This window comes from Carcharodon carcharias, chromosome 2, assembly GCF_017639515.1.
Source record: "Carcharodon carcharias isolate sCarCar2 chromosome 2, sCarCar2.pri, whole genome shotgun sequence".
In the NCBI taxonomy this organism is placed as follows: Eukaryota; Metazoa; Chordata; class Chondrichthyes; order Lamniformes; family Lamnidae; genus Carcharodon; species Carcharodon carcharias.
This window is the reverse complement of record NC_054468.1, coordinates 63,670,962-64,798,358: the sequence shown is the minus strand read 5'-3', so window position 1 is coordinate 64,798,358 and position 1,127,397 is coordinate 63,670,962. Positions and strand designations below refer to the sequence as shown.

Here is a 1,127,397-nt window from a genome sequence, read left to right as displayed (position 1 = left end):
CTTCTCTTGGTGAAGGAAGACATAGACAACAAGATTCATTTTCACCTCCAATATGTCAGTTCAGCCCCTGGCCCACTGAGGAAAAGAGTATTTGAGGACCAGGATCTCAAACCAAAGGCTAAGGTCACGGTTTACCAGGCAGCGTTGATCCCCATGTTTCTTTCTACTTCGGACACTGGGGCAAATCTACAGCAGGCACCTTAAAGCATCGGAGAAGCACCATCAGTGGCAAGAAAGGCAGTCTAACAGCAGCATCCTCTCCCAAGCCAACTTGCCCAGCATCAAGGCACAAATCACTCAAAACAGCACCACTGGGTGGGACATGTCATTCATATGCCTGATACCAGATTCCCAAAACAAATGTTCTGCTCAGAACTTTGATCATGACAGGAGACTCCCAGGAGGATGTTGGGACTCATGGGAGGCCCTGACTTGTGACCAACCAAAATGGAGAAGGTTTATTCAGGAAGGCACTGATCACATCGAGAGACCTTGGGAACACACACAGGTGAAGGGCGCAAGCCTGCAACTCCTTGTGCCGACCCTTCAAGCACCACCTGCCCTGCATGTGACAGAATTTGCAGATTGCGCATTGGGTTTATCAGCCATCTCAGAGTCTATCAGATTGGAGTGGAAACAAGTTATCCACTACCTGGGACTGCCTGAGAAGAAGTAGCTACAATTTTATGCTGAAATGCTTCAGTTTGGAGGGTATACATTAAATGTGTCCATTTGTTAGAATGGGTCAAGAACTGGAATTTTCCTCATGATGGAATGATGGGCAGGTTTAACCTGGATTTAAAGCTGCAAAACCAAAGCTGTTTGGTATACTGCCAGGTCGCCATCTAGTGGTTATTTCTTACATAGATTGTTCAATGTAGTTGCCATTGTCTATTTGAATATTAGACTACAGAATGGGAAGATGTTCTTTCTCATACTATGTTCATTTTGCTGATTTGTATTTCCGTTGTACAAGACTGAGTGTGTGACCTCAATGGAGTGTGAGAGTTTGGCGATCTGATGGAAACTTAAATATCTGAAACTCAAATATTGCTGAAAAAAGTGACGTCTAAGCTTTTTGTCTTGCATTCACAAGAATACTAATATAAGGGGGAAAATAACAATTTATACTGCATGTGAAGAGTGTGCTGGTTGGTTGGCAAGTGGCACTGCCATGGAGAATGCACCACTGATGGTGACTGACAGTTAACTGCCAAGCATTGTTTGAAATTTAAACAAGGCAGCTTGACTCAGATTGGTCAAGGCCTCACCCTGAGGAATGAGTCAGCAAATGGCTGTCATTTATTTTGTTTAGCTGAAACAGGCACAATGTGTGTACATGTTCTTTTTGTCTGCAAAGAACAGGGCCCTCTGTATTAATATATGTAGCTTCCAGCACATGCAAATGCATCACATTGTGAGCCCGACTGGCAATCTTAAACTGGTTGTCAGCGTAATTCTTAGCACATTGAGGATTATTTAGCAAATGTTGTCCAATTGCGGAATCACATCTAATGTTGGACATTGTGTTTTGAGTTTTGCAAGCAAGGGCTGGTTGGGGTCTGTACCTTGCCCATTTCGAATAGCAGTTGGGACATGCTGTTTGATATGATCTGCCAGTCTTTGGGACATACGACCTACGTACCTAGCATCACACTGGCGCTGAAATTCATGTACCAGATTACTCCTTTTACTGTTAGGCAGAACACCTTTTTGGCTTGATGGCAGCACCCTGTTAGTGGCAAATACCACTTGTGTTGCTACTGTATAGTAGCAGCGTGAAACAGCTAGCTTCACCTGTTACTCAGGTTTTTGAGATATCTAGCCCTTCCAGGGTAATTTGAGGTAGACTGGGCACTTTTATGGGCTGAAAGTGATGGCCTTGGGTCTGTTCATGTGTTTGTGTGATATACAGTGTGAAATGATCTGATCAGGGTAGCCATTATCCTGAAAGATGCCTTTGATGCACTCTATTTCAGTATCAAGCTTGCATGGTGATCAAATGGCTTGGGCCCTAATGACAAGGTTGCCGATAGGACCAATCTTATGTCTGGAACTGTAAGAATCCCAACGCCTATATTGACCAGTGAAGGTAGGCTTGCAGTAGACGGTGGTAAAGAACACCCTGGCATATTTCTCATTTAGTATGTCAAGGAAGGGGAGGCCATTTGACTGGTCCATTTGAAAGGTGAATTTGAGCGCAGGATGGAGCCCATTAAGACATGTAAGGAAATTGTTACATGCAGTTGCAGATTTAAATATAGTGAATGTATTATCCGCATATCAGAAATATGCAAGGGGTAGGGGATTAGGTGTCATTCCATCAAAGGCGCATTTCTCATGGAACCCAAGAAAGATGTTTGTGAGAGTTGGACCTAGATGTGATCTTATGGCAACACTGTCCATTTGGGTATACATGGTGTCATTGAAACTGAACACAACAGCGTGAGTTGTCGAGTTCATAACTCCAATGAATACTGATTCACGCAATGGTGGCAGATCTAGATCACCATGATATGGTGTTGCAGTGCAAGTATCTATGGCCTCATTAAGTGGACCATTGCTAGCCTATTCACCAATGTCAAATGAGCACATGGACACAGCATTGCTATCGGTATGAAAGTCCTGTATGACCTTCGCAAATGTGAAGGAGTCCTTCACCGTGTATGTGGAAAATTTGGTCAAAGCTGGTGTAACAATTCACCCAGCCATTTGGCTAATTCATGTTGTGCAGAACTTTTGATCCCTTTCGCCCCAAGAGCTATATCAAACTCCTTCTTGAAAGCATACAATGTTTTGGTCTCAACTACTTTCTGTGGTAATGAATTCCACAGGCTCACCACTCTCTGGATGAAGAAATTTCTCCTCATCTCAGTCCTAAATGGTCTACCCCATATCCTCAGACTGTGAAACCCTTGTTTCTGGAGTCCCCCACCATCAGGAACATCTTTCCTGCATCTACCCTGTCTAGTCCTGTTAGAATTTTATAGGTTTCTATGAGGTTCCCCTCATTCTTCTGAACTCCAGCAAATATAATCCTAATCGACTCGATCTCTCCTCATATGTCAGTCCCGCCAGTCCAGGAATCAGTCGGGTAAACCTTCGCTGCACTCCGTCTATAGCAAGTACATCCTTCCTCAGATAAGGAGACCAAAACTGCACACAATATTCCAGGTGTGGTCTCACCAAAGTCCTGTACAATTGCAGCATGACATCCCTGTTCCTGTACTCGAGTCCTCTGGCTATGAAGGCCAACATACCATTTGCCTTCTTTATCGCCTGCTGCACCTGCATGCTTACCTTCAGCGACTGGTGTACAAGGACACCCAGGTCTCGTTGCACATTCCCCTCTCTCAATTTATAGCCATTCAGATAATAATCTGTTTTCATGTTTTTGCCACCAAAGTGGATAACCTCACATTTATCCACATTATACTGCATCAGCCATGCGGTTGCCCATTCACTCAGCTTGTCCAAATCACACTGAATCATCTCTGCATCCTCCTCACAGCTCACACTCCCACCCTGCTTTGTGTCATTTGCGAATTTGGAGATATTATATTTAATTCCTTCACCTAAATCATTAATATATTTTGTGAATAACTGGGGTCCCAGCACTGATCCCTGTTGTACCCCACTAGTCGCTGCCTGCCATTCGGAAAAAGACTTGTTTATTCCTACTCTTTGTTTCCTGTCTGCCAACCAGTTTTCTATCTATCTCAATTCACTACCCCCAATCCCATGTGCTTTAATTGTACACATCAATCTCTTATGTCTTCCGAAAGTCCAATTAAACCACATCCACTGGCTCCCCTCGTCAACTCTACTGGTTACATTCTTGAAAAATTCCAGTAGATTTGTCAAGCATGATTTCCCTTTCGTAAATCCATGCTGACTCTGTCCGATTCTGCCACTGTTTTCCATGTGCTCAGCAATTAAACCTTTTATAATGGACTCTAGAAGTTTCCCCACTTCCGACATCAGGCTGACTGGTCTATAATTCCCTGTTTTCTCTCTGCCTCCCTTTTTTAAATAGTGGGGTTACATTAGCTACCCTCCAATCTGTAGGAACTGTTCCAGAGTCTATAGAATCTCAGAAGATGACCACCAATGCATCCACTATTTCTAAGGTGACTTCCTTAAGTACTCTGGGATGTAGATTATCAGACCCTGGGATTTATCGGCCTTCAATCCCATCAATTTCCCCAACACCATTTCCCTATTAATACTCATTTTGTTCAGTTCCTCCCTCTCACTAAACCCTGTGTTCCTCAACATTTCTGGTATGTTATTAGTGTCCTCCTTTGTTAAGGATGACTATTCCTGTCCCTTTGTCAGCTGTACTGATGTGTATGTCTGGCTTGGTCTTAAGGCCTCGCAACCCTGAAAGCCATTTGCGTTCCATGGAAAGTTGGACTGTTCATTCAGAATCCCGCAATATAGTTGTGCTAGATCAGCTAGTCACGCTTTCAAGGATTCAGCATCTTCACTGGACGCTGGTTTGTGGTGGGATAGTTGGGAATAGCAGAGTTTGAACTAAGCAGAAACCTCTTCCTGTTTGATTTAGGATGAAGGCACACCAAAATTGAAACCATTCACAAGAACAAACTCCTCGCTTTCTGAGGAGCATGTACTCGAGTCCTCTGGCTATGAAGGCCAACATACCATTTGCCTTCTTTACCACTCTCGCATGATCAGAGAGATGTTTTTCACATACATGGTGAAGGACCCCTTCACATTTGCAAAGATCATACAGGACTTGCATGTCGATAGCAATGCTGTGTCCATGCGATCATTTGACATTACAAGCCTATTCACCAATGTTCCACTTAAGGAAGCCATAGATATTTGCACTGCAACACTATATAATGGTGATCTAGGCCCGCCACCATTGCGTGAATCAGTATTCATTGAAATTATGAACTGGCCACTTGTCAGTCGGGCTCACAATGTGGCACATTTGCATGTGCTGGAAGCTACGTATATTAATACACAGGGTCTTGTTCTTTGCAGACAGACAGAACATGTACATACATTGTACATGTTTCAGCTAAACAAAATAAGTGACATCTATTTGCTGACTCATTCCTCAGGGCAATGCCTTGATCAATCTGAGTCAAGCTGCCTTGTTTAAATTTCAAACAATACTTGGCAGTTAACTGTCAATCACCATCAGTGGTGCATTCTCCATGGCAGTGCCACTTGCCAACCAATCAGCACTCTCTTCACATACTGTAAATTGTTGTTTTCCCCTTATATTGGTATTTTTGTGAATGTACTGATGCTTTGACGTGTCTCTCTTTCCGTCAATACTCAAGTCTTGTACTACTAAGTGACCATTAAAATTCTAATAAAAACAAAAAAACTGCGGATGCTGGAAATCCAAAACAAAAACAGAATTACCTGGAAAAACTCAGCAGGTCTGGCAGCATCGGCGGAGAAGAAAAGAGTTGACGTTTCGAGTCCTCATGTCCCTTCGACAGAACTTGCGTTCGAGTCCAAGGAAGAGTTGAAATATAAGCTGGTTTAAGGTGTGTGTGTGGGGGGCGGAGAGATAGAGAGACAAAGAGGTGGAGGGGGGGGTGGGGGGGTGTGGTTGTGGGGACAAACAAGCAGTGATAGAAGCAGATCATCAAAAGATGTCAACGACAATAGTACAATAGAACACATAGGTGTTAAAATTAAAGTTGGTGATATTATCTAAACGAATGTGCTAATTAAGAATGAATGGTAGGGCACTCAAGGTATAGCTCTAGTGGGTTTTTTTTTATATATATAATGGAAATAGGTGGGAAAAGGAAAATCTTTATAATTTATTGGGAAAAAAAAAGGGAAGGGGGAAACAGAAAGGGGGTGGGGATGGGGGAGGGAGCTTACGACCTAAAGTTGTTGAATTCAATATTCAGTCCAGAAGGCTGTAAAGTCCCTAGTCGGAAGATGAGGTGTTGTTCCTCCAGTTTGCGTTGGGCTTCACTGGAACAATGCAGCAAGCCAAGGACAGACATGTGGGCAAGAGAGCAGGGTGGAGTGTTGAAATGGCAAGCGACAGGGAGGTTTGGGTCATTCTTGCGGACAGACCCAAACCTCCCTGTCGCTTGCCATTTCAACACTCCACCCTGCTCTCTTGCCCACATGTCTGTCCTTGGCTTGCTGCATTGTTCCAGTGAAGCCCAACGCAAACTGGAGGAACAACACCTCATCTTCCGACTAGGGACTTTACAGCCTTCTGGACTGAATATTGAATTCAACAACTTTGGGTCGTAAGCTCCCTCCTCCATCCCCACCCCCTTTCTGTTTCCCCCTTCCCTTTTTTTTTCCAATAAATTATAAAGATTTTCCTTTTCCCACCTATTTCCATTATATATAAAAAAAACCCCACTAGAGCTATACCTTGAGTGCCCTACCATCCATTCTTAATTAGCACATTCGTTTAGATAATATCACCAACTTTAATTTTAACACCTATGTGTTCTATTGTACTATTGTCGTTGACATCTTTTGATGATCTGCTTCTATCACTGCTTGTTTGTCCCTACAACCACACCCCCCCACCCCCCCTCCACCTCTTTGTCTCTCTACCTCTCCGCCCCCCACACACACACACCTTAAACCAGCTTATATTTCAACTCTTTCTTGGACTCGAACGCAAGTTCTGTCGAAGGGTCATGAGGACTCGAAACGTCAACTCTTTTCTTCTCCGCCGATGCTGCCAGATCTGCTGAGTTTTTCCAGGTAATTCTGTTTTTGTTTTTGATTAAAATTCTAATGTTGTTTGTATTTAATGTATGACTGCAAGTACCGTTTGACTGAAAGTACCATTTGACTTCAAGTAGCATTTGACTGCAAGTACAGTTTAAATTCTAAGTTTCATCCAGGGGCCTAAGCAGGGAGACAAAAGCTATCCACTGGCAGCAGCTGAAATAGTTAATTAAGGAAACCAGCTTGAACTGGTCTTGCTGTACCTAGGCTCAGCTAGTCCCTTTGTTTAGAGCATATACACCTAGACATTCTCAGTACGACCAGCACTGAGTGTGTGACCCCAATGGAGTGAGAGAGTTTTGTGAGCTGAATGTGTTCGGTGAGGAGGGAAGGTTGGGGCTCCTTAGCTTTCTCCATCTTTTTCACCCTGTAGGAACTGGTTCTAGCTCTACTACAGGGGAAGAAGCTAGCTGTTGGTGAGCATCTGGTAAGAAGTCAAGGTCTTTCCATTCCTAATAATAGGACAGGAATTTCTTTGGGACATTTCCGCAGGGCTAAAGGGAAACTTGCAGTGGGAGGGGGAGGATCCAGTGGTCGTGAACCAAGTAGGAACCAATGACATTGGCAGGATGAGGAAGGAGGTTTTGCATAGTCAGTATGAGAAACTAAGCACCAAATTAAGAAGCAGATCTTCAAAGATAATAATTTTGGATTATTACCTGAGCCACGTGCATATTGGCATAGGGCAAATAAGATTAGTGAGATGAATGCATGGCTCAAAGACTAGTGTTGAAGAAATGGAGTCCGGTTTGTGGGGCACTGGCATCAGTAGTGGGGAAAGTGGGAACAGTACCGTTAGGACAGTCTACACCTGAACCATGCTGGGGCTGGTGTCCTCACGGGCCACATAACTAAGGAAGTAGAGAGGGTTTTAAATTGAATAGTGGTGCAAATAAAAATAAATAAGTATGATCTGACAGCCATTACACAGACACGGCTACAGGATGATATAGATTGGGACCTTGACATATAGGAAGGACAGGAAGTTAGGAAAAGGTGGAGGGGTGGCTCTGTTAATTAATGATGATATTAGCACATTAGAGAGGAATGACCTAAGTTCTAGAAACCAGGATCTGGAAGCAGTTTAGGTTGAGGTGAGAAATGAAGTTACTTGTGGAAGAGGTGTACAGGCCCCCTAATTGTAACTAAAGAGTAGGACAGAGTATAAAGAAGAGATAAAAACAAAAGAACTGCGGATGCTGGAAATCCAAAACAAAAACAGAATTACCTGGAAAAACTCAGCAGGTCTGGCAGCATCGGCGGAGAAGAAAAGAGTTGACGTTTCGAGTCCTCATGACCCTTCCACAGAACTGAGGACTCGAAATGTCAACTCTTTTCTTCTCCGCCGATGCTCCCAGACCTGCTGAGTTTTTCCAGGTAATTCTGTTTTTGTATAAAGAAGAGATAATGGGAACTTGCCAGAAAGGTACAGCAATAATCATAGGGGATTTTAATCCATATTTGGACTGAAAAAATCAGATGGGCAAAGGTAGCATAAATAAAAAGTTCATAGAATGTTTTCAGAATCATTTCTTAGAACAGCACTTCCTGGAGCCAACCAGAGAGCAGGCTATACTAGACTTGGTATTGTGCAACGAGATAGGATTAATTGATAATCTCACAGTGAAGACACTCCTAGGTAGCAGCGATCATAATATGATTGAATTTGACATTCATTTTGAAGGAGAGATGAGTACGCCCAGGACTAGTATTTTAAAATTAAATAAGGGCAATTATGAGGGCATGAAAGCAGAACTAGCAAATTAGGTTGACCAATCCCTTATTGGTCAATAGAGGTTCAGTGGCAGACATTTAAAGGGACATTTCAGGATACACAGAATAGATACATTCCAACGAGAAAGGAAATCTCCAAGGGGAGGACCCACCACCTGTGGTTAATTACAAAAGTTAAAGATAGTGTCAAACTTAAAGAAAAAGCATATAATTGCACAAAGATGGATTGCAGGTCTGAAGATTGGAAAGAATATGAAGAACAGCAAAGAATGACAAAAAGATTATTAAGGAGATAAATTAGAGTATAAGAAAAAGCTAGCTAGTAATACAAAGGTAGATAGTAAGAGTTTGTACAGATATTTAAATTAAAAAAAGGTTAACAAAGTGAGCATTGGTCCACAGAAAGCACATTTGGGGAATTGATAATGGAAAGTAGGGAGATAGCGGATGAATTAAACAGGTATTTTGCATTGGTCTTCACTATAAAGGACACAAGTAACACCCCAGAAATATCTGTAAATCAAGAAATGGAAGGGAGGGAGGAACTCGGGGAAAATAACAATCACTGGGGGAGTGGTATTGAGCAAATTGTTGGGGCTGCGGGCTGGCAAATCCCCGGGTCCGGAAGGACTCCACGCCCAGGACTAGTATTTTAAAATTAAATAAGGGCAATTATGAGGGCATGAAAGCAGAACTAGCAAATTAGGTTAAGGGATTGGTCAATAGAGGTTCAGTGGCAGACATTTAAAGGGACATTTCAGGATACACAGAATAGATACATTCCAACGAGAAAGGAAATCTCCAAGGCGAGGACCCACCACCTGTGGTTAACTACAAAAGTAGTTGAAAGAAGTGGCTAGTGAGATAGTTGATACACAGGTTTTAATTTTCCGAAATTCCCGGGGAAGGTTTCATTAGATTGGAACTTAGCAAATGTAACTCCTTTATTCAAAAAGTGACGGAGACAGAAGACAGAAGAGACAGAAAGCAGGAAACTGCAGATCAGTTACCCTAACACCTGTCATAGATAATATGTTAGAAGCTATTATTAAAGATGTTATAGCAGGGCATTTGGAAAAATTCAAGCAATCAGGCAGCGTCAACGTGGTTTTGTGAAAGGGAAATCATGCTTAACCAATTTATTGGAGCCTTTGAAGGAGTCACATGTGCTGTGGATAAAGGGGAACCAGTCGAATATCTGTACTTACATTTCTATAAGGCATTTGATAAGGTGCCACATCAAAGGTTATTGCAGAAAATAAAAGCTCATGGTGTTGTGGTTAAGATATTGGCACAGGTAGAGATGGGGAGGCGATGGCCTAGTGGTACTGTTGCTGGACTAGTAATCCAGAGACCTAGGGTAATGGTCTGGGGATCCAGGTTTGAATCCTGCCATGGCAGATGGTGGAATTTGAATCCAATAGAAATCTGGAATTAAAAGTCCAATGATGACCATGAAACGATTGTCAATTGTTGTAAAAACCCATCTGGTTCAATAATGTCCTTAAGGGAAGGAAATCTGTTGTCCTTACCTGGTCTGGCCTACATGTGACTCCAGACCTACAGCAATGTGATGGACTCTTAAATGCCCTCTGCAAGCCACTCAGTTGTAACAAGCTGTTACAAAGTCACAAAAAAAGGAATGAAACCAGACGGACCACCCAGCATTGACCTAGGCACCGAAAATGACAACTGTGACCGCAGCCCTGTCGACCCTGCAAAGTCTTCCTTACTAACATCTGGGGGCTAGAGCCAAAATTGGGAGAGCTGTCTCATAGACTAGTCAAGCAACAGCCTGACATAGTCATCCACATGGAATCATACCTTACAGATTATGTCCCAGGCTCCACCAGCTGGACAGACCCAGCAGAGGTGGCGGCACAGTGATATACAGTTGGGAGGGAGTTGCCTTGGGAGTCCTCAGCATCGATTCCAGACCCCATGAAGTCTTGTGGCATCAGGTCAAACATGGGCAAGGAAACCTCCTGCTGATTACCACGTACAACCTTCCCTCAGCTGATTGAAACAGTATTCTTCCATGTTGAACATCACTTGGAGGAAGCACGGAGGGTTGGGAAGGGCACAGAATGTTCTCTGGGGGGGGGTCTTCAATGTCCATCACCAAGAGTGGCTCGGTAGCACCACTACTGACCGAGCTGGCCAAGTCCTAAATGATATAGCTGCTAGACTGGGTCAGCGGCAGGTGGTGAGGGAACCAACAAGAGGGAAAAACCTCATCCTCACCAACCTGCCTGCTGCAGATGCATTCATCCATGACAGTATTGGTAGGAGTAACCACTACACAGTCATTGTGGAGATGAAATCCCACCTTCACATTGAGGATGTTCTCCATCGTGTTGTGTGGCACTACCACTGTGCTAAATGGAATAGATTTCGAACAGATCTAGCAGCTCAAGACTGGGCATCCATAAGGCACTGTGGACCATCAGCAGCAGCAGAATTGTACTCAAACACAATCTGTAACCTCATGGCCTGGCATATCCCCCAAACTACCATTAACATCAAGCCAGGGGATCAACCCTGGTTCAATGAAGAGTGCAGGACAGCATGCCAGGAGCAGCACCAGGCATAACTAAAAATGAGGTGTCAACCTGTTGAAGCTATAAAACAGGACTACTTACATACCAAACGGCATAAGCAGCAAGTGATAGACAGAGCTAGGCGATCCCACAACCAACAGATCAGATCTAAAACAAAAACAAAAACAGAATTACCTGGAAAAACTCAGCAGCTCTGGCAGCATTGGCGGAGAACACTCAGTGCCATGCACCACCATATGAACACACTCGACCTCTCCCTCCAGCAGCACAGCCGTACCCTTTTTCAAAGCTGCGCGTGCCCCCAGTTTCATTTTATTCTTTGTCTCATCCGACGCCTCAACAAGAAACTTTTTCTCTTTCTCTCAAGTGCTAAGGAACGCAAGCTCCAACAACTCATCAACACCAACACCCATCTAGGACCCTCCAACCCTGCCTGTCCCTCCGTCCCCACCCTTTCTTCCAGTCCCAACCCCAGCCGTGTATTCACTATACCCCCTGACCATCCCCTCTCCGATGCTGAACGTTCAGTTCTCAGCAAAAGACTTAGTTTCATACCCTTACGCCCTCACCTCAATGAATTTCGGGCTTGGCACGATGCTGAACTCTTCTTCCGCCGTCTTCGTCTCTGGGCTCACTTCTTTGGGCAGGAGTCCTCTCCCCGTTCAACGGATCCTTTCACCCACCTCCAATATTCTCCCTCCACCTGGACCCCTCCCTCTGGATTCTTACCTTCTCTTGATCTTTTCATTGAGAACTGTCGGCGCGACATTAGTCGTCTCAATTTCTCTGCTCCTCTCACCCATTCTAATCTCTCTCTCTCTGAACTTACTGCACTCCATTCTCTAAGGTCCAACCCTGACATTGTCATCAAACCTGCTGACAAGGGTGGTGCTGTTGTTGTCTGGCGCACTGACCTCTACCTCGCGGAGGCTGAGCGTCAACTCGCAGACACTTCCTCCTACCTCTCCCTGGACCATGACGCCACCACTGAACATCAAGCCATTGTTTCCAGGACTGTCACTGACCTCATCTCCTCTGGGGATCTTCCTCCCACAGCTTCCAACCTGATAGTCGCCCAACCTCGGACGGCCCGCTTCTACCTCCTACCCAAAATCCACAAACAGAACTGTCCCGGTAGACCGATCGTGTCAGCTTTCTCCTGCCCCACAGAACTCATTTCTCGTTATCTTGACTCCCTTCTCTCTCCCCTTGCCCAGTCCCTTCCCACCTACATCCGTGATTCCTCTGACACCTTATGTCACATCAACAATTTCCAGTTCCTTGGCCCCAACCGCTTCCTCTTCACCATGGACGTCCAATCCCTCTACACCTCCATCCCCCACCAGGATGGTCTGAGGGCCCTTAGCTTCTTCCTCGAACAGAGGCCCGAACAATCCCCATCCACCACTACTCTCCTCCGTCTGGCTGAACTTGTTCTCACGCTGAACAATTTCTCCTTCAACTCCTCTCACTTCCTCCAAATAAAAGGTGTGGCTATGGGTACCCGCATGGGCCCCAGCTATGCCTGTCTCTTTATGGGGTATGTGGAACATTCCTTGTTCCAGTGCTACTCCGGCCCCCTTCCACAACTCTTTCTCTGGTACATTGATGATTACTTCGGTGCCGCTTCATGCTCTCGTCGGGACTTGGAAAATTTATCAATTTTGCTTCCAATCTCCACCCCTCCATCATTTTCATGTGGTCTATCTCTGACACTTCCCTTCCCTTCCTTGACCTCTCTGTCTCAATCTCTGGTGATAGACTGTCCACCAATATCCATTACAAACCGACCGACTCCCACAGCTACCTCGACTACAGCTCCTCACACCCCGCTTCCTGTAAGGACTCCATCCCATTCTCTCAGTTCCTTCACCACTGTCGCATCTGTTCCGATGATGCTACCTTCAAAAACAGTTCCTCTGACATGTCCTCCTTCTTCCTTAACCTAGATTTTCCACCCACAGTCGTTGACAGGGCCCTCAACCGTGTCTGGCCCATCTCCCACACATCCACCCTCACGCCTTCTCCTCTCTCCCAGAAACATGATAGGGTCCCCCTTGTCCTCACTTATCACCCCACCAGCCTCCGCATTCAAAGGATCATCCTCCGCCATTTCCGCCAACTCCAGCATGATGCCACTACCAAACACATCTTCCCTTCACCCCCCCTGTCGGCATTCCATAGGGATCGTTCCCTCCGGGACACCCTGGTCCACTCCTCCATCACCCCCTACTCCTCAACCCCCTCCTATGGCACCACCCCATGCCCAAGCAAAAGATGTAACACCTGCCCCTTCACTTCCTCTCTCCTCACCGTCCAAGGGCCCAAACACTCCTTTCAAGTGAAGCAGCATTTCACTTGCATTTCCCCCAACTTAGTCTACTGCATTCGTTGCTCCCACTGTGGTCTCCTCTACATTGGAGAGACCAAACGTAAACTGGGCAACTGCTTTGCAGAACACCTGCGGTCTGTCTGCAAAAATGACCCAAACCTCCCTGTCGCTTGTCATTTTAACACTCCACGCTGCTCTCTTGCCCACATGTCTGTCCTTGGCTTGCTGCATTGTTCCAGTGAAGCCCAACGCAAACTGGAGGAACAACACCTCATCTTCCGACTAGGCACTTTACAGCCTTCCAGACTGAATATTGAATTCAACAACTTTAGGTCTTGAGCTCCCTCCTCCATCCCCACCCCCTTTCTGTTTCTTCCCCCTTCCTTTTGTTTTTCCCATAAATTACATAGATTTTTCTTTTCCCACCTATTTCCATTATTTTTAAATATTTTTATTTCTTTTATGCTCCCCCACCCACCCCGACTACAGCTATACCTTGAGTGCCCTACCATCCATTCTTAATTAGCATATTCGTTTAGATAATATCACCAACTTCAACACCTATGTGTTCTTTTGTTCTGTTGTCTGTGACATCTTTTGATGATCTGCTTCTATCACTGCTTGTTTGTCCCTACAACCACACCACCCCCCCCACTTCTCTCGCGCCCCCCCCCCCCCACCCCCCACCCCCCCCCCACACACACACGCACACACACACACACCTTAAACCAGCTTATATTTCACCCTTCCTTGGATTCACCAAGTTCTGTTGAAGGGTCATGAGGACTCGAAACATCAACTCTTTTCTTCTCCGCTGATGCTGCCAGATCTGCTGAGTTTTTCCAGGTAATTCTGTTTTTGTTTTGGATTTCCAGCATCCGCAGTTTTTTTGTTTTTAGATCAGATCTAACCTCTGCAGTCCTGCCACATCCAGTCGTGAATGGTGGTGGACAATTAAGCAACTCACTGGAGGAGGTGGCTCCATAAATATCCCCATCCTCAATGATGGTGGAGCTCAGCACATCAGAGCTAAAGATAAGGCTGAAGCACTCGCAACAGTGGTCAGCCAGAAGTGCCGAGTGGATGATTCATCTCGCCTCCTCTGGAGTCCCCAGCATCGCAGATGCCAGTCTTCAGCCAATTCGATTCATTCCATGTGATATCAAGAAGCAACTGAAGGCACTGGATACTGCAAATGTTATGGGCCCTGACAACATTCCGACAATGGTACTGAAGACTTGTGCTCCAGAACTTGCCATGCCCCTGGCCAAGCTGTTCCAGTACAGCTACAACACTGGCATCTGCCCGGCTATGTGGAAAATTGCTCAGGTAAGCCCTGTACACAAAAAGCAGGACAAATCCAACCTGGCCAATTACCACCCCATCAGTCCGCTCTCGATCATCAATAAGGAAATGGAAGGGTTCATCAACAGCGCTATCAAGCGGTGCTTGCTTAGCAATAACCTGCTCACTGATGTCCAGTTTGGATTCTGCCAGGGCCACTCAGCTCCTGACCTCATTATAGCCTTGGTTCAACCATAGACAAAAGAGCTGAACTCCCAACGTGAGGTGAGAGTGACTGAACTTGACATCAAGGCAGCATTTGATCGAGTGTGGCATTAAGCCCTACCAAAACTAGAATCAATGGGAATTAGGAGGAAAACTCTCCGCTGGTTGGAATTATACCTAGGACAAAGGAAGATGGTCGTAGTTGGTAGAGGTCAGTCATCTCAGCTCCAGGGCATTACTGCAGGAGTTCCTCAGGGTAGTGTCTTGGGCCCAAACATCTTCAGCTGCTTCATCAATGACCTTCCTTCCATCATAAGGTCAAAAGCGAGGATATTCGCTGATGATTGCACAATGTTCAGCACCATTCATGACTCCTCAGATACTGAAGCAGTCCATGTCCAAATGTAGCAAGACCTGGACAATATCCAGGCTTGGACTGACAAGTGGCAAGTAACATTTGCACCACACAAGTGTCAGGCAATGACCATCTTCAACAAGACAGAATCCAACCATCGCCCCTTGATGTTCAATGGCATTACCATCACTGAATCCCCCACTATCAACATTCTGGGGGTTACCATTGACCAGAAACTGAACTGGACTAGCCATATAAATACTGTGGCTACAAGAGCAGGTCAGAGGCTAAGAATCGCTTCCTGACTCCCCAAAGCCTGTCCACCATGTACAAGGCACAGGTCAGGAATGTGATGGAATACTCCCCACTAGCCTAGATGAGTGCAGCTCCCGCAACACTGAAGAAGCTGGGCATTATCTAGTACAAAGCAGTCCGCTTGATTGGCACCGCTTCACAAACATTCACTCCTTCCACCACTGACACACAGTAGCAGCAGTGTGTACCATCTATAAGATGCACTGCAGGAATTCATCAAGGCTCCTTAGAGAGTATCTTCCATAGCCAAGACCACTATCACTGAGAAGGACAAGGACAGCAGATAGATGGGAACGCCACCACCTGGAAGTTCCTTTCCAAGTCATTCGCCAGTCTGATTTGGAAATATATCACCGTTCCTTCACTGTTGCTGGGCCAAAATCCTGGAGCTCCCATCCTAACAGCACTGTGGATGTACCTATAACCACATGGACTGCAACGGTTCAAGAAGGCAGCTCACCACCACCTACTCAAGGGCAGCTATTGATGGGCAATAAATGCTGGCCCAGCCAGCAAAGCCCACATCCTGTGAATGAATAAAAAAAAGAAGATTGGCTAGCTAACAGGAAGCAGAGAGTTGGCGTAAATGGATATTTTTCTGGTTGGCAGGATGTGACGAGTGGTGTGCCACAGGGATCAGCTTATTACAATTTATTGTTATGACACAGCAGTTGGTAAAGGCTGAGTTATTTAAAATCCCAGAGGGAAACTTTAAATAACTGTCATAACCTATATTTTTAATTGGTATGTTTGAGATGCAACTCTGAATTCAGAAATGAACCCACCAAGCCTTCAAAGGTTTTAATAAGAATTAAATTAAATATTTATTAATTTTAATAAGAAATTAAACACATACACCATAAGACCATAAGATGTAGGAGCAGAAGTAGGCCATTTGGCCCATCAAGTCTACTCTGCCATTCAATGAGATCATGGCTGACCTGATAATCTTCAACTCTACTTTCCTGCCTTTTCCCCATAACCCTTGATTCCCTTATTGATTAAAAATCTGCCTGTCTCAGCCTTGAATATACTTAATGATCCAGCCTCTACAACCTTCTGCGGTAAAGAATTCCACAGATTGACTACCCTCTGAGAGAAGAAATTCCTCCTCATCTCTGTTTTAAGTGGGCACCACCTTACTCTGAGATTATGCCCTCTGCATGTCTAAAAATTACTACCATAATAGCTATTAAACAAATCCCCAAATGAATCACTCCTAGGTAATCTTCCTTGAGGCAACAATAACCCATAGACTTAAACAGATACCAGGTAAAGCACATTTTATCTTACAAATTCAAAAGGAGGTCCCTTTCAATTTGTTCCTTTGCAGGCACAGTGGTAGGCTTACAGGCTTAGATCTCACATGCCTCTGACTTCCACACACAAAACTCTCCTATATACCTAGCCTTCCTTTTGAATGCAAATTCTTGGTGTATCACTAGGCCCATTGAACTCCACCTCTTCTAATAATAAAACCCCTTTCATAGTACCAATTTTATTAGTAATACAAACATATTGCTTGGTGTCTCCTAGCCAGGGTGCAAGATTTCATCCCCAGTCTTTGAATGGTTTATTCAACAAAATGCAAATGTCCCCTTCATCTTTCTGTTTAACATCTCAAAACTACTATATATCAAAGCACCCAGCCTAGCTGGCTTTAATCCAATTAATACACACACACTCACACCGACAGAAATAGACCCTACTACAAGTCCACTTTAAAATAATTTCCAATAACATTATATACACTAATATCTACATGACATTATATAAATGACTTGGATGAAGGGATGAAGTATGGTTGCTAAATTTGCTGATGACACAAAGATAGGTAAGAAAATAATTTATGAAGAGGACATAAGGTGGCTACAAAGGGATATAGGTAGGTTAAGTGAGTGGACAAAGATCCGGCAAATGTGTAATTGTCCATTTTGGCAGGAAGAATAAAAAAGAGGCTTATTATCTAGATGGTGAGAGATGGCAGAGCTCCAAGATTCAGAGGGATCTGCGTGTCCTATTACATGAATCACAATAGGCTAGTATGCAGGTACAGCAAGTAATTCAGCAAGAAGGCTAACAGAATGTTGTTGTTTATTGTGAGGGGAATTGATTACAGAAGTAGGGAGGTTATGCTTCAGTTGTACAGGGCTCTGGTGAAACCACATCTGGAGTACTGTGTACAGCATTGGTCTCCTTATTTAAGGAAAGATGTAAATGCATTAGAAGCAGTTCAGAAAAGGTTTATTAGACTAATACCAGGAATGGGAGGGTTGTCTTATGAGGAAAGGTTGAACAGGTTAGGCTTGTATCCACTGGAGTTTAGAAGAGTAAGAGGCAACTTGATCTAATTTTTTAAGATCTTGAAGGGTCTTGACAGGGTGGATGTGGAGAATATGTTTCCTGTTGTGGGAGAATCTAGAACTGGGGGGTCACTGTTCAAAGTGAGGAGCCGCTTATTTAAGACAGAGCTGCTCATTTAAGAGGAGAAAGTTTTTTCTATGAGGGTCTTGAGTCTTTGGAACTCTCTTCCTCAAAATGCATTGGAAGCAGAGTCTTTGAATATTTTTAAGGCTAGATAGATTCTTGGTTAACCGGGGTGGGGAGGGGAGGTGGCGCGAAAGGTTATTGGGGGCAGGCAGGAATGTGGAGTTGAGGTTACAATCAGATCAGCCATGATCTTATTGAACGGTGGAGCAAGCTCAAGGGGCCAAGTGACCTACTCCTAATTCATATGTTCGTATGATGTTCGAACGTTCAAACAGTCTCCTTAACAATGGCACCGTATGTAGTTCATTAGATCTCTAACTATAACGCAGTAAGATACAGGATTTTGTCTACATTTTCAGTTGGTTAACTTAGCAAATGATGCAACAGAAATGCTATTTCCCTGGACATAACATTAAAAATTAATTATTGGTTAACATTGTAAATGCTTTAAAAGAACTTGATTTAATATTTCAACATTTCTTTAAGGTTTGTAGCCACAGAGCAATGCAGACACCAGCAGCAGACATTCAAGAAAAACAATGACACCCTAGCCCATGAGAAGATAGCAATGTTATACTCGTGTGATTAAGTGGAAGCATTCTATTAGTGGAATAAGCTTCACAAAATTCTAGTATCTTAGTTATTTGCTCTCTGCTTCAATTATGTTACCATTTCTGGCCCTATTAGGACAAAAATAATTGATCCTGAAAACAAGTAACACCTCGTACATGCAGGGGCAGATTTACAATGAAACACAATGGGGCCAGACCGGAGGCTGTATTTTTTCTGGTCTCTGGCACTGTGGCTGGGCTGAAAGTGTGAACGCTGAACTCTGCTCCCCTCACAGCAGCAGATAGGGGGCTTAGGATCACTTTTAAAGAGTCAATTTACAATGTTCAAACCCTGCTCTTTTACAGGTGGACAGTCTCAGACGCTGACTCAGCCCCCAGACCTGACGGCGAAACTGGGAAACAGGGCCACATGGACTGCAACATTGGAATGCATGATGGCTATTGTGTGAACCGTTATAAGCAGACACTTGGAGCAGCTTCTCAATGGGTCCTTAAATTTTACTATTCATGGAGTAGCGTGGCTTCAGCAGCAATTGTGTCACATTGAAAACCAACAACGGCCAAAATATTTACCAGTTACTCATAAAGAACCTGGAGATGAATGATGCTGCCATCTATTACTGTGGAAAGTGGGTTTCCTTGAGCAGTACTTATGTGTCACAGTGACAGGAGGTGAAACAAAAACTGGGAGAAGCAAATATTAAAATGTAATACCTTTGTAATGGTTAGAACATTCTAATATTTTACATTTTATCAAATCACTTTAATTTTGTCCTTCATACAAAAGTTGCATTTTGTAATTGATAACATTCTGAATCTCACTGCTCACTATTGGGTGTTGACAACATTTTAATGTTAGTCTGGATGTTGCTGAGAGTTGATTCCTTATTGTCACTCACCAGCGGGGACACTGGGAATTACATGAAGTCTGATTAATGCTGGGACTGGTGCATCTGAATGTGTTTTCTGTTTGATTCCAGGGTCCTGGATAACTGTATGGACTGAACCCTAGAACCTCACACTGTGTGGGTGTTTGGTCAAGACACCAAACTCTTTGTTGCAGGTAAGTGGCTGGAAGTTCCCTCCTGCAGAAACTTGGACATTTGGAAATAATTTTTAAAAATTAAACTTTTACTTCTGGATGCTTATTTTTTAGGCACTAATTTCAGAATGAATATGCTGATTTTAGTATTAACCTGAAACGAGCTAAAGAGTCAATACCAAGATGAATCACACAATGCAGGATCAGCGATATCAGAAGGATCATTGCCTTCGATTCTTTCTCCACAGAAGCTGCTTCACCTGCTGAGTATTTGCAGTGTTTATGTTGATACCTGAGCCATTTAATTGGGACAGGACCATTCTCAATCTACAGAAATTGGACCTTCCCAATTAAATTATTTTATTGCTCGATATTGCACTGTGTCCCAATTCCACAGCCAGTCAAAAGCTCATGTTTTTCACAACAGGAGCTGCTCAACAGAAGTTCCTCTAAGTTTGGCTTGAACTCAATATCAGCATTGCATACGCCTCAATCCTGGCATTAATGTACCACATGCCAAGTGATTGCGCCAAGAGAGCAAAGCAACGCTCATTTGCATAGATGTTTTAAGTTGTATCATCTTGTTAGAAGCACTAAGTTTTTTTGATTGAGTGGCGAGAGCTGAGGTTATATGGCAGTGTGCAGAAGTAGTCACGTTACTGTGAAAAAGCCAGTGAAATAATCAATGCCCCGTAGTTTTGGTTTGTTTCTGGAGGGCGGGAGGTGGGGTGGGGGTGGTGGGGTTCCTGGGTGGTGAGGGGGCTCCCAAATTGAAGCTGAGCACAGGGCCCTACAAAAGATGAGGCTGAAGCATTTGCTATAATCTTCAGCCAGAAGTGCCGAGTGGATGATCCATCTCAGCCTCCTCTGGAGGTCCCCAGCATCACAGGTGCCAGTCTTCAGCCAATTCGATTCACTCCACGTGATATCAAGCAAGGCTGAAGGCACTGGATACTGCAAAGGCTATGGGCCCTGACAATATTCCGTCAATAGTACTGAAGACTGTGCTCCAGAACTTGCTGCACCCCTAGCCAAGCTGCTGCAGTGCAACTACAACATTTTCTTAACAATAACCTGCTCACTGACTCGCAGTTTGAGTTCCGCCAAGGTCGCTCAGCTTCTGGCCTCATCACAGCCTTGGTTCAAACATGGACAAAAGATCTGAATTCCAGAGGTGAGGTGAGAGTGACTGCCCTTGACATCAAGGCAGCATTTGACCAAGCGTGGCTTCAAGGACTCCTAGCAAAACTGGAGTTGGGGGAAAACTCTCTGCTGTTTGGAGTCATACCTAACACAAAGGAAGATGGTTGTGGTTGTTGGAGGTCAATCATCTCAGTTCCAGGACATCACTGCAGGAGTTCCTCAGGGTAGTGTCCTAGGCCCAACCGTCTTCAGCTGCTTCATAGACCTTTCTTCTATCATAAGGTCAGAAGTGGGGATGTTCGCTGATGATTGCACAATGTTCAGCCCCATTCTCGACTCCTCAGGTACTGAAGCAGTCCATGTCCAAATGCAGCAAGACCTGGACAATATCCAGGCTTGGGCTGACAAGTGGCAAGAAACAAATGACAATTTCCACCAAAACAGAATCTAATCATTGCCCCTTGGCATCACTGAATCCCTCACCATCAACATCCTGGGGTTTACCATTGACCAGAAACTGAACTGGACTAGCCATATAAATGCTGTGGCTACAAGAACAGGTTAGAGGCTGTGAATCCTATGGCAATGAGTAACTCACCTCCTGACTCCCCAAAGCATGTCCACCATCTACAAGGCACAAGTAAGGAGTGTGATGGAATACTCCCCACTTGTCTGGACGAGTTCAGCTCCAACAGCACTGAAGAAGCTCGACACTATCCAGGACAAAGCAACCTGCTTGATTGGCACCCGATCGACAAATATTCACTCTCCACCACCGATGAACAATGGCAGCAGTGTGTACCATCTACAAGATGCACTGCAGAAATTCACCAAAGTTCCTTAGCCAGCAGCTTCCAAACCTGTGACCACTACCATCTAGAAGGACAAAGGCAGCAGATACATGGGAACACCATCACCTGGAAGTTCCCCTCCAAGCCACTCACCATCCTGACTTGGAAATATATTGCCGTTCCTTCATTGGCACTGGGTCAAAATCCTGGAACTCTCTCCCTAACAGCACGGTGGGTGTACCTACACCACAGGGACTGTAGTGGTTCAAGAAGGCAGCTCATCACCACCTTCTGAAGGGCAATTAGGGATGGGCAATAGATGCTGGCCTTGCTAGTGACACCCACATCCCATGAATGAATTTTAAAAAACAGTAAATCTACCACAGTGTATGAAATTATTTTCCAGTTTTATAAAATCTACTCATGAAAGACTAATTGATGAGCTGTTAAAGAAATATTTTCTAATTCTCAACAAATATATGCTTGAGTATTGCTGAACAAAACATTTTGTCAAAGCTTTTTGTCTTAGACCTATCAGGACAGTTGCAAGACTACCAATGTCAGGGGAAGCAGCAACTTTATCCTGTATGAGAAGAGAGTGCTGATTGGTTGGCAAGTGGACTCTGATTGGTAGAGGCATTTCCATGGTGAATGCACCAGTTAATGATGACTGACACTTAACTGCTAAGCATTGTTCGAAATTTAAACCAGACAGCTTGACTCTTGATTGGTCAAGACATTGCCCTGAGGAAAGAACCAACGGATGGCTATCACTTATTTTGTTTAGCTGAAACAGGTACAATGTTTGTACATGTTCTTTCTGTCTGCAAAGAACAGGGCCATGTGTAGTAATGTATGTGGCAGATGTACCTCACTTAAATTTGTTGTCAGTGTAATTTTTAGCACATTGAGGATTATTTAGTAAATGTTGTCCAATTGCGGAATCACATCTAATGCTGGACACTGACAAAGGGAAGGGAATGGGGAGCAGACCTTGTAGAGAGCTCTTCCAGGCGGAATCAGGAATGTGGATGAATAGGGAAGAATAGCATGAGTAGACCATGTGGCCCCTCAAGTTTTGTCCTCCATGCACCCGGATCAGGAAATTTCTTGTAACTGATCCCAGATTACTACTTGCCCTCAGTAGCCCCATATCCCTTGATATGTTTATCATCATGAAGTCTACTCAATGACAGTGCCTCAACTGCCCTGTGGGGTGTGGAATGCCAAACACTCACCACCCTCCAATTGCAGAGATTCCTACAAATCTCAGTCCTAGATGTTTCTAGTCTTAATGCGAGATTGTGATCCGTCATTCTGGATATCCCAGCCAAAATAAACATCATTCCTGCATATACTCTGCAGAGCCCTGTAAGAGATTTTGATGCTTCACATGGATAACCTCTCATTTCTCCGTATGGTCCAGCACGCAGGCCACGGGCCCTCATAGGATTGTACTCCGGTCCTTAAATGATGTCCAGTGCACTTTGTTTGCCATTTGTTTATGTGAGGATTAATCCTACCCTTGAAAAGGAGACGAGCAGGCCAAACAGCTCTCCATGTGGGGTCCCACAAAGGCTGCAGTCAACAGCACACAAGCCTCTTTAATCCTACATTCAATCCCACTGGCAACCAAGGCCATTTTGCTCATTGCCTCCTTACTTGATGTCTTCACCTGCATGTTAGACCAATGTTACATTTGAACAAGGACATCCAGGAACGATGTGCACACCTCATCAATGTCCTAATATCCAGTGAAGCCTCTGGTTTTCTATTGTTCAGACTACTGTGGAGAGCTACACTCTTTTAATTCTCAAACTGCATCTACAGTCTCCCTTGCCACTCAACATAGCCTGTTTAACTCTTTTGACAGGAAGAATAGAGGAGCTGAATATTATTTAAATGGAGAAAGACTGCAGAAAGCTGCAGCACAGAGGGATTTGGGGGTCCTCGTGCATGAACACCAAAAAGCTAGCATACAAGTTCAGCAGGTAATAGGAAAGGCAAATGGAATGTTGGCCTTTATTTCAAAGGGAATGGAGTATTAAAATAGGGAAGTCTTGCTAAAACTATACAAGGCACTAGTTAGACTACGCCTAGAATATTGTGAACAGTTTTGGTCACCTTATCTAAGGAAAGATATACTGGTGTTGGAGGTAGTCCACAGAAGGTTCACTTGGTTGATCCCAGGAATGGAGGGATTTTCTTATGAGGAGCGGTTGGGTATGTTGGGCCTGTTCTCATTGGAATTTAGAAGAATGAGAGGCGACCTTATTAAAACATATAAGATTCTTAGGGGGCTTGACAGATTAGATGCTGAGAGGTTGTTTCCCCTTGTGGGAGAGTCTAGGACAGAGGGCATAATCTCAGAGTAAGGGATCACCCATTTAAGACGGAGATGAGGAGGAATTTCTTCTGTCAGAGGGCAGTCAATCTATGGAATTCTGTACCGCAGAGGGCTGTACAGGCTGGGTTGTTAAGTATATTCAAGGCTGAGACAGACAGGTTTTTAATCAATAAGGGAATCAAGGGTTATGGGGAAAAGGCTAGAAAGCGGAGTTGAGGATTATCAGATCAGCCATGACCTCATTGAATGGCGGAGCAGACTCGATGGGCTGAATGGCCTACTCCTGCTCCTACGTCTTATGGTCTTATGGCGCAGAATTTTTGGGTCGGCAAGCGGGGGGGCGGGTCTTGCTCACCAACACCCGACGTCGTCGCACGTTATTTAGATTGTCAGTTTGGCGGGCGCACAGCCGATAAGGCCTGTTAAAAAGTAATTAATGTAATTAACTGAGCTGCCTGTCCAACCTTAAGGTTGGCGGCACGTGAAGAGCCCAGGTAGCCTTCACATTCTTCATGAAACCTCATCCAGGCAGGATGAGGTTTCATGAAGGGTTTATTATTTAAATAAAAATTTTTGAAATAAATAATGGACATTTCCCAGCTCATGTGACAGTTTCACATGAGGTGATATGTTCTTAAATTTTTTTCCCACCTTTATTCAAATTTCCATAACTTAAACAAATCTCCCTGAGGCACGGATCTCTGCGCTCTTTTGCACGCATGCGCTTAGGGAACCCCCCACCCCGCCTGCACAGGGAGCGCTCAGCGCTTCTGGGTGCGTGTCACGCTGGGCGGGCCTTAGTTGGCCTGCCCACGTAAAGTGGTGGTACGGCCCTGATCAGGAGTGCCAATTGGTTTTGGGCCTGCCCCTGTCTGCCCCCACACAACCCCTTGACAGGGGGAAATTTCTGCCCATGGTATTACACATAATGAGCTGAACACAGTGAGATTGCCTGTGGCCAGCCATCTCGCCCCCTAGTGGAAGTCACTCTCATTTCTGCTCCTACCAGCCAATTTACACTCCAAAATGGAAGATACCACTCAGTGTTTCAGACCAATGACCTTTCATCAGAATATGGTCATTAACTGGAAACATTAACTGGTTTCTCTCCACAGATGCCACCTGACTGCTGTGTTTTTCAAACATTCCTTCTTCATTTTCAAATTTCCAACAAGTACAGTATTTTGCTTTTGCACTGTTGAAGATTAACCAGAGGACAACTTTTTTGAGGAAGTTGGTTTTATTGTATTGACATTTTTTTTTAAAAGGGTGGAGAGAATATATCTCTTTCTCAGGTAATGTTTTTATTTCATCCTCAAACTAAGACCTAAACATACAGTGGTACAGCTTCATCTGTGTATTAATTATCTGGAAGGGAACTTTGACCACTTTATGCTTGGAATTTAGCTCTTTATTTCTACCATACTGGACTGAATTACAGCACTGCAGGCTGGCTGCTAGTTAACACCTCATTTCAATCTGCACTGTGGGATTTGTTAATTTGCCCTTTGGAGAGCTATATACTGCTTGGATTGCAAAGCTAGGAGCATAGACCAAAGATTGATGTTGATTGCGCAATTAAATGACCCCAGTCTGAGCTATCAACAATATCAATCACATGAGCAGTACGTTCGTTTTCCCACACAAAGAATGTTTTAAAAGTGCCAATATCTGCCAGTATCATACTTCCAGTATTTATGGACTCAGCTCGCAAGTGCAGTGATCATTTTATTTTTGCAGAAACGCAGTGTTGCCGTTGGCTATTTAGCCATACATAAAATTAAGTATTTTGTTTTTCTTTTTGTTCCTCAGAATTTTTTATTCTCCAATTTGTATGACAGCTCTTAACCTATTATCTTTATTATTGGAATGGACACTTGTGGCTTGAACTCGTAGGAAAATTGCTGTGATGAAATTCACTAATTTGAGATGGTATCTCGCCCTTGACAGTATTCATAATCATTTGTTTTCAATAAACACAAATTTATTTTGCTTGTAGCTGTCATATGCAGATCCCACCGCAATGTGCGATTGTTCAAGATTGAGTCAAATTTCTTAAGTCAGTCAGATAATTCAACCTTCAATTGCAGTTATCCAAATAGTTTAAAGATATAATCATAAATATTTTGAACCTTGTTTTTAAGTGGCTGGTTAAAACAGAGGAGCATTGCTGTTCATTGAGTTGTCTCCAGAATTTCAGCTCATTTCTTCACTGAGCAGAAACTTGGCACTGGATGTGAAACTCTGAAGATGTGCTTCAAGCCAAACAGTGCCTGACAACAAAGGGAAAAATATACAAGAATGTTGAGGATGGTTAATGATACCACTTCATCTGTTGTCCTCAATCAGTATTATTGGAGCTGTATAATTAGGCCTGGGGTATCAGATTGTGGTTGACGCACTGTTTCAGTATGAGCAAAATTTCAAAAATAGCTAGTGGGGGAAAAACACAATCATTTTGATGAGGCTGCCAATATCATTCCAGCAGATGATATTGTGACAAGCACAAACTGGTTCATAAATAAATGGTCAGTTTGTAGCTGAGTTTACTGAAGCTTCAAGCCATCATATATCATGACCTTGTGTTGTAATCTAATCGTGTTATCCCCAGAGAATTAATATGTGGAACATTGTTTCTGTGGCCAGAAAATGTCCCTCGTCGGACGGGTTCAGTGGGACCAGTTAGGGGTGGCCGGGAAGTCGACCGCCGACTGCGATCGGGTCCGCACCACTATTTTAGGCGGGTGGGCCAATTAAGGCCGGCCTAGTGTAAGACACGACAGCGGCAACAGCAAGAAAGGGTGGGCAGGGGCGGGAGCTCAATGTCCGCTGGGTTCAATGGTGACCCGGCGCTGATTCAAAAGCAGCCACGACAGCCATTCGAAGGCTGTCAGTGAAGCGCTTGCACCTATGATGGAGATCGTAATGAGTGAACACGGTAGGTGGGAGGGCAGGTCTGTGGAGCAATGGGCCCCGCATTTTTCTGACGAATATCTCACTGCCTTCCTGGAGGAGGTGGCAGAGAGATCCTTGTCCCCAGGCTTGGGAGGAGGAAGCCCTCTGACCTTACCAAAAATGCATGGGAGGAGGTGGCATCCAGGATGAGCTCTCATGATGTGGTGAGGAGCACATGGGTCGTAAGCGCTTCAATGATCTCCTGTGATCAGGAAGGATGAGTATCTTGTTGGCATGGGTCACTTTGCACAGCAGTTAGGAGCTGCCCACCCCACCCCCACACCACCAACCCTCTTCCCTGGACCTCAGAGGTCTTAGGGTCTGAGTGGAAAATATCAGTGAGGTAGCATCTAGGCAAGGAGGTGAGCCCTGGCTGCTGGGAATGAGTGTCTTGTGGCTCCAGGGTCATGAATCGGCTGAGCCCTGTGCAGATGGGGTTGGCCAGGCTGCAATGGCAATACAGGTACAGGGTGGACTAATCAATGCTCCTCTCTCCTTTCAGGAGAAGACGTCCCATAACAATACCAAGAGGTTGCGGACTGGCGGTGGAGCACCCCACCTACTCATCCTCACTTGATATAAGCAGGAGGCCCTGAAGCTGGAGAGGCGCCATGCGCCTGGGTCAACCGGCTGTGGTGAGGTTGGGGTGCCACAGGGAGATAAGAGTGCAGTGCGCTGAGGTCAGAATATTTATAATAGCAACCCTTCCACTGTTGTCTCTATATTGATGTGAGCCTCAAATATGGAATCCCCATTGATAATGGAAAGATGAGGGCATCTTGATCCGGGTGCAAGGTATGCACAATAACAGTGTAATGACTTCAACCAATGACATGTTCTTGTTCTTCCTTTCAGGCTCACCAGCAGCCCATCGGGGTGAGAAGCCTGAAGGCCCACCACTGACCCCAGAGGACAGAAACCATCACAATGCACCTACATCACACCCTCTCAGCCAGGCATGCGCCAGCGCAGATACCAGCACTTCATGTGTGTGAAGTACCCTCACTATTGTGCACCAAGATATTAGCCACCAATGTAATGCCCACCAAGTTGCTGGTATCTGCGCTGGCGCATGCCTGGCTGAGAGGGTGGCTGATGATGAGCCTCTGGAGTTGTCTCTGAGATAGCAGATACTGGAAGTCCAGAAGGGTGTGCGGGAGGATCTGGCAGAGATACATGAGACAATGTGTGCCATGGTTTCTGTTGTGGAGGAGTCCATGTGGAGCGTGAGCAATGCAATGACCCTCATGGCTGAGCGCAATGCCTCCTCCATGGAGAGGGTGGTGACTCTCATGGAGAGCCTCCTCCAGGACCTGAATCATGGTTTCCTGGGAATGCGCTCGGACCTGCAAGCTCTCACACTGGCAATGACCTCAGGTGGTATTGTCAGTGTGGGAGGTGGATTGGGCACCCAGCATTCCAGTTAGGTGCCCATCCATCAATGGTGAGCAGGGAGGTCCAAAGCAACCTCATGTTGGCCCACCAGCTGCCTGTTGTCTCTTTGGGCTCCTCTCAGGGCACTCCAGATGATGGCAGCAGCTCCTTTGTCTCTGCCAGTGACAGTGGCGTCCGTTGAGGCTGCGGTGACTGGGGAGATGCCAGCTGCTCCCTCCCAATCGGGCCCAACACAGGCTTTACAGGCCCACCAAGGTCATCAAGGCCAACAGGACAGCACAGTGAACAGGCTGTCTCCAATGTCAGTGCCAGCGAGGGTGGAGCACAGAGACATAGCATCCGCAAGTGAAAACCTTAAGCACAACACAGGCTTATCACTGGTGATAGTTTTTTTCCCCCACTTTTACGTTAAATGTTAATTGGTGTGATGGATAACACCTATCAATTTCATTTGTATTATGTATTCTAGGCACAACATCATTAAATGTGTTTCTGTTCAACAAGCCTCTGGGTGCTTCATTAGTTCTGCAGGTGCAGGGTAACCCATTATGTTATGAGTGACTTGTTTGTCATTGAACTTGATTGAAATGGTACATGGTACATGTTAAAAACAAAAAAACTGCGGATGCTGGAAATCCAAAACAAAAACAGAATTACCTGGAAAAACTCAGCAGGTCTGGCAGCATCGGCGGAGAAGAAAAGAGTTGATGTTTCGAGTCCTCATGACCCTTCGACAGAACTTGAGTTCGAGTCCAAGAAAGAGTTGAAATATAAGCTGGTTTACACACCTTGCACCCTGGATGCGGGGGAAGCCAGCAATGGCCACGAGCCCTCTGGCTCGCTCTGCCTGGCTGGCTTCGTCCATGTGGTAGCGGATGAAAGTCAATGCACACCTGAACAGAGTGTCTGTCACCAGCTTGACACAACTGTGGACAGCTGACTGGGAGACTCTGCAAAGGTCACCCATGCCAACCCCTGGAAAGAGCTGGAGGCATAGAAGTTGAGAGCAGCCATGACCTTCAGAGCCACTGGCATGGAGTGTCCACCCACACTGAGCTGACCTCAGGGCCTATCATCTGACAGATGGAGATCGCTGTGTCCCTTGAGAGGCGGAGCCTCATTCGGCACAGCACCTGAGACTTATTGATGTAGCTGCATCACTGCCTGTAAACCCTGGCAGCAGGATAGTGGCATCTTCTGTGATCCCTTCCACCTTGGACTCCCTGTTGGTCCTGCGTCCCTTGTGCCTGCGCCTGCCCTCCCACAGGTCACTCCCCTGGAAGCTGCATTGGGACACCTAGCTTCCTCTCCCTTCTGGCCCTCTCTTCCTCCTCAGAGGAGGTGATCCAGCAGAGAGCACAACCCCAATTCCCAGGGTAAGAGAAGGCTGTCTGAAAGCTGTAAGGACCCAAGTGATATGACTCGCCTGGAGTCCTGAAATGAAGCCTCTTATTTCTGTCAAAGCAGCTCTGAAGTGAAATGCAGTTGCCCTGTTCACACAAGCAAGCAGCAGCAATTTATAAGCTAAACTACAAACAACACCAATTAGCGAGCCCACTCACCCCTTTTATCCTGCCCGTGGATTAGGTTTTTGAAAATGTGGCCTACCTGCCTGCCCGCTGCGCCTGTGCGATGCCCTGAAAATGGGCTACGTAAACTCTGAGACAATTGGTGTCTCAAGGGCCCTAACTGGCCCATTAATTAATAGCGTGCACATCTCCATCTTGATCACACACCTGCCTAGCGAAATATCACGAGGATGCACATTGACATCAGGACGCACGCTCGACATCATCGCGTGTCATATTACACCGAACGTAAAATTCTGGCCTTTTTTTACTGGAGGGTGTGCATTGCCTAAAAATTGCATTCATTAGATTTCTGTGGGTCCTGTGCTGAACATATTCTGCAAATTTTCTTCTTATGCTTTTTCTTCTGTATTCAAACACTGACAACTGCTTTCAAATTCTCTGCAGAATATCTCTTTTAAAAAATATATAATTTAATATTGGACATTCAGGCAAGAGATGCATCCAACAAAAGAACTGACTGTGGTGTGCTAAGAAGCATCCAATTAAAAAGAAATCACCGAGATAACTGATGCCTTTTTAAAAAGGTGGGTGCTATATTTGTATTGACCTAGTGCAGCTCAGTCAAGATTTCCAATATGCAGCTTGCGAGGCTTAGTTAACACAGTTATTCTGTTTCATTGCACAACATAAAACATGATTTTGGAATCGGTATTAGATGAGCATGGCTTTGGATTTCTGATATCTTTTTCTATTATCAAGCAATTAAGCACCATAAATAAAAACAGAACAGGAAGCATTTCCAACCTCTTGAGAGACCATCTCAAAGTAACCTGCACATATTTTTTCCCAGATGTACCACAATTATTGTCTTGGTCTCTGCCTATCTTAACCTGAAGATGCTACAGAATGTGGAACAGTATTTTTACATGATTGTTTGATGAACCAAGATGATTCTGAATTGTATGTATTCTGCGAATTACTTAAGTGTTGTGACTTCCAAGAGAGAGTTATATGGTTGCTGCTAGGCTTTGTACTTCAAGGTATGAGCCAATTTAATTACCAAACTCCATAATCTAACAGGACTTTTGACTGTTGCTGAAGCAGTCAAAAGCCTTGCTGTATTGATATGGAAGCTGCCAATGATGTACAGCAACATCTTTTCTCATTTTGCTATAATAAATCAAGAGATGACTTTCAAGAACCCGAATAAATCCTGGGCTTCAGGTTAGAGATTATATTGTCATCATTATGTGTGCTCTGCCCAAAGGCAGGTCCTTGGCTCACAGTAATTTTTCCGTGTCTCTCTATCTTGTGCCAGTCTTATATTGTATTGCTAGTAATTTTGGTACCTTTTGCATTGGCACTGAATAGAGCATTATTTAATCCACCGTAGTTTACACCCACATTGAAAAGAGTTTTATTAAAAGCAATTCTGTTTGCAAAATGATTGACCAACTGAAATGTAGGAAGTGATCAGATGGAAAGGATGAGATTGCTGAATATGGATTATATGCAAAGGCAATGCAGCAAGGTAGAAATTATTTGAGGGGGTTGCAGTTTTCTTTCACAATGCTACAAAATGCTTTTATATTAACCATCATCAATACTTGGATAGCAGATTTTTTCAGATTGATGAAAATTGTTTACATGTATAATTTAATGGCTGTAACTAAATACTGCAGTCCAATTACTTTTTTCTTTTATGTCAATGTGAATATTGCTGAATGAAGATGCATATGATTAGCTCTTGGCAACTGGTAACAGGCCTTGCACATCATTTGGTACAATTGTACTGCAGATCTATTAAGTAACATTTGTATCCTAAATGCATACAGTAAAATTAATAAGTTATTTCCTTGCTCTAAAATTAACAACTCTGCCTATGACCTCTTTAAAAAAAAGGAAAAAATCTGTGGAAAAAACCACTAAACACAAATCAGCTCTGAAAAAATTAACAGTAAAACTGTACTGAAATGTTATTTCAGCATTGGAGCTGAGTGTATTGTTGTCTGCCTTAATTTCAGAGTGAATAGATTCCCACTTATCCTTAGCACACATTCACACTATAACAGTAACATTAGTTATGACAATTCACTTCACACTAACACTGCAGGTAAAATGTACATTTTAAGTTAAGGTCTCAGCTAATATCATAGTGAAACTCTCTGAAGGAGTGTACTTGGTCTTTCACACATGCTTTAGTGTGAAACCAAAATTGCCTTTCATGAGTTTCAACTTTATAATATGCATGAACTCTTAAAAAAATGTTCAGTTTTTGATGTAAAAGATGGGTAATTTAGTTAAATTGATAAAGGGTATGCTGCTGGACTAGCTATTTAATTTTAACCATTCGACTGTAAAATCTGATGCATATGTCTCCCCTTATGTAAGCAGGATTTAATGGATCTGGTAACTTGGGGAAGTTTGCTCTTGGACTATTTTGATTTCAGAAATCTTACCAAGCATAAACTACCCAAACAAGATTTGACGCAACATGTGTGGCAATGATTTGGTATTTTAAGCATTATTCCCTAATTCTGTACCTTCTGTAGCATGTACCGCTCCTCATTTGGGACAAAAGTAGATGATTTGCTTTTAGACTTCCATCAACACTGTTTACAGCAGGCGCATTGGGACAGTTTGGGTCCATTTGGCTTTCTTCCCCTTGCCCCTCACTACTCTGAAAAGGTGTTTCACCTCTGTTTGATGCCCTCCATGAATTTGTTAAGAGGAACTTCTTGGGCAGAATTTTATGGCCCCGTTTCAGTGTGGACAGGGCTGTAAAATGCGGCGAAACATTCTAAACATCATTAGCTTCGGCGGGAACATAAAATCCCGCTGTCGTAAAATTTCTCCCCTTTTGTGTATTGTTACCCTATGCAGCATGGTACCTTGGTGAACTGTGTGCAGCGCTTCCAATTAGTCAATCCACACAAAGTGAAATTACAAAATTTGCACATTGCACCATGATCGAAACAGGAGATTCAGGCACTGCTTGTGAGGGAAACCATGTTGGAATTAGTGGGGAGAATTCTCTCCCCATTGGGCGGGCCATTCGGGACCGGGTGCGGGCGGGCGTGGAGCTGATCACTGCCCACGATCGGCTTTGCGCTGCCATTTTACGTGGGCGGGCCAGTTAAGGCCTGCCAGTGTGAAACACGACTCCCAAGGGTAGTGGGAGTGGGTGGGTAGCGGTGGGAGTGCAATGACTGCCGGGCCCAATGGCGACCTGGCAGCATGTTTAAATAGCGCGTAGGCAGCCTTTGCAAAGGCTGTTCATCATGGCCAACAGAAGGGCTGCTGGTGAGCAGGCCAGGCAGGAAGGTAGATCAGCAGGGCCCTGTGCCCCTTGCTTTTCTGACGAGTGCCCAGCTTCCCTCCTGGAGGAGGTGGCAGCACGGAGGGAGGTCCTCATTCCTAGGGACGGGAGGATGAGGCCCCCCACCTGACCAAACGTGCCTGGGAGGAGGTGGCAGATAGTCAGCTCCCATTACATGGTGCAACACACATGGGTTCAGTGCTGCAAGCGTTTCAGTGACCTCTTGTGCTCGGGAAGGGTGAGTAACATTTTGGCAGAGGTCACAACACAGCAGGTAGGCTTTCCCCCCAGCTCTGAGTGCAGTTACAGCATTGAATCATTCTTGGCATGTGTCCCTCACTGGGTGACCCAGCAGATATTGCCCATGCCTAGTTCACCCTGAGAGGTTGTGCTGAGATGCGTTCTGCACCTCCAGCATGTGTGACACTGACACCCACAGTACTGTTTTGGGGGCTACCTCAAGGATCTGCACCTAGGCGCAGTGCTGGAACTGCAAAACATATCAAAGTCAGGCTGCCGACATGCTGGGAGGGGAGCTTCCAGATGATGGAGCACCCATCCATCTGCTGCCCTTGGCATTCCATGTGCTTGTGCGTCCTTGCTTTGCAAGGTTAGATCGTGTGATGGCAAATGTGATGGAGGCAGCATGTGGGCAAGGGGAGTCCACCCTGGCTTCTTGGTGTGAGTGTGTGGCTGCTCCAGGGTGACGATTCACTGGAGCCCTGCAATGTCCCACTCAGGTAAGGGTGGCAGGGATGCGAGGGCAACCCAAGTACAGGGAGGACTAATCAATGCTCCTCTCTCCTTTTCAGGAGAAGACCACGCACCAAGCTGCCAAGCGGATGCGGACTGGCGGAGGCCATGCCCAGTTGGCGATTATAAACAGATACAAGCTGGAGGCGATGGAACTGGAGAGGTGCCATGTACCCAGGTCCACCAGTGGCAGTGAGGCTGGGGTGCCAGGGGAGGTAAGCTTGCCAAGCACTGAGGTCACCATGTGTATCCCAGCAGCCATCCCACTCCTGAATGTTCAGTGATTGAAGCTTCCAAAATGGGTTGACCATTGATTATGGAAGGAGGAGCGCACACTGATCCGGGGGCCAGCCATGCACATTGACGTTGTCTCCACTTAAACCAATCAAATGTCCTTGTTCATCCTTTCAGTATCACCGGAGCAGGGCTGGGAGGAGAAGGCAGAGCGGTCACCACTGACACCTGAAGGCCCTGAACAAATAGAATCACCAGCGTCACAGCATCCCTGCCAGGCAGGCACCAGCGCAGAAACTCGCACCTCGGTGGGAATTAGATCGTCGGCTAGTGACCTGGGGCACAGCTCTGAGGGTACTTCACACTCACTTGAGGTGCGGCGGAGACAGAAAGTGCCCATGGCACTAGCAGTCGGAGGACTGCTGGGGACCAGGCACATGCTCAGTCAGTGGCTGATGATGTGCTTCTGGAGCCGTCCATGAGGCAGCAGACACTGGAGGTCCAGCAGGGTATGTGGGAGGATCTAGCGGAGATACATGAGGCAATGCGTGGCATGGTCTCCGTGCTGGAGGAGTCTGATGCAATGACCCTCATGGCTGAGCGCCATGTTTCCCTTATGGAGAGAGTGGTGACTCTCATGGAGAGGCTCCTCCAGGAGAACAGTCAGGGCCTCCTGGGGTTGTGCTCGGACCTGCAAGCCCTCACAGCGGCATTGACCACAGCGTCCCCTCTTTCGAGTGCAAGATTTAGGAGAGTGCAGCATGCAAACACTATCAGTGACACACAATCTGGGGGGTATTGGAGTGCGCCTCCTGAATGGTCCAGGCATCGGAAGTGCAGCTTGAGAAGACCAGTGGTTCTCTCCACCACAGCCCTTGTGGAGGCATGGCTCCTATTGTAGCGCTGCTCAGCCTCTGTTCTTGGATGGCAGAGAGGTGCCATGAGCCACCTTTTGAGAGGAGAGTCCTTGTCATCCAGCAGCCAACCATTCAGCTGGGCTGGAGCACTGAAGAGCCTTGGCACCTGGGAATGTCTGAGGATGTAGATGTTATAGGATCTGTCTGGGTACCTTACACAGACTTGTAGAATCTGCATCCTGTGATCACACACTATCTGCACGTTCATGGACTGGAAGCCCTTCCTGTTGATGAAGGCACCGGGCTCCCTGCTGGCGTCTTGATGGCCACATGTGTGCAGTCTATTGCACCCTGGATATGGGGGAAGCCAACAATGTCTGCGAAGCCTCTGGCTCACTCTGTCTGGCTTCCCTGGTCCCAGTAGTAATGGATGAAAGTCAATGCACACCTGAACAGATCCTTTGTCACCAACCTGACACAGGTGTGGACAGCTGACTGGGGGACTCTGCAAAGATCAACCACCGACCCCTGGAAAGAGCCGGAGGCATAGAAGTTGGGAGCAGCTGTGACCCTCAAAGCCACTGGCATGGGGTGTCCACCCACACAATTGGCGCAGATCTCAGGGCCTATCATCTGACAAATGGATGTCGCTGTCTCCCTTGAGAGATGGAGCCTCCTTCAGCACTGCACCTCAGACATATTGAGGTAGCTGCTTCGCCGCCTGTATGCCCTGGCAGCAGGATAGTGACGTCTTCTGTGGTCCCTTCTGCCTTGGACTTCCTATTGGCCCTGCACTCTTTGTGCCTGCGCCTCTCCTCCCAAAGGTGGCTCTCCTGGAGGCTGAATGTGGACTCCTGGCCTCCTCCCCCTTCTGGCCCTCCCTTCCTCCTCAGAGGAAGAGCCTCCAGTGGAGAGAACAACTCCCATTCCCAGGGTAAGGGAAGGCTTCCTGAAACCAGAAAGGCCTCAGAAATTATATTTACTCCATAGTCCTGATCTGAAGCCTGCTACTCCTGTCCAAGCAACTATGAAGACTTTTGAAGTATTCCTGCTCACACAGGCAAGAAGCAGTAACTTTAAGCATTAAATGCCTGACAAATAACACTCGCAACCCCACTCACCCCTCTTATCCTGCCCGTGGATGAGGTTTATAAAAATGTGGCCCGCCCACCTGCCCGGCTGCGCCTGTGCGATGACCTGAAGATTGCACGGGCCCCAAAAAAATCAGCATCAATTACTGCCTCAAGGGCCTTAATTAATGGCGGGTGCGCATTGGAGATCATAATACGCCCGCCCATCGAAATATCGTGAAGGCGCGAGTGATGTTGGGACACTTGCCTGACGTCACCAGGTGTCATTTTATGCCCGCCCCCATACGCCGACGTGAAAATTCTGGCCAGTGGATCAAATAAAAGAATCTACTTTCATGATCATAGCCTAGATTAATAAATTTGGAACAGTTTTTTTAAGTCTCAGTATTTCAACTCAGCAGTTATAAATATTGGCATAACTTTTGGTGTAGTATTGTTCAAGTTGTTTCTGGCAATGCTACAACTTTTTCAAACAAGTGAGAAGTAAAGCTTCAGAAGGAATAGGATGGGACTACAAAGGTCAAGATGTGATTAAATGTTTCTGATTGTCCACATTTAAAAAAAAATCAGTTCATGGGATGAGCATTTGTTGCCCATCCCTAATTGCCTTTGAGAAGGCGGTGTTGAGCAGTCCTTGTGGTCTGGGTGTACCTGGAGTGCTGTTAGGGGTGGTAATTGTATGTTAATGTGCTTTAATTGTATCCTGGAGTGGGCATTAACTGGTACTTCACTTGAGTCCATATAAATTGACACCGACAGAAACAGCAATGGTTGGATTTAGGAGGTGTATGCTTAGAATATATAACTTCGTAAATAAAAAGAAAAATGTGTAAAGATTGGCTCCTGCTTTATCTTTCACCAATTGACTTTCCGGGGAAGAAAAATTGAGTTCCAGGATTTTGACACAAAGTGAAAGAAAAGCAATGTGTTTGTAAGTCAGCATGGTATGTGACTTGGAGGGCAATTCGTATGTGGAGCTCTTCCCTTGCACCTGCTGCCCTTTTTCTTCTGGATGGTAGATCATGGGTTTTTGGAACATTCTGCCAAAGGAACCTTGGTGAGTTGTTGCAGTGCATCTTGTTGGAGGTGCACACTGCTGCCTCTGTGTGCTGGACTGGTGTTGGAGGGAGTGAATGTTGGGTTGTGAATGGGGTGCCAATCAAGTGGTTGCCTTCTCCTGGATGGCGTTGAGCTTCGAGAGTTGTTGGAGCTGTACTCATCCGGGCAAGTGGGGAGTATTCCATTACACTTCTGAGTTGTGCCTTGTAGATGGTGAACAGCCTTTTAGCTTTAAGAACTCAAACAAGAATTGATCATTTCTGTTAATTTTCTAACTGTATTTATTAGCCAGTAAATCTACAAGCACCTTACTTTGGTGTGTATTTAAGATGCAGATAATCATTCCTGTGCCTTTTAAACTGTCGTTGGCCAAGAATTTAGTCTCATATTTTATAGAAACTCTTAACACATTCTTGCATGATCCCTTTCTTTTCTATTACAATGGAGGTGAAAAAAAAACAGAAAATGCTGGAAAAACTCAGCAGGTCTGACAGCATCTGTGGAGAGAGAAAAAAACAAAGTTAACATTTTGAGTCCTTATGACCCTTCTTCAGAGATCCTTCTTCTTTATTACAATGGAAGTGATTATCTGTTTAAACAAAAATAAAGTTCTTTTTTAAATTAGTATGATTATCCACATTTGTAAGTTTGAAATCTCACCTCTTTTTACTTATGCTAATATTGTAAATATGCAAATAAATGCTAAATTATCTTATGAAAATTATTTTAATTGTAAGTCATTGGTTCTGCTTCTGAGCATGAGAATTAGTCTAATCCTTTGTCTTGAATGTTAATGCCCTACTTCACTTTGAATCTGAAGAGTTAGTTGATTTATTTTCCCTTTTGAACTTAACTTTTACAGTAAATCAATAATTATTCTTTCATGTTAACAGGGAATATCATTTAAAAAACTTAATTTAAAAGCACTTTTGGAATACTTGCTGGTAGAAGAGACCACAGTCAAAGAACAAGAACAAAGTACAGCACAGGAACAGGCCCTTCGGTCCTCCAAGCCTGCGCCGATCATTTTGCCTGTCAACTAAAACATTTTGCACTTCCGGGGTCCGTATCCCTCTCACAAGATCAAACTTGAACAGTAAGGAAAACAAATGAGATCTTGGCATGTATTGCTATAAGAATAGAGCAGAAAACCATTAGAAAGTAATATGTCTGTATAAGACAATTTTATAGTCACACCAGAAATATGATTCATGATAGCATTACAGCAAGGGCACCCAGGCATTGGCGACAGGACAATCAAGCTGATATCTATCTTAGGGCGTCTGAGCTACAAGGAGAGGTTGAGAAGTCTGACATTGTTTATTTTGGAAAATAATTGGCTCTATTCAAGCATTGTAGAGGCTAAGGACAAGTGATAAATTGAATCCTGATAAGATCTTTAAAATTGCCACAAGCTCTAGAACCAGGGGACAGAAGATTAGAAAAGGGAAATGCATAAACCATATTGAGATTTGTCTGCATTGTGCAAAAGATGGCGGATAAATTGCGAGACAATGGAGCCAATTAATATAGAAAACATCTAATGGAGAATTGGATAAATATCTGACAGAATGGGCAATTGAGGATTATTAACTTATAGGACTAGTCAGATGTATTTGATACTTTTCTTCTGATGAATTTTCTATTATGTTCATTTTTTCCTTTCAATGTGCACGGCCTTTCAATTTTCTGTATTACATTACACTGCAACTGTTCTATCCATTTACAGATTTGTCTAACTTCTCTTGGAGGTCTAGTGGGCTTTATTGATAGTCCTGGATAACAGAGGCTCCCAATGAATTAACTGGCCAATTATCTGATCATTTTATGCTATATAGACAATGTTCTATAACATAATGATGGCTCTTCAAAGAAGTAGCATAATTATGATTAATTACTCTTGTGATGTTCACTGGGGACTACTTGTCATCGCTGCAAGCTTTGCACAATTTAGTTCATCCATACAATGGAATTAACAGATGGAACTGAATTCCACTTACAGGATGGTGTTTAAGGCTACATTTAAAATATTGATGTTATGCTCCAGTCAACATTCATTAAGAATTGTTAAGCTTCAAAATGACGTGAGAATATTTCAAACAGGAACACTGCTTAAGAATCATTATATTGTCCCATTCCTCACCCTGAGTAAACAAGAAGCAAACATGAAGCAAAGAAATGTAACAATTCTTAAACATGTTATCCTGAAAGCATTAAGAACTCAATGACTGAGAGGGTCAAAAAAATAATCCTGAGTCACAACGGTATGCAGCACAAAGTGAGCTTTCTACTTCATCTGATTAGATTTAACAAAACATCTTTTGCTGCATAATTTAGAACCTTAGAGCCTTCAAAGTTTTCAGCACAGAAGGAGGCCATTTGGACTTCTACCTATGCCAGCTCCTTGCAACAGCAATCCAAAACTTATCCTCTGCCCTGTTTTCTTCACAAGCCCAGTACCATTACTTGCTTCAAACGTTTGTTAACTTTTCACTTAAAAGATGGTAAAGTCTCTGCATGAATCACTGCTTGTGGCAAAGCATTCCATGCTCCAACAACCCTGAGTAAAGGCATTTCTCCTAACCTCTCTCCTCACTTTCTTAGGCTTCTAGTCACCAGAGGAAATCACATTTAGGAAGCAACTTTATGTTGTACCCCTTTACTTATTTCTGTTAATTACTCCATTCATGGGTCAATTAATACAGCGAGAAACAGAAAGAAGTTATACACATGTTAAAGAATCAACATAAAACCTTGTTCTGGCAGCATTGTAATCTGTTGAACATCCACTATAGGTAACTTCCCTAATACAACTTTCTGGTGCCGAGTTTGAATCATCAAGTATAGCCTGCAGTATTCCCAAATCTTTGCTAATCGGTCACTTTAAATGAACAGTACTTCCCCTGACAATACAACTATATGAAATAGGAACAGAAGTGCCATTCGGCCCTCAAGCCTGCTCCGTCATTCAATAACATCATAGCTGATCTGTTTGTGTTTTGAATTCCACATTCCTATCTATCCCCGATAACCTTAGATTCTTGTTAGGTGAGGAAATCAATCTACCTCCGCCTCAAAAATATTCGATGACTTCGTCTCCACCTTTTGATGATGTCTATCAGTTTGCTACTTAAAAGCTGGATGAAGAATCCATTTCCAATTTCTGTAATTGGGTTTGGCTTTTACTGGTATCATTATGTTAGATCAGTAATTTCCACTGTCAAAAAACTGCTTAAAAGCAAATCAATTTTTAGCATATTAGCTAATTGTACTGTTCATTAAAAAGCAGTATAAATGTGGATATTACACTAATTTAAAATGGGAATTGCCTCTTTACCACAGTGACTGCAGCAGTAACTTATTCAATACAAGTCTGCTGTCATTCAGTGATTGCAGTATCAGCCTGCTTGATTTAACCGCAAAAGGTAACCTGTCAAATGTAGAGCGTAGACTGACACTTCACCCTGGCAGCACTTGCATGGACACTGCTGCTTACGAAAGATGCATACACACTCCTGCAGCATCCCTCTCAAACATTTCCTGTGTTTACTTGACAGAAATATGATAAAATTACTTGGAGGCACTTGTGTCTACCCTGAGTTCACCTTCAGTTACACTGGCCAGAATTTTTCCTGCGTCAGGCGGGCTCAGCAGGAACAAAATCCGCGATCGGCTCCGCGCTGCCATTTTACGTGGGCCAGCCAATTAAGGCCCGCCCAGCATAATACATGGGTGGTAGTTCTCAGTGCTACCTGTGTGGGTTGGGGGGGAGGAGGGAAAGATGGGGCTCCCTGGCACGGAGCTGCCTCAGGTAGATTGAAATGATTTGTAAAAGCATCTTTACAGAAATTAAAAATTTAATGACACATGTCTCCTCATGTGACTGTGTCACATGAGATGGGATATGTTTTTATTTTTCATATAAAATTTTTATTTAAGTAGTAAAAGCTTTAGGAAACCTCATCCAGCTAGTGGATAATGTTTCCTAAAAAATGTGAAGGCTGCTTGGCCTTTTCGCCTGCCCACCAACCTTAAGGTTGGATGGGCAGCATAAACAATGACATTAATTAGTTCATTAATGGCCTTAATAGGTCTATCAGTTATCGGTGGGCGTGCAGCCGACTCTGGCGCGTGCCTGCCGAATGGGGCGCATGCCCGACATCATCGCGCGTCATTTTACGCACTGGCGTGTCAGACCTTCCCCCGCACACTGCCTGAAAAATCCTGGCCGTTGCTTATTTCATTGGAGGAAGACTGCGATGACAGTCTACCATACCTGGAAAGAATCTGGGGGGAGGGAGTGAGCAGAAGCTGGGGCTACTATAACAGCAGTGGGACAACATCATGCCTGTGGAGGGAGAAGCTAAATACTGTAATACTTGTGAGGGCTCACCCTGAGAAGCCATCTTTGCAAAAAAAAATTGAAAACATGTGAAAACAAATACTGAGAGGAGGGACTTACTGTTACTTACCCAATCTCTAGCTAATTGGAAAGAACTGAAACAGTGTCATCCTCATGCTAGCATAATTTCAGTTTAACTTATTACTTTTAAAGAGTCTTCACCATGTTGCAAATTCATATATTAAAGAAACAGATTTGTGATAGGAACATCCTTGATGTTACTCCCTGGAAAGCCTGTGGTGAAGGATAAAACAGGAGCTAATCTTTACATACTTTCATGAGCATTTATTCAGCTACCATTTCAATGAAAAATGACTTACATTTATATAGGGAAGAATTTCACCCTCGTCGGTCGGGGGTTGGGGTGTGGGGGGGGGGTGGTGGGGGGGTGCCGGGGGGCGGGGGTGGGGGGGTGGGGGTGCGTGGGGGGATAGTGCAGGAGCGGGCGCTGGGTTGTCATCCTGGATTGTTATGTTCAAGTCCTGAAACAGAAGTGAAAGTGTTACCAACTAAACCACATTTGCCACATTACCAACATGTGTCTCCTAAACTTAACCGTAGTGCCACTCTGTTCCTATTTAAAGAAATCTAAATGAATCCCTTCTTAAAGCCCACTATTACATCCAATTAAGGACAATTCATATACAACTCGTATTTGACTGATAGCACACCTGTATAAGGACTGCAGTTCTTCTTATTTTTCAAGGGCAAGTCCAACCCACAATGCCACGACCTCCACCACAGGTAGAGCAAGGAGGGAGAGCCCGAATCAGCCTGAACAGGGATTGAAACCTGTGCTGTTGGCACCAGTCTGATCCACGCTGGCCAAAAGCCAACCAAGCCAGTCAGCATTCAAGGAGTCTGAGTTGCTGTGGCAACATACGCTTTTATATGCATATTGTAGCTTGGATAGTGATGGTAGAGGCTCCAATTTCTTCCCATCACATGGTCGACCAGGAATCTCTCCTGTCCTTACCGTCTGCCTTTGGCGTGTGTTGGAAAGGTTTTCAAGTTGATATTTAACCTGTCTGGCCACAGTATGAATGCACCATCATTGGCTATCAAGTTATGGAGTGGGGCCTGAATTCCCAGCTTCTGGTCAGAGGCGGGGATGCTACCCTGCACTACAAGACCTCCAGAAGGAGTGATATGGATGATTAATAAGAGTTTAATCAATTTCAAACTTTATACTGGAGGCAGTTGAGTTGTCTATGGGAGTATAAAATACACCTCATTATGCCTGTCTACAAATCATATTTTGATGCACTTAAGCTTGATTGTGATGATGACAGCTTTATTGCTTTTTTATTCTCAGGGCAAGAAAATAAATCTATTGTCTGTTAATACAGTATTCATGTTTAATGCAGGGATATGGCAGGAAAGAGGAATTGAGGCAGATCATCAGCGATTATTTTATTAAATGGCAGAGCATGCATCAGGGGGCATATGACCACTCCAGCTCCTATATCTCATTCTTATGTATTTGTATGACATTCTTGCCCACCACTCTAATGGTGAAATTAATATATTTAATTTATGAAGGAGGGAATACATTCAAACATGTTGGCCAGAGTTTTCCCATTGGTGTGCGGAGGTGGGCTCCGCACGTAAAATGACGCACGTGACGTTGGGCAAGTGTCCCGACGTCACCACGCGCCATCGCGATATTTCGGTGGGTGGGCACACGTTGATCTTCAATGCGTGCCCGCCATTAATTAACAGGCCACTTAAAATCCTTGAGGCGCCAATCAATGGTGATTTTTCGGCGACCGTGCAATCTTCGGGTCAGAGCACAGGTGCAATGGGCTGGCGGTTAGGACACATTTGTATAAACCTCACCCACGGGTGGGATAAGAGGGGTCAGTGGGGTCGCGAGTGTGTTCTGTTAAATATTGTTTTTTCAAAGTTACTGATACTTGCCTGTGAGATCTGCAATACCTCAAAACGCATACCAGCTGCTTGGACTGGACTCACAACCTTCAGGTCAGCGCTCTGCAGTGTGGAATCTTTTCTGGGACTGCAGGTTTCAGGAAGCCTTCCCTTAGCCTGGGATTGGGAGCTGAACTCTCCACTGGAGGCACCTTCTCTGAGGAGGAAGGGAGGGCTAGAAGGGGGAGGAGGCCAGGAGTGCACATTCAGCCTCCAGGTGAGCCACCTTTGGGAAGACAGGCTCAGGCACAAGGGACGCAGGGCCAGGAGGTAGTCCAAGGCAGAAGGGGCTGCAGAAGATGCCACTATCCTGCTGCCAGTGTATACAGGCGGTGAAGAAGCTACCTCAACATTTTGAGGTGCAATGCTGAAGGAGGTTCAGTTTGTCAAGGGACACAATCAACTTTATCTGTCAGATGATAGGCCCTGAGATCTCCGCTAACTGTGTGGGCGGACACCCCATGCCACTGGCTCTAAAGGTCACAGCTGCCCTCAACCTCTATGCCTCTGGCTCCTTCTAGGGCTCGGTGGATGATCTTTGCGGTGTCTCCCAATCAGCTATCCACACTTGTGTCAAGCAGGTTACAGACACTGTTTAGGCATGCATTGACCTACGTCCACTTCTGTTGGGACCAGGCCAGCCTGACACAGCAAGCCAGAGGCTTTGCAGCCATTGCTGGCTTCCCCCGTGTCCAGGGTGCAATAGACTGCACACATGTGGCCATCAAAGCACCAGGAGGTGAGCTCAGTGCCTTCATCAACAGGAAGGGCTTCCACTCCATGAATGTGCAGGTAGTGTGTGATCACAGGATGCTGATTCTACAAGTCTGTGCAAGGTACCCAGGCAGCTCCCACAATGCTTACATCCTCAGGCACTCCCAGCTGCCGAGGCTCTTCAGTGCTCCAGCCCGGCTGGATGGATTGCTGCTGGGTGACAAGGGCTATCCCCTCAGAAGGTGGCTCATGACACCTCTCTGCCATCCAAGAACAGAAGCTGAGCAGCGCTACAATAGGAGCCACACCTCCACAAGGGCTGTGGTGGAGAGAGCCATCGGTCTTCTCAAGATGCGCTTCCGATGCCTGGACCATTCAGGGGGCACACTCCAGTACCCCCCAGATCGTGTGTCACTGATAGTGGTTGCATGCTACGCTCTCCACAACCTTGCACTGGAAAGAGGGGGCACTGTAGACGATGAAGACCTAGACACAGTGGCTGTGGCTGCACATGATGAGTACAGCAGTGAGTCTGAGGATGAGCACACACAGGGAAATGCTGAGGGGGTAGACGCTGACCCGGGCATACTCCAGGGAGACGGACACCCGGAAAACTTTAATCCAACGAACCTTCAGCTAGCACACCACATGTGGACATCCAGGACAAGGCTGGGCTGTAGGCTCCATACTTGATACCTAAGTGCAAAATCTGCCTGGTTAGGAACATTAACTAAGGGCCTTGTTAATAAAGCTGAATGTCCCACAAATCACTCATAACATTTTTGGAAACCATCCACCTGCAGAAGAAAAGAGGCACCCTCAGCCATGGTGACATACCTGAATTTAATATTACAACCAAAGGAACTTAAGAAAACAAAATGACAAAGGTATTAAAAATCACACCAACTCATAAAGACCTCATTGCGGGCCAACACAAAAGCACCAGTGATAAACCCGTGGTGTGCCTACGTTGTTTTACGTTTGTGTTTCCGGGTGCTATGTTTTGGTGTTGCCCCCTTGCTGGGAGTGGCATCTGAGACAGCCTGCTGACTCTGCTGTCCTGTTGGCCTCAATGACCTATGTGGTTGTCCTCTGGCCTGTGGAGCCTGTGCTGGCCCCACCTGGGAGGGAGCTGCCAGCTCCACAATTGGGATCTCTCCAGTTGTCGCAGCCTCACCGGATGCAACAATCACTGGCAGAGGAGAGGAGGAGCTGCTGCCCTCACCCGGAGCGCCTTGAGAGGAGCCCGCAGAGACGACAGGCAGCTGCTGCACCGACGTGAGGTTGCTTTGGGCCTCCCTGCTCACCATGGATGGATGGGCACCGAGCTGGGAAACTTGATGCCCAGACCATCTCCTGCATTGGCAATGACCATCTGAGGTCAATGCCGATGTGACGGCTTGCTGGTCAGAGTGCATCCCCAGGAAGCCCTGAAAGGTCTCCTGGAGGAGGCCTCTCCACGAGAGTCACCAAACTCTCCATGGAGGACGCATAGTGCTCGGCCATGAGCCTCATTGGTTTGGAAATAATCCGCGTTCTCTCCTCCACCACGGACATCAAGCCAAGCATAGCTTCATGTATCTCCCCCAGATGTTTCCACACACCGGGGCGCATTTCCTGCACTTGCTGCGTCACGGACAACTCCAGAGGCATGTCATCAGCCACCGACTGAGCATGTGCCTGGTCCCCTGCATTCCTCTGACTGCCGGTGCCATGGGCACTCTCTGTCTCTGCCAACTCCTCCAGCGACTATGAAGTGCCCTCAACATTGTGCTCCGGGACACTAGCCGATGTTCTAATTCCCAACGAGGTGCTAGTATCAGCGCTGGTGCCTGCCTCACAGAGATGGTGTGACGCTGGTGAGTCCATGACTTCAGGGCCTTCAGGTGTGAGAGGGGTCCTCTGCTGCTCCTCCTCTTGGCCCTGCTCCACTGATGCTGAAAGGAAGATCAAGGACGTTGGATCAGTTAACGTGGAGATGATGTCAAAGCGTATCCCCATCCCCCGGATCATTATATGCTCATCCTTCCATAAGCAATGGTCAAGCCATGTTGCAAACTTCAATCACTGAATATTCAGCAATGCCATGGCTGCTGGGAGAACAATGGTGACCTCACTGCTGGGCAAACATACCTGCCCATGGCACCCCAGCCTCACTGACACCGGTGGACCTGGGTACATGGCACCTCTCCAAATCCAGGGCCTCCTGCTCGAAGTGGCTGAGAATCGCCAACTGTGCCGGACCGCCACCAGTCCTCACCCTCTTGGCGGCATTATGTGCATTCTTCTCCTGAAAAGGAGAGGAGGGCATTGATTAGTGCTACTTGCACTGGGACTGCCTTTGCGCACAGCCTACCCCAGCCAGAGTGGGGCATATCAGGGCTCCAGTGACTCCTCACCCCGCTGCTGCTGAACACTCACACAGAGATGCTAGGCCTGTCCCCCACCCCTCCCCTATCTCCTTGGCCAAATGCTGCCTACATCACATTAGGCACCACACGGTCTAACCTTCCATAGCAAGGAGGCACAAACACGTGGAGAGCAGAGGACAGCACATTGATCGGTGCCACACCACCTTGAAGCTCCCCTCCCAGCATGTCATCACTCTGACTTTGACATGTCCTGCAGTTCTAGCACTGCGCCTAGATGCAGCTCCTCCAGGTTGCCTCCAAATCAGTAATGTGGGTCTCTGGGTACCACATGCTGCGGGTGCAGATCCCATCTCTTCACCACTTTCTCAGGGTGACCTAGGCATGGGAAATATCTGCTGGCCCACCCAGCGAAGGCCACATGCCGCCAATGATTCAATGCAGTCACTACACTCAGGCTTGGTGGGGTTGGGGGCGGCGGGGGGTTCTGGGATGTGGAGAGGTGGGGGGGGTTTGGCGCCGGTGGTGGGGGGGGCCTCCCAGGCATGTTTGGTCATGTAGGGGGGCCTTCCCCTCCCATCCTAGGGTACGAGGACCTCACACCATGCTGTCAACTCCTTAAGGAGGGCAGCAAGGCAATCATCAGAGAAATGAGCGGCACAGTGCCCCCTGCCCTAGCCTCCTGCCTGGCCTGCTCACCAGCAGCCATGATTCACAGCCTTTGAAAGGCTGCAGCAGCTTTTTAAAACAGGCCGCCGGGTCACCATTGGACCCGGTGGTCATTGCAGTCCCACCGCCGCCCGCTATCCTAGGGAGCCAAGTTTCACGCTGAGCGGGCCTTAATTGGCCTGCGTAAAATGGTGGTGTGGATCTGATCGTGACCGATGATTGGGTCCGCACCCGCCTTTGCCCACTCCCACATTGCCCGCCCGACAGGCGAAAAATTCTGCCCGTTAAGTATTCAACTCCCATTATCGCTAATAGCAATTTCTAGCCTTGTCCCTTAACAGCTATGAAGAGTACAAGAGATTAATCAGCACCTACAAAGGGAAAAGACAAGTTTATGTTTTACTACAACCCTTCATTAGAAATCAGTTCCTAAGGTTTTGTTTTTGTGATTCTTATCTTTCCTGAAGATACTTATTTAAAGAAAATTTTAAATATCTAAATTTTCATAGCTTTCATGTAGGGTACCCCCAACCTTCCACTGGATAACCCTGGAATCTGGAATCGGGTTTGATATAATAGTAAGCCACTTTTGGCATGTGACTGCAAAATGTACAACCAATCGGGTTTATTGTAGATCTGTAAAAATATTTCCAGCAATAAATAAATGTGTGTCTGAGCAACTTGCAACTCTTCCAGGGGGAGTAACTTTTGGCATAATTACAATGGGCATAAAATGAATCAAATTATTAAAAATCATTAGCTGCAGCATATCCCTCCAGCCCATCCATAAAAACTAAATATTGCAGATCTAATGCATGTATCCCTTCTGGTAGTTTCTACATGTATCAATGCTAGAAACCTCACTTCAATGTAATTTGGGTTATTCTACTGTAATGAAAATGTTGGGTGTACCCGCAGCTTAAAGCCATGTGTTCCACTACACTTTAAGCCTAAAATCTTATCTCAATATGTCCAAAGGTCTATATTCAGGATTGTTTTTTGAACAGTCAGCCTTGTGGAGCTGTTTTTTCATGTGTTAAGTCAACTTTTACAAGATTTTTTTGTTTGGGATGTATTCTAAGAGCGGACTGGCTAATGAAACCTGGCCGAATATGACTGTTGATTCCCATCCCTCGTGTTTTCCTTGCCTAAGCCAGATTTCTTCACCAAACCTAAAAACGCAAGAGAAATTTATTATTTCAGTTGCAAGCTTGCATTGAGAGGTTGGAAGTAATAGAGGAAGTGTAATCTTTTTGGGAGAGAAGAGTCAATTTGGAATATGTGCACCCACATCCAAACAGCAGTGCAGGAGTACCTCCAGCACATGAATTGCAGCATTCCCAGAAAAAAGCTGGTCACCACCTTCATAGTAGCATTTAGAGGTGAGCAGTAAATGTTGGCTACTGGTGCTCATGGTCCCAAGAATCATTTTGTTTTTAAAATGTTGTTGACTCATTGTACCAAATTGGTTTGAATTTGATCCAGGTTCATTTGGAACTTTGGAACATGTAGAATTTTAAAAGGAATTCACATTCAGCAGAGCAAGATGTTTCCAAAAATCTTTTGTAATCCTAAACAAAATCTTAAGGCAGAATTTTACGGTCCCCTGCTGGCAGGTTTGCAGGCAGTGGGGGACCTGTAAAGTTCCCCGGATGGCCCTCCCACTGCTCTCCCACCCACCCCAACTTCTCCCCAATTTTACAGTGGGGTGGCCAAGGCCTAGGCTGGACCGCTCTCCCTTGCTCCAATTGAGGCCTTTCAGGCCACCAAAGGGCCATTTTCCAGCCGCCCTCAATTTTTAGGCTGATAGGAGGCATTCAGGGGCAGGGAGGGAAGCCTGGAAAGTGACCCTGCTCAGGCCTCAGATGGGCAGAGGGGGGAGGGGGCGGGGGGGTGGGAGGTGCTTCCATCCACAGCTTATTTCAACATCAGGCAGCCCATCCCCCGACAAGATCTGCTCCCTCACCCTCCACCCTCCCATTGCCCTAGTTTCTCCATCAACATCCCCACTCTCTCCAGCCCCCTAGTCCTCACCTCCCTCTCCTGTCCTAAGTGCCCCCACATGTACCTGGTCCTGGACTCTGGGACTTAGACTCTTGGGGCTGCTTACACTCCCAGCAGTTGCCACCGTTGTTTCTGATGTTGCTGGGACTGCAGAACTGCCAGCCTAAGCCTGAGCCCAAAAAGGAAATTTAGAGTTTAGAACCCGTGGTTGACCTTGTGGAAGGCTTGGGTAGTTTTAGGTTGTTCATTTGGCTATCTCAGGGTTTGTCTTTTGCATCAGCCAGTGAAATTAATATCGGAATAAAGATAGGAGTCCATTCGAGTGAAGGGCAGAAGTCCTGCCTCCAACCAACTATTGCTCCTTGGGAAATTAAATCGTTGCGGGGCTGCCAGTAATGGTGGGGATACAATCCCCACTGACTCTTCAGGTGTCAGAGTGGGAAACTCCTCCATCTGAAAAATCCTGGCCTTAATTTCTGTTGAATATCATAGAATAGACCAAGCAGAACGATGTTGCTGTGGATTTCTGAATGGAGAAACTTGTTTTTTTTGCCTTGTTTCCTGCGTTCCATTGACAGACCTTTAACACAGTCACTATCTGAAGACAACTCTGCATTCCTGAGCCCAAAAGGAAATTTAGAATTTAGAACCCGTGGTTGACCTTGTGGAAGGCTTGGGTAGTTTTAGGTTGTTCATTTGGCTACCTCAGGGTTTGTCCTTAGCATCAGCCAGTGAAATTAGTATCGGAATAAAGATAGGAGATGCTGCTTCGCTTGGTTACATATGCTTTAATCAATTGTGCAATGAATGCATCTGGTTCTTAGAACCATAGAGCCATAGAAAAGTTACAGCACAGAAGGAGGCAATTCAGCCCATCTTGTCCATGCCAGCTCGAGGACACCAATGTGCCCTTTCTAATCCCACCTTCCTGCACCCAGCCCATGGCCCTGCAGCTTACAGCACTTTAGGTGCAGATTCTTATTCCTCATTTGGTGGTGTGCCTGTTAAACCAGGTCTTTCAATGTCACTCTTACTGCTTACAGAGTAAAATCAAGGGCAGAATCTTGCCCTTGTCGGGCGGGCTCGGCGGAGGCAGGCCCCTCTTGAACTGAGGCACAGAGCTGCCTCAGGGAGATGAAGAGTTTTAAAAAAATATTTTAAAAATTAATAATGTTATGAAACATGTCTCTCTGAGCAGGGATATGTTATTAATAAAATTTTAAAATTTTAATTTTATTTTTATTTGCTTTAGAAAACTTAATCTCGCACGGGCATGAGGTTTCCTAAAAAGTGCAAAGGCCGCTTAAGCCTTTTTGCCTGCCTGCCGAGCTAAAAATTTTGCCCCAAGAATCTGAAGTACTTGTGTATCATTGCAATAAAACACCTCCAAGCTTTTAGTTCCTGTAGCATTTGGAAACAGAATTTCATGAACTGAGAGACATGAGAGTTGACTCCCTCAGTGACCTTATTTTGAAGTAGAGCATGGTTGGTATGAGCTTTTGCTCTACTCTGTATTGAAACATTCTTGGGAAGAAATTTATTGAGTTTTAAGAAATCTTATTGCGATCTTTCCAATTTACAAACAGAGTGATATCTCCAGGGGCCACATTTAGAAGGCTGTTGAATGCCTCAGATTTTGCAGTACATGATGGAAAACAATAGAAAAGGTAAATTAAACATTGATGTATTCCAGAAGGATCCTTGTCCATGTCAAGTTATTTTAGTTTGCCATCAATGAAAGCAGATTTCACTTGTCTCTCTCTCTCTCTCTATTCAGCACTCTGAATATTTGCATCTCAATGTGAATTAATTTTAATTCAGTGTTTTTGAGTTTATTATGCTATAAAAAGCTCCTACTTTGTGTAATGCAAGTCACTAAAATCATATTGCTCTATTTTATCTTCTTGTCTAATTACTTAATCTCTAAAAAACTCAAATCCTGGGATTCTGCACATAAATCTTTCCATAAAATACTAGAATTGTACTCTCTCTGAATATTTATCTATCCTTTTCATTCTCTGCTGTCTGGAGTTGGTGTGAAGTGAAAGAATTGATGAGCTCAAATTGCCTCAGTGATGAGTTGTCATAATTTTTACTTTGTATATAGTAGCAGCATTTTTAAAATGTATTCATTCGGTGAAGTTAAAGTACAAAGAAGTACAATCCAAATTTTTGGGGGATGAAATTATCCCTTTGGAGTAACTGCACTTGGATGGCATTACCATATAAATATCCTATGCTATATATAAAAAAAAATGAGTAAGATTTTATTTCATTTAAAAGACAATCCACCAATTTTATACTTAAAAATATCTAAGTGGTAAACAATATTGTTTCTTTTATGAATGATTCACTTTTCATATTTAAAACCTTTAGTGTTTAGATACTTGTATTTGGTCATTTCCTTCATGTACTCTTGATCCAATAATGGAGGTAAATTAGGTTGAGCTTAAATCATAACTGGTTGATTATTGTGATTGAATGGGTGTGTGGATCAATTAGAACATGGCTTGCTGATTCTGTGAACTGATGAGTGGGAGAAGTGGTATTTACTTGAAGACCAAAACTGGATGTATTAGTGTCTTGCACAAATAAATCACAAGAAGGTCATGAAGCAATAGTAAATTATTTTTTTTTGCAAAATGTACTGTAAGACTACTTCATTGTCTTTCTTAATAACTTCCATTTATGCCAGACCTTTTAATATAGTAAATATTTAAAGGAATTCACAGAGAAGCAATGGATGCTAAATAGCAATAGTAGAATAATTAGAGAGGTGACATACAGCAGTGCTTTTGAGGTTTCTGAAGTTGGGGAGAGAGTTAATGAGGTTGCCAGGTTTAGGGAGAAGGAAAGGTTCTTAGACACCTAGGCTTCTGCCAATTTTGGTGAAACAGAGAGGTGCATGCATAAGCCATAAGTGAGAAGAGCGGAGGATTGACATAACAGTTGGAAGTAGTTACAGAGTTAGGATGAAGCTGATTTGTGTAAGGATTCGTAAGCAAGGTCAAATATTTTGTATTCAATATATTGGGAGACTTGGAGGCAATGGGATTAACAAGGATGAAATGATAGGTGAGTGATACTTAATACAAAATAGGGTAGAACAGGAGTTCCTGGACTTTAACAACAGCAATTTTAGGACATGAACACTAAAGCTGGTTGCCAATTAAGAAGAACTGCAATTGTGTTATCTTCTGTCTTGATTGCCCAAGAGAGCTTTTGTATTTTTATTTCCATACATAAAGCTAATTAATTTAATGACATTAACTAACTACTCCTGAATGAAGTGTCGTTGTTCCAGAGTTCTATAGATCGTATTTTGCACAGTGTTATTTTCTCTTTTTCTTCCTGTTTATGAAGGCAAATGGTATTAGCACTGTCACAAACAATACTTTTCAATTTAAGGTATCCAGTGTCAATATCAAGCACTCTTGGGTTGGGCTGATCCAGAGTAAACCTTCCTATATGCCATTCTGATAATAGGCCTTAAACAATCGCAGAATATCATTTACAGTGCTATCCTAATGTATTACCCATTCTCCAACATAGAAAATGGGTCTGGGATATGTGCTGAGCATTTGTAATTGTGCTGCTGGCTGTTTGTTTATTTTGACTTTCAGAGGAAATCAATCGGATGATTTACTGGACTATTTTACCTTTAGCCTTTGCAGTTTTTTGCGGCACTGTAGTAAGCTTGCATCCGTTCGTTCCTTCCCTAAAAAGTGCTAATTAATTAAATTAACTTATTTAACAATTTTCTTCATGTAAGGTTTTTGACACCAACTTGGTGGCAAATGATCTGATATTCGGCCAAAACTGACACACTACATGGGTCGGATTTCCATCTTGGGGGCAGGAGTTAGGAGATTTCCTGATGTCATGATCCCGCCTCCCGATGTGAAGTGCCTACCCATGCTATTTTCATGGCCTGAGGCAGAGATGGAGCCTGACTCATGCTGAGGTGGCCAGGTTAGAAGGTCTATCTCCATTTGCTGAGGAATTGACCCAGTTCTGATGATGCTAGTGAGGCTTCATAATACTTACACCCCCACCTCATACCCCCCTCACCCAGTATCCCCTATAAGCAGAACTTGCAAACCCAATAATAACATAAGTTCATAAAGCTGTCAAAATAAATACTCATTACTTCCATATCCACTTAAAAAACATAGTCCACTTAACAGGTCATAAATCTGTCAAAATAGCCAATCTCACAACTTGACAGCTATGTCAACACCACCTGCTGAGCTAAATCCATTAGTATATTTGGAACTCAGCCAAGTATTCATAATGACATTCCACTTCACAACTATATAAATGACCCTGCTGATCTGAATCCATTAAAGTTTTTGAAGACAACCAGAAATTCAGCCATCTGTCAAGACTTTGAAACAGCAAAACAGATGGCTGAGCTGAACTTCAAGGAAAAAGTCAAGGCTCTTGGGCATAATTTTAAATTCAGCTTGCGGGCATGCGCCCGACATGCCAGAACATAAAATGATGCGCGATGATGTCGGACGTGTGTCCCAATGTCATCGCGAACTTGTGCAAAATTTCATTCGGTGGGCACATGCCAGAGTCGGCTGCATGCCCGCCAATAATTGAAAGGCCTATTAAGGCCATTAAGGACCTAATTAACAATTTTGCGCTGCCCATCCAACCTTATGGTTGGTGGGCAGGCGAAAAGGCCAGGAGACCTTTATATTTTTTAGGAAACATCATCCACGAGCTGGATGAGGTTTCCTAAAGTTACTATAATTCAAGTAAAAACTTCCCTTTGAAATTAAAAACATGTCCCATCTCATGTGACACAGTCATATGGGATTGGACTTTTTTATTGGATTGTTATTGTATTTAACCATTTTTTCAAAAAGCACTTCAATCTCCCTGAGGCAGCTCTGTGCCTCAGGGAGATTGAAATGCTCTTTCGCCCGCATGCGCGAACTGTGCGCCAGGTCCGCTCTCTCTCCTCTCCCTGCCTGCACAGGTAGTGTGCTACTGCTTGCAATCCACACAGGGCAAGACCCAATTGACCCACCTCCGTGAAATTGTGGTGCGGAGCCAATCTCAGGCAGCAGTCAGCTCTGCGACCATCCCTGCCTGCTCCCGCTGAGCCCACCTGATGACTGGAAAATCATAGCCCTGGGCACATTTCACACCATTATCTCTGGAGTTCACCATTGTACAATGCAGAATAGCATTTTACCTGGTGATAATGTACTCTAATGCATCTGAAGACTTTCACAATGCTGTTCATTGCCTTGACATGTCAGATGTCAGAAGCGATGACCTGGCAAACAGATTATTTAAAGGTCATTCACCTTTTCAAAACAAAGCCACATCTTCACTCACTGTATCATAAGTCATATATGTTTTCAATTAAGCATTTCATTATGACATATGAAGTTGGCAGTCCCTTTTGAACTTATCTTCCATAGGGTTCCTGACTCTAATCCATGGCTCACCCATGGTTCATGACATCTTTGTGTTGGGGTGAAACACACTGCCTTCCAAAGCTGGCCCAACTCCATGGCCTGAATCTTCTCATCCCAACGTCACCACGCATTAGTCAGATCTTCAGTTCAGTGGGCACACAGCCTATTAAGGCCATTAATCAACTAATTGAGGCGCTTGTAAGGGCTGCCTGTCCAACCTTAAGATTGGCAGGCAGGCAAAGAGCCCAGGCGGCCTTTGCATTTTTCATGGAACCTCATCCACGGGCTGGATGAGGTTTCAAGAAGGCTTGATTAATTTATTAAAATGTTTCATGTAAATTGATAAACATGTCCCACCTTATGTGACAATGTCACATGAGGGGACATGTCTGAATAATTTTATAAACATTTTTTTCAATTTTCCACAATGAAATTAATCTCCCTGTGGCAGCTCTATGCCTCAGGGAAATTTTACGTGTAAGAGCGCAGGTCCTGATTCTCCCTCTCCCTCTGCCCACACAGGTGGAGCTGAGCACTTCTGGGTGAGCATCACACTGGGTGGGCCTAAATTGACCCGCCTATGTAGAGGAGACCACATTGGGAGCAGTGGATGCGGAAGACCAAATTGAAGGAGGTGCAAGTGAACCGCTGCTTCACCTGAAAGGAATGTTTGGTCCCTTGGACGGTGAGGAGGGAGGAGGTAAAGGGGCAGGTGTTGCAACTTCTGTGATTGCATGGGAAGGTGCCGTGGGAAGGGGATGAGGTGTTGGGGTGATTGATGAGTCCTTGGGTGGAGTTGATTTCTTGAAAAGTGTACGGGAGAACTTTTTAGGTCAATATATAGAGGGTCCAACAAGGGACGGCGCAGTGCTGAACCTAATTCTGGGGAATGAAGCCAGACAGGTGGCTCAGGTGGTGGTGGGGGAGCAGTTTAGTGATAGCGACCACAACATGCTACAGTTTAAAAACAAAAAACTGCAGATGTCGGAAATCCAAAACAAAAACAGAATTACCTGGAAAAACTCGGCAGGTCTGGCAGCATCGGCCGAGAAGAAAAGAGTTGACGTTTTGAATCCTCATGACCCTTCAACAGAACTGAGTGAATATTAGGAGAGGGGTGAAAAATAAGCTGGTTTAAGGTGGGGGGGGGTGTGGGAGGAGAGAAGTGGGGGGGGGGAGGTGGTTGTAGGGACAAGCAAGTAGTGATAGGAGCAGATAATCAAAAGATGTCACAGACAAAGGAACAAAGAGGTGTTGAAGGTGGTGATATTATCTAAACGAATGTGCTAATTAAGAATGGATGGCAGGGCACTCAAGGTACAGCTCGAGTGGGGGTGGGGTGGAATGACTAGCAGGGCATAAAAGATTTAAAATTAATGGAAATAGGTGGGAAAAGAATAATCTATATAAATTATTGGAAAAAACAAAAGGAAGGGGGAAGAAACAGAAAGAGGGTGGGGATGGAGGAGGGAGTTCAAGATCTAAAGTTGTTGAATTCAATATTCAGTCCGGAAGGCTGTAAAGTGCCTTGTCGGAAGATGAGGTGCTGTTCCTCCAGTTTGCGTTGGGCTTCACTGGAACAATGCAGCAAGCCAAGGACAGACACGTGGGCAAGAGAGCAGGGTGGAGTGTCAAAATGGCAAGCAACAGGGAGGTTGGGTCTTTCTTGCGGACAGACCGCAGGTGTTCTGCAAAGCGGTCGCCCAGTTTATGTTTGGTCTCTCCAATGTAGAGGAGACCGCATTGGGAGCAACGAATACAGTAGACTAAGTTGGGGGAAATGCAAGTGAAATGCTGCTTCACTTGAAAGGAGTGTTTGGGCCCCTGGACGGTGAGGAGAGAGGAAGTGAAGGGGTGGGTGTAGCATCTTTTGCGTGGGCATGGGGAGATGCCATAGTCAGGGATTGAGGAGTAGGGGGTGATAGAGGAGTGGACAAGGGTGTCCCGGAGGGAATGATCCCTACGGAATGCTGCCGGGGGGTTGTAGGGAAGATGTGTTTGGTGGTGGCATCATGCTGGAGTTGGCAGAAATGGCGGAGGATGATCTTTTGAATGTGGAGGCTGGTGGGATGATAAGTGAGGACAAGGGGGACCTTATCATGTTTCTGGGAGAGAGGAGAAGGCGTGAGGGCGGATGCGCGGGAGATGGGCTGGACACGGTTGAGGGCATTGTGTTCTCTATCACCCCCCTACTCCTCAACGCCTACCTTTGGGCCTCTGGATTATTAGCCCAGTGACAACACCACTACACTACTGCCTCCCCTTCTCGTGATCGTTAATCTACTTATTTTTACAATCTAAATAGAATCACAAGCCTGAGATCTACTCTAACATTTCCAAATTACAGAACAAAATGTGCCAACTGATCAAATGCAGATACACTTGCAAAAGCAAAATGTGCAGATCAAACACAATAGCAAACCTGTCTTATGTTGGAGTCAGAAATGTACAGTTGATGTGTTTTTCGTTTTAACCTACGAAAATGTGACATTTTTCAGATTTTATCTATATAGCGCAATATGAATTTATACAACAAATTGCCATTCAAGCTTATCTTCAAAGAATTACAACTTCACAAAATTCAGATCAGTAAATTTGAAAAGATTCAAAATGTACTAAGGTACTCTGTGAGAAATAAGTCTTATAAATCCATCAATTAAACTATTACTTTATGGCTGATGAATTTTGTTTACAGACAATGTGAAATATTGGAGGGTGCGGGGGCGCAGAGTGAAAATGGACCTCGTTTATCCCATATCTCAGACAAGAGACAGGGACAAATAGCTCCAATTTTGCAACAGTTAAGCCCCTATAATAAGGGGTTTAACACCTACTTAGAACCCTGTTCTGAAATTGGTCAAAACCTGTGAAGCTAATACTGTACAAGCTTCCAATATTTATTACAAGTCACGAGCAGCCTAACCTGCAGTCCTTAAAGGCACCAATGAATTGCAGGGATTAGGTGAGAGTGACTGCCCTTGACATCAAGGAAGCAATTGGCCAAGTGTGACATCAAGGAGCCCTAGCAAAACTGTGGTCATTGGGAATCAGGGGGAAATCCCTCTGCAGGTTGGAATCATATCTAGCACAAAGGAAGATAGTTGTGGTTGTTGGAGGTCAATCATCTCAGTTCCAGGACATCACTGCAGGAGTTCCTCATGATCGTGTCCTAACCTAACCATCTACAGCTGCTTTATCAATGACCTTCCTTCCATCACAAGGTCAGAAGTAGGGATGTTCGCTGATGATAGTACAATGTTCAGCACCACTCACAACTCCTCAGAAACTGAAGTAGTCCATGTCCAAATTCAGCAAGACCTGGACAATGTCGAAGCTTGGGCTGACAAGTGGCAAGTAACATTCGCGCCACATAAGTGCCTGGCAATGACCATCTCCGACAAGAGAGAAACTAGCCATTGCTCTTGACATTCAATGTCATTACCATCACTGAATCCCCCACTATCAACTTCTTGGGAGTTACCATTGACCAGAAAATGAACTGGACTAGCCATAAACGTACCATGGCTACAAGAGCAGGTCAGAGGCTAGGAATCCTCTGGCAAGTAACTCACCTCCTGACTTCCCAAAGCTTGTCCATTGTCTACAAGGCACAAGTCAGATTGACACTTCATCTACAAGCATTCACTCCCTCCACCACTGATACACAGTAGCAGCAGTGTGTACCATCTACAAGATGCACTACAGAAACTCACCAAGGCTCCTTAGGCAGCACTTTCCAAAACCATGATCACTACCAACTGAAAGGATAAGGGCAGCAGACATATGGGAATACCACCACCTGGAAGTTCCCCTCCAAGACGTTCATCATCTTGACTTGGAAATATATTGCCATTCTTTCACCGTCACCCTGGAACTCCCTCCCTAACAGTATTGTGGATGTACCTACACCACATGGACTGCAGTGGTTCAAGAAGACAGCTCACCACCACCTTCTCAAGGGCAATTAAGGATGGGCTTAGCCAGTGACGCTCACATCCTATGAACATTTTTTAAAAAAATTACACCTACATTGCTGCCTGGAAAATTGCTCAGCTGTCTGGACTAATGTTTCAGCTACTGCATTATTTTGAAAAGGAATACAATGAGGTAGTACTTAAAATTTCCAATTCCAAAAGGAAGCATATGGGCAAATTAATGGCAATGAAAGATATGAGTTACATTCACATAGCACTCCATTTTTCTGGTTTGTTTCTAAGTGATTCATTTAATGGCCCAGTTTTGCATTGACCTTGAATTAAGGTATGAACTTGACTAATGCAACGGTGGGGGCAAGAATTTTCCTTGCAAGGCCGGAGGATTCCCTAATAGCGTGTGCCTCAGTGTGTTCCTGGAGCATTTTCTAAAGCCACACTACAGAATCTGTCATAATAGATTCATGTTAAGTCATTGGAACAAAAGTTTGTCAGATAAAATTGATCAGAATCATTTTAAAACATTATACATTAAATATTTAAAAAGTCAAATAAATCAATGTCCAATAAATTTAAGGAAAGTTGGGGAGAAAAAGTGTCTGACAGTTTTTTGTTTAAGTTGAAATTGGTACCAGCACCCTATTAAGTATTTGAAACCTGACTTTAGAAGTTCTTTATGTCCGGAAACAATAGCCCCACTTGTTGGGGTGAAAATGCTTCATTACTATTGTGCAATTAGCCCAACTTCTCATTAGTGTCATTTATTCCCTTTCAATGTTGAGGTCAGCAACTGCAACAGCAGAGGCTTCAGAGCAGTGCAGAATGGCCCGCTACAACTTCTGAATTTAAATGCTGCAGTGTGCCTGTCCCTGAAGTTTCTGGGACTCTCAGTGATGCAGTGATGTCAACATTGACAGCTTCACCTTCACTAGCATGGTAAAATCCAGGCCAGTGAAATACTTGGTAGTACATTGACTGTTATGCAGGCAGACTCAGTTCCATTGGTTGCATTTGGGTAGTTCATGTATTGAACGTAAAGGTTCCAAAATAGAATACTGGCTGATGCTATGGTGGAGAACTTTTTGGCTCTCAATTTCCCACCATAATTTTGATGTCAGCAACTTTGGGTGTGATTGTCCAAGCAAAAGTATTGAACCATTTATGTCATTTCCCTGGGGCTGTACTGACCTTCCATCCATATTATGACAGGATATCGGAAGAATCTGCACAGACATAGAACCATAGAACACTACAGCACAGAAGACAGGCCATTTGGCCCTTCTAGTCTGTGCCGAAATATTATTCCGCTAGTCCCATTGACCTGCACCTAGTCCATAACCCTCCAAACCTCTCCCATCCATGTATCTATCCAATTTATTCTTAAAACTTAAGAGTGAGCCCGCATTTACCACGTCAGAAAATAGCTCGTTCCACACGCTCACCACTCTCTGAGTGAAGAAGTTCCTCCTAATGTTCCCCCTAAACCTTTCCCCTTTCACCCTAAAGCCATGTCCTCTCATGTTTATCTCTCCCAATCTAAGTGAAAAGATCCTACATACTAGGCATATGAGTCCATTTTCTTACAGATGTGTTTGATTGTTGAATCAATGGAGTATGGGCATATTCTCAGTACTATTCAGGCAATCTTCAACATGCCAATGTGTCATTTCATCTACTTCAAAAATATCTGCTATATGGTAAACAACACCCTTGGGATAAAAGTATCTAATACTACACTCCAGTGCAAATCAACACATGGGAGGGTATTAAAACTATCTTTGCTGGTGGATCAGTCAATTTGTGACAGCAGGAGCTGTCCTGTGTTGTGAAGAATGGCTAGTGTGAGCTGTTTAATGTATAATGTAATTATGTCTGAAATTTTTCATGTTGCTCTGTATTATGTTTTAATCATGATGTTAGGAAAGACAGGCGCCAGTTTGATCAGAGTCATAATTTACTAGATACTTTCTAAAAACGTGAGTTGTTCCATAACTTGGAAGTAACTTGACCAATGAACTTCCATTAATATTTATCCCTGTCCTCAATGATTCCCCTGTAGGGAATTCTCTCAGCTTCCTCATTCCTGAAGTGATTATTACAGGATGCTACTTTTGAGTTAAAGGGACTGATGGAAAATGAGTGGAGCATGAAGTGATGTCTAATATAAGTTGTATGTGATGGTCAATTTACAAGCCTTAATTGTTTATGGATAATTTCCTGGACAATCTTGCCTTGCTATTTATTGACTATTAGAACAAAATGATATGGTCCAGATTTTCCCAGCATACATGCTTTTAATTGTTCTTTAGTAGACCTTGAGCTGCAGTGTCACTTCTGTAGCCAGTTATCTTGGAAAATAAATGGTTGGCAGACTGTCCACATTCGTAGCTGGAGATTTACAGGTATACCCAGGTCTCTGCATGTAAGTGTAAAAACCTGTCGTTTTGATAGCAAAATTATTATGGTAAGTAATCTAGCTCTGTAGCAGCTTTGAAGTGCTGTTGACATTTTCATTACATTTTCACTTGCACAGTTTGCTTGGCTCATCACAATCTGTCCTGCTTCAGATAAACTCTATTAAATAAGTCTGTCTTATCTGTTCTTTGCACATAGTATGACTTCGTAGTCACTCTTTCATAGTATGCTGTTGGTTTTGATATTTCTCAGCATTAATAATTTTACATAAATACGGATTTAACATTTAGTGGTTTGTATATATGCTGAAAGATTGGTTAATACAAATGCATTGTTCTCGTCAAACATTGCTAAGTTAGGTTTAGAACGAAATTGTGAAAACTTGTTTATATCACAGGATCATAGAATTGTTACAGCACAGAAGGAGGCCACTTGGCCCATCGGGTCTGCACTGACTCTCCGAATGAGCCATTCACTTAGTGCTATTCTCCTGCCTTCTCTCTGCAACCCTGCTCATGCTTCTTTTTCATATAACAATCTGATTGCCATTTAAATGCTTAGATTGAACCTGCCTCCACCACAGTCTTAGGCAGTGCATTCCACAACCATTTGCTGTGTGAAAAAGTTTCTTAAGTTTATGTGTAACGTGCAATTTAAGCACATGGACTGCTTGAACGTTATAAAACAGGGTTTGTTTATTCCACTGGCATCAAAGTGGTATCAACATTCAAGGTAAAGCGTAACTCCAAAAACAAAGAATTGTAGAGAATATTGACTGCCGTTGCTCCAGACCTCTGTCCTATTCACGGCCTTGGCTCCTCAACGCAGTCACTCACAGGCTTGTGCTATAGCCCTGTTCGCTCACTCTCTCACTCATGAGGCTTTTTAGACTCAGAAGTGCTGCCAGTCAGTTTGACTAGATTTTCAATTCCCTTCCTAGCTCCTTAACCACTCTCAGGGGTTAGCTGCTCTAGGCTTCTGCTACTCACAAGTCCTGACTTTGTCCTGACATCTTTCTCACTAGCCTCATGGTATTGGCTTCGCCCCTCAGCTTGTCAAAGACACTGCTCCCTGCAGGGTGCAGCACACAGGGGCCAACCAGTTCTCGGTGCTCTCCACCACCATTGTCACCTGCTGCCAGAGGCTCCGCCATATGTGAAATGTTTTGTGTAAGATATATATCTATTCAATCATGTGATGTTTTATGGACAGGGAGATGTGTGGGACAATTCTCCCCCTTTTCTCACCTTTTGACTCACTGCAATAGGATATATTTTTGAGAAGTGTTTTAACACTTTTTGAATGCTGTGACATTAAAGAACCAACATGACTAGGCTTTCTTGTAAGTTTAAATCACAAGAAAGGATAAATATTTGATTTCACAACACCCAAAATGTAAATACACAAACACCCAATCCCCAAATGTACATAGACAAACACAAGGAAAGATGATTTCTAGAGATGTAACATGCACTTAACAAGTCACTTATTTACGGCCCTTAAGAGGATGGCTGAAAACAGTGCAGGCCTGAAGGATTTTTTTCCTGGTTCCTTGAAGACAAATGGAAGTTGGAAGTTTCGGGCTGTTTCAGATGATATTGTGGCCGAGTTATTATAGTTAAGAAATATAATCTTATAGGTGAAACAAATCAGCCCTTCTTTGCCTGAGATTATTGTCTTTTTGAGGCAGGATTCTTTCTATTTGCTAGGTCATCTCTCCCTCTCAGGTGCTAGTCCCAGCCTGCCTTTCTAGGCTCCCTTGTGGATAATAAGGTATCGGCCCCCTCTCCTGCCAGTTTCAGTCATATGATGACAGTATCGATGTATTCCACCGTCCACATAATGGGTTGGAGCCAATGTATTTGACACAACTGGGAAATGTTTGATATCCCATCAAACATTCCAGCTATGATCATCTCACTGAGTGGCTTTATTTGAAATCCCATTTCATGGGGCTGACAGGTCGAGCAACCATTGTCATTTTAAAACTTTTCTAATGAAATAGTGAGAGGTAGTCAATCAGCACCTGAGACAACCATTTGCATTTTAAATAACTTCCAAGATATATTGTCTCTCTCTGTGCAGAAACCACAATGGAAGTTATCTGACTTTCCAGAGGCCTTTTGTGAAAGTATAGGGTCAATATTTTAAAAAAATGGTAGTTTCAATTTCCCAAATAGTTTTACTGGCATGAAATGACCATCACAGATAATCTACTTACACTTAGGCAAATGTGATGATTCTACCATTTCGTAACATTTGCCTTCCTGATCAGACTGTGCTGGGATATGTTTAAAACAAAGTAAACTGGATACCATTTAGTACCCATCCATAATTGCCCTTGAGAAGGTGGCGGTGAGCCGCTTTCTTGGATCACTGCAGTTCATGTGGTGTAGGTACACCCTCAATGCTGTTAGGGAGGGAATTCCAGGATTTTGACCCAGCGACAGTGAAGGAACAGTGATATCATTCCAAGTCAGGATGGTGTGTGGCTTGGAGAGGAACTTGCCGGTGATGGAGTTCTCATCTGTCTGCTGCCCTTGTCCTTCTAGGTGGTAGAAGTCGTGGGCCTGGAAGATGCTGTTGAAGTAGGCTTGGTAAATAGGCTAATAAGGAAAAATGGCCACTGGAGAAAGAGTTTAATCTTTCTTTAGATGTAGTCAAAGAACACCAATTCAGGGGAGCATACTTGATTTCAACAGGTCTACATTTATGCCATTCAGCATAAATTGAAGATGTTTCTTGAGTGAACAGGTGTTTTGGCTCTGGTTGATAAAATAAAAGCAGAAAGTTTAGGTAATGTAAAGACGCAAGGATGAAAAAAATACAAGGTAATTAATTCAGGAATGCTGAACACTAAGATCAGCAATGAATGTGCTATAAAAAAGTAAAGAACTAAATGACAACAACGCACCTAGTCCAGTTATACCCTGGATCAACAAAGGAGTGATAGAGAAAACAAATTAAATATTGGTTAATAGCTAAGGCGCTCCATCATTACAGGAGCTGTACCTTAAACTGGAGAGTAGAGGCCACCAGGAGGTGCTGGCATAGATTCAGAAGCAATAAATTGTGATTCATTAATGTGCTGGGATTTTCTGGGGATGGAATTGAATTACTGAACAAAAATTATTAAATTGATATAAATCAGTTGGATTTTCAGAATGGTATCAATAAAATTTCATACCTGATAGCCCATGAAAGGAATAACACATTAGCAACCTGCATTCAAAACTGACCTGGGAATGAGAAATGTAAATAAGTGAAAAACATTCTGATGGAAAGCAGTGACTGATGAATCCTGTCACTTGTCATAAATAAATGTTGTTGATGATAAGCTGTATGGCCAGATGATGGGCATAAATAAAGATTGCCAACATTCAAAGTGAATTGGAGCAATTAAACAGATGGGCAAAGGATTACTAAATGGTTTTTATAAGTGATATAATAATGTGTATATGAATAAGAAAACATACGTAAACAGGCATATTTTAAGTAAACTTTGAGGAGGAAAATGATTTTGGTGCTGATTATTGATCATTTGGTGAAAACATTCAGTCAATATGGAAAAGGTTACAACTGCAGAAAAATCTTCAGATAACTTAGGAAAAAATCATGATTCAAATAAAACGAACACATTTACATACGATATTAAATAAATATTCCCAAATATTATGAATTGGAACTTCTCTACACTTCTAGGTACTTCTCATTTATCTAGACTGTAAAGTTGTAGGTCAAAGGTGACTTGGGCACATTGTGTCAAATCTTGCATCTTTTCCAAAAGTGACATTATGAAGCTCCACATTATGAAACTCCTAATTCTCAGATGCAAACCCTAATACAAAGGGTCCTGAGTAATCCTGTTCTTCTGCAATTAACTAAAAGCCCTCTTTCATTCTGCATTACTTCACTTCTAATCCAATCGATTACAATGGTACACTGAAGGGAGAGCATGGAGCTGTTTCTTATATCCAAGTTTACTGGATATTTTCCAGTTCAACTTGGAATAAGTTAGATTGTGTTTTCGCTGGCCCAGTTTGGTTTGACTCTGATGTCAGTGACTGTGACAGGTTTATTTGCTGAACAAGTTGTAATGTGTATGCCTCATCTTGGTATCAAATAGAGAAACCTCCATGTGAGATAAATTTAGCTGGAGTTAACACATTGCTGCAAGTCCCAATCCAAGTTGTGCACACAGGTACCGTTTTCATGATATTCTGCTTCTTGTACAGCAATCTACCGGGATTTAAAAAAAAAAATACTCCTGATCAAAGTTTTTTGTGCTTTTCTGGGATAAATCCTATTTTAGTGTTGCCACCACACGAAAATGAACTGCTGTATTTCCAGAGAGCATGTAAGTCTCGTTATATACAATTTATTTGACCTTGTTCAGCATGGCATTTGCTTGCAGGGTCCCCTGCAAAAGCTTGGTTTGATGTCCCTAAATTTGCGAGAAAAGGGGTAAAGGATGGGGAATGGGACTAATTAGATAGCTCTTTCAAAGAACGGGGCAGACTCAATGGGCCAAATGGCACCCTTCAGTGCTGTAGGATTCAATTAATGATTCAAAAAATGGCACTCAGCTTTGGTGTCAAATCCACATACATGGGCCTGAATTTTACTTTTGGCGCGTGCATGTGATAGGTGGGCCTGGGAGCGGTTGGGAAACAGGCCCCTGACCGCAATTGGCCCCCGACTGCGATTGCACACTAGCTGGCCAAGGAATGGCCAGCCCGCGTGAAACGTGCGCTGAAAAGCTCAGCGCTGCCAGAGTGGGGATGGGGAGAGGGAAGACAATGATGTTTCCGCGGGCGCGGGTGAGCACTGCGAGAAAGCTCCCTGAAGGCAGACAGCTGCCGTAGGGAGCTGCAGACTTGAAAATGCTAAAATAAAGGTTCAAAAAGCTGCAAAGAAATGTTTATGCATCATAATCAATTACCTGAAAATATGGCCGATATAAATGCTATCTACAGATATTTATTTTTATTTTATTCCATAAAGGAAATCTCACCCTGCCCTTGGATGAGGTTTGATGAAAAATGTAAAGTCCGCCTGATCAATTCGTCCGTCTGACAACCAGAAGGTTGGACAGGCCACAAAATGGGTTTAATTGCCCACTTAATTATCGGTCGGCATGCTTCCGACTTTTGTGTGCGCCCACCAAGTGAAATATCGCGGGAGTGCGTGATGACGTTGGGACACTCGTCCAACATGCTCTTGTGTGATTTTATACCTGACTAGGTTGGGCGTGCACCCACCCACAGGAAGTAAAATTCAGGAAGTATAATCATTACATGGTTGTAAAAGGGCAGATTTGCAATAGGTAACATAAGAGGGAGATGGTGGTGTAGTGGTAATGTCACTGGGCTAGTAATGCAGAAGCTTTGGCAAATCCTCTGGGGACATGGGTTCAAATCCCAACTGTAAGTTCAATTAATAAATCTGGAATATAAAGCTAGTCTCAGTAATAGTGACCATGACTGTAGAGCAAAGTGTTAACTCTAAAGATAGCTACTGAGCATATGTGTAAGGATCTGTGTCATTCACTGAGAGGAGATGAGTGTGAACCATCTCAGAGAGTAGCTCTGGCTACATCTTGATCTTATTTAACGCTTGTAGATAAAAGTTTTTGAACAAAAAGACCATTACCCCCAGCAAAATCTCTTCTAGAGCAAAAAGCCAATGAATCCTAAGATAAACCCACAATAACAGATGGTGGCAGCAGTGACTTCACCTACAGAGGAACATAAAAAAATGGCAGGAAAAGCCTCAGGTGAAACCCAGCCACCATGCAGAGCAATGGGTGATGGACTTCGAGGCCAACCAGCAACTATACAGGAGATGGCAAAATAACAAGGGCAGCCCAGTGACTCGCAAGACGAGCATTGCAGGAAAAGACAACATTGAACCAGGGGGAGAAAAGGCTCCTACATTACCCCTACCAGAAGCAATTCAAAATATAGAGGGCCCCAGAAAGGCTGAGCAATGGCAAACTTGGGTGAAGGTGTTTTACCTGGTGCTACAACGCCTCAGGTCTTACGAGTAAAGAGAACAAAGATCAAGTTAGCACTTTGTTATACATTATTGGGAGCATAGCAGATGTCAGGTTGGCCAGATAGGGGGTGAACAATGACACAGCCTCCAATGAGGATGTCATTAGAGACTTTGACTTCAACTTCAGTCTTTGTAAAAATATAGTCATTGAGGGGAAAAATGTAATCAGAGCAGTCAAAAACAGGGTGAAGAGATTGATTCATTTGTCAACAAATTGTACTGCCTAGCTGAAAATTGTGAGTATGGAACACTACAAGATGACAAGAGATAGAATAGTCATTGGTGTTTTTAGATGAGAATCTCTCTAACTTGTTACAATCTTGGGAACATTTAAGTTTAAGCAAAGCTACAACGGACCAGACAGGCTGAAGAACAAAGGCAGAATAAGGCTTTTGTCAGAGAGATGAGGGAAATTTCCCAAGAACAGCCTGATTGAAGTTATTCAATTTGTGGGCTGTAAAACCAGAAATTTAGCAAGGCAGCAACCAGGCAAACACCATGAAAAGCCATGGCCACATGAATGGCTTCTTCGTAGACCCAATCTTCATTTCAATGCTGATATCCTGTGCGCACTTTAGCAAGCTGAGTAGCATTGTGAAGAACTCACATGCCTTCCCTGTTTAAAGACACAAGCATAGATTTTCATCCTTGAGGTGGGTAGGGGGAATTTGGAAAATTCCCGGCTCAGCCCACCTACATGCCTCGGAAGAAAGTGGATCTTCATTGTTGGGGGGCAGGTGTGGGCTGGAGTTGGGCCAGCCAATCCAGGAAGAAGTGTGGAGGCAGTCATGAGTGCTGCTGGGTGCAGAGGCAGGCTGTTTTAAAGGCCAGAAAAAACATAACGGCCCTCCAGCCCTCACCTCTCACACCCCCCTCATCCTCAAACACTCTCCATGCCCCATTCATCCACCTCATGCCCTCCACTCACATCCTCAGGGCCCTCGTACCCTCTGTGCCAGGCTCTGTCCTTCCACCCACCCCTCAGGCACTCATACTCCCTATGCCAATCTCTACCCTTCCATCCACCCCTCAGGGCCCCCATGCCTTCTAGGCAAAGTTTTGGAACTTCCATGCCCATTGACCCACTGTACACTTTCTAGAACCAATGAGCACCACAGTGTAACATGGAATGTGTGAAAAGAAAGCTTTAAAAAAATGTAATCTTTGATCACTTTCCCCTATGCTTGAAAAAAGTCTGGATAAGCTAATAAAAGTGTTAATCATCCAGGCCCTTTGAAGTTTCAAAAACCACAAATGCTTGAAACAATTTGACTTATGAAAACAAACATTATGAAATTGACAGCTAAGATCATAGAGCCTGAGCTGTCAATAAAACAATGTTTCCTCTTGAGTACAGGTGTTTTTTTATTCTAATAGATGTCTAGGATCTTAGCCAAGCATATACAATGAGGTACTAATTAACTCTGCCTCATTGTACAGTACTAGATCGAAAATAGCTTTATCCCTAGTTGGTTCCACTGACCTCTGCAACTGAGACCGAGTGCCTATGATACCCTTTCCTTTGCCAGAAGGAAACAGTTTGTTTTTAATAATGAAAAGGCAGACTGCCTAGGTAAGTTGAAATGATAAGGCACAAGCAGAAAGTTGATTGTGCTCAGTGTTATGCTGCAAGTCATTATGTGCCATGGTGTACAAGGATCCATTCACTGGATCTGCTCTAGGCTATATTTGAACAAGTTTGACTACCCTAGAGATAAAAACAAAAAAACTGTGGATGTCGAAGGGTCATGAGGACTTGAAACGTCAACTCTTTTCTTCTCCGCCGATACTGCCAGACCTGCTGAGTTTTTCCAGGTAATTCTGTCTTTGTTTTTTTTTTGACTACCCTAATCTGCATTATTACTGGACATTGTGTTTGTATTTGTTTCCTTGGTAATGGTGAGGGACTAATGGAGACTGTGAAGCTATGTCCAAATCCACCCTGGTATGTTTTGGGCCCTTTCTTGCAGTCAGTTTTTTTTTAATTCAAGAGACACTTTAACAACAAAAGTAACCAAAATTATAACAAATCCTCATGGGAAGGTGGAGCACTGTTTGACCATTTGTGAGTTATCACATTTCTGTTATTTTCTTTGTTAAATTACAGGTTAGGGGATTTGCCAAAATCTAATTTTCACAATCATCTCATGAAAGATCTGAAGTTCATGTTTTCTTAATAGACACATCAGTCTTTTGTCACTAATCTAGTAACTGCCTCTTTAGATTTCTCATGTGAGACAGCTATTACTTATGCCTGTGAATGGATTATATTCATAGTCTTGCCATTGGGAATTAGCTTTTTTCATACTGTCAGCTAAAACTACAAGGTAGTTTTTGTAAATTATATCGGTCATATTCAAATTCATGCTATTCTTGAACTGGTTAAAGGAAATGTTTCTGTTTTACTTATTTAGAATTCAACAGTGCAAAAGCATTTATGCACAAATAGTAAAAAAATGTGAAAGAACAGAATTAAATGGTCATTTTCTTTCTGCTAAATTCTTGATGTAAACTCTTTAACACTTTTTATTCTAGTTTTCTTTCTTACACTAAAACAAGATACTGTTACTTTGGAGAGTAATTTTAATTCTTCATACTGTTCACTTGTGGGAATTTGCAGGGAAACAAGTCGGTTTTGGTTATGAGGTGGAAACCATGAGTGCAGTAAAGAGCACTCACTGCTTAATAAATTCATTTGCAATCCTTACTTTGTTAAGAATGAGACAGCTTTGGGCCTGTAATCCCATACCGATTTAAATGTAGTCCTGTTTCTTCATTCTATTTTTGCTTCACTGGTACCTTCTGTGTTGGGTATGCACAGATAAAAAATTCAGTCACTAATCTCATTTTCTGCAACACTTGATTCACTGTGACTCAAGTATGGGCTTTATCCTTGTCTTTCCTTTGTCACTGGCGTTTTCATTACCTTTTGGCTACACTGGAGAAAATCATATTTTTATAAATTGGATTGGATACTTTCCTGCAGAGCTTAATCACAGCTCATCAAACACAAGCTCACCTCCAGGCCTGATTTCAGGATAGGACAAAATTGCCTGTTATACACCTCACAAGCAAACACCACAGGAATATTACCACATCAGCCTGGTACCTAACTTGTCCTACATGTCTTGAACTTATGGTTTTAAAACAGTAGCATATGAATAATTAACACATTTGTGTGAGAGTTCGCTTTTTTTTGGTAAAGCTATTAACCGCTTTACTTGAAATGTTCAGGCATTAATTGTCAAAATGCTCAGTGCAGCCTATTCAGTTCACTCTATGTAACATTAAGAAGCAGCTAAGCATACTGGACACAGCAAAGCCTCTTGGTTCTGGCAATATCCTGGATGCAGTGCTGAACACCTGTCCACCAGGCTATTCCAGTACAGCCTCCACATTAGCAATAATGTGGCAATATGGAAGAATGCTCAGCTATGTCATATCCACAAAAAATGGATAAATCTAACTTGGCCAATTTCTGCTTTAATTGCCTCCTCCCAGACATCAACAAAGGGGTGGGTGAAATCCTCAATAATGCTGCTAAGAGATACATTCTTTACCAAATATCTGTTCAGAGATGTTCAGTTTAGTTCTGTTGTCAGTTACCTGACCCTCTTTCTTGGGTTCCTTTGTTAGTGCCTGGTGAGGTTGTGGAGGTGTATGTGATCGTCCATTTTGAATCTAAGAAAGGCAAAGAATATTCTTGTAAAAATGAGAGTAAAGGTGCTATGGAGGAACAACGAGATTTCAGTATCCACGTTTATGAATCACTAAAAGCTAGCACAACAAGTAATCAAAAAGGCTAATGGAAAGTCAGGTTTTATCTCAAAGGCATTAGAATACAAAAATGAGAAGGTGGTGCATTAGTTGATTGGAGCATTGGTTAGAACATCTGGAGTACTGAAATCAGTGTTGGGTAACTAATCTCAGGAAGGACACAGTACTGGCTTTGGAAGTGCAGATTCACTAGAATGATGCCAGGGATTAAAGGATTAGATTAAGGACAGCTTCTTTAAATTTGGCTTGTAGTCCCAGAGTTTAGAAGGTTGAATGGTAATCTAATGATAAAATGATGAAGGAAATTGTTAGGGTGTATACTGATATGTATTTCTTCTGGTGAGTAATTCCAAAACAAGGGGCATAATCTTAAAATTAGAGCTAGGCCAAATGGAAGTGCAATTGAGACGTTCACAGGGCAGTGGAAATCTAGAACTCTTTACTCAACACCTCACAAATGACCACAGATGCTGGGGCAATTACATTTTAAAAGGCAAAGGTTGATAGAATTTTTGGAGTAAATCTGTGAAGGGATATAGAGCAATGAAAGGATGAATGGAATTGAGGTACAGATCAGCTATGATCCAATTGAATGTGGAACAGACCTTATGGTCTGAATGGCATACCCCTGTTTCTATGTTCCAAAACTTGGAGGAGAAACCACCTCTTGCTATCCCTCCAGGAAGATTCTGCCAGTTTATATTGGTGCAAGCTTTAAAACCCTGCAAGCTCCGTTTCCTATCTGGGTGCTTTATTCCCATTCCATGTAGAAGTTTTATTCCTTGCCTACTACATGAAAATTAAATGTGCTGAACTTGCTAATTATGACCAGGTCAACAGTATAATTCACTAACAGGCAGATGTCCTGTCCTCCTTGTGTTCATGTGGCCCAAACAGCCCATTGGACTTTTAGGATCCTTTATCTCATGACACAAATAGTGCAATAGTTGCAGCTAAACATTGTCACCTCACCAAGAGTTGATTCTCAGGCTCTCTTGATTGGCTAATATAATTCTTTTGGAAGATTTTTAGTTAGTGCATCTGTCTTGAGCTTTTGTGGATCTTGCACCTAAGTTACATTGGCCAAATTAGGAAAGTCCAAGGAAATTTCCAATGTCTCTATTTTTTCCAAAAAGTTGATATGGTATTGCAACAATGAACCTTTACATATTTGGCTTGTGCATTTCGCTTCCAGGCAGTACTGATACTCTGTACTGTACTCAGAAATTCAAATGCAGAATTTTGGTGTTAACCTGGCTGCTGGTTAATGTATTGACCCCTTCTTGAAGCTATTGTTTGCGTTTCTCATTATAAATTCTTCAGGTCTTTTGGTACCTTGTAGCACAAGGTCAATCTCATGAAAACTGCATTCCTATTACAATAATTGCCCCCCAGCTACAATGTATACTACTAAATTTATTTTTAAAAATCAAAAATAAAATTCTTGGAAGTCAGTCAAACTCAGTGGTTTGCTGTTATTAAGATACAAAGTTATTCAGTATTCAATAAACCGGATTGTCTGTTTCTGATGTCTGACTAGAAATGAAATCTATTCCTAGTTTAATTACTATTTCTCAAGCCAACTATATATCCTGAAGACACAGGCTAGGTATGAATGTGCAATAATTTTCAGGCATTTTGTATGGGTGTTCTGGTGAGGCTTTCAGAGGCCAGTGACAATGTTTCTCCCAACCCCACCTAAGTGTTGGATCAAAAGGGCAGTTTTTTGTGATCAAAGCTCCCCCTATTGAATTTTACAGTTTGTAAGCAGACACTACAACCAAGCTAGACAGGAATAGATTTTGTAAAATAAGTAATCATTCTAATTGGCTTAGATGTGAAATAACCACTGAAAATTGATGCCAGCCTGGAGAAGTACATCACAAGGATTCCCCTACCTGATGATAATTGATCAGCTCCACTTTGCACATGTTTCAATCAGATACCTGCTTTCTGGGTTGTGATTCCTTTCTCAATTTTTTCATCACCAAGTTTTTATTTTCACTAACAATAGCTTATCCTCCCAAGCTTGGTCAACGAGGGAGTAAATATAATTAAACATGATGTGACTCCCTAAACAGGACTATTTATTTAAATTTATACCAGACCTACTTTTGCTTAACATCTAACCCAATATAATTAAAAACTCACACAAACCTGACTCCCAATTTTAAATTCTAATTTAATATTAACATATTTATCACATTTTCCAGTACCACCCCATAAGAAATTATCAAAATTGATCATAAAGGTGCTTGAAATTTTTCCTTAATGATAGCATTAAAATATTGTGGGCTCTGCCTCTAGTCCCATGGTGGTACAGTGATAATGTTACTGGACTAGTAATCTAGAAGCCTGGACTAATACTCTGGCAACACAAATTCAAATCTCACCATGGCAGCTGGAGGAATTTAAATTCAACTGATTAATAAATCTGGAAATAAAATAGCCTCATTAATAATTATTATGAACTACTAGATTGTTATAAAAACCCACCTGGTTCACTAATGTACATCAGGGGAGGATATCTGCCATCCTTATCTGGTTTGGCGTACAGATCCTTCAGATCCAAACCAATGCGGTTGACTCTTTAACTGGCTTCTAGAATGGCCTAACAAACCATTCAGTTGTAGGTGGCTCAAAGGCAGTTAGTGATGGGCAATGGATTCTGGCTTTACCAACAATGCTCAACAAGCTAAGAATGAATATTTTTTAAAAAATCAGCAGAATAGATCTCACTGAAAAGTACCAAACCCTGGAAGCATCATTCAGACACATTTGCTTAGTTTCCATAGTTTCCCTACTTTATCTGCTTTCTCTTTGGGGAGTTTAAGAAACACTTCTCTCTGAAAATTATCATCCTGCAGAAATGCAGCTTCTATGTTAATTGACCTACACTCATGAAAATATGGCCAAAGGAGGTAAAAAGATGTTCAAGATTACTTTTCCAGCCCCACTCTGACAACCGTATCACCCAGACACTCTTCAAAACCCCTAACAATTTGCCTTGCTTTAGCCTTTTAAGTCCCATCTGCATGGACATTTTCAGCACAAATCCAGCTATGTGACAAAGCTGGTTGACTTTTACTTGTTACCTCAGAGTAAGCTCCAAACTCTCTCCAACTATCCAACTTCTTTTGTTTTGCCTCTCTTATTCATTATCCTCACGTTTATTGGCAGCCACTAAAATTTCAGAATCATGAGGATTTCTCCTAGTTCTGTTGTGAGTTGTCCTCACTTATCACTCCACCAACCTCCACATTCAAAGGATCATCCTCCGCCATTTCAGCCAACTCTAGCCTGATGCCACCACCAAAAACATCTTCCCTTCACCCCCCCTGTTGGCATTCCGTAGGGGTCGTTCCCTCCGGGACACCCTGGTCCACTCCTCCATCACCCCCTACTCCTCAACCCCCACCTATGACACCTCCCCATGCCCACGCAAAAGATGTAACACCTGCCCCTTCACTTCCTTTCTCCTCACCGTCCAAGGGTCCAAACACTCCTTTCAAGTGAAGCAGCATTTCACTTGCATTTCTCCCAACTTAGTCTACTGTATTCGTTGCTCCCAATGCGGTCTCCTCTACATTGGAGAGACCAAACATAAACTGGGCGACCGCTTTGCAGAACACCTGCGGTCTATCTGCAAGAATGACCCAAACCTCCCTGTCGCTTGCCATTTTAACACTCCACCCTGCTCTCTTGCCCACATGTCTGTCCTTGGCTTGCTGCATTGTTCCAGTGAAGCCCAACGCAAACTGGAGGAACAGCACCTCATCTTCCGACTAGGCACTTTACAGCCTTCCAGACTGAATATTGAATTCAACAACTTTAGATCTTGAACTCCCTCCTCCATTCCCACCCACTTTCTGTTTCTTCCCCTTTCCTTTTGTTTTTTCCAATAAATTATATAGATTTTTCTTTTCCCACCTATTTCCATTATTTTTAAATATTTTTAAATCTTTTATGCTCCCCCCACCCCCACTAGAGCTATACCTTGAGAGCCCTACCATCCATTCTTAATTAGCACATTCGTTTAGATAATATCACCAACTTCAACACCTATGTGTTCTTTTGTTCTTTTGTCTGTGACATCTTTTGATGATAGAAGCAGATGCTTCTATCACTGCTTGCTTGTCCCTACAACCACACCACCCCCCTCCACTTCTCTCCCCCCACCCAACCCCCCTACCCCCCACACACCTTAAACCAGCTTATATTTCACCCCTTCCTTGGATTCACCTAGTTCTTTTGAAGGGTCATGAGGACTCAAAACGTCAACTCTTTTCTTCTCCGCTGATGCTGCCAGACCTACTGAGTTTTTCCAGGTAATTCTGTTTTTGTTTTGGATTTCCAGCATCCACAGTTTTTTGTTTTTATCTCTGTTGTGAGTCTGTTCTGTGACCTTTATTTCATTGGCTAATCTATTCCAGCTACAGCCTCTACTTTCACATTTATGTCTGACAGGACCACTACTGTGAGATCTCCCTCTTGAACTATTGAAGGTTTTTTCTCCAGTTTTTGATCATTGTCTGACAAAAGAGTAACTTTGAACTTGCTATCACTACTTGCACTCTACTTCACACTTTCCATTTCTTCCCCCAGTTTGTTGGTTCACAGACTTCACTTCTTGGCAGTCAACCTGTATATTCAACCAATATTTGAACTTGTCATAAACTTTGCCTGCACATCCCACAGTTGTTGCATTCCTCCCCTCATTAGATTCCTCTGGAATATATGCCACCCAAATACCCACTCTGGGCAATTGAACTTTAGATATGATAGCTCTACCACTTGAGTCATGATCACTCACATTACCACTACCCAGCTCTTTATCTACCACATTCTGTACCCTCATCCCAAAACACATGAAAAGGTCCACAGTCCTCAGGAGTGCTGCACTATCGGAGGTGCTATCTTTCAGCTGAGATGTTAAACTGAGGCCCTGTCTGCCCTCTCTGTTGGATGTAAAATGTCCTATGGCATTATTTCAAAGAAGAACAGGGGAGTTATCCCTGGTGTCCCGGCCAATATTTATCCCTCAAACAATATCAAAAATCAATTATCTGACCATTGCTGTTTGTGGATATTTGCTGCCGTGTTTCCTACATTACAGCAGTGATTACGCTTCAAAATTATTCATTGGCTGTAAAGCACTTTGGGATGTCCTATAGTCATAAAAGGCACTATGTAAATGCAAATCTGTCTTTTCATTTGAGGAACAAGTTGTCTCATTTACTTCTATAGACTGCTCAGTGTCTGAGTGTTTGTAATTGATTGCAATTAACCATGAGGAATGAACCTTAACCATTTGATTACTATGTTTGATGGGCACTATCTTACCATCATGACCTATTTGCTTGCCAAGGCCTTTCCATTCCTTATGACCCTCTCTTTTATAGTACCCTAAATCTCCTGAATTAAACTGTATCTCAGATGATCATATATGATGTCTCAGTGCCCTCTGAATTATCTCTGAGACCTCAGACTTGATGAAGTTCTATCTCCCTGCATGTAAAGAATTCATATTTGCCGAAAAAATTGAGCTAATTGTACAACTTTCAAGATCAGGATGGCTAGCGCTTGAACAGAAGGCAATTTGGGATTTCACCAATAAACCAACTGATAGGGACAACGATCTAGAGTGAATTTTTTGCATGAACCTGCCCATGCATGGTGTTTGTCAACTTGCAGCCTGGTTCATCAGTTACAATTTTGGGCAGAATTTCATTATGAAAGGAATCATGCAGTGATCAAAGTCCATTGCTGAAAGGACTTTCAGCTGTGGTATTCATCACCATGATGTTTGCATTTGCATACATCTCTGAACTCATCATCAGTAAATTCCTTTCCATTATCAGTCAGAAACTTCGCTGGTCTCCCAAGTTCAGCCTCCATCATTTCTCTATGATTTTGCCTACAGTAAGCTACTTGTCCATACTATGTATTATAGGAGAAAGACTGCATCTGGTGGCCAGGTCTATAAAATGTAAGATGAAAATATTTCTGTCTTTACCCCATGCCTTTCAATCCATGGAAATTACCTTGTTAAAGCAGCACGCCAATGGAAGGTTTACAATAGGGTGTCCTACAATACATTTTACAGATTTCACATCTCTCACTAATCTTTTCTATTAGCCTCATTTATGCTTTATCAAGTGCACATATACCTTATTTTAGCAGGATTTTTTCCTTTGACAAGTAGGTGGGCAAATTGTCTTTATAATGTTAAGACTATTATTTTCTGTCTGCTTCTTCTCACCTGATTCCATTGATGCTTGTCAAACACTCACTGATGAGAAGCATCAGGTTTTGATGAGGGTAGAAAATAATGTCCTGACTGGGTAAAATGAAGATCAATTGACTACCCAAAAATAATTACCTTATGCTCAATGTGAAGTTTTATCTGTACCTTTTTCATAAAGGATTACTCAATAGCATAGGTAGCTTACTAGACAATATATCACTACTTACAAAATAAGCTATTTTACATGAAATTCCAAATTTGTTTAGTGGCCTTAATGTATTGTCATGACCAAACCTAAAGTGAATAGTACCTTTATATTCCTTAACCTTGGATTGATCCTCACTACATAGTGAATCAAAATAAAATTTTTACCAATCTGTCCCACACGATTGAGGTGCAAGTACTATCTAGTACTGCATTGTTAAAGGAGTCCACAGCTAATAACTTCACAAGACTAAAGTGTCTTGTCCAGTATAATTTGTTCAGATTCATCAATATATTCATCCTTTGCCTCATAATTCTTTGTCATGAAATATTTGAAGACTCTGCCTCTTCGCTTTGAGAAGTTCACTGGAAAATGATACATTGAATCCCATCTGAAGCATCCATTAACCATTTGTTGGACATTCCTGGGATTCGTTCACCCATTATTTTTGTTCTAATTTTGTCTTTTGCTGTAATAAACAGATCTGATGTAGGTGCTTTCATTCTTATTCAACCTGTCTTTAAGTTTTCTGTTGTATCGATGTCTGCATCCACTATCCAGACTATTTTTAAATCTGGCAATCATTGGGCAGAATCTTCTCCACTTTAAAAATTTTCAGGCATCAGGACCATTTACCAGGGATTTACCAATCACATTTGTGTCAGAGATACATCCTTTGGTGCAATCTTACGTAAGGCGGCCAATTAACAGTCTGCCTCTGCATTTGCTGTCCAATTAAGCTCAGTGGACAGGAGACAGACACGGGAGGTTGACTGGGAGGACCCATAGGACTGGATTGTTGACAACCCCATTTGGGGAGATGGACACTACTGAGGCAAATGGAACACACCTAGGTGCTTCGAAATGAAGGCACTTTCAAAAGACTTCAGTGTGATTAATAAAAACAAAGGCCTGGAACTGTTATGGCCATAAGGGTGGAAGGGAATATCCTGGCCATGGCTTGCTTATTTCAACCTTGCGACTCCATGAAAGCGGCATAAACAGCTGCTTTCAATGTCTCCCTGACCTCCAACTGTGAGGCCGCATCCAATATAATGCCAGGCTCCTGGCACAGCATGTCTCATGTGGACAGATTACTTGTTCTAACTAGTATTCTGCAAGATTGAATTGTTGCCCATAATTAAGGGCTGATTGGCTATCCCCCATCCACTGTTGCAGGGTGCCCACCTGCAGGAGGTGGGAACATCTTGGGGAGCCAATGTGCCTTGGCCCAGATTTCCATGAACATCCCACAAAGGTGCCTCCCAGAGCTGGGAAGATTCTACCTCTCTATTCTTCTTTTCTTTGTGTCAGTGTGGAATACCTCATTTGTACCATGAAGGCTGAAGAAAATGACTGTTGCACAGGAATTTTTTAAGCCAGCAGACAACTGATGCAACAGGATTTCCTTCTTTGAGAACCGAATACCAGTTAGGATGAGTAACCTGTCCATGTGTAACACTTCAGCAGAATCCAATAACGTAAATGCCTGTACCGATCCAGGGATCATCAAATTGAATTTCATCAATTGTTTGTTCAACCTTTTAAAGTCCATGCTATATTCTTCCATGGACTGACCATTTGTTTTTCCAAATTTATCAAATTCTGACCATGACTCAAAGGCGTTTAATGGATCATTTTTCTTGTACATTTCATCCAAGAACTCTATTAAAAGGCCCAAACTTCATTGCTATCAACCTAGCAGGCATCCATCTCGTAAAATGTTTTATTTCTGATATTACTTTCTGTAGAAAGCAACAATGCCTGGACCGTAACTTAGATAGGGATGTAACTAACCCGTGTTCAAATATCCATTTCATTGTTTCATTGGTCATATGGTTCAGATTCTGAGAACACTGGACAGTAATCATATCCTGACAATTTACACTTAGTTTCTGCCATTTTCCACAATGGCCATTAGGATTTTAGTTTACAATCTGAAAATTTTTCTCTTGCTTCCAATTTCCCTAATTTTAGGATTCTGAAGGTGTTTGACAATGTTGATACATTTGTTTCCCTTTCTGGGGAATCTTGAAGATGGGGACACAAACTACAGGATAAAGAGTTGATTATTTAGGAATGGGATGAGGAGAAATTTCTTCACCGAGGCTTGTGAATCTTTGGATTTCTCTGCCCCAGAAGGCTGTAGATGCTCCATCATTGAGTACATAGATTTTTGATCTCTCAGGGAATCAAGGGATATGGGAAGTGGATAGGAAAATGTTGTGGAAGAAAATTAGCCCTAATGCTATTGAATGGCAGAGCAGACTCGGAGGGCCATATGGTCTGTTCCTAATCCTGTTTCTTGTGCTCTCACCCTCTGCTATATACCAGAGAGCTAGGTTCTGAAGGATAGAACTGGAGCCAAATTTTACACACTTCTATAAGCATTTATTTACTGAGATACACATTACAAATGCACACCTTCTAACCCCAACCACCACAATTTCAGCCAGTTCTTATTTATAGGAACACAAGTGAATCCCTTGTTAATGTTCACTATTTGAATAAAATTTGGCGAAAAGAGATTCTACGTCATCAGAATTAGAAAAGCTATTGGGCAAAACTTTCTGCCTGTCGGGTGGGTGGACCCAACCCAATCTCCCAATTAAGGCCCGCCCAGCGTGATGTCCGGCGGGAAGCACTTTGCGCTTCCTGTGCAGGCGGGGGGCGGGGGGGATTCCCCAAAAATGAGAGTGTGCCCTTTCGCGTTTGCGCACGGAAGAGTGCATATCTCCCTGAGGCTAAGTGCTGCCTCAGGGACATTGTTGACACTTTAAAAAATATTTAAAATAGAAAAAGAATTCCCTAACATGTCACCCTCATGTGACAATGTCACATGAGATGGGACATGTTCATAATTTACATAATAACTTTATTAAAATGTTTAAAACCCTGCATGAAACCTCATCCCGCCGGTGGATGAGGTCTCATGTTTTCTCTATTCCCCGCCGGGGCTCCTGGCCTGTCCACCAACCTTAAGGTTGGATGGGCAGGTTCTTTAATTGTTTAACTGATCCTGTCAATGGCCTCAATTGGCCGTTGACAGGTCGGCGGGTCCACAGCTGATTTTGCTGCAGGCCCGCCTTCCTGAAAATTTAAATGGACTGGGATGAGGTCAAGGGTTCCGCCTAATGTCATCCCGCATCATTTTACACGTCGGTGAGCGGGCCCTGCCCCCACTCGCCGACAGCAAAATTCTGCCCATTGAAAAGAACAAGGTACAATCAAGTGTAAAATTTGTTAATTGGAGGAAGGCTAACTTCAATGAGATGAAAAGGGATCCCGCTGAGGTGAACTAGATTCTAAAATTGGTGCGCAAGACAAAAACTGAACAAAGGCAGGCCTTTAAAGAGGAGATGTTCAGGTGCAGTGCAGACACATTCCTATGAAGGGGGAAATAATGGGCATGCTAAACTAGACTGCTTTGATGACTAACATATAGAGATAAAATGAGGCAGAGAAAGGAGGCTTGTAATAACTCTAATATTCAAAATACAGTAGAAAACCAAGCTGAATATAAAAAGTACAAAGAAAATCTAAAAGAGGTGCAAAGAGAATTTGAGAATGTATGAGAATTTATGAGAATTGTGAGAATACATGAGCCACCTGTGTGGGCTGGGGGAGGAGGGAGAGTTGGGGCATGCACGAAAGAGCACAGCAATCTCCCTGAGGTACAGAGCTGTCTCAGGGAGATTAAGTTGATATTTAAGTAATCAAATAAAGCATGTAAAAAGTTATCTAAACATGTTCCCTCATGTGTCTGTGTCCCATGAACTGGGACATGTTTTTATATTTTGTGAAATTTTTTTTATTTATTTCATAAAATTTTCAGGAAACCTCTTCCCACTTGTGGATGAGGTTTCCTGAAAAACACTTGGACTCTTTGCCTGCCCGCCAACATTAAGGTTGGACAAGCAGCATTGTTAATTAGCTTTATTAGTTTCTTAATGTCCTTAATAGGCCTTTTACAGTTCGGCAGGCGTGCAGCTGCCTCTGGCACGCACCCACCGAACGAAAGATCTAAATGACGCGCGATGACTTCAGGATGCACGCCCAAAATCATCTTACGTCATTTTGCACATCAGCGTGTCAGGCCCTCCCCTGCACTCTAACAGCAATATTCTGGCCAATGTTTCAGTCCTATTTAAAAAGGAAGAGAGAGATAATCCTTGCAGTCAGCCTAATATTGGTTCTGGGGAAACATTTAGGGACAGTATTTTGGGACAAAATTAATTGCCATTTGGCAAAGTATGGGTTAATAAAGGACAGTCAACATGGATTTGTTAAAGGAAAATAAAGTTTGACTAACTTCATAAAGTTCTTTGATGAAGTAACTGAAAGGATTGTTGAGGGTAGTACAGTAAATGTTATGAAAATAGACTTTCAAAAGGTAATAGGTTTGTTGGCAAAATTGTAGCCCATGACATTAAAGGCAGTATGTGGCAGCATGGATACAAACCTGCAAAAGGGACAGAAAGCTGAGAGCAGTGAAGGACAATTGTTTTTAGACTGGAAAGAGGTACATAGCAATGTTCCTTAGGGGTCAGTGTTAGGTCGACTGCTCAGCTATGTATGCAAGGAATAATTTCAAAATCTGTAGATGATACAAACTTCTAAATGTAGTAACAACGAGAAGGATAGTAACAGACTTCAGGAGGACATAGATATACTGGTAAAATGGACAACCAAATGAAGTGGAATTTAATGCATCGGAGTTATGAAGTGATATGAGATATTAAGAATGAGGGGAGGTAATTTGATCAAAATGGCACAATTTTTAAGGGGGTGCAGGACCAGAAAGCTCTGGGAGTGTATGTGCACAAATCATTCAAGGTAGCAGATCAAGTTGAGATGGTGTTTAGAAAAAGGCTTATGCAATCTTTGACTTTATTAATGGGAGAATAAGCTACAAAAGCAACGAAACAATGCTTAACCGATACAAAACACTGGTTGGGCTTCAGCTGGATTCAATTTATGGCACCCACACTTTAGGAAAGATGTCAAGGTTTTACAGAGTGCAAAAGAGATGTACTAAAATGATACCAGTCTTGAGGGCCTTCATTTATGTGGAGAGACTGGAGGAACTGGGGTTCATTTCCTTAGAGCAGAAAAGGTTAAGAAAAGACAAACAGAAAATGCTGGAAATTTTCAGCGGGTGCAGCATCATCTGTGGAGAGAGAAACAGAGTAGAAGTTTCAGGCCAAGGACCAAGAGATTTGATAGAGGTGTTCAAAATCATGAATGGGTTTGAGATAATAATTCTGAGCTGCATTCTATCACTTTGTTAATGATTTTTTAAAAATCTTAATGTACCTAGCACATACCACAGTTACAGTCCTACAACATTATCTGCACAATGTACAACAGGTACACTGCATGTTGCTGTAGTCAACAGACTGCCTACACCTGATGTGCATCATTGCTGTGGATGTTTCTAAAATGTAATCTGCATTATAGACAACAAAAAATATGGAGAATATAAAATTTTCACCATTGTGTTGTAGGCATGCAGATGATGGCTAATTAAGAATAGGTAACTATTTAATTCCTATTAGTTGGCTCATTTGCACGCTTTCAGTTATCATCAGTCCAGTGAGAAAATTGAATGGGATTGCCAAGATCCCATTGGGTTACTTTGTTATCCTTAGGTTCAGCCCTGCTGTTGTTGTCTATGGCTTTATGAGAAAATATTCTATCGTTTGACTGGTAGGAACATGCTTATTGATCTATTTAGTTTTCACTTGATGGTATGGTGATTGAAGTCAAATGGTCTGAACAACAATATTAGATAAATAGGTATCTTTAACTTCCCATAAACCTTCCACAGATAACTCAATTCACCAACAACTACAAATACACTGGGCAGAATTTTCTCGTCGGCATGCAGGGGTGGGCCCTGTATGCCGACGCATAAAATGACCCGCAGTGATGTTGGGCGTGCATTCCGATGTCACCACACATCGTTCCGATCTTCCATTCAGCGGGCGTGTACTGGAGTGGCTGCGCACCCGCCAAACTGTCAAAGGCCTGTTAAGGCCATAAATAAACTAATTAACCAAATTGACAGGGCTGCCTGTCCAACCTTAATGTTGGCGGGCTGGCAAAGAGCCCAAGTGGCCTTCGCATTTTGCATGAAACCTCATCCATAGGCAGGTTTTCTTAAATGAATAAAAAAAAATTTTGACACTTCATAAACATGTCCCAGCTCATGTGACATTGTCATAAGAGGGGACATGTCTGACTAATTTTTATCTTTCCTTTCTTACAAACTTTAAAAGAGAACCTTATCTTCCTTATCCCGAAAGAGTGCTGGCCTCCCTCCTCCCCCCACCCACACAGGTAGCATTGAGCACTACCGGTTGCGTATTACGCTGGGCGAGCCTCAATTGGCCCACCTGTGTAAAATGGCGTCGTGGAGCTGATAGTGGGCAGCGATTGGCTCTGTGCCCGCTCCCACCCAACCCACCCACCATATGAAAAATCCTGCCCATGGATTATTTTGATACGTTTCAAAAATATTTTTTAGACTCTGATGAATAAGACATTAGCACATAGATCTTGGTTTTCTGTGATATAACTGGGGCAGTTTCTGTGAGCTTACCTCCAGCACGTTATGGCTTCTCGTCGACATTTAGCACCCCAAACTTTCTTGTCACCTCTATTTTTAACTTGGATGGAATGCTTGTAATGGAAAAATTTATTCGCTGTCCTATATATATCTGTGATTATTGATTATAACTCAAGCTTGCATAAAATCTAATAACTGCACCACATCAACAGCCTGATAAACTTCCTTCTAAACCTGAAGGTGAATTGAAAGTCTTCAACCCAGAAAGCAACCTTTTTACCAGAAATGTATGTGGAGTGAGTAAAATTAGAAGGAAAATTGTATTCCGGCTGGAATATAGACCGCAATGTTTGAAGGCATTTATCAAAGTCTATGGGCAGAATTTTACACCTTGCAGGTGGGCGCACACCCGACCAGATTGGAAATAAAATAGCTCAAGAAGACGTCAGGCAAGTGTCCCAATGTCATCCTGCATGTGCGCAATCTTCAGGTCGGCGGACATGCGCAGGAGTCGGAGCCGCGCTCGCCATCAATTAAGAGGCCACTTAGGGCCATTAAAAACCCAATTGAACCCGATTTTACATTGCCCGTGCAATTTGGCACTCGTCGCACAGGCAAAACGGGGAGGCGGGTGGCCCACATTTTGCAAAATCTCATCCAAGGGCAGGATAAAAAGGTACAGCAGCCTTACCAGTGTGAGTAGTGAGGAGTTTAGGAGATAATTTGCTGCTGGTTGCTCATTTGAACTTGACAGCTTCATCTCCATTCTAAGCTTCATTCTTAGCATTTCCAGGCTTCATTTCAGGAATCATTGATGTCTCCAAGGCCCCTGGAGGATTTTGACCATGTGGACCCTTCCAGGTAACAGACAGCCTGGTAATGGGGATTGTGGTCTCCACTGATGGCACCTCCTATGAGGAGGAAGAGAGGGGCAGAAGGGAGAGAAGGCCATGTGTCCCTATGCAGCTTCCAGGGGAGTGACCTGTGGGAGGAGAGGCGCAGGTACAATGGGTGCAGGGCCAGTAGATAGTCCAAGGTGGAAGGGGCCTCAGAAGACGCCACTATCATGCTGACAGGGTTTACAGGTGGCCATACAGCTAGCTCAATATGTCTGAGGTGTAGTGCCGAAGGAGATGATTGGGCTGAGATTACCTCCAACTGTGTGGTGGACACCCCATGCCAGTGGCTCTGAAGGTCACAGTGGCCCTCAACTTCTTTGCATCTGGCTCTTCCCAGGGGCCAGTGGGGTATCTGTGTGGAGTGTCCCAATCAGCTGTCCACAGTTGGGTCAAGCTGGTGACAGAAGCTCTGTTCAGGCGGTAATGACATTCATTCATTTCCATATAGACGAGGCCAGCCAGGCTGAGCAAGCCAGAGGGTTTGCAGATTGCTGGGTTCCCTGCATCCAATGTGCAATTGACTGCACACATGTGGCCATCAAGGTATCTTTGTCAACAGGAAGGGATTCCATTCGATGAACGTGCAGCTGGTGTGTGATCACAGGATGCAGATTCTGCAAGTCTGTGCAAGGTACCCTGGGAGCTCCCATGACACTTATATTCTCAGACACTCCCACATGCGGAGGCTCTTCAGTGTTCCAGCCCGAATGGACGGATGGCTGCTGGGGTGACAAGGACTATCCGTTGAATACAAACATGGAAAAGGGACAGAAAGCTGAGAGCAGTGATGGACAATTGTTTTTAGACTGGAAAAAGGTACACAGCGATGTTCCTTAGGGGTCAGCGTTAGGTCCACTGCTCAGCTATGTATGCAAGGCATAATTTCAAGATCTGTAGATGATACAAACTTCTAAATGTAGTAACAATGAGAAGGATAGTAACAGACTTTAGGAGAGCTTATGATGCCTCTCTACCAGCCAAGAACAGAGGCAGAGCAGCATTATAATAGGAGTTATGCCTCCACAAGGGCAGTGATAGTGAGGACCATTGGTCTTATGAAGATGTGCGTCCAATGCTTGGACCATTCGGGGGAGAACTACAATACCCCCAGAGCGGGTGTTTAATGCTGCGCTCTCCACAATCTGGCACTGGCAAGAGAGGACCAACTGAAGGAAGAGGATCTTGACGCAGCTCCACAGCTCACAGAGGAAGGTCCTAGTAGTGAGTCACAAGAGGAGCATGGTGAAGAGAACGATGAGGGAATGACATCTGTGTCCTTCAGGAAGGCAGGCGCATCAGGGACACCTTGATCCAAAGCTCATTCAGGCTACCAAAGATCTGCTTCCTCCTCATGCCAGGGCTACTGCCTTCATCCTGGATGTCTGAAATGACCCTTTCATTTGAACCCAAAGTCCACTCAGTGCCTGTGCAATAAAGTTTAGAGCCACTCACTTCCAGCATTACATATTGGTGTACCCTGCACCAAAAAAATACAAAAGTGAAGCATACTCAGGTCATGAGGACAAAAACATTTTATCTCATTGTGACAATCCAAAAAAATTAACATCACCTTCTCTGTTGTTAATGTCCGTACCAATAAACATATAAACAAAACATTACATAACAGAAGATCATCCGTGACCAGCCCCTCGTGTGCTCATGGTGCCTTAAACTTACATTTGCGAGTGCTACATCTTGGTGCCCCCCTCTCATTAGCGGTGGCATAGGAGACAGCCTGTTGACTCTGGCAAAAGCAAAATGCTGCAGATGCTGGAAATCTGAAACAAAATCTGTGGAGAAGAAGACAGTGTTAACGTTTTGAGTCTGAATGACTCTTCATCAGAACTAAAGAGAACTTATCACCCCACAAGCCTCCGCATTCAAAGGATCATCCTCAGCCATTTCCGCCAACTCGAGCATGATGCCACCACCAAACACATCTTCCCCTCACCCCCCGTATCGGCATTCCCTCCGGGACACCCTGATCCACTCCTCCATCACCCCCTACACCTCAAACCCCTCCCATGGCATCTTCCCATGCAATCGCAGAAAGTGCAACACCTGTCCCTTATTTCCCCCCTCCTCACCATCCAAGGGCCAAAACTCTCCTTTCGAGTGAAGCAACACTTCATTTGCACTTCCTTCAATTTAGTCTACTGCATTCGCTGCTCCCAGTGCGGTCTCCTCTACATTGGAGAGACCAAACGCAGACTGGGTGACTGCTTTGCGGAACACCTTTGGTCTGTCCGCAAGCATGAACCAGACCTCCCTGTTGCTTGCCTTTTCAATACTCCACCCTGCTCTCATGCCCACATGTCCATCCTTGGCCTGCTGCAATATTCCAGTGAAGCTCAACGTAAACTGGCGGAACAGCACCTCATCTTCCGACTAGGCACCTTACAGCCTTCCGGACTGAATATTGAGTTCAGCAACTTCAGATCACGAACTCGCTCCTCCATCCTCTCCCCCTTTTCGATCCCCTTTTTCCTAATAATTATTATTTTTTAAATATATTTTTCTTTTCCTACCTATTTCTATTATTATTTTTAAACTTATTTCCATCCATTGTTTTAGCTCCACCTTTTGGCCCATTTCGATCCCTTCCCCCTACCCTACCCCCACTAGGGCCATCTGCCACTTGCTTGTCCTGCTTTCTACCCTTAGTGTCACCATTAGTAAATCCTTTAGCTACCATCAACCGTCCTTCTGTCTATGACATCTTTGGCAATCTCTCCTTTGCCTCCAACTATCACTGGCCCTCTATCCAGCTCCACCTGTCCCACCTCCTTAAACAGCTTATATTTCACCTCATTTCTATTTCTCTTTAGTTCTGAAGAAGAGTCATACGGACTCGAAGCATTAACTCTGTCTTCCTCTCCACAGACGCTGTCAGAACTGCTGAGATTTTCCAGCTATTTTTGTTTTTGTTGCTGATTCTGGCGTCTTATTGACCTTGATGACCTTGGCGGTTTCCTCTGGCCAGTGGAGCCTGTGCTGACCCCACCTAGCAGGGAGCAGCCAGTGCCACGGCTGACATCTCCCCCTTCATTGCAGCCTCATTAGATGCCACGGTCATTGGCAGAGGGGTGGAGGGCTGCTGCTGTTATCCAGAGCACCCTGAGTGGAACTCGCAGAGACAACAAACAGCTCGTGTACCAACATAAGGTCACTCTGGACCTCCCTGCTCACTACTGATGGACGAGCATCTAGCTGGGATACTGGGTGCCTCTTCCATCTCCCACCTGAGGTCATTGCCTGTGTTAGGGCTTGCAGGTCCGAGCGCAACCCCAGGATCCCCTGATTCTGTCCTTGCAGCTGCCTCTCCATGAGAGTCGCCGCTCTCTCAAAGGAAGAGGCAGCACGATCGGCCATGAGGGGCAAAGGAATGCTCATGCTCCTCATGGACTCCTCCATCATGGAGACCATTGAATGCATACCCTCATGGATTTCCGCCAGACCCTCCCGCACATCCCACTGGACATCCAGCAGCTGCTGCCCAATGGACGACTCCAGAGGCTCATCATCTGCCTTCAACTGAGCATCGTCCTCATGCCCAGCAGTCCTCTGACTGCCTGCGCCCTGGGCTCTCTCTGCCTCCGCCTGCTCCTCACTCAAGTGTGAAGTGTCCTCATCACTCTGCACTGACATTCTAGCTGAGGATCTAACACCCACTGAGCTGCTGGTATCTGCGCTGGTGCCTGGTTCAGAGAACGGGTGTGACACAGGTGTATGTGAAGCCCTGGCATCAGGGGTGGCTCTTCGGGGTCCTGCGACTGAGTGGGAACTGGCACGGGAGAACAACAACATGTCATTAGTTTAAGTCATCACACTCTGTATGCCAGATACTCTGGTGAGACAATGGGGCTCTGCATCATGGTGCCATTGCCTTTCAATGATCGATGGGGACTCCAGTTTTGAGGCTCACATCAATGATGAGACTCCACAAGAATGTTTGCACCATCCAAAACTCTCACTTCGGTGCACTGCACTCTTACCTTCGTCTGACACCCCAGCCTCTCTGCGTCAGTTGACTGAGGTGCGTGACACCTCTCCAGCTCCAAAGTGTTCTACTCGAATTTGTATAGCATTAGGGGGTTTGGTGGGGGGTCTCCGCTTGTCTGCAACCTTTCAATGTTGCTATGGGTCATCTTCCCATGAAAGGACAGAGGACCATTGATTAGTCCACCTCCTCCAGGAGGACCGTGAGGCACTCATCTGAAAACCAGGGATGGGGCCGAGTGCTCACCCGACTTACCCTCCCACCTGACGTTTCCAGCCACACTTGATGCCATAACCTCAGTGTTCACAACACAGAAGATATGTTCTTCCCTGGCAACTTCAAGGAGCTGCCTGTGCTGTTTTTAAACTGGGCTCCGGTTGCCATTGGACCCAGTGGCCAGCAGGCCCCCAACCCTGCCAGCCCCTTCCCAACCATCGGGAAAATGCATTTCTTGCTGGGCGGGCCTAATTGTCTAGCCAGCGTGAAATCACGATTGGGGGCTGATCGCGGGTGGCCATTTCCTGGCCAGTTGCGGGTCTGCCGATCGCGCCTGTCCACCAAGGGTAAAATTCAGGTCTACGTATTGACACACATTCAGGAATGACCGAACATGCATACCCAGATTTCCACCTCAAGACGGTCAATAACCGTGCACATTTATTAGTCAGATGAATGTTTTACAGTGAATGATGCTTCTGACCTTTTGTCTCTGGTAATGATGAACAAATATTTAATAGACACTAGCTGTTTTTTGGATTTGCTCCTCAATTGATTTTCTATTTAATGCAATAACCTTCCATCACCGGTCACTGGAAATGAGAATCATTCAAAGTCATTTCTTTTGCAGAGGAGTGGTGATAGAAATTGATTTTTTCCCTTTGTTTGACATAGCCATAGAAGCTCTGATATTCTTTTTTTAGCAAAGCATTGAATTTCCAATATCAAGCACTTGTGCCATTACCATTCAAAAAATACAACTATACCTGTTAATAAGTAGTCACTATTTTTAACTTGGATGGACTGCTTGTAATGGAAGCATTTCTTAGCTGTCCTATATATATCTGTGATTATTGATGTTACTTTAGTAGCAAAAATTAAATATCCTATAAGTGGCTTCCTTGTATCAGGTCGTGACTGAATTAATTTACAGTTGGAATGTCATACAACTTCCATGCCCCTATATGCCACGACTTTTATTATTTAAAGGCCTACTTATGCTGAGTGTGGCTATAGAAGCTATGTGGCACCATTTTTTTTCACACATTTGTTGCAAAGTGAACCAAACTTCTGTTACTGTGCTTCACCTATGAAATATCTAAAGAAAGACAAAAAGAGACCAAAATGCTAAAAATAAAAAGATAAAATTGTAATTAAAAATTCTGATGTTCTTACTCTTTTAAATCATAACCTTTGATTTTATCTGATTTTGTCAGTGCGAAAAATGTGTCTTGGTCAACATTCGGTTGTGTTCACAATTTAAAAACCTTTGGTTAGATTTCTAACTATTCTCCAAATGAATCTACTGGATTTAGTCCATTTGAATTGATTTATGGCCATGAAATAAGAGATCCATTAAAAGTGATTTAAGGAAAAGTTCCTAAAGCAGAAAGACAAATTCTCCATGTTGCATTGCATGTCCATGTTTTTAGAAAGACTCACAGGAACATATCAAGTAGCACGAGAGCACTTAAAAATTTCCCAAGATAAAATGAAAGATGGGCAGACAAACATGCTACAACTAGAATGTTCCAAGCAGGAGATGAAGAATGGTATTGTTGCCTTTGCAAGGTGAGCCCCTGAAAGTGAAATTTACAGGCACCAACAAGATAGTTAAGAGTTGGTAAAATGACTTATCTGATAGATACCCCTGAGCGTAGGAAGAAGAAACGGTTATGTCATATAAACTTGTTGAAACAATATCATCGCTGAGAAAATGATAAGAGAGCAAATGTGCCAAGTGGTAGAAGTAGTGGAGGATGACAGAGCCAATAAAGGCAAGGTAGAAGGAGAAGTAGACAGTGTCCAAAGCGAACCTCCAACAATTCGACTAGGCAATATGACAATACTGGGACAGTAAGACCCTGTGCTTCCCATATTTAGAGGAAGGACCGGGGAAGATCTCATAAGGTTATTTAGGAAGTATAAAGGAATTTGCAGGAATACACCTGGATGTACTACATTAGCTAAACATGACATGTATGTAGGAGACTCAGTGCTGATAAAACTATATAATTATCATTGAGCCCAGAAAAACAAGCTCAGTTAGAAACAGAGATCATAGATACGTTAGACAATCAGTTGATTGAGCATAGCCAAAGTGGCTGGAGTTCACTGGTAGTATTGGTTCCTAAGCCAGATGGATCCACTAGATTTTGTATAGACTACAGGAAAGTGAATGTAATAACGAGGACAGATTCGTACCTAATTCCTCAATTAGAAGATTGCATCAGTAGGGTTGGCAGTGCCCCAAGTGGACTGTATCAAAGTCTAGTTATGCCGTTTAGCTTTAAAAATGCCCCAGCTACATTTCGGAGACTTATGAATCAAGTCGTAGATGAAGTACCTAAATGTGTGGTTTATTTAGATGATGTCATAATATATAGTAACACGTAAAGCATGTAGAACATGTAAAGCATGAAAAACATGTAAAGCAATTGGAAGACCTGTTTAAGCAATTGCAGTTGCCTGGCTTAGTCATAAATCTGACCGAAAGCGAATTTGCAAAAGCAATGGTAGCTTACCTAGGTCACACCGTTGGACAAGGGCAAGTATTGCCAAGAACAGCAAAACTGAACGCTCTAACAGAATTTCCCATTCCTAAAAGTAAAAGAGAAATCCTGAGATTTTTGGGAATGTGAGCGTTTTATAGGAAGTTTGTGCCTAACCTCAGCACAGTGGCTGCATCTCTCACCAATTTGTTAAGAAAACAGACAAAAATGGTATGGTCAGCAGAATTCCAAGCAGCCTTTGAAAAGCTGAAGGCAATCTTAATAAATGAACCAGTGTTGGCGATCCCTGACTTTACCAAACCTTTTAAAATGGCAATTGATACTAATGATTTGGGGGTAGGTGCAGTCCTATTACAAGATGATCAATTAGGGATAGAGAAGCTGTTGGGTACTTTTCTAAGAAACTAAATCAATATCATAAGAAACACTCTAGAGTATAAAAAGAAACTCCAGCAATGATGTAATTTTCCCTTCAACACTTTGAAGTTTATGTCTGACACGATAACAAAGAAACACTAATCTGCACTGACCATAATCCGCTGGCGTTCATCAAAAAGTTTAAAACTCAAAATGCAAGACTGTTTAGATGGAGCCTATTGTTTCAACCATTCAATGTAAAGATCATTCACATTGCCGGTAAAGATAACGTGTTCGCAGATGCATTGTCCCGGGTGTAAAATACTAAAATAAGATAAAGGGGTAAGAAATGTTGAAGATTGTATAAGATTATATAAAGGGGAGGAAGGATGAATGGAAGTAAATCTCATGTTTTGTTGTCCAAATGTCACATACATTGTAATTAAACAAATTTTTGAAATGGCATTTCACCCCTTTTTAAGGGTAGAAGCATGGACTGTTGTAAAGAACATATCTTTTTGTTTTCTGTTGGACTGTAGATTAGAATTACAATGGCTGCAGGTTGAAAGACATGTCCACCGGAACAGGATGCGAGATATATACAATGTTGCACTCCTGGAACAGAGTGTGCTCTGAAAGACAGAATGGTGATGGAAAGGAGTCCTGGACCAAGGAAACTGCCTGACAACAGCACTTTAATTGGCTCCTCACCAGATGACCAAGGTTTTGTGTGAAGTGCAGGGCAGCAGAAAGCTCCTGGCCTGCAAAGAGAAAAATCTAAAATCTCTTTTCCTTTTATCTCCATAACCTGCTCTCTCTCTGAGGAAAACCCTGTAAAAAGGAAAAGGGGAAAACCACTGTTAGAGATATTGAAAAGCAAATTCTCAACCAGTGAACTAAATAATCAAAGTGCTGGAAGACCACCACATGCCATCAACAAGAACTGAAAGGAATTTCGAAGACATTGATCAAAATCAACCCATCGAATTCTGTACTCCAGATTGGTGCTATTGAACTGTTTTATCCCACCCTTAAAATCCATGTTTGTGTGTCTTATGTGTCATGTGCGTGCGTGTGTGTGTGTCTGTGTGTGTGCAAGTGTGCGCAGGGATTTAAGAAGGGGGTGGAGTTTAAGTTACAATGTTAGAAGTTAGCAGTTCACATTTCTTTCCTTTGCCACTGGTTAAAGACAATTTGTTCAATAAACAGATATTTACTTATTAAGTTTACAAACCTGGTGCTGGTATTCTGTTAACCTAGATAGTTAGGTAGAATTGGGGCAATCTGGTGGTTTTCACATTTGCCGCGGTTCGGGGAACAGTGGGGCTTGATATTATAGAGCACTATCCCCAGTGAGACATGATAACAGATATACAAACCTTCAAAGGTAAATTAAGATGGAAAATGATCAGAGGATTTAGATGTGAAGATGTTTCAGAATGGATGTTTTTTCCTCAGCAGTTCCACACTTGTTATTTTGGGGAATACTGAGTATGAGTGGCCATGGGAGTGGTTAGGGAACATGACTTGGCATTGAGTTGACATGGTGAGTATTAACAGCCATGGGGAGTGGGTGGGGAGCATGAGGTGGTGTGATGGGTGAGGTCTATGGGGCAAAACTGCCTATATTACAACTGCGATGAAGTCCCAGAGAACTGAGGCAAGCCTTCTAATCAGCCTGCCTTGGCACTTGCCTGCCTTTGGGGCCACCTAAGATGTGCCTCCAGGGTTGGTGGGCCCAATTCCATCCTGCACTGCCCACCAACGCCCCCCCCCACTTCCCAGAGTGAAAATTGCATGATTTGGTGCCCTTTAAAGTGAGATGGGTCTGCTGAGTCAGGAAATTTCCCATTTCAAGTTACTGGCCTCAGTAACAGAAATGTGACCCCTTGTCTTTGGTAAAATATTTAATACTTTGACAATATGAGTGTTTTAATTTTTTCAGTGTGCACGTTTTATAATTCAATCATACCTGTTGTGTGATATTCCTACCTTGCCATGTATAATGTAATAACAGAGCAGATCTTCACACAGGGAGAGGCCATGTGCACTCATCAATAACTGATTTGTAATGAACGTTTAATCTATTTAGCAGCTTCCAGATTCAATTAATTTTCAATGAGCGGCTGTACAAATCTTGAATTAGTAAACAGGTCATAAGTTCTTACGTGAATACACACATGCAGATCTCTGTACAGTTATATTCTTCTCTGAAATTTGCTGCACAGTAATTGTTGTCTCTGATTCCAAAATTAATTTTCTTTAAAGCCTCTTTTTTATCCTGACTGAAGATAACACCCAGAAGGAAAAATGTTCCTCTGGTATGTAGAACAATATAAATGCATTAGAGAAAAGTACTTATAATTTTGTTACACATAGCAACCAGCTTTTTTGAATTCCTTCATCACCCCCAGCCTCAATGAGTGACTTCATACTGCTGAGATGCAATGATCAACCTTAGCCTCAAAATCCATGTGGCTGAAGAGGGTGTCATATTTGCTGAATACTGGCTCGACTCGGATTATGTTGAACTTAGACCAGATCTTTAAATTGCCATTACAGGGACTGTGGGCAGACCTTCCCTCAAATTGAAGTAGCACATTGGTGCCAGGGTGGAGTTCCCAGGTTTCACTGAAAACTTCCTGCCTCTACACCCTTAAATGGCCTTCACAGAATTCCCTCTAGGTGAGAGCTGGGGGCTGAATTTCCTCAGGATTTCTCCCATTCCATTGCAGTAACTTTGGCAGAAGTTTGGAGGGAACGCTGCTGATTTGCCATCTGGTATTTCACCTAAATAACCATTCTCTGTGTGAATCTAATTAACGTTAATCTGTGGGTGAATCATGTGGACCATTGCAGCCTGGCTAGATCTATCTAACAGTTGATCTCTAGGTATGTCTAATATAGCTGGATAGTAATAAAGGGTGGGATTTTCCGCTCTGGAGACTAAGTGTGGTGGTGGACAGGATTAGTGACAGGATTAGCAACGGGTTTCCTGCTGATAGGTGGGTCGGCAAATCGCATCCAATCTCACACTTGGAAGCTCATTAATTATGTATCGGCGAGTAGTGCTCCGAATCACATGGTGGTGCGGCCAATGTTTCATCTGCCCTGCTGTAACCTATTGGGGTCAAAGGTTCTTGGGCAATTTTAAACACCAGCCAAACACACACATTACACTCTACAGCCCAGCTTGTGGATGAGCAAGGCTGAGATGGCTCCAAGCAGAAAGAAGGCAGTGCCAAGGTTCTGCAATGACTCCCTTGAGGCTCTTATTTGTGGTGTGCATCAGCACCAGGATGTCCACTATCCAAGGGATGGCTCCACAAGGCCCACCATCCTCACCTTGCTGGCCTGGGAGATGGTTGCGAGGGAGGTCAGCAGGAAGTGGATGAATGAGCTCATTTGCACCGTCAGGTAAGTCATCATTCAGCTTACCCCAAACACATAATAGCATTATGCACTCAGAGTGTTACTCAGCTCAGGGATCTCACAAAACATTAGCGGGGGAGATATCAGCATTGAAATCCTATTCACCAGCATCTCATCTCTCATGCTGCACAAACTCCACCCTGAGCCCTTACTGGGGAAGGCTCAACACACACAGCAAGCGTGCATGCTTCCCAACCTCTGCTCCATCCCTTCTCATCATCCCTTGTCTTCATGCAAGCCAAGCTTGCCCACAACAAGATGGAGAGATCTCAGACTGGAGGAAGATGGCAGACATCCAGGGCATCAGAACTTGAGGAGGATTCTGCTGAGTTGGCAGGTGAGGACAGAGATCGCTCCTGTGGGGAAGGCCAGATCACCTCTCCCAGCAAGCCAGTACAGATGAAACCCCCATGAGTTGATCACATTCTGAAATTCATGGTGAGTGACATGCAATATTGTATTCAATCTGCTCATGAGCTAAATTTATCTTCTCTCTCTTAAGGCCGCAGCAGGTCCAGACAGACCAGCTCAAGCAACGTAAGCCCCAGCCTCCAGGACACCTCAGATGAGGATGCTGAGGATCCATTTGAAGAAGACCTATCATAGTGTTCACCTGCACCCTCCACCAGTGCAGAGCCACATACCCCTGTGAGTCATAGTTCTAGATTAGGCTTGGGGTTAGCGACAGTGACAATCCAGGTCTCAGGCACTTGGAGGACTGTTGGAGAACAACCGCCCACTGAGCCTGAGTCAGATGATGAGCCTCTGGAAATGGCCTTCACAAACATACTGGAGATGAAAGGACAGGTGGCAAAACATCAGGCAACAGACTAGAGTGGAGGATGGAGAAGTCTGTCCCCATTCTGTGTGATGTTGAGGCTCTGACATGCGAGCGAGAGGGAAGGGTAGTGGCTGTCTTGGAGACCTTGGTCTAGCAGATCCTGCCAGATTTGTGTTCCGATCTGCACTCCATTGCTATAGGCATTGGTGCGTTCCATGAGTGGTTAGGCGAGAGAGGGGCTGGGCACCTCGGCCTCCCTCCAAGTGCCTCTTCTCAAGGAGTCAAGCAGGGGCCATTGGGCACCCACAGGGAGGAGGACCAGCAGTTGGACACCCTGAGGCCACTCAGGTGACTGTGAATGTTCAGCCAATCTCAATATCCTCTGCCTGTGAACCCATCACTTCCAGCTGCACAGGCCGAGGAGGGTGCACCTGCCTCATAGCAGGATTCCCAAAGCAGACCGGGGCCTTCCAGGTCTCCACTATCCAGAGGAGGCTCGCTAAAGTCATCAAAGACAACAGGGCATAGCAGTCAGCAGGCTGCCTCCACCTCTGCTGCGGATGTCAGGGATCCACTAAGAGGCTGCAGTATGGTTAGAAAGATTAAGAAACCTTGATAACACCTTTGGGTCAGGGGTGTTCACTCACTGTATATATCATGCACCTTTGTAAATATATTTTCTGTTCATGACAATGGTCTTGTCATTTGAATGTTTTGTGCATATGCATCTATGTGGCCTCTATTGCGAGGGTGACCCAACCTCCCACTCTGTGATTGCCTCCCTTTGTGAGCCTCACATTAGCTGACTCATGTTAGTTACTCATCCCTTGTCTAATGTCAGGGAGATATGTCAACCTCTTTATTGAAAGTGACTGCAAATTGTAAGGTGATATTCATTAAAAGATGCCATGAAGTGACGTGTGCTGAATTGCATTGGAGAGTTAGCACTCATGGTGTCCCATCATCAAATGGCCATCTTCATTGTTTGTGCCAAAGCACAAGGCCTGCACCCATGATGGTCTCTCCAGGCATGCGCACATCTCTGTGGCAGCAAGAAGTGCCTCATTCAGGAGGCCATGACTCCATCAAGTCCACATGACACAGGCTTTGCACTGGTGTGCTGCATTTCACTTCCCACATCAGCTACATACAGCTTTGGATGCTGACCTTTCCAAAGATTAGGACCTGGTGAAACATGAGGGTTGGAAGTCCAAGGCCCAATGCTGATCTTGCTCTCAATGTTAATGGTTGTAAAGGCCTTTCAGATCACTGGCATGCCACTAAGGGCCAGGAGAAAATGCACTTGGGTACCCTTGCCCACTCTTTATTCCTTCTGGAACTTGTGGCTATGAGTGTGTCATGGGCACATCTTCAGCATCCTGAGGCTTTGATCGCATTCTTACATGGAAGCTCCCCATCATCACTCTTTTCAGGTTCCTGCCCTGCCAGTTCTATATTATCTGAGGAGTTCTCAGCCTCCTCCATGTCTCCCTCTGGCAAGTGATCACCTCTTTGAAGTGCCAGGTTGTGCAAGGCGCAACAGACCATGATGATGCAGGACACCCCCTGTGAAGAGTACTGCAAATCCCCACCTGAGTGGCCCAAGCATCTTCAGGATGCCAATAGTCTGTTCTATGATGGATCGGGTCGAACTATGTGCTGTGTTGTATCTCTCGTCCAGGACACTCTGACCACAATGTATGGGTGTCATGAGCCATTGTTTCAGCAGGTAATCCTTATCATCCAGTAGCCAGACCTGTAAGCTCTGCAGATCTTGGAAGATTTGAGGCACTTGGGAGTGACTCAGGATGGATGAGTCATGGCAACTCCCAGGGTACCTGGCACAAACATGCATGATGTGTTTCTGATGTTTGTACTCCAGCTGTACATTTAGATGGTGGAACCCCTTCCTGCTAATGAACACCAGGGGCTGCTACCAAGGAGCTCTCAAAGTGACATGTGTGCAATCAATCGCACTCCTTACTTGAGGGATTCAAAATTCTGACAGGATTCGAAAACAGAGCCATCCAGCTGGCCGGCGATGACCGGGACCAGTCCTGTGTTGATTGTGAGATGCTCTACTAAGTGAGGATCTAGCAGTGCAACATCAACCAGACAACCATGCCGTGAGTGATGTGTCCTGTTTCACAGGCCACTGCCATGCACTAATTATCTCTCCTTGCTTTCGCAGACACATCTGCCAAACAGATGACAGTGTGCATGACCCAGGGCCTCCAATCAAGCTCCGAAGAAACCTCTGAAAGGACTCTGAAGGCAACCTCCCTGAAGTCCCATCACAGCACTCACCCACACCCTCCACCTGCACAGAGACACACACCTTGGTGGGGCCTAGCTTTAGAGTAGCCTCAGGATCACAAGCTGGTGAGCACATCACACTTTCTGATCCACAGCAGGCGGAGGCAGGGACTTCCCACATCCCCGGAACTTGGAGGACTGCTGGAGGCCAGAACGTTGCTGAGTCCAAGTCAGATGACGAACCTCTGGATTTGGACATGTCACAGTTGCTGGAGCTGCAAAGGCAAGCTCGGGAACATCAGGAAGGGATGTCCGCTGCATTTCTCAGATTACAAGGCACGATAGAGGAGTCCATCCATCTTCAGACTGAGGTGGTAGCGCTGGTATTGCAATGCACCGAGGTCAACACTGGCAGGATGGCGGCCACCATAGAGACCTTGGTCCAGGATGTCACTCCTGCACTGCTGCACAGGCTTAACTCCATTGCTGATGCCATAGTTGGCCTCCAACAGTGTGTACGCGAGAGGGGTCTGGGCAGCTCGATCTTACTCCAGCTACCCCTTCCACTCACGGAGTCAGCAGGGGCCCTTGGGCACCCATAGGGAGGAGCATCAGCAGGTGCACACTCTGGGGCCATCCACCCAGTTACCTCTGGGAGTGACCAGCCCATCCGAATCCCCTCTTCCAGTGACCTCTGCAGCTCCAGCTTCACAGGCTGAGGAGGGTGCCACTGCCACAGAGCAGGACCCCAAAAACAGGCCGGGGCTACCAAGTCTCGGCCCTCCAGAGGACACCCACCTAAGACATCACAGACAGGGTGTCGCAGTCAGCAGGCTGCCTCCACCTCTCCTGTGGATGTCTGGGGAGCACCAAGATGTAGCGGCAGGGTTAGGACAGTTAAGGAAAAGTAGTTGCACAGTCTGGGCCTGGGTGTTGATTCCTTGTACATACTGTTCACTATTGTCAATAAACTCCTAAGAATGTCTCCCTGCCTGTGGCTCCTTGTCCTGATGAGCAGTGCTCTTGTCACTCAGATGTGAAACCTTTCTGCACGAAATAAAAGGCAGGTGTCTCAGTCCAGGGCCTCTTCCCTGTGCTCTGTGCAGTCTTCAGACTGAGTAATGACCCAGCCTCATACTCCCTGGAAACATTTCTGATGTCTACACCTCAGCGGTGCTGCTCATTGTTGCCAGAATATAGTGGGTAGGCGCCACAGAGTTCTCTCATGCTCTTTGTGTGCTCTCAGAACCTTTAAGATGGGGCTGGCCCCCATCACACCAGCATCTGTGACCAGCTCCTGAAGGGTTGAGATGCTGAAGGCAGACACAGCATCAGATGTGTCTAAAGCTTCATGGTTGCATCTCTGAGATGCCCTGATCATGAAGCGCAAGCGAGCTGCCCTCGGCCAGACAGGAGTCAGACATTCTCAGAGGCTATGTGAAGATCTATGGAGTGTCTTCCATGCATGTTGTCATCATCCTCCTGCGAATGAGTGACTATTAGGGCCTCCACTGCATCTCCATGTCAGGAGCATTCTCACAGAGGGTATTTGCACTGCGATAAGCCAGATTGGAGTCAAACATTCACAACTGCAATATGAGGATCTATGGGGACATCTCACTGCATGTCGTCGTCATCCTCCACAAATCTGGCAGCTATGAGGACCCCCTGAGCAGGCCTACCTCATTTAGCCAGTGAGAGAGCATGATCCCCGTCATTGTCACCATCGAAGACCTCCTCACCCTCATCCCTGTCGGTGTACTGCTCATCCAAGGATACCTCCAGCTTCTCCATCTCCTCCTCAGCCAGCTCGTCTCCCCTTTGGAGTGCCAGGTTGTAAAAGGCACAGCGAGCCACAACAATGAGATCCTCCGCAGACTGTATTGCAGGGCTCCACCAGACCAGTCCAGGCACTGGAACCACATCTTCAACATCCTGATGGTCTGCTCCACCAAGTTGCGAATTGCAGCGTGAACCTCATTATAGCGTCGCTCTGCTGAGTCTGAGTCCATCTGCAGGTAGCCCTTGTCCCTAAGGATCCAACCTTTCAGCCTCTGTGGACCCTGGAAGACCGCAGGGATCTGCAAGCGACTCAGGATGTGTGCATCACGCACACTCCCGGGAAACTGTGCATGTACCTGCAGGACACATTTCTGGTGGTCACATACCAGCTGCAAGTTCAGTGAGTGGAAGCCCTTGTGGTTGATGAGGTCACTGAGCGCAGCAACGGAGACATGAGCACCACGAGTGCACTCAATTGCACCCTGCACCTGAGGGAATCCGAGATCAGGGCGAATCCAATGGCCCTTCCATCCTGGCCACTGGCATAGAAATTGAGTGCCGTGGTCACACAGCCACTGGCAGTGGATGCCCTCCATGTCCCCTTGATGCCAAGCCCTGCAGTAAGTGGCAGATGTGAGCCACCAGGTCCCTAGACATGTGCAGTCTTCGGTGACACTGGTTCTCAGTCATCTGCAGGAATGGCAGGCGGGGTCTATAGACCCTGGATGTCACTAGGGACTGACCAGCCACTGTTCGCTGTTGCTCCTGGGCAGTGCGTGCAGGAGCTGCTGCTGCCCCTTCTTCTTGAGGTTGCTGCTCCTGACTTTGCACGGCCAGGAGCCTCAGTTGCTCTCTCCTCCATCTTCTATGGTCTCTATAGACCATCAGGCATACAGCTAGGTCACCAGGATCCATGATCCTGACATGTCCTCCTGCAGCATGAAAGAGTGAGAGACGTGGTTATCATGGCATCTTTCCTGGCCCTGTGTGACCGCCCTGTAATGCTTCCCGGAGAGTGTTGGTCATCCCTCGGATGGCCAGAGATGAGTGTACTGCTTGGCTGTCCTGTCAACCTGCGACATGCGGGTCACTGGTCCAAAGCAGGAGGCTGAAATCGCAAGGGGCTGTGAGCGCCTCCATATAAACGACATAGACGACTATGTGGGGGTTAGGATTAGTAAGTTTGCAGATGACACAAAGATTGGCCGGGTGGTTAACAGTGAGGTTGAGTGTCTTGGGCTACAGGAAGATATAGACGGGATGGTCAAATGGGCAGATAAGTGGCAAATGGAATTTAACCCTGAAAAGTGTGAGGTGATACGCTTTGGAAGGAGTAATTTGACAAGGAAGTATTCAATGAACGGCATGGCACAAGGAAGTTCTGAGGAACAAAGGGACCTTGGCGTGTGTGTCCATAGATCTCTGAAGGCGGAGGGGTTTGGTGGTGAAAAAGGCATATGGGACACTTGCCTTTATCAATCAAGGCATAGATTACAAAAGTAGAGAGGTCATGTCGGAATTGTATAGAACCTTGGTGAGGCCACAGTTGGAGTATTGAGTGCAGTTCTGGTCACCACATTGTAGGAAGGATGTGATTGCACTGGAGGGGGTGCAGAGGAGATTCACCAGGATGTTGCCTGGGATGAAACATTTAAGTTACGAAGAGAGGTTGCATAGACTTGGGTTGATTTCATTGGAGCAGAGAAGACTGAGGGGCGACCTGATCGAGGTATACAAGATTATGAGGGGCATGGACAGGGTGGGTAGGGAGCATCTGTTCCCCTTAGTTGAAGGGTCAGTCACGAGGGGGCATAAGTTCAAGATGAGGGGCAGGAGGTTTAGGGGGGATGTGAGGAAAAACTTTTTTACCCAGAGGGTGGTGACGGTCTGGAATGCGCTACCTGGGAGGGTGGTGGAGGCAGGTTACCTCACATCCTTTAAAAAGTGACTGGATGAGCAATTGGCACGTCATAACATTCAAGGCTATGGGGCAAGTGCTGGTAAATGGGATTAGGTAGATAGGTCAGGTGTTTCTCATATGTCAGTGCAGACTCGATGGGCCAAAGGGCCTCTTTCTGCACAGTGATTCTGTGATTCTGTGATTCTGAGTCAGTGACTGCTGCATGGTCAGCGTTAGCGAGGAGATTGTACAACATGTGCAGTCCAACTGCTCCCCGGTCTAATAAAGTGGTGGCAGACTAATAAAGTCTGTGCTGGGGATGTGGGGGAGTGGCGGGGGGTCAGGAAAGGTATGGAGCACTTGCTGGCTCTTTGGTGCCACCGTGTTGCTTGTGTGGACGGGCAGGCTAGGAGCCCAACCCTAATCATATCACTGTGGCTGCACCTGATCTGTCTCAGTTGCAGAGGCATGGTCAGCTTATACAGGTGTCCCTAATGCTTGGCCACTTCCCTCTTTTACCCTGACCCTCACCTCGATTGTAGCACTTGACCCTCCGCCCACCAACAATGGTCGCCTCCAAGGCTGGCCAGCGCTTACCCCCCGGATACCACCCTTCCCTCAGCAGTTGCCTCCGAGGCTGGCCAGCACTTGCCCCAGACACAACCCCCCCCGCCCCCATCAGCAGTTGCCTCCAGGGCCAGGCATCAATTGCCTCGCCCCTTGGCAGCCCTGAGGCCTGTAAACAACAGGCGAGCTGTGGAGAACGTTGCTGCTCACTCACCTCAGTTCCCCAAAATGAAGGCTGCCAAGTACATGTCACCTGTGTGCTGTTGTGAAACACGTCGGCGTGCTTTCCCACTTATGTGGATAGACGATTCTAACAGCCATTGGCGGGCTGAGTGGACAATTGCAACCTGCCTTCATGCCGTTGTGAAGCTAGTTGCGCCATGTTTCCCGTGCATGCCACCTATCACGTCCACCGCCAGCGGGCTCTTAAAACTCCGCCCACTGTCATGCCCTAGAGCTGGGTCTGCACTACTCACCTTTCCCTGATCCGGAGTTCCAGCTGAGGTGCTATCTCACAGATTTAGATGACAAAGATACCCCAGCTACTTGACTGCCTAATCCCAGAGAGGCTGGAAGAGGCTTGAGCATATCTAGGATATGTTCAATCTTACCAAAGGCACCCTGACTGTGTCTGATCTGGTCTACTGATTAAACCTAACCTGCACTTTTGGAATGATTAGATGCCCTTTGGCCCGTTAGCCATGCTAATTGGAGAAAGCACTTGAGAGGCTTTCAGTTATCATCTTGAAGATATCCAGCAGCTGTGCTCCCTTCATGGTTGGCTTTATCTTCCATTCTCACATTCCTCTGTTAATGCTCAAATTGACGAACTTCATTTTGAAACCAATGACTCCTGCAGTCTCACATTAAAATGCTCCCATGGCACCTTCTCAATAGACTCTTCCTGGGTTCTATCAGCTCAGGCTCCATTTCCATGTTATTACTAAAGTAGTATGAGGGTACCTGTCATTAGGGCCCCTGAGTCTAGCTGTGGGCTCCTCCCACACTGCCCCAGCCCCCTCCCAGGCCAATTCTTTTCCAGTTTTGATTTTAAACTGTGTCATAACTTTGAGGTCTTCAAGGTGGTGATGCTACATTTACACTTTGAGTCCAGCTTCAACTCTCTCCTTATCAGAATTTGGGTCCCTCTAATCTTCCTGGAACCTCATGATAGATAGAACTCCCTCTGATCATTCTCCAACCTCCGTCGTATCCCTGGATCTCATTGTCATTGACACCCCTGCCCTCCCCCACCGAAACCATCACTGTGATGTCCCCATGCCCCATGTGGACCTTACTCCTCCCCATCTTGAGGCTGCATGCGTAGTCACGTATAGAAGCAGCCCATCCACCTCCGCCCCCCCCACTCCCCTGGAGAGCTTTTGGTACCCCCCTCTTTATTACATTTTCCCCATTTACAGGCTGCAAATGACACCCCGACTATGACAATCCCATATGCAGCCCTGTACCAAGCCAGACACCCCCATCACCACCGACTATGAGACTATGACCACTCCCTGCACACCAAGCCGTGCCTGATCCCCGTGAGCACACAGGCCTTGCCCCTCTCTGGAACGGGAATAAGACATGTGTGCCATACATAGCCCAGTAGCATAGCCAACAAAGCCCCAGGATTGCCTTTAATCTCTCAATCTGACTATGAGGTCCACAAAGTCCTGGGACTGCTTTTAATCTCTCACTCTAACTATGAGATCCACAGAGCCCCAAGACTGCCTTTAATATCTCACCCCGACTATGAGGTCCACAGAGCCCCAAGACTGCCTTTAATCTCTCACCCTGACGATGAGGTCCACAGAGGCCCAGGACTAGATTTAATCTCTCATCCTGGCCTCTTCATGCTGTCTTTCACTCAGCTGTCTGGCTCCTATATGAATGACTGTCCCAGAGCTAAGAACTCACTCTATATTTTTATAAAATATACGTATCAGCTTGGCTAATTTATAATTTCTTCTTAAACTGGTCAAAGGCTTCAAAATGACTGAAGCCATGATTGGCTATGACTCAAGCAAGAGGAACTTCTTGGCATTAAGAACAGCTGCCACCTTGTTATCTCTAAAGAGGGGCTAATTCCCCCTGTATACAATTCCCTGGGATTTGATCTCTGCAGTCAAAGGCCATTTACATTTCTAAGGCCAGGCCCTGGCCAACAGAGATAATCAGACTGCAAGGACAAAGGATACTGAAACCTCTTTTTTGCAATTATTAATAGTTTAAACATTAACCATTTCAAGGATCCAGACAAAGGAATATACAGCCTTTGTCCAAACAAAAGTGAAGAAGTGGGAGTCATGTCACATGAGCCACCCAATCCCCCATGCCTGCCTCATCCCAAGCTGGTGGAACTTGTAAAATTGCCTTGTGGGGCTGAAAAGCTCAGACTGCCATTAACAATCAACCAAACATCAGCAGAACCAATGGTCTGTCCAGATTTAAATTGCTTGGCCCCCATCCACACTGTTTCTACTGGAACTTCTGAATTTTTGTACCAGAGCCCACAAGACATTGTGGAAATCATCTCTACTTAAAAAGTGAATTATCCAGCATCAGTCTTCAACCTGCCGACTCTGAAAGAACACACCATCGAGCTTTGTTACTGCACTCTGAAGTCACATGAAACAATAATTCTTATCTTCTCTGTGGTCTTTGGTCTGCACCTCTTTCTTCCTCTGTCCCTCTTTTATTATGTGAATGTATCGGGGCTACACAACAACAGCCCCCCTCCCGCATTTGAGTGTGTGCAAATAAACTAACCATCTGATTTTAGCCTATCTCAAGTTTGTTGTGCGGTTATGAAAAGAAATTGGATCACACCAAAACTGAGAGGTTGGGAAAAATATGCCACCACTCATAAAAGGAGAAACCAAAATAAAAACTGTTTACAGTCAAGTGGTAAGAAGAGAAATTGGGGCTGTTTAAATTAAATCCCCTCCTGTCCATAACAATGACTACAAAACCATTTCCCTTCCCACACACCTCCATGAATCTTTGTGCAACCTGTCCATTTACTGCAAGTCCTCCCTCCACACACTACTGATGATTCGCTGTGCCATACTAACCCCACCCCACTTTTGTACTCGAGAGTTTGTGTGCATCCCCTCCCATCCATGCAAATCGAATCCCATCGCCCTTTTTCTGTATCTGCATTCTGCTGTTCCATGTTGGAACCATATACCATCATTCCCCCTGCCCCCCAACCCTACCAAACACCCTTCACCCTCGTGCCTTTGTCATCTACTCGCCAGTCACCATGTTGGTCTCTGTTTGGAGTGCAGTCCTGCCTGAGACTTGCAGCACACAATGCTGCCCTGCTGGAGTAGCACAGCAGCCACTGTGAGCAGCCCCATCATATACCCCCACCAGTGTGGGCTAACACTGGCATCACTGAGGAACTGGAGCAGCACTGTGTAGATAGGCTTTGAATGTTGCACTCACCTCAAAGTCACGGGTGAATTGAGGGTGGACTGCTTTATGCCACTTCTATTTGGTTGTGATTTAAACCAATTTAATTTCCCGCTAATGTAGCACGTAATTGGGAGGGGAATCATGATTCTGACAAATTGCATTTTTAATGAGTATTCATGATATGCTAATACATGCAAATGAAATTCCCGATATGGATCAATGGGAAAGCCAATCCGCTATCACCCCTCCATGTAAGTGGTGAGGGGAAAATTACAACTTGTTCTCCTGCTGGCAGGAATCCTACTTTTGACCTCACTCCGAATATTCCACTCCAGCCTTCCACAAAACCCACCGCTGGCGGGACCAGAAACTTCCACCCAAAGAGTGGAAATTTGCTGGTTCTTCAGTATTTACAGAGATCCATGTGTGAAGAGACAGCTAGATAACAATTAGGGAGCTGAAGCCCTGTATTGTAACATTCTCCATCTGATTCTGACTCCATCCCTTCCCTGGCAACAGTCTGAGATTAAGACAATCTGTTCACAATGTCTTAATTATCTGGTGCAGGTTAATATTTTAGAGGTATAACATTTTGTTGTAGAAATATAACTTTTAGGTTTGTGTTTAAAATGTTAAATATGAAATAAATGGAAAACCTGATTAAAAATCGAGTAAACAGCCCTAAAGTATATGCAAATCAAATGAGCCTGGGTTAGTTACAGTTAAAAGGTAACCCATGTTTAGCCTATAAGACCACAGATGACAGTGAGTAACCCGACCCATCACTGGATCTCTTACTGAAGTCAATGAGTCTGAAGAGAGGATGATTATATCCATTAGAAATTTAAACTCAAATGGCAGGTGGGAGGCATTGGTGTAGTGGTATCATCACAGGCCTGGCAATCCAGGAGCCTAGGGTCATCCCCTGGGGTCCTAGGTTCAAACCCCACAACAGTAGATGAATTCAATGAAAATCTGGAATTGAAAAGTCTAATGAAGCCATTGTTGATTGTCATAAGAACCCATCTGGTTCATTAATGCCCTTTAAGGAAGGAAATCTGCTGTCCTTACCTGGTCTGGCCCATACATGACTCCTGATCCACAAGCAACATGGGTGACTCTCAAATGGCCTAACAAGCCATTCAGTTATCAAGGGCAATTAGGGGAGAGCAATAAATGCTGGCCCATCTAGCAATGCCCACACCATAAACAAATGAAAAAAGCATAATGCCAAAGGGATTATGCTTTGAAGGTAAAAGATAATTAATAATTGCATTAATATTTAGAACATCCCAAAGCATGCCATGTTTCCATAGAGATGAGGTGTTGGGGTTAGAAGGTTATTTTGTTTAATTTATCTAGGTGTTTGCTACAGTAGACAGTTGCATATTTGGTCTTGTGTAGGTTGCAGCTCACTTAGAGTGTATTCAGGATAGAAAGGCAGGATGATTAGCCTTGCTTGGAGCTAGAGCTAAATCTACAGTGACCCTCACAGTGAATTCAAGCTGTTAGCTTGGACAATCCAATGAAGCCTAAGTTTGAGCTGGGGAGTCCACTGTCATGAAGTTTTGAAGAGAAGTTGGAGGATCACTTAGCCAAAAGCTAATGGAAGGATCCCCATGAAATCTCATACCTCAGAGAATAGCTGGAACACTGCGGAAAAATCAAAATGAATCCTAGAGGGCTGTGGCATACCTTGATCTCAGGAAAAGTGAATGATCCTTCGATACGTAATAAGATAAGGCAGCTCTTGGGGAAGTTAAACTGGATTCTTAGCATACGAGGTTATAAACTATAGAGTTAAATTAGTAATGCTTGCTTTCCTTAAACTTATTTATATATACAATAACATTTGTTTTTGTTTAAAAATGTGAAATATTGTGGCATAATTTCTTTCAGTTAATTCCTAGGTGTTTAAATTTCTCTTTAAAATTAACAGGATCATAACAAAACATTTAGTGTCACACTTGATCTAGAGATAAGCTTCCAACCTCATATTTGTGCCATCACTAATGCTGCCCATTTCCATCACCGTAACATCACCCAACTTCAACCCTATCTCAGCTCATTGCTGCTGAAACCCTCTTTCATGCCTTTGTTACCTCTACACTCAACAATTCCTATGCACTTTTGGTTTGCCTTGCACACTGTAACCTCCATAAGCTTGAGGTTATTCAAAACTCTGTTGACTGTGTCTTAACTCACAGCATGCCCTGTTCTTTGTTTGCTGACCTACACTAACTCCCGGTCAAGCAATGTCTTGACTTTAAAATTAATATCCTTCCATAGCCTTGCCCCTCCCTATTTCTATAATCTCCTCCAGCCCCACCACCCTTCAAGATATCAATGCCCCTCTATCTATGACCTCTTGTGCATTGCCAATTATAATTGTTCCACCTCAGTCAAGCTCTTCTGCAATGTTGGTGTTGCTAGAACTCTCTTCACATGCAAAAGTGCAATTTCTGTTTTGGTATTGACATTTTGAACCATATGGAAACTTGGGCATGCCTATGCATTTGGAAAGTAGGGAAATATTGCCAGACTGTTGTGCATGCTATATTTCACAAAGCCAGTTGGTGAGGAATAGCATTTTACTCTGACATTTATTTCAAGAATGAAAAATTACAAGCGTACACCTCGTAGCTCAATATGCACACAGTTTCAGTGAATGTTTATTTGTGTGTATTCAAGTGAAACACCAATTAATGCCCCTTTTCTGTATATAATTAAACACAATTGACAACACAATTAACAGGTCTACTTCTCCTTCAATGCCTTAACAAGCTAATATTGAAGTGCTGGCAGTGTGCATTCAAAGGGAATACTGAAATTGTGGGAAAATTTGAGCCATATTTATCTTGGCAACTTTGAAATCCAGTAAATATTCTGTTTATCTGCTTCCTGGATTGCTTTGTATTTGATGTTTTATTTAACCTTTCAGGAACCTCTATCAGTGTTTCTTTGCTGCTCTTCATTGGAAATTGCTCCTGTCCAAATAGGAACAGTTTCTTTGGAGAACCTCGTGTAGCAGGACAACCTCAAGCCAGTCTGCCTTCAGATGACTGCAGTATTCTTGGGTTAAAGAATAAGATACCTGACCCTGGCAGCCCTTTTAAGAGATCTTTGTGCTTGATGTCCCACAATTGTGGACTCCCAGCATATCATCCAATACGCACAGGGAGTGCTGCAATGTTTGTTCATTTAGGTAGCGTCACTTTATAGTGAAACATCAGCTTCTAGTGGCTTAGGCTCAAAACAGCATTTACCTTATTAACCTTGCCACTGTTGCAACACTGTTGGCCCATAGTTGAATGTCTTTGAGACGTAGCCAATACTTGATTGAACTTGTTGTAAGATACTTCCCTATGATCAAAACTTCTAGTGGGTGATCACACCCAAATCCTTTCCACCTTTGCCCATAGATGCAAAATTCTGCAGCTAGAAGCAGTCCTCAATGATTCAGTCACTGTTAGCACTTTAACTGCATCCAATTTGCTGGCAGCAGCTCCTTTCTAATTTTTTTCCAGTCTGCCATTCAGTTCTAAGCTGATCTGCTAACTGACATGGTTGTTGGCTTCTGTTTTCAGTTTGCCCCTTGAGCTCTTTTGTTTAATTTACACACCTGCTCCTAAAGGTATTTGAAATTAACACATGAGCTATATATGCTTAATAAAAATTGTTCACGAGTGTTTCGTTGGGTTGGATTTTAATCTGGGTGAAGCAATGTTTTCATCTTCCTTTGGTGGTGAAAGCTATTCAGATCTTTATGTCAGTACAAGGTTGAATTGTTCAAATGCGTAGCTTTTTGCAGTGCTGTGGTTAATATTAATGAGTGGTTATATCATCTTTTGTTTTTCCTCATCATATTCAAAGAATGTGGTGCACCCTGCTACATAACAGACACACTCTGCAGATTAATTACAGGACAACACAGTTGGTTTCATCCATCTTCATTTGGCAATATCAAACCCCCACAGACATTAATCAACCTTGCAGCAATATGTCTTCTGTAAGTATTTTTCTTTTTCATTGGTACTGAATATAATTAAACTTGTCAATACAATGATACTTTTCCAACCAGAGTAGACTGCAATTTAATTAACTCGCTATTAGAGAAGCTATTTTAATTCATTGCCACAATGATTTGAGGCACTGAGAAGATTTCAGATAGTACTTGTGTTCTAACCAATGCCATAGATGATAGAACAGTGGGCAGTCCATGATCTTTGATTGTTCATTGCACAAGATGAGATATGTTAATAAGTCCAAAATTGGTCTTCCGCTTGTAATATTGAAAACCAATATAGTACAGAAATGTCAGAAAAGTTCCTTGGAAGTGTTTTCACAAATGAGACATAACACTCTCTGCAAGCCAACTCTGAGAAATGAGCAGGAAGATTCAATTGCTATATCTGTATTGTCATGTTTGTCTAGATCTGGTTATCTTGTTCATCGTTTGAGGCAAATATTTTAGAAAGATGATGAACATGACTTGTGGATTATAGTGAGGGAGGGTTGCGCATCATCAGCCTCATTCTCTCGTCCTGACCTATCTTGATTCAGTGGCAAGATGAGTCTAGAGGGCTGGAAATGGATTGGACACTGTGGGAGTTTAGGAGGTGTTCTGTGTCTTGTCGAGCTCTATGTATTCCACAGCATAGTGTTGATTCACCTTCAAAATGATTGAACCTTAGATTGGTCTCATCCACCCAGTCCTTCAGAATCAGTCTTCACGTGCTAGGGCAGACAAATCCCTAAGTCACCAAGGGTAGGAGACCTGACAGCTACCCTTACCTAGTTTGGCTGACCAGTCAAAGCGGTTTACCAGGGTGTGGCTGCTTTCACATTCCAACAACTACTTGGAGCGACAGGTGAGAGCTGGGTGAAAGCAGGGACCAGTACAGAATGAGCCACACCAAAGAGTGCGGTTAGCTAATCTGTGAGGGGTGCTATTCCTGTAAGAAATGGTAATTTTTAGAATATTATAGAATTCTTATAGAATTAGCAGCCAAAGTCAGAGGTCTACTGGCAGAAGGCTGTTTCTTTTCTCTCTGTGAAAGAACACATTAAGAGTCTCTAGAAATGTTGAGGTCTCCTGGTCCAGGCTTCTATGTTGACATTCCTAAATCGAGAGGACAGCATCTTATCCCCTCTTATCTATTCAAGTGTCTAGTAAAGGCTAACAAATGGCTCTCAGCATGAGGTAAACTGAAATATGACCTTGAGCTAAAATGATGGACACCAATGTTGGTGACACCAATGACAACTTGGGTGTCTGCCTTGTGATTATTGGCCTGAACTATTCAAACAAGTGATTAACATAGATTAAGCTACCAGCCCCTAGAAATAAAGTATATTAACAGTACTCAGAGGCAGGGGCAGAACTCATCAGGCAGCTGCTTTCTGCAGATGGAAGATGGACCAGTAAAGATGAAGGAAGACTGGAGGAAGAGCATCTAACTTTGGCTGCTGAGTAGAAGGCTACTGCCACAGGCTACAGAGATCAACACACTCTGCACCATCCGTCTGTTCATCCTCCAGGATCAGTAAACTTCTCTCAACTGTCACAAGTCATATGCTTTTCTTATCTATTTTGCTGATGCATGGTATCTAGACTGTTGTTTCTTAATAAACTATCTTAAAATTATTTATGAATTTTTCACTACCTATTTTGGGTAATCTGTTACTCCCAATCCTTAAAATTTACACCCCTCCCTTACACCCCAGGTCTGGTTATGACCAGTTGATCAATCACACATCAAATAGATTGGCATTCGTGCTTCAGAAAGTCATGCTTCAAAACAATATTAATTGTTAATTATAATGATTTTGCTGTGCAGTTCAATGCTGAACACATTGTTGAATGGCTGTACCCCTCAGCAGGGGGCCAAAGTTGGTGCAAGGCTGGCCCACTTAAAGCTAGCCCACACTGCTTACAGCTAGAGTGCACCTCTTAAAGGAGCAGTGCATTCTGGCTGCAGAAAAGGATGAAACTGTTTAAAGAAGATTGGAAGAACTGGGGGGGGGAAACAATCTGCAATGGTGCAATAGATCAGAGAGTGTGCGCCAAGTTTCTCTGATGTTTCACTGGACCTCTTGTGCACCGTCTGGAGGACAGAGGTTCTCTACCCTCAGGGCCAGGACGCCCTTGAAGTAGATACAAAGAAGACAGTGGGAGCAGGTAGCTGTTGGGGTCATTGTCAGTAGACTGGCCTTGAGGACCTGCATGCGGTGCCGCAAGAAGTGTAATGATTTCACACAAGTGGTCGAGACCAGTGAATGCATCTTCACATGCCATTTTGCACTCCCTCCTCTACTAGGCTCACATACTGTTCAATTCAGCACAACCCCATCACTCACCTCCCACAATCCCCATCAACCATGACTCGTATCTCACATTAATACGCTTCACTCACCCTCACACACTTAACACTGCTGCAAGCTGCACATACAAATCTCACAGCTTGCACACACTACCAGCCAAGCAACTCTGAAAGGCACATCATCCAAACAGATTACACTACACTGACACACTTCTCAGTATTTTTACATGACAAGGTAATCTATTATAGATGGGAGCAGCAGCCAACTGATTATGGCTGTATGTGTGGACCTCCATGGAAGAAACAGTGCTGGAAATAATTTGAATGGCCATGACTAAAAGCATGGCCAGTGAACCACTGAAACCTGAGGAGGATATTACATTCCTGTCTAATATATCTTCTTAAATTCCTCTTTATCTGTAGCATGCCAACAGTTATGATGTGCAAACTGCAGATGGTGTAATCATACACCTCTTGCTACCCCCAATTCCACCCTTGTGCAGTTATGCTTTCAGTAGCTTGGGATGCTGAAAGCCCGGAGGGAGAACGGACTGAGGAGGAAGAAATGCTGTCACTCAACTTGACATTCACAACCATCAGCTCAGAGACTGGAACTCTGCTAACTTAAGAGAGCAACCTAGAATCGGGATCTGCACATGGTGAGTCATCGAGTAGCCAGGTCAAGGAAAATGGACTGCATGGGTTCCAGCTCCCTAGAGGGCGAGTTTTTCTTTAGAGTCCTCAGATGAGGACATTGAACAACATATAAAGTATGCACACACAAATGTTTAGTCTGCTGGGAGGCCTGCCACACAGCCTGTTGTCACTGTCAAGGAGCTTGGAGGAGTCTGGCTCCAACTTGGCACTGGGTTTCATGCAGAGCTTGGAGTCCATCATTTCTAGTGTGGAAGTGGTGGCCAATTTCATGAGGACACTAGCAGGTCTGACTATCATGCAGTGTCTGATAGCTAACATTTCACTTTCCATCACAGCACAAGCAGAGGTTGAGCAAAATTTGAGAACTCATTGGAAGCTCACACTGAGGTTAGGAAATCTCTGCTTGTTGTCATGCAAACAACTGCATGGAGCCATGCAGTCTTAGAGTGTTGGCATCATGGCTGCAGATAGCAATGCTCAAAGGGGCTTGCAGCATCTCGCAGCAATCCAGCATTCTGTCCTCCAGCAGATTACTCAAACCCTGGGGGAGTGGCAGTGGCAGTGACTTTGTGGAGTCGGAACCAATATTTCTCTCTCAGAATGACAGCATTTGGCCTCCTATCATGGACACTTAATGTTGCCCATCAACCAGTTAGCCCAGACTGGTGCAGTCTGAAGCCAGGCTTTCAGGATCAGAGTTGTGTGACAGTGACCTGCAAAGGCCATCTTCAGTCACCTACAAATTCAGCAGTCTTCCATCAGCCATTCTGCAGTCACAGGGGTAACACTGAGCACTAGACCAGGCAAAGACACACACAGGCATTAAGGGAATGCACAAGGATGATTGACTGAGCATTGTATGGAGTATTAGAAAGCTGGTATGGAATAATTACCTTGTGTAGGTCTTTTATTTCAAATTGTGCTCAAGGATGATGTGATGATCCACTGTAAAGTGATAGTAAGGTATTGAACTGTTGAGAAATAAGGATCTGGGTTTCAGTCAGGGGAACTGGAGTTTAATGAATCACTCACAGATAGCACATCCAGATGTGCTGTCCATCTTCTCCTCTTTCCTGCTCCAGAGGTGCTCACTGAATGTTTGGTGGCAAAGACTGCGCCCTCATGATGACCAGATTGTGGATGATAAAACAGACTGCCAAGAATCAGGACATCTGCTCTGGCAAGTACTGGAAGGCTCCTCCTGAGTGGTTGAGGAAGCTGAACCATTGCTTCAGCATCATGATTGTTTGCTTGATGACATTCTTTATGACAGCATGTCTCTCAACATATGAGCACTGGTTATGTGGGTTTGGGCAGTTACATCCTTGCAGCCAGTTGCTTATGGTCACTGTACAAATGCTACAGGTACAGTCGCTAAACGATTTATCTTAATAAAGAGTTGGGTTGTGCACCAATAAAACTGTAACCACTTTGCCCGGCATATCCTCCACTCTACTGTTATCGTCAAGCCGGGGCATCCATCCTGGTTCAATGAAGAGTGCAGGAGGGCATGCCAGGAGCAGCACCAGGCATACCTAAAAATGAAGTGTCAACCTGGTGAAGCTACAATGCAGGACTACTGGCATGCCAAACAGTAGAAGCAGCATATGATAGGTAGAGCTAAGTGATCTCACAACCAACAGATCAAATCTGAGCTCTGCCGTGCTGCTACATCCAGTCATGAATGATGGTGGGGAATTAAACAACTAACCAGAGGAGCAGGCTGCACAAATACCGCCATCCGCAAGCTGGGGAAGCCCAAACATTATTGAAAAAGACGAGGCCGAAACAGTTGCTACCATCTTCAGATACAAGTACCGACTGGATGATCTATCACAGTCTCCTCTGGAGGACCCCAGCATCACAGATGCCAGTCTTCAGCCAATTAAATTCACTCCATGTGTTATAAAGAAATGGTGAAGGCACTGGATACTTCAAAGGCTATGGGCCCTGATAATATTCTGGCAATAGTACTGAAGACTTGTGCTCCAGAACTAGCTGTGCCCTTAGCCAAGCTGTTCCAGTACAGCTACAACACTGGCATCAACCCAGCAATGTGCAAAATTGCCCAGGTATGTCCTGTACACAAAAATCAGAACAAATCCAACCCAACCAATTACTGCCCCATCAGTCTACTCTCGATCATCATCAAAGTGATAGGTGTCATTGACAGTTCTATCAAGCAGCACTTACACAGCAATAACCTACTCACTGACACTTAGAAGCCCTAGCAAAACTGGAGTCAATGGGAATCAAGGGGAAAACTCTCCATTGGTTGGAGTCATATCTAGCACAGAGGAAGATGGTTGCGGTTGTTGGGGGTCAGTCATCTCAGCTGCAGGACATCGCTGTTCCTCAGGATAGTGTCCTAGGACCAGCCATCATCAATGACCTTCCTTCCATCATAAGTTCAGAAGTGGGGATGTTCATTGATGATAGCACAATGTTCAGCACCATTCACAGCTCCTCAGATACCAAAGTAGTCCATGTCCATATACAGAAAGACCTTAACAACATTCAGGCCTGGATTAATAAGTGACAAGTAACATTTGCACCACACAAGTACCAGGCAATGACCATCTCCAACAAGCCCTCAACCTTTACCACTTAGAAGGACATGGGCAGTAGATGCATGGGAACACCACCAAGTTCCCCTTCAAGTCACTCACCATCCTGACTTGGAAACATATTGCCATTCCTTCACTGTCACTGGGTCAAAATCCTGGAACTCCCTTCCTAATAGCAGTGTGTGTGTACCCAAACCACATGGACTGCAGCGGTTTAAGAAGGTGGCTCACCACCACCTTCTCAAGGGCAATAAATGCTGGCCTAGCCAGTGACACCTGCATCCTGTGTAAAAAAAACTTCCAGACCATGGCCAAGATATTACAGCCCCACCACAGCATGTCTCCCCCAAGCGGATTTGGTGAGCCATTTAAATCTCCATTCAGTTCAGTGGGGCCATAATATCCCACCAGATGGACGGGGGAGCTGTAAAATCTGGCCCATTTCCTTCCGAGAATTCCAATGGATATTTTAACTTGTCATGCTGAAATGTTTTTGTAGTTACTAATATGACAAATGCTTTCAGAGTTAATGCAGAAATATAGCAAATTTTCCCAATCTGATCTGTTCATAGAAACATATGGCTCATTGGAGTTCAAAAGATTGGATATTGCAAGTTGGTGAGGATGACTTGATCTTTAAAATTCCACAATGTATGGATTCTTCAATCATTCTAAATTCCTAGAAACAAGTACAAGGAAATTTAAATATTCTTTGTTACTATGTTGAAATTCCTTTTGTGCCATGCACACTTGCACATTTCAAAATGGCAGCCATTAATATTTCCTTTTGAATATTGAACCTCCTTGTGCAAACTCTTGTGATTCCACGATGTCTTTTTAAGAATATTATGAATAACTTATATTTTTGAGATTTAGGTGGTTTTATTTTTAAACATGGACTGAGGAAAGTACATTGCACTTCCTGAAAAACCATCATCTGGTAAGGTTTTTACAATGCCAGGATGTGATGTTGTGAAATTTCAGACCTCATACTGTTCTACACTGATAATTTGTGGAAATATCACTTTTGACAGTTTAATTTGATATAGGTGATATTAAAAAACAAGACAAGTACAATCAAAAGCCTCTCTCCTACAAATAATAAGATATAAATGTTTCTAGAAATAAACATTGGCATAGTCAAATTTTCACTCTGAAACATAATACTTCTAATTTTTGGGGGGAGTGTGCTGTTATTAACTTTAAATTTATTTTTCAGATAATGTGTATAGTGAAGCATCTATTCTACAGCTGATGACTTTCTGATATCTGTCAGTCATTCCAGAGTTCAGTAAGGAATAACTGTAAATGTTACCAAAATTGGACAATGTTTCAACATGAACATTCCAAGGTGGAATTTTCACCCTGATGTGGGGATGAGAACAGAGGCGCGCTGCCGGCCATTGTGAAGGCTTGCTGTCACTGTTTTGGCTGTGGGTCATTTTGCTCAGGTGGTGGGAAGGTGGGACATGTCAACCTGCCCAATTTAGGTCAAAGGCCAATAAAGCTTGTTAACGAACTTGTCAGCTCATTAAGGGCCAGTTTGTTATTTTTGTGGGAATCGGCCATGTGTTCCATGATGGATCAAGAACAGTTCAAGTGGAAGGAGGTGGCAGCACAGCAGGGAGTCCCTCCTGGCTGTGCCATTCTATTAGGGTGGTCCCATAAATGGGAACATGGCAAAGAATGGCACTCAGCCATTGTCACACAGTTACCATCAGGTTAGCAGAGCTAGTGGAGCAAGTGGTCTGTGCATGCTTGGTCAGTGGAGGGAGTCGTGACCTTCCAGTGATTGTGAAGCCATTAGCAGGGGAATCCAGTAAGCAGTGTGAGCTCAGCTGACCACAAACAAGGCAAAAACTGGACCTGGATTAATGTACTTGGAGATATGGTTGTGCAGCGATGAGCATCAACATCTTCAGGAACAGATATAGAGCCTCAGGCATGAGGAGGGCAGAGGGGAGGACTGAGGGGCAGGAAGGCAATGGAAGCCACACACTCAGCATTGAGTGTACTGACAAGTAAGAAGCTACCTGGACATTTTAGAGAATCATTGAAGGAGGAGACTGGGCCCATCTAGGCAGATGGTCATTGAGATTTGTGCCCGTTTTGAAGAAGATGTCACAGTAATGCTCAGGCATGCCTTTCCATAGCTGTCAAAGTCACTGTGACCTTGAGCTTCCAAGGATCAATAGCAGACCTTAGTGTCTCGCAGGCGGCAGCACACCATTGCATCTCACAGGTCACTGATGCCCTTTTTGTGAGAGCTGAGAAGCGCAAACAGAGGGGCTTTGCAGGCACAAAGGGGGATGGGATTCACCTTCATTGCTGGATTCCCATTGGTGCAGAGATCATTGATTGTACCCATGTGGCCAGCAAGACACTAAGTGAGAAGCCAATGAGTTTTATAAATAGGAAGGCTTTCCACTCCCTAAGCATTCAGCTATTTTTCAACCACAACATGTGCTTTAAGCACATGTGCACTCACTATCCAGGCAGCTTCCATGACACCTTCATCCTCTGGCAGTTCAGGGTGCCACAACTCTTCATGACACCACCCAAACTCTATGAATGAATTCTAGGGAATAAGGGATAGCCTTTTGAAGAGATGGCAGCTCACGACTTTATCCTGAGTCAGAGGCACTACAACTGGTGCCGTCTGCTCACAAGGACCATCATCAAGCAGACCATCAGGCTTCTGAAGATACCGTTCTAGTGCCTGGACCGGTTGGGTGGTGCCCTGCAATACACTAGTGCAGGAGTCTCCTGAATTGTGGTGGTCTGTTGCGCCTTCCATAGCATGGTCCTCCAGGAGATGTTGACCTTGAAGAGGATGAAGAGCTAGATGGGCACAGTTCATCAGAGGAGGAAGATACAGAGCAGAATGGCACATATGCTGTGCAGGGAGGTGGCTGGAGTTAGGATTCAAATCTCTCATCAGGATGGCATCAATGCCAGGGCATCTCTGATCCAGTCATACTTCACCTGAGTGCAGCTCAACCAGCAGGACTGTGCTGGCTCACTTTGCTTTGCTTGTCAGAACTCATCCATTAAACACATAACTTGAATAGATCCACTCTTGTCGGCAATGCATAGTCCAGATCTCTCCAGTGGTCTTAATGTCCTCATTCAAAGGCCATTGCTTCACTTCACCATTTCTTCCCTCTCCTAGTCTTGCCATTAAAGAATGGAAGTTCAGACATCTGGGATCATGGCTTAGCAATTCCAATATTATTAATAAGTTACAAGGTGCACAATCACAAGTGGAATTACTCCAAGTGAATCGCTCAGTTCTCTGACTGACCTGGTGGCCTCTGTTCTCAGCCACTACTATGCAGTGTTCCCCTTATGGCTTTGGATGAGGTGGCGACAGCCTGCTTACATGTCTCTGCTTGTAGTTGAGATGCAGGTGGCAGTTGTAGATGGTCCATAATTCAGAAAGGCCAAGGAAGCCAATGATAATGAACTGTCATTATCGTTGGCTTCCTTGGCCTTTCTGAATTATGGACCATCTACAACTGCCACCTGCATCTCAACTACAAGCAGAGACATGTAAGCAGGCTGTCACCACCTCATCCAAGGCCATAAGGGGAACACTGCCTCGTGAGAAGTTTCATCCTCATCCTCATCAGTGACTGCCTCATTTCTTGGATGCTGCTCTTGATCGCTGGAGGCGACCACCAGCTGGGGCACAACCAGCATCCATTCAGAGTGCTGCTGCTGCATATGGCTCTCCATGAGGTTGGCTACTCGCTCAGTTGGGGAGCTCATGTATTCAAAGCCCTGAGAACTGGTGGAGCACATAAGCTTGATGGACCTCTCCATTCTCAGTCCATAACTCCACACTACTTCAGAGAAATCGGACACATTCACGCTGTTGGTCAAAGGAGAGCTGCCTTGTTTGTGACACCCAAGGCCCTGCATCTCCAGCAGGCTGAGCTTGTCTGTGCCTATCATTCATTCTCCAAGGGGTATTGCACACAGCTGCCTCTGTCACTTTCTCTTGCTCACTTGTGCTGTTCTTTTTACCCAGTATCACGCTTTCTCAATGAGTGCACATGCCCACCAATGTGAGTGTATCTACACTGGTGGGGGGTGTGCTAGAATGATGTGATGGTACAGGGTCTGCTGGTTTGGATTATTCAGAAGCCACTGATGATGTTTCTGCTACTTTGGCATTCTCCACCTCCATGACTGACCCTGTGGGAGGCACCAAGAAAGAGATCATGAGAACTATCCTGTGACAGCTGAGCCCCTGGAGATCTGAGTCTTTCCAATGCAGCTGAATCTTTGGCATGCTATTGGATGGGGACGGGCCACTCTATCTCCTACATCTACGAATTCATTGACCAGAATTTTTGGCTTGTTGGGCGGGCATGCGCCCGACCCAAATGAGCGTAAAATGACACGCGATGACATCGGGCGAGGGCATCACGCACTCGCACGATACTTCAGTCGCGTGCGCTGGCGAGAGTTGGCAGCACACCCACCAGCAACTAATAGACCTTTTAAGGCCATTAAAGATATAACTGTATTAATTTTTTTACAAAAAGGCAAAGTAGCCTTTGGATATTTTGCGAAACCTCATCCACGGGCGGGATGAGGTTTTGATCCACATGAGGGGACATGTTAACATTTTTAATCTTTTTTTATTTTCATAAATCTCCATCTCCCTGAGCAGCACTCACCCTCCTCCCCTCCCCACAGGCAGCGCTGAGCACTGCAGCACATGTTTCACATTGGGCCGGCCTGAATTGGCCCACCAGCGTGAAATCGCAGTTGTAGCCCAATCGCGGGTGGTGGTCGGCATCCCGACTGTTTCTGCTCACCCCTGCTGAGCCCACCCGATGAGGGCAAAATTCTGCCCAATATCTTTTCATATGCCCCTCCAGGTATTCCCAGCTCTCCATCACCCATCATGCGATGCCATCTCATGATGTATTTTGCTGCCTTTTCTGATATTCTGGATGGCAAGCTGGGGCACTCCTCCTCTTGTGCACACCTTCTCACTTGCATTGTCTGCCCTCTTCTGCTGCAAGGACAAAGCAGAGAAAGACAAGGTAATGCTAGCCTCCCCTACCAATGCCAGTGGCTCATTTACAAAAGGAGCTGCATGTATCAGTGCTGTCAGCTCCTCAACAGCACTAGGGCTCTGAGCCTTGCTGACAGGTCAGTAATGACCCTGGGCACACAACTCTACCATGTTCAGGAGCACTGACATCTGGGTGTTGTGTTGCACTCATCTTGCCAGAGCAAAAAAGGTCATTAAACCTTCTGCGGCACTGCACCCAGCTCCTTCAGACACTGCTGCAGCTACTGATGTGCCTTACCATTTTCAGCCAGTCCTACTTCGTCTGGCCTTCTCCTGCCACCCTCCAGGAACAAGACTTCTCATCTTTCTTGCACTGTCTCTGAGGTCAGCCTCTGCATCCCCTTCTGCTAACATCAGCCTTTCATAGCAATGCAAGATGGCTACCATGATAATGGCTGTCATGCCCTTAAATGAAGCTTGCACTTTATGGGCAGAATTTTGCCCTTGGTGGGCGTGCGGGCCCCACCGGTTCGGCGGCAGGCGGACAGCTGACCCCCGCTGCCGAAATGGGACCCGCCACCGTTTTGGGTGGGCGGGCCAATTAAGGCCCGCCCAGTGGCGTTCCCGACAGGAAGTGCTATGCGCTTCCTGTGCAGTGGGGGGAGGGAATCCCCAGCTGTCAAAATGCGCTCTTTCGTACATGTGCGCGAAAGCTTGCACTGCTCCCTGCTGTCTCAGGGAGATTAGTGACAGTCTAAAAAACTTAAAAAATAGAAAAATAAAAATACTATTATCATGTCCCCCTCATGAGACAATGTCACACGAGATGGGACACGTTAATAAAAATGACATAAACATTATTACACTTTTTAAAAATGGACATGAAACCTCATCCCTCCAGTGGATGAGGTTTCATGTATTATCAGGAGTCTGCTGGGGCTCCTGGCCTGCCCGCCAGCCTCAAGGTTGGACTGACAGGCCTTTAATGATCTTAATTAGCCTGTCAATGGCCTGAATTGGCCATTGACAGGTCGGCGGGCGGACAGCTGATTTCGCTGTCCGCCCGCCTTCCTAAACATTTAAACAGACTGGGATGATGTCGGGGGTTCCATTCTACATCATTTTCCCGTGGGCGAGGGGGCCCCGCCCCCAAATCGCCAACAGGAAAATTCTGGCCTATGAGTTTGCCTCCATCCTGTGCCCGCTGCTGTGAATTGCCTGCCAAACTCACCCTCCAGCCAATTAATTACTGACCTTGGCCACAATTGCAGTGGCCACTTCCACCTGGTGAAAGGCTGGGAGCCGGAAATGGCTCTGAAGTCGGGGACCCGAGCCCCAATTGAATATCCCAACCATGGTCTCAGCACAAGATTGTCAGCAATGATTCTTTGAGTGAGTTCCATTGTTTACAGCCTTGTTGCACTGAAATGGTGTCCTATGGTGAACCTCATCTTAATGACACCTATAAGGCTCCTGCGACTGTGCTTTGAAAAATTGGAAAATCTTCTGATGGGAAATAACCTTCTACTAATCTTACAAGAACATTTGACAATGCTGCCTTTTAATTCCTCAAAAGAACAGAATGCAAAAATGCACAATGCATCAATGCTTGACAATAGCTTATTGCCCAAATTACGAACTCCAGATTATCAGGTTGCATGTTGCCAGATATATTGGAGCTTGCTGGACAAAATTTTAATTGAAATAAAATGTGAAAAATTAGAAAAGTTTGTCCGGCGCCTCTCCCCACCCCCACACAGAATCGAAGTAATTGGAGGCTTCAACCATTTTCATGGACTGGCCTTAGTTAAATATCGCGTGATATGCCTACATTAATGGTCCTCTTGTCACAGGAAAGTCATTTAAAGTTACCTGTGAAATTTTTGGAGAGCTTGTGCCTGCTCTTACTTAGAAATTGCATTGGGTCTATTGATGCCTTTAGATATCAGCTTGCATGAGGGATTAATATGCCTTCCTCCTTCCTGTGGATGGCAGGGCAGCTGACCTTAAGGCCCCAACAAAATTGCTTTGGCTGCAGTGGCAATGTGCTTCCCCCGCCATTATCACTCGGCAGTAAGAATGAAATTTAGCCCCAGATCAGTCCGGGAAAAGGCCAAGCATGTTGATTATTTATCTTCACCTGTTTTTTGCAACTCGGTTTATCTGTGTTTCAAGCCTTTGGGATGGGTACAAAGTGAACTATTCTCAATAATTTGGGAGCGGTCTTGAAGCGGCAAATTGCCATATTCATTTTGATTGGATAGTCATACAAATTAATGTTATCCAAAATTTATAATTCACTGGTTTAAAACCATATAATTGTCTCTTGTGTTAACTCCTAACTCAGCTGAAAGTATCCACCAATTCAACATTATTTGCAGAGTAAACCCAGTAAAATTGGTTAGAGATGCAGTCAGACTAAAGAAGCAAGGATTCATGTTAACAGAGAAAGCATGAAAATTTCTGGTTTGTAATTCATTCAGTGACTAAAATTGATGGCTTTATGGGCAGAATTTTCTCACTGGTGTACAGGGGCAGGCCCTGCACGCTGACATGTAAAATGATGCACAGTGATGTCAGGTGTGCATCCCAATGTCACCGTGCATTATTCCGATCTTCCATTCGGCGGGCGCACACTAGCGTCGGCTGTGTGCCCACCGAGCTGTCAAAGGCATGTTAAGGCCATCAGCAAACTAATTCACCAAACTGGTAGGGTTGTCTGTCCAACCTTAAGGTTGACAGGTAGGCGAAGAGCTCAAGCGGCCTTTGCGTTTTTCATGAAACCTCCTCCACGGATGGGATGAGGTTTCGTGAAGGGTTTATTAAATTAATAAATATTTTTCAAACATTTCATGAACATGTCCCAGTTCATGTGACGCCATCACATGAATATAATCCTAATCGACTCAATCTCTCCTCATATGTCAGTCCCGCCATCCCAGGAATCAGTCAGGTAAACCTTCGCTGCACTCCCTCTATAGCAAGTACATCCTTCCTCAGATAAGGAGACCAAAACTGCACACAATATTCCAGGTGTGGTCTCACCAAGGCCCTGCACAATTGCAGAAAGACATCCCTGTTCCTGTACTTAAATCCTCTGGCTATGAAGACCAACATACCATTTGCCTTCTTTAGTGCCTGCTGCATCTGCATGCTTACCTTCAGTGACTGGTATACAAGGACACCCAGGTGTCATTGCACATTCCCCTCTCTCAATTTATTGCTATTTAGATAACAATCTGCCTTCCTGTTTTTGCTACCAAAATGGATAATCTCACATTTATCCACATTATACTGCATCTGCCATGCATTTGCTCACTCATTCAGCTTGTCCAAATCACACTGAAGCGTCTTTGCATCCTCCTCACAGCTCAACCTCTCACCCAGCTTTGTGTCATTTGCGAATTTGGAGATATTACATTTAATTCCCCCCACTAGTCACTGCCTGCCATTTGGAAAAAAGACCTGTTTATTCCTACTCTTTGTTTCTTGTATTAATCTCCCTGAGGCTGCTCCGTGCCTCAGGGAGATTCCTGCATGCGTCACGCTGGGTGGGCCTTAATTGGCCCGCACACGTAAAATGGCAGCGTGCAGCCGATCATGGACGGTGAGCAGCTCTGCGTCTACCTGCACCCGCTCCTGACCAGCCCGCCTGACGGGGAGAAAATCCTCCCCTATGTATCTCTGAGATATGTCCCAAAAGGGACTAACCACACTCCACTTGTCTAAGTCTATCACAGGATTATCCTGCAAGCTTTGAAATAGAATATACTTCATGGAAACTGGAGCAATATTTTTTAATATGCTACATTGTATCCAACCTTTTCTGTTGAAACATTTGGGCAAATAAAGGTTTTGTTGTTTCCCACTTTATAGAAAACCGCCCCCACCCCCGCTTTCTTTTCAATTCGTGACTTTGGGCTGCATTTTATGTACCTCCACTGAACGTGCTTTCAGCAGGGAGGCAGGTAAAATAGAACGGTGCCCACCGCACCACCTTTGCACCCACCCCCGAGCTCACCCCTTTAATATGAGTGGGTTGGCAGCCCGCCACCACATTTAAATTGATAATCAAGGGTCAGTTAGGCTTGTTGCCCAACCGACTGGCCCCTATAATACGCTGACCCTGCCATAAAATGTTTGGTGTGGGCAGTCGAGCAGGAGAGGGCAGCCAAATTGTTAAAATAAGTTCTTCAAAGGGCAGGAAGGAAGGGGGGGCGGTGTGGGTTCTATCTTCAGGCATTGTCCTTTGCGGGTCAGGGGGTAGCCCCCCCTAAGATAGAAAGCCCCCTTACTTCCTACCCAACTGCAGTCTTAAACTCAACTCCCCGACCTCCCCTCCCCACTTCCTAACTTGCCCAAAACCTCCCTGTCCAAGACCCTGGACTTACCTATTTCTGGGGATCTATTACTCCTCCATGTTCCCCATTGCAGTCCTGGCAGTACCCGTTCATGTGCATTTGGTGCTGCCGGGACTGGAGCCAATCAGAATGCTCCCAAGGGCGGGACTTCCTTCAGTTAGGGAAAGAAGACCCGCTCGGCCCTTGTTTAGCCTGCCCGTGGTGCACTGTGGCTGCGGGGTGGGCCTGTATGGAACGGGTCAGCTCAACGCTGACTTTGCTTCTAGGGAGATTGTGTGGGGCGGGGGAACGAGCTGTCTGCCCCTCCGTAATATTCAGCCCTTCGTCCTGAATACTTGGGTTCACCCATAGAGATCTGGCCTCTGCAGAAGGTACACCCAGAATATTCTCTTGCACCCACATCCCATGAAAGAATAAATTTAAAAAATGTATTCCAGCATTTTCTGTTCTTATTTCAGATTTCCAATATCTCAAGCTTCCTTTCCTTTCTTCAGACAGAAATTTGTAGACCTGCCTTTAAATGAATGGATTACAGATATTAGATTTAATTAATAAAAGACAACTTAAACAATAATTTAGAAACCATCAATCAAATTCTTCAAACAAAACAAAATCTGCAGATGCGAGGGATCTGAAAGCAAAAACAGAAAAAAATTGTAAATACTCAGCAGGTCAGGCAGCATCTGTGGTGAAAAAGAAGCCAGTCACTCACAATGTTTCAGATCTAAAAATACTATTCCTCAGGTCTGCTAATAATAAAAGGATTTAATGTCACAAATTTGAACTTTTTCTTATAAGTCCTTAGGATCTGTAGATTTTGAGATACTAAATGGAGAGAGACAGCAGAATGCTGCAATACAGAGGGATCTGGTGTCCTTTTACATGAATCACAAAGAGTTAGCATGCAAGTACATCAAGTAATTAGGAAGGCAAATGGAATGTTGACCTTTATTGTAAGGGGAATGGAGTATAAAAATAGGGAAGTCTTGCTACAGCTGTACAAGGCACTGGTGAGATGGCATCTTGAGTACTGTGTACACTTTTGGTCTCCTTACTTAAGGAAAGAGACTTACATTGGAAGCAGTTCAGAGAAGGTTCATTAGGCTGATTCCTGGGATCAAGGGGTTGCCTCATGAAGAAAGGTTGAGCAGGTTGGGCCTATAGATATTGGAGTTAAGGATGAGAGTTGATCTTATTGAAACATATAGGATTCTGAAGTGGCTTGACCAAGATAGATGCTGGGAGGATGTTTCCCCTCGTGTATCAATCTAGAACTAGGAGACCCAGTTTAACAGTAAGGAGTCTCCCATTTTAAAAAGAGGAGGAATATATTCTCTCAGAGAGTCATTAATCTTTGGAATTCTCTTCCACAGAGAGCGGTGGATGCTGGGTCATCGAATATACTCAAGTTTGAGGTAGACAGATTTTAAGGGAATCAAGAGTTATGGGGGACAGGCAGGAAAGTGGAGATTAGGCGACAATCATATCAACCATGATCTTATTGAATGGCAGAACAGGCTCGATGAGTTCAGTGGCCTACTCCTGCTCCTACTTCTCACGATCTTATGAGATGGCTGTGCAGAGTAAAAGAAATGAAAATTGAGAAGAAATATTTCTTCTCAGTATCCTGCTTCTACCCAGTCATTCTTATATGTAAATGAATAAGCTGGCCCAGGCCATTAGTGTTTGGCATTGATTTAACCTTCCAAATAAAATTGACTGTGCATCAACTGTGTTTGTTGTATCTGAGCTTTCCAGTAAACAAGATTATCCAGAGCCTTGTATTGGCCCTCTGCACAATGCACTGCTTACTCTCTTATGCTTGGTAGATTGTAATGGATCAGCAGTCAAGTTTATTTCTTGGCCAGCCTAAGGGAGGCTGCCAGAGCACAGGCTGGTTCCATGAGGAGAATGAGTCTCGTGAGATGGAAATGCAAATGTCATGCATGAAGTGCCAGAGATGTGAAAAAAAATTTCAAACCCTCAGTGCCTGTCAGCTGGAGTTGCAAAATGGCATCTCTAATATGCAGAAAAAAACCAAGCTCCAATATAACGCAACATTTTGTTGATGCTCTATAGCTTAAGCAGTGATATCTCACCCTGAATGCACGACAAAGTCATTGAACATTTGCAGATTTTCGAGCCAAGTTGTTTCATTGTATAACAAGCTATATATTCTATTTTGCAAATGTTTAACCATGAAAGTCCAATGGAATTGCTTGTCTCAATTTGAATTGTAGCTCTGGTGTAGGAAGATTAGTTGTGGTTAGTTCAAGTGTGGCATGTTTGAGATAAGGTCAAATGAAACCAAAAAAAGTTGCTGAAATACTACGCAAGAAATAAAATATATTTAATGAACTGCAGTAGCCAGAGTTTTTGTCCATGTGTGAACTAGCCCACAATTTTCCTCTATTTGGTCTAATAGTTAAAATAGCATAACTGACAGGTACAGAAATTATAACTGTATCCCATAACATTGAAATTCAAAAGATCTGTGGGGGGATTTGAATACATAAAAATCTACAGTTGGTATCTATAAACTGCAGATGGTGTTTTAGACTTTTCTACATCTTGACAAGATGGAGTTATGTAGTTACCTATAATCTAATTATTTTCTTCAGGAAGAGAATCTTATGTATATTAACATAGAAAGAAATTAATTTCATGCTGAATCCATAGCTGCAAGACATTTGCTTGTTTATATTTAGTCTTATGTAATTGAATCTGGTGTAATTTAGAGTAGGAAATTATTAATAATTCGTGGAGCGTGTAAAGCTGGTCTCTGATTTGTTGAAAGCTTACTAGCTTTTGATATAGTGACAAAATTCTTAATTTTAAAATGGAATGCTAGGAACAAAAATGTTTCTAGCCCAGATTTAAATGCATGCCTAAGTGAATTTGTGATGAGCAAAAAATCACAATATTCACTTAATTATTCATTGTTTACACAAATTGCATCAACCGTGTGATGCATCTTGACTGACTTGTTGGAAGAGTGAAATTTGCTAGGTTTGGTCATCTGTTGTTGTTAACTCTTGCTGGCATGTGGTAGCTGTCAGGGTTTTCTAATTGATGGAGATAGAAGGCCATGAATACATTTTGAATGTCTACAGCTCCTCAATCAAGAAGTGGTTTAGCATGTTATTAATTGCACTGAATGAGTTTGGGAATGTGAAGCTCTCTGCAACCCCCTCCCCCACTACATATCTTGCCTTAAAGATCCCAACCACGACGCTACCTGCAGTGGGGCAAACCAAAACTGATTCACTTTGAAAATATAAGTAGGCAAAATCAAATATTCTTAGGAACAAAAACACTGGAACACTGGAAAATCAGAAAGTTCCAGAAAGAACAACGGTAGAACTGAAGAAATGGGACTTTTGAACTTGAACAAGCTCAAGGAGCTTTAAACTGAAGTGGCAGGATATTGGCAAATTTGCAAGAGAAATGATCATGAATGGATGTAAAATCGTGTGGGCTCTTTGAACAAGTATTCCTCCCCACCCAATGCCCCTGTATTTGCTATGCCCTGGCAATCCAATAGTCTTCAGGTTCAGGACCAGGGAAGTCTATCCCATAATGCCAACAGACATCATACATATTTTAAATTATAGAAAAGTGGGCCTATAGAAAGTTTCATAGCAAAATTACCTTTTGGTCTTTTGGACTGTAACTCTTGTGGGATGACTTCACTATCAGCCCCAGAAAAATATTAAACATTATTATTAAATGGGATTCACGAGGCTGTATAAAATCACAAAGAACAAGCTGGGCTTGAAAATGGAAGATTGGACAATGGTCAAATCTATATATTCCACAATATTGGAGAAAAAGCCTTAAATAAATAATAAAGTCAAGTTCACTGATTCTAGGGTGTCATAGAATAGAATCGTTATAGCACAGAAGAATGTCATTCAGCCCGTCATGTCATGTCTCTGCAAGACTGACTCAGCTAGTTCCACTCTGCTGCTATTTCCCCATAGCCCTGCACATTTTCCCTTTTTGTATAGCTCAGTGAGGAACCAAGCTCAAAGATTGTGTGGCTTGGAAAGGCAGTACTATAGTGGGATGGCCCTATTTCTGACACATGCTCCTTTTGAACATGACTCCCTTCTGGGGAACAAGATATGGTGAATTTGTCTTGGTTGTTGGTTTCAATTTTGTAAATTCCTGAAGTAGATCCTGAGTGATGGGGGAACAGCCTTGCCTGTCGAAGAAGCCACGTGCCCGTTCTTCATGTCCCAACTGAGAAATCCATCTGTGCTCTCTGATTTTATTTTGGAAAGACAGAAATATTGTAAGAAAAGAAAAGCAAATGGGAAAAGGAATGAAAGAGCAGATGTAGAAAGGGATAAAAGTGCAAGCAAGAGGCAGAAGGGGATGTGTTCCTGTTAAACATCACTACTTAGTTTTGAATAAATAAAGGTTCCTTTCTCACCTAGTACAGACAATTGAAAAGATAGACTGTGATGGATGACACTTGAGCTGGGCAGAGAATTGCTAAGGTGCATCATTCAGCCTTTCAATATTCATAAATGTAGACATAGGACTGTATTTTAAAGGTAATCAACTTTTAATAGCAAATTGTTTCAGGACAATTTCTTTAACACCAACAGATGGATAGCACAGTATATACACATGTTGCAAAATGTGTCAAAATGTTGTTGATTACAACTTGGTAATAAGCTGGTGACATGAGATGAAAATGGAATAGAATTAAGAGGCAGGCAGTCCTCCAGAAAAGTGCATCACAAGTTCAATTCTGAAATTGGACCTCTGGTACTTGAGAATTTTCAGGGAAAGAAACTTATCACAAGTGGGCTGTTGTCAGTAATTTTGCAAGTGTGTTGCTTATCTCTTGTGGTTATTACTAACAGACAAGTTATGCAAATTATGGAGTGATCTGTGATGCTGTCTGTGAAGTGAGCATTTGAGCATTTGTATCAGTACCATTAGGTGACCACAGGAAACAAAATGGAAGAGTGCTCGATGAAAGTGTAGATTGTTGATCATAAATAGAAAAGCTATCCCATTTGTACCAGTGCCAAGGCATCAAAGTAGAAAGGTGTATTTCCAAATGAGGTTTTCGCGCTTTAAAACAAAACTAACATATCGTAATATTCCTCCAGTTTGAAGTGACAACCATCACTAGCTTTCAAGACAGCCCAAAGGCGATTTATGACTCAATCTGTGAATTATAAAAAGCCTTGAAATATCTGAGCTATTTTAGCTCAGTAGTTTTGTTTTGGAACAGCATAAAAGGGGAAAGCAGAAGTCAGATTACATGGACTTAGTGGGCAAGCTTCGATAGGCACCGGTACATTATGTATGAATCACTTGTTCTGTTGTAGGGCCTTGCTACCATTGGCTTGGACAAAATGGAGGGCATTTTGCTCTGTTTTATTACTCTGTCTTATTACTCAGTTTGACTCAATCATTAAAAGCAAGGGCCAAAGTTTTGTTGTGTGTTAATGTTTGTTTTCAGAAAATTCTGGAATTGTTCAAAAGCTGGCAGAAAGTAGTAGTGACTAACATTTCTAATTTACTGCTAACCTTCATTTGTGCCCCTATTTTGAAATGGATTTACAGAACTGAGTGAAGCAAAAAAACCCTAAAAAATTTTGCTTGCTAAGATCTGGTTAAAGAGCAATCAAAGTCATGCAGAATTATGTGGGGGTGTGGGGGGTTGAGGGAAAAATATGTAAAGGTGAATGTTAATCAGATCTGCCATTTGCTGGATGAATGCAAAGATATCAAAATATTATCACTGATTTTGCTCATGGACAAGTTAAAAATCCAAAGTTTTTTTTTCAGGGTGAAGAGTGTAGTTGTTGCTTGAATTTAATAAAGTATGTGATTTTTGTTAAAATTCCTATTTTTAAAAAAATAATCATTGCAGATGCTGCTGAATTCATATGGCCATTGGGGCTGAGCAAGCAGTACATTGCTTGTAAATGTGATCCACAGTTGAAGCACTACTTTCTGGTGTATGCCTTTACTCTGTGAACGATGCCGTTTATTATAATAAACTATTATAATAAAAATAGAAAATCCTAAAAGTACTCAGTAAGTCTGACAGCATCTATGGATAGAGTTAACATTATATGTTGGTGACCTTTTATCAGAAATGGAAAAGGTTAGAAATGTAACACATTTTAAGCAAGTGCAGAAGCAGAGAGAAAGAACAAAAGGCAAGCTCTGTAATAGGGTGGAAAGCAGGAAAGATTAACTAACAAAGCAGTATATGGTGCAAGGCAAAAGGGAATGATAATGGGACAAGTCAAGAAATACAAAATCTCTCTAGAGGAGGTGTGAATGGCAGAAGCATGAACAACTGCTTTCTGAAAGAAAAAAAATGAGGGAAGAAAAAGGTAATTAAATGGAGGCAGGGGTTACAAGCTGAAATTGATGAACTCGATGTTGAAACCAGAGGCTGTCAAGTTTTGAATCAAAGGTGATGTGCTGCCCCTTGGGCTTTCATTTAGCAGGTTCTGAATGCTAAAGATTAATTATGTGTCATGTTCGGTTGTTTTACTGTTCTCGCTGACAAAATAGTATTATTCAGAATCACCTACAGAAAAATCAAGCAAAGCTGAAGTTTATTCAAATCTATGAATAGGCACTGGGGCTGATTTCACCTCCATCCACCGAGCCAAAATGTAGTCAAATGACAGTGGAGCTAAAAGGCCTGCATACAACTTAGCTCCCTGCTACTGCTCCTCTGCCATATTTACTGGAGGCTCTCATTGGGCAGCCCTTGCTATCTGCTGTTTTCTGTGGGAGCCTTGTTACCAGATGCAAATGAGCTCCCATGACATATCTGGGACCCTAATGCAATTTAGAGTGACAACTGGATGTGTCAAGGACACTCTACCCAGTTGAACCAGGGGTGAAGAAGAAGAGGCCACAAAAGTAAGGAATTATTTTTGTTGTGCCAGGAGAATTGAATGTGTAACTTTTTGGAATGAAGCCCAAGTTCAAGTTGGACCCAGTCTCTCATTGGTAGCAAGAGGCAGGCATTCTACCCTCTGGCCACCTCTTCCTTCCCAAAATTAAAACCTAATCCATTGAATCCATTTTAAGGGAAAAAATAGCAAGGAAAATATTGCCTTGATAAATATTTCTGGCTATGGCATGTGCTTCCATTGCATCTGCTGTACTTAGTCTTTTTCAAAAGCTTAAATAAGCTGAACCCTGAAAACCTGATTGAAAACTGCAGAAGGCTGACAAAGCCAAACACTTACTACCTCTGGCCTTCAAATGGAGGTGCACCAAAGTATTTTCCCCACATACCTACTATTAAATGAAAATTATGAATGGTTCTGCAGAAATTCAAGCCTGAATGCGTTTTTCTCATGTTTAATACAGCTACTTTATCACACCATTGGAAATGAAAGCATTAGGCTGCAGGGCACCTCAGTGCCTCTGTTTTTGATAAAAGGATTGTGTGACAGCAACAGCAGAGAGCAACATTCTGAACCTGGTGATGGCTAAATTTCTAGCAAGCATTCTCACACTAATGAGCTCCCTTGAGATGAAAGCCCTTTTATTTTGGATGTAAGCAGGAACAGAGAGAACAGACTGCGCATATTTTCCCCAGAATGATGTGTTATTGGGGTGGAAGATTTATGGACTTCAAATGAAATGTCATCGACCATTAAATTTTAATTCACTGTTTATTGGACTAAATTTTCTGCGGTATAGTGTCAATTTTATTTTAACTTGTAAAAAGGGTAGTTAGGCTAGTGAGCTCAAATCACACAATTATAAATACAATTTTATATAGCTTGAAAATGATTGTAGTTGATTATTCTGAGAACATATTGTATACGGTACTAATGTTGTATAAATTGTACTGACTTCATAAATGAAACTTGGTATTGATTAATTGCAAGCATGATGGAAGTAGATTCCTGATACTGGAATCATTTTATACCAAATGTAAGTACTGATAATGTTGAACAACAAATGATGCCAGCTAGCTCAGACTCTGCTATCTTGTGCCTCGTCAAGCTCACTGAGGGAGGAACGAAGCTTAAAGGGAGAATTTTAACTCCTTCTTCTAGCAGAATGGCAGTGAAAATAGAATGGCTTTTCTCCACTCCAATGAGGCCCCATGACAGTTTTAATGGCAGGCAGTTGAGGTGTCCATCGAATTGGTTAGATGTCTCATTAATAGCAGTTTATGCAAGTCCTATCACTCAGATAGTGCTCTAACGCAAATTAAACAGTCCATTGGATAAACCAAATTGTTGTGGTCACATTGTCCAGTGAATTTTGTTGAATACTCAGTGGAGGCCCCAAAAAACGTAAGTAAGGAAGATTTTTTCTCTCTGCGGGCGGGTGGAGCAGGGGTCCTCCTTTGGTTTACATATGGAAAACCTGTCCTGGTGCTGCCCTAGGCTCCTTCCCACTCAAAGAACCCTGCTGGTCCCACCCACAGATTACTTAAGTGCTTGTAGCTGACATCCAGGCTTCCCAAATTTGTACTTACCAAGTACAAATCTTCAGTACTACAGGATACTGGCATTCAGCTGTTTCATGATATCACGTGAAGTGAATCAAATTGGCTGAAGACTGGCTCCTGTCATGCTGCAGACTTCAGGAGGAGGTTGATCAACATGTTGGCATGTCTGGCTGAAGATGGTTGCAAACATTTCAGCCTTGCTTTTTGTATTTGTGCTGGGCTCCACCTGTTTAATTGGATGTAGCAGGACTGCAGAGCTTTGATCTAATTCATTGGTTGTGGGATCACTCAATTCAGCCTGCAGCATGCTGCTTACACTGCTTAGCATGCCTGTTGTCCTGTGTTGTGGCTTCACCAGATTGGTGCATTGGTGCCTCATTTTAAAGTATGTCTGATGCTGCTCCTGGCATGCTCTCCTAAACTGCTGGTTAGAATCAAGGTTGGTTCCCTGATTTGATGGAATACAATTCTGCTATTGCTGATGACCCACAGTCCCTCATGGATGCACCATTGAGAGATTTGTTCTGAACCTATCCCATTTAGTATGGTAGTAGTGCCACACAACACCATGGAGAGTATCTACAGAGCGAAGAAGGAGCACATTCTCCTATCTGAAATGGTCACATCAATTAATTCTGTCATGGAGAGATGCATATGTGACAGGTAGATTGATGAGTGTGAGAACAAGAAGGTTTTTTCCTCTTGATGGTTCTCTAACCACCTGCCACAGGTGCAGTGTTGCAGCTATGTCCTTCAGGACTTGGCCATTGGTCAGTAGTGATGCCACTGAGCTACCACTGGTGATGAATATTGAAGTCTCCAACCAAGACTACAATCTGCACTCTTGCTATCCTCATTGATTCTCCCAAGTACTATTCACCACAGTGGGGTACAGATTCATCATTTGAGAGAGGGCAGTGGATGGTAATCAGTAAGAAGTATCCTTGCCCATGTGTGGCCTGAGGCCACGTAACTTAATGGAGTGTGGAGTTAATGTTGAAGACTTACTTTGCAGGTTCCTCTTGATCTCATTGATTATATGGGATCTGAACATGTCCCACACTAATAAGCTGAATTCTTTGCGTAGGCAACTGGGATGTCAATTCCACATATTCACTCCATCCTCGTCCATCCAACCATTGTCATGGACATGTACAAAAACGCCTACAGGGAATTTGATTTTAGGCATGGTTTTTTGTTTGAAAATTATCATAGGCTTTAATTTTGTTCTGTCAGCCATGCAAGCTAGTACCATTGTGAACTTTGTCTGCTCATGTCCTGTGGTTTTCACTAGAATTGTTTTCAGACCTTTCCACTCCATGGTTCGGTTGTTGGTTTTCTTACCTAAGGATGGATACGCTTGCCTTGGAGGGAGTGTAGCAAAGATTCACTAAGCTGATTCCTTGTATGAATGTATTTTCCTATGAGGAGAGGTTGAGTAGACTAATTCCCTGGAGTTTTGAGGAATAAGGGGTGATCTTATTGGAAGATTTAGCTGAGGTACAGCCTCAGCCATAATCTGATTGTGTGGCACAGCAGGTTCGAGGGGCTGAATGGTTTACTTCTGCTCCTATTTCCAATGTTATGTTCTAAGTAGTTTAAGTCTTTGCATGGTGCAAAAATTGTGACACTGTACAAGAACAAGGACGACCGGAGTGATTGCATCAACTGTCGAGGCACCTCCCAGCTGAGCATCATGGGAGAAATATTTGCCCATGTTGTCCATATCAGACTGCAGATTGTTAACACATCTATCCTTAATCCCAGTGTGGTTTCAGAACTGGAATATCTACCATTGACACGATCTCCTCAGTCCAGTAGGTGCAAAAGAAATGCCATGAATGAAGGAAACCAGCAGATATTGCATTTATTGATTTCATCAAGGCACTTGGCCATGTGAACAGAGGTGGTCTATTTAAGCTGATGGAGAAAATTGGCTGCTCACTGAAGCTGCTCAGTGTAATCTTCTCTTTCCATGACAACATGATGGGTAAGGTCAGTTCTGACAGGGCAACATAGATCTCTTTGAGATCTGCAGTGTGGTCAAACAGGGTTGTCGCCTGGCACTGGCATATCCTTCTCTTTGCTGCTGTCAATTTCCTGTCTGTGATCAGTATGTTTATATGTAAGATGTGTGTATTTTCTCACCCTCGGAGTGTGTGTCTTGTCACAGACAGTTTGAAGGCATTTCCTCAAAGTTTCCCGTGATCAATATTTTTTTGTATGTGAATGTGTATTTCTTACCCTTGGAGTGAGTGAGTCAATTTAAAATAACTTAGCAGCAAAGTGGTTGTACTTAAGGAAAAGTTAGTTTATTTCTGCACTCTTGCTCTGGAGGTTACTTAAGGAAAAACAATACCACTCGCATGCACATAATCACAGATGAAGGTAAAACAATACTTATAAAATCGAATCAAGTTCAATCTCTATTGTTTGATGCAGGCCTGGTATTTGGAATCAAGATGTTGTGTTGTCCAAAGTGAAGGCTTGGACTTACAGGATTGTCTCAGCAGCTGCGATGGTTTCCACTGCCGAATTGCTGGAGACTGCTTTCATGGGTAGCTTAGGAGATGGAACAGAGTACAAGGAAGAGAGAGATTCCTTGTTTCACTTTTACGGTACTGCAAGTATGGCACTTTCAGCTGCCTGATTGTTTACAGCAGACCCCTAGCTGTTTCTGGATATCTCCCTCTCTCCTTCAGCTGAAACTCTTGTCTGCTTCTCTGAAGATGTTTCAAAATATTTCTGATTCTCGGCACCTTGCCCTGCCTTTCCTATATACTTGGCAGGCTTAGCAAAGATAGCCGCTGTATTATGTGACCCTGTGGCAAAATGCTGAATCATGTTCCAAATAAGGCAAGTGGTAATCTAATTTACAGTTTGGAATTCCAAATGCCTTTCAAGTCTGAATTCATTGTTCTGATGTTCTTGAATAGTCCTGGACAATGGCAGGTGTGAGGTTCCACAGGAGGGTCATCTAGGCAGAGGGTCACCTGACTAGCAGTAGCAGTCCTTTGTCTGATCGTAACTGACAGAACTCTCAGCAGGCAGCATGTAATAAACCTCACATAGCTTTCCTACCAGCTGACCTTGTATTAGGAGTGCCCAAGACTCTGCTGGCCATTTTAACTGACCATCTAGATTGTCAAAGGCTGTGAAAAACATTCCCTCATACTCTTCTTCAAATTTGGGGATGCATCGGGAATACTTTCAGCATTCGAAGCTTGTCCCTACTTTTAAAGTATTCAAATTAGCAGCAGCCCACCTGACCTAGATAAAGTCAAATTCTTCCTTGCTGCCTCAATCTACCTTAGTTCCCTATCCTTCTGTGCCTGTCGCTCTTTCTCCAGTTTTTCTAGCTGGAAATCTCAATCCTGCTCTTGTTCCTCGAATGATCTCTCCTCCCTCTCTTTCCTTGTCTGAAATTCTAACTCTAGCCTCCGCACTTCTAGGTGAATTTTGGCTAAGGCAACCAGGTCTGTTTCAGATTCTGTATCCTCTACCAGTTTCAGACCTGGACTGAGGCCCAGATGTTCAGCCAGCATCTTTAATACCTTGGCCTTCCATGCTTTATGACGTAGATTAAGTTCTAAGATAAAAGCAAAATACTGTGGATGCTGGAAATCTGAAACAAAAACAAAAATTGCTGGTAAACCTCAGTATGTCTGACAGCAACTGTGGAAAGGAAGACAGAGTTAACACTTCGAGTCCTTTTGACTCTTCATTAAGTTCTACCTGCTTAGCTATGGCTTATAGCTGTTCTATGTTCAAGAATGCTAATTTTGGCCAAGTTAAATCCTTCTGTTGCATAAATGCTTTTACATCAAAGTCACCCATCTTACTTTCTATTGTTAGTATTCACAAAGCTTACTGCTGTGATCCCTTTTGTTTTTGTTTCAACAATTTTGGTTATGTTATATTTCCCTTCTACTTCCAATTTCTTTTTAAAGTCAGATTTGACTCATTTGTAATGGATTTCACCAAGCATTGCAGCCTCCAAAGCTGTTACGGACAGAATTTGTGTTTTTTTACTATCCATAATCAGTATGTTCATTTGGTTTTTTTTAATCATTCACGGGATGTGGGCTTCTCTGGCTGGGCCAGCATTTATTGCCCATCACTAGTTTCTCTTGAGAAAGTGGTGGTGAGCTGCCTTCTTGAACTGCTGCAGGATGTGGTGTAGGTACACCCATAGTGCTGTTAGGAAGGGAGTTCCAGAATTTTGACCCAGCAACAGTAAAGGAACGGCGATATATTTCCAAGTCAGGATGGTGAGTGACTTGGAGAGTGGTGTTTCCTCTGGATGGTGGTGGTTACGGGTTTGGAAAGTGCTGTCGAAGGAGCCTTGGTGAATTCCTGCAGTGCATCTTGCAGATGGTACACACTGCTGCTACTGTCCATCGGTGGTGGAGAGAGTGAATGTTTGTGGGTGTGATGCCAATCAATTGGGCATGTTTATATGTAAAGGTGTGTGTTTTCTCACTCTCAGACTGTGTATCCCAATTAATTAACTCCAGTTTAATTAAGTGAGTTTAAAAATAGTGAAGCTTATTTATTATCACAGACTTGCCCCGAATTTAACATAATGTTTCACCCACTCATCTCACACATTCTCATTCACATGCAAATATTAGACACCAATGAAGATAATATAATGTTACAGCTCATAATTATCTCAGTCTCTTTTGTGGATGGCCTGTACTTTCTTGGATGAAATTGATGTTTTAAAATTCAAGTGAAGGTCTGGTAAAACAAAAGATTCTGAGCAAGTTATGAGATTTCTTGTCGAATTTCTGGAGGTTGGTTCTCAGGTGAACCCGATTTTTGAACAGTTGGAGGAATCCTCTCAGTTAGGATCTCCCACTTCCAAGGTATTGCCTTTTACTAACTTGGCTGCTTGGATGACTTGCAGCTACTTCAATGGCTTTTAGGTGGAACTCTGTCAGTAAGCAGCTTTTGCTGATTTTAAGAGCAGACAGAAAACATGGCTGTCTGATCATGTGATATTTATAAGTTCAAAGTCTTTTTTCAAATAAGTTGGGTGGTTATGTTTATATGTCCTGTGTTGTGGGTTTAATGCCTTGAGAGTTTGAGACAGTCAATGTCTTTGTGTTTGAATGATGCATTCAATTTGCTAACATCCTTTTGGATTAGTTTCAGGAAAGGGCATTGATTCAGCATTAATATGGAATGTTCCTTTTGCTCCCTCTTGAGACAGGGGAGTGGTTTCAATCCACAAAAGAAGTCAGCTGACCCTTAGGCGGCCATCTTTTGTGTTCAGTTTTAAAGTATAAGAATTCATTTGAAGTTCGCAATATACTGGGGCATGACATTATCTATGGAGGGTGTCTATTTACATACCAGAACTGACAGAAAGCCATTCAGCCTTGCTTGGCTGAAATCCAAGAAAAAGGTGCACCAAGTCCTCATCAGAGGACTCCACATTGAAGATGCCACACCAACATTACATACCAAGTACCACCTTCAGCGGCAAATGGACATACTCTCTCACACCTGTAAAGAATTTGGTTTGACCGTCAGCATCAGGAAGACAAATGTTATGGTCCAGGATGTTGCCATATCACCATCTATCAGCATCCACAATGGAGGTTATTGATAGCTTCCCATGCCTAGGCTCCACAATCACCAGCAATCTGTCACTTGATGCTGACATTAACACACACATCATAAAAGCCGTTATCAGTAACCTGACTGAGAACTCCAAACTACGAGTCTACCAAGTCTGCATCCTCAGCACACTCATCTCCTTGGATTATATCTGCTGGCAGGAGAAAAGACTGAACAGTTTTCACCTTCAATGTCTCAGATGTACACTCAGCATCAGTTGGCAGTGCAAGGTCACCAACTCTGAAGTCTTTGAGCGTTCTAATTACATCAGCAAACACTGATTGCTAAGCCAACAATGGCTGCGCTGGCTCAGCCATATTTATTGGATGGATGACGGCTTTACACCCAAATACCTTCTATAGGGTGAACTGGCCACTGGGTCACAACCTCCTAGGCATCCAAACCTACAAGACACCTGCAAGTGAGATATGAAGATAGCATACATCGACACTGACAATGGGAGACAGTTGCTGATGGCTGTGACCTCAGGAGGTTGATTACTTAGAAGGGCAGTGAAAAAGGTCAGCAGAAATGATAAGCTCAGCTAACCAAGAGGAGGCTCCAAACAAAACAGAAGCCAGCGAATTGTGCACTTTCTTAGCCCACTGTCTTTCTCTGCAGAGACTGCCATATCAAAGTGGGGCTCATGAGCCAAACCAAGCACAGATTTGATCAACGCAGCACAAACCATTGTCGCACAAGATGGAAAGCTGCCACCATGTTCTAATTTTGAATTTAATTCTAAAGTTTAAATCTTTCCCCACTGCCATATTTATTCTTTCTGTGAGAACAAGGGTGCCTCTCTGTTTAGATGACAACAATCTTTTCGGTTTGGCATTCCCTGGCCCCAAGTTTTTCCAGCATCTCAAACCCTACCCCCTATGTCATCTTTCCAGCCATGCATTGGCACTCCTAATTGTTCTCTGGATTTAGCTGGACAGGAAGAGGTTACTAGCTTGGAGGTTTTGCTTCTTAACCTCAAAATGAACTCTTCAATCCCTTTTGTAGAACCTTAAACCTTTTCCTTCCAATTAAACCACGTCCTCTGGTTTCTCACCCTCTAATTCAAGAAGCTTTTGCAATCACTTGATAATGTCCTGAACTCTGGAACCTATGAAGTAACATAGCATTTGAGATTCTGCATCGCATCTACTTACCCTTCCGTAATGCCTATACTGTGTCTACCATGGATGATAATCATGTGCTCTTTAGTGCCTTGTAGTCATTCATGATAACCCTCCTCCGTGTTACCATTTTGTTCACACCACTGGTTGCCAAAAAGGGTATACCTATGAGCTCCACAAATGATCCCCTTCCTATCTTCATCTGTTGCCTCTCACTCAGTCTCTCTTACCAGCTATCCCACTTTTAACAATCTGTGGGCTGAACACCCACTGAAACTTCGGTTTCAGAAAACCTTTTCACTCCCAAGTATAATGGAGTGGGTCCAGTCTGTTAAGCTGTGCAACTTTCTGTCAAATAGTGGAACCTTTGTACACTTCATATGAGTTATGTATCCTACACGGCACAAATATCCAGACAGGTCCACAAAATGCATGGTGCACATATTGCTTCAGACTCTGATCCTGTTGTACCTATTTATGTATTTATCCCATTAGAAATGATTTTTAAATCGTTAACATTTTTTATATTTACCCAATCCAATTTAGGTGGGCAGCATAAGAACATAATAAATAGGAACAGGAGTAGGCCATTCACTCCTTCGAACCTGCTCTGCCATTCATTGAGATCACGGCTGATCATCAACTTCAACACCATTTTCCTGTCCTATTCCCTTGATGTTTAATAGGTAGAAATCTATCAATCTCAGCCTTAAACATACACAATGACTGAGCCTCTACAGCCTTCTGGAGCAGAGAATCCCAAAGATTCACCACCCTCTGAGTGAAGAAATTCCTCCTTATCCCAGTCCTTAATGACCTGCCCCTTATTCTGAGACTATGTCCCCTGGTTGTAGACTCCCCCAGCCAGGGGAAACATCCTTCTTGCATCTATCCTGTTGAGCCCTGGAAGAATTTTGTACGTTAGAATGAGATCACCTCTTATTCTTCTAAACTCCAACGAATAAAGGCTCAGTCTATTTAATTGTTCCTCATAGGTCACTCCCCCATCCCAGGAGTTAATTTAGCGAACCTTCATTGCACTCCCTCTATGCAAGTATATCTTTCCTTAGGTAACTGTATCTAGTGTTATCCAATGCTGCTAAGTTGCCATGTCAGATGAATAGCATCTTTCTGACATTAAACCATTGCACATGCTGCTCGCAAAGAGAGAAAGAAGTATTTATCTCACATATAAGAACAATGATTTGTTATTTCCCTCCTACCAAAACGCAACTTTTATCCCTAATTCTGACTTTCCTCATGCCTTATTAGGAAATGGTCGGAATTAATCTCTTTCATTGGCTAGGGTAAGGGTCACCTGATGTCACCCCACCTCTGTAAATAAAATCATGTAGGTTGAAGATAAATGTCCGTCTCTTATTTCATGGGCTTCAGGAGTTACATTTCATGGTGAACAAATGATACACCTTCTTTAGTTACAGATTGTAGCAAAACAATGTTAAAACCTCTTATCAAAATATAAACTGTTGTAAATAATTTATATAAATATGTTCACCTATTTCTACAGATACCAAGACAATTATGAGCAAATGTTAGCAGTGATTCCTCTCAAGATATCTTCATGATAGATAGGTGTCCTTATGCCATAGATATGGCTGACAGATCAAGGTATTTGCAAACCTAAGTATAGTTCATAGACAGGGTTTTGTCTAACAACCATCAAGATAAAGAAGCCATTTTGAGTTCAAACTGTTGAGTTAAAAACTTGTTTAACTCTTAAAGGCTTTAAGTTTCCTAGAAATTGGGGTCATTAGGTTATCAAGAACAGCAATTCTCACAGATATAGCTGCTTTCCTGTTCTCAGCCTGCTTTAATTTTTTAATTGCCTTTCTCAGTGGACAGAAATTCAAACTGAACTATTTAAAAGGTGGTTATGGTAAAATCCATAAATATTACTTCAAACAAATATAGAACCCTAAAAATTAGTTGTGTTATCAAAATCATACTGCTAATTAAAAATAGAACTTGTTTGATGAAAAGGTTTTTTCAAAACTAAAATTAAACCATATGCTATAACTTGGCATTTCAGCGTTATAATTTGAACACTGATTTAAGGCCTGATGGGTAAGATCGCCTGGCCTCCTGAGAGTACAGAGTTACTTTATGGAACAGAGACTGTTACTCATGAGGACACAATGCCATGGTGTTTGGCTGCATTCCATTTAAAGTATGTTTCTGCTGCAAATGTGTGAGACTTTAAACTAGCTGTGTGACAGCCTATCTAAATATTATTACCATTTTGGGAAAACAATGCAGTTGTTATAAGTCTCCTATTATTCAGCATCTTAGAGTGATGTTTAAACTAGCTCTGTGACACAATGTTTTTGAATCACAGAAACCATTTGGTTAATCATTTTCACTGGAGTATTGTGGGATTCTGTAATAGATCATTACAGCTGCTGTACTGTTGACACTTATGGTTCGTCTTGCGGTCAGTTTTCAGACTTACTTTCAAACCACTGACTATTTTCTCTATTTACCAGCCCTCCACTGAAGGCTTGTGTAGGTGTACACCACTTCATGGTGTAGGTGACGGAGGCATCATAACCAAGCCCAATCCGGAGCTCACAAATGCATTCTACCAGGCCCATTGAAATTCTCCAGCTGAGATTGGCTATCAGTATAGATAAACTGGTACTGATCATAAGATTTTCCCTGTCTGTGTGAATTAGTGCCATACTGGGTAACACTGCATAGTGCAGTTACCACTAAGTCAACCTGGGAATCAGTTGCAAGGGAAGGTAATAATGGAAAAGAATAGCATTTTACATTTATATTACCAGCAATTCGCAAATATTGAACCAATTTGTTTCACAACATGCGGTATTAAGAACTGGCTGAGTGCACTAGATATAGCAGAGTAAACATCCCAGTGATATCTTAGCTGTGGTGCTGATGTGATCTGAGTATCAGAGTTCAGTTCCCCTTGCTAACCCAGTAAAACAATGACAAATCCACAAAACAGAGCAAATGTAAGCTGGCCAATTATTGCCCCTGCAGTTTCCTCCCATCAGCAGTAAAGCAATGTAAAATACCATCACCAGTGTGATCACGCAACATTTTCTCACCAATAGTCTGTTTTCTTCAGTTTTCCACTGCAGAGTCACTTAGCTCCATACCTCATCACAGCCCTGAACAAGACTTGAGTGCAGAATCTGATTCCCATCTTCCCTGGCTAACATTTCTCCCTCAACCAACACAACCAAAAACAAATTACCTGGTTATTAGTCTCATCTGTCTTTTTGGGATTTGTTGTGTGCAAATAGACTGCCAGGTTTGTCTGCATAATAACAGTAGTTGGATTCCAAAAGTAATTCATTGGGGGTGAACTGCTTTGGGACTTTGCAAGAGCACAATAAGGCACTGTATTAAATATAAGATTTTTTTCCTCCTTGTAGTAAATTTAGATGAATTACCAGCATTCCACACCTGTTTACCCCCTTCCTTTTTATAATATTAAAACAATGAGGAAAATATACCCCCATTATTTATTTTGAAGACACTTAGCAGAATTTTACAGTTAGCATGCAAGGACAAGTCTCGAAACCCACTCCAAAGTGAACCTTGCTTCTCAGCTGGGACAATCTCCTTTATTCTTCAGGGCCCCTCAGTTCCTCAACTTGCTTGATGGCTGAATCCAATGTTCTCGATATGTTTTAAAACATAAATGTAAACATATTTTTGCATGACTAAATTCTTTTGTTCTGAGAGACTGTGAATTTAGGAATTGGGGTTAGGGTGATCTCAATTACTTCCACTGTAAGTTCAATATGTGCTTCCAGTAGCCTTGGTTTGCAAGTGCTTTCTGGTGTAGGACGATTTTAGGCCCATAATACTTGCAGTAACTGATAGGAGACCAAAGACTTATTTCAGTCCAGTTAAATTAATTCCAATAATTAAGCATGGATTAAAGATTAATTTTATCAGTAAGTCAACAACCATTAGATTGCAAAATTATTTTTTTTCAGTACAATGGGCTTATCACTCATGTACCAGAAGTATCTAGCATCTATTGATTTAAAAATAGACCTTAGAAGTGCTGAAGCCCAGCAGATGTTTATTAGTGAAGCAGACCAATCTTTATTTCCAATGTGTAACGGAATTTTATGCAACTGTAGCTTTAGAAATTAAAAGCTATTTTATTTATTCATGGTTTTAGTTTAAAAAATATTGCATATTCTTTAAACATTGGGTAGTTCTAATAATTCCTTTGCTTTGCTATTACTGGAATTCAGCTCAGCAAGAGCATTTGGGAGCTAGCTTCAGAATTCAGCATAATTGTAAAGCAACAGCTCATAGGCAATTTAACACATCAAAAATGTAATAATTTCTGACAGCCTCTAACTCATCATATTGACTGGCTTACAGATTGGATCAAGGTTCCTGAGATTGTGGATCATAACCGTGGAACTGGTTGGCTTAATTGTTTCTAATTTGTACCTGATAGCAAATATTCACATTTTAAAAGTTTTCCAGCGTTGTTAATACACAAGGGGATTAATTCTCATTTCTTCCTTAATTACAAATTCTGCACATGCTGTACCTGCTCGAAATTTTATTACGTGGTGCTTTTCCTGTTCATCAGAAAATATGATTACATTTTCCGAAGGAAATTATACCTCTGGTGTGAGGGAGGGCGACAGTGTTTGTGGGGTGGGAAGCTTCAGAAATTACATTGTTATTAGGTTGAGCCACATACTGATTCACTCGGTTTTTTGGGACCATTTTTCATGTCACCTTGCATGCTGATACTGTTTGTTTTTAGAAAAATATTTATAGGGAAATTTAGGTGAAGAGCTAATACCCATAGCCGAGGAAACTACCAAGGTTGTAAATTAAAACAGGAAAGAGGCCAAGATAAATTAAGGAATCGTGATTTCTTAATTGGGTTTTTAAACACAGTAAGTGGAAAGCACAGTTGCTACAAATAGAGGCAAAATATAATGAGGTGTGCAAGGCCTCCTCCCATACTACCATATCTGTAAATTAAATTTACCTCAACCATACAGCAGTAAAAAGTTTCAAATCCATAATATTTCAATAAATTAATGATCAACAGTGGGGAAAGAATCTCTTGAAGATGAAACTGTTTAAATTTGTGTTCTTTTGATTAGTAATATCTACTCTGAAATTCTCTTCCTTATACAAACATGCCAGAGTGATGGTTAGTGTCTCAGGCTTCTCCTCACCTTCTACCAAAAGCAGTCCATAATTGGTTCAAAGAAGGTTCAATTGTATTAGAACCATATAAAAGTTACAGCACAGAAGAAGGCCATTCGGCCCATCTTGTCCATGCCAGCCCGTGGACACCCAGGTGCCCTTTCTAATCCCACTTTCCTGCACCCGGTCCATAGCCCAGCAGTTTACAGCACTTAAGGTGCAGATCCAGGTACTTTTCAAAAGAGTTTCAAGTTTCTGCCTCTACCTACCAACTTGGGCAGCAAATTCCAGACACCCACTACCCTCTGCGTAAAAAAGTTCTTCTTCATGTCCCCGCTACCTTCTGCCACTTATTCTATGTCCCCGATTCTAGAATTCTCCACCAAGGGAAACAATTTTATCCTGTCCACTCTATTCCCCTCATAATTTTGTACACCTCAATCAAGTCACCTCTCAGCCTTCTTTGTTCTAAGGAAAATAACCCCACCCTATCCAATCTCTTCTCGTAGCTACACTTTTCTAACCCTGGCAACATTCTTGTAAACATCCTCTGCACTCTCTCCAGAGCTTTTACGTCCTTCCTGTAATGTGGTGACCAGAACTGCACACAATAATCCAGTTGTGGCCTCACCAGTGTTTTATACAATTCCAACATTATATCCTTACTTTTATATTCCATACCCCTGCCAGTGAAGGAGAGCCTTCCATATGCCTTCTTTACAACCTTGTCTACTTGAACTACTGCCTTCAGGGACCTGTATACTTGTACGCCAAGATCTCTCACTTCATCTACCCCCCTTAGTATATTCCCATGTATTGTGTAATCGCTGTAACTGTTTGACCTCCCTAAATGTATGACCTCACACTTCTCTATGTTAAAATCCATCTGCCACTTTACCGCCCACTCCACCAACCCATCTCTATTGTTTTGGAGATTATCGCTATCCTCCACACTAGCCACCGCTCGGCCAATCTATGTGTCATCTGCAAATTTCCCAATTGTGCCCCGCACATTTACATCCAAATCGTTAATATATAACGCAAACAGCAAGGGTTCCAAAACCGAGCCTTGTGGAACACCACTTGAGACAACTTTCCATTTGCAAGGGAATCCATCAACAATTACCCTTTGTTTCCTGTTACAAAGCCAACCTTTTATCCAGTTTGCCACATTACCCTGAATCCTATGGGCTTTTACTTTCCTGACCAATCTGCCATGTGGGACCTTGTCAAATGCCTTGCTAAAATCCATGTACACAACATTCACTGCACTACCTTCATCAATCCTTCTTGTTACTTCCTCAAAGAATTCAATCAAATTTGTGAGGCAAGACCTTCCTTTAACAAATCCATGCTGATCATCCCTGACTAGTCCATGCCTTTCCACATGACAGTTAATCCTATCTCTCAGGATTGATTCTATTAATTTGCTCATCACCGATGTAAGACTAACTGGCCTATAATTGTTTGGCATTTCCTTTGATCCCTTTTTAAACAATGGAACTATGTTTGCATTTCTCCAGTCCTCCAGTACCTCCCCTGTATCTAGTGAAGATTGGAAAATCATCCTCAGAGCATCTGCTATCTCCTCCCTGACTTCCTTCAGCAGCCTCAGAAACACTCCATCTGGCCCTGGTGACTTACCAACTTTCAAAGATTTCAATCCTTCGAGTACTTCCTCTCTCTTTATGACTATTCCATCCAACATCTCACTCCTCCTGGACTACTGTATCTACATCCTCCCTTTCCTTTGTAAACACGGAGGCAAAATATTCATTCAAAATCCTTCCCACAGCCTCTGCATCTACACACACGTTTCTGATAGGTCCCACTTTTTCCTTATCTAACCTATAAGCATTAATGTATTGGTAAAACATCTTTGGGTTATCTTTAAATTTACTTGCTAATCTTTTTTAAAGCCCTCTCTTTGATTTCCTTATTTCCTTTTTTACTTCGTCCCTGCACTTCCTATATTCGTCTAGGCTATCTGCAGTGCTTAGTTCTTTGTGCCTATCATACGCTTTCTTTTTCTGTTTGATCTTCCCCTGTATTCCTCTAGACAACCAGGGGGGTCTAGATTTGGCAGTAGCACTCTTATTTTTGTTGGGGACAAGTCTACTTTGTACAATTAGGATCTCGCTTTTTAGTGGTTCTCACTGGTTTTCCACTGTTTTATCCTTCAGCAGTGCTGTCCAATCCACCTCAGCCAAGTCCCTTCTCATTTCTGCAAAATTTGCCTTCCCCCAGTTCAAGACTTGTACTCCTGCCTTATCTCTGTCCTTTTCCATGGTAATGCTAAATCTAACTGAATTGTGATCACTGTCCCCAATATGGTCGCCAACTGTCACTTCACCCTTGCCCTTCTTCGTTCCCCAAGACTAGGTCTAGATTTGCATCTCCTCTCGCTGGGTTTGTCACTAATTGGTTGAAAAAATTTTCCTGGACACACTGCATGAATTTTTCTCCCTCAGTGCCCCTTATATTGTTTGAATCCCAGTTGATATAAGGATAGTTGAAGTCTCCTACCATTATTGCCCTCTTGTTCTTACAAGCAGAAATTTGCCTTCATATTTGTTCTTCTATCTCCCTTTCACTATTTGGGGGTCTGTAGTACACCCAGTAGTGTGACTGTCCCTTTTTTATTTCTAAGCTCAATCCATAAAGCCCCGTTTATTGACCCATTTAGTATATCATCCCTTCCCACAACTGGAATTGATTCTTTAACCATTAGTGCTACCCCTCCTCCTTTTTTATCTTCTACTCTATCATGTCTGAAGACTCTATAATCAGGGATATTTAGCTGCCAGTTTTGTCCCTCCTTTAGCCAGGTCTCCGTTATAGCAATGACATCCTGCTGCCATGTGTCTACCTCTGCCCTTAACTCATCTACGTTGTTTGTAATACTCCTTGCATTGAAGTATAAACAGATTAATCCCATCAATTTACCTTGCTGGACACTTTTTAAACGTTGCTTCTCCTGTAACTCCATGTCTATCACAACGTCCCTAGCTAATGTTCCACCTCCATTTTTCTGATCTGAATCTGACCTATCTGATCCTACTCCTGGGATCCCATCCCCCTGCCACACTAGTTTAAATACTCCCCAACAGAACTAGCAAAAGCCCCTGCAAGGACCTTGGTCCCAGTTCTGCCTGGGTGCAGCCCGTCTGGTTTGTACAGGTCCCACCTTCCCCAGAACTGGTCCCAGTGCCTCAAGAATCTGAATCCTTCCCAGCTACACCATCTGTCCAGCGTGTTCATTTGGTCTATCCTCTTATTCCTGCTCTCACTAGCACATGGAACTGGGAGTAATCCTGAGATTACTACATTTGAGGTCCTGCATTTTAATTTATCTCCTAACTCCCTGTACTGAGTTTGCAGGTCCTCATCCCTTAGTTTTCCTATGTCATTGGTACTGATACACGACCACTGGCTGCTTACCTTCCCTCCCCAGAATGTCCTGCAGCTGCTCCGTGACATCCTGGACCCTGGCACCAGGGAGGCAACATACCATCCTTGATTCATGTTTGCAGCTACAGAAGCGTCTGTCTGTGCCCCTAACTATTGAATCTCCTATCACTGTAGCCCTGCCACTTGTTTTCCTTCCACCTCTCTGAGCAGCAGTGCCACCCACGGTGCTGTGAACTTGGCTATTGCTGCTTTCCCCTGAGAGACCATGCCCCCCAACAGTATCCACAGCGGTATATCTGTTAGAGAGGGGGATGACCACAGGGGACTTCTGCATTACCTTCCTGAGTCTTTTACTGTTCCTGATGGTCACACATTCCCTTTCTGCCTGTGTAATCTTCACCTGTGGTGTGACCACCTCGCTAAACATGCTATCCATGACTTGCTCAGCATCATGGATGCTCCACAATGAGTCCACCCGCAGCTCTAGCTCTGAAATCCGGTAAGCTGGAACCTGCATATCGACACACCTTCCACACACATGATCAACAGGGATGCTGGAAGTGTCCCTCATTTCCCACATCCTGCAGGAGGAGCATTTCATGGGTCTGAGATCTCCTGCCATGATGTCCCTCTCGATTAAGCTAGTTACTTCCTTAAAAAATGCACTAGCTCAGGTCCTTATTTATGTTAGCTAGGAACATTGTTTCTTGACTAATTATACTTGTACAGAACTACTTTATACTTTTTTTAACCCCCTACCTCAATATTAAGCAATGCATAACTTTAATAGATTGAAAAAAAACTCACCAGGATTTAATCATCAATCAGCTGCTTTTTAAAAAACATCCACTTTCAGAAGAGTGTCCCTTGCAGGCCTGGTACACTCCTGAAGATACTGCCTCTCCCTCTCTTTTTTTTGGTTTGAGGAGGAGGGAGGGATGGAAACACTACAGCAATGTAATGTTTGGTGCTATTCTGTCCTTTGACAGTGGATCCTCTTCGATCCCCTTCTGAGTCGCTGTGTCTGTGGTGACTTTTCTCAGGGTGCTTCAGCCACTTCTCATTAACACCCTCTGTTGGATGCTCTTCCTTCTGTTGAGTGCAAGATTACTTCTCCTCGATCCCCTTCTGAGTCATGGTGTCTGCAGAGACTTCTCCCAGAGTGCTTCAGCCACTTCTCACTACCACCCTCTGTTGGATGCTCTTCCTCCTGTTGAGTGCAAGATTCATTCTCCTCGATCCCCTTCTGAGTCGCGGTGTCTGTGGCGACTTCTCCCAGAGTGCTTCTATCACTTCTCACTACTGCCCTCTGTTGGATGCTGTTCCTCCTGTTGAGTGCAAGAGTCCTTCTCCTCGATCCCCTTCTGGGTCACACTGTCTGCGGTGACTTCTCCCAGAATGCTTCAGCCACTTCTCACTACCGCCCTCTGTTGGACCTTCCTTTAACAAATCCATGCTGACCATCCCTGACTAGTCCATGCTTTTCCACATGACCGTTAATCCTATCTCTCAGGATTGATTCTATGAATTTGCTCACCACCGATGTAAGACTAACTGGCCTATAATTGTTTGGCATTTCCTTTGATCCCTTTTTAAACAATCTGTAATAGTCGAAGTAACCCCTGTTGGCTTTCCTTCTATGACCAGAAATGCACACTGATAGTACTGAGAACCAAGAAAGCATGTTCCCAAGCAGTAGCAACTAATTTTGACTGACTGGGGCTCAAACATTGAGATTCTAGGAACCACAGATTTGAATTATAATATGATGCTATAGAGAGTACTTTCTAAATGTCATTAGCAAATTCAGAAGTGGAACAGAAGTATAACTGTAACGTATTTTTTCTTATATATTGAACTTTGATTCAATTTACTGTACTAATTAGAATGTCAGCTGACTTAAACATATGGCTAAATTTAACACTTCTCATTATGCCATTTTGCAACTCAATCAAACATCTTAATTACCTTTCGTATAATGACAAGAGTAATTTGGCAATGTTTCAGAATTTGTGATCCTGAGGCCTATTCTTTTAAATCATTGTTTTACCACCAAGATGCAAACAAATGCTGACTGACTGCAGATCACTGAGTATGGTCTCTACCTAAACAAGGTATATCTCACAGTATCAACTTTTATTTACTTAGTAAGAATTCCTACAAGCAACAATCGTATTAGGAGAACACAAATTGAAGCCTCTAATTTTATTCCTTAACCACTCTTGCATGCCTCACAGCTAGATTATGGAAATGTAACTCACTTTTGGCAAGAGATGGGTGCTGGTGAATCTCAAAGAATAAGAAACAACTAAAAATGTAAGAAGTTAAGTGATGATGGGTTGTTTGTGAGAGGCAGTGTTAAGATAAAAGAGAAAGACACAGCAAAATAAAGATCAGGGCTACAGGTCAGATAAAAGCCAATTCTCAGGTGCTATGAATAGAATTTGGGAAAATAAGATGGGCAAAATGTATTGATTAACAATGATGTAGGATAGCAATAGGAAAATTTTTTTAACAGTGTTCAAAGGAGTCCATGAAAAATATATTCCACGAAAAATAAAGACAAACTAAACACTACTAAAACACCATGGCCTGAAATTTCCTCCCATCAGGGGGGTTATGTAGGGGTGGGGTGCAAACTGGATCGACACCCCCGATCGACTCTGCACCACCATTTTACGTGGGTGGGCCCATTTAGGCCCGCCCACGATGACAAGCACCCGGAAGCGTTGAGCGGTCCCTGTGCAGGTGGTGGGGGGGGGGGGACGGAATTCCCTGAGTGGTTCCCTGTGCTCTTTCGCGCATGCGTATGGAAGAGCGCAGCGATCTCCCTGAGGCACAGAGGTGCCTCAGAGAGATTTGTTTCATTGTTAAACTTTTAAATAAAGGATTTTTAAACTTTCAAAACATGTCCCCTCATGTGACACTATCACAAAAGCTGGGACATGTCAAAGAATAAATGTATAAATTTTTATTAGATTTTAAAATGGTTCATGAAACCTCACCCCGCCCATGGATGAGGTTTCATGAAAAGTGCGAAGGCCACCTGGGCTCTTTAAATTGAGTTAATTATGTTTTAAATGGCCTTAAGAGGCCTGCGCGCCCACCAAACTGAAAATCTTAATGACGTGCGGTGACATTGGGACGCCTGCCTGACATCACCGTGCATCATTTTACGCGTTGGCGAGTGGGCCGCGCCCCCCACTCGCCAACAGGACAATGCTGCCCCATGGGCGAAAAAAGACTTAACGGAAGAAAAGAGGCTCAAACTAAGTATGTGGACAATGGGGGAGAGAGAGAATGACCAGGGACAATACAAAGATATTAGGAGAGAAGTCCAAAAAAATTCAGAAGGCAGTGAAGAATCTTGAAACATAAAACAAAAAGGTAAAATACTATAGGCTCATAAATAAAGAAAGGAAAGTCATGATTGTAATAGGGCTAAAAAGGGACTGTCAGGATAAAATCATAGCCAGTGATAACAAAGTGACAGAAATATTAAATAATTACTTAGGGGCAGAATTTTCTCTTCGGTGTGTGGGGGTGGGCCCCGCACCCCGATTGGTAAAATGACGCGCATGTGTCCCGACATCACTGCACACCATCGTGATAGTTTGGTGGGTGGGTGCGCGATGATCTCCAATGCACACCCGCCATAAATTAATGGGCCAGTTAAGGCCTTTGAGCCACTAATAGTCGGCAATTTTTCGGGGCCCATGCAATCATCAGATCGTCGCACGGGCGCAATGGGCAGGCGGGTAGACCACATTTTTAAAAGCCTCATCCACGGGCATGAGAAGAGGTGTGAGTGGGGACATGAGTGGTCTTTAGTAGACATTTAATGTTTAAACAAACTGCTACTTGCCTGTGTGAACAGGACAACTTCAAATCTCTTCACAGCTGCTTGGACTGGAATAACAGGCTTCAGGTCAGGACTCTGGAGTAAACATCATTTTTGGGGCCTTGCTGGTTTCAGGGAGCCTTCCCTTAGCCTGGGAATGGGAGGTGTTCTCTCCACTGGAGGCACCTCCTCTGAGGAGGAAGGGAGAGCTAGAAGGGGGAGGAGGCTAGGAGTCAATGTTCAGCCTCCAGTGGAACCACCTATGTGAGGACAGGCGCAGGCACAAGGGGTGCAGGGACAACAGGAAGAGCAAGGCAGAAGGGGCCACAGAAGACGCCACTATCCTGCTGCCGGGATTTACAGGCGGCGAAGCAGCTGCCTCAATATGTCTAAAGTCCGGTGCGGAAGGAGGCTCCGACTGTCAAGGGAGACAGTCACCTCCATCTGTCAGATGATAGGCCCTGAGATCTGTGCCAACTGTGTGGGTGGACATCCCATGCCAGTGGCATTGAAGATCACAGCTGCCCTCAACTTCTATGCCTCCGGCTCTTTCCAGGGGTCGGTGGATGATCTTTGTGGAGTCTCCCAGTCAGCTGTCCACACTTGTGTCAAGCTGGTGACAAATGCTCTGTTCAGGCATGCATTGACTTTCATTCATGACTGCTGAGATGAGGCCAGCCAGACACAGCGAGCCAGAGGCTTTGCAGCGATTGCTGGCTGCCCCCGTGTCCAGGGTGCAATAGACTGCACACATGTGGCCATCAAGGTGCCAGCAGGTGACCCCGATGCCTTTGTCAACAGGAAGAGATTCCACTCCATGAATGTGCAGATAGTGTGTGATCACAAGATGCAGATTCTACAAGTCTGTGCAAAGTATCCAGGCAGCTCCCATGACGCTTACTCCCAGGTGCCGAGGCTCTTCAGTGCCCCATCCCGGCTTGATGGATTGCTGCTGGGTGATGAGAACTATCCCCCCTGAAGGTGGCTCATGATGCCTCTCGACCGCCCAAGATCAGAGGCTGAGCAGCGGTACAATAGGAACCACACCTCCACAAGGGCTGTGGTAGAGAGAACCATCGGTCTCCTCAAGATGCGCTCCCAATGCCTGGACCGTTCAGGGGGCGCACTGCAATACCCTCCAGATCGTGTGTCACTGATAGTGGTTTCATGCTGCTCTCTCCACAATCTGGCGCTGGAAAGGCGCAGTGAAGGAAGAAAATGTAGATGCAGCACATGGTGAGTCCAGTAGTGAGTCTGAGGACGAGCACACACAGGAGAATGCTGAGGGGGTAGACGCTGACCGGGGCAACCTCCAGGGAGGCAAGGACACCCGGGAGGCTTTAATCCAATGAACCTTCAGCTAGCCCACCACAGGTGGACCTTCAACACAAGCCAGGGCTGCAGATTCCATACTTAACACCTGAGAGCAACATCTGCCTGGTTAGTAACATTAACTATGTGCCTTGTCAATAAAGCTCAATGACAAACAAGTTACTCATAACATCATGGGCTCCCGTCCACCTGCAGAAGTAAGGAATCACCCTGAGCTATGTTCACAAATAAAGCATTTAACGATTTCATGAAATAAAACAGAAAAGAAACTTCATTCATAGGTGTTGAGCTCCACACCGACTAATAATCAACTAATATCGGGGCAACAGAAAACCAGCAGTGAGAAGCCCATGTTGTGCCTAAGATGCTTTAGGCTTACATTTTCAGGTGATACATCTAGGTGCTCCCCCATCACTGGCACTGGCATTTGACTCAGCCCGCTCGCTCTGTTGTCCTGTTGGTCTTCATGACCTTGGTGGGCATCCTCTGGCCCGTGGAGCCTGTGCTGGCCCCGCCTGGGAGGGAGTGACCAGTTCCATGGCTGGCATCTCCTCAGTCGCCGCAGCCTCATCGGATCCCATGGTCACTGGCAGAGGGGCGGAGGAGCTGCTACCCTCATCCGGAGCGCCCTGAGAGGAGCCCAAAGAGACGACAGGCACGCTTCGGACCTCCCTATTCACCATTGCTGGATGAGCACTGAGCTGGGATAGTTTGTACCCAATCCATGTCCCACACTGACACTGACTAGCTGAGGTCAGTGCCGCTGTGAGGGCTTGCAGGTCCGAGCACATCCCCAGGAAGCCCTGATTCAGCTCCAAGAGAGTTGCTACCCTCTCCAAGGAGGAGACATTGCGCTCAGCCATGAGGGTCATTGCATTGCTGATGCTCCTCATGGACTCCTCCATCACGGAGACCATGCCACGCATTGCCTTATGTATCTCCGCCAGATGCTCCCGCACACCCTGCTGGACTTCACCAGCATCTGCTGCCTCAGGGATGATTCCAGGGGCACATCATCAGCTACCGACTGAGCATGTTCCTGTTCCCCTGCAGTCCTCTGACTGCCGGTGCCATGGGCACTGTCTGTCTCTGTCTGCACCTCAAGCGAGTGTGAACTGCCCTCACCGCTGTGCATGGGGTCACTAGCTGACAATCTAATCTCCACCGAGGTGTGAGTATCTGCGCTGGTGCCTGCCTGGCAGAGATGGTGTAATGCTGGTGCTTGTAATTCATCCGGACCCTCAGATGTTAGTGGCATCCCCTCTGCCTCCTCCTCCCGGCCCTGCTCCGGTGATGCTGAAAGGAAGAACAAGGACATTTGATTAGTTAAAGTGGAGACAATGTCAATGTACATGCCTGGCCCCCGGATCAGTATGCGCTCCTCCTTCCATAATCAATGGGAAACCCATGTTGGAAGCTTAAATCATGAAACATTCAACATTGGAATGATTGCAAGGACAGGCATGGTGACCTCAGTGCACAGCACTCTTACCTGCCCCGGCACCCCAGCCTCACCACCACCGCTGGACCTGGGCTCATGGCACCTCTCCAGCTCCATCGCCTTCTGCTTGTATATGTTTATAATCACCAACTGGGCCTGGCCTCCGCCAGTCCACATCCACTCTGTGTTATTGTTTGTGGTCTTCTTCTGAAAAGGAGAGAGGAGCATTGATTAGTCCACCCTGTACCTGGGTTGCCATTGCATCCCTGCCACCCCCACCTGAGTGGGACATTGCAGGGCTCCAGTGAATTGTCACCCTGGAGCAGCCACACCCTCACACCAAGCAGCCAGGGCAGTCCCTCCTTGTCCCCATGCTGCCTCCATCACATTTGCCAACACATGTTTCACCTTGCAAAGCAAGGACGCACAAGCACATGGAATGCCAAGGGCAGCAGATGGATGGGGTGCAACCTGGAAGTTCCCCTCCCAGCATGTCAACAGCCTGAATTTAATATGTTTTGCAGTTCCAGCACTGAGCCTAGGTGCAGATCCTTGAGGTAGCCCCAAAACAGTACCACGGGTGTTAGTCTACCACATGAAGCGGGTGCAGAACCCATCTCAGCACAACCCTCTCAGGGTGAACTAGGCATGGGAAATATCTGCTGGCCCACCCAGTGAAGGCCATATGCTGTGAATGATTCAATGCAGTAAATACATTCAGAGGTGGGGTGGGGGGTGCGGGGCCAGGGAGGGGAACCTAACTGTGGTGTTAAGTGACCCATGCTAACATGGTACTCACCCTTCCCGAGCACAAGAGGTGGTTGAAACACTTGCGGCACTGAACCCAAGTGCGTTGCACCACATCGTGCAAACTGACAATCTCTGCCAACCCCTCTCAGGCATGTTTGGTCATGTGGTGGGTCCTCCTCCTCCTGTCCCTTAGCATGAGGATCTCATGCTATGCTGCCACCTCCTCAAGGAGCTCAGCAAGGCACTCGTCTGAGAAGCAAGGGGCACAGTGCCCCACTGATCTGCCCTCCTTTTTGGCCTGCTCACCAGCAGTGCTCTCGGGAGCACTTCTGTTGGCCATGGTTGACAACCTTTGCAAGGCTGGTTCAGTGCTCTTTAAACAGGCCACTGGGTCGCTATTGGACCCGGTAGTCATTGTATTCCTGCTGCCACGCACCCCCTCCCACTGCTCCCGGGAGCTGCATTTTACACTGGGTGGGCCTTAATTGACCCGCCTGCGTAAAATGGTGGCAATTGGTGCCATGCCTGCCTACACCTGCTCTGGACCAGCCCGCCTGACAAAGGGAAGATTCTCCTCTTTGTTTCAGTATCTTACCAGGGAGACATATCAGGTGGACGTGACTTCAAGAGATGAGGTTATATAATTCCAAATCTCACGTAAGATAATAAGTATTACAGAAGCTAGCAAACCCAGAGGATAATACACCCGGTTGAGATGAATTGTAGTTGTGTATTTTAAAATAAGCTAGAGAAAAAATAACAGAAGCACAATTACCCACATTAATTCAATAAAAAAGATGTAGTGTCAGAGAACTATTGATGGATAATGTTATACCCATACTGAAGAAGGGAAAGGGAACGTGTCCAGGAAACTATAGACCAGTCAGCTAAACTTGGTGGTAGAAAAAAATAATGGATTCACTACTAAAGGAGAAAATAGAAAAATATCCAGGGCAGAATTTTCCGATCAGCGTGTGGGGGCGGGCCCGACATGCCGCTGTGTAAAATGACGGGCGATGACGCCGGGCGTGCGTCCCAACATCATCGTGCACCATTACGATGTTTTGTTTGGCATGTGCGTGCTGGAGTCAGCTGCACACCCACTGAAATGTAAACAGCCTGTTAAGGCCGTTAAGAAATTAATTAAAGCACTAATGAATGCTGCCCGCCCATCCTTAAGGTTGGGGGGCAGATGAAAAGGCCAAGCGGCCTTCGCATTTTGTAGGAAACCTCATCCACGAGCGGGATGAGGTTTCCTAAAGCTTTTAGGAATTTAATAAATAAAATTTCATAAATTTATAAACATGTCCCAACTCATGTGACACATTCACATGAGGAGACTTTTTTAAATAAATTTTTATCTTATTTATTCAATCGTTTTATTATCCATTCAATCTCCTGGAGGCAGCTCCCTGCCTCGCCTCAGGGAGATTGCTGCACACTCATGCATGCATGTGCGAAAGAGCGCTGGCCCCAAATCTCCATCCTCCCCCCACCCGCACAGGTAGCGCTGATCACTACCGGTCGCGTATTACGCTGGGCAGACCTTAATTGGCCCACATAAAATGGCGGCAAGGATCCAATTGTGGGTGGCGATCAGCTCTGTGCCCGTCCCTGCTAGCTCTCGTCCAGCCCGCCCGCCATAGGAAAAATCCTGGCCCTAGAAACCAGGAATACAATAACGAATGGTCAGTATGAATTTCAAAAGGGAAAGTGTTGCTTGACCAACCTTATTGAAATCTTGGACGAGGTAACAGAAAGACTAGAGAAGGGTAATTCAATAGATGTAATTTATCTAGATTTCCGATAAGGTGCTACAGAATAGATGAATTAATACAGTCAAAGCATGCAGTGTCAGGGGACAAGTAGCAGAATAGATAGCTGGTTGATTGTAACACAGGAAGTAGAGTGAAGGGGCAGAAGGTAGTTATTCAGAATTGCAGAAGGTAGGAAGTGTGTTTCCATGAGGATCAGTGCTGAGACCGTTGCTGTTAATAAATTATATTAGTGATTTAAACTTTGGAATAAAAGACGCAGTTCTGGTTGCCAGTAAAAATGATATAGAGGCACTGGAGATGTTGCAGAAGAGATTTGCAAAGGTGATCCAAGAAATTTGAGGTTATACCTCATCAGGAAAAGGTGGGCAGCCTTAATTTCCTTTTTTCATGAAAAGAGAATATTGAGGGGTGATCTAATAGAAGTCTTCAAAATTAAGAAATTGTGATCTAGAGGGATTTTAACTTCTGCACCCATCTGCAGCAGTGGAGGCTGGAAGCCTCAGTGTCAGTCACCTGAAAGTTTCAGCAGCACATTGGTCAGTGGCCTTTTAACCCAGCTGCATTTCCATTGGTTGGGTTTCCTAATTAGAATGGGTGGATGTGATGTTATATATCAATTTATTTTAGCTATTTCAGTGGTTTAAAGAGACTCTACAAAGGCCAGAATTAAAGTATCATGAGAGAGTCAGGAACTTCACAAATGGAGCCTCGACATGGAAAGGCAGCACCACCCTTCTCTGATGCCTCTCTGGACATCATACTGCAGGCTCTAAGGGCTACAGAGAGATTGTGTCCACTATGGATGAGAAAAGAATGCAGCCTTAGAGAACAAGTAGTAGTGGCTGGAAGTGGCCAAGGAGGTGAACAGCTGCAGTGTGGTGGTTGCTCCTGCATGCAGTGTCGCAAGACATTCAATGACCTGATTAGGGCAAGAAAGGCAAGACACATGGCACCTTCAAGTACAAACCCCCTTACTCTGCCTTCTCCTGTACATCATTCCTCACACCAACAGATCTTGCAGTTCTCCCATCCCCCTTTGTCGATGCACCCCCTCACAACCCCATCTGATTAGCCGCCACTGACACTCAGCCTCATCTGATTGCCATGTCACACCCATTCTTATAGCGACCTCCAAAAATGTTATCCTCTCAAAGCATTCCACTATTCTCACTCATAGCTCTCTTTTTCTCCTTGCAAGAGAAGAGAGTGCAGAACACCTGGGAAGGTCAGAAACCAAGAGGTGGCCCTCCAATCATTCCCACCTTGATTGCACTAGAGGGAATAAAGAAGAGATTTACAAAGCTGCTTTGGGGAATGGAGAATTTTAGCTGTGAGAAAAGTTTGGATAGACTGGAGTTTTCTTTGGAATAGAGGAGGCTGAGGGGAGATTTACTTGAGGTGTAGAAAATTATGAGGGGTCTGGATAATGTGGATAGGATGGTCCTATTTCCCTGAGCAGAGAGGTCAACAACCATGGAACATAGACATAGAAGCAATAGAGTGGAATGGAGGATAAATCTGTTTACCCAGAGGATGGTAGGATTTGAAACTCAATGCCTTTAAGAATGATAGAAGCAATAAGCTCATCACATTAAAAAAATACTTTGATATGCACCTGAGTGTTGTAATCCACAGTACAATGGAGCAAAGAAAGTGAGAATAGACTGCACAGCTGTTTTTTTTTGGTTGGCACAGACATGATGAGACATAGATTTTGAATCTTGCTGCAGAGGAAGAGATGCTGGAGATAAATCTGGCCATCGGCAATGTAGAGATGGGGGTCTCCCAGCTACATGGTGAAAGAATTAAATATCACAGAACCCATGACAGACAACACTCCTTCCCGTAGACTTGATGTCAGCAACCACTGAAACAGGACCTGCACAATAATGACTTAGGGCAGAATTTTCTGTCTGTTGGGCAGGCGGAGCTGGAGTGGGCGCAGGCGTGCACAGACCGCCGGGTCCAATGGCGACCCAGCAGTCTGTTTAAAGGAAGGCCTGGCAGCTTCCTGTAGGCTGCTCACAATGGCTACTTCCAGGTCACACTGCAGGGGGTCGGCTGAGCAGGGCACGCTGAAGGGAAGGGCAGAGGAACAGGGCAGCCTGCAGGGTCTGCCACAGGAGCAGGGCAGGCTGCAGTGTCTGCCACAGGAATAGGGCAGGCTGCAGGGTAGGCCAGCCAATGAGCCCCTCGCTTTTCTGATGACTGCCTTACTGCCCTCCTCGAGGAGGTGGCAGCACGGTGGGAGGCGTTGGTCCCCCAGGGTTGGAGGAGGAGCCCCCCCCCACAAGATAAAACATGCCTGGGAGGAGGTGGCAGAGGTGGTGAGCTCCCGCGATGTGGTGTGGCACACCTGGATCCAGTGCTGCAAGTGCTTCAATGATTTGTTGCACTCTGGAAAGGTGAGTTCCATGTTGGCATTGGGCATTTAACCCAGCAGGTAGCCTTAGCCTTTGAGGCCCCCCCACAAGTCTTACTGTCTTGACTGCATTGAATCATGTTAGGTATTTCTTATACGCTGGGTGGGCAAGCCCATGCTTAGCTCAGCCTCAGTGGTTCATGAGAAGATGACTTCTCCCCGCTCCATGTGTTTCTTTTAGTCAACATGACTAGTCTGGGGGCAACCTGCAGGAAATGCAGCTAGGTGCACACTCAGAATTCCAACACGTCCTATTCACGGTGATGAGATGGTGGAAGGGGAGCCTCAAGGTATCGTGGCCAAGAACCATCTGACACCCTCGACACTGCATGTAGTTGTGCCTCCTTGCTATGGGAGCAAAGACCGTGTGTTTCCTAAAGTGATGGACGCAGAATGTTTCTAAGGTGGCCGTTGGGGAGGGTTGGGAACAGGGAGTACTATCTTTGTGTGACTGATCAGCAGTAGCGGGGAGAGGAGGCACTGGAGGCCTGAGATGGGCCACTGTGGTTGGCGGTGAGGTGTACACGTACAGAGTCCATGTGCAAATTGCCACAGTGAATGGTCTTCTCTGTTTTTCAAGAGAAGAATGCTCACAATGCATCTGAGTGTTCGAGGACTAGAGGCAGCCAGGCTCACCTGACGATGTTAAGTCGCTTCGAACAGGAGGCCCTGGAGCTTGAGAGGCAACATGCGCCCAGGTCAACTGGTGTCAGTGAGGCTGGGGTGGAACGGCCATGTATTTGTGGCCAACAGTGAAATCCGCTCTGTCCTCCCACCATCCATCGCGCTGATGATTGTTTGATTGTTATTGTTGCAACACTGCTTGGTCACAGAGCGATAGAGTCAGACATGTGGATCATAGAAAAAGGTTCTTCTGCCCTTCGAGGATGCGTGGCTCAAACACATTTCTAAGTTTACTAATCCCATTTCCCAGCACTTTGCCCATGGCCTTGTATGCCATGGTTTCACAGCTGCACATCCATATACTTATTACATGTTAGGAGGGTTTCTGTGTCCACCACCTTTCAGGCAGTGCGTTCCACATTCCCAACACCCTCTGTATGCATCACATCACCTGTTAACCTCATGCCCTTATCCTAACTCTATGTCACCTGGTTACTCACCCCTCCGTCAAGGGGAAAAGTTCCTTTCTGTCGACCCTATCTATTCCCCTCATAAGTTTATAAACCTCAATAATGTCACCAACTCAGTCTCCTCTGTTCCAGAAGAAATAATCCCAGTCTATGCTATTTCTCCTCATAAGTCAAGCTCTCCAGCCCAGCCAGCATCCTGGTTAGTGACCTCTGCATTCTCTCTACTCCAATCACATCCCTCCCATGAAGTGCATATCACAACTGCACGTGGAACTATAGCTGTGGCCTAGGCAGCGTTTTCTGCACTTGGAACATTACCTCCATGTTCCTATATTCTAGTCCTCGGCTAATAAAGGCAAGTGTGGCATTTACCTTCTTAAACACCTTATGTACCTGTCCCGCTACTTAATGGGCCTGTCGACATGCCCAGTAAGTTCCCTCCGATCCTCCTTATTTTCCATGGGCCTACCATTCCTCGTGTATTCCTGTACCTTCTTTCTCCTGCCCAAGTGCATCACCTCACATTTATCCACATAACATTCCATTTGACATTCCTTAGGCCATCTGACCAGCCCGTCCATATCCGCCTCTAATGTTAGGCTATCCTCCTGACTATTTGCCACCCCACCAATATTCGTATCCATAGGTTCTGGAAGGTTGAGCGCATAACGAGCTGGGGGAAAGGGATGAAGTGTGTCACTGTGTGGACGCTAACTGATCCACTGTCCTTGTTGTTCATTTCAGCATCATCAGAGCCTGTCCCCCGTGATCATTCCAGATACCCCCCTCACGCTTGAGGGCCCTCAACTGTCACCTGTGTCAACCCATTTCTGTGAGGCAGGCACCAGCGCAGATACTAGCACCTCGGTGGGCATTGCAACATCGGCTAGTGTCCCGGGGCATAGTGGAGAGGGCACTTCACGATCACTGGAGGAGCTGGCAGAGACAGAGAGTACCGATGGCATCAACAGTCGAAGGACTGCAGGGGACCAGGCACATGCTCAGTCAGTGCGTGATATGTGCATCTGGAGTTGTCTGTGACACCTGCTGAGTGTGCGGGAGCATCTGGGTGTGATACATGAGAACATTCTTCGCTTGGTGTCTGTGGTGGAGGAGTCCATGTGGAGCATCAGTGATGCAATGAGCCTCATGGCAGAGCGTCATGCTTCCTGCATGGAGACAGTGGCGACTCTCGTGAAGAGGGTCTTGCAGGAGAACAAGCAGCTTCTCCTGGGGTTACGTTCGGACCTGCAAGCCCTCACAGCGCCAGTGGCCACAGCTGGTCAGTGCCAATGTGGGAGATGGTGTGGGCTTCAAGCTTCCCAGCTCGTTGTCCATTCATCCATAGTGAGCAGGGTGGTCCGAGGCGACCTCACATTGGCGCAGCAGCTGCCTGTCATATCTGTGGGCTCCTCTCATGGCGCTCCACATGTGTGTAGTCTATTGCACCCATGATGTGGGGGAAGCCAGCAATCGCAGTGAAGCCTCTGGTTCGCTGTGTCTGGCTTGCCTGGTCCTAACGGAAGTGGATGAAGGTCAGTGCACACCTGAACAGAGCGTTTGTGACTTGCTTGACACAAGTGTGGACAGCTGATTGGGAGACACCGCAAAGATCCCCCACCGACCCCTGGAAGGAGCCAGAGGCATAGAAGTGGAGGGCAACTGTGACCTTCAGAGCCACTGGCATGGGGTATCCACCCACACAGTTAGGAAGGATCTCAGGTCCAATCATCCTGATAGATGTAGTTGACTGTCTCCCTTGACAGTTGGAGCCTCCTTCGGCACTGCACCTCAGTCATATTGAGGTAGCTGCATCGCTGCCTGTATATGCTGGCAGCAGGATAGTGGCGTCTTCTGTGGCCCCTTCTGCCTTGGCCGACCTCTTGGCCCTGCACCCCTTGTGCCTGCGCCTGTACTCCTAAAGGTGGCTCCCCTGGAGGCTGAATGTGCACTCCTGGCCTCCTCCTTATTCTAACCCTCCCTTCCTCCACAGAGGAGCTGCCTCCAGTGGACATGTCAAAACCCATACCCAGGCTAAGGGGAGCCCTCTGGAAAGCTGCAGGCCTGATAAAAATTACTGACTGCAGAGCACTGACTTGAAGGTTCAAAGTACACAGAAAGCTGCTGGAATTCATTCTGAACTGCTACAGATCACACAGGCAAGTTTAAAACACTTTCTGCAATAAATACTTCACAGATCAGATTCACGACCTCACTGAGCCCTCTTATCCTGCTTGTGGATGAGGTTCATTACAAAGTCTCCTACCCGTCTGCCCGTTGCGCCCGTGCGCTGACCCGAAGATCACACGGGCACCTGAAAATCGCCGTCGATTGACTATTTAAGGGCCTTAGCTAGTCCCGTTAATTAATGGCAGGTGCACGTCGAACTTCATTGCACGCCCACCCAGCGAAATATCGCGATGGTGCATGGTGATGTCAGGACGTTCGCCCGACGTCACCGAACGTCATTTTACACACTGATAGTGCGGGGTGCGCCCCCCCCCCCCCCCCCCGCCCCGCCCCCCCCCCCCCCGCCCCCACCCCGCTGGGGCCCACCCCCCCCTACTTATCAAACAGAAAATTCTGCCCTTAGAATCCTTTTTGTCAGTTTCCATGAGTAACATGTTTTTGATGGAACAATTCTTAACCTCCTACTCCTTGCATATTTCTAATACATAGATGACACATCAGCTATATTTGAATCTGCAACTGCATTTCCTGACACACCTTAATGCGCTCCATTCTGTGCTCAAGTTCACCTGTGAAATGGTGCAGTCTAATGACCTTCCTTTCTTCAAAATCAGCTAATGGATTCTCTACTACTGTCTACCGCAAGCCCATCTTCATTGGTCAATATTCCTGTTGGGATTCCTACAGCTTTATGTGTTGCAAGATTGACGTTATTGTTAATCTCATTAATATGGCCTGAGTCATTTGCTTACCATACAAACTATCCTGCATGATAATGGCAACCCTGAACAGATCATTGCTCACTATGCATCATGCATACTTACGAATGGGCCTCTGGCTGCCACTTCTGCCTCTGAAAAGTGCCCAGGTACCTCAAATTATTGAGGTAAGGTAGCTCAAAAATTTGAGCAATAGATAAAGCCAATTCACATTGGTACTATGCAGTGGCAACACGAGTTGTATTCTCCACTAACAGGATGCTGCCGTCAAGCCAAAAAGACATTCTGCCTATCACACAAATGGGTAATGTGATATATAAACTTCAGTGCTGGTGTGATGCATAAGCTGTACATCCCATCGACTGGCGGATTGAATCAAACAGCATGTTCCTTCGGCTGTTCGCAATAGGCACAGTACTGACCATACTTAACTAACCCGTGCTTGCAAACCACTGAACATAATGTTTAATGTTAGATGTGATGCCATGATTGGGTAGCACTTGCTGAACAATCCCAAGTGTGCTAAGAATTACACTAACAACCAATTTACAATTATCAGTTGGGCTCGCAATGTGGCTCACTCACGCTTGTTGGAACCTACATATATTAGTATGCAAGGACCTGTCGTTTGCAGGCAAAAGGAATATGTCCAGATATTGCACCTTTTTTGAATAAACAAAAGTATAGATGTCAATAGATCCCTGGGGCATTCGCCATAGCAATGGCTCAACCAATCAGAGTTGATTTGTCAACCAATCAAGCACCCTTTTCTCATGTAGTATAAATTGCTGTTCCCTCTGAAATTTGACATTCTTGCATCTGTCCTGATGAGTTCCAGATGAAAAGCTTCAATAGTATGTCGCTTTTATCAGCAATATTCAGGCTTGTGAGTTTTAGTTTGATTTTCCTGCCTTCACAATAGAACCCAGTTATACCAAGAAAAGGAGTGGCAGTCTGCCTGCTTAGAACTGATGACATGTCTGAAACCCTTCATTTTCCTCTTTGTGCAAAATGTTGAATTCCTTAGAATTGAAAAGTTCCCTGTTCAATTCTGCTATTTTGCAATTTTGAAGTGTTATTTGGTGCAATAGGCCCCCAGCTACATTCAGGGATCTATTCAATTGATATTACCCAACGTCTTAGACCAGCAGGAGTCCTGTAAAATTCTTAGCTCCATGGGCTGATTGCATCTTGAATTTTTCAGTTTGCACATTGTAATGTTGAAACAAGCAAAAGTACAAAAGCGCTAATACTAATAAACAGTACAGTTATACAAATAGTTTATTATATTAGTAAAAGGCTACTATTGCAATAATTAAACATGATTGGCCCAAAATGCCAATGGTTTAGTAGGACATAAACCTAGTCTATCAATCTAGGCAGCAGTGGTCGGCATGAGGTGGGGGTTAGGGGAGTGGGATCAGAATTTGGAAAGGAGAGAGGATATGCTAGTCTTATGCCTCACTTAATTTCTGCCCCATATTCCGCTGTGGTTAGTAGTAGTGGTGAGGGGGTGGTGGTGTGGTTGGTGGGGTGTAAGAGGCACTTGTATTAGATTAGGTACAGCCATGCAAAATATGAGTTTACATCAGGTTGACATTGGCGGTCTGAAATCTAATAATTTCTGTGCTGGGATGTGTCAGTCTAACTTATACCATTATAAACAAGGATATCTTAGAAAAAGAAACTGAGGAACCTTGAAGGTGAATTGCTGTGTTCCATAATGCTGTTGAAGGGAGGCTCATCCCTTTGGGCTGGTCTTTGGTAAGCATTCTTTTTCCTCTTTCTTCTTGGCATGGCTTGCTTCATTGAAATATCCTCCTTGAAACTGTTTGTATATTGGGGTTTTCCATACAATGATGAGGGTAGGCTGAAAAATATTCTTCCTCCATGGGGATCCCCTTATTTATGATTTATTTGTTGGAGGAGGACTAGCAGAAAATCATGGAATCCAGGCTCACTAGGCAGCAATGGAAAAGAACTAGGACTACCAGGGTGTACAGCTCCTGACGTTTCCTTAATCTATCTGTGGAGCTTTGTGTTCTTCTGCTGCCACTGGTTCTAGAAGACATTACATTGTAGAACAACCCTCTCTGATATCACCACAAAGGATGGCATCAGATCCTTCCATCTCCCCTGCCATTTGCTACACATCTGAGTGTCCTAGTGGTGCCATTTTATTTTTCTGATGTTCTACAAACTTACACATTTTCTGAGATCATCATCCAAATGCATATAAATAACAAGGTCTGACCACTCCTCTGCTTCTGCTCAAATGCACCATGCTCCACCTTCGTATCACATCCTAAACTAAAGCTAATTTCTCATTCAGATTATCTGTACTTTAAGATGAATATAAACGATAAGCTTCATGATGGAATGGGCCAATTTTTGGATGCAGAAATGAGAAGAATGTGGAATGTAATTAATTGCCTACTATCCACTTCTTCCACAAGCAATGTCCTCCTCAGAGTTTGAGCATAAAAAAGCCATTTCTAATATTAGTGGTATATTGTATTTTAACTAGCACAAATCATCTGTAGCTTTAGGCCCTCTCCATGTCTCGAATCCCTAAGTTAACTGAGTTCCCAGGATTTGCATTGCCTACTCATCTTGTAGTCTGTGCTTCTTAGGTACCGTGCACAATCTCTCCCTGCATGACAAAAGAAGGTTTATTATTGGCATTCAGAGACTGTTTACCGTGGCAACTATCTGAGAATTCTCATCAATTCTCTATGGAATTCCCACAGAGATAGTGAGGTTTCTACAAACGTGCATGCATAGCAAGATGCTACTGCCATTTAATTGAAGTCTTCTCTGTAAAGATATCGCTATAGGTAATTTAATTCACGGGGTGATCCTTTCAGATTCGTGAATGTACTTTTAAGTTAAATAAGAGTCTGCAGGTTCTTGGCAGCCTTCAGCCATAACAGTTACCTTCACTGATCTGGTGGGATCATTAAACATTGGAGAGGTGTCCTGGCAGTGAAGGAGTATCTTCTCAATACATGTACCAGTTCCTTCCTTTTGGTTCTAGCTACTTTATTTCAATACTTCATGGGAGAGGACAGGCACAACAGAATTTCAAGGATAAGGCCCATCACCACCTCCTCAGGGATTGGTACTAAATGCCTATATTGCCTACATATTTAAATCAAACATAGAAAAGAAAACAAATCTCTTTTCGTCCTTATTTTGTCGTGTATCATCATACGTTAACTTTCTTTTTTTAGATTAAAGATCCTATTGTAATTTTATTTTTGTTTTTTTTAAAAGGCTAAGGATATTTCTTATATCTCCTATGCCGATTTTAATGAATTGAATCCAGCTCTGCAGCACTTAAGTTTAATCAAATCCCTGATTGGTTTATATAACTCCAAAGATAAATTTTAGCCCAGTCAGGATATCAAACATTAGTTTCAACAACTACTGTCACTGGATTGGCCTGTTGAAGCTATTCCACATTCACCTCGAGTACCCAATTATCGTATAGGACAAGTTTCTTTATAAGTGGCACCCTAGCAGCTTAGAAAAAGAAGGATCATAGAAATGTAAAGATGGGCTTTAAAGTTTTTCAAAATTTTTTTACACATTGGGCAGAATTTTTCCTCCATGAGGGGAGAAGTTCAAGAGTGGGCGCGTGGAGGCGCACCTCCGATTGGTGCCCCCGGTCGGAGGTGTGCCGCCATTTTACATGGGCGAGCAAATTAAGGCCCGCCCAGCGTGACGTCCGCAAGGAAGTGCTATGCGCTCCCTGTACGGGCAGTGGGGGGGATTCCCTGAGCCGAGAGTGCGCTGTTCGTGCATGCGCACGAAAGAGCGCACTCATCTCCCTGAGGCTAAGTGCTGCCTCAGAGAGATCGGCTACACATTAAAAATTTCCCTGACATGTCCCCTCACGTGACACTGTCACATGAGTTGGGACATGTCCATCACTTTCAGTTTCACTTTTATTAAAAATTTATAAACATACATGAAACCTCATTCCACCTGTGGATGAGGTTTCATGCTTTTTCTAATGCCCGCCAGGGCTTCCGGCCTGCACGGCAACTTTAAGGTTGGACGGGCAGGTCCACTAATTACATTGATTACTCTGTCAATGGCCTCAATAGGCCACTGACAGGTCGGCGGGCGCACAACTGATTCGGCTGAGCCCCCACTAACCTGAAAATGGAAATGGGGCGCAGTGACCATCCGGAGTTCCGCCTGACGTCATCTGGCACCATTTTATGCGTTGGTGAGCGGGCCCCACCCCCTACCCGCCGACCGGGAAATCCTGGCCATAGTCTTTTTTTCTCTTAAATTTAGTCTTCTCAGCTTCTCTCTTCTCTTCTTAATGAAGACAGGATAGTCTGCTGACAATGCATGCAGATTGTGCCTGTGTCAAACTTGAATATTCAAACCCTGGCACTCTCAGCATATGCACAGACGGTATTTGACAGAATTGAGTGGATTTTTTAAAAAATCTATCTACCCCCAAGCATTTTTGGCTTTGAAACCACAATTTGGAAGATGGATAGGATGTTTTCCTGATCACTTGTGTAATCTCTACTTTGGAACGCCATCATTGCACAAGCTGGCTTGCTTTCTCCCACTCCCTGTTGAAACATCCTGAAATAATTACTCAAATAAGTCAAAGGTTTATAACTGGGAGGTAGACAGCACAAGATTAGTTTGTATGCACAAGATGATTTAAACTCATCCAAAAACCACCCTAATATATTCTAGATCATTGATGCATTTGACAGTATTTCTTGCACTGCACTGGGAGAAGTCAGAGGCAGAGCCCTTGACTACCTTTTGGGCAACATCTTCCCCCCGTCGGTGGGGAGGAAGTGCGGGAGCGGACATGGGTGAGCTTCTGCTCGGCGTGCCGCCATTTTATGTGGGCAGGCCAATTAAGGCCTGCCCAGCATAACATCTGCCAGGAAGCCCAGTGTGCTCCCTGTGCGGGTCGGGGGGGGTGGGGTGGTATTCCCTCAGTCGGGAGTGCGCTCTTTCGCACATGTGCATGAAAGAGCGCACAGATCTCCCTGAGGCAAAGTGCTGCCTCAGGGAGATCGGCTCCAATTTAAAACTTTCAACAACAAGGTGATTAAAAAAATTCCCTGCCATGTCCCCTCATGTGACACTGTCACAAGAGTTGGGACATGACCATAACTTTTATTTAAACATTTAATAAAAATTTAAATACCCCCAGGAAACCTCATCCCACCCATGGATGAGGTTTCATGTTTTTTCCTGGGCTCCTGGCCTGCCCACCAACCTTAAAGTTGGACAGGCAGGTCCATCAGTCATGTTAATTAGATTTGACAGGTCGGCGGGCTGCAAATCTAAATGACGCAAGGTGACGTCGGGACGCATGCCCAACATATCCTCGCGTCATTTTATATGTCAGTGAGCAGGCCCTTCCCCCACTCGCTGACTGGAAAAACCTGCCCTTTCTTTGCCTTCATTTCTCAGCTCTCTGCATTAAATGGACCCTTTGGGATTTTAGTATTTTGGAATTTTAAATTGCAATCAAATTGAGCCTCTGCTCAAATTTAAGAGGGCATTACATCAAGAGCTAGAGATTTGAGAAGCACTGCATTTATCTTTTAATGGGTAGAGGAGCATCAATATAGATGAATGTACTTCCCCACATAAATTATCCACTTGTCATATTCTTGATAAAGCCAACGTCTTCCACATTAAAATTGTGAAATTGCTGTATTAACAAATCTCCAAGAACAGGTGCAAAATCCAACATTTGCATTGAATCATGCTAAGTATATTAATTGGAAGGGGAAGCTCGTTAGGCCCCAGTTTCAAATTGTATTTATCAGCACTTGAGCTCAAAAACTTAACTATAATAAGGTCTGGTTAATTCAAAGTAATTCAATCAGATTGTTGTACCTTAAGCAGATCTGTGACCCTCAACTTCAGGAGTTTGATCATTTCTTTGTTCCGAATGGTTTTAGTATCTGGCTATTCTTTATAATGCATGAGCCATTCATGAGCAATCAGAAATAGCTTTATTTATTAAAATAAATTGTTGGGGGTGGTGGTATGTGTTAGCTTCACCTCTGACTTCTGAGCGGTCTGAATTGCTCCCACTCCCTGGGTTCTAGACCTTGGACTTATTTGGGGGTTGTAACAAAGTGCAGCAGACAACTGGTTTTGGTGCAAGAAAAAAAAACTGTGTTTACTGAAGTCACAAATGAACTTATAACATTAGGATTACACTGAGATTATACAGACTTACAAAGTACACTTAGTTAAGAATGGGGAACACACAGCATAATGAGGGAAAATCATGCTACTAATCCCCTTACCCTTGTCCCACCCCCAAAACCTAGCTAAGTTGAACTAGGAGAGGTCAGGGATCATGCTCACCAACCAGGGTTCCTTGATGGTTTGAAATCCAGCCAGGTGAGCCTGTTGCAATTATGGGGTACGCTCTTTGTGTCCTCTAGAGCCTGCCGTCCCCACGTGGTCCTGGTCTGTGGAATCTGCGAAGGTTCTTCAGTTAGGTGGAGGGCGCGGTTGTGGGTGATCGACCTTCGTGGAGGGCTACCGTTGCGGCCTTGTTATCTTTGGTTGAGCCTGCCACCCCATGCCCCTCGCCATGATATTGCCTGCAGACCTGCAAACCTCCAGATCTCCTTCCTCCGCTTGGCTCAGCTCCCTGCTTAAACTTGGCTTCAACCGCTCCCAACTGCTCACTAGCCTGTGTCAGCGTTCAAAACTGCTCACCCTTCTGTCTCCCTGCCCAAAACATTGCTCACTTCAGATCTCCTGGCCCGGTTGTACTGTTTTTTTTGGAATTTCTTATCTCAATCCAAATCAAAGTTAGTTCTTTGTTTGATTTTGGTGGGCTTCCCCAGGTGATTGTTGTCTCATTGTTTTTAATGGGCTCGCATGATGTTTATCATTATCTTCCTGCCTCGTAACTAGTCTTGAACTGAAAGCCATTGTTTGTGTGGAGTATTGATGGGTTCACATAATTGATTGTGGTCTTGCTGCCTTAATAGTTAGTAGCGGTTATTTACGCAAGATTTTGATGGGCTTTAGTTTCGTGTTGATTGTTTTAAAAGGAAGAATGTGTATTCTGTCTCCTCTCATTGTCTGGTTTCGGGTAAAAGTCCAAAAGTTATATCCTTGTTGATGATGTGAAAAATGTGGGAATTTTGAGAACCCTTCAGCATGTAAATAGGTGTTAGGTACAGTGCTTAGACATTTTTAACTGAAAACTAGAGAGTCACCTGATGGAAGTAAGTAGCCTGTAGTAATTACATTCCCAGGACTTGTATTTTTTTTCTTTGATGGAATATTGTAACGATGGAAAATAAAAGAAACTAGTTATTACCACACCAATTTGAGTGTTCATTAAGACATAGTAAAAATGAAATGCAACCTAATAAAAAGCAGTCCTCCTAAATGGGCCTCCATATATATGAACTGGATTTTCTTTTGAATGGTGAGCTAGTATCAGTCACGTGTCCTTATGACTCCAGTGCTAATCCATTTAAAGGACAGGGTCCCAGATTTACTGATGTTTTAGTCAATGCTCAATTTTCAGAAAAAATGTTCCTGAGGAGAAGGGCCTTTAGGTGTTAAGAATAGGAAACCCCATAGGAATATGGTTTATGGAGGGAGGGTTAGTGGGTTCAACCTCCATCAGCCAATTATATGCTATACAATGCAGGAAGATGTTTATTGATTTGGGAAGCAAGTGAAAGCACTACGGACACCCTTTAGGGTGTAGGAATAAAAGAGGTATGACCCATTTCTCTACCACTGATGACTTTTCTGTGTAATTTAGGGTTGACAGGAAAATTCATCTAATCCTGAGTGAGCTCTGAAAACACCATCCAAACCATTGTGTAAACTCACATTGCATGCCACAGAGTTGTGTCAGTTGTGAAGAGATATTTAAAGGGAAGGGGGAAGACATGCTTTTTGAAGCATGAAGGCACACAGCAGAGGTTGTTGGAGATGGGCAAGTGTGATAGGTACCAAGAAGAGGTTTTTGAAGACAAGATGATCGAGAATGCAGTTAGTTTCACTTTTTGTGAAACTTTGAAGTATTTAAATGGACATTAGATCAGCCACCGGTTCCACACACTGCCTGTGATTGCTCACTCAATTGAAGAAGTTTTTGTGTTTTTAACATCCTGACTTCCTGAAAGAGGTCAAAGGAGCAGCTGCACAAAAGTGCTACCAACTGAGCAACAAAGAAAGTAATTAGCAAGTCAGAAGGTGAAACACTGAGCAGCAATGAACATGGGGATCTGGAAGTGGGAGAGATGGTTCTTCATGGAGTGTAGTGAAATGCCTGCCCTTGGCTGAGAAGCTGAGGGAACAATATCTCTGCGTCAGTCTCTAAAATGACAATAACTAGGGAACTTCAGACTCATGTGCGAACAATGGAGGTATTTCCAAGCATTTGGTTGAAGTGATGAGTAAGTGGAAAGAGTCCACCATGCGAATCTGAAACTTATTGGCTGGGATTTTCCGCTCCCATTCACGGTGTGCATCATGGCAGGCTGGGGCGGAAAACATCGCAAGAAGGCCAAAAATCGGTTTTACGACGTTGTAAAACCAGGTTGCGATTGTGCTCTGCAGCCTTCAATGGCGGGACTGTTTCCTGCCACGGCACATCAGGAACATCATTTCAATATCTTTGCATCGCATTATAAAGACCTCTTGCTGGAATTATCCCCCGACACTGGATTGGGATCAGCCTGACTGTCCCGGTGTCACCTAGGTGGATGGTCCTGGGGTGTCTAGCTGCAGGTCCTCCTCCTTATGGGTGCCTGAGGGCCCCTGGCTGACATCTTGAGGAGAAGGGGCAGCTGGAGTGAGATCAAGGTGTCCCACCCTCCACTTGTGTAGCCACTGATGGATGCCACCAATGGCTACAGTGATGGAATGCTGCTCCTACAGCGGTGCAGCACCAATGTCCTGCACCAAGGTCTCCATAGTGGTTGCCAACCTACCAGTGTTGACCTTGGTGAGTGAGAATGCCGGCGCTATCACCTGAGACTGAACGCAGATGGACTCCTCCATTGCCTGTTGCAGTCTGAGGAATCCTGATGTTCCTGCGATTGCCGCTGCAACTCCACCAATTGATTTAGGACTGAGTCCAGAGTCCGGAGGCTCGGTCATCTGACTCTGACTCAGCAGCGTTGTGTCTTCCAGCAGTTACCCCTGCCTCTGCCTGCTGTGGATCAGATTGTGTGCTGTGCTCACCAGCTGGCGACCCTGAGGCTGCTGTAGAACTAGGTCCCACCGAGATGTGTGTCTCTGCGCTGGTGAAGGGTGTGGTTGAGCGCTGTGATGGGGCTTCAACAGTGCTGACCTTAGTCTCCTCATCTGAGGTGTCATTGGGGCTTGAGCTAAGGGCCTGGCTGGTTGAGGGCCTCAGGAGCTTCACATAGGTTCCTATAAAAGAAAATAGAGATATGTATGGCAGGCAGCTATAAAACAGGACAATGCATTCAGAGTGGTTATCTGAGGGATGAGCTGGTGCAAGATCCCCACATGGGTGTTTGCCGCTGACCTCAACATCACCACAGGCACAGTCCACGTCCTCTCTGACCAGCTTGATGACTCTGTTTTTAAAGGCAGTGAGCACCTTGAATTCCGACATTTTACACCCGGTCTGGGACCTCTCACTGTGATTGTGTGCATTCTTGTCCTGCATAAAGACAGATGGAGAATGTGAGCAGGACGCATGCCAGGACAGGTGATAAGAATGTCTAGCATATGTGGGTGGTGATTGGAGCCTTGGACGGGATGAGGACGCACTTTCCAGAGGAGGTGAGCCCAGATAGAGATGTAAAGGTCTATGTGGGAGTGAGTGGTGATATACCTTGAGCTGTCAGAGTGTGATATCCCTGTGAATATGTGATGGGCTTATGTGTGTGTGTGTGAGTTGAGAGATGAGATGCTTGACCTACCCTGTCGGAACGGATGAGATTATTCATCCTCTTTCTGCACTGAATGGCCTACTTCCTCTGTGCAGCTTTAGCACCGACCACCACTGCTACTGCTTCCCAAGCAGAGCGGTGAGGCTGGTGGAGCTCCTTCGGCCATCACAGGGGTAGAGGATATAAGACCGGCCTCCCCGACGTCTAGCAGGTGTTCCAGTGAGATGTCACTTCTTCCCTTTTGGGGCCAACTTTCTCATCTGTGGCAGCCCTTGGCTGCAGATATTGAAAAAACTGTGGACATGTGCCATTTAAATATGGTGCTTGTACTGAGGAAGCGGTGAGCTCACGGCGGGGCTGGCGAATCAGAGGCCGCCCACCCGTGATCCAATGTGTTTTGCAGACGGAGGCAGAAAGTGGATGATACAGCGTGAAAACCTGCCACTGTGGCTGGCAGGTAGAACGCTGTTTTTCACGTCCGCTGCCACACTTAGTTGATGGAGGGGAAAATCCCGCCCACTGAAAGATATTTGCCACACCGTGGAGAACACTTGGAGATACCTGTGATAGTAAGGCATCAGGAGGAGGTACCAAGGAATTGGTGGCTTCTGGAGTGCCACGATGTTCTGATGGAGACACTACCAGAGTTCTTCCACAGAACTTCCAATTTTTAATTAGGAATATTTGGTTGTTTTCACACCTTTGCATTTACTTGCAGTTTTCAAGGAATGGTAATAGATGTTGCAGTCTCTTATGAGAGTAACAATAAGCTAACTTGCTTCAAGTGCGGACCAGTGCAATGAGAAGGTATCTGACCTGGGGTCCAACATTCATTCAAACACAAAGGAAGCAAAGCTCTCAGATAGTAGCTTTACTGAGACAAAAATTACCTCATTCAATGAACAGGCCGAGTCAACAATCTCACAACTTCCTGTCACTTGGAAAGCACCATGTAGAAGTGAAAGCTTAGGAACTCAAATTAGTAAGAATGTAGGCACAGGGGTAAACAAGATAGTAAAAAATAGTAATGGTTGGTGGTTGAAATGATTATTATAATTTGAAAAAAAAATTATCCTGGAAAGTAAAGATTGTTTGATGAAACATATTTCAGAATACATTTCTCTGATTGTATGTAATTTAGTGGACTGAAATGGAAGAATTTGAGATTTCTATTTGAGACAATGTACAGATGCCTTTGAGAATACAGATCTTAATGAAGCAGCCAGAGTGTAGAGGTGACCAGTCAAATATTTATTTCACCATATAAGTTGCTTTTGAATTTTTGAGAGCAATTGATATGATGCTGCCTACTTTCTCTGGTTACGTGCTGTTTGGTCTCTTGCTCCACCTTCCCTTCCTTTTGTGCAAGCTGCCCTTTCAATAGGGAAGGAGAGCAGTTTAACTTTTCATGATGATCTTCTATAGCTTCAGGAAGTGGTAATGCCTTTTGCATAGCAACATTATATTGCAGTAAGATACTATGAGTTTACTATGATTTAACTTAATGTGCCAGGTGGGAGACTAATGAAACAGTTTTACACCCCACCTAATGTTAGTGAAATCAGGTAGAGTTTAACACTAGTGTTGCTCTCAATCCTGTCAGTTTCCTAACAGGTAAATTAGGTTAAAAATGCCTTCTATAATTCTGTATTCTCCTGCTGAGTAGGCACTATTAGTTTTGTTCATGCATTTGAAATGAGACTTGAAAATGTGAGCGGTCTGCTCTACCACACTGCCTATAGTCCCACAGACCTTGTTATGTTTGTTTTTCACCTCTATCTGCAATTGCTATATTGGAGTCATTAGGCATAACTTCCTTCCTAAAGTATGCTGTCCAGAACTGCTTACAGCACTTAAAGTGTAATCTAACCAGGGCTTTTTACAGCTGAAGCATAACTTCTACTTCCTCGTATTCTAGTCTATCCTACTGATATAAAGGCCAGCATTCTGTTCGCCATTTGGATTATTTTTTGTACCTCTTCATGATATTCTAATTATCTCTGCACTTGGACCCCCAAATCTCTTTGGACCTCTACTGTTTCTGGCTTCTAATTATTTAGAAATATCCTTTTTAGGTTCAAAGTGGATGTCCTCACATTTGCTAACATTGAAACCATTTGCTAGAGTTTTGCCCATTCATTTAATCTATTTGTAATTTTATGCTTCCACCTACACAGCTTACAATATTGTGCCCTCAGCAAAGTTGGATATGTGCCTTCCAATGTGCAATCTAAGTTTTGAAGTAAGATGGTGAATAGCTGAGGCCCTAATGGAGATTATTGTGAACACCATTAGTCACATCCTTCCAATCTTGTCCATTATCCCTCCTGTCTTCTGCTGTTCAGCCTATTTCCTAACTAGCTCAATAATTTGCCTTCAATTCCATGGGCTTCAACTTCAGCTAACAAACTCTTTAGAGAGACTTTATCAAATGCCTTCTAGAAGTTCATATAAACAACATCCATAGGCATTTCCTGCCCAATACTTCAGTCAAGTTCAATCAGGCTTATCAAACATGACCCTATCCATTAGAAATGTATGCAGGCTCTCTCTGATTAAGTGAAAAAAATCAAGGTGTCCAAAAAATGACATAATTTCACACAAGGTAATATCGGATAAGCCAAATAACCTCATGATGTAACCTCAAAAAAGTACAAGGAAAAACAAGCAGTATATAGGATCATACCTTTTACTGGGAGATCCTATTCCAATTCAGTTTGCATAGAGTAGCAACTTTCCTCCATCCAGTCAGACCCCAGCCTTAACAGCAGATGATCTTTGACAACAATTCCCTCCTGGGCCTATCATTTCTTGTTGCTTGCAAATTAGCTACTTGTGTAAAAATCTTTTCATGCGATGACCATCAATCAACTATTCCATTGAACACCAGTAAAACTTTAAATCCTGTATCTACACAGTACATTCCAATTATCGTATAACATGTTCACCAGGATCCTCAATTACTGCTGTGCTGTGTTCATGAATTAAGCCCCCAGTGATTTCTTAATAGTCATACGCATCTGTAAAAATACTGCTATGTACAAGTCCTTCTTACTTGACATAGCAACACATTTCTCAAAGACTTTTTCATCTCATCTAACACGTCCTCCTGTTTAATCCCTGTAGGTAAATGATGTCATCAGCGTCCAATCCAGTCATACAGACAGATGGGGCAATATAGAAGTAAGTCCTTGCAGGCTCATTAGAAAGGGAGTTAATACCTCTACAGTATGATTTAGTAATCTGGTTCTTGTTCGCGTTGGCAATAAGATTGAAATGCAATGTGAAGTATAAAACAGCTTGCTGCAGTGAAATTATAGCTAATATGTTGATAGTAAATTAAAACACGTGCCATTAATATTTAAACTAAATGAACCATTCTGAAGTGAAGTAAATATTTTGAGCTCAGTTCTTCTCAAAATGAAATAAGCTTCAATTCCTCATTAAACCATGAATAGCCAAACCTGCTCTACCTTGGTTATGATCAGTCCTTACAAGTTTATTCTAAAAAGAAAAACAACATTGAAACATTATGTCCTATTTTTGTGTTTAATACAGCATTTAATACTGTTGAAAAATGTTACACTGAGATTGATTAGTAAGAAATTTCAGGCATTTATATTTAATATTTATATTACATTTTATATGAAATGTAAATTTGCCACACTAAATGTGATGGCTAACCTACTTCAGGCTAAAATGAACCTCTGGGTTCACAAACGGAACACAATTAAATAAAAATAGCTGTCATGGCCCAATGAGTGCAAATAATGGCAGAAGAACAAAGGTTTAGAACACAGAAGAAGGTTATTCAGTCCATTGGGTATATTTTGGCTCTTTGCTGGAGAAATCCAAAGCAATTACCAGTGCTCTGCCCTCTTCCTATAGCCCACTGTCACCAAGACCGCCAAGGCTTCCACCTCTGTAACATTTTCGATGTGGCTACTGTCTCAGCAAATCTGCTGCTGGAACTCTCATCCATGCCTTGTCACCTCTAGACCTGACTTTCCAATGCACTCCTGACTGGCCTCCATAGTGCTACCCTATGCAAATTTGAGGTCACCCAAAACTCAGCTGCCAGTTTAACTTGTACCAAGAAATGTTCACCCATCAGTCCTGCTGACTTTTATTGACACCCCCCCCCGGCAACATTTTAATTTTAAAATTTTCGTCCTTGGTTTTGAATCCTTCCATCGCTGTGCTCCTCCCTATCTCTGTAAGCTCCTCCAGCCTAATGAGATCTCTGTGCTCCTCTAATTCTGGCCTCATGCACATACCAGATTTTAATTGTTGTACTACTGGCAAGTGCCTTCAGTTACTACAGCATTAAGCTCTGGATTTCCCTCTCTGCCCCTCTGCCTCTCTTAAAGCACATCTCTTTATCCAAGCTTTTGGGAATCTGGTCCTCATGTGACCAAGTAACAAATTTTGTTTGATTATGCTCCTGTGAAGCGCCTTGGGATGTTTAACTATTTTAAAGTGCTAGTTAAATGTAAGTTGTTGTATCAACTTCCGCTTCAAACACTCTTCCTTTCAAAAATCAAATTCTCTACCTCAACTGCTCCCTGTGATGTTATGACTCTATCAACTCTGCATTGAGAAATTTCTTATAACTTCTCCTCAATCTATTTGACAATTTTAAATCAACAGACCTTGACTTCTCAAACACAGAAAATTATATTTTTCCCTGCATTCGTCTTAACAACCCCTTTCATAATTTTTAAAAAGCTCCACTAATTTAGACTCATGGGCCAGGATTTTCCCATCGATGAGCGGGGGACAGGGCCCGCTCACTGACACGTAAAATGACGAGCGGTGATGTCAGGCAGAACTCCTGATGTCACCGCGCCCCATTTAAATTTTCAGGTAGGCGGAGGCGCAGCAAAATCAGCTGTGCGCCCGCCGACCTGTCAATGGCCAATTGAGGCCATTGACAGAGTCATTAAAGTAAGGTTGGTGGGCAGGCCAGCAGCCCTGGCGGGCATTAGAAAAAGCATGAAACCTCATCCATGAGTGGGATGAGGTTTCATGTAGGTTTTTAAAAATTTAATTAAAGTGTTTTTAAAAGTTATGGACATGTCCCAACTCATGTGACAGTGTCACATGAGGGGACGTCAGGGAATTTTTTTTTTCTATTTTTAATATTTTATAATGTCCAGCTAATCTCCCTGAGGCAGCACTTTGCCTCAGGGAGATGAATGCACTCTTTCATGTGCATGCGTGAAAGAGCGCACTCTCAGATTTAGGGATTCCAACACCCCCGCCCCCGCCCCCGGTCCACCTGCATAGGGAGCGCATAGCCCTTCCATGTGGATGTCAGACTGGGTGGGCCTTAATTGGTCTGTCCACATAAAATGCTGGCACGCCCCCAATCTAGGGCGCTGATTGGAGGTGTTCTTCCGTGTGCCCGCTCTTCAACTCCCCCACCAATGGGGGAAAATTCTGCCCATAGATGTTTACAGCACAGAAGGAGGCCATTTGGCCCATCATGTCAACAAAGATCTAACTACACAATTTCTATTTTCCAGCGCTTGGCCCATAGCCCTGGAGGCTATGGCAATGCATGTGAATATCTAAATACTTCTTAAATGTTACAGGAGTTTCCGACCCAACCATCTTTTCAGGCAGTGAGTTCCAGACTCCCACCACCCTCTGGGTGAAAAAATTTCTCCTCAACTCCCCTCTTAGCTTTCGACCTCTTACCTTAAATTCATGCCCCCTGGTTATTGACGCCTCTACTAATGGAAAAAATGCCTCCCTATCCACCCTATCTATGCCCCTCAATCTTATACACCTCTATCAGGTCCCTGCTCAACCTTTGCTGCTCCAAGGAAAACAACCCCAGCCTATCCAATCTTTCCTCATAGCTCAGACCCTCCAGCCCAGGCAGCATCCTGGTAAATCTCCTCTGCACCCTCTTCACTGCATTCACATCCTTCCTATAATGTGCTGACCAGAACTGCACGAAGTATTCCAGTTATGGCCTAATCAGCATTTTATATAGTTCCAGCATCACCTCCCTATTCTTGTATTCCATGCCTTGACTAATAAAGGCAAGTATCCCATATGCCTTCTTAACCACCTTATCTACCTGCCGTGCTGCCTTCAGGGATCAGCTTGCCCTTCTTTGTTCCAGTTGAAATATTCTCTGTTTGTCAAATTTCTCTTGCTAACTATAATTATCTTTAGAAATACTGGGGGCACAAATTTCACCCCATGGGGGCGGGCGGGGGCAGGCGTGAACCCGATTGGCGCCCCCGCTGTCATTTTATGTGGGGGGGCGAATTAAGGCTCGGTCAGCGTGACACACACCCAGAAGCGCTGACCGCTCCCTGTGTGGGTGGGGAGGGGATTCCCTGAGTTGGGGCCTGTGCTCTTTCACGCATGCGTGCGATAGAGCACAGAAATCTCCCTGAGGCTCAGAGGTGTCTCAGGGAGATCACTTTAAGTTATGAAACATTGAAGAAAGGTAAAAAAAAATAAGGACATATCCCCTCATGTGAAACTGTCACATGAGCTGGGACGTGTCCATTAATTTTTTCAAAAAATTTTACTTAATTAACAAACTCTTCATGAAACCTCATCCCACCCGTGCATGAGGTTTCATGAAAAATGTGAAGGCCACCTGGGCTCTTCGCCTGCCCGCCAACCGTAAGGTTGGACGGGCAGCATTCTTAACAACTTTAATTACTTTCTTAATGTGCCTTTGATAGTTCGGAAGGCATGCAGCTGACTCAGCTGCATGCCTACCAAACTGACAATCTAAATGATGTGCAGTGAGGTCGGGACATACGCCTGACATCACCGCGCGTCATTTTAGGCATTGGCAAGTGGGCCTTGCCCCCGCTCGCTGACCCGAAAATTCTTCCCTGGATGTTCAAACTAACCAATCAATATGAATGATGAACTACTTTTTATGGAATGAATTATTTTGTTAATCCAGATAATTGGAGAACAGGGCATATACAATTGAACATGCATGATCAGATGCAGAATGAAGCTTTTGATAATCTACCAAGCCTTTGAGTGTCTCCACGAAGAGGTGTTTCCCTATATCATTCACTAGAGTGAAATTACTAATTTAATGCCAATTTATAATATGACAAAGGAAGGTGGATATGGTTGTTGGAGGTCAATCATCTCAGTTCCAGGACATCACTGCGGGACTTCCGCAGGGTAGTGTCTAGGGCCCAACCATCTTCAGCTGTGTCATCAATGACTTTCCTTCTATCATAAAGTCAAAAGTGGGGATGTTCGCTGATAATTGCACTATTCATGACTCCTCAGATATTGAAGCAGTCCATGTCCAAATGCAGCAAGAGCTGGACAGGATTGGACCGACAAGTGGCAAGTAGCATTTGTGCCACACAAGTGCCAGGCAATGACCATCTCCATCAAGAGAGGATTAACCATCACCCCTTGACATTCAATAGCATTACCATTGCTGAATCCCCCACTATCAACATCCTGGTGGTTACCATTGACCAGAAATGGAACAGGACTAGCCACACAAATACTATGGCTACAACAGCAGGGCAGAGGCTAGGAATCCTGCGGCGAGTGCCTCACCTCCTGACTCCCCAAAACCTGTCCACCATCTACAAGGCACAAGTTAGAAGTGTGATGGAATACCCTCCACTTGCCGGGATGAGTTCAGACCCAACAACAGTCAACAAGCTCGACACCATCCAGGTCAAAGCAACCTGCTGGATTGGCACCCCTTCCACAAACATTCACCCCCTCTGCCACCGATGCACAGAGGCAGCAGTGTGTACCATTTACAAGATGCACTGCAGAAAGTCACCAAGGCTCCTTAGGCAGCACCTCTCAAACCCAGGACCGCTACCATCTAGAAGGACAAGAGCAGCATATACATGGGAACACCACCACCTGGAAGTTCCCCTCCAAGCCACTCAACTTCCTGACTTGGAAATATATCGCCATTCCTTCACTGTCGCTGGGTCAAAATCCTGGAACTCCCTTCCTAACAGCACTGTGGGTGTATCTACACCACAAGGACTGCAGCAGTTCAAGAAGGCAGCTCCCCACCATCTTCTCAAGGGCAATTGGGGATGGGCAATAAATGCTGGCTTAGCCAGCCATACCCACATCTGGCAAATGAATAAAAAAAGTTTTGAGCTCTAAATCGCCCACTAAGTTAAGAGAACAAGGACTATATGAAATTGGCTGCAGAAGTTGCCTACACAAACAACATTGTCTTACACATCAAAAGCGATGAATTGGTTATAAAGTACATTGTGTTGTCCTGAGAATATACAAGATGTTATATAAATTTAAGTTTTTTCTTCTTTAATTAAACATAAGATATTTTTATACATGTGCAAATAGAATGTGGAAATATATCAGAAGAGAAGCAAAAAAATTGATTTAGGATTTATAGTAAACCATTCCTCAAAATGTCTGACATTTTGAAATATTAACTGATAAATCAAATAAAATGGTAAAGGTTTTGAGCAGAAAATAAAATATTAATCCAAAGGAAGACATCTTTAGAAGACATTTGTTTGGACTGTAGTTAGAATGTTACATACTAAGTATGGGCTCCATACTTTCCAAAGGACAATGAAACACCGAAAAAGGTCAAGCTAAAACAACAAGGATATTTCAAGTGCATGTATTCTGAAGATAGGCTGGAGGAGGAAATATTATTCCCATTGTAATATATTAAAGAGAAACCTGATTCATCCCCTTAAAATATTTAAAGGATTGCAAGATGCATATGCTAATAAATGCTTTGTATTCAACAAAGATTGCAGATCAAGGTATTTTCGTCTTCAGATGGGAAATGTGAGCTAATTGAGAGTTAAAAAAGAATGTCTCCTCTCATAAACTGATCTTTCTATAGATGGTTTGTGTACAAGCCTTTAAAGACTATTGTTATTCAAGAATCCTCAGATTTGCCTCAGATCCTGGTTTGCCTTTTTCTCTTCAAATTGATCAGTAATGTACAGACATCTCTTGCATTAATGTAAACAAATTAGAGTGAATAAGAAAATGAATCACCTGGGTGGATAAATGATCCTTAAACAGTACTCTGGAATATGATCATTTAATCAACATTATCTGGATGTGCAATCATTAGCTTTTACCTTCTGACAACATTATACTGCAGAACGTGGGGTCTTTATGAATCCTTTGTTCTTCTAATCATTAATGCAATGACATTTTCAAAGCTACAGCAGGAAGAATTCTGGTTTTATCCCTGTGGTTTGTTAAGAGAAGAGAATATCAAAGTAAATGTGGCAGGGATCAAGCTGTCAAAATGATGAGTGAGGATAGATTGAATAGTCAGGGAATACTCAAAAATTGTTCCCTTGGGGAAAGTAAAACAAATATTTTCACATATCTCATATACATATAAAAAACAAATTACTGCAGTAACATTTGGATATTTGATAATAATGATGTGTGTATGACATAAGCTTACCTTTCTATATTTTGAACGAAAGTTTCAGAACTGAGTGTGATTCAATATTTCAGCAATCAAATTGTTAATGGGACCATTTCACTATTGTCTTAAGAGGTCCCTCAAATTATACTTAATAACATGCTTTGTTTTAACAATTTACTTATAATTCTCAGCTTTGTTGTGATTATAAATATCATACGTGAAAAGATTCTTCTGGCAGGGTGAGGATGGTGGAATGAGTCCTCCCAATAAAACAATTTAAAACACATTTTTATTGTCCACAACTGTTTTTTTTATTAGCTTTTTCCTGCTATAAAAGCATTCATAGATTTTTGACAAATTGAATATTTGTATAATGTGCTGTTTGCACATACTTATTGATCATGTTGCTCTGCTAATTAAATTTGATGCACAAATGTGAGAATAAAACATTGCATTGAAAACAGTTAATAAGCAATGATCAAAGATTACTCAGATAGACATGAAAGTTTGGAGATTATGAAGAAAGAGATAGATCATGATCACAGAAGAGAGAAATGAATGTTAAAATCGTAAAGGACTAGTTTTATTTCTGCTCACTAATTTTAGCCAGAAATTACATATTTCTAAAATTTTGCCAAATTATGAGAAAATTAGTAGCAGAATAAAAACTAATGATCTGTGTTCAGCATTGATCTGGCAATTTCTGCCCAACAAAAATATAATCAAGTACTGAATGAGCTAAACTTGACTGACACATTTGTTTTGCTTGTTTTTAAATCTTCCAATGCATACCATTATTTCTTGTATGGGTACAGCCAACAGTTCATGCAGTGCTGCAACCTTTGCAGTGCACTGGGGCTTGGGGTTGTTCCTTCATGAAATCCATTCCTGAATCTGTGATGCACCACCTTCAGGTGCATCTGCTGACCTGTTCCAGTTGTGTTTTTCCTTTTGGCTTTAGCACTGCAGTTATAGTTTTTCTTTCTCTTGGCAGTGTAGCACACATACCACTGGTCAACGTCTGCAGATGAAATGCTTTAGCTCCACAATGGCAACTAATAGTATGGGTCCTGTTCTGCTTCTTACCAGCTCTGTCCGACCATTAATGATAAAAAAACATATAAAACAAACATATGAATTAGGAGCAACAGTAGGTCATTCAGGCCCTCAAGCCTGCTCGTCCATTTGATAATTGAGCAGATTTCTTCAGCTAAACAGTCAAATTTAAGAGTAAATATTTATCTCATTATTTAAATAAATATTTAACTCAAATCATACTTGGAGTTTAAAATTTTCAAAGTATCACCATTTCTGGCCAGGTGAAAGTGTTTGAATGAAGCCCCTAAATTTGGTAAAGATTATCTTAGGGTATCTGCTCAGTAGAGGCGCAACCTGTTTATATTTTTACATCATATTCTTATGGACAATCCCTCATAATTGCCAAATCTATTTAAATATTAGTAACAAAGGAAGGCTTTGGAATGAAATAATTTTGGTGCTATCTTGGACGTCAGAAGAGTTTCCATAAAAAAGCTAGATAAATGCTTGCAGTGAATTGAACCAATTCCCCAGAATATTGCAGGTTTTTTCAATTAAGTTTCATTAAGCACTTCAATAAGTTTGTTTTTATTAGTTTGGGATTATGCTGCTGTGATTGTTCTTTTACGAGATATTCCAGCAATGTTCTAGGCTCCTGATGAGTTTAAGCAATGACTGAAAATAGGTCACAATAATTTGTGTAGAAAATCATATCTCAACTAAACACATCAACTATAACAAAATTGATCAAATATGTTTAAGATCCTCACCTGATTGTATTAGTAGATTTTTCTGACAAGTTTAATTCCATGTTATTTTCCATGTTATTTACAATCCTATCCAGTCCAGTGATCATGCTTTATGAATGATTAAATGTATTGGCCTGGACTTTCATTGGAGTTGTTCCACTCTGTGCCATATAATTATGCTTTGACATCAGCATTCATGATAAAGTACGACTGAAGCAAACTTTTCAACCATTCACATTCGACTGACAAAATAATTCAATCAGGTCTTACAATCTTACGTGGTGAATACAGTTCTGATGAAAGGTCATGAGCTCTAATGAACTCTGTTTCTGACTCTGCAGATGCTGCTTGGCATGCTGAGCATTTCCAGCATTTTCTGTTTTATTTATCACAAAACAGCAGTTATTGTCAGGTGTTCACCTTGTTGAGATTTGATCCCCCCTATTGAATATACATAAATACATAATAAATAAGAGCAGATGTAGGTCTGTGGGCCATCAACTAGCTCCACAATTCAGTTGGATCACGGCTGATATTCAACCTCAACTTCACTTTCTCACACAATCCCTATATCCCTTAAAGCCCTTATGTTATCAGTCTCAGCCTTGAATATACTCAATGACTGAATATCCACAGTCCTCTGAGGTAGAGAATCACAAATATTCACAACCCTCATCTCAGTCCTACATGGCCAATCCCTTATCCTGAAACTATGAAGCCTTTTTTAAAATTTGTTGATGGGATGTGGACGTTGCTGGCTATGCAGTGTCGTGAAGGAGGGAGTTCCAGGATTTTTACTCAGTGACAGTGAGGAAACGGCATTATAGTTCCAGAAGCCTTAGTGAGTTACTGTAGTGCATTTTGTGGATGATAAACACTGTTGCCACTGTGCATTGGTGATGGAAGGTGTGAATGTTTAAGGTGGTGGATGGGGTGCCAATCAAGTGAGCTGCTTTGCCCTGGATGGTATCAAGCTTCCTAAATGTTGTAGGAGCTGCACTCATCTAGGCAAGTGGAGAGTATTACATCACACTCCTGACTTGTGCCTTATAGATGGTGGACAGGATTGGGGAGTCAGGAGGTGAGTTACTCTCCAAAGAATTCCCAGCCTCTGACCTACTGTTGTAGCCATAGTATTCATATGGTTGATCCAGTTCAGTTTCTGGTCAATGGTAACCCCCAAGGATGTTGACAGTGGGGGATTTAGCGATGGTAATGTCAATGAATGTCAACATAGAAACATAGAAAATAGGAGCAGGAGTAGGCCATTCCGCCCTTTGAGCCTGCTTTGCCATTCAATATGATCATGGCTGATCCTCTATCTCAACACTGTACTCCTTGTTCTCTCCCCATACCCTTTGTTGCCTTTAGAATCCAGAAATCTATCTATTTCCTTCTTAAATATATTCAGTGACTTGGTCTTCACAGCCTTCTGTGGCAGAGAATTCCATAAGTTCACCATTCTCTGAGTGAAGAAGTTTCTTCTTATCTCAGTCCTAAATGGCCTACCCCATATCCTGAGACTGTGACCCCTTGTTCTAGACCTCAGCCAGATGAAATATCATCCCTGCATCCAGTCTGTCCATCCCTGTTAGAATTTTATATGTTTCAATGAGATCTCCTCTCATTCTTCTGAACTCCTGTATTACAGGAGGCCCAATCGGTCCTCATTCGACAATCCTGTCATCCCAGGAATCAGTCTGATGAACATTCATTGCACTCTCTATGGCAAGTATATCCCTCCTTAGGTAAGAAGATGAAAACTGCACACAATACTCCAGGTGTGGTCTCACCAAGGCCCTGCACAGCTGCATTAAGGCATCCTTGCTCCTGTACTCAAGTCCTCTCACAATGAAAGCCAACATACCATTTGCCTTCTTAACTGCTTTCTGCACCTACATGCTTGCTTTCAGTGATTGCTGTACAAGGTCACTCAGGTCCCTTTGTACATCAACATCTCCAAATCTGTCACCATTTAAATATTACTCTGCCCTTCTGTTTTTCCTACCGAAGTGGATAACTTCACACTTAACCACGTTATGCTGCATCTGCCATTTATTTTCCCACTCACTCAACTTGTCTAAATAGCCTTGAAACATCTTAACATCCCCCTCACCACTTACATTCCCACCGAGTTTCCTGTCATCAACAACTTGGAAATATTACATTTGGTTCCCTCATCCAAATCATCGAAATATATTGTGAATAGCTGGGGCCCAAGCACTGCTCCCTGCGGTACCCCACTAGTCACCAACTGCCATTCCAAAAAAGACACGTTTATTCCTACTCTCTGTTTCCTTTCTGCTAACCAATTCTCAAACCGTGCCAATATATTACCCTCAAACCCATGTGCTTTAATTTTACATAATAACCTCTTATGTGAGACTTTATCAAAAGCTTTCTGAAAATCCAAATACAGCAAATCCACTTGCTCTCCCTTATCTATTCTGCTAGTTATATCCTTAAAAAACTCCAGTAGGTTTGTCAAACATGACTTCCTTTTCATAAAACCATGTTGACTTTGTCTAATCCCAATGATATTTTCTAAGTGTCCTGTTATCACATCCTTTACAATAGACTCTAGCATTTTCCATACTACTGATGTTAGGCTAATCAGTCTGTAATTTGGGGTTTTCTCCCTCCCTCCTTTTTTAAATAGTGCTACCTTCCAATCTGCCGGGACTGTTCCAGAATCTACAGAATTTTGGAAGATGACAACCAATGCATCCGATATTTCCATGGCCACCTCCTTTAGTAGCCTGGGATATAGATTATTGAGCCGTGGGGATTTATCAGCTTTCAGTCCCATTAATTTTGCCAGCACTATTGTTCTGGCAATAATAATTTGCTTCAATTCCTCCTTCTCACTAGAACTTTGGTTCCCTAGTATTTCAGGGAAGTTATTTGTGTCTTCCTCCATGAAGACAGAACTAAAGTCTTTGTTTAGTTGCTCTGCCATTTCCTTGTTCTCTATTTTAAATTCTCCCCTTTCAGACTATAAGGGTCCTACATTTGTCTTCACTAATCTTTTTCTTTTTACATACTTATAGAAGCTTATACAGCCTGCTTTTATTTTCCTTGCAAGTTTACTCTCATACTCTATTTTTCCTCTCTTCATCAATCTCTTGGTCCTCCTTTACTGAATTCAAAACTGCACCCAATCCTGAAGCTTGCTACTTTTTCTAGCAGATCTGTATGACTCCTTTTTGGATCTAATACTATCCTTACTTTGTTTTGTTGGCCAGGGTCGGGCCACTTTTCCTGTGGTGTTTATGGCCAGGATTTTCCCGTCGGCGAGCAGGGGATGGGGCTTACACGCCGACATGTAAAATGACTCCAAACATCACTGTGCTCCATTTAAATTTTCAGGTAGGTGGGGGCTCAGCAAAATCAGTTGTGCTTCCGCTGACCTGTCAATGGCCAATTGAGGCCATTGACAGGGTCATTTAAGTAATTAATGGACCTGACCGTCCAACCTTAAGGTTGACAGGTAGGCCAGGAGTTCTGGCAGGCATTAGAAAAAGCATGAAACCTCATTCACGGGCGGGATGAGATTTCATGTAGGTTTTAACATATTTAATTAAAGTGTCTTGTAAAGTGATGGACATATCGCAACTTGTGTGACAGTGTCGCCTGAGGGGACTTGTCAGGAAATTTTTTTTTCCTATTTTTAAGATTTTTTACAGTGGAGCCAATCTCCCTGAGGCAGCACTTAGCCTCAGGGAAATGAGTGCGCTCTTTCGTGCGCATGCTAGGCGGGCCTTAATTGGCCCACCCACTTAAAATGGCGGTGCGCCCCCGATTGGGGGCGCCAATCGGAGGCATGCCTATGTGCGCCCACTCTTCAACTTCCCCCTGATGGGGTAAAATTCTGCCCTATGTGTCAAGCAGAGACTCTCTCTTGTTGGAGATGGTCATTGTCTGGCACAAATGTTACTTGCCACATATCAGCCAAATATTGTCCAAGGGCAGAAGTTTGCCCTTGTCGGGTGGGCTCAGCAGAGGACGGCGGGGGCGTTCAGGAAGCTGACTGCTGCCTGCAATCGAGGCCGGCAGTTGTTTTCACACTGGTGGGCCAATTAAGGCCTGGCTGGCATGAAACGTGAGCGGCAGCGCTCTGTGAGAGCAGAGGGTGAGTGGGGCGAGCAGGGAATTTTGTGCAAGCGCGGTTGAGAATCTCCCTTAGGCACCTTTAAAAAACAATAAAGAAATGAAAAATATTATAAAACATGTCCCCTCATGTGACTCTGTCACATGAGCAGGGACATGTTATTAATTCAATTTCAAAATTTTAATTTTATTTTATTTGCTGTTGGAAACCTCATCTCGCCCGCGAATGAGGTTTCCAAAAAAGTGCAAAGCCGCTTGGCCTTTTTGCCTGCCTGCCTATCTTAAAGTTGGATGGGCAGTGAAAAATTTCTTTTCGGTACCTTGTTAATAGTCTTAATAGGCCTGTTAATTGTTGGCAGACCCGCTGCCGACTCCGGCATGCGCCCACCGACCGACATATTAAGTGTCTGCGCATTGACGTTAGGATGCTTGCCCGACATCAACGTGTATCATTTTATGCTCAGGCGGGTTGGGCCCGTGCCCACCTGCCGACATAAAGCTTTTGCCTCAGCACTTGCTGCACATGGGCATGGACTGCTTCAGTATCTGAGGAGTCGCAAATGGTGCTGAGCATTGTGAAAACATCAGTGAACATCCTCACTTCTGACCTTATGATGGAGGGAAGGTTATTGATGAAGCAGATGAAGATGGTTGGGCCTGGGACAACACCCTGAGGAACTCCTGCAGTGATGTCCTGGGACTGAGATGACTGACATCCAACAATCACAACCATCTTCCTTAGTGCTAAGTATGACTCCAACCAGTGGAGATTCCCATTGACTCTGGTTTTGCTAGGGCAACTTGATGCAACACTCGGTCAAATGCAGCCTTGATGTCAAGGGCAGTCATTTTCACCCCACTGATTGATTTCAGCTCTTTTGTTCATATCTGGACTAAAACTGTAATGAGGTCAGGAGCTGAGTGGCCCTGGCAGAACCCTAACTAAGCATCAGTAAGCAGGTTATTGCTGACTAAATGCCATTTGATAGCACTGTCGATGACACCTTCCATCGCTTTTGCTGATGCTTGAGAGTGTATCAATGGGGTGGTAATTGGCCGGGTTGGATTTGTCCTGCTTTTTGTGCCAAGGACATACTTGTGCAATTTTACACATTGCCGGGTAGATGCCATTGTTGTAACTATAAAAAACACCTTGGCTTGAGGTGTGGAAAGTTCTGGACGACAAGTCTTCAGTACGATTGCCAGCATGTTGTCAGGGCCCATAGCCTTTGCAGTATCGAGAGTCTTCAGCTGTTTCTTGACATCATGTGGAGTGAATTGGGTTGACTGAAGTCTGGCATCTGTGATGCTGGAAACTCAGGAGGAGGACGAGATGAATCATCCACCCGGTACCTCTGGCTGAAGATTGTAGCAAATGCTTTAGTCTTAGCTTTTGCATTGATGTGTTGGGCTCTCCCATCATTAAGGATGGGGATATTTGTGGAACCTCCTCCTTCAGTGAGTTGTTTGATTGTCCACCACCATTCACGACTGGATGTAGCAGGACAGCAGAGCTTAAATCTGATCTGTTGGTTGTGGGATCGCTTAGCTGTGTCATTTTTTTCATTCAATCATAGGATGAGGGCTTCGCTGGCTGGTCCAACATTTATTGCCATCCCTGGATGCCCTTGGGAAGTTGGTGGTGAGTTGCCTTCTTGAACCGCTGCAGTCCATGTGGTGTAGGTACAGTCACAGTGCTGTTAAGAAGGGAGTTCCAGGATTTTGACCCAGCGACAATGAAGTCTATTGCATGCTGCTTCTGCTGTTTGGCATACACGTAGTTCTGTATTGTAACTTCACCATGTTGACACTTCATTTTTAGGTATGCCAGATGCTGCTCCAAGCATATCCTCCTGCACTCTTCATTGGACTTATTTCTTAGTTCTAGATTCTCCAGCCAGAGGAACCAGCCTCTCCCTATTTACCTTATTAAGCCTTCTCAATATGTTTCAATACCATCATATCTTATTTTTCTAAACTGCAGTGAATATATGCCCATTCTATTCAATCTCTCCTCAAAGGACAAAGCATCTCACCCCAGCAATAAATCTAGTGAACCTTTGTTGCACCGTCTCTAAGGCAAATATGTCCTTTCTTAGATATGGAACCCAAAACAGTGCCAAGTGTTCTTGATGTGGTCATACTGGAACCCTGTATCAACTGCAGCAAAACTTTGTTACTCTTATACTGCAACCCCATTGCAATAGTGGCCAACATAATACCATTTGTTACTTAATGGAGCTTGTCGTGAAGAAATTAATGTCTGTAATGTTATTGGAACTTATTTTTTAAAATAGAGTTTAGTGGTGTCTGTGTCTATGTGTGTGGGGGGGTGGGTGTGTGCCTTAATTGGATTAAAGCCAGCTGGTCTACAGGCTTTGATGTACAGAAAGAAGTAGGTTTAAAATGGTAATTAGATAAACATGGAGAAATTTAGAAACATAGGTATCAAGGGGGCAATTTGCATTTTTAACTAAACCATCTAAAAGAATAGGTGAAATTTTGCACCTAGCTAGAAGATGCTAAGCAACGTGTTTATTTTTTTCAGCTTACTAGTAAAATTGTTGGGATGAAAGAATGTTATTGTTAGAAGAGGTAAAGTTAAAAGCCTAGTGATACAATGGAAAATTTACATTCAAAGAGAAAGATATGTATAAAGGAGAAAGGAGATTGCGTGCAAGGCAGAGGCATTTTAAGATCCATCAAGTGAGAGAACCCTTCAGCCTGTAAACCTCAAGTATGTATGCAAGGACCCAGAGCTGAAAGAAACTCATTTTGAATGTGACTGTCCAGGTTGCGCTTTGCCAGGTCTCTCTTTAAATCTATGAATTTTACTGTTGCCTTAATGAGGGTATAACTGAAAGTCAGATTAATTAGGGGATTTTTGTAGTTATTATAGTAGTAATTTTGTAGGCATATGTGTGTGCTTACAATATTCTTGCATTAATAAATGTTTAATTTAGTTTTATAAAACCCTCTTGAGACTCTGTGGTCTTATTACTACTGAATGCAAAGTCTGTATCTCGAAACATACAAATTGCAAAAATAGGTTATGACAGTTGTTTCAAGTTTCCCTCTGGGATTTGCACAACTCAGCCTTTACCATTGGCTGTGACATAATAAGCTTCTATCAGAGTTATTTTTATCCTAACTAAAGGTTTGTAATTATGTGGTGTCATCATATCTGATTAACCTGCAACAAACTCAGTAATGAGGTTCAACTTTAGAATTTGCTTAGTAAAAACACTTTTACTCTTTAATATCTGTTCAAACAGATAGGTTGTTATGTGAAGCCTGGCCAATGAGATGAGCTGGAGGATGGCCAATTGCAAATGAATGTTACAGCCTTGAAGTACTGTGTCCAGTAACAGGCATAGCCAGGGCACAAATCAAAGATGCAGCCTAAAAGTTGACAGAAATTGTGGTGAAAATGGGGGCAGCAGGAAACAGTCATTTTTCAGGTGTTCTGTTACAATTTTTGAGCAGTTTTAAAAATGTACATTTAAATCTACATTTAAAAATGTATCCTCACTGAGGATGTTCAGTGCATTTTCAAGGCATAAATATAAGTTACATTAAGATTTGAAAAGTTCCCCAAATTGCAGGTTTTAGACTTTTATGTGCCTAATTGGCATGAATGAGTTGAAATTTTAATACTCATAGTCGATGAAGAGTTAACATGGTGAAAGTTTGGCACTTTTCTTGGATGCTAATTACATATGTTGATTTATGGCAATTTTATGTTCAGGCGTATTTCTTAAGAGATTGATAGGTAATTTGAGCATAACTTGACATTGGTAAAATGGGAATGGATTATACCTAAAAGTATAGGTATAACTTCCATGTTGCACCGATGGAGACAGTCCTACACTACATCACCTACTAATTATTTAAATAGTCACCAGTTGGATTTCATAAGAGACAGATTTGAATAGTTGGAAATTAGGGACGGCAGGTCTAAAATTCCTTTCTCCAAGAACACTGCTCTTCGCAGGGGCATTCAACTGGGGAACGGCTGTAAGTACTTTACAGCTCAATCTGTGAAATCATACTTACGGAAATTAACTCTTTCTGTGGTGAATCTGCTTTCAAGTCAGCTTTCCAGCATTTACAGTTTCCAGACGATAATCTTTGCCTCAGGGCTGTTACTGATTCTGTGAACATAAAATTTGCATAAAAATGGAATACTGGCTATATAGCTGCAGGAGATCTATTTTCTCATGTCAAATTAGAACTTTACTGTTTGCTCTATTTAAATGCAAGGTAACTTAAAACTGCCAGCGCTACGATGACTGATTCTCACAACCTATTAAAATGCTTGGCAAATAAACTTAGATTTTCTTTTTGCATAAAAAGAAAGACATGCATTCATATAACATCATCCATGATCTCATATGAACATTTGGACTAGGAGCAGGAGTAGGCCACTCGGCTCCTCGAGCTTGCTCCACCATTGAATAAGATCATGGCTGATCTGAAGTAACCTCAAGCCCACACTCCTGCCTCCTCCCATAACCTCTCACCCACTTGTTAATCAAGAATCTATCTAGCTCTGCCTTAAAAATATTCTGCCATTGCCTTTTGAGGAAGGGAGTTTCAAAGATACCCAACCCTCTGAAAGAAAAAATTTCTCCTCATCTCTGTCTTAAATGAACGACCCCGTATTTTTAAACAGTGACCCCTAGTTCTAGATTTTCCCACAAGAGGAAACATTCCCTCCACATCCACCCTGACAAGGCCCCTCAGGATTTTAAAAGTTTCAAATAAGTTGCCACTTACCCTTTTAAATTCCAGTGGATACAAGCCTAATCTTCCAACTTTTCATCATAAAACAACCCACCCATTCCTGGTATTATTCTAGTAAACCTTCTCTGAATTGCTTCTAACGCATTTATATCTTTCTTTAAGTAGGGAGACCAGTACTGTACACAACACTCCAGATGTGGTCACACCAATGCCCTGTACAACTGAGGCATAACCTCCCTGCTTTTGTAATCAATTCCCCTTGCAATAAATGATAACAATCTATTAGCTTTCCTAATTACTTACTGTACCTTTTGTGATTCATGCACCAGGATACTCAAATCCCTCTGAATCTCAGAGCTCTGCAATCTCTCACCATTGAGGTAATAAGCTTCTTTTTATTCTTGCTGCCAGAATGAACAATTCTACATCTGCCCACATTATACTCCATTTGCCAGGTCTTTGCCCACTCACTTAACCTATCTATGTCACTTTGTAGCTTCCTTATGTCCTCTTCACAACTTGCTTCTTTACCTATCTTTCTGTCATCAGCAAATTTAGCCACCATTCCTTTGGTCCCTTCATCCAAGTCATTTATATAAATTGTAAAATGTTGAGGCACCGATCCCTGTGGCACACCACTCGTCATATCCTGCCAACCAGAAAAAGGACTCATTTATGCCAAATCTCTGCTTCCTGTTAGCTAACCAATCTTCTATCCATGCCAATATGTTACTCCCTACACCATGAGCTTTTATTTTATGCAATAACCTTTGATGTGGCACTTTATCAAATGCCATCTGGAAACCTAATTACTGTACATCCACCAGCTCCCCTTTATCCACAGCACATGTGACTCCTTCAAAGAACTCCAATAAATTGGTTAAACATGATTTCCCTTTGACAAAACCATGTTGATTCTGCCTGGTTGCCTTAAACTTTTCTAAGTGCCCTGCTATAACATCTTTAATAATAGCTTCTAACATTTCCCCTATGACAGATGTTAGGCTAACTGGTCTATAGTTTCCTACTTTCTGTCTCCCTCCCTTTTTGAATAAAGAGGTTATGTTTGCTATTTTCCAATCTAAAGGAACCTTCCCTGAATCTAGGGAATTTTGGAAAATTAAAACCTGTGCATCAACTATCTCACTAGCCATTTCTTTCAAGTCCTTAGAGTGAAGTCCATCCAGATCTGGGGATTTGCCACAACAATTTGCTCAATGTCACTTCCCTGTTGATTGTTTTTCCACCCACACCCCCCACACCCCCCCCCCCGCCCCCCACCACCCCATTTCCTGATTTACAGCTATTTCCAAGATGTTACTTGTGTCCTTTATAGTAAAGACCAAAGCAAAATACCTGTTTAATTCGTTCGCCATCTCCCTACTTTCCATTATCAATTCCCCAGACATACACTTTACAGTCACTGAAGTGCTTTTGAAGTGTAGACACTGTTATAGGAAACATAGCCAATTTGCACACAGCAAGCTCCCATGAACAGCAATGTTTTAATTTTTATGATTTTTTTTAAGCTGATGTTCATTGGGGGATAAATATTAGCCAGGACACTGGGGTTAACATCCCTGCTCTCCTTCAAGATACGGGATCTTTTACATTCACTTCAGGTGGCAGAGGGGGCTTCAGTTTAACACCTCTTCTGAAACACAGTGCCTCTCACAGTGCAGCATTTCCTCAGTATTGCACTGGAGTTTTATTTGTACTCAAGTCTCTGGAGTGGGACTTGAACTCATGCCCTACCTTCTGACTCAGATAGCATTGTAGATACTCATCAGTTACTAATCCCAAACATGAAATAAGGTTCATCCACACAGATTTAACTGATCACAAATTCCATGGCCTGAATTTTTCAGTCGGTGTGCGGGGGCAGGCCTGACATGCTGGCACATAAAATGATGCGCGATGACATCAGGCATGTGTGATGATGTCATCACGCTGTCTCACGATGTTTCATTCAGCGGGCACACGCCGACTCAGGTGCACGCCCGCCGATAACTGATAGGCCTATTAAGGCTATTAATGAATTAATTAGTGCCGATGTTTATGCTGCCCATCCAACCTTAAGGTTGGTGGGAAGGTGAAAAGGCCAAGCAGCCTTCAAGAGCGGGATGAGGTTTCCTAAAGCTTTCTGGAATATAAAAACAGGTCCCATCTCATGTGACACCATCATATGAGGAGACACGTTTAATTAATTTTTTCTTCCATTTATTTATTTATTTAATAGCGCTTCAGTCTCCCTGAGGCAGCTCTGTGCCTCAGGGAGACTGAAGTGCACTTTTGTGTGCATGCATAAAAGACTGCTGGCCCTGACTCTCCCTCCTCTCCCCGCCCGCACAGGTAATGCTGAGCGCTTCCGCTCGCATCTTATGCTGGGTGGGCCTTAATTGGCCCACACACGTAAAATGGCAGCACGGTGCCGATCACGGGCGGCGGTTGGCTCTGTGACCACCCCCACCTACTCTCGGCAAGCCTGCCCGTCGACTGAAAAATTCAGGCCCATGTGTGGAGTTAGCTGATCACCAAGGGGTAGAGGTGCTATGACTAACCTGTGTATCTTTGGGTCAGGGATAGCACGGTGACCATTGTTCAGCAACTATGACGGAAGGTGTCCGGTGTGTCGATGTTGGCTCAGGTGATAAAATCTGACCTGGCTGCCTGTGTCCTGTCTTTTACTGCCAAGGTTTACACATTGACACTGGCCTTTTGAGCAAGATTTCTGTTGTTCGTGGAACCACATTCCAGCAAGATAGAATGTTTTGAGGAAAGGATGGGAAAAATCTAATTACACCTTGGTTTTAATTGTACCAAAAGTACTCATTTAGATTGAAGTCACTTGATTTCTATTGCTTTTTTAAAAAATAAAATTGTAAACATGGACACTAAGCACACACTTAGAATGCTACTAAATAGTGAACAACAGACATCTTTTCATTTGGAGTTTTCTGGCATGTTAAGCGCCAGTAATGGCTCATCCTTAATATTCTATTCATATTAATAATACTCCGATGTAGCGATTTAGTTTAAAATTAGGACCTATGCATAGGAGCCACATTTTATGCCATTGCATCCTCAGACGTGCTTTTCTTTGTCTGCAAAACTTAAAAAAATGTCCTTCAAACACATTAGAAGGCATCAAAGCCCTAATAAAATCCAATCTATTGGACTGTCCATTAGCCAAACGGCTGGTATTGGATTTACATGCTGTCACTACACTTCTATAGAGTACACTCGGCCACTGGGATAAAGCGATACAAATGTGCGTGAACGGACTAGAAAGGCTGCGCCCTGCACACTTTTGAATGTTTAAATTGTGTGATGGATGCGTTGCTCACGTTTCTGAGCAGTTACTGAAGCGTGACCAAACCTCATCCAACCTTCCCTTCCCCGTTCACCTCCCCAATTGCAATGAGTTCATTGGTGTGTTTGGCTGGTCGTCCTGCTGTGTGTGGGGTGCGTGCTTTCTCTTTGATGGTGCCTGTTGGGTGCCTACGGTGTGCATAAGCTCCCCCGCTTCCCACTCGGAGGTTGTGCACAGCATCGACCACCCTGCACACACTGAGGTTAGAGAGAGAGCCGGGGACACCACCGAGCGAATTGACCAGAGCTCAGCGTTCGGTGACTGGGAAACGCCAAGATGCATCTGGTAATTGATTTTATTTTCCTATCCTCACCTTTTGTTTATCTCAGTGTCAGTTTTTTTTTATTATTTTGCTCTGATCTAGGTGTTTTGCCGGTGTGTTTGAATTCCGGATTTGGCAGCACGGTAACCGCTTGCTTAACTCGGTGTGGGTCAGCCAGCGGTGCCGCTCATATGTGCAGCTCGGGCGTTAGCCGCCAGCTCTGCCCCGGCTCTGTCTCAGTGTTGGAGATGTCTCTCTCTTTCTCTCTCTCTCTCACACACACACACACACCCCTCTTGAGTTCTGCTTTGCCCTGTCCCTTCTTCAGATATACTTGGCAACGTGACCTGCTTGTGGTCTCTCCCCAACTCTGGCCGCAGGGTGAATTTGAATGGGTATCAATGACCCTCCAGTTTTATTCCAGAACTGAAGCTTTGCAGCAGCGATAATTGTGGTACATGTACCCGGTGCCTCGCATCCTCGGCATTGATCCAGGTGCTTCCTCCACCCTCTGTCTAAGATCAGGCTTTGATTCGGGTTAACGCTTTCAGGTTGAACAGAGGGCTATTGTATTAGAAAGCTCTTTACGTTCAACATTTGTGAGGATTTTTTTTAATGGCAACAGGCAAATTTGATTCAAAGGCTGCGTCCACCCGGCAATCTTAGCGACCAAGAGGTGTACAGCAATGCCGAAGTTAAACTTGAGCCAGTATGCTTGAGACCCATTGATAGGATTGTTTTCTCTCAGCTGCAGAAACTCACGGCAGCCTCCAACCCAGGCTCTTGAAAAATCCTCCTGAGTTTCTGTGGGATGTCTGCAATATATCCAGCCTAGAGGGCTTTGGAGTAGGAGGGAAGAGCCAAGGCTTAGGGACATATGAGAGTGCACTGGGATACATTGATGATGTTTTAGCCAGCTGTAAGCTTACCAGCACCCAAACCTGGGGGTATCCCATTACTTATCCAGCCAGGAGCAACGTGCCCACTAGGCACTTGCATTACTATGTGAAGATGACTGGGAAGAATCCCAGTTCCCAGTGAGAGCTCTACCCTCCAGGTTTCATTAATGAGCCAGATTGGCTAATGATCAACAGTCTCCTGCCATATTTCTGCTTGGTTCAACACCTCAGATTATACTGCTGCAGAGAATTGCCTTGGTTTTGATCTTCCACCATTCAGCCTTGTCATATTGAGGGCATCTTAACTCCCAAAAAATTCCACCCACCCACCTGCTGCTTGCCCAAGAAGTATAGTCATTAGTTATTGCACAAATAACTACCATGGGTTTGATTGTTAGTTAGCCAGAAAACTGCTGCTAGGAACGCTCCATAAGTGGTACGGTGAGCAGTTCACCATAAAATGTGAGTACATTGTCACTATCATCCTGACCAAAGTATAGGTATACATAATAGTTCAGTCAGTTGTCATGCAGAATTTTATCAGTATTTGCCTGGTGCTCTGTCATCCAGTTTTGGCAGATACCAAATGAGGGATGAATGTTTGAGGGCTAATATTCGGTCTTTAGGTAATGCTTTCAGCAGTTGGTTCAATTCTCAAATTGTCTTAATAAACTATGTCAGTTTTCAATGTGGTGGCCCACCTATGTACATAACACTTTTCAACTTGCTAGCCACTTTCATGTTTTAGACATCCCAATGCTGCACACTATGCTTAACTCTGCTCCTCCTGAGACAGACTTTGGCAATGAAATAGGTTTGGCCTGAGGTTTACTCTGCTCCTGGGTACTCAGTTACAAAGCAGAGCTCTTCTTCTCTTCAACCACTCCCTTTTATCACAAGTATGCATCTCTACTCAGTCCAGAATTTTGTACCCAGGCCTTAAAAATCCTTTGCACGTGTTGGAGTTCTGAACCATGAAGGTTAACTGTGCATATCATACACAGTTTTAGCTTGCATTGGGACTTTGCTGTTAGTTCTTTCTGATCTTTCTTTACAAAGTGCTGTTTCCATCTTCGTGGCATGGAGCTAAAGGACTGTATCCAGATGGAAGTGCGCATCCTGCAGGATTCCCTGTTATCAGCTATTGGGATGGATGTTCATGAATTTCAAGATTTCTTTATAGCCTGTGCAAAGCCATATTGGCAAAGTTAGGGATACATATTCTATTGTCCTTTAGTTCTAGGTGGCAATTAGAATGCTGTAATCCCTAGGTTGATTCACCAACAACATATGATTTATATGATAATTGTTAGATGATTTGTCAAAGCTTAACCTGTTACAGAATTGAATAGTGTAGTTGTACTTTGTTAATTCACCTCCAGGAACTAAAATATTAAGTTAATCTAATCCAGAGTGATGGCTGCTGGATGTTTGCTGTGTTCCACATGAATGTTTGAACAGTCCCAACTCTCTGCAGTGAATCCCTGCTCAAACTGTTCAAAATGTCAACCAAACTGGCAGTGCCATTTTTTCCCTTAGTACTTTAAAGCTTTGGAACTAGATTCACTTTTATTGTGGCATAAACAAAGGTGAAAATCCAGTTTAAAACAGCAACCTGTCAGTGGGAGTTCCACCAGCTTCTAAACTAGGGATTTGCCTGATGGTAGAGTAATGATGTGTTATCTCTTTAGGCTGGTAGATATTCTGCTGGTGATTAATTTATCACATGTGGTACCAGCATGATTTGGCTGCAAGTGCTGAATTTTCTGGCTTTTTCAGAAACTGTACAGGCATGTATGTGATATATGCCTATAGAAGCAGCAATTCTCCAGGAAACTGGAACTCCAAATGCATGCTGACAGTTTAACTTGACCATTGCAACATAATGTAATGTGGCTGGATATTATTAAAAAGTCCAGTAATATGGCTGGTGTAGGAATTGGAGTTCCTTTTGCTACAGTCAAATGTGCTCTTCAAGGTTTGGGTAAAGGCATATTACAGAGTATAGTAAAGAATGTTTTACTCCAGCTGAGCAGTGCTGCACATGAGCTGGAAGTGCTTAATGCTGTTCCTGGAAGTCTAATTGGCAAAGGTTTTCATTGCTAGAACCAATATCAACAATTACATGGCAGTTGGTTAATATAATTTTTTTTCATCTGGATTTGAATTCTGTCAGGCCAATGGGATAAGTACAGCAAACATCAATCCCCAAAGATTATTATTTTAATTTGATCCAAGTTTTTGGCACATTTTAAGATAAAGTAAATTGTTTGTCTTCTGATGTAGTTTAGTTCAATTGGGCTGAATCTCAGTTTGGTATAACCTTATATAAAAATGCCAAAATACCACCCTGGTTATAAAATAGTTTGTGTTTTTGCCTTCTGGTTGGTGTAATTTTTTGTGGTTCAACTTGAACAAATTATGAGGAATGTGGATAGAAGTGGACAATTCTTACAGCTTCATTTTACTTGCATTCTAATTGTGCCAAATGAATCATATAATTTAAACTATTGCATCTTAGATTCTGTAATAATTGCAATTCCTTTGATTTGCCATTTCTCTACTGTATCTTGATATTTATCCATTTGAATAATATCCCTGTTACGTATTTTAATGTCTTTTGAATTGTTTTCTTTTGGCTCTAAATGTTGCCTTCCACACTTTATTATATTTGTTTTTTTACAGCCATATAAAAAAAAATGGAAATCCTCCTCTCCCATTCATCTGCCATCCATGATTCCTGGATTAAGGAGGAGATGTTTTTCCAGGTTTTTGCCAAGACTGCTCTTGATTGGGCAGCTGAGGGGTATATCAAAATGGCCTGAGCGAGTTCACAATATTTCTCTTGGAAAAAGCATGCAGCCTCTGTTTTATATCTGCTCTGAAACCATTGCAGAATTCATTGCAACAGTCATGGAAAAACCTGAATCCAAATAACTAGTGGCATGGTCCATTGCAGGTTGCATATGCTTGCTACGATTCTCTCTTCATGTCTAGCAGCACTTGTAGCATTTCACATTTTGTTCTATTGTTCTAATTCTTTTTGTAGATTTTTTAGAATTTTAATAATATTGAAAGTCGGAAATACTTCTTGTAATTTTAAAATTACAATGTCTAGTTCTAATAATTACTTCAATAACATTTTTTCTTCAAATTAGTTTCCCATAAGCATGCAATGAAACAATATTCATTTCAAATGTTAGGTTATAATTGGTAAACATTTCCTCTGGGGTCACCTATATATTGGACAATAGTTATCATTGTCAATCTTTTGCAGCCCTTTATCAAACACACCATTTACCATTTCTTTTATTGATCTGAGTTTAATTATCCCTTGGCATTTACGTAGTATCTCATCCCTGAAGGAGGACATCCAATGAACAGTATTAAATGACTGCATGATGTACAGTCTACTTTTGTGTGGACGGCAGTAGGCCAAAAACTAATCAGGTGTTAAATTATCTTGTTTACATGAGCTTGATAGGGATGATTTTGATTTGGATATGATTTCAGAACAGCCACACAAGGTGCATATCTTTGCTTTCCGTTAGAAGAGTGAACATCATTACACAAGGTATTTATACCTTACTTTAAATGCAGAGCAGCTACAAATCAGGCACACATCAAGCAAGCAACTGATAAATAAATGGGCAAAAGACCAAGCAGTATAAGAGATAACAATTGAATGAATATTTTGAGTCAGTCTTGTTTATATGAGATAAACTGCATGCAAAATGTCTTTTTGTACATTGATCTATGAATGTATTTTCAAGTTCATATGTATGATCGAAGTAGATAAGCCTTCACAATTGTAAGGATGTAGGTACTGATCCCATTTTGGAGAAAAAAAACTTTGCTAATTCTCATTGTAGGAAGGATGGTACTGAGAGTTGCATGCATTTTCAGCAAAGCAAACAATTTGCCTGCAGCAAGGATGTAGCTCAGCTGTAAGTATTCTCAAGTATGTGAACTGCTAAAGATCTCTAACCCTTAACCAGCAATTGTATTTCTTCACAGGCTTATATTGGTCCTAATGTTTTTGGGTTAATATTAAAGATGTTTTTTAATTAGATCTATTTTGCTAAGTAAGTTTTGATAGTATTTGGTCATGTATCTCTTTCATAAGAGTCCTACTGTGTTTCTCCTATTTTCTGGAATGTGAGGCAAGGCCAACTATAAACCAACAAACTGAGTTAGTTTTTACATGCATTTTATGAACTCATAAAAGTTTATAGAGAATTTCAATGAAATTCATAATTTTCCTCATAACAGAAATTTGAAATGGACAGCACATTATCCCTGTTAGAGGGCTAAATTCACTTTTCTTCTTCGCAAATCTTTGATGCTTGTTTATGCTTTTCTTAAGAAGATTCTTAACTACTATTTCTGATTGCCACATGAGATTTCAAACTAGACTAGATGTCAAAACCTGCTTGCTGAATTTCCTCAGCCTTCTGTTACTGGGGATTGGTCTGCCAATCAAATCTGCTACCTTGACTCAAAAACCTCTTACATGGTACCAAAATGATCTATTCTGTTCAGACCCAATGCTGCACTCTGTGAGGAGAAACCATTCTAACATAATACCTTTTCCCTAAGGAATGTGATGATGGAGCTGATTGTCTCTGTCTCTGACTGGTGCGCTAGCTGAAGAATACTTCTCCAACTTGCTTCATCTGGATTTAATCAACATTTCCAAACTGGGTACATTATGTATGTTCAAGCCCTTGTGACCTGAATTTATTGCAATGACATCTCAATAAAAATTAACCTGAAAACCTTCCAGCAAAATAATTGAATGTTCTGAAATGTGACACTGTACAACATTTATCTTAAAAATGAAAGGATGTACTTTTTTGGCATAGGTTTACTCAGGGGACATTCATCAATGATTCCAGGTTAAAGCGACAGTATTGATTCATAAAATCCAACTGAAAGGCTCTTCTTATTGAAATCAGCTATCCACTGCCAGTAAAGTTTAAAAATAACAGAACATTTCATATAATCTTCATGTAAATGTGAGAAACTACTTATAATTATACTCAAAATATTTTTAGAAATATTTGGAGGAAGAACAACAGGTGCATTTAAAAATAATGGGGCTGATTTAAAAACCTTAAGTTCATATAGCATTACTGTGCTGGATGGCACATCTTATAGGGTGCTGATGCCTGTTCAGTGATTGTTACAACTCTGGGGACGTGCTATCATTTGGTGAGATATTGGTATTGGGCAGTAAAGATACTGAGAACCTGCACATCTGTCATGTGTGAGGTGCATAAGAATCTTAATAAAATGCCAATGAAACTTAAGCACCATGATGTATTTGCAGAGCCAGTACTACAGATGCTCAGTATTCCATTCCTTGTGTTGTCATCTTTGTTCTTTAAAAGTGCTGCTTTGGGGATTTTATTAGCAGCTGTTTGTTAGCAATTATTTTACTGTGTCCTTGTTGTATTGCTGTTTGGGGGAGAAAGGAAGTTAACAAGAATGCCTTCAAGGTGTACCCTATCTACAATCTGTGCTGGTTTCCCAAGAAACTGTGCAGCGAATAAGAAAGGTGTAGGTATCCCACTGGATACCTCATCATATTTGCAGGTTCTGAAGAAAGAGGAAAAGATGAAAAGAAGTATGTAGAACAGATGTGTTTGCATTTCAGGAGATCAAATAATGCCTGCTTTCATGGCGTTGTCCAAGAGCCAGATAAAACCTGCTTGCAAAAACCCTGATTCCTCAAGGCATTTTGCACATTCCTCTTTCTTTTGAGCACCTGGAAGAGCAGATGATGAATATATTTAAGAATGCTAGTTCTAAGGTACTCCTTGAAACACTGCTTTATCTGGCAAATAATTACAGTGAATCATGTTGGCTTTCAGCACCGAGTGAACGACATTGGGAGAATAAAATTACCAGATGAAAGCACATTGTTGAGTGCAACATTTGTAAGCAATTTTTTCTAAATCTAGAAATTATATCTTTTCCAAAGGATCAGAAGATTTTCCCACTCTTGGCCTAATAGGAAAATATATTTACATTAATGAAAATGTCACATCTCAGCTTATCAGGAATAGGTTTCTAGCTTTAATAATCTCTTTATTTCTCCTCTCCTCTCTTTAAGGCATTGACTTCTTCACCTCTTGTAGCTTAACTGAAATCGATCACTCGAGGAATCTCCCTCAATGACATTATTCAAATGCTGGATCCGTGGCTAAAATTTCCCTCCTTAACTTGAGAACATCTGAGAAACTGGCTAATTCAACGCAGAAGGTTGTGGAGCCTGAATATTGTTGAACTACTCATGGGATCATTTCCAGAACCATTGGGCTGGATTTTACAAAAAGGAAGGTCGTCCTTTCGCCAAGAGCGAAAGCAGATCCAGAGCCCATGTGAGCAGATGGTGAGACCCTGGGCTGGGCAGGGTGGGGGTGGGGGGGAATAGTGTGCGATTTTACTGCTGGGGGCTAATTAAGAGGGCAGCGGCCAGCTGCTCCAAGCAATTGGTTCAATCAGAGATCGGGCAGCTCGGTAGCCTTGACAGCGCCAATGATAGAAGTGGCCATTGTTTGGAATGCAGGGAGAAAAGGAGGATGACACTATGTTGAGGCACCCTCGAAATGGAGTTTAGTTTTTCTTGTTACCTGCTGGGGCCAGGTGAGCAGGCTCCAGTGATCGGAGGGGTGAACCCTCCAGTGGTAGCGTCGAAGTTCCGGGAGTAGCAATTCTGGCTGAGAAGCTCCTCTGTGGGCCATGGATGACCATAAAAGAAGGTGCCCCACCCCGCACCTTCACCTCCCCCCTACCCCCAGAACATTCTGAGAGGCCACCTCAACATATCTGGTGGTCTCCCCGTGCAATGGGGACTGACCTGATGCTGATTGAAATGCTGGCAGGGATGCAAAATTGGCCAATTAAGTGCTTTACCGCTGGCGTCCCTGCATTGACAGTCTCCTTTGGAGGTGGAAGGTCATGGCTATTTCCCTCCTGACACCTCACAGTGTTATTTTATGAGCCCTCCTGCCTCCCAGCTGCCTCCAGAGGCCTGGTAATACTCAGGCCATTGGATGACTTCTCAATTCTGTAGGATCACTCTTTTGAGTGAGTCCAAGCTCCCTAGACCTTAAAAGGATGCCTATCCTTGCCTTGAGATTTAAAAAATCTTCTGTAGAAAAAACGTCAACTCTGTTTCTCTCGCCACAAATGCTGCCAGACCTACTGAGTTTTTCCAGCATTTATTCTGTTTTTATTTCAGATTTCCAGCATCCGCAGTATTTTGCTTTTATTTCAGAAATGTGTTCTGGCTGGCAATTGCTTTTGCCTGCTGCATGTATCCTGTGCCTCTTTAAGATTCCCACCCATCTTAAAAGCTGTAGATTACCACATCAGAGCTCATTTTAAGCTTAAGTGAGCAAGTGAATTTATTTTTCCAAGATGCACAAGCAAATAAATAAGTAATTTAATATAATTGTGTATTTATAATAGCCATCTAACATAAGAAATAGGAGCAGGAATAGGCCATTTGGCCCCTTAAGCCTGCCGCGCCATTCAAAAAGATCATGGCTGATCTGTCCCAGGCCTCGACTCCTCTTTTGTGCCAGCTTCTCATAGCCCTCAACTCCCTGATATTTCAAAAATCTATCTACCCCTTTAAATACTTTAGTGATCTAGCCTCCACAACTCTCTGGGGTAGAGAATTCCAGACATTCACTAGCTTCAGAGAAGAAATTCCTTCGCACCTCAGTTTTAAATGAGTGACCCCTTTATTCTGTAACTATGTCCCTAGTTCAAGATCCCCCCCACTAGTGGAAACATCTTCTCAATATCTACCCTGTCAAGCCCCCTCAGAATCTTGTACATTTCAATAAGATCACCAACTCATTCCTCTAAACTCTAATGAATAGAGGCTTAGCCTGTTTAGCCGTTCATGATAAGTCAACCCCTTCATCCCAGGAATTAGCCTAGTGAATCTCTTTTGAACTGCCTCCAATGCTAGTATATCCTTTCTTAAATACGGGGACCAAAACTGTACACAGTACTCCAGATGCGGCCTCACCAACACCCTGTATAGGGTGTTGTAGCAAGACGTTCGTATTTTTAACCTCCAACCCCCTAGCAATACAGGCCAAAATTCCATTTACCTTCTTAATTACTTGCTGCACCTGCATGCTAACTTGTGTTTCATGCACAGTAACACCCAGCTCCCTTTGTGCTGCACTTTTTTGGAGTCTTTCACCATTTAAATAATAGTCTGCCTTTTGATTCTTCTTACCAAAGTGCATGACCTCACACATTCTTACATTAAACTCTGCAAAGTTTTTGCCCACTCACTCAACCTATCTAATCCCGACTCTCCCATTTCTGTGTGTCAACCAATCCTCAATCCATGCTAGTACATTACCCCAAATACGTGTATTGATCCTGTAAGATCCTGTTTTGTGCAATAACCTTTTATGTGGCACCTTATTGAATGCCTTCTGAAAATCCAAATACGCCACATCTACTGGCTCACCTTTATCAACTCTGCTTGTTATATCCTCAAAAGAACTCTAGCAAATTTGTCAAACATGATTTCCCTTTCACAAGACCATGTTGACTCTCTTTGATTGCATTAAGCTTTTCTAAGTGTCCTGCTATTCTTCCTTAATAGTGGACTCTATCATTTTCCCAACAACGGATGTTAGGCTGACTGGCCTATAGTTTCCTGCTTTTTGCCTCTCTTTCTTCTTGAACAGGGGTGTCACATTAGCAGTTTTCCAAACCATTGGGATCCTCCCTTAATCCAGTCAGTTCTGGAATATTTTGACCAATATCTCCACTATCTCTGCAGCCACTTCCTTTAAAACCGTTGGATTCAGGCCATCAGGTCCTGGCAACTTGTTTGCTTTTAGTCCCATTAGCTTGTCAAAGACTTTGTCCCTCATGTTAGAGACTGTTACAAGATCTTAACCCCCGTTAGCTCCTTGATTATCTGATATCTTTGGGATGTTTATAGTGTTCTCCACTGTGAAGACCGACACAAAATATTGGTTTAAATTATCTGCCATTTCCCTGTTCCCCATTATCAATTCTCCAGTCATATCTACCAAATATCCCACACTTACTTTAGGCACTCTCGTTTTTATATACCCGTAGAAGCTCTTGCTGTTTGTTTTTATATTTCTTGCCAATTTACTTAAATAATCAATTTTCTCCCTCTTTATTAGCTTTTTAATCATCCACTGCTGGTTCCTAAAAAAAAAAATTCTCAATCTCTGGCCTATCATTAGTTTTCACTGCTTTGTATGCCTTAGTTTTTGATTGAATACTCTCCTTGACCACCTTTGTTAACCACAGGTGGTTCATCCTTCTCATCGAGCCCTTCCTTTTGACCAGGATAAATATTTGCTGAGTGTTATGAAAGATCTGCTTAAATATCTGCCACTGCTCATCCATCAACCTTCCCCTTAGTCTATTTTACCAGCCTGCTTTAGACAACTCTTTCTTAATATTCCTGTAATTGCCCTTATTTAAGTTGAGGACACTGGTTTGAGACCCGAGTTGCTCACCCTCAACCCTAATTTGAAGTTTTACCATGTTGTGATCATTGCTCCTTAGAGGATCCTTAACTACAATATCTCTTATTAATCCCACCTCATTACCCATTGCTAGATGTAAAATAGCCTGTTCCTGGCTAGGTTCTGTAATGTATTGCTCTAAGAAACAATCCCTGATGCACTCTACAAATTTGCCTTCCATGTTAGCCCTGCCAATCTGATTTGTCCAGTCAGTATGCAGATTAAAATCACCCATGACAATTGTAGCACCCTTCTTACATGCCTCCATTATTTCCCGATTTATACTTCATCCAACAGTGAGGCAATTCTTCGGGGGCCTATAGATGACTCCCATCCATGACTTCTTCCCTCGCTATTCCTTATTAACACCCAACTGATTGGACATCACAATCTATTGCACCTATATCACTATTCACCATCTCACTGATACCTTCCTTTATTAACAAAGCTACCCCACCTCCTTTTCCTTTTTGCCTATTTTTCCAGAAAGTCAAATACCCTTGAACATTGAGTTCCCAGTCTTGGTCACCCTGCAACCATGTCTCTGTAATAGCTATCAAGTTATATTCATTTATTTCTATTCGCACCATCAACTCATCTATCTTGTTACAAATGCTGCATGCATTCAGATAAAGAGCCTTTAGCTTTGACTTTTTACCATTATTGCTCATTCTGCTTCTGATTTCTGCTGCACCCTTCTGCTTATATTTTCTGCCCCTTCCTTTCACACTTTGATTATCGTTCGCCTCTTCACTACCCTGCACCACTGCTCTCTCATTTCTTTTTGTTTAAACTTCCCTTCAATTGAACCCTCCCGCCCTACTAATTAGTTTAAAGTCCTATCTATGATCCTAGTTATACAATTCGGTAAGACACTGGTCCCAGCATGGTTGAAGTGAAGCCCATCCCAGCGGAACAGCTCTCTCCTTCCCCAGTACTGGTGCCAGTTTCCTATGAATCAGAACCCATTTCTCCCACTCCAATCTTTGAGGCACGCATTTACCTCTGTAATCTCATTTGCCCTCAGCCAATTTGCATGTGGCTCAGGTAGTAATCCGGCGATTATTACCTTTGTGGGTCTGCTTTTTAATTTAGCTCCGAGCTGCTTGTAGTCCCTCAGCAGAACCTTTTTCCTATTCCTATCTATGTTGTTGGTATCGACATAGACCATGACAACTGGATCCAAACCGTCCCCCTCCCAAGTTCCTCTCCAGCCCAGAAGAAATGTCCTTACCCTTGGCACTAGGTAGGCAGCACGGCCTTTGGGACTCTGTCTTTGCTACAGAGAACTGTATCTATTTCCCTAACTGTGCTTTCCCATGTTGCTACTACATTTCTCTTTTCTCCCCCCACTTGAATGGTGCTCTGTACCATGGTGCTGTGGTTAGTTTGCTCATCCTCCCTGCAATCTGGGCCCTTGTCCACGCCGGGAGCAAGAACCTCATACCTATTGGATAAGGGCACTGGCTGAGGCTCCTCCAAAGCTAAATTTTGGATCCCCATACCTGCCTCACTTGCAGTCACAACTTCCTGCCCTGACCGCAGTCCAAATTTGATGTAATTAATCTAAGGGGTGTCACTGTCTCCTGAAACACAGTGTCCAGGTAACTCTCCCCCTCCCTGATGTGCCGCAGTGTCCGGAGCTTGGACTCCGGCTCATCAACTCTGAGCCGAAGTTCCTCAAGCAGCCAACACTTGCTGCAGATGTGGTCACCGTGGATCACATTGATCCACCAGCTTCCACATACTACAGCTTCAACACATCACCTGCCCTGTCATCTCTATTCTATTTAATTGATTAACTTGGATGTTAAATATTTTAAAAGTGAATTTCCTAATTGTATTCTTCAGCTTTAATAACATCTCCTGATTTAAACCACTTGGCCAATCAAAGGAGACACGGAAGAGATACCCACCAATCACCTACCTGTTTTCCTTTGATGTCACACTTCGGCTCTGACAGGCAGAAACAGGTCTTGACAGGTCCCCTCCATCTAATTTCTGTAGCTTATGAATTTGGTTGCCATCCACTTAAAGGAAGATTTGATTTAGCAATGAGCATAACAGTGATATGAATGACACAATGTGTTTAAATTATGTAAGACATACATATCATGCTCAACACATTAATATAATTTTACACATATTTGGTGGTATGAATATTGTACAATAATTTACGGCCACCTCTGCCATTAGCGCTGTCAAGGCTGCTGAGCTGCCCGACATCTGATTCAACTGGTTGCTTGGAGCGGCTGGCTGCTGCCCCCTTAATTGACCCCTACCAGTAAAATCGCACACCTCCTGCCGCCCAACTCAGGGCCCCACTGTCTGCTCACAACAATAAAAATAAACTTGAGAATGAGACTGGAGATTTTTCTGATATGACAAAATGGTCTTGCATTTTTTTTTAAGAAGCTAGCTGTTTCTTCTTTCCCCTGCCAAGGCAATTCCACGAGTCTTAACAGAGTCCTTCTGAGCAATAGCTTCAACAGTGCTATAGGTTAGGAACTATATACTGTGTGTATTAAGTACACCTGCATCAACAGGTTAAAGCTGTCATAAGGAATTTGTCTCAAAAATAAGACGGTGAGGCTACAGAAAAGCTGAAAATAGGATTTCTTATATCTCCACACAACTGGAAATATTTTGGATTCCTTGTGATTGTGTAGCACAGTATGTAGAAAGTAACTCTCAAATAATGCAATTTACTAAAAAAAGATAAGCTACAAATGGCCTTGCAACATCTTGGTTCTTTTTTACATTCAACCTCTCTCACTTTGCCTTTAGGCATATTTTTGGTACTTTCTGAAATTGCGTGTACTTGGATGACTAAAGATATATTGATGTTGAAGTGGATTACATCATTGTGGGCAGCACTGCAAACCAATTTGTAAATACTGCAATCTCTTTGCATTTTGACACTGGTGTATTGACTGCTGGATGCCTGTGCCAAAGAGGCATTATATGAAACTATTTTGTGAGCAAGAATAGAGTTTACTTGATAACAGTCTCATGTACAGCTGAAGAGGTATAAAATCAAAGCCCATCCTTCTTGTGAGATTTGAAGAAGGTTAGAATATTTTTGAGTGAATATCTGGCATTTCCATTAGCACAATTCCAAATATGTGTAAAATTATATTAATATATTAAGCATGATATGTATGTTTCATTTTTTATTCCCCAGCTGGCACCTCTGGTCCAGGTGACCTTCTGACACTATGGCCAGTATTGGTTAAGGGGGTAACGAGGGAGCAGATGTGCTGATATCATGAGAGAGGCCATCATGATTTTTAATCAAATAAATAGAAATTTCAGGGCAAACAGCAAACAGTTTAAGGAGCCTTTATGATCTCACCCACTCTGGGGCGATTGAAAATGTAAGTGAGAGGGGAGTAGATGGAGAGTTGAGGGGCGTGAATGACAGCAGAATGAAGGGAGGAAGGATATTGGAGTGCACTGGCTAATTCAGATAGAGAGAGATGGATAATGATGGAAGTGAGATGGTCAGAAAGAAGGTATTTGGAAAAGGAAGACCTAGGGATGTAGTAGGTGTAAAGTGGTTGGGAAAACATAAGTTATAGGAAGAGGGAATAGGAGGGAAGCTTTTGAGGGTAGCAGGTAACATAAATCCCCAAATCCCCATCAAAAAACAAAGACTGCAGCTATCTTTGGTCTTTCTTTCACCACATCACTCCACCAGTCAATGACCCAAACTTCAATAGAAAGACAAGAGAAAGAAGCAGAAGAGGAAGAGTAAGAGATGGTAACATGAAGAGAACAGAAATAATTAACAGAGACCATGAGCTGAATTTTCACCAAGGAGGTAGAAAACAAGAGCTGGGACTATTTTTGGATTAGAAACCTGCCCCCTGTGAGATACTGCTTAAGTCAAGATTTTCACAGGGGTGAGTCCTTAATTAATGTGGAGGTGGGTTTGCTATTCACTTTGAGCCAGTGTGGGTGGGAACAGGCATGGTTCAGATGAAGTGTGGGGCTTGTTTAGACTTACACGGCAGTCATCACCTGAGGTTGCTTGTTGTCCTGAGGAAGAGGACTGTGGTTTGTGCCAAAGCTTTCCAGAGCACCAGAGGGAAGAGAGATGTCACAGAGAAGCTGAAGACCTGGCACCCCTGGGAAGACATGAGTGCCAGCTTGCATCTAATGCTGAAAGCTATGCGGATGAGCAGGGTGGCCCTCTTCCCAGAGGGCGGCAGATAGATGCCACCTTGTCCTGCAGCAAAGTACCTCCTCTGCTCATTGTCATCTCCCTCGGCCTCCCAATTCCTCCTCTTCTGCTCCTTCCCAGATAAGCTATCTTTTTCCAGGGCCTCTGAATCTTCAAAATCCACACCTCTCTGAAGGGCTATGTTATGGAAAATGCAGCAGACCAGCACAATGATCGAGCCTTTTGCAGGAGGTTATTGGGGGTCACCACTCGACTGGCCCAGGCACTGGAATTGCATCTTCAGAGCTTGATGTCCTGCTCCATGGTAGCCCTACTTAGCAGCTGGCATTAGTTACATCGCCTCTCTGCCTCTACCTAGGGCTTCTGCAAAGAGTGAATAGCCAATTCTTCAAGGGATATCCCTTGTCACCTAGTATCCATATTTGCATTTAGGACATTAGAGTGAAGTTCTGAGGCATGACTTGCACAGGGTGACGGATTTATGGCAGATTTCAGTATGCAAACATGTATGTAGAGCAAGTTCTTGTTGTGGTTGCAGACTAGGAAGTGAGGGAGTGGAAGCCTTCCAGTTGATGGATCTCACTGGCTAGTTGCTGAGTGCCTTGGTGGCCACATGGGCACAATCAATGATGCCTTGCACTTGGAGAATCCAGTGATGGAGGTGAAACCCTCAGCCGTTTGCCTCTACCATGTCATGTCTGTCATTAAATGGAAGTGCCGTCCAGCTCTGGCAAAGATGGCACTAATGACCTGTGAGAAGCAGTGATGTGCAGCCATTTTTGAGATGCTACTAAGATTTGCAGCTGATCCTTGGAAGGAGCCAGAAGTGAAGAGGTTCAAAGCCACAGTGACTTTGACAGCAACTGGCAGGGCTTGGCGACCAGTGCTGTAAGGCGTGAGGGCTTTGTTGATAAGGTCACAGATGTTTGTGGAGAGCCACAGTCTCCTGCAGCACTGGGGTCTCAGTCATCTCCAGGTAGTTATGCATTCATTGGCAGATCCTGAATTGAGGGTTCGGCTTTTCTGTTTATTTTTACATCTGTTTATTTTTACAGGGGTGTTACTCCTCATCACCACTGGGCTCAAAATCTGATGGGTGTGCCACCATTATCAGCTGGAGCCTTCCTTCTGGGCGGGTGGTTTCCCAATTGGCATTGGCAGCCTTTTTCCCCCTGCTTATCTGCCCCCGTATTGTCAGGGGATGCTGGCCTCATTCAAAGCCTGGGCACTGAGTGGTCACTCTCCCTACCATTTGTGCAGCGCCAAAGAAACTCCATTACCAGGTTCCTGGTACTCCTTTGCCCCACTTACCCCTTTATGGGGTCAGAATTATACCCTGGGATAGCCATGACTTGCTTGAGGGGCCAAGTGGCCTATCCTGCTCCTAATTCGTATGCTTGTATGTCCCCATTCTTTACCTGCCTGCCTTCATTTTCTAAAGGCATAGCAAGTCCCAGCTTGTTGAGCCTTTTTGTGTGTGTGGTTTGTGGATTTGATCTGTTCCCGGTGTCTCCCCTTCAGGCGTAAACCTTGCTGGGGTGGCTGGTTTTCTTGGGCAGCAGCACAGCTTGGATGTTGGGCAGGACCCCACCCTGGGCTATGGTGACCCCACCCAGCAGCTTGTTGAGCTCCTCGTCGTTGCGGATGGCGAGCTGCAGGTGGTGGGGGAATGATGCGGGTCTTCTTGTTGTCCTGGGCCGCATTGCCGGCCAGCTCGAGGATCTCGGCCGTCAGGTACTCGAGGACGGCGGCCAGGTAGACGGGGGCTCCGGCCCCGACCCACTCGGCATAGTGGCCCTTGCGCAGCAGCCGGTGGATACGGCCGACGGGGAATTGGAGCCCGGCTCTGGAGGAGCGAGTCTTGGCCTTGGCGCGCCCTTTGCCTCCGGTTTTACCACGACCGGACATCTTTCACCTCTTAACAAGCTTTTCAACAGTCTTAATTGGCCTCAATTAGGAGGAGAGCTGCATTCTGGTTCTGCCCTCCTCCAATATTGATTACTGGCACTGCCAAGATTGGCACCTTAAAATTAACATACTGCCCAGTGTCTGCATTTTTACTGTTGCCCCCCATGCTCCCACATCCCCGCTTTGTTCCAACCTTCAGGATGGCCCTGAAAATGCAGCCCCATTTTATTCAGCTTAGCATGCGCAATATTATGAGAGAACCACGTGTGTATGTGTGTCTGTGTCTGTCTCTCTCTCTCTCTATGTTCTCTCTGTGCATGTCTCTGTGTGCTTGTGTGTGTTTGTGGAAAAGTTTTGAGATCTTTTAGAGTTTTTTGTAAAAAATGTTGTCACATGCAAATTTCTGTTTCGCACTTAAAAATATATGTACATCAGGAGAAAGCATCCTGGGGATTACCATTGGCCAGAAACTGAACTGAACTAGCCATATAAATAATGTGGCTACCAGAGCAGGTCAGAGCTTAGGATCCTGCGGCGAGTAACTTACCTTCTGGCTCCCTAAAGCCTGTCCACCATCTACAGGCACAAGTCAGGAGTGTGATGGAATACACCCCACTTGCCTGGATGGGTGCAGCTCCCACAACACTCAAGAAGCTTGACACCATCCAGGAAAAAGCAGCCCACTTGATTGGCACCACATCCACAAACATTTACTCCCTCCACCACTGATGCACTGTGGCAACAGTGTGTACCATCTACAAGATGTACAGCAGGAATTTGGCAAGGCTCCTTTGACAGTACCTTTCAAATCCTTGAACACTACCATCTAGAAGGACAAGGGCAGCAGATAGATGGGAACACCACCACTTAGAAGTTCGACTCCCAAGTCACTCACTACCTTGACTTGGAAATATATTGCCGCTCCTTCACTGTTGCTGGGTCAAAATCCTGGAACTCCCTTCCTAACAGCAATGTGGGTGTACCTACACCACTTGGACTGCAGCGGTTCAAGAAGGCAGCTCACCACCAACTCCTCAAGGGCAGTTCGGGATGGGCAATAAATGCTGGCCCAGCCAACGAAGCCCACATTCTGAGAATTAATAAAAATAATCATTTCCAATCTATGTGGAAACTTTTCCAGTAGCAGAAAAAGAATTTCTGCCTGATCCCAGGTTTCTGGATGCCCCTGAGAGTAATTAGCCCCAAATTGAGCTCAGGATGTGATGGTAATTAGAATGCAATTTCTTAAAGGGATTGGTCGGATTACACACAGCTTTTCAGCAGCGCCTAAGTGTGATGATGGCTAAAAGCATTTCAAAAAAGATTGTGAACAATTTATTGCCCCTCCTTATTCCCTTTGTTGCTTGTTTATTGGTCACTGATTGCTAATTTTCTTCACTTGCTTTCCAACCTGTTCAGTAATATTTCAGGCCTTAAGCTTTATTTGCTTCATATTGGTTTATTGCTTTGGGATGAATATAATATTTGTGCAGTTACTTTTCATACTTTGCATATAAGGACACTGTGTGACTGACAAGACTAACTGTAAGACTTTTGATTATTTAGATGGATCTGTTCATCTATGCTGTGTTTTGTCAGCTTTAATTTTTATTTCTACTTTATTGAAACGTTCTTTGCCTATACTTGATTTATTAAGGAATATTTATTTAAGTCAGCTAACTAACTTTATCTGTAAGTGATCAGCCCAAAACTTAGATGATGACATTTCACTAGTCTCTGCTCAAAATGCTACAACCTCAATTATTGACGTTTAACCTTTGGGATAAAACCTTTCCTTAATTGAAACATTTACACCTTTTTTTTCCTCAAGTGCATTGGAATATTTTGCTTTGTGCTGTTAATTTGCACCTATGATTTTAGAAAATAAATGAAAATCATTGTGCGCCATTTTGTACTGTAATTGACATGCTTATTAAAACAGTTCTTTATTTGTTAGTGATTTGAAATAAATGTATATTTGCCTATAAAATAGTATTTGGTAATAATCAGATGCGTGGAGAGATGTATCAAAAGCCATTTTGAAATGTATTCAAGAATGTCACCTCTGGTTTAAAGGCTGTACAGTAACAAAAGAGTTCCAATGTAATAAACTGTGGAAGAGTTTAGTAGGTTTTATAATGTCCCGTGAAACCCATAAGTGGAGTTACATCCATTTCTTCTTCTGATGTGTTTTTGTATACACTATGTGTAATGTGCCAGTTTGGTTTGATTTTATACATTCTGGACATGTTTGCAGGCATATTGTGAATGTTTTTCCTTCGCACTTGCATAATTCTGAAGTTACTGTTGTATGTTTCAGAAAGAAATGAACCCCGATTTTCACTGAGTCGGGTGCATTAGGAGGCCTTTAAAAATGGTGGATGAGACCCGGTTCAATAATTCTTGCCCCCATTCCTGATTCCAACAGTTTTAGTCTGCACGGGATAGGGGTGTATATCACCCTCCAGCACGCAGCAATCCTGCCCTTGTTGGCTCTGTTGTGGTGATGGGCAGTTTAAACGCCCCACAATTTTTGAGAAGTCACAAATCCTGGGGGAATCCTAGTCCCAAGTGGGGAACCAAGAAAAAGCAGTCACCTGCACATGAAGTGCATTGATTGACAGTCCATCTGGTATAGCTTAGGAAAACCAGGGCCATCTGTTCTTGCAATTTCAATAGGTTTCACTGTGAACTGTAATTGTTTGTTATTATAGATAAGCCTATTATGAACGTTTGGCTGAGTTTCAGAAGCCACAGAACCACTTATTTCAGCAGGGGGTTGTGTTCACAGTTTGATTGGCAGTTTTAAGAGGTTATTAAGAGATTATCTGTCTTTGAGAATTCTGAATAGATGTTTATTTTTACAGCAGATTGACTGCTTGAGGGGATTTAATTTTTTAATGGGTTTTTTAAAATTAGATTTTTTCAGTATAACATGTGTTTGAATAACAGCTCTATTACATTGTTGGAAGTTTATTTTTTTATATTCATTTCAATGTCAGTGCCCCTAAGTCTACTCATGGTGGATACTGGGTTATTCTCTATGGAGTATACTTGGTTGGGGTTATGTGTGGTCAGAGAGGGGTCATGGGTTTGAGGGAACTGTGGCTTTGGACGGGGTATGAGGGTTTGAGGGCATAACATTCATCACTACAACTGGACCGATGCCCCAATAAATGGAGGCGTATGTCCTAGCCTGCTGAGCTCTCCAACTGCCCATTTCCGTTGTTGCCTCGGGCCTGCCCCTGGAAGCTGTGGGCATGACTCTGTTCCACTCCCGCCACCATGAAGCACAAATACAGTGAGCGGGAGTCTTTTCAAAGGAGACAGGTCTGCCAGGTTGGGAAGTTTCCCAACTCAACCTTCCTATCTCCTCCATGAAAATCCACCCATAAGCCTTAGATTTACACATCGCCTTTTAGGACCTTGGGCGTACAGTCAATTAAGTACTTTTTCCAAGTGTAGTCACTGGTTGTAGTGTAGGAAACTTGGCAGCCAGTTTGAGCACAGCAGTGTGACAATGACAAGGAATTTGTTTTTCAGAGATGTTGATTGAAGAATAAATATTGTCCAGGACACTTCCTGTTGTTCTTTGAAACAGTGTTCTGGGATCTTTTATGTACAACTGAGAGGACCATTAGGATCTTGGTTTATTGTTTCTTATGGATGTCACCTCTAACAGTGCAGCACTCTCTCAGTACTGCACTTGAAGTGTCTTGCCTAGATGTTTGTGCTCAGGTCTCTGGAGTGGGATTTGAACCCACAACATTCTGACTTAGAGACGAAAGTGCCATCTACTGAACCACAGCTGGCAGTAAGTAAGTTGCAACGTTTCTTTGTCTGGCAGCTGTGACTATTGATTTATCTGTTTCATATGTATTAAGTGTACAGATTGCCAAAGCAGGAATGGATTGTACCATAGATAATTGAGTATCTTTACGGTGCTGCTAGGATGTGGAGTAAGTGTGTGTTTAGTAATAGAGCAGCATTTGACTGTGTCCTCTTGTGAAGGTTCTCATTTTTTGATGGTGTTGAAATATCTTTTATTCATGGCATGATTAGGAGTGGATTACCTTGGTGTGGATAAGTGGTGCAACATGAGCTTTATTATCATACATACTGTGGTAATTCATGAAATGCTGAGCACGATACGATTTTAAAACCTCTTCCTGTATGCCTTTTAAGAGACAGACTTCAAGGATGATGAATAATTGCTGTTTTTTATTAGAAGATGGGACGGTTGTCAATGCTGTCAAGCCTTGTGGGCTGGAACTTGAGCAGCATTAGTAGGGTTGGATATGACAGGCACCCTGCTCTTCTGCAGTTGTTTCCTGTGCACTGTGCTTGATGTTGTAGTCACCATCTTGAGATGAGCAGTTTGTTTCATTGTGGCTATGCTTTCTAATTTGATTGCTCTACTTTGTATAATTGAATCCCTGCAGACATACCTTTTTGGCTGGAATCTATTTTTTAAAAAAAGATTGACAGACTTTCTATAGTTATGCTCACAGTAAGATAGACAGGAGAGCCATGCCATGTAAGGCCCCATGGCAGGCCATGTTTACCTCTTGAAAGCCTTTTCTTAATACACAGAAAAGGAAAGAATATTGCTGCTAACAACAACAAATGTGTTTATATAGCTCCTTTAATGTAGCCAAACATATCAAGGTGTTTCATTGGAGTGCTATCAGACAAAAAATTGACACCAAGGCACATAAAGAAATATTAGGACTGGTGACCAAATCAGACCAAATATGTTTACTTTAGCCTGCCCCTTTAAAACCACAAAGTCCAATTGGAGCAGAGCAGAAACCTAAGAAGATTTACAAATTACGATCCTGGCTTGTCAAATGGGTAGATAATTGGGTGGAGCAGATGCCATATTTTGTGTTATTTACTCCTTGCAGCCAAGTATCTGTATCTAGAGAGTATCTAAATTTAACCCTAACTTTAACCTGGGAAAATATTACTTACTGGCAAGTGCTTTAAATAGGCAAGCCATAAAGTCTGTGATTGATTAATGTTGATCCACAAAAAATTTAGTTTCTATATTAAACTATAAACTTATCTTATATCCCAATGGAATACTTTTGGAATTTGTACCTAGGAACATCTGAAATGCCTGCACATATAACAGTTCTTTCTTGGAGTTGTCAAAATGTTCAACTTCTTCACCGGGATAAATATGTGAGACATATATTTAGACAAATCATTTAAAGCATGGACATGGTCAAGTTAACCATCAAAAACTGAGCTGAGATTCACCGATGCAGAACATTAGGTGTTGGCCAAGGAGGAGAAACTCTACCTGCAATCTGCTTACCTCAGCCTTTTTGTAGCAAATTAATAACCTTCCTTCCTAAAACTCTGAATATGGGGGGGTGCTTTGCACTGCTGAGCTGCATTATTCTGAGCACTTGACATCAAAGTTTGGTACATTTTGAAGGTGAACAGTATTTGAAAGCTTGAAATATATGTGGGCTATGCCGTCAGTTACTACCTAGTTAGACTTTCAGCTCTTGATTTTCACAGCATAATTGTTTGGAATGCAATAATGGCTTCCAAATGATATGGCTTGCTTCTAGTCCACAGTACCATGTTCCAAAATATTTGTCCAAATTTAGTTTAAGATGGCTACTTCATGGAAGGCTCATTGGATGAGACTGCAACATGGATAATTACTTTTATTCATATTCATTCAATACACCTATTAAATTAATGGAGAAAATGATATCTTGGCTGGACATCAGCCATTTTGACTTTTACCTATGTGGTCCATCCAGTGAATAGCGAAGTTTCTAATTATGTGTTCTGAAGTGAAGTATTTTATATTGTTGGATTGCACTGTTTTGACTTGAGTGTAAAGAACATGGACTCCCATTTTTAACAGTACTGACTGGGCTGGAACAGGGTGAGAGCACAATTCAATTCATGAAAATTGATTTAGTGCATGTTTCCATCAGAAATCCGCACCAGCCACCATTCGAACCGCAGTACTGAATGATGAGCGCGTGAATGGGCTGTCCCTCCTGCTTTTCCATTTTTTCAGTTTCCCAGTAGGCCTGTTAGTATTGCTAGCTGCCTCCCAGCTGTTCCAGTTTACCTTCTACAAAAGTGGGTCCTCAGCATCTACCCCATGCTGGGGTTAACTGAATAAGTCATCTCAATGATAACAAGTGTGGATGTTTGTATGGAAGTCTGAAATTAGATAATGAATCAAATATTACTCCCAGACAGAAAGTAACCACATTGTCAATGCCTAGCTTTGTTAACATATAAACGGTCCTTTAACTCAGTGGTTTTGACAGCATATGATTGTAAGGAAAACTGTGTGAACTCATTTTCTAATGCATTGCATATTCTTCCTCACGCCAGACCAAAACAATCACTTTTGTGGTGACATCGCTGATTTGTACACAATTTCAAATTCATTATTGTGCATTGAGTCCCATTTTTAGTGCAACAATTATTCTTGACAAAATGGAAAACTTCCTTAAAACCCTGGAGTGAGAATTGTGAGCATGTTTCAGCCCCATCTTTATATTCACCACAACCCCCTTTTCCCTCACTCACTGGGATTATAGAAATTAAAATTGAAATGAAGAAAAAATAGATGATTAAAACTCATATAGAAGGTATTTCCCTTGGTATGGAACTGTTATAACATCACCCTGCCATCTGTTCAGATCCCTCAGATTGAGCACCATCTTAAATAAGACAGAAAGATCAGGTATGTATTTTTTATACAAAACATAATTTAATTTGTTTTGCCATACTACATACTGAACAAAATAGTTCCTACCTGTTCAGCCTTTTAAGAATGTTTTTCCTGTGATGGAAATTTGCCATTATGGAGATCTGTGATTACAATTATCTCTTCATTCCAGTGACTGATGCTAAATTCAGTAATATTCAGCCCTCTATGTCCCACACTCAAAACTTCCATTCTTCTGATAACTTAAGAAATCAGAGCAGGAGAAGACAAACGCCCATCAAACCTGCTTTTCCATTCAGTATGACCATGGCTGATCTTGGGGTTCAGCTCCACTTTTCTGCCCATTCCCCACACCCCTTGATTTCCCGAGACACCAAAAACCTGTATATCTCAGCCTTAAATATATTCTCTAATGGAGCATTCTTAACCCTCTGGGGTAGAAAATTCCAAAGGTTCACAACTGAGTGAAAAAGTTTCCCCTCGTCTCAGGCCTAAATGATCAACCCCTTATCCTGAAAACTGTGAGCCCTTGTTCTAGATTCCCCAGCCAGGGGAAACAACGGGTGGAATTTTCCTTTCTGGAGACTAAGTGCAGTGGCATGTGGCAAAGTTGACGTGATTCCCATGGGCAGCGGGGTGGATTTTTGCGCCCGATTTTCCACCTTTCAGCTCATTAATTCTCCATCAAAAAGGAGCTCGATGAATCTCGGGCAGGCAGTGATTCGCCTGCCCTGCTATTACCTCATGGGGTTCAAGGTCCTGGCACCATATTCAAATGTCACTCACACAGACTCTTGCTCACTGCAGGCCAGTTGTGGGTTGAACCTCTACATTAGTATGCTGACCAAAAGTACATAACCCTCAGCTCCATGGTTCAGCGAGGCCTCGCTGGGGATTCTCCTTCAGGTCGTCCAGGAAAGGTGGGAGGTCCTTTTTCTGCGGTATGGGGGCAGGAGGTCCACCCACCTGACTACGCTGGCCTGGTAGGAGGTCACCAGGGAGGTCAGCCTGTGACGAACAAAATAGGACTTCCCTGCAGTGCAGGAAACGAATGGACAATCTGATGCGCTCCATCAGGGTAAGTGAAACTTCTATTCATTTCAAGCTCTCACAAGGGAATCAGTGGCAGTCTAAGGGTTAGAGTACACAGGGATGTCACACATAACCAGCAGGTGGGACATCGGCACTGCATGTTTGCCAGCTGCTTTAAGATCATCATTTCATGTCAGATCCTGCACAAATGGCGTCTTAATCTCTTGCTGGGAAGGGCTCAGTACACGCGGCAGGCATGCATGCTTCTGAAATGCTCTTTCATCCATGGTGCTCACAGTCAATCCATCTGCCTTTGGGGAGAACAGGTTGCCCACAATCTCCGGGACAGAGTGAAAACTGGTGGGGGTACCCTGGAGCTGAGGACACCCTTTTCCCATGAGTGGGCGGCAGAGCTTGCTGGCGCGTACAGAAAGCACTCTTGCATGGAAGGTGAGATTGGCCTCCCCCAACAAGCCAAGTGAGGGTCCATCCAGTATTCACCGGCCACATGTGGGCAAAGCCTGTGAATGACCTATCGTGTAGGAGCCTGCCTAGTCAATCACTAATTATCACTTCCCTCTTTTCCAGCCAACCTGTAAGAAAAGGCAGAGGAAGAGTTCCAACAAGCACCTCAGCCCCAACCCTCAGACTAACTCAGATGAGGCAGAGGAGCATCTGATGAAGACCTGTCACTGCGTTAACTTGCACCTTCTATGGTGCATATACACATATCTCAGTGAGCCTTAGATCTAGAGTAGATTCAGGGTCACAATCTAGTGATCACCTCCATAAACATATGTTGACAGCTAATGGAGACAGGGACAGCTGAAGTCTCTGACACTTGGAGGACTGCTGGAGATCAGGCCCCTGCAGAGTCTGAGTCCAATGCTGAGCCTCTGCCATCGGCCCGGAGAGAAATGTAAAGAAAAACAGGGGAACTTGGGCAGAGTTGTCAGAAGCCATCAGCAGATTGGAACAAAGGATAAAAGAGTCTGTTTTGTCTGATGTCGTGGCTCATCAAGCGCATCAAAGTCTCCATCGGAAGGATGGCGGCCACCTTGGAGACCCATGCCTAGCCATTTCTGGCAGTTTTACGCTCGGACCTGCACACCGTTGTTCTAGTCAAGGGTGGGTTCCAACAGTGCGTAGTTGGGAGAGGGCACCTTGACCTCCCTCCAGGTGTCCCTTCTCTTTTAGGAGTCAGGGAGGGCCCTTGGGCACCCAAGGGGAGGAGGAGCGCTAGCCAAGCACCTTGGGGAAAACTGCTCAGCACATTCCAAGGGTGTCCTGCCACTCCAAATCGCCTCTATCTGTGACCCCATCCACTCAGCAGGTTAGGCCAAAGAGAGTGCACCTGCCCCGGAGCAGGAGACCCTTAGCAGGCTGGGGCATCCAGGCCTCAGGCCTCCAGAAGATACCCAGCAAAGTCATCTCCGGCAATGGCATAGCAGTCAGCAGACTGCCTCCACCTCTGCTGTGGATGTCGGGCTCCCACCTAGACATAGCGGTAGAATAAGGAAAATTAAGAAGTTTTGAATGCACGATGGTGGCATGGTGTTCAATCATTGTACATAATCTGCACTATTGTAAACATATTTTGCTTTTATCCCTCTTCAAGTCTCAGGTATTGAATGGATAATCAACATGCTGCAAGGTCCCACGTTCATTCAACTATACAAAATGAACTCTTTTTCCACCCGCCACCCCCCTGCCCCTCATTTATTTCCCACCTTGTTTCTCCATTTTATTAAGTCTCACTCAATCTCATCACAGTGAATTACCTTTAGTCCCGCATGAATGCATGAACAAAGGCACTTCCTATATGAAAACGATGGCTGGACAATGCATCTGTAAGCCTTGCATCTGAGGCAGACATTAAGTGATCTCATGAGAAGTGTTCTTCAAGGTTAATGATTATCCTGATGCTGTTGTACTGAAGTCTGTAGTTTATGGATGTTATAAGTATTTATCACGACCAACATTGCAGTCTTTTCACCCAAATGTACTTTGCAATGGCATTTATTTTATTGCTGTGAGGTTTTAGTTAAAGTAGTATTCATCATCAAGCACTATAGCATTTCATGCCTCCATGTCGTGTAATTTTTCTCCACTTTTAAGGTTGAATTTTACTCCTTTATTAGTTCCCCCCTCTCCCATCCATGACCCTGATCAATGAAAGTAGGTTCCAATCAGTGACATTAAAAATGTCTGCGAGAGGGGAATAAGTGTGTGATGTCAGAAATGTGTGCTCATCCTGATAAACCCATCCACTTACCTGTGAGGATCATAGTTCGCTCCTGAGCGACTGCCTAGCGGTGCTTCGCGGAATCCCTCTGAGGTCACAGAACGCAAATTCATTTGTAATTCATGACATGGCTGTGCACTCAATGACCTAGGGTTCATAGAAATGATTGACAATGTCGAGGGCTGTAATGGTATGAAGATGATGTCCTGGCACATTACCTGAGTGCTCAACAATATCGATGAAGGGAATATGTTATCATTGACTGGACCACATCTCTCCCAAATGCCAAGGCAATACAGGATGTAAACTTGGCAGGCTTTTGACAAATGTAGACTCGTGTGTTTGTCAATAATCACACAATGGTCCTGCTGAGCCACTCTGTATGAGGACAGTGCTAACATAACTCACAGCATTGGGTGTATGCTGTCGTTTTACAGATCATTGCGTTCTGATGTCCGTGGACATCTTTAGGCTTGGTATCAAGATGTGGCCTCTGCATTAATCATGCATGAGAGCTGGCATTTGGAGAGATGCTGTTGCCTGCATGTACTTCTCCTTGAGACAGGCCAGTGCTAACCATTGACAAATGTATTTGCTCTTAGAGCCACCATGCTAAGCTGCTGTAATGCATGCATGGATGCATCTATGTGTGCAATAGCGTTTCAGCATCTTGAAGGATGCCATCACCACTGACTTGTTGGTGCCATGTTTAAAAGGGCTGCACTATGTGGTTGCTTAAGGACGTGTGCTTGTGGAATGCTAAGCACATTCCACACTGCCCACATGTCCCCAGGCCACTGCGCTTTCCAAGGATGATCCCGTTGTTAGGGCTGAAGTGATCAGTGATCAGCAAGAGATTTTTGACCCCTTGTGGCATGTTGAAGTTGACATTGAAAGTGTTGTAGCGTGAAGAGAACTGTGCTCATTATAACTTGTCTTCATCCTATTCCTGCTGGCATCTTGTAGCTGTGAGGTTGTCATGGGCATATCTTAGCCACATCGTGTCCATGCTGTGGCATCCTCGTGGCTCTTCTGAATTCTCACCCTCTTCAGATTCATCCTCTTCAATGTCCTCCTTGTGTGAGGAGACATCTAGTTCCTCCATGTCTCCCTGTGGCCAAACATCCTCCCTTTACAGCGCTAGGTTGTGTAGGGTGCAGTAAACAACGATGATGCAGGACACTGTCTGTGGTGAGTATTGGAGATCCATGCCTGAGTGGTCCAAACATCTGAAATGCATCTTGAAGAGTCCAATAGTCTGCTCTATTGAGGACGTGGTGGCTGAAAGTGCAGCATTGTATCCTCAGATGTACTCTGTGGATGATGAATGGGCGTCATTAGCCATGTCTTCAGGGGATCGATCCCCTTATCACCGAGGAGTCAAACCTCTAAGTGCTGAGTTCCCTCAAATATCTCTGGCACCTAGGAGTAACTCAAAATGTACGAATCATGTGATCTCCCTGAGTAACTAGCACAAACATGCATGATCTGTGATCACAGATTAGCTGGACATTTAGAGAGTGAAATCCTTTTCTATTAATGGATCTCTCAGACAGCTGCCAGGGAGCTCTTGAGGCCATGTGTGTGGTCAATAGTGCCCTGCACATGCAGACAGCCCGAGATCGCAGTGAATCCCACGGCTGTGGCAGCCAGGCTTGCATCGTCCATGATGAACTGCCCATAGACAGTGAACCATAAATGACTACTATGAACTCTTCAATGACTAATCTCTATTGCATATGACTGTAAATAATCTTTTCCCCATGACTTTTACACTTTGTGCAAGCATTTGGAATATTGCTTAATAGTTTTACAATTTGCCTAAACTAAGGCAGCTATTTAAATAGAATGAATATGTCTATATTGATCGTTATGCACCTACTTGCGTAAATGTTTAATGTGTCCTTTGTACACCTCTGTGCAATTTAAATGTAATTATTATCAGCAAGTATTATGCAGTGCTGTAATAGCCAGCCATAGCATTGAAATGAATCACACCATGATCAAATGGAATTTAGAATGATTGAATTCTTATGTCTGAAATACATAATTGGACTACAACTATTCAATGTGCATAATAGGGTTTTTACTATTCAGAGGCAAAAAATGGCAAATCAGTCTTGTGCATTATTTTTGATAAAGCTATCTATAGTTAGGCCATTAAAATCACATTTTTATCTCAAGGGCTATTGTAGAAATTATGTTTGTTAACTGTATTTATACTGAACATACAATTAACTGCAGTTATTACAAACCTAAGCCAACAGTAGATTTTTCAGTATATATAGTAGAGTTTCTAAATAACCAAAATTAGAATTGCTTGCTGTGGTAGCAATAGCTAACTGAAGGCTGAGCCAATGACAGTGTGAATTTGAGTAGCATAATTTCAACCTGCATATAGAAGGATTGTGTGTTTATTGTTTTGGCAAGATTTGGGCATAATATCTGCTTTCTAAAAAAAATTAAAATTTACTGCATGATTCTCAAGATGGCAGAGGTAGTCATGATACCACAGAGTCATTAATAGCTTACTTAGAGAACTATTATTCGGGCTGGAGGAAAGTTTGTAGTGGAGTTACCTAGGGCTCCGTATTAGGGCCCTTGCTTTTTTTGATATATATATATATTAATGATCTAGATATTGGTGTGTAGGGGACAACTTCAAAGGTTGCAGATGATAAGAACCTTGGAAGCATTGTAAACTCTGAGGAGGATAGTATAGAACTTCAAAAGACATGGACAAGTTAGTGAAGTGGGCAGATAGGTGGCAGATGAAGTTCAATGCAGAGAAATGTGAAGTGATGCATTTTGGTAGGAAGAACATGGAGAGATAATATAAAATAAGGGGTACAATTCTTAAGGGGATGCAAGAGCAGAGGGACCTGGTTGTATATGTGCATAGATCATTGATGGACAGGTGGAGAGAACAGTTTATAAAGCATACAGTATCTTAGGCTTTATTAATAGGTGCATAGAGTACAAGAGCAAGAAGGTTACACTGAACTTATATAAGACACTAGTAAGACCTCAGCTGAAGTATTGTGTACACTTTTGGGTGTTATACTGTAGGAAGGATGTGATCGCATTGGAGAAAGTGCAGAAAAGGTTCACAAGAATGGTCCCAGGGATGAGAAAATTCAGTTATGAAGATAGATTAGAGAGGTTGGGACTGTTCCAATGAGAGGAGAAGGCTAAGAGGAGGTTTGATAGAGGTGTTCAAAATCATGAGGGGGCTGGAGAGAGTAGATAGGGTAAAAGGATTGAGAACAAGAGGGCACAGATTGCAAATGTGATGTGAGAAAAAACTTTTTCACACAATGAGTGGTTTGAGTCTGGAATACACTGCCTGGAAGTGTGGTGGAGGCAGGTTCAATCAAGGCATTCAAGAGGGCATTGTTTCTATTCAAATAATTTGTAGGGTTATGGAGAAAAGGCAGGGGAACAGCACTAAGTCATAATGCTCATTTGGAGAACTGGTGCAGATATGGGCCAAATGGCTTCCTTCTGCGCAGTAACAATTCTGTGATATTACAGCCAGGGCCCAGCAGTGGGGCTGCAGACGGTGCCAAACATTGGGGCCTGGGCTCGGCATTTTAAATGGAGTTTTTCATCATCCACACTGAACAGTCAGAGGTTCAGACCTGAAAGATTGACTTAAAAAAAAAACAGATCGATCGGGCTAAGAGTTCTGAATTTTTTTAGAGCCAGTCTATCAGTGAGCAGTGCTGAACTTGACATCCTGAAGTTAAAATCTGTCTATTGATAGTGATTTTTGTTAGAAATTAGAAACATCCTTTGAATAACCATACATTTAGTAGTCAGTGCTTTTGTTGTTTGTACTATTTTGGAGATATCTACATTTCTGACAATTCTCGGTCTGCTCTTTAACCCTATCCATCTAACTGGAAAGGTTCCAGTGATTTTCCTCTTTGTTCTAAGACCAAGTTCAGCTATCCTAATTATATATTTTTTACTTGTAGGAGTTGTGGAACTAAAATCTTTAAAAGGCATAATGGAGAATGATTTCCTTGGTGATTTATGTGCAATTCATTTATAAGGAATATGCATGTTATTTCATTGCAAATCATACAAAGTGATCTTCTCCAGTTTTCCTTCTCCTGAATAGAGTTTTCCAGTGTTTTCCTGAAAGGAGAGAAAGTTTTCTGTGCAATGGGGGTGTGAGAAAATGACCAGAATTGATTCATTTTCAGCACCTTCTGTTACACCATATGCTGATTATTGACTTAAATATTATTTGGCATGCTATTTTTGGTGCAACACTTTAGTCTTGTAACATCTTAGTAACTGATGCGAGTGCTTTCATGACAGTAAGTCAAAATTGTGTGCACACATGTGTATCGATATACTTTCTACCCATACAAAGTACTTTAGTGTGATTTGAAAATCAGTGTGGGACTCTGCATATGAAAACATATCTATGATTCATGATGCCTATTGTTTGTGCTGTAATATCTTTGCTAGCATGTGCACAGTGTGTATCCCTCAGCCAGGCAAGTATAACCACATTGATTTATTCATCATTAAGGTTAGTCAGGGCTGGTATGAATTAAAATAATGTCAACTGAAGCATGAGTTTTCAGTACAAAAGAAAATGATAGCAACTGATACAATAAAAGTAAAGCAATTTTCCTGTATGTTGTTCTTTAGAGAGGAGGCAAAGGGGGGCATAGTACACTAATATTCCAGAAACCCAGGGTAATGCTCTGGGGACCCAGGTTCGAATCTCACAACAGCAGATGGTGAAATTTGAATTCAATAAAAATCTGGAATTAAAAGTCTAGTGATGACCACGAAACCGTTGTTAATTGTCGTAAAAACCCATCTAGTTCATTAATGCCCTTTAGGGAAGGAAATCTGCTGTCCTCACCTGGTCTGACCTACATGTGACTCCAGACCCACAGCAATGTGGTTGACTCTTAAATGTCCCCTGAACAAGGGCAGTTCGGGATGGGCAAGAAATGCTGGCTTAGCCAGCGATGCCCACATCCCATGAATCATCCTTGTCTCTCCTCTTTGAAATCCTGGTGCATCAGTTTCCTTCTAAACTTTCAGTGCCCATAATTGCTCACAGTACTTTAAATGATTTACATATAGTTAAAATAACCTGTTTGACTACATAGCCAAAAGCCGTTTAGATTTATTGAGTAGAGTATTTGCAATTAATAGCAACTTTATAGCTATTGGATACTTTCTGCAATTGCTCAGTAATTGTACAAAATCTTTTCCTCCTTTGGGCAACTTTTCATTATGAATGCATTTTTCAACCATTGATCAAAAAGCTACCCAACTCAGCCTTTAATATATTCAGTGACCCAGTACTCTCTGGGGAAGAGGATTCCACAGACTAATGACCCTCGGAGAAAAAAAATTCTTCCACAGAGAGCAGTGGAGGCTGGGTCATTGAATATATTGAAGGCTGAGTTAGATTTTTGATCCACAAGAAAACCTAGGGTTATGGGGGACAGACGGGAAAGTGGATTTGAGGTCACAATCAGATCAGCCATGATCTTATTGAATGGCCGAACAGGTTTGCAGAACCGAATGGTCTACTACTGCTTCTAATTCTTGTGTTCTTGTGTATCACTTTACATTAGGTGACTTTTATTTTTGTTCATTTTATGAATATGGTTTACTGAGAATTCAAATTCATATTTAGATAAACGAAATGCTGGTTATCAAGTCATTTGAGTTAAGCAACTTAAATATAACAGAACCTGTTATGTGCTTAAAAAGTTAATTGATCATGCAAATTATAAATTTTAAATTAAATTTATTATTTTATGTAAATTGAATTAATCTTGGAGACAATTAAGCTCAGCAATGTTCCTAAAAAGCTGTTGGGCAAACACCAGGGCATTTTGTTTGATCCAGGACTTGTCCCTCTGAATTGGATAATTGCAAAATGACTATTATTTGAAAAAGTGAAAGATAGAAACCAGAAAATTATAGACCTGTTAGTCAAACATCTGCTGTGGGGAAGCTATTGGAATCTATAATTAGGACAGAGTAACTGAGCACTTAGAGAAATTTGAACTGATTAGAGAGCACCAACATGGATTTGTAAAGGATTGGTCATGTCCAACAAATCTAATTGAATTATTTAAGGCAGTAAATAAAGTAGTAGACAAGATGTTGTCTATGGTAGTGTACACAGTAGTATCAAATTGCAAAGCGAGATTGATAGATTAAATGAATGGGCAAAGCAGTGGGAGAAGTTTAAGGCCAATAATGTTTGACCAAAAATGATAGATCCAAAGATGTTTTAAATTGGGAAAAGCCAGGAATCCTTCCTGGATATTAGATCTTGGGAGATTCATATACACCAATCACTAAAATGGCATAGTTAAGGTATGAAAAAATCAAAAAGGCTAATGGAAAGTAGTCTATATAACTAGAGGGCTGGAAGAGAAAGGGGAGGATATTTTGCTACGGCTATACAAAGCCCTGGTTAGACTTCATCTGCAGTACTATATACAGTTTTGAACATCACATCTTAGAAAGAAAATAATGGTCCTGGAAGGGGTGCAGTGTAGATTCACCAGAATGCTTGCATGGGTCCAAACTTATGAGCAGAGATTGCATATAAAGCATACTTATTTTCCCTGCAATGTAGAAGGTTAAGGGATGATTTGAAGATTTATTGGAATTTGAAAGGAATTGATAGGGTATGTAGATCAAAACTTTTTCTGCTGGTGGGTAAATCTAGAACAAGGGGACACCGGCACCCAGCACTCTGAGGAGAGAAGTTAGGAAATATTTCATGCAAAGTGTGGTAGAAGTGCAGAACTCTCTCCCAGAAAAAGCAGTAGAGGCCCAATCAATTAATAATCTTAAATCTGAGATGAATAGATTTTTTGCTAGCCTATGGCGTTAAGAAACATGGCGCCAAGGCAGGTGAGTGGAGTTAGAATATAGATCAGTCATGACCTCATTGAATGGCAGAACAGGCTTGATGGGCTGAATAGCTGACTGATGACCTTATATTCTTATCAAGTACCTTTCTTCCCAGCAATACTTGGGCCTTTTCTGAGGCATAGACCTCACCGATCCTTTTGGGCAGCGTAGCCTGATGATGCATCCAGGAGTACTTTCAGATCAAGGGAGCAGATTGAAGCCTTACCTAGTTGCTCTCCCACCGGAATTAAGGATTGATTGGATATGGAACAAAAATTCTGGTGGATCTGTGTTCCATCCTTAATTCCTGACCTCCTTTGGTGGATTCATCTGAGAAGCATCCACGTTCCTCAAAGAATTTTGCCCTGTGTTTTTCATGTGTGGTATCAACCAAAAAGCATAAACAAGGACAAATTGGAAAAGCATTTGATGCTTTGTTTTGTACAAATACAGATCTAATCAAATTATTTCAACTGGGGAATAAACATAGACTTAATTTAATTATCAAATTAAGAAAAAAAGTTTATAATTTGTTCCTGATGAAGCTATTTTGACATTCTCTTTTTAGCAAGTTTCTTTAAAAAAAACTCTCTATCCCAATTCATTGCCTTATCAATTTCAAAATCTAATTTATTTTGATGTTGTCCGATGATGTAGCTTGTGGGCTTTTCCATCTCCAGCTGGGAAAATATGTGAGAAGCAGATCATAACCTGTCTGAGAAATATTGCAGGAAGATTGTGAATATATCTGGGAGAGGGTTATTTGTGTTTATATACAGCAGTTTGCTAGCAGATTGTGAGAGCAAACGATGTATGTATGAAAAGATTGTGCATGTGAGACAGAATGCAAGAGCGCTATGATTATGTAAAAGAAACAATGGGAGACTTGTGTGTGTGTATGAGAAAAGACATTAAGTATGGATGAAAGTATGGAAGAACATTGTGAGTGAGATTATTGAGTGTGCAAGCACAGTTTTCAGAAATATTGCCTGTAGATGCCAAGGATTACATCATTTTTACATGGTAAGTTCTCGGGGGGGCTGGGGGGTTTGGGGGCATAACTTTAACTGGGTCTCAAAATTCTGAGTTGGCACTTTCTAGGCAGATATTAAAGGTAATTTCTGAATACGTTCTAATCTTAATGACTCAAACTCAAATGACATCAAATTCCACTTGTGTCAAAGTTATCAACCATTCCCGCTGGCAGAATAGCAAAAGTCATAGAATAATGCCTGTGATTAGCTGAAATTCCACAATGGTCAAACAGGGTTAGCCAAACTTCTGTTCGGCACCAGCTAGAAAAATAATACCGAAAACCCAAGCCAAAGAGGTGCTTCTGTGGCACGCACAAGCCAGCCTCTTCTGCCAGGAGTCATGTGACCATGCCGACCATTAAGAATGGAGTGGTTAGACCTAAGCCTGCTCAAATTTCTTTGTGAAGCAATGCGCAGTGTGTGAGTATGCTGAAACCTGTGAGAAAATTAAAAACAGTTAGTTAGAGAGAAGGTGAAGTTGATGGAGAAGTGAAAAACCACACGGTGAAGTGGAAAGCGGATGTCACAAGAGTGGGAGATTCTGCCATCCAGTTTGACCACCATTTTGAAGACCAACATCTTGGAACACCTCAATAAACTGGCATTCTTTCCAGCTGGGAAGAGGATGAGAACGGCTGCCTATTGTGATGTCGAAGAAGCTCTGCTAATATAGTTCAAGGTATCCCAAGCAATGAACGTGACCAATCCTGCAGGAAAGGGGAATTGCCAAGGCAAAGAAGCTGGGACACATTGAGTTCACCTACAGTGATGGATGGCTGTGTCTATTCAAGATGAGGCATGACATTGTCTTCCACTCAGTAAGTGGTGAACATGCTTCCATTACAACAGCAAAGGCCGATGATTGGCTCCAAAATGGTCTCGTCAACATCGTGAACAAGTATGCAAAAAGAGACATTTTGAATGCGGATGAAACTGGACTGTTTTACTGTCTTTTGCCAGACCGCTCTTTAATGTTTAATGGTAAAATGGGAAATAGGTAAGTCCAAGAGGCCATGGTGCTTCGTGAAAGTCAAGACGCTATCCACACTGCTTGAATGACTGCCAGCATTTTTGAGGCATGGGCCAGGAAAGTGGATAAAATGTATCAACAAAAGAAAAGGAAGATTGCCATCATCATAGACATCTACACTGTGCACCCTGACACTGTGGGCCTGAAGAATGTCAAACTGATGTTCTTGCCTCCCAATACCTCGCCAAGCTCCAACCAATGGATCGGGGATGATCAGGAGCTCGAAAACTCATTACTGATCGCAGCTGATCTCTCAACTTACCAAGTCCATCGATAAGAAGCAGGACTACAATGCCATTGTGCCAGAGGCCATGCTGAAGCTGAAAAAGATGTGGAAAATGGTGAAGTAAGCCGCAATCGCAAATTGCTTCTACTATGCTGGGTTGAAACACGTAACGGCTGCTCAAGACGATGAGAACAAGGAGGATCATGGTGATGAGAACCAACGGGATGATGAGGCACTTTTCGCCCTTCTGCAGGAGGACTGAATGGAGATTTCAGTAGAGACAACCATGAGCAGAGGTGGATGATGCCGTACGATACCTGATGGAACTGGCAGATGATACCATAGTAGATGCAGTAAATTCTGCAGTGAGGAGGCCAATGACTCTGAAGATTCCGATCACCCGCTCACCCACCTATTTCCTTAGCCGATGTCGCAAAGGCCATAGACATACTTCGGGATTTTGAACTGCGGCACGAAAACACTGAAAACATGTTTGACTGTATTGGCAACATGGGCTGTCTTACACACATGCTAAAGAAGATTGCAGAAATTTTCCTGTGCTAATACCCGGCCATTTTCAATGGCAACGGTAAACTGTAAACAAATGAAATAAAGACTTTTACTGTGTTTTATGGCGTGCTATTTTTCATTTGACATTTAAATCTGAAAAACAGAAAGTAATGAGTGTTCGAATGACACAAAATGTAGCATTTCAAATACAGTAGTGTAGACCCATGTTTATAGGCCTATTGGGTTACATAAAGATATATTCAAGTGGTAAGTTGGGCCTCCTTAGCTATCTCAAAGCTCTGCTTAACCTGAATTTGAATGCAGCTGCCCTGGGATCTGGCTCATCAAAAGTTCACTGTAGACGTTTCGAGTCCTCATGACCCTTCGACAGAACTCTGTCTTCGACAGTTCTGTCGAAGGGTCATGAGGACTCGAAACGTCAACTCTTTTCTTCTCCGCCGATGCTGCCAGACCTGCTGAGTTTTTCCAGGTAATTCTGTTTTTGTTTTGGATTTCCAGCATCCGCAGTTTTTTTGTTTTTTTTTTGTCCCTTTCCTTTGTTTGTCAAACTGACGTTGTTGTTCTGAGATTTTCCTGATAACTTCAAACAGGCATTGATGGATTCCTAAAGTGGCAGTAGAAGAATTTGGGAAAAAGGTCCACATTTTGCATAATTATAAATAGGAGAACAAATGAAAGGAAATGAGCTGCAAGAAACAATATGTGAAAGACAATTGAATAAGATTGCGAATGATGAAATAGAAAATGAAATAGAAAGTGAGACATGTCAGGAAGAAAGAAGGAAATTTAGAAATGGAACTAGATAATGCAGAAAAGAAATAGAATATTTGATAGTGAATTGAACATTACAGTGTAGATGAGAGCTTAGTTCTGTTTTGAGTTACGTTTGCCAATTACCCCACATTTCTCTAACTATAAACAAACTGGGGAAGGAGGAGAAGAGTATTAGGAAAAAAAGTGATGAAAATATGAGCAGCAGAAAACTGGAGTTGAGGAAACGGCATGAACAATGTTTCCCAGCTATAAGATTAGTGAATTCTATGTGCAATTTTTATGTACATTTTTTATATCTAAATGGATTATATCACTTACAAGAATCTTACAGTAATGGAAATGTTAAAAGCTAGTTTCTGATTAAATGATCTAAAATGGATGGTTATAATTTGTCTTGAAGGAGAGTCATTACATTTAGGATTTAAATTAATCTGGTGAGAGGGAAAAGCTCCTTGTTTTAGAAAAGAATCCTTATTTCAGGAAGGTTTTAAATTGGCCCTAGTTGGAAGAAGCCAGTTGGTCATAACTCTCGCACACTTCATGTCGGCATTCACCCAACACAAAATAACCTTCTCAGCCCCCATTATCAGATATATTAAATTCCTATCCTCATTTAACAACAATAAAATGCTAAATGTAATTGCCAAACATGTTCTGTTATGGTGCTGCAAGGCACGCTTCATATGATCAATACTGTGGAACTGAGGAGACTGGACAGGTTATATAATAATCAAATCCTTGTTCTAGCTATTTTAATCATGCACAATAAGACCCTGAGCTCAGAAGCTATGACTATAATTATTTCCAAGAACAATAGGCTTCCAGATTATGTTTCAGCTTATATCTGTGTTCTTGATGAAAATACTGTATTTTTTTGAGTCTCTATAATTTCCGTGTACTCAGTGGAATGTCATATTAGAAATAAAGTTCAATCATATACTAGATAATTTTTAAGACAGCTCAAGATGATGGATGGGGCTACGTGCCTGTTAAGTGAGAACATATAATTACGTGATATTTAAAATTGCTATGGCGACTGTTTTGTGGATCTTTTTCCTTGCAAAAACCTGTACAATTTTGTAGTTTTTGAGTTTTGATTTTCAAAGCAAGGACAGTGGCCAGGATTTTCTGCTCCCACTTGTGGTGGGTGTTATGGCGGGTGGGAGCAGAAAATATCGCAAGAGCCTAAAAACCTGTTTTACGGGTTGCCTGCTCTGGCCTTCAACAGCGGAGCACGTTTCCTGACGTGCAATGAAGGGGAGGCCATTTGAATGCATTTAAATGTGATGAATACTCATTATAAAGCCTGCTTGCTGGTATCACCGCACTCCTGCCCCCAGTGCTGGATCAAGAGATCATGTCATCGCCTAATTAGATGACGTGTTTCACAATGGTATATAAGCAACGTGCACCTGGTGGCCAACACTTTGCTCATGAATTTGGGGTTTGCCTATCTTGCATCCTGCTGCCTTCGAGGCACCTTGACTCAGCGCCAAGCTTTGCAGGCAATACCACATCACTCTTGGGGGTATCACAAGCATGGCTGTGCCTACCAGACCAGCGATAAGGCGGGGGTGTTGTGGAAAGGTCCGCAGGGCAATGCCTGCACTGGGGAAGTAGGAAAAAGTGACAAAGGATGCACTCTGATGATCCATGACTAGGGGGGTGCGTGCTGGAAGTGTTCTCTGGGCCATAATGGGGAAGAGTGTCTCAGAGAGGGTCATAAATGAGCTGGAGCCAGAATTGGAAGATGGCAGTGTGATGAAGTGCTTAACTTTATAGTGCTGACCTTGCAAGGACGTCTCCTGTCCTGGACAAGGGAGGGGGAGGGCATATAGGTAAATTTTCATTTGTGCCCAGCAAGTTGTCTGCAGGGTGTGCTCATTGTAATGCGTGCCTCAGTCCAATGGCTTTCTGGCTGAATAATGGGCTGTGGTTGGTACATTCACTGTCAAGGTAGGCTGTGGGCCATTCGAGGGTTTCATGGGGGAGTGGGGTGGGCTAAGAAGCTCACTATGCAATTGGGCTCACAAAGGGGTGGGTTAATCTGCCAAATGGGACATACGCACATCTGCCTCAATGCATTCAGGGGCTTGCACAGGGATATCATTCACAATCAAAATGGTTTAAATCTTTGGAGGGGAAGGCTTGAGAAACCTGAACATTATGCACCCCAGGACGATGGCAGGTATCACTACAGTCACAGAGAGAGGGTCCAAGCTGGTCTGGTAGTAAGGCCTTAGCACCACCATCTTGCAACCTGAAGGGATACACAGTACTAAATTAATCTGAGGATTAGCTCAGCTGGTGAGGGTTCTGAGGACCATTTGGAGGACCAGTGCACTGCATTGGGGGGCTGATTTAAAGTGAAATGAAAGAACATCATCGTAGTTCCAGAAGACTCTCTCATTAGTGAGAGATGACTGGTTTAACCTGAGGGTCACCACACCTCAGGCGAGGGGCGAGGTTGAGAAGGTGGGGCCTTCATGGATGACTTCTGGCACTCAACTGAATCACTTCACATACCGACAATGTGCTTCTGGCTTTTGTGTTGGTAATGAGATGGAAAGCGGACAATATGACACGAAAAGCTGCCATCGCACTCGGCGGGGAAAACATGTTTTTTTCTGCCCGCCACTGTATTTAGAGTGTGGATGGTAAAATCCCACCCAGTGTTTTTGATCTGAATGCAGCATTCATTGTTTGCGTGGTTATGTTCAAACATAACACACAGGTATGAATGAATATTGAGCAGGGTGCAGAATTGCTCTTAGCAAAGGAAATCAATCTGGGGAAATCATTTCCCGCCTGCCAGTGGCAGCAGGAGGCCATTGGTTAGTTTAGTTGCCACACTTCATGTGTCATTAGTCCACTTCCCATCCAGAGGATGCTGAGTGGCTGCTCATGGTTGCCCCAAGTTCCGAATAAATAATGAGGAGGGGCTTTAGGAGGATCTCACAAGAGAGGAGGGGAGCACAGGGTGGTTGTGGGGAAGAGGGGGTTTGGGGTGCATGTTATTCCTTGTGGGACTAGAGGTGGTGCTCTTGCTCCCGTGGCTGCACAATGAAATGTTTCCGATTTAGCCTTTGGGCTATTTTTAATCATCCTTGACAGCAACTCCGCTATCTTCACCTAGTGGAAAAGCAGCAGTGGCTTCCCTGCTAAGTCTTGGGTTAAAGAGCAATTGAGGTCCTATAGAATCGCTTAAAACTGTGAAGGTCTTGCCTGTTTTAGGCAGGTGCCACAGCCATCTTCAGAACTCCACAGATTAAATTCGTGGGCTGCGCGAAAGGGGAGAGTTCCAAGCAGGATGACTAACCTGCTCCTCTTTTACTGATTACTTGCCGAGTTTCTGCTGGGTGCCTTGGATTGAATTGGACTGCTACATCAACCTTTAAGCATAGCTACATAGTTGTTTGAAGGAAAGACACATGGAAACAGGTCAGGCACATGCGATTAAGGATGCTGCTTTTGTGGAGGGTAAACTCCAACTCAATCTGGTTGGACCAAACAGCCTGTTTTCATTTTGTAATTTTTTTTAAGGAATGAAGCACTTGCAGTAATTAACCTTTAACTTCTGAAGTAGCTAATGAGCTACTTAATCAATATAATCAAGACTGCCAAGATTGTGTTTGACTAATCAAATCAATTAATTTTTTTGATGAAGGAACCGAAAAGGTTGAAAAGGGGATTAAGGTGGATGTTTCTCTATTTATTCATTCACAGGGTATGGGCATCGCTGGCTAGGACAGCATTTATTGCCAATCCCTAATTGTCCTTGAGAAGGTGTGGTGAACCCCCTTCTTGAACCGCTGCAGTCCATGTGTTGTGGGAACTCCCATTGTGCTGTTAGGGAAGGAGTTCTAAGATTTTGACCCAGGGACAGTGAAGGAACAATATCAGTCCCAAATCAGGATGGTGTGTACCTTAGAGGGGAACTTGGAGGTGGTGGTGTTCCCATGCATCTGCTGCCCTTGTCCTTTTAGGTGGTAGAAGTCATGGGTTTGGAAAGTGCTATCAAAGGAGCCCTGGTGAGTTGTTGCAGTGCATTTTGTAGGTGGCACACATTGCTGCTACTCTGTGTCAGTGGTGGATGGGATGCTAATGAAGTGAAAACAAAAACAGAATTACCTGGAAAAACTCAGCAGGTCTGGCAGCATCGGCGGAGAAGAAAAGAGTTGACGTTTCGAGGACTCGAAACGTCAACTCTTTTCTTCTCCGCCGATGCTGCCAGACCTGCTGAGTTTTTCCAGGTAATTCTGTTTTTGTTTTGGATTTCCAGCATCCGCAGTTTTTTTGTTTTTATGCTAATGAAGTGGGCTGCTTTGTCCTGGATGATGTTGAGCTTCTTGAGTGTTGTTGGAGCTGCATTCATTTAGGCAAGTGGAGAATATTCCATCACACTCCTGACATGTGCATTGTAGATGGTGAATAAGCTTTGGGGAGTCAGGAGGTAAGTTACTCGCCGCAGAATTCCCAGCCTCTAACCTGCTCTATTTTTTTCACACATGGAATGTGCACGTTGCTGGTTAGGCCAGCATTTATTGCATATCCCTAGTTGCCCTTGAGAAGGAAGTGATGAGCTGCCTTCTTGAATGGCTGCAGTCCATGTGGTGTAGGGAGGGAGTTCCTGGATTTTGACCCAGCAGCAGTGAAGGAACAGCAACATATTTTCAAGTCAGGGTGGCGAGTGGCTTGGAGAGGAGCTTCCAGGTGGTGGTGTTCTCATCTATCTGCTGCCCCTGTCCTTCTAGATAGTAGCAATTATGGGCTTCGGAAGTGCTGTCTAAGGAACCTTGGTGAGTTCCTACAGTGCACCTTGTGGCCACAGTGTTTATATGGCTGATCCAGTTCAATTTCTGATCAATAGTAACCCGCAGGATGTTGATAGTGAAGGATTCAGCGATGGTAATGCCATTGAATGACAAGGGAGATGGTTGGATTCCCCAGAAGGAAAAACAGTTTGGACCAGTACTCTTGTTCCCCTGTTTTTACTGGTGTTCCATTTTAAGGTATACAAGACCAGTTCAGACCAGATTCTTATTTCCCAGTTTTTACCATTCTAGCTCTTGTTGGAGATGGTCATTGCCTGCCACTTCTTTTTTTTCCTTTACTCTTTCATGGGATGTGGACATCACTGATGAGACCAACACCTCTTGCCCATCCCTGATTTCTCTTGAACTGAGTGGCTTGCTAGGCCATTTCAGAGTCAACCACATTGCTGTGGGTCCAGAGTCACATGTAGCCAAGACCAGGTAAGAACAGCAGATTTCCTTCCCTAAAGTGCATTAGTGAACCAGATGTTTCTTTTTACAACAATTGATGACAATTCCATGGTCATCATTTCTGAGATTCCAGATTTATTGATTGAATTTAAGTAACAGCAGCTGCCATATTGGTGTTTGAACCCATACCCCCAGAACATTGGCCTGGGCCTCGGGATTACTAGTCCAGTGATACAACCATTACGCCACTGTCTCCCCTTTGTGTGGCACAAATGTTACTTGTCACTTGACAGCCAAAGCCTGAATATGTCCAGGGCCAGGTCTTGCCGCATATCGATACGGACTGCTTCAGTATCTGAGGAGTCAGAAATGGTGCTGAACATTGCGCAGTCATCAGCGACATGCTCACTTCTGACCTTCTGATGGAGGGAATGTTATTTATATGGATTTTAAGAAAGCATTTGACTAAGTATCACACTAAGAGCTGGTTAACAAAATTGAGGTTCATGGAATAGGAGGGTCAATGTTAGCTTGTATGAAAAAATTGGTTTTAAGGACAGAAAACAGCATGTCAGGATAAATGTTTGTTTTTCAGACTGAAGAATAGTACACAGTGGTGCTCCCTGAGGGTCAGCGCTAGGATCACTACTTTTCTAATATATATATAGAAATGACCTTGATATTTGAATACAAAGTAAAATTTAAAACTGATGATAGCAAATTTAGAGGCATGGCAAACAATGAGGATGATATGCAACAGGACAGAAGCCCAGCAGAATGGGCAAGCAACTGGCAGATGGAATTCAATACAGAGGTGTGTGAAGTGATGCGCTTTGACAGAATGGTTAGGTTGAGGTAATATGGACTAAATAGCACAGTTCTAAAGACTGTGCAGGAACAGAGGGGCCTTGGCGATCATGTGCATAGATCGTTGAAGGTGGCAAGACATATTGAGAGAGTAGTTGGCAAAGCATATGGGATCTTGAGCTTTATAAATAGAGACATTGAGTACAAAAGCAGGAAAGTTATGCTGAACCCTCATAAGTATCAGGTTAGGCCACAACTATATTACTGCATCCAGTTCTAGTTATCACACTTTAGGAAGGATGTGAGGATCCTTGAGAGGGTGCAGAGGAAATTTTACCACAATGGTTACAAGGATGAGACAATTTAGCTACAAGGTTAGTTTGGAGGAACTGGTGTGTTCTCCTTGAAACAAAGGGTTTTGAGGGGAAATTTGATAGAAGTGTACAAGATTATGACATTTAGATTTATAGACAAAGAAAAGTTGTTCCCATTAGCTGAGGGTACAAAGACCAGGGGACACATTTAAGATTTTGTGCAAAGCCACAGTGATAGATTAGGACAAGGACTGATTGGATTGCTCAACAGAGCTGGCATGGACTCAGTGGGCTGAGTGCCCTCCGCCTATGCTGTTATGACTCAATAAAGTCCCAAATGTTAAGAGGCAAATGAGAAAACAATGGGCAGAATCTTAAGAGACCCATGGAGATGGCACCTGGAGGGAAATCCAAAAGGTCACCATCTGGTTGGTAGGCCGATGCATTTCTGCTTCTGGGCGATCTTGATAGAGGCAGGTTATCAATGGGAGCGGCCACCAGCACGGCAGTGGCAGGTAGCCAATAAAGACCAATTATGTGGATTATTAGGGGGAATGGAGAGGACACCACTAGGATTTTCTTGGTGACGGACCCAGTTTCCACTGTGCAATGAGCCCAGCAGCTCAGTGGAGGCAATGTGGCTACAGAAGCCAGAAGCTCCATTCCCGGTGATGCTCTGTAGATAGAAAAGGACACACTTGTGGTCCAAACAAGTCCATTGGACAGATTTTCCCTCCACTCATTGGGGCCTACCAGCTATGGCCCTCAATTTTCAATTGTGTTGCACATCTCTGGTGCCCTTGCACTCTCCTTGCTGCCTAACTAGCATTAACCTCCCCTGGTGGGGCTGCTGGCCTTTAAAGCTGCAGGCCTTCTGATTGGGTCTGCAGCCTCACAAACCTGCCCGCCATCCTTATAGGACCGAGCTCCCGTATGTGGCCTCTTAATTGGTCACCCCTGGAAACATCAAGGAGGCAGACAGGACTCACTGATGATTGGGCACAGGACCGGCATCCATCCACAATAGAAGAATGTTTTCAGAAATGGTAAGATTCTGCCCAATGTTTAAGTAATGATTTGCTGCAACTTTTTGCAAAGGCAATGATGGAGTGCTTTGGTGATATCATTGTTTGTGGGGGAGAAGGAGGAATGTGATGGAGTTTGTCACCAACATGGTGAACATTCTAAAGTTAAAAGTACTTGGCAGGAAATGACAAAAGAATTGCACAACTCAAGGAAAAAACATCAAATAAAGTCTGAAAATTATTGTAATGTGTGAAGTTATTCATGTTGAAGGTAAGCTGTAGTTTTGCGAAATATAGGTTAAAAAGTGCTGCGCTGACACTGCAAACTGTTAAGAATGTGGCAATTAAGACATCAGTGGTGAAAGTAGTGGGGTTATTGCAAATTACAATGTACATGCCATGTTGAGACAGAAGGGAAAAGGTCGTGACATATTTTGGAAATATAACATATGCAATGCATTAATGAGTGGAAAATCATGAATCTCAAATATGTGATCCTGGCAAATGAGACCTGATGGGAGTGTGCATTTGGGAAGTCTTCCCTAGAATATAATGCAAGAAGCAATTTCCATGGGCCAAATTTCTCATGGGATAAGTGATTTCTATCAGCTGGGCTGGCATAAGGAGAATATAAAATGCTACAGGTGGTTTATGCCCTCCCCAGAAAGTTCTAATATCCGACTCCTGGATCTGTTTGAACATATGAACAGTGGCAGATATTTAAGGAGGTATTCAATTCCTCCCAAATAAAATATATTCCAAAGAGGAAGAAAGATGGTAAGAGGGGGGAAAAAAGCATTCATGGCTAAGCAAGGAAGTTAAAGATAACATAAAGGCAAAAACCTTTATGGAACTGCAGAACAGTTATGTTGAAGGGTCATTCAGAGTTGAAACATTAACTGTGCTCCTCTACGCAGATGCTGCCAGACCTGCTGAGTTTTTCCGGCGTTTTTTTTGTTTTAGCTGAAGTGAATGTTGGTCCCTTGGAGGATGTGACTGGGGAGTTAATAGTGGGGAACTTAGAAATGACAGAGACGCTTAATCAATATTTTGCCTCCATTTTCATGGTGGAGGACACTAGTACCACCCCAATAGTAACAGGTAGTGCAGAGGGTATAGAGCAGGAGGAGCTTAGAATAATCACCATCACTAGAGAAAAAGTACTGAGCAAACTATTGGGATTAAAGGGTGACAAGTCCCCTGGACCTGATGGCCTACATCCCAGGGTCTTAAAGGAAGTGGCAGTGGAGATAGTGGATGCATTGGCTATAATATTCCAAAATTCCCTGGATTCTGGAAAGGTTCCAGTGGATTGGAAAAATGCTAATATAACGCCCTTATTCAAAAAGGTGGGGGGGAGGCAGAATGTAAGAAACTATAGACCAGTTGGTTTAACATCTGTCGTTGGGAAATTATTGGAATCCATTATTAAGGAAGTAGTAATGGGGCATTTGGAAAGTCAAAATGCAATCCATCAGAGCATGGTTTTATGAAGAGTAAATCATGTTTGACTAATTTGCTAGAGTTCTTTAAAGATGTGACAAGTAAAGTGGATAATGGGGATCCTGTAGATGTAGTATATCTGGACTTCCAGAAGACCTTTGATAAGATGCCGCACAAAAGATTAATACATAAGAAATGAAAATGCAAAGTTAACTCGGGAGTGAAACTGATCAACATCAGGAGCATGAAATGAGTTGACAGCAGTTTGACAGTGTGGGACACACCTCTCCTGATTTTTCTCTTCTCTTGGCTCTTCTCACCTCACCTTTCTATCATTCAGCCATGCTTCCTTTCTTCTCTCACCTCTCAGGGACTTTATCCCGATTCCTACTCCTACCCCAACTCAATACTGCTCTGTCTTTGTATTGTCCTGTTCCTATTGCAGACTTGAAACTCCATTAAATAAGTAGAGCCTGGTTAATCTCTGTGTGTTTCTGTGTTACCCTTCAGATCTATAAACATCTGCTTCCTTTTAACTTGGCTGATTATACTTTACCTCTTCCCTTTACCTCATGATTGACAGGCATGCATTAGGTCTGATGATCTGGAATTATCTTCCTAAATTCCACTGCTTCTCCACATCCTGTTCCTACTTTAAGAGTTTCTTAAATGGCACCCCTCCCCTTTTTGAGTAAGCTTTTGGCCACCCCTTAATACCCTGTTTGGCTTGAGTGTTCATTTTTTCCCCCTTTTTTCCCTCTATGAAGTGTCTTAGAACATTTTGCTACCTTAAAGGTCTTATATAAATAATAATAGTATTCCTCTAAAAGAAATATGAATATGAATAGACCATTCAGTCCTGTGAACTTGTTCACTATTTAATCAACTCCATTTATCGATCTTTGATTTAACTCCCTTGATACCCATGCCTAACTAAAATCTATTGATCCTGGTTTTGAAATTTTCAATTGAGATTGACTGACTACTTGGATGAGAGTTCTAAATTTCCACTATCTTTGCGACAAAATGTTTTTACACTCAATTCACTCCAGAATGGCCAAGCTCTAATTTCAAGATTATTCTGTTTTTATTCTAGGTTCCTGGAACAAAGGATAAATACGCTTATCAAATCTCTCACCTCAATTAGATCATCCATCAACCTTCTAAATACAAAGGAATGCAAGTTTATGCAATCTGTTCTCATTATATAATCCTTTAAACTCTGGTGGCATTCTGGTTAATCTCTGCTGTACCCCCTACAAGGTGAATATATCCTTCCTGCCCAATATTGAACACAGTATTCCAAATGGAGCCTGTACAATTGAAATTATAACTTGATTCCCTTTGTATTAAAGCTTCCTTGCGATAAAGGCCAACACTCCATTAGCCCTTTTCATTTCTTTTGGTACCCAAACACTCCTAGCTTTTAGTGATAGTATGCTGTCTCTTGAAAATCTCTCCTCATGACCATTGTCCTCATTTTGTGGAGCAGTAAATCATTTCTGCTCTACACTTCTGTAACTGTTGTGCTGGCACTTCTAGAAATCTTTCCTAATCTGAGGTCTAACCTGACATTATTGAGTTCCTTTTTCAGAAGAGTCATCAGTGCTGTTTAATAATGTATGCATTTCAATGATTAAGCTTTAAGAATGTCTTGCCAAGCCCAAAACGTTATTACTCCATCCTCTTAATTAAGTTTTGTGAACTCATTTTTGCAATTGTCAGAAAAAGACTAAACATAGATAATAGTCTGCTCGTGCTTTCTCCAAAAATAGCATCAATTTTTACTTTCTTCTACTCAATTTAGCAAAGCATAGAAAATTCTGCCTGAATATTTCTCATTTATAAAATGTTGGTTCTTGTCTATCTGTGACACAAAATTTCTTAATTCAGGAAATCTAGGTTTTATCATTGTGATATCAATGCCTCTAGTGTTTGGAAGAAAATTCACTTATACCACACTGCTTAGAGAAATAAGATTCAATAGGGCTGGCTGAAAAAGTGGTAAAAGACAAGCTGCTGCTGTTAATTCAGAGGATGCACTTGAAAAACTTACACTAAATTTAGTACTATACTTAATTATAAGTTGTGTGTATCCATATATATGTGAGGTACATGACATAGAGCTGTGGTAGCTAGAGATTAAAGTGAAGCGAAATAGAGTCAGAACCCATGACAAAAACAGCACACATATAGGAGCAACAATTGCTACATAGATTGAGGAAATTCATATCTTGTACAAAGAAACTTTAGGCTTCTGGAAGGATGAAGCAATTTGAAGAATAGTTTTCAGAACTATGCCACATAAGCTAACAAAAAATTAGATTTTTATTTGCAAAAAAATCAATCTGCAACCTTCTTTCATGCCATTGGAAAGTCACTGGGGACTGATGGCCAAGCTAGTAAATTCTATTGCTCATTTTCTAATCAGTTGTTTTGAGCCTTCTGAGAACTGTGTTTCACAATTGTTTGGAAATCCATTCTCCTCTTTGTAAATCAATAATGTTACTAATATTACAAAAAAAGGGACTGTAATGGTTATTGCCTTTTCACTTCACTCCTCTACCAGAAGAAAATTCTGATGTCCTAATTGGCCCCCATTGAAAAAGGGAATCGTCAAACAACGCCCCCCTCCCTAAATTTTGTGGCCCTTTATTTCCAGGGTTGATAGTTTGACCTCATCCTCGACAAATGTGTGGACCCTAGTTCTGTCCCTTTCAGCAAAGTGTGTCTGGTCAGACCAAGTGCACCTGTCTCAATCCATACGCTGGGTCTTGACTGAGCCTAGGAGTGGGACATCTTGGTCTGAGGAATCTCTAACTCATCAGTTCTAAAGAAAGTTCACAAACTGAAACATTAACTTTGTTTCTCTCTGCCCAGATGCTGGTACATCTGCTGAGTATTTCCAGCATTTCCTGTTTTTATTTCAGAATTCCAGCATCTGCAGTGTTGTGCTTTTGTATTTGATGTGGCTTTGTCCTTTTTCCAGTGCACACTAGCCAAATTTATACAAAAGGTACTTTTTGACATACCTGGAGGGCCTCTTTGTTCCTGTCAGCTGCCTACCTGTTTTAGGGGAATTATAGGCCAGTTAGCCTAACATCAGTATTTGGCAAAATGTTAGAATCTATTGGTAGGAAATCATCAAATGATTAAGCGGAGTCAGCACTGATTCTTGAACGGGAAAGTACGTTTGACCAATCTGTTAGGTTTGGAGGATAGCTAGTAAAATGCATAAGTGGGAACTGTTGATGCAGGGTGGAATTTTTGCTCCTGAGTCGAAAAAGCAGAATCAGGAAAATTTCAGGAAATGGAGTGTGGGTACTAATTGGAGCCGGGCTTGCCAACCCCAGAAACAGTGCAGAGGCTGTTGGGTGCCCAGGTGGGTAGTTTCATAGGCCCTCCTAGGTGTTTTGGGACTTTGTCCTAGTTGTAAAAAATAACCCATTAAACCAAAAATACCCCTCAAGTCCTCACCCCCCCCAGCCCCCACACACGCTCACCCCACCCCACATACACCCCATGCCCCATCCATGCCAGCTCACAGCTCATATCACCTCCTGCCCCCACCCACCCCTCATATCCTCCATGGCAACTCATGGCCCTGTAAAGCCCCTCTGCCAACCCATAACCCTTTACCCAACTTCTATGGCCCTTTATAACCCCTATACCAACTTAGTGCCAACATGCCAACCCATAACCTCTCCATCCATCATCCTTTTCCTTACCCCCCCCCATGCCAACTCACCCAGTATCCACCATTGGTAGATCACAGGAACACTGCTGAGATTAAATAAAATAAAGTTCTTAGTGTCTGTTGATTAACTCATGACTTTAAAAATCACTCTCATTCATAAAAAAACATTCACTACATTTAGGTTCCTTCAAATACTTAATCCCTTATGAAAACAAACATTTGTATTCATAGACTCATATCAAGGACTTGATAACTACTTGAAGCTGTCATTCAAACTGTGAACTTATTAGGCCCCACACTAATGATAATGATAGGTTGTGGAATCGGTCCTGCAGCGCTAATCGTAAAATGATAACTCTCAAACTTATGTCAACAGACAGCTAGTGAAATTAAATGCATTGAAAAAATTCCAGACAAATGAGAGACAGACTTCACAGGTATAATTGAGATAGTCCTTTATATAGAATTCAATTTTTCTAGAATCAGTCAAAAATGATTCTTGGCTCCCAATGTTTATCCCTATTCTTTTCTTAGCCTGGCAACTTGCAATCTCAGAACTGTCTTTAGCAGCGAGATTTTCTTTTCCCAGAGATACCTCCCTCTATCCCAAGTTAGTCAGTTCTTCCCTCCTCTTTTTAATTCTCCATGAGTTTGGTCTTTTTAATCTGAGTGTGAGTTTCCACCTGCTTTCTTGCATAGCGAACCATAGAGACTTTTTTGGCTCCTGGCTGCTCCCTCTCTCCCAGATCCAAGCACACTCGAAATTGTCTCTGATATTCAATAATATTCAGGGAAAGCCTGTAACCTGATCTTTACAGTAGCTTCCTTTACATCCTTTCCCTTGGTAGCATGACTCACATGGGCCTTATATCGAGGTAGAAATGCTAATTAGCTATCCTTGTGAGCCCAACTCTCTCTCATCATGGAACTAAATGGACAGCTTAAAGCACAGCTGTTTACAAGCCAACATTTTCTGCATTGCTAGAGCTCTGGAGACTCGCAGTCTACACTGTTAACGCACAGACTGCTGCCATTGTCTCCAAGTGTAAATACCCTGCACCTTCTTCCCAGTAAAACAATCAAAGCCCCCTTTGATCTTTAACAATCAAAGTACTCAGGCTTACTGTCAGGCAGACTTCAGAACAGGTCACATATGGCCTCTTCACTTTTACCTTAAATTTCAAGACACAGCCCCAAAACCTAACAATCTTATAAAAGCTCATAATTGTAACATCCCACATGATATCAGTGCATGCTGCCTGGTACCCTGATGAATGCTCAGCAACTGGCAGCACCAGCCTATTCAGACAAACGTTACAATCAGGTAAATGAGGAAGTCGCTCCAAGTCTTGCATGCTGCCTTCTTCAGCAGGAATGGGCATAAGGAAAACATTACCCCCACACCTAAAAATAGGTGCAAATTCATGAGTCTCATGCATGCTTCAGTAGGGTGTCTCATGCACTTGCAGAACCTATAGGTTAATATTGAAATTGGTGGGAAAGGTCCACATTCCAGCAGAAAAGTAACCTCCATTTTACCTGTCTATTGACCTGGTTCCTGCAAGGCAGATAGAGTTAAAATTGCTGCCCAAACTTCTCAAGAGTGCCTGGGCAGCATAAAGTGTATTAGCACCCTAAGCCAGCCTTGCTTGTGTTAGCTGTATTTCCTGCTATTACTCTATGATAGGTGACCTGTGAATTGCCAAGTGCATGAATTCTTTTCCCCATTGCAAATGTGCTATCTAGCCTCTTTCAAATGAAGAATTATTGTACAAAACTCAGTGCTCCAATGCATGCTTTGTGGTTTTCTTTCAGGGAGCAGGTGAAGATTTGATTCATGTCTTGTTTGAAGGAAGAATGTGCATGGTTAAAAAGAAGTCTTATGTTGGCACTCCTGAAATGCCACTGAATAATAAATATTTGCTGCCAGGTACGTTGGACCTGGGAGACCACTAGCTCTGTGGCCTCTGCCCATGCAGACGATTCCTGGGGCAGAATTCTCTGGTCTGGGGGCGGGGCCCGCTTGCCAACGCGTAAAATGACATGCAGTGAGGTCGGGTGGGGTCCTGATGTCACCGTGTGTCATTTAGATTTACAGTTCAACAGGTGCGCAGCTGACTTGGCTGCGCGCTCGCCAAACTGTCAAAGACCTATTATGGCCATTTAAATAGTAATTAATTCAATTAGCTGAGCTGCCCGTCCAACCTTAAGGTTGGCGGGAAGGCAAGGAGCCCAGGGGCCTTCGCATTTTTCATGAAGGCTCATCCACAGGCGGGATGAGGCTTCATGATGTGTTTTAAAAGTCAATAATAATTTTAAAAATAATTCTTTCACATGTCCCAGCTCATGTGACAGTGCCACATGAGGGGACATGTTTTAAAAGTTGTTATTGCCCTTTATTTAAATTTACACATGTCAAACCGATCTCTCTGAGGCATCTCAGTGTCTTAGGGAGATCTTTGTGCTCTTTCGCATGCATGCCTGCTCATGTAAAATGGCAGTGCGTCCCTGATTGGGTTAACTCCCGCCCCCTCACAACCGCACCCCCCACCATCAATGGGGGAAAATTCAGCCCCTGGAATTTTGCAGTGTATTTTATTTTCTTAAAAGTTAGAAGGACATTTCATTATTTGTACACTTGGGAAATGGCCTGGATGTTTTTATTAAAAAAAGGTCATTGGTTCATCTTGGACTGGAGCAAGCATGCTTTTTCCAATAAATCACATGACGTCAACTAAATGACCAGCATGCAATTATGGAGGAGAGCTATTTGTCTATTTGAACTGTAATCACTTTAATTGCTGGGGGAGAAAACTGTTTTAAAGACAAAGGCCTGGTGATTTACTGGAAATCACCTGATGGAGGAACTTTATGTTTTGAACTTGTTGTTTTGAACTCAGCTGGGAATGAACTAAGAAGAGAAAAGCTGCCCAGCTGATGCTCTCCTTGCCTTGCTTGAAATACAGTGTGGTTATCAGTATCCAGCTAGGAGTCTTCAACAAGGTGGAATTTGTCTGCGTTTGGAAACCCGATAGGCAGACATAGAAGGATTGACCCAGCTTTGTTTTTCTCCACCCTGAAGCTCCGTTGGTGAGAATCTCCAGACATCTACTGGGACTAGCGACCTGTCTTTGCACGTTGGTACACCAGATTGACAGTGTCAAAACCCTGCGAACTTTATCCTTTTTATAAAATTTTCTTCAGCCACCCATCTCTGCAGAGACCCTATTTGTTTGTCCTTTGTTTGTTTGTGTATGTGTACACGCTAGGGAATTTTAAAAGGGACAGATAGTTACACTTCCAGATTACAAATTGTGTTAACCAGTTCTTGCAACTTGTTTTTAAAAAGAAGTTTTGATTTATAATAAATCAATCATTCTGAGTTTATTGAAAGAAGCCTGGTTAAAGTCTCTTTTATTCTGGGTCTAATAGTAGCAAAGGTAAATTATTTGCTATTTTGGTGAGTGAGTTAAACATTTACATGAATGGCATGACCTGTGGAGTAGTGGGGCTAGATAAACTGCGCACTCCTCCCATCCCGATTGTAACAGTGCCCTTTGTTGCCAAACTGGAGCACTTTCATTTCCTCTTACCTATACAAACATAGCAGGATCATTGACAGCGCTCACTGAAAAGCTGTTGGCTTATCCAGTTTTTTGAATTGCAGCTAACCAACTTTACGGCTTGACTGTGTGCACATTTTCCACGTGTTTTGAACCTCTTAAAATGAATGGCAAAAGGTAGCTTTGCAAAGTTCAACAAGGCTAGATACCCTCAGCAGTACTGCCGTACAACTGTTTCTGACAAGAGCAGTCTCAATTTTACATACATTCAACCTGAGGTTCTAAAGTCTAGTTTCAACATAATCAAGATTCTTCTAATGACTATTTTGTAAATGAGATGTAATGTACCAATTTAATCATATTAATGCGGAGATGGCTATAAGTCTGTTAACCATGGCAGCTGCAGAAACAGTCAGCCTGGCAATAAATCATAGAGGATACATAGTGAAAATTTTATGAGGAAATATGTTCTAACAATTGGTTTTTAATCTGCAGTCAAAATGACTGCCACTCTATTTCAAGCTGTCAGTATTGAGCATACTCAGGTACTCTTTTGAATTTCATGCTGGGAGACAGTTGACCAGACTTGACCTAGCAAAGCTTGTTGCTGTTTGAGGATGTGAAGTGCAAAGTGCTATATCCCCTGGCACTATAAATGGAATGGAAATGTCACCGAGTGCAGTGGATTCCAAAACTGGATTATTAAATTGGCACGGCAGTGCTGTGGTAACTACGATTGCTGCTTATTTGAAACATTACTGTGGATCTGTGCAAAGAATGTTCTGACCTTTGTAATGTTTACCCCATGTTCTACTAAAGCAAAATATCAATTCTTTGAGAACTGAGATTAAATAGTCATTGACAACGTTGTACCAGTCCAGGACAAGGCAGTCTTTTGAGTAAAACCTATTGCATGACATTGCATACAACATATTGCAAGCATAAACATTTAATTTTTGCAACTTTATGTTTTCAAGATAGCTATAGTAAACCTTTTGTCATGTTTTCTGGTATAGCTCAACAGCTGATGGGATGGCAAATTAATTTTGATATAGATAGATGTCAGGTGGTGCATTTTGGTAGGAGAGATAAGGATGTCCCTACTCCTTGGAAAATAAGTATCTAAATGGAGCAGAGGTGAAAAGGGATCCATGGGTACTACTTGACCTGTCTTGATCTCAACCCAGCTCAGCTGGAGCCTTGTGTTGCAGACTGCCCTCCCAACAAGCAGCCGTTATGTCAATCAAACTTGTTGCTGGCAGGAAGTCTTCAGTTTAAAAAATGCAGGATTTTTGGGTAACTCACTAATATCCTGCCCGACCTTTCCACTTGTAGGGGTATCCAAAATTTGGGGCCATAAATATAAGCTGGTCGTTATAATAAATAGAGCAAATAATTCAGGGGAATCTCCTTTACGTGGAGATGGTGAAAATCTGGAACTTGCTACCACATGGAATGGTTGAGAAAAAGAGCGTTGATAGATTTAAGGAGAAGCTAGAAAAATATATTAGAGAATAGAATAGAAGGATTTATTGATGGGGTGAGAGGAAGTAACATGCGAGGATGCTCGTGTGGAGCATTAACATGCTGGGTCAAATGACCTGTTTCTGTTCTGTAAAATTCAGTGCATTCCTTATACTGGTGCACTGCAGACAGTGAATGTCTTCAAGTGGTGGCTGGCTAGTTAGCATTTGCCAGCAAAGATCTGGGTAGGAGTTAACTGCTTCTACTTCACAAAGGTTGCCTTAAAACTACCCTGTCGACTGTAACTCAAGCGCTTACACTTTAGAAGGTTTTGGGTTCAAGTCCCAGTTCAGGGCATGAGCACAAAAATCTGATGATGCCTTTCAGATAAGAATTAAATTGAGGCACTGTCTGCCTCCTTAGGTGGATGTAGAACATTCCATGGCACTATTTTGAAGAAGAGCAAGAGAGTTACTGCCAGTATCCTGGCCAATGTTTAACCCTCAATCAGCATTGCAGAAACAGATTATCTGGCCATTATTGCATTGCTGTTTGTGGGAGTTTGCTGTTCGCAAGTAGGCTGTCACATTTCCCACATTACAATAGTGACTAAAATTCATACATACATACATTGGCTGTAATCCTGAGGTTGTAAAAGGCAAAATCTTTCTTTCAGGCCAAAGCTATTTAATGTATGTGATGTTATGTACATGCACATCCAAATTAGATGTTTCTTAATGGCCAAAATCATTAGCAACGTTTAAGTTTAGTGCAGAACCAACAAAGTAGCAGATATATAGTTAACCCATGCTGCTTCATTTCTTCCACTCCACACAAGGGTTTTGTTCTGTGCCTACTTATATCTTTTTGTGTCCTGACCAGTGGGTTCTTTCTCTTTCAAAATACAGTGAACATGAGTGTTCAACATGCAAACATCAGAAATTATTTATCCAACCTGAGAAATTCCAGTCAAATTATAATGCATCATTGTTTCTTGTGACAAAGGCTGGGATTTTCCTGCCCCGCTGTGGGTGGGACCCACCACGGGCGAGGTGGTGCCCCAGCCAGAAGTCCATTGACTTGCGGCGGGACCGGAAGATCGCGGCAGCGGGTGGGTGCGGAAAATCGCACCGAAAGTATCAAGTAAAGCAGAACTTATTAACTGTGGTTAATTTTTGCCATGAATGGAGTGGATTGTTGATGGAGCAACAATAAAACAAATACAGCATGACTAATAACAAATAGGAGAAAAAGTTATTCAAAGGATTGCTCTGAGGTATTATCTATCCACATGAACAATGCAATCAAACAATATTGCAATTTAAGGCTTGTATTTTTGGATGTTGACTTGTAGACAGCATGAAATCAGCACACAACCCTCTCTCCCTCTCCTCTTTCTCCTTCCCTTCCTTCCATTGCTCTCCTCTATCTTTTTACCCATTCTAATCCTTTCTCTTTTTCATCATTTCATTATTTTTGATTTCTCTCTCCCCCTCCCCTCTCGTTCTCTGCACTCCTTCCTCTTCTCTTTCCTTCCTTTACTTCCATATTTCACATTTTGTCTTTTATTACCCCAGTCTGTGAATACCAACTTCCCTCTCCCTTTTTTAAGTTTGAACATTTTACTTAACTACTTTCTTCAGCTGTCTAGTTCTCATAAAATGTTTGACTGATAGGACATTCATTGAAAAACTCGGCCTCTAATCAGCTGAAAACTAATTTCAGAAGCTGTTTCTGTGGCCTGCAAAATTGAAGATTGACACAGGCAGGTCATGGATAAGGCCAGATTCAGTTTTGACATGGGTTTCCTACTGTAATTTGAAAGTTGCTTCTCCGTGCTTTGCCTCATTACCAGCAATGTAGACTTGCCCAAACAAAATAGCATGTCTGTAGTGTACAGTATAAATGCAGCTCTTTTTTGATATTTTACCATATGCACTAGTATTCAATGCAGTACTGAGAGAGCACTGCACTGTCAGAAGTGCTGTCTTTCAGATGAGACATCGAGCTCCATCTGCCCTTTCATATGGACATAAAAGATCCGAGAGTGCTATTCGAAGAGGAGCAGTAGATTTCTTCCCAGTGATCTGGCCACATTTATCCTTCGATTAGCATTGCAAAAACAGATTACCTGGTTATTATTGCATTGCTGTTTGAGTGACCTTCCTGTGTGCAAATTAGCTACATAGTTTCCACATTGCAATACTGACTACACTTCAAAATGCTATCCCTGATTTTAATTCTGCCACCATTTGTGGTCACACCTTCAGTTTACCAAGGCCCTAAACTCTGGAATTCTTTCCATAATCCTCTTTCCCCTCTCCCCCCTCTCTTTTATCCTTTAAGACAATCCTTAAAACTCTACCTCTTCAGCCTTTCGGCCATCTGCTGAAATGTGACTCTGTGTCAGCCTTTGCTTTATTATGCTGCTTTATTATATTAAAGGTGCTATTGTTGTTATAGATGAATGCAAAATACTGCAGATGCTGGAAGTCTGAAATAAAAACAGAAAATGCTTAAAACACTAGGCAGGTCAGATCTCATCTGCAGAGAGGGAAACAAGAGTTAATATTTCAGCTTGATTGAGCTCTGATGAAAGGTCATCAAGATGCATCAATCTGTAACATTAACTTTGTTTTTCTCTCTCTGTGGATGCTGCCTGATCCACTGATTATTTCTAGCATTTTAAACTTTTATTGTTCTACATAATTAGCTGTAAAACACCTTGGGACATACCTGATGTTGCGAAAAGCACTATATCAATGCAGTGGTCTTCCTTTCTTTGTTTTTGCCCTATCTTTTGTAGAAAATAGATGAGTTCATTCAATTCTTTATTGTGACCTGTATTTACTTAGATTTATTGGTAATTTTAGTTTGCAGTGTTTTGCTCTAGTAGGGTTTCTTATTAATTATGAGAAAATATCAAGAAGATTTCTGGTGACAGGACTTTAGGAACAAATGACCCTGCAGCACTATAAATGGCAAAATCAATCAGGTTAAATTGTGTGGCATAACCAGAGTTCTATACACAGAATGTAATAGACATATCAACAGCATTATTTCCTTTTGTTGACTGCACTCAAACTGAGAATCAAATTTTCTTTGAAGGCAAAAATCAAAGATGTATCACTTTGTAATAAAGAGTTCAAGTTTTGGAGGAAGTTTTTTGATATCAGCAGTTTTCTGGCTTCCCCATCACATCTCTAAACTAACATGGCTGGAACTTTGACAGCCAGTTAGCAATCATTGCATCTCGAGGTAGACTTATGCTCATGAGAGATGGAGGCATTGTCAGTACCCAGGTCCTTGGGCATATCTTCAGATTGGTGAAGCCTATTTATAAAAGCTATTTTTCATCATTCATGGTTACATGTCGAATGCTCTCCTAACTCTTGCCTCTTGCCCTAAAGATCTAATAAACAGTGGGTCTGTTTTTTTATTATCCACTGACAAAAGGTAATTCTCAAGTTGTTCAGTGCATTCTGACTCAAATTAAAAGCTGTTTGGGGCCAATCATCATAATTTCATTATCTTGAATAATTTTCATAGTAAGATCTTGATCATGTTAACCATGTTAGCGATTTTGCTAACTTTGCAATAATACAAAAAGCTTTATGTGTGGCTGCAAAAAAATAATCTCTTCTGTTACATTTGTGGTGCTGAAATCAAATAACTCCCCCCAAAATATACAGTTTATTCAAACTTTAATTTGGAACATTTTTATAATGATTTTAACCCCATTGTTGTTCTTATTGGCTCCCAGATTGTTGGTATGCATCCAACCCACATGATGTTGCCTCCATCACTTGCTCAGTTTTAACTGAAAATGCAAACATTCAAATAAGCCACATGTGTAACTGGAAAGTGATCACTGAAGCAACGACTGGGAAAATCAGCATCATTAAATGTAAGCTGAAGTAGTGAAGTACACATTTAAAGTACTAGTCAGAGTTCACCTGTCTAGTAGAATGTTACAAATCCCCTCTCCCTCTCCAGAGCTGTCATTAATGTTTTCTTTAATAGCTCTGTTTCCGTTTGAAAAGATCTTTGTTAGGAAATAGTACTGAAGATTTGTGTTCCAGACCTAGCCGTACCCTAGCCAAGCTGTTCCAGTACAGCTTGAACACTAGCATCTACCTGACGATGTGGAAAATTGTCCAAGCATGACTTGTGCTCAAAAACCAGGACCAATCCAACCCAGCTAATTACTCAACTGAAAGCTTTGATACAGTGTTAACTCTCACTCGGTTGCGAAGCTCATTCCATGAATGAATAAAAATAAATAAATACACTAAAAGAAAATATTGGAACTTGGTGGTAAATAATCCTTGGTGGCAGATATTAAAAGTTTTCTTTTTGAAGTGTTACATATTTTTAGATTTAGGGCAGCAATCTCCCTAAGTGAAAGAAACACAATCTACAGCAGGATAGAAAAAAGGAGCTCTTCATTGATGGCTTTTACACACGAGTTAGAAGCAGGAGCAGGCCATTTGGCCCCTCAAGCCTGGTCTGTCATTCAATAAGATCATGGCTGATCTGATAACCTTTCACCCCCTTGTTTATCAAGAATCTATCTACTCTGCCTGAAAGATATTCAAGGACTCTGCCTCAACCACCTTTTGAGGAAGAGAATTCCAAAGTCCCTCAACCTTCTTAGAGAAAAAAAAAATCCTCATCTCTGTCCTAAATGGGCAGCCCCTTATTTTTAAACAGTGACCCCAAGTTCTAGATTCTCCCACAAGAGGAAACATCCTTTCCACATTCACCCTGTCAAGTCCCCTCAGGATCTTATATGTTTCAATCAAGTAGCATCTTACTGTTCTAAACTCCAGGGGATACAAGCCTAGCCAGTCCAGCCTTACCTCGTAAGATAACCTTCCCATTCCAGTTATTAATCTAGTAAACCTTCTCTGAACTGCTAATGCATTTACATCTTTCCTTAAATAAGGAGACCAATACTGTACACAGTACTTCAGTTGTGGTCTCATCAATGCCCTTTAAAACTGAGGCAAAATCTCCCTACTCTTGTATTCAACTCCCCTGGCAATAAACAATAACATTCTATTAGCTTTGCTAATTACTTGCTGCATCTGCATATAAACCTTTTGTGATTCATGCACTAGGACACCCAGATCCCTCTGTATCTCTGAGCTCTGCAATCTCTCACCTTTTAGATAATATGCCTCTTTATTTATTTGTCCTGCCAAAATGGACAACCTCAAATTTTCCTACAATATAATCCATTTTCCAGATCTTTGCCCACTCATCTAACCCATCTATATCCTTTGGTAACCTTCTTATGTCCTCTTCACAATTTGCCTTCCTACCTACCTTTGTGTCATCAGCAAACTTGGCAAACATAACTTCGACCCTTTCATCCAAATCATATATATAAATTGTAAAGAGCTCTGCCCCCAGCACTCATCCCTGTGGAATACCACTCATCTCATCCTGCCAACTCGAAAATTAGCCATTTATGCCTACTTTCTGTTCCTGTTAGCTATCCAACCTTATATCCATGTCAATATGTTACCCCTGCACCATGAACTTTTATTTTCCACAATAGCTTTTGATGAGGCACCTTACCAGATGCTTCTGAAAATCTAAGTGTAGCACATCCACTGGTTCCCCTTTATCCACAGTCCCTGCTACTTCTTCAAAGAACTCCAATAAAGTGGGTAAACATGATTTCCTTTGCACAACACCATGTTGACTCTGCTTGATTACCTTGAATTTCTCTGTGCCCTTTTATAACGTCTTTAATAGTAGCTTCTAACATGTTCCTTATGATAAATGTTACACTAACTGGCCTATAGTTTCCTGCTTTCTGTCTCCCTTCCTCCTTGAATAAAGGAATTACATTAGCCATTTTCTAATTTAGTGAAACCTTCCCGAATCTAGGGAATTTTGGAAAATTAAAATAATGCATCAACTATCTTACTAGCCACTTCTTTCAAGACCCTTGGATGAAATTCATTAGGACCCGGCGACTTGTCAACCGGCAGTTCCAACAATTTGCTAAGCTTCCCTGATTGTAATTTTCCCAAATTCCTCCCTCCCTTCCAATTCCTGATTTACAGATATTTCTGGAATGACACTTGTATCCTCTACGGTGAAGATCAATGCAAAATACCTGTTCAATTCATCTGCCATCTCCTCATTTTCCATTATTCATTCCCCAGACTTACTTTCTGTTGGACCAATGCTCTTTTCTTGTTAACTCTTTTCTTTTTAAAATATCTATAGAAACTCTTACTATCTGCCTTTATATTTCTAGCTAGCTTTGTCTTGTACTCTAATTTTTCCCTGCTTATTAATCTTTTAGTCGTTCTTTGCTATTTTTATATTCTGTCGAATGTTCTGACCTGCCATCTTTGCACAATTATATGCTTTTTCTTTAAGTTTGATATTATCTTTAACTTTTTTAGTTAACCACGGATAGTGGATCTTCCCCTTGGAATTTTTCTTTCTTGTTTTATATTTATTTGTTCATAGGATGTGGACGTTGCTGACTAGATTAGCATTTATTGCCCATCTCTAATTGCCCTTGTTCAGTTGGCATTTAAGAGTCAATCACATTGCTGTGGGGCTGGAGTCACATGCAGGCCAGACATGTATCTATCCTGCGTATCCTGAAATATCCCCTTAAATGTCTGCCACTGGATTCTATTGACCTATCCCGCAATTTAAATTGCCAATTCACTTTTGCTAGGTCTGCATTCATGCCCCCATAATTGCCCTTATTGAAGTTGAAAATACTAGTGTTAGACCTAGTCTTCCCTCTCTAAAACTGAATGCAAAATTCAATCACATTATGATCACTGCTACCTATGGGTGCCTTTGTTATGAAGTCATTAATTAATCCTATCTAATTGCACAATACCAGGTCTGGTATAGCCTGCTCTCTGTTTCGCTCCAGAAAGTGCTGATCTAAGAAATTATCCCTAAAGCATTCTATGAATCATCATCTATGCTGCCTTTGCCCATCTGGCTGTTCCAGTCTATATATAGATTAAAATGCCCCATGATAATCGTCGTACCTTTCTGACAAGCTCCCACTATTTCTTCTTTGATACCCTGTTCTACTGTTTGTGGGCCTGTACACCACTCCCGCAAGCGACTCCTTGCCTTTATCATTCCTCATCTCCACACAAACCGCTTCTCTACCCTGCTTTCCTCCACTTAGTCCATCCTCTCTGTTGTGTTACTGTCGCCTTTAATTAACAGAGCCATCCCTCCACCTTTTCCTAACTCCCTATCCTTCCTAAAAGTCACATACCTTTCAATGTTCAGGTCCCAATCTATCTCATCCTCTAGCCATGTCTCTGTAATGGCTATTAGATCATATATCTGTATTTGCACTGTTAGTTCATCTATTTTGTTTCAAATGCTATGTGCATTCAGATACAGAGCCTTAAGTTTTGTCCTTTTATTATTTTAGTATATAAGATGCTAAAGGGGATAGACAAAGTAGACATGGAGCAGATGTTTCCCCTTTTGGGGCATTCTAGAATTAGAAGCCATAGTTTTGGGCTAAGGGGTGGTAGATTTAAATCAGAGATGAGGAATTACTTTTCTCAAAGGGTTGTGAATCTGTGGAATTCACTACCTCAGAATGCAGTGGATGCCGGGACGCAGAATAAATTTAAGGAGGAGATAGACAGGTTTTTAATAAGTAATGGGTTGAAAGGTTATGGGGAGAGGGCGGGAAATTGGAGTTGAGGCCAAAATGAGATCAGCCTTGATCGTAATGAATGGCAGGGCAGGTTCGAGTGGCTGAATTGCCTACTCCTCCTAGTTCTTATGTTATTTTAGTAATCTTTAGCCTTACCTATTGGTTTACCCTTTGACTTGTACTCTCTGTCCCTTCCTGTCATGGTCTGTTTATCATTTCCCAAATTAATACCTTCCTCTCATTCCTTGTCTCTACTCTTTAATTTACCACATCTTCTCACATTTGATCCCTTGCCCCACAATTTAGTTTAAACCCCTTTCTACTTCCCTTGTTATCTGGTTTGCAAGAACACTCACCCCAGCATGGTTCAGGTGTAGACCACCACAATGGTACAATCTCTGTATTTCCCAATACTGGTACCAGTGCCCCACAAACCAGACCCCATTTCTCCCACACCAGTCTTTAAGCCACGCATTCATCTCTTTAACCTTATTTGCCTTATGCCAATTTGTGTGTGGCTCAGGTAATAATCCAGAGATTCTTACCTTTTGAGGTTCTTGGGCTTCTTAATTTGGTACCTAATTCCTCATACTGTCTATGCAGGACCTCATTCCTTATCCTAACTATGTCATTGGTATCTAACATGGACCATGATGACTGGAGCCTTCCCTTCCCACTGCAAGTTCCTCTTCAGCCCTGAGCTGATGTCCTGAACCCTGGCACTGGGCAGGCAACACAGCCATCTAGACTCTCGCTCTTTGCTGCAGAGAACTGTGTCAATCCCCTTTAGTATACTGTCCCCTACTACCACCACTTTGAATGGCCCCCTGTACCATGATGCCATGGCCAGCCTGCTCATCCACCTTGTAGACCTTGCTTTTGTCCACACAAGTTGTGAGCACTTCAAGCCTGTTTGATAATTGCAAAATCTGAGGTTCCTCTAGCACTGTCTGCCTGGTCCTTTTACCTGCTTCACTCATGGTCACATCCTCCTGTCCCTCACTGCTGACCAAAACAGGTGACACTATTCTAAGAGGTGTACTCCTCTTCTGGAACAAAGTGTCCAGGTATTTCTCACCCTCCATTATGTTGCACAATGTCTGCAGTTCAGTTTTGAAATGAGTATTTGTGATGGCTTCTTCAGTGAGCTTGAGATAGGTCCAGTAACCTTTTGGGGATGGGAGAGGAGTGTTGAGAAAACAAGAAATTGTAATATTTTTCTTCTGGTAATAACCCTGACATATTTTCTTATGTCCTGGAAGTCAGGCTGTTGGGGTTGTAGATATGGTAATTGGATTAAGAGCTAGAGTGACTGCAAGGGTCTAAAGCCAACAGTGGTTTTGATATGTTAATGAAACAAGAGGAACTTCAATCAGAGCTTTATATAAAGCAATAACAAGAATAGTTTTGAATGGGGCTGTTTTAGTTCAAAGATCGTAAAAAGTTGTAAAGGAATAAGGTAAAGAAAAGGTAAGTTTGTTTTTACAAGAGCTAAAGTAAAGAACAATTTAATCAATTCCAGAAATAAAGCATTTCTGAAGAGACTTGTTGAGCTAATAGAGAGATCAAAGGGAAGAAATGCATTTAAGGAAATACTGAAGCCTATGTGATGGCGTAGCTGCTTAGATCTCCACAAGACAAAAGGGTATCTGGTCAGAACTCCCAGAAGACAGTGTGAACAAGGCCAGATGGAAAGAAGTAGTTGCTGTCAGCCTCAGAGGATACCCGAAGGAAAAAGCACTGTGTGGTAAAAATTAGTGACTTCTATTGTTTTAAAGTAATGTGAAGCCATTGTGTGTTTAAGTGTAATTGTGTTTGATTTGTTTTGTCTTTATTCTTTTAATAAATGTTTACTATAAAATCATCACAAGTAGTCAGGGACATCATTGCCTGATTTTAGAACCTCTCCTCATACTAGACAAATTGCTAAAACTGTTTTGAGCAGCTCGGCATTTACCATCCATCATGCCATGTAACTACCAGTCATGCTGAATCTACAGTTAAAGTTGGAGATTGGATCCAATCAGCTGCCATCTCTGCAGCCATGACAAAGTGACCTATTTCCACCTTCTTTTGACAGTAGGTTTAACATCAAAAAAGATTTGGTAGCACAATGGGCAGCATGAAAACCTAATCTGTAATCACCAACTTTTTTGCTAACATTAGGGAATGTAGGAAATTTTCACCATTAGACCAGCATTTGAATATATTCTAGAGTGATGTCATAATATTTATTGGGGCACAGTTCCTTCTCCACCCTCCTCTCCCATAAGGATGTAGGCCCAAATCTTCCAGTCTCCGGATCGTCCAATATGAAAGATTTGTATGACCCATGTACTTCATACCAGCATTAGCTTTGAGTGCATGTGTCAATGCGCATTGCAGCAGAGTAATAATGTGAAGCCTACATTCAGCCTTGTGTGAGCCATGTACTTCATGTTCATTGCTTTTCATAAGGGCAGTGCCGACAGCTTTGCGGAGTATCTTGCTAAAACAAGGCTTGCCAGTGTGTTTGAAAAGTAGATTGAATAGTTACCAGAATGTTGTGCATTCTTCCTGTGTGCTACTGTGCCAAGCTTAAAGTGAATGCTATTAAGATAGCTTGTAAGTCAATATTTTTAAATTATTCAAAGTGTGAACACATTGACTGTGGCAATATAGCCAATCAAATTTATTCTTTTCCTGCTGCCAGGTTCAGAGTACTCGTGAGACAGTATTGACCTCTTAAGTAACCCTTAACTAGGCTGATCTGAGGGGATTTCCAACCAGAGAGCACCTGTGCTGCAAGTGACAGCCCAACCCGCTTCCCTCTGGCACTTAATGCATTTGCAGCTCCGAGATTGAATCTAGAAGGTGTTATTCTGCTTCTGCGTTGAGGAAAAGCAGTTCTGGTGCCTCTTTATGGGCAGAATTTTCCATCCCGCGGGTGCACCTGACTTGACCAGGTGTAAAATTGTGCGAGATGACTTCAGGTGAGCGTCCCAACATCATCGTGCACTCGTGTGATATTTTGCTCGGCGAGCATGCAGAGAAGTCAGAAGCACACCTGCCGACAATTAAGCCCATTAAGGGTGCAATTGCCTCTAATTTTTTGTGGCCTGTCCAACCTTACAGTTGGCAAACAGGCGAATCGGCCAGGCAGCCTTTACATTTTTCATCAAGCCTCATCTAAGGGCCAGATGAAATCTCTGTTATGAAATAAAATAAATATCTGTGGGCAGCATTTTTATGAAGCGTATTTTCAGGTGCTTGATTATGATGCAAGGACTTTTTTTTGCAGCTTTTTAAACCTTTATTTCAACATTTGCAGGTCTTCAGCTCCCTGAGGCAGCTGTCTGCCTTCAGGGAACTCTCTTGCAGTGCTCACTCATGCCCGTGGTGACATCATTGCCCAGCCTCTTCCTGCCCCCACCCCAGCAGCGCTGAGCTTTTCAGTGTGCATTCCTTGCTGGTTGGCCGTTAATTGGCCAGCCAGCATGAAATCGCGGTTGGAGGCCGATCGCAGTCGGCGGTCAGTTCCCCAGCCGCTCCTGGGCCTGCTGATCTCACGCGCCCGCCAAAGGAATAATTCAGACCTATAAGTCTGTATTACAGTATCTGAAATGTGAAAATGGCACCATCACTACCTTCAATATCATGGGGTTGGGAATTGGCATAATTGTGCGATTACAAACTTAAATTGGAAATAATTGTGTTTCTTTGAAAAAAACGAATGACTTAAGATTTTGAAATGAGGTATGTGAAAATTGTTTTTCATGTTTTGCATTGGGTGTTTGGGTTTTCAAAGAGAGCTACACTATTGGTATATGTACGGGCCTCATATAAATAAAAAGAAAAAAACCTATTCATAGAGCATCTCTCATAATTTAAGAGTTTCCTAAAGTCTTTCAAAATCGCTGAATCATTTTTGACTTGTAGTCAAGCTTGTGATGCTCTTCATGGGAGACTGCAATGCAGATAGCAGTTTATCCATGACTTCAAAGATCCAGATAGTTGACCCCAGCATATTCTTCTTAAATTTGTTGTGTAATTTGCAGAGATGCAGATAATTCATATGGATTATTTTGCTGAGGCAGTAAGCTTTGTTTGCAAATAGATCTGGTGAGTTTTGGATTCCTAAGTGTTGCAGCAGATGCAGGAATGGTGCTGGACCTCTTGCCAGAAAGTTCAAGCAATCAGCAGCTAACATCATATGGTCTTTCTCTCCCACATATTGTAATTCACCCTCCTTAATCTCACCATCTACACTCAATGGGTTGTGTGCAGCTTTGTCTGTGCTTAGTGGGAGGATAATTGATGCAGCACTCTGTGAGGTGTAGGTTTGCACAGGAGCATTTGAATGTGGATGGAGTTTTTTCTTCCATTCCTGAGAAGGACATTATTGTGAGGGTCATTATTGCTAACCCTATTTTGGCTACTGACCTCAACTAATTTGTTGTGAAGTGTGAGATGGCGTGGAATGGTTTATTTCAAACTTTAGGGAGAATATTGAAAAAGCTTACCATTACCTGAATGTATATGTGTACATCTCCAGTTGCCTAGATCATCCTATTTTATACACATTGCTAGTGTTACAATCTCGTAGGGACCAATAACTCTGAAAAGGATTCAAATTTCCAGTTACTAGCTGAAAGAATGATGAGACAAGATTTTTTGCGTTAAAACTTGTACTGTAACAATTAAATGACTAAAAGAACTATTGACCGAACTTATTTTCTTTCCTTTTCATTGACAACTTATATTTGAAACAATAGAGAGGAACGTTCCCCTTTTTATGCCGTCATACATCACATCCGCCATTCAATTATAGTCATTATAGCAAACAGTCCACAGTTGCTCCCAGCTTCTAATGGATTCCCATATCCTCGCTTTGCCACGTAGTAACTTCGATTGACCACCTCCAGGTGTTTTCCTCAGTTTTCGGAGAGTTTCTTAAATCCAGCACCAGCTGTAAAGCCTGTTCTGGTGATTCTTCCCCCGGCTATGCCAAGAAAGATCTCTTCGAGAGACTGTCTCCCTCTCCCATGTGGCTGTGGCAGCTCACAAAGCTGAGCAGCTTTTCTCTCTGCTGACCACACAGAACCTGCTGTCTGTCTGTCTGATATTCAATGATGTGTTGGGAACCCTGTAACGTGATCTGAAAAATGGCTTCCTCTGCCCTCTCCCCATGGCAAAGTTGGACTTTCTGGGTCTTTGGGAGACTCAGAGTCTACTCATTGTAAACTCAGAGCCTGCTGCCATTGTCTCCAAGTGTAAATACCGTGCACCTTCTATTCCGTAAACCATCTAAGCCTTTCTTTCATCTCTAACAATCAAACTACCTAGGTTTATTGTCAGCCAAACTTCAGAACAGGTCATGACCCCTTCATTTACGCTAAATTTAAAGCTGCAGTCCTAAAATATAATAATCTTACAAAACTCATTATTGTAACACCAGTATTTCAATTTCTCTGGCTTGCAGAAGCATCAAGTACCACAACACAATTACAGTTTAAATGCAAAATGAAAAATATCTTCGTATTAATGTTGAGTATTCAGACATATAGCCAAACAATGGAAGATAAATTACCTTCCCCTCAGATTGTTTACTTTATCATCCTACAAAATATATTTTGACCAGCTTATTAATGCTTACCATGCCAAATAGCTTGCCTTCATCTAATCAGTTCCAGTACATTACAGCGCTGTGCTCCTCCTTCACATTTACAATGCTTTATGGAAGGGGGAAAAACACACATAATCTGCATTAATTTACATTCAGCCACTTGACATTTTGAAGTACTGCAGATTCCATAGCATTTAGGAAATGAGCAGCTGTGTAAAGTGAAAGGATACACTGGTTATTTTCAGTTACCTCTTGGGATGTGCCCAGCCACCACTCTGCTTTCTCATGCTTGAATTATGTCTCTACAGTAATTGCTCCTCCTGCTGATGTACTGCTCAGTCAGTAAAAATGGGGAGTGTAAATTGACTATATGTCACCTGCCAGGTGCCCTGTCGTCTTCCCCAATATATTTGACCTTCTCCATGCAATGAGGTCTGAAGCAGTGCCTTGGAAGTGGTAGGTGGATCGATTTTTGTCTTGTTTCTATGGTTACTCTCTGCAGAGAGAAGCTTAAGATGAAACAAAGACAAAACCATTTAAGCTATATTCATACTGCAGGTGCCAAATAATTAATGACCTTTATTTTCCTCAATGTTTTTGTTCATGAGAAGTATATGTAATGAAACAAGATGTTGTGTTTTTGCCTGATCTTCTCCCCGCCCAAAAATTATTTTTAAAATGGTGTCTAACTAAGACCAGGTCAGGTTAATAATTTTACAATATTGGTTAGTCCATGTTATTAAACGTGCAACAGCAAATCCATATCATTTATATAAATTGTGTTAATATTTTTTTAACTTCACAGCCAATATTTGTTGTCCACCCTTAACTGTAAGTGAGAAGGTGGTGGTGAACTGCTGCCTTAACAACTTTGCTAGGCCCTTTCAGATGGCAGTTAAGAGTCTGCCATGTTGCTTGAGGGTCTGAAGTCACATATAGGCCAGACCAGGTAAGGGCATCTGCTTTCCTTCTCTAAAGGATATTAGTGAACCTGGTGAGCTTTTATGACAATCTGGTAGTTTCATGGTCATCATTACTGATATTAGCTTTTTAATTCCAGATTTATGTAATTAACTGAGTTTATATGCCCCGGCTGCCATGGTTGGATTTGAACGTATGTCTCTGGAACATTAGTCCAGGCTTCTAGATTACTAATCCAGTAACATAACCACTATGCTATCACATAAATTAGTATAGCCTATAGTATATTCTTAGAGAGGTTGCAGAAAAGATTTACGAAAATGGTTCCAGGAATGAGCATTGCGTGGAGAGATTAGCAAAAAAAGGTTGAGAGGAGATTTGATAGAAGTATTAAAATTATGAGTGGTACAGATAGAGAGAAGCTATTCCCATTGGCAGGATGATCAAGAACCAGAGGATATCGATTTCAGGTGAATGGCATAAGGATCAAAAGCAACGTGAGGGAAGACTCTTTTATGCAGCAAATGTTTAGGATCTGGAATGGTTGAGGCAACTTTAATCTTGGCTTTCAAAAGTGAATTAGATAAGCATCTGAAGTGAAAACAATTTGCAAGGAAACAGTAGGGAAGTTGGACTAGCTGAGTTGCTTTTGCAGAGAGCTGGCATGGAGAAGATTGTCTGAATGACCTCTCCTTATGTTATAACCATTGTGATTCTATGGAACCCTCAAATAGTCATTTTACTATTTTCTTCTGATGGAGGGCATGACATAATAATGGATGCAGCTATAAGGAAGCTTGTGCTAATATAGTAATTAGTACTTGATATTTGACTCTCTTAGCTAACATTGTAGTCCTGTCAAATGGCAACTATACCCAGTGAAACAGAAGGAAATGAGCACTGTTGTACTTTTATAATGATCAACAGTTGGCAAAGCTTCCTGCACTGGTTCTCTATGATGCTGTACAGTATCGAGTTTGCAGTGAGAAGCAATCAGAATGCTTGGCAATGCAACCTATTAAGATCTTGTCACATTTTATCCCTTATTTTGACAACCATGCAGAGGTAAAAAATTTGACATTCTTCCTTGCCTCCTTGGTCTGGCCACAGCTCAGCCCATACATTGACACACTATTACTTCCATTCATTTGGATCTACCTGTATTTTGTTGTTGGGTGGACCTCTTTTGCAAGTGGAATCACTCTTCCCTTTACGGCTTCCTTCAGTGGAATTTTGACTACATTAGAACCTCCAGCACCTGATCACAGATCACAGCAATGAGGCCATTCTGTGTCTCATCCATTTCTTAGTTAAATCTGAAGTACCACTTTAAGGGCAGCCAGGCAGCTGGTAATACTGGAAATCCTGCTGCCACAACCTCAATGCTTTTTCACTGCATAATGTGCTACCATGTTTGTTGCAATTATGCACTGTTCAGATCAGTGGGGTGTGGATGCATGGAGCACCTGAGAAGTGGAGGGGGTAAGAAATTGCCATAGTACTGGCAGCAGTGGTGATGTGGCAGTAGGCACCCCGTATGCCTTTTCCTCCATTCTCTACTAACATAACATCTGATTTTGGGTGGTTATTACAGAAGAATATCCAGTTAAGGATTTCTTGGAGCTGCTGGAACATGAATGGGGAAAGAAAACCCTGGTTGGTATTTGCCAAGAAGAAGAGTGTGCCTGAGATGGAGTCATGAAAGCCATATCTCCCAAACAGATAAAAATTATTCCAGACATTTATAACTCTACACAGTTATGTATGTGTAACTTTTCTTAAATTAAGCAATATTGCAAAATATTTTTCACGTTAAAATGCCAATTTTAATCCTAAACCAAGATGACTGCTCAAAATCCTGGCAAAAGTAATTAGTTGATCAGTTATGTGGTAGTTGGTACTTAGTGAATGGTAGACTGAAAATAATTGAAATCTTTGGTTGGTATTGTGATGGTTATTTCTTCTTAAGTGATGTGTCTCAACTGTCTAGTTGGTGGTTTTTGGTTGATACAAATTTTGCCATTGAGCTAGTTCATGAGTCTGACAGAGGCTAGTGTCAATTTTCATTTTTAGTGCTGGGCAGGAAACAAGCCAATAAAAAAAAAAACATGCAGTTTGTAAAGTTGCTGCCCATCCACTACTGATTCACAATTAAAGCGGAAGTTCATCCTAGTAATTATTTCAGCCAATCATGTTTCTTTACTAGAACGATATATGGTGCATTTGGAACATAGGAGCCAGGAGTACAGAGGGCATTACCCCATCAAGCCTGTTTCAACATTAAATTAGATTATGGCTGAGCTATAGCCTAACTTCATATAATGTCCTTTGCCCCATAGTTTTTAATAATGATCTCAGATTTAAAATTAACAATTGATTAAGTGTTGATTTTTGTAGAGACCAATAACTTTTTTTAAAAAAATGTGCTTTCAGTTATTAGCTGAAAGAATGATGAGGCAAGATTTCATGTTTTAAAACCTTTATCGTAGCATATGATTAAAAGCACTATTGGCTAAATACTATTTTTTTTGGCAACTTGTACTTTAAACTATGGAGTGGAACATTCCCTTGTATAATTATCACACATTGCAGTCTCCATGGAATTATAGTCCTTGTAGCAAACAGTCCACAGTTGCTCCCAGAGTCAAGTGGGTTCTGGTATCGCCACCTTGCCTAGTAATAACTTTGGGTGACCATCTCCAGACACTTCCTTTAGTTTTTGGAGAGTTTCTTAAATCCATCACCAACAGCAAAACCTGTTCCAATGATTCCTCTTTCCCCTGGCCATGTCAGAACAAATCCTGCAGAATCTGTAGATGGCAGCAGGAGGTATCTCTTTTACTAGAGACCGTCTCCCTCCCGCATCCAGCTGAGGTAGTTCACAAAGTCGAGCAGGCTTTTCTCTTTGCTGACCACACAGAACTGCTGCTTCTGTCTGTGGTTTTCACTGATGTGTAGGGAAGTCTGTAATCTGATCTCAAGAATGGCTTCCTTTACCCTTATCCTCATGGCAATGTGAAACACATTAACCTTTTATCTTGGTAAAAATGCTAATTAGCTATCCTTGATTCTCATGCTCTTTCACCTTAGAAGTAAGTGGACCATTTACAGCACAACTATTTACAACCGGGTACCTTCAACATTTTTATGAGACTTTGGAAGACTCAGAGTTTAGTCATGGTTAAACTCAGAGGCTGCTAAGCATAAACACCTTCCACCTTCTTCTCCGTAAAGCAATCTAAGCCTGCCTTTGATCTTATAGTCAGGCTGTCTGCAGAACATTTCACATGACCCCTATATAGCTTCAGTCTCAAAATGTAACCTTATGTATAATCTGGTCAGCCTGCTTTAGTTGATACAGTTGCCAAATGTCTTCATGATGAATGCCTGGCTGAGCTCCAAGAATGGATAAGCGATTTGGATCTCAGCAAGCAATGTTTATGCAGCTTCAGAGGAGAAGGAAAGCTTTGTTTGATAGACATCTCCATTACCTTGTAACTGTGTGTTTATTTACATAAGATTAAGAGATATGAAGTGGATAATAGTTTCTGATGCTGATTCTATGAATGGCTGTGATTGACACTTTTAAGAGGTTGTAAGCTGAGCTATTTTTCCAAAGGATGTTTTCAAAGTCTCTGCTTATTGCATCAGTTTCAGATCATTTCAAACACTTGCCTATGGCTCATTGGTTCTGTACACAGTGGATACTGGGAGAGTGGGTATAGGGGATGAATGGGGGGCATGGAAGGGGCATGGGGAAAATGAGGGGACATGGAGAGGGCATGGGGAATATGATGGTGTATGGGTGTATGAGGGAATATTGAACAGGCATGGGGGTATGAAGGGGCATTGAAGGCATGTGGGATGGGTGGTGGGATAAGGGGTGAGGCTTTAAGAGGCAGATATTCAACATTACAGCTGGGCCAATATTCCAGTAAACAGAGGTGGGCATTCTAGCCTGCTGGTCTGGCCAACCCCCTGCCTCCATTGCTGCCTTAGACCTGCCTCTGGTGACAGCAGACCCAAATCCATCCCAACCACCCCCCCCCCTCCCTGTAATGAAAATCTGATGGATGGGGAGCTCCTTACGCAGACAGTATTATGGAGTCAGAAACTTTCCTGACTCCCAATACTTGCCTCCCTTAGAAAAATCTAGCCCAAGATGTTTAGTTACATAAATGTTAATTAGTTCAGATATTTAATATGAAAAGTATACCCTGAACTTTCTAAAATGACATCTGAACCCTGTTGTACTTTAACACATTGTAGATGAATACGCATCTTTAGGGAAGAGGCAAGTGTTTATGAAAAATTGGATATGTGTCAGAGACCAAGCTAGTTGTTACGCAAAGAAGATCATGAAACTGAGTCAATTTCTGTCCTTATTTGATTACTACTTTTCAAGGAATAGCTATTTTCATATAATTTCTAATATCTCTATCTTCAAAGACAGACACATGGAGGGGGAGAGAAACTTTTGTATCAACTTCTATCGAACAGCTTCCTGCTTATTTGGCAACCCATAAGCAGAAATATGACTGAAATGCATTATGAGCAGTTGTTTTACAAAGATCTGAATAATGACCATTCATGAGCAATGGGCGGAATTTTCCACTCCCGTTGGCAATGGGCGTGTTTGGCAGCATGAGTAGACAATATGGTGAGAAGGCCAAAAATCGTGTTTATGCCAACATGAAACCACTTTGCAATCGTTCACTCCACCCGTCAATGGCGGGCCGTGTTTCCCGCTGCTGCACTTCGGGAAACTAATTTCAATACTTCAGCATCTCATTATAAGCCCTGCTCACCGGAATCATCCCCCACACTGGATTGTCCAGGGTGCACCTGGCGTTCTGCACTTCGCTCAGGACTTTGAGGTTTGTTTGCCTGTCCTGCTTTGGGCAGCAATCGCCATCATCAGTGTCAGGCTTTGCAGGCAGCACCACAGCACTTTTAGGGGGATTCACAGGCAGGTCTCTACCTACTAGACCAGCCATAAGGTGAGGGTGGCTTTTCAATGGCTGCAGGGGTTAGGGCTTGCTTGGGAAATGGGAGAAGTGGCCTCAGACAAAGCAAGAGGCTGCAGAGCGAGGGTTGTACTGGGGAAGGGGGTATCCCAGGGTGTGTGTGGGGGCACTTGTTGATCTGTGCAAGTGGCCTCAAGATGGTGAGGGCTGAGGAGGCAGTCTCTAGAGGAGATGAGGCTAGATGGAGATGTGAGTGTGTGTGAGAGAGTGAGTGGCGATGTCCCTTGAGCTGGAAGTGAGTGAGATGCCAGTGAATGTGTGATGGGCTTGTGAGTGAGAGTTTAGAGTGATCAGATGGTTGCCTTACCCTGCTGCATGGATGAGATCATTAACCCTCTTTCTGCACTGGATGGCCAACCTTTCCTGTGCAGTGTTGGCACTGATCACCACTGCTGCTGCCTCCCAAGCCAGAATGGTAAGATTGCTGGATCTCCTGCAGCCAAAGTGAGAGTGGAGGACATCACAGTGGGCCTCCAAAAGGCATTGCAGCGACTGGTCACTGAACTCTTCTTGGGCTTTCAGGACCATGACTTCACTGGACCAGTCCTGGGCTGCAAGTGTTGAGAACTGTGTGTGCGGCTGCAGTTTAGATATGCCACCCGGAGTGAGGTAACAGCATGGCAGGCGATTCAGGGGCCACCCGCCAGTGAGACAGTGTGTTTCCTGTGGCTGAATAATTAATGAGACGGGAAGTGGATGATACGGCATGAAAGCCTGCCATTCCTGCTGGCGGGTAAAACTTCATTTTTCATGCTCGCTACCACACTTAGTGCAAATCTGGAACGGTTCCACCCAATGTCTTGTCATTCAGTGGACATCTAGAACCTATGTATTGACAAATTTCTTTGATATTTGCTAGCCTTTGATGGGAGGTTTTTTTAAGAATCAATTCAGGCACGCAAAGTCATTCAGTCAGTCAAGTGGATGCAGGCTGCAAGTGTGGAACAGCAACCAGTTCTTGTTCAAGGAGGGATTAGGTTTTGATGCTAAATAAAAGACTCAATGAAGTGGGCTGGCATGTATGTGGTCTATAATTTTGTAATAGTACACATTTGAAGTTGAGCTAAATGTGACTGTTTTTCATATATTAAGATGTTCATTGGACATGATTTCCACATTTTCTGTTTCTGGTTTTTAAAACAGTTGATGCCAAATTAATTTAAGGTGCTTTAGACACATTGGCCGGAATTTTCTAGGCCCCCTGCAGCAGGTCCCCCTGTGGTGAGGACAGCAAGCCATTGAAATCTCCATTCACATCGGTGGGACCGGAAGATCCCACCTGCATGAGGGGCTGAAAAATTCCTGCCTCATTTCCAATTCAATAGTTTGACCACAGTTCCTTTGAACAAGCCTCTTTCTCCCTTAAGCTGCATCTTTTTGCTATCTGTGCAACCTAAGCTGCATGGACAAAAACAGAATTACCTGGAAAAACTCAGCAGGTCTGGCAGCATCGGCGGAGAAGAAAAGAGTTGACTTTTCGAGTCCTCATGACTCTTCGACAGAACTTGAGTTCGAGTCCAAGAAAGAGTTGAAATATAAGCTGGTTTAAGGTGTGTGGGGGCGAGGGGGGGGGGGCGGGGGTGGGGGGCGGGGGGGGTTGGTGGTGGTGGTGTGTGGAGAGAGAGAGAGAGGTGGAGGGGGTTGGTTTGGTTGTAGGGACAAACAAGCAGTGATAGAAGCAGATCATCAAAAGATGTCAACAACAATAGAACAAAAGAACACATAGGTGTTAAAGTTGGTGATATTATCTAAACGAATATGCTAATTAAGAATGAATGGTAGGGCACTCAAGGTATAGCTCTAGTGGGGGCGGGGAGAGCGTAAAAGATTTTAAAATATTTAAAAATAATAGAAATAGGTGGGAAAAGAAAAATCTATATAATTTATTGGAAAAAAAAGGAAGGGGGAAACAGAAAGGGGGTGGGGATGGGGGAGGGAGCTCAAGACCTAAAGTTGTTGAATTCAATATTCAGTACGGAAGGCTTTAAAGAGAGCACCCTGCTCTCTTGCCCACATGTCTGTCCTTGGCTTGCTGCATTGTTCCAGTGAAGCCCAACGCAAACTGGAGGAACAACAGCTCATCTTCCGACTAGGCACTTTAAAGCCTTCCGGACTGAATATTGAATTCAACAACTTTAGGTCTTGAGCTCCCTCCCCCATCCCCACCCCCTTTCTGTTTCCCCCTTCCTTTTTTTTCCAATAAATTATATAGATTTTTCTTTTCCCACCTATTTCCATTATTTTTAAATATTTTAAAATCTTTTATGCTCTCCCCACCCCCACTAGAGCTATACCTTGAGTGCCCTACCATCCATTCTTAATTAGCACATTCGTTTAGATAATATCACCAACTTTAACACCTATGTGTTCTTTTGTTCTATTGTTGACATCTTTTGATGATCTGCTTCTATTACTGCTTGTTTGTCCCTACAACCAAACCAACCCCCTCCACCTCTCTCTCTCTTTCTCTCTCTCCGCTCCCCCCACACACCTTAAACCAGCTTATATTTTAACTCTTTCTTGGACTCGAACTCAAGTTCTGTCGAAGGGTCATGAGGACACGAAACGTCAACTCTTTTCTTCTCCGCCGATGCTGCCAGACCTGCTGAGTTTTTCCAGGTAATTCTGTTTTTGTTTTGGATTTCCAGCATCCGCAGTTTTTTTGTTTTTATCTAAGCTGCATGGATCCTAGTATTAATGTTCTTGTTGGCTCATTGACCAGTGGCAATGGTTTATCCTATTTACCTTTTCTAAACTTTGTAAAATTTTAATCACCTGCATTTGATCTCCGCTTAACCATCTTTATTCGAGTGAAAAACGTTTCAATTTCTCTGATCTCTTTTTGTAATAAAAGCCTTTTGTCCATGCTTCCTGTCAATAAATCTCTTCTGCACCCCGTCTGTGGCCGTACCAAGGTACCCAGAAGAAAAATAGCAGTAAAAGCTGGGAAGTAGGATTACTGGTCCGAACTGGCCTTGTATACCTTAAAATGGAACATCAGTAAAAACTGAGAAATAAGAGTACTGAAACTGAGAAATAAGAGTACTGATCCAAACTTTTTTTTCCTTCTGGGTAGGGCTTCCTTAATTGGACATAGTATTTGAACTGTGGCCCATTATATTGATTTTTATGGGTTTAATATGAATCTTGGGTTTTGTGCTCTAATCCTCTAATTGTAAAACCATGTATTTTTACATTTTTACTACCTTGTCATCTAACTTTTAATTATCTGTGCATCCAAACCTTTGTCTTTCTTCACCGCCTCTACATTTATTTTAATTTACCTTTTAGTGTCTATGTTGTCATCTTACCATCCCAAAATGTATCTTCCCAAATTTCTTTACATAATTATGAATTGACATTTGCCAGATCAGTCTACTAACGGGTTCTACATCCTCCTGAAAATGTTTAAGTCCTCTTCAGAGTTGGACTTGCTGCCTATCTTAGTGTTATTTGTAAATCTTGATATTATGACCACCATCACCACCACCATCCTTAACCAAATCCAGGTCATTTATACACAAGGATAAGAACAATGGTCCAGCACTGACCTTGGGGACAGGAATGTTTACATCCCTCCACCCCTAAAGAAACTATAATTCTTTAAGCTTGAATTTTTGTTTACCATATGGGACTTGGGGAAGTTTCTTTTGTAAAACTAAATAAACCATTGAATCATAGAATAATAGAGCATAGTAGGAGACCATTTGGCCCATGTGTGCATCAGCTCTTTTGAGAAACAGTCCAGTTAGATCGCTATATCCAACCCTGCCCTTTTCCCATATCCCTGTAATTGTTTTTCTCATTCAAGTATTTATTCAGTTTCCATTTTGCAAGCTCCTGTTGAATCTGTTTCCATCATCCTGTCAGGCAGTGGATCCAAATCTTTCCCACTCGTTGCTGAAAGACGTTGCCTCATGTCATCCCTCGTTCTATTGTCATGCATCTTAAATCTGTTCCCTATAGTTATTGACTCTTCAGCCATTGGAAACGATTTCTCTTTATTTACTCTTTCTAAACCCTTTGTGAATTTAAACACATCTATTTAATTTCTTCCTAGTTTTCTCTGCACTGAGGACAATCCCAGTCCTCCAGCCTTTCCAACAATAACTTATACTTATAGATCCTTTAATCTAATAAAATGTCCCAAGGTACTTCATAGGGAATTGTAAAACAAAATATGACACTGCACTGTATAAAGCATTATTAGGTCAGGTGACTAAATACTTGGTCAAAAAGCTGGATTTTAAGGAGAGATTTATGGAGAGAATTCCGAAGTTTAGGGCCAAGGCAGCTGAAAGCACAGTGACCAATGATGGAGGGCTTAAAATTGGGGATGCTCAAAAGATGAGAATCAGAGGAGCCCTGGTATCTTGGAGGGTTGTGCAGATGGAAGAGATTACAGGGATAAGCAAGGGAAGGGCCATGGAGGGATTTAAAAACTAGGATGAGAATTTTAAAATTGAGGCATTGCTTAACTGCACACCAACATAGACCAGTGAACACAAGGGGAGTTGGTGAATGGGTCTTGATGCCAGTTACAGCACGGGTAGCAGAGTTTTTGATGACCTCAAATTTATGAAGCGCAGCTAGGAGAGCATTTGATTAGTCAATTCTAGAGATGGGACAAGCATGAATGAGGATTTCAACAACAGGTGTACTGAAGCAGAGATGGAGTCATGTGAAGTTATGGAGGCAGAAGCAGAAGTTATGTTAATAGCATTAATACGTGGTCATAATCCATGTAATCCACCTAAACCTAATTCCTAATTGACATATCAAGCCTGTGCGAGGTCTTTGGTAGAGCTGTCCAGTTAATTCCACTCTCATGCTCTTTCCCCATAGCCCTACCCACAGAAGCAAATCATTTTGGTCCCTAAACAGTACCACACTTTAGTAAATGTAACACCCTCTTGAAGAAAGAAGGGAGATAGAAAGCAGGAAGCTAAAGGCTAGTTAATCTAAAATCTGTCATTGAGACGTAGTGGCAGGACAATTAAAAAATCATAATAGAGTCAATGTGATTTTGTGAAAGGGAAATCATGTTTGGCAAATTTATTACTGTTCTTTTGAGGATGTAATGAGCAGGGTGGACAAAGGAAAACCAGTAGATGTGTATTTGGATTTCCAAAAGGCATTCTTTAAGGAGCCAAGTATAAGGTTACTGTACAAGATAAGAGTTTATGGTGTTAGGGATAGTATATTACATAGATAGAGGATTGGCTAATTAACAGGAAATAGAGATTTGGGATATATTGGTGATTTTCAGGTTGGCACACTGTAACTAATGGAGTGCCACAGGGATTAGTGCTGGAGCCTCAACTATTTACGATCTATGTTAATGGCTTCGATAAAAGGACAAATTGTATTGTAGATAAATTTGCTGATGATATAAAGATAGATAGGAACCCAAATTGTGAGAAGCATACAAGAGCCTGCAAAGATATATAGATAGATTAAGTGAATAGGCAGAAAGTTGGTAGATGGAGCATTATGTGGAAAAATGTGAGGTTGTCCACTTTATACAGAAGAATAGAAAAGTAGAATATTATTTAAATTCAGAGAGCCTGTAGAATGCTGCAGTACAGAGGACCTGGCTGTTCTTTTTTTAAATTATTTGTTCATGGGATGTGGGCATCACTGGCTAGGGCAGCATTTATTGCCCATCCCTATTTGCCCTTGAGAAGGTGCTGGTGAGCTGCCTTCTTGAATCACTGCAGTCTATGTGGTGTAGGTACACTCAAAAGTACTGTTAGGAAGGGAGTTCCAAGATTTTGACCCAGTGACAGTAAAGGAACGGCAATATAGTTCCAAGTCAGGATGGTGTGTGGCTTGGAGGAGAACTTGCAGGTGGTGGTGTTCCCATACATCTGCTGCTCTTGTCCTTCTGGGCAGTAGAGATCACAGGTTTGGAAGGTGCTCTTGAAGGAGCCTTGGTGAGTTGCTACAGAGCATCTTGTAAATGGGTACACACTGCTGCCACTGTGCGTCAGTGGTGGGGGGATCGAATGTTTAAGGTGGTGGATGGGGTGCCAGTGAAGCAGGCCATTTTGTTCTGGATGGTGTCCAGCTTCTTGAGTGTTGTTGGAGCTGCACTCATTCGGGCAAGTGGAGAGTATTCCATCACACTCCTGACTTGTGCCTTGTAGATGATGGACAAGCTTTGGGGCAGCCAGGAGGTGAGTACTTTCCATGGAACTTTTAACCTCTGACCTGCTGTTGAGCCACAATATTTATATGGCTGGCCCAATTTCTTTTCTGGTCAGTAGTAATCCTCAGTTGTCGATAGTGGGGGAATTGCAAATGAGCATTGTGTCATCCATCTACAAGTATCCCCACTTCTGACATTATGATGGAGGGAAGGTCATTGATGAAGCAGTTGAAACTTGTTGGGCCTAGAACACACATGAGGAACTCCTGCAGCAATGTCCCAGGTGATGGTTGATCTCCAGCAACCACAACCATCTTCCTTTGTGCTAGATACGATTACATCCAGCATAGAGTTTCCCACCTGATTCCCATTGACTTCAGTTTTGCTCGGGCTCCTTGATGCCACACTTGGTCAAATGCTGCCTTGATGTCAAGGCCAGTCATTTTCACCTCACCTTGGGAGTTCAGCTCTTTTGCCCATGTTTAGATAAAGGATGTAATGTGCTCAGGAGTTGAGTGGCCCTGGTGGAACCCGAATTGAGCATCAGTGCACAGGTTATTGCTGAATAAGTGCCGCTTGTTAGCACTGTTGATGACACCTTCCATCACTTTGCTGTATCCTTGTGCATGAGTTAAAAGGTTAGCATGCAGGTACAGCAAGTAATTAGGATGGCCAAAGGAATGTTGGCCTTTATTGCAAGAGGTATGGAGCATAATGGAAGGGAAGTCTTGCTACAGCTGTACAGGGCATCGGTGAGACTGCACCTGGAGTAGTGTGTGCAATTTTAGTCACCTTACCGAAGGAGGGATATACTTGCACTGAAAGCAGTTCACAAAGGGTTATAGGCCGTTTCCAGGGATGTGGGGGTTGTTTTATGAGGAAAGGTTGAGCAGGTTGGGCCTATACTCATTGGAGTTTAAAAGAATGAGAGGTGATCTTATTGAAATATAAGACTCGAAGGATAGATGCAGAGAGGGAAATCCTAACTATAGGGGGTACAGTTTAAAAATAAGGCGTCTCCCATTTAAGATGGAAATGAGGAGCAATTTCTCCTCTGAGAGTTGTTAGTGTTTGGAATTTTTTTCCACAGGCAGCAGTGGAGGCTGGGTCATTGAATATATTCAAGGCTGAGTTAGATTTTTTATCAAACAGGGAGTTGAGGGTTATGGAGGCGAGGCAGGAAAGTGAAACAAAGGCTAGAATCAGATCAGCAGTAATCTTATCAAATGGCAGAGCAGGCTTGATGGGCCGAATGGCCTACTGCTCATAATTCTTATGATCTTTGATTAAACTTTTACTATTTGTGTGTTAGCTGCTAATCTATCCTCATATTTTCTTTTTGCCCCTTTTATTCCCTCTGTTTAGATCTTCTTTGTACTTTCTATATTCAGCTTGCTTCTCCATATAAACCCTTTGTCCCCTCTTTGAAGCAGCTGCCATGTTAGCTCATTTCCAGTATAGCAGGACTTCTGCTTTGTTTATCAACTTCACAGATGACGATCATCGACTTTCCACAAGTTGTACTCCTTGGGCGAGATTTTAACTTATTCAAAACCCATCCAGCTTGCACAGAGTTAAAATCGGGCTCCTTGTCTTTTTTTGTACCAAAGGAAAAATTAAATTAATTAATGAAGATTTAATGGTATTTTTGGCTCTTCTCAGATCTTTATCTTATTGATTTCAATATTCATCTCCCATTGTGTTTCTTGCTGAAGTCTGTCTCCCATCTTCAATAAACATTTTCAATATCAAACTTAAAATTGTGGCACATTCTCAACTTACATGTTTGTTCAGCTAATTGCTTTTGGTGGTCCAAAATAATATCACTGTCAAGCAGCGTGACTCTTTCTGTTGAAACCAACAAGCTCCTGAATTTAAAAAGAAACCATCAAACCAAATTCTTTCCTCCTTTTATTAAATGTGATATCAGATGTTATTGAAATTGTTAATTAATGTTCTCATATAACATGACTACAAGCCATAGATTAAAGTTGTTATGTGATCTGATTAATATGTTTTCTTTGGGTATAAAGCAAATTTGCAATTTTAATTAAATGGAACTTGCTTTATACTTATATTAATTTCAGAATTTGTCAACTTCAAAATAAAATCTTTGTGCACTGGGGTGAGTTCACAATTGGAATACAAAAATTGAATTAAAACCAGCCCAAGGATGCTTACAGTTTATTCCTGAACTCTGACAGCATTCGTCCATTCCTAAATGGATCCACGTTTATCATTTACCAGTTTTACATTTGCTGGATAGGAATATCCAGCTGTTCCTCTTGCAATTTTGAACAAAAGTGAAACCTGTTTCAAAATTGCAGATCAACAAATGGTTACTTCTTGTACAAATGAAACACATGGACCCGTAACTTCCCAGTTTACCTGGCGGGGGGAGGTGGGGGGGTGGGGGGGGCGGGGGCACCCATAGAAGCGCTGGTGAATCCCCCCAATTGCCACCTCCCCCCATCCCTCGGAAGTTCCCAGGTAAGGATTGCATGGCAGTTGCCCGGGAAGTCAAAAACTTTGGATGGTTCCAATTGTGTTACAGTAATAGTTACCAGAAAAAGTTAGAAGAATTAAAACCACTTCTAGCTTCTGAATAACTATAGCCGCACCCACCCCCTCCCCCCAACCCCAACTGCTGCCCCCACACCCCACGATGGCCGCCCACCCACCTGACTGCTCTCCCCACCTGCCCGACTACACCCCCACCCCCCCCAAATACACCCCCTGACTGCTCTGATCACCCACTTGACCACCTGATCCCCCCACTGTCCACCCCTCCCACCCAACTCCCCATGACCCATCCTATGCCATCCCCCCACTACACCAATCTTGCCCACCTACCTCATAGACTTACCTTCTCCATGGCTGCTCAAAGTGGCTGGACTTTAAAATTAGCTGCTTTACAGCGGCTAGTGTCATAAAATTACCTCAGACATTGCAGCTTTAGACAGAAGGCTGTGGGAACCCACATGCTACACAGATCCTGCCCTACCTGATTTGGAAGGTTGGGCGAGATGGGAGCGACTGGATTCCCAGGTAAGGAGCTACGAAAGGAGTGGCAATCTGACTCACTTGGCACTTCCCTGGAAGTTACAGCCCATGGGTTACCTTTTAACAGTACCATGCCCAGTTTAGAGAATCATAGAATGGTTACAGCACAGATGGTGGCCATTCAGCCTGTCATGTATGTCCTGGACCTCTGAAGAAGCAATTCACCTTGTGCCACTCCCCTACCTTGTCCCCATAGCCGTGAAAATTTTTCCTGTTCTGTTAATTATCCAATTCCCTTTTGAAAGCCTCAGCTGACCCTGCCTCCACCACAACCTCAGGCAGTGTGTTCCAGATCCTAACCACTTGCTGCGTGAGAAGAGTTACTTCACACTCAGGAGTAATGAGACCACACTTTTTGCTATTCATTGCATATAATCACGTATCACTCATAACTGGTAAATGCTTTAATCCTCAAAAAAATCATATATATCCAGAAGATATCTGTCATGGGTGCAACTAGACAAAATCTGCTGGTAGGTTGCTTGCAAACTTCTGTAAATATTGAGGGTAAAATTTGATTAGACCTGATACTGGCACCGGTATCACAATGCATGAATGGCCTCGCACCTGGTCCCTTTGAGGCAGGTGGCATGCAAACTTTGTGCTGTCTGTCCATCAACATCATTGTAGCCTGAAGTCCAGTGTGAAATGCTTGTTGACTGACTGCGTGCTCAGCAGGGGCCCAGCGGTGAGTGTGGCTACCATGACATACAGTGAGCCTGCATTTCGTAAAGGAAACTGTTTCCTGAAAGGGTACATGCACTCGGGTTACATCGGTTGCTGCAACCATGTCTGGAAGACTTGTCTGCAAGGAAGAGGACTGTTAGTGTCCCAGCACAGCAGAGAGAGAGAGAGAGAGAGAGAGAGCTCCTAGGTTCTTGTATATAGTGCTGGAGGCCTTGGTCCAGCTGGTTGGAAGGAGGAGAGAGGTCATATTTACATAGGGGGCCCTGATGGCACATGGTGCAAAGGGAATGGGAACATGTGACCATGGACACCAATCCCAGTGTCCCAGCCCCATCACTCACTCATCAGAAATCGAGACACATGCCGAACATTCAGATGTTCCACCTCAGCCTCACACATTTGCCAGTGTTGTCTTGTGTTCTTGTCAAGCTCATGAGCACCTTTCGCAGCTTCCACAAAACTCCAGGCATTCAGTTATGGCAAGAGCATCACGCAAACACATTGAAACACACAATGAAATTCTTCCCTCTGCCTTGAAGGATAAGGCTGCATGTAACAAGAGGGGGATCAAGCCCTTTGGAGGCAATGGTGCACAGCATTTTAGGGCTGCTGTGACTGAGACGGCTGCATTCAGTGCCGCTGAGAACTTTGAAGATGATGGTATGTTCCTGTCTTATTCTTCTTTTCGAACCCCACTTCAAGCTCATTTTGCTCTATGCAATGAAGCTCAAGTTGCAGATGGTGTGACATGGACGACTTGCTTTCCATCTCAGGTCAACCCTACCCTTCTAATTTTTTGTTTTCAGATACCTAAGAATTTTTATAAAAGCAAAATACCGCAGGTGCTGGAAACCTGAAACAAAAACAGAAAATGCTGGAAAAGCTCAGCTGGCCTAGCAGCATCTGTGAAGAGAGAAACAGAGTTAACATTTCGAGTCCGTATGGCCCTTCTTCAGAGCTGAGGAGAAGTGGAAATGTGATGAAATTTATACTGTTTAAGGGGGGGTGGAGCAGTGAAGCTGGATAGAAGGTCAGCGAAAGGTGGGGACAAAGGGGAGATTGACAAAGATGTCATGAAGAAAAGGACAAAGGGAGTGTGACAAAAGTGGTGACATGGGCTAAAAAAGGTGCTGATAGTGGCGTGAAGGTAAGAAAGCAGAATGTGATAGAAGCAGAACAAGGGTAGCATTGTGTGAAAGAACAACATGGAACAAGTAACAGATGGCCCTGTAAAGGTGAGGTGGGTGGAGGGGGCAGTGGTGGGGAAAAAAAGGATTGAAAATGGGGTAGAAGGGGAGATAAAAAAAAGGGAATAAAACCAAGGACAAATGAATAAAAATAAAGATAAAAATAAATGGATAAAAAGTAAAAATAAATGTAGGACAAAGGGGATTATAAAAGGGGTGAGGATAGAGGATAGAGTTCACGATCTGAAGTTGGTAACTCATTGTTAAGTCCAAAGGCTGTAAATTGGAAGATGAGGTGCTGTTCCTCCAGTTTGCGTTGGGCTTCACTGGAATGTTGCCGGAGGCCAAGGACGGACATGTGCGCATGAGAGCGGGATGGTGTGTTGAAATGGTAAGCGACAGGAAGGTCTAGGTCATACTTGCAGACAGACCGGTGGTGTTCCACAAAGCGGTCACCTAGTCTGTGTTTGGTCTCCCCAAAGTAGAAGAGACCACAATGGGAGCAGCGAATGCAGTAGACCAAATTGAAGGAGGTTCAAGTGAAGCACTGCTTCACCTGGAAGGAGTGTTTGGGCCCTTGACGGTGAGGAGGGAGGAGGTAAAGGGGCAGGTGTGGCACCTTCGACGATAGCATGGGAAGGGGATGAGGTGTTGGGGGTAATGGAGGAGCAGACCAGGGTATCCCGGAGGGAACAGTCCCTATGGAATGCTGACAGTGGGAGGTGAGGGGAAGATCTTTTTGGTGGTGACATCATGCTGGAGTTGGTAGAAATGGCGGAGGATGATCCTTTGAATGCAGAGGCTGACGGGGTGAAAAGTGAGGACAAGGGGGACCCTATCATGGTTCTGGGAGGGAGGAGAAGGTGTGAGGGCAGATTTGTAAGGACTCCATCCCATTCTCTCAGTTCTTTCACTTGCGTTGTATCTGTTTCAATGATGCCACTTTCCAAAATGGCGCTTCTGACATGTCTTCCTTCTTCCTTAACTGAGGTTTTCCCCCCACTGTGGTTGACAGGACGCTCAACCATGTCTGACCCATCTCCCACATCTCTGCCCTGAATAGTAGTAGTAATAATAATAATAATAGTACTGAAGACTCGTGCTCCAGAACTTGCTGCGCCCCTAGCTAAGCTGTTCCAGTGCAGCTGCAACACTGGGATCTACCTGGCTGTGTGGAAAATTGCTTAGCGATGTCCTGTACACAAAAAGCAGGACAAATCCAACCCAGCCAATTACTGCCCCATTAGTCTATTCTTGATCATCAGTAAAGTAATGGAAGAGGTCATCAACAGTGCTATCACGTGGCACTTATTTAGCACTAGCCTGCTCACTGATGCCCAGTTTGGGTTCTGCCAGGGTCACTCAGCTCCTAACCTCATTACAGCCTTGGTTCAAACATGGACAAAAGAGCTGAACTCCCGGGGTGAGGTGAGAGTGACTGCCCTTGGTATCAAGTCCGCATTTGACCGAGTGTGGCACCAGAGAGCCCTAGCAAAACTGGAGTCAATTGGAATCAAGGGGAAAACTCTCTGCTGGTTGGATTCATACCTAGCACAAAGGAAGATGTTTGTGATTGTTGGAGGTCAGTTATCTCAGCCTCAGGAAATCACTGCAAGAGTTCCTCAGGGTAGTGTCCTTGGCCCAACCATCTTCATCTGCTTCATCAATGATCTTTCTTCCAAGAAACGGTCAGAAGTGGGGATGCTCACTGATGATTGCACAATGTTCAGCACCATTCACGACTCTTCAGATACTGAAGCAGTCCATGTCCAAATGCAGCAAGACCTGGACAATATACAGGCTTGGGCTGACAAGTGGCAAGTAACATTTGCACCACACAAGTACCAGGCAATGACCATCTTTAACAAGAGAAAATCTAACCATCGCCCTTTGACCTTCAATGGCATTACCATCACTGAATCCCCCACTATCAACACCCCTGGGGGGTTATCATTGACCAGAAACTGAACTGGACTAGCCATATAAGTACTGTGGCTACAAGAGCAGGTCAGGGGCTAGGAATCTTGCGACGACCACATCAACTCCTGAACCCACCATCAACAAGGCACAAGTCAGGAGTGTAATGGAATACTCTCCACTTGCCTGGATAAGTGCAGCTCCCACAAGACTCGAGAAGCTTGACACTGTCCAGGACAAAGCAGCCGCTTGATTGGCACCATATGTACAAACGTTCAATTCCTCCACCACCAACACACAGTAGCAGCAGTGTGCACCATTTACAAGATGCACTACAGGAATTCACCAAGGCTCCTTAGACAGCACCCTCCAAACCCACGACCACTTCCACCTAGAAGGACAAGGGCAGCAGATAGATGGGAACACCACCACCTTGGAGGTTCCCCTCCAAACCATTCAGCATCCTGACTTGGAATTATATCGCCATCCCTTCACTGTCGCTGGGTCAAAATCCTGGAACTCCCTTCCTAACAGCACTGTGTGTGTACCTACACCACATGGTCTGCAGCGGTTCAAGAAGACAGCTCACCACCACCTTCTGAAGGACAGCTGGGGATGGGCAATAAATGCTGGCCCAGCCAGTGAAGCCCACATCCTGTGAATGAATAAAAAATAGTGGCACAGTTCAGTTACCATCGTGCGTGGCTGGAAGCATTTTGACTAATATTTTCAGAGTTTTGGACTCCTATAGCACCAGTATCAGTGATGATGCTGAGCCCAATTTTGCAGCTGTCATAAAGGACCCAAGTTGACCATATTAAAAGATTTGGAGACTGATATTGGTCATGGGCAGTACTGCAAGACAGCAATAGAAAAGAAAATCAGGAGGCATGCAAAAATGGAACTGTTGCCTCACTTCTGAAAATGTGCCCTCTGAACCATTAAAATTTCAGGCATACGCGTATGTACAATGCCTCAGACAGTCACTTGTTTAAGTTACCGATTAAATATGAATAAATGGGAAAGAATCAGAAGTAATTAAGATACCTAAGATGAATGAATGACTATTAGCTGTAACCAGTAATAGTAACTAACAGGACTGTCACTATTTGATATTCATCTCTGGCAATGATTCTCAACCAGTCATTATCAATGCTACTGCAACTCTTTTTTTAATGCTTTCTACAGTTTGAAATATGCAGTCTTTTTTTTATATGTGCTTGTGGAATTCATTAGTCTTCTATTTTCTAGTAAAATATTTAAATCAATAATCTAGTCATTTTTCAAAATGTATTTTAATTACACAATCTGAATGTTATCAATTTATAATTCATATCCTTTCTCCTCAGTGTCTCTTTACAGATAAAACAACCCCAGAGAAAACTGGAGGCCTTTTTCAAGTCACAATTTAATAAAGAGAACTGAAGACTAGAGAGTTTTTTTCTTGGCAGTCTCTGAATTATTAAATTGGCGAGCTAAGTAGCATTTGTACAAGTTGATTGGAAATTGTCCCTCTCACATTCTTTGTCTTCTAGGTCTTTTTGTTTGCGTTCTAACTTCTTAGATGTACACCTACTCAAGGTCATTGCCTACAACCAAAAGAGTCTATTAGCCATGCATTAAACATTTGAGTAATGTATTCTGTTTGAGATGTGCACTTTATAAGTTGTTTTGTATCAGTGACCGTATTATAAGTCAGAAGCCGCCAATTAGAGAAAGGCCAACAAAATTATTTGAGAGTGCTGTCTCTAAAAGAAGAGAAATCAGCGTGGAAATGACAAGGAATAAGCCTCTTCATAATATTTACTTTCGGTCTGGCAAAACTCAACAATTGTGACATACTAACAATTATTTATTAAATGAAGGACTAAGGCTTTTTTTTTGCAGGGAGTTTGTATCACTGCTCAAATTAACATGGATGATGATAGGAAAAGAGCAAAAGTTGTAAGTTATATTATGAAAAGAAGCCTGTGGAGCTATGTTCTAGTTGGCATGGAGTCTGAACTTGACTTAATGGTCCTGCATCGGAAATAGAACAACCTCTCTAAATACCAAGGCAGTGATGGACAGGTAGAAACTAAATCAAATTTCAAGACAGGGCAGGAATAATGGAAGTTTGTGACTGAAATACCAAGTGAATGTAGGTGAATCTGGAACAATAGTAGCAGGAGGTGTCAGTTACAATGTTCCAATATCCCAAATCTTAACTTGGAATGTCTGAGTGTTCCCCAACCTATCCTCCCTTGTACTCCAAAGAACACTTCCCCAGTTATTCTGGTTCTTGGCCTCTAGACTGCCCTGATGGCTCAGATATCTACATTCCATATACTTTTTGCCTCCCTGACTCCACTGTTTCCTGGGACCCTCACCCCAATTGATACCAATTTCCAGGTCCCAAACTCCAAACTTTACAATTACTCCTGGACGACAGCCTTGTTTAAATTCCTCTTGGGTCACAGGCCCTCCTGCTCAATTTTTCCCGTTTGCAAACCTAGATTGGACCCCTCATGATTTCAGTTTCTTTACTCTTTCCCAGCCTGCACTCTATCATTGCACACACTCTGCCGCCACATACTTGCTCTCTCTGATCATGATCTCTGGATTAAAATAGGTAAAGAAAGTGAGTAAAGGAATATATGTGATAGTTGCTAAGACAGATTGGGTGATGTGTAGAAGAGTGAGTGACATGAAAAGAAAGGTTTCAGAAACAAAGAACTAAACATAATGGGCCAAGTATTCCGAGGAGTGGCAGTCACCATCAGATTGCCACACTACTCCTATATTTTTTTATAAAATGCTGGAGATCCGCATGTCTCGCTTGGACTTCCAAACCAGTTCTCTTCAGAAACGTGGAGAATATCCGTTTTTGGAGTCCTTCCTCATAGTGCAGGATCATCGGGGGAAGCCAAGCCATGCCCCCTTTTTACAGCAATAGCTGCTGTATTTTTCTAAGTTTTCATTCACTAACAGCAAAATGCTTTTGGATATTTAAATAGCTTTTCACTGTGTTAGTGAATGAGTGTGAGTGAGGTAAGTGGGTAGGCTGGCAGGGTAGTAGAGTGCCAGCTGGGTAGTGTGGCAAGGGTGTAGGGTGGTAGGTTGTGAGGAGGCAGGTTGGCGGGAGGCAGGCTAGGTAGGGTGCCAGTTTAGTAGAGCAACAGGGTGAGTTAGATTATCGAGTGGATAGGGTGGCACGATGGGAAGGGTGATAGGGTCAGTAGGTAAGGCCAGCTAGGTAGGGTGGTAGGGCGGTGAGGTTGGATTGGGATGGGGAGTCAGAGGGTCCACTGGGGATTCGGAAGGTGGGTGGGGTGGTCAGTTGTATAGTTACCCAGGAGCTAGATATGGTTTTTTTCCTGTCTAACAGTTCCTGGGTAACTATCCAGGTAAGTGAGTCAGAACCCTCCAAAGTCTCCAACTCTAGTTCAGAGTTGGAGACTTTATCAGAGGGTTCTGGATACAGCGGCATTGCCCATCGGAAGTTAAAACTTCCAAGGCAATTCCCGTGGAGTCCTTTTGTTGGGACCTCCGAGAGGTCCCCCAGCGCATGTTCTGGGGTACCTCTGGGAGACCAGAAAATCTAGGCCATAGAGAAAAATATGTGAAAACAAAGAGAGAGTAAACAAAAAGCATGAAAGACAGAGACTCCTAAAAAGAAGGGGAAAGAATGAGAGAAAGAATTGTCATAGGGAAGGTTATTTGGTTTTAAGTTATTAGCATTTCTCTTGATATATATTATAAAATAAAATACTTCTGTCATTCAAAAACAATATTCACCACAAGCAAAATTATGGAAGATATGCTCATAACCTTTCTAATACCAGGGGTCAAGGTGCTAAGCAACAAAATTTCTTTGAGGTTTGAATAGATTTGGAGTTGATTTGTTGAATGTCTGCAGACAGATTTTAGAAGCTTGGAAAGAAGTTAATAAGTAAGACCTCAAAGGCAGGAATCATTGAATTACTCCTGGTGATATGCATTAGTGAGCACAGAAATTGGGTAATACAGATGAATGCATAGCTGGATAGATGGTGCTGAAGGGGGAAGGCTTTAGATTCCTGGAGCATTGAGACCTGTTCTGGGGGAGATGGGACCTGTCCAAATTAGGTGTGTCCCACCACAGTAGTACTGGCACCAGTATTGTTGTGGGGAGGTTTGTTAGTGCTGATTAGGAAGGTTTAGATTAGCTTTGTAGGGGGATGGGAACCTGAATGTAGATTATGAAGGGAGAGAAACAAAGTTGGAAATAGAAGGCCCAAAATTAGTAAGTGAGTCTGGAAGTCAGAGGAATCAAAGGCTGGGAAATAGACAATAATGGCCATTGGTAGTGCTTAATGGTACATATTTTAATAGAAGGAGTCTAATGAATAGGTAGATGAGATGAGGGCACAGGTAGACACCTCAGAGTATCATATCATAGCTATTACTGAAACATGGCTTAAAGAAGGACATGACTGACAGGCAGCTCAACATTCCTGGTTATAAGTTTTCAGAAGTTATAGAGTGGGGGTCAAAAAGGAGGAGGTAGTCCCAATATTGTTTAAAGAAACAAACACAATTGTGAGGAGGAATGATATGCTACAAGGATCATAAAATAGGGCCATATGGATTGAACTGAGAAACAAATAAGGGTCAATTACACATCTGGGAGTGTACTATCGACCCACAAACAGTCGAGGGAGACATAAGAGCAAATATGTTGGCAAATTGCTGAGAGGTGCTGTTGTAGTGTGGCCTTGTTACCGATTCGTAATAGAGTTGATCTGCAGACAACTTTCTTAGTGGAAACATTAGCTTTATTTACAATACAGCCAGCAGCAACTACACGTGTGCTTTCAATTCCCTATCTCTACATTGATTGTAGAGGTAGCCCGCGCTGCTAACACGTTGGTTTACACAGATCATGTGATTTAACATCACAGGACTATTCTTAAGTTACATTCCAACATTTAACAAAACCATAATTACTACAGGTGCAAAAACAATAAGGCGGTAATAGCGGGAGTTTTCAACAACCTTAATATTAACTGGGGAAGAAACAGTGTAACAGGTATGGAGGGCACAACATTTTTAATACATTCAGGAAAAATAGTTTAACCAATATCTAGCTAGCCCAACAAGAGAGAAGGCACTTCTGAACTTCATTTTAGGGAATGAGCTGAGCAGATGAATTGGTGTCAGTAATTATGTTTCAGTTAGATTTAATTTACTGTAGATCGCGGTGACCTTTGAAGCTTCGAAAAAAATGGGGGTTGACTTGTATGCCAAGTATAAAATGTGAATCGCTGGTGTTGGTGTTTTTGATTGCCATTTGAAATGTGAAAAAATACACAACACTGGTGATTCAAATTAAATCAGCAACCTATTCCATTTGGTGCAAACATGATCCTTGAATGGCTTGTTGAGGGACACATCCAAAGGTTGGACTAAGGCATTAGACCCCCTGGTATAACTGCAATTTGGGTGTTATTTATTCACAGGTTCCTCTTGATCTCATTGGTTATATGGGATCTGAACATGTCCCACTCTAGTTCTTTGTGTAAACCACCAGGACATCTATTCTACATATTATCGATCCACAACTTCACTCCATCCTCATCCATCCAACCGTTGTCATGGGCATGTAAAAAATTTTGTTCCGTCGGCCATGCAGGCTATTACCTCTGTGAATCTTGTCTTCTCATGTCCTGTGGTTTTCATTGGAACTGTTTTTAAACCTTTCCGATTCCCTGTCTGGTTGCTGGGCATACCAAAACTCATGGGCATTTCATCCATGTTGCAGATGCGACTTAAAACTCATGTTTTGCTACTATCTGACGCTGAATCTGGAAACTGGTAATTTTGGCATTGAGGTCTTTTGGTAGTCTCTGAGTAATCTTGGTCTTCTGTGGCAACATTTAGTGGCTACACCAACCAGCTGTCGCTCTGAAATCTTTTGCTGGACTCTCGGTTTGATTTGGCCCACTTAAGTGCATATATATGCATTGCATTTCTGGTGATGATGTAACATTTCAGACTATTTTTGAGGGCCCATCCTGATAGACGCTTCTCAAGATCAGGCCAGTGACTGGTCCCTGTTCTGATGGCGTATTTGGTCTTGGGCATCTTCTTCAGGGTGGATTCCTTCTTCCATTCTCATACCAGTTTTTCACTCATACCAAATTCCCTCACTGTTGCAGTTTTTGATGAGTTAGCAAATGTTACAACTTTTAGCTTGAAACCAGTTTCGTACTTCAGTCTTTTTTCAGGAGAACCCATTTCTGTTAATCTGTCGCCATGTGCGCTCTGCCCTTTGTGGGCATGTCTTAAGCTCCCATGAATCTTCTTGGCACCATGGCCCATATCGCCTGATTGATTCCAAGCACTGACAGTGAGTATAACCCCAAATATGTTTTTCTGAGCTGAAAAATTGAGGCTGATACCTAATGTGAGTGTATTTCTAAATGAGCGTTTATTAACTGAAAAATGGGTGGTTGACTTGTGTGTTGAGTTAGGTCTAAGCGTACATTTTGGCACCAAAAATTGGGGTTGTCTTATATGATGGTTTGAATTATAATCTACAATCTATGGTAGTTATGGAAAAGGACAAAGATAAATCAGCAGTATAAGTTCCCAACTGGGGAAAGACCAATTTTACTAAGCTGAGATATAATTTAGAATAAGTGGAATGGAAAATGATACTTGAAGGTAAACCACTGTCAAACTGGTGTGAAGCACTCACAAAGAAGGTGATGAGGGTTCAGAACAAATATGTTCCCACAAAGAAAAATGGTGGGTCTCCCAAATGTTAGAGCCCCCTGATATCATGGAGCATATAGGGTAGGATAAAGTGTTCTGTTGAAGGGTCATGAGGACTCGAAACGTCAACTCTTTTCTTCTCTGCCGATGCTGCCAGACCTGCTGAGTTTTTCCAGGTAATTCTGTTTTTGTTTTGGATTTCCAGCATTCGCAGTTTTTTTGTTTTTATGAAAAAGGGAAGGTACTATCAAATGCTGAGAGCTCAATATTGCAGAAAGTGCAGGGGTGAAATTAAAGAGAAAAACTGGGAAAGCAAAGAAAGGGCATGATAAAACATTGGCAAGTAAATTCAAAGAAAGCTGAAAATTGGCTTATAAATACAAAAAGAACATGAAGATAACTAAGGAAAGAGTAGGGCCTATAAGAGACTGAAAAGGTATCCTGAGTGTGGAGGCAGAACATGGGCATAGTTCTTAATAAATACTTTGCATTTGCCTTCGCTAAAGAGGAAGATGCAGATGTTGTAGCTAAGGAGGACAAGTGTGAAACATTGAATAGGATAAACAGAGAAGGGAAATATTGAAGAGTTTAGCATCTTTGAAAGTGGATAATTACTATAGGCCCAGATGGAATATGTGCCAGGCTATTAAGAGAAAGGGAGGAAATTGCTGAGCCTATGACCATCATTTGCTAATCCTTTCTGGCTACAGATGCAGTGCTGGAGACTGGAGGATTGCAAAAGTCATTACATTGTTTAGAAAGAGAGAAAGGGATAGACCAAACAACTATAGACCAGCCAACCTAACCTCGGTATTGGGCGAATTATTGTAAAACGTCCTAAGGGACAGTGTTAATCATTCTTTTAGAAAGGCACAGATTAATCAAGAACAGTCAGCATGGATTTGATGCAGTCTTTGTGGATTTTAGCAAAGCTTTTGACAAGGTCCTACACGGAAGACTTGCCAGAAAAGTATATGCCTTGTGGGATCTAATTGAAAGTGCAATTGGATCCAAATTTGGCTGTGTGGCAAGAAGTAAGGGGTAATGGTCTACAGGTGTTCTTGTGACTGGAAGGCTGTTTTCTGCCTGATCACAGCAAGAATATGGTGTGCAGTTCTGGTCACTGTGTTACAGAAAGGATGTGATCACGCTAGAGAGGTTACAGAGAAGGTTTAGAAGGATGTTGCCTGGACAGGAGAATTTTAGCTAGTAAAAAAGTTTGGATAGACTGGGATTGTTTGGAACAGAGAAGGCTAGGGGGAGATTTAATTGAGGTGTAAAAAAACGATAAGTGGGCTATAACATGAATGGGCGGGGAGGTGGGGGGAGGTGTCTCAGTTCCCTCAGCAAAGACATTAATAACCAGGGCACATAGATTTAAAAGGGTTTCAGAAGGGTTAGAAGGGAATTGGAAATTATGTTCACTCAGAGAGTTGTGGGAGTCTGGAACTCATTGGCTGAAAGAGACAGAAACTCTCATAGCATTAAAGAAAAATACAGGGAAATGCACTTGAAGTGCTGGAATCTGCAAGGTTGTGGACCAGGAGCAGGAAACTGGGATTAGGTTCGATAGCTCTTTTTCAACTGGTATGGATGCGATGGGCCAAATGGTTCCCTTCTATGCAGTAAATTTCTATGTTTCTATGTAGTATCTGGTCTGTCAGAATAATATGTGACAGCAGCTTCAGACTAATTGGTTTGGTTTTGCTTCCCTTTTAGTCTTCATTTTTATTTTCTTTTATTGTTTAAATGCAGAGGTGTTTAAATGGCCCAACAACATTACAGGAGCTCCTCATCAACATAAGTCAATTAAGCACAAGCATCACATCTGTGAATTCCTTATTTATGCACAACATTGTTAAAACCAATACCCCAAAATTAACAGGAATGCCTTATTTGCTTTTTCAGGGGTGGAACATCTGATGGCACAATACAAGGCAAATAACAGTACTTCAGCGAAATTTCCTCCACTTTCATCTAGACTTGAACGATTGCGCTATCCCTTCATAATGACAATTTCATAATGTTTTGTGACCTTGGGGAGATTGAATTACTACAAAGGGTTCATCATTCTTTTGGAAGGTGAATCACACTGAAAATATTTTAAAGTAAATCCAGTGCATGTTTCAAATTCAAATTTCATCAAGGGCAGAATCTTCTGTTCGGTGTGTGGGGGTGGGCCCCACACTCCAACGCGTAAAAGGACGCACAGTGATGTCGGGCGTGTGTCCCGACGTCACCGCACATCATTCCGATCTTTAGTTTGGCGGGTGCACACAGGAGTCGGCTGCGCGCCCGCCAAATTGTCAAAGGCCTATTAAGGCCATTAATGAACTAATTGTAGTAATTGTCAGGGCTGCTTGTCCAACCTTAAGGTTGGCGGGCAGGCGAAGAGCCCTGCGGCCTTCGCATTTTTCAGTAAACCTCATCCACAGGCGGGATGAGGTTTCATGAAGGATTTATTAATGAAATAAAAATTTTTATCAAAATTCACAAGCATGTCCCAGCTCATGTGACGCTGAATAATTCTTTTTATTTTTTTCAATGTTTCATAATGAAATTAATCTCCCTGAGGCAGCTCCGAGGCCCGACTTTCCCCCCTCCACCCCTCCCGCACAGGTAGCGCTGAGTGCTTCTGGGTATGCGTCATGCTGTGCGGGCCTCAATTGGCCCGCCCACATAAAATGGCGGTGTGCAGCTGATCGCGGGTGGTGATTGGCCCTGTGCACGCTCCTGACTAGCCTGCCTGACAGGGAGAAAATTCTCCCCCAGATCTTTCAGTCAGTGTGATGTTGCATTTTGACAACAATTGTTGCAACTTTGGTTATAGAGTGAAGGTTCCAGAATCTCATGATCAACAGAGGTGGTAATGGTGGTGGGGGGCGGGGGAGGGGGGTCAGTGGAGGACAACTGCTGAATAAACCTTTGTAGCAGTTTTATCCTGAAAATAAAAGGAGGTGTAAATTTCTAGTCATGCATGAGGACAAGATGTGGAAGCCAGACACTTCCAATTACAAAATCTTCATCAGACGTGGAAGAGATCAAAGGTCAGGTTTCAGGGTTGCTGCAAGGACTGGTTATCTAGACGACAAAAGTGTCAAACAAAATGACCTGAAAATCTGAGATCATGGGTACATCTATTATTGGGAGTTATTCACAGCTTTTAATGCAAGACACTATGATAAGAGTTTTGAAATATGGTTTGACCACATATCCAGTATATCTTTTGTCTTGATCTTTATATTACAGAGATGAGAATATCACAACAGTATGAATTTTTGGATGTTCCAGGCAACATTTGCTTTAACTTTGCACTTTGGCAGTGGCATTAAACAGATTGGCTGCCAATTATCCATTGCGTTTGATCTCTCTTTCCATTGCCTCAGTCCGCTTTGAAAAGTGTGGGCAGGATGTCAGAAAGCTGTACTCACACAGGCTTATTCTAATGAAACAGTGCTGCTCAAAAGTTATGATATTGAATGTGGAGGAAAAAGGAAAACATGTAATATACATTTGAGAAGTGATGTATGGCAATAGGAGGAGGATCCTGGTTTAACAGTAAGGCTTCTCCAGTCAAGATGGGTTGGATACTTGTAGAATTGGAGGAGGGAGGACTTCTACTCTTTAGTAAGAAAAAATTTACTAGTGGGTCAGGAGCTTTTTTAGTTGCTGATAGTTTCTCTTTTTTTTCATTCATTCATGGGTGTGGGTGGTGCTGGGAAAACCAGCATTTAGTCCAGCTTGAATTGCCCTTGTAATTGATGAGCTGTTCATTTTGAACTGCTGTTGTCTGTGTGCTGTGTAGTCATCTTGTGCTTTTCTGCAAACAAAAAGAACATATCCACACATTGCGCCTTTTTCAACTAGACAAAAATTGGGGGACAGCCATTCCCTAGTTCACTCCCCATGACAATGTCTTGACAAGTCAGAGTTGACATGCCTGGTTTGAATTTAAACAAAAGCTTGGCAGTTAACTGTTCCTTGGTGCATTCTCCATGGCCTTTACCTATCAGAGTCCACTTGCCAACCAATCAGCACCTTCTTTTCATGCAGCATAAATTATGGTTCCTTTTGGTATTTGGTATTCTTGTGAAACTGTCCTGATGAGAACAAGATGAAAAGCATGTATCTTTTTCCAGCAATACGACGACTTATATTTATATATATCCTTTAACATATAAAATGTCCCAAGGCATTTCACAGGAGTCTTATAAAACAAAATTTGACACTGAGTGACATAAGGTAATAACAAGGCAAATAGCCAAAAGCTTGGTCAAAAAAGTACATTTTAAAGATCATCTTGGTGAGGTAGAGCTGGGTGTCATCAGCGTACTTGTGAAAACTAGTGCTGTGTTTCCCGATGATATCACCGAGGAGCAACAAGTGGATGAGAAGTAAAAGGGGGACAAGGAGCGATCCTTGGAGCTCACCAAGAGTTAATGGTGTGGAGTGGTAAGAGAAGCCATTGCAAGTTATACTCTGGCTGTTATTAGATAGATAAGAATGGAACTAGGTGAATGCAGTTCCATCCAGCTGGACGAAAGCGGAAAGGCATTGGAGGAGGATGGTGTGGTCAACCGGGCCAAAGGCTACAAAAAGGACAAGGAGGGATAGTTTATCATTGTCACAATCACAAAGCACATCCTTTGTGACTGATAGAGCCATCTGGTACTGTGTTATGGACGGAAACTTGACTAGAAGGATTCAAGTATGGTGTTTCAGGAAAGGTGGGCATGGATTTTGGAGGTGACAACATGTTCAAGGATTTTGGAGAGGAAAGGGAAGTTGGAGATGAATGGTAGTTTGGAAAAATTGTGGTGCCAAGGGTTGGTTTTTTTTGAGGAAAAGGGTGATGGTGGCAGATTTGAAGCAGAGTGATAGCACATGAGGAAAGAGAACTGTGAAAAATATCGGCTCACATGGGGTCCAGCAGGAGAAGTTGGGTGGTTAGCAGTTTAATGGGAAATAGTGTTGAGGGAGCATGAGGTGATCTCATGGGCAAGATGAGCTCAGAGTGGGCATCAGCAGGAGAGGGAGAGAAACTAGACGAAGCTGCGAGTTCAGAGCTAGGATGGTAGGGGCAGGGGAGAGCTTTGGAGGAGGTTTGGCCCCATGGGCTAGTGAGTGAAGCAGCAGAGAGCGCCTATAGGAGGGTCTTGACCTTAATGCTAAAGAAGCCTAGGAACTCACAATTATTGTTGGAGGTGAGGGTGGAGGAGATAAGAGAAATGGCTTTAAGAAGATGGTTTACAGTAGAGTAAAGAAGTTGAGGTGGGGTTGGTGGGGGAGGGGGTGGTGGTGGGAAGTGGTATCCTTGCATTCTAGGATGTTCTTCGAATAGTGAACAGCTTTAACAGGCAAGTGCAGGATCTGATTGCACTTTGTGGTCCAGACAGGTCTAGCGATGAATGGCTAAACTGGCTATCTGCCATATCCTTTCATATCTGTGACCCTTAAACTTATGAGATCAGAGATGAGGGCCTGTCCCTCAAACTGTCACCTCAAGATTGAAACACCCTAAATGACACCTCAGGAAGCATCATGTCTTAATATCAATCTAACCCTGATAATGGACCTATTTCTATTAGAGGTAATTTTTGTGCAGAGCCATTTGATATCTATTTGCATGTAATATGCATTGCTGCACGCCCTTCAGCTTTTTCAGAAAAGCCATAGAGGAAGCTTGTGAGCTGTTCTATTCAGGTTGTTAATGGAAGACAAGAATTAGAGTGTATTTTTCCAATGCATTGCACCCCTTATTTGGGAGCAGGAAGTATACTATATAACCCTACAGAAGTTTTGTAAGTCTTCAAAATGGTGTAATCAGACCATACCTGAGTATTCTATTCAGTCTTGGCTACTGTATTATAAGGGGCACATATAAAGTTAATACAGTGCTGCCCACACAGTGATGTAAGAGAATGCGTGATCCGCAGCTTGGGGTCAGTCTGGAGTTGGACAGAGCCGTGTGCACAAGCAAGCATGGAGGCAGCTCCTAGCTTGAACTCTTTTCTGTGAACCTGTGAGATACAGTATTGTAACGGTGCGAAGGTGGCTATTCGGTCCATTGTGTCTGCTGCACCAGCTCTCTGAATGAGCATCATTACTCAGTGCCATTCTCCAGTTGTTCCCCAGTAACCCAGTGCGTTGTTTCTGTTTAAATAATCATCTAATGCCCTATTGAATGCCTCTACTGAACCTGCCTCCATCACACTTCCAGGCAGTGCATTCTAGACCTGAACCACTCGTTGTATGAAAATTTTTGTTCTAAAATTACATTTGCGTTGTGATCAATTAACTCACTGCAAAATTCCCAGCCTCTGACCTGCTCTTGTAGCCACAGTATTTTGATGGCTAGTCCAGGCCAGTTTCTGGTCAATGGTAACCCCCAGGATATTGGTGGCTGGGGATTCAGCAATGGTAATGCTATTGAATGTCAAGGGTGGATGGTTAGATTTTCTCTTGTTGGAGATGGCCATTGCACGCCACTTGGGTGGCGCGAGTTCATGTAGTTAATAAATACATACAGTTAACCTACTTAAGACTATGAAGACTTTATTAAGACCTACCAAACGGTATCCAACACGTCCAATGACTACCATGTCACGGAAAAGTATACTTGCATTAGAAAAGTTGCAGTAAAGAGCAAAGATCTTGGGTAGAAAGGGATGAGCTATGAGGAGCTAAGAGTGAAGCTTACATTTGAGGAGAGAAATCATTATGGGAAATCCCATTGAGATGCATAGATGAAAATTAAATCATTTAGATGAGGTTGAGTTCAAGTACACCAATAAGGTAGGAATAGAAGAGATACAGATATCAGTGAAAAGTCAATTTTGCAGCAAAATTAATTTCACAATGCCAAATGGCCTTTTCTGGAAGAGAATTTTCTCCCAATCGGGTGGAGGGGGGGCGGGGGGGGGTGATTGTTGGGGGAGCAGGTGCACAGCCAATTGGCACCCCCGATCAGTTGGGCGTCGCCATTTTACATGGGCAGGCCAATTAAGGCCCGCCCAGCGTGATGCACACCCGGAAGTGTGCAGCTCTACCTGTGCAGGCAGGGGGTGGTGTTGCCTGAGTCGGGAGTGGGCTCTTTCACGCATGCGCACGAGAAAACACAGAAATCTCCCTGAGGCACATCCGTGCCTCAGGGAGATTAGTTTTAAGTTTAAATAGTTTAATAAAGTGTTGAAAATATTTTTATGACATGACCCCTCATGTGAAACTGTCGGATGAGCTGGGACATGTGCATTAATTTTAATAAAATTTTTTCTGAAAATTTTAAATCATTCATGAAACCTCATCCCACCCGTGGATGAGGTTCCATGAAAAATGTGAAGGCCTCCTGGGCTCTTTGCCTGCCTGCCAAACTTAAGATTGGATGGGCAGCTCAGCTGATTGCCTTAATTGCTTTTAAACAGGCCTTATTAGGTCTTTGACAGTTCGGCGGGCTCATAGCTGACTCGGTTATGCGCCCGCTGAATTGAAAATCTAAATGATATGCCCAACATCACCCCACGTCATTTTATGCCTCGGCAAGTGGGCCCCGCCCCCGCTCACTAAGCTGAAGATTCTGCCCCTGGTATTCATGTGTAAAATGTTACCTTTTGAATCTCAAGATCATGACGCTCATTAAGTGTATAATCAGTTGGTACTCTGTTTTGTAACTTTGGCTTCAGAATGTAATGATTTAGTTTAAATGTGACCATTCGCTGCAATATCTTTGTCTACTCATTATTGCTGAGAAATAGCTCATTGACAGGCGAAGATGATCATGAGAGAACAGTTGCAAGTAACTGCTAAGAAATGAAAGAGAATCCTTTATTACAAAGCTTAAATATTTTTGTGATCAACATGATCCTCAGTTACATATATAATATTAAAACAGAAAAAGCTGAGAAAATGCAGCAGGTCTGGCAGCATCTATGGAGAGAGAAACAGAGTAAATGTTTTGAGTCTGTATGACGCTAGTCATATGGACTCAATGTTAACTCTGTTTCTCTCTCCACAGATGCTGCCAAACCTGCTGAGTTTTTCCAAGCATTTTCTGATTTTATTGCAGATTTCCAGAATCTGCAGTATTTTGCTTTTACCTCAGCTACATATGCCTGGTCATAGTTGCTGTGAGGTAGAACATCAGTACCTTCACCTCTTTCAGCCAAAATGTTGTGATTGGTTGATTTGGTTTATTCCCACCATCAAAAGTATACTGTATTGTCTAACCTTATCGAATGGCAAATGGTATGCACATGGTACCTTGGTTGGGACCGTTAATGTTTATTAAAACAGAGCAATTTATCCAGCATTCATGAAGGAAGAAATATTTGGCTCCAATGGTTCATGCAGGCTTGAAGTAAAACTATTTTTTAACATGATGATATAAATAACAAATAACCTCATCAGTAAACTAGAGCAGTCAGACATATTGGATTGACTCCCAGCTGTGTGGGCATTCTGAAATATGAGCTCATATTAAACTATTTTTTCTCTGCTCTACATAATCCTTTGAAAGTAGGCATTTGAAAAACATGTCCTTATACTGTTCACATTGTGATATTAATCAGTGATTTTATGATTTGGTTTTAATGAAGCTTGACAAACAAATATTTTTATTGACCCATTATCACTTCCTTTTGCCATGCACTGTGACCTTTTGTTCCATATAATTACTCCTGACTTTTGCCCTGTCACAGATCTTTCCCTGCCCTCTTTTTACCTGGCTGTTTTCTTAAAAGCTGTTAGGCTTTTCCTCATTCCAGTTTTGATGATAGGTCATTGACCTGAAACATTAACGCTGCTTCTCTTTCCACAGATGCTGCCTGACTTGCTGAGCACATGCAACATTTTGAGTTAAAAAAAAATATACTTTCTTGAAACATAGCTGCAGATTTTACCTTTCCCTATAATTATTGTGCCCACTTTGGTTTCATAGACAATTTCTATTTGTTTGGCATCCATTTAAAAGCTTCTTTGTGAATTGCATGCCTAACTATTTTTCTCAGGTTTGGTATTGTATCCTAAAATGCCAAAGGGATTCTAATTTTCCTGTGTGCTATTTTTAGTGCACTGATGAATGCATTCATGTTAAATTACTATATTTGCTATTTTACCTGTTAACAATGGCATTAAAATAGCGTAGATACATATTTAAAGCAAATGCCCTAACCAGTATATGAAACAGAACTAGAAGATTAAATATGTTAAGTGTTCTCAATTTTATGGTGAATGAAAATTATGGAATTTGATTGCTATTTCCTGAAGTTTTCCAGACATTTTGGATTAGAAATAAAGATGATGGAACAAAATATTAATGTGTGATTGCATTATGTGTATTGCTCACCAACCCCTTTACAAAAGTCAGTTCCAAACTGACCGACTTAATGGGCAGAGAGTGGGACGTCCACCCCTCAGTGGGAGGAAGTCATGCACGTTGAGAGCAGCCGGCCAATCTGATTGGCTGGCAGCTGCAACAGTCCCAACAGAGCCAGTACTCAAAAGTGGGTGCTGCTGGGGCTGCCAGCAGGCCCTGGGAGGAGAGCGATGGATCCCAGACTAAAGTAGGCCTGGGCTTTTAGGGCAAGAAGGGATTGGGCATCCAAGGGAGGGGTCAAGGGGAGGGTGGGAGGATGGCTTTTGGAGGCTGGCCAGGGAGATATCATTTTAGTGGCTTGCCTCCAATTTGCTCAGGACATCCCACAAAAGAAGCACCTCCCCCTTCCCACTTTTTCACCCACAGATGGTAGAAAAGCAGACTCCCCACTCATGCCCGTCTGTCCATGCCAACCACATTATGGTGAGGGCGGTGTAATATTCAGGCCAATTGGCTTGTTAACAAGCTCAGTTGCTTGTTCATGATTTTTTTCAAAATGGCGGGTGGGCTGCCGGTTTCAGCCCCTACCTGCATACTGGTTGGCGGGAAGGCTGTGGGCTAGCCACCATTAGATTTTACACACCTCCTCCCCTTGCCGAAAACATGCTTGGCAGGGGGTCAGTAAAATGTAGCCCTATGTGTCAACTCTTGGACCCACACTCTCAATGAGCAAGGTGCCATGCTGGAAGTATATAATAGTTTTACATTTACGTTCACATAAGTTATTCCTGGAGTATATTTTGAAATGTGAAAGGGCAATTTTTCAACATTGCTTGAATGGTGATAAACTTTCAGCTGAATCAGGACTTGTGTTCACCTCTTACCTCTGACCTGAGATAATTTCCCAGGGTCAACCAGAGTATCCTAATGGCATTTGCAGCACCAGTTAATCACTTGACTGAGGAAAGCTCTTGTGGTGTTTTATTGAAGTGTAGCACAGTTGGCAGTATCACTGATGATTTGACTTTTTAAAAAACAAACTTTTGCCAGTGGAACTGATCATGGAGAAAAGCATCATTCAAAATGTTTGCTTTGTCAATGTGTGGAGTTTTGGAGATATATTGCTGCCAAGGCAACATTTGGCTGTAACAAAAACAAGAAGTGCTGGAAAATCTCAGCAGGCCTGACAGCATCTTACCCAATCAAAATCAATAGTTTCCTAATGTTAACCTGCGGGAGGATGTAACATCACCTAAATCAGGCATTGGTTAGTGAATTTATGGGAATTAGGATGTTATTACATCACTAGGACTTAAGTGGCATTTTAACTCGGGCCTGTGTGAGAACGGGAAGTTGTTGCAGCTTTCCCTACCAAGCTGAAGCATGTTGGTAGTTGATGGGGGGGAATAAAGGGCCCTTGGATTATGTGAAAAGCTTTCTTTTGTAGGGCTTAGAGGAGCATGAGGGACATGGCTGCAGGATGACATAGATTGGGGCCTGAATAGTGAAGGGTCCTTGACATTTAGGAAGCGCAGGAAGCTAGGAAAAGGTGGAGGAGTGGCTCACGTAATTAAGGATGGTATTAGCACAATAGAGAGAGAGAGGGATGACCTAAGTTCAGGAAACCAGGATGGAGAATAAGTTTGTATTGAGATGAAAAATGAGAAAGGCAAGAAGTCACTTGTGGCAGTGGTGTACAGGCCCCCTAATACTAACCATATGGTGGAACAGGATATAAAGGAAGAAATAATGGGAACTTGTCAGAAAGGTATGGTGATAATCATGGGGGATTTTAATCTATGTATAGACTGGAAAAATCAGATGGTCAAAGTTAGCTTAGATGAAGAATTCATAGAATGTTTTTGGGATAGTTTCTTAGAACAGCAAGTTCTGACCAACCGTAAAGTAGGCTATACTAGACCTGGTATTGTGCAACGAGATAGGTTTAATTAATGATCTCATAGTGAAGGCACCCCAAGGTAGCAGTGATCATAATATGATTAAGTTTACATTTAATTTGAGGGAGAGAAGATGGGATCTAAAACTAGTATTTTAAAATTAAGTAAGGGCAAATATGAGGGCCTGAAAGCAGAGCTAGCTAAGATGAACTGGCAAATTAGGTTGAGGGATAGGTCCCTGGAGATGCAGTGGTAGCCATTTAAGAGGATACTTCAGAATACACAGAATAGATACATTCCAATAAGAAAGAAAAACTTGAAGGGGAGGACCCACCATCCACAGTTAACTAAAAATGTTAAAGGCAGTGTCAAACTTAAAGAAAAAGCATAAAATTGTATAAAGATGGGTGGCTAGTCAGAAGATTGGACAGAATATAAAAAGCAGCAAAAAATGATTAAAACATTAACAAGAAAGGAAAATTTGGAGCACATGAGAAAGCTAGCTGGAAATATAAAGACAGATAGTAAAAGTTTCCATAGGTATTTTAAAAAGAAAACAGTTAACAAAGTGAGCTTAGGTTCTATAGAAAGTGAGCCTGGGGAATTAATATTGGAAAATAAGGTGATGGCAGATGAATTGAACAGGTATTTTGTATCAGTATAGAGGATACAAGTAACATCCCAGAAATAGCTGTAAGCCAAGAAGTGGGAGGGAGAAACTCATGAAAATTACAATCGCCAGGTAAGTGATACTGAGCAAATCATTGGAGCTGCAGGTTGACAAGTCCCTGGGTCCTGATGGACTTCATCCTAGGGTCTTAAAAGAAGTGACTAGGGAGATAGTTGATGCGTTGGTTTAAATTTTCCAAAACTCCCTAGGGCAGAATTTTCCATCTGGTGGGTGAGGGGGGAGGTGGGGGCGGAACAAGAGTGGGTGTGGACCCAATCGATGCCAGAAATTGGGTCCGGACCACCATTTTATGCGGACAGGCCAATTAAGGTCCACCCAGCATGTTTGCCAGCTCCTGGGGACAGCGGGAGTGGGCAGGCAGTGGAGGATCGACAATCGCCGCTGGGTCCAATGTCGACCCGGTGGCCTGTTTAAAGGGCAAGCAGCAGCCGCTCGAAGGCTGCTGTACATGGCCAGAGGTTGGGGCCAACACAGGTCCAAGCTGGCCATGCAGAAGGGTAAGGCGGATGGCCAATGGGCGCCCAGATTTTCGGATGAGTGCCTTACTGTCCTCCTCGAGGTGGTGACAGCATGGCGGGAGGTGCTCGTCCCCCAGGACGGGAGGAGGAGGCCACCCCACTTGACAAAAAGTGCGTGGGAGGAGTAGCGGAGGCCGTGAGCTCCCATGACGTGATGCGGTGCACATGGATCCAGTGCCGCAGTCGCTTCAACAACCGACTGCGCACGGGAAGGGTGAGTAGCGTGTTGGCATCATTCACTTAACGCATCACGTAAGCTTCTTCCCTTTGGCGCCCCACCCATGTCTGACTGGCCTGAATGCAATGTCTCATTGACGGCATGTGTCCTAAGCTGGGCGGGCCAGCAGGTATTCCCTGTGCATTGGTCAGCCTGAGAGGGTGGTGATGAGATAGGTTCTGCACCCTTAGCATGTGATGGACTGAGACCCACAAGACTGTGGTGGGGGCAACCTGGAGGACCTGCACCCAGGCGCAGTGCTGGAACTCCAGGACATGTCAAAGTCAGGGTGATGACATTGTGGGAGAGGATCTAGAAGGTGGCATGGAACAGGTCGATCTGCTGCCCTCTGCGATCCACGTCATTGTGCATCTTGGCTACAGCAGGTTAAACTGTGTGCTCCCAAGTGTGATGAAGGCTGCATGTGGCCAAGGTGGGGGTGGGGGGTGGGAGTGTGGGGTGGGGTGGGGTGGCGGTGGGGGAGGACACCCTGGCATATTTGTGTGAGTGTTTGACAGCAGCCAGGTAAGGATGCATTGGACCCCTGCAATGGCCAACTGGGCTTGGGATGGGCCGGTCATGAGGAGATTCGCGGTACAAGTATCACTAATCAATGCTCTTTTCTCATTTCCGGGAGAAGAATTCTCATAGCAGTGTCAAGTGGGTGAGGGCTGGCGGTGGGCCAGCCCAGGTAATGCTGCTTAGCTGCTTCAAGCAGGGGGCCCTCAACCTGGAGAGGCGCCATGCGCCCAGGTCCACTGGAGCCGGAGAGGCTGGGGTTCCACGGGCAGGTACGTGTGGCCAGCACTCACGTCACCATTAGTCTCTCAACGTCCATGGCAATGCTGATTGTTGAGTGAGTGACGTAACCAACATGGCTTGCCCATTGTGTGTGGAATGGTGAGTGTGTGATGATCCGGGGGACAGGCATGTACATTGATATTTTCTGCACGCAAACTGATCGGGTTTCCTTACTCTTCGTTTCAGCATCAGCGGCACAGGGCTGGGACCCAGAGCAGCAGGGGCCCGCCTGACACCTGAGGGCCATGAAGTGTCAACATCACCAGCGTCACACCATCTCTGCCAGGCAGGCACCAGCGCAGATACTGGCACCCTAGTGGGCATCTTCGGCTGGTGTCCCGGGGCACAGCAGTGAGGGCACTTCACAGTTGCTGGAGGAGCTGATGGAGACAGAGAGTGCCCATGGTGCTAGCAGTTGGAGGACTGCAGGGGCCCAGGCACATGCTCAGTCAGTGGCTGATGATGAGCCTCAGGAATAGTACACGATGCAGCCAAACCATGAGATGTGGCAGGCTGTGAGGGACTATCTGGTGGAGACACATGACGCTATTCTTGGCATGATGTCAGTGGTGGAGAAGTCTGCGCAGACTGTAGCCAATGCATTGAGCCTCATGGCTGAGCACCAAGCTTCCTCCATGGAGAGAGTGGCGACTCTCATGGAGAGGCAGCTCCAGAAACAGGATCAGGGGTTCCTGGGGCTGCGCTTTGACCTACAATCCCAAACAGCGGCATTGACCTCATATGGTCAATGCCCATGTGGGTGGTGGTTTGGGCATCAGGTCTCCCACCTCGATGCCCATCCATCTACGGTGAACAGGGAGGGCCGAACAGAACTCATGTTGGTGGAGCAGCTGCCTGTCATCTCTGCTGGTGCCTCTCAGGGCGCCCCAGATGAGGTTGACTCCTCTGCCCCTCTGCCAGTGACCATGGCATCCAATGAGGCTGCGACAACTGGGGAGATGCCAGCTGTGGAGCTGGCAGTTCCCTCCTAGGCGGGGCAAGCATTGGCTCCACGGGCCAGAGGACATCCGCCAAGGTCATCGAGGTCAACAGGACAGCAGAGAGAGCAGGCTGTCGCAGATGCCAGTGCCAGCGAGGGGGCACCACAAAGATGTAACACCCGCAAATGTAAAATTAAGGCACCTTAGACTCAGCCCGGGTTCATCACTGGTCGCTTTTTGTTGCCCCCTCCTCCTCCACCCAATAAGTTCCTTCTGATTGTGTTTACAGGTGACACCACTTTATTTGTGTTATGTTAGAGATTTTAGTGAAGGCATTAAATTAATATTGTTTAACGGGCTGGGGGTGCCTCTTTTCTTGGGCAGGTGGATGGATTCCTGAGATGTTATGAGTGATTTGTGTGTCATTGACATATATTGACTGGGCCAATCGTCAATGCTCCTACCCTGACAAGTTTGGCACTAATATCTCCAGTATGGAGGCTGCAGCCCAGGCTTGTGTTGGAAGTCCATATGTGCTGTGCTAGCTGAAGGTTCCTTGGATTAGAGCGTCCCGGGTGTCCTTGCCTCCCTTGAGTATGCCCGGGTCAGCATCTGCCCCCTTAGCATTTCCCCGTGCATGCTCATCCTCGGACTCACTGCTGGACTCATCGTGTGCAGCTGCAGCCACTCCGTCTACATCTTCTTCGTCCACAGCGTCCCCCCTTTGCAGAGCTAGATTGTGTAAAGTGCAGCATGCAACACTATCAGGGACACTCGATCTGGGGGACACAGGAGTGTGTCTCTGGAATGGTCCAGGCATCAAAAGTGCATTCTGAGAAGACCGATGGCTCTCTCCACCGCAACCCTTGTGGAGGTGTGGCTCCTATTGTACCGCTGCTCAGCTTCTGTTCTTGGATGGTGGAGAGGCGTCATGAGCCACCTTCTAAGGGGATAACCCTTGTCACCCAGCAGCCATCCATCCAGCCGGGCCAGAGCACTGAACCTGCGAGTGTCTGAGGATGTAGGCGTCGTGGGAGCTGCCCGGGTACCTTGCACAGACTTGTAGAATCAGCATCCTGTGATCACACACTATCTGCACGTTCATGGAGTGGAAGCCCTTTCTGTTGATGAAGGCACCGAGCTCACCTGCTGGCACCTTGATGGCCACATGTGTGCAGTCTACAGCACCCTGGATATGGGGGAAGCCAGCAATTGCCGCAAAGCCTCTGGCTCACTCTGTCTGGCTTGCCTGGTCCCAGTGGTAGTGGATGAAGGTCAATGCGGCCTGAACAGCGCGTCTGTAACCTGCTTGATGCAAATGTGGACAACTGATTGGGAGCCAGCGGCATAGAGGTTGAGGGCAGCTGTGACCTTCAGAGCCACTGGCATGGGGTGTCCACCCACAAGGTTACCGGAGATCTCAGGCCCAATCATCTGACAGATATAGTTGACTGTCTCCCGTGAGAGATGGAGCCTCCTTCGGCATTGCACCTCAGACACATTGAGGTAGCTGCTTTGCCGCCTGTACACCCCGGCAGCAGGATAGTGGTGCCTTCCGTGGCCCTTTCCGCCTTGGACAACCTCTTGGCCCTTTACCCCTTGTGCCTGCGCCTGTCTTCCCAAAGGTGGCTCCCCTGGAGGCTGATTGTGCACTCCTGATCTCCTCCCCCTTCTAGCCCTCCCTTCCTCCACAGAGGAGCTGCCTCCGGTGGAGAGATCACCTCCCATTCCCAGTCTCAGGGAGGCTTGCTGAAACCTACAGGCCCCGAAACAAATCCTCTCTGCAAAGTGCTGACCTGAAGGTTATGAGTCCAATCCAAGCAGCTGGTATGTGTTTTGGAGTTTTCAAGCTCACACAGGCAAGTTTCAGTAACTTTTGTGCAATAACTTTTCAATCTGTAGAATCGCAACCCCACTGAACCCTCTTCTCCCTCTCGTGGATGAGGTTCATACAAATTTCTGCCGCCCGCCTGCCTGTTGCACCCGTGCGATGAGCCAACGATCACACAGGCGATGCAAAATCCCCATCAATTGGAGCCTCAAGGGCCTTAAATGGCTCGTTAATTTATGGCGGGCTACAGAGATCATCACGCGCCTGCCCACTGGAATATGGCGATGGCGCGCGGTGACGCCGGGATGTTCATTTGATGCGGTTGGCGAGAGGGTCCTGCCCCTGCGCCCCCCCGCCCCACCCCTCGCACATCAAACAGAATATTCTGCCCCTAGATTCTGGGAAGGTTCCATTAGATTGTAAAATAACAAATGTAACTTCTTTATTTAGAAAGGGAGGGAGACAGAAAGCAGGAAACTATAGGCCAGTTAGTTTAACATCTGTCATAGGGAAAATGTTGGAAGCTATTATTGAAGATGTTACAATTTTCAAAGTAATCAGGCAGAGTTAACATGGTTTTTTGAAAGGGAAATCATGTTTAACCAATTCATTAGAGTTCCTTGAAGAAATAACCCATACTGTGGATAAAGGGGAGCTGGTGGATGTACTGTATTTGATAAAGTGCCACATCAAAGGTTATTGCAAAAAACAAAAAACTCATGGTGCAGGGGGTAACATACTGGCATGGGGAAAATATTGGCTAGCTAACAAGTAACAGAGAGTAGACATAAATGAGTCATTTTTTGGTTAGCAAGCTGTAACGAGTGATATACCACAGGGATCAGTGCTGGGGCTTTACCTTTTTACAATTTATATAAAAGACTTGGATGAAGGGACCGAAGGCATGGTTGCTCAATTTTCTTATGACACAAAGATGGGTAGGAAAGTAAGATGTTAGGATGACACAAGGAGGCTACATAGGGGCATAGATAGGTTAAGTGAGTGGGCAAAGGTCTGGCAAATGGAGCATAATGTGGGAAAATGTGAAATTGTTCATTTTGGCAGGAAAAATAAAGAAGCATATTATCTAAATGGTGAGAGGTTGCAGAGCTCTGAGATGCAGAGGGATCTAGGTGTCCTAGTGCATGAATTGCAAAAGGTTAGCATGCAGGTACAGCATGTAATTACGAAAGCTGGTAGAATGTTATCATTTATTGCGAGGGGAATTGAATACATAAGTAGGGAGGTTATGTTTCAGTTAGATAGGACATTGGTGAGACCACATCTGGAGTACTGTGTAAAGTATTGGCCTCCTTACTTAAGTTAGGATATAACTGTATTTGAAGCAGTTTAGAGAAGGTTTACTAAACTAATACATGGATTGGGCGGTTTGTCTTATGAGGAAAGGTTGGACAGGCTAGGCTGGAGTTTAGAAGAGTAAGAGGCAACTTGATTGAAACATATAAGATTCTGAGGGGCCTTGAGGTTATGATCAGATCAGCCATGATCTTATTAAATGGTGGAGCAGGCTCAAGGGGCTGAGTGGCCTACTCCTGCGCCTAATTCACATGTTCAAGAGCTCCTCTAGAACTCCAAAATGAGAGTAATGGCCTAATCTGGCATGGAATCCCACCCTTGAAACCCTTAAAGGTGAACCAGAATGACCATGTAGTTTCTACTTATCTTCAGCAACAGTGAAATCTATTTGCAAGTTTCCTTAAGAACAATGCTGTTTTTGAGAATTGCTAAAAAAGCGTCTTTTTTTGTTGAAACCTTTTGCCTTGCACTCATCAGGACAACTCGCAAGAAAGTATCAATGTCAGGGGAATGTCTGTTAACAGACATTGGTCCCCTGACATTGGTATTTTCTTGCAAATTGTCCCGATGAGTGCAAGACAAAAAACTTCAACAAAAATTGTCTTTTTTTTCAGCAATACTCAAGTCCTGTACTACCAAAAGTCCTGTTCCAGTTAACGAATGTATGTGTAAAGGATCTAAGTTATAATTGCCAAATATGATTAAATGTATTCCTGGAGGTTTCATGACATGACTTGCCTTACAGTATTACCATTGGTCAGCCAACACATGTATCCTTGTGACATCCTGCCTTCCTACGGCAATTGGAAAGCAAAAAGACTCATTACCTAATTGGGCGATGCTTGACTGTCAGCCAAACAGCCTTTTTTTCACCATTTTCAATAATTTTATATTTGCTAAAGAGAAATGTTCAAAGAAAATGGCAAAAAAACCCCCAATTTTTTGAAGGTCCCGATGACTTTTCTCCAGGGTTGCACTTAGGGGTGTCCTGGAGATTGACCTTGAATTCCAGGAGACTCCAGGTCAATCCTGGAGATTGGCAGCCATAATCGTAAGTGTGCATCTGTTCCATCTCAGACCTCTCACTTAAGGTATCAGGCTTCATTTGTCACATTTCAAAATGTCAATTTTTTTTTAACAAAACCTCTCATGCTGGTTTTTCTGACCTTGATAACGTTGCCTTTTTCCGAGGGTAGTAGCTAGGAAGTGGCAAGCAGCTGCCAATCCATATAAACTTTCTTTAGTAATTAGTCTCTGATTTAACCTTAGGATTTGCCTATTTATGTTACTTTCCCATAGGGTATACATGAGTGGTCAGAAGGATCAAGTCTAATACAGCTACATCTTGGCTTATTTTTTATTTGTTCATGGGATGTGGGTATTGTTAGCTCGACCAGCATTTACTGCCCATCCCTAATTGCCCTTGAGAAGGTGATGAGCTGCCTGCTTGAACTGCTGCAGTCCATGTGTTGTAGTTACACCAACAGTGCTGTTATGAAGGGAGTTCCAGGATTTTGATCCAGCGACAGTGAAGGAACAGCGATATTGTTCCAAGTCAGGATGGTGAGTTACTTGGAGGGGAACTTGCAGGTGGTGGTGTTCCCATGCATCTGCTGCCCTTGTCCTTCTAAAATGGTAGAGGTTGCGGGTTTGGAAGGTGCTGTCGAAGAGGCTTCAGTGAGTTGCTGCAGTGCATCTTGTAAATGGTACACACTGCTGCCACTATGCATCGGTGGTAGAGGGAGCAAATGTTTAAAGTAGTGGATGGGGTGCCAATCAAGTGGGCTGCTTTGTCTTGTTAAACACCATGGGAGATCATATGATTGTACAAAGTACTGCATTCAATTCATTCAAACCTGCTGATTCCTAATTGTGCCCAGTGTTGATTTAATGACAAAGGTTGTTGAGAACTGCATTTGAATTTTAAGATTAGTGTGTTTAGCTGAGTTAAACCTGTTTCTATTCTCCTTGCAAGAGAAGAGATGAGGTGAAAATTTGAAATAAGTTTAATCAGACACTCGCTTCTAATTTCTGCTTAAAACCTGTTTTGAAGCCTGTACACCAAACCTATGGGATTTAAAAAAAATATATGACTTTTAAATGTTAACTGTTGGAAGTGAGTATTATGTACTTCTGGATTATGGATATAAATATATATTTTAAAAAACATAAACCCTTGTCCTGTAATGACAGTAAAGTAATTCCATTAATCAGTTGAACAATCTGACTGGAAGAGATGATTCTGCTGCACCATGTTAATGGATTATATGTGATAGTTTATTTTCAGAAGATTATTTCTGAGTCTGAAATGGTGAAACACATGCATGTTAAGTAGTGGTAGCTTTTAAACACACATTGCTAGTTTAAAGAAGGACTTTCAGTTGCAGTCGTTCATTGAGACCAAATATGGCTAATTAAAGCCGAGTTGTGAGAGTTGAGAGGAAATTAAGCAAACACAGAAAGAAGAATAAAAGAAGTAGGAGAGGGACAAGAAAATTGAATTAGAGCAGGTAACTCAGATTTTCAAAGGATATACACAATTGACTAATTGGCCTCTTATACCAAAACATATATGAAGCAATGCTGTGAAAGGAATGCATTCAATTTCAGTCAATGGTTCAGTTTGTCCATCTTCTACATACTTGCTAATTAATTTGTTGTGGACAGTTTGCTTAATTCACAGCATTGCTAGCTTCTTGATGGGCCCCATTCTATTATTTCAGTCAGCAGGGCAGGTTTTGGTAAATCTCGAAATATTGTTAAAGATTGAGCTGACCTGTAATGCATACAATTTGGGGTTAAAACATCCGTGAGGGAGTTGAAAGCGTAAATATTTTTTGAAATCTTTCACGATATTGCAGGCCAGTAATACCTGTTCTAGACAATGCCGATGACTTATGCTTAAACAATGGAAGCACTTCAGAATTGCGTAACACCATTGCAGGAGAGAAACCCGAGGAAGGGTAAGATGCTTCTGCATCATCGTGATTTTGACCAGGGTACTTGTGGCACAGTGGGCTGGAAGAAAACTAGATTGAAGAGATTCAAATTGGGAGTTGAGTGATTGTGCCATGTTCAAAGATCTGAGAGAGGAACAGAAAGTTGGAAACGGGGTGATGGGCGGTGAAGACAGTGGCGGTAGGGGTGGGAAGGGGTTGGAAGTGAGAGTAGTTGAATTGAGGATGAACTTTTTAAGATGGTGTACAATAACTACAATTGTGAAGGCGGAAGAACTGTGCCTGAGGAAAGTGAGTAATCGATTATATCTTCAAGCATTAGACAGAGGCACTGGGAAGGTTTCAAGGGGAACAAGAACTAATAGATAAGGAGGCCAAGGTCTGATGCATGTCAGGGAGATGGAGACAAAGCTGTAGAGCATTCTGGCGCTGTCATGGAGGAGTTTCTGGAGCAGATGGCTGAGGTATCACTAGCAACCCATTGCACAAACCACTGCCTTCTGCATGCCAATAGCTTTCCATCCTACACAACACAAACTATCAGTTCTACATATCGTTGCCTGCCTGGGGCTGAATTTTTGTCTTGGTGCAGAAGCATGTTTTGGTAAGTGAATGGCTACAGTTAGTTTCTGTTTTTGGAAGAAATCCAATTTTCCTCTGCATTCCCAACCCCACGCCATTTTGCTCTGGCCCTTTTATGGTTGGGAATGCCTAAGGTGTAAAATACACACCCACTTTTGCTGAAGCCTAGCTCCCCATTTTAAATGGGGAATGAAAATCAGGTTTCCTCCGGAATACCATTTTCATCTGGTGGTGCGGGGTTTTGGAAGCCTGTTAAACGCATGGCATGTTTGAGTGTTCTTGAAGAAAATGGGAAGTCTGCTAAGGAGTTGGGAATATTTTGTAAGGTAAGTGATTTCCACTTTCAAATGTTACTATTAAGTGCTGTGTTGTAACATTTTTTTTTAATGCAGTAATTCCTCATAGGGATCTGCCCTTTAAAGTTAAGTTGGCCCTTGCATTGACCAGCATTGTATAAATTGACCACATGCATTACAGAACTTTCCCAATGGAGAAAGCACAATAGTGCAGTGAAAAATGTAAGAAGATGTCCTGTGCTATCATGTTTTTGTGCTCTAATTTAATTGAACTGACAGATCTGGCTGATTTTTTTTTCTAAAAAACTGCTTCTGACTGTAGAAAAAATGTCCTGCACCTGCTCCCCCTCCATTGATTGACAGGTATTCAGCTTTAGATGGAAATGGACATCTGTCCTGCCAGTGGAGCTGGAAACTTTTGTTATGACAACTGCTCTATTATGAATAGTTGGCTGGGTTTCAAAAGCTTCAGTTCAGCAGGAGTCTTGGAACAATTGAAAGTTTTACAAGCCTTTTGTTATGACGCGGCAGATGATGTGTGCCAAATGGATTGAATCCGTGAGGGAAACTCAATCTCGTTATCACAATAGTTTTGCAATTTGTATTTGTTTTGAGATGTGTGCCTTGAATTCAGAAGTAATAAGTTCACCAAGAGTTTAGAGATTTTTTGAAAATTAAAATATTTATTAACAAAAGAAAAGATTTGAAGCACAAACATAGATCTACAAATTACCACTATAATAACTCCCAAAATCCCTAATTAACCTGGTTCCCTGTTAAGCAATGGCCCAAAAATAGATATTTTAGATTTTATACAGATACTGCAAATTAACACAATACCCTGGACAGTGGAATTCAAAATGACTCTCTCCAGCTTCGGTTTCTGTAGACAGCAGGCTTAATGCACAAATACTGGAGGCTTCTTACACTTCTGTTAGATTTTATAATGTCTTCCCCTGACACATTTCCTCATTCTGCTTAATATATGTTTCACCCTTCTCAATATGTAAATTCCATTGTTTCCTTATGTCATTTTCTTATAAATCTTTTCATGTTGTTACTATTCTCATTAACGTCTTTGAAATTCAAATCTCCCTCCATCTATCTAAAAATGCAAATTCCCTTTAAACCTTAAATGCTAAGACCCCAACCATATTTACTCATGAGCACATTAAAGACACTTTTACACCTTACTTCTTTTGATAACTTCAACCTGTAGTCTGCTTGCCAATAAAATGTAATTAAATCACACACGTAGACAGAAAAACACCCCATAAACCTACTTTACAATAAACCAGAGAGATATCATGAAAATTATTATACTCTCATGGCACCTATAACAGAATAAGCATTTGATGTGGTTTCTTGTTTCTTTACAAACCTAACAGGCACTTAAAGGATTCTAAGTTATTTTTCTACGTAAGGTTTTTTTGTCCATGGCGATGTGTTTTCATTCAGGATTTTCTTAGATTGTTAGAGGTTTAATGTTTTTCCAATGATTTTAAAATTATTCCCATTGCATTTGCATGGCCCCTGAGAAATGTACACAGTGCATACTGGGTGAGTGGCCATGGAGGATACCTCGGGGCGGGGCTGGGGGGGTGCATAGAGGTGCCATGGGCTGTGTCAACCAGCAGCTGAATTTTTGCCTAGAACCAGGAAATCCCAGAATGCGCACTTTCGCAGCTTGCAAACTGCACACCCAATTCATATGTAACTTCACACACCATTGTCCCTTCACACAGGGAATGAGTTTGCAATGAATTTTATGATCCGTGATGGCGTGTGGGTGTGGAAGCGGGTTGGTTGGAAGGCCCTCCTCAGTTCCCCATAAAAGCAGCCCAGTCTCCAACATTGATTGAAGGCCCCCTAAACCTCACCCCCACATCCCCATGCCCCCTCAGGTCACCCATTCCCATTCCACCAGACCATCCAGGAATCCCTTCAGCTTTTCTGATGCTTTTCAGATATCAGACTGAGTTGGCAGAGATTGGTTTTTCAAAATGCTATTAATTTTGTAGAATCATTCAGCATGGCAGGAAGTCATTCAGCCTTTCATACCTGTACACATTCATTGGAAAAACTACCCAATTAGTTCCAATCCCTGCCCTCTCCCCACACTCCAGCAATTGATTTCCTTCTGAAGTATTCATCTAAGTCCTTTTTGAAAATTATTATTGAAACTGCTTCCACCAAACCTCCAGGTGGTGCATTCCAGATCATTTCTGTGATAAACCTCTTGCCTAATGTCGACTCTGGTTCTTTTTTTCATTTGCCTCAAATCTATATCCTCTGGTTACTGACTCTTCTGCCTCTGGAAGTAGATTCTACTTATTTATTCTATCAATTCTAAGATTTTGAATGAGTCTATCAAATCTTCTTAACCTTCTTTGGCCTAAGAACAGCCTCATTAGTCGTTTCCCTAAATTGAAGTCTTTCATCCCATTCCATGTAAATCTCTGCACCCTCTGTAAGGTCTTGACATCATTTTTTAAAGTGTGGTGCCCAGAATACTCTAGCTGGGGCCAAACCAGTGATTTATAAAGATTCGTCACACTTTCATTTCTTTTGTACCCTGTCTCTATAAATCAAGGACCCTAAATGCCGCATTCTACCTCTTCCTGGCGTTTTCTTCATTGAGAGAAGGAAATTCCTTATTTTTAAGGTGGAGAAAGTGGCGCATTGAAGATCAATCATGTGAGCTACTCAGGCTGGGAAAAGATAATGTTACGTAACAACTACATGGTCAGTTTGTTACCTTAAGATCAGCATTTTCCCTGTGGCTGCAACACATTTTAAAAGTTCATAGCTAGGGTTTGACAGCCTTATTTTGGACTTTTTTGAAATCACATTGGGCATTAAATTAATGTCAGGCCCAGGAAGGTCATTAATCTCTGGAAAATAAGAGAGAGCCTATGCAGATATTAAGCAAGTGCTTCACTTCTGGGAGACGTAGTGTGGCAGATTTCCTGCTGGCTGCTTTTTCACTTTGATGACTAGAATTTGTTCACTCAAGTTAGAGAATTTTTCTGATAAATTTATTTACCCACATTAAAAGTGCTTCTTCTGTCTGTATCCTAAGCATTGTCTGTCTTAAATAAATGCTAGATATTTTGTAGTTTAATTGCACTCTGATGTAACTCCAAATAAGTATGTGATCCAAATTCAAATGCAGTGAGCCACCTCACTACACTCCCAATGTATGTAATCTCTAATTTATTTGAACCCCTAATATGCTAATAAAACATTTACCAATTAGATGTAAATGATCAGTTTACTTTCACACAGCCACTCCATGACCACATTTTATCTTCTTTTCATAGGTTAGTGCTGAAATCTAATCCATTTTCATGTAAAATATTAAATTACATCTGACGATTTTATTGCAATTGAATTGGTGACTGAACGATTAAGTGGTCAGCACTCTCATGATTTGCAAACCAGTTTATTTCACGTAGTTGGTAGAAATTCTCACCTGCAGCAAATCAGTTGCCCATTTGTCAGGGTTGAATTAATCCTGTAAAGTAGAGATTTAAATTTAATCAATGGAAATCTAAAGTTAATTGTGCTGGTAGGAGGTAATGCCAGGGTATGCAGGCCAGTGATTGAACTACAGATTATCTGTTTTTTAACAGGAGACAGGAATAAAATTCATGATCAATAGAAGATGAACTTGCAGATTAGACTTGTATTATGTCAGACAGGTCAGTGTTATATGTGAGGGAAGACCTTACTTTTGAAATGCATTGGATGGCATGAAATTGCTTTATTTGCACAGTAGATACAAGCTACTGAAATTGAGATCAAACTCACATTTTAAAAGTCAAATCGCATTTGTTTGAAGTTGCATTTGGATTTTTCCTTCAGCATAATAAACCGTAGAATGCGTCCAAACACCTAGGGATTAAAACATGCCTTGCAGCTTCCTGTGTAGCTACTTCAGGTTCTTTGAATCTTCTGTATTTCTTTCTAACATGTCAGATTGACATATATTTTAAAAGGTTGTTGCTTAGCTGTCGTTGCCTGTCTCTGAATTAAGTATGTGTCAGAGATTAATCACACCGAGGCATCATTAATACATAGAAACCCTATTTATTACTTGTGCACAAGGGAGAACAGTACAACGAGAGCTATTGTGCCGTCTAAAAGCAGAATACACAAACACTTGCTTAAAAGCATTTTACAACCAATCAGTAAATTTTGCACATCTCAATCCACTTATTTGCATACGTTAACTGACCAATCCATGTTTTAGTTAATTTCCATTCCTACACACCAGGTGCAGTGCCCACACACTTGGCTATCACAACTATGATTACATTCGGCCCAAGAGAGAGAAACATGGAATGTCTCAGGGCTCATCCTGCTATAGTGGTCAGACAAGATGCTATTGTCATTCAAGCTTGCAGTATTTTTCTCTTAGGCCTAAGCATTTAATTCAATTTCTCCATTAATCCTTTCAATACTGAGTAGGCTCCCTATAGTTGTCTAGGGCCACCACACTTCATTTGTTTTGTATAATACCTATTCTACAGTAATATCTGTGTGAACCATACAGAAGTTAACAGTTGATTTCCAATGATAAATCATGCATGTTGAGCTACTCCAATAGGGCTCAGTTGGTGCATACACAGTTCAGTGTGTTACTGAACCATGTGTGCCAAGAGAATTGCACATTGGCATTCTATTTGATCAGGAGCTGATCTTTTGACCCTATATCCACTATCATAAAGATCACCTAATTTTGCCTCTAATATCGTTTGTCTCCACTCTTGCCTCAGTCCATCTGCTGCGGATACTCTCATTCATGCTTTTGGTATTGTCTGTCTTAATTATTCCAATGCTCTATTGCTGGCCTCCTATCTTACACCCTCCATAAACTTGAGCTGATCCAAAACTCTGCTGTCTCTATCCTAACTCGCTTCAAGTCCTGCTTTGCCATCTTTCCCGTGCTTGCTGACATACATTGGCTCTCAATCCACAAATGTCTCCATTTTAAAATTCTCATCCTCACGTTCAAATCCCTCCAAGGCCTCACCCCTCCCTCTTTCTGTAAACTACTCCAGCCTTGCATTCCTTTGACCACTCTGTGATTTTCTAACTTTGGCCTCTTTGCTTTCCTTCACCCCCACCCATGTGGCCATGCCTGCAACTCTTTAGGTCCTTAAGCTTTGCGATTTCCCTTCCAAGCCTCTTAGTGTTTTCTCTTAAAGACCCTACTTAAAACCTGCTTCTTTGAACCATAAAACTAGAGAAAGGTTACTGTGCAGAAATCGGCCTTTCAACGCATCGTGTCTGCACCAGCCAAAAAGAGAAAAAAGAAACTAGCCACTCATTTTAACCCCACTTTCCAACTCCTGGTCTGTAGCTTTGCATTTCAGATGCAGATCCAGGTACTTTTTAAATGAGTTGAGTGTTTCAACCTCAACTACCAATTTAGGCAGTGAATTCCAGATGCCCACTACCCTCTGGGTGAAAAAGCTTTTCCTCAAATCTTTCTACCAACCCCCTTAAATCTATGCCCCCGGTAATTGACCCCTCAGCTAGGGGGAACAAGTCTTTCTTGTCTACCCTATCTATGCCCCTCATAATTTGGTACACCTCAAGTCAGCACTTAGCCGCCTCTGTTCTAAGGAAAACAACCTTAGTCTGGATAATCTCTTCATAGCTGCAATTTTCAAGCCATGGCAACATTCTTGTAAATCTTCTCTGCACTCTCTCCAGAGCAGTTATGTCCTTCCTATAATGTGACCAGAACTGTACACAAAATTCCAGCTGTGGCCAAATCAGCATTTTATACAGTTCCATCATTACATCCCTGCTTTTGTATTCAATATCTCACCCAATAAAGGAAAACATTCCATATGCTTTCTAGATCACCTTGTCCACCTGCCCTGCCACCCTCAAGATCCTGTGGACACGTACTCCAAGGTCTCTCACTTCCTCAACCCCTCTCAATAACTTCCCATTTATTGAGTATTCACTTGCTTTGTTTCCCTCCCCAAATGTGTTATCTCACACTTTTCCAGATTGAATTCCATTTGCCATGTCTCTGCTCACTCAACCAAACCATTAATATCATTCTGGAGTCAACAGCTATTCTCTTCACTATCAACTACACGGCCAATTTTTGTGTCATCTGCAAATTTCCCATTCATGGCTCCCTCATTTAAGTCTAAATCACTAATGTATACAACAAATAGCAAGGACCCCAATACTAAGTCCTGGGGACCAAACATTTGGTTACCTGTCCTATTATCTCCTTTGGCTTGGTGTTAATTTTTGGCTGACTACATTCCTGGCAAGAGTCTTGTGATATTTTGCCACATTAGATGTGCCGTATCAATGTTAGTTGTTTAAACTCCACTTTGATCTTAACTCAGATAGCAAGGCTGGTAAAATTGGCCTCATCACCTGAGGATAAGGGAAATGGACATAGGAATAGGAGCAGGTCTCAAGTTCCACCATTCAATGAGACCACAGCTGATCTGTGACCTAACTCCACATATCTCAGCCTCTTCTGGAGGACCACAGTATCACAGATGGCAGTCTTAAGCCAATTCGATTCACTCCACCTGATATTAAGAAACCGTTGAAGGCACTGGATAGTGCAAAGGCCCTGACAATATTCCGGCAATAGAACTGAAGGTTTGTGCTCCAGAACTGGTAGCTCCAATACAGCTACAACACTGGCATCTATCTGGCAATGTGGAAAATTGCCCAGGCATGTCTTGTCCATAAAAAGCAGGACAAATCCAACCTGGCCAATTACTGCCCCATCAGTCTACTCTCGATCATCACTAAAGTGATGGAAGGGGTCATCAACAGTGCTATCAGGCGGCACTTGCTTAGCAATAATCTGCTCACTGATGCTCAGCTTGGGTTCTGCCAGGACCCTCAGCTCCTGACCTCATTACAGCATTGGTTCAAACATGGACAAAGCAGCTGAACTCCAGAGGTGAGGTGAGAGTGACTGCCCTTGGCATCAAGACAGCATTTGACCGAGTATGGCATCAAGGAGCCCTGGCAAAATGGGAGTCAATGGGAATCAAGGGGAAAACTCTCCATTGGATGGAGTCATACCCAGCAAAAAGGAAGATGGGTGTGGTTGTTGTAGGTTAATCATCTCAGTTCCAAAGCATCACTGCAGAAGTTCCTCAGGGTAGTGTCCTCGGACCAACCATCTTCAGCTGCTTTATCAATGACCCCCCTTCCATCATAAGGTCAGAAGTGGGATGTTCACTGATGATTGTACAATGTTTAGCACCATTCATGACTCCTCAGACACTGAAACAGTCCATGTCTAAATGCAGCAAGACCTGGACAATATTCAGCCTTAGGCTGACAAGTGGCAAGTAAAATTTATGCCACACAAGTGCCAGGCAATGACCATCTCCATCAAGAGAATCTAACTGTGATCCCTTGATGTTCAATGGCATTACCATCGCTGTATCCCCCACTGTCAACATCCTGGGGGTTACCATTGACCAGAAATGGAACTGGACTAGCCATATAAATACTGGTGGCTACAAGAGCAGGTCGGAGGCTAGGAATACTGAGACAAGTAACTCACCACCTGACTCCCCAAAGCATGTCCACCATCTACAAGGTATAAGTCAGGAGTGTGATGGAATACTTTCCACTTGCCAGGATGAGTACAGCTCCCACAACACTTGAGAAGCTGACACTATGCAGGACAAAGCAGTCTGCTTGATTGACACCCCATCCACAAACATTTACTCCCTCCACCACCATGCACAGTGGCAGCAGTGTGTACCATCTACAAGATGCACTGCAGGAATTCACCAAGGCACCTTAGACGGCTATCATCTAGAAGGACAAGGGCAGCAGACAGATGGGAACACCACCGCCTGGAAGTTCCCCTCCAAGTTCCTTCACTGGCGCTGGGTCAAAATACTGGAACTCTCTTCCTAACAGGACTGTGGGTATCCCTACACCACATGGACTGCAGTGGTTCAAGAAGCTCAGCACCACCTTCTCAAGGGTAATAAATGCTGGCCTAGCCAGCAATGCCTACATCCCATGAATGAATAAAAAATCCTTGCTTTGCCCCATATCCCTTAGTATCTTTGGTTAGCAAAGATCTATCAATCTCCAATACAAAATTAACAATTTACCTAGCTAGAGTTTTGTTGGATCCAGTGCCCTTGGTTTATAAGAACATGAAAACATAAGAAATAGGAGCAGGAGTAGGCCATTCAGCCCCTCAAGCCTGCCCCGCCATTCAATAAGATCATGGCTGATCTGCCCCAGGCCTCAACTCCTCTTTCGCACCGGCTCCTCATAGCCTTCAACTCCCCGATATTTCAAAAATCTATCTCCTCCTCTTCAAATACTTTCAGTGATCCAGCCTCCACAACTCTCTGGGATAGAGAATTCCAGACATTCACTACCGTCTGAGAGAAGAAATTCCTTCGCTTATCAGTTTTAAATGAGTGCCCCATTATTCTGTAACTATGTCCCCTAGTTTGAGATTCTCCCACTAGTGGAAGCATCTTCTCAACATCTACCCTGTCAAGCTCCCTCAGAATCGTGTACGTTTCAATAAGCTCACCCCTCATTCTTTTAAACTCTAATGAATAAAGGCCTAACCTGTTTAGCCATTCTTGATAAGTCAACACCTTCAAATCAGGAATCAGCCTAGTGAATCTCTTTTGAACTACCTCCAATGCCAGTACAACCCTGCTTAAATATGGGGACCAAAACTGTGCACAGTACTCCAGGTGTGGCCACACCAACACCCTGGACAGTTGTAACAAAACTTTCCTATTTTTAACCTCCAACCCCCTAGCCATACAGGCCAAAATTCCATTTGCCATCTTAATTACTTGCTGCACCTGCATGCTAATTTTTTGTGTTTCATGCACAAGAACACCCAGATCCCTCTGTGCTGCACTTTTGTGGCGTCACTCTCCGTTTAAATAATAGTCTGCCTTTTGATTCTTCCTACCAAAGTGTATGACCTCACACTTTCCTACATTAAACTCCATCTGAAACAAAAACAGAATTACCTGGAAAAACTCAGCAGGTCTGGCAGCATCGGCGGAGAAGAAAAGAGTTGAAGTTTCGAGTCCTCATGACCCTTCTGTTGAATAATAAACAATCCCTGATCCACACTACAGATTGATCTTCCATGCTACCCTTGCCAATCTGATTTGTCTAGTCAATATGTGGATTAAAATCACCCATGACAATTGTAGCATCCTTCTTACATGCCTCCATTATTTCCCGATTTATACTTTGTCCTACAATGAGGCAACTCTTGCGGGTCCTATAGGTGACTTCCACCTGTGACTTCTTCCCCTTGCTATTCCTTATTTCTACCCAAACTGATTCCACATCACAATCTATGGCATCTATATCACTACTCACCACCACACTGATACCTTCCTTTATTAACAAAGCTACCCCACCTCCTTTTCCTTTTTGCCTATTTTTCCAGAACGTTGAATTCCCAGTTTCAGTCACCATGCAACCACGTCTCTGTAATAGCTATCAAGTCATATCTATTTTTTTCTATTTGTGCTGTCAACTTATCTATCTTGTTACAAATGCTGTGTGCATTCAGATAAAGAGCCTTAAGCTTTGACTTTTTACCACTATTACTCATTCTGGTTCTGATTTCTGCTGCACCCTTCTGCTTATATTTTAGGCCCCTTCCTGTCACACTTTGATTGTCGTTTGCCTCTTCACTACCCTGCACCTCTGTTCTCTCGTTTCTTTTTGATTTTTTTAAACTTCCCTTCGATTGAACCCTTCCCCCAGCTAATTAGTTTAAAGTCCTATCTACAACCCTAATTGTACAATTCGCCAGGACACTTGCCACAGCATGGCTAAAATGAAGCCCGTCCCAACAGAACAGCTCTCCCCTTCCCCAGTGCTGGTGCCAGTGTCCCAAGAATCAGAACCCATTTCTCCCACATCAATCTCTGAGCCATACATTTACTTCTCTAATCTTATTCCAATTTGCTCGTGGCTAAAGTAGTAATCCAGAAATTATTACCTTTATGATTCTGCTTTTTAATTCAGCCCTGAGCTGCTCGCAGTCCCTCAGCGGAACCTCTTTCCTAGTCCTACCTATGTCGGTACCTATGTGGACCACGACAACTGGATCCTTCCCCTCCTACTCCAAGTTCGTCTCCGGCCCAGAAGAGACGTCCTTAACCTTGGCCACCAGGTAGGCAACACAGCCTTTGGGACTCTGTCTTTGCTGCAGAGAACAGTATCTATTCCCGTAACTATGCTATCCCCTATTACTACTACATTTCTCTTCTCTACCCCCACTTGAATGGTGCTCTGTAGCATGGTGCTGTGGTCAGTTTGCTCATCCTCCCTGCAGCCTGTGCCCTCATCCACACCAGGAGCAAGAACCTTGTACTTATTGGACAAGGGCACCAGATCCTCCAAAGCTAAATTCTGGATCCCCATACCTGCCTCACTCGCAGACACATCCTCCTGTCCCTGACCATGGACCAAATTTGATGTAATTAAGCAAAGGGGTGTGACTATCTCCTGAAACACTGTGAGTAACTCTCCGACTCCCTTATCTGTCAGTGTCCGTAGCTCGGACTCCAGCTCATCAACTCTGAGCCAAAGCTCCTTGAGCAGCCAACACTTGCTGCAGATGTGGTCATTGTAGATTGCACTAACATCCACCAGCCCCACATACTACAGCTGCAACACATCGCCTGCCCAGCCACCTCTATTCTATTTAATTAATTAATTTGGATGTTAAATATTTTAAATGTGAATTTCTTAACTGTACACTTCAGCTGTAAATAACGTCTCCTGACTTAAACCACTTGGCCAATCAAAAGAGGCACGGAAGATATACCCACCAATCACCCACCTGTTTTCCTGTGATGTCACACTTGGGATTAACAGGTAGAAACTGGTTGAAGGGGCTCTCTGCCGCTGGTTTTTATCTCCCGGCGCCGCTGCCCTTCTCACGCAGGTCCGCTCTCTGTGTGCTCCCAGCTCGCCTCTTGCTATTTTAAACTGAACTCCCAGCTCTCCTCTTGCTATTTTAAATTGAACTCCCGGCTCTACTCTTGCTGTTTTAAATTGAACTCCCAGCTCTCCTCTCGCTGTTTCAAACTGAAATCCTGGCTCTCCTCTCGCTGTTTTAAACTGAACTCCCAATTCTCCTCTCGCTGTTTCAAACTGAACTTCTGGCTCTCCTCTTGCTGTTTCAAACTGGAATCCCGGCTCTCCTCTCGCCTTTTTAAATTGAACTTCCGGCTCTCCTCTTGCTGTTTTAAATTGAACTCCCAGCTCTCCTCTCGCTCTTTCAAACTGAAATCCTGGCTTTCCTCTTGCTGTTTTAAACTGAACTTCCGGCTCTCCTCTCGCTGTTTCAAACTGAACTTCCGGCTCTCCTCTTGCTGTTTCAAACTGAACTTCTGGCTCTCCTCTCTCTGTTTCAAACTGAAATCCCAGCTCTCCTCTTGCCATTTTAAACTGAAATCCCAGTTCTCCTTTCGCCACTTTAGCTGGTTTGTTGGGCTAAAGGATCCAGGTTGCACTTGGGGCAACTGAGTTGGTACCAAGACAGAGAGTATCTGTAGACTGTTCTTAGAAGAAATGCATTCTGTTTATTTAAATAAAGAACTCAGCAGCTACACTTATGTGCCTATGACTCAAAACTCTGTCTTCACTCTTAAGACTCTAACTCAAGACAACTCATGTGATCTTACGTTAACACATTTGCCTTAAAAGTATATTACACCTCAGATTACTAGAGATTGTTCTGCAAAGTGCAGATTTCCAACTTTCTCCCACCTTTTGCAAATAGAAGTGCTTCCTCATATCACTCGTGAAAGATCTGACTGATTTTTGGGCTATTCCCCAGTCCTACAATCTTCAAACAGTGGAAAATGTTTCTTTATGTACCCTTTCAGTTCCCCTTAATAATTTAAAAACTTGATCGAGGCACACCTTAATCTTCTAAATTCCAGAAAATGCAACCCTAGTTTGTCGGATTTCTCCCCATGACTTAACCCTTGGAGTCCAGGTATCATTTGGGCAAATCTCTGCCGCACACCCGCCAAGGCCAATATATCTTAACCTTTGGAACAGTTGGAAAGTTCGCTTTTGTCCATAATTTTCATTCTTTTTTACACAACTCGGTAGGTCAGTAAATCATCTATTTCTTAACACAAATGTTTTCTTTATTACAAAAGATTTAGTCAGATTGAAGGCTGCTCTGTATAGAATATTGACATTCTGCATGTCATACCTTCAACATCAAAACAAATAATTCTGATTAACATTTTTCATCAAGACACACTTGTCAAGAGCGCATGACATATGCTTGTATTTCAGCAAGGGGGTATTGATCGCCTGAAGTGTTAGAAAGTGATCCCCGAACAAGGGATTGCTTTCCCCAGTGCATCTCCTAATGTTAGAGCTGAAATTTTTACAATGCAAAGTAAAGTGGGGCAATTGCTGTAGTTTAGGGTTATATTTGTATGTTGTTGGTTGTGGGTCTGATTCTTGACAGGAGCACAGGTTGAAATTATTTTGCACCACTCCTTATGAAAGGAATAAGGTCAGAGTGTCTTTGATAACCCAGCAGCTTTATTTAAATTTTTCAGTAATAAATTCCGATGAATATTCCATAATACACTTGGCAATGCACTGACCTTTCTGTTATTGATTTTGCTTTATTACATATAACACACCTCCTCAGGGTTCTTGCTTACTTTTTTTTGTCTTTGGAGTCTCCTTCAGGGGAAAATAAAAACCCTAAAAGGCAGGTGCGTGGGGAACAGGAAATTAGATGGAGATATAGCATGAGACCCACAGGAACAAGGAAGATGCAACATCATTCAATGTCAGGGTGAAAGAAAAGCAACTGGCAGAATATGCAAATCTCTGGTATTATCCTTAAATGCCTCTGAGATCAAATTGACAAAATGTTAGGTATATTTTCTTTCTAGTCTAGTATACTGAAAATTCTAAGATTATTTCAGTGCTTTCATTCAATTTTGCATTCTAATGCCGCTGTCGCTCTCAGAGGTAAAAAGATTTCCTTTTGGGTAGCTGTCCTGGGTTGAAACAATTGTAACCTACATCACCTGTTCAATCATATTCATAGCTGTTTGGTGTGATGAACTGTTGCTGTCAAAACTTCCATTCGTTTTAAATGACTCAGTTTCACAATTGTTTCCATTAAAGTAGCCAGAAACTTTTCTGAAGGAAAATGAAAAATTTTGGACTGACGATAAAAATTGACCATTTAGCTGGTTGCAAAGGGATCAATGCAGGTGATTAAGCTATTTTCAAAGAGTACTTGAGCAATCTATTTATTTAAAAGTTTGCAGGTTGAAAAGGGGAGCATGTTATATATATATGAAAATGATGGACATGGAAATTCCTGCTGTTCCGTCAACTCTGGCTGCTCATACTGCCATGGTGAATTTTAAGCATATTCTGACAATTTTCTCCTCCTGATAACACAGCATACTGAGAAAGGCAAAAAGCAACTTAGTCAATTCAGGAGGAAAAGACAGTCTGAAATTCTTCTGTGACCCTGAAAAGGCTTCTTGGAGACCACAGTGACTGGGAGACATGTCCGCTATTACTCTAAATGCTTGTTGCAAAATATTTGATTGCTTTAATTTGTTTGGTTTTGTTTTGCATGGTGAAAGCAATTTATTTTTAACCAGAAATAGTTTAAGCAATGAATTGTCTCCAGTTCAATTGCAATAAGCCTGGGTCAGATTGCTCATTTCACTGCGACTGCCACTGGAGAAATATTTTCTCTCAGAGGGTCGTGAGTCTTTGGAACTCTCTTCCTCAAAACATGGGGGAAACAGAGTGTTTGAATATTTTTAAGGCAGAGGTAAATAGGTTCTTGACAAGCAAGGAGGTGTAAGATCATCGGGGTAGATGGGAACTGTACCCCCATCACCTCCCTCTCCCCCCAATAAAATTTACCTGATCCTCAGCTGCAGCCTGTTCTTGAGTAATCCCCACTTGATAGGCAACCAAACCTGATGATCGAGGATTCTGGGGATGGGATTTTGTTTTAAAAAAGAAAAGTGTGCTCCGTTCAGTTAAAAATCCACATTGTCATGATGATAACTCCATAATTCACATATCCCCTCACTCTGAAATTCTGCCACAGTAACATGGCCACTGACTCTTAAGAAAATAGGAACAGGAAGAGGCCATTAAGTCCCTTGAGCCTATTTTGCCATTCAGTGAGATCATGGTTGATCTGTACTCTTAACTCTGTACTCCTCTCCCCCAACTTTTGCCTATGCCCCATGTCCCTGAATGCCTATCCATAACAAAAATCTACTAAACTCAAATTTAAAATTCACAATTGATTGAGCATTGGTTGTCATTTGCGGAAGAGAGTTCTAAACTTCTACCACACCAAATGCTTTTGTCTACAAGTGTTCCCTAATTTCACTTCTGAAAGGCCTGACTCTAGATTTTAGAATATGCCCCCTGGTCTTAGAATCCCCAACCATCAGAAGTAGTTTCACGATATCTACCCTATCTGTTCTCCTTAATATCTTGTAAACCTTAATTAAATCATCCATTATCCTTCTAAATTCCAGGGAATATAACCGTAGTTTGTCCAATCTCTCATTACCACGTGCTGTGTTTAAAAAAAAAGCTCTTCCTCACATCATCCCCTGCATTTCTTGGCCAAAATCTTAAATCTATGTCCCTTGATCCTTGACTAAAGGGAACAGCATTTTTTTTTATCTACCTTATCAAACCTGTCATTAACTTGTGGACCTATATCAAATCCCTCTCAAACTTTTTCTCCAAGGAGAACAACCCCAGCTTTTCTAACCTGACCTTAAGCTAAAATCCCTCATCCTTGGAGCCATTTTGGTAAGCCTACTGCACATCCGCACATCCTTCCTAAAGTGTGGTGACTGAATTGGACGCAGTGTTCTAGTTGTGGCCACATGTTTAGTGTAATGTCCCTGCTTCTCTATTCAATACCTCCATATTTATTAAACCCAAGATCCCATATGCTTTGCTAACTGTTTGCTCAATAGGTCTTGCTACCTTCCAAGATCAATGCACCTGAACCCCCCGGTTTCTCTATCCCTGTACGCTTTTTAGAACTGTGCCATTCTAGCTACCACTTGTCTGCTCATTCTGCTGGTCTATCTATGTCCTGTTGCAGTTGATTAATATCATACACACTGTTATCACACCTCCAAGCTTGGTATCATTGACAAGTTTTGAAATTTTACCCTGTATTTCAATATGACCGCCACAGTCTACCATCTTCCAGTCTGGAAAAAAAGACTCGCTGTTTTCTACCCAATTCTTTATCCAAGCTGACACTAACCCTTCTATTCCATGAGCCGCAGTTTTGTTAACCAGCCTTTAGATGGTATTTTGTCAAAGCCTTTCTCCTGTATTGAAAACAATCATTGCTTTCCCTTCATCAGCCTTCTCTGTTGCTTTTCCAAAAAATCTATTCAAGCCTTTTACAAATCCATGCTGGCTACCCTTAATTAACTAAAAACTCTCTAAGTTCCTGTTGAATATTTTGCTCCTGATTATTGTTTCTAAAACCTTACATACCACTGATATTAAACGGACTGGTCTGTAGTTCCTAGGACTACACTCTTTCTTGAATGAGGGAATCACATTTGCCAGACTCCAGTCTTCTGGCACCTTCCCATATCTAGGGAAAATTGGAAGATTATGGCAAGCCTTTCTGGAACGGGTGACTTATCCACTCTAAGCATAGCTAGGCTTTCAGCACTTCCATCTTTAATAATTTTCACTCCATCTCTACCATCTCCATTTCTACTGATATTTTGTCATCTTCCCCTCCCTTAGTAAACACTGATACAAAGCACTCATTAAGTATTCTAGTCTTCCCTGTGCCTCTATAGGTGTGTATTTTGCCCTCTTTGCCCCAATAGGCCCTACCTCAGTTCTTACTACCCGCTTACTATTTATATGCTGGCAGAAAATTTTGGGGTTCCATTTTATGTTAGCTGCCATTCTATTCCCTCATCCCCTCTTTGCCAGTTATATTTTACTCTTTACTTCCTCTCTCAACTTATTGTATTTGGCCTGGTTCTTGCTTGAAGAATTCACCTGATGTGCATCATACATACTTTTTTTTGTTTCTTCATATTTTCAATCTCCCTCGTCATCCTAGGAGCCCTGCCTTTGGTTCCCTTAGCTTTCACCCTTGTTGGAATGTACTTAATCTGTACCTGAAACACCACTTTCTTAAAGGTCATATATTGTTCCATTATAGTTTTTCCTGTCAATCATTGGTTCAGCTTTATGCAGCTAGGCCCACTCTCATCCCATTGAAGTTGGCCATCTGCTAATTTGGGAGTTCTACTTTAGATTGATCCCTGCTCTTCTCCCTTGCTAATATAAACCTTATGATACAATTATCATTCTTACCCAAGTGTTGCCCACAGATTTGTGGTCCACTTGGCCTGCTTCATTCCCTAGCACCAGATCCAGCAATGCCTCCTTCCTAGCTTGACCAAGGACGTACTGATCAAGGAAGTTATCCTGAAGACATCTCAGAAGTTCTTCCTCCTCCTTATCTCCCATTCTCTTGCCAGCTTAAACCTTTCCCAACCACACTTGTGAACCGTGCCTTGAGCACGTTGGTCCCAGTCCTGTTGAGGTGCGATCCCTCATTTTTGGATAGATGCCTCCTGCCAAGAATGGTCCCTATGTCCCAAGAAACTGCACCCCTCCCTCCTCCACCACCACACATCATCTATTTCTCTATCGCTCTATTTCTACACTAGTGTATGGCTCTGAGAGTAATCTACAGATTGCTACCTTCGAGGTCCTAATTTTTTTACTTCCTCCTTTAGCTGCTGAAACTCTGACCACAGGACCTCAGTGCCTGCCCTGTCTGTGTCTTTGACACTTACATGTACTACAACATCTGGCTTACCCCCTTCCATCTGCAGATCATTATGTACACCTTCCGTGATATCCTTTACCCTGGCAACGGTGGGGGGGGGGGGGCAGCACACCATGTAGGATCATGCTGACAGTTACAGAAATGCCTGTCTGTTCCCTAACTATGGAATCTCCTTTAGCAACTACATTTCTACTCTTTGCTGCTCTCCATTGTGTGTCCACTTGCCATATGTGCCTTGGGCTGCACTGCACTCTTTTAAGGTGTTGTCACTCCCAGCAGTCTCCAAAGTTGAGTACCAGTTCGATAGTATAGTACACATCCCAAAGATATATGCACTTCCTGCCTCTTTCTACTCTTCTGGATGGCGACCCACCTCCTATCCTGAACTCTGACCAGCTCCTGGAACATACAATCTAGGAAACTCTCATCCTCCCTGATGCTCCACAGTGACTCCAGCTGTCCCGCAAGCTTGTGACTCCTGAACTCGAGCTGAAGCAGCTGGAGACACTTCGTACACATGTGGTCACGCAACACACATGAAGTGCCCAAAAGTTTCCACAGGCACAGGATTTGCAAGGAATATGTTGCAATTGTCCATCCATGATCTAACTAAACTTCTATTCCTTCTCTTAAACCTTGTTTAAGATATTAATTTTAAGTAATGCCTCTAGATCTGTTCTGTGCACTGTTATACATCCCCAGTTGAAATATTTAATCTCCCAGCACCTGGTTTAAATGATTGTCCTGAGTTAGAGAGAGAAAAGAGAAGTATCAATCCATTACTTAGCCTTTCCTCTGACTTCGCGCTTTGATTATTTTTCTCTTTTTCAAACACATTCACTCTGACTCCCGTTTTCTTCCCTTCACCACCTTTAACTGTGGGTCTCCGGCACTACTGTCTCTCTCAAGCTCACTCACTCTGACTCTCACTGTCTTCCCTCCCACTGCCTCCAACTGTGAGTCTCCGGCACTCTTAGCCTCAGTTTCGCTGACAGTTGTGTTTATCTGGGATCTCCTTTGCCTTCATTTTTGTTTGTCACTTCTGCACCTGCTCTAAGTACAAACATATGAATTAGGTACAGGAGTAGGCTCTCTCTTCAGCATGAAAATGACCTTCAAATTGAGCCTTTTCTAAGGTTGTAGAGGTTTTCATCTATTGCGATGCTTACTTTTAATTGTCCACAAGCCTTCAGATGTTACAGTTACATGTACGCAATTTTCCTTGTCACTGATATACTCTCTGCACCTATCCAAATCTATACCTAAAGCTATGCATATGACAAAAATGAGCTGACTACAGAAAATTGGAGGCAAACATCAATTTTAAACCATTCCAGTGTAATCGGCACTTGTACTGGAAAACCTAGCCCTATCATTCCTTTGGTATATACACACAATTAGGAATGGGGCAAATGCCATAATTCAGTCCTTGAGTTTAAAATGCAAGTTTAACCTATCTGTGTCATTGACTAACCTTGATTTAGATTCTATGCTTGAATTTCAGTCCTGATTATCTATCTGTTTAAATTGCACAATCTAGGCTTTTAGGAATAGCTGTTGGCTCCTTTCCCAATCCTCTTGCTGGAGTGGTCAAAATGCAAGCATCATTTTCAAAGTACATGATACCACATTAGTCAGAATTTTATAAAAAGTGTTAATATTTGTGAAATAAACTAGACATTAAGCATAAAGTAACATTAAAGTGGTTCCAAGTGTTTAATTATTTATGTGATTAAGTGTCCTTTGAGACCTCTGAAAACAAATTCCCATTAAATTGGCATTTTACTAATTATGAGCTTGATGTATTTTCAAAGTTATGAAGATATGAATAAAACCCATTCATGTTTTGGAATTTAATAGAGAAGTAATAGTTTCAGCTGCACCAATGAATAATAAAAACGATTTAAATCTCTCAGTAGTACTTCTTGCAGTGAAATTGAAAGAATTGTGCTTAGGAAAGGGAAAAAACAGAAATACATTTTCATGGCTAATTTACTAACCTATTTATGACCTGAGATTACTTAGTTAAACATTAAGTCTATGAATATTGAATGAGTTGTATTGATTTTGAATTCTTATGGGAATTAAACACTGCATAATGTAACAGTGGGGAACACAGTTTATTACAGCAGTTAGTTCATTCAGGGAAAGTCTATTTCATAAGTGTATTTGGTGCAATATTTTAACTTAGCAGTCTTAATTTTTTAACCATGAATTCTAGGCTTAGCATCAGATATAAATTGCTGAGGACTGTGTTATGGACAGGGGAAAGATGTGGGATAATTTTCCCCTTTTTCCCTCCCCTTGACTGACTGGAACATTATGTATTTTCTGAGAAGGAATGTTTTAACCTGTTGAATGCTGTGACTTTTAAGGACAGGCGCAAAACAGGCTTTCTGTTGAGTTTAAATCAAAAGAAAGGATAAATGTTTATTTCTCACAACACATGAAAATGTAGGCAGCAAACACCCGGTCCTCATCTCTCTCTCTCTTGCACACACACACGCAGACATGCTGCATTTTACGTGCCCCCACTGGGTGTGTATTTGGTGGTGGGCTTGAAAATAGGGTGGGTGCCCACCGCCCATCCAACCATCTTCCTGCCCAGCCCCGAGCTCACCCTCATAATACAGAAGGTGGGCAGGCTCTGAAATCGGCAGCCCACCTGCCATATTTAAATAGATAATCAAGGGTCAATTGGGCTTGTTACCAAGTCAGTTGACTCCGATAGCACATTGTAAAGTGGTTGGCATGGGCAATCGGGCAGGAGTGGGCAGCCTGTTTTTTAAAAATTCTTCAAAGGGCGGGAGGAAGGCCGGAGGTTTCTATCTTTGGGGGATGCCCTTTGCAGATTGGTGGAGGACCCCCATAAGATAGAACCCACCCTTTCTCCCTACCTGCCTGCTGCCTTAAACCCACTACCACTACCCCTCCGCCCCCTCCCTAACCTGTCCAAGTCCCTCTGCCCAAGGTCCTGGACTTAGCTGGCTCTGGATCCATGGGCCACTTTCTGCTTCCTTGTTGCAGTCCCAGCAGAGCCCATTAATGTCGTCTTGGATGTGCCAGGACTGATGGAGCTGTAATTGGCTGGCAGCTCCTAAGGATGGGACTTCCTCCCCAGTTGGGGGGCGCAAGTCACACCCTGCCCCTGTTCAGCCTGCCTGCAGCACATTATGACTGTGGGTTGGGCTGGCATAGAGCGACTTGGCTTTACACCACCTTTGTTTCTCTGGGGGTGGGGAGGAGCCGCCCACCCCCCTGTTATATTCAATGGAAACATAAAAACTACGACGAGGAGTAGGCGATTCAGCCCTTCGAACCTGCTCCACTATTCAATATGATCATGGCTGATCTTCTATCTCAACGTTGTATTCCCACTTTCTCTCCATATCCCTAGATGCCCCTAATATCAATTTCTTTCTTGAATATACTCAGTGACCTGGCCTCCACAGCCTTCTTTAGTAAAGAATGCCACAGGTTGACCACCTCCGAATAAAGAAATTTTTCTTCATCTCAGTCCTAAATGGCCTGCCTCGCATCCTGAGACTATGGCCCCTGGTTCTAGACTCCCTAACCAGGGGAAACACCCTCCCTGCATCTAGTCTGTCTAGCCCCATTAGAATTTATATGTTTCAATCAGATCCCCTCTCATTCTTCTAAACTCTGGTGAATACAGGCCCATTTGAACCAATCTCTCCTCATACGACAGTCCTGCCAACCCCAGTATCAACCTAGTGAGCCGTTGCTGCACTCCCTCTATGGCAAGTATATCCTTTCTTAGGTAGGGAGACCAAAACTGCACATAATACTCCAGGTGTAATCTCACCAAGGCCTTACAACTGCAGTAAGACATCCCTACTTCTGAACTCAAATCCTCTTGCACTGAAGGCCAACATACCATTTGCCTTCCTAATTGCTTGCTGCATCTGCCTGTTTACTTTCATTGACTGGTGTATAAGGACATCCAGATCCCTTTGTACATCCTCATTTCCCAATATATCACCATTTAAATATTACTCTGCCTTTCTGTTTTTCTCACCAAAGCATATAACTTCACATTTATCCACGTTATATTGCATCTGCCATGTGTTTGCCCACACACACAACTTGTCTAAATCGCCCTGAAGCCTCCTTGCATCCTCCTCACAACCCTGCCCAGTTTTGTGTCATCAGCAAACTTGGAAATATTGCACTTGGTTTCCTCATCCAGGTCATTTATATATATATCGTGAATAGCTGGGGCCCAAGCACTGATCCCTGCTGTACACAACTAGTCACTGCCTGCCATCTGGAAAAAGACCCATTTATTCCCACTCTCTGTTTCCAATCTGTCAACCAATTCTTAGTCCATGCCCGTATATTACCCCTGATCCCATGTACTTTAATTCTGCCCACTAGCCTCTTATGTGGGACCTTATCAAAAGCCTTCTTGAAATCCGCATACACAATATCCACTGGTTCTCCCTATTCCACTAGTTACATCCTCAAAATAAACTCCAGTAGATTAGTTAAGCATGATTTCCCTTTCATAAACCCATGCTGACTTTGTCTAATCCCATTAATGCTTTCCAAGTGTTCTGTTACCATGTCTTTTATAATAGACTCTAGCATTTTCCCCACTACTGATGTTAGGCTAACCGGTCTGTAATTCTGTTTTTTTCTCTCCCTCCTTTTTTAAATAGTGGGGTTACATTTGCCACTCTCCAATCTGTAGGCACTACTCCAGTGTCTATATAATTTTGGAAAGTGACCACCAATGCATCCAATATTTCCAAGGCCACTTCTTTTAGTACTCTGGGATGTAGATTATCAGGCCCTGGGGATTTGTCAGCCTTTAACCCCATTAATTTCCCTAGCACCATTTATTACTAATACTGATTTTCTTCAATTTCTCCCTCTCGTTAGACCCTTAGTTCCCTTACATTTCTGGGAAATTATTTGTGTCCTCTTTTGTGAAGACAGAAACAAAATATGTGTTCAATTCTTCTGCTATTTCTTTGTTCCCCTTTATAACTTACTCCATTTCTGACTGTAAGGGACCTACATTTGTCTTTGCTAATTTTTTTCTCTTTACATATTTATAGAAGCCTTTATAGTCAGTTTTTATGTTCCCTGCAAGTTTATTCTCGTACTCCATTTTCTCCTTCTTGATCAATCTTTTTGTCCACTTTTGCTGAATTCTAAACTGCTCCCAATCCTCAGGCTTGCTGCTTTTTCTGGCAATTTATATGCCTCCTCTTTGGATCTAATATTATCCCTAATTTCTCTTGTAATCCATGGTTGAGCCACTTTTCCTGTTTTATTTTTGTGCCAGGCAGGAATGAATAATTGTTGTAATTCATGCAGAATTTCCTTAAATATTAGCCATTGCTTATCCACCGTCAACTCTTTTAGTAAGGGTCCCCAAATCATCATTGCCAACTCACGCCTCATACCTTCGTAGTTCCCTTCATACTCTCACAGTTTTGCCCATGATTTCCAAAGATGTAATATGCACTTTGATTACTTAAAGTCCCAAAAATGAATATTACTCTGTTTCTTTAAGAAGGTTGTTGAATGCATTGCAGGCCTGGAAATTCTCTTTCAGTTCATTGAAGAAGATAAAATAAAGATTGGAGGTTTCTGGTGAATTCATAATAGTACATCAAGCAATAATAGATTTCTGGTCTATCCAGTTGAAAGCATTGGTCGAGACACTGTAGTCAAAATTAAAATCCACAACTATAAGAAAAGCTCCATTTCTCTGCTTAAATGGATTTTTTGAGGCAGGGTCCTTTTCTTCAGGCAAATTGTATTCTCTCTGAGGTCCTTCTTCCAGACTAACTTGACCTGACCTGGACTTGTAGCATAATAAGTACTTCCAGATATTTCTTATCACAAGCCAGTTTCTGTCTTGTGACAACAGTATTAACGTTTCCATTGCCAACACAATGGGATGATGGCTGAGCAATTTGTCCACAATGGAGGATGATAACCCATCAACATTCTAGCCATGATTAGCTGACAGAATGTCTTTATCTGTAATTCCATTTTCATGGAACAGCACGTCAACAGTCATTGTTTCTTTAAGTCTCTTCAACTGGTCATCTTTTGAGGATATTTACATTTTAATGCATTTCCAGAGGTAGCTCTTGTCCATACACTCACCACAGAATAAGTCACCTGACATGCTGGAGTCCATTTTGTCAAGATAAACCATCCTTGTTTCGTGCCCCCTTTTATAAGTAAAGTGTCCATCTTCCTAATAGGTTTTATGGGCATATGATGCAACTATGACAACAGTGCTATGATTTGATTAAATACCAGATATTCTGCCACCTACAATGTGCTTGAGAACTTGAGCACAGTATCTGGCTTGAGTGTAAGTTTTTGTGTGGTGGCTGGAGTCCTGGTTAATAAACCTGCAGGTTTGTTTCATGTATAAAAATAACACTCTGCATTTGAGAATAAAATAGTGAAAGCTGAAAGTGCTATATTCCATAACCAATGGTTCTTAACTTTCATGGACAAGATATTTTCACAAGTTGCTCGTTCGTGTAGTGGTGATAATTACAGGCAATGGCACATGTATAGACATAGAGAAAGATAATCCTATCTCTGCACAAATTATACAACAATTGAAGATACTTTATTTTGTCTCTTTTGCACAGGTGTGAGATTCAGCAGTTCTTGTTTGATGGAGCAAATCATACTTGAATAAAGTTGCTGGAGTGAAAAGAAGGAAAATGGCATGGTTGGTTTTCCCTTCTCCAGCCCCTTGTGTCTGTTGAATGGAATTGAAATTGATGGTAGAAATAGAATGGACAGCAGTATGCATTATTATGATTGGAAGAGACTGCATGAGGTTGAACAGTTTCGAAGTGGTGCCCATAGCTGACTTGTCATTTAATAACGGAAACTATGAAGCAATGAGGTAGAACTTTTTGTGAAGTATAATCGGGAAGTTGCGCCCGAAATTTTACTCACCTGTGTATCCATTTTGAGATGTCAATTTATGCCTGTGCTTTCTGCCTATGTCATTAATATACGCTGGGATGTAAATATTGGCATCAAAGGACAGAAATCGTGCAAGTAATCATGAGTATGAAAATGGATGTTTCAAGCTATCTAACCATCATAGCTTATTCATGATCACATAGCCTTGGAAGCATTTCAGTTTTTAATGTGACTCATTATTACATTGAAAGAAATTGAAAATGCATGTGTCTCTGAGGATATATAAGACAGCTTAAAAATGACACTAAACCATCTCCAGCACCTAGAATTCTGGGCATACTTTTCCATCCGCCTTGTACCAATCTTAGGAAATAAGAACATATGGGACAGGATCTTTAGGGTGGGGGGGCAGGGCCCACTCGCCGACATGTAAAATGAATTACCGATGTCACCCCACGTCGTTTCAGTTTTCAGGTCAGCGGGGACGCAGCTGAATCAGCTGTGCGCCCATCGACTTGTCAATTGAAGCCATTGACAAAGTCATTAATCTCATTAATAGATCTGCCCGTCCAACCTTGGGGTCGGTGGGCAGGCCGGGTGCCCTGGCAGGCTTCAGAAAAAGCATGAAACCTCATCCATGGGTGGGATGAGATTTCATGAGGGGTTTTTGTTTGATTTAAAAGCCAGAATTTTCCCGTCAGCGATTTGGGGGTGGGGCCTGCTCACAGATGCGAAAATGACACGGGATGATGTCGGGAGGAACCCCCGATGTCATTCCACCCCACTTAAATATTCAGGAAGGTGGGTGGACAGCGAGATTAGCTGTCCACCCGCCGACCTGTCAATGGCCAATTGAGGCCATTGACAGGATAATTAACCCAATTAAAGGACCTGCCCATCCAACCTTAAGGTTGGTGGGCAGACCAGGAGCCCCACTGGCAGGATGAGGTTTCATGTCCGTTTTAAAAATCTTTAATAGACTTTATGTCATATTTATTAACATGTTCCATCTCGTGTGACATTGTCACATGAGGGGTCGTTAATAATTTTTTTGTTTTTCTATTTTTGAGGTTTTTTTAAACTGTCACCAATCTCCCTGAGAGAGCACTTAGTGTCAGGGAGCAGTGTGCTCTTCCACACGCATGCCAGAAAGAGCGCAATTTGACAGTTGGAGATTCCCTCCCCCCCAGTGCATAGCGCTTCCCCTCAGGCAGCCCGCCCACTCAAAATGGCGGCAGAGTTCGGCTGCCCGCTGGCCGCCGAGCCAGTGGGGCCCACTCGCTCATTGAGGGCTAAATTCTGGCCAAAGTGTTGGACATGATGCAACTCACATGAGGAGACATGTCAGAGAAATTTTGTTTTTGCACCTTTACCATTTTTACATTTGGAGCCGATCTCCCTGTGGCAGCACTTAGCCTCAGGGAGATGAGTGCGCTCTCTCATGATCATGCGCGAAAGAGTGCACTCTCAGCTGAGGGAATCCCGCCCTCACAGGGAGCGCATAGCGCTTCCTGGCAGATTTCATGCTGGGCGGGCCTTAATTGGCCCGTCCACATAGAACAGCAGCGTGCCCCCAATAAGGGGTGCTGATTGGAGGCGTGCCCGCACCTGCATCCCCCCAAGATGGGGGTGAAATTCTTCCCATGAGCAATGACAGACTAGTAGAAATGCACTGGTCCATTGAACCTGTTCCACACAGCTGCATTGCACAGACATGTGCATCACAGCGATACATTCCCCACCCCACCAGAAGGCCATGTAATTCCTAAATTTGCACGAATGGCTCTTTAGCCTGAAGGTGGAGGGATTATAATGAACTTAGATGCGTTTAGGCACAGGGATCAAAAGAGGGGCGGAAAAGAATGAAGAGATTCTGGCATAACATAATCACGTACAGAATACACTTGTGCTTGAGTTTCCTTGATCTTTTATCCAGTTATTTGCACCCTCTACGTGTGATCTGGGTGCAAATATGCAGGAATTTCTACCTTAATGTATCCTTCCACTGATTAAATGTGAATAAAATAAAATAAAAAGTCACTGTTCATGCTTATAATTAAATTCTGCAGACTTCTATGTATTTGGTGATGCTCAGCCTGCTTGGGATAACAGCCTACTATTGGATAGCAGGCACCAGTCAAATATGACTGACCGTAATATTGACCTGTTGTAAGTTGGAAGGTAATTTTATTAGGTTTGTGGCCTTTCTGTTTGCTCCCACTGTAATCACTGTGTTAATGTTCAAAGTAATTTGCTGATGCCACCATTGTATTAATGGTTTATTGACCCCTGCAGTGATTTGGGAGGATAGCTGTACTGCACTTGTATCACTGTACATTAAGTCTTAATGCACAATGTCAAGTCAAGGCTGTTGCTTAATATATCCAAGAAAATAAAATACAGTAAATAGCTACGTGGAGCCCTAAACCATTGGTGTATGCTTGCAGATTCTCATGTAGTGATTGTTCTGGTCTCGGTCAGGTCACCTCTATTTCGTACAACTCGCCACTATATCAAAATAATAATTGGAATATGTTACTGAACACCCAACCTTGAGTTCATTTTTTTTTCAAATGTGATGGGAAAGGGCATTTTATTTACTTTGTCACATTGCTTTCCCAAAATCATATAATTACGTCTGTTACAAAAGGCTGAACTGAATAAAGCATTGGCTTTGCCTTTTGTGAGAATATGTAGGTAAATTCACTGTCTGGTGCTGCTTGTAGGGGACCTGCGCACATGATTTGCTGAAATGGTGGTGCAGTTGTTGGAGCTTTAAATCCAATTCATGCATCATGAAGGTTGTTCTGGCCCTGGAGAGGGTCCCAAGGAGGTTCATGAGAACGATCCCAGGAATGAAAGGCTTAACATATGTGGAATGTTTGAGGACTCTGGGTCTATACTCGATGGAGTTTAGGAGGATGAGGGGGGCATCTGATTGAAACTTACAGAATACTGAAAGGCCTGGATAGAGTGGACATGGGGAAGATGTTTCCATTAGTAGGATAGACTAGGCCCTGAGGGCACAGCCTCAGAGTAAAGGGAAGACCTCATAGAACACAGATGAGGAGAAACTGCTTTAGCCAGAAAGTGGTGAATCTATGGAATTCATTGCCACAGAAGACTGTGGAGGCCAGGTCACTGAGTGTATTTAAGACTGAGCTAGATAGGTTCTTGATTGGTATGGGGATCAAAGGTTACGGGGAGAAGGCAGGAGAATGGGGTTGAGAAACTTATCAGCCATGATTGAATGGCGGAGCAGACTCGATGGGCCAAATGGCCTAGTTTCTGCTTCTATGTCTTATGGTCTTATGGTCTTATCCTTTGAGTGCTGCCTCCTACTGGAAGCACCTGATTAGTGAATCTAACCCATACTTCAAACAATGAAACTAAATGAAACTAAATTAATTGTGCTTTTACATCTGAAGGTTGATGATCCTATATAGTGCAATAAAATGGATCTTTATAGCCATTTTATTTCGCTATATTTAAATTCCTCTCCTCACTCACCAGCAGTGAGCAGATTGGATAGTTAATATTTAACCACTCACTCAGAGGTACCTGATTTAAGTCTACTGTTTATAAGTTGTTTTAAGTGCACTGTAGATCCATTTTTGCTGTCAAACAATAGACAAGAAAGGGACGTTGGCTTTTTTGATTTTTTTGCAGTTTTGCATTTAAGTCTGAATGGAATCTGCTATTCCTCTGCTTGCCCTCAAAACCTACTTAAAAACTGAAGTCATTGGTGATATCTACTTCCTACTGTTATGCCACAACAATTGGTAAAGGCTGAGTTGTTTAAATCTCAGAGGGAAACTTGAACAACTGTCATAACCTATATTTTCAGTTGGTATGTTTGAGATGCAGCTCTGAATTCAGGAATAAAACCACCGAGCCTCACGAGGTTTTTATATAAAACTAAATTAGACATTATTAATTTACAAACAAATTAAACACATACACATGTACAAATTACTACCATAATAACTTCTAAACAAATCCCCAAATTAATCACTCCCAGGTAAATCTTCACCAAGGCAGCAATAACCAATAGACTTTAAACAGACACCAGGCAAAGCACATTTGACCTTACAAATTCAAGATGAGGTTCCTTGCAATTTGGCTCCTTTGCAGACACAGTTGTAGGCTTGCAGGCTGGTTAGATCTTAAATGCCTCTGCCTCCTTTTGGTTTATAAAACAAAAACAGAATTACCTGGAAAAACTCAGCAGGTCTGGCAGCATCGGCGGAGAAGAAAAGAATTGACATTTCAAGTCCTCATGACCCTTCAACAGAACTGTTCTGTTGAAGGGTCATGAGGACTCGAAACGTCAACTCTTTTCTTCTCCGCTGATGCTGCCAGACCTGCTGAGTTTTTCCAGGTAATTCTGTTTTTGTTTTGGATTTCCAGCATCCGCAGTTTTTTGTTTTTATCCTTTTGGTTTATACTTAACTTTACCTTTGAATGTAAATTTTCCATTGTATTACTAGGATTCTTTTCATTTTACCTTTCCTAACAATAATCCTTTCATTCCACCAATTTTATTCGTAACATAAACACACTGCATGATGTCTCGCAGCTAGGTACAAGATTTTACCCATTCTTTTGAATGGTTTATTCAACAAATGCAAGTGTATTCTTTACCTTCTATCCTTGTGTTTATCTAATTAACATCTCAAACTACTATACATCAAAGCACTCAGACTAGCTAGCTTTAATCCAATTAAGCCACACACAGACACAGACCCTGTGACAGGTCCAATTTAAAAATAATTTCCAATAACATTATAGACATTAATATCCCTTCATGACATCTACACAAACACAATTCTGCGCCTTCCTGCCTGATGTTCACCTCTCTCTCTTGTAAAGTGCTCTCTGAGCCATCCACTTTTGTGAAAAATATCAATAGAATTCTAAGGCTTTAGGAATACTCAACTCAAAGTTTTGGGGAAAAATCTTGCATTAATATTGTTGATTTAAATGTCTCATGGCCCAATTCCAACTTTCGGTGTGTTTTGCTTTCTATTATAAACAATCTCTGACAAAAAGGGCATGGACCACAAATGCTAACTGTTGCTCTCTTCAAAGATGTTCCTTGCCTGTTCCCAGCATTTTTTGTTTTGACTTGTTTATCAGCAACTTTTGCTTTTGCTTTTGAATATCTGTGTTGATTGTTTAGGTTAATTTGAAGATTAGTTTGCAAAATTGCACCAATGAAACTTAAAAAAAATTTCAACCAGAGTACTAAGAGAAAATGTGGTATAAAAACTATCCAAAATTGGAGTAGACACAGAATTTGTGGAAACTAAAGAGAAATTGTTAAACAATGCTTTTTTACAGGTTGCATATTCCTGGCTTGTTTAAAAGCTAAATGTACCTTTCCCTTTTCAGTGACATAGTCTGGTTATCGAATGCTGGGATTACTCTAGATTTTCTGCTTTTGAAATTCAAATGTGTCCAAAATTTTCAATTACCTGAAGACATTGGCTGGAATTTCCTGCTCCCATTGGAGTTAGGCATCGTGGTGGCCGTGAACGGACAATATGGTGAAAAAGCCAAAGATCGGTCTCATGCCGTTGTGAAACTAGTTTGCAACTGTCCACTCCCCCTGTCAAAGGTGGGCCACGTTTCCCGCCGCGACATGTCGGAAACATTATTTTAATACATCTGCATGTAATTATATGCTCTGCTCGCCAGAATCATCCGCCACATCAAATTTACCGCCCACTTTGGTGGGAAAACACACCCAGAACACACCTTGTCAAGTGTGATGTCCAGAAGTCAGGATTTACTGTTAGGTCCTTGCTCAGATTGTGGACATCCAAGGAGCAGAAGCTCCTGGAGCCCTATATTTACCAAACCCTGGAGAATCACATGCATCCATGTGGTGGATCTCCTGGGTGGATCTCCATGGACATGGCTCTACCGCGAAGCAGCTCATGGAAGGTAGAGGTCTCCATTGATGTCTGGGGTCTGCTTTGGGACATCAGGGTCTTGGCCATGGCAGCTACAGATGGTCGTAGGATGGGGGAGAGGAAGGTCTAGGTTTGGTTGGTAAAGGAGGAAAGTATACCAGGTGGGCAGGGTTGAGTTTGGAGGGGGGGAACAACAATGTCCGGGTGGGGGGGTGAGATTTGGGGGGGGATGGGGTATGAGGAGAGGAGGGCAGGTTCAGAGGGGGACAGGACTTTGAACTCCTTTCTGACCCCGAAGTCCTACCCCGCACCAAACTCTCTTCTTCCTCCAAAGTCCTGCCCCCTCCAGACTCCTTCCAGCCCCCAGAGGGGGGCAAGACTTTGGGGAGTGGAAAGAGTTCAGACTCAGGACTTCGAGGGGAGGAAGGTGTCCAAGCGGGGGAAGGATTCCGGGGGTTGGACGAAGGAGTCCGGTTGGGGGAGGGAGTAAGAGTGGAGGATGGAGTAAGGGTGGGGGCGACTGTCCAGGTTAGTGTGCAAGGGAGGGGTCTGTGGAGTCAATGACAGTTCACTCCCTAGGAGGCAGAGGATGGGAGTGATAGGAGGAAATGATGAATATGAGAGAGGGCCGAGTGAGCCGGCAGGGTAGGAGAGTGTGGGTGTGACGGTAACGGTAGAAGGGATGGGTGAGAGTGGTTGGTAGGGACTCGGAGATAGACACGGACCCTGGGGGTGGGAAGGAGGGGGTTGGAGAGGTCAATAGCGGTGGGACTCTCGGGAAGACAGGGAACGTGCATGTTCACCTGGACATCCTGGAAAGAAAAGGGTTCTGGTTGGTAGGTGACGCTGGGGAGGTGGAAGGTGATGGCAGGTAGATCAACAGTGATGGAGGAAAGGACATGGGTGACTGGGGGAGGAAAATGGATTTGGGAGCTGAAAACAAACCTTACAACAACCATGCTTCTGAAATCGAAAGTGAGAGGAGCCTCTTTCTCGGCGGGCACAGATGCTGCAAGAAGTGTAATCAATGGGTAGAAGCAGACGCAGATCAGCTCAAATGAACCCAAAAGAAAGAGAACCCAAGCAGTGTTGAAAATGCTTGGGACAGTGAGATGAGTGTGATGGATGAAGGCTCCACGTGCATGTGAGAGTGCTTGCACGAGGCTCCAAGATGCCCTGCCACACATACACTTCTCCCTCCAGAATCACTCATGGTGGGCTGCGTGCAGTTGAACTGCTAGTGGGTGGTGCAGGGGAAGGACACATGAAGCCTGCAAATGAAGCTGAAAGACACTATTACACATTATTCAGTGAAGGTAAATACATTTTTAGTTTATAAAGTGACAAAATATGTTCACCCATGCAGCCAACTGTGATCAGAAATTCTTAACTTTTCTAGGCCTACCACTTCTTCTAGGTGCTGCCCTGACATCCGCAGGAGGGCTGGAGACAGCCTGTGTAATGTTTGGCCCTGTTGTCCCTGATGACTTCAGCGTAGGTCCTGTGGAGAGCCAAGGCTCTGGGGCCCCGGTTTGCTTTGTCTGTCCTCCTGTGGGCCAGCTGCTCTCTCTGCAGTAACAGAGGACGACATTGAGGGGGCTCACAGCAAATGGACTCGGAGGGAGAGGATAGCCCCTGAGATTCCTGAGTGGATGACCCAGGCTGTCCAGCTGCCCCTCCTCCTCCCTTCAGCGACCCGGCATGTTTCCCGGGAATGTGTTATTAATGAGGCGGGACAAGCCAGGAATGGGATGATAGCGCGTGAAAAGCCGTCATTGTGGCATGCGGGTAAAATCTTTTTCCCGCCCACTGCCACACTTAGTGCAAATCTGGGATGATTCCGCCCATTTTATGTGATATAAATATTCATTTGCAAATAGAACTATTTGGGGACCTTCAGGATTTCTTGTCTTATGAAAGAAACCTGGATTGGCTGAATGTGTAAGCTATATTTTAGCCCTTTGGGAATCCAGGCACTGATTTAGTGCAGAATACCATTCTAATTCACAACAAACATTGATGTTACCATCGAATGAATTTTTCCATCACGGTAACATGTGGAATATCATGGCCGAAGTAGCCAACAATTGTTAACTTCCGCCATATTCATGACCCCTACTCTAAACCCAGATGTACATCAAAAATGGAGGCTTTCATGGCAACAGATGCAAAGAGTTTTCTATCTTTAAATAAATGTTTACCTTTTCACTAACATGCTGTGTCATCCAGCATAACTTTGGTGCAAAGCAGTGATGGTATAGAGATGTAACCAGCAACTGCCATCAATGCTTCTGACTTTGACAAGTGCTGCTTCCTCCCAATCATTAATAACATTAGTCACACTCAAACCATCTTTACTCCTATAATTTACTCTCTGGCTTGCCACAATAAGTCATTATCTCTACACAACTTTACACAATTACTGACTATTGTACCTGCAAAGCAGTTATAGTGATGATGTAATTACTTAAATCACAATAACCCTGAGCCCCCTTAGAACTATTTTCAGTTATTCAGTGGTAGATTGCAAAGATAATGATAGAGCTTTAAATCCTTTTTCACCCTCACATTCAAAAGGAGCATGGACTACTTCTCTTTTCCTTTCTTTCCCTTTCTCTTCCAAATGTAAGTGTATTGAATTATTGCCATACTGTAAGCTTCTTTTTGTGTGGTTACTCCTTATCTGTTGTTAAAATTTAAAGAAAATAAAGAATTAATTTTTAAAAAAGAAGCTCTTGGATAACTTTGCCTTAAGATTGATTCCATTGATCAGCTCCCTCTGCTGTGCCCCTTCCATCCTCTAGCTAACCCACTGGGCCAAACTTCCTCTGAGGCTCCTCCTTCCTAGGTCTGAACTTGCATCTTCCTCAAGTCTCCTATTTCCTCTATGCCCTCTCTGAGGTCATCATGCCCATGAGACCCACCTTCTGTTCCTTTGACCCTATTTCCACTAAATGGGTGACAACTTTTCTTCCTGGCCCCTGTGCTAACTGATATTGTGAACAATTTTCTCTGCTCAGGTACTGTCCTCCTTCTCTTCAAATCCCCCATTATCACCCCTTTCCTCACAAAACTAACCCTTGACTCTCTTCATCCATGAAAACTGCCACCCAATCTCCAACCTTCCTTTAGTTGCCACCTCCCAAATCTATGCCCATCCTTCTTAGAAATCCATATTTGAATCCCCCCAATCAGGTTTATTCCCCTGCCACAGTACCAAAATGATTCTTATCAAAGCCACAAATGCTATCCCACATGATTGTGAAGAATGTAAACTGTCCCTCTGTGTACTTCTTGACCCATCTGCAGCCTGTGATATGGTTGACCATGGTACCCTCCTTCAATGCCTCTCCATCATCATCTGGCTGGGCAAAACTGCTCTCACTTGGTTTCATTCTTATCTATACTTTTATAGCCAGAGAATCACATGTAATGGCTTCTCCTGACACTCCTGCATAGTTATCTCTGATGTCTCCATGAGGACTTACCCTTACTTCCTTCCTATTTTCTCATCTATATGTCACCTCTCAGCAGCATCAACCAGTAACATGGTGTCAGTTTCCACATGTTGCTGATGACACCAGATCTCCCTCATCATCACCTTTCTCAAGTCTTCCACTGTCTCTATTTTGCCTGTCTGTTTGTCTATCCTTGAGTAGTGCGTGAGCAGTAATTTCCTCCATTTAATTAGTGGGAAGACAAAAGCTACAATTTTTGGTCCCCATCACAAACTCCACTTCCTAGCCTCTGACTCTATCCCTCTCCTTGGTGACTAGCCAAGGCTGAACCAGCTGTTCACAACCTTGGTATCACATTTGACCCCAAGGTAAAGTTCCAGCCACATATCCACACCTTCAGCTATTTTCACCTCCATGACATAGCCTGACCCTCCCCTTTTTCTGCTGAAACCATCCATGCCAGTGTTACCTTTAGAGTTAACTATTCCTGGCTGACCTCCCACATTCTACCATTCGTAAACTTGAGGTCAGCCAGAACTCTGCTGCCCATGTCCTAACCGTACCAGGGCCCATTCACCCGTCATTCCTGTGCTCATTGGCTCCCAGTTAGGCAATGCCTCAGATTTTAAATTGTCATCCTTGTTTTCAAATCCCCCTCTGACCTTGCACCTCCCTTTCTCTGTAATCTCTTTCAGCCTTACAATCCTCGGATATATGCATGCTTCTCCAATTCTCATCTCTTGAGCCTCTTCTATTTTGATCGCTTCACAATTAGTGGCCATGCTTTCAGCTGCTGAGACTTTAAACTCTGGAATTCCCTCCCTGAACCCATCACCTCTCTTCCCCTCTTTTCTTTTTAAGGCATTCCTTAAAATCTAGTTTTTACCCAAGTTTATGGTCATCTGCCTTGGCATCAAGTCACACAATGAGATACCATGTTCAGTAACGCGCTGTGAGTCACCTTACAGTGATTTGCTATGCTGTAAGTGTCCATCTGTCAGTCGCAGAATTGCTTGCGGGAGAATTTTCTCCCAGTTGGAGCAGGCATGGAGCTGGTCGCTGCCCATGATCGGCTGCGCGCTGTCATTTTGCGTGGCAGGCCAATTAATGTTTGCCCACTGTGACGCATATCGGAAGCACTCTGTGCTACTTGTGCGGGCAGGGGAAAGAGGGAAAGAGCACAGAAATCTCCGAGGCAGCTCCGTGCCTCAGGGAGATTAACTTCATAATGTGAATTTTAAATAAAGAACCTAAAAATTCACTTACACATGTCCCCTCATGTGACAGTGTCACATGAGCTGGCACATGTTTTCCAAATGTTCCAAAAATATTTATTAATGTTTAAAACCCTCCATGAAACATCATCCCACCTGTGAATGAGGTTTCATGAAAAATGTGAAGGCCGCTTGGGCTCTTCTTTAATTGGTTGATTAATGGCTTTAACAGACCTTTGACAGTTCAGCGTGCGCACAGCCGACTCCGGTGCACGCCAGCCAAGCGGAAGATCAGAATGATGCGCGGTGCCACGGCACATCATTTTACATGTCAGTGTGCAGGGGCTGCTCCCACATGCCAAACAGAAAATTCCCCCCCTTTGTTGCTATTTATTTGTCTCTTTTCACTTGCATCATCTTTCAAACCACAAGTGTGTATTTTTTAATTCTTTCATGTGATCTGGGTATCACTGGCAAGGCCAGCATTTGTTGTCTAAACCCAATTGCCTTTGAACTGAGTGGCTTGCTCAGCCATTTCAGAGTCAACCACATTCTGCGGCTTGTAGTCACACATAAGACCAGGTAAGGATGATTTCCTTCCCTAAAGGGCATTAGTCAACCAGATGGTCACCATTTCTGAGAGCAGTTTATGATTCCATATTTAGTAATTGGATTCAAATTCAAATTCCACCAGCTGCCATGGTGCAATTTGAACCCATGTCCCCCGAGCATTAGCTGGGTTTCTGGATCACTAGTCTAGCAACATTACCACTACTGTCTCCCCTGTGATTGCTTGAGTGCAGTTGTCAGTTGCTTCTTTTGTTCTCCAACCCGATTTTGTGGCCACTTTGTCTGCCAGCCTCTTTGTCAATAGTTTTATGGTTCAATGTTTTTTTTATGTGGGTCACTCCTTGTTTATACTTTCCAGATAACCATAAATTACCCCTTCTCCTTTTGCCAAATTGTTTCCAGCACTTAATAGTTATTATCCTGATTCTGAATTGGTACTTTCCTGGGGAGAGTGGTGATTTTCTTTTACCCATTGTTACTTGCATGTATGCACACGAGTGAGAACCCAAAATTAAAAAAAGGTTAAATGTATTTATCTCTGACCTAATGTGATATGGGGGAAGACATAGTTTTTGGATAAAATAATTTATAATGTAATGTTGACAAGTGAACAGAGTATTTATGTATTCTAACCTGCAAAGGGAGACAGATTTAATGCATACCTGCTTGTAACACCCCCGCTCTTTTGCAGCATATTTTTTGCCCAGTACAGGCAGTCTTTTTTCAGTTGGGCAATGAGTTCCTCCCTCATTTTCAATGCCATTTTGTCCTTCCCTTAAATTAACTTCATTTCGTAAGCCATGTATGAGCTTGGTAAGCAGCTCTTCAGTTTGTCACCCAGCTGGCCATTCTTAGTGTGAGAGGTTAGGCAGAGTGGTGGCAGGTTTGTGGAATTTTAGGGGACGTGAGAGGTCACAGGTCAAGTTTGATTCGGTATTCATCCACAGAATCAGAGAATTGTTACAGTGTAGAAGGAGGCCATTTGGCCCATCATGTCTGCACCTTCTCTCCAAATGAACAATTCACTTAATACCATTCTCCTACCTTCTCCCTGTAACCCTATACATTCTTCCTTTTCAGGTAACAATCTAATTCCCTTTTCAATGCACCGATTGAACTTGCCTGCACCAAACACTCAGGCAGTGCATCCCACTCTTAACCACTTGTTGCGTAAAAAAGCTTTTCCTCATTCACTTTTACTCCTTTTGCCAATTACTTTAAATCTGTGCCCTCTTGATATGTGTGTGCTGCCTCCTCTTACTGGATGTTTTGACTGCCAAACCTACCCCAACTTACTTCAAGGTCAGCGAAGATCCTCACATCAGTCTCTTCTAATGCCACCTGCTGTTAAGGAGTTCATGGATGGTCCATCCAAATCTGCCCCACAGGAACTCCAGAAATTGTCTGGGACTTGGTGCATATGTGCCCAGTTTAATTTCCCAGTTAGAGCAGGATGACATTGAAAGTGCTCAGGATTTTTGGCCTCGCAATTTTATCCATACCTATTTTGTACAAGCAAGATATTTTACCGCACAGTTTAATGTAAAATTCCTGGAGAGTGCACTGTACCTATTCAAAAATGTTAATCATAAAACAATTGATACAAAGTAATGTGCAGATGCTTATTATGCATTTCTGATGCAATGGTAATGGGTAACGGGCTGAATATTCTGAGGAGTGGCAACCACTGTTGGATTGCCTCTCCACCCCTGTTTATTTACATTCACTGGAGCTCCTTATTTCTCACCCGGACTTCTGAACCGGGCATTTTTCTGCACAGTTTTCTAAGTACTTATCAGGAGTGGGAACCATGGTTGTGCCTTGTTCCCACCACCAAAAGAGCTAAACCCAATTATAGACCCACACTGCTGGAGACACCAACTAACTCAACGCTAACTGAAGGGACGAGAACCTAATGTGCTGCCTTTTCTTATACTATATTCCTGATGTTTTACTTGGGCATCCATTTATTCTCCCCTACTCTCTCAGTTTATTTTTGATTTTTTGACACTAACTCTGATTGCAATATCTATTTTTTTACAAAATGACCCACGAGCAAAAAAGAAAGAGAAGACTTGCATTTATGTGTCTCCTTACATAACCTCGGGCCATTCCAGAATGCTTTGCAACCAATGCAGTTCTTTTGAAGCGTTGTCATTGTTGTAATATAGGAAACACAACAACCAATTTGCAAATATCAAAGTGCCACAAACATGTAAAGATGACAAGATAATCTGTGATGTTGGCTGAGGGATAAATATTGGTCAGAACACTGGGGAGCACTCCACTGCTTTTCCAGTATATTAAAGTTCACACTCAATGCTGCTTCTCAATGAGGTACATGGTTTTATTTTTGTCCATGTTGACAATCCACAACCAATTATATTTTGAAGCAATTTGAAAGAGAAATTAATCCTTTAAATATGACAGGAGAACCCAGATTAGTAATTTTTACAGATGGCTGTAAATTTATAGGGCTGAACACTAAAATTGATTGCACTAATGGGCACAGCATTTCCGAACAAATGAATGCTTCAAAATTGAAAAATGCTGATAATGTATCTTTCTAGGTAAAATTGAAGTAGCAATTTACTGAATAATTATGGAAACAGTGGGAAAAATGTGATGTGAATAAAGTCATCTTCTTGTTCAGTATGTATGAAAAATCTTTTCTCCTTGGAGGACCAGAAAGAAATTTGACCCTGGAAATGTAAATGTAAATCAAATCAGATGAAATTTATTGCATGCATTACAGTCCGGATATTTTTTCAGCAAAATAATATGGTGCTAAATAATATAAGTATATTTCTTGTTGAAGTACTTACTATTTTTAGTAGAGTAACAGGGCATATTTGCACTCCAAGTAAAGTGAAAAGAAAATTATTTTATTAAATGTCATTGATTTGTAATGACAATTTCATGAAAGGTTTTTCTTTAACTTTACACACAGTGAAAGGTTTGTCAATTTACTTTTATTATCTTGAATCCTCTGCTATAAGCAATCAGGGATGCTGTGTTCAACAACACTCTCTCCTGTGGAACTGACATTCTAGGACCTATGCAGGATGAAATGTTTTGACATTGATGTTATCTCATCAGATCATTTAAAAAAAATATTTTGTTTGCAACTATGCAATGGATTGTTCGGGAACCTTCTCGAGTGTATGGAAACAACTTGCAGATCAGAATACAGTAACATACATGTTAGCCTATCAACTAGATTTTTTTAGGGAAGGAATAATTACAATGAGGCCACCATCCCTAACAATGGACAGCCAATTTACAGGCAGAGAGAGGCTTAAGCAGTTCAGATTGACTCAGTAAAATCCAGTGAAGAGTGAAGAATGTTAAAAGATAGAATAACTGGTGAAGCAACACTTATAGGATAGAAGTTCAAACCTAGTGGCCCATCCAAAGACAGGTAAATCTTTGTTTGTAATAAAAAAAGAAAATGCTAGAAATACTGAGCAGGTCATGTAACAGACTTAATGGGCAGAATATTAAGCTTGGCAGGCGTGTGCCTGACCCAGCCAAGTGTAAAATGATGTGAGATGATGTCGGGCAAGCGTCCCGACGTCATTGCACAGTTCAGCGATATTTCATTTGATGGGCGCGCTGCCGACAATTAAAAGGTCTGTTAAGGCCATTAAAAAGGTAATTAAATTTGAATTAACACTGCCCGTCCAACATTACGGTAGGCGGGCAGGTAAAAAGGCCAAGTGGCATTTGCACTTTTTAGGAAACCTCATCCATGGGTGGGATGAGGTTTCCTAAAGCAAATAAAAATCAAATAAAAATTTTACACTTGAATTAAAAACCTGTTCCTGCTCATGTGACAGAGTCACATGAGTGTATGTGTTTTATGACATTTTTATTTTCTTTATTTTCTTTTAAACAGCGCTTTATTTCCCCGAGGCACAGAGCTGCCTCAGGGAGATTATGAAGCACTCAGTTGTGTACATGCATGAAGTTCGCATTGGGCCAACTTGCCCTCCTCTTCCTCCACTCCCCTTCCCCGCCCCAGCCCGCAAAGGCAGCACTCAGCGCAGCCGCTTCCATTTCATGCTGGGCGGGCCTTAATTGGCCCGCCAGTGTGAAATTGCGGTGTGATGCCGATTGCAGGTGGCAGTTGGCTTCTCCACCCGCCACTGCCAAGCCCGCATGCCAAGGGCAAAATTCTGCCCAATGTTTCAGGTTGATGACCTTCTATCAGAACTACAAGAAGTAGGCGATCTAACAGTTTTTAAGAAACTACAAGGCAGGGAATGGGTCTGCTGCATGGGGAAAGTGAGGTGGTTGATGAGTACGATGGAGGAAGGAGGACTGAGTGAAAGGAAAATTTGTGATCGTATTGAAGATGGGCGTAATTAAATAACGAAAGGGAAGATAGCGCAAGGGACAAATAAAGAAACAAAAGATGCATCTTGAGGAGCTCTAAATAGCAGCAGCTTAACCATCACCAGCACCTGTTATGATCTGAAATGATTGAAATCAGTGTTGAGTCCAGAAGGTTGTGAAGTGTGTTATGACGAAGCAGTTGGTAAAGGCTGAGTTGTTTAAACCTCAGAGGGAAACTTGAAGAACTGCCATAACCTACATTTTCAACTGGTATGTTTGAGATGCCGCTCTGAATTCAGGAATAAGACCACCAAGCCTCAAGAGGGTTTTTATATAAAGCTAAATTAAACATTTATTAATTTAACAACAAATTAAACACATACACATGTCTACAAATTACTACCATAAAATATCCTTCCTTGGCCTGCTGCAATGTTCCAGTGAAGCCTAACGCAAACTGGAGGAACAGCACCTCATCTTCTGATTAGGTTCTTTACAGCCTCCCAGACTTAACATTGAGTTCAAGAACTTCAGACCCTGAACTCTCTCCTCTATCCTCACCCCACTTTTTTAATCCCCTTTTTACTACAGTCATTTTTATTTTTTATCGACTTATTTTTATTAATTTATCTGTGGTTTTATCCCCCTTTTTATTCCCCCTTTTATCCCATTTTCTATCCTTTTTTCCCCACCACCCCCTCCCCACACCCCATTACCTACAGGGCCATCTGTTACTTATTCCATGTTGTTCTTTCACACAATGCTATCCTTGTTCTGCTATTATCACATTCTGCTTTCTTACCTTCACGCCACTATCGCTACCTTTTTTTTAGCACTAATCACTACCATTAACACTCCCTTTGTCCTTCATTTCATGACATCTTTTTCAATCCCTCCTTTGGCCTTCTATCCAGCTCCAACTGCCCCACCCCCCCTTAAACAGTATAAATTTAATCACATTTCCACTTCTCTTCAGCTCTGAAGAAGAGTCATATGGACTCAAAACATTTACTCTGTTTCTCTCTCTACAGATGCTGCTAGACCTGAGTTTTTCCAGCATTTTCTGTTTTTGTTTCAGATTTCCAGCTTCCGCAGTATTTTGCTTTTACCAGGCAATGTATATTTGACCTTACGAATTCAAAATGAGGTTCCTTTCAATTTGGTTCCTTTGCAGACAGACTGGTAGGTTTTCAGCCTGGTTAGATCTTAAATGCCTCTGACTTACATACATAAACTCCTATCTGTTTATACCTAGTTTTTCTTTTGAATGTAAATTTTCCATTGTATCCTAGGCTTTTAACGTCACATCTTCTAACAATATTTTCATCCCACTAATTTTATTTGTAATATAAACACATTGTTTGGCATCTTCCAGCTAGGTGCAAAATTTTACCCTTTCTCTTGAATGGTTTATTCAACAAATGCAAATTTACACTTTCCCTTCTCCTCCTTACATTTATCTAATTAACATCTCAACCTACTATATATCAAAGCACCAGACTAGTAGGCTTTAATCCACCTAAGGCACACACAGTCACCATTAAACTCTATTTTAAAAAAAATTTCCAATAACATTATGGATGTTCTTATCTTTTCATGAGAAGTGCCTAATTGATAGATGACATGCTGTTCCAATGAAGCTCCACTGAAAGCTCAAGAAATAGTTGTATATGTTGAGGACAGAGGTCAAAGTGGTGTTGCATGGAAAATTAAAATGACCAGAGACTGAAAGATCAGGGACATGCTTGCAGAGGGAATGGAGGTGTTCTGAAAAATGGCCACCTGATCTGTGTTCAATCTCCCCAATGTAGTAGAGACCACATTGTGAACAGTAAATTGAAAGAAATACAGGTAAATAGCTATTTAGCTTAGAAGGAATGTTTGGCATCCCTGAATGGTCAGAGGTGATGAGGTGAAAGGGCAGTTGTTGCATCTCTTGCATTTGCATTGGAAAGTGCTGTTGGAAGGGGAATAGGTGATGGAAGCGTACACCAAGGTGTCACAAAGAAAAGAGTCCCTCCAGAATGCTGAGGTGGGGGGAGGGGTAAGATTTGTTTGGTGTTTGGCATCTGCTGTAGGGGGTGGAAATGGCTAAGGATGATCTTTTGAAAATGGATGCTGGCATGTTGGACAATGATAATTGTATGTGTTGCTTGTAATAAGAGTTAAGATAGGAGAACAGAAATTAGAGCTTCCTTTAATCCACATATTACTTATGACATGCATGATGGATGCATCCAGGTGAGACAGACAAACCGGGCCAGAAAGGATGCTGTAACATCTGAGGAATTGGATGACACAATTTTACTGCAAATCCAACAGCTTTTATTAGCAAAAAGCTTAAAACTTAAAACTTAAAAGTTACAAGGCAATTTTAGAAAGCATACAGTTACCCCCTAGGTAGTCATTTTAAGTTTACTGCAGGTCAGTTGGATCTGATCTGAATAGGACCGATCCTTCTTCAGTGGGACTTTGCTCCTTGATGGTCTTGCTATAACGATGCTGTGGAGATGAGGGTTGTTAGCCCTCTTTTATCATTTGGCTGCACAGTCACTGTCCTGGTGTCTGATCCTTCTGTATCCCTTTATTGGTTTCTGGCCTATGTGACTGGTCTTGATCGGCCCACATTGAACTTAACTTCATCCAACAATTCACGCATAGTCAGTTTTCCACCTCCTGCACGTAGTTGTTTAACCACAGGTCATCTGGTGCACCTGCCTTTTGTTCATTCAGGCTTCAACAGTCTTATAGGTGGTTCAGGCTTCAACAGTCTTATAGGTGGTGATGCAACCACCCATGAGTCATAAGTTATCTGTGTACATCAAAGGTCACTTGAGAAAACATGACTGCAGCAGTTATTTAGAAAGGATAGTTTGACAAGCCACAACATGCTCTGAGAATTGTCAGCTTACTTCCACCACCACTTTGCAACATGTATAAGCATATCCTTACCATACCATATTTATAGATGGTTAGTTTATCATGCTGTCACCCAATCTGAGAGAGCAGAAATGACCAATTCTACCCCAGCAATTCAGAAGGAATAGAATGTGCAAAATCACAAATCATTTTGCTAAAGCTACAACTTTTCTGAACTGAGTAGCTTGTTAGGGCATTGCAGAGCACAGTTAAGACTCAGCCACATTGCTGTGGGTCTGGAGTCATGTGCAGTGTAGGCCAGACCAAGTGATGATGGCAGATTTCTCGAAAAGACATTAGTGAACCAGATAAAAGCAAAATACTCGGATGCTGGAAATCTGAAACAAAAACAAAACTAGCTGGAAAAACTCAGCAAGTCTGACAGCATCTACGGAGAGGGATACAGTTAACGTTTCGAATCCGTATGACTCTTCATCAGAACTAAGGAAATATAGAAATGAGGTGAAATATAAGCTGGTTGAGGAGGGGTTGGGGTGGGACAGGTAGTGCTGGATAGAGGGCCAGTGATAGGTGGAGGCAAAGAAGAGATTGCCAAAGATGTCATAGACAAAAGGACAAAGGGGTGTTGACAGTGGTGATATTAACTAAGGAATGTGCTAATAGTGACATTAAGGGTAGAAAGCAGGATGAGCAAGTGATAGATGGCCCTAGTGGGGGTGGGGTGGGGGAAAGGGACCGAAATAGGCTAAAAGGTGGAGATAAAACACTGGATGGAAATAAATCTAAAAATAATGGAAATAGGTGGGAAAAGAAAAATATATTAAAAAAATTGTAAATAATTGGGAAAAGGGTGTTTGGAAAGGGGGTGGGGATGGAGGAGAGAGTTCATGATCTGAAGTTGTTGAACTCAATGTTAAGTCCAGAAGGCTGTAAAGTGCCTAGTCGGAAGATGAGGTGCTGTTCCTCCAGTTTGCGTTGAGCTTCACTGGAACAGTGCAGTAGGCCAAGGACGGACATGTGGGTATGAGGGCAGGGTGGTGTGTTGAAATGGCAAGCAACAGGGAGGTCTGGGTCATGCTTGAGGACAGACGGAAGGTGTTCTGCAAAGTGATCACCCAGTCTGCGTTTGGTCTCTCCAGTGTAGAGGAAACCGCATTGGGAGCAGCGAATGCAATAGGCTAAATTGAGGGAAGTGCAAGTGAAGTGCTGCTTCATTTAAAAGTTTGGGCCTTTGGACGGTGAGGAGGGGGGAAGTAAAGGGGCAGGTGTTGCACCTTCTGCAGTTGCATGGGAAGTTGCCATGGGAGGGGGTTGAATTGTAGGGGTGATGGAGGAGTGGACCAGGATTGTCCAGTAGGGGATGGTCCCTATGGAATGCCGACAGAGGGTTGAAGGGAAGATGTGTTTGGTGGTGGCATCATGCTGGAGTTGGTGGAAATGGCGGAGGATGATCCTTTGAATGCGGAGACTGTTGGGGTGAAAAGTAAGGACAAGGGAGGACCCTATCATGGTTCTGGGAGGGAGAGGAAGGTGTGAGGGTGGATGCGCAGGAGATGGGCCGTACACGGTTTAGGGCCCTGTCAACAACCGTGGCTGGAAAACCTCGGTTAAGGAAGAAGGAAGACATGTCAGGGGAACTGTTTTGAAAAAATGGCATCATCAGAACAGATGCGATGGAGGCGAAGGAACTGAGAGAATGGGATGGAGTCCTTACAGGAAGTGGGGTGTGAGGAGCTGTAGTCAAGGTAGCTGTGGGAGTTGGTAGGCTTGTAATGAATATTGGTGGACAGTCTATCACCAGAAATTGAGACAGGGAAGTCAAGGAAGGGAAGGGAAGTGTCAGTGATGGGCCATGTGAAAATGCTGGAGGGGTGGAAATTGGAAGCAAAATTAACAAATTTTTCCAGGTCCAGACGAGAGCATGAAGTGGCACCAAAGCAGTCATCGATGTACCGGAGGAAGAGTTGTGAGAGGGGGCCTGAGTTGGACTGGAACAAGGAATGTTCCACATACCCTATAAAGAGACAGGCATAACTGGGGTGCATGTGGGTACCCATAAAAAAAATATTATTTTTATAATATATTTTTCTTTCCCACCTGTTTCCATTATTTTTAAATGTATTTCCATCCATTGTTTTATCTCCACCTTTTAGCCTATTTCAATCCCTTCCCCCACCCCACCCTCACTAGGGCTATCTTTCACTTTCTCATCCTGCTTTCTACCCTTAATGTCACCATTGATACATTCCTTAGTTAATATCACCACCACCAACACCCCTTTGTCCTTTTGTCTGACATCTTTGGGAATCTCTTCTTTGCCTCCACCTATCACTGGCCCTCTATCCAGCTCTACCTGTCCCACCCCCCTCAACCAGCTTATATTTCACCTCATTTCTATATTTCCTTAGTTCTCATGAAGAGTCTTACTGACTCGAAACGTTAACTGTATTCCTCTCCACAGGATGCTGTCAGACCTGCTGAGTTTTTCCAGCTATTTTTGTTAGTGAACCAGATGTGTTTTTACAACAATCAATGATAGTTGTCATGGTCACAATTACTGAGACAAGATTTATAATTCCAGATTTATTAATTGAATTCAAATTCCACCAGCTGCTGTTTTGAGATTCGAACCAGTGTCCCCAGAGAATTAGCCAGGCCTCTGCATGACTAGTTCAGTGATGTTACCACTTTTCCACCATCTCCCTTAATACTCAAGTAATGTGAAATAAGTATCTATTCCTTTTGTAATGCTGTGCATTTTTATACTTGAAAATTAGAGTGGAATTTAATGAGGGGGTAGGGTGCCTGAGGTCTGCCACAAAAACTTATGGCACCCACAACGACCTGATCTCATATTAAGTCTTTAATTGGCAATGGGAAACCTGCCGCTGGGATTCCTGGCTCCACGGGGAACATTCAATTGAAGGGCTTCTCTGAGTAGGGTGAAAGTACTGTCCCAAGAGCTGGCAGCCAATCAGAGGGCAGCAACTCTCTATGACCAGCAGTGCCTGTGGGAGCAGCGGCTCCTGCCCAGAATACACTTGAGCCTTCATGGGGGATCACCCTGGAACACTGAGTGCTGGGGGTCACAGGGAAGAGGTTGCTGGGGATGGGTGTCAAAGGAAAGGGCAGGGAGATGTATCTGTTGCAAACAGCTCCCTTCCCAATTCCGGGTCCCTCCATCAGGCAATGAGTGGCTTTGAACAAGGGAGCTCCCACTAGTAGGCCTCAATGATTTGTTTGTCAGTCTCGCTGTGTGGCGAGTTCCCTGCCTGCTGCCGGTTGAATACTAGCCATGGCCCTTAAGTGGGGATAGGTTGCACACTTAAGGAGCTCAACTGGCATTTGGGCAGCAAGCCCACCTGCAAGCCTCCTGCCTTGGACTTAATTGGGGGAGAAGGTGGGGTCCCCACCCTGTACCATCCCACCTGATTAAACAGCCCTCTCCCACCTCGGAACCTGCCTCTGGTGGGGTTGCAGGGTGGCATTAACTTCTAACCTTTGATTATATAGCCATGGTACAAGCATCTACAGGTACAATGCCTCAAGACCAGCAACTTCGGGGACTGAGGCTGTGCGGATTTTAGATCCTGCCGGATTTCGGGTCGCATGTTTCCGGCAGACCAAGCGGGGGAAGGTGAGGTCAAGGGTCACCCGAAGTGCATGAATAGGCTGGTGCACAAGTGGTGAAGCAGATAACTAGTGTGGCGCCATACCGTGCCAATGCAGCACCTAGTCAAATTGTCCCAATAAGTATTTTTTATTTTACTCAATTAAAATTGATGCATGGCACGTTCTGAAAATATCTGGTTTTCAGACAGCTGATGCTGTGAAATCCAGGCTTACCTTTTTGGCAAGCTGGGGGGTAGGGAACTCCAAGTCCCAATGAGCCTTGGGAGTTTTGCACAAGCGCGGGCCGAGAGCAGCCGGCGGCAATCAAACATTTTGTAGTTTCTCGGGCCGAGGATAGGCCTAAGGTGCTTGTGTGAAGAGGAAGAAACGGTGTGAAAACTGGATCATGTGATTGGGAGGGGAACACAATAACCAGGGAAGAGTCCCAGGGAGAGGTCACAAAGTTAAAAAGAAAGAGGAGCAGAGAAAGAGGTTTCCCAGCAGAAAAAGAGCTGCAGTTGGCAGACTTTAAGCGGAGATCATCAAGGGCTCTGGGGAAGCCCTGATGATCAAAGAAGGCAGCAAAATGTTGGTGACTCCGTGCTGTAGGCCGTTGATACGAAGGTAACCCTTTGGAGCTGCGGTATTCTGCTCGGCGCGGTCAGAGAGCTGAATTTGTGCTTGTGAGTTGAAGCTGGACTGCAGACTTGGTAATCCAGGGAAACAGAGGCTCAGGAGATTGAAACCCAGAGAAGTGTGCCGTTATTGAGGCTTTGAGAAAATTCCAAGGTGAGATCTTCAAAGGTGAAGATTGGAATCCTTTGTGGGAGAGACGGTTTCAACGAGACTGGTTGGTTCACAGTGTCTACTGACATCTGGGAGGGCTGTTGAGAAATCTGTGGAATCTGTCTTGGCCGTATTTGCCATTTATTGTGTGGTGTGTTTGACCACAGTTTGCCTGTTAATTCACATGTACCTCATATTAACCCTGAATGTTAGAGCATAAGATAGAAATTGTAAATTGTTTTATCCCTCTGACATTGTATAGTAAAGTTTATTTTTTTCAAAACCCATGAAATCTTTTGGCTTTATTCTCTTAGCAAGTGCCTTGAATCTCAAACTTTGTCTACTTTGAACAAAATGTTATTGGTCCCTAACTGGATCATACCAAAAACTTGAGGGCCTGGTTCAGGATCATAACACCAGATTTGACACACTGTACCTGTACTTATATATTAGAATAAAATAAAAAGACAATGTTATTTGACAAAGAATAACCGGATGGGAGACGATGACGCCACACAAAGCATATTGTATGATAGCAGAATAATAACTAGTAGTTGAAGCTAACACATCATTTTATTATTTAAGCTGTTTTTGGCCAGGGATGTACATATGTATGCAGTTTACTTGAAATACGCTAAGAATTAAGTCTGTAATCATATCTCCATCAGCATGGCTGCTATTGCTCAAAAGCTTTCCTTCCTCCAGCAATTCTTTTGAAGTGTACTTGTTCCAATGGAAACTGACTTTTCACTAAATTCCGCTTGGCTAGATGACCTTTTCTACTTTGCTCAGTTTGAGACCAACTGTTTATTTGATCAGTCTCCTATAAAATTGGTGCTCTATCTCTGTGATGCAAAATACCTTGTAATCACATGATTTGCCCTCCACTTGAATAGATTTCTGGAATGGTGTGAAAGAATTGATGTATGTTCTCTCAAGGTTTCAAGTCAAATGCCAAAATTGGCTGCAGGAATGAGCTGAAATCTGTTTTATAATGCTGAAATAACAATTTCTGACCCATTTAAAGGTTAAAAAGCATTATTTTTCAACAATGTCAGTGCTTCAAGTTGAGTAAGTGAATTGCTTACAAAATTCTCGTCCAAAACTGTTAACACATTCCTTCCTACTTCCCTCAGCTTAGAGTAGAGTGCTATGAATTACTACAGTACTTTGTAGCTGCTCGTTGAACGTTATTCTGTAATTCAACAGATAATAAACATGTTTTGAAAGGATCAGGTAGTAATGATTGATTGATGATACAAAATGGATGTGCCAGGAATAGATTTTCCTGGAACAGTATGGAGGATATATAGCAAACAATGAATTATAGGGAAATATGGAATATATAACAGAATAATGGGACCTGTGATTTTCATCTCTCTTCTGCCCATTTTTCAGTCTGAACGTGCAGTACTGAGATAAAGGTAATTAATGACATACTGACTTAAAGTCCAAACTCTGTGTCCAAAGCAATTTTTGAACCAACTTGATTTAGTTCAATTTTGAAAGAGTATGAGTCTCACGCATATGTTCTGATTGGTTCTTGTAACATATTTAGGAGCCCAACATTATTTTGGAGTAAGACATCACTGTAGACATTTATTCTTTACACCATGCTCTTTTGGGCGCTCTTGAAGAGGCTGACATCTGCTGAGATGTTGATTGCTGGAGATTTGTTAGCTATCTTGCTTATATTTATCCATAGTACTTGTTTGCAGAATCAGTGTTTTTCTGAATTGTAGTTGCTGCCCAACCTTTGAAAACTTCAAGGATGAACTAGCTATATCAAAAGATGGAAATTCTTTTGGCTATTCCATTCTGGCTAGTGGAAGATGTAGCATTTGTATGTTAAGGGTTGAAAGGGCTAATGTGTGGGACTGGAAAAACAGTACCACCCACACAATGATGTACAAGACACATGACAGTGTGTCGACAGAGGAGAATGCTCATGGCTTGGATGAAGTAACACCTAGTCTTGTACATCTGTAAATAGTTATGTTCATCCAATAAACCAGTTATTGTTCAGACATACCTATGTCTCAACAATCGTTCCTTAGCTGGTCACAGCCAACATACAACAGAAGAGAACCAGCAGCAACAAGTGAAAGAACCAGGAACTGGAGCTGGAGTTGCAGGGATCCTGCAGGGGAAGAGGGAAGCTAAAGGCAACCATATCTTTCCAATTGGATGTATAAGCCCAGAGTCACTGATTTCATGTTTACTGAGATGGAGGAGCATATAGGAATCATGCTTTTACAAGGAGGCTGTCATGGACCTGTGCCGAATCTTACAATAAGACCCAGAGCTCATTACCTGCTGCAGACAAAATAACTACAGTTCTCAAATTTTTTGACTCTGGCTTCTTCTAGATAGCAACAGTGATCTCATTAACATCAGATAATCTACAGTTCATGCTTCAATTAAGCATTTAAGGAAGTTGATGCTATTTTTGGTAGCTAGAGCAAACAAGTCCATCACACTCCCTCATAGACAACTGGAAGCAGCAGGATAGGGCTCTGGGGTTCATGCATATTGCAGGCTTCTTCCAAGTCCAGGCATCACTGACTGCTTGCACATTGCACTGAGCGCCTCTGCAGAACAGCCCTGTCTTATTGAACCAAAAGCTGTGTCTGGTGTGTAATGACCACCACCTTCACTTTCTTTCCAGGCAGGTGTCCTGATGCCTTTATAAGATGCCATAGTTTGGATTTGCTCCTTTTTAAAAAACTTAATCCAGTGCTGCAATGTCCATTTTTTAAACCAAAGGGAAAATAATTTGTTTTTGTCTTATTGCTGCCATTTAATCTTCAGTAAAGTGTTAAGCCAGGTGCAGTTTGATTCACTTTTTGGCTGTCTTCTTTTCATCTGAGGAAACTCCTCATTTCCCACAGGATACCTCTTGCAGGTTGTGGTAAAGTGAAGTACCCTGTCCCTTTAAGAGAACACAAGTATATTGGGCATGTAACAGCACTGATGAATCACTGTACAGTGTGGGCAACTGGGAACTGTAAGTCTAGTCCTAGAGGTTTCTGAGTGAGCACTTATAATCTGGGCTCTGCCCTATGCCTTAAAAACCATCACTATTTATTCTTACATCAGCCTCCCCCCATTATTGATTGCAAGCAGCAACTGAAGAAAACATAGGAAGGCATGTAGTTCGAGTTCAGTTGGCCAACAAACTAATTTCCCCAAGACAAAAGTGGCGACGAGAATAAAGGACAAAAGAAAATAAATTTGAAGATGGGTGCGCAAAGCATTGGAAAGAGCATCTGTACTTTACTCATAAAATAGGCGACAGGCGGTAATCGGAGCAGAAGGGACAGCAGCAGTTTAAAATTAAAAAACAAACCCTGCAGAACGGCAGTCATGGGGATCCCACTAAAACTGGAAAAGAGCATGAAATCCAGCAGAGAAAGGCTGACAGCTGCTGACAGAGACAGAGTTAAAAAAAAATGGTTACTGCCCTTAAAGCAGCAATGCATTTAAACTGGTAACTGCATGAAAAATAGCTATGGACAGAAAATTATAAGAGACCCCAGAGAGAGGATGATTCCGCGGTAAGCCAAACACCTAATTTAGTCATTACCTATCGGAAGTGCAGTCCCTTTGCAGTCATTCATGAAGCCGCAGTTTGGCGTGTTGATCCATGCGACCCCATTGCAGATGACTGGTCTCAGTATGTCGAACGCCTAGCTTTCTTTTTTACTACTAACGACATCGCAGGGGAGAAGAAGACAGTGTTTCTTTTGTCCTCATGCGGGAGCAAAGCATACAGGCTGATCAGCCAGCTTACATCACCTAGCGCCCCAGACTCGAAGACTTTTGACGAGTTAATAAAAGTTGCATGTAGCCACCTGAGACCAAAGCCCTCAGTTACTGTGCAGCACTTCAAGTTCAGTTCAAGGAACAGAATTCCAGAGAAGACAATAGCTGACTATGTGGCTGTTTTAAAGGCATTAACTGAGCATTGTGAATTCGGAACGTCCATTAGTGATATGTTGAGAGATCGGTTGATATACGGGATTGGACATCTCCAAAGGCGTTTGCTAGCTGAACCTAGTCTAGACTTCAATAAGGCATTAGAATTAGCCACCACGATGAAGAGTGCTATTAGAAACTCTGAAGTTATAAAAGATACACAAAATGGTGCCGTCCATCTGGTCAAGCGAAACAATCCAGCAACAAAAGGCGCAAAAATGTTGGACTTCACAGAAGGCAGAAAACACTCTCTAGCTCCAGATCATTGAAAAACAATGATACTGCAGTCAAAATCCACAAAATGAATAAGCGAAGTACATCCAGGCCTCCAGTGAGCAAATGACAACTCAAACAGGTCAAATGCTTTTTCTGCTACCACTATGGCCACATTAGGCGGCACTGCAGAGAAAAGCTAAAACAACACTATAAAGACGGAAGGAAAAGTCGTGCAATATGCCTCATGGAAGAACCAGAAGAAATAGAATTAGACATCCATCCGTTATATAACCTCAAAGTGGGTAGAACCGAGCCAATCCAAGTAGTCATTACAGTTAGCGGACAACCCATTTAGATGGATGCTGATACGGGAGCATCAATGTTTGTCATTGCAGAGCATACATTTAGATATCTGAGTAAAGGAACCCATCCTTTGAAGTTAGAAGTTTCGGACACAAAACTGAGGGCATACACAGGTGAAGAAATAAGACTGAAAGGGGTATGTCAAGTCAAGGTGCGGTATGAGGAACAGTCTGCAAAATTACCCCTATTTGTAATGTTAGGCAGGGGACCGAGTGTCTTCAGAAGGAACTAGCTGGGAGAAAGAAATCTTGAGGGCCCGCTAAGTTCCCAATTCGAAACCAGAAGTGTTGCTGCAAGAAAAAAAGGAGGTCGCAAAGACCCAATGGGAGAAGCCTGTACAAGTGTTACACCAGGACAGAGTTCAAGCTAAAGTCAGAATCCTTGGAAAGGAAATGGAAAATCTGTGAAAGGACTTTTGTGTGCTACAAAATTCAATCAGCTCCCAGTTAGTGCCACGAAAAAAATACGAAGAAGAAAAGGAAGAGTTAAGCCTGTACCTGGCTGAGTTAAGGAACAAATTAGCTGAGAAGGGGCAACAGTATGCAATTCTCCAAAAAATTACTAATGAGAATAGAAAAGAATTGAAAGAGCTGAAGCAGCAGCTGCGTAAAAGCCCTAATGTTTTAAGGCTAGAAAGCCCTGAAAATCTCAGAAGAGGTGTTGGAAATCCCAACTACTGAGCTCATTCACACTCAGCTCGCGCCTGAGTCTAGTCCAGCCAACAACAAAATCAAGGAGAAAACAGATATGGGTCAGTGCTCCCAAGAAAAGGACATGTAGGAAGAATAAGAGAAATTATTGACAGTCCTCAGAAAGAAAAACAAAAATAATTTTTCTTTTCTCCTTCTCCTCTTTCCCCTCATATAGTGTAGCTCATCGCTGTATTGCTTTGTGCTTGTTGCCCTTTATCTGTTTCAACTTGAAGGGGAGGGGCAGCAGGAGTGAACGTGACTGCACCCAGAAGATGGTGAAATCATCCACAGAGGGACATTGTGGGTGGGCAACTGCCCCTGAAAGAGAAGTATCGGAAACACCAGCCAAGGTTGTTGGGTTACGACGCTTAACCCACTATAGAAGGGCCCCCTGAGAGAGTAGAACTGTAAATACTTATTGTATAAATAGTTAATGAGTTTTAAGCTTGTTAGCTGTACTTTTAAGTAAAGGGGGAGGGATGTGGTAAAGTGAGGTATCTTGTCCCTTTAAGAGAATGCAAATGTACTGAGCATGTGACAGCACTGACGAATCACTGTACACCGCAGGCTACTGGCAACTATAAATCTAGTTCTGGAAGTTTCTGAGTGAGCACGGTGCTCTGCCCTATGTCTCAATAAACCATCAGTGCTATTCTTACATCAGTCTCTCCCTGTTATTGATTGCAAGCAGCAACTGAGGAGAGCACAAGAAGGTGTGCAGTTAGAGTTCAGTTGGCCAACAAACTCATTTACCCATGACATAAAACAGTTAAAATTAGGAACACTCTTTGCAGGATCAAACAAAATATTGCATTCTGCCTCTGGACCCCACACAGTAAATGCTACATACAACCTATTCTATTTCCAGAGGGAGAATTGTTCTCGAGGAAGATCTCCTTTTCCTGTCACATGTTCTGTAGTGTGTGTATTTTCATTTGTAGCTCCTTCTGTAAGTGACATTCTGGCATTTGCCATGCAGAAACTGTTTAGTGATGCAGTTAATTGTAGTTTGAACATGCTCCAGCTGCAGCCAGGCTTCTCCCAGATAAAGTGCAAAAAACAGGGATGACTGTACAAAGCATTTGTTGAATAAAATAATCCTGACTGCTGTAGCATCCTGAGTTTCTTACTGCTGAGGATTTGACCTCATCAGAATTCATTGAATGTTTTGTAGCCTCATAATAACAACTACTCATTTATTTTATTGTACATAAAAAGATAAACTTTCCATCTCAAGTCTCCAGTATAGAAACTGGTGGCCGTTTAGAGGACATAGAGACCCATAATCTAGCGCTTGGAATCAGTGGTTAATCCTTGGGGAAAATAAACAAATAATTCACAGTCTTTTACAGGACCATTCAGCTGTTTGATTCTCAGTAGAGATCTAGCATGATTTGCGGCTTTCATAGTGTTGGGAATATTTCTTTTAAGCCTTTACATTTTAAAATTGCTGTGGCAGTATTTTTGTCAACTGAACTTTCATGCATTTCTGTAGCCTGTTGTGATTGATAGCCTAAAACAATTCAAGCAGTTTCTTTCTTTCAAATTTTGCTTTTAACTGTAGCATTAGAGCTGATTATGCAAGACAAAATGGCAAAAATGAATGTGATCTAAATGCATTGGTACCAATACTGCCTCATCAAACATTGTTGTGGTTTAATTATTGCAATGGTATTGAGTTCTATATTCTTCTTTTTACCAAAACCACAATTCTCATTAATTGATGAAAAAAAATGAAAGACTTATATTCATATAGCATCTTATGCTCTGGAAAATATCTCCAATCACTTCACAGTCTGGATTACTGCTTGGTCAGAACGTGGGAGGGGCTTCCTTTCCTCCTCCATAGACCAATGGGATCTTTAACCAGAGCAGGCAGTTGGGGCTTTGGTTCAAAATTTCATCCAGAAGGCACCCCCACCAACAATTCGGCTTCCTCAGTATTGGACAGGACTGCCAACCTAAATTACGCCTTCAAATCATGGATGAAGTTTGAGCCTTGAGTCAGAGAAAACCTGTCTAAGGTTAGACATGAATGGTTATGTGAATAATTATGCCGTTAGCTCAATTTTTGCACTAGTCAATACCTTCAGGCTAGAAGAGATGAGAATTGGAAAAATAAAACATTTTAATATAAGCGAAAGCAAGTATTGGGAATCTGAAGTAATAACAGATGATCTGGGAAACACAGAACAGGTCAGTGAATATCTATGAAGAGAAGAGACAAGTGTAATGTTTGGCTATAGGGGTGTTGTGGCCTGAAAGGGTAATTTGTTCTCTCTGTAGAGAGGGAAACACGTGCACTGTGTTTCCAGTCTTGCTTGTTTTCTCCCCCAAATATTTTACGATTCTGATTTTTACTTATGCATAGTTATGTGTTTAAACTATTGCTAAAGATGCGGATTTTGATGTTTTGATTTTGATATTTAATTTTTACTGATCTAAATACTTTAAGGGCTGAGTTTTTGTGGGTGGGGGTGGGTGCACACTGCTTGCCCCCATTCCCCTGGAAGAAATGTTGGTCCCAAGCTGACCAACACTGAACAAGGCTGCCCTGCAGTCATAATGTGCTCTGGGTGGCCATAAGTAGGTGAAAGTGGGACTTCTGCCCCTCAGTTGGAAGAAGTCCCACCCTCAAAAGCCACTGGTCAACCTGCTTGGCCAGCAGCTCTATACATCTTAGAAGCACCAGAACTCAGTAGCGGGCACTGGTGGGACTGCAAGCAGGTCCTGGGTTGAAGTTGGATCCTGGTGAGGGGTAAGTCAGGGATAATGGACGGGGAGAGATTAGGGAGCCAAAGCAGGGGTTTAGGGCAGGGCAGGTTGCAAGGCGGAAAGTGACAAAGGGGAGGGTTAACACCTTGAGTTAGGGTTATGGCCCCAGTGTGGACAGAGCACCCCCCGAAGGACTTATCCCCCCTTCATTCCTGCCTTTTAACCAGTTTGGTTAATGGCCTACCCACTCCCACCCATCTGCCCAAGCCAACCATATTATGACATGGGCAGCATAATATTTGAGTCAATTGGCTTGTTAACAAGCTCAATTGCCCGTTAATTATTTTTTAAAAAATGATGGGTGGACTGCCAATTTCGGCACCTGTCCACCTACCATTTTGTGGGGAACAGGCCAGGGGTAGCTGGGGGCATAAAATCTAGCCCTATAATTTAGGAACATCTTTCTCCTCAACGGTGGGGGCAGAACACAGATTTGAAATAACTATTCCCTAATTATTGCGCAAAACCCATCTTTTTTCTAAAATGTACTCAGCATAGAGACTGAAGAGATTTTAAATTATGTAAGTAGTCAAAAAGGAATTTGCTGATTTGGAGTGTGTATATCTACATACTGCTTAGATTAATAAAACTATTAAATCAAACTATAGATTTCTACATTCTAACAAACTGAAGTGTTTTAAATAAATATATACTTGGCCCAACTCTGTTTTAATTTCCTCAATTTATGAGTTTATTCCATTCGGTCTATTTGTCCTCCAGGCTTAGATGTATTTCTGATGTAAGCTCTGAACAGGGAGTAACTGCCCTTAGCTGTCGGGAACGACATTTACAAAATTTATTTACATTTTCTGCATACATAAGGTCTGAAGTCAGAGAATCAAAATGGTTTAGGTGTGCAAAATGTGATGCAATATTGAACTTAGAAGTGTACAGCTAAGTGTCATTATTCAGTAGTGGAATTAATATGGATTTTCTGCTCTGTAAATTATGTAGATGTCCATAAAACTTAAAACACCCACACTGTGGAGGAGGAGGAAGACACAAACATTTCCAAAAGCCTTTTTGGTTGCATCAATCACACTTGAATAACTTAAAAGAACTAATGCCATTATGCAGCCACAATAGTTTAACATTAAATTTGGACTCTATTTAAGCATTAACAGACTTCACGTGAAGTAGTTTCTGCATTTCACATTAGCATTCTTAAAAGCAAGTTTAATTATTGAACCAAAATGCCCATTTTTACTTCTCTTCACTGTTAAATTGCTTTCATAAAATCTTATGGCACAGAAGGGGGGCATTCAGCCGATTGTGCTCACTCTTGAAAGAGCTGTCCAATCCTGCAAATTTATCCTCTTCAAGTAAGTGTCCAACAGCTTTTTGAAAGTTCCAATTGAATTTGCTTCCACCACCTTTTCAGGTGGTGCCTTCTAGCTTTTAACAGCCCTCTGTTGAAACAATTGAGTTTTATCTTCCTTCCAGTTCTTTTTCCAATTATTTTAAATCTATGACCTTTGGTTAATAACCCTGTTACCAGAAGAAACTATTTTTCCCTATTTGCTCAGTCAATCCCTCATTAATCTCAACACTTCTATTATGTCTCCCCTTAACCTCCCCTACTGTAAGGAGGGAAAGTATAGCTTCTCCAATCTCTCCACATGATTGAGGCCATTCATTCCTGGTATCATCCTGGGAAACCTCCTCTGAACCTTTTCCAAGCCTCAACAGCCTTCCTAAATTGCGATGCCCGGATTTACATGGTACACAACAGAAGCCTAACCAGTGATTTGTAAAGGTTTGGCATGATTTCTTTGTTTTTGTATTCAATGTCCCTGTTTACAAAGCCAAGGATTGCATAACCATTCTTAACATCTTATCAACTTTTTCTGCCACCTTTAAAGATTTGTGAATGTGTGCCCATAGGTCCTCCTGCTCATACACCAACTGCCCTCACTCCCATCAAAATTATACCATTTAGATTATACTGATGCTCCATCTTGTTCTTCCTAAAATACTTCAAACCTCACACTTACTTGCATTAAATTACACCTGTAATGTGTCTGCCATTTCACCAGTCAGGGAATCACAGAAGGCCATTCAGCCCATCATGTCTGTTCTGACTCTTTGCAAGAGTAATTCACTTAGTGTCACTCCCCTGCTTTTTCAGCATTTTCCTCTTTTGATAATGATCCAATTCTGTTTTGAAAATCATGATTGAATCTGCCTCCACTACAGTCTCAGGCAGTGCATTCCAGATCCTAACCACTGGCTGTGTTAAAACAAAAAGTTTCTCCTCATTTCACCTTTGCTTCTTTTGCCGGTCACCTTAAATCAGAGCTCTCCTGTTCTTAATCCTTCCACCAATGGGAACAATTTACCCCTATCTACTCTGTCCAGGCTCCTCATGATTTTGAACATCTCTATCAAATCTCCTCTCAGCCTTCTCTTCTCCAAGGAGAACAGGATTAGCTTCTCCAATCTATCTATGTAACTGAAGTTCCTCATCCCTGGAACCATTCTCATGAATATTTTCTGCACCCACTCTAATATTTCCACATTCATCTTAAAGTGCGATGTCCAGACTGGATGCAATACTCCATTTGAGGTTGAAGCAATGTTTTATATAGGGTTTATATAACGTCCTTGCTTTTGTACTCTTCTGTCTACCTATGTCCTCCTGTAGTCTGTTCCTATCATCCTCACTATTTACTGTGCTGCCAAGTTTTAAATCACCTGCAAACTTGGAATGTGTACTTCCTTTACCCAAGTCTAGATCTTTTATATAGAACAGGCTTGTCCAACCAGTGGCCCACAGGTCACACTGTGGCCCGTGAAGTTCCTCTATGTGGCCCCTGAAGCCATTGTTCAAAACGCCAGTAAGACAGGTGAGTGAAATTCAAGGTTTTGCAAGGGGCTGCTCCTTCAATCACAGGCCAATTCTTTTCCACCTTTCTCTTGAGTGAGCCTATCAGCAGCAAATGAGGCAGAGAAACAGTCTATGATTGGAGGAGCAGGGAACACTGGCAGTGGTGAGTGTGCTGAGAGCTGTGGAGTTTGGAGAGGGAAGGTGAGGCAGTCCCAGGGGGACAGAAAGTGCGGCGAGCCCAGGGTTGGAGACAGAGTGCGATGGCCAGGGGGAGCAGGGAGAGAAAGTGTGGCGGGCCCAGGGGGTGTGGGGGAGTGAGAGTGAGGCTGGCCCAGGGGTATGAAGGTGCGGTGGGCCTGGGATGGGGGTGGGGTAGGGGGGTGTTAAAGTGCAGCAGGCCTGCGTGGAGAGAAGGGGAGAGATGCGGCGGATCCAAAGGGGAGAAAGAGCAACATGTTCGTGGAGAGAGGCTGTGGGGGGGCCCGGGGAGAGAAGGTACCGGTATGTGTGTGTGAGAGAGAGTATTTGTGTTGTGTGGGAGAGGGTGGAAGTGTGGTGTGTGTGAGGGTGAGGGGGTGCTTGTGTGCGTGTGTGTGTGAGAGAGAGGGTGGGTGTGTGAATGTGTGCTGTTTGGGAGAGTGTATGTTTAGGAGAGGGAGAGAGTGAGTGTGTGTATGTGTGAGATATTGGTCAGAATTTTCCAGTTGTTGGGTGGGCTTGGTGGGAGAGGGCGGGGGCAGTCGCCGCCCAGCATTGGCTCCGCACTGCAATTTCACGCGGGCAGGCCAATTAAGGTCCGCCTGCGTGGATCGTGAGCGGTAGCCCTGTATGGGCGGGGGCAGAAGGGAGAACGGGCCTTGCACGCAGTTTGCAGGTGCACGCGAAAGGCTTCAACCTCCCCGAGGCACGGTGCTGCTTCAGGGTGATTGAAGCACTTTTTTAAAAAATAGATAAGGACATTAAAAATTTAATGAAACATGTCCCCTCATGTGACTGTCTTGCAGGAGATGGGACATGTTTTTATTTTCAAAATAAAGTTTTTATTTCATCATAGTAGCTTTAGGAAACCTCATCCCGCTCGTGGATGAGGTTTCCTGAAAAACGTAAAGGCCATTTGGCCTTTTTGCCTGCCCACCAACCGACTGCAGTGTGCACTCACCGAACGAAATATCACGCGTCATTTTATGTTTGTGTGTCAGGCGTGTGCCCGCATACCGAATGTAAAATTCTGCCCACTGAGTGTGTATGTGCAAAATATTGAGTGTGTATGTGCAAGATGCTGAATGTGTATTTGTGAGAGACTGTGTGTATGTGCGATGGAGTGAGTGAGTGTGTGGGGGGGAGAGTGAGTAAGTGTGTGTGTGGGAGTGAGTGAGTGCATGTGGGAGAGAGTGAGTGTGAGTGCGTGTGTGGGAGTGAGTGTGTGGGTGGGAGTCAGTGTGGGTGCGTGTGTGGGAGTGAGTGTGTGTGTGTCTGGGAGCGAGCAAGTGTGTGTGTGTGTGGGGGGGGGGGTGGTGCGAGCGAGCGTGTGTGGGGGTGAGGGCGAGCGAGTGTGTGTGTGTATGGGGGTGAGGGCGAGTGAGTGTGTGTGGGGGTGGAGGGAGCAAGCGAGTGAGTGTGTGGGGGTGAGGGAGTGAGAGAGTGACGCATGATTCGTGGGCCTAGAAGCGGTCGGAAACAGGCCCTGACCGCGAACAGCCCATGAAGGTAATTTCATGCAGGCTGGCCAATAAAGGCCAGCTCAGCATGAAATGTCCCTTCCCAATGGTTGGGAAGGGGCAGGGGCGAGGGCCTGTCAGTATGGGGTCCAATAGCGATCTGGCAGGCGGTTTAAAATCGGCAGAGGCAGCTCCCTGAAGGCTTCCAGGGGTGAATCATTCTGCGGCCTGGAGACTAGAGCATTGGCTTCAACAGCAGCTGGAAACATCAGGTCCATGGGCACTCGGCCCCCCATTTTTCGGATGAGTGCTTCGCGGCCCTCGTGGAGGAGATGGGTGTCAGGTGGGACACCCTTGTTCCCAGCGATGGCAGGAAGAGGCCACCTCACCCGACTGAAAAAGCCTGGGAGTAGGTTGCTGCTGAGGTCAGCGGCCATGGTGTTGTGAGGTGCACATTGGCGCAGTGCCGCAAAATGTTCAATGACCTGTGCGCTCAGCAAGGGTGAGAACCGAGTTGGCATGAATCAGTATGGAGAAGTGTTAAGGGCTGGCCGTTTCCTCTTGGTGCTCGGGGTGTTAGTCCGAGTGCCAACTGTCAATGACACCGGAGCTGACCAAGGTGGTGAGCCCTGACTGCTTGGACTGAGTGCCTTGCGGGTCAAGTGCCACAACTCAGATGTGCCCTGCAAGGTGTTCCTCAGGTGGGGTTGGCCAGGCTGCAATGGCCCTGCAGGTAGAGAGTGGACTAATCAATGCTCCTCTGTCCTTTCAGGAGAAGATGACCCATAATAACATTGAAAGACCATGGACAGGTGGAGACCCCCCAAACCTCCTAATAATAATGAGGTTTGAAATGGATGCTTTGGAGCTGGAGAGCCGCCACCCACCTTGGCCAGCCAGTCGTGGAGACGCAGGGGTCTCTGACGAAGGTAAGAGTGTAGTGCACAGTTGCGAGAGTGTCAATGTGTGTAAACATTCTTGTGTTTTCTCATCATTAATGGGAGCCTCAAACCTGGAGTCCCCATTGATCACTGAAAGACGATGGCACCATGATGCAGAGCTCCATTGTCTCACCAGAGTGCCTGGCATGCACAGTGACAGTGTGATCACTTAAATTAATGACAAGTCATTGTTCTCCCTTAGATCACCAGCTCAAATCGAATGCAGGACCCTGAAGAGCCACTCCTGACACCAGAGGACCGCTGGGCTTCAGATGCAACTCCGTGAGACCCACTTTCTGAACCAGGCACAGTGCAGATACCAGCACCTCGGTGGGCATTAGGTCATCGGCTAGAATGTTGGTGCACAGCAGTGAGGGCACTTCACACTCGCTTGAGAAGCAGGTGGGAGCAGAGAGTTACCGGGGTGTCGGCAGTCGGAGGACAGCTGGAGACCAGGACGATACTGATTTGAAGGCAGATGATGAGCCTCTGGAGTTGTCCGTTAGGCAGCAGATGGTGGATATCCAGCAGGATGTGCAAGAGGATCTGGCGGAGATCCATGAGGGTATGCATGACATGGTCTCTGTTGTGGAGGAGTCCATGCGAAGCATGAGCACTGCATTAACCTACATGGCCGATCGGGCTGCCTCCCCCATTGAGAGACTGGCGACTCTCATGAAAAGGCAGATACAGGAACAGAATCAGGAGTTCCAGGTGTTGTCCTCGGACCTGCAAGCCCTCACACAGGCAATGACCTCAGGCTGTCAGTGCCTGTGTGGGAGATGGATGTGTCTCCCAGCTAGGCACCCATTCATCGGTGGTGAGCAGGGAGGTCCAGAGATACGTTATGTTGGTGCACGACCTGCTTGTCGACCCTGTGGGCTCCTCTCGGAGTGCTCTGGATGATGGCAGCATCTCTGCTGCCCCTCTGCCAGTAATCGTGGCATCTGATGAGGCTTTGATGACTGGGGTGATGCCAGCAGTGGCACTGGCCGCTCCCTCCCAGGCGGGGCCAGCAGAGGCTCCAATGGTCATCAAGGCCAACAAGATAGCAGAGTCAGCAGGCTGCCCCCAATGCCGCTACCAGTGATGGGGGTGGGTGGGCACAAAGATGCAGCACTCGTAAACATATGTTTAAGGCACCACAAGCATAAGGGGGACTGGTCGCGGGTGATCTTCTGTTCTGCCATGCCTGCCCAAGAGGTGCAAAATCCTGCCCTATCTGTGTGTGTGTGTGTATGTGTGTGTGTGTGTCAGAGGAGGGGGCAGTGAGAATGAGTGAGTGAGTGTGTGAGAGAGACAGAGAGTGTGAGTGAGAGAGCTCACTCCCAGTCTCAGGATTCTCCACCACCCTCATCCCTAATTACCAACATATGCTCTCACCCACTCTCTCATGGGTGAGGGTGAGTGAATGAACACCCTGAGACTAGGAGTGAGCTGGACACACACACACATCCTCTTACACTCTAATGGTTATTTTTATTAGTTACTCTTTTTTTAAGAAAAATGTTTTTTGCTTTGATATTGCTTTATTTTTGTTCAGCAAGTTGTTTCTTTTCTTTATACTCAACATTTTTTTAGAAATTCGTGGATCTGTCTGAATAGTCTCTTGAATGGTCAATAGTCTCTTGAGTGAGAAAAAAAATGGAAGTATGGTCCACAATACGCAAAAAGGTTGGACAAGTCTGATATAGAACAAGGAAAGCAATGGCTGCAATACTAATCTGAAACTCTAAACTTGCCTGTTAATTCTTGCATATGCTGTTTTCCAGGACACACATGATGTTCTGGAGTTTCCACAATGCACAGGAATGTGCAGGCGATAGGCCCCAGTTGAACTAAAATAGCACTAGTATAAATTCAGCTTTGGACTGTTAAAATCCTAACAAAATCAGAAAATAATTCCTTAAGCTTCAACTCAAGAGTCCCCACCCAAATGTTATTTTGTCTGCTCCCTTTTATGTGCCAATTGACCTATTGTCTATTTGCAGCATGTTCTGTTCTTATTTCAAACATTGGCAATTACTTTCCTTACAGACGCTTGGTAGTACAGAATTTGAATATTGCTGAAAAGAGACCTGTTGCTGATGTTTTTTGTCTTTCACTAATCAGGGCAAACACAAGATTGCCAAATTTCAAAAGATCACAATTTATTCTACAGGAAAATGGGTGCTGATTGATTGGTAAGTTGACTCTGATTGGCTGAGGTGTTGCCCTGGAGAAAGCAATAGCCCCCACCCCCCCCACCCCCCCATGCTTTTGAGTAATTCAAAGAAGATGCAAGGTTTGAACATATTCCTTTTGTTTGCCGAGAACAGGTCTCTGCGTATGAATGTATGTCTTTTCTAACAAACATAAATAAGCCACATTACAAGCTCAAATGATTATCTTAAATTGATTTTTCATTTAACTATTAGTGCACTTGCTTCAGCAATATGTCTCTCTTTTCAGCAGTGCTTTTCCTTGCCATGAAAATCTTTTCCAAATTGGAACCGATCTGAATGAGCTCAATATGAAATATTTGAACTTGTTCCATTTGTGACTTCAAAAACAGACTTCACGGAGCATTTTTTTTTACATGCCGCATTAGACAGAGAGTGCTGCTGTGGAAAGTGGTGTCTGCCAGACTTGAACATGTCCAGCCTGCCATTCATGTGCCTGTCCACTGACAGGTTGAGCAGTCAGCCTGCCTAGATATACTAGTAATTGGCTTTTAGCATTGCTGGCTTGTCACAGAACATCTGTTGATGTTAGTGATATTCTGAGACAGACTGGCAAAATTACCATTGCAATTCTGCCATCATAATTCACGTGAGATGTGTGCATATGCAGTGGCATCAAAATTATGTTTATACCGTTGCGGGGGAAAACATAAAACATACCCATGTGGAATTCTCAGCTGCTGCTAAATCAGCCTTTCAGTTTATACAGTCAAAATTTAACACCCCAGAAACTAGCACAATTCTGGATTGCTTCTATTACAAGGGACAGATTATTATGAAAAGGGTGAATGAAAAGCTTTTAATCTATAAATGTCATTGACAACCTAGCTCTGGTATATTCCAACCTGATTTATCAACTGGGCAATTCTGCATTGTGGAAGAATCATCAAGATCAAAAATGGTGGGGAAAGGGTTAAAATTTACTCAATTATATCAGCGCAAATGGTTTCACATTGATGCTTGTCTTTTTTTTAATCTCAGGAGGAATTGAATAGACTGGAGAACACTCTGGATCAAGTGCATGATGCAAAATATGTCGTCCAGAAGTGAGTGCATTATTCAGTGTTTGAAACTACTTCTTCTAAAATGCAAAATGTGCAAAAACGTGAAGGCAAAAAAAATTATTTACTGGAAGTTATTAAAATCACAAAGGATCTCCTTCCATTGCTCAGTGAGTGTGTAAGCGTGGCACTGGGTCACATGGACCGGGAAAGTTCAGTCTTGGATTTGAGTAGGGTGCAGCTAGTTTGAACATCGGGCACCATAATTGAGGGGAGAATGGAGGAGAGCAGATGCAGCATGGAATGTTGGAAAGATAGAAGAAAAGCAGGAAAGTAATGCAGAACACATTATAGAAGGTCCAGGGAATTTTAAAAGACTAAGAATGCCAATTAAGCAGACCAGGTTTAAATTGTATCTGCATAAATACTCAAAAGATTTTGAATAAAGTTGGTGAGCTGGAGGCAAATCATGCTGCAGAAAAGCAAACTAAAATCAGTAATATATCTGTGCCAGAATTGGGAGCTAAATGTTTCTGATAAAAAATGTACAAGAGCATCGGAATAGGAAGAAAAGGAGGCATTGTTAATAACTTTGTTACCAAACCATTGGGTTCATGGAGGGGATGGTGCGGAAGTTGAATCTACTTGGTGTGAGAGCTGAAGAACTAGGAAAGGAATTACAACTCTTCTGGGAGTTAATTGTAGCCTACCAAACCAGTACAGTAAAATAGAGGAAGATATTTGGAAACAAGTTTAAGAAATACACAGAAATAATAGAGCTGTAAAACAATGGGGTAAGAGTAAAGTAACTGACGTCTGCTGGGCAGATGTTTCTACAGTAGATCAAGGACTTTGTTCCAGACCAGTAGATTTTTAATCCAGCAAGATCGATGGTAGTGCTGGATTCAATTCTCACAAATGAAATGGTACGAGCAGGTAATGTTAGAGTAGGAGAACAACTGGGGAAAAGTAAAACATGATTAGATTAGATTCAATATAAAAACTGAAAAAGTGAGAAAAGACTCCCATATAATGATACTTGACTGAAAAACCAAAATAGATTTTAATAAATTAATTCCATTCACATTGGAAAATGGGCCAGATAGGTGGTGATAATTAGGGCCTGAGTATTCCTAGTCTATTGAGAGGAAATAGCTGCCTAGGTTCCCACAAATTATTGCTATCTATTTACAGTTGCTAGAAAGTGCTTGGATTGTAGATCACGTAGGACACAATTGGGTTTAGTTATGATGCCTCTCATAATCAAGTCACCTGCCTATAACATTGAGGTTTATATAAACTGACCATTTGGTTGAAGTCTGGAAGACTGCTTATATCCATGCAGCCATGTTGCAATATTAATCGTCACTTTGAGAAGAGGAGAATTTGCTTTTGAAAGGCTGCAAAGCCTGCGTTGTGTCATTAAATACAGAGAATGCAATAAGTTCTGTTGTTAGAAATAAACATGTAATTTTTTTTTAGCATCCATCAACTTCCCATCGACTTTGGGGATGATATTGAAAAATGTCAAATCAGCAGAGGGGTGCCAGAATCAAAAGTGAAAATGTAAGTACTATAATTTACTGTGATTTTAGAGTTGTGCTGCAAAAATTATAAGTCAATCGAAATATTTTTAATGGAAAGACCTTTTTGAGCACAAAATATTCTTTATTCTCTTATTCCTATTCAGCCAAATTCATTAAAAAAAATACATACTGCTTCTTCTTGGCAATAACGTCCCTGTGAAAGCCGAACTGAAAGTAATTAGCTTCAGTTGCATTAGTGTGTTGACATTAGATAAAAATAACCTGAAGTTCCCCATGACTGACTTTTGTGTGGCATGGATAAAAGGTTATGTCAATCTATCTTCAACTGTAGTGTCAATAAAGCATCAGGCTTTGAAAAATTGTGCCCTAAATTCAACAACTTTCATTTGAGATCATAGGAAATAAAACAACCCCCGAATGATTCTTTCTTTTCAAAAATTTCCCATTGATAAGGCATTTATTTACCTATAATAGTGACCCTTTTTATTTTGGAATTTGGTAAAAATAAGGAGGAAGAATAGAGGGAAATTATTTTTATCGGAGATATTTTCCATCTTCTAATCAAAAATCTTAATTCTCATCTTCAAATCCATGCATGGCTTTGCCCACTTTATAATCTGAATATAATGGCCATGGAAGTGAACCTGTCCATCTGTTGGAAAGTCAGTGGAAACCTTGCCACAGCCATTTCCTGGAGCCCCATTGGGATTGAATGTCAATCAAGCAGTCCTGCCATCGGGGCTCTCAAGCTTTTAAAAGAGAAAATTCCGCCTCCGAGGTCTGAAGACCAATTGGAGGGTTGACAGCTGTTCAGTCCCAGCAGCGCCACCAGGAGTAATGGCTGCTGCTGGGACTGCATGATGTCAATGTTTTATCAATTACATTGTTAAGGTTTGTTAATGTCAATTACATTGTTAAGGGAAATAGGTAATAGGTATTTGAACACATAAATAGGGAAAAGCTGGGACACTGGGTGTAGCTGAGGAATGTTGACACTAAAAGTCAAAAATACTCTCAGGGAGGAAAGGCTCTGTGTCTTACTTTTGACTTTGCCAACTGGTGTGGATCCTGTTAACATAGGAGGCCCAGAGCAGCAGCCATAAAGAAGGTGCCAGAAGGAATGGTAGTGAAGCTGTGGTAGTGACGTCTCATTGCAGATTCCTGGTGGAATTATTTCAAAGAGGCAGCCTTTGACCCCGGACAGGCGGGTGCGGTGGGGAGGGGGCACTCCATGGGGCACAGGACCTACTTCATCCCTGACTTAATCGGAGGAGTTGGATAGGCTCTCCGCCCCGTGCCCACTCACCAGATTATACGCCCCCCTGCCCCCCCCAACCTTCTACTCCGTTCGCAGGGAGGATGGTGGGAGGCATTAAATTCCACCCTAATTTTATATATCTTCATCTGCTTTCTCAATCTTCGTTTCTCCAATTCTGGATTTCTATGCACTAGTGAAAGATGGTTCAGATACATCTACCCAATCTTTTGGAATTCTCCCTCCAAACAATTTTGCAACTCTACTTCTCATTAAATGCTTTCTTAATACTTTTTTCAAAGGTTTCTTTTTGGAGAGCTTTTGGCCAGCTCTTCTAACTGTCTAGTTATTATTTCATGTTCATCAACTGCTTAATTTGTTTCTCTGTAATGGAACTTCTTTCTATGTTAAAAATACTGGTCCAGATTTTGTGGCCAAGAACGAGTTAATGGCACTAGCTATTTGTTACAACCTACACTTGCCCACAGACTCTTTGCACTGTGATTAGAGAGTGAAAACTGTATGGTGCCCTCTACATTAGGAAATGTAACACTTCTATTCAAGAAAGGCGAGGAACAGAAAGCTGAAAACTATAGGTCAGTTAGACTAAGATCTGTCATTGGGGAAATGCTGGAATCCATTATTAAGGAGGTAGCTGCAGGAGATATAGAAAATCATAATTTAATCAGGCAGAGTAAAAATGATTTTATGAGAGGGAAATTGTGTTTGACAAATTTCATAAAGCTCTTTGAGGATGTAGCAAGCAAGGCAGATAAAGAAAATTAGTAGATGTGGTGTATTTGGATTTCCAAGACATTTGTTAAGGTGGCACATAAAAGGTTACTATACAAGATAAGAGCTCATTCTGTTGGGGGTAATATATTAGCATGGATGAGAATTGGTTAACTAGCAGGAAACAGGGATGGGTAATGTTTCATGTAATGAGAGGGGTGCCACAGGGTCCATTGCTGGGGCCTCAACTATTTACAATCCAGCTGCAGCTCCTGGAAGCTCAGGTTTCAGAGCTGGAATGGCGGCTGGGGACACTGTGGAGCATCTGCGAGTGTGAGAGCATCGTGGATAGCACGTTTAAAGAGGTGATTACACAGCAGTTGAAGGGACTTCAGGAAGGAAGGGAATGGGTGACCACCAGGCAGTCGAGGAGAAACAGGCAGATAGTTCAAGAGTCCCCTGGGGTCCCGCTCACGGTATTCCATTTTGGAGGCTGCTGAGGGCACTGGTTCTTCCAGGGAGTGCAGACAGAGCCAAGCTTCTGGCACAAGCAGCCTGTCTGTACAGCAGGGGAGGAAGAGCAATAGTAATAGAGGATTCTATAGTCAGGGAACAGATAGGCGCTACTGTGGGCGTCACCGTGACTCCAGGATGGTGTGTTGCCTCCCTGGTGCCAGGGTCCAGGATGTCACTGAATGGCTGCAGGGCATCCTGAAGGGGGAGGGTGATAAGCCAGAGGTCATGGTACGTGTTGGTACCAATGACATAGGTAGAAAGAGGGATGAGGTCTTGCATCAAGAATTCAGGGAGCTAGGCAGTAGACTAAAAAGCAAGACCTCTCAGGTTGTAATCTCTGGATTGACATGTGGAATTGTGATAAAGTAACCATCACTGAGACGTGGTTGAGGGAGGGGCAGGATTGGCAATTCAACATTCCGGGATATAGAATCTTCAGGTGAGACAGGTGAGGGGGTAAAAGAGGAGGAGGCATTGCATTATTAGTTAAGGCGTGAGTTACTGCAGTAAGGAGAGATGATAGCTTGGAGGGGGCATCGAATGAAGCTTTGTGGGTAGACCTTAGGAATAAAAAAGAGGCAACCACATTGTTAGGTGTTTATTATAGACCCCCAGATAGTCAGCGGAAAATTGAGGAGCAAATATGTGCACAATTTGCGGAGGTGTGTAAAAACAATAACAATAATATAACAATTATATTAGGTGATTTCAACTTTCCCAACATTAATTGGGATAGACATAGTGTTAAGGGCTGGATGGAGTGGATTTCTTGAAATGTGTACAGGAGAACTTTTTAGGTCAATATGTAGAGGGTCCAACAAGAGACGGTGCATTGCTGGACCTAATTCTGGGGAATGAAGCCGGAGAGGTGGCTGAGGTGGTGGTGGGGAGCATTTTAGTGATAGCGACCACAACGTGGGGCAATTTAAGCTTGTTATGGACAAAGAAATAGACAAGTTGCAAAAAAATGGTCCGGATGATTTGTGTCCCAGACTGCTGAGGGAGGCAAGGGAGGAGACCGCAGGGGCTCTGACCCAAATTTTTAATTCCTCTCTGGCCACGGGGGAGATGCCAGAGGACTAGAGAACAGCTAATGTGGTTCTGCTATTTAAGAAGGGAACTTCAGGCCAGTGAGTCTCACATCAGTGGTAGGGAACTATTGGAGAAAATTCTGAAGGAGAGAATCTATCTCCACTTGGAGAGGCAAGGTTTGATCAGGGATAGTCAGCATGGCTTTGTCAGAGGGAGGTCATGCCTAACAAATTTGATTGAAGTTTTTGAGGAGGTGACCAGGTGTGTAGATGAGGGTAGTGCAGTTGATGTAGTTTATATGGATTTCAGCAAAGCCTTTAACAAGGTCCCACATGGGAGACTTATAAAGGAGACAAATGCACATGGGATACAGGGTAATTTGATAAGGTGGATTCAAAATTGGTTTAGTTGTAGGAGACAGAGGGTGATGACAGAAGGATGTTTTGGTGACTGGAAGCCAGTGTCCAGTGACGTACCACAGGGGTCTGTGGTGGGTCCCCTATTATTAGTCATTTATATAATGACATTGATGACTATATGGGGGGTAGGCTTAGTAAGTTTGCGGATGACACAAAGATTGGCCGGGTGGTTAACGGTGCGTTTGAGTGTCTTGGGCTACAGGAAGATATAAACGGGATGGTCAAATGGGCAGATAAGTGGCAGATGGAATTTAACCCTGAAAAGTGTAAGGTAATACACTTTGGAAGAGGTAATTTGACAAGGAAGTATTCAATCAATGGCATGATATTAGGAAGTTCTGAGGAACAAAGAGACCTTGGTGTGTGTGTCCATAGATCTCTGAAGGCAGAGGGGCATGTTAGTGGGGTGGTGAAAAAGGCATATGGGACACTTGCCTTTATCAATCGAGGCATAGATTAAAAAGTAGGGAGGTCATGTTGGAGTTGTATAGAACCTTGGTGAGGTCACAGCTGGAGTACTGTGTGCAGTTCTGGTCGCCACATAATAGGAAAAATGTGATTGCACTGGAGGGGTTGCAGAGGAGATTCACCACAATGTTGCCTGGGATGAAATATTTAAGTTATGAAGAGAAGTTGGATAGACTCGGGTTGTTTTTGTTGGAGCAGAGAAGATTGAGGGGCGATCTGATCAGGGCATACAATGTTATGAGGGGCATGGACAGGGTGGAGAGGGAACAACTGTTCCCCTTAGTTGAATGGTCAGTCACGAGGGGACATAAGATTAAGGTGAGGGGCAGGAGGTTTAGGAGGGATGTGAGGAAAAACTTTTTTACCCAGAGGGTGGTGATGGTTTGGAATGCACTGCCTGAGAGGGTTGTGGAAGCGGGTTGCCTCACATCCTTTATAAAGAAACTCGATGACCACTTGGCATGTCATAACATTCAAGGCTATGGGTCAAGTCCTGGTAAATGGGATTAGGTAGGTAGGTCAGGTGTTTCTCACGTGTTGGTGCAGACTCGATGGGCCGAATGGCCTCTTTTGCACTGCGTGATTCTGTGATTCTATTGACTTGGATAAAGGGGCCGAGTTTGTTGTAGCCAAATTTGTTAATGATACAAGAATAGGTAGGAAAGCAAGTTGTGAGGAGGACACAGAGTCTGCAAAGAGATGTGGTTGGTTAAGTGAGTAGACAGAAATTTAGCAGATGGGGCGTAATGTGGGAAAATGTGAAGCCGTTTGCCAATAAGAACAGAAAAACAGAATATTACTTAAATGGAGAGAGCTTGCAGAATACTGCAGGTCAGAGGGATCTAGGTATTGTAGTACATGAATCACAAAAAATTAGCTTGCGGACACAGCAAATAATTAGGAAGGCAAATGAAATATTGTTCTATATTGCAAGGGAGATGGGGTATAAAATAGCTTGCTACATCTGTACAGGGGGTTGGTGAGACTGCACCATTCTATGCTTCTATAATAAGCAATGAATGGAATGAAGTTTAGGTACAAGTCCTCCTCCTCGTTCAGGTACCATGCCCTAAGAAGGCATTAGCGACCATGCATTCCCATTGGATTGGTCCTTGATTTTGCTTGGCAAAGTATTGCAATGGTTTACTTTTGCTTTCTGCCTTATGGCTGGCTGGGAAACTCCTGCTCTTAGCCTGCCATCAGGCGTATTGGAAGGATTTAAAGGCTGGTAATCAGCCTGTTTGACCATGTTATGAATGCACATTCTGTGGAGTGTGATTTGAACTTGGACCTTTTGGCCCAGAGTTAGGGATGCTACCCATTGTGCCACAAAATCAGGTACAAGAACTTCAAACTAATTGATACAGAAGTCAGTTTTCATCAACAGTGTGCACTGTACACCTGTCTTTTAAAAAGAAACATAGGGCTGAACCTTCGGATCGGCGAGCGGGGGCGGGGCCTGCTCGCTGAGTCATAAATAATGCATGGTGATGTTGGGCGTGTGTCCCGATGTCATGGCGCATGATTCAGATTTTCAGTTTGGCGGGCATGCAGCCAACTATTAAGGCCATTTAACTCTCAATTAAAATAATTAATGGAGCTGCCCATCCAACCTTAAGGTTGGCGGGCAGGCGAAGAGCCCAGGCAGCCTTCGCATTTTTCATGGAACCTCATCCATGGGCAGGATGAGGCTTCATGAACAATTTAAAATTTTGACAATAATTCTTATTGAAATTGTCCCAGCTCATGTGACAGTTTCACACAAGGGGAACATGTCATAAAAATTTTCTTGCCGCTTTACTGAACTTTTTGGACTTAAAACTAATCTCCCTGGGGCATCTCTGTGCCTCAGGGAGATTTCTGTGCTTTTTTGCGTTCATGGGCACACTCCTGACTCAGGTAATCCCCACCCTGCCCACACAAGGAGCACACAGCGCTTCCAGGTACGTATCACACCGGGCGGGCCTTAATTGGCCTGACCACGTAAAATAGGGGTGCCAATCGGGTCTGTGCCCGCCTGCTCCCGCTCCGCCCGCCCAACAGGCAGAAAATTCTGCCCATGCAGAAAATCCTTGAAGCAGGTATTTGCATGAGAATGCAAATCTGTAAATTGTTGTTCAGACCAAAATAGTGACAGATGGGTCTTATGATGTTTAAGAGTGGGTCTTATAAAGTACAAGATATTTAATTTGCTGAGCTTTGACAGAAAATTAATCTTCATAAAATAAATTCTAAAAGTAAAAGAATATTCATGATTTTGTGTCAGTTGCAAATGTCAAGTGTTGTGATCCATTACTGTGGTAAGATGATAATTATAAAAGTCTCCCTAATTTTAATACATTTACTGCATTTATATACTCTTCAAAATTTTGAGAAATGGTGTTACAGCATTTGGTATGAATTTACTACTCCTCCAGTTTATTTTCCCAAATTATTTCATAACTTTAGTACTTATTTTTCAAAGCTGCGCAAAGCTTGAAGTCTTTAATATTGAATGAAAATGAGAGAATTTATCATTGTGAAAGAATTCATGCAATTAAATATAAATTCTGTAAAAATGCTTTTGAGTCATTTTAGAAATGAAAGCTGTAAATCTTTATATAAATTATTTACATTTATAGCATTCTTGCAAGAAATAGCAACCGATTTTTAAAGTGAAATCTTAGAGGTATAGGCTTGAGAGCTTCCAAAAACACACTTTAAAGAGAAGTTTTATTTATGCTGGTGGGACATTTTGAGTAGAAATATTAATTCATTTTTTCTGCCTCCATTCCATACATTTTTGACTGTTAATTCTTCATATATTTCAAAATGTAAATTTAAGGAGTGATTTTTCACTTTGTTTTAAAACATCACTTAAATAATTTTACACCTTGTTCAAAAAGAAAGTTTATTATAGAACAAATGTTTACATGCTAGTTTGTCCTCTCTCATGGCAATATTTGGGTGATTATAGGTACTCACCTGTTAGTTATGCTGGCCTTGTATGATTTTTTGGGCTCAGCTTCATTTTTATACGATGGATGAGTTGTTCACTGGAGGTGATGAGTAAATTGAAAGGAATGTAGCCACCTAAAGGCAAATGCCATAAATAGAAATAAACATTTTGGTAGGCTTTCCAAAGGGTGCTGGTATATTTTTACATATATTTCAGCCTTTGTAACACCTATTTAGATAACAGAAATAATTGGTCAAACAGGTGCTGGCACAATAAATATGGCAGCAGGATACAGAACTTGTGTCCAATCACTGGAATGGTGCAACCCTTTAACTAATTTTTGTCGTCTGGCAAAGTGAAGGTGATGCAGAATGAGGTGATGTAGAGGATGGTGGTCCGGTTTGCCAATCCAAGGCAGCTATTCCATTGAGTCATAGAATGGTTGCCGCACAGAAGGAGGCCATTGGGTCCATCGTGACCATTCCAACTTTCTGAAAGAGTAAATTGCCCAATCTCAATCCCCTATCTTTTCCTCATGGCCCTGCAAATGTTTTCTCATCAGATAACTATCCACTTCCCTTTGAAGTCCACAATTGAACCTACCTCCAACACACTCTCAGGCAACGCATTCCAGATCCTAATGACTGGCTGTGTAAAAGGTACCTCATGCCATCATTGCTTCTTTTGTCTTTCACCTTAAATCAATGTCTTCTGGTTCTCGATCCTTCCACCAATGGGAACAGCTTCTGTCCATCTAGTCTGTTTGGACCCTTCATGATTTTGAATTCCTCTATCAAATCTTCTCTTAATCCTCTCTTCTCCTTGGAGAATAGCCTCCACTTTTCCAATCTATCCACAGAACTGAAGTTCCTCAACCCTGGATCCATTCTCCTGAATTTTTTCTGCACCCTTTCCAATGCCTTCATTTCATTTCTAATGCGTGGTTCCTAGAACTGGACAGAATACTTCAGTTGAGACTAAACCAGATTTTCATACGTGCATAACATTTTGCTTTTGCACCCTTATGCCCCAATTTAAAAATCCCAGGATCCAAATGCTTTATTAACTGCTTTCTCAATCTGTCACACCACACCACTTCTCTCCACACCACCCCCCCCACACCTTAAACCAGCTTATATTTCAACCCTTCCTGGGATTCACCTAGTTCTGTTGAAGGGTCATGAGGACTCGAAACGTCAACTCTTTTCTTCTCCGCCGATGCTGCCAGACCTGCTGAGTTTTTCCAGGTAATTCTGTTTTTGTTTTGGATTTCCAGCATCCGCAGTTTTTTGTTTTTATTTCTGTGTTTAATTGACTGCCACTGCTCTTCAAGAAATGCCTACCTCCTTGAAGAAGTTCTGTTCGTCTCTGCGACAAGATTTCCGTATCTCTCTTTTGCCTTGTTCACCTTCGTTGCTTTCCATTTCTCTCCTGGTGCTTGACAGGGTGTTTACTAAAACCCGCTTTCACAGCCATATCTCCTTTCTCAGTGACTGTCTCCGTCTCTGAATTACCCCACGTGGATTTCAACTGAAATTCCACCCCTCATGTTTCGAACCCACCCAGGATTACAGGTATTTCCGGGACATAAAACGTTTCTCGGACTGCTGTTCCTGTCGCATCCTGAGTTCCACACTCAGTGCCATGCGCCATATGAACACACTCGCCCTCACCCTCCAGCAGCACCGCCGTACCCGTTTTCAAAGCTGCACGTGCCCCCAGTTTCATTTTATTCTTCGGCTCATCCAACGCCTCAGCAAGAAACTTTTTCTCTTTCTCTCAAGTACTAAGGAACGCAAGCTCCAACAACTCATCGACACCAACACCCATCTAGGACCCTCCACCCCTGCCTGTCCCTCTGTCCCCACCCCATCTTCCAATCCCAGCCCCAGCCGTGTATTCACTATACCCCCTGACCTTCCCCTCTCCGACGCTGAACGTTCAGTGCTCAGCAAAGGAATTAGTTTCATACCCCTACGCCCTCACCTTAATGAATTTCGGGCTCTGCACGATGCTGAACTCTTCTTCCGCCGTCTTCATCTCCGGGCTCACTTCTTTGGGCAGGAGTCCTCTCCCCGTTCAACGGATCCTTTCAACCACCTCCAATATTCTCCCTCCACCTGGACCCCTCCCTCTGGATTCTTACCTTCTCTTGATCTTTTCATTGAGAACTGTCGGCGCGACATTAGTCGTCTCAATTTCTCTGCTCCTCTCACCCATTCTAATCTCTCTCTCTCTCTGAACTTACTGCACTTCATTCTCTCAGGTCCAACCTTGACATCGTCATCAAACCCGCTGACAAGGGTGGTGCTGTTGTTGTCTGGCGCACTGACCTCTACCTCGCGGAGGCTGAGCGTCAACTCACAGACACTTCCTCCTACCTCTCCCTGGACCATGACCCCACCACTGAACATCAAGCCATTGTTTCCAGGACTGTCACTGACCTCATCTCCTCTGGGGATCTTCCTCCCACAGCTTCCAACCTGATAGTCGCCCAACCTCGGACAGCCCGCTTCTACCTCCTACCCAAAATCCACAAACAGGACTGTCCCGGTAGACCGATCGTGTCAGCTTGCTCCTGCCCCACAGAACTCATCTCTCGTTATCTTGACTCCCTTCTCTCTCCCCTTGTCCAGTCCCTTCCCACCTACATCCATGATTCCTCTGATTCTCTGATACATGATTCTCTGCACGTGCAGCTTTGAGAAAGGGTACGGCGGTGCTGCTGGAGGGAGAGGTCGAGTGTGTTCATCAACAATTTCCAGTTCCCTGGCCCCAACCGCTTCCTCTTCACCATGGCCGTCCAATCCCTCTACACCTCCATCCCCCACCAGGATGGTCTGAGGGCCCTTAGCTTCTTCCTCGAACAGAGGCCCGAACAATCCCCATCCACCACTACTCTCCTCCGTCTGGCTGAACTTGTTCTCACACTGAACAATTTCTCCTTCAACTCCTCTCACTTCCTCCAAATAAAAGGTGTGGCTATGGGTACCCGCATGGGCCCCAGCTATGCCTGTCTCTTTATGGGGTATGTGGAACATTCCTTGCTCCAGTCCTACTCCGGCCCCCTTCCACAACTCTTTCTCCGGTACATCGATGATTACTTCGGTGCTGCTTTGTGCTCTTGTCGGGACTTGGAAAAATTTATTAATTTTGCTTCCAATGTCCACCCCTCCATCATTTTCACGTGGTCCATCTCTGACACTTCCCTTCCCTTCCTTGACCTCGCTGTCTCAATCTCTGGTGATAGACTGTCCACCAATATCCATTACAAGCCTACCGACTCCCACAGCTACCTTGACTACAGCTCCTCACACCCCACTTCCTGTAAGGACTCCATCCCATTCTCTCAGTTCCTTCGCCTCCGTCGCATCTGTTCCAATGATGCTACCTTCAAAAACAATTCGTCTGACATGTCCTCCTTCTTCTTTAACCGAGGTTTTCCACCCACGGTCGTTGACAGGGCCCTCAACCGTGTCCGGCCCACCTCCTGCGCATCCCCCTCACGCCTTCTCCTCCCTCCCAGAAACATGATAGGGTCCCCCATGTCCTCACTTATCACCCCACCAGCCTCCGCATTCAAAGTATCATTCTCCGCCATTTCCGCCAACTCCAGCATGACGCCACCACCAAACACATCTTCCCTTCACCCCCACTGTCGGCATTCCGTAGGGATTGTTCCCTCCGGGACACCCTGGTCCACTCCTCCATCACCCCCTACTCCCCAACCCCCACCTATGGCACCACCCCATGCCCACGCAAAAGATGTAACACCTGCCCCTTCACTTTCTCTCTCCTCACCGTCCAAGGGCCCAAACACTCCTTTCAAGTGAAGCAACATTTCACTTGCATTTCTCCCAACTTAGTCTACTGCATTCGTTGCTCCCAATGCGGTCTCCTCTACACTGGAGAGACCAAACGTAAACTGGGCGACCGCTTTGCAGAACACCTGCGGTCTGTCCGCAAGAATGACCCAAACCTCCCTGTCGCTTGCCATTTTAACACTCCACCCTGCTCTCTTGCCCACATGTCTGTCCTTGGCTTGCTGCATTGTTCCAGTGAAGCCCAACGCAAACTGGAGGAACAACAGCTCATCTTCCAACTAGGCACTTTACAGCCTTCCGGACTGAATATTGAATTCAACAACTTTAGGTCTTGACCTCCCTCCTCCATCCCCACCCCCCCACCACCCCCCCCCCCTTCTGTTTCTTCCCCCTTCCTTTTGTTTTTTTCCAATAAATTATATAGATTTTTCTTTTTCCCTCCTATTTCCATTTTTTTTAAAACTTTTATGCTCCCCCCACCCCCACTAGAGCTATACCTTGAGTGCCCTACCATCCATTCTTAATTAGCACATTTGTTTAGATAATATCACCAACTTCGACACCTATGTGTTCTTTTGTTCTGCCGTCTGTGACATCTTTTGATGATCTGCTTCTATCACTGCTTTTGTCTACAACCACACCACTTCTCCACCACCACCCCCCCACCACCCCCCACCTTGAACCAGCTTATATTTCAACCCTTCCTGGGATTCACCTAGTTCTGTCGAAGGGTCATGAGGACTCGAAACATCAACTCTTTTCTTCTCCGCCGATGCTGCCAGACCTGCTGAGTTTTTCCAGGTAATTCTGTTTTTGTTCTCAATCTGTCTTGTCATCTTAAATGATTTGTGCACATCTCTCCCCAGCTCCCTCTGCCCCTGCACCCATTTTATAAATGCACCCTTTATTTTATATCACCTTTCTTAGTTCTTCTACCAAGATGAATCATTTTGCACTCTGCATTATGTTTCATCTGCTATTTGTCTGCACATTCCACCAGTCTTTTTATGTCCTCTTGAAATATCTCACTATCCTCCTCACAGTTCACAATACTTCCATCTGCATAGGACAGGGTTGCAGTATGCCTAGTGTTATGACCACAGCTGGTGTTAATTGCTGTGCAAACCAAATCCCAGAAGGAAACTTGGCTTATGGGCCATACCATTTTTTGGATTCTGAAAACGAGAAGACGATGTATCAATCTCAGCAGTAAGAAGTCCAGTAACACTTTTGTGATTTGAAAATTTGTAAGTATAAGTTTAATTAACAAGAATAAAAGAAAACTTAAGCACACAAGATTACAGTTACACAATTAAGGTTAATCTTACAAAACATTCCTCAAAATAGAAGACTGTCCACTTGGTCAGACCCACAAATAAACACCTTCCAGGCAATACTCCCTTATAGATATTTAACCATAAGAAATCCAGTAATATTATCCAAGGCAAACTACTGTAGCTTCAATAAAGGCATACTGTATGGCCTGTAACTACTTCAACTCTGCTGTGGAAAACCAAACTTCGGAATAAACTGTCTTTTAGCCCAAGGCTTTTTTGGCTTGACTGGATAGTTGATTCAAGCTGCATCTCCTTCCAGCCCAAAGCTAACCGCTCCCAACTCAACAGTTCCAGTTGCTACCTCAACAGCTCAAACAGCAGCTCCAGCTATATCTTAACAGCTCAAACTGCAACTCTAAAATATCTTTTGTCCCCTTTCACCTCATGTTCCGTTGTTTTCACACCTCTTTGTAACTCAAACCCTTCCAAATATAAAATCTTTCATGTGTCCGTCTTGCCTTTGCTTTTGGGTCAATAAAATATAATAACCCCACTTCTTGTTTATCTATAGAACTCCTGCAAGATGCAAGCATGTTTCTTTTTACCTCCGACTCTCCTTTCATATTCAAACAAACTCAACTTATCTAAAACTTCAAATATTAGATCTAATCTCCTTACTTGTACCTCAACTTAACACCTATATCCTTTTCATGTTTAAAACCTCCCAGCCAACATGTCTCCTATTAATTTATTCCCAGCTTAATTATATCACACACACACACACACACAACCTTCCCCACAGAATAACACAATATTCCTCCGAAAAATGTTTAAAGAAAATACATCCATTTCTTACTCTAGGTGGTGCAAAGTAAGAATACTTAAGCACGCAGCTAACCATTATCACCACAAGGAGCATCAACTTTGTGGTATATTATAGCTGCAAGTAACCTTGTAACAAATGCATGTTTGGCTGTCTGCTGATGCAGGCCATGTGGAGTGGCTCCAAAAAAAATCATCGCCAGGTCGATACAGCTTTGCATTCCTTTGTGGACGGAAGTTAATTAGTAAGCGATTGTGGTCTACTTCTGGCACAGCTTGACAATCCTTCATTGTTTCTGCTCTATTCCTCCAAAAGCCTAAGTAAAGAGCGATTGCATTAGGGAACCCGTTGTCTCAACAGCATGGATTTGAAGAAAATGGTAATGTGGGAACATTTGGCACAATGCCTCCTGATCAACTAAATAAAATATACTGAAATGAAAGTAATAAAATATTGATGACTGAGAGCTACACTGGAGTAAATATCAGCAAGTTGTGTAAGTATTAAATTATACCATTGGAACCTTTATTGGTAGAGCAAAGAAGTACCTTCTTCTGAATTCCAAGACCTGTGCTTTCATATGATAAATTTCATACGTGCAATATGTCTGTTTTTATAATTGCATATCCCTTGGTTTCCAACTCCTATGGCTATCTCCAGACAAACAATACTGTCACATTGTTAAATGGAAAATGTGTTTTCTGCTGCAATATATGCTGGAAACACAAGGGAGAATACCATTTGAGATAGCGTAACAAATAGTGAGCTTAATATAAACGTATATAAACATAAATACATGAACATATATATAATGGTGAGCATAATATGATCAAGTTCAAAGTAATGTTTGAAAGGGAGAAATGAAAATCAGCTACTCAGAGTCCAGATTTAGGCAATGGTTGACTTCAATGGGATAAGATAAAGACTGTTCACAGTGAACTGGGCAAGTCTGTTAATGGGTACTCAGCAGGCAAAGGTAGCCTGGACGATAAGTTCATAGAGTATATTTGGGATAATTTCTTCAAATAGTATGGTCTATTCCATTCCAGGGAGCAAGTTATTTTAGACCTGGTAATGTGCAATGAGACAGGATTAACCAATAACCTCATGGTAAAGGATCCCCTCAGCAAAGATGATCATAAAATGATAGAATTTCACATTCAATTTGAGAGTGAGAAGTATGGGTCTCAGACTAGTGTAATAAACTTAAATAAAGGCAATTACAAGGGTATGAAAACAGTGTTGGCTAAAATTAACTGACAAAATAGGCTAAAATGTAGGACACTAGAGAAACAGTGGCAGAGATTTAAGAAGCTATTCCATAACTCTTGGCAAAGATATATTCCATTGAGAAAGAAAGACTATGAGAAGGATGCACCATCCATGGTTAACTAAGGAAGTTAAAAATAAGATCAAATTGAAAGAAAAATCAAGGACTACTCCAAAGATTATTGGTAGGTCAGAAGATTGGACATATTTTAAAAATCAGCAACTAATGACTAAACAAAAGCGGGAGAAATTAGAGTATGAGAGAAAGTTAGCTAGAAATATTAAAAAACAGATAGTAAGAGTTTCTACAAGTATTTAAGAAGGAAAAGAGTAACTAAAGTGAGCATTGGTACCTTAGACGGTGAGAATGGGGAATTAATAATGGGAAACTTGTGTCTTAATTGTAGAAGACACAAGAACATATGAAGAATACTTGAACATCACTAAGTAATTGGGAGGGAGGAACTTAAAACAACTACAAAAACTCGGGTGAAGGTACTTGGGAAAAGTATCAGAACTAAAGTTTGACAGGTCCCCTAGATCAAAATTCCTTAGATTCTGGAAACATCCCAATGGATTGGAAGATCACCAGTGTAACCCCTTTATTCAAGAAAAGAAGGAGACCAAAAGCAGGAAACTAAAAGCTAGTTAGCCTAATGTCTGTCATTGCAAAAATACTATAATTCATTATTAAGGAGTGGACTGGGAAAGCAGTTTATCAGAAAAGCTGGTTGATGAACAATGGCAGATGTTTGAGAAAATAGTTCGTGCCTCTCAACAAAGACATATTTCAGTGAGGAAGAAGGATTCAAGGAAGGGGATAAACCAATCATTGTTAACCAAGGAAGTTAAGGACAGTATCAAATTGAAAGAAAAAACATATAATGTGGCAAAGATTAGTGGTAAGCCAGAGGACTGGGACAGTTTTAAAAACCAACAAAAGATGACCAAAAAAATAGGGGAAAATAAACTTTTGAGGGTAAACTAGCAAGTAATATAAAAATGAACAGTAAGAGCTTCTTTAAATATATATAAAGGAAGAGAGAGGCCAAAGTGAACATAGGCCCCTTAGAGAATGAGGCTGGGGAAATAATAATGGGGAACCAGGGGCAGCATTCCCCGCAACCCCCCCCCACCGTTGGTGGGGTTGTGTGGGTGCAGGCATGGGCGGGCAGATTTCCGATTGGCGCCCCCAGTTGGGGGTGCGCTGCCATTTTATGTGGGCAGGCCAATTAAGGCCCATCCAGTGTGATGTCCGCCCAGAAGTGCTCCCTGTGTGGGCAGTGGGGAGGTGGGGGGGGGGAGCGGGTGGGGGGCGATTCTCTGAGCCGGGAATGTGCACGTGCGTGAAAAAGCTCACAGATCCGCCTGTGGCAAAGTGTTGTCTCAGGGAGCTCGGCTCAAGTTTGAAAACTTTATTAAAGGGAGAAAAAAATATTCCTGACATGTCCCCTCATGTGACACTGTCACATGAGCAGGGACATGCCAATTACTTTTATTTTAAAAATTTATGCACATTTTAAATCCCTCATGAAGCCTCATCCCGCCCGGGGATGATGTTTTGTTTTTTTCTGAAGGCTGCCTGGGCTCTTCGCCTGCCCGCCAACCTCAAGGTTGGATGGGCAGGTCCATTAATTGGTTTAATTATTTTTTTAAAGGACTTAGGTGGCCATTGACAGTTCGATGGCAGCCAATCTGAAAATCTAAATGACGTGCGGTGATGTTGGGACACATGCCTGGCGGCACCTTGCGTCATTTTACACGTCCGTGAGCGGGGTCCGACCCCCGCTTGCCAACGGGTAAGTGCTGCCCCAAGAAATGGCAGAGGAGTTGAATAAATACTTTGCTTCAGTCTTCATGGTAGAAGATACTAATAGCATTGCAAAAATATTTAATAATCAAGAGACAAAAGCTGGGGAGGAAATAAATACAATAACTATCACTAGAGAAAAAGTACTCGGGAGTTCTTTGAGGAAGTAACAAGCAGGATAGATAAAGAGGAACCAGTAGATGTAATATATTTGGATTTCCAAAAGGCATTTCATAAGGTATTGCACATAAAGCAACTTAATAAGATAAGACCCCATGGTGTTGGGGGTTTTATATTAGCATGGATAGAGGATTGGCTAACTAATAGAAGACAGAGAGTTAGGATAAGGTGGCGAGAGGAGGCATTTTCAGGATGGCAACCTGTAACTAGTGGAATACCACAGGGATCAGTGCTGGCGTCTCAATTATTTACAATATATATTAATGACTTATATGAGGGAAGTGAATGTATTATTACCAAGTTTGCGGATGACACAAAAATAGGTGGGAAGGCAAGTGGTAAGGATGACAAGGATATAGACAGGTGAAATGAGTGGGCAAACAAGTGGGAGATAAAATATAATGTGGGAAACTGTGAGGTTATGCACTTTGGCAGGAATAATAGAGGAGCTGAATATTACTTAAGTGGAGAAAGACTGCAGAAAGCTGCAGCACAGAGGAATTTGCGAGTCCTTGTGCATGAACCCCAAAAAGCTAACGTACAAGTTCAGCAGGTAATAGGGACAACAAATGAAATGTTGGCCTTTATTTTAAAGGGAATGGAATATAAAACTAGGGAAAAAAACAAAAAACTGCGGATGCTGGAAATCCAAAACAAAAACAGAATTACCTGGAAAAACTCAGCAGGTCTGGCAGCATCGGCGGAGAAGAAAAGAGTTGACGTTTCGAGTCCTCATGACCCTTCGACAGAACTTGAGTTCGAGTCCAAGAAAGAGTTGAAATATAAGCTGGTTTAAGGTGTGTGTGTTGGGGCGGAGAGAGAGAGAGAGAGAGAGGTGGAGTGGGGGTGTGGTTGTAGGGACAAACAAGCAGTGATTGACATCTTTTGATGATCTGCTTCTATCACTGCTTGTTTGTCCCTACAACCACACCCCCACTCCACCTCCCTCTCTCTCTCTCTCTCTCCACCCCCCACACACACACCTTAAACCAGCTTATATTTCAACTCTTTCTTGGACTCGAACTCAAGTTCTGTCGAAGGGTCATGAGGACTCGAAACGTCAACTCTTTTCTTCTCCGCCGATGCTGCCAGACCTGCTGAGTTTTTCCAGGTAATTCTGTTTTTGTTTTTGTTTTGTGATAAAAATAGGGAAGTCTTGCTAAAACTATACAAGGCACTAGTTAGATCACATTTAGAATACTGTGAACAATTTTGGTCCCCTTATCTAAGGAAAGATATACTGGCATTGGAGGCAGTCCAGAGAAGGTTCACTAAGTTGATCCCGGGTATGGTGGGATTTTCTTATGAGGAGCAGTTGATTAGGTTGGGCCTGTACTCATTGGAGTTTAGAAGAATGAGAGGCAACCTTATTGAAACATATAAGGTCCTTAGATGTAGATGCTGAGAGGTTGTTCCCCCTTGTTGGAGAGTCTAGGGCCAGAGGGCATAATCTCAGAGTTAGGGGTCATCCATTTAAAACAGGAATGAGGAGGAATTTCTCCTCTCAGAGGGTAGTCAACCTGTGGAATTCTTTACTGCAGAGGGCTGTAGAGGCTGGGTTGTTAAGTACATCCAAGGCGGAGATAGACAGATTTTTAATCAGTAAGGGAATCAAGAGTTATGGGGAAAAGGCAGGAAAGTGGAGTTGAGGATTATCAGATCAGCCAGGATCTTATTGAATGGCAGACTAGACTCAATGGGCTGAATGGCCTACTTCTGCTCCTATGTCTTATGGTCTTATAGGAGGTATAATAGCAGGACATTTAGAAAATCATAATATATTCAGACAATCAACATGTTTTGTGAAAGGGAAATTGTGTTTTACAAATTTATTAGAGTTCTTTGAGGAAGCAAGGTGTATAAAGGGGAACCTGTGGATATGGTGTATTTATATTTCCAAAAGCCATTCAACAAAGTGCCTACACAAAATAAGAGCTCATGCCATCTCTTGAGCCCCCTTAGGATTTATCTTCAAACCCCTCCTCTTCTTGATCTATATATTGCTCAATATTAATAGATACTGGATTAGTTTCCCGAAATGTGCTGATGACGCCTGACCATCATGTCTCTCAACCTTTCAACATTTCTCCATGCTGTCAAATTGCTTATTTGACTTTAAATCCTGGATAAGCTATAACTTCCTGCAGTTAATATCCTTAATTCTGCAAGCCTTGTCTTTGGGACAATCACAGATTCTGCTTCTTTACCACTGATTTCTTCCTCTTCCTGGTTATTCTTTTGGGTTGAACCATACCATTTGTTGGTTTTGTCCGCCCAGGCTGTTTTGATTGGTCAGTTTAAGGGCACATCTGTTGGTAGAGTCATTTGGTGGGCAGTGCCTGGCATATGCAAAGGCATGTGAGGTGCTCTGAGCACTGGAATGCATGGCACAAGAACGGCTGTCAGTGGTTGGTGGCAGTGGATCGGCCCAACAACAAAGCTACCATGGATACAGAGCTTGTTTCCATGAGGAATGGGTGAATGGTATTGATGGGAGAGATGGGGATGGGATGGAAGGAATGGAACAGGGATGATATGGGAAGGATGGAATGTCATGGGCAGGATGGATAGGATATGGAATTGGTTAAGTGTGGTGAAACAGATGGGACAATTATTTGATAAAATGTGTTATTCAAAAGCTATGTTTGTGCTAAACATGACAATTCACTAGATTTGAATGAAAAAGTTTTAGAAACGCTGTCAGGTGAATTGAAATAATGCATCAGCATTGATTATATAGATGAAGATGATAACCACCTATACGCTCCAGAGTTTCTACACAGTCTAACTCCAATAGACATGCCATTGCACAAACTTAGACTCAAAGAAGGAACGGTTATAATTTTGCTACAGCACTTGTATCTTAAACAAGGACTTTGTCATGGAATAAGATTAGTAGTTAAAAAGTTGTTTTCATCAATGATGAATGTTGACATTAGAACAGCCTATCCAATCTTCCCTCATAGCTAAAATATTCAATTCCTGGTAACATACTCATAAATCTCCTCTAATGCAATCACATCCTTCCTATAATGCAGTGACCAGAACTGCAGGTAATACTCTAGTTGTGACCTAACTAGTGCTTTGTACGGTTCCAGCATAATCTCTTTGCTCCTATATTCTCTGTCTCCTCTAATAAAGGGAAGTATTGTGTATGCCTTCTTAACCATCTTATCTACCTGTCCTACTACCTTCAAAGATCTGTGGACATCCACTCCAGGGTCTCTCTGTTTCACTACACTTCTCAGTATGCTACCATTTATTGTGCATTCCCTTGATTATTTACTTTCCCCAAATATATTGCCTCACGTCTCTCTGGATTGAATTCCATTTGCAATTTTTCTCCCTACCTGACCAGTCCATTGATATCTTCTTGCTATCTACAACTTTCTACCTCATGAACCACACAAACAATTTTTGTATCATCTACAAACTTCTCAATCATGCTTCTTACATTGAAGTCTAAATCTTTGATGAGTACCACATAAATAAGGGATCTAGTACAGAGCCCTGCAGGAACCCACTGGACATGTCTTCCAGTCACAAAACTGCCATTGATCAATACCGTTAGCTTCCTGCCACTGAGCCAATTTTGGATCTAACTTGCCGCTTTCCCTTAGATCCCATGGTTTTTCACTTTTGAAAACAGTCTGCCATGTAGGACCTTATCAAAAGCCTTGCTAAAATCCATGTAGATGCACCACCCTTATTGACTCTCCTTGTTACTTCCTAAAAAAAATGACTAAAACTGTATGTAGTGATATTCTCAAATCTAAATTCATTACTTGTTATGCATTCATTAATGTCCATGAAATATTAAAAAATGTTCAATGGAAATGTCATTGTAATGAGTCCCTAGGAACAAGCTTACGTCTCACTAGCTAATAAATAGAGGTGTGATAAATTGTATCTACTCTGTGGTAATAAGTTTAAATTACAAAGTATGGCTTAAATCTAATAAACTGGATCTGGATCATTTAAAGGTAGTTGAGCCTTCTTTTACAATACATTTGAGCCTATACCCAAATACTTAATTTCAGGATGTAAGTGCTTAAAGATTCTAGTTTACTGTGACCTAGTTACATGCTGAATCCTGTAGCAAACTCGGTCTTTGAATTGATTCCACAGTGAATAATCAGATTTGAGGTTTGAAGCAAATTTTATGATACATGTCCTTGTAGAGTCACACAGTGCAGAATAATATCATTTAGCCCAATGGTCTGTGTGGGCTTTGTGAAAGAGTTCTTTCATTGGTGCTCTTTACCCTGCTCTTTGCCCATAGCATGACCAATTTCTTCTTTGCAAATGCTGGTATATATCCATTTTCCTTTTGAAAGTTTCCATTGAGTCTGCTTCCTAAATGTATTCCAAATTATAACAACTCACTGCTTAAAAATAAAATCTAATTTCCCCCTGGATTTTTTGCCAATTACTTTGGATCTGTTCTCTGTTAATGCCTCTCTCTCTCCTGCTAACGTAAACTATTTCTCCCTATCCACCAAAACTCCTCATAAATATGAACACCTTTATTAACTCTCCCCTTTAACTTCTTTGTTGTAATGAGAACAATCCCAACTTCTCTAGCCTTAGTACCATTCTGGTAAATCTCTACATCCTCACCAAGTCTTTCCTAAAGTTTGAATTGGATACAATACTCTAGCTGAGACCAGTAATTTATAAAGGTTTACCAGAATTTTCTTGCATTTACTCTATGCCTCTATTTATGAAGCCATGGATCCCAAATGCTTTTTCTAACTAGCCTTATTTACTTGTCCTGCACCTTCAAAAATTTGTGTATGTAAACATCTTGTCTCTGTTTAAAATTGTACCATTTAATTTATGTGGACAAAGGAGGAATTGACAAAGCTGTCATGAACTAAAGGACAAAGGGAGTGTAACTGATAGTGGTTAGTGGTAAAAAAAAAGGTGCTGATAGTGGCATAAAGGTGAGGATGCTGCTTTATGCTCTCATCTAGACCTGGAAAATTTTTTATCAATTTTGCTTACAATTTCCACCCCTCCATCACCTTCACATGGTCCATCTCCAACACTTCCCTTCCCTTCCTTGACCCCTCTGTCTCAATTTCTGGTGATAGGCTGTCCACCAATATTCATTACAAGCTCATTGACTCCCACAGCTACCTCGACTACAGCTCCTCACACCCCACTTCCTGTAAGGACTCCATCCCATCCTCTTAGTTCCTTCACCTCCATTGTATTTGTTCCAATGATGCCACTTTCCAAAATGGCGCTTCTGATATGTCTTCCCTTTTCCTTAACTGAGATTTCCCCCCAACTGTGGTTGAAAGGCCCCTCAACCGTGTCTGACCTACCTCCTGCGCCACTGCCCTCACACCCTCCCCTCCCTCCCAGAACCATGATAGGGTCTCCCTTGTCCTCACTTTTCACCCCACCAGTCTCCGCATTCAAAGCAGCATCCTCCACCATTTTCGCCAACTCCAGCATGAAGCCACCACCAAACACATCTTCCCCTCACCCCCCCACCCCCCCAACCCCTGCCAGTATTCTGTAGGGCCTGTTCCCTCTGGGACACCCTGGTCCACTCCTCCATCACCCCCTACAGCTCATCCCCTTCCCACGGCACCTTGCCATGCAATCGCGAAAGGTGCAACACCTGCCCCTTTACCTCCTCTCTCCTCACTGTCCGAGGGCTCAAACACTCCCTTCAGGTGAAGTAGTGCTTCAGTTGCACCTCCTTCAATTTAGTCTACAGCATCCGCTGCTCCCAATGCGGTTTCCTTTACATTGTAGAAACCAAACGCAGACTGGGTGACCGCTTTGCAGAACACCTTTGGTCTGTCCGCAAGCATGACCCAGACCTCCCTGTCACTTGCCATTTCAACACATCATCCTGCTCTCATGCTCACATGTCCATCCTAGGCCTGCAGCAATGTTCCAGTGAAGCTCAATGCAAACTGAAGGAACAGCACCTCATCTTCTGATTAGGCGCTTTACAGCCTTCCAGACTTAACATTGAGTTCAGCAACTTCAGATCATGAACTCTCCCGTCCATCCTCACCCCTATTTTTTAATCCCCTTTTTTTCTACATCGTTTTTATTTTTTATCCAGTTATTTTTATTTTTATTCATTTATCTGTGGTTTTATCCTCCTTTTCATTCCCCCCCCCCCTTTATCCTATTTTCTATCCTTTTTTCCCCCACTACCACCCCCTTCCCCCACCCCATTCCCTACAGGACCATCTGTTACTTCTTCCATGTTGTTCTTTCACACAATATTACCCTTGTTCTGCTATTATCACATTGTACTTTCTTACCTTAATGCCACTATCGGCGCCTTTTTTAGCACTAAACACTACCATTTACACTCCCTTTGTCCTTTAGTTCATGACATCTTTGTCAATCCCTCCTTTGTCCCCACCTATAGCTTGTCTACTATCCAGCTCCACCTGCCCCACCCCCCTTAATCAGTATAAATTTAATCACATTTCCACTTCTCTTCGGCCCTGAAGAAGGGTCATACCAACTCGAAACATTAACTTTTCTTTTTCCACAGATGCCACTAGACCTGCTGGGTTTTTCCAGCAATTTCAGTTCTTTCACATTTCCAGCATCTGCAGCATTTTGCTTTTACCATTTAATTTATATTGCCTCTCTTCAGCTTCCTTCACAATGCATAATTTCATTACATTAAATTTCATCTGCCATGCCTCTGCCCATTATGCCAGTCTGTCCGTGCCCTCTTGAAGTCTGCCACTATCATCCTCACTATGTTTGCAAGTTCGTCCCCATGCCTAAAACCAGGTCATTAATATATATCAAACATAGTAGTGAAATTAATACCGATCCCTCAGGGACTCCATTGTCTATTTCCCTTCATTCTGATAAACAATATTTAACACTGTCTCTTGGCCAATTTCATATCCACACTGCCATTGCCTCCTTAATCCCAAGAGTTTCAATTTTGTGGCCTTGTGAAAGTCCATATACTCAATACCAAAGGCACTGCCTTAATGACCATCGCTATTAGTTTATTGCAAAATGTAATAAAGCGCCTAAAAAATGTTGCACTTGCCTTACTTGTGATTTTAGCTAGTCTAAAATATTGGCTGGATGGTTGGGCATCTTGTGGATCCAGCAAGAGTCATTGCCAGATTTTCTGACCCCCCCCCCCCCCCCCCCCCCCCCGACCCCCAGCCCCAATTGTGGGAATCATTCTGCTAACCAGAAAATGGTTGCATTGGAAATGAAATTTCCTATTATCCCAGCTGGGATTTTCTAATTTAGTAAGGTCTGTGGGCGTCGGGGGTTCCCGTTGCCCCATTTTAAACAGTTCTTGGACTTTAGCATTTATAAAAAACAAAATTACACAGATACTGAAGCTCTGAAGAAGGGTCATACGGACTCAAAACATTAACTCTGTTTCTCTCTCCACAGATGCTGCCAGACCTGCCGAGTTTTTCCAACATTTTCTGTTTTTGTACAGTGTTTGACTCAACCAAGATTTTGGTGTTTTATTGAGCCCACTAATACCCCTAATACATATACTTCTATGATTAGTTAAAATAACAGAGAAAATTCCAAAATTAAAACAGCCTGCCCTCAGTACAAAACCACCTGCTGCTGGCTGAAATTGACACCCCAATTCCAAGCTAACCCAACTTGAAGTCACTACAGATGAAAGCAAAAAACTGTGGATGCTGGAAATCCTAAACAAAAATAAAAATACCTGGAAAAACTCAGCAGGTCTGACAGCATCTGCGGAGAGGAATACAGTTAACTTTTCGAGTCTGTATGACTCTTCAACAGAACTAAGGAAAAATAGAAGATAGGTGAAATATAAGGTGGTTTGGGGGCAGGGGGTGGGATAGGTAGAGCTGGATAGAGGGCCTGTGATAGGTGGAGATTGCCAAAGGATGTCATAGAGAAAAGGACAAAGAGGTGTTGACGGTGGTGATATTAGCTAAGAAATGTGCTAATAGGTGACATTAAGGGTAGAAAGCAAGACAAGCAAGGTACAGATAGGGCGGAGTGGGGGGGGAAGGGATTGAAATAGGCTAAAAGGTAGAGATAAAACAATGGGTGGAAATACATTTAAAAATAATGGAAATGGATGGGAAAAGAAAAATCTATATAAATTATTGGGAAAAAGGGGGATCGGAAAGGGGGTGGGGATGGAGGAGAGAGTTCATGATCTAAAGTTGTTGAACTCAATGTTCAGTCCGGAAGGCCATTCAGACGACAGCCATTACACAACACCACATAGAAAAATAGGCTGTAAAGTGCCTAGTTGGAAGATGAGTTGCTGTTCCTCCAGTTTGCATTGAGCTTCCCTGGAACATTGCAGCAGGTTTCCTCTACATTGGAGAGACTAAATGCAGACTGGGTGACCACTTTGCGGAACACCTTCGGTCTGTCCGCAAGCATGACTCAGACCTCCCTGTCGCTTGCCATTTGAACATTCTACCCTGCTCTCATGCCCACATATCCATCCTTGGCCTGCTGGAAATGCCAAGAGCACAGCAGCCTCAGACAATGTCAACCAATCTTTCTCCCTGTCGGCGGTGGGGGGTTGGGGGGGGGAGATTGGGCAGGAGCGGGCATGGGCCGGTGCACACTGCAATTTAACATGGGGGGGCCAATTAAGGCCTGCCCAGCGTGATGATCACCCAGAAGCACTGAGTGCTCCCTGTGCGGGCGGGGGATGTAGGTTGAGTCGGGGCCTGCGCTCTTTCATGCATGTGCACGAAAGAGCACAGAAATCTCCCTGAGGCACAGAGCGGCCTCAGGGAGATTAGTTTGATTTTTTAGAATCAATAATAAAGACAAAAGAAAAAATTTTAAGACATGTCCCCTCATGTGACACATGAGCTGGAACATGTCAATGAATTTTATTTAAAAATTTTAAGAAACTTTAAAAACCTTCATGAAACCTCATCCAGCCCGTGAGGTTTCATGATAAATACGACGGCCGTCTGGGCTCTTCGCCTGCCCACCAACCTTAAGCTTGGATGGGCAGCTCAATTAAGTATTTTAATTGATATTTAAATGGCCTTAATAAGCTTTTGACAGTTCCACAGGTGCGCAGCCGATTCCAGTGTGCACCCGCCGAACTGAAAATTGGAATGACGCGCAGTGATGTCGGGACACCCGCCCGACGTCACCGTGCGTCATTTTACGCATCAGCGAGCAGGATTCTGCCTGTTTTCATCATCCATTATATTAATCCATATCACAAATATCACCGACACACCTGTTGCCATCCTGCTGAATTGCCTGGTGTTCAGCACCTTATCATCCTTTAGTTTATTCCATGCCTTGATCTAGACAGGGCTGTAGACATACCCAGTTCTCATGTTATTTCGGCAACAGGAAACAATGGACCCCACCCCATGGTGATGAATCCCTGGCTCCAAAGGTGATGGGCATGCCCAGCATCTGCAGTATTTTGCTTTTATCTTAGTGATGGGCATGTCAATTTGTTTTCCTCGTTCCTTGACAGGAGTGAATGGTGCTGTGTAATGGCCGTCGTCTGAGGCTGCTGTGCTCTTGGCATTTCCATTTTCTTAATTGGTTTATGTGATGGCAGCTGTCCTGTACCATTGTATATGATTCAGTCCTTTAACTACATCAGGCAAAAGCAGTTACCTTGCACCATTGTTGTGATAATGCTCTCCTTTTCAGTCTCTTAATTGTATCAGTTCTGTTGCGATGTTTTGAATTAACCTCTTACTGCATAGCCTGCCTGTGTGTGTTTGTGCTGAGGTTTGGCTTTTATTATGTCTGTGGGTTTTTGGGATTCTTTTGTTCTATAGGTTTCCCAGTTGGAGGGGATTCCAATTCTACATGGGTGGGGTGGAGTCTATCACTTTTCTACTCAGTGTGCTTCTGAATCACACAAAAGTATACATTTATACACTGAGCAATTGGAAGAGCTTAAATACAGAGCTAAAATGCTGAGCTAAGATTGCTGGAAGATGCTACACGAGGTCTATCACGTGCCTGTTACCCCATGAAGTATTTCCATGCACTTCTCAAGCACCATGTTATCGCTACATCTCTGTAGCTCTTAATGCTTCCTGGTTCTACTCCTCCCTACTCTGTCTGCAACATTTATCACATTGCTTCATACTACAACTGTATACAGGGTCATGGTGAATGTCATGAATTTTTCTAGTACTTCTTCCCTATTTGACTTCAACATATGAATGATTCTCCCATGCAGTTGAACAAAAATGGTTGCATGTAGTTACCAGGTCACTTACCAGTGTTAACACGAATGATTTTAAAAGCCAAGGCATTCCTTTTTTTTGCTCTGGAGAAAACAAGCCGACATAATTGAAATTACTCAGGTGTTTAATTCATCAGTACAAGAGTGATATAGTGACATGTATGGTCACATTTTTGCAACAATATTCAAAACTTTGTATTTGTATTTATTGTGTGTAGAATCAAAGATTGGAATAATTTTCTTAAATGTCTTTCAAGAGTAGTCATGGTTTAATTTGACAGATTTCAATCATAAATATATATGGAAAGTATATATTTATTTTTTGAATCATTTTATGATTTTGAATCAAAACTTAGTGCAATCAAATGCTGCCACCCACTGGTAGGTGATCAATTTATGTTTTGGTGTATGCTTTTTTACTTAATCTGGATAAATTCATTCATTAAAGGTATCCCATTGGACTCTGAGCATCTGTCACTGAACAAAATTAAATAGCACTGACTTTGAAATGAACGAATGTACTTGACAACAAGACTACCTTCACAGGTTCCAGTGCAACATCTGAATGCTAATAATTTATTGCTGTGGCCAATAAATTAGGCTTTGCGCTGTTGGGAGCTGTTTAAAGGAGGTGTTTATCGAAGGCTGTATGCAGCATTCATCATTTCTAATAATACACAAGAGTTAAGTCAACAATTTTTGCTGCACCCTTGAGTGGAGGTTGAGAGCAGGGATGCAGAGGATAACAGTACGGTAAGGATCATAAAATGTTGAAATATTAGTGAAAACGAATTAGAATAGATTGAACACGTTGGGTCTAATTTTCCTGTTCTTGAGTTGCCTGCTGTGTAAGGCTTCCATGTATCTGACTTCAACTCTGCTGAACCTGCTTCATTTCTGGTGGCTGGACCATTTGAACTATCAGCTCATATTTTGAGTGCGTGTGCAATCTAAGACAGTAGTCCTTGTTGCAACCCATTGGAATTTTGAACCTGTGACTGTACTGTTGCATGAAAATTCTCCCTCCCTCACCACCATCCATCCCATCAACACAGCGCAGCCATATTACCTCAAACAGCTTTTAGAATTGCTGGCCCATTAAAAGCTCCTTCAAACCAGGCCTTCATCCAACATTGGGCCCAAGAAATGCTATGTTTTTCACATAGCCCCACCAGTTCTCAGGCTGGACCATTTGCGCCATGGAAAGGGCATCTTGTAAGTGTCACCAGTATAGTGTTAACCATTGATTTCAGTGAACCTTGTGACATCAAGTGTTGCCAACTCAAAGATGCTGTGTATTATCTGCTATGCCTGGACGCGGTGCTGCCCCGACTGGAGTTTAAAATCACAATGGGTGGTAACTGAAAGGAAGGTACAAGTGGGGAGCACCGCACCTGGAAGTTCCCCTCCAAGCCATTCACCATCCTGATATGGAAATATATCACCATTCCTTCACTGTTGCTGGGACAAAATCCTGGAACTCCCTCCCTAACAGCACTGTGGGTGTACCTACACCACATGGATTGCAGTGGTTCAAGAAGGCAGCTAACCACCACCTTCTCAAGGGTAATTAAAGATGGGCAATATTTACTGGCCTAGCCAGTGATGCCCATATCCTGTGAAAGAATAAGAAAAAATGGAGAGATTTGTAGAAGAAGTGAAGAACATGGGGCTGGTGAAGGTTGGTGAGTAAGGGGTTAGAGGGAAATGGGTCTTAGTGGATGCAGAAATTGTAGAAGTGGTTGCAATTTGTGGAGGGCAGGCCAGGGAGGTGGATAAGGAGCAGGTTGCAGATTTTAAAGATCTTGCAGGACAAGCATAGAGCAGTTCTGAGCAGGATGGGGAGCCTTGAACAAGAATGTGAAGGAATTTGTTTTCAAGGTAGCAGCAACATGTGCTGGACCCAAAGAAACCGCTATAGATTATATCTGTAAGTGGAATAATTTATGCAAAACCATGTATCCAAGATTCATTGTATCTGACAGGTCCAAGGAGCTTTATAAGGCTGTGACTGGCATCAGAGTTCCTTTTATTTGGATCTAATGAGAAATAATGCTTCCAGTTTGTGTAGTGCTGCCTCCTGCTATGCATCTCCTTTCTGCCTTTTAAGACCCATCTTAAAAAAAACATTTCTTTGACCAAGATTCTAAGGGCCCCTCCTAATCTCCCCTTTTAATTGATTTTAATACAGTTCCTGTGGTGACATTTGTATGTTTATTTTAAAAATATAGCATTCAGCGAGCATGGCGTGAGTACTTGCAGCGCCAAGAGCCCCTCCGGCATAGCTGCATGGAGAAACGGAGCCCGTCACCACCTTCCCTGTCATCGGGAAAGATGAGCACTTCTATCAGCATGAACACTCTTTCTGATGGCAGCACTCCTGTAAGTGACCACTCTTTCTTTTGTTTTGCTCTGCCACCTGCTGGGTATGGTTAGCAAAAAGCTGAGGACCAGAAAGAAGATGTTCAGGTTATTTCCCCATTTACAGTACCTTTTTTTACTTAATTATCTTTTTGGATTTGCTTGGTTTATTCTTTTCTGTGTGACTGAAGCTCATAATGTTTTGCTGCCTGTAACTTTTGTAGAATGCAAGCCACTGAAGGCTGTTTGGAAAGGAGCGTTTACATCTCCCAATGTTATAACTGATGAATATCCATCACTCACTGTGAGAAAAATCCGCTATGTGTCATAAAGTTTAGCTTGATGTTGAAATCAACAGCAAAGAAGAATTGTAATCATTTCCTCACATGAGGAGTGTGATTTTACTGGTACAAAATGCGATTTGAGATCAGTCTTTCTGCAATTGTATAAGGAATCTATATAAATTTAAAGGCTGAAACTTCAGTGCTGAACTGTTGAACGTGCTTTCTTTTGGATGAGAGCCCTCTCGAATGGCTGTAAAACATCCCAGGCACTATTTCAAAGAAGAGCAGGGAAGTTATCCCTGGTGTCCGCCCAATATTTTTTCTCTCAATCGACTTCACAGAAATGGATTATCTATTCATTATCATGTTGCTGTTTGTTAGATTGTGTTGTGCGTACATTGTCTGCTGTGTTTCATACATTACAATGTTTCAAAATTACTTCATTGATAGTAAAGCGCTTTGGGATGTTCGATGGTCATGAAAGGCACAATATAAATGCAAGCTTTTCTTTTTATAAAATAAAGAACGTATTCTATTTGCCCACATAAACAAAATGACTTCTAAACATCTCGAACATTTATACCTTCTTAGACTCAGCTTTTGCTTAGCCTAATTGCATTACAGTTTTCTATTTTAAAACACTGGCTGACTGACTGTGTTTCTGTTTTTGTGTCTCTCCCTCTGCTTACAACTAAAAGCAATGAAAGACTTTCTAACACAACAGATATGAGGTGTTTTTCAGTTCCTGAAACAGTCGAATAAATTGCTTATCATTTGCAGTCAATTGGGAAATGATGCCTTTGTTAGTGTCTTAACTTTGACCACTTTAGCGGGTGGTGGGACCTGACTTCAAACTTTACCCTGCTGCTGGTACTGCCATCTATTAAGGATGGCTGCTTAATCCCAAGAGCTGCAGGTCCAATCAAAGAGCTGGCAACTCAACAGCCTCAGCAACACCACCAGGAGCAGTGGCCAATGCTGCGCCTGCGTCAATGGACGTGCACTGTCAAAGTAAGGTAAGTGGGGTCTGCAGGCTCTGGGGCTAGTCTGGCAGGGGGGCCTAGTGAGTGGGGCTTTGCTGAGTGCTGGCTGTGTAAATGCCGTGCTAGGAGGCCCCTTCGTGGACCAAAGCATACCCAAAAAAGAGGGTCCTCCCACTCCCTGGAGCCTGCTGGGAGACAACCCATACTTTACCTAGCAGTAAAGTGCCAGTGGAGGTGGGAAGAGGCCCTTAATCGGCCGCTCAATGGGCTCAATTGAGCTCTGGGCAGACAGACTGTCTGCCACCTTTCCCATTGTTGGAAAAGTGGCACAGCAGCAGGAAAGTGTTGGGCACACAATCCAGTGCTTTCCTATGTCATCTTGCCAGCCTTCCCGTCTCCGATCCCTGTCCTCAAAGGCCGCGTTGAAATTTTGGCCATAGTTTCAAGGCGTTAACATTTAAATTTAGTCTCCTGAATTCCTGAGCATTGAAGTAAAAATATTGAAGTGTCTCAATTTTATATTAATATTAAAACTAAATTAATATTTTATACTTAATGCCAGCTCAGGCAAGAAAGTAATTTCTTAACCATGCTTTGTTTGTATTTGACAGATGAAGTCAGCAGATTTTGTAACTGTTGTTTGGGTGCAAAGAATTCTTTTGCAATACTTTGAGCATCACTCTCCTATACCCTTAAATACTATCGGATACATTACTCATGTATTTGTAAATATGTACCAATGTGTAATTTTCTTGTGTTGTGGGGAATTTAAAAAATATTTGTTCTAAATGATTCCAGTAAGATAAGCTGATTGCCCCTAAGTGGAATAATCCTTTCATGGGATGAAATGCCGACAATGGGACCAATGTGTTTCTTCAGGATTGTGCAATAACTCACAATTTAGGTTTACATACACAATTATAATTATTCTGTTCTGTATTGAATACGATAGTCCATGTTTCTTCATTTCTTTTGAGAGTTTTTTCATGAATGCTGGGGTGGGAGGGGTGGGTTGGGATATCCTATATTAGGTGACTAACATATCTGATGGTATCATGTGTATAATCTGTAGTTAGAGAAAACAGATACAGTTTCCTTCAGTCATTGTGAATGAAAATATCATTGAGTATATGAAGTTGGTGTTGCCATTGATTTTGTGACTGGAGGAAAGTATAATCCTATTTGAATATCTGATGAAAGAATGACAAGACCTGGGAGCATAATTTTCCATTTACCTCCTTGTTGATCAGCAGGCATCGGTTCATAGTAGCAGGTGAGGCACAAAAAGAGCATTCTTTTTTTTCTCATTTCATTTTCTGTATAAGCATCTTAAACAGGTTAAAAGATGACTCATTTTCGCATATCTTCATGCAAGACATAATTATGAATAGCAGCATGATTGCCAATCTTCATCTCCAATCATGGGTGGATGATCAGCAGGATTCACCAGCTTACATGTATTGTCAGGCAGCCTTCCGTTACATGTCAAATAGTCCATGTCAAAAAGAAAAATTAACACATCTGTGGCAGTGCCAAGGTAACTATTTCACATTTTCAATAGGATAATATAAAGCTGATTTTACTGATCCCTTAATTTCCATACACCTCTCATATTTTTGTTCTGTGAAAATGAATGATAAATTTTTAATCCTATCCACATGATTCTGCTCACTGCATTTTTAGTGAAAATATTTAAGCTGTAATGAATATGTGTAATGATGACTATTGACTAATCATGGTTCATAATGGGCTTACTCAGACCCACCTGATTAAACCCCACTGGCAAATATGAATAACATTGTAGTGTGAACCCTCTTCATATCCATTAATAATTGAATATTGCTGATGAAAGAGACATGTCTAAGCCCTTTGTCTTGCATTCATCAGGACACTCGCAAGAATACCAATATAAGGGGAAAACATCAATTTATATTGTATGTGAAGAGAATGCTGATTGGTTGACAAGTGGCATTGCCATGGAGAATGCACCCTGATTGTTCAAGGCATTACCCTGAGGAATGAGTCAGCAAATGGCTCTCATTTATTTAGCTGAAACGGACACAATGTGTGTACATGTTCTTTCTGTCTGTAAAGAACAGGGCCCTGTGTATAAAAATGCCTTGACCAATCAGGATCAAGCTGCTTGGTTTAAATGTCAAACAATGCTTTGCAGTTAACCATCAGTCACCATCTTTGGTGTATTCTCCATGGCCACTTGCCAACCAATCAGCACTCTCTTCACATACAGTATAAATTGTTGTTTTCCCCTTATTCTTGTGGGTGTCCTGATACGGACAAGTTGAAAAGCCACATGTCTCTTTTCTCAGCAATATTCAAGCTCAGTACTATCAAAAGACTATTAATTATTAAATAATTTCTCAGTATAAATTATTCTATAATGATTATAACATATTATATAATTATTATATAACTTCCATGTGTGAGAATCTATAAAGAATATTTTGGGAAATTTTTGGAATGGTGGTCTGTAATTTAACCTTTATATTTTATTCACAAATGTCTTATGAACTTTGTTAATTCATTCACTATCCAGACCCATTGTGATATGAATGATTACTTTCCTAAGTTACGTGGCATCACTTCAGGACTATTGGCCTACTCCTATAGTTAGGTTAATTTACTTGTGTTGTTTACAGTCTAAGATTTGCCTCTATGGGGGCAGTTTGAGACAAATAGAATATATTCAAGAAACCTGGTGAAAGATCCTTTATGGAGGAACGTACAGCAACTGATTGTGGAATTCAGACAACATTCTGTTTCTGTGATGGCTGATCCACCGAGTAACTCAACCATAGCTTGTGTTGTGCTGCAATTGTGTTGTAATGGATTACTTTCCAAATCCAAGGTTTTGTACCATGTTCCGAATATTGCAAGATAATGTCTTCAAATTGAGGATCCTCTCCATCATGTTGTGTGGCACTACCACCATGTTAAATGGGATAGATTTTGAACAGATGTAGCAACTCAAAACTGGGCAACAATGAGGCGCTGTTAGCCGTCAGCAGAATTGTACTCAACCATAACCTGTAACCTCATGGCCTGGCATATCCCCACTCTACCATTATCACTAGGCCAGGGGATCAACCCTGGTTCAGTGAAGAGTGCAGGAGGGCATGCCAGGAGCAGAACCAGGTATACCTAAAAGTGAGGTGTCAACCAGGTGAAGCTACAACTCAGGACTACTTGCGTGCCAAACAGCATAAGCAGCAAGTGATAGACAGAGCAAAGCAATTCCACAACCAATAGATCAGATCCAAGCTCTGCAATCCTGCCACATCCAGTTGCGAATAGTGGTGGACAATTAAACAACTCACTGGAGGAGGAGGCTCCACAAATATCTCCATCCTCAAGGATGGGGGAACCCTGCACGTCAGTGCAAAATATAAGGCTGAAGCATTGGCAACAATCTTCGGCCACAAATGTCAAGTGGATGATCTATCTTGGCCTCTTCCAGAGGTCTCCAGCATCACAGATGCCAGCCTTCAGCCAATTTGATTCACTCCATGTGATATCAAGAAACAGCTGAAGACACTGGATACTGCAAAGGCTATAGGCTCTGACAACATTCCAACAATAGTACTTGAATACTTGTGCTCCAGAACTTGCCAAGCCCCAGGCCAAGCTGTTCCAATTCAGCTACAACACTGGCATCTAAGTGGCAACATGGAAAATTTTCCAGGTATGTCCTGTGTACAACCTGGTCAATTACTGACCCATCAGTCTAATCTCAATTATCAGTGAAGTGATGGAAGGGGCCTTCAACAGTGCTACCAAGCACCACTTGCTTAGCAATAATCTGCTCACTGATGCTCAGTTTGGATTCCGCCAGAGTCACTCAGCTCCTGACCTCGTTACAGCCTTGGTTCAAACGTGGACAAAAAGGATGAACTCCAGACGTGAGTTGAGAGCGACTACCTTTGACAGCAAGGAAGCATTTGACCAAGTGTGGCATCATGGATCCCTAGCAAAACTGGGGTCAAAGGGAATTAGGGGAAAACCTCTTCACTGGTTCGAGTCATACCTCGCACAAGGGTATTATTAATTATTAAATAATTGTGGCTGTTGAAGGTCAATCATCTCAGTTCCAGGACATTACTGCAGTAGTTTCTCAAGGTAGTGTCCTACGCCCTACCATCTTCAGCTTCTTAATTAATGGCCTTCTTTGGGGATATTGGCTTATGATTGCACGGCTCTTCAGAAACTGAAGCAGCCCATGTCCAAATGCAGCAAGACCTGGACAATATCCAAGCTTGGGCTGACAAGTGGCAAGTAATATTCACGCCACACAAGTACCAGGTAATGACCATCTCCAGCAAGAGAGAATCTAACCATTGTCCCTTGACATTCAATGGCATACCATTGCTGATATCCCCCACTATCAACATTCTGGGGATTACCATTGACCAGAAACTGAACTGGACCAGCCATATAAATACTGTGGCTACAAGAGCAGGTCAGAGGCTAGGAATCCTGTGGCGAATAACTCACCATCTGACTGCCCAAAGCCTGTCCACCACAAGGCACAAGTCAAGAGTGTGATGGAATACTCCCCACTTGCCTGGATGAGTGCAGCTCCCACAAAACTCCTGACTTGGAAATATATCGCTGTTCCTTCACTGTCGCTGGGTCAAAATCCTGGAACTCCCTCCCAAACAGCACTGTGTGTGTACCTACAACACATGGACTACAGCAATTCAAGAAGGCAGCTCACCACCACTTTTTCAAGAGCAATTAGGGATGGGCAATAAATGTTGGCACCCACATTGCACAAATTAATAAAAAGAAAATTGAACCATTGCATTTTTTTGCTTGTTTTTCTAAGGTATCTTTTAAAAGTTGGTTTGCAGTCCAGGCTTTCAACCTACCTGTTGAAATAGAGTTAATCATCAGTGCAGTGAGTAGCCCAAGTAGGATTAGATCATATAAATAATTATTCATGCCCTGTGCAATTTTGCCTGTATGCAGTGAGTTGACTAATGGAGGATGTATGGAAAAGCTGGTCAGATCAAATTTAAAGGGATGTGCACATACTTACATTTAAGTGGCTACGAATGACAACAAATATTGTAGAAGCTTTTAGAAAGTTGCAAAATTAATTTAAAACATTTGCAGCCAAGGCTGCGGAAAGGTGGTATGGTGGGCTGGGAAAAACAACGGCACCCAATATGGATTAGATTCTGTGGGCATGTGGCACACAAGTACAGCATCTGAACACATGGGTGGTAAAATGGAAGTGCTGCTGCATGAGGTGGGTATTTGGAGGGCACCCTGTTTGGCATGTTGGGGCACTCAAAAGGGCAGTGCACTGTTCCTGCAGGGCAGCATTCATCAACTAGGCTTAATGCAATGAACGTTAACTGCAGGATCTGGGAGCAGATGTGGAAAATGTTAACTGTTAAGCAATCCAGCATGGTAAGACAGTTTGTGCATCAAAGAGCTCAAAATTGTAAACTACAAAGTGTTATCTTTCACCCTGTTCCACATTTGTCCCTCACCTAGGGCAAGTCCTCACATCAATTTTTATTGCATCTCATGCTGAAACATACCTCAGCAGGTCACATATTTGAGATGCAAAATGGAACTGAAAGCCTTCCAAGGACCAAGGAATCTAGATTCCTGATGCATATTCACTGACTGACAACATAATTAGCACAGATGATTATCTCTATGTATGTTTTCTTCACCCACTAGCATCTGAGGACAAGTTACCTGCTTGTACAACAAAATGGTACACCATGGGCACAATCTGGACCTGGAAAAGGTTTCCTGTTGAAGGTGATAAGTAGCATAAGCATGTTTCCTTTGATACACCTAAGTAGCTTTGGCAGAGGTTATGAATCCAGGTATTACATTGCCTTAAGTTCAGGGAGATGTCATTCTCATTGTTCCTCCTCTTTGTCTTCAGCAAGCTCTCTGTAACATGCTAGGGTGTCTAGAATTAGTTTTAAGCTCTATGAAATGGTATGTGAACATAAAAATTAGTCAGAAACAAAATAATAAATAAAACACCCATCAAAATGCAAAAAACCCATTTAAAATGAAATTATTTGCTAAACGGTCCTGAACCGGCAAGTTCCTGATTTACAGGGGGGATTGGAGGGTGGGGTTGCAGTGGGGGAGGAGGGGACCCTTAAAAGACAGGAAGAGCATTCAAGTGCAACCAGTTATGGAGGATCTAGAACGCTGCTTGTGTATTTCCCTTACAAAGCTGGAGAAATCATGAGCCAAGTAAATTTAAATAATCTTTGGTTCTTAATGAGAATTTTGTTCGTCATCAGTGAGATCCTTCAGAGATTGCTGTGCAATTCCCTGGCCTCAACGTTATATTAAGTAGCCTCAAATCTCACCTATAACTCCTATTTTTACTTTGTCAGGAAATGCTGGTGATATATATCCTAACTAACACTAAGGCATGTTAACCCATTACCTGGTGGTTTCTGACTTACCTGGTCCAGATTTCACAATGTCTTGAGTTTAAAATTCTTATTCTTGTTTTCAAATCCCTCTGTGGCTTTATTCTTCCCTATCTGTATAACTTTCCCAAGCCCTACAATACTCAGAGATCTCTGAGCTTCTCAAATTCTTGTCTCTTGAGCATCCCTGATTTCCATTGCCCCATCATTGGTGTCTACGTCTTCAGCTACCTGAGTCCTAATCTCAGGAATTCCCCCCCTAGAACTCACTGTCTCTAACCCCTGTTCTCTTTTAAGATGCTTTAAGTTAAAACCTACTTCTTTTTGCCACCTTTTTAAATAGATGTTGCTAAAGTCATGGTGAAAGAGAAGGTAGGTGACATAATGATAGGCTAAAAATTGATAAAGAGGTATTAGAAAGGCTGGCTATACTGACAGTTGATAAGTCACCGGGACCAGATGAGATGCAATGGAAGATACTAAGGGAAGTAAGGTGGAAATTGCAGAGGCACTGGCCATAAGCTTCCATTCCACCTTAGACACAGGGGTGGTACCACACGATTGAAGAATTGGAAGTGTTTAAACCCTTGTTCAAAAAAGGGTGTAAGGATAAGGCCAGTAACTACAGTCCAGTCAGTTTAACCTCAGAGACGGGAAAGCTTTTAGCAACTATAGCAACAGAACAAAATTAACAGTCATTTGGACAGATGTGGATTAATTATGCAAAGCCAGCACAGATCGTATTGAACTAACTTGAGTGATTCCGTGATTGGCCACACCTGCTGAACAATCCTGATTGCTCTAATTTAAGACAATCAATCAAGCTCACAACTTGGCTCATTTATGCTAAAAACAACATACATTTATATGCTGGGACCCCTTCTCTGCAAACAAAAGGAATATGTTCAAGCCTTACGCCTTTTTTGAATTGGGGAGTCTACAGTTCTCTGTTGCTTTCTCCGTGGCAATGCCTTGGGCCAATTAGAGTCAATGTGCCAACCCTTTTGCTTCTGTAGTATAAATTGTGATAGTTTGAAATTTGGCATCGCTGCATTTGTCCTGATGAGTGCAAAATGAAAAGTTTTGGCAACATGTCTCTCTTTTCAGCAATATTTAACTAGAGTGAATTTTTCATGGATCAACAGAGATGGTTGATGAGGCAATGCAGTTGATGTGGCATACATGGACTTCCAAAAAGCATTTGATAAAGTGCCACTTAACAGACTTGCCAGCAAAGTTAAAACCCATGGAATAAAAGGGGCGGTGGCAGCATGGATACAATATTAGCTGAGTGACATGGAACAGGGAGTTGTGGTGGACTGGAGGAAGTTATACAGTAGGTTCCGTTGAGGTTAGTATTTTGTTGATTTATATAACATTATTATATTATACTTGGGTACGCAGGGCACAATTTCAAAATTTATGGATGACACAAAACCTGGAATTATTCTGAACTGAGTGAGATAGTGACGGATTTCAAGAGGACATAGGCTGGTGGATGGCGGACACATAGCAGATGAAATTTAATTCAGAAAAGTGTGAAATGATGCATTTTGATTAGAAGAATGAGGAGCGGCAATAGAAAATAAAGGAAACAATTCTAAAAGGCATGCAGGTGCAGAGGGTCCTCGGGGTATATGTGCACAAACTGCTGAAGGCAGCAGGGCAGGTTAAGAAAGTGGTTAATAAGGCAGACAGGATTGTGGGCTTTATAAATAGAGGTGGAGAGTACAACGACAAGGAAGCTATTATGAACCTTTATCAAACATTGCTTCGGTCTCAACTGGAGCATTGTGTCTAATTCTGCCCTTTAGAAAGGATATGAAGACATTCAAAATGGTGCAGGGATAAAGAACTTCAAATACATGAATAGATTGGAGAAGCTGGGCTGTTCTCCTTAGTGAAGCAGAGGTTCAGAGGAGATTTGATGGAGGTGTTCAAAATCATGAGGAGTCTAGACAGAGTAGGTAGGGAGAAACTGTTTGCATTGGTGGTAAGATCAAGAACAAGGGACACCGATTTAAAGTGATTGGCTGAAGAACCAAAGACAACATGAAGAAAAACTCTTTCATTCAGCATTTGGTTAGGATCGGGAATGCACTGCCTGAGAGTATGGTGGAGGCAGATTCAATCGTGGTTTTCAAAAGGGAGTTGGATAACTACTTGAAGAGAGAAAAAAAATTGCAGGGCAACGGGGAAAGGGAATTCACAAAACCACAGAATTGTTACAGCACAGAAGGAGGCCATTAGGCCTGAGTGTGTGCAACATCTCTCTGCAGAGCAATTTACCTGGTGCCACTGCCTAGCCTTCTTCCCGTCACCCTGTAACTCTTTCAAGTACAAACCCGTTTTCATCTGTTTCAGATGAAGTTACATTGTTTCATAGTTTGCCATTGTGAGATTTGAACTCTTGATCTTGGGGGTTACAAACCCAGTACCATAACCACTTGGCTATTTAGGCCAAGCTCCCATTTCCCTGTATATTCTTCCTTTTCTGATAATTATCCAATTCTGGCTTGTTTGCTTTGATTAAACCTGTCCACCACACACTCAGGCAGTGCATTCCAGATCCTAACCACATGCTGCATGAAAAAGTTTTACCTTGTGATTCCATTTCTTTGTTTGCCGATTACCTTAAATCTGTGCCCTCTGGTTGTTGATCCTTCCAAGAATGGGAGACATTTCACCCCCTCTACTCTGTCCAGACCACTCGTGATTTTGAATAATTCTATCATACCTCCTCTCAACCTCTTCTCCAAGGAAAACAGTCCCAACTTCTCCAATCTATCTATGTGACTGAAGTTCTTCATACCAGAGACCATTCTTATGAATCTTTTCTGCACTCTCTCCAATGTCTTCACATCTTTCCTAAAGTGTGGTGCCCAGGACTGGACACAATACTCCAGCTGAAGCCAGACCAGTGTTCTATAAAAGTTTAACAGAACTTCTTACTTTTATACTCTTTGTCCCTATTAATAAAGCCGAGGATGCTGTATGCTTTATTAACTGCGCTTTCAACCTGCCTTCCCAACTTTCCAAGCCCAAATGCTCCTGCACCCCCTTTAAAATTGTACCCTTTATTCTATATTGGGCAGTAATTTCCACCCCCTCCCAAATGTCCAACCGCCACCACCACCCACCACCCCCCCCCCCCCCCCCCCCCCCCAACCCACTCCCGAAGGTCCGATCCCCCTCCCACAAACCCTATCCACTTACCTTCTCCCTGGCCTGGCAATTTCAATCGGACCTTTAAACTGGGGCCGTAAAAAAGGGGGTGTGTCCTCCTTCAATTTGACGGTGCTGGACTGTGACACTGGACTTCGGAGACAGCTGCGCTCCGTGGACCTCGCCTGGCCTGAGTTGGAAGGTCGGGCGAGACAGGCATGGAAGAAATTTGGCGTAGGTAATTGGGCACTGAGTGGCAATCCGACGCTGAATTCGTTGCTGATTGCCACTCTGAGGAAGTTACGGCCCATTGTCTCTCCGCATTCTTCCTACCAAAATGAATTATTTCACAATTCTCTGCATTAAATTTCCTCTGCCACTTGTCCGCCCATTCCACCTACCTGCACAAGTAACATGCCAGAAGCAGCTATAAACCAGGAAATGGAAATGGGGAAGGAAGTCAGGAAAGTTACAATGGCCAGAGAAATGGTAATGAATAAACTGTTGGAGCTGTGGGCTGACAAGAGCCCGGGTCCTAATGGACTTCATCCTAGGGTTTTAAAAGAAGTGTCTAGTGAGATAGTTGATGCATTGGTTTAATTTTCCAAAACTCGTTCGATTCAGGGAAGATCCCATTGGATTGGTAAATAGCAAATGTAACTCCATTATTCAAAAAGGGAGCGAGACAGAAAGCAGGAAACTACAGGCCATTTAGCTTAACATCTGTCATAGGAAAAATGTTAGAAGCTATTTGTTACAGAGTTGATCTTCAGACAACTTTTCTTAGTGCACTTTATTTACAAGACAGCAACAGCAACTACACGTATGCATCAAACTCCATAACTAAAGAAGAACTCTCCTGTGGAGGTTCCCCACGCTGCTAACACATTGGTTTACACAGATCCTGTGATCTTACAACACAGGATATTCTTAAAGCTACAGGGGAGGCGATGGTGTAGTGGTGTAGATGGTATTGTTGCTGGACTAGTAATCCAAAGACCCAGGGTAATGCTCTGGGGGACCTGGGTTTGAATCCCACTACGGCAATTGGTGGAATTTGAATTCAGTAATAAATCTGGAATTAAAAGTTGAATGATGACCATGGAACCATTCTCGATTGTTGTAAAAACCCATCTAGTTCACTAATTCCCTGTAGGGAAGGAAATCTGTCGTCTACATGTGGTCTGCAGCAATGAGGTTGACTCTTAAATGCCCTCTGAAATGGCCAACCACTCAATTGTCGACCCTGCAAAGTCCTCCTTACTAACATTTGGGGTCTGGCACCAAAATTGGGAGAGCTGTCTCACAGACTAGTCAAGCAACAGTCTGACGTAGTCATCCTCATGGAATTATACCTTACAGATTATGTCCCAGACACCACCATCACCATCCCTGGGTATGTCCTGTCCCACCAGCAGGACAGACCCGGCAGAGTGATATATAGTCGGGAGGAGTTGCCCTGGGAGTCCTCAACATCGACTCCGGACTCCGACGTCTCATGGCTTCAGGTCAAACATGGGCAAGGAAACCTCCTGCTGATTACCATGACCACCGTCCCTCAGCTGATGAATCAGTACTCCTCCATGTTGAACACCATTTGGAGGAAGCACTGAGGGTGGCAGGAGCACAGAATGTACTCTGGGTGGAGCACTTCAATGTCCATCATCAAGAGTGGCTTGGTAGCACCACTACTGACCGAGCTGGCTGAGTCCTAAATGACATAGCTGCTAGACTGGGTCTGCGGCAGGTGGTGAGGGAACCAACAAAAGAGAAAAACATACTTGACCTCATCCTCACCAAACTACCTGCCATAGGTGCTTCCGTCCATGACAGTATCAGTAGTGACCGCCGCACAGTCATTGTGGAGGCGAGGTCCCGCCTTCACATTGAGGATATCCTCCATTGTGTTGTGTGGCACTACCAGCATGCTAAATGGGATAGATTTCAAACTGATCTAGCAACTCAAGACTGGGCATCCATGAGATGCTGTGGGCCATCAGCAGCAGCAGAATTGTACACGAACACAATCTGTAACCTCATGGCCTGCCATATCCCCCATTCTTCCATTACCATTTAGCCAGGGGATCAACCCTGGTTCAATGAAGAGTGCAGGAGGGCATGCCAGGAGCAGCACCAGGCATACCTAAAAATGAGGTGTCAACCTGGTGAAGCTATAAAACAGGACTACTTATGTGCCAAAAGCACAGGCAGCAAGCGATAGACAGGGCTAAGCGATCCCACAATCAACGGGTCATATCTAAGCTCTGTAGTCCTCTCACATCCAGTCGTGAATGATGGTGGACAACTAAATAACTCACTGGAGGAGGAGGCTCCACAAATATCCCCAATCTCAATGATGGAGGAGCGCAGCACTTCAGTGCAAAAGATAAGGCTGAAACATGTGCAACAATCTTCAGCCAGAAGTGCCAAGCGGATGATCCATTTTGGCCTCCTCCGAAGGTCCCCAGTATTACAGATGCCAGTCTTCAGGCAATTCGATTCACCCCATGTGATGTCAAGAAACAGCTGAAGGCGCTGAATAAAGCAAAGGCTATGGGCCCTGACAGTATTCCGGCAACAGTACTGAAGAATTATGCTCCAGAACTTTCCGTGCCCCTAGCCAAGTTGTTCCAGTACAGCTGCAACACCAGCATCTACCTGGCTATGTGGAAAATTGCCCAGTTATACTGTACACAAAAAGGACAAATCCAACCTGGCCAATTACTGCCCCATCAGTCTACTCTCGATCATCAGTAAAGGAAGGGGTCATCAACAGTGCTGTCAAGTGGCACTTGCTTAGAAATAACCTACTCACTGACTCCCAGTTGGAATTCTGCCAGGGCCACTCAACTCCTGACCTCATTACAGCCTTGGTTCAAACATGGACAAAAGAGCTGAACTGCTGAGGTGAGGTGAGAGTGACAGCCCTTGACATCAAGGCAGCATTTGACCGAGTGTGGCATCAAGGAACCCTAGCAAAACTGGAGTCAACGGGAATCAGGGGGAAAACTCCCTGCTGGTTGGAGTCATACCTAGCACAAAGGAAAATGGTTGTGGTTATTGCAGTGCAGTCATCTCAGCTCCAAAACATCACTGCAGGAGTTCTTAAGGGGAGTGTCTTTGGCCCAACCATCTTCAGCTGCTTCATCAATGACCTTCCTTCCATCATAAGATCAAAAGTGGGGATGTTTGCTGATGATTGCACGATGTTCAGCACCATTCTCGACTCCTCAGGTACTGAAGCAGTCCATGTCCAAATGCAGCAAGACCTGGACAGTATCCAGGCTTGGGCTGACAAGTGGCAAGTAACATTCACGCCACACAAGTGTCAGGCAATGACCATCTTCAATAGGAGAGAACCCAACCATCGCTCCTTGATGTTCAATGGCACTACCATCACTGAATCCCCCACTATCAACATTCTGGGGATTACCATTGACCAGAAACTGAACTGGGTTAGCCCTATAGATACTGTGGCTAGAAAATCAGAAGACTAGGAATCGTGCGACGAGTAACTCACCACCTGACTCCCCAAAGCCTCTCCACCATCTACAAGGCACAATTCAGGAGTGTGATGGAATACTCCCCACTTGCCTCGATGAATGCAGCTCCCACAACACTCAAGAAGCCTGACACCATTCAGGACAAAGCAGCCCACTTGATTGGCACCACATCCGCAAACAGTCACTCCCTCCCCCACCGATGCCCAGTAGCAGCAGTGTATACCATCTACAAGATGCACTGCAGGAATTCACCAAGGCTCTTTTGACGGCTTCTTCCAAACTCATAACCACCACCATCTAGAAGGACAAGGGCAGCAGATCGATGGGAACACCATCACCTGGAAGTTCCCCTCCTAGTCACTCACCATCCTGACTTGGAAATATCGCCGTTCCTTCAATATCGCTGGGTCAATATCCTAGAACTCGCTTCCTAACAGCACTGTGGGTGTACCTACATCATATGGACTGCAGCGGTTCAAGAAAGCAGCTCACCACCACCTTCTCAAGGGCAGCTAGGAATGGGCAATAAATGCTGGCCCAGCCAGTGAAGCCCACATCCCGTGAATGAATTTTTTAAAAAGTCCAACGTTTCCCAAAACTATAATTACTACACTGTTATTAAAGAAGTTATAGCAGGGCACTTGGATACGCTCAAGGTCATCAGGCAGAGTCAACATGGTTTTTTAAATCGTGTTTAACCAACTTATTGAAGTTCTTTGAGGAAGTAACATGTGCTGTGGATAAAGGGGAACAGGTGGATGAACTGTACCAGAAAGTATTTGATAAAATGCCACATCAAAGTATATTGTGGAAAATAAAAGCTCATGGCATAGGGGGTAACATAATGACATGGAAAAAACATAGGCCGGCTAACAGGAAGCAGAGAGTTGGCATAAATGGGTCTTTTTCAGTTTGGCAAGATATAACAGTGGTGTGCCACAGGGATCAGTGCTGGAACCTCAACTGTTTACAATTTATATAAATGACTTGAATGTAGGGTTTGAAAGGATGGTTGCCAAATTTGCTGATGACACAAAGATAGATAGAAAAGTGAGTTGTTAAGAGGACATAGGGAAGCTACAAACAGATATAGATAGGTTAAATGAGTGGGCAAAGATATGGCAGATAAAGTTTAATGTGGGACAATGTGGAATTGTCTATTTTGGCAGGAAGGATAAAAGAAAAGCATATTATCTGCATGGTGAGAGATTGCAGAGCACTGAGAAGCAGAGGGATCTGGGTGTCTTAGTGCATGAATCACAAAAGGCTGGTATGCAGGTACAGCAAGTAATTAGGAAAGCTAATAGAATGTTATCATTAATTGTGAGGGAAATTGAATACAGAAGTAGGGAGGTTATGCTTAAGTTGTACAGGCCACTAATGAGACCACATTTGGGGTACTGTGTACAATATGGGTCACCTTATTTAAGGAAAGATGTAAATGCATTAGAAGCAGTTCTGAGAAGGTTTACCAGAGTAATACCTGGAATGGGTGGATAATCTTATGAGGAAAAGTTGGACAGTCTAGGCTTGTATCTGCTGGAGTTTAGAAGAGTAAGAGGTGACTTGATTGAAATGTTTAAGATCCTGAGGGGCCTTGTCATGGGTAGCTGTGGAGAGGATGTTTCCCTTTATGGGAGAATCTAGAACTAGGCATCACTGTTTAAAAATAAGGTGTCGCCCATTTAAAGCAGAGATGAGACGAATTTTTTTCACTCAGAGGGTTGTGAGTCTTTGAAACTCTCTTCCTGAAAAGATGGTGGAAGCACAGCCTTTGAATATTTTTAAGGCAGAGGTGGATAGGTTCTTGACAAGCAAGGGGGTGATAGGTTATCGGGAGTGGGTGGGATGCAGATTTCAGGTTACTATCAGGTCAGCCATATTAATTAAATGGTGGAGCAGGCTTGAGGGGCTGAATGGCCTACTCCTGCTCCTTGTTTGTATGCCCTTTTGACCTTCTACACGATCTTACTCACATGGCACAATCCTTCCAAGTTTCATATCATTCACTGGTTTTGAAATTGTACCCTGATCAGTCCCCTCTGTTGCCCCATCAAAACCTCCAGCAAATTACTTAAACACGATTTGCCCTTAACAAATTTGTGCTGGCCTTTGTTAATTAATCAGCATTTGCCCAAGTGAATGTCAATTTTTGTCCTGAATTATCTTTGCCAGAAGCTTCCCCACCACCAAAGTTAAACTGCCTGACTTCCAGTTGCTAGGCTCATCTTTACAACCTTTTTCGAACAAGGGTTTACCATTTGTAATTCCCCAGTCTTCTTGCACCACCTCTGAGTCTGAGGAAGACTGGAGAATTATGGCCAGCCCCTCTGCAGTTTCGACCCCCACTTCCCTCAGTATCCTCCGATGTGTCTCACCTGGTCCTGGTGCCTTATCAAATCTAGAAAGCCTGTCAATTTTAAACCCTTCCAAGTGTCTGAATTATCTCATCTTATACCATAGCCTGCACAGCACTGGTTCCTTGGTAAAGACAGATGCAAAGTATTGGACTAGCTGAGTTGATCTTATAGAGTCGACGTAGAATGGCTGCCTTCCATTCTAACCATTCTATGATTCTATCTGACTTGGTGGGAAATTTTGTTTGATAATCGTCTTGTGAGCATGTTACTATATCAAAGGCTCTATTATAAGTACAGATCGAGTATCCTTCATCCGAAACCCTCGGGGCTGATGGCGTTTCAGATTTCAGATAATTTCAGCTTTCAGGTACTGCATTTGGCATAGGCCTGTTTACATTACACTGGCTGAAGCCTAGACTAGACATAGTCTAAAGTAAATAAAATGGCTAGAAAAGTAAGATGTGCCATTGAATAATAAATACAGGGCACCTGTAATAAGTTCCCATCCATGGCGCCATCTGTGATCCTGCTGGTAGGAGAAGTTTCACAAGGTAAACAGTAACTAGACTTCCTGCGCTGAAGGTCGGGGAGGTTCGTGTTGACTCAGGTCATGTTGACTCAGGTCACAGATCTCTCACGCTAAATGCCAATGAGGTTCAAAAAAATGCACTTTTTACATGTCTTCAGTTTTCAGATTTACGGATAAAGGATACTCCACCTGTATCTTTGTTTCTACCTGCTTTTACCCCCTACTGTCTTAGCTGCTGACATGTTCTTTGTGTATTGTAAACACTTTTAGTTTATTTCTTCGTGACTCACGTAAAACAGTTGAAAACATATAGTCAACCTTTATTTTTTAATTTAAGTACTTCGCCCTTTGAGTATTCCCTTTCTCTTTTAGTTTTGTTCCCTTTTAATGCCTTTTACCTTTTTTGGTCTTCCAGTTCTAACAGAATCAGTCCATTCTGGAAATCTATCTGTTCTCTCCTAAGCTGTTAATTGACCTGTTGAATGTTTCTGCAGTTCTCTCATCAAAGTGTCACCTTCGCAGTTCAATGGGGCCATACCACACATGGTGGCAAACCCCGGTCATGAGAGAAGGCCTGCTGAAGAGGGTCTCACACAGTATGCACCAGGAGTCAGAATAAGCCCAAAATCCAAAACTATAGTGTTACTTTGATGTCAGTGTGCACCCAAATTGCACTGATGCAAATGTAGTAGTATATCAACCATATATTGATATATATAAGTGAATTTTTGCATATCAGATTTTAGTAAAGGAGAATACAAAAAAAGAAAATTTAATTTTCGATGGAGATCTGAGTGTTCATGTCTTAGGCTTCAAGTTTTTGGCTGTATTATTTTAAACAACCTTAATAACCTTCAGGGATTAGAAGATCTCTAAAAGTCCTTTTATATTTTGGAAACATATCTGATCAGTCAGGTTCCATTGCAGATTTATTTTTCTATAGATAAAACATCTTTCAATCCTTAGCTCAGTTAAGATAATCTGTTGTAGTGCTGGATTTTTTTTGTCTACAGCAATTTCATCTGTTACATTTTCCTTAGCTTGTAGTGCTTAAGTGGAATCAGCAGATGGCACCCTTGTCTCTTCATAAAATGGGCACGCTCAATACCGAGTTGATTCAATCGGATTAAGGGTATTTTCATTACCTGTGCTGGCTGTTTACCATTATAATCACACAACTTGAACAATCAGGGCAGTGTTAGTCAAAAACAAAAACAGAATTACCTGGAAAAACTCAGCAGGTCTGGCAGCATCAGCAGAGAAGAAAAGAATTGATGTTTTGAGTCCTCATGACCCTTCAACAGACCCTTCTATTCAACAATGTGGAAGATTTCCTATTCAAACAAAATGGTTGAGATCTAACTTAGCCAATTACTGCACTGTCAGCTTCCTACCAATCATCAGCAAAGTGATGCAATGAGTCTCATTACTGCTATCAAACAACACAATTACCAACAACCTGCTCACTGTCATTCAGTTCAGCTTCTGCCAACTCACCATAAACTTGATCCAGAAATATATACTGTTGCACATGCTGGAGAGTTGAGGGCTAAGAATCAAACTTTCTTGTATCCGGAAACGATATGTTTTCCAATGTAAACAAGATAGTTTGGAGTGTGTCAGGAGGAAACGTATCATATCATCTTTTAATGTCTATGTATTATCTATGAGAAGTTCTGTTTGGTGACTGGTGCAACAAATATGGAGGGATGCATTAATTATAGTATAGAAAGATAAGCAGTTAATGAACCAACTCAAATCTAAGTCAGGAATTCTTAATTGAGGGAAGTATCTTTGAAGTAAACAACTGACTGTTTATGTCTAAGATACGAACAGAAATAAAGTACTCCTGACTTAGATTTAAGTTTATTAACTGCTCATCTTTCTATACTATAATGAATGAATCCCTCCATGTTTGTTGCGCTAGCCACCAAATTCACAAACAGATGCAGCATAAGGTCATATTCGTGCTATGTAATTTTGATGTTGGCAAAATAACATATCTAAAATAGTATGGTTTTCAATAGTCCTTGCAGGATAGAATTAGACTCTGACAGCTACTTTCCACGTACAATATAGATTATCCACTTGTGCCATGTGTGCTTAAAATCTATTCCATATGCTCCATTGTCAGTGTTTCATTGTGAACCACAGAATGAAGGAGGTTGACTAACAGTTGGAAATGCCAGAGGAGATGTGGATGTAACTGCCCTCAATATTAAGGCAGCATTTGATGAATCTTGCCAACAAGGAGCCACAGCAAAACCCAAGTCAGCGGGAAATCCCTCCAGCAACTGTAGTTATACAGAAGATGGTTGTGGTTGTTGGAGGCCAATCATCACAGCCATAAGGTATCACTGGAGGAGTTGTAGAGTCATAGAGTGATACAACACAGAAACAGGCCCTTCAGTCCATTGTGCTTGTGCTGGCCATCAAGCACCTATCTATTCTAATCCCATTTTCTAGCACTTGTCCCATAGCCCTGTATGCTATGGCGTTTCAAGTGCTCATCTAAATACTACTTAAATATTGTGGGGATTCCTGTCTCTACCACCCCCTCAGGCAGTGTGTTCCAGATTCCAGCCACCCCCTGGGTGAAAATATTTTCCCTCAAATCCCTTCTAAACCTCCTGCCCCTTACCTTAAATCTATGCCCCCTGGGTTATTGATACCTCCACTAAGGGGAAAAGTTTCTTCCTATCTATCCTATCTATGCCCCACATAATTTTGCATACCTCTATCAGGTCCCTGCTCAGCCTTCTGTGCTCTAAGAAAAACAATCCAAGCCTATCCAGTCTCTCTTCATAGCTAAAACGCTCCAGCCCAGGCAACATCCTAGTGAATCTGCTCTTCAGGACAGAATCTTTGGACCAACTATGTCCAGCTGCTTCATTAATGCCCTTCTGTCAGAAGCTAGGACTGTTCACACTTTTATGTTCTCACGGTGTTCAGCTCCATCGTAACATCTCTGTTTAAAAATCAGCAGCCCATACCATCCGACAGCAGGACCAGTAAATTAAACATCCATGCTTGGGCTGAGAAGTGGCAATTAACAGTCACACCACAAGACTGCCAGACAATGATCATCTCCGACAAGAAGAAGCCCTGTTATCTCGTCCTGACATTCAACTGCGCTCCCACCGATGAGTTCCCAATTATCAACAATTTGAAGGTCATCATTGACCAGAATCTTATTAACACTATGATTACAAAGCAGGTTCGAAGTTGGGCACTCATGTGATGAGTGATCACCTTCTACCCTCAAAACTTCTCTCATATTTACAAGATTCAAGTTAGCATGTGATGGAATACTCACCCCTGACCTGGATGGGTGAGCTGCCTCAGCACTCAATAAACTTAACACCACAGGAAAAAGAACTGTTGACTTGATAAATTTTTCAAAATCCACCTCTGCCACCATCAGTGCACTGTAACAACTCAGCAAGCTTAGTTCAACAGTCTCCAAGCCTTGTGACCTCTATTACTATTGTTAAAACCATGTGAGAAGGGGTAAAAAGGTTCCCCTAATTTACCACTCCAGGTCTGGCTGTAGGGTTTTGTTGTGAACTTAGTGAGGATGTGCTTTGCTGATACTGCAGGAGTCCCACTATGCACGCTTTCAGATTATAATGAATTAATAAAACAGGTTTTCTGAGCTTAAATCAAAAAATGAGAAGTCTATTGAAGCTACTTAATGAACTAAAAAAAACTAGGCAAATCGTGACCACTATAGTTAGACACACACATTCCATGGGCCCCACACACAGACTAGTACAGATGGTGGAATAAGAGGGTAAACTTAAAGATGCAGTAAAGGCCCACTGTTTGCGAGGGTTATATTCCTGTGATATCCCGCAAATGGTGAACCCGCAAAGAGGGAACATATTTTTGAATGGGATTCAATTCGATCTGTTCCAGCTATGCGAGGGCAGTACTGGACTGTCCAGCAAAAATGTGGTGCAGTACCTGTATAGGCCAGATGAGGGAGCTTCTGGGCATAGTGTCAACTCTGTTGGCAAGGGATTACCAAAGCATGCAATGTGAATGGATTCCTTGAATTCTTTTTAAAGTGTTAGCTAGGAATTATAGGGATGGGAAAACTAGGGGACAGGTTTATAAAACACATAGGCATAGTGTTAGGTTAAATGCTAGTGAAGACTAAAATTGAATAGTGTTGTTATTGTAGCTCTGGATGATCCGTCATGGCTGCCGTCTCCCCAGGAAATGAAGAGAGAGAGTAGAAATCACAGATAAACGATAGGCCCACGCCATGGATGATGCCGTCTACAAAGTAAAAAGCGCGGGTAAGTGAATTCGCGAACAAGGAAGTCACAAACAGCGGGATTTTACTGTATTTTACTGTTTGTGAAGAAAATAAACAATCAAAAGACTATCCTTTGGCTGGTCTCGATGCAGTGATTCCACATTGCATTGTTTTGTTCAGTTGTCTACCTGGGTGTAGCTGCATGGAACAGATTTCCATGTTTTATCCCCAAAAGATTTTAGTTTACAGTAGATTCCTCTTCTCAGGATGGTTGCTGTGCATTATCTGTGCTCAATACTTCCAGGAGAGAGAGAGAGAGTTTGTTCAGCCTTTCACTGTAGCATTTCCATCTCTGCTGCTCTTTCTGGCTTGGTAAACAGTTCTTAAAGTTCTGCTGGCTGTATATTCCAGAGGAATTTGATTACAGTGTCTGCTGCAGTCATTGTTTTGTAGAAAAGGTAATCATATTTTGATGTCTTGCCTCTGAAACATTTGAAGATTTTCAAGGTAGTGTGAAAGTCAGCAGGAGATGGGGTCTTTCTTACTCCCTGTGGATGGTTTGAGAGCCCATTCCTATTCACCCCATTTGGGAGTGAAATGCAAGCTGTTTTTCAGCTGGCTGGCTGGTCTTCCCCTGGTCTTAATGGGACCACAGTTTATTAAAATTCTAGCCAGAAAACAAGGCATTGGAAATTGGCTGGATTTTCCGGCCCCTTTAGCATTAGGTGCATGGCGGATGGGGGATCGACAATGTGGTAAAAAGATCAAAAATCCATTTCACACCATCGTGAAACCAGTTTGCAATTGTCTGCTCTACCCGTCAATAACAGGCCGCATTTCCTGCAGCTGCACCTCAGGACCCTAACTTCAATACTTTAGCATCTCGTTATAAGCCCCACTCACTGGAATCATCCCCCCACCCCAGGCTGGATCATCCGGACACATCAACATGATAACACACCAATGTGTTTCACAACTGTACATAAGCAACATGCACCTGATGAGCTGCACTTCGCTTAGGATTACGAGGTTTGTTTGTCTACCTTGCTCTGGGCAGCACTCACAGTCATCAACGCCAGGCTTCACAGGCAGCATCACATCACTTTTAGGGAGGCCCATGGGTAGTTATCTACCTACCAGACCAGCCATAAGGCAGGGTGGCTTTTCAACGGCTGCAGGGCTAGGATTTGCTTTGGGAAGGGGAGAAAGTGGCCTTAGGCAAGGGAAGAGGCTGCAGGGTGAGGGCTGTACTGGGGAAAGGGGTATCCCAGGGTGTGTGTGGGGACACATGCCGATTTGTGCAAGTGACCTCAAAACGTGATGAAGGCTGAGGTGGCAGTCTCCAGAGGAGGAGGCCAGATGGAGATGTAAGGGTGTATGTAAGAGAGTGATTGGTGATGACCCTTGACCTGGCAGTGAGTGAGATGCCTTGTGACCTTGTGAGTGTGGGAGTTTAGGGTGATAAAATGATTGCCTTATCCTGGTGGCACGGATGAGATTATTCATCCTTTTTCTGCACTGCAGCATTGGCACTGACCACCACTGCCACCATGCCAGAGTGGTGAGATTGATGGGCCTTCTGTGGCCAGAGTGGGAGTAGAGGACATCATGGCGGGCCGCCATGGCATCCAGAAGGCGCCCCAGGGATGTGTCACTGAATTGGGGGGCTGCACTCTTCTTGGCTTTTGGGGCCATGCCTTCACCGAAGCAGTCCTGGGCTGCAAGCATTGAGAACTGTGCATAAGGCTGCAGTTTAAATATGGCGCCCTGATACGGCGTGAAGACCTGTCATTGCGGCTGATGGGTAAAATGACTTCTTTCCTGCCCACTACTGCACTTTGTGCAAATCTGGGATCATTCCGCCCATTGTATCTTTTTCGTTAAACAAAAAAATCCTTGTAACACCATGAGGGGTGAGAGCAGTAATGCCAAAGAAATACCATTAACTCCCTCTGACTCCATGTCACACACCATCTTGATTTGGGCATATATTGCTGTTCCTTCACTATTACTGGGCCAAAATCCTGGAATTCCTGATATATCACCAGCTCAAGAACATAATTATCACCAGAATGACTGCAGTATTTCAAGGAGCAGGTCCTCCACCACCTTCCTGGAAATGGAGATGGATAATGAGTGTGACCCTGCAAACGTCACCCACATCCTGTGGAAAGCTCAACCATTCCACCTACCAAGCAATCTCACTGGTGATTATATTCTGTACAAATAACATCTTCTTAAATTTGTTCTTTACAATCCTGAGGCTGTACTAGCTATGCCTGCTATGCTGATGCAAAATATTGTATTGGGAACATTTTCTTAGTTGTGTAGAATTTCATATGTTTCTGTAGGGTTATATCTGAGACCCCTTTTGAAGAGTGAGGAGCTCAAGCTTTTCTGTGATCCCCAACTGGCTGTCACCAGTTCCTTGCATTGCTTTGTGGAATAGTTGTGATGACAGAACTGTAAATAGTAGTCTAAAAAACCTGAGTTAAGGCACTGAGCTAATTTTAGCAGAATCACTGGGGATTTGAGAGTTTAACTCAGAATTCTGTTTGTTTCATTTCTTACCATCTCGCCATTAAGTTATGGTGAACTTCGAGTCAGCTAACACCCCACTCACTTTCAACTTCCCCCCCATTGCAAGTGCTGTTGTATTTATGGGATAGGAACATAGGAGCAGTAGTAGGCCTTTTGGCTCTTTGAGCATTGTGCTGCCATTCAGTAAGATCATGGCTGATCTAATTATGGCCTCAACTCCACATTCATATCTGCCCCCTCCATAACGCTTGACGCCATCCCGCATCACTTTATGCATCGGTGAGGGGGCCCTGCCCCGCCTCCACCGCTTGCTGACCTAAAGATCCTGGCCTATGATTCAAATGCCTCAAAATGACAGATTTTTAACTCTTTTAGGAAACGTAAGGAGTGATTTTCAACTGTGTTGCAAATCGGGCAGGTGTCCATAATACCCACCCCAAAACATCATCAGAAGTGATGAACTGTATTCCTGGTCAGATTTTACATTCAGAATATTGAGAGTGGCCAATACTCAACAAACCAGCCTGAGGCTACAGTTTATGTATTTTAATAAGACCCCCATCTTTTTTGGATGGAACGCTCGTTACCCATTTTGAAGACCGCCCAAAAGTTGAGTCAAAGAATCATAGAATGATACAGCACAGAAAGAGGTCATTCATGTGTTTGCCCCAGCTCAGCCCCATTCCCCAGCTCTTTCTCCACAGCCCAGCGTTTTTTTTTCAATTCCCTTTTGCAAGTTAGTATTGAATCTGCTTTCACCACCCTCTCAGACAATGCATTCCATATCACAATAACAGGCAGGCATTGGGTGGTATTAAATTTTGTTTGCCCAAGCCCCATTTTTCAATGTCACTGGGAAGTGGAGGGGGTTAGGCAGACAAGCATCACCGCACCCCCCCCAACCCCCAACCAAGAATTTTAAAACAAAGCCTAGTTGGCCCACTGTACTTTCTATTTCATAGGGTTGGATTGGCAGAGATAGAATGTAGCTTTGCAGTTTTAGATCTGAAATCTCTGTTTCTGCTGGTGATTTACTGAACACTTAAGCTGATTATATTTAATTCCTTCAAACTGTAAGGCACAGATGAAAGTGGCAAAACTGAACTTAGACTTAATGCCTTTTCCCGGATGTAACAAATTTATGGGGAAAAGCTCTCATGTTAATCTATACATTTTGGAAGGTCCCATAATCTAAATTGATTTGAATAGTTTTTGTGAATCAGGCGAAAACCAAATTTTGATTAATTCAAGCTCTGATAAATTTGGATTTTTTAACTCAATTTTGCAGAATATTCCATTAGTAAGTGGAAAAGCTTTTCACATGACTATTACGAATCTCCCTCCTGATCAAAATAACATTGACAAAGGGATTTCTGTGTAATTTTCAGGGTTGTGTGCAATTGCTATTGCTCTGGCATTTAAATTAACTCCAGCATACTCAGACCTTATATTGGTAACTGTGAAAATCATGTTGCTGCATTGAATTGGGTATGGTGAGAATTATCTGCCCCAAAGAATGAAGATCTGGGACTGTCTGTGACAATGCTGGATATAAGTTAAACTGTTGTTAACCCTGATCTTCAGCAGCAACTTTACAGTCCTGAGAAACTGATTAGAATGCGGCACGGTACGCGTAGCAGAGAATCATGAAGGACCAAAGTAAAAGCCCAGGGTGATGTGGCCCTTCTCAGATCTGAGAATGTTTAAAATCAAAGTTTAATGATTGAACGGATGAGCAGGAACAAGCACAGAATCAAATGTGGAATCCTGAATTGTCTTTTATACCTGCCTAGTTAGTTTATTAGAAGGAAAGGTGACTCTCCCCCTATCCAGCCCCCACCTCATTTCCCTTGACCTCCAAACAATATGGAAGCCAGAAGCTTTTAGCCCTCAGTTGCTCAAGCAGTTTGTACTTTTTCTAATTTGTTGCTTTGGATTGTAATAAGGTGTAACTGATGACATTATGATCAAAGGTGACCATGGTTACAATGCATTACAATTAACATTCCGAGTTGCACATTGAAAAAAAGTGAATTTGGAAGATATTTTAAGGCTAGTGATTGGCAACCACCCCCCACACTCCCAGCCTGGAAATGTCCCATTCTGCTGGCTTGCGCTGTGTACCAGTGTCACAAGACACTGTCATAACTGCACCACTGAATACTAACAAAAAGCAGTGAAAGAGGGTGACACATTTGCTTCATTTAAACAGGAAGCTATGATTCCTGTGATTACACCAAACACACTGAGCCCAGCAGTGTCGTTCTGTGATGTTTGAAGTAGCAGTGGCACTCACAGTAGCATTAATTCAGCAAACTTGAGTTTGACATTTATTTTAATGAGGGATGAAGTTATGGTGGTTATCTGGTCAGCTGTTTTCACCAGAGAAATGGCAGAGTAGTCTAGAAGACTGAGATTTTAGGGGGCTTCAGGGAGCATGCTGGGAGGTGTGAAATCGGGTGAGATGGCAGGGGGCTGGCATGGAATGCCTGTCGCCTTCCCACCTCCACCTGGCATTTTACCAGCCGGGGGGGGAGGTAGCAGACAGCCTTCCCATCCTTAGGCCAATAGAGGCCTTTTTGTGGCCAACTCAGGGCCACTCGAGGGCCTCTTCCTGTCAGTGCTGGTATTATACCAAAGGCAAGTGACCACTTTGCCATGTGGGGAGACCACTAGGTATATCCTGGCAGCCTCCCTGCAGACTCAGGAAGGGGCAGCCCTTCGAATCAGGCTGCACATCAGCAAAGGCTGTCCCCACTTAATGACTCCCCCCAGTCCTCACCAAGGACCCCATCCTCCGGCCTTGCAGGGAGCTGCTTGACTCGCTCCAGGGAGCCGACCCAACTTGCCTCCATTCTGGGACGATCTCTATCCTGGCTGTTGCAGTCCCAGCAATAATCACCATTCCCAGTGATGCTGTTGGAACTGAGGAACTGACAATCCTCCAATTGGTCAGCAGCTCTTGTATGTGAGATTTCATCTCTTAACAGCATGGAAGTCCCGAATGCAGGCAGTAAACTGCCTGATGAACATCAAATGCAGCTGGGGCTCCCATAACTGGCCAAGGCAGGGTCGTCCTGACTTTGCATCCAGTGGATCATCTCCCGTAAAATCACAGACAAAGTCTCAGCAAAATGCGTAAGTAATGCCGAAAGTTATTAGCGCATGATTTTCTGTGACTTTTGTACTATAAGTAGGACGTTGCGATTATGGATACATCATTAAAACAGAATATAACTCCAGAACAGTGAAGCTGATATTAACCTCTTGATTAATTAGTTTAAAACAGAATTGGTGATTCACTGTTATGAAAATAATACAACCATGATTCTGTTAATTTGCACATTGACATACAGCCCAATCTGAAATCAAAAAGAACCACTGTTTATGTTTAGCATATTAACCAGCCTATTAATGTTAATGGGAGTTTGATTTTATTCCGTAATATTTGTATTGTGCATACTGTCTATGTAGAACAACACCTAGGGAAAAGAATTTTCCCATTGGTGTGCGGAGGCAGGTCCTGCATGCCGACGTGTAAAATGACACGCAGTGAGGTTGGGTGAGTGTCCCGACGTCACCGTGCGCCATTGCAATAATCTCCGATGCGCGCCCGCCATTAATTACCTGGCCACTTAAGGCCCTTGAGGCACCAATTGACGGCGATTTTTCAGGGCCCAAGCGATCTTCAGGTCATCGCACGGGCACAATGGGCAGGCAGGTAGGACACATTTGTATAAACCTCATCCACGGACGAGATAAGAAGGGTCAGTGGGGTTGTGAATGTGCTCAATCTGGTATTTAATTTGGAAAGTTACTGATACTTGCCTGTGTGAGCAGAAATATTTCAAAACTCATACCAGCTACTTGGACAGGACTCTCAACCTTCAGGTCAGCACTCTTCAGTGAAGATCCTTTTTGTGGCCTGCAGGTTTCAGGGAGCTTTCCCTTAGCCTGGGAATGGGAGTTGTGCTCTCCACTGGAGGCACCTCCTCTGAGGAAGAAGAGAGGGCTAGAAGGGGGAGGAGGCCAGGAGTGCACATTCAGCCTCCAGGGGAGCCACATTTGGGAGGACAGGTGCAAGCAAAAGGGGTGCAGGGCCAACAGGAAATCAAGACAGAAGGGGCCAGAGAAGATGCTACTATCCTGCTGCCAGAGTATACAGGCGGCAAAGCAATTACCTCAGTATGCCAGAGGTGCAATGTCAAAGGAGGCTTTGTCTCTCAAGGGAGACAGTCAACTCTACCTGTCAGATAATAAGCCCTGAGATCTCTGCTAACTGTGTGGGCGGACACCCCATGCCAGTGGCTCTAAAGGTCACAGCTGCCCTCAACTTCTATGCCTCTGGCTCTTTCCAGGGCTCGGTGGGTGATCTTTGCAGTGTTTCCCAATCAGCTGTCCACACTTGTGTCAATCAGGTTACAGATGCTCTTCAGGCATGTATTGATGTTCATCCACTACCGTTGGGACCAGGCCAGCCAAACAGAGCGAGCCAGAGGCTTCACTGTGATTGCTGGCTTCCTCCATGTCCAGGCTGCAATAGGCTGCACACATGTGGCCATCAAGGCGCCAGTAGGTGAGCCCGGTGCCTCATCAACAGGAAGGGCTTCCACTCCATGAACGTGTAGATAGTGTGTGTTCACAGGATGCGGATTCTACAAGTTTGTGCAAGGTACCCAGGCAGCTCCCACGACACTTACATCCTCAGACACTCCCAGCTGCCGAGGTTCTTCAGTGCTCTGGCTCGGCTGGGTAGATGGCTGCTGGGTGACAAGGGTTATCCCCTCAGAAGGTGGCTCATGACACCTCTCCACCATCCAAGAACAGAAGCTGAGCAGCGGTACAATAGGAGCCACGCCTCCACAAGGGCTGTGGTGGAGAGAGCCATTGATCTTCTCAAGATGCACTTCCGATGCCTGGACCCCTCAGTGGGTGCACTCCAGTACCCCCCAGTTCGTGTGTCACTGATAGTGGTTGCATGCTGCGCTCTCCACAATCTTGCGCTGGAAAGAGGGGACGCAGTGGACGATGAAGACATCGACACAGTGGCTGCAGCTGCACACGATGAGTCCAGCAGTGAGCCTGAGGATGAGCACACACAGAAGAATGCTGAGGGGGTAGACGCTGACCCGAGCATACTCCAGGGAGGCAGGGGCATTCGGGAGGTTTTAATCCAATGAACCTTCAGCTAGAACACCACAGATGGACCTCCAACAAAAGCCTGTGCTGCAGGCTCCATACTTGATACCTGAGTGCTAAATCTGCCTGGATAGGAACATTAACTAAGGACCTTGTCAATAAAGCTCAATGTGACAACCCACTCATAACATCATGGGTAACCATCCACCTGCAGAGGAAAAGAGTCATCCTCAGCCTTGGTCACTTGTCTAAATTTAATGATATAACAAAATGAACTTCAGGAAACAAAATGACAAACGAGTTAAACATCACACCAACTATTCATGACCTCATTGCGGGGCAACACAAAAGCACAAGTGAGAAACCCGTGGTGTGCCTAAGCTGCCTTAAATTTACGCTTTTGGGTTCTATGCCTAGGTAATGTCACCTCGCTGGCACTGGCATCTGAGACAGCCTGCTGACTCTGCTGTCCTGTTGGCCTCGATGACCTTGGCGGTCATCCTCTGGCCCATGGAGCCTGTGCTGGCCCCGCCTGGGAAGGAGCTGCCAGTTCCACAGCTGGCATATCCCCAGTCATCGCAGCCTCACCGGATGCACGGTCACTGGCAGAGGGGCGGACAGCTGCTGCCCTCATCCAGAGCACCCTAAGAGGAGCTCACGAAGACGACAGGCAGCTGCTGTGCCAACATGAGGTTGCTTCGGACCTTCCTGCTCACCGTAGATGGATGGGCACTGAGCTGGGAAACTTGGTGCCCAGACCATCTCCTGCGCTGACCAGCTGAGGTCAATGCTGATGTGAGGGCTTGCTGGTCTGAGCGCATCCCCAGGAAACCCTGATTGGTCTCCTGGAGGAGCCTGTCCACAAGGGTCACCACAATCTCCATGGAGGATGCATGGCGCTCGGCCATGAGGCTCATTGCATTGGCGAGGGTCTGCGTGGACTCCTCCACCACGGAGACCAAGCCAAGCATAGCTTCATGTATCTCCCCCAGACTCTCCTGCAGACTCTGCTGTACTTCCAGCGTTTGCTGCCTCACAGACGGCTCCAGAGGCACATCATCAACCACCGACTGAGCACGTGCCTGGCCCCCTGCAGTCCTCCAACTGCTGTTGCCATCGGCACTCCCTGTCTCTGCCAGCTCCTTCAGTAGCTGTGAAGTGCCTCATCGCTGTGCCCGGGACACTAGCCAATGATCTAATTCCCACCGAGGTGCTAGTATTCCGCTGGTGCCTGCCTGGCAGAGATGGTGTGATGCTGTTGGGCCAGAGACTTCAGGGCCCTCAGGTGTGAGAAGGGGCCCCTGTGCCTCCTCCTCACAGTCCTGCTCCACTGATGCTGAAAGGAAGATCAAGGACATTTGATAGTTAACATGGAAACAATGTCAATGTGCATCCCTGTCCCCCGGATTACTATGCGCTCATCCTTCTATAAGCAATGGTCAAGCCATGTTGCAAACTTCAATCACTGAACATTTAGCAGTGCCATGGCTGCTGGGACACTAACGGTGACCTCAGTGCTGGGCAAACATACCTGCCCGTGGCACCCCAGCCTCACTGCCACTGATGGACCTGGCTTATGGCACCTCTCCAGATCAACGGCTTCCTGCTCGAACTTGATAATGATCACCAACTGGACTGGCCCTCCGCCAGTCCTCACCTGCTTGGCGGCATTTTGAGCATTCTTCTCCTGAAAAGGAGAAAAGAGCATTGATTAGTGCAACTTGTACCTGGAATCTCTTCGCTTCTGTCCCACCCCAACCAGAGTGGGACACTGCAGGGCTCCAGTGCCTCCTCACCATGCAGCTGCCACACACTCACACAAAGATGCCAGGCCTATCCCCCACCTTGGTCAAATGCAGCCTGCATCACATTTGGCACCGCACAGTCCAACCTTGCAAAGCAAGGATGTGCAAGCATGTGGAACACAAAGGGGAGCAGATGGATTGGTGCCCCGCCACCTGGAAGCTCCCCTCCCAGCATGTCAGCAGCCTGACTTTGACAGGTTTTGCAGTTCTAACACTGAGCCTAGGTGCGGCTCCTCCAGGTTGTACCACATGCTGTGGGTGCAGAACCCATCTCTTCACCACCCTCTCAGGGTGACCTCGGCATAAGCAATATCTGCTGGCCCACCCAGCGAAGGACACATGCCATCAATGATTCAATGCAGTCACTGCACTCAGGCTTGGTGGGGTTGGGGGGTGGTGCCAGGGGGGAAAGCCTACCTGCTGGGTTAAGTGACAAATGCCAACATAGTACTCACCCTTCCAGGGCGCAACAGGTCGTTGAAGCGCTTGCAGCACTGGATCCAGGTGCGCTGCACCACATCGCGGGAGCTCACTATCTCTGCCACTTCCTCCCAGGCACGTCTGGTCATGTGGGGAGGGCCTCTTCCTCCTGTCCCTGGGAGCAAGGTTCTCCCGCCGTGCCGCCACATCCTTGAGAAGGGCAGCAAGGCAATCGTCTGAGGAACGAGAGGCACACTGCTCCCCTGCCCTACCCTCCTGCCTGCTCTGCCCATCAGCAGTGCTCTGGGGAGCCCTTCTGCTGACCATGTTTGACAGCCTTTGCAAAGCTGCAGGAGCTTTTTTAAACAGGCCGCCGGGTCACCATTGGACCCGGCAGTCATAGCGGTCCCGCTGCCACCCGCCCACTCCTGCTGTCCTCTGAAGCTGCGTTTCATGCTGGGAGGGCTTTAATTGGCCTGCCCGTGTAAAATGGCAGCACGGACATGATCCCGGGTGGCGTTCGGGTCCGCGTCTGCATGGCCCGCCCAACAGGCAGAATATTCTACCCTTGGATGTTTTTAAGGTAACTGAATTCTTTTTTGCAACTGTAGAATTAAAATTAAGTTTCAGGAAGCAGTATAATTGCTGTAGTTAAAGTTTGCTGATGCAGTTTACAGTGTTTGTACAGTCTTTCTGCTTTGTTGTGGCCCAGGGTAGATTATAACTCAAGTTCCACAAATGAGATTCTTGAGATACTTACTAGGGAAGAGTAGCTTTTGTGCTTTTTCAGCATCTGTATCGCAGTTTTTATCTTCACTTCACCTTCTCTTGATGGTCTGCAACTAAGAGTAAAAAGCCTCATCTTCACAATCCATGAGAGGCAAGTCCACCCACTGGACATCAACCTTGCATTTAAAGCTAGTGCTCTGATCTCTGCTCATTGGATGCACTGGAGTGGGGCCCACACACATCCCTTCTGACCCTGATAACCAATGAACCGCCGTTCACCCCATCCAGCCATGTATACCTCATTGTATCATAATCCAGTAGGAGATTACATAATACCTCTACCTGGACCTCAAAGCTTTTACCATCTGATTTTAGAGGGTTTAGATACTCCTTGCGCAATAATAGTGCAATAAATTTGATGTTCGCATCCAATGTTCACACTAAACTGTGTAGCAATCCTGAAGTTACCACAAAGGCTGAGCGCAAGTCAGCCTTTTTAAGTTACTGTGTGTGTTTGGCTGCACCAAAGGTTTTGCGCACTTCATTGTACACACCATGAAAAATTAGAGGGTGCTGCTCACATCTCAAATTCTGTGCTTTTGCAATAATGAATCATTTTACTTTTAAATTCATAAATGAAATTCAGATTATTGCACCTCCCATAACATGCACAATCCTGCATTAATGCAAACAAAAGAAAACACAATCTTGCTTACTGCAAACAGCATTGTCGTGCAAAACAGATGCATAGAATGTTATTTCCTAAGTGCATTTTTTTTTGTTTTGTGACTTAAAATTGTAATTATTAATAGCGAAAGCTATCTCCATGTATTGATCCAAATCAATTTGGCAGATTTAAACTCCATGGGCAGAATTTTAGCAGCGGGGGCGTTGCATACTCCTCCCCCCTTCTGTCCACACACACACACCACCCCCCACCCCCGCCCAACCCCTCTGCCAGCCCCAGAAAGGTCGGTCCCAAATGGACCAACTTTTAAAAAAGGCTGCCTCGCAGCAATAAAACACTGGAGGTGGCCTAAACAAGCTGAGGGTCGGACCTCCGCCCCTCAGTAGGAGGAAATCCCGCACTCAAGAACTGTTGGCCAACCTGATTGGCTGGTAGCCCTAGCAGTCCCAGCAGTGCCAGAACTCCATAGTGGGTGCTGGGACTGCAAATAGACCCCTGGGATGAATCAGAGAGAGAGCTAAGTCTGGGGTTTTGGATAGGGAAGGATTGGGGAGCCTGGAAGTGTGTCACAGGTGGTAGTGGGGGCAGCAGGATTTGGTGGCCAGGTAGGAAGTGACAAAGAGTAGAGTAACATCTTGGTGGAGGTGCCCCCGATGTGCATAGGGCACACCCTGAAGGATGTACATCCTTTCTTTCCCATCTTTTAACCAATTTTGTTAAAGAAAATGGCCTGCCCACTCCCACCCGCCTGCCCACGCTAACCATATTATGGTGTGGGCAGTTAATATCCGGGTCAGTTGGCTTGTTATCAAGCTCAGTTGCCGGTGAATTATTTTTTCAAAATAGCAGTTGGGCTGCCCATTTCAGTGTATACCCTCATATAATTTTATGGGTTACGGGTGAGGGCTGAGTGGTAAGACAGTGGACTAATCACCCAAAAATACACCTGGTGAGGGGGGCTGTAAAATCCAGCCCTATATCTTTTTATTGATTAATTAGTTCAGTGTTTGTAGTTTACGCTTGTTTTCAACATCTTGGTGGCTCCTTTGTCAGACAAGCAATCGAGTAAGATCAAAATGTTCCAGCTGAGTCTGAAACAAATACAAGACTGATGAGATTTGCTCAAGTGAATCAGAAACACAGCTGCATAACAGGCCCATTAGATTCTATCATGTATTTTGCTTTTCCCCCCCAAAAAAGGAAAGCGGAGTGGAAGAGGAAGACATGAATAGACAGGAATGGAGAATCGAAGGTAAAGGTGATTAATAGAGGTTAGATCAAACTGTGGTTTGTTCATTCATAAGGCAGGAGAATGTTTGACTAGCCAAGAAATAATTTGTAGGTGTGTACAACAATACGATTGTTTCTGGAACCAATGTGTTATATCCCCAGTTCTCCAACACAAAGGTGAATCGAGCAATTGTGACACTAACAGCTACACCCTAATAGAAATTTGCATCCCAGCAGCTACCCCTGTTCTAGTATTATATTACCTTTTTAAATCTTTAATTATTATATTCCCTTTTTTAAACTTACCCATGCATTCCTTTTCATGATTCTCTTTTTGTGCAAGCACTGAATTGACATCAGTACTTGTTTTACAGTAGTGGAGATGACACAGAATTATACAACTAGCTTCACACTACTCTCTGTGATTAAGCAAAGCGCAGTTCTATACATGAGTACTTAATAGCAAAACTCATTGCTAACATTGAGTTAAAAAAGTTCCTAGGCAGTCTGGATTGTAGCTGGTGCCAAACTGAAATGATATGAGGCCATTTTTGCATCTTCCTGTCACAATGTGTTTTTATTCTGACAACCTTGGCAGCGATCACTAGTTTATGTCTAGATTTACTATATTCTCTCAGTGTTAATTTGTTTTCAGTTTGTGAGTTTTTTTGTCACTGATGCTTTTAAATTGTTATGTACTTGCCCTTCTCTCTTTCTTTCATTAATTTGGCTTGCGTTAGGCTTGATTCCCTGATTGGGTGCCCCCAGTGTTGAGTGACACTCCCCAGGACATTGTATGTACGCAGTCTATGACCTTCCATTATTTTATGTAAATATATGGAAAATCCAAGTCTGACTTTTTACAACTCTCAGAAATAGTGTTCTTTTGGGAATCCGCACTCTTAGGATGACCGAAGTTAAGGAAACCAGCATGTAGAAGCGGCCTGGGTAAAGGTGAGAAATGATAAAGGCAAGATGTCACTTGTGGCAGTGGTGTACAGGCCCCCTAACACTAACCATATGTAGGATGGGGTACAAAGGAAGAAATAAAAGGAGCATATCAAGAAGGTACAACGATAGTTATGAGGGATTTTAATCTACATATAGATTGGAAAACTTGGATGGGCAAAGGTAGCCTAGATGAGGAATTCATGGAATATTTTCGGGATGGTTTCTTAGAACAGCACATTCTGGCGCCAACCAGAGAGCAGGCTATACTAGACCTGGTATTGTGCAATGAGATAGTATTAATTAATGACCTCATCATGAAGGTGCCCCTAGGTAGCAGCGTTGATAACATGAATGAATTTTACATTCAGTTTGAGGGAGAGAAGAGTGGTCCTGAGACTAGTATTTTAAACTTAAATAAGGGCAATTGTGAGGGCATGAAAGCAGAGCTAGCTAAAGTGAACTGGCAAATTAGGTTAAGGGATAGGTCAATAGAGATGCAGTGGCAGATACTTAAAGGGATGTTTCAATACAAGAACAGATACATTCCAATGAGAAAGAATAATTCCAAGGGGAGGACCCACCATCTGTGGTTAACTAAAAATGTTAAAGATAGCATCAAACTTAAAGAAAATTCATATAATAGCATGAAAATGGGTGGCAGATCAGAAGATTGGACAGAAAATCTAAAACAGCAAAGAATGACCAAAAGATTGATAAGGAAGGAAAATTTAGAGTACAAGAGAAAGCTAGCTCAAAATATAGAGACAGATAGTGAGAATTTCTATTTTAAAGAAGAATTAACAAAGTGACCATTGGTCCCATTGAAAGGAAGTCTGAGGAATTAATAATGGAAAATAAGAAGATGGCAGATGAATTGAACAGGTATTTTGCAGGGGCCTTCACTATAGAGGATATAAGTAACATCCCAGAAATTGCTGTAAATCAGGAAATGGAAGGGATGGAGGAACTCAAAAGATTATGATCACCAGGGAAGTGGTACTGAGCAAATTGTTGGAGTCGGGGGCTGATTGGGGAAGTTTCCATTAGATTGGAAAATGGCGAAAATAACTCCTTTATTCAAAAGGGGTGAGAGACGGAAAGCAGGAAACTACAGGCCAGTTAGATTAATATCTGTCACAGGAAAAATGTTGGAAGCTATTATTAAAGACATTGTAGCAGGGCACTTGAAAAAATTCAAGGTAATCAGGCAAAGTCAACATGGTTTTGTGAAAGGGAAATCATGTTTTACCAATTTATTGGAGTTCTTTGAAGAAGTAACTTATTCTGTGGATAAAGGGGAACTAGTGGTTGTATTGTACTTAGATTTGCAGAAGACATTTGATAAGGTGCCACATCAAAAGTTATTGTTGAAAATAAAAGTCCTGCCCCGAACATGGCACCTGCTATTTTCGCAAGGGGTGGTAGCAATGAAAGTGGATTCCAAATTGCACATCTGTGGCTAATGGAGCTAGCTGCTCATATAAAACAGCAGCTGCCTCCTGTCATTTTGCATTTTTGTCAGCTAGGAGTGGGAATTCAATATGTGCAAATTCGACCTGGTAGGATAGGTGGGGTACACTTTTGGATATGGCTCCAGGGCACCTTTGGGAAGAGAGGTGCCCTTGGGTGAAATCATGCCAAATGCCCTTTGGGAGAGGTAAGCTGCCCTTTGGGATTTCTAAAATTAGACATGGATGTGTGTAAAAAGTGCATAAAGTCATTGGAACTGTCAACTCATTGGAAGTTTCAAAAGTAATTGTTAAGCTGTTAAGGCATTTTAAATTCTTGCACTTTAAATATTTGAAAGAAAATGTCAGCAATGTTTTAAAAAACCAGTGCTTGCTATTTCGCTTTTTCTGTCGACATAAGCCTGAGTGTTATCATTACTTGATTAGTGCAGCATGACTGATTTCGCAACCTTCCATTGTCACAGTGGGATGCCTCTCAGTTCACAGTTCAAATCACAGCTCTAAGTGGTTATAGCCTCTTTGAAGTGGGACTGTGAATTCCAATGCTTGTTTTCATAAGGGATCAAAGGAAGTTAAATGTAGTCAATAGGAGTTTTCTTGAAATGCTGAATACTTCAATAGACCTCAACAACTTTATTTTATCTTATCTCCACATGGGTCCTGAGGCCTGTCCATATGGATGCTGGGTGAGTTGGCATGGTAGGTATAAGGGCCAAGGGTGGTGGTTTGGGGCATGGGTTGGCATGAGTTTGCATGGTGGCATAGGGCTATATGGGGCCATGGGGTGAGTAGAGGGGTACAGGTTGGCATGGAGGCTATGAAGGCCCATCGGGAATGGGTGGAAGGCATGAGGTAGCATGCGTTGGTATGGATGAGGTATGGGACATCTGTGGGAATTGAAGGGGGTGAGGGCTGAAGGGCTGTTTTAACTTATACTGTTTTTTTACAAAACTTCAACATAGTGCTGGTGCACCGAGGCCAGCCTTCCGCCCAGCTGGCCTCTGCACCCAGCAGCCTCTGCACTTGTTCTGGGTTTGGCCGCCTTCCAATTTTCACCTCCCTGCACTATCTAACCTTCTGAGGCATGTTCTCCAAGGCCAGGTCTGCAGAGCCAAGAATTATCCAGTTCTGCTATGTGTGTAAATTCATGGCATTTGTTGCTGTGACAAACCTGCCTTTGGGATCCCATTCAAATACTGTTTTATATACATAGTCTGGTTCCACTTGTCATGGGGTTGGAACCTGATATGCAGTTTTATATTTGGGGAATGGGAGTGGGGTGAAGAGAGGTGAAGAGCACATAAGAAATAACCAGTAATTGGAGTTCATGGAGGTCACTGGGAGAATAGTAACTGACCCAGGATAAGCCAAAAATGTAGCATCTTAAAAATAGATTGACATGGATCATTAGCAATTTGTTCAGCAACACAAGACTAAGTACTGTGAAATATTTTGTTTGGAGCTTGGCTTCCCTGGAGGCAATCTGACATTACGATACGAGTAAGGTGAGAGCATGAGCATTGTGCCTTATAGCTCGGGGAAGTTTTGTATAATTAGGAAATGATTATATGAAGGTATATGAAAATGTCTGTCTAAAATTCAGAGCCAATGACAGCAACCTGAATAATTGCCTCTCCAGCTGGTCAGTTATGTAATAGTCATTAATCTTTAGCACCCTGTCATCTTGTCTATTTCATCTGTGTACCTCTCTTTTAAGGTACTCACTGCATGAATACTTCCAGAGGGTATTTCTTCTGGAGTCCTTGTTTTCCCCAACTTAATAATACAGTTTCAGTGCAAGGTGACTTCCATCTTGCCTTGGCAGTCAAAATGTTGTGCTGTTTGATATTCTGGTACACCATTATATTTGAATTGCTAGGAAATAGCATCAAACCTCTAACTGCTATCTCAGACTTCCAAAAGCAGAATGTTTTTCCATTGTTGAAGGGGGAGCAGATTTTGTGAAGCACTTTAAAATGCCCTGTTAATATGCCGATTATTAAGATATTTCATGCTCTTTTCCATCACACCATGCCAAGCAAATGCTAAAAGACTGAAGATTTTGCAAGAACAGGAAGTTAAACCTCAGTAACAAGATCTGCTGAGGTGTTGGTCTTACACACCAATTCTGCTTAACCCACAGTTAGCTGGGAGCTTGCTCTTTACAGTTTATTTCTTTAAATTTTAAAATATGCAGGGTAGTGGGTCTCCTATGAGCCTTTTCAAACATTAGACATCTCACTGGCACCAGCATCAATAATGCGCATGATTATAGTGCTTTTATCTTAATAAAATTCTCCACATGTCAGAGTAGGTTTGCTGCCAATCCAATTTTAGATCGCACTGTCTGGTCTATGAATGGATTGTGTGGCAATTAATGTATTTCCAGGTTGGTTGCATCATATAAATTGGCACAATCGGTATATAAATGATCAGAAGAATAGGTAGAGATCAGTTCCACTTGAGTTTTATTTGAAAATCTTAATTAGATGGACTTGGATAGGATTTCTCAACTATAACACCCAGAGTGCATTCAATGTTAATTTCATTCATATAGATTAGGAGTGTATGGTTGCTAGGTTAAACCTTTGAAAACAAATTGATTGGAAGAGACAGCCTTCCAATTTATTCCATCATTTCCAGTTGAACGTTTCAAGTGGTTTTCGTAATTACCCTTCTGGGGTAGACTCTGTGGTCAGTTCTCTGTTGCCTGTCTTTCTCTGCATGAGTTAGATGGTTTGGTGGATGAAAATTTAAAAAAATTTAAAAAAATGGCAGCTCAGCCCCTCACTAGATTTTGAACAGGCCTCAAAATAGATTGTCAACTCTGCTGCCTGAAACAGGTATGAGTTTCATGAAACTATTTAAATTTCGGTTCATATTACAATTTTAGTCATGAAACGGAGTGTTGAGTAGCCAAATGATACTAACTATATAAAATATTCTTCCTCTAAATCTTGTCCTGCCCTAACCCTGAACTACATCTATCTCTCGTTTCTATCCCATCTTCCCTCGTGCCCTCTCTGAGCTTATCTTGTCAATGAGACCTACCTTCAGCCCCCTCTACCCTATTCTCACTAAACTGTTGAACACCTAATTTCACTTCTTGGTCCCAATGTTAGTTGATATTGTTAACAGTTCCCTTTTTTCAGATAGTGCGCCTGTCTCCTCAAAAAAACCAACCCTTGACCCCACTGCCTTTATAAACTACCAGCCCATCACCAAACTAATTTTCCTCTCCAAAGTCCTTGAATGCCCTGTTGCCTCCCAAATTGTTGCCCATCTTTCCCAGAACTCCAGTTCAGGTTTCTAGCACTGCCACAATTCAGAAGCAACTCTAATCAAAGTCACAAATTACATCCTGTGTGTTGTGACAAAGATAAACTATTCCTCCATGTCTTTCTCAACATTTCTGCAGCCTTTGACATGGCTAGCTATGCCATCCTCCTCCAATGTTTCTCCATTGTCATTTGACTGGATGGGACTGTTCTCACCTGGATCCATTCTTATCTATCTCATCATAGCCAGAGAATCACTTGCAGTGAGTTTGCTTTATTGTCCTGCTCTATTACCTCTGGTGTCCCCAAAGGCTCTGTCCTTGACCTCCTTCTATTTTTCACCAACTCTTTGAGGCTGAACCAAATTCTTTGTAGCCTTGTTTGACTCCGAAATAAGTTTCTGATCACATAGCTGTGCCATTAGTAAGACCTCCTAGTTCCATCTTCATAACATTGCCTAACACACCTGCCCCCACCCTACCTCATCTTATCTGCTCTGAAACACTTATCCATGCCATTGTTACCTGTAGATTTGACTATTCAAATGGACCTCTGGCCTACCTTTCACATTCCACTCTCTGTAAACTTGAGGTCATTCAAAACTCTGCTGCATAAATCCTAACTTGCAACAAGTCCTGTTCACTCATCACCCCTGAGCTTGATGACCTACGTTGGCTCCTGGTTAAGCAACACCTCAATTGTAAAATTCTCATCTCTATGTTCAAATCGCTCCAGGGCCTTGCATCTCCCTATTTCTGTTATCTCCCAACCCCTCTTGAGACCTCTGCAATCCTCTAATTCTGACCTCTTGAGTCTCCCTGATTTTAATTGTTGGTGGCTGTGCTTTCAGCTGCCTAAGCTCTAAACCTGTCAGCCTCTTTAGCTCTCTTTTGTCCTTTAAGATGCTGCTGAAAACCTACCTCTTTGACCAAATTTTTGGTCACTTGCCCTAATATCATTTTATGTCACTCGGTGTCAAATGTTGCTTTATAGTGCTCTTGCGAAGCACCTTGGGACATTTTATTACATTGAAGGTGTCACTTTGGTGCAAGTTGTTGCTGTAAAAATGGAAAGAGACAGAGCAGGATTTTTTGTAATGTTTTGTTACATTGGGGATTTTTATTCAATGTATCCTTTTGCATATTGATCCATCTTGACAAACACCTTGAATATGTCTTCTATGCACTCTACAGCAGCAATGTCTATGTGAGTATATCTTGATAATCTCCTGGGGACCAGTGTGCATCAGTATTGTTTCATTGTCCTCTGCAACCAGGCAGCCTCGTAAAAAAGTGGGGAATAAAACCATTTTCATTGGTTGCAAGGAAAGGGGTCTACTCTGTGTTTTATGGGCCTGAACCTAAATTGCCCTGTCATCCTCACATTATCTCGATGGAAATCAGAATTCTGAGTTTTAAAAGCCCGGTCACATCCAGAATTGCTTTGATAGGGCTCACTTGAATTCCCAATAGAATTAAATCAGAGGAGAGTACCTCTAGTGGAACTTATTTGAAATCCAATTATTAAATTCCTGCAAATGGGAACACAGTGCTGTTATATTCTCTTGAAAGCCCAAAACTGATTTTTAACAACTTTTGGAGCAGAATTTTCTGCCTGTCGAGCGGATGATGTGGGACCCGATCGGGTCCGTGCTGCAATTTTATGTGGGCGGGCCAATTAAGGTTCACCCAGCGTGACGCGCACCCGGAAGCGCTGCGCGCTCCCCGTGCGGCACAGAGGTGCCTCAGGGAGATAAGTTTTAAGGTTAAACAGTTTAATAAAGTGGTGAAAAAATTTTCATGACATGTCCCCTCATGTGAAACTGTCACATGAGCTGGGACATGTGCGTTAATTTTAATAAAAATTTTTGTGAAAATTTAAAACCATTCATGAAACCTCATCTCACCTTTGGATGAGGTTCCATGAAAATGCGAAGGCTGCCTGGTCTCTTCGCCTGCCCGCCAACCTTAAGGTTGGATGGGCAGCTCAGGTAATTGCTTATGTGGCTTTTTAAATGGCCTGAATAGGCCTTTGACGGATGTTTGGCCGGTGCCTCGCCCCCACTCGCCGAGCCAAAGATTCTGTCCTTGTTTTTATTCAGTAAGAAGAATGTGCACATATATTTTGTGAAGGCACTGTATAATTTTGTTACATGTTACAATGTGTGGCACATGGGGTTCTCAGTACTAATGTGAGCACAATGAAGTCCAGTTGTGAACATAATGAGACTAAGATCCTTTTGTGGTTGAAATAATTGGTAATGGTCTCACGTTTTGGTTAAGTTCATGCACTTGAATGCCCTGATTACACTGTTAGTGGCCTTACAGAGTTGGCTGGTTGTACTTTGTGTGACTGATTAGAGGGACCTTTTATTAACTTGTACCCTTATTCCGAGTTGTTCCAATTTTAAGAATCTGGAAGTGCATGAGGAGTGTCTGGGCTGTTCTAGAAAAGTTCAAAAACTTAGTAGATGGATTTTACTGCAAGCTTAGGGACCTTGATGTCAGGACTAAATGGGGGCCCCAAACCCACACTTAAAGGCAGCAAAATCAGTGGTGCAATCTTCTCCTAATTGGCCACCTCTATGCTTGCCATCCTATCAAGGAGGGCAGTTGGGACCCCGACACTGGAGGCCCAATCAGAGGGCTGGCTGCTCTGGAGCCTCAGCAATCCCAAACGGAGAGGTGGGCACTGCTGAGTTAGGTTGGGTATTATGAGGGTGCTTCAGCATGGAGCCTCTCTCACTGACCAACAAAGAGAGGCTGCACTGAAGACTCCTGAAGCTGGTGGGGACATTAAGATGGATCAGACGTGGCTGCAATTATGGCCTTTCTTTCATGTAGCCCAGTTACTGGGGCATGTAGCCTCAAGCTTTGATGGCCTCCTCGCCTGCCGCAAGGAGACTGTCTCCAATGAGCAGGCAGTCTCAACAAGTGGCAGAGGGCTACTCCGGTGCGGGGAAATTTCCGGTGATACCACAAAATTGCCCCTGATTGGGGTCTTAACTGTCCTAATTGGCTGTCCACTTCTGTGGAGCAGTCAGTCAACCCTCTTACCAGCTTGGCCCTGGGAAAGTTCCCTTGCGAAAAAAACACATTGGTGTGCTGTCCTGACGTGGCTCCCCGTGTTTTCCCGGCACCACCTCATGCCTCCTCCAACCCTGCCTGTATGAGGCTGGGAAATCCAGCCCAATATCTCCACAGCTGTAATCAGAGTTTATGTATTACCTCTTTGAATCTACTCATAACTTTCAGATTATCCATGCATCTCCCCCCCCACCCTGCCATCTCACACCCGCTGTGTTTGTAGTAGGGAGAGCTTCAGTCTGGCACTTGACTGGGGAAAGGGAAGAATGAATCTCTTAAGAACTAACAGCGACAATTACATTAACTCAGTGTTCATATTATGTATTATTAAAATTTCAAAACATTTTTCACTGACTTTGCGGAGGGGCAGCCTATAGCTGAGAAATGGGAGGGAGGCCAAGGATCCTTGAGTTAACAGTGCAGTGGTGGGAACAGAAGCCGTGGTGTAGGATCCTCTGGCTGCAACTGGATAGGTTAGTGTGCAGCCAAGCAAGCACAGCCCCGCAGAGCTGGACAATAAAGGAAAGGCATCAGAGGAGGATGGTGTGGTCAACCATGTCAAAATCTGTAGTCAGGTTGAGAATGATGAGACAGGAGAGTGCCTCACAGCCACAGTAAGAAAGGACGTAATTTGTTCACTCAGGGCTAACTTAGGATATTTGACCACTTATTGTGTTCGCATATCGTATATACATAGGAGTGAAATATATTACTTTATTGAAATCCAGAGAATACCCCTTTCTCTGCATAATTATCAGCTGCAGATAGAAATTGCTTTCTCAGAAATTATATATTACAAACCCCTGGGTTACTGTAATTTTATTAGAAGCCATAAATTATAGAGCAAAAGAGCCAATGTTCCATTAAAAAGGAATTTCACTGCTTGGTGCATACGTAAAAGAAGATGATTGGAATTGATTGAAAAGAAAAATTAATTCTATGCTTTAATTTTCTAAAGATAGATCCTTTGGTGGAACAGAGCCCTCTAGCAACAATTTTGGGTTTATTACATTCTGTAAGCTTCAGAAGCAACTCTAAATGTTAGTGGTGAAGATTTTACTGAATATCGTAATTTAGTTACTCTGCAAACAGAGTAACTTGTGCTGATAACAAAGTGCTGCTTCATTAGGCAAAGGGAAGATGACCTCATGTGCAAAATGCTCTGGAATGTGATATACCTGGGGTGACTAATAACTCAGTTATCCCCAATATCTACATTGGAAACTGTAACTGTGGACCTCTCTGACTTACAAACACTAAGATTGTATTGCTGAAGCTATAAGCTCAGAATCTGGCTAATTAAGAAGCACATGCAGCAGATTTCACTATACTTGATGGTTGTTTGCACACCCATTTCATTAAAAAATGTCATTGTTCTTGGAACTGTGAAATTGGATACTTATAAAAGGCTTCTATCAGGCAAAGCTGATTATTTGCATGGCGAATCAAAAAGTAACTGAAGGATTCTTGCCATGTTGCTTCATGGCTTTAAGGTTTTGAACCAAGCCAAGGGAAGATCGAAAGAGATATCTTCACCATAAACATATCTGACAATCCAATTTGGGTTGAAAAGCATGTTTCCATCTATAACAAAGTATCTCTGAAATGGTGGGTAGCTACCTTCCTTCTCATAGTTTAGTAATCCCAAAAATTAGCTCTGCTGTTTTCAATCAACAATATGAATGAACATTAGTTCTAACACATTTAATTGGTCCATCTAGGAACATTTACACTTTGAAGGAGTAATTTAATCCAGCCAATTACTGCCCTACTCTTAGGATGGGCAATAAATGCTTACCTAACCAGGGACGCTCACATCCTGTCAATGAATAAAAACTAAACTCTCTCCTCAGCAAAGTGAAGGAAGATGTCATCAACTGTGCTAATAAGCGGCATTTACTCAGCAACAACCTACTCACTGATGTTCCACCAGGGCCACATGGCTCCTGAATTCATTACCTTGTTGGTCCATACATGGGTAAAGAACTAAATCCCAGAGGGAGGCGAGAGCTATCAAGGCAGCATTTGATGGAGCATGGCATCAAGGAGCCCTAGCAAAACTGAAGTCAATGGGAATCAGGGGGATAACTCTCCACTGATTGGAGTCATACCTGGCATAAATGAACATCATCTCAGCCCCAATGCATCACTGCAGGAGTTCCTCAGGTAGTGTCCTAGGCCCAACCATCTTCAGCTGCTTCATCAAAAACCTTCCTTCTATCGTAAGATCAGAAATGGGGTTGTTTGCTGATGGTTGCACAATGTTCTGTACCTTTCACAACTCCTCATTTAATGAAGCAGTCCGTGCCCACATGGAAAGAGATGGACAACATTCAGGGCTGTTACGTCGCAAGTAATATTCATGTCACTGAAATGCTAGCCAATGATTATTCCAACAGGAGAGAGTCTGACCATCTGCTCTTGACATTCAATGCTATTACCATTGTTGGATTCCCCAACATCCTGGGGGTTGCCATTGACCTAAAACTTAACTGGACCAGAAGTATAAATGCTGTGGCTACAAAAGCAGGTTGGAGGCTGGGAATTCTCAGGTGTATAACTCTCCCTCTGACTCCCCAAAGCCACGCCACCATCGGCAAGGCACAAATAAGGAGTGTGATGGAATACTTTCCACTTGTCTGGATGAATGCAGCTCCAACAATACTCATGAAGCTCAGCACCATCCAATACAAAGCAGCCTGCTTGCTCGGCACCCCATCCTCCACTCTAAACAACCCCTCCTTCCAGCAACCGTGCAGAGCGGCATGTGCAAGATGCACTGCAGCAACTCACCAAGGGCTCCGACAGCACCTTCCAAGCCTGAGATCTCTACCACCCCTAAGAGCTAGGGCAGCAGGCATATGCGAACACCACTTACAAGTTCCCCTCCAAACCACTCACTATCCTGATTGTTCCAAAGAAGAGTCTGGACTCGAAACGTTAACTCTATTTCTTTCTCCACAGGTGCTGCCAGACCTGCTGAACTTTTCCAGCATTTTCTATTTTTATTACTATCCTGACATGGAACTGAATTGTTGTTCCTTCACTGTCACTGGATCAAAATCCTGGATCTCTCTCACCAACAGTACCTTGGGTGTACATACATCACATGAACTGCAGTGGTTCAAGAAGGTGGCTCACTAGCAACTTTTCAAAGGAAATTAATAAATGGTAATAAATGCTGACCTTGCCAGTGATCCCTCAGATCATAAGAATGAAAAACAAAAAATGAACCTCAGTCATTGCCAGCATATGTTTCCATGGATCTAAGATGTCACCTGAACCTCACCTAAGCATCAATTCCTTATATGTGAACCCAGACAATGAGTGTTGTAAGATGCAACCTTCTCTCCTTGACGGGCTATTCTCCTGTTCGGATATGAGAAGCAACAAGACAGCACCAAGCCTAAATTAAACATTAATGTCTTTCCTAGGTTAAGTTGGAGTACCAGTTAACAATATAATGCCTCTGGAGGTCCACAGCATCACAGATGCCAGTCTCCAGTCAGTTCGATTCACTCCACATAATATCAAGAAATGGCTGAAGGCACTGGTTACTGCAAAGGCTATGGGCCCTGGCAATATTCTGGCAATATTACTGAAGACCTGTGCTCTGGAACTTGCTGTGCCCCTAGCCAAGCTGTTCTAATACAGCTACAACACTGGCATCTACCCAGCAATGTGGAAAGTTTCCCTGGTATGCGCTGGCAGGACAAATCCAACCCGGCCAATTACTATATATCAGTCTACTCTTGATCATCATAAAGTGATGGAAGGGGTCATCAACAGTGCTAACAAATGGAACTTGCTTAGCAATAACCTGTTCACTGATGCTCAGTTTGGGTTCTGCCAGGGCCACTCAGTTCCTGACCTCATTACAGCCTTGGTTCAAACATGGACAAAAGAGATGAACTCCCGAAGTGAGGTGAGAGTGACTGTCCTTGACATCAAGGCAGCATTTGATCAAATGTGGCATCAAGGACCCCTGGCAAAACTGGAGGCAATGGGAATTGGGGGAAAGCTCTCTGCTAGTAGCAGTCATACCTAGCACAAAGGAAGATGGTTGCGGTTATTGGAGATCAATCATCTCAGTTCCAGGACACCATGCAGGAGTTCCTCAGGGCCCAATCATCTTCAGCTTCTTAATTTTTAAAAATTTATTCACAGGATGTGGGCTTCGCTGGCTGGGCCAGCATTTATTGCCCATCCCTAATTGCCATTGAGAAGGTGGCGGTGAGCTGCCTTCTTGAACTGCTGCAGTCCATGTGGTGTAGGTACACCCACAGTGCTGTTAGGAAGGGAGTTCCGGGATTTTGACCTAGTGACAGTGAAGGAACGGTGATATATTTCCAAGTCAGGATGGTGAGTTACTTGTAGGGGAACTTCCAGGTAGTGGTGTTCCCATCTATCTGCTCCCTTGCCCTTGTCCTTCCTTCCATTATAAGGTCAGAAGTGGGGATGTTCGTTGATGATTGCACAATGTTCAGCACCATTCATAACTCCTCAGATACTGAAGCAGTCCATGTCCAAAGGCAGCAAGACCTGGATGATATCCAGGATTGGGCTGACAAGTGGCAAGTAACATTCACGCCACACAAGTGCCAGGCAATGATCATCTCCAATAAGAGAGAATCTAACCATTGTCCCTTGACATTCAATGGCATTACCATCACTGAATCCTGCAATATCAACACCCTGGGAGTTACCATTCACAGAACTGAACTGGACTAGCTATATAAAAACTGGGGCTACAAGAGCAGGTCAGAGGCTAGGAATCCTTCAGCGAGTAACTCACATCCTGACTCCCCAAAGCCTGCCCACCATCTACAAGGCACAAGTCAAGAGTGTGATGGAACACTCCCCACTTGCCTGGATGAGTGCAGCTCCAACAGCACTCAAGAAGCTTGACACCATCCAGGACAAAGCATCCCACTTGATTGGCACCATATCCACAAACATTCACTCCCTCCATCACCGACGCACAGTAGCAGCAGTGTGTATCATCTACAAGGTGCACTGCAGCAATTCACCAAGGCTCCTTAGACAGCACCTTCCAAACCTACAGCCACTACCATCTGGAAGGATAAGGGCAGCAGCCACATAGGAACAGCACCACCTGGAAGTTCCCCTCCAAGCCCCTCACCATTCTGGCTTGGAAATATATGACTGTTCCTTTATTGTTACTGAGTCAAAATCCTGGAACTCCCTCCCTAACAGCACTGTGGGTGTACCTACACCACATGGACTGCAGTGGTTCAAGAAGGTAGCTCATCATTGACTTCTCAAGGGCAATTAAGGATGGACAATAAATGCTGGCCTAGCCAGCGAAGCCCAGATCCCATGAACGAATAAATTAGCAATACAATACATATGTTAGCCACAAATACAATACATTGAGTTACACATACAATCCACCAGTGGCTGGTCATTTCCAATTGTTTTTTCTCTTCAGAAACTGACCAAATTGCTTGAATAATGTTTTACAATAATCTTAATTCCCTTCTTTCCAACATGGACCTAGATGTTCTGTTGACAGGATCATACTGCATTATCAAAATCACATGCTACAATTGTCCAAAGGGGCATCTAATTCAGATGACCAAAAGCTTGGTCAAAGAGGTAAGTTTTAAGGAGCATCTTAAAGGAGGAAAGTGAGGTAGAGAGCCAGAGAGGTGGAGGGAGGGAATTCCAGACCTTTGGGCCTAGGCAAATGAAGGCACAGCTACTAATGGTGGAGCAATTATGATTCAGAATACACAAGAAGCTAGAATTAGAGGAGTGCAGATATTTTGGAGGCGATTACAGAGATAGGGACAAATGTAATGCCCATTTGAAAGTAGCCACTATTTTTCTATTACAAGCAAAGGGAGACTTGTTTATTTGTGTGACTAAAGCAGACCAGTTTTTTCAATAAATGACCAAAGAGCAATTAGCTCAGTGCTTTGTTCCCATACTTGTATTGGAAGTTCAAGGTTGGTATTTGAGTTTACAATTTGGCTAATTTACAAATCATTTGAAAGTCATTTAGAAAATTATAAAATTATTAACTTATGAAATAGAAAGATAGTAACAATGCAAATGGTTCTAAATCAGAATTGCACTATTACGGTTGGAATTTAATGGGCACTTCATTCAAGGCAACATGCATCATCCTATGCGTAGATTATACAAGTGTTGTACCACTTGCCCATGCATTAACCTTCTCCCTTCAGCATCAGGAAGGCTTGACAGTCTGCTGCAGGAGCACTGGAAATAAAAGACTAAAGAAAATTAGTTAAGCATGTTCAATTTGCAAGGAAATGAATAAAAAAGATATAACAGTGACTCAAAAGAGCAACATACAGAAAATAAGAATGTATTGAAACATAAAGGAAATCATATCAGCAGCTATTAAATTTAAGTATAGAAATCAAACAACTAGATTGTAGAAAGGTGCGACTGACTGAGTATGACCATTGTCCAAATGTTTTTCCATAACATACAAAGGCAAATAGTACATTTTAAAAACCATTTTATTGCTACAGTTAAAATAGTTTCTAGATGTATAGAGAAATGTCTACACACTGTAAAACTTAGTTACAAATTTGCTGCAAAACTTGATGGTTTATTCCTTTTTAAACAAGAACATGAACCAAGCAGTGCTCTGCTATTGCTTTCTGGTCTTGTTTCATTGAACAAATTGAAATGGAATGAAAGCAAAATTGTCCTGATACCTAGTATTTGTGGAGATTGAAAACATCTTTCACTAACTTTAACTGAATGGTCCATATTGGGTAAATGTATCTCATAAATGTCTCCATGAATTGCCATGGACAGGTATAGTCAGTGTGAATGAATCACAGTGAAGAGCATTTCTGCTTAATAGCAACAGTAAATAGAAGAAAACGAGAACCACGACAGAAATGACATATGTGCGGCTTTTGCTTTGTATTGTGTAGACATAGGATTCCAGTGCACGAGTGGATTGCTGATTTGGCTTACTCTCACTCTACTGTATCAACAATTTTCCTAAGGATCTGATTGAAGTTGACTGTATTCATCTTGCAGAAATATCAATAATTGATGCTCCAGGTTCAGAAATAATAAGATCATTTGCAGAGACGAGCAATAGTAACAAAAAAACATAGTACTAAGTGAAGGGAGACAAGTGACTAAAAACCTGAGGTGGGGGTGACAGAATCAACATCATAACATAATGACTCCTGGAGTTAGAATGATAATAGAATTGCTGGATTACAAAGTTTGGAGCAAAAACCTGAAAGGAAAAGGAAAACAAGATAAGTACCGATCACACATCTAGAGAAAGGCTGGACGTGATGTACAGATAATCATGGAGAAACCTGCCTAAGCAAATTATCCCCTCTTTACCCAAGGTGAAATGAAAAACAGCCTGCTGAAGCATAACTCTGGATATTTGAGTTTGTTAGAAAAGAAAAATCATGGACAAAAGATTTTTGAAAACATTTTGACCAATTTGATTCATTTTATATATTTTTTCTTTAACTTGTGGATCTCTGTCAGTTTTGGTGGTAACAAATCCTGATTTATTACAGCTAAAATGGTTTTGCCTAAGGAACCCTGTAATTTGTCTCTGTTTTATCGGTAGATTTTTTTGAATCGTTAACGAGGGCTGATTTTAACTTTCCCCACCTGATGTAACCACATGCAGCCTTTGGATAATTGTCTGCAGTGGCTTTCCCTCTTAGATTCCCATGGATTTTAATTTTAGCCAGCTCTTTTGAGCAGATAAGCAGGGCACCCGCCTTAAGGCGGCAGAGTTAAATATGCAAATGGAGGCCCAACCATGTAATTGTGGCTGGAAGTACAATTTTAACTTGAGGCCTGAATGAACTTCTCTGCCTGGCATATCTAATGGTGAGTGAATATGGACCAATAAGAAGTCCAGACAATGAGTTATTTTGTTTTCTGTTGGCAAGGAGGGGCAGAAGTGGAAAAATCATGATCCAATCCCTGCCCAAACTACTCAGCTAATTGCCAGGGGCCATTCCTGCAGTTTCCCAGTGGTGGCCTCCTCCTGGTCGAAATCCCACTCCTGTCAGCCAGCCAGCTAGGGAGCCTTACAACATTTAGGCAGGGCACTGACTGGGTTAATCTTCAATGAGACTGGGGGGGTGGGGGAGAGTTAAAAGCCCCCAGGCCTCACTCTGTGGATGGCCAGATGGTTTCAAATACGCATGACTCCTGCCAAGAGTTCAAATCCAGGCTTTAGTTATAGAGTTCTAATTATTTGCTAGTTGAGGAACATGGCATTTGATTAGTCAGGTGAATGTATGTCATAAAAACTTGCATTTATTTCCATGTGATGCAGAAAGTATCATGGCTGAAGTGTGGCAGGTAGGGAATGGATGGAGCCTTACCTTTTTTATAATACACTAACAGATTGCCTGTGGTACTGTTCATGGGTATTCAGAGGATGTATTGATTATTAAACATAGGATTTTATCATGTAACAAATAATGTAAAATAGTGGTTTAAGTCAAATTTTCCTTAAAATAAATGTTATGAATATAAAATAGATTAGATATTCTGGAGAAAATATACAGAAGTTGAAAATAAATTAATCAGTTTTATGGTTCTAATGGTAATTGTAAGTTTCTGCTTTTTAAATTGTGATTTTAACCATGGTGATTATTTCTAATGTTTTCTTCAACTTAATAAAAGTTGTTGATCAGATTTTATTGCTGGTAGTATAGCTTTTCATAGTGGTACATGATGGTTTATTAGGTTTGATTGGTTTATTCTCATTTGGACTGTTACTAGTCTCCTGAATTGCTGTTCATCATTTTTGATTCTATTTTTGATGCATGATTGTTTTATTTAATTATGTTTTTATGGGTTTGCAGCCATCCATTATAATTATCGTTTTCTCAGATGAGTTTATGTTTTGCAAATTAGAATTGATTTCATGATCCACCAATCTCAATGAGGAAGGATGCTCACAAAAAGTGCATCCTAGGAATTGAGGACATGCATCCTATTAGTTTTCCATCTTTTTAAATTAATGATTTGAAAATGATTGGTTGCATGACCACAATTTCCCAAGAAGCACATCTTGCAAATTCTGGAAACAGAATTGTGGAGGTGCCTCTCATTCCCAACTTGGATTTCATTCTGTTGTTTCTGGTACTTCAGTGCCTTACTTTGTTTATGTATACACCTCAATGTGCCTGATTACATTTGCCTCTGCCAGGAATCAGATTCCTTTATCCTTTTAATCATGTGGCATTAATGTGGCTTTTGTTTTCATTCAGGAGGTGCTGTCGTAACATTTGTAAGGCAATCTGGAAATGCTTTGGGCTTGATTGATGCAGTGAGGAGAGGTTAGTGGAAAGTGTAGATGGAAGTTCAATGTCACTGACAGTGGCATTGAGGAGGGGTCAGAACAGCACACTGGTGAGAGGCCAGCATGAATCTGGAGATTTTAACCCTGATTTTAACCCACTGGGCAAGAACAGTGTGGGTTCAGGACAGATGCCTGTTGTACACTTTGCCAAATGTCATGGCCCATTGTGGCATTTGACCTGAACCTGCCATTAGGTTTAAATAACCCACTTGATGCCAGTGATGGAAATAACCTGCTTGTTTGTATATAACTTACATTGGTGCACCCCATTCAGATACAGAAATCAGACAGAAGTATACAGGACATTTGGACATGAAATTGTCGGGGGTGTGGAAGAGTGAAGATTAATGACCATTATTAGCCTGTGTGTGATACACATTGTACCTACACCACATGAACTGCAGCAGTTCAAGAAAGGTTCACCACCAACACCGTCTCAAGGGCAGTTAGAGATGGGTAACATATGCTGGCCTAGCCAGTGACACCCACATCCCATGAAAGAATAAAGAAAATCACACAGGGCCCCAGGCAGCAGGGAATTTCCCATCAGAAGTTTAAACTTCCTAGGCAATTCCCACATATGTCTATTGTTAGGAAATTAGAGATAGCTTAAGTAAGTTATATTGGTATTTGTAGGTGTTAGAAATGAGTTTTAGTTTTAAAGTTTGTTTGATTTGTATTTCTGTATTTGTGTGTTTAAGAAAGGTTAAATTGTCTTTTAGTTTCACTTTGAAAAAGGTGCCTGCATTTCTAGTGAAGCTTTTACAACTGTTGTAGCTAAAGTAAACAAACAAGAGTAGAAGAACTGGGCTGATGCCTAGCAAACAGGGGTCCAGAGAGGCCGGTCCCTCCCGCAGAAACACACAGAAGAAGAAAAACAGCAGTTTGATTTTGGAAGTTTATTGAGTTCAGTTGCTTTTGAATGTAGCTGCCAGAGAGACACTGGAGCAAAGAGGACAGATAACCAGTCCTAATTCTAAAGAAAAGACTCCAAAACCCAGGGGAGTGGAACGGGGAGAGTCTCAAGCAGACCTTATAATCAAAGGAAGGACGGGAACCTAGAAAAGGCCTGGTTAATGAAGTTAAGAGTGATGGGTACAGGGAAAGGCTCCAAGCTTCAGATTTAAAGAGGCAAAAGCTGAAGGAAGGAGATTTAAAGTGAGAACAGCTTGCAAAAGGCAAGAAGGTCCAAAGCGACATCTCAGAAACACAGAATCATAGAATCTTAACGGCACAGAAGAAGGCCATTTGGCCCATCATGTCTGCACTGGCTATCCAAATGAGCATTATGACCTAATGCCATTGCCCTGCCTTTCCCCGTACCCTTGCACATTGTTTATATTCAAATAATCATCTGAAGGTCTGTAACTCTTTGCTATGGGCATGTGAAGCAGTGGCATGATTGACGGCTGAGTCAGTGAGAGAGAGAGTGTGTGAAAGGCAGCTTGAAAGCATGTGGTGACCCAGGGAAGAGGAACATCAGAAGGAGAGTTTGAAACCCTGGAGGTGAACCCTTACAGAAGGCATCTGAGAGAAAGCGTTGGTTTGGGAGAAGATTCCAAGAGGAGGTCTTAGAGAGTGGGGATTGGAACCCTCGTGTGAAAGATGGAGTGCAGTGAGACCAGTTGGCTCATGGTGAGACAATTGTCTGAGGGGTCTTGAGAGATCCATAGCACTTGGTTGAGGTGGCATCTGTCACTTGGTTTCAGAGTGTTGTGTGTCTGACCACAGGCTGCCTATTGGTACATAAACTGTGTACTTACTGTAGACATTAGAGTATAAAATAGCTCTTGTAACGTGTGTTATCCTTACAAATCTGTATACATCTGTAAAGGTATAGTTGTGGGTGAAGGAGCATTGTAATATAGTTCATCTTTTCTTGTTGAATAAATGTTTTATTATTTTGTTAAAAGTTCATCAGTTGATTCATGTGACCCTGTTCAGTAGCTTCTCTCCATGCATCTAAACAAACAACTAAAAATTAGGATCTATGAAGCTGGGTTCAGGCTTGTCCAGCGGTAACCTCAGCTGGGGTCATAGTACTATGCATCAGGATTTCCTCAGGGTTGTGACTCATATCTTTTGTGGTATGTCTGGCATCTGATGATCTGGAGAATGGAAGATTTGGGTCAATGTTTAAGTGCTGTTTGGGAGTAAATGCAGGAAAATGCAGCTATATATATTTTTGAATCCATGCAAAGGAACCTACATCTTGTAGAGATAGGAAAGATAAGCAATAGATGGCACTATTTTCACCGCTATGCATCCTTAGAAAACAATGAGCTGTGTAGGATGTACAGCATGTTTTACTATTGCTGAACTTGCACTGCTAAATTGAAGTTTGACACCTAGATACAGCATTGAAAGAAGCTATCGCAAATTGTGATTCTGTAAAGATGCTTTTACTATCTAAATGTGTACAGTTCAATCAAGTTTGCTTGTCAGAACATCCATTGTAATATGGTTCAGTTTGCTGTTCAGACACACTGAATTTTGTTATTGTTCTAGAAACATAAATGAGAAATAGTGAACATCTGGTAGTACTATGGAAAGTAATTTATGTGATGGCCTCCAAATTGTGAGAGAAAAATATGAATTTGGTGTATTTATCTTCAAAATCTGAATTGTTTACTTTGTCCCCAAGCAGCATTTGCAGGTATAATTAAATCATCATTGCCTGTTTCCAAATGACAGGCAGGACAGTAATCTTTCTGTCATGGTTATATTCTAATGTCCCTATTGTAAACTGACAGCATAATATGCACACAATGTTAATACCCCACTCCTTTGTAACTCCCTTAGTATGTTTTATCTTCAGAGTTCACCCCATTGTTCCATGTACCAGCTAGTTACAGCTGACCTGAATGGATTCATCATTCATTATCTATTAATTAGAGATGCTTTTCCATTGGCCTTTCAGATAATCCTCTTAACTCCTTTTTTGTTTGGTTTGCATTTTGATATGTGCTTTACATTTGTGAGCCTATTAGCTGTTTGCTGTCAGTGCTTCTTGCCCTAGATTATAAGGAGCATAAAGGCTAATAAATACAATTTAAAATGCCAGGAAAGTGGTCACAGTGTTGCTTATTGAAGTTGGTGATATAAATGCATTGCTTAGGCAGTAAATCCTCTTCCCTTCTATCTGAATGTTTTATGAATCTGTAACCCCATAAAATCTGCATGTTCTTGGAGTCAGATCAACAAAGGTTCCAAAAGCTAGTGTGGAACCTCACTTTGCTGGAGTTCTACCCCATGGGCAAGTTTAGAACAAGGGAATCTGCTATCCCTTTTCCCTGCATTCCACCCATTTTGCACCCTGTCTGCAGCTTGGGGATGTGGCTGTCAATGTTCCCAAGCTATCCTGGGAATCCTATGAAATACATAGCCAGTTGATCAAGAAGTGCCTATGTATTGGGCTGCCTATGGGTCCACTAAATAGAAATCAGAGGATCAATTATCATTTTGATTCTAGGCTTACCAGTATGGGATGATTGGAGAAACAATAATTCACAGTTCCTCGTCTCAGAGTGACAAAGTATTGCTCTGAGATTCTAACTAATTTATTGGGTAGATGCCTGATCCTTACCTCTCTCCATGCATTGTGCCCACTCCAATAATTAAATTGTCTGGTGCAAAAGATCTGAGGGTAGGTAATGGGAAAGCCAAAGCAATGGAAGGAGTTCTGTATAGTTGCCATTTGTGTGCCAAAACATTGCGATCAAAATTTCTATGTTGTGGTCTACACTGATGTAGGTTTTATTTATCAGGAGCAACTTGCATTTATTTATTGCTTTTAACATAGTAAGACATCCCTCAGTGCTTCACAGAAGCATTATTGCACAAAATTTTATACCTATCCATAAATTTTATTTATTTACAGAATATGAACATCACTGGAAAGGCTAATATTTATTGCCCATTCCTAATTACCCTTGAGAAGGTGGTGATGAGCCTCTTCCTTGAACTGTTGCAGTCTGAGGTGGTCAGGTACTTTGACAATGCAATTAAGCAAGGCATTCCAGGATTTTGATCCATCAATGGTGAAGGAACAATGACGTGTTTGAATATTGCTGAAAATAGAGACACGTAGCTGAAGCTTAAGTCTTGCACTCATCAGGCCAAATATAAGAATACCAAATTTTAAACAATAACATCAATTTATACGACAGGAGAAAAAGGTTGGCAAGTCTTGGTTGGCAAGTCTTGCCAAGGAGAAAGCAATGGGGAACTATCAGCGCCCATGCTTCTAGGTAATTCAAAAAGTGTGCAAGGCTTGTTTGCAGAGAGCAGTTCCCTGCATATGAATGATTGACACTTCTAGCAAGCATAAATAAGCCAAGTTACAAGCTCAACTGATTATCTTAAAGTGTTTGTTAGTGTGGCTATTAGCACACTCAGGATTGTTCAGCAAGTGCTGTCCAATTGCTGAATCACATCTAACAGTAGATGTTTTGTTTTGGGTTTTACAAGCACGGGCTGATTGAGTACATTCTGTACTCTGCTTATTACAAACCACCGGAGGAACATGTTGTTTGATTTGATCAGCCAATGATTGGTATGTACAGCTGACATACCTGGCAACACACTGTAACTGAAATTCATACATGACACTGCTCAACTGTATGATCAGCAGAACACATGATCTTGTCCTGCGGGACAAAGGCTATCCCTTAGTTGTGTATCATGCAAACTCACAAATAGGTCAAAGGCCACCATCTTTGGACCTGAAAAGTGCCTGGTCTACCTCAAATTACCCTGGAAAAGCAAAGTATCTCAAAACTTTTAACCGCAGGTTAGGTAAGCTGGTTCACACTGTTACTATGCAGTGGTGATGTGACTAGTGTTTTCCACCAATTGGATGCTGCTGAAAGTGTTCTGCCTACCACACAGGGAGAGTGGTGGTGACATTGGCTGCAGGTATGATTCTGAGAGTCTGACAATGCCAGGCTATTGATTGAGTAGTATGGGAGACAGCTGTCCCAATTTTGGTACAAGTCTCCAGCTGCTTGTGAGAAGGACCGACTGGATAGTGTGTGCCTTTGTTATGTCCAAATCCAACGCCCATATCAATATGGCTGGTTCATCTGCATTTATTCTTATTACAGTTATTAGGGCAGTTGACCAAAATCTTAATCAAAGAATTAGACTTTAATAAGCATCTTAAAGAAGGAGAGAAAGGTAGAGAGGCAGAGAGGTTTAGGGAAGAAATTCCAAAATAAATATCTGGGCAGCTGAACATGACTTCAGTTGTGATACAATATAAGTAGCAGAGGTTTGGATGAGCTACACTTTACTGAAGGTGGAAGGTGGTATTCACTCGTGGTTGCATTTCAAAATTTACTTATGAAAATACACAGGAGACAAGTCAACACCTGCAGAAAAGATATGTAATGTAAGTTTTTTGGGTTTAAACACTTCATCAGAACCCATTTAATGAAGATCCTCACAGCATCAGAGCTGTATGGTAAGTTGCACCAAATGCAAACCATTGTCTAAAAATGTTATTTTGGTTTTAATCCATGCCTGACTAGAAGTTAGCCTGGCAGCCATTCCTGTTATATATCAACCTGAATATAAGAATAGTTTTTTCTCTGCCAGATTTCTTTTATTCCAGATTTGACTAGATTAAATCTTTTGAAACCACCTGGAAATAAATGTTAATTGATGAATAGTTCAGAACTGTACAGATTCCAGTACGAACAATGTATCACTGAATAATATTTACTTTAGTCAACTAGCTGTGCAAACACAAGATTGCTGAATCCAAAAGCAGGAGAATGAATAGCGCAAGGTCTCCAGGCTATTGATTTACAAGGGATAAAAACTGCTATGTACAAAATGCTATAGAGTGTAAACTAGGAATAAGCAGACACGCCAGTACTTATCTGCATGATGAGTCTCAATGTCCTGTGGTTCTGTAAACCAGCTAGCTTCAGAGAGATAAGTCTGTGAAGGTTGTCGAATGCCTGCATTCAGCAGTATAGATTCAAAGCACACCGAATCTGACAAGGTTTTGCTATCTTGTCAACTATTTGTTTGTTTGTGTGTGTACTGATCCTGGAGCATGAAGTAGTTAATCTATACAAAAATGATTGTTCTCACTCACTGTGCCTCTTACAAGAAGCCTGCTGGAAGATGGTGCTTAGACTAGATTAAAAATTCATTAGTATTGCATTATAGGAGGCCCTTGGCATCACTTGAACAATCCAGATTTATAGTCGGAGCTTGTGTTCCATCACTCGTTTTGATCCAGGGATCACAGTTTCTGTTAACAAATCAGGTGAAAATTGGGAAAGAGTGTAGCAGTCTTCAAAGCCATTTCTGCAGCTTTTGTTTGGTTTCCTGTTTTCCTATATTAAAATTATATTTCAGGGCCTCATGGGACTATTGGCTGCTATCTGACTGGTAACGGATGTGTTGCTGCCTTTCTCCTAGCTTGAGATCTTTATTGTCATGTTTACACCACAGCAGTGCAGTTGTATTGCTCTATATGCTGCAGATCCTCACACTATACCACAGACCATATTGATGCAGAAGAATTATATGCAGTACTGCTGAAATGCAATGATATTTGCATGCGGAGTTTCATTCAGCACCATGGATAGCTCAGGACGGCAGTCAACCATGTGGAGGAACACCTGTGAAAAGAATTCAGATGCAGTAAGTTTTAACAAGTGATTCCTTACTAATAGGAAGCTAAATAGTGCTCAGATAGCTTTTAATTTACTTTGTCTTAATAAATGCTTTATAAGCTATTTTTGTTTCATTTGCAAATATAATTTTTCAAACCAGTAACATCATTAGTGTACCTGACAGTTCTCTTTGAATCTGTCTAGTGGAAAAATGCAAAACTCTCCATCACTGTCTCTGTTGTTGACAGTTCTCTATAAAGATAATAGAGTATGGTTCTCATTTTATGTCTGCAGAATGCTGTATTCATATAACAAGCTGTTTATATTTCATGTAATGAAATGCATAATTGTATACTCAAATCATTTTTAGCAAATGTTTTTTAAAAAAGTGTAGAATTTTGATCCTGTGGTAGTTATCACAAATGTCACGTTTTAGAAGAAATATTTTATGAACAACAGTTTTCATTATACTTGCCTTTAATTTTGTTTAGTCTGTACACCAATTTATTTGTCACTAAAGAGCAGCGAATTTGGTATCGGAAATTACTTTTAGCAGGTGGCTGTTGAATCCAGATGGCAAGTTGTCTCCCTTTGTCTGAACCTAACAATGTTAGCACTTTTAAATCATGATAATTATCAACTCCATTCATATGCAGTTTAGCTAATCTTTACAATTCAGTATCTGGATGGTAATTGCAGCCAGTTGTTACTATGGGTGCATTTTTTTTCCTGTTTATTTATGTTGCTTATTTCAGGGGAAAATGTTGCTGATGGGAAAGATCACTGGAGTGATAGCTGTTCCATTAACTTGTTCAATGGACCAGTTTCAATGTATTCTCAATAGAGGTGGACAAGAGATTATATGTGGACCATTTGGATTCCCATTTTATTCTGGTTGGGTTTTGGGCATTCTTCAGCTCACTGTCTTGGACCTTCAGTTGTTCATTTGAGTTTAAAAGATTTTCTTTGTATTTCTAACAATTATGCAGAATTAATTTAGTTTCTGTCTTGTATGAAAAGCTACAACAGAGAATAATGGAAATCCAAGTTATCTCACCTGCAGGTTTTTTATTTCTGTATTAGTCAATGCAATAGGTATAAATCCAGGAATAATTGGAGTTTATCAGTTCAAAGAAAGAAATGGAAATTTATAAAATTGCTCCTGCTAAAAGCACAGTAAGACCTACAGAATTTCTACTTCATCACCTCAGAGCCTGCTGAAGTTCTAATGCATCCCTCTGTACTTCTGATGCATGAGGTATTAGTTAATTCTGCATTAGAAGCTCTGTTTTCACACAATACCCCAAATAAATAGCTTATCAGTGAGGCAATTCAGTGGACAGAAATTTTGTAAAGATTCTTCAGTGTGGGCTCTTGAATGAATGTAGGATGCATTCTGTGTAGGATGTAGGATTTAGGATGCTGCAGTTTTTTGAGTAAAAACTATTTGTTTTGTACAATTACAAAATGATCTGCCATGTCCAGTCTTGAGAAGCAGAATACTGTAGATGCTGGAAATTTGACATGAAAACAGGAAATGCTGGAAATAATCAGCAAGTCAGATAATATCCATGGAGAGAGAATCAGAGGTAACAGTTCAGGTTGATGGCCTTTCATCAGAATTGGGAACAATTACAGATGTAGCAGGTTTTGAGCAAGGAGTGGGTGGGAGAAGGACTAAAGGAAGGCCTGAGATAGGTTGAAGAACAGGAGAGATTGAATGGCAGAAGAGTTAGTCTTACAAGGCCAAAGAGAATGGTGCTGGGGCAAGAAAAGAAACAAGGAAGCAAAAAAATGTGCTGAGAGCAGATGTTTTCCTGTCTGAAAGTAAAAATAAGAGAAAAACTGAAAGATGCAAAGCAAAGGAAACAAAATAGGGGGCAGAGCTTACGGTATGAAACTGTTGAACTCAGTGTTGGACCCGGAAAGCTGTAAAATGCCTAATCAAAAGATGAGGTGCTGTTTCTGAAGCTTGCAATGAGTTTCACAGGGACAGTGCGGCAGACCAAGGTCAGAGGTGTCAGCATGAGAACAAGGTGGTGAACTAAAATGGCAGGCCACCAGAAGCTTGGTTTCATGCTTGTGGACTGAATGGAAGTGTTCCGCAAAATGGTAAATCAATCTCCGTTTGGTCTCCCCACTGTAGAGCAGGCTGGAATGGAAATCAAACCTACACTTTTGACATTATTCTGTACTAGCCAACTGAACAATCAATACAGCCATCCAGCTAACTGAGTTAAATGGTTCCCTATATTAGTTATCCCCCACAGAATCTAAACTAGGTACATAAACTAATTTAAAAGCATGTTAGAAAGCGAAGTAAAGATTGGCAAAGAAAGATGGGATTAAGAGACAGAGAGAGAGATAAAAGAGATAGGACAATTAAAAATAATACATTTTACAGTTTTTAAAATCTCCAATGCTAATTGAATTCTGAAGGAATGAGGCTGCACCTTTATAAAACTAAAGTTTCAGGGCTAGAGGTGTTGATTGGCAGTAATTATCATGCCATTAAAGATTTTTCTACTTCTGAAAGCACCAGCCCTAATGTTTTTTGGTGTGTTTAGTGGGTAACTAATGGGTGAGTATGACAATTTCATGCCATTATATTGATTTCAGTTCAAGTCTATTGATGGGTACAGCCCTTGGAGGAGCAAGCTTTGTCTGGCAGCAGCTTATGGATTTCTGTGCTCAGTATGCATGTTTGGATGCAAGATGTTGCTGCCTGATTCACTCCATAATAATAGAGTGCTGTTAGCTTCACCTGTATTCTTAAAGCAAATTTTGGTTCAATGGGTTTGTATTTCTGACTTATAGGAAGCTATTTCTAGATGCCAGAGATCAAATATATTTGGGGTGCCAGCATAAAATAGATGTTGTCAATTGTGGGATTGACATGAAAGAGCTCACTAGATCTTTGTAGGAAGTTCTCTTCAAGCACATCGAGGGCCATCCATTCGCTGCTGGCCCAATAGTCTGTGTTTCTACATAATGTTTGCCATCATAGATTTTCATATGAATTGAATTTAAGCAGCCTTAATTCAGTTCTTTCTGAACATCCATACCACAAAACTGTGTCTAATTTGCTGCTAGATGGGAAATCTCACTCTGAGACATCATAAATATACGCATAAGAAGAATTGAATATTTCCAAGCAACACAATATTGTTCCAAGTAAGCATGGGGTTGGAGTACCTGAGTGCTGAATTCAGGAAATTTTTCTGAGTATCTAACTGTGATATCTCATCTGGAGTGCTGGGTGATGACACAGAGGGCTGAATTTTTCGGGCCCCGTGGAGATGGAGTTGGAAGCAGGGTTGCCATGAAAGTATTGAAAGCTTGTGGAGGACATTGGAACTAGAGGCTTCATGTCAACAAAGATGGGGCCATGGGAATGATATTGCATCCAAATAAAATCCCACATAGGGATTTCCTCTTTATGGGGCTGCTGGCCATTCAGTGCTGTGGGCCCTCCAGTGCTGTGGGCCCTCTGATTGGATCTCCAGCCTCAGGAACCTCCTTGCCATCCTTAATAAAACGGCAAGTGCCTTCTGGAGGTTGAACCAGCAGGTGTGCTGACAACATGGATGGGCTGCAGACCACCCTATGGGCTGGAGAACTGGGCCCCAGCTAAAAAATTGACCCTGAGTGTCACAAATAGTATTAGCATTCCTAATGGCAATTATAATTATTTGCACAATATTTCTAATCCACTATGATAAAGGGTGGGAGAAGATTTGGATGATGCATGAACACTGGCATCAGGATAAATGCAAGAATGCTGAATTTTAAATGACCACAACAATTTATACTACAGGAGGAAAGGGATGCTGATTGGTTGGCAAGTAGACTGTGATTGGTCAAGGCGTTGGCATGGGAAAAGCAGCAGGCAACTATAGACGCCCCCAACTCTCCAGGTAATTCAAAAAGTTGCAAAAATTTAATATATTCCTTCTGTTTGCAGAGAACAAGTCCTTGCATATGAATGTATGTCACTTCTAGCAAGCATAAATGAGCCACTTTACGAGCTCGACTGATTATCTTAAATTAGCTGTTAGTGTAGCTATTGGTGCACTCAGGATTGTTCAGCGAGTGTTGCCCAATTGTGGAATCACATTTAGCAATAGATTTTTTTTTGGTTTTGTAAGTGCGGCTGGTTGAGTATGGTCTGTACTTTGCATACTGAGAAAAGCTAAAGAAATATGTTGTTTGATTCAAACAGTCAGTCATTCAGATGTACGCCCTACACACTTGGCATTGCACCAGAACTGAAATTCATACACGACATTGCTCAATTGTGGTAGGCAGAATGTCTCTTGGACTGATGGCAGCATCCTAATAATGGATGTCACCTCTGTATAGTAGCAGCATGAAATGGCTTGCTTAACCTGTTGTCCAAATTTTTGAGATACTTTGCCATTCCAGGGTAATTTGAGGTTGACTGGGCACTTTTCAGGTCCGATATTGATGGCTTTGGCTTATTTGTGAATTTCCAGGATACACAGCGAACAATAATTTGATCAGGATAGACGTTGTCCCGCAGGATAACTTTGATCAACTCTATTTCTGCATCAAGTTTGCAAGTTGAGCAAATTGCTCAGGCCCTGTTTATAAGTTTGCTGATAAGGCCAATCTTAAAGTGTGTAGAGCTGTACGAATCCCATTGACTGTATATTGACTGGTGAAGGTAGGCTTCCGGTAGACAGCAGTGGAGAACCCATTAGCAGATTTCTTAAGTAGCCCATCAAGAAAAGGGAGTGCTCCATCTCAAAAGTGAATTTGAGCGAGAGATGGTAAGTATTAAGGTGCGTAAGGAAAACCTTACCTGCAGCTGCAGATTCGGAGATCATGAAGGTATCATCTACATATTAGAAATGTGCATTGTGTAGGAGGTTAGGGTTCATTCCATCAAAAACGCATTTCTCACTGAAACTGACAAAAGTGTTAGTGAGCGCTGGACCCAAAAGCAATCCTTTGGCGATTCCATGTATAGGGGCACAAATGGTGTCATTAAAACTGAACTCAACTATGTGAGTTGCTAAGTTCTTAAGCTCAATGAATAATATAAATTCACACTTTATAATGCACTTTGAAACTCTTGTTGTTCCTCATTTGCCAATTAAATCTATAAAATTAAAAGGCATACAGGATACATTTACTAGGTAGAGCAGTGAACTTAAAAGAAAAATAAAGGTTAATGAAAATGCAGGGAAACAAAGTAAAGAAGCTGGGATTGTAAAAGTATTTCAATAAAAGTAAAAGATTAAGGGAAAGGTCAATTCATTCCCTGGTATCATAAAAAGCAGCAAATACTGTTCAAAAATATTTCTCTACATTCACACATTAAGCTTAGATTTGAGGCTATCTGACTTCATTTATTGCAGTAAAAGCTACTTCCAGGCCAGAAATTGACAGGCTTAATAGAAATAAATAGTGAATGGTTATGCATTTTTTATGCATCCAGTGAATGGTGGATGGTTATGCATCCTATCTTGATGAGTAGATTTAAAACAATATGATTAAGTGAACACTATTTTTAAAAGAATATCCTCAGTGCTAGTCATCAATTGAGTAAAGTAGACATGCAATCAGGGGCATGGGAGGAGTTTTGTTTCATTTTCTGGCCCAAAGATTAACTGCTGTCCATAGAATACTGCATTATAGCCTGGTAATAACAATTGGAAAAGGTTCAGAGAATTATTCATTCATTCAGTTTATTTCGTAATATACATTTGGAGAGCAGATACAGATTATTCAAAATCCCATTTTTTCTGGGCAATATGTACAGATTTTGCAGACATTCAGTTCACGAATGCAAAGTATAGCCAAATCAGTTTCCTGGGAAACGCGCCATTTCCATGATGAGTGGGCTCTCATTCGCCCTCACGCCATCACCTTGCTGATGCATCACGCTGGCTGCCATCTTTGAAAGGCAGTCGCCAGCAAAGCGCTCATTGCCACCAGCTCACCACCACTGCTGCCCAGGAGATGTGGCCAGCAAAGGAAAAAAGACTGCATCCACCTTGAGAAGGTGGTGGTGAGCTGCCTTCTTGAACTACTGCAGTCCATGTGGTGTAGGTGCACCCAGAGCAGCAGGAGCCCCTGCTGCCCCTTCTCCATGAGGTTGCTGCTCCTGTCTTTGCGCATCCAGGAGCCTCCGTCACTCTCTCCTCTATCTACTAAGTCTCTGTAGACCATCAGGCATACAACTAGGTCACCAGGATCCATGATCCTGACATGGTCCTCCTGCAGCATGAAAGAGAGAGAGATGTGGCTATCATGGCTGTACATAACACCTTTCCTGGCCCCTTAATGCTTCCTGGAGACTGCTGGTCACCCCTCGGATGGCCAGAGATGAGTGCGCTGCATGGGCACCCTGTCAATCTGCGACATGGGGGGACACTGGTCCAAACTGGGGTGTTGAGATTGCAAAGGGGCTGTGCGCACCTCCAGCAGTGACTGCTGCATGGGCAGTGTTGGTGAGGAGATTGTAAAATGTGTGTAGCCCAACTGCTCCGCGGTTCAATAAAGTGGTGGATTCGAAGTCCGTGCGCGGGGTGGGGGGGGAGGGGTGGTGGACTGTGGGTGTGAGGGTGGCAGGGTGCAAGCGTAAGGTATGGAGACAAGGCAAGAGAGAAAGGTATTAATATGGGAAATGATAGACAGTAACAAGAAGGGACAGAGAGTACAATTCTAAGAGTAAATCAGCAGATAAGGCTAGACACTATAAAAATAATAAAAGGACAAAACTAAGGGGTCTGTATCTAAACGCAGGTTGCATTCAAAACAAAACAAATGAACTGAGTGCAAATAGAAATAAGTAAGCACAATCTGATAACCATTACAGAGATATGGCTGCAGGATGATATAAATTGGGACCTGAATATTGAAGGGTACGTGACATTTAGGAAGCGCAGGAAGTTAGGAAAAGGTGGAGGAGTGGGTCTGTTAACTAATCTAGTATTAGCATATTAGAGACGGATGACCTAAGTTCAGGAAACCAGGATGTAGAAGCGGTTTGGGTTGAGATGAGGAATGATAAAGGTAAGAAGTCGCTTGTGGGAGTGGTGTACAGGCCCCCTAATTGTAACTACATGGTAGGACAGAGTATAAAGGAAGCAATAATGGAAGCTTCCCGGAATATTACAGCAATAATCAATGGGGGATCTTAATCTACATATAGACTGGAAAAATCAGATGGGCAAAGAGAGCGTAGATGAGGAGTTCATAAAATGTTTTTGGGATAGTTTCTTAGAACAGCATGTTCTGGAGCCAACCGGAGAGCAGGCTATGCTCTCTATGTATTGAGCAATGAGATAGGATTAATTGCTAACCTCAGAATGAAGGCACCCCCTAGATAGCAGCGATCATAATATGATTGAATTTTACAAACATTTTGAGAGAGAAACGAATGTGTCCAAAACTAATATTTTCAACTTAAAGAAGGGAAATTATGAGGTTATGAAAGCCGAGCTAGCCAAAGTGAACAGGCAAATGAGGTTAAGGGATAGGTCAATAGAGGTTCAGTGGCAAACATTTAAAGGGCAAACATTTCAGAATACAAGAATAGATGCATTCCAAGGAGAAAGAAAATTCCAAGTGGAGGGCCCATCATCTGTGGTTAACGAAAGAAGTTAAAGACACTATCAAACTTAAAGGAAAAGCATATAATTAGGCGAAGATGGGTGACAGGTCAGAAGATTGGACAGAATATAAAAAGCAGCAAAGAATGACAAAAAGATTAATAAGGAGGGAAAAATTAGAATATGAGAGAAAGCTAGCTAGTAATATAAAGACAGATAGTAAGAGTTTCTGCAGATATTTAACTAAGAAAAGAGTTAACAAAGTGAGCTTTGGACCTATAGAAAGTGTATCTGAGGAATTGATAATGGAAAGCAGGGAGATGACAGATGAATTAAAAAGGTATTTTGCATTGGCTTTCACTGTGGAGGACACAAGTAACATTCTGGAAATGGCTGTAAATCAGGAAATGGAACGGAGGAAGGAACTCAAGAAAATTATAATTACCAGGGAAGTGGTATTAAGCAAATTGTTGGGGATAGGCTTCATTAGATTGGAAAATAGCGAATGTTATTCAAAAAGGGAGGGAGACAGAAAGCAGGAAACTACAGGCCAGGTAGCCTAACATCTGTCATCAGGAAAATGTTAGAAGCTATTATTAAAGATATTATAGCAGGGCACTCAGAAACAATCAGGCAGAGTCAACATGGTTTTGTAAAAGAGAAATCATGTTTAACCAATTTATTGGAGTTCTTTGATGGAGTCACATGTGCTGTGGATAAAGGGAGAACCGGTGGATTTACTGTACTTAGATTTCCAGAAGGCATTTGATAAAGTGCCACATCAAAGTTTATTGCAGAAAATAAATGCGCACAGTATAGGGGGTAACATATTGGCATGGATAGAGCATTGGCTTGCTAACAGGAAGCAGAGAGTTGGCATAAATGGGTCTTCTTCTGGTTTGCAGGATGGGACAAGTGGTGTGCCACAGGAATCAGTGCTGGGGCCTCAACTTCTTACAATTTATATAAATGACTTGGATGAAGGGACCAAAGGAATGGTGGCTAAATTTGCTGATGACACAAAGATAGGTAGGAAAATAAATTGTGACGAGGACATAAGGAGGCTACAGAGTGACATAGGTTAAGTGAGTAGGCAAAGATCTGTCAAATAGAGCATATGGTGGGCACATGTGAAATCGTTCACTTTGGCAGGAAGAATAAAAAAGACGCTTATTATCTAAATGGCGAGAGATTGCAGAGCTCCATGATTCAGAAGGATCTGGGTATCCTAGTGCATGAATCACAAAAGGTACAGCAGGTAATTAGGAAAGCTAATAAAATGTTATCATTTATTGTGAGGGGAATTGATTACAAAAGTAGGGAAGTTATGCTTCAGTTGTACAGGGCATTGGTGAGACCACATCTGGAGTATTGTGTACAGTATTGGTCTCCTTATTTAAAGAAAGGTGTAAATGCATTAGAAGCAGTTCAGAGAAGGTTTACCAGACTAATACCAAGGATGGGCAAGTTGCCTTATGAGGAAAGGTTGGATAGGTTAGGCTTGTATTCACTGGAATTTAGAAGAGCAACAGGCAACTTAATTGAAACTTTTAAGATTTTGAGGGGTCTTGACAGGGCGGATGTGAAGAAGATGTTTCTTCTTGTGGGAGGATCTCAAACTAGGGGTCATTGTTTAAAAATAAGGGATCATTCATTTAAGACAAAGATGAGAAATTTTTTCTCTCAGAAGGTTAAGAGTCTTTGGAACTCTTTCCCTCAAAAGGCAGTGGACAGTCTTTGAATATTTTTAAGGCAGGGCTAGATAGATTCTTGATTAACAAGGGGGTGACAGGTTATTGGGGTAGGCAGGAATGTGGAGTTGAGGTTACATTCAGATCAGCTATCATCTTATCAAATGGCAGAGCAGGCTTGAGGGGCCAAGTGGCCTGTTCCTGCTCCTAATTTGTATGTACGTATGTTCATATGATTTTTTTTTTAGGATTTTTTCAGAAGAATAAGCCAAACCTGTATAAGTGTGCTCTGATTTTGTTAGGCAATCTGTTAGTATCTCACCAAAATCAAATAGGACATGAAGTATACAGAATCCAGGCAGAATGTAGGAATATTTGTTGTGGAAACTTCAAATAGCGATTGCAAGAAACATTTGATGCCCATCTGGTAGAAGATGCTACAAACATTCATCAGAGATCGTTGGAGTGGCAACCCTGGATTCATTGTGAGGAATCTGTAACCTTGGGGTAGGAGAAGGTCTAGAGTTTGATGGGATTAGACAAGGAGGAAGGGAAAAGACTGAACCGAACAAAGGTACCCCAAAGTTTTACAATGAAAACCTGGATTATTACCGTGTAAATCTGGCATTTACAAACCCTGAGCATTAATGTGAGAATTCTGCACCATTGACATGGATGAGCCTGAAGCATCTATTTAAAAACATGTCTTCAGAAAACAATAGGTAAGGGAGATTTTCTAAACTGTGAAGAAAATATAATAGTGATAGGATGGACGTTTCAGGTTGTATGTTTTGTTAGGCTAAGGATTAGAAGGGGCTTCTTATAAATACTAGCTTCAACATGGTGGAACTAATGCAAATGGAATTTTTTTTTAAATGGCTGGTTCTAATTTTAAATTTAATGAGCACAGTTTATTTGAACTGGAGTGAATTGAGTATTCAGAGCTTTAGCAGTTTACTCATCCCTGTCAGATGACGCATGCTATAGTTTAATTAATTGCATCTGCCTCTGCAGTGAAACTCATTGGCATTTGCAGTTGCTGCTTAATATTTACACAACAATCCATCCTTAGTTCAGATTACTGATCCTATTTAAATTGTAAATACTTCCTTTTACAGATAATGGAAATTAAGTTAATTATCTGTTATTTACTAGTCGTGTTTTTTTACAGGATGTTTTGAGGCACTCTTTAATTGTGTTGGGAATGAAATTGGTGTTCGGCAAATAGTGAATCTGCAGCCCATTTTACATCACACCTAATATTCTTTTATATTGAAATCAATTACAGTGACATGCCTAAGCAGGGAGGGGAGAGAGACCATGGGAAGGATTGGGGTGGGCACGGAAGTGGGCAGCTGTGAAAGTTGGTGCCATTGGCCAGCATATCGGTTCCCCAGCTCAGTCCCACTCCCAGATTATTTTGCCAGAGGCTGGGTAGGAGGGGACAGCAAGCCATGGGTAGTGAATTTAAATGATTCAGAGCCTGTTCCCCAGAGGCATTGGGGACAGTGTAACCCTCCCTCCCTGCCTGGTTCAGCCATGTCCGCAGACTGCCCTGTGGAGGGCCCATCCTGTCATAATGGTGGCTTCTGAGGCCATTTTTTAAATAAATTTTATGAAGTGTGGAGAGGACACCTCCATCTTGGGATGCCTTCTCCCTCACTTAGCTGCAAAGGTATCCTGCAGCTGATGCCTCTGAGTTGGAGACCCTTTTATTGACCCTCGAGCTTCGAGAGTCCACCTTTCATCTTTAATTGGATGGCGAGCCTGCCCTTTGGCCACTAATTGACCATTGTGGGAAAATCACAGATGAGTGACTGTTCCCCAAATGTCCTGTAGCCCATTGGGAAAATCCTGTCAGTGTTCTTGCATCATTAGAGACAACCTATCTACTGTGAGGATTAGGCATGCCTGAGAAAATAGTTCCTTAGTTGTGAGGAGTACAATTGACTGACTAGCTGCTGGCCAAGAATCTCTGGTCAATCTAAGAAGGCGGGAAAGGCGATCAGGAGTTGGAGGGGGGTGGGGTTGGGGGGCGGGGGGGGGGTCGGATGAGCATCAGCAGGGAGCAAATTGAAATTTTAACCTGGAGTTAGGAGGATCACTCCTGCACTGTTTGGCTTCACATTTCGATAGGTTTTCAAAACTTAGCTTTGTGTTTCCTGCATGGTCTCAAACAGGCCCTTTGAGAGCCGCTGGTTAGACCACGTACAAACAACAAAAACCTGTCAGAGTTTACGCAGTGCTAGCTCTAACAGATTCTTGCCCAGTATAGCGGAATGGGCCTGCAAAATACGTAGAGCTCTTTGCATATTTAAATTGGGCCAACTCTGCTTTTAGCTAGAGGCCACACCACCACTGCATTTTGGGTGCAGTGTGGCCTGACAAAGAAGAGGCTTGCAACTCAAGGCACCTTCCTGCATCAGAGATATGAATGTATATACTTCTTCTTTAATCATTACTATTCCTAATATATTTGAAAACATAACTCTTTGAGCTGCACATGAATGGATGTCCTTTGAGCCTGAGGTCAAAGCAATGATGTTGTGAAAAGAAATGGGCAGGAAGGGGAAGGGGACACCTTCTCTCTGTTCATCCTATTAACTAAAAACAAGACAATGTTGTCTAGTTAGTAACTTAAATTTGTGAAATGATAACATGGGCAATTTAGCCACTGTGAGGACAAATCGAACTTGGCTTTAATTGCGTTAATCGTTAGGGCCATGATGCAAAATGGAAATGTTAAAAGGCTTTGCTTCAGGCACATGAACAGCCAACCAAATATTGCTGGAAGCTAAAGAGAAGTATCCAGCATTTGGGCTGATTACATACCACAGATACATGCTAGGAAATTGTGCATATTGCATGAGTGCAAGATCTGCTGTCAGCTGAAGCCCCAGACGAAATTTGGACCCCAAAATGTGGAATTTTCCAGTCCTGCCAGCAACGGGAATCATAGCAGGGGGGAGCAAGATTTGGCTGGAAGCCAAAAATCAGTTTCCTGTGTCAGGAAATTAGTTTGAAATCTTGTTCTTCCAACTTTCACGATGGCTTAAAGGTGGGTCGAGTGTCCCACGGAACTAGTTGGGAATCCCATTTGCATCTCATGAATGCTCATTAAAAGGCCAACACACTGGAATATTGTTCCCCCTCCAAATTTAGCACCCTGCCAGCAGGAATTTAGAACATTCTGTTTCACAATTGTACATAAGTGGCATGCACCTGGCAAGGTTGACTTCTTCCTGGCCCTTCAGGTCAATTCATGCTCCTTTTGCCTTCTTGCATACCGACCTCAGGTGCCGGTTGCCAAAGCTGCACCAAGGCTGGAAACGGGAAGCAGGGTGGAAAGGGGGAAGGGTGGAGCAGAGGCTGGGCAGGGGAAGTGGGAGAAGGCTGGAAGGTTGGGGGGGTGATCCGGAGGTTTGGCCTGCAGTGAGTGAATGGCTGTCCTGGTGCTGTTTAAATATGATGCCTGGATGTTGGAGGCTATGAGGTACTGGTGGAGTGGGTCACCTCCTGCCTGCCCCAGCATGAGGTTTGTCATGCTCCTTGCAGATGCATAATTAATGAGCCGAACAGCACAATATTTTGCACATAAGCGTTTGGCGAGAAAAAAACAAAACAAGTCTATACAGATGGCCATTGGAGAGATATCAGCAGAAGAGACTGATGAAGCACTACACATGATACAACAGTTTGGTTCCATCAAGTCAATAGGTGATAGTCTGTGACTGTTACAATGATGACTGCAGAGGGAGAGTATCAAGAGAACAAGAAGTGTCAGATAGATGCTGGTTCATCAGGCAACATCATGACCTTCGTAGACCTGTGCTAAGTGGCTCAACATGGCAATCCAAAAATGAAGCCCTCGGAAGCAAGGTTGAGGCTACAGGATGGCCGATACTCATACCGCGAGGGCAAATTAGTCTGAGAGCCCAATGCAATGGTATGAAGGAAGATTAGAGTTCCAGATCATAGATGGGATGCAACAGCACTCATCTCAGGTGAAGCAAGCCTAAAGCTTGGACTGGTAACCCTGGATGTGCCAACAGAGATTTACAACAAATTGCAGCGCACAAAACCATTGACTACCGAAAAGATCCTAGAAGAGTCCAAAGATGTGTTTACAGGGGTGGGATGTCTACCAGGAGAATATCATCCAGAAGTAGATGAAAATGTAAGACCAATTCAGCATCTGCCAAGAAGATTTCCAGCTGCCCTCAAGTCAAGCCTAAAAGACAAGATAGAAGAACTGGAGAAGAAGGGAATAATCAAGAAAGTGACAACTCCTACAGACTGGATTAGCAGCATGGTAGCAGTGAAACAACTTGGAAAGCTGAGAGTATGCTTAGGCCAAAAGGATCTAAATAAAGTGCTGAAGAGACCTCACTACCCCGTGCCAACCATCAAAAGAATTTTACTGCAACTTGCCAAGGCAAGTAAAACTGGGTGAAAGCAGCAGGTTTCTAATGACATTCTGGATGCCACTCGGGCGATACAGATGGTTGCACATGCCATTTGACATTTCTATGGCTCCAGTAGTGTATCTACGCAGACAGCATGAGATAGTCAGTGATCTTCCCGGAGTGGAAACCATAGTGGATGATCTACTAGTCTATGGATGTGGAGATGCAGTGGAAGAAGCTGACCATGATCAGAATTTAATATAACTGTTAGAGAGAGCTCGCCAGATGAACCTGAAGGAGAACAAGAAAAAATTGCAACTGCAGGTGCCTGAAATCAAGTACATAGGACATGTGCTGACAGCAAAAGGTTTTCACCCGGATCCTGACAAGGTGAGAGCTGTAGCAGCGATGCAGTAACTAATAGATGTAAAAGTGGTGCAACAATTTGTTAGATTCATGAGCTATTTACCAACCTTTTGCCTAAATTGTTGGCAGAGGTTGACCTATTACACACGCTCACTGTCAAGGATGTGCAAATGGTATTGGGGAACAGAACAAGAAGCAGCATTCATTAAAATCAAACAACTAGTGATGACAACACCAGTGCTGAAGTATTACGATGTCAATGAGGATGTCACCTTGCAGCGTGATGCCAATGAGACAGGCCATGGGGCAACCCTATTGCAACAAGGATAACCAGTCGCATTTGCACTGAGGGCACTAACGCAAATGGAATGACGCTATGCTTGGATCTATTGGTTTTTGTTTTTGTTTGTGAGCATTTTCATCAATACCTGCTTGGGAGAGACAAGGTAACTGTGGAGTCCGACCACAAGCCACGTTAAAGCATTTTTCTTAAACCGTTACTGTCTGCTCCAAAGTGTCTGCAAAGAATATTACTTAGTTTACAGAAATATCATTTGGATGTGCCATGCAAGCAAGGGAAATAGCTGTACGTTGTAGCCACAATGTTGAGAGCAGTGCTTCCCATGAGAAAAGTTGAGGATACTACAACAGATTGTAAAATCTTCCAGATTCAATGTGAAGCAGCAGCTCAACATGATCTGGAAGTCATCAACCCAGCAGAGACATTGAATCTGACAGACAAGCGCCTTGCTCAAATGAATTGAACCACACAACAAAATGCAATTCTCCAAGCGCCACAAGAAGTAGTGATGAAAGGATGGCCTGAGAGCATCAGGGGCACACCTGTGGTCACAAGAGCATTTTGGACCTACCGAGATGAATTGACAGCCCAAGATGACATTTGTACAAAGGCAAGAGAGTCATCATCCCTAAAGAGATGAGAGGAAAGATGCTGAAGCCCATCCATGCAAGCCATCAAGGAATTGAATCGAGCCTGGAAAGGCAAGAGAAGTGCTTTACTAACCAAACATGAGCAATGAAATTAAAGACCGCATAGGCCAGTGCGGTACATGTAATGAGTACTGAGCCAAACAAGTTAGAGAGCTGTTGATAACACATGACATCCCAGAAAGACCATGTATGAAGCTGGGAGTAGACCTCTTCACTATAGCAGGAACTGACTACCTTGTCACTGTAGACTACTCTTCTGGCTACTGGGAGTTAGACCAGCTGACTTCAACAATGACAGAAGAAATAATAAAATACCTGAAAGCACACTTCAGTTATTACAGCCTTCCAGACATTGTGATGAGTGACAATGGCTCTCAGTTCACAAATGATGAATTCAGCTTTTTCGCGAAAGATTGGGAAATTCAACACTACACATCACCTCCAAACTATCCCCACTCAAATTGAAAGGCTGAGGTTGCAGTGGAAATTACCAAAGGAATCATCAAGAACTCAAGCAAATCTAGCATAGTGTATACAAGGCAATCCTCAAGCGGTTAAATACACAGACTGAAGGTATGGAAAGTAGTCCAGCCCAAAGACTAATGTCACACCACACCCAAACTATCTTCCAGTAGCAAAAAAGTTACATAAACCAAAAGTAGTAACAGGTGTGAGTGCAAAAATCAAGGTGAAATGGCAGAAAGACAAATTTCATTTTAACAAGACTGCCAAACCATTGCTAGAGCTGAGCATTGGAGAGCCAGTCGGGGTACAAACCTTCAAAACTTTCAACAGGAGTCAGCCCATGTGGCAACATGGGACATTCATAGAGAAGTAGTAATCTCGATCATCTGTGTGGAAGTGAACAACCAAATATACTGGTGCAACCGCAGGCATATGTGAACAACTAGTGAGGCTGTTCCCTCAGAGCAATTGGTCGGTCAGGAAGAAGGGATCTCACCAACTGTACTGAATACAGAACTATATCAATCCCAGAGGTCTACGTGTCCCCAACAACAGTTACCAGGATAACAAGTGCCACAGGAATGACACTCTCCAAACATGGAGCATCACCCAGACAGATAGCCAATGACAACATGCACGTGCACAATCAAGAGACCTTTACAATTTAAAGACTATGGTTGAGATTTTCTGGCCCTGTCGCAGGCGGGACCCTCTGCAGGTGAGGCGGGGCCCCAACAAGTAGCCCATTGACCTACAGCGGGACTGGAAGATCCTGACGGCGGGCGGGTGTGGAAAATCCCACCCATCATATGTAATGCAGGGGGTGAGACTGATGAGAAGAACAAGCAATTGTTAACGCATGAGAACAGTGGGTGTATAGTTGGTAACTTGGATAACTCACAATTACACATGATTGTTCATCCAAATTTGTCTTTTGTTCGATATGAAAATGGGGATGTTTGAGTTTTGAAATGCAAGATGACCACATGTCCTATCTGACTTGCTTTTGTCATGTGACCTCTGCCATGAGGGAATCGCTGGAGGTTGCCATTTTACATGAGTTCAATAAAGACCCCATATTGAGAGAGACACTAAGAAGTACTGCTGTCTTTGAATACATAACAGTTATCCCTTACCTGCATGTCAGTATTACAGCCTGGTGGATGTCTGGCCTTCAGTGCTGGTTAGGAAATTGGCAATGGCAAAATGAAGTCTCTCTGAAAACAATGTATTTTTCTTCAGCCTGAATTTCCTCCTTCTCCTCCAACTGACAGAGCCACTAGAAGCCACTCAGAAATTCTTGGCCCCAGAGATGATAAACATCTAAGGAGAGTTACAACAGGCTGAGCGTCTTCCCCAGGATTTTCAATGAGGTCAGGAAGCTCCACCCTGCTATCCTTCCAGCAGAGAATTTCAGATTCATAATATGTGATGCATTAATGGACTTGTGTTGTATTGAGTCAGACAATATATTGTTGGAAATCCTGAGATTTGGATCTTCTGGAGATTGGGTGAAATCACAAAATCAGCTCTGTAATTCCTTTTTAAGAGCATCAACATTTTTAAAACAAAACATACCTTTGTGACTGTATCTGGTATAACTACGGTGAGTGATGTAAATTTATGGTATACATGTGCAAAGGGATTATTTCCTCCCCTCCATATGTGTGGCACTATTTGTTTCAAATGCTGACCTGAAGTCAATTAAGAGGTAAATTAGGAAGGGTGTACAATGGACGGTGAATCTGAAATTGCTATTTAATGTGATTCACTTAAAGCTAGGAAATTACCTATGTGTGAATTGGTACTGGTTATATATTTTTTGTCACACCTTCTGTTTATTAAGGTGACAGATGTCAGTGCCGTGGAATCAGTCTCTGAGTTTTGCACCCACTGTTGGCATCAAATACTCCCAGGTTATGTATAGTACAAATTAGATGCACAGCATTGTTCCCTGTACATTATAACACTGTGCTTTAAAATTAAATTCCAATAAGCGATTGCTATTGCTTCACTGTGAGATTCCCATTCTCCCATCAGTCTTTCTTATAGCCACCCCAATGCTAAGTTAGTAACAATTACTGACAGATTATTATAGTTTTGTTCTATGGACATGTGGTTATTCAGAATCAGGTTAAAATTGCCCAAAGTCATTTCACTTAGAAACATTACTGTTTCTATTGTATTCAGTGCCCTGAGAAGAAGGACTGTTTTCTGACTGACTGCACTATTGTTCCACATTTCCTTACTATTGATAAATTGTTTCAGTTCTAAGGCCTGGATTTTCATGGAGTTGTGGAGACCCGTGGCCTATTCAAAATGGACAGACCCCGACTCTGGATGTCCTGTCCCCATATCTGCCAAAAACTATTTTCACAGTGGGAGGGGGGCAAACAAGGGCAGGATGTGACTCCTGTATGTGGGAAACCCAAACTCCGAAGGGCCATTGAACTCAGTGTTGACTTCAAACAGACCCCATTTTCATTGGAGCAGGGGCTTTATCCCACAGTTATGAATCTTTAGAAAAGTTGTAAATGTTTCTGAAGGGCAGGTAAGGTCTGTAGAACTATCAAGTTATTTAAATGGTCAGCTCTTTAAAAATTGAAAATCTGCCTGCATGTGTCTGAGAGTTGAAAAAATCTGTTCTAGCAGTTTGAAGAGCTCTTTGTTAATATAATTATAAGTGCTATCATTATAGCATTTTTAACATTTGATTGCTTTCCACAACCTATCATTATATTAGCACAGAGTTGTAAGTTCACAGTCTGATTGACAGCTCAAAGAGGTTATTAAAGGATTAGCTATCTTTGATATGGGGCTATGGATACAAATGTTTGTTTTTATGAGGGATTAAATATTTGAGGAGATTTAAATGTATTGAATGGACTTTCATGAATGAGAGTATTTTTTATAGAGAGAAGTCTGTGGTAGGTATTTAGAAGTGTATTTCATCTCCACATGGCTCCTGAGGTTGGCCATGCTGGATACTGGATGAGTTGGCATTAAGAGTGGAAGGGCAAAAAGTAGGGGCCATGAGTTACCAATAAGTTGAGATAGGGTCTATAAGGGGCAATGGGGGTGTGTGGAGGGGTCATGAGTTGGCACTAAGTTGCATAGGGGTTGTCTATATGGGACCATGGGGTGAATGGTGGCATGGTTTGTCTTGGAGGGTATGAGAAGCCATTGGGAGAGGGTGGGGGAGCATGGGTTGGCATGAGTGGGCATGTATAGGCATTGGGACTAGTTGGGGGATGAGGGAGTGTGAAGGGTGAGGGCTAGAGGTCCTAATGTATAAGAAAACAACTGGGGCAAAGGGAGGTAGGAAGTGGGGCAAGCAGCCAAATGACTCCTAGGAGACAAGTTGTTAATCTAAATACTTTAACGAGGCTGGCAGCCTCCGATTTCAATTGCAGGTTTAACTGTGGCCAGTTGGGTTTCCCATGCCTTTGAAAAAGCAGCAGTTAGAAGGAGATAAGGAGTGCTTTGGTCAGAAGATAAGTGCATTTACAGTAATCATTGTGGAACAGAAGGATCATCTGGCCCCCTCAGACTCTCCAGCCCCCATCCAAAGAACTTTTGGGCATGGGATTTGACTCCCCATTGCCCCCAACCCCTGCCACCGCCCCCCAGGATAGGACCTGGCCTGTTCCTTTCCTTCCCAAGCCTATCAATCAAGCTGATTCCTGAGTGGGGAACCTCACAAAGACATATGCTGCACACTGTGGAGTTAAAACTCTAATGCGTTTGGGGAATCCCAAACACCTGACTTCCCTTTTGAAAACTCCATCTATCCTACGTAACTCACCCCTGTTAATATCTAGGCTAGTGGCTTGATCTTTTTCCTTGGTGCAGTAATGCACAGTAAACTGCATTGGTTCCAGTGTAACTTTATTTTGCATTATTATTTTTGCTACATTGTTCATTCCTCTTAATACAATATGCTCAGCATCATTTATGACAAGAAGGCATATATCATTGGTAACACTTCAGAAGTTTTAGTTTTTGGTTACTCTCTTCAGTATCAAAAACTGGCAATTAAATAACCTGGTCTTAATGCAAGAGCTGTAAGAAAACACCAGTATGTTTGAACAATCCAATATATTGTAATGATAGAGGGACATTATAATGACTGGCAGTCAGCTGCGGACAGAAATCTCAGTTTCAACAAATTTGTCCATTGGAGTTTCCTGGCTTATTGTGTATGTATGAATGACATTTCACAACAGAGAATCTGCCTTCACAGATTGAGAATCGCGAAGTTGGCAGGGGAGGGGGCAGACCTGCAATAATCTTTAAAATTGAACATTATTTATTATGGCATATGATTTGGTTAGATGGAGGTGAGACAAACAGAAAAATGGAATAAATATAGACAGATGCGCAAATACATTGCTTGAACTCAAATATCAACTCCTTATTCATCTCCAAGATCTCCTTCATGTATGTTTAGGTTGTCTGTACTGCTGAATGATAACATACAAGTTCAGTGATATTACTGCTATTAGCTATATGGACTGTGAAACTACAAGAATAAGCAAATAACATGTTCTTTCATTAAAATCAATTAGACAGATTTGCCCAGATGGAACAATGGCATTTGTAATTTGGGATAAATGAATTTTGATCAATGAGTCATGAAGTGTTCTGACTTTGTTTCGTTAGCTTTTAGGGCTGAACCATGTAAGTGTCATAGAGGGGGCTGTGAAGTACAAGTAACAGATGCTATACTGACTGAGGACTATATGTACCAAAGAGGAAAAAGAAATCACATTCTCTTTGCTTGAATGAGCGCTGAAGATTGTTCTCTGTTTCATTTCAGTCACCAATATTTTCCTCCCAAGGCTCTTTAAAAATTAAAATGTTAAGAGTTTTTTCCCGATCTTCTGCAATGTCCAAATGCAGCAACCATTACAGGCTAAAACAATGTTGCATTTTGAAAGCCCATTTCTATAATTGTGAATGCCTTATTCCCTGGAATCTTTATAAATGCTACAATCATTCCTGTCTTCCCTGTGCATTTTCGTGTGCTAACTGTACCAGCTCTGCAACTATGGATAGCCTAGAAAACCTAAGTTAATTCAGGGTCGACTTCATGAATGAAGATTCCTTTCCACTTGCTCAAAATTTCCCAGTGCCCTCAGATTTTCTTTGGAGACAATCCGTATCATTGAGCCTGGCCTATTTAAGGTTTTCTTTGAAATCAATGGTTTTTGGCTGTAATAATCATCAAATAGATATAGAGGTACTTACCTTACAAATTTAAATTAAAAATAGATCCAGATGTCTTTTCCAATCTTTATTCTTTGTCATAGCAGCACCAGGTATTCATAGGAAAAGGTAAGAACACGTTCAGGAAACACAACATTCATAAAAAGCATCATAAATATAAAAGATTAGGTGTTCTTGTGAGAGCCTTTAATCCATTCCCAAAACTCCTATGATCTTTGAAAGCGTGATAGCCGTGTAAACCGAATTCACAGCCATTACAGCTAAATTAGTCGATGTTGATAGTATGCAGGATCCCCGTCTTACATTATCACATTCAAACTATTTAAATATAAATCTCTTGCGGAGCTGGTACAGCTTTGGGGTACTTTTTCCATTTCATTTCTGCATGTTGTGAGTTTCAAAGAAAGTCACCTGAAATTCATTGCCCTATTGAATAACAGAGTGCTGCAAGCTGTAATTGCACAGTGAGGGGTTCAAAGATCTTGGCTTAATAACTGGTCAATATGTCCATGTCATCAGACCTGCTTTATAAATAATCAGCTTTAGAAGAATTTAGACTATTTATTGCTGTTGTTTAAATCCTCATGAATCAAAAATCAATGATCATTAGCTGCAGTATCATTAATAATGTTGCACCAAGTCCAACATTGAGTATGCAGTAAGACAGAGAGAAAGAAAACTAGGATACTGCAAGTTAAGCATTAATAGAATGGCATTCACTATCAAACTTCTTTTTGTTTGGTTCCTTTACTGCAGCCACCAAATTGCTTTTGTATAGTGGCTTTGATCTAAAAAAAAAGTAGCGAGGCATTTCAAATTTGAAAGAACGGTCTGATCGAGCAGGGGAGAAGAATTGATGATGGGAAGACCAGCCAAAGAATTGAATTTAGAGACACTCATCAGTTGGAAAGGAACTAGAAAGGTGAAGGGAGGAAATTCCAGAGAGTAGCACTGTTGGCTGACAGGTCTGCCAGGAGGGGAATGACACATAAAAAAGATAAATGTTTAAAATCCTAACAATGCTATTTAGTTTTTAAAAAAACCTCAGCAGCCTATTGGCTTCAATTATTTCACTGAAAACATCCATTAGACTTGTGCACTTTTGCATGAAATATTCAGTTGCAGTATAACTTGTTGACTCTGAATATAATTGACCCATTGAAAAGTTTGCATAATTCCACTTACACAGCATTCCAAAAGATTACCCAGTTTCACCCAACTGTGGAATGGCAGGAGAGGGATGATGGACTGATCTTCCAATTTGGAGAACTATGGGACAAGAGGTAGGATGTAGGGTTCAAGGTAAATGTAAGGTGGTGCAAGACAATGGAATAATTTATAAATGAGAACAACAATTTTGAATATGGTGAATTGGGAGACAAGATACTGAAGAAGGTGTGCAATAATAGATATTTTATCTGGGACAGAATGCGGATGACAGAAAATGACGAAATAAGAACAAACTTGGGAGGCCAGTGAGGAGGTCTTCCAAGCAGATAAATCTTGAAGTAACAAAACCACAGATAAGGGTTTCGATGGAGCTGGAGATGAATTAGGTGAAGCTGGACAAGGTTGTGGAGGTGGAATTATGTGACTGTTTCAGTGGATCAATTACAATCAGTAGCAATGAGTTATAGCACAACTGAAAAAAACTGGGACAGTTTTTATCATGCAGTATTTCACAAGCCTAGTAAATGTTTTTAATGCAATAATTGAAGCCAATTATCATGTTGAGGTTTTTTTTAAAAATCATATTGCATAGTTAGGATTTTGGAAATTCAGATTTGGATTTTATTGCATTGAGAAACACACAAAGGTATTACTTCATGGAAAGAAGAAATAAATTGAGAAAGCATCTTAATATCTGCCACATTAAGATATATGTATATCATAATATGTCTTATATACATCTATAATATCCTGTATAAACTATTTTCTTTTGAAAATTGGACTGGGAGCATGATCAGAGAATAAAAAGAGTTTTTGGTCAATTTGCCAAAATGACTAGAACTGATGTATTCTGTATCATCATCACTTAGAATGGTTAAGCATGATTGATACATTGTTAAACATATTCTTTATAGCTGGATTATTTGATGGTGACTTTTGATTTAAATCATGGGCAGTTTTATCCACTTGACAAAAACCAGGTGGGTGTGCTGTGTAAAATGAGCAAGGCATTTTCCCGCTCAGAACTCAGCCCTTTCCCACAGTTACTGATATTAGCTTACAGGGTTCTACGTTCAGAGAAGGTGCATGTCTAAAACAGGTCAGAGCCTCATGAATTTATTCAAATCAAGGCTGTATGTGACGTGTTAACAGGAGTCTGTATGGAGAAGACATGTGACTCCATCAGGCTGAAGCCAGTCAACAGCTGGTGGGAAGAACAAAGAGACCTTTAGGCTAAGTCCAAACGTTCCCTTTGTCAGACCAGGAGGAGCAGAACCCTCCCTCCAATCCCCACAAAGCAAGGTGTTCCAGAATTTTCCTTTCATCTTGCAAGACTCTCCCCAAAACCACATTCCCACCACTTGCCAGAGAGCTGCTGGGCCAGAAGGGCTGCTGAATCTTCAACTGTCAAAGTCACTCCACACCCTTGTTCCGTACAGATGGGAAGTGGTCTGTTGAGATTTCTGAGAGACTTGTGGCCTCCTGTTGTCTCTGGCTAGTGGGACATTAACTTGCCAGAATGGAAACTGACTCAAGGGTGGAAATTTCTGAGCCTGCTGGCAACAGGCGTGATAGGTGGGGTGCGTGAAAAATATGGCTTCACGATGGCGTGACGGCAGATCATGATCGTCCGCTCAGCCCGGCGACAGCGCGCCACATTTCCCACCATCGGTCAGCAGGGAGCTAATTGTAATACATCAACAGATAGGGGAGGCGATAGCATCGTGGTATTGTTGCTGGACTAGTAATCCAGAGACACAGGGTAATGCTCTGGGGACCCGGGTTTGAATCCTGCCACAGCAGATGCTGGAATTTGAAGTCTGGAATTAAAAGTCTAATGATGATCATGAAACGATTGTTGTAAAAGCCAATCTGGTAAACTAATGTCCTTTAGGGAAGGAAATCCTTCAATCTCCATCACCAAGAGTGGCTCGGTAGCGCTACTACTGACAGAGCTGGCCAAGTCCTAAATGACATAGTTGTTAGACTGGGTCTGCGGCAGGTGATGAGGCAACCAAAAAGAGAGAGAAACATACTTGACCTCTTCCTCACCAACCTGCCTGCCACAGATGCACCTGTTCATGACAGTATCTATAGGAGCGATCACCGCACAGTTGTTGTGGAGATGAAGTCCTGCCTTCACTACCACTGTGCTAAATGGGATGGATTTTGCAAATCAAGACTGGGCATCCATGAGGCACTGTGGGCCATCAGCAGCAGCAGAATTGTACTCGAACACAATCTGTAACCTCATGGCCCGGCATCTCCCCCACTCTACCATTACTATCAAGCCAGGGGATCAACCCTGGTTCAATGAAGAGTGCAGGAGGACATGCCAGGAGCAGCACCAGGCATACCTAAAAATGAGGTGCAAATCTGGTGAAGCTCTTACACAGGACTACTTGCATGCCAAACAACATAAGCAGCAAATGATAGACAGAGCTAAGCGATTCCACAAGCAATGGATCAGACCTAAGATCTGCAGTCCTGCCATATTCAGTCATGAATGGTGGTGGACAATTAAACAACTCACTGGAGGAGGAGGCTCCACAAATATCCCCATCCTCAATGATGGAGGAGTCCAGCACAACAGTGCAAAAGATAAGCCTGAAGCATTTGCAACAATCTTCAGCCAGAAGTGCCAAGGGGATGATCCTCCATCTCAGCCTCCTCCGGAGGTCCCCAGCATCGCAGATGCCAGTCTTCAGCCAATTCGATTCACTGCACACGTCATCAAGAAACGGCTGAAGGCACTGGATACCGCAAAGACTATGGGCCCTGACAACATTCCAGCAACAGTACTGAAGACTTGTGCTCCAGAACTTGCTGCGCACCTAGCTAAGCTGTTCCAGTACAGCTACAACACTGGCATCTACCCAGCTATATGGAAAATTGCCCAAGTATGTCCTGTACACAAAAAGCAGTACAAATCCAACCTGGTCAATTATCACCCCATCAGTCTACTCTTCATCATCAGTAAAGTAATGGAAGGGTTCATCAACAGTGTTATCAAGCAGCACTTGCTGAGCAATAACCTGCTTACTGATGCCCAGTTTGGGTTCTGCCAGGGCCACTCAGCTCCTGACCTCATTACAGCCTTGTTTCAAACATGGACAAAAGAGCTGAACTCCCAAGGTGAGGCAAGAGTGACTGCCCTTTACATTAAGGCCGCATTTGACTGAGTGCAGCATCATGGAGCCCAAGCAAAACTGGAGTCAATGGGAATCGAGAAGGAAACTCTTCGCTGGTTGGAGTCATACCTAGCACAAAGGAAGATGGTTGTGGTTGTTGGAGTTCAGTCATCTCAGTTCCAGGACATCACTGCAGGAGTTCCAAAGGGTAGCTGCTTCATTAATGACCTTCCTTCCATCATAAGGTCAGAAGTGGGGATGTTCGCTGATGATTGCACAATGTTCAGCACCATTCACGACTCCTCAGATACTGAAGCAGTCCATGTCCAAATGCAGCAAAACGTGGACAATATCCAGGCTTGAGCTGACAGGCGGCAAGTAACATTCACGCCACACAAGTGTCAGGCAATGACCATCTCCAACAAGAGAGAATCCAACCATCACCTCTTGATGTTCAATGGCATTACCATCACTGTATCCCCCACCATCAACATCCTGGGGGTTACCATTGACCAGAAACTGAACTAGATTAGCCATATAAATACTGTGGCTACAAGAGCAGGTCAGAGGCTAGTAATCATGCGATGAGTAATGCACCTCCTGACTCCCCAAAGCCTGCCCACCAAGGCACAAGTCAGGAGTGCGATGGAATACTCCCCATTTGCCTGGATGAGTGCAGCTCCCACTACACTGAAGAAGCTGGACACTGTCCAGGACAAAGCAGCCCACGTGATTGGCACCACATCCACAAACATTCACTCCCTCTTCACCGCCGACGCACAGTAGCAGCAGTGTGTACCATCTACAAGATGCACTGCAGGAATTCACCAAGGCTGCTTAGACAGCACCTTCCAAACCCACGACCACTACCATCTAGAAGGACAAGGGCAGCAGATATGAACACCACCACCTTGAGATTCCCCTCCAAGTCACTCATCTTCCTGACTTGGAAATATATTGCTGTTCTTCCACTTTCGCTGGGTCAAAATCCTGGAACTCCCTCCCTAACAGCACTGTGTGCATCTACACCACATGTTCTGCAGAGGTTCAAGAAGTTAGTCCACCACCACCTTCTCAAGGCAACTAGGGATGGGCAATAAATGCTGATGCAGCCAGTGAAGCTCATATCTCGTGAATGAATAAAAAAAATTAAAAGGTCATCCTGCCAGGCTCTGGGAACCCTGTCGTATCATCCGTTCATGTCAGCGGAAAAGCAGGCCAATGTATTTCACAGCAGCACGCAGGCCACATTCACTTAGCGGCCCTTGCTTTGGGGGAACTGAGGTGAGTGAGCAGCAGCGTAGTCCACAGCTCGCCTGTTGTGTACAGGCCTCAGGGGTGCCAGTGGTGGGGCAACTGATCCCTGGCTTTGGAGGTGACTACTGAGGGGGGCGGGGGAGGGTGGGGTGTCCAGGGGCAAGTGCTGGCCAGCCTTGAATGCGACAGCTATCATTGTGGGGGGTTGGAGGGGGTCAAGTGCTGCCCTGGCACTGCATCCCTTGTACAGGCAATCGGGGAGGGGGGCAGGGTAAGCAAGGGGAGTGGCCATGCATTAGGGACACCTGTATAAACTGACCATGCCTCTGCAACTGAGACAAATCAGGCGCAGCCACAGTGATATGATTGGGGTTTGGCTCTTAGCCTGCCTGTCCACACAAGCAAGGCGGAGGCATCAAAGGGCCATCAAGCGCTCAATACCTTTAGCCCCCAGCAGTGCCCCCCAGCACACACTTTGAGTCTGCCACCACTTTATTGGACCGTGGAGCAGTTGGGCTGCACACGCTGCACAATCTCCTCACCAACACTGGCTATGTAGCAGTCACTGCTGGAGGTGCTCACAGCCCCTTGCAATCTCAGCATTCTGGTTTGGACCAGTGTCCCCCATGTCGCAGGGCAGCCATGCAGCGCACTCATCTCTGGCCATCTGAGTGGTGACCAGCACTCTCCAGGAAGCATTAAGGGGCGGTCACACAGGGCCAGGAAAGGTGCTAGGTACAGCCATGATAATCACATCTCTCTCTCTCTTTCATGCTGCAGGAGGACCACGTCTGGATCATGGATCCTGGTGACCTTGCTGTATGCCTGATGGCCTTCAGAGACCATAGAAGACAGAGGAGAGAGTGACTGAGGCACCTGGCCATGCAAAGGCAGGAGCAGAAATCCCATGAAGAAGGGGCAGCGGGGCTCCCGCATATGGTGCCCAGGAGTGACAGTGAGCTGTGGCTGGTCAGTCCCTAGTGACAACCAGGGTCTATAGACACTGCCTGCCATTCCTGCAGATGACTGAGAATAAGTGTTGCCGCGACTGCGCATGTCTAGGGACCTGGTGGTTCACATCTGCCACTTATTGCAGGACTTGGCACCAAGGGGACATGGAGGGCATCCAATCCCAGTGGTTGTGAAAGTGACCACGGTGCTCAGTTTCTATGCCAGTGGCTCCTTTTTGGGATCCACAGGTGACCTCTGTGGAATTTCACAATCCGCCACCTGCAAATGCATCCATGAGGTCATGGATGCCATCTTCTCCATGGCACACAGCTTTGTGCATTTTGCCCGGGACTGGGACAGCCAGGATATAAGGGCCATTGGATTTGCCCTGATCTCAGGATTCCCACAGGTGCAGGATGCAATTGACTGCACTTATGTGGCACTCAGGTCTCCAACGCTACACTCAGTGGACCTCATTAACCACAAGGGCTTCCGTTCACTGAACGTGCAGCTGTTATGCAACCACTAGAAACGCATCCTGCAGGTATGTGCACTGTTTCCAGGGACTGTGCACAACGCCTACATCCTGAGTCGCTCGCAGATCCTTGCAGTCTTCCAGAGTCAACATAGTCTGCAGGGTTAGCTCCATAGGGACAAGGGCTGCCCGTAGAGGCCATGGCTGATGACACCCGTGCGGCGGCCTCAGACTGCAGCAGAGCGAAGCTATAATGAGGCTCATACAGCAGCTCGCAACTTGGTGGAGTAGACCAGTTGGAGTTAAAGATGCAGTTCCGGTGCTTGTACTGGTCTGGTGGAGCACTGCAATACAGTCCGGAGAGGATGTCATGCTTCATTGTTGTCTGGTGTGCCCTTTACAACCTGGCACTCCAATGAGTAGACGAGCTGGCGGAGGAGTAGATGTAGAAACTGGAGGTCTCCTCAGATGAGGATGATGCCGACGGGAATGAGGGTGAGTGGGTCCTCAATGGTGATGATTATGGGGATGAGGCTCTTGCACTGGCTAGATGAGGCAGGCGCACTCAGGAGGCTGCCATATTTGTGGAGGATGATGACAACATGCAGTGAGGTGTCCCCAAAGATCTTCACATCGCAGTTGTGGACATTTGACTCCAGTCTGGCTTATGGCAGCGCAAATACCCTCTGTGAGAATGCTCCTGTCATGGAGATGCAGTGGAGGCCCTAATAGTTGCTCGATCACAGGAGGATGATGACAACATGCAGGGAGAACACTCCATAGATCTTCACATAGCCTCTGAGAATATCTGACTCCTGTCTGGCCGAGGGCAGCTCGCTTGCACTTCATGATCAGTATCATCTCAGAGATGCAGCCATGAAATTCTAGATGCATCAGATGCTGTGTCCACGTTCAGCACCTCAGCCCTTCAGGAGCTGGTGCACAGCGTCACTGGTCACAGATGCTGGTGTGATGGGGGCCAACACCACCTTAACGATGCTGAGAGCACACAGAGAGCATGAGAGAACTCTGTGGCGCCTGCCCATTACATTCTGGCAGCAATGACCAGCACCGCTGAGGTGCAGGTATCAGTAATGTTTCCACGGAGTGTGAGGCTGGACCTTCACTGCGGTCTGAAGGCTGCACAGAGCACAGGAAAGAGGCCCTAGACTGAGACACCTGCCTTTTATCTTGTGCAGAAAGGTTTCACATCTGAGTGACAAGAACACTGCTCATCAGAACAAGGAGCCACAGGCAGGGAGACATTCTTAGGAGTTTATTGACAATGGTGAACAGTATGTGCAAGTGATCAACACTCGTGACCAGGCTGTGCAACTACTTTTACCTCATTTTTCTAACCCAGCTGCTACGTCTTGGTGCTCCCCAGACATCCACAGTAGAGGTAGAGGCAGCCTGCTGATTGTGACACCCTGTCTGTGATGACTTTCATGGGCATCCCCTGGAGGGCCAAGATTGGAGGACCCCAGCCTGCTTTTGGGGTCCTGCTGTATGGCAGTGGCACCCTCCTTGGCCTGTGAAGCTGGAGCTGCGGAGGCCACAGGAAGAGGTTGATTTGGATTGACCGGTCACTCCCAAAGTCACCTGGGTGGATCGCCCCTGTGTGTGCACCTGCTGATCCTCCTCCCTATGGATGTCCAAGGGCCCGTGGCTGACTCTGTGAGCGGAAGGGGCAGCTGGAGTGAGATCAAGCTGCCCAGCACCCCTCCTGTGTACACGCTGTTGGAGGCCAAATATGGCATCATTGATGGCGTTAAGCCCACGCAGCAATGCAGGAGTGACATCCTGGACCAATGTCTCCATGGCAGCCATCATCCTGCCAGTGTTGACCTTGGTGCATTGCAAACACGGTGCTATCACCTCAGTCTGAAGATGGATGGACTCCTCCATCGTGCCTTGCAGTCTGAGGAGTACAGCTGACATCCCTTCCTGATATTCCCGAGCTTGCCTTTGTAGCTCCTGCAACTGTGACATGACTGAGTCCAGAGGCTCGTCATCTGACTCGGACTCAGCAACGTTCTGGCCTCCAGCAGTCCTCTGAGTGCTGGGGACCTGGGAAGTCCCTGCCTCCGCCTGCTGTGGATCAAAAAGTGTGATGTGCTCACCAGATTGTGATCCTGAGGCTACTCTAAAGCTAGGTCCCACCAAGGTGTGTGTCTCTGCGCTGGTGGAGAGTGTTGGTGAGCACTGTGATGGGACTTCAGATTCCTCTTCAGAGGTTTCTCCAGGACTTGATTGGAGGCCCTGGGTCATGGACTCTGTCGGCTGTTTGGCAGATGTGCCTGCAAAAGTGATGGGAAATAAGTAGTGCATGGCAGTGGCCTGTGAAAGAGGACACATCACTCACGGCATGGTTGTCTGATGGATGTTGCACTGCTGGATCCTCACTTGGTAGAACAGCGCTGACCTCACTGTCAGCACAGGACTAATCACGGTCATCGCCGGCCAGCTGGATGGCTGTTTTTGAATTGTCAGAAGTTTGATCTCCATCATCCCTCCACCTGTCTGCAACCTTTCCCTCCTGTTGTGCGCCAGTTTGTCCTGCATGGATAGAGATGGGGAGAGTGTATGAGGACTCCTGCCGAGCCAGATGGTAATTATGTCTGGCCTGTGTGTGTGGTAATTGGTCCATAGACAGGCTGAGGACAATGATGGTGTGTGTTAAAGAGTGAATGATGATGTCCCTTGCACTAGCAGTGAGTGAGGACCCTGTGGATGTGCGATGAGTTTGTGAGTGTGTGAGTTGGGAGTGATGAAAAGAGTGACTTCCCTGGAGGAACAGAGGAGATCATTCATCCTTTTGCAGCACTGAGTGGCTGTCCTCCTCTGCAGGGCTGACAAGTTGCCACTGCCTCCCAAGCTGGTTGGCAACTTTGCTGCCCATCCTATGGCCAGAGCAGGGGTAGAGCACATCCCGTTGGGCCTCCATAGCATCCAGCAGTCGCTCAAGGGACCTGTCTTTGAAGTAGGGGGCAGCAGTCTTTTTTGCTTTGCTACCGTGTTTCCAGGCAGCAGTGGTGAACTAGTGGCGAGAAGTGCTTTGTTGGCGGCTGCCTTTTAAAATTGGTGACCGGCATGATGCAACAGCAGGGTGATGGCATGAGGGTGAATGAGAGCCCGCTCACCATGGAAACGGTGTGTTTCGCGAGAGGGAATAAATAATGAGGCTGGTTCAGGATGATACGGCCTGAAAACCCATCATTTTCCACGGCGGGTAGGACTCTATTTTACCCGCCTGCTACCGCATTAGTACAATTCTGAGAAAATTCTGCCCCAAGAATTTAAATCCAGTCCTATATCTTACCCCATATACTTCGCAGTATAATAGAATAACACAGATTTTGTTACATACATAGGTAGGAGTCTTCAGTCCCCCTATCCTACATCAGGATCTGACATCTGAAGAAGCCTTTCCAAGTAAGTTTAAAGCTCCTCCAGCTTTAAGTATATGTCTCCCATTCCCTCTATCACCTCTAACACTTTCTCTCCCCTTCACTCCCATTTGTGAACTGCTAACAGCCCCAGTACCCCTGTCTCTGCATTTAACTTGGACCACCCAACTCTGCCATTTCCTGCTGACTTCAAATCCTTTTTGGGCATGAATTTGACCAGTGGTGTGTTATTGGGGCCTGGCCATTGGGTCTCCCTCTACTGCTCCTAGACAGGCCATCCACTTGCTGGGCCGCTTTTACAAGTGGAAGTTAAAATCCCACCGTAAAAAATAAAATGAAAGATCACAATGGTGTAAAATTATCCTCATTATCTGAATTATTGAAGTTACAGGAGGTTGTATTGTATTTAACATGAGCCAGGTTTTTATTCATAATCAGACACTTTTGCAGCTTAAGTTTCTAATTTCACTCAGTGTGACTCTCCTGAAGAAAAAAACTTTTTGCTGCCTCCATGCTGTTACAGTAATTTGCTTTCAAGCATTTTCCACCCAGAGCTGGCTTAACATAAGTTGAACTGAATTTATTCTTTGTATTTTTTCCAGCTGATTTATTTGAACCCTGGTTCAAGTGTCCTCACTTTTATGCCTGAGTTTCAGTTGCCAAGCATACACCACCATTACCATTGTGGTATGCTGTCCCAATTAATGCTCCACCTGACCCTACTTACAAACTTGGTTTTTTGAGAGGCTTGCAGTGAGCCCTGTAAGGTTTACTATTTAGGCTGCTCAACACCAAGTATTAATGGGTGCAGTGTGTTCCACCCACTGGCACTTCAAAATTGCATCAGGATCATCTTATTGTCATAGAAACCCAGTTTGAAAGGGCTCCCCACCTATTTCCAATGGATGATTAGGTCCCGACTAAAATGACAGCAAACTGGATGTCAGCAGAAATGAGAAAGTTAAGCCCTGTGCTGCTATTTTAACCAGGCCACTGCCTCATTTCCACCTGGCAAAGGGGTTGATAATCGGCCACACAATCTTTCCTTTATCTTTTTCTGTTGTATTGCTGTTTCTCTCTGTCACACAAACACACAAATTAGGAGCAGGAGTAGGTCATCCATCCTTTGTTTCAGTGTCGAGCATATAGGAAAACCTTAGACCTCCTCTCTCCAGCCCTCACCACCCCCCAGCTCCACTTCCCCATACAAGGATTCTCTTCGCAGAGCACCAACATTTCATTCGGGAATATTCTATCAGCACCCCAGAGGTGGATTCATGTTACCCAATTTTAATGGTTGGACAATTACTTCCTAATGACTTCCCAGTCCTTTTTGTCAGGAAGCCGGTATGCAGAATGTTAATAAGGCCCAGCTGTTGAAATTATTTGAGCCTCCCTGGTACTGTTCACTAAGCTGTGTTCTCACCTGTGGTTTAAAATGGAGCCCATTAACTCTCAAAGGATTTTTGATACCAGTGGTTAGAAGCTCCAATTAACTTACTCTTCAATTCATGCTTTGTTCCAATTTTGCTTCACAATGATTAAACATGTAATACATGTTCATCGTTTTCTGTTAATTTGATCATTTTTATTTTAACTAGTATTTCTGTTGTGATTCATAAAAATTGAGGGTTAGCCGGAGTGCAGATTCTTTGTACAGTACAAGATTAGCAATAATCAAATGATTTTAAAATGACTTCAAAAGGAATAAGGTTAAACATGTATTACGTATGAACATGTAAAACGATGAACATATATTATATAAAAAAATTTAATCATTGTGAAGCAGAATTGGAACAAAGCATGTATTGAAGAGTAAGCTAATAGCTGATGGGTGTATAAGAAAGACTATGTTGAATGTGGGTTATTTTGCTGGGTAGAAATGCAATTATGCCATTGGAGTACTGAGACCTATTTGTAGGAGATTTTGGATATAATCTGTGGAATTTGCAGTGATTTGTTGGAGCATGATTTGCTCTTTTTAATGAAATATCTCAAAATAGTCGATTAAAATTAGCGGCAAAATTTAATTCTGTAGCCATTGCCCACAAGTGATAATTCTTATTGCTATGGCTTGCTACTGCGAATATTGTAATGAAAGGGAAGATGAAGGTCCTGGATGACTAGAATAATTGCTGATGAGAGTAAAATTGGTGAGAGATGAATAGAAAGAGCAGGCGGTGCATACAGCTGAGACCTTGTGACAGCAAATCGAAGGGTCATGCCAGCGGAGAGGAATATTGTTATATATTGTACCTGACATTTACAGCTGTATGTAATGATGTTTGCTAACAAATTGCACAAATTAGGAAACGTACTATTGATGAGTCAGGCTACTTCATTACATTAGCTTTTTTAGAAGAACTGTCTACATAAATCAAACAAATTCATGAAAAATGGAGCATCATGACATATTATTAAGTTACTCATTTTAATAAATTTGCTTTTCCTCAGCACAACAAGAGAATTATTTTGCCAGCAAGATCTATTAAAATAATTTGATTGATCAGGTCAATAATTTTTAAAAATTCTGTCATTGTTTGCATTGGGCCCAGATGGCTGGTTTAATATGTTTGTTTTTTAATGGACAGCCATTGCAATTTTCCCCCTAGGATTTTAATAGCCTCCTGCATTTAATGATAATACACTAATTGGAATACTTTTTTGACTCTATATATCAGCAATATACATCAGTGACCCTGTGCTGAACTTCACTGAAAATAGAGTATGCACAAACAATACACTCATTTGAGTATCAGCATGATTTTTGGTCTTTGCCCTTTTGATTTCTTGCTATTGTCAAGAAACCTGTTTGGTAATTAATATTCCTGAAAATATTTTAAACCACTGCAACATTTTATGATAATTGCTAGAATATTACTCAATTTTTAAATAATTTGGAGGTGAGAGTTTCAATGGGAGCTGAGATTTCTCTCCCAGGGCATAAAAATGCATTTGCATTGATACATTTCACTTGTCTGTCACTCAGAGAGACCCTCCTGGGGTTTTCTGCTACCCTCTCTTAAATATTCAGGTACATTTCCAGCACAATTTGCATCCTGCACTGGGGATGCTGAAGCTTTTTAGAGGTATGATTTCCTGGTTCCCAGCATGAATGTTCAGGTGCAACTTCTTAAAGCAGCATCAGCACTTCCTAGTTGCTGCAGAGGTAGAAAAGCTGCTTCTGCATAGCCATGAGGTGAGACAGGATTCTGTCAATTCTTAGGGAGCTGTCTTAACTGCTCCCTTTCTCGGAGAGATGCTTAGAAATTATACTGATGGAATTTATGACAAAGACCATTTCTCTTGAATTTGGTGCTTCATTAGAGATCTTGAGCATATGCCTGGATGTGTATTCGTGGTGGGTGGGGCATAGCATAGGGCCCTGACACATGAGGCTGGTGTGCCATTCTGGGGAACCTGACCTTGGAATGAATGTACTGGGAAGATAAGATCTTAAAGGTGAAGTTGCTCAAAATTATCCTTTGGTGGATTTCATAGGCAAGTGGAGCTAACAAAATCTGTTGATTCTGCCTTATAGTCTCTGATCCTTCTACTGCCCCGCTGTTGATGCCCCTCTGTAAAGACAAAAAGAAAATATTTGCATTTATATAGCACCTTTCAAACACTTAGGATGTTCCAAAGTGCTTCAAAGCCAAAGAAGTGCTCTGAAATGCAGTTGTTGTTGTACTACAGGAAAGCACAGCAACTAATTTGAGCACAGCAAGGTTCCACACACAACAGTGAGATAATGAAGAAATAATCTATTGAGGTTGAGGAGTAAAAGTTGGCCAAGATACCAGAACAAATCCTCTGCTCTTTTTTGAAAAGTGGCATGGAATCCTTTACGTCCAGTTATGAGGGCAGATACGTTCTCCCACAAAATGATGAAGAATGGAGCAGACTGTTATAAGTCTGGATTTTTTTTCGGACTGTGAAGCAGCAATCCCTCACCACCCCCACCAACACTGCCATCCCTTCCCCCACTCCCCCCAAATCCCCTGGCAGGCTCCTGCTGGAATAATGGGCTTCATTATATTTTGTGCTGATGTTCCAGGGATTTATACTGGTATCATTAGCCTTGCCCTCCTGAAAATCATCCACCTAGGACTGTTCAATCTTAAAATAAGGATGAACATTGACAGATAGGGGATAAAAGACTCATGACTGTTATCAGGGTACCTGACAACTACTTGACTGAAGGAAGATGATGACTGCAGACAACTGGGACTAGTTCATGAAGGTAGTGACATCCCTGGTGGAGCCTATATACCCACCTAGATATCATCGTGGCCTTGAATTTTCAAGAATCCTGCCGCTTGCTTGGTTGTTATTGCTTATCCTTTACACGTGTAATACTGCATAGTCATTGGTCCTGACAAATAATACATAATTTACTTGGTGGATGCAAAAGCATTTCAAAAGCTTACTGATGTCACTCTGTAAGGAGTGAGATACACATTCAATGCAAAGGAGAGCAGAACTCAGTTTGCAGGATCTAAAGTGTAACAGCCTAAGAAACAGCAACCTGATATGTCCAAGAAGCTGCCTTGGTCTACACATACTGCTTTTGAGATATTGCTGTGTCTACTGCACCTTCCAGTAATGCAAGTGTACCTATCTTTCCTCCTGTTTGAAAATATTGCTCCTCACCTTCCATCTTCCTAAAAACAAGAGAAATACTTCCGCAAACGCTCAGGGTGAAGATGCTTATATCAGACAAAGGCTTGAATCACCAGATTGGGGAAGCAGTTGAGGAATAAAATTGACCTCCACTCCAAAACAAGACTCAATAAGAATAAAGCAAAAAAAAGAAGCAATGCTAAACCAGAGAAAAGGTGATCACTGGGAACTTTCATCAAAAGGCATGGCTGTACTTCTTTAAGAGAAGAATGGCAAGAATTACTTCTACTCCAACTTTCACTGGCACAATGATGTTGCATCAAAAGCACAATTTATCACAATGTATCAAAGCACATCCCCCAGATGCATAAGATAATAAGGCTTGGAGCACAGAGTAGTACAACCTCAACAGTTGCTGTAGTGTGTACCAACTACAAGATGCACTGCAGTAACTGTCCATGGATTCTTCAACCACACCTCCCACATCCGCGATCTCTGCCACCAAGAGGGAAAAGGATTGTAGACACATGGGAAAACTGCTACCTGCAAGTCCCACACCATCCTGACTTGAAAATATATTGTCCTTCCTTCATTGCTGCAGGATCAAAACCCTGGAACTCCATTGTGGTTGTACCTTCACCACTCAAACTGCAGTGACTCAAGAAGGTGCCTAACTTCAAGGACAAGGACACATAAGGATGGACAATAAATGATGGCCTTGAGGGAATTGCCACATCCTGAGACTGAATAAGAAAAAGTCTGTTTTGCTGCTTTGAATGGATACACTGACTGACTTCAGCTGTGGATATCTTAATGAATGTATTCACTGAGCTGAATACAGTTTCATTGCTAGAGGCTGAATGGGTGCCACGACAACTGTTGAGAGCAGTGTCAGATGAAATTTCCTGTGTTTATAGCTTAACTGGTATTAGCTGCTTTGTAAAATGAATCGTAGTTCCATTTGGCTTCCAGGAAAACATTTTCTCAAAACAGTAGAGCATCTTTGAATGTTGAAGTGGGAGGAAAAAATTGGCTGACTTGTATTTGAAATATGAGAGTGAGTACTTCTCCACTATAGACCTTTCTGTGTTGAGAGGTGGGATAGATTTTCAGCTTGCCATCAGGGTGTTAAACTGGCGTTCTGGATTGAGCTGCCTGTTATAGAAACCACACAACTCTCATTTTCATCAAAATCAATGTGGTAGCTTAAAAATCTGCCCTCTAAACTTTAGCTAGTTCTTTTGAAATGTCTAATGAATAAACAGATACTTGCTGCTTATTCCATGGAAAAAAAAAGCTGCTTTTGAATGCAGCAATTGGCGTTCTGCTGGCAATCATGCAACTCTTTGAGGGAGAACTGTTTTCCAGAACATAAACTCACTGCTCTTCATCAGAAAGCAGCTCCTTAGCAGTTGATAGTTGACAGGTTTGTGTTCCTTTGGGCAGAAAATTAGTGGTCTGATGCAGCCCTGTAGGCAATGCTAAGCTAACAGAAGGTGAGTTCTGCTACCAGTTCCCATACTGCTGTCTGTTTGGGGACAGTGATGCTCTGTGCATGCATGTATAGCTATGCCTGCTGGATTCAGATTGCTGGTTTAATGTTGGAAGAGAACCAATAGGATCCTGGCTATTAGATACATTAAAAGTAAAAGAACAGTAATGATTGTCTGAAGGACTGAAAACTCTTAAGATTTTCTGACACCTCCTCCAGGCACCCTCAGATCTCTTGCTTACATCTTACCCAAATGGTTCTATAAAGTGTGTGTTGATGCAATGCAGAAATCGTGGCGGTGTGGTTTATTGTACACTTACTACACTTGAACATTGCTGAAAAGAGAAGATACGCTATAATATGTTCAAGCCTTGTGCTTTTTTTTGAATTAACCAGAAACATGGGTATTCTATAGTTCCCTATTTATTTCTCCATGGCATGCCTCAGCTGTTATTCTTATTAAGGATGGATATATTGTCATAGAGGGAGTGCAATGTAAATTCACCAGACTAATCCCTGGTGGAATGGTGAGGCTGTCTTATGAGGAGAGATTGAGGAAACTGTGCCTGTATTCTCTAGAGTTTTGAAGAATGGGCGGTGATTTCATTGAAACTCACAAAATTCTTACAGGGTGTGACAGAGTCGAGATAGATAAGGTGTTTACCCTGGCTGGTGAGCCTAGGTCCAAAGGGCACAGTTTCAGAATAATGGCAGGCCATTTAAGACTGAGGAGGAGGAGGAGTTTCTTCATTGAGAGGGTGGTGAATCTTTGGAATTCTCTACCCCAGAGGGCTGCAGAAGCTCAATCATTGAGTATGTTCAAGACAGAAGTCGATAGATTTCTGGATACTAATGATGTTATATTCCCAGCTGATAACATTGGACAAGCCAGATCCCAGAGTGAAACCTGGCATGATGGATCCTAACTTTTTTAAAGAAACTGTGGAGGAAAGTTACTGAACAAATTCATAGGAGTCTGCTGATGAACCTTTAACACAAAGAATAAGATATTTATTAAAACAAGAAAAATGAACTATATTACACCAGACAAAAAGGTTGGAAAGATCTCAATACAAACACAAGGCGATGATCCAATTTCCCAATGTTCTTTTACCCATCAATTTCTTTATAGTTGCACAAACCAGTGAAGAGTTGCCACTGGCTTGAAACAAAGGCTCCTTGCATTGGGACTGGTACACATAAAATCTTGAGCATTCACTTGATGCTTCTCACCCAACTCAATCTCTCCCTGAGGCATCCAAAAATAACCACACTTTAAACTCACTGTTTCAGTAACAATATTGCTAAACTGATCACATTCCTGAGTCCTATAACTGACTATTCAGTTAACAATTGTCCCACTAACCTTGTAATTTTCTCTTCTCAGGGAGCTGAAAATACTCTGTCCTCACTCTCTGACACATACTAAACTCTTCCTTGTCGTTTCCCGTGTCTCTGTGTCACTTGACTACAGCTCAGTTTTTTCTACTTTGTGTTTTCTTTCCCCCAAAATCACTATAGAAACAAACCCAAAAGACTGATGTTTCATCCAGACTTCTAGGCACCAAGGCTCATTAAAAGCCTAAGTGAAAATGGAACCATTCTATTTTCCTTAACACAAATATATATAAAAATTCAACTTAAAAATTATACATTGTTCATCACAATGACATCAAAGAATATGAAGATAGCACAGGAAAATGGCATTGAGTTAAATGATCAGCCATGATCTAATTGAATGGCGGAACAGGCTTGATGGGTCGAATAGCCTACTTCTCCTATGTTCCTATGCTTGAATCAGTGTTGACTTGCTAACCAATTGACACCCCTTTTCTCCTGTAGTATAAATACTGAAATTTGACATTTTTGCGTTTGTCCTGATGAGTGCAAGACAAAAAGCTTTGGCCACATGTCTCCCTTCTCTGTACTTCCAAGCGATTTACTGCACTGTATTATGAAGAATCTAGTTGTGGGAGGCGTGCTATTATTGAGATCATGGAGCTATTTTCAATGCGTAGAATACAAAATAGTCATTCATTAAGTAAGCCAGCAGTGAAATAGTTAATTGCATGCACTATCCTGAAATATAGGCCAGTTTCTATGGGGTTTCAATCAATCAACTACTTATATGGTGGGAGAATGTGGAATCCCTCTGGAAATTTGATGCAATGTCTTCTGATAACGAATCCACTGCATATGTTTCTAATTCCTCTGCAAAGAAGATGGCTTTGGGCCCTGTCTCCAGCATAAAATTTCATCGCTGGCCATGAGCAACCAATGTTATTTGCTTAGTCCATTTGTGCAGCTTTCATGCACAAACATTCTGCTCGCAGTTGTCTGTTTGTCTGTGGAGAAACCTAACTGAAGACTTGGAGGTGAAGCATGATGTGAATTCTTACTCTTTATTTCTCTACAGCTGTGCACATTTTGAGGTCTTGGTGGTGTAGTGAGTTTCAAAATTTTTTTTAAATGTGTTTTGAGATTTGGGGATCAACATCCCTTAATAACACGATCTGTTGATTTAATTTAGCCATTGATTGTTGCTGTTGATCTCCACTAAATCTTTCCCCCTTTTATAATAAAAATGTTCCCTGTAGTCTCTCTTGTCTTGCTCAGAATATTCTACGTCTGTTGATTTAGCTTTGAATCTTGTTATGACCTTGCTTCTTGCAATGAATATTTCTAGATACTGATATCATGATAGGCTGCCCTCCATGACTAAGATAATGAAAATGGACTTCACAATTGAAGTTTATTTCCTGTTCACAGAGAGTCTCTTATCATCAGAGATTTATAAATCAAGTTGTGCTGCAGTTGCAATGGTACACTATTCTTTTTCAATTTTCATGCTTGATTTGACAATTATGTATTTATACAGCTATTTTATAACAACTCCACTACAGATGATCTGTGTCAGGCCTGTTTAAAAACAAAATTGCTTCTGATGTCCGCCCATAAGGCATTCTGGAAACAAGCTGTGTTGTTACTGGAATAATGAAAGCCCTTATCCCTAAACAAACATGAGCTACTTCATATGAGGAATAAGTGAAGTGGTCCTGTTTATCTTGTTATTAATTATTGTAATGTAAGAGACAGGAGAAGATAAAGGATACCAAACTAAAAGCACTTGCATTAGCCACTCAAAATGGAAAAAAAATTGGATGAGAAAGCAGCAACATGAAGGAACATAAGTATTTCTAATGAGCAGGCTACAAATGAGAATACGTAACAGATACAACAATAGCATACATGTTATACTGGAATATTTTAGTGGGGGGGGGAAATAGGGTCAATCTGTTTTATTATTGTCTGACACACAGTGCAGTGCCATCTGGTGTTTGCACAATGAGGAAGATTAGAGTTTAGACAGGGGAGTAAGTCTTCCTGACAAATCTTCAGTTTAAAAATGTTTAGATAAGGAGCTAGGAAAATCATGTATCATTGCTGGTGGGACTACAGATATTTTGAAACTCATCATCACATCCACAGCAGTTGTTGATGAACTTGATATCAGATTACATTTTTGTATGAGCACAGTGGCAAGTATTGGTGTCATTGGGTTGGGCTGCAATAATTACACAGTTGCAAGTGCCATCGGTCACAGGCATGATGACAGGAAGTAACCTAAGACTGGAGCTGAGATTTCTTGAGTAATAAAGGTAAAGTAGCAACAAGAGCATCAAGAGAAGAGCATTAGAGTTCTTGGAGTGGGCAGCAAAGCAGTGAGAAAGGCCCTGAGAGAGTGAAGTGGGACAATACAGCTTCAAAGAAGAATTTGGAGCAGGGAAAAATGTTTAACTAGATGGGTGTCAAAGTTTTCACTTGGGGGGAAAAAATCAGACCTGCTGGAAATAGCTTTAAGTCTCAAAGCTGCCCAGTCAGAATCTGATACATTTGATAACAAAATGAAAGTGTTAATTACATTAATTGGAGCTAGGTGTCTGACACATCACCAAGGATGTGTCACTGCTCAACCAAAATGAAGAATTGGAAAGTGAATGACTTCAGTCAGCGAATTTAATGGTTGGGAGTAGACTTGCAGCACAGGAGCTTATAATAGAAATAAAAGGAAGCTCACTGATCAATACATTGTAAATGAGTTCTAATAGATTTGTAACATAAATTGAGATAGCTAGAATTTACAGCACCCAAGGCATTCGTTTTTGTACCCAGGTTTAATACCTGGAACTGTTAATAGAGGTAACATTGGCCTGAATCTTCTGGTCGGCATGCAGGGCCAGACCCTGCTCAGTGACATGTAAAATGATGCGGGAGGACGTCAGGCGTGCATCCTGATGTTACCGCGCATCATTCAGATCTTCAATTCAGCAGGCGCGCACTGGAGTCGGCTGCGCGCCCACCGAACTGTCAAAGGCCTATTAAAGCCATTTAAATATCAATTAAAAGAATTAACAGAGCTGCTCGTCCAACCTTAAGGTTGGCGGGCAGGGGAAGAGCCCAGGCGGCCTTTGCATTTATCATGACACTTCATCCACGGGCGGGATGAGGTTTCATGAAGTTTCTTAAGCTTTAATGAAAATTCTTAATCAAATCCATAGGCATATCGCAGCTCATGTGACATTGTCACATGAGAGGACATGTCCGAATAATTTTTAAAAGTCTTTTATTGACTTTTTGATAATGAAATTAAACTCCCTGAGGCAGCTCCATACCTCAGGGAGATTTCTGCACTCTTTCACATGCATGCAGGCCCCGACTCAGCCTCCTCCCCCTGCCTGCACAGGGAGCGCTCAGCACTTCCGAGTGTGTGTCACGCTGGGTGGGCCTTAATTGGCCCGCTCACGTAAAATGGCGGCGATAGGCTGCGCGTCAGCCATTGCCTGCTCCTGCTCAGCCCCCCTGACAGGGAGAAAATTCTGTCCATTGTCTCCATGAAAACAAAGCATGATGCCCTGTTTCAGAGGTATTGTAAACCAAATAATGACGTGGACCAGTGACAGTAAACTCAGGGGCTAATGCCTTAGCGGGGTTGCAGAGGGATTGTAACATAGACTGATAAAATCCTCAGAACTGTATTCACCCCATCACTGTGGCAGAAAACAGGTTTCTACTAGACTAGCAGTGACAGGGTACTTTTCTTATTACTATTTTAACTGATTTGTCCAGACATAACATTTCAATACTCTGTACTCTTAGCTACTAACCCTGCAATCCCACTAAAAGCTTGCCCTTCCACTTTCAAGAATATATTTATCTGACCTCTGAATTTGTTTACTTTTCTGCCTTGTTTAGAGTTTACCAATTAACACATATTTTTCCCTCCTTATTCTTTCTCCCAAAATATATCACTTTACTGTTATCTCTCAGAAATTCCATTTGACATATATTGTCCAGCCTATCTGTGTTCTCCTGTCAAATCTTTTACACAGTTAACCAGGGGCCCTAGCTTTCTGTTAGCTGCACATTTTGATTATTTACCAACTTTCTACATTCTTCATTCGACTTCTACATTTCCTCTAACACCGTGCACAGCGATTTTTTCAGTGTGTCTCTTGTGCAGGACTTTGGGTGCCCTGTGATAACTCTGGTGGAGGAACTGACCTTGTTACTGTTTTATAGTGTATCATTAGATTTTCAAAATGGTCTGGAAATGCAGCATGAAGTGAAGCAGATCTCGGGACCATTAATATGTCTAGTCTGACAGGTTAATTTGCAGCACCGTTAACTTGGGTGATGCAAAGGGCCTTATGACCAGTCAATTTATTGTGGTTGCTCTTTCAAGAGTTCAGATCAGGGAAGAAAAGGTGAATTACAATTAGAAAAAATAGTTGGGAATGTTAAGGGTGCTGATTCATATGACTAGCGTGATGTTCTGCAATAAAGTGTCAGAGTTTCAGTTATGGAAAACCATATATGTTGTGGTGGCTTAATTTGGTTGTGGTGCTGAGGGCAGCTGCTCAATACCTGGAGATCTTCAGATAGAAATGCTTTGGAAATGAAAGAGGAAGACTGAATGCATATTTTAGCTTGAGGTAAGTTCTCTGTGCAGATGGAAGTTTCATTGCATGACAGGCAAAGTATAAGGATATAAAGTCAAATTTTCTAGGGGATGAAACCATCCCCCCTCCCCCCCAGGTAATGTGGTTTGGTGGTGTGAGTTTTCCAGCCACATGAACGTTGACCGCTTCTGAAGTCAGCATAACTATTATACTGAGAATGAGGTCTAGGTGTTAGAAACATCCCTTACTGGGAGCTTGCTTGTTGGGGATGAGAAAAAGCATGCCCCTGCAAGATTTAAGTCCCTTCAGTTTAAAAGACCAGGGGAAGAACTTTCCGGGAGGCGAGCGGGGGCGGGGCCCACTTGCTGACGTGTTAAATGATGCGCGGTGATGTTGGGCGGGTGTCCCGACGTCACCGCACATCATTTAGATTTTCAGTTCAGTGGATGTGCAGCCGAGTCGGCTGTGCGCCCGCCAAACTGTCAAAGACCTATTAAGGCCTGTTAAAAACTAATTAAAACTGTTAAATGAGCTGCCCGTCCAACTGTAAGGTTGGCGGCAGGTGAAGAGCCCAGGCGGCCTTCGCATTTTTCATGAAACCTCATCCATGGGCGGGATGAGGTTTCATGAATTGTTTTAAAATTCAATAAAAGTTATTTTAAAAGTTCATCGACATGTCCCAGCTCATGTGACACTATCACAGGAGGTGAAATGTTTTAAAGGTTTCTTTCATCCTTTATTTAAATTTTCAATCATCAAACTGATCTGATTCCTGCACTCTTTCGTATGCATACCTTGAAAGGGCGCAGACCCGGACTCAGAGAATCCGTCCCCACCCCCTGCCCGCACAGGAAGTGGTCAGCCCTTCCGGGCAAGCGTCATGCTGGGCGAGCCTTAATTAGCCCGCCCACGTAAAATGGCAGTGCACAACCAATTGGGGGCGCCGATCAGGTTCACGCTCGCTCCCGCCCTCCCCTGTACAACTCCCCTCCCCACTGACGGGGGAGGAAAATTCAGCCCCAGATGTATTGAGTACCAGCTTGGGGTAGAGGTTGAAAATTTGTTAATAAAATCATGTCTGTTAATTCTGCAAGAAGCCACAGGGCCCCAATTTCTCCAGATCAATAGTGAAAATGCTGCTGGGTTAAGTGTGGACAAGGAGGAAGAATATCTTTGGGTAAGGCCCCCACAATGTCTTGTTGGGCCCATGGAAAAGAGTCCAACATGAATGGCAACTCCATGACCTCTGATACAGCAACTCACGAGCCGCAAAAGATTAGAAAACTTGCCATGCAGGCAGGATCAGAACAGTCAGCTGAGCCACTCCGTAAGTGCATAATATTAAGCATGTTTGTTGTTTACTCTCTATCCTGAAATGTTAGAAAGGGTGTTAATGCCAAGGGGAAAGCATGGAGCCCATTACAGCCCCAGATTTCCTTTGTACTTATTTATACACACACATATCATCACAGCCTCACATAATTTTTAATTGTTTGGTTCATACATTTGTCATCACTCATTCATTATGATCTCCTTGCTGACATTTGGTTTGAACTGCATTTCTTGGCAATCAGACATCATTCCCCATTCTTTTTTAAAGATAGCAATACCAGAGAGAGATCGGGTGGTAGGTGGTCGACCTTCACAATCTTATGCCCTCTCACCCACGTGAGAAAGAAGCTTTCAAAAACCCTGTGAAACCGGCAATAGAGAGGGTTAAAGACAGAAAAGTATAATCATGATGACAATCTGGTTTTCTTCACAACCTATTTTTATCCACATTTAGATTAGATCATGAAACCCTAATTTGGCTGCTTCTGCAGAAACTCACATATCGGCCTGGATTTTCACTGTGTCGGGATGACTCAGGAGCCCTTTAAAAATTCTAGGATTCCTGACCGCATTCCAGGGTTTCTGATTTTCAGGACTGTCTTTTAAGGGTGTTAGCTGGTTCAAGTCGCAAGCCCTCATCCTGGGGTCTATTGCAAGAATAGGGATATCCTAGTCCTTCACAATTTTAATGGAATAACGAACAATAGCCTGCATGAGGGAACCTTTTAAAAGATGAGTTCAAAAGGTCATTCTCATGCCCCCATGTCAAGGTATGCCTCCAGCTACCCCTATGTCCCCTCATTATGATCATTGTGATCATAAGGTTTAAACTGACTATGGAAAAGTACAAAGAATAATGCAGAGTAAGATTAATTAATTGGGGGAAAGCCAACTTCAGTGGGGTAAGAAGAGATCTGGACTGAATAAATTGGAGTCAAGGTTTGGCAGGAAGCATGGTAGCTGAACAATGGGCTACCTTCAAAGAATAGAGAGTGCAGGCACAATGAAGGTACATTTCCTCGAAGGGAAAGGTAAGGCAAACAAACCCAGAGTTCCCTGGATGACAAAAGAGATAGAAATTAAGATAAAGAAGAAAAAGTGTGCCTATGACAGATTTCAGGTAGAAAATACAGCTGAGAACCAGGCTGAACATAGAAGGTTCAGGAGGAGGTGAAAAAGCAATCAAGAGAAGCAAAGAGAAAGTATGAAAAGAAACTGGCAGCCTACTTAAAAGGGAACCACAAAGTCTTCTACTTGCATATAAATAGTAAAAGGGTAGCAAAACGAGGGCCTATTAGGGACCAAAAACAGGATTTACGCATGGAGGCAGAGGGCATAGCTGAGGTATTAAATGAATATTTTGCATCTGCCATTACCAAGGAAGAAGATGCTACTCAGGTCATGGTGCAAGAGGAGATAATTCAGACACTAGACAAATTTAAAATTGATAAGGAGAAGATATTGGATAGGTTGTCTGTAATAGTGGATAAGGCAACAGGACCAATTGAGATGTATCCAAGGATACTGAGGGATTTGAGAGTGGAAATTGCAGGGGCACCTGCCTTAATTTTTCAGTCTTCCTTAAACTTGAGGGTGGTACCAGAGGACTGGAGAATTGTAAATGTTGCACCTTTGTTCAAAAAGCCCAGCAATTACAGACCAGTCAGTTGAACTTCAGTGGTCGGGAAACTTCTAGAAACAATAATTCAGGACAAAATTAATTGTCACATGAACAATTAATGGTTAATTAAGGAAAGCCAGCATGGATTTCTTAAGGGAAAACCATGGGCAGGATTTTATGCGTCGGTGAGCGGGGGCAGGGCCTGCTCGTCGACGCGTAAAATAACATGTGGTGACATCGGGTGGTACTCCTGACGTCACCGCGCCCCACTTAAATTTACAGGAAGGTGGGAGCACAGCAAAATCAGCTGCGCACCCGCCGACCTGTCAATGGCCAATTGAGGCCATTGACAGTGTCAATTAAGTAATTGAAGGACCTGCCCGTCCAACCTTAAGGTTGGTGGGCAAGCCAGGAGTCCTGGCGCGAATTAGAAAAAGCATGAAACCTCATCCACGGGCGGGATGAGGTTTCATGTAGTTTTTTTAAAAATTTAATAAGGATTTTGTAAAAATTATGGACATGTCCCAACAGTGTCACATGAGGGGACGTGTTATGGAATTTTTATTTTTCTATTTTTAGCTTTATGACATTTACAGCTGATCTCCCTGAAGCTGCACTTAGCCTCAGGGAGATGAGTGCGCTCCTTTGTGCGTGTGTGTGAAACAGCGCAATCTTGATTTTGGGATTCCCCCCCACCGCCCGCATAGGGAGCGCACAGTGCTTCCATGCGGACATCGTGCTGGGTGGGCCTTAATTGGCCCGCCCATGTAAAATGGCGCTGTGCCCACGATTGGGGATGCCGATCGGAAACGCGCCTGTGCGTGCCCGCCCTTCAACTTCGCCCCCGATGCGGGGGGAAGGGAAATCCTGCCCCATGTTTAACTAACTTGCGGGTGTTTTTTGATGAGGTAAGAAAGAGGGTTGATGAGAGCAAATCAACTGACGTGGTGTACATGGACTTCCAAAAGACATTTGATACAGTACCACACAACAGACTTGTGAGCAAATTTATGGCTCGTGGAATAAAGAGGCAGTGGATGCGAAACTGCCTGACTGACAGGAAACAGAGTATGGTGGTTAATGGATGTTTTTGGGGCTGAAACAGTCTGTGATTCTATCGGTTGGAATGCACTGCCTGAAAGAGAAGAGGAAGCAGATTAAATAATTTCAAAAGTGAATTGAATAAATACTTGAAGAGGAAAACATCTTCATGACTATGGGCAGTGGAGTGGGACTAAATCTACGTAATTAAATTTAAATAGAAATATAAATCTGAATAAATTGGCATGATGTCAAATTTCATTTGGCAATGCTTTTAAAATGCCTTGGGATGTTTTATTATGTTGAAGACACTATATAAGTGCAACTTGTCATTGTTGGAGAGTTCTTTCAAGCAATCAGCACAGACATGATGGGCCGTTTGGCCTCCTTCTGTGCTGTATCATTCTATGATTCCATGTAGAAATAGAATGCCTGTCTGTCAGCCAAATGATTAGTTATCTTGGGATCAAATCAGCAGAGCTCACCTTGTCATTGTCAAAAGTTAATTTCATAATTTTTCAGTCGTCATTCGGAGAGAACTTCATTCTATGGTCATACATTTTATTTGGATAGAGTAAAAGCTCACATAGCCACCTCACTGTATTGCAAGGATGTTTCTTATTAGCTAATGTTGAGTGGCCCAGAGGTGAGTAACTTTCTAGCTAAAGGATGACTGGTGAGCAATGAGCAATATTTGGGGGAAATATTAGGGAGGTATCAATGGGTACACATTACAAAAAAAATCAACACTATCCTGTTTCCTTGGGTACACTGGGTCATCTTGGCAACAAAATACAGGAAAATTGGGCAGGTCAGAGCACAAGTCTTTAAAATAACCTGACTAATTTTCTTCTATTTAAATTAAATGAGGGCGATCAGGTGGGCTACTTTATAGTTGTGTGCTGTAAACCACCCTATATTTACTCTGGCCCAGGTGATCCATTGCATCTGACCAAGAGAACGTCCTCAGTGAATCTGTGGTGAGCTCCACATTTTCCTTCACACGTGAGGGAAAAGAGCCCCATAATTTGCATGTGCTTCTGACGTTTGAGCTATGGGTCATTCGTACAAAAAATATTTTCTGGCTTGCTTCCAAAAATTATTCAGCAGCTCGTTTAATAAGAGTGCACTCTTATTTTGCACAATTTCATTCTTGAATTTCTTCCTGGTGGTTTATTGCAGCAGATGATTTAGAGCCGAGATGACCATTTCCATGTTATTCAATGAGCGTAGCCAATGATCCCTCCAGTAGTGAGTCAGGATACTGACTGGCAGCTGTGGTTTTCAAAAACGATGCCCCTGGCTACAAAGAACAGCAGCAAAGTATGATCTTATCAAGATGTTGTCCCAGCACTGACAGGCATCATACTATTTTATATAAATTACTTTGGCATATACAAAGCTGAACAGAATCAGACCTGTCTAAATATGATGACAATATACACATTCCTGTTTTTTCAATCCAAGCAACTTGAGAAGGAAATAAAACTAGTAATTATTTTTATCTTGCAGAATTTCTGAATATTATAATTAAAAATATCCAGCTCGCCTGCACGTTGACAGATTGTAAGGTATGTCCCATTAACTGAGGAAGTATTTATTCACCAAATAATCAAATTTATAGCATGCATCTGTTTTATGTTTCCTATTAATTATTATTTTAGAAGAAATAGCAGCACCAGAAAACCATTTAAATTAAATGTATTTCATGGTGGTCCAGGATAATTGTGATAAAATATGAATCACAAGATGTTGGCTCCACTGAAAGCTGAGCTGGTTGATGCAGTGAGAAGCTGAGCTCTGTCTACGAGGCATGTCCCCAAGTTCTGTTGGCAGTCTGCGCTGAGATTGTTGATTTTAACAGGAGTGCGACATTTGGATAGAGAGGCCAGGTATCCTCCTTCTGTTCTTTGTCCAACAGACACTGCTGCAAATGAACACCTGTGGCCAAGCAAGGAATTTATAATTGTTCCCTCGATCTTGCATCAGGAAATTGTTCTGGTTCTATTGCCCACATTTATCACTGCCTCTTGTGACTGGCCAATTTAAGCAAATCTAGCAATGGGTCTCTAAAGTGGAGGAATGCCCAAACACAGAGCCCAAAGAGGGTTCCTTGATATCCAAAATGTTGAAGTCATTGTTTATTGCTACAATTAATGTGGAAACCCATTTAATATTTTTATTTAGGACCTGCATTTCAGACTAGGGAAAATTGATTCTCTAATGCACATCCTTGATAACATAGAATGCCTAGGGTTTGGCTCCATTGTGACAATCTTGACAGAAAACAACAAAAAACACTGGCTCTGAAACTCTCAGCTAAACTGAACCTTATCCAAAAAGGGCACAAAAGATCACTTCTTTAACCTTTAGGATATGGACCTGTGGAAGCCCCAAACCTGGCCTTTCTAGAAACAGACAGCCCTGTTTCTTAATAACTCCGAGTTTAAAATGAAAACCAGCTAGATGCCTGCATCTCAGAAGGTCACAGGCAGAGTATGTAAGAAATCAAAGGAGCAGATGGATTTTAGTAAAGCCCTCGATGAAATGAAACATGAAACGCAATTAGGCATTTAATGTGAAAACAAATATTAGGAGATCTAAATAAGATCTGCTGTTAACGGAGTGAGGAGTGGTGAAACTTTTCCTGAAGGGAAGAATAAGCATTTATGTGACAACTTCCCCATTCTCAGGATATCGAAAAACCCTTTAACAGTAATCCCATTATTTATCAATAAAGTAACGCTTTTATGTAGGGAAATATGGTGACTAATTTGCACGCAGGATTGTAGTGAATGAATAAATGACAAATAATGTGTTTTTGAGCAGTTGGTTGAGGAAATAATGTTGGCTAGCATTGAAGAATGCATCTGTTTATAATGAGATGTTCCATCTGTCCTTCATAATCAGGAAGGATCTTGAAACATTGTTCACAAATTTATTAAGTACATGCACTTAGAACCATACCAGCAATGATGATTGAGAACTCCACTGCATTTCGAAGCTCAGTATTCAAGTTGATTGAACTTTCAAATCTATATTCACATTACTATTTGCTACTTTTTACTGTGTTTCTTTTGTTCCTTCATCGTGACAATTAGCATGTTCCTACATTGTTCTTAACTTTTGGTATTCTCCTGCAATATCGTCTAAGGGGAAAATAAAAGAAACCTTATCAATGGCTCAGTCAACAACTGGATCCTTCACTAACAAGCTCCTTTTACAAGCGCTAACAAGATCAGTATATCTCTTTATTTTTGTTATCTTATGACATTTTTCTTTCCCTTTACAATTAATAGTTGCTCACTTAATTATGTGCAAGCCTGTCTTTGATTCTGTATGCTTCAGCACTGACTGCATTATTTGATATTCACATCTGACATAAACTTTAATCAAAAAGATATTGGACCAAACCTTCGGAGGCATGGCAATCACTGTCGGATTGCCACTCCACTCCTAATTTCTTACCTGACATCAGAGCTCTGCATTTCTCATGAACTGGGCCTCTTCAGAAACTCTCAGAGTCCTCCTTCATAGTGCAGGATCATCCAGGGAAGTCAAGCTACACCTTTCTTAAGGGACTAGCTGCCGTATTCCAGTAAATTTAAAGGCCCCAAAGCCATACTAAGAAGCTAAAGAGAGAAGGTAAGTGGGTAGGGTGGCAGGTAGGTGGGTGAGAGGATGGATGGCACATAAATGAGTGAGGGGGTAGGGTGGCAGATTGGGTGAGGAGGTCGGGCAGCAGGTGGGTGGGTGAGGGGCAGGTTGTCAGTAAGTGGATAAGGGGATAGGATGGCAGGTGGGTGGGTAGGGGGTAGGGTTTTAACCTTTTCTAACATTTCCTGGGCAACTATTCTGGTAAGTGAGTTGGAACCATCTGAAGTCTCCTTTCAGAGGGTTCCCGATACATGGGACAGGGTTTTACAGCCCTGCCGCAGCGAGCCCCCCCGACCCCCTACAGCGGCAGAGGCGGCAACCCTCCCCTCCCCACCCCACCTGGGCAGATGCAGCACCCCCCCCCCCAACTCAGTTGGATGCAGTAAGCACAGGCCCGCCCCCCACCCCTCCCCAGGGGTTGCAGCAATCCCCCCCCCCACCCAGGCGGATGTGGCGAGTCATTTAAATCTCCATTCAGTTTAGTAGAGCCATAATATCCTGCCGGGTGGGAGAGGCCGTAAAATCCAGTCCATGCGAATTGCCCATTGGATTTCCAAACTTCCCAGGTAATTCCCACGTAGCCCGTGCATTGGGTCTTCCGAGGGGTCTCCCAGCGTGTCTCGGTGGGGGGTAACCTCCAGGGTGCGCTTATCCAGAGATCGGAGGTTCTGGGCCATTGTTTTCACAGATGTTTTCTGGCCAACTTACAAAACACATCAGTAATTACAGTTCCCTCAAACCTATGAATAATACACACTGGCATGTCTTCAATGCACCACCTTAAATATTCACTACTTGCCACCACCAGTGCACTGTGACTGTGACTGTGGCATGTAGCATCTACAAAATGCATCGCAGCATCTCACAACCTTCCAAACTTGTGACTGCTAGCAGCTAGAAGGACAAGTGCAGCAGATGCTTGGGAACACAACCACCAGCAAGATCCTCTCCAAGTCGCACAGCATCCTGACTTGGAAATATATCGTCTTTCCACATTGCTGGGTCAAGATCTTGGAACTGCCCCCTACACAACATTGTCTGCAGCAGTTCGACAAGGCTGTGCATGATCATCTTTTCAGTGGAAATTAGGGATGGGCAATAAATAGTGACTTCGCCACCAGCACTCAGATCCAGTGAATGAATTAAAATAAGCAGCTTATCCTGCTTAGACATCTCAGGTGATTAATTCACAAAAATGTCTTTGAACTCCTGATGCTGTAAAGGTCATTTCCAATTCAAAAGTGCAATGGTCACATATTAGAATTGCTGTGTAGTTGTACAATTGCAGTTGTTCTTTTTATTCATTCATGGGGTATGGGTATCACTGGTTAGGCCAACATTTATTGCCCATCCCTAATTGCTCTTATTCAGAGGGCATTTAAGAGTCAATCACATTGTTGTGTGCCTGGCATCACATGTAGGCCAGACCAGGTAAGGGCAGTAGATCTCCTTTCCTACAGGACATTAGTGAACCAGATGGATTTTTATGACAATGATTTTGTGGTCATCAAGAGACTTTTAATTCAAGATTTTTACTGAATTCAGATTTCACCATCTGCTATGGTGGAATTCAAACCCGGGTCCCCAGAGCACTACCCTGGATTTCTGGAATACTAGCCCAGTGACAATACCACTATACCACCACCTCCCTGACAACATTACAACTTAAGGATCCTAATTAAGAAACAAAAATTAATAATTAATATTATTGTATTATCAATTCACTTCAATCAGCTTACAGGATCTAGCTGCTTGCCTGAATAACTCTTTCTTTATACTGGGATTCTAGTAGAACTTCATGCTCTTCTTTGATGATGCCCTAGATCCTTTACACCTGCATGTGCAGGAAGCCAGAGCCTAAGTTTCATGTCTTATCCAAAAATGGCATTTCAGTGTCGCAATACATTAAACCTTCCTGACTGCAGCAATTGAGGTTAACAATCTGCTGTACATACTGGATTCAGAAAGCCCCTAAATTAAGATATGCAATCGCAGCTGAGGTAATTATACGGTATCCTGTGTGCACTAGGGAGGAGATTTCTGTGGCTACACTGAGTCTGGGCCAAGCCTCTTTCACAAAGCTAATGCAAACTGGAAGGAAAAGTTTAGAAAGACAAAGGGGGACAAAAAAAAGTAATTTTACAGGTGGTATTCTCATAAAACATAACAAAAATAGATGGGGGAAAGGTTGCAGGTCAAATGCATGCTGCTTCTTAATGAAAAGCCTTGAGGCGGTAATGGCAAGTAATAAAGTGATCCATATCCAGATTCCTTGTAATTGTTCATTGGTTGACTATTTGACAAAAATTTGACACTGCTTAAGACTACCCTAACTACAAGCCCACCGACTCCCACAGCTACCTCAACTACAGCTCCTCACACCCTGCTTCCTGTAAGGACTCTATCCCATTCTCTCAGTTCCTTTGCCTCCATCGCATCTGTTCCAATGATGCCACTTTCCAGAATAGTGCTTCTGACATGTCTTCCTTCTTCCTTAACTGAGGTTTTCCACCCATGGTGGCTGACAGGGCCCTCAACTGTGTGTGACCCATCTCCTGCACCTCTGCCCTCACACCTTCCTCTCCCTCCCAGAACCATGATAGGGTCCCTCTTGTCCTCACTTTTCACCCTACCAGCCTCCGCATTCAAAGGATCATCCTCCGCCATTTCCGCCAACTCCATCATGATGCCACCACCAAACGTATCTTCCCTTCATGCCCACTATTGGCATTCTGTAGGGACCATTCCCTCTGGGGTACCCTGGTCCACTCCTCCATCACCCCCAACAGCTCAACCCCTTCCCACGGCACCTTCCCATGCAATCGCAGAAGGTGCGACATCTGCTCCTTTACTTCCTCTCTCCTCACTGTCCAAGGGCCCAAACAGTGCTTCACTTGCACTTCCCTCAATTTAGTCTACTGTATTTGCTGCTCACAATGTGGTCTCCTCTATATTGGAGAGACCAAACGCAGACTGGGTGACCGCTTTGGGGAACACCTTCGGTCTGTCCACAAGCATGACCAAGATCTTCCTGTCACTTGCCATTTCAACACTCCACCCTGCTCTCATGCCTACATGTCCGTCCTTGGCCTGCTGCATTGTTCCAGTGAAGCTCAACACAAACTGGAGGAACAGCACCTCATCTTCCAATTAGGCACTTTGCAGTCTTCCGGAATTAACATTGAGTTCAACAACCTCAGACCATGAACTGTCTCCTCCATCCTCACCCCTTTTTGATCCCCTTTTTTCAATATTCATTTTTATTTCTCAAATTTTATTTATTTATTCATTTATTTTTAGACTATAAGACATAGGAGCAGAAATTAGGCCATTCGGCCCATCGAGTCTGCTCCGTCATTCAATCATGGCTGATAAGTTTCTCAACCCCATTCTCCTGCCTTCTCCCCGTAACCTTTGATCCCCTTACCAATCAAGAACCTATCTATCTCGGTCTTAAATATACTCAGTGAACTGACCTCCACAGCCTTCTGTGGCAATGAATTCCATAGATTCACCACTCTCTGGCTAAAGAAGTTTCTCCTCATCTCTGTTCTAAAAGGTCTTCCCTTTACTCTGAAGCTGGGCCCTTTTCATTATTTTTAAAAAATTTATTTCCATTTTCATTCATTTTTTATCCCCACCTTTTAGCCTATTTTCAATCTTTTTTCCTACAGTCCGCTCCCCCCACCCTACCCTTCTAGGGCCATCTGTCACTTGCTCATTCTGCTTTCTACACCTAATGTCACCATTAACACCTCCTTTAGCCAGCGCCACCACCATTAACACCCCTTTAACCTTTTGTTTATGACATTTTTTGCAATTTCTCCTCTGCCTCCACCTATCACTGGCCTTCCACCCATCTTCACCTGTCCCACTCCCCCTTAAACAGTATATCTTTCACCATATTTTTGCTTCTCTTTAAATCTGGGGAAGAGTCATACGGACTCAAAACATTAACTCTGTCTTTCTCTCCACAGATGCTGTCAGACCTGCTGAGTTTTTCCAGCATTTTTTGTTTTTGTCACATTGAACATATCATATTTAGCACTTAATAGGATTAGGTTTAAATGAGCAATTTGAAGGGGTCATGTAGAGAACAGGCAATAACAAAATAAGGTGTGCTGATAGATATTTCTGAAGGTATGACAGCTTTTGTTGTCTCTGAGGAAACATTGTACTTGTCAGACATTCAGTGCTGGCACATTTCCTGATTCCGACATTGTTCACTTAGTCTACTGAAATTTATATAGTTCAGCTCTTGGTGCTGACTCTCCTGTGCTGCAGCTGCACTGTCACGCTGCTCAGATCCAATAAACATATGGGATGAATGGTGAGACGCCACTGATGCTCATCATTACAATCTTTGTACATTTGCTACACAGTGACAAATAAATGGTAATATAACTCTGGCCTCAGGTCTGTTTTGGGTGAAATGGTATGAAATCCTGTTAGGAGAAGCAGATATTCCTGCCTCTGCTCTCAAAATGTTTACGTCTGGAATTTCCTTGAGCATTTTCCTGATCTCCTACTATAACTTTGGTAGAAGATTGGCAGAAACCCCAGAGAAAAGACTGTTTTGCCTCCACTGGATTTCCACTTCTGCCAAAGATAAGACTGCATCTGGCTGGAAATCGGTGTGGATGCTCTGCATTACAATTTGCCACCTGGACAGCTATGCATACTTATTGCCCTGAGGTTCTTGGGCAAGAAATTGCAATCGAATATTGCAAAATATGAAATGATTCATTAACCAACAGGGTCAGGTAGTAACAGTGTGGCTGTAGTCCACGTTTTGGTGCTGGTGGGGCAAGCCATACTGATGATACCTGAACCAGTCTGATGACTGAACCAGTAGATCCAGTTGTATCCAATTGGAGAAGAAAATTAAATTAGAGGGCTTCATTTCACTTGGACACCCTTTACAAAATCACAAGTAAATATAATTGAACCTAAATAAGTAATTAATTATACTGTGTAATAAAAACACGTGTGTTCACTGCACTTAGAAAAATGAGAACATTGCTGATGTAATAAATAAGTACAATGAATTGCCACATCCTTAAGATGTATGGGGTGTTTTGTAATCTAAAACGTGGCAGATAATAAGCTTGTTAGAAAAGTTGAAGCTCATGGGATTAAAGTGGCACTGGCAACATGGATACACAGTTGACTGAGATAGAAAGCAGCGAATAGTAATGAATGGTTGCTTCACATACTAGAGAGAACTATACAGTAGAATTGCCTAGGAGGCCATACTGGGGCCAATGTTCTTTTAGATATATGTAATAATGATATGGAATTGAGTATAGAGGACAAAGGTAAAGGTTTGCGATTTACCCAGAACTTGAAAATGTAAGCATTAAACAGTGAGGAAGGTTGTAGCAGACACCAGGAATATGTAGACAAATTGGTCAAATGGGCAGACACATGGCAGGTGAAATTTAATAAAGAGAAGTGTGAAGCAATGCATTTTGGAAGGGCTAATGAGGAGAGTCAGTATAAACTAAATACTACAATTTTAAGGGACCTGCAGGAACATGGAAACCTGTGGGTTTACTCACCCAAATCTTTGTGAGGCAAAATAAGTTGATAAAGCCGCAAAAAAAAGCATATCGGATGCTTAGACTTATAAATGGAGGCAAAAAGTGCAAAAAAGGGGAAGTGATGGTAAACCTTTATATATCTCTTGTTAGGCCTCAGCTAGAGCATTGGCTGGAATTTTACACTGTCCAGGAGCAGTGGGTCATGAGGTTGGAGTTGGGTGGTGGGGGGAATCCCTCCTGTTCGGGCATCTGTGCACCCCTTGTGGGAATGTACCTTGACTGTATCTGAACTCTCTCCTCTTTGAAGGCAGCCCGTTGTTCAGTTACGGTTTTGCCTGCCAATCTTTGGTTACAATTTCCCTGGGCGGAGGGGTGTTAAAGGGTATTCATGAGCTAAGACCAAGGCCACTGATGACATGGCCATCAATGGGGAAGCGATTAAAATTGAGGATGCTCAAGAGGCCAATATTAAAGGAGCGCAGATATCTAGGAGGATTGCGGGGCTGGAGTAGATTATGAAGATAAGAAGGGAAGAGGCCATGATGGACTTGAAAATAAGAATAAGAATCTTAAAGTCAAGACATTGACCAGTAGCCAATGTAGGTCAGTGAGCACAGGGGTGGTAGGTAAACAGGACTTGGTGCATGTTACAACAAGGGCAGCAGAGTTTTAGATGACCTCAAGTTTACGAAGCATATAATATGGGAGAACACCCAGGAGTGTGTTGGAATAGTCAAGGTTAAAGTGAACAAAGGCATCAATGAGGGTTTCAGCAGCAGATGAACAATGTTGTATAAACATTATATTGCAATTTCTTCCCTCTGAAAACAATGATAATTTCTAATCTGATTTACCATCAAACAATCATTTGACCTGATAAAATCTTCACTGCTTCATTTATATTCATAATCCACCAATTATCACTTATTGTTAAATTCAGCTCTGACCATATCTGATAATTGTACACCTCTCTATTTTCACATAAATTTAACTCAAAACATTCAATAGAACATAAGTATTTTGTTCCCCCCGCTGACCTATCATTTTCACTGCCATCATGGAACATTGCATCCTGGTTATATACACAACTGTCAAACAAAGTGACAGCACAAGTCTTGGAAGCTTAAGTTTTGGCACCTAACATTTTTGTTTAACTATTACTCAAAAGGAAGTCAAACTCCAGTAAAAAGAAAGACTTGGGCCAGGATATTAAGGTTAGTGAACTGGGGTCAGGTCCCGCTTGCCGACGCGAGATGACGTTGGGCGGAACTCCTGACGTCACCACGCGTCATTTCAATTTTCACGTTGGTGGGGATGCAACCGAATCAGCTCTGCGCCCGCCAACCTGTCGACAGTCAATTGAGGCCATTTAAAAACTAATTCAGCTAGTTAATGGACCTGTCCATCCAACCTTAAGGCTTCAGAAAAAGCATGAAACCTCATCCATGGACGGGATGATGTTTCACATAGGTTTTTAAAAATTTAATAAAAGTTTGAATAAAAGCGATGGACAGGTCCCAACTTATGTGAAAGTGTCAGGGAAATTTTATCTTTGTGCATTGACTATTTTTGAATTTGGTGTTGATCTTTCTGAGGCAGCACTTAGCCTCAGGGAGATGAGTACGCTCTTTTGTGCGCATACGTGAAAAAGTGCAGTCCTGACTTAAGGAATCCCCCCCGACCGCACAGGGAGTGCATAGCGCTTCCTGGTGGACATCACGCTGGGTGGGCCTTAATTGGCCAGCCTGCGTAAAATGGCAGCCCGCCCCCGATCGGAGGCGCGCTTGCACATACCCACTCCTGTGCTCCCCCTCAACCATGGGGGGTAGAATTCTTCCTTTGGATTTATTCAGCATCTTTCAATGACTTCAGGTGTCCCAAAGTGCTTTTCAGCCAATGAAGTACTTTCGAAGTATAGTCACTGTTACAGTAACATCAGTTTCTTTTATCGCAGAAACTAGTCCACGCACTAAGTGACTTTTAGTAACTATCCTTTAATGATCATGCTGGGCAAATCTGAATACAAGTGACAGGATTATATTTTTGTGCACTACCGGCAAGTTTACTGATGTTGCTGTTATTAATGTGTAAATTATCCAGCAACTTAGGGCAAGGAAACGATACTCAAAGAATTGAGCCATAAGTTGCTGACGATTTGTCTTGTTCCGCATTAGTCTTACTAAAATAGGAAGATAGTGCAGCTGAACACATGGCTGAACAGATGGTGTAGGAGGGAGGGTTTCTGATATCTGGATCAGTGGGATCTCTTCCGGGGCAGGTGGGTTCCTGTATAAGAAGGACGGGTTGCATCTAAACTGGAGGGGCACCAATATCCTGACTATGTAAAAATAGTTTCATATGCAGTAATTAACTTGCAGGTTGAGTCGGTAGTTAGGAAGGCAAATGAAATGTTGGCATTTATTTCGAGAGGACTAGAATATAAAAGCAGGGATGTGCTGCTGAGGCTTTATAAGGCTCTGGTCAGACCACATTTGGAATATTGTGAGCAATTTTGGGCCCCGTATCTCAGGAAGGATGTGCTGGCCCTGGAGAGGGTCCAGAGGAGGTTCACGAGAATGATCCCAGGAATGAAAGGCTTATTATATGAGGAACGTTTGAGGACTCTGGGTCAATGGAGTTTAGAAGGATGAGGGGGGGATCTGATTGAAACTTACAGAATACTGAAAAGCCTGGATAGAGTGGACGTGGGGAAATGTTTCCATTAGTAGGAGAGACTAGGACCCGAGGGCACAGCCTCAGAGTAAAGGAAGACCTTTTAGAACAGAGATGAGGAGAAACTTCTTTAGCCAGAGAGTGGTGAATCTATGGAATTCATTGCCACAGAAGGCTGTGGAGGCCAGGTCATTGAGTGTATTTAAGACCAAGATAGATAGGTTCTTGATTGGTAAGGGGATCAAAGGTTATGGGGAGAAGGCTGGAGAATGGGGTTGAGAAACTTATCAGCCATGATTGAATGGCGGAGCAGACTCGATGGGCCGAATGGCCTAATTTCTGTTCCTATGTCTTATGGTCTTATGGTCTTATGGTCTAATTACATTTGTTTGTATTTCAACTATATTATATTCAATAATGAGCATAATGGATTAGGTTTTTGGGGCTGTAACACTAGAAATAATTATATAGGTCAATGATGCATCAATATGTGATTCATTACAGCTACACAAATTAATTACTCTAATACATTTAAGTAATATGCACAGATATTAACCTGTACCTCAGAGACTTAAATTAATCACTTATTACTATACAAAAATAGGTTAAAGCTGCATTATGATCAGCTGAAAAATGTACCTGATTTGTTGTGCAAAAGTTGAGAAGTAAATAGCTTAAAAAGCTTGTGTTTGAAATTAAATACATTTTGTTCATAATAGATGGCTCGTGGCACAAACAAGACTGCAAAATGTATTGACCTAGGGTAGCTATCTGGATAACAGATCTGATTTTAATCAAACCCGCCCAATGGAACGTAAATTCAGATAGGATATAAATTGGTGTCCAATCTGCAACTGTCCCATTCCCAGGTTAGGTTCCCTCTTCCCACTCCTGCACCATTACCCTTGGAGTCCGTGAAGGATCTATCCTTGACCCCCTCCAATTTCTGATCTACATTCTGCCCCTTGACCTCTTTCTTTACCACTAACCCCGCCCCCCCCAACAACTGTCTCTGATTTGTCACTCTGCTTGTCTGACATCCACGATTGAATGAGCAGAAATTGCTTCCAACTAAATATTGAGAAGGTCAAGGCCATTGTCTTTCTTATCCTTCGCAAACTCCATTCCTTAACCATTCTCCTTGGCAATTGTCTGAGGCTGAAACAGGCTGTTTGTAATCTTGACGCTACATTTGACCTTGAATTAGCTTTTCACCACATATCCCTTCTGTCACCAAGACTGTGTACTTTCACTTCTATTGCCCAACTGCCTTGACTCACCTGCTGAAAACCTCATCCATGCCTTGAGACTTAACTATCTTAATGCACTCCTGTAAGCCTTCCAACTTCCACCTTCCATAAAGTTAGGATCTTCCAAAACTCTGCTGCCCGAATCCTATCTTGCACCAGTCTCTTTTTTGCCTTTTGCCCCTTTGCACCCTGACCTATTTTTGCCCTGGATCTGAAAATGACTCAATTTGATCATTCTTCTTGCTTTCAAATCCCTCCATGGCCTTGCCCCCTCCCATCTCTCTGATCACCTTCAGTCCTATACGTTGAAAGTCAACAGTCCTCAGTTCTGTAAATCCCTCCCTCAATGGCTCTGTCTCTCTATCTCTACCTCATCCTTCTAAAATGCTCCTTTAAATCTATCTCTTTGACCAAGCTTTTGGTTCTTTGTTCTAATATGGGCTGAGTCTTCCTGACCCTTTGGAGACAGAGCCCAGGAGAATAACAGGTTGCTGCCTCAGGACAGGTCACTGATGCATTCCTGCTTCCAGGAACCATTAAAATGTGAAATCAAGTCAGAACAGAATCATTAGTGTTGTTATATGTGTCGATAGAGTATTATGTGTGTGATGTCTCACTGGATCTGTGAACATAGAAGAATGATCAGGGTGGGTAGATGCTAGGTATATCCAGGTCTCTAGAACTTTAAAGATTAATTTAAAACATTTAATACATTTGCCACTGTGTTAACCCTTATTTGGTTCATCAACATCCAGCAATTTCTGAGGAAGTATATTCCCACCATTTATTTGTTACATGAATAAAGAGATTTGTCCACTACATCCAGCATCAAAAAAAAAACAGCAGGAACAAATCATTATTGGGTTTAGTGAGTTGGTTGTATCCATAGACAAGAGGAATGTGCATTCACTCACAATGATGAAGTCTTACAATCCTCAAAGCCTTCTTTATAAATCAGACCTGCTGGTCCACCAGGAACTCTGATGCTGTTAAGGATGATGAATAAAATGCTTCATACATCATACACAGACTGTAAAATTGCAAGAACATTGATTTCTTTGCCATGCTGACTTCCTGTATTAAGTTGCCAATTCTTCATTGCAATTATCGTTCCTTCCACAAAAAGTGTACGGCTGCTTGAAAAGCACAACACTTTCCTGAACAGTTAGATTTCTTTTTTCAAATTGTGAAAAGGAACACTGTCAGTCAAGGTATGGAAACAAAACTGGTTTAAAAAACAAGCTATATCTGAAAATAATGAAGAAGTGAAAGTGAAGCTGAACAATAACAACATTATAATTGACTGACAGTTGAATAGCTAATCCAATAAGCAGGGTATAAGCTCTTTAAATAAATGAAGAATTAAGAAAAGTTCCAGTAGGCACTGCAGTAATAAGATAAGAGAAAATGATAGATGTTTGAAAGATAAATCAATTGAAAGCTAAAGCCAATATCAACAGGAGAGTGAATGAAAGAAAAATCAAATAAAGTAATGCAAAGATAAACAAAGTAAAATATGATATTGTAAATAAAGGAAAAATAAAAATCCTTTGATGTAGTATAAAAGAGGATATTCACAAAATATAATCTGGCTATAAACATTTGGATATATATTTGCCGTTTATATATGGGCCATTTTCAATCACATGTATGATGCAATTATAATAAGACAATCATTAAGATTTTTAACCTGTGAGACCATACCAGTAAATACTTGCCTTGTGCTCCTGTTATTTTAGCGCCCTTCCCCTTTTCAGTTTACAGTCTTCAAGCCACTCCACACAACTTTAGCTAGAGCAAAAACAGAATTACCTGGAAAAACTCAGCAGGTCTGGCAGCATCGGCGGAGAAGAAAAGAGTTGACGTTTCGAGTCCTCATGACCCTTCGACAGAACTTGAATTTGAGTCCAAGAAAGAGTTGAAATATAAGCTGGTTTAAGGTGTGTGAGGGGGAGAGAGATAGAGAGAGAGAGAGAGAAGTGGAGGGGGTTGGTGTGGTTGTAGGGACAAACAAGCAGTGATAGAAGCAGATCATCAAAAGATGTCACAAGTAACAGAACAAAAGAACACATAGGTGTTAAAGTTGGTGATATTATCTAAACGAATGTGCTAATTAAGATTGGATGGTAGGGCACTCAAGGTATAGCTCTAGTGGGGGTGGGGAGAGCATAAAAGATTTAAAAATATTTAAAAATAATGGAAATAGGTGGGAAAAGAAAAATCTATATAATTTATTGGAAGAAAAAACAAAAGGAAGGGGGAAACAGAAAGGGGGTGGGGATGGAGGAGGGAGCTCAAGACCTAAAGTTGTTGAATTCAATATTCAGTCCAGAAGGCTGTAAAGCGCCTAGTCGGAAGATGAGGTGTTGTTCCTCCAGTTTGCTTTGGGCTTCACTGGAACAATGCAGCAAGCCAAGGACAGACATGTGGGCAAGAGAGCAGGGTGGAGTGTTAAAATGGCAAGCGACAGGGAGGTTTGGCTCATTCTTGCGGACAGACCACAGGTGTTCTGCAAAGCGGTCGCCCAGTTTATGTTTGGTCTCTCCAATGTAGAGGAGACCACATTGGGAGCAACGAATGCAGTAGACTAAGTTGGGGGAAATGCAAGTGAAATGCTGCTTCACTGGAAAGGAGTGTTTGGGCCCTTGGACGGTGAGGAGAGAGGAAGTGAAGGGGCAGGTGTTACATCTTTTGCATGGGCATGGGGTGGTGCCATAGGAGGGGGTTGAGGAGTAGGGGGTGATGGAGGAGTGGACCAGGGTGTCCCGGAGGGAGCGATCCCTACGGAATGCCGATAACGGGGGTGAAGGGAAGATGTGTTTGGTGGTGGCATCATGCTGGAGTTGGCGGAAATGGTGGAGGATGATCCTTTGAATGCGGAGGCTGGTGGGGTGATAAGTGAGGACAAGGGGGACCCTATCATGTTTCTGGGAGGGAGGAGAAGGCGTGAGGGCGGATGCGCGGGAGATGGGCTGGACACGGTTGAGGGCCCTGTCAACAACCGTGGGTGGAAAACCTCGGTTAAGGAAGAAGGAGGACATGTCAGAGGAACTGTTTTTGAAGGTAGCATCATCGGAACAGATGCGACGGAGGCGAAGGAACTGAGAGAATGGGATGGAGTCCTTACAGGAAGCGGGGTGTGAGGAGCTGTAGTTGAGGTAGCTGTGGGAGTCGGTGAGTTTGTAATGGATATTGGTGGACAGTCTATCACCAGAGATTGAGATAGAGAGGTCAAGGAAGGGAAGGGAAGTGTCAGAGATGGACCACATGAAAATGATGGAGGGGTGGAGATTGGAAGCAAAATTAATAAATTTTTCCAAGCACTCTGACCCCGAAGGAGCATATTACTATTTTCTGACGCGATGGATGTTGCCCCATGTCCCACCATAAGCTTTATGGGTGGAATGCTTGCCACAGAGCCAGGAAACAGGAGCCAGAATTGTTATCCAGAGAGAAACTGATTAAAGTCACAGTTTTTGCTTGGTAAGCCCTTAATTGGTATGGAGATAGGTTTTCTGTCCACTTGGAGGCAGTAGGGGAGGGGATGGAGATGGATCAGATGAAATGTGGAATTCATTAAGACATCCCTTGGCAGCAATCACTAAGGTTGCTGCTTGTCCTAAGGGAGAAATCTGCTGATTGTTCCAAAGTCTTCCACAACGCTAGAGGGAAGTGGGATGTCACTGGAGAGCTGGAGGCCTCACACCCAGAGCATATCTGCCCCTCACTTCATCGATGCTGACCTGGATCTAATGCTTCATGCTGCGCGGAAGAGGAGGGAGGTCACCTTGCCAGAGGGTGACAGGAGGAGGCCACGTTGTCATGCAGCAGGGGCATCACCTCCCCCCACCTTCAATTCCTCCCCTTGTCCCTGTTCTTCCCTGTATGAACTGTCTCCCGCGGACTTTCAATCCCCAAGGTTCACACCTCTGTGGAGAGCCACGTTATCCAGAGCACAGTAAACCACCACAATGAGTGAGACTCTTGCAGGAGGACATTGGAGGACTCCACCTGCCCGTTTCAGCAACAGAACTGTGTCCTCAGATGCCCGATGGTCTGCCCAGTAGTTTTCCAACTGAGCAGGTGGCACAGGTTATATCGTCTCTGTGCCTCTACCTGAGCTCCTGTATAGAGTATTTAATTGTGCCTTTAAGGATTATCCCTTATCACCTAGGATCTATCCACACACTTAGAGGGTTGATAAGAATATTTGAGGCAACATGAACTGCCAGAGGATGAAGGAGTCATGGCAGCTGCCACGAGAATGAACGCACGAATGGAGGATGCTCTTGGTGTGGTTGCAGACCATTTAAGAGTTCCCTCCTTTTACTGACTCTGATTGAGCAGTCACAAGGGGAAGAATTTTCTCCCTGTTAGGAGGATTGGGCGGGAGCAGGTGTGGGCAGGCTTGCAGACCATCACTGCCTGCGATTGGCTGCGCGCCACCATTTTGCGTGGGAAGGCCAACTAAGGCCTGCCCAGCGTGATGCACTCCCGGAAGCGCTGAGTGCTCCCTGTGCGGGTGGGGAGAGTAGGCTGAATCGGGGCTTGTGCTCTTTTGCATGCATGCATGCGAAAGAGTGCAGAAATCTCCCTGAGACACAGAGATGCCTCAGTGAGATCAGTTTGAATTTCAAAAATTTTAAATGAAGAAAAAACAAATTTAGGACATGCCCCCTCATGTGACAGTGTCATATGAGCTGGGACATGTCTATGAATTTTAATGAAAATCGTTATTTCACTTATAAGTCATTCATGAAACTTCACCCCACCTGTGGATGAAAAATGCGAAGGTTGCCTGGGCTGTTCGCCTGCCCGCCAACCTTAAGGTTGGATGGGCAGCTATGTTAAGTGGTTTAATTAGTTTTCAAATGGCCTTAATAAGCCTTTGACAGTTTGGTGGGTGCGCAGCCGACTCCGGGTGCGCGCCAGCCGAACTGAAAATCGGATTGACATGCGGTGACGTCGGGACAAACGCCTGACGTCACCACACATCATTTTACGTGTCGGCAAGCAGACCCTGCCCCCGGTCGCCGAGCCGAAGATTCTGGCCAAGGTGTCATGATTGCACATAGGTGCAATTGATGATGCCTTGCACTTGGGGGAAATCCAGGGATGGAGATGAAACCCACTACCCTCTGACACTGCTACGCCGAGTCTGTTACAAAATGAATGCACTTTCCAGCTTTATTGTCATGAAAATATAATAGTTTTCATGATTTATTTTAAAGGTTGGTTAATAGTGGGATTTGGATTAGTTTCTCTGTGTGGACATGTGTGTGTGTGTCTGTGGATTTAGTTGAATTGGAGGCAGGTGGTCTGGAGCTTTTGAGCTATCAGAAAGGAAGCTAGGTTTGAATTGCTAAATATGTAAACATGGCTGAAGTTTTAGAATGTGAGATGTGAGGAAAATTTGCATTTTTAGATAAATTAGAGTTGTTTGAATTTCAAAGAGATGGTAGCATATTACACCAAGTTAAAAGAAGCTAAGTCAAACAGTGTGTTTATTTTTCCTAAAGTTTACTGATAATATGAGTACCATGAAAGATTTATGTCATGAGAAAAGTAAAGTTGCAAAGACATATTGGAATAATGGAATTTGCATTAAAAGGGAGCAACATATGTAAAGGAGATGAGGTTATGTGTAAGGGGGAAGGCCTTGTAAGATCTAACACTAGTGTGAAAAGCCTCCAGCATCTCTGCATCAAGTTGCTGTCTACAGGAACTCAAGCTAAGAAAGTTCACTTTGAACATCACTTTCCAGGGTATTGTTTGCTATTCCTGGGTCTGTTGAAATCTATTTTGCTTTACTGTTGTCTTAATGGAGGTATAGCTGGGAGCCAGATTACTTAGGTGAGTTAGGCGTTATTATAGTAGTAATTTGTAGACCTATGTATGTGCTTTTCTTCTTTTAATAAATGTTCAGTTTAGCTTTGTAAAAATCCTTTAATCACGGTGGACTTATTACTACTGAATTCTAGGCATGCATCTCGAAATAAAATACAAATTGCAAAACAGTTGTGGCAGCTGTTTCAAGTTTCCCTCTGGGATTTGAGCAGCTCAGCATTTACCATTTACTGTGCCATAACACCTGGCAAAGAGGGCATCAAGTGACCAGCAATGTGCAGTGGTATGTAGCCACTTGCAAGAAGCCACCAAATTCTGCAGCTGATCCTTGGAAGGAGTCAGAAGTGAAGAATTTCAAGTTAATGGTGACTTTGTAGGCATGTGACAAGGTCACAGATGATTGCGACCATCTGCCTGGAAGGCTGCAATCTAGCCTCATCGTTGGCAGTAGATCCTGCCTTGAGGGTATGGCCTCCATTGTCTTCTGCAGTTCTTTGCTCTCCCATGCTCTCCTGCTGCTTGGGGCTCTATCCTTCCTGCAGAGGGCATTTCCCCTTGTTACCACTGGGCTCAAAAACTGGCCATGATGCCTGCTTTGCAAGCTGGAGCATTCCTTCTGGGCAGGTGGCCACCCAATTGTGTTTGGCACCTTTGCCACCTGACCCTCTTATGAAATTGGTGTGATGCTCTGGGGCAGCCTTTACTGAGTCCCTACTTGTATCCGTGTCCTTTCAGCAGACCTGTTTCCAAAAGCACAGGTAACCCATGTGTCCTTTTAAAAATTCGAAGTTCCAGGCTTGACAAGCTCTTAATGAGCTTTTGTTATGATGCAGCAGATGATGAGTGCCAGGCAGATCAAACGCATGAGGGAAACTTGATCGCGCTATCACAATGGTTTTGCAATTTACATTTATTTCGAGATGGCATGCACTGAATTCAGAAGTAATAAGTCCACTAAGAGTTGGAGATTTTAAAAAAAACCTAAATTAAATATTAGTTAACAAAAGAAAAGATTTCAAGCACATACGTAGAACTACAAATTACTACTATAATAACCTAAAATACCTAATTAACCTGACTCCCAATTACACCCCCTTTAAGGCAATAGTCCAAAATAAGATCTTTAGATTTTAAACGGATCCAGAAAATTAACACACTATCCTGGACAGTGGAATTCAAAATGGCTTTCTCCGGCATCAGTTTCTGAGGCTACTTCACACACATCTGTTAGATCTCACAATGCCTTCTCCTGACACAGCCTCATTCTCCTCTATAAACATCTTTCTCTTCGTTAATATGTAAATTCTATTGAAACTGTATCTCTATATATTGTCAGTAGTCCTTGGGAAAAATAAACACATTCCTTAGTATTGCTTGACTGGCAATTTGTAAACAGTCTGAGATCCCTTTGAAATCCAAATCCACCTTCATCTATCTAAAAATGTAAATTCCCTTCACACCTTACATGCTAAGCCAGCATCCATGTTTACCCATTACTTTAGCTTCTTTTGATGAGTCAAAGCCTGCAGTCTATTTGACTCCTAATATAAGTAAATCACACACAGACAGACCTAACTATTTACCCCTCATAAACCTACTTTACAATAAACCAGAAAAACATTGTAAAAATTATTATACTTTCATGACATTTTTAATCAGTTTTAAATAGCCTCAATAGGAGGTAAACTGGTTCCCATTCTCCTCCCCCCTCCCTCCGCCTTGGTGAACTTCGCCAACAAGCATCCTATAACTTACATGCCACCTCCATTCCTGACTCTGGGAATCCCAAAAATTGAACCCTACATCTAGAACGAGAGGAGGAAGCAACTACTTGCTGTTGAAACATTGAAACACATTTTAAAAAATGGATTTTTTCCTTAACTAATGTGCTACCAATTTTTTTTTTGGTTCAAGGTTTATTTTCACCTTTCCTTGCACACAATACAAAAAATAATCCTCATCTGTAGTTTTCACTTCTTCATTTTTGAATTAGGGTAAGCAATAATGTTAGTTAATTTCTAAAGGAACAGGGAAAATAAATGAGAAAAGAGGCACAAATGAAACAAACCTGGAATTATTTTGGAGAATATAATTTTCTTTGTTGTCCCTGTGAAAGGACAATTGGAAAGCGCCATATAATCTCAAGCCTTGTGTTCTTTCTCCAGCCCCATCAGCCTACTTTCGATCATCACCAAAGTGATTGAAGGTGTCGTTGACAGTGTCAGTCTGGGTTCTTCCAGGCCCACTCAGCAACTGACCTCATTGCAGCCTTGGTCCAAATATGGACATAAGAGCTGAACTCAAGAAGTGAAGTGAGAGTGACTGCCATTGAAATCAAGGCTGCATTTGATCAAGTGTGGCGTCAAGGAGCCCTAGCAAAACTGAAGTCAATGGGAACTGGGGGAAAACTCTCCACTGGTTGGAGTCATACCTAGCACAATGGAAGATGGATGTGGTTGTTGGCGGTCAATCACCTCAGTTGCAGGACATTGCTGCAGGAATTCCTCAGGATGGTGTCCTAGGCCCAACCATCTTCAGATGCTTTATCAATGACATTCCCTCCATTATAAGGTCAGAAGTGGGGATGTTCATTGGTGATTGCACAATGTTCAGCATCATTCATGACCCCTCAGATTCTGAAGCAGTCCATATCCATATGCAGCAGGACCTAGGCAATATTCGGCTTGGGTTGATAAGTGGCAAATAACATTCGCGCTACACAAGTGTAAGGCAATGACCATCTCCAGCAAGAGAAAATCCAACCATGTCCCCTTGACATTCAAAGGCATTACCATCACTGAATCCCCCACTATCAACATCATGGGGCTTATCATTGACCAGAAGCTGAACTGGACCAGCCATATAAATACTGTGGCTACAAAAGCAGATCATAGGCCAGGAATTCTGTGGAGAGTTTCCAAAGCCTAGCCACCATCTACAGGGCACAAGTCAGGAGTGTGACAAAACACTCTACGCTTGCCTGGATGAGTGCAACTTTAACAACACTCAAGAAGCTCGACATAATCCAGGAAAAAGCAGCCCGCTTGATTGGCACCCCATCCATCACCTTAAAAATTCAGCCCCCTCCCACCACCAACACACAGTGTCATCGGTGTGCACCATCAACAAGATGCACTGTAGCAACTCACCAAGGCTCCTTCGACAGCACCTTCCAAACCTGTGACCTCTACCACCTCGAAGGACAAGGGCAGCAGATGCATGGGAACACCACCACCTACATGTTTCCCTGGAAATATTTCACTATTCTTTCACTGTTGCTGGATCAAAATCCTGGAACTCTTTTCCTAATAGCACTCTGGGTGTACCTACACCACGTGGACTGCAGCAATTCATGAAGGTAGCTCACCTCCACTTTCTCAACGGCATTTAGTGATGGGCAATAAATGCTGGCCTAGCCAGCAATGCCCACATCCTGTGAAAGAATAAATTTTTAAAAATGCAAATTCAGATGAGGCAGATTATGCTGAGTTCCATGTGACACCCAGGTATTTCGATCAGTGAGACTAGGTGAGGCTGATGATTGGTTTGAAAACTTATGAACAAATAAGATGCAAGAAGTGTTAGAAACTGGAATAAAGATCAAGAGAGAAGTGCACAACGTTTAATAAATTCTATGGGCACTTATGTAAACCAGATTCATTCCAATGAGGAAATCAGGAAATATAAAGAGGGACAGCATGGAGCTGCAGCACACCAGAGCATCCAGGCATTGCTGGCAGAGCTGGGGGGGGGGATGACAGTGGGGATCGGGGTTGGGGGGAGGTGAACAAGTTCAAATTGTTATTCCTACAGCAGCCTGTTACAATGTTGTCAATGTTAGTCTCAGCTGTGCTGTTGTGAGAGAACACTAGGGACCAATTTTAACTCGCTCAAAACACTGTTACGAGCAGGTGAGAAGGATTAAACTGGATCCCATCTACTCAACCTCCTCGGTTAGTCATAACAAAGGTTTAAGTTTCGTTTTCTTAGGGATATGCCTTTTCCAAATTGGACTGTATTTAACTATTTAAGCTGTGAGCAATAAGAAACTAATCAAACAAGATTTTCTTGAGTCAAAGTTGACCACTATATCCCTGCCTGAAAATTTTGACATTTTTACATTCAGTGCACTCAAAAACTATCAGTGATCATTTGACATCAAATGTTCTAATTTGGAATGAGTTTTGACTGCAGATTATCAGCGTTTTGTCATCTTTGACATGAAATGGCAAAAGATGCTTGAAGGCATTGAGTGCACTCAAAGCTATCCAAATCGCTCAGCAACCTGCATTGAAAAATAGAAGAAAATTAATTACTTAAATGATATCTGAATTTATTCAGTTTTCTCATTTCGACCAAAAATTCTTTCCACTATACAATACATGCTTGAGAGCATCCACCAGATCCACATCAGTTCTTAATTCATTATAGTATCAGAGTCTATACCTTCCACCTATTCTCCCAAACCTCTGTGGCTTAACACCCCCCTGCCGCACCCAGCACCCCTCCTATGAGTTCCAGGGTCTAAGCTCATCCTCCCACCTCTCCCTCCAGTCTCCAAACCCTCTGCCCACCCCCTCATCCCCTCCCAGTCTCCAAATACTTCGACCGCCCCCTCCTCCTTTCCCCAAACTCTTCCAACCCCTCTCCCTCCAGTCTCCGAACTCTTACCCCCTCCCTCCAAACACTTGCCTTGCTCCCTCCAAACTCTCACCCCACACCCTCCCCCTCCCTCCAACCCCCTAACCCCTTTCTCCCCCCCGGTCTCCAGGCCTTGGGCTCTGCTGTCACCGCTGAACTCCAGGCCCCTCCTAAATCCAGGCCTCGACTTCGCTGTCCCCCAGAAATCCAGGTCCCCGCTCCCCCACCTCGCTGATCCATGCCACCCCCCACAGCCCCAAACTTCCTCCCAACCCCCGCCGCAGACCCAGGCCACCCCCAACTCTCTCCATCAAATAACCTGCTCCTCCGAAATGCTTACCTCATTTCTGGTGCCATCACTGCCTCCCATGCCAGCTCAAAACTGTGTCAGAGCTGGCTTCACCATCATTTCCAGTTCTGGCCAGCCCTGCAAACTGAGGGAAGAGGGAGTTGGAAAAGAGAGGGGATAGTGGGGAGAGAGAGGGGCAAGAGAGAGGGGGAGGAGAGAGCGAGAGGGGGTAGAGACAGGGAGGGGGAAAGAGGGGGAGAAGGAGAGTGGGAGAAAATTTCTCACAGGGTCATGGTAGTGGGGAAGAAATCTGTTGCAGTCTTTGTGGTTGGGGGGAGGTGGCGCTGGCAGGGTTGGCTTGCTCCATAAGTTACAAAGAAAAACACAAAACTAGCTCATTGAAACTTATGTTAAAATGTGCTTTTTCTAAAGTTTGCTTAGCTTTAGGATGTTTGAAGCTACAGAAATTCAGAAATATGGAAAATAAACTGATTGATTATGGTGTCTGAATGCTTAAGTGATGTTGCTAATCACAAATGTTTGAGTGCTACAGTTTGGGGAAATTGATGACATTGATGTCGGGTACAGTACTTGCAATGTTAAATGGTAGCTGAATGATTGCTTTTGAGTGCTTTTGATGGCAAATGAGTGCAAATGAATGCTGTTGGACGCAAATGATGTCAAAATTTGCAGTTAGGGAAAAACACGAGAAAAATAATAAAAGTGCGGCATCAAGCATTTGGTCCTCATGCAGTCATTCAGGCCCATGCACACAGGTATCAGAAATAAGAGAAGTTAGAGTCCAATACAAAAAGGTAAAATAATTTATGGTTAAGTGTCCTTTGATTGTCCTTGAAGCGTAGATTTTAAATGCTGAGATTGATTTAGGTTAGCTGGTTTCTTGGTTGCGGTCAGATGTAGAAGGCATTGCAATTATTACGAGATCTCGTTTCATTGGTAGGTTTCTGGTAGAGTTGGCTTCTTGAACCAGGCAACACACTTATTTAAAAGAGAGAGGAAGAGAGAGCAGTGTCAACTTGTTTCCTCTGCTGAAGAATTTCTTGACATCATCTGTGCCACTTGCAATCTCTCTCAAGTGGCTGGGCAGCCTTGCTTTGAAATACTTCATCCAATGTGTATTTCCAATAGGTTTTGGGTGTGTCTGACTGTGGCAACATTGTTTCAATATTCAGTACTTTTCAATTTTAATGTCTCTTCTTTAGTTTCAATGGGGCCTGGATTATAGGAACTGTCTCTCGCTTTATACTCCCTTGAGGGTGATCTGTTTCTTTTTCACCTTCACCTTGGGATGTGGCCTTACATTTTTAAGCAGTTTAAACAGACTGCAAAATTTCCAGTCAGTTGAAAGTTGAAAAATCATATTTTCAAAAAGTAAAGGGGTATAGCCTCGGGACAACTTTCACTTACAGTGAAAATCAGGCCCAGTAAGTGGAGACCAAGGCATTCCTGAGAGGAGCTGGGGAAAGTTCTTTAGACCACTGTTGCAGATCTGCTGGCGCTGGAAGCAAATTGTAGGAATGGGAGAGAAAAATATTGAGGGATTGGATTATCTCACAGAAAAGAAGGAAAACCAAGATAGATGGAAGATAGAACTGCAAAAAGGGAAAAACGTTTCTGGACAGAAAAATAGAACCATTAAAAGTTTTAAAAGATCAAATGTCAAGGAGATTGAAGTCACTCTGAAATGTTTGCATTGAAAGCATTTATAGATTGGTTTAAAGTGCTTTTCTGTGCAATTTTAGCAACTAATAGCTTTAAAGTAAACAGATAAGCACCTTTGTTACAGTAGTGGACAATGTTATACATTGCTCACTAACATTGCACCACACAATTCACATTTAAAAAAAAGGCAATTTTTTCTTCAGTTACTAAAAATCCAGTTATTTAAAAAATGAGGAAGTTTAATTAATTGTTTTCTACAATTTAATGGTCTAAAATAAATATATATTAGGTAATAATTCAGTTTTATTTGGGAATGAGGCAGAGAAATAGAGGGGAATTTGACCACATTTTTTCTGAAGGCTCAGTAAGGACTTTTAATGGTATATGGTTTTGCTGATGTGATCTGACATGCTGGGCTGAAGACTTCCATAGCAATGATATATGACATCATGGAGCAGAAAGTATACAGAAATATAACAAAGTTAAAAGGGATGTAGTTGAAGTGGCTTACTGAAGCATATGTACAGAAAATAGAAGAAAGAAAATGGAGCTTTATTGTTACAGTTTAAATAATTAAAAAGGCAGGCACACTTGTATATAAAAGTAAATGCTTTCAGTAAAAGGTTTTTCAATCAAGCCAGATAAATTAGTTGTCTTATTTTTTTAAAGGCCCCTACATTTTCTGTAAAGTAAACATTTGAGTATTGCTGAAAAAATAGACATGCCAAACTTCTTTTGGGCTTGACAGGAGCATCCTGTTAGTGGAAAACACAACTTATTTCACCACTGTATAGTAGCAGCGTGAAAAGGCTAGCTTCACCTGTTGTTCAAATTTTTGAGATACTTTACCCTTTCAGGATAATTGAGGTAGACTGGGCACGTTATGCCTATCACACAAATGAGTACAGTGGTATATGAATTTAAGTGCCAATGCGATATCAGGTACATAGGCCACATGTCCCAATGACTGGCAGATTGCATCAAACACCACGTTCCTTCTGCTGTTTGCAGTAGGCAGAGTACTGACCGTACTTCACTAACCTGTGCTTGCAAAACTCATGTCTTACATTAGATGTGTTTCAGCGTTTGCTGAACAATCCTGAGTGTGCTAAGAATTATACTAACAACCAATTTAAGTTGGGCTCGCAGTGTAGCTCACTTATACCTGCTAGAAGCTATGCACATTCATATGCAGGGACTTGTCCTCTGCAGACAAAAGGAATATGTCTAGACATTGCGCATTTTTTAAATTAAAAAAAGCATGGTGGGCAATAGCTCCCTGGTGCATTCGCCATGGCAACTTTAACCAATCAGAGCCGACTTGCCAACCAATCAGCACCCCTTTTTCTCATGCAGTATAAATTGTTGTTCCCGTTGAAATCTGGCATTCTTGCATTTATCCTGATGAGTGCAAGATGAAAATCTTTGACAGAATGTCCCTTTTCTCGACAATACTCAAGTTCTGTACAGTACCATCAAATGACTAACATTAAACAGTACCTTGTTTGTCTATTATCTAAAATACTAACATCTTTCTTTATGGAATCTTTTAATGGTAATTTTTAAAAAACTGCTTACTGTTTCCCATTGACATTTCCTCAAGCATTCATGACTGGCACTTATTAATCAGAAAACAACTACATTTTTGCCTGTTGGGTCTCCTTCAAAACATCTATTAAGTCCAGCAGCTTCACTTATTCCATCTCTTAAAACCGCAGGAAGCATTATATTGCATTGCACAAAAGCAAAATGCTGCAGATGCTGGAAATTTGAAATTAAAAACAGAAAATGTCGGAAATACACAGCAGGTCAGGCAGCATCTGTGGAGAAAGAAAAACAGAGTTAATGTTTCAGGCCAATTATCCTTCATCAGTGGGTCATCGACGTGAAATGTTAACTCTGTTTCTCTCCATAGATGCTGCCTGACCTGCTTAGTATTCCTAGCATTTTCTGTTATGATTTCGCACTCTTGCACATTGTCTGCTGAAGTGTCTATAAGATATTCTCTACATTGGTCAGCAGGACCATGAGCATTTTTCAAGTGCATCAGCTACATTTCCCCGGCATTTTTTGATGTATTTGCTTCTTTTCTTGCTGCTCCATTTCTGTTTTGGATCTTCATTTTATTTTGCTCAATCTCTATTTATTTGCTTTCTCATTCCCTTCCTTGCTAATTCTTTTTCATCTCCCTTTGCTTTTCTTTCAATGGCAGTCACAACTGGCTCGGACAATGACCTAATCAACTGCCAGTACACTTTCACAAACTCCCTTTCAAATAATATAATTTGTTGTGTACAGTTCCCTGATGCAAATGGAAGCAAAAATTTGGGCAAACTTTACCCTATATCTACTTCTCTCTTTCGAAGCCCACACAACATATGGGAATGTGGAATGCGAAGCACAAACAGATCAGCCATGATCTTATTGGATGGCAGAGCAGGCTCGAGGGGCCGAATGGCATACTTCTGCTTCTATTCCATATGTTCATATATCAATCATCACAAAAATGGCAGCTTTTCTTCTACACTCAACTGAATAAAGTAAGTATTCTAATCAGAGCAGTTAATTTAGGGGAAAAAACTTGTTTGGGAGAAATTTGTTTTATATTGAAGTGAAGAGTTGGTGTATGTTTTAGAAAACCTGCTCCTGTCCCCAAGGTAGATGCACCTCATCACTGGTGTACTGTAGCAGCTGGTAATGTCATCAGAATTTTTTTTTTCTGTAGCATTGCTGTTATAGGCCAGAATATAAAAATAGGATACTGGTTTCATCCATTAATAAAAGGAGCAGGTTGCATGCTCCTCACTGAACCAATCACTTACAGTCAAGAAGAATTTTCACCATGAAGGCGCCAGCATGCTGAAGACAATAAACCACTCTGGAGCCAACAATAACAACTGAGAAAGGACCTGAGGATGCCAATAAATCTACAGAAATGTCAAATGTCAGAGCAGGATGACAGATTGCCACTGGCATAATTTCATCTTCAGTGCAATATGCTGCAAGTGCAGATATGGAGGAATCGCATGCAAGAGACACCAGGGCCAGAATCTTTGGGTTGGCGAGCGGGGGCGGGCCCCACTCGCAGATGCGTAAAATGACGCGCGGTGACGTCAGGCATGGATCCCGATGTCACCGCACGTCATTTCAGATCTTCAGTTCGGCGAGTGCACACCGGAGTCGGCTGTGCGACCACCAAACTGTCAAAAGGTGATTAAGGCCATTTAAATTCCAATTAAAATAATGAACTGAGCTGCCCGTCCAACCTTAAGATTGGCGGGCAGGCGAAGAGCCCAGGCCGCCTTCACATTTATCATGAAACCTAATCCATGGGCGGGATGAGGTTTCATGAAGGTTTTTAAACATTAACAAAAATTTTTAATAAAATTCATAGACATGTCCCAGCTCATGTGACACTGTCACATGAGGGGACATGTCTTAATTTTTTTTTCCTTTATTTCAATTTTTAAAATCAAACTAATCTCCCTGAAGCAGCTCTGTGCCTCAGGGAGATCTCTGCGCTCTTTCGCACGCATGCACGAAAGTGTGCAGGCCTCAGCTCAGCCTATTAGCTCCACCTGCACAGGGAGCACTCCACGCTGGCCGGGCCTTAATTGGCCCACCCATGTAAAATGGCGGTACGCAGCCAATTGGTGGGCGGCAATCAGTGGGCGGTGATTGGCTGCGCACCCGCTCACACCCGCTCCCACCCAACCACCCCCGATGGGGAGAAAATTCTCCCCCAGTAGCAGTTCGGGAGTTTCTCAGAACACTGACCCCAATAACGACAACATATTTAGTCTTGGCACAGCCATGAAGCTGTTTCAAAAACTTAAGGAACTACTCAGTGGATGAATTTTATATTTTACAGAACTTTAATTGAATGCTCATTATTTAGGTGCTGTTATGATCCTGGACCGGACCCCAACATTTTTGGTACCATCCACTTTTGGACCAGTGATGTTTTGTTTCAGATAACGCAAGTTTGAGATTCAGGGTACTTACTATGAGAACAAAGACGCAAGATTCCACAGGTTTTGAACAAAAGAGCTAAACTTTATTATACAAAGGCAGAAAAGCAAAACAACTTACAATATCTATCTTATACTCTAACATTCTGAATTAACATGAGGTAAATGTGAATTAACAGGCAAACCATGGTTGAACACAACACGCTGCACAATAATTGGCAGATGCAGTCATGGCAGGTGGGGTCACTAATTTTGGCATGATGGAAAAAGGTAGTTTCCCACCGGCAGGAAATTAGTTTTGAATTTTGTTCCCCCGACTTTGGTGGATGAAAGGTAAGTCACGTTTCCTGCTGATCTTTGTTGGGGCTCGCATTTGCATTCGTTTACATCTCATGAATGCTCATTAAAAGGTCAACTCAATGGAATTACGTTACCCTTCCAAATTAAGTTGCTGCCAGCGGATAATTAAAATGGTTTGTTTCCTCAATGTGGACACAAGTGGTGTGCACCTGGTGAGCTTCATTTCCTCATCAGTGACTTTGAGGTATGAAGACATTGCTTTCACCTACCTTTAAGAACATTGCTGCATGATTTGGGGTGCTTTTATCAGATGCTGTGTCAAGGCTGGGCACGGGAGGTAATACCAGTGGGGAGGGGGAAGATGGAGGCAGGACTGGGAGGGGTGATGGAACACGGGAGGGAAGAGGGAAGACAGGGGGATTGGGGGGGGAGTGTTAAGGAACAAACTGTAGTGAAAGACTGTCCTAGGGCAGGAGTTACAACATTGTCCAAGAAGGAGTCAGAAACTGTCCTGGGGCTGAGGCCATGCTGTCAGGTGCTTATTGAATAGACTGTACTGGGGCTGTGGGGCCTACTAGAGAGCTCTTCATGGCACATGTGTGTCACAGATCTTTGAGGGACCATGGTTAGCTCCCCCTAAAGTCATGGGTAATGACGCCCGTGCATCGTCCATGGAGTGCATCTGAAGAGAGATACAAAGCAGCATGTTCCTTGGCAGAGCAAACTATTGGCCTCTTAAACATGCATTTCATATGTTTGGATTGATCAGGTGGGGCCCTCCAATATTCACCACAGGAGAGTGTCCCAGATAATCGTTGCTTGCTGTGCCCTGCACAACCTAGCACTGCAAAGGGAGGGTGTCTTGCCGCAGGGAGACATGGAGAAGTGACACATCTCCTTGGATGAGGAGGACATTGAGAGGAATGAATTTCAACAGGACAAGGATTCGGAGAAGCCACATGCAGATGCCATTGCGCAGGCATGTTGTGGAAGACGTGCCGGCGACAACCTCATAGCTACACGATTCCAGGAATGAAATGAAGACGAGTTGCAGTTCTCTTCACGCTTTGATGCAGGGGAGACAATAAGACTTCATTGCCATCTTTAACATCTCATGAAAACTCATCAATCTGAAAATGATGACAGAGGAAGCATTAGTCACCTTCAAACCTAACGATGGGAGCATCCTTGGAAGGTGCAGTAGCCTAAGGAGCATCTGGCCACTGTGAAATGGGATAAGCACTCCACTATAGTGCAGTCCATTCAACCATGGGACCAAGAATGTTAGTGGCCGTGTGATCCATCAAGAGGCAGAAATGTTACTGCAAAGATAGATGCGCTCATGCCAGTGTGACAGCAGCTTAGCAAGATAAAAAACCTTTGTCAGTGGTTATAGCTTGACCGTTTGAAGACGGAGCCACATCCAGACAGCACTATCTATCCAAACTCCAGCTCTCATGCATGACTAATGCAGAGGCCACATCTTGATACTGAGCCCCAAGATGCCGTCAGACATTAGGACGAGATGATCTGTCACACGACAACATGGATGCAAAGCTGGAAGTTATGCCAACATTATACTCTCAGCGTGATTCAGCAGGACTATCTTGTGATTATTGACTGCTGTGATCCCCAGCTGAGGTTATCCCTGGACAAGCCTGATCCCAGAGTGGAACCCAGCTTGATAGATCCTAACTTTTATTTGTTTGTTAAGATACGTAGAGAGTAGCTACTGAATGGAGTCACAGGATTAGCTGATGAACTTTTAACAAAACAATAAAACCCTTATTCAACAAGAAAAGATGAACTTTATTACAATACTCCTTCATCCACAGCTAAACCTTTACTGATATACACAGATTTGTAAGGATGACACTAGCTACAAAAGCTATCTTATGCTTTAATGTTCACAGTAAGTACACAGTCCATGTAAACCAATAGACACCCTGTGGTCAGACACACTACTGTCTGAAACCAAGTGACAGATGTCACCTGAACCAGATGCTATGGATCTCTCCTCAACTCCCCCCAGACACTTGTCACACCGTGAGCCAACCGGTCTCACTCTCTTCCTTAAAAGGCGGTGGAAGCAGAGTCTTTGAATATTATTGAAGTGTAGGTAGATAGACTCTTGATAAGCAAGGAGGTGAAAGGTTAACAAGGTAGGCAGGAATGTGGAGTTGAGGTTATAATCAGATCAGCCATGATCTTAATGAATAGCAGAGCAGGCTCGTGGTGCTGAGTAGCCTACTCCTGCTTCTAATTCGTATGATCGTATATACTTGGGTAAATTTCTTCATTTAGCCATTTCACAAATCTTTTCAACAGAAAGAAGCTTGTTTTTGATATCATGGGCATATAGTTGTGGCAATGTGCTTAATTTCTTTGACTTGGAAGATGGTATTCGTTTTGACTGCAGCTCTGTATTCCCTGAGGCTGCCTTTTCCCTTATGTTATTTGTAACCTGGCATTTGCATTGAAGAGTTCTTAATTTTTTAGAATTGGATAAAATAATCCACCGTATTTTGCTGTCTGTTAGCCCCTATTATTCTTCATTTTCTTGATTCTGTTATTTTGCTTACAAGCCTAGATTGCAAGGACCCCCTTTTCAATGTCAAGATAGATATTTACATTTTACTCCCATGTAATTTTTATTTATTTATGCTTCTTTTCCTTTGCATAAAAACCCTGTGTTGCGACTTTAAGCTTTGACAAAGAAGAGGATATTCAAGACAGTCCGGATTGTGAACCTTTAGCATCCATCATTATTGGTGATGTCAAGTAATCTGAGGCAGATCCGTGCATACTCGTTTCCACATCCTTAAGTCATCTGTTTATTTCTTGGTCCATCCATGGAAATAGTTCACATAAAGGTTAAAAGGAAATGATGCAGTAAGTTAGGAAATAGTGATTACATGATGCTAAGTTTGAGTTTTGAAAGGCTAACTATTATAGAAGGAAGATAAGACTGCAGGAGTTGTAGGAAATAAGGCTTAGAGCTTTGTTTTTGATTTTTGCTCATTTTTCTCAAATGTTTACTACTTTTGCATGGCATTTTATCTGATTGCTTTTTGTTTACCAAAACTGTTATTCCCTGCCATGGGTTGAAAACAGTGTTTCCTGGTTCCAGCAGAACACCACACTTTCTCTTTCAGCTAAAGAAATAATTGCTTTGGCTTACTCATGGTAAACCTTGGGTAAAAATCTGAAGAGGGAAGTCCATGATGTGCATGAGAAATAAGAGGATTTTGACACTGTTCAAATTCCAAAAATTAGTGAAGCAGAAGGACAAGTCATTTATTTGACATTTTTTCTATTCTGAGGTCTGTCTTTGGTATCTCAAATTTTTAGCAATCTTTCTTCATCTTTTACATTTTTCTTGTGGATTTTTAACTAATTTTCCAAAATTCAGAAACAATTACCTAGGGAACCCCAGAACATAAAGAAAAATGTGAACTGTGTAATGAGAAGAGGGATTCTGTGATGTTTCGATTTTGATGACAGTGATGATATAGGGTGGATGAGTGTGAAAGATGGTGTTTCTAGTTAAAACTGATCAAGAGAGGAATGTTTCAAGGAACATTTGACCATGCTAGGTGTTAGTCATGGCTCAGTGGTAGCATTATCAGCTCTGGGTTCAAGTCCCATGCCAGGCTGACACTTCAGTGCCATCTTTGGGTGAGATGTTCAGTTGAAGCCCTGTCTGCTCTATCAGGTGGATGTAAGAGATCCCATGGCACTATTTCAAAGATGAGCAGGTGAGTTCTCCGTGGCTTCTTGGACAATGATTATCTGGCCATGATTGCATTGTTGTTTGTCGGCTCTTGCACAAATTGGCTACTACCTTTTTTACATTCTAATGGCACTTTGCTAGCTATAAAGCCCTTTGGGATATCCTGAGGTTGTGAAAGATGCTGTATAAATGTGAGTCTTGTTCTTTTGATGCAAATAAAATAGTTGCAAGGGAAGTTGCAAAATTGATGGCTTATAGGCAAGAGAGGGTCACCTGTTAGTCCTGTATTCATCCCTGATATGGTAGCAACAGACAATGACAGACATTAAAGAATCAGGAGGTGAGGGGGGAAGAAACCTTTGTCATATAAAGAAACTGAGCGTGTTGAGGACAGCTGTGCAACAATTTCTCAGTTTCGTAAATAATTGCTCAGCAAATCTGGCATGATCGTTATCATAAAGTCATATTTTCAATTAATAATGAAAAGCGAGCACAAAGAACTCAATTTGTATGCAGAGTAATTTTCCGTACATCTGTTAGTTCTGGTTAAAAGCAGTTTAGTGAATCAGTAATATTTTCATGGCATTTTTGAAATGATTCTTGTTATGCAACAGTGCCAATGAAATGCATTTGTGAGTTTCTGTCTTATTGATGAAGACACTAATACAAATTATCAATGATCTTGCTCATAAAATTGGAAATATGTGAACAGTTACCTGCAACAAGCACAATGACCAGGCATAAAAAAACCCTGAAAATGGAAAATTCCATTAAAAGCCATGGGGTATTTCTTTGGGCTTTCAGATAAGTTATGTGGGTTTATCATTTTTTGGTTCAGTTTTATTTTTGCTGAGTGGGCGGGCACAAGTCTGATCTGCTCACGCGGAAAATGACGCGCAATGATTACAAGCGAGCGTCCCAATGTCATCGTACACTCACGCGACATTTCGATGGATGGGCACATGCGGGAATTGGCAGCGTGCCTGCCGACAATTAAAAGGCCTAATTAGGCCATTAACAATCCAATTGTTTTAAATTCTTCGCTGCCTGTCCAACCTTACGGTTGGTGGGCAGGCGAAAAGGCCAGGCGGCCTATGCATTTTTTGTGAAACCTGATCCACGGGTGGGATGAGGTTTCGATCCATCATTGAAGAAGTATTACATCCTAATTTCTAACATGTCCCTGCTCTTGTGACAGAGTCACTTGAGGAGACATTTTTTTTACACCTTAAAATTCTTGATTTTTAATTTGGAAAACTGCTCATCTCCCTGAGGCAGCTCTGTGCCTCAGGGAGCTTTTCCAGCGTGCACCCACGCACATGTACACAGTTCACTCACCCTCTCTCCCCCCTCCCCAGCACTGAAGCACGTGATTCACGCTGGGTGGGCCTTAATTAGCTCGGCCCACCAGCATGAAATCACGGCCCTGCCCCGATCACTGGCAGCTGGCGGCTTCCCATCCACCTCCACCGAGCCCGCCTGTTGAGGGCAAAATTCTGTCCCATATTATTGCTATTATGTTCAGGAAATTATGTCAAGATTAACACACTGTGCAGAATGTTTTGCGTATACTTCAAAATGGCAGACTAATCACCCGGATTAACAAACATGGTGACATTGTGGAGTTACATTGCACATTTCCAAGATGATCATTAACAGCTTACTTTTTAAGATGTCTTACTGTAACAATTAATGAAAAATTACCAGTCTAATAGTTCATCAGAGTATTTTGTGTAATAATTAAACTTTTTTAACACTTCTTTTTGTACAGAACTAGGGTATTGCTGAAAAAAGAGACATGTCTAAGCTTTTCGACTTGCACTCATCAGGATACTCGCAAGAATACCAATATAAGCGGAAAACAACAATTTATACTGTATGTGAAGAGAATGCTGATTGGTTGGCAAGTGATGATACCATGGAGAATGCACTACTGATGGTGACTAATGGTTAATTGCCAAGCATTGTTTGAAAAAAACCGTTGTTAGCATAATTCTTAGCACACTGAAGATTATTTAGTAATTGTTGCCCAATTGTGGAATATGTTAAAAATTACGCTGACAACCAATTTAAGCTTGTCAGTTGGGCTTGCAGCGTGCAGCGTTTGCATGTGCTGGAAGCTACATATGTTAATACACTAGGCCCTGTTCTTTGGAGACAGAAAGAACATGTACATACATTGCACCTGTTTCAACTAAACAAAATAAGTGTTGGCCATTCACTGACTTATTCCTCAGGGCAGTGCCTTGACCAATCAGGGTCAAGCTGCCAGGTTTAAATTTCAAACAATGCTTGGCAGTTAACTGTCAGTTGTTAGGAAATAGAGACAGTTTAAGTAAATTATATTAGTTTTTGTAGGTGTTGTGAATGGGTTTTAGCTTTAAAGTTTAAGTTTGATTTGTATTTCTGTATTTGTATGTTAAGAAAGGTCAAATTGAGTTTCAATTTCACTTTTAAAAGGTGCTTGTATTTCTAATGAGAGTTTTATGACTGTAAGCTAAGATTAAGCAAACAAGAGTAGAAGAATTGGGCTGTTGCCTAACAACAGTGGGGGCCAGAGAGGCAGTTCCCTCCCACAGACTCACACAGAAAAACTAAAGAAGCAGCAGTTTTAAGTTCTATTTGACTCCAGAGAGACTAGGTACTGGGAGAGGGTATTGCAGATATCCCAAAAGAACCAAAAGGCCTCAAGGCCAAAGGAGTGAGACAGAAACATGGGAAAATCTCAAGCAGACCTTCTAGTCAAAGGAAGGACAGGAACCTGGAAAAGATCCTGTTATGTAAAGTTAAGTGTGAGGGCCAGAGGGATTCCAAGCTTCAGATTTAAAGAGAGAAAAGTTGCAGAAAGCAGATTTAAAACAAGAACAACTTGCAAGAGGCAAAAAGGCCCAAAGAGATGGCTGAAGGCCTGTAACTCTTTGCTATGGGCATGAGAGGCAGTGGTAGACTGTTGAAGGCTGAGTCAGTGAGTGAGAGTTCATGGAAGACAGCTTGAATGCATATGGTGACCCAGGGAAGAAGAACATAAGAAGGGGAGTTCGAAACCCTGGAGGTGAACCCTTGTGGAAGTTGTCTCAGAGAGAGTGAAGGTTTGGGAGAAGATTCCAAGGCGAGGTTTTGGAAAGTGGAGTTTGGAAACCCTCTTGTGAAAGATAGAATTCAGTGAGACCGGTTGACTCGCAGCATGACAAGCGTCTGAGGGAAGTTGAGGAGAGATCCATCGCATCTGGTTGAGGTGGCATCTGTCACTTGGTTTCAGAGTGTGGTGTGTCTGACCACAGGTCGCCATAGGTTTACATAGACTGTGCACTTACTGTGAACATTAGAGTATAAGATAGCTTGAGTAACTTATGTTATCCTTACAAATCTGTATATATCTGTAAAGGTATAATTGTGGATGAAGGAATATTGTAATATAGTTCATTTTTTCTTGCTGAATAAATGTTTTATTTTTTTGTTAAAAGTTCATCAGCAGACTCCTATGACTCTGTTCTGTAGCTGCTGTCCATTTATCTAAACAAATGAATAAAAGTTAGGATCTATCAAGCTGGGTCCCGCTCTGGGATTAAGCTTGTCCAGGGGTAACCTCAGCCGGAATTGTGACACAGTCACCAACAGTTGTGCATTCTCCATGGCAGCGCCACTTGACAACCAATATAAATACAATATAAATTCTTGTTTTCCCCTTATATCAGTATTGTTGCAAATGTTCTGATGAGTGCAAGATGAAAAGCTCTGATAAGCCTCTTTTTTCAGTAATACCTTCCTTTGTATTTTTTTGGCAATATAATCAAGGAGCAATTGTCAGTAATATTGTTGAACAAGCTATCACTATCAATATCCTGGGAGTTACCGTTGACCAGAAACTGAACTGAACTAGCCTTATAAATACTGTGGCTACAAGAGCAGGTCAAAAACTAGGGATCTTGCGGCAGTAACGCATCTGATTCCCCAAAGCCTGTCCACCATCTACAAGGCACAAGTCAAGAGTGTGATGGAATACTCTCCACTTGCCTGGATGAGTGCAGCTCCAACAACACTCAAGAAGCTTGACACAGTCCAGAACAAAGCAGTCCACTTGATTGGCACCCCATCCACAAACATTCACTTCCTCTACCACTGACACACAGTGGCAGCAGTGTGTACCATCTATCAGATGCACTGCAGGAACTCACCAAGTTTCCTGAGACAGTACCTTCCAAACCCACGACCACTACCATCTAGAAGGACAAGGGCAGCAGACACATGGGAACACCACCATCTGAAAGTTCCACTCCAAGCCACTCGCCATCCTGACTTGGAACTTATCACCATTCCTTCTCTGTCGCTGGATCAAAACCCTGGAATTCCTTCCCTAACAGCATTGTGGATGTACTTACAACACATAGACTGCAGCGGCTCACCACCACCTTCTCATGGGCAATTAGGGATGGGCAAAAAATGCTGGCCTAGCCATGAATGAACTTTTTTAAGAAAGTACTGAATGAATAGAAACAGAAATCCTGGAAACAGCAAAGGCTATAGGCCCTGTTAACATCCCAGCACTAGTACTGAAGACTTGTGCTCCAGAGCTATCTGCACCCTTGGGTAAGTTGTTCCAGTATAACTACAAACCTGGCATCTACCCAACAATGTGGAACATTACCCAGGTATGCTCTGTCCTAAAAAAACAGGACCAATCCAGTCTGGCCAATTATACAAGAACACAAGTAATAGGAGCAGGAGTAGACCATATGGCCCATCGAGTCTGCTCTGCCATTCAATACAACCATGCCTGATCTTGGGCTTCAACTCCATTTTTCTGCCCACTCCCTGAGAGAACAAAAACATTTCTATCCCAGCATTAACTGTGTTCAATGATGGAGCATCCACAGCTCTCTGGGGTAGAGAATTCCAAAGATTTACAACCCCTTGAGTGAAGAATCTCTCAACATCTACCCTATCAAGCCCCTTCAGAATAGGTTTCAATGAGATCAGTCTACTCTCAGTTACCAAGTGATTGAAGATGTCATTGACAATGCTATAAAGCAGCACGCACACGGCAATAACCTGCCCACCAGTGCTCAGTTTGGGATCAGCCAGAGACACTTGGCTCCAGACCTCATTACAGCCTTGGTCCAAACATGGACAATAGAGCTGAAATCCAGAGTTGAGGTGAGAGTGACCGTTCTTGACATTATTTACTAGAGCATCAAGGAACCTTGGTAAAATTGAAGTTAATGAGAATCGGGGTGGAAAGCTCTCCACTGGCTGGATTCACACCTAGCACAAAGGGTGATGGTTGTAGTTACCAGAGGTCAATCATCTCAGCCCAATCATCATTGCAGGAGCTTCTCAGGGTAGTGTCCTAAGCCCAGTCACCTTCAGCTACTTCATTAATGACCTTCCCTCCATCAAAATTCAGAAGTGGGGATGTTTGCTGATGATTGCATAGTGTTCAGTACCAGTTGCAACTCCTCCCTTACTGAAGCAATCCATGCCCACATGCAGCAAGATCTGGACAATGTTCAGGTTTAGGCTGGTAAATGGCAAGTTACATTTGTGCCACACAAGTGCCAGGCAATGACCATCTCCAACAAGCAAGAACTTAACCATCGCCCCTTGATGTTCAATGGCATTACCATCACTGAATCCCCCACTATCAACATCTTGGGGGGTTAACTGGACCAGTCATATAAATGCTGTGCTACAAAAGCAAGTCAGTGGTGCTCCTGATTGCCCTGTCCACCATCTACAAGGCACAAGTCAGGACTGTGATGGAATACTCTCCACTTGCCTGGATGAGAGCTGCTCCAACAACACTCATGGACAAGACAAAGCAGCTTTCTTGATTGGCGCCCCATCCACCAACTTAAATATTTACTCCCTCCATCACCAATGCACCTTGGCAGCAGTGTGTACCATTGACATGATACATGGCAGCAACTTACTAAGGCTCCAAACCAGCGACCTCTACGTCTATAAGGACAAGGGCAGCAGATGTATGGGAACACCACTAACTGCAAGTACCCTCCAAACAACATGTTATCCTGATGGAGCTATATCATCATTCCTTCATTACTGCAGGGTCAAAAACCTGGCACTCCCATCCTAACAGCACTGTGGATATACCCACACCAGATGAACTGCAACAGCTCAAGAAGATGGCTCCCCACCACCTTCTTGGACAATTAGGGATGGGCAACAAATGCTGGCCCTGCCAGCGATGCTCAAATTGCATGAAAGAATAAATAAATACTCGGCAAGTAAGGCCACATCTGTGGAGGAAGGAATAGAGTTAATGGGCAGAACCTTCTGGTTGACGTGTGGGTGGTGGAGCCCGCACGCCAGCGCTTAACATGTCAGCTGGCGCTATGCAGCAGGACACGCGCCCGCCATTAATTAAAGGCCTCGCTAAGGCTCTTAACTTGCCAATCGTTGACGATTTTGAGGGGCCCGTGAAAACTTCGGCTCTGCGACAGGCCCATTGGGCAGGCGGGCAGGTGATTTTTTTTTACAAACCTCATCCGGTGGTGGAATGAGGTTTGATAGCGGTTTTAACAAAGTTTAATAAAGTTTTTGTTTATTTCATTAACACGTCCCATCTTGTGTGACATTTTCAGATGAGGGGAACATGTTAATGATTTTTTTATTGTTCTACTTTTTATATTTGCCAGCATTTCAATGATCTCCCTGAGGCAGCACTTTGACCAGGGAGATATGTGCTCTTTCATGCGCATGTGTGAAAGAGTGCACTCTGACAGTTGGGGAATCCCCCCATCCCCAGCGCAGGAAGCACATAGCGCTTCCCTTCTGGCGGCCTGCTGAGTGGGCCATAATTGGCCCACCCATTTAAAATGGCGGTGGGGCCCATTTCGGCGGTGGCCTGTCTGCCCATCAAGGGCAAAATTCTGCCCAGTTTCAGGTCAATGGCCTTTCATTCGAACCAGCATTATTTCAGATTTCCAGCTCCACAGTATTTTGCTTCTGTATTACAATACTCTGTCTACTATTTTAGCAGAGATGTTAACCCATTGGAAAGTTTCATTTGCCCACATATCCTGCCCATAATTGGGTCTTTAACATGTAAATGAGCGGCATTCTGATCTTTATTTTATTGAAATGGTGTGATATCATTTTTATCCCTGTTATTCTCCACATAAAGCTCATAATTGTCTATGCTATCTGATGATAACAATCAGACAAAGAACTGTGATCAAAACAGCAGTGGATAACTAAAGCTGAAATTAGAGTGCTGTTTGGGCAGTGTCTGGTGCATTTCCACTGTTCACCATTACATTGCATTATATTGTATTACTTCCTTTCACGTTCCATTGGTGTGGAATGATCCCAGATAAAATCACCATTAATTTTCTTTTCTGGTTAATTTAAGTCAACATTCTGTTGAATTGATTGGAGTTTGACAGCATTTTATATATGAAAGCGAATCAGGGTAATTATTAGTCTTTGCTATATGATTGCGTTTATTGCAATTGATTAACATTGGTAATTACTATTTCATTTTTTATGTTTGAGATGGTGCAAAAGTCAATGAATTGACATTAATGGCTTCTTAAAACTATCACCCTTGTCAAGAAGATATAATAACATCTATAATGTTATTGGAAATTATTTTAAAATAGACTTCTAGTGGTGTCTGTGTCTATGTGTGTGTATTTGTGTCTTAATTGGATTAAAGCCAGCTGGCTTTGAGGCTTTGGTCTATAGAAGAGAAGGAGGTTTGAAATATTAATTAGGTAAACAAAGGGAACTTACAAGGTGAACTGTAAAGGGACAATTTGCATTTTTAAAAAGGCATTCAAAAGAATGGGTGAAATATTACACCTAGCCAGAAGAAGCCTACTTTTTCCAAAGCTTGCTAATAAAATTGGTGTTATTAAGAGTTTTATTGTTAGAAGAGATAAAGTTCAAAAAACCTGTTAATACAATGAGAATTTGCATTCAAAGAGGAATATATCTATAAGGGAAAAGAAAGCTGTTGGTAAAAGGAGAGGGATACTAAGATCTAAAACCCCCAGCCTGTAAGCCTCAAGCCATTGTCTGCAAGGACCCAGAGCTGAAACAAACTAATTTTGAATTCAATTGTCCAAAGTATGTTTTGCCAGGGGTCTGTTTAAATCCATGTGTTTTACTGTTGCCTTAATGGAGGTGTAACTGAGAGCCAGATTAATTCGGTGATTTTTAGAAGTTATTATCATACTAATTTGTAGACATATTATGTCCTTATAATCTTTTAATTAATAAATGTTTAATTTAGTTTTGTAAAAAACCTCTTGAGACTCGGTGGTCTTATTATAACTGAATTCAAAGCCTGCATCTCAAAACATACAAATTGCAAAAATTGGTAATGACAGTTGTTTCCCCATGGGATTTGAACAACTCAGCTTTTACCATTGGCTGTGTCATAATACTGAATTTGAGCAATGATTTCTGTAATAAAATTGCAAGGATAAATGCTGTTTAATCCATATATTATTACCAGTTCTGATGGTTTATAACTATTAAATATTGTAAACTTGTTACAATCACTTTAGAGACCAATAACTTTGAAAAAGAAATTTGAATTTCCAGTTAATAGCTGAAGGAATGACACAAGATTTCACGTTTTAAGACTTTTACTGTAACAAGCAAAATAGGAGCAACATTGGCTACACTCTACTTGTGTAGGCAACTTATATTTTAAACTGCTGAACAAAACTTTCCCCATTTATACTTAACATTATCAAAGATCCCACTTTATAATTATGCTTTACACTATCCCTTAGGTAGACTTCAAAGAATCACTTTGGACTGGTTCTGGGAGAATTTTTTTTATTCATTCAAGGGATGTGGGTTTCGCTAGCTAGGCCAGCATTTATTGCCCATCCCTAATCGATCTTCTCAAGGGCAAAAGTTCTCCCAGAACCTGTTCAAAGTGATTCTTACTCCCAAGGGTTTACTTCTGTACTTTTCCTTTCTCACCCTGTTAACTTTTAACTCTAGAACTGTCTTTCATGGCGAGGGCTTTTTCCTGGAGATTCTTCCTCTAGCGCAAACTAGGAGAATATTCCAGCCTTGTTTTAAATCCTCATGCATTTGGTCTTTTCAATCCAAATGCAAGCTCCCACCCACATGCCTCCGTTGTGAACCATACAGACTTTCAGCCTTTAGCTGCTCTGTCTCTCCCAGATCTTGGCAGATGACTTGTATGTAAGATTCAGTGATATTTGAGGAAATCCTGCAACCTGGTTTCTTAAGAACTCTCCACCTCTCAAAGTCCAGCTCCATGGCAATGTGAATCACATGGGCCTTTTATCCAGGTTGAAATGCTGCTTATCTATTCTTTAGACCACAACTTTTATCCTATCTTGGAAGTAAATGAACAGTTTAGAGCCCACCATGTACAGGCTGACCTTCTCACCAGCTTCCTGGGAATTTGGAGACTGACAACCTATCCACTGTCAGCATAGATGCTGCTGCAACTGTCTTTAAGTGTGAATGCCTTACACCTTTTTTCCAGCAAAATAACCTGGGCCTCCTTTAATCTTTAACAATCAAACCAGCCAGGTTTGCTCTCAGCAAAATTCAGAACAGGTCACATGGTCCCCTTCATTCCTCCATTTGACACTAAATTAATACACAGTCCCAAAGCATAACTATCTTATAAAACCTTGCATTTGTAACAGCTACAGTCAAGAAAAACTGGTGAAAATTTTCAATCATTGATTGTCTTACTTAAATTGTTCCCTGCCCATCACATGAGCCTAGTAATTAGTATTGGTGTTATAAGCAGAGACATAACAAGCAGAATTTTATGGCCCTGTCACGGAGAGGGCGGGGCCATAAATTACAGTGAGCTGTTCAAAACTCCTTTTCTTTGATGTCGACGGGACCATATAATCCTGTTAGCGTAAAATTCCGCCCAACAAGTTCCTATGACATTGTTCTATCCAGTTTCACCCAATAATTTTAAATGGATTAGTGCCCCATTAAAATAGAGGATGGGGAAGGTGATTTGAATATATTGTTAGCCCGCCGAAAGCAACAATTTTAGTTTCTAGGCTGCTGTTGCCTATCCGAGAAATTGAGCAGACCATTTTTGCCATTGTCATTCTGTAGCCAGTTGCTAGGAGATGCAGGGAACAGCCAGCTGTGACCGATTTTTTTCTCCCTGTCTTTTGCCTTAGCTGTAATCTGTAATTTTCCATGCAGAGTATAGCAGGGATAAGACTTAATCGCATCACTTGGCACATTAGTTCTTTGCACCAGTGGACCAATATTGTGAGGAATGGCCACATTTGTGAAGTTATCTGAGCCGTGATAACGTTTTTAAAAACTTTGCCTTCGCTTTCCCTAATTTACTTGAAATGCTTCCATAATCATCAGAGATTAATGGTGAAGAATTAAATATGCGTTCTATGTGTATTGATGAAATAGCTTTTACTACAAAAGATAAAATGTAATTGATCAACAGAACGTGAGTATTACGTGATATTGAGCACTTGTACGTGTACATATTTATATAGAAAATGTAATACAATTAATTTCAGGTGGAAAGTCACTCCTCGGGAGATACTTTCTTGTGTATCAAACTCTGCTGAAAAAATTAGAGAGAAATCTTTTAAAATACTCCCTGTAAAACAAGTTGCAGGGAAGCCAATGTGCAAATAACCTGTTTGCCAACAGGCCTTATTTGATTATCCAGGCCATCGACTTACATAATTTCACCAGCACCTGTCTCCCACCCAACCCTGCCATCATGTTGCTGCCTCCCTTACTCTCCTGATCAAATGCAGATTCCTGCCCGGCTAATCATTTGAAATCCCTTTGCCACCAACAGTGGAACATTACAGCTGACTGAATAGTTGGGGTGAAAATGAAGGCAACTTGAGCCAGTGGATTTGTAAGCCTACATGCAGGAAGGAATGAAATAAGCTGGGACTTTATTTTTGCTAAATGAGAAGACTGAGGGATTATTTAATACAAATCTTTAAGATCATGAAGGGGTTTGAAAGGATAGTTATAGAGAAGGTATTTCTACTTGTAGGGGAAACCAAAACTAGAGGTCACAAGGATAAGGTAGTCACAAATAAATCCAATTGAGAATTTGGGAATTCAGGAGAAACTTATTTACCCAAAGTATGGCAAGAGCATGGAACTTGATACCATAAGGTGTAGTTGAGACTAAAAACATAGATGCGCTTCAGGGAACCGCTGGATATTCACACAAGGGAGGAAGGAAACAGCAGGTTTTCTTGATGGAGGTTAAATGATAGACGACTGACTAAAAGTGGGCCTTGGAGATTGCACTGAACTCACTCATTTTGGAGGATCTCAGAGAGTACAGTCACCTACCTCCTTGCATCTCCAACAGTTTAGTATCCTTTCAGCAACACAAAGGCAAAATACCATGGATACTGGAAATCTGAAATAAAAACCAAAATGCTGGAAATACTCAGCAGGTCTGGCAGCATTGTGGAGTGAAAACGGTTAACATTTCAGGTAAATCAGCTTTCATCAGAATATCCTTTCAGGCCCAACAACAGGATCAGCAGGGTTGGAGGCCTTCCAGCTGCTGTCTATGGATAACAACCAGAAAGCCTGAAGCTGGTGATCATTGCAGCTTCCCCTCGCTTTGGGTTTAAGACCCTAACCAGCAGGAAAAAACAGTTCAGGCCAGTATTCTTATTTCCCAGTTTTTACTGTTTTTCCATTCTGGTACCAAGGGGGTGGTCCTACACTGGGAAAACTATGGGGCCATGGTAATGACTTCAATTCACAAATGCAGGTGGGTTCAAGCTCTTTCACGTGGCTCGCAGTTCAGGGGCATTCCACCCAACTTTTATTCAAGCAGTGATCAGAGGAAAATTGCTTCTTTCTCCCCAACATGAAAAGAAGATGGCTTTTGAGATTTCTTTTATGTAAATGAGCTCTTTAGTTTCATCCAGGAGTTGCCTCATGAAAGTGTATCATATTGAGATGCTAACAGACTCGATCTCGGCCAGCTACTGCTGACGCATGTTGGGCTTGGCTTCCTTCCTGCTCTTAAATGCCAGTTCAACTACTTGAACACATCTCAACAATTGAGTTCTCACACATTACTTCAAACCTTTTAACTAGAAAGAAAAGGACACATTTGTCATTCACTCTGAGTGGGATTTTTCTTACTTTAGCATGATAGTACACAAGGTTGTGAAGAAAATTGGTATATGTGGTGCATATAACTAGGCTGACATTATTTATTATACCTCCAACATGCTAAACAGATTAAATCTAATAACAGCATTAGTGACAGATTAGCATCCTATGTCCTTTGCTATACACTGTTGAGTTTGTTTTATTATAGCATGGGCAGCCCATTAGCACTGCCTTGCTTAACTGTTCTACATCAACTGTTGACTGATTTAGGGAAATCACCCTCCTTATTTGAGTATAGTAGTAAGAGAAAACAGCTCATTCAGTTTAAAAATATTTGTATAGCTTACAAGACCAATGATTTATATTCTCAAACCCAGCATGCCCTGATCCTGTTAACATTCATTACACAAATCTGATTTCTGCTGACAACTGCATGGTTCATTTACTGTCCTTCTGTACAAGCATATAACTGAAACAGCATAGCAAGCCCTGTCTGAGTAGAGGCAATGCATTAATAGTATGCTGACTATAACGTAAGAGGATGGGATTCCCTAAATTATTACTAGTTCTGCATGTGCACACACTGAAACTTTGACCCTTTGGCAAAGATGTTGCTCCTGGACCTTTTATTGAATAAGAACGGTTAAGTTATATTATATTAGCTGCTTCATCTCCCATGGTGTTACCAATGGGCTATTTTAAAAATTGTCTCTTTTCATTTAACTATCTGTTTGCCTCCCAGCCTGTGACTCTGTCTCATGATCTTGACTTGGAGAGTCTCTGTGTGATTGATAGCTGTGTAAGCAAACAGTTCATCTGACAGAGTCTTAGCCACGGATTTTCGCCACTATGGAGAGCTTCTTGTCATTGTGAAAATCCCAGAGATGGCTGGAAATCCTAAGTCGCGCCCCCCAAACCCGACAGTTCCCATCTTCACATGGGCAGGACTGCAGTTGGGCAAATGTAGGATTCACGGGGGCAGCTGGCCATTTAAATCACCAGCTACCTCCACCGAAGTGGGACTTTGGAAGAACAGGGGTGTGGAATCCGGAGTACACAGATTAGAACAGGGAAGACGAGGTCTGAACTTCATTGCTCCTTATGTATAGCCAGGGTACCCCTTTGGAGAAGTAGGTTAATCCTTTGGCTAAAGTTCTGGGGCACCTCTGGGAGAGGTAAGGCAGCCTTTAGGAAAGGTGTAGGGCACCCTTCAGGAGGGGTAAGTAACTCTTTGGGAGAGTTAATGGACTCTTTGGGACATTTAAAAGTAAGCATGATTATGTACTTTTTAAGCACAAACTTATTGGAACTGTCAAACTGTAGAAGAGGTGTCCAGCTGCACAGAAACTATCCAGCTGTCCACAATATATCCAGCTGTCAAGGAAATGTTAAGGAGCTGTCCAGATGTCAAATCTGTCAAAGCTATCCATGAAGTGTCAAACCAATGAAAGTTGCCCAGGAAGTGTCAAAGCTGTCAAGGTATTGTCCAAGAATGCTAGGTGGGCTGGCATGGAAGGAGTAAGGGCAACGGTGGTGGGAGGACATGGGTTGGCATGAATTGACACTTGGTTGGCATGGGGGTATGAGGTCAACGGGGTGGGTAGAGGGCATTAGGTTGGAATAGGCATGTGAGGGCTATGGGGGGGGTAGAGGTTAGCTAATGTGGCATAGGTGTGTGGGGGCCATGAGGATCGGTGGGGGCACAAATTGGCATGGATGAGGCATAGGGAATGTGTGCAGGGTGAGTGTTGGAGAAACTTTTTTGTTTTATTATTATTTTTTATTTATTTAGACACAGTGCTGGGACAAGAGGCAGGCCTTATGTCCAGCCTACCTCCACTCCCGGCAATCTGCTCATTAGTCCTGGGGTTACCTGCCCCAACTCCTGTTTCAACCTGCTCCCCTGACCAAAAATCCCACCTGTGGGTGGCCATTTTTAAAGGTCATGTTTGCCAAGCCGGGAAATCTCCTGACTCAGCAAGCCTGATCAGGGAACAAATGTGTGGGCATTATAGTGTCAATTCTAAGTCAGGGATAAAGGAGAAGCAGTTATAGTGAGTTGGCAGCTCATACCCAGGAACTGCAAAGCCTCTTGGTTTTAAAGTTCTGTGCCAATGAAATGAATTATTTATGTCCTGTTTGAAGTTGGAGGAAATAGACATATGACTATTACCAGTTCACTGCCTGGGTAGTTAAGAGAAGAAAATTACCCAAATTCTTTGTGAAAAAGTAAGGTTTTTTTCACTCATTCATGGGGTGTGGGCTTTGCTGGATGGACCAGCATTCATTGTCCATCCCTAATTGTCCTTGAGAAGGTGGTGGTGAGCTGCCTTCTTGAACCGCTGCAGTCCGTATGGTGTAGGTACACCCATAGTGCTGTTAGGGAGGGAGTTCCAGGATTTTGACCCAGCGACAGTGAAGGAATGGTGAGATATTTCCAAGTTAGGATGGTGAATGACTTGTAGGGGAGCTTCCAGATGGTGGTGTTCCCATCTATCTAGTTTCCTGTACTTTTAGATGGCAGTGGTCATGGGCTTGGAAGGTGCTGTCGAAGGAGCCTTGGTGGGTTCCTGCTGTGCTTCTTGTAGATGGTACACACTGCTGCTATTATGTGTCGGTGGTGGAGGGAGTGAATGTTTGTAGATCTGGTGCCAATCAAGTGGGCTGCTTTGTCCTGGATGGTGTCAAGCCTCTTGAGTGTTGTATGAGCTGCGCTCACCCAGGCAAGTGGGGAGTATTCCATCACACTCCTGACTTGTGCCTTGTATATGGTGGACAGGCTTTGGGGAGTCAGGAGGTGAATTACTCGTTGCATGATTCCTAGCCTCTGACCTGCCCTTGTAGCCACAGTATTTATATGGCTAGTCCAGTTCAGTTTCTGGTCAATGGTTACTCGCCAGGATGTTGATAGTGGGGGATTCAGTGATGATAAAGCCATTGAACATCAAGGAGCGATGGTTGGATTCCTTCTTGTTGGAGATGATCATTGCCAGACACTTCTGTGGCACAAATGTCACTTGCCACTTGTTAGCCCAAGCCTGGATATTGTCTAGGTCTTGCTGCATTTGGACATGGACTGCTTCAGTACCTTGCAAATGGTGTTGAACATCATGCAATCATCAGCAAACATCCCCAATTCTGATCTTATGATGGAAGGAAGGTCATTGATGAAGCAGCTGAAGATGGTTAGACCTAGGATATTACCCTGAGGAACTCCTGCAGTGATGTCCTGGAGCTGAGATGACTGACCTCCAACAACCACAGCCATCTTCCTTTGTGCTAGGTATGACTCCAACCAGCAGAGAGTTTTCCCCCTGATTCCCATTGATTCCAGTTTTGCTAGGGCTCCTTAATGCCACACTCGGTCAAATGCTAGCTTGATGTCAAGGGCAGTCACTCTTAACTCGGGAGCTCAGCTCTTTTGTCCATGTTTGAACCAAGGCTGTAATAAAGCCAGGAGCTGAGTGGCCCCGTCAGAAACCAAATGGGGCGTCAGTGAGCAGGTTATTGCTAATCAAGTGCTGCTTGACAGCACTGTCGATGATGCCTTCCGTTCCTTTGCTGATGATGAAGATTAGACTGAGAGGGCGGTAATTGCCTGTGTTGGATCTGTCCTGCTTTTTGTGTAAAGGACATACCTGGGCAATTTTCCTCATAGCCAGGTAGATGCAAGTGTTGTAGCTGTACTAGAACAGCTTGGTTAGGGCGCATGGCAAGTTCTGGAGTACAAGTCTTCAGCACCATTGCTGGAATATTGTCAGGGCCCATAGCCTTTGCAGTATTCAGTGCATTCAACAGTTTCTTGATATCACATGGAGTGAATTCAAATTGGCTGGAGACTGGCACCTGAGTTACTGGGGACTTTTGGAGGAGGCTGAGATGGATCATCCACTCGGCACTTTTGACTGAAGATAGTAGCAAATGCTTTAGCCTTATCGTTTGCACTGATGTTTTGGGCTCCTACACCATTGATAATGGGGATATTTGTGGAGCCTTCTCCTCCAGTGAGTTGCTTAATTGTCCACCATCATTCACGACTGGATGTGAGAGGACTGCAGAGCTTAGATCTGATGCATTGATTGTGGGATCGCTTAGCTCTGTCTATCACTTGCTGCTTATGTTGTTTAGCTGTGTTATAGCTTTACCGAGTTGACATCTCATTTTTAGGTATGCCTGGTGCTGCTCCTGGCATGCCCTCCTGCACGCTTCATTGAACCAGGGCTGATCCCTGGCTTGATGGTAATGGTAGTTTGGGGGATATGCTGGGCCATGAGGTTACAGATTGTGTTTGAGTACAATTCTGCTGCTGCTGATGGCCCACAGTGCCTCATGGATGCCCAGTCTTGATTTGCTACATCTGTTCGAAATCTATCCCATTTAGCATGGTGGTAGTGCCACACACGTTTGAGATATAGTGCTACCTCTGCTGGGCCTGTCCGGCCAGTGGGACAGGACATACCCAGGGATGCTGATGGTGATGGTGATGTCTGGGACATTATCTGTAAGGTTTGCTTCCATGAGGATGTCTAGTTAGGCTGTTGCTTAACTAGTCTGTGAGACAGCTCTCCCAATTTTGGCACTAGCCCCCAGAAGTTAGTAAGGAGGAGTTTGCAGGGTCAGCAGGGCTGAGATTGCTGTTCCGATGCCTAGGTCGATGCCAGGTGGTCCACCTGGTTTTATCCATTTTTTGAGTCTTTGTAGTGGTTTATTATACCTCAAGTTCCCAGACCATTACCCTGGGTCTCTGAATTACTAGTTCAGCGACAATACCGCTACGCCATCGCCTCCCCTTAGGAATGGAGCTGCCCTGGGAGTCCCCAACATTGAATTTGGACCCCATGAAATCTCATAGCATCTGGTCAAACATGGGCATATTTATTTTTTACTATGTCAAGCAGAATATTGAAAAACATATCTCAAATGTGAAATTCTGTACCCTTGGCTTATCTATACTCTATAAATAACTTGTTGGCTCAAATCCTTGTCTTGGTTTCAGATGAATCTGTTGGTAATAAAGAGAAACAAAATGCGATCGATTCCAGTATCTGCACAAGGCAATAAAGGTTGTCTGTTACAATCCTTGTATGATGCTCGATATTGGCAGTAAAAGCTACATTGTGGGTCATAAAGGTTGTAAGGTCCCCTTACTGGTGTTGACTGATGATGCTGAACCTTAGAGATCCCTAATTAAAAAAAAAACATTATGATAGCCTTCCTTACTCTTTCTCTTTTATCTCTGGCCAGGATTTTCCATGCCCGCTAGTGTTGGGTGAGTTCAGTGGTTTGAGCAGACAATATGGTGCCATTGGTTTCACAATGGCGTGAAACCATTTTACAATCATCCGCTCAGTGCACCTATGGCGGGCCGTGTTTCCTGCCGTTTGACGTTGGGAGCCTCATTGTAATGCATCAGCATATCATTATTAGGCCAGCCCACCAAAATCATCTCCCCAACCCAGCTGGATCGTCCGCCCATGTTGGCGGGAAAACACACCGACGTGTTTCACAACAGCACATAAGCAATGTACACTTAGTGGCTACATTTCACTCAGGACTTCAAGGTTTGTTTGCCTACCTTGCTTCAGGCAGCACTCATTGTCCATCAGCGCCAGGCTTCACAGATAGCACCACATCACTTTTAGGGGGGCTCACGGGTAGGTCTCTACCTACCAGAGCAGCCATATGTGGGTGGCTTTTCATTGGCTGCAGTGCTAGGGCTTGCTTGGGGAAGGGGGAGAAGTGGCTTCAGGCAAGGGAAGAGGCTGCAGGGCGAGGACTGTACTGGGGAATGAGGGTAACCCAGGGTATGTGTGGGGGCACATGTTGATCTGTGCAAGTGGCCTCAAGATGGTGAGGGCTGAGGAGGCAGCTTCCAGAGGAGATGAGACCAGATGGGCATGTGAAGGTGTGTGTGTGAGAATGGGTGGTCATGCCCCTTGAGCTGTTAGTGAGTGAGATACCAGCGAATGTGTGATGGGTTTGAGTGTGAGTTTAGAGTGATGTGAGGTTTCCAAAACCCGGCTCAACAGATGAGATCATTCATTCACTATCTGCATAGGATGGCTAGCCTCTTCTGTGCATCATTGGCACTGATCACCACTGCAACTGCCTCCCAAGCCTGGTTGGTCATGCTGCTGCCCATCCTGTGGCCAGAGCGGAATTAGAGGTCCAAAAGGCGCTTTGGTGACACATCACTAAACCTGTGGACATCTTTCCTGCAGTAGTCCTGGGAAGCACTGAGATTTGTGCACGCATCTAGACTTTAAATATGGCATCTGGCATGATGAAGAGTGAGGTGATGGCGTGGCAGGCAAATGAGAGCCTGCCCACCATCGAAATGGCATGTTTCCCAGAAATGCATAACTAATATGGCGGGTTTGGGATGATATGGTGTGAAAACCTACCCTTGCAGCCAGCGGGTAAAATGTCATTTTACCCACTCACTAATGCACTTAGTGCAAATATGGGACGATTCCACCCTCTGTCTTGTCCCTTGTCTCTATGTCTCAAAATCTTTCCTTTTTGTTTTACTTGACATTGTGATTTGGAAACATACTGGGCCCTCCAAGACCAGAGGTTTTAGCTTGGCGGGTGGGCGCACATGTGACCCGACCAACTGTGAAATGATGCGTGTTGATGTCGGCCAAGCATGTCAGTGCCAACACGTAGTTCATGATAGTTCACCAAGGCCATTAAGTTATCAATTGTTCTGAATTTTTCACTGCCTGTTCAACCTAATGGTTGACATGAGGGCACATGTTTTATTAAATTTTTCTGATGTTTAATAACATTTCCAATGTTTCCTTCATCTCCCTGAGACAGCGCCGTGCCTCAGTGAGATTATTCAGCGCTCTTTCGTGCGCATGCGCAAAGTGCGTGCTAGGCCTGCTCACACTCCTCCCCCCGCCCACACTGGCAGTGCTCAGAGATGCTGCTCGTGTATCACACTGGGCTGGCCTTAATTGGCCTGCCAGTGTGAAATCGTGGTGCACCGTGGATCACGGGCAGCGATCAGCTTACCAGCCGCCCCTGCCTGCCCTCGTCGATCCCACAAGCCAAGGGCAAAATTCTGCCCCAAACTTCTGAAAGTGACAGTAAAACCCAGTTTCCAATTTTAGCACCACTGCTAACCCACTTATATTCATGAGTTGCTCTAAGCGTTATGATTGTTAAACCTCAACCTTCATCTCTGGGGGGTAGTGCCTCTCACTGCCTACTCAGCTTTTGTTTCTCTTCCTCTCATTTGCCCCTTTTCCTTTTTTCCACGTTCCTCCTCCACTTGTTTTTGGCCTTCTCCTGCTTCTTTTCAATTATCTTTTTTTCTCTCTCTCCTTTTCATACGGTTCTTTTTTTCTATACCTCCTTTATGTTTCCTTAACTTTTTTTTAAACTGCTTTCAAGCTTAGCAAGACTAAAGGGCTTAAACGGTTGAATGGTGAAGGAGGGAGTGAACGTGGATTACTGATGACAGCAAAAAGAGTGACTGGAGTATGAGAAACAAGAAGGCATCAATTGTAACTGGGAAGCACAGAGAATAGAGAGAAGTGTACCTGGCTTAGATCATGATGTGGAAAAAGGTTTTCTTCTGTGCATGAGCTGGAGGTCTTGCTACATTGTAGCTCCTGGGAATTGTAGCTTTTTTCATTGGAGGTGGGCATATTGAGGTCAGTACATCAATCTTTGAAGCATGAGGAATCAACTGACCAAATAGGAATGATAAAAACTGATTGATTTTCTCCTGGGGTGGTTCCCATAGCAACGCTGTTTGGCTAGTGGAATGAATCTTTGATTCTGTCTCAATTTTGTTGATTTGCAACAGATATGTCAACGAAGTTCTGTTGAACAGGCCTGATTTTCCTGGGTAGGGCATTGTTTGTAGCTAATGGGTACACTGCAACTGAGCACAGTGCTCAGGAAAATAACATAATATTGAGATTTCCTGCTGGTTGTCATTATAACAAGAGGGTGAACGTGAGATACTCCTAGAGGCACTCTGTTGGACACAGGGCCAGCGAGAACAGGAAAAGAAGGAGCTATTTGGACTTAAAAGTAGCTGGTAGACACTTGATTCTTAAAAAAGTCTTGGTGTGGCATTTTTATGGTACCGTCTTCTGATGACTTGGAAGTTCTCAATTAAATTTATGCCTGCCAGAAACTAAAGTTGCATGTAAGTCAAGTTCATGTTATTTTACATGTTCCATTCCGTGTGAATGCATTGCTGTGCTGGGAAACTAGAAGCATCCCAAAGGCAGTCCAGCCAACTCCTGCCTTGCAGAGAACCAGTACAAAGCCAAACAGTAGGTGGAGGAACAGGGTAAATGATTACAGGTATGAAGAATGATGTTGGGAAAATAAGAACAGTGCGTTGGTGTTTCATTGTGAGGCTTCTCATTTTATATTGAGAGGAAGGGGAATATTTTACCCAATGATATGGGAGCAGTTATAGCTTTAGCAAGTCTCATGTGAAATGACTTTAGCAGCTGCCCCGGGTAGTGTGTTGTTATTTTCCCTCAAAGATATCAGTGATCTATGTCACAGAAATGGTGCATGGCAAAATTCTGAATGTAACCTCCAAGATTAAGTGTAAAAGTTTAATGGCATTCTTTAATAAGTACAGATGCAGAGAAAGCAGCTTTATTATTCAAAAAAACCCAAATATAATTGCCTCTCTTAACAATTTCAACCTGTTCCTTCAGACAGATTAACACAGAAACAGAAGCTCTGGAAACTGTAGCAGTGATACTTCTGAGAACTGTTTGTCTCTGAACTGCTGCTGATGCTAGAGAAGGGAATCTGAGTTCATATGTCTCTGGCATTCACTTGTATGTCATGTATGTTCCTGGATCCTGTCATTAGGTTCACCCCCTCACACTGGAAATTCTGCTGCAGTGCTAATCAGGTGTGAATGGAGAGAAGGATTAATGTCCAATTTTCCTGCAGACAGTGGCGTTTTTCAGATTTTTTTTTGGACACCAAGTACCACCCATGTAATAAAAGCAAAATACTGCGGATGCTGGAAATCAGAAATAAAAACGGAAAATGCTGGAAAAACTCATCAGGTCTAACAGCATCTGTGGAGAGAAAAACAGAGTTAATGTTTCAAGTCTGTATGACTCTTCTTCAGGACTAAAGAGAAGTATCACCCATGTGATATCTGCTAAACTTCTGATAGCCAGATGGTGAAGATGGTGAACAATATCTTGCTAATTGAAAGACAATAACTAGTCTAAAAAGCTTCTGATGGCACTAAGGAGAGGTATAAAAACAAAATTCAATTTCTTACTAGTTTTCCCTGAGATAATGATTTTAATAAATCCAAATTTGTTTTGGTTTATGACATTTAATATAGTAATGCTGCTGTGCAGTAAGTGAACTCAACCGATGAGCTGGCATATTCCCATTGCTGATTTAAGGCACTGATTAAATAGTCACTGGATATGCATCTTGTGTGTCCTCTCTATTATGGATAGCATTAGGACATTTGGCTTTAGTGATCCCTTAAGCACACAGTATGTTGTTTATTCACTGTACACAAAGGCTGTGTGCTACTTTCTCACACAGGTAGTGATGATGCTTATTTCATAGCTCTGTTCTCACTATTGTAAAATCCTGATAAGCAATAAATAATTGACTCTAGCTTTGTTGTTAAAAGCAAAATACTGCGGATGCTGGAAATCTAGAACAAAAACAAAAATACCTGGAAAAACTCAGCAGGTCTGACAACGTCTGCAGAGAGGAATTCAGTTGACGTTTTCAATCCGTATGATCCTTCATCAGAATTAAGGATATAGAGAAATGAGGTGAAATATAAGCTGGTAGAGGTGGGGGTGGGACAGGTAGAGCTCGATAGGGGGCCAGTGATAGGTAGAGGCCAAGAAGAGATTGCTAAATATGTCATCGACAAAAGGACAAAGGGATGTTGATGGTGGTGATATTATCTAAGTAATGTGCTAATGGGGACATTAAGGGTAGCAAGCTGGACAAGCTAGTGGCAGATTGTCCTAGTGGGGGTGGGGTGGGGGGAAGGGATCGAAATGGGCTAAAAGGTGGAGATAAAACAATAAATCGAAATAAATTTAAAAATAGGTGGGAAAAGAAAAATATATTTGTAAAAAATTATAAATTATTGGAAAAAGGGGGATCTGAAAGGGGGTGGGGATGAAGGAGAGAGTTCATGATCTGAAATTGTTGAACTCAATATTCAGTCCGGAAGGCTGTAAAGTGCCTAGTCAGAAGATGAGGTGCTGTTCCTCCAGTTTGCGTTGAGCTTCATTGGAACATTGCAGCAGGCTAAGGACGGACATGTGGGCATGAGAGCAGGGTGGTGTGTTGAAATGGCAAGTGACAGGGAGGTCTGGGTCATGCTTGCACACAGACCGAAGGTGTTCCGCAAAGCGGTCACCCAGTCTGCGTTTGGTCTCTGCAGTGTAGAGGAAACTGCATTGGGAGCAGCAAATGCAGTAGACTAAATTGAGGGACATGCAAGTGAAGCACTGCTTCACTTGAAAGGAGTGTTTGGGCCTTTGGACAGTGAGGAGGGCGGAAGTAAAGGGGGTTTGTTGTGCTATCCAATTAACTGTACAACATCAAACCTTGGGTGAGCTGAAATGCTCAATATCACCAAAACTGAAACCACTTTTTTTCACTCTCACCAGCATAGACATTCTTCTGACTATTATATATTATTCCTCTGGAAATCTCTTCTGAAACCATTTTCTGGTGCTCATCAGCACTTGTTTTCAAAAACCTTCTAAAAAACTATGTTTCAAACTCTGCTTTTTCCTCTTTTTGTTATCCCCATATTCCTTGTTTGATGCTGTGCTCCTCCTTGTAAACCGCTTTATAAAATATTAATCCTTGTGAGGGTTGTGGGCAAGAATAATCGAAATGAGTATTAGAGCAGCTAAGACAGCAATGGAAAAAGTATCATAGCATGAAAAATCCAATGATATTTTAAGTTATAAGTAAATAAGTCCTGTGGAATCTGGCAATGCAGATCAGAATGTTCCAAGTTTTATTTCTGGTCTTTACTGGGATAGTTGGTCTTGGCTGATTTGGATAGAGGTCCTAAAATCAATACCTTTTTTCCCCATTTGACAGATAGGAAAAGACCCTCGGTCCATCCAGCCTATCCCACACAATTGTGTGCTACCGTTTGTATCGCACTTCACCCCACCCAACACAGCTGATACCCTGGCAGGGGTTAGGTAGAAAATCAGCCAATATTGCTGCTCCTGATTACCCCGCACTGAGTTATAATGAGAATGCTTTGTGTTTCAATTTGTTTGAGAGCAGGACTGAAATTAATTGTGATGTGCTCCTAAGTTCAGTAACCTGGAAACATTCAAAGCCCAAACCCTCAAACCAAAGATGGTACGCCCTAAAGCACACTAACAGCTCTCTGACTGGAGAGAGAGCGAGAGCCTTATGTCACCTCTTTTCAGAGGCTGGCAGCTCTATTGAATGGCAGTATCACTGGAGAGGCGATAATTGTTGCCAGTACAACACCAGCCTTGGGCCTAGGTTCATTACTAGACCCAGGCCTTAGGTGAGTGAGGGTGGGAGTGGTGTCATAAGGTAGGGGTCCAGGGGGAGGCAGCAAGGGCAGATGGGTGGCACATAGCAGGCTCCGCCAACTAACCCCTCCCTCCACCTTTCCATTGCTGAGTTGATTGATCAGGCATTAAGTGCCTTTGAGCGAGGAACCCCTGCACCACCCCCCAGCCCCCAGAGGAGCCAGTAAGAAACTCAGCACAGGTTTGGTTGTCGTGTTCCCTGCATGATGAGTCCCCCCCACTCACTGCCAGGTTAATGGCAGCATCAGCGAAATGAGGCCCTTAATTTGGCATTAATTGCAAACTTAAGGGTCTAAATTGGCAGCGGGGGGAAGGCCATCCACAGGCCTTTCCACCATGGACTTATTTGGTGTAGAGGTGGGGTTCCCACCCTTCCATTTGAATAAATGTCCCCCTAACAAACTTGCCGTAGGGCCTAAGTGTCTGTGGCTCCTTTTCTTTCTCTTTGCCAATTTAGTTTTTAACCCCATCCTATCTGAAAGTGTTTTTCCTGCTGGAGTATTTCAGTCTTAAAAAAATGACAAACTGTCTGTTTAGATCTGGCATCTTGAAAAGACGAACACACACTTTTACAGTGCACAACATAATGGAGATGAAAATGTAATTCTACATTTTGTTTTTCATCTTCAGTGGCCTGGTGTGGATAGCCTAAAAAATGAGGTAATCATTTTGCTAAATGAAGCACTTTTGACAGAAAGTTAATCAATCTGGAATCAACCAAGTCAGATCACTAAAAGGCAGATACAGAGAAAACTGGACAGTAGGTTGGTAGGTTGCATGTTATCTTTAACACTGAACAGAACAGCTTATTGACCTGATCAAGATAGCAAATTGCAACATTGCCCAGACATCTGTCCTGATTTCTCTTGAACAAATATTTAGCTCCTTAGTGTGATAATCAAAGACAGAGCAACTGTGGGCAAATGATTGGTGAAGATTCGGTTTATTAACGATTTATTAATTTTCCATTATTATTTTTGTGATGCATAATGGGAGGAACAGAGGATTTTTTTTCTGTTCTTTTTAATTTGCATGTACTGTATTGAAATTGGGTTGCAAAATCAGTAAATTCATAACAGAATGGCTAATGCTAGCAACACTGAAAATGGCTGACTTAGCTGGTAGAAAATTACAAATTCTCCTTTAGGTTTATAAACTTGTCATAGACAACAACCGCTGTGTCCTACAAAGCCCTATTTGTTCACCAAAACTTCACATACCATTTTTAAAATGCCTATGGAGTTCACCTTCAGTTTTATTGCTTGCTATTGCCTCATTTGTATATCAAAATTCAAATACAGAGTTAACTATCACCGGTTTTTTGGGCGACTGAAGTAAGTAGTTAGGTAGTTGGAAGACTAGAGATTTCTCAGTTGTCAACTTAGTGTTGGCATCAACCGCCAGAATGAACTTTGTGAGACATTTGTTTTTAATACTCTATTTGCATCCTGTTGAATTTCTAATAGGTAATGTAGTCTATTCATAGTATATTTTAGACTAAAGCCTGATGAACATATTGATGATTCATAATGCAGAATAGGAATACCTACATGTACTAACAATAATTTGTCTCTTTATCTCTTTTCATTAGTTTCCAGGTTTAAATTAAAAGTTGAACCCGTGAACACTCTGTAATATTGCCTTGGGATTATTTAATGTATGTTTGTGTCTTGGTAGCCAGATGCTAGTTTAGTAGCTTATAAATAATACTGAACTCTAAATCCTTGGGATCTTAAAATGACATGCAGAAAATTAGACTGCTTTACAAGTATCTTCTTTTTGTAACTATTGTAGCTACAATGATGAATGAAATGGGATTACTGAATGTGTTCCCTGGCAATTTCTGAGTTGAAGAGCTGGCTTTAAACCTCATTACAGTGGCTGATATCTCAGTAGCCTCTAAGTATTTCATTATTTTATATAAACCTGATGAACCGAAAGCACTTCCAGCAAGTTATATGTACAAGTATTAATTTCCATTAGTTCTGAACCATCTTTGGTATTTAGAAAGCAAATTCAACCTCATTTTGCATCTTCCCATATAATATAGGTAATAGAACTGCCAATACATAAAGCAAATGAAGATGAATATTGCAGGGGATGATAGGGGTTAAATTGGATCTAATAGTGCCCATTTTGAGACCCAAAACAAACACAAAAATTCCAATTTCACTGGATTCTTTCTTGCCCCTGAGGACACATAAGATATGTCTAATGCCATTTTGGCTTGGGTGATATTCAGGCATCCCTGGTAAAAAGGTGCTCGGCTCCTTGCATGTACTATCAGTTAACCTGATGACTGATTAAGACCCCTGCCTGAAATTTTACTGCACTGGGCAAAGCATACAAAGGGAGTGCTTCACTTCGGCCTTTAGCTTCCCCAGCAGCTTAATCAACTGTCCATAGGAGGCTGCCAAAGAATGGGTAAGTTTTAACTTTCTAGTTTAACTCCCTGTGGAGTTGTAAAAGCAAGGATGCACCTCCCAACTCTACTGACGGCTGCTGACTGCTCATGCTCTCCACCCTCACGTTCACCTACCTACCCTCATCCCAACCTCTCCCGTGTGAACCCAGCAAAGGGCTGAAGCTGTATGGCAACCAGTCCAAATTGGTAAACTACTGAACTACCTCTGGGTCTCCTGTTGTTGTTCTCTACTCTTTGGAAGTTTGCTGATCAATCCCAAGGCCCAATATTGAATGAGCCTTGGGCCAATTTATAGCTGTACCCTCAGTGCATCACCTGCTTTGGACTCAATAAGGGCCTCAACTAACTTCTCACCCAATGACCTCATAGTGGATTAACACATGGAGCTGGTTTAACTACTATACTATTTTAATTTCTAAATTATCACAATTTCCTTGTTATACACAAGTCTTGCCTTCCTTGTGCTTAAAATAGTTTCCTGCAAAACTCTTGATCCTCATCCTTCAATGTCCTTTACTGCAGAAATTACTTTAGATTCTACTGAGTGACTCTAGAAATTGGAAAGTGCATACCACATGGCTGTCACGAAGTGGAGGAGTAAATTCTTGGCCTAACGAATATTCAACAGAAGAACAAACAGATATAACCAATCTCTAGCCTGAATCATTCACTGAGACTGGGCGTACATATGGTGTGGAGCTCTAATGAAATACACAATGGTTTAAACTGAAAGAAACTGGTTTTAGAAGTAAAGCTTATTTCATTTACCTTTGAAGGGTAATCACACCAGCAGATGTTTTACATCAATAAACACCATGCAGTACAGTAAACAAAAGTCGTTACACAACTATCTTGAAAATTCAAAAAAATCAGTTGCTCAGCAGGGGAAGATAAGTCAAGCTGCACTCCCGAGTTATCAATAAAGAATACAAACACAACTTTTTTAATGCCCCCATTGTCTTCTGTGTGGCATGTGCAAAACTAATTTTCTAAAGATGTGATGATAAATAAGAAAATTGCTCAGAATCAGAGTCAGTCTATTTATTCATAGCATTGGAGTTAACTTTTCTTTTAAAATGAAGTTTTGCTTCCCTGAACAGTAATACACATCGCTCAGTGTGATAATGGGCTATGTACAAGGCATAGGTTGATTTTTCTTTGGTGCTGAGTTGGAAGATTTCACCCAGGCAACGCTGGTGACAGTGAATTTTGGCCTCAGTGTTTTTGAGTTATCAATAGGGGTAAAATTAACTAATGATTTCATTATGGATTATCATCTAGTGACTGACTGGAAAGTGTGCTGCACAGGGGAGGATAAAATTGTGCTCAGCTGTGTTGTCTCCAGCATCAAATTATCTGTCATACTCACTGTATAGACTCATACAAATGACCAAAGAGCCCGTAGGGCTTTCAATATCTGTAAAACCACATTACAGTGTGATTCGCCAGCTTTCGGAGGGAGGAGCAGCAAACTAGTAAGTGCAATCTCTTAAAATTTAAGTTTTGTGCAAAACTGCTACTGTGGTTTTGAAAGAATTAATGTCACAGAACATTCTCAGGAAGATAAGATGGCTTCAGATTTATAGAATATGAGAGTGAATAAAAATCTGTAGTTTAGCAGACTGTGATAAATGATCCCTGATCTGATGATATTTTGTCTTCCTTCATAAGTCATTGAGAACAGCAATCAGTTGATGTAATAAGGTGCTGGATAGTATTGGTACAAGTGTCATGTCATTTATAGATCATGACAGACATGTCCATCTTTGAAGTCTAATTTTTTGGGTTGGTATCAGTAAAAAAAACACAAAAGACCAAACTATCTACTTGACACATGTCACAAATCTGTAACATGATAAATGGTCATACATGACCTTGGGAATGCTTACCTTCATATTTGCTGAAACTAGGTTACTGTGATAGCTGCCTTCACGAATTTAGATACAAAGGTTATGAATTTTATTGCAACAGTTTATATAACAATCTGAATAATAGTCGGGTATTTGAAATTATTTGTTGGAAGATTGTGGCCATTTCCTCAAAATACATTGAAATACAAGTTTTCATTCATTCTCATAACAACAATTCATATATTTTAAGTATGAAAATGCATATTCTAAATACGTTTCCATATACTATAATTTATTGTCTAAAATTTAGATTATAATATAAAACAAAATTGCAGTGTCTGTAACTGTCAGGAGTGAAATATTTCTTGGAACCAAGTTTGCGTGTTAGCTTTAGTAATATATTTTTCCATGCAGGAATACTGTTAAAGACAATTTAGTTAACGTAGATTGCATCCTTGAAAAATCCTTCCAAAAAAGGGTCTACCTCTATGCTGAGTATAGAATGTATACTGCTGGTGTAGCTGGTCACCATTTTGAAACGTGCAAAAAAAATAACACCAGTAATTAAAATTAATTCAGTGTGACATATTTTATTGAATGAATTAATTCTACAAGAATATCTTTAGCCACAATCAAAATGTTTTAAAAACCGCCAACTTTATGTCATCTGATGCAAAAATCTTCATCAAATTCATTGAGTCACTTTGGCTATGGCGTCATCCTAAGGATTTTACTGTGGATTAGATCTGCTGTTTTTGGTTTCAGAATTATCCTTCTGTAACAAATCACTTTCCTGTCCAAACATTGAAGTGGATATTCCACATTTTTTGAACGATTTGATGACAGTTTGTGCATTAATAAAGCATCCCGCTATTTGATGACAAAACCACACAACACATCAAGCAGAGCAGCAAGTAACCTTTGTGAATGTTTTCTCTCCATCAACCATCCACCTATTCCATTCGGTGAGAACATGATCCTTTAATGGTTTGTTGACACACACTTCCAAACGTGGAACTAGGGACGTTACACCCCCTAGTGTAACTGCAATACAGGGATGTTATTTTTTTTTTTTGCAGATGTCTCTTAATCTCATTGGTCGTATGGAATCTGAATGTGTCCCAAACTAATAAGCTGCATTTTTTTACGTAGACCACCAGGACACCTTTATTGGTCCACGGCTTCAGTCCATCCTCATCCATCAAACCGTTGTCATGGACATGCACAAAAACTCCTGCAGGGAACTTGATTTTCAGCTTGGCTTTAGGTGTGAAAATTACCACAGGCTTTAATTTCATTCTGTCAACTGTTGAGGCTAGTACCACTGTGAATCTTGTCTTCTCATGTCCTGTGGTTTTCACTAGAACTGTTTTCAAACCTTTCCACTCCATAGTTCGGCTGTTGAGCATATCGAAATTCATGGGCATTTCACCAAGTTGCTGATGTGACATAATGGGCACTCATGTTTTTGTTACTATTCAGTATGCATCGCTGGAAACTGGTAATTTTGGCATCGAAATCTTTTGGCAGTCTCTGAGCAATCTTGGTTTTCTGCCACAAAATTTGTTTCATAGGGAAGAATTTTTCCTATGGCGGGCAGGCTGGGCGGGAGCGGGTGCGGAGCCGATTGCCAATCACCACCCCCGATCGGCTGCACACCGCCATTTTACATGGGTGGGCCAATTAAGGTATGTGCATGAAATAACGCAGCAATCTCCCTGAGGCATGGAGCTGCATCAGGGAGATTAAGTAGGTAATAAAACTCCTTTAAGTAAAGTAAAAAATTATTTAAACATGTCCCCTCATGTGACACTGTCACATGAGCTGGGACATATTTGTGAAGTTTGCAAACTTTATTTAATTATTTTATAAACCCTTAAGGAAGCCTCATCCCACCCGTGGATGAGGTTTCCTCAAAAATGCAAAGGCCACTTGGGCTCTTCACCTTCCCGACAACCTTAAGGTAAGTTAATTACCTTAATAAGTTAAATTACTTTTTTAATGGCCTTAATAGGTTGCTGACAGTTTGGCGGATGTGCAGCCGCCTCCAGCTCGCACCCGCCAAACGAAATATCGAAATGACGCACAATGACGTTGGATCGCACGCCTGACATCATCTTGCGCCATTTTTCGCGTCGGTGTGTCGGGCCCACCCCCACACGCCAGCGGTAATACTCTGCCCATAAAGTGGCTGCACCAATCAGCTGTAGCTCTGAAACCTTTGCTGGACTCCGGGTTTGAATCAGCCCAATTAATTGAGTGCATACGCATTATATTTCTGGTGATGATGTAACCGTTCTGACAGTTTTCGAGGATCCATGCTGATACGTGCTTCTCAAGATCAGACTGGTGGCTGGTCTCTGTTCTCAAGGCGCATTTGGCCTTGGGCATCTTTGTCAGGGCGGACTCCTCCACCTTCCATTCTCATACCAGTTTTTCATTAACACTGAAATCCCTTGCTGCAGCAGTTATTTGACGAGGTAGCACATGTTATGATCTTTAGCTTGAAACCAATTCTTTTTGCTGGAGGACCCATTTCTGTTCATCCTTCGTTATGCTCGGTGTCCTGTATGTGCCCATGTCTTAAATTTCCATATATCTTCTTGGCAACACAACCTATATTGCCTGCTTAATCCCATGCCAGACTTATAAAATGAGCAAAGCCTGCAGCTCTCAGATGAAAAATTGAGGCCAACTCCTCATACAAGTATAGCATTCTTTAGCAGAAAAGTGGGGGTTGACTTATATGCCACGTATAAACCTAAACATAATTCTTGGTGCTTAAAAAATGGGTCCATATTATAAGCTGTGATCCATGGTATGATTGTATATTTATTGTGCTAATAGCTCATCCACAGAGATATTAAATACAATATTTTTAAATATATTCTATGATTATTTCTTGAATTATGTGAAAATATTTCAACTATCAATCATGAAATGATGTTTGCAGCTTTGGCTGGTATACAATGCTGCTCAGCATGGATTTGTTAATGGCCAAACATGTCTGACTAACCTGATTGAATTCTTTTGTTATGAAAATGTCTAATTTCAATATTCATATGCTGTAGGAATGTAACTTTTAGTATTGGGGAAATTAAATTTGTAAATGTAAAGTAATTGAAAATTTGGAATTCACAAGTTGCCAGATCACCAAGGTATTTACACAATAAAGGTCCTTCCATGTGTAAAAATATCAGAGTTAGAAAAGTAAGAGCTATAAGATTGCAGGTGGGCCCATTTAGTTGGGGACTGAAAAAAGTAAGTCTGGGGAGAATTGCCCTCTCTTCATTTGAAATGTGAATTATTCATGTAATTCCTCAGGCTAAAGAAAGGTTGAAAAGTAATTGATGAACAAAGGAAGTTCTTAAAGTATCCATGTACTTTTCAGAGCAAAGGACCGGTTTGAAAATTGTGGATGATTGGTTTGAATCTCTATCTGGGATATCTCAGGGGTGCCACGTTGCCATGAAGATAGGTTGCAGGGGAGCACTGTTTTGAATTAGGTTTATCTGTGTCTTTTCTCACAGATACATGCAGAGTGAGAAAGCTGCTAGCTGTGGGTATTTGGAAGCAACTGAGACCAGTAGCAAAGGTATGGCAGAAATAAGCCTGTTTTCTGATTTTGGAGTCACTCAGCAAGAAAGCAGTGAATCCCATGCTTGAGCTGGGGTGTTCATTTTTGTGAGGTGCTTAAAGAAAGCCATAGGGTCACTTGGCTGAATGCTAGTCACCTGGTAGTATAGCAGCAGCACTGAGGAGAAATAAGCTGAATTCCTGAGAGCTGTTGCACAGCTTGGTTTGGCCCCAGGAATATTGAAGGGAACTTCTATATTCTGTAATGCATAGGGGAACTCTTGGGTGGAAATAAAAGTATAACAAGGAGTGTACTGTTGAGATTTTCAGTTCTAAAATATAAGCATTTACAAATAAATAATGTTAAATTAATAGTACTTGCTTTGTTTAATTTTTTGTAAAAGTTTCTGTTTAAAACGTGAAATTTTGTGGCATAATTCCAGAGGCCTTGGTACATGAAATTGATAGGAGGAGAGATGTCCTCTATCCAAAGTGGACCAGAAGTCCCTCCAGATAAACTCTGAGAAGGCAATGTGTCCAAATAGCTGTTCAGGTCAATGCCAGCAGTACAGCCCTGAGGACCTGGATGCAGTGCTACAAAAGGTTCACTGGTCAATATTAACAAATGTATCTTCAGCATCATATTCTACCAACTACATCATTAGCCTAACAAACAGTTCAATACATCACATCACCATCTCTCACCTACTGGCAATTTTAATCAATTAAGACTCATACCTCACATTCATAGCTTCACCTCGCCCTCATACGTTTATCACTGCTGCAAGCCTCACACCCCATCTCGAAGCTTGTACATGCTGCCAGGTATTCAAGCATGGCAGCCATATCACTCAAACAGATTGCACCACAGCCAGAAGTAGTAGGAGCTAACTGGGGAGGGACAGACAGCTGTGAGATGGTGCTCAATCAACATTGATGTGGCCATAACCGAGGCCATAGCCAGTAATGGGGCTGAAAAGATTGAAGATGATGAGATTCTCATACCTAATCCTTCTCCTCATATCCCACTCCACCCTCATCCACAATCTCTTCTGATTTACAAGCTGCAGATGATGTAACTATCGACCTCTTACTTACCCACTCCCACCACAACCCTACCTTGTGCCTTTCTCCATTTGGATACCCAAGAACTGCTGCCACCTGTCCATGCAGTGGTTCAGGACTGATATCTCAGCTTCCATTGCAGCACAAACACTATCTGAGCGTTGCAGTGGAAGCTGTGACTGAAGTCAATCAAGAGGAGCTTCCTGCCACAAAGGCCCTGACTGCTGTCTTTATGTCTATAGATATCACTGTGCAAAGGAGTTTGCAAGATCTCACAGCAGTCCAGCAATCTGTCTTCCAACATGTTGCTTGGATTGCTGAGGCATCAACCAGTGGGAGGGGCAGTGGCTCCGTGGAGCCTGAACTTTCTGTCTTCTCTCAACATTCATCCTCCCACCACTGTCCATTCTGCAAGTTCCCTTGATGTTGCCCATCAGCCAGTCAACCTAGACTGCTGCCACCTTTGCTGAGCTATTGCAGTCCAAAGCCTGGTCTTCTAGGGCTAGAGCTGCTTGTGGTTATCCTGCAAGGCCATCTGTAGTCCCCCCATTGAAAGTCAATTACCTTCTGCAAGCCAAGCTGGGGTAACACTGCATGGGAGCACTAGGACAGTAAAAGGTATATGAAGACTGACACTAAGGGAAAGGCACATGGGTGATTATTTGACTTTTGTATGAAATATTGGATGGTTTGCTAAAGTTGCTTTGGAATATTTATTTCATGGTGATTTTTATTTCAGCATTGTGGCCAAGAGGGTGCTGTGATAGTCAATGACAGAGGGGAAGGCATAGTGTAGAACTATTGTGGAATAGGCATTGGAGTTGTGTTCGCTGGTACTGCAGTCAGATGAGCCAATCACAGGCAGCCCAGCTGGGAAGATCTGTTTTTTGTCATTCCCTCCACCTCCTCCTCTATCCTCCTCTTCTTTGTCGTCCTCCTCCTCATCAGCTGCCTGTGCCCTCATGGTGACAGGCTGTGCAGGGTGCAACAGACCACAAAGGACTATAATACACATTCTAGTGAATACTGCAGAGCTCCTCCAGAGCAATCCAGGCAGCAGAAGCATTGGTTGAGCATCCTATTGGTCTGCTCAATGACATTTCATGTGGAAGCATGGATTTCTTTATATGCAAACTGCCCATGTGTGCATGGGGTGTGCATGGTAGTCATGAGTCCGGTGATCAGCAGAGATGCCGTGGCACCCAGTAGCCACCTTTTGGTTTCTCATGTGGTTCAAATGCTATTGGTACAGCAGACTGGTGCATAATAAGGGCATCATGACTGCCGCCAGGGTATAGGGCATTCACCTGTACATGGTCACACACCAGCTGCATGTTCAGGAAATGGAATCCTTTGCTGTCGCTGGCACCCTGCAACATGGGGAAGCCCACTATCCTGGCGAAGCATGCTCTGCCTACTTCTGTCTGGAAAGGCAGAATGCTTTTTTCCTGGTGTACAGTACGTCAGTCACCCCTCCTATATTGCAGTAGATGACCAACAGGAAGATGTTAGAGGTGTCAGTTGCTCCAGCAAGGAAGGATTCCGATGCAATGAAGTTCATGGTCATCATCATCTTTATAAACACTGGCAGTGCCATCCTTGCCCTACATCTCTACCTGCAACAGGTGTCAGATTTCAGTGAGTACCTTATTTGTAAAATAGAGACTTCACACGCTCTTCCTCAGCAAGGCTGATGTAAGAGAAATGCTCCCTGAAACTCTTGGGTGGATATGACCTTTGCTGAGAGCCCATCTCCCCCTCCTGCTCCCTCTTCAAACAGCTTGCCCTTTTTGATGTAACCTCTGCTCATTCCCCCAACATGCTACAGGCCAAGGGGGATTGAAACTAATGCACCCATAACTGACAGCAAGTATGCAATGAAGGCTTCTTGTCACACCATTTCACATCGACTTCACCAACTTCAATTAACAGTGCAAACCACCAAACACTTTTATAAACTCAGCAGGATCCAGCAGAAATCAATCAGAAACTAACCTGACAGAGATTTCTGATCTCTTTAAAGATTAGAAAGGGGCATCAGTTAGACTGTTGAGGTTGAAAATGGTACCGCTGGAGTCAAATCAGTGTTACATGCTGACTGCAGGCACAATCTACGGCTAAGACAACAGACCCTACAGACCCGAATTTTGTAGCCAGTATATATAGGGCAGAAATTTATGGCTCCTCCAGCTGGCAGGATTCTCCAGTCCTGCTGAAGTCAATGGGCTTCTGAATAGTTTGCTGTATTTTAAGGCCCCACTCCTCCATGACAGGGCCATAAAATTCCACCCATGGACTTCTTGCAAAAGGCATTTCTTCAAGTGCAATATAAAAGACATATTCAGAAAATTGAAGCACATGAGATAAACGGGTGGTAGTAACCAGGATATGGAATTACCTACGCAATGAGAGGCAGAGCCACTGGACACTTTTCTGTCTGCAGAAAAGTATGCAGTGGTGCCTTCTGGGATCAGTATTAGGATCATTGCTGTTCTTATTTAAATTACTGTAGATGTCGACATATAACTCGACCTTTGAAACTTAGAATAATCCTCCCAAAAATAGGGGTCAACGTATTTACTGAGTATAAAATGTGGCAAGTCAAACAGCAACAAGAAATGTAAATACTCGGACTCATCCCCATTGAGAGGCACTGATAAACTGTACACTACTTATCATTACATGGGAAGATGGCAAACCCAAACTGTGCTGTTTTTGGGGTTGCAGAATATTTTCAACATTTTATTTGATAAATCCAATTCATTCTGGTGCCTGGCAATAGACATTTGTGCTAAAATAAAATAAATCACTTTCTGCCATCCAACCACAACGAGAAAAAGAAGAGAGAAAACTACCGCAGGTTACAACACGTCATTTTGGAGACTGCGTTGGAGTCCTGGGATGGGAGAGGAGGCTGCCCCATTACCCCTGACACCCTGGACGAGTGGACCCGGCCTGGGGAGGATGGACTCCTTGACTTCGGATAAAGCCTTGGGGGCCAAGTCACCCTCGCTGGAGAGCCAGATTCATGTCAGCAACTCACTGGCCTTTTCTGATTTCAGCTAGGGGGAATTCTTAAAAGAAATAGAGGAGCTCCGGTCTGAAAACAACTACCGGTAACTGAAGGTAGATGAGTTCATTTTTATTTCTTCAATTATTATTATTTTGAGGTTCAGGAAAATCAGCTTCGTTTCTGTTGTTTTCACCTACGTTTTGTTGATGTGCCTCAATTGGATTGGAACTGGGAAATGATGCTTTTGATAAATGGTATAATCCAGGCAAACTGAGCAAGTGTTTTTAGCAGAAGAAGATGGTCAACTTATACACCGAGTATAAACAAAAATATGATTGTTGGTGATTTTTACATGCTGGGTGGACTTTTACACTGTGATTTACAGTAAATGACCTGGATATGGCTACAGGAAGTACAAATTCCAAGTTTGCAGATGACACAAAACTTGGTAACTTCGTTAAATAGTGTGCGGGATAGTAACAGGCTACATGGGTGTGGGCACAAAGTGGTAAAACGGACAACCACAAGGCAATTTAATGTGGATAAAGTGAAGAGATGTGCTTTTCGAGACATGGCATGGAGAAGCAGTATAATCTGAATGGTACAATTTGGAACAGGATGCAATAGCAAAGAGACATATATTTAAATCTTTGAAGGTGGCATGGAAAATTGATACAACGGTTATGTAAGCATCCAGATAGTTTTCTTTGTAAATAAAGGCAATGAATGCAAAAACAAAGAAGTTATGTGAAACCTTTACAAGTAACTGATTCTGCCTCAGCTCGAGTATTGTGTACAATTCTGGACACCACACTTTACGAGGGATAGAAGGTTTTGAAAAGTTGCAGAGGGAATTTACCTGGATGATTCAAGGTCTGAGGGTCTTCAGTTATGTGGAGAAATTGGAGAAGTTGGGATTGTTCTTCTTAGAGCAGAGGAAGTTAACGTGAGACTTAATGAAGGTGTTCAGAATTGCAGGGAGGTTTTGATTGAGCAAGTCAGGAGTAAATGTTCCCTCTGGCAAATTGATCGGTAACCAGAGGTCATAGATTTAAAATAATTGGCCAAAGAATGAGAGAGGAAATGAGAATGTTTTCCCACAGCAGATTATTAAAATCTTGAACCCACAACCAGAAAGGATGGTGGAATCAGATTCAATAAGAATTTTCAAAATACAAAATTTCAAAATTGGATGTGTACTTGAAGGTGACTAATTTGCAAGTTATGGGGAAAGAACGTGGATATGGGATTAAACTGGACAACTCTTTCAAAGAGCTGGCACAAATATTATGGCCAAATGTTTGCCTCCTATGTTGTAAGAGTCTGTGGCTGGAATCTTGTACTGCTGCCAGCAGCAGGAATTAAGGCAGGCAAGTGCACTAATTGTGTGGGAGGAGGAATGCCAGCTTCCTGAGCACGGGATGAAAGTTGGGAATTCAGGTTGCAGTGGATTTAAGGCTGATCAAGCTTCTTGACAGCAAGCGGTGGGAGCTTATTTTAAATTGAAATGGCTTGACATGCAAACTCATTAAAACACTTCTATCAGGTCAGTGGTACCTTTTCAATCAATTCTGCAGCAAACGAGAAACAAATGCCTTTAGACTCACTACTCACTAGACGTGGTGTGCAGCAGTCTTCCTGGTGGATTTGGACGTAATGGGAGCTGCATTTCCTTGTGGGAAGCTTTGGATGATGGGTAAGTAGGCATTGATGCTTTTTGAGATTGGGTGGCAGCGGTGTAAAGGTATCAGGGTATGGCTGACCGAGGTAGGGTGCTGGTTGTGCATTGGGGATCAGGACATGGCTGACTGATGTAATGGGGAGTTGGGGGTACAGGTCCAAGGTGCCAGGGGCAGAGGCATGGTGGGGGGTGGGGGAATTGGGGGGGGGGGGGTGCGAGGTGGAGGGGGGGGGGCATGGTTGTGGAAAATTGATGGTGATGGGGGCAGCTCTAAGATGAACGAAATTTAAGCAAGGGTGATGGTGGATAGCTCAAGGATCAATAAAGGGCAGGGCAAGATTAATGGAATGGGGGTTAAGGCTGATGAAGGGAACGTCAAAGGTGATTGAGGAAGGGCACAGGGCGATGGCTTCCAGCTCCTGACTCAACCTGTGAGTGTCCAGAGACATGGCTGTTACAACAAAAAGAGGTCTCGAGTACAGGTCAGGGATAGAGATATCCACTGTGTGGTGGGTGGAAACCAGGGAATGGCCAAAGCAGAGAATAGGGCTTCCCTTGGTCAAAGGTTCTCAGGTCAGGAGGGAGGGCCATAAAGACTGTGCTGAACAAATCTTTGCCTGACTTGTGTCCACAGTTTACCGCAGGCGGACAAGGTGCATCAAGTGCTTCCGCTAAGACTAGCACATCTGCAGAGGAAGTGACAAAGGGTAGCCCAGGGCCAGGCACAGCAATGACCAGAACACCAACAAGGAGCACCAGCAGAGGGCCAGGCTGCTCAGGATGCTGGCAACCAGAGGCCAGTGCGCTGTTGGCCATTGGCAGAGAATCAAATATACCGCAGGCAGTGTAACTAGCTGCAAATGTCAGAGAGGCGATGTCGGAGACAGCTGGGGATGTCGAGGTATTCTGTTCCTCACCCATGTCAGCTGCTTCAGGATGACTTAAGTTCTCATAGACTGTGGGGGCAACAAATTTCTATTCCACCAGATAATTCCAGGACTCCTGTGGGCACATGTGTGGCATCTCACAGTCAGATACTCTCAAATGCATCAGGGAGGCTACCAAAGCCTTATTCAATGATGAATTTGTGATATTTACCCTGGCAGGCAGGCAGCCAGATCTGTTGGATTTACTGCCATCACTGGATTTCCACAGGTACAAGGGGTAAAAGATTGCACATCTGTGGTGCGGAGTGCTCCCTGGGAGCAGCCAGTGACCTTCATAAACCAAAAGGGCTTTCAACTCTCTCAATGTGCAGTCCAAACTAATTCTGTAGGTGTGTGCTCGCTTCCCAGGAAGCTCTCGTGACTCTTATATCCTCACTCACTCCCAGGTGCCACAACTGTTTGCTTCCCCTCAGTAATTACAGGGATGGCTCCTGGGTGACAGAGGATATCCTTTGCAGACCTGCTCATGACACTTGTGCAGAACACACAAAACCCAGCAGAGGAGAAGTATAATGTCCCCCATATATCAACAAAGGCAACAATAGAATAGACTATTGGGCTGCTGAAGATGAGATTGCACTCTCTGAAACATTCAGGTGGGGCACTGCAGTTAATGCCACAGAAAATCCCCAGGATCATTGTGGCCTACGGCACCCCCTGAAGTGAAGGAGTGAGGAATTGCCAGATGGAGAGATGCTATAGTGATTGCAGGATTTTTTAAAAAGCAAAAACAGTCATTCATTAATAATTTTGCACTTTCATTAAAAAAAAACTTGTTTTTACTACAGCCCAATATAGGTGTCAATCATCCAGACCCTTTAAAGTATCATTGGCTGAAACTGCAAGCACTTGAAATATCATTATCTTGTGTAAATAAACATTGTGAAATTGACAGCGTAGATCAGAGAGCCAGAGGCCTCAATCAAGCAATGTTTTCCCTGGGTTCAACTGTTTCAAAGCCTAATGAATGCTTGTACTCTCAGCCAAGAATACATAATGTACATCCTCTTGTCACCATAGGGTTCATTGCTTCTATACAATATATAGTGGGTGAATGGGCATGGAAGTGCCATAGCTTGGTATGGAAGGCATGAAGGGCCATAGGGGTCAGTGGGATGGAGTACCTTAACATGCTGGGTATGAGGGGCCATAAGGGTTGTTTGGGGGAGACATATGTTGGCATGGGGGTCATGAGGACCTCTCCATGGTTCCCTCATGCGGACTATGGTTCATAACACTTCTGAGGTGCCGTGAACCACAACTCTTTGCAAAGCTGGCCTGACTCCATGAAAATTGTGGAGGATTATTCCCACAATAGAGCTGGCCAGGCCAGGAGTGCAGGGTGTGAGCTTGCAACCCAAACCATCCCGCACCCTTAAAAGGCACTCCTCAAAATTGGAAAACCCAGGAATGGGGTTGAGAATCCAGGATTTGGGACAACCTGCCAGTTTTAAAGGGCTCCCAGAGCACACTGATTTGTCAAAAATCTAGACCATCCTCATTCTGATGTCCTGAAATCCAGCTTCTCTATCAACACAGGACTGGTCATCGTCCTTCCCTGCCAGTTGTGCAGCCTTCTCTCCTGTGGAGATCAGGAGCCTGATTTCTGGGATGTGTTCCCTTGTCTTTCCGTGCTCCCTGGCGTCATGCACTCTTTTATCCTGCAAGCAGAAAGAAGGATCAAATGTCATTTCAGTGGGTTCCTAAACCTTTCGTGAACATGCAGGCCCTTGACAGCTACTGTCACCTCCCTAGTAAGTGTTCCACACCCCCTCCTGCAACAGGCACAACTTTCACAGTATGAACTGGTTCCCACACATTGATCCACATGTTCCATCTGGAACTAAGGCCTCGAACCCAATCTCCTGCCTGGCATTTCTCTCCACTTGCACATTTACATTGCTTGATGCACTTATGAGTGCCACTTTGTAGTGACTATACCATGTCACTTAACCATGTAGAGCGCAGAAGGAAGTTGACCCTGTTTCTGCACTGGACCTAGTCTAGCTTGTGTACACCACGGATGTGAACCTCCGCTGCGACCTTTGTCCAAGCCCACCACCTCCCGCTGCCATCATTGGGAAACAGGTTATCCTGCCATTCCTGAATGGCCTAGAGGAGAATCTGCAGGGAGGCATTGCTAAACTGTGGAGCCACTTGTCTGCTCTGAGACATCACTCCAGAATAGCATGTAGTATCAGCAGTTGTAGTTATCCAGGGGAGGAAAGATGAGTAGATTGAGGTTATCTGGGGTGGGGGGGCAAGATCAGAAGGCTCTAACAGCAGTTGTAGTCTCAAGGCATCCACCCATATAGGCATACTGATGCTGCTGGTTGGCAGGGAATATATGCCTCTCTGGGTGCCCTTTAACTATGGCGCCCAGTCCTTTGACTCCATGAGGTAATGATGGGTTATCCACTTCCTGCTCACCCCCACTGCATGATTGACATGCCACCTCACCAGGAATATCTAATTGGCTGGCCGCCTATGAGTGGAGGTCCAGCGCACTTCCAGTCCCACCGTCAAGACACTAGATGTTACAAGATTCCAGCCTGTGATTTTATACTGGGGATTAAAAAATGTTAATCCCTTGAAATGACAAATTAATGTTCATACATTATCTAAAAGTCAGCACTGAAATAATAAGGTTTTGATCAGCATTTAAGAAATAGAGGGAAAACCAGCTCAGAAGATTGGACAGGATTTCAATAAATGAGATGAGAATTAATATATTTACTTCAATCCCATTGTTGTTCATGGGGCAGGACCTGAAATCTGAATGCTATTAACTTGCAATGTGGCAAAATGGGGTTTACATTTTGCAATGAGGCAAGATTAGGGACTGACTCAACCCTACAGCTCTTCACTTTGATATTTTCATAACTCATTCAAGTTAAGGGTCTTTCAAACCCTTTTAGCAACTTTAGATTCAGTTGACTAATGGGACAGTTTTCTGATGGATCGGGTTTTAAGATTCTCATCGTGTTAGATTGTATTTCTGACCATACAACTTCATGAATTATATGTTTGAAAACCAGGATGGTTCCAGGTTCAGTTCTCTGTTTGTTTTGAGTTAGCTGACTGCAGCATTAGAAAGAAAGAAAGGCTTACATTTTATGCGATGCATCTTTTTTCATGTCCCATCACATAGAAGAGATGATGTCTGTATTAATGTGACACCAGTTTGATAAATCATACTTCATAAATAATAATCAGTGCACCTCTAGGGCTCTGGAGGAATGAAGTAATTGTTGCGAAATTTGAAATAAATTAGTTTTGTTCTTTTGAACCCAACCTAACTTATACCTGATCAGAAAGTAGCATTGATTCTCTTCAGTTTCTCTTCAGTAACAATATTCCTGTTTTGTGAGACAATTTATTTCCCCATTTCCCAATCCAGAATTAAAAAGAGATTTAAATGGCTCATTAATATTTATTTGCCATGTAACAGCACTTCTGCTGCTTTGTAAAATAGATAAATACCTCAAGATGTTGAAAAGCACAGTGTATTGGTTAAAATTCAGCTTAACAAATATGCCTTTAGAGGTTGTGTACGTTTAAAACCCAATAATTTTTTGAACAATAAGGTTTTGCTTTCTTTGTACATTCCAAATTCTGCAGAAAAATTCCATCTTTTAGTATGTGATTCTCAAAGTGCACACAAATCAGTATCTGACAAGACTAATGTTTGTTATTAAGAATGCAGTCTGTGTAAGCCTGAAAAAAGGCCAGACCTGAAGTGAACTGGAAATTATTGAAATTAAAGCTCTTAAGACCAAATAAGGTTGACAAAGTAAGGTTAAGTAAAAAAAGAACAATCTGGTGTTGTCAGTGTCTGCTCGTTTAATTGTTTTTTTAAGCTCCGCTTCTCAAAAGGACAATATTTCAAAGTAAGCATAGGAATTTCTTTTCAAACCTTTGTAGTCTTAAAACAGAATTTAACTTCCATTCACTAGAGAAGAATGCAATCCATTAAACCCTACTTTGTTTAAGTCATTATGCTATATTCTGCAATTCTGATTGTAGTCCCAAGTATGTTTCTTTGAAATTCTAGGGCTTTAAAAAAATCAGTTCCCCTCAACAATACTATGTTAATTTGAATTTTTCTACTGTTCCTTCATAGAACTGTAGCACCCACAAAGAGCTGTCAAGTTTTGCTGATCCATCTTCTCTTTCAGTCTCTATGACTGCTCCAGTAACATCAATGAAACAAGGGTCTGAATTTCATGCTTGGTGTGCGCGTCAAGTTGGTGGGAGAGGAAGTGGATGTGCAAACACGATTTCACACTAGATGGCCAATTAAGGTTCGCCTAACGTGAAACGCATCTTCACAATGGTCGGGAAGGGGTGGGCCCCTTAGGTGCTGGGTCCAATGGTGACCTGGCAGGCGCTTTAAAACCGGCAGAGGCAGCTCCCTGTAGGCTGCCAGGGGAGCATCTTTGGAGTCTGTCCAGGAAACTATTTCATTCAAACAATGGTCTCACCAGTGTCTGGAGACATCAGGTTGGTGGGCAAGTCGGGTGGGCACTTGGCCCCCGTTTCTCGGACAATTCCTCGAGGTCCTTGTGAAGGAGGTCTGTGTCAGGTGGAACACTCTAGCACCCAGGATTGGCAGGAGGAGGCCACTGCACCTGACCAAAAATGCCTGGGAAGAGATGGCAGCCAAGGTCAACAGCCAGTACGCTGTGCAGCGCACACGGGTGCCGTACCACAAAAAGTTCAACAATTTGCTGCACTCAGCAAGGGTGAGTACTAAGTTGGCATGGATCAGTGTAGAGAAGTGTTAAGGGCTGGCCGTCTCTCTCCCCCCGCCCCCCCCCCACCACCACCACCACCACCACTGTGGAGCTCAGGGGTGTTAGATTCTGAGTGCCAACTGTCACTGACACCGGTTCTGGCCAAGGGGGTGAGCCCTGGCTGCTTGGCTTGAGTGACTTGTGGATCGATGGCCATGACTCGGATGTGCCCTGCAAGTTGTTCCAGAGGAGGGGGTTTGCCAGGCTGCAATGATGCTGCATGTACAGAGTGGACAAATCAATGCTCCTGTGTCATTTCAGGAGAAGTGAAGCCATAACACCAATGAAAGAACTAAGACAGGCAATTCTGATGAGGTATGAGATGGACGCCTTGGAGCTGGAGTGCTGCCACCAACCTTGGTCAGCTGGTCGTGAAGAGGTGAGGTCTCTGACAGAGGTAAGAGTGCAGTGCACAGAGGTGAGAGTTTTGGATGGTGCAAACATTCTCATGCAGTCTCATCATTAATGGGAGCCTCAAACCTGGAGTCCCCATAGATCATTGAAAGATGGTGGCACCATGATGCTGATCTCCATTGTCTCACCAGGGTGCCTGGCCTGCATAGTGACAGTGTGATGATTTAAACTAATGACATGTCATTGTTCTCCCCTAGAATCACCAGCTCACCTGCAAATGCAGGACCCTGAAGAACCACCCTTGGCACCAGAGGACCACTGGGCTTTAGATGCATCTGCATCACATCTCCTCTCTGCACCAGGTGCTAGTGCAGATACCAGCATCTCGGTGGGCATTATATTGTTGGCTAGAATGTCAGTGCATAGCGGTGAGGGCACTTCACACTCACTTGAGGAGCAGTTGGAGGCAGTGAGTGCCCAGGGTACCAGCAGTCGGAGGACTGAGGGAGACTAGGATGATGCTGAACTGAAGGCAGGTGATGAGCCCCTGAAGTTGCCCATTAGGTGGTAGATGTTGGATGTCCAGTGGGATGTGCAGGAGGCCCTGACGCAGATCCATGAGGGTGTGCATGCTATGGTTTCCATGATGGAGGGGTCCATGTGGAGCATGAACACTGCATTGACCCTCATCGCCAAGCGCACTGGCTCCCTTATTGAGAGAGTGGTGACTCTCATGGAGAGGCAGCTCTAGGGACAGAATGAGGGGTTCCTGGGGTTGTGCTTGGACCTGCAAGCCCTCAAACAGGCAATAACCTCAGGTGGTCAGTGCTAGTGTGGGAGATAGACAAGGCACCCAGTATCCCAGCTAGGTGCCTGTCCATCAGTGGTGAGCAGGGAGGTCCACAGCGACCTCACATTGGCACACGAGCTGCTTGTTGTCTCTGCAGGTTCCTCTCAGGGTGATGGCAGCAGCTCCTCTGCCCCTCTGCCAATGACCGTGGCAAACGTAAGTTTAATGCAACGTGAGCACAAGAGGAACTGTTCACGGGTGATCTCCTGTTCTGCTTTTCTTTGTTAGTATGTTTACTGGTGTGACCATTAACATCATGGCCTGAATCTTTAGGTTGGCGGGCAGGCGTGATCAGTGGGCCCGGGATCGGCTGAGGAATGGAGCACCAACCGCAATCGGCCCCCTACCGTATTTTCATGCTGGCTGACCAATGAACAACCAGCCAGTGTGAAGCATATGCTGAGATGCTCAGCGCTGCCGGGGCGGGGGTGGGAGGTAGGTGGGTGCTGATGTAAGCGTGGGCCAGCACTGAGAGAGTGCTCCCTGAAGGCAGAGAGCTGCCTCAGGGGTCTGAAGACCTGAAAAATCAAACATAAAGATTTCAGAAGCTGAAAAAAAGTGTCCCTGAATCATAGTAAATCACCTGAAAATTTAGCTACTGAAAATGCTGTCCACAGAAATTTACTTATATTTTATTTCATCACGGAAACCTCATCCCGCCCGTAGATGGGATTTGATGAAATATGTAAAGGCCACCTGGTCGATTCGCCCATCCGCCAAATGTAAGGTTGACTGGCTATGAAAAATTGCAGACCAGACAATTGCACCATTAATGGGCTTAATTGCCTTCTTAATTGTCGGCGGGCATGCTTCTGACTTTTGCACACGTCCGCCGATTGAAATATTGCGGGAGCACAAGATGACGTCGGGGTGCTTGCCTGACGTCATCTCACGTGACTTCATGCCGGATCACATGCCCACTGGATCAGTGTAAAATTCTGCCCATATGTAGCCCTTTTCATTTGATGTGTCAACATGATATAAATTTTGCTTTTGCCTTAATGGCCTGAGTATGCTTCACATGTTTTGTAGGTGCAGGGCACCCCAGTATCTCATGCTGGATGTGAATGACTCTAAACATCATTGCACAGGCACTGAGTGGACTTTGGGTTCAAAGGAGAGGGTCATTTCAGACATCTGGAATTGAGGCGGCAGCTCTGGCATGAGGTGGAAGATCTTTGGCAGCCTAGCTGAAGGAGCATTGGATCAAGGTGTCCCTGCCCTGCTGAAGGATTTAGCAGTCTGCCTCCATGTCCTCACCGTGCTCTTCACTGAGCTCCACTTGTGACTCACTCAGCCTGGCTGGCCTCATCCATATGGATGCTACTTTAATTGTATGGTGGTGCTGCTCCGACACCCACGCATGTCCACCAACCTGAAGATTGCGCCCATGCAGGATGATGTTGGGACGCTCGCCTGACATCATCCTGCGCTATTTCACATCTGTTCAGGTTTGTGAGCGCATGCCCTTGAGATGTAAAACTCCAGCCAAGACTTCACTACTGTTACCTGTAACTGATTAATATTGAAGATTCCTTCAATATTGAAATGATCAGAGAGGTTCCAGTGGTATTGTGCATCAGATTACTCCTGTAAGCGGTGCTTTGTCCTGCACAGTTATTCATAATTATCATGTGACATTCATTTAGTTTCAATACTTCACTTGTACATAGAAAAATATTTGTGATAGACAAATCATTTTTTAGCAAAATAACTATTTACCCTCTTTGAAAGCATATAAATGTGACTTTTAGGCTTCTTCACATCCTGGCATTTTATAGCCAGAAACAGAGTCAGTAACAATAAGTGCTGGAATTGTGCAATTGAGGAGTTCTGGACCCTGAGCAAAGCTCCTCAATTTATTAGTGGAATTCTGCAGAGTCCTATTTAAACCTCTGCTTCTTTTTCAACTATATTGTTTGGACTGCAAATTAATCTGCTACTTGAATAAAATTCAGGCTCCCTCAATTGTTAAATCACCTGCTCATTGTAGAAATGAGCCATTGGACTAAGAATGCCTGTAATAAGATAACCAACATAAACTGAAATATTACTTGAGGCATTGCAATTCACCTCAGTTCACCAAGTCCAAGTAGGAAGGCAAATAATCAGACAAAGCACCTCCTCTTTTTCCAGCGATTGCCGAGGTAAGTACATGTGTGGCCATCAAATTAGGACATTAGGTTCAGTTATGATGCTTCCCCACACTTGAATTTCCTGCTAATATTTCATCTCTAGGCTCATCCATAAAGAAAGACTACATGGTGAGGTATTAGTTGTGTGCATGACATTAGTCATTGCCAAAGGAAACAGAGGACAAAAAGAAATTTTTGTTGGCCCTCTGCTTTACAAGCTATTAATATTCCTCTAATTGTCATCTGTGATTTGTTTCCTTATTGCCCTCTTTTCTAATACTTTCCTTGGCTATTGTCAGCTGCTTTTTGTACAAACACTATTTCTTTTACTCTTCTACACCACTCTTCTTCTAAAGTATGGATTTCAATCCAAGTCCATTTTATCATCCATTTTGGACCATAAACAATAAGTGAGTACTTTTTAAAATGGTGAAAAGTTCAGAACAGCAGAAGTCCGAAGAGATTTAGCGTGCACTCGTACACAAATCACAAAAATATAGATGTACAAAAATTAATTCAAAAGGCTCATGTAACATTTAGAACAAGAAGAGTAGAATATAACAGAGGGCCATTGCCATGGTTTAGGTCTTGGTACATCAATCCTTTTCCCAATTCAAAATATTTCCTTTTTTCATCTCCCAAAATAGTCTTAAATATAATCTATTTTTAAGTATGGCTTTCCAATTAATTTTTCCTAATACTTTTTGCAAAACTTTAAAACTTCCTGTTCTGAATTTTTTTTAAAACACTCACGTGATATGGCCTTCACTGGTTGGACTAGGATTTATTGCCCATCCCTAGCAGCCCTTGAGAAGGTGGTGGTGAGCTGCTTTCTTGAACCGCTGCAGTTCCTGTGGTGTGGGTACACCCACAGTGATGTTAGGAAGGGAGTTCCAGGATTTTGACCCAGCAATAATGAAGGAAGGGCGATATATTTCCAAGTCAGGATGGTGAGTGACTTCAATAGGAACTTCCAGATGATAGTGTTCCCATCTGTCTGCTGCCCTTGTCCTTCTAAATGGTAGTGGTTGTGGGTTTGGAAGATGCTGTCTAAGGAGCCTTGCTGAATTCCTGCAATGTATCTTGTAGATGGTACACACTGCTGCTACTGTGTGTTGCTGAAGGAGGGAGTGAATGTTTGTGGATGTGGTGCCAATCAAGCAGATTGCTTTGTCCTGGGCGGTGTCAAACTTCTTGAGTGTTGTGGGAACTGCACTCATCCAGGCAAGTGGGGAGTATTCCATCACACTCCCAACTTGCGCCTTGTGGACAGGCTTTGGGGAGTTAGGAATTGAGTTACTTGTCGCATGATTCCTAGCCTCTGGCCTGTATTTATATGGCCAGGCCAGTTCAGTTTCTAGTCAATGATAACTCCCAGCATATTGATCATGGAGGATTCAGTGATGGTAATACCATTGAACATCAAGGGGCGATGGTTAGATTCTCTCTTGTTGGTGGTGGTCATTACCTGGCACTTCTGGTGCAAATGTTACTTGGCACTTGTCAGCCCAAGCCTGGATATCGTCCAGGTTTTTCTGCATTTGTACACAGACTGCTTTAGTATCTGAGGAGTTGTGAATGGTGCTGAACATTGTGCAATCATCAGTGAACCCCTTCACTTCTGACCTTACGGAAGGAAGGTCATTGATGAAGCAGCTGAAGATGGTTTGGCCTGGGACACTACCCTGAGGAACTCCTGCGGTGATGTCCTGGAGCTGAGATGACTGAGATGACATCTTCCTTTGTGTTGGGTATGACTCCAATAAGTGGAGAGTTTCCCTCCTGCTTCCCATTGACTTCAGTTTTGTTTGGGCTCCTTGATGCCACACTCGGTCAATTGCAACATTGATGTCCAACGCACTCACTCTCACCTCATCTCGGGAGTTCAGCTCTTTTGTCCATGTCTGAACCAAGACTGTAATGAGGTCAGGAGCTGAGTGGCCCTGGCAGAATCCAAACTTGGCATCAGTGAGCAGGTTATTGCTAAGCAAGTGCCGCTTGATGACCCCTTCCATTACTTTACTGATGATCGAGAGTGGACTGATGGGGTGGTAATTGGCCGGGTTGGATCTGTCCTGCTTTTTGTGTACAGGACATACCTGGGCAATTTTCCACATAGCCTGGTAGATGCCAGTGTTGTTGTACTGGAACAGCTTGGCTTGGGGCGCAGGAAGTTCTGGAGCACAAGTCTTCAGTACTATTCCTGGAATATTGTCAGGCCCCATAGCCTTTGCAGTATCCAGTGCCTTCAGCTATTTCTTGATCTCACATGAAGTGAATCGAATTGGCTGGAGACTGACATCTGTGATGCTAGGGACCTCCAGAGAAGGCTGAGATGGATCATCCAGTTGGTACTTCTGTCTGAAGATTGTAGCAAATGCTTCAGCCTTATCTTTTGCATTGATGTGCTGGGCTCCTCCATCATTGAGGATGGGGATATTTTTGGAGCCTTCTCCAGTGAGTTGTTTAATTGTCCACCATCATTCACAACTGGCTGTGACAGGACTGCAGAGCTTAGATCCAATCCATTGGTTGTGGAATCGCTTAGCTCTGTCTATCACTTGCTGCTTATGCTGTTCGGAATGCACGTAGTCCTGTGTTATAGCTTCACCAGGTTGACACCTCATTTCTAGGTATGCCTGGTGCTGCTCCTGGCATGCCCTCTTGCACTCTTCATTGAACCACAGTTGATCCCCTGGCTTGATGGTAATGGTAGAGTGGGGGATATGCTGGGCCATGAGGCTGCAGATTGTGTTTGAGTACAATTCTGCTGCTGATGATGGCCCACCGTGCCTCATGGATGCCCAGTCTTGAGTTGCTAGATCTGTTCGAAATCTATCCCATTTAGTGTGCTGGTAGTGCCACACAACACAATGGAGGGTATCCTCAAAGTGAAAGTGGGAGTTCGTCTCCAAAACGACTGTGCAGTGTTCACTCCTACCAATACTGTGATGGACAGATGCATCTGCGGCAGGCAGGTTGGTGAGGATGAGGTCAATTATGTTTTTCCCCCTTGGTCCCTCACCACCTGCCGCAGACCCAGTCCTTTAGGACTCGGCCAGCAGTGGTGCTACTGAGCCACTGTTGGTGATGGACATTGAAGTCCCCAAGCCGGAGTGCATTCTGTGCCCTTGCCACTCCAGTGCTTCCTTCAAACAGTGTTCAACATGGAGGAGCACTGATTTATCAGCTGAGGGAGGGCAGTTTGTGGTATTAAGCAGGAGGTTTCCATGTCCATGTTTGACCTGAGACTTCGTGGGATCCAGAGCGGATGTTGAGGACTCCCAGGGAAACTCACCATCCTGACTGTATACCCGCCATGCTATGACCTCTGCTGGGTCTATCCTGCCAGTGGGACAGGACATACCCAAGGATGGGTTTGGTGGAGTCTGAGACATTATCTGTAAGGTATGATTCCGTGTGGATGACTATGTCAGGCTGCTGCTTGACTAGTCTGTGAGACAGCTCTCCCAATTTTGGCACTAGCCCCCAGATGTTAGTAAGGAAGACTTTGCAGGGTTGACAGGGCTGAGTTTGCCATTGTCGTTTCCAGTGCCTAGGTCAATGCCGGGTGGCCCGTCCGGTTTCATTCTTTTTTTGAGGCTTTGTAGCGATTTGATACAACTGAGTGGCTTGCTAGGCCATTTAAAGGTCAACCACATTGTTTTTGTTCTGTAGCCACATGTAGGCCAGATCAGGTAAGGATGACAGTTTCCTTCCCTAAATGACATTAGTGAACCTGTTGGGTTTTTACAATAATCGACAATGGTTTCATGGTCATCATTAGACTTTTAATTCCAGATTTTTATTGAATTCAAATTCCACCATCTGCCATGGTGGGATTCAAACCCATGTCTCTGGATTACTAGTCCAGTCACAATACCACTATGGCATCGCCTCCACAATATACAACCTTAGCTTTGCATCAACTATTGTACCAATGTATCCAATCTTAGCTTTTAAGATTTTTTTAACCTAACTATACAATAATCACTGGATTACAAATGCACACAAAATCCAGATCACTAACCAACTTTGATTGATTGCTGAATCTATTCTAGCTTCTTCTCCAGTATATGACTTCACCAGCTGTGTCAAGGAGCAATCTCTAATCGCTTTAATGAAATTGTAAGTATTTTCTCTCCCATTACCCTAGGAATCTGAACAATACCCAGAGCTATAACGTAATGTTTGACCTATTGTTGCCAAATGTTGGGGAACCTTCTCTTTGGTTATATTTTGAAAGATATTTCAACCCAGGACAATCCAAAGTGAATCAGTTTGGATATTCAGTACCAAACCATATAGAATTCAATACATCGAACTTAGTTGAACAAATAAAGTTACTATCAAAGCCTTGCCTGTTGATTTTGGCACCATTCAAAGATTTTTGAAAAGCCAGTTTCAACTTAACTCTGGCAGAATTTTGAATCTGTGTCATCAAGCCAACTGAGTTCAGATTAGCTCAAATTTTGCTCAATCTGCAACCACTCCAATAGTTAACATGAGGTTATTCCACTTTAAAGCAGGTTAAATCTATTTTATTTTCAGCTGGAATAAACATTCACCATTTTGTTTGTGTTGATTTACAAAAACCCTTTATTGGAAATGTATATTTGCAAGTCCATTGTGACAAAATGAAGATTTTTTTTGAGCGCCCAGTGCAAATTGGACAATTTACATTGCACCACAGCTAACTGTTCTGATAACTATTGTCCCAATCAGTATATGTTGTAAGTTTTCATTCATTTTACTTGTCAGGGAAATAACAATCATTTCACAACAATGCAATAAGATAAGTTTTTATGTGCAGGTTATTCAGAATGTGACAAGCCTCAGTGAAGATCAGCCAAGGACATCCAGTTAATTATGATAGCTTAAACTGATTAGATAGGACAGTCAAAAAAAGTGTGGTCAATTATATCAATCTTTTATCATTAACAAAATTGAGTTTTCTACTCCATTTCAAATTAACATAATAAAATTAAATCAACACATTTCCTCCCACAAAGCTCAATGATCTATGAATGAGTTTTCTTTCTTTGACCTTCTGATAATATATTGAAGATAAAAGTTTCATTTGAATGTCAGTGTTTCAGTTAGCACAGCAGTTCCTCACTGAGCTGATTACAAAGATCATCATAGTAAGAGGAGAGATTAATTAACCCTTTATTTACAACTGAAGGGTTTCACTTTAATTTTGTTCCTGTGGATTTATGTTGCATGCCAGAACCTGCTCCATTGTAGGGTAAGCATTTATTTTTAACAGAAAATCCAATTTTGCTCTGGCAGCCAAAAAGAAAGGCTTGCAATTATAAAGTATCTTTCTCAACCTCAAATGTTCCAAAGTACATTACAACGAATGAAGTACTTTTCAAGTGTAGTCATTATTATAATGTAGGATACATGGCAGCCAATTATCACACAACATACTCCCACAAACAACAGTGTGATAATGACCAGATAACTTATTTTATTGATGTTGGTTATGGAAAAATATTGGCCACAACAACAGAGGCAACTCTGCTCATCTTTGAAGTTATATCAAGGGATCTTTTACATCCACCTGAATGGACAGACAAGGCCTTGGTTTGACATCTTATCAGAAAGATGGCACCTCCAATAGTGCAGCATTCCCACAGTAATGCAATGGGATGTCACCCCAGATTTCTGTGCTCAAGTCTGATATATATTGATTGGGATTGAACCCATGGCTGTCTGACTCAAAGGAAAGTCAAGCCATAGCCGCCACATTATTTTGCCAAGAGTTTATATTGTTTAAGGATCTTACCTTGAGTAACATTTATAATTTCTTCTAGAAATTTTAAAGAATGAGATGTATTTATACATTTAAATAAAAATGTTAAATCAATTTTTGGATTCAAATGTTAGTTAAAATAGATTGGTACCATATTATCATCCGTATCACTGGCATATGGAATATTTGTGGACCCATTTCCTTCCGCACTTAATAAAGTCCGAGTATAGACAATAGGCCGTAATTTGATTGGCAGGGCATTGAACAGCATTTCCCACTAGTTAGACTTATCCTTGCACTTTTAGGATTTTAGGTTTCTATTTTCTTTTGCTTGCCAAAAATGTGAGCTGATAACTGTGCAGCGAAGGAAACAGAGCACCTGAGTGAACGGGGCAAGCAACAGTGTATCTCCAAAAAAAATCATTTTAAAGGATTGGTAAATAAACAATGCAAAGATTGAGAAGAAAGTGTAAATTAGAGTTGGTGAATTCAATGTCAAATCAGATACAGAAAGAGAACTAAAGAGAGGGGTAAAAGGTTGTCTGAAGAAAGAGAAAAAATAAAGACAAAGGAAAAACATTTAAAAAAATAAAATCTCCAATTACAATTAAAACCTGAAGAAATTGGTTGGCAGTAACTAACAGCACGTTGTTGAAAGGTTACTTAGATTGAAATGGAAACGACTTAATTTTCTGTGGGGAGTTAAGTTTGTATCAAAGCAGCTTCATGGCATTCAATACGTTACAATGGTGAGACAGACAGCAATATTCATTTTCACAAAGCTCAGAGCAGAGAGGTGCACCTCTTGGGTGGCAGCTTTTCAGTACCCACTTTTGACTATGCGTCTGTTGCTTGCCTGCAATTACTGTAGCAATTCGAGATAAATAACAGCAAACACTAATAGCCTCACCATTATTTTGATAGCAAATTCTGGCCCAATATTGAATTGGTAACTCATGATTCAGCAGTACTGATTCAGGGGCTGAATGGGCAATCATTTAAATAATGGCCAAAAATCTAAAAGGATTGTTCTCATATTGAGCAACAAGTATGCCAGTGAATTCACATTTTAGATGGTAAACTGTATCTGTGCCTAAGTTACTCACCATTGTTAAATAACTATAAAATGTAGCCGAAGGCATAACGTATGCATCAATTGTATTTTTGATGTTGCAACTTCTGTGCTATATTCAGTCAGCATTTGTTTTCTCTCTAAAGCTACATACCTTGTGTAATTCAGCTAAATTTATCAATCTTAACTGCAAGCGTATTTGTAAGATAGAAATGAATATACCCTAAAGGCAAATTTTAACACTTGTGAAGAACAAATATTTAAGATTTTGTCAGTTTACTTATCTGAATGTTTGGTGTATATATTCTTTTGGTTTGTAATGGGAGCAACAGAAGTCAGTCAAGTTTAAAGCAAGCACCCCATTTGAAGAAAGAAACCCACTGCTGTGTTTCTATGGCAATTCCTTTTTATTTGTTTTATGTCACGTCAAAACGAATTACCTTTTTTACCCCATGAAAATGACTTTGTCAGTCAGCAGAGCTGCTGTGATGTGCTTAGATTTCCTGTTAAGAAAATGTGAAGTGTTTTTGTTTCTGCGGGTGATCTTGAAATGCAGTTGTGTCAGATGGATGATAGCAAGTTGGCAAATGACTTTACATCTTTCCCAAATTTGTTTCCATTGACTACCTATTTTGTTCATGTGCATGCCCTTTTAAGACTCAGATTTCCTGATTGAAGCACAATAAGCTAACAATTTGAACAAGAATGTATGCTAAAATTATTTCTCTGCTAATGCTAATATTTAATGGCATTTGCTGTCATTGTTAGAGTAAATTGAAACATTGTCAAATTGTGCATCATAGTTGTAGTAAAAGGGTACCTGGCATAGCAGTGGTTAATGTGGGACCGGGAAACACCACCGACAGTGTGATGCAAAGAGCTGAGACTAGAGGACTTGTGTAGAAGCAAGCATGGAGTTAGCTCATAACTTGGGCTATAGCCTGTATAAACGTACATTGTTATGTGTTATCAATAAACACCTAATGTTCAACCGTACAAGACTCAGAACCTCTTCGTGAGATCTACTGAACAGGCAACATACAACATGTTGGCAGCTAATGGAAAAACAGAACCTCAGAGCAGCTGGTGCAGAAATTCAAAAGCTGGAAAACTAAAGGAGCAGCATTCTGGCCTGACTGAAAACATCTGAAGTGAAGACAGAGCGCGATCACATGAAAGAAGCTCCATTGCAGAATTGGAAGCAGAATGGCAAATGAAAAATCTCCGTGAGGCTGAAGACTCCACAACATCTCATGGAGATCCATTGTGAATGCCCACAGAGTGCAGAGTCAAAATACCTAGCAAGGATGAGCAAAAAAAAAATTCAGTTCAAAGCCAGGACTGGCTTAAAAAGCTTCGGCTGTGTAAAAAAAAAATGTCAGAGCAGCCCTTTTCTGAAATCACCGTGACCAGCCGTGTTCAGAATTGGCTCCATACCACACGGTTTCCAGGCTTGTTGTAAGAAAAAAAATGAATCAGAAGATTTAAAAACTTCAGCCAAAGCTGGGAAATAATTGTAAAATGCCCAAAACTCCCCTGATATCGCAGGGAAGGGCCCAAATCGTTGATTAACAAATTACTGCAAAAAACTAAACCCCAAAGAGGTTGGGACCACCATCGTCGTGACATCCCACCAAAACTCAACAAGTGTGGGAAGACTCTGAAAAAACTGTTACTGCGGCGCCATCTTTAAAATCTACATAGCATTTACTCACCTGAACTCTAAAACAATCATGGACAACAAATGAACATTAGCAGACCAATTTAGACTGATCCAAGGGCCAGACAAATTGGGGATTTGGACAGAAAAGGTTCTTAAGATACATGATAGTTTCAGGTTTAAATAAAAATACAGAAGCTGAACAAATGAATACACCACCTTATTCCATAGGCCTGATAGCCGATGATGTTATTGTGAGGCAAGGGATAAACAAATCCTCGGATAAATATGATGAAGTTCTAAAATCATTTGATACATATTTTAATCTATGAAAAAACAAAATTTTAGAGAGTGTGAAATTCAACAAACATGTCCAACATCCTGGAGAGCTGGCTGACTCTTTTCATAAACAAATTATGCAGATTTGCTGAAGGCTGTGACCTTAAGTCAGTACTCATAAGGGACAGAATTGTTGTCAGATTGGCTGACGATGCCCTTTCAGACTACTACAGGCCAAGGAAGATTGGATTCTAGAAAAGGCCATCCAAACAGCCAGACAGTCTGAAATCCACCAACAGTAGCGATCCATTTTACATGGCAAAAGCAAGCCATGGTACAGGCCAACCCCAACTGTCCAGCTTGTGTAGCAACAAAGGGTCAGAGAGACTTCAGGCCAAGGAAGGCAATACCCAAGCCAATCACAAGAATGTGAGCGACCATGTCGGTGCTGTGAAGCCAAATGACCCCACAGGCGAGAGCAATGTTCAGCAATCTCAATGCAGTGTTTCAGCTGCAACCACCTGGGACACTTTGGAAAGCTATGCAAAGCTAAGGATCCCAAGAGGTTGAGGTACCACACAGGAAGAGACCCAACCATGCTTCTTGTGTGAGGTCAAGGATCTTGGATTCTCTTTTTGAATGGGGAATCTCACTAAATTGTCACTTCACCAACTTCACATTGGGCCCAGGAGTCAATGTTACGGTCTTCTCGGACAAGGAGCTATAGCTGAGAGGCCTCTGGCTACAAATGACGGACACATCACTCTACAGACCTGGAGGAATTCAGCTTCTGGCTATAGGCATGATCCTAGAACCATTAAGGTATAGCGTGAACCAGATATTCAAAATCATGTACATCACCTGAAACCAACATTTTTCTCTCTTGAGCTATGTTGCCCTTAACCTTCTTAAATTGATGGAAGATGTCATGCCGACCTCTGCCATCAACTACACAGAACTGCAAGTTCTTGAGAGTCCCACTAGTAAAGAGATTCTTGACTGGGACTTCAACTCTGAATTGTCTTCACACTTCACAGAGCCGGTTTGTCCAACTTCTTTCCAGGTGGCAGATGCTTCCCTTTGATCAGACCAGCCAAACCTTTAGATAACCACCATTGTACCTCAAGTGGAAGACACACAGGAAAAAGCCCAGCAACAGAAGAATGAACTCCAACCCCAGGCTCCAATGGTTGCTGTCACACTACCTGTAAATACCACGGTGCAGACACTGAAACCTCCAGCCAACGTGCAAAGCTGCAAGACAATGCTGGAGCAAGGAACTAATGACCACCAACTCGCAAGAGCACACCTCAGTGAGGTACAAAGACACAAAGAAGAACACAGTTTCACAATAAAAGCCAAATTGGTGAACCCACTGATGAGGAACATCCAAATGACAGGGAGAAACACCTTCAACTCCCACAAAGATCATGAATGATCGGAGTTACCACTCTCTCCAGAAAGAACAGGATAAGCTGGTGCTTCCTGAGCAGAGTAGACAAGGAGTTGTCAAAGAGACGTTCAACTCCAAGGAGCAGAAAAAGTATATAAGAAGGAGACAACCAAGTGCCAGAAACACAGACTACAACACAAACTCTGAATCAAGAAAGATTGCCCAAATCAACAGACCCTACCACTCCTTCAAATGTGACCAGAATGAGATCTGGAAGAATTGCCAAACCCCTGGACTCTGAATTTATAAGGTGAGAGACTTGAGGGGAAAGAAGGGATAGCACGATTACACGGTAAATACGCTGGATAAAGACTTATGGGGAGGTGTAATATAAGAGTATCTTGCATAGTGAGGTTTAATGTGCGATTGGGAAATGGTACCACCCATAGTGTAATGTAAAGAGACACATGACCTGAGACTAGAGGGTATGTGAACTAGACATAGACCTGTGTAGAAGCAAGCATGGAGTCAGCTCATAGCTTGGGCTCTACCCGTATATATGTACATAGTTATATGTTATTAGTAAACATTTAATGTTCAACCGTGCAAGACTCAGATCCTCTTTGTGAAACCTACTGAACAGACATACAACATACAAAAATAGTGACAGCTCCTATATAGTTTTAGCCCATTAAAATATGGAATACAAATATTCCAGTGTGTTTAACAAGAGTGCAAAAATTACACCAAAATTAATGGATTCATTAAAGCAACAAGCCAAATAGATTTCAAGTTTCCAGGTTCAATTCCTACTCACTGTTGAGTTGGAAGATTGTAGCCAGGTACTACAAATGACCTGATAGCTCCAGGCTGGTTAGGAAAGAGTTAAATCTTCCCATGTTTCTACTTTTGAACTTCACCACATGGCTTCTGCTGGAAATTGTAAATGTAGTTGACAGAATTTGGCTTGCAGTGATATCCCCATGCTCAAATCGGCTATTAACACTGACTGACTGTTTACATGAGAAGAATGATCATTTAGTCAAAGCTTAAGCGCTGCTGGCACTGATGCAATTGTACCACAACAGGAAATCATTGTTTTCAGCTGAGGAAAGAGTGGATTGTTAAAATGATTGAATTACCAATAAGTAAATTAGCCTAAAGTTCAGAGATTTTCATAAGCTTATTATTGTTATTCAACTACTGACAACCAAGACAAGGCCATGATCCTACTGCCAGTCTTTGATTTAACTATAAAGGATTTAGTGCCCGGGTATCACAGATGGCATAATCTGATTGTCTGCTGAATGTCTTGTCCACATCAACGATTGATAACTTGAGTACCTCAACCCAAATTGTTAATGTTCTGCTTAGTTAGGATGTACAAATGGAAAGGAAAGAGTGTGACAGACTTGGTTTCAGTGACAACTCCAGCTTTTAAACAATAAATGATCAGGCCTCAAAATTTCTCTTTTAACTAAAGTTTGGAGAAAAAAAATTATCTCCTTAAAAATAAATTGCAGCATCACTTGACTTTGAAACTAGTATTTTTTGAGAATATGATTTCATTAGGGGTCCTTAATCACAGTGATAAAAACATTCTCCCATTTTCATTGAAAGGCTAGTTTCACTCTCAAGTTCTAAATTCCGACATGTCTTAAACCACAGTATCAGCGTATCTTTACAGTGCAGAAGGAGGCCATTTGGCCCATCAAGTCTGCACTGGCTCACTGAAAGTGTATTCTACCTAGTCCCACACCCCTACCTAATCCCCACAACCTTGCACATTCTCTCTCAATCCAATTCCATTTTGAATACCTCGATCGAACCTGCCTCCACCACCCTTTAAAGGAAGTTTGTTCCAGACTCCAACCACCATCTGCGCGAAAAAGAATATCCTCACATCACATTTACTCCTTTTTCCAATTTGCCAATAAATGAATAAAATTTAACATTCACATTTTAGTTTCAGACTAATTTCATATTCTTCATATTATCAACAAAGTTGATTAAAATTTTCAGTCTGTGTATTTTTTAATTGCAGCAATAAAACAGATTTATACCTAAGGATCTAACTTCAGTATTCATTCCACAATATTTTGCAACAGATCCACCTCCTCTTGCCCTTTCAAATTCGACAGAAAGCAAAACTGTCTTAAACAATGCAGTGTCTGCCAAAAACATTTTTGATTGTGAAAAATTACTTTCATAAATAGATATGAAATGCAAGAAATGGGAGCAGGGATAGCATCTTATTAAGTAAGGTCAAGTGCTTTGAGAAACATTCTCTGTGGGCACATTGGGAACAACAGAAGCAGTAATTTTACTGACAGCTAAAATAATGTTGCAAGCAATCCCACACATTTTCAATTTGATTCAGTGCTTTAACACGATGAGAGTTACACTTACGTTCAGTGCTAGTCTAATGGATTAGCACAACACTATTTTCCTCTGAAGTAGCTTTTCTATTTAATGCATTTTATATGTTAATTTAGTCCTTCTGCCATCCATCTCAACATGTATATACCATATGTGATGCAAATATTTCTAAAGTCTTTGCGATAGCATAATGATTACTGTGTGAAGAACAGTGGAGAGGCTGCCTAATTTGACAGGGCAATCCTAGCTCTGCTAGGCTTGAACATGTACTCAATAAATAGTTCTTTTTTCCACTGATCAGGATCTATGGAATTCACTGGTGAGGATATGTATCTTTATCAGTTGTGAGCCTGCAGTGCTCTTCAGTCATGTCTGTGTGAATAGGAATATCATACCATCTGAGTTGAAACAGCTGTTTCTTTTATACACTAGGAATCCTGCATCTGACTTAAATATTATTGTACGGACTCTATAATAGAACTGCATAAACTGGATTTTGCAGCCTTAGTTGACTTGCTGTTCTATATTAGTCATTTCTTCTGGGATAGTGTCACTGCTTTGCATACAGCTTTGCACTGATGGTACTAAGATTGTGAATACCATGTGAGAACTTGACTGGTCTAATTATGTTTTGAACCAGTTTTTGTAAAATGACTGAGTTTTATGGTCTCAGTGATTGGTATCTGCATTTCTACAATATGCTTTAGTGTGATGTAGTTTGTGATTGTAATTCTGCAAACACTGAGTTTTCAATCAGGCTGGTGCTTTGGGGGAATATAGAATGGACGACAGATGCTTCCCCACAGGGAAGGAAATATGGAGGGAAACTTATCCCAGGCTGCTGCCTCACATGTTTTCACTAGAGAAAAGAACAGTGAGAGAAGGCACAATCCAGGTTTTAATTATCTTTACAGGGATGGATAACGGAGATGCAAGCAAGTTATTTCACTTGGATGGTGAGTGCAGAAGTGAATGAAATTAGAACAAAATTAAAACATCGCAAGGGAAACCTGAGATTAGAAGACCTTTCCCATACCACAATGGTGTGGAAAATTGTGAATATGTGGAACAGATTCCCACATTAAACAGCTAATGCCATAGCACATCTTTGTAAAAGAAGCGGATCAATTCTCAACCAGGCATCCTCCACTCAGGTGGGAGGAAACAAGATGAGTGTCTTGATAGGCAGAGAGAGATAATCGATTGTTATTTCAGAGTATGATGCTTCTCAAGACCAATAGAATTATTGCAAAGGAAAATGCTGCTGATATGTAATGTATAAAGTCGCATAAGCTGGGAGTCAGCATCAGGCCCTTGTGAAACCCATTGCTGTGGAGAACCCTATCCTGTCGGTAGAATTGTGCATGCTGGTTATTTTCCCTGATGATGTATGAAGAAAGAAGACAAGAATTTCAAATGAAGTGAGACTGCAGCATAAATCACAAGGTTATTCTTTTTATTTGTTCATGGAATGTGGGTGATGCTGGTAAGGTCACATTTATTACGTGCACTGAGAAGGTGGTAGTGGGTCTTTTTGAACTGCTGCAGGTGATTATTGTATTCACACTATGGTATTATATAAGAAATTCAAGATATTTCTGAAACATTGCTATGTTTACCTTTCTTTAAGGTACAGGTCAAAGGGGAGGGAGATGCTGTTGGACTAATGTGCAATGCACACTTTGCATATGAGAGTCATAGCGCAACAGTGGCAGTGACACCAGTAAGGAAAGTTGCTCATCCCTGGATAGTGTCAAGCTTCTAAATGTTAAAGCTGCACCCATCCACGTATGTGGTGAGTATCCCATCACATACTGACTTGAACCTTGTAGATGGTGGATATGTCATAAGAAGTCAATAGCATTGATCACAGAGTACTTAGACAGCACCTTCCAAACCCACGACCGCTACCATCTAGAAGGACGAGGGCAGCAGACACATGGGAACACCACCACCTGGAAGTTCCCTCCAAGCAACTCATCATCCTGACTTGGAAATATAATGTCATTCCTTCACTGTCGCTGAGTCAAAATCCTGGAACTCGCTCCTTAACATATAGTTCAAGAAGGCAGCGCAGCATCGCCTTCTCAAGGGAAATCAGGGATGGGCAATAAGTGCTGGCCTAGTCAGTGACGTCCACATCCCATGAATAAATTAAAAAAACAGCCTCTACCCTGCTGTTTTAGCCAATTTATAGTTATCATTGGCCTAGTTAAACTTCTGGTCAATGATAATTCCCAGGATGTCAATGAGAGAAGCCTCATGGATGACGGCATCATTGAGGATCATGTTGAAATGGCTGGACCTTCTTGTGTTCAAGATGATCTTTCCCTGATATTTAAGTTGAAAGTTGCTGCTTTTTAGAATGAAGAGAACTAAGGATAAATGAAAGAAAGACAATAATTTACATTTTTTAGTGCTGTCCATGACCTCAGGACATGGAAAGCACTTTCCAGCCAATTAAAAACATTGAAAGAAAGTAGCTGGGCATTGTGGACACAGTACAAGACTGTCTTTTGGTTTCTTAGTGAATGGTGATCGGTAGGAATTTTTACTTTCAGCATTTGGGTGGTAAGCTGGTAGAGTGGATTGGCTGCTCTTTATAGAAAACACCATTTTCATTTCCATGAACGTCAATGGAGTATAATTCAATTGGGCTATGTAAAATTGAAAATTACCATGATCCACAACTTGGTGTCACTGCCACTGATGCACTATGACTCTCATATGCAGAACGTGTATTATGCGTTAGTTCAACGACACCTCTGTCCCCTCTGACCTCTACCACAAAGAAGGTAAGAGTAACAATTTGTTTCAGAAGTATCTTGGATTTTTTATATTGTGAGAATAAATGTCTTTATTTTTTTTCCCCTTGCGTCAATAACATCTACAAGTAATGAAAGAGAAAATTGCTCTACATTGTTACCTTTCAGCATTCAGTTTACTTGTTTGCTCTAAACTTTGTTCTCCTATTTTGCCAGTAAATTCTCTTAAAGACCATTAATTTACCAACACTGCTGTAGTTAGATTGAGAAGACTGGAGGAAGAGAAATCAACAGAATCAGTGGGTAAAGGAACAAATGAAAAATTGAAATTATGCAAATTTCATTCAATTGGAAAAAAGGCCAGAATTTTCCAGCACCCCCACAATGGTTTCGAATGAAGTCTCCATACACATCAGCCAAACTGGAAGATCCTGCCGGCGTGAGGGGCTGGAAAATTTCGGCCAGAGTGATGGTCTTTAATAGAAATACTGACCTGAGCCAGACCAAGAGGATTACATTTCAGTGCCTGTTGAATGTGGTTAAAAACCTTGTGGCAAAATGAAAAAGGACCAGCTGAGTAAGGCCCCTGAAAATTTTGAGGCTGGCTTTGTTTAAGATTAGTGTATGGCCTGAAATTTATTTTAGGAAATGTGGAAAAGCTTTACAGAACCTTTCCTTAAATGATTAACAATTTGGATAACATTCAATGTAAGGTAGGATTTTATGGTCTGTAGAATAAAAAGAGTTTTTTGGCAATTGTGTCAAGAATGCCTATGAAAGCCACCTGGGAACAGATTAGTTGGCCAGAATTCCAGCTGAGAATTATGAGCATATTTTCTACAATCTCTTTTGATGTTCTCCCTGTGTTTCTCTCACAAACATTCATTTATTACTCTTTCAACTGTTATTTGTATGTGGTCAGAAGCAATTTAGATTTCTTTAATCAATAAGATGCCAATAAAATGCTTTTTATTCTGTAAAGATAATATCCTCTTTGTTTTTCTCTATTTCTGTTGGACTGTGGATTTAAAACTACAATGGCTGCAGATGGAAAAACATGTCTACTGGAAAAGAATTAGCAATATATACAATGTTGTAATCCTAGAAAAGAGTGTGCCTTGAAAGGTGCTGGAAAGAAGTCCTGGACCAAGGGAGCTGCCTGACAACAACAATGTAATTGGCTCCTGACCAGGTGATGAGGGTTTGTATGAGAGCTGTGCAACAGAATAGCTCCTAGCCTGCAAAGAAAAAACACCTAAAGATCTTTTTTCCTCATATCTCTATAATCAGCTCTCTCTCGCTCTGAGGAAACTGTAAAAAAGGAAAGGGGGAAAACCACTGTTAGAGACATTGACCAGGATTTTTCAGTCAGTGTGAGGGGTGGGCCCGACATGCCGGCGCGTAAAATGACATGCGCTGACATTGGGTGTGCATCCCGACGTCGTCGTGCTGTCTCGTGATGTTTCGTTACTGAGGCACGTTAAGGCCATTAACGAATTAATTAATGTCAAGTTAACGCTGCGCATGTGCAAAAGAACGCTGGCCCCGATTCTCCATCCTCCCCCCACTCGCATAGGTAGCGCTCAACACTACCACTCGCATATTAAGCTAGCGGGCCTTAATTGGCCCGCCCATGCAAAATGGCAGTGTGGAGCCGATCGCAGGCAGCAGTCAGCTCCGCGACTGCCCCCACCTGACGTGGGAAAAATTCAGGCCATTGAAAAACAAATTCCCAACTAGTGAACAAAAGACTGGAAGTGCTGGAAGATCACCTTGTGTCATCAACAAAGAACTGAAAGGAATTTGGAAGACATCGATCAAAATCAAACCATTGAATCCATACTCTGGATTAGTGCTATGAAACTGTTTTATCCCACCCTCAAAAGCTGCATGTGTGTGTGTGCGTATGTGCACGTATGTGCGTGTGGAGTTTAAGTTATAGTGTTAGAAGTTAGCCATTCATATTTCTTTCTTTTGCCACTGGTTAAAGTCAAAATTTGTTCAATAAACAGTTATTTACTTATTAAGTTTAAAACCTGGTGTTCGTATTCTGTTACCCTAAATTAAACAGTAGGGTAGAATTGGGGCAATCTGGTGGTTTGGTCAAACTTTTCACATTTGTCGCGGCTCGGGAAACAGTGGGGCTTGATATTACAGCGCACTATCCCCAGTGAGTCGTGACAACTCTTAACTCAACAGTCTCTCTCACGATTAACATGAAAAAAAATTTGCAAGGCCCAGAAAAGCCAATTCTTTGTTTTATCAGACAGTTTCTTTTTGACATTAGTTGTTTTTTTGTATTAATTTTACCCGCATAAAACAATGTTTGTGTTGGGGAATGGAGCAGGTTCCATTTTTGGCATCCAATATCACCAACAAATACCCAATAATGAGCTTCAGCCCCAACACTATCAGCCTCCCTGGTTGCACCATTGTGGCATTTTTTAATTTTCTGCTTGAACCATTCTGTTGGCTTTGATTGAGAATGCCTGAAAAGCCACATGTAGCAAAATATTCCATGCTCTAATAACTTTCTGTACAAAAACAATTCTTCTATTCACCCCCCTCCCCCTTTACTCTTCACGTGAAAATGCTGAGTCTATGACTTCCTATACTAACTCTTGTCCTTTGTTCTTTTCAATACTGACTGACTACAGTGGATTTCCAGCATTTTCTGGCTATTCGTATATCCCATTATATGCAGCTTTTGTCAGCTTTGTTGTTTACTCAATGCAAGCCTATGATGGTTATCACTTTGTGTCTTCTTGACTCCCACTCTCACTTTCTCTAATCACGTTATCTGTTTTGTTTAATTCCAGCAGCGACAGTTTAATATAGGTCTGGCTGAGTTAGATTATCAGCCAAAATAATTAACACTGTCTGTTAGGAACTTCCTCAGAACTTCAGTCAACTGGAGAAAATCAGATCCTGGGCTGGTAGCTGATGAAATTATTTTAGTGTACTAGGCTCAGATGGAGTTTCTCGCCTGAAACCTATGGTTATTCAGAGAACAGGTTCATAATTGTGTCAGTAAGGTGTTCAGTCATGTTAAGTGTACTTTGACTTCCTTTGACTGAAAAAATTCCTTTGAGTATTCAAAGCTGCTTTTTGCTTTGTTCCTATCACATGTCAGTAATTTTGTACAAATTTCTGTTGAGGTTCAGTAAATTAATGTCTGTTGTATTCAGTTATGTTCTTGAAAAGTGATCACTGTACAAAGTATTTAAGATCTGTGTGTTTCTTTAGTGCGTTTGCTGCTAAATATAGATTGTTTTGCTGTGGTTGGGTCATCCAGGTAGCAATCCCAGAGTTGCAGCAGCCCTGTAAAAACTGCCAAAACTCGAAGATGATTCTGCATGACTTATCAAATGTGGAATCGTCTCAGCTCCTTGCTGAAGGTAATAGCCCACGTTTCAATTTAAACTGCAGTCCTCAGCAATATGGTGTTACAGGAGATTCATATGCTTCTGTATGTGCTGCAGACAGCCGTCTGCAGCGAAGCATTGAGTGTGTTGTTTGAAGATCCATGCAATGAGGCTTCAATTATAATGTTATTGCATCAATCACAGTTCTAATGCGGTCTTTCAAATCATAAAATTGAACCTAATTGTGTTCATAAAGCAACTTGTGAGTTGATTGAAAAATGTGATTTTTTTTAATATAAAATTGGGCTTATTTCCTTTGGCAATCCTGGTTATTTGCCCTGGTGCTACCACAGAGAATGTTTATTGTCATATTAATGGTTGTAACTATGCTTTGTAAGTTTGTATCATTTGATAATGTTTACCTTCAGGTTGTATGAACTGTAATGCCATTTGAAGTCACTAAGCTATCATGAACATTGTATTGTGATTTTCCATGCCCCCTGGTTCTTTGAAGCTTGTCATAAAGCTTTATCTTGTTGATAAATCATGCAGTCTCCCTTATAAGCAAAGTGTTGGACCAGTTATTGCCAAGTATGATGCTCCTTAAACTGTTTTTGTCATATATTTGGTATTTAACAAATTTTTAAAAAACATTATTTTGCCCAGAAATTGGATGTATCAGTTAAACAACATACATTTGTGTATCAATTTTGTGGCCTTGGGACATCCCAGCCACTTCACAGGAAAGAACTTACACCTGAATACCTTTTATGTTATATCTGAGAAGACAGATGGAGCTTCAGTTTAGCACAACATCCAAATCAGCTGGCAGTGCAGGACTCTTCAGCACTGCACTGAAGTGTCAGCCTGGATTATGTGCTCAAGTCTCTGAAATTGGTCTTGATCCCATGATCCTCTGTTCTGAGTGCTTCCGCTTAAGGCTAACACAAAAGTGATTAGTATAGTGAGTGATGGTTGTTCTGGCAATGTTCAGATTTTTTTTATTTCATTCATGGGATGTGGGCTTCACTGGCTGGGCCAGCATTTATTGCCCATCCCTAATTGCCCTTGAGAAGGCGGTGGTGAGCTGCCTTCTTGAACCGCTACAGTCCATGTGATGTGGATACATCCACAGTGCTGTCAGGAAGGGAGTTCCAGGATTTTGACCTGGTGACAGTGAAGGAATGGCGATATATTTCCAAGTCAGGATGGTAAGTGACTTGGAGGGTAACTTCTAGGTGGTGGTGTTCCCATCTATCTGCTGCCCTTGTCCTTCTAGTTGGTAGTGGTCGTGGGTTTGGAAGGTGCTGTCGAAGGAGGCTTGCTGAATTCCTGCAGTGCATCTTGTACATGGTACACACTGCTGCTATTGTGCTTCGGTGGTGGAGGGAGTGAATGTTTGTGGATGTGGTGCCAATCAAGCGGGCTGCTTGATGATGTCAAGCTTCTTGAGTATTGTGGGAGCCGTACTTAACCAGGCAAGTGGGGAGTATTCCCTCAAATTCCTGACTTGTGCCTTGTAGAATGTGGACAGGCTTTTGAGAGCCAGGAGGTGGGTTACTTGTTGCACTATTCCTAGCCTCTGTGTTGCTCTTGTAGCCACAGTATTTATATTGATGGTCCAGTTCAGTTTCTGGTCAATGGTAATCCCCAGGATATTGATAGTGGGGGATACAGTGGTGGTAATGCCATTGAACATCAAGGGGCAATGGTTGGATTCTCTCTTGTTGGAGATGGTCATTGCCTAACACTTGTGTGGCATGAATGTTACTTGCCACTTGTCAGCCCAAGCCTGGATATTGTCCAGGTCTTGCTGCATTTGGACAAAGAATACCTCAGTATCTGAGGAGTCAAGAATAGTGCTGAACCTTGTGAAACCATCACCGAACATCCCAACTTCTGGCCTTATGTTGGAAGGAAGGTCATTGATGAAGCAGCTGGAGGTGGTTGGGCTGAGGACTCTACCCTGAGGAACTCCCTCAGTGATATCCTGGAACTGAGATGACTGACCTCTAACAACCACAACCATCTTCCTTTGTGCTACATGTTATTCCAACCAGTGGAGAGTTTTCCCCCTGATTCCGATTGACATCAGTTTTGCTAGGGCTCCTTGATGCGACACTCTGTCAAATCTGCCTTGATTGTGTATGAAAGCCTCAGGTTTCATTATTTTGTTTGTTTAATGAGATATGCTAATATTTTTGGAAGTGGGGAGAATATTTGGATGCTGTCACGGATGTGACCCTGTAGGAATCTCACGTTGGTGCAACTTTTCTCGTGCCCTCCTAATATGACTATGCTTCTCAGTGCAGCTTTCATATAGATTTAGCACATTCAGAACATGTTGTGTAAATAGGGATTTATTGGATGTGATGTATCATAGAATGGTCACAGCACAGAAGGAAGCAATTCAGCCTCTTGTGTATGTGCTGGTCCTCTGCAGGTACAATTCACCTCGTGCCCGTCCCCCAAATTCTCCCCTGCACATTCTTCCTTTTCAGGTAACAGTGATGCCATGCTTAATGACATCAGAAATAACATTCAGAAGCACAATTGCAGTTATGGCAAAGATTGAAAGAGCCTTTGTTAACTGGTTGATTTAAGCTTCCTGTCTTTAATACGTGAATTGGTTGTGCAGTTCTTAAGAGGATGTTGTTTTGTATGATTCTTGATTGACATGGAAAAATGAAAGTGATTGCTTTCAGATTAAAACTTCAATACCTGCTAGGATGCCAGTATAAGGAAGGATTTAGTTCCATAAAAATAATTCACCTGAACAATGCAGCGTATGTTGCAACACCACTTTCTGTTAGATTCATTACTTAGAGTGCTTCAAAACCAACTCACCTGTAAATCATTTCAGTCAATGTGTTCACATTTCCATTTGCTTCTTACACAGCAACTGAAGAATATTTTAATGAGATGCGGCTAGGAAAAAATTGGAATTTGTTAACATCCTGTGCCTTCAAAAAGCAGTGTAAGGATTTCACCAGAATTGGCAATTTATTGTGGAATTTCATAGAGGGGAAATGTTGCAGAAGTAAATGATAAACTATTCTGTAGATCTTACCATATTATTTTAAATAACTTTCACCTCTGCTTAGGTTATTTGCATGTTTTGAATAAGCTAATAATAGAGAAAAACTTGTACTGATACAATAACTTTTATGACCTTAAAATGCTTTACAAGCACTAGAGGTTATGCTAGAACTGTCTGAACACCAATTAGGCCAAGCTAGAGTACTACTTACAGTTCTGGTCACTCCATTACAGGAAGGATGTGATCACACCAGACAGGAATAGACTTATAAGAATGGAGAATTATATCTTTGTGGAAAGATTGTGTAGACTGGGTTTTTTAATTTTTTTAAATTGACGTGTATAAAATTATGTGGTGCCTATATAGAGTGGATAGGAGGAACCATTTCCTTTAGTAGAGAGATCAATTGGAGACCAGCAGCTCTGCATCACAATAGGATTGGTGGCCACTGCCGGTATTGCAGGAGGCCTGGGAAGAAGAGGAAACAGAGATGCCCCTGAACCCCGTTAATCCTGAGACAGGATGGGCGTAGGGGGATGAATGCGGAGAGGTGGCAGGAGGGGCTCCAATTGGCAGTCCCCTTGACCAGCAGCCCACAGGGTTAAATGTGCCTGGCTACATGTTGGGCTGTATGCTAAATTGCAGCAGTGGTGGATGAGATCCTTAATTGGGCCCCACACTTAGGAGCTTCAATTGGGCCACGGGCAGATGGTGCGCCCACTGCCTCCCAGCCGCCTGTGAAATCTTGGTGGGAGGCCGGGCTGGTGATGTGCACACTGTCGATGGTACAATGCCCTTAATTACGGATCCATCCTGTTTTCCTGCTTGCAAATGGCCTGTAATATTCAGCCCATAAACATTTTGGAGGGGATAGAAGGAAGAGCAATATGTTAGAAATTCTTGTACCAGAAAGTGAGCTAAAGGAAGCATATGTTATATGGGATTTCAGTATCATCAATGCAGATGCTCGGTAAGCACAGAGAAGAACATAGCAGATCATTTATACTTTGAGTGACACTAAATGGAGGAAAGACAATGGGAAGCATTGAGATTACAGTTCACTGAATTTTGCAAGAAAAGGAAGAAGAGTCAAATATCTGATTTAAAAATAAAATAAAGCCTTATTTTTGTTTCAGATGCTTATACAGGCTCATGAGTTCCTGAATATCGGAGCAGACAGCTTCAACATCTGCTGTTAATTCCAGCAGAGAAAAAAAATGGCCTTGGAGCAGGGCAAATGATGCCTTTCCCAATCTTCCATCTCTACCCACTAGATTATGCCAGAAACTAGCCAAACCTCAGTGGAAAATCTGGACCCCCTAATTTCCTCATTAAGGATCTGACATTTAAGAGTGAATTCACTCTTCGTTGTAGCCAGTGTTGCAATACCTGTAGAGATTGATAGCACTTAAAAAGAAATTTGAACTTCAAGTTAATAGCTAAAAAGCATGACACAACAAGATGTCAGGTTTTAAGATTTTTACTGTACCAAATGACCAAAAACAGTATTTACTAAACACCATTAACTAAACACTATTTTTGTAGGCAACTTATACTTTAAACTACAGAAAGTAACATTCCTCTTTCATATTTAACACACATTACACTCTCCACAGAATTACAGTACCTGGAGCAGACAGTCCACAGTTGCTTCCAGTGGGTTCACATTTTCCCATTTCCTTGAGTAGTAACTTCAAGTGACCGTGTCCAGGCACTTCCCTCAGTTTTTGAAGAGTTTCCCAATCCACTACCAGCAGTAAAGTCTGCTCGTTGATTCTTCTTCATCCCTGCCTACTCCAGGATGAATCTCCCAGATTCCTTAGCTGGATGTGCAATGCATTGTTTCGGCTAGCAACTGTCTCCTTCTTGCATCTGGCTTTGGTAACTCCCAAAGAACCTGCAGCCTTTTCCCTCTGCTGGCCACACTGACTGCTGTTTTCTTCCCCTATCTCTTTTCCTTCTGCCCAAAAGGGGGCAATCGATGGGTGGAGCCAGAGGGCATCGCTAGAGTGTTGAATGAATACTTCACGTCTGTCTTCACCCAAGAGAATGAGGATGAAGGTATCGAGCTCTGGGAGAGAGACTGCGAGGTTCTTAAGCAAATTGATATAGGGAGTGACAAGGTATTGGAGGTGTTGGCAGGCTTAAAAGTGGACAATCTCGAGGTCCGGATGATTTGTGTCCCAGACTGCTGAGGGAGGCAAGAGAGGAGATCACAGGGGCTCTGACCCAAACTTTTAATTCCTCTCTGGCCACGGGGTAGGTGCCAGAGGACTGGAGAACAGCTAATGTGGTTCCGCTATTTAAGAAGGGTTGTAAAGTTAAGCCAGGGAACTACAAGCCAGTGAGTCTCACGTCAGTGGTAGGGAAACTATTGGAGAAATTTATGAAGGAGAGTATCTATCTCCACTTGGAGAGGCAAGGTTTGATCAGGGATAGTCAGCATGGCTTTGTCAGAGGGAGGTCATGCCTAACAAATTTGATTGAATTTTTTGAGGAGGTGACCAGGTGTGTAGATGAGGGTAGTGCAGTTGATGTAGCTTATATGGATTTCAGCAAAGGCTTTGACAAGGTCCCACATGGGAGACTTATAAAGAAAGCAAAGGCACATGGGACACAGGGTAATTTGATAAGGTGGATTCAAAATTGGCTTACTTGTAGGAGACATAGGGTGATGACAGAAGGATGCTTTAGTGACTGGAAGTCTGTGTCCAGTGGCATATACAGGATCTGCAGTGGGTCCCCTATTATGTGTCATTTATATGAACGACATAGATGACTATGTGGGGGGTAGGATTAGTAAATTTGCGGATGACACAAAGAATGGCCGGGTGGTTAACAGTGAGGTTGAGTGTCTTGGGCTACAGGAAGATATAGACGGAATGGTCAAATGGGCAGATAAGTGGCAGATGGAATTTAACCCTGAAAAGTGTGAGGTGATAGACTTTGGAAGGAGTAATTTGACAAGGAAGTATTCAATGAACGGCATGGCACTAGGAAGCTCTGAGGAACAAAGGGACCTTGGCGTGTGTGTCCATATATCTCTGAAGGCAGAGGAGCACCTTAGTGGGGTGGTGATAAAGGCATATGGGACACTTGCCTTTATCAAAGTAGGGAGGTTGTATAGAATCTTGGTGAGGCCACAGCTGGAGTACTGTGTGCAGTTCTGGTCGCCACATTATAGGAAGGATGTGATTGCCCTGGAGGGGGTGCAGAGGAGATTCACCAGGATGTTGCCTGGGATGAAACATTTAAGTTATGAAGAGAGGTTGTATAGATTTGGGTTGTTTTCGTTGGAGCAGAGAAGACTGAGGGGTGACATTATCAAGGTGTACAGGATTATGAGGGCATGGGCAGGGTGGATAGGGAGCAGCTGTTCCCCTTAGTTGAAGGGTCAGTCACAAGGGGACATAAGTTCAAGGTGAGGGGCAGGAGGTTTAGGTGGGATGTGAGGGAAAACTTTTTTACCCAGAGGGCGGTGACAGTCTGGAATGCACTGCCTGGGAGGGTGATGGAGGCAGGTTGCCTCACATCCCTTAAAAAGTACCTGGATGAGCACTTGGCACATCATAACATTCAAGGCTATAGGCCAAGTGCTGGTAAATGGGATTAGGTAGGTAGGTCAGGTGTTTCTCACGTGTCGGTGCAGACTCGATGGACCAAAGGGCCTCTTCTGCAGTGTGATTCTGTGATTCAGTGAAAAGCTTGGAGACGGCAAGTCTATTTACTGTTAGCAAGATGCCCTTGCCTTTTGCTCCCAGATATGAGAACTTCGCACCTTACTCAGCAGGTCCCTAGACTTAGCCAAGCTTGTTGTCAGGCAGGATTTGGAATAGTCACATGACCTCCTTCATTTTAACCTAAATTTAACATCATAATCTTATAAACCTCGTAATTGTGGCACCAATAAAGTAGCATTCCTGAAGCTTGGCAAAGACCCATTACCAAGTCTCCAGCCCCATTGCATTGTTCATGGAGTTCTTGGGCATCCCAACAACACATTACTTGGTCTGTGCCTGGTGCAGCTGCAGATCCAGCATTACCTTTGCTAGACTCCTGTCTCATTTTGCTGTCATTGCCCGAGCATATAATAACCAAAGAAAGCTGATGCCAGTCCATAGTGGTCTGGATCCTGGGCACACACTAACCCATCTAAAAGTTTTGAGATTCCCCAGAATCATGGGTGTGAGGTTAGCCATGGATCAGACCCTTGCCAGTGGTGTCAGTGACCATGCAAATGGTCTGAGGGCTAGAAACTCATGGGACCTTCTTTGATGATGGGCACATCTCCCTTCGATATGCTGCTCCTATCCTACCCTGTTGATTCCTCCTGCAACTGATTCCTTTCTCAGCTGATGTCCATACCCAACAACTGAATAATGGTCAGAGGCAGGAAACTTGACCATTCCTTGCCTCTTAAACCACAGACACTGAGACCAATTGTAACACCCAAATATTGCTACCTCAGCTGAGATGAGCTAATTCAACTTGGAGCAGGTATTGAACCAGAGACCTCCCTGATATTTGTTGCTCAGCAATTCACTGAATAAACTTATTCAGGCATTGGACAGGTCACATAAACACTCCCTTCATATACTCTCCTACCCATATTAATAGCCACCCTTTTGGCTTTTCCATCTCCTCTTGCTCTACTCTCAGGGTCTCCAACCGCGACAAGTGACCTTTTTGGCTTTTCATTCACCACACTACTACTGTGGCCTTCAGCTTGCTCAGCCACTCCCTGATCTCCAACTTGGAGAACCTTGACACCATTTCTCTGTCATATCTGGATCATACCACCAGTGTGGCCCCCAGCTTTGCTCCTTGAAACCCAAGGAGCGCAAACTTGAGCAATCTGACACACTCCAAATCACTGACCATTACAGTTTTCTATCAATAGGTCTAGCTGGACTATATCAAATGCAATATAAGATCTCATTCCCATTTCCAAAAACTACTCACTACATCATCACCTTTAGGAAAACATAAGCCCTGGTTTCTTTTCTCCATTAACCATCTCATTAAGCCTCTCCGCACTAACATCCCTCACCACTAACAACAATTCCAAACAACTCATTGCCTTTTTTTATTACAAAGATTGAGAGTAACTGTTCAGCTACCTCTGTTTCTCCGCCCCCCGTACCCTTTACTGAAGCTAAACATCTCCCCAGATTCCTGCTGTCCTCGCCCCAAACTTCCATCTTTCTTTCTCTCTATAGTTCCTCTCCCAGTTCCTTTCATACAGTCTCTGAGTTCGTGATGCGCGATTCATCTCCTTCCCCCTTGACACCATTCCTACTAAAATGCTGACTACTCAGCTCAGCTGCCCTTCTTGATCTCCATGCTACCTAACAATATAAATAATTATCCCTCTTCAGGCAACATGCCTTTCTCTTTCAAATCCTTTGTTGTCACCTTGTCAAAATAGCCATCTTTAAACCCATTGTCCTTGCAAACTACTGCTGATCTCCAACTATCTTTTCATCTCCAAGTTTTTAAATATAATGTTTCCTGCCAAATCCATGCCTGCCTTTCCCATAACTCCATATGTAAATCTTGTGAATCAATTTTCCACCATACCTGCACTAAAACAACCCTAACTGAAGTCATAAATGCCATTATCTGTGACTGTGGTGCATTATTCTTCTAAATCTCTCTGCTGCCTTTGTCATGGTTGAGCATATCATCCTCTTCCAGTGCCTTTCCTCTCTTATTTAGCTTGGCAGGGTTGCAAGTATGTAGTTCAACTCTTGCCTATCCAATCCTAGCTGGAGCATCTACTGCGTTGATGTCTATTTCCCACCTCAGTAGCTTTTGCCTCCAGATCTGTCTTTGGCCCCATTCTCTTCCTCATGGACTCAATAGATGGGAACACCACCACCTAGAAGTTCCTCTCCAAGTCATTCACCATCCTGACTTGGAAATATATCGCCGTTCCTTCACTGTTGCTGGGTCAAAATCCTGGAACTCCCTTCCTAACAGCACTGTGGGTGTAACTACGTCATATAGTCTGCAGAAGAAGGCAGCTCACCACCACCTTCTCAAGGGCAACGAGGGATGGGCAATAAATGCTGGCCCAGCCAGCAAAGCCCACATCCCGTGAATAAATCTTTAACAATATCCCCCTTGTCATAACAGCTGGGGATAGTGCACTGTAATATCAAGCTCCACTGTCCCCCGAGCTGCAACAAATGCAGAAAGTTTGACCAAACCTCCAGATTGCTCCAATTCTGTCTCACTGTTTAATTTAGGGTAACAGAATGCGAGCACCAGGTTTGTAAACTTAATAAGTAAATAACTGTTTATTGAACAGATTGCCTTTAACTAGTGGCAAAAGAAAGAAATATGAACTGCTAACTTCTACCTCAGTAACTTAAACTCTACCCCATCTTAAATCCCTATACACATATATACACACACACACACACACACACATACATAAAACACACAAAACATGGATTTTAAGGGTGAGATAAAATATTTCAATAGCACCAATCTGGAGTACAAGATTGGATGGGTTAATTTTGATTGATGTCTTCCAAATTCCTTGCAGTTTGTTGTTGATGACACAAGGTGGTCTCCCAGCACTTTCAGCCTGTGGCTCACTGGTTGAAAAATTTGCTTTGCAATGTCTCTATTGATGATTTTTCTCCTTTTCCTCTGGACAGGGGTTTTCAGATAAAGCAGGCTACAGAGATGTGAGGGATAGTCAGCCAGCTACTATGGTAGAATTGATGGAATTTTACAAACAGGGGTTTGTATAGGTCTTCCCTCTTTGCAGGCTAGGAGCTGTTCTGGCTGCACTGTTACCACACAAAACCCTGGTCACCTGGTCATGATTCAATTAAAATGCTGTCTTCAGTTAGTTCCCCTAGTTCAGAACTCCTTTCCGGCACCATCCTGTTCTCATATGGCATCCAATGTTCCAGGATAGAAACATTGTAGATAGTTTTCATCCTGTTCCAGTGAACATGTCTTTCAACTGCAGCCATGGTAGGTTTAAAGCCACAGTCCAAGAAAAATTAAAAATAGGTTCTTTACTTCATGTGTGTTGATGACATTCAGCTCTACCTCTCCACCACCTCATTCTACCTTTGTGTTGTAAGTCTGCTTGTCTGGCATGCAGACATGGATTTGCCACAGCTTCCTCCAGCTAATAATTGGTAAGACTGCACCATTGTCTAACCATCATCGCCCCTCCCCAGCATTACATATTCTTACATCAGTTCCATCTCACTACACAGTCACTATCATATGCTGAACTAGGACATCAGAACCCCGGAAAGACAAACAGTAAGTAAAAAAGTTGAAAAATATGAGGGAGTAAAATTGCAACTTAATTTAAAGTATGACAAAGACACTAATATAAGGTATATTTTATTTCTGCAAACTAGTACCCTGAAAGAAAACTTAAATCACTGACCAGAACAGTAAATCATATCTTAATTTATTTGCAGACATTCCATAATTATTCCTCAGCAGCAAACAACAATAATAACTTGCATTTGTATAACACATTTAAAATTATAGATCGTCTAAGGCGTTTCACAGAAATGTTATCAATCAAAATTTAACACCAAACCACATAAGGAAATATTAGGTTGGGTGACCAAAAGCTTGGTCAAAGAGGTAGATTTTAAGGACTGTCTTAAAGGAGGAGAAAGAGTTAGGAAGGTTTAGGGAGGGAATGCGGACATTGGCAGCTGAAGGCATGGCGATGAAAGGTGGGGTGGCCAGAATTTTACGACATGGGATATCCAAAAGCCAGAATAAATACCCACAGCTTGATCCATTTCAGTAGGCTAATCACTGCCTGATTATGAACTATGCTAACCTTATTTAGACTCTATACCTCGACTACAAATATTTGTAGCAAAAAAACATTGATTGTTAGCTTACATGGAGCTAATGACAGAGGTAGTATAGGGTTATTCTCTGTGGTAAAAATGATTTTTTATTCCTTTGACAACAATGCTGTTACAGCAAAATGTGACATTATTTGTAGTTACTAACCTTTGTTAGCACAAGAAATTGTTTATGAGACACTAGGATACACAATATAGCCATAAATTGTTTGAATCAGTGCAGTAATGTCTGCTCCTGAATAGATTGCTTTCCTTGGAAAGGTTTATATCAGTGGAATGCAGACACAATGCTTAAGCGAGAATGAAGAACTGCCTCTCTATTGCACTGCTAAACTCCTCCATAGTCAGATCCATGTGGCTACCTCAATGGTTTAACAATTCTAAGTAACTGAACCAAAAGACCAGGGATGAGATTTTTCCATCTGCGCTTTAAGTGCGGTGGTGGGCGTGAAAATCAGTGTTTTTCTCGCTGACTGTAATGGCGGGTTTTATGCTGTATCATCTGCTACCCGCTTATTAATTATGCGCACACAGGAGAAATGCCAGATCGCGAGCAGGCAGCCTCTGATTTGCCTGCCCTGCCATGAGCTCACTGGTACCTCACTCTGGGTGGCATATTTAAAGGGCAGCTGCGTACAGCTGACTCACTGCATACAGTGCAGGACTGCTCCACTGAACACATGGCTCCAAGTTCAGTGACCCCTCCGTGAGCCACCTTTTGGATGCCATAGAGGCCCGTCATGATGTCCTCTTCACCCACTCTGGCCAGAGAAGGTCCACCAACATCACCATTCCAACTTGGAAGGCCGTGGCAGAGATGGTCAGTGCCAATGCTGCACAGAGGTGGTCAGCGATCCAGTGCAGAAAGGGGATAAATGATCAGAGTAAGTCAATCACTTCATCACTCTGCATTCATGCATTCACCAGCCCATCAGACATTCACGGGTATCTCACACATTGCCAGCTCCAGGGACCTCAGCACTCAAACTCTCACCTTATATCTCCATCTGGCCTCAGATCCTCTGGAGCTCACGTCCTCAGCCCGTCCATGGCTCCACTCAGCACCCAGAGGTGGCAGGCATCCTTATCATCTGCCCTGGCATGCATCCTGTTCACACTCTCTCCATCTGTCTTTATGCAGGTCAAGTTCACACACAATCAGAGGGAGAGGTACAGACCAGGAGTGGAGTGACCAAAATAAAGGTCCTCACCCTCTACAAGAACTGAACCATCATGCTGGCTGGAGGGGGCATGGACCATTCCTGCAGCATCAGTGAGTTTGGCGACAGTCACCCATGGGAGGATCCTGCAACAGCTCATCCTTCAGATAACCATACTGTGAGTGTATTGGCCATTTTGCGAGTCACCTGCCATGCACTAATCATCTCCATTTTCTTCCATAGGCATCTCTGTGAAGTGACCGAGGCTTCAACCAGCCAGGCCCTTAGCTCAAACCCTGGTAATACCTCAGACGAGGAATCAGAGGACAGCACCATTGAAGACCTGACACAGCACTCATCCACACCCTCTACCAGCACAGAGAGACACACCTCGGTGGGATCTCGTTCTCAGGCAGCCTCTGGGCCACAATCTGGTGAGCACAGCACACAATCTTTTTTTTTTCATTTGTGGGTTTCGCTGGCTGGGCCAGCATTTATTGCTCATCCCTAGTTGCCCTTGAGAAGGTGATAGGGAGCTGCCTTCTTGAACCGCTGCAGTCCATGTGGTGTAGATACACCCACAGTGCTGTTTGAAAAGGTGTTCCAGGATTTTGACCCAGCGAAGGAATGGCAATATATTTCCAAGTCAGGAATTTCCAGGTGGTGGTGTTCCCATCTGTCTGCTGCCCTTGTCCCTCTGGATGCCAATGGTCTTAGGTTTGTAAGGTGCTGTCGAAGGAGCCTTGGTGAATTCCTGCAGTGCAACTTATAGGTGCTGCTGCTATTGTGCATCAGTGGTGGAGGGAGAGAATGTTTGTTGATGTGGTGCCAATCAAGCAGACTGCTTTGTCCTGGACAGTGTCAAGTTTCTTTGGTATTGTGGGAGCTGCACTCATCTAGGCAAGTGGGGAGTACTCCATCACATTCCTGATGTGTGCCTTGTAGATGGTGGGCAGGCTTTGGTGAGTCATGAGGTGATTTACTAGTCACATGATTCCTAGCCTCTGACCTGTTGTTATAGCCACAGTATTTATATGGCTAGTCCAGTTCAGTTTCTGGTCAATGGTAGCCCCCAGCATGTTGATCATGGGGGATTCAGTGACGGTAATACCATTGAACATCAAGGGGTGATGATTGAATTCTCTCTTGTTCATTGGTCATTGCCTGACACTTGTGTGATGTGAATGTTACTTGCCACTTGTCAGCCCAAGCCTGGATATTGCCCAAGTCTTGCTGCATTTGGACATGGACTGCTTCAGTATCTGAGTAGTCGTGAATGGTGCTGAACATTGTGCAATCATCAGCGAACATCCCCACTCCTGACCTTATCATGGAAGGAAAGTCATTGATGAAGCAGCTGAAGATGGTTGAGCCAAGGACACTATCCCGAGGAACTCCTGCAGTGATGTCCTGGAGCTGAGGTGACTGACCTCCAACAACCACAACCATCTTCCTTTGTGCTAGGTATGATTCCAACCAGTGGAGAGTTTTCCCCCTGATTTCCACTGACTTCAGTTTTGCTAGGGCTCCTTGAAACCAGACTTGTTCAAGTGCGGCCTTGATCTCAAGTGCAGGCACTCTCACTTTGCCTTGGGAGTTCAGCTCTTTTGTCCATGTTTGAACCAAGGCTGGTTCAAATGTGGTCCACAGCAGGCAGAGGCAGGGACATCCGAGCGCACCGGCACTCAGCGGACTGCTGGAGGCCAGGATTCTGCTGAGTCAGAGTCAGATGATGACCCTCTGGACTCAGTCCTATCTCAGTTGGTGGAGCTGCAGCGACAATCACGGGAGTATCAGGAAGGGATGTCAGCTGCATTCCTCAGGTATCAATGCACGATGGAGGAATCCATCCACGTTCAGTCTGAGTTAATAGTGCCGGCATTCCAATGCACTTAGGTCAATGTTAGTAGGATGGTGGCCACCATGGAGACCTTAGTCCAGGACATAGGTCCTGCACTGCGACAGGAGCTCCACTTCATTGGTGTAGGCATTGGTGGTATACATAAGTGGCTACAAGAGAGTGGGGCGGGGCAGCTCGATCTCACTCCAGCTTCCCCTTCTCCCCAGGGAGTCAGCCAGGGGCACACGGGCACACACAGGGATGAATACCAGCAGCTGGACACTCTGGAGCCAACCAGCCAGGTGACTCCGGCAATGTCCAGCCAATCCTAATCTCCTCTTCCTGTGACCCCATCTGATTCAGCTCCACAGGCCAAGGAGGGCGCACCTGACCCACAGCAGGAGTCTCAAAGCAGGCCGGTGCCCTCCACTCCTGGCCCTCAAGAGGACGCCTGCCAAAGTCATCACAGACAACAGGGAATAGCAGTCAGCAGGCTGCCTCCAACCTCACTGTGAATGTTGGGGAAGCACCAAGACATAGCAGTAGGGTTAGGAAGACAAAAGAATATTGGGATCACATTGGTGGCACGGGTGTTAAACACATGTACATAGTGTTCACAAATTGCGCCCATTTCAGATATCCTCCTATGTATGCCTCCTCTTTATCATCAGCTGTGTTACTGTCAATCATGTGTGACACCATGGTCACTCCCCCCTCTAATTGCAGACGTCACTTTCATCTGCCATTGGTCAATGTTGAATGCTTCCAACTGAGCACACTGTGTGCCTCTTCTCAGGACGTTTCTGGCATCAGTTATGCCTCATCCTTAAAGTAAAGTCTGCTTGTGAAAATTGTTCTCTTGCTTAGCTGGGTCATGTAATGTTAGATCTCGGCTGTGTAAAATTGAAGCTGAGGTATTTGGCCATCTCCTCAACATTATTGAAAGTTGAAGGTTTGGTGTGCAAGAAAAGATGTTGAAACGCATTGAGAAGGTTCATATATACTGTAACTTTATGTCCTCACTGTCATCTGGCAGGGTTTTCAACTAATGAGCCAAAAATCCCAGCCCGTGTGCACTCCTGTCTGCCTTGAGCGTTGCCCACTCTCCGGGTGTACACCTGATAAGCTCACCCATAAGTGTGATCACCTTCCCAGTTCAATGTGCTGGAGCTCTGCCCCTCGCAGCCACATTATTGTCCCAGTGCTCAACACTACAACCTTGAGCTTTCCCCACCTTGTAGTTGTCTGCATAGCTCCACAAGGCTCTTGTCACAATGTAGGGAAGCAGCGCTGTGCAAGATGTTGTGCATAGCCTCCTCACCTAAACGGTCACCAAGATCATTGATGATAACTAAGTGATGATGTGTTGATGATGGAGGCTTTGAGCATGCTGTCAATGCTCATGTGTGATCTTGATAGGAAGACAATGTTGAGGGCAGCAGTGGCCTAGGAGCCAGGATGTAATGAAGCTGAAATGTGCTCCTTAATGTGAACAAAGCCTCACCTTGAGGTTTCCATAGTGTTGTTGCTGTATTGAGGTCACAAGGTTCAGGGCTGGCCATTAGGGGAGACTGTTTGTGTTCAAGGGGAGGTATTTTAATGTATGGCAAACAAGTGTGTGAACATAGTTACCCTCAGGTCGTCAATCTATGTGGAAAGGTCAGGCTAAATGTTGGCCTGCGGAGTGCCAGATGTCAACATTATTGAGATGAGGGAAACACACAGCATTGCGTCATCTCAAAATCCATAAGGATCAGTGTAACGCCCTCAACTGCTATTGCCCAAGTATCACCTCTTAGTGTCAACATCAGGGTGAGTCATAAAGCGTTGCACCATTGCTGGAGATGGGTCCCCTTGAGGAGCTTTGTCTGACTGAGGGCACACAGCTATGGGCACACTGAGGGATGTAAAGCAGCTCCTGCCTCAACTAGGGTTGCCATAGTGAATGGGATGCTGGAGAGATGCTTGAAGAGGCAGCACCTTCTGGGGTCCGATGCTGAGACACCTTCCTCCAGTTAGGACCCTATCTCAGCAATGACACATACTCCCGTGGCCTCACCATTCTTCAAAGGATCAGGACAATGTGAGTCTGATGTTCATGTGCTCACTCTCCGATTGAAGTGGGTGGTTGAAATGAGAGGGAGAGCCACGCTAATCTTCATTTGGGCCCATGACATAGGGTACTTAACCAAGAGGAGACTCCTTCTTGTCATCCTCCTTGTGAAATCTGATGGCTATGAGGGCCTTACATACATGCCTGCCTCATCCTGTTTATGCAATGTGCCTTCCCCTGCAGTCTTGACCTCATCACCCTAATCCCTTTTGATGTCCTTCACATCAGAGGAGATGTGTAGCTCCTCCATGTGAGTATCTGGCAAGTCCTCCCTGCTTTGTATTGCCAGGCTGTGCAGTGCGCACCAAGCCACTGAGACTCTCTGGGGAGCATACTGGAGTGCTCCGCCAGATCTGTTGAGGCACCAGAATCGCATCCTTAACATGCCAATGGTTTGCTCCACCAATGTTCTGGTAGCGGTATGATCTTCGTTGCACCTTCTTTCAGCTGGATTTTGTGGCCGCCGCATGGGTGTCATCAGCCACATCCTATGCAGGTTCCCGTTGTCACTGAGGAGCCCACCCTGGATCCTGTGTGGCCCCTTGAATTTCTCTGGGATCTGTGTAGGAGTTGTGGCAGCTTCCTGGATACTTGGCTCAAACATGCTTGTTTCTTGTGGTTGCAGACCAGCTGGACATTGATCAAGTGGAAGCATTTCCGGTTTGTGTATCAGAGCGCCTGTTGCCAGGGAGCTTTTATAGCCACATGAGTACAGTTGATGGCACCCTGCACTTGTGGGAAACTGGAAATCGCAGCAAGGCCCAGTGCTCTGGCATCCTGACTGGCTTGATCTCTATCAAAGTTAGTGTAACTGTGGGCCTTGGCAAAAAGGAAGTCTGTTCCCTCCTGTAAGCACTTGTGTGTGGAAGCTTAAGAGATCCCACAGAGGTCCCCAGTGGAGCCCTGGAAAGTGCTGATCACGTAGAAGTTAAGAGCAACAATGATGAGTGAGTGATTGTGGCTTTAAGGTCTTGTTGCCACTGAAATCCTGGCCAGCACATGGTGCTTTTCAAGGTGGTTGCCACCCCCCACGCTCTGCATCAGCCACTGCTGTGACATCACTTTGGCCAGGCATTTGGATGTGCAGCTTTATGACTGTCACTGGGATCCTCATTCACTGGATTCATTAGCTAGATTCTTTGAAAAAGACATAAGGGAAATTTTTTAGTAAAGTTTGATGGGGGACTGAGGCTTCTCATCTGGTCAGCTGCCTGTGACTGTAATCTGAGCTCCTGCGTTCAGACACAGCTCCAGCTTGTCCAGTTGTCCAACAGCCCCACACTTTTTTATGGCTCTGGGGAATTTCAGCACTTGGAACAAGGAGATCGATTAGTGCCAGGAATGGGGATTCGTCTCGCCTGAATGTGCCTCAGTGCTTAACTCTCCTGATTCTCTGCACTGTCGCTGAAAGGCCCCTAACATTTCTCAGGTGTGCATCTCGTTCATTTCGTGAAACACAGTCCAGTTGGGTGCCCCTTCAATCAGCCTCGCATTGCAGAGCACCAGTCCTCCAATCGGCCCTCAGAGCCCTCACATTAGAGTCTCTCCTTGTTTTAATTTTGTGCCGCATCATTGCTTCAGGTTGGAAGATGGAGGTGCTGAGGTCTCACTCCCTGACCAGCTTGAACCCTCCCTGTGTGACTAGGCAAATCCCTCCCATCGGCCTGGAGGAGCTCAATTTCCACATTATCCCATATCCAACAACTCTCAGTGCTCCTCCACCAATCCTTGACCCCTTTGTGCTTGTGGTGGAAATCCTTGTGTTGCTCCCTGAATCTTTGGAGGTGGATGTGCCTTTGCCCCGTGTGTACGTTACTCATCTTGAGGCCTCCTGATCAGTGAGACGTATAGCACACCCTTCCCAGGAACCCTCCAATGCCCCTACACTACCTTTCTCCCCATCTATAGGTTGCAGATGACTTCCCTGATAGTGAGTGTGCCATCTGTGAGCCAGTGTAATGCCAGAAACCCCACCCCTGCCATGGACCGAGACATGTGGTGTTACGACCACTCCCTATGCACGACATTCTGGGCACCACTGACCCTGGACCGACATGCCTTACCCTCCCTGGACTGGGACAGGGACAGAGACAGTCTTTGCGAGGTCAGCCAGGTAAACTGAAAGGCTTTTTCACACCGCGATCCTCCCATTCTGGCCACTCACTTATGTCCCTCTGAAGCAGAATTTTCTCCATCTCCACCGAACATCCCCATGTCATTTTTCTGAGTCGGATCTCTGACCACTATTACCCCCTCCCTGCTGGAGGCCTCGCCCTGAGCCCCTTCCCCAACCTCTGTCCACTTTCATCCCTCCCCCAGTGGAGGCCTTGCCCTGCGGAACCTTACCGCTGGTCTGGTAGGTAGAGCCTTGCTTGTGATACCTCCCTGAGAGTGATGTGGTGTTGCCTGCGAAGCCTGGTACTGAGTCAAGGTGCCACGAGCGCTGCGCAATGAAAGGTAGACGAACAAAACTCGAAGTCACGAGTGAAATGCTGGTCGCCAGGTGCACGTCACTCATATACCGTTATGAAACACATCGGCCTAATTAGACACCAACGATAACTCTTGATCCAGCATGGGGGGGTTGATACCAGCAAGCAGCCTTTATAATAAGCATTCATAACATTTAAATATATTCAAATGACCTTCCCGCCATTGCTCTCAGGACGAGCACTCCATCATTGAAGTCAGGAGCGTATGATAGGAGCCTGTTTTCCCACCGACATAAAACGCAATATTTTCTTCTCACAATATTTTCCACTCCCACCATCGTGATACCCACTCCAAGTGGGTGTAGAAAATCCCGGCCCAGGAATTTTCCATGTTATTGCCACATTTTCCCTCAATACACCTAGGGCAGCATTTTCCCATCGGCGAGCAGGGGGCGGGGCCCGCTCGCCAACACGTAAAATGACTCGTAGTGATTCGTGGGGGTGTCCCGATGTCATTGTGTGTCATTTAGATTGTCAGTTCAGCGGGTGTGCAGCCGAACTGTCAAAGGCCTATTAGGGCCTGTTAAAAACAAATTAACTCAATTTAATGAGCTGCCCGTCCAACCTTAAGGTTGGCAGCAGGCGAAGAGCCCAGGCGGCCTTTGCATTTTTCATGGAACCCCATCCATGGGCGGGATGAGGTTTCATGAATTGTTTTGAAATGTAATAAAAGTTTAAACATTTATCCTTTGACATGTCCCAGCTCATGTGATAGTGTCACATGAGGGGACATGTTTTAAAAGTTTAAAAATCCTTTATTTAAAGGTTTAAGACTGAAACAAATCTCCCTGAGGCGCCTCCGTGCCTCAGGGGGATCTCTGAGCTCTTTCGCACACGTGTGCGAAAGAGCACAGGGAATGGCTCAGGAAATCCCCCCCGCCCTCCCCACCTGCCTGCACAGGGAGCGCTCAGCGCTTCCAGGCACGCGTCATGCTGGGCAGGCCTTAATTGGCCCACCCATATAAAATGGTGCAGCCCCAAATGGGGGCGCTGATTGGATTCATGCCCGCTGCTACACAACCCCCACCCCAACCCCCCACTGCCCGCCACAATGTAGGGAAATTTCTGGTCCGTGTTTAAGAATGAGGAATTCACTGGGAATCTGTTTTTGATTGCTACCTAGTAGATGGATGTTGAGTAAGGACATGATCTTTGCACAAATGATCACTGTAGTTTAATAGCCTTCCAATGGAAAATGTCTAGGTTTATACAAGGGAGTCAAGGGTTATGGGGGGCAGACAGAAGTAGAGTTGAGACCACAATCAGATCAGCCATGATCTTATTGAATGGTGGAGCAGGCTCGAAGGGCTGAATAGCCTACTCCTGCTTTAAGTCCTACATGACTAATGGGTACGTGAAAAAGATACTGGAGTGTCCAAGGAACAGCATTCCAACAAGTTGTCAGTTCTTTCAGTGGAGAAAATTAGCTAGCAAAGGAATATTGAAAGACAGGCCGATAAATTGTATCATGTGCAGCCTATATTTAGCACCACAATATCACTTTACCTTACAAACTAAGGAGTGTAAACTTTTGACAGTGGATCTATTGCCGCTACTGTCCTATTACTGTTCATGATGACTTAGCTTTTAATATCTTTCAAGTAACTTTCTTGCCAAGACCTTCCTCTTTAGCTGTGCCTAGAATGCAAATCCTAATTTAGGCAAAAAGCCCATTGCTTTCAATTGCAAAGACATTTGTCTTCTCTTTTTTTCTTGCTGTAAAGAAGTCTGTAGAAGATTAAAATTGAACAGATTAAAACAGACTCCAAGGCTTGCCTTCTGGAATGAGTTATTGCTATCCATATTGCTTCCTTGTCCAACTCAGAAGGCATATCAGAGTGGGCTATGAATCACTCCATAACCAAAATCAATCCTTCTTCAGTGATTGGCTGAGAAGAGATATAACCTGTAAAACAAAACCCATTCTGTTTATTGCCATTTTAATTGTCTCAGTTACTGTAGAAATCAAAGTTTAAGTTTAAAATAATAGCCCGGATGTTGTGGTCAGCAACAAAGTGATGGCTTTCATCGCTGACTTGTAAGAGAGCTGCCCACAAAGATCTAACAATCTGTGCGGCATGTATTTCTGCTTTCCTGATGTCAGTTTAAATCTAACGCCAAGTCCAGAGTGATGTCATTAAGCAGGGTAAACAGCCAATCATGCTGATGTATTTTCACAGATGACAAACCAGGAAGTAAAATGAAGGTTCTGGAAGAGATCTGGGTCAGTGATGAAGGGTCGTTGATGGGGGCGGTGGGGGGGAGGGGGTGTGCTGCAGGGGGAATGTCGGGTAGAGATTGTGGTAGGTGGGTGTTTGCAGGTTATCTTGTTGGACCTGGAAGAAATGCTTCTGCTCTGACCTGCAAGAAGTGGTGTAAAGAAATTTACCTAATGGATCCAACCTTTATCACTGTCTCCTACTTGCTAGGTTTACTAAGATACTTCAGTGTTTCTTCTTGTGAGTTCAGAGCTGGACCAGTATTGTGGTCACTTTGATTACTGCCTGATGGAGCACAATTGCTCACCGCTCTCCTGATTTGATTTCCCTGTGTTGGGTGGAATAGAGTTTGGTGGCTGGACTGCAAAATGTCTGACTTGTAAGAAAGCTGCCCACAAAGATCTAACAATTTGTGCGGCATGTATTTCTGCTTTCCAGATGTCAGTTTAAATCTAACGCCAAGTCCAGGGTGATGTTATTAAGCAGGGTAAATGGCCAATCACGTTGATGTATTCTCACAGACGGCAAACCAGGAAGTAAAATAAAGGTTCTGGGAGAGATCTGGGTCAGTGATGAAGGATCGTTGATGGGGGTGGGGGAGGGAGGGGTGTGCATTTAAAGTAAATGGACCACTCCTGTCTAGGTAGATAACTTATTGACTGCTAATTGCCAACTCCACATAGGGGACAAAATAATTTTTATCTGGTTGCAGGATACAGAGCTAGTCTTTGCCATTGTTATTTCAGAAAGTTCCGCAAACAAATTCTTGTAAAGGTGGAAAAACTAACAATAAAATAACAAAATGTATCAACGCTGTAGTAATTCCTCAACTTGGAACAGTTTGCGAGGAAAACTTGAACTTGCTTATTTGGAGTCCTTCATCTTTCCCCCTCACCAACAAGATGTCACCCAAACTGAATAGTGAAGATGAACCAGGGTCTTCCACTGATAACTAGAAGGAACAGATTTTGATTATAGCTTCTGAATTGTCCATTAAACTACATTATAAAGTTATTGGCTTTGTGCAGCAAATGACTGAAATGACTATCTGCAGGGATGGATGCTGATACATTGACTCCCAAGCTAATGCCAAAACATTGCTGAAAGGAGATGGACAGTTTATCAGAGTTTTACATCCTTGGTCTGCTGAAGATAATTGGAGCATGTTAGGCAAAATTACAGATTCAGTTAACCTATTAGCAATAATAGGGCCTTACTGTTTTCCTCCTATAGGCATCTCAAAATTATCTAACAGTTCGCTTCATTGGAAACATAGTCCAACCTGTGGAAAGAGTCTTTTGCACTGACATGTAGGGAGGTTATGCTTCAGTTATACAGGGCATTGGTGAGGCCACAGCTGGAGTACTGTGTAAAGTATTGGTCTCCTTTTAAGGAAAGATGGAAATGCGTTTGAAGCAGTTCAGAGAAGGTTTACTAAATTATTGAAACATAATGATCCTCACAATCCAATCCTTCTACTCTCTCATTCGCATTGGTTGCTCTCTTCTGTGTCTTTTCACTAACTGCAACATCCGTTTTGTACTATTAGGACCAGCACTGTTCACAGTATCCCATATTGAAACATATAAGATCCTGAGAGGACTTGATGGGGCTGATGTGGAGAGGATGTTTCCTTTTGTGGGAGAATCTAGAACTAGGGATCAATGTTTAAATATATGGGCTCACCTATTTAAGACAGAGATGAGGAAACATTTTTTCTCTCAGAGGATCATAAATCTTTGGAATTCTCTTACTCAAAGATGGTTGAGACAGAGTATTTGAATGTCTTTAAGTCAGGGGGAGAAAGATTCTTGATAAGTAAGGGAGTGAAAGATTATCGGGGGTAGACAGGAAAGTGGAGTTGAGATTAAAATTAGATCAGCCACGATCTCATTGAATGGCAGAGCAGGCCCGAGGGGCCAAGTGGCCTATTCCTGCTCCTACTTTGCATATTCATATGTAAAAAGCTAATTGGGGATTACCTGAATAATAACGACCACAACAGGTTCAGTTTCAAAAGCGTTAACATCAGGAAACTGATGACTTTATAGATTGTAAATTATAATTAAAGTACATGAATAAACACTTGGGATACTGTGAACAGTGCTGGTCCTAATAGTACAAAATGGATGTTGCAGTTAGTGAACAGATACAGAAGAGAGCAACCAATGAGAATGAGAGGGTAGAAGGATTGGATTGTGAGGAGCATTATGTAAATTGGATATGTTCCCACTGAAAAAGAGAAGGTTGAGAGATCGCTGCCTTTAGGATTCTAAAGGGCCTGTATAATGTAGACCAGGACAAGCTATTTCACCTTGTCCAGAAGAACAGAACCAAAGGTCATGGTCTGGTCTTGAAGGTGGTAAATTCAAAACTAATCTGCAGGAAAAGTATTTGAGTGAGTGAGTGGCCAATCTGTGGAACAGGCTTCGTCAGGAAATAGAAGAACCTATTGGTACTGATTCATTCAACTGCAAATTCTGTTGATATCTTTTCAGAAAATAACATTTTGAGATACAGTCTATGAGTAATTTGAGACATGATGTGGTAGCATGATTGGGAAGCCAATAGCTTGCAAAGTTTTGGTTTTCCTTGTGTCATGTCTGGGGGGTTGTAGACTATCAGAGATTCTTTACTATGATTAGTCAATTACTTCACTACTATTGTATTGTGTGACTAGCAATCTAGTATAAGGTAAATTGGATTAATCTTTTTTTTTGTTTCATATTTCTATGTTTCTATGAGTCCTAATAATAAATAGTCATCAATAGCCTTCAGCCACAGTTTTTTTATTTTTATAGTTCAGAATTATGTTTTTGAGTTGTGATTTGTAATGCAAGTAACAGCCAATCAGACTGGAAAAAAGATTATCTTTAGGATAACAAGACAGAATATTAGAAAAACCAGTCAGATTAATTCAGGGAATCACAGAAAGACTATCCTTTTTCTAATAATCAAAGAGTTCCATTTTCTCTTGTCCTGCATTGGTTAATTTGTTGATGTCAGTCCCCTTTGTGGGCTACTCTAAACCAGTTATAATTTCGCACAACAGTTTCTTTTTTAGCAAATTCATTAACCAGAAAAACAAAACCTGCAGACGTCCAGCTGGAAAATAAGTGAAGCTGCACACAATTCCCTCAAGGACCTTAGAAAATAGTAGCAAAGCAGATAACGGAAGGAAAAATTATCGTAGTACTGTAGTACCTGTAATCCACTTCAGTTAATGAAGGATGGGAAAGTGGAATTATATTTAGAAGATTCCTCAAGGAGAAGTCTATTGGTGAACATGACCAAATGGGGAAAAAGTAATTAAAATTATAACCTAGTACCAGCTGCTGCTGAGGAGGAATCTGAATTGCTTTCACTTCACATGTGAAATTAGGGTATTGGTGTCCAGCAGAAAATAATTAAATTTAACTAAAAGAAATTTTATTAGTAAAGATATAAATGAAAGTTGTGATCACAGTGTAATTTAAGCTACTGATCCTGGCAGACTTGGCTTGTTAAGTATCTTGGATATCTGTTGTAACCACGCAAATGTAGCCAGCCATGCATAAAGCTGATATTTGATATCAATATAACATGAAATCACCATCATATTGTGATTTTCCAAGTGCCCTGTTGCACTCCTTCGCAATATAGCTTGGAGTCAGGAATGGTTAGAGGTCATATGACTGGGGAGGACAGGGGAGAACATAAGAAGATAGAAATAGGAACAGGAGTAGGCCATACAGCCCATCAAACCTGCTCTGTCATTCTATAAGGATATGGCTGAGCATCTATATCAACTCCACTTTCCTGCCCTATCTCCATATCCCTTTATTCCCTTAGTGCCCAAAATTCCCAATCTTAAAAATCTTGGATATATTCATTGGCTGATCAGCCACAACTGACTGATGTAGAGAATTCCAAAGATTCACAAACGTCTGAGCAAAGAAATTTTTCATCATCTTAGTCCTAAATGGCCAACCCCTTATCCTCAAATGATGGCCCCTGGTTCTGGACTCCCAAGCCAAGGCTACAGCTCCTCATCATCCACCCTGTCACGCTTTCTGAGAACTTAATACTGTTTTATAAGATCATTTATATTCCTCTAAACTTTAGAGAATGTATGCCCATTCTACTCATTTTCCTCACTGGGCAGCCCTCTCATCCCAGAAGTCAGTCTAGTGAACCTTCATTGCAACCCCTCAAAGTTAAATACATCCTTTGATAAGGAGACCAAAACTGTACGTAGTACTCCAGGTGTGGTCACACCAAAGCCCTATATAATTGCAGCAAGACTTCCTTGGTCTTGAACAGCAACACCCTTCCAATAAACATTAACATACCATTTGTCTTCCTAATTGCTTGCTCGACCTGCATGTTAACTTTCTGTGATTCATGTCCAAGGACACCCAGATCCCTGAATAAAATAATTTGCTAGTCTCTCACCTTTTAAAAAATGTTCTGCTTTTCCATTCTTCTGACCAAAGTGGATAATTTCACACTTCCCCATATTATATTCCATCAGCTACCTTCTTGCCCAATCACTCCACCAGTCTATGTCCCTTTACAGCCTCTTTGTGTCCCCTCCACAGTTGACTTCCTCATCTAGCTTTATATTGTCAGCAAACTTTGACTTATTACACTTGGTTCCTACATGTAAGTCATTAATAAAGATTATAAATAGCTAAGGCCCATGCATTGGTTCCTTGCAGCACATCACAAGTTATACCCTACCACCAAAAAAAGGACCCATTCTTTCTTTGTTTTCTGAAAGTAAACCAATCTTTAATCCATGTTCACATGTTCCTGTGAGCTCTTATCTTGTGCAACCTTTTGGCCTGAATTTTTCAGTCAGCGGGCGGGCTCAGCAGGAGTGGATGGGTGTAGTTGCGGAGCTGACCACCGCCCACGATCAGCTCTGTGCCGCCATTTTACGTGGGTGGACCAATTAAGGCCCACCCAGTGCACTACGCGAGCCATAGCGTTGAGCGCTACCTGTGTGGGCGGGGGGAGAAGGGAGAGTCGGGGCCAGTGCTCTTTCGTGCATGGAGCTCCTCAGGGAGATTGAAGCGATTGTTAAAAACATTAATAAAATCAATGAAAATTTAAAGAAACATGTCCCTTCATATGACTGTGTCACATAAGATGGGACAATTTTTTATATTTCAGAATTTTTTAAAATTTAATTAATTAAAGCTTTAGGAAATCTCATCCCACTCGTGGATGAGGTTTCCTAAAAAATGTAAAGGCCACTTGGCCTTTTCGCCTGCCGGCAAACTTTAAGATTGGACGGGCAACGTAAACCATGACACTAATTAATGCATTAATGGCCTTAATAGGCCTATCAGTTATTGGTGGGCCCGCAGCCAACTGCGGCGTATGCCCGCCGAATGAAACATCGTGAGACTGCGCGATGACATTCGGACGCACGCCCGATGTCATCGCCTGTCATTTTACGTGCTAGCATATCGGGCCCGCTCTCGCACGCCTTCGTGTAGCATCTTATTGAACAACTTCTGAAAATCCTAATATACTGCATCCAGCATTTTCACCTTTATCTACCCTGTTGGTTACATCCTTAAAAACGCCAATAGATTTGTCAAACACAACTTCCCTTTCTTAAACTCTGTTGACTATGACTAATCATATTGCAATTTTCCATGTTCCCAATGGCCAAATCGTTAAGAATAGATCCTAGCATTTCCCTATTATTGATGTCAGGTTACCTGGCTTGTAGTTCTGTGCTTTCTCTCAACCCTTTTCCTTGAAAAGCAGGTTCACTGCTTTGCTACCTCCTAATTCATGAGGATGTTCTAGAATCTATAAAACACTGGAAGATGAAAACTAATGCACTCACAATGTCTACAGCCTTTTAAACCTCTATGTTATAAGCTATCAGATCCAAGCTTTTAGTCCCAGTAATGTTTCCAGTACTATTAACCTTACAAATATGAGTTCCTTTAGATTCCTCACTCTCATTCAACCCCACAATTTCTGATGTGTTCTTTGCCCCCTCCACTGTGAAGACAGAAAAAAATTGTTTACGTTGCCTGTCATTTCCTTCTCCTGTCTCAGCCTCCAAGGGATCCATGTTTACTTTCACTAATCTCTTCCTTTCTATATATGTGTAAAAGATTTAACAATGACAAGCCTGAAGAAGCAGAATATTAAAACAATACACCAATCACACACAAGAGCCTCTCCACCATTGCAAAAAGGGCAGAAGAGTCCGAAATCAGGAAGTCCAACCCCTGAACATGACACCCACAATGTTGGCGGGGCCAGGAATGGGGGGTGTTCACATTTCATGCACATGCATTTTGCAAAGGCAGCTGTCCATATAAATCAGCAGTTGCCTGCACTCATGCCTGATTTTGGTGACTTAGGTGTGCGAGGCATGATGTGCAAAGGTTAGACCTGGCAGGAACAGGTCTAAACTTTGTGGAGTCCTTTGGAGAGGTGGGGTACCCCTTTGGGTATGGTCCCTGGACACCTTTGGGGGAGGTCTGGTGCCCTTTGGGATTGTTAAAAGTGGACATAAGTGTGCTTAAAAAATGTATATACTCATTGGAACTGTCAAGAGAGCTGTTCAGAGGAACTGTCAAAAGTGTCAAAAGCAACTGTGAAGCTGTCAAGGCATTTAAAACGCCTACCCTTACATCTTTTTTTAAACATTCCACACTGTTTTTTCAAAGTCATTGCTTGCTATTTCACTCCATCTGTTGACATAAGCCTGAGAGTGATCATTACTGATTTTGTGCTGCATGACTGATTTCACAATCTTCCATTATCAGAGTTGGGTGCCTTCCATCGCACAGTTTGACTGACAGCTCCAAATGGTTAGAGACTCTTTGAAGTGGGACAATGAATTCCAATGGTTGTTTTTATAAGGGATTAAGCACTTCAATGAAATGCTTGTTCTTATAATGGATTGTGTAGTTGAAGAGTGAATTAGCTTTTATGAATGAGAGATTTTAAAAGAAAAACATCTGCAGTAGATCTCAAAACATTATTTTATTTAATCTCCACTTGTCTTCTGAGGTCTTCCCATGGTAGATACTGGGTGAGTTGGTGTGATAGGTGTAAGGACAAAAGGTGGTGGATGAAGGGGCGGGGTTTGGCATGGAGGGTATGACGCATAATGGAGTTGGGTGGAGGTCCATAGAATGGCATGGAGCACATGAGGGTACATGAACGAGTGGGTAAATGTAGCATGCATAGGGAATTTGAGGGGGTGTGATAGGTGAGGGCCAAATGACTTTTTATTTTAATGCTCTTTTAAAACTCTTTGTCAAAGTGCCAGAGCACTGCGGCAGGCCTTCCACACAGCCTGCCTCCAAGCTCATTCCAGGGTTGACCAGCCCGACTTCCAGAGAACCCGCCACCCTGGAACAGGAATCCCAACTTCTGGAGCACTTTCTACAGGTCGTCTTTGTAGAGCTGTGAAATGTCCCAAGGGAGTGAAAATTCAGGCCAAGGTCTGGTTTGCTTGGATAAACAATATAATCTGCCTGGAACCACTAAGGAAACTCAATGTGTTTGCAATGCATGTTTGAGGAGACATGGCTTACCAACTTAACATCATTTGACAAACTGCTAAGTGGAATAATGTATATTGAGGGTATCTAAATTCCAAGATGTTTATCTTTGCATGGGTATTAACTAGCTGAAGTATTTGATAAAATTAAACTCCAGAAATATGATAGCCACCAAATTCATAACAGAAAGACTTGAATTACTATTAGCAGATGGAGTGCCCAGCCAGATGCTGCTGGTACTGTTTTGAGTATTGGTTAATTAATTGGTATTTCATTCAATGGAATGAATTGAATTTCTTATTTTTATTACTGAAGAAACATATTTTAATTTTGTTAAGTGTGAAACTTCTCCCATTTGTTTCCATGAATAACAAACACAACCCCGACTTCTTCCCCCAGTGTGAATTAGTTGATAGGCTGGATTCTACATGGAGGTGATGGCCCCGCCCACCAGCAGACATCTTGGGGGTAAGTCCGCCTCCGCAGGCCTGGGAATTTGACAGTTATCAAACAGTTAATTGCCAGAGGTCCTGGCTTCTGCCCCCATGAGGAAAAATGTCCTGCCTCCAAGGGCTGCCAGTCAATCAAAGGGCCGGTAACATTCTGGTCCCAGCAGCACCACTGGGAGCAGTGGCCACTTCAAGCACTACAGTCAGTCCCTGATGGCCAGCCACGGAGGATGCTGGGCAGCCTCGCTGGGGCCTGTCACTGGGGGTGGGGACTGGTGGTGAACAGGAGGCCAGCTGGAGGGTTCAAGTGAAGGTGGCCCTCGCTACTGGGTGAGCCTTTTTCATTTGGCACAGGGTCCTCAAACAAAACCACCATTCCACCCCCCCCTCCCCCCCATTAGTCCACAGCCATGCTGCTATGGTCTACTAGCAGCCTCGCCATGTGATATGGGCACCTCCCCCACCCCCTGGCCACTGGTATTTTATCAGGAGCAGCTGCTCCTAAGTATCTCAACTGGCTCAAGGAAAGCAGGCTGCCTGACACCTATCCTGCCACTGATAAAATACTAGCGGGAGTGGGTAGGCAACTGGCATGTCACCGTCCTCTCCCCTCCCCCCCAACCATCTCACCTGATTTTATGTCACTGCTCCCGGAGGGGTGGGAGGTGTAAAATTCCAGCCGGCTGGACAGCCAGCGAGAGGCCCTTGGTGTCTCTTTTTCCGAAGGCCCACTGAACCACACACCAATCAGGCAGTGGCAAAGCCACTGATGGGCCTTCCCCTAGAATTAAGATCCCGGGGGCATAGGTCCCACCTCGTAAGAGCTGATTGCCAATCAGAGGCTGGCAGCCCTTGCACCCAGCAGCACCACTGAGGAGGTTGCAGCTTCTCCTGGAAGGACAGGTACCGGAGTCCCAGGGTTATGGAGGACCCAGGCCAAAGACAAGTAATGTTGGGGTTGTGGGGAGAAGGGGCAGGGGGTGTTGGAAGCAAGGGCAGGGGGTGGTACTCAGTGGCACCCCCCACTTTCCGATGCCCAGTCCCTAAATCAGGCAATGATTGTTCTGATGAAGAGTCATATGGACTCGAAACGTTAACTCTCTTCCTCTCCAAAGATGCTGTTAAACCTGCTGAGCTTTTCAAGCTATTTTTGTTTTTATATCAATGATTGCCTTTGATCGGGTGACATCCCACCACCCCTTACCCTCCGGGTTAACAAGCAGCCTGCACAGGTTCACCGGTCATGCATGCTGCATGGCAACAGGTCCGCTTGTAGCTGGGTTAATCCCAGCACTGGCAGGATGAGGCCCTTAAATGGTCATTAATTGGGCCATCCCACCCAGAACTTAATTCTGATGAGGTGGAAAGATGGTGGTGTTCAGGTATGCCACAACCCTGCCTAAGTAAATGGCCTTCCCACCTCCAAGCTCAAGGAGTTAGATAGGTCAGAAATACCATCCTCCTTAATAATTAAAGTTGTGGTTCTATAGTTTAATTTTTACAGCTCAGTGGTTGGCTATTACGGTCATGATGATTTTATTCTTAATGCACAAATCATTGAACCGTTACCCTTCAGTTGACGGAATCCTCAAATAATCCCTCTCTATTTGTATTTACTGCAGTGTTGCTATATCTCACTATCAGTCATTTAAAATTGGGTTACTTACAAGTGGCGGACTAGATATTCCAATTAAAAATGCTTATTTTTTGTGATAAACCCATTTGCAGCTGTACTATCAATCAAGTTACTGCTCTTAAATGCATCAAGGAATATTTTTTCAAGCAACTTTTTAAAAAAATAAAAAACGTATTCCTAAACATTGCCCAATTTTGCTGGTGCATGGCAGATTTTACATTCGGCAATATGCAAATAAGTTTGAGAGGAAACTTGTGGAAAAGAAAGCACTTCTGAAAATGAGTGCAATTTTGAGCACAATTTGTGCTTGGATCACTGATTGTGGCCAAAGTGGAAACTCTATCCTTGTACTAACAGGTGCTTCAGGGTTTAATGAGGTACAAAGGAAATGGTATTTTAGTCAGAGTTGCCTTAGATTTTATCAATTAGGTAAAAGGGGAAAGAGATGATTGCGGTGAGATAAACAAACGCTGCCAGTTTTGGAGCAAAATGAACAAAAGCAATGAGATTAACTAATCAACTCTGATCATTAACAGCAAAGGCAGGATTGAAGAAATAGTACCTTTAGTCTTCAAGATTGTAGTGCAGCCAGAACTGCTTAGAATTTTACCTTTACTTATGTAATATTCTTAGATTAATTCTACAATGGCGTATATAAGCCAGAAACTATACTACAGTAACCAGCTGAATAATTCATCCATATGTTCTCTAATGACTGAGGTAACAGAGAATGAAAAATCTAAGAGAAGGGATATGATCATCAGGGCCATTGTTTTCTGTTTATATTTTTTTCATTGATTTATGGTGATTGGCTATGCCAAAATCCTTTTTTAAATGGCATTAAGGAATCTTCTTGAATGTTTGCTAGTGTTTTCCTGATTGTACTCTGTAATTTTGTGCAACTTTCCATCAAAACCACACATCATCATCTTTCATTATGATTTATTTTTATTGACTAATTCACATGATGTGGGTGTCATTGGCTATTGCTCATCGCTAATTTTCCTTGAGAATATTGTGGTGATCTGCCTTCTTGAACAGGTGTAATCCATCTGGAGTAGGTACACACATAGTTTAATATTGGGGAGTTCTAGCTACGTAGTGATGATGAAGAAACTGTGGCTTATGCCCAAGTTGGCATGAATAGTGACTAGGAGGGAAACTTTGAGGTGATGGTGGTCTCTGCTATCTTTGTTCTTCAAGGTGGTCAAGGTTATGGATTTGAAAGGTTCTGCCGAAGATGCCTTGCTGATGAACTGCAATGCCGTTGGTATGGAGGGATTGGACCCTTAAAGTAATGAATGGGATGCCAATGAACTGCACTGTGTTGATCTGAATGATGTATGATGAGCTTCTTGAGTGTTGTTGTGGCTGCACCCATCCATGCAAGTGGAAAACATTTCATTACGTACCTCACTTGTGCAAAAGAAAGAGGGTTGCTGCATATGGTGGCCCGAAGAGGGCAATGTTGAAAGTTAAGTGGCATTGGAGATCTATCACATTTGCACAACAAAATGGCTTCTGCGGATTTGAAGATCTGTTGGCCTGTGTAAGTCTGTTGCAATCACAGATAGTGGAGGTCTCGGGACATTATTACTAGTCTTTATTTGACTCATGATGTGGGCTTTGATTCAGCATCATTTTTGCAGAAGCATTATGATTGGCTACTTCATTTTATATTAGCACCAGCACACCCAATCTCTAGTGTAGATTGAATACATTTGTATGTTGCTGAGAATGCATTAAGAAGGGACAAAAATAAAAAAAATGCGAGGAATACTCAACAGGTCAGGCAGCACCTGTGGAGGGAGAAACAGAATTAACTTTTCAGGTTGATGGCCTTCTATCTGAACAAAGAAATTTAACACTGATTCAACACCCAATCACAAGATAAATACAGATGAGCATTGCTAACTGACCATCGAGGGAAACACATACTATGGGCAGAATTTTACCATTGGCGAGCAGGGGCAGGTCCCACTCGCTGACGCGAAAATGACGCGGGATGATGTCAGGGGGAGCCCCTGGTGTCATCCCACCCCATTTATATTTTCAGTAATGTGGGGGCACAGCGAGATCAGCTGTCCGCCCGCCGACCTGTCAATGGCCAATTGAGACCATTGACATGATAATTAAAACAATTAAAGGCCCTGCCCAACCAACCTTAAGGTTGGTGGGCAGGCCAGGAGCCTTGGCGGGCTTCTGAAAAATATGAACCCTCATTCACCAGTGGGATGAGGTTTCATGTAGGGTTTAAAAAAGTTTATTAAAGTTTCAGTGAAATTTATTAACATGTCACATGAGGGGGACATGTTAAGGATTTTATTATTTTTCTATTTTTAAAGTTTATACAACTGTCAGTGATCTCCTTGAGGCAGCAATTAGCCTCAGGGAAATGTGCGCTCTTTCATGCGCATGCGCTTTCGCATTTGGGGAATCCCCCCGCCCGCACAGGAAGCGCATAGTGGTTCCCTCACTTAAAATGGCGGCGGGGTCCACTTCTCCGGCGGGGATCGGCTCCCCACCCGCCAGAGATTGGGTCGGGCCCGCCCACCGGGCCTGCCCACCCCACTGGGCCCGCCCACCGGGCCCGCCCAAGCCCACCCCACCGGGCCTGCCCACGCCCACCCCACCGCGCCCACACCGCCCACCCCACCGGGCCCGCCCACACCCACCCCACCGGGCCCGCCCACGCCCACCCGGACCCGCCCACCCAGCAGGCAGAAAATTCTACCCTACATCTTAAGGAACAGAAACCATTTCAAGGAGTTTTCTGCTCTTTACACCTATGCTGGTTGCTTTATATACTGCACTATTTAATGACAGGAATAAAGAAATCAAAAAGGCCACAAGAAAGAATTTAAAATGAATAAAAATGTTTTAATGCTATAAAAATGTCTTGGTGATCTGCATATGTTGGTTCGAATTAGCATTCAAGGCATGTTTCAGCCTTGTTCAGTACATACAACATTTCTCAAATATCACTTGCCCTGCAGGGTATACTGGTAACATTTTTTTTAAATTGAATTGTGTATCAAAAGAAATAAAAAAAAATCAAAAAATCACTGTGGTTCTTGTAATCGATCATCAGGTTACACATGACAGGCAAAATATTTTCCACTTGCCTTAGGATTTCTCGAGCCAAGGTTACCAGGCCTCTCAAAATTGAACAGGGTGTTCATTTTCATTATTGGTTGTTGTGTGGTTTTAACCTGAAAAATAATTATCAGCGTGGCAAATGGCTTGACTTGGATACTTAGGGAACTCTCTTCATTTTAAAGGGTTCACAAAATGGTTTAAGCGATTGAGCATTTGGCTCCCGAGTAGCGGAGCCGGGATTCCAGAGCCGCAGGCCTGTCACTTGAGCATGCCAGCTGCTGTTAATTTCTTTCACCTTGGTTAACCATTGATTTGTGCTTTTATCCTTTGTCCATGAAGCTATGCTGCTAGCTGCCTAGATTGTTGCATCCTCCTGATTGAAGGACAGAGTGAAAATAACATCCAATGGGCAGAAAATAAAATAATATATTTTGTAAATAGGTTTTTATAAATATATTTACAGCAGGCATACATTCTGTACTCCGAGGGGAGAACATTGTATCAAGCGGTCAATGAACGCCAAGTACTTCAAACAAATTCATTAGTGGGAAAATTTTAAACGAACTTGCTCATTGGGAAACTGATGTGATCGGGTGCAATGTTGGTTTTATACCCTGCATGATTTTACTCTGCATTGGCTTCCAAGGAGAGTGAAATTAGGTGTGAGGTATTAAATCAGCATTGCACTCGATCTTGTGGATTTCCTGCCTGGCGAAGTAGATTATGATTACCTCCACTGTGTTTGTTCACATCAGAAATTTCAGACAATCTTTTTATTTTGGCGTAGAATGTCCAAGGCAAACTGTTGAATTTCTGTAAAAAGGAGTGGGAACTGAGAAAGCAGTGATGGACAGGCTGAAGGTATTGAAGAAGCTAAGGCATTAGTTCCAGATGGATTGCAATCTAGAGAAGTTACTAATCATATTAACCATGTTCCAGTTTCTTTCTTTAGGGAATTCTTGATAAAGGGGGCTGTGTCTGAACATGAGAGGAAAAGGGGCATGATGCCAACTTGTAAAAAGAAGACAAGAGAAACCTGTGGAGCTATAGGCCAGACAGGCTGACATCTGCTTTAGGCAAAGTACTGGAAAGATCATTTTGTCCCCATTTATAGATTGCCTTCACCGTGAATAACTTTTACAGGGCACTCCTACCGTAACTTCAGTAGAATATAACTTGTTAACACAATCCCCCCATTCTTCTATCAATTCTCTGTTGAAGTTTTGGCAGGAAATTTGGCAATCTCTGGGGAAATTCTACAGGCTGGATTTTACCGTCGGCGAGTGGGGGCAGGGCCTGCTCACCGATAAATAAAATGATGCGCGGAACTCCCAATGTCACAGCGCCCCATTTACATTTTCAGGAAGGCAGGGGTGCAGAAAAATCAGCTGCATGCCCGCCGACCTGTCAGTGGCCAATTGAGGCCATTGACAGAGCAATTAAAGTAATTAGTGGACTTGCCCGTCCAACCTTAAGGAGCCCCAGCATGAACTAGAAAAAGCACGAAACCTCATCCACGGACGAAAATTCAGCCCTATGTCTATGGTCCCTTTTCTCCAGCCCTCAGACATAATCTGCATTTCCAAGGAAGAGGTTTCCAAGAATGTTTCCAGAGATGAGAAACTTCAGCTATGAGAATAGATTGGAGAGTTTGGGACTGTTCTCCTTGCAGAGAAGGAGGCTAAGAGAAGATTTGTTAGAGATGTTCAAGATCATGAGGGGGCTGGACAGAGTAGATAGGGAGAAGTTGTTCCTGCTTGTAGAAGGAACAAGAATGAGAGGGCACAGATTTAAAGTGATTTGCTAAAGAAACAAATGTGATGTGAGAAAAAAACTTTTTCACACAACAAATGGTTCGGGTCTGTAATGCACAGCCTGGAAGTGTGGTGGGACAGGTTCAATTGAGGCATTCAAGAGGGCATTAGATGATTATTTGAACAGAAACAATATGCAGGGGTACAGGGAAAAGGCAGGGCAATGGCACTAGGTCATAATGCTCATTTGGAGAGCTGGTGCAGACACGATGGCCTCCTTCTGTGTTGCTAAAATTCTGTGGTTCCGCGAAGTATTCCTTAAAGATACCCATTTCAGTACCTACTCCTCAAAAGAACCATTTTGACTTTATCTTATTATAGTTTGGGAGTTTTTAAAGAGGTAACAAACCTTGTGGAGGGATGAAATAAGTGAATGTTATTTACATAGATTTCAGCCTAACTTCTGTGCCGTGATAATGAAGTAAAAAACACCATCCTAAAACATTGGACTTTAAAAATAACACCCGAGTTTTTTAAAAAATGCACACAAGCCACTGGCTAGAATGCTGCAGGGTGACTCCCTAAGAGATAAAGGAACCCGACCCTGTTGACAGACATAGGTACTTCTAAAGACATCCAGAAACTGATTGCCCCCCCTCAGTAGATACAATGAGACATAATGGGAGATGAATATCATTTCATTAAAAAATCCTGTGAGCAATGCCCAGACAGATTTGTGAATTTGCTTCCCATTTAGAATTTACAAAGGAGGGGTTAAAAGTGAGCTGAAAAGCTGTCCCAGTGTCTGTCTGTTGGTGGGTTCTGAGAGAGAGAGCAAGTGCTGGAAGTTTGACTCAGAAGTAACAGCCATGAACAGTTCCCATGCAAATCACCATTTTTCAGGTATCCCAATCTCTGTCTCTCTCTACCGAAGTCAACAGCATGGAACCTCAATCGACTATTCGTCTACCGGAGTCAACTCTACTGGAACCTCGAAACTGAGTATTCATCTATCGAAGTCAACACAACTGGAATCTCGAATCGCAACAGCCACAACACCTAATCACCTGCTCCCCATGATTCAAGGATTGTTGCGCATACCTTTTTTTAGATTTATATATATATATTCACTTACTTCAAGCTAAATTCTTGCTTTTAACCCCTGTATGACCGTATATCCATGTCTTTTATCCTTTCTTGCCTTTAGTAGTTAATGATCATACTCTTACCTTTAACTCAAGAAAGTCTGATCAAATTGGCTCTAGGAAAAGGGCATTCGTGAAAGGGATCCTTTTTAGATTAAATCTTGTTGCGATGGGGGGGACTGAATAAAGACAGGCTGCCAGTTCATCCCTCCTCATTTGGGGCATAACAATTTGGGGGTGTCCCAGCCAGACGATGACAAATTGAGGGGTCTCATCTGGATCAACAACTTTGGGGAACTTAACCTGCGGGTGGGCCGTACCAAATTGGAGTGCTTGTCTGGGATTTGAATAAATTGGGGGCTCGGAGTCTGGAATATTTGTTTTTCCACAGATGAAACGAACGAATTATATTGGGGAAAGTAAATTGATCTTTTGAAATCAATTTTTTAGAAACTGCAGAATGACTTTCTTGAGTCTACACTACTGAAGTGTTAAAATGTCCACTTTTGATGCTGGTACCTCTCCAGCAGAACCAGAAGCAGTTACTTTTGAGGATCTAAAAGTCCTCGAACAGTTAAGAGTTAGCGAGGCATTTAGGATTAAAATTTCGGCCAAAAGCCAGAAAACCTGAAATTTTAAAAGGCATGGCCAATGGTCTACAGATGGAAATTGAGGACGATGAAACGGATAGCATAGCAGTGGAGAGATTAAAATTGAAGAAGTGGAAATTAGAATTTCAGGGGAGAGAAAAGGAAAAGGAGTTTCAACTAAAGCAGCTTGAACTGAGGAGCAGGCATCCCATTGGATCCCTTGAAGACACCACGAGCTCGGACTTAAGGATTGAGGCAACCTGGTTTGATCATCTAATCCCTAAGTTTGATCAAGCAGAGGTTGAAGCCTTCTTTATATCTTTTGAGCAGTTAGCACAGCAGTTACAGCGGCCAGTCCACCAGTGGTCCCCGTTACTGCAGAGTAAGCTTTCAGGGAAGGCTCACGAGATTTACTCCCACCTGCCTGAGGAAAGTGTCACTGGCTATGAGGTAGTAAAAAGGGGCTATTTTAAGTGCGTACCAGTTAGTGCCGAAATGTACCGTCAGAAATTCCGTCCCCTCAGGAAAGGGCCTGATCAGACGTACCTGGAATTTGAAAGGCTTAGGCAACTTGCTTTTGACCAGCGGGTGCGGGCACTTAAAACAAAAGCCACTTACGACAACCTCCGTGAAATTATTCTCCTTGAGGAGTTTAAAAGCTCCATACCCTTTCCAATAAGAACATACCTAGAGGAGCAGGGGGTCACAGGGACCAGGCAGGCAACCATGCTGGTCGACGATTATGAGTTGATCCACAAACCCTTGTTCCAGAAGAGACCCTCCCCTGGTTACCCTCAACCAACTGTGAATGATGGAGGTGGAGAGAGAGATAGGAAACTGAGCACCTATGGGAGAGAAGGAGATGCTGAATGCTGGGGCCCCTCCTCAGGACAGATAGGGTTGGTGCTGAAATGAAAAGTGAAGCCAAGAAGCCTGTGTGTTTTAACTGCCAGAAGGTAGGGCAGGTCCAGGGCAACTGCTGGAGGCTGCGGGAAAAACCTGTGGGATTTATTGGGGCATATATTCCCTGTGCAGAGAATGGGAGTCAGTCAGAGAGCATGGTAGACCAGGCTATGGCTCTGACTGTGGCTGCGAATCCCTGTAGGGGTAACCTGCAGGTTACCGGGATTTTGTATCCGAAGAAAGGGTGGCCATGTTTCCCCAGGGTGAGGCGAGTAAGCCTATGGTAAAACTGAAGGATACGGGGGCCAGCCAGATTCTACTGCTGGGAAAAGGCATGACCTTCCCATCAGAGACTGTATTAGTGCCAACGTGCTGGTAAAGGGGTTGAAGGAGGGTACATGCCCATTCCCCTTTCTTGGGTACATCTGAGTGCAACCTTCTGTGAGGGTCAGTAACCGTGGGAGTCATCCCCAGTTTGCCTGCAAACAGGGTCAGCCTACTCCTCGGCAACGATCTGGTAGGATCAAAGGTAATAGTGTCTCCAGTGGTCTCAGAAAAGCCCATTGAGGTCAGGGAAACTGAGCACTGCAGGAGAAAGTGCCTGCCATTTCTCCTGACAGTAAGACCCAACAAGCTCCAACAAAGGAAAGAAGACCCTCTGGTCTGGTTATCTGAAACTTTTTCAGGAGTCTAGAAGACCCTGAGGAGGTGATAAATAGACCTTCCTTGGGAGCGGCCCAGCAAGCTGACCCATAGGTAAAAACATTAGCTCAGACTGCTCACAATGAGGCTGAGGCAGAAGCAGTCCCTGAATGCTACTACATTAAAAATGACATGCTGATGAGGAAATGGAGACCCCCTCACAGACCTGCAAATGATGAGTGAACAGTGATCCACCAAGTAGTTGTGCCGCTGAGATACCCTGGGGAAATATTGCGGCTAGCTCGCGAAATTTCGATGGCTGGGCATGCTGGTATGTGCAAAACCCGAGCTGCATCAGCCAATATTTCGACTGGCCGCATCTCCACAGGGGGATGCCACACATGCCAGGTTGGGGGAAAACCCCAACCTGCAATAAGACCTCCACCTATGATTCCCGTGCCCGCCTTTGGGGAACCGTTCAGCAAGCTGCTCGTGGACTGTGTGGGGCCCCTACCCAAAAGAAAAAGGGGGCCACAGGTATATCCTTACCATCATGGACGTGACTACCTGTTTCCCAGAGGCGGTTCCCCCGAAAACCATATCTGCCAAAACAGTGGTGAGGGAATTGACCCAATTCTTTACCAGGTATGGCCTACCCACCGAGATCCAGTTGGATCAAGGCTCAAATTTCATGTCCAAAATATTCGAGGAAGTCATGGGTAACCTGGGCATGACCCAGCTGAAGTCTTCAGCCTATCACCCACAATCGCAGGGGACGCTAAAATGATACCACCAAACCCTAAAAACAATGATCAGGGCATACTGCCACAAGTACACCCATGACTGGGATAAAGGACTAGGTTTCCTTCTGTTCGCTACTAGGGACTCACCCAATGAGTCCACCGGGTTTACTCTGTTCAACTTAGTTTACAGGCACCAAGTAAGAGAGCCTAATGAGGATGTTTTTAGAGCAGAAGGATGAGCTCTTCATGTTGGATTACGTACTTGTGTTCTGGGAGCGGCTCGTGAACAAACAGGCAGACAGACATACCAAGACCCAAACCTTTCAGCCTGGAGACTGCGTGTTAGTGCTGCAAACAAAACCAGATGAACCCTTACAGGCCAAGTTCAGTGTCCCGCATGGAGTAGCAAAGCAACTCGGGAAAGTAAACTATCTAATTGAGAACAAAAACAGAATTACCTGGAAAAACTCAGCAGGTCTAGCAGCATCGGTGGAGAAGAAAAGAGTTGATGTTTCGAGTCCTCGTGACCCTTCGACAGAACTAGTTCTGTCGAAGGGTCATGAGGACTCGAAATGTCAACTCTTTTCTTCTCCACCGATGCTGCTAGACCTGCTGAGTTTTTCCAGGTAATTCTGTTTTTGTTTTGGATTTCCAGCATCCGCAGTTTTTTTGTTTTTATCCAATTGAGAACCTAGATCAGGGGAAAAAGCAAAGGCTGTGTCATGTCAACATGATAAAGTGATATCACAGCTGAGAAAGGGACAAACAGGTAATGGTCTGTCCCATTGCCACTGACCTGGAGGAGGAGGGTAGCAGTGAAGATGAATTGGAGGGAGACATGGGTGAGGCCCACATTGAACCCCCTACTACCCGGCTAACGAATACAGAAATACTAACCAACTTAGACTCATTTTTCCCCCAACTAGGTGCAGATCACCGAGCAGACCTGACATGACTGCACTTAAAGGCTTGTGCAGAGACAAGCCAGGCTGCACCACACTAACCCTACATGATGTGGATTTGGGAGAGGCCCCTCCCGTAAAGGAACACCCTTGACGTCTAGGCCCAGAAAAGCTGGTTCAGGTTCGGGAGGAGATTAATTACATGCTGGGGCACCAACTTATAGAGCCTAGCAACAGTAACTGGAGCTCCCCAGTTGTGCTTGTGACCAAGCCGGGCGGCTCCACAATGTTCTCCATTAACTACCAAAAAGTTAATGCAGTGACCCGAGCTGACTCCTTTCTACCCGATACCCCGGCTGGAAGGCTGCGTAGATAGGATAGGTAAAGCAGCCTATATCACAAAGAATAGATTTACTCAAGGAATACTGGCAGGTCCCCTTGACGGTCCGCACGAAGGAAACCTCCACCTTTGCAACTCCAGACAGGTTATACAGTGTCGGGTTATGCCCTTCAGACTCCGAAACGTCACCTTCCAAAGGTTGATGAACCAGGTAGTGGTGGGCTTGTCCAATTGCATCGTGTATCTGGACAACCTCCTAGTGCACAGCGACACCTGGGAAAACCACTAAAAGCGACTGGGTGCCCTCTTCCAGAGAGTACAGTCAGCTGACCTAGTGGTCAATCTCGCAAAGAGCAAAAAGATAAGAGCAAAAAACTGCGGATGCTGCAAATCCAAAACAAAAACAAAAATACCTGGAAAAACTCAGCAGGTCTGGCAGCATCTGTGGAGAGGAACACAGTTAACGTTTCGAGTCCAAATGACCCTTCAACCGAAGTAAGTAAAAATAGAAGAGAGGTGAAATATAAACTGGTTTAAGGGGGGGAGGGGGGGTGGTGGGACAAGTAGAGTTGGATAGAGGGCCAGTGTTAGGTGGAGATAATCAAAAGATGTCACAGACAAAAGGAAAAAGGTGTTGAAGGTGGTGATATTATCTAAGGAATGTGCTAATTAATGGTAGAAAGCAGGACAAGCAAGGTACAGATAGCCCTAGTGGGGGTGAGGTGGGGGGAAGGAATCAACAAAGGCTAAAAGGTAGAGATAAAACAATGGATGGAAATACATTTTAAAATAGTGGGAAAAGAAAAATCTATATAAATTATTGGGGGAAAAAACACATCATCCCTTCGCCCCCCCCCTTTGGCGGCATTCTGCAGGGATCGTTCCCTCCGGGACACCCTGGTCCACTCCTCCATTATCCCCTACACCTCAACCCCCTCCCACGGCACCTTCCCATGCAACCGCAGAAGGTGCAACACCTGCCCCTTTACTTCCCCTCTCCTCACCGTCCAAGGGCCCAAACACTCCTTTCAAGTGAAGCAGCATTTCACTTGCACTTCCCCCAATTTACGCTACTGCATTCGTTGCTCCCAATGCAGTTTCCTCTACATTGAAGAGACCAAACGCAGACTGGGTGACTGCTTTGCAGAATACCTTCGGTCTGTTTGCAAGCATTACCCAGACCTCCCTGTCGCTTGCCATTTCAACATTCCACCCTGCTCTCATGCCCACATGTTTGTCCTTGGCTTGCTGCATTGTTCCAGTGAAGCTCAACGCAAACTGGAGGAACAGCACCTCATCTTCCAACTAGGCACTTTACAGCCTTCCGGACTGACTATTGAGCTCAACAATTTTAGATCATGAACTCTCTCCTCCATCCCCACCCCCTTTCTGATTCCACCCCCCCCCCCCTTTTTTTCCCAATAATTTATATAGATTTTTCTTTTCCCACTATTTTTAAATGTATTTCCATCCATTGTTTTATCTCTACCTTTTAGCCTTTTTTGATTCCTTCCCCCCACCTGTACCTTTCTTGTCCTGCTTTCTACCATTAATTAGCACATTCCTTAGATAATATCACCACCTTCAATACCTCCTTGTCCTTTTGTTTGTGACATCTTTTGGTTATCTCCACCTATCACTGGCCCTCTATCCAGCTCTACTTGTCCCACCAACACCCACCCCCACCCCTTAAACCAGTTTATATTTCACCTTTCTTCTATTTTTGCTTAGTTCTGTTGAAGGGTCATTCGGACTCGAAACGTTAACTGTGCTCCTCTCCGCAGATGCTGCCAGACCTGCTGAGTTTTTCCAGGTATTTTTGTTTTTGTTTCACAAAGAGCAAGTTCGCTAAGGCTAAAGTGACCTATGTAGAACATGTAGTAGGTCAAGGACACAGGTACTGCCCGGGGCTGCCAAGGTACGAGCCGTATCCTAGTTTCCCATTCCCATCACAAAATGGGAAATCATGAGGTTTTTTAGGAACCGCAAGTTCATCCCAAACTTTAGCACAGGAGCTTCCCTGCTGACAGACCTACTACAGAAAAAAGCAAAGGTAGTGTGGACCGAGAAATGCAGGGCAGCTTTTGAAAAGCTGAAGGCCATTTTAATAGGTGAACCCATGCTTGCAGCCCAGACTTAATAAGGCATTTAAAGTAGCCATTGATGTGAGTGACTTCGGGGTAGGGGCTTTTTAAAATTATTATTCATTCATGGGATATGGGCTTCACTGGCTGGGCCAGCATTTATTGCCCAACCCTAATTGCCCTTGAGAAGGTGGTGGTGAGCTCCCTTCTTGAACTGCTGCAGTCCATATGATGTTGGCATACCCACAGTGCTGTTCGGAAGGGAGTTCCAGGATTCTGACCCAGCAACAATGAAGGAACGGCCATATATTTCCAAGTCAGGATGGTGAGAATCTTGGACGGGAACTTCCAGGAGGTGGTGTTCCCATGTATCTGCTGCCCCGTTCCTTCTAGACAGTAGTAGTCATGGGTTTGGAAGGTGCTGTCGAAGGAGCCTTGGTGATTTCCTGCAGTGCATCTTGTAGATGGTACACACTGCTGCTACTGTGCATCAGTGGTGGAGGGAGTGAGCGTTTGTGGCTGTCGTGCCAATCAAGCGGGCTGCTTTGTCCTGGTGGTGTCAAGCTTCTTGTGGGAGCTGCACTCATCCAGCCAAGTGGGGAGTATTCAATCACACTCCTGACTTGTGCCTTGTAGATGGTGGACAGGCTTTGCAGAGTCAGGAGGTGGGTTACTACAACACTGGCATCTACGCAGCTTTGTGGCAAATTACCCAGATATGTCCTGCACAAAAAGCAGGACAAATCCAACCATGCCAATTACCGCCCCATCAGTCTACTCTCCATCATCAGTAAAGTAATGGAAGGAGTCATCAACAGTGCTATAAAGCAGCACTTGCTTAAAAATAACTTGCTCACTGACGCCCAGTTTGTGTTCCGCCAGGGCCACTCAGCTCCTGACCTCATTAAAGCCTTGGTTCAAACATGGACAAAAGAGCTGAACTCCTGAGGTGAGGTGAGAGTGACTGCCCTTGACATCAAGGCAGCATTTGACAGACTGTGGCATTAAGGAACCCTAGCAAAACTGGAGTCAATGGGAATCAAGGGGAAAACTCCCCACTGGTTAGAATCATATCTAGCACAAAGGAAGGTTGTTGTGGTTGTTGGAAGTCAGTCATCTCAGGATATCACTGCAGGAGTTCCTCTGAGTAGTGTCCTCGGCCCAACCATCTTCAACTGCTTCATCAATGACCTTCCTTCCATTATGAGGTCAGAAGTGGGGATGTTTGCTGATGATTGCACAATGTTCAGCACCATTCGCGACTCCTCAGATACTGAAGCGGTCTATCTCTCCTCCAGGAGGACGAATCTGGAATCAAGACACCAATTGGATACTTCCCTAAAAAGATCAACAAGCATCAAAATCAGTTGAGAAGAGACCTTTGGTTCATTACTGGCCCTCAGAGATTTTGTATGTCCAAAATAGGTACAGAGAGGCCACAGTCTATACCGACTACAATCTGTTAACTTTTGTGGGAATGTTAAAGACCCAGAATGCCAGGTTGTTCCGCTGGAGTTTGTTCCACCAGCCATGCCACTTAGAAATCACCCACATTTCTGGGAAATCAAATGTGATTGCGGACACCCTGTCCAGAATTTGAAGGAGCCCAGTCAGAACCAGAAAGATAAATTGACCATTGCTAAAAGAATGAAGGTGTGTATCAGAGTGTTTTGCTGTTTATAAGCTTTCCCTTTTTTGTAGTGAAATGAGAATGAACCTCATTTCATACTGGGGAGGAGCGGATATGTCCTGATAATGAAGGAAAAAACACCGAGAGCAAGTGCTGAAAGATTGACTCAAAAGTAACAGCCACGCACAGTGCCCCAGCAAATCGCCATTTTTGCAAGTATCCCAATCTCTGTCAACTCTACTGGAACCTCGAAACTGACTATTCGTCTACCGAATACTACAAGAACCTCGAATCGCAACGGCCACAACTTTCAGTCACCTACTACCCACAAGTCAAGGACTGTTCTGTATACCTTTTTTTTAGATATATGTATATATATATATACATTCACTTACTTAAAGCTAAATTATTACTTTAACCTCTATGACCGTATTTGCATGTGTTTTATCCTTTCTTGCCTTTAGTAGTTAATAAACCTACTCTTACCTTTAACACAAGAAAGTCTGATCAAATTGGCTCTGGGAAAAGGGTATCCGTGAAAGGGATCCTTTTTAGATTAAATCTTGGTGCGACCAACAGAGTGGTGGGAGACTGAATAAAGACATGGAGCCAGTTCATCCCTCCTTACCTGGGGCATAACAATTTGGGGGTATTCCAGCCAGACAGCGACAAATTGAGGGGTCTCGCCTGGATCAACAACTTTGGGGAGCCTCACCTGGGGGTGGGTCGTAACATCTGGCACAGTGCCACATTGTAGATTAATCCACCAGTTTGGAAGGTAGGGAATGGATGGAATGCCTCTGAGATGGGTCGAAAATTGCTTGAAGCAAGAGAGGAAAAGGATGGTTGCTTGTGGAGTTGGACCATTATGGAAGGAGAATGAAGTGTCTCAAGGTTCAGAACTGAAAGCTTTGCTACTTACAATGTGCATAAATAACTTGGAAGTGGGGACTGGAACAGAACTCTCCAAGTTTGCACATGATACCAAACAGAGAGAGATGCAAAAAAGTGGGGAACAGGCTGATTAAACAGGAAAGACCAGGGTAGGTTCGAAAGCTGTGTTGATGAATGGGGCAGGTTTCAGTCAATGTGGAGAAATGCCAAGATTGGAAAAGACTGATGGATTTTATAGAATGAACTTCCAAAGGAGGCTGTGGGCTAGCTTTGTAAGTTATTTCTAGAGTGAGTCGCTGAGGAAAGATGTGATGGAAGGATGGGAGGATCCCAGGGATATGATATTCCTCAAATGTGGCACTTGCCAGATGGACTGCAGTAATCTTCTCTGCTGCTGTACATCACCATGTTCCTGTATTTTTTTACATGCCTATTTACCCCTCTCTTGGTCTCCCTGAGCAATGAATCCTACCTGCTCTCAGGATTTCACCAGTGCTGCTATTTGGCTAAAGGTGTGCAAGTATGAGTTGTGGTGGTCAGCTATCCAGTTTTCATATCCTTGTAGTCGGACTTCCTTTCAGTGCCTCCCCATAATTGTACAGTTAGATCCTAAGCTTCTGATGTGGAGACCATTTTGTTGGTCACTGAATTGGAGATCAAAATGCTGCAGGATTCCACCATACAGCTAAAAGAAAATGCATGACTTAAAATTTATTATCTACATTTTAATGGAAATGAGCCTCTGTTCCAATGCAACTGTGTTACCTTCGGAATAAGTACTTTAACCATGATTTTATCATCAGCTTAGTGTCGTATCAAGAAACTTGTAGACATTGCTACTTAGTTAACTTAGTTCTTGTTTCTGCATTGCAGGATATTTAAATCTGCCTGCTTTCGTGTGAACAAAGAGGTGACGCTCCAAGTTTGCTTTCTTGCTTTTAGATTGATCTACTCTTTTTTAGTCATCAGCCTGCTGTTACATATCACAAAATCCTGATGTTTTCCACTGCTTTATGGTGATATAACTGGTTTAATATATGCATAATTTATAAAGACCTCTATAAATCATAATTTACGGCCAACTAGGATTTTACTTAAATGTGCATGAGAGCCTAGTTTCTTTTAAATATTCTGAATTCATATAGAATGTGGTTATAAAATAGATTATTCTAGTCCTGCAATAGTAAAAAAAATCAACTCAGCCTCGTCTTGTCCGCTATAATTTAATCTTTAAAATTTGAGTTAAAACATTACCTTTGTATATTCCAGATTAATAAGGGCTGAAAAATCTTTTTAGTTGTGATACAGCTTGCAGATTCAGAGTGCAAGATTTGCAACATAAAAGTTGCTTTTCACTGGTCGTAATTCAAATTTAAGGCACAATTATATTCCCTAGCTCCTAAGGTCTTTTTAAAGCCATTCATATTATACACATTGCATTGATTTTAGAAAGCACTTGTTCTGTATTTCTGAGAAAGTAAAGATAGTTTCCAGGGGACTAGCTGGTTGTGACCATCAGTCCTTCATCTAACTTTGTAAATAGAATATAAATTATCCCTCTGCTGAAATTTCATTTCAGGGAATGAAAATGATTAGCTGAATGCAGCCCATGACTAGTGATGAGCAGAAATCCATGACCTGATATTCAAACATCAGGACTGGGCAACTCTTAACAAGTGCTTGCCAATACTGTTGCTCAGGAGTCTCACATGAGCATTGAACTAAGATCTGCCGCCGGGCAGAACACAGTAGATGGACAGACAGACTTCCTCCTATTCTGGGTTTGCCAGCTCTCCCCAGACTCTTCTGGACAGGAGGATCAATCTCTCAGGCACTGCTGCTCACAGCCTGGAAGAAAAGTGCTTTCTATTGACAGTTGCCCCCTGTGCAGCTCTACAGTCTAAATACTGTGGCTACAAGAGCAGGTCAGAGGCTGGGAATTCTGTGGAGAGTAACTCACATCCTGACTCCCCAAAGCCAATCCACCATCTATAAGACATAAGTCAGCAGTGTAGCATACTCTCCACTTGCCTGGATGAGTGCAGCTCCAACAGTTAAGAAGCTTTACATCATCCAGGACAAAGCAGCCTGCTTGATTGGCACCTCATGCACTACCTTAAACATTCACTCCTCCACCACTGATGCAAAGTAGCAGCAATGTGCACCATCTACAAAATGCACTTCAGCAACTCACCAAGGCTCCTTTGAAAACAGCTTCCAAACCCACTGACCCTGCCACCTCGAAGGACAAGGGCAGCAGATGCATGGTAACACCACCACCTGCAAGTTCCACTCCAAGCCACTCATCATTCTGACTTGGAATGATATCGTCGTTCCTTCATTGTGGCTGGGTCAAAATCCTGGAACTCCCTTCCTAACGGCAATGTGGGTGTACCTACGCCACATGGATTGCAGTGGTTCAAGAAAGTGGCTCACCACCACCTTCTCAAGGGAAATTAGGAATGGACAATAAATGCTAACCTAGCCAGCAAAGCCCTCAACCTGTGAATGAATAAAAAAAAGCAAATAATGTCCATGCAGTAGATGTAGGCAGCTGGCATTGTGGGACAGCACTTTGCAGTAACACCAAGTTACAGCCATTAGGAGAAGAAAGAGAAGTTCCTTTTTTCTTAATTCATATACATGCAGCAAAATCTTAAAATGGTTTATGAAAATTTGCTCAATGATTTCTGGCAAAATTGCCAGAACATTGAGAGAGCAACAAAGTGACCCAATCTAAAGTATTAGCATTAGAAATCATGACACAAAATTTGGGACAACAGGAAGGAAGATTTGTGGTAGGTCGCATGCACACATGTGAAGAATTTTTTAGCGTATATATTGTAAATAGTGCAGTTATAGAGATGGTCTCATCATCATGTCATGTTATCAAATCACCAGGAATATTTTTTCAAATTTTCTCTGTTAAATCTCCTCTCAGGCTTAGTTGTGTGATGTAGATCTTATGAATGCTTCTGGAGGCTTTGTGAGCCTAGCCACATGTTACTCTTCTTAGTGAAGAGTGTATAATTATCTGAAGTGAAAATTTTGCAGGATTTGGAGGAAAAGGCAGGGGAGTGGGACTTGAGCGAATTGCTCTTCCAGAGAGCCAGCGTCCACAAAGTGAGCCAAATGGTCCCCTTCTGTTTTGTAACCATTCTATGATTCTATAAATTATCCATTAATTGAATCCATTTTGAGAAGTACTTAAATTTCTTTAATCAAATTAGTCAATATTTTGGATTTTTTGCACAAAAGATTGTGAATTATTGGGAGTAAATTATATGCACGATGAAGCATCTTGTGCATCGTCTGCTGAAAGGAATAATCCTGATGGGCTGAAGAGCCTCTTCCCTTAGCCAATTTTTGTTGACTGAGCACAAGAGCCAGGAGCAGGAGTAGGCCACATTCAGACCCTCGAGTTTGCTCCGTCATTCAATAAGTTCATGGCTGATCTGATTGTGGCCTCAACTCCACTTTCCTGCCTGCCCCACACCCCCCACCACCCCCTTAACCCTTGACTCCCAAGTCAATTAAAAAGCCTTTGAATGAGTTTGAGCAGTTTCAACCCAAACTCCTGCTGGGGTGTGAATCACAGCACAAAACTGCTTTTAATTTAAAGCAGAGTCTCAAAATACTCAAAGACCAAATGGCTGATATAACTGATGTAGGAAATAGCAGTGTTACATGAGGTTTGGGATAAGACACATTGTATTGCGAGGGAAGTTTTACTCTGCACTTTGCCCATTTAATGCCTGCTGTAGACCATCTTGATGGCAACACTGAGCTAAGAAGTGAAAAAAATGTTTTGATATCTTTGGTACTGATGTTCTCCAGTATGATGACCACATAATTTGATGCCCTATCATAAGCCAAATATTTCAAATGTGCATTTAAACAATTTAAACCATGAAATTATGAATTCAGATCATTTTTTTCCTGTGTTGACTCTGCATTTGAGCCACCGGTGCACTGTACCGACATGGAGTTAACAATAATCATTGTAACAATCTAGGCAAACACTCAGAATATGAGCACTGAGGCAGCCTGTTTATCCTGCAGTGTATGCACTGATTGTGCACATATTGCATGTGGATGTTCCCAGATGAAAGTTTCCTTCAAACCTGTCAGGAGTATTGGACAAGGTAATCCCTAAATACTGTCAGTGATGTACAAATAATGAAACTCTGTAACCTTCAGAGCAAAGCAGTTATGATGATGGCTGACCTGGAAGCTGTACTATGTCACAGCATAGGCATTACACAGACTGCAATTGGTCCTCGCAGCCTTGTTCTTCAAACTGCTGTATCTTTCACATAACATCAATAAATAAAACATGACTTTTTGGACAAGCTCCAGATTGGTGACATCTGTATGACAACTGAATATGTAGATGTCATCTGTATTGTCCATGGATACAGTATTCATGCCAACAAGTAGCATATAACAGTAGTTAGCATGCTACAATTCTATACTTTGGGGATTTTGATTTAAAATTCAAAGTCAAGTTAATATTTTTCAGTAATTTGACTCCATCCATATCAGCATGATAACAGGCTCAATTATCAATTAAGCATATAAACAATGTACCAGTACTTACATTGTACAACAATAAGGGGAGACCTCAAGCAAATATCTTTGTCATGTGAAGAAACATGGGTTAACATTGTGAATCTCAACCAAGTATCAGTATAGGGTAAGTTAATTCTAATTATGTTGATGTATTTCTGAATTGATTTTTTCTGGTCAGTATTACACTCCTTTTTTAAAAAGCTCAATTTATTCGAATCATTTCTCCAAACACAGATGGTATATAATCAAAATTCTAAGCAGTTGCTATTAGACGATTAAAACATCTTGCAAAAATCAAAGCTGAAGGTCGTCTGACTAGATGTCCTGAAGCAGCACTGAAGCTGATTATGCAGCTGTTTGGAGCATGTGTTATAAACATCAACACATGTACATCAATCCATACTAAATGTAGATTGAGGTGATCGAAGTTATGTTGATTTCCAGTCAAATGTCAACATTTTAGACAAAGAAACAAAATGGCTTGGATGAGACATATAAAAGTATAAATTGAAGATACCTATCAAATTTCAAAACCAAGTTCAACATTTCTGTAGAGAATAACACAAATTTTAAAGCCAATTGTTTATTTATTAGGACCGAGGGGTCTCTTTTACCCTAAAAACGTTTTTTTCTCTTCAGGTAAACTGATTCAGTAAGCAGTGCCACCCTATACATGTTGTACTGCTAGTTTTGCTTGTGAACCAACAGGGAAATAATGTTTTGTTAAGTAACAATAATGTCTTAAGTTTTGTGATTAAAAATAACAGTGAGGCTATCAGTGCTCAGAGTTATTGAAGTGTAACCTTCAGTTACTGCACATGCACATTTAAACACTAAAATTAGCAAGGTGTTTTCTAAGTTACCCCGTGCTTCCAGAAATTTTGCTATAATGGTATCTTGTTCAGATACTAGCATTGAAAAAAATGGAGCAGTGTGAAGCTGTTGTACTTACATAATACATTAGATACCCACTAAACTCACAAATAAATTAAGGCTTATCCCTTTCAGTGTAAGTAGTTTTTTAACACTGTATTAAGTCTTAATTGCTGACAAACAAGCTCTCTGGCACTGACAATTTATTTTTACAAGTGTGCACTTTCATTCCTTCAAATTATTGTTGGAGATTTTGAAAATTAAATATATTTTTAAGCTTTTTCTTTCAGTCTCTTTTATCTTCTTCTCTTAACGCCATCTTTCTTTCCCTCCCTTTCTTTTGTTGTATGCTCCCGATTTGACATCAATCATTATAGTCTACCTGACATGCCCTGGTTCAAACTCTGCACTGCTCAGTAACAGTTCTTCAGTGTGATTATAGAGCTGTATAGTTGCTTATCCTGTTTACAGAGGCCTGAGATCCTCTGGGCACTAAGACTAAATGACTTTCTAATCACATCATATTCCTGTGCAAAAGCCTATAAAAATTTAGTAGACAAACATAAATGTAATGAATAGCAGGAAGAATTCATTCATGGTTGATTGAAAAATCCAGAGCTATTTCGGATGTGTACCCTTGTTTTGATCCAGACATCCCATTATAAGTCATGTAGATAAAAATATTAAGTAATTTTGAAAATAAATCAGACGCTCATGGAGATCAAAATAAAGTGACATTACTTTCTAAGCCAACCACATCACTGGATAAAACCTGTGAAGGAAGTGACTATGAGGTTATAACCTACTTGCTGGGCTCAAATAGTACAATCAATGACAGCGAAGCAGAAAGATATTGCTCTCTTGAATTTTCTCACCTTACTCTTCTCATGCTGATGTGCTGTTCCACAATCTCTGGCAATGCAAAGTCACCATGCTTAAGCAGCAATTATATATGTGTCATGAACAGAAGACAGGAAGGAATATAAAAATATATTATATATAATATATATATTATCTATATATATTATCTCTATATATATATATATAAATCATTCTGGCTACTTTATAAACTTATTTCTGGCACTGCACCCATGTGCGCTACACCATGTTGTGGCTACTCACCCAGGCTGCCATCCCCTCCTGTGCTGCCTTTGTGAAGTGCGGTGGCTTCCTTCTCCCATCTCTGGGGACAAGGGTGTCCCTTCTGGCAGCCACCACCCCTAGAAGGCAACGAGGCACTTGTTGGAAAAACAGGGGGCCGAGTGCCCACCTGACCTGCCCTACCACCTGGCATTTGCTGCTGCACTTGAGTCCATTCTTGCAACGGCAGACAAACATCCTTTCTGTAGCTGCCTGGGCTGTTTTTAAACAGGCTGCTGGCAGGCCCCCACCACTGCTAGGCCCTTCCCAGCCAGTGACGAGTCTTGTTTCACGCTGGATGGGCCTTAATTAGTCCACCAGCATGAAATCCGGTCGGGCCCCAATCGTGGCCGGCAGTCGGATTCCCGACCGCCCCTGCCGAGCCCACCTGACGAGGACAAAATTCTGCCCATTACTTTTTTTATAATGATCAAATGGTTAGACTGATAAAATGGCTGCGGCAGACCACATGATGGTAGTTCTGGACATTTCTGAACAGTTTAAAAATGAACAAAGCTAACCCACCAAACTCCTGAAATGTAACACTCCTTGCATTGTATAAACATTCCAGCCAAGCCAGCACAAAGGGCTAATAGACAAGGCGTCTGCACCAGCCAGTGCTGGACAAAAGCAGAACTACTTGTGACTCCTCATCTTCAGTGTTGTGCTAATGGTTCTTCAGTTACCTGCTCAAAACACAATGGCCAGAATTTTTCGGTCATTGGGCAGGTGCACGCCCGACCCAAATGAGCCAGTGTCCTGATGTCATTGTGCACTCGCGCGATATTTCGGTCAGCAGGCATACGCGAGAGTTGGCAGCGTACCCACCAACAATTAACAGGTCTATTAAGGCCATTAAAGTAACAATTGAATTAAATATTTCGCTGCCCATCCAACCTTATTGTTAACGGGCAGGCAGAAAGGACAAGCAGCCTTTGGATTTTTTTGCAAAACCTTGTCCACAGGCAAGATAAGGTTTCATTCAGAGATTTAAAAAATAAATGTTTCAAACTAATTTCTAACATCCCTACTCATGTGACAGAGTCATGAGGGGAAATGTTATAAGATTCTTAAATTCTTTATTTACATCATTCAAAATCTTCATCTCCTTGAGGCAGTTCTGTGTCTCAGGGTGCTTTTCTGTGCCCATGGGTGAACTTACACGCCCGCCCTCCCCCCCTCCCCCCACCCCCACCACCTCGCCCACACAGGCAGCGCTAAGCACTGCAATGCATGTTTCACACTGGGTGGACCTTAATTAGCCCACCAGTGTGAAATCACGGTCAGGCCCCGATCGTGGGCGGCAGTCAGCTTCCCAACCACTCCCACTCACCCCCACTAAGCCCGCCTGACGAGGGCAAAATTCTGCACGATGGGATTTAGCAAGGAGCTTCATTAGTTGAATAGCTCGACCCAAAACCACCCTGTCACATGACCGAGATTTGAGCTGTTTGAATTGCTTTAATTATACAGCTTTTGGGTTCTACCTTCAGTCACTCTTTAACCTCAGAAGACAACCAGGACTCCAGGCTAGCAGCCTGCCTCTGTCTGTCTTCTTCCTTCAAAAGCAAAGAAATAGCGCTCTACCCAGGTTTAAATTGGTTGGGCCTCATCTACACTGTTTTCTGCTAGAACATTTGAACTTTTGTATCTGTGCCTACAAGACTAATTTATCTCCACATGCTTTCTTCCATCATGGAATTCATCGCTTCTGGAAAAGTGGATCACCCTGCAACAGGTTCAGCCTACTAACCCCTGAAGGAATGCACCATTGGACTTTTTGATTCTGGACTCTGGACTCACGTGAAACCATAATTCTTACTTTTGGTCTGTTCTTTCTCTTATCTCTCTTTTACTGTATGAATGCAAAAAAAGGAGGATGTTGCAAATCCCCTCCCACATTGTGTGTGTGTAAAATAAACTAACCCTCTTATTTTACCTTATCTCGAGTTTGCTGTAGGGCTATTAATAGAGGATTGAATCACTTCAAAATTCAAGGGCTGGGAAAAACACACCACCACTTATAAAGGGGAAAATCAAAAATACACCTTTCGGTTTACAGATGGGTAGTGAGTGGAGAAATCTGAGATGTTTAAATTAATCCCCCTCCTGTCCATAACATATGCATGAATCGGACTAGTGCTACTCATATTGTGGCCATGAGGCTTTTGGGAATCCATATCTCATCCTCACCTGCAGCCCAGGAGTGGACAAACAGTTTCCTGTCTCATAGACTGAGTCCAAACCTACCAGTTCTGTGGTGCTGTTAGGGGGTGGGGGGTCTTGATGAGAGAATGTTTGAAAAGGAAAACACTGAGGAGAAAAACCTAAGTACACAGGTCAGGTTTGTACCAGTTCTGTAAGAGCAGCCCTTGAACAAGTCATGGGACGGGATTGTGGCCTTAAGAGAAAATATTCTTGGTTCAGAGTTAGAACGGGAATAATCCATATCTGAACCAAGTTAACAACCCATAACTCGTGGATTTTAAAACATGTACAAGTACAAGTTAATCTTTCATGGAATTACTTAGGTTTTTTTTTAATGGTTCTGTTTCAGTAATTGTCTTCCTTGTGTAGTCTTTCTGTTAGTCTTCTACATGTTCTACATTTCTCTCTTTGACTTCCATATATTTTTGTCATAGTTTCTAAAATATTTTCTCATTTTTCTATCTTGTTCTTTCCTTAGCTTGCTTCTTCCATCTCCTTTCTTTCCTCTGTGCCTGTCAGCCTCTCTGTATGCCTCTCACACACTTTCTGACCTTTTTCCTCTTTACATCTGTCTTTTTGTATATACCCTACTCTGCATGCCTTTCACATGTTTTGTGTGTACGTGCATTTTCCTTCTTTCCTCTCATTTCCCATGGAGACCAGGCACCAGCTTTGAGCCTCCAACCCTTCAACAGCTGAAGAAATTATCTTGCTGCTCCCTGCTACAAAGCCATTGCTCTCCTCTTTGATAACAGTCAAATTATCAAACTCCCTTTAGAAGATTCTAACAATCGCAGAAACAACAAAGGCCTGAGAAGGAGTGTGCATAAAGGCCGAGGGAACAAAAACCTGTGCAGCTCAAACCCAAATTGGAGCACGTTTGTATCACGTTTGTAGCTCCCCGACCTCCCAAGTTGACTGTATTGGCTTTAGATTCACAGCAAACATAGTATGAATGACTGCAGAGATTCAAAGTTCATTAATTGAAAACCAGCCCTTTTATTTCATTTACAGTTATCATCCCGTCTATCCTCCCCTCAGCTATGTTTCCCCTGGCTGAAGGGGTCTAGAACCAGGGGGCACAGTCTCAGAATAAGAGGTGGTCCTTTTGGGACTGAGGTGGGGAGGAATTTCTTTAGTTAGAGGGTGGTGAATCTTTGGAATTCTCAGTGGCCTGTGGAGGCTCAGTCATTGGGTATATTCAAGACAGAGATTGATAGATTTCTGGATTTTAAAGATACCAAGGCTTATGGGGATAGTGCAGGAAAATGGCAGTGAAGTAGAAGATCAGCCGTGATCTAATTGAATAACAGAGCAAGCTCAAGGGGCCAAATGGCCTACTCCTGCTCCTGCTCCTATATTCCTATTATAGCAGAACAATAGCATAGTAATGCTTGGGACATGATTCTTCAACCCGCCAAGCCTCCTAACCTTCTTTACCATGATTCCAAAACTGAGAGCCTTATATCTTCTTTCCTAGTTTGAATTCATGCATTTTTAAAAAGTATGCATGGTTTTCTATTCCACACTCATCACTAAAATAGGATCCAAATTTCCCATTTCCTTTTCTCTTCCTTAGCTTTGAATTGTGCCCGCATAGTCTCAAATTCAATACTTAACAACATCCTTGAAAATCTTAAAATCCTCTGTCAAGTCCACTTTCATCCTTCTCATCTCTGGAGTAATGTCCAAAGCTATGTAATCTTCACTAATCAATAATCCAAGTTCAAGAATCACCTTGAAACCCTCCTCTGGATTCCCTCCAATATTTCCTTAATAGACCTGTGTACTTAGGCTTTTTTTCCTCACTATTTTACTTTGCAAACATTCTCTCATCAACAACCCCACCCCTAACAACATTGCAGAACTGGTAGGTTTGGACCCAGTCTATGAGACAGGAAACTGTTTGTCCACTCCTGGGCTGAGGATGAGATATGGATTCCAAAAAGCCTCATGGCCACAATATGAGTAGCACTGGTCCGATTCATATGTTACGGACAGGAAGGGATTTAATTTAAACAGACCTGATTTTGCCACTCACTACCCATCTGTAATACATATTTTCTGTAATGGATACCAACATATTACTCCAAGTGTGGCCTCACCAAGTTCTCAATATCATCACCTTAGATATATAAGTTACACCGTTAGTTTTGCATCCCAACATTTGGCATCAGATTGAAGTTGATGTGCGTCACACCTGCTTTTTGAGCATACATTGGGAGCAAAGATATTAGTTAAGCAGTGAGATGGCCCGTGCCCAATCTGCATATGTTAAGCTGAAGGAGGCAGCTTGAATTGCTCTCCTTCAAATGGGCAAGCAGCCTGTGGAGAATTGAAAGGAGTCAGCAGTTCACCGCTTTTTTGTAGATGATGTTCAAGGACCAATTTCTCATGATCCTCAGGCTACTGTCTTCATTTGCCACCTGAAAACTGGCATAATCAAATTTCTAAACCAGTATCTTGTGCAAAACTCTTCACCAAGATGGACTGCTCTGAGGCTAGATTCACATTACTAATCTAACATCAGTACAAAGCAGCTTTGCTCCACACTATCACTACAATTGTAATGCATTCTGAACCCTGAGACTCGGCACAACCTAACATTGGAGCTAAGTGAAGCACATCTCCCTGGAGTCTTTTCTTACACATATTCTGCCCCAATTTGCACTGCATAACTTAAGTGGCTGTGAGAAGATGAAGTTGCTTCAGACCAATGCTAAGCTTGTAGCATGAATGCTCTATTAATGTTTTATAGTCAGCATTTATTGCAAATTAGTAATGCATGGTCCACAATTTATCTGATAATTATAAACTAGTAATAATTTTGTATTTATTGCAGGCATTGTACTAATTATTTCATATTTGTTTATTATTTATTATGACACCATTATGTTGTTAATAAAGATCAATGTGCTGCATTATAGTTCCAATATTCCAGCTATGTTATTGTATACACTTAAAACATTACTGATAATTTAATTAGCCTCAACCTTTACTTTATCTGATAAAGCCTTTTTCAAATTATACAGAGGGAAGACCAGCTAAATCACTTCTCTAATTTCTGATTCTCTAATCAATATCTTTCTACTCACTAAATTCCACATTCATTCAAATTAGACTTGATATGATAGTAGTTCGCAGTTCTATTAACTTTATCTGAGATAATTTTTTCCAGTTTTAAACTTAAAATTCTTAGTCAGCTATGTTCAAACACTCCAGATAGAATAACCAACACCAAAACATTTATTTTGATATGCCTGTTCATGCTGACTTATCAGTCTCTTATTTCAGTTGAACTCTTCCAAAAATATTTGATTTCCCTGCATCTTAATAATTATGTGGAACAGATAACTATCCCAGTGATATCAACCTCATTAACTCATCCTTTCAGACCTATGCCCCTTATAAATGAAGGTTTCTCTGTAGTTGTATTTGAATGCAAACTCAACCTTGTCAACTATTTTGTTAATAGTTGCAGCTAACTCAATCAAGGCCGAAATATCTCAATAAAACTGTGTTTATTAATTGAATTCCACCTTACAAATCAAGCTGTTTTGATCCCAGCTAATGGTACTACTGGACAAGTCAGATCCCAGAGTGAAACCTAGCTTGATAGATCCTAAGGTATGTCACTGAACAAATTCACAAGATTCTGCTGATGAACTTTTAACACAAAGAATAAAACATTTAATAAACAGGACAAAATAACTATATTACACTAGATAAAAAGATTGGAAAGATCTCAATACAAACACAAGAAAATGATTCAAACATTCACGATTCCTTCACCCCAGCTATCTCTTTATAGACATACAAATTCAGAAAGATAAAATTTACCATATCCATCTTATACTCTAATATTCAGGGTAAGCATGCAGTACATGTGAACCAAATGGTGAACTGTGGTCAGATACACCACACTCCAAAGTAAATGATGGATTCAACCAAAGCAGGTTCTATGGATTTCTCAACAGCCCACCCAGACATTCGTCACATTGTGAGCCAACCAGTCTCACTGAAACTCTGTCTTTCTCAGAAGGGTTTCCAATCTCCACATTTGAAGAACTCACCTTGGAATTCTCTCCAAATGTTGTACCCACTCAGACAGCTTCAACAAGGATTCACCTCCAGGGTTTCAATCTCACCTTCTGAGATTCCTTTCCTCTGGATCTCTGAGTACACTCAAGCTTTACCTTCCAAGCACAATCTTAGATCTTCAGCTGTACCAATCAGAACACAACTGCTCCAAAGGCCTGTTGTAAGGAGTCACCCACTTTTGGCTACCTCCTTGGATCTTCTGGCTTCTCTCAGGCCCGCTTTGCTTCAAGTCTGCTCCTTACAGCTTTCTCTTTAACTTGGAGCCAATTGCTCTGTTCCTTTCTCTCAACTTCATTTAAAAGGATCTATTTCTCACACTAACAAAGCTACTCCACTACCCTTTCCTTCCTGCCTGTCCTTTCAAAAAGTCACATACTCCTAAATATTTAGTTCCCAACTTTGATCTTTTAACCATGTCTCCGTAATGGCTATAAGATCATACCCATTAGCCTCTATTTGTGCTGTTAATTCATTTATCTTGTTCCGAATACTATGCGCAGAGGAGACATAACATAAGCCCCAGCCACAACCCACCTCAGACGAGGATGCTGAGGAGCCATCCAATGAACAGCTTCTTGGATCTGTTTCTGATCCATGTCTTTGTCCCTGCCTAGGACCTTCTTGTGGAACCTCTGCCTGTCCCCCCTGTCTGTGTCAGGCTCTGTGGGACATTTTCTCTCTAATAGCACTCCTGTTCAGGTCACTTGACCTGTAGTTTCGTGCCACTTCACTTTTTTAAATTATTTTCTTTCAGCGCATGTGCTCAGGGCCATTTCCTGGCCTGATTTTGTGAAAGACGTCAACTGCGCATGTGCGGCCATTTCCAGGCTGGTGCATATGCAGTAGACTTAAGTCTTACTGGGAACTGTAGTTCCTAGCATCCAAACTCCAGATCTATGACTTCTATTTAAGGTGAGTTCTTTGGGATTCATCACAGAGCCAAACATTTGACTTGGGCCTCTGTGTCTGCCGTTTACTTGTTATTGCTCAGTTTTCAGTTTTATTTGACAATGCTCCTGTGAAGCATCTTGGGATATTTTACTGTGCTAAAGATTCTATATTAAAGCAAGTCATTGTTATTTTGCATTGGTCTTGATTTCATCTTTACAGACATGTCTTATTAAGATGACCTTATCGTTTTATTTATTCATTGTCGAGTGTATTAAATTGCTTCCATATTTTCTGCCTTTTATATTGACTTCAGCACATAATAAAACAAATGAAACTCTATCGCTTAAATTAAAAACCATTGGACAGTTTTTTATTCATAGTGTCATTAAATATGTCAATTTGATTCAAACAAATAGTTTATATTAAGCAGCTTTCTGCTGGAAGGGTAATATTAAAACCGTTTGCATCTATCTGATAAGATCACTGTAGGATGATATAATCAACTGAAAGCTATTTGAACCAGCATTCTCTGTTTTAGATTAATGTCAATCCAAAAATTTTGTAAATGGACCCAAGTTCCCATTTTTGAAAGTTTTTGAATTTTAGGAGATATATAGATTTTTTTCTGTTCTCTTTCCAGCCCAGAACGCACAATAACAAGGAAAGTCTGTAACTTTTAAAATTCAGTAACATTTACTTTGATTACATCCTTTAACTTGGAAGTGCCTGCGAAAAGGTCATTTTAAGCAATATGTTAATTTGAAAAGCACCAAATGAGCAATTTCTCTCAATTAGTTTGATTTAATATATGTTTGCTCATGTAAAATGGGACAACACTGACACACAAAATCATAGTAGCTCTATACTAGGAGCATTCTTCCTCAAGCCTCTTTTTCAATAATTTCTATTGATATTATTTTAAAAAGGAATAAGTGCTTACAAACCTTTCTTTCAGACCTAAGAGCAAAATTCCTGTCAATTGAACACGGTTTTACTCTGTTCCATTTAGTATTAGTGATGGATAATATTAACTTGGCCTGGAATCTTCTGTTTCTGCACAGGCCTGCATGTTTCTCTTACAAAATTTTTTAGTGGGCCAGTTCCTGTGATTGCTTTTAAGGCCACATACAACATTCATAAAGAATGTGCTGAAGATGTTATTATGCTTAGTGGCCAGTGCAGTTGTTTCACCTGTTAGGCTAGGATCGTGGCAAGGTTTCCAAACACAAGCCAAGAATGGTGTTAAAACCATAAGACGTAGGAGCAGAAGTAGGCCATTCAGCCCATTGAGTTTGCTTTGCCATTCAATGAGATCATGGCTGATCTGATAATCCCCAACTCCACTTTCCTGCCTTTTCCCCATAACCCTTGATTCCGTTACTGATTAGAAATCTGCCTATCTCAGCCTTGAATATACCAAACGACCAAGCCTCTGTGGTAAAGAATTCCATAGATTGTCTATCCTCTGAGAGAAGAAATTCCTCCTCATCGCTCTCTTAACTGGGTGACCCCTCACTCTGAGATTATGCCCTCTGGTCCTAGACTCTTCCACAAGGGGAAACAACCGCTCAGCATCTACCCTGTCAAACCCTCTAAGAATCTTACATATTTCAATAATGTCACCTCTCATTCTTCTCAGCTCCAATGAGCAGGCCCAACCTACTCAACCTCTCCTCATAAGAAAATCCCTCCATACCTGGGATCAACCTAGTGAACCTTCTCTGGACTGCTTCCAATGTCAGTATATCTTTCCTTAGATAAGGTGACCAAAACTGTTCACAATATTCTAGGTGTGGTCTAATTAGTACTTTTTATAGTTTTAGCAAGACTTCCCTATTTTTATACCCCATTCCCTTTGAAATAAAGGCCAAGATTCCATTTGCCTTCCCTATTACCTGCTGAACTTGTATGCTAGCATTTTGTGATTCATGTATGAGGACCCCCCCCCCCCACCAAATCCCTTTGGGCTGCAGCTTTCTGCAGTCTTTTTCCATTTAAATAATGTTCAGCTCCTCTATTCTTCCTGCCAAAGTGCAAAACTTCAAATTTTCCCACATTATATTCCATCTGCCAAGTTTTTGCCCATTCACTTAAGCCGCCTATATCCCTCTGTAGAATCTTTGTGTCGTCCTCACCACTTGCCTTCCCACCTATTTTTGTGTCATCCGCAAACTTGGCAATAGGAGATTCACTTCCCTTTTCCAAGTCATTAATATATATTGTAAATAATTGTGGCCCCAGTACTGATCCATGTGGCACTCGAGTAGTTACAGGTTGCCATCCTGAAAATGCCCACTTATTTCAACTCTCTGTCTTCTATTAGTTAGCCAATCCTCTGTCCATTCTAATATACTACCCCCAACACCATGGGTTCTCATCTTATTAAGTAGCCTAATGTGCAGTACCTTAAGAAATGCCTTTTGGAAATCCAAATATATTACTTCTACTGGTCCCCCTTTATTTATCCTGCTTGTTACCTCTTCAAAGAATTCTAATTAATTTGTCAGGCATGATTTCCCCTTCATGAAGCCATGCTGATTCTGCTTGATTAGGTTATGCATTTCTAAATGCTCTGCTATTACATCCTTTATAATAGGCTCCAACATTTTCCCAGTGACAGATGTCAAGCTAACTGGCCTCTAGTTACCTGTGTTTTGTCTCCCTCCCTTTTTGAATAAGGATGTTACATTGGCGGTTTTCCAATCTTCTGGTACTTTGCCAGGATCTAAGGATTCTTGGAAGATTACTACCAGTGCATCCACTATCTCGGGAGCTACTTCCTTTAATATCATAGGATGCAACCGATCAGGTCCAGGGGACCTATTGGCCTTTAGCCCCATTAGTTCCCATAGTACTTTTCCTCTAGTGATAAGTTATTGTATTTATTTCCTTCCTACCTTTTGCCCCTTGATTATTTAATATATTTGGAATGTTGTTAGTGTCTTCTACTCTAAAGAATGAAGCAAAGTATATATTCAACTACTTTGCCATTCCCTGGTTCCCCATTATTGTTTCCCAGCCTCATTCTCTAAGGGGCCTATGTTCACTTTGGCCTCTCTCTTCCTTTTTACATATTCAAAGAAGCTCTTACTGTTCATTTTTGTATTACTTGTTAGTTTACCCTCAAAGTTTATTTTCTCCCTCTTTATTATTTTTTGGTCATCTTTTGTTGGTTTTTAAGACTCTCTCAATCCTCTGGTTTACCACTAATCTTTGTCACATTGTATATTTTATTTATTTCAATTTGATACTATCCTTAACTTCCTTGGTTAATAATGGTTGGTTTACCCCCTTCCTACAATCCTTCTTCCTCACTGGGATATATCTTTGTTGTGAGTCATGAAATATTTTCTTAAACATCTGCCATTGTTCATCAATCATCTTTTCTGCTAAACTCTTTTCCCAATCCACTCCAGCCAATTCTGCTCTCATTCCTTTATAATTACCCTTATTTAAATTTAGCACAGTTGTTTCTGATCCACGTTTCTCACTCTCAGATTGAATGCTAAGTTCTACCATATTATGGCCACTGTTTCCTCAGGGAGCTTTTACTCTGAGATCATTTATTAAATCTGCCTCATTACAGATTACCAGATTCAAAATAGCCTGATCCTTGGTTGGATCCACAACATACTGTCCTAATAAACTGTCCTGAATACACCCTATGAATTCTTGCTTGTGGCTACCTCTGCCAATTTGATTTTCCCAACCTACATGAAGATTAAAGTCACCCATGATTAATGTACTGCCTTTTTTACAGGGGCTCATTATCTCCTGATTTATTCTCTGTCCCACAGTATAGCTACTGTTAGGGGACCTATAAACTACTCCTACCAGTGTCTTCTTCCCCTTGGTATTTCTTACCTTCACCATAATGGATTCTACATCTTCCGATCCAAGTTCATTTCTTGTTGTCATACTCATTCCATCTCACAGTAACAAAGCTACTCCACTACCCTTTCCTCCTTGCCTGTTCTTTCAAAAAGTCACATACTCCTAAATATTTAGTTCCCAGCTTTGATCTTTTAACCATGTCTCCATAATGGCTATAAGATCATACCCATTAGCCTCTATTTGTGCTGTTAATTCATTTATCTTGTTCCAAATACTACGCGCAGAGGAGAGCCCCAGCCACAACCCACCTCAGACGAGGATGCTGAGGAGCCATCCAATGAACAGCTGTCACTGCGTTCATCTGCAGCTTCCACTAGTGCAGAGACACACACCTCAATGGGTCATACTTCTAGATCAGGTTCAGGGTCACTTTCTGGAGAACTCCTCACTGATGCGTCTCCACAGCAGTCAGAAGCAGTGACCGTCCAAGTCCCTGGAAATCGGAGGACTGCGGCGATCAGACACCCACTGAGTCTGAGTCAGATGATGAGCTTCTGCGAGAGACAATCTTGGAGGTGCAAAGGCAGGCGGAACATCAGGCAGAGAGGCGAGAATCACTCAGCAGACGGAAGCAAAGGATGGAGGAGTCCATCCATGTTCCATCTGATATCGTGGGTCTGACATGCCAGTGCCTTGAGGTCACCATGGGAAGGTTGGTGACTGCCTTGGTCCAGCAGGTTTCTCCAGATTTGTGCTCGAACCTGCAGTCCATGGCTTTATGGATTGGTGGGGTCCATCAGTGGCGAGGCGAGAGAGGGGTGGGACACCTTTACCTCCCTCCAGGTGCATCTTCTCCTAAAGGAGTCAGGGAGGGGCACTCAAGCACTCATAGGTTCGATGAGTGGCAGCCGGACACACTGGGGGCTGCCACACAGGATACTCCAAGGGTATCTAGCCACTCAGAATCTCCCCTGCCTGTGAACCCATCAACTCCAGCTGGTCAGGCTGAGGAGGGTGCATTTGCCCCTGAGCAGGAGACCCTTAGCAGGCCGGGGTCCTCCAGGCCTCTGGCCACCAAAGGACACCTACCAAGTTCATCACAGACAGCAAGGCCTAGCAATCAGCAAGCTGCCTCCAACTCTACGGCGGATATCGGGGCTGCGTTAGGGTTAGGAAAATTAAAAATATTAAACTCACTTCTGGGTCACGGGTAAGACGTGGGAGATGATCACCGTACAAATCGTGTGCTTTTGTAAATACATTTGGTGTCAGTGAGATGGTTTGGTCATTTGAAGGCATCATGCATATTAATTTATGTGCCCTCTTATTGCGAGGGTGAGCCATCCTCCCATTCAGTCATCGCCTCCCTTTCTGAGCCTCACATTCATGTGACGTAAACCTCACTCAAGGTAGTTACCAGACCCTTGTGTGATGTCAGGGAGATTTGTCAAAATCTTCATTGGAAGTGTGAGCTAGATAAATTTGTAACTTATTGCTTGGGAGACAACATTGTGTGATGGTTGCTCAGCAGACTGAGACAATCCTGGAGGTACAAAGACAGGTGGAACATCAGGCAGAGAGGCGAGAATCACACAGCAGACTGGAGCAAAGGGTGCAGATGTGTCTCTAAGTGGTAGTGTCAAAGCAGAAGACCTGACAAGATGATGATATTTCCAAGCATGTGCTCATTTCACTGTCCACTGTAGTTTCTCAGTAAGTTGGCCATGACTGCGTCAGGTTCTGTAATGCAGCCTTAGTGCTGTTGTATCAACTTTTGCTTCCCAAACTGCACAGATTTAGGGGTAACCGCTGATCTTTCCAGAGATTACGGCCTGGTGAATCATGAGGGTTGAAGGTACAAGTGCAAATGTGGAACTTGTGGTCAATGTGACTCATTGTAACTTCCTTTCAGAGCAATGGCATGGCACTAGGGGACAGGAGGAATGTGGCCGTCTCCTGTTGCCTGCAACTTACTCCTCCTGGAATCTTGTGGCTATCAATATGTCATATGATCATCTTCCATGTCATGCTTCTTCAACATCACCATCCCGTGGAAGCTGGCCCCCATCTCTCTCTTCAGGTTCCTGGCCCTCCTGCTCTACATCATCCAAGGATGATCCTAATGATCTCATCATCCAAGGATCCCCCATTAGAAGCGCCAGATTGTGAAGGGCGTAAAAGAGAATGACTATGCAGGAAACTCTCTGTGGAGAGAACTGCAGAGCTTCACCTGAGCGGTCGAAACATTGGAAGTGCATCTTCAGGATGCCAGTAGTCTGCTCAATTGTGGACCTTGTGCAGCTATGCACTTCATTGTACTTCTCCTCCGGGGCACTCTGAAGATGATGCATGGTGTCATGAGCCATTGTTTGAGCGGGTACCCCTTTTCCCCAAGCAGCCAGCCATGTACCTTGCTGAGGCCCTTTGAATATGTGCCACACCTGAGAGTGATTCAGGATATATGAGTCATGGCAACTCCCAGGGTACCTGGCACAAAAGTGCATGATGTGCTTCTGATGATCACACACTAGTTGAACATTGATGGAGTGGAACCCCTTCCTATTAATGAACTGCCATGGAGCTCTCAAAGCCACATGTGTGCAATCGATTGCACCCTGTACTCTAGGGAAGCCTGAGGTAGCTGTAAACACCAGAAATCTAGCAGCTTGGCTAGCTTCATCGAGTGTGAACCTCACATAATGATCAGCCTTACTGTAGAGGGCATCTGTCACCTCCTTGACGCATTTATGTGTGGCGGCCTGCAAAATGCCTGTTTCTCCCAGCTGAGGGGTCAATTATTAGGGGGCATGGATTTAAGGTAATTGGTAGAAGAATTAAAGGGGACATGAGGAAAATCCTTTTCATCCAGAGGGTGGTGGGTGTCTGGAACTCAAAGCCTGAATTGGTGAAATTCGTGGATCTGCACCTGAAGTGCTGTAACCTGCAAGGCTATGAACCAAGTGCTGGAAAGTGGGATTAAAATGAGTGGCTAGTTTCTTTTCTTTGCTCTTTTTTAGCTGGTGTAGATACAATGGGCTAAATGGTCTCTTTCTGCGCAATAACTTTTCTAAGGTCCACTGTGGATCCCTGGAATGAGTTGCAGGCAAAGAAATTGAGTGCAGCAGTAACCTTCAGGGCTTCAGGGAGGAGATGTCCTCCCAGTGCACAGGACGTTGGATCCTCCTGCAGAATGTGGCAGATGTAATCAACCATATATCTGGACAAGTACAGATGAGTGTGGCATTGTCACTCGCTCATCTGCAGATAGGCGTGTGTATTTTGGTAGACCCTTGGTCAAGCGAGTCGCCTCCGTGGTATGGGTCTAACCTACTCATCCTCTGGTTCTTACTGGGGTTCCCCTAGATCCTGGACCTCAGGTGGGGTCTCTTCCCAAAGTTGCACTCGGTGGCACCTGACCCTCCTTCTCCTCCTCCTCCTCCATTCCATGAGCACATTCAATAAGACAGCATGGACTAATGAATCATGTAGAAAGATGGTAAAGCTCCCACTCTAAATAGCAAGCCACTGTCATGGCATCGAGCTGCATCTGCACTACTAGTCTTGTCACTGATACAGCCTTGTAGCTGAGGCACAAACTCACAGAGCAAGGTGAATCAGATGCCAACCCTCACACATAACATCTCAATTCCACCGAGGTTGGAAAAGGTTTGGAACCATTACTGACATGTGCCACATTATCAAATTCACTCCTCTAATCTCAGATCTGACATATTGATTACACTTAACTTGCACATGAGTTATATCTGGATGCCCTTTGGGCCCTTATCCATGCCAACTGGAGAAAGGACAATAGAGGATTTCATTGATGATCTGCTGTATACGCAGCACTTGTGTCTCCTTAACAGTTGGCTGCGTTCCCATTTTTCATATTCCTGTGTGTTAATGCTGAAATGGAGCAGCTGTATTGTGAAGCCCATGACTCCTAAAGTCTCCTGTTATAGCGCTAGAAATGGCAATGGCTCCAATGTTACCTTCTCAAAGTGATCTTCCACTTTTCTCTCATCTCTGCCTACATTTCAATGTTTTGAATGCAAGCAGGTTGAGGTTGCCCCATGAAATGGGGCCCGTTTGGCAGCCCTGGGCTCCTCCCACACTGACTCTGACTCCTCCCACCCAGATACTTTTCCAGTTTTTTTAAAGATTCCTCTTGACTAATGTGCATCATTAAATCGACTTTACAAGATAGCAGTGCTCAGATTTTGCTTTGAGACCAGCTTTAACCCTCCTTCTGTGACTGTTACTGTCCCTCCAATCTTCCTGGAACCCCATGGTGTGCAAGGTGTTCACTGGTACTGAGGTGCAGATGGATAGTCAGAATGACAGGAGGCATCTGCAGCCTGTAAAGGGGGAAAATGTAATACAGAGGGGGGTATGTGAAACTTTCCTGGGTGGGGCTATTGCCTCTGTACGTGACCATGCACACACCTCAAGATGGGGAAGGGTGAGGTTCACATTGGGCATTGGGACATCGGCAGTTATGGGTTCAGGTGGGAGGGTTGTAATATCCACAACAATGTCAATTGGATACAGGGTTATTGGGGGAGGCTGGAGAATAATGGGAGACATGCATGAGCATTCATGAGATGGTAATGCATGTAAATAGAGTACCCGCCATGAATCAGTGGGAAACCCGACCCATCATCCACACACCATGGAAGTGCTGAGCGCAAAATTACAAACTGCTTTCCTGTCAGCGGGCTTCGGATTTTTGGTCTTACTCCAAATTTTCTGACCCAACTCATCACAAACCCATCACGGACTGAATGGGAAAATTCCACCCAATGTTTCAGGTATAGAATCTTCCTGAATCTTCCTGGTCTGTTTTAATGAAGGCTTTGCCCGATAAGTTAACCAACTGGCTCGGCTTTGGTTTCAGCTTTCAGGTTTCTGCAGTTTTTCCTTTTGGCTTACAACTAAATTTTCAGTCATATTCCAAATAAACAGGTGGACATCGAGTGAGATAACCATCACACAGCCATTTGTCACTTACTGAACCATTGGTTGGAGCATGGATTATGCTGTTAAAATCTGTCTTTTTCAACAAAAAATTTTTGAAGTGCTATCAGCAACCAATGAGAATTAAATTTATGAAATAATTTGATTGTTGCAGTCCTTTCCTGTTGTTTCATGTAAATGATAAGTGGTATTTAATTATATGCAGTTTAAAGCCAGGATTTTAAAAGTTTGCTCTTTACTGATATGTGATCTTGGCAAGGTCACATTTATTGCTCACCCCTAGTGGGTGAGACTATAATGGTTTAATGGTTTAAATTTTCAAGACCCCAGAATGTTATTAATATCAGATTTTCAAAGTGAAAATAAAATTAAAACTTGTAGTTATCACAGTGCTCAGTATGTACGATTATAATGCTTGTCCCTGTCTGGGCTACATTCTCCATCTAATGTCAGATCATTGTAGACACATACACATTGGTATCAGTGTGCTACCGTTACTTATTACTATTACTACAAGTACTTTGGTGACTAATACGACATGACATCTTACATTTACAGAGGATTCCACACAGGGCTGTAAGGAAGAAAAAAGATACAGAGCAAAAGAAGCGATCAAATGTTTGGCATACGAGGAGTTTTAAGGGGAAGACAGAGATGGATATGCATAGGCGCCAGGGATAGATTCTACACTGCAGCACATAGGCATCTGAAAGAACAATGACCAATGGTTTGGTGAAGTGAAATGCAACACACAAGAGGCTGAAGTCAGATGAATAACGAATTCAGACACAGGCTTTCAGGGCTAGAGAAGGTCACAGAGGTAGGTAGAGACAAGACCATGGAGAGATTTAAGCAAAATTATACAAACATAAATTTAGGGTGCTGGGATACCATGTGCCAGTGTGGGCCAACAAGACAGACTAACTGTTGATCAGAGCTTGATGTGAAATAGAATATGGGTACAGGAGTTTTAGATGATCTTAAGGACAGGAGTCCAGTCAGAAGGAATCATTGTCTCTGGAGATGGAAAAGACATAGGTGAGAATTTTAGTAGGTTAGGTCTGGGGCAAAATAGGTAATGCTACAAAGGGGGAAGTAGGCAGTTTTGTGTGATGGACAATATATGGGACAGAAGCACAGTTTCTGATGGAATAGGACATAGAGGATGTGAACAATCTGGCTGTGCAGCTTGGAGTCAGTTCAGATGCCAAAGTTGCTAACAGTCTGGTTCAGCTTGAACCAAGGAAGAAAATTGAATTGGTAGCAAGGTTCTGTAGTTTGTGGGAGAGATTAAAGATAATGGTTTTGATCATCCTAATATTTAGTTGGAAGAAATTGCAGTACATCCAAGTCTAGTGGTCAGATATGCAGTCTGACAGCATAGAGCCAAGAGATTATGAGAGGTGGTGGAGAGCTAGAGCCTAAGTATTCTCAGTACACCTCTGGAAGCTGACCCCATGCCTTTGGAGGATGTTGCCAAGGGTTGCTTTTAAATGAGGAAGAGGAAAGGGCCAATGAGTTGTGGATCCCCAAGCTGATGGTGCAGGGATGGAAAGAAAAGCCATTGGTAGATGATCCCTGTTTATGATCGGGTAGGTAAGAGTGAAACAAAATTAGGCCGTCCCATTGTACTAAACAACAGAGAAGCAGTGTTAGAGGAGGATGGTGTGGTCTACAGTATCCAAGGCATCCAAGATGGCAAGCCAATGCCTCACGGCTTGAGAATTTTGTTTGTGACTTTGGTTAGTGTTATTTTGGAAGAAGAAGGATAAAGCTGATTGAAGAGGATTTGCTGTAAAGCTGAGTATGGGAATGATGAAGTTGAATAGTGGAAAACAGCAAAGGCAGCTCCAAAGATTAGAAAGATGCCACTCTGACCTATATCTTTGAAAGAAAAAAATTGAATTTTACTCTTATAAATCATTTGATTTGAATTTGTCAATTAGTGGTTAAAAAGAATCATTTAAGTAAAGACATTCTGAATGAGAAAGTTGACAGGCTGTTTGTGCAGAGATTAGATTTTAATATGTTATAGATGGGCAACAAAATGATGCACCTTTAAAGAGTGTTGCACTGCTGTCATTTTAAAAAAAGGCATGCACAAATTGAAGACATGTTTAATCATATTAGTAAGATAGCCAAGCCTTAGACTCCTAAATTCCAATCACATTGGATTAGTCAGTTTTTATATGCCATGACATTGAAAATGGACACTAAATTACAGTAATAAGCTGAATGCCACTATCATTTAACTCTATAAGCACCTAAAATGGTTTAAAAAATGAAATAAAAATAAAAATGTAATCTCTTTCGTTCTCGCCATTTATTTTAGAGATGAAAGGTAAATCCAAAATTTGGCATCAAAGGCTGGTTTTTTAATCAATTAAGGGCTTGAAATATGAAGACTGACCTAGTTGCATCAATAGATACAACCAAACACTGACGCAATTTTAACACATCCAGTAGATAACCCACTACTGCTCCATGTATTGGCAGTTTGGCTAATCCCTAGAAAAGTAGTCTGTTGGCAATTCGGAAGGGATCCATACAGGACAACATTTCCGTAGGTAAACACCAAAAATGGTGCAAATTTCAACAAAGTCAAATAACTGAGTGAAAATGAAAAAAAAAACATTATTTATTTATCTCATTTGATGTGTATAATAATCAAAATAAGTCTGCAATGAGTAATTTAGGGCAGGAATTTTCTTCTGAATTCTAAAACTGAAATATGACATCTGAGCTGTGATACTAGTGCGAGCATATCATATATTAAATAGGTTGAACACTAGATCCCTAGTTGTAGAGAAGAAAATGTTTCATGCATTTCCAAATAACTTCCAACTGCAGAGCCAGCACTTAAACAAACTGGTATTAATCCAAATAAAAACTACAACTGCAATATAGCCAAGAGCATAGTAAGGCACTTCTGCCTCTAATGTGTACATGTAAGTCTGCGTCTGCCAATATTTCTTCATTTTGGATGATTTTTATTTACCAATAATATAGCAGAATGAAAAATGTTATGACTGAGAAAAACAGACTAATTTGTACAGTAACATCAGTAGCGTTCTCAACCTTAGTGCTTTTAATGATATCCTATACAAACTTGCATACTGAAATTTACATAGAATAGGATTACACAGGATATACAGCACAGAAATAGGCCTGCATTTATGCTCCACTTGAACCTCCTCCTATCTTCTCTCCCTATGGTAGCGAGCTCCACATTCCAAATTTGGATAAAGAAGTTCCTTCTGAACTTCCTATTGACTTTCCTGGTGACTATCTTATAGTGATGGCCTCCAGTCAAGCCCCCTCCTGCCACACTGAATAATAACACTTAGCTCTCACTTTCTGCTTTCTGTCTTAAAGCCTCCTAGCAATCCATTCTACCACTTATCCCCTGACTCTGTATTTTTTGACCTTATTCATTAGTCTATTATGGGGTAACCCTATCAAAGGCCTTGTGAAAATCCAGATAAATAATATTACTGTATGATCATTATCTTCTCTCTGTTACTTCCTCACAAATTCAGTAAGGTTGGTTAAGCAATATTTTCCCCTTTGAAACCCATGCTGACTATTCATTATTATATTTTTTATTTCTATATTTTCTTCTATTCTCTTTTTTAGTAGGGATCCCATTGTTTTTCCCGCCACTGCTGTTAAGCTGACTGGTCTGTAATGGGCAGGATTTTTCTGTCGGCATGCGGGGGCAGGCCCGACATGCTGATGCATAAAATGTCACGCAATGATGTCAGACGTCGTCGTGTGCCATCGCGATATTTCATTCAGTGGGCACGCGCCGGAGTTGGCTGCATGCCTGTCGAAATGTAAACGGCCTATTAAGACCAGTAAGAAATTAATTGAGGTACTTGTGAACGCTGCCCGTCCAACCTTAAGGTTGGCGAGCAGGCGAAAAGCCCAAGCAGCCTTCATGTTTTTCAGGAAACCTCATCCACGGGCGAGATGAGGTTTCCTGAAGCTTTTATCAAATAAATAAATAAATTTTCATAAATTTAAGAACATATCCCAGCTCATGTGACACAGTCACATGAGGGGACATGTTTAAATAAATTTCTAAATCATTTATTTAAGTGTTTTAATAACCATTCAATCTCCCTGAGGCAGCTCCGTGCCTCAGGGAGATTTCTGCGCTTTTTTGTGTGCATGAGCGAAAGAGCACAGGCCCCAACTCTCCCTCCTCCTCCCCACTGCCCACATGGGTAGCGCTGACTGGTCATGTGTTACGCTGGGTGGGCCTTAATTGGCCCCCCCCATGTAAAATAGCAGCGCAGAGCCGATTGTGGGTGGCGAACGGCTCCGCACACCCCCTCCCCGCCAACCCCCAACATCCGCTTGCGCCCAGCCCGCCTGCCATAGGAAAAATCCTACCCCATGGGTATGTTCCATCCCCCTTATTAAATATAGAAAATGCATTAGCTATCCACTGGTCTGCTGGCAATCAACTTTTTTCCAACAAAGTAATAAATATGTATGGTAATGCCTCCGTTATCTCATCCCTGGAGTTTTTTAATCCGGTCGGACCAGGCACTTCATCCTCTTTGAGTTGATTAATTTATTCAATACATCCCCTTTTTTATATTAAATGTGCTTATTTCATCATTCAATGTCATGCCTGCCTGTTCTATCTTCCTGGTAAATATCGAAGCAAAATAATTATAGCTCATAAATGCAAGATGTGTGCATGCGTGAATGTATATTCTTTTCAGGAATATAAAATTCAGAAATATGTGAATGTAATTTATATAGGCCATGTAGCTGCCAACAGTCTCGTTTTGAATCAGATAAACTTTCTAACATGTGAACTGGACACCATTGGCTTGAAGTTACTGTACAATATTAGTAATAAATACATGAATATGTAAATATAAAATACCCTTGCTCTCTCTTTCAACAACGTCACTGGGCGGAATTTTCCAGACCTGCTATCAGCAGGTTTCATGGTGGGAGGGAGCAGAATATTCAGAGAGAGGCCAAAATTCGGATTCCTGCTGGCGGGAAATCAGTTTGGAACTTTCCCCTCAACCCTTCCATGTTAGGCCAATGGCAGGTCGGGTTTGCTGCTGATCCACGTTGGTAAAATCATTTGCATGCATTACCATGTCATGAATGCTCATTAAAAACACGACTTGCTGGAATCTCATTCCCTTCCTAATCTTGTGCCATGCCAGCAGGAAGTTAGACTGGTCTGATTTGCATTTGGAAATGAGTGATGCGCGCTGTCTGCCCTCGCTTCACTCGTGACTGTGAGGTGAGTGCTACATTCAAAGCCTACCTGCAATAGTGCTGCTCCGGTTTCTCAGTAATGGCAGTGTAACACTACACTGGTGTTGGTGTAGGGTTGGTCTGCTTACGGTGGGCGCCTCTGTACCCTGGCAGGACAGTGTGCGCAGCAGCTTTCAGGTGGGGCTGCACACTGAAACAGAGACCTGCATTGCGACCAGGCAGGATGGGATGGGGGAAAGATGACAGAGACATGGGAGTCAAATGGGGTATGGTGGGGTTGGAAGGGGACGGGAAGGATGACGGAGACATGGGGGTCAATGGGATATTGTGAGGTCGGTTGTGGGAGGGGTGGGGGCACAGATTTGTCAGACAGAGGGGCAATCCGGGGTGGGGAAGCTGGAGCCCGTCATGAAAAACTAGAATGCAGGAGGGGCAGGTGGGGTGGGTGTGGTGGGGGGTGGGGGGTTGGGGGGGGTTGGGGGGTGTTGGGCGGGCATGGGGGGTTGGCGGCGGTGGGTGGATGGGAATTGAACTGTATGAATGGGAGGGGATGCACACATACACCGGATTACAAGCGTACAAATTAGGAGCAGGAGTAGGCCACTCAGCCCCTTGAGCTTATTCCACCATTCAATAAAATCATGGATGATCTGAATGCAACCTCCATTCCACATTCCCACCTACCCCCAATGCCCTTTCACCAATTTGCTTATCAAGGATCTATCTAGCCCTGCCTTAAGAATATTCAAAGACTCTGCTTTCACTGCCTTTTGAGGAAGAGAGTTCCAAAGACTCATGACCCTCTGAGAGAAAAGATTTCTCCTCATCGCTGTCTCAAATGGGCAACCCTTTATTTTTAAACAGTGACCCCTATTTTCAGATTCTTCCACAAGAGGAAACATCCTCTCCAAATTCATCCTGTCAAGACTCCTCAGAATCTTATATGTTTCAAACAAGTTAGCTAGCTCTTACTCTTCTAAACTCCAGCAGATACAAGCCTAGCCTGTCCAACCTTTCCTCATAATACAACCTGCTCATTCCTTGTATTCATCTAGTAAACCTTCTCTGAGCTGCTTTTAATGCATTTACATTCTTTGTTAAATAAGGAGACCAATATTGCAAGCACAGAGTACTCCAAGTGTGGTCTCACCGGTGCCTTGTGCAACTAAAGCATAACCTCCCTACTTTTGTTTTCAATTCCCCTTGCAATAAATGAATTAGCTTTCCTAATTACTTGAATAGGAGGTGGTGGGGTGTACGGGGGTGTTGTGTTAATCTAGCACAAGAGGGCTGAATTGCACAGAAACTCATGGTGGTTGGCGAAGGGAGACTTGTGATCAATCATGAGGGAACATAAGAGCTCAGTGAAAGACAGTCATGATCCCTGTTCGAGGGCCAAGAGGTCGGAGTGAGAGATTAAAGGCAGTCTTGGGGCTTCGTGGACCTTATAGTCAGGGTGAGAGATTAAAGGCAGTCCTGGGGCTCTGTGGACCTCACAGTGAGGGTGAGAGAGTGAAGTCAGCCCTAGGGCTTTGCAAGTCATGCTACAGGGCTATGCATGGCATGCACATTGTATTCCTGCTCCAGGGGGAGGCCAAGCTTGTGTGCTCAACTGGGATAAGGCACAGCTTGGTGTGCAGGCCATTGTGTTCATCGTCTTATAGTCTGTGGCGATGGGTTTGTCTGGCTCAGTATTGGGCTGCAGGTGGGATGGTCATGGTCAGGAGAGGCATCTGCAGCCTGTAAATGTGGAAAACATAATTATGGAGGGGGTACTCGAAGCTCCCTTGCAGGACCTCTCCTCTATATATGACCATGCACACAGCCTCAAGATGGGGAGGGATGAGGTCCACATGGGCCATGGGAACACCAACAGTGATGGGTTCATGGGTGGGGGGGTGGGGACAGGAATGTTCACCACAATGACAATGGGCTCCATGGTTACTCGGGGATGCTTGATACTAACCAGAAGGAGGTCTACCTGCACATTGTGAGGTTCCAAGAAAATTGGAGGGACCCAAACACTGAAAGGGGGAGGGTCGAAGTTGGTCTCGAAATAAAAATGTAGCACCACCATCTTGAAACCCTGAAGTTATTGCACAGTTTAAAATCAAAACTGGCAACGAATCTCCAGGGGGGGAGTCTGGGACAAAATGGGAGGAGCCCACGGCTGCACTAAGGGGCCCTTTCAGGGGCACCATCAAACTGATTAGTTACAACATTGAAATAGAGTCAGAGCTGAGAGATAAGAGAAAGACTTCCTTGAGAAGGTGCAACTGGATCCAATGCCTTTTGGTGCTTTAATGAGAGACTGAAGGAGTCATTGGCTTTGCAATACAGTCGCTCCATTTGAGCTTTAACAGAGAGGTATGGGAGAATGGAAAATGCAGGCAACTACTAAGGAAGCATGGCTGCTGCATATTTGCAGATCATCAATGAAAGCCTCTTGTGGACTTCCTCCAATTGACATGGATAATGGGCCAAAGGGCATCCAGTCATTGCTGAAGGGGAATTTGAGCTTAATCAATATACCAGATCAGAGATTGCAGGAGTGCCTATGGTAAGGTGGTACATTTCATGAATGCATCCAAACCTCTTCCAACTTCTGTGTCAAGTATCAGGGTTGGCATCTTGGTCACCTAGACCTGTGAGTTTGCACCTCAGCTGCAAGGCTTTATCAGCGAAAAGCGAGTAGCACAGGAACAGCTCTAGGGCATGACAGTGGCTTTCTGTTTGCGAGTGAGAGGTCTACTATATTTGTCCAGTATTCATTAATCCATTGCATTTGTCAGCCCATGGGGAGAAAGAGGATTGAATAATGGAGCCTGTGCTCAATGCTGCCTTCTTGAAGGCAGTGATCTGATTGAGGAGGAGAAGGAGGGTCCAGCACCACCTAGCACAGCTTCGAGTAGAGGCCTGGCCTGAGGGACCATGATCCAGGGGAGCCCCAGCAAGATGCAGAGGATAAGGAAATCAGACCCCTCCCATGGAAGCCACTTTCATAACCAAGAATCTATTGGACAAGACTCTCCTACCTGGAGTTGAGGGAAAGACAATGCCATGAACGTCTGCACTTGTCAAAAGATGTTGTAGATTATATTGGCCACATTCTGCAGGTAGATCTAACGCCCATGCAGTGGGAGGACATCCCCTGCCAGTGCCCCTGAAGATCATTGCCGTGCTCAATTATTTTGCAGGTGGATCATTCCAGGAATCCACAGGGAACCTAGCAGCATCTCACAGTCCTTCACACATAAATATATCAACGAGGTGACAGATGCCCTCAACAGTAAGGCTCATCATTTTGTGAAGTTCACACTCGATGAAGCTAGCCAGGCTGCTAGATTTCTGGGTTTTGCAGCTATCTCAGGCTTCCCTAATGTACAGGGTACAATTGATTGCACACATGTGGCTTTGAGGGCTCCATGGCAGCAGCCCCTGAAGTTCATTAACAGGAATGAGTTCCACACCCAGAACATTCAACTCGTGTGCGATCATCAGAAGCACATCATGCACATTTGTGTACCCTGGGAGTTCCCATGATTCATACATCCTGAGTCACTCCCAGGTGCCTCACATGTTCGAAGGGCATCAGCGATTACAGGACTGGCTTCTTGGGGATAAAGGGTACCCGCTCAAACAACGGTTCATGACACCCGTGCATCATCCTCAGAGTGTCCTGGAGGAGAGATATAACACAGCGCATAGGTCAACCCAATCCATCATTGAACAGACCATTGGCATCCTGAAGCTGCGCTTCCAATTTTTGGGCCGCTCAGGTGGGGCTCTGCAGTACTCTTAACAGAGGGTGTCCCGTATAATTGTGGTCTGGTGAGTCCTTCACAATCTGGCACTTCAAAGGAGGAATCCCTTGCCAGAGGGAGATATAGAGGAGACAGAGAGCTCCTCAGACAATGAAGAGCAGGAGGGCCAGGAACCTAAAGGGAGAGATGGGGGCCAGCTCCCACATGTCGAAGAAGCATGATGTGGAAGACATGCACATGACACACTGATTCCAGGAGGAGTAAGGTGCCAGCAACAAAACACAGCCATATTCTTTCTGTCCCTTTGTGCCATGCCAGTGCACTGAAAGACCTTTACAACCAGTAATATGGAGAGCAAGTTCAGCATTTGGACTTACTTCTTCAACCCTCGTGATTCACCAGGCCCTAATCTTTGGAAAGGTCAGCGGTGAACCTTGTATTCGTGCACTCTGGGAAGTGAAAGTAGGCACAACAGCACAAGTGTTGCGTCAAAGGACTTGATGCAGTCATTATCACCTTAATGAGAAACTTCTAGCAAACACAGAGATGCGCACATGGTTAGAGAGACCATCATAGCTGCAGGTCTTGTGCTTTAACATTACTAGTGAAGACAGCTTTCTCACTTTGAGAAACAATTACAGCTAATCCTCCAAGGCTATTGAGCATGCCTAACTCCATGTTGTCCTGTAAGAAGAAGAGGTTACTAATGCATTTTGCAAACACTTCCAAAGAGTTTGACACATCTCCCTGACATAACACAAGGGTTGAATGACTGTCATTACTCAGCTGCACCTCACATGAATTTGAGGCTCACAAAGGGAGACAAACACTGGCTCACTCTCAAAATAAAAGGGCATGTAGTGCACATGCACAACGCTTTCAAAAGACAAGACCATTCTCATGAACAGCAAATGTATTTACAAAGGTGCATGACATATACAATGAATACCCAGAGGTGTGTCAGAGTTTCTCAATTTTTCAAACCCTATCACTACATCTTGGTGCATTTCCAACATCTGCAGCAGAGATGGAGGCAGATTGCTGACTGCTCTGTCCTGTCATCTTTGATGAATTTAGCAGGCATCCCCTAGAAGGCCAAAACTTGGAGGGCCCTGACCTGCTTTGGGTCTCCTGTTGTGGGGCAGGTGCACTCTCCTTGGCCTGTGCAGCTGGAGGTGATGGGTTCACAGGCAGAGGAGACTGGGATTGGCTGTACACTTGTGGAGTCAACTGAGTGGATGGCTGTGGGGTGTCCCGCTGCTGGTCCTCCTGTGGGTGCCCGGGGGCCCCTGCCTGACTCCCTAAGAAAGGACTCCTGGAGGGATGTCAAGGTGCCCAGCACCCCTCCCTCGCCTAGCTACTCATGGATCCCACCAATGCCTTTGCCATGGAATGCTGTCCGAGCGCAAATCTGGCAGAATTTGCTGGACCAAGGTCTACAAGGTAGTCACCATCTTTCACATGGAGCTCGCATGTCAGAGCTATGACATCAGACAGAACACGGACAGACTCCTCCATCCTTCACTCTAGTCTGTTGAATGCTTCTTGCAACTCTACATGATTTTCTGCCACCTGCCATTGTACCTCCAACATGCTTCACAGGGCAGTTTCCAGAGACTCACCATCTGACTCAGACACAGGGGGTGCCTGATCTCCAGCAATCCTCCAAGTGCCAGTGAAGTGTTCTCCAGAAAGTGACCCCAAGCCTGATCTAGAAATATGATGCCTCTGCACTGATGGAGGGTGCAGATGAGCGCAGTGACGAGTGTGCTTCAGGTGGTTTCTCAGCATCCTCCTCTGATGGGGGTTGGGGTTTACTTTGGCAATGCTGGTCTGTCTGGATCTGCTGTTACCTGTAAGAGAGAGAAGATAGATTTAGTTCATGAACAGGTTGAATACAACATTGCATGTCACTCACAGAGAATGTCAGGATGTGATCAACTCCTGGAGGGTTCATCTGTGCTGGCTTGCTGGGAGAAGTTGATCTGCCCTACCCCAGAGAAGTGATCTCTGTCTTTCCCTGCCAACTTGACGGCATCCTCCTCAAATTTGGAGAGCACCTGTATGTCGGCCTTCCCTTCTCTAGGCTGGGATCTCTCCCTCTTGTTGTGGGTGAGCTTGGCCTGCATGAAGACAAATGGATGGAATGTGATGGGAAGAAGTAGAGCAGGGGTTGGGAAGCATCCATGCCTGTTGTGTGTGCTGAGCCCTCCCCAGTAAGGGCTGAGGATGGAGTTTGTACAGAATGATAGATGAGATGCTGGTGATTTTAAAGTGTCTGTGAGACAATCAGTGCTGATGTGTCCCTCGCTAATACTGTGTGAGATCCCTGAACAGCATAACTCTTTGAGCGCAAGATGCCATTAGAATGTGAGATTGGAGTGAACTGGGTTGACTTACCCTGGCAGAGCGGATGAGATCATTCATCCTCTTCCTACACCGGATGGTGTTTCTCAGGTAGGTGTCTGACGAGCTGACCTCCCTTGCAACTGTCTTCCAGGCTGGCGAGGTGAGGCTGGTGGGCACCCTGGAGCCATCCCTTGGTAGAGGGCATCCTGGTTCTGGTTGATGATATAGATGAGGGCATCAAGGGAATCATTACTGAACCTTGGTGCAGTTTTTTTTCTTGGGTACAGCCATCTCAAAACGTTTCCTCCACACAGCTAGCTGGAAAGAGTGAATGGGCGTGTATGGGTGCTGTTTAAATATGGCGCCTGGAACTTCAACCCCATTAGGTAACAGCGGGATGGACGATTCAGTTCCCCCCCCACCATATGATTTGGATAGCTACTTGCTGCTGCATAATTAATCTGCTTTCAAATCGGGTGTGAGTCCCCAGCACGCCACTCAGTGGGAAACGCACCACGAAACCTGCCACAACACTTAAATCTCCAAAATGGAAAATTCCACCTATTAACTTTGCCTGTCTCTGTTTACCATGGCAAAAAACAGGTCATCCTGCCTTTATCTTTGTTCTGGAACATTCAGCCTGATATATTTCTGAACATGACCAATGTTTTACGATATTGCTAAACTGTGTAAAAGAGATGGTAAATCATGGATTTAATACACTCAAATGACAATGTAAAATTTGCTGAAAATTATTATCAACATCATGGGGTCAGCTCATGCTGTATAGTCCATAAGGTCACTATTAAATTCAGGCAACAGTATTGCATTGAAGCTCCACCAAATGGGAACTGAAATAGTAATTTAGGTGTCTATGTTAGATGATTGAATTGACTGCTGAATAAGATTTGAAATCTGACTTTAATTAATGTAGAAGGTGAAAGCTTTAACACAATACCAGAATTTATGAGACATGGGCAATTTTGGTCAGTTTTGTGCATTAAATAGTATGAGCAATGAGTAAAAGTCAAAATCAACACACAGTTCAAAAATAAAATCTCACATTGTTTTAAATATGCCAATTAAAATTAAAATTCTAATAGAAAGTTATGTCCCCATTGGTTCACTGCCAAAGAGAAATTGTAAATTAGATCAAAGTGAGCAGACAAGACCAATTAAATGGGTCCACTCGCTTTTATTGGTATTCCTGCCTGTGCATTGAAAAATATGTTGCATAATTATCTCAGAACCATCCGGGAATGTAAACCAATTTGTGTCTTAAAACTAGAATAAAATGCTATGTACAGTGTGGTCTGTTCACAGTGAGCTAAACTGTTTCATTTGAACTATCATTCTCATTTATAATTGTAAATAATTATATGTACCAGCTCTACTTTTAATTTTAATTCATTTTATTGAACACAGCAATTGCAAATCATTAAATACCACAACATGTTGCTTAATTTCTAGAACAAAACAACATGGAAATTAAACAAATAGAAATGTGGAAACTTGCGTTTTAGAAGTGCGATTAAGATATGTATTAATGTTTATTAAGTAAAGGCTAGAGATCAAAACTTATACACTCCCTGTAATTTTATGGCATTTCTTCAAAATAACTAAAACTTCTTGCATGTTTCTCCCTACGCTTCCATCATGTTGTCTAGACCCAGGTCCCATTTTAATCTGTCCACATATGCCATCACTGCATATACAACTCATTTTAATTTATATTAATAATCTAGATTTCCCCTCACATAGATAACATGCCAACCTGTCACCTGGGATTTTACAAAAGAGGGGTGTGTGATCAAATGGCTAATTGTTTGAGAAAAGCAACATTCATTTGCATTTCAGTGCAGAAATTGTGATATGCACAAAGAAATAGGAAGTGCTTATCACTCGGAGTCATACCAAAATCACTTAGGGATAACTGAAATGAGTATTTGAGGTGATAGACAGTAGAAAGGTGGATTATAGCAAATGGAATTAAAGCAATGTATTAGCTATGTTAAATGGAGAACTGTGTTTTAAAGACCAAATAAATTGTGTGTGAATATCAGAAATCAGAATTTAATGAATTAATTCTTCGCATTTATTTTCACTATTCACAATCCAGTAAGTTTGTCTTGGGAATCTATGCCACCTGTAGTGGTCACTAAAGATGTGTTATGGAGAAATTTGAAGCATTAAATCAGAAGACACTTAGACGCATGTACTTGCCATTTTCTATAGGTTTCAAGAACTCCCACCAGAGAAATGGCAAGGGTCTGGTGAAAGCCATGTGGCCATGAGATTTAATGATTTAAGCGGTAGATATTCACAACATCCATTAAACTTGAATTTGCTTGGGGAGGGCTGGTATAAAAATGCCTGAAGGTAAATCCAAACATTGAAGCCACAAGAACAGTGCTGCACTTCCAAGGAGGTTTCACCTGAAAAACACTGGCCCAGATTTTGCAGTAGTAACGACAGTGAAACTGTCAGCCTTCACCATCATTATTTCACTGAAACTGACAACAATTTCAGGAGTCAACACATGCCCAGTTGAATGTATAAGTCCAGAAGTTGCTGTCAGTGGCTGTACAGTTTCTTTGAGTGTGCTGTTGAAGTCCCTGCAGACTGCGATCAGTTAGAAATCACTGAACTGATGAGAACCTATCCTCTTATGCTATTAATCTGTCTGTAAAAACCCTTTAAAAAGTTATACATTGTTGAGTAAAGTGTAATTGAGTTTTTAATGAAGTACTAAGTTCAGTATTATTACTGGGCAGCCTCACATTGTTCCTGAAAAATTAATTTTATATTTGTGGATTATCAAATTTTATAATAGCATTTTTTAAGTGTGTTCATGATATTTCAATGACTATATTAATCCAATAGGTATCTCCCAATCAATTATTTTGCTCTCTGTAAATTTTAATTAAAAGTGAAAAAATTAACTCATTTTACTTCCTGGTTTACTGTGTGTGAGATTACTTCAATATAATTGGCCATTTGCCCTGCTTGATGACTTCACTGTTTCTGGGTGTCTGGAGATCAGCTTGACTGGCACCAGATTCAAACTGACATTGGTATGTACTTCAAACTGATATTGGTGTGTATTTACTAACACTTCAGTGTTCTTTAGTGCAGCTTTGGAACTGAGTGTATACCTGGGAGTTTGGTAAATGGGGGAGTTTAAAGTGTTTATCTTATTTTTGAAAAATCTAGTCTAATCCGTAATTAACAGTAACTGGAAAGTGTTGTGTAAATAGACTATGTTTCTTTCTTTCTTCCAGCCTTAAGCAGGGTAAGCACACCCTTTTGAGAGAGCTGAATAGCTAGTTGAATAACTGGCTGAATCTGGTTTCTCTAGCTCCAGTTCAGTTTACTATAAATTCAGGGTTCTTTAGTGCAGCTAAATCAAATATGTGCAGCTTTGGAACTGAGTGCATACCTGAGAGTTTGGTGAGTGGGGAAGAGGGGAAGGGGGTGTTCCTTTCCTTTTGCTTTTTCTATGTTTTTCACCTGTAGGAATTGGTTCTTACTCTATTACAGGAAAAGGAGGTAGCTGTTTGGTGAGTATCTGCTAAGTGGTTAAGGTCTGTTCCAGTCCTAATGTTTAAAATAGTATCTGAACTGCTTGTAAAATTAATAAAATGTACAAAAAAGGAAAAGAAATTAGTGAATAATATAATTAAGTAATTAATTAAAATACCTTAAGGATGCAAGGACAGGTGATGTATTAAAGCCACAGCATGTGGGAGCTCCTGGATGCCAGAGTGATCCAGGGCAAACACATCTACAGTAAGTGTTTGTGGCTCGAGGAGTTTCGGCTCAGAGTCATTGAGTTGGAGGTTGAGCTGCAGACACTGCAACACATCAGGGAGGGGGACAGTTACCTGCTTGTTTTGTACCAGGAGGCAGTCACAACACTTAGGATAGGGTCTTCTGATTTGGTCAGTGTTTGGGGATAGGAAGGTATGACTGCGAGTAAGACAGGTAAGGGGATGCAGAGGGTAGGTGTGCAGGAGCTTCAGCCTTTGCAATTGTCTGTTAGATTTAAGGTCCTCTCAGTTTGTTTGGATGAGAGTGGGGCCTGCAGGGTGGATTAGAAAACCAACCATGGCACTGTGATACAAGAAGCCATTCAAGTGGGGGGAACAAAAAGGAATGTAATGATATTGGGAAACAATATAGTGAGGGGGATTGACATTCTTCTCTGCAGCATAGAGCAAGAGTCCAGACAGTGGTTTTGTCTACCCAGTGCCAGGGTCTGGGCTGGAGAGGAATTTGGAGGGGGAGGATCCAGTTGTCGTGGTCCATGTAGGAACTAGGAAAGAGGGTCTGCATAAGCGAGTTTGAGGAGCTAGGCACTAAATTAAAAAAAACAGAACCTCAAAAGTGATAATCTCTGGATTGTTACCTGAGCCACATGAAAATTAGCATAGGGTATATAAAATTAGAGAGATGAATATATGGCTCAAAGACTGGTGTGGGAGTTGTGGGTTCTGTTTTATAGGGCACTGGCACCAGTACTGGGGAACAGTACAGTCAATACAGAAGCTGTGCAGGGACCAATGTTCTAAGGCAGTAGAGGAGGTTTTAAATTAAATAGTGGAGGCAAGGGATCAAATTCAGGAAGGTGCGATAGAGCAGAGAAAAGACAGGAGAGAAAGGTATTAATGTGAGAAATAATAAACAGACTGTGACAGGAAGGTATGGGGAGTACAAACCCAAGAGTAAATCAGCAGATAAGGCCATAGGTTACAAAAATAATAAAAGAACAAAACTAAGGGCTCTGTATCTGAATGTGTGTAGCATTTGGAACAAAACAGATGAACTAAGAACGCAAATCAAAGGGCTGCATCTTCCGATCGGTGAGTGGGGGGGCAGGGCCTGCTCGCCAATGCGTAAAATGATGCTGCGCGCCCGCCAAACTGTCAAAGGCCTATTAAGGCCATTAAAAAAGTAATTAAACTGATCAATGGAATTGCCCACCCAACCTTAAGGTTGGTGGCAGGCGAAAAGCCCAGGTGGCCTTCAGAAAAAACATGAAACCTCACCCATGGGAGGTTTCATGACAGTATTAAAATTTGTATGAAATGTCTAAATAAAAGAAATTGATATGTCCCAACTCATGTAACAGTGTCACATGAGGGGGCATGTCAGTAAATTTTTTTCTCATCTTTATTCAATTTTTGAAACATGAGCTAATCTTCCTGAGGCAGCAGTTTGCCTCAAGGAGATCTGTGTGCTCATGGTGTAGTGAGTTAGATATTGGCATGGATAGAAGATTGGCTAGCTAACAGGAAATAGAGGGTAGGCAGAAATGAATCTTTTTCTGGTTGGCAAATGTAACAAATGGTGTGCCACAGGGATCATTGCTCGGGCCCCAACTTTTTACAATTTATATAAATGACTTGGATGGAGGGACTAAAGGTGTTGTTGCTAAATTTGCTGATGGCTCAAAGATAGATGGGATAGTAAGATATGAAGAGGACGCAAGGAGGCTACAAAAGGATATATAGATGGGTACATGAGTGGACAAAGACCTGGCAAATGGGGTATAATGTGGGAAAGTATGAAATTGTCCATTTTGGCAGGGCAAATTTAAAAAAGCATATTATCTAAATGGCGAGAGATTAAAGAGCTATGAGCTGCAGAGGGATCTAGGTGCCCTAGTGCATGAATCCCAAAAGGCTAGTATGCAGGTACAGCAAGTAGTTAGGAAAGCTAATAGAATGTTATCATTTATTGCAAGGGAATTGATTACAAAAGTGGGGGGTTATGCTTCAGTTGTACAGGGCATTGGTAAGACCACATCTGGAATACTGTGTACAGTATTGGTCTCTTTATTTAAGGAAGGGTATAAATATGTTGGAAGAAATTCAGAGAAGGTTTACTAAACTAATACCAGGATTGAGTGGGTTGTCTTATGAGGAAAGGTTAGATAGGCTCGGCTTGTGTCAGCTGGAGTTTTGAAGAGTAAGAGGCGACTTGATTGAAACATATGAAATCCTGAAGGGTCTGGACAGGGTGGATATTGAGAAGATGTTTCTTCTTGTGGGAGACTCTAATAGTAGGGGTCACCCATTTAGGAAAGAGATGAGAAGTTTTTTTCTCTGAGGATAGAGTCTTTGGAACTCCCTTCCTCAAAAGGTGGTGGAAGCAGAGTTTCTGAATATTTTTAAGGCAGAGCTGGGTAAATTCTTGATAAGCAAGGCGGGTGGAAGGTTATCGGGGTAGGTGGGAATGTGGAGTTGAGGTTACAGTCAGATCAGCCATTGCATGGCGGAGTGGGCTCAAGGGGCTGAGTTGCCTACCCCTGCTCTATGTTCATATTTCCCCTTTCTTGATGAGATCACTGGATCTTTATGGACAATTTTCTTCAATGTCACCAGCAACCATTATCACTTTACTGCTGACAGCAAAATCCAGGTTAATTATTTTTTTTTACATTAGAAAGGATTCACTTTAAGCATTTGTTTACTTCACAATGCATAGATTTTTAATCAAAACAGCAGAAATATGTTGGGGTTTACAACAGATGAAGCTGTTTCTTATGTTTCTCTTAATCAAGAAATATGCTACTTTGCTGGCAGCCTATTTTCCTGGGGCTCAATGTTGCTCTCTCTTTTAAAATGATTGGAGCCAAAAAGTATACCTTCCAGACTTACATTTCCATACAATTATCTACAGTTATGTGTTATGCTTTTAATAGCACATAGTACAGCACAAGTTAGCAACAATGATCAGAAGAAAAAGACACACAATTATATAGTGCCTGAATTTGTCCTGTGGATCTCCCAGAGAACTTCACATGCACTAAGGAAATTTCAAATAGTAGACAAAAAAGATGGACAGTTTGTGTACAGCAAGATCCTGCAAATGGCAGATAAGATGAATGACCAGTTAATTTCACTCTAATATTTATTTAGGGTTCAATGATGGCCAGGGCACACTGATGAAGCTTTGATGTGTATTTGTTTAATGCCTGAAGATAAAGAACATGTTACTGTTAGGCATATGAGGAATGGGTGCCAACAAAGATAGAAATAATGAAGGATGATAGGAAACTTGGTGAAAGGAATTGATTTTTAGAAAGCTATTAAAGGTGGAAAGGAAAGTGGAAAATTTAGAGAGCCACTTCCAGAAGTAGATCCCAAATGGCAGAAGGCTGTCCTGCTAATGGAGAGATGAAGGGGAAGGGCATTGCACAAAATGTCAGGGAGAAAAGCAAAGTGTGTGAGGGATGATGTAGGATTGGAGGAGGTTTCAGAGACAAGAGTGAACCGAGGTCATGGAAGGATCTTCAAATGAGGATCAAGGTTTTAAACCGATGCATTTGCAGATGGGGAGCCAGTGTGCAAAGATCGAGCGGTGGGGGGAGGCAATGGACAAATGGGACATTTCATTGATAATCTGGTAATTGGTGTGGGGTGGTGCAATGAGCAGTGGCTGAGGTTGGTGGTGCAGTTGTAAGGATATGGCAAACATGCATGTGCTCACCTTGACCACTTGTGTGAGATCATTGAACTTCTTGCAGCACTGTATCCAGGTCCACAGAGCTAGACTGCTGTCATTGATCGCAATGGCTATCTGCTCCATTCTCTGGAGGGTAGAGTCTGGTTCTCTGTGGGTAGAGAATCTCTCTCTTCCTGTCTGACTGCTGCACTAAAGCTTCCATTGCTGTGTCAGAGCAGTTTGGCACCTGCTGCCTGTCATACTGTACCATTCTTGTCCTTTTTTTCAGGGAAAACCCACCACTAGAATAACTTCCAGCGCATGTTACAATCAAAATGCACCTCCCCTTTAGGCAGGGCATGTTAGCTTTAAGTCAGTCTTGTCCAACCTTTTCGCTTGGGGGGGCCAATTTCCATTTCTTCTGAGTCAAGGAGCCAATAAGCAGATTTTGGAAAGATAAGGTTTGGTACAATATTAAACTGAATTTCAAAAATGAGTTGTGATATTAAGAAAAGAAACAACTTGCTGAACAAAAATAAATCCATGTCAAAGCAATAAGTTGTTAAGTTTAAAAAAAGAATAATTAACATAAATGACCAGAGGCTCAGAGTATGTGTGCCAGGCTCACTCCCAGTCTCTGGGTGCTCACTCACACACCCTCACCCACTGTGTGAGTGGGTGTGTGTATGTGTTGATGTGTGGTGGTGAGAGTGAGTGAGAAACCTGAGACTGGGAGTAAGGCAGACACACCCTCCCTCACTTCCCCCCCACACTCTCTTGGTCCCACCCGCACAATCTCTCATGCTCCCACACACTCTCTCTCACACTCCCACACTCAAACATACAAACATATGAACATGCGAAATAGCAGAATAGGCCATTTAGCCCCTTGAGCCTGCTTCGCTATTCAATAAGATCATGGCTGATCTGTTTGTGCTTTGAATTCCACATTCTCATCTACCTCTGATAACCTTCAATCCTCTTGCCTAACAAGAATCTATCTACCTCTGCCTTAAAAATATTTAATGATGTCGTCTCCATCGCCTTCAGAGACAGAGAATTCTAAAGTTGTATAATCATTGAGAGAAAAAATTCCTCCTCAACTTTGTCCTCTAAGGGAAACCTCCTAATTTTGAAACAGTGCCCTCTAGTTCTGGACTCACCCATAAGAGGAAACACTCTTTCCACATCCACCTTGTCAATTCCATTCAGGATCTTATATACTTCACCCCTCACTCTTCTTAACTCCAGTGGAAGCAAGCCCAGTCAACCTTTCCTCATAAGACAACCCACTCATTCAATTTAGTAAACCTCCTCTGAACTGCCTTCAACTCATTTACATCCTTCCTTAAATAAGGAGATCAAAACTGCGCATAATATTCGAGATGTGGTCTCACCAATGCCCAGTTTAACTGAAGCTTAACATCCTTATTTTTATGTTCAATTCCTCTCCTAATAAAGGAGAGCATTCCATTAGCCTTCTTAATTACTTGCTGTAACTGCATGCTAACTTTTAGTGACTCATGCACTAGAACACCTAGATCCCTCTGCACCCCAGAATTCTGCAGCCGTTCTCCATTTAAGTAATACTCTGCTTTTTTTATTCTCCCTGCCAAAGTGAACAACTTCACATTTTCCTACATTATATTCCATATGCCAGATCTTTGCCTACTCACTCAACCTATCTATATCCTTGTACCTTCTTATGTCCTCTTCACAACATACTTTCCTACCTATCTTTGTGTCATCTGCAAATTTAGCTGTCATGCCTTCACTCCCCTCATCTAAATCATTGATATAAATTGTAAAAAGTTGATGCCCCAGCACAGACCCCCGCAAAACTTCACTTGTCATATCCTGCCAATCAGAAAAAGACCTATTTATGCATTCTGTCTGTTCTGTGCCAGCCAGTCAATCTTCTAACAATGCTAATATGTTACCCCCTACACCATGAACTCTTATTTTCCACAATAACTTTTGATGTGGCACCTTATCAAATGTCTTCTGAAAATCCAGGTACGGCATGTCTACAGGCTCCCCTTTATCCACTGCAGATGTTACTCCTTTAAAGTTTGATGCTTTCCCTAACTTCTTTAGTTAACCACGGATGACGGGTCCTCTCTTTAGAATTTTTCTTTATAGTGGGAATATACTTATTCTGAGTGTTCTGAAATATCCCCTTAAATGTCTGCCACTACTTCTATATTGATCTACTCCCTAGCCTAGTATCCCAGTTCACTTCAGCTAGCTCAGCTTTCATGCCCACATAGTTACCCTTATTTAAGTTTAAAATACTAGTCTTAGACCCACTCTTTTCCATTTCAAACTGGATGTAAAATTCAATCGTACTTTGGTCACTGTTACCTAGGTGTGCCTTCCCACTGAGGTCATCACTTAATCCTGTCACATTACACTCTCTCTCTCACACTCCCACACTCTCTCCCGCGCTCTCACTCTCACACACTCCCACTGTCACACACACTCTCACTTGCCCCTCCCACACACACTAATCATCCCCCCCAACCACACACGCACTCTGTCTCACACACACAAGCTCAAACTCTCACACACCAGACAACCTCTTCCCCACCAAATGCACCCCACCCCCTTACCCCACTGACCCTGGGTTCCATAGCATCTCATTCCTGGGCCTAGCAGACATTCTGTGTTTCCTGGGGCCCACCGCAGACAGCCTTTCTTTCCTGGGGCCCATAGCACTCTTTCTCCTCTCCCCTCCCTCCCTGAAAGAAAACCTTGTGTCCGCAGCAAACTCATGGCCGTCGGTGTTCCCTGCTCCTCCAATCACAGGCCACTCCAAACAATCATTGGAGTGGCCTGTAATTGGAGGAGAGGCTCCTAGAAGAATCTTCCACTCCAACTTACCTGTTTGAGCAGCATTTAGAAAACTGGCTCCAGGGAACCACGTGGCGGGGCCTCGGGGGCCGTATGTAGCCCTTGAGCTGCGGGTTGGACAATCCTGCTTTAAGTAGTATAAGGTAGCTGCACTCCTGGTGGCCTCTCAAGATCTTGCAGCCCCCCTGTCTCAAGCTTGTAGCAATTCAGTAGCTTAGTGCTACAATCATATAAATGAGCAGGCAGCACCAAATTTGCATGTGGCCTGCATTAAAATTACTAGGCACGGGATGGTCAAGTATCAATCCATGTGCCTGTTGATCGAATTTTGAGACCTCTGTGTTTTGCCATCACTTGTAGCGATAATAAACAACTATACTGGCAATTATTTTGCATAATCTCAATGCAGGTACTGATGAAGGATCTGTATATAGAGACATGGTAACAATATTGCAAGATTAATCTTTGAAAGATGATTCAATTGATGAATGCAGAATATTACATCCCACAGCAGCTTTATCACACCCTTAGGTACTGTGCAGTGTCCCTCTGCCTTTCAAACCTTTTTTATTGTCTTTCTTATGATACCTACTTTCTACTTAGAAAGCAATACATTTCTGCACTTGTAACATTCCTGTTTCATACAATCGTTTACTCCACAGATATTTCTTGACCTTCACAATCATACTACAAAGTATGAAGAAATTTTCTCTATGAAATTATTTTCATCACTGGGGACAGAAAGGCACCAGCAGATGGACGAACATGCAGAAACTGAGAGATAGAGAAAATTTGTAGCACCATTTTTCATTTATTGTCAAAATACTCTGTGGTCCTGTGTATTTCCTCAATTGTAGGAGGGAAATTTTGAAAACTTATGAAGGATACTGAGTTACATATCAGAGTTTCATGAGTGTTTGGAGTGGTATATTGATTTTTTTTTTGGCATGAAAATGTCCTTCATGTAAGAATATTGCAGCACTGAGCAACAACAGCAGTTCCTTCAGTGTCCATTCAATCTGTTCAGGGTTAATATCCCTTAATCTTAATATTACCTTCCAGTTTCCTTTTGCTGAAAATTAGTGGTACTCCGTAATAGTACAGGAAAAGTAACAATGTAAATCCAACTACTGTTTTTAATGTAGTAATAAGCAATAAGCTTTCTGATCCAGTTTTTAATTCTGTACTCTCCCAACAGTTTGCCATGACACTGCCTGGTTAAGCATCAGGGGAGCAGAACCATTGTCCATTATTCTGTTTAATTTTAAGCCTAGCCATTTCAGCTTTGTTCTGTGATTTTGGTGGAAACATGTTTCTCCAAAGGAAGAAATCCAAATTGGTTTGGCCTATTGCCCTTTACTTGTGTTGTCTTCTGGCTGGATGAAGGCTCTCTTACTCTGAGTGATATGGCGATAGTCAGAATTAAGTTTCTCTTAACACTACTTTTTACAACTATTTACATCCAAGGCCACGTGATAAGTACATTGTTCTTTGGACACAGACTTTCTGTATCTTGCTCCCTTGGAGTCCCTTGGCCATTTGATCCTGGTCTCATGCTTACATCATCATTAACATCACTGTCTAGTTAACATAACCATTAACCCTTTACTCTACAAAAATTTTATGAATGTTTACATGTTAATTTTGGTCAATTGTTTTTGTTTTACTTTAACCAGTTGTGCAAAATAATAACTATGAAAAGTGATTAGCATTTTTTGCAGTGTGACTGAGTACATAATGTTGTTAAATTTCTCCATGATGATGAATCAATTTTCCACCTTTCACCCACTCTGACTTCTCTGTTCTTTGCCTGCTGCAGTGTTCTAATGACCTGCATCTACTGATGGCAACAGCAGCAAATGTTGAGACCTTCGCTGGTGCTGTGTGTTGGGACCCTGAGGAAGTCCTGACCCATGGACTTGTGCAGTATTTCCCAGGAATTTTAAACCTCTGATTACACTGCCCAGGCCTCCAAAAATGTTTTCCACGCTCACCTTACTGTTGAAGGCTTGGGCTTGATACTATACTTACCCAGACACAGCTCACCAGCCCTCTGACTGCTCACTCCATCCTGAAACTGCTCAACACCTATGCCCCTGATAATGTTCACCTCCCCCCCACCACCCCACAGCCTCCACAATACTGACACCCTTCACCCCCTTCCTGAAAATGCTCATGGCCTTCCTGCACCCATGACATTGCTCATCCCCACCTCAACACAGACAATGCTTACCCCATTCCAACACACACCTCCCCCCCACACCCCTCCCAAAAATGCTCAACTTTAACTGTGAAGAAGTTGTTGTGAATTTTCTGGGAGGTATGGACAGTGAGTAAAAGACCAAACAAGTATGTTTCTTATATGTTCTTTGCAGGACCAGGAGAAGCAGGAATGCTTGGCATCTCCCCTTCCCTGCCGCAAGACCCTCCTGAAACCCCCCCACCCCCTCTACAACTTGTCCTGCTACATGGAATTCTGTGGACCGGTAGCAAACAGATCATTGGGGGAGCGTTTGGTACTCAACTGAACAGGCCCCCACCCAACCAACCCCATTCATATTCCTTGTCAAAATTTAGTAGACATTCTTCCATGTTTGAAGTTAAAGAACATTGTTGGAACATGCACAAGAAGCTTTACTGAGAATCTAAGCAGGCTGTGCTCAGCTCAATTTTACTTAATACTGACTCTGGTGCTTGTGAGGATAAAATAATCCAGTCTACAGCGCTGATATCCTTCACCTTGATAAACAAAAAATTGCCAAAAGTATAAATTATAAAACACTTAAATGTCAGTTTACATCTTTCTGATCATGTGTCTTGGTGCTGTGATCTTCCAAAATTTCACCTGCTCATATTTTGCTCCATCAGTTCATTGGCATGAATTTTTAATCCCTTTTTAACTGCCAGTGTCCTACAACTGAGGTGCTAATGCTTCATGGGGAGTTTGAATTGTGCTGGAAATATTGATAAATGCCATATCCCACAAAGTGAAGACTGAAGACGGAGGGGTGCTGGGGGTGGATGGGTGAGGGTGGTGGTGGGTAGTGGTATTGTCGCTGACTAGCAATTCAGAGACCCAGGATAATGCTCTGGGGACTTAGGTTCGAATCCAACACAGCAGATGGTGAAATTTGAATTCAATAAAAATCTGGAATTAAAAGCCTAATGATGACCATGAGCCATTGTCGTAAAAACCCACCTGCTTCACTAATGTCCTTTTAGGGAAGGAAATCTGCTGTCCTTATCTGGTCTGGCCTACATGTGACTCCAGACCCACAGCAATGTGGTTGATTCTTAAATGCCCTCTGAAATGGCCTAGCAAGCCACTCAGATGTATCAATCTGCTAAAACGTCTGAACGAATAGGACTGGAAGGACCACCCGGAAATGACAATGGCAAATTCAGCCCTGTCGACGTTGCTAAGTCCTCCTTACTAACTTATGGGGTCTAGTGCCAAAATTGGGAGAGCTATCTCATAAACTAGTCAAGCGACAGTCTGACATAGCCATTCTCACGGAAACATACATTACAGATAATGTCCCAGACACCGCTATTACAATTCCTAGGTATGTCTTGTCCCATTGGCATGACAGTGGCTATCAAGTGGCACTTGCTTAGCAATAACCTACTCACTGATGCCCCATTTGGGTTCTGCCAGGGACATTCAGCTCCTGACCTAAATACAGCCTTAGTTCATACATGGACAAAAGAGCTGAACTCCCGTGGTGAGGTGAAAGTGACTGCCCTTGACATCAAGGCTGCATTTGACCGACTGTGGCATCAAGGAACCCCAGCAAAACTGGAGTCAGTGGGAATCAGGTTGAAAACTCTGCTGGTTGAAGTTATACCTAGCACAAAGGAAGATGTTTGTGGCTGTTGGAGGTCAGTCATCTCAGATCCAGGACCTCACTGCAGGAGTTCCTCAGGGTAGTGTCCTCAGCCCAACCATCTTCAGCTGCTTCATCAATGACCTTCCTTCCATCATAAGATTAGAAGTGGGGATGTTCGCTGATGATTGTACAGTGTTCAGCACCATTCACGACTCCTCAGATAATGAAGCAGTCCATCTTCAAATACAGCAAGACCTGGACAATATCCATGCTTAAGCTGACAAGTGGCAAGTAACATTCATGCCACACAAGTGTCAGGCAATGACCATCTCCAACAAGAGAGAATTAAGTCATTGCCCCTTAATGTTCAGTGGCATTACCATCACCAAATCCCCCATGATCAACATGTTGGGGGTTACCATTGACCAGAAACAGAACTGGATGAGCCATATAAATACTTTGTCTACAAGAGCAGGTCAGAGGTTAGAAATCCTGCAACAAATAACTCATCTCCTGACACCCCAAAACCTGTCCAACATCTACAAGGCACAAGTCAGGAGTGTGGTGGAACACTCCACACTTGCCTGGATGAGTGCAGCTCCTACAACACTCAAGAAGCTTGACACCATCCAAGACAAAGCAGCCCACTTGATTGGCACCACATCCACAAACACTCACTCCCTCTATAGCTGATGCACAATAGTAGCAGTGTGTACCATTGTTATGATTGCTGCTGAGGTTACCCCTACACAAGCCTGATCCCAGAGTGGAACCCAGCTTGATAGATTCCAACTTTTATTTTTGTTTGTTTAGATATGTGGAGAGTAGCTACAGAACAGAGGTATAGGAGTCAGCTGATGAATTTTTAACAAAAGAACAAAATATTTATTCAACAAAAAATGATGAACTATATTACAATGCTCCTTCACACACAACTATACCTTTACAGATATATACAGATCTGTAAGGATAACACTAGGTACAAAAGCTATCTTATACTCTAATGTTCACAGTAAGTACACAGCCCATGAAAATCTATGGCGATCTGTGGTCGGACACACCACACTCTGAAACCAAGTGACAAACGGCACCTCAACCAGATGCTATGGATCTCTCGTCAATTCCCCCCAGACACTTGTTACACAGTGAGCCAATCAGCCTCACTGAATTCCACCTTTCACATGAGGGATTCCAATCTCCACTCTCCATGACCTCGCTTTGGAACCTTCTCCCAAACTGACATTTTCGCCTTGATGCCTTCCACAAGGGTTCACCTCCAGGGTTTCGAACTCCCCTTCTGATGTTCCTCTTCCCTGAGTCACCACATGCACTCGAGCTGTCTTCCATGCACTCTCTGTCTCACCAACTCAGCCTTAACAATACACCACTGCTTCACATGCCCATAGCAAAGGACCACAGACCTTCAGTTGTCTCTTTGAAACTTCTTGCTTCTTGCAAGCTGTTCTCACTTTAAATCTGAAGCTTGGAGCCTTTATCCCTGCCCCTCACTCTTAACTTCATTTAACAGTATCTTTCCCAGGTTCCTGACCTTCCTTTAACTAGAAGGTCTTCTTTGGACTTTCTCTTCTTCCACTCCCCTGCCTTTGGAGTTTTTCTTAGCTTGGGACTTGCTATCTGTGCCCTTTTAGGCTGCTTCTGCTTCAGAGCTGGCTTCAAACTAACTGAACTCAAACAGTTTCCAAAACAAACTAATGTCTTTTCTTCTTCTGTGTGTTTGTCTATGGAAGGAATCTGCCTATCTGGCCCCTGTTGCTAGGCAACAGCACTGTTCTTCCTACTTTTGTGTGCTTACTTTCACTTTATAGGGGTTGTGAACGTCTCACTAGAAATACAAACGGCCTTTGAGAGGGAAACTAAAACTCCATTTGACCTTTCTTAATACACAGATACAGAAATACAAATCAAGCTTAATCTTTAAAGCTAAAACTCATTCCTAATGCCCACAAGTACAAGCATAACTTACTTAAGCTATCTCTATTTCCTAACAACCATCAAAAAATGCACTGCAGGAATTCACCTTCCAAACCCATGACCACTACCATTTAGAAGAACAAAGGTAGCAGTCACTAACCATCCTGACTTGGAAAAATATCACCATTCCTTCACTGTCACTGGGTCAAAATCCTGGAATTCCCTTCCTAACAACACTGTGGATGTTTGTACACCACATGGACAGCAACGGTTCAAGAAGGCAGCTCACCACCACCTTCTCAAGGGCAACTAGGGATGGGCAATAAAGGCTGGCCCAGCCAGCTAAGCCCACATTCCGTGAATGAATAAAAAAAAGACCCAGCAGAGGTGGCAGCACAGTGGTATACAGTTGGGAGGGAGTTGTACTGGAAGTCCTCAGCATCAACTCCGGTCCTCATGTAGTTTCATGGCATCAGGTCAAACGTAGGCAAAGAAACCTCCTGCTGATTACTACATACCATACCCCTGCCCTCTCAGCTGATGAATCAGTACTCCTCCATTTTGAACACCACTTGGAAGAAGCACTGGAGTGGCAAGGGCACAGAATGTGCTGGATTTGTGGCAGGTGGTGAGAGAACCAACTAGAGGGAAAATATACTTGACCTCATCCTCACCAACCTGCCTGCCGCAGATGCATCTGTCCATGACAATATCGATAGGAGTGACCACTGCACAGTCCTTGTGGAGACAAAGACCTGTCTTCACATTGAGGATACCATCCTTTGTGTTGTGTGGCACTGCCACCATGCTACATGGGATAGATTTCAAACAGATTTAGGAACTCAAGGCTGGACAACCATGAGGCACTGTGGGCCATGAGGAGCAGCAGAATTGTACTCAACCACAACCTGTAACCTCATGGCCCAGCATATCCCCTACTTTACCATTACCACTAAACCAGGGATCAACCCTGGTTCAATGCAGAGTGCAGGAGCAGAATCTAAAAATGAGGTGTCAACCTGGTGAAACTACAGCACAGGACTACTTGCGTGCCAAATCAACATAAGCAACAAGTGATAGACAGAACTAAGTGGTTCCACAACCAATGGATCAGATCTAAGTTCGGCAGTCCTGCCACAACCAGTCATGAATGGGGGTGGACAATTAAACAACTTGCTGGAGGGGAAGGCTCCACAAATATCCCCATCCTCAATAATAGGGAGCTCAGCACATCAGTGCAAATGATAAGGCTGAAACATTTGCAACAAGATTCACCCAGAAGTGCCAAGTGGATGATCCATCTCGGCCTCCGCCGGAGGTCCTCAGCATCACAGATGCCAGTTTTCAGCCAATTTGATTCACTCCACATGATATCAAGAAATGGCTGAAGGCACTGGATACTGCAAAGGCCATGGGCCCTGGCAATATTCTGGCAATAGTACTGAAAACTTGTGCTCCAGAACTTGCTGCGCCCCTAGCCAAGCTATTCCAGTGCAGCTACAACATTTGCGTCTACCCGGCAATGTGGAAAATTGCCCAGGTATGTCATGTACACAAAATGCAGAACAAATCCAACCCAGCCAATTACTGTCCCATCAAGCTACTCTCCATCATCAGTAAAGTGATGGAAGGGGTCATCAACAGTGCTATCAAGTGGCACTTGCTTAGCAGTAACCTGTTCACTGAAGTTCAGTTTGGGTTCCACAAGGGCCATTTAGTTCCTGACCTCATTACATCTTCGGTTCAAACATGGACAAAAGAGCTGAACTCCAGAGGCAAGGTGAGAGTGACTGTCCTTGACATCAAGGCAGCATTTAACGGAATGTGGCATCAAGGAGCCCTAGCAAAACTAGAGTCAATGGGAATCAGGGGGAAAGCTCTCTGCTGGCTGAGGTCATACCTAGCACAAAAGAAGATGGTTGTAGTTGTTGGAGGTCAATCATCTCAGTTCCAAGGCATCAGTGCAGGAGTTCCTCAGGGTAGTGTCCTAGGCCCAACCATCTTCAGCTGCTTCAATGACCTTCCTTCCATTATGAGATCAGAAGTGGGGATGTTCAATGTGCAATCATCAATGTTCACCATTCATGACTCCTCAGATGCTGAAGCAGTCCACATCCAAATGCAGCAAGACCTGGACAATATCCAGGCTGACAAGCGGCAAGTAACATTCGCACCACACAATGCACCGCAGGAATTCATCAAGACTTTTTTGACAGTACCTTCAAACCCACAGCCACTACCACCTAGAAAGACAAGGGTAGCAGATAGATGGGAACACCACCACCTGGAAGTTCCCCTCCAAGTCACTAGCCATCCTGAGTTGGAAATATATCACTGTCCCTTCAGCTAGGGATGGACAATAAATGCTGGCCTAGCCAGCAAAGCTCGTAGCCCATGAATGAAGAAAAAAAAAAGCAGGAGTGCCAGGCAATGACCATTTCCAACAAGAGAGAACCTAACCATCACCCCTTAATGTTAATGGCATTACCATTGCTCAATCCCCCAATATCAACATCCTGGGGGTTATCATTAGCCAGAAACTTAACTGGACATGCCATATAAATACTGTGGCTACAAGAGCAGATCAGAGGCTAGGAATCCTGTGGTCAGTAAGTCACCGACTGACTCCCCAAAGCCTCTCCATCATCTACAAGGCACAAGTCAGGAGTGTGATGGAATACTCCCCACTTGCCTGGAGGAGTGCAGTTCCAACAACACTCGAGAGGTTTGACACCACCCAGGTAAAAGCAGCCCGCTTGATTGGAACCACATCCACAAACATTCACTTCCTCCACCACTGAGGGCAGCAGTGGCAGCAATGTGTACCATCTACAAGATGCACTGCAGGAACTCACCAAGGCTCCTTTGACAGCACCAGCCAAACCCACGACCGCAACCATCTTGAAGGACAAGGGCAGCAGATACATGGGAACACCATCATTCGGAAATTCCCCTCCAAGTCACTCACCATCCTGACTATGAAATATATCATAGTTCCTTCACTGTCGCTGGATCAAAATACAGGAACTCTCTTCCTCACAGCATTGTGGGTGTACCTGCACCACATGGGCTGCAGTGGTTCAAGAAGGCAACTCACTACTACCAACTTCTCAAGGACAATTAGGGATGGGCAAAAATGCTGGCCCAGCCAGCGAAGACCACATCCCATGAATGAATAAAAAAATAGAGCACTAGGGAAAGAAAGCCATAGCAACAGCAGACTACTACTGCTACGGAATTGAGGAATTATGTGGAAGAATGTAACCTTGAAATATTTCATAAAAAGAATTACAATATGTGCTCAGCAGAAAGAAAAATAAGCTACTCATAAATTCATCAGCAGCTGTCTGACAATATGCTGTAAAAAAAAACATTAAGATTAAGCAAGATTAACTCATCAAACCCATGGGCTGCTTCTTTGGGCCCCCTCCACCCCCCCCACCCCGCTTGCCGACACGTAAAATGATGCAGGGTGGCAGTGGGCGTGTGTCCGAATCACCCTGCGTCCTTTAGATTTTCACTTCGGCGGGCGCGCAGCTGACTCGCCAAACTGTCAACGGCCACTTAAGGCCTTTAAAAAAGTAATTAAGCTAATTAAAGGGCCTACCCGTCCAACTTTAAGGTTGGCAGGCAGGCGAGGAGGCCAGGCGGCCTTCAGAAAAAACATGAAACCTCATCCACGGGTGGGTGAGGTTTCATGAGGGTTTTAAAATGTTTATGTTGAAATAAAAGTTGTTGACATGTCCCAGTTCATGTGACAGTGGCACATGAGGGGACATGTCAGGAATTTTTTTTCCCACACTTCCACAAATTTTTAAAACTTCCAGCGATCTCTCTGAGGTGGCACTTTGTTCCCGGTTCAGGGATACCACTCCCCCCACCTGCACAGTGAGCGCACAGCGCTTCTGGGCGGATGTCACGCTGGACGGGCCTTAATTGGCGCGCCCATGTAAAATGGCGGCGCACCCCAACTGGGGGACCTGATCGGGAACTCGCCCGCTCCCACACTACCCCCCCCCCAACAGGGGAAAATGTTGCTCTATGTATTTATAACATTTAAAACTCAGCAAGCAAGCTCTCTGCTCAAAACACAAAGGAACCTGGACATAAGGAGAGATCTGAGATTGTATAACTTTCATACCAAATATAAAGAAAGCATTAAATACAAATAAAGGGACTCATCCCTCATCTTACATGATAAAATATTCATCAGTTCATGCTGTTCAACAAATATTAGATTGTATTCAATAATACAAATGATCCCTGTAAACACAAAACAATTTTTACACTTAAGAAAATACATTGTAGACAAAAAGCACCAATAAGATTACAAAGACAGATATTACCAGAATATAGAGAACTGAAAAAAAAGTATATAACAAAAGGCAAGGTTATTCAGAAAGGAATTCAGAGCAAAGCTTTCAAGAAAACCTTGAAGTTTGATCAATCCAACCCTGACAAAGAAAAATCATCAACAGACAGAATACCTTCCTCACCAATCAAAGTCGGGATTACTTGAGCTACCGTAAATACAGTAACACAGTGGGAAGTGTATAGTATTTCCCATTCTAATACCAAGCTTTGCATATGGTACTTTAAATTGCTTTAGGTAATTATCTATTACTATTAAAGTATTTGTGCTCCAGGTGCAGATCAGGAAACAGACAACATTTTTTTTTAAATTTAAATCCTGTTTTATTATGTGTATATTAATGAACGGGGGAGAATATTAAAATTAACAATGTGTGATAATAGTCTATAAATATTTACATACTATTTCTTTTGGTTTTGGATGCACATAGCACCTCTCTTCAGGACGTTCCCAAAGCACTTTATATCTAAAGGATTATTTTTTAGCTGTATTATAGACAAATGCAGCAGCCAATTTGCGCAAAGGAAGATTCCAGAAACAGCAATGGCATTTATGACTAGTTGATTATTTTTTGATCAGGAACGAGAGCCAAGACAACTCCCCACTCTTCTTTAACTTGTGCCATAGGATCTTTTACAACCATCTGAGCAATGAGGCCAAGGCTTAACATCTGATCCAAACGATGGCACTTTTGACAAATATCCTGCTGTCCCAATTCTGCACTGAAGTGTCAATCTAGTTAATGGACTGGAATTCCCACTTCCCACTCAATGCCCTAATCCCTGGTCAGGGTCATGTTGTACTCATGATGTAATTCCTAGTAGCAAGTCTTTCGTCTGAGCAAAATCTGGGCAGTGCTGCAGCAAGACCTGACATGAAGGAAGCCACATCAAAAAGTGGAAGGCCCCAAAGGCGCCATTAATCTCCCACTGAAGGCTTCAACCAAGCCCAAGGACTTAATTGGATGGAGAGGAGGCCACTCCAAGACCATCCATCAGGGGACTCTGGGGCCTCCCCAGAGCCCCAGGGGGCCGAGGAAGTTGCAGGAACAGGGACAGACAGGGAAGTGGGCCAAGAACCTGAGCACCCCATCCCCACACAGTATTTGCATGCTGCGGTCAGTAGTCCCAGCAGAAAAAACATTGGCCGGGATTTTCCATGCCTGTCAGCATTGGGCATGTTCAGTGGCATGAGCGGACAATATTGCGAGAAAGCCAAAAATCGGTTTCACGATGTCATGAAACTAGTTTGCGATCATCCACTCCGCCCACCGATGGCGGGTCACATTCCTGGCCATCAGACATCGGGAACCTCATTGTAATACATCAGCATATCATTATAAAGCCTGCCCACTGAAATCATCCCCCCACAATGGATCATCCACCCACATCGTCGGGAAAACTTGCCAACGTGTTTCACAACAGTGTGCAGCTGATGGGCTGCACTTCGCTTGGGACTTCAAGGTTTGTTTTCCTACCTTGCTTTGATCCGCACTCGCAGTCATCAGTGCCAGGCTTCACAGGCAACACCACATCACTTTTAGGGGGGCTCACAGGTGGGTCTCTACCTATCAGATCAGCCACATGTGGGTGGCTTTTCAGTGGCTGCAGGGCAAGGTCTTGATTGGGGAAGGAGGAGAAGTGACCTCAGGCAAGGGAAGAGGCTGCAGGGTGAGGGCTGTACTGGGGAAGGAGAGTAACCCAGGCTGTGTGTGGGGGCACATGTTGATCTGTGCAAGTGGCCTCAAGATAGTGAGGGCTGAGGAGGCAGTCTCCAGAGGAGATGAGGCCAGATGGACATGTGAGGGTATGTGAACAAGAATGGGTGATGTCCCTTGTGCTGACAGTGAGTGAGATGCCAGTGAATGTGTGATGAGCTTGAGTCTGTGAGTTTAGAGTGATGAGATGGTCACCATACCCTGGCTGCACGGATGAGATCATTCATCCTCTATCTACATCGGATAGCCAACCTCTTCTGTGCAGCATTGGCACTGATCACCGCTGCCATTGCCCACCAAGCCGGAGTGGTAATGTAGCTGCCCCTCCTGCAGCCAGAGCAGGGGTAGAGGACATCACAGCGGGCCTCCATGGCATCCAAAAGGCGCGTGAGGCTTCTTGCCTTTTGGGGCCATGTCTTCTTTGCTGCAGTCCTGGGCTGGAAGCACTGAATGTGGCTGTACTTTAAATGTGGTGCCTGGCGTGACGACAGCATTGCAGCCGAATCGGACCCCACCCGCTATTGAAACGGCAGGTTTGCCGGCAACGTATAAGTAACATGGTGAGCTTGGGACAATACGGCATGAAAACCCGTCATCACAGCCGGCAGGTAAAATGTTGTTTTACCTGCCCATTACTGCACTTAGTGCAAATCTGGGACAATTCTGCCCACTGTGTTCAAGTCTTGAAATGGCATTTGAACCCACAACCTTCTAATTTGAGTTAGCAGGCACCAATGAAGCTACCAACGTATATTAATATTAAATATTATGGATAATGTAAATTAAGCGCACTTCCAAAGTAGGAAAAAAGGATATAAGCCAAAAGAACTCCCTCGTCAAATGTTGTGAATAATGATGAGTGGGGTAGAAAAGGCAAAAATATAAGAGATATTCAAAATGGAGCTGCTTGCTGAAATGAAAGTGTTAAAGTGTCAGAGGGTTGAACTTCTTAACCTCCAGGTCTCTGCATAAAGTGGAATGCAATGGGTCTTTCAGGCAGTTGTTTCAGAGTTCTACATCAGCTTTTATTTTTGATCAGTAGTTTTAAATTAATTTGATCTAGTTTTTCACTGTTCTTATAAAACATTTTAATTTACCAATTTTGTTCTGGGTATCATTTTTATGGGATTCCAGCCAGGCTCAGAGACATTCAAAATGCTAGTATGAAGAAAGGCAAGAAACTGTAGACTCAGCATACATTTGATTTTGTGTATACCTTTACAGAAAATTATGTCACAATATTGTACCCAGATGTTATCTTACACGCTCTTCCTCCTCACTGCATCTTCACTTGTAATGAAATCATGAATCTCGTGCTGTAATTGATTTGTTTTCAGTCCTGTGAAGCTCTTTACTCTCCTATAGATTTCCTGGCTTCATGCAGCCTACTGGCTTTAAAGCTCATGTTTGCATTGCTTAACCTCTGTTTTTCATTCTCGTGCACTGCATTTCCAGTATTGAGCCTTCACTCAAGTTTCTTACATGAATAAAAAGTCTGAAATATTTCTTCATGGCAGTTATTGTGTTTTGATGTGGTGAAGATGAATGAGTCTCCAGAAAAGATCATCTGCAGAAAATTCCACTCAGGTTGAGGAATAAAGTGATTGATGAAAGGTACAAGACTTAACTGCAGTCAGAGTTATCATTGGCTTCGTTAAAAACTTGTGAGTTGACACTTGGGGGTAGATTTTGAGGCTTTCTGCACAGTGGAAAAGCCATAGTAGTCTGAAAACGGTGAGGAAAGACTTACTGCCCTCTTCCTGCCTTCATCGTAGCCACCACAATCTTCTCTCGGGCCTATCACTGAATGGCTGGAGTCCCTTCTGAGTTAAACTGCAGGCCTAGTTGAAATGTAAGTTAACATCCTATGCTGTATGTAGAGCCCTATTTGCCATTTTCGGACACTGATGGCTGGAATGTTCTCTCTATAGGCTCCACTGGTATTGGCTGGCAATCCAGTTCTAGAGGAACTGATAGTCTTTAATATTGTGGACTAGGAGGAACCAGCTGGGCATCTCTGGGGTCATTTGCTTTCCATCAGCAATGTGCTGGCTAAATTCTGATTGGGTCTAGCCCTGTAGTCAGTATTATTGGCAGACCAGTAACCCAATCCAGCCGCCCGATAATTAAAATCTACCTCCTGGACACTGAGTCATGTTTTCAAATTCATCTTGACTTGTGATCATTTTGCTAAAAAAAATTCAAGCAAGAGCTAGTGAATATCAGTGACTCGTTTACTTTAATGCAAATTAAGTAATTTTCTTGGGCAATTACCCATGTTAATTGTTTTACCAAGTCATTCCCAAATAAATATGTTGTAAAAAATTCTGTCACTTAAACATCTGTTTATTTGATGTCACCTATACATTTAATGAGTTTACATGGAAGTGCAATGGGCCATAGCAATGTTGCTGTCAGGAGTTTTAACCGAATTACCTGAGCTCTGTGCCCAGACATGTTAGCAGAATTTAATACCAGAAAAGCACATAGTTTTCTATTCTGAGAGGAAATTAGCAAAATGTTTATATTTTTAAAAGGCAGTTCACCCACAAAAATATCTTTGACACCTTTTTAAAGTTGTGCTTGAGGTGCAAGAAAATCAATCAAAGGAATTGTCATGGTGATGCAGTTCAGATCATTCTACCATGTGTTAGAAATGAAAATAATGCTTCCTAAACTTTGTTATGATGTGCCCTATTAATGATCTGCCTGTGAAACTGCAGTGACAGTAGTATCAAAGCTTGAAATTATATAGTGCATGTATAACAGGAAAATGTCTCAAAGCATTTCGCAAAGGATTTTTTTTAAAGGATCAGACTCCGAACAGTAAATTTGAAGAGGTGACTGAAGCCCTGACAGTAAAACTGGGCCTTAAGAAGACTTTTAAAAAGCAGAGAGAGAAGTAGAGAAGCAGACAGGTGTGAGCGAGAGTTCCAGAGAGTCCAAATGAGCATCTTTAGGAAGATATAAATCACTGAATGCTGTAATGTTTGCATTTTAATGTGACGTTGAATAGAATTGAAATGATGTGAGTTCAAAACAACATCAACATTGTACCAAATAGTCCTTGAAAAGAGTGTTTTTTAAAATAAATTTAAACGTGGAATAGCTCATGTTTTTTGCATTAAATCAGTTGACTTTCTAGTCATGCAGTCTCTGGTTTACACATGAAAGATATTTAATTTACTTTAAACTTGAAGCACACACGACGAATATATTTCCTAAATTACAGTAGTGCCCATATTTCATAGTAGTTTTATTGGCTGTAAAGTGCTTTCAGGTTGTGACAGGAATTCTATCAATGCAATTCCCCCTTTTTTCCTTCTTTAATGAAACTGTAACACAACCAAAGCATGAGAGCTCCCATTTTTAACTCGGGGCTGGAGTTGTACAGCTGTGGTCTGAGGCAGATGATAACCTGTTAAGATCTCAGCAATGTCAGTCTTCCACCTGGATCTGGCAGTAGATGTCATTGGGCACCCAAAGGAGTGGTCCCCAATATTCGGGTAATAGGTAGGAAGGGAGTTTCTGGGTGGGAGAACGGTACCCTGGGATGGGGGAGACCTGAACCCAGCAGAGCATTCCTGTTTCTCCTGACCCCACAAGAGAAGTTTTTTTTCAAAAATCCAATTACATTTTTGGCTCACTTCTGGCACTAGCTCCTCTTCCTGCTGCACTGTCCTGAAAGTCTATAATTAGTATTGTAGTTGGAATCCAGTTATGTCACGAAAACGCTGCATGTTTAAAGAAGGAGCCCTCAGACTTTTGGCAAGTATTTTTCTCCCCTGTTCTGAAGACCAAATTATTTGCGAGAAGTTAGCTGGATTGGTTTGGTTAAGGGCCATTTATAAGTTGCACCAGACAGGCAAGGTTAAAATCCCCATCCCCCATGAGGGGAGCAGTGCTGCCGGAATGCACCAGAATTCACCAGGTTGCTCTGGCACCTTATATTTAAAGGCTTTAATATTCACTGCTTTGTGGTGAACTGCCCTTTGCTCAATGGCCATCGTTCTGCTGCTCCATATTTGGTTATGATGGTGGTGGTTGCCGGGGTGATCTGGCTGGAGGTCTGGCTGGCCCTGTCCGAGCAGCGATGGGAGCTGGTGCTGCGTGGTCTGGAGGCAGAGGTGTAGGTCCATAGAGCAGCCTGGATCTCAGGCTGTACCAGCAGCCACCACTCAATCACCTGGAGCTGGGGGTTGGCTGGCAGCAGCTGCTGCCTGAGCTGTGCAGCCTGAGTCGGCTCTGGAGCCTGGAGCTCAGGTCAAACCAGCTGGTCGGCCTCCCCGCCAAGCTGGCCACTTGCAGGCCCTGCAGATCCTCGATATGTCTGGGAATGAGCTCCACTCCCTACCCGACAGCCTAGGCCTTCTGGAATCACTCAACAGCCTGGGCATGAATGCTAACCACCTGAGCCAGTTACCCCACTCCCAGCCTTAGCCGCTGCCTCTGCCTCAATGTGTCCAGGAACCATCTGCAGGTCCTGCCCGAGGACATCTTCTAGCCTGGCCTTTCCCTCCTAAACTCCATCACCGCTCCCAATAACCTGATCAAGGAGCTACCACCTGGAGTCAGTCACCTGACAACCCTGAGGATGGGTGTCAGCTCAATATACACAACCTTTAATCACCTTTCAATAGTGATTGACATGATCCTTATATCATTATATATAATATTTCTCGATCATCAGGAAAGTAATGGACAGTGCTATCAAGCGGCATTTGCTTCGCAATAACCTGCTCATTGGTGTTCAGTTTGGGTTCCGCCAGGGACACTCAGCTCCTGACCTAATTACAGCCTTGGTTCAAAATTGGACAAAAGAGCTGAACTCCAGAGTTGAGGTGAGAGTGACTGCCTTGACATCAAGGCAGCATTTGACCGAGTGTGGCATCAAGGAGCCCTAGCAAAACTGAAGTCAATGAGAACCAGGGGGAAACTCTCCACTGGTTGGAGTCATTCCTAGCACTAAAGAAGATAGTTCTGGTTGTTGGAGGTCAATCATCTCAGCTCCAGGACACCCTCAGGGCAGTGTCCTCAGCCTAACCATCTTCAGCTGCTTCATCGATGACCTTCCTCCTATCATAAGGTCAGAAGTGGGGATGTTTGCTGATGATTACACAATGTTCAGCCCATTCACCACTCTTTAGATACTGAAACAGTCTCTGTCCAAATGCAAAAGACCTGGACAATATCCAGGTTTGGGCTGACAAGTGGCAAGTAACATTTGCACCACATGAGTGTCAGGCAGTGAGCCCCCTTCCAAGCCACTCACTATCCTGATTTGGAAATATATTGCTGTTCCTTTACTGTCACTAGATCAAAATCCTGGAACTGCCTCCCTAACAGCACTGTGGATATACCTACAGCACCTGGACTGCAGCAATTCAAAAAGGCAGCTCACCACCATCTTCTCAGGGGCAATTAGGGATGGGCAATAAACATTGGCCTAGCCAGCGATGCCCACATCCCTTAAAATGAATTTTTAAAAATTTAATAACCTTTGTATCATATGGCAGCCAAAACTGTGACCAATCCTCTCAATGCGTTCTCACAGTGTTTTCTTAGAGTTTAATAACTTTAATAACATTTATATTGTTATATACATATATATAATTATGATATATAGTCATATATAATAGTTAATAACGTTCCAATGATGTGGCAGCCAAAGCTGCCTGATGCACTCACTGCGGCCCCACAGTGCTTTCTTAGCATTTATTAACTTTAATAATCTATATATAGTTTTATATATATAATCATATATAATATTTAACAACATTTCTATAATGTGGCGACTAAAACCCAGTCCTCTCAATGTGGCCTTAGAGTTATTTATTCTTTCATGGGATGTGGGCGTCGGTGGCAAGGCCAGCATTTATTCCAAAGAAGAGCCTTAGTGGACTTGAAACGTTAACTCTGTTTCTGTCTCCATAGATGCTGCCAGAACTGCTGAGCTTTTCCAGCACTTTCTATTTTTATTCCAGAATTTATTGCCCTAATTGCCCTTGAGAAGGTGGTGGCACTTGGCACCACAAGCCCCCCACTTGGCAGTTAGGGTTGACTGAGTGTTAGGGTTAGGGCGTATGCCTCTTTTGCCTATTTCCCAGGCTGGATGGTGGGAGGATGTTTCCTTTTGTAGGGCAATGTAGAACTAGGGGGCACAGTTTAAATATAGGGGTTTCCCATTTAAGACGGAGATGAGGAGGAATTTCATGTCTGAGGGTCATTAGAGTTTGTAGTTCTCTTTCACAGAGAGTAGTGGAGTCTGGGTCATTGAGTATATTCAAGGCTGAGTTAGACAGATTTTTAAACGGCAAAGGAGCCTAGGGTCATGCGGGGTGGGGTGGTGGGGTAGTGGCAGGCAAGAAATGGAGTTGAGGTCACAACCAGATCAGGCATGATCTTATTGAATGGCAAAGCAGGCTCCATGTGCCACATGGCCTACTCTTGCTCCTATTTCATATGATCTTATATGCCCACTTCATTTTTCTTTCCACTGATTTATTTCTTTCCACTCCAATAATTGTCTGATTTTTCAATCTTTAAGGTTGGTGTTGATTTTAATCCACACTGCCTCCAATATTGAAGCTATTTGTTTCCAGGAGTAACACATGCAGGGGATTTGGTTCATTGATGCCAACAATCAGAACTGGAGGAAAACCCTCTTGCAACCAAATGTGACTTTGTGACTTGTGATGCAGAGGTGGCCAGTGCATGGAGAAGGTGGAGTGATTCCTACCTGCATTATTATGTGGGCACATGGGTGTGAGTTCAGGCCGGATGATAGGTGTCTGGAACTCGTGGTAAGGCTGTGAATCTGGAGCCTGGAGAGGTTAAGAGGTGGCAGAGTGAAGGTCACGCCCAGGATGCAGGGTCTCACACAGCTGCGGCTGAATATTTCTGAGTCACTGTGCAGGAGCAGCAACAGCAATAACCCTCTTGTACAGATCCCTGACTGTAAAAAAATTACAGACCTTACAACTCCCTGTTCGCAGCTTTCTCATAAACAGGCCTTTCATGGTCTTTGAAGCTCAATGTTCCTGGGATCTAAAGCAGCATCAATATCCCCAAACTTCCTGCTGCATTTGCCATCTGAACATTAATTCCTGGTTGTGATGGCTTGAGGATGTGAAACCCAGTACAGTGTTTGTATTCCCTCCTGGTAGCTTTACATGGCAGCATCACAGAAACAGGCCATTTGCCTCACCTCATCTATGCTGGTGTTTATGTTCCACACAATCCTCTTTCCACCCTTCTTGGTCACACTATCAGGGTAACCTTCAGCTTCTTTCTTCCTCATGGGCTGAATTTTCCGTTCGTCAGGCGGGGCTGACTCAATCGGGTAGGCATGGAGCCGATCACCGCCATCAGTCGGGGCCGCACCACCATTTTACATGGGCGGGCCAATTAAGGCCCGCCCAGCGTGAGGTCCGCACAGAAGTGCTATGTGCTGCCTGTGCGGGTGGGGGGGGGTTGGGAATTCCTAAAATTGAGAGTGCGATCTTTTGTGCATGCGTGCAAAAGAGCACACTCAAAGCTCTGACGCTAAGTGCAGCCTCAGGGAGATTGCCTCGACTTTTAAAAATATTAAAAATTGAAGAAAAAGGAATTCCCTTACCTGTCCCCTCTTGTGACGATGTCACATGAGTTGGGATATGTTCATAATTTCCATAACAACTTTATTGCAATTTTTAAAACCCTACATGAAACCTCATCCCCTCCACTGGATGTGGTTTCATGTTTTTTCTGGTTCCCACCGGGACTCCTGGCCTGCCCGCCAGCCTTAAGGTTGGACGGGCAGGTCCTTTAATTGCTTAATTGATCCTGTCAATGGCCTCAATTGGCCACTGACAGGTTGGCGGTCCCGCAGCTGATTTTGCTGCACCCCCGCCTTGCTGAAAATTTAAATGGGGCGGGATGACGTCGGGGGTTCCGCCCGATGTCATCCCGCGTCATTTTACGCGTCGGCAAGCAGGACCCGCCCCCACTCACCAACAGCAAAGTCCTGCCCCATGTGTTTAGCAAGTTCTTTGTATGTATCCATACTAGAACTATAGAATGGTTACAGCACAGAAGGAGGCCATTCAGCATTGTCTCTGTCTCAGTTCTCTGCAATAGTAACTCAGCTAGCTCCATTCCTTAAGCTTTTCCATGTAGCCCTATAAAATATTTTCTCTTCAGATAATTATCCAGCTCTCTTTTGAAAACCGCAATTGAATCTGTCTTCACCACATGCTCAGGCAGTGTATTCCAGATCCAAGCCATTTGTTGCATAAAGAAGATTTTCCTCTAGTTTTCTTGTTAGTCACTTTAGGGTTGTGACCTTTTACTAATGGGAACAATTTCTCCCCATTTACGCTATCCAGACCCCTCAAGATTTTGATCACGTCCAATAAATCTCCCCTCAACCTTCTCTTCTCCAAGGAGAACAGCCCCAGCTTCACCAATCTATCCATATAACTGAAGTCTCTAGTCTTCAGAACCATTCTCGTAAATCTTTCCTGCATCCTTTCTAAAACCTTCACATCCTTCCCTTTCACCTTCAGTGATATTTGCACATATACACTCAGGACTCTCTGTTCCTTCATTTCCTTTAGAATTGTACCCTTTATTTTATGTCACCTTTCCTCATACTTCTGATCAAAATGTATCACCTCACACTTCCCTACATTAAAATTCATCTGCCACATGTCTGCCCATTCCACCAGCCAGTCTATATCCTCTTGATGTCTATCACTATCCTCCTCACAGTTCACAATACTTCCAAGTCTTGCAACATCTTTAAATTTTGAACTTGTGCCCTGTACACCCAGGTCTAGGTTATTAACATAAATCAAGAAAAGCAGTTTCCTCTCTACATACCATCCCCCGGTCAAAAGTAAGTAAAGTTTTCTGTAATTCATGTTTTTAATAGAATTGAATTAAATAATCAAGCTATTGCATAATGAAATTCTAGCTATGCTAAACCTAATGATTCAAAATGCCACATGGTTCAAAATAAAATGCCTACCGGCACTAATATTTTTCACCTAAAAAACATAATTTTACTGACATTTGGGGACTCAAACGATTAAGACATAGGAAAACAATGTAATAGTGGATTTAGAAATTAAATGACCATCATAATTTCTTAGATCTCCTGCACCTCAAAATTTGCAACACACCCCTGCCCCCCACCATCAAAATTCAGAGCATATGTAGAGAATTGAGATGCATCTTCTAGATTTTCGGAATAAATTAGCTGACAGTGTTATGAAAAAATTAGAATTAAAAATCAGTAATACACAATGGGATTTTAAAAAATTTGATCTTCAAATTGTTAGGTGAAAAGAATTGCTTAAAAACTCAATACAATAGAATGATAGACTCTGACCCCACAGTGACCAGGCTACCTCAATCCTCAGCAATGCCACAAAAGGAAAGTAATTAAATCAAGCAGGTCGTTCCCTGGAACAAAAGATGGAAAATTAATGTTGAACTTGCTTTTGTGACAGTATGACTCATGGATTAAAAGGCCAATTCTGACTGGGGTCTACTGGCACTGGTCCAGTTGTCTGTCAACTGCATCCCCCTTCCACCTCTGTTAAAACTGGGATTGGTGGGTTCAAGGTGGATTGGGTTTGGCTTTGAGAATTTTAAAACATTCACTGCCCACCCAGCCTACAGTCAGTCATTTTTGGTGGGGTTAAAATTCCCCTCAAAGTGGCCATTGGTGGACAGGTCTCGGAGCATGTCATCCATGGCAAGACCAAAGAAGGTGATAAAGTGAAGCAGCTTAAAATACCAAAAAGCAATTGAGTGAAGGCTAGACTGAAAGGTGGATGAAGGGGCTGACCAACATACTACATATGCTGGCTTGGCATTCTTTAACTAGAGGCTGACTACATTTTCCATGCAATAGCATTTGCTGAACAATGTTGTACTGTATTTTATTTGAACTAATGTAATTATACTGTGTCAAATATAATTATACCTCAATTATTTTAAATATCACCCTTTTTGTAGCTTTAATCATATTGCAGTGATAGCTAAGGAGGTTATTCCCACCTCAATGACATTACTGATATCTTGAGATGAAAGTCTTGTTATGGTTGTGCCGATTCTTGTCAGTATTGGAAGCGTAAAGTTAGTAGAAGGCAATTGTTTCCCACTAAACAAAGAAAAGGATACAATAATGAAAGCGTGTTTGTTATTAAACTGAAAATGAAAGAGGTTTGACACATGGACTCGGTTCAAAGGCTTGGAATTTTTCTGACACCCTGGCATTACAAAATGAATGAAGATTACTATTTTCAGCAAAGCAAATGGAAAATTGCTGTGGTAGCACATAAACGTTAACACAAAAAACATATTTATTGAATTCTTGGCATTGATTTAAAGGGTACTTCAAATCCTACAACATTCTGAAAATGTTTTAAATGAGTACTGATATGCAAGTAGCATAGAATTAACCTTCCAAGAAGCGCATGACAGTTTTATTCTGCAGAGTGGCTGAGTGTTGTGGTTAAATAATGGGAAAAATTAAAGTGTCTCCAAATTTAAATAAGCAAACAGAAATGTGATTTATTTTGAAAATGATGTTTTATGATATTGCTTCCATACAGTTCTTGTGGTTGTTACAGATATTGATTTTCCAAACAAATTTGTCTATTCACTCTAGCTCATCTCCCCAATGTATTTTATAACTGCTATACAATAACTTGCACTTATATAGCACCTAGAATATAGAAAAATATCCCAAAGCACATCACAGAAGCGCTATCAAACCAATATTGAAATCAAGATAAAGAAGGAGATGTTGAGACAAGTGACTAAAAGCTTGATTAGAGATAAGCTTGGGAGGGTCCTAAGAGAGGAGAGAGAGAGTTAGAGAGGTTTGGGGAGGAAATTCCAGAGGTTGGGGCAGAGGCAACTGAAGGCATGGCAGCCAAAGGTAGATGATGATCAGCAAAGGGAAGAATGGACATGAGAAATAGGGAAAGGCCAAATATCCTTTCCAAGAGTAGAATTTTCTCCCCGTCAGGGGAGAAGTTCAAGAGTGGGCGCATGGAGGTGCGCCTCCGATCGGCACCCCCGACAGGTTAGCGGGCATACAGCTGATTTGGCTGAGTTGAAAATTTAACCAACTTGAAAATTTAAATGGGGCGCGAAAATTTAAATGGACGTCAGGAGTTCCGCCTGACGTCATCCCACATAATTTTATGCGTCAGTGAGCAGGCCCTGCCCCCCTCTCGCTGACCGGGAAATCCTGGCTCAAGTTTTTTGTTTAAAAGCAGTGATCTCTCATAAACAAAACAAATGGAGTTATTTGTCATTGTGGCTTCTCCCTATATATTTTTCATTTCTCTTGGGTCTTGAAATTGGGCTCTGTGGTTATCAGTGTATGAATTTCTTTTGGATTTTATGCAGTTTCTTACCCCAATATTTTTAGTTTGTATTTATGAAATTAGCCTGTTATCTGCAGTGTAAGGAAAATAACTTAAATCTCATTGGAAAATTTAGTTTCATTGATTGTTGAACAAGGGTTCAAAATTCTGTATATAAAGCAGCAATCTGCTTCTTTCATATGTACTGGAGAGATAAGATGTGGTGTGATCTAACTTTTGATTTTTGACATTATTATTGTGGTATATAAAATAAGCACAATGTTTAAAATATGAAATTGCATTTTAATGATAGAAGATATGAGAAAATAAATACATTTTGATTTCTTATAGCCAATATTTATTTCAATCCTACAGCTGTTAAAATGATTAGAATCATTTGGCGGTCCAATTTTAAATGCTACTTTTCACAAAAATAATTTTAAATAATGTGAATATTGATTGTGCAAAGAAGCAATAGTAATAACACAAGAAAATCAGTTTCCGGTATGAAGAATTGAATTTCTGCATTTTTCCCATTACAAAATCTGTGGACTGGATTTTCCCTCCGCTGGTGGGAAATCAGAGGTCAGAAATTTTTCCGGGTCATGAACCCGCCCACAGGGAGGTATCAGTCAGTGGCCGCAAATTTCATGAGGTGCCCCCTTAATTGGCTTAGAGGCAGGCTCACCATCCAGTTAAGGATGGCAGGCAAGTACTCAACTGGAGGGTGAATCAGAGGCCTCCCAGCTTGAAAGGCACAGCAGACTGCAGCAGAGGGCAAGCAAGAGAGAGTGCACTTCTGCTCCAACCTGTTTAAATTTAAACTAAAACTTGGATCTTGCAGCCAGGTCAACACTGTGGATGGGAAAGGAATGGGGGCTGATATCCTTTACAGGGAGACCTGCACTGAGGTAGACAGGAAGAGGGTCTAGTAGCCGACCTGGAGCACTGGCTCCCTGTTCTGCCTCTAGGAGGCCAGTTCCAGGCTTTTAAACTGGTCCCCGCTGCCTGTAGGAACCTGGATGCTGATTGGAAAATCTGTCAGCCTCCTCCAATTGGCCTTAATTGGTTCTTAATGAGCCATGTCAGCTACCTGCCGCAAGTGGATGGGTAGCCCTTCTGCACCAGCCCCATCATTGCGTCCCAACCCCCAACATCCTCTCTCCACAAAAGTGCCCAGGGGCCGGGGAACTGGCACGCCAACCAGAGGGGCTATTTTTAGCACCACCACCGATCCTGACCATGGAGGGAGCTGAAAATCCAGCCCTATGTTTGTCTTTCCTACAGTAGAAGTCTTGGGATGAGGTAGAGAAGTACGTTAAGAGAAACACTCCAGGTTTTTAATAACTGTGTCGCTCAATAGAAATTGCTGACTACCCACAAATGCAGTTATGGCAACACTATTTTAGTCACATGCACCACACAGTACAGGAACACGTACTTCACAATTGTCAACTGTGGCTCAGTTGATAAAACACTCAACCTCTAAATCACAAGGTTCTGCGATCAAATCCAACTCCATAGTTTCAACACAAAAATCAAGGCTGATACTCAACTATAGAGGGAGCAGCACACTATCAGTGCTTTGGATGAGGTGTTAAAACGAGGCCCATATTCCTGCTTGGCTGGATGTAAAAGATCCCATGACACTATTTGAAGAACAGCATTGGAGTTGACATTGGTGTCTTGCCAATATTTATCTCGCAATCAACATCACAAGAAATAGATTATCTGGCCATTATCTCTTTGCTGTTTGTAGAAGTCTGACGAGTGCAAATTGGCTGCTGCACTTCCTACATTATAACAGTGACTACACTTCAAATAGTACCTCATTGGATGTAAAGCACTTTGAGACATCCAATGATAGGAACAGCACCATATAAACACAAGTCTTTCTGTCATATGTTTATAAACTTAATATTTATCGATCAAAAATCTCAGTTCGTGATCCTTAGTTGAGATTTTTGAGGCTTTCGATCTATCCTCGTGCATGAATCACAAAAGGCTGGTATGCAAGTACAGCAAGTAATTAGGAAAGCTAATAGAATGTTATCATTAATTTCGAGGGGCTTTGAATACAAAAGTAGGGAGGTTATGCTCCAGTTGTACAGGGCACTAGTGAGACCACATTTGGAGTATTGTGTACAGTGCTGGTCTCCTTATTTAAGGAAAGATGTATATGCATTAGAAGCAGATCAGGGCAGGTTTACCAGACTAATACCTGGAATGGGTGGATTGCCTTATGATGGAAGGTTGGACAGGCTAGGCTTGTATCCACTGGAGTTTAGAAGAGTAAGAGGTGACTTGATTGAAACCTATTAGATCCTGAGGGGTCTTGACAGGTGGATGTGGAGAGGATGCTTCCTCTTATGGAAGAATCTAGAACTAGGGGTCACTATTTAAAAATAAGGGGTCACCCATTTAAAACAGAGATGAGGTGAGTTTTTTTCATTCAGAGGGTTGTGAGTCTTTGGAACTCTCTTCCTGAAAAGGTGGCAGAAGCAGAGTCTTTGAATATTTTTAAGGTAGAGCTAGATAGATTTCTGGTAAGCAAGGAGGTGTTAAGCAAGGAGGTGTTAGGTTATCGGCGGTAGGTGGATGCAGATTTAAGGTTACCGTCAGATCAACCACAGTCTTATTAAGTGGTGGAGCAGGCTCAAGGGGCTGAATGGCCTACTCCTGCTGTTTGTTCCTATGTTTCCAGACAAGCAGGCCAATTTTGGGTTGTTTGGTTGTCGTCTTGATGTTATTAACTGGAAAATTCTTGATGAACTAACACACATAAGGAGACCAATTTTTTTTTGATGTGTTCATGAGATTTGGGTGTCACTGGCTAGACCAGGATTTATTACTCATCTCTAATTGCCCTTGAGAAGGCGGTGTTAAGTTGCCTTCTGGAACAGTTGCAGTCCATATATTGGAGGTACACCCATAATGCTGTTAGAGAGGGAACTCCAGGACTTTGACCCAGCAACAGTGAAGGAACGGCAATATATTTCCAAGTCAGGATGGTGTGTGATTTGGAGGGGATCCTGCAGATGATGGTGCTCCCATTGTATCTGCTGCTCTTGTCCTTCTAGGTTGTAGAGGTCACGGGTTTGGAAAGTTCTGTCGAAGGAGCCTTGGTGAGTTGCTGCAGTGCATCTTGTAGGTGGTACACACTGCTGCCACTGTGCATCAGTGGTGGAGGAAGTGAATGTTGAATGCAGTGGATGGGGTGCCAATCAAGTGGGCTGCTTTGCCCTGGACGGTGTCAAGTTTCTTGAGTTTTGTTGGAGTTACACTCATCCAGACAAGTGGAGAGTATTCTATCACACTCCTGACTTCTGCCTGGTAGATGGTGGACAGGCTTTGGGGAGTCATGTACATTGAAATCAACTCCCTATAGCATATAATGCTGAAAGGTGATCTATGCTGATGACATAGCACTGCTAACGCAGGCATTAAGGCTATTGGATGCAAATAGGACACTTGCCATAGACCTGAACCTACTGGAATGCTGCTTCTGGGCCTCACTCCTCCACCCTATTCCAGATTTCAACATTTCATGTGAACAATAATTCTGCTGAAAAGTCTTGGTATTTCCTAGAAGACAAACCCACCCTAAATAACTGTGTATATCCCTGGACTGGACTCTCACCGATTGGCCTTATTCTCAACAACCTGGCCAAAATGTAAAAACCAGGGTGAGCTTAGTCCAGAAACTCGCTGGCACATCATGGGGGAGCACAACCAGAACACTTCGCTCCACAGCAGTGGTCCTGGTCTATGCTGCTTAAGTCCACTCCAACTGAGCGCATCCCAGTAGTGTCCCACATTTCCCTCTCTGCTGCAACACCATTGTACTCCATGGAATGGAAATAGTCATGATCAACGCCAATCTTCCGATTTGCAAAGACCTAAAAATCCACCAAACAAGCAGCTAAAACCACATCAGCCATTCTGGAAAACCGTAGCTGATATTCATGTAGCTGGTATCAGCTCGCTATCCTGATAGATGGAATCGGGGGAATGCCAGCAACAGAAAGAAACAACACCTCATCACCGATCCAACAGCAGACGTCCCTGGCTTCAGCCTTTCTCGAAGATAATGGACAGGGCTCAACTGCATCCACACAAGGCCACCTCTTTCTTCATTCTTGGGATGCGAGTGTTGCTGGGAAGGCTAGCATTTATTGCCCGTCCCTAATTGGCCTTGAGTGGTGAGCCACCTTCTTGAACTGCTGCAGACCATGTGGCATAGGTATACCCAGAGTGCTGTTAGCAAAGGGGTTCCAGGATTTTGACCCAGTGACAGTGAAGAAACGGCAATATATTTCCAAGTCAGGATAGTGTGTGACTCAGAGGGGAACTTGCAGGTGGCGGTATTCTCATATGTCTCATGCTCTTATTCTTCTTAGTGGTAGAGGTCACGGGTTTGGCTGTCAAAGGAGCCTAGGTGAGTTGATGGAAAGCATTTTGTATATGGTACGCATTGCTGCCACTGTGCACTGGTGGTAGAGAGAGTCAATGTTTAAGTGGTGGATGAGGTGTCAGTCAAGCAGGCTTTGTCTTGAATGCTGAGCTTCTTGAGTGTTGCTATAATCCAGAAAGCCAGTTATTGAAGGATGATGCTGGAGCCAGCCTTTACTGAGTCTTATATTTAACATTGCAAGCATATACCTCCTAAGTCAATCTCACCATCATATCTGTAATTGCCTCTTTATTTGGGATCAAGTAAAAGCCTAGATAATGTGGTCTGCTTGCATATAAAGAAACAAAATTGATATACAATTTATGTTGTTGGACCTGCACTGACCATGCAAGTGGAGGATATTCCACCATAGTCCTGACTTGTGCCTTGTAGATGGTGGACAGGCTTTGGGGTGTCAGGAGGTGAGATACTCACTGCAGAAGTCCCAGCCTCTGGCCAGCTCTTGTAGCCATGGTATTTATATAGCTGGTCTTGTAGATGGTACACACTGCTGCCACTGTGTGTTAGTGGTAGAGCAAGTGAATGTTTGTGGATGGGTGCCAATCAAGGGGGCTGGTTTGTCCTGAATGGTGCCAAGCTTCTTGAGTGTTGTGTGAGCTGCACTCCTCCAGGCAAATGGGGAGTGTTTCATAACACCCCTGACTTGTGTCTTGGAGATGGTGGAAAGGCTTTGGGGAGACAGGAGGTGGGTTACTCATTGCACGAATTATAGCCTCTGACCTGCTCCTGTAGGGAAGGCGATGGTGTAATGGTATTGTCACTGGACAAGTAATTCAGAGACCCAGGATAATGCTCTGGGGAACTGGGTTTGAATCCCGCCATGGCAGATGGTGAAATCTGAATCCAATAAAAATCTAGAATTAAAAGTCTAATGATGACCATGAAATTATTGTAAAAACCCATCTGGTTCACTAATGTCCTTTAAAGGAAGGAAATCCGCTGTCCTTACCTGATCTGGCCTACATGTGACTCCAGACCCACAGCAATGTGGTTGACTCTTAAATGCCCTCTGAACAAGGGCAATTGCGGATGGGCAATAAATGCTGGCCTAGTCAGCGATGCCCACATCCAATGAATTCAAAAAAAGCCACAGTATTTATATGGCTGGTCAATGGTAACCCCCAGGACATTGATCGTGAGGGATTCATTGATGGTAATGCCATTGAATATCAAGAGGAAATTGATTCTCTTTTATTGGAGATGGCACTTGTGTGGGCGAATGTTACTTGCAGCTTATCACCGCAATCCCAAATGTTGTCCAGGCCTTGCTACATATGGAGAAGGACTGCTTCGGTAACTGAGGAGTCACAAATGTTACTGAACATGGTGTAATCATCAGCGAGCACCTCCACTTCTGACCTTATGATGGAAGAAAAGTAATCGATGAAGCAGCTGAAGATGATTGGACTTAGGACACTATTCTGCGTATTCCAACTGTCATTATTATGTCTGTTATTTTGATATCCTATTATTCCCAGGAAAATACAAAGTTTAGTGATATCTAAAAAATTATGTGGAAATTTTTAAAAAGTTGCATAAAATAATCAAACTGAAGATAGCATGGAGGAAAAGAAGTACAAAGAATCATGTTCATAAATTTCTTGAGCAATGTATTGATTACTGCAATATTGCTCCCATATAGAATTGCAGTCATATCAGTAACTTGAGCATTGTTGGGCTACAATCCAATAATTTAAAAAAAACAAGGTAGCTTCATGTACTTAAATAAATTTAATTTCATTAATCACTTTATCTCCTTGAACCCGGAATTTAAAGCTTTATTTTAAAAAAAAATCTGTTTGTTGCATAGTGCACGTGAACATTAATTACTGTTTTGAGCTAAATAGCTTGCATTGGCATGGGCTGTATCCAGTGAAGCAGTTAATCATTTTGGTCTTGCGCTGATCAGCTAAACAGGGCACGCATTAGCATTAATTTATTTTGTAATTCTATAGTATAGGTTGTCACTTACTCATTATATTACCATTCAGGAGCCTCCGTGATTGTACTTAGTAATTCACAGTTCATGGTTAAAAAACATCGCCTTTCACAACCAACCTTTCAGTTTATTACCAGTCAATCGAGTCAATGCAAATTTGTCAACTGTTCTTCTCTGATTATTTTCTTCCAATTGTTGCTAGAGTCACATTGACACATCATTTAAAAAAAAAATCACTCAAACATGAGCTGCAAAATCCAAATAAAATCCAGTCAATAATCTAGAGGAAGTTTGTTACATTGAAATGTTGGAACATTTGCTTGGCTACCTTTAGGAGGTTGGGAAATTTCTCTTTCTGGCTATTTTACATGTTCAGTCATCTCCCTCCAGAGATTAAGCAAATTAGGAAGAGTCCATAATGGTGCATGTTGTATATAGCCAATTGGAAAGAACATACTGAACGGCTTAAATTACCTTTCCTCATTCTATTTGTTCTTTGATTTATAATTCTATCAAAACTGAATCCCAATTATTTCATCTATGCATTGATGCCAACTGTCCGTCTTTGAATTTGACATTAGCTTTTCCAGGTCTCCCATTTTCAGAAGAGCCCAAAAAGCAATGAATTCAGGGACCACTTTAATCCTTAGTGGCTCACGCATTCCTTTGTTGTTGGTTTGTTTCTTTTTCAGGCGGGGCTGCTATTCATCTTGGCTTGAGCATGTGGGTGGGATCACAGCATGGGCTTCCATTTCCCTCTCACAGGTCTGGGAGCAAACTGCTTGTGTGGACATGAGAGCAGCAGAAGGCTGCACACAGCAATTGTTTGCTTACAACTTGCTCACATTATGTCAGATTGAACCATGTCCCCTTCATAACCCTATGCCAGAAAGATATGTAATGTGGTTCTGATGCTTTGAAGCTGAGAAAAGCAGATCCTGCAAGGCAATGTTACTGTAAGAAGATGTTGTAGAAAATGTTAAGTTTAATTTACATGGAGGAGACAGAATCTTTCTATGCTCTAGGCACTTGGATAGATTTTTAAAATTTCTGTCAGTACTGTACCAAAAAGAAAAAAAATATCTCCAATTTAAACAGGTCATGATATTAAGTGTCTGAGGAGAGTTATTTAAAGTTTTCAAATCGAAAAACTACTTCTTAATGTGAAATAATCTGAATAGCTCAAAATCTCTCTACAGAAGTATGAAGTTATCAACTCTAGTATCTTGGCTGCTCACTTTAGTTTGACAATCACCTCGAGCAGTAGTTTCATCAAATGTCCCAAGTAATGAAAGGAAGCCTGAATGATAATTGAAGGCTATAATTTGAGTTTACAACTGTTCGATTAAGAAGGACTGTATGTCCAGAGCTACATACATGCTGTGTGTTTCAGACCCTCTTTGCACTATTCATCTAGGGATTAGAAAACATCATACATGTCCGAAAAAAACATTTAAAGCGTGTGACAATCCTGTTAGGAACCATTAGCATTTAAACAAGAAACCCGAACACCCAGTAATTAACTGATAGAGCTACACCGCAAGATTTCACATTGTAAGCAAAGACAAATTTTATTGTATACAAAAAGAAATGAAACAAAGCAAGCACCAATAAAGATTTATGGCATAAACTCAGCTTTACTTCTTATTTCCACACCAACCCCCCAACCAGCCAATAGTTCCCTTATCTTGTGAAACCTTTAAGGCTCATTCACTTTTCCTGGAACCAACTCAAAAGGTATAGCACTAAGGCAAAATACTGCGGATGCTGGAAATCTGAAACAAAAACAAAAAGTGTGGAAAAACTCAGCAGGTCTGACAGCACCTGTGGAGAGAAAGACAGAGTTAACGTTTCAGGTCTGCATGTTCTGAAGAAGAGTCATATGGACTCGAAACATTAACTCTACCTTTCTCTCTACAGATGCTGTCAGGCCTGCTGAATTTTTCCAGCACTTTTTGTTTTTGTTTCAAAAGGTATATCACCGCTTCTTGAATTTATTCTGATTTTAATGTTCCAGCTCCTAGGTACAAGATTTCATGGGGGTCCTTCCGTTAGCTTTTGGCTAATCAACCCTCCACCTCTTTTCTTTACTACACTCAAGAATCTGGATTTCACAGCTTAAGCACGGGCCTCTCCGCAACTCCTATGCAGTAGCTTAAAACATCTGAAAACACCCTTGGTTTCCAATAGCCCACTGCTATGGTTTCAAACTGCAACCAAACTGATTACTTCTAGAGCTCCAACTGCAACAAGATTAACTGCCTTTTATTAAAAGGATTACCGTAGATTTCTTTCTTTTAGTTTCCAGTTAAACAAATCTTCCAGTCATTTTTCCCCTTTACAACTTTGACTTAAGATGAATTCCAGCTGCCAATTGCAGGTTGCATCATGGACGTAACATTTACTCTACTTCAGGTGTATGCCCGGTTTTATCTCCAAGGAGCTATAAGCTATATGAGCCAAAGCTGGTGCAGTCTCTTAGCTGCTTTCCTGAACATCAGCCAGCCTTGCCTGCTGGCTATGCCCTGGCTGAATTCACAGAGATAACTCAAAGCGGAGAATCTCACTAAGCTCCATCCATCCTGTCCTGTCCCCAGGTAAAAATGCAAATTAATTACCTTTTAATTCCAATGCTTTCCTTAATTCTGGGAAACAATGTGAATAACTTATCCTTTACTGGAATAACTGCAAACATCATGTCTCCAGTTCTTTAGCTAAGTAAGCCAACCTGCCATTTTACAATCACAAATTTTTAGCCATTAACCTCTTAAGTCGATATGGCCCCAAACTTTTAAGTAACAAGCTTGTTTGAAGTGCATTAACTTCAGGGTTGCTTTTACCAGTTTCTCAACCAGACACCCCCATTTTCTACAGTTAACTCTTTAATTCCTAAAACTAGAAGTTATTTCTAAAACATATGAATTAGGAACTAGATATTTACAAGAAGTGCAAGTTTAGGGCTGATCTCATCCAGCTCCAAATACAACTGACTATTTACCTGTCATTTAAACAGCACAACCAGGGCTTAAGATTTCAAATGTCCATTCCAAAAGTGGATTGCTGATAACTAAGCATTTTAGTTGTCATTCAGTAGAAATCTTGGCCCCAGTGTCCATTTTGTTGCCACTTCATTTATACCTAAAAATAATGGTGGCAGCAGGACCAAAATTAGAGGGGAAAAAAACTCCCATCAAAACGACGGAAAGATCAAATGCCAGAGGAATAAGATGAATGGCAATGTGGGGGAAAAATCTTTTTCACACAGCGAGTGGTTATAATCTGGAATGCACTGAGTGACTGAAAGAGTGGGAGAGGCAGATTCAAATATGGCTTTCAGAGGTGTTAGACTATTTGCCTGGCTGTAAAAACCATTGTTGGATGCGGTGTAACTGTGTTTAAAATGGTGTACTAAGTTCATGATTACTGCTGAAAACCTCTCTGGCCCTGAAAAACATATTTTATATCTGTGCAATGTCAAATTTCTCCATTATAATAATAAATTCCATATTTTTTTAAAGTTTGCTTAGGATGTTTCAGCTACTACCTTAAGCCCATGTATAGAACCCAGTCATTTATTTTGGTCTCTCTAAGATTTAAAATGCAGCATAATCAGTGCATTTTATGCTGCATTTTATTTCCTGGTTATTGTCTGTGAGAATGCTTCAATGTAATTGGCTGCTAGCCCTGCTTGATGACATCACTGTTGCTGGATGCCTGGAAAGTACCTCAACTTGGCACCAGATTCAAAGTAACATTGCAAAAGGGAAAATCCACATCACAGAGACCACTGAATGGTTGTGGGCAGCTTCCTTTGAGGTAAATGGAAAACTGACCACAAAATCATAGTTTGGTGTTATTCACTGCGAAGTGTGTTTGGATTTTGGGCCCTTGTACTTCTGGCCACTAGTTTTGGATTATTCTAGAACTATACACATTCTTTATACATATATCCTGCCAACCCATTGATAACTTTAAAGACCTCTATCAAGTGAAATCTGAGCCTTCTCTTTTCTAAAGAAAACCCCAACCTGTTCAATCTTTCCTGGTACCTGTAATCTCTCAGTTCTGGTATCATCCCTGTAAATGTTTTTTTTTTTGCACTTTTCCCAGTGCTTCAATGTTCCTTTTCATAGTCTAAAGACCAGAATTGTACACAGTACTTTAAGGGTTGAATTTTATATCCCCGGTAGCACATTTGCAGGCACTGGGCTGCGGGGGGAGGTGTGCAGTAAAATCTCATGGGTGTTGTGCTCGCTGTTTACCCACCTGCTCCTGCCCCATGTTGCAATTTTACCAGGGGGTGGTTGTGTGGCACACCGGTCCATTTTACCCCCTGAAGAAGCACAGAGCTGCTGAAAAGGACAAGGAAAAGAAAAGAAAAAGAGTTAAGGAAAAGCAAACAAACTGAAGGCTGCAAGTGAAATACTGAGTGATCAACATGGCTGCAGTAAAGTTTCTATTCCCTTCTCTGGTAAAAATGAAAGGAGATACATGGAAAAATTGGCAGTTTTTCCACTTACAATGGCAAAACTACAAGATTACAACAGACTTAATTAACAAGCCTCCTAATCGATGAGCCTGCACTCCTAACACAGCTGAGGAGGGGCTGTTACAAATTGTATACCACCCTAACTCTAACTGACAAAAATAAAAAAGACGGCAAAGATTTTGAAAACCTTGAATGAACGCTTTGAAGCCCAAGTGAATGTTGCATAAGAATGCTATGTCTTCAACACTAGAGCTCTGGGTGAAAATGAGACCATTGAACAGTGTGATGGCAGTAACACAGGTTGCAGAATCATGTGAATTCGGACAGCTTAAAGATGATCTGATTAAAGATAGATTAGTTTTAGGCATGAGAGATTCCCTCGGTCAGAGTAAGTCTACTGAAAGATGAGAAACTGATCTTCAAGAAAGCAATAGAGGTGTGTCGAAATGTGGAAGTTGGGAAATGTCAGCTAGAGCATATACATAGCAGAGCAGACCAGAAGCTACATTATGCTGAGAGACAGTCCTGGCCAAAAGAGCAGAGCAATCACATACAAAGAAGAAGATGCAAAAACTGCAGAAGACATTATACAAAGGAAAAGAAGGATTGCCCAGCATGGGGAAGGCAATGTTTTAACTGTTAGAAGCAGAATCATTTTGGACACAAGTGTTTGGCAGGAAAAAACAAAACAAGCCTAATCAGATGGCCACTGGAGAGGAATCAACAGAAGAGTCTGATGAAGAACAATACACCTTCCAACAGGTGGCTTCTGTCAAATCCATAGGTGAAGAATAGTTTGTGACTGTTACAATGACTGCAGAGGGAGTATCAAGTGAACTAGAAATGTCAAATAGACACTGATGCGTCATGCAAAATAATGACCTTCACAGACCTGTCCAAAGTGGCACAACATGGTAATCTGAAAATGAAGCCCTCAGAAGTGAGATTGAGGCTATATGATGGCATGATACTCATACCGAGAGGACAAATTAGTCTGAGAACCCAATGCAATGGGAAGAAGGAAGATCTAGAGTTCCAGATCACAAATGGGGCACATTGGCCACTTTTATCAACTGAAGCAAGTCTAAAGCTTGGGCTGGTAACCCTGGATGTGCCAACAGAGAAAGGACAGCAAAACATCCCAGAGTAAGCGAGACAGAATTCCCCAGAGAGGGGGAGACAATATTCACATAAACCACAAGATGGCCCAACTACTTCAGTGCAATGAAATGCACAAGCTGAATGTAAATGAAGCAGATCTACAGGAAAATGTTCACATCAAAGCTGAACTGGAAGATTTGAAGTGCAACATTCGAGCTGAGTATACACCTTCGAACACACACACTAAATTGAAGTCTTCAGTGGACCAAGCTGTGAGAGATCTGAAGAAACAAATTTCAGAGATGACACATAGGCACCAGGAGGAAATAATGATCGTCAATTCCACAGTTGGCAAAACAAAGCGGGAGTTGCAAGACCTCAACTAGATCTACAGCCAGGCAAAATGGCAGGCAGAAAAGGCATACACAAAAGTAGCGACCCTAAAAGATTCCATAAAGAATCAATATGTAGCCATGAAAAAAACATGAGGAGCTACCGACATGATCCGGAATTCATCAACCAGCAGTGACTGACTGGTAGAACAAATAGTTCATGCATGAGAACAACAGGTGTTTAATGGGTAGCTTGGATAACTCACAATCACACATGATGGTGCATGCAAATGTGTCATCTCTGCGCTAAGTAAGGGGGTTGTTTGTATCTTTTGTTCGTTATGAAAAGAGGAATGTTTTGATTTTGAAATGCGATCAGTTTACATGTTACATATGATTTTCGATAGTCAGGTGATCTCTTCGATGAAGCAGTCTCTCTGGAAGCAGATATCTTAAAGCAGTTCAGTAAAGACCTCTTATTGAGAAGCACTACTGTCCTGAAACTTGAAACAGCAATGGTGGGGAAATGAGCACCTTCAGCCCTTTGGAATGCCCCCACAGCTTTTCCCCACATCACCACCCCCCCCGCCTCAACCTCCCCCCGCCCCCGCGCTAGTCTGTCTACCATCAGTCCCCTTCACCCCTTTCCCAATACCCCTTTGCTGGGGCTAGTGCAGCTGCAGGACAGCTGCTGGCTATTTGATTAGCTCACAGCTCTCAGAGGTAGGACCTCCTGTCCCTCTGAGTGTTAAATGCTTGCTGGGCAAGCCACCCGAGCAGAGGCAGCCTTTTTCTCCCAGGGGCCAGCACCCCGGTGCCCTGTAAAATCCAGCCCTAAGTGTGGTCTGACCAGGGTCATATAGAAGTTCAACACAACTTCACTACTTCTGATTTCCTTACCTCGAGAAATAAATCCCAGTGCTTTGTTAACACTTTTAATTACTTTGCTGACTAATAAAGCTGCTTTCAATGATTTCTTTACATGCATCCTTAAATCCTTTGCCCTTCAACCCATTCAGTTTCTTATTTCCAAAGGTGTCGGATGACATTTCTGGTTTTTCTACCAATGTACATAACCTCAACCCTTATCTATGTTAAGATTCATTTTGCCACTTAACTGCAGTTTGCAATTTTTCTAATATCTGCTGGGTTATGTTGCATTGTTCCTCATTGTTAGTTATACTGCCCATTGGTATCATCTCCAAATTTTGATATTGAGTTATTTGTTCTTAATCCAAATCATTGTAAATTATTAATAACAGTGGTTCCAGCCACTGATCCTTGTGGAACATTCCTTTCTACCTACTTCCTGTCTCAAGTAAACACCCTTTGACTCTACTCTCTGTTTTCTACTTTTTTTTTAGCCAATTTGTTATCCACATTTGTTCCCTGACACCACATGCTTTAACCTTCATCATGAGCCTACAGTGTGACACCTTATCAAAAGCATTTTGAGTATATGACATCTGCTATGCATCACTCTTTCTGCCACCACATCAAAGAATTCTACCAGATTAGCAAGGCATCACTTAGTCTTTTGGAATTCATACTGACTATTTTTTATTACATTTTCTGTCTCAAGGTGCTCTTTAAATCTAGATATCAGTAGCTTTCTGATGACTGATGTTAAGTTGACTGATTTACTGTTCTCAGGTTTTGTCCTACCTCCCTTTTGTGCATAGGAACAACATTAGCTGTCTGCCAGTCGAGTGTATTGTTTCCTCTTCTACAAAAGCTTTTTTAATTTTTTTATTTTTTTATACGTATATATAGAATACCATCCAGACCTGGAGTCTTATTTTCTTTTAGGCTAGTTTCCCTTTCCATCCCAACTGTATTAACATTCTGTTTAACCTTCCTCAAACGAAGTGCCTATTTTGTTAAACTCTTCAATAAAAACTGAGGTGAAGTAGTTCTTCAACACTTCTGCCATTTCTCTGACCTTGTGAGTTTGCCTTGTTTATACTTTGGAGCTTGTAGCCCTACTTTAACTTTTCTTTTGTAATTTATGAGTCTATATGGCACTTTAAGGTTTCTTTTTATGTTCCTTGAACATCTCATTTCTTAGTTTCTCTTTGCCTTCCTGATATTCTTTTTATAAATTTTTCTCCTAATTACTTTGTATTTCCCTTTTGTGTTGCTCCCCTTTAATATCTGACTACTCCTCTTATCTCTTTAGCTCTTTACTTACCAACAGTCCCCCATTACTAATTTTCTTGTTTTTGACTTCCTGATGTTTTTATTGTTAGATTTCTGTAATGTGTAGCAGTTAACTCTCCACCATGTTATTAGTTTCAAGTCTTATTTATAGCTCTGCTTTCCTTCCGGCTAGGATCTTGGTCCCAGCCTGGCTCAGACGCAGCTCTATTCAACCTGTTTCTTCCTCTTCCACATCTGGGCCAGGATTTTGCCCTTGTTGGGTGGGCTCAGCGGGGGCGAGCGGGAGCAGTCAAGAAGCTGATTGCTGCCCACGATCGGGCTGGGACTGCGATTTCACGCTGGCGAGCCAATTAAGGCCCGCCCAGCATGAAATGTGCGCTGCAGCGCTCAGTTTGGGGGTGGAAGGAGGGTGAGTGGGGAACTTTACTCATGTACGCAGGTGCCCACAGGAAAAGCTCCCCGAGGCACAGAGCTGCCTCAGGGAGATGAAGATTTAAAAAATTAAAAATAAAAAATTTTAAAATGTTAAAAAAACATGCCCCCTCATGTGACTCTGTCATGTGAGCAGGGACATGTTATGAATGAAATTTAAATATTTTTATTTAATTTTTAAACCTCATCCCGCCTGTGGATGAGGTTTCCTAAAGAATCCAAAGGCCACTTGGCCTTTTTGCCTGCCCGGGAGGCAGGGCAACAAAAAATTGAACTTAATTATTACTTTAATTGTCTTAATAGGCTTTTTAATTGTTGGCAGGTGCACTGTCGACTCCCCCGCGTGCCCGCTGACCGAAATATTGTGCAAGTGCCCAAAAGCGTCGGGACGCTTGCCCGATGTCATCACACATCATTTTACACTTGTTTGGGAGGGGTGCAGGCCCACCCGATGAGTGAAAAATTCTGGCCCTGGGGCCAGCATCCTACACCCCACTCAGTCAGGAGTGGCTGTTCCTAATCTATTTGTCTCCACGCCAGTTTGCACATGCCTTTAAACAAATGTGTAATTTACATGTTCAGTGTAATGTTTTAAAAATATGTTAAATTATGAAACGCAATAAAGAATATACATGAATCCATGAACAAATACTTACTTGTTTTGAAACAGACCCCTCAATATCTGCAGTTAGAATTAGCAGCAGTACAAAATCCACAAAGCAAAATGGCATATTGCTTTTGGGAAAAAAATCATAGATCTTACAAGAGAGACTGAGTGCACCTTAATACAAATAGCTGCTGTAACAGTGGCTCAAGAATCTGTCAAGAAGTCAACACAAAAGCTTCATTCCTCTCCTGTTAAACCTGGATCTGCGTGATTACTGGCAGCATCTATAAAACATGAAGCTCGATTTTAATTACAGCATTGATGTGTTAAAACTAATTAATTAGAATAGTCTTATTTTATTGTTTGCACTACATATTGTAAGACTGGGGATGGAGTTTTCCCATCCCCCCTGCGGTGGGTTTAATAGCAGGCAGGTTGACGGGAGTGCGGTGACAGAGACAATGCGGCGGGAGCTAAAAAATTGGCTTCCTGCTGGCGTAAAATAGGGATGGGATCTTCGGCTCCCGGCAACCACGATGGGTCGTGATTCCCCCAGAGGCTGACCTGAAACTGATTTCCATCCTGCAGTTGAAGGCCCGACTGGTCGTCTGTGATGCCATGGGCAAATCATGTCGGTCCAGGACGTGTCTAGAACTATATGGCATGTAAAAGTCGTCAGTTACCTTCAGACCTGGGGCAGGCCACAGAGATGAGAAGGTGAAGGCCTCCTTCAATCAGACCCTGGAATACCACGTGCAGCACTGGTGGGTGGAGCATCAAGCATGTGGATCTTCTCTGCACAGCAGCATCCAGGGGGTCGTTGTTCTCAGCGCAGCAACTTCTTTGAGGGTTTGGGTGTTCAACCAGCAACTTTTTCAAGAGTTCGAATCATCAAGCTGCAGGTGGAAGGCTGCAGGAGATACTGTTGGGTGGCAAGGGCCTGTGCTTGGGGTGGGGGGAAGACGGGGAGGAGAGGAATGAAGAGGTGGAGCAGGTGTGCAGGCCTTGAAGGAGGTTGGGGGTGGTATTGGGAAGAGCGGGAATCAGTGGGGGTCGAATGGCTGAGCTGGTTCGGAGCGGGAGGGTGGGGAGGGCCCTGCTGGGTTGTGAGCTGAGGTGGGGGTTTTGTGTGACCACTTGTGATTTCAGAACTTCTTAACTTTACTTTCCCTCACACTTCTTCTAACTGCTCCCCCAATATTCACAGCAGAGGTGGAGGTAGCTTGTTGACCCACTAGCCTTGTTGCTTTGGATGATCTTAGTGGATGTCCTCTGGAAACCTGAGGCCTGGAGCGCCCCAGCTTACTTTGGCTGTCCTACTCTGGAGCGGCTGTTTCCTCTATGGTTACAGAGGGTGAGGCTGAAAGCGTCACAAGCAAAGGGGATTCCGAAGGGCCAGACACTGTCAGAGAATCCTGAGAGGAGGTCCCAGGGGTGTCCGACTGCTGCTCCTCCTTCCTTTGGGTGCCCAAGGGGCCCTCTCTGACTCCTTAAGGGGAAGGGGCACCTGGAGGGAGGTCAGTGTGCGCCGTCCCCCTCTTGTGTAGTCACTGCAGAAGCTCACCCATGGATACAGCGATGGTGTGCAGGCCTGCGCGCATCTCTGGCTGAATCTGCTAGACCATGCTGTCCATGGAGTTGGCCACCCTCCCTACGGAAACCTCCATGTGTGCACAGATTCGGCACCACTTCATCAGCCAGTAGGATGACAGGCTCTTCCATATATAAAAACAAAAAAACTGCGGATGCTGGAAATCCAAAACAAAAACAGAATTACCTGGAAAAACTCAGCAGGTCTGGCAGCATCGTCGGAGAAGAAAAGAGTTGACGTTTCGAGTCCTCATGACCCTTCGACAGAACTTGAGTTCGAGTCCAGGATAGAGCTGAAATATAAGCTGGTTTAAGGTGTGTGTGTGGGGGGCGGAGAGATAGAGAGACAGAGAGGTGGAGGGGGTTGGTGTGGTTGTAGGGACAAACAAGCAGTGATAGAAGCAGATCATCAAAAGATGTCAACGACAATAGTACAATAGAACACATAGGTGTTAAAGTTAAAGTTGGTGATGTTATCTAAACGAATGTGCTAATTAAGAATGGATGGTAGGGCACTCAAGGTATAGCTCTAGTGGGGTTTTTTTTTTATATAATGGAAATAGGTGGGAAAAGGAAAATCTTTATAATTTATTGGAAAAAAAAGGGAAGGGGGAAACAGAAAGGGGGTGGGGATGGGGGAGGGAGCTCATGACCTAAAGTTGTTGAATTCAATATTCAGTCCGGAAGGCTGCAAAGTCCCTAGTCGGAAGATGAGGTGTTGTTCCTCCAGTTTGCGTTGGGCTTCACTGGAACAATGCAGCAAGCCAAGGACAGACATGTGGGCAAGAGAGCAGGGTGGAGTGTTCAAATGGCAAGCGACAGGGAGGTTTGGGTCATTCTTGCGGACAGACCGCAGGTGTTCTGCAAAGCGGTCGCCCAGTTTACGTTTGGTCTCTCCAATGTAGAGGAGACCACATTGGGAGCAACGAATGCAGTAGACTAAGTTGGGAGAAATGCAAGTGAAATGCTGCTTCACTTGAAAGGAGTGTTTGGGTCCTTGGACGGTGAGGAGAGAGGAAGTGAAGGGGCAGGTGTTGCATCTTTTGCGTGGGCATGGGGTTGTGCCATAGGAGGGGGTTGAGGAGTAGGGGGTGATGGAGGAGTGGACCAGGGTGTCCCGGAGGGAGCGATCCCTACGGAATGCCGATAAGGGGGGTGAAGGGAAGATGTGTTTGGTAGTGGCATCATGCTGGAGTTGGCGGAAATGGCGGAGGATGATCCTTTGAATGCGGAGGCTGGTGGGGTGATAAGTGAGGACAAGGGGGACCCTATCATGTTTCTGGGAGGGAGGAGAAGGAGTGAGGGCGGATGCGCGGGAGATGGGCCGGACACGGTTGAGGGCCCTGTCAACGACCGTGGGTAGAAAACCTCGGTTAAGGAAGAAGGAGGACATGTCAGAGGAACTGTTTTTGAATGTAGCATCATCGGAACAGATGCGACGGAGGCGAAGGAACTGAGGGAATGGGATGGAGTCCTTACAGGAAGTGGGGTGTGAGGAGCTGTAGTCAAGATAGCTGTGGGAGTTGGTGGGTTTGTAATGGATATTGGTGGACAGTCTATCACCAGAGATTGAGACAGAGAGGTCAAGGATTGGAAGGGAAGTGTCAGAGATGGACCACGTGAAAATGATGGAGGGGTGGAGATTGGAAGCAAAATTAATAAATTTTTCCAAGTCCTGACGAGAGCATGAAGCGGCACCGAAATAATCATCGATGTACCGGAGAAAGAGTTGTGGAAGGGGGCCGGAGTAGGACTGCAACAAGGAATGTTCCACATACCCCATAAAGAGACAGGCATAGCTGGGGCCCATGCGGGTACCCATAGCCACACCTTTTATTTGGAGGAAGTGAGAGGAGTTGAAGGAGAAATTGTTCAGCGTGAGAACAAGTTCAGCCAGACGGAGGAGAGTAGTGGCGGATGGGGATTGTTCGGGCCTCTGTTCGAGGAAGAAGCTAAGGGCCCTCAGACCATCCTGGTGGGGGATGGAGGTGTAGAGGGATTGGACGTCCATGGTGAAGAGGAAGCGGTAGGGGCCAGGGAACAGGAAATTGTTGATGTGACGTAAGGTGTCAGAGGAATCACGGATGTAGGTGGGAAGGGACTGGACAAGGGGAGAGAGAAGGGAGTCAAGATAACGAGAAATGAGTTCTGTGGGGCAGGAGCAAGCTGAGACGATCGGTCTACCGGGGCAGTTCTGTTTGTGGATTTTGGGTAGGAGATAGAAGCGGGCCGTCCGAGGTTGGGAGACTATCAGGTTGGAAGCTGTGGGAGGGAGATCCCCAGAGGAGATGAGGTCAGTGACAGTCCTGGAAACAGTGGCTTGATGTTCAGTGGTGGGGTCATGGTCCAGGGAGAGGTAGGAGGAAGTGTCTGCGAGTTGACGCTCAGCCTCCGCGAGGTAGAGGTCAGTGCGCCAGACAACAACAGCACCATCCTTGTCAGCGGGTTTGATGACAATGTCAGGGTTGGACCTGAGAGAATGGAGTGCAGTAAGTTCAGAGAGAGACAGGTTAGAATGGGTGAGAGGAGCAGAGAAATTGAGACGACTAATGTCGCGCCGACAGTTCTCAATGAAAAGATCAAGAGAAGGTAAGAATCCAGAGGGAGGGGTCCAGGTAGAGGGAGAATATTGGACATGGGTAAAAGGATCCGTTGAACTGGGAGAGGACTCCTGCCCAAAGAAGTGAGCCTGGAGACGAAGACGGCGGAAGAAGAGTTCAGTATCATGCCGAGCCCGAAATTCATTGAGGTGAGGGCGTAAGGGTATGAAACTAAGTCCTTTGCTGAGCACTGAACGTTCAGCATCGGAGAGGGGAAGGTCAGGGGGTATAGTGAATGCTGAGTTTCCAGGTAATTCTGTTTTTGTTTTGGATTTCCAGCATCCGCAGTTTTTTTGTTTTTATCTCTGTGTTTAATTGACTGCCACTGCTCTTCAAGAAATGCCTACCTCCTTGAAGAAGTTCTGTTCCTCTCTGCGACAAGATTTCCGGATCTCTCTGTTGCTTTGTTCACCTTCATTGCTTTCCATTTCTCTCCTAGTGTTTGACAAGGTGTTTACTAAAACCCGCTTTCACAGCCATATCTCCTTTCTCAGTGACTGTCTCCGTCTCCGACTTACCCCACGTGGATTTCAACTGAAATTCCACCCCTCATATTTCGAACCCACCCAGGATTACAGGTATCTCCGGGACATAAAACGTTTCTCGGACTGCTGTTCCCGTCACATTCTGAAATCCACTCTCAGTGCCATGCGCCGCCATATGAACACACTCGACCTCTCCCTCCAGCAGCACCGCCGTACCCTTTTTCAAAGCTGCGCGTGCCCCCAGTTTCATTTTATCCTTCGGCTCATCCGACGCCTCAACAAGAAACTTTTTCTCTTTCTCTCAAGTGCTAAGGAACGCAAGCTCCAACAACTCATCAACACCAACACCCATCTAGGACCCTCCACCCCTGCCTGTCCCTCCGTCCCCACCCTTTCTTCCAGTCCCAACCCCAGCCGTGTATTCACTATACCCCCTGACCTTCCCCTCTCCGATGCTGAACGTTCAGTGCTCAGCAAAGGACTTATTTTCATACCCTTACGCCCTCACCTCAATGAATTTCGGGCTCGGCATGATACTGAACTCTTCTTCCGCCGTCTTCATCTCCGGGCTCACTTCTTTGGGCAGGAGTCCTCTCCCAGTTCAACGGATCCTTTTACCCATCTCCAATATTCTCCCTCTACCTGGACCCCTTCCTCTGGATTCGTACCTTCTCTTGATCTTTTCATTGAGAACTGTCGGCGCGACATTAGTCGTCTCAATTTCTCTGCTCCTCTCACCCATTCTAACCTGTCTCTCTCTGAACTTACTGCACTCCATTCTCTCAGGTCCAACCCTGACATTGTCATCAAACCCGCTGACAAGGGTGGTGCTGTTGTTGTCTGGCGCACTGACCTCTACCTCGCGGAGGCTGAGCGTCAACTCGCAGACACTTCCTCCTACCTCTCCCTGGACCATGACCCCACCACTGAACATCAAGCCACTGTTTCCAGGACTGTCACTGACCTCATCTCCTCTGGGGATCTCCCTCCCACAGCTTCCAACCTGATAGTCGCCCAACCTCGGACGGCCCGCTTCTATCTCCTACCCAAAATCCACAAACAGAACTGCTCCGGTAGACCGATCGTCTCAGCTTGCTCCTGCCCCACAGAACTCATTTCTCGTTATCTTGACTCCCTTCTCTCTCCCCTTGTCCAGTCCCTTCCCACCTACAACCGTGATTCCTCTGACACCTTACGTCACATCAACAATTTCCAGTTCCCTGGCCCCTACCGCTTCCTCTTCACCATGGACGTCCAATCCCTCTACACCTCCATCCCCCACCAGGATGGTCTGAGGGCCCTTAGCTTCTTCCTCGAACAGAGGCCCGAACAATCCCCATCCACCACTACTCTCCTCCGTCTGGCTGAACTTGTTCTCACGCTGAACAATTTCTCCTTCAACTCCTCTCACTTCCTCCAAATAAAAGGTGTGGCTATGGGTACCCGCATGGGCCCCAGCTATGCCTGTCTCTTTATGGGGTATGTGGAACATTCCTTGTTGCAGTCCTACTCCGGCCCCCTTCCACAACTCTTTCTCCGGTACATCGATGATTATTTCGGTGCCGCTTCATGCTCTCGTCAGGACTTGGAAAAATTTATTAATTTTGCTTCCCATCTCCACCCCTCCATCATTTTCACGTGGTCCATCTCTGACACTTCCCTTCCCTTCCTTGACCTCTCTGTCTCAATCTCTGGTGATAGACTGTCCACCAATATCCATTACAAACCCACCGACTCCCACAGCTATCTTGACTACAGCTCCTCACACCCCACTTCCTGTAAGGACTCCATCCCATTCTCTCAGTTCCTTCGCCTCCGTCGCATCTGTTCCGATGATGCTACATTCAAAAACAGTTCCTCTGACATGTCCTCCTTCTTCCTTAACCGAGGTTTTCCACCCACGGTCGTTGACAGGGCCCTCAACCGTGTCCGGCCCATCTCCCGCGCATCCGCCCTCACTCCTTCTCCTCCCTCCCAGAAACATGATAGGGTCCCCCTTGTCCTCACTTATCACCCCACCAGCCTCCGCATTCAAAGGATCATCCTCCGCCATTTCCGCCAACTCCAGCATGATGCCACTACCAAACACATCTTCCCTTCACCCCCCTTATCGGCATTCCGTAGGGATCGCTCCCTCCGGGACACCCTGGTCCACTCCTCCATCACCCCCTACTCCTCAACCCCCTCCTATGGCACAACCCCATGCCCACGCAAAAGATGCAACACCTGCCCCTTCACTTCCTCTCTCCTCACCGTCCAAGGACCCAAACACTCCTTTCAAGTGAAGCAGCATTTCACTTGCATTTCCCCCAACTTAGTCTACTGCATTCGTTGCTCCCAATGTGGTCTCCTCTACATTGGAGAGACCAAACGTAAACTGGGCGACCGCTTTGCAGAACACCTGCGGTCTGTCCGCAAGAATGACCCAAACCTCCCTGTCGCTTGCCATTTGAACACTCCACCCTGCTCTCTTGCCCACATGTCTGTCCTTGGCTTGCTGCATTGTTCCAGTGAAGCCCAACGCAAACTGGAGGAACAACACCTCATCTTCCGACTAGGGACTTTACAGCCTTCCGGACTGAATATTGAATTCAACAACTTTAGGTCGTGAGCTCCCTCCCCCATCCCCACCCCCTTTCTGTTTCCCCCTTCCCTTTTTTTTCCAATAAATTATAAAGATTTTCCTTTTCCCACCTATTTCCATTATATATAAAAAACCCCACTAGAGCTATACCTTGAGTGCCCTACCATCCATTCTTAATTAGCACATTCGTTTAGATAATATCACCAACTTTAACTTTAACACCTATGTGTTCTATTGTACTATTGTCGTTGACATCTTTTGATGATCTGCTTCTATCACTGCTTGTTTGTCCCTACAACCACACCAACCCCCTCCACCTCTCTGTCTCTCTATCTCTCCGCCCCCCACACACACACCTTAAACCAGCTTATATTTCAGCTCTATCCTGGACTCGAACTCAAGTTCTGTCGAAGGGTCATGAGGACTCGAAACGTCAACTCTTTTCTTCTCCGCCGATGCTGCCAGACCTGCTGAGTTTTTCCAGGTAATTCTGTTTTTGTTTTTGACAGGCTCTTCCATCTTGCGTGCCACCCTGTTGAGGGCCTGATTTCCCCCCATCTCTTGCTGCCCCTCTAGCATCTTTTGGAAGGTCAATTCTAGAAGTCCGTCATTAGGAGCGAACCTCGGAGATGCCTCTTCCCCAGCACTTCTCCAAGTGCCAATGAGCTTGGCTGTCCCTGCCTCCTCCTGCAATGGACACATGTCCTTCCAGTGATCACCAGAATGTGAGACCCTTCCTAAACTAGAACAATACCCACTGAGGTGTGTGTCTCTGAGCTGATGGAGGGTGCAGGTGTCTGCTGCGATGCCTCTACAGGTGCACTTTTCCCCTCTGTAGTATCCTTGGTCCTCTTTGGGCTTGTGTTCATGCTGCACAGGGCTTCCTCAGTTTCAGATTTTGCCCTCTTCCTGGTGGCACCTGTAAGTGAGAGAGGAGAGAGCGAGTGACTGCATGAGCTGCCTCCAACATGGAGGCACCCTTGACCCTGAGGTTTCTATGACAAGCATGGATCCTTACTGGATGGAGACCACGAGCCAATCCCTCCATCTCCAATGTATCTGTCTGGATCTATTCTTCCCAGCTGGGCTGTCTGCTCCTCAAATTTAGTCAGCTCTACAAATTGTGGCCAACCCCCTCCCATCTTTTCCCTCTCTGCACGATTATGACTTAACTTTTCCTGCACAAAGAGAGAAGATGGGATTGAGAGCAGTTGGGTTTCATGTATCTTTCTCATTCTTCCAGTCTACAAATAACCCACTGTATTGTGTGGCACGTGATTGATGTGTTGTTGGTTGTCCAGGAGGTTTCTGGGCCATGCACAAACAAGGATAAGACTCAGACTGGCATGTCATTTGCAGCACTTGCTGGTGTCCTCAAAGCCTGAGCCCCTTTCTCCCCCTCATACACACACACACACACACACACACCCCACCCCCCCGGCCCCCCAGACAGCATGTGAACTCTGTGTGTGGATGGTTGAGGGACCCACAGTGGCCTCTCCACCTGCAGAGTTGGTGAACTGTATTGGGGCTATGAAGCATGACCTTATCACGGTGCCACTGAGGCCCATGTCCCCTGTACCATTCATTGAGGTGAGTGTGAGCACGTGAGGGCTCACTTATCCTGGCGGCATGGATTCGGTCATTCATCTCTGCTTCCTGCACTGCATGGCAGTGTTCTGCTGGAGTGCATCAGTCACGTGCCACACATATTTGTAAGACTGGAGCTGGGCACTGACTGCCCTGGAGACTTACTCCCATGCAGAGTTCATGTTCCTGCTCGACCTCCTCCTCCTCCCATCTGCTAGAAAGATAACTTCCCTCATGGCCTCCACTTGGTCGAGGAGGACACCCAGGGAGGTGTCGCTGAACTTGGGGGCCGGAGGCCCCTGTCCTCTTCTGGCCATCTCCTCAATCTGCGTGGTGGGTAAGTTGCTGTCTGGACACCTTTTAAATATGGCACCTGGATATGCTGGTGAGGAGGCACCATCCAGCCCACCCCTCCACAAAAAGTGTCAGGAAACCCCCGACTGTACAATTAATGAGGCCGGGGTCGTGTGAATTCCCTGCGGCCTCCGCGATGAGAAATATTCCTCATCGCTGCCCCCGCCACGGGCTTAGTCCCGGAAGGGAAAATTCTGCCCTGGATTTTTTAAAACATAAATACTTTTCAGTCTGTCTCTTAATATCATGGTCCTTGAGCATAAGCTTGGTGCTGTGAGTCTGCCAAAAAAATTGGGGTTGAGCTGGTCCCTGGTGCCACAACTCAAAATATGAACCACGCCAAGTTTTGAGACAAAAATCCTTTACGGGAATTTAATAGGTTAGTAGCACATGAAAACCACATCTAAAAGGTTTGGCCTGCAGCATCAGGGAACATAAAATCATGTGACCCAGTAGTCCTTAAAGCACAGCAACTCACTGTAAAAGGGGAAGATGTATCAGCTGAAAAGTGGACCATGTGTTCACAATAGCACAACAGAGACATATGAGAAATTGCCCAACTGTTGTTGAGGATCCTGGTGCAGGGAGCTATACGAGGGAATGATGATGCTACACTCCCACTTTAAGTTCAAGCACAAGCTGCTAGGACAGTGATCACTGACCATGTCAACAGCGTTGCACAGGTCCCATTTCCTTGGCTACCAGTGAGGAAGAAATTTGCATGTATCAGCGTGGAGCCTAAGTTAACTGTGCTCCTTCTTTTTGGTGGAATTGGAGGAAGTACAGCAAACAGACTCTCAGGGGTCCAGCCTGAAGCATTGTTTTTGCCGGCTTTCTAATTGACTCAGCGATTATGAGTGAGGGAGGTCTCCGAAAAGCCATTCCCCCACTGTTTATTCTCTCCTTCCAGAACGGAACTCGCTCTCCAATTAAAGGCAGTGGGTGAGCTCTCAAAGCTGGATGGTGGATAGGAAGTCCCTCCAGCTTGAGCAGCAGTAGGATATCATTCAGGATAATTAAGAAAGGCCTGCTCTGCAACTTCTTCGAATTTAAAATATAAAAAGCCCTCAGCAGCTGGGCCATCGTTGTGTCGGGCTGGGCTGGGTGGGAAGAGAAGGTTAGGGGAAACCCTCCACAGTGCTGCTACTGAACCCAGGGAGGCAGGGAGGGCCTTGATGCTGCCCTGGAGCACTGGCACCTGTGGTCTACTGCCAGGAGGCCACCCACAGACAGTTGTACTGCCCCCCAGCCTGGAAATACCTGTCTGCCTCCTGTGACAGGCTTTACTTAATAGCCCTTAAGCAGTTCAGTTGGCTACCTGCCATTTGCAGGAGAGCAGCCCTGCCGCACCCCCTCCCCGACCCCATCTCATCTCGAGGTAAATGGCCAGGGGGCTGGATTGAGCCAGGGAACTGGCACGAAGGCCAGTGACACAAAATTCCACACCCACCCATCTCCGTTCCTGCTCCCGGCATCATGTCTGCTTCTGGATAGTGACCGTTGGCACAGTAATGATATTTCTGATACCAACTGAACATTAATTCAGTGCAAACCCTTGCTACCCGCCCAGCCAGAGGATTGATAAAAACTGCCTAAATAATGGTATGGATGCCACCTACAACATCTTTCCAGCTGTTGTAATGTCTAAGTCCTGTTCAGCAGATACCCCCTTTCCACAAGGGAAGAAGTGAAGCTGTTGCCCACTGCAAACGTTATGTGTGTCATTCAAATGGTACCTGTGTGTACTGCAAACTGCTGAAGTGGCATAAGAGCTCTGGCGTACCTCATGCAATATCTGGAATTGGTTTTGTTACATAACAGCCTGTCTTATGAAGTGAAGGCAGCAAAGACATGTCCAGTTTCTTTTGATGTGTGTTCATAAACGTGGGTCCCAGGGTAGTGACACTGCATCATTGAATGTAGACAAGGCTGAGTTAGGCAGAGTTTTTGATGTGCAAGGGAATCAACGGCCAGCAGGAAAGTGGAGTTGAGGCCACAATCAGATCAACCATGATCTCATTGAATGGCAGACCAGGCTCGAGGGGCTGACTCTTCCTATTTCTTATGTTCTCATAATTGGTATTACAAAGTATTTTAAGTGTTGTTTCACTTGATTTGTTGGCTCTCCCTGAATTCCTCTTTTTTCATCTAAACCAGGTAGCTCATTGGGAACCTCCAAAGTGTGTGATCCTTTTCATGGTGATTGATATGATTTACATGCAAGCAGGAATAATAAAGGAAAACAAATTAATGTATAAAGTAAAATGTAATTTACAACTTTTGTTCAGTTTGATGTTCCTTGTATGCTCAACAAAAGATTGCATCGTGAGTGTAGGCCCTCATGTGATTGGCCCTGTATTTCTGAAGCTCATTTTAATGTGGTGCGGCGACTATTTTGTGTTTTGTATTACAGTGAACTTGAGATGCAAGGACATCTTATTTTTTCAATATGAACATTTGTTGAACTAGGATAACCCAACAGGAATTTGCTTTATGAATGGTTCAGTCCAATTTATGATGGGCATAGACTGAAAGTGCAAACTCTTAATTTGGCATTAGTTGGTTTTAAGATTATCAGGGTCACTCAGAGGGGTCACAATACGCTCTTCCAAAATTCAGTCTGAGGACCACTAGCCTTGAAATTAAACTGCAGGATTACAGCATCCACTTGAACTTTCTTTGTTCAGTCTCTCAACAGGACACATATGGGGGGATTTTATGGAACCCAAAAGAGCAGCAAATGTGGTTTGACTTAATTAGGCAGGATGGGAAATTTTGATTTCCCAAAGATGGGCTGAGGTGCAGTCTGCTAGGCCTCACACCAGCCCACTTGTAATACATTTGTATGCCTTGAATACTCATTAAGGTAAAACATTCTTTAATTATGTCCTACCTTCGAGATAGATTCAGTGCCGTTTGAGAATCATGATTGTTTGGAGGTGGTGTGCACCTGTCAGCTTTGTTCAGTTGTGTGTGAGGTCAGCAGTTTCCTTGTTTAACTCTACCACACAAGGCTGGGGAGCAGGAGAATGGACACTTGCACAGAGGCACGTGACTGGTAAGGGTCAGTCTGGTGAGGGAGGTTGTGGAATGGGTTCAGGGGCATTGAGGAGTAGAAGAGGGATGCAGAGGAGGACAGAGAGTAGGGTCGGGGCAAGGAAAAGTGAAATGGAAAGGACCTGCCACCCTGGGTATGGGAGGGGGTGGTGAGAGGTGGTGCGGACAGTCAATCAAGGTAAGAAAATGAAGGGTCCAGAGGGCATTATCAGTACTGTCCAAATGTGTATCTATCTCAGGGTGTTGGCTGGCAGTCCTTGCAGGGCTTTGAGTTCACCTACAACATTTCAACTAACGCACTGAGGATGATCGTGGACATTGTCCTTTACAATGCATAGCAGGGAGGGCCAGCCGAGCCTGCAAGTTCAGCCTTGTCCCACAATGTGACAAGTACAACCTGCACACTAAGCTGAACATTCAATAAAGAATGAATGCAAAAACACAAAATTGGCTGGAATTTTCCAGCCCCGTTGGTGTTGGACGTCATGGTGGGCAGGGCTGGGGGGATCAATATGGTGAGAAGGCCAAGAATCGGTTTCTCACCTTGGTGAAACCAGTTTGCGATCATCCGCTCCACCTGTCAATGGCAGGCTGCGTTTCCCGCCTCTGCACGTTGAAAATTAAATTTCAATGCTTTAGCATCTCATTATAATCCTTGCTGACTGGAATGATCCCCCCATGCTGGTTCATCCGGGCACCTATGTTTTACAACTGTACATAAGTGACGTGCGCCTGGCAAGCTGCACTTCGCTCAGGACTTCGAGGTTTGTTTGCCTATCTTGCTGAGGTAGCACTTGTGGTCATCAGTGCCAGGCTTTGCAGGCAGCACCACATCACTTTTAAGGGGGCTCATGGGCAGCGGTCTACCTACCAGATCAGCTGTAAGGCAGGGGTGGTTTTTCAATGGCTACAGGCCAAGTCTGTACTGGGGAAGGGGGTATCCCAGGGTGTCTGTGGGGACACAAGCTGATCTGTGCAAGCTGCCTTAAAATGATGAGGGCTGAAGAGGCAGTTCCAGAAAAGTTGAGGCCAGATGGAGATGTGAGGGTGTGTGTGTGAGAGTGAGTGATGATGTCTCTTGAGCTGGCAGTGAATGAGGTGCCAGTGAATGTGTGATGGCCTTGTGAGAGTGAGAGTTTAGAGTGATAAGATGGTTGTCTTACCCTGGCGGCATGGATGAAATCATTCATCTGTTTACTGCACTGGATGGCCGACCTCGTTTGCAGTGTTGGCACTGACCACCTCTGCCACCACCTCCCAAGCCGGCGTGGCGAGACCTATGGGCCTCCTGCGGCCAGAGTGGGGGTAGAGGACATTGCGACAGGCATTCACAGCATCCAGAAGGCGTCCCAGGGATGCGTCACTGAATCAGGAGGCTGCACTCTTCTTGACTTTTGGAGCAATGTCTTCATCGGAGCAGTCCTGGGCTGCAGACATTGAGAATTATGCATGCAGCCCAGGGCTGGGCATGGAAGCAGCAAGGTAATGGTGAGATGACATGTTTCCTGTGGCTGCAGAATTAATGAGGTGGAAATGGGATGATGCGGCGTGAAAACCCACTACCGCCCATTGTTTCTTCCACAATAAAGGAAATATCCCTAACTCCACTGTAACCATCAATGCATTCCAACCATGAGTTATGCCAATACATTTAGCTCTTTGACTAAGCTAGCCCCAACAAATATCGATGTTGCACCTAATGTAATGGGAAAATTTACAAGTGATATTTAAATTTGAAAAACACCTATGCCACTTTTGTGCTCTCAATATGTCTCATGTTAATAGCAATGTAGTTGGGCGGGAAAGTTGTGGTCATGATGCAAAGCCTCCCTGTTTGACTTTAATAGGCTCCTGATAGATGCAGTGTTGCCAGCTGATGGCAGGTTTCACCAATGAAAAGCTTCCACAAAGGTGTTTTGCATGCACAGCACTGGCACTTTGAATTTTACTTTTAATCTTGTGAGAAACAGCAAAAAGTGAGAAAGTGGAAGTGGTGTACCGTTCCGATGACAATGTCTGCAGAAGAGTCATACGGACTCGAAACATTAACTGTTTCTCTCTCCACAGATGTTGTCAGACCTGCTGAGTTTTTCCAGCATTTTCTGTTTTTATTTCAAATTTCCAGTACCTGCAGTATTTTGCTTTTACTCCACAACTCGGAAGTTTCCTGCCCTGAACTGCACTGTTGGAGGAGCCATCTTTCAGATAAGGCATTAAACTGAGGCCCTGTTTGCCTCCTCAGGTGGACATAAAAGATTTTGTGTTGCTATTTCAAAGACCAGGGAAAATATCCCGGTGTCCTGGCCAATATTTCTCCTTCAATCAACAAAAACAAAAAGAGATTATCTGTTCATTATCACGTTGCTGTTTGTGGGAGCTTGCTATGCACAAATTGGCTGCTCCATTTCCTACATTACAACAGTACTCCAAAAACTTCAAAACTACTTCATTGATTGTAAAGTGTTTTGAGATGTTGGTGGTTGGGAAGGGCACTATATAAATGCAAGTCTTTATTCTCTTTGGCTTTCTTTCACTTTGTTTCTCTTATATTCTCTCCATTTGCCCATCTATCTAGTTTTATATTTTTATCTCTACCCAGTGTTAACTGATTACTGTCGATGCCAAACTGGACATGTGGCTTGAGGATGAGAACTGCTACCTGGTTAAGCAATGTGCAAGTTATTTAAAAAGCCAGCAGGCTTGCAAAGCAACAGATGATATGCTGAGTGCACAGCAAAAATATTTACTTGATTAAATTGGTTTATATAAACATATAGTAAAGTGTAACAGTGCTGGAAATATGAAATTTTAGGACTATGTGCAGCATTGTATTTCATGCATGATTAGCAGCACAGTCAGTGCCTGTTCTGTAAACCATGTCTAGATCCTGCTATCCTTGGGTTTAAAGAGATATTGCTTTCATTGAAATTCTCAAGTACTGTGACTTAATGAGCCTTTCATTCTGTTGATATTCTTAATGAAAAAGACAATGCCGTCATAATATAAAATAGATCATTGTGTGATTTTGATTGCAAGCACAGAAAAATGGTTAACTAAACCTAGTTCCTTCAGATAAACTTATTTTAATGGCACTAATTAGGGTCTTGTACTTCATCGCAACTTTATAGGGGAGGATAGAAGTGACAGTGAACAGGAAAGTGTAATATTAACTAACCACAGAAATTCGCACCCCTTATTCCTTACTGAAAGCCAATGATTACAAAATGGAGTAATGTAACGTCTTTACACTCCTGGCACGGAGTCTTTGCCCCTGGGAACATTATTGGTAAGTTGAGCACAGTACAAGTCCATTTTCCAATTTACACTGGCAGTGGGTCACTAATGGAAAAACATGACACTCTACTACATTGACAAATACAAAGCACTGGGAATATTCATTATAAATTGTAATGTGCTATTTTCTACTAGTATTGATGTGTATAATTAATAAGATATGCTTGTGTCTATTTTATATGCAGGTAGCCAAATCATCATCTTGCAAAAAAATTGATTAAAAGTTGAGCCAAAAAAAAGCAATGGTGCTGGAGCTTACCAAAGTCCCACTGAGTGCCTGTAACATCATATTTGACAGTGAATTTCTGCTTGACGCTGTGCTATTGAATTGCAACATCAACCACAGGCTCTCTTGTGGTTCTCAGTTAGATATTGCTTTCAGTCTATATATCTGGTACTTTATTAACAATGATAAAACAATAAACATGAAGTACTTGTTGACTGCATCTTTACTGTCTCCTGTGATGCAGATTGATTTAAACTGAAGCAGTTCTATCTGTCAGCCTTTGTCCCAGCTAGCTGGATTGTATCTTTTTCATAGGACTGAAAAAGTTGATAGCATTGTATCTTGACAATGTATATCTTCTGAGCTCATCTTAATCCGTTATTTGGAAATGGAATAGTTCATGCACTATCTCCTAAACAGCTCCAAACTAGCATTTCTAAATCCCATCACCAATATTTTATACTGCTTTCCAAAGAGAAATGATTAACATTTGTCAAGCCAAGCAGAAGTTGATGGCCTTTGAGAAGCAATTTTTAATGTCTTGGCAACCAACTAAAATACCAATTTTTAATCTGTGCTATCTGTTTTGTTATTATTGAGAAATGTACATGAAGGACTAAGCTCCACTGGCACAACATGGATACTTTTTACAGGTTCAACTGCAGCAACTCGCCAAGGCTTCTTTCACAACGCCTCCCAAACCCACAACCTCTGCCATCTAGAAAGACAAGAGCAGCAGGTGAATGGGAACACCACCATCTGCAAACTTCCCAACAAGTCCCATCCTGACTTGGAAATATATTGCCATTGCTTTGTCATTGCTGGGTCAGAATCCAAAACTCCCTCCTACAAAACTTTGGGTGTAACCTTGATATATGAACTGCAACATTTTAAGAAGGTGGCCCATCAAACCCTTGTCAGGGTTGTTTGTAGGTTTCTGGTGGCACCTTGTTGTCACGCACTTGGTGCCTGATCAAGGGATCAGACCAAGTGATCCCCAACCCCCACCCTGCTATTTCCCCCTCCCTCTATCACTTACTCACCTTGGTCCCCTGGTGATCCTGGATTTCAGCTAAGTGTATTACCAGCAGCAGCCATGGCTATCAGCCTCTAATTGGCCAGCAGCTGTCAACGGACGGGACTTCCGCGCCTGGGGTCCTTGATCCAGGGGAAGGCTCACCGCTGCCCAGCTAAGTGCCAGATTGGCAATTAATGTGGCAGGCCTTCCTGACAAGAGGTGTTGCGGGTCTCTCACTGGCTTTCCAGCCTGCAGACAAGACCCCTGACACTAGCATTGAATATTGCCTAATTATCCAAATCTCCATCATACTTTTGTGCTGAACCAAACCAGAGCTAAATACTGCAATTTGTAAGAATAAGGATAAGTTTGAAGATGACGGAGCCTTTTCTATCCTCTGACTCCAACAGTCTGTCTCAAGATGCTCCATGATACTATTATATATGTTATGGATGGGCGAAAGAGGCAAAACTGAACTCCTTTATTTTCCTTGCCATCTGTCCGTAGGCAGAGTTGTTTTAATTTTTGTAATAGGTTGTGGTGTGTTTCCTCAAACCCTCTGTTTATGAGGTCAATTTTTAAAGTAACTCACAGCAAACTCTCTTTAGGGTTTAGTATTAAATCAGAAGTAGTTTATTCACCCATTCAAACCTGGGGAATGGTCGCAACTTCATACACACACGAAACACACAATAAGATAAGAAAGAGGAGCTTTTACAACCATGAATGACTTAAAAACAAAAGCACCACAGATATGGATATCAGTTCACATGATTGCAGTTCAGTGAGGGTTTCTTCAAGGAGGAGCTAGAGTTCAGGTGGGTTCAGCTAGCTGAAGCGGGATTTTTGCAGAATTCCTTTAAAGTTGATGGGGACATAGCGAGATGAGGTTAATATACAGAGACTTGGTCTGTTTAGCAGGTGATGGCAGGAATCTTCCAGAGAAATAGGCTCCAAGGAGGCTTAGACTTTATGCAGGCTGTTGGTCAGCCTGAAGTCCTGCTTTGATGTTTGCAGGCTAGAATTTAAACAGCAGACTGGGTTGCAAATCTGGAAATGTAATATTAAAACTTTCCAAAGGCCAGAAGCTTAGGTCATGTGATGTTGCACATTAATTAGTCAGTTGCAGGCTAACAAGCAGTTTCTATGTCAAAATCCATTGTTTACCTCAGGAGATAAATGGTGGCTTTTAATGACTCTGCAGGTATAATGAGTTTTGATGGCTTCCCCTTTGTTACAGGAGCAGGATGGATCATCTGCTGGTCCCTGGTTTCGTTGATAGTAATGTGTCCACGCAATGAGAGGTGTGAGATTCCACAAGGATAAGGGTTGAATTTTTGTCCTGTAACTGCTGTTGAAATTTTCAGAAACTGTAGCCAACTTGTGAATCATGTGGCCTGTAGCAGCTATCTTTTGATTCAGAAGGTCCACTTTTTAAATGAGCAGAAAGGTAAGGTTTGATTTAACAGTTTATGATCTATTTTGTGTCTTAGGGACATGAAGTATGCAATGCTAACCTGGTGTCTTGTTTGACTGAAAACTTTGGTTAATCTGGCAAAAATTGAAGAAGTTGATTGCTCATTGTTCAGGTTTGAAGAAAAAAAAGTGTTTGCAAGTGATTATAAGAGAAGTTCCAGAAAAATATAACATTAGGCAGACTTAACTGTAAACAGCAATTGCAAAAGCGTAAAAACATGTATTACCTCAACAGAAGAAAAAAACACAAGAGGAATTCACCCATCTGTCAACCTGTTTAGACCTGGAAACAGCAGAGGAACTATTAATAGATTTCTCATTGTTGCTTGGCACTGCATCCTTTTTCAAGAGTATTCCAATATGATTCAATCCTTCCAAAATCTCTAGTTTGAATAATGTGGTATTTTTCTCCCTCTGGCTTTCTCTATCTGTTCCTATGTGACCCTGTAAATGAGACAACACTAAAGTGAATTTGTGTTCCTATGGTTGGTACTATTTCCATCTTAAATGATGAGTTCATTGGTTCCTGCTGTGCCTCAAAACATCTTATTTGTGTTTTAAAATGGAATAATTTTATGGACTGAAGTCATTGAATTGCAAACTGGGTTACTTCATTTTAAAATTAAAAATAGGAATCATTAATTGAGCTTGATTAAGGGATTCTTTAGCTAATTACAGCATTCTCACTTTGAGCTGAATGCATTAAAAGAGCCATCCATCAAACCGTCAGCAGAAATAAAATTGTTTCATATTTCAAGCCTACAATTCCATACACTGAGTGCCTGTCATTTTCTTTTAATAAGACTATATAAATTACAAGAGCAGTGTCTGAACTACTTAGTCCTAATACTTTAATTGCCCAACATTGTAGTGAGCCCTATCTCACTCATCTTGAGCTCTGAACCATACGTGAAATGGGGTTAGGCAGGAAGGGCTGGACATGCACTACTTCAGCTTTTCCACATTGCCTCATTTATAAGGTACTGGGTTTGGATAGGAGAGATTTAGGACCTTGCATGGAAAACATGTATATTTGGAAGTAATTTAAATTAGTAAAATAATAAATATTTTATTAAAATACTGATTATCACAGAATAAAAGCTTCATTGTTATGTTTGACAGCCATTTTAAATCTTGGTGAAATAAATTTGTTTTTGAGTAATGGTTTCACCTTTTGCATGTTGAATACAATTAGTGGACAATGTAAAATGATCATCAATGATACCTTGGTCACATGACAGGAAGAGCTATTTCACTAGAAAATAATGCACCAAGTGAAAATTAACATGAAGTGTTCAGATTTACTTGATGTGTGGTACAGTATTTCTGTCAATATATAGACACAGAGAGAAACATCAACAGAAATAAAAATGCATTATTTCTGGATATAAAGTAATTTTCTTTCTAACCAAATATCGTAGAGCTTGACAACTCATTTTGGGTTTGATGCAATTGCTTTCCCTTATCTAATAATCATTATTTTGTTATTTTTTTTCAATGCTGATATATTGAGATAACAGTCATATTCCCTGGATTTTTCTATATGATATCAGTAGTCTATTGAGACTACATTCTCAGCGCCAGTCAATACTCATTAAGAAGCAGCTAATTACTGTAGACATCAGCGATATCCTAGGCCCACAACAACACTCACTGTTTCACACCAATTACCACAATGTACATTCTCAAGTAAGAGCAGTCACTGCATAAGTCCAATTTGTTCATGGTGAACAACACTCACAAGTCCAATTTCATAGAAACTGCCATTGCCTAGTTACCACCTCCTTCAACACTGCCAGCCATCAATCCCGACAGGGAATAATTCTTCCATTTATAGACCACAACAGTTCACAAATATCTTGAAGAATTCCTGTGTTGTCACATAGAACTAAGCAAAGCTTAGCAAAGATAGCAATTAGGTGGAGACAGTAGCTAATGGTAGTGTCACCAGACTATTACCTTAATTAAGTGTCCAGAGAGGTCAGTTTCTCCATATTTACTCTGTCCAGGCCACTTCTGATTTTGAAAACCACTATCAAATCTCTTCTTAATCTTCTCTTTAAGGAGGACAACCCCAGTTTCTCCAATCTATCCACATAGCTGAAGTTCTCCATTCCTGGGACGGTGGAGTAGTGGTAATGTCACTGAATTAGTAATGCAGAGGCCCAGGCTAATGCTCCGGGGGCATGGGTTTAAATCCTGCCATGGCAGTTGGTGGAATTTAAATTCAATTAACAAATCTAGCATATAAAGCTAGTCTCAGCATGATAACCATCTTCAGTTGTTGTAAAAACGCATCTGATTCACTAACTACCTTAAGGGAAGAAAATCTGCCAACTTTACCTGGTCTGGCCTACATGTGACTCCAGGCACCTGCAATGTGGTTGACTCTTCACTGCCCTCTGAATTGGCCAAGTATGCCACTCAGCTCAAGACAATTAGGGATGAGCAACATATGCTGGGCCATGACAATGATGCCCACATCTCATGGAAGAAAAAAATGTAGCCTCAGAATAGTATCAGAACCTCCAAAAGACTATGCAGACTTAGCAATAATCAAATGTTGCTTTTTGGGGAAAGAAAAGATTAGGAGGAATATGAGTCACATCATTACAATAACAGACAGACAATTGAGACATGCAAAATCTACTGTTTAGTAACAACAAAGCAAGGCCAACCTTAAGAAATGCCACAAAAACTAAGAGGAAGAATGCAAGAAAAATGAAAAATATATTAGAACAACTCAAACTATTCTGTAATCAAATCTCCAGACTTTCAAAAAATCCTGTTACCAAATATCCGCAGGTTTCCAAAATTATTAGAGCTCCTGTAAAATGTAATGAAGAGCATAATTGAAGTCATAACAGGAAATGAAATATTGGACATGCGTAGAAAACCCTTTTCATTTCTTTCAAAACCATTTTTATGGTGACAGTGTTCCTTTAAATGCACAATCCACAAGAAATATTTATATTGTATTTACAGTAATAATTACAGGTCAGGGCAGTTCCGACATCCACTGCTGTCATCTGTATCTGTACAATTTTGGGTGGATTCTGCACTCTGACTGGACCCATCATGAAGCAGACATATGCCTGGAATAACTTTCATTCTGGAACCAGGTTAGAGGTGGTGCATTCAGCAAAGAAAACTTCCATCTGATGAATAATTCTTAGTATACAAATTCCTGGTACAGGATTAATTAAATCCACAGTAGTCTAGAAGGGTGGGTGATAATAACATAAGGAAGTATGAAATGAGAAAAGTATTATGGCCAATGAACCTTGTTGCAGACATGCACCATACCACAGACTCCCCTGTCTGTTTAATCCCTAGAAGGAAAGCTCTCATGAAAATTCTTGACATCCAAAGGGAATTGAGCAAAAACTCCAAAATTCTCAAATCTATTTTGTGCCTAGCCAGCTGGTCTCAACAAACAATTCTTCTCACCTCCCCTAGGCATGTCACTGTGCAGAACACCTGAACCATTAGACACCAAAAAGTATGAGTTCATCTCAGTCTACACTTATTCTTCCAACTTTGAACCTCATTAGCAAATCAATGCCTATCCAAATCATTTTTGAAAGGGTTAATCGACATATGCATTTGACATAGTCTACTTGGACTTCTGCAAGCCTTTTGATAAGGTCCCTCATGGAAGACTGATAAAGAAGGTAAGAGCCCATGGGGTCCAAGGCAATTTAGCAAATTGGATCCAGAATTGGCTGAGTGGCTGGAAGCAGAGGATGATGATCAAGGGGTATTTTTGTGACTGGATGCCTTTGTCCGGTGGGGTTCGACAGGGATCGGTGCTGGGTTCCTTGCTGTTTGTGGTATATATAAACGATTTAGACTTGAATGTAGGAGGGTTGATCAGTAAGTTTGCGGATGACACGAAAATTGGTGGGGTGGTAATTAGTGAGGAGAATAGCCTTAGATTACAGGAGGATATAGATGGGCTGGTCAGATGAGCTGATCAGAGGCAAATGGAATTTAATCCTGATAAGAGTGAGGTGATGCACCTGGGCAGGACAAGCAAGACACGGGAATACATGATGAATGGTAGGACTCTGGGAAGTACTGAGGATCAGAGGGACCTTAAAGTAGCGGGACAGGTAGATAAGGTGGCTAAGAAGGCATATGGGATACTTGCCTTTATTAGCCAAGGCATAGAATATAAGAGCAGGGAGGTTATGCCGAAACTGTATAAAATGTCGGTTAGGCCACAGCTAGAGTATTGCATGCAGTTCTGGAATCCGCATTACATAAAGGATGTGATTGCTCCAGAGATAGTGCAGAGGAGATTTACCAGGATGTTGCCTGGGCTGGAGAGTTTTAGTTATGAGGAGAGATTGGATAGACTGGGGTTATTTTCCCTGGAGCAGAGGAGATTGAGGGGGACATGATTGAGGTGTATAAAACTATGAAGGGCATAGATAGGGTAGACAGGAAGGAACTTTTCCCCTTGGTGGAGGGATCAATAACCAGGGGGCATAGATTTAAGGTGAGGAGATGTGAGGAAGAATTTTTTCACCCAGAGGGTGGTGGGAATCTGGAGCTCACTGCCTGAAGGGGTGGTGGAGGAGAAACCTTCACAACATTTAAGAAGTATTTGGATGTGCACTTGTGGTGCCATGGCATACAAGGCTATGGGCCTAGTGCTGGAAAATGGGATCAGAATAGTCAGGTACTTGTTTAACGACACAGACTTGATGGGCTAAAGGGCCTTTTTCTGTGCTGTAGACCTCTATGACTCTGCAACATCAACTAACCATTTTTGTAGTGTATTCCAGTGAAGCATATGTAATTTATAGTGGTGCATCAGTCTTGTCCATGGTTAATTAATGAATTTGGATGTATACTCGATTGTCATGAAGTAGAGGCATAGAATGATGTAGGACAGGAGGCTGTCAATCCTTGAAAGAGTTATCCAATTAACCTTACTCCCCTGCTCTTTCCCCAAAGCCCTGCAAATTTTCCCCTTCATGTATTTATCCAATTCCCTTTTGAAATTTATCACTGGATTTCTTTCCATCAGCCTTTCAGACTGTTTATTCCAGATCACAAGAAATTACTGTTTTTTATCTCATATTGCCTCTGTTTTTTTAACTAAAAACTTTAAAGCTTTATCCTCTGGATACAAAACTTCGCCACTGGAAACAGATTTTCTTTTATTTAATTTATCAAAATCATTCATGATTTTGAACATTTTTATCAAACCTCTCCTTATCCTTCTCTGCTCTATGGAGAACAACTCCATTTTCTCTAGTCTCTCCATGTGATTTGGAGTCTTTCATCTCTGGGAGCTTTCCAGTAAATCTCCTCTGCACCATCTCTAAGGCCTTGAAATTTCCTCTAAATTGTGGTGCGCAGAAATATCTACAATGATGCCTAAACAACGTTCCATAAAAGTTTAGCATAACTTCCTTGCTTTGAAGTGACTGCTACATTATTGGAGATGCCATCTCTTGGATAAACTTTTAAACTGAGGCTGCGCCTGCTCTGCCAGGTGAACATAAAAGATCACGTTGCACTATGTTGAAGAAGAACGGGGAACTTTCCCCAGTGCCTTAGAAACTATTTAACCCTCAATCAAAAACCCTCATTAAAAAAACAGATTATCTGTTCAAAACAAAAACAAAAATACCTGGAAAAACTCAGCAGGACTGGCAGCATCTGCGGAGAGGAGCACACGTTTCGAGTCCAAATAACCCTTCAACAGAACTAAGTAAAAATAGAAGAGAGGTGAAATATAAGCTGGTTTAAGGGGGGTGGGTCAAGTAGAGCTGGATAAAGGGCCAGTGATAGGTGGAGATAATCAAAAGATGTCACAGACAAAAGGACAAAGAGGTGTTGAAGGTGGTGATATTAGCTAAGGAATGTGCTAATTAAGGGTAGAAAGCAGGACAAGCAAGGTACAGATAGCCCTAGTGGGGGTGGGGTGAAGGAATCGAAAAGGGCTAAAAGGTAGAGATAAAACAATGGATGGAAATACATTTAAAAATAATGGAAATAGGTGGGAAAAGAAAAATCATATAAATTATTGGGAAAAAAAGAGGGGGATTGGGAAGGGGGTGGGGATGGAGGAGAGAGTTCATGATCTAAAACTGTTGAACACAATATTCAGTCCGGAAGGCTGTAAAGTGCCTAGTCGGAAGATGAGATGCTGTTCCTCCAGTTTGCGTTGAGCTTCACTGGAACAATGCAGCAGGCCAAGGACGGACATGTGGGCATGAGAACAGGGTAGAGTGTTGAAATGGCAAGCGACAGGGAGGTCTGGGTAATGCTTGCGGACAGACCGAAGGTGTTCTGCAAAGCGGTCACCCAGTCTGCGTTTGGTCTCTCCAATGTAGAGGAAACCGCATTGGGAGCAATGAATGCGGTAGACTCAATTGAGGGAAGTGCAAGTGAAATGCTGCTTCGCTTGAAAGGAGTGTTTGGGTCCTTGGACGGTGAGGAGAGGGGAAGTAAAGGGGCAGGTGTTACACCTTCTGCGGTTGCATGGGAAGGTGCCGTGGGAGGGGGTTGAGGTGTAGGGGGTGATGGAGGAGTGGACCAGCGTGTCCTGGAGGGAACGATCCCTGTGGAATGCCACTGGGGGGGTGAAGGGAAGATGTGTTTGGTGGTGGCATCATGCTGGAGTTGGCGGAAATGGCGGAGGATGATCCTTTGAATGCGGAGGCTGGTGGGAATAAGTGAGGACAAGGGGGACCCTATCATGTTTCTGGGAGGGAGAGGAAGGTGTGAGGGCGGATGCACAGGAGATGGGCCGGACATGGTTTAGGGCCCTGTCAACCACCGTGGGTGGAAAACCTCGGTTAAGGAAGAAGGAAGACATGTCAGAGGAACTGTTTTTGAAAGTGGCATCATCAGAACAGATGCGACGGAGGCGAAGGAACTGAGAGAATGGGATGGAGTCCTTACAGGAAGCGGGGTGTGAGGAGCTGTAAGTCGAGGTAGCTGTGGGAGTCGGTAGGTTTGTAATGGATATTGGTGGACAGTCTATTACCGGAAATTGAGACAGAGAGGTCAAGGAAGGGAAGGGAAGTGTCAGAGATGGACCATGTGAAAATGATGGAGAGGTGGAAATTGGAAGCAAAATTAGTAAATTTTTCCAGGTCCACATGAGAGCATGAAGCAGCACCTGAAGTAATCATTGATGTACTGGAGAAAGAGTTGTGGAAGGGGGCCGGAGCAGGACTGGAGCAAGGAATGTTCCACATACCCATAAAGAGACAGGTATAGCTGGGGCCCATGCGGGTACCCATAGCCACACCTTTTATTTGGAGTAAGTGAGAGGAGTTGAAGGAGAAATTGTTCAGTGTGAGAACAAGTTCAGCAAGACAGAGGAGAGTAGTGGTGGATGAGGATTGTTTGGGCCTCTGTTCACTTTGGTCTTACTGTTTGTGGAAGCATGCTGTTCACAAATGGCCTGTCACATTTCTACATTACAACAGGGACTGCCAATCATTTGTGGTAAAGCACTTTGGGACACCCTAAGGTCATGAATGGTGCTATATTAATGCAGTCTTTTCTTTTCTATACTCTTTGGGCTGAATTTTCTGGTTGGTGGGGGAGGTGGAGTGGGAATGGGTACAGACCCGATCACCGCCTGTGATCGGGTCCGTGCCACCATTTTACACAGGCGGGCCAATTAAGGCCCCACCCAGCATAATGCATGACTCCTGAGGATAGCGGGAGTGGTCAGGTGGCGGTGGGAGTGCACTGTCCGCCGTGTTCAATAGCGACCTGGCAGCTTGTTTATATGAAGCACTGGGAGCCTTTGCAAGACTGCTCACAATGGCAAGTGGAAGGGCTCACCAGAGGGCTTCTGGTGAGCAGGCCAGTCCGGAGGGTAGGCCAGCAGGACAGGCCAGACCGGAGGGTAGGGCAGGGCCCAGTGTGCCCCTCGTTTCTCAGATGACTGCCTTTGCTGCCTTCCTCGGGGAGGTGGCAGCATAGCGGGAGATGCTGGTTCTCCAGGATGGGAGGAGGAGGTCCCCCCACATGACGAAACATGCCTGGGAGGAGGTGGCGGAGGTGGTAAGCTCCCACAATGTGTTGTGGTGCACCTGGATCCAGTGTTGCAAGCGCTTCAATGAATTGTTGCGCTCTGGCAGGGTGAGTACCATGTTGGCATTGATCATTTAACCCAGCAGGTCGGCTTACCCCCCTGCTGCCACCCCCAGCCCCCGTCCCCAAGCCTAAGTGTAGAGACTGCATTGAATCATTGACGGCATTTGTCTTTTTTTGGGTGGGCCAGCAGACTGGTTTGGGCCAACCGGGAGGAGCTGCACTTAGTCGCTTGAACTCCAGGACATGTCCAAGTCAGGGTGATGACATGCTGGGAGGGGAGCTTCAAGGTGGCGTGGCAAGAAACCATCTGCTGCATTCTGCAATCCATGTGCTTGCACCTCCTTGCTATGGAAGGATATACTGTGTGGTGCCGAATGTGGTGTAGGCAGCATGTGGCCAAGGTGGGGGTGGTGGGGGGGTAGGTAATAGGCCTAGCATCTTTGTGTGAATGTTTGGCAGCAGTGGGGTGAGGAGGCACTGGAGCCCTGACATGTCCCACTCTGGTTGGAATGGGCCGTGCGCAAAGCGAGTCCATGTGCAATTTGCACTAATCAATGCTCGTCTCTCATTTTCAAGAGAAGAATGCTCACAACGCAGCAGAGTGTGCAAGGACTGGCGGTGGCCGGGCGCAGATCGCCATTCTTAGCCAGTTCAAGCAGGAGGCTCTGGATCTGGAGAGGCGCCATGTGCCCAGGTCCACTGGTGTTGGTGAGGCTGGGGTGCTATGGCCAGGTATTTATGCCCAACAGTGAGGTCAGCATTGTTCTCCCAACAGAAATAGCAGTACAGAACGTTCATTGATTTAACTTTGCAACATGGCTTGACCATTGGTTATGGAAGGATGAGCGCCTAATGATCCAGGGGACAGGGATGCACGTTGACATTGTCTCCATGTTAACTGATCCACTGCCCTTGCTCTTCCTTTCAGCATCATCGGAGCAGGGCCAGGAGGAGGCGCAGCAGAGGTCCCTTCTAACACCTGAGGGGCCTGACGTCTCACCAGCGTCACACCATTTCTGCGAGGCAGGCACCAGCACAGATACTAGCACCTCGGTGGGAATTCGAACATCGGCTAGTGTCCCGGGGCATAACGGTGAGGGCACTTCACAGTCACTGGAGGAGCTGGCAGAGACAGAGAGTGACAACGGAGCCAGCAGTTGGAGGTCTGCAGAGGACCGGGCACATGCTCAGTCGGTGGCTGATGATGTGCCTCTGGAGTTGTTCACGACGCAGCAGGGGCAGGAAATATGGCCGGGTGTGCGGGAGCATCTGAGGGAGATACATGAGGCTCCGCTTGGCTTGGTCTCCGTGGTGAAGGAGTCTACCCGAACATTCACCGAAGCAATGAGCCATATGTCCGAGCACCATGCATCTTACATGGAGAGACTGGCGACTCTCGTGGAGAGGCTCCTCCAGGAGACCCATCAGGGCTTCCTGGGGGTGAGCTCTGACCAGCCAGCCCTCACATCGGCATTGACCTCAGATGGTCAGTGCTAGTGTGGGAGATGGTTTGGGCATCAACTTTCCAAGCTCGGTGCCCATCCAACCAGGGTGAGCAGGGAGGTCCGAGGGGACCTCATGTCAGCGCAGCAGCTGCCTGTCGTCTTTACGGGCACCTCTCAGGGTGCTCTGAATGAGGGCGGCAGCTCCTCTGCCCCTTTCCCAGTGACTGTAGCATCCGGTGAGGCTGCAACGACTGGGGAGATGCCAACTGTGGAACTGGCAGCTCACTCCCAGGTGGGGCCAGCACTGGCTCCGCGGGCCAGAGGACGACTGCCAAGGGCATTGAGGTCAACAGGACAGCAGAGTCAGCAGGCTGTCTCAGATGCCACTCAAAGCGATGAGGCAGCACCTGGAAACAAAACATAAGGCACCTTAGTCATACCACGGGTTTTTCACTGGTGCTTTTGTGTTGGCCCAAGATGAGCTCCTTATGATTTGTAACACTATTGTCTTTTTTTTTGGAATAAGTTGGTTTGCTTGACATGTTAAATTCAGATATGTCACCATGGCTGAGGGCGCCTCTTTTCTTCTGCATGTGGATGGTTTCCAAAAATGTAATGAGTGCTTTGTTGGACATTCAGTTTTATTGACAAGGCCCTTAGTTACTGTTGCTAACCTGGCAGATTTCGCACTTAGGTGTCGAGTAATGGAGCCTACAGCCCAGGCTTGTCCTGGAGGTCCATCTGTGGTGTGCTAGCTGAAGATTCATTGGATTAAAGCCTCCCGGGTGTCCCTGCCTCCCTGGAGTATGCCCGGGTCAGCGTCTACCCCCTCAGCATCTCTCTGTGCATGCTCATCCTCGGACTCACTGCTGGACTCATCGTGTATAGCCGCAGACACTGTGTCGACATCTTCATCGTCCATTGCGTCCCCCCTTTCCAGCGCAAGGTTGTGGAGAGTGCAGCATGCAACCACTATCAGTGACACACAATCTGGGGAGTACTGGAGTGCACCCCCTGCACTGTCCAGGCATCGGAAGCGCATCTTGAGAAGACTGATCGTTCTCTCTACCACAGCCCCTGTGGTGGTGTGGCTCCTATTGTACTGCTGGTCAGCTTCTGTTCTTGGATGGAAAAAGACGTCATGAGCCACCTTCTGAGGGGATAGCCCTTGCCACCCAGCAGCCATTCATCCAGCCGGGCTGGAGCACTGAAGAGCCCCGGCATCTGGGTGTGTCTGAGGATGTAGGTGTCATGGGAACTGCCTGGGTATCTTGCACAGACTTGTAAAATTAGCATCCTGTGATCACACACCATCTGCATGTTCATGGAGTGGAAGCCCTTCCTGTTGATGAAGGCAGCGAGCTCACCTGCTGGCACCTTGATGGCTAGATGTGTGCAGCCTATTGCACCCTGGACGCGGGGAAAGCCAGCAATGGTTGCAAAGCCTCTGGCTCGCTCTTTTTGGCTTGTCTGGTCCCAACGGTAGTGGATGAAGGTCAATGCACGCCTGAACAGAGTGTCTGTAACCTGCTTGACACAAGTGTGGACAGCTGATTGGGAATACCGCAAAGATCACCCACCGAGCCCTGGAAGGAGCCAGAGGCATAGAAGTTGAGGGCAGCTGTGACCTTCAGAGCTACTGGCATGAAGTGTCCACCCACACAGTTAGGGGAGATCTCAGGCCCAAACATCTGACAGATATAGTTGACTGTCTCCCTTGAGAGACAGAGCCTCCTTCGGCACTGCACCTCAGACATGTTGAGGAGGCTGCTTTGCCGCCTGTACACCCTAGCAGCAGGATAGTGGCGTCTTCTGTGGCCCCTTCCACCTTGGTCCACCTCTTAGTCCTGCACCTGACCTCCCAAAGGTGGCTTCCCTGGAGACTGAATGTGCACTCCTGGCCTCCTCCCCTTTCTAGCCCTCCCTTCCTCCTCAGGGAGCTGCCTCCAGTGGACATGCTAGAACCCATTCCCAGGCTAAGGGAAGGCTTCCTGAAACTTGCAGGCCCAGAAAAGATTCCTCACAGCAGAGTGCTGACCTGAAGGTTGAGAGTCCAGACAAAGCAGCTGGTATGCGTTTTGAAGTACTGCAGATCATGCAGGCAAGTTTCAAAAACTTAAAAAAATACTTGACTGCGCACACTCGCAACCCCAGTGAGCCCTCTTATCCCGCCCGTGGATGAGGTTAATACAAGTTTGTCCTGCCCACTTATCTGTTGCGCCTATGCGCCGACCCAAAGATTGCATGGGCGCCAAAAAATCGGCATCAATTGGTGAGTCAAGGACCTTAAGTGGCCAATTAATTAATGGTGGGCGCGCGTCAGACATCATCACTCGCCTGCCCAGCCAAATATTGCAATGGTGCGTGGTGACATCAGGACACTCACCCGACGTTGCCGCACGCCATTTTACTCATGGACATGCAGGGCACGACAATGGGAAAATTCTGCCCTATATCTCTATTTATAAAGCCAAGTATGCCACATACCATATGTCCTGCCACCTTCAAAAATTGTATATGCACACTCCTTGTCTCACTGTTCCCACATTCCCCTTGAAATAGAATCAATTATATTGTCTAACCTCATTCTTCCAACCAAAATAAATCATTTTTCACTGTTATGCATTAAATTTCATCTGCCTTGTGGCTTCCCAATTTCAATAACCAATGTACTTCTTCATGTCATCTAGAAACTTTGAAATTGTGCAACGTATACTCAAGTCCAGGTTATTAATAAGTATCAAAGGATGGTAGTGGTGGTGAGAAGCAGGGAGGAGTGATGCTGCACATTTCCCTCCAGTCTGCAAAACAGCCATTCGTCATTACTCTAAAGCTTTCTGTCCTTTCACCACTTTGGATCCAGACAGCCAGTGACCTTTTAATCCAATGGGCTTCCATTTTATTATGTGCTACTTTAGAAGCACCTTTTAAATATGTGCCTTAGTTATCTGGTGGATGGTTGAAAGACCCTTGAGAGAGTGTGCTTGGAGACTCCTGGTCTGCTGATATTAATCATGAACGCATCACTGTCAGTGTACTTCACCAATTAGGGGTGGGGGAGGGGGGGGTAAAATTCAACAAGGATGCAAAAACCAGTGGTAGTAGAGTAATTGCCTGTCTGCCTATTCTACCCAATTTTCCTTTCAGTGATTCATTCCATCTGCTGTGACTGAAATAGCATTATTTGGTATTAAAAATCACTGTAATTTCTGCAAAGTTTCTCCTGATCTTCCACCTTCAGGTCATCAGAAGATTGGCAGAAACTCTGGAGAAAGCCCAGTTTACTAGTTGTGTCAAGGAATCCTTCGATCTTATGCTGAAGTTATGTCTGGAGATTGGGAAAACCCCTGCAGAAACGTTACCACAATGTTTGCACAGCAGTCTTCCTTTTGTATAGCGAGTGATGGGGTTAAATTAAACAATTACTAAAGCCCAGCTTATTTCTAGTAATTAAACTTGGTATAAAATGTCAAGAGGTAACGATAGTTTTTACATTCAGATCCCTTATAGTTTCTGAAATTATCGAAAATAAATGAACAGCTTAATATTATCTACATCCTCTTTAATCTCAGTTCTTTTGAGTTGAGGAAAAAACTCATTAAATACAAAGCCCTTATTAATTGGGATAAGGCTTGAATTACATTTAATTCCACATGCCACATCTGGGAGAATGTGAGTTCCTTTCCTTTGTCTTGTTCTTCTAAATTCTATGGGAAGAATTTTTCAGTCGGCGAGCGGGTGTGGGGCCCGCTCAGTGACACATAAAATGACGCGCAGTGATGTCAGGCGGCCGTCCTGACGTCAGTGTGCGTCATTTAGATTGTCAGTTTGGCGGGCGCTCAGCTGTGTTGGCTGTGCACCTGCTGAACTGTCAAAGGCTTATTAAGGCCATTTAGAAAGTAATTGAAGTTGTTAAGAATGTTGCCCGTCCAACCCTAAGGTTGGTGGGCAGCTGAAGAGCCCAGGTGGCCTTCGCTTTTTCATGAAACCTCATCCACGGGCGGGATGAGGTTTCATGAAGGGTTTATTAATTAAATAAAACTTTTTGAAAAAATTATTGGACATGTCCCAGCCCAGTGACAATTTTTTTTTCCTTTACTAAATTTTTCAGAACTTAAGCTAATCTTCCTGAGGCACCTCTGAGCCTCAGGGAGATTTCTGTGCTCTTTCGGGAATCCCCACGCCCACACAGGGAGAGCTCAGCGCTTCCGGGTGTGCATCACGCTGGGCGGGCCTTAATTAGCTCACCCATGTAAAATGGTGGTACGCACCCGATCGGCACGCTCACTTCCGCCCACTCCCATACAACCCCCTGCGATGGGGGGAAAATTCAGCCCTATAAGTTATGCTTCAACAGAATATTGCAGCAGCTCTGATATGAAGCCTGGTGAAAGCTATTACTGATTTACAACACACAGATATAACCAGTGGCATCTTCACCTGATACACTTAATAACGTTGGTTTTGCATTTAATTTAACCCTATAAGGATTTTGATGGGGTTTCTACACTAAATTTCAAAATGTCTTCTTGCAATTTCTGCAGATGATATTTTTCTATGTAAAAAAATCAATTAAATTTGCAATGAAACACATCCATAAGGAAATGCTGTTACTTGCTATCTAATGAGTTTTGAAATGGACAGTCTCTTAAGAAACATGTAAGAAACCATTTATAAAATGACAATAAAGGTTATCTGGCTGTGAAGTATTTTATTTTAGCAAGGAGAAGACTTTGATATTAGGTACTATAGATAATACTGTGCTAACCTGTTACAGCAGAACAGCTGCAACATTTCAGCAGATGCACAATTACATAGCTGAAATTGCCTGCACTGATGGGACCGGTGGGTATAAAGTCTGCTGACAATCAGATGAGTGATCAAATATGGCTGCATCCACTGTCAACAAAGTAGATGAAACAAGAATTTATTGTACACCTTCTTCTCTCAATAACAATGTAGATTTCCACACCTTCCAAGAAGGAATAAGCTTCGAGATATTCAGCTGTGGAGTGAGGTATTGTGAGAATAATGTTTGCTGTATATTTCATCCAAGAAAATCCCAAGTAACAGTTGGCACATTTTACGAGTTGGTAGTAAATAGCTCACTGGAATAATATCTCCGCACTTGTTAAAATCAGATGTATGCTTGTGAAATAGGCAACAGACATGCTGTTGGGATGCCAAGCTTGGTGATGTAATAAAATTCTCTCTTTATTCCCTCAGTCATTTGTTTCTCATAGTTGTTACATTGTACAGGAAAAGGCGACTATCCTGCCAGCAAAACAAAATGTACTGAAAGGATAGATGTTATCTGCCTTCAGTTGCAGATACATTTGCAAATCTGTATGAGAAATACAAAGCTAATTACATCCTTGTCACAGTAACTCATTGTGGGTTTTTTTTTCTAACCATGGAAGAATTCACAAAACTGCTGTAACTACATTGCTTTTAATAAAAATTAATACAATTTGAAACTAGTGGTGGGAAGGCGGTGGGGGGGGGGGGGGGGTGGGGGGTGGGGTGCGGTTGGAGTCTGAAAACAACATGTAAAATTTACCGTTTCAAAACCTTACAACTGTACTATATCATTTTTTTTCTCATCCAGCCAGAGGGGTAAGTCAAAGAAGCACAGAGTGGCATTTGTGATGAATTTTGACAAGTTTGTTTTGTGATTTGAGTATGGTTTTCATTACAAAGAACTAAATCCTATACAAATACCACCCTAAAGTAGAATTGACCTTTAAAAGACATGTCTACCGAGTTGAAAACCCAGGGGAAAGGCTCCCTGGATAAGAACCCTGAATAGGAAAGTGGCTGTGTTTGATGAATTATTTTTTATTTATGAATAGATTTTAGTAAAGTGACAGGTGAAAACATGCTGCACTGAAAACCTCAAAATGAATGGCATCTATATCAGATAGGAGTGCAAGTTTTGCTCTAAATATGTTAACACACGTTGCCTTATAAAATTATATTTACTAATTAGAAATATATAATTATGACAACATGTAAAGAGAATTCAGCTGAAATACTACTTATTTAAAAACGAGGTTGAACCATGAGTCACGGTCAGTGGCACGTTCCAGCCTGCACTGTCTTCCCTTGGGATCCTAATTTCTCTGTAATTTAGTGTCACAACTGCAAAATAATTTGCTGATTATGCCCATGCTGTGTATCATAAGATACTATTATTCTACACTGATGATGTCAAAATTCCATTTCAGTCTCTGAGACAGTGTGTTATTCATTTATTTTTAAAGTGATCTGGTTTGAAATATGGATTTAAATGAGCGAAGATTATAATTTAATAGCAGAGTTCAAAATGATGCAAGGCTGAAAATTAATTTAGGCATTATTCTATTCGTTTGTTGCATGTGAAAAATTTCATAAGAATGGAGGGCACATATATTACATGATTTCATTGTGAACTAAAAAATTGCCCCCATAGTGAAGTGGCTGGTTAGTGTTTTAGTGATAGATCTCTGCAATGATGTTGTTGAGGTCCTTGATGCCAATATAATTGTTCTTTAAATTTAACCCAAACAATTCTATGATCTTTCCATTTCAGACGTGCAGTGCATCGAGAATGCTGATTCTTAACCAGCATTGAAGCAACAGCTTTGGTTTGCTTTGATTTGGTCAGGTTTGATTGCTGGAATCTGCTGCATCAGATGTACTGCCCAATTGGAGCCACTCGGTACAACTGAGGAGCACTGCAACAGTTGACTAAGACTAAGAGTGACAGAAATATAACTTTATAATCTATAAATGAAGCCCTGCAGACCATTTCAAACATCAGGATGGCACTGCAGGTAGTAGCTAAAGTCAACGTGGCCTAATTTTTTATGATTCATGATCATTCCAGGCAAGAGCTATGATATATGTGTTGTCAGCATGTTTGCTTTACACTGATCTATCATGGAGGCAATAGTTACCTCAATTCACTGGGCCAACAATTTCATTTCTTTTCCAATGGACAAATAGCATTGACAGAATTCATCAGCTAGGTTTCTCAAGTGTGCAGAGGCTGAAGTCAATAGCTGCATATTTGTTGCCATTCAGACTCCTGCGTACAACATGAGGTTGTTCATGAACTACTAGGGCTTTCACCGAATTAGCATGCCATAGTAAATGATCATTAGCACATAATTGTGTTACCCAGGGAGCCTACATGATGTCTTCATTTTAAAGCAATCCTCTGTGTCACCCATTGATTCAAAGGATTGGAAGCATGGGTGCCTGGAAGCTAAAGGCACCCGATGCAGTCATTGAAACTTTTGTACCATTCATGTACAGAAACACAATGTAGGTTCAGTGTGGCATTTGCAGCTAAATGAATGATCCTTCATATTATGATTGGGATTCTGAAGAAGTGTTTCAGAGATCTGGACCGATAAGGAGAGACCCTATAGTACAGTCCCCTCAGGAATGACATGTATTCAGCATGTGTACAACTTCACTCTGCAAATAGGTCTCACTGCAGACAAAAAATAATCTTCAGCAGAGCACAGGCTAAAAGGGACAAAGAAGAACCAGGTGTGGAACCACTGTGTAGCAAGGAAGATGATGTAACAATACATGACACATCTTTCTTCCAAGTAGGCATGACAAATTGTCCCTTTAAACCCCATCATTCCATTTCTGTCTTTGTGCCTTTTCCATATGATCTTGCCTGACACTTTCATGCCCTTTTGCTATGGTCACACTGCCTACTAATACTGAAACATAAATACTCTTGCATAAATGATAACTTGCACTTATCTATATGAGAGTGAATATTGTCAGTGTGATTTGACAGAGTGCTTTCCCTTGAGCCTGTTGTACTAATGTGGTATGGAATATCTATCCTACTCTTCACTGATTCACTAATAGGAGTACATGTGTGTGATTTCACTGTTGACACAAGACTACCATTTTCTCTGGACCCAGAGGGCTCTGCATTGGAGTCCGGCATGTCCAGTTCTCTCTTAGCTCTCAGGACCAGCATTATTTCTGCCGCATCTACTGTCATTTGTGCAGAGGTACTTGACAGCCACCAGGGGAACGGTCAGGATAGCCAACTGCGCAATTTATGATTAAGACGTGCATTCTCCGAAGATTGGGAGCTTTCTCAATATGTCCATTGACTTTTTGAGAGTAGAACATTGGCCATCTATGAGAACTGTGAGTACTTAGCTTAATGTTGGCTTATTCATTCTGCAAGGACATTGAAACGAGCAAAGAATGAATCTGGGAGGTTGGTTTTCATGCAGAAACAATCCAGTAAGAAAGCTGACTACATTTCATATGCACTATGACAACTGGCTGTTATGTATATCGATCTTTCCAAATTACTTGAATGCTCAGCTTAAGATGTGTTGTCATAGAATCTCTGCAAGTCTGTTGGATACATGTGACACTGTTGACTTTGTTGGTGCCTCTTAATCCACGATGATCTAGGTATATCCAACTGAAAATTATAACATTAGGGATTTTAGTGCAGTATTCATAGAACTAAACTAACAAACACAGTCATGAATGTGAAACTGAATTCAATAAATCTGGTCATTTGTGAAGTAGCACCAGAGAAATTAGCATGAAAGTTGTTAGTTTTTTGTCAGAATCCAACTGGTTCATTCATATCCTTCAGCAAAGGGAGCTTGCAACTCTCTCTGATTTGGCCTGCATTTGACTTCAGTCCCACATTGCATGGTTGGCTCTTGATGCCCTCTAAGGTGGCCTGGCAAGTCAAGCAGTTGTTAACAATTACTGCAAAGTACAAAATTAAGGGAAAATAATTGGATGGATCCATTTTCAATAGCCCAGGCATTGATCAAGGCCAAATCAACCCTGCAAGATCCTCCTCACTAACATGTGGGGACAGGTGTCCAATTTGGAAGAGCTATCACCCAGACTTGTCAAGTAACAGCTTGACATGGTCATCCTAGAATCAGTTGTATCAACCAAAATTCCACAATTGTCCATCGCCACCTCAAAAATGTCGACTGAATAATTGTAATCAGTCTCCTCCTGAGGTCATAGATGCCAGTGTCAGTTTGATTCAATGCACTCAGTATCAAAAGGAAGCTAATGTACTGGCTAGAAGAGCAAGGGCGAAACTGGGTACTCATAATTAGTGACTCCCCTAATGACCCCTAAAAGCCTAAACACCATCTACAGAGTTTATGTTTGGAGTGTGATGGAACATCACCATTTGTCTGAATGGCAGAGCAGTAAAGAAGCTTGAAGGAGCTGTTTTCTTAACCAGCATCCCTGTTGTTAGAACCAGTATCTGCCCTCTATCAGTGGCACACTAATGCAGCATGTACTATATATTGAATGCACTGTAGCAACTCACCTAGTTTATCACAAAAGCACCTCCCAGCCCCATGACCTCCGCCACTGAGAAGGATAAAAGCAATATTGTCAGAACACTATCACCTCGAAGTTCCCCTGCAAGTCACACCATCCAGAATTTGACCTATATTGCCATTTTCTCATCAAAAGTAAATCAGTATCCTATCATTCTCTATTAATGATTATTGTGCAAACACCACCAACACAAGGATCACAGTCATTCAAGGAGAAACCCACCCTTCTTAGCAACAAGAGATAGGCAATAAATGTGGCCCTGCCATTGCCATTATACATAAGAAAGCATAATTTGTTTTTAAACTTGAACTGTGGTTTCTATTTTTTAACTCAGTTTCCTTGCATATATTATTATAATTCATTGTAACTGTCAAAGATACTATAATGTATCAAATGACATTGGATTTTGAAAATGACCTTTCACAGATTAATAGCTAATGGATCCCTAACATGTATGATGTTGATTTTAATCCTACCCACCTAATGAAAACTGGACAGGTAGGCAATTAAAAACAATGCTCGCATTCATTGCAACCATGAAACTGTCAGAACCTTCTGGTGTTCACACATACTCAATATAAATGTGGAATCAAGAAGTTGATGTCAGTGATTCCCACATCTTGTGCTGTTGAAGTCCTCGCAGATAGAAATCTTAGAAATCACATTTGATTTCACTTTTTATATAATTAGTCTTGTTAAAAAAAGCCCTTGAAAAATGAAGGCTTTGTTGAATGCAGAGTAACTGGGTTTTTAACTACATAAATCATAATTACTGCTGAAAAAAACATCTCTGGCCCTGAAAATATAATTTTATATTTGGGGAACGTAAAATTTCTCCATTATGATAGAACCATCAATTTTATTTTTTTTTAAATAATTAAGCTTCTACCTTTATCCCATTTATATGTCCCAATCAGTATTTCACTCCCTGTAAAATGATTAAAAAGTGGAGGATAACCTGTGTTCTTTATTTCCTGGTTTGCTGTCTGTGAAAATTCTTGAATTTGTTTGGCTGCTTAGTCTACTTGGTGACATCGCTAGATGCCTGAGGTTCCCTATAGCTGATGCCAGAATGGAATTAAAGTCATTAAAGGTGAAATCCACACCACAGAGATGACAAGATCATTGTGGGCAGCTTTCTTTACAGTCAATAGCGAGCACCATCACTTTGCCACTGACAGCAAAATCCAGGCCAAACCAGGTATTTAGCCATTCAAAGCCTGACTGGTTCCAATATTAAACTGTATGGGCTGAATTTTGCCATCGGCAAGCAGGGGCCTGCTCACCGACGTGTAGAATGACGCGGAATGACATCGGGGGAGAACCCCCAACGTCATCCCGCCCCATTTAAATTTTCAGGAAGGTGGGGGCGCAGCCAAATCAGCTGTCCACCGGCCGACCTGTCAAGGGCCAACTGAGGCCATTGACAGGATCATTGAAACAATTAAAGGATCTGCTCATCCAACCTTAAGGTTGGCGGGCAGGCCAGGAGCCCCGGTGGCAAATAGAAAAATCATGAAACCTCATCCACCGGCCGGATGAGGTTTCATGTCGGGATTTAAGCAATTTAATAAAGTTTTAGTGTAATTTATGAATATGTCCCATCTCGGGTGACATTGTCACGTGAGGGGGACATGTTAAGGATTTTGTTTTTGTATTTTTAATGTTTTTAAAAGTGTCAGCGATCTCCCTGAGGTAGCGCTTAGTGTCAGGGAGATGTGCACTTTTCGTGCGCATGCGCGAAAGAGCGCACTCTCGCATTTGGGGAATCACCCCTGCCCACACAGGAAGCACATAGCACTTCCCGCTGGACGTCACGCTAAGCGGGCCTTAATTGGCCCACCCACGTAAAATGACGGTGGGGCCCGCTTCACCGGCAGGGATCGGCTTCCCGCTCCGGAGTTTGGGTTGGGCCCACTCACCCAACAGACAGAAAATTCTGCCTTATGATTTTGCCAGTGGATGAGGCTCCCGTCGAAACCAGCCTCACACATCATGAATGGGTCTGAGTTGGTACTTACCACTGTAGACGTGATTGATGTGAGATGCTTGGCTAAAGTAGCATATTATGTGCTTCCGCCTCCTGTTATTTGGGATCATGTAGGAGCAGCAGAACAGATTTTAGAATGGCATTAGGGCACTCTTGAGAAAGAGATTACTTGGCCAGACACTACAGTGCTGCAGTACATGCCTGCATGAGAGATTGAATGAGTGACTGACTAAGGAGATAAAGAATGAAAAGCAAAAGAAGGTATTAGCCATGAACTTTGGGGAGCCTATGACTGCTCTTCCTTCCACCTCCCTATTGCTTCAACATGCAGGCCTGACTTCTTCCTGTACAGAAGCTGTATTGCTGGCTACGTGCAACCTTTTACCACAAGCAGATCAAAAAGGGGGTGAGGCATTGCAATAAGAAATTTGAGACAAGGTGTGTGTTTCCCAAGTGCCAGTGAAGTAGCCAACTGAAATGAGTCTGGGACCATGCAACATCCTGCTGTTTTGCTGTTTGCCATACATAATATACCATGGAGTACATGCCTTGCCTTAGCAGCAAAATAAAGTGTCCCTTTAAAGCGTGAGTATGTCTGTGCATTTTGAATGTACATGAGAATTTGCATGGTACTGTGCATTTGCCTTGATTTGTGATGCTGCACCAAATTTATGGTGAAGTGCTGTTAAGCTGCATAGTACGGCAACATCATAAACTTGAGCACAGTGTTAACAGATCTTACCTTTGCAAGCTTAATACCAGCAAATTTGTCCTCACCTGCTTCCAGGTTCAGTGCATAGGTGGATTATGCATCATTGACTTTTTCTGACAGGTTTATCCAGGTTGTTCTTAAGCAACCACGTGACTAAAGCTTCAAACTGCACAACATGGTTTTCAGGGGCCACCTGCTGCAGAACACCCAAAGCAGCTTTGTTGTCTTGAGGTGGATTGCACTACTTCACACAGCCTGATTTTCTTTCTCATTGACTTCGTACAAGGTTTATAACAAGCACTCCTACTCCTTCTGGCCCACAAAGAAAGCTAAGTAAAATTAAAACCACTTACCTTGATGGGCCTCTTCTGGCCCTCGATGCACTCCCAACAGATTTTACCTGGTAAGCATGACACCACAGTCTCAGGCTAAAATTGTATTCAGGTTCTGGTGACTGTGTGAAAGGAAAGCTTCAGAGCTAACCTAGGTGACAAAGCTTATGAGACTGGAACAAGACATATCACTGAAGCATTGCTGCTAATCAATGATAACTTGGTCAGGACATCCTTTTTGATGCCTTTCGCTGATAAAGAGACCCTATTGCCTCATATCTCTATGGAACATGGCCTATGGTATGTGCCAATTGTAGGGAGAAGGTAGCTCAGGGTACATACTGAGACTATTTCTTTATGTGAGGGGAACTATAACAGGTGAGAAATGGTGCAAGATTCATAGATAAAGCAGTATGATATCATTCTAAGGAAATCCTTGACCCTAATTTCTTTTTCTCTGAGAAAGGAGGCAGCATTTTCCTGTTGGCAAGTGGGGGGGCGGGGCCTGCTCACCGATGCATAAAATGATGCGCGGTGACGTCAGGCGGGCATCCCGACATCACCACATGTCATTTAGATTTTCAGTTCGGCGGGCGCGCAGCCAACTCGGTTGCTTGCCCGCCAAACTGTCAAAGGCCTATTAAGGCCATTTAAAACCTAATTAACTCAATTTAATGAGCTGCCCGTCCAACCTTAAGGTTGGCAGGCAGGCGAAGAGCCCAGGCGGCCGTCGCATTTTTCATGAAACCTCATCCTACCATGGATGAGGTTTCAAGTGTTTTAAAATCGAATAAAAATTTATACATTTATCGTTTGACATGTCCCAGGTCATGTGATAGTGTCACATGAGGGGACATGTTTTAAAAGTTTTAAAGACCTTAATTTAAAAGTTTAACAGAGAAAGAAATATCGTGCATGCGCGAAAGAGCGCAGGGAGCCACTCAGGGAATCCCCCCCGCCAGCACAGGGAGCGCTTAGTGCTTCCGGGTGTGCATCATGATGGGCGGGCCTTAATTGGCCCGCCCACGTAAAATGGCGGTGTGGACCCGATCGGGGGGCGCTGATTGATTTCGTGCCTGACCCCACATAACCCCCCTGACAGGGAAAAACTTCTGACCCAGGAGAAAGAATCAGGGCCCATTGAAGTCAAAACCAGTAAACAGAATGAAATCAGTTATTCTGGACTGATTAGCTCATATTAAAGTTAATATGATAACATGATAATCATAAAAGGAAGGAAATTAGGAAGGGTGGTACGGAGTTCCAAATTTTGAGATCCTGGAAATGAGTAAGTTGCAGTATGTGATGAGATTTGAAGGTAAAAATAACAATCCCAGTCTTGCAGTGGGAAGCTGCATTCAAATTAACAGTAGAGGTCAAGTATAGGGCTGTAACACTGCCAGATTGATTGGCTGACCTGCACTTCCTTGACAGTTCCCTGTTCGAATTGCAGCAGTGTTGTGTCTACCATTTGATTTTGGCAGTGTAGATGCAACCAGAGGAGTGTGTAACTGAGACATAGGAGTAACAAGAGGGCACAAAGGAAGATGGCTGTGGTTGTTGGAGGTCAGTCATCTCAGCTCCAGGACATCAAAGGAGGAATTCTTCAGGGTAGTGTCCTCGGCCCAACCATCTTCAGCTGCTTCATCAATGTCATTCCTTCCATCATAAGGTCAGAAGTGGGGATGTTTGCTGATGATTGCATGATGTTCAGCATTATTCATGACTTCTCAGATACTGAAGCAGTCTATGTCCAAATGCAGCAAGACTTGAACAATATCCAGACTTAGGCTGACAAGTGGCAAGTAACATTCACACGACAGAATTGTCAGGCAATTACTATCTCCAACAAGAGAGAATCCAATCATCGCCCCTTGATATTTAATGGCATTACTATCACTGAATCCCCTGCTATCACATCCTGGGGGGGTTACCATTGACCAGAAACTGAACTGGACTAGCCATATAAAAACTGTGGCTACAAGAGCAGTTAATAGGTTTGGAATCGTGCAATAAATAACTCACCTCCTGTCTCCCCAAATCCTGTCCACCATCTACAAGGCACAAGTCAGGACAGTGATAGAGTACTCCCCACTTGCCTAGATGAGTGCAGCTCCCACAACACACAAGAAGCTTGACACTGTCCAGGACAAAGCAGCCCGCTTGATTGGCACCACATCCACAAACATTCACACCCTCCACCACTGACGCACAGTAGCAGCAGTGTGTACCATGTACAAGATGCACTGCAGGGATTCACCAAGGCTCCTTCGACAGCACCTTCCAAACTCACGGCCACTACTATCTAGAAGGACAAGGGCAGCATATATGGGAACACCACAATCTGGAAGTTCCCCTCTAAGTCACTCACCATCCTGACAAGGAAATATATCGTCATTCCTTCATTGTCGATATATCAAAATCCTGGACCCCCCTTCCTAACAGCACTATAGGTGTACCTACAACAAATGGACTGCAGCGGCTCAAGAAGGCAGCTCACCACCACCGTCTCTAGGGCAACTAGGGATGGGCAATAAATGCTGGCCCAGCCAGCGAAGCTCACATCCCACGAATTAATATTTTGAAAAAAATCTGGAACATCACTGACCATTTGCTGCTGCTCCGTCAAATATAAAACAACAAATATTTTGTAGCCTGCTTTGAATAACCAAATTGAGTATTTCAAGTAGATTCACGATGTAAATCACATTTATCTGGATCAGTGACAGATTGCATTTTTTTCACCTAAACTGGGAAATTACAACGGGTAAATGAAAAACCTTGAAAAGAGATAGATACCCCACATGACTATGCGTATTATTTAAATACATTTCTCCCTTCTAATAGTCCCCAGCAATTGTGAATGCTCAGCGGTGATCTTTTCTTGTCATTCTCTTCAACAACAATGCTGTTTAACTGACAGCCAAGAGGATAAATGACTTAGAGCAGCAAATAACAACTCAATAATTTGAGACAGTATTTTTATGGAAACCGTGAAAGAAATTTTAGAAAACTAAACTTGGTTGGCAAAAAAGTGTCATTATTTGATGGTGCATTAGAAGGTTAGATTGATATTAAAGATTTTATTTTGATCATTGTTTTATTTTCATCACAGTAAGGCAAATGCAAATTATGAGATTACTGGAGGATGCTGCATTTTTACATGAGGCTACCAGTAAAGACAAACTGAGTGCCCTTGGGGCAAATGCTTTGTACATCAACAACAGCCTGAATCTTAATGCAAAACAAAAACAGAATTACCTGGAAAAACTCAGCAGGTCTGGCAGCATCGGCGGAGAAGAAAAGAGTTGACGTTTCGAGTCCTCATGACCCTTCGACAGAACTTGAGTTCGAGTCCAGGAAAGAGCTGAAATATAAGCTGGTTTAAGGTGTGTGTGTGGGGGGCGGAGAGATAGAGAGACAGAGAGGTGGAGGGGGTTGGTGTGGTTGTAGCGACAAACAAGCAGTGATAGAAGCAGATCATCAAAAGATGTCAACAACAATAGTACAATAGAACACATAGGTGTTAAAGTTAAAGTTGGTGATATTATCTAAACGAATGTGCTAATTAAGAATGGATGGTAGGGCACTCAAGGTATAGCTCTAGTGGGTTTTTTTTTATATATTTTATATAATGGAAATAGGTGGGAAAAGGAAAATCTTTATAATTTATTGGGAAAAAAAAAAAGGGGGTAACAGAAATGGGGTGGGGATGGGGGAGGGGACTCACGACCTAAAGTTGTTGAATTCAATATTCAGTCCGGAAGGCTGTAAAGTCCCTAGTCGGAAGATGAGGTGTTGTTCCTCCAGTTTGCGTTGGGCTTCACTGGAACAATGCAGCAAGCCAAGGACAGACATGTGGGCAAGAGAGCAGGGTGGAGTGTTAAAATGGCAAGCGACAGGGAGGTTTGGGTCATTCTTGCGGACAGACCGCAGGTGTTCTGCAAAGCGGTCGCCCAGTTTACGTTTGGTCTCTCCAATGTAGAGGAGACCACATTGGGAGCAACGAATGCAGTAGACTAAGTTGGGGGAAATGCAAGTGAAATGCTGCTTCACTTGAAAGGAGTGTTTGGGTCCTTGGACGGTGAGGAGAGAGGAAGTGAAGGGGCAGGTGTTGCATCTTTTGCGTGGGCAAGGGGTTGTGCCATAGGAGGGGGTTGAGGAGTAGGGGGTGGTGGAGGAGTGGACCAGGGTGTCCCGGAGGGAGCGATCCCTACGGAATGCCGATAAGGGGGGTGAAGGGAAGATGTGTTTGGTAGTGGCATCATGCTGGAGTTGGCGGAAATGGCGGAGGATGATCCTTTGAATGCGGAGGCTGGTGGGGTGATAAGTGAGGACAAGGGGGACCCTATCATGTTTCTGGGAGGGAGGAGAAGGAGTGAGGGCGGATGCGCGGGAGATGGGCCGGACACGGTTGAGGGCCCTGTCAACGACCGTGGGTGGAAAACCTCGGTTAAGGAAGAAGGAGGACATGTCAGAGGAACTGTTTTTGAATGTAGCATCATCGGAACAGATGCGACGGAGGCGAAGGAACTGAGAGAATGGGATGGAGTCCTTACAGGAAGTGGGGTGTGAGGAGCTGTAGTCGAGATAGCTGTGGGTGTCGGTGGGTTTGTAATGGATATTGGTGGACAGTCTATCACCAGAGATTGAGACAGAGAGGTCAAGGAAGGGAAGGGAAGTGTCAGAGATGGACCACGTGAAAATGATGGAGGGGTGGAGATTGGAAGCAAAATTAATAAATTTTTCCAAGTCCTGACGAGAGCATGAAGCAGCACCGAAATAATCATCGATGTACCGGAGAAAGAGTTGTGGAAGGGGGCCGGAGTAGGACTGCAACAAGGAATGTTCCACATACCCCATAAAGAGACAGGCATAGCTGGGGCCCATGCGGGTACCCATAGCCACACCTTTTATTTGGAGGAAGTGAGAGGAGTTGAAGGAGAAATTGTTCAGCGTGAGAACAAGTTCAGCCAGACGGAGGAGAGTAGTGGTGGATGGGGATTGTTCGGGCCTCTGTTCGAGGAAGAAGCTAAGGGCCCTCAGACCATCCTGGTGGGGGATGGAGGTGTAGAGGGATTGGACGTCCATGGTGAAGAGGAAGCGGTAGGGGCCAGGGAACTGGAAATTGTTGATGTGACGTAAGGTGTCAGAGGAATCACGGATGTAGGTGGGAAGGGACTGGACAAGGGGAGAGAGAAGGGAGTCAAGATAACGAGAAATGAGTTCTGTGGGGCAGGAGCAAGCTGAGACGATCGGTCTACCGGGGCAGTTCTGTTTGTGGATTTTGGGTAGGAGATAGAAGCGGGCCGTCCGAGGTTGGGCAACTATCAGGTTGGAAGCTGTGGGAGGGAGATCCCCAGAGGAGATGAGGTCAGTGACAGTCCTGGAAACAATGGCTTGATGTTCAGTGGTGGGGTCATGGTCCAGGGAGAGGTAGGAGGAAGTGTCTGCGAGTTGACGCTCAGCCTCCGCGTGGTAGAGGTCAGTGCGCCAGACAACAACAGCACCACCCTTGTCAGCGGGTTTGATGACAATGTCAGGGTTGGACCTGAGAGAATGGAGTGCAGTAAGTTCAGAGAGAGACAGGTTAGAATGGGTGAGAGGAGCAGAGAAATTGAGACGACTAATGTCGCGCCGACAGTTCTCAATGAAAAGATCGAGAGAAGGTAAGAATCCAGAGGGAGGGGTCCAGGTGGAGGGAGAATATTGAAGATGGGTAAAAGGATCCGTTGAACTGGGAGAGGACTCCTGCCCAAAGAAGTGAGCCCGGAGACGAAGACGGCGGAAGAAGAGTTCAGTATCATGCCGAGCCCGAAATTCATTGAGGTGAGGGCGTAAGGGTATGAAACTAAGTCCTTTGCTGAGCACTGAACGTTCAGCATCGGAGAGGGGAAGGTCAGGGGGTATAGTGAATACACGGCTGGGGTTGGGATTGGAAGATGGGGTGGGGACGGAGGGACAGGCAGGGGTGGAGGGTCCTAGATGGGTGTTGGTGTCGATGAGTTGTTGGAGCTTGCGTTCCTTAGCACTTGAGAGAAAGAGAAAAAGTTTCTTGTTGAGGCGTCGGATGAGCCGAAGGATAAAATGAAACTGGGGGCACGCGCAGCTTTGAAAAAGGGTACGGCGGTGCTGCTGGAGGGAGAGGTCGAGTGTGTTCATATGGCGGCGCATGGCACTGAGAGTGGATTTCAGAATGTGACGGGAACAGCAGTCCGAGAAACGTTTTATGTCCCGGAGATACCTGTAGTCCTGGGTGGGTTATCTTTTGATGATCTGCTTCTATCACTGCTTGTTTGTCGCTACAACCACACCAACCCCCTCCACCTCTCTGTCTCTCTATCTCTCCGCCCCCCACACACACACCTTAAACCAGCTTATATTTCAGCTCTTTCCTGGACTTGAACTCAAGTTCTGTCGAAGGGTCATGAGGACTCGAAACGTCAACTCTTTTCTTCTCCGCCGATGCTGCCAGACCTGCTGAGTTTTTCCAGGTAATTCTGTTTTTGTTTTGGATTTCCAGCATCCGCAGTTTTTTTGTTTGAATCTTAATGCACATGGATCTGCATTACCTGCTTGATGTTTTTATTTTAAATGTCCTCAAAAGTGGAGCATTTTAGAGCTAGACTCATGAATTACATACCAATTCCAGACAATTATTTTCATGTTTGCTTTACAGTAGGGTGGATTATGGCTAGCTATTCTCATTTTGGAGGATAAAATGGCTACAACATAATGAAAAACAATATAGCTATGTTGCTGAAAAATATGAAGACAGATTCAAATCTCTAGAACAGAGTAAAATGAGAAATGACCTGATAGAGGACTTTGAAATTATGAATGGGGTAGACTTAGACAAAATGTTTCCACTTGTAAGGGAGTTCAAAACTGGAGGCCACAGTATAAGTCACTAAAAAACCCAATAAGGCATTCAGGAGAAACTTGCTTACTCAGAGGGGAGAATTTTTCCTATGGTGGGCGGGCTGGGTGGGAGCGGGCGAGGGAAGGCGTGGAGCCAATCACCGCCTGGAATTGGCTAAGCACCACCATTTTACGTGGGCGGGCCAAATAAGGCTCTTTCATGCCTACGCGCAAAAGAACGCAGCAATCTCTCTGAGACACGGAGCTGCCTCAAGGAGATTAAGTAGATAATAAAACTTTTCTAAAAATAAAGTAAAAATTTATTTAAACATGTGACAGATAGGCCATTGACAGTTCGGCGGGTGCGCAGCCACCTCTGGCTTGCGGCCGCTGAATGAAATATTGAAATGATGCGCAATGACGTCGGGACGCACGCTGAATGTAATCTCACATCATTTTACACATCAGTGTATCGGGCCTGCCCCACATGCCGATGGCAATATTCTGCCCAGAGGGTAGAGAGAATGTGGAGCTTACTACCATAAGAAGTAGTTGAGACAATTAGCATAAATGCATTTAAACGGAAACTTGATAAGTACAATAGGGAGAAAGAACTAGCAGGACATGTTGATAGGGTGAGAGAGGAAGTAAGGTGGGAGGAGAATCCTGTGCAGAATAAAATGTAGCCTAGACAAATTAGATCGAATGGCCTGCACTGTGTATTCTAAGTAATTCTATGTAAATATTGCAAATCATTTGCTGAAAGAACTAATTAACCATCAAATATTTAATATAGGGTCTACATAACATAAAATGAAAGAAATACAGATTGCGGCTTCGTAGTTTTGATGAACATCCAGTATTAAAGGCTTCATTTTTTAGCTAACCTCAAGACTTTTTGCCTGTCAATTGAAATGAGCAGGGTAGAAAGCAAGAAAAAGCTTCAAGTACAATGAATTACTTATATGGAATGAATTGGCTGCAGAATAAAAATAAAATTAATCCACTGGTGTCAAACATTTATCACTGGAATATGTTCTGTTAGAATTTAAAATATTCTGGAATCACTACCTTCACTATCAATTCATGCACAAAGTGATTGTAAACATAGATTCCAGCAATGGCAGGAAGGCAGCAGCAAAATTATGTATAATCAAACAAAATTCCTGGATAAACTCAGATAACGCAGTAACTTCCTCTGTTTATTGTTCTGAATCTATCCACCAATTCCAGCATCACTTTTCATTGTGCAAGGATGTTATTTTAGCAATGCCTGTCCCTCTCAATTCATTTAGCTTAGACAAGGAGTTGTGCTGAATTCTCAGACAGAATGGGCTGAATTTCACGCCGCCCGCAACCCCCATCCCCCCCCCACCCCACCCATACCACCGTCGCAAGAGTCAGCCGGCAGTCGATGGACCTAAAAAAAACGCCTGTCCCACAGCAATAAATTGCTACCAGCAGGCTGAGAGCGGGAGAAAAACTTGCCTCAAGATCCGCCAACAGGTCAGCTTGGCCAGCAGCTCCATAGCAGTTCCAGCAGCATCAGGGCTGAGTCGTGAGCATTGCTGGGAATACAAGCAGTCCCACAAAGAATGTTGATGGATCCCGGAGACACGTAAGTCCTGGGATTTAGGACGGGGAGGGATCAGGCAGCCTAGAGAGGGGTCCAGAATGTTGGGTGTTAGGATTTGAAGGTCAGGCAGGGAGGATACTCGAGGGTGTCCCCCGTATGCTGTGCTCCACCTTCCTTGCCGCTTATCCAAACATTGTTTTCAAAAGCAGTTTCCCCACTCCCCTCTGTCTGCCCATGCCAACTGTTTCAAGGCAGGGACAGCATGAAACACAGGTCGATTAGCTTGGTAACAAGCTCAATTGCCTGTTATTTTGTTTTGTGGTGGGTGGGCTGCCGATTTCATCGCCCACCTCCCCACCATATTGTGGGGATTTGGTAGGGTTGGGCGGGAAGGCGGTGGGCTTGCCATCCCTCGTATTTTGCCCCTCCAGCCAAAAGCACATCTGCTGGGGGGCATAAAATTATAAAATCCAGCCCAATGTATCTTGATTCTGCAGATTCATTCTCAGTTCTCTTTGTGTAATGTAACTGCAGTCCCAGACACAAGAACCAAAGGGCTTAAGCAAGAGAATGGGTTTTACAAATTCAAGCTCCCTGGGGAAGAGATACGTGCTCTGTGCACATGTATCAGAATTCATGAATCAAGGTCAACGTGACCCATAGGATTATCTGTCCACACGGAACATCTTCCGGAACTTGCTAAATTTCAACTAACAGTCGATATTAAACACCAGGAATTTGAGTTTATAAAATGCACCTTTACATCTTCCACAGACGTACTTTTTTGACAGTGTCTGTGATTTTTCTGTTAGGTGCTCAGAAAATGGCAATTGCAAACAACTACCTGCACTACAAATCCAGTAGAAGTTATGGGGAGTGAGTGGGAGAGGAGGGTGAGACTAACTGGGATAATACAAGGTATAATGGGCAAGCAGGGATTGGAAAAAGTGGGATGATACAGTGTATAGGGAGCAAGCAGGAGAATGGGATTAGAATTGATGGTTCACATGGGAAAAACACACTGGCACAGTCTTGTTTGAGTGGCTTGTTTCTGTAGTGTAACATTATATGATCCTATTCACTGCAGTTTGAAGCTACATATATCAATACACGGGGCCTTGTTCTTTGCAGACAGGAAGAACGTATACACATATTGTGCTTGTTTCAGCTAAACAAAACAAGTTACAGCCATTTGCTGTCTCATTCTTCAGGGCAATGCCTTTACCAATCAGGGTCAAGCTTCCTGGTTTAAATTTCAAAGAATGCTTGGCAGTTAACTGTCAGTCACCATCACTGGTGCATTCTCGATGGCAATGTCTCTACCAATAAGAGTCCACTTGCCAACCAGTCAGCACTCTTTTCAAATAACATTATAAATTGTTGTTTTCCCCTTGAATTGATGTTCTTGCGAAGTGCCCTGATGAAAAGTTTTGACATGTTTCTTTTTTCAGCAATACTCAAGTTCTGTACTGCCAAACGACGATTTGGAAACCATCTACTGAGTTTATTGTCTTGGCTATCTTATTTGTTTATTCAGTGCTGCTGTTGTGGTTTGACATGACTAGTACTTATTGCTCATAACTTTGTATTGAAAAAGGATGTGCAACTAGATCAGAAAGAAATAGAGTAAACAATTGAAGCAAAAGATTAAATTAGTATTAGAAAAAACAGTGGATGGCAATTTTCTTTCCAACACATATGTCAGTGATGAAGAAAGTGGCACACTTATTAATTGGTAGTGAGTGACAGGGAGGTCTTGTGGCGCATTGGTAGCATCCCCAACTCTGAACCAGAAGCTCCGGATTCAAGACTTGCTTCAGGACTTGATGGCCATGGAAGGTACTTTCATAACATGGCCAAATGGATTGATTATCAAACTGTAAATCTTTCCAATATGCCTGATGGAAGGCAGCAAGAGCAGGAGAGTTTCCTGGTTAGCCATACTGCAGCAGGCATCAGAAAGCCACAACAGCGGTTTGTACCACAGAACTTTGTGAAGCGTAATCATGGATCAATCCAATCAAAGTCCATGATTGCCAACGCCCTCTTAGGGCATGCTACCTGAAGGAGGAGGAGTCAGTGACAAGCCATTCCACATTGTTAATGCTAAGGATGGACTGCAAAGAATTAGTTTGGTTAGAGCAGCCAGGTTTGAGAAATGTTAGTGCTAAAGTTAAATCTGTACATTCTTGCATTTCTCTCTCTAAGATGTGCAAGTGCACAAAAGAAAATGTTACTTTGACTCCAGCCATTATTTAAAGGCCTGAATTTTGCCCCTGTCGGGGGTTTGTGTGGGGGGCGGGCGTGAACCCAATTGAACCCAGAGCGCAGAGATCTCCCTGAGGCACAAAGGTGCCTCAGGGAGATCGGTTTGACATGTGTAAATTCAAATAAAGGGAAATAAAAGCTTTAAAACGTGTCCCCTGATGTGACACTGTCACTTGAGTTGGGACATATGGAAGAAGTATTTTTAAAATTTTTATTGACTTTTAAAACATTACATGAAACCTCATCCCACCCGTGGATGAGGTTTCATGAAAAATGTGAAGGCGGCCTGGGCTCTTCGCCTGCCCGCCAATCTTAAGGTTGGATGGGCTGCTCAGCTAATTGAATTAATTGCTATTTAAATGGCCTTAATAGGTCTTTGACAGTTTACTCGTCAGCAAGCGGGTCCCGCCCCCACTCGCCGACCGGAAAATTCTGCCCAAAGCCTCTGGGCTGCATGATGATTACACTTGTACCATCTAGCTGTTCAAATTCAATCATTTGAGAAGCACTTCTTTTAAATTTGGAAATATTGATTGTCTTTTTAAAACTGCATTTCATTATAACCATGTATGACACTTAGTCACGTGTCCTATTAAAAAGCTGATAAGAAAAGGAGAATCATCAGTTAATGATCTCCTGACGCTAATTCTACACCTTCCTACTGTATGTGGACAGTTGATGTCTGTCAGTGTTCAATGTGCTCACTCTTCCAGAAATGATATGCTGCAGCATAAAGGTTCCCTGAATCATGACCGTGATTATTTCAACAACCGTGTAAGTGAAATATATAGTCCTCTACTTTGAAACATATTGCAGCAATTATAAATTACTCATTTAGGAAAATTCAAAATCTTTCCAAGGTAGTTGATATGAGCTGAAAGGCATTTGTCATTCTCTCTTTCCAGGTTAGCTTGACCTTCCTTTAACATGTGCTACTACAAATACGATGTTATTTCATATGCTATGTCTGTTGCCCTTTGGCTGTGCGTGAACAGTGCATGATTTCAATTATGTTCTGCAGCTTAAGATGCAATTTAAAATCTTCTCATTTGTAAGGGAAACCTATGCCTAGTTCTTTTACTCTAGGATTACAAAATTGACGATCCTAGAATGTTTCTAAAGTCAAGTTATTGTCCAAATTTTGGTATTCAGACATTGGATGTCGGGAGGAGGCGGTGGTGGAGTGGTATTGTCACTGGACTAGTAATCCAGAGGCCCAGGGTAATGCTTTGGGGACCCAGATTTGAATCCCACCATGGCAGCTGGTGAAATATGAATGCAATAAGAAACCTGGAATTAAAAGTCTAATGATGACAATTAAACAGTTGTTGTAAAAATCTAGCTGGTACACTAAACACCTTTAGGGATAGAAATCTGCTGTCCTTACCTAGTCTGGCCTACATGTGACTCCAGACCCACAGCAATGTAGTTCACTCTTAAATGCCCTCTGAAATGGCCTAGCAAGCCACTCAGTTCTCAAGGGCAATTAGGGATGGGCAATAAATGTACCCTAGCCAGTGATGCCCTCACTCCATGAACAAATGAAAAAAAAATATTGAGGATGAAAGCTCTCTTATCAAAAATTGCACTACAAGTGATCAGTCTGCAGTTTGAATGTAGTCAGTTAGTTGATCAAGCTGCTGTTTCTGTCTATTTTTTGTTCCTCTTCCTCCCAACTGTAAGGCCTAGTACAAATCATTTGTTTTAACTTCAGTGCAAAGTGCTGAAATGTTTCCTTTGAGGAATATGTGTTCTAGTTAGTCAAATACAAGTCCTTTTTTTAAATTCATGCACAGGATGTGGGCTTCGCTGGCTGGGCCAGCATTTATTGCCCATCCCTAATTGCTCTTGAGAAGGTGGTGGTGAGCTGCCTTCTTGAACCGCTGCAGCCCACGTTGTATAGGTACACTCACAATGCTGTTGTGAAGGGAGGTCCAAGATTTTGACCCAGCGACAGTGAAGGAATGACGGTATATTTCCAAGTCAGGACGGTGAGCGACTTGGAGGGGAACTTCCAGACGATGGTGTTCCCATATATCTGCTGCCTTGTCCTCCAAATGTAAGTGGTCGTGGGTTTTGAAGGTACTATCTAAGAAGCCTTGGTGAATTCCTGCAGTGCATCTTGTAGATGGTACGCACTGCTGCTACTGTGCATTGGTGGTGGAAGGAGTGAATGTTTGTGGATGTGGTGCCGATCAAGCAGGTTGCTTTGTCCTGGACAGTGTCAAGCCTCTTGAGTGTTGTGGGAGCTGTACTCATCCAGGCAAGTGGGGAGTATTCCATCACATTCCTGACTTGGGCCTTGTAGTTGGTGGACAGGCTTTGGGGAGGTAGATGGTGAGTTACTCATTGTAGGATTCCGAGCCTTTGACCTGCTCTTGTGGCCACAGTATTTATATGGTTAGTTCCATTCAGTTTCTGGTCAATGGTAACCCTCAGGATGTTGGGTAGGGGATTTAGCGATGGTAATGCCATTGAACATCAAAGGGCAATGTTTGGATTCTCTATTGTTGGAGATGGTCATTGCCATGCACTTGTGAGGCATGAATGTTACTTGCCACTTGTCAGCCCAAGCCTGGATATCAGCCAGGTCTTGCTGCATTTGGATATGGACTGCTTCAGTATCTGAGGAGTCGCGAATGATGCTGAACATTGTGCAATCATCAGCGAACATCCCCATTTCTGACCTTATGATGGAAGGAAGGTCATTGATGAAGCAGCTGAAAGTAGTTGGGCCGAGGACACTACCCTGAATAACTCCTGCAGTGATGTCCTGGAACTGAGATGACTGGCCTCCAACCACCACAACCATCTTGCTTTGTGCTAGGTATGACTCCAACCGGTGGAGAGATTTCCCCCTGATTCCTGGACTCCAGTTTTGCTACGGCTCCTTATTGCCACACTTGGTCAAATGCTGCCTTGATGTCAAAGGCAGTCACTCTCACCTCACCTCGGGAGTACAGCTCTTTTGTTCATGTTTGACCCTAGGCAGTAATAAGGTCAGGAGCTGAGTGGCCCTGGCGGAACCCAGGCTGGGTATTAGTGAGCAGGTTATTGCTAAGCAAGTGCCACTTGGTAGCACTGTTGATGACCCCTTCCATTGCTTTACTGATGATGGAGAGTAGAGTGATGAGGTGGTAATTGGCCAGATTGGATTTGTCCTGCTTTTTGTGTATAGAACTTAGCTGGGCAAATTTCCACATAGCTGGTTAGATGCCAGTGTTGTAGCTGTACTGGAAACCAGCTTGGCTAGGGGTGTGGCAAGTTCTGGAGCACAAGTCTTCAGTACTATTGCCAGGATATTGGCAAGCCCCTTAGCCTTTGCACGGTCCAGTGTCTTAAGCCATTTCTTGACACCGATATGGAGTGAATCAAATTGGCTGAAGACTGGCATCTGTGATGCTGGGAACCTCCAGAAGATGCCAAGTTTGATCATCCACTTCACACCATTGGCTGAAGATTATTCCAATGCTTCAGCCTTATCTTGTGCACTGACGTGCTGGGCTCAATGATGGGGATATTTATGGAGTCTCCTCCTCCAATGAGTTGTTTAATTGTCCACCAACATTCACAACTGGATGTGGCAGGACTGCAGAGCTTAGATCTGATCCATTGGTCATGGGATTGCTTAGCTCTGTCTATCACTTGCTGCTTATGCTGTTTGGCACGCAAGTAGCCCTGTGTTACAGCTTCACCAGGTTGACCCTGCATTTCTAGGTATGCTGGTGCTGCTCCTGGCTTGCCCTCCTGCACTCTTCATTGAACCAGGGTTGATCCCCTGGCTTGATGGTAATGGTAGAGTGGGGGGATATGCTGGGCCATGAGTTACAGATTGTGTTTGAGTAAAATTCTGCTGCTGCTGATGGCCTACAGCGCCTCATGGATGCCCAGTCTTGAGTTGCTAGATCTGTTCAAAATCTATCCCCGTTTAGCATGCTGGCAGTGCCACACAACACGATGGAGCGTATCCTCAATGCGAGGGTGGGACTTCGTCTCCACAATGACTGTGCGGTGGTCACTCCTACTGATACTGTTATGGACAGATGCATCTGCGGCAGGCAGGTTGGTAAGTATGTGGTCAAGTATGTTTTTCCCTCTTGTTGGTTCCTTCACCACCTGCCGCAGACTCAGTCTAGCAGCTATGTCCTTTAGGACTTGGCCAACTCAGCCAATACTGGTGCTACCGAGCCACTCTTGGTGATGGACATTCAAGTCCCCCACCCAGAGTACATTCTGCGCCCTTGCCACCTTCAGTGCTTCCTCCAACTGATGTTCAACATGGAGGAGCGCTGATTCATCAGCTGAGGGAGGATGGTCCATGGTAATCAGCAGGAGGTTTCCTTGCCCATGTTTGACCTGATGCCATGAGACTTCAGGTGGTCTAGAATCGATGCTGAGGACTCCCAGGACAACTCCCACCCAACTGTATATCACTGTGCCACCTCTGCTGGGTCTGTCCTGCCGGTGGGACAGGACATACCCAGAGATAGTGGTGATGGTGCTTGGGACATTACCTGTAAGGTATGATTCTGTGAGGATGACTATGTCAGGCTGTTGCTTGACCGGTCTGTGAGACAGCTCTCCCAATTTTGGCACTAGCCCCCAGATGTTAGAGAGGAGAACTTTGCAGGGTCAACAGGGCTGAATTTGCCATTGTTGTTTCCAGTGCCTAGGTCGATGTTGGGTGGTCCATCCAGTTTCATTCCTTTCCTGAGACTTTAACGGTTTGATATAACTGAGTGGTTTGCTAGGCCATTTCAGAGGGCATTTAAAAGTCAACCACATTGCTGTGGATCTGGAGTCACATGTAGGCCAGACTAGCTAAGGACAGCAGATTTCCTTCCCTAAAGGGCATTAATGAACCAGATGGGTTTTTGCAACAATTGACAATGGTTTCATGGTCATCATTAGACTTTTAATTCCAGATTTTTTATTGAATTCAAACACCACCATCTGCCATGGCAGGATTCAAACCCTGGTCCTCAGAGCGGTTTCTGGGTTACTAGTCCACCTGCTTCAAGATACCACCCACTTCCTCCTTCAATGGTATTCTTTGCAGTCCCCCCACCCCCTCCCCAACTATCACAAACACAGCAGCACAGTTCTCAGTCCTTTTGTGTTTCTTCTTACTGGAATAGGTGCCCACAAATCTCAACCATGAATTACAAGCCAGATGTAACAACTTTGTTTCCCAGTGGTTGCATCCTGCAAGCACTAGGTTGATTGACTTCTTGCTTCCAAAAAATGCACTTTATGTTGGTTATAGAGTGTTTTCGCCTCTGATGTCAGGCCTCCTTTCAAGAGCTGCGAGATTTGTTTGGTCAAACCATGCGCGGTTTTGATTGGTCAGGTGGCACTTGCAAGTCTTGGCCAATCAAATTTGATTGTAGTTGCATCTTTATACATTCTAGAAAATATTTCTGATTATTGCTTTCTCTTTACATAAGTCAATGAAGGTGACAAAACAGGCTGAGAGTGGTTAATAAAGCATACAGCATCCCAGGCTTTATCCATAAGGGCATGGAGACAGAAGCAGCAGCTTGATCAACAAAATTACTGCATTTATTCTAGAACACTAGTTCGGCTCCAACTGGAGTATTGTGTTCAGTTCTGGACACCACACTTTAGGAAAGATGTGAAGGCATTAGAGAGAGTGCAGAAAATATTCACCAAAATGGTTCCAGGGATGAGGGTCAAAATTCAGTTATGTAGATAGATTGGAGAGATTGGGACTGTTTCCCTTGGAGAAGAGAATATTGAGAGGGGATTTAGAGGGATACAAACAAAACCTTGAGAGGTCTGGAAAGAGTACATAGGGAAAAACTGTTCCCATTGGTGGAATGAGCGAGAACAAGAGGGCACAGATTTAAGGCAAAAGAAGAAATGGAGACAGGAAGAAAAATTTTTTCCACGCAGTGAGTGGTTAGGATCTGGAATTCACTACCTGAGAATGTGACGGAGGCAGATTCAATCAAGGTATTCAAGAGGGAGCTGGATTTCTATCTGCAAAAGAAGAATGTACAAGGCTGTGGAGAGAAGGCCGGGGAATGGCATGAGGTGAATTGCACCTTCAGAGAGCCACTGCAGACGCAAAGGGCTGTATGGCCTCCTCCTGTTCGGTAACAATTCTGTGGTTCAGTGACCAGAAACAAATGTTCATGTAATTCTGCGTCCTTTGGGTTGGTTACAAATCTAAACTGCAGCAATCGGCTTCAACAGCACTTTGGCCCTTTCATAAAATAACTGCAACAAATTAATCTTTTCATAGTTTTGAACCATGTTTGCCCAAACAAGTGTTTGCTCAGGGTTTGTGTTGTACTTGTTAGGAAACGGTTGATTTTTTATCGATTGATGTTCATTAATTTGGACCATCATAAAATGTCAATAATGATCTGTATAAAATACTCTGGCATATGTGTATATATAAAATATGTAATTTACAGTGTATAAGTTTGTATGGGTAAATAAATGGATCTACTCCATTTTGATATTTATTGAGCTGTTGAGCACCAACTAAAGGAAGAATACATCTGTTACTAATTATTGCATACATTCTTTATCATTGTAATCTGCTAAAATTATAGATCAAATTTAAAAACTTAGGCTATGCTTTGTTTTTCTGTGCTCATTTGAAGACTTGCCAAATAATATATCAATTTGAAAGTCAGGACAGGGAAGTTTGGTTTGAGTGGGAGAGTTAGGTGGGAAAGCAACACTGACAAAACTAGACAAATTAATGGTAACTTGTATTACACATATGTTATATAGCTGCATCTTTGGCTAAAGTGGCACTATTGCCAGTTGATATTTTAATTGAATCTTATTGAGATGTTTCCAAGGATACAACATTTTTGCTCTACAGCAAGTACCTTTCAGTTTGTTGCAAGGTGCAGTCAGAGCTCGACACAGCATGAGCAACTAACTATTGTTCTCTGTTCCTGAAAGAATTTCATCAACGTTGCTAGGCTCCTGTCATGTCAGCCACATGAAACCACTACACATTTAATTTAGGACAAGCTTGCTAATGGCTAATTATGGATAAAATCGGTTGTCTCAGTTCAACAGAGACCAAACCCTCTTTTTTTCCTGACTCATCTTTGTAATGTCACAGCAAATACACATTCTGTTTGATGGGAATAGTCAGACTTGAACTTTCTATTATCACTAGCTTCAAGGGAAATTATGAGTTGAAATTTACCAGCCCCGTAGAAATGGGTAGAATATTGTGCTTATTGAGCGGGCATTCACCCGACCTGAATGAATGTAAAATGACAAAGAACAAAGAGCAAAGAAAATTACAGCACAGAAACAGGCCCTTCGGCCCTCCAAGCCTGTGCCGATCATATTGCCTGTCAAGCTAAAACATTTTGCACTTCCGGAGTCCGTATCCCTCTCTTCCCATCCAATTCATGTATTTGTCAAGCTGCCTCTCAAACACCACTATCGTACCTGCTTCCACCACCTCCTCTGGCAGCGAATTCCAGACACTCTCACTACCCTCTGCGTAAAAAACTTGCCCCGTTCATCTCCTCTAAAGTTTTCTCCTCTCACCTTAAATCTATGCCCCCTAGTAATTGACTCTTCCACCCTGGGAAAAAGCTTCTGACTATCTACTCTGTCCATGCCACTCATAATTTTGTAAACTTCTATCAAGTCGCCCCTCAATCTCACTCGCTCTAGTGAGAACAATCCAAGTTTCTCCAACCTCTCCTCATAGCTAATAACCTCCATCCTGGTAAACCTCCTCTGCACCCTCTCCAACGCCTCCATTTCCTTCTGGTAATGTGGCGACCAGAATTGCACGCAATATTCCAAGTGTGGCCTCACCAAGGTTCTATTCAGCTGCAGCATGACTTCCCAGCTTTTATACTCAATACCCCTGCCGATGAAGGCAAGCATGCCATATGCCTTCCTGACTACCTTATCCACGTGCGTTGCCACTTTCAGTGACCTGTGGACCTGTACATCCAGATCCCTCTGCCTGTCAATGCACTTAAGGGTTCTGCCATTTACTGTATAATTCCTACCTGTATTAGACCTTCCAAAATGCATTACCTCGCATTTGTCCGGATTAAACTCCATCTGCCATTTCTCCGCCCAAGTCTCCAACCAATCTATATCCCATTGTATCCTTTGACAAACCTCTTCACTGTCTGCAATTCCTCCAATCTTAGTGTCATCTGCAAACTTACTAATTAGCCCAGTTACATTTTCCTCCAAATCATTTACGTATACTACAAACAGCAAAGGTCCCAGCACTGATCCCTGCGGAACACCACTAGTCACAGCTCTCCATTCAGAAAAGCACTCTTCCACTGCTACCCTCTGTCTTCTATAACCAAGCCAATTCTGTATCCATCTTGCCAGCTCACCTCTGATCCCTTGCGACTTTACCTTCTGTACCAGTCTGCCATGAGGGACCTTGTCGAAGGCCTTACTGAAATCCATGTATATAACATCCACTGCCCTTCCATCGTCGATCATCTTTGTCACTTCCACGAAAAACTCAATCAAGTTACTGAAACACGACCTCCCCTTCAAAAAACCATGCTGCCTCTCACTAATACGCCCATTTGCTTCCAAATGGTAGTAAATCCTGTCACGAAGAATCTTCTCCAATAATTTCCCTACCACTGATGTAAGGCTCACCGGCCTGTAATTTCCTGGATTATCCCTGCTACCCTTCTTAAACAATGGAACAACATTGACCATTCTCCAGTCCTCTGGGACCTCACCTGTAGCCAGTGAGGATACAAAGATTTCTGTCAAAGCCCCAGCAATCTCCTCCCTTGCCTCCCTCAGTACTCTGGAGTAGATCCCATCTGGCCCAGGGGACTTATCCACCTTAATATTCTTCAAGATGTCTAACACCTCTTTTTTAATCTCAACATGATCCAGGCTATCTACACACTCTTCCCTAGACAAATTGACCGCTAAGTCCTCTTTGGTGAATACTGATGAGAAGTACTCATTTAGTATCTCTCCCATTTCTTCTGGCTCCACACACAGATTCCCACCTCTGTCCCTGAGTGGCTACCCTCTTGCTTTTTACATATATATAAAAAGCCTTGGGATTTTCCTTAATCCTGTTTGCCATTGACTTGTCATGACCCCTTTTAGCCCTCCTGACTCCTTGCTTAAGTTTCTACCTACTTTCTTTATATTCACCACAGGCTTCATCTATTCCCAGCCTTCTAGCCCTTACGAATGCTTCCCTTTTCTTTTTGACTAATCTCACAATATCCTCTGTTATCCAAGGTTCCTGAAACTTGCCATGCTTATCCGTCATCCTAGCAGGAACATGCCGGTCCTGAATTCTTATCAACTGACGTTTGAAAGCCCCCCACATGTCAGTTGTTGATTTGCCCTCAAACATCCACCTCCAGTATAGATACCTCAGTTCCTGCCTAATATTGTTATAATTAGCCTTCCCCCAATTAAGCACCTTAACCCGAGGACTCCTGTTATCCTTATCCACCAGTACCTTGAAATTTACTGAATTATGGTCACTTTTCCCGAAATGCTCCCCTACTGAAACTTCGACCACCTGGTCAGGTTCATTCCCTAATACCAGGTCCAGTATTGCCCCTTCCCTAGTTGGACTATCTACATATTGTCTCAGGAAGACCTCCTGGATGCACCTTACAAATTCTGCACCATCCAAACCCCTAGCACTAAGTAATTCCCAGTCAATATAGTGAAAGTTAAAATCACTCACCACAACAGCCCTATTGCTTTTACATTTGTCATCGCACACGAGCGCGGCATTTTGGTCGGGTGTGCGCAGGAGTCAGTAGCGTGCCCACCAACAATTAATAAGCCTATTAATACCATTAAAGTGATAATTAAGTTCAATTTTTTGCTGCCCATCCAACCTTACGGTTGGCAAGCAGGCGAAAAAGCTGAGCAGCCTTTGGATTTTTTAGGAAACCTCATCCACAGGTGGAATGAGGTTTCCAACAGCAAGAGAAGTAAAATAAAAATGTTTAACTTTCATTCATAACATGTCCCTGCTCATGTGACAGGGGGCACATTTTTAACATTGCTTAAGTTTTTAATTTTTAATTTTACTGCTTTTACTGCGCGCACTCGGGTGCACATGCGAACTTCAGTGCTTGCCCCCCATCCCAGCAGCACTGAGCGCTGCAGCGCGTGAAATCGAGGTCGGTGCCCAATCAGGGGCAGCGGTCGGCTTCCCGACCGACCTCGGGCCCGCCCACTGAGCTTGCCCGACCACCAGGAATTCCTGGCCATGAGCCGGGAGGTAGGAGAGGTGGAAAACCTTGGCAAAAGTTGCAGCAGGAGATCGCAATAGGTTCCCTCCGCCAAGGATAATATCAAAGGCGGAAACTGCAGCATCTCAGTTGCCTGCCAACTGGAGGCAAGCCACCAATTAAGGAATGAACTGGCCTATTGACAGCCATTTTACGAGCCTCAGAACGGCAGCCCCGTCGCATGGTGGGTCCACCAGCTTTGTTGAGGTTAACTGAGGTTAAGTACACACAGTGGCTTCCTGGGGGAGGGCTTCCTTTCCAGAGGCTCCATGCCCATGGAGGAACCCACCAGCAGCAAAGGCTGCCCCTGCAGCCCCAAAGCCATCATTGGAGTGTTGACCTCTCTGATTGCTGGGGCCTGCTTACCCAATCTCAGCTCATGAAAACAAATTTTCATGTAGCATTGCAGGCACCTCAATATGGAGGCAGCTGTTCCTTCCCCTGCAGCCTTCATGGTGGCCATCGTTAGAGGTGGGGCTGCCGAGGGAGTTCTGATTGGGCTGGGAACTCAAAAAGGCTGGCTGCTATCCTTAATAGTCCTGATAGTCCTGGCAGCAGCCTGTTAACTGGCTGTCATCAGTAAAGTTGCCCCGGCAGTCCCGCTATTCGCACACATGGGCTTGGGATTTGCATTTGATCCTGGCGGCAGGACCCATGGCATGCCAATAAAATTCTAGCCTATGACCAGGATTTTCTAGTCCCGCTGAGGACTGGTTTAACTGGTTTGCCAAATTTTCCATCCCGCCTACCGGGACTGGAAATTCCAGCCTATGTCTTTCTTGTATATGGAAATTATTTAAGACTGTATTAAATGCTGCCTGACTTTTACCATGAAATTTCTCTTTGATTCCAATCAATCAAATATATGGAAGGGAAATGCTGTGAACTGACAGCATAATATGAAGTCCCAAAATGTAAAAAGTAGCAGTGATTGCATTTTTTTGCAGAATCCTTTATTTATGGGGAGAATTTTCTCCCCGTCGTGCGGGCTGGGCGAGAGCGGGCGCGGGCGGTCGGCTGTGCACCGCCATTTTATGTTGAAGGGCCAATTAAGGCCCGTCCAGCGTGACACGCACCTGGAAGCGCTGAGCAATCCCTGTGCAGGTGGGGGGAGAAGGGAGAGTCGGGGTCTGCGCTCTTTCGTGCATGCACTTGCAAGAGCGCAGAAAGAGATTTATTTCATTGTGAAAACATAATCAAAAAGGTGTGTCATAAAGCGCCGCATAACAGGCTTGCCAACAAAGTTAAATCCCATGGAATGAAAAGGGGAGTAGCAGCATAAATACTAAGTTCGCTGGGTAACAGGAAACAGATGGTAGTGGTGAACGGTTATTTTTCGGACTGGGGAAGGTATGTAGTGGTGTTCCCCAGGGTCAGTAACGGGAACACTGCTTTTCTTGATCTTCATTAACAGCCAAGACATGAGCGTGCAGGGCACAATTTCAAAATCTGCAGAAAGCAAAATGCATGGCACAGAAAAAGGCCGTTTGGCTCAACCAGACCATGCTGGTGTTTATGCTCCACTCAAACCACCTCCCAACTTTCTCGTCTAAATTTATCATCGTAACCCACCATTCCCTTCTCCCCCAAATGTTTGTCTTGCTTCCTCTTATAAATGCATCTATACTATTCACTTCAACCACTCCTTGTGATAGTGAGTTTCACATTCTCACCATTGTTTGGGTAAAGATGTTTCTTCCGAATTCCCTATTGGATTTCTTGGTGACTGTCTTATATTGGTGGTCTCTAGTTATGCCCTTCTCACAAGTAGAAACATTTTCTCTGTATCCACTCTATCAAAGCCTTTCATAATTTTAAAGACCTCTATTAGGTCACACCTCAGCCTTCTTTTTTCAGAAGGAAAGAGACCCAGCCCTGAATCATTTCCTGATATGTATACCCATGCACTTCTGGTATCATCCTTGTAAATCCTCTCTGCATCCCCTCCAGTGCTTCTGTCCTTTTTTATAATATGGCATTGAACCAAGGTTCAATGCAGGGTGAACATAAGCTCCTTACTCTTCAATTCTGTCCCCCTATAAATAAAGGCTAGTGTTTGGTTTGCTTTTTTTTATGGCCTTGCCAACCCTTGGCACAACTTTTAGTGATTGGTGTATTTGTATTTCAAGATCCCTTTGTTCCTCTACCCCACCTTCCAAGCAATAAGTGACCTTCATAGGAACATAGAACTTATTTTTAAAAATTTATTCATAGGATGTGGCCTTCGCTGGCTGGGCCAGTATTTATTGCCCATCCTTAGTTGCTCTTGAGAAGGTGGTGGCGAGCTGCCTTAGGAGCAGAAGTAGGCCAGTCAGCCCTTCAATCCTGCTTTGGCATTCAGTAAGATCACGGCTGATATGGTTGTGGTCTCAACTCCACTTTGCTGTCTGTCCCCCATAGCCCTTGACTCCCTTGTCTATCAAAAATCAATCTAATTCATCCTCTGCAGCTTTCTGGGGAAGAGAATTCCAAATACTAATGATACTTTGAGAAAAAATAAATCTCCTCATCCTCACCTTAAAAAGGAAATCTCTTACTCTTATACTGAGTCCCCTAGTTCTATTCTCTCCAACAAGTGGAAACATCCTGGTATCTACCTTTTCAAGTCCCATAAGGATCTTATATGTTTCAATAAGATCACCTCTCATTCTTCTAAACTCCATGGGTATAGATCTAACCTGTTCAGCCTTTTTTCATAAGATAAGCCCTTCATCTCAGGAATAAGTCGAGTGAACCTTCTTTGAACTGCTTCTCATGCAATTACATCTTTTTTTCGAATAAGGAGACCTAAATTGAACACAGTAGCCCGGATGTGGTCTCGCCAAGGCATTCCACAGTTGCAGTAAAACTTCCCTACTTTTAAATTCCATTCCCTTGCAATAATTTCCAACATTCCATTTGCCTTCCTAATCACTTGCTGTATTTGAATTCTGGCCTTTTTTGATTCATGTACCAGGACACCCAGATCCCTATTCTGATTCATCTTCCTATTCTTCCCACCAAAATATACTACCTCACATTTATTTGTGTTGAACTTAATTTGCCAATTATTTATCCATTTTGCAAATTGATTAATGTCCTTTTGTAATTCGTCCACCTCAGTGTTGTCTATATCCCCCCAATTTGTTGTCATCCGTAAGTTAGAAATTGTGTTTCTGATTGCAAAGTTCAAATTGTTAATGTAAATTGTAAACAGCAGCAGTCCCAACACTGATCCTGTGGAACACAACATCCCATCGTCAGGCATTCTAAATAACTACCCTTTGCTCCAAACATCTGCTTTCTGTCTTGAAGCCAGCTAATAATTCATTCTGCCACTTGTCCTGTAACTCTACATTTTCTGACCTTATTCATTACTCTATTATGGGGGGCACCTTATCAAAGGCCTTTTGAAAATCCAGATACATTACATTTATTGCATTGCCACTGTCCACTCTCTTCTGTTACCTCCTCAAAAATGTAGTAAATTTGAGATGCTAATTAGTATGGCATACGAGATTCTGGGCTTTATAAATCGAGGTATACGGCACAAAAGCAAGGAAGTTATGGAAGTTATAAAATGTGTATGGTTCCAAAGGATAAAGAGTTTGAGTTGGATTGATGGCTGTTCTCCTTAGAGAGAAGAAGTTTGAACAGGGATTTGATAGAGGTGTTCAAAATCATGAGGAATTTGGACAGAGTAGATAGGGCCAAGAACAAGACACAAATTTAAGGTGAATAGCAAAGAAACCAGACACAACATAAGGAACAAACTTTATGCACAGCAAGTGGTTAGAATGCATTGCCTGACTGTATAGTGAAGGCAGATTCAATCATGGCTTTCAAAAAGAATTGGATAATAATCTGAAGTGAAAAATATTGCAGGGTTATGAGGAACTTGCTGAGCTCCTCTTGCAGAGAGCTGGCATGGACACAAAGGGCCAAGTGGCCTCTTCCTATGCTGTAACCATTCTCTGATTCTTTGATTCTTATTTATCAAGTCATTTCAGTGAGTTGACAATATATTTGTTGGGAGCAAGTTTCCACAAGGTTTTGCCAGCACATCCATCATAAATTTGCAGAATTGCAATGGAAATCCAGGAAAATGACATAAATTATATTAAAACCATTTTTACAAGGCTTTCACAACTCTTCCACCAAAGTTATAGTGGACAAATTGGAGAAACCCTTTGGAAAATCACCCTTGATATTTTTAAGTTATTGTGAAAATGAATTAATAGCAATAGACATGATGACAGACACATTGTCACTGTATCACTGATCATATCACTGCATCTTCCTCATGTTGTACATATGGTGCAGTTATTTTTCCATTTACACAGCATCAAGCATGAAAACTCCATAAATTAGAGGTTGCTGGTTGTAGATGAATAAAAACAAACATAAAGCAGTGCAAAAGCCTCTGAAATGATGAGTACCAAGACAAATAAAAAAATGATTTATAAAAATAATAAGTTGAGCTCATGCACCCAGCAGTAGGTCAAAATTAACTGAAAGGTAACAGTGGGCACACTATGAAAATCAAAGTGCTCATGAGGGCCTTATTTTTACATGTACACATGAGACAGCATAACTGTTTTATTTGTTTCTCTGAATTACACAAATAAACAAACTACAGTTAGACTAATTGCACCAATTTGAATTTGTGTTCTTAAAGCTTATATATTTTGTATATCTAGAAGTATGATAGTAATTGCTATGTTTGCCTAATGTTCATATGTTTTAGAGGTATAGCTTTTTAGTTTAGAAATGGAATTTTAAATGTAAGCTCAGTGGGTCAGGCAAGGAGGCAGGTCCAAAACCCATGCTACTGGTACCAATCTGACCCACAGCAGCCATCCAGTCAACTGAGCCAACCGGACCCCTAAGGAGTCTGGGATGCTGTGGCAGTACACTGTTATGGTCTGCAGCTATGAGTAGTAATAAGTCAAATTTTCTTTCTATCACATTGGCTGACCAGGAATCTCTCCTGCTCTTATCACCTGCTATTGGCATGTGTTGGAACGATTTATAGGTTCATATTCAACATGGTAGGCTGCATTATCAACACTTCTTCCTTGGCCATCAAGTCCTAGAGTGGGACTTGAACCTAGGGCTTCTGGCTCAGAGGCAGGGATGCTACCAGTGCACCACAAGATCTCCTAAACTAACAGTCCTTAACTAGATTTGAAAAAGTTTGTAAAATGGTCTCAGGGGACCCAGGCCACAGCCCAGTCTCGGATGCCCAGAATGGTCCTATGTTTGTCAACCAGCCATGATCTCACTGGGAAGAACGGCTTCCCAACAGAATTTCATGCCGTAGAAAATGAAACTTGCCCCTGTGGCCCCACAAAAAAGCTGCAGGCATACTGGGAGAAAGAAGATACCAGGCATTTCTGAGATTCCATCAGATTCCCGGTGACCTGTGCCCACATTCCTCTCAGTCACATAGCCTTCATTTGTTGGAAGGGCTGCAGACTTTTGTCTCTAGTTTTTTCAAACCACGGCATCCATGTTTTCAGGTGGAGTAGCCACAGCCCCCAGTGTCCATCCCCCAGTTTTGGAAGATGAATCTTGTGCATGATGTACAATATAGCCACTACAAGGAAATCCCTTTGGATCAGTTACCTTATGCATCACAGCTATTGAAAACATAGTTCAGTGAAAGGGTCATTTGCACAGAACTATTGGAACAACAGATTGTTAGAATAGAGAACTATCATCCAGTACTTAGCTTGCATTAAAGTTCCCCTTTAATTCAGATTCTTTTAGTGAGTCAGTCGAGGGCCCATCATGCTGCTTGTTAATTGCACACATGAGAGAAATATTGCCTCCTTTTTCTGTTCACTTGCACCTATTACAGCGACAGAAGCTTATTTCTTCTACTCAAATTTTCACATCTGTTCACTTGCTGTGAAAAGCCCCCACATCATTTGGAGCAGCATCCCCTCGCACATTCTCACTGAACCAACATCAAACTTGCATTCCAAATGTGACTCTGAGCTCCCAGTTAACATGGAGGGATTGTAGTGAAATATTACATGATGGGCACAATCCATTCTGAGTCCAAGACTTGACAGCAGTGTTCCATTTATCGCTAAGAGAAAGGTAGCAACTTTCACAGGAGGGGACATACCAAAACTGTTGAGAGGAATGTTAAAAGAGCTGCTCAGGCAGTATTTCTTTTTGAAATGTCAGGGATTTTTTTCATTAGGCAATCAATATTCTCTGCTCAGAAGCTGACGTACACAGAAAGAATAAGAAAATGGAAAATTTGAACTGAAGATAAACAGAGAAGGCAAAAGAATAAAGGAAAGTGAGATAAATAAAAGAAACAGAGAGAGGAAAAAATAATGTATTAAATAAAAACAGAAGACTGCATGTCAACTTCAGAAATATCTTAAGTACCATGCACATTCAATAACTCCCGAAAGTAAGGCGCAGGGATCATGATGAGTGATTAACCCCTTGCCCATTCCTTCCAATGTTGGCAGTACACAAATGTCAGGCTGCCTGCTAATTTAAATTATTGTAGCGTTCAGCCAGCACTAAGCATGCTATTGAATGGCTAAACACCTGAGCAGGTGGTGCAAAATTCTGAGATGCTACCACAAGTTAAAGCAAGCCTGCTCAACAAAAAGCCAACCTATATCTCTTAAAGCGGAGGTGCATTTTGCTTGGAGCAGATGGTGGAAGCCACTTTAAAAGTGATTTTGACATCAGGGGCACAATGTGGCAGAGTGGACTCCAATATTTTCTGACACTGCACGAGAGTCTGGTGGGAAGTAGGAGAGAGGCCAGCTATTCACAGTGGCCAGGAGACCCTCCAGACAAACTTTGTGAGGGTAGAGGAATAAAATACCTGTGGCTATCAATGCCAGGGGTCTAGCCCTGAGAACCTGGATGCAGTGCCATAAGACATTCAATGATCTGAAGCAAGAGGTCAAGGTCAGTGAATATATCTTCAATTGCCATATCCTTCCAACTATACCATTAGCCTCACACACTGCTCAATGAACAATACCCCCATTACCCATCTAACAACAATAGCAATCAATCACAACTTATATCTCACATTCATGACTTCACCCCACCTTCATACACTTGACACTGTAGCAAACTTCACACTAAATGGTGTGGAGATCCCTGTCACTGGCACTAAATCCCAATCTCTGTATTCCTTGTATGAGTACAGCCAAATCCCTCTGAATCTCAGCACTTGCAAGTTTCGCGTCTTTTAAAAAATGTTCTGATTTTCTATTCTTACAACCAAAGTGAATAACTGCACACTTCCCCGCATCATGCTCCATCTGGCACCTTGTTGCCCACTCACATAATGTATCTGTATTTCTTTGCAGCCTCTTTGTGTCCTAATCACAGCTTGCATGCCCACTTAGCTTTGTTTCATCAGCAAACATAGCAATATTACTCTTGCCTCTCCATCTAACTTATTAATATAGATTGTAAATAGTTGAGGGACCAGCACTGATCCTGTGGCATGGCCTGCCAACTTGAAAATGCCTGTTATCCAGTTCTCTATCCATACTAATATATTGTCCCCAACTCTATGAGCCCTTAGCATGTGTAATAACTTTTTGTGTGACACCTTATTGAATGCTTTTTGAAAATCCATGTGTACTACATCTACTGGTGCTCCTTTATCTACCCTACTAGTTCCGGTCCTGTCCTGCTTGTAGCTACTCCTACCAGGAGATCTGCTTTCATGGTATGTCATGCTCATTTGTCTTGTGCCATCCTTACACATCCACTGTAGCTCGCCTGCAACAGATCTATGAAATCCATCATCGAACTACGCCTAGGCCGATCCCTCTTTCTGTTGCCCTCCACTTTACTCTCTAGAAGAGATCTGTGTAGCTTTACAGCTCTGATCAAATGGCAGAAATACTGACCTTTTCTTTTCTGGATGTCACTTTTTAGAGTTCTTTGTGATATTGCAACTTCAAGCGCCTCTTCATTGGTCTTATATATGGAATTTTAAGCATACATCTTAGCATCCACATTCCAAAGGCCACTATTTTCTTCTGCAGATCTTAACTTATCATCCAAGTTTCTGCAGCATACAGTAAAGTGGATAGAATGTTGCATCTTGTGAGATTTTTTTTCTTGTTACAAACTTGAGTTTTCTTGTTCTTACCACATCCTTCATTTTCACAAAATTACTTCTGGCTATTTCTATCCTTCTAGCTTTTGAATCACATTTGCTATCTTCTGTTGTCTTTTGCCTTAAGTAGACAAACTTATCTACTTGTTCCGGTGTGACACCATCCACTTCAATCTTCGCTGTAATTTCTTCTAACTGTATTCCTTTGAACTAGAATTGTTTTTGTCTTTTTGGTGTTTGTATTCAGCCCATATTCTAATCTTCTAGATTTTACTTGGTCTACAATATTTTAGAGGACCTCTTCTGATTCTGCAAGCAGCACTGTGTTCTCAGTATACCACAAGTTTGTTATGTTGTTGCCTCCAATTTGTACCCCTGGAAGTATATCTGACTCCCTGTATATTTGCTCTGTATTAGATTTGGTGACAGTACACAACCTTGTGGCATTCCTCTCTTTGCTTGAAACATATCTGATTCTCCATCTTCCAACCTGATACTTGCTTTTTGTTCCCAATATAGGCTCTGAATAAATCTCACATCTAACTGTTAATGTCAAATATGAAGCATATGTAAATGTTCTTGTTTACTCCTAGATACTTATCAAAGATTGGGTGGAATTTCTGTGCCAGCTGGCAGCAGGCATCATGGCGGGTGTGATCGGTTTCACAATGTCGTGCAACCAGTTTACAATCATCCGTTCCACCCATAAAATCGTCCACTCCGGCCATTTAATGGCGGGCTGCGTTGCCCGCCAATGCACATCGCAACTTCATCGTAATACATCTACATATCATTATGAGGCCAGGTCACCGGAATCATCCCCCCAGTTGGGATCATCCGGGCATGTTGGCATGATTACATGCTGTTGTGTTTCACAACTGTACGTGAGCGATGTGCACCTGGCGGGCTGCACTTCGCTCGGGAGTTCAAGGTTTGTTTGCCTACCTTGCTTCGGGCAGCACTCACAGTCATCAGCACCAGACTTCACAGGCAGCACCACATCACTTTTAGGGGGGCTCACGCATAGGTCTCTACCTACCAGACCAGCCGCAAGGTGGGGGTGGCTTTTCAACAGCTGTAGGACTAGGGCTTGCTTGGGGAAAGTGGAGAAGTGGCCTCAGGCAAGGGAAAATACTGCAGGCCAAGGGCTGTACTGGAGAAGAAGGGTATCCCAGGGTGTGTGTGGGGGTGCATTTTGATCTGTGCAAGTGGCCTCAAGCTGGTGAGGGCTGAGGAGGCAGTCTCCAGAGGAGATGAGGTCAGATAGAGATGTGGGGGTGAGTGTGAGAGAGAGAGTGGTGATGTCCCTTTAGCTGGCAACGAGTGAGATGCCAGTGAATGTGTGATGGGTTTGTGACTGTGGGAGTTTAGAGTGATGAGATGGTTGCCTTACTTTGGCAGCATAGATGAGATCATTTATCCTCTTTCTGGATTGGATGGCCAACCGCTTCTGTGCAGTTTTGACACTAAACAGCACTGCCACTGCCTCCTAAACTGGAGTGGAGAGATTGCTGGACCTCCTGCGGCCAGGGCAGGTGTAGAGGACATTGCAGCAGGCTCCAACAGTGTCTAGAAGGCGTCCCAGGGATCTGCCGCTGAATCAGGAACTGCAGTCTTCTTGCCTGTCGGGGCCACGTCCTCTGTGCAGCAGTGCTGGGCTGGAAGCACTGAGAGGTGTGCGCATGGCTGCACTTTAAATATGGCACCTGGCATGAGGAAGCAGCGAGGTGATGGCGTCGTGGATGAATCAGAGTCCATCCGTCAGCAAAATGGCTTGTTTCCCAGGAATGCATGATTAATGAGGCAACATTAGGATGATATGGTGTGAAAAGCTGCCATTGCAGCTGCAGGTGAAATGTTATTGTTCCCACCCGCTACTGCGCTTGGTGCAAATCTGGGATGATACCACCCATTATTAAGCTAAATATTCCCTCTCTTCTTTATATTCTTAGTCTAAGTCCAGACTGCATCAGGTCTAAGTCCAGATTGCATTTCTTGTTATCACAAAAAACTGAAATAAATTTCCCTTTTATAAAACCACGTTTACTTTGTCTCATCATACTGTGATTTTCCATGTGCATTGTTAGGATTTCCTTAATAATAGATTCCAGCATTTACCCAGCAAGTGACATCAAGCTAACTGGTCTGTAGTTCCCTGTGTTCTCTCTCTCTCCCTCTTTTCTTGAATGGTGTTATATTTGCTAGTTTCCAGTATGCTGGGACTGTGCTCGAGTCTAGAAAATTTTGAAAAATTATAACCAGCATATCCACAATCTCTCCTGCTACCTCTTTTAGAATCCTAGATCTGAATTTTCCGGCCCCTCAAGCAGGCGGGATCTTCCGGTCCCGTCGATGTGAATGGAGATTTCAATTGGGGAAATCTGCTGCCGGGGAGTGTGGAAAATTCTGGCCCTAGGATATAAGCCATCAGGTCCGTGTGATTTGTCAAATTTTAGGCCCTTAAGTTGCTCCAATATGTTTTCTCTGCTGATAATAGTTACCTTAAGTTCTTCTCTCTGATTAACCCCTTCTTAACTCTCGAATTCTGATGTGTAACATGTCTTTTATATTTTTAATGTAAAATTTAATGTAAAATAATAAAATAAAATGTAATGTAATTATTAATATTTTAATATTTTGTGAAGACACAAGATATTTGTTCAAAATCTCTGCCATATCCTCATTTTCCATGATAATTTCTCCTGTCTCGGTCTCTAAGGGACCAATGCTTACTTCAGGTACTCTCCTCATTTTATATACTTGTGGAAGCTGTTACAAGCTGTTTTTAAATTGCTAGCTAGTTTACACTCTTGTGTTCTATTTTATCAATGTTTTGTTGGGTATTCGCTGGTTTATAAAATACTCTCAATCCTCAGCTTAACTACTAATATTTGCAAAATTATAAACATGTAATCCAATACAAGTCTTAACTTCCTTAGTAAGCCACAGATGGATCTTCCTTGCTGAGTTTTTGGTTTTTAAATAATGTAATTTTTGTTGAGCACTTTGAATTGTTTCTTTAAATGTTTCCTACTGTATATTTACTGGCATACCTTACGGTCTATTTACCCAAACAAACTTATCCAGCTCTCCCTTCATAGCTATGTAATTGGCTTTAAGTTTAAGTTTAAGATTCTTGTTTGGTACTTGGAGTGTGTCATTTTCAAACCCAATAAAGAATTCAATTGTATTATGTTCACTTTTTCCCAGCGGATCTTTTTCTATGAGGTGACTAATTAACCCTGCCTCATTGCAAAATACTAGGACTAAAATAGCTTTATTCCTAGTTGGTTCCAGAATGTATCATCCCAGGAAACTGTCACAAAAGCATTCTGCAAACTCACCTTCAATACTATGTTCAGCAATTTGATTTCTGCAGTCCATATGAAGATTAAAGTCCCCCACAATTATTACATTGCCTTTGTTACTTGCTTAAGTTATTTCTTGCCCACTGCTCTGTCCAAAGGTATAACTGCTGGCAGTGAGTTTATAAACTATTCCTACTGGTGTTTTCTGACCTTTGTTATTCCTAGGGGCAGAATTTTGCCCTCGTCGGGCGGGCTCGACGGGGTTGGGCGGGGAAAATTGGGAAGCTGAGTGCTGCCCATGATCGGGCCGCGATTGCAATTTTATGCTGGCGGACCAATTAAGTCCTGCCTAGAATGAAACGAGCGCTACAGCGCTCAGTGCTGCCTGTGTGAGAGGGAGGAGGGCGAGTGCGCAAGTTCACGCTTGCGCGCGGGCACGCACTGGAAAAGCTCCCTGAGGCACAGAGCTGCCTCAGGGAGATGAGGAGTTTTGAAAATAAAAAATAAGGAATTGTAAAATGTTTAAAAAAATGTCCCCGCATGTGACTCTGCCACAAGAGTAGGGACATGGTATTAATGAAATGGTAAAATTTTTATTTTATTTTTAATTGCTGTTAGAAACCTCATCCCGCCTATGGATGAGGGGCAGAATTTAGCCCTTGGCTGGCAGGGGGGCCGCACTGGCTCGGCGGTGGGCGGGCAGCCGAACCCTGCTGCCGAAACGGGGCCCGCCACCATTTTGAGTGGGCAGGCCAATTAAAGCCCACCCAGCGGCCTGCCCGACAGGAAGCGCTATGTGCTTTCTGTGCGGGGGGGAGACGGAATCCCCAACTGTCAAAGTGCGCTCTTTCGCGCATGCGCATGAAAGAGCTCACTGCTCCCTGAGACAAAGTTCTGTCTCAGGGAGATTTGTGAGAGATGAGTAAACTCTAAAAATAGATAAATATTAAAATGATTAACATGTCCCCCTCACGTGACAATGTCACACGAGATGGGACATGTTAATAATAAACACATAAAATTTATTAAATTTTTGAAAAATGGACAGGAAACTTCACCCCTCCAGTGGATCAAGTTTCATTAATAATCTGCAGCCCGCTGGGGCTCCTGGCCTGCCTGCCAGCCTTAAGGTTGGCCGGGCAGGGTGTTTAATAAGGTTAATTAGCCTGTCAATGGCCTTAATTGGTCATTGACAGGTCGGCGGGTGGACAGCTGATTTCACTGTCCGCCCGCCTTCCAGAATATTTAAAGGGACAGGGATCATTTTCCCCTCGGCGAACAGGCCCAGCCCTCAAATCACCTAGGGGAAAATCCTGGCCAATGTTTCCTAAAAAAGTGTAAAGGCCGCTTGGCCTTTTTGCCTGCCCATCAACTGTAAGGTTGGATGGGCAGCAAAAAATTGTATTTAATTGGGACTTTAATGGCCTCAATAGGCCTGTTAATTGTCGGAGGGCGTGCTGCTGACGCCTGCGCGTGCCAGCTGGCTGAAATATCGCACAAGTGCACAATAACGTCAGGACGCTTGCCTGACATCATCGCGCATCATTTTACGCTCATTTGGGTCAGGCGCATGCCTGCCTGATGAGGTAAAAATTCTGGCCCTAATCTCTACCCAGACTGATTCTACTTCCTGATCTTCTAACCCAAGATCCTTTCTCACTACTGTCCTTACACCATCCTTTACTAACAGAGGTACTCCTCCTCTTCTTCCATTCTGACTGCCTTTCAAAATGTTGTGTATCTGGAATATTTATTTCCCAATCTTGGTCACCTTGTGCGGAATCTTCCAGTCCTGCCAGCAGCAGAAAGTTTGGGCAGCGGAACTTAATTTGGCAGGAGCCCAAAAATCAAGAAGGCAGGATGAACTTTATCAATTCAGTTCTCAAGACTTTAAAGGTGGGTTAAAGGCAAAGGTGGAAAGGATAGTGTAGGCTCTCTGGATGCCCTTTAAGTATGGCGTCCAGACCTTTGACCCCATGAGGTAATGGTGGGGTTGGCGACTTCCTGCCTGTCCACACCATGAGAATTGGCAAGCCCCTTGCAGATGCATATGTAATGAGCTGAACAGCACAAGATTGCGCGTAGTCAGCATTCCCGCCTGGCAAAGGGAATCACTTCCACTTCCATGCCAACCACCAAACTCAGAATCCAGAACGGAAGATTCCAGACCTTGTAACCATGTCTCTGAAATGGTGACAAGATCTAAACACAATTTCTAAATACACAGATGACAGCAGTTGGGGAGGATAGTCAATGTGCTGGGAACTGCCCTAAAATAAACTTGCAAAATGGGCAAAAAATTGGCAAATGAAGTTCATCATAAATAAATTTGAGGGCTACATTTTGGTGGGAAGAATAGGGAGGTCACTTATTACCTAGAAGGTGCAAGTTTCAGTTGAATCAAGGAACAAAGGGATCTCAGAATTCAAATACACCAATCTCTACACGTTGCATTATGGGTTAGCAAAGCTTTAAAAAGCAAACAAAACAGTAGGCTTTATTTCTAGAGAAATAGAATTGAAAAGTAAGGAAGTTATGCCTAATCTGTTTTGAACTTTGGTTAGACCACAATTGGTCTCACCACTGCATGCAGTTCTGCTTGCCATATCATAGAAAGGATGGAGAGAAGATTTACAAAGATGATGCCAGGAATGTGTCTATATTGTCATGGTCACAGATTCTATCCCTGAATTACTTATGGACATACTGAACTTTTAAGTAAGGCATGTGTTTTTTTAAAAAAGGACATACAAAATTTCCACGTGATTTACTTGACCAACTAGTTCAGAGAAAACGGAATGTCACACCTAAAAGATATGACATGGCCTACTTCAGACAGAGATACTTCAAAGGAAAGGATACAATGCATGTTAAACTGTAATCTCCTGTGGTTGTGGAGATATTGGAAAATGATTACCATCTCAGCCAAAACCACCTGCTTTTGAGTTATATCCCAAACTGTGAACATGAACTGAGTTGAAGAGAAAACAGATCTGGGTGAAAGACATGTTTGTTTTTTCCCTTCCAGGAATATACATGGAAAGGGGTTTAAAAAAGCCAACTGCAACCTTAGTTCTGTGTGCTAGTCTGGTTTGTGTGTGCTGTGAAGGTCACAGCTGAAGAACACCAACTGGGCATCCCTTAGCTTTCAGGTAAAGAGATCTTGCTCTAATTGCTGAAAGCAAGTCACAAGTCAGCAAAACCACAGCTGAAAAGGAAACAGGACAACTCCTTTCAGCTAACCCGCAGAACCAAGAATCTCCAAATCCACTGTTCAACTGCCAAAGTCAGCTCTACTGGAATCACCTGACTTAATGGCTGCAACGTTTCGCCATCTGTTCCTCACGGACAAGCCAAAAGACTGATTGGTATATCTTATTAACTTTTATTTTTGGACTCAATTTCTCATTTCTAATCTGTGTGTTGCAATTTTATTATTTTTTCTCATGTTTAATAACTAATAAACTCACTCTTTCTTTGACTCAAGAATGCCTGGTTAAACTGGCTCCTTTAAAACATAAATATATTTGGATTGGGAAAAGGTATCCACGAGGGAAGAGATCCTTTTAAAATTATCCTTGTTGTGACCAACTGTGGAGGTTGAGTAAAGAAGTGGAGCTAGTTCATTCCTCCTCACCAGGGAGCTTAACAAATTGTGGTACCTCATCTGGGATCATAAAAATTGGGGCACCTTGCCTGGGAACCAGTCATAATAATGTGTATGTCAGGAAAAGATTGAACAGCCAGGAGTCTCCTCTATTTAAAAAAGAAGGCTGAGCTTTAACCTAATAGAAGAATTTAAAATTATGAAAGGTTTTGATAGAGTGGATACAGAGAGAATGTTTCCTCTTTTGGTTAAGAACATAACTAGAGGCCATCAATATAAAATAGTCATCAAGAAATCCATTAGGAATTCAGAAGGAATTTCTTTACCAACTTACTATCACAGTGGTTGAAGCAAAGACCATAGATGCTTTTAAGGGGAAACTAGACGAGCAGATGAGGGAGAAGGGCATAGACGGTTAAGCTGATCGATTTAGATGAGAAAACATGGGAGAAGGCTTGAGCGGAACATAAACATCGGCATGAACTGGTTGGGCCAAGTGGCCTGTTTCTGCGCCAATGTAATCCTGTGTAAACCATTTATCTCTATTTGTGTCACTATTTCACAGAACCACAGATTAACAGAATGGTTACCATTGAATAAAGAAGTTTTTCTACACATCATCATTGCTTCTTTTGCCAATTACTATAAATCTGTGACCTCTTGTCCTTGACCCTCCCACCAAGGGAAACAATTTTTCCCTATCTACTCTGTCCAGACCTCACATGATTTTGACCTCTATCAAATCTCCTCTCAACCTTCTCCAGAAAAACAGTACCAACTTCTCCAATCTATCTGCATAACTGAAGTTCCTCATCCCTGGAACCATTTTCATCAATCCTATTGTGGATGCTTCATGAATTAAGACAATTTAATTTTTTCTTATTATTATTTGCATGAACTTCATTCTTTCTGTCCCTTGCTGTCCCACTCTACTTGTCTTTACCCAAATTGCTACACCATTCCTACTTTTCTCTTTAGGATTTTGAATCACCCTTCACTGAATCCCCTCCACTATTCTTTTAGTTTAAAGCCTTATCCACAATCTGAGTTATATGATGCCCCAGGACACTGATCCAATCCAGTTTAAGTGGAACCCATCCCAATGGAACAGCTCCTTCTTTCCCCAGTACTGGTGTCAGTGCATCATGAATCAAAGCGTTTTCTTCCCACACCAGCCTTTGAGCCACGTGTTTAATTCTGTAACCTACTTGACCCTGCTATATTTGACACGTGGCTCAGGTAACAATCCTGAGATTATTACCTTTGAAATTCTGCGTTTTAATTTGGACCCTAACTCCTCAAACTCTCTCAACAGAATACCTATGTCATTGGTTTTGAAGCAGACCAAGGCAACTGGATCCTACCCCTCCCACTCTCAGGTCCCGCTCCAGCCATGAGGAGATGTTCTTAACCCTGGCACCAGGCAGGCAACACAATCTTGAGGACTCCAGAGAACAGAATCTAATCCTGTGACAGTCCCCTATTTCTACAGCATTCCTTTTCTCTCCCCCCATCTGAATTGCATTCTTCATTTTGCATTGGTCACTTTGCTTATTCACCATGCAGTCCTTGTTCTCATCCAGACAGGTAGCAAATACCTCACATCCAAAGTCAAGGGCAGAAGCTCTTCCATCACTATATGCTGGATCCCCAAAGCTGTCTAACTTGTAGTCACACTCTCCTGCCCTGGTCATTGATCAACTGTTATGTTACACTTAACCTAAGTTGTGTGGCTACCTCCCAAGGCAAAGTGTCCAGGTAACTTTCTTTATTCCTGATGCCCCACAATGTCTGTAGCTTGGATTCCAGCTCAGGAACTCTAAGCCAAATTTGCTCAAGCAGCAGACACTTACCGCAGGTGTGGTTATCGGAGAACTGTAACACGTTCCACAAACTCCCAAATGTTATAGTTGTTGCCCTGCCATGTGCATCTAACTTCATTATTTATTTAATTACTTTATGAAATTAGTAACCAGTTGGCTAAAGTGATGGCCTGGATTGAAGATAAAAGAAGAACACTCACCAGCTACTGTAGACAAAACAAAAATAATAAGCAGACCCTCCTTCCCCCTTTGGACCCAATTCCCACTTGCACCAGATTCCCGACTTAGCACTCGGTTCAAAATGCACTTTGTTGCCGGATCAATTTGTTCTTCCCCACTCTGTCCAGTAGCAAACACCATCGACTTTTATAGAATGCTAAATTCCAAAAGTTAACGGAGAAAGATTTTATTCATCCAGTATTAAATCTTGAATAAATAGTCTAAGAATTGAGAGACAGTGGAGGGTTTGGGAAAGGTCATGGTGAGGTAGAGCTGGGTGTCATCAGTGAACAAGTGAAAACTGATGCTGTGTTTTCATATAACATTGCCAAGGGGCAGCATGTAGATGATAAATAGAAAGGTCCAAGGATAGATACTTGGGGGACACCAGAGGTAACAGTATTGGAGTGTGAAGAGAAGCCATTACAGGTGAATCACTGGCTTTGATTAGATAAGTAAGAATGGAACCAGGCAAGGGAAGTCCTACACAGCTGGAGGACGGAGGAGAGGTGTTGCAGGAGGATGCTGTGGTCAAATATGTCAAAGGCTGCAGATGGGTTGAAAAGGACAAGGAGGGATAGTTAACTTTTATCACAGCCACAGAAGATGTCATCCGTGACTTTGGTAAGAGCTGTCTTGGTACTGTGGTCAAGGGCAAACCTAATTAGAGGAATTCAAACATGAAGCTCCGGGAAAGGTGATTATGATGAATAAGGAATGCTATTAATTACATTCACTGGCAGCCAGCAGCTCTGTTACTGACACTGCAGGTGCTTGAGAGGATAGCTTAGAGGCAGGAATTGCACATGGTATCTCCAGACATGAGCGGTCTGCAACCGGAACAGGGGTCTAGGGCAGTGGACATGCCAGCTTGCTAGAGGGCAAGGTTGCACACAAGTTCTGCTGTGAGAACTCAGGTGAGGACTTTAATGGGGTGGCTTGCAGAAGAAAGTTGATGAGGCTGCTTGGTGCATTGACAGCCCTACCTGAAACCATGCAGTCAATGCGAAGGAGCATGGAAGAATCAGGAACAAACCTGGCACAGGCCTTTGAACAAATCATGGAGCTTCTTCTTGGTGACCAACTCCATCAACGCATTTGCAGACCCATTCATGATGCAGCATCTGCTGGCCAATGTCTCCGTTTCTATCACAACATAAGCGTTACAGTGGAAGGTCACAGTTCTTAGACAGGTGAGGTGGTACTTTTAGGCTTTTAATATATCTGTTAGTAGATGTTAATAAAATGTTTCCTCTACAATTATTTCTTAATTTTTTTTTTAAATCATGCAAGTTCAGTTTGTCATCATAGCTGCAGATAGCGAGGTGCAAAGCAGTCTAGCACTCTGTCTTCAACCGATTACTAGGATTGCTGAGGTGCTGCAGCAGATGAGCAGCAGCAGCTTCATGAAGCACGAGCTTGCTTGCCTCTCAGGATGACAGTATTCATCCTTCCTCCGCCACTGGTACTCCACCAGTGCCTCTCAGTCAGTCAGCTCAGAATGGTGCTGCCCATGCCAAGATGGTGGAGTCCAAAGCCTGGCCTTCGAGTGTCAGGCTGCCCGAGATCATCCTGCCAGGCCATCTGCAGCCTTCCCCATTGAAAATTAGCAGCCTTCCACCAACCATTCGGCAGCCACTCAAGTCACACTGTGTAGGAGCACCAGGAGAAGCAAAGGCATACAGATGACAAACATTGAAAGAAGGCAAGAGGATGGTTAGTTGACACTTCTTTGCAGTATGCCATGGTTTGAATTATAAATTTGATTTGGAAAGTTTATTTTGTGGTCATTTTTATTTTTAAATTTTGGTCAAGCAGATACTGGGATGCTCAATGACCAAGGGAAGGTTGGATGTGGGGCTGTTGGTGAATGGGGAATTGGGGTTCCATTTACTGGCATCAAAGTTGTGTACGTCAATCACAGACATCCCAGCCAGAAAGGGAGGGTGTTTGTTCACTTACCCCTTCCTCCTCCTCAACTCATCACTGTTTCCGGATATGCCAACCCCACCATCTCATAAATCAAGAGACAAACACTAAAAATCTGGAGTTGCTATTTTTTCCCAAATATGAACCAACAGATTGACAATTGGTTTGTAAGCATCATTAATGGTTTATCTAATCTCCAACAGCTCAGCATTCTTTACAACAACTATATTCCTGCAGCTGAAAACGCTTTACAAAAAATTTAAATTCTACCTATTCATCAGGCATGATCGTGGCTGTTCCTGAAGGGGTGGAATCCAATGCTGTGTTCTCTTCTCAGAGGCCAGTGAACCTGCAGAAAGAAGCTAGCACTCAGGCCTCACTGCTGCTGGATGCTGGACAGGAAAAGGAAAGGATCCATTACTAGGGACATGTGGTACCAAGGCAACACCAGAACCATAGGGACCAACGAGGGCATAGGGTGAAGGGTTCAAAATTTTATTGATGACCCCAAGGATTGTTTCCTGAAAGTTCCAGATGTTTTGATGTGACAAGGTGCTCTAAATGCTAGGATATTATTAATAATCATTCTTGTGCTGTATTCAGCAGCAGGCTTTGAGTCCCAGGCAGTGGTAACCAGAATATGTAATTTGTCCTTTCATATTATGCATATTTTCTGCAAAAAGTTGGATGTAGGAAAATTTATGAAGTCAGTAAAATATCAATAATTGTAATGCTGCAATTATTTATATGATTAGTGTGTGGTTTGCCTTTAACAATGGCAGAACGCTAGTTGTTTTTTAGGAAGTAGTCCCTTGGCAATGTTACAAAACTGCAACTTCAACACAAATTTCCATGCATTGTCCAAGTTGTGATGAGTAAAAGGAAACTTGTAGTCTGGAGTTGAGCGCAATGTCAAAAAAAAAGCTAATTGCAGCTTTGGGAATTTGCAAAGCTGCTTGTCTGTAACATAGTCATTGATCAGTAGCAAATAGTCAGAAAATTAGTTTCAACCCAGCTCCCCAAGCAAACATCAGCAACAACAAAATGCCAAGATTTGAGAGCCCTGTCAGAAGATTGTGGGTGAGGCTTAATTTGACTAAGAATTCACATCTGTTTCCGTAAATTTGTGAGAGTTGGCTTGCATGCATATAGCTGTGTGGTGGATTATAATCATAATCACTTTTTAGGAGAATCGCAGATCAGGCATACCTCTTAGATGATTCCTCTCAACTTTAGGTTGAGAAAGACAGATCTTAAAGACGCTCAGTTGGTCTGAAGTACTGATTTACCTCTCCCCAAAGGAAAGAAGCCCACTGAGAGTATTACTGTCCTCTGTAATGCCTTATTAACAAGTTTAAAACAGATTATAATACCCTGGATATTACTTGGATCTGGGAATAATTCCTCAGTAGTGTACCCCCCTCACCAAAAAAAGCACAGTCGGGTTCACAAGTTAGAGTTACAAAAATCTATGTGAAATCTATAAATTCTAAACTATTGGGATATTGATTAAAGTCAATAATCTTTCATTATTAACGTACAATTCACAGTGTGGCCAAAACAAAATAAAACAAAATTGCAACATCAAAAAACCTAGGAATGCAGAGAAAACACAATCTTACTTCTAAATGGAGAATTTCATTTTTAATTTCAATTATTGTTACAGTAAATTATTTTATGTAGGATATCCATCAATTTATCAAAGTAAAATTTACCTTGATTCCCCAAGTGAAAACAACAGTTAGTGAGATGATGTTGCCTCAGTTAGGAAGATAATTATTGTCACCGACCTCTAATAGTCATACCTTTACCATGAGAGAGAGGCTGGAATGGTTTCAGTGAATTGAAAATCTGTTTTATGTTCTCAATATTTATAATGTTTCTTGAGGCTGTATTTCTTATGTACAGAGGTGATATCTAAATTCTAATTAAGTTCAGACTCTATGCCAAAAATATGGCTTGTATCACTGTTAATTTCTAAGTAGGATTTCTAAGAAAGCTTATATAATTGGTAATTTCCAGGTAATATCTGTCTTTCATCCATTTGAAGGAGGCCAGGCTGTGAGGCGCATGATGGTCAATTTTCATGAGTTATGTGGCTGTATTTTAAGATTATAATGTCACTAGGTGTCCGGCTAGCTTTGTAAAAATTTCGCTTGACTGTGGTTTAGGACTGAGTATAAAATCATCAGGTGGAATCGTCCGGTCCCATTGGCAGTGGACATCATGGCGAGCGGCGGAGGGGCTGGAGGTGTCAATATGGTGAGAAGGCCAAAAATTGGTTTCACGCCGTTGTGAAAACAGTTTACAATTGTCTGCTCCACCTGTCAATTGTGGGCCGTGTTTCCCGCTGCCGCACGCCGGGAACCTAATTCCTATACTTCAACATCCTCCCCCGATGTCAAATTGACCACCCACATTAGTGTGACTTCAGAATAGTGTGCTTCACGACCGCCTTTAAAACGCTGGGACCTGGCGACATGAACTTCAAGGGGAACTTGGAGGTGAGTGCACACAATCTTGGGCAGTGCTTGTGAGCATTGCCCATAGGACATCAAAGAAGAGGCACTGTGCATTCATGTGATTGTGGGAGGTAAGTTGTTTTTTTCCGGCTAGTTTTCAGTGCGGTGCCAGGGCAAGGGCTCCAGCGCAGGTCAGGCCAGGAGGAGGCAAGGCAGCACAGACTGAAGGAAGCGCACAAGCTCAAGCTGTGCAGGGGTGGGAGGGTGATGGGGCGCAGGGAGAGTACATGATTTGATTCCTTTTCTTTCCTTCTCTGCTGCCACTCTGTCTCAACACCAGATAGGCAGGTAATTGGTTTGTTGAAAATCATCATGGCACCAGGTACCAAATTGTGATGACAAACATCTAAAACAAGTGATAAAAGCAAAATACTGTGGATGTTGGAAACCTGAAATAAAAACAGAAAATGCCGGAAAAACTCAGCAGGTCTGACAGCATCTGTGGAGAGAGAAACACAGTTCACGTTTTGAGCCTGTATGACTCTCCTTTCAAGAAGAGTCATACGGACTCGAAACGTTAACTGTGTTTCTCTCTCCACAGATGCTGTCAGACCTGCTGAGTTTTTCTGGCATTTTCTGTTTTTATTTCATCTAAAACAAGTAATCATAATTCATGACATACTCATAGACAATCATTAAATTGAAAATAAAGTATAAAATAATAAAGGATTGCACAATTATGAACATTTCAGTATGCAAATAATTACAATATGATGCAAAATATAGGCCTCCAAAATTTACAGAATAAAAAAGGTCGACTGCACTCTACATTTTGTATTAAAGTCCATCAAGCAGATGTGGCCAGATTGAGTTCCTTAAATTCTCAACCATTTACATACTATTTATGAGTTTTATAAAGTAGAGCATTGGGCTGCCTCGTAGTCTCTTTGTTCTATATCTTACTTGCTGAATGGTGTCTTTTCTCCTTAATTCCATTGTTCATTTCCTTTCATGTGGTTGCGGCAAGAGGTAGTTGCAATGGGAGATGGGATCCAAGAGTTTTCTAGCCAAGTCTGGACAGGGCGTTTTCTGCCTTTCAGCAAGTGAACACATATTCATTTGTTTGTTTCAGAGTAGCTTTAGTACACGTTACCTAGAATCAGTTTCAGTGTCTTAGAGTCATAGAGGTCTACAGCACAGAAAAAGGCCCTTTGGCCCGTTGAGTCTGCGCCGGTCAAACAAGAATCTAACTATTCTAATCCCATTTTCCAGTACTACGCCCATTACTCTTGTGTGCCATGTCATCGAAAGTGCACATCCAAATAATTCTTAAATGTTATGACGGTTTCTGCCTCTACCACTCTTTCAGGCAATGAGTTCCAGATTCCCACCACCCTCTTGGTGAAAAAATTCTTCCTCACATCCCCTCTCAACCTTCTGCCCCTTACCTTAAATCTATGCCTCCTGATTATTGATCCCTCCACCAAGGGGAAACGTTCCTTCCTACCTACCCTATCCATGCCCTTCATAATTTTATACACCTCAATCATGTCCCCCCTCAATCTCCTCTGCTCCAGGAAAAATAACCCCAGCCTATCCAATCTATCCACATAACTGAAACTCTGCAGCTCAGGCAACATCTTGGTACATCTGCTCTGCACTCTCTCTAGTGCAATCACATCCTTCCTATAATGCAGATTCCAGAACTGCACATAATACTCCATCTGTGAGCTAACCAGTGTTTTATACAGTTTCAGCATAACCTCCCTGCTCTTATATTCTATGCCTCGGCTAATAAAGGCAAGTATCCCATATGCCTTCTTAGCCACCTTATCTACCTGTCCCGCTACCTTAAGGGACTGGTGGACCCATACACCAAAGTCCCTCTGATCCCCAGTACTTCCCAGGGTCCTATCATTCATCGTGTATTCCCGTACCTTATTTGTCCTGCCCAAGTGCATCACCTCACACTTATCCAGATCAGCCCAACTGACCAGCCTGCCTATATCCTTATGCAATCTAAGGCTATCCTCCTCACTATTTGCCACACCACCAATTTTCGTGTCATCCGCGAACTTACTGATCAACCCTCCTACATTTATGTCTAAATCATTTATATATACCGCAAACAGCAAGGGACCCAATACCAATCCCTGTGGAACTCCACTGGACACAAGCATCCAGTCACAAAAACACCCCTCGACTATCACCCTCTGCTTTCTGCCACTCAGCCAATTCTGGATCCAATTTGCCAAATTACCTTGGATCCCATGGGCTCTTACCTTCATTATCAGTCTCCCATGTGGGACCTTATCAAAAGCCTTGCTGAAGTCCAAGTAGATTACATCAAATGCATTGCCCTCATCTACACATCTGGTTACCTCTTGGAAAACTTCAATTAAATTGGTCAAATATGAACTCCCCTTAACAAAACCATGCTGACTGTCCTTAAATAATCTCTGCCTCGTTTCTGAATGTTTTCAAGCTTTTTCACATACTCTTTGGTAATTCTAAACTGGTGCTACATTTTAAAAATTGGTCAAACTTGGTGAATTAGTCAGTTTAAGATACATTGTGATGCTTGAGAAGGTATGGCATGTAAAGACTTCCACTTGGTCTCCAAAGCATTTCATGTACTTGGTACTCTCATTTGAGATCACTTTGAATGTAGAGCCCTAATAATTTACTGCATGCTTGTTGTGCAATAAAGTTGATGAGAGGGGTTCAGGAGGGTTGTACATGAAACACAATTCCATAGCATTGCACTTTTAGAGTTTAAGTCTCATGAGATTCGCTGTTGCCCATTCACTCAACAAAGTCATTACCCCTTGCATGTGATTTGTGTCACCTTGATTATGAAGCTCTAAGAGGGTGATGTCATCCATATATTTATAGCGATGAATAGGCATGGTGAAATCAATACAGGCATTGTTTACGGTGGCTAAAAATATGATAGGATTTAACCTGTTTGCTTGTGGGACTTCAGCATGTAGCATAAAGACATTGTGATTCAAAGTGTGATACATCTCAATGGACAACTTATTGCCATTTTGAACAATTGGTAGCAACACCTCCCAGTCATTAACGTCAATGCTGCCGTGCTTCAAGGAGAGCTTCAGAGTGTCTTTCAAGTGTTCTCTTTGTTCTTGCCTGGAATGTTGGCTATTTGAGAATTGAGAAAGAAAGACTAGGCAGTGAAGACAGCTTTCGGCCATCTGGACACAGTGTTCAGTTCATCAAAGTTGATCTTGCAGTTTTGCCTGAATGCTTGTGGAGCTGGCACAGCCATAGGCAAGTGGGCAGCACCTAATCACAGTTTGCTTTCAACTGTAGGAGAGTTAAGACTGCAAGAGGTATCAGACCTCAAATGCTATTCCTCAGGTCAGCATTACCCTATACCTGCAAAGAGAATTTCAGACCCACATTCTCCCTGCATGTGTCAGACCTAAACTGCTTGGTAGCTACAGGTAACCTTGCAGCAGAAAGTGTGGCTATGCAGCTGACTCTCTGCTGACTAAGACCCTCTCTCTGCCACCACCCTCTCTCTTCATTGCCATCCATTCCTTCCCTTCTCTCTGCCTTTAATTTTAATCCATTATACCCTTCAGTTCCTAAGCCTTTTGCCTCATCCAATCATCATCCATTCGTACCCCCGCCCGATCTCCATCCCACCATGATCCCATTTTTAATTGAAGTTGGGCTGCTAATTTATTGGGCCTGGTCCCTATCACTTCTTGGACTAGGGCAGCTATTGCAGCCTCTTAAAATGATACAGCACATTGTGCCTGTGCTAGCTTGTATACTGTAGGCAGGAGCTGCTCTTCTTCCAATAGTTACTACCTACATTATACTGAGATTTGTGAACACCTATCCCAGAGTGAGCAGCAGTTCTGAAAGAGTAACCTTGTTTGGTACATTAGCAACCAGGCTTGGGTAGACACAGCACTGGGGAAGAACTTGCACTATTTTTTTGATCAGCAAATGTTGATTTAAGGACGAGACTTTCAAAAAGCTGACTGTGGACATGAAACTTTAATAGCTGTCATATAGGCTTTAACAGTACATTCACCAAATCTACCTGCAGAGTTCAGTGACAGTGTAAAAAAATTCTGCGGTAAATGAAACAGGCTATTAGGCTTTAACCTACATATTGTCTTGCAAATAAATCAATAGCCTAAATAAAGACTGGATACAATATGTAAGTTAGTCTGAGCTCTCACTGTTAATCATTCATGTACCCCCTCCTCCCCAAAGAACTGTACAGCCTTTCTAGTTATGTGCAAGCATGAGTTTTGTTGTTTAAAAGAAACACAGCAGGTAGTGTCTTTGTCAGTTGTGGTATGCTCATGAGCCTGTCTAAGCATCCCCTTTAAAGAGCCGCATCCAATCCTTTTCAACCTCCAAGGGTAGTTGACGAGCCTTAACATTCTCTGAAATGTTGTATGCGATCATCCTTTCAGAATGAGCTGTTTCAGGGGGCTCCACAGAACTCTGAGAATATTCCCCTGACACACTCATCCTGAGTTCAGCCTTGTCAGCTGCATGTCATTTCCCTCCTCTTCCTTCCATCTCATTTATTTCCTGTTCCATTTGATCTCCATCGTTTCTAAAGCATGTGCATATGCATGCCTTAATGCATTCTTAATGTTTTCCATCTCCAACACATCACTTCTTGTGGGTGGACTTCCTTTGTACTGGATGTTAGTATATTTTTTTCTTACTTGTCCAATCAGTTGTGATGCTTTCTGTTGAAATACTGCAGGCAACGTTTTAAAATCTCTGTCAAAAATGTTTTCCATGCTGTAACATAGTAACAAGAGAACTAATCATCAAAACTATTTCTGACCATGTTGTAGCTGCCCCTGAAATTGCTGTTTTGAGGTATCTTTCCTCTTGCTGGAAAGGTAGAAAACCTGTTTGTGGTAATTATTTAATGAGGGGTGCATGCCATTTGCAAGATGGGCTAATTAAGAGTAGCAAGAAAAAAGAATGGTGCACCAACTAATCAAATATCACTGCAGTGACTAAGATAAATGGTATGTGTGAACGTGGATACGTACATATGAACATACAAAATAGGAGCAGAACTCGTCTATTCTACCCCTTGAGTCTGCTCCACCATTGAGGCTGATCTGTTTGTGTTTCAAATTCCACATTCCCATCTAGCCCTGGTAACCTTTGATTCCCTTGCCTAACAAAAATCTGTCTACCTCTGCCTTAAAAATATCAATGATCCCACCTCCACAGCCTTCTGAGTTAGAGTTCCAAAGTTGCACAACCCTCTGAGAGAAAATAATTCTCCTCATCTCTGTCCTAAAAGGACGGCCCCTAATTTTAAAACAGTGTCCCCTGGTTCTGCACTCACCACATTGACCTTGTCAAGATCATTCAGGATTTGATATACTTCAATCAAGTCACTCCTCATTCTTCTAAACTTCAGTGGAAACAAGACCAGCCTGTCCAATCTTTCCTCATAAGACAACCCACCCATTCCATGTATCAATCGAGTAAACCTCCTCTGAACCTCACCCAACACATTTCCATCCTTCCTTAAATAAGGAGACCAAAACTGCACACAGTATTCGAGATGTGGTCTCAACAGTGGAGTAAGTCAAGGAATTAGCACTGGTGAAAAGATGCTTGAATTTCTTTGTCCAATTAGGTTCATCATATATTTGAAAAAACAGGAAAGGTTCCCTAATATTTTAAAGAGGAGCATAGGGTGGAATCGTTCAGTCCTGTTGGCAGCAGGCATCAAGGTGTGCATCAAGATGACAAGAAGGCCAAAAATCGGTTTCACGCTGTCAGGAAACTAGTTTGCGATTGTCCGCTCCACCCGCCAATGGCAGGCCGCCTTTCCCACTACCGCATGTTGGGAACCTAATTTCAATCCTTTAGCATTTCATTATAAGCTCTGCTCACTGGAATCATCCCTCCATGTCAAATTTACTACCCTCGTCGCTGCAACAACAGAATGGCGTGCTTCATGACTGCCTTTAAAAAGCGTGCACCTGTCAACCTGAACTTTGAGGGGAACTTGAAGGTGAGTGCACACAACCTTGTACAGCACTCACAAACATCAGTCATAGGACATCAAGGAAGAGGCATCGAACATTTGGTGCAGAGGCAGGGCAAGGGCTCCAGTGCGGGTGAGGCCGGTGCAATGGAAGTACACAAGCACATGTTGGGGGGTGGGCTGAGGGAAGTGGTCACACACTTGAAAAAGCTTGTCAAAAATGAGCATTCTTTCACAGCTGAGACCGGTCAGCAGCAGCTCCATTGACATGCTTGGAGTAAGGTCTCTGAAGTTTTCTGCCCGCTCAAGCAACGCAAAAGTATGAAAGTGGCACCAAATGCTCCAGAACCTTTCATCCCATGAGCACAGACTGCAAATTAATGTATGTTTTAGGGGGCAGCAGAACAATTGGCCGACTGGGCAAGTTGTAGCATCCCTTTGCGAAAGGTGGCCATGGTGCAGTCACTGGTGGAGGTGCTCACAGCCCCTTGCAATGTCTTTATTAATGTTTGGACCAGTATCCCTCATGGTTCAAGCTAACAGCATAGCCTTGCAATGTGGGTTGGGAGAATGCCTGCACTTAGGCTGAGAGCACAGCATGCAGTCCAATGGCCAAAGCTGTCGCCAATCAGTCAAGTGGAGTGGGGCAGAGGTGGCTGGGGTTTCAGACAGCCAATGAGCACACTACACACTGACCATCCAAGTGGTGGCCAGAACTCTCCTGCATGCATGAAGCGACCTTCAGACTTAACCAAGAGAGGTTTTTAAGACACATATGCTTAACCCTCACGTCATTCTCTTTGATCCTGCAGGAGGAGAACATCAGGAAGATGACCCTGGTGATTTAGCGTTATGGCTCATGGCTTACAGAGGGCAGAGAAGTAGAAGAGTGTGGCGGAGGCACCTGGCTCGGCAAAGATGAAGGGGTGGCAGAGCCTGCTGCGCACGCAGCTAACAATCCACAGAGAGCCGTCACTCGTAGGCACTTCACTAGACCCGGGATCTAGACAGCGCTTGTCATTCCTGCAGATGACTGAGAACCAGTGTTGCCAAAGACTGTACATGTCTAGGGAACTGGTTGTCACATATGCCACCTGCTGCAGGAATTGGCACCACGGAGACATAGAGGGCATACGCTGACAGTGGCAATGAAAGGGACCATAGCGCTTAATTTTTACAGCAGTGGCTCCTTCCATGGCTTCACAGGTGACCTGTGCAGGATATTGCAAGCCTCCATGCACAAGTGTATCACAGATGCCATCTTCATGAAGGCACAGAACTTTGTGTATTTCAAATGGGTCAGGAAAACCAGGAAGCAAGAGCACTGGGATTTGCACAGGTCTCTGGTTTTCCACAGGTGCAGGGTATCATTGACTGCAGTCACATGGCACTTAGAACAAGCAGTCAACTACGTCAATGACAAGGGCTTCCACTCGCTGAATGTTCAGCTGGTGTGCAACCACCACAAGTGCATCCTACACGTCTGCACACGATTCCCAGGGAGTGTCCACAACTCCTACATCCTTAGCAGGTCTCAGATCCCTGACATCTCCCACGATCCACAGAAGCTGGAGGGTTGGCTGCTCAGGGACAAGGGCTACCAACAGAGGCCGTGGCTGGTGACGCCCATGCGGTGGCCTCAGACTGCAGCAGAGCCACAGTTTAATGAGGCTTATGCCATGATCCGTACTTTGGTGGAGCAAACAATAAGCATTTTGAAAATGAGGTTCCTGTGCCTCGACAGGTCCGGTGGAGCACTGTACAGTACCCAGAGGATGTTGTGCATCATCGTCGCTTGCTGTGCACCCACTATCTGGTGCTGCAGCAAGGGGGAAGTGCCTGGCTGAGGAGGAGATGAAAGAGTTGCATGTCTCCTCCGACGAGGAGGACATTGAAGGGAATGACGGCAATGAGGCTATCATGCTGTCCAGACAAGGCAGGCGCATTCTGGAGGCCTTCATAGCTGCAAGATTTGTGGAGGATGGTGACGAGATACAGTGAGGACAGACCTGACATCCTCATCTTGCCTCTGTGAATGTTTGATTCCTGTGTGGCTGATGGCAGCTCATATTACCCTCAGTGCTCAGGCTCATGTCATGGAGATGCAGCAGAGGCCCTAATAGTTGCTAGATTCCAGGAGGATGATGCCGACATGCAGTGAGGACAATCTATCGATCTTCACATTGCCTCTCTGAATGTCTGACTCCTGTCTGGCTGCAGGCAGCTCGCTTGCGCTCTGTGATCACGGTCATATCACAGAGATGCAGCCATGAAACTTTAAATGTACCTGATCCTTTGTCAGCCTTCAGCACCTGAGTCCTTCAGGAACACAGTGTCATTGGTCACAGATGTTGAAGAAATGGGGGTTGCGCCATGCCCCACCTCAAAAGGTGCTGAGAGCACACAGAGAGAATGATCGAACTCTGTAATGCTTGCCCACAACATACTGGCAGCAATAACAAGCACCGTCGAGGTGAAGGCATCACTAATGTGTTCACTGAGTGTGAAATTGGACTATCACTTTGATCTGAAGGTTACTCATTTCACAGGGAAGAGACCCTGGGCTGAGACACCTGCCTTTATCTTGTGCAGGAACCAAGATTTCACATCTGAGTGACACGAACACTACTCATCATAGCAAGGAGACATTCTTAGGAGTTTATTTACAATAGTGAACATTAAGTACAAATGCTTAACACCCATGCCCGGGCTGTGCAAGTACATCTAACATTAGAATATAAGAAATAGGAGCAGGAGTAGGCCATTCAGTCCCTCAAGCCTGCCCCACTATTCAATAAGATGATGGCTGATCTGCCTTAGGCCTCAACTTTTCTTTCATGCCAGCTCCTCATAGTCCTCAACTCCCCGATATTTCAAAAATCTATCTACCTCCTCTTTAGATACTTTAGTGATCTAGCCTCCACAACTCTCTTGGGTAGAGAATTCCAGACATTCAACTACCCTCCGAGAGAAGAAATTCCTTTGCATCTCAGTTTTAAATGAGTGTCCCCTTATTCTTTAACTATGTCCCCTAGTTCGAGATTCCCCCACTAGTAGAAACATCTTCTCAACACCCACCTTGTTAAGCCCCCTCAGAATCTTGTATGTTTCAATAAGATCACCCCCCCCCCCATTCTTCTAAACTCTAATGAATAAATAATACCTAACCTGTTTAGCTGTTCTTGATAAGTCAATCCCTTCACCCCAGGAATCAGCCTAGTGAATCTCTTTTGAACTGCCTCCAATGCCAGTATATCCTTTATTAAATATGGGGACCAAAACTGTACACATTTCTCCAGGTGCAGCCTCACTAACACTCTGTACAGTTGTAACAAGACTTCCCTATTTTTAAACTTCAACCCCCTAGCAATACAGGCCAAAATTCCATTTGTCTTCTTAATTACTTGCTGCACCTGCATGCTAACAGTTTGTGTTTCATGCACAAGAACACCCAGATCCCTCTGTGCTGCACTTTCTGGAGTCTCTCTCCATTTAAATAATAGTCTGCCTTTTGATTCTTCCTACAAAGTGCATGACCTCACACTTTCCCACATTAAACTCCATCTGCCAAGTTTTTGCCCACTCACTCAATCTATCTATATTACTTTGCAGATCCCTTATATCCTTATCACAACATGCCCTCCGACCTATTTTTGTATCATCAGCAAATTTGGACAGATTACACTCTGCCCATTCCTCCAAGTCATTAATATAGATAGTAAATAATTGAGGCCCTAGAACTGATCCTTGTGGCACTCCATTAGTTACACCTTTCCAACCTGAAAAAGACCCATTAATCCCAACTCTCTGTCTTCTGTGTGTTAACCAACCTTCAATCCATACTAATACATTACCCCCAATACCGTGAGCTTCATTCTTGTGCAATAAGCTTTTATGTGGCACCTTATTAAATGCCTTCTAGAAATCCAAATGCACTGCATCTACCGGGTCTCTTTTATCAACTCTTCTTGTTATATCCTCAAAGAGCTCTAGCAAATTTGTCAAACATGATTTCCCTTTCACAAAACCCTGCTGACTCTGTTTGATTGCATTAAACTTTTCTAAATGTTCGGCTATTTCTTCCTTAATAATGAACTCTACCATTTTCCCAACAACAGTTAGGCTGACTGACCTATAGTTTCCTGCTTTTTATCTCCCTCCCTTCTTGAACAGGGGTGTCAGATTAGTGGTTTTCCAATCCATTGGTACCCTCCTTGAATCCAGTGAGTTCTGGAATATTTTAACCAATGCCTCCACTATCTCTGCAGCCACTTCCTTTAAAACCCTTGGATTCAGGCCATCAGGTCCTGGCGACTTGTCTGCTTTTAGTCCCATTAGTTTGTAAAATACTTTGTCCCTCATGATAGAGACTGTTACAAGATCTTTCCCCCCGTTAGCTCCTTGCTTTTCTGATATCTTTGGGATGTTTATAATTATCTGCCATTTCCCTGTTCCCCGTTATCAATTCTCCAGACGCATCTTCCAAAGGTCCCACACTCACTTAAGGCATTCTCTTTTTATATATCCATAGAAGCTCTTGCTGTTTGTTTTTATATTTCTTGCCAATTTACTTTCATTAATCAATTTTCTCCTTTATTACTTTTTAGTCATCTGCTGCTTGTTTCTAAAAAATTCCCAATCTTCTGGCCTATCATTAGTTTTCACTGACTTGTATGTCTTAGTTTTTGATTGGATGCTCTTTTTGACCACCTTTGCTAACCACGGGTGGTTCACCCTTCTCATCGAGTCCTTCTTTTTGACCGGAATAAATTTTTGCTGAGTGTTCTGAAATATCTGCTTAAATGTCTGCCACTGCTCAGCCATCCCCTTAGTCTATTTTCCCAGCCTGCTTTAGACAACTCTTTCTTCATATCTCTGTAATTGCCCTTATTTAAGTTGAGGACACTGGTTTGAGACCCGAGTTGCTCGCCTTCAAACTGATTTTGAAATTCTACCATGTTGTGATCGCTACCCGCCAGAGGATCCTTAACTATGATATCTCTAATTAATCTCACCTCTTCTTCATCTTCCTAATCCTGCCGCTACATCTTGTACTCCCCCAACATCCACAGCAGAGATGGAGGCAGGCTGCTGACTGCTACGCCCTGTCTGTGATGACCTTGGCAGGCATCCTCTGGAGTGCTGAGACCTGCAGGCCCTAACCTGCTTTGGGCATCCTGTTGTGGGCCAGCTGCACCTGCTTTGGCCTGTTGAGCTGGAACTGTAGGGGCCACAGGAAGAGGCGATTTGGATCAGCCGGGCATTCCCAGAGTCACCTGGGCCGATGGCCCCAGGGTGTCGTGCTACTGGTGGTCCTCCCTATGGGTGCCTGGCTGCCCCTGGCTGACTCCTTGAGGAGAAGTGGAAGTTGGAACGAGATCAAGCTGCCCTGCACCCTCTCACGTTGACACTGTTGGAGGCCAACTATGGTGTCAGTGATGGAATTCAGCCCATGCAGCAGTGCAGGACCGATGTCCTGGACCAAGGTCTCCATGACAGCCACCATCCTGCTAGTCTTGACCTCAATGTGTCAGCATGCTGGAGCTATCACCTCGGACTGAAGGCGGATATGCTCCTCCATCGTCCCTTGCAATTTGATGAGTGCACCAGACGTCCCTTCCTAATGGTCCTGTGATTGTCTTTGCAGCTGCACCAACTGATTGAGGACCAAAGCCAGAGGCTCACCATTTGACTCAGACTCAGCAGATTCCTTACCTCCAGCATTCCTCTGCATGCCGGTGACCAAGGATGTCCCTGCCTTCACCTGCTGTGAAACAGATTGTGATCCTGAGGCTGCACGACATCTAGGTCTCACTGAGATCTGTGTCCCTGCCCTGGTGGAGAATACAGGTGAGCGCTGTGATGTGTCTTCAATTGTGCTGCCCTCAGGGTCCTCATCTGAGGCGCTCTCCGCGTTGAGGTTGGGGTCATAGTTGCCTGTGGTTAGGTATCAGATGTGCCTAGGAGAGAAAGTGGAGATTATTATTGCTTGGCAGCTGCATTGAACACACAGCAGTAGACTAATAGTAGCATTGAGAGAAGGATCATTTGGTGCAGGATCCTCACATAGGTGTTTGCCGCCGACCTCAGGAACAGTCAATGTCCTCTCCGGCCGGCTCCAATGCTCAACTCTCAAACTGAGTGAGGACTTTGATACCTGGCACACCACCTCAGGCCTGGGACCTCTCCTGGTGATCATGTGCGATCTTGTCCTGCATAAGACAGATGGAGAGAGTGTGAGCAAGGTGCATGCCAGGCCAAATGAGAAGGATGTTAGGCATGCATGTGTGCTGAGTGGAGCTATGGATGGGATGAGGAGGCAGCCTCTAGAGGGAATGAGGCCAGATGGAGATGTGAGGGTGTGTGTGAGAGAGTGAGTGGTAATATCCCTTGAGTGGCAGTGAGTGAGATACTAGTGAATGTGTGATGGGTTTGTGTCTACGTGAGCTGAGTTTGATGAGATGATTGACTTACCCTAGTGGCACAGATGAGATCATTCAGCCATTTTCTGCACTGAGGTCTTTCATGCAGCGTTGGCACTGACCACCTCTGCCACCGCCTCCCTAGCTGGAGTGGTGAGACTGATGGGCCTCCTGCAGCCAGAGTGGGGGTAAGGACTTCAAGTGAGCCTCCACAACATGCAGAAAGTGTTACAGGGGTGCCTCACTGAATCGGGAGGCTGCAACCTTCCTGGCTTTTGGGGCCGTACCTTCAACGGAGCAGTCCTGGGCTGCAAGCATTGAGAAGTGTGCATGTGGTTGCGTTTTAAATTTTGTGCCCGGCGTGAGGAAGCGGCGAGGTAACAGCGTGGCAGGCCAACCAGAGACCTGCTGCCAGAGATCTGGCGTGTTTCCCATGACTGCATTATTTATGAGGCAGGAAGGGGATGATACGATGCAAAAACGCACCATTGCAGTCGGCGGGTAAAGTGACATTTTTCATGCCTGCGACCGCACTTAGAGCAAACCTGGGACAATTCCACTTAAAACAAACGATAAAGAAAAGCCAACATGGTCCAATTTGCTTCTTATTGGAAAAAAGAGGCTGGAGAATATGTCCCAAGTTGATATGAAGAAAGGATTTGACAGACAAGTTCTTTGTGCAGAACGGTAACAAAAGCTGATATCAGATGCTTAATCAATCATGAAATAAGTTACTATTTAGTACAATGAGCATAGACAGAATAAGAATTCAAGGAGTAAATCAATAGTTTCCAGATTTAAGGGGTAGCGTAGAAATTAAGACTTGATGCCAAGACAGAGGAAGGTGAAAGTAGTTGGTACAGAACCTGTATGTGAATAGCAATAGGCAAGCAAGATGGACTATATTACTTTTTTATATCTCTACCATCATGTGATCACAAGTCTTCAAAATAGAGCTGAATTTGTTCACGGTTTTTTTTTGGAAGGAGCTTGCTATTTTACAAATAGATGTTTGGGATCTTTAGCAATTCTGTGGAAGACGGAATATCTAATCTAAAAGAGCATGCTAGTCCAGGAATACACAGATAACATAAAACTATATGTCTGTATCAACTCAGCAAAATCGAATATAGACTCAGTGCCAAATTGTTTGTTACCAACAATGGGGTCAGTTAGCAAAGCTACCAAGGATATATAATGAAAAGAGGTCAGCACAGTGCAAGGTGATTGCAAAATGTGTACGGTTTGTCAGATCAATGATAATTTCATCATTAAACATTGGCCCTAGTGCCTAGAATCATCAGTGCATTACTGAAGGTCATCGTCTCTGTACAAATGTACCCGATTTGAATCAGTCTGAAACTGCTGTGTTTATTTATAGATTGATTTGGATGTATAGTTTTCCTCTACACATTCCCCACAGGCTAAGTGAAATTCCTCTGAAAATTTCAGTCTATTTCTGTTACGAACTAGGAATCATTATTAAATCTTTTTTCAGCATTCTGACTTGTCATGAACTAATTCACATTCCCAGCACTGCAGACAGCTATACAAGCCAGTTCATAAAATCTGTAAAATCATAGAATGGTTACAACACAGAAGAAGGCTATTTGGCCCTTTGAATCTATGCCAACTCTCTGCATCAGCAAATTAGCTCATCCCGTTCTCATGCCCTTTTCCCATAGCCCTGCAAGTTTTTTCTCTCCAGGTGCTTATCCAGTTCCCTTTTGAAAGCCATGTTTGAATCTGTCTCCAACACCCTATGAGGCAATTTTGTTCCCAAAAATTATTTCATGATCAGTTGATCTAAACAGGCTTCCTGCTATTCAATTATACGGTGAAAATGATCATCCTGCTTATGATGTTGTTCTGCATATTTCCTTCCTTCTTTGCACTATTCTTATTTTACTTAGATTTTCCTGTTCCCATTCAAAGGATACCAAGATTTTCCTATCCAGTGCTTACAGGTCTCCAAATCCTCATTAGGCTGAAAGGCTCCAGATGCTGAGCAGCAGAAATTTTTCATTCTCCATGTACAGGAGGATATTCTAATTTTTGTTTTCACCAAGAAGTTTAACACAATCAAAACTCAGTGACAGGTCCACAATCGTAGGATCGAGTTATGTCACATGGCTTACTCAAGGACTGATTACCCTCCAAATTGTGCTGTGCTTCATTATAAAATATCAGTGAATCTTGCAAAATTAATCAAAAGATTCCATAATAATTCCAAAGGTACGAAAGACATGAAGAAAATCAAGAGAATGGAAAACAGGGACTTGGCAGATTTATTTTGTATCCTGTTTTTAAGTTTCAGGTTTTGCATGGTCTCTTTATGGCTGTATTGTTTAGGACAATAAAGTTTGTAATCTGGGCACTCTTCATCCATATCTGCTGTCGTTAATTTCGGGTCTGCCTCAGACATTCTAGCACTAACAGTCAGTCATTTAAGTGGCCTGAGCAAAATCTATTCAGTCTTGTGCCTGTACTGCCTAATATATAATTACATTATTGCATAACCTGAGGGTGCAACATATCCTTGTGATATGAACTGGATACTGACATGTGTTTTGCTATGATAATGGTGAGGTGATCAGCACTCGCCATTATTATGGAGTAAATCGGACAGCAACGTCTGGCAACAGCAGATTTGTAGTTAAGGGGGGAAGTCCAGGAGTTGGTGTCAGAGATACCCTTCACCTCCATAGCTTGCACTGTTATTGTCCTATCCAATTGACACAGCACTGAAATATCTGCAACAGCGTGAATCTGCAGTAATTGCCCACAGGCTTTGCACTAAGAACAGCTACATTCAGGAATAAGTGTGGCTTTAACAGGGTGTTGTGATAATTACGACAGAACAACCTTTCAGGCCTAAGAAAGTAATTTTACAAGTGTGGAGTCGCATTCCCTTAGAAGAAAGTTAATGTTTGAGATTTTAAAAAAATAAAAATAAATTTTCTTTCATCTATTTTTCCTGTTTTTCTCTTTAATTTCTCTCACTTCATCCCAGCTATATTTCTCAATCTTTATTTTGCTTTCTTTACATTATTTAAATCTAATTTATATTTCCTGCTTAATACTTCCTGGTTTGGACTCCAGTGAAGCTTCTTAATTCTGATTGGTTGAAGAGCCTCGCTCTTTCTTGTCCAGCTCACAGATGCTACAGATCCACGATAGCGGGTGCTGTGCTGGTTCAGACATTCAATGACAGGAGATGTCTCTACTCTAAAGCCTGTTAAATTTGAGTAAGCTGTCAACAAGGTGAACAGCAAACGCTATTACTTCAGCACTGACCACACAATCGTCCTTTCGAAGGTGAGATGAGAAACATTTGCTGAGACAAAGTCAGATGCAAATTGTTAAGATGCTTTGAAGACAACAGATGAACATAAATATTAACTGTAAAAGCAAATTCTGCTTCTTTCACTCAATTTCACTCTCTCCTCAAAGTATGGAGAAGAAAAATGAACCACAAAGCTTGTTCTTTTCATGGGCTGACTGACCTATTTGGTTTTGGCATTCCTTTTATTTCTATACTGCTTCTAACTGCAAAAAGATTAAGGTTTAGCTTCCAGTCCTTGATGCCAGGCTTTCATTTCATAGCCCCATGTTTAATATCAAACTCTTCATTTCTTCCTTTGTTATTCCTCTGTCTTCTCGGTCAGGAGGAAGGCTCTTTTCTTCCCAATAGTGATCGTCCCGCAAGCCTATCAATAAAATTGGCTACCTCCCCTGTTATTCTCAGAATGAATGCGAGTCATCCTAAATAATACGTTTAGAATGTGACAGTTGAACTTCATTGTATCAGTACAACAATTTTTAGTTACATATAATAAAAGCAAAAAACTGCGGATGCTGGAAATCCAAAACAAAAACAAAAATAAAAATACCTGGAAAAACTCAGCAGGTCTGACAGCATCTGCGGAGTGGAGCACAGTTAACGTTTCGAGTCCGTATGACTCTTCAACAGAACTAAGGAAAAATAGAAAAGAGGTGAAGTATAAGCTGGATTAAGGGGGTGTGGGACAGGTAGAGCTGGATAGAGGGCCAGTGATAGGTGGAGATTGCCAAAAGATGACATAGGCAAAAGGACAAAGAAGTGTTGACGGTGGTGATATTAGCTAAGGGATCGAAATCCCTTCCCCCACCCCACCCCCCCACTAGGGTTATCTGTACTTTGCTCGTCCTGCTTTCAACCCTTAATGTCACCTATTAGCACATTTCTTAGCTAATATCACCACCGTCAACACCTCTCTGTCCTTTGTCTATGACATCTTTTGGCAATCTCCACCTATCACTGAACTCTACCTCACGCAGGCTGAGCGTCAACTTGCAGACACTTCCTCCTACCTCTCCCTGGACCATGACCCCACCACTGAACATCAAGCCATTGTTTCCAGGACTGTCACTGACCTCATCTCCTCTGGGGATCTTCCTCCCACATGTTCCAACCTGATAGTCACCAAACATCGGATGGCCCGCTTCTACCTCCTACCCAAAATCCACAAACAGAACTGTCCCGGTAGACCGATCGTGTCAACTTGCTCCTGCCCCACAGAACTCATTTCTCGTTATCTTGACTCCCTTCTCTCTCCCCTTGTCCAGTCCCTTCACACCTACATCCGTGATTCCTCTGACACCTTACGTCACATCAACAATTTCAGTTCCCTGGCCCCAACCGCTTCCTCTTCACCATGGATGTCCAATCCCTCTACACCTCCATCCCCCACTAGGATGGTCTGAGGGCCCTTAGCTTCTTCCTCGAACAGAGGCTCGAACAATCCCTCCTCTGGCTGGCTGAACTTGTTCTCACACTGAACAATTTCTTCTTCATTTCCTCTCACTTCCTCCAAATAAAAGGTGTGGCTATGGGTACCTGCATGGGCCCCAGCTATGCCTGTCTCTTTATGGGGTATGTGGAACATTCCTTGTTCCAGTCCTACTCCAGCCCCCTTCCACAACTCTTTCTCCGGTACATTGATGATTACTTCGGTGCTGCTTCATGCTCTCGTCGGGACTTGGAAAAATGTATTAATTTTGCTTCCAATCTCCACCCCTCCATCATTTTCATGTGGTCCATCTCTGACACTTCCCTTCCCTTCCTTGACCTCTCTGTCTCAATCTCTGGTGATAGACTGTCCACCAATATCCATTACAAGCCTTCTGACTCCCACAGCTACCTCGACTACAGCTCCTCACACCCCACTTCCTGTAAGACTCCATTCCATTCTCTCAGTTCCTTCGCCTCCGTCGCATCTGTTCCGATGATGCTACCTTCAAAAACAGTTCCTCTGACATCTCCTCCTTCTTCCTTAACCGAGGTTTTCCACCCACAGTCGTTGGCAGGGCCCTCAACCGTGTCCGGCCCATCTCCCATGCATCCGCCCTCACGCCTTCTCCTCTCTCCCAGAAACATGATAGGGTCCCCCTTGTCCTCACTTATCACCCCACCAGCCTCCGCATTGAAAGGATCATCCTCCGCCATTTCCACCAACTCCAGCATGATGTCTTCACCAAACACATCATCCCTTCACCCCCCCTTGTCAGCATTCCGTAGGGATTGTTCCCTCCAGGACACCCTGGTCCACTCCTCCATCACTCCCTACTCCTCAACCCCCTCCTATGGCACCTCCCCATGCCCACGCAAAAGACGTAACACCTGTCCCTTCACTTCCTCTCTCCTCACCGTCCAAGGGCCCAAACACTCCTTTCAAGTGAAGCAGCATTTCACTTGCATTTCCCCCAACTTAGTCTACTGTATTCGTTGCTCCCAATGCGGTCTCCTCTACATTGGAGAGACCAATTGTAAACTGGGCGACCGCTTTGCAGAACACCTGCGGTCTGTCCTCAAGAATGACCCAAACCTCCTGTCACTTGCCATTTTAACACTCCACGCTGTTCTCTTGCCCACATGTCTGTCCTTGGCCTGCTGCATTGTTCCAGTGAAGCCCAACGCAAACTGGAGGAACAGCACCTCATCTTCCAACTAGGCACTTTACAGCCTTCCGGACTGAATATTGAATTCAACAACTTTAGGTCTTGAGCTCCCTCCTCCATCCCCACCCTCTTTCTGTTTCTTCCCCCTTCCTTTTGTTTTTGTTCCAATAATTTATATAGATTTTTCTTTTCCCACCTATTTCCATTATTTTTAAATCTTTTATGCCCTCCCACCCCCACTAGAGCTATACCTTGAGTGCCCTACCATCTATTCTTAATTAGCACATTCATTTAGATAATATCATCAACTTCAACAACTCTGTGTTCTTTTGTTCCTTTGTCTGTGACATCTTTTGATGAACTGCTCCTATCACTGCTTGCTTGTCCCTACAACAACACCCCCCCTCCACTTCTCTCCCCACACCCTCCCCCCCACCTTAAACCAACTTATATTTCGTTTTTCCAGGTGATTCTGTTTTTGTTTTATATTTCACCCCTCTCATTGTAAAGAAAAATCAGTTCTGTTGAAGGGTTATGAGGATTCGAAACGTCAACTCTTTTCTTCTCCGCCGATGCTGCCAGACCTGCTGAGTTTTTCCAGGTAATTATGTTTTTGTTTTCCACCTATCACTGGCCCTCTATCCAGCTCTACTTGTCTCAACCCCCCTTAAACCATCTTATATTTCACCTCTCTTCTATTTTTCCTTAGTTCTGTTGTAGAGTCATATGGACTCGAAACGTTAACTGTGTTCCTCTCCGCAGATGCTGTCAGACCTGCTGAGTTTTTCCAGGTATTTTTATTTTTGTTTTTGTCTTAGTTGCATATGTTGGGTTTCTCCAATGTGCAAAAGAAACCCAACACTGTATACATTTAAAAACTTTACCCTGGTTGTTATTTTTTATTTTTAAACTGGCAAAATAATTCTCTTCTCATTCTGGAATGTCACTCCTCATTATGCCGAGGGAGCTACTAACAGACAACCTGGGACTGTTCAGACTAATTTCAAAGAGAGCTACAGGAATGCCATTTGCATTTGATAAGCCAACCTTGCTAGCAGAGTCAGCGAGACAATGGCTTCCCAAGCACCAGATCCTTAACAGAAATGGCACCCCTTTCAACCCATAACGGCTGAGACATTATAAATTCTGAAAACAAAGCTAATTCCAGACGCTGGATAAACATCCCTTTAGAAGTCATTGTGGAGGAGGAAGGTCACATGACCCAAGACTCTGGCCCTTGGAACAGTTTAATATTACATTTCTGGGCCGCACACCCACTTTGATGTTTTACCATCTGACTGGCAAGCCACAAAGAAGTCGGCTTTGTCTAGACAGGATAACCGGCCCATCTAACCAGACTCTGCTAGAAGATTTCATATCATCACTTACAGAACTGATTCAATCTCTGTGTGCTTACTTCATCTTGTGATGTCAACACAGCTTGAAAAGTGAATATTACAACACCAGTCTTCAGCCAGGCTTACTTGAAACGCCTACGTGAAACAATTCCTCATTGGACTTCGACTTTGGGACTCTTGAGATCTCAATATTCAGTGAACCCTAATATTCAGTTTTTTCCGTGGTCCTTGTACTGTAAACCTTTTCTCTGCCAGCCCACTCCAACTTTACTGTGTGAATGTGCAGTGGGACATTGCAGATGCTCCTTTCACAGATTTTATGAATGTGTGAAATAACTAACCCCCTGAGTTAATCCTAACTCGAATTTGCTGTGGATTATTAGTAAAATTGGATCACACAAAATTGAATGATTGGGAAAAATACACCAAAACAAACTAATTGAAAACACCTTCTGTTAATGGACAGGTGGTAAGAGGAAAACAGTGCTGTTTGAACTAACCACCCCCCTGTCCATAACATATAGAACTTGCATTCATTGAAAACAATGGGAAGAAAATTGAACTGGTTTTACAATGGTCAGCAAAATGCTCTATAAGCTTATCATCCAGATGGTGAAAGTGAAAACCCTCTCCCATCCCTGTGACCAAAATGTTGGTCACCCACTATTAATTTCCCCTTCTTTCCTTGGGCATTCGTTTTTCTTTCACTTCTGTGCTGCTCCTTAGGTTATTTTTCTACAGTAAAGATGATAAATATACATTTTTTAATGTATTTATTATTGTAAAGGCAGTGGGCCTGCTTTTGGACTGTAAATTATTTCAATATACAGCCATACAGTAAAGGGCAGTCTAGACATTTGAGCTAAATTGGGTAATGATGTTAGTTTGCATTTTTTGTTGTAGGTTTAGCAAGCCAGTAAATGTTGTTAGTTGCCAGGTCGAAAATATGAATTCAATCAGTTATTTTGAATATGTCCAATTGACTGAAGTCGTGCTATATTTTCTAAGTTTAAAAATTGTGTATTTCACCAGCACTAAAAATCACATTTGGACCCATCTTCATTCCTACCAACAGACTCAAGGCAATGTGGTTCAATAGAATAAATTTATTCACATTATTTTGACTAACATCTGATTGACAATCTCAACTACATACTATACAACTGTCCAAAACAGGTTCATGGCTAAAACAATTTAAACCCTTAAGTCCAATAGTAGCCCCTAGTAACTTTTATAATAATGTAATTGTGGCGATAATGTAATCTGCAGTTCATTCATATGTGGTTATTTTTATATATTGCACAATGATAAATTTAACTGAAAACCCAGGTGATGACAACTATCCACAGGGCAGAATTTTGCTGTCAGTGTGCAGGGGCAGGCCCGACATGCCAATGTATAAAGTGACACGCGATGGCGATGGGCGTGCGTCCCGACATTACCGTGCACAATCATGATATCTTGTCTTCTCCTGAAAGGAGAGAGGAGCATGGATTAGTCCACCCTGTACCTGCATTGCCATTGCAGACTTGCCACCCCCACCTGAGTGAAACATTGCAGGGCTCATCCAATTCGTGGCTCTGGAGCCGCCATACACTCACTCCAAGCAGCCAGGGCTGACCCCCTTGCCCAGATGATGCCTCCAGCACATTTGCCACTCACACTCTAAGACCTTCCAAACCCACGAGCACTACCACCTAGAAGAACAAGGGCAGCAGATAGATGGGAACACCACCACCTGGAAGCTCCCCTCCAAGTCACTCAGCATCCTGACTTTGAAATGTTTTGACGCTCCACCACTGTGGCTTGGTCAAAATCCTGGAGCTTGCCCCCAAACACTACTACGGGTGTACCTGCACCACCTGCAGCGAATACAGAAAGCAGCTGAGCACCACCCTCTCAGGGGCAACTAGGAATGGGCAATAAATGCTGGCCCATCAGTGAAGGCCACATGCCGTGAATGAATGAATGCAAAATCAAAATTCTGAGTTGGGGATTGGGGGGTGGCCGGGAGGGGTCTACCTAACTGCTGTGCTAAGTGACCCAGGTCAACAAGGCACTCACCCTTCCTGATCACAAGAGGTCATTAAACCGCTTGCGGCACTGCACCAAGGTGCATCTCACCACATCATGGGATCTGACCCTTTCTGCCACCTCCTCCCAGGCACCTCCTCCTCATCCCGCCGACCTGCCCTCCCGCCTGGCCTGCTCACCAAGAGCACTGTCTGACTTCCTCCTGTGCAACATCGGTGGCAGCCTTTGGAAGGCTGCCTGCACCATTTTTGAACAGGCTGCCGGGTCGCCATTGGAGTCATTGGCCTCCTGCCGCCACTCACCCCTTCCCACTGCTCTCGGGAGCTGCGATTCACACTGAGCCACTCTTAATTGGCCCACCCACGTAAAATGGCGGCATGGAGCTGATCACGGGCAGCAATCAGCTCTGCGCCCGCTCCCGCCCGGCCCACCTGCTGTAAGTAAAACCCTAGCCACACGGTCCATCTGCCAATGCAACTAAGTTAGGTTAAATCTAGCAGGGTGATAGGTGTAGTCCAGTTGTAGTCCTGGAAGTATCTCATGGATACTGCACAGGGGTTGTATATATGATTGAAATCATTCAGGGAAGCATTTGATGAGATTTCAACTTTACTCCAAACTTTTAACCCCACTGTTAACTGGTGTGTTCTTTTAAAACTAGAACTTCATATGCTAAATAATATGAAGAAAAAATAGTTCCTTGAATATAAACGTAATTGTATTTGGAACATAAAAGTGAAAAGGACATGTTTTTCCAACTGCTCCTAATAAATTTTAGACAAACTTTTGAGTGCAGCCGTAATGAAGAAAATAATTGTGAGAGACGTTCTCAGCCTTGAACTGTATCAAAGCCAACCTTCAAAGTCTAAGCTCTCATCTACAATCATAAAACCAAAATTAAACTTTTTCATATTTTTCTTAAGTGCATTAGGAACTAATATAATGCCCTGACCAGACCTGACTAGCCCCCAACCTGACTACCTGTCCTGACCAGACCCAACTACTTCCCGAATCAGCAACGCACTCACCACTTACCTGCCTCATGCAACTAACCACTCTACCCACCAGCACCCTACACACCTGCCACCCTAACTCTTACCCAATTACCTCACCCACCTACCCACCCTACCCATTCACTCATTCATCCACTTGCTCATTCACCCATTACTCCATTCACTAACATTCACACTGGACATTTAAACTTATCATACAGCAGCTGGTGCCATAAAAAGGGAGCTTGTCTTGTCTTCCCCTGATGCTACAGCGCTGTGATGGACAATGCACTCCACATTTCTGGAGAAACCAGGCTCAGAATGCTGGCAAGAAATGCGGAGCAATATTAGGGCACGGAAAAGTTCAAGCGGAGCAACAATCCAGTGATGATTGCTGCTCCGTGGATGATCCAGATCATGATGATAGTAATAAGGAAACAAAAATGTCATAAAAAGCTTCATTCTTGTGGCTTAATTCAAACTTATTACATTGTCAAAGTAAAATTGTAAACACTGCCTTATTAACTTTGGCATCCCTTTGTCCCCGTATTGTATCTTCTTCCATATCTGTCTATTCTATTTACTCTTTACCTATCAAATCTATTTATTCCAACTATTCTCAAACTTACCTGACGATTTCCTTTTTTCTATTTAATTAAACCTTAAAATACCTACTTGTATTAGTAGATGAAAGCAATGTTTTTTTTTCTTCTCAGTGGCTGATCACAGCTTTTAAACACTGGGGTTGAATTTTACGGGGCCTTTGGTGTGGGCTTTGAGGTGGGAAGGCTGGAAAAATGGTGTGGGAAGGGGTCAGATGGGTACCCAACACTTTCCTGCTGCCATGCCATTTTGCCAGCAGTGGGAATGGTGACCCATAGCCTGACTCCCCAGAACTCAATTGAGCCACTTAAATGGCCAATTAAGGACAACTTCCTGCCTCTGCTGGCATTTTACCAGGGTGTGGGAGGTGGTTGGTGGGGGGTGGGGGGGGGTCCTCTGCCATGTGGGATACCTCTAAGTGGTGGCCTCCCATTGGGCGTGGAGAGAGGCTCGTTCTTGGGCACTTTAGCCCACAAAGGAGCCCCCCAGCAGATTCAGTGCTACCTATCCTCACCAATCTCCCTCTCCCACCAACCCCACCCTACCCCCCGCTGTCTCGCCAGGATCTGCCTGATTGGCCCTTGTGCCCCAGACCCTACTTACCTAATTGTGAAGGCGCACATCCGTCACTGCATTCTCTTTGTCCAGGTACAGCCAGTGGTCAGTGTTCCCGCTGGCTCTGCTGAGGTTGCTGGCCCTCTGATTGGGCTGGCAGCTCCTGGTAGCAGACCACTGTACCTAATTGGACAACAGGCCTGGCAGCTACTGCCTGAAAAATGCATCCCAGGTCTGACTGCTTGCTGAAGCAGATTCACCTCCCTCCCCACTTTTGGCCCCGTGTCACCTCCAGAGAATCCCAACATAGATTTCTGGGTAGTGAACAGTGATTAGCGATGGGCAATAAATGCTGGCCTAGCCAGCAACACCCACATCCTGTGAAAGAAAGACAAACACTTTTGGTTGTAATAATTGACATGATTGGATCACATATCACAATCATCTGCAAAGATGGAAGTGTTTCTTGATGTCAAGTAAGCTCGTTGGCAGTTTCCAGATCTCAAGGGACCTGCAAAAGTAAACTTGTCCACAGCATGTAGAATGTTAAAGACTATAAAGTACTTAATGCACCAATATCATCTTTTCAACTTATGCAATTTTTGTGCTTTTTAATTATTACTTTTTGTTCTACCATCCAAAATCTATTAATAAGTACAGATTTAAATATATTCATTTAAACTGTCTGTTGGGACCCAAATTGTCCTTAAGGACTTTGCATATTTTCTGATTTTAACTGTTCAAACAGCTCGGAATGAAAATGACATTTGAATGGAGAATAATTTCATTTGTACCCCAGTACGAAGTTTAACCCTTTTTCTAGTACTTCGAACAGGCTCCACATCCTGTCATTCCCACTGGAAGACTTAAAGCAGGATTTTATGTCCCGCAGGCGGGCGTGCGCCTGACCCCCGAATGGAGGTGAAATAGCACGAGATGATGTCAGGCAAGCGTCAGACAATTAGTCCCATTAACGATGCAATTAACAGGGATTTTACGTGGCCGGTCCACATTTAAGGTTGGCGGACGGGCCATTCTCCCAGGCGGCATTCACATTTTTGCTCAACGAGGATGGGATGAAATCTCAGTGGGGGAATAATATAACAAGAGATATCTGGGGACTGGTTTTTATGAGGTACGCTTTCAGGTGCTTGATTGTGCTGCATGGACATATTTTGCAGCATTATTGTCATTCCCTTTATTCTGTGGAAGTCTGCAGCTCCCTGCGGCAGCTGTCTGCCTTCAGCGAGCTCAATGGAAGTGCCCACCTGCATCCTCAGTTAGGTTAATGCCCACTCTGTTCCCGCCCCCACCCTGGCAGTGCTGAGCATTTCAGCACATGTTTTACTTTGGCTGGCCGTTAATTGGCCCGCCAGTGTGAAATTGCGGTTGGGGGCCGATCGCGGCCGAAGGCCCACCGATCACATGTGCCAGAAGAACGATAAGTTTGGACCTTAGTGCTGCCACAGTGATTGTATTTCTTGCTTAACAGATTTCTTCACTGGAGTAACTTTATTTTCTATGTAACCATGCAGAAAAGATCTGCAAGTATGTGTGGAAGGAATGTGCAGCAGCAGAGGGAAATAAGTAATCTTATTTTCAGAATTACTATTTTTTCAGTTGATACCCACATCCCAATAATCATATTTTTTTAATTGTATAAGCAACCATTAAAATGGAGTAAGTAATATATTTATTTTAATTTTCTCCTTTCTTCAATAGTCTGCAAAGACTTTAAAAGCACTGCTGTTCTGTGGCATTTGTTCCTCTCATCTATGCTTTGTCCTATGTAGTTCTGTAAGAGTGATTAATTTCTATAGCTGTTATCATAGATATTATTCATTCTAACTAATGGATTTATTGAGACAGAAATATAACTTGTCAAATGATTAGTGGCACTTGGGATTTGAAGGAATTAATTTCAGATAAACTAACTCAGAGGTAGTATAACAAATGAGTGGATTTTAAATACTTATCTAAGAGATGAAGATGTTAATCGAGGACTGGATTTTTAGTCACCTAGCTGTTGACATACTATTCAAGACAGGTGCAATTTTTATGGCAAAAATGCTCAAATGTTGAAAAATGATTTCTCATCAATTATAAATTCCACCTGAAAATATGCAGCAGTTCAACCATGACTAAGCTTTTACAAATGGAATGGAAGTGTGCATTAGGATCATAGCCTATTTCTGTGTATCATATTCTATTAAGTCCATCAAGTCTGCACTTGTTATATTTCTCCTCATGTGCCATCTAATCCCATCCCAGTCCCCCACTTGCTTTCTGTGCCTTTCAATATATCTCTTTTTCTAGCTACTATCTGATTCCATTTTAAATGCAATTATGGTATCTGCTTCAATAATGTTTTATGATGGAGAGCTCCAAATGTCAACATATAAAATCAACTGAAAGCCCAATTGGGCATTTTCTATAATGAGTGGCTGATTCGCAATGGCAGTGTTACAAACAGTGACCCGTTGAAAAACTATCCCCATGTAGCTCAAGTAATATTTTCCTGTAAACTGCAGTACGGTGATAAAGGTTCTTTATGCAACCCCTGGGGCTTGATGTATTTGCTTAGATACTAGTCAGTTATAAACACCCAGTCTGGTTCATACCAGACTAAAGGTCCACTTACAGGTTTGTTCTATGATTGGTGAACCAATGAATATATCCAGTGTTAAAAAAAAGGCAAAAATAAAATCGGCATCAAGGTGCCATCTCAGCACTTTTTTTCTCTGGATCAAATAACTGGGGCATGGTGGACTATCTTAAACACATCAAGACTGTTTCAAGTTTATGGAGATTGACCTACACGATTCTGTGGAGTTGATCACAGACAAGTTATACATTGATAGAGTGATAGTCATCTTGTTTGCTTGATGCACCATGATTATCACATAAGGTCACATCTGTTCATTCATTGATTTTCTGGATTCTGGGGAGTCCTACCATTTGGAAAAATCTTAGGCCCCTTGGGCACCACTGTCAATCAAGGATGAAGCAAGTTGCTTACACTGGCACAGAACTTCCTGCTTAGCACATCTGTGGACTGCTGATTGACGTTGCTGACATTACATATGGCAGCATGGAGTGAGCTTAAGGCAACAAGTACAAGACTGAAATGACCTTATTAGCCACTAAGTGTTCAGTGCCAGCCATGACATCTGGCTTCACTTCAATTTGCAATGAAAAGCACAATTTTGTCATAGCCCCCCTAGTGAATTAAAAGTTCTGCACACATTGTTCCTCAAGGAGGTTCACCATTGTCTATATGTGCAGTTGGGGGGATTGTGATGGATACGTGATATAACCTGGCCAGCTGGCTTTGCATCCCTTCTTTCTAGTTCATCACCATCCAAAATAGCACAAAGCACAAGGGATTCCCACAGGGAAGCTGATTGTCTCCCGAGGTAGGTTTCTAACAAAAATTGGTACCCTGAAAGCCCTGTACAAGCCTCCTTTGCCCACAAATTGATGACAAAACAAGTTATCAAAAGTAAAAAAATAATTTTATACCGCATCTGAAAGCTACTTTCTGGTCCGTGAGATACATTTCTATTCAAAGGCACACCTTGGGTGACCAATGCCTAATACTAAAAATAGATGTGTAGACAGGCATATGTTAGGAATTCCCACTTCCTCAGACTCACAGGGGCTTATCAAAAATTTGGAGGCTATTAAGCCAAGGAGGAGGAAAGAAAGAAATGAGAGGAATTTCATGGTACAAAGTTTACTCTTAAATCTTTACCATTGCATTATATACATTTCTACTAATGCATTCCTATCATTGGGCTATGGTTCTCTTTGTGGGATCATCTTCAACCACTATAGAATGGGACTGTACAATGTAATATAGCAGACGACCCCAACACAACGCAATGATCACCCCAAATTAGCACAAAAAGCACAAATGGGAAACACAGAACCATTGGTCCTAAATTATTTATTTTGCGGCAATAGGAACTGAATTTCCACTAGCCATGACCTTGGTTGCTGTGTCGGCTTTGCGCCTGCTGGTTTGTTCTAACATCAACCCTGCCAGTGTATGTGGTGTCAGGGGTAGGACCTTTCATTTTCATGGGATTAGTTTGGGTTCCCATGCCACTGGGGATCACTATAGTTGCTGCCAGTTCCAAACTGTCAGGAAGTAAGGCATCTAGTTGATAGATCTGGGCTCAGGGCAGAGGGGGACACTTGGGAACACTGAAAATTGATCCAGAAAGCCCCTTTCTAAGGGAGCAGCTAGAACCAAGCCAAAATGAATGAAGTATGTCACTTATTGGGAATTGAGACTGTCTCTCTGGCTCAATGGAGAGCACTCTTGCAGGTCCCACAGAGACTTGAGCACAAAAATTTAGTCTGACATCCCAATGCAATCCTGGGGGAGTGCTGCACTGTCAAAGGTGGTGTCTTTCAGTTAAGTCATTAAACTGAGGCCCCACCTGCCTTCTCAGATGGGCATAAAGGATTTCATGGCAATATTTCAAAGAACATTAGGGGAGTTGCCCAGTAGAAACATAGAAAAATAGAAGCAGGAGTAGGTAATTCAGTCCCTTGAGCCTGCTCCACCACTCAATATGATCATGGCTGATCCTCTATCTCAACGCCATATCCTACTCTCTCCCCATATCCTTTGATGCCTTTAGAGTCTAGAAATGTATCTATTTCCTTCTTAAATATATTCAGTGACTTAGCCTGCACAGCCTTCTGTAGTAGAGAATTCCACAGGTTCACCATTCTCTGAATGAAGAGGTTTCTCCTTATCTCAGTCCTAAATGACCTACCCCGTATCCTGAGATTGTGACCCCTTGTTCTAAACCCTCCAGCCAGAGGAAATATCATCCCAGCATCCAGTCTGTCCAGCCCTGTCAGAATTTTGTATGTTTCAATGAGATCTCCTCTCATTCTTCTAAACTCCAGTGAATACAGGCCTAGTTGCCCAATCTCTCCTCATACGACAATCCTGCCATCCCAGGGATCAGTCTGGTGAACCTTCGCTGCACTCCCTCTATGGCAAGTATATCCTTTCTTAGGCAAGGAGACCAAAACTGCACACAATACCCGAGGTGTGGTCTCACCAAGACCCTGTATAGTCGCAGTAAGTCATCCTTGCTCCAGTACTCAAGTCCTTTTGCAATGAAGGCAAACATACTATTTGCTTTCTTAGCTGCTTGCTGCACCTGCATACTTGCTTTCAATGATTGGTGTACAAGGACACCCAGGTCAGTTTGTACATCAACGTTTCCCAATCTATCACTATTTACACACCCAACGTCTAACCATTATTTATCCTTCAATCAACATCAAAAAAAACAAATTATCTGTGATTATCATTTGCTGTTTGCAGGAGTTTACTGTGCACGAAGTGATTGCCAAATTTCCTACATTTCACTGGTGACTACAGTTCTAAAGTGCTTCATTCACATTAAAGCACTTTGAAGTTCTGAGGTTGTTTAAGGTGATACGTAAATGAAAGCTGATGGCTGGTAAAGGTGTGGATGTGCCCATACTCCAGTTCTCCTACTCACCCCACGTCTCCCCTCTCTCCCTGCCCTGTCCGCCCTAGCCCCCTCACCAGGGCCTGCCAGCCTGGCCCCAGAGAGACCCCGGGCTTACCTTAAAGTCACGACTGCATCAGAAGGAGCACCTTTCTTGGGACTGAGTGCAGTCCCAGCAGTGACCACCACTCCCAGTGACACTGCTGGGACAAGAGAGCATGCCGGCCAATTGATTGGCTGGCTGCTCTCAGAGGCAGGACTTCCTCCCCTGATGGGGACGCAAGTGTCACCTCAAGACAATTATCAGCTCAATACCCATTAAACGGCTGTAGGGCAAGCCAACAAAGCAGGGGTGGACACACTCTGACATTTACAACAGGGGAAAATCCAGCCCAATGAGTATAAGCTGAAAGAAGTCAGTGATGACTTCATGAAAAAAGGTGACCTTTTGTAGTGAGTTAGTTGTTAACACTAAAAATTGCTTCTAGTATCTAGCTACTCTGTAACCAATAAACTTCCTACAATTCCTACAATGTGTTCACCAGACCCTACTTTTCAGAGCTCTTAAATAAAACAATTGTGACTGCTGCATTTATTATGTCCCAGTAGCCTGAGATTCGCAGCAACCATGTCTCTTACTATTGATTTTGCACTGATGCTGTTTGCAGGTGTTGTTGCTAGTCCACTGTGTGGCAGTTACCACGGTGTAAAGAGAGATCCTGATACTAAAATTAAAACCCGATATTTCATTTCCAGGAGAGACTGTTTGTAATTTGATCATTTATAAATACCTGATACTGCGTATTCTGTTTTATTGATGGATCCAATGATTAATGTGCAACTGAGCTTAGGTTCAACTGATGCTCGCCAATGCTCTCATGTTAGTGCTCAAGCTACTTATGGAAAATATTAGGTAGAGAACTTATCTGAACGAAAGCCTGAGCAGTTCCACAGCACCGATCTCCTGTCTGACAGCACAGTGACTTCCATGTTATGCTCTGGTATTATCAGGAGACTGGGGGCTAAATTGAATAGCTGCTGAAAACAGACACAGGTGTAACGATGCAATGCAGGCAGCATGCAAACTTTGTGCTGCCTATTTATTTAAGTAATTGCTGCGTGCAGCCTGTGCCACCCACCCATTAAGGGGTACCCAAAACTGTAACCTCCGTCACCTGTTAAAGGTGGCCTGCACCTCTTAAAGGGGAGGTGCACTGTAGCTGGAGCAGGTTCTGGCAGTCAAGCAGGGAGTGAATTGGACTTGAGAACAGTAAAGAATGGCACAACATGGAAGAGAGTGGGCACCAAGATTTTTCAAAGCTGCACTGGAGGTCTTGGGGAGGAGGTGCAAGTGATGTCCTGTATCTGCAGAGGGCTGGGAGGCCCTCCAGACACGTGCCCATACGGCTGTGGAAACAGAGAGCTGTGAAGGACAATGCTGAGAACCTGGATACAGTCCTGCAAGAACTTCAATGGCATGACACAACTGGTCAAGGTCAGTAATTGGATCATCAAATGTCATATCCCACCACTGCACCAACAGGAAGCTGCGGGAGGCAGACCTGCATACATGTGATAACTCCCTTGGAGAAGACAGTTCAGGCTGTTATTGAAATGCCCATTGCTGACTCTTGTGGCCAGGGGCAGGGCTGAAACCATCAAAGTTGACAGTATAGTCATACTAACTCTCCTTCTCACATCCCACTTCCCCCCCATCCCACACATTTTTCTGATTTACAAGCAGCAGATGATGTAATGTCCACCTCTTACCCCGCCCTCGCCCACCACCCATGCCACCCCTCCCCCGCCACATAGCCCCACCACATCCCTGCACCACAACCTTACTGTTGGATCATTTTCCTTTCAGATATCCAAGAGGTGCAATCTGGCCAGACTCTGGAGGAACACCAAGAAGACAGAGATGTTGAAGACACAGCACTGTCACTTCATTTCACACTGGCAACCACCAGCTCAGATACTACATGTAAATTAGAAGATAGATTAGAAGTAGGATTTGCACATGTTGGGACTTCAGGCACAAGTGGACTGCAGTCAGGGTAGGTCACACATGAGTTCTGCTGCAGAGGATTCAAATGAACACTTCAGTTGGGGCAGCCTACAGAAGAGCACGATGGGTATGCACAGTGAAATGCTTGGTACATTGGAGAACCTGCCAGAAAGACGACGGTCAACATCAAGGGGTGTGGACTTGACATCGGGCTTTAGGCATAGCTTGGAGCTCATCCTTTCCAGTGTGGAAATGGTGGCCAACTTGGTTTGCAAACTTGTGAAGCAACATTTGATGGCCATGTTGCAGCTTCCATTGCAACACAAATAGCAGATTCCCAAAGTCTAGGTGCTGCATTAGAAACTCAGGCTGCTACCATCATGCCTGTGGATTACAGTGCACAAAGGGGCTTGCAGACAGCAATCTGTCCTCCAACAGATACTGGGATTGTTGAGACAGCAGCCCAGGGGAGTGGCAGTGGCAGCGGCTCCAGTAGGAACCTGCTGTCCTCTTTCAGGAAACAGCATTGTCCTCCCATCCCTACCATTCCACCAGTGCCTTTTTTATTGCCTAGAGGCAAAAGCTGCTCGAGGGTGTCCTGCATGGCAATCTGCAGCCATTGAAAGTTAGCAGTCTTCCACCAGCCATACTGCACCCTTGAGGTAGCACTGTGTATGAGCACTAAGACAGGCAGAGGCCTGTCTGGAAAACAGAGATTAAAGGAATTCACAAGGATGATTAGTTAACTTTTGTATGAAATATGGCATAATTTCTATTAAAGATTTGCTTTGAAATATTTATTTTGTGGTGACATTTATTTTTACATTGTAGCCAACTGGATACTGTGATGGTCAGTTAGAGAGATTAGGTAAGGTGTAGGACTGTTGGTGAATGAAGAATTGGAGTTTTACTGGTGTTGCACTCAGAAGAGTTCTTCATGGGCAGCATGAACAGAAATTGGCTGTCTAGTTTGCCTCCTTCCTTCCTCTACCTCCTCCTTCTGCTCCTGTTGCTCAACTGGTTGCTGTCCAGGTAGTGGCAAGGGCTGTCCCCTCATGATGGCAAGCATGCAGGAGATCTTGACATCTCAACAGTAAACGGACAACAAACTGCAAAATATTGCAAATATATCCAAGTCCAGCCTGTAAGGATTCAGACACGTACAAGTTCACTACCATGGTAACCTTCACAACCACTAGCGATATGGCCCTTACCCTGATCTCAGGTGATAGTTGTGACTGCAACAAATGGCAGGTTTCAGCGAGGACACCCTTCCTGAATTGCAAACATCTCGTGTTGTTTGTCCCTGCTGTAGGAGAATTTCCCCCTCAACTTCCTGGATGGAAATGGCCCCTTGTTGAGATCCCTTCTCCCACTCCTCCTCCTTCTTTCAGCAATTTGTCCTGCTCTGAGTGATCACTGTTCATTCCCCAAGTCATGCTGATTTCCAAGGGAAATGCCTACTATAGCATGCATGTCTGGTTGCAGCTGGTTTGTGCAAAAACCTTGAAGTCAGCAAAAAGTCCTTCAGTATCTTCATGCCACACCCTGTAAATGTTTGTAACTTGAAACAACTACAGAAAGCTCCAAATACTTGTAGAGTCTTGGGGACAGCCCGAAGAAATCAACCAGCAAATAACCTGTATGCTATTGGTAATCTTTTTAAATAGCACTAGTGGGGGTCCTTAATGCTGCTGAACATGTATTCAGCTGTGCAAGGTGAAGAGAGGGTGTTACCTGGAAGTGTTGAGCTTCAAAATAACACTGATGTTGTCAAATCAGTGTTCAGCTCTGATTGAGATCATAATCTGCTTATTCTGCATATGTCCAGTAGACGTTCTCCGCACACGCACTAATGCCCCCACCATTACGGCATCCAGCGCAATTTGAACATATGAGTTAGGAGCAGGAATAGACCACTTGGCCCCTCGAGTCTGCTCTGCCATTCAATAAGATCATGGTTGATGTGATTGTCACCATAACTCCACATTCCCACCTATCCCAGATAATCTTTCATCCCTTTGCTTATCAAGAATCTATCTAGCTTTGCATGAAAAATGTTTAAAGACTCTGCTTCCACTGCCTTTTGAGGAAGAGAGTTCCAAAGACTCATCATCCTCATAATTCATCCCAAAAGTGTATGTGAGTGTACCATGGACATCATTTTTGAGCTCTAAAGCCACTCGTATTGCCCAAGAATTTCTCATCCTATGTTTGCGCAGCACTGTCCATTGTAGCATGTAGAGATGATCAGGGGCTGTGCTGCAGTGATTCCCATGTTTATAACTTGTACCACTGGGACAGTAGATTCTGTCATTTACTATTTATAGCAATGAGCTTGTACAACAAATATCCCTTTACTCTGCAGCACATGTCATTAGACAGAGCTTCTACTTGCTGATTCCACACTTACTTCAAAACAAACAGCTTTGAACAGTTAATTATTATAGGCTGCGCACTTCCTGCCCACATAGTTTATTCTTTTTCGAAGAGGCAGCTACACAGTTGTATGAATGAACAGGTTTATTCAAAAGCAATGGTTTTGGTTAAGAGAAGCTGTTACAACACGTTTGGGCATATATAAAGGAATTCCTTTGTACTGCATAAAGATCAGATATTTATATATCACAAGTTAGCAAACAGATCTCAATGCCTATAGATGTTTTTCTTGCCGATGTTCTCCCCTCCTTTCTGAAGATATTGACTCTTTGCTGGGACTCAGGTCCAGTCTGACAGGTCAGTCTCAAGCACTAAATCCAAATGGCCACTGATCATATCTGTGCTCAGTTAGCATCAACCCAGGGCTGATGGACAGCAAGCAAGAAAGAGATCTCTGAACAATTTGCCCTTCCCTAACCTAGAGATGCTGAAGCAAATTATAATGCTTCTGCTGATCAGACAAGGATGAAACTTGCAAACTTCTTGATGTGTATGGTTCAGCTAATCAGACATTGAGTTGACAGGGAACTGAAGGCTAATTACGAAATTGCAGTTACAACTTTGAGGTGGTTGTTTCAAGGTTATCCATCAAGGTAGTAACCCAAGCTGAGTACAACATCATGGCATAAGAAATGTTTTATTTGGACAGTGTTCAGACTTGCCCTGATAGGACCAAACACATAGAAGTAAGAAGTCATTATATTGAGGGTAATCACAGAAAAGTCTGTTGTTTTAGATACGTAAAGATTTGTAATTACTGTAAATATTCTGTTTGTACTGATTACTGTTTATTGATCTGTTTTAACACTCAATAAAATTGTCTCGTGGTTTGCTGCAGAGTGAAAATGCATCTTCTTCACTTGCCAAAGATGGGGCAATCACATAGGCAAGTGCTATATTTGAGTCAATGACAGGCGCCAAACAGAAAACCCCATGTCTCTTTACAATCACCTGCATATTTAAAGTAAAGCCACACACTAACTCATTGGGGATACAAGATCTCATATGGCAATGGCAGTGATGGTGAAACCAAGAAACATATCCAGTATCAAAACCTAAAATTGGAACAGATGGAATTTATACCTTTAAAATCCAATGCCTTTAATCATCCCAAGCTTTCTTGTAGTATCTCTGTAGAACAACCAGAATAAAGAAAATTCTTCTCAATTTACCATAACATAATGGCATTTTACATTCCTGTAGCATATTTTTCCCCTTTTTTGACTTCCCATGATGTAATCCTGGATTTGGTAATTAAATAATCTAGCCTAATTTACATTTCATGATCTACTGAGTAATAAGCCAAGTTTACCTTTCATTAAATCTGACAGATCCTGTAGCTGAAGATCTAAACCTGTAACTTCCATGAAGTGGCAATCAGAGTCAGTATGTCACTCCAGTCCTACCTGGAAATGAAGCCGCTCCTTTCTCACCTTCTGACTCAGGCCGGGTGAGAAGAGTATAGTGCAGTAGGTTCCCAAGGCCTTGTGTTGTAAAGCAGGTAGCTTTAAAGCTCCAGCCACTTTGAGAAGCCAGGGAGAAGGTAAAGTGTATAAGGTAAGTAGGTGGGATTGGGGGTGTGGGGGAAAGCCGGGTGATCAGTGGGGAGGGTTTGGCTGGTCAGTGGAAGTTGAGGGGGGGGGGTGGAGTCAGTGGGGATTAGGTGGTCAGTGAGGGCAGTCAGGTGGTTAAGAGGTGGTTAGTGGAGGGGTGGGGAAGGTAGATGGAGGGGGCTAGATCGTGGGGTATAGTCAGTGGGGCAGTGCATTGGGGGTAGTCAGGAGTGGGGGGTAGTCAGGTGGTGGGAAGTGTAGCTGTGGGGTGGGCAGGGTAGTCAGGGGTATGGTTGGGGGGGCGGTGGATATAATCGGTGGGTAGGATAGTCGGGGGTATGGTCTGTGGTTTGGGGGTTGACGTCGGGAGCGGTGGGGGGGGTAGTTGGGGGTCGGGGGGTAGTTTAGAAGTCCAGTGGGGAAATCGGGGGAGGAGTCAGTACTATAGTTACCCAGAAGTTAGAAATGATTTTAATTTTTCTAACTTTCTCAGGGTAACTATTACTGTAAGACAGTCGGAACCATCTAAAGTTTGCGATTTAGACTTTACTTGCAGATGGTTCCCATTGTTGGGCAATTGCCCAATGGGGGTTTGAACTTCCCAGGCAATTGACATGCAATCCTCACATGGGGACTTCTGGGGACAGGAGGTGTGGTCCCCCAGCACATCTTTAGGACACCCCCTAGTACAGCAGCCCTGAGCCTGGAGGTTATGGGCCATTACTGTTCTAATCCAACCTATTCTCTCGATGATTGATGAAGGGAGTGGGTCATACATTCCTCCTCTACCCTCCAAAGTTCAGTGTCACGATTATCAAATTTTGATCTCAGAAAATTTAGGAGCTGGCAAGACCAAAGACCCACTTTAGAATAACATTAACACTTCCAAAGGATTTCCTGAGGTCCTACTGACATTTTTAAGTAGTTAACACAAATTTGCAAAGCCTTTTTAACTTTATTGCAGAATTTTAAAGTTGAATCTAAGTAAGAATTACATTTAGCTTGTGAGAATGGAAATCATTGAGCTATGTTGTGGATTTTGGAACCTTTAAAATGCTTAATTTGAAAACAAATTTCGAAGTCATCCACAGTTCTGTGAATAATTGATCATTTTGACACTCCAATATAACCTATTAAACTAACTCAAATTACCTTCAGATGTGCTCCAAACATTAGTTATACACATTTACTTTCAAAAATCATTTGTCCGTTACAGTCATTGATAATTTCACAGTGCAATTTCATTCCTGAAGACATAAAAAATATAATAATAATAGACACACTTTCACCTTAAGATTCTGCTGATTCCTGAAAATCTTATAACTGCCTTTTGTACCAACTTCTATTTCTTTCTGCAATCTTTTCATAATAAGCAGGCTGTCTTTTCTTACATTTTCATGTGCACTTACTGTTTGAAATTCATATTTGTCTTTCTCAAAATAAATTTCTGTCAATTCTTGGAAAGATTCATTCCTTGTTGTCTCTGATTTTTCTTGTATTATTCCATCTTCCCAGTTTCTCGCCTTTATCACTTTTGAAATTCACATTTGTCTCATGCATACTGGAAGAAATTTTAACCCTTGCAAACTGAGCGTACAAGTAATTAAACCAGCCCAGGTTATATACCTACTCTGCAGATTCTGGGGTCTACCCATTACTGGTTTTAACTCACTCTATACTGAATCGGCACAGGGACACTCAAAGCTGGTGTGGTCCTTCTTTACATATACATGTCCAGTTCTAATGACATCATCAGGATCTGGTTGCAATTTCAACTTGGCTGAGCAGGATGCTTCAGATGCTTTGCCACCAGATGAAGAGAGATTATTTTATTCATTCACAGGATATGAGCATTGCTGGCAAGCTCATCATTTGTTGCCAATCACGAATTGCCTTTGAGAAGATGGTGACCCATCTCCTTGAACTTCTGCAGTCCATGTGGTGTAAGTAGCTCCACAGTGCTGTTGGACTGGCCCAGCGACAATGAAAGAATGGTAATATATTTCTTTATGTTACTTGGAGGGGAACTTGCTGGTGCTCCCATGCACCCCACTGTACTTATCTTTCAAGACACTGGAGGTCACAGGTTTGGGAGGTGCTGTTGAAGAAGCCTTGGAGATTTGATATAGTGCATTTTGTAGATATTACACACTGCAGCCATGGTGTGCCTGTGTTGGAGGGAATGAATGTTTCAGGTGGTGTGCCAGTCGAGAATGCTGCTTTCAATGGTTTCAAGCTTCTTGATTATAGTTGGAGATGCACGCATCCAGGCAAATGCAGCATATTCCATACACACTCCTGACTTGTGTGTTGTAGATGATCAACAGGTTTTTGGGAGGGGTGGTCAAGAGGTGAGTTACTCACCACAGAATATGCAGCCTCTGACTTGCTCTTGTAACCACAGTATTTATGTGGCAGGTCATTAGATTTCTGGTCCATGGTGACCTCAAGGATGTTGATGGTAGGAGATTCAACAGTGGTATTGCCATTGAATGTCGAGGAGAGGTGATTACATTCTCTTTTTTTGGAGAGGGCTATTGTGTGATCCAAATGTTACTCGGCACTTATCAGTCTAAGCCTGAGTGTTGTCCAGGTCTTGCTGCGTGTGAATACTGACTGCTTCATTAACTGAGGAGTTGCGAATGAAATTGAATGCTGTCTGAACATCAGTGAGCCCCACTTCTGCCCTCGTGATGGAGTATAGATCATTGGTGAAGCAGCCACGAATGGTTGGAACTAGGGCACTGCCCTGAGGAACTCCTACAGTGATGTCCTGGGGCTAAGATGATTGGCCTCCAACAATCACAACCTTTGTGCTAGGTATGACTTCAGCCAATGAAGGGTTTTGCTGCTGAATAGACTTTCCCATTGACTTCAAATTTATTAGGGCGCCTCAATGCCACACTCGGCCAAATGCTGCCATGATGTTAAAGGTCTCACTGCTGGAATTCAGCACTTCTGTCCATATTTTGACAAAGCCTGTAATGAGGCCAAGAGATCCTAATGAAACCCAAACTGAGCATCAGTCAGCAGGGTGTTGGTGAGTAAGAGTCCCTTGATAGCACAGTCAGTGACTCCTGCCATCACTTTGCTGATGATTGACAGTAGGCCAGATGGGATGTGTCCCGCTTTTTGTGGAAATGACATACTTGGGTAATTTCCTCTTTATTGAGTAGGTAGCACTTGTAACTGTGCTGGAACAACATGGCTCCAAGTGTGGCTAGTTCTGGAACACAGCTCCTCAGCACTAACATCCTCAGCCAGGATGTTATCAGGGCCCATAGCCTTTGCTACATGCAGTGCACTCGGCTATTCCTTCATATCACGTGGAGTGAATCAATTTGACTGAAGTCCTGTATTTGTGATGCTGGGGACCTCAGGAGGAGGTACAGATGGATCATCCCCTTGGCACTTCTGGCTGAAGATGGCTGCAAACACTGTTGCATGGCTAGGCTGTGCCATCATTGAGAATGTAAATATTCATGTAGCCTCCTCCTCCCATTAGCTATTTCATTGTCTACCACTGTTCAGGAGCAGTTGTGGCAAGGCTGCAGTGTTGTACTCTGACCCGTTGGTTGTGGGATCACTTAGCTCTGCACATGGCAATCTTCTTCCTCTGCTAGCACCTGTGTTGTAGCTTCATCAAGTTGGCACCCTATTTTTAGGTATGCCTGGTGCTGCTCCTGGCATGCTCTCTTACACACCTCATTGAACCAAGGTTGGTCCCCCATGTTTGCTGGTCATAGTAGAATGAGGGATATGCCAGGACTTCAGGTTACAAATTGTGGTTAAATACATTTCTGCTGCTGCTGATGGCCCGCAGCATCTCATGATTGTCTAGTTTTGAATTTCTAGATCTTTCCTCAACCTATCCCATTTAGCATGGTAGTGGAGGTAGCCTCAGCGCTTTGTCCAAGTGATGTTGGACATGGAAGTGGATTGATTTATCAGCTGAGGGACGTCATTTGGTGATAATCAGCGGGCGGTTTCCTTGCCCATGTTTGACCTGATGCCATGAGACGACATGGGCTTTGGAATCAATGTTGAGGACTCCCACGGCCACTCCCGCCCAACTATATGTCATCATGCTGCCACCTCTGGTGGCTCTATCCTGCAAGTAGGATACAATGTACCCAGAGATGGTGATAGAGGAGTCTAAGTCATTGGCTGAATGATATGATTCTGTGAGTATGACTATGTCAGACTGTTGTTTGGACAACTGTTGGCCAACTCTCCTAATTTTGGCACAAGGTCTTAGATGTCAGTGAGGAGGACTTTGCAGTATTGACTCAGCCAGATGTGCCTTTTTCATGCCCAGTGCCTAGGTTGGTGCTGGGTGGTCCTTCTGGGTTTTTATTTTATAATTTTTTTGCACTGATTTGCATTTGAGAATGGAATTGAGTTGGGACCAGATAAGGCTTAATCTGATTAAAATAGCTTTCCATGTGGGGCCACAAGAAGCAGTTGTGCTCCTTCAGGCCCAACAAGGATATTTTAAAAGTTTCTACTACCACAATTGTTCCCCTCTTTGCAGCCCCAGTGACCTAGTTAACATTGCTTCCAACCAACAATAGATGAAAAGCAATAATAATATAAAAACAAAAAAACTGCGGATGCTGGAAATCCAAAATAAAAACAGAATTACCTGGAAAAACTCAGCAGGTCTGGCAGCATCGGCGGAGAAGAAAAGAGTTGACGTTTCGAGTCCTCATGACCCTTCGACAGAACTTGAGTGAATCCAAGAAAGGGGTGAAATATAAGCTGGTTTAAGGTGTGTGGTGGGGGGGTGGGGTTTGGGTGGGGGGAGAGAAGTGGAGGGGGTTGGTGTGGTTGTAGGGACAAACAAGCAGTGATAGAAGCAGATCAGCAAAATATGTCACAGACAACAGAACAAAAGAACACATAGGTGTTAAAGTTGGTGATATTATCTAAATGAATGTGCTAATTAAGAATGAATGATAGGGCACTCGAGGTATAGCTCTAGTGGGGGTGGGGGGAGCATAAAAGATTTAAAAATATTTAAAAATAATGGAAATAGGTGGGAAAAGAAAAATCTATATAACTTATTGGAAAAAACAAAAGGAAGGGGGAAGAAACAGAAAGGGGGTGGGGATGGAGGGGGGAGCTCAAGACCTAAAGTTGTTGAATTCAATATTCAGTCCGGAAGGCTGTAAAGTGCCTAGTCGGAAGATGAAGTTTGCGTTGGGCTTCACTGGAACAATGCAGCAAGCCAAGGACAGACATGTGGGCTAGAGAGCAGGGTGGAGTGTTAAAATGGCAAGCGACAGGGAGGTTTGGGTCATTCTTGCGGACAGACCGCTGGTGTTCTGCAAAGCGGTCGCCCAGTTTACGTTTGGTCTCCTCTACATTGTCTATGTGTGGGATGGGGGGAATTGGGATGTGAGAAGGAGAGTTAGTATGACTATACTGTCAACCTTGATGGTTTCAGCCCTGCCCCTGGCCACAAGAGTCAGCAATGGGCATTTCAATAACAGCCTGAACTGTCTTCTCCAAGGGAGTTATTTTATTTATTTATTTATTTACTCCTCTACACACACACCTTAAGGCAGACAATATGAGTTTCCAGAGTGATTTTGAACAAAGAAGAGCTTTAATGTCTGTAGAGGTTGCCCTTGCTGTACTTAGACTCCTGACACTTACAGGCCGTGAGAGAAAGAGTACGAATAGTGAAGAGTTAGTAAGGACTCTAAGTGGGAGAGGATGTGTATTGGCAAGAGTACTGACTTCCCTCACCCACTCTTGAGGTAATTGAACCTCTTTGGGCATTGTGTGGCTGTGTTTGGGATGATGCAGGTGACAACTGGTTCTCTTTGCTGCCTCCTTCCAAACCTGGTTTAGGGCTTCCTAAATCTGTACTCAGTAATCTGCTTCTCCTGGCTCTCACTTCAGCCAGCGAAATCTTAAGAAATCCAGATGAGAATCTGGCAGCCTCTTTTGTTGCTGATACCCCTGAAGATTCTATTGCTGCTGCTTCAGACATTGCTAATTTTCTTCCTCCTGCTCAGAAAGTGATGTTGTCTTTCAACTTGCAATCTTTCTAATTCTGCAGCAGAGCTATATTTCACTCTCCCCCAGCGGCAGTAAACATATCAGTAGCAATGTTAATACTCCAAACCCACCCAGCATAACAAATAAGAGTCCTGGGAGAAAACTACATCAGTTAATGGCAGATCTACTTGAGCAAACAGTATTCCAGCTTTACTGCTAATCCACTAACGGTAGACAAATTCAACCCATTTTCTATTTTTTACATTATACCTTCTGACAACCCTGATACATGAGCTTCCTGCGAATTATTGGCCCGGATTTTGTTTTGGAAATATGGGTGAGATTAACAGTGCTCACCGCATGGAATGAATCAGATAGAAATTCTGAAGCATGCAGATGCGCAGTTAAACACAAAAATACAGAAGTTATGACCCGAGTTACCCAACTCCTCCACAGGCTGCATTATGACAGTACCATGCCAATAGGCTTGGCATTGAAATCAATTTAAAGAGGTGATGTTGCAGTACTCAGTTATCCATTAAACAGGGCAGAAAAAGCAAGGGCTGGTACATTCAGGAGGAACTGAATCGTTAGCAACATGATAAGTCATAATTGCTGACAAACAAACTGTCAGGCCTTTATTTTATTTCCTGCACTCAATTTAAATCTGGTTTCGTCTCTGCCAGTCTCAGAAAGGGTTCTTCAATCTGGATTTGTTGAACAGCCTCACGGCTGCTTGCTCTGCTCACAGTTACCATAGGTCCCCTGTAGAGGGCACTTCGCTGAACCAGATGCTATGTGACAGAAAGCCAAAAGTCCATAAAAACTCTGTGGGCAGCTGCCAGCGTAGTGGACTCAAGGCGAGTATTGTTCCTTTGCTGCTGGCTGCAAAAAATGGGTCATTATTATTAAATCAGAAAGAGCTAATTCCTGGACATTATACTGGACAAAATCTGACACAGTTAATTTGGACTTTAAGTTAACATGTCCTGTGAGAGTGAAAAGATTCAGACATTAGGGCCCAAATCAAACCAATCATGTGTAGTGTTGCAATGCGTCATATCCCATTCAAACAGTTATGCTTGGTGCTGCCTTAGAGTCCTTAATGAGGCCTGAATTTCCATGGGTGTATTCCTGTTCATCTGTTGCATAGCTACAGCAACCCTGGATAAACTGTGTAAACGGGTTTCCGGGCTCCTCCACCAAAGCTGTGGCAGAGAAGTGAGAGAAGTCCTTGAGATTCACCCTTAAATACATAAAATATCAATCTTGTGAGATAAAAGTCTTATTTTCATTATATAAAGTTTTGGAATATGCATTTGATTGACTTGAAGTTAGCACTCAGTATATAGATATTTTTCCAAAAGCTTCCATTGCTCTCCGTGAATACTTGGATTTGTGAGGCATCTGTCCTTTTACTCTTATCTTCAGCTATTTCTAACTTTTTTCATCAAAGATCCAAAAAAGTTGAGCAGGCTTAAAATTTCATTTATTGGTCCTTCTAAGGGCTTAGTTATCCAGTGAGTATAGAGAGCAAGGTGTATGATTTAATCCTAGGTTATGGTGAACTAGTTGACCTCAGTCAAGGAGACTTAAGAGTATTAAACTGGCTTCAGAACCCTGAGTTAAGAAGGGATAGTTGTCCAGTCTTCCCTCTCCTAATTGCACCTCATCGACCCCTTGCTGGAAAATGTGGATTATGCAGCAGCTTGTCCTGTAAGAAAGAACAATGTACATTGGTGGTAGCCTTTAAGATGTCATGAAGATGTGCGTATCGAGATGGAATACTGCAGATGTGGTGTGAAAAGTGGCAGAAGTGTGGGGAAGTGAGGGAATTAATGTAAATGTGCAAGTAGTAGCAGAAGGAAATGGTGTGAGGTGAGGAGTCTTGTGAATAATGGCATTACAGGTGATTCAGAGCTGAGGAAAGAGTAATGCAAGATCTGAATTATGAGTCTTACCTTAGCAACCCTGGTGAGGTCACTGACTCATTCCCACTATTGCATCTCTTTGAGATACACTTCACTGCATCCTCTTGGCCACATCCTACGATAAAAGCCACCCACAAGAACCTTTTCATTAATATCTTTATCCAACAACATCCAATTATACAATGAAATGAACTATTAACTCTCGTACATTCCCTGGTGACTGTCTTAGGGATGTCTTTACTGTTCCTAGTGCTCCTATGCAGTGCTGCCCCAGTGGGGTCAGCCTAGCTGGCGGAATGTTGCTGACTTTGTGGGGAAGAGTACATATGGCCTTGTCCCCCAGACACCCTCAAACAGCTCTGGGCTCTAGCTTCAAGCTGCACGATCTTGGCGAAGGCAGCAGCAGTCTGGGAGAACCTCACCCTTCAATGAGCTTTTTTAAAATAAATCCTGTTTCCCCAACCTGGCTGAAACCCACTCGTGCCCAGTGAGTCACCACAAGCTGATGCCAATTCTATATTGGCATCTAAAATTTGCACAATGCTAGTATCTGCACAGTTGGCTTTCAGTGTCATATCAGGTGATGGTGCCTCTTCCTTGGCGATCTGATGCAGCTCTCTTTCTACTCCTGAGACTGCTGTGGCTGGCCAGGCAGCAGTTCTTGGGTATCAGAAAGCATAAACCCAGAAGTTGGGAGGGGGGGTTGCAATGAGGGGGGTGGGAATAGAGTGTAACTCAAGAGGTCTCCACGGTCACACCATCAGCAGCTTGCACGTCATGCCAGATAGCAGAATGAGGGTGAGGTGTAATTTGAGAATGGACATAAGGCTAAAACAAACCATCACCCTCAATGTTCTCAGCAATGCCGAATGCTATTGGCCCCCTGGTAGCCAGTCCAGTGATACAGAGCACCATCTCCTCCCTCCAGCTCCAGTTGAAGGCAGTGAGTCTAGCCACTGTCAGTTCACTGATGCCTCCTTGTATTTCATGCCACCTTGTACTGCAAGAGAGAATGCAGAATGCCAGTGATTATGTGACACTGTTTCAGAGATATGCCTGCCAGAGGTGAATAGCTGGAGGTATGTTGGGGCAGAGAGAGTGGACATAAGGCTGGCATCATTGGAACGTGTGTGAGAATGAAGTGCAGTACCTGATTGTGAGACATGAGTTCTGATTGCTAGGGAGGAACTGTTAATGTGTTAGTGTGAAGGTGCGGTGCATTGAGCAGCATGAAGGGTTCATGGTGCGGCTGGTAGGAGACGCCAGGTGAAGATGTATTCACTGACTTTGACCCCTCTGTGAGCTCCTTAAGCAGCTTCTGGCACTACTGCCAGGTCCTCGGAGCCAGACTCCAGGAGTTCACCTCCTGGGTTACCTGCTCGCAATTCCTTCTGAGGGCAGTCCTTGAGTCCTCCTGGCCCCAAATGGAAACCTGGTGTGTCTGCCCTTCTCTGAATGTTCATGAATAAAGCCTCAAGTGCCCTATCTGTGAACCATGGAGCCCTGTCTCTGCCCTGCTACTCCATTTCACTTTTCTTCATTTGCAGTAGTGACAGTCAGCAGCAGCCTGCTTTGATTCAGTGCAGCTTTCCTTTAAGAGGGACAGACTGACTTTAAGAGCTGGAGGCTAGCTGCAACGCATGCAAGCCTCACGCTGATAGGCCCTTGTTGTGATTGCAGCCAGCAGCGAGTGGCACACTGGGCTGCACACAGAAATCATGGAAATGAGGAGACAGCATGAACTTTACATGCTGCTTGCCTCATTGGGAACAGACTCAGTCAAATGGTGAATCAAGACCCCTGAGCCCAAAAGCAGGCCTTAGGTATATATTTAGCATGCTCACCTCTTATCTTTCTCATCCTTATATGGTGCACAAAAGCGGATGAGATGTACAGATTTATTTATTTACATAATTGCGATGTGTGAGTGCCTCATTTATTTATGCAACGACAGTATGCTTGTGCGTAGAGCATTTATACAACTACAGTAGGTGAATGCTACATTTTTAAAATTATCTACAATAGGTGAGGGAAACACCATTCACAGATTTAATTTATTTCCAAGTTTGAATAAGTAATTCCGCAGGAGTTCTGTTGTTTTGCTTTGAAAAATCTTTTAGGGCTGATACTTAGTCACTTGTTCCCAAAACCTACAGCGTCACTCTTTTGAAATGTTGATATCTAAAGATTTTTGTTAGTTAAGGGTATCAAGCATTATGGATCAAAAGCAGGTGAAATGAAGTTAATGTATGGATCAACCATGATCTGATTGAATGGCAGAACAGATTCAAGGGTCTGAATGGTCTAATCATGTTCCTTTGTTCCTATCATATTTGTTTTGTGAGCAATGCTTTCATAAAATCTATTTTGTATTGCTACTTGAATGATTCAACTGCGACTTGTTATCTTTTTGAGGCAATAATTGAAGGACAGAAATGTAAGAGACATGCTGAAAGAGAGCAACAGAAACAAATATAAAACATGTTCAGTGATCATTAAAAAAAAGCAATTAGAGACGCACAGAAAAAGAGTTCAAGACAAATGTCATGCTGTTTTTCCAACATCCAGTCCTGGATGAGCCATCATTTCTTCCAGTTAAGCAATAGTAAGACAGCAGCCATTATCTTCAGCTACTGCCACAAACCTTTTCAGCAACTCTACCCCCTCCCAGCCACAGTCTGAAGCTGAAGCGCATCATTATCAATCTCAGTGTTTTGTTTGATAATGAGCTGAGCTTCCATCCCCATAGACCGGGTTTCCACCTCCCAATGGAGGCGGAAATGGGGTTGGCAAAGCTGAAATCTTGAAGTTTTTCACTGAAGAAATAGATTTCCTCTCCTTTCCCAATTCTGCCATATTTTCATGTGGCTTTTTCAAGAGTCGGGAAGGCCTTGGGCCACAATCCGCATGTGCCTCTTCTGAGGTCAGGGTCGCTATTGCCAGGCCCATAGCAAATTTTAACTTCCACCTCCACCCCCGCTATTTTTGTGTGCTTGTATGAGCTTTGGAAGTCCTAAAAAAATGTGCCTTGTTGGAGAGTTTGTGATCTCTCGGGGAAGCAAGCTGAGGAGTCGGAACATTCTGACAGGTATGTGTTAAATGCTTTTACAACTTCAAATGTTACCAATAGAACTGTGCCCTGAATTTCATGCTGCCCCGCCAGCAGGCTTTTAGGTGTGGGGGGGACCATGAAATAGGATCAATGGACTTCCCACAGGGTTCCCACCTGCCTCGATCTCTCAGCAATTTTTCACTGGAGCAGATAAGGCCTCAGATGAGCCACCCGCCCTTGTCCTAATTCAGGCCCTTAAGTGGCCAATTATTGTTTCCTACCCAGCCTCAATTTTCAGGCTGGCAGAAGGATTTCTCAGGTGTGGGGGAAGCCGGAAAATGATTGGCTTTAGGCCACGGGCAGGAAGGGGTTGGGGGTGGCGCCTTCATCAGAAGCCCCTTTTTAACTTTGGACTTTTTAGCTAAGGTCTGGTGGCTGCTGAACATCCCTCCCACCACCCCCCAACTTGGCCTCTCCCCCGACATCCCTATAGTCCACTATCCACCCTCCCAGGCCTTCCCTACCCTCCCCGCCCTGAGACCCCAAAAACTAACCTTTCCATCCAGCCTTGGGACTTAGGCTCCAACATCTTCATGAAGTTCCTCTTCTGTCCACTGTAGCTCTTGTCACTGCAGGGACTAGAGAGCTGTTGGCCAATCAGATTGGCCGACAGCTCTCTAAGGTGGGACTTCATCCCAAATGAGGAGCGGAAGTCCTGCCTGCAGCCAAATGACGCCCATTCGGGGATGTTGCCTCTTTGAATGACGGGATAGGGTAGCCTGCTATCCAAAATACTCTGGCTTGTGTTGTAATATAGATATGTTTTAACTGCAGTGGCTCATCAGAGAGCACTGTTCTGAAAAGATAGTTGAGCATTATATTGATCAGCATCGTTTAAGTGTTGAGATGCATTAGAGTTTTCTTCCCATTGGGAAAGTGCCATACTACATTCACAACTGTAGAAAATATGCTGGGAAAACTCCTGTCATGTTTGGGACTGTGATTTAAATCTTTAACTTTGAAAAAATGTGCCCTGTTATTGAAAGTAAAAAAAAATCTAAGTACCGTTGATTGACAAGCAATCTGCTTTGAAAAAGAAATGAAACAACATCTGCAGCTTAGGATAACGGAATCTTCTTTTTTAAGTTTCAATATACACCACTGTTTAGATTTCCCAGGGTTTGTTATTACAGCTGAGCCTATTAAAAATGCTTGGCTGAGTTTCAAAAGTACCAGAACCCCATTTCACATCAGGGGGCTGTGTTCACATTTTGATCAACAGTTTTAAGTGGTGAAAAAAGGATTTTCTGTGCTTGATGTGTTAAATGGATAAATGTTTGTTTTTACAACAGATTGACCACTTGAGGGGATTTAAATTTTTTTGAACGGCTTTTATGAATGAAATTTTTTTTCAGTTTGGAGTGTCCTTGAATGACAGCTCTATTCAATTGTTAGAAGTTAATTTTTTAATGTCCATTTCAAAGACATGTGAGGTCTGCCCACAGTTGATACTGGATGAGTGGCTATGGAGGATACATGACGTATGAGTGGCATGGAGGGGGGCACAGAAGTGGCACAGGCACTCCATGAAGGGGCATGAAGGAGGCACAGGAGTTGGTTGGGGGTGTGAGGGGTGAAGAAGAATGGTGGGAGCTGGGTTGCTGTCCCCAAGAGCAGAAGCAGGCCTTCTAACTCCTCCCACACTGCACTGCGGCTTGCAAAATCCAAGCCCTCCCCACCCACATCTCTCAGAGGCAAATATTTGGTGGGAATAGGGCTCAGAGGTGTGCTTGGGTTTTGGAAGCTACCAAAGTACCCGACGCACATTTTCCTTGCCTGAGATGAAAATCCAGGCCCATATCTCCTTTACAAAGACCACTTACTTCCATCTATTTAAATTCAGCCACTCAACCCATCAGATGCTGAAGCCTTTGTCTATGCCTTTGTCATACCCAGACTCAACTATTCCAATGATCTCTGCATGCCCCACTGAGCACTCTGTCCCTCTGACTCTAGCCTCTTGTGCTTCATCCTCCCTTTGCCTCACCACTAGTGGATACATTTGCAGCTGCCTTGGGAATTCCCTGCCTAATCCCCTATAAATCTCAACTTCATTTTTTCTGAAGACCCTCCTTAAAATCCACTGCTTTTATCAAGCATTTTCTAATGCCTAATATTTCCTTCATTGGCTTGTGTTTCAGTTTTTTTATATTGTGTTCCAGGATGCTTTTCCTTGTTAAAAGTGCTATATAAATGGAAGTTATTGTTTAATTACATGAGAGCCATGCAGAGTCAAAGGAAGAGCTAGGCAGATAGTAAGAAGGCTGGATAAACAGAAAGACAGAGAGAGAAAGGCAATTAATGGAAGGAAACTTGGGCATCAGTTTTGCCCACCTGATTTGCTGATATTTGCTGCATTCGGGCAATTAAGTACGTCTAGACACAGGGCTGGGAAAATCTCCATTATAATATATTAGAGAGTGAAAGATAAGCAGAGACACAATTACAGGAAGAGAGATCAACTAGTCTGTATTAATTTTTGGTAATGTCAAATTAGTTCCTCATGGTTAAACATCAATTCCATAACTCTGATTGGTATTCAATACTAATTTAGCATTTTGAAATAAAGGTAGCTGGTGTGAGAAATGAAAGTGACTCATTCCTGTAAGCAAAAATATCTTCCTAAATTTGGAGATGAGGTACCTTCTTGAAAGGAGCTCATATTAAAAGTACACCTTGATTTTAATCTGTGCTCTATCTGGCCTGAGAGTATACAGTGCTGGGCTCAATATTTAACCAATGTCACATGCCCGAGCATTAACACTTGACAACAAATTATGTCCCCTCCAAAAAAAATCTTCATGATGAACAGAATAAGGAGATGTAGAAATATAGAAAATTTACACCACAGGGGATGCTATTCCCATTTTCCTGCTCTTGGTGGGTTGCGGAACTTTGAATGCATATCCAAACTGTTTTTAAATTCGACGAGGCTTTCTGGCTCCACCATCATTTCAGTCAGTGAGATCCAGACCCCGACCACCCTCCAGCTGAAAAGAATGCGCAACTGCCCTGTAATCATTCTGCCAATTACTTTAAATCAATGCTCCTTGGTTGTTGACCTCTCTGTTAAGGGAAATATGTCCTTCCTGTTCTATCTATACCCTTCATAATTTTGTAGACCTCCATTTAGCCTCCCCTCAGCCTCTTCTGTTCCAAAGAAAACAACTCCAGCCTATCCGATCTGTTGTCATAATTAAAATTCCATTCCAGCAACATCCTCCTAAATCTTCTCCATAGTGTGATCACATCCTTCCTGTGATGTGGTGACCAGAGCCATACGCAGTACTCTAGCTGTGGTCCAACTGTTTTATCCAGTTCTAGCATAATTTGCAAGCTTTTATATTCTATGCCTTGGGTTATAAAGGAATATGTCCTGCATGTCGTCTTAACCACCTGATCTACCTGTCTTCCTACCTTGAGCGATCTGTGGACTTGCTCTCCAAGGTATCTCTATTCCTCTATTCTTTTCAGTATCCTACCATTTCCCTTTCCTTGTTTGCACTCCCCAAATGCATTACTGCACAGCCTGAATTTTTCTTGGTTCCCGCCATCCGAAGACTCGGCAGGGAACTCTTCCCCGCCAACTCCGAGTGCCCTGCAGCCATTTCACACACGAATGAGCATCAGTTGTCTCTGGCAGGACTTCCACCCCTCACTCGGGAGGAAGTCCCACCTAAGAGAGCTGCCAGCCAATTTGGTTGGCCGGCAGCTCTCCAGTCCCTGCAGCAACAGCACTACAGTGCACTGCATTACACTAAAGAGGAAGTTCAGGAGGATGTCCGGGTAGCGGAGGCCTATGTAAATTCAAGGGGTCCCAAGGAGGGGAGGGTGGGAAGACCTGGGGGAGTGCGAAGGGGGTGATCAGCATCTTGGGGGAGTGGCTGGAGGGGGAGGGAGGTCAGGATGCCTTTGGACCTTAAGGGAAGTTGGGGGGGGGACCCCAGTCAGAAGGGGGCTTCTGATGGAGGCAACCACCCCCTTTCCCACCTGAGATATAATCCTATAGATTTTTGGCCTTCCCACACGCCAGCTCAATCCTCCCGCCAGCCTAAAAATTGAGGCTGGGCAGCAAACGGCTCTTAAGGGCCTCAACTAGGGCAAGGGTGGACTTTGTGTTTGAGGCCTTGCCCACCCCAGTGTAAGTTCGCTGTGTGGTTGGAGTGGGCAAGAATCCAGAGGGAATCCGGAGGGAATCTGGCTCTTTCAACTTCATGTTCTTCCCCACCCCACCGCCTAAAAACCTGCTGGTGGGGAAGCATAAAATTCTGGCCCACACTTCTCCGGATTGAATGCCATTTGCCATTTTTCTGCCCACTTGACCAGCGGTCAACAGCTTTCTTTCTTATTATAAACCATGCAACCAATTTTTTCTTGTACATTAAAGTCTAAATCATTGATGTAAGCCATGAAAAGCAAGAGATATGGTACCGGGTCCTTCAGAACCCCACTGGAAAAGACCTTCCAATCACAAAACTATTCACCAATCTTTGCTCCCTGTCACTGAGCCAATTTAAATCCAGCATGCCACTTTCCTTTGAATTCCAGGGGCTCTTACTTTTCTAACCAGTTTGCACATGGTATCTTGTCAAAAGCCTTGTTAATATTTAATAATATCCCGGCTGCATCAAGCACGCTACCCTCGCCGACCCTCCTTGTTAACTCCTCAAAAAACTCACTCAAGCTGGTCAGACACAAGCTTCCCTTAACAAATTAATGCTAACTGGTCTGAATTAGGTCTGGTCTGGATGAAGGGTCATACGGACTCGAAACGTCAACTGTATCCCTCTCCGCAGATGCTGACAGACCTGCTGAGTTTTTCCAGGTATTTTTGTTTTTGTTCTGGATTAACCTGTGCATTTCTAACTGATGATTTATATTGTCCTTCAGAATTTTTTTCTAATAATTTGCTCATCACCGAGTTTAGACTGATAGGCCTGAGATCACTTGGTCTGTCCCTTCTTCCCTTGTTAAACAATGATACATTAACAGTCCTTCTGTCCTCTGGCACCATGCCTGCAGCCTAAAAGGATTGCAAAATGATGGTCAGAGCCTTCATTAGTTCCTCCCTTTCTTTTTTAAGCAGGTTGGGATACATTTCATCCAGGCATGGCAGATTATCACTTTCAAAAATGCTAAACCTCTTCATGTGTCCTCTCTTACTATGTTTATACAATCCAATATTTCACACTGCTGCTTCTTACTACATACAGTATCTGCACCAACTCCTCTTTTGTGAAGACAGATACAAAGTATTTATTAAGAGTCATTGCCACATCTTCCATCTCGGTTCACAAGTTACCTTTTGGCTCTCTAATTGCTTCTCTCTTTTTTCAATTATCCTCTTGCTCTTTATGTATTTATAAAATATCTTTGGGTTTTCCTTGATTTTACTTGCCAATATATTTTCATGCCCACTCTCTGCTTTCTTAATTTCCTTTTTCATTTCACTCCTGCACTTTGGGCCAAAATTTGGCAGATGGAGTTTAACGTGGATAAGTATGAGGTTATTCATTTTGGTCGGAAGAATAAAAAGGTGACCTATTATTTAAATGGAGAGAAATTTCAGAATGCTTCAGTGCAGAGGGATGTGGGTGCCCTCGTGCATGAATCACTGAAAGCTAGTATGCAGGTACATCAGGTAATAAGGAAGGCAAATGGAATTTTGGCATTTATTGCTAGAGGAATAGAGTATAAAAATAGGGAAGTGTTGTTGCAACTGTACAAGGCATTGGTGAGACCGCATCTGGAGTACTGTGCACAGTTTTGGTCCCCTTACTTGAGGAAGGATGTAGTTGCACTGGAGGCTGTTCAGAGGAGGTTCACTAGATTGATTCCAGAGATGCGGGACTTGTCTTATGAGGAGAGATTGAGTAGTTTAGGCCTATATTTGCTAGAGTTTAGAAGGATGAGAGGAGATCTAATTGAGGTATATAAGCTGCTAAAGGGGTTAGCCAAAGTAGACGTGGAGCAGATGTTTCCCCTTCTGGGGCATTCTAGAATGAGAGGTTTTAGGTTAAGAGCTGGTAGATTTAAATCAGAGATGAGGAGGAATTACTTTTCTCAAAGGGTCATGAATCTGTGGAATTCACTACCTCAGAGTGCAGTGGATGCCGGGACGATGAACAAATTTAAAGAGGAGATAGACAGATTTTTAATTTGTAATGGGTTGAACGGTTATGGGGAGAGGGCAGGAAATTGGAGTTGAGGCCGAAATGAGATCAGCCATGATCGTAATGAATGGCGGGGCAGGCTCAAGGGGCTGAATTCCCTACCCCTTGTGTTCTAGTGTTCTTATGTTTGTGTACTCCCCTAGGTTTTCTGCTATATTGAGAGCTCGTTATTTGACTTAAGCTTTTTTTTTGCCTTATTCTACTCAACATGCTTTTTGACATCCAGTCTGATCCATATCGGGAGTCCCATCCTTTTTCTGTTTGGCAACACATTTGTTCTGAACCCTCTCTATATCTCCTCTTTAAAACCTCCCACGGCTCTGACACTGATTTACCTTCAAGTAACTATTTGCAGTCTATTTTTGCTAAATCACATTTCAGCTTAGTAAAATTGTCCTTTCCCCAGTTTCAAGTGTTTACTCTTGGTCTATCATTTTCCATAAAAATCTAACTGAACTATGATCATTACCACCAAAATACACTCTCACTAATGCCCCTTCCACCTGTCCAGCTTCATTTCCTAAAACTAAATCCGGAACTGCCCCTCCTCTTATAATTTTTGATCAATTTAACTAGTGTTGTGTTACATCAGCACAAACCTACACAAGTCATAGTTAACAAATTTCAAATGAAAAATTCCGTGAATATTGATAGTTACTCATATATAGCAACTGTGAAAAACTGTTTCAGTTTTTCTAATAACCTGGCACATACCCTGCACTTATTAAATGTCTGGCCTATTCCTGGCCATTATGTTCTTATGTGCTTCATGTGTTGTAAAAGTACTGCTTAATTTCATTCATCGCATCATCAATGTGCCTTGCATGTAAAGTTGTGATAAGGAGCACTTAATTGGGTTGCTTGGAATTCATAATAACTTGTTCGATACAGTTTGCATGTCATCAACATAACATAGAAAGAATACTAATGGTATAAGGGATTGGTTCTGTCACAAAATCATTTTATAGTACAGGTAATATCTTAAGGAAATCTGTCTGCTGTTGGTATAGAATTTGGGAATTTTGCCACAGTGACTCCACTCTGCAGTTGTCCATACCAATGTAGCTTTTCAGTCAATGCTGTCAAAATATTTCCCAAAAGTCTGTTCTGTACAACATAGGGGAAAGACTTGCTCTGATGACTATTTTTTAATGACAGTGTATAAACAAAGCAGGAAGAATTTATTTGATTTCTTTTTCTGGTGATTCTATAAACTAATTCTTAGAGTTGTTCTACAACGTCAGTAGAAATAGCAGTCTGCTTTCCACCCTGCTTACAATCCTACCATGTAGTAACCTGAGGAAATCTTCCCCCATGGTTGCTTGGCAATAAAATGCTAATAGAGTAGGATCAGAGGTGCCTGTCATGAGCTTGTTAGTAAACTGTAAATAATATGAATGTATACAGCACTGTATGTACCAACTTGTCCAGTCTCCCCCCGAGGTCCTCAGCATCACAGATGCTAGTCTTCAGCCAAATCAATTCACTCTGTGTGACACCAAGAAATGGCTGAATGCACTGCACAAAACAAAGGCTGCGGGACCCAACAATATCCTGGCTGTAGTGCTGAAAACCTATGCTCTAGAACTAAATGTGTTCTTAGCTGTTCCAGTGCAGCTATAAACTGGCATCTACCTGAAAATGTGGATCATTGCCCAGGTATATCTTGTCCACATTTTTATATGGATTGCTACCTATGAGTCTCACCAAAAAAGCGTCACCTTTGTATCAACACAAATATAATTTGTATGTAAACTGACATGGATCGAATTGAAATAAATAGTGTGAGATTGCCTCAAGGAGCTAGTCTGATGCCACTTTCCCTTGTGGAGTGGTAGTATATTTATATTAGGTGTCAATTTTGGCTCAGTAGTGTCATTCCACCTCTGATTTTGAAGTTTGTGGGTCCAATGTGGAATCCTGGCCATAAGGTTTATCTGACAGTTCACTGAAGTATTGAAGGAGTGCGTCACTGCAGAGGTGCTGTCTTTCGGATCAGACATTAAACCTAGGCCCTATCTGTCCTCCCAGGTAGATACAAACAAAAGGCATGATACTATTCCAAGAAGAACAGGGATGTTCCCCTGGTGCCGTAGCCAATATTTATCTCAACAGCAAAACCATTAAACCAGATTATCTGATCATTATCTCTTTGCTGTTTGTTGGTCTTGGCAGTGTGCAAATTGGCTGCCACATTTCAGACATTACAACGGTGATTATATTTCAAAGGTGCTCAATAGGCCTTAAATGCTTCGGGGAATCCTGAGGTCATCAAAGACACAATGTTCCATACACAAGTCAGTGCAAAGCAATTTTTAAAGTTATCGGAGGCAAACAGGGCAGCTGATACCAGTGAACGGAGATCTGTAGAAACCTGCTGGGGAAGAATTCCCAATTCCCTGCATGAGAGAGATTTGGAAATGACAGCTTAACTTGGGTCAGTCAGCCCTGAGATGCAAGAAATGCTAATACATCCATGCCTTGAATTAATAAAGTGCTTTTAATAAAATAAAACACCCTAAGGTGCTTCAAAATTTGATACTGAGCCACGTAAGGTGTTATCAGAGGGCAGATGGTCAAAAGCTTAGTCAAAGACGTAAGTTCAAGGATAATTTTAAAGAAGAAAAGAGCCAGAGAAGTTTAGGGAGCAAATTACAGAGGTTAGGGACTAGGCAGCTGAAGGCAGGGCCACCAAGAGTGCAGCAATTAAAATTGGGGATGCTCAAGAGGCCAGAAATAGAGGAGTGCAGATATCTTGGAGAGCTGTGGGATTTGGAGGAGATTACAGATTACAAGGCCCTATAGGGTTTGAAACAAGGATGTGAAATTTAAAATCGAGACATAGCTTAATGGGGAGCGAATAAGGTTGATGGGTGGACAGGACTTGGTGCTAGTAAGGATGAAGGCAGCAGAATTTTGGATGATGTCAAGTTTACAAAGGATAAAATGTAGGAGACCTGTAGGAGTGGATTGGAATAGTTGAATCTAGATGTAATGAAGGCATGGATGACATTTCAGCAATAGATAAGCTGAAGCTAGGGAGGAGTCAGGCATGTTATGAAAGTGAAAATAGGCTGCCTTGGTGATGGCATTGATCTGTGGTCAGAATCTCAGTTTGGGATTGAATATGACACCAAGATTGGGAACAATGTGGCTTGGCTTCAGGCAGTTTCCAGGGAGAAGGATGGAGTCAGTAGCTAGGGCAGGATTTTGTAGTGGGGATCAGAGACAATAGTTTTGCTCTTCCCAGTCTTTAATTAGGGGAAATTTCTGCTCATCCATAACTGGATGTCAGACAATCTGATAAGTTAACAACAGTGGAGGGGTCGGGAGAGGTGGTGGTGAGGTAGAGCTGGGTTTCATCAGCATCCACAAGAAAATTGAAGCTGTTTTCAATTGATGTCACCAAAGGGCAGCATCAGATGAAAAATAGAAGGATAGATCCCTGGGGAACACCAAAGAAGCCATTGCCTGTGATAAATAAGAATGGAATCAGGTGAGTGCAGTCCCACCCTGCTGTTCAATGGTGAAGAGGCATTAGAGGAGGACAGTGTGGTCAACTGTGTCAAGGGCTACAGACAGACTGAGTCAGATAACGTTAGTTTACCTTTGTCACAGTCACATAGGGTGTCATTTCTGACTTTGATAAGAGCAGTTTCACTTTTCTGGTGGGGCAGAAACATGATTTTAGGGATTTAAACATGGAATTCCAGGAAAAGTGAGCATGGATTTGCGAGGAGATAACACGTTCAATAATTTTTGAGAGGAAAAGGAGGTTGGAGTTAGGCCAATAGTTTGCAAGGACAACAGGGTCAAGAGTTGTTATTTTTTCTGAGAGGGGTGCTGATGGCGGACTTAAAGGAGAGATGGGCAGTACCTGAAGAGAGAGAACTATTAACAATATCAGCTGACATGGGGATCAGGAAGGGAAGTTGGGTGGTTAGCAGTTTAGTGGGAATAGAGTCGAGGGAACAGGAGGTGGCTCTCATAAACAGGATGATCTTGAAAAAGGCAGAAGGGGAGATAAGAAAGAAGCTAGAGAAAGATGTGAGGCCATGGCTAGGGCAGTGGGAAGCTTTAAAAGAAGTTAGGCGTGCTGGGCAAGGGAAAGGGAGGTAAGAAGCAAAGGTAGCTAAACAGATGATTTCAATCTTCATGACAAAGAAGTCTGTGAGCTCCTCACACCTATTGTTGAAGTGAGTCTGGAAGAGATGAGGAGAGTGGTTTTCACTGGAGGAAAGAAAGAGGGGGTTATATTTACATTCCAAGATGATCTTGGAATAGTGAACAGTTTCAGCAGGTGAGAGCAGGATCTGATGGTGCTTTATGTGATCCAGCCGGTGTGGTGAATGGCTAAACCAGTTGTCTGCCATATCCATTCAAGTCCGCATCACTTGGACTTAAAAGTGGTACCAGGACAATGACCAGGGTGTGAGAGTAATGGTTTTAATGGCAGTTAGGGCACCAAAGGCGGAAGGGAGGGCACAGTTGAGCCATTCAGTAGCTACAAAAATGTTGTAACGAATGGAAGGCCAAAGGATTGGGGGTTGGAATTTTGAAAGTGCAGTTGGTTGTAAGTGAATTGGGGGATAGTTTTTCAAAGGGTGGCTATAGAAGGAAGTAGGTTTTGGGACAGGCAAGGAGGATGTGGATGAAGAGTGACACAAAGAAGTGATCTGTGATTGATACTATCTGAGTGGCAAGGCCATGGGGTGGCCATGAATATGGGCTGGGCAATTTACATGGAGCAGCAGATGAAGTGAAGGGAAGATACAGTGAACTCAGTGGAGAGAGATTATGATGACTTGAGATGGGAGTTGAAATCACCAAGGATGAAAAGTTGCCAGGTGCAGTGGCTAAGAGATAAAAATGGTGAAGGTCTCTTGGTGAGAACATTATTATGATACTGGGTGGGCAGTAGAGTGTGAGGATTTTAAATAAGAGATGACATAAGTGGATAAAGGTGAGATGTTCGAAGGAGATGAAAGTACCAGAGGAGTAGGGGGACAGGCCAAGGTGTAACTTGGTGATAAAAGCCACACCACCACTGCATTGGTCTTGGGCGGGGCAAATGGTGGAATATATAGCTGGCTGTGGTGAGGCTTCATTTAGGTGGGAGGTGTCATCACCCCTCAGCCTGATTCCTCTCAAGTTCCACAATAGTTTTTGATTTTAGAATCTTGGTTTACACAGCATAACATGATCTGAAATTGGAGTTTTCCCACCTGAATAGCTGCATCCTCAAAAAGAAAGTGGAGCTGGCCTCTTTACACTAATGTGGCTTTGCAGCAATCCCTATGCTTCCATAGTCAGTCCAGAAAAATACATATCTGCTCTTGATTGTTCTTTCTACAGTATATTCCAACTTCTTTTTGTATTGTTATGTTGTGTTATCTTTAATGTTCCTTACAATCCTGCATTGAATGTTAAAAGAACTTGATCTATTGTGGCCGAAAACATACAGCAATATTCAACAGTTCATTACCAGCTTGGAAGTTCATCTTACAAATGAACACATCTAGTGTGGATCTTACCACTTATTTATTTGCAACATTGACATGATATTTCTGGTAATAATGGAACATACCTAAATTCTCAAATTGAAACTGACATATTGCAGCATCTTTCTTCAAAACAAACAGTTGTGCTTATTTATAATTATTTGATCCTTTTATTATTTTGGGTTGATGAATTGAACCAGAAGTCTATTTGTCATTCATTTTCTGTGCCACAGTGATTATTCCTAAGTAATGAACTCTGTCTGTGTATATCCATTATGATTTTAAATACACTTTTCCCTTGACATGTTTTCTGTCTGTACAGATATTGTTGCGTAATTTCTAAGACACATTTTATTACCAAATTTCAGTACCTGAGAAACAAAACGCAAGAAACACTCAGCAAATCAGGCAGCATCCATGGAGAAGGAAACAGAGTTAATGGGCTTTGTTTTAACTCACTCAAAACCCGTTCACTTACACAGTGTTAAAATTGGGTCCAGTAATGTTTCAAATTGAAGGCCTTTAATCAGAACTTTCCAGACTTACTGAATGTTCCTGTCATTTCTGATTTTATTTCAGATTTCCAGTATCCACCTTTAGGGGTGATGTTCAACTTTTGAGCTTGGAAATTTTTCAATAGCAGATTAGCTGCACATGATATGCCTTTCCTACTATTGACTTAAAGGTGAAGTGGCTAGGATGTTAAATAGGTGGCTGTGATCCCTTAACCAAGCTGAAAATGACCACTTATGAATTCTCATAGCAAAGTAAACTTTTGTTTGTGTTTTGTTGCTCATTCTATGTGTTACCATCTCTAAGTTACCAGTCTTCAGCAATTCTCGAAGGCTAGGTAAGCTATTAATTCCCATGAGTAGTGATACTGATGGAAACCTCGTTCTCTAATGGGGACTGTGATGAACTAAAACATTTTTTTTTCAGATTATTTGCAGGCTGTACTAAATTCCCCTGTGGGTAAATTGGATTTGAAGTTGTATTGATGAAATCACATTCTTAGCCAAATGATCTGACCTCAGTACTTGCAAAATGTAGCCCATTGTCACTGAAGACTTAATTTGACATTTAATGTCTGGAGACAATATTCTTCACACAGCTTATCACTGTTCTACTTGTGGTGTGTTGTGAAGAGCTCTGGGGAAATTGAGTGGCAGTCAGTAAGTATGAAGTTGATCTTTCCCTGTGCCATATATAATGTCGATACCGGCTTTTTGTCACTGCAGCCCTAGATATATTTTCATGAGTTCTCGTAGTTGATTTGATTTCTATTTGAAGCAGAATAAGCTACATCCTGATATGTGGACAATGTTCTGATTTATTCTGGGAAGGTGCTTGATTCAATGTGCTAGTTTTCTTTGGGGCAGAATTTTACGTCCTATGGGTGCACGCCTGAACCAATCAGACATAAAATAGCGCGCGATGACGTCAGGCGAGTGTCCCGACGTTATCGCGTGCAATATTTCATTCGGTAGGCGTGAGCAGGTGCCATTTTCAAAAAGCTCATCCAAGGGCAGGATAAAAAGTACCAGCAGCATTGCCAGTATGAGTAGTGAGGATTTTGGTAGACAGTTTGCTGCTGGTTGCTTATTGGTACTTAGCAGCTTTGCTTCTGTTTGGGCCTTCATTCTTAGCATTTCCAGGCTTCATTTCAGCACTCCTTGGTATCTGCAAGACCCCTGGAGGATTCAGGCTGTGTGGACCCTTCCAGGTAGCAGTCAGCCTTCTGTAACCATGGTAATGGGGATTCTGGTCTCCGCTGGTGGCATCTCTTCTGAAGAGGAAGAGAGGGGCAGAAGGGAGAGGAGGCCAGGTGTCCCAATGCAGCTTCCAGGGGAGCCACCTGTGGGAGGAGAGACGCAGGCACAAGGGGCGCAGGGCCAGCAGAAAGTCCAAGGTGGAAGGGGCTGCAGAAGATGCTGCCAGGTTTACAGGCGGCGAAGCAGCTACCTCAATATGTCTGAGGTGCAATGCTGAAGGAGGCTCCCCCCGCTCAAGGGAGACAGTGACCTCCATTTGTCAGATGATTGGGCCTGAGATCAGCTTCGACTGGGTGGGTGAACACCCCATGCCAATAGCTCTGAAGGTCATGGCTGCCCTCAACTTCTGTGCCTCTGGCTCTTTCCAGGGGTCAGTGAGGGATGTGTGGAGTCTCCCAATCAGCTGTCCACAGTTGTGTTAAGCTGGTGACAGATACTCTGTTCAGATGTGCATTGACTTTCATTCACTACCACATGGACAAGGCCAACCAGGCTGAGCAGGCCACAGGCTTTGCAGCGATTGCTGGGTTACCTGCAGCCAGGGTGCCATCGACTGCACGTATGTGGCCATCAAGGCTCCAGTGGCTCAGCTGGGTGCCATTGTCAACAGCAAGGGCTTCCAATCCAAGAACATGCAAATAGTGTGTGACCACAGGATGCAGATTCTGCAAGTCTGTGCAAGGTACCCAGGCAGCTCCCAAAACACTTACATCCTCAGACACTCCCAGGTGCCGAGGCTCTTCAGTGCTCCAATCCGGCTGCTTGGATGGCTGCTGGGTGACAAGGGCTATCTGCTGAACAGGTGGCTCACGATGCCTCTCCACCACCCAAGAACAGAGAGAGAGAAGCATTACAATACGGCTCATAGCTCCACAAGGGCAGTGATAGAGAGGAACATGGGTCTTCTCAAGATGCACTTCCGATGCCTGGACCATTCAGGTGGGTGCCCTACAATACCCCCCAGAGTGGGTATCACTGATAGTGTTTGCATGCTGTGCCCTCCACAATCTGGCACTGACAAGGGGAGGCCCACTGGAGGGAGAGGATCTTGACGCAGCTGCACAGGCCACAGATGATGAGTCCAGTAGTGAATTAGAAGAGGAGCACGGTGAGGAGAACACTGAGGACGTGCAGCCAAACCTCAGTAACCTCCAGAGAGGCAGGGACACCAGGGATGTCTTGATCCACTGCTCCTTCAGCAAGGCTACCAAAGATCAGCTCCAAACACATGCCAGGGCTGCCTCCTCCATCCCGGATGTCTGAAAGGATCCTGTCATTTGAACCCAAAGAACACTCAGTGCCTGTACAATAAAGTTCAGAGCCACTTATGTCCAGCATTACATACTGGCGTACCCTGCACCAATAAAATAAAAAGGTGAAGCATACTCAACAACAAAAACAAAATCTATCCCATTTTGATAATTCCAAACTATTTACATAAACTTCTCTGGTCTTCATTTCCAGAGCAGTACAGATAAAGTAAACACAAATGAACATAAAATCACCCATGACCTGTTCCTCTCGAATACGTGGTGCCTTTAACTTAGGCTTGTGAGTGCTATGTCCTGATGCCCCCACCCCCAAGCCCCCCTCGCTGGCACCGGCATTGGAGACAGCCTGCTGATTCTGATGTCTTTTTGGCCTTGATGACCGGGCAGTGGAGCTTGTGCTGGCCCCACCTGGGAAGTAGCGGCCAGTGCCATGGCTGGTGTGTCTCAATCATCACAGCCTCATTAGATGTGACAGGCACTGGCAGAGGGTCAAGGAGCTGCTGCTATCATCCAGAGCTCCCTGAGAGGAGCCCACAGAGACAGCAAGCAGGTTGTGCACCTATGTGAGGTCGCTCTGGACTTCCCTGCTCACCATTGGACGGGCACCTAGCTGGGATACTGGGTGTCTCATCCATCTCCCACACTGGCACTGACCACCTGAGCTTAGTGCCTGTGTGAGGTCTTGCAGGTCTGAGCGCAACCCCAGGAACCCCTCATTCGTTACCTGGAGCAGCCTCACCATGAGAGCCGCCACTCTCTCAATGGAGGAGGCAGTGCGCTCAGCATTGAGGGTCAACGTAGCACTGATGCTCCATATGGACTCCTCCATCCCAGAAACCATGGCTCTCATACCCTCATGGATCTCCGCCAGATTCTCCTGCATATCTTGCTGGACATCCAGCATCTGCCGCCTAATGGACGACTCCAGAGGTTCATCATCAACCTTTGACTGAGCATCATCCTGGTCCCCAGCAGTCCTCTGATTGCCGGTGCCTTGGGCACTCTCTGCCTCCGCCTGAACCTCAAGCAAGTGTGAAGTGTCCTTATCAATGTGCACTGAGATGCTAGCCACCAAACTAATGCCCCACTGAGGTACTGGTATCTGAGCTGGTGCCTGCTTCAGACAGTGGGTGTGATGCAGGTGCAACAGAAGCTTAGTGGTCCTCTGGCATCAGGGGTAGCCCTTTGGGATCCACAGGGTGAACGCCTGCTGGCAGATCCAAAAGGGAGAACAAGGACATGTCATTAGTTAAAGTCATCACACTGTCTTTCCGCAGGCCAGGCACCCTGGTAGGACAATGGAGATCTGCATCACAGTGCCATTGTCTTTCAATGATCAATTGGGACTCCAGGTTTGAGACTCACATCAGTGAAGAGACTACACTAGAATGGTTGCATAATCTGAAGCTCTCACCTCTGTCCACTGCGCTCTTACCTTCGTCTGGCATCTCAACCTCTCCACACCTGGTTGCATGTGAGCGTGCCGGCCCTCGAGCTCCAGAGAGTCTTTCTCAAACCTGCTGAGCAGCAGGAGGTTGGGCTGCCCTCTGCCTGTATGTGCCCTCTCTGCCTACTTTTGACTTGTCTTCTTCTGAAAGATCATTGATTAGCCCACTCTTTACCTGCAGTGCCATTGCAGTCTGGCGAACCCAAACGGAGGAGCACTTCCCAAGGCACACCTGAATCAAGGCCTTCAAGCCACAAGGCACTCAGTCCAAGCAGCCAGCTCCAGCGTCATTGACAGTTGGCACTCAGACTCTAACACCCTGAGGTCCACAGGGGAGTGGGGGGTGGGGGGTGGGGGGGGGGGGGGGGGGGGGGGGGGGGGGTGTTGGAGGGGGGGGGGGGGGGGTAGGTGGCCACACCTTAATGCTTCTGCAACACAGTACTTGCCCTTCCTGAGCGTAGCAGGTCACTGAAGTGTTTCTGGCACTGCACCCATGTGCGCCGCACCACATCATGGCTGCTAACCATTGCTACCACCTCCTCCCATACTCTCTTGGTGAGGTGCCGTGGCCTCCTCCCCCCATCTCTGGAGACAAGGGTGTCCCACCTGGCAGCCACCGCCTCCAGGAGGACAGTGGGGCATTCGTCGGAAAAGCAGGAGGCCGAGTGCCCACCCGAGCTGCCCTCCCGCCTGCCATGCCCAGTCACACTCGACTCCATTGGGAACATTGAACTTCCATGGCAGCCTTCCAGGGGCTGCCTGGGCCATTTTTAAACCTGCCGCCGGGTTGCCATTGGACCCGGCGGCCAACAGGCCCCCGTTCCCCCCCAGCCAGAACGGAGCCACATTTCATGCCGGACGGGCCTTAACTGACCCGCCTGCATGAAATCGTGGCCGGAGGCCGATCGTGGGTGGCAGACTGTTTCCCAGCCGCTCCCAGGCCCGCCCAACAACCTCAAAATCCTGCCCTTTATATTTCTCTTACTATATAAAACTCTTCTGACTCTCCACTATTTCTTCACATGTGCTTTTTGGTATCACAATCTTACTGCTCATCTAAACTGTTTCATAAAGTATTGTTAATTCATTTCCAATATTCCTCAATCCTTCCATTGTTGTTTATTTGAAGATCCCAGACATTTCAGCACCTTAGCAGGTTTTATATTGTGCTTAAGTGGAGCCAGGGCCACAAACTCCTGATGTGTGGATCTCCTGAAACAGGAAACAACCACACAGTAAACTTGCAGGTAGCTGCTAGGGACTCCCATTTAAGATAACTTCCTATGTTGAACCTTAGTAAATACAGAAAGTTTACTTTGAGGTTACTGTCCGCTTTATGAGACCTGTGTTTTGAGTGTCAGTGGTCCTAATAGCCATCTTATAACAACATAAAATCAGTTCTTTTCTATCTCAGTTCAGATTAACCTTATCCTTGTTAGGTTTACCATGTTATCCCACACTTAAATCCTGATCAAGCTATTAATTTTTTTTTACATCCTGTGTCACTGCTGTTATATGTGCATCAGCACTGTCATATATCTGGTATGTGTATTTGATATCTGGGCTATACCTCTTTGGCGTGATCATCATTATAGTATTCTCAAAGATTTTGTACATATTACTGTTAAGGCTAGTGTCAGTTTCAAAATTTATGCTCTTGCCATACGTATAAAGCAAATCTTTCAAAAGCAATTGTAATACTTTGGGCAGAATTTTATGACCCGCAGGCAGAGTGCGCCCGACCCAATCGGGCATAGAATAGGACGCGATGACGTTGGTCATGCATCCCAATTTTATTGCGTGCTTGCTTGATATTCCGGTCGGCAGGCACATGCGAGAGTCAGCAGTGCGCCCGCCGACAATTAAGAGGCTTGTTAAGCCCATTAAAGTATTAATTAATACAGATTTTTCGCTGCCCGTCCAACTTTGGGCGGGCTGTGGTTTCCAACATTAATTAAAAATAATGCTTTGACATAATTTTTATTATCTTTATGTTCATGTGAGGGAGTCCTATTTGGGGACATTTTGTTCAGAATTTCAAAATCTTTATTTTTGTTTTTAAAATTCTTCAGCCCTCTGAGGCAGCTCTCTGCCTTCAGGGAGCTTTCATTCTGCACCTGCACAGACTTCAGTGCTCACCCTCCTCCTGCCCATACCTCGGCAGCGCTGAGCCTTTCAGCGCGCATTTCATGCTGGCTGGCCGTTGAAGTCGTGATCGGCAGCCAATCGCAGGTGGCCAACCATTTCCTGGCTGCTCCCACCCAACAACCCGAAAATCCTGCCCTTTGTGACAGCTTCTCAATCTGCACAATCTTGTCTCCATATCAATCAATAAATATGATGCCACAAGCAACAGGTTGCCAACATTCATTACACTTTTGCAGTAGTACAGCCCTTAATCTTGTCATTGATGCATCAGTACAATGTTTATTGATCTTTCAGGATTATTCTGAACTGACAGAGTTCAGAGTTAGGTGTCCCTTAAATGTGCCCATGTTTTTTTCATGTTTATGATTCTAAGCTACAATGATTAGGTTTTTCCAGCAACAAGCTGAGAGATGACACTTTTCCCAAAAAGAATTTACATGTATAATTGGGGGGTTTTTGGGAGTCTCGATATATCTTTCCTGCACTGTGGGCACAACATATACTCAAGGCTTAAACTGTTAAACTGTCAATCTTAATGCATGCTTACCAGCATTGATATCACCAAGAAAATCAGCTCAGTGACACAAAATACACAATTGTCGCTATTCAAGTTAACTTGTTTAGTAACTTCAATTACTTTCCAACATTTGGCACTGTTTTTCTCCTTAGGCATACCCTAAACTATTCTGTCATCCATCAAATGCACAGAAACAAGTATAAATTATTTTATGATATATTTCTGAAGGGAAGATGTAAGAATCTGTACCTTTTATAAAGAATAGTAAACATGTGTATCTTAAAATTTGTTTTATTCAACTTCAATCACCAGAAACTTAAAAAATATTTAACTTGTTAAAATATTTTGCATAGGTAATCTATGCCATAATATGCTCACAAGTTAGAAAGCTGAAATTTTCCTTTCAGGTTTTTATGGTCCAAATTTCACAATTTACTGTTTAATTTTGTCAACAGTAACTAATAAGTTCACCCATTCCATTAGTTCATCAATTTTCTATATATCCTTTAAGTCACCCATGCTAACAAACCATACTTGACATTTCTTCTGCAAAACCAGTAGTTCTTCTTGCTTTAGGTGGATTACTTTGGTAACTTGTTCATCTTTGGTAACATTGTTGATCTAGTATCCTCCTGACAAGCAGCATAATCCTTGAGATAAATCTTTTTCTGTTTAAGTGTTTGTTCCACCTTATCTCTCTAATTACTTTCAGCAACATGTTTGCTGTTGAATATTCCATCGTTTTTGTCTCAGCCTTCTTAAAATTTAGACATATCCCATAATTTCTTGAAATCTCTCTGAGATATGGCACTCAGTTATACTCCTGTGTCCAATTTAAATCTTGTGATCCCTACTAATTTCTTCACTTGTGAGCTTGAATTTGAACCTATTACATCCACATAAAATACCTCGTGAACATGATTTCTCCTGTTCTGTGATTTAGGTCATGGTTGCATCGTGTCTTGTAGAATGACTACTTATGGCAAATACTGGAAAATGTTGGACCTAAACTGTATACTACATCATCTATGTTCCTTTTGCTCTGCTCGATTTCCTTGATGGATGGTATTTCAGATTTTGCATTTGAAATGTTTCCTAACTACTGCTGAATGGTTTGTTTTTCCTCACCGCATAACTTTTTAGTTTGTTCTTTTATAAAGATGACATGTATTAATTCAAAATCAGATGAAAATTAGGATGTCAACGGGAGGCTAATGTGCCTCGAGACTTTTTTTTATAGTCTCTGATGCCTTTCTATTCTATATCGCTTTATGGAAGGTCACATCTTACTCCTTCAGCAACTTTTCTTCAGTATTCATTGTCTGTTCCATATATTCTTCAATCCTTAATTAATGATTCATTCAGTTCACCAAGTTGAAGGTCTTACGTGAGTCTTTAATGCATTACAAAATGGCAAATGATTTCTCTGCTTTTTTTTAACACCTCATAACATGTTTTCTTTCATTGATCACATTTCATTTAGGATTGTGTTGTTTCTCCAACTTGCCTATTCTTACATTTGATAGCAAATTCCCTCCTTCTTCAAAAGTTAAAATTGTTATGAATACTTAGTGGAAAATGTAATGGATATCTAGTGCTTCCTAAGAAATAGATAGGAAAATTAGTATGTCATTGTACTTGCTATTATACATTAACCCCAATAACTGCTAATATATTTATAACCATTAATCTATTTCTACTATAATCTGTTTCCAATTTCCTGACAGATTTCCAGTCACTGTAGACTATCGGAAAGTGATAATTTCAACACTTATACTTTCCTCTGAGGATCTTTTGTTCAGTTACAGATTGTGTGCTGATTAGTTCACTCTGCTTTACCTTTCATTTGTAATTTCTGTCACCATGGGCCCAGGTTTATGGCTGTGATACGACAGGAACTTTTCTGTCAATTATGGATGTAAGGAAATTACAGGTACATCATTTGCTGGGTGTGCGCAGCCAGTGGGCACAGCTACCTGCCAGATTTACACACCTGTAAACTCAGCCCCCATGTATTGTTTTCATGTCAAATAGTTTACAGAAACTCTTTCAATTTAGCATTGAGTAATAAAGGGGGGATAAGCTACCCATTTTATTGTGCTTGAAAACAACACAGCATTATACAAATTCTATCATACAGATTATTTCTCTATCCTGGATGAAACCAGTTGCTTAATTGCAACATTAATACAGACTTATTTAAAGTGATTCTAAATCCTTCCATTCAGATTGATATAAATATTATGTCCACAACATTTCTATTTGTATCAAGATATTGTATAAAATATTAGCTAGCCAAGTCTTCAGTCACTGTTTCTAGTTCCTGAAACACTTGCAGACCAGCGGGTGATAGAATAACTGCAACCAAACTGTATGATGTAGGGGGTAGATTAATCGTGAGAGTAAATGAGATGTAAAGATTATAGCAGAGATTAACTAGCATGAGCCGGTATGGCCACCACTGACCGATTTTCATCGGCCTATTAGGAAAATATTTCAGAGTTTTCGAAGAGTTTTATATTCCATACGTCCAGAAGCAAACAGTTGGATTTCGAGGCACATTAGCCTCCCGTTGACATCCTAATTTTCATCTGATTTTGAATTAATACGTGTCATCTTTATAAAAGAACAAACTAAAAAGGACCCGAGGGGATGGGAGAAAATGAAGCTGATGTAAAATAGAGTTGCAGTCTTGGGATTCAGTTGTCATAGAAACGGTTTAATTCTTCCTGACGGGGGCGGGGCTGTCTGGGGCCATGACGAATCTTCCAGTTGGTCCATTGAACCCCACAAGCGGCGGCTCTGCTTTGTCAATCCTTCCCTCAGTGACATTACAGTGCCAGGGCGGCAGAACCTTTGGTTGCACTGCAGCACGCTCGAGTTTGCTTTGAAAATATATACAGGGCTGCGACTCACAAGGGCTAAAACAAAATCAGAAATCCTATGCTCTCACACTCTCGGACTTGGAATGTACCTGGGTCAAATTGCACTTTTAAACCGACACTAGAATTGAATAGCCATTACCTCTAAGGTACGGAGGACTGGCAAGCAATCGCGGATAAAACAGCTTTAAAAGCCTCTTCAAATATAATCGTTATTCATCTAACTTCACCTCATAAATCCAGGTGTGCGCTGGCGGTAGGTGTTTGCACTGGATATAAGATGCGTCAGTGTAGCTATGGATGCTTACTCGCTTGACGGATATTGCTCATAAAAATTAAGTAAAGGACGAACACGAGCATGTGATGAATGATTTAAAACACGCGCGGAAACGAGAAGCACTCAAAACAACTTTCATGAATTATTCAGATGAGGCAGACGTTTTCATACAAGGTCGAGGCGTGTAAAAAGGCTGCGCATCGAGACAGCGGGAACGCTTCTTGGTTTAGTTTGGGAGGTTACGGCTGATTCTGCAGCATCACTGCACGTACACAATCCGGAGGAGATCTCGCTGACATTTATTATTGGAAGTATATCTGTCGCGCTGACTTCAAAGCTGCCAAGAGGTCTAAGCTGGCAGTTGTTCTGTGCTAAGTGAATTAAGTCTATTTTTGAACTCGAGTCCTGCAGGGATGGGCTCCAGAGGAAAAGGAAAGGAATAAGATTTCTTTTTTATGGATAAGAAAATTGTGATCTACACTGGACGATGACTTGATGGGAAATTTAGGACGGGAAAATGACTGTAAGTACTGTCTATTTAAGAGGTTGCAGGCTGCAATTGTGGCGACACTTTTATGTTTCGCTGTGTAGTTGTATCTATCTGGTTACAGTGGCATGAATCTCCGCAAGTTCTGCTTTATTTTTCTGCATCTTCAGTTGAACACTGGAGAAATTCCCAGGTCCGTGTAGTATCCTGTCACTTTCTGCACAGTCCGTGTGCATTCATATTTCAGTAAATGTTTTTTAATGGTGAAATGCACATTGCTTTTATGACGCTTTGTGATTACTTAACCCCAATCTGCAACTACTGCCGAGGGTAAGAGAACGTGTAACTTTAGTGAGAATATCCGGCTGCTTTAGAAATAGCCCAGCGGCCGTTTCCTTGCTAGCTGAAGAAAGTAGCTGTGATATGGTGGCCTGGCAGCCCGTTAGCGTCTGGCGCTGGTTTCATTCCCTCCCCCCGCTTCCTGGGGTGTGCCCGCTTCTCTGGGGTCTGCCCCAGTCCCAGCCGCTGTCTGGCTGATTCCATGGAGGAGACGGGAAGCAGTTTCTGACTCAGTGGCGGGGCGGTGAAGCCAGTCCAGCCCAGCCCAACCTGCCAGGACTGATTTTAAAATCCACATACTTGTTGGCTGACGTCAAAATTTGACGTTAAAAGGGAAACAGTAAATGTACAAGAACCAAAATCACTTGTCGCCACCCTTTGCCTCACCGACAGGCTGGAGTACATTTTCCACGTTGTCACTTTGTTTTGAGTCTAAATTTCATTGGGATCCCAGTCCCCACTTCATTCATACTTGGTAAAACTTTCACTACAATTTTGTCACTGTCTGCTGAGTTTTTTTTAAAAAAAAAGGCATGTGAAATAGGCTGAGCGAGGGGCAGCCCAGGTATTTCCCTTTTAAGGGGGACGGTGGCGGTGAGATGAAAAGCAGCGACCCCGCTCCTCTTCCCTCTGCATCCCGGCCAGCTGCCTCCATGTGGAGCTGAATGGTTCCCGTTGTAAGTGAGAGGATCGGTGAGCACTTTGGCCGCTGCTTCTATTCCGCTTCCTTTTGTTTTTTCTGGGAAGTTTTCCTTTCTTTGACAGTTTCCAGAAGGTTGAGATGTATGTCTAGCTGCCGCTGAGTTGCTGGGGAGCCGCAGCTCCGCGGGTTCCTGAGCAGTGAGGTAGCCGGAGTCAGGGACAGAGGCGCTGGGAGCCGGGAGCTGCCTCATTCTGCTAGTCCCTGATTTACACATTTCAGATGTGTTCAACTATTTCCCTTTCTTTCTGTTCCTTTCATTCAAATATAAAATCTGCGAGACAAACAGTTTAAAATCGTGGATAAAGGGGGGAGTGATGAGGTGCTCCAACTTCTTGGAGTTTATATTATTGTGTATGTCTTGGGGTTATTTTGTTTTGTCGAAAGTTCTGGCTTTTTGCCGCCAATGCGCATTCTGTAATTCCTTCGGAAAAGGGCAAGGAAGATGTGAAACCTTCACCAGGACGAGGATCTCCGGCAAAAGCCGCATTTGTAATATAGATGCTATTCAGTGTTAGGTTGCTGCTGTTGCTGACAAATGGTTTACAACAAATACTCCAGAAACAGTAGCTTAGGCCCTGAAGGCCCAAGATTTTAGCTTGTTCAGATATAAACTGCACCTGCCTCTGTAGAATAGCTTCAACAGTATCCATTGTGACTGTTCGGAAAGAGTTCTCAGCATAGGCAAATGCTTCGTTTCTAATTTGGCCAGAATATGCTGTGAAAGTTATTTGCATTTATCCTCTTCAAAAGGATGGCTTAATTCTCATTAACAGATTTTTAATTGTGAATCTATTGTGAAATGTGCCTGGCAATGAAAAATTAAATTGCTTAACCAGAATTTGTAAAATGTGATATGCATTCAGTCACTAAACAAATGGAATGTTCCATGTTTTATTTCCCTATTCTACATCGCCCATTATCTGTGCATATGTACAGGAAACAAGGAGGTGATACAGAGGAAGAAAACCCCCTCAGGGAAAGCATTAGAATGTTTCACAAGAACAATATATGGAAATGACAAAAACACACAGAAGACCTGTGGTGCTTCTTAGATATGTTGTGTTTTCTGTGGGTCATGTGCTCGGGTGCAGTCTGTGAGAAATAAAATATACAAGCATGTCTTATGATCGATATAAGTATGTGTTGCCACCAGTGGGGCAGTCCAGCAAATCATTTCTGTCAATGTTTGACACTGTGATGTTCTGATTGGCTGAACACTGTAGTTTTAGTCTCAGTTGGGAACTGTTTGGCCCAATTAACGATCCATCATAAGATGTACAAACATATTGAGTGAGTGCCTACTAATTTCCACCTCATAATCCTGGTTGTCTTAGTGGCATATAAAATATATCCCTGCTTCAGTCCCGAAAAGCATTTCAGAAGAGTACAAAATTGAGTAGCAAGGTCAATTAATACCCTTATGTTTAATATCTGTGGCACAGTCTGAGCAGTTAACCAGTAATAAATTTCAACCCTGCCCACTAAATTCCACAGCTGCTGTTTGTGTAGTGGTTTATAGTGCATTTGTGAAGCATTAACTACTGCAATTCCTGTGGCACATTGATCTTTGCAACTTTATGGTATGTAGTTGGGAATTGATCTAAAAATGTGTTAAGCAATGGTGGGTGAAAAGTCTTTGTATAAGTGTTCATAATTTTGGTTTCTATTTACTACAGTATGCCACAGTTAAAGTTTGCAAGGCATATTAATTCAGGCACCAACTAATCCACTTAATTCTAAAATTGTTATCTTGCAGAAATGGCAACCATAGGTAAGCAGACTGCAAAATACAATTCTTTCGAAAAGAAGGTTATAACTCATTGATGGTGCATCATTTGCACACTTCCCTAAATAAGGCTGGATTTATGCCATCGTTATCAGTCTGAGACTGAGAGTTGCAATATAAGTTCCAGTCAATTGATATCTTGCTTATAATACTTGGCTGTATTTCAGATTTTCCTGTCTAGGCATTTAAATTTGTAGACTAGTACAGAGCTCCATTATCAACTGTTCCAATTTAAATGGTTTGGTGGTCTGGTTAGAAATGTCTGGACTTTAAAAGCACTTGAGTTAAGTCTGGTGAGTTCAAGGAAACCATTGAAACTTTTTTAAAAACAGGTTTGACAGCTGCATTGAAATTATACTCCAAGTAGTGTCAAAAGTGTTGCTTTAGGTTGATGTCCTCAATTTCTACATTTTCATTGTGTAGATCAGCCATTCTTTGGCTTCTGACGACAACGGTCAGTTCAGAATCAAATTACGACCCATGCTCAATTGAAACTGGATAGAGACTATCCAAATTTATTTCACACGGGATCTTTGCAACCAGCAGATGGGGAAAAAGAACTTTCATCCCATGAGGCCAGGCTGTATTTGAATTGAGGTCACAAAAATCAAAGGCTAGTGTTTAATTTACTGCATCTCCCAGTCATCCTTAATAAATCTGGCTCTCTGCTTCCTGGACTCCCAAGAGTAGATTTTCTTCAGTGAGCCTAAGCTAACTGACAACTTAAAAAATAGTATTTCATAAGATATGGATGTTACCAGGTAGATGAGCATCTATTGTCCATTCCTAAATGCCCGCAGAGAGGTGGTGGTGAACCGTCTTCTTAAACTGTGGAAGTCCATGTGGTGAACATGTTACCACAGTGCTGTTAGATTGGGAGTTACTGGAATTTGGCCCAGTGGCCATGACAGAATGGTAGTATAGGCCCAAGTCAGAATAGGGTGTGATTTGGAAGGGCCCGTGCTCTTGCTGCCTTTGGTCTTTTAGATGGTGGAGTAACTGATTTGGGAAATTGTAATTGATGCAAGCAGTTTAGACTGCATTTTCTGATGCATATCCTTATTTTATTAAACCAGTATTGTACTTGATTCATTACTGGATACTGAAATTAAGTACTTAAAACAAAAGGAACACTTAAAGTTTATTTTCTATAGAGCTAATTAAATTCTGTGATAATAGGTGGTTACTTTCCCTCTCAGAAATAAGCATACGTTTCGATCAATGTTTCTGTCCAAACAATATTCCAATCAGAGAGGACTAATTTTGAGTTTAAAACAACCCCATTTTTCCATATGAGTTAAGCTTTAGTTTCTTGTTAGTGATATATCCTCTAAATACAAATTGAGATAAACTTTGTGTTGTTTGACAGGAGTGACTGGGACCAAAAGGTTGTCTTCCTTTCACATAACTTTGCTCTTTAGTAAAATATACATGTTTTATCCAAACAAATAACCACTTGAAATGTAACAAAAAGTAACAAGCACCGGGATCAATGAATGATGTGATATTGCTTGTTTAAATTTTTTTTGAGTCTTAATGTTTATTGAAATGCAAAAAATATATAAATGAAGCAGGAATAAACACTTTGTTCAAGAAAATAGATATTTTGTAATTAAGCTGTAGCACAAAGTACCTGCAGACCTGACTATGAATGAACAGTTTCGAAGTAATCATTGATAAATTTTCAAAATATACTTCTTTTATTCTGGTTTGAAATGTAAGAAGCATGTTTCATATGCAAATTTTGAGGTAGTGTTAAACAAAATCCATTGTTTTTGTGATTAGTATTTGCAATATTCGTGATTTATAGAGGTAGGAGGTCTCCAGCTCACTGTAACTGCAGAGACAGAGCTGCAGAAACACCAGATAATCAGCATAAATGTTTATACGCATGGAAATTCACCCTCTGTATGTGGAAGCACTAAAGGCTACTTTCTGGTATGGAAACACACCTACATCTGGTGGGTGCCATGTACCCAAAATGTCTGCCAACACTCAAGAATTTAGTAATTTTAAGAAATGAATTGGAACTAACTCTGGTAAATAACTCTGGTAAATTATTATAAAAATGTGACCAAAGATAATATTGTATTTAACTGTAATGTATTTCCTCTTCAGGATTACAGGGAAGATGGTATGGATTTGGGAAGTGACTCATGCAGTCGAGCAAGTTCCGAATCAAGCTCCAACAAAGTGACGCCATGTTCTGAGTACAAATCCTCTCCAAGTCTGGATCTTGCCACGTTGGGAGACTATGAAGAAGATGAGGATTATCAGGAATATAAAAAGAAGGTGATAGAAGAATGGGAAAGTGAATATGGTGACTACTCTGAGAACAATGGCATTGTTAAAGCTGCTAGCAGGAGTTTAGCAGAGGAGTTTCAAGAAGTTAAAGTCATCCCACCAGTACCTTCTAATGTTACTGCAGGTGAAATGAAGCAAAATGGCAATGTAGCACCAACTAAACAAGGTGGAAAAGGAAATAAGACTCTTCCAAAGCTGCAGAAGGCATTGCGAATAACTGGTGGCAGTGTAGCCACAAACCAGTTGGAGACTTCGGGGACTTTTGTAACAGAAGAACCACAGCTTCCAACCATGGATTGGGAAGCCCTTGAGAAGCACCTTGCAGGTTTACAGTTCCAAGAGCAAGAAGCACAAAACCAAAACCAGAGCCAGACAAAAACAAACTTCACTTCAGTAAGTTGGATCTTTGCAAAGCTATATATTTCCACTTTTTAAGATTAACATTTGCTGTCCATGAAACTTTTGGTAATTTTTTTTGTCTCCAATAATCATTATGCAATGGAATGTAAAATACCTGGAAATGTATTGCCTGCATGTTAATGAAGTAGAAAAGTAAGGGTCTTAGAAAATCTATGGTCCAGATCTTCTGGTCTCCGGATCATCGGAGGCCAATTACATTGACCCAAGATGTACATCAGGACCCTACTGAAGTCTGACGTGCTGACCTCTGTTGGAATTTTGAAGTTTGAACTTCCAACAGGAATTCCTCCCCTCTCCAGAACCCTCTGCAAAAGCCTCCAAATTGAGTTTGAGTCGGAGACTTCAGACAGTTCCGATTCATTCATCTAATTAGTTACCCAGGAAGCGGTCAACAGAAAAATCCTGGCCTAACACCTGGATAACTGCAAAACTGATTTCCCACAATCACACACACTGACGTACCCCCAAATCCCCCCCTTTGACCCTGCTGACTCCTGACCAACCCCTCCACCTGATCCAATTACCCCTCCCAGCCACGCTAACCCCTGACCACCCAAATACCTACTCTGAACCGCTGACTACCCCTCCGACCATCACCTCAACCCAACCCAAGTACACCCCGACATGACTACACCTCCCAACTCAACCCAACTATGTCCTGACCCACCAACCAACCTTACCCACTCACCCACCTGCCACCTCACCCCCATGTTCACTGCCACACACCCACCCACCATGCCACCCTATGCACGTGCCAGTCTGTCTAACTCACACACCCACCCACTTCCTCACTTACCTCGTCCATCTACCACCCTATCCATCCACTCATTCTTCCACTCACCCATTCAACCATTCACACTAGACATTTAAGCTTATCTTACGGCAGCTAGTTCTGAATAAAGGAGTCCAGTCTTTTGCGCTGCTTCTTCCCACGGCTCTCTGTGTGGATTTCTGCATTGGGCAAGTTCTTCTGGATGCTACATTGGAATCGGATACCTGTAAACGTAACCAGGTAAGTGTGCAGTTTTCTGTCTGATTAGTGTCAGATGCAGCATTTCCCATGCTGATTGGAAAAGTTGGACCAATGTTTTTACAAATTTGGGGATTTGACACAACGCGTATTCATGACCATTGTTAAGACTCTGCAAACCAAGTTATTGAGAAATCCACCTGAGTAGAGTTCTGTTTGCCTGAAATGCAGTTTTTGCTATCTCCCTATGTTTGCCAAATTCAAGTGAGTTTAGGCACAAGTTGGCAAGAGACAAGGCTAAGAGCCCCTTGGGTGTGCTTTACAAGTACTGCTTTATATTACCTGATTAAAAGACCATGAAGCTTGCCAGCATGGGGTAAGCATCTGTCGAGTGATGACCTGTTTCTATTCTGTAAATACGATTTAATATTTTGTAACATTGCTTGCCCAGCTGTGACCACCCTCCATATTCAGGCTTGCATTGGAGCTGATTGTTGAAGGTTACATAGTGCCCCTTCTAGTAACATTGGTCAGCCAGCCTGACTCATTAATCATCAACAAAACAGACTAAACCAGATTTTGGATTGACTATTCTGTCTGCTGTGGTTTACTAAATTGAAGCTTCAAGTAGCAAATATTTTCCTCTAATAATCATTGTGGTCTTTCATTGTCGGGGGCATCTTCTTGGGAACCACCAGACTCCAGAAGTTCCAATTTTATCTTTTCATTTTGTCCTTCAATCGAGAGTAGTTGTCATTAGACAACTGATTTGAATCCTGGCAAGCAAATACCAGGAGAACAGTAGTGAGTAGCATATCTTCTTAGAGTGCATTCCCACCAATCTCTGGACTGCAGCATTGAGATAGACTATATTGTATCACTGTGGTTCCAACAATTGAATATACAGTGCTTCATAAGCAGCTGTTTGCCCTTGGTGGTGCCCCAAGCCTCAAGGGTTTTTTTGACTGATTATATAATGGTGTGGAAGGATCAATGCAGGACAGGTTCCAAGTGCCAACAAACCTGAAGTTCTAGTTATCTTGTACCACTTAACAGGCTTTTTGAATATCCATGTGTTGGACTTGGGCAATGAGATGTGCTTTCCAAGGTGTTGCTGAGCAATGGCTTAATGTAGGCAGGAGACTATTTCAGTCTGCTCAGTGATTGATAATGTAATTCATGGTAGGGCATCTTCAAGTTCCGCTGTGTTAGAAAATGATTTCTGTTAAAGTCAATAATGACAGGAATATAGTTTTTGTTATTTGCAAAGTGGATTCAGGTTTTACTTTGTAATTACTATTGTATTCCTTCTTAGGGCAGAAATACTGCTCCTGCCAGGCCTCAGTTTAAAAGGGTTAGCTGTTTTTAATGCATATTTCAAGAACACAATTTATGCTTTGTAAATAAAATCTTGTGGAATTTGCTTATCAGATGGAAGTATGGATCTTAATTGCATATTTTAAACTGTAGGATATCGAAGGAGATTATACTAAACGTTATGGGGCAGAATTTTACTGCCCCTCCTGCTGACAGGATTTTCCAGTAGTGCCGAAGTCAAAGGACTTTTGAATGGCTCGCCATGTTTTACAGCCCCGCTGTATTTTGGTTAAGTCAGCAGAACAGAAATAAAGACAAAAATTCTTCTGGGCAGTAGAGGTTGCATCTGCCAAACCTAAGGACTTTAATCTTCATATCAACTGGACCAATCAAGTTGGCATGGGTGGTCTAGAAGATGAGTTTGAAGAATTTTTCATGACAGTTTCCTGGAGCAATATGTTGTGGAACCAACTAGAGATAAAGCTATTTTAGATGTAGTATTGTGTAATGAGGCAGGTTTAATTCACAATATCATAGTAAAAGATCTGCTGGGAACTAGAGTGATCATAAAACAATTGAAATCCATATGTTAAGTTTGAAAGTGACACTCCAAACACAAACAAGAATTTTAAACTTAAACAAAGCCAATTACATAGGTATGAGGGGAGAACTGGCTAAGGTGGATTGGGTAAATAGTTTCAAAGTTGTGGTGGTAACATTTCAAGAAACAATTCAAAATATTCAACAAATATACATTCTATTGAAAAACAAAAATGCTGCAAAAAAATCTTTTTGTGACTTACTCAGGAAGTTAAGGATAGTGTTAGATTTAAAAAAGAGGATTATAGGGTTACAAGGAATAGTGGCAAGTCTAATGATTGGCAGTGTTTTAGAAACTAGCAAAGGGCCACTGAAAAGTTGATTTTAAAAAAAGGGAAAAAGTAGAAAATGAGAGCAAACTAGCTCAGAATATAAAACAGATTGTAAGAGCTTTTACAAGTATATAAAAAGGAAGAGAGTAGCTGAAGTAAATGTTGGTCACTTAGAAGCAGAGACAGAAGAAATTGTTATGGAGAATGAGGTATTGAATGAACATTTTGTATCTGTCTTCATTGTAGAAGACATAAGTTACAATACCAGGAGCAGAGGGTAACCTAGGTGCTAATATGAGTGAGGAAATCGAGATAGTTAATATCAGCAGAGAGAAAGTATTGGAGAAACTCGAGGAACAAAAATCTGATCCCCAGGAACTGATGACTTATATTCTAGGGCTCTAAAAGAGATAGCTGCAGAGAAAGTGAATGCTCTGGCTATGATTTTCCAAAGTTCCCTAGATTCTGGAATGGTCCCAGCAGATTGGAAGTTAGCAAATGGGGACACTACTATTCAAGAAAGAAGGGTGAGAGAAAACGGAACTATAGGCCAATTAGGCTGATATCAATCATCAGGAAAGTGCTGTAATCTATTACTAAAGAAGTCTTAACAATGTACTTCAAAAAATCATAGCATGATCTGACAGAGTCAACATGGTTTTATGAAAGGGAAAATTGTGTTTGACAAATTTATAACAGATTTTTGAGGATGTAGCTAGTAGGGTAGATAGAGGGGAACCAGTACATGTGGTATACCTGGATTTCCAAAAGGCATTTGATAAGGTGCCACACAAAACGTTAATACGCAAGGTAAGGGCTCACAGATTTGGGGTTACTACATGAGGATGGATAGAGCATTAGTTAACAGACAGGAAGCAAAGAGTAGGCATAAATGGGGCATTCTCAAGTTGGCAGACTGTAAATTGTGGAGTGTCGCAATGGTCAGTGCTGGGGCCTCTGCTGTTTACCATTTTTTTTATGACTTAGACAAAGTGGCAGAGAGTAATATATCTAAGTTTGCTGATGTGGAAATATACGTTGTGAGGGCACAGAGGCTGCAAAGAGATTTGGACAGATTAGGTGAGTGGGCAACAAGATGGCGGATAGAGTATAACATGGAGAAGTGTGAGGTTACTCACTACTACACTTTGCTTCCTTGTATGTTAAGCAAAACCAACCACGCTAATATATTAACCCCAAATCCATGAGCCCTTATCTTGTGTATTAACATTTTGTGTGGCACCTTATTAGATGTTTTTTAGAAAACCAGGTAAACTACACCTATTGGTTGTAAAAATAGAAAAGCAGAAAAACTTGTGAATGTTGATGTTCAGAGAAATTTGACTAGGAACTCAGGAAGTCTGCATGCAGTTACAGCAAGCAATTAGGAAGGCAAATGGCATGTTGTCCTTCATTGCGATGGAATTGGGGTACAGGAATAAAGAAGTCTTGCTACAATTGTTCAGGTCTTTGGTGAGACCACACCTGGAGTGCTGTGTGCAGTTTTGGTTCTCCATGTTTAAGGAAGGATATACTTGTATTGGAGGCAGTGCAGTGAAGCTTCACAAGATTGAAACGTCAACTTTTTTCTTCTCCGCCGACGCTGCCAGACCTGCTGAGTTTTTCCAGGTAATTCTGTTTTTGTTTCACAAGATTGGTCCCTGGGATGAGAGGGTGGTCCTATCATAAAAGATTGAGTAAACTGGAGTTTAGAAGAATGAGGTGATCCCATTGAAACATGCAAGATTCTAAAGGGGCTTGACAGCATAGACACTGAGATGTTGTTTCCGCTGGTTGGGGAATCTAGAACTGAGGGGGTTGGGGGAATCGGGGGGGTGGGGGGCACACTCTCAGGATAAAGGGCCGATCATTTAGAATTGAGATGAGGTGAAATTACTTCGCTCGGAGTTCTAGGGCAGAATTTTACGTCCCGTGGGCAGGCGCCAGCCGACCCGATCAAGCCTAAAATCATGCGAGAAGATGTCGGGCGAGCATCCCGATGTCATCTCATGTTTGCGCAACATTTCGCTCAGCAGGCGCACGCAAAAGTCGGAAGCGCGCCTGCCAACAATTAACAGGGCAATTAAGCCCATTAATGGTGCAAGTATCTCTGATTTTTCGTGATCCATCCAACTTTACAGTTGACGGATGGGCAAATCGGCCAGGCGGACTTTGCATTTTTCATGAAATCTTATTCAAGGGTGGGATGAGGTTTCCGTTATTAAGTAAAATAAAAATCTACGGACAACATTTTTATTATCCATGTATGTTCAGGTGCTTGATTGTGATGCTTGGACATTTTTTTCCTGATTTTTCAAAACTTCACTGCATGGTGTTTGGATCTGCTGCTCCCTGAGGCTTTCTGCCTTGAGGGAGCTTTCTCTCAGGGCTCACCCACGCCTGCAATGACATCATTGCCCACCCCCACCCCAGCAGCGTTGAACTTTTCAGTGCATGTTTCACGCTGACTGGCCGTTAGTTGGCCAGCCAGCGTGGAATTGCGGCTGGGGGCTGATCACAGTCTGCGGTCCATTTCCGACTGCTCCCAAGCCTGCCAGTCACGCCTGCCCACTGAGCTGAAAATTCAGGCCCGAGAGAATTAGGAAGGACCAAGTAGATCTGTAAAGAGAAAAGTCGTCCAGCTACGGAATAGACACCAAGCGAGTGTCTACGTGTGTCTGTGGGTCTTGGCGTATGACCATCAGTGACACCTATACTTGGACCAGGAGATTGTATTAGCACAGATTTATCATAGACTGTGACGTGTGCAGCCAAATCCACAAGGAAACAAAGAACTGCCTTCCAGATTATGAGTATGTTTAAAAGCCTATCAGAGTGAAAACCACAGTAGAAAGGTTAAGCTGGGCTAAGTCTGTTGGATTGAGTTGAAGGTAGAAGCTCATATTGTTTAGAATCATTATCCTATTTGCTCAGTGTATCTATTTAGTCATTATTGATTGTATTAGTTTTGTTCAAGTTTGTCTTGTAAAGATTCTTTTTGGTGTTTCATTTTAATCTTGGAGTCCTGCCCCTTATTTTCTTACTCTTGTCCATGCATAATATTCTTTAGATGATTATGGTCTGCCAAGCCAGATCCATATTCTCGTAACTGGGATCATAACAAATGGTAGTTTTGATTTTTTATCTTCTGTTACAAAACTTTGGATCATGCCAACTATTTTTGATAAGTAAGATAGAAAGTGGATGGCAGAGATCAGGCAGAGGGAAGAAGGAAATTCAAGGAAGAACCATATCTAGCTTCCTAATAAATGTGTTAGCAGAGGCCTTTGATGGATTTCCCATCTGTTTTCTTTGTAATGTTTGTTTCCTTGCGAATATGGTGAGTACTATAGGTAGCTCCAATGTCATGGATGAATTGGGTGCCATTTCAGATGCTAATAAAATCATTTGATAATTTTTTATTTTCATCTGAGATAATTGTGAATGTTCCTAACTATGTAAGGCATATCTATTCCAGTAGTTGTACACTATTTGGTATTCTCCTGTTCAACTTGAAAGTTCCTGCTGGGAAACAGCTATATGCATATTTTGGGAATTGTGAAGTTCAGTGCTGAAAGGGAAGGCAAAAGCAAAGTGTCGGAAATACTTAACAGGTGTGGAGCATCTGTGGAGAGAGAAACAGAATTAATGTTTCGCGCCAAATATGACTTCTTCAGAACTGCAGTGTTAAGAAGATGCAATTTTTAAATATGAAGCTGGAGGTGATCTAACTGCAGAGGGCACTGTTCACATTTTTTGTTGAATTCATAGTATAGTTTTTGAATCTCGCTGCATGAATGTTTGAAGAATTATTTTTAAATTATTAGGTATACTGGACCTAAAATAGATCTGAAAGATGATGGAAAAAACTTAGCTAAGTCCATAACCATTGGGCTCATATCAGCAACTGGCAATATAATTATCTATTATTATAGGTAATATTAATTTGTTAGCAATAACATGCAGTCCCGGTTTGAAGATAATCTAGTAAATGGCAGCCAAAGTGGTTTCAATAGGAGCCTAAACAACTTCCTTAACTTATGAGAAAGTTACATTCAACGTGGACTTTGTGAAACTAGGAGATAATGTGCCTAGATTTACAGAAAGCTTTCGGGGAAAAAAGAGATGTAAGGCCACAAACCTACGACAATCATCCTTGGTAGATAACGAATTGGCTGAAAGAGAGTGGTTTCAAGCTAAAAAGATATACCATGGAATGCTCCTTGAAATGGTGTTGGGGATCTCTTCTGTTTCATATTCCAAATCATTACGTGGATCAAAAATGCAAAGAAAATTGATCAATTTTATCAATGATTCTAAACTATTGCTGGGCAATCAGAACCTGATAAAGCTACTAAGGTAGACGGACCTAAACCATATTTACAAGTTAATAGAACAATGGTAGGTGAGATTCAATAAAGAACATTAATTATTCCAGTTCTATTCTGGCTCCCTTCCTCATTTCTTTTTCCAGTACATTGATGACTGGATCAGTGCAGCCTCTTGCTCTCACCATGAACTGGAAAATTTCATTGACTTTGTCTCCCATTTCCATCCTTCCCTCACCTTCACCTGACTCTCCTCTTCCTTTCCTTGACTTCTCTCTTTCCATTTCTGAATATAGGCTATCTACTAATGTTCATTAAAAACCCACAGACTCCCACAACTACCTCGACTAGAGTACATAAGTCATTGAAGATGGCAGGGCATGTTGAGAGAGCAATTAATAAAGCATATAGTATCTTGGGCTTTATTAATAGCGGCATTGAGTACAAGAGTAAGGAAGTCATGTTGAACTTGTATAAGACACTAGTTAGGCCTTATCTGGAGTACTGTGTCCAGTTCTGGGTGCCATACTTGAGGAAGAATGTGAAGGCATTGGAGAGAGTACAGAGGATATTCACAGGAACAGTTCCCAGGATGAAGGGCTATAGTTATGAGGATAGATTTGGGAGGTTGAGCCTGTTTCCTTGGAGAAAAAAATGGCTGAGAGGAGACTTGATAGAGGTATTCAAGATCCTGAGGGATATGGACAGGGTAAATAGTGATAAACTGTTCCCACTCAAGACAGCATCAAGAACTAGAGGGTACAGATTCAAAATAAATGGCTAAACGTGTAAAAGTGATGTGAGCAAAAGTTTTTTCACCCAGAAGGTGCTTTGCGTCTGGAATGAGCTTCCTGAGAGAATGGCAGAGGTGGGTTCGATCGAGGTATTCAAAAGGGAATTAAGTTGCTACTGAAAAGGGAGAATGTGGAAGGTTATGGGAGTAAGACAGGGGAGTGGGACTAAATGGAATGCTCTTTCAGAGAGCCAGTGCAGACTCGCTGGGTTGAATGGCTGTAAAGATTCTGTGACTACATTTCTCAGTCTCCTTCCTGTAAGGACTCTATTCCATTTTTCCATCTGTGTTGCTTCTGCCCTGTTGACACAACCTTCCACACCAGTGTTTTCAACATGTCTCCCTTTTTCCTCAGCTGAGGATTCCTATCGCATGGTTGACAGCCATCCAGCGTGTCCAATCTATTTCATGTGCTTTTGCTTTCACCCCTTTCGCGCTCTCCCTGAACTATGGTAGGATTTCTTTTGTTCTCATTTTCAACCCCACATCCTCTGTTTTCATCAAATCATCCTTCGCAATTCACCCAGCTGCTGTGTGATGCCACCACCACACATCTTCCCCTCCTCTCCCTTTTCAGCATTCCACACAGACTGTTCCCTCCATAACATCATAGTCCACTCTTTAGTCACCCCTAACATTCCTAACACTCCCACCCTTCCCTATGGCACCTTTCCATGCAAGCACAGGAGATGCAATGCTTGCCTTTTCACCTTGTCCCTTCTCACTATCCAAGACCCCAAATGCTCCTTCCAAGTGAAACAGCAATTTACTTGTATTTCTTTCAATTTAGTCTACTGTATTCACTGCTCACAATGAGGTCTCCTCTACACTGGGGGGACCAAATGCAGGCTGGGTGGCCACTTTGTGGAACACCTCCATTCAGTCTGCAAGCACAACCCCGAGTTTCCGGTCTCTTGTCATTTTAATTCTCCACCTTTCTCCCATGCTGACCTCTCTGTCCTTGGCCTGCTGCAATGTTCCAGTGAAGCTCAATGCAAGCTTGAGAAACAGACCCTTATCTTTTGACTTGCCATCCTACAGCCTTCTGGACTCAACATTGACCTCAACAACTTCAGATCATAAAGTCCTCTGCCTCCATCTTGTTCTAAGTGTTCTTTTTTCCTTTTATTTTGCTGGGTCCATCTTCAAATTGTTTCTTTATCCCTTCATGTTGCAGTCAGATGGTTTTTCTGTAACTAGCCGCATCTCATTTGGACATGACCTTTGTTTCTTAACTATATCCATTACCACTCTCTTTGGCTGTTGCATCATGAAGACTTTTGTTAGTTGACCTCCCCTGCCCTCCACACTATCACAGACCTTCTTTGTTTTTCCGGCCTTCTCCCATCTTCCACTGACTATCAACCTGAAACGTTCACCCTGTTCCTCTCCACAGATGCTGCCTGACCTGCTGAGTTTTCCAGCTTTTTTTGTTCTTATTTCAGTAACAATACCTACATTTAAATAGTGCCTTAATATGGTGTGATGTCTTCTCTTCACAGGAGTAAAATTTGGCATTGAGCCACATGAAGAATCTTAGGAAGAAAATTCTGGGACTTGCTAAATGAACAGTATTGAACTAATTAGGGAGGAGTAAGAAAGACTTGAGACTGATAATAGGTTATAAGCTGACCATATGCAACCACATTAACAACTGACAACACAAAATGAATGCTGAGTTATCTTGCCAGATCTGTAGAGTTTAAGTCTGAGGCCATCTTTGGAACAGCATAATGCTCGAGTCAAGCTGCACCTTGATTACCCGTCAATAAGGAAACCTCCCTCATGTATTTCAAAGGGGGCTTACAAGGTCACTCTCCAGAGAATGAATTCCATGGGAATCCTTCTGATTGTCTACCATAACTCTGATGAAAGAGGTGTGCAAAAAGAGACAGCTCATTTGTACTTTTCTATTTTCGATGGATATTATTAAGTTGAGTTGGATTTTGTCAAGGGAAAAAAAAAATCATGGCTTTCAAATAAACTTAATGACTGGAGCAATAATGTTGATATTTTGTATGAAAATGCTAATAACTTTTTGTGGAGTTGTTTACTGTGCTACAGGCACCACAGCCTCTCCAAATATTGTATTACATCTCAATTTGGTGACTTTTAGGTTTTCCTGCAAGGGCACAATTTCTACTGCAAACTAGCTTTTAAATACTGAAGATTTTGCGCAATCTTCAGTTCAATCCACAGAAATGTTTGGTTGCCTTGGTGAGTAGCAGGGAATTAAGGGAAAGCATTATTAGTGACAAGAACAGTCTTTAGGGGGCATCCTTATCTTGTCAGAAAGCTAGCTACTGCAATTGCTGTTTTAGCAATTAATTTTCAGTGATCCAGCTGTTGATGTTATACTAATGGAAATATGGAAAATTTATTACCTACAGGTTTATGCCCACAACTATGAAGCAAGTTATCACCCCTCTTTATTATTATTTTCTGGCTGGGGATATATTAATCAAGTGCAACTGATTTTTTTTCTTGGAAATGATGTGACAGTTGTTGATCTTGTAGTATGAATATCCTAATATTAATGGTGGAACTGGCTAACAGAGTCTGCACTGACTGCTAAGTACTTCGCTCAGTCAAAATGGGACATAAATTTTAAAGTTGTTCATTTTGAATGATTTCAAAGGAGTTACCAAACTCTGAGCTAAACACTTATCTGTTTAGTTTATTGGAAAACTTTTTTGGATTGGCTTTATAATTGCGCTTAGAGTCCATTTTCTACTTGTATCACACTTTTTACTGTACTATTTGGATCGTTAATTGCACAAGCGAGGGCAGAAAAAACATGTTTGGCTTCAGTACAATCCTTTAAGCATGTTCAGCTAGGCTGATTACAGTATTGGTCTGGTATGCAGGCAAGTTGAAACATATTTGTACATACGAAGGCATATACAGTGCTTTGGTAAGTGAATTTTAGGAAGATATTGTGGAAAATCTTACCAAGAAAGGCATAAATGGTGATAAACTTCCTGAAATGTGTGGGTATAGTCCCATTAACTTGTTGATAGAGATCCAATTGAATATTTATCTCCACTACAAATTAGACCATAAAACATAGGAGCAGAAATTAGGCCAATCGGCCCATCGAATCTGCTCCGCCATTCAATCATGGCTGATAAGTTTCTCAACCCCATTTTCCCACCTTCTCCCCATAACCTTTGATCCCCTTACCAATCAAGAACCTATCTATCTCTGTCTTAAATACACTCAATGACCTGGCCTCCACAGCCTTCTGTGGCAATGAATTCCATAGATTCACCACTCTCTGTCTAAAGAAGTTTCTCCTCATCTCTGTTCTAAAAGGTCTTCCCTTTACTCTGAGGCTGTGCCCTCGGGGCCTAGTCTCTCCTACTAATGGAAACATCTTCCCCATGTTCACACTATCCAGGCCTTTCAGTATTCTGTAAGTTTCAATCAAATTCTTAGACAACTTCCTCAATACTGCTACAAGAACATACGGTGGTTATGGTACTAGATTCACAAGTTTGAGAGTTCATATCCCATAACAATTTGTGAGATTTAAAATAGCGGGCAGGATTTTCTGTTTTGGGATGGAACTCTGATGCCTGGGTCAAACCCAGGTCCTGACCCCACACCACGTTGGAATCAGTCACCTGACATCAATTTTGCTCCGGATTGGCCAGTTAGTGGTCAGTGGGTACACTCATCATCCAAATAAGGATGACGGGTAGGTCCTCGAAGCTGGACAGCCAATATGAGGCTCTTCAGCACAGAAGCAACCCCTCCACAGGGTGCGTGTGGCTGCAGCTGTAGCCAGGTATGCAATGGGGAGGTCCTCAAAGTCTTCCTCGAGAAGCTTCTTTCCTAATACAAGTCCAGAAATTATTCAATTATGTTGGACAGGATTTTTGAAGGTTGATAGGGATGTGAATGGGGTTGGGCGGGCACTTAATTTCAAGCCGCTGGCAGGTGTGCCAGTTTGTTGGCACCCTGAGCTATTTTCAGCAAGGCTGGATTGGATTGGAATGGCCATTGGCCGGCAAGTGACCGCCGCCACCCCCCCCCCCCCCCCCCCCCCCCCCCCCTCCCAAAAACCATAACTCGGTTTGCACACAGGCAGCTGCTGTGCTCCTGATGCTATGCAGTGGGGGAGCCTGCAGGCTGATGGGAAAATTCCATTCAGTCTCTAATCAGTGGCATTAATTGGCCTTTTAATTACCACAATTGGTTACCTGCCATTTGCTGGCAGAGGGCCATACCACCCCTGACCCAGCTTTGCTGAAAATGGCTCAGGGATGGTATGGTCCTGGAAAACAGGCATGCCAGCCAGCAGCTTTTAAGTGCTCACCCAACTGCATTCACATCCCTTCAACCTTCAAAAATCCACCCAACAAATCAAGTAATTTCTGCACTTGTATTAGGAAAATAATTACTCGGAAAATATCAATTTGTTACAAAAGTCCAACTGGGAAATGTGCTTTGGGAAAGGGAAGGTGCTACTCTGAGCTAGACATCACTCTAGTCCCCATCATGTGGTCTCTCTTAGTAGCATCTAAAATGCACTAGCAAGCTAGTCAGTTGAAAAAAGTCATTATGAAACACAATAATAACAACAACAAAAAAATCCCACTTTCTTACAAAAGTAGAGGTGAAATACCTATTAAGGACCTTTGCCAATTCCTCACTGGCTTAGTGATCCCACATGTTGTTCCACTATCATTTCACTTGTATGCTTATAAACACACTTGCTGTTTCCCTTTTTATGCTGTCCTGCCAGAGCCACTCAGCTCCTGACCTCATTACATCCTTAGTCCACACATGGACAAAAGAGCTGAATTCCAGAGTTGAGGTGAGAGTGCCTGCCCTTGAAATCAAGCAGCATTTTACCGAGTGTGTGGATGCAAGGAACCCGAGTAAAATTGCAGTCAATGGGAATTTGGGAGGTGGGGAAGGGGAAATCTCTTCTCTGGCTGGAGCCATACCTGGCAAAAAGGAAGATGGTTGTGGTTGTTGGATGTCAATCATCTCCACCTCAAAACATCGCTGCAGGAGTTCTCAGGGTAGTGTCCTAGGCCCAACCACCTTCAGCTGCTTCAATGACCTTCCCTCAGCATAAGGTCAAAAGTGGGGATGTTGTGTTTCATAGTGACTTTTTTCAACTGACTAGCTTGCTAGTGCATTTTAGATGCTACTGAGAGAGACCACATAATGGGGTCTAGAGTGATGTCTAGCTCAGAGTAGCACCTTCCCTTTCCCAAAGCACATTTCCCAGTTGGATTTTTGTAATAAATTGATATTTTCCAAGTAATTATTTTCCTAATACAAGTGCAGAAATTACTTGATTTGTTGGGGATGTTCGCTGATGATCGCGCACTGTGCGGTATCATTTGAAACTCCTCGGATCCTGAAGCAGTCCATGCCTGCATGAAACAAGGCCTGAACAACATTCAGACTTGGGCTGCTAAAGTGGCAAGTAACACTCAAGCCACACAAGTGCCAAGCAATAACTATCCCAACAAGTGAGAATCTGATCATCTCCTTTTGACATTCAACGGCATTACCTCACTGAATCTCCCACCATCAGCATCCTGGGGCTTACCATTAACCAGAAACCTGGCCATGCTGTGGCTACAAGAGCAGGTTAGACACTGCTTATTCTGGGATGAGTAACTCTCCTTCTGACTCTCCAAAGCCTGCCCCCTATCTATTAGGCACAAGTCAGGAATGTGATTGAATACCCTCAACTTGCCTGGATGAGCTCCAACAACACTCGAGAAGCTTGACAACATCCAGAGCAAAGCAGTCCAGTTGATTGGCACCTCATCCACCAACTTGGCATTCACTCCATTCACCACTGACGCACAGTGGCAGCAGTTTGTACTATCTATGAGATGCACATCAGCAATTCACCAAGGCTTCTTAGACAGCAACTTTTAAACACAACCTCTCCCGGAACAAAGGCAGCAGATGCATGGGAACAACACCATCTCCAAGTTCCTCTCCAAACCACTCACCACCATGACTTGGAACTATACCACTGTTCCTTCATTGTCACTGAATCAAAATTCTGGGACTCCCTCCCTAACAGCACTGTGGGTGTACCTATATCATGGACTGCAGCGGTTCAAGAAGGCAGCTTGCCACAACCTTCTCAGGAGCAATAAATGCTGCCCCTGCCATCACATCTTATGAACAAATATCTCTTTTAACTCTCACTCTCTTAAACCCATCATTCTTTCCCTCTCCTTAGTTCGCCTTCTGTCCATGATTTTATGCTGAACTAAACATTTCAATTTATACTTCCTGGTTTAGACTCTCCGTGGCTCTATAAGGATGTTCAGTCTGATTGGTCAAAGAGATGTGTTGTTGCTTACCCTATTCACACATGCCACAGATCCCCTGCTGCACTGTAAATGATCTCTAGTAAAAGCCTATGGAAGGTTTGTGGGAAGCTGTAAACATAATCAATGGTAATCGCTCTTTTCTGCTGACTACAAAATCTGGGCCAATGTCTCCAAATACTTTTCACGTTCACACTCACTTAAATTGATTAACCTGGTGGCCTCAGCTGTGAGTAAATGTGCCAGTTTCACCAATGTCGTGATGCCTTAAAATTCCTTGAATTGTGGCACATTCCTGATCTTATAGTCTGGGGGTTGCACAAAGCGATTGCACTGCCAAACCACCTTTTTGTGGAATTTGTGCAGTAGCATAGGGGAGAGAATTGACCATCCTGAAATTATGGCTTTTCCCCTTCATTTATACTGCTCCATGTTTAAAATTAATGTGCAAAGCATAAGCACACTCACTTTAAATAAGAAAAAGCATTTGCATGTGATACTGTTAAAATGTGAAGTAAGCCAAAGATGTGTTTCCTTTTGCATTGCAGGTCAATGTAGATTCCTATATGGCTTTATGCTACCTTGCTGTATTAGGAAACCAACACAGCTTATTTAACCATTGAGTCCCACTATTCCAAATTCATTGGACATATTCCCATGCTGAATACAGTGGAGTGGAAAATGATTTTGTGTTCAATTAATCTGAGCTCCAGATAAAACTTCGACTGCTAATGATCTGTTATTTGGTTTAAAGAATTCTGCTCCAACTAGATTAGTTTATAATTGTCCCAAATTATCTCCTTGCATTATGAATGAGGGGAAATTTCACTCATTACCTTTACTCACTGCAAAATGCCAGTGGTTTGTTCTCAGTCTGAAGGAGTGATATTGGCTTCTGGCCTATCCTCACTTGTTCATTGAAACCTAATTTGAAATAGTACACACTGCAATCATAGTTGTGGTTCCAATCAGTACTGCCGCTTAAATCCAGCAGGAGGTTTGCTTAAACAGTTCAGAGATGGGTTGTTGTCCCATATGTTCAAAATAGGCTGCTTAACAACAGTAACCATGTCTCTATGAAGAAGCGCTTCAGGTATTGCATTTTAAATGTAACCCGCTTTTTGGAGTAGAACGATGGAAAAAGGGGAAAAAATCTTTAAAAAACCAAACATCAGAAATAAAGAAATTAAATTGCCGGACATACCCAGCTCAGATCAGTCAGTGCCTGCTTTGAGACTGTGCTTGCTGGCTTCCCAAGGAAAGTAAACAGAATGGGTGCAGAATTGGGAGGCTATGGCCCTAGACTTGATACTATTTGAGTGGCTGCAAATAGGTCAGACAGTGAGGTAGTTTTCATGCTACCTTGAAATAAAATCAGCTTACAAAAAACAAGCATGCGGTCAATACTCTTAACATAATCAGAAGATACAAAAATAAGACCAGGGTTACTCACACCACAGCACTCTCAAGTGGCTGGAGCCTGCAGTTAAACAGTGAGTGATAAATGTTGATGTATGCTATTGCCATTATAAAAGTTAGCATCGCTGAAAAAAGACCAATGTCATAGATTTTCAGCTAGCAATCATCAGGATATTCACCAAGAATACTAAATATAAAGGGAACAACAATTTATACCTCATGAGAAGAAAGTGCTGATTGGTTGGCAAGTGGACTTTGGTAGAGGCATTGCCATGGAGAATGCACCAGTTAACTGATGACTGACAGTTAACTGCCAAGCTTTGTTTATATTCAAACCTGGCAGGTTGACTCTGGTCAAGGCATTTTCCCAGAGAATGACTATTGCCTATTTGGTTTAGGTGAAACAGGTTCAATGCATATACATGTTCTTTCTGTCTACAAAGAACAGGGCCTTGTGTATTAATTTACTGTACTCGAACGCAATCTGTAACCTCATGGCCCGGCATGTTCCCCACTTGACGATTATCATCAAGCCAGGGGATCAACCCTGGTTCTGTGAAGAGTGCAGGAGGGAATGCTAGGAGCAGCACCAGGCATACCTAAAAATGAAGTGTCAACCTGGTGAAGCTATAACAGGACTACTTGCGTACCAAACATCATAAGCAGTAAGTGATAGACAGAGGTAAGCGATCCCACAACCAATGGATCAGATCTAAGCCCTGCAGTCCTGCCAAGTACAGTCATGAATGGTGGTGGACAATTAAACAACTCATTGGAGGAGGAGGCTTCAAAAATATCCCCATCATCAATGATGGAGGAGCCCAGCACAGCAGTGCAAAAGATAAAGCTAAAGCATTCACAACAATTTTCAGCCAGAAGACACCCTTCGGAGGTCCCCAGCATCACAGATGCCAGTCTTCAGCCAATTCGATTCACTCCATGTGATATCAAGAAACGGCTGAAGGCACTGGATACTGCAAAGGCAATGGGCCCTGACAGTATTCCAGCAATAGTGTTGAAGACTTGTGCTCCAGAACTTGCCAGGCCCCTAGCCAAGCTGTTCCAGCACAGCTACAGCCCGTCTTTGTGGAAAATTGCCCAAATATGTCCTGTACACAAAAAGCAGGACAAGTCCAACCTGGCCAATTACCGTCCAAACAGTCTACTCTCCATCTTCAGTGAAGTAATGGAAGGGTTGACCAACAGTGCTATCAAGTGGCACTTGCTTAACAATAACCTGCTCACTGACGCCCAGTTTGGGTTCCGCCAGGGCCACTCGGCTCCTGACCTCATTACAGCTTTGATTCAAGCATGGACCAAAGAGCTGAATGCCCGAGGTGAGGTGAGATTGACTGCCCTTGACATCAATGCAGCATTTGACCGAGTGTGGCACCAAGGAGCCCTAGCAAAACTGGAGTCAATGGGAATGAAGGGAAAACTCCGCTGGTTGGAGTCATACCTAGAACAAGCGAAAATTGTTGTGGTTGTTGGAGGTCAGCCATCTCAGCTGCAGGACATCACTGCAGGAGTTCCTCAGGGTATTGTCCTCGGACCAACCATCTTCAGCTGCTTCATCAATGACCTTCCTTCCATCATTAAGGTCAGAAGTGGGGATGTTCACTGATGATTGCACAATGTTCAGTACCATTCGCGATTCCTCAGATACTAAAGCAATCCATGTCCAAATGCAGCAAGACCTGGACAATATCCAGGCTTGGGCTGACAAGTGGCAAGTAAAATTCATGCCACACAAGTACCAGGCAATGACCATCTCCAACAAGGGAGAATCCAACCATCGCCCCTTGATGTTCAATGGCATTACCATCACTGAATCTCCCATTATCAAAATCCTGATGGTTACCATTGACCAGAAACTGAACTGAACTGAACTAGCCATATAAATACTGTGGCTACAAGAGCATGTCAGAAGCTAGGAATCCTGCGATGAGTAATTCACCTAACTTCCCAACCCTGTCCACTGTCTAAAAGGCACAAGTCAGGAGTGTGATGGAATACTCCCCACTTGCCTGGACGAGTGCAGCTCCCACAACACTCAAGAAAATTGACACCGTCCAGGACAAAGCAGCCCACTTGATTGGCACCCCATCCACAAACATTCACTCCCTCCACCATCAACGCACAGTAGAAGCAGTGTGTACCGTCTACAAGATGCACTGCAGGAATTCACCAAGGCTCCTTCGACAGCACTTTCCAAACCCACGACCACTACCTTCTAGAAGGACAAGGGCAGCATATAGATGAGAACACCACCACCTGGAAGTTCCCCTCCAAGTCACTCACCATCCTGATTTGGAAATATATCGCCATTCCTTCACTGTCGCTGGGTCAAAATCCTGGAACTCCCTCCCTAATAGCACTGTGGGTGTGCCTACACCACATGGACTGCAGCGGTTCAAGAAGGCAGCTCGCTACCACCTTCTCAAGGGCAACTAGAGATGGCCAATAAATACTGGCCTAGCCAGCGAAGCCTGCATCCCGAGAATGAAGTTTTTAAAAAAATTATTATATGTAGCTTTTAGCATGCGTAAGTGTGCCATACTGTGAGCCTGATTGATGATCTTAAATTAGTTGTCAGCGTAGTTCCTAGCACATTCAGGATTAGTTAGCAAATGTTGTCTAATCGTGGAATCACATCTAATGTTGGGCACTTGTGTTTTGAATTTTGCAAGCACAGGCTGGTTGGGTACTGTCAGTACCTTATCTGTTGCAAACAGTCGATAGGACATGCTGTTTGATACGATCGCCAGTCTTTGGGACATATGGCCTATATACCTAGCATCAACCCAGCACTGAGATTCATATATCACTTTACTCATTTGTGTATAGGCAGAATATCTTTTTGGCTTGTCGGCAGCATCCTGTTAGTGGCGAGTACCACTTGTGTTGCTGCTGTATGGTAGCAGCATGAAACAGCTAGCTTCACCTGTTGCTCAAATTTTTAAGATACCTGATCCCTCCCGGATAATCTGAGGTAGACTGGGCACTTTTCAGGACCAAAAGTGGCAGCCTAAGGCCCACCCATAACTTTATGCAATATACATTGAGCAATGATCTGATCGGGGTAGTCATTATCTCGCAGGATGGCTTTGATGAGCTCTATTCCAGCATCAAACTTGCATTGTGAGCAAATGGCTTGGGCCCTATTTATGAGGTTGCCAATAGGGCCAATCTTATGATGCATCGAAATGTTGGAATCCCAATGCGTATATTGACCAGTGAAGGTAGGCTTGCGGTATAAGGTAGTAGAGAACCCCCTGGAAGATTTCTCAACTAGCATTTCAAGTGCACCTGTTTCAACCGAACAAAGTAGGCAACAGCCATTCTCTTGGGCCTTGACCAATCAGAGTCAATCTGCCAGGCTTAAATTCAAACAAAGCTGGTACATTCTCCATGGCAGTGCCTCTACAAAGCAGGGTCTACTTGCCAACTAATCAACACTCCCTTCTCATGAAGTATGAATTGTTATTCCCTTGACATTTGCAAGAACACCAAATGTAATGATGAGTGCAAGATGAAACGTTTTGACATGGGTCATTTTTCAGTAAAATTCCCAAGTTCTGTACTACCAAATGACTACAAAAATTAGCCTTAAAAGTGTGACACACAAAAACATGATATTGGAAGTAAGGCTCATGTGGACGGTTAGTGTGTGTCATGCAAGATTTTTAATACATATATTAGCAGATTTCTCATGATGGAGCTCACGGTAAGTCAGGATATTGGCTGTTTCAGAACAGTAAATGTCTTGTTTATAATGTAGGTGCTAACATCAAGGTCACTGATTTATTTAAAATGACAAATTCTATTTTTATTAAGTGGTATACTGATTTTTACTGATGCTTTGGGAATTGAATTCCATGACGCTCATTTGTTCTGAAAGAACTGTAAATAAATGGCCTTTATCATATGTAGTTTCCTTTATCCATGTGTATCTCTTAAGCCTCATTTATAAAACTTTTTATAACAAGTTTGAAAGTTGATAGCTGACAGCAAGATGGCATACAAGATTTACCAACAGATAAATATGGACTATTCTTGGCACGATAGACTGAGGAGCTACGAGCTGCAAAACAAAGGCATTTGCAGCCTCATGTCAAGCCAGAAGCTGCAATTAAAGCATTTACATAGGCAATGTTTGTTATAAAATGCTATATTCACATTTATAATGGTAAACATTGACACGAGTGCATCCAGAGGTAGGATTTGTACTATTTTTATGATATACAACTGTTTTCTTTGGATCGTTTAAGGGGGCGGTCAGTGCCTGGAGCATGATTCTGCATTTTCAGCTGCTGACCTAACATGTCCCTCTAGACTGCTTTAGAGATGATTTCCTGTTGGAGAGTGATCTAAATATGTTTTGTAGTTTGCCAAAATTTTCCGGCCTCATTGGCATCAGGCATCATAGCAGGTGGGTGGGAACAATATGGCGAGAAGGCCAAAAATTTGTGAAACCAATTTGCCATTGTCCACCCCATCCATCAATGGCAGGCTACGTTTTCCACTGCCGCACGTCGGGAACCAATTCTATAGCATCTCATTATAAACCCTGCTCACCAGAATCATATCCCCCCACCCTCCCTCAGGCTGGATCATCCGAGCATATTGGTATGATTGCACACTGATGTGTTTCACAAATGTACATACGCGACGTGCACCTAGCGAGTTGCGGTTCATTCAGGGCTTCAAGGTTTGTTTGCCAATCTTGCTTCGCAGGCAGCACCACATCACTTTTAGGGGGGCTCAGAAGCAAGTCTCTGCCTGCCAAACCAGATGTATGGCAGGGGTGACTTTTCAATGGCTGCAGGGCTAGGACTTGCTTGGGGAACGGGAGAAGTGGCCTCAGGCAAGGGAAGAAGCTGCAGGGCGAGGGCTGTACTGGAGAAGGAGGGTATCCCAGGGCATGTATGGGGACACTTGTTGATCACTGCAAGTGGCCTCAAGATGGTGAGGGCTGAGGAGGCAGTCTCCAGAGGAGCTGAGGCCAGGCGGAGATGTGAGGGTGTGTGTGAGAGAGTGTGCGGTGATGTCCCTTTGAGCTGGCAGTGAGTGAGATGCCAGTGAATGTGTCATGGCCTCGAGTGTGAGAGTTTCAAATGATAAGTTAGTTGCCTTACCTTGGTGGCACAGATGAGATCATTCATCTTTTTTCTGCACTGGATGGCGAACCTCTTCTGTGCAGCATTGGCACTGACCACCTCTGCCACTGCCTCCCAAGTCAGAGTGGTGAGACTGATGGGCCTCCTCTGGCCAGAGCAGGGGTGGAGGATATTGTGGTGGGTCTCCACAGCATCCTGAAGACATTCCAGGGATGCATCACTGAATCGGTGGTGGGGTTGGGGCTGCTTTCTTCTTGGCTTTTGGGGCCATGTCTTCGCCAGAGCAGGCCTGGGCTGCAATCATTGAGAAGTGTACGTGCAGCTGCAGTTGTTATATGGGGCCCTGTATGAGGAAGCAGCAAGGTGACGGCATGGCGGGCATATCAGAGGCCGCCTGCCAGTGAGATGGCGGGTTTCTGTGGCTGCATAATTAATGAGGCAGAATGAGATGATATGGTGTGAAAACCTGCCATTTTCCCTGCCCGCTACTGCACTTTGTGCAAATCTGGGACAATTCCGCCCTTTGACTTTCAAAGTGAAAAATTGTCGGTTCCACGTCAGCTTCTTATGAGTGTTTTCCAGATTATGCAACTTTATTGTTCTAGTTCCCAACTGAATGTCTTAATATATTCAAAACCAATTAATCAATGTACTTTGGCTTTAAAGAAGGTGTGTGCTATTCGTGTGATCCTTTGTTCTGGGTGGTTGTTGTTTCAAAGTTCAAAGTTGTAATCAATATACAGGAATGGTGCAGAAGTTAGTTGTGCTTTGTTATATGTGTAGGCTTGTTTATATCTTCACTATGGTGTTTACTGGATGTTTTTTTGATGATCATTCAATAAAACGCCTACCTAGTGTGTGATTAACTTATTTTCTCTTCACCCAACCCCAGTAAACTGGAATAAGTAAAAAGAAAATTTCTTGATCAGCAAAGATAGTAATGGTATACGCAGGGCTGGAATTGAGTCAGTTCATTGCAATACTTATATATGTGAAAGCTGAAGTGTAATATGATACTTACAGGGATCATCTGGATAAGAAACATTGCAATCAGTGCTGTGACAAGTGAAAGTCTGTTTTCAAGACTGAAAGGCTTGCAAGTGTGTTATTGCTTTAAAACATGAAATATTGTAGAATGAATTTTCCTAAGCAGGCAGCTACATCAAGGCAGCTGGTGAGTGACTTATTTTGCAGCAAACATGTTATTGTGTATGATGGAGCTATAATGTCACCTAAATATTACTTCTAGGTGTTTCACGTTGACTAAAATACCATTGAGCTGTTTGTACTGGTGGTATTTGTAACTTGATTGAAGTTCTGCAGCACATATAGTGAGGCATGGAAGGTCACTTTTCAAAATCTGTGATATCATTATGCATTGATAGATTCTTTTCAGCTTTCTTGAGTAATAAAATAATTGATTTTAAATGCTAGTTCATGCAGCTGTTAGTTGCTTGTAAATGATTCACATCACATGCCTCCACGTTTACATATTTTGCCACAGTGAGTTTAAGTAATTAGAAAAGGAGAGATTGAAAACAGATTCTTTGCCAATAATTAAAAAAAGTCGAAATAGAGGTACTTAGTTGACTAATCTGTTGTTAACTAATTGCCTGTTTGCTTTTGAAATTTTTATACTCTGAAGAATGTAGCCTGGTAAACAGTTAATCTGAATTGAAGATTTACCAAGAAACTTGAGTGATTTATAAAAGACTGTGAGGAATAGAGGAATAATGAATTTGTTGGTATACAACTTAAAAAATGTAGATTTGGGAGAGGATGCATCTCTTAAAAAGATGATCATATGTTGATCATTTCAGTCCAACGTTGCGCACTGAGTGATCTGATTGCTGCATGTATCCCTGATGTGATTCCAGTTCAATTTGAATGACTGGAGGAGACTTTCTCTACTTTCTACAGGCAAGGTCAGATTCAGTTCCTGGTCAGGGCTGAGTTAGTTGATATCATTTGGGAAATGGTAGAAGTGGTAATGTGTCCCTGTATAAAGGCAGTGAAAGTTGGCCAGAAATCCTATTCCTATCAACAATCCCAGCTGCCTTGCTGACAATATGCATGTATGAATATCATATGAGGAAAGGATTGGACTTGGTTGGGAATGATGTGATTTTGGCAGAGTGGCATACTGAATGAGAAGCAGGGCAGGGTGGTTAAAGTCAAGTCTGGGAAGCTACTGTACTGATACAGTTACACTGGTTGTAATTTTAACAGCCCTCTCCTACTGCAAGCTTTCCACCTCTCCTAACATTGATCACTGTTGCAAATATCTAGTTTGTGATTCATATGTTTTAGAATATAACTTTAAATGGAAAATCCTGAATGAGAAACTGGTAATAACCCTGAAGTAAATGCAATTTAAATAAGCTTGGAGTTTTTTTACACTTAAAAGGTTGGGGCCATTTTGAATTAAGAGACTAACAGCTAGAAAAGTAAGATCATAAAACAACAGTTGGGCTTACTTAGCTAAAGGACTGGAGACATGACATTTGCAGTTATTCTAGTGAAGGATAAGTTATTTATGTGGTTTCCCGTATTTAAGTAAAACTTTGGAATTAAAATGTAGTTAATTTTAATTTCTATCTGGAAACAAAATGTGTGTGTCATATTGCTATGGAGATGGCTGGAGCTTAGTGAAATTCTTTGTTTTTGAGTTTATCTCTGTGAATTCAGATAGGGCATAGTCAGCAGGCAAGACTGGTTGAGAGAAACAGCTAAGAGACTGTGTCAGCTTTGAGTCTTATGTAGCTCATAGCTCCTTGGAAGTCGAGAGATAAAGGCAGAACTACATCTGAAGTAGGTGTGGTAAATGCTAGATCCATCGTCTGTGATGCAGCCTGCGATTGGGAGCTGGCATTCAGTCTAAGACATATTGGCAATGGGAAAAATGACTGGAACATTTGTTTAACTGAAAGCTGAAGGAAGAAACTTATAGTTGGAGTTCTGGAAGTAATCAGCGTGGTTGCAGTTTGAAACCATAGTAGTGGCTATTGGAAACCAAGGGCTGAATCTTGAGGTTGGCGGGCAGGTCCAGGAGGGGCTGGGAAAAGGTCCGCTTCCTGCGATCAGTCTTCATCTGCAAATTCACGCTGGCTGGCCAGTTAATAGCCAGCCAGCGTGAAAGGCATGTTGAAAGCCTCAATGCTGCTGGGGTGGGAGGGGGAGAGGGAGGAGGGCGAGCACAAAAGTCTGTGCATGCATGTGAGTGCGTGTGCTGAAAACTCCTTGAGGGCACAGAGCTGAAGAATTGGGGAAACAAAAATAAAGATTTAAAAGATAGATTCACATGTGGGGTCATATTTATATTATCACATGAAGGGGCACATGCTTAAAATAAAGTTGAAAAGTGTTTCCTGTTATCTTTTACTTACCGTTGGAAACCTCATCCTGTCCGTGGATGAGGTTTTGTAAGAAAAAGCAAAGGCTGCCTGGCCTATTCGCCTGCCCTTAAGGGCCTTAATAGGCCTCTTTGAGTGTGCTGCCGACTCTCTCGCGTATGCCCGCTGACTGAAAGATTGTGAGAGTGAGCGATGATGTAAGGACGCCCGCCCGACGTCATCGCGTGTGATTTGTTTTTGTTTAGAAATGTGAAATCTTGTGGCCTAGTTCTGCCAGTTTTATTGCTGGTTGTTGGGATTTCCTTTTTAAATGTTAATGGTCCCCAACCAAACTGAAACATAATTTTAGGACTCTGCCATCAATTTTCTGCCATCTGATTTCCCAACCCCGCCTGCCAACTTCTATCCTATTGCCCACTGGCTTTTGGCTGCTCTCGCATTTAAATGAGGACTGGGAATTAACATTTTCAGTGTCCTGTCCATAGTACTACTGCCCAGTTTAAATTCGGGGCTGTAAGTCTTTACATATTGCTGGATCGAGTGCTTCCAGATCAGATATAAAATGGTTTGAAATTCTTTCTATTTTGATCCCCATTCAACAGAGCATTTCCTACTGCACCGATGTGGCAAAGCCTCATTTCTCACACCAGCCATCTGAGAGCTTGCCATTTTATATCGCCCTAAGTAGTTTTGTCTTGTGGACTCCTGTCCATTAGGAACTGGATGGAGATTACTCAAATTCATTTTGGACCTAAATAGGTTTATAGACTTTTCATCCCACATCTGTGTGGAGATCTAAACCCAGGCCCCAGGGATCAAACACCAGTATTTAACCAGTAGGAACGCTTAGTCACCCAAAAAATTGTTTTTCCCAAGGTATTTCATAAATGTATCTTAACATTTTAAGAAAATTGCTCACCATTTGTTATGCTCTGAAGAAGCCATATGGACTTGAAATGTTAACTCTGTTTCTCTCTCTACAGGTGCTGCCAGACTTGCTGAGTTTTTCCAGCACTTTCTGTTTTTATTTCAAATTTCCAGCATCTGCTGCATTTTGCTTTTAGCATAGGTTGAAGACTAATGTTGGATAATTCACTTTTCCAATAGAGATGACTTCCATGTTGGGATAGGCACGTAGAGGTGAATTAGGATTGTAGGTGCTGGTACAGAAGTTCCAGTAGAAACAGTGTAGGTGGGGCCAGGCATTTAAACCTAAACAGAACTCTGGTCCTGAGCTGCAGTTTGCTATATGGAAGTTGGCAGACTGCTTTGTAGCTCTACAAGGCAATACTTCAGATTCCACCAGCTTATTGAGGTGGGGGGGAGGGGGTGTCAGGTGACTCTCACCTCTCACAAAGCATGTATATTCCTTAGTCTGAATTATTGAGAATGTTTCAACCATTAAGGATTTCAAAAAAAGCTTCAGGATCCTTTGTCCTAGAAGACTGGCAGTCTCGGTTGACCAGGTCTGGCCTAAGGAATGTAAATAGCCTTCATACAATTCCTTTGGAATTTGATCTCTGCAGTCTCAGGGGTCATTAGTATCTCTTTAGAGATAATGAGATGTCAGCTTCTCTGAATGCCAGAACGTTCCTTCTGTTTGAGTCATAGCCAACTATGGCTTCAGTCATTTTAAAGCCTTTGTCCAGTTATTTTTTTAAAAACTACAAATTAGCCCTGATGATATGTGTATATGTTATAAAAAATATAGATTGAGGCCTTGGCCCCTGTCAACATGGATCAAACTGCAGAGTTTTGGAAATCCCTTTCGCTTGGAAAAGGTGTACAGAACAAGGAAAGAAGATAGTAAATGAGTTATCAATGATAAAGCGACAGGGAATGAAAAGGAAAAGAAACCAAAATTTCCTAGAGCTGTATTGGTCTGTCACAGGTAACATCTCACGAGAAGATGGTGTTCTGCTCATCGGATCTGGAATAATCATACCTAAAATGATGCAGAAAGAACTTCTCCAGAAGATACATGAAGGCCACATGGGAATGGAGAAGTGTAAGCTCAGAGCAAGATCAACCGTGTACTGGATAAGTATCTACAAATACATGAAAGATTGGTATCCACATGCAATATATGCCAGAAGTACAGAAATATACAGCAGAAAAAGCTGATATCTACTGAAATACCAATCAGACTATAGCATACTGTGGAAGCCAATTTGTTCGCACACAATCAAGAATGATATCTCATAGTTGCAGACTACTATTCAAAAATCCCTTTTTATCCCAAAGGTGAAAGATTTGTTATCTCATCAGCATGAGTTCTGTTCACTGAGCAAGGGATTTCTGAAAGAGTAATATGTGACAATGGAACCCAATTCACCTCCAGAGATTTTAAGGAATTTGGTGAACAGTATACCTTTAACATCATCACCTCATCACCACATTACCCAAGGGGCCATGGGCTTATAGAAGGACACATCCAAATGTTTAAGAGAACACCTTATGAAATGCCAAGAGACAAAGGAAGACCCAAACCTTGCCTTCACATCACTGCAATCTATACCTCTCAAGACTGACATGAAATTATCTGCAGAGCGTTTGAATGGAAGAAAATATAAGACAACTCTGTCAAGCAAGATACTTCCTACAAGTGACCAGGGGATGTAAAACAACTCTCTGATGTTCAGGTAGAATGAGGTCAGCACTTCACCAAGCATGCTAAATTCATGTCAGGTGTTCAGTTGGTTTATAAAAGTTGATTGTTAATCTTTAGTTCAAAAAAATAACGATTGGAACAGTTATAGTGATATAAAGGCCTTTTTTAAATAAAGAGGTGTGTTATATTGTTATGTTATTTGTAAAGAACTAGGAACTAATTGTTTTGTGGATGTACATTCAGGGGCCACATTTACTGCTCCACTGCAGTCAGATGCCGAGCAACAATGTATCATTCCACCAGCCACATGGAGAGCTGTAAGAAATATTGGATGAAGCTCCAGCATTTTGAGCGCAAAAGTATGATTATTTCATACTTATGGGAACAAGAAGATATGACACTATTAGAATAAAATATTGTGGTTTCCTTTGCTTAATTTATGATATCATAAAACAAAAATCCATGTACTGGTACTGTAATACTGCCATTGCAATCAATATTGGTTGCAGCAGTGTGAGCACAATAATAAGTTTATAAGAATTTAAAGCCATCCTAAACTTGTCCCACCTTAATACATGGCCAAGAGGGAGTGCTTAAAGAGTATCCTTAGTTCACTGAAATGGTCCCACAAACAGCAATGCAATAAAGGAGCAGTTAATCTGTTTTTGGTGAGATGGATTGAGGGATAAATGTTGGTCAAGACACTGGGAAAACGGCGTTGCTCTTCAAACAGTGTTCTAGGATCTTTTATACCCAGCTGAATAGACAACCTCAGTTTAACATCTCATCTGCATAGATTAGATGTTCAGCAATCGAATGAAAATTGAAAGATATTGCTAAGTATATAGATATTCAAGTTTATGGAACACTTCAGTTGAATAAACTTTTTTGAAATATTTAGTGATTTGTGGGATAACCAAAGCAGCTGTAATGTGTGTGTCTGCAAGTGTTTTATTTCCATGTGTCCCAAGGCTAAAAATTTATTATTTTCTCCATTTGGAATTTGTAATAGAGTAGAATTTCTGTGTCTCTGCCTGCAACTTACTGTCAGCTTATATTTAAAATTATGGGCAGCATGCCTGTGTGCGTATTTTATCTCTGTTGGGCAAGTTATCTAGCTGCAAGTGCAGACATAGGAAATGGCAATGTTAATAGGTTTCTTTGTGGACTGAAAATTTCCTTTCTCATATCGGCTGCAAATGCCTTGGTTTCTTGTACAAATGGCCATATTGTATCAAGCACCTTTATTTGTAATCGTGAAAAAAAATGTAATTCAGTTTAAGAAACACACTATCTTAATGTGTCAAGTAAAATAGTCAACTGTCTTGCTTTGAACTAGACAGAAATTTTCAGACTGTGCAGTTCAAACATATGTAAATTACACTGAAGGCTGATTTGTAAAAAGTAAGACATCTCCATTTTTTTCTACTTTGTCTTAACATTTGGTGCCTTTTTGATCTCGCTAACTTTAGTGAAGATGTAGTGTAAGGCAGGAATTTTCAAGCAACCTGGGGTGGGGGTTGCATTTCCCATCAAAGTGTAGCACATATGTAGAACTGATTCCCAGCAAAAGTGGTCTCTTAATGCTTTCAAAAAAGAGTTGGATAAATATCTGGTTAGGGATGGGATTCAAGATGATTATAGGCAATGAAATGCTGTATGTGCTACTGAGTCCATGAGAATGGCATTGATGATAAACAAATGAGCTCATAGGTTGGAGACTTAGATGGGTAATTTGGTGTATTGTGCAAACTTTTGGGGGAAAAAATTGTAGCTCTCTGGAGAATGACTCAAGTGAGGTACAGCAAAGTAATGTAATATTCTTTCTTTTCCCTGAGAATTAGCCTTGACTGTACTCTCACAAGAGCACTGTACTAGTGTGAATTTTATACTTCCTGCAGCTTGGGTTTTTTTGGCGCTGGGTGGTGAAGAAGGGAAATTTGATGGGGGAATTGCTAGGGCCTTCTCGGACACTTGTTATTTTTTCTTTAAATGCATTCTTCGCCAGGATTCTTGAGAATTGGTGGCTGAATGTGCTATTACGTTGCATTCCCTGCCTCAAAGTGAAATGAACACCTTCATTCAGGAGCAACTTAAAAATAAATTCAATAAATCTTTCCACCAGGAACTGCTAAAAGAACAAAAGATTCACATTGCTAGAATGTCGGAGTCACATTAAGACTTAAGAAATAAGTGATGCTAATGAAGACAGGGCTTCTGTTTCCCAAATATTCCGTTATTCCCTCTTAAAATACAGCCTGCTATATTAGCATCCCGTAGAAAACCGTAAACCTTCATTCTCTCCATCACCAGTGCACAGTGGCTGCAACGTGTACCATCTACAAGATGCACTGCAGCAACCTGCCAAGTCTTCGGCAGCATCTTCCAAACTCACAACCTTTACCGCCCAGAAGGATAATTTGGTTGGAACACCACCACCAGTGAGTCACACACCATCCTGGCTTGGAAATATATTGCTGTTCCTTATCTCTGAGTCAAAATCCTGAAACTCCCTCCCTAACAGCACTATGGGTGTACCAATACCACATGGACTGCAGCAATTCAAGAATGCGGCTCACCACCACCTTCTCGAGGGCAATTGTGGACCGGTATTAAATGCTGGCCTAACAAGTGTCACCCACTTCCCCTGAACAAATTTAAAGAAAGAAACTGAGTTGAATTCAGGAAACCTGCAGATGATCAGCAGTTGCAGCCTAATTGGAGCCAACAGGAAACAAAGTTTAAAACTTTTCCAAATGATGGAAAGGATAGGGCCACATTTTTAAATTTTAAAAAAATCCTAATATTTATAGATCCACTGGTCTTTGTTGATATAATATAATTTATCTGCCATTTGAATGTCAGTCAGAAATTATGACACTATATATTCACATGGGAGACTACAATTCTCAAGTGTAAGTGTAAAATAATCACAATCCCACGGGAGTAGGGAAGCCCCTCTCTCTCTACATCCACATTTGGCTGACCCTGACTGATGTTTTGGAACTACTTATTTGACTAATTTTTTTTTTTGAAACTACTACTGGTCATATGATAGTGTTGATGTCAATTTATTTGCTGGGTTGAAATGATACACTAAATGCGTTCACAACTGTGTTTGAAAATGCCTCCAAGGAAATACCAAGTCAAATCTTGGGAGGAGAGAAATCCCCATTAGAAGCCAGATAGCATATTTATGGTGTTCTCTTAGCCTATATGTTTATTTTCCTTTGCCCATCCTCCAAAGGATAAAATGGAGCATAACTAATGGAGCAAAGGCTTTCAGCTTGTCAATGAATACGGAATTGGTTAAATTTTCTGATCCAGTTTAGAATTTTTAACCGTTCAATTTGGCCTAACTGCTGAAAGCATACAACAGGAATGTCTGGATTTGAGGTTTTGGGTATCTTTAGAACTGAAAACCACAGCATACGTGAACCCCTTCTGAAGATGACACAACATAAAGACAGAATGGATGCTCAACAAAATAGAGTAATAGAAAGAATAACACATTTAACTGTTTGCTTTTACCTGCTATTTTCCCTCTTTCATGTTGGTCATTCAGTGATGGGGTTCATTTAATTTGTCATTCTGATGCATCTACATCTAGGTCATCAACAACTTGCATTTATATGGAGCCTCTATCATAGGAGAATATCCCAAGGTGCTTTACAGGAGTGTAATTAGACAAAAATTGATCCTAGGCCAAAGAAAGAGATATTAGGATGGCAGCTTCAAAGCTTGGCCAAAGAAGGTCTGAAAAGAGGAGTTTAAGATGGAGTGGTGTGAGAAGGGTTGGAGTCGGAGCCTAGATGGGTACAGCCAGTAGTGGTGCAGAGGGTGTAGGGGATGTACAATAGCCCAGTTTTGGAAGAATGCAGACTTCTTGGAGGATTGTAAGGATGGAGGTGGTTACAGAAATGGCAAGAAGTGAGGCCATGCAGAGATTTGACCATGAAGATAAGAATTTAAAAATCCAGGCATTGGGGGACTTGGAGCTAAGGCACGTCACTAAGCACAGTGCCAACAAGTGAACATAACTGGGTCAGGATTAGGATATGGACGCAGAATTTTGGATGAGATTGTTTATGGAAGATGGGAAGCTGACCAGGAGAGTATTGTAATAGTTAAATCTGGAGAAAAACATAATGAAGGTTTGAGCAGCAGATGGGTTGAGGAAACAGTGGGGACAGACGACGATGTAGAGGCAGAAGTGGGTGATTTTGTGACGGAGGGTATGTGGAGTTGAAAGCTCAGTTCAAACAGGATGGCAGGATTGAGAATAATCTGGTTTAGTGTGTGCCACTTAGCAGTGTGAGGAATGGGATCAGTGGTGAGGAGATGGAGCTTCAGACCGAAAACGATGGCGTCTGTGTTTTCAACGTTTAATTGCAAGAAGTTCTGGCTCATCTAGAACCAGATGTCAGACAAGAATCCACAGTATTTTCTGTGTTGTAGCAGTCTGACAATGTAGCAGCAGTGGATGGGATGAGAAAGGTGGTGAGGGTGAGGTAGAGCTGAGTAAACATTAGCCTGTCTTTTTCTTCACTTTTCAGATGCAAACAGATCATGCTCTGTAGTTCCCCCATTTTCTGCTTTCATTTTCGATATCCTGAATTTACTAAATTTTTTCCTTCACCTTTTTGGGCTAAATCCTTTAGCATTATAAACCAGTCTTTTAATTTGGCAGATGTATGTACAAATACATGTTATCTTACCTGTGGCCTTTATTGCAAGAGGGAAGGAAAAGTAGGAAAGTTTTGCTAAGGCTGTACAGGGCATTGGTGAGTCCGTACCTAGAGCACTGTACAGTTTTGGTCTCCTTACTTAGGGAGAGATATACTTGCATTGGGTGCAGTTCAGAGGAGGTTCACTAGGCTAATTCCTGGGATGAAGGGGTTGTCTTCTCAGGAAAGGTTAAGCAGATTGCACCTACACTTATTGAAGTTTAGCAGAATGAGAGGTGATATTACTGAAACATATAAGGTTCTGAAGGGGCTTGACAGTGTACATGCTGAGAGGATGTTCCCCTTAGTGGGGGATTCTAGAACTAAGGAGCACTATTTTAAAATAAGGGGTCAGCCATTTAACCCGAGGTGAGGAAGAATTTCTTCTCTCAGAAGGTCGTTATCCTTTGGAATTCTCTGCCACAGAGAGCAGCACAGGCTGGGTCATTGAATATATTCAAGCAGAGTTACACTGGTTTTTGATCTACAAGGGAGTTGAGGGTTATGGGGTCAGACAGGAAAGTGGAGTTAAGGCCACAGTCAGATCAGCCATAATCTTATTGAATGGTGGAGCAGACTGGAAGGGCCAAAAGGCCTACTTTTGCTCCTATTTCTTATGATCTTATGGATGAAGCATCATGGCACTGGGAATTTGTTGGGGTTTTAACCGCCATCACTTGGGCAGAAGATCAGAAATCCTGTTATGCGGTGTCTCCAGGCTTTCCACTCATTCTTTGCTGAAGTTACAATGGCCAATCTGGAGAATCCCCAGGAAGTTCCTGTCATTTCTGTATAGATAGGGTCAAACTTCCATTAATCTCAAACTATGAAATATTGGTGCATTTCCTTCCTCACAGCTGCAAGATTCAAACCTTAGCTAAAGGATGAAAAACAATATATCCTGTGGTTAATGTTGCTGGATATGACGCTTATAGTGGATTGTTTTTTTTCCCCCCTGATGTGGCCATGATGCTTAAACTTTTGGAGTCAGCAATGTGCAGAGATTTTTTGTATCTGTACCAAGCACTGCTTCTCTGGACCATTACTGTTATCTGTAAATGTCCTCCAAAGAATCGTCTGGCATTGTTTTCACTGCACCAAGCATTTCTTGTTCATGGCCTTAGAAAGTCCAAAGTTGTTATGAGGAGACATTTGATCATTCCTATTGGTGATGATATCCTTAATGGTGAGATGTTTCATAAGTATAGGTGGCAATCAATGTTCCAGATCACACTGTGATGCTTTTGGAATATGTTTATAGAATATGCCAGTAATGTGAACTTCAACTAATAATGTTTCGGTTTTGACCTCTGTTAGCTTGTGTGGGGGAAAACTGCTATGCAATTGTTCACACTCAACTATAGATTTATGCCTATTTCAGAATTCCAGCAGTAATGCATACTAAGTGATTTAGTTACAGCTAGTGATATGAGGTGGGCTGCCTTGATTTTCACAAGTTATCTGTGATGGACCTTTGTGCTACTGGTGCAACTGAAATCACATAACTTTACAAATGAAAGGGAAGAACACAATGTTCTCAATCTGTCAATCTGCCTTCAGCTGGCAATCTGGTGAGGAACTTAGGGAGGAAACTCTAAGCAAAGTAAGTTAAAGTGACCGGCAGTCTTGAGCTTGGAACTTGAGGCCTGGCTTTCTTTTGGATTAAGAACCATTAGTTGCTCAGCAGCCAAATGGCAGAGATGTTTCTAATTTTGCCATATCTTTTGTAGCCAAAGACTTAAGAGTACACACACAAAATAATTCATATTGAGGTTGTGAGATTGTCAATAGAGAGTAAAGCTGGGTCCTGCATGAAGTGTATATGTTTTTAAACTTCTGCAATATTAAGCATTGCTGTCAGCCCATGGTGTATAATCTGCGACAAAACAAACTTAAAAATAAATAAAACCATTGCTTTAATTACACAGTGGAAACCACATAGTAGACTCTCCCTTAGGAACCACCAACTTGATCAAAATAACAGAATGATTCCATGAACCAGTTGTAAGCTAAACATCTTTTGTAGTGTAACCAGGCAGCATGATATCAAAGCAATTTTTTATGGGTTGAAATCTTCAGGAAAAAGGCAAATTGTTTGCATTAATTGTTAATTCTGACAATAATAAATCGCCAAAGGAACGGCATCATTATAACAAACCCAGTTCTGAAGAAGAATCACATTGGACAGGAAATGTTAGGACAGGAAAAGGGCATGAGGGAGTATTAATGGACACAGGATGGAATTTTCTGTGCCCGCTGGCGTCGAGCGTGTTTGGTGACGTGAACGGACAATATGGCAAGAAGGCCAAAAATCAATTTCACGAAGTCATGAAACCAGTTTGCAATCATCCGCTCTTCCCGTCAATGGCGGGCTGTGTTTCCCGCAGTTGGACATCGGGAACTTCATTGTAATACGTCTGTGTATCATTATAAGGCCAGCTCACCGGAATCATATGCCGCCCGCTGAATCATCCGAGCACATTGGCAGGAACACTCGCTGGTGCAGAACACGTCTTGACGAGTGTGATGCGCAGAAGTTGGGGCTTACTGTCAGGGCCTTGCTCACATCGCGGGCATCTGAGGAGCAGAAGATGCTGGAGCCCGACAGCAATGGGACCCTGGAAGAATGTCCATGGCATGCTGGATGGATTCTCATGGTCATGGCTCTGCTGCGAAGCAGCTCATGGAAGGTGGAAAGTCACCATTGAGAGTTTGCTCAGTGTCTTGGCCATGGTCTGCAACGGATGATCACTGAGGAGTAGAGAGGAAGAACCAGCTGTGTTTGGGAGAGGAAGATGTACTGTGGGGTGGGAGAGGAAGGTGTGTCAGAGGGCTGAGGTTGGGATTGGGGCAACGAAGGTGTGAGGCTGGGGATGAGATTGGGAGGGTGTGGAGGGAGTACGGGGGAGGGGGAGGGAGGAGGGGAAGAATAAGGCAACTGGGGAGATGGGTGTAAAGGGGGGAGGAAGGTGTGAGGGAAGGAGTTCGGTGGGGGATCAACTCCAGAAAAGGAAGGTGTCTGGAGAGGGGAAGGAGTAAGGCTGAAGGATGGAGTCAGGAAGGAGTAAGGCTGGAGGTAGAGGTAAGGCTGGAGGAAGCAGTCCAGAAAACTTTAAGAGTAAGGGTGGAGGAAGGAGTCAGGAAGGGGAAGGACTAAGGGAGGGATGGGGGAAAGGAGTCTGGCAGGGGTGATGAGTCTTGGGGGAAGGAGTCCCAAAGGAGAAGGAGTCCAGAGGAGGGGATTTCCAGGTGAACGTTCAATGGAGGGCTCTGTGGAGTCAATGACTTATCTCCTGGGGAGTGAATTGAGGGTGGGTGTGGTAGGTGGAAATGGTGAAAACGACTGAGGGCAGAGTGAGGCGCTAGGGTGGGAGGGTGAGGGTGTGATGGTATCAGTAGAAGAGATGGCAAAGGTGGTTGGGCCTCGAAGGCAATCAAAGACCCTTAGTGTAGGAAGGAAGAGGCTGGGGAGGTTAATGTGTATGGGGATGGGATTTTCAGCAATGTAGGGAATGTGCACATTTACCTGGACATCCCCAGAAGAAAAGGGTTATGTCTGGTAGGTGACGGTGGGGAGGGAGTGTGTGTGGGATGCAAGGGGCTGACTTGCGAAGCCTGTAAATGAAGTTGAAACACACCATTACACATTATCCTTTGAAAGCGAATACATTTTCAGATTGTAAAGTGACACAATGTGTTCACTAGTACAACCAATTGTGGTCAGAGTTTCTTAACTTTTCTACGCCTTAAACTTGCAGGTGCTGCCCTGACATCTGCCGCAGGGGTGGAGACAGCCTGTGCAATGGTTGGCCCTGTTGCCTCTGATGACTTTGGTGTGGGTCCTCTGGAGAGCTGAGGCGTTGGGGGCCCTGGCTTGCTTTGGCTGTCCTCCTGTGGGCCAGCTGTTCCCTCTGTGGTGACAGAGGATGAGGATGAGGGGTCGCAGGCAAAGGGGACTCAGAGGGAGAGGACAGCCTCTGAAATTCCAGAGCGGATGACCCAGGGGTGTCCCAGCTGCCTCTCCTCCTCCCTTCAGGTGCCCGAGAGCCCCGGCCTGACTCCTTGAGGGGAAGGAGCACCTAGAGGAATGTCATGGTGCCCTTTTTCCCTCTTGTGTTGCCAATTCAGGAACTCACCCATAGCTACCATGATGGAGTGCAGGTCTGTGCGCATCTCTGTGTCCTTCTGTACCAGGGCCTCCATGGCATATGCCATCCTTCCCATGGAGACCTCCATACGCACACATGCGGGCACTTCATCAGAGAGCAGGTGGATGCACTCCTCCGTCTTGCATGCCACTCTGTTGAGGGCTTCCAACAGCTGTGTGTGAAGCTCCTCCACCTTCTGCTGAGTCTCCATGATGAGCCAGAAGGCTGAATCCAGAGGCTCATTATCTGACTCGGATCTCACAGATGCCTCTTCCTCAGCACCTTCCGAGTGCCAGGGAGCTCAGCTGAACCTGCCTCCTCCTGCTGCAGACATGTGTCCATGCAGTGACCACCAGATTGTGGACCCGAGCCTGGTCTAGATCCCACCGAGGTGTGTGTCTCTGCGCTGGTGCAGGGTGTTGGTAAGCGCTGTGACAAGTCTTCCAGGCTGCTTATTTCCAGCTCTTCAATGGAGGAGGTGTCTTCTTGGCTGGGGGTGAGGACGTGGATGGAGCTGAGGGATTGACTGGCCGAGGGTGTCGATTGCTTGGCAGAGTCCCTGTGAACCAAAGTAGAGTTAATTAGTGCAAGGCAGCAGAGTCAAAAACAGGAGAGAGAGCACTCATTTGCATTGAGAGAGGGATGATGTGGTGCGGGATCTTTCCATGGGTGTTCACCGCCAACCTCACCAATCATTGCGATGGCACGCTCCTCAAAGTGATTGAGGGGCCTAATTGCGGCCACCTCACCCCCGGTCTGGGACCTCTCCCTGCTACTGTGAGCCTGCTTCTCCTGCATGAAAACAGATGGAGAGAGTGTGAGCAGGACACATGGCATTAGATGGAATGTTTGTGTGGTGAGCAGAGACATGGATGGGATAAGGATGCAAGCGCCAGAGGATATGAGCCAGATGGAGATGTGAGGATGTGTGTGAGAGTTAGTGTTGTCCCTTGAGGTGTGAAATCCCTGTGGATGTGTGATGGATTTGTGAGTGTGTGAGTTGAGAGTGATGAGAAGAGTGACTTACCCTGGAGGAACCAATGAGACCATTCATCCTCTTGTGGCACTGGGCGGCTCTCCTCTTTTTTGCGGCATTGGCACTGACCACTGCCTCCCATTCTGGATTGGTGACCTTGCTTGCTGATCTACACGCAGAAGGAATGAGAGCCCGCCCATCCTCGAAACGGCGTGTTTCCTGGGAATGCATGATTAATGAGGCGGGATTGGACAATACGATGTGAAAAGCCGCTATTGCGGCTGGTGGGAAAAATATTTTCTCCTGCCCGCTACTGCACTTAGTGCTAATGTGGGACGATCCCGCAGGTAATGTGTAGTGCATTTACCTTGCAGTGGTGCCCCCAGCTGTACTGCTCTGTTAACATTTGTTAAAAGCTGCTAATCCAACTTTTGTTGCACCCAGTGGCAAATATAATATTTGGATTATTATTTGGAACCTCATCGCATCTTTCACACACATCCCAAAATGCTTCAATAAAATGGAGTACTTTAACTGGCCAATTTATCTTGCTAACAGTCATTTTTAAAAAAAATCTCTGTTTAAGTTTAAGGGAGCTTGTTGACTGGAACGCTGGGAGAATTGCTCTGCAATTCTTTGGATCTTTAATATCCATGTGAACCAGTAGATTGGGTTTTGGTTTGACATGCTCTCAATTTCTCCTGGGTTCAAACTTAGCAGGGCTATACCTTTTTAACACAGTGACTTCCGAGGGTTGGGAGCTTTTGAAAGAGATCAAATTTCACCACCCTCCCCCGTCCCCAACCTTTAAATGCTAGCAGTGCATCCATTTAGAAGTGGGTGTGTGGAAGGCTGCAGACCATTCTACCCTCTATAGCCCAAAATTGCCTTGGGTGGCAACAGTGACATGGGTGTCCTGTGGTTTAAACAATCGCATACTTTTGAAGTCCAAGGCAGTGAATTGCTGCCAGGGGGAGGCTTTACTTTCTGTTACTGACCATAAATATTGCCTATGATGAAACTAAACTGTTCTTTGAGCAGCATTTGGTTTCAGGTTGCCATTTTGGATCCAGATGGAGACAGAATTAATTTTTCAATCTGCCTCTGTCTAGCCAGCTTTAGGAAGGTCCATTGACTGAACTCACAGTCATGCTTGTAACCTTGTACTAAGTATTTCTACAGACTAAGAAGCATTAAAAGCCCACTTGTGAAATTGGCACTCTGGGTCTGGATAAACGTGGACAGTGCTGCCTAGCTCGCAGTAGCACCGAAAGATTAGGCCTATTTTGTCATTTTGTTCATGGTCAGCGTTTATTGCCCATCCCTAATTGCCCTTGAGAAGATGGTGGTGAACACCACCTTGAACCACTGCAGCTTGTGGTGTAGGTACACCCACAGTGCTGTTAGGAAGGGAGTTCAGGATTCTGACCCAGCGAGAGTGAAGGAACAGTGATACATTTCCAAGTCAGGATGGAACTGGAGAGGAGCTTGTAGATGTCTCCTTGCGTCTGCGTCCCTTGCCATTCTAGGTGGTAAAGGACACAGGTTTGGAAAGTGCTGTTGAAGAAGATTGTCAAGTTGTTGCAGATTAGGGGTGGGGAAACTGGCCTGTGGGCCAGATCTGGTCCATTGCACAATTTCATCTGGTCCAGGGCAAAATTTCTAAAAATTAAAATTAGCTCAAATGTTTTGTGTAGAATCTGAATATGGTACTAGATCTTCCTATTGCCTAAATGTTTTTTTTTGTTGTCTCAGATGTTATTTTTAGTGCAATCTGTGCAAACCCGTCATGACAGCGTGGCTGCTTGTTTGTCTCTGTAACTGACCACGATGGTGCATGCGAACAATTCAGTCCCAGGTGAACTTTAGGATAGTGCTGGACTTTTGGGTTGGGAAACTTGCCATCTAAAACAAAAAGAATGACAGACACCTGGAATGCTGAGAAAAAATGGGTGGAATTTTCCAGACCCATTGGCGGTGAGTGTGTTTGGCGCTGTGAGCGGACAATATGGTGAGGAGGCCAAAAATTGGTTTCACAACGTCATGAAACCAATTTGCAATCATCAGCTCTGCCCGTGAATGGCAGACTGCCTTTCCTCCCATCAGACGTTGGGAACTTCATTGTAATACATCTGCATCTCATTATAAGCCCAGCCTGCCGGAATCATCTCGCACCTCCCCCTCCCCCGGAGCAATCACATTTACGACCTTCACTGATGACTTTCACTGTACGTAAGCAACGTGCACCTGGTGAGCTGCACTTTGCTCGGGACTTTGAGGTTTGTTTGCCTACCTTGCTTTGGGCAGCACCTGGCTTCACAGATAGCACCACATCACTTTAGGGTGGTTCATGGGCAGGTCTCTACCTACCAGTCCAGACATAAGGCTGCTTGCTTTCCAATGGCTGCAGGGCGAGGGCTGTACTGGGGAAAGGGGATATCCCAAGATGTGTATAGAGGCACAAGTTGATCTGTGCAACAGGCCTCAAGATGGGTGGGGCTGAGGAGGCGATCTCCAGAGAAGATGAAGCCAGGCAGAGATGTGAGGGTGTGTGTGAGAGAGTGAGTGGTGATGTCCCTTGAGCTGACAGTGTGAGATGCCAGTGAATGTGTGATGGGCTTGAGTGTGTGAGTTTAGAGTGATGAGATGGCTGCCTTACCCTGCAGCATGGATGAGATCATTCACCTTCTATCTGTATTGGATGGCCAAGCTCTTCTGTGCAGCATTGGCACTGATCACCACTGCCATTGCCTACCAAGCCAGAGCAGTGAGAATGCTGGACCTCCTGAGGCCAGAGCGGGGGTAGAGGACATCCTGGCAAGCCTCCCCGGCATCCAAAAGGCATTCCAAGAAAGCGTCATGGAACCGAGAAGCTGCAGTCTTCTTAGCTTTTGGGGCCATGTCTTCTTTGCAGCAGCCCCTGGGCTGGAAGCCCTGAAAGGTGTGTGCACAGCTGCACTTTAAATATGGCACTCGGCGTGAGGAAGCAGCGAGGTGATGGCATGGCGGGCAAATGAGAGCCCGCCTACCATCGAAATGGCATGTTTCCTTGGAATGTATGATTAACAAGGCTGGATTGACATGATATGTCGTGAAAAGCTACCATTGCAGCTGGCGGGTAAAACATTCTTTTTCCCGCCCACTACCGCACTTAGTGCAAATCTAGGATGATTCGGCCCATTATCCTTGACTATGGTTGCTGTTCTGTGGGAAAGGCTCAAATCAGCAGATTACAAGTTGACAATAAAGTTTTATGTACTAAAGCTCCACCCACACTGCTGGTTTTTGTGTGTATGGCCTGCAACTGATTTTGTCTATGTATGAATGGCCCACAATAAGGAAAAGGTTCCCCACCCTTGTTGTAGTTGGTACACACTGCTGCCACTGTGTCGGTGGTGGAGGCAGTGAATGTTTAAGTTGGTGGGAGGGGCGCCGATCAATCAAGCTGTTTTGTCCTGGATGGTGTCGAGCGCCTTCAGTATTATTGGAGCAAGTGGAGAGTATTCCCTCATACTCCTGCCTTCTTGATGGTGGACAGGCTTTGGGGAATCAGGAGGTGAGTTGCTTGCCGCAGAATTGCCCGCCTCTGACCTGCCCTTGTAGCCACAGTATTTATATGGCTGGTTCAGGTTATTAGCTGCCACTTGTGTGGCATGATTGTTTCTTGCCACTTATCAGCCTAAGCCTGAATGTTGTCTGGGTTTTGCTGCATTTGGACCTGGACTGCTTCAGTATCTGAGGAGTTGTAAATAGTATTGAACACGGTGCTATCAGTGAACATTGCCACTTCTGATCTTACGTTGGGTGAAAGGTCATTTATGAAGCAGTTGAAGATGGTTATGCCTAGGAGACCACTCTGAGGAACTCTTGCAGTGGTGTCCTGGTGCTGACATGATCAGCGCCCAAAAACCACAACCGTCTTTCTTTGTATTCAGCATGACTCCAACCAGTGGAAAGTTTTCCCATGGATTCCCATTGCCTTTAATTTTGTTAGGGCTCCTTCATGCCATGCTCAATCAACTGCAGCATTTGTTGTCAAAAGGCTGTCACTCTCACCTCACTTCTGGAATTCATCCTTTTCTTCGATGATTGGACCAAGTTTGTAAGAGGTCTGGCGCCAAGTGGCCCTGCCAGAACCCAGAACTCAAATGGAGCATCGATAAGCTGGTTATTGTTGAGTAAGTGCCGTTTGATGGCACTATTGATGACAACATCCATTGCTTTGCTGATGATTGGAAGTAGACTGATGGCTCAGTAATTTGGCAAGTTTGGATTTATCCTGTTCTTTCTGGACAGGACATACCTGGGTAATTTTTCACATTGTCGATTGCATGCCAGTGTTGTATCTGTACTAGAGCAGGTTGGCAGGGACATGGCTAGTTCTGGAGCACAAGTCATCAGGACTACAGGATGTTGTCGGGACCCATAGCCTAGGGTGAATCCAGTACATTCAGTTGTTTCTTGGCTGAAGATTGACATCAATAACAATGAGGGCCTTAAGAGGAGGCCAAGAAGGATCATCAACTTGGTACTTCTGGCTGAAGACGGTTACATTTGCCTCAGTCTTGTCTTTTGCACTGACGTACTGGGCTCTGCCATTATTGAGGGTGGGGATGTTTGTTAGTTGTTTAATTCTTCACCTTCATGACTCTGTGTGGCAGGAGTGCAAAGCTTTGATCTGATCTGTTAGTTGTGGATTCACTTAGCTCTGAATAGCATTCTGTTACTGCTATTTGGCATGCATGTGGTCCTGTGTTGTAGCTTCTCCAGGTTGACCTCATTGCAACCTTGGTTGAAACATGGACAAAGGAGCTGAACTTCAAAGGTGAGGTGAGAGAGACTGGCCTTGACATCAAGGCAGCATTTGACTGAGTGTGGCATCGGGGAGCCTTAGCAAAACTGGGGTCAGTGGGAACCAGGTAGAAATCTCTCCACTGTTTGTAGTCATACCTAGCACAAAGGAAGATGGTTGTGGTTGTTGGAGGTCAATCATTTCAGTTCCAGGACATTATTGCAGGAGTTCTTCAGGTTAGTGTCCTCAGCCCAACCATCTTCAGCTGCTTCCTTAATGACCTTCCCTCTATCATAAGGTCAGAAGTAGGGATGTTCACTGATGATTGAATAATGTTCAGCACCATTCACAACTCCTCAGATACTGAAGCAGTCCATGTAGAAATGCAACAGGAACTGGACAATATCCAGGCTTGGGCTGACAAGTGGCAAATAACATTTGTGCCACACAAGTGCCAGGCATTGACCAGCTCCAACAAGAGAGAATCTAACCATTGCTCCTTGATATTCAATGGCATTACCATTACCACTATCAACATGCTGGGGGGTTACCATTACCAGAAACTGAACTGGACCAGCCATATGAATACTGTGGCTACAAGAACAGATTAGAGGCTATGAACCCTACAATGAGTAACTCACTTCCTGACTCCCCAAAGCCTGTCCACCATCTAAAAGGCACCGGTCAGGAGTATGATGGAATATTCTCCGCTTGCCTGGATGAGTGCAGCTCCAACAGCATTCAAGAAGCTTGACGCCATTCAGGACAAAGCAGCCTGCTTGATTGGTGCCACATCCACAAACATTTACTCCCTCCACCACCAACGCACAGTAGCAGCAGTGTGTACAATCTACAAGATGCACTGCAGGAAGACTCCTCAGACAGCACCTTCTAAACCCACGCCTACTGCCATCTAGAAGGACAAGGGCTGCAGTAGATGGGAACACCACCACCCAAAGTTCCCGCTCAAGTCACTCACCGCCCTGACATGGAAATATTTTGCCAATCCTTCACTCTCGCTGGGTAAAAATCCTTGAACTTCCTCCTGAACAGTACTGCAGCAGTTCAAGAAGGCAGCTCACCACCACTTTCTTAAGGGCAACTAGAGATGGGCAATAAATGCTGGTCTAGTCAGCGATGTCCACATGCCACGAATAAATAAATTAAAAAAAGGTTGGCATCTCATTTTTAGATGTCCTGGCATGTTCCCCTACAATCTTTATTGAACCAGGTTTGATCTCCTGACTTAAAAATAGAAAATGCTGGAAATGCTTGTCAGGTCAGGTAGTATCTGTGGAGTGAGAAACAGAGTTAAAGTTTCAGTTTTATAGCGCTCTATATCTCTCTCTCTCCATAGTTGCTGCCTGACCTGCTGAGCATTTTCTGCACATTTTCTATTTTTCATTCAGAATCCCAGCATCCCCAATATTTTGGTTTTGGTCCCATATTTTAATGGTAATGTTAGAGTGAGGGGCCATGAAGTTTCAGTTTATGGCTGAGTACAATTCTGCTACTGCTGATGGCCCACAGCACCTCAAGGATGCTCAGTTTTGAGCTGCTGATCTGTTCTGAGTCTATCATATTTGTAATGGCAATAGTGCCACAAAACATGATGGAGGGTGTCCTGCAAGTAAAGATGGGACTTTGTCTCCACAAGCCAAGACTGTGCAGTGTTCACTCCTGCCAGTACTGTCATGGATAGATGCATATGTGGCAGGTAGATTGGTGAGGATGAGGTGAAATCGTTTTTTGCCGCTCATTGGTTCTCCCACCATCTGCCGCAGGTGTTGTTTAGACTCGGCCAGTAGTGGTATTACTGAGCCATTCTTCATGATGAGCATTGAAATCCCCCACCCAGAGTACATGCTGCTCCCTTGCCACCCATGGTGCTTCTTCCAAGTGGTGTTCAACATGGAGGAGTACTGAGGGAGGGTAGTAGATGCTAATCAGCAGGAAGATCTGTTGCCCATGTCTGACCTGTTGCCATGAGACTTCATGGGTCCAGAGTCAACACTGAGAACTCCCCCCAGCCTGTACACCATTGTGCCAATCTTGGAGATTGATTTGGATGAACAATCCCATGGACTCTGAAATCTGGGAAGGATAGTGAATGGAAATGGTTGAAGAAGTTGGCAAAGTTGAGGATTGGCGGTCCTATCAAACTTAATGCCAGGTTTTGTTCCATTTCCTCCCCCCACTGACGTGATTGAAACCCTAACCAGCAGCCAGGAGAGAATACCAGTGGCAGGAGGCCACAGCCAGGGACACTTGGGGATGGTCCCCAGCACTCAAAGGAGGGAGAAACCTCAGCAATTGGGAGGGCTGGCATCAGTGGGGTGGGGGGAAGGAGGCGAGGCCGGCACTTGGGACTGTGGAAAGATAAAGGCTCCCTTGAGGAGCCTAAAAGTAGCACTCCTACTCCACCTCCTGGCCCACAAAGAGCGCTGAAAAGGCAGCTAGATTGTGTAGCTGGCAGCTCCCACCTCCATTTTGCTGCTGGATGTTGCCACCCTTAGAAGCCTGCGCAGCAAAGTCAATTTTAAACTGTGTTCCTGATTGCACTATGGGAGCCCAATTTAAGTATGCTAAAGAAGTGTGTCCCACTCTCCCAATATCTACCATCACAAAGTAGCGGCATAAAGTAGCATCACACGTTTTGAGGACACATTTCTCGTATTTAACTGTTTAACCTCCTCCTCAACCTTCTCCCACCATCATGAGTGGAGGTTAATAGTGAAGTCTTGGTTGTGTGACCTGTATCAGACTTCAATGATGATGTCTGTCTTCAGGAGATTGACAATATGGTAACTCTGGCAATGCATTACTATCCATGCTCTCCACCCAGCTAAGAATTAGTGATCTTAGAGCAGGACCAAAACAAATTGTACAGCCATTGTTTCTTTTCTTGACAAAAAAAGAATGGACTTTGAGATATATGTGCATCACATTTGTGACATTACAGTGCACATGGCATACTATATATGTGTCAACGTCATGGATGCAATAGAAGTAATCCTCAAATCTGAATGAAAACAATGAAAAGCTTTAGAGGATTTCCAAAATTTAGGAGGAAACCCATTTTTACTGATTCAACCACCTTCCCCAAGAAAATTTGGTTGAAATTGATAAGAATGGATATGAATGATTGCTACTGCTATAAATATTTGATTGCTATGCTTATCTGATCATTTTGTATGAGGTGGACTTCCAACAGGGCCTCAAGATAAGCTTCCCCATTGATGTGCAGTATCCTTTTGTTGTGTGTCACCTAAGAACTAACTAAATTTGCCCAAACAAGGAAAACGACTGAGAGACAAAGAGCCCTTGAACTTTACCGTATCACTCCCTTTATGGGAATCTAGTTATTCATCCACGCTGTGAGAATATGGCTTACTTCTGTATCAAGAATGCAGTGCCTGAGGCTCTGATTTTAAAGAATGGAGCTGTAAGCTAAAATTAGTCATTTTGATTTACACTTCAGTATTTATCATAAAAACAAAAAATGTCTGTCCTTGGCTTGCTGCATTGTTCCAGTGAAGCCCAACGCAAACTGGAGGAACAACACCTCATCTTCCGACTAGGGACTTTACAGCCTTCCAGACTGAATATTGAATTCAACAACTTTAGGTCGTGAGCTCCCTCCCCCATCCCCACCCCCTTTCTGTTTCCCCCTTCTTTTTTTTTCCAATAAATTATAAAGATTTTCCTTTTCCCACCTATTTCCATTATTGAAAAAAAATAAAAAAAAAAACCACTAGAGCTATACCTTGAGTGCCCTACCATCCATTCTTAATTAGCACATTCGTTTAGATAATATCACCAACTTTAACTTTAACACCTACGTGCTCTATTGTACTATTGTCGTTGACATCTTTTGATGATCTGCTTCTATCACTGCTTGTTTGTCCCTACAACCACACCAACCCCCTCCACCTCTCTGTCTCTCTATCTCTCCGCCCCCCACACACACACCTTAAACCAGCTTATATTTCAGCTCTTTCCTGGACTCAAACTCAAGTTCTGTCGAAGGGTCATGAGGACTCGAAACGTCAACTCTTTTCTTCTCCGCCGATGCTGCCAGACCTGCTGAGTTTTTCCAGGTAATTCTGTTTTTGTTCAGTATTTATCATGTTAGCCAAAGAATCAGCAGACTGAGTCACAGTGAGTCATTACACTTAAAGGAAAGGCTAAATCAGTTCAACCTATCAATAAAGTGAACATAATAGCTGCACTTTGATTCCTGTACGTTCTGCAGTCTGAAGACTCACAGTGCAGTGGAATGTTTTCACAAGTTTGTTTATGGACTGAAATTCTCTCTTCACCTTTTAGTGGTTTAACTGGAGCAGCGGCAACTTTATTGTCTCTGAGACTGAGTGCTGAAATATTATGACTGGGAATTTGCTCGGAGCTGCTCCCACTCCCCCACTGTAACTTGGCTAATAAACATAACTTCAGCTGCTGTGCTGAGAAAGCTATGGCAGCAAAGCAGCTGCAGCTCTGAGGAAATTTCATGTTTCGGCACTTTCCCACCCCAACACCGCACCACCCCCCCCCCCCCCCCCCCCCCCCCCCACCCCCACCCCCCCCCGCCCCCACCCAAACTGCCAAAACTTCCAGCAAACATGCAGCATTGTTGATAATAAAGGGCAGGGGCAAGGACAGATTGGACAAGTTTCAGACTGTGAGAATTTTACTCTTTTTAAAAGGTACTGTAAGTTGAACTTAGAAAGTTACTTGAGAGTTATCACTATCTAACCAATCAGTCAGGATTCAAGTGCAACCAATATGGTGGAATGTTGAGTTTTTAATTAGAGTTTAAGACTGACATGCATGAACAGCTCTTTCTTTCTTTCATTTCTCTTCTCAGTGCTCAGGTCTTCCCAACTTCGCAAACCTCTCAGAAAGGTTTAACTGGGATCTTCCTTCAGAGTCCTTTCCACCGTAACCACTGTAACGAACTTTATCAAAGTTTCGTATTTGACACCCTTTTCAGGGTTGGATGCATGGATGAATTATTGACAAGGCTTGACCCTATAAAGATTTACTTTTACTTCAAAATACCATATTAGGTGTCAAGTTCTTTGTCTAAGTTTTGGGTTGAAGCCTTTGATATCAATCACCTGCCTTTACTCTTTTGGAGCTTTGCAGAAATCACATGGCCATATTTGGTAATTCTGACCTAATTTCTTCCTTATCACCTCTCGAGCTGCCTTCCCCTCCTCCCATAACATTCCATTTCTGGTATCACACCAACTCTCCAAAAGAGTTTCATTCATTCCACTATCAGTTATTAATGCCTTGACCAGTTCATGAGGGCTGATAACAAGTATTCACAATGGCATTCAGTGCAGCTGTTCTTACCCTTTATCAGGCTGGTGAACCGGGCTGTTGTTCACTGCAGGCATATCTAATGTTTCCACGTACTACTGGATACATGTACTTCAGCAGGCATCTTAGTTAATCAAAGTTAGATGAAAAGCCTAACACAGCTTCATACCACTTGTTCCAACAATGGCTTTTAGTTCAAACTAGCCAGCCTTATTTAAGAATAATGATTTGTCTCACCTGGCTTCCATGATAGTGAGACCTTAAGAATTTCCAGTAAAATTGAATACAAAGCACTAACCAAGTCCTTTACCTATTTCAAGCTAATTTTATATCTATAGATGCATATTGAAACCCTATTCCTGATTTCTATCTATTCCTAATTTCTAACAAGGACCCCAAATAAGTCCAATCATCACATGGTGAGATTTACTGAAAGACCATGGAGAGTGGACGGTCTAGTCTTTTGCAAGAAAGCTTTGTGGATGAGACTAATTTACTCCTTATGGAGTAATTTTCAAATATTTGTTTTATCTCCGTTGTTCAAGGCAGTGTCCAAACCACTGTCATTGTTCGAGAAGCATTCAATTATCTTCTGGTGAGACTCATTATTTGAAGAAGCTGGTAGGCCATGTGTCCTTCAGTTTAACTTGTTTTGAATCAATGGCAGAACAGCAACAATTTTGAGACATGTAAATAGTTTTATAATAACTGAAGTAACAGCTGGCTTGATGTCTTTAAAATTGTGACTTGACAGCTGGCTGGCCCAATAAATGGAGCTGAAAATCTGTGACCCTTTTTGCACACCCTGGGCCTTCCCCAGCAGTTTGCACAGGTCCTTGTTCCAGTTGAAGCCTCTGCCCATCTCAAACCAAGCTAACAGTATAACATAAGATATTATCAGGGTCCCAGGCTGGATGTTCCTATGTCATTAGCCTCACAAGTTATCAGCAAGCTGAATGAAAGCAGGCTCAAAGAATGTGGGGCCAACCCAAGCTGGTCCATGGCCTGAATTCCTGGAGGTAAGAATATAAATAGGCCAAATGCATCCCTCCTTCATCTGGCAGGTAGTGCCCAGTTTGTACATCTACTGACATGAGTGCTCGCCAACTTTATTTAAATTATAGCCTTCTCTTGAACCTGGTAGGTTTAGTGGGGTCAACAGCAAACACATTCCAGAATTTACTCCGGTTAAACATTCAGAATCTCTCCTTCTTAAATTTGTAGCGATGCAGTGAAATTCTGAAATGTAAAATTAAGCCAAATGCTCACCATAGATACCATATAAATAAAGCAGATGGTTTTATGGGGCAGGATTTTCGGGTTGGTGAGCGGGGGCAGGCTCGTTGACACATAAAATGATGTTGGGCGGGCGTCCCAATGTCACTGCGCATCATTTAGATTTCTGCGCGCCCGCCGAACCTATCAAAAGCCTATTAAGGCTTGTTAAAAACTAATTGAAATAATTAAATGAGCTGCCTGTCCAACCTCAAGGTTGGCAGGCAGGCGAAGAACCCAGGCGGCCTTCGCATTTTTCATGAAACCTCATCCGCCCATGGAGGAGGTTCCATGAAACGTTTAAGTGCACAAAAGAGCACAGGCCCTGATTCACGGACCCCCCCCCCCGCACCCCCCCAAGCATTTCCAGGCGAGTATCACACGTAAAATGGCGGCGCAGCCCCAATCAGGTTCACCTCCACAACAGGGGGAAATTTTTGCCCATGATTTCAGTATTGAGTTATAAAGATGTGCTTAGATGTCCATATGCTGTCTGTGACTGTATTTCAATTAAATATTCTTTAGTGATATTCATGTTGTTACAAACGTGAAACTTCACACTTCTCGAGAAATCTTTTGTGCTGAAAATTATTAACCATCAATACCTCATAATACTTCATTTTGCTCAGTGCTGCTGCATATTGAGAAACATGTAAATATTAACAGGTTGCATATGCATGATGAAGGATTGTATTCTCTCTTTGATGTGCAGACAATGAGTTATACCTCACTTTGGGGTTTTGACCAAGTGGCCTTTTTGACCAAATTTGCTAACTTTGGCCCTGCGTCCTCCAATCTGTCTCATGTCAGATCTGGAGAAGCTACATTGCCTCCCTGACCTTTGTCTTGCTTTCTCTGTTCTATGCTGAACAAGTATTTCACCGTCTTTCATGTAAGCACCAATAGGCTCCATCATGTTTCTGCCTTGATTTTAGAACAAGTAACATTGCACATGGCACAATTCTGGAGACTTGTACTTCGTACTAATTGGGCATTAAGTACAATTGTTTTGAGGTTTTCTTTTACTGCTGGACGTTCAGTTTGTTGTTTGCCTGAATCTCTTGGCCCAGAAAGATTATGGTGCTAAAATTGAGTAGAATTGATCTATACTGGACAAAGTAACTTCACATTGACCAGATATTGTGATTGATGGTTAAGAGCTGCCTTAATGTGCTTTGAATAAAATATTTTATTATGTAAGATGTCATAGATGCAGATGAATTTAAACCAAGTTACATATCATTTTTGTTATGTAAAATAATGCTTTTCAAAGAGGCTATTACGAACAATGAAAATGAGGTAATGTTTGACTAGTTAAAATTGATGATGTGATACAAGGCATGGTTAGTCACTAGAGTAGGATTAGGCTATGATTGCTTCATAATGTGTCAAATACTCTCAACTGTGGAGAGCAATTTCAGTTTGGTTCACCTTAATTTGAACTTAATTTGTCCTCCTTAAACTCCTGTATGTGTCAGTTGGTGCATGTGTCATGATATTGTAAAATAGCGACTTAGGCAAGGTGGAAGAAAGCCAGTATATATTTAAATTAAATTTGAAGGAATTCACAGTAGAATTCATTCCAGTTGTTAACGTGATGAAATTCATCCTGTTTATAATTTCAGTGAAATGACCATTGAATACATCGCAAAAAAGCTTCACACTTCTCGAGAAATCTTTTGTGCTGAAAATTATTAACCATCAATACCTCATAATAATTCATTTTGTTCAGTGCTGCTGCATATTGAGAAACATGTAAATATTAACAGCTGGTGCATATGCATGATGAAGGATTGTATTCTCTCTTTGATGTGCAGACAATGAGCATGATCTGAAAGCAGTATAGTTTGCAGGCTGAAGAAAAAAATCTATCCTTATTTTTGTTTCTTTCAGTACGCCCTGTCAACCCATTAGAAAGCCTCTATCTTACCTGTGATCTTTACAGTCCCACTTAATTTCCTTATATCTCATTCATATCAAATGCTGCATCTATTTTTCATCATTTGAGACACAAGGCAAATTTTTACCGGGAGATAATGGGGAAAAGACCTAAAAGCCCCAAAATTCCATATTACGTCAAAAAATTGATCTATAGGGAAAGACTGGAGAAGCTCAGGCTCCTCATTGTTGAATCTAGTCGATTGAAAGAAAATAATTCAAGGTCTATAATATATTTAACAGTCCAGAAAAAGTATCCAGATTACTACCTAAAACTTAACTCTTCACCAAAAAAAGGAGCAGGATCTTTCAGCATCAGGAACGGTGAGTCATGCCATTTCCTGAGTTTGCAATCCTGGCCACATCATGTCCTGCCACTCCCACAGTGTTTTGTCTCTGTGAAATGTAGATGGGCAAGGTTCAGGTCTGCTGCCTGCATAGGCAGGCCCAAGGCAGTGAGTGAGGCATATGAATAGTGAGGCAGCCTGGTTAGAAGGCCCACCTCGGTTTTCTGGTACATCGGCCCCATCCGCTATATGATTGTGAGGCCCCTAGCCCTCACATGTCATCCTCCATGCTTCTCTATACCCCACCCATGCCTCCCGTTCCCCCTCCCACATGTATCCTCCACAGCCATGTACCCAGTTTCTACTATGTATAGACCCCATGAACCATGTAATAACAACAGGAAGCCTTTGAAATAGAATTTTAAGACATTGGACCTTTAACAAACTCAGAACTGTCAATCAAGCACACATCCTTGCATACTCCAGTGAAAAACTCTAGTTTGTATTGATAAAAAGCTTAATTCCTCCTAAATAGTCATAACGTTGTAAAAATATGCACATATCCATTCAAAGACCACATCAAGGATAGATAATCCTATTATAACTCCATAAAACTGTCAATCAAACAAAGCTCTCAGTCCACTTCACAACCATATAAACAACCCCCTGCTGAGTTTTGGAATTCAGCCAAGCATTCATGGTGGTCACAACTGTGTCAATGAATAATTGGAACTGAATATTTTGGAACCTTTTGAAATTGAAGGACCTGATGGCCAGTTTTTTTTCAAAGCTACAGCAGATGTCCTATCAATCAAAGGAGTTCAGGAACAGATGGGCAATTATTTTCAAAACTTCAACAGTTTGGGTTTTTAAATCACTGCTCAGATCATGACAGCAGGATCCTCTGACATACTTTTTAATAGCTTTAAATGCATAAACACACTTTCTCCAATGGAGAAAGTACTCTAATGCAGGGTGAGAAAGCCAAAAATCGGTTTCACAACGTCACAAAACCAGTTTGCGATTGTCCGCTCAGCCCATCGATGGCGGGCCACATTTCCCACCATCGGACGCGGCAACCTCATCATAATACATCTGCATATTATTTATAAGGCCATCCCACTGGAATCATCCTCCCATGCTGGATCATCCAGGCACGCTGATCTGTTTCACAATAGCATATGTAAGGTGTGCACTTGGCGGCTGCACTTTGAGGGGGACTCGGAGGTGAGTTAACAGTAACGTTGCGCAGCACTTGTGAGAGTCACCTGTTGAATTTCAAGGTTGAATCGTGTGGGGGGGGTGCAAGGGCTACCCTGCAGTTGAGGTGACTTGTTGTGAGGGAGGCACCAGGGTTGCCCTGTGGTTGAGGTGACTTGGGGGAGTAGGGGCAAGGGCTTGCAGAGGTTGAAGGTAGTGCACAAGCACAGTTGATAACAGCCCCTTGCAAGGTCCCAGTTTGGACTAGTCTCCCCCATGGTTCAAGCTAACAGTGCAACCTTGCAGTGTGGGTTAAGAGGGCAAGCAACTCGGGTCTCATACCAGTGTGTGTGCTTAACTTAAATAAGGGCAATTATAGAGGTGTTAAGGAATAGTTGCCTAAAGTAGGCTGGGAAAATAGACTAAGGGGAAGGTCAGTTTCCGAGCAGTGGCAGACATTTAAGCAGATACTTCATAACGCTCAGCAAAAATTTATCCCGGTCAAGGACTCGGTGAGAAGGATGAACCACCGTGGTTAAGAAAGGTGGCCTAGGAGAGTATCCAATCAAAAACTAAGGTATACAAAGCGGCAAAAACTAATGGTAGGCCAAAGGATTGAGATTTTTTTAGGAACCAGCAGCAGATGACTAAAAAGCTAATAAAGAGGGAGAAAATTGATTATGAAAGTAAATTGGCAAGAAATATAAAAACAGCAAGAGCTTCCACGGATATATAAAAAGAGTAAAGTGAGCGTGGAACCCTTGGTGGATGCGACTGGAGAATTCATAACTGGGAACCGGGAAATGGCAGATAACTTAAACCAATATTTTGCATTGGTCTTCACGGTGGAGGACACTATAAATATCCCAAAGATATCAGACAAGCAAGGAGCGAATGGGAGGAAAGATCTTGGGCAGAATTTTTCAGTTGGCATGCGGGAGTGGGCCCAACACGCCGATGTGTAAAATGACGTGCGATATTGCACTCGGCAGGCATGCACCAGAGTCGTCTGCACGCCCACCGATATATAAACGGCCTATTAAGGCCGTTAAGGATCTAATTAAGGTTATTATAAACATTGCCCATCCAACCTTAAGGTTGGGGGGCAGACAAAAAGGCCAAGCGGCCTTCAAGTTTTTTAGGAAACCTCATCCACTAGTGGATTTTAAAACTTATTTCATAAATGTAAAAATATGTCTCATATCATGAGGGGACATGTTTAAATTAATTTCTAAACCTTTTATTTCATTTTTTAAACATCGATTCAATCTCCTTGAGGCAGCTCCGTGCCTCAGGGAGATGCATGCAAAAGAGTGCTGGCCCTGACTCTTCCTCCTCCCCTCTGCCTGCCCAGGTAGTGCTGAACGCTACTGGTCACATCTTATGCTGGGCTGGCCTTAATTGGCCTGCCCGTGTAAAAAGATGGCGTAGAGCTGATCGCGGGCAGCAATCAACTCCGCGACCACTCCTGCTTAGCCCGCCTGCCATATTAAAAATTCTGCCCTCTGTAACAGTCTCTATCACGAGGGACAAAGTATTTGACAAACTAATGGGACTAAAGGCAGAGAAGTCACCAGGACCTGATGGCCTGCATCCAAGGGTTTTAAAGGAAGTTGCTGCAGAGATAGTGGGGGCATTTGTCAAAATATTCTAGAACTCACTGGATTCTGGGAAGGTCCCAGTGGATTGGAAAACTGCTAATGTGATGCCCTTGTTCAAGAAGGAAGTGAGACAAAAAGCAGAAAACTGTAGGCCAATCAGCCTAACATCTGTCGTTGGGAAAATGCTGGAGTCCATTATTAAGGAGCTGGCTGAGGAGCAGATGGAGGAGCTGGAGGTCTGCTCCATGGAGGAGGACGTCGATGGTGATGAGGGTGAAGAGGTCCTCTAAGGCAACAGTGCTGGCGATGATGCCCTCGCACTGGCCAGACAAGGCACGCGTGCCCAGGAGGCCCTGGTAGCTGCTAGATTTGTGGAGTATGATGACAACATGCAGTGAGGAGACACCATAGATCCTTATATTGCATCTGCAAATGTTTGACTCCAGTCTGGCTTATGGCAGCGCACATACCCTCTGATAATTCTCCTGTCATAGAGATGTAGTGGAGGTCCTAATAGTCGCTTGATTGCAGGAGAATGATGAGGACACTCCTTAGATCTTCACATAGCCTCTGAGAATGTCTGACTCCTGTCTGGCTGAAAGCAGCTCGCCTGTGCTCTATGATCAGGGTTATATCATGGAGACGCAGCCATGAAACTTTAAAAGCACCTGATCCTTTGACCACCTTCAGCACTGACCCCTTCAGGAGCACAGCATCACTGGACACAAATGCTGAAGAGATGGGGGGCAGCCCCACTTTAGGTGCTGAGAGCACACAGAGAGAATGATGGAACAATGGCGTCTGCCCACAACATTCTGACAGTAATGACAACCACTGTCGAGGTGCAGGCATCACTAATGTGTCCAGGAAGTGTGAGGCTGGACCCTCACTGCGGTCTGAAGGCCGCACAGAGCACAGGGGAGAGGCCCAGGTCTGAGACACCTGCCTTTATCTTGTGCAGAAAGGTTTCACATCTGAGTGACATGAACACTGCTCATCAGAACAAGGAGCCATAGGCAGGGAGACATTGTTAGGAGTTTATTTACAGAAGTGAACATTATCTACAAGTGATTAACACCCGTGCTTAGGCTGTACGAACTACACCTTCCTGATTGGGATTAGGCGTGGCTTGTTGCTGCTCCTGCTGTGGCTGGAGCTGGAGCTGCTGCTTTGCTGTGGCTGCCATTGAGCTTTTGCTGTTGTGGTGGTGTCTTTTTTCCTGGCCTACGCTGACAGGGCAAGGAGAGGAAGAGGAACATCTTGGTGCATTCACCCCACGGGCCTTCTGTTCAATTCCGGGTTAGCTGGGGCTGCCCGCGGAAGAAGATGGTAGAGAGTGGGAGACTGTGTGCTGGCAGTGCCAGCTGCCCTGGGGTGAAGGCACTCTCCTCCCCATGTCTGAAAGAGAATCGAGAATCAAGACACCTCCTCATTCTTCTCCCCCCCAACTCCCCCATACACCTGTGGCACATGCCCATCTTGTGCCTCACTGCCCTCTCTCCTGTGCCCTTCTCTCTCTCTATCTCTCTCTCTCTCTCCCTGTACACCTGGGGAAATAATTCAACCCCTCTACCTGCCACCCTCTGTTGTTTCCCTGTTGCATTAACACATTTTGGGGTGGGTATAGCTCTAGGACCCCATGGTGATGCCATCGTCGCTGATGGTGGGGCCATCCAAGGCCAGTTATGCAGGGGCAGTGGCCTCCTCAGCTCCTGCTGCTCCTGCAGCCCCATCACCTTTTTAAATTTGTGACAAAGCACCTAGGGGTCAAGAGCTACACTTACCCCGACGTGACAGTTGAGGCGTGCATAAAGGCACTGGCTGGGCTGTTGGCCCCTCAGCCATTGTTGCAGCCTCAAAAATGTATGGCAAAGGTGTCTTTTTCTTGAGGTTGGAGCAGGCGGTGCACCTGGCCCTTGAAAAGGGCTCACTGTGGACGGGACTTTTGGCGGTGGACCCTTTGGAGGCCATTGCCCAGAGGGTAATTTTATCAAAGGTGCCCCCATTTGTCCCCAGTGAGCCCCACCTCCATCAAGTGGGCCAAAACCCCAGAGGGCGGAGTGCCCAGGGGAAGGTGTTGAGGTAGTGGGAGCCTCACATGTGGAGGTCTTCCCGGCCTCTTGCCTCCCCTGGAAGTGACGCATCTTCTTGAATGGGAAGGGATTCATGACTCCTGGAGTTAAGATTGTTTCCTATGGATTCTAGTGTCTTGTCGTGTTCCCTTGAGCAGGGTCGCTTGGGGATTGGTGCGGAGTTGCCCTTGAGGTGGCACCCCACTCTGTAACCCCGAGATGCTATCTGGTCCATCGGGGATCACGGTGATCCCCCAATTGCTGGGTAATTGGGTGGCGGTGGCGAGGAGGGCCTCCCCACTCTGTCTCAGCCTTTGGCGCCAGGCGCATACATTCAGGGAGCCAGTGCTAGGCTGCTTGCTACACCTTACTGTGTGCCTGGGGGGCGCAACACTTGACATTGTGAATGTGTACGCTCCCCTGGGCGTGTGGCAGCAAGCAAGCTTCTTTGAGGAAGAGTGTCCACTCATCTTGGCTCCATCAGTACGGGTGAGTGCACTGTCCTCGGTCTGGGGGGGTGTGATTTCAACTGTACCCTTGGAGCCAGGGACTGTCTCGATGCCCCACACACTAGGTGTGAGTAAGTTGAGGGATCTGGTTGGGCCCTTTGACTTGGTGGACATCTGGCAACACCTCCACCCTGACTCCAGCATTTTCACTTTTGTGTCATCTGGAGTCGGAACTCCACACTCGACCGCCTTTACATTCCCAAGGCACCTGCATCCTGCGTTCTGTCTCCCAAACCAGATTGGTGATGTTGCCAGGACTGTCACTGACCTCATCTCCTCTAGGGATCTCCCTCCCACAGCTTCCAACCTGATAGTCGCCCAACCTCGGACGGCCCGCTTCTATCTCCTACCCAAAATCCACAAACAGAACTGCCCCGGTAGACCGATCGTCTCAGCTTGCTCCTGCCCCACAGAACTCATTTCTCGTTATCTTGACTCCCTTCTCTCTCCCCTTGTCCAGTACCTTCCCACCTACATCCGTGATTCCTCTGACACCTTACGTCACATCAACAATTTTCAGTTCCCTGGCCCCAACCGCTTCCTCTTCACCATGGACGTCCAATCCTCTACACCTCCATCCCCCACCAGGATGGTCTGAGGGCCCTTAGCTTCTTCCTCAAACAGGGGCCCAAACAATCCCTATCCACCACTACTCTCCTCCGTCTGGCTGAACTTGTTCTCACGCTGAACAATTTCTCCTTCAACTCCTCTCACTTCCTCCAAATAAAAGGTGTGGCTATGGGTATCCGCATGGGCCCCAGCTATGCCTGTCTCTTTATGGGGTATGTGGAACATTCCTTGTTCCAGTCCTACTCCGGCCCCCTTCCACAACTCTTTCTCCGGTACATCGATGATTACTTCGGTGCTGCTTCATGCTCTCATCGGGACTTGGAAAAATTTATTGATTTTGCTTCCAATCTCCACCCCTCCATCATTTTCACATGGTCCATCTCTGACACTTCCCTTCCCTTCCTTGACCTCTCTGTCTCAATCGCTGGTGATAGACTGTCCACCAATATCCATTACAAACCCACCGACTCCCACAGCTATCTCGACTACAGCTCCTCACACCCCGCTTCCTGTAAGGACTCCATCCCATTCTCTCAGTTCCTTCGCCTCCGTCACATCTGTTCCGATGATGCTACATTCAAAAACAGTTCCTCTGACATGTCCTCCTTCTTCCTTAACCGAGGTTTTCCACCCACGGTCGTTGACAGGGCCCTCAACCGTGTCCGGCCCTTCTCCTGCGCATCCGCCCTCACGCCTTCTCCTCCCTCCCAGAAACATGATAGGGTCCCCCTTTTCCTCACTTTTCACCCCACCAGCCTCCGCATTCAAAGGATCATCCTCGCCATTTCCGCCAACTCCAGCATGATGCCACCACCAAACACATCTTCCCTTCACCCCCCCTATCGGCATTCCGTAGGGATCGCTCCCTCCGGGCCACCCTGGTCCACTCCTCCATCACCCCCTACTCCTCAACCCCCTCCTATGGCACCACCCCATGCCCACGCAAAAGATGCAATACCTGCCCCTTCACTTCCTCTCTCCTCACCGTCTAAGGACCCAAACACTCCTTTCAAGTGAAGCAGCATTTCACTTGCATTTCCCCCAACTTAGTCTACTGCATTCGTTGCTCCAATGTGGTCTCCTCTACATTGGAGAGACCAAACGTAAACTGGGCGACCGCTTTGCAGAACACCTGCGGTCTGTCCGCAAGAATGACCCAAACCTCCCTGTCGCTTGCCATTTTAACACTCCACCCTGCTCTCTTGCCCACATGTCTGTCCTTGGCTTGCTGCATTGTTCCAGTGAAGCCCAACGCAAACTGGAGGAACAACACCTCATCTTCCGACTAGGCACTTTACAGCCATCCGGACTGAATATTGAATTCAACAACTTAAGGTCGTGAGCTCCCTCCCCCATCCCCACCCCCTTTCTGTTTCCCCCTTCCTTTTCTTTTTTTTCCAATAAATTATATAGATTTTCCTTTTCCCACCTATTTCCATTATAAAAAGAGAAAAAGGAAAAAAAATTATTTATTTATTTATTTATTTTTTACATCTTTTATACTCTCCTCACCCCCACTAGAGCTATACCTTGAGTGCCCTACCATCCATTCTTAATTAGCAAATTCGTTTAGATAATATCACCAACTTTAACTTTAACACCTATGTGTTCTTTTGTATTATTGTTGTTGACATCTTTTGATGATCTGCTTCTATCACTGCTTGTTTGTCCCTACAACCACACCCGCACTCCACCTCTCTCTCTCTCTCTCTCTCCGCCCCCCACACACACACCTTAAACCAGCTTATATTTCAACTCTTTCTTGGACTCGAACTCGAGTTCTGTCGAAGGGTCATGAGGACTCGAAACGTCAACTCTTTTCTTCTCCGCCGATGCTGCCAGACCTGCTGAGTTTTTCCACGTAATTCTGTTTCTGTTTTTGTTTTGGTGATGTTGCCGCCCATCCTTAAAAGCCATTTACCAAGCAGTTGTGACTTTGATATTTTCAGACTGTAGGTGGTCTCTCTCTGCGTAAAAGTAAAATATAGCACTTATTTAAGCCCTCCTCCCACCCACTGCGGTTTAGTGGATAAATGTACAATATGATGGGGTACACAAGCATGTAGTGCAAATCTTACCATTGCGTTGTGCTCTGATTACCGAGGGACAGCCCTGGGGATGTTATAAATGACCTCTGCATTCCCAAGCTAGGAAGCTGGGAGGTTGAATTATTCAGACTTAATTGCTGCCGAGTGATCCTTTTGTTAAGTTTATGTACGTGTATGTAGGTTGAGGATAAGCTTGTCCTTAGATGTATTACCATCTTGCAGGATTCAGATACTGATGTTTTACCCAGACATTATGGAATAAATTACTATCCAACTGAGGTCATGCATTGCGGTATGGTCCATTTCTTGTAAAATGTATAGATTTGAGAGAAGAAATTCCTTACTCTTATTCTGGATTTTGTTCTGCATTCATCTGGAAGTAATTAGTGTAAATTGGGTAACCTGGTCAAACGATTGCTATATTTACCACACATTTCCAATATAATTACATATGCCATATGTATTACTAGAGTTTCAGTGCTGTAATATGAATACTAAGCATATGATGTATTTTCTGTGCTGTTGCATTGGGTACTATGCATCGGCACTATGTCAGATTTTTAAGGCCATTCTATTTTTCTGCTTTTGAGTCAGTGACAGGGGTCATCAATTTAAAATTATCACTGAGCGTAAGGAAAAATCTCTTTCTACAGAGGATTTTTGAAGCGTGGAATGCTTTACTATCGAGATTGGCTGAGGCACAAGACATTGCATCTTTTAAAAGATTGGATAAATATTTGAAATAGAGAAAGTTACTGGGCTATAGGGAGAGAGTGAGACAGTGGGATTGGTTTTGGATTGCTTTAGTGAAAAGATAGCACAGATATGATTGATCAAATGCTCTCCTGTGCTGTAAATTCTTTTGGTTTTATATACCTTCAGGGTTACAACAACTCTGAAAACTTGAAACTGAAATGGAGTCTGATGCTCAATCTATTTCTGTTTTCTTATTCGTCCATGGGATGTGGGTGTCGCTGACTAGGCCAGCATTTATTGCCCATCTCGAATTGCCCTTGTTCAGAGGGCATTTAAAAGTCAGCTACATTGCTGTGGGTCTGGAGTCACATGTAGGCCAGAGCAGCTAAGGACAGCAGATTTCCTTCCCTAAAGGGCATTAGTGAACCAGATGGGTTTTTACGACAATCAGCAATGGTTTCATGGTGATCACCAGACTTTTAATTCCAGATTTTTATTGAATTCAAATTTCACCATCTGCCATGGTGGGATTCAAACCTGGGTCCCCAGAGCATTATGCTGGGTCTCTGGATTACTAGTCCAGAGTGCGCCACCGCCTCCCCTATTCTACATTTGATCTGACTTCTGTTAATCAGTTACCGGAACATCCAGCAAATACTCATTCAGTCCTTTTGTATTTACATTTGTACACTTTCTATGATTTGATATTTGCCTGTCTCTGTTAAATATTCCTCTTTTTAATTGTTTTTATTTTTCTTTCTATGCATTATTTTATGCGGAGCAGGATTGAGCGTCAAGGGGCTAAATGGCATAGTCCTGTTTCTATGCTTCTCTTTTATAAATGTATCAGCCATGTTTCGGTTGGTAGCAATCTTAACTCTGAGCTAAAATTTGTGGATTGAAATCCAGACATGTCAACTCTGATTTCTCAGTCAAATTCAGCCTCACTCACGACCTTGGATGAGGGCTGTGAAATAAACCTCAGGATTTTTCTGCTGCTGCACAGGGAGTGGGGTCAGGACTGCTTTGTTGACTTTCTGCTGGTTGGAAACTCAGTTACAGAGAGCTGTGGTTCCCATTAGCTGATGCCACAAGGACTAGGGGACACAGATTGAAGAGATATATGGGGGAATTATTTTAATGCAACGAGTGATAATGACGTGGAACTCGCTGCCTATGTGGGTGGTGGAAGCGGAGACAGTGAATGATTTGAAAAGGAAATTGTATTGGTACTTGAGGGAAATACAGGGATAGAGTCAGAAACTGGCTCTAATTGGATCGCTCCACAGAGACCTGGCAAGGTCTTGATGGGCTGAATGGCCTTCTTTGCCATTGGGCAGAATCTTTTGGCTGACGTGTGGGTGGCGGAGCACTTAAAATGTCACGCGAGCGTCCCGACGTCACTGCACAGCATCGCGATATTTCAGTCGGCCGGCGCACTATGCGTGCCCGCCATTAATTAAAGGCCTCGCTAAGGCCCTTAACTTACCAATCATCCAGTGGCGGGATGAGGTTTGACAGCGGTTTTAAAAAAGTTTAATAAAGTTTTTGTTTATTTCATTAACATATTCCATCTCGTGTGACATTTTCACATGAGGAGGACATGTTAATGAATTTTTTATTGTTCTATTTGTTTATATTTGCCAGCCTTTCAGCGATCTCCCTGAGGCACCACTTTGCACACGTGAAAGAGCGCACTCTGACAGCTGGGGATTCCCCCCTCCCGCAAAGGAAGCGCATAGCGCTTCCCATCGGGCGGCCCGCTAAGCGGGCCTTAATTAGCCCGCCCACTTAAAACGGCGGCAGGACCTGTTTTAGCGGCGGCAGTCGGCTGCCCGCCTGCTGCTGAGTCGGTGAGGCCCGCTCGCCCGTCAAGGACAAAATTCTGCCCGTTATGACTCAATGATTCAATGGCCAGGATTTTACGGCCCCTCCCACCCAGTTGGATATTACGGTCCCACCGAACTGAATGGAGTTTTAAATGGCTCACCACACCAAGTGGGGGGAGATACACTGCGGTGGGGCTATAAAATCCTGGTGAGTGACTCAGCTCTGCAAGGCGCCAAAGCTGCCATGGGCATTTTATTTTAAAGCAGTAAGTGTACTGTGAAGTGAAAGGCTGGAGGAAGTGAGCCTTTGGCAAGAATGCTTGCATCACCTTTCTCTCCCTCACTTTCTCACACTCTTTCTCAGCTCACGGTCTATGGAAGTCAAATTCCTGCATGCTTCCTCCTCTCCTCCAACGCTGAGCTTCTTACGTTTTTTTTACTTATTCACTAATGATGGCCTCTCATTTAACCATTACGGTTGTACCCTCTATTCATTTCTGTCTACATTCTTTTAAAAAAATCTCCCTTGAACACTTCTATTGCACCTTTCATTTCCCAACTTACTCCTTATTCTTAAACTTTCTTCTCCTGGTTAGCAGCCATTGTTTTGCACTCTTCAATATAAAATATTTTGAGCTGTGTAAGGAATACTGTAGAGTTGCAAATTGTTGTCTATTGGTACCAAAAGAGCAGCCCAACTCCCTTCCCGAAAATTTTGACCTTATTTGACAGCATTTTTGTTCAACCACATTCATTTGCGCTCGTTTGATATCTGTTGCGTTCAAAAGCAATCATTTAGCTATCATTTGACATCAGTTGTGCTCAATTGCAATCATTTAGCCATCAGTTGATATCAACTGCGCTCCAAACCAATCATTTAGCCATCATTTAACATTGCAAGTAGTGTAACTGACATCATTCTCAATTGCGCCAAACTGCAACGCTCAAACATTTGCGATTAGCAACCCCATTTACCTTAAGCTCTTGGACGTACAAGTCAATCATGGGGCAGAATTTTGCCCTTGGTGGGCACGCGGGCCTCACCGGCTCGGCAGCTGGCAGACAGCTGACCCCTGCCACCGAAACGGGGCCCGCCGCCATATTGAGTGGGCGGACCAATTAAGGCCCACCCAGTGGCCTGCCTGACGGGAAGCGCTATGTGACAAAGTGCTGTAAAAATAGAAAAATTAAAAAATTATTAACATGTCCCCCTCATGTGACAATGTCACACGAAATGGGACATGTTAATAAATATCACACAAAATATATTAAAGTTCTTAAAAACGGACATGAAACCTCATCCCGCCAGTGGATGAGGTTTCATGTATTACCAGAAGCATGCTGGGGCTCCTGGCCTGCCTGCCAGCCTTAAGGTTGGATGGACAGGTCTTTAATTATCTTAATTACTCTGTCAATGGCCTCAATTGGCCAGTGACAGGTTGGCGGGCGGACAGCTGATTTCGTTGTCTGCCCGCCTTCCTAAACATTTAAAGGGACTGGATGACATTGGGGGTTCCTCCCAATGTTATCCCGTGTCATTTTCCCGTCAGCGAGCAGGCCCCAAATCGCCGAGGGGAGAATTCAGGCCTTAGTTTATTTTCCATGTTTTTGAATTTCAATAGCTTCAAATATCCTAAAACTGAGCTAACTTTAGAAAAAGCAGACTTTGTTTTAACACATGTTTTAATAAGCTAGTTTTATGTTTTTTTCCATAACCTATAACTAGTGCAGCACACACCTGCCCCCCCACCCAGGCCTCCAGATTGCAGCAGATTTCTCTCAAATCAGCACCTCTTCAGATCAACTTTCTTGCTCCCACAAACCCCCCACAGATTGCAGTAGTTTTCTTCCCCCATATCCCCATTCCCTTTACCCCTCCATCTCTCTACCCCCCGTCCTCCTTTCTCTCCCTACTGCTGAACCCCTTTCCTTGCTCTTCACCCTGTCTACCCCCATCTTTCTCCCCCTCTCTCTACCCCTCTCTCCCCATCTGTCTTCCCCTCGCTGTCTTCCCTGCTCTCTCTTCCCTCTCTCTCCTTTCTCTTACTCGCTCTCTGCAGTCTCTCTCTCTACCCCCTCCCCCCACTATCTCCTCTCTTTTCCCCACTCTTGCTCCACCCTCTCTCACTGCCCTCTCTCTCTCCCCTCTCTTTCTCTCTCCCCCCTCGCTCTTCCCCCTTTCTCTCCACCATCTCTCTCTCCCCTCCCATCTCTCTCTCCCCTCCCATCTCTCTCTCCACTCCCATCTCGCTCTCCCCTCCCATCTCTCTCTCTCCCCTCCCATCTCTCTCTCCACTCCCATCTCGCTCTCCCCTCCCATCTCTCTCTCTCCCCTCCCATCTCTCTCTCTCTGTCTCTCCCCTTCCATCTCTTTCTCCATCTCTCCCCTCCATTCTCTCTCTCCCCTCCATTCTCTCTCTCCCCTCCCATCTCTCTCTCCCCTTCCATCTCTCCCCTCCCCTCCCATCTCTCTCTCTCTCCCCTCCCATCTCTCTCTCTCTCCCCTCCCATCTCTCACTCCATCTCTCCCCTCCCATCTCTCTCTCTCCCCTTCCATCTCTCTCTCCCCTCCCATCTCTCTCTCCCCTCCCCTCCCATCTCTCTCTCTCTCTCTCCCCTTCCATCTCTCTCTCCCCTCCCATCTCTCTCTCTCTCCCCTCCCATCTCTCTCTCTCCCTCTCTCTGCCCTCCCATCTCTCTCTCTCCCTCTCTCTGTCCTCCCATCTCTCTCTCTCTCTCTCTCCCCTCCCATCTCTCTCCCTCCCATCTCTCTCTCCCCTCCCCTCCCATCTCTCTCTCTCTCTCGCTCTCTCTCCCCTCCCATCTCTCTCTTTCTCTCTCTCTCTCTCTCTCTGCCCTCCCATCTCTCTCTCTCTCTCCCCTCCCATCTCTCTCTCTCTCTCTCTGCCCTCCCATCTCTCTCTCTCTCTCTGCCTTCCCATCTCTCTATCTCTCCCCTCCCATCTCTCTCTCTCTCTCTCTCTGCCCTCCCATCTCTCTCTATCTCTCCCCTCCCATCTCTCTCTCCCCTCCCATCTCTCTCTCTCCTCCCATCTCTCTCTCCCCTCCCATCTCTCTCCCCCCTCCCATCTCTCTCCCCTCCCCCCTCCCATCTCTCTCCCCTCCCATCTCTCTCCCCTCCCCCCTCCCATCTCTCTCCCCTCCCCCCTCCCATCTCTCTCCCCTCCCCCCCATCTCTCTCCCCTCCCCCCTCCCATCTCTCTCCCCTCCCCCCTCCCATCTCTCTCCCCTCCCCCCTCCCATCTCTCTCCCCTCCCCCCTCCCATCTCTCTCCCCTCCCCCCTCCCATCTCTCTCCCCTCCCCCCCATCTCTCTCCCCTCCCCTCTCCCACCTCCCACTCTGCCCCCTGCCTCTCTGCCCCCTGCCTCTCTGCCCCCTGTCTCTCTGCCCCTGCTCTCTTTCCCCCACCACCTTGCCCCTGCTCTCTTCCCCACCTTGCCCCTGCTCTCTTCCCCACCTTGCCCCTGCTTTCTTCCCCACCTTGCCCCTGCTCTCTTCCCCACCTTGCCCCTGCTCTCTTCCCCACCTTGCCCCTTCCTCTCTTCCTCTGTCTCTTTCTCCCCCAACTCTCTCCCCTTTCTGTCTTCCACCTCTCTCTTCCCCCCCTTCTCTGTTCCCCTCTCTCTGGTTCCCCCTGCTCTCTCTGCCCCCATGCTCTTCCCCTCTCTCTCTCTCTACCCCCTCTCCTCTCCCTCCTGCTGCCTCTCCCTCTCTTTCTCCCTCCCTCTCTCTATCTCCCTCCCTCTCTTTCTCTCCCATCTTTCCCCCCTCTCTCTTCCCCACCCCCGCGAAACATGTTGACAAGGCATGTATTTTACATGACCATATCCACATGTTATATTAAATTCAAGACCTTGCAAATGAAACTAATGATTAAAGCATTTAAATCTTTACATTTTATGCCTGGAAAGGATATAATATTGATATGCAAGCTTTTGCAATTGTGTGGGACAGGTAGGATGGGCATTGTCAGTTTTGTTCATATGTTTGTAATAACTTAGCCGCCATTGTCATATTTTGAATAACTTGATCTTAGAGATGATAAGTTACTCTGCTGAAAATAAATCCCTTCTTTAAGAAATTAGTGGATTAAACTGGACACAGGTTAGGTTTCATCTATAAGGAGGCAGCCGTTTCATAGGACTTAGGAGCACGAGAAGGCTGTTCGGCCCTTTGAGCCTGCACTTCCAATGAGATCACGGCTGACCTGACTATGGTCTCAACTCCACTTTCCTGTCTCACCTCCTCCACCGCCCCATGACCCTTGACTCTCCTCGTCTAACAAAAATCTATCTAACTCAGCCTTGAATAAATCCAATGACCCAGTCTCCACTACTCTCTGAGGAAAAGAATTCCACAGCCTAATAAACCTTTGAGAGAAAAAATGCTCCTCATCTCCGTCTTAAAAGGGAGACCTTTTATTTTTAGACTATGTCCCGGAGTTCTAGCCTCCCCCACAAGAGGAAATATAAACTGTCACCTAGTTCTAGCCTCCCTCACTAGAGGAAACATCCTCACGTATCTTTTTTATTCATTCAGGGGATGTGGGCATCCTTCAATCATTGATGGAGGGACCCCACTGCCCCTTCAACCACCCCCACCCCCCCTACCCATCTGCCTTGGGAGCTCACAAGCAACCCTGACATGGTTTACTTCTCGGGCTTTCCACATGACGAGTTCCCCACCTGAGGAACTTAATTGCCAACTTATGGGGCTCAGTTGGCAGCCACACAGGAAGGCCATCCACAAGCCTTCCTGCCACAGACTTAATTGGGGCAAACGTTGGAAGGTGGCGTGGTCCACTTCCAGCACCCTCCAACTTGATAAAATGCACCAAACCAACCACGGGGGAGGGCATTAAATACCAGTCCTTGTGTCCCTCCACCCCCTCCCCATAACTTACTCTTACACCTAGCAACCTAGCATTGTATTGTCAGCAAACCTTGATACATTATATTTGGTCCCCTCATTTCAGTAGCAGTTATGTCCCTAGAAACCTCATTGAAATCACTTATGTTGAAGCAATTTTTCCCATTTAAATGTATGTCCCCAACCCAAGATTTTGGCCCCAATTTGTAACATAAACATGAAACGTACCTTATTTGTAAGCCAATAATAGACAAAACGCAATACACACAAAAAAAATACACACAAACAATTAACATTCACAAGGGTTTTCTTCTGTCTCACTTTTTGGTACATCTTGACAGCTTGGTGAATTGCAGGTTAGAAGAATGCTTGAATGGACTGTTGCACCATATGCTTTTGCTTTTTTGTTACAATCCTTGAAGTAGCTGATGACTCGTTCAATGTCTCTACTGACCTTTAAATTTCTTTCTGAAAAAGGATCATTATCTTCAAAAATTTTCACTGCCCCTTCAATGAGCTGGAAAGCCCCCAACTAGTGTTGCGTTGTTACTTGCCTGTTGTTGCTTCCTCCTCCTCTTCCCCTGATACAGCTCTTTTCTGCTGAAGCTGCATCAGCTTCTCGCTGGTCAGTGCTTCGCTGTGGGATTCCAACACCTTCTCAACATTATCTTGGTCAGCTTGGAAAAATCCTACCTTGTTGGCCATGTCTTGGCACATAGATTCAGTGGACACATCGAAGACATAGTAGCAGTGAACATCATACACACGCTCAATAATCATTCCATATTTCTAACATACTGCACCTAGTATGGGTAATATTCATAGCACTTAGAGGAGTAGTACTTTGGCTATTGGCTTTATCTTATCTTTGTCCTTCTTGATGCTGCACAAAGCCATTAGCTGAAGCCCAAGTGAACTGACTATGGTTATTGGCTTTTCACTTACGTCAGTCATCATGTCGTAACACATCTAACTTCTGTACCAAAGTAGTAGTTTGTCTCTTCCTTTTGGGAGTAGTGGAGTCCTTGTCACTTAATGCTTGTTTACTAGCCATCTTGTAAATTTCACTCACGTATTATCAGGTAACATAATGATACCAACTAGAGCAACACAATCACGTGTACTTGGATAATTTCAAATCTGTGTACATAAATGCGTATGCAGAGTGACTTTGCATACTGCACTTGTGCATTGTGTCGTAGATAATGCCCAAGCCGATATATTGAAACTATTGCAAGATGCTTGCTTAGCCCACCACTGTCTGTTATGTATTGTTAATTTTGACGACAAAATATAAATTGTGTGGATCCTGACTGCTTTACTAATTGAGACATAGTACATACAATGAATAATTAGTTTGTTAACTACTTCATAACAAAACCACGTTATGCAAAATTACTTAGAACAAAATATAGGCGTAAAAATTGTAAATAGCTGAGAGCCCAGCTCTGAACCTTGGTGCACACTGCTAGAAATAGCCTGCAAACTGAAAATGATACATTATTCCTACATTCTGTTTACTGTCCTTTTAATCAATTCTCTATCCATGCTAATGCATTTACCCGTAAACTCTTGTGCAACAACCTTCCTTGTGGAACTGTTTTGGCTCCCTGCTTTACTTCAGTCTGTCTCCTTGGAGAGAAGCTCCTTGCTTTCACTCAGTGTCCCCCTGGTAATACTTATTGTGTAAAATTGCTAGTGTATTTACTTCCAACCATTGCAAGACACAAAGAGGACACAATTACGCTGCACTGCCTTTTCTAACAAATAGCTGTTTATGCATTACCAAAAATTGGGCGGAGAAAAGGAAAAGGAAGGATTTACAATGTTGTCTTAATATGAACAAACGTCCAGGCCTGCTGTGTGGAATACTTAGAACTTATTTCCCACACAATATAGTAATTTTTGAATGTACCAATTTGGAGTAAGTAAATATTCATACCAGCTCTATAATTTGTCTTTTGTATTTAAGACTGAGATGACTCAACAGTGATGCTATATTTGCAGTTGGGGGATTTTCCAGTTTTGGCAAGTTGCATTTAGCATTACATTGTGTAGCAAATTGTGTTTTGGGGAATTAGAATGCTAATAGTTCCCATTCAACGAAAAAAATAATTTAAAAATACTTTAAGGGGCTTGGATGGTGCAGAAGATTAGAATATTGTTGTTCTATCTTTGGTTTTGGGAATTTGGTTTGCAATTTCAGTTCAGCATGTGTCGGCACATAAATTGACAATTAATTAGAAATCTCATTCAAAAATATGGTCCTCACAACAAATTGATTTAAAATCACTTTTTAATGAAAAAAATGGCCTAAAGCACTTCTGAAATTAATGTAAAAGGAGAAAGACAGCTAGCCAGGAAAGAAGAGATTAGGAGTGATTGAGCTTGGCCAAAGCAATACGTTTTGAAAAGATTTTTAAATATGGTGAAGTTTAATGAGGGAGTTAGAGTGTAGAACTGAGGTGATTGAAGGCTGTGCCACCAGTGATGGTAAAGGGTGAATACGCAGTAAGCTTGAGTCAGATGAAAGAAACATTTAGGAGGAGATTTAGGGCTGCAGATATTGCAGAATTACGATGAGGCAAGGTTCAGGAAGGGTTTTTAATAGGTGCCCATATAAGGCAATGAAATGGCAATGATAGGTGAGTAAGCATTAGTCAGGGGTAGGGTACATATATATAACAGCACTTTGGACAGGTAGGAATTGTTTATGTAGGAATGGTGCCTGGTGAAGAGAGCTTTAGAGTAGATGAAATGGGTCAAAGGTCTATATAAGGGTTTCAGGGCAGAATGGCTGAGGTAGGGCAGAGATAAAGTAAGTGTCCTTGGGTGATGCATTGGACGCTGAGTTCAAAGCTCTACACAGCATCTTTTTTTTATTTGTTCATGGGGTGTGAGCATTGCTAACAGGACCAGCATTTGTTGCCCATTACCTGATTGCCCTGGAAATGGTGGTGGTGAGCCACCTCCTTGAACTGCTGCAGTCCAGGTGGTCCACAGTGTCTATGGGTGGAATCAACAGCTGCGGCTGGCATCAGACGTCATGGCGGGCTTGAGCAAATTATATGGCAAGAAGGCCAAAAACCGGTTTCACGCCGTCTTGAAACACGTTTACAATCGTCTGCTCTGCCCATCGGTAGTGGGCCGTGTTTCCTGCCACTGGATGTCAGGAATTTAATTATAATACATCTGCATATCATTTTAAGCCCAGCTTGCTGGAATCATCCCCCCCTGCTGGATCATCCGCTCAATCATGCCGACCGTGTTTCACAACTGTACATAAGCAACTTGCACCCGGCAAGCTGCACTTCACTTGGGTCTTTGAGGTTTGTTTGCCTACCCTGCTTCGGGCAGCACCTTTGGTCATCAGTGCCAGGCTTTGCAGGCAGCACCACATCACTTTTAGGGGGGCTCAAGGGCAGGTCTCTACCTACCAAACCAGCCATATGGCAGGGGTGACTTTCAATGGCTGCAAGATTAGGGCTTGCTTGGGGGAGTGGGAGAAGTGGTCCCAGGCAAGGGAAGAGGCTGCAGGACGAGGGCTGTACAGGGGAAGGCAGGCCTCCATGGCGTCCAAAAGATGCATCACTGAATTGGGGTGCCGCAGTTTTCTTGCCTTTTGGAGCCATGTTTTCAAGCAGCAGTCGTGGGCTGGAAGCAATGAGAAGTGTGTGCGCAGCTGCACTTTAAATATGGCACCACGCATGATGAAGCAGTGAGGTGACAGCATGGTGGGTGAATGAGAGTCCGCCCACCATCGAAATGGCTTGTTTCCTGGAAATGCATGATTACTGAGGCAGGATTGGGACGATATGTCTTGAAAAGCCGTCATTGCGGCCAGTGGGGTTCTTCCACCCACTACTGCATATCTGCATATCTGGGATGATTCTGCCCTATATTTCTAACATGATGCCAACTTTATGAATGTTCTGGTTTAGTCTCAAGAAGGTAAAGTTTGTGGAGGAAACTGAAAGATTTTGGCTTAGGTATGTTATTTGATATCAAACAAGCAGCCTATCAGCAAAGAAAAGATCAACTTTGCAAGGTACATGGCAGACATGTAGAGTTCAGTGTAATAATCTATAGCATAAAAGCTGTTCAGATATTACTGAGGGAATAGGTTCCAGATGGTAATACGAAGAGGGTATAGCAAAGAGCTTTAGAGAATTCTGGATAAGACTGGGCAAAAGAAAACTAGCCATTTGTAGAGATGTATTGGCTGTTTTGGGATAGGAAGCACGCAAGAGAGATCCTGTGAACTTTAATAATGGAGGAAAAGCACAGGAGGGAGATGGCATAGTCAACAGTATCAAATGGTGTGAAGAGGAATAATGCATGTCATTGTGGAGGAAATCGTATATATCATGTGTGGCTAGTGCTATTTTGGCTCTGAGGAGAGTGATTACCAAAATGGAGGATCTGGAGTGGAGTTCCAGGGGACTTGGAAGGCACAATGTGTAAAGAGTTGAAGGGTGGACATCAGGTGGTACGGATTTTAAAGTGATGCATTAAAATTCACTGTGTTGCACTGAAAAATATTTTTCTGAAATTGGGACAGAATAAAGGGAGGTTGTCCATGCAGCTGGTGGTATTACATCTGAGTGAGAGTGCTGGATGCTGACATCAGCTATGACACTGGAAATAAGATTCTGTTGCTCAGCATTAATACCTTTTCATCTGAATAGGTGTAAAATTTACAGTAAAATATGATAGTAAGTCAGCTGTAGCATGCCAGCAGAACATAGAGGCATTTTGGATTCTTTCTTTCTCGTGGTGAAAAGACTATAACTCATCGAAGTCCCTGAGAGTTTTCCATTCCACTAGGGCATTAAGGTAATTGGGAAAAGATCCAGAGACAAGATGAAGACTTTTCTTCCCCACAATGAGTAGTTATGATTTGGGATGTACCGCCTGAAAGGGTGATGGAAGCAGATTCAATAGTGACTTTCAAAAGGGAATTGGATAAATACTTGAAATGGAAACATTTTCAGGGGCATGGAAATGAAAATAATTGGATAGCTCTTTTAATCAGCCAGCACCAGACTGATGGGCTGGATGGATTTCTTCTCTGCTGGATCATTCTCAGAATATGCTGTGATGAATATAATCATTCTTGATACTTTAAATAAAACGTATTTGTAGAAATATTTTTCTTGCATAATAAAACTGCGTGGAAATTAATTGTTTTATCTTACAGTTAACTGTGCTTTGAACTATTACATCATTTAATTTTGAGGTATGCAACAGTCTTTCAGTGTAATTATTTGAAATCAGTCCACAAATCTAAACCAGTCCACAAATCTAAACCTGGTCTTTTTTAAAAAAAAACAAAATGTCCAGTATTGAATAGTCTATGAATTTCTCTCTTAGAAGCCAGAATTGCTTCATCATTTCTGTAGTATGCATATTTTAAATATTGGCTTTGCTAGCTATCACAAAAAATGATTTAAATACAGATGCAAGCTGCTGATACTTTATAGTTACATTTGTAAGTGCAGGATTTGTGCCTGAGGTCTAAATTTGCTCAATTATACCGTTGATTTGCTTTTTGTCGTCTTCCATTTGATGGGCACTAGAATTTTTCCACATCAGCAAGCTCCTTTCATAAGCCACCAAAAGGTCACACCCGCCTCAAAACAGCTCTGTTTTCCTGTGTGACTATGGTATAATTGGCTGATTGTGTTTGTGGTGATTGACTCACCCCTCCCCCCATCGCAGTCCCAGATAGATGCTAGCTCCCTGAGGAGAATCTCTGCGATCTGCTCTGCTCCTCACAGACGAAGGCAGAGCCATTACGCAGTTTGCAGCTGCAGCAGAAGCATCCATTTTTGTCTGATACCAGCTTCGTGCCTCGCAGGGGTTAGCATTTGTCCTCCCAGATGCTGTAAATCTGAATGCCGTACGACAGCTCTTAATTCTTTCAGTCAGTAGTGGCAGCTTTCATGTGATGCGCTGAGATGGTACACCAGGAGAACTGTGCATATCAGGTAAAGATGTCGTGATATGTAGAAAGGTGCACTTGAGGTCTGCTTAGCTCGCTTTCTGAACAGCAGCAGTTTTCTGCATTGTGTATTCTGCTTGCCCTTAGTAACATATTTTCTGAAATTGGGCTGTTATACTAGTAGAATTTAATGGCAGAGTGTAAAGCTTTTACAACAGTGAATTTAGTGCAGAATTTATTGTGCGTGTGTGTAGAAGAGGAGGGGGAAAGAGGAGGCAAGAAAAAGAGAACAAATATAGAGCCAGAGGGAAGTTAAATTCATCAGATTAAGACATTGTTTCGAGACAATATATGCATTGTCACAAAACATTAATTGACGTTTTAGTTACATAATTATGAAAAAAATTGCATTTGGGATGCTCAGATAGATTGCCCAATAGCAATTAAAGTTTTTTTCTTGTATTACTGTAACTAATGAGTTCATGCCCTTTGGGAATTCTGACTATGTGCGAGTATGCAGCAATGTTTCTTTGTGATGTTATAGTCTATTGAAAAATAGTTGTGTGAAGATTTATATGATCATGATTCTTGCTTCTATTGAGACAAAAGAAATACTAAATAACAGTGTATTTCTTAAATAATTTCTGGACTGAATTTTGGCAGTAAATTATGATTATGCTTTTAGAAAATTTTATCTAGAAAACCAATCAAACTATTTCAACACTACGTGAAAGGAGCTCACCAGGGCCACAGAAGTAAGTGACCTAAAAGGAATGGATCAACTGAGTTCATGTCCTCTAGAAAGTCTATGGTGGAGAGGATGCAGCACTGTTTCTTTGTCATGTTTTCGTTACTACGTTGAAGTGCTTTGCTTCAGTAGTTGGAATCCTTTGGAAGCCTATGTCAATGCTCAGTCTGGGCAGCAGCAGACATTTACAGTAAATCAACGCCATCGTCAGTTGTCAATTCATAAGCAGAATTTGGTGCTTCAAATTTGCAAATGTCTACAAAAATTAAATATAGCTTTATAGGCCACTACAAAGATAGCAGAATAATAATGCTATAGATGCATAATAATTATGTAACCTGCTGTAAGAATTTATCTAAGTCAATTGTAATGCGTCCATAAAAATTGGTAAGATGGTTCTTATAGAAAAAAGGTAGTGGAACTGATCTGGTGAAAGCAGCAGAACATGTCATGTTTACAACTGTGGAGTACCATATACAGGCTACAACTTGAGCACTATGAGTACATTTGGCCACTGAACTCCAGGGAGAACATTCAAACCTCAGAGGAAGCACAGAGGAGGACTGTTGGGCTGAATGCAGGACCAGGGTCGATGTAATGAGGAAGGGCTGGAGCAACATGAGGTTTTCAGCCTTAAAAGCCAGTGGCTAAGAAAAGACCTCAGTTTAAAAGAAAAAATTGGTGATATAAAAAATAGTGGCCCAGAAATTCTGCTGCACAACGTTCATTCTTCAGGCACCAAACAGCGTACTAAGCCTCCAATATAGTGGATGGGAGTTGTACACCCATTATAAACCAGGGTGCATTGCCTGCCATTTTGGTAAATGCTGAAATATCGGAGGGGGTTCCCCGCACCTGGAACAGGATAGGTCCTTCATTTTTGCAAATAAGAGGCTAATACCTGAAGTCCACCCTGAAAGAATGGTTTACTCTGAGGCAAATAATTTATCACACAATTTATCCCTCAACTAACATGATTAAAACAGATTATTGGTCACTAGTTACTTTGCTATGTTCCTACGTTATAGCAGTGACTATACTTCAGAAGTACTTGATTGGCTGTGAAGCACATTGAGACATTCTGAGATTATGAAAAGCATGATATAAATACACATTCCTTTTTTTCTCAGCATTTCTCAGAATTTTAGACCAGGATAAAAGATGTCCAACAGTGGCCACCAGACAGAATGTGTAATAAAACACACATATATAGAACCCCCCCACCCAGCCACCCCCCCGCAAAGCTTATAGTCTGTACTTTCATATGCTAAGTTTTCCAATCTACATTTGCATTTGAAATAACCAGATCCAGCTTTAGGGTGGGAATTTACTTTACTTCACAATTTTTAAACACGTCTTGCAGAGTAATATTATATTTTTGCATGCATCTTTGTGTAACTTAACACCAACAGCTCTGATTTTAACCAGGAGCAGGAAGCAGGTGAGGTAGTAGGTGTAGGGGAGAGAAGATCAGGGGAAGCTAGGGAGACTTTTTCAGAGGAAAGGGAGGGAATCCAGGGCAGGGAAGGCTTAACCTTTCCCTCTGTTACTTAGAAACACTTGCAGAACTCCTGAATCCACAAGGAACAAGGCAGAAGCATTGTATATTTGGGGCTCCTCTGGTCTCAGATCCTCCTCCACAATCACTTTCTTCATTTATTGGGAAACGTATAACATCTTCCTCAGTCAGATCGCAGTTAAAATTATTGTCAGGACCAGGTGATGTCATTGGATTCAGATATGCATATTTGAAGAAGGACCATACCAGCTTCAGGTAGGAAATGGCAGGATCTGTGCAGAGTGTTGGCAGGTTAATCACCTGGTCAATTTCATGCTCAGTTTCTACTGCTGAGTATAATTACACCCAGTCCAAATGAGTCAGGAATCCATTTTTATGAATAAAATTGGGACTTGGATGCCATGTAGCTCTACAAAACAAACAATCTTATGCAACTTTTTAAAAATGGTATATGCATTTTAAATCTAAAAGCAATGAAGGTGAGAGGTTTAATGGGTCTATGTAGTTGCAGGATCAAGACTGGTTGAGTGTCTTACTCTATGAATTGAACCACCATTTTGTATTTCATATCTTAAAGGAAATTTGTTTTTCCTTTTTTGGGCTTAAAACCCTGGGATCTATGAACCAGGCTCTTTCACAACTGGACAATAGCAGCTTTTAAACTGAATGTACCAGTTGACAGTGACAAAATGCAAACGTACCCGGCAGGCTGGGAAATTTTTTGCTTTGCCAAATTAGTTTTACAGCAGAGGATGCTGCAGCTTGAGTGTCTGAGACTATTCATTTTACCACATAAAGCAGGCATTGTTTATAGCATAAGGAGCTGAATGATGTGTTTGAACCTACGCACTTTTCTGAATTGTTTTGTTGATCATAGGAATGTTTTTATGCATTCTAGGGCTGTGTTTTGAATGTAACAAAGAGCACAGCAACAAATCCAATTTTGTAGTATATTGTGATTTACTTTTTTCAGATACATTAACTTGATATCATGAGGGTGATTATTTGATATATATCCAAACAGGAAGACTGTAAATATTTAACAATAATCAGGCACAGTAAATACCTTAAAGAGAAAAAAGAAACAAACTAGTTGTGTAGTTTTACAGAAGGGTGCATTGACAGCTTTGCTTCTGACATTGTATGTTGGTTTTAGATGCTCTTAAGAGTTTGGACAGGTCAGTATCAGTCAGATATTGGGTGCACCAGTGACTATCCTGACTTTTTGGGGGCAATGTTGGATTGTGTTACAGTTACTACTGTCAGTGTACTACTGTGTATAGTTTTGGTCATCTTAAGGCATAAGCATTGGAAGGAGTTCAGAAAAGATTCACTAAGCTGATCCCTAGAATGGGGGATTTGTCTTATATAATTAAAATAGATAAGATTCTGAGGGGGCTTGGCAGGCTATATGCTGAGAGGATATTTTGGGTCTCGTGGGGGAAATCTAGAAGTAGGGGGCACAGTTTCAAAATAAAGAATCTCCCATTTAAGGCGGCGATGAGGAGGAATTTCTTCTAACCAAATGTTGTTAGTCTTTGGAATTCTTTTACACAGAGCTGTGGAGGCTGGGTCATTGAATATATTCAAGGCTGTGTTAAACAGATTTTTGATTGACAAGACAGTCAAGGATCATAGGGAGGCAGGCAGGAAAGTGAAGTCAAGGCCACGATAGATCAGCCACGATCTTATTGAATGGCAGAGCAGGTTCAATGGGCCAAATGGCCTACTCCTCCTATATCTCATGTTTTTGTGTACTATACATCGTGAAGAGAATGGTGATGAGCTTTTCTTTCTGTTTGCATTCAGGCTGCTCCTCTTTTTGCAGTTGTGTTATGCAATTAGTGAAGGGAACAAGGCCTCAACTCCATAGAAAAAGGGTACATTTTCATTCTAAACAGAAACTCTCATACTCGGACTGGTACCTGCCCCATAGCTGCATTTCTTTGTGGGAGTATGTTCTCATTTGATATTGCTCTAGTTAGAGTGGACACGTGGAGGTTCCCAGGGAGTCATTTTTTTTCTCTTTCCGGTTCCTCGTTGATATTTCAAGCAGAAGAGAAGTAAAATGGAAGTGAATTTTAGAGCAAGAGGAGGTTTGGGAATGGGGTAACTTTGCTAATTAAGAATAGCTACAGTCATTCCCTCTGTACAATTCCCAACAATGGATAAAAAATATTTCAGGTTATGATGCATTTTTTCTGCATTGGCAAATCTAGTAAAAATCTGTACTTTATTCTAAGCATACAATGCAAGCCAAATAGATTTTCTGCTGCACAGCAACTGTTTCCTGGAGCAGTTTGCAATTTTTAATAAATATATCTGTAGTCAAGAGATATGTTGTACAAGAAAGCTGCCTCCAATCATGGATTTATTTGTAACAAATGAGATCTATCAAACAGTGCTTAATTATTGAGAAATTATTGAACAAATGCATTATGTAATGGGTGGTATTTGCTTATCACTCTGCACTCTGATTTAATAGCTGCGTGCTCTGACTGCAGCATCATTAATCGTTGGTTGGATAGCAGCAACTATGAGCAGTAGCTATTGAATAACCTGAAAGGGATTGTTTTCAGTGTCATTACCCATGTAACCAGAAGATGCATTCATCTGCTTTACCAAATAATCATTTATTTTGCTGTCTTTGATTTTATAAGAAAAATAAAGTATTAGCTTGAATCTCTAACTGTTTTTTGTTTAAAACAGTGACATAACTTCTTAAGGCTGTAATTTTTTTAAAAATCAGGAAGTTGTTTGCTCTTGAACACCATATAAATAACCCTAATTTCTGGAATTCATAAATGCTACGGATGCACTGGCTTGGCTAAACACAATTAAGGTAATTGGGGCATAAATAAGCCTTAAATATGAGCTCTTGCTTATATAATTTTATCTGCATATCTGCTTTAGTTCACATCCTTCATTGACTACGACGATGCAGTGTCACTAGATTTGCTGCTCTTGTACCCCTTCAGGTTGACGTGGGGTTGAGTTTTAACTAGAAAAAAAGGCAGTTTGAGTCAGCTAAACCAGTCGGGGAGGAAGGGAGGTGTAGTGTTCAATGGTTTGTTTCATCTGGTTTTGATTATACTAGTCTGGTAAATGATCTTTGTACACTTGCTTGATTGCTTAAGCTACTGCGTACAGCTGGAGAATTAAAATATCTGAGAACGTTCCAGAAAGGACCTGGGGCTCCCTGCAAAAACCATTTCTGTTGAAATCCCTGTAAGTTCTGAGATGTTATAAAGTTCTGTAAATAAATTATTTGGATTTAGAACTAGAGTCATCTCTGCATTGCTCTGAGATAAATCAGGTAAATAAGATATACAACAGCCAGCAAATACATAATGGGAGGCAGACTTAACATCTCAGAAATCTGTTCCCTGACCCCAGCCTCTTTATCTCTGGCTTTAACTGAAGCCAGAAGGTGGATGGGTGACCAACTTGACCAAAAGGGTGGGTTGCAGCTTTAAATATGATAATGAGTTTGCAAGACTCATTAACATAAAAGTAAAAAACTGTGGATGCTGGAAATCTGAAACAAAAATAGCTGGAAAAACCAGCAGGTCTGACAGCATCTGCGGAGAGGAACACAATTAACGTTTCGAGTCCGTATGACTCTTCATCAGAACTAAAGAAAAATAGAAGAGAACGTACTTCTTTCACCTCTTTTCTATTTTTCCTTAGTTCTGATGAAGAGTCATACAGACTTGAAACGTTAACTGTGTTCCTCTCCGCAGATGCTGTCAGACCTGCTGAGTTTTTCCAGCTATTTTTATTTTTGTTTTTACAAGACTCATTGTCACGCAGCTTTTGGACTTTTAGTGCTGTTGGCCTTGCCTTGAGACCTGTGTTTCCTCCCCCCCACCATCAGGCCCTAGCTCCCCTAGCACCAGGTGCTGGTCTTCCCCCATCCCAAGGCCCTGACTTCACCCACCCAACCCCCTTGAGCCGTCTGTCCTCTCGCAGGACCAGGTCCACTCCCTGCTCCCCCACCCTTTCCGTCACACTTGCTGCTGCTGCTGCTGCTGACATTGGTGACCCGGTCCCTCCCAGTTAAAGATCCAGCCATCAAGCTGTTAACTCCTCGGCACAAGGGGAGATCCCTCTATGTTTCTGACTAACCTGTTTCCCTGCAGGTCAGGCCAGTGAAAGTTTTGCCCGTGAACTATCAAGTCTATAGGCCATGCAGTATAGGTTAGGAATTCAGTGTCAGTTCTATGTGCTGGTCTGATGCAATGATATATATGGGGTGATTCAAAGGCTTGTAAAGCTCTATATTTTTGTTCATTTGATTTGCTAGTTTGTGGTGTTGGTAGTAATTGCCCCATAGTAAGTTGCTATACCATTTCACTTTGGACAGAAGAGCTCTTAGGCCATCACCTCCCATTTCACCCTGAGGTCCTAATGTTTTGCAATGTTGTTAAGAGTAAATTGCTATAGGGTTCCATTTTGGTGATGAGCATTGCCTTTGTGAAGGCTAAAGAAAGTGTACATTATTTCTTGAACATTACTATTGATTCTTTTTAGCAGTACTCCACTGCTAAGATAGTCTAAAGCATTGAACTTTAGAGCACACATGGAGGCCACTTGGCCCATTGAGGCTATACCGGATTTGTGCGAAAGCAATCCAAAATTAATTCCAGTGCCCCACTCTTTCTATTAAACCTTGTATCTTTTGCTGTTCAAATAACTATTCCTTTAAAAGATGGAATGATCGCTGCCTCAGTTACTCCCTTTGGTAAAATATTCCATTCTCCAACAATACTATGTAAAAATGTTCTTTAAGTAATTATGCATTTGAATACCCAATCATCTACATCCTTCAGTGTCTTTCCATTAAACTTTTATCCTCATTTTCGTTTTCCCTTCCAAAATCTATTACCTCTCACTTACCCACATTAAACTGCATCTGCCACTTATCTGTCTATCCTGTATGTGTCTTCCTGAAGCGTTTTATGTCTACTCACTGTTTATTTGCCAAATTCCTACTTTTGTGCTGTCAGCAGACTTGGTGATTCTGATCCTGATGGCCAAGCCCAAATCACTTATATATGGATGTGCACCTTTTTGAATCTTTCTGTAGCCTGTGGCACATTCATTTACCCTGGCTCTTTGTTTCCCATCAATCAATCAATTTATCCGTGCTGTCACATTTCCTCTGATACCATCATAAGATAAGAAATAGTAGCAGGAGAAGGCCATTCAGCCCATTGGGCCTGCATTGCCATTCAATGCTGATCTGATTGTGACCTTAACTCCACTTTCCTGTCAGTCCCCCAAAACTCTTGACCCTTTTGTTGATCACAAACCTGTCTAACTCAGCTTTGAATATATTAAATGGCCAAGTCTCCACTGCTCTCAGGTAGAGAATTCCAAAGAATAAAGACCTTCTGAGAAGAACTTTCTCCTCATCGCTGTCTTAAATGGGAGACCTCTCATTTTGAAACTGTGCTCCCTAGTTCTGGATTCCCCCAAGAGAAGAAAAATCCTCTCAGCATCTACCCTGGTAAACCCCCTTAGAATGTTTCAATAAGATTACCTCTCATTATTCTAAACTCCAAAGAGTATGGGTGCAATCTGCTTAACCTTTCCTCATTAGATAAAGTCTTCATCCAATCAGCCTAGTGAACTATCTCTGAACTGTTTCTAATACAAATACGGGGAGGATTTTGCCCTTGGGGGTGCTCGGCAGAGGTGGGCCAGTTAAGGCCCGCCCAGCGTGGAATGCGAGCGGCAGCGCTCACCTCTGCCTGTGCGGGCGGTGGAGAGGAGGGCGAGCCAGCCGAGCGCGAACATCGTGCATGCACGCGAAAGAGCGCTTCAATCTCCCTGAGGCACGGAGCCGCCTCAGGGAGATGAAGCGCTGTTTATAAAAACTTAATGAACAAAATAAAAATGTCATAAAACATGTCCCCGCACGTGACTTTGTCACATGAGCAGGGACATGTTTTTAATTCAAATGTAAAATTTTTATTTTATTTTTATTTGCTTTAGGAAACCCCATCGTGCCCGTGAATGAGGTTTCTTAAAAAGTACAAAGGCCGCTTGGTGTTTTTGCCTGGCTGCCAACTGTAAGGTTGGATGGGTAGCATAAATTTGAATTTAATTACCTTTTCAATGGCCTCTTCCTTCTTAATGCTATCAGATTTCTGCCTTCCCCATCCTCCCCACAAAGTTGCTGATCCTTGAGTGCTGTTGGACCTTGCGTTCCCACTTTGATGTGTTTCTGAATCCCAATCACAAATCCTCCCAGACCTGCAACCTCCCTCCCCATGCTTCTGAATACTTGACTTAACGTTCTGGACTCCTGGAACATCTGCTACCCTATCTTTCCAAACCAGAGACATTCTCGTAACACCCAAACCCACTAATGCAGCAGTAACTGCCTACTCCTCATGCACCAACCTCCGAGCTTCGTGCTCCCAAGCACTGGCAACCTCAGTCTTTACTAATATATCTCCCACAATATTGATAGCCTATAAGAGCCATCTGATAAATCCAACTCCACCTTCCAGCCCCTTCCTTCCCATGATATCAAATGACCATTTCCCTTCCCAACATTGCCCAGTATCACTCCATCAGTGCCACCAAGGTGCAATGCCTCCATAATTGCTTTACAATACTTCCTGACCAGTGCCAAACCCTGCATTCCTAACTTCAAGCTGCTACCAGTTGCTTACTATCTTGAATGTCCTGCAATTTCAAAAATGTTGGCACATTAGTGGCAGAATATAAAATGATAACTAAGGCTTTCATGGTTTTCATGCAAAAGCATACAGGTTTGTAGAACTTGATTTCCAAAGCAGTTGTCGAAATCCCAGAATACCATACAAGTGAATTATTTGTAACAATGTTATTTGTCCATACAGAGTTGAAACATTAACTCTGTCTTTTTCTCCACAGATGCTGTTAGACCTGCTGAGTTTTTCCAGCATTTTCTGTTTTTGTTTCAAATTTCCAGCATCTGCAGTATTTTGCTTTTATCTAAATGAATTAGGGGCTCTGATGGTATGTTGTATGTTGCATGTGCCCCAGTCTCACCAGGAAGAACACCACAGGAGGTACTGTAGTATCTTTAAAAATTTATTTTAAGGAGGTAATACAAAGACAAATTGTTTCACATTGTCTTTGGCTGCTATTCTCCAATTAGTAAAGATATTCTGATGTTAGCAGCTAGAATTCCCTGCTCTGTTGTTGCACCTTTTGAGACAACAAATACTCTAAAATAAAGCATGAAATGTCTTTTTTAATATCCTTTGAAGCATTAAATATTCGAGTTTCTTATCTTCTCACAAATGCTCATCAATAATCCATTGTAGATAAAACACTGTTCAATATCCTATCTGTAATATGCACCCAGTTCAATTTTCTGGTATCAACTACAGATGAACTACTCAGCCTGCAGCAATGAGACTGCTATTATGAATCCTTAAGGCAGGCATTGTCATATGTTAACTGTAGAGGGGATCCTGGCCATGATGAAATGCTTTGGCACATTCAGTTGGAAGAACAATCTCAATCTGCTTACATATTTTGCATATTAATCCATTATTCACCACCTGAAGGATAGCCTGCAGTAGCTCAGATCAGTTGTAAGCATTGCTGCTAGCCGAAAGGAGCTCAGTCTCTGCAGAGGGACTGATTCTGAACTGAACTTAAGCCCATTTGAACATCTTTATGTTTAACTAAGTATTGGCCAGCATTGTTCACAATGTATGAAACATAGAAATTTACAGCACAGAAGGGTGCCATTCAGCCCATTGTGTTGGCTGACAAAGAGCTTTCCAGCCCAATTGCACTTCCCAGATCGTAGTATGTAACCCTGCAGACTCTTTAAGTGCAAATCCCAAGTATTTGTTAAATGCGATGAGGGATTAAGTATTTTTTAAATTTTTATTCAGTATGAAGTGCACCATGCTGTCCTCTTTGAAAGAATATGTTGCTGGGGCTCTGATCCAGCCTTGCAGTTACTTGCCAGTTCTCCCATTTTATTACTCTTTCAGTTGCACTCAGTGAGCCAGTCCCAATGCAGTGGAGCATCTGACAATGTGAAACTTGTCCTGATTAGCATCACAAAAAGACTGGGCTATCATATTTTGTGTAATTTGGAGCATAGACAGCATAATTTTGAATATTTTTGGTGGCTGCAATTAGCATATTGTTAAAAAGGCATTTGTCAAATCAAACTCCATTTACGAGAATTCTAGAATGTGAAATAGTCCTCAGGTTTGCTCACACTCCCCTAATTCGACACAGCTCATTCAGTTAGAGATGATTTCCCCTTTGGATGAAGTCAAGTTTCATTTCACAGAGCCAATCCTGTGCTCCTTTGGGAGAAGGAGACCTGTCATCAGCCAGTCGTTTTGAAATGGCTTCTGACAGAATGGTGACTCCTATGGTCCATGATTTCATTACGTGACATATGCTCTTTCCTATATGATGGATTTTCATAATTGTACATGCTGACATGTAAGAATTTAAGATAGCTGAGTACTAGATGCATGTTACACAAAAGGCTATTGACAAGCAAGTCCTATGCATTAGGAATGCTGATGTGGATGCTTTGGTTTCTGTTGTAGCTTTGGTTTCTGTTGTAGCTTTAGGATGTACATGTCCACGTGAATCATCCAGCATTTTAATGCAGTCAATTGTCTTGCATATTGTAAACTTTGTAACAAGAGTATTGGATCAAATCAAATGGCTGGTTTCTGCTAAACAGCTAAGCATAAATTTGAGCTCTGCAATTTTTAAATTGGTTGACCTACATATAGGCATTGGGCACAGTGAAACTCTCCCATGTGATGTTACCTTTTCAATTTCAGGCCTGTTGTGTTTTTTTCTGCTTGATGGAACAGAACAAATATTCAAAGCATTGAGGCAAAGCTGCCCTTATACAGTTATGTACAGATATTATTGGCATTTTTGTGTAAGTAATATACCCTACAATCCATGTGACGCATTCTTATGCAGTGACCTGACAATAGCACATATAAATGCCACATATGATGCATCTGCTCCAAATAACTCAATATCTACAGTTCTCCTAATTGCTTAGGCTGATAAATGGGCTAAAATTCCATCTATTTTTCCAAATCATGCACAGTATTCATTCTAATTCTTTTTGTCTGACCTTTTAAATTCTAAAATGTGGCTATAAAGGTATTTTTCTGCAACTATTTTGAGAGATGGTAGGATGGTTCCCTCTTTTTTTTACCTCACCACTGACTGGAGACAGGGACGTTTCTAAAGAGAAAGAGTGTTTTAATCCCTTGAGTGATGTAACTCTCAAGAACAAACAAAAGACAGATTTTCTTCTAAGCTTAAAAAAGGATAAATGTTTACTCAAGACCCGAATGTATTTGCAACAGCATCCACTCATGCACACGTGCACGGACAAACTGACACACACAGACACAAGAAAAGATGGAGCTGAATCTTCGGCCCGGCGAGCGGGGGCAGGGCCCGCTTGCTGAGGCGTAAAATGATGTGCGGTGACGTCAGGGGTGTGTCCCGACGTCACCGCGTGTCATTTAGATTTTCAGTTTGGTGGTGCCTGCCAAACTGTCAAAGGCCTGTTAAGGCCATTGATGAACTAATCAAGCCTATTGAGAAAGCTGCTGGTCCAACCTTAACGTTGGCGGGCAGACGAAGAGTCCAGGCGGCCTTCGCATTTTTCATGGAACCTCATCCACGGGCGGGATGAGGTTCCATGAATGATTTTAAATTTTCAGAAAAATTTTTATTAAAATTAATGCACATGTCCCAGCTCATGTGGCAGTTTCACATGAGGGCACATGTCATAAAAATTTTTGCAACACTTTATTAGACTGTTTAAACCTAGGTGCCTCAGGGAGATTTCTGCACTTAGCGCACTCCCGACTCAGGCAACCCCTGTCTGCACAGGGAGTGCTCAGCGCTTCCGGGCGCGCTTCTTGCTGGGCTGGCCTTAATTGGCCCATCCATGTAAAAGGCAGTGCCCAGTTGATCTGGGGCACTGATTGGCTGCATGCACCCCCCACCCCGGATGGGGATAAAATTCTCCCGATGATTACAAAAGAGGTAGCATGCACGTGAGGTCCAAAATTTCAGTATCACCCTGGATTCCCTCGACATACAGCCTTGAAACATTGCAGGCTGGTGATTTTCTTTTGGTTTACTGATGAAATGGAGTTTTGGACAACAGATACACAGTGGCTTACTGCCTGCAGGAGCAGGTTTCTGGCTTCATCCCAGTTGACGTGCAGTCAGGCCTATGTAGCAAAAGCAGGTTTTGTTCTTCAAATTGGTTGTTAAAGGCTAGCCCGAATTCTCTGCCTGCTAATGGGTCTCAGTCAGGGTTCTTCCTTTGCTGCTCTGGATTTGTTCTCCCTATTGCTCTCTTGTTCGCTCTCTTTCTCCCCACCCTCCACCCTCTGATTGCTCTCAAAATGAGTCTTAACAAATGTCCCTTATCAAAACTGGTTTCTGTCATGTGACCATAATATGTTTTTCATTGTCCAGAGAAATATTCTGAGATGACCTGGGCATTGATACACCAGAGTGTTTCAATTTTGCCTAATTGCATTTCCTTGCGATAGAGTGGGTTTTGCCTCACACCCATTCTGTGGGATCCCACTTCGAAGTCAAGAAGTGTGAGAGTCTGTCATGAACTAACTTCTGCAATTGTTTGGACAATGGCAGCCTTTCCTGTTAATCCACAGGAAAGGTCTGTTGCATTTTAATACCTTCTTAGTGGAATGTACGAAAAGGTCGTTTACATTTTAATGTCCCGTCCAGACAAGCGAGCTAGCACCCTGTCTTGTTTGGTTCAATATATAGGCAGAAAAGAGGTCACCTGACCGCCCAATTCCATTTTGTAACGAAGCAGTGTGTCCATTCTCCAGTTTGTATTAAAATTTAAAATTAATGTCTTTATTTTCCATAAATCCATGAGTAAAACTGCAAGGGTGTGACACAAGGGGCAGAATATTTAGGTCAGCTAAACCTGCCCATGGTTTAGGCGAGTGCGCGACGACCGGATCGCACGCAAAATGGTGCGTGATGACATCATCCCACGTTCGTACGATATTTCAGTCGGCGAGCGCATGCGAAAGTCAGAAGCGCACTCGCTGACAATTAAGAGGCCTACTAAGGTCATTAAAGTTGTAACTGTCTCCAATTTTTCATGGTCCGTCCAACCTTATGGTTGACAGACAGGCAAATTGGCCAGGCAGACTTTGCATTTTTTATGAAACCTCATCCAAGGGCGGGATGAGGTTTTTGATATTAAATAAAAAAAATTAAAATCTATGGACAGCATTTGTATCACGTACATGTTCAGGTGGCTGATTGTGATGTATGGACATTTTTTTCATGACTTTAAAAACTTTATTTATTGGCTTTAAAGTCTTCAGCTCCCTGAGGCAGCTCTCGTTCAGCACTCGTCTGCACACCCATGCTTACACCAACGTCCGACCTCCTCCCACTCCCACCTGAGCACAGCTAAGCATTTTGGCGCGCACTTCACGCTAGCTGATCGGTAATTGGCCAACTAGCGTGAAACCACATTTGGGGTCCGATCGCGGTTGGCAGTCAGTTCCCTGGTTGCTCCCGGGCCCACTGATCACACCTGCACACTGACCTGGAAAACCTGCTCAATGTTCTGAAATTGTAATGCTAAATCTTTACTCTGTATCCCAACCATTAGAATGTCTTCATGTACCAAATAATTCTCTTCACTTTGAAAGGTAGACTGAATATTCACTCCATCAGACTGAGTCCAGAGGCAGGATTTTTCCCTGCAGGCATCTGAACTTCTCGATCGGGCCGAAATGTGGGTCAGAAGCCGAACCTGTGTGGGAAACAGTCTGTGATTGTGATTCAGCCCGAGGGTAGTCAATTACTCACCAGAAGGCTGGCTCATATCCAATTAAGGGTGCTGGATGGGCTCTCAAAGCTGGAGGGCAGGCTGCAATGAAAGGCAAATAAGGGAAAGGGCACTTCAAAATGGAGTCACCCTCTCTTCATCTTTTTTTAAATTTAAATTTAAAAATGAGTTTTGCAGCCAGACCAGCACTGTGTGTGCTTGTGCATGTGGGGATTGGGGGAGCAAGGGTGGTCGCAGGGCAAACCTTTACTCGGCAGCCTACTGTTGCTGCGGCACCCAGACAGGGAGGGCCTCCAGGTCTGCCTTGAGTGCTGGACCCCACTTTGCCATTGGGTGGCCACCTCTGAGCAATTAAACTGCTTCCACCCCCCCCCCACCCCACCACCGCCCCCACCTGCTGGAACCTTATCATTGGCACCCTATGGCCCTTAACAGGTCCATCACAGCTCCCCAAAAATGGCCCATGGTGGGGTGCTGCAAGGGAACTGGCATGCAAGCCAGCGGGTCTATTTTTCGATCAATCCCGGCTCAGGGTATTGGAGGGGGAGTGCTAAAAGTCGAGACCTAGGACTTTAACCCAAAAGGCAACACACTTAAATAAAACAGGTAAATGAACAGCAAACAACATAATTCATACTCTTTAACATTTCCCTCAATGCATAAGATAATAAAGATGCAACTCTCTTGTGGTCTGCACTTCAAAAAAGAGACATTCTCCCTTATGTTGGGAAACTTGCTGGAGTTTCAAATTGCCTTAAGTCCTCTGCTGGCTGGTATAAACTGAACATAAGAGCATTAGAAATAAGAGCAGGAGTAGAGGCCATTCAGTCCCTCGAGCCTGCTTCACCATTTCAATAAATTCATGATTGATCTGACTGTGACCTCAGCTCTGTTTTCCTGCCTGCTCCCCATAACCCTCAACTCCCTTGTAAGGCAAAAATCTGTCTAACTATTCAATGACCCAGCCTCCATTGCTCTTCGGGGTAGACAATTCCAAAGATTAACAATTAACAAGCTTCTGAGAGATGAAATTTCTCCTCATGGCTGTTTTAAATGGGAGATGCCTTCTGAATTGTGGCCTCAGTTCTAGATTTCCCCATGAGGGGCAGCATCCATTCAGCATCTACCCTGAATTTTTTTTTAATTCATTCATTGGATGTGGGCTTTGCTGGTTGGACCAGCATTTATTGCCCACTCCTAATTGCCCTTGAGAAGGTGGTGGTGAACTGCCTTCTTGAACCACTGCAGTCCCTGTGGTGCAGGTACACCCACAGTGCTGTTAGGAAGGGAGTTCCAGAATTTTGACCCAGCGACAGTGAAGGAACGGTGATATATCCAAGCCAGGATGGTGAGTGACTTGGCGAGGAGCTTCCTGGTGGCAGAATTCCCATCTATCTGCTGCCCTTGTCCTTCTAGGTGGTAGTGGTTGTGGGTTTGGAAGGTGCTGTCGAAGGAGCCTTGGTAAATTCCTGCAGTGCATCTTGTAGATGGTACACATTGCTGCTACTGTGCATCGGCGGTGGAGGGAGTGAATGTTTATGGATGTGGTGCCAGTTAAGCGGGCTGCTTTTTTTTGGATGATGTCAAGCTTCTTGAGTGTTGTAGGAGCTGCACTTATCCAGGCAAGTGGGGAGTATTCCATCACACTCCTGCCTTGTAAATGGTGGACAGGTTTTGGGGAATCAGGAGGTGGGTTACCCGTCACAAGATTCTTAGCCTCTGACCTGCTCTTGTAGCCACAGTATTTATATGGCTAGTCCAGTTCAGCTTCTAGTCAATGGTAGCTCCCAGGATGTTGATAGTCAGGGATTCAGTGTTGGTAATGCCATTGAACATCAAGGGACGATGGTTAGATTCTCTGTTGTTGGAGATGGTCATTGCCTGACATTTGTGTGGCACGAGTCGCAAATGGTGCTGAACATTGTGCAATCATCAGCGAACATCCCCACTTCTGACCTTATGATGGAAGGAAGATCATTGATGAAGCAGCTGAAGATGTTTGGGCTGAGGACACTACCCTGAGGAACTCTTGCAGTGTTATCCTGGATCTGAGATGATTGATCTCCAACAACCATAACCATCTTCCTTTGTGCTAGGTATGACTCCAACCAGCAGAGAGGTTTCCCCCTGATTTCTATTGACTCCAGTTTTGCTAGGGCTCTTTGATGCCACACTCGGACAAATGTGGCCTTGATGTCAAGGGCAATCATTCTCACCTCATCTCGGGAGTTCAGCTCTTTTGTCCATGTTTGAACCAAGGCTGTAATGAGGTCAGGAGCTGAGTGACCCTGGCAGAACCCAACCTGGGCGTCAGTGAGCAGGTTATTGTTCAGCAAATGCTGCTTGAGAGCACTGTTGATGACTCCTGCCATGACTTTACTGATGATCGAGAGTAGACTGATGGGGTGGTAATTGGCCGGGTTGGATTGCCCCTGCTTTTAGTGTACAGGACATACCTGGGCAATTTTCCACGTAGCCAGGTAAATGCCAGTGTTGCAGCTGTACTGGAACAGCTTGGCAGGAGCGCGGCAAGTTCTGGAGCATAAGTCTTCAGTACTATTACCGGAATATTGTCAGGGCCCATAGCCTTTGCATTATCCAATGCCTTCAGCCATTTCTTGATATCACGTTGAGTGAATCGAATTGGCTGAAGACTGCATCTGTGATGCTGGGGACCCCCGGAGGAGGCCGAGATGGATTAACCACTCGGCACTTCTGGCTGAAGATTGTAGCAAATGCTTCAGACTTATCTTTTGCATGGATATGCTGGGCTCCTCCATCATTGAGGATGGGGATATTTGTGGAGCCTCCTCCTCCAATGAGTTGTTTAATTGTCCACCACCATTCATGACTGGATGTGATAGGATTGCAGAGTTTAGATCTGATATGTTAGTTGTGGGATCTTGTAAGTTTCAATAAGCTCACCTCTCATTCTTCTAAACTCCAATGAGTAGAGGTGCAACCTGCAATAAGCTCACCTCTCATTCTTCTAAACTCCAATAAGTAGAGGTGCAACCTGCTCAACCTTTCCCCATAAAAGAACCCTTTCAACTCAGCAATCAACCTAGTGAACTTTCTCTGAACTGCCTGCAATGCAAGTAAGGCACATGGGCCTAGATTTTCATCCTCTAGGTGGATAGCGGAAGTTGGGAAAATTCCAGGCTCGGCCCACCCACCTCAGGTGAAAGTGCCCACAAAGGTGGGATCTTCATTGCCGGGGTGGTGGGAAGGTCGCTGGGTGTAGGCTGAAGTCGGGCCAGCCAACCCGGGAGGCAGTTTGGAGGCAGCCATAGGGCTACCGGTTGTGGAGGTGGGCTGTTTTAAAGGCCTGCCCTGGTGCTGTGGGACCTAGTCCCAGCTAAACTTAATACTCAAAGGCACTCTGGTCTTCAACCCTCACACCCCCTCACCCTCCAAATACTCCCATGACCCATCCATGCCACCTCATGCCCTTCCACCCATGCTGCATGGCCCCCCATTGCCCCTTGAGGCAATCTCTGCTCGCCACCCATCCTCTATTCCAATGTCTGCCCTTCCACCCACCCCACTGTGACCCTTCATGTCCCCCATGCCAAGCTATGGCACTTCCATGCCCATTGAACCACTATAAGCTGTCTAGAATCAATGAACCTTATAGTAACAATAGGATGTGCAAAAAAAGCTGTGAAAAAAGTAATTAATTCATAACTTTCTGCTATAAATAAAATTATTTCACTGCAAGCTAACAAAGTGACAATTATCCACACCCTTTAAAGTATCAATAACAAAAACCACAAAGCCTGAAACTATTTAATTTGTGTAAACAAACATTGTGAAATTGACAGCAGAGATCAGAGAGCCTGAGCTCTCAATCAAGCAATTTTCCCTGGGGAATAGCTGTTTCAACAAGAGTAATAGTTGTCGGTGCTCTTAGCCAACCCTCATTATGGCTAGAATTTTGCCCTTGGCATGAGGGTTCGGCGGTGTGGGGGCGGGGTGGACGGGTGGACGGGCAGCCCACGGTTGGCACTGGACCTCGATTTCACGCTGGCAGGCCAGTTAAGGCCTGTCCAGTATGAAACGTGAGCAGCAGTGCTGAGTGCTGCCTGTGTGAGCGGGGGCAGGATGGTGAGCGGGCTGAGTGCAAACTTTGCACATGCGCGCGACTGAGCGCTTCATAATCTCCCTGAGGCACTGAGCTGTTTAAAAAATAATAATCATGAAATAAAACATGTCCCCTCATGTGACATGTTATTAATTCAATTGTAAAACTGATATTTTATTTTTATTTGCTTTTGGAAACCTCATCCTGCCCGTGGATGAGGTTTCCAAAAAAAATGCAAAGGCCGCTTGGCCTTTTGCCTGCCCGCCAACTGTTAGGTTGGATGGGCAGTGAAAAATTTAGGTTAATTGAAAATTAACTTAGGCCTTTTAATTATTGGCGAGCACACTGCCAACTCCGGCGTGCACCCACCAACCGAACTATCATGCGATGGTGTGTTGAAGTTGGCATGCTCAGCTGAGGTCAATATGCATCACTTCACGCCCGAGCAGGTCAGGCGTGCGCTCGCCCACTGAGTGAACATTTCTGCCCTATGTATAATTGGCTGAGAGCCCAGACAACTATTACTCTTGTTGAAACACCTGCTCCCCAAAGAAAACAGGGCAAGATGGCAGATGGGGATGGGCGGGGGTCATAATATTGGGCACACAGTGGCATAGTGCCCATCACCTGTCCACCCCCACCTGCAGGCCATGATATTTTACTTATGACGGGGGAGGTATCAGACAGCCTGCTTGACCATGGGCCAATTAATGCCCCAGCCCCCTCCCACCGCCTCGAGGATTTTTCTTTTAGTGGTTGAGGCCTTCATTTGGCTGTCTTATGGCTGGACTGGGGAAGGTGTTGCCTCCTGTTCTGGAACTGTGTGCCCATCAGAGACCCCCCAACCCCACATTTCCCTTGTCACCTGTTGAGACCCCTGAGTCATCTAAAAGTCTGTGTTCCATCGGTGGTGTCTCTTCAGAACTGCATGCAGCTTCAGCAGTGGCCACTGCTCCTTGTGACACTGCTGGGACAGGAGAGCAGCCAGCTATTTGATTAGATGGCAACTTTGGGAGATGGGACTTCCTCTCCAATGGCGGCGCAAGTCCCACCTCAAGCCAATAAAAGGCTTTACGGCCGTTAATTGGCTGCGGGGCGAGCCTGCCAAGTACAGTTTTGTTCGGCCTTGACTTCCACATCAGAGTACTGTATCTGCCAAAATTTTGTCCTGTCACTTAACCTATCGATATCCCTTTGCGGACTCTGTGTCCTCCTCGCAGCTTGCTTTCCTACCTATCTTTGCAGCATTAGCAAATTTGGCATTAATACACACAGCGCCTTCATCTAAGTCATTAATATAGATTGTAAATAGTTGAGGCCCCAGCACTGATTCCTATGGCACCTCACCAGTTCTAGTCTGAAACCATTCCAGCTGAAAAGCAGTTCATGCACTGGAAACTGTTTTGCACAGTAGGAGTGAATCACCTCGGGAGCCTTTTCCATTTCACAGCCATAACTTTGGTAGAAACCTATTAAAGCATATTAACAGGGTTTGTGCCAAACTTCTGCCAAAGTTATGGCAGCAGAGTGGAGGACGGTCCAAAGAAGTTCACCCTCAAAGTCAGTTCAGTCATTAATATTCTGTACTTCCTATATTAATATTCAATTGTAGTCATTCGCTGATGATGGTTTCATGTGGCATCTTAAGTCATTTAACCCAGATAGTGTCTTAGGCTCCTTTCTCTTAAACATTTATATCTTGAATTACTGCAGTCAGCCTATCTGGTATCTGAACTGATGGCTCTTCCTTAGAGAAATACTGTATGAGATCGTGGATCATTAACCCTCCCATGCTGGTTTTGGGTTAAAAATTCAGGAAGATCCATTTGTGACATGAATGACCCAATCTCTTCCCTCACACAAAAACAGACTGATTGATTGTAACTGCAAGTAGAATATGCGGGCGATGGAAGCAGCAGGAAAAAGGGCAAGCAAATTGATGGCCAGTTTAAGGCACCTAAGCCATCAGAAGAGGCTGAAGAGCCTGGAATTGTTTATTGTGCAGGAAAGAAGGCTTAATGGAGGTAATATTGAAGACACTAGTAAGAATAGATAAATTGAATCATGAGAATATGTTTTGGATTGCCAAAAACGTTAGAACCAGAGGCCACAGATTCAAACTTAGAAGAAGGGATATGAAGAGGTAACTATTCCACTCTGTGGGCTGTGAGCATATGGAATGAACTGCTCAGCGTGGTGGTGGAGGTAAACAGCATGAAAATATTGATGGCAAATTGGCAGTATCTGTGAGGCAGTGGTTGATTGACAAGCATTAGTTTTTGAGATGGACTGCAGTGTTTTCCAGCTGTGTACCTCCCTATCTCTCAATGTAAATCACATCCATAATTGAGTGAACTAAAATATTCAGATTCCTAGCAAATAAATTCTGCAGCATTATTGGGATGTGATTTTCAGTCTTCCATTTGGTCTTAGGTTATAAAAGCTCCTACAGTCAAAGATTAGTACCTTGATGTAAAAAAAAATGCTCACATCCCTTGGGCACATCCCTCAAGATTGCTGAAATGAAAGATGTTTTCAGCTTGTGAAAAGTGGTAATGTCTAACCCTCTTCAGATAGCTTGTAAGGTTTCCTGTAGGCCAAGTGTTATGCTTCACAGAACTTCTCTGTAGAGATGTTGCTTAAATTGGGATTGATTAGGTTTGTAAATCATGGAATGCATGATAAAATCGACTGCCTTCACAGGCATTGTGATTTCTAAAGCTTGTTGACATAAAAGAAAAAGTCTGCCAAGTGGTAAAGAAGGCTGCACCTGCTAGATTTGTTGTATATATTGAAATATTTAATATTGAAAGTTGCACTTTCAGACCAGGTCACTCAGTAATTTAATGCAACCTCAAAGCTGCCTAGTAATACTTCCTTAAAGAGCTTGTGTTTGAAGTAGCTGCCTTTGTACAGTGCACTGAATGATAAATAAATGGGAGGAATGCTTTGAAATTCAGTGCACTAGTTATTGTTGCATTACATCAAACTCTTCTAAAAATCTACTTTTCAAAGGCAACACAGCAATTATAAAGGAAGCAACAATTTTTGGGTAAATTTGACAGATTGACAGACACAGGTACCTTTGTGGCAAAGGTCCATTTTTTTCGATGTGCTTCAAACTATTGAGTCTTTAAGCATTGATGATAAACAACATTGCTTTAACCTAGCCTCTTCTTTTAATAGATGTATAGGTTGCAAGTTAGCTGTATTTTTCTGTTATTTGAGAATGCAAACTCTGCTTTAATTTCTTTGATGTATGTCAGCCCATGGTTCCATGATGCACACACTTTGGATGACTCAGCCTTTTTAATCTAATTGTTTTAGATAGCTTCCTTCTATGGAAATCATTTTAAGCATCTTTTTATTGATTGTATAAGTGCTTACGAACATCTGCAGTACAGAAATATGACAGCTACAAACTGGTGTGAACAGATAAGCCACTGCGGAAATGCTTTCATTGTAACTGTATGTCTACCTCATGATTAACTGAGTGCAGGAATATGATGCACCTGTCAGCTGACTTTAATTGATTCTAAATGGGCATGATTATGAAATCTGCAAGTGCTTCTACATCAATTATTCTTAGCTTGGCCTAAATAGCCAAGTGGTTATGGTACTGGGTTTGTAACCCCCAGATCAAGAGTTCAAATCTCACAATGGCAAACTATGAAACAATGTAACTTCATCTGAAACAGATGGAAACAGGTTTACTCAAAAGAGTATCAATTATTCTTAGATTATCTCTATATAAAGTTAAATATAATGAAATATGAAATGTCCTTTTGTATTTTGAACATTGCCATAAAATATTACTGGTAAACAAAAAATGGATTTTCCAGTTTATGAATTATTTAAAAATGTATTTATTGTGGACACGACACATGTACCAGATATGAAACTATTCAAATTGAAATTACACCAAATGCTACTTAGTACATTATACACTTAACAATTTACCACAATGAACAGAAAATGTAAGAAATGCAGCAGTATTTATTAAAATCCTGCTAAATATCACTGTTTCGAACAAATAATTCAGCTTTCAAAGTTTGCTTCACACAATCTGAAATGAAATTTACAGCCTCAAAAACAAAGTCTTGCATTAGTGAAATTCAGTACAAGCTCAGGAGCCTTACCCCACCCCATCTAAGTAATGTATTTTGTTTGAGGGGAAATCATTCCAATCAATTAAGTTGAAAAACACCATAAGTGAGTAACTTCATTACCATTCTGGTGCTGTTTAGTGCTAGATGTATAGATAAACTCTCTCACTGGACTGTTCAGAGAAAGGCTGCTGTATTTAGCAGTCCTCTAATCAGCAAGAGGAAGGAGAAAGTGAAAGAAATGCAGTGCTGTCTCCCATCTACCTTCCTGGGAGAGAGCTCAGCAGTACAATTGCTGCATCCTACGAGCAGCTGCTGGAATACTTTGTTTCTTTTTTTAAACTATTGAGATTTAATGAGCTGTTTTTGTATAATGATGTAGTCCTTTGAATGAGACCCTAACCGTAGCCTGCTGTGCTGTTTAGTAAATTCTTTTGCTTTCGGTTCTAGAGTAATGTTGTGGTCTTAAAATTGGCATAGCATGTTGATGCTTATAATCCGTCAAATAGCCAAGCCATATGCTTGGACGCTTTTGGCTGATTTAGTCATGTTCTGTTACTGTTGGTTTCCATCAGCTTTCCGAGAGAAGTCTGCTTAGCTCTGGCGATTGCTAGACTGTGTTCAATCTATTTTTATCACATAGTAACCGTGACGGGGGGATCTGCCTTTCACATTTAGTACCAACATAGTCTACTAGCAATGAATTCTGGGTGCAATCAACTGGCAAGAGCTTAAAAGGAAGCCTTTTCCTTTATTAGGTAGAAGCATATACTGTGGAGTTTTCTTAGAAGGGAATTCTAAGAGGATTTGTTGTGAAGAAAGTGTTGGATAACAGCAGGGAGGCCTAGGCTTCTAACAGGCCAGAGTACTACTAAGGTATCAGGATTTCTATCGAACTGCCTTTGCAACATAGTGTGAGGAAAAAGTGAACGGGCCCAGGAGTTTGTCCGACTGGAACTGTAAGCAGGAATTCCCAAAGACTGTTGTTTCTAGGAGTTCATTCTGAAAGCAGAATATTTAATTTTCATAAGAGAGCAACAAGCAGAAAAACAACCAAAAGATAAACCTCAAATAGCTTTAGTCATGACTGAGGTGAAATAATTCTACTTACACATGTAAACTCAAGTCCTCATGAGAGCTTTGTGGAATTTAAACTGCCGCAGCATGTCTGTGAACAGTGATATCTTCAGGAATGTGACAGCTGCAGATCTGGTGGCCAATTATAAAAAGGTAAGTCTAAAATAATTGGATAACTTTTGCATTTGGCTGTTTTTCTCTTTAGCAGTTGAGTGAAAATATGGAACTTTGTTCTATTGACACATACCACTGTTTATTTCCTCTGTTGTTTTTACAGTCAAAATTTAAATAGCCTTCAAACCTGTGACTGGTCAACTTCTGCCTCTCAACTGCTGTCAGTTTTATTGTTTTGTGCATGATTGAACAACAGGAGTGGGTGCAGCAGGCTATTTGGTGAAAATGGTCATATTAAGTATTTTGTACACAGATGGATAAAATAATGCCACACGCTTAATATTTTTTGGGGTGGGTAAAGCAATAAGTACTCTTTAGTTGCGACATGCTGTATGTTGCAAGAAATATAATTGCTTGTTCTGAAATGGACAAATCACCAGATAAATAGAACAGGGTTGAAATTACTGTGGAGCCTTACGTGGGACTCCAGTGCTATTCTTAGTAGGTTCTGATGTGAAATGGGAGAATCCAAACTATTTAAAATCCATTCTTGACCTTCCATTCTAGATTATACATTGCTGGGGATAGCAGACAGACATTTCAGGTAACATTCTGAATCTGTGCTTTCAGGAGAAATCCTCACCTAGCAGAAATTCAGGTGCACACAGTTGATGATTTTTTTTGGCCATTGTTCAAAAGTAGTGGACGGTGTCTCTGAGTTGAAAAAAAACAGTCCTTGGAATTTTAATAGTTGTTTGTTGGCATTTGCCTGAGGGCTATCATAATTTTATTACTGCTTGACTGCTTCCACAATCTATCATTATCACAATGGGGGCTGTAAGTGGTTTGATTGACAACTCTAAGAGGTTATTAAGGGATTGGTTGTCTTTAATGTGGCGCTATGAATATAAATGTTTGTTTTATAAGGGATTAAGTACTTGATGGGATTTAACTGTATTGAATGGGTTTTTATCAATGACAGTTTTTTTATATTTTGAAGTCTGTAATAGATACGTAGAACTTTATTTCTTCTCAGTATGGCTCCTGAGGTCTGCTTATGGTGCATACTGGATGAGTTGGCATGGAGGGTGTAAGGGCAAAGGGTGGTGGGTGGGGGCATAGCTTGACATGGGTTGGCACTAAGTTGTCATAGGAGCTATATGAGACCTTGGGGATGTGGGGGGGGGGGGCGGAATCATGGGTTGGTCTGAGTTGGCATTGTTGGCTTAAGGGCAATAAGGGGCCAGGAGGATGAGTGGGGCATCACAGTTTGGCATCAAAAGTGTGAGGGGACATGGAGTATGGGTAGAAGGGCATACATTGTCATGGAGGTATGAGGGGCCATGGGGGTGGGTAGAGGGGCATGAGTTGCCATGGATTATGCATGTGCGGGCAGGTGTTAGTATGGGTTGGCATGGATGGGCATGGGGATTGGGTGGGGCAGAGGTCTGAAGGGTGAGAGCTAGGTGGCCCAACTGCTTTTATTACAACTCCCAGAGCACTGAGGTCATTTGTAGCTGTTTCTTCTGAGGCAGGAAATTCCCCAACTCGGCATCCCCACCTCGGGAGCAAAAATGCAGGCCAGAATATTGGGCAGCAGTTCAGTGCAATATTGAGGGATGTCCTTCCCATTTAGGTCCTAGGACCTGAACAATTTGTTTCCCAATTATTTTAATTACTGATTGAGCAACAAGAAAGAAAGACCTGCAGTTCTTTGAGCATTATTACAACCATAGGGCATTCCAAATCACTTTACAGCCAGTTAAATACTTTAAAAGTGCAGTCACTGTTAACAAAAGCAGCAGTCAAATTGCCATATAGTAAAGTCCTATGGGCAGTAATGTGATATAACCAGACAGTCTGATATAATGATGATGGTTGCAGGATAAATATTGGTCAGGACACTTGGGGGAACTCCCCTGTTCTTCTTCAAAATAGTATCATGTGATCTTTTATGTCCACCTGAGAAGTTAGGCGGGTCCTTGGTTCAGCACCTCATTTGAAAGATCGAGCATCCGACAGTGCAACCAACATTCCATCAGAAGTGCCCGGGAGTCTTAGAATTATTATGGCTCAGAAGGAGGCCAATCAACCCATTGAGCCTGTGCTAGCTCTCTGCAGAGCAATCTTGTCACTCTCATTCCCCCGCTCTATCCCCATAGGCCTGCAAGTTTATTGCTCTCATGTGCCCATCCAATTTCCTTTTGAAATCGTTGATTGTCTCCACCTCCACCACCCTCGTAGATGACAAGTTCCCGGTTATTACCACCCATTGCGTAATGTTAAATCTGTGTCCCTGTGGTCCTTGTATCATCAGCTAATGGAAACAGTTTTTCTTTGTCCGCCTTATCTAAACCTGTCATAATCTTCTATACCTCCATCAAATCTCCCCTCAAACTCCTTTGCTCCAAGGAGAACAGCCCTAGCTTCTCCAACCTAACCTTGTAGCTGAATGTCAGATTAGCTTTTGTGCTGAAGTCTCTGGAGTGGAACTTGAACAGAGTGCTAACATTGAGCCACAGCTGACACACGAAAATCGGTAAACAAATTATTTTTGCCATTGTCTATCAAGGGAATATATTAATTGCTCTAACAGCAGACATACTGGTGCCATTGATTTCCAAATATGCAGGGTACTCTGGATTTTAGTAATTGTAGCTTAAATGCACAAATAGATAATGACTCAAATCTTTTCTAATCAGGTTGTTCTTTTGTATTAGGAATCTCTATGTATGTATCAAAACTTAGAGCCTAATGGGCTCAAGAAATGTGCCGGCAAATTTTCTTGCTGACATTAGACAGCAGATAGCACACCCTGCTCACAGTGCTGCCAGTGCCTAGGCACAAGTGAGCTGAGGGCAGCAGACAGTGTGAGTGAGGTCAGTGCATCTGTGTAATTTTCTTGTATTCAAGACACATTGCTGGTGATGTGCTGAAAGTGCCAAGACCAGAATGCTCTGCCACCATCCATTGAAGTGAATATTTTCTGTACAATTCAGCCTTCTCTTCGTCATCTGTTCTCAACAGTGATGTGACTAAAGCACAGCTCAGGCAGTCTGGCTGCACTGTCAAGCCTGTGCACAGGCTACCAGCAACTTTACACTCGCCATACACAATGGAACATGTAGAGTGCTTCTGGGACATGATAGGCTTCAGGCCTACACTGTTGATAATATAGATTTGAAATTTATAAATATGAAGCATCAAATGCATTGCAAAACTAAACCACACACCCAAATACAAATAATAACAGCTTGCATGTTGCACTATTAACATATGAAAATGTCCCAAGGTACTTCACTGGAGTGTAATCAGACAAAAATTGACACCCAGCCAAATATAAGAAAATGAGAAATAGGAACTGGAATAGACCACACAGCCCATTGATTCTGCACTGCCATTCAAAACGAGGTGGAAAGGAGAAGGGAGAGAATTCCAAAACCCAGGTCCTAAGCACTGAAAGCCCAGCTGTCAATTGTGTGAAGAAGAGAGTCAAAATGCAAATGAGCGAGGATCATGGAGGGATTTGAACATGAGGGATGGGAATTTTAAAATTTAAGTGTCAGTAGACTGGAGACCAGTGTAAACATTAGTGTGATGGGCGAGTAAGGCTTGATGCAGTTTAGGATATGGGCAGCAAAGTTTAGGATGAACATAGAAAAATTACAATTCTTACATACCATCTCCCTTCCATACAGAACAGATTTTCCATGTTCGAGCCATTGTATAAAATCTTAGCTGAGCTAGTTATCTCTTCAAACCTTATAATATCCTAAAATGAAACTACAACACATCCTTAATTCTACCTTTTACTCTGTCAATTGGCTGTTTGAAATTTAAAGCATGTTACCATATCAATTACCACTTATTCAAGGCAGTAACCCTAGCTTCCAACTTCTCCTTTGAGTCCACAGCTATTGCTGCACTCTCCAGCTGCCTGGCTGACATTTACAACCTGGGTGTGCTGAGGTTTCCTTCGGTTTGATCCTGACAAACTTATCCTGGTCAGCACTTGCCAGCAGCTAAGTGCCTCCGGCTTTGACTTAACCTGGTTGCAACCTCACCGTGTCGGAAGGTGCAGACGCTTGGCAAACTGGCTCAAGGCAGAGTTTCTTTCCATTACTAAAAGCATTATCTTCCACCTCTGTTAACATCCGCTGCCTCGGCAGTACATTTTCTTTATTCTTTCATGGGATATGAGCATCACTGGGAAGGTCAGCCTTTGTTGCCTGTCCCTAAATGCCCTTGAGAAGGTGGGGACGAACCACTTTCTTGAACCACTGCAGTCCATACACTGCACTTACACACACACAGTGCTGTTAGAAGGGGAGTTCCAGGCCTTTGACCCAGCGATAGTGAAGGAATGTTGATATAGTTCCAAGTCAGGATGGTGTGTGGCTTGAAGGGGAACTTGCAGGTGGTGGTGGTCCCGTACTTGTCCTTCTAAGTGCTACGAGTCACAGATTTGGAAGGTGGCACTGAGTTGCTGCAGTGCATCTTGTAATATGGTATACACTGCTGCCACTGTGCAGTGGTGATGATGGGAGTGAATGTTTAAGGTGGTGGATGGGGTGCCAATCAAACAGGCTTCTTTGCCCTGGATGGTGTTGAGCACCTTGAATATTGTTCGAGCTGCAATCATCCAGGCAAGTGGATTCCATCTCACTCCTGACTTGTGCCTTCTAGATGGTAGACAAGCTTTGGGAGTCAGGAGGTGAGTTATGTAGCCACAGTAATGGTATGATTATTCCAGTTAAGTTTCTGGTCAATGGTAACTTCTCATTCCACCCCTGCTGCCGACCAGGATGTTAAAGGCGGGGGATTCAGCAATGGTAATGCTATTGACTGTCAAGGGGAAATGGTCAGATGCTGTATTGCTGGTAATGGTAACTGCTTGGCACATGTGTGGTATGAATGTTACTTGCCACTATCAGCTCAAGTATGTTGTATTAATCTTGCTGCATGCGGACACAAACTGCTTCAGTATCTGAAGAGTTGCAAGTCATACAAAACACTCTGCAATCATCAGTGAACATCCCCACTTCTGACCTTAGAACGGAGGGAAGATCATTGATGAAGCAGCTAAAGATTTTAGACCTAGGACAGTACCCTGAGGAACTCCTGCAGCATGTTCTACCTTTGCTATTGAAACGTTAATTGACACCTAAAGAGTAATCAGTTCTCATTAAGACAATATCATTGGGAGAGAGTGTGAATAAAGACATGGGGAGAAAGTGTGAATAAAGACTAGAGAAGTACTTTATATTCGAACAAAACTGAGGTGATCTGATAGAGATGTTCCATGTTGAGAGTTTTTGATGAGGTCAATTGGGAAAAAATATTTCTGTTGGTACCTAGTGGATATTCCTTAGAAAGATGATGAGAGATTTAGGATTTTTTTTAAACGGAGGGTTACTAGGATGTGGAATGCCTTTCCAGGAACAATGGCAAAAGCAAATTGTTAGTAGCTGTTGAAAATATAAGTGAATAAACATTTGGGGGAAAAGATTAGAATGGTACTATGAAAGGACAGGGGAATTGGAATTAGATTTCTATTTTCAAGAGCTGAGATGGGCATGGTAGGCCAAATGGTCATCTCTTGTGATGTTTTGATAAAATTATAGAATTGTTCAAGAAAGCATTGAATGAGAAGAGGCCATTCACCTATCAAGCTGTCACAATCTGTTTGTACCACGTACTCTGTGGTATGCCTTTTATCTCCAGATGGAAACTTCTGCACAAGAATTCTGATCCTAAGCGGTGAAGTAAACAGGCAAAGTTCCAATATATTCACCCAATCTCACATCGCCATGTAAATTCAAGCCTGTGGTTTTTCAGCCACCATTCATCCCCACTTTCTCTTCCCTTCCTTCCTCCAGTGCAACCACCAGTAGACTGTATATGATCATTTCAATCACTACAACTGTCAATCCCCATGTCAACCTGATGTTTTATGAATTGTGTAAAAGAATATATTATTCTGTCTCATTCTTTTGCTGGAAAGCAGTTTTGAATATTTATTACTTAGAAAATAATTGCTTCTAAACTGTAATTTGCAGTTTGCTAATTGCGCAGGGTTCTGAGCATTTTTGTTTAATTGGTTTCAGATAGTATTTTCCTCGTGAATATTTGGGGATTAGAACTTCATCCTAGAGCATACTTATAAGCACTTAGAATTTTTATAGAGGTTATAAAAGTTCTGTACTTTTAAATGTTTTTTTCCTAATGGGTATATCATTTCTCTTGCAATTCAGAAGTTAAGAGTTTTAGAGTCTATTGTTACTTCAGTTGGTTAATTAAATTTGAAGTTTAAGATATTTATTGTAGTTTTTAGATGTGTTCTCCCTACTTCAAATTTTTTTTGCAACGTAATTAATGTAGTGAGCAATCCAAAGTAGGCTTGACGCTCCCAAGGAGGAGTAGCAAACTAGTCAAGCCATGAGTGCTGAGATGGGGATCTGTCCGAATTTCAATCCTTCCAGGTACCTGACAATGTGTACCCTGTGAAAACATTGACTTGTGAGCCTATCAGGGTCATGGACTTCTCTGTGATTCATGACCACAATTGATGTCTTCTATGCTGGAGCAACAAGTATCGTGATTCAAATTGTGTCCAAAGTTTGCACATCCTCAAGTAGAACACTCCTCCTCTGTGTTCTTCACAAACTTGGTAACAGCTTGGCTACGAACTGAAGATAAGTATGCAATTGAGATGCATGACTTGGTTCTGTGGTTTTAATTACTTTAAAAGCTACTTGCTGAATCAAAAGCATTCCACCATGTCAACTGCTGGCACCATGGATTCTTTTTGTTTTCTGTTCAACATTCCAACTATGAAAGTCTTTAGTTTGGACCTCCATAAATCCATGTCCAATTCTGTTAGCGTCCCATCACCTATTTTTTTATCTTCATTTCAACCATCGTTGATCTGGATGGACTGTGCTGTATATACTTACCTGTTCTGAATAAAACGCACTGCCTATCACACAAAATAAATGAAATACTGTTGCCACAAAATGTGTTTAACTGCAGTTAATGAATGATTGCAAGTTGAAAAAATGGTGAGGAGTATTTCCTGATGGTTAGCTAACATTACAGAGCAGCTTTCTTGAAGATTCATTTGCAGCAATATGTAATCCCATATTAAGGGATGTAGAAAGATTGTAATTCCATGTTCAAGGATGTGGAATGATTGTTACTTATGGACCAGCACCCAAATGCTTAGCAGATATTGAAGGAAAAGCTAATACCATATTTCAGCAAATACAAAGCAAATTTACTATAGTTCCTCATTTAAATTAATAGCTCAAGTCATTAATTCAAATGTGCACATTGACATTTTCAAATACAGCATTTAAAATTTGATAGGAAGGATTGTTCTTGGCATACTTATATATTTTTTAAATGCTGCCATTTGAAAATATGGTATGGCGGGCAAATATCAAACTAATTTAAGGGATTATATTAATCAAGATGCTTAACAAGCTTAATTTTTCTTATACTGTAGCTTAGATTTTAGGGTAGTATTCTGTCAGGTAGGGCTGGGAAATGGAACAGAAGGCCATTGTGTTGGATTCTCAGCTGCTTTATCACCCTCCCAATTTTCTGCCATTATTTTTGGGTGAAACAGAAAGACAGCGAATTGAATGGGTGTCAGTGTTGCGTTATTTCTGCTTCATTTCGTAGCCTCTGCTGAGTCAGTGATGATGTATTAACAACATCAGTCCTATTTTCTGTCATTGCCACCTCATTTGTATTCAATGGTAATCAAGCTAGGTGCTAGGTTCTTGGAGAAGTGTGAAAGTAAATTTGAAGACCCGCACTGTAGCAAAAGTTTTGGGAGGAATTTTATTCCCCTCATGGCAGGTTGGCGGAGACCGGAGTTAGTTGTTTAAAAATGGAAAAACCTGACCCCAATTCAACTCCCAACGTGCACACTTCCAGTTGGGCGAGATTGGGCGACCAACCTGCTTTCCAGAAGCAGGCCCATCATTTAGATATTTTAATGTGACTGTGTGCCACAAATTTTAGTGTATTTTTAAATTTAAGGGCTGTGGGCCAGGTTTCCCAGAGCTCAGGAAACCCGGCAGCCGGATGGCAGTGAGAACATTTGGATCCAGCAGGTATGCACCTTGCCAATGCTGCTTGAGGACCAGGGAAGCGATCTCCTCCTCCCTCCTCAGCCTACAACAACCCCCCTTACCCCCTTACTCCACCACAGCCAATCTGCTTCGCTCCCCCATGATTGGACCTCATATCTGACCTATTCACCACTCTGAAATCTATCAGCCTTGGGTCATTAGGATTCAACCAGGATTCCATTGGGAACATATATAACATTAGCCAAATGGCTGTGCATGGAAGGTTGCAATTTTCTCTTTCGGCAGTAATTTCATCAGCATATTCATGGTGCAGACATGATGGAACATTACAATTTTACTGATTGGTAGGATTTCCCAAGCTTCAAAGAATCAGAGATTACACCCACATGATTATTCATGCTCTGTCCATCATTAGTCAGATGCACAACAAAGAAATATAACATCTTCCCAACAGTTTGTTTGGAAGCAGCAGCAGCACACAATCATGTTTCATTCCACGGCATCTGCCACAATGCTTTAAATCTAAGTATCCCCACTGTATCAGCACTCTTTCTAACCAGAAAGCCCCCTGTAGATAATAACTGTCCACTACAGCTTTGGCTGACGGTGCTGGGGCACTTCCCCAGGACCCTGGTGAAACAGCACTCTGGCAGGCCTGATTCAGCTGTCTGGATCGATCTGGGAGATGTCCTGCAGTATTGCCTGGCATGGTTTTTCAGATTGTGATGGCATAATGCATGCTGCACAAATTTTGCCTCACAAAGAGGCATCCTCATGGAGACTTCAAAGGTAAAGTAATGCTAGATAAATCCCAGAAAAATGACTCCGAATGTTTGATATATCCTAGATCATAAAAGAAAAGCACCATGCCTGTTTCTTTTAACTTATTAATTACTGTTTGGAAAAATGACAGTACAGTATCAGCTACTGATCCCAGTTTAAAGTTTTCTGGAGGAGCCAGTCCCACACTGCTGGAGTTTAACTCATTATGGAGTACAACTGCAAATGGTGGTAAACCTTCACTGCTTTTAAAAAAAATTGCAATTGCTACAATACAAATGCAATCATTGATGTTCTTGGCAGTTTCAGGCTGGCATTCTTTTATATGGTCCCGATTAGTATTACCCTGTAATTGGTTAATGTGGGTGGACAGGGTCTGCAGAGATATGAGGTGGAATCTTCCATTTTCAGCGGGTGTCTCGTGCACTGCCTGAAGAACCAGTGAGACACCCACGATGGCTCTTGAGGAGGAAGGCCCACCATATCTTGTGTCCATCAGACACCTAAAAGGACAGCAGCAGGCCGTGAGGCCCTCGGGATGCGACGTCCCGCCTGCCTTGAGCTGCCGGCCAATCAGAAGCCAGCAGCTCTTGCGCTCAACAGTGTCACAGAGGAGGCCATGGCTGCTGCCGGAACAATGCCCACTGGAGTCAAAGAGTTAAATGCTACTGGAGGTTGGGGACCATGGAGGTCGACAGCAAGCAAGAGCAGGGGGGCTGGCTGTCAATGGCCACAGCTGTGTGTGCCTTTAGCTGTCACTGGCAAAAGTAGCTATTACAGCATTGTACACAATGAAAAAGGTAGTCATGTGCAAGAAACTTAACCTATGGCAGTGAATAAAAACAATCATTATCGCAATAATCTGATCCAAAAGTAATCATGTTACAGCTACCAATACTCAATCTGGTAACAGAAATGGTGGTTTAATCACTATTATGGACACTACTGGTAAAGTGTTTGGTGTAGAGGTGCAAACAATGAAAAATAGCATGGAAGAAATAATCATGTTACAGCTACCAATACTCAATCTGGTAACAGAAATGGTGGTTTAATCACTATTATGGACACTACTGGTAAAGTGTCTGGTGTAGAGGTGCAAACAATGAAAAATAGCATGGAAGAAATAGATTAGGAAGTTAATAAAATAGCCAGGAAGCTACTAAACTATTATCTGCCGCTAGTATCTTAAATGTTATAGACAATAGATAACAGGCGATAGTGTTGTATGTAGTTTACATAGTGGAAATTTTTGTGATGGTAATAACTCAAAAAACATGATACTGGCCGTCATCACTACAGTTATTATCTCTGAAATATCTTTCTGTTTATTTTCAGGCCCAAAAAAATGAGCGAGAATCAATCCGACAGAAGTTGGCACTGGGCAGTTTCTTTGATGATGGCCCAGGAATATACACCAGCTGTAGCAAGAGTGGCAAACCCAGCCTGTCTTCACGGTAAGTGTTGGAAACGAAGTTTTTGGAGTGTCGATGATTTAATGGAGGTATTTTTGGAGGGCAATGAATCAACATTTCACTTACGAATCTAGTTCTCTGACATCTGTTGTTTAGAAATTCAGTTTGTAATAATATTTTTCTTCCCTCAAATTTCCATGAACTCCATTCCTATCCCTCTCCATAGTACATGCTAGGTTATAAAGGATAGCATTGGTTACCCTTGTAGCGCACTGTTGGTATTTTGGTAATCATGGAATAATCTTCAACTACTGTCTGCTGTATTTACCCTAGAAAGTGGAATGATTGGCAAATGTTCATTATTTTTAAGATGCCTGCCTTTTAGCCACCCACTATTATTTCAGACAAGGCATTAAATGGGTGGCCAGTGTGCCAACAGAATAGGTAGGGGCTAACTTCACTAGGCACATTGGGGTCCTACACTGTTTGTAAGACTCCCTTTGCAGTTTTCTGTGCCAGTTGGTGAAGCGTGTACTGCATCACACTGATCAGGACTAAACCTATGGTTGGCTACTGTACTGGGCAGGGCAATCACTGACTGAGTTGTCAAGGAAGCTCTGGTCTTGTGTAAATCTGATCAAGAATCTTTATTTCACTGCATTATGAAGTCCTGTGGAGAGGCTTAAGCCCACAGCTTTCTGATTCACAGGAAATAGTGTGACTATTGAGCTAGACTAACAATGCACAACTGTTATATATTGATATTTTATCTTTGGTCTACATCACCAACAGTTTGATGGAGGTTACCATGACTACTTAAAGTGAAATCATGTAAATAAATTTATTGTGTTATTTTCCTTCAGTGACATATGTTTTGTACTTTTTTTTAACATGGGTAAAGATAAATTAATGTCTTACCTGAAAAATGGCATCTTTAACAATACAGCAATCCTTCCATACAGTGGTACTGTCAGCCTTGATTGATTATGTGCTCAAGTCCTGTGGAGGGACTTAAACCCATAGCCTTCTGATTCACAGGAAATAGTGTGACCATTGAGCTAGACTAACAATTGAAAGCTTGAAAAAAATAAAAAATAGATTATGTTGAATCAGGACATGGTAATTGCATGACTCTGGACCAGTGTTTTTAAAAATTCCAACATTATAGGAGAGAGGACAGACTAAGAGATGTATGAAGTTCCACCATTTGAAATGATAGAAAAAAATAAGCAGTAATTGAAAATGGTGCTATGAGTTTTAATTTCAACACATCTGAGTACATAGGGAGGAGAAAGAAAAGTGTGTAGGATGGTGGACTTGTAGCTTGGGAGAAACAAGAGGAAAATGTTCAGAGGAACATTGGCCATAGGTGATCCTTGCCTCAGCTTTAGCCTCTAATAGCTATCCAGATGACAGTGCCTCTGGTTTAGGTAATGGAAAAATAAGTTGAGATTCTTGCTTCTTATTACCAACTGGAGACCTTGGCCCCAATTTTAACTGAGGGCTAATTTTCAGTTGATACGTTTAGTTATCTGTTCAAAACTCACCTGTTCAAGAGAAAAAGAACTCCACAATATTTTACCTCCTTTAAGCGCCATCATCTGGCTTCCCAGCTGGTTTGGGCAGTGGGTGGTGCAAATTCATGTGGCCCAGAGGATGCAGGCCCACAGGATCAGCCGCTGGACTAATTCGCAGGGATTGTGGAGGTCAGATTGCAGGAGGAGACACCAACGATTTCCAACGACCAGGGGGTGCATGTCTCATCCTCCCAGTTCCACAGGAAATTAACAAATTGAAACTTAGCTTTTTTAGCTTTTTTAGCTTCTGCTGACCAGATCTACTCTCATACTGGGCTAACTGGAAGGATACTCATTTCCTAACCAGACCTCCTAACAACGAGGCCCAAAGTGATTCCTGCTCAGTGGAATAAGTAAAAATGATAGCTTGTCAACACCTGGTGGTACCAGGGTGCCTGGGGGATTTAACTATCACCCACTTAATTTCCATGGGAATTAACTACTTCCCCTTCCCAGCCTCCTTTATCTTGAGGAATGAGAATGCCTGGCTGTTGAGAACAGTATCTGGCTCAATTTGTTAAACAACTGGCACTCACTGTTGATGCTCAGACATTAAAAACCAGTTACTTGAACAAAATACCAGACGATTGATGACATTTTTCAATAATATCCCGACAACAGTTGGCTTTTCGGTGAGGGGGAGAAAATGAAAAGAATGGGTGCGGGGGGAAGAAATCTCCTGGACCAAGTTTCTGGACTGTGGAAATTTGGATAACTGATTTATTTTCCTTAAACTCGTCAAGCTCAGCCTTGCCTTTACCTCTCATAAGTATGATGAGTGAAAAGTCAACATTTGACAGTTGAAGCTAAATGTTACAGAAGTGAAAATAGGCAGTCTGCATGATTGAGAGGATATGATATCGGAAGCTTAGCTTTGGGTCAAATCGGACAGTGAGGTTGCAGACAGTCTGGTTCAAACTGAAATGATTAGCAAGGAAAGGGGATGGAGTCAGTGGCAAAGGTACAGAATGTATGCAGGGGCTAATGACTTTAGACTTCTCTGCATTTAGTTGAAGCAATTGTGGCTCATTCAAGAGTGGGTGTTAGGTTGAGGAAAGTGGGTGTTTTCAGTGTACATGTGGAAGCCAATCTTATGTCTTTGGACGTTAGCAAGGGACACCGTATAGGGGAAGAAGAGGAAGGGTCATGGATGGTTCCTTTGTGGTGTCCTGTGGTGATGGTAAAAAGGTGGGAAGCATAGGCTATTATATCCAAAAAGCCTGCCCCAATTTCATGTCTCAAATCCTAGTACATGAGGAATGACAAGTTAATGGAGTCTCCATCATATTAGTCTGTAAATGTTAACATAAATATATACCTTCAGCTTAACACCGCCCTTCCCCCAACAGATTTCTCAAAAAAAAACATGCATTGTTCATCTCCTTTCATACCAGTCACTCCATTTTTTCCTTTCAGTCTTTCTAATAAATAATTACGTATTTTTACCCTCAATTACTGCCTCTTGTTACTTTTTATACATAGAACTATAAACCACATCTACATTCAATAGCCATATTGCCAATTCAGTCTGACACATGTATTTGAATTCTCTCTCCATGGCTGAGTAGTTGATAACAGTCTACTAGTGCAGAAGAACGACAGCCTTTCTTTTGATGAAAGCACTACCTCTTTACGTTTAATGTCACTTTTGTTATCTGGCCAACATAGCAGAAGTTATTTATAGTGTTCATCTTTCGTGCCCTCCAACTGGCATTGTATCTCCAAGAATTATATAGTTGCAGTGCCATAGGGTTTTACATGTTTTTAAAATTTCCAACGTCAGTGAGCATCTTGGAACCAATAAACATTAAAGTATCAGGTGCTCCATACCTGACATCACCACCAGCTTTCTGAGAAACAAATACATCTTAGTAGACCCAGTAAGGACTCTGAGCTTCTTCTAAAAAAAAACAGCAGTGACCTACAGCTTATAATTCAAGTTGATGGCTTGCTTCATTTTCTTTCAGCAAAAATGTATTGTTCAATTCAGATAGTGTCAAAAACTTGCAATGTCCAATTTTATTTTAGATTAAGTAGTTTCTAGGAGCATCCTTTAAAGATTATAATTTTGTCTGGAAGCCCCTGACCCCAGTAAACATAGTTTGAAGAGAGAAGCTAATAGTCGAGGCAAATCATTCATGGAGATTTCAGTTTCATTGAGTCCAGAAGCCAATTGTAGCTGGATGAGAATTTTTAGCACTAACTGAAAAATGACAAGCAGTCAAGCTTGAGATTCAACCAGGGCCTGACAGTATCAACGTCATAAATAATACACTCATTTTCATGTTTTCAGGCAAAATATTAGCACAGAACCTCATGATGGCATCACAAACAGTGAAAATAATAATTATATTCTTGAGGAGTGCATTTTTATTTCAGTGCAAATTAAAAACTATATAGGATTCCTCCCCCCTCCCTGCCCCGATGTTTGCTGAGTCTACCCATCCTTTCTTGACTGAGAGCCAAGAATGTTCTTTGCAGAAAGTTGTACAAGAGCACCTTGGGGCTTATTTCCCTCTGGCTATTCTATCTCCTGGAGAAGCATTAACTGTTTTCTTGACACACCTTCATGGTGGAAAGGCCAAGATTGATTAATGTGCCAAGTTCTCACAGTCGTGAACGTTATCTCCTGCCATTGTCACTATAAAGTAACGGAGAGGGTTGATGAAAGTAGTTCAGGAAATGTACATATGGCCTTTCAAGGCCATTTGATTAAGTACTTCATAACAGATATTTGGAAATAGAAGTAGATGGTATTAAAGGGATGGTGGTGACTTGGAGTACATAATTGGCTAAGCGATAGGAAGCAGAGAGTAATGATGAGCAGATGTTTTTACTGACTGGTGAGAAGTATGCTGTGGAGTCCCCAGGAATCAGTACAAGAACCATTGCTTTTCTTTTTATAGATAAATGACGGATGAATAGTCTCATTCTACACTGCACTAGTCTATGTTTCTATCGTAGTTCATCCCACCACCTCATTTTCAGATAGAAAGACAAAGTAACACACTGATCTGGTTTTTGTGATCGTAATGATGGTATCATTATTGCTGTCATTATTATTCCATGAAACTAAAAGAAACTTCTGGCACCTGCACATAAACAGATAAAGGTGGAAATCAAGAAGTTGCTGTCAGAGATTCCCCACTCCCTTACACTGTTGAGGTCTTCAGCAGTGGAAATCACTGAAGTGATGTGAACCTCTATGTTTTATTACTGTTGCAAAAAGTTGAACCTTCTTGAATGAGGTGTAACTGGGTTTTTAATGGTGTACTAAGTTATAGTTATTGCTAAACAGCCTTTTTGGACCTGAAAAAAAATATTTTTGTGGAATGTCAGATTTCTCCAGTCAATGATAAAATGTCTACAGGTTTCTCAAATAATATTTTTTCTAAGTTTGTTTATAATATTTCAGCTTCTACCTTAATCCCATGTGTATATTCCAATCTTTATTTTGCCTTCTATAAATTTATAAGAAGTGAATGATAGAACTTTACTGTTACTTCCTGATTTGCTGTCGATGAAAATTCTTCAATGTGATTGGTTACTTAGTCTGTTTGATGACATCACTGATGCTGGACATTGGAGACCACTGTTATAGTCTGGTTAGGAACCAATACCTTTTTGCTTAAAGTAGACAAGGGGCAGAATCATTCCAGATTTGCACTAAATATGGTAGCAGGCAGGAAAAAGAATGTTTTACCCACCGGTCGCAGTGGCGGCTTTTCACGTCACATTGTCCCAGTCCCACCACATTAATCATGCATTCCCAAGAAACATGTTGTTTCGATGGTGGGTGGGTTCTCATTTGCCCGGTACGCTGTCACCTCACTGTTTCCTCATGCCAAGTGCAATATTAAAAGTGCAGCTACGCACATACCTCTCAGTGCTTCCAGCCCAGGGCTGTTGCACCGAAGACATGGCCTTGAAAGACAAGAAGACTACAGCCCCCTGATTCAATGACACATCCCTGGAACGCCTTTTGGATGCCGTGGAGGCCCACTGTGATGTCCTCTATGCCCACTCAGGCCGCAGGAGGTCTGGCAACCTCACCACTCTGGCCTCTGGCTTGGTCAGTGATGGCAGTGTTGATCAGTTTCCAATGCTGCACAGAAGAGGTAGGTCATCCAATTCACAAAGAGGATGAATGATCTCATCTGTGCTGCCAGGGTATGGCAGCCATCTCATCACTCTAAACTCATGCACTCAAGCCCATCACACATTCACTGGCATCTCACTCACTGCCAGCTCAAGGGACATCACCACTCACTCTCTCTCACACACCCTCACATCTCCATCTAGCCTCATCTCCTCTGGAGACTGCCACCTCAGCCCTCACCATCTTGAGGCCACTTGCACAGATTAACTTGCACCCCCACACACCCCCTGGGATACCCAACTTCCCCAGAACAGCCCTCGTCCTGCAGCCCCTTCCCTTGCCTGAGGTCACTTCATCCCTTTCCCCAAGCAAACCCAAGCCTTGCAGCCGTTGAAAAGCCACCCCCGCTTCATAGCTGGTCTGGTAGGTAGATACCTGCCTGTGAGCCTCCCTAAAAGTGATGTGGTGCTTCATGCAAAGCCTGGTGCTGATGACTATGAATGCTGGCTGAAACAAGGTAGGCAAACAAAGGTTTAAGTCCCGAGCGAAGTGCAGCCTGCCAGGTGCATGTTGCTTATGTACAGTCGTGAAAGGGATGTCAGTGTGCTCGGATGATCCTGTGTAGGGAGATGATTCCAGCGAGTTGGTCGTCTTACGATTTGTAGATGTATTACAATGAAGTTCCCGACGTGGAGCGGCAGGAACCATGGCTTGCCATTGATGGACGGAGTGGATGAATACAAACTGGCTTCATGATGTTGGGAAACAAGTTTTTGGCCTTCCTGCCATATTGTCCGCTCATGCCGCTAAGCATGCCTACTGCCAACTGGAGCGGAAAATTACGCCCAAGGTTTGAAATCCTAGTTACCCAATAAGAGCTCAAAGCCACAAGATTCCACGGTTTTAAACAAACAAAAACAAAATATCAAAAATTAACATGAGATAAAGAGTTAACAGGCAAACTATGATCGCTGAGAAATCTGTGGGATCTGTCTTGCGCATATCTGCATATTAAATGGCAGATGTGACCAAGACAAATCCCACAGATTTCTCAGCGACCCATCCAGACATCAGTGACAATTGAGTCACAATACCTCAATAAAATTCTGGGGTGCAGTGGAGTGATGTTAAAAGGAGGCTGCTAATGGAGGCGCTCCCCCCCACCCCCCACTTCCTGTCTGAGGACTGAGCAGGGTTACTATTTGGGCTTCCCCCTACCCCTGAACTCCTCCTGCTAGCCTGAAAGTTGAGACTGGGCAGGAAACAACTCTTAAGTGGTCAAAGATTGACCACTTAAGGGCCTCAATTGGGGCAAGGGAAGGGGGGCCCGCCTAGGCCTTGCCTGTCCCAGCGTAAAATTGCCAAGAAGTCAGAGTGGGTAGGAGCCCGGTGGGAAGGCCAACCGGCAAATTTTACAGCCATCTCCACCACCCCCCCCACCCCCCAACCACAGCCTACAAACACACCAGCTGGGGAATGTAAAATTCTGCCCCTTATTTTTTAGCGGGTCCTTATCCACAATTACAAACATATCCCCATATATGTTTATAGAGAATTCCTCACTTTTTTCAAGAAATGTTTTTTTTTCTTGTCTACCGCTTACTTTGGTAACGGGTGCAACCTACATCCCTTCTCTTTAAGCCTACAGTATTCCATCCTCCCAAGTAAAATGGTAGAATATCATTAACAGATTATTTTATTTAAAGAGTAAAATTGGGTTTACTGCTAGGAGTGAAAAATATCTCGTGCACTACTTAACTGTTCAGTGTGACTACTAACTACCCAATGGAACATTCATCCTTTAATAGAACACATTATTTAGATAAATGATGTTGTCCAATATCTTGAACTATTTGGTGTGTGACCATGTGTAATTATCTTGAATTTTCATTAAAAGGATCATAAATATATTGATTTAATATCAGTTACTGCAGTTATATACAACTTGAATCAGCAGTTTTTTGCTAGTTTCTTAAACTATATTTTGTAACTCAGCTGGAATATAATATTGCCTTTAATATCCTTATTGGTCCAGATTTTCTGTTTTCATATTTGTTTGTTGTATTTTGCTCTGCCAGCACCTGACATAATCATCATTCAGGCTATCTTTATTTTGATGCTTTATGAAACATTTTTGAAATATTAGCAGTTGCAACATGGTCTGGGCATCCACAGATATTTAGGACAGATATTGTGGAAGTTAAAAAGAGAGCACACAGAATGCTGCACTTTATCTGTCTTAAGAGAATTATTTTTAGTACATAATTCTTCTTTGCATTTCTATGTTTGTATATAGAAGACTAATCCACATTAGCATTTTAAAGTATTAAGCATCCGCTGCTCTATTTCATGGTCTCATTTCACGGTAAGAGTCATTAACTCTTAGCCTGGTAGAAAATGTCAGAGAGCTGTTTCATGTACAAGCACCATGATTTCAAGTTGAACTCCAGAAATTTGCTTGGGTTATGATAAGTTTACAAATCAACAGTAGAGATAATTGACAGAGTAGTAATGTCATTTATACCAAAAGTGTACAATCATTCATAATTCACCATCCTTGGTACACTTCATATATAGCCAGGCTGCAGATATGTGTCAAAAAAGTTAAGTAAATTCAGATCGTTAATCCCTGTCTGCACTTCCTGAGTAACAGTAATAACTAAAGTACATTAAGTATTCAATGAAAGATTAGTTAATTAAAGCAGAAACTACAAACCATCATGTGACTTTTTCATCATTCTAGACAATCGTGTTTGCTTTGTGAGTGGTGGGTGATGCTGTAAATTTGGTGCAATCCATAATGAGTATGTCATTGCTTGGTTACAATAGTGCAGTGTACATTCTAACTCCTATAAGTAACTGTAGCAAAGAACTATTTTGTGGCACCAAAACAATATTCGATACAATAACAATATTCCCAATTCCTAACTTGGCCAATTATGGAAATTAAAGGCAATGAGTATTCTTGAACCCTTATTTTGATATAGATTTTACTTATTCAAAGTACTGAAATTGTGGATTTCAATTATAAAAAAAGGTTGTCTATTCAAACTCCGCTACGGCTTTGGACACGTGATCTCGGCGAGAAATACTTATGGAGTACTGTATAGTTGGTGGTGCCATATTTCAAATGAGGTGTTAAACCAGGCCGTCTGCCTCTTCAAGTGTACATTATTTAAAAAAAAAATCCCTTGTCTATTCGAAAAACAGCGTGGAGTCACCTGTTCTGCAGGCCAACATTGATCAATCAGCCAACCCAGGCAGAGAACAGATTACCTGGTCATGCATTAATTTGCTATTTCTAGAACCTTGCAGATAGATTTGACTTCTATTTTCCTACGTGTTAACATTGACTGCACAAGGTGAACCATTGTTTGTGAAGTGGTTTAAGATATCTGAGGAAAATTATATGTTTCTTTCATTATTTTTCTGTCTGTCATCTTGCTGTCTCTCTTTCTTGATATTCTGCCCTTGTGGTTCAGGCAATTTGACAGGGAAAGTGAATTAGACAATCTATGGGACCTTTCACTTGCAGCACAAAACCAGCTATTGATGGTGTACCTTGTCTGCTGCTGTTAACAGCTATTAACATTGCTCTCTGTCAGAATAGTCCCTCCATCTGTATATTGTTGGTGCTTTCAAGAAATGGATGCAAGATTTGTTTTTCTTTCAGTCAGGCTTGTGTATATGGATTAGCCAGTTTCTCTCAGCTCCCAGTGCTTAAATCTACACCGCTGTAAAAAGAACTTTGCCTGACACATAGATGACACAACTGGCAATTCCCAACTTTGCATGTTCAGCTTTGTCTAAGGTCATGAAAGCTCTGAGAATGAAGAGTTTAATTGCTTGAAGACTTAATTAAAATGCATAAATGTAGGTTGAGCCCACAAGTCTTTCTTTGTCAGCTTTAACATTCTTGAGAGAGAACTAAAATCCTAGAATATAAAGTGAGTGTGGAATTCAAGTTAAAAGGAACATGTTGATTCCTAACTCTAAATATATTTAATTCCACAAAGTAACTTCAGATGCGATTTGAGAAATTGGAAGTAATCAAACTCTACCGATTGGTCTGGCCAACCAAGTATTCCAAAACTCCATCAAGGTCATTTGAAACCCCCACAGACATCAGCAAGGAGGGTGGTTAAATATGAGAAACATACCTGCAACATGACCACTTCCAGCTTTAATGGCAGCACATTGGGATTGCGGGCAATTAATCTGCTATCTGGAAGTGGATTCCTAATTTAAATATTTTGACGAAGCCATGTGGCCCAATTCCTAGGTGCTTTTTTTTTTATATTTAATGACTGCAGGCAAGGTTTCCCAGGATTGGGACATCCTGCAGCTGAAGGGAAAGGAGGAACACCAGATCCAACAGGTGAGCGCCTTGACAGCACTGCTGGGGGGCCAAGTACACCACTCCTCCATCCAGCCCAAACTAACCTGCTGACCAACTCCAATGATCAGAGGCTTGCAGTCAGGACCCCTCTGTCTATAGCTCCCCATGGCAATCAGAACCCCATAATCTCTGCACAGCCATTCCCACCCACCGCCCCCCCAACCCACCTCCCAAACTGCCCCCCGCTCCCAAGTTATCTCTCTAGTCATGCATCAACTCTCTCTGTCCCCATCCCACCTACAGCAGAACCTGCAGGAAACACCTCACTTCCGGCTTTCCTAGCCACAATTTTTTTTTATATTTAATGACTGCAGGCAAGGTTTCCCAGGATTGGGACATCCTGCAGCTGAAGGGAAAGGAGGAACACCAGATCCAACAGGTGAGCACCACACCCATCCCACCCACCACCCTGGAAATCCTGGGGCCCATAGCTCTCTGAGATAGATTGTCAACTTGCTGCCCAGGTGAATAACTGACATTTGCAGATCTGCCACCTTTCATAACAATGGCCTAATTTTCATTTAATTTAAAATCATAATAACTGGGAAATCTGCAGTACCAGTTTTACATTGACATCTTGGAGAGTTCAGGATTAATAATCAAACTGATCGTTATGGCTCCAACTGGCCATATAGCCAAAGGTATTTTCAGAAAATAAATGACTGGGAGGACATTGGCCATGAGTGATTAAAGTATAGCTTTAGTATTTACAATGGGCAGAGACACCAATTAACTATAGTCTAAAAGAGATGTTCCGGAAGATAAGCTGCTAATGAAACTATCCCTCAAAGGGTTCAAGAATAGACAGGTCACTAAGTATTGTTTGCAGAAAGTAAACAACTAAGACTGTTTATGTATATAGATTTAGAGTCCAGAAATCTCTCTATTTCCTTCTTAAATATATTCAGCGATTTGGCCTCCACAGCCCTCTGTGGTAGAGAATTCCACAGGTTCACCGCCTTCTGAGTGAAGAGGATTCTCCTCATTTCAGTCCTAAATGGTCTACCCCGTATCTTGAGACTGTGATCCCTTGTTCTAGACCCCCCCAGCCAGAGGAAATATCATCCCTGCATCCAATCTGTCCATTCCTGTCAGAATTTTGCATGTTGCAATGAGATCTCTTCTTGTTCTTCTAAACTCTAGTGAATACAGGCCTAGTCGGCCCAATCTCCACTGGTTGGAGTCATACATAGCACAAAGGAAGATGGTTGTGGTTTTTGGAAGACAATCACCTTAAGCCCAGGACATCGCTGCAGGAGTTCCACAGGCCCAACCATCTTCAGTTGTTTCATCAATGACCTTCCATCGCAAGGTCAAAAAGGGGTTGTTCGCTGATGATTGCACAATGTTCAGCACCATTCACGACTCCTCAGATACTGAAGCAATCAATATCCAAATACAGCTAGACCTGGACAATATCTAGGCTTGGGCTGATGAATGGCAAGTAGCATTCATGCCACACAAGTGCCATCACCCTATGACATTCAATGGCATTACCATCGCTGAATCCCCACTATCAACATCCTGGGGTTACTATTGACCAGAAACTGAACTGGACTAGCCATATAAATATTGTGGCTACAAGAGCAGGTCAGAGGCTAGGAACCCTGCGGCAAGTAACTCACCTCCTGACTCCCTAAAGCCTGTCCACCATTCTCAAGACCTGAGTCAGGGGTGTGATGGAATACTCTCCACTTGCCTGGATGAGTGCAGTTCCAACAAAATTCAAGAAGCTTGACACCATCCAGGACAAAGCAGCCCACATAATTGTCACCCCATCCACAACCATTCACTCCTCCACCATTGACACACAGTGGCAGCAGTGTGCACCATCTACAAGATGCACTGCAGGAAATCACCAAGCCTCGTTAGGCAGCACCTACCCCACAACTGCTACCATCTAAAAGGACAAGGGCAGCAGACAGATGGGAACACCACCACCTGGAGGTTCCCCTCCAAGCCCCTCACCACCCTGAATTGAAAAATATATTGCTTGTTCAGTCACTGTTGCTGGGCCAAAATCCTGGAAGTCCCTTCCTAACAGCACAGTGAGTGTATCTACACCACATGGACTGCAGCGGTTCAAGAAGGCAGCTCATCACCACAACCACTGGCCTAGCCAATGACACTCACATCCTTGAATGAATTTTAAAAATCCTGACTGGCAGATTGAAAATCAACAAGATGATATACCCCAGGAGCTCTAGGACCCTGCCATCAGGCTCAAGTGAGGGTCACAGGCCTGCACTGCGGGAAACAGTCACTGTGTGATTTTCCCCAAATTAGCCAATTAATGTTCAGAGGACAGGTTCATGATCCAATTAAGGATGGCAGGTGAACTCTCAAAGCTGGAGGGACAATAGAAGCAGAATTTGGATGCCCTTATAGTTAAGAGTTGGCAAGGGTACCCCAAAATGGAGGTGCCCTCCCTCCAACTTTTTAAAATCTAAAATAAAAGGACCTTGCAGCCAGGCCACACCTGCAGAGGGAGGTGGGCGGAGTGCCTCCACAATTTACCCCTGGCAGTTGCCTGTGGCTGCTGCTGAGCCCAGGCAAGCAGGACGGTCCCCCGGGCCACTGTACTGTCCCCCACCGCCTGCAGCGAACTGCAAGCCAAATGGAAAATCACAGTCGGCCTTTGACAATTAGCCTTAAGTGGTCATTAACAGGTTCAATTGACTACCAGCTGCTTGTGGGCTGGTAGACCTTCCACCTTTGGGAAAATGGCCCTGGGTGGGATGGAGCCAGGAAGCTAACATGCAAGCCCAGTGGCACAAACTTTTACACCTGTCTGTCTTCATTCCTGCCTCTAACAGGCACCAGGAGTTCTGCCCAACATCTCTATCACAAAACCAAAATGTTTATTGTTCGCAAACCATTAAATAAAAAAAGCCGAAATGGTTTGAAAAATTTCAATAAATTTGGTACTGTTATTTAATAATATAGTCAAATCATGGTAAGCTGGTATGATTATCTGATACATTAGCAATTTCAGTACATAAGCAAATGCAGTGGGTTGAGAAACTCAGTTGTGACCCTGTTCTGATATCCATCAAATGAAGTGTGCACTCTCCTTGATCACTACCTTGATGGAATGTTACCTGCAATGAAAATATGCTCAAGCCTGCAATAATTGCCACAATTTTCATTCTTCTACTTAAATGCCAATAATACAAACACATCACTGTTGCATCTACAGGGTGATTTTTCCAAGATTTACATATAAAATATCATACGCTTCCTTCAAAAATTCAACATTTGACATTGATTTTTATCTATACAAGTTAACTTCCTGTATTGTTCATAGGCAAAATAGAAAGATGTCTCCTCTCAGCTATAATTGTCTCTGTGATAGTCTCCTTTTTTATTTTCAACTTCAGATGTGTGTCACTGTCAGCTGACAGATATAATGGTTCTAACTGCTAAAACTAAGAAGTAAACTTTTTCATCTCAAACCCTTAAGAAGTTATAGATTAACCACTGTATCTTGTCTTGACTCCTGAATTATTACTCTGCCTGCCTCCCTTTTTTAAAATACAGCAAAAGTTCATAAAATGGTACCTGCCAGGGGTAAATTGTCTTCCACATCTCAATTCAGTTCTGAATTTCTTTAATAGTGAAGTTTTCCTTTGTTGGAAGTATTTAAATAATATCTTTCTCTTTCAATGATTTAAAATTAAACAAAAAAATTCATTCTGAAACCCCCAACTCACCTTGCCAGGACATTTAAACATGGAAGTGATACATAAGAAGATATTAAATTGAAATTTATCCTAACTAGATAATTGAAATATTTCCCAGTGTCTGTGATCTCCCTGTGTTGGGCAGCAAATACATTCTTGACATAACCAGCCATAAGGCAGGTTTGTATTCTGCACTGGTTATTGATTTTCTGGTAGGCTTCTGAACCCTGGTGAAAGTATTATTTGAAAGAGGGACCAACATTTTTATGGATAGATATAATAATAGCTCCATTTGCCTTTTTGCTGCATTATTGTCATCTAATGACGTGTCATTGATCAGTGATCAACTGTTAGTGGATCAGTGTGAACCTGCCATTTTGTTAGTTAAACACATTGTAAGTATGCATTACAGTTATGATGTTTATCAAATTGTTTTGCTTTGGGACCGTGTCTCTAATTTAGGATAAAATGAAGGGGTCATGTGAGCTGTTCCAAAGTCTGCCTAATAGCAAGCTTGGGTGGTTTAATTGTTAGAGCGTAAAGGGGCCCAGGATTGTTTAACTGGGAAGAAGATGAATGTGTTTACACTCGGAGAGTATGGCTGCAGCCTGTGTGTTAACAATGGATAGACTCTGAGGCTCCAAAGTCCCAGAAAAGTGTTGAGGATGTCAGGTTGTATACAGATGTGCTTTAAGCTATCCATAGACTTCCAAGATAAAAGAGAGTTGGGATCTTGAACATAGCTAATTGGCACTTCTACCTGGATACAAGGCCCATGTGATTCACATTGCCATGGTGATGGACATTGAGATGTGATGGATACAAAGGAAGCCTTGTGATATTGAGTTACAGGCTTTCCTAAAATATCACTGAATATCATAGATAGGTTAGTCTGCCAGTGTCTGGAGGAGAGAGAGCAGCTTGAGGCCAAAGGTCTCTATCTAACCTCACAGGAATGAGGGTGGAAATCACGCTCAGATTGGAAAGATCAAATTCATGATGAGTTAAAATGAGGTTGAAAGATTCACCTAACTTGCACTTGAGAAGTTATCTCCCACGGGGAAAACCTCACTGTAAAAGATAGTTCTGAGATTGCAAGTTACTAGGCTGAGAAAGGAAAAGAACAGAAGTAAACTTTCGGGAACTAAGAGTCACTTTTGAATGGTTTCAGGGGAATTGAATGTCTACTTAAAGGAGGTATATCTGTGAAGTGTGTTTTTTTTTCAGTTGTGCTAAAAGTAATAATGGACATTTCTGTTCTGCGGTTTAAATTATAAATTGCTTACAAAAATAATCTTTAATCAATAGTGCTTTTAGTTTTGTGTTACAGTAAAAGTCTCAAAACATGAAATCTTGTCATATTATCTATTCAGCTATTATCTGGAAGTTCAATTTTTTTTTAAAAAGTTAGCCATCTCTACAGAGATCATAACAATAAATAGACTAAATAGGTGACATTTTCTTCTTATGAGGACTATCTCCATTTTCATTAAGTATGAGTCAAATCTAAGGAAACAACATGTGAAGTTCAACTTTTTAGGGTCTAAAATATGCAGCATTGAACCATCAATTTTACTTCCTGCCCAGTTTTCAATGGGCATTTTTGGCAAATTGGCAAGGTTTCCATATAATGGACAACTGATTCACTACTGTGCATTGTTTTGTATCCCTGACCCTGATGAAGTTGAATTTCAACCCTAGTGTCTCTGCACCATTTTTCTTTGCTACTTAAGGAGAAGACTTCTAGTTGCTGTGTGTTAACAACTATGAAGTTGGTGGAAATAGTTCTTCCAATTATTATTGCTGGTGAAGTGATAAATGTGTTCTTTTGAAACACATTTACTAGTTCAGCAGAAATCGCAAACATGGAAAATCTTTGAACTCTGAGGCTATTCAAGTAGCAGATAGAAGAATCTTGCCTCTTGGTTGTTAATTATTTTCTAAAATGCACAACACTCTTGTGTTACAGTCTTCAAAGTGGAATGAATCTGCAGATCTGTTTTGTTAATGACAGTGGAAGTGACAAGGACAGTGATGCAGATGATAGCAAGACTGAAACTAGCCTGGACACCCCTTTGTCTCCAATGGTAAGTGTAACTATTTACTGCATTAATCAATTCTACTAGAACCTAATATTACTGCTGCAGTTTTCATAATTGTGGAAATGGCCTCTGTTATTTCCTGACCTTCATTCTTACTGAAATGTTAATAATTTCCTTGGCTCAGAAGCATCTTTTTTCTTTTCAAAAATGACCTCCTCCTCCTCAAAAAGCCTCCTCATGACTGTCAACCACTCCATTTTTAACTTCTCCATCCTTTGCAGGATCCTTGGAATCATCATCACTTCCCAGCTCTGGGACACCTCTCCCACAACGTATTCTTTGTGTCCTTACAATCGACCTTGTGTCTTTCACACTAGACTGAGCCTGAACTTGTTGAAATCACTAAAAGTGTCCAGTGAGATAGAGGATTATGTAATCGCTTGTTCTTCTTAACCATGGTGATCACAATATTTGATCACTTCATTCTCCCCTATTGCCTCTCCTTTGTGGTCCAGCTCCACAAGTTGGTTTCTAGATGAATGCTGAAAACATGCAACTGTATCTTTCCTCTATTCCATGCTTGTGCTCACGTGGCCTGCTATTCCTTCGATTAAACCTTGGGAATGCTGAAACCATCGGTTTTGGTTGCTCTCTGTAACTTTGCTCTGCAGCCACCATTCCTGACTCCTCCATCCTTCCTCCCCCCATCACCCCCCTTTAGGCTCAACTCGGCTGAGTATCACCTTGATACACTGTTTGACCCAGAGCTAAGCTTTTAATTTTGTATCCTACTGTTCACCAATTTCTTGTACTTCCATTCCCCAACATTACCTCCCCCCATATCTACCATGTCCCTGTTGCTGACAAAACTCTTTCATCACCTGTTCTGCTTGACAATTGAGCGATAAGCAGTGCCCAATAGCTCTTCTCTATGACATCTCAACCTCCACTCTTCACACGCTCCCAACCCATCTAAAACTGAAACCCAGACTTGCCCTGCTCCACTATTAACCGTCCTTGCTGACATATATTGGTTCCCTGAGCCGAATGTTCAGATTCTGCCACATCTTCACCCTATTCTATCTCTGCAATCTCTTTCAGACTTTCTTAGCCTTCAATCCTCTGACTTTGGTTTGTTATACATCCACCTCTCCCTTCGCTTCAACAAAAGTTACAGAGCCTTCCACAGTCTCTAGAAGTCCTTCTCTAATATCCCCCACCTTATTAACCCTCTATCTGCCTTTTAAAGCTTTCTTATTCTACTTTCTGTAATCATGTCTTCTGTTAATTTCAAACTCTCTCTCAAAGGCATGTGTCTGTTTCTCTCACCTGTTTGAATGTTTTCTATGTGAAAGGTTTAAAGAAATGTGCACTATGAAATGTCAAAATAATTCACTATCATTTCTAATGGATTACTTTTCTCAGTTCTCTTTGTGTCCCTACTTTAAAGCCGTAACAAGTTTTGTAAACCCTGGATTCATGTAAAAATAATTTGCTTGTTGCAAGAGCAAATTGCCCATTTAACATTAATAATTAATCCAATTTTAATTGCATCAAATATTGAATAGATTGGTGTCGATGAATTCACATGCTCATATTGAAAGCAACAGAAACTGCAAAAAGCTAGAGAGTTCAATTGGTGAGAAGCATTTGAGAGGCTCATTGTCTGGAATTTTCAAGCAAAAGTAGGTTTAAAGTATGCAGATGAAAAGCAAGAGGGATAAGGACTATATGTTTAATAATTTTCACAAAATATATTTTTGAATGATTAACGGAACCCATATTTTATGATACTTGTGGCAGATTCTGTTCTCTGGGATACCTTTGATTGTTGCAATTGCTCTCCATTTAGAAATGCATCACAATAGTTGATCTCTCTCCCTAGAGCAAACAGAGCTCATCATACTCTGACAGAGACACCACTGAGGAAGAGTCTGAGTCACTTGATGATATGGATTTTCTTACAAGGCAGAAGAAATTGCAAGCTGAAGCCAAGATGGCTCTTGCTATGGCAAAACCAATGGCTAAAATGCAAGTTGAAGTAGAAAAACAGAACAGAAAGAAATCCCCAGTGGCTGATCTGGTGAGTATTTTCCCACGTACAGTACAAATACGATAATCCAGAAAATTTTTGATTTTAACAGTAACTGATCTTGTTTTATGCACAGATGAAAGCTGTTTGCAATACTAAGAATATTTCCTTCCCCAGTAATAACTGCACCTTTATCAATCATATAATTAATATTAGTTTGAAGCTTTTCTGTCTCTATCAAACAATTTTAAATACGCTGATATTATGACTGTTTGAAATAAATAACTGAATTGCTGCTTTCTCTTTGCTACCTCAATGTGGTAATCTAACAGTTCACTGACATTACACCATGTATTAATCACAGTAATATGTTTGGACATAAATCAGGTGCACATTGATGCAAGGAAATTACAGAAATTAGATCGTGTCTGATATTGTGACCAATGTTTTTAATTTATATATTTCTTTCTTTATGTATTAACATTTATTTCAGTTGGTTTCTAAGATTATAATCAAATGTTTACATATAAAGTCAAAGGCAGAAAGCAAAGTCAATTTGACACTGAATATGTGTGAATATCTAATTTACAATTCACTTCTTTAATATACTAGAGACTCTTCCCTGGTGTTGTTCTTAGTAACTCCAGATGAAACACTGCTTTAGGAGGAAAAGAGTATTAGATTCAGTGTTACATTTTGGGGTATTTTCTCCTGTCCTTGCTCTATATACTTTGACTCCCAGATCTGAGCCCCAGCTCACTAACTGCATTCATTTTCATCTAGGTAGGCTTTCAGTAACATGTCCAGGATGACTTACAGAAATTATCTCTTATTTACTTAAGCTACTGGAAATTACTCTTTGTCTCCAGACTAAATCTCTCCCAGTTTAAATTAAACAGTAAATGATTACAATATTGGATCCTGTTATAAATTAAATTAACATACAAATTTAAGTGACAAAAGCTGAATAAGCATGGTAACAATACATTTTTAGATATTTTTATTAACCCTTCATGGGATGCTGGCAAAAACAACATTTATTGCCCATCCCTAATTGCCCTTGAGAAGGTGGTGGTGAACGATCTTGAACCACTGCAATCTATGTGGTGTAGGTATCTCCACAATACTGTAAGGGAGGGGTTTCCAGAATTTTGACTCCGTGACAGTGAAGAAAAGGCAACATCATTCCAAGTTAGGATAGTGAGTGACTTGGAGGAAACTTGCAAGTGCTGGTGTTCCTTTGCATCTGTTGCCCTTGCCCTTCTAGGCAATAGAGGTCGGATGTTTGGAAGGTGCTGCCGAAGGAGCCTTGATGTGTTGTTGATGGAGCACACTGCTGCCACTGTGCCCAATGGTGGAAGGAATAAATGGTTAAGCTGGGGGAAGGTGTGCTGATTCAAGCGAGCTGCTTTGTTACCACCACCCCCCCTTCTCTTATGGGTTCACCCCCATGCCAAAGTGTCCCTTAAGTTTTTCACCAGGAGTTGGTCACCCTGATTTAAATAGATATCCTTTGATCTAGCTCCATGAATGGAAAACACCAGAATCTAAATGGTAAGCTCTTGTACAAAACCTTATACACATAACGGGCTGGATTTAATGGAGGCAATGGGAGTCTTGACTGGTGGGAGTCCCATGTCGCCTCTTTTAGGGAAGGCCTGCCAAATTAAGTGCCACTCAGGCATTTAACTGGGTAACAACGGGATTTGGACATGGAAGCCCCACCTGCTGAGAACTGCTGGCCAATTAGAGGTCAGCATCTCTACTGAATGGCAGCACCATTGGGGAGCAGGTGACTGCTGTAGATACTACAGCCACCTGTAGATTTTACAGGCCTAGGATCGATGCTGGACACCAGGCCACTGGTGAGTGATGGTGGGATGGGTGTCATGGGGAGGGGTGTGTGGTAGCAAGATGGGGAGTGGCACTAAGCAGGCCTGCTTGCAGATGCCTGGTCCCTTGATCAGGCATTGAGTGCCTTTGAATGAGGGACCCCTCCTGGGAGCCCACAAGCAACCTTGCATGGGTTTGTTTGTTGTGCTCCCCACACGGTGAACCCCCCTGCCTGCTGCTAGGTTAATACCGGCAGTGGCATTTTGAGGCCCTTAAGTGGGCATCAATTGGTGACAGAGTAGGAAGGCCTTCCCACCACAAACTTAATCAGAGTGGAGGTGGGAAGGCAGCAGTGTCACCACACTCCCACCTTATTAAATGCCCCTGCAACCAAACTTGCCATGAGGAGGCTATTAAATTCTACCCAATATTTCTTTCATTTCTTGCCAGCGATGTGCTATTCTGAATGATGTACCTTCAGGCTTCCAATATTCCCCAAAATATTTGTTAGAACTTGGCTTTGTATAACATTTCATCATATTCAAAAATAACTGGTGGAAAGAACTAGTGCTTGTTTACATAAGTGAACAAATCAGATAGTCTGTTTGTTTAAACGGAGCTTGGCTCCTTCATTAAGCATTGCAGATAACCAACGTAACTTAAAATATTTGCATCAGGTTAAGCTTGGAGGAAAGTTCTGGCTGTAGCTTGATTTTTTAATTCTTTTGAGTACTAGCTCAAGCATTTGCTACAATCTTCAGCCAGAAGCGCAGAGTGTATGATCCATCTCGGGCCCCTTCCGGAGATCCCCAGCATCACAGATGCCAGTCTTCAGCCAATCTGATTCTTCCCACGTGATATCAAGAAATGTCTAAAGGCACTGGCTACTACAAAGACTATGAGCCCTGACAACATTCGGCAATAGTACTGGAGACTTGTGCTCCAGAACTTGCCGTGCCCCTAGCCAAGCTGTTCCAGTTCAGCTACAACACTGGAATCTACTCGGCTATACAGAAAATTGCCCAAGTATGTTCTGTACACAAAAACCAGGACAAATCCAACCCAGCCAGTTACCGTCCCACCAGTCTACTCTCGATCATCAGTAAAGTAATGGAAGGGGTCATCAACAGTGCTATCAAGTGGCACTTGCTTAGCAATAACCTCCTCACCTACGCCCAGTATGGGCTCCGCCAGGGCCACTCAGCTTCTGGCCTCATTACAGCCTTGGTTCAAGCATGGACAAAATAGCTGAACTCTGGAGGTGAGGTGAGAGTGACTGCCCTTGATATCAAGGCAACATTTGACTGAGTGTGGCATCAAGGAGCCCTAGCAAAACTGGAGTCAGTGGGAATCGGGGAAAACTGTCCGCTGGTTGGAGTCATACCGATCACAAAGGAAGATGATTGTGGTTATTGGAGATCAGTCATCTCAGCTCTAAGACATCACTGCAGGAGTTCCTCAGGGTAGTGCCCTCGGCCCAACCTTCTTCAGCCACTTCATAAATGACCTTCCTTCCATCACGAGGTCAGAAGTGGGGATGTTAGCTGATGATTGCACAATATTCAGCACCATTTGCGATTCCTCAAATGCTGAAGTAGTCCATGTCTAAATGCAGCAAGACCTGGACTATATCCAGGCTTGGACTGACAAGTGGCAAGTAACACTCGTGCCGTACAAGTACCAGGCAATGATCATGTCCAACAAGAGAGAATCTGACCATTGCCCCTTAATGTTCAATGGCATTACCATCACTGAATCCCCCACTATCAACTGTCAACTACCAATGGGTTACCATTGACCAGCAACTCAACTGGACTAGCCATATAAATACTGTGGCTACAAGAGCAGGTCCAGAGGCTAGGAATCCTGTGATGAGTAACTCACCTCCTGACTCCCCAAAGCTTGTCCACCAATTACAAGGCACAAGTCAGGAATGTGATGGAGTACTCCCCACTTGCCTGGATGAGTGCAGCTCACGCAACACTCAAGAAGCTTGACACTGTCCAGGACAAAGCAGCCCACTTGATTGGCACCACATCCACGAACATTCACTCCCTCCACCACCGACTCACAGTAGCAGCAGTGTGTACCATCTACAAGATGCACTGCAGGAATTCACCAAGGCTCTTTCAACAGCACCTTCCAAACCCACAACCACTACTATCTAGAAGGGCAGTAGTTATTTGGGAACTCCACCACCTGGAAGTTCCCCTCCAAGTCACTCTCCATCCTGACTTGGAAATATATCGCCATTCCTTCACATTTGCTGGGTCAAAATCCTGGAACTCCCTAACAGCACCTGCACCACATAGACTGCAGAGGTTCAAGAAGGCAGCTCACCACTTCTGAAGGGCAAGTAGGAATGGGCAATAAATGCTGGTCCAGCCAGTGAAGCCCATAACCTGTGAATGAATAATAAAAAAAAATAAATGTCTACAAAGTTAAAACCTCACCTAGTGCAGTATTGTATAGATAAAGTAGCATTCTTTCCCTTTAGGGCCATTAACTCTAACTGACTTTCAGTTGAAAGAAAAACTGCATGGTGTTTACAATGAGCTGCTGATCCACTGCCGCTCAGCAGTGAGAGTTAGATTTAGCATTAGTGTTGAATAATATCTTGGTGGCTCAAAAAATTATGAAGGAACTTTGTTTCTTCAAATTCTTGGTACTAAGTAAAGTTGAAAACTGTTCCTGCTTCATGTCTTCCTATTTATATTTATTTAGCTTGTTAAGTGAGGTTATAAATTTAACTTCAGTCAAATTGATGTGACTTTCTTTCATTGGATACTGGAATTGTTCAAATAATTTGGCTATGGGGAAGTTAAAAATTGGAATGTATTATTATCTTAATTCACTAAAAGGTAGTACTCAAAACCAAAAACAATTTGATAGAAATCCAAAATTTGAAAAATATATTTATCGTGACCTGTGCAGTTGCCTGCAGTTTCTTCTGACTGGCAACTGAATAATCTTATCAATCAACACTTTACAACACTTTTTGTGAATATTACTTATCTTTGATGATTATGCCTAACTGATTTACAGAATGAGTTACAGATTGTTCCAATGTTTTCAATGGTTAAATACTAAGCACTTCACTATTAGAGATATATATTCAATTTCTCAGAATAAAAGATGCTGTTTATACAGCTTTACACAAATGTTGCATTTATATTCTATTATGTAGTATATCTGATTTAATTTCAATCTGCAGTAAAGTTTCTGTTATCCAGCACTTACCAACCAGAATTCTGGGGCCAGGTCTTTGGGTCATTTTTTTTGACTGGAGACGTCAAACTCACTGTTAGTTGCTATCAGCAGCCTGTCCTCGCTCTGGTCTCAGACTTCCATTGCTCTGCAGCACCATCTTCCCTCGGTGCCGTTCACTCAATTCACGCACTCCTGCACCTTTCGAGTTCAAAACCCATATGATCAACCTGGAGCTTTCTGACTGATAAAAATGTGGAACTCACATTGCATCTTAGCTAGCCAGAATATTTGATTAACTGGCACCTCCCATTCCCAGAGCATGCTGAATAACAGAGATTTTCCCATACTATTTCCTAATAATCCCAAAATAATGCTTGATATGCCAGAATATCCGAATTAGGAACAAGAGTAGGCCACTCGGCCCCTCAAGCCTGCTTTGCCTGGCTGATCTGATTGTAACTTCAACTCGACATTCCCATCTACCTCCCGAAACCCTTCACCCTCTTGCTAATCAAGAATCTTCCTTCTCAAGAAGTACAGTAATTCACATGTCATACCAGTAAACAAGCTGGCTAGTTGTTCATAATAACAGGAGCGTTTTCCATTTTTCTAGAAATGGACTAAGCTGCTGCTATTGAAAATGCAATGTACTTTTGCTAAATTAACCATGATGACAAAATGCTGATGCTGACCTTTCAGCCTATCTAAGGTGTCACTGAAGCAGACAGACATGATACTTCATTAAATTGGCTTGCTCAGATTATTCAACCTCAGAGGAACTTAAAAGCATGAAAAATTTGGCATGACTTCAAAAGAAAAAAATCCTGATTTAAGTATTCAGTGATCAGCAGCTTTTGTAGCTTGCTGTGTAGGTACAAATGTCCATATTTAGATATTCTTTCTGGAAATGTATCTTAAGAAACACTAACCTGATGATTTTGGGAAGTCACATTCCAATTCCTGGGGGTAGTTTGTGGGGGGGTGGTCAGGGAGGGTCAGTACTATAGTTACCCAGTACTTGGAAGTGGTTTTAATCCTTCTAACTTTTCCAGGGTAATTATCTGCTAAAGTCTCTGATTTAAATTGGAGATTTGGAGAGTTCCACATGCAGGGTAATTGCCCATTGGAATTCTAAACTTCCTGGGCAATTCCTGTGTAGTCCTTGGATGGGAACTTGCAGGGTGTCCCCAGTGCATCTTCTGGGTTACCCCCGGTTTCCGACCTCCCGGGGGTTGGAAGTTCTAGGCCAATATTTTGTCATATTTGACTTGAAATGTTAACTGTTTCTCCATCCACAGATGTTTCCAGACCTGCTGAGTTTTTCCAGCACTTGCTGTTTTTATTTCAGATTTCCAGCACCTGCTGTATTTTGCTTTTATAGTTTTGCATTTGTAACAAGATGGATGAATTGATGACACAAATAGAAATCATGAGCATGATAAGGTAACCATTACAGAGACATGGTTGCAAGATGACCAAGGCTGGGAACTGAATATTCAAGGGTGTTTCACATTTTGAAAGGATAGGAAAAAACAAAAAGGAGGTAGGGTAGCTCTGTTTATAAAGAATGAGGCTAGTACAGTAGTGGCAAATGATTTTGGCTCAGAAGTTCATGAGGTAAAATCAGTTTGGGTGGAGATAAGTAACAAGGGAAAGCAATCACTGGTCGGAATAATTTATAGGCCCCCTAACAGTAGCTACACTGAAGGACTGAGCATAAATCAAGAAATAATGGGGGCTCGTAAGAATGGTACTCCAATAATCATGGGTGATTTTAACCTTTATATAGATTGAACAATCAAATTGGCAAAGGTTGCTTTGAGGACAAGTTCGTTGAGTGTAGTTGAGACAGTTTTGTTTTGAACAAAACATTCTGGAGCCAACCAGGGAACAGGATATTTTAGAACTGGTAATGTGTAATGAGACAGGATTAATTAATGATCTCATAGTAAAGGATCCTCTAGGGAAGAGTGTTCATAACTTGATAGAATTTCTTATTCAGTTTGAGGTTGAGAAACTTGCTTCTTAAACTTAAATAAAGAACATGAAGGCAAAGTTGGATAAAGTGGATTGAGAAAATGGGTTAAAAGCTAAGATGGTAGAGAAGCAGTGGCAGACATTTAAAGAGATGGGATGAAAGGTTATCGGGGGTAGGTAGGAATGTGGGGTTGAGATTACTTTCAGATCAGCCATGATCTTCTTGAATGGCAGAGCGGCTCAAGGGGCCGAGTGACCTGTTCCTGCTCCTAATTCGTATGTTTGTGTATATGTTCATATGTTCATGTATAGATATTTCATAACTCTCAACAAAGATACATTCCATTGTGATAGAAAGACTCTCTGAGAAGGATGCACCATCTGTGGCTAACCATAGAAGTTAAGGATGGTATCAAATTTAAAGAAATGCTGTAAAGATTAATGGCAGGCTCGAAGTTTGGGAAAGTTTTAGAAACCAGCGAGGAATGACTTTAAAAAATAAAGAGGGAGAAATTAGAATATGAGAGTAAACTAGCAAGAAATATGAAAACAGACAGTAAGAGCTACAAGTATATAAAAAGTGAGTAGTTAAAGTAAATGGCGTTTCTTCTAGACCCAATAAGACAAAGGAAATAGGGGTTTCCTGTGTTAACTCGGCCTCAGTTACTGTATACTAATTGCAAATATGACATGTCAACCTAGAAAACTTATAAAAGACAACAAAGCTTTTAAAAAAAGAACTGACCCAGAAATGGTGTCAAATGACACAAAAATATAGGCCTATAATCAAAGTCAATGTTATGCCACAAGAAATATAAGTAGGAATAGGGCATATGGCTCCTCAGGTTTGCTCCACCATTCAATAAGATCATTGCTTTCTTTTGCCCAAAAAATTCATAGCTCTCTGTCTTGATTATATTCATTAACTGAGCACCCAGTGTCCTCTGGGGTAGAGAGTTCCAATGATTCACGACCCTTTGAGTGAAGAAATTTCTCCTCATCTCAGTCCTAAATGGCTGACCCATTATCCTGAAAGGATGACCCCTTGTTCTAGACTCTCCAGCCAGAGAAAAGAGCTTCTCAGCATCTACCCTGTCACGCCCTCTCAGAATTTATACATATCAATGAGATCATTTCTCATTCTTCTAAATTCCAGAGAATATAGGCCTGTTCTAGTCAATCTCTCCTTGTAGGACAATCCTTGCATCCCAGGAATAAGTCTACTGAACCTTTGTTTCACCTCCTCTAATGGCAAGTATATCCATCCTTAGATATAGAAACCAAAATTGTACACAGTAGATGTGGTTTTGCCAAAGCTTTATATAACTGTAGAAAGACTTTCTTGCTGTTAAAAATCCTGATTGAAGTATTCAGTGATCAGGTTTTGTAGCTGGCTGTGTAGATACAGATGTCTATGTATAGGTACAGATGCCTACATATAGATATTATTTGTAGAAATTTATCTTATGAAACACAAACCTGATAAATTTGAGAAGTTCACAATCCAGTTCCAGGGCTGGTTTGAGGGGTGGTCAGGAGGGGTTAGGGGGTGCCAGCGACACTCACGGGTTAGGGGGTGCCAGCGACACTCATGGGCTATGGGATGCTAGTGACACTCACGTCCTAGGAAATAGATTGTAAATAGTTGAAGCCCATGCAATAAATCTTGTGACACTCCATGAGCTACACCCTGTAATCCTTAAAATTACTCATTTGTTCCTACTGTTTTCTGTCTGTTAACCAATCCTCAATCTGTGCTAGAATATTGTCCCCAACCCCTTGAACTCTAATCTTATGTAATTTCACAGAATGCATTCTGAAAATTAAATACACTGCATCCACTGGGTCCTCCTTATCTACCCAGCTACACCCTCAAAAATCTCTAATGCTTATGTTAAATACTATTTCCCTTTCATAAACAATGTTGACTCTGCCTCATCATACTATGATTTTCCAAGTGCCATATTACAACATCCTTAAGCTAATTGCCTAAGTTAAATTGGGTTTTGAGGTTTTTAAAGGAAGAAGGAGAATTGAATCAGCTGAGAAGTTCAGTGATAGAATTCTATGCTCAGTCAATTTTTCTTTGATTGCCAAGTATAAACTATTAAATAGCTCTTTTGGATCCCAACTGATCTGATATTCTCAGTAATATATCTGAAACTACTTCCGGTCAACATCTGGGATGTTAGAATTTTTGATCAGCTGCAAAAGAACCTTATTAATTCTCATCAACATAGATTAACCAGTTAGAGGAAGGCTGACAAGAAGACTGACAGACTTTGGGCAGGAAATCAAGTGAAGAAAAAAGAGAGGCAGATTGTTGGAAAAAATTGTGAAAGTTTAAGTGAGAACTCACACACAAATAGATTGATTTGGCTCTCATGGTAACACTGTCTCCTTAGTGAGAAAGTGGTGGGTTGGAGTGCTGGATCAAGATGGAGTTCATAATCTGAGCTGGGCATTATATTGTCTGAGTGTAGTTCTTTGGATGTGGCATTAAACTGAGATCCTGCCTGCCTGCTCCTATGGTTCAAGTGGATGTTAAGAATCTATGACATTATTGAAAGAAAAACAGTGAGCTCTTCTGATCTCTTGTGAACTCAGTGATCTCTTGGCTAACATTCTTCCCTCAACCGGCACCAACACAACATATCAATTTGGTCTTTGCAGTATGTTGCTGGTGCATTTGTTGAATAGCAAACAGCAAATATTCATGAAATTGCATGATTTGAATGTTTTATATCAGATTTATTATTGTCTGATTTCTTGCAGTGGCATACAATTCATGATAGGCCTGCAATTGTACCATGTCTAAATCTTTACTCCCTTTCCTCAAACAGTTTGATATCTGTAATCCTAACCCCAATTAAATTCTGCCACATTATAGTCCAAGACAAAAATGATTAAATACCTAAGAAATGCCATAGTTTGGTTTATGTTAGTGAAAAATAGAGGGCAGAATTTGCCATTGGTCCCGGGCATCATGGCAGGTGTGAGCGGGCAGTATGGTGGGAAAGCCAAAAATCAGTTTCACACCATTGTGAAACCAGTTTGCAATCGTCCATTCCGCCCATCAATGATGGGCTGCCTTTCCCGCCACTGGACATCGGGAACTTCATTTTAATACAACACCTGCATATCATTAAAAGCCCTGCAAGCCAGAATCATCCCCCCATGTCAAATATGCTGCCCGCGTCAGCAAGAAAACACACCGGTGCAGAACACATCTCGACACGTCCTTCATCAGAGGCCCAGATCATTTTTAAGTATCTGAGCCTCATTTGAATATTTCTGGTCAGCTACTCTCCCATTTCAGGCAGAAAGCAGCAGACAGGTGGCCCGGAGGCTGCCTGCCAGCACCATGAAAAGTTGCTGGCAGCAATGTCAATTCAGCAGTGAGATGTGTTATGAAGGTTGCATGGGTGGGGTCAGCAGAGACCATATTCTTGCTCCTCTTGGTCCCATTTTGAAATATTTTTTAAAAATTTTGTCTTAAAGGGCTTGGTTCGCTTCCTGTCACCTTTGCTTGCTAGAGCGACTGGGGAGGGCACCTCACTCAGGTGGGTTAAAATGCCTCCTTGAGATCCCGATTTCTCAGCTATTGATGAGGCTTCTGCTGGAGTCCAGGGGGAGGCTCATCCTCTGCTAAAACCAGCAGTATTAAAATGGAGATGCAGTGGGAATAGAGCAGCAGATTCATCCACTGTATTTTAACTTCCCCCTTGCTTCTCTCCCAGGGATCAGGAAGGGCTTTGGTCCTTTACATTTTATAATCTTGTTTCTCCTGAAGTCATTGAGAAGTGTTGACTGGGGGAAGGCAAGGTGACCATCTATTCCTCAACCATTATGAAGGGCTTTAGTAGCTTCCTTTGTGTACACTGCAGTAGTTACCCAAACAAGAGCATTTAGGTCAGTTAAGAGAACATAGATACTGTGCAAGAAAGATTGCATATATTACTCATCCTACAGTATGCATAGAGTGTAACTGAGTCTCTTATTTTAAATTCAACATAAAGAATTCACCTAAGTCCAGGTCACTACATGTTGCAAACTGTCAAATTTGAGTTTGATTTGTTCAACTATGATAACTTCCCTTCACTCCATTTAAAATCTTTTTATAGATGTAATTCTTTATTAATTTAAAAAGCAGCATTTATAATTTATATTTTGGAATGTTGCTACAGAGTTTTGCATATCCAGAAAAGCACACCTGTCAGAATTAATATACTTCACACATACGGTTTGTGAAATGGGACTCTTTTAAAAAGAATAACCAAAACTAGGGCTCTGATAAACCTCATGTTGGATGTTAGTTACTCCTGACAGTTTGAATAATTACACATTTGTAAATGATACAAGTATGTGAATTGTGAGTGTCACAGGCAGGATTTATGTTTTCTGCTTTCCGTGATCAATATATTTTGCATGTGAGGCATGTGTATTTTCTGACCATCAGAGTGGTTGTCCCAATTTCCATAATCCCAACAGCAAGCCTTTTTGTGACTTTTAAAAGAAAGCCTCAACACGCATGCACGCACGCATGCACACACACACACACACACACACACTATCACTCACAAAGACAAGGTACAAATGAAGGAAAAAACAATGGACGGAATTTTCCAGGCCTGCTTGGCAGTGTGAACGGACAATAAGGCAAGAAGGCCAAAAATCGGGTTCAAGATGGTATGAAACCAGTTTGCGGTCATCCACTCAGCCTGTCAATGGCGGACCGCATTTCCTGCCATCGGACGTCAGGAACCTCATTTTAATACATTTGCATATCATTACAAGGCCTGACCAGCGGAAACATCCCCTCACGCTGGATCGTTATCGCACTGACGTGTTTCGCAACAGCACATAAGCAATGTGCACCTTGCGGGCTGCACTTTGCTCAGGACTTCGAGATTTGTTTCCCTATCTTGCTTCAGTCAGCACTCAGTAATCAGCGTCAGGCTTCACATAGGGCACCACATCACTTTTAGGGGGGCTCATAGGCAGGCCTCTACCTACCAGACCAGCCATAAGGCGGGGGAGGCTTTGTGCTGCTTCAAGGCTAGGGCTTGCTTGGGAAAGGGGGAAAAGTTGGCTCAGGCAAGGGAAGAGGCTGCAGGATGAGGGCTATACTGAGGAGGGGGTATCCCAGGGTTTGTGTGAGGGCACAAGTCAATCTGTGCAAGTGGCCTCAAAATGGTGAGAAATGAGGAGGCAAACTCCAGAGGAGATCAGGCCAGATGGAGATGTGAAGGTGTGTATGAGACATTGAGTGGTGATATCCCTTGAACTGGTAGTGAGTGAGTTGCCGTCAATATGTAATAGGTTTGAGTGTGTGAGTTTAGAGTGATGAGATGGTTGCCTTACCCCGACGGCACGGATGAGATCATTCATCCTCTATCTGCATTGGATGGTTAACCTCTTCTATGCAGCATTGGCACTGATCACCACTGCCATCGCCTATCCAGCCAGAGTGATAATGTTGCTGCTCCTCTTGCAGCCAGAGCAGGGGTAGAGGACATCACGGCAGGCCTCACAGTTTCCAAAAGACATTCAAGGGATGCATCACTAAACCTGGGGCTACAGTCGTCTTGCCTTTCAGCGCCATGTCTTATTTGCAGCAGTCCTGGGCTGGAAGCACTGAGAGGTGTGCACGCGGCTGTACTTTAAATGTGGCCCATGGCGTGATGATGGCGTGGTGGACGAATCGGAGCCCACCTGCCATTGATACCTTTTTAACCTGCCCACTTCTGCACTTAATGCAAATCTGGAATGATCCTGCTCAATATGATTGGAATGTAGTCTCTCTTTTGTGGCAGGTCTGTAGTTTCTTAGATGAGTTATTTTTCTTAGGTGAGTTTTTTTTGTTGAAGTGAAGGTCTTGTAAGCAGAGAATTCTCAGTAATCTGCGTACTTGATTTTTTTAATTCATTCATGGGAATGAATGATTCATAATTGAATTGAATGAATAAGGATTATTCATTCATGGGATGTAGGCGTCGCTGGCTTGCATTTATTGCCCATCCCTAATTGTCCTTGTTTAGAGGGCATTTAAGAGGCAACCACATTGCTCTGGGTCTGGAGTCACATGTAGGCCAGACCAGGTAGGTGGCAGATTTCCTTCCGTAAAAGAAGGACATTAGTGAACCAGATGGGTTTTTACAACAATCAAAAATGGCTTTATGATCATCATTAGACTTTTACTTCCAGATTTTTATTGAATTCAAATTCCAAAATTTGAATTCAAATTTCACCATCTGCCGCGGTCTGCTGCGACGGGATTTGAACCCCTGTTCCCAGAGCATTACCCTAGGTCCCTGGATTACTAGTCCAGTGATAATCCCATTGCCTCTCCGCCTGAATTTCCAGAAGGTTGGTTTTCAGGTGAACTTGAAGATGGAACAGATTGAGGAGAGTCCTTCTCTCACTTTTAAGGTATTGCTGTTTATTACCTTAGCTACTTAGTTGACTACAGCTGGCTTGATGTCTTTCTGCTGGTCACTCTATCTCTACAGAGCTGATTCTTGCTGTTTTAAAAGCAAGCAGCAAACATGGCTAACTCACCCATGTGATCTGTTACAAGTCTGTAGTCCTTCTCCAAATAATGTGAGTGATCAGTTCGATAAATGCCCTGTATTTTGTTATTTGACACTTTGAAATTTACCCATTTGGATAAAGGACCATTATAATACAATTGGAGGCTGATAGGGACCCTTTCAAATTTGAATAACACACATTGAGTTTCGATGTGTCTTTTGTCCATGGTGAACCAAGAAGATGTGTTGGCTGGAATGCTATAGTCCTTTCAGTGACATTCCATCCTTAAACAAAGGGATGTGTAAATTTCCCAGATGGCTGTGAATGTCAACATCTAATTAGATATTTGCTTGAGTCTCAGGACTGTTTGGAGCTGATACTGCCCAAGTCACAGGGTTTGCCCAGGCCATTTTAACAGTCTGTTTTTGTTCAAAATTTTTCAGTGTTATCTAAAAATTCATAGCAGAGCAACAGGGAAAATCGACACACAAACTGGCGATGGTGGATCTACCCAGATACCCTGCAATCAGTTGTCATTTCAACACTTATTTTTAATTGCTGCCTCTTTATTTTTGTTTGCATTGTTGCTATTTAAAAAAACAACAGGTTCGATAATGTTCTTTAGGGAAAGAATCATGACGCCCTTACCCGGTCTGGCCTTTTTGTGACTCCACTCTCGCACCAATGTGGTTGACTCTTGATTACCCTCTGAAATAGCCTAGCAAGGCACTTCAGTGAATCAAACTGCTACAAAAACAGCAAGTAGAATAAAATCAAATGGACTACTTGACTGCAACCTAGGCATTCAGTCACAGCATGACAAAGGTACATCCAGTCCATTTGCCCTGTAAAGTCTTCCTCACTATTATCTGGAAACTGGTGCCAAAGTTTGGAGGTCTGTTCCATATCTTATAAATCAAGAAATGGCTGAAAGCTCTGGGCACAGCGAAAGCCAAAGCCCCCAGCAACATCCCGACTATAAAGTTGAAGAAGTGCCCCTTTGGTTGGGCTGTCCAGTATAGCTACACCGATGCATATGTATTTTATCATCCTGTTGAGGCCATGGCTTAATAATGGTTTGACATCATAAAAATGTTTTCAGTAATAATGTCACATTTTATTACAATCCCTTCATTTACGCTGTTGTTGCTAAGTAAATTGTATTCTTTTGCAGTTGCCTCATATGCCCCATATTAGTGAAAGTTTAATGAAGCGGAGCCTCAAACCCACAGACTTGCGTGACATGACGATTGGCCAGCTGCAAGTTATAGTCAATGACTTACATTCCCAAATTGAGAGTAAGTGTTACGTTTCCTATTTTTATTTTTTCTCTGCAGAATGTGCAAACATTATACAGATGTCTAGGCCACTACAGTTCAAAAAAAACATTTTAGCACCTCACTTTAGGAAGGATGTGAAGGCATTGAAGAGAGTGCAGAAAAGATTTACAAGAATGGTTCCAGGGATGAGAAACTTCAGTTATGATGATGACAGGTGAAACTGGGGCTGGTGTCTTTAGAGCAAGGGTTCCCAAACTGTGGACAAGAAATTGGGGTCGGGAGCTCCAAGGCAGCAATGGCGGCTGTGGAGCGGAGACTCAAACTTGACAGTTCTGGGATTGGCTGTGAGGCCCCTTTAAATGTGCACGATTCTATTTGCCTGTGGGCATAGCCTAAACCAATGAGCTCTGATTGCTGACACCAGCAGAGCCTGCAAAATGGTAAACAAAAATAAAAATAGCAGGAAAAACTCAGCAGGTCTGACAGCATCTGCGGAGAGGAACACAGTTAATGTTTCAAGTCCATATGACTCTTCATCAGAACTGAGGAAATATAGAAATGAGGTGAAATATAAGCTGATTGAGGGGGGTGGGACAGATGGAGCTGGATAGGGGGCCAGTGATAGGTGGAGGCAAATAAGAGATTGCCAAAGATGTCAGACAAAAGGACAAAGGGGGTGTTGACGGTGATATTAGCTAAGGAATGTGCTAATGGTGACATTAAGGGTAGAAAGCAGGACGAGCAAGTAACAGAAAGCCCTAGTGGGGGTGGGGTGGGGGGAAGGGATCGAAATAGGCTATAAGGTGGAGATGAAACAATGGATGGAAATACATTTAAAAATAATGGAAATAGGTGGGAAAAGAAAAATATATTTTAAAAAATATAAATTATTGGAAAAGGGGGGATCAGAAAGGGGGTGAGGATGGAGGAAAGAGTTCATGATCTGAAGTTGTTGAACTCAATGTTAAATCCGGCAGGCTGTAAAGTGCCTAGTCAGAAGATGAGGTGCTGTTCCTGCAGTTTGCGTTGAGCTTCACTGGAACATTGCAGCAGACCAAGGATGGACATGTGGGCATGAGAGCAGGGTGGAGTGTTGAAATGGCAAGTGACAGGGAGGTCATGCTTGCGGATAGACCGAAGGTGTTCTGCAAAACGGTCACCCAGTCTGCGTTTGGTCTCTCCAATGTAGAAGAGACCTCATTGGGAGCAGCGAATGCAGTAGACTAAATTGAGGGAAGTGCAAGTGAAGTGCTGCAAAATGGTATTTCTTTTTTGCCTGTATTCTTGCTGTTTGAACCCCCTCCCTGTTCAATAACTCCACCCTGCCCTCCCTAATTTTCACACTGGGGTCACGCCAAGTGTGTAGCATTAAAATGGGGTCACAGCAGAAAAAGGCTTGGGAAGCAAGATTGAGAGGAGTTTTGATAGAGGTGTTCAAAATCATGAGTCTGGAGAGAGTAAATAGGGAGAAACTGTTCCCATTGGCAAAAGGGTTGAGAACTGATATAAGGTGATTGGCAAAAGAACCAGGGGTAACAGTAAATATTTAGAATCTGGAATGCACTGCCTGAGGGTGTGGTGGAGGTAGATTCAATGGCTTTCAAGAAGGAATTGGATAACTATCTAAAGAGAAAAAAATTTGGAGGAATACGGGGAAAAGGCGGGGGAGTAAGAATAGCTGAGTAGCTCTTACAGAGAGTCAGCATGGACACAATGGGCTGAATGGCCTCCTGTATTGTTACCATTCTATGATTCTATCCTATTTATGAGTAGCAATATTATCCAGTGGCTATGAAACAACAACCTGCATTTGTATAGTGCCTTTAATATAATAAAACTTCCCAAGGAGCTTAACAAGAACAAAATTTGGTGCCAATTCTCATAAGGAAATATTAAGGCAAATGACCAGGTTCAGTCTCTCATATAGGTTGTTTACATGGTGGATATGCTTTCATGAGCAGCCTCTTGACATCTTAACCTTTACAGAAAATATTGGCAGGTTTTTGTAGCATGTGGTACATCACAGCTGAACTCAAACCTGCACTCAGCTGATATCCATTTGTGCACTTCCAACAAGGGCCAGTGGATGGCGATCATGAAAAAGAATTTTGAGCATTGATTTCCCCTTTCCTTGGAACACTGAGAAGTGAAGCCAATTCTAGTTCCTGTATCAGCAGATCAGGTAACTGAGCACAGAGCAGAGAGCAAACCTGAGGCCTTCCTGATCTAGTCCAGCTCTTCACTGGTTAAACTTGTTGAACTATCGAAGGGAGCATACAGTCTTCATTTTATATATAAATTAACAGTACAGTCCAGTGATTTGGTTGTACTGATTATTTTTAGGGCCTCTGATTTTTTTCACCTTCAAACATAAGGAACCTTAAACAAGAAAGGATGTAAAACTAATTAGAATTCATATGGCATGTACCTGAAAAACCCTGCAAACTGGGTTAACTAGTCTTAACTGTGCTTTTCCAGGTCAACTTTACAGTTTGTTATTCAGGCTAATCCTAAATGCAGCCAGTTCCAAAATGGAAAATGCAGTTTAGGGACACCGCTTTCAAAGTTAATATCTGAGTTTTCCACAGGTTCCTATGATATATTTGCTTAATGAATGCAGTTCATTGTAATGTATTGTTTTACAAGTTCTTATACATAGGACATTGTAGTGAATATCTATAATACACATACACAGAATAAACATAAAGTAAACGTTGTTTGCATAAATATGCATTCGTAGATTCTTTAATTTTGTGTCAGCCGTGGCTCAATTGATTGCATTGTTGCCTCCGAGTCCTGCTCCAGGACTCGAGCACAACAGTCTAGAGGTAGTTCTGTCGAAGGGTCATGAGGACTCGAAACGTCAACTCTTTTCTTCTCCGCCGATGCTGCCAGACCTACTGAGTTTTTCCAGGTAATTCTGTTTTTGTTTTGGATTTCCAGCATCCGCAGTTTTTTTGTTTTTATTTTTAGTCTAGAGGGAGCATCTCCTAGAGCATCTCCGCAGATGCTGTCAGACCTGCTGAGTTTTTCCAGCTATTTTTGTTTTTGTTTCATATTTCCAGTATCCGCAGTATTTTGCTTTTATTTTAGCCTAGAGGGAGTGCTGTGCTGTTAGAGGTGCTGTCTTTTCAATGAGACTTTAAACCAATGCCCCGTCTGCCTTCTCAGATTAAAGTCACAAAGAAAAGATTATAGCATTGCTGTTTGTGGAACTTGCTATATGGTATTTGGATGCTGCATTTCCTATACTGCAACAGTAACTATGCTTCAAAAGCACAGCATTGGCTGTAGGGCACTTTGGGTGGCCTGTGATCATGAAAAGTGCTATATAAATGTAGGTCTTTTAACTTCAGAACTTCAGAGCACAAGGAGGCACCATATTTGAAGGGGAAAGAGAAGGATAGATCAGGGATTAAAGCGGTTGAGAAATGAATGAAGACAGAGAGTGAGAAGACTAGTTGCTGTAAAGCAGTTTATTCTCCAAGCTGATGCTTAGAGGCAACTATGCCTTACTCAGCGCAGAACTGGTGTGAGTGAGACCAAGTGTTAAGAAAGTCAAGAGTGGGGTGGTAGACTGGCAGCAAGAAAAATCACACAAGGACACAACACCCTCTTTCAGGACACTTGACTAGGAATTAATCAGGGATTGAATTGATGGGAAAGCGTGACATCTGCAGGTTTCAGATTGGGCAGGACAGAGGATGAGGCTGGAAACTGTGAAGGGGCAGGAGAACGGATTAACTCATTAGATTTTTGGACACTAAGGGAGTTAAGGGATAGGGGGATAGGAGGGAAAGTGGAGTTGATATAGAAGTCCAGCCATGATCTTATTGAACGGTGCAACGGGCTCAATGGGCTACATGCCCCACTGCTGCTCCTGTTTCTTATGTTCTTTCATTTGAGTAGAAAGGCTGCACCACGGGCAGATTGCACAGAACTGAGTGGCCTAGAAAAACATGAAAGTCATGTGGCTGACGTCTTCATGTGAGAACAGACCTAAGTGGCAGGGACACGGTGTGGTTGAGAGAAAGAATTCAGATTGGACAGAACAGAGAAACCTGCACCAATTAAATCAATGACTGCATGGGGGGAAACAAAATTCCAAAACCATACTGAAAATAATATATCTGTCTCAAGTTCTCATGGAGATCGAATTGCTCCAGTATTATGGGTCAGAATTGGGATTTGATTTGCCCATGACACCACAGAGTTAACACATATCACCTGCCAACATTACCGCAGTATTGGAGCAGGTATAATTTTTAGTTTCTGACAGTAACCATTCTGGCTGTCAGATCTGGGTACTTTGTGTCTTTGCTCATTGATCAGTAAAAGGAACTTTTTGACATATATTTGCAATTGTTATATAGTAGATGACTAAGAGGAAAAAAATCTGGATTTATAGACCATAAGACATAAGAGCAGAAATTAAGCCATTCGGCCCATCAAGTCTGTTCCGCCATTCAATCATGGCTGATAAGTTTCTCAATCCCATTCTCCCACCTTCTTCCTGTAACCTTTGATCTCCTTACCAATCAAGAACCTATCTATCTCGGTCTTAAATACACTCAATGACCTGGCCTCCACAGCCTTCTGTGGCAATGAATTCCATAGATTCACCACTCTCTGACTAACTCTTTATCTTTCCTCGTGTGGTTTTTGGCCTGCATGTGAGTTCAGTGCCAATGTTTATTTTTTGTGTATGTGTGTGTATTTTCATGTAATATATATTAATAAATTTCACCTCTTCACAAAAAGCAGTGAACCACAGAGAATCAAGCCATGCAGAAAGTATGCATCAGATGGGCATTAAAATGTATTGTAGTTTTATTTGGACTACCAAAACAGAGCTCTCTAACATGCAGTAAAATTGACCAAAGATATTTCATATTATTTGTGGGGGCGGGGAGGGGGGGGCAGGTTAAATTGTAACTTTGGAAAATCTTGGCATAATAGAATTTCTATTTATATCAGCATTCAACTTTTCTTCCACGTACATGATATTCATGTTGTGGACTGCTCCCCAGAAAAACATTCACTTTTTAGAGAATTGGGATCATTGCTCTCTTTGATTGCTATATGACTTCACATTTGAATCTCTGTGGAGTTTCTTTGTTGTGGTACACGGTAGAGCTGCGTGCATTTTCCATGATACAAACACCTAGTAAAATGATTGGGTGTCTCTGTTCGAGTTACGGTTATGGAAACAACTTGTGTATTGCTTGTACAATCCATCCCCCCTCATCTGTGCCAGTTTATGATTCATCCTTTATACTGTGAGGAAGCTTCACTGCATCCACATATTAGTTATGCTTCATGAATAATTCACAGTTGTACATGGATTTACATAAGATTCCACTGTTAGCTTTATGGTTAATGTCATCCTTGAGCAAGAATAGGCCTTACAAAGTATGCGTTGTCAGTCGGAAAGATAGGTTTGTTTTTAGCATTTGTCTCATTGGATGGATAACACTGTGATAAATTCAGTTGCATTGTTTTACTATGTAAAGCAGAAATTAAAGGGTTACAGTTTCTTCCCCGTTGATTGCTAAGCAAATTTTAGTTTAGTTGCTTAGCCTTCAATTTGTCATTTAATAGGCAAACAATTGTAATGAATTTGGATTAACTCTTAGGGTGGAATTGTCCTAGATTTGCACAAAGTGCAGTAGCAGGCGAGAAAGAAGTCATGTTACCCGCCGGCCGCAGTGGTGTCCCATTCCTGCCTCATTAATTATGCAGCCATAGGAAACACGCTGTCTCACTGGCGGGCGGCCTCCAATTTGCCCGCCATGCCATTACCTTGCTGCTTCTTCACAAGGGGCACCATATTTAAACTGCAGCCACATGCACACTTCTCAATGCTTGCAGCCCAGGACTGCACTAGTGAAGACATGACCCCAAAAGCCAAGAAGAATGCAGCCCCACACCCCCACCCCTCTGATTCAGTGACGCATCCCTAGGATGCCTTCTGGACACCGTGGAGGCCTGCCGCGATGTCATCTATCACCGCTTAGGACATAGAAGGCCCATCAGTCTCACCACTCAGGCTTGGGAGGCGAAGGTGGTCAGTGCCAATGCTACACACAAGAGGTTGGTCATCCATGCCACCAGGGTAAGGCAACCATCTTATCACTCTAAACTCTCACACTCACAAGGCCACTGCCAGCTCAAGGGACATCACCACTCACTCTCTCACACACATCCTCACATCTCCATCTGGCCTCATCTCCTCTGGAGACTGCCTCCTCAACCATCATCATCTTGAGATCACTTGCATAGATTAACATGTGCCCCCCACAAACCCTGGGTTACCCCCCTTCTCCAGGATAGCCCTCACCCTGCAGCCCCTTCTCTTGCCTGAGGCCACTTCTCCCCCTTCCCCAAACAAGCCCTAGCCCTGCAGCCATTGAAAAGCCACCCCCTGTCTTATGGCTGGTCTGGTAGGTAGAGACCTGCCTGTGAGCCCCCCTAAAAGTGGTGATGCTGCCTGTGAAGCCTGGTGCTGATAACTGCGAGTGCTGCCTGAAGCAAGGTAGGCAAATGAACCTTGAAGTCACGAGTGAAGTGCAGCTCACCAGGTGCTTATGGACAGTTGTGAAACACGTCGGTGTGAGAGGCCAGATGATCCAGCGTGGTTGGGGGATGATTCCAATGAGCAGGACTTCTAATGAGATGCTAAAGTATTGAAATTAGGTTCCCGACGTGCGGTGGTGGGAGACACTGCCCACCATTGACAGGTGGTGCGGACGATCGCAAATTCTCGCAACGGCGTGAAACTGATTTTTGGCCGTCTCGCCATATTGTCTCTCCCACCCGCCATGAAGCCCACACCAACAGGGCTGGACAATCCCACCCCAAGTTTCTTTCAATTTCTATTAATTTCAATCTATAAATTTGATTCGGCATATCCGAGGCATCAGGAACCTCCAAATAAATAAAACTTTTCGAATTTTTGGAACAATCTGCAAGGGGAAATCTTTAATTATAGTGTTGGAATATGCCCTCACTGTGTAAGTAACATTTTTTGAAGATTTTCTTTGAAGAGCAACACATCTTAATGTATTGTATTGTGTTCAGCCTTGATGAATATATGAGCCAAGAAATGAACTTAATTAAGTTTAACAAACATACTTATAAAGCATTCCAGTGGAAAAATGAGGAAACTACCATAATATTAAATGTCTGAAATGGTTTACTAAGTTGTTTTGACAACTAGACTACAGTATATCTGGGACTAGCCTGATGAAAATGTTCCAACTTCAAATTACAACATGGATTTAATGTACTTTATATTTTCTGCCTCTGGTTGGACCTGGTTTCCTCCAATATATTGAGTGTTTCTGCACCGCAGATAATTGTAAAAAGCTAATTAGTTTCAGAGGTAATTTGAGATTAGACAAAGTGGTTCATGTGGAGAAAAGTACTGGTGCAGGCTTGAAGTAATACAGTATTCTATTATAATAGCCTAATGCACATTAGTAGTGATTTGTGTTTTGGTAGTTACGTCCCATTTCATTTTAGTGGCATTTTTTCACCAAGGTGAGTCAGCAGCATCTCCCTGTGATTAATCTGTGTTGTGCAATATTATCTGCCACACATTATTAGAGCAAAAAGTATCATTTGGGTGCAAGAAAAATGAGCAAGGTGCAAGTATAAGATTTGCTTCCTATTTAGTCAACGGAACATTTAAGACAATCTGTATCACTATCAATTTTAAGAAAAAATAATCATTTTCTAAAATTTATTGGATCCACCACAACAGCAACTCATAAAATTCATGACTTTTGTCCCAAATTCTATTTTGGGTCATCCAATTCCATGGCCTTAAAAATAAAATGAAAATAAGAAACACACAAAACTAATTCTGAAAAGAAAGCTAGAAATACTCACATACATTTACCCTCTATTTGGGATTTATATTAGTTTTTCCCTTATTTTCAGAACTAGAGTGTTTTATTTACAATGCCCTTATTCCTTTTTCTTTTTGGGCATGTGATAGCCCTTTCTCCCCTCAGTGCAGTTTTTTCTGGTGCCTGATTGTGATAGCACTGGTACTTTCACAGGTGAGACAGATCAATGAATGCCCACTCACCTCCCTCACTAACCTTGAACGCTTTCCTCTATTAAAGCCAACCGCTCTCAACTATGGTAAGTGCGCTTCTTCCTTCCCTGTGTTTCCAGAGGCACCTTATATCTGGATGTAAAAACAGAAGATGCCGGAAATGCTCAGCAGGTCTAGCAGCATTGATGGAGAAAGAAACAGAGTTAACCTCTCATCAGAAATGATGACCTTTCATCAGAACAATTGTCAGGAATGATAAAACAAAACCAAGTAAATCTTTAGGCAGTTAAATTTAATAATTGGTCCCAACCAACCCAATCAAACTCCCTCAGTCACCACGCTCTTATGGTTACAAAGACTCGCTGAATCTCCCCAAGCCTCATATTTCCTGAAATTGAAGTTCACTGTCTATATTCATTGAAGTTGAAAACTAATTTACTGGCTTATAGTGAAGGACTCTGCCATTCTTTTCCAGCAGGTGGCAGAATGGGAGCAGGTAAAGCAGAAGATGTTCAAAGTAATGCATTCTTTCATGTGAGAAAATAATGCAGTCACCTAAAATTTCTTAAAACATTTTCTTTTAAAACAACAATATTTTTGCCAACATAGAGGTCCCCATATAAAGACATCCTTGCTACGTCTGTGACATCTCTTACACAGATGTTGACCTAGCATTCCAGATTGATTGACTCTGTTGCCAACAATGGTGGGCAAGTTATCCTCAGAAAATCAAGCTACATGGGAAGAAATCTGTTTTCCCAGTCTGTAGCATTGCTTATGCATTTCTGGAAGCTCCAAAAGAGCATGCCATTCCATTTTGAAGATATGGGACCAGTGCAATGAAGTCACCTTGAAATGCTCTTTCTATCTGGTATAATTGGCATGGCCTTCACCAAGTTAGACTTGGCTCAAGGGCCTTCATATGCTAAGAAAACTGAAACTTAGTTTTTATATGAAAATACCAATTTTGAATATACAGTATAAAGGAACAAAAATAAGTCAAACTGACCAGAATTTCCTTTTACTTTTACTTTAAGCAAGTTCTTTTTTTGAAAAGTTGACCAGCATGATGGCATAATTTAAGGAAAGCTTCTAAGCTGTTCAGGTACATTGGACTAAATTTAATTGGTGCTTTACCACAACCCTTGTCAACCTTGACAGACTTGTGAAAACAAAGACCATTTTAATGCAGCTAAAGAACTTCAACCTCCTTAAACCACACCACTACAATAACGCACTTCTTTGTGACACATATTCTTACTTTTTCTCTCCTGTAACCTATTTTTGTATGGGAAGTAAATAGCTGAAGCATTAACAGTACTATTTATTCCTGACATCTGTCTATCCATAATTTGCCAAATATTTATTGTACAGCAGTTTGATTAAATCTTGTGAAATAGGGCACATAGAACAAACATGAATGGAGTTGAAAAGTAATGCTTACTATGATGACTCGATGGAGCAGACAGGCTTCATACAGAAACAGTAGAACTTTATTACTGAGACATCTAGTACTGCTTGCACCTAGACCCAATCCCTTGTCTGAAAGGCTCCCCCACCACCCCCCCCCCCCCGATTGCCAGTGCTAAGAGCTCACTGTGCAAAGCCCCCGCAGCACGTCATATGACCCACGATTGGCAAGAGGAAGGGACAATACATGCAGTTAGTACATTTCCTCCCCTTTACCTTTTTACTATTACTCTTTACAAAACACATTTGAACATCCAACCAACAATTTCAAGTGATTATAAATCAAGTCTTTGAGGTGCTCTTCGTATACGGCTAGAGCAGTGTAGCTCTACCACTGGAGGTTCCTGAACAGGATCAACAGGGTCTGGAGCTGCACTATGAGACACATCATCGGAACTGGGTAGTTCAGGATTTGGCAACTCCTCTGAAACATCTGGAATGTCTGTTCTAGGTTGATCACACACCTCAGAAGTTAACAGTTCAGCACTAATCACAGGTTGATCAGTTAATTGTTGGAATGTCGCTCTGGCATGGATAAGATCTACGTACTTACGGATGTTTCTATCTCCCACTTGCACTTGGAAAGACAATGGACCAGTCTCTGAAACAGTGGCTTCTGGAGCCCAACAGGGTCCAATGCCAAAATTTTGCACGTATACCCTGTCAGCTAAACTGAATGCGCAAGCTTTACTGTGTATGACATGGTTAAATCTCTGTTTACTCTGGTTCAGCACGACCTTCCCCTCTAAATTTGGAAACACCAACGTGTAAATGTGTACGCAGGCAGCGTTTCATTAATAACTTCGACGGTGTTGAACCTGTAGTCAAATGTGGTGTTGTACAGTAACTTAACTGGGAAAGTCAAGATTTCCGGAGGCCTTCCAGTAATTTTTTCATACCAGACTTAAAAGTTTGTGCTGCCCTCTCGGCTCGACCATTCGATGAGGGATGCCAAGGAGCTGTCTTTATATGGTGGATTCCATTCTGATCCATAAATTTCTGAAATTCGGTGCTGGTGAAAGCTGTACCGTTATGGAAACAACAATTTCAAGTAGGCCGTGTATGCTAAAACAGTAACGTAGCTTCTCGAAAGTTGCATTCAACATTGGTGATTTGACTTTGTATACATCCATCCATTTTGAATGTGCATCTACAATTAATAGGAATATGGTACCTAAGAATGGGCGTGTATAATTGATACGTAGTCGAGCCCAGGGCTGACCAGGCCACTCCCACGGATGCAGGGGAGCTGAAACAGACAACTTCTATTGTTGCTGCCAATGGAGACAGTGCTTGAACATACTTTCAATGTCACTGTCAATGCCCGGCCACCAGTCATAGCTTCGCGCAAGCATTTTCATCTTTGATATGCCTGGATGCACACTGTGAAGCTCTGTCAAGAGTGGTACTTTACCTTGTGATGGGATGATAACTCTTGAATCCCACAATTCAAGTCTGTCTTGATAGCTTAATTCCATGTTTCTCACATGGAATGGTCTCAATTCTTCAGATACAGGCGGGTTTGGCCATCCTTGTAAAACAAAGTCTCTGACTTTCGACAATATTAGATCTCTGTTCATCCAATTTCTAATTTGTTTCGCAGACACAGGGGAAGAACCTAAGAAATTCAGTAATAGCACTAATTCTTGTAGAACGGGAGTATTTACAGTACTATCTGGTAATGCAAGATGACTGAGTGCATCTGCATTTGCAACGTGTAGGCCAGGGTGGCACACAAAAGTATACTCATACGCAGATAATGTCAGAGCCCAGTGTTGTATTCTTGCTGATGCTATTGGTGGAACGGCCTTGGCCTCGCTGAATAATCCTGTTAATGGTTTAGGTCTGACATAATGGGTGGAACCATCCCAGATTTGCACTAAGTGCAGTAGCGAGTGGGTGTCATGAAGCTATTAATGTATATAATATTATTGGAAAATATTTTTCTTTTAAAATAGAGGTTTAGTCTGTTGATGTGTCTTAATTGGATTAAAGACAGCTAGTCTGGGTGCTTTGATGTGTACTAGTTTTGATATATAAGAGAGATAAAGTGTATTTGCAATTTTTGAATAGAGCATTCAAGAAGTGGGGTGAAAACTGACACCTATCTAGCAGATACTAAGCGATATGTTTCTATTACTAAAAATTGGTACTATGAAAGGGATTTTATTGTTAGAGTGGTTTAGTTCAGAGGCTGGTGATACAATGAGAACTTCCATTCAATGAGCGGTGCCAGGTATAACTGCAGCAGTGTTGTGTGTGCAGAGCAGAGGCAGTGTGAGATCAACAGCAGCTGTAAGCCTCCAACCGTATCCACAGGAACCAAAATGAAAAGAACCTCATTTTGAATTTGTAAAGTGAAAATACTTTGCCTGGTGTCTGGTTAATTCTGAGTTATTGCTGCCTTAATGGAGATTAGGTTGGGAATTTGTTAAAAGTTTTATAGTAGTAATTTGAAGCCAATCGTACATATATTTTAACCTGTATGAATTAATAAAATGTTTCATTTGGTTTAATGTAAAACCTCGAGAACTGGTGATATGATTTCTGAATTTAGTCGCATCTCAAACTTTAAACAACTGTCATAACCTATAATTTTAAGTTTCCCTCTGGGATTTTTAAATAACTCAGCTGTACCAACTGCATCGGTCATAACAACGGGTAAAACATTTTACCCGCCGGCCACAATGGCGAGTTTTAACGCGGTATCAAGCCCAAACCTGTCACATTACTTATGCATTCCTGGGAAACACGCCATTTCAATGGCGGGCGGACTCTTCATCATGCCAGGCATCACATTTAAAGTACAGCCGCGCGCAGTGCTACCAGCCCAAGATTGCAGCAAAGAAGACATGGCCCCGAAAGGCAAGAAGACTGCAGCCCTCGGGCACGTTTTGGACACTTTGGAGGCCCACTGTGATGTCCTCTATCCCCACTCTTGCTGCAGGAGGGGCAGCTACATTACAATTCCAGCTTGATAGGCGATGGCAGTGGTGATCAGTGCCAATGCTGCACAGAAGGGGGTGGCCATCCAGTACAGATAGAGAATGAATGATCTCACCTGTGCAGCCAGGGTAAGGCAACCTTCTGATCACTTTAAACTCAGTCACAAGCCCATCACATATTCACTGACATCTCACTGATTGCCAGCTCAAGGGACTCATCACCACACACTCTCACGCATGTACCCTTACATGTCTGTCTGGCCCCATCTCGTCTGGAGACTGCCTCCTCAGCCCTCACCCTCTTGAGGCCATTTGCACAGATCAGCATGTGCCCCCACATACACCCTGGGGTACCCTCCTTCCCCAGTACAGCTCTCATTCTGCAGCCTCTTCCCTTGCCTGAGACCATTTCTCCCCCTTCCCCAAGCAAGACCTTGCCCTGCAGCCATTGAAAAGCCACCCAAATATGGCTGATCTGGTAGGTAGAAACCTACCCATAAGCCCAGCCCCCTAAAAGTGATATGGTGCTATTTCTGAAGCCTGGCGCTGATGACTGTGAGTGCTGACCAAAGCAAGGTAGGCAAACAAACCTCGAAGTCCTGAGTGAAGTGCAGCCCGACAAGTGCACACCTTATATATGGTGTTGTGAAACACATTAGTGTGTTTTCCCGACAACATGGGCGGATGATCCATTGTGGGGGGATAAGTCTAGCAGGCTTTCCTTATAATGATATGCGGTAAAGGGGTCATCAACAGTGCTATCAAGTGGCACTCGATTAGCAATAACCTACTCACTGACGCCCAGTTTGGGTTCCGCCAAGCCACTCAGCTCCTGACCTCATTACAGCCTTGGTTCAAACATGGACAAAAGAGGTGAACTCTCAAGGTGAGGTGAGAGTGACTGCCCTTGACACCATGGCAGCATTTGACTGAGGAGCCCTAGCAAAACTGGAGTCGATGGGATCAGGGGAAAAACTCTCTGCTGGTTGGAGCCATACCTAGCACAAAGGAAAATGGTTGTGGTTGTTGGAGGTCAATCATCTCAGTTCCAGGACATCACTGCAGGAGCTCCTCAGGTTAGTGTCTTCGGCCCAACTATCTTCAGCTGCTTCATCAATTACCTGCCTTCCATCATAAGGTCAGAAGTGGGGATGTTCACTGAAGATTGCACAATGTTCAGCACCATTCATGACTCCTCAGACACTGAAGCAGTCCATGTACAAATGCAGCAGGCCCTGGACAATATGCAGACTTGGGCTGCCGAGTGGCAAGTTATATTCGCGCCACACAAGTGTCAGGCAATGACCATCTCCAACAAGAGAGAATCTAACTATCGCCCCTTGATGTTCAATGGCATTACCATTACTGAATCCCCCACTATCAACATCCTGGGGGTTACTATTGACCAGAAGCTGAACTGGACTAGCCATATAAATACTGTGACTACAAGAGCAGGTCAGAAGCCAGGAATAGTGTGACGCATAACTCACATCCTGAATCCCCAAAGCCTGTCCACTATCTACAAGGCACAAGTCAGGAGTATGATGGAATACTCCCCACTTGCCTGAATGAGTGCAGCTCCCACAACACTAAGAAGCTTGATACCATCCAGGACAAAGCACCCCATTCTATGGCACCACATCACAAACCTTCACTCCACCACCAACGCACAGTAGCTGCAACGTGTACCACCTACAAGATGCACTGCAGGAATTCGTCAACACTCCTTAGACAGCACCTTCCAAACTCATGACCACTACCATTTCAAAGGACAAGGGCAGCAGATAGATGGGAACACCACAACCTTAAGACCATAAGATGTAGGAGCAGAAGTAGGCTATTCAGCCCAACAAGCCTGCTCCGCCATTCAATGAGATCAAGGCTGATCTGATCCATGGCTACAACCTAGAAGTTCCCCTCCAAGACACTTACCATCCTGACTTGGAAATATATCATTGTTCTTTCACTGCCGCTGTGTCAAAATCCTGGAACTCCCTCCGTAACAGCACTGTGGGTGTACCTACACCACATGGACTGCAGCGGTTCAAGAAGGCAGCTCACCACCACCTTCTCAAGGGCGAGTAGAGATGGGCAATAAATGCTGCCCTAGCCAGCAATGCCCACATCCCGTGACGGAATAGCAAAAAAGAAAGGTGTATTATGTTAAGGTTCCCGACGTCCGATGACGAGGAACATGGCCTGCCATCAGCAGGTGGAGCGGACGATCACAAACTTGTTTCATGGTATCGTGAAACTGATTTTTAGCCTTCTCGCCATATTGGCTGCTCATGCCACTGAACACACCCAATGCTGGCGAGCACGGAAGATTCCAGCCAATGGTAAAATGTTGCCCATGTAGACACTGGTGAAACCTTTTTACACCGAATACTACTGATAACCCTTTTTCTAACTCAGAATAGCCCTTTTCAGCTTGGGAAAGGGTTCTTGAGACATAGCCAATGGGCCTAAAATATCCATTTTCCATTTTATGTGATAAAACCGACTCCTACATCTTAAGGAGAAGCATCACATTGCTAACACCAGCTCTTTCAATGAGTTGTAGTTTACCAATAAACATGATGAATGCAGTGATTTCTTTGCTGTTACAAAGGCTTCTTTCTGTGGTGAACCCCATGACCAGTGGTGGTTCTTTCTTAGCACGAATGTAATTGTGCCAAGATAGTTGATAGGTTAGGTAGGAAGCAACTACAATAGTTGATCATACCCAGGAAGGACGTGAGTTCTGTTATGTTGGATGGTGATGGTGTATCTTTTATTGCCTGAACTTTATCTTCCACAGGATGCAAACCCCTGGCGTCCACTCTGTAACCAGGATAGGTCACTTCTGATGCTTGAAATGTGCATTTTTCGCTCTTTAACCATATGCTGGCTTCCATGAACCTTCTCAGTACCTCATCCAGGTTAGCTAAGTGCTCAGCCTTGGTTAATCCATCAATGAGAACAATCATCCAAATATACAATCGCTGGTGGAAGACCTTGCAGAAGACTCTCCATTGTTCTTTGAAAAATAGCGCATGCTGATGAGACTTCAAAAGGTAGACAATGAGAGAGGTCCTTGTGTGTGTTAATAGTCAAATATTCTCTCAACATGCCATCCAATTCTAGTTGTTGATAGGCATGACTCAAAACTAACTTTATATGACTGACCTCTTGCCAGCTTGGCATTTAAGTAATCTATCCTTGGAGTGTGGTGCTTGTCTAGTTTAGCTACTTTATTTACTGTCAACTTGTACTCTCCACGTATACATATGGTCGGGTCGGGCTTGACCACTGGAACAATGGGTGCAGCCCGCTCAGAGAATTGGATGAGCTGGATTACTCCCAGGCCTGCTAATCTGCAAAGCTCTGCACCCACCTTTTCATTCAGTGTATAAGGCACGAGCCTGGCCTTGAAGAAACGTGGTGTTGCCTGGGGATCAACATGTATCTTGGCATGCATGCCTTTTAACTTCCCTAATTCATCCAGAAAAATCATGCTGCGTTTCTTCAGAAGTTTTGGAATTCCTTCTGATTTTAGGTGAATTATCTTGGACCAGTCAAGTTTTATCTTCTGTAGCCAATCTTGACCTAGAAGACTGGGTCCTTCCCCCTTTACCATTATCACAAATAGTTGGGCTGCCTGTTGCTTGTAACAGCCTGGGACTGTGGCAATGCCCTTAAATTGAATAGATTCTCCCATGTAGGTTCTTAACGGTTGTCTGCTCCAAATTTATTGGCTGGCTTCCTTCATTAAAGTACCTGAAAGTGTGCCCTCCAACCACTGTAGTTGCTGCACCAGTATCCACTTCCATATGCAGTGGCTTCTCATTTACTTGTACTGTCACTGTAATAGACTCAGTTTCCACAGCAGTTACATCATACAGGGAATACACATCAGTATTAGTAGCTTCAGCTTTGCTGTGCCCATTAACTCGATCATATTTGTTTGCTGTCTTGAAGATGCCTCATCTTTGTCCAGCATTGCCTAACCACGTGTCCCTTATGACAATAATGACATTCTGCCTCTCTGAATTTACAAGCATCTGCTCCATGGTCAGCTCCACATCTATAACATTTTTGTTTTGAAGTCATTGATGAAGCGCTTCTGTTAGGCTTCTTAATGTTTCTTACATTGGACATTGAATCGCGCTTTAATTCTGAGGGTCTGGTTTTTGCACCGCACCCGGCAGCAGCTCTCCACCCCCCCCCCCTCCCCCCCCAACATGAGGTACGACTCCATTATCAATGTGTTGCAAAGCCTGCGAGTCTTTTGCAGCACTTTCCATGACGGAGATCTTTAGGGCGCTGTTGAAGTCGATATCGATTTCAGCAAGCAAGTGGCGCTGTATGGCGTCATCCTTAACTTCACATACCAGTCGGTCCCACAGCATCTCGTTTAATGCGTCCCCAAAGTCGCAACATTTTGTTAACTGTTTGAGGTTCACCACATAGATTGCAATGGACCCTCCCAGGGCACGAATTCTTGAATTAAATTTGAAGTGTTGCATTACCATAGACGGCTTTGGCTGGTTTACTGGGCCCACTAACTCACCATGTGACTTGGAATAAGGTGTGCTTGGGGCAGTCAGGTTGCGAATGAGGTTGTATGTTTTACTGCCACATGCACTTAAGAGGATCGCTTTCCGTTTTTCTTCAATGGTTATTTCCTTTGCTATAAAGTAAAATCTGAGGCATTAAACATGCTGTCTCCAATCTCAATATTAGCATCATATGGATTGATTCTTCCAAACAACGGCATGACTGGTGAGTAGTTTTTAAATTTCGATTTATTCCCAAAAACAGGGCAAGTAGCACAGTCGACATTGATTTTACTCTCGCTGCCAAATGTGATAACTCAACAGAGCAGACAGGTTTCATAAAGAAACAGTAAAACTTTATTACGGAGATATCTTGGATTGCCCGTACTGAGAGCTCACTGCTTGAAGCCTCTGCAGTACATCACATGACCTGTGATTGACAGGAGGGAGGGACAATGCATGCAGTTACCACAAAGAACAAAGCATTGGTTAAAATGATGCTGGCAGCTTCTGGAAGAAATCAAATGTATTCTGTGGATTAAATGTAATTAAAATTAATTCAAAGTTACACTTCTGTAAATGTTTTCATTTAATGTACAGTAGATATTATGTAATCTAGTATATTTTAAATAAAAAAGCGTTGATAGTTCCTTTGATGACCTTACAATAAAACTACTAGTGGCGATATGCATGTAAAGCCACAGCATGTGGTGCATAAAGTCACAGGCTGGATTCCTGGTTTGTGCTGAGTTCACAGACTCTGTGGACACTTCATTTAAGCTGCCACAATTATCCTCAGTGAGGTGAAGAACATGATCAGACTACACTGTCTTCCCTCCATGATCAACCTTCCTATAGTAGCTTGGGTGAAGTAACAAAAAGGTGCCACCAAACCATGGAAATAGGTCCTTGCTGAAAGCAGAAAAGCAAGGGAGGAAAAAAGACTATATTAGCTGGCAACGAGTCACCAACCCCTGTCGCCCCCCACCCCCCCCCATGTAATTTATCTTCTTTCTCTGCACCCAATTACATTTCCCCAAAAAACTTTTACTCAGAGCTGTAATTGCAAACTGTGCCTTGAGAAATTGCTCTCCAGCATGTTTTGACATAGAGTATTGAGATGTGGATCTGCATCTGCATTTCCATAGTGTTCTTACCTCAAGTTTCAAAAGTCCCTCTAGAAAATTGTCAAGTGCAGCCAGTGTAAAGCTCTCTCATGTTTTATGACAAAGTGTGTTTTAATCTCAATTGTAGAGGGAGACCCTTTGCCTCTACAAGTAGTAATCCTTTCACTTTCCACACCACTGTCTTTTCTCTGTGGATTGCCACTTCCCATGACAACCACTGTGGCTCTGAGTGGGGTTATCTTGGGCAAGTATATGCCATGGGTGAGTGCCCAGAGGGTACAGTTGAGATTGCTAAAGCTCATTTTGCTTATAATTAGTACAGAAGACTTTCTACCTATCTACCTAGGGTAGTTTATAACCCAGTTCCCAGGTGTAATGCAAAGTTCTCTTTTAATAGTTAAGTTAGTGCTTTCTCCTTCGCCTCTATAAGTCCAGCCAGTTACATTTTTTGTTCTTTTGTGAAATGTGAGCATTGCTGTCAAGGCCAGCATTTGTTACCCACCCCTAATTGTCCTTGAGAAGGGATCGTGAGCCACCACTGCAAACCCTCTGGGCAGGTGCACCCACTGAGATGTTAGGAAGGGAGTTCCAGGTTTTAGACCTAGTGACTGTAAAGGAACAGCAGTATAGTTCCAGGTCAGGGTGGTACGTGGCTTGGATGGGAGCTTGCAGGTGGTGGTGTTCCCATATGCCTGCTTCCCTCTTCCTTCTAAGTGGTAGAAGTCGCCGATTTTGAAGGCGCTGTTGCAGAAGGCTTGGCAAATAAGCTGCAATACATCTTATATATGGCACACACTGCTGCCACTATGCACCAGTAGTGGAGAGAGTGAATGTTTAAGGTGGTGGTGTGTCAATCAACCGGGCTGCCTTTTCCTAGATGCTGTTGAGCCTCTTGAGTGTTGTTGGAGCTGTACTCATCCAGGCAAGTGGAGAGTATTCCATCACACTCCTTACTTGTGCCTTGTAGATGGTGGACAGATTCTAGGAGTCAGGAGGTGAGTTCCTCGCCACAGAATTTCCAACCTCTGACCTGCTTTTGTCACCACAGTATTTATATGGCTAGTCCAGTTCAGTTTCTCAATGGTTACCCCCAGGATGTTGATAGTGGGAGATTCAGCAATGGCAACGCTGTTGAATTTGAGAAGGGATGGTTAGATTCTCTCTTGTTGGAGATGGCCGTTGCCTGGAACTTTCTGGTGAATGTTACATTGATTATAAAAAGAAAAAATTACACCATGGGCAAAATTTTACCCTTGATGGGCGGGCGGGCCCCGCCGGCTCAACGATAGGTGGGCAGCCGATCCCCGTCGCCAAAACAGGCCCCACTGCCATTTTGAGTGGGCGGGCCAAATAAGCGGCCTGCCCAACGGGAAGCGCTATGTGCTTCCTGTGCGGGTGGGAGGAGGGGGAGGGATTCCCCAACTGTCAATGTGCATGCACTCTTTCGCACAAGCGTGCAAAAGAGCGCACTGCTCCCTGAGACTAAGTGCTGTCTCAGGGAGATCACTGACAGTGTTTTTAACATCAAAAATAGAATAATAAAAAAATTATTAACATGTCACATGAGGTGAGACATGTAAATAAATATGACTGAAACTTTATTAAACTCTTTAAAAACTGACATGAAACCTCATGTTTCATGTTTTTTCAGAAGCCCGCTGGGGCTCCTGGCCTGCCCGCCAGCCTTAAGGTTGGAAGGGCAGGGCCTTTAATTGGCTTAATTATCCTGTCAATGGCCTCAATTGGCCTTGACAGGTCGGCGCTGATCGCAGTGTGCTCCCGCCTTCCTGAATATTTAAATGGGGCGGGATGAACGTCGGGGGTCGTCGTCCCCCGCCCCAACATCATCCCGTGTCATTTTCTCGTCAGCAAGCGGGCCCCGCCCCCAAATTGCCAACGGAAAAATTCTGTCCCATAAGTTCCCACTTGACCCAGTGTACCAATGTTGCCTCAAAGTCACAAGACCAATGGCTCAATTTCCATTCCAAGACTTGAACATATAATTAAGATGATGTTTTAGTACAGAACTAAAGAATTGTTGCAAGTCTGTTTTTTGCATGAGATGTTGTGCTAAGGCCCCATCCACATGTTCCAGTGGATAGAAAAAATTACTTTGGCACTTTTTCTTTAAAGAATGGACATTTCTCCTGGTGTCCTGGCCAAAATCTATCCCTCAACCAACACCATTAAAGCAGAAAATGCTGGAAAAATATCAGGAGGTCTGGCAGCATCTGTGGAGAGTGAAACAGAGTTAACATTTCACATCTGTATCACTTCTTCAGAGCTCTGAAGAAGAGTCATATGGACGCAAAACGTTAACTCTGTTTCTCTCTCCATAGATGCTGCCAGACCTGCTGAGTTTTTCCAGCATTTTCTGTTTTTATTTCAGATTTCCAGCATCTGCGGTATTTTGCTTTTACAGTTAAAGCAGGCTACTTTTCCTTAAAATTTCATTTGTTGTTTATGGTATCTTGCTGTGTAAAAATTGCATTCATCCAGAACACTGTCAGAGATTAAGGAGAAGATTGTGGAGACAATAACCATAATAAACCCAAAATATCTTGAAGGACTGGGAGAGTGACAAATATTACATCCTTGTTCAGGAAAGTGAAAAGGAATAAACCAGGAAATCAGAGAGCTGTTAGACCTTTCTTGATTGTCGATAAGCATAAGTTCATAATATATGATAAAATAAGTAAATAGTTAGAAAGGCATAGATTAATCAGGAATAGTCATTGATTTGCAAAGGGCAGGTTGTGGCTGGCTGGCTTAGTTGATTTTTTTTTAAGAAATCATATTGTAAACAGTAAAGGGAAAAGGGTAGATGAACATTTAATTTTTCAGAAGGCATTTGATCAGGTGCTGCATAAGGAACAGTTACTAAGATTAATATTAAGGAAATATGTCCATATGGACAGAAGAATGAATGAGTGACAGACAAACATAGGCATAACTTCATGTTTCCTGGGTCGTCAGACATATGGTAATGCTGTGACTATCTATGATGGCATCTTTTATTTCCATTTATTTAAATCATTTGGACCTAGGCAGAAGGCAGAAAACGAAAGCTATTGAAGTTTGTTGATGAGTGGGTGTGTGATGAACTACAAGAATGAAAGAGCACTTAGCCAGGTTAGGAGTGTGAGCAGACAAGTAAAAAGTGCAGTTCAATTGTGAAGAAATGTAAATTTTGGGGATGAACAATCCCAAGTGTTAAAATCCCTAAAAATAGAGTAACAGAAAGATCTACAGGTGGGGATCATTAAAGACTGGAGCTCCAATCATTGTTAGATTCACTGCAGTCATGCCAGGAAATCAAGTAGCATGTTAGGGAAAAGGGCTCGAAAAACTGGAGATTTTTTTCACAAAAGCAAAGGTGATGAAGGAAGGATCTAATAGAGGTATTCAAAATACCGAAAGGTTAAGCAGTGGTTTCGGCTGGTTGAAAATTGGTTACCAATAGATTATCACCAGAAGAACAAAGGAGAAAGGTCAAAGAATTTTTTCACATACAGGTTTACTACAATGCAGAATGCTTTTCCACAAGATACAATAAGGCATCAAGATACATGGATTTAAAAGAGGTATTCGAAAAGGGGGAGCTTGAAAAGGATATGCATGTCAAATCAGATGGTTGAATAAAAAAGCAAAACTATGTCACCAGTTTATACTGCACTGGCTGTAAAGTATCTTGAAATGTCATGATGATGTTAAAAGTGTTACATAAATGCAAATTTTTAACGATGATAAATTGCCATTTCCCATAACCGCCCAGTGGATTTTAAACTATCAGTGAAAAATTGTTGCCAGTGAGCACTTGTACTAAGCTTCTTTATGTCTCGTGAGATGTGGATCCAAATATTGCCATCTCTGACACCTAGAGAATGCTCACTGCTTGGGTGCTGCTGAGAGGAAAAGGGGGGCAGGAATCAGAAGGTACAGGCCAACATCATCATGGCAATGACGCATGAGACAGCATTGCTGACTCCCCCACCAAGTTTAATTTCCATTTCTTGTGTCCAAGGACACTCATTTACAGTGGCACCCTAAGAAGCTAACAGTGGGCCTTAAGCTTGAACCTGCCTGAAATCAGGGTGTCCTTGCTGCTAGCTTAGTTCAGCAGCTTAAAAATCAGGAGCTATCTGCTCTCAAGGCCACAAAGATGGGGAACTATGGTAGCATAGTGATAAAATCAATGAACTAGTAAGCAGAGGCCTAGGCTAATTCTCTGAGGGCATGGGTTCAAATCCCATGAGGGGAATTTAAAAGAAAACTATCATCAATTGTTATAAAATCCATCTGGTTCACTAATGAAGGAAATCTGTCATCCTTACCTGATCTGGCCTACATGTGTGAATAATGTGGTTGAGACTTAACTGCTCTTGAGGGCAATTGGGGACAGGCGAAGAATGCCTACATTCCATGAATAAAAGAGAAGTTGACCAGTTCTCACTGGGCAAGTAGAGTTAAAATGCCCTCTTTGGATTTATTTATACATAATATCCTTTTTGCAAGCAAGGTATTCCATTGTAGTAGCACTGGAGCACTAGGGTAACTTGGAGAACAAAGATCTTGATGAACAGTTCAGGTAAAAACTAGATTGATGGATGCTTCCAAATTTAATCAATACAACTGATTGAGGTTGAATACTAAGACAAAAAAGACACATTAACGATCATTTATTTGAAGTGGAGTAAATCACAGTTTACATGAACGCTGTCAATTTTAGAATTGTTTCAGATTTACACCTCCAAATTAAGATGCACAACACCAACATAGATTATTTACTTCAGTGTTACTTCAGAGTGAAAAAGGTTCACGTCCTATCGTCGATGTACAATCAGCGAAGTAACTTCAATCAAATTCACGTAGATGGTACAATTGGTTTTTGGCATACTGCATCACATCACTGGACTGTAATTTTATACATTTCACACATGGTTGGTTGAGCAATAGTTTCAATTATATATTAAGGAAGTTAACTTAATTTAGATCAATATAATCTGGCCAAAGTGCAGATTCCTGTGTAAACGGGATAGCAACAATAATAGGTTTAACTCAGATTTTCTACAGCTCATGCAGCACAACAGACCCTCATTTTTACCTGAGAATCTACACCGGCAACATGAGCCCCTCCATATGCACATCCTTTCACTCTAGACTTCAGATCACATCAATTTATGTCCATGCAACAGCTTTCTTTCAAAGAGCTCCTCCGTATTCTCCAGACCAGAGTTCTTGCCCCAGTGTCATTTGATCCTCAGCCTTACCCCCTGCCTTGAAACAACAGTCAGTCTCTCTTATTCCATTAACTTCACTTGCACTTGGTATATATTTGTTCTTGTATTATGGCTGCATTATGGATATTTGTACTTTTTCAGCTTTCACAAAATCAAAATGTGAAAGATAAAGTTTCATAAGATCTTGTCCTTTGCCTGTAATTGTTTCAAATAACTTACCTCATCTATTTTAAAAAGACTGGAAAAACTTACTATTATTTGATAACAAAAACTAAATATTAGTCTTTTCAATGGACGCTGGTTACTTTCACCATCTCGCAGGAAAATGTGAACGGTGTAAGTGAAGTCCTGTTTCAATGAATTGCAATCAAGTGGAATTTGAAGTGAAAGTGAAAGACAGGGTTTGGAAGAGGTAATGCAGTTTTAACTGGGAGGATGAGCCTCACTGGATTGGTCCTAACTTGATCCAATATATCTATAAATATACATTATACAGCTGAAACTGCTCAAAGCCATTTTGTAAACCATATTTAAAACTTGTAAATGATTAATGACTATCATCTTTCAGACTGTTAACTAAAGTTGAAGGCCATGGATTTGAAGGCAAATTATGGACCTATTTAGGAAATTGGCTGAGCAACAGGAGACAGAGAATAATGATAATGAATAGGTACTCTAATTGGCAGAATGTGTCTAGTGGTTTCCTGCAAGGATCAGTGCTGGGGCCTCAAATGTTCACCATATTTATTAATGACTTAGATAATGGAATAGAAAGCCACATACTTGAATGTGATGACGCCAAGATAAGTAACATTATAAACAGTGTAAAGGAAGCATGATATTACTAAGAAATATTGATTTGGTGAATGGGCAAAACTGGCAAATGGATTTCAGTCTAGGCAAATGTGAAATTATTCACTTTAGAGCTAAAAGGAATAGAAACGGGTACCTTCTAAATGGCGAAAAGCTATAAAAAGTGGAGATCCAAAGAGACACGGTGTGGTACATGTACATAGATCATTAAAACATTGTGAATAGGTATAGAAAATAATCAGAACCGATATTGGAATGGTGATCTTTGTGGGTAGGAAAACTATTGGAGAAAATTCTGAAGGAGAGAATCTATCTCCACTTGGAGAGGCAAGGTTTGATCAGGGATAGTCAGCATGGCTTTATCAGAGAGAGGTCATGATTAACAAATATGATTGAATTTTTTGAGGAGGTGACCAGGTGTGTAGATGAGGGTAGTGCAGTTGATGTAGTTTATATGGATTTCAGCAAAGCCTTTGACAAGATCCCACATGGGAGACTTATAAAGAAGGCAAATGCACATGGGATACAGGGTAATTTGATAAGGTGGATTCAAAATTGGCTTAGTTGTAGGAGACAGAGAGTGATGACAGAAGGATGCTTTAGTGACTGGAAACCAGTGTCCAGTGGTGTACCACAGGGATCTGTGCTGGGTCCCCTACTATTTGTCGTTTATATAAACGACATAGATGACTATGTGGTGGGTAGGATTAGTGAGTTTGCAGATGACACAAAGATTGGCCGGGTGGTTAATAGTGAGGTTGAGTGTCTTGGGCTACAGGAAGATATAGGTGGGATGGTCAAATGGACAGATAAGTGGCAGATGGAATTTAACCCTGAAAAGTGTGAGGTGATACACTTTGGAAGGAGTAATTTGACAAGGAAGTATTCAATGAATGGCATGACACTAGGAAATTATGAGGAACAAAGGGACCTTGGCATGTGTATCCATAGATCTCTGAAGGCGGAGGGCATGTTAGTGGGGTGGTGAAAAAGGCATAAGGGACACTTGCCTTTATCAATCGAGGCATAGATTACAAAAGTAGGGAGGTCACATTGGAGTTGTATAGAACCTTGGTGAAGCCACAGCTGGAGTACTGTGTGCAGTTCTGGTCGCCACATATAGGAAGGATTGCACTGGAGGGAGTGCAGAAGAGATTCACCAGGATGTTGCCTGGGATGAAATATTTAAGTTATGAAGAGAGGTTGGATAGACTTGGCTTGTTTTCATTGGAGCAGAGATGACTGAGGGGTGACCTGATCGAGGTGTACAAGATTAGAAAGGGCATGGACAGGGTGGATAGGGAGCAGCTGTTCCCCTTAGTTGAAGGGTCAATCACAAGGGGACATAAGTTCAAGGTGAGGGGCAGGAGGTTTAGGGGGGATGTGAGGAAAAGCTTTTTTACCCAGAGGATGCTGATGGTTTGGAGCTTGCTGCCTGGGAGGGAGGTGGAGGCAGGCTGCCTCACATCCTTTAAAAAGTACCTGGATGAGCACTTGGCACATCATAACATTCAAATTCTGGTAAATGGGATTAGGTAGGTAGGTCAGGTGTTTCTCACGTGTTGCTGCAGATTCGATGGGCCAAAGGGCCCCTTCTGCACAGTGCTTCTGTGATCTAGAGGACTAGAATATAAGGGGGATATATGTCATGCTTCAGCTCTACAAGCCCCAACTAGACCACGCCATTCTATTGCATTAGACCAAAGTTCCCTAGGCAGGATATACTCTCATTGGAGAGAGAGCAGCATAGATTTACCAGAATGATACTAGACTATAAGGCCAGAATTTTCCAGCACCACCCCCCACAGCCAAAGGGTTGAATTAAGATAAGAGAATACACAAAAATTAGAATTCTATTACCTGGAATTTAGAAATTGAGGGATGATTTGATATAAGTTTCCAAGATATTTAAGGAAACCGAAAGAGTAGAGTGAAATTATTTCAGTTGGTTGGGGAGTGTAGGAGTCTGGAACTCTAAGATAAAAGCAAAGCACTGAGGATACTGGAAATCTGAAACAAAAACAAAAATAGCTGGAAAAACTCAGCAGGTCTTACAGCATCTGTGGAGAGGAATACAGTTAACATTTCGAGTCCGAATGACTCTTCATTTGATGAAGGGTCATTCGGACTCGAAACGTTAACCGTATTCCTCTCTGCAGATGCTGTCAGACGTGCTGAGCTTTTCCAGATATTTTAGTTTTTTGAGTCTGAAACTCTCTTTTGCAAATGGCAATTAATGCTGGATCAATTAATTTCAAACCTGACATTGATCGATCCTTGTTAACCAAAGGTTATATATCAATGATTTGGGCTTGAATATGGAGAGACATTGGTGTAATAGTAATGGCACTGGAATAGGAACCAGAGGCTCAAGCTGAAGCCCTGGGGACATGAGTTCAAATCCCACCACAGTAGCTGGTGGAATTTAAATTCAATTAATAAAATGTAGAATTTAAAGCTAGTCTCAGGAATGGCGACCATGAAACTATCATTGATTGTTGTAAAAGCTCATCTGGTGCAGTAATGTCCTTTCCTGGTCTGGCCTACATGTGAGTCCAGACCCACAATAACGTGGTTGACTCCTAACTGCCCTGTGAAATGGCCTAGAAAGCTACTCAGTTCAAGGGCAATTAGGGATGGGCAACAAATGCTGGCCTTGCCTGTGAAAGAATAAGGAAAAAATAAATAGACTCAGAGGCTTGTAGACAATACAAAAATTAACCCTGTGGTTGATATTGAACAAGAAAGCTGTAGACTGCAGGAAAATATCAATGGACTCATCAAGTGGACAGGACTGTGGCAAACGGAGTTCAGTAAGGGAAGTGAGGTAATGCAGAGGAAAAGGGGCAACTTGGGAGTGTATTCCCACAGAACCCTGAAGGTCACTGGATGAATAGATAAGATGGTTAAGAAGGCATACAGGATACTTGCCTTTATTAAGCAAGACATAGAATATAAGGGCTGAGTGGATATTACACCAGAGAGGATACAAATGAGATTTATGAGGATATTGCCTGGTGTTACAGACAGGGAAGGGAAAGAACTGGAACCTTTGTTCCCTTTCCCTTATTGTCTGTATTCAATGTGTTTTGGAGAAGAATGTGTCTGCCTATCTCAATCCCTGAGTTTGTGCTCAATTTGAATAATCAGCAGCAAGCTTTTGTGGGTTTAATTAAAGAGGATTATTTATTCATGCATTCACCCTGAAAATCTAACGGCTACATCATTCACACTCACTCTTTCTCTCTCTCTCAAGAAAGATGAAGTTCAAGAAGATAGTGTACTTTTACAAATACAAACAAATGACAGTTTGTAAGTCTTGGGAAGAAGCAATCGTTATGGGCCTGTTGAAAAGGTGCTTTCACTCCGGAAAGATAGTATAGGAGTCATATCTCAGAGTCATTGTAGGAACCCCTCAAGGATGCAGGTCATGACGTTGGCTACTTGTGGTTTTCTTGCCAGGAGGTCAAGTTTATGTGCTGGTGGGCTTTGAAAGAGAACAGCTAGGAGACTTTAAGATGTAGCCATCTTCAGGTTTTAAAAGGCATAGGTGTTACTGTCTTTTTCTGCAGTTGTTTCCTGCTATGTTTTCTGCAGACTAACCAGCCTTTCCCTGGTTCTTGGGACAATAGATCTGTTATTTAAAGACAGTTTCAATCAGGTAACCACCTGATCAAATACTCCTATTGTCCACACAGAATGGTTTAAAGCTTGAAGCCATTGCTATACAATGGAGAATGGATGGAAGAGTCTGTTCACACCCACTTAGGGTAAACTGGCTTCTGCAGCTTTCAACTCAGAAGGACATGTCCGAAGGGTCTATAGATTTTAGTTTCAGGTGAGTCCACAAGCAATAACAGGTATAAATCCCACAGATGGGTTTTGTCTTGTTATATCCTTTCAAGTGGGAGGCTCCCACCCATGGTTAGTCAATCAGAAACTTTCTAGAGATTTGAGGCAGAAATAGCAAAAGTCACCTGACCTTCGGCAGTCATCTTAACCACTTGTAAATATTCATTTTTTAAAAAAGAAAGTTAGCTCTGGAAGATTCCAAATGGATTAGAGTCCGTTTTTTTTAAGGTATGGATAGGACGTACTTCCAGTGGGCATGACACTGAGCTGGAGACTTTTGGTTATGAGGAAAAATTGAATAGGCCAAGGCTGTTTTCTTCAGAACAGAGGAGACTGAGGCTAGACGTGATTGAAGCATATAAAATTATGAAGGGTCTAGTTGGAGTGGATAAGGCAGCGTTGTTCACTTTGGTTGAGAGGTCCATACCCAGGGAGAATAGATTTAGGGTAAGAGGTAGGAGGTTTAGAGGGGATTCAAGGATAATTTTTTTTCACTTAGCAGATGTTGGAGATTGGCGCTCATTTCCTGTAAAGATGGTAGACGCAGAAATTCTCCTAACTTTTAAAAAAATAATTGGATATGCATTCGAAGTGCTGTAACATACAAGGCTACAGACCAAGAACTGAAAAGTGGGATTAAGCTGGATATCGACTTGTCAGCGGGCACAGACATGATGAGCCTTTTTTTGTCCATTAGATTTACAATCCTATGATATGGATTTAGGTTGCAAGTCAGCCATTATCACATTGGATGGTGGAATAGGCTTAAGGAACTAAGTGGCCTACTGCTGCTGCTATCTTCCTTTTAACACTGGGCCTTGGGTTTATATGCATTCCAGATTGAAAGGATTAAAGTTTTCTCTGTCTGGTATCTGTAGGGGTTTGGATAATCAACATCCAATTCCGAATGGGCACAGACCTACAGCACAAAACTGCCCCAAAAGTCACTCAGTTGGGCTTGAGGATGGTTGGTGTAGATAATGGGAGAATTGTCAAACTGTAGCCTTGGGGAGTGATCTTTGGAGGTTGAAGTTGTGGCTGAGCTTATGTTTTTGGGAAGAATTGAAAATACTTTATTTTGCGTGTCATTGCTTTAATTTTGTTCTTTTAGGAAAAATGAAAACCTAAAATAAGCAGCAAAAACTGACAATTTTTCTCAACTGTTTCTAAACTTTGTATAATTCTTGTTTCAAATTTTATTTGATGCTGAAATATTTTGGCTATTTTAACATAGAGTCTAGGAAATAATTTGTGACATTTTTATTCCAAGAATGATTGAAAATCTGAGATTGTTTAATAATATTCCAGTCTTGAACACACTGCTCCAAATTTAGTTTTACGTTTCACTCTATCTACTTAGCATTCCTGCTTTTTAATAGGCAATATCCAAAAGTTCTGAATAATGATAATTAAAAAGACAATAGCTTTCTTCATGCAAATGGGATCCTGCTGCTATAATGTACAAATTACAGTAAGTCTGTTAAATTTGGCTTTGAAAATTTAATCTGTTCTCAGCGAGCATGTGGTAAACAAATTGGTATATATGAGACGAATGTTCTATTATTGCTGGTGGTGAGCTTGGAGACAGCAAGGGCACTTTATTTAGGCAGTCTACCTGAACCCCACCACCTTTTCACTTTCACGAGAATTAAGTTCTGGGGCGGGATGCTCCATGGTCAACCTTTCTGCCCCACCACTAATTGAGGCCCTCAAGTGGCCAATTAATGACCACTGTCACCCTGCTGCTGCTGGGATTAACCCAGCTGCAAGCAGGCCTGCCGCCATGCGGTGTGCTCCCAACAGGTGAATCTGTGTCAGCAGGCGAGATCCCTGATGCCACAATAAAATTCTGCCCATCATCTCTAAATCTCCCATTTTTAAGTTTCATATTTTTTTAATCAAAATTGTTCCTCAATGCTTTTTCGTCACCTCACAAATCCAACATTGGTCATCTTGCAATCCTTTAGCAATAACTTTCTTATTCTTTATCGTTGCGTTCGCATAAGACAATAGTTTTTAGAAATAATATCACAAAAATTATAACAAATTTACAGTTTGCAATTGTGAAGATATTAATATTTGCTGCCATTTACTTCATTATTCTTTATATTTCTGTGCAAATAAAAAAATGAAAATTTTGCTTTTCAATAAAGTGGTTGTCGTTTTCAGTAAAATACTAATCCACCCCTCAAACTAAGAGTACTGCGCTTTGCTATTTTACAATTTTTCTGTCTAAAAATAATGCATATTAATATTTGTGCATAGAGGTTTCAGTTGATACTGAATGCTCCCTAATATTTTGCAAAATGTTTTTACAGAATTTCACTTTGGCATTTATTTAATTGCCATTTATTTTTCAATGATCTTAAAGCTTGGTCAGTTCTAATGAAATAACAATTATGGCACTAATCATTTTAATTGACCTTTTATATTTGTTAATCAGGCTTAAATGAAGAGTTGGTCCAGCTTCTACTCATTAGGGATGAGCTGCACATGGAACAGGATGCCATGCTGGTGGACATAGAAGACTTTACCAGGTTGGTGTAGGATTGAACATGAATGGTTGACTGGCTTCTTTTTTCCTGCAACAGATTCAAGAGGACAATTCTGTACTTCCCCAGTGGACCATTAAGCAGTTTTTGACATTTTGCACTCATTGCATTCATATGTATTTTCCCTGAAACATTTTCATCCTCTTAAAAAGCTGAGATACTTTGGGTAACTGGAATTGTTATTACTCTATTGTGAAAGGCTAGCAGGGGACTTCTTTGCAAAGCTAATTTGTGTATACTGAAACAAAAACAAAAAGGATCTGGGAGGTTTAGGTATAGAAGTTTTTTTTTAAATGTGGAACTCTTCCAAAATTTGCAGATGGATTTCCGGGAAATGTATAAGATATTGTTTTACAACTCACATGTGAAACCTATGCAATAAACTAGGCTTGTAAATAGAGCTGCTGCTCTTTCCTGACCCCAGGAGCCATGGACCATGTGGAAATCTGCGTAAGGGATTAGCTGCTTCTGCACTGTGGATCCCTGATCTCTCACACCAACAACATCTCCATTTGTTGTGCAGCACAGTGTGCTTACATCATCTGATGAGGTCCCAACTATCCAAAGTGTCATCCCAGCTTTGTCCTGTGATCATAGCACAGGCCTATTGATGGGTGTGCTAACAATTTTTCTGCTACTTGTCCTGGCATGTTCTCCGCTCCTTGCAATATCATATTAGTGCTGTTTGCCATTCTTGTTAATCTTGGATTTATGTTGTGCTACTCTTTTTCTTGTCCATGTCATTTCAACTGTGGTCCAAACCTAGGTCTGAGCACTTTATGAATGGAACATTTTAAGTGCAGAGCAGGTCACTTTAAAGTTTTAATTCCACCTTATCACCAATATATATCTGTACCCCATGTAACAGTCACTAATTCTTACTAGCTCCATTCCAGATACTCTCTTCACAGAATCACAGAATTTTTACAGTGTGGAAGGAGGCTCTTGGGCCCATCATGTCTGTACCGGTTCTCTGGATGAGCAGTTCACTTAGTCCCATTCTCCCGCCTTCTCCCCGTAACCCTGCACATGCTTTCCTTTTTAGATAACAATCTAATTGCCTTTTGAATCTTTTTGATTGAACCTGCCTCCACCACACTCTCAGGCCGTACACTCCAGACCTTAATCACACGCTGCATATAAAAGATTTAACTCATCTCACTTTTGCTTCTTTTGCAATTACTTTAAATTTATACCCTCTCATTTTCGATCCTTTCACGAATGGGTTTAGTTTTTCCCTTATTTACTCTGTCCAGACTGCTCATGATTTTGAATATCTCCATCAAATCTCCTCTCAGCCTTCTTTTTTCCAAAGAAAACAGTCCTAACTTCCCCAATCTATCTTCATAACTGAAGTTCCTCATCCCTAGAACCATTCTTGTGAATCTTTTCTGCACTTTCACCAATGTCTTCACAATCTTTCTAAAGTGCAGGGCCCAGAACTGGATGCAGTACTCCAGCTGAGGCCAAGCTTTTGAGTTTAATACCACTGGCTTTCCCCCTATGTGAATCCCAAATCCATGCCTGTCACGAGTTTATCTTAACTGCACAATACCTAGTCATATGATAGCTGACAATAAGGTTTCCTTGTTATGTGAATTGGGTATCACATGCTTTCTCTAACCTTCCAAAAAGAAAACAGATTGGGCCAAATTTTGCTGTTCTTTGAACAACAAGGCTAATCGCATCTGCCATTATTGATGTGTGAATGGTGCATAAATTTCAGGTGGGGGCAAGGTGGATGCGTGATTAAATGCCAATATCCAAAGGTTGCTGTCTGAAATGGCCTGTCCGCCTCCCCTTGACATGCTTTGAATGTCATGAAGTAGGAACATAGGACTTAGGAGCAGGAGTAGGCCATAGCATTTTGATTGAATCAGAACAAAGTTTACTCTGAACTCAACAGGATCTGATTAGCCCAGATCTTACCGACTATTATCAAAATGCGTACTTGCACATTGTTTTATCCTGTAGTTGGCAAAAAGTTGGCAGTTTGACTTCTAATCTTCTCCTTATGCAGAGATAGGCAAGTAGAACTGTCAGTTAAACCAGTTACTGGTTCCTATGGATGGAACACATTAGAAAATAACTTGCTGTTTTCTGAATTGAATACAGTGGGCAGAAATATCCCCCTGTCGATGGGTTGTGCGGGGGCAGATGCGAAGCCGATCAGGGCCGTGCCACCATTTTATGTGGACGGGCCAATTAAGGTCCGCCTAGCGTGACGCACATGCACACGAAAGAGCGCAGAAATCTCCCTGAGACACGGAGCTGCCTCAGGGAGATTAAGTTCGGAATGGAAGTTTGTATTAAAGACAGAAAAAAATTATTTGGACATGTCCCCTTGTGACAGCGTCACATGAGCTGGAACATGTTATTAAATGTTTGCAAATTTTTTCTTTAAATTAATAAACCCTTCGTGAAACGTTATCCTCTCCGTGGATAAGGTTTCATGAAAAATGTGAAGGCCGCCTGGGCTCTTTGCCTGCCCGCCAACCTTAAGCTTGGACGGGCAGCACCCTTAACTACTTTAATTACTTTCTTAACATCTTAATAAGCCTTTGACAGTTCAGCGGGTGCATAGCCAGCTGAAAATCTAAATGACGTGCGATGACGTCGGGACACCCGCCCAACATCACCACGCGTCATTTTACGTGTCAGCGAGTGGGCCCTGTCACCTCTCGCCAACCCGAAAATTCTTCCCAGTGAGTCTGAATAGTGTTTTACTGTCTGATCAGAAGACTGACAAAAGGCAATAAACTGGCTTGTCTGGCTTTGTTAAATACACAAATGCCTCAGCCCTTAGTCCACTCCCTAGATATAAATGTAAAACCTTTGAACTCAATTAAATTTTTTCTTTTAAAAACTTGAAATTGTGACATTACCTTGGGGAGATTTTTGACTTCTGTTCTTTCTCCAGACATGCTGAAAGTCAGCAGAAGCACATGGCAGAGAAAACAACAGCCAAGTGAAACTGAGATGCCTCCAGCAAGCCACGAGACTGGAGAGGGGAAAAAAAAAGCTAGATTTTACTTTGCTTCTGTCGTTGTAAAATGCTGACGCTCAAGATGGTGCACTTGAAGAAAATCAGTGTTAGTCATTGGTACTGTTTGAAGCTTTATGTCCAGTGATTGGCCTATGCTTCTTTTATAATTTATTTTAATATGATTACATTTGTCACTGAGTTGTATCGGGCATTTCAGTAAAATGTTGGTAACTGATATGCAATTCTAGTAAAACTGAGAAATGTGCAAGATTGGAAGATATATAAAGTAGTAATGAGAAGCTAACTTCTGACGCTTTGGATTTTAGTTAAACAGTATTTTACCATGGACCTCTTTTTATTCTTCACAGATGGTAGTTTTAAACAAATAAACTTTATTTAAAGGTGCTATTAAAGTCAAAGAATACATGCCTGCCTTGTAGTGAAGTTGTAGCTATTGGTGATTAGGTCACTTGAATAAGTTTTCAACATTTTGTAAATGTTGATTACCTGACTCAACCATTTTAAAAGTGTGTTAATATAATTTCAGTCAGTTGGATTCAGAAATGTTATCTGGAAATGTTATGTACAAATATGTAAAATAAAAAATAAAATTTGTTTCCTATGAAATCTGTCTCCACATTATGTTAGATATAAAATCCTAAGCTTAATGCTAATTGTAAAATGAATTAGGAAGGAAATATCAAGACATGTCTCCAACTATTTTAATTTCTAACAACTGTGACTTACTTTTATTGGTCATGTTACTTAAATCACATTGGTCTTTCAACACTGTTCTCTGCCTGTATCCCACCGTTGGAATGTTGGCATGAGAGAATTCAAGAAACTGTTCAGAAAGTATTTTAGAAATAATGAATCACAAAAAATGAGAGGTAATTTTGCTCTTTTACTTGTTAAGTTGGCAATTTGTGAACTACAGACCTGCATTTTCAGAACATCACAATGTATTTGCACATGACCTTTTGAGTTTTTTAAACACTCTACAGTAATGCAATTTTCAGAGCTGCTGCTACCTGGAATATAAAGGCTTTGAATGCATGCACACCTGAATCAATATTTTTCTAGGTCAGTAAAATTCCTGAGACTATTTTTGAGAAGTGTTGCGACTTGTAAGGGAAACTGTAGATTACTCACGTTTAAGTAAACATTATACATTGACTAAATTTGAAGATTCATCAGTGAATGAAGAATAGAGGGCTTGCTCATAATTGTTTCAAAGTTGTTCAGTCACCTGATACCTTTGATCAGAACCTAAATTATTAATGAACCACATATTTTTTCCCCAAATTCTCTCCCTTCTTTCACTAAAGATGTCAACTTGCACAGAATAATTATTCGAGGCTACTCATCTGTTACCTTGCCAAAGTTGCTTTCTTCATGAATACGCCTAACTGTAAGCATCAACAGGCTATTAAGATTTTTTTAAATTCATTTATAGGATGTGGGCACCACTGGCCAGGCCAGCATTTATTGCCCTTCCCTAACTGCCCTTGAGAAGGAGGTGGTGAGCTGCCTTAAACCGTTGCAGTCCATGCGATGTAGATACACCCACAGTGCTATTAGGGAGGGAGTTCCAGGATTTTGACCCAGCGACAGTGAAGGAACGGCGATATGTTTCCAAGTCAGGATGGTGAGTGGCTTAGTGGGGAACTTCCTGGTGGTAGGTCTCATCTATCTGCTGACCTTGTCCTTCTAGATGGTAGCGGTCATGGGTTTGGAAGGGGCTATCATAGGAGGCTTGGTAAGTTCCTGCAGTACATCTTGTAAATGGTACACACTGCTGCCATTGTGAGTTGGTGGTGGAAGGAGTGAATGTGTGGATGTGGTGTGAATCAAGCAAGTTGCTTTGTCCTGGATGGAGTCAAACTTCTTGAGTGTTGCTGGAACTGTACTCATCCAGGCAAGTGGAAAGTATTCCAACACACTCCTGGCTTGTGCCTTATAGATGGTGGACAGACTTTGGGGGAGTCAAAAAGTGAGTTTCTCGCTGCAAGACTCTGAGCCTCTGACCTGGTCTTGTAGCCACAACATTTGAATGGCTGGACCAGTTTAGTTTCTGGTCAATGGAAACCCCCCAGGATATTGATAGTGGGGGATTCAGCAATGGTAATGCCATTGAATGTCAAGGGGAGATGGTTAGATTCTCTCTTGTTGGAGATGGTCATTGCCTGGCACTTGTGTGGCACGAATGTTACTTGCCACTTGTCAGCCCAAATCTGGATATTGTCCAGGTCTTGCTGCATTTGGACACAGACTGCTTCAGTACCTGAGGAGTCATGAATGGTGCTGAACATTGTGCAATCATCAGCGAACATCCCCACTTTTGACCTTATGATGGAAGGAAGGTCATTGATGAAGCAGCTGAAGATGGTTGGGCCTAGGACACTACCCTGAGGAACTGCAACAGCAATATCCTGGAACTCAGATGATTGACCTCCAACAACCACAACCTTTGTGCAAGGTATGGTTCCAAACAAAGGAGAGTTTTTCCCCCTGATTCCCATTGACTCCAATTTTGCTAGGGCTCCTTGATGCTGCACTCGGTCAAATGCAGCCTTGATGTCAAGGGCAGTCATGCTCACCTCACCTCTGGAGTTCAGCTCTTTTGACCATATTTCAACCAAGGCTGTAATGAGGTCAAGAGCTGAGTGGCCCTGGTGGAACCCAAACTGAGCATGGGTGAGCAAGTTATTGCTTGTTAGCACTGTTGATGACCCCTTGCATCACTTTACTGATGATTGAGAGCAGACTGATGGAGCGGTAATTGACTGGGTTGGATTTGTCCTGCTTTTTATGTACAGGGCATACCAGGGCAATTTTCCACATTGCCAGGTAGATGCCAGTGTTTTAACTGTACTGGAACAGCTTGGTTTGGCTAGTTATGAGGAGATTCAGGCTGATCCCAGTCTCCTGTCAGGTTTACGCCTCTGCCTCTGAACCCTGACTCAGGATCCAGGACAAAGCAGCTCGCTCAATTCGCACCACATCCGCAAACATTCACTCCCTCCACCACCAACTCACAGTGGTAGCAGCGTGTACCATCTACTCTTATCAAAGTCACAAATGACACCCTATGTGACTGTAACAAAAGGTAAACTTTCCCTCCTCACCTTTCTTGACCTCTCTGCAGCCTTTGACAGCCTTAGGGGGAGAGTGGATTTTAGTAAAATAAGGCAGGATCTGGCCAAGGTAGACTGGGAACAGCTACTTGTGGGAAAATCTACAGAGGAGCAGTGGGGGACGTTCAAAAAGAAAATGGGGAGGGTACAGGCTCAACATGTTCCCTCTAGGTTGATAGGAAGGACTAACAAGCCCAGACAACCATGGATGGCCAGAGATATTCAGGTTTCGATGAGAAAGAAAAGAAAGGCTTTTAGCAGGTACAAGGGAAGCAAATCAGTGGAGGCATTAGTGGAGTACAGACAGTGCAGGGTGGGGCTTAAGAAAGCAATTATGAGAGCAAAGAGGGGATATGAGAAAGCTCTGGCTGGTAAAAGTAGGGAAAATCCCAAGATATTCTATAAGTATATCAATGGGGAGAGGACAACCAGGGAAAGAGTAGGGCCCATAAGGGACCAAGGGGGAAATCTATGGGTGGAGCCAGATGACATCGCGAGAGTGTTGAATGAATACTTCACATCTGTCTTCACCCAAGAGAATGAGGATGAAGGTATCGAACTCTAGGAGAGAGACTGCGAGGTTCTTAAGCAAATTGGTATAGGGAGTGACAAGGTATCGGAGGTGTTGGCAGGCTTAAAAGTGGACAAATCTCCAGGTCTGGATGATTTGTGTCCCAGACTGCTGAGGGAGGCAATGGAGGAGATCACAGGGGCTCTGACCCAAAATTTTAATTCCTCTCTGGCCAGGGGGGAGGTGCCAGTGGACTGGAGAACAGCTAATGTGGTTCCGCTATTTAAGAAGGGTTGTAGAGATAAGCCAGGGAACTACAGGCCAGTGAGTCTCACGTCAGTGGTAGGGAAACTATTGGAGAAAATTTTGAAGGACAGAATCTATCTCCACTTGGAAAGGCAAGGTTTGATTAGAGATATTCAGTATAGCTTTGTCAGAGGGAGGTCATGATTAACAAATTTGATTGAAATTTTTGAAGAGGTGACCAGGTGTGTAGATGCAGTTGATGTAGTTTATATGGATTTCTGCAAAGCCTTTGACAAGGTCCCACATGGGAGACTTATAAAGAAGGCAAATGCATATGGGATACAGGGTAATTTGATGAGGTGGATTTAAAATTGGCTTAGTTATAGGAGACAGAGGGCAAAGACAGAGGGATACTTCAGTGACTGGAAGCCAGTGTCCAGTGGCCACCACAGGGATCTGTGCTGGGTCCCCTATTATTTGTAATTTATATAAACGACATTGATGACTATGTGGGGGGTAGGATTAGTAAGTTTGTGGATGACACAACGATTGGCCGGGTGGTTAACAGTGAGGTTGAGTGTCTTGGGCTACAGGAAGATATAGACGGGGTGGTCAAATCGGCAGATAAGTGGCAGATGGAATTTATCCCTGAAAAGTGTGAGGTAATACACTTTGGAAGAAGTAATTTCACAAGGAAGTATTCAATCAATGGCATGATATTAGGAAGTTCTGAGGAACAAAGGGACCTTGGCGTATGTGTCCTTAGATCACTGAAGGCGGAGGGGCATGTTAGTGGGGTGATGCAAAAGGCATATGGAACACTTGCCTTTATCAATCGAGGCATAGATTACAAAAGTAGGGAGGTCATGTTGGAGTCGTATAGAACCTTGGTGAAGCCACTGCTGGAGTACTGTGTGCAGTTCTGGTTGCCACATTACAGGAAGGATGTGATTGTACTGGAGGGGGGGCAGAAGAGATTCACCAGGATGTTGCCTGGATGAAACATTTAAGTTATGAAGAAAGGTTGGATAGACTTGGGTTGTTTTCGTTGGAGCAGAGAAGACTGAGGAGCAACCTGATCGAGATGTACAAGATTATGAGGGGCATGGACAGGGTGGATAGGGAGCAGCTGTTCCTCTTAGTTGAAGGATCAGTCACAAGGGGACATAAGTTTGAGGGGCAGGAAGTTTAGGGGGGATGTGAGGAAAAACTTTTTTACCCAGAGGGTGGTGATGCTCTGGAATGCACTGCCTGGGATGGTGTTGGAGGGGGGTTACCTCACATCCTTTAAAAAGTACCTGGATGAGCACTTGGCAAGTCATAACATTCACGGCTATGGGCCAGATGCTGGAAAATGGGATTAGGTAGGTAGGTCAGGTGTTTCTCACATGTCGGTGCAGACTCGATGGGCTGAAGGGCCTGTCCTGCACTGAGAGATTCTGTGATTCTGTGACACAACTGACCACACCATCCTCCTCCAACAGTTTCCCCTGTTGTCCTGTTGTGGGACTGTTCTCACCTGATTCCATTCTTATCATAGCCAAAGTATCACCAGCAATGACTTATCTTCCTGCTCCTGCGCTGCTACCTCGTGTGTCCTGCAAGGATTTATCCTTGGCTCCCTCCTATTTCTCATTTACATGCTGCCCCTCGGCAACATCATTTGAGAGCACAATGTTAGTTTTCACATGTACACTGATACCCAGCTCTACCTTACCAGCACATCTCTCAACTCCTTCGCTGTTGCTAAATTATCAGACAGCTTATCTGACCAGTATCCCATACTGCATGAGCAGAAATCTCCTCCAGTTAAATATTGGGAAAATTGAAGCAATTGTTTTCGGTCCCCACTTCCTCCATCACTCTCCTTGGTAACAGTGTGAGATCAGTGTGTTCACAACCTTGGTGTCTTATTTGACCCTAAGCTGAGCTTTCAACCTCATATTCACACCATCACTAAGACCGGCTATTTCCACCTCCATAATATTGCCCGACTTTGCCCCATCTCAGTTCATCTGCTGCTAAAACCCTCATTCATGCCTCTGTTACCTCTAGACTTGAGACTATCCAATGCGCTCTTGGCTGATCTCCCATGTTGTACTCTATGGGGAGAATATTCCCCCCGTTGGGGGGTGGTTGTGTGGGGCGGACACGGACCCAATTGGGTCTGCGCCGCCATTTTACGTGGGTGGAGCAATTGCACCCGGAAGCGCTGTGTGGACGGGGGGGGGGGTCCCTGAGACGCAAGTGCATTCTTTCGCCCGTGCGCATGAAAGAGCGCAGAAATCTCCCTGATGTACCCCCGATAAGTTTTAAGTCTGTAAAATTTTAATGAAGAAAAGAAAATTTTAAGACATGTCCCCTCACGTGACAGTGTCACTTGAGCTGGGACATGTCAATGAACTTTGAAGAAAAATATTTAATTTATAAACCTTTCATGAAACTTCATCCCACCCGAGGATGAGGTTCCATGAAAAATGCAAAGGCCACCTGGGCTCTTCGCCTGCCCGCCAACCTTAAGGTTGGATAGACAACTTTTTCAATAAGTTTAATTAGTTAATTAATGGCTATACCAGGCCTTTGACATTTCAGCTGCGTGCTTGTCGAGCTGAAAATCTAAATGACGCATGGTGACTTCAGGATGCACGTCCGATGTCACCCCGCATCATTTTATACCTCGGTGAGCGGGCCACGCCCCCCACTCGCCAAGCCAAAAGTCTCCCCTGTGTAAACTTAAAGTCATCCAAAACTTTGCTACTTCTGTCTTAATTCACGCCAAGTTCCATTATCTATCACTCCTGTGCTCATTGACCTGCATTGGCTCCCAGTCAAGCAACAGTTGATTTGAACATTATCATCCTTATTTTCGAATTGTTCCATAACCATTACATCTCCCTATTTCTGTAATCTCTCTCCTCCAGCCCCACAACACTTTGAGGGAGGTATCTATCCTCCTCTTGAGCATCCTTGATTATCATCAGCATTTGTGTTATACCTTCAGTTGCATGAGCCCTAAGCTCTGGAATTCCCTCCATACATCTCTCTGTCTCGCTACCTCGCTTTCTTCATTTAAGATACTCCTTAAACCATATCCCTTTGACCAAGCTTTTGGTCATCTGAACTAATATCTCCTTATGTGGCTTTGTGTCATATTTTGTTTTATAACGTTCCTGTGAATTCTTTGGGACATTTTGTTGCATTAAAGGCACTATATAAATATAATTTGCTGGTGACCACTGGCGACTAGCTAATTTCACACAAATGAGATGAAACATTTCTGAATTTGAATTAAAGGAAAAGTTTGGGAAGTACCGGGGAAAAGGGGGAGTTAATATTTCAAGTGAAGATCTTCTTCCAAGGATCTTTGTACAGAATTCTGGGTCCTTGACATTCAATCAATTTGTTTTATTACTCTTTCATGGGATGTGGGCATCACTGGCTAGGCCCATCCCTAATTACCCTTGTTCAGAGGACATTTAAGAGTCAATCATATTTCTGTGGGTCTGGAGTCACATGAAGGCCAGACCAGGTAAGGACAGCAGATTTCCTTCCCTAAAGGACATTATTGAACCAGATGGGTTTTTACGACAATGGTTTCGTGGTCAGGCATTTTAATTCCAGATTTTTATTGAATTCAAATTTCACCATCTGCCATGGTGGGAATTCAAACCCGGATCCCCACCGCATTACCTTGGGTCTCTGGAATGCTAGCTCAATGACAATACCACTATGCCACCGCCTCTCATGAGACACTATTTTATTGCAAACAGCACTGGAAGCTCTCATTTGCATGTCGAGAGTATTTTTGCAATTGTTACATTAATAAGTGTCTCCTGTATATTTAAGGTTTATTACAATGTTAAAAATAGTTTCCTCTTCCATCCTTAAAATCTGATGATTTATACACCCTGAATCTAAGACATTTTTTTCAATGAGAGTTTAACTGAAAATAATAAGGGGTCCTACAGATGCAAGGAAGGGTAACGATAATGTGCCTTTGAACAGAAATAGTTTTAAAAAGATGAACTCCTCTCAATTGCACCATGCCTTACTTCATGAATGCAAATCCACAATTTTTTTTCGCTTAGAACCAGAATCATATTTGATAAGGAATTTCTTTATATTGTATATCAAAATAGACCAAATAGTGAACTGATTTGGGCAAATGTTCCATAAAACAAAGTTGACAATTAACTCATCAAACAATAGTGTCTTGAAAATTGCATCATTCTCTCCACGTCAACCCCACTGTAGTAAACCAGAGTGACTGGAACTATGAGATAATCATGATTCTTAGTAGTTGTGTATGGCAAATTAAGGGAATAAATAGTTGTCCCATTAAACTAATGTACAAAAATACTATAGATGTAAAGAATTTATGGCTGAGGTTCACCACAAGCACCTTCCTGACTTCATCTACAGGCATCTCAGTGAGGCTTGGCATTGAACTTTGTTTTTGCAGGACAAAGGAGGAATACAAGAAAATGAACATTGTGCATGAACAGTTACATGGTTATTTACATGGAAAACTGTGATACCTGGCCACTCCATAACCTTGGTTCTTGATGGTAGATGCAAGAGAAGAACCAAATCAAGCTTTTGATTGGAATGGCACCACTAGAAGAGAGCCTGAAGAACTTAGGTTTTGCAGCCACTAAGATCACTTGCTGACAATAGAATCTTACAGCTAATTTTTTTATGCATTTTGTCAATTTTCAACCAGTCCCTTAGAGGTGTGTGGATGAAAACTTAGGATCCATCTTAGTCTTATGACAAGCATGTTAATTCTCCATATCATTAATGAATCCTTCACAGTTGCAAACTGGGAATATTACACACACACTTGTGACAAAGGTAAAGTTTCTACATATTGTTATGGAGATCATTCTTGAAACCATGCAACTGAAACAAGGAGTGAAACTATCTAAAGCAGAACAAGAATGACACTAGATTATACCGCAATGGCATTAAGGCTGAGCTCTTTCTCATCAGTAGTTTAAGGACAATCATCTTTGCAGACGTAAGACAAACTTCTGTTTCTTCGTTATTATGTTCAATTTATTATGTAAAAACAGATTGTTCAACATAGAAAGTCAGTGATGAACCCTAACCTTGTAAGAAATTTCTCTATACGACACCAACTGACTTCCCTTAGACTATGTCGTATGTCCTTAGTTCCGTTTGCACTGTGAATCTAAAAGAAAATTTTAACTGTTCTATTTCTAATTATTAACAGGTCAGATTAAGGGTGGTTTCAATCACAGCTTCAGTGACAGGTTTATACGCATTTATATATCTTGTGAAAAGTGCTCTGTAAATGAAGTCCTTTGTAGGCAGATTAAAGGACACCCTGGTTCTAAAATATGTGGAAATCTCATATTATTGAGTTTTAACGAGGCAGGTGTGGGTGAGGTGGGAAATAAAAATGTAAAAGATCTCAAGCCCGCCTTCTGGCTTTAACGGAGGCGAGACTGGGGAATGGTCCTCGGGAAACACGGCAGGTAAAGGAAGATGAAGACAGATGCATGGAACATGACTGCTTGTGGGCCACAAGGAACAGGAGTGCTTCCCCTCTGTCCCCCCGCCCCCCAAGCAAAGCTGTTAACTGCCACAACAATCAGACACCCCTCTCCCTCCCTCCACCAGATTCCTAGGGATCTGATGTCCTCCACAGGCGCACAATTTATTCCTGGCCATCCCATACTTTCCACAGTCCCCTTCTGTCTTCCATCCTCCTCTACCAATCCCACCAGCCCCGTTGTGAAACCTCCCCACCCACCACCTGACCCCTGAACTCTCCATGCCCTCCTCAACCTCTCCAGGGCTGCCCGAGCGATCCTCAATCTCGCCACACTACCCTCCCTCCCCGCATCGCTGTCCTCCCTGACCTCTCTCTGCCTCCTCTCCAATCCCTGACTGCAGCCTGGTGCCCAAGCCCGGGACCTGACATCCAGCCAGCCTCTTACTCTGACTGGCTGTGGGTGAGATACAGAGTCCAAACATGGAAATCAGTTCCTGCCATTAAATTCAGCAGAGCGAGGGAGAAGTGTTCTTCCGCTTGCTCATCTTTCTATTGGTTTCAGCGAACATCGCCGAGGGGTGGTGGGGGGAGGTGGTGAACATTGTAGGGACAGGACAGTGAACATTTGCCAGGGGTGGGGTGCTGGAGAGGTTTGACACCCCAGCTGATTCATTTCGAGTTACGTTGGTTTCAGATCTGCTATGAAAAGTTCTAAGTAAACCAGTGGAAAAAAGACGGGGTAAGTGCCACCTGATCCCACTGTCGGAGGAATCATTGTTTTAAAGTTTGCCATTGTGAGATTTGAACTCTTGATCTTAGGGTTACAAACCCAGTACCATAACCACTTGGCTAGTTAGGCCAAGCTGTCGGAGGAATCATAGAGCAATCCAGGCAGAGTAAAACTGATCATCGTAAATTTAAACTTCCCGCGGAAGTACCACAGATATGCGCACGTCGGAATTTCCTCAGGGTCCCGACGCACTCTTCAGCGATGTAAGTTGTGTCGGACGCCTCTCCTCGTATCGGAAGATTTGGGCCATATTTCTGGCTCAGGCTACTTAATTTCAACCCAACATTTCATAGAGAAATGGGGAGTCATTGTAAACAATAGGAAAACGCCTGTTATGATCCTTGGAAATCTTGTAATTCTGATTAATAAAAACAAAATTTGACTCAATCAGTCATCATAAACCACCAGCCCCAGTTTTATTTAAAAATCAATTGTGTAATTCACTCCTCAAACACCAATGAAAATCTCCACAACCATGCCATGAAATTCAATTTGATTTACGTAGTTGCCAGAAATCAGTGTCCTGATCAGAGTGCCTTCAGCCCATTCAATTTGTACGGCCCAGCCATTCCAATTTTGAAGCTTGAATCCATTGGCATGGTTCAAACAAGGAAACAAACCATTCAGCTGAACCAGTCTTGTCATGCATGCAAATAATTCTAATAACATTTTGCAACTCTATTCCCATATTCCTCTCTTCACTTATTTAACCTAATCTTGAATGTTGAGACAGGGGGTAATTTTAATCTGTTGACTTGTTGAGACAGGGGATCCAATAGTGCTCAGTCAAGGTTTTCCCACAGGCTGGGGAGTGTGTGTGGCGTCACCAACAGATTCCCAGCCAGCTTGACTTCCAGATGGGACGAGTTGGAAAGGAGGCTACAGAGCAGCTAAGTCCTTGCTCCAACCTGGCATGGAACATAGGAGACCAGAGGCCAGGGGAGAGGATCAGAGGTCCAAACCAGAATTCGGGAGCTTTTGGGGAGTTTCAGGGGACCAATCATGGGGGTTTGGCAAGGCAGATATGCTGGATCCAGCAGGTAGGTAGAAAGGCACTTAACTCCTGCGATTACATACGAACATAAAAATTAGGGGTAGGAGTAGGCCATTCGGTCCCTCAAGCCTGCTCTGCCATTCAATAAGATCATGGTTGATCTGATTCTAACCTCAACTCCAAATTCCCACCTACCCCTGATAACCTTTCACCGCCTTGCTTTTCAAGAATCTATCTACCAGTCCTGAGTAGTCCTTGTATTTGTTTAATCAATGGGAAAAGCTGCTGGCTAGAATTAACTTTGAAATGGTGGATAACTATGAGGCTTCCAGTATGATTGTAACATTTCAATTGCCAAACTGCCTTCTGTGGCCCACACCACCACCAAACCCACACCCCCGCATCTCCCCCCCCCCCCCACCCCCGTTATAAATGGAAGTAGGCAGGCCGGAAACAGGTTTCAGTCAGAATTCAGATTTTTTAACACTTCACCCTCCCAACTGATGCAAACCTGCCCATTTTTGGGGGGTTAAGATTCCACCATGGTTTCTGCCTTTACCACCAAATCTGGATGGGAATTCTACACCCTCACAATTATCTGCTAAACAAAGTTGATCTTAGTCCCAGTTCTAAATTTCTTTCGTATAACCTTATTTCTAATACCTCTCACTACAGTTTCAGCTTTGGAAAAAGATTGCTTCTTATCTACCCTGTCTCATCTTTCATAATTTTAGACACGACTAAACCTACGTTGTCCTGATGTGTCATGGAATCCTATAGCACAGGAAGTTACTAAATCCATGCCTATACCATCTCTTTGAAACAGCAATCCAATTAATCTCACTACCCTGCTTGTTCCTCATTGACCTATTAATTTTTCCTTTAAGATTATATCTGATTCCATTTTGTAAGTTACTATTAAATCTGGTTCCATTACCCTAAGGCCATGCATTCTGGTTCATGAGAACTTGCTATAGAAGAAAACATTTCATACAAACATGCTTACAGAAGTGCAGACAGAGAGGGAATAGGTGACCATCAGTCAGAGGAAAGGTGTCAGGCAGGTAGTCAGGAAATCCCTAGGGTGCATCTCACTCGAGAACCGTTTTTCTGTGTTGGAAAATGGTGAGAGTGGCAGTTCCTCTGGGGAGTGCGGCCACACTCATGGCACTGTGAGTGGTACAGCTGCATGGGATGGGGGGATGGAAAAAGAGGGGAAGAACAATAGTGGTGGGAGACTTCATAGTAAGGGGAATGGACAGGCGTTCCTGCGGCCGTAGACGTGACTCCAGGATGCTACGTAGCCTCCCTGGTGCCAGGGTCAAGGATATCACTGAACAGCTGCAGGGCATTCTAAAGGGGGAGGGCAAACAGACAGAGGTCATGGTACATATTGGTACCAACGACATAGGTAGAAAGCAGGATCAGATCCTGCAAGCAGAATTTAGGGAGCTAAGAAATAGATTAAAAAACAGAACCTCAAAGGTAGTAATCTCTGTATTACTTCGGTGCCACGCGCTAGTGAGTATAGAAATAGGAGGTTAGTCCAGATGAATGTGTGGCTGGAGAGATGGTGCAGGAGGAAGCGCTTTAGATTTCTGGGACATTGAGACCATTTTTGGGGGCAGTAGGACCTGTACAAGGCAGACGGGTTGCACCTGAACCAGAATGGAACCACATCCTTGCAGGGAGGTTTGCTAGTGCTGTTGGGAAGGGTTTAAACTAACTTGGTTGGGGGGTGGGATCTTGAAAGGAGGTTCAGCAGGGGGAGATGGACAGCCAAAATTAGAAGAGAGAGCAAGTGAGTCTGGAAGGCATATAAATTATAGGCCAGTTAAAGCACAAGGGAGTTTGGCAAGGTTGGATGATATTTATTTTAATGCAAGGAGTCTGACGAGTAAGGCAGATGAGTTGAGTGCACAAATTAACACATGGAAGTATGATGTCATTGCTGTCACAGAGACATAGTTGAGAGAGGGGCAGGAGAGGCAGCTCAATATTTCCAGGATATGGGGTCTTCGGGCGAGACAGAGAAGGAGGTAAAAGAGGAGAGTGTATTGCAATATTGATCGAGGAATCAATTACAGGAGTAAGGACGGATGACACCTTAGAGGGATGAGATTTTAGAAGGCTCCTCAAATGAAGCCATATGGATAGAACTGAAAAACAATAAAGGAATTGCTGGGAGTGTACTATAGGCTCCGAAACAGTCAGAGAGAAATAGAAGAGCAGATATGTTGGCTAATTTCAGAGAAGTGTAAAAATAATAGCGTATTAATAGTGGGGAATTTCAACTTCCCTAACATTAACTGGGTTAGTCATAGTGTGATAGGTTTAGAGGGAGCAGAATTCTTAAAATGTATCCAAGAGAGCTTTTTAAGCCAGTAAGTAGAAGGTCCTACAAAAGAGGGAATGATTCTGGACTTAATTTTAGGGAATGAAGCCGGGCAAGTGGTAGAGGTATCAGTGGGGGAACATTTTGCAGATAGTGATCATAACTCCGTTAGAGTCAAGGTTGTTATGGAAAAGGACAAGGATGGGCCAGAAATCAGAGTTCTAAATTGGGGGAAGGCCAATTTTAATAAGATCGAATATGATTTGGCCAGAGTGGACTGGGAGAAGCTACTTTTAGGTAAATATGTGTCAGAGCAGTGGGACTCATTCAAGAAGGAAATAGGGAGAGAACAGGGCCAACGTATTCCAGTAAAGACAAAGGGTGGGACCAGCAAATCCATAAAATCCTACATGTCAAGGGATATACATGATTGGATAAAAAGAAAAAGGGAGGCTTATGGCAGATAACGAGAGCTCAAAACAGTGGAAGCCCTAGAGGAGTCTGAAATGTGTAAGGCGGGAACTTAAAAAGGAAATTAGGAGAGCAAAAAGGGGGCATGAGAAAACATTGGCAGGTAAAATAAAGGAAAATCCAAAGTTATTTTACAAGTACATTAAGGGTAATAGGATAACTAGGGGAAGAGTAGGGCCCATTAAGGACCATAGTGGTAATTTGTGTGTGGAGCCGGAAGACGTGGGTAGGGTTCTAAATAAATACTTTGTGCCTGTGTTCACAAGTGAGAGGGATGACGTGGGTATGGAAATCAGGCAGAAGGACTGTGATATAATTAAAGAAATTAGCATAGAAAGGGAGGAGGTTCTAAAAGTAGATAAATCTCCAGGCCTGGATGAAATGTATCTCAGCCTGTTGAGTGAGGCAAGGGAGGAGATAGCAGGGGCGCTGGCAATAATTTTCAATAACTCTCTGGCCACAGGAGAGGTGCCAGAGGACTGGAGGACAGCCAGTGTGGTACCGTTATTCAAGAAGGGAGAAAGGGATAGACCAGGGAACTACAGGCCATTCAGTCCAACTTCATTGGTGGGGAAACTATTGGAAGCAATTCTGAGGGACAGAATTAATCTACACTTGGAGAGGCAGGGATTAATTAAGGACAGTCAGTTTGGTTTTGTTAAGGGGAGGTCATATCTGACCAATTTGATTGAATTTTTCAAAAAGGTGACCAGGTGTGTAGATGAGGGCAATACATTTGACGTAGTCTACTTGGACTTCAGCAAGGCTTTTGATAAGGTCCTGCATGGGAGACTCATAACGAAGGTGAGAGCCCATGGGATCCAAGGCAATTTGGCGAACTAGATCCAGAATAGGCTGAGTGGTAGTAAGCAGAGGGTGATGGTCGAGGGGTGTTTTTGTGACTGGATGCCAATGTCCAGTGGGGTTCCACAGGGATCGGTGTTGGGTCCCTTGCTGTTTGTGGTATATATAAACAATTTAGACTTGAATGTAGGAGGGTTGATAAGTAAGTTCACGGATGACACGGAAATTGGTGGGGTGGTAAATAGTGAGGAGGATAGCCTTAGATTACAGGTGGATATAGACGGGCTGGTCAGTTGGGCTGATCAGTGGCAAATGGAATTTAATCCGGATAAGTGTGAGGTGATACACTGGGGCAGGACAAACAAGGCACGGGAATACACGATGAATGGTAGGACCCTAGGAAGTACTGGGGATCAGAGAGACCTTGGTGTGCATGCCCACAGGTGCCCTTAAGGTAGTGGGACAGGTAGATAAGGTGGTTAAGCAGGCATATGGGATAGAAACATAGAAACTATGAGCAGGAGTAGGCCATTTGGCCCTTCGAGCCTTTTCCGCCATTCATTATGATCATGGCTGATCATCCAACTCAATAGCCTGCTCCTGCTTTCTCCCTATATCCTTTGATCCCTTTCGGCCCAAAAGCTATATCTAACTCCTTCTCGAAAACATACAATGTTTTGGCCTCAACTGCTTTCTGTGGTAGCGAATTCCACAGACTCAACAATCTCTGGGTGAAGAAATTTCTCCTCATCTCAGTCCTAAATGGTCTACCCCATATCCTCAGACTGCGACCCCTGTTTCTGGACTCCACCACCATCAGGAACATTCTTCCTGCGTCTACCCTGTCTAATCCTGTTAGACTAAATAATTGTCTTTATTAGCTGAGGCATAGAATATAAAAGCAGGGAGGTTATGCTGGAGCTGTACAAAATGCTGATTAGGCCACAGTTAGAGTATTGCATGTAGTTCTGGAATCCGCATTATAGGAAGGATGTGATTGCACTAGAGAGAGTGCAGAGGAGATTTACCAGGACGTTGCCAGGGCTGGAGAGTTTTAGTTATGAGGAGAGATTGGATAGACAGGTTATTTTCCCTGGAGCAGAGGAGATTGAGGAGGGACATGATTGAGGTGTATAAAATTATGAGGGGCATAGATAGGATAGACAGGAAGGAACTTTTCCCCTTGGTGGAGGGATCAATAACCAGGGGGCATAGATTTAAGATAAGGGGCAGGAGGTTTAGAGAGGATGTGAGGAAGGATTTTTTCACCCAGAGGGTGGTGGGAATCTTGAACTCACTGCCTGAAAGGGTGGTAGAGGCAGAAGCCCTCATAACATTTAAGAAGTATTTGGATGTGCACTTGCGTTGCCATGGCAAACAAGGCTATGGGCCTCGTGCTGGAAAATGGGATTAGAATAGTTAGATACTTGTTTGACCAGCGCAGACTCGATGGGCTGAAGGACCTTTTTCTGTGCTGTCAACCTCTATGACTCTATAAACATATGGAACAGGAGCAGAAGTAGGCCATTTGGCCCCTCAAGCCTCCACTCATTATGACCATGGTTGATCTGTTTGTATTTCAAATTCCACATTCCCATCTACCCCGATAAACTTTGAGTCCCTTGCCTAACAAAAATCTATATACCTCTGCCTTAAAAATATTCAATGAACCCTACCTCCACCACCACTTCAGTCAGAGAAGTCCAGAATAGCACAACCCTCTGCGAGCAAAGGTTTCTCCTCATCTCTGTCCTAAAAGGGCAACACCTGATTTTAAAACAGTGCCCCCTAGTTCTGGACTCACCTGGAAGAGGAAACATCCTTTCCACATCCATCTTGTCAAGACCATTCAGGGTCTTATATACTTCAATCAAGTCACCTCTCACTCTTCTAAACTCCAGTGGAAACAAGCCCAGTCTGTGTAACCTTTCATCATAAAACAACCCAATCATTTGAGGTATCAATCTATTAAACCTCATCTGAGCCACCTCATTTGAGATGTAGTCTTACCAATGCTCTGCATACTAACGTTTTGTGACTCATGCAATAGAACACCTAGATCCATTTGCAGCTTGGAATTCTGCAGCCGTTCTCCATTTATGTAATACTTTGCTTTTCTATTCTTCCTGCCAAAGTGATCAACTTCATATTTTCCCAACATTATACTCCACCTGCCATATTTTTACCCACTCACATAACCTATCTATATCCATCTGCAACCTCCTTATGTCCTCTTCACAACATACTTTCCTACCTATCCGTGTGTCATCTGCAAATTTAGCTACCATGCCTTCACTCCCCTCATCTAAATCATTGATATAAATTATAAAATGTTGAGGCCCAAGCACAGACCCCCTGCGGGACTCAACTCATCACATCCTGCCAATCAGAAAAGGACCCATTTATGCACACTCTCTGTTTTCTGCCAGACAGCCAATCTTCTATTCATGCTAATACATTACTCCCTGTAGCGTAAGCTTTTATTTTTTGCAATAACCTTTGATGTGGCACTTTATCAAATGCCTTCTGGAAATCTAAGTACAGCAAGTCTACAGGCTCCCCTTTATCCAAAGTGCCTGTTACTCCTTCAAAAAAACTCCAATAAATTGGTTAAACATGATTTCCCTTTCTTAAAACCATGTTGACTCTTCCCAATTACCTTGAGTTTCTTTAAGTGCCCAGCTATAACCTCTTTAATGATCAATTCTAACATCTTCCCCATGACAGATGTCAAGCTAACTGGCCTATAGTTTCCTGTTTTCTGCTTCCCTCCCTGCAATTTATTTTGCCAATTACTGTAACTCTGTGTCTTCCAGTTATAGACATTCTTGCCAGTAGAAACAACGTCTTTCCCTATCTCTTCTGTCAGAATCCTTCATAATTTTGAACAACTCTATTAAATCATCTCTTAACCCTCTCTACTCCATGAACAATCTGTTTTTCTGGTATCCCACATAACTAAAGTCCCTTATACCAGGCATCATACCAATGAATTTCTGCACCATCTCCAAAGCCTTGCCATCCCCCCTAACATATAGGATCCAGTCTGCATCACAGGCATAATTGTGGGTTTGGCATCAATTAGTGACGCTGTGCACTGCTTGGAGCCCAGAACTAGCTCTGGGGGCTATTCCCAAAGGCAGCTTGCCGTTGCCTTGCAGAATGGAGCATGCAGGAGAGCAGAGGACCAGTAGCCTCACAGTCCAAAAAAGTGCTCAAACAGTCTCTCATAAGATATTTAATCCACTCTGTTCAAACAATGGTGGCAACTTTGAGTTTAAGTTTCGCTTTTTTTTCAGGACTGTAAATCAGCAGCAACAGTGAATAATGACTCCCCACTATGCTCCTGACAGCCGTGCACTAACCTGCCCCATGCCATACGCTCTTTCTGTTCTCAGCTTTGAAAATGTCATTCATTCCCAATTCAGACCGTTCACGAGCTCTTTAGCGAACTTATTGGGCAGTTAATAGGAGGCGTGCGAGTTGCGAATTTTTCTTTCCCAAACAGTTTTACCATCATTCCTTTAGTGTGGAGCCCAATATTGAACATAATATTCTAACTCACTCTTACCATCATTTGACCCTCACATGCCTGCGAATCATTCCCATGTCAGAGAGGTTAAGGTTTCGCTCTACTTGTTTACTGGCATTGGCAGCCAGGATGCCCAATGCAGTTAAATTGTGATGCATTGTTCCCTGAGGGGTTATCAACTGCAAAATGCTAACTGTAAATTTTAATCAAATAATGAGCTAGTGGCCTATCTAGTTATTGACATGAGGCCAGGACTTCTCATCGGCATTGTACATTTTTTTTTAAAGAAGAGTTCTTGCTTTACAAGTTTAGGCAAGTTTGATGCCGATAGGCTGTTCCCTCTGACTGAGTGTCTGCACCTCTAGGGGGAGAATTTTCTCCCTGTCGGGGAGGTTGTGCGGGAGCGGGCATGGACGGGTGCACAGCCGATTGGTGCCCCCAATCAGCTGGGCACTGCCAGATTATGTGAGCGGGCCAATTAAGGCCTGCCCAGTCTGACATGCGCCCGGAAGCACTGAGCACTCCCTGTGCAGGCGAGGGTATGCCTGAGTCGGGAGTGGGCTCTTTCGTGTATGCGCGCGAAAGAGCGCAGAAATCTCCCTGAGGCACAGAGGTGCCTCAGGGAGATTAGCTTTAAGTTTAAACAGTTTAATAAAATGTTGAAAAAATTTTTATGACATCCCCTCATGTGAAACTGTCCCATGAGCTGGGACACATGCATTAATTTTAATAAAAATTTTTCTGAAAATTTTAAATCATTCATGAAAGCCCGTGGATGAGGTTCCATGAAAAATGCCAAGGCCACCTGGGCTCTTCACCTGCCCACCAACCTTAAGGTTGGACGTGCAGCTCAGCTGATTGCTTTAATTGTTTTTTTAACAGGCCTTAATAGGCCTTTGACAGTTCGGCGGTCGTGCAGCCATCAGGATGCCCGACATCACCCCGTGTCATTTTATGCCTCAGCGAGCAGGCCCTGCCCCAGCTCACCAAGCTGAAGATTCTGCCCCAGGTTCTCATCTCAGGAATCAACCATTCAGGATTTATATAAGAAGTTTTCTCACCCAGAGTTCTGTGAACCTTTGGAATTCTCTATTCCTGTGGGCAGTGGATGCTCAGTCATTGAGTTTATTCATGAGTGAGATCAATAGGAATGGTGGAGCAGGCTTGATGGGCCAGAAGGACCACTGCTCCTATTTATGTTCCTAATTTTTAACAAGTTAAATTCAGAAAATGGGCTTGGATTCTCTCAAGGGAATTTCCATTTTTATTGTTTTTCTTTCTCTTATTTACCCTAGTTACATAAAAAATATTTAACTACAACTCAGCCATATGCTAGTTCTATATTTGGTGTGGAAGTGTTTTTTTGCTGTCTCCTATTTAAAGAATTGAGAAGATTCCAGTAAAGTCCTAAACTGGCTGTGACAGTGTTTCCTCTACTGCAAGTACTTCACATTTCCTGTTTTAAAATGATGCAATTATCCACTGAGCCTGTGCTGTATCAGCTGATTTAAAAAAGATGAACCCACAGGCCTCTGGTCAATACCACTGCATTTCTGTCATCTGTATATTTTGACCCTCTGAAGTCCCGTTCAGTTTTCATTACAATGTCAGCATACAATCAGGACAGGGTCTTTTTCTTCGCAGCAAAAGGGAGTCATTTCCAATAATTTTCCGCTGCACCGTCGATCTCAGTCTCCCAGCATCTACCCAGTTTAAGTTGGTCAAATGAGTATGATTTTTTTTCAGTAAAAGAACTAGAAGCATCGTGAAAGGTTCTGGTGCCATGTCAATAACTACCCTGAATTAGTTTGATACAATGGTATATTGCGGACGAAACCTACACCAATTTCATTCAAATGAGCTGGCTAGGAAATAGTGCGCAATCACTAGCATGAAGTCCCTATTGGAAGTGTAAAGTAATAGTAGATCCTCATTTGTCATGTGTACCAAGTCCAGTGTGACCTCATCCCTATGTACATTGCAACAAAGCTTCAGCTCCTGACTTTTCCTCTTGTCGCACTGGCAATGCTCCTTGAGGAAGTTAGAATAAGAATTTGACAGTATCAGCTGAGAGTGAGCTGAACAGTGTGAAAAGTTTCCAAAGTGATTTCTGTAACTGGGAATTGCATTTTGCAGCAATTTTTGTTTTGCCACTTTGCCCACAAATACCTGGACTTGTTTCAAAATGTGTGAATCCACTGAGAGATTTCCAACCCAAACACTCCCCACCCACAATATGTATTTCTCAGGAGCAGCTGTGAGATTCCTTTGGAGCTACCCATTATTGTGGAGGAGGAGAAAGAGGAACCCAGGCGGAAACAGAGCAGAGTCAAGCAGAACCCACAAGATGTTGATCAATCCCAATAGAAATATACAGGCAACATGTGTCAAATGAAGATTTTACTGAGATTATCAGCATGATGTTGCCAAACTTGCCACAGCACTAGCTAAGTGCCTCCCCACGATCTTCTCAAAGGGGGCTAGGTATCTAATTATGGATAATTCCCAAGTATCCTAAATGGGCATAATTTTATGGCAGTGGGATTTTACACGCTTGCCGAAGTCAATGGAGTTTAGAATGGCTCGCAGCATTTTATGGCCTCGTCCTGTGACGATGCCATAAAATTCCAGCCATTGTGCGCCTGAGGGTGAATGAAGCTAGCAGCTAAGAATATGTGCCTCATAACATGTGAGCAACTGAATATGATTCATAGGGGAAGGGATTTAAAGGTTGTGCTGTGAGGGAGCTTGGTAGTCATTTTGTAAGATCCCATGAGACACCCATAACCAGAGAGCATTATGAATAGTTAGTTGTGTAAGTGTTGTATTAGGAGGGTGAAAAATATGCTGTTGCCCAAAGACAAAAGGAGTGTAGTGTGTTACCTTGCCTGTCCTGCTTAAGATGTGTAACTACTGGTGGCACTGTTCTGCAGTTATGGGTATGAGAGTTGGCATTTGGTGCCATTCCCTCCAGATAGCCAAAATGATGTTTCTAAATGACATGGCAGCCCCGAGACCTGGGAGTGTGTAACTCCTGTCTTCAATTCCTCTCTGAAAGGCTTGGAAATCTGGCTGAGTGATGCCTACATTTTTCTTCACTGTCTTGGTGCCATGCTCTACTGCCTTCTTGATGTTGATGTCATACTTTTTGAAATGTGTAATAAACATGCTGTTTGAGCAGGATGTCGTTGTCCCTCAGTCAACTGCTAAAGTGTTCTGACTGAACAATGTTTTAAAAGGACTGTCTGTGAGTTTGCATCTCATTTAATTTTTTTTCACAATTTTTATGTCAATGCTCACTCCAATAAGTTTGCAAATATGCAGATTCAGGATACTTTGTGGATGCAACCCAATTTTTTGAAAAATGTACAACAATGTTGTATCACACTTTGAGGAAATTCCCCAACTTGCCTGCAGGTTGAGCCCCAGTAGATGGCATAAATTTCTCAAGCAGAGGAAACAAAAGCAGATTTCCTCAGACATGGCCAAATAAGTTTGCCAGGTTCTGAAAACACACGGAGGCAAAAGTTCAACAAGTGAAAAGAACTGAAACAAAAAAAAAATCAGAACCCAGTTAATTCCAACTCTAAAACTGCAAATCGATTGATAGATGTCTCCTTTTTAAGGAAAGATGTAAACTCTTTAAAAGTAGTTCAGAGAAGGTTTACCAGGCTAACACCAGGAATGGGCAGGGCATCTTATGAGGAAAAGTTGAACAAGTTAGGCTTGTATCCACTGGCGTTTAGAAGAGTAAGGGGTGACTTGACTGGAACATTGAAGATCCTGAAGAGTCTTGACTGAATGGATGTGGAGAGGATGTTTCCTCTTTTGGGAGAATCCAGAACGAGGGGTCACACTTTAAAAATAAGGGGTCACTCATTTAAGACTCATTTATGAGGAGAACTTTTTTTTCTCTCAGAGGGTCGTGAGACTTTGGAACTCTTTTCCTCAAAAGGCGGTGGAAGCAAGGTCTTTAAATATTTTTAAGGCAGAGCTAGATAGATTCTTGATTAACAAGGGGTGAAAGATTATTGGGGGTTGGGGGAGGTTACAATCACAGAATCACAGAAGAAGAGGCCGATTGGCCCATCGAGTCTGCATCGACATGTGAGAAACAACTGACCTACCTACCTAATCCCATCTACCAGAACTTGGCCCATAGCCTTGAATGTTATGACATGCCAAGTGCTCATCCAGGTACATGATCTTATTGAATGGCAGAGCAGGCTTGAAGGGCCGGGTGGCCTACTCCTGCTCCTAGTTCATATGTTCATATATTCGTGTGTTATGTCCAGTGCCAACACGCATAGTGCACAGATTCAATGATGCTCTGTAATGCAATGGTGGTGAGTATTGCAAGAACCTAAGAGAGATGAGGTGATGCAACATGCTTCTGCCATTACATTATTACATAAGCCTCCCTGATTATCTACTCAGTGTATGCACCTTTTCAGCATTCTGCTTGACCTACGTCAGAAGTTAATTCTTTGAAAACCACAGATTTTTTATTTTTTACTTTTAATTTTTGAACTTTGCTTGCTTTTTTACTTCTTTGTCATTGAAGAAGAGTCATACGGACTTGAAACATTAACTCTGTTTCCCACTCCACGGATGCTGTCAGACCTGCTGGGCAGAATATTTCCCTCATCAGGCAGGGCGCGCCCAACCTGAGTGAGAATAAAATAGTATGCGCTGATGTCGGGCGAGCGTCCTGACCACATCACGCACTCTTGTGATATTTCGCTTGGCGGGTACACGCGAGAGGGGGCAGTGTGTCCACCAACAATTAAGTGGCCTATTTGTCCAGCATTTCCTGTTTTTACTTACAATTAGTTTATTGGGGCTATGTTAGAAAAAGAGGAGTGAGTGCTGTGAGAAGAACATAAGAAATAGGAGCAAATGTAGACCATAGCCTGCTCTGTCATATTCAATTTGATCATGGCTGATCTCCTGCCTTAACTCAATTTCCTTGCCCTCTCCCCATATCCCTTGATTCCCTGAGGGACCAAAAATCTTCCAATCTCAGCCTTGAATATACTCAATGATGAAGCATCCACAATCTTCTGGGGCAGAAAATTCCTGAAATTCACAACCCTCTGAGAGAAGACGTTTCTCATCTCAGTTGTAAATGTGCCCACGTGTTCTAGATTCCCCAACCAGGGGAAACAACCTCGCAATGTCTACTCTGTCAAGCTCTTTCGGGCTGTTTCAAAGAGATCACCTCTCATTCTTTTAAACTCCAGAGAGTACAGGCCTAATTTACTCAGCCTCTCATTAAAGCACAGCACTCTCACCTCAAGGGCAATTAGGAATGGGCAATAAATTTGGCCCAGCCAGTGACACCCACATGCCATGAACAAATAAAAAAATTGTAGAGCCAATCCAGTGAACCTTTGGTGTATCGTGTCCAAGGCACATCTATTTCCTCCTTAGATATGGAGACTGAAACTGCACACAGTACTTCACGTGTGGATTCACCAAATCTATACAATTGTAGCAAGACTTTCTTATTCATGTGCTCCAATCCACTTGCAATAAAGGTCAACATGCCATTTGCCTTTCTATTTGTTTACTGTATCTACATGCTAACTTTCTGTGTTCCTTGAACAGGTACATCCAAGTCTCTGAACATCAACATTTAAAAGATTCACGCCTTTTAAAAATAAATTTTTTTTAAATCCTCACTACCTGTTACAACTGGGTAAGGAGGGAAAATCCCTTTATTCAGCCTCCTTGGCTGGTTAAAATAATTTTTAAAAAATTTCTTTTCTCCATTGGTGCCGTTTCCAACCCAAATGTATTTACTTTTTTAAAAAGGAACCAATCAAACGAGGTTTTTTGAGTCAAAGAAAGAGCTAAGTTACTAGTTTATTAGTTACTAAATAAAAGTAATTAGTTACTAAACCCGAGGAAAACATAATAAAAGATGTGATGACACACACAAACAGATATCAGAAGTATGGAAAGTTAGAGTCGCAATAAAAGTTAAAAGGATATATGATTAAGTCCTTTGCTTGTCCTTGAAGTGTAGATTGTTGAACATTGTAGCCGTTTGAAGCTAGCTAGTTCCCTTTAAAATCCTAGAGTTGAATTGAGGTCCAGGTAACTGCACTTTGCTGAAGATAATTTCCTTCCTTTTAATTCCATGATGCTCTCTTAGAAATCGATATGTTTCTCCTGAGGTTCTCTCCAATGGACAATCACTATCTCTTGGGGTGGCTTTTTATACTGTAGAGATAGGGCTTTTCTTAAATTAAGAGAGAAAGACAGATTCTGTACCCTTCAGCAGGTTTTGCAGGTGACTTTGATGACTTATCTCTGTATCTGGTTTGGCAAAACCAGCCCTCAAAAACCTCCTCAAAGCACCCAGACTAGCTGGCTTTAATCCAATTAAGACACATCCACAAACTAAACCTCTATTTTAAAGAAAAATATTTCCCAAAATATTATATACATTAATAGCTTCATGACATACACTCATTACAGTCTGTCAACTGGAAACAGCCCCGGTTATCCCTAACCTGCTTCCCTGTTCATTAACAAATCCTCCTTCCATGTATTACCTCCAGCTACATTTGCTCCTTATCTTGCATATTAATCTTTTCTTTGGACCTTATCAAATGCCTTTTAGAAATCCAAGTATATTACATCTATTGTCTCCTCTTTATCTACTAGTTACATCCTCAAAAAAAACCATCAATTTGTCAAACACAATTTCCCTTTTGTAAAATCATGTTGACTTTCTCTGATAATGCTATAATTTCCTAAGTGCATTGTTAAGATAGAGAGCCTGAGGGCACAATAAGTCAGAGAGAGTGAGCCTGAGAAAGTCAGCAGCGGAAAAAGAGATTGAGCCTGAGGGAAGCTGCAGGTGTCAGAGAGCACACTGAGAGAGCAAATCAATAAAATGAAATCAAGCAGTGACACCACAGCACAGCAGGTAGATGATTGGTTGTTTGGAGAGCCTGTGCTTAGGAGTGACCAGCTGAGGGAGTTCAGGGATGGAGCAGCAGAATGGAGATGGTGAGTATCAGGGAGCAAGTTAAAAAAAATGAACTATCGAAGGCACAAGGGAGGGTTCTCCCTGGTTAGTTTTCTTTTTGAATAAGCCTTTCATAAGTTTTCAGTTCCTGTTTCTGTTAAGTTTAATTAGTCTAATAAATAGAGGCATGGCAGGGATCCTCAATCCTATGGAATGTACATCATGTAACATTTAAGAATTCCAGGACACTTCTTGTGTTCTGGACAACATGTTCAGGAAGTGTCATCACCTGGAACAGCTCGAGCTCCAGGTTTTGGAGCTTGAGCAGCAGCTGGCATCATAACAGTGCTGACAGCTATGTGGATAGCACCTTCCTGGATGTGATCACCCCGCAGCTCAAGTGTATATGCAGACAGAGAGGGAATGGGTGACTGCTAAGCAGTCAAGGAGGACCAAGCAGGTAATGCAGGAGTCCCCTGAATGCAGTTCTGAATTCCATTTAGAGTGATAGTTCCTCTGTGGAGTGCAACCAGATCTAAGTTCATTTGCTCAGCTGTACATGGAGGACAGGAGGAAGACTGGAAAAGCAATAGTGATAAGGGGATTCTATAGTTAGGGGAATAGACAGGCATTTCTGCAGCCATAGATATAAATCCAGTATGTTGTCTCCCTGGTGCTGGGGTCAAGGATGTCACTGAACAGCTGCAAAGCATCCTGAGGGGGCTTTGGTCCATATTTGGTACCAATGATATAAGTAGAAAGAGGAAAGAGGTTCTGCAGGAAGAAAGTTGCAAGCAGGACCTCAAAAGGTAATAATCTCCAGGTTATTCTCAGTGCCATGATTTAGTGAGTATAGAAAGAGGACACAACAAATGAATGTGTGGCTGCAGAGATGATGCAAGGAAGGAGAGCTTTAGATTCCTGGGACACTGGGATCAGTTCTGGGGAAGATGGGACCTTTGCAGGCCGGATGGGTTGCATCTGAACAGAGCTGGTTCCAATGTTCTTGTGGAGCAGTATGCTCGTGCTGTTGGGGAGGGTTTAACCTAACTTGGCAGGGAATGGAAAAAAGGAGATAACATTAAAGAAGAAAATAAGGTGCATGAAGAATTTGGAGAGACAAATAGCACTAGAGTAAGAAATAGTAAGGTATTAGATGGGGTCGGAGGAAGAGGGAAGGTAATAAGACCTAATTTGGGTTTATTGTGCAAGTATGTAAATGTGTGGAGTGTGGTAAATAAGGGTGGTGAGCTACAGGCAAAGGTAATATGATGTTGTGGCAATATTGGAAGCCTGGCTCAAGAAAGGGCAGGACTGGGTACTAAACATTCCTGGATACAAGGTGTTAATAAAAGATAGGGAAGGAAAGGAGGGGTGGCAGTGTCGATTATGGACAATATTACAGAACATCAGGATCCTTGTTTTTCCTGATATATATTAATAGCCTAGGCCTTGGGATACAGGGCCCAATTTCAAAGTCTGCAGATCATACAAAATTTGGAAGCATTGTAAACTGTGAAGAGGATAGTGTAGAACTTCAAAAGGGCACGGACAGGTGGAATGGATAGACAGCTGGCAGATAAGTTTAATGCAGACATGTGTGAAGTGATTCATTTTGGAAGAAAGCAGAAAGACAATAAAAAATAAAGGGTGCAATTCTAAAGGGGGTGCAGGAGCAGAAGGACGTGGATGTTTACATATATAGATCATTGCAGGTGGCAGGACAGGTTGAGGGCACAGCAAATAAAGCATATGGCATCCTGTACATTATTAATGGTGGCATAGAGTACAAAAGCCAAGGAACTGATGTTAAATCTGTGTAGAAAACTGGGTGGGCCTCAACTAGAGTATTGCATTCAGTTCTAAGCACCAAACTTAGGAAAGATGTGAAGGCATTAGAGAGATGATTAGAGAAAAGATTTACAAGAATGTTTCTAGGGTTGAGGAACTCCAACTATGTAGAAAGATTGGAGAAGTTGGGACTATTTTCTTTGAAAAAGAGAAGTTTGAGAGCTGATTTGATAGAGGCATTCAAAATAATGAAGAGTCTGGACAGAGTAGAAAGGGAAAAACTGTTCTCATTGGTGTAAGGATCGAGAATTACAAGGCACAGATTTAAGGGAATTGGCGAAAGAAACAATCATGATATGAGGATTAGCTTTTTTCATGCAGTGAGCGGTTAGGATCTGGAATGCATTTCCTAAGGGTATGGTGGAGGCAGGGTCATTTGCAACTTTCAAAAGGGAATTGAATCATTATCTGAAAGGAAAAATTTGCAGGGCCTAGGGGGAAAAGAGGGGTGGCACTTGCTCCTTGAGAGGACCAGCACACAAACAAAGGGCTAAATGGCCTCCTTCCATGCTATAACCATTCTATGACTTTTTTTAATACGAGGACACAGAGATAGAAGCAGGAGTGAGGCCAAATGACCCATTGAGTCTGCTCTGCCATTCAATATGATCATAGGTGATCTTGGGCTTCAACTCCACTTTCTCACCTGCAGCCCATATCCCTGATTCCCTGAGAGACCAAAAACCTGTCTATCCCTGCCTTCAAAATAGTCAACGATGGCATTTTCACAACCCCCTGGGTAGAGAATTCCAAAGATTCACAACCCTTTGAGTGAAGAAATTTCATCTCATCTCAGTCCTAAGTGATCGACCTCTTATCCTGAGACAGTGTTTTAGACTCCCCAGTGCTGTAAAGAGATGTACTGAAGAGGTCAAGGGCAGAATCTATTTGGTTAGAGCTAAGAATCAATAGAGGGATCATTATACTACAGGGTGTATTCTATAGGCCACTAACTAGTGAGAAAGAAATAAAGGAACAAAATTGCAAGGAAGTTATAGAGAGGTGCAAAAATTATAGGGGAGTTATATTGGGTGACTTTAATTATCCTAATATAGACTGGAATGGTAAAAGTGCAAAGAGCAGAGAGGGAGAAGAGTTTCTGAAATGTGTTCAGGAGAATTTTCCACATCAGTATGTTTCTGGTCCAATGACGCATTGCTGGATCTGGTTGTGGGGAATGAGGTGGGACAATTGGATCAAGTGTCAGTAGGGTAACGTGTGATCATGGTATCAAAAGGTTTAGGTTATCTAGGGGAAAGGACAAGGAACAATCCAGAGTAAAATTACTTCAGTGGGGGTGGGTCAATTTCAATGGAATGGGAATGGATCTTGCCCAGGTAAATTAGCATCAATGATTGGCAGAAAAAAATTGCAATTGAACTATTTTAAAGAAGAGATAGTTTGGGTAAGTTAAGGTACATTCCCACAAGGGAGAAAGGTAGGAAAAACCGAGCCAGAGCCCCTGGATGACGAAAGAAATGGGGAGTGGGATGAAAAAGAAAAATGATGCATAGGACAGATGTCAGGTTGATAATACAAGTGGAACTAGGCTGAATATAGAAAGTTCAGAAGGGAAGTGAAGAAAGGAATATGAGCAGCAAAGGGAGAGTATGAGAAGAGACTGACAGCCAAAAGGAGTAGGGCCAATTCGGGACCAAAAAGGGGATTCACACATGGCGGCAGGGGAGGTACTAAAAGAATACATTGCATTTCTCTTTACCAAGGAAAAGATGCTGCCAAAGTCATAGTGAAAGAGGAGGTAGTTAAGCTACTGGATCAACTAAATAACATTCTTTCCTTTTTATAATGATATTTTATTCAAGAAACATATTCGTATCTGAAAGTTTGAATTTCAGCGTGACTTAAATCGAAAAATTTGTTTATCAATTAAGTATTCAAGTGAAAACATGGAAACAAGTGACCATCATATAGTAATAAAAACAGACAAATTCAAAAGCAAAATACTGTGGATGCTGGAAATCTAAAATGGAAACAAAAAATTCTGGAAATACTCAGCAGGTCAGGCAGCATCTGTGGGAAGAAACGGTAATCTTCCATCAGAATGGGCTCTGTATTTTTTCACTCTGGTCAGTTTGCACGTGTGTCTTATTTATTTATTATTTCATAGGACGTGGGCTTTGTTGGCAAGGCCTGCATATGTTGCCCATCCCCAACTGCTCTTGAAAAGGTGGTGGTGAGCCGTCTTCTTGAACTGCTGCGGTCCATGTGGAGGACCATACAAGTGCCAGGCAATGACCATCTCCAACACGAGAGAATCTCACCACTATCCTTGACATTCAGTGGCATTACCATCGCTGAATCCCCCACTATCAACATTCTGGGGGCTACCATTAACCAGAAGCTCAACTGGACCAGCCATATAAATATTGTGGTTACAACAGCAGGTCAGAGGCTGGGAATTCTGTGGCAAATAACTCACCTCCTGACTCCCCAAACCCTGTGCACCATCTACAAGGTAGATGTAAGGAGTGTGATGGATTACTTTCCACTAACCTGGAGGAGTGCAGCTCCAACAACACTCAAGAAGCTTGACACCGTCCAGGACAAAGCAGCCCACTTGATCGGCACCCCATTCACCACCTTAAACATCATTCCCTCCACCACCAATGCACAGTAGCAGCAGTGTATAATACACAAGCTGCATGGCAGCAACTCACTGAGGCTCCTATGACAACACCTTCCAAATTCGCAACCACTACTTAGAAGGACTAGGGAAGCAGGTGTATGGAACACCACCAACTGCAAGTCCCTGTCCAAGCCACACACCACCCTGACTTGGAAATATATCACCATTCCTTTACCGTCGCTGAGCCAAAACCATGAAGCTCCCTCCCTAACAGCACTGTGGGTGTACCTACACCACATGGACTGCAGTGGTTGAAGAAGGTGGCTCACCACCACCTCAAGGACAATTAGGAATGGTCAACAAATGCTAGCCCAGCAAGTGATGCCCACATCCTGTGAAAGAATTTTTTAAAAAGAGGAACATCATAGCATAATGAGGTTTGAAATAATGATTGAGAAAGACATAAGTAACATAAAGACCAAAGTAATAGATTGGAAAAAGTTTTGAGGGATGAGAATGCATGTCAGGAAGGCAAATGGGAAGTAGGGAATGAAAACTGGAAAAAAAATTGACAAGATAAAGAGTTAGATCAGCAATGGGAAATAGTTAAAACAGTGACCAATAGTGTTCAAAATAAATATATTCCACTAAATGAAACACTAAGGATAAATAAAGAGAATAGGGTAACACTGAAGTTAAAGAAAAAGGCATATATTAAGTACACAGACAATAAAGCAGAGGATGACAAAAATGAATATGAAGAGGTCAGTTAAGAAGTTAAAGCAATTAGGAAAGCAAACAGGAACTATGAAATTAAATTCTTGACAAGTGTAAAAATAAATAGTGAAATATTCTACAGGCACATAAATAACAAAGGAAAAATCAGGATAGGACTATTAAGGCATGAATAAGATAAACGTACAGGTAATGACAGCAAAATGGCAGAAATATTAAATTGTTACTTTGCTCTGTATTTACCAGAGAAATGAATAAGGTGGACATGACATTAGGAGAGATAAAGCAATCAAAAAAGATATAAAGACATTTATGATAGAAAGGGTGGAGGAGGTGAGATAATTAGCAAACTAATCAAGTTTTGAGAGGATGAAACTCCTGCTGCTTTGCATCTGTGCATAACAAAAAAAAGGGAAGAGAAAGCAGAGACATATATATATATATATATAAAACTTAGGGCAGAATCATCCCAGATTTGCACTAAGTGCTGTAGCGGACGGGAAAAATGACATTTTACCTGCCGGCTGCAATAGCGGCTTTTCATGCTGTATCATCTCAAACCTGCCACGCTAATTATGCATTCCCAGGATACATGCCGTTTCCATGGCAGGTGGGCTCCAGTTCGCCTGCCACGCCGTCACCTCGCCACTTCATCACACCAGGCATCACATTTAAAGTACAGCTGCACTCAGTGCTACCAGCCCAGGACTGCAGCAAAGAAGACATGGCCCCGAAATGCAAGAAGACTACAGCCCTCAGACACCTTTTGGACGCCATAGAGATCCACTGTGATGTCCTCTATCCCCACTCTTGCTGCAGGAGGGGCAGCTACATTACAACTCTGGCTTGGTAGGTGATGGCTGTGGTGATCAGTGCCAATGCTGCACAGAAGAGGTTGTCCATCCAATGCGGATAGAGGATGAATGGTCTCATCTGTGCAGCCAGGGTATGGCAACTATGTCATCATTCTAAACTCTCACACTCAAATCCATCACACATTCACTGGCATCTCACTACCAGCTCAAGGGACATCACCACCCATTCTTAAACACACACCCTCACATCTGCATCTGGCCTCATCTCCTCTGAAGAGTCTTCACAGTCCTCACCATCTTGAAGCCATTTGCACAAATCAACATGTGCCCCTACACACACCCTGGGATACCCTCCGGCCCCAGTACAGCCCTCGTCCTGCAGCCTCTTCTCTTGCCTGAGGCCACTTCACCCCTTCCCCAAGCAAGACCTTGCCCTGCAGCCATTGAAAAGCCACCCACATATGGCTGATCTGGTAGGTAGAGACCTGCCCATGAGCGCCCCTAAAAGTGATGTGATGCTGTCTGTGAAGCCTGGTGCTGATGACTGCGAATGCTGCCTGAAGCAAGGTAAGAAAACAAACCAAGTGAAGTGCAGCCTGCCAGGTGCACACCTTTTTATGCTGTTTGAAACATGTCAGCTAGTTTTCCCGGCAATGTGGGCGGATGATCCAGCGGGCAGTGGGGATCAGTCCGGGGGGGCTGGCCTTATGATGATATGCTGATGTATTACAATGAGGTTCCCAATTTCCCATGGCGGGAAATGTGGCCCACCATCGGTGGACAGAGCAGACAATTACAAACTGGTTTCACGCCGTCGTGAAACCAATTTTTGGTTTTCTCACCATATCGTTCGCTTATGCCACCAAACACGCCCCATGCCAGCAGGTAGGGAAAATCCCAACCTTTAATTAAGGAAATAGCACCAGGCAACTAATGGACAGTTAATGTCAGTCCGATATTTAAAACAGAGGTAGCACGAGTCCAAGGAACTAAAGGTCAATTAACTTAACTGATGGTAGTTTTTGGTAAACATAATAGAACTCAAAGGTATAATAGGCACTGAAAGTGCAATAAAGAAGTAGGCAGAACAGATTTCAAATGGAAAGGTCATGCTTGACCAACCTAAATGAATTATTTGAAAAAGCTAATGGAAGGAGTACACCCAGGTAGATGCAAAATGTTTGCATACTCAAAGGCCTTTGATAAGTTATCATAGTTAACTCATGGCTATGGTCACAGCATTTTGATTCAGGGCTACTGAAAATGGTAAAAGGTGGGAAATGGTATTCCACAGGGGCCACTTCTGAGATCACAATTTGTTTTAATACAACCCGGAATCGGAAGTACAGTTTCAAGGATTGTGGAGGACACCCAAATTGGGAGGTGTAAATGATACAAAGACCTATTGCACCACAATACAGAAAGACATTAATAAACTTGCAGAATGGAGTACAATTGCCAAATAAATTTCAATATCCACAAATGTGAGGTGGCACATTTTGATGGGAAGATGAAAGAGGCCACGTGGGTAATAAGATTCTGAATGGAGTGGGGCAAAGGGATCAAAGGGTTCAGATACACAAATCAATAAAAGTAGCAACAAAAGTTAACAAGGCCATTAAAAGACAAACAAACCAAGCACTGGGGTTAATTTCTAGAAGGACAGAATTAAAAACCTGAGAAATTATTTTAAACTTGTATGGAACCACAGTTGGACTACACTCCTGATCTCCAAATAATTCAAAGGAAACAGGCATTGCAAAACAGATTCACAAGTATAATATCAGAAATGAAAGGATGTAAGTATCAGAAAAAGCTGAGAACTGGACACTTCACTCTAGGTAATAGCAGGCTGAGGGGGTGACCTGATAGATATCGTTAACCAGGTTTACCAGACTGGTTCCTGGGACGGAGGGACTGACATATGAGGAGGGATTGAATCAGTTAGGATTATATTCACTGGAGTTCAGAAGAATGAGGGGTATCTCAAAGAAACCAATAAAATTCTAATAGCACTAGACAGGGCAGATCAGGAAGGATGTTCCCGATGGTGGGGTGTCCAGAACCAGGGGTCACAGTCTGAGGATATGGGGTAGACCATTTAGGACTAAGAAGAGGAGAAATTTCATCACCCAGAGAGAGGTGAGCCTGTGGAATTTACTACCACCAAAAGTCGTTGAGGCCAACACATTGTATGTTTTCAAGAAGGAGTCAGGTATAGCTCTTGGGGCAAAGGGGATCAAGGGATTTGGGGAGAAACCCAGAGCAGGCTATTGAGTTGGATGATCAGCCATGATCATAATGAATGGAGCAGCAGGCTCGAAGGGCCGAATGGCCAACTCCTGCTCCTATTTTCTATGTTTCTATGTTAAAATAATGAAAGGGTTTGATCAGGTAGACACTGAGAAAATGTTCCCATTTATGGGGTTGTCCAAAATAGAGAACAGAAATATAAAATGGTTTATAATAAATCCAAAAGGAAATTCAGAAGAAATTTCTTTACTGATAAGAATGGTAAGAATGTGGAACACACTACCAATGGAAATAGTTCAGGCAAATAGCATAGAGGCATTTAAGAAGAAGCTAGATAAGCACATGAAGGAAAAAGGAATAGAAGGATAAACTGTTATCCTTAGATGAAGAGGGATGGAAAGAGCATCGTGCAGAGAATAGGCACTATGTAGACAAGTTGGACCAAATGACCTAGTTCTGTGCTGTATACTCTTTGAAACACTGAAATTTCTCCTTGATGATGATCAAAAGTAAGAGTGATGGAATAACATGTTATCTAAAAATGTCTCAGAATGCAGAACTATTATACTGGGAAGGTGTGTTCATCTCTGAGAAGACATTGGTTTCTTAGACTGTGATCTACTGTTTCATATGTTACACATAAGGTAGAATTTAATGCAGCCTGCTGGAGCATGAAGCATGGCGGACGTGCGGTAGAATCACACAGGAGGTAGTGTTAAAGGCCCGATGACAGGAACACGGCCAAATCACACGGGCACCGGGTAAGCAGTGAGGCGATGATGTCGCAGGCAGCGGCAGGACAATAATTGAGGTCGCTAAAAGGTCATTAAACTTGAATTAACATACCTCTGAATGGAATTAAATGATTAAATGCTGCTCTCTGAATTTAACAAGCGGTGAATGGGGATCATGGGCCACCAGGTCCCCAAGTGGCAGTGTTCAGGTGAGACCTCAGGCTCTGAGGGGAAGATCAGCCATTCTGCAACTGCCTTCCAACAGAGCGCAAGCTTTTGTCAAAAGACAAGAGGAGATTGAAGAACATGTGAAGAAGAGGGGCAGAGCTGAAAACTGAGGGGCAGCTCTGAGAGGCTAAGGGGCAGAGTTGACAACCTGAGGTGAACAGCTGGACATTGTATTCATGGGCAGCAGCCAGTGAAAGGGGTATCATCCAAAGATGGGACTCTTCCACCCAGTCTTACTGGTCCCAGGAGCAGTGGAGGAGAGGTGCAGAGGAGGGAAGCACCAGGCCCCAGAGGCACCATTAATGGAGCAGCAGGAACACCAAGAAGTGCAGACCTGGCAAGCCGCACCAGGAGGCCAGGAAGAACAGCAGCAAGAGAGAGGACAAAGATGCATTAGAGTATTCAGAAATCACACGAATTACCTGTAGTTGTTGGAGCACCAGTGCCAGAGATTGCGCCTCTCAAGGGAGTCTGTTGCTGATCTCTGTGCAATACTGCAGGACAACCTGCAACCATTTGGACTGGATGGGCACCCCATGCCAGTGGCACTGAAAGTCACTGCAGTGCTGAATTTATACACCTCAGGCTCTTTCAAAGGATCTATCGGAGGCACGTGCAGGATATCCTAAGCAGCCGCACACCTTTGCATTAGAAAAACATAGGAAATAGGAGCAGGATTAGGCTATTTGGCCCCTCAAACCTGCTCCAACATTCAGCTAGATCAGGGCTGATCTTCTACCTCGACACCATTTTCCCCAAACCACTTGATTGTAACCAATGCACCTTTGAAGAGGGGTTGAGAGTTCACGCAATTATAAACTAGCCTGATAGCCAGGCCGAGAGGTTTGTTGGCTTCAGGGCCATTGCAGCTTTCCACATGTGGAGAGCCTAACAGATTGCACACATGCGGTCATCAAAACTCCATCTGAACAGCCTGCTGCTTTCATTAATAGGAAAGGCTTCTACTCCACAAACATTCAGCTGGTATGTAACCACAGACGCACATCCTGCAGGTGAGTGCCTGTTTCCCAGGGCACACTCATGATGCCTATGTGCTTCAGCCACAGTTGTTTGAGTCCTTTCACATGTCCAAGGATGGATTTCAGTAACAGGGTGGTGTCATCACAAGACATGGCTACTGATGCTGGTAAGGAACAGTGAACACACACTGAAGCTGAGGAACGGTACAATGCCTGCCTGGCTCAACCCAGACCACAATGAAATAGACAATTGGCTGGCTCAAGATGAGATTCCATTACCTGGACCATTCTAGAGGAGCTCTGCAATATGACCCTGCGAGGGCCTCCAGGATCATTGTCGCCTGCTACACTCTTCACAACTTTGCGCAGCAGAGGGGTGAGATGTTGCATCCAGTGGATATGGAGGACACTTACTCTTTTTCTGATGAAGAGGATCTGAGGGCTGATGCTGTGAGCTGAGGGAAATTCCTCTCAGCTTCAGTCACAAAAACAATGAGAAACTTTGGAACCACTGCCAGTAGCTCTGGCTGCCATTTAAAAATGGCATCAGCCCCTGTGCTGCCAGCCCTACAACTCTACCTCGTTAATCGGCAGGCCACTGCGTGAACACTTTCAGCCAGCCACTTCCACCCCAAGTGGCAATGCCTCCCACTTCCAGGTCTGCTCCCAGGATCCACATCACCAACATTAAATTGTGCCCACAGTCTCGTTTTTTTCCACTAAAGAAAAAAATACTTTTAAAACCTACAACCTTCCATGGTCTAACATTGTGCCTGTTCGGATGAAGATGTTAATTGGTTGAGAAATCATTTGCTGCAAAAGTTGCTACGGAAACAGTTATTCAGAAATTACTGAAAGGAAAACAAGGGATTTCAAAAATTATTTTTTCTTACTTTGTAGCAGTTTAAACATCATGCAAGTCTGATTATTGAACTTTATTATCTTGCTGTGTCTTGTTGCTGCTACACATTATATCGGGTGTACATAAATTTGACTGACCAGTTTTCACCTATATGCATTGGTCTGGTCTTTGGAAGTGGTACGAAAATGTGGTGAGCGTTTCAAGTATTTCCCAGTGAGAAACATTTCACCATTGTTAAAGCAGGGCTTAGCAACCCAACTGTGGCATAAATAAGACAGAATTTGGTTCACATGGAACTCAGTCTGTTTATGGAAAGTTCTATCCAGGAGTGAATAAAAGAGCAAGTATTGTGCAAAAGAGTGAACTTGTGAAGGGTCATGAGGACTCGAAACGTCAAATCTTTTCTTCTCCACCGATGCTGCCAGACCTGCTGAGTTTTTCCAGGTAATTCTGTTTTTGTTTTTGTTTTGGATTTCCAGCATCCGCAGTTTTTTTGTTTTTATTTTTGTATATATGTGATTTTGATATCCTCATACATTCCAAAGGGCTTCACAGTGAAAGATGTTGGAACTGTTGGTTACGTAAGCAAAAAAAAGAGAAACTGTTGCAACAGATTGGTGGAAATGAAAACTACAAGAAAATGACCTGCTACTTTTAATGTGAGGTCAAAAAGATCTCACTTTCAGAAATGATATGATGATCACTCAACTTATTCATAGTGGCAGCATCTTCCTTGAATAATACAGAATTATTCTGTAAAAGCCAACTTGCATATTGGAAGATTTATTCTAAAACACAGTTGAAAAATATCAACCCTGCCATTTGGCAAATTTCCACTTCTCCCCCACACAGTATGGTTTTCCTTTTCTCTATTATTTTGCGCTATTTCATCAATTACAATATCAATCTTGGCAGGACAAGTAGACAGGGACTAATTTATTTTCTGTCCATCATCCTCCAAGTCTAGGTCTGCATTCAGGTCTTGGTCTTAGTTTTCAATAAATAATCTTCAATAGATCAAAGTAGCATAAAACTAAACAAAGAAATAGCCAATATTTTGTCTTCCAGGCTTTCATGTAAATCTATTTCATTTGTAGCTTTAAGCTAAAAAAAATTCCCTTCAAATTATGGAAAATCAGGTCTAACTGGTGGCTTTAACCATCACATCATTACATTGTAATAAATAGTGCCAGTGTTATGCTGGTATCAGTTGTGACCTAATTATTTTAACATGCTCATGTGGTACATAAACAAGAATGAATATCCAACACCAACCAAAAACAACAACATGCATTTCCTGGAGCATTAATGGAATAAAGCATCCCAAGGTGCTTCACAGGAGCAATTTCTAAAAAATTACGTTGAGCCATAAAAGGCGATAATGACCCATAATTCTCATCTCCAGGAGGTCATACCCGGGAGGTACCCCAGAAGATGCGCTGGGGGACCCCCTGGAAGTCCCCACACAAGGACAGCACAGGAATTGCCTGGGAAGTTCAAACTTCCGATGGGCAATGACCCTGCACTGGGAATGATATAAAATTCAGATTTAAATCAGGGACTTTGGGTGATTCCAACTCTTTTAACAGAATAGTTACCCAGAAAAAGTTAGAAGGATTAAAGCCACTTCTAACCCTTGGGTACTAACCCACTTCAGATCTCCCAAATGCACCCTAATCCCCCAACTAGCCCCCAACCCCGACTACCCTTCTACCCCTTCAACCAACCTCCCAACCTCCTGACTAACCCCCACCCACTGATTACTCTCCTGAACCCGTAGTACGTCCCTACCCCCAACTACCCCCACCCACCCCCAATTACTCCCCATCTCCGACTACCCTCCCAACCGCCTGACTAACCCCCAACCCCCAACTACCCCCACAACATCCAGACTACCCACCCACCTCCAACTATACTCCCACCCGTACGTACCTTCCCGACAACACCCCACCTGACTAGCCCCCGCAGCCCGACTATCCTTGGCTATCACCTAAGCCCCTACTAACCACCAGACGTCACCCCCTCAGCTGACCACCTAACTGCCTCCCCGCTCCCCCCCCCCCCCCAACCCCACTGACCCCACCGATTCCCACTCCTCCCACCCCACCCAATCCTACCCACTTACCTTACACACTTACTTTCTCCCTGGCTTCTCAAAGTGACTGGGACTTTTAAACTTACCTACTTTATGGCAGCTAGTGCTGTAAAACGTGGGCGTGGCGTCCATTCCTCCAACTAGGCTGCCCTACACTGAAGGCCTCAGGAGCCCATTGCACTGCACTATTTTCACCCGGGCCAAGTCGGAAGGTCGGGCAAGGAAAGTGCAGCTCCCAAGTAAGATAGGCCAAAAGGAATGGAGCAGCAGCCTGACTGTGACTGGCACTCCTCAGAAGTTCTGGCCCATTAGGACAGGTGACCAAGAGCTTCATCAAAAGAGGTAGGTTTTAAGGAGTGCCTTATAAAGAGGAAAGATAGGGAGGCAGAGAGGCTTAGGGAGGGAATCTAAGAGCTTAGAGCCTCAGCAAATGAAGGCATTGCCACCAATGATGGAACAATTAAAAGTGGGGATGCACAAGAGACCAGAATTTGAGAAACACATAGATCTGTGAATTGTCACTGGTGGAGGTCACAGGAAGTAGGTTGGGGTAAGGCCATAGATGGATCTGAAAACAAGATTGAGAATTTTAAAAATGAACAGTCAGCGAGGACAGGAGTGGTTGTTGAATAGGACTTGGTGCAGCAGGATTTTGAATGAACTGAAGTTTACAGAAGGTGCAAGCTGGAAGGCCATCCAGTAGAGCATTGGAATATTCAAGTTTAAACATAACAAAGGCATGAATGATGGTTTCAGCAGCAGATGAGCTGAGACAGGGGCAGAGACGGATTATGTCACAGAGATGAAATGGATATGGGGTCAAAGGTTCATCTCAGGATCAAAGAGAATGCCAAACTTGTGAACAGTCTGCTTCAGCCTCAGACAGTTGTCAGGAAGAGGGATGGAGTCAGAAGATCAAGAATGGAGCATGTAGTGGGAACCAAAGACATCAGCTTTGCTCTTCCCAACATTTAGTTGAAAGAAATTTCTGCATAAGATTCTGAAGGGGCTACAGGGTAGACACTAAGAAGCTGTTTCCCCTGGCTGAAGGACCTAGAACACAAGGGCACAGTCTCAAGATAAGGGATCGATCATTTAGGACAGTGATGAAGAGAATCCTCGAAATTCTCTATCCCAAGTGGGCTGTGGATGCTCCATCATTGAGTATGTTTAAGGCTGAGAAAGACAGATTTCTGGTTTCTCAGGTAAATAGGGATATGAGAAATAACCAGAAAGTGGAGTTGAGGCAGAAGATCAGCCAAGGTTGTATTGAAAGGCGGAGTAGACTCAATGGGCCATATAGTCTACTCCTGCCCCTACTCTTATGTTCAGCACTCGATATTGGACAAGCGGCATGACAAATTCTGGATGGCAACACCACTTGGCAACAAATCAGCATTCTCTTCACATACAGTATAAATTGTTGTGGAATGGAGTGAGTCAAGAGAATGGTGATGATAGAGAACTGGGTGTCATCAGCATACATGATGTGCTTTTGAATGTTGGCATGGTAGCATGTAGATGACAATTTGGAGGAAGATAAAGGTAGATCTTTGTGACTCCAGGGGTTATGGTGCAGAAGCAGGAGGACAAGTTATTACTGATGATTCTTTGGCTTGACTGGATAGATAGGGATGGAACTAGGTGAGGCCAGTCCCACCCAGCATGATGATGGAATCGAAAAGGATGGTGTGGTCAACTGTGTGACTGGTCAAGAAAGGCAAGGAGGGATGGTCAATGTCATTTATGACTTGACCATTTCAGTGCTATGGCAGAGGAGAAAAATTGATTGGATGGTTTCAGACATGAAGTTCTGGATATAATGCACACACATTTGGAAAGTGACAACACATTTAAAGACTTTGGAGAGGAAAGGGAGACTGGAAATGAAGTTGTTTGCAAGGACAGAGTGGCCAGTAATGGTTTTTCTGAGAAGGGGATGATGATAGCATTTTTGAAGAAGAGGAAACCTGAGGAGAGGAAACAGTTAACAATGTCAGCTAATAGTTGTTTGGTAGTACAGAACTTGAGTATTGCTGAAAAAAGAGACATGTCTAAGCTTTTTGTCTTGCACTCATCAGGACACACTGCAAGAATAAGGGGAAAACAACAATTTATACTGTATGTGAAGAGAGTGCTGATTGGTTGCTAAGTGGTGTCTGTAAAATGCACCATTGATGGTGACTGGCAGTTAACTGCCAAACATTGTTTGAAATTTAAACCAGGCAGCTTAACCTTGATTGGTCAGGGCATTGCCCTGAGGAATAAACTTATTTTGTTTAGCTGAAACAGACACAATATGTGTACACGTTCTTTCTGTCTGCAAAGAACATGGCCCTGTGTATTAATATATGTACCTTTCAGTACACACAAATGCACCATACCGCGAGCCTGATTGACAATCTTAAATTGGTTGTTAACGTAATTCTTAACACACTGAGGGTTATTTAGCAAATGTTGTCCAATTGCAGAATCACATCTAATACTGGACACTGTTGAGAAGGTTGAAAGATTTGTTCAAAATAATGGGGGATCTTGACATACTAGATAGGGAGACGATGTTCACATTGGTGGAAGGATTAAAGCGATTGGCAAAAGAACCAGAGGCAACGTGAGGACATTTTTTTTATGCAGAGAGTAATTAGGATCTAGAATGCACTGCCTGAGAGTGTGGTGGAGGCAGATTCAATCATGGCTATCAAAAGAGATTGACTAAGTACCTGAGGAGAAAAAAAAATGAAGGATTATAGGGACAAGGCAGGGAAGTGGGACTAGTTGCATAGCTGTTACGGAGAATTGGCATGCACATGGCAAGTCAAACAGCTTCCTTCAGTGCTGTACCCATTCTATGATTCTATGATGCGGTGGGATAGGGAAGGGCAGGGTATAGGTAGCGGAATGAATGGCCTCAATCTTTACTGACAATGAAGTCCATGGGCTTCTCGCACATACAAGCCACTATGACAGTTATGGAAAAAGAGAAGTTTGAACTGGTAAGCCAAATACAAAGAAGGCAGTCACTACTTTTATGTAATGCCAAAATAATAATGTGTGTGTATTGCTCACAACCAAAATCCCTAATACATAATCCAGTTGGTTTCAATACTGAAACAGGTAGTAATCACTATGCATTTTCAGTATCTAATTTCTAATCTTTCTTTTATTAAACTATATATCCTTGAAACAATTAATCATCTATCAAATGATTGTCAAATGCACCCATTATGAAAACACAAACATGTGCTACTGCTGTGTATTTTGGTAATGGTATGGTATTCAATGGAGCTTGCTGAGATGATACAGATAGCATGATATAATTTTCCAGACTTTGTTTTGATGCTCTCAGTAACCTCCTCCTGGTGATCAACAGGCATTTTATCCTTCACTTCACTGATTCAAACCTTCAGTAACAAATTCTGGTTTTTATTTTCTGTTTTCATAATAACTGATGATACGTCAACAATTTGAGTACAGATTGACAGACACAAGGTGATTGAAACTCAACATTGGGAAACCAGCCATTGGGTGGTATCTGTTTGATATTTAGAGTGATTTCATCTCTGCAGAGTGTGAAATGATATGGTAAATTTGTTTCTAATGCATGAAAAAAAATTTCCTTCTGCATCTCCTTGAGCCAGAGACTGTGCGATTCAGTCTCACTCTAGAACTTGAGGCCATGATCTAGGCAGATGCTACAATGCATTGTGGGGGGTCCCAGCTTTCACATGAGTCTAAAAGTCAACAAGTCTCCCAGCCCTGACAACTACGGCCAGAATTTGCCGGCCCTGTTGGTGTTGGGCGTCATGGTGGTGGCGGGGGGAGCAATATGATGAGAAGGCCAAAAATCAGTTTTAGGCCGTCGTGCAACCAGCTTGCGATCGTCCGCTCCACCGTCAACGGCGGGCCGTGTTTCCCACCACTGCAGGTCAGGAATGTCTTTTTAATACATTTGCATCTAATTATAAGCCCTGCTTGCCAGAATCATCCCCCACATGTCAAATTTACCATCCACATCGGCGTGATTTCAGAACGGCGTGCTGCACAACTGCCTTTAAAAGATGTGCACCTGGCAACCTGAACTTCGAGGGCAACTCGGAGGTGAATGCACACAACCTTGCACAGCGCTCACGAGCATTGCCCATTGAACATCAAGGAAGACGTGCTGCATGCTCGCCAAGCATTTGGAAAAGCTTGTCAAAAGTGAACATTCTTTCGGGTGCTCCAGAGCTTTTCAACCCTCAGGCACAGACTGCAAATTAATGTGCATTTTAGGGGCCATCAGAGCAATTGGCTGACTGGGCAACTAGCATGATCCCCTTGCGAAAGGTGGCCATGGTGCAGTCACTGGTGGAAGTGTGACAGCCCCTTGCAATGCCTTTATTAAGGTTTGGACCAGTATCCATTATGGTTCAAGCTAACAGCGCAGCCTTGCAATGTGGGTTAGGAGAATGCCTGCGCCTGAGCTGAGAGCACAGCATGCAGTCCAGGAGGAACAAGGCTAAGATTGAGATAGATTTTTGGTCTCTCAGGGAATCAAGGAAAATGGAAAGTGAACAGGAAAGTAGAATTGCGGCACAGGAGCAACCTTGCTCGCAATGAATGTTTAAAAATTAGGAGTCTCCATTTAAGACTGAGTTGAGGTCTCAGACGGTAAGTGGTTTTTGGAATTCTCTTCCCCAGAGAGCAGTGGAGGCTGGGTCGTTGAATATATTCAAGGCTGAGTTAGATAGGTTTTTGATCATTAAAGGTTATGGGGCACAGACAGCAAAGTGGAGTTGAGACCACATTCAGATCAGCTGTGATCTCATTGAATGGCAGAGCAAGCTCGCGGAGTTGAATGGCCTACACTTGCACCTAATTCTTGTGTTCTTGTGTCCTGTACACAAATCACAGGATATTAATATGCAGGAATGCAAGCAATTAGGAAATCAAATGGTATGGTCTTTATTACAAAGGGATTGGAGTTTGACAGGCCTTGGTGAGAGCATATCTTGAGTACCATTTATAATTTTGACCTCCTTATCTTGGATGAGGGGATTGTCCTTTGAAGTGAGTTTGAGTAGGCTCGGCCTATATTCCTTAGAGTTTAGAAGAATAAAGGGTGATTTCATTTAAATTCCCAAAGGGCTTGAAGTGGAAATTCATTACAAGCAAGGTACAGTACCTCAAATTCGGCATCCTCTGGGCTGGATTCATGCCAGATTTTGGATATTGGCATGTTTTGGGTCTGGTAGTTAGGGCCATGGGCAGTTCGGGTCAAACCGGGTGAGGTGGGGTCAAGGGCCACTACAGCTGGGAGTTGGAGTCATACCGTGCCAATGCGGCATTTAGTCAAATTGTCAAGGTAAGTTTTTTAATTTTACTGAATGAAAATTGATCCATGGAACATTATAAAAGTGTCCAGTTTTCAGACACGGACTGCTTATGGGCAGCCAGGTTTGATGTACTCTATCTGTATGTTATTCCTTAGAGATGGAGGCCAAAACTGCTCACAGTGCTTCAGGTGTGATCTTTCCAAAGCCCCAAACAATTTTTTTTATTATTTATTCTTGGGGAGTGAACATCACTGCCATGGCCAGCTTTAATTGCCCATCCCTAATTGCCCTGAAGAAGGTAGTTCTTGTGGAGACAAAGTCCTGCCTTCACATTGAGGATACCATCCACTGTGTTGTGTGGCACCAACACTTTGCTAAATGGGATAGATTTCGAACAGATCTAGTAACTCAAAACAGGGCATTCATGACGCAATGTGGGCCATCAGCAGCAGCAAAACTGTGTTCAATCACAATCTGTAACCTCATGCTCCAACAAATCTTCTACTCTACCAGTACCATCAAGCTGTGGTATTATACCTGGTTCAATGAAGAGTGCAGGAAGGCATGGCAGGAGTAGCACCGGGCATACCTAAAAATGAGGTGTCAACCTGGTGAAGCTACAACACAGGACACTTACATGCCAAACAGTGGAAGCAACATCTGATGGACAGAACTAATCGACTCCACAATCAACGGATCAGATCTAAGCTCTGCTGTCCTGCCACAGTCAGTTGTGAATGAAGGTGGACAAATAAACAACCAGCTGGAGCAGGAGGCCCCATAAATATCCCCAACCTCACTGATGGTGGAGCCCAGCACATCAGTGCAAAAGGCAAAGCTGAAGCATTGGCAACAACCTTCAGCCAGAAGTGCCAAGTGGATAATCCAACTCGACCTCCTCCGGAGATCGCCAGCATCTCAGATGCCAACCTTCAGCCAATTCGATTCACTCCACGTGATATCAAGAAATGGCTGAAGGCACTGGATACTGTAAAGGCTACGGGCCCTGACAATATTCCAGCAATAGTACTGGACACTTGTGCTCCAGAACTTGCTGTGCCTCCAGCCAAGCTGTTCCAGTGTAGCTATAACTCTGGCATCTACCCAATAATGTGTAAAATTGCCCAGGTATGTCTTGTACACAGAAAGCAGGGCAAATCCAACCCAGTTAATTACTGCCCCATCAGTCTACTCTCAATGATCAGCAAAGTGATGGAAGGTGTTACTGACAGTGCTATGGAATGGCACTTACTCAGCAATAACCTGCTGACTGATGCCCAGCTTGGGTTCCTCCAGAGTCACTCAGCTGCTGACCTCATTACAGCCTTGATCTAAACATGGAGAAGAGAGCTGAACTCCTGAGGTGAGGTGAGAATAACTGACCTTGACATCAAGGCTGCATTTGACTGAGCATGGCATCAAGGAGCCCTAGCAAAACTGGAGTCAATGGGAATCAGGGGGAAAACTCTCTGCTGGTTGCAGTCATACCTAGCACAAAGGAAGACAGCTGTGGTTGTTGGAGGTCAATCATCTCAGCTCCAGGACAATCACTGCAGGAGCTCCTCAGGGTAGTGTCCTCGGCCCAACAACTTCAGCTGCTTCATCAATGACCTTCCCTCCATCATAATGTCAGAAGTGGCGATATTGGCTGATTGCACAATGTTTTGCACCATTTGTGACCTGTCAGATACTGAAGCAGTCTATGTCCAAATGCAGTGAGACCTGGACAATATCCAGCCTTGGGCTGATAAGTAGCAAGAGAATCCACCCACTGCCCCCCACCCTTGACACTCAGTGGCATTACCATTACTGAACCCTCCACTATCAATATCCTAGGGGTTACCATTGACCAGAAACTGAACTGGACTAGCTATATAAATACTATGGCTACAAGAGCAGGTCAGAGACTAGGAATCCTGCAGTGAGTAACCCACCTCCTGACTCCCTAAAGCCTGTCCACCATCTACAAGGCATAATCAAGCAGAGTCAGCATGGCTTCATGAAGGGGAAATCATGCCTGACAAATTTATTAGAATTCTTTGAGGAGGTAACATTAGGATAGATAAAGGGGAACCAGTAGATGTAATATATTTGGATTTCCAAAAGGCATTTGATAAGGTGCCACACATAAGGCTACTTAATAAGATAAGAGCCCATGATGTTGGGGGTAGTATATTAGCATGGATAGAGGATTGGCTAACTAATGGAAGACAGAGAGTTGGGATACAGGGGGCATTTTCAGGATGGCAACCTGTAACTAGTGGAGTGCCACAGGGATCAGTGCTGGGGCCACAATTATTTACAATATATATTAATGACTTGGATGAGGGAAAGGAATGTAGGCGTGAAGTTCCTTGCTAGGGATGATGGCAATCTCCTCGCACACTCTTTTGTTGGTGTGGCAGCCATTGCCAAGGCAGGTGTAGTATTTCTCAATGATCATTCAGGTGTCTTTCTTGATTGCCAAGTTTGTGGATGAGACAAGGATAGGTGGGAAGGCAAGTGGTGAGGATGACACAAAGAGTCTACAGAGGCATATAGACAGGTTAAGTGAGTGGGCAAAAACCTGGCAGATGGAATATAATGTAAGAAAGAATATAATGTGGGGAAGTGCACTTTGGTAGTAAGAATAGAGGAGCTGAATATTATTTAAATGGAGAAAGACTGCAGAAAGCTGCAGCACAGATGGATTTGGGGGTCGTTGAATCCCAAAATGTTAGCTAACAAGTACAGCAGGTAATAGGAAAGGCAAATGGAATGTTGGCCTTTATTTCAAAGGGAATGGAGTATAAAAATAGGGAAGTCTTGCTAAAACTATACAAGGCACTAGTAAGACCACACCTAGAATACTGTGAACAGTTTTGGTCCCCTTATCTAAGGAAAGATATACTAGCATTGGAGTCAGTCCAGAGAAGGTTCACTAGGTTGATCCTGGGGATGGAGGGATTTTCTTATGAGAAGAGGTTGAGTGGGTTGGGCCTGTACTCATTGGAGTTTACAAGAATGAGAGGCAATCTTGTTGAAACATATAAGGTTCTTAGGGGGCTTGACAGGGTAGATGCTGAGAGGTTATTTCCCCTTGTGGGACAGTCTAGGACCAAAGGGTAAAATATCAGAGTAAGGGGGCGCCCGTGTAGAACAGATCACTCGGGTGGCTTTCTTGATTGCCAAGTTTATGGCAATGAGGAGGAATTTCTTCTCTCAGAGGGTAGTCAATCTGTGGAATTCTTTATCACAGAGGGCTGTAGAGACTGGGTCGTTAAATATATTCAAGGCTGAGATGGATAGATTTTTAATCAGTAAGGGAATCAAGGGTTATGGGGAAAAGGCAGGAAAGTGTTGAGGATTATCAGATCAGCCATGATCTCATTGAATGGCGGAGCAGACTCAGTGGGCTGAATGGCCTAGTTCTGCTCCTACGTCTTATGGTCTTAAGTCAGGAGTGTGATGGAATTTTCTCCACTTGCATGGATGAGTGCAGCTCCCACAACATTCCAGAAGCTTGATACCATCCAGGGCAAAGCAGTCTGCTTGATTGGCACTCCTTCCACCACTGACACACAGTGGAGCAGTTTGTATCATTTACAAGATGCACTGAAACAACTCAACAAGGCTCCTTCAACAGCACTTTTCAAACCTGCAACCTCTGCCACTTAGAAGGACAAAGGTAGCAGGTGCATGGGAACACTACCACCTGCAAGTTCCTCTCCAAGTCACACACCATCCTGACTTGGAACTATATCACCGTTCCTTCATTGTCACTTGGTCAAAATCCTGGAGCTCCCTCTCTAACAGCACTGTGGATGTACCTACACCAGATGGACAGCAGTGGTTCAAGAAGGCGGCTCACTATCAACTTCTGAAGGGCAATTAAGGATGGGCAATAAATGCTGGCCTAGCCAGCAATGCCTACATCCAGTGAAGGAATAAAAAAGAAAAACCACTACAGTCCAATGGTGTAGTGGGAAATTTTGAGGTGCAGGAGCTCTAAGACAATGTGTTGGCCATATCATTTCTAAATCTACTATTACATTGTTTTCCTACTATTAATCATTTGAGTCCCCAAAAATCAGTGAACTATGCTTTTTAAGTGAAAAGTATTAATGCTGGTAAGTGATAAGCATTTTATTTTAAACTGTGGTATTTTGAATCATTGCTCTTTACAGTAGCTAGAATTTCATTATGCAACATTTTACAGGTCACGTGTCCATTATCCAAAATCCTTGGGGCCGATCACGTTTTGGGTTTCAGATAATTTCAGTTTTTGGATATGGCATATAAAACTAGGCCTACTTACATTACAATAGCCTAAGTCTGGGCTAGCTACAGTCTAAAGTCAATAAGATGGCTAGAAAAGTAAGATGTATCACTGAACAATAAATGCAGGGTACCTGTAATAAGTTGCTACCTGTGACACCATCTTCGATTCTGCTTGTTGGAGAGGGTTCAGAGTGTCAATGTACTCTGCTGGGAGACATTCTTGACTAGTTCTTCCAACTTCATCTGCTTTTTTGTTTCATGGTCATTGTGTTGCAATCATGCAATTTTGAAGGTGTGTTTGTTTTTTCCCCCAATTACGCGTATAGCAGGCTCTTGGGCTTGGAAATTTTTTAAGGTCCTCTTTCCTGTGGGCAGCAGTTAGCAATTCCAACTGAGGTCATTCTCCCTTCAGGCGGGCTGTGAGTAGGCCAGTGGATTTTAGGCTGCTTTATTTTAGAAGCTGTTAAACTGCCACTTTGAGACATTAAGAGCCAGGTGTCAGGAAAAAATAAATATCTTGATACCAAACAAGCGATGATTGGCATGCATTGCAGCGGCACTGGGAATGGAATACAATTACTCTGCATCTGCACGGACACTCAAGCTTCACCTTCCAAGCAGACTTTCAGACCTTCGGCCCTGTCAAGCAGAACATTACTGTTCCAAAAGCCTGCAGTAAGGAGTTACCAACCTTCAGCTGCCTCCTCAGATCTTCACGGCTTCTTTCAAGTCTATTTTGCTTCAAGCCTGTTCCCTTTGCAGTTCTTCCTTTAACTTTAACTGAAGTTTTGGGATATTTCTCCCTCCTGTCCCCCTTACTGTGTGGGCAACTTTCTCCGTAATGGTGCTCCTGCTCAGGTCACCTGACCTGTGGTTTCACGTAGTTTAGCCAGGGTTTGGTTCCTTTTAAGGAATTTTCTTCTGCGCATGTGTGCAGGGCTGTTCTCCACAATGGAAGACAAACTGCGCACATGCCAGCCAGGAACTGGCTGGCACATGCGCAAACCACCTCAGAGAGGTTGCAGCCTGTCAGGAACAGGTGTTGCATGGCAGCAGCAGTGTCAGTGGTGACAAGTCCCATGGGCTCAATCAGCAGAAGTCGGGGCTGTTTGGGAGGAGCCAGGGCTCCTGGGGGTGGGGTGGGAGCCAGGGTTTCGGGACGAGACTCATGGGGCAGTCCGGGGGGGTGTCACAGCCAGGGCTGCTGCTGATTAAGATGGTGCTGGAGTGGCGCTCCAGTGTGCTCCAGCAGCACTACACCACCGCTGCAGTCCATGTGCTGTAGGTACACCACAATGCCATTGTAGAGGGAGTTCCAGGATTCTGACCCAGTGAAAGTGAAGAAACGGCGATACAGCTCCAAGTCAGAATGATGTGTGACTTGAAGGGAAACTTGATGCTGTTCCTATGCATCATAGTTAATTGTCCCCCAAAAGCAAATGTTCCACTGCTGCAAAGCAGACCATTTATGCTTCTTTGTGACTGTATAAAATATTGAGATAATTTCTCATCTCTCTGGCAAAATGATGTGGCAAGTCCACCCTCTGAACATAAATTAAGGAAACAGCTCATATGTGACTAAGTTTGCTATATTGACCGCTACCTCCGGTATTGTTATTACATATCAGCTGACCACATAGTAGGTGGCAGTTTTTCTAAGAGGAACCAAGTACAGTGCAAAAAAGTATAATGTTCTCCCTCTCTAGATTATGTATTACAAGGCAGTTGGACATGTGTGACATGGATTGAGATGCCTAAGATAAAATCCCCCAAAATCTTAAATGCAACCATGACCCAGCTGAGTGATGTGGAAAAACATGTCTTATTTTCCTTATGAATTATATCCTTCCTGCTGCAAAGGGATTATGTTGCATCAAGACCAATGAAAAAAAGTAAAAATAGCACTCTGGTACTTTAGATGCACAATCAAATGTGTGATTATGGCTTCTCTGGGTAAATATTGACCATTTTTTTAACTAACAGCATCCTGACAGCAGTCATTTTTTTTTCTCTTTGGATTCTTTCTGTATCACATACTGCTCTTCAGCTGAGGCTCAACAACAACAACTTGCATTTATATAGCACCTTTAATGTAATAAATCTTTCCAGGGCATTTCGCAGGGGAATAATAGAGCCAAATTTGGCACAGCACCAGGTAAAGTGATATCAGGGCAGATGGTCAAAATCTTGGTCAAAAAGGAAAGTTTAAGGAATGATTTAAAGGAAGAAAAAGAGGTTAAGAAAGGTAAGAGAGGGCAGAGAGGCTTAGGAAGAAATTTCTGAGCTTAGGGCCTACGCAGCTAACAGCATGGCTCCCAATTTTGGCGTAAGTGAAAGTGTGAGGTAATTATTTTAAATATTGCATGGTAAACATTTGTCTACTATTTTGCACAGTGTAATTTCAATGAAGCTTTCCATGAGGAAAATTAACAGTTTGTGCCAGAGCTCCATATTTAGAGAGGTGTCAAGAACCTACTTCTGTGTGGAAAGATGTAGAAATGTGGTGAATAGAATTTTTATTTTTAGTATCAACATTGAATCAGAAAATGTCTCATTGAGCCAAACACTTTGCAAATCCAAAAACAGAAAAATGCTTCTTCACCTCAGCCATGTGCCAAGTGTTTCTTCTGAAATAAACAAATCCAATTTTTGCCTGAAATGCAGAAATTGCAGCAGCCTCTAAATCTGAGTCTCTCTTGGCAGGGTTCTTCAGTGCCAGGAAGCTAGCAAGACATTCTGGCCATATGCAGTGAAATCCATCAACCTCCCCACACACAGATCAAAGGAATTTTTGGCAATTGTGAAATCCTGCAGCAAAGGACTGGATGTATGTAATGATTTGATATACCAGACAAGTTTCTACTTGAAACAGATAACTTTATTACAGAGAGCTTTTCAGAAGCTACGTGCTTGAACCAGGTCCTTGGCTAGAAAAGCCACACAGCCCAGATTACCGGCGTTGAGGGCTCATTGGTCAAAATCTCCAAGAACAATCATGTGACCCCGAAAGCTCACAGAAAGCTCCATGAAGGCAGAGAGCTGCCTCAAAAGTATCAAATAAAGGTTTTTAAATGTGAAAAAATTGTGCACGCAACACAGTCACCTGAGCATAGACATTATAAAATTTTAATTTTTTAAACTTTATAATGGAAACCTCATCCCATCCTTGGATGAGGTTTCCTGAAAAATACAAAGGTTGCCTGCCTGAGTCACCCATTCACCAACCAGGTCCTTGACTAGAAAAACCATGGCCCCACGCTTAGGGCTCATTGGTCAGAGTCTCCAAGAACAATCATGCGTCCCCTGATAGGCAGCAGGAAAGGCTATACCTTCAATTACTACAATGTACAAGAAAATGTATCTTTTTGAAGACTTGAGGTTCATGACCAAAGAAACAAACAAAATTTTAAAGCACCTTTCATGACCTTAGCATATCATAAAGTGCTTCAAAGCCAATGATGTATTTTTGAAGGGTAGTTACTTCATAACCAAACATTTTCATTTTTAAAGCTGTTATGGATTCTGGTTCCACTGTTGCCTCCATGACCTAACAACATTCTACATAGAAAGATTTCTCCTGAGCTCTCTCCATTATTTTCATGTCCTTTCATGACACCTTAAAGTTATGCCCCCTACTTACTAACTCTGCCACTAGTAGAAACTGTTTATCCAGCAAATAAAGATAGATTGGATATTAATGCCCAATTTTCCTCTTCACATACAGTAAACTTGTATCTTTTAAAGTAAAACATATGTTTATTTTGTATTTTGCTGCTTTTTCCCAAGCCTATTCCTTCCATGTGTGAGACCTTAGGATAGATAGAGTAGGCCATCAATTTCTCTGTAATCAACAATAATGCTTTTCTCTGCTAGGTGGAATGAGGCTACATTAACCAATGTTACACAGTATAGTAACCATGGAATGTGACTTGGAATAACACTTAGGATTATAATAATAAATCAAATCTATCATAGAGTAACTTGTGCCATATTCTTCACGTTTACATCACTGGAGCTCTCTAAGGACCACTCCGTCACTTTTGCATTTCATATAGTTAATATTAGAACATCATTTGCTAGCTTTCTGCACCAATATAAAATTGGGTTTCGTCTATGAGTTCAAGTTGGATCCATTTGACTAGCAACAGCCTGAGTCTGGTCCTGTGATTCAAGTGTCTTCAATATGATACTGATTTTTTTACAGTAAGATGAGGACAGTGAAATGACTGGATAATCTTCCCCTGTGGAAAGCATTGCCTGCTTACACACTACTTCAGCTCCACTGCACCTACCCACCTTTTATCTTGCCTCTCGATTCAATTTCGCTGGTATGTTATCTTTTCCAGCTTCCCATCATACAGACTTCCTAAAACCCCAACTTGTCCATGGCTCAGCTGTCCATTGTCAGTCCTGTATGAAGAGCCACTCCTGTACTAACTGACCTACACTAGTTCCTTCTTCCTGTCCTCCAACTTCAAAGTCTTTGTACTAATCTTCAAAACTCTCCATGGCCTATCACATCCTATCTCAGCAATCTTTTTACCTTGGTGCTTGCGCTCCAAAACAATCTCCCTAAACCGCTCCATCTTTTCTTTCCTCTTCAATCAAAATATGCTTCAAACCTTTTCTCCAACCAAGTTAGCAGTCACTTCTCCTAACACCCCCACAATGGCTTTGCATTCATTCTAAAGACAAGAGTGATGCAAGTCACACTTTCCTTCTCTTCCCCAGCCAATTCTTTCCCTTTCCATTTTCTTTCTCTCCTTGCCACTCCCTTTTTCTTTCCTTTCAATTTGTCCCTCCCTTTCTCATTCCCTTTCATTTTCACTCTTCCGATCTCTTTTCCATTCCCTTTCTATCCTCCATCATTTTCTCATTTCAAATCTTTCTTTATTTCTATCCCTTCTCTCTTTCCTTTCCCAACCTTCCTCTATCGTTTCCACTGTTCTCCCTTCTATTCCCTTTCCGTTCTCCCTTCCCTTTTCTTTTATCCCCCTCACCTTCTCCACTCTTATTTCCATTGTCTTTCTCGTTCGCTTTCTCTGACTCGTTTTGCATACCATTTCCCTTCTCTATGTCATGTCATGTCATTTCTCTTCATCTTCGCTGTGCTTCACTCTCTGACATATAGAAAATAAAATTGCTATCATTAAAATGTATTTCCCATTGTCACTAATTATCCTTCTGACATCACACATTGTTTCATAGTTTGCCATTGATTTGAACTCTTGATCTTGGGGTTCCAAACCCAGTACCATAACCACTTGGCTATTTAGGCCAAGCTTCACACACACATTGTGCGTTACATTTTTGTGCCCCTCCCTGATTGGGAATCCTTTCTCCTAATGCCGTAATGAGGCCGGAAGCCAGAAACATTAATTGCCTGCAGCTTGTATCTGCACTTCTGTCTGCCTGATTCTTTTTTCGCTTACAACCATTAAGCAATTGTTTGACCTGGATCTCAGGCAACCTGCGTATCCACGATATTTTATTGCAACTTCTATAAGTGGATTCTTTCAATTTTCCAATTAGCTATGTTTGCATTTCCTACGCACTTAATTCTTTCTTTAGAAGTGGTCCAACCCACACAAGAAGTTGAGTCGTTCATCCGCAAATAGGTATATTTGGGCATAAAAATAGTGAAAAATGAATAGTTTACTTACCATGATAGAAACCATTCCAATCTGTGGTTTAAGTTGGATGTGATCACGCACGCATATCCTGAAAGTTGGAGAGTAAATTGCTACCATGTCTTTTAAAATGCCATGGAGGAGCAGGGAGCATCACATTTATAAGGAAGGAGGAACTCCCAGATTGGATGGCATAGAATGAACTCGGGTTCAGGATCGTTCTGACAAAAGCCCTTTAGAGAGCTTTAATTCTGAAAATGACAAAATTGTATCCTTTAGTGGCGAATTCAATTTGGTTCTTCTCTGTTACCCTTTCTCCCAGAGTTTTGCTTCTCCTGTCCTCTTTAGATGTTGTCCTCAACCTCCATTTACTAAATTTCTGTCCCTGTCCTCTCCCATTCCTGATTTAATGCTCCCTTCTCTTCCGTTATCTATGTTGTACTGGTCCTTTCCTACTCCCATTCCCTTGTTTTTCATTATGTTTTCCTATTCCCAAAGTCGTGCAATTTCTCTCCCACCTCTATTGCTTGACATTGTGCTCTATTATTCCTTCTCTTCCCCGCCCCCCCATTGCTCAACGTTCTGCTTCTGGTCACCTGTCTATTCACTGCCATGGAAGTACCTGAGTACAATGGCTATGCTCTGCATTGTACTAATTGTAATATTTACTTTCTGTCTTGCACACTATTACCCACAGTTCTAACGTGCAGAGTGCTCAACATAAAGAGCTTTAATTGGAAACTGATATTCACAGTGGTAGTAGGTTTCCCAGAGATAATAAAAAGTTGGCATTAACCATAAAAGTAATTGAATTTTCACCAATTCTATCCAGTAAGTTTTCTTCCCCACCCACTTGACACTTAATGTCTATTGATGTAAATTATTTATTTACTGCCCCAGTATCACCAGTCTCTCAGTGGAATTGTTGTTTTGCCATATCTGGAAGAGATCGAGAGAGGGATGTCCAGTAATTCAGGCTGTACAGAAGTTACTTCATGTTCACTAGTGTCTGTATCTAGAGGGAGAGTGGTGAACACTGGTAAAGGAAGCTAAGACAGAAGAATCCTAATCTTACCACAAGGATATGCCAAGATTTTTTTAAAATCTTCTGCCCATTTGGACCCTGCAGGACTCCACTCCACTCCACTTCAGAAGGGCAGATAGACCTGGCCCAGGGATGCTGCTGTTGATTCACATTTGAAAACACTTGCAGCCTGCCACTGCTGTGTAAATCACCAAATACCTGGAATTTGGGATCAGATCCCAGCCTTGGACAGAGTGGGGCTCCATTCTGTTGCATTACACCAGTAAAGTGGACCCCTGGAATTTCCAGGCAAGCATCTTAAAGCATATTGTCTGCAATGTCATAGGAGGTTTGTTATTAAGATAGTTTTCACATTGTCAGGAGGTCCCAAAATGCCTCAAGATCAATTGGAAACTTTAAGCATAGTCACTGTTGTTCTGCAGGCAAATGTAGCAGCCTATTTATGTTCACCATGATCCTACAAACAGCAAAAGTGAATAATGATCATTCTGGTTTAGGTATGAATGTTAGCCAGGAAACTGGAGGAATGCCAGCTCTTCTTTGAGAAAGTACCTTGGAATTTTTTTATATCTACCTGAACAGACAGATAGGGCCTCAGTTTAACACGTCATCTAAAAGATGACACGCCTAACAATGCAGCCCTCCTTCAGTACTGCACTGAAGTGTCAACCCTAAATTATTAGAAGTGTCCCAGAATGACACTTAAATGCACAAATTACTGACTCAGGCAAAAATACTACCAACTAAGGAAACTGACACAGAAGACATTAAGAAAATATAAAATGAGAGTAATTTTAGGAACACAAGCTCAATTACTAAGGAACAATTTTAAAATTGCTAAAAGTGGTTGGAATTAGACAAAACAACCTGATTTGTATAGTGCCTGTAGCATAATAAAGCATCCCAAAGTGCTTCATAGGGGCATTATAAAACAAAACACTGAGCCACATAAGGACATTTTAGGACAGATGATCAATAGCACGATCAATTTTAAGGAGTGCCTTAAAGGAGGAGATGTGGAGAAGCAGAGATATTTGGGAAGGGAATTCCAGAGCTTAGGGGCTAGTCACCTGAAGGCACAGCCACCACCACTGGAGCAATTAAACTCGGGATATTCAAGAGGTCAAAATGATAGCAGTGCAGATATCTTAGGGGAAGCAAAGTTTTGGATGACCTCATGTGTGCACATAGTGGAATATGAGAGGTCAGCTGGAATGTTTTAGAATAGCCAAGCATAGAGGTAACAAAGCACTAATGAGAGGTTCATCAGCAGCTGAGCTGAGTCAGTGATGGAGCTGGGTGATGTTATGGAAATGGAAATAGGCAGTCTTAGCAATAACTTGGATATGTAGTTGGAATCTCAATTCAGTGTCAAATATGGTTGCAAACGGTCTGGTTCAACCTCAGGCGGTTACCAAGGGCATGTATGGAGCCAGTGGCTGAGAAGTATAGGATAGTGAGTGGTGTGAAGAAAAGAAGCACCTTGAAGTGTATGTCCACAGGTCCTTAAAGGTAGCAGGATCCTTAAAGGTTGTTAAGAAAGCATGTGGCATACTTTCCTTCATCAGCCAAGCCTAGAATATAAGAACAGGGAGGCTATTCTAGAACTATATACAGCACTAGTCCAGTAATTGTAAGTTAAACCATTTCTTACTGTTATGGGGATCATGTGACTGTACAGGTGAATCAGCACTAAGCACAGGGAATCTTAGGGGTGGAGCGTTTTAGCCTTGGACTTGGAACAAACATGTAGCCTCATCTGGAGTCTGAAAATAAAGTTTACTGTTTCTTAAAAGAAACCCGTCCTGTACTTCCAAGTTTATTACAATTGGTGATGAGGATAAATAGTGCCGACGCAGCACCTCATGACTGTGAGCATTTTGATATTTAAGGGAAGAAAAAAAAGAAGTATACTCATCAGCAATGCCTCTCTTTGGCAGAATTGGCCCATAAGACTCATCCATCAAGAACTGGAGTCACTACATTGAGTGACTAGGTTTCTACTTTGTAGCTAACAAAATAACAGCAGAGGAGAAACAGAAGGCAACTCTCCTAAGTGTCTGCAGGAGCAAAACCTATAACCTAATCCATAGCCTGACAGCTCCAAACACGCCAAATTCCAGATCCTTCAGCGAGCTAGCAGACCTCATGAAGGCACATTTTCAGCCTAAATGCTTGGTGATCATTCAAGATTCAAGTTTAACCCTCAAATAAGAACCCTTGGTGAGTCAATTGCAATGCACATCATGAAATTAAAACAGTTAATGGAACACTGTGACTTTAGTGATACTTTAAACGACATATTGCAATTGGTTTGCCACATAAACGATGACACCATTCAGCATCGTTTGCTCATAGAAGTTGAGATAGACCTGAAGTGTGCCATGGAGATAGCACTAGCAATGGAGAGTGCTGAGAGAGATTCGCAGGCTTTGCAGAGTGTGCAACATGGCACCATTTTCAGCTAGGGTGGGAACTTGCTGTGAAGATCAGGGAGGCTACCACAAAGCGGGACAAGGTTCCCACTGCTAGAAAAATAAAAATAAATGCTGGAAGCAGCCCACCAGTAACCCAGAGTTAAAGTGTTACTGTTGTGGAGAAAATCATGCACCCCAAGTCTGCAGATTTAAAGAGGCAGAATGCCACTACTATCACAAAAAAGAGAAAGTTGTTAAACAGTGCAGGAATAGATCAAGACAGCTATTCAGGCATCAGGTCAAGTTAAATGAAATGCACAATATAGATGAGCCAGAAGTTACTGAAGCTGACATTTATTCCCTACACAACCTGAAGGCCAGGAAAACTGAACCAATCATTGTTATACTTCAAGTAAATGGAAAGCCTATGCTCATGGAGGTTGACACAGGAGCATCGACCACAGTGGGAAAACACATCTTTAAATACCTCAGAGAAGGTATCCAGCCATTGAGTTCGGAAAAAACGCTGCGCAGTTAAAAACATATGCAGGAGAAGCAATACAGGTGAAAGGCATCACCTCTGTACCTGTATCATACAGGCAACAGACAGCTCAGCTGCCAATAATTGTTGTAAGAGGAGAAGGCCTTCACAAAGCAAGGATCCCTCAGGTCAGAGTTGGTTCCATGGGAAAATCATGAAAAGAAGCGAAACAAAACCATGTGGCTAACACAAAAAGAAAAAGCTGAAAAGCCAATAGGTTATGTATCCAAACTCTTTCTGCAGCTGAGAAAGGTTCCTCACCAATTGAAAAAGAGGGCTTATCTATCGTATTTGGAGGAAAGAAGTTCCATCAATATTTGCATGGTTGTCACTCCACCATAGCGTCAGATCACAAACCATTGTTAGGGTTGTTTAATGAAGATAAGGCAATCCCACCGATAGCCCCTGTTACAATTCAAAGATGGGCTTTAATTTTGTCGGCACACGAGTACATTTTTATGCACCATCTGGGTGTGCATATAGCAAATGCTGATGCCCTCAGTCATCTCCCTTTGCCAGATCGTATTGCACATGTTCCAAGAGATAGCACTTGTGTTGAATTTCATGAACTCCTCACCAGTCTGTGTGAGACAGATAAAGAATTGGACAAATCGGGATCCAATTTTAACAAGAGTCCATGAACACGTGTTACAAGAATGGTCAAATGCACAAGTTACTGAAGAATTAAAACCATTCTTTGTACGTAGATCTGAACTGAGTTGTTAAGATGGTATCTTATGGGGAGCAAGAATCGTTATCCCTGTGCAAGGAAGAGAACCATTATTGGAAGAACTTCAGTGTGCCTGCTGGTATTTTGAAAATGAAGAAGTTATATCTGGTAGCCAGGTTTAGACAGTGATGTAGAAAAAAATGGTGAAACAGTCTCCAGTGTCAGCAACAGCAGAAGTTGCCTGTTTCAGCTCCAACGCATCTGTGGGAGTGGCCTGGTCGGCCCTGGGTTAGACTACATATAGACTATGTAAGTCTATTTCTAAGTACCATGTTTTTGGTGATTATCGATGCACATTCCAAATGGATGGATGTGTTTGAAGTGAGATCACCTACATCGTCTGCAACCACTGATCAGCTG

The 1,127,397-nt window shown here is 43.0% G+C and overlaps 1 protein-coding gene across 8 annotated transcripts; it reads left to right on the top strand.

Moving 5' to 3' along the window:
- Positions 1-197,761: 197,761 nt before the first annotated feature.
- On the top strand, positions 197,762-1,069,263 carry schip1 (schwannomin interacting protein 1). Of its 8 annotated transcripts, XM_041176152.1 has the most exons (11): positions 197,762-197,945; positions 376,114-376,178; positions 377,616-377,699; positions 406,665-406,815; positions 896,035-896,613; positions 1,002,306-1,002,424; positions 1,018,110-1,018,227; positions 1,020,068-1,020,265; positions 1,034,943-1,035,066; positions 1,065,542-1,065,635; positions 1,068,571-1,069,263. In XM_041176152.1, exons 1-11 carry the CDS (start codon positions 197,937-197,939, stop codon positions 1,068,620-1,068,622), a joined length of 1,593 nt encoding a protein of 530 aa, XP_041032086.1. In that variant the 5' UTR covers positions 197,762-197,936; the 3' UTR covers positions 1,068,623-1,069,263. The 8 variants fall into 8 exon arrangements, with proteins under 8 accessions (XP_041032086.1, XP_041032117.1, XP_041032102.1 ...); XM_041176183.1 differs by lacking the exons at positions 197,762-197,945; positions 376,114-376,178; positions 377,616-377,699; positions 406,665-406,815 and adding an exon at positions 787,966-788,188; XM_041176168.1 differs by lacking the exons at positions 197,762-197,945; positions 376,114-376,178; positions 377,616-377,699; positions 406,665-406,815 and adding an exon at positions 890,728-891,124.
- Positions 1,069,264-1,127,397: the final 58,134 nt, after the last annotated feature.

What these genes read in the sequence shown, in the direction of transcription:
- schip1 (XM_041176152.1), top strand. An exon ending in AAACCCAGCCTGTCTTCACG is followed by an intron (nt 1,002,425 to 1,018,109) that starts GTAAGTGTTGGA and finishes CTTGTGTTACAG; the next exon opens with TCTTCAAAGTGGAATGAATC. An exon ending in CTTACATTCCCAAATTGAGA is followed by an intron (nt 1,035,067 to 1,065,541) that starts GTAAGTGTTACG and finishes TTTGTTAATCAG; the next exon opens with GCTTAAATGAAGAGTTGGTC.